General features: G+C 45.3%; 4 protein-coding genes across 8 annotated transcripts; 2 read left to right on the forward strand and 2 right to left on the reverse strand.

Annotated features, from left to right (window-relative positions):
* Nucleotides 1-103,055: 103,055 nt before the first annotated feature.
* On the reverse strand, nucleotides 103,056-130,326 carry NSA2 (NSA2 ribosome biogenesis factor). The gene is made up of 6 exons (XM_069223880.1): nucleotides 130,191-130,326; nucleotides 123,315-123,502; nucleotides 118,795-118,945; nucleotides 115,992-116,171; nucleotides 113,726-113,918; nucleotides 103,056-103,458 (listed from the first exon to the last, which is right to left on the reverse strand). The coding sequence occupies exons 1-6, from the start codon at nucleotides 130,191-130,193 to the stop codon at nucleotides 103,391-103,393; spliced, it is 783 nt and encodes a 260-aa protein (XP_069079981.1). The 5' UTR covers nucleotides 130,194-130,326; the 3' UTR covers nucleotides 103,056-103,390.
* Nucleotides 130,327-130,886: 560 nt separating this feature from the next.
* On the forward strand, nucleotides 130,887-392,717 carry GFM2 (GTP dependent ribosome recycling factor mitochondrial 2). 2 transcript variants are annotated; one of them, XM_069223861.1, is made up of 21 exons: nucleotides 130,887-131,120; nucleotides 186,224-186,307; nucleotides 188,741-188,825; nucleotides 194,446-194,491; nucleotides 202,124-202,221; nucleotides 205,605-205,730; nucleotides 206,580-206,668; nucleotides 207,573-207,661; nucleotides 215,749-215,809; nucleotides 218,786-218,971; nucleotides 224,648-224,728; nucleotides 261,821-261,969; nucleotides 277,130-277,270; nucleotides 277,352-277,451; nucleotides 310,923-311,112; nucleotides 316,904-316,980; nucleotides 334,231-334,369; nucleotides 363,802-363,987; nucleotides 369,160-369,275; nucleotides 374,341-374,523; nucleotides 392,558-392,717. In XM_069223861.1, the coding sequence occupies exons 2-21, from the start codon at nucleotides 186,239-186,241 to the stop codon at nucleotides 392,684-392,686; spliced, it is 2,340 nt and encodes a 779-aa protein (XP_069079962.1). In that variant the 5' UTR covers nucleotides 130,887-131,120; nucleotides 186,224-186,238; the 3' UTR covers nucleotides 392,687-392,717. The 2 variants fall into 2 exon arrangements, with proteins under 2 accessions (XP_069079962.1, XP_069079971.1); XM_069223870.1 differs by lacking the exon at nucleotides 392,558-392,717 and having other exon boundaries at nucleotides 369,160-369,280; nucleotides 374,341-374,474.
* A 20,626-nt stretch (nucleotides 392,718-413,343) lies between these two features.
* HEXB (hexosaminidase subunit beta) lies at nucleotides 413,344-658,180 on the reverse strand. 3 transcript variants are annotated; one of them, XM_069223910.1, is made up of 14 exons: nucleotides 657,833-658,180; nucleotides 642,375-642,523; nucleotides 612,061-612,126; nucleotides 607,822-607,868; nucleotides 587,775-587,885; nucleotides 583,916-584,017; nucleotides 549,770-549,902; nucleotides 514,507-514,687; nucleotides 514,317-514,403; nucleotides 472,232-472,304; nucleotides 449,246-449,420; nucleotides 429,033-429,123; nucleotides 428,280-428,384; nucleotides 413,344-413,621 (listed from the first exon to the last, which is right to left on the reverse strand). In XM_069223910.1, the coding sequence occupies exons 1-14, from the start codon at nucleotides 658,132-658,134 to the stop codon at nucleotides 413,558-413,560; spliced, it is 1,686 nt and encodes a 561-aa protein (XP_069080011.1). In that variant the 5' UTR covers nucleotides 658,135-658,180; the 3' UTR covers nucleotides 413,344-413,557. The 3 variants fall into 3 exon arrangements, with proteins under 3 accessions (XP_069080011.1, XP_069080002.1, XP_069079993.1); XM_069223901.1 differs by lacking the exon at nucleotides 449,246-449,420 and adding an exon at nucleotides 443,438-443,612 and having other exon boundaries at nucleotides 657,833-658,179; XM_069223892.1 differs by lacking the exon at nucleotides 449,246-449,420 and adding an exon at nucleotides 460,210-460,384 and having other exon boundaries at nucleotides 657,833-658,179.
* Nucleotides 658,181-904,604: 246,424 nt separating this feature from the next.
* On the forward strand, nucleotides 904,605-926,721 carry ENC1 (ectodermal-neural cortex 1). Of its 2 annotated transcripts, none has more exons than XM_069223928.1 (3): nucleotides 904,605-904,988; nucleotides 911,671-913,471; nucleotides 923,690-926,721. In XM_069223928.1, the coding sequence occupies exon 2, from the start codon at nucleotides 911,683-911,685 to the stop codon at nucleotides 913,450-913,452; it is 1,770 nt and encodes a 589-aa protein (XP_069080029.1). In that variant the 5' UTR covers nucleotides 904,605-904,988; nucleotides 911,671-911,682; the 3' UTR covers nucleotides 913,453-913,471; nucleotides 923,690-926,721. The 2 variants fall into 2 exon arrangements, with proteins under 2 accessions (XP_069080029.1, XP_069080023.1); XM_069223922.1 differs by lacking the exon at nucleotides 904,605-904,988 and adding an exon at nucleotides 908,599-908,639.
* The last annotated feature ends 226,712 nt before the right edge of the window (nucleotides 926,722-1,153,433 follow it).

Raw genomic sequence — 1,153,433 nt, forward strand, 5'->3', positions numbered from 1 at the left:
CGATGGGGCGATGACAATTCCCCAATCCCGATGAGGACTAACGTGATGCGATGAACAGTAGATTGCCCTCTTGTAAATCCTAAAAGGGGAGGGTTTTGGGAAGAGAAAAAGAGAAAATACCAGCTTCTGCTTCGTGGACTGCAGAATCGGACTGCTGGACCCTGGACTGCCTGTCGTGTTGGGCGTCAGGACTTCTGATTTCTCAAAATATGTTTTGGCAGTTACAGTTGGCACGGTTTAGCAGGTAGAATACAATGACTATAATCAACAAGCATTGGTTATAATAAATGAGACATAACAAGCACTGGTTATTGCAAATGTAATATTCAAGGATGTAATGAATACACCCAAATAAGTCTGAATGTTGCAAGCAACATCACCTTACTGTAATCAAGTTCTTGGATGTGCTAGTGTACCCACAACAGTTCTCCCCCTCCAAAGGCCGACGTACTGGACATGGTATATAGGATTTAACAGACTAAGGGGGTCATTCTGACCCTGGCGGTAAAATCCGCCAGGGCCAACGACCGCGGGAGCACCGCCAACAGGCTGGCGGTGCTCCCTTGGGCATTCTGACCGCGGCGGTACAGCCGCGGTCAGAAACGGAAAACCGGCGGTGTACCGCCGGTTTTCCGCTGCCCTGGGGATTCCTCCATGGCGGCGCAGCTTGCTGCGCCGCCATGGGGATTCCGACCCCCATACCGCCATCCTGTTCCTGCCGGTTTTGGCCGCCAGGCACAGGATGGCGGTATGGGGTGTCGTGGGGCCCCTGGGGGCCCCTGCAGTGCCCATGCCAATGGCATAGGCACTGCAGGGGCCCCCGTAACAGGGCCCCACCAAGATTTTCAGTGTCTGCCATGCAGACACTGAAAATCGCGATGGGTGCAACTGCACCCGTCGCACCCCTTCCACTCCGCCGGCTCCATTCGGAGCCGGCATCCTCATGGAAGGGTGTTTCCCGCTGGGCTGGCGGGCGGCCTTCTGGCGGTCGCCCGCCAGCCCAGCGGGAAACCCAGAATACCTGCGGCGCTCTTTTGACCGCGCAGCGGTATTCTGGCGGTCCCAGCCAGGCCGGCGGCTTCCGCCGCCGCCCGGGGTCAGAATGACCCCCTAAATTGTTGCACAGAATGAGTGGCATGAATGAAAGATGCGGGATCCCAAGAACGCTCAGAAGGAACATATCCTTTCCAGTCTATCAGATAATGCAATTTACCATGGATTCGCTTAGCCTCTAAAATCTGACATACCTCATATTCCTGATGCCTATTGACAATGACTGGAGGGGGTGGTGAGTCTGGTCTGATGTTTGGATAGTCGGGTTTTAACAGAGATACATGAAATACTGGGTGTATCGTATATTTGAGAGGTATTAGCATCTTAATCGTAAGTGGCCCTAAGACTTGTGTGATCTTGAATGGTCCTTGATAACGTGGTTGCAGTTTTCTGAGACCTGCTAGGGTAATGTTACAAGTAGAGAGCCATACTAAGGCCCTCATTACAACCCTGGCGGTCGGTGTTAAAGCGGCGGTAATACCGCAAACAGGCCGGCGTTGAAAAAAGTGGGATTACGACTGTGGCGGAAACCGCCAACATAGACAGCCACTTTAACATTCTGAACCCCACGGCGGTACAAACAAACAGCGCGGCGGACACCGCCAACAGACAGGCGGAAGACAATGTACCGCCCACCCTATCACAACAGCCCTATCCGCCACCTTTTCCGGGGCGGAACCAACACAAACAAAAACACGGCGGAATCAGTACACAGAAGGGAAAACACTCACCTCTCCACACCCCACATGGAACCCGGACGTCATGGAGCCCGAATTGCAGATACTGGCGATGATCGTCTTCCTTCTCGTCTATCAGGAGCTCCAACGATGGTGGCGACGACCACGGTGAGTACTGCATTTACAACACAGGGGAGGGGGAGGGAAAAGAGAGTGACACACACACATGCAACACGCAACACCCCCACCCTCACTCACAACATACACACAAATACATGGTGCAACATTACATATACACCCTCCCACCCCCTGGAAGAACGCAAGGACAAAAGGAAATGATTTGAACGAATGTAATCATGTGAAATATCATTATCAAAATTCAAAATCCAGTATATACAATTATGTACACCAAATACACAAGTCCGGATAGTGCACCAATCATTGTCCGTGGACCACTGGGCCCAAAATGCATGGGTGAGTCCCACACATGATACCTGACTCCAAACAGAGAGAACACTGGAGGGGCATCAGATCGAAAATATACAAGCACTACAGGGGGAGTGGAGGGGGGGGGGGCACCTCAGCCTGATGAAGGCATGACGCCACTGCTCCACGAGGGGGGTCCATGCCCACAGTTTGGTCCTGGGGAGTGCAAAGCCACAGTCTCTCAAGTCCTTCCAGTGGGTGGTTTGCCCACTGCTTTATCCTGGGGAGTGCAAAGCCACAGTCTCTCCAGTCTTTCCAGTGGGTGGTGTGCCCACTGCTTTATCCTGGGGAGTGCAAAACCACAGTCTCTCAAGTCTTTCCAGTGGGTAGTTTGCCCACTGCTTTATCCTGGGGAGTGCAAAGCCACAGTCTCTCAAGTCTCTCCAGTGGGTGGTTTGCCCACTGCTTTATCCTGGGGAGTGCAAAGCCACAGTCTCTCAAGTGTTTCCAGTGGGTGGTTTGCCCACAGCTTTATCCTGGGGAGTGCAAAGTCACAGTCTCTCAAGTGGACATCATTCTCCACTGGTTCTGGAGGGGGCTTTGTGCCCAGAGTGCTTCATCCTGCCAAGGACTGAGGTAGTGGATGTCATTCTCCATTGGTTCTGGAGGGGGTTTTGTGCCCAGAGTGCTTCATCCTGCCAAGGACTGAGGTAGTGGATGTCATTCTCCACTGGTTCTGGAGGGGGCTTTGTGCCCAGAGTGCTTCATCCTGCCAAGGACTGAGGTAGTGGATGTATCTCTCCACTGGTTCTGGAGGGGGCTTTGTGCCCAGAGTGCTCCACATGCAGTGTGGCCGGTACAATACACTCGCCTGGGTGTGTGTGCCACGAGATTGCTGAGGTACAGGTAGCATGATAAGCCATGGAGGCAGAGACATACCCCACACTGCTCCAGCTTCGCATTCCATATGCAGGTGACAACTGTGATGACAGTGATGCTTCACGGAAGCTGCCCAGGGTCCTTGAACTCACCACCAGCCTCAGACGACTGACCACTGGGGATGGTAGCCATGTCTGCGGTGGTGCCACTGTCTGAGGACGTCGCGGGGCCGCTGGCGTGCTTGCGGTGGTGTCAGTCGTGGCGGTGCTTGCGGCGGTGTCAGTCGTGGCGGTGCTGGCTGCGGGGTCTGTGGTGGCGGTGCTGGCTGCGGGGTCTGTGGCGGCGGTGCTGGCTGCGGGGTCTGTGATGGCGGTGCTGGTGGCGGGGTCTGTGGCAGTGGTGCTGGCGGCGGGGTCTGTGGCGGCGGAGCTTGTGTCAGCGCCAGCTGAGTGAGAAAGCAGGATGTCTTCTACAGCCTCGGACGGCTGCCCACCCGGGAAGAGGCTGGGGACTATCGCAGCGGCTGTAGACGTGCCGGAGGCGGTGCAGGTAGCGGTGCAGGTAGCGATGCAGGTGGCGGTGCAGGTGGCGGTGTTCGCCGCCGTACAGGTTGGCGCGGACGTGGACAGAAGGTGTGACACTGGTCCCTTAGTAGGTGCCACCATGCCCTCCCCTGACCTGCCCTTCAGTTTTTTGCCCTTCCCCACCTATGATGGTGGCGCAGTTGTTTTGCCACTATCCCCTTTCATTCTCGCTTATCCCTTGGTGGCAGGTGTTTTCGGCTTCTCCCTCCAGGATGTGGGCACCTTTTTAACCATGGCAGGTGACGGAATGTCCTTGCCCTCGTTCCGTGGCACACTGGCAGCCCTGATGGTTGGCGCACTCAATGACCCCGCAGTTGCTGGCACCACTGTGCCTAGGGATGTGGTGGCTGAGGTGCTGGGGTGGGACCTGGAAAGCCTGGCCCTAGGGGAAGGACCCGGGGGGGAGGTGAAGGGAAGAGGTCAAGGTTTGACAGGAAAAGTTTTTTAGACACACTGGGACGGGTAGATGGAGGGGGTTTGGGAGTGGAGGAAGAGGTAGTGGTTTGTAGGACAGTGGTCTCCAAACTTCTTAATGCCGCAACCCCCCCCCAGTTGAAAAATAAAAATCTATGGGCCCCCCTCAGAATTTTTCACAATTATTTTGAGATGGCAATGTTTAAATATGTCTAGACCTATTTAAACATTGCAGTTAGGTACTGTTACCTTTTTAAAAATGCAGTAACATGCTTTTGCTTAAAACAAAGGCCTGTAATCTGCATAATGCTTCTTTTAGCCAGAGTATGGCGCCCCCCCGGGACCACTTGAGGCCCTCCTGCGCCCGCCCCCCAGTTTGAAGACCTCTGTTGTAGGAGGTGTACGTCTGCTGAATTTGGGTGAGGGTGCATGGGCTGGAGGCTGTCGTGAGGTGGATGGCTTTTGGGTGGGTATGTGCCTGCGTTTGTGTACTTTGGGACGAGGGCTCACTGACACACTGGGAGAGGACACTGGGGATGTGTGAATGGTAGTGGGGGTGGTGAGTGCATGTGAGCGGTGTGTGGTGATGGGCGTGCTGGTGATGGAGGTAGTGGCTGAGGATTTAGTGTATGCAGGTGTGAGTGGAGACGAGACTGGGAGGGAGGAGGGAGAAGTAGAGGAGTGGGGAAACAGTGGAGGAAGTGGATGTTGGTATGTGTGCATAGGTATGATGCTTGTGTGAGTGCCTGTGGGATGTGTGGTGCTTCTGTTTGCCTGAGCCACTCTTGTGTGTTGATGTGTGTGCATGCTGGTCTGATGGTGTGCTTGGGATAGGCTGAGGTACAGGGGATTGGGTATGGGTGGAGGAGGTTGGAGGGGGTAGGCTGGACACAGGGACAATGGCTGCCATCAGTGCTGAGGCCAGAGCCTGAAATGCTCTCTGTTGGGCTGCCTGGCCAGAATGAATGCCCTCCAGGAACGCATTTGTTTGTTGCAAATGCCTCTCAACACCCTGCATGGCATTCGGAATGGTAGACTGCCAACATTGAGGGATCTCAGGAGGTCAATAGCCTCCTCACTGAGGGCAGCAGGGCTGACTGGGGCAGGCCTGAGGTGCCTGGGGCGAAGGAGATGCCCACCCTCCTGGGTGAGCGGGCACGGGGCAAAGGCTGAGGGGCTGCTGGGAGGGCGGTGCTGGTAGGGGGGGTGGCGGCTGCACCTGTTGATGCGGTGGGCACAGGGGGGCCCGCCACCGCAAGGGAGCTCCCATCAGAGGAGGAGTAGCTGTCGCTGGTCTCTGCTCCTGTCCCCGCCGTGGAGCTCCCCTCGCCCTCCATCCCACTGGTGGCTTCAGACTTCGTTGCTTCACCCTTCAGGGCCAAGTGGGATGCAGCTCCCTCCGTCTTCTTGCTCCAGCGGCGCAGGTCCTACCATCTTTTACGGCTGTGGGTGCTCTGTCTGTGGTGGACCCCCAGGGTCCAGACGTCCTTGGCGATGGCACGCCAAATAGCATCCGCCGTGCAGGCCACAGCCCCCCCCATGTATCTTCCATCCACACCACTCAAAACAGGCATTGCCCATGCAGCATGCTCACAGTGTACTCACCTGTTTGTCTGGAGGACCGTACAGTTGCGTGTACTGGGGGAGGACCCCATCCACTAGTTTCTCCAACTCCTCCGAAGTGAAGGCAGGGGCCCTTTCCCCAGACACTGTAGCCATCGTCGCTTCCAGTCACAGGTCACAGCAGCACTTGCAGTGTAGGTCCTCTCCTGTTGAAGGCCAGGTATCAAGTGAGTGTACAGACAGAAAATGGCAGTCACGTCCGCGGCGGTGCGTACCGTCACCGCCAGCGTACATTGTTATTGGCTCCTCGGACCCATAGGGCCCAATGTTAACCAATGCAGAATTGCGCCCCGGTCTTCGACCGCCCACCGCGACGGTGTAGAACACCAGCGCAGTTACCTCATATACCCTTGTCCCACCTTACAGGTCAGGCAGCTGCCATTTCAGGGTGCCACATGGCATTAATAATAACTGCGTCACACCAATGTAGGCCTTGAATACACACAGTTACAGGCACATTGCGGATTAATAAATGTGTGCAAATGACATTTTGTGATACCTCAGTGTTGGATGACTCTCTTCTCGCTGTTCTCCTCCATAGGGCACATCCACTGGGGCAGGTGATGAGATGGCGTAATCCTCTGGTGGACCTGGTGGACCTGTCGACAATGGAAGAGAGACACATCATAGTCACCTACAGACTTGATCGTGCAACAATCCAGGAACTGTGTCCCCATTTGGAGCCAGACCTGATGTCAGCTATACGCCATCCCATCTAGTGCAGGTCCTGTCAGTACTCCATTTCCTGGCAAGTGCTTCCTTTCAAACAACGGTGGCCATTGCATCAAGGATGTCCCAGCCAATGTTCTCTAACGTGTTGTCCAGAGTGTTATCTGCCCTGCTGAAACATATGTGCAGCTACATCGTGTTCCCTCAGGTGGAGGATTTGCCCACAGTGAAAGGTGACTTCTATGCCCTGGGACATATCCCCAACATCATTGGTGCCATTGATGGGACACATGTGGCATTGGTACCCCCCGCAGGAGTGAACAGGTGTACAGAAACCGGAAGAGCTATCATTCTATGAATGTGCAGATGGTGTGTTTGGCAGACCAGTACATCTCCCATGTGAATGCCAAGTTTCCTGGCTCAGGGCATGACGCTTACATTTTGAGGAATAGCAGCATCCCTTATGTGATGGGGCAACTCCAGAGGCACAGTGTGTGGCTAATAGGTGAGGCCAAGGACCCTATACAGGTGGTTCTCTCTACTACTCACCAAAGAAGGTGTGCCAGATCATCGTGGCCTGCTGTATGCTGCACAACCTGGCTTTGTGACGCCAGGTGCCTTTTCTGCAGGAGGATGGGCCAGCTGGTGGTCTTGTGGCAGCTGTGGAGCCTGTGGACAGTGAAGAAGAGGAGGCAGAAGAAGAGGATATCGACAACAGAAACAACATAATCATGCAATACTTCCAGTGAGCCACAGGTAAGAAGATGCCCCCCATATCTCATGCTCTTATTGGAGCTAGCATAAGTCTGTCATTTGCACTCAGTGTATGGACACTGACTTGTCACTTTGCCTTTCCATTTCACAGATGTGGGTCCCACTTTGTGCCCTCTGCTATGTACTCCAGGCCTACAGCTGTGCACAAGTAAATTGACATTGCTATGTTCTATGGTTATTGCAATTACACGTTTGGGAAAGCACTGACTCCAGATTGTTTTGTGTTTGAAGTGTGTTTATTTCTGTGCAAATAAGTGGAGGGGGTTGTAAAATGGGCAGGGGGGATGGTGGAGGAATGTCCATGGCAGAGTCCAGTCTATTTGTTTCACAGGTGCATTGTCCAAAGGGGCATAGGAAGTGGAGCAATGGCAGTTGAAGGATGGACAGGGTGACAAAGTGGGACAGAAGGGTGACATTCAGGGGGGTCTCATTTCCTGGCAGGGGTCTTGGCAATGTTCTCTGTCTAGTTCCTGGATCTCAGGGACCGTTTGCGGGGTGGTTCTCCATCTGCAGGGGGTGGAGTGCTGGTGTTATGTGCCTGTGGTGGTGCCTCCTGTCCACTAGCGCCCGCGGAGGTGGAGGGCTGTTCATCGTCCAGGCTAGTGTCAGGGGCCCCTTGGTGTTGCCACAGTGTCCCTCCTGGTGTTGACAAGGTTTTGCAGCACCCCTGCAATGGTGATCAGGGTGTTGTTATTGGACGTCAGGTCCTCCCTGATCCCCAGATAGTGTTCCTCCTGCAGCCGCTAGGTCTCCTGAAACTTGGCCAGTACCATTGTCATCATCTCCTAGGAATGATGGTAAGCTCCCATGATGTTGGAGAGTGCATCGTGGAGAGTGGGTTCACTGCCCCCAGGTCCCTGATTTTCTTGGGTTGGTGGGTTTGCCTGGGTTCCGTGTAGTGGTGGACACACTGCTGCTTGACGTGTCCTGGGGACAGAGGTATGGGCCCGCTGGGTGGGTGCTGTGGTGGTGTTTCCTGAGGTGAGAGGCTCTGTGGTGGCTTGTGCCAGTGTCAGGGTATCCGAGTGTCCCAGGTCCCAGATGGGCCGGGCTGGTCATCTTGATCCAGTTGTGCAGAGCTGCTGTCATCATTGTGGGTCTCTTTTGTGGGGGGACTGGATATGTCTGGTACCTCCTTTCTGGAGACGTTGGGTAGGGGTCCTGCAGGGGTGTAAAGGCATGATTATTGCATCTGTGTATTCCATTGTGTGCAATGGGTGGGTGACCCCGTACTCCAGTGCTTGCATTCTTGGCTTGGTCCTTGTGTGATATTTGGTTTGGTGGCTGTGTGGGTATCTGTAGTGGACAATCTTTAGTGATGGGTGTCCATGCTTTGGTGTTGCATGCAAGGCTTGGTATTGGGATGGGTGGGTTGTGATAGTGGGGCATATTGGAGGTGTTGGAGTGATGGGGTGAGGGTGGGAGTATGTGATGGCATGCAGGTAGGGTGGGGGGGATAAGGTAGTAAAGATTTGACTTACCAGAGTCCAGTCCTCCTGCTCCTCCTGCGAGGCCCTCAGGATGCAGTATTGCCAAGACTTGCTCCTCCCATGTTGTTAGTTGTGGGGGAGAAGGTGCGGGTCCACCGCCAGTCCTCTCTACAGCAATCTGGTGTCTTGTAACCACAGAACGATCCTTCCCCTGTAGGTCGTTCCAACTCTTCCTGATGTCATCCCTTGTTCTTGGGTGCTGTCCCACGGCGTTGACCCTGTCCACGATTCTCCGCCATAGCTCCATCTTCCTTGCAATGGAGGTGTGCTGCACCTGTGATCCGAATAGCTGTGGCTCTACCCGGACGATTTCATCCACCATGACCCTGAGCTCCTCCTCAGAGAACCTGGGGTGTCGTTGAGGTGCCATGATGTGGTGTGGGTGATGTGTGAGGTGGTGTGTGTTGTGATGTGTGAGGGGATGTGTTGATGCGTGTTGTTTGAGGTGCGTAGATGTTCTGTAAGTGATGGTGTTGTGTGTCTGTGGATGCTGGTGTTGTTTATGGTGGTGTCTCTCTCTGGCGTGGTTGCAGAATTCTGGTAGTAAGGGTTTGTGGGTGATGTAGGTGTGTGCTTTATATTGGATTGGGTGTGTGGGTGTGGTGGGTGTGTGGGTGTGGTGTGTGTATGTGTATCAGGTGTGTGTATTACGATTTGTCCAATGTGGTTGTGTTTTGTATCTGTGTGTGTATTTTGAGCGTGGCGGTGTGTGCGCCAATGGAATACTGCAGTTGAAAGACCGCCGCGTTGATTCGTGGGTCGTGATTGTGTGGGCGTATTCCTGTTGGCTTGACGGTGTCGGTTTTGTTATCACCAGTTTATCACTGACCTTTGGTGTGGCAGTCTTGTGTGGGTGTCTGTATTATGGCAGATTCCGAGCTGTGGGTCGTAATACCTGTAGCGGAATTCCGTGGCCGCAGCGGTATGTTGGCGGTCTTCTGCACGGCGGTAAGCGGCATTTACCGCCAGGGTTGTAATGCGGGCCTAAATCTCTAATTTGGTACGTGGGTTCTGTGTTTGTCAGCTTGTAATTTCATTTCGGGCTTGTGTTTAGCTAGCTTGTTTTTCGCTTTCCATTGGATGTCCTTGTAGGAAAGTGCCCTCTTTCTTGGCATGGTTACCCCCAATTTCTGCCTGTTGTCAGTGTGTTTGACTATGTCCACTGGGATCCTGCTAACCAGGACACCAGTGGTTATGCTCTGTCTTGTAAATTTTGGTAAATGTACCTTTTTCTTCCCACATTTGGCATACTGGTTCCCCCATGTAAGTCCCTAGTATATGGTACCCAGGGCATTGGGTTACCAGGGGATCCCTAATGGCTGCAGCAGTTATTCTGCCACCCATAGAGAGCCCATGAAAAAAGGTTTTGCAAGCTTGCTATGGCAGTCTGCCTGCACCCATTTTTTACCACAGGTCACTGCACTAGGTCACTGTAAGTCACCCCTATGGTACGTCCTCTCAGCCCAAAGGGCAGGGTGCAGGTACCTGTGTGTGAGGGCACCCCTGCACTAGCAGAGGTGCCCCCACGAACTCCAGTTCCATTTTCCTGGTCTTCGTGAGTGCGGGGATGCCATTTTACGTATTTACTGGCTACATAATGGTAACTCCAAACCTGACCATGTTTGGTATCAAACATGTCAGAATCACACCTCAATACTGTTGCAAGTATTGGAAGTATGATAACATGCACTCTGGGGGCTCCTTAGTGGACCACAGCATTGCTACCACCAGTCTTACAGGGTTTTCCAGGAAGCCCAAGCTGCTGCCACCCCTCAGGCAGGTTTCTGCCCTCCTGCTGCTTGATCTGATCGAGCCCAGTAAGGCAGAGCAAAGGATTTCTTTTGGGAGAGGTAGGTAACACCCTCTACCTTTAGAAATAGGTGTGACTGGCTTGGGTGGGGTAGCCTCGCCAAGCCACTGGTATGCTTTGAAGGGCACATTTGGTGCCCTCTGTGCATAAACCAGTCCACACCTGTTAAGTGACCCCCAGTCTCTGCTCTGGCGTGAAACGGGACAATGTAAAGGGGAGTGACCACTCCCCTGTTCATCACCACCCCAGGGGTGGTGCTCAGAGCTCCTGCAGAGGGTCCCTGGGTTCTGCCATCTTGTTTCCAAGGTTGGCAGGGAACTCTGGGAGCATCTGAGTGGCCAGGTCAGGCAGGTGACGTCAGGGCCCCCTCCTAACAGGTGCTTACTGGCTACGTAAAAAATCCCCCTTTCAGGGCTATTTAGGGTCTGTTTCTTGGGTGGGTCCTCAGATTCAGCTTGCAAGATTCCAGCAGGACTTCTCTACAACCTCCACTTCAACTTCTAGCCTCTGGAATTGTGACTGTAATCTCTAGGACCCGACAAGCTGCCTCCAAGAAGAAGAACTCTTTTGCAACATTGTTTTCAGGGCTCCTGCCAGCAATTGCAACATTTCCACCGGCTGTGCATCCACTGAGGGCAGTGTGTCTTCAGTCTGCACTAGAAGAAAGAAGGAATCTCCTTTGTAGTGAAGGAGTCACTCCCCTGCATCTGCAGGCACCTGCTGCAATGACAACCAGCTGCGTGGATCTCTTCTCACCCTGAGCTGCTTGGATCCTGCATCACGGGTGGTGGTCTGGAGTATTCCTCTTGGTCCTGCCAGCTGTCCAACTTTGGTGGAGGTAAGCCCTTGCCTTCCCTTGCATGATAGTACCCCCGTGCACAGTGTCTCTTGCAGCTGCCAAGGCTTGTTTGCATCTCCTCCAAGGGATCTCCAGGCGACGTGTAGCTCCAGTCTCCAGCATTCCTTCCTGTGATGCACAGCACTCCGTGTGGTTCTCCTGCAATGTGGGATCCTTTTCTGTAGTGCTGCATGGGCTCCTTCTGCAACTTCTGTGTCCCCATCCTGTGGGACTCCTGTGGGTGCTGCCTTTGATCCTTTGGGCTCTCTGTGTTGCTGAGAGTCCCCACTGACTCCCCCTTCTGAGTTGAGTCCTCCTGGGTCTTGCTGGTCCCGGGCAGCACCACTTTTCCATTAAGTGCGAATTTGCCTTTGCCAAGGCTTGTTGGTGGATTTCCTGCACCAACACCCATATGTATTCTTCACTCTAGCGTGGGGCATCTTCTGCATCCATCAGGAACTTTTCTCCGGCTCCAGGGCTGCAGTGCTGACCTGTTCTTCCTCACTGTCGACCAACTCCTGCAAGTATAGCTGGGTGGGTAGTAGCTCCTACTCCACCTGGACTCCACTGACACTTTTGGACTTGGTCCCCTCTCTCCATAGGTCTTCTTCTTTAGAAATCCACCGCTGGTTTCTTGCAGTCTTGTCTGGGTGTCTTCTTTGTCTTCTTTTTGGGGAAATTCCAGTGATTTACTCCTGCCTTCCTGGTCGCTGAGGTGTTATTTACCTCAGTTGTTTTCTAGTACTCCCCTCTACACATTCCACTTACCTAGGTGGGGGTCCTGTGTTCACATTAAATTTTCCATTTTTTTAGTGTATGGTCTGAGCCTCCCTGTGGTCACTATTGCTGATTGTTATTTGCACTGCTTTCTAACCTTTTCTATGCATGTTACTGTTTACTAGTGTATATAATTAGTGTATTACCTCCTATTGGAGGGTTGCCCTTCTAGTACTTTGTGGGATTGTGTTACAAAAATAAAGTACCTTTATTTTTGTACAACTGAGTGTTTTCTTTCATGTGTGTAAGTGCTATGTGACTACAGTGGTTTTGCATGAGCTTTGCTTGTCTCCTAGATAAGCCTTGGCTGCTCATCCACGGCTACCTCTAGAGAGCCTGGCTTCTAGACACTGCCTACACTTCACTAAGAGGCGATACCTGTGCCTGGTATAAGGTGTAAGTACCTTAGGTACCCACCACACACCAGGCCAGCTTCCTACAGTCCTGTAAAGTCTTTGATTGTTCAGTGACAGAGTGGCCTGAAGGGGTTAAGTCTGGAAGGGTTATCAGAGGATTACAGGGATGGGTGCCGTGAGAAAATAAAATGGTGAAAACCCTAACCTTGAGTGGATCGAGTTATTATATGTGAATTCTGCCAATGATAGGGCTTGGTCCCAAGTCCCTGTTACTGAGGACAGGAGGCACCTGAGTATTTTTTCTAATGTCTGGTTAACTTTCTCCATTTGGCCATCCGTTTGAGGGTGGTAAGCAGTGGATATGGCTATTTCTATGCAAAGTGAACAAAAGTCTTTCCAGAATCTTGATGTGAATTGACCTCCACAATAGGAGATCATTTTCGTGGGCAGGCCATGAAGCTTGACTATATGGTGTAGGAACAGAGTGCTAAGCTCAGCAGCCGTTGGTAATTTCTTGTGAGCATTTTTGACAAGAGGTTTGACAAGAGATCTACTACAACTAACACAGTAGTATGTTTGGTACACTCTGGTAAGTCAGTAATAAAATCCATGCTGATTGTGTGCCATGGTTTAGGGGGAATTGGCAAGGGTTTGAGAAGATCAGCGGGAGTGACGTACGAGGATTTATTCTGAGCACAGGTTGGGCATGAATTTACATGTCATAAACATCTTGATGCATGGTTTTCCACCAAAATTTTAGTGAACAGTTTTCTAAAATCTTTTGTATACCTGGATGTCCAGCCAGAGTGTAATCATGACTCCAGATTAGTTCTTGATGTTGCAATTTCTACGCTGGAATTTACAATTTCCATGAATGTAAGTAATAGTCCTGTTCGATCATATTATATCGTTTTCTGAGCCACTGTTCAGGGTGATGGTCATGCGATGCTTTCTTGACATTATCCATGAATGTATATATTGTGGTTAGAGCTAGTACTTTGTCTGCAGGTATCATACTGGGAGGGTTACAAGAACTAGCATCCTTTGGCTTCCTATTCGTGACAAGATATCTGACTGAAGTTCTTTGGTTCCCTGATCTGTATGTGATAATAAAATCAAAATCGCTGATGAAGTGAAGCCAGTGCATTTGTCTAGGGGTCAAAGACTTAACTGAACTAAAAAATTGCAAATTCTTATGGTCAGTGTAGACAGTGACAGTGTGTTTTGCTCCCAAAAAATGATGTTGCCACTCATTAAATGCTGTTTTAATAGGTAATTGTTCTTTTTCAGCAATGGTAAAATTTTGTTCAGCTAGAAAGAGGTTTTTAGAATACAAGGCTGCAGGATGGAGATGTCCTGTTTGTGGATCTTTTTGCGATAACACACCTCCCAGAGCGAACTGAGATGCATCAGCCTCAACATAAAATCGCTGCTCAGGATCTGGGAGGCGTAACATGGTAGCAGAGGTGAAACTTTTTTTTAGAATTGTGAGAGCCTATTCCGCTGTTCGAGACCAGATAAATGGTTGTCCCTTTTTAAATCAGGTGGATATAGAGACCACTATTTGTTAGAATTGTGGGCTGAAGTGCCTATAAAATTTGGCGAAACTAAGAATCTTTTGGACATCCTTAACAGATGTAGGATTTCGCCATGAAAGAATAGTGTCTACTTTTTTGAGGTCCATGGTAATGCAGCTGGGTGATAAGTGATATCCAAGGAGCTCTACTGAGTCAGTATTAAAGGTACATTTTTCTAATTTGGCATACAGGGAGTGTTCACGTAGACGTTGCAGAATGGCCCTAACACGCTGAGTGTTTTCCTGCTTATTTTTTAGAGAATATCAAGATGTCATCTATGTAGACGACAGCGCAGACATCTAGGGACTCATGTAAATCATCATTGATGAAGTATTGGAATGCCGCCAGGACGCTGCAAAGCCCAAAGGGCATCATGGTGTATTTGAATGAACCAAACTTTCTCCGAAAGCTGGTCTTCCATTTGTCTCCTTCTTTGACACGAATTAGGTGATATGCACCGCACAAGTCTAGCTTGGTGTAAATGGTAGACCTCCGGACTTGGTCCAACAGGACCGGTATCAGAGGCAAGGGGTAACGATTTTTGATGGTTGCTTCATTAACAATTCTTTAATCAATACAAGCCCGCAAATCTCTGGATTTTTTTTACATGAAGAATAGAGGCAAAGAAATGGGAGAAGTAGAATGTCTTATAAACGCCACATCTAACAACTCACCCAAATACTTGCACAGTGTCAACATCAGGGCAGTGCGCGCTCTACGGGCGACAAGAATGCAAAAACCCAACAGTTTCAAGCTAACATAATTTATGCATTGTGATGATATAATTTTGTTTAACCTTTTGCATTGCAGAGTTTAATCTTAAAGACTTATGTTCAGCATGCATATAAATACTGTTCACATGCTATGTACTGCTGCAGGTTTCCAGACTGTGTCAGGGTGTGGTCCCCTTCCAGGGCCTTCCAAAAGCTCTCCCTGCAGCATGCCTGGTGTGGTTTGTGGGCTGGGCTAAGACTCTATATAAAGGAGCCAGCCCAGCTCCATGTGCTCACTATTCAAAGGTCCCGGTGCAGAGCAGCAGCAACTTCCTGAGCTCCTGTTCCTGTGGCCTACTTTGATCTTCCAGGCCTCTGCCCTTCATTTACATTGGTGATCCTTAATCAGGGCGGTAAGACGGAGGTTGGGCTGGGCCCCGACCCTGTTATCGAGGATGCTTGAGTTCTTGGGCCTAATTCTTACATGATAAACAATTTTACTCTTGCGTGAATGTGCGCTTGGGCGTTTCGTGGCATTTGCATGCTGTCATTCGAATCGGCAAGACGCGCGATTCATGTTCTTGTGATTTAACCCTTGATATTCATTGTGCGCTACCATTCCTTGACAGTTACATGGTGGCATTCGAATCAGCAAGACGCACGATTTATGTTCTTGTGATTTAACCCTTGATATTCATTGTGCGCTACCATTCCTTGACAGTTACATGGTGGCATTCGAACCGGCAAGACACGCAATTCTTTCCTCGTGCTTAATTCATGTTATTCATTGTGCGCTACCATTCCTTGGCAGTCACATGGTGGCATTCGAATCGGCAAGACGTGCGATTCTTTCCTTGTGCTTAATTCATGTTATTCATTGTGCGCTACCATTCCTTGGCAGTTACATGGTGGCATTCGAATCAGCAAGACGCGCAATTCTTTCCTCGTGCTTAATTCATGTTATTCATTACGTGCTACCATTCTAAGGCATTTACTTGGTAGTTTTCGAGTTGACAAGTCGTGTGATTTATTCCTCAAATCTGCGTTGTGTTATTCATGGTGCCCAATCCTTCTATGGTGTTTACTACCTATGTGAAAATATGCAATGTGCACAATTCATGTTCCGACAATTTGAGAGAACAAAAAAGACCAGAGTTCTAGATGTAATGTTGTGTGTTCCTAATATGTTTTCTCACAAAAAAGATTCATATGATGGTTTAGAAATTATTCAGATTGTTTCCTGATTCTCATGCAAAGAAAAGTACTTGAAAGTTTTCATTTAACCTTTCTTGATTCCCTCACAGGTATCCAGTCATCTTGAAGCCTAGTCATTTTAAATCTATGCTTGGATTGTTCATGTTTTCAGAATGATGATGCTTAGAGTCATAGCCTAGTGCTGATTTCATGAGATGTAATTTTGATGTTGTGTGTTTTAACTTTGCTTCCTACAGGTCTCCTTCCCAGCTGTTCCCTTCCTAATCCCCTTTTCCCCACTTGGACTTTCTTAGACTCTGTGATAAATCTAATCAGAGTATTGGAGCTGTCTTGTTGTGGAAGTGTTGGGAACGTGCACAGACCCCGAGGATCTGGTGACTCTGACAGAATAGTGAGCCCACGAATTATTATCCTCCTGGTTTGTGTATGTTCTCAGCATGGCCACACTGGACGAGCTAGTCAAGGCTATCACTCAGCTCCAGGCAGGGGTGGTATCATCAAAAGATTTGGCAACTAGCCTAGCTGAGAGAGTGAGTCAGTTACAGGATAAGGTAGAGAAGAAGGAACAAAGTCCCACAGGTGTGTCTTGGCCAGGTACTTCTCCTCAGGCTTCCGGAGGTAAACCGACAAACATTTCCTTCAATGTTCCTTCTGCCATTCCTTTAGCTCCCCCAGAACGTTTCTCAGGTGACCACTTGAAAGCGCAATCTTTCCTGGTTCAAGTGGAATTACACTTCACCTGCAGACCACATACTTTCCCTGATGCCCAGTCCAAAGTAGCTTTCTTGTTATCATATCTGTCTGGAGATGCAGCTACCTGGGCTATTCCTCTTGTGCGTAAAGATAGTCCCCTGTTGTACAACTGGAGAAATTTTGTTTGCTAGTTCGAGAGAGTTTTTGATCGTAGAACTGTAACTCTGTCAGCAGATTGTGAATTATTAGACTTACGCCAAGGGAATCAGGACCTAGTGTCATATTTAGCCAACTTTAATCAGCTGGTCGCTGGGACATCCTGGCCTGAAGAAAAACAAGCAGCCTTGTTTTACAAGGGACTCAAAGAGGAGCTAAAAGATATCCTAGCGCAAATCGACCCACAACCTACAGACTGTCAAGAATTGATCAACCTTTTCTTGAGACTTGATCATCGTTTAACTGAACGAAAAGGAACGTGCAAAAAGACTGAAAAATATTCCTGGCGTGTTCACGATAATAGAGACTCAAGAAATCCGAATGAAAGAACGCCGGAACTGATGGAAATTGGAACCATCAGGAGACCTTTGACCAAAGATGAAAAGGACCTACGTAGAAAGAATGGACAATGTCTCTATTGTGGGCAGAAGGGTCATTTTGCCAAAGATTGTCCAATCAAACCAAAGAGCAAACGAGGTCCAGTTCAGAAGGTTGCAGCTAATGCACAAGTCGAGTCGGAAAACTAAAGCACCCAAGATGCAGAGAAGGGTTGCTCTTGGGTGTCACCGTGGGCCCTTCACAATCTAGACATCTCAAACTGGGAATAAGAGTTCAGGTTAAGAAAAAGACCTATCTCAAGAAGGCTCTAGTCCATTCTGGGGCTACCGGGAACTTTGTTGACACTCAATTGGTTCGTGCATGGGGGATCCCATGTATTGAAAAGAAGAACCCAGAAATCATCCAGGCAGTCGATGGAAAACTCTTGACTGGAGGTCCGGTAACTCTTCAGACTGTCCCCTTGTCGGTGATTTGTGAGGATAAGAATCAAAGAAAGAAACATAAAGAGAAACTCATCCTTGACATGATCCATGCTCCCCAGTATGGGATTATACTTGGCTTGCCATGGTTAACTCATCACAATCCAGAGATTAATTGGGCTGAACGCAAGGTTGTGTTCTCATCTGCGCTATGTAAAGAACAATGCCTCCAAAAGATTCAAGTATCAAAAGTTTGCAACTCTTACATAGCTACTGCCGTGGAGAAAGAAGTTCAGTTGCCCAAACAGTATTCATCTTACGAAGATGTATTTGATGAGAAAGAAACAGAGAACTTACCTCCTCATAGATCTTACGACTGTCAAATTGATCTAGTCCCAGCTGCGATACTTCCCAACTGTCGTGTGTATGTCCTGTCAGAACATGAAAATCAACATTTACGAAAATACCTAGATCAATTCTTGGAGAATGGTTTCATTCGCCCTTCTAAGTCTCCCGCAGCTTCTTCTTTGTTTTTTGTTCCAAAGGCGGATGGAGAACTTCGAACTTGTATCGACTATAGGGGATTGAACATAGTCACCATCAAGAATAAATATCCTTTACCCCTAATTCCGGCCTTACTGGAGCAAGTAAAGAAAGCAAAAGTCTACACGAAGCTTGATCCTCGAGGTGCTTATCATTTGGTCAGAATGAGAGAGGGTGATGAATAGAAAACAGCGTTCAAGACAAGATATGGCCTTTTTAAATACACCGTCATGCCTTTTGGTCTGTGTAATGCTCCGGGCAGCATTTCAATTTTTCTTGAATGACGTTGTGAGAGAGTACCTCGACATATTTGCCATAGTCTACATCGATGACATTTTGATCTACTCAGGCAACGGAAATGAACATGTCCAACATGTCAAGAAAATTCTAGCAGCCCTTCGAAAGCACTATTTATATTGCAAATTAACCAAGTGCAAGTTTCATGTTACCACAGTTGAGTTTTGGGGGGTTATCCTTACCCCTCAAGGGATGGTGATGGCGGAAAAGAAAGTAAAGGCTGTATCTGATTGGCCCACCCCAAAAACTGTTCGTGATGTACAATGTTTCCTGGAGTTTGCAAATTTTTACCAGAGATTCATAAATCATTTTTCCCAGACAGTGGCTCCAATCACCAAGTTCTTAAGAAAGAAGGAGAAATTTGTATGGTCCCCAGAAGGTGACCAAGCCTTTTCAACTTTGAAAGAAGCTTTCTCCACTGCCCCAGTCTTGACTCATCCTGACGCAGATCGACCCTTCATAGTGGAAGCTGATGCTTCAGATGTGGCAATAGGAGCAGTCTTGTCGCAACAAAACACTGGTCAACTTGATCCTGTAGCTTACATGTCTCGGAAGTTGAATGAAGCTGAACAGAACTATGTCATTGCTGAAAAAAGAGCTTCTGGCGATTCGTGACGCCTTTCAAGAATGGAGACATCATTTGTTGGGTGCCAAATGCACTGTTACGCTATACACTGATCATCGTAATCTTCATTTCATGAGTTCCGCCAGACTTTTAACTCCTCGGAAATTACGCTGGATGCTGTTTTTTGCCGAAATTGAGTTTGTGGTAACCTTACGGCCTGGTAAAGATAATCGCAAAGCTGACGCCTTATCCCGCCAAGAGTCTACCACGTTGCCTGCAGTTCAAACCTTCAGAGCTATCATTGCTCCTGACAAAGTCCTATGTATCATAAAAACAGAAGATTTCTTTGACGACATCCGCAATTCTTTCACCGTTGAGAAATGGCAGACATGGGCCCAAGCAGATCCCAAAAGGTCAATCAAGCAAGGACTACCTTTTCATGACGCTTGTTTGTGCGTGCCCACTACCAAACTTCGCAAGATAGTGTTTCATTGGTTGCATGTTATACCTACGGCAGGTCACCCAGGTACTCCTAAAACTCTTGAATTAATCCAACGCTATTTTTGGTGGCCTACCCTAACAAAAGATGTAAAAGCAATGGTAAACAACTGCGAAGTCTGTGCTTGCACTAAAACAAGTCATTCAAAACCGAAAGGGTTGTTACACCCACTCCCAACCCCAAGTCGTCCGTGGGAGCACATTTCTTTAGACTTTTTTACCGGTCTGCCAGTGGTTCAACGGCATTCAGTAATTCTGGTGGTAGTAGATAGTCTTACGAAGTATGGAAGTAAGAAATTGCACACCTCCAGTGAACTGGCAACTATTTTACTGAATAGAGTGGTTCATTATCATGGACTGCCAAAAATGATCCTCTCCAATCGGGGGTCGCAATTTGCTCCAATTTCTGGAAGACATGGTGTAAAACACTCCAAGTGACATCTACACTATCTACTAGCCACCATCCTCAAACAGATGGTCAAACGGAGAGACTAAATCAGACTTTGAAGAAATACCTATGTGCTTACGCTGAAAAAGCACTTCATTCTTGGACATCAATGCTCTGGTTAGCTGAGTTAGCCTACAATAACTCATTCCACACTTCTACTGGCGTAACACCCTTTTTTGGTTTGTTTGGCTATCATCCTGACACCTTGCCATCACAATCCCTTAAGAAAGTTCTCTTACTCTAGCTGTGTCAGAAACTATTCAACATTTGCATCAAACGCAGAAATTGATTCAACAGCATTTAGGAAAGGCCAAACAAAAATACAAAAAGCATTATGAAAAGAAACATTGTGAGGGACCGCAGTATCAACCAGGTGACAAAGTGTGGTTTTCCACAAAACATATAGACTTCAAGAAGAAGCACATGTTCAACCCCAAATTCATAGGTCCTTACACTGTCCTTCAGTAAATCAATCCTGTGACCTATAAACTGCAATTGCCAAGATCATTACGGATTCATCCAGTATTCCATACTTCCCTCTTGAAAAAAGCAGTCCAGAAGGTCCACCCTCATCCAGCTCCAGTTCTCGTACAGGGAGAACAAGAATACGAAGTCAAGAAAGTGTTGGATTCTAAACTGAGAGGGCGTAACCTATGGTACTTAATCTCATGGAAAGGTTATGGCCCTGAAAGTAACTAATGGGTTTCCGCATCTGAAATCCATGCTCCAATACTTGTGAGGTATTTTCATTGTCTCAATCCAGACAAACCAGGCCCTAGAGCACGTCTGGGAGAGGGGAGTACTGTCAACATCAGGGCAGTGCGCGCTCTACGGGTGATAAGAATGCAAAAACCCAACAGTTTCAAGCTAACATAATTTATGCATTGTGATGATATGATGTTGTTTAACCTTTTGCATTGAAGAGTTTAATCTTAAAGACTTATGTTCAGCATGCATATAAATACTGTTCACATGCTATGTACTGCTGCAGGTTTCCAGACTGTGTCAGGGTGTGGTCCCCTTCCAGGGCCTTCTAGAAGCTCTCCCTGCAGCATGCCTTGGTGTGGTTTGTGGGCTGGGCCAAGACTCTATATAAGGGAGCCAGCCCAGCTCCATGTGCTCACTATTCAGAGGTCCTGGTGCAGAGCAGAAGCAACTTCCTGAGCTCCTGTTCCGGTGGCCTACTTTGATCTTCCAGGCCTCTGCCCTTCATTTACATTGGTGATCCTTAATCAGGGTGGTAAGACAGAGGTTGGGCTGGGCCCCAGACCCCGTTATCAAGGATGCTCGAGTTCCTGAACCTAATTCTTGCATGATAAACAATTTTACTCTTGCGTGTGTGAATGTGTGCTTGGGCGTTTCGTGGCATTTAAATGGTGGCATTTACATGGTGGCATTCGAATCGGCAAGACGCGCGATTCATGTTCTTGTGATTTAACCCTTGATATTCATTGTGAGCTACCATTCCTTGACAGTTACATGGGGGCATTCGAATCGGCAAGACGCGCGATTCATGTTCTTGTGATTTAACCCTTGATATTCATTGTGCGCTACCATTCCTTGACAGTTACATGGTGGCATTCGAATCGGCAAGACGCACGATTCATGTTCTTGTGATTTAACCCTTGATATTCATTGTGCGCTACCATTCCTTGACAGTTACATGGTGGCATTCGAATCGGCAAGACGCGCGGTTCTTTCCTCGTGCTTAATTCATGTTATTCATTATGCGCTACCATTCCTTGGCAGTTACATGGTGGCATTCGAATCGTCAAGACGCACAATTCTTTCCTCGTGCTTAATTCATGTTATTCATTACGCGCTACCATTCTAAGGTATTTACTTGGTAGTTTTCGAGTTGACAAGTCGCGTGATTTATTCCTCAAATCTACGTTGTGTTATTCATGGTGCACAATCCTTCTATGGTGTTTACTACCTCTGTGAAAATATGCAATGTGCGCAATTCATGTTCCGACAATTTGAGAGAACAAAAAAGACCAGAGTTCTAGATGTAATGTTGTGTGTTCCTAATATGTTTTCTCACAATAAAGATTCATATGATGGTTTAGAAATTATTCAGATTGTTTCCTGATTCTCATGCAAAGGAAAGTACTTGAATTTGAAAGTTTTCATTTAATCTTTCTTGATTCCCTCACAGGTATCCAGTCATCTTGAAGCCTAGTCATTTTAAGTCTATGCTTGGATTGTTCATGTTTTCAGAATGACGATGCTTAGAGTCATAACCTAGTACTGATTTCATGAGATGTAATTTTGATGTTGTGTGTTTTAACTTTGCTTCCTACAGATCTCCTTCCCAGCTGTTCCCTTCCTAATCCCCTATTCCCCACTTGGACTCTCTTAGACTCTGTGACAAATCTAATCAGAGTATTGGAGCTGTCTTGTGGTGGAAGTGTTGGGAACGTGCACAGACCCCGAGGATTTGGTGACTCTGACACACAGATATTAATTATTGGGTTCTGTTAATGCATATATTCTACTGCAAGGAAGGACTGCTCCAGGAACTAGGACTATCTGACAATCATAAACCCTATGGGGTGGCAACTGAGTTGCTTTGACTGGGTCAAAGACGTCTGGCAAATCCCAATATTCTTCAGGTAGAATAGTGGGAGAAGGGTCATTGGTTGCGGCACAATGGAGGGGTGTCACAGGACAGTGGGCTTCTTTATAGCATATAGTCATGCAGAAGGGCTAATCCAGGGTTACTGTTCGAGAAAATGAATCAATTTTAGGATTATGGCATTCCAGCCAGGGAATACCAAAAAGAACACCAAAGGTGAGGGCATGAATTAAGTCAAAGGTTGTAGCTTCTGTATGACCATTGTCACATACTATGGTTAATGGATTAGTGTGAAACCGAATAAGGCCAGAGGACAAGGCTGAGCCATCAACTACCCAAACTGGTTCAGGTACTGCCTTGGTAACACGTGATACTCCTAGCTTGGCTGCTAGGGCCAGATCAAGGAAGTTACCTGTGGCACCTGAGTCTATGAGCACTGACAGACCTTGTCTATTTTGAGGGGATAGAATGAGGGTTACTCTAATAGTTAGGTGTCTAGGCACCTGGTTTAGGAAATTAGTCAAGTATTGGGATGTCTGGTAAAGGGACCCTCGGAGAGGCGATCTCGGTTCTCTCCGAGAGCTCTAACTCCCCCAATTTGCATGGGTTCTGGTTCCTGTGCTTTTTCTTCGATTTCTTTTTTATCTGTTTTTAAAACAACTACCCTGGGTTCACTCCAAGGACGTACAGATTTCCTTTCTCCTAACCGATGATCTAGTCTCACTACCAAATCAATAAATTCAACGCAATCATCTGGTAATTCAATGATATGGGATAAACTATCTTTTAAATCATCCCTCAGGCCTCTTTAAAAAGTGAGGTCCGTTTTTCCTCAGGCCATCTAGTCTCAGTAATTAACCGGTTGAAAGTAGTATTGTAAGTGAGTAGGTCCTTGGACCCCTGCTCTAAATTTAATAATTCGTTATCACAAGACAGGATAAAAACATGTTTTGCAAACAATCATGTTAGGGCTGCCTTAAAGGTGGCAAAATTATATAGGATGGGATCATTGTTTTCAATAAGTGGAACAGACCAATTGATGACAACATCACCAAGATAGGAAACTATAAAAGCTATGTTAGCAGCACCAGATGTAAATATTTCAGGTTTACACAAAAAATGCAATTGGCATTGGCTCATGATAGCAACAAAGCGAGAACTATCCCGAGTGAATTTTTCAGGGTTGGCCAATGGCACAGATGTCGAAGTGGTCACTGTTACATGTAGATTCTGGTCAAGAGTGGAAGTGGAAGTGGAGGGCTCAGTACCAAATTTTGGGGGATTAATAATGGGCCATGGACCGGAGGGACCCCTCCATTGTGTGAAGGATGTGAAACGTGTTAGAGTCTCCCTGAGCTCTTGAATCTCGGTTCGTAATTTCAGGAATTGTTTCTGTGAATTTTGTACTAAAACTGCCAATTGGTCAGTAGGGGTTAAATGATCTGAATCAATTACAGACTTGTGATCCATGATGACTTCGCCCCAAGGGAACTTGAATGTTGTGGCTTGGCATTCTGTTCTGTGCAAGCCACTCACCTGAATTTCAGGCGTTCCGATGGGGCGATAACAATTCCCCAATCCCGGTGAGGACTAACGTGACCGTGATGAAGAGTACATTGCCCTGTCGCAAGTCCTCCAGGGGAAGAGGGTTTTGGGAAGAGAAAGTAAAAATACCAGCTTCTGCTTCGAAGACTGCATATTTGGGCTGTTGGACCCTGGACTGCGTGTCGTGTTGGGCGTCAGGACCTCTCTAAAGATTGCCCACCCCAAATGTTGTCTCATGGTTTGTTCAGAAGATTGATGAAAGTTTCAGTGTTGTGCCTACAAGTTACGGGAGCGTGAGTATAAATAGGGTTTCGCACTTGCAATGCTTTTGCTTGAAGATTGAGGAGCATTTTGATGTTGTGAAGTGTTTTGCAGAGTCGTCGTACTTAAAGTGACTGTGGCAATATTTGCTCAAAAATTTCCACGGTTGTTGTTGTTGACAGGTCCATCATGCCTAAGATCCCGGGAAAACGCACAAGTGCAGAAGACACTTGATTAATGTGTCTGCAGTGAGGTACTTGTCATGAGACATTGTTGACTGTGCCAACAGTTTTTCTTCAATGAGTGTGAGTTGTTGGGTGGTATTTAATGAATCCTAAGAGACTACAGAGGATCTATATTGTTCTGTGCAAGCCCCTTATCTGAATTCCAGGCGTTCTGATGGGGGAGTTGACAATTCCCCAATCCTGGTGAAGCCTAACATGATCGCGATGAAGAGTACATTGCCCTCTCGCAAGTCTTCAAAGAGAAGGGGGTTTTGGGAAGAGAAAATACCAGCTTGTGCTTCGTGGACTGCAGAATTGGACTGCTGGACCCTGGACTGTGTGTCGTTTTGGGCGTCGGGACTTCTGATTTCTCAAAATACTGGATTCTTGGTTTTTAGGTTTCTGGGCTGCAAAGAATTACTTCATTAATGCATAGAATTTCCATAAACTATTGCAAAATGTGAGTTATTGTTCACACATTGTGCATACCTTTCTACAAGGCTGAACAAGTCTCTAACTCTTTTTGCAATACTTTCAGTCTCTGAAGCAAGGTCCAAACTTAAAAACAATCAACTTGACTAAAGGGCTTCTTTGTGTTCTGGCATAATCGCTTGCTAATAATAGTTTTGATAAACTTGCTCTATTTCCGATCCCCTAATTCTCAGGGGAGAGCTTGTTACACAAAATACATCTTTCCTTAATGTCTGTGTTAGAAATGGGGTCTTTGGTTGGCAGTCAGGTTACCCCCTTTCCAAGCAAGGACCCTCAGTCTAGACAGGGTAAGTCACACACAATCCAAATTATCCTGTGCCCACCCTCTGGTAGCTTGGCACTGAGAAGTCAGGTTTAACTTAGAAGGCAATGTGTAAAGTATTTGTGCAGCAAATCATACAATACCACAATTTAGCACCACAAAAATACACCACACAGTGTTTAGAAAAATATATAATATTTATCTGGATAAATGCAGGTCAAAACGATCAAAGATGCAATAAGTAAATATTGAGATATCACTGAAAAGTGATATAAAAATGTCTTAAATCTTTTAAAAGCAAACAAAGTCTCTTTCAAGCACAAATTACCTGGTTTGTGTGAAAAATCTCCGCAAAGAACCGCAGAGGAAGCATGGAAACAAAGGGGTGTGCGTCGATTTCTCAGGCCGCACACTGCGATGCGTTGTTTACTTCCCATGCAGGGACTGCTGTGTGTCGATTTCTGGTGCTCGGTCGTGGATCCTCTTCGGGTTGTGGGGTTTTCAGATGCCCCGGAGACGATGTGTGGATTTCCTGCACTGGAAGGATGAAGTCACAGGAGCTGCGTCGATTCGGTGAGCATTGTGTTGAATTTTCTACCGCACAGCAGACGCGGCATCGATTCTTCTCTGGAAGTCGGACTGCATTGTTCCGGTTCAGCTGTGCGTAGTTCTGGTGGGCTGCGCATCGCATTTCCGGTCGCTATGCTGGCGCTGCAGCCCACTAGTTGCATCTAATTAACAGACCTTGGGCACATGTAGTGCACTTGACTAGGGACTTACAAGTAAATTCAATAAGCCAATTGGCTATGAGCCTATGTCACCATGTTTTTAAGGAGAGAGCATATGCACTTTAGCACTGATTAGCAGTGGGAAAGTGTGCAGAGTCCTAAAGCCAGCAAAAATGAGGTCAGAAAAAGCTAAGGAGGAAGGCAAAAAAAAGTCTGGGGATACCCCTGCAGAAAGGCCATTTCCAACAGTCTGTTTAGCGGTATCTTGGATTCCCACCCAAACAATAAATCACGCTAGTTCTTATTGTCATAAATTATTTAAAAGACAGAGCTCTGTTTTGTTTTATTTAAGCAATGTATCTTTCTTTACCTTGAAATGAAGTTACTTGTTTGAAAATTTCAGAAGAACCCAAACTAGTTTTTTTCACCTTCCTTATGTTCTCTCTTTTACAGAAAATATGGGATCGTAGGCAGAAGATGGAAGAGGCGAGCTGGGACTCCGCAGGAAGACGAACTGAGGGTGAAGATGGCTGGCACTCAACTGGAGGCTCTCCGGAGGACAAGAAATGCTGGAACTTGACTGGAAGCTGGTTGGAGAATAGGTAACACTGGAAATCGACTGAAGGCAGGTTGGAGGACAAGAAACCTGACTTGACTGGAAACAGGTGAGCAGAGCAGTAGATATGAAGCCAAGTAAGGTCTCAAACTCACAAGCATCCTTAAATAAGCAAACGCGCACATGTGTTTTTTGGCAGTTGATTGCTTGAAAAGGAGATGAGAAATTATCCTCCTGATTGTGGCACACATTCAATACAGATCACATTGTGAAGAGCACATGTTTTGGCGGTTGCAGGTGGAGCAGGTGGAAAGGCAGTTGGTTGCTTGTTAAGGAAATGAGCAATTTTCCTCCTGAAGAGCACATGTTTTGGCAGTTACAGTTGGCACAAGTTTAGCAGGTGGAATACAATGTGTATAATCAACAAGCATTAGTTATAATAAATGAGACATTTAACAAGCATTGGTTATTGCAAACTTGATATTCAAGGATGTAATGAATATACCCAACTATTTCAATGTTGCAAGGAACAGTCCCTTACTGTAATCGAGCTCTTGCATGTGCTAGTGTACCCATAACATATATCAACCGGAGTGAGAATTGCTGGAAGTGTAAGCTCGTACAGCTTTGACATGTTTGGATTCCTACCCATAGTATGCAGACAGGTTGTTGTTTTTTTTTGCTCGCAATATTTTACATTAGGTGTGAGTGAGCGATTGTGTGAGAGACAATTGTAAAGCGATTGTAGCTGTTAAATGAAGTGAGTGTGATGTCATATTATGCCACTCTGGTATAGATTGGTTAATGTGAAGCCACGTTGATATTGGTGGACAGTGCCACATTGCTATTGGTTGAGAACCTTGAGATTAAAGGATTGTGGGATTGAAATTACTTTCTGATTCAAGCTCAAATTGTGGAATTAATGGAGTTGAAAGAAAATAACATTTTTCAAAGCATTAAAGAGTACGTTAAGGGGAGATGTTTTTATTTAAGTTAGAGAAGGTGTAGAAACACTACCCGAAGGAACTCCAGAATATATTGTGTCATCTGCTAGAGGGTTTTCATGCATGTTTTTGGCTTGAACAATGGTAGAAAATTACTGAGAAAGTAGGTGCTTTAGCTTTTCCCCAATACCGAATATTTAATGTGAGAATTATAGACAATTCGAGGCGAATAATGTATGAAATGAGACCGTCTCCAAGACCCGCACAATTTGATGCCCTCAGTATTTGTGAACTAGTTGCATGTGAAAGAATGTGTTAGAATGCTGAAAACAATGAAGACACTTTCAGAAGCTAGATAGGATGCAGAACAGAGGATGTGGAGAGCAGATATATTAAATGGAATGAAAATGATTCCAGCTATTGCACAGGAAGGTGATGGGAGTGCAATACCTAAGCCTCCAAAGACACAATCAGAAAAAGCAGGACAGAAACCAGAAGCTGAGAATAAAAAGTAAGTAACATATGATTCAGATGATGAGTTTATAAATCACTTATTAATGAATTGTCCACCACTGTATCATTCAGTTGAGACAGGAACGGTAATTGAAGAGGTACAGAATGTAGTCCATAATGTGCCAACTGCTCCAGTTGTACAGACCCCAAATCAGATTGTTTTAGTTACACCTGCAAATTCAGAGACTCCAGTGTTGTGGTTTATCCACCAGTTACGACTGTTAATATAGTTCAACCCATTTCAAGTTCAGTTGTAAATCAAAGTTTCCGAAATGTCAATGTGAATCAGACAGTGCTGAAACCTAGTGACTACGCCTATGCAGAATTTTAATCAGAATCATTCTATGTCCATGTTTATACCTATGACCATGTTTACACCTGTGACCAGTGCAGACAATGTAAAAATGTACTCAAAGTCAAACAGGACTTGCAGCACTGTCTTAACAGGACAGAGTGCAGGAATGCAAATTCCTCAAATTCAGACAAATCTTATGGGTCCTGAAGCACTGACAGTTCCTGTGACTATAGGTCCAGTTGTTCCCTTGTGTGCATCAGGTAGTACTGGAAGTAATGATCATTCAGTAAATGTCCTGACTGTTCCTGAAACACCAGTTGCATCTGTTGGATTATCACCAATTGGTATGTAGAGATCAGTATATTCAAACAATTCCGAGACGGAAAGAACAGTTTCTCTTCTTCTACCTTTGATCCCTACATGAATTGCAGAACCTAACCAGATGCTAAATCAAGCAGGGCCAGTTCTTGATGCGAGGTTTCCTCAGGGAATCCCACCATATCCCATGCTCAGACCAGGTCAGATTCCTAATGTACATTGCAATACCCCGCAAGAAGTACCTCAGAGTAGTTTGAAAGGTTTCATAGCACAGCAATTGACAGATTGGTTAAATAGTTTGAGTCCAGAAAGTGCAACAGGATTGACAAATGGCAGTCTTAGAGCAGAAGAGACACCAGCGAGAGACAGATCAGTGAATGTGTCCAGATTGAAATTAGAATTGAATTAATTGATTCTGGGAACATTGGCCATAGCTCAATTGTAAACTTACACAGAAGACGAAATGTGGTTCATGTGTAAAGATGTTACTGAACGTGCAGGACAGGCTTATGAGGGATTAGCTGAATTAGGGGAAAAATATGATGTGGATTTAGAAAATTCAAAACCCTTGAAGAGAAGTTACAGATTAGAGTTCAGTTCAAAAGATATCGCTAACATGAGATCACCCGGAATGAAATTGCACGCTAAGGAATTGACTACCTATATACAGACATAGGGAGCATTAGATAAATGGGAAGGCAGATAGGTCAGGAAAAGAGATCAGAAGAAAGCAAAGTCAAATGTGCCTCCAGCAGGAGTAAATTCAGCAGAAGAGAGTGTGAAAATGATGCCATGAGAGAAATATCAGGTGGAGGTTATGTTCACATACCTTGGAGTAGGAGTGATTTACTGTCATTCACTAATGATTACTCGAGATTGAGAGAAAAGTCTGTGGAGTGGTACAAGCAGATAGAAAGATTTGTAAAAGTTTTAAAATGCCTGTGGGAAGATTTGAATACGTTGTGTGACATTGTGAATCCAACTGATTTGTGGACTGCCTGTACAATGCATGTTGATTGTCCTGAACGTGAACCTCCGAGGAATCCAGTAACAGGTGCACCATTTGAACAGGTAATGAAAAAGCACACAAGGTGATTGTGTTCCTGAAAATTAAAGTGTGCCCGAAAGATATTGATTGGCAGAAAAATTACAGAACATCCTAGGAGACAAAAGAATCGATTCATGCTTATTAGGAGAGATTGTTGTAAGCTTTCAAGATCACAGTGGTACTGAAACTATAGAAACTAAGGATGTGGGTCATTTTGTGTTCAGATTTGTATAGGGATTGAGGCTAGGCCTAAGCAAGATGATTCAGCATCACCTGATTTGTTGGCAGAGTAAACTGATTGATGAGATCCTGCTTTATGCAAAACACTGTAGTGATGAAATAGAAAGAAAGATTCATGGTTTTGCAACTGAAAGCTGCACAGAAAGCAAATCAGAACTGGCAGATAATGGTGAACACAAGTGTGATGCAAGGAGTACCACAGCAGGTGACGAATGTTGTCCAGTCTAGAGGTAGAAGACGTGGTGGTCAGATAGATCAGAGTGGCGGTGTTCTTGATGTTCAGACTTTGAAGAAGACTAATCTGTGTCATGCATGTGGAAATGTGGGTCATTGGCAACAGGAATATCCATATAATAATGTCAATGTTCAAGTGCAGAATGCTGGAGTTGCTCAGACTCAAGGTAATAATCAGGTTCAAAGAGTTCAAAGACCCCAAATTCAGAATGTACCTGTGTCCCCAGGACAGTAGCTGCAGGTACCACAAGCACTGATGACTCAGTAGCAGGTGATTGTTCTTCAGCAAAACATTAATCAAATGGCGAATGCAAACGTGAATCAGATAGCATCACAATTTCCCTCAACTGATTTGAGTGATGAGGAATTTGTGGAAACATTTCACAGTGATAGTTATGATGAGGATTGCATGCGAGGTGCGTCTCAGAGGAAGGTCAGCGTGGTCCCTTTGTAAACGCAAACATTATGGACCATGATGTGTCATTCCTAGTGGACACTAGAGTCAGACATTCCACTGTAAGAACAGCTGAAGTAGCAAATATGCCCCTTTCAGGGAGGAGAGCCCAGGTTGTAGGATATGCCGATAAGCAATTGGCAAATCCTATAACAAAGTATGTTCCTGTTTAATTAGGTTAATTTGAAGATGGGCACCAATTTGTGGTCCGCGATTCAAGTCCAGTAAGTTTACTGGGATGTGATCTGTTGTGTAAGCTGAATTGTTCCATCAGTTGCACACTTAAAGGAATAGCAATTCAGACAAATGAGGAAGATGTGCCCTGTAAAATTGTAGAGCAGTATCCGAGTGTCACATTGTACCCAATGATGACATGTAATGATTTGCCAGAAGATTTGAGAAAGAGTGTGACACAAGAAGTTTGGGATTTTTCAGGAATAGAATTAGGACTCATTAAATGTGTTGTGCCTATTAAAATAAACAGTGAAACCAAATGCAATGTATCCAAAACACCCCTGTATAATATGTCCCCAGAGATAATTGCTGGAATTACCCCTTTGATTGCTTGTTTGATTGAGCAGGGTATTTTAAAAGAAATCATGGGAAGTCCCTGGAACTCTCCTATTATAGGATTGTAGAAGCCTAATAGACAATACCACATAGTTCAAGATTTGAGAAAGGTGAACAAGACTGTTGTTGCATGTTGTCCCTTGGGACCGAATCCTGCAGTGATTTTATTCCAAATTCCCTGTGAAGCAGAGTGCTTCACAGTCACTGACCTTTGCCAAGCATTTTTCTCTGCACCATTGCATGAGGTAAGCCAGTATTTATTTGCATTTAAATTCGGTAGTTGTGGTTTGGCATGGTGCTGAACTCCTCAGTGATATATGGAGTCACTATCCACTTTCAATTAGATCCTGAAAAATTACTGAGGGCCATATTTATACTTTCTGACGCAAAACTGCGCCAATGCAGTTGTGCGTCAAAATGTTTAACGCCGGCTAACGCCATTTCAAATTTATACTTTGACGCTCTGTGGTGCGAACCTACACCTAGGGGATGTGATGCAGACAATTCCCCAAACTGCCCACACTACATGTGACATGCAGGTGGGGCATAGGCCTGGGAGACTGCTAATCCTAATGACAGGAACAATAAACAGGAACCAAGATCACAATGTTCCACTAATAGGAAGTCAGGAATGTCACATTACAAATGCCACAACACAGACACACTAATTGTACAATATCTCATTGCAGAGGACGAAGGCTCTCCTGGGGATATGCCTGTGCTGGACTTCCCTGATGACATGGATGACGAGCTGACAAACGTTAGCCAACAGACCCTCCAAGCTGTCCTTGGAACCCTCTAGACCCCACCTTCAGTCGTAAGGAGGAGCACAGAAGTAGCAGCCATCACAGAGGACCCACCCATCACCCCAATAGTACGACCTGCCAGCTCCAACCCAGCTGAGGACTCTGAGGACACTGGTACCACCTTTGAGAGGACTGTAGTTGGAGTACAGCAGGAGCTGGCCTAGGAGGTGCGGGTGGGGATGCAAAATATGGCAGCCAGCCTTGAGGGGATGCGTTCGTGCATGATGTCATCTGCAGAACAGGCAGCAGCCATGCAAGCGCTATCATCCATCCTGCAAGGACTACAACAAAGTGTAAGGGAATTCACCACTGCAATAAGGGAGTTGCCACAACACCTGGCACCCCAAACCTTTCAATGCGTGCACGAATGGAATCATGACCCCTCATGGCCGGCCTGGCTGCCTACCACAGTGATGTAGCTGCTATACTCAAGAACCAGCAGCTCCTCCTAGCTGCAGTATTGCCCTTAATAGCCCCACAGTTGGCAGCTACCGAGATTTCTGACTCCACGTCTTCAAACACTGAAGTGTGTGTTGCCCCTTCAAACCCACCACCACCAAGGGCAGAGGAGACAATACACATATTAGAAGATGAAGACATGGAACAGATCACCTTCACCCGTAGGAGTACCCGGTAGCACAAGTCCATGCCACATGGGCACTGATATCCTAGGTCCTGTGCTTGTTAACATGCCAGTCTTGCAACAGTTGGTCACAAGAACTGTTCTCCAGCACACAGTTTACCTTGACACTATGCTCTGTGATTGTCTCTCACTACCTCATTGGCAATTCATGTTCCTCTGCACTGTGACACTTCACCCCAGCATATCCAATGACATGTCCCATTGCACTTGTGTAACATCTCAATAGAAGGCGTCACACTAATGGACTCACAATCCTGGACTATGTAATTATTGCACTACAGCACTTTCAATTAAATAGCACTTACACAACCACTTTGTCTCTGTGTAATATGACACATCAACTGTGTAGGACATTAGTGATGTATGTCACATGTCAATGGCCATAGAATGTCAATACAACTGCGTTGAAAGATTATGGGCTGATAACTATGCACTGGGGTCTGGATAGCATCATCATCTGCGCTTCCTGAGGCTTATTTCTGAAGTAAATTGTAAACTAACAGTATAATGCAGTGTTGGACTGAAAAAAGTCTGCTTCAAGATATGTATGAAAATCAATGTGTCCAACATTCTTTTCAAGAAAATCTTTATGTATGTGAAATCTGACTATAAACTTTCATCACACACACACACCATACAGCAGGAATGGATGTGTACGAGCGTATGGATAATAATGTAACCAGGTAGTACAATGTAAGAAATGATAGGTGTGAGTTATGTATACAATACTACATACGATTATAACATCATTCAGCTTATCAGGGTTCACATGAACATCAGGCTGCAGGCAGACGTACCACAGTGCCAAAGATTCCAAATCAGGTCTTAAACGATGACAGATTTAAAAACACATCCAAACTTCACAACACATTGGGAACCATAGTAACCTTGAGTGGTGGGTGCAATGGATGGCAGATGCATTGAGAAGTAGCTTTGGTGTAGCTGCCAATGTGACTGCACATTAGGATTTGTGAATAACCATGTCAATAATGGGATTCGGATGCAGGATGGAACACAAATGCAAATACTGAATTGACACTGTTCACCCATGCCAATGCCCTGATCCCCAAGCATATGACACATACTGAAAAGGAGTTCCTAAATATTTATTCAACAGTAAAAAAAGGATAATAAAACTGAGGGAAAAACCTTAACTAACCTAACCTATCCTAACTAAACATTACCCACAACTGGCCCTAACTACCCTAATCTAAACTTACCTATCACATTTAACTAAATACTCTAAACATCAACCCTCCGCCCCCTTACATGACGGGACACATGTAGGACAACATATACTAACCTAAACACATACTATCTTACCCTAAACAAATATATATTTTTGGATATTTAAAAAAAAATACTTTTATATATTTTTTAAAACTTTTCTTTATACACATAAACCCCATCATCCAACAAAAACAAACACATGTAATAATATAATCCTCTCCACCCCCAAACCACTTATACTAACTAAACTAACAGCCTACTCTAACCTAACACTAAGCCCCCTAAACCCACTAAAGATAAGAACCAGGAACGAGGAGGGAGGGGAGGGAATCATGGCTGAGGGTCCAAAAGTCACAAATTTGCCCTCCTCAGAATCTTCTTTATACCCAGCAGTCTCCTGCTATTGCAGGACACCTCCTGCTACAGCCTGTCCATCCTGCGCAACATCCGTTGCATGTCATGTCTCATAGACTGAAATTCGGTAATGTCTATCACTGCAGCTGGGGTGGTCTGTGTGCCAATAGTAGATGGTACTGCTGGTGCCGGTGCGGTGCTTGGAGTGGGAGGTGCAGGAGCTGTTGTCTGTGGGCCTGGAGCTGATAAGGTTGACGGACCTGCAACAGTGTCATCCTTTGGGCGACTGTGGTCTGATCGGTTGTGCTGGTTGTGGTGTCTGTTGCGGGTAAGGATGGCCCCCCGTGGGCAAATGCCCTCCAGACCCCTGTGGCTCTCTCATGGCGATAACGCCCTGCCATATTGCGGAACCCAGACTCCACATCTAGTATTTGGTAGTAACGCATCGTCCGCCTCTGGAATTCCCTGATCTAATGGGCATCCATACTGGGCAGCTGTAAAAATAGAGAAAGCCAAACATTAGTGACATCATTGTGTGATACATCTACAGATGATATTCTAACACTTCCTCAAAATTAGCTGAAACAGTCCAAATCACAGTACAGATCATAGAATGTCCCTGAGGAATGACAGGCCAACGCAGCCTACACATCTATTATCTAACAGCACTGCAATGCTCAAAAAGGTGCGTACTTACTTAAATGATCTGTGCAGCATTGTACTGCCATTAGTCCCATAACAAATGCTGCAAGTACTCCACATGTGACAGGCAAACTAATGACTATCTTCTGGATGGCAATCAAGGCCCACAAGATCTGTGATTTGTAAATGGAATTTCCTGGACGGTATGCAGTTGCTAATCATGAGGGGGTATCCTAGGTTGGAACAAATGAATGTTGGAATTGCATGTCTATCTTCTACACTGGGATCCTCACACCTAGGTACACATATTTCATAACCCTAACCCTGTGACTCAGAGGGTGATGGACATGCAACACATACTTTCAAACATCAAGGACAGCCAGGAAGCTTTGGACAGCTGTCCATGAGTTTAGTCAGTCCACCACAGGTAAGGAGGGCTGCCAACTAGGATTGACTCAAACATTGGACAATCACATCCACATTTATGTTCCTAATTTTGGACAATTGTCAACATCATTTGATCTCACTAATACCTTTCCAAAAACAAGCACATAGATGCAAGCACCCATCTGGGCTTGAGCTGCATGCACACCTATGACATTCTACTCAGGTGCCACATAAACGTAGCACAACATGTGGAGCTAGATGCTGCTAGGAAGTCATAAATACAGTCCTACATGTTCATTAGTTAACAGAGAGGCGCAAGTTTGTGGGTAATACTTCAGCAACACTAGTCTGGGTGAATCAGGGTATGACTTGCTGACTAAATCATGAAAATAGCCACCTCCAAATTTATCATTGGCATAGATGTAGCAACAAATATCACCCTGTTCACCTGCCCATGCCTATGGTGCAGCACTAGAATCCCAAAATATGACTCTCTGCCACGGATTGTCCAACTCAAACATGGAACAAAATGTCAAACTCCAGGCAAGTCACATATCAGATCATGTGCCAGCACATCATACCTTGCAATGTGTCCAACACACAGGAGTCAATCACACAACAGCTGCAAACACAAAACAGAACATATCAACCCTTACTGGATATATCTGGGTCCGCAAATCGAGCCACTTCTCCAATTGTGTAGGGGGCTGGTCCACCTGTAAAACATGGAAGGGTGAAATGTGCTCAATGTCTGCTCACTGTACAAAACTTGGAACAACAAATCACTGTGACGTTTTATATGATAGAGCAGCACATCATGCATGTACACACCCCAACAGACATACTACAGCAAACAAGTATTGACCCTGTCACTCCAGTGAGTGATAGACACACATATGCACACATGCACTGGTCCTAGCAATCATGTGGTGCCAACCATGATTACTCAATTTTGTGCAGAATTATTATTATTATTCATCAATAGAGGACAGCAAGGCTACGCAGCTTAAATAATTCACTCATGGCATGTGTGTTTATGCCTGTGAATTGGCTATTTCAATTGTTGTTGTGCCTCTGTGGGAACGTCACAAGACTTGTTTTGCATAATGTGCTTGTATGCATTTGTTGTTATTGTGGATAACCATCAGATGCCATTCATTGAGGTACATCAGTCATGATATGTGTTTGTCATATCTGTTGCGTCTTATGCTGTGTGAACTTCCCTGACTTTGGGGACAAAACATCTTCCATGACAAACTATACACAGGATAGATAGAGGACAGTTGATAATGGCAATGTTACAAATGTAAGCCATCACATGTAACGGAATGTTAGATACCACTTCATGGTCACTTGTGTATATACTACCCATGAGCCCATCATTTGAACATGCTAGGTAGGTACAGAGTTTGTGACACAGTATCCCAAATCGAATCCAAAAACGCTATGGTACACTACAGTTTGAGTCATGTAAATGACCTATGTTTCTCCTGTGGCTGTGGAGGACCAGCAGACCATGCTGCATGTGTTCACATATTTCCAGTGGTTCACTGCACATAGGTGTCCAGTTCAAGTGTGTGGCCATGTGTACCCTGTGTCAGTATTGGCCTCCATGTTGTCACAGTTACGTGCAGGCCTAGTCATGAGTCTGTGGAGCCATTCCCTGAATTAACAGAGTATCCTTCAAAGCATATTTGAACTAAAGCCAAAAAACAACTAACAACACACATGGGGATAGTCCAGCTATGGCACTGCAGAACTCTAATAAGGCTGACGACAGGGCAACCTTGGTGTGCTTAAAAACTTTATTGATCAGTAATAGGAAACATTTGTACACAGGGTGGCCTCTAAACTTCCTACTGCAACAGGGAACATCAGTGCCTCTGTGCTGATTAATCTCACACCTAGTCACCACGCAAGCACCATCAAAAGGTGGTGGCAGATGTGAATCTGTGTGTGGACAGTCAGGGTACAAACATGTTTTGTCCTTACATACACATTGGCAACCCTTGTTTGTTGTGCTGGAGGCACCGTACCGAATCCATGCATACAGCCATAGCACACTATCACTGATTGGCACTAATGAATACATGCAAAACCAGACAAGGGATGGGGGCTGGATTAGGCAATTTGAATACATGTCCCAGAACAGAATACGATAAGGAAACTGATTAAACTATACTATATTTTTGAGGATTCATTGTAACCCTATCAGACACAATACCCCAGGAGGTAAGAGAGGGCATGGAAAGCAACTATGAGACAAATGTAGCCACTGGGAACCTCTAACGTAAAGACAGGAACCAGTCAGGCTAACTTGATGCAGGCTCCGTCAGGAACTAACATGAACATGGCAAATACACAGTGAGCAGCCTCTGACTGGGAAAAGCTGGAACAAGTAGAGGGAACTAAAAACTGTTTTTGTGCTGTGGTCTGCAACATTACACAATCCCCCAAGGGCTCTGTTATACAAGTGATTTGTACACCTATGCACAACGGCATCTGGCAGCTTCTAAGCAGTTCCAGGCAGCAGCAATGGCAGGGCAGGTTAAATTTGGCTAGTCTGCATGAAAGTGCTCACTGGTGTGTGCATCTTCAGTCTCTCACAAGTCCTGGAGTTGAGAATCAAGTTCAAAGGACCAACTGGACCTTTCACATGGGAAGCAATGGACAGCTGATTACAGGTCCTACCGACTACCAGGCAGTGCATTATAGGACCTGAAGTCCATGCAGACTGATGAACTATGACTATGGCATGCCATACTGAAGAGGAAAGCACACAGGAGTCAGAATGGGATTCTGGGTGTGTTTAGATGACGTTTTTCAGGGTACAGATGGTCCATTTACAGGGCTCCCTAGAGATGGGTTGCCAGAGACTGAAAACATGGCAGTGGCAGGACTTATTACCTGGGATGGACTGCGCAGGGCATGTCTTGTGAGAAATGCTTGTCATATCTGGGGCACTCGTGTTATCCATTTTCTGCTTAGATGGACTCCTTGTCACACATGCTCCTTGCAAAGATAGCTGATGTCACACTTACTGCTGTTCATACATTCCTGTTAGCAATGCAATAGCACATTCACTGCCTCATGTATGAGATACTTTTTTTCTTATGATTGATGGTGTCTTAGTTGTGTGTCATGTGCTGCAATGGACCATGTTGGCAACATGGATGTGTGTCATAGCTGTGGTCCTCTGATATTGCCCTTCACATGTGAAATAGACAGGATATATGTAATTTACATTGTGTGTGATGTTGGCTGTACATTCATACCCATCAAATATGATGTGGCTTTTTCAGTATCCTAATCTGTATTTCTGCAATGCTCCATGAGGCTGAACTCTGATTATGATTCCTAGGGATCATGTGATGCATAAAAATTACCTAGAGCATGATTGAGTGATGAAGGTAGGTGTTTAATGACATATGATAACAAAGTGGTGATGGTGACTATAGTTAGAAGAAGTTTTGTACAATGTGTTGTCTCTGATGCAATCCTGCTGCAGTGTTTGGATGGTCCCCCTCATTTTCACTAACTGCATCCTCCTCTTCCGGCATTTGAGGGTCTGGTTCATAGAGGGGAATGTTCCTTCTTACACAAATGCTGTGCATGATGACACAGGTCAAAATGATCATGCACACCATTTCAGCTGAATATAGGAGGCTGTCTCCGGTGATGTCGAGGCACCGGAATCTGGACTTCAGGATGCCAAAAGTCCTCTCTACTATGGTGCGTGTCCTCCGATGTGCATCATTATAGGCACGCTCTGATGCTGTGCTTGAGTTGGCAAATGGGGTCATGGTCCATGGCTGGATCCCGTAACCCTGATCAGCTGAAAGAGAAAATGAGTGTAAATATTTGGATGTTGCTTGCACCTTGATTATCACTTTGCATGGCAGTTGTTATCTTGTGTGGTCTGTGAGTCATCTGTGTTTGTGTTATTGTGAGGGATCCTAGGCTTCTACGATGTTATTTCTGCATTGGGTTGTTTAATTATCAAAACTGGTGTTTGGCTGATTGACCTGATATCAGCAGTATATTTGTAAACTTGCATTGTGTATCTCCCATGCATTATGTCATGTGAAAGAAGTGTCCATGTGCCTTCACTGGAGGTGACATGATACTTCCACACACACAATTGATTCCACGGTGGTGGTAACACAGTTACACTATATGGCCTGAACATCCCATCCAATTCAACATATGTAATAGCATGTGAAAAACAACAGTGTGGCCCTTTGATTTGGCTAGATGGCAATGTACAACACATCTCAATAAGTTGGCAGCACTGAAGTGTTCACAATTGACAATGCACAAATATCCCATGTGTGACAAGTTCTAGGCAAACCTATTTTTGTGTCCTCACCGAGTTGGCTCATGTGCAAATGTGTACCTACACTACTGAACCTGCTCCAGGTAAGCTGGCTAACTTGGTTGTGGGGGGTGAAGGGTTAAGTGTCAGAAGGTCCATGTGCCTGTACATCTGTTATGTATATGTGTAATTGTCTCAATCCGTATGTGTAGCAGTGTGTACTTTGCATTATTGTCACATCAATATGTGTTCATAGCACAGTCCACTTCCTTATTGCTAGCGGGCAATGTCACCCCAGGAGTGATGTGAGATGTTGGTACTGCCTCAATGATTCCATGTCACCTTCATTAGAGTCAGCATCATCATGCTATGTGTCTCATGGTGTTTGACCTGCAGCAAAACACATTGCACACCCCTTACACAGTACGTATTGCTTGGAAGGGTGTGTGATTGAGTGTTATTGATGTGATATTGGAAGATTCATCTTCCAAGTTGTACTGCCAGTTAAGGCCATGTAATTGTCACTGTGTGGTTTTAAATTGGTCCCTTGTGGCTCTGGAGTGGCATCTGTTGTTATTTGCATCTGTCATTTGTCCATAGGTGTGTATCCCATTGGGTCAGGATATCAAACATTACTAGCAGTGTCATAACCTCAGTGTCTTCCTGACCACGTGTCAATGTAGTGGTGTATGTGTTGTGTGTCCTACTGGGTTGCTGTGCAGTGTGTATATAACTAGGTTTCTGTACTTACCAACAGGTAGGCCATTTCCATATTGTCCATCCTGGAAGTGTTGATTGATGGTGCTGTGGCGGAAGATGAATGAATCATGTACACTTCCAGGATACTTTGCCACAATGTTGGTTATCAATCCCCGGTGATCCACAATGGCTTGCACATTGATGGAATGTGTGTGCTTCCTGTTGTGGTATAGATGCTTGGTTGCAGCAGATGGCACAATCCGTAAATGTGTGCAGTCAATGGCACCAAGCACGTGTGGGAAACCATTGATTTGATAGAAGCCCTGTTCGGTCTCCTGCTGCTTCTGCTGTATGTTTGGACAGCTGATGTGGCGGGGTGTGAGGGAGATGATGGCATCCAGTGCCTTGGGAAGGAAGGCAGAGAATGAGGGCTATGAGATCCCGGCAACCTGGGCACCAGTGGTTTGAAAAGAGCCACTTGTCACCATGTGCAGGACAGCTAGCAGCTTGGTCTCTGGTGGAATGATGTGGGGTGTCTGCAAGCTGGGTGCCAACTGTGGCTCAATGTGGCACAGCAGCTGCTGTTTGGCTTGCCAGTTTAGTCTGTACCTCTGGATGATGTCATGTTCCCTGAGGCCCTGAAGGGTTGTCCTGGTCCTGAATATCCTCTCCTGTCTTCGGCGTTGCCTTTGGGGTCCCTGTTGGTGTGGTGGAAGCTGCTGCTGTTGCTCCTGTGCTCTGCGTCTTCATGCATGCTGGATGAATAGCACCTCCATGTCTTCCTTTTGATGTTCTGATGTTGCTTCTGTGGGTTTCCTTAAGTACTGGTGTGTTTGCCCCATTTTAACGCCTGCCCTGACCCAGTCGTTAATTTTTTATGCAAATCGGGATGTGCGCCATTTTCGGGCTCCACCTCCCAGCCGTGCTCCATTTTTGCGCAGTTGGATAAATATGGCACACGAGTGTTTAAGTCATTTTTTGGGTGGGAACACCTACCTTGCATCTCATTAATGCAAGGCGGTTTCACGCATACAGAAAATGACGCACACTGCAATATTTTGACGTTAGACGGGTCTAGCGTCAAAGTATAAATATGGTGTTAGCTTTGCGCTGAATTTGCCTAAAAAAAAATGACGCAAATCCGGCGCAAGCAGAGTATAAATATGGGCCTTGGAGTCCCTTAAAATGCCCTTCAATTCAGTCTTAGTGCAATACATTGACAACATTTTGATTGCGTCAAACACCAGAGAAGCATGCAGAAAAGATATCATTGCCCTTTTGAATCATTTAGCAGAGAATGGCAATAAAGTATCTCCTGCTAAATGACAGTATTGAAAGAAAGAAGTTCTGTATTTAGGTCACCACATTGTGAAAGTGTCACAAGAAAGAATCTCAACAATCATAAAAATGAATCCTTCAGTAACACAGAAAGAAGTTTTAATGTTTTTGGGAATGGTTGTTAAATGTCAGTGTATTACAAACTTTTCTCTTTTGGCCACGCCTTTACAGAGGTTAACACACAAAGATATGACTGATCCAGTACCATTGGATGAAAATTACATACGTGCCTTCACAGAACTGAGAAAGCCTATGCCGAGCCCCAGCTCTGGGAATGTCTTATAATAATAAATGTTTTTCTTTGTTTTGTTACGAGAGAGATGGATGTGCACTCTCAGTTCTGGCACAGCTGCATGGAAATGAAAACAAGCTGGTGGCTTATTTTTCTGCCACACTTGATCCTGTAGCTGCAGCGTTGCCTTTTTGTTTAAAAGCAGTCGCTGCCCTCAGCGTCAGCATAGAGCACTGCAAAAGAAAGCAAGTGCTTGTTTAACCCGTTATGGGCATATAATCATTGCCTTGTCGAATGTGAATATCAAAAGATGTACAGTGTTAAACCTGTGATGCATATTCCTGTTGAAAATGCAAGTGACCGCAAAGATGTGGTTGAGCATAACTGTCTTGATGTGACAGAATTGTGCACCAAACCAAGACCTGATATTCAAGATGTTCCCTTAGAGGAAAAGGACTACATCATGTTCGTTGATGGCTCCTGTTTGAGAGATAAAGATCGTATCCTGAGAGCATGTTAAGCAGTTTGCAGTCTCAGGTGTAATAGAAGCCTCCTAGCTTTGAGGAGTCTTTACAGTCCAAGTAGCCAAATTGGTTGCCCTTATCAGAGCATTCTGTGTTTCTGAACAGCTTAAAGTGACAATTTTCACTGATAATCAATACGAAGTTGGTGTTTTTCATGATTTGGGGCAGTTTTGGTCCCAGAGAGGTTTTATGACCTCTTTTTGTTCCCCAATCCAAAACAGTGACAACATTTAACATTTGTTCAATGCATTACAGTTACCAGCAAATATTGCCACTGACAAATTGCTAGCCCGTAGGAAACTAATTATAATACCCTGGGTATTATACCTATACCTATGCAGATGAGGTTGCTAGGTATTGTGCTCTTAGTTGTATCTCCTTTATTGGAGAGTGGAATAGTGATACACAGGATGAGACAAGCCAACATTTCTTGATGACTGCTGTTGACATATGGGAGGAAGTGAAAAGATTGCAGGAAGAAGTAACAGAGGAAGAACAGCAAAGTTGGATTAGGGCAGGATGTGTCCAAAGGAATGAAGATGATGTTCAGAACATTCAGACAAACATGGTTTAATCCTAGATTTAGAGTAATTTCTGAAGCCACATCACTGATGTGCCACCTGTCAACACATGAATGTAGGGAAACGTACAGTTGTTACACTGTGTCACATAGGAGTGTCAGGAGGACCGTTTGACCGAACACAGTTGGATTTTATTGAGCTGCCAGTGTGCAATGGACTGAGATATACTTTAGCTGTTGTCTGTATTTTTTCATACTGAAGCTTATCCCACTAGGAGAATTGATAGTCTCACAGTAGCAAAGCTGTTACTTAAGAGATTTGATACCTAGGTTTGGATTCCCGTCTTCTCTAGAATCAGACCGAGTAACTCATTTCAACAGTGAGATCCTTAAAATGCTGTGTGCAGCATTACAAGTTGAGTAAAGATTGCATTGCAGTAATCATCCAGAAGCTTCAGGTCTGGTAGAGCAAATAAATGGAACACTTAAGTCCAGACTGGCAAAACAACACTGAAATGACCAGATACATTGTCTCTTGTTTTGATGAGTATGCACAGCACGCCAACAAGAAAACAGGATTGTCACCACATGAAATCATCATGGGGCACTATGAGATTGCCAGCAGTGCCTGCAAATTCGCTTGTGAACATTACAGATGACTTGGTGCTGGATCATTTCAAAGGAATAGCTGATGTGGTGTGATCTTTGTCTCATCAGGTTGGAGAAGCTACTGTACAGCCGCAGCAGGAACTGTGTCATGACCTATGTCCTGGTGACTGAGTCATGCTTAAGAAACACGCAGGGAAGACATGCTTAAAGCCGCATTGGAAAGGCCCTTACCAAGTAGATCTCGTGAAGACAAGAGCTGTGAAGTGCCCTAGTCTCCCAACTTGGGTACATGCAAGCCACACTAGCAAAGTTCCAGGTCCCCTTAATGAAACTGCACCTGTTCCAGAAGGGTCGGTTACAGTGAGTGCGAGGGAGAGGTTAACCAGCATAGACTGCATCTGATGGGGTTCTGAGTGAGTCAGCAACGCTGACAACAGTGAATGTTACAGAAGGGTCAAGGCAGAATCAGTTGACTCATGAAAGCTCTGATGCTGATGAAGTATTACTCAAGCTAGATAAAAAAGCTGTACCTGAAACAATTGGCCTAAGGAAAAAACTGTGCCTGCTGTACAAGTGCAATCAACTATTGCTGAAGCAACTACAAGTAAACAGACGGTCAAAAAGAAAAAGAGTGCCAAGCAGAAAGTACTCAGCACTTGAATGGACAAATTGTTCTGCTGATGACTGGGAACATAGGTTTGTTACCTTTTGTGCTAACAATTAGAATTCAGCTCACTACTCTTGAGAATGAAATTGCTTTGGAACTGAATTTTGAAAACTCCTTGCCAGTCGATGAAGAGAGACATTACATTCTGGAAATGATTATCAGTGATTGAGAACTGTGCCTTTATTAGAGACATTCATTTGAACATTTAGTAGAAGCTTTTGAACATTTGCAAATAGAGAAACTTCTGATGAACTTTCTAGAAAGGCAAGTAACTTTGTGAATAATTGGTTGTTGAATGAGACTTTTTTAATTACTTTGCTTACAAATAAAAAGGACTGAAAAGAGACAGTGATAAACAAAAGCCGCTTTTATTTTAAAAAATTTGCTTTTGACTTTGAATCTGGATTTTGGGTCAGGAATTAGAGAACTCATGGAGTCAAATTGCAACAGAAATAGTAAGTGTAAATACATATGTACAGATTCAGCAGTAGTGACTGAAATCATGATTATATTTTTGTTTATAAGTTTGAGTTTGCCCGTAGCAAATGATTCAGATTAGATTACCCCCATGTTTCAAATTTAATAAATCCCCTTGCAGGTCAAAATTCATTTCCGACAGATGAGAAGTATTTACACACTGTCAGTTCTAAAGGTGATTTATAAGAAAATGTGTATTATAGGTTGTTGTATGAATGTGTTGAGACAATGGAAGTTAGAGACTGTTACATGTGTACACCGTTGTCTTCATCAGTTGTGAAGGAACTACATACCACAGTTTACCCCTAACCTATGGAACTTGCTGTAATCTGTAACTATTTCATCAGCAGGAGTATTACCAAAACGTCTATTTAAATAAGGATTTAGGCCCTCACATTACGGTTGTTTTGGCGATCGTACCGCCAACAGGCTGGTGGTACAATTTGCCATATTTTGACCGCGGCTGTAGCTCCGCGGTCACACCGCCGGGACTGGCGGTTTTCCGCCATCGTTGTCCCGGCGGTTATAATCCGTCAGGGCAGCGCTGCCTTGGGGATTATGACTCCCTTTCCCGCCAGCCTGTCCATGGCGGTAGAGACCGCCATGTAAAGGCTGGCGGGAAGGGGAGTCGCGGGGCCCCTGCACTGCCCATGCATTTTGCATGGGCAGTGCAGGGGCCCCCAGGCACAGCCCCAAAGCGCAACGGGTGCAGCTGCACCCGTCGCACGGCCGCAACACCGCCGGCTCCATTAGGAGCTGGCTGCAATGTTACGGGCGATATCCCCGCTGGGCCGGCGGGCAGAAACTCTGTTTCCGGCTGCCGGCCCAGCAGGGATGTTGTAATGTGGCTGGTGGGTTTGTGGCCGCATAGGCGGCCGCTCGGCGGTTCAACCTTGGCGGGCGGCCTCTGCCGCCCGCCAAGGTTGTAATGAGGGCCATAGTGTTTTCAATTGTCCCGGACATGAAACATTGCAGCAGCACTGCAAAGGTGAAGAGCATTGAGTATGTGGGAGGTTTCTTTGAACCTACATTGACATTTGGAACAGTATATGCATACAAGACTAATGTTACTTGCATTCTTAGCCCTGTAGATGAGGAATTCATTGGATGAGGAGAGGAGAGCAATGAAAGCCAAAATAAAAAAAGGAGTAGTTTTGCAGAGTTGGGAGAGAGATGCAACACATTCAGTTGCTGGAAATCAAGAATTCCTGGCTATTGATTGGCAACATGTAAGGAAGCTATGTATATATAGGCCAAAATCAAAGACTGACACACATTTCATATGTGGAAGAAATGCATATCACAAGCTGCCAAAAGGCTGGTATGGTACCTAGGAGTAGTTTTTCCAAGGATTTATCACATGGAACATGTTAATGATCCAGTTTGGAGTGAGAAATCAAACCCCAGAGACAAAAGAGGAGCAAGTGCTTCAGAAATTACAGGAGATATTTTGGTGCCATAATCGCATCAGTAGATGTGACATCGAGATAAGAAAATTGTCAACAATAATAGGTAAGTTATCTACAGACACCGCAGGTGCCATATCATTAATAGACACAGAAATGGTAGCTATGAGATTAATGGTTTTGTAAAATCGTCTTGCTTTAAACACATTACTCATGAAGGAAGACGGAGTTTGCAAAATGCTACATGTACAACAATGTTGCACATACATCCCTGAAAATAGTATTGTATTGTATTGTGGTAGTATTTATATAGCGCTTACTACCCCTGACGAGGCGACAAATCACTTTTCGTCGAGTAGCACGCTACTCCGGAACCCAAAAAGAATTAGGGAGTCATTACAACATTGGTGGTAAATCCCGCTTACGACCATGCAGAAGACCGCCAACACACCGCCGCGGCCGCGGAATTCTGCCACAGCTATTACGACCCACAGCTCGGAATCCGCTAACAACTGTTAGACACACACTAACCCTTAGGGACAACCCCAGACCCAGACAACTATTCACACTGTATAGGGTCCATGTCCTCACCTAATAGCCACACACGGTGCCTCTGGAGTTGCCCCATCACATAAGGGATGCTGCTATTCCTTAGAATGTAAGCTTCATGCACTGAGCCAGGAAATTTGGCATTCACATGGGAGATGTGCTGGTCTGCCAAACACACCATCTGCACATTCATAGAATGGTAACTCTTCCGGTTTCTGTACAATTGTTCACTCCTGCGGGGGGGACCAAGGCCACATGTGTCCCATCAATGGCACCTATGATGTTGGGGTTATGTCCCAAAGCATAGAAGTCACATTTCACTGTAGGCAAATCCTCCACCTGAGGGAACACGATGTAGCTGCGCATATGTTTCAGCAGGGCAGACAACACTCTGGACAACACGTTGGAGAACATAGGCTGGGACATCCTTGATGCTATGGCCACTGTCGTCTGAAAATAACCACTTGCCAGGAAATGGAGTACAGACAGGACCTGCACTAGAGGGGGTATCCCTGTGGGATGGCGGATAGCTGACATCAGGTCCGGCTTCAAATGGGCACACAGTTCATGGATTGTGGAACGGTCCAGTCTGTAGGTGACAATTACATGTCGCTCTTCCATTGTCGACAGGTCCACCAGCGGTCTGTACACCGGAGGATGCCGCCATCTCCTCACCTGCCCCAGCGGACGTGCTCTATGGAGGAGAACAGCGAGCAGAGGGTCAGCCAATACTGAGGTACGAAAATACAACTTCATTGCACAAATTTTTCAGTCCGCTATTGGCCTGTCTTAATGTGTATGCAAGGCCTAGATATGTGTGACGCAATTAAAAATTATGCCATGTGGCCCCCTGAAATGGCGGCTGCCTGACCTGTAAGGTGGGACAATGGGATATGAGGTAACTGCGCTGGCGTTGTACACCGTTGCGGTAGGCGGTCGAAGACCGCGGCGCAATCCTGCATTGGTTAACATTAGGGCCTATGGGTCCCAGGAGCCAATGACGATGTACGCCGGCAGTGACGGCACGCACCGCTGCGGACATGACCGCCATTTTCTATCTACTCGCTCACTTGATACCTGATCTTCGACAGGAGAGGACCTACACTGCAAGTGCTGCTGTGACCTCAGTCTGGAAGCGACAATGGCTCATGTGTCTGGGGAAAGGGCCCCTGCCTTCACCACGGAGGAGTTGGAGAAACTAGTGGATGGGGTCCTCCCCCAGTACACGCTACTTTATGGTCCTCCAGACAAACAGGTAAGTACACTATGAGCATGCTGTATGGGCACTGCCTGTGTGGAGTGGTGTGGATGGAACATATGGGGGGGGGATGAGGCGTGCATGAACGAGGGTGAGTGTATGTGCGTCATGGCAAGGGTAGGAACACGGGCCAATGACTGTGACGGTCCGGACGGTTATATCTTCACCTTTTCCCCTGTACTATTCCTGTAGGTCAGCGCCCACCAGAAGAAGGATATTTGGCGTACCATTGCCAAGATAGTCCGGACCCTGGGGGTCCATCACAGACGGAGCACCCACTGCCGGAAAAGATGGGAGGACATTCGCCGCTGGAGCAAGAAGATGGCGGAGGCCCAGCTGGGGATGGCCTCCCAACATGAGAGGGGTGCCCGTCGCACCATGACCCCCCTGATGTTCCGGATCCTGGCGGTGGTGTTCCCGAAGTTGGATGGGTGCTAGAGAGCATCACAGCAGCCACAAGGGGGTGAGTACACTCTCATTCAGCTGAATCAGCACGCATTGGTGGTGTCTAGGTGGGGGAGGTGGGCTGGGGTGCCCCTAGGCCAGGGCGAGTTTTGTAGGCAAGGTCCCTTCGTAAGGCAGGCCATGTGGCACCCCAACCCACCAGTGTTAAGAGCCAACTACACCTAGTCAGGATCCTGTGACGTCCATGTGTGCAGCAATCGGGCATAGGTCTTGTACCCCATGGCCCTGTGATTAATGAGGGAATTCTAAGTGCATGGCGTAGTGGAGAGGGCTGCTGTGTCTGTAGTGTCCGCCAACGGTAGCAGTATTGCATGCACTGAACATGTCTTTCTTCTGTTCTGTCTCCCCCCCCCCCTTTATGTGGTCTCCCTGTTCTTGTGTGCAATAGCATCATCAGGCGGAGGAGCAGTGGCACTGGAGCAGGAGGGAGCTGCATCCCACATGGCCCTGGAGGGCGAGACAACGGACTCCGAATTCACCAGTGGGACGGAGGGCGAGGGGAGCTCCACGGCGGGGACAGGAGCTGAGACCAGTGGCACGGACTCCTCCTCTGATGGGAGCTCCCTTGCGGTGGCGGGCCCCTCTGTGCTCCCCGCATCTACAGGTACAGCCAACACCCCCCCTACCAGCACCACCCTCCCAGCAGCCCCTCAGCGTGTGCCCCATGGCCGCTCACCCAGGAGGGTGGGCATCTCCTTCACCCCAGGCACCTCAGCCCCTGCCCCTGTCAGCCCTGCTGCCCTCAGTGAGGAGGCCATTGACCCCCTCAGATCCCTCACTGTTGGGCAGTCTACCATTCTGAATGCCATCCAGGGTGTAGAGAGACAGTTGCAACAGACAAATGCATACCTGGAGGGCATTCATTCTGGTCAGGCAGCCCAACGGCGAGCTTTTCAGACTATGGCCTCAGCACTGATGGCAGCCATTGTCCCTGTGTCCAGCCTCCCCCCTCCAACTTCCTCCACCCAGCCCCAATCCCCTGTACCTCAGCCTATCCCAAGCCCACCATCAGACCAGCATGCACACACCTCAACACACAAGGGTAGCTCTGGCAAACATAAGCACCACACATCCCACAGACACTCACACAAGCATCATATCCATGCACACATATCAACATCCACTGCCTCCACTGTGTCCCCCTCCTCCTCGTCTCCCTCCTCCCTCCCTGTCACGTCTCCACTCACACCTGCATGCACTACATCTTCAGCCACTACGTCCATCACCAGCACGCCCATCACCACACACCGCTCACGTGCACTTCACTACTTCCACTACCATTCACACATCCTCTGTGTCCTCTCCCAGTGTGTCTGTGAGCCCACCTCCCAAAGTACACAAACGCAGTCACACACCCACCCAACAGCCATCCACCTCACGACAGCCTCCAGCCATGCATGTTTACCCAAAGTCAGCAAACGTACACCTCCTACAACCACTACCTCTTCCTCCACTCCCAAACCCCCTCCATCTACTCGTCCCAGTGTGTCTAAAAAACCTTTCCTCTCAAAGGTTGACCTCTTCCCTACACCTCCCCCACCCCTTCCGACCCCTAGGGCACACCTTTCCAGGTCCCAACCCAGCACCTCAGCCACCACATCACTGGGAACAGTGGTGCCAGCAGTAACCGGCTTCTGGAGTGCGCCAAGCAGCAGGGCAGCCAGTGTGCCATGGAGCCAGACATGGACAGTCCCCCACCTCAGAAACATAAGAAGTTGGTCACAGCCCGGAGGGAGAAGGGCAAAACACCTGCCACCAAGGCTGCGCCACCATCCAAGGTGGGGAAGGGGCAGAGAAAGAAAGGGAAGTCGCTGCGACCTGCACAGCGGACAAGACGGCCACCAGCATCGCTTCCCAGGACACCGCCGCCACCAGCACCGCTTCCCAGGATACAGCCGCCACCAACACTGCTTCCCAGGACACCGCCGCCACCAGCACCGCTGCCAAGGACACCGCTGCCACCAGCACCGCTGCCAAGGACACCACCACCACCAGAACCGCTGCCAAGGGCACTGCCGCCACCAACACGCTCACTGAGCCACCCACCAGCACCGCAGACCCATGAGCTCCACAAGCACCGCCGCTACTGAGGCCGCTGCAAGCACCGCCAGCGGCCACGCCACATCATGTGCCAGTGGCACCACCGTAGACATGGCTGCCATCCCCAGTGGTCAGTCATACGAAGCTGGTGGTCAGTTTCAGGGGCCTAGACAGCTTCCATGTAGGCCCACCGTCAGTGGAGAAAGGCATCCACTACCTCTGTCCTTGGCAGGATGAAGCACTCTGGGCACAAAGCCCCCTCCAGAACCAGTAGAAGGCATCCACTACCTCTGCCCTTGGCAGGATGAAGCACTCTGGGCACAAAGCCCCCTCCAGAACCAGTGGAGAAAGGCATCCACTACCTCTGTCCTTGGCAGGATGAAGCACACTGGGCACAAAGCCCTCTCCAGAACCAGTGGAGAAAGGCATCCACTACCTCAGTCCTTGGCAGGATGAAGCACTCTGGGCACAAAGCCCCCTCCAGAACCAGTGGGGAGTTACATCCACTACCTCAGTCCTTGGCAGGATGAAGCACTCTGGGCTCAAAGGCCCCTCCAGAACCAGTGGAGAAAGGCATCCACTACCTCAGTCCTTGGCAGGATGAAGCACTCGGGCACAAAGCCCCCTCCAGAACCAGTGGAGGCTTTTATCCACTTAAGAGACTGTGGCTTTGCACTCCCCATAATGCAGCAGTGGGCAACCCACCCACTGTAAAGACTTGTGAGACTGTGGCTTTGCACTCCCCAGGATGCAGCAGTGGGCAACCCACCCACTGTAAAGACTTGAGAGACTGTGGCTTTGCACTCCCCAGGATGCAGCAGTGGGCAACCCACCCACTGTAAAGACTTGTTAGACTGTGGCTTTGCACTCCTCAGGATGCAGCAGTGGGCAACCCACCCACTGTAAAGACTTGTGAGACTGTGTCTTTGCACTCCCCAGGATACATCAATAGGCATAGAGCCCCCTCGTGGATCTGGCGTTGTGCACTCATCCGGCTGAGGTGCCCCCCTTCCCTTCCCCCTGAGGTGCCTGTTTTATTTCGATCAGATGCCCCTGCAGTGTTCTCTCCGTTTTGGTCGGGTATCTTGTGTGTGCCTCGCCCATGCATTTTGGGCCCAGTGATCCACGGACTATGTATGTGCAGTACATGGACTTGAATTCTTGGTGTATGTATTTGTTAATAGTGTATATATATTTTATGAGTACTGGATTTTTATTGATTACAATCGTTCAACTCATTTCCTTTTGTCCTTGCATTCTTCCAGGGGGGGTTGGGAGGTGTAAATGTAATGTATCAACATGTACTTGTGTGTGTGTTGTAGTGGCTGAGGGTAGGGGTGGGGGTTTTGCGTGTTGCGTGTGTGTGTCACTCTCTATTCCCTCCCCCCTCCCCTGTGTCGTAGGTGCAGTACTCACCGTGGTCTTCGCCGCCGGCGTTCGTGCTCCTGGTAGAGGAGCAGGAAGACAATGGCAGGTAGAATATGGAGTTCCGGCCCCATGGCGTCCTGGTTCCTCGTCGTGTGTATACAGGTGAGTGTTTCCCCTTCCAAGTCCTGTTTCTGCCGTTTTTTTGTTCGCGGTGAATCCGCCCCGGAAAAGATGGCGGATTGGCCTCTCATGATACTGTGGGCGGTACATTGTCTTCCGCCTGTCTGTTGGAGGTGACCGTCATGCTGTTTGTTTGTACCGCCGTGGCGGTCGGAGTGTTAAAGTGGCTGCCTATGTTGGCGGTTTCCGCCACGGTCGTGATTACATTTCTTTTACCGCCGGCCTGTTGGCGGTTTTACCGCCGCTTTAACACCGACTGCCAGGGTTGTAATGAGGGCCTTAGTGTTGGATTAGTATATGGAAACATGAGTACAGTTTTAGTATTATAATGAGTTAATTTGAGGCGCGGATATGAGAGTTTGTTAGTTAGATTGACTGGAGTAATGGAGGTGTAGAAGAGGGAAGAATCCAGAACTGGTAATTGGGAGTTTATGGTAATAGGATTTAGGCTTGGGATGAGTAAAGGGGGGATGGAGGAGGGAAGAGTCTGTGGAAAGGGTTAGGGAGATCATAGTAGCAGGGTGAGATAAACGAGGGAGAATATAGTAGGGTTGTTTGGGAGATCATGGTAGTAAAGTGAGGTTTGGGTGAGTTAGATGTGGAAGCTGAGGGAAGAGCTTAGGCAGAGTTATTTAGGAGATTAAAGTAGTAGAATGGATTTGGGATGAGTCAGAGTGGGAATGGAGGATAGATTTATAGAGACATGACATATGGTGATGGGTAGTTAAGTGTGATATAAGATGAGAGCAGGGATTCATAAGTATCTAGTATAACAACTTAACTAGGAGTTTTGCAATGACCTATGAACATGTTAAGCATAGAATAACATACATACATATATATATATATACACACAAGTACACACATATATGTACATACATATACACATTTAAACCATGAGTAAATATTCTTAGTTAAACAGGTTTAAAGTGTGTGTGTGTGTCTAGTTTATTGTTATGACATAGTAGCGATACATATTTTCTAAACAACTACATATAACTAGAATATACACATATTCAGAAAAAAATATGTATCAACATAAGCATATGCAGTCCATAGTTGTTTGAATATGGTGGTTATCAAGGAAAGAGCCAACTCTTGAGCAGTTTTCTGAAGACAAAATAGTTATCTGTGGCTCTTATAGGTAGGGGGTAATGAATTCCATAGTTTGGCTGCTTGAACGGAGAAGGATGTACCACCTATAGTCTTTTTCTTGTATGGTGGTGTTTCTATGGTGGGGTGCCAATCTTGAGCTGAGGTTTTTTTGTTGAATGTATTTGGTTATTTTGTTTCTGATAAAAAGCGGTCCTATTCCATACATAGCTTTGTGGGTGATACAAAGCAGCTTGGAAGTGCATCTTCTGGCAACGGGTAACCAGTGTAGTGCTCTCAAGGCAGGGGAGATGTGGGTTTGTGGCTTTACATGTAATAGTAGCCTGGCTGCAGAGTTCTGAATACATTGTAGTTTTTTCATAATAGATAGAGATGATCCATGGTAGAGGCCATTGGCATAATCCAGTTTGGATAGTACAAGCGAGGTAGTAGCTTGCACCTTGTGTGTAAATCCGAGGTGGGGGAAGAAGCATCGTAAAGTTTTCAAAGTGATGAAGTTTGTTCATGCTAATTTGTCCACTTGGGCATTCATAGTTAACTTGGAGACCATGGTGATTCCAAGGTTTTTAACTTCCTTGGATAATTAAGGAGGTGGTCCAAGATCATCAGGCCATGCGCACAGTGGGTCATAACATTTCTAGCAACATATGAGTATTTCTGTTTTGGAGGCATTTAGTTTGAGATGGCTCCAGGTCAACTGATCCACAGCTCTGAGGCAACTGAAGATTTCTGAATTTTCAATGTTTTTGGGGCATTCTAATTTAAGTAGTATTTGTGTGTCATCTGCATAGTTGTGGCATGTGAGATGAAAATCATTGATCAGTTCTGGTAATGATATCATGTAGATGTTGAAAAGCAAAGGTGAGATGATTGATCCTTGGGGGACCCCTGCTTTTGTGAGGTAGGGTTTGGACGATAAAGGGGGAGAATAGATGATATTAGATCTTTTTTGAAGGTAGGATGTAATCCACTCCAGAGCAGTCCCTTCTATGCCGGCTTCGTGGAGTCTTTGAATTAGGGTGTCAGTGTCAACCGTATCAAAGGCAGGCAAGAGGTCCAAGAGAAGTAGTGCAGCAACTCAATTGCGGTCAACTGTGTTTTTAAGATCATCCCAGTTTGCTATGAGTGTCGATTCAGTGCCTCTTCCTGGGCGGAATCTAGTTTGGAAGTCGGAAAGTATAGAATTGTCTTCAATGAATTGTGACATCTGGGCGAATGCTGCTCTTTCTATCAGTTTGCCCATGAAAGGTCCATTTGTGATTGGTCTGTAGTTCTTGGGGTCTTGTGGGTCTAGGTTTTGTTTTCTTTAATAACGATCGTATGTATGCCTTTTTCAGGTCTACAGGAAAAGTTCCTGTAGTTAAAGAGTTGTTGATGATTCTTCCCTCAAGTGTGGTGGCAGAATTAGATAAAAGAATGTTCTTGAAGATGTGTGGTGGACAAGGGTCAGAAGGGCAACCAAAATGTCTGCTTGCTTTCACCAAATCCATAAATTCACCTTGGGATATTTGTTTGAAGGACTGTAGAGGCTGGGTTGGTTTATTCTTAGAGGGTATTTTAGGAAAGGGGTTGGTGCTGATGGTTTTCTTCTGTTTTAAATAAGAGCCCAATGTGTCTGCCTTGGTTGTGTATTGAGTTGCCAGTTTGATTTTGAAATCTTGAGTAGTGGGATGACTACCTTCCATGCATGTGGGTTTTCGAAATTCATTGAGAATTTTATAAAATTCTTTGGTTGCAAATTTAGCATTTTCAATTCTGTCTGAGTAGTACCTTTTTTAGCTTTTTTGATTGATGATTTGTATATTCTGTTAAGTTTGTGTAGCTGCAGTCTGCCTTTACTGTTGTTTGTTTTGAGCCAGGTCTGCTGCAACTTTCTGATTTGTTGCTTTATCTTTTTAAGTTCTGTGTTTCTCCAAGGTGTTGGTTTTCTTTTGTCGTGTTTAGTTTTTCTGAGTGGTATTAGGATATCAAAAGCTTCCTGTAGCACTCAAAGTTTTGGAACAGAATTAATTGTATCTAGATCTGTGTTGGCTGTTAGTTATGTTTCTAAGTCATCAAAATTGAGTTTGCTCCAAGGTCGATAGGTGCATGTATGTAAGTAGTTGTGGGGTGTGTTGATTTGTGGAGTTTTATGTCAGAAAGTTATCAAATGGTGGTCTGACCATGTGATTGGCGTGATGCTATGGATGGAAACTAGTTCAATGCTTAACAGTACCCTCTGATAAGCCTAACTGCTCAACCACACTACCACAAATCGAGAATTAGTATTATCTATTTCAGCCTCTGTCAAGCCTCTGGGGAATCCCTGAACTCTATGCACACTGTATCTCATTTTTATATAGCATCTACAGAACCAGCTTCCTACACCATCAGAATCTCGATTTGAGTTGGAGTCTGCGATGGACACTGCAGCCTGATGAGCTATTTCTTCCTGCGCGTGTTCTTCTCCGAAGATGTCAGGTGTTTGTTCTGATGACTTGGACACCATCTCCAACTGACGTGCTCTTCCATCCCTAAGAGGGTTCTTTGAACGGAAGGATCGACACGCTTCACAGCTTTATTCTTTGTGATCCGGAGAAAGATTGCACACAGATTGCTGATCGGTGTATGGGAACTTGGCGCAACACTGAGGGCAAAAGCAAAACTGAGTCTGTCCCATCAGCCTGACATCGTTCAACAACCACGAGTCGAAGTAGGCCCAAGAAGGGCACGGTCACCCAAAAAGAGCAATTAATCGACCCTGGCTATTACAATCGGATCGAATATGTTAGAAAACGCGATCGAGAACTATACCGACTTTTATAGAAGGAAGAGAGAAGTTCACATAGTACCGAACAGAGATCTACCAGAGCAAGAGGAAACACGTCCGAACCAGACGGCGGAAAGAAAAGAATCTAACAAAGGACTCGATGCCCATGCGAACAGAGTGGAGGAGTCACAGATCTCGTGACTTAAACGTCTTCGAAGAAAAACAAGTTGTAACACTGTGAGCCCAACACTAGATGGCGGACTTATGCAAGGCCTGTGTATCTGCAGCTACATATGCCATTGAACACACACACACACACATATATATATATATATATATATATAGAAAATGTCACTTATCCAGTGTACATCTGTCCGTGGCATGTTCCGCTGCAGATTCAAATGCTATGCACAGGTCCTGCCATCTAGTATTGGGCTCGGAGTGTTACAAGTTGTTTTTCTTCGAAGAAGTCTTTTCGAGTCACAGGACCGAGTGACTCCTCCTTTTCGGCTCCATTGCGCATGGGTATCGACTCCATCTTAGATTGTTTTCCCGCAGAGGGTAAGGTAGGAGTGATAGAGTATGAAGAAAGAGATGTCCATACAATGGAATAAAGATGTATATACATATGTATACATTTTAAATGTAACTTAAACGGCTACAGGCTCCCGGGGAGGAGGGAGAGCGCATGTGAATCTGCAGCGGAACATGCCATGAACAGATGTACACTGGGTAAGTGACATTTTCCGTTCGATGGCATGTGTAGCTGCAGATACAAATGCTATGCATAGACTACAAAGCAGTTCTCCTACCCTAAGCGGTGGTCAGCCTGTAGGAGTTGAAGTTGTTTGAAATAGTGTTCTTAGTACAGCCTGTCCTACTGTGGCCTGTTGTGTTGCTAACACATCTACACAGTAATGCTTGGTAAATGTATGTGGTGTTGACCAAGTGGCTGCTTTGCAGATTTATGTCATTGGTATATTTCCTAGGAATGCCATTGTTGCTCCTTTTTTCCTAGTGGAATGCGCTTTTGGTGTAATTAACAGCTATCTTTTAGCCTTTAGGTAGCAAGTTTGGATACATTTCACTATCCATCTGGCTATGCCTTGTTTTGATATAGGATTACAAGTATGGGGTTTTTGGAATGCGACGAACAACTGTTTAGTTTTCCTAAATGATTTTGTTCTGTCAATGTAATACATTAAAGCTCTCTTAATATCTAATGTATGTAGTGCTCTTTCTGCCACTGAGTCTGGTTGTGGGAAGAAGACTGGAAGTTCCACTGTTTGATTTAAATGAAATGGTGAGATGACTTTTGGTAGAAATTTAGGGTTTGTGCGAAGTACAACCTTATGTTTGTGTACTTGTATAAAGGGTTGTTCAATAGTGAATGCTTGTATTTCACTAACTCTCCGTAATGAAGTGATTGCCACTAGAAATGCTACTTTCCAAGTTAGGAATTGAATCTGACATGAGGGCATGGGTTCAAAGGGTGGACCCATGAGTCGTGTGAGTACAATGTTAAGATTCCATGAGGGTACTGGTAGCGTTCTTGGAGGTATGATTTGTTTTAGACCCTCCATGAAAGCTTTGATGACTGGCACCCTAAATAGAGATTTGGTTTGTTTATTTTGCAAATAAGCAGAAATTGCTGTGAGATGTATATTGATGGATGAAAAAGCGAAATTAGCTTTTTGTAGGTGGAGTAAATAACTTACAATGTCTTGTATGGTTGTGTCTAAGGGTGTTATGTGTTTTGCTCGACAGTAGAAAACAAATCTTTTCCATTTGTTAGCATAACACTGCCTGGTGGTAGGTTTTCTTGCCTGTTTAATCACTTCCATACATTCTGGTGGAAGATTTAAATATCCAAACTCTAAAATTTTAGGAGCCAGATTGCCAGATTGAGCATCACTGGATTGGGGTGTCTGATCTGTTGTTTGTTTTGTGTCAACAGGTCTGGTCTGTTTGGGAGTTTGATGTGTGGTACTACTGACAGGTCTTTCAAAGTGGTGTACCAGGGTTGACGTGCCCACGTTGGTGCCATAAGTATGAGTTTGAGTTTGTTTTGACGCAGTTTGTTGACCAAAAATGGAATGAGCAGGAGAGGGGGAAAAGCGTAAGCAAATATCCCTGACCAGTTGATCCATAGAGCATTGCCCTTGGATAGAGGGTGTGGGTACCTGGAAGCAAAGTTTCAGCTTTTTGCGTTGTGGTTGGTGGCGAACCGATCTATGTCTTTTGTTCCCCACTGACAAAAGTATTTGTGAAGTACTTGGGGGTGAATTTCCCATTCGTGGGTTTGTTGGTGATCTCGACTGAGGTCATTTGCCAATTGATTGTGAATTCCTGGAATGAATTGAGCTACCAGGTGTATGTTGTTGTGAATTGCCCAATGCCAAATATTTTGTGCTAGAAGGCAAAGTTGTGATGAGTAGGTTCCTCCCTGTTTGTTTAGGTAGTACATTGTTGTCATGTTGTCTGTTCTGACTAGAATGTGTTTGTGAGCAAGAAGAGACTGAAAGTGCTAGGGACACTGCTAGCAGTTCTAAGTGATTTCTGTGAAAAAATTTCTGTTTATTGTCCCTGAATATGGTGATTGTTGAGGTGTGCCCCCCCCCCCCATCCAATCATTGATGCATCTGTTGTGAGAATGGCGTGAGGCACGGGGTCTTGAAATGGCCGCCCTTTATTTAAATTTGTGGGATTCCACCACTGAAGCGAAATGTGTGTTTGGCGGTCTATCAACACTAGATCTTGGAGATGACCCTGTGCCTGTGACCATTGTTTTGCGAGGCACTGTTGTAAGGGCCGCATGTGTAACCTTGCCTTTGGGACAATGGCAATGCATGATGCCATCATACCCAACAGTTTCATGACAAAGCGGACAGTGTAGTGTTGGTTTGGCTGAATTTTTGGCAATATGGTGTGGAACGATTGCACTCTTTGTGGGCTTGGGCTTGCAAGCGCTTTTTGGATGTTTAATGTAGCCCATAAGTACTGCTGAATTTGTGATGGTTGCAGGTGTGACTTTTGGTAATTTATTGAGAACCCTAGTGTGTGTAGGTTGTTTATTACATAACGTGTGTGATGTTGGCACTTTTTTTTAGTGTTGGCTTTTATTAGCCAATCGTCGAGATATGGAAATACATGCATATGTGGTCTCCTTATGTATGCTGCGACTATGGCAAGGCATTTTGTAGAGACTCTGGGAGCTGTTGTTATCCCGATGGGTAATACTTTGAACTGGTAATGTTTTCCTTGTATAACAAATCTGAGATATTTTCTGTGAGCTGGATGGATGCGTATGTGAAAAAACGCATCTTTTAGATCCAGTGTTTGTAGGAGGATGGACTGGCTTGTAGTGAGTACCAAGGGGTACTTATACCTTGCACCAGGCCCAGGTATCCCTTATTAGTGTAGAGGGGTGTCTAGCAGCTTAGGCTGATAGAAAAGGTAGCTTAGCAGAGCAGCTTAGGCTGAACTAGGAGACGAGTGAAGCTCCTACAGTACCACTAGTGTTATATGCACAATATCATAAGAAAACACAATACACATTTATACTCAAAATAAAGGTACTTTATTTTTATGACAATATGCCAAAAGTATCTCAGTGAGTACCCTCAGTATGAGGATAGCAAATATACACAAGATATATGTACACAATACCAAAATATGCAGTAATAGCAATAGAAAACAGTGCAAACAATGTATAGTCACAATAGAATGCAATGGGGGCACAAAGGGATAGGGGCAACACAAACCATATACTCTAGAAGTTGAATGCGAACCACGAATGGACCCCAAACCTATGTGACCTCGTAGAGGGTCGCTGGGACTGTAAGAAAACAGTGAGGGTTAGATAAATAGCCCACCCCAAGACCCTGAAAAGTGGGTGCAAAGTGCACCTTAGTTCCCCAAAGAGCACAGAAGTTGTGATAGGGGAATTCTGCAGGAAAGACCAACACCAGCAATGCAACAATGATGGATTTCCAGACGAGGGTACCTGTGGAACAAGGGGACCAAGTCCAAAAGTCACGATCAAGTCGGGAGTGGGCAGATGCCCAGGAAATGCCAGCTGTGGATGCAAAGAAGCTGCCATCTGATGGTAGAAGCTGAGGATTCTGCACGAACGACAAGGGCTAGAAACTTCCCCTTTGGAGGATGGATGTCCCACATCGTGAAGAGTCGTACAGAAGTGTTTTCCCGCAGAAAGACCGCAAACAAGCCTTGCTAGCTGCAAGGGTCGCGGTTAGGGTTTTTGGATGCTGCTGTGGCCCAGGAGGGACCAGGATGTCGGCAATTGTGTGAGGAGACAGAGGGGCCCACTCAGAAGCAAGCAGCGCCCGCAGAAGTGCCGGAACAGGCACTACGAAGTGGAGTGAATCAGTGCTCACCCGAAGTTGCACAAGAGAGTCCCACGCCGCCGGAGGACAACTCAGGAGGTCGTGCAATGCAGGTTAGAGTGCCGGGGACCCAGGCTTGGCTGTGCACGAAGGAAATCCTCGGTGAGTGCACAGGAGCCGGAGTAGCTGCAAAACACGCAGTTCCCAGCAATGCAGTCTAGCGTGGGGAGGCAAGGACTTACCTCCACCAAACTTGGACTGAAGATTCACTGGACTGTGGGAGTCACTTGGACAGAGTTGCTGAGTTCAAAGGACCTCGCTCGTCGTGCTGAGAGGAGACCCAGAGGACCGGTGATGCAGTTCTTTGGTGCCTGCGGTTGCAGGGGGAAGATTCCGTCGACCCACGGGAGATTTCTTCTGAGCTTCTAGTGCAGAGAGGAGGCAGACTACCCCCACAGCATGCACCACCAGGAAAACAGTCGAGAAGGCGGCAGGATCAGCGTTACAAGGTCGCAGTAGTCGTCTTTGCTACTTTGTTGCAGTTTTGCAGGCTTCCAGCGCGGTCAGCAGTCGATTCCTTGGCAGAAGGTGAAGAGAGAGATGTAGAGAAACTCTGATGAGCTCTTGCATTCGTTATCTAAGGAATTCCCCAAAGCAGAGACCCTAAATAGCCAGAAAAGGAGGTTTGGCTACTTAGGAGAGAGGATAGGCTAGCAACACCTGAAGGAGCCTATCAGAAGGAGTCTCTGACATCACCTGCTGGCACTGGCTACTCAGAGCAGTCCAGTGTGCCAGCAGCACCTCTGTTTCCAAGATGGCAGAGGTCTGGAGCACACTGGAGGAGCTCTGGGCACCTCCCAGGGGAGGTGCAGGTCAGGGGAGTGGTCACTCCCCTTTCCTTTGTCCAGTTTCACGCCAGAGCAGGGCTGGGGGATCCCTGAACCGGTGTAGACTGGCTTATGCAGAGATGGGCACCATCTGTACCCATCAAAGCATTTCCAGAGGCTGGGGGAGGCTACTCCTCCCCTGCCTTAACACCTTTTTCCAAAGGGAGAGGGTGTAACACCCTCTTTCTGAGGAAGTCCTTTGTTCTGCCTTCCTGGGCCAAGCCTGGCTGGACCCCAGGAGGGCAGAAACCTGTCTGAGGGGTTGGCAGCAGCAGCAGCTGCAGTGAAACCCCTGAAAAGGCAGTTTGGCAGTACCCGGGTCTGTGCTAGAGACCCGGGGAATCATGGGATTGTCTCCCCAATACCAGGATGGCATTGGTGGGGCAATTCCATGATCTTAGGCATGTTACATGGCCATATTCGGAGTTACCATTGTGAAGCTACACATAGGTAGTGACCTATGTGTAGTGCACGCGTGTAATGGTGTCCCCGCACTCACAAAGTCCAGGGAATTGGCCCTGAACAATGTGGGGGCACCTTGGCTAGTGCCAGGGTGCCCACACACTAAGTAACTTAGCACCCAACCTTTACCAGGTAAAGGTTAGGCATATAGGTGACTTATAAATTACTTAAGTGCAGTGTAAAATGGCTGTGAAATAACGTTGACGTTATTTCACTCAGGCTGCAGTGGCAGGCCTGTGTAAGAATTGTCAGAGCTCCTTATGGGTGGCAAAAGAAATGCTGCAGCCCATAGGGATCTCCTGGAAACCCAATACCCTGGGTACCTCAGTACCATATACTAGGGATTTATAAGGGTGTTCCAGTATGCCAATGTAAATTGGTAAAATTGGTCACTAGCCTGTTAGTGACAATTTGGAAAGACATGAGAGAGCATAGCCACTGAGGTTCTGATTAGCAGAGCCTCAGTGAGACAGTTAGTCATAACACAGGTAACACATACAGGGCACACTTATGAACACTGGGGCCCTGGCTGGCAGGGTCCCAGTGACACATACAACTAAAACAACATATATACAGTGAAATATGGGGGTAACATGCCAGCCAAGATGGTACTTTCCTACACAACCCCCCCCCCCAAACGAAGGACAATAAGACTAGCCATGACCTGATGAGTCTTCATTGTCTAAGTGGAAATATCTGGAGAGTCCATCTGCATTGGAGTGGGTACTCCCAGGTCTATGTTCCACTGTATAATCCATTCCCTGTAGGGATATGGACCACCTCAACAATTTAGGGTTTTCACCTTTCATTTGTTTTAGCCAAAGTAGAGGTTTGTGGTCTGTCTGAACAATGAAGTGAGTGCCAAACAGGTATGGCCTCAACTTCTTCAGTGCCCAGACCACAGCAAAGGCCTCCCTCTCTATGGCAGACCAACGCTTTTCTCTAGGGGTCAACCGCCTGCTGATAAAAGCAACAGGTTGATCCTGGCCCTCAGAATTAAGTTGTGATAAGACTGCCCCTACCCCTAATTCAGATGCATCAGTTTGGACAATGAATTTTTTGGAGTAACAGGGGCTTTTCAGGACAGGTGCAGAGCACATGGCCTGCTTCAGCTCCTCAAAAGCTTTCTGACAGCTAGCTGTCCACAATACCTTTTTAGGCATTTTCTTAGATGTGAGGTCATTAAGAGGGGCTGCAATGGAGCCATAGTTCTTTATGAACCTCCTGTAATACCCAGTGAGGCCTAAGAAGGCTCTCACCTGGGTCTGAGTTGTAGGGGGAATCCAATCCATAATAGTTTGGATTTTCCCCTGAAGTGGTGCAATCTGTTCTCCACCTACCAGGTGTCCCAGGTAAACCACTTTCCCCTGCCCTATCTGGCATTTTGAAGCCTTGATAGTGAGGCCTGCCTTCTGCAGGGCCTCCAAAACTTTCCATAGGTGGACCAGGTGATCATCCCAGCTGGAGCTAAAGACAGCTATATCATCTAGATATGCTGCACTAAAAGCTTCCAGCCCTTGCAGGACTGTATTCACCAACCTTTAAAAAGTGGCAGGTGCATTTTTCAATCCAAAAGGCATTACTGTGAATTGGTAATGGCCTCCAATGGTTGAAAATGCAGTTTTTGCTTTTGCATCTTCTGATAACTTGATCTGCCAATACCCTGCAGTCAAATCAAAAGTGCTTAGATACTTGGCAGATGCCAGTGTATCTATTAGCTCATCTGCCCTGGGTATAGGGTGAGCATCAGTTTTGGTTACCTGGTTGAGACCTCTATAGTCTACACAAAACCGCATTTCCTTCTTTCCATCCTTGGAATGAGGTTTTGGTACAAGTACCACAGCAGAGGCCCATGGACTTTCAGAGTGCTCAACCACTCCCAGTTCAAGCATGTTCTGTACTTCTTGCTTTATGCAGTCTCTGACATGGTCAGGCTGCCTATAGATCTTACTTTTGACAGGCAAGCTGTCTCCAGTATCTATAGTGTGCTCACACCAAGAAGTGGTGCCTGGCACAGTAGAGAAGAGTTCAGAAAACTGACCCAGGAGAATTATGCAGTGGTCTTTCTGCTCAGCAGTAAGACAATCTGCCAAAACTACCCCTTCCACTAGAGCATCTTGCTCTGTGGAAGAGAAGAGATCAGGGAGAGGGTCACTCTCTTCTTCCTGTCCCTCATCTGTTGCCATGAGCAGGGTGAGATCAGCCCTGTCATAGTAGGGTTTCAGGCGATTGACATGGAGCACCCTAAGGGGACTCCTGGCAGTGCCTAAGTCAACTAAGTAGGTGACTTCACCCTTTTTCTCAACAATAATGTGGGGTCCACTCCATTTGTCTTGGAGTGCTCTTGGGGCCACAGGCTCCAAGACCCACACTTTCTGCCCTGGTTGGTACTGAACCAAAACAGCCTTCTGGTCATGCCATTGCTTTTGGAGCTCTTGGCTGGCCTGAAGGTTTTTTCTGGCCTTTTTCATGTACTCAGCCATCCTAGATCTGAGGCCAAGTACATAGTTCACTATGTCTTGCTTTGGAGCTTTTAAAGGTTGTTCCCAACCCTCCTTAACAAGTGTTAGAGGACCTCTCACAGGGTGTCCAAATAGGAGTTCAAAGGGTCTGAAGCCCACTCCTTTTTGGGGTACCTCCCTGTAAGCAAAAAGGAGGCAAGGTAACAGGATATCCCATCTCCTGCAGAGTTTTTCAGGGAGTCCCATAATCATGCCTTTGAGAGTTTTGTTAAATCTCTCCACCAGTCCATTTGTTTGTGGATGATAGGGTGTGGTGAACTTGTATGTCACACCACATTCCTTCCACATGGCCTTTAAGTAAGCAGACATGAAATTGCTTCCCCTGTCTGATACCACCTCTTTTGGGAAGCCCACCCTGGAAAAGATTCCCAGGAGGGCCTTTGCCACTGCAGGAGCTGTAGTGGTCCTTAGAGGAATTGCTTCAGGATATCTGGTGGCATGGTCCACTACCACCAAGATAAACCTATTGCCTGAAGCAGTAGGAGGGTCAAGGGGGCCAACTATGTCAACCCCTACCCTTTCAAAGGGAACCCCAACCACAGGCAGTGGAATAAGGGGTGCCTTTGGAGTGCCACCTGTCTTGCCACTGGCTTGACAGGTTTCACAGGACTTACAAAATTCCTTTGTGTCCTCTGACATTCTAGGCCAATGAAACAAGGGGACAAGCCTGTCCCAAGTTTTCATTTGCCCCAAATGTCCAGCTAAGGGAATGTCGTGGGCTAGAGTTAGGAGGAACTTTCTGTACTCCTGTGGAATCACCAATCTCCTGGCAGCTCCAGGTTTTGGATCCCTTGCTTCAGTGTACAAGAGGTTGTCCTCCCAGTAAACTCTGTGAGAGTCACTGACATCCCCATTTGCTTGTTTGACAGCTTGCTGCCTTAGATCCTCTAGTGTGGGACAGGTATGCTGTGCCACACTCAGCTCCTCCCTGGCAGGCCCCCCTTCACCCAAAAGCTCAGCAGTGTCTGCTTCCAGCTCCTCTGGTGTAGGTTCTGCACAGGGTGGAAATTCTTCTTCCTCAGAAGTAGAATCCACTGTAGGGGGAGGGATAGTAGGTAGTGTTTTACCTTTACTAGCCCTAGCTTTAGGGAGCACTTGGTCCATTCTTCCAGGATCCAAGTCACCCTGTTCTTTTTGCTTTTTGGCCTGAGCCCTGGTTAAAGCAAAAATATGCCCTGGAATGCCCAGCATTGCTGCATGAGCCTCCAACTCCACATCTGACCAAGCTGATGTCTCTAAGTCATTTCCTAGTAGACAGTCTACAGGTAAATCTGAGCAACCACAACTTTCTTTGGACCAGTAACCCCCCCGCCCCCAGTTGAGATTTACAACAGCCATGGGGTGGCTAAGTGTGTTGTTATGAGCATCGGTTACTTGGTACTGGTGACCAAGTAGGTATTGTTCAGGGTGGACCAGTTTCTCTATTACCATGGTAACACTGGCACCTGTGTCCCTGTAGGCCTGAACCTCAACACCATTTATTAGGGGTAGTTGCTTGTACTTATCCATGTTAAGGGGACAAGCAACCAAGGTGGCTAAATCAATAGCCCCCTCAGAGACTAACACAGCCTCTGTGGTCTCCCTAATCAGACCAACCCCAACTAAATTACCAAAAGTGAGCCCAGCTACTCCCTTGGATTGGCTATTAGTAGGTTTGCTCCCACCACCACTGCTATTACTAGGGGCACTAAGTGTAGCAGCAGGGGTTGTAGTGGTAGGAGGCTTGGTGCTTTTCTTTGGATAACTGGGGTCTGTTGTCCAATGGCCTTTTATTTTACATAAATAGCACCATGGTTTCTTTTCTTTGTTTTGATTTGAAGAGGATTTGGACCCACCACCCCCACCAGAGTGTTTTTGTGGGCCTGATGAAGACTCATTTTTAGATTTGTCCCCACCCTTGTCAGAAGACTTACCATCCTTCTTCTTACCATCTTTGTCACCCCCTGTTTGAACTTTTCTGTTCACCCTTGTTCTGACCCATTTGTCTGCCTTCTTTCCCAATTCTTGGGGAGAGGTCAGATCAGAGTCTAACAGGTACTGGTGTAACAAATCAGACACACAATTATTAAGTATATGCTCTCTCAGGATTAAGTTATACAGGCTTTCATAGTCAGAAACTTTACTGCCATGTAACCACCCCTCCAAGGCCTTCACTGAATGGTCAACAAAGTCTACCCAGTCTTGTGAAGACTCCTTTTTGGTTTCTCTGAACTTCATCCTGTACTGTTCAGTGGTTAAGCCATAACCATCTAGGATTGCATTCTTAAGAACTGTGAAATTATTGGCATCACTTTCTTTTACAGTAAGGAGCCTATCCCTACCCTTTCCACTGAAAGATAGCCATAGGATAGCAGCCCACTGCCTTTGAGGGACCTCCTGTACAACACAGGCCCTCTCAAGTGCAGCAAACCACTTGTTAATGTCATCTCCCTCCTTGTAAGGGGGAACTATCTTGTGCAGATTCCTAGAATCATGCTCTTTTGCAGGATGACTATTTGGAATACTGCTGCTGCCACCATGGGTTTCTAAACCCAATTTCTGTCTTTCTCTTTCTATTTCTAAGGACTGCCTATCTAAATCCAGCTGTTGCTTCTTGAGCTTCAGCCTGGATTGTTCCACTCTCAATCTAGTGAGCTCCCTTTCTAACACTCTGTCATCAGGGTGGGTGGGTAGGGCATGTCTTGAAACAGAGGAATGGTGAGAATGAACAGAAGGAGACCTGGCCCTAACAGATGTCACACTAACATTCTGGCCTACAGAAGTGACACTTCTACTGTGATGAGAAACAACACTATTACTGTGATGTGAATTCACATCAGTACCAGCTATGCTAGGTGGCCTGCTAAGGGGCAGGTTGGAAAGATTCCCTCCCAAATCTTTTGCTAGGGGTGCCCCAGAATCAGAGTGGGAACCATCAGCTAATTTCTCACCAGAAGTGCCAACAAAAGTCTTGTCTTGTTCAACTAGCATGTTAACTAACAGTTCTCTAGAGGGATTCTTCCCTACCCCTAAACCTCTTTCTACACAGAGACTCCTTGCTGCCTTCCAGCTAAGGTGGTCATAAGCAGTCTTGGACAGATCAACAGTTTGGTCTGTGCCAGACATTATAGAAAAGGTTTAAAGGACAGAAAAAGAAAGAAAACGTTTTCAGAACTTTTTAAAGGACAGAAAAAAACTTGTAAAAACTTTTTGAAAGTTTAGAGGTACTTTTCAGCACTTAATAAAAGAAGTGAGAGGAGAAAAGCAAAACTTTTTGGTTAGCTGTACATACACTGAACTTGTTTTGTATATTTTTCTCTTAGGAAAAGTACAATTACAAAAGTGGTAAGTAGTTGCAAAGTACTTATCCCACCGCTGCACAACCAATGTAGGAGGCTGGGCTGGCTTGTAGTGAGTACCAAGGGGTACTTACACCTTGCACCAGGCCCAGGTATCCCTTATTAGTGTAGAGGGGTGTCTAGCAGCTTAGGCTGATAGAAAAGGTAGCTTAGCAGAGCAGCTTAGGCTGAACTAGGAGACGAGTGAAGCTCCTACAGTACCACTAGTGTTATATGCACAATATCATAAGAAAACACAATACACAGATATACTAAAAATAAAGGTACTTTATTTTTATGACAATATGCCAAAAGTATCTCAGTGAGTACCCTCAGTATGAGGATAGCAAATATACACAAGATATATGTACACAATACCAAAATATGCAGTAATAGCAATAGAAAACAGTGCAAACAATGTATAGTCACAATAGAATGCAATGGGGGCACATAGGGATAGGGGCAACACAAACCATATACTCTAGAAGTGGAATGCGAACCACGAATGGACCCCAAACCTATGTGACCTCGTAGAGGGTCGCTGGGACTGTAAGAAAACAGTGAGGGTTAGAAAAATAGCCCACCCCAAGACCCTGAAAAGTGGGTGCAAAGTGCACCTTAGTTCCCCAAAGAGCACAGAAGTCGTGATAGGGGAATTCTGCAGGAAAGACCAACACCAGCAATGCAACAACTATGGATTTCCAGATGAGGGTACCTGTGGAACAAGGGGACCAAGTCCAAAAGTCACAATCAAGTCGGGAGTTGGCAGATGCCCAGGAAATGCCAGCTGTGGATGCAAAGAAGCTGCCACCGGATGGTAGAAGCTGAGGATTCTGCACAAACGACAAGGGCTAGAAACTTCCCCTTTGGAGGATGGATGTCCCACTTCGTGAAGAGTCGTACAGAAGTGTTTCCCCGCAGAAAGACCGCAAACAAGCCTTGCTAGCTGCAAGGGTCACGGTTAGGGTTTTTGGATGCTGCTGTGGCCCAGGAGGGACCAGGATGTCGCCAATTGTGTGAGGAGACAGAGGGGGCGCCCAGCAAGAGAAGGAGCCATCTCAGAAGCAAGCAGCACCCGCAGAAGTGCCGGAACAGGCACTACGAAGTGGAGTGAATCGGTGCTCACCCGAAGTTGCACAAGAGAGTCCCACGCCGCCGGAGGACAACTCAGGAGGTGGTGCAATGCAGGTTAGAGTGCCGGGGACCCAGGCTTGGCTGTGCACGAAGGAAATCCTCGGTGAGTGCACAGGAGCTGGAGTAGCTGCAAAACACGCAGTTCCCAGCAATGCAGTCTAGCGTGGGGAGGCAAGGACTTACCTCCACCAAACTTGGACTGAAGAGTCACTGGACTGTGGGAGTCACTTGGACAGAGTTGCTGAGTTCAAGGGACCTCGCTCGTCGTGCTGAGAGGAGACCCAGAGGACCGGTGATGCAGTTCTTTGGTGCCTGCGGTTGCAGGGGGAAGATTCCGTCGACCCACGGGAGATTTCTTCGGAGCTTCTAGTGCAGAGAGGAGGCAGACTACCCCCACAGCATGCACCACCAGGAAAACAGTCGAGAAGGCGGCAGGATCAGCGTTACAAGGTCGCAGTAGTCGTCTTTGCTACTTTGTTGCAGTTTTGCAGGCTTCCAGCGCGGTCAGCAGTCGATTCCTTGGCAGAAGGTGAAGAGAGAGATGTAGAGGAACTCTGATGAGCTCTTGCATTCGTTATCTAAGGAATTCCCCAAAGCAGAGACCCTAAATAGCCAGAAAAGGAGGTTTGGCTACTTAGGAGAGAGGATAGGCTAGCAACACCTGAAGGAGCCTATCAGAAGGAGTCTCTGATGTCACCTGCTGGCACTGGCCACTCAGAGCAGTCCAGTGTGCCAGCAGCACCTCTGTTTCCAAGATGGCAGAGGTCTGGAGCACACTGGAGGAGCTCTGGGCACCTCCCAGGGGAGGTGCAGGTCAGGGAAGTGGTCACTCCCCTTTACTTTGTCCAGTTTCGCGCCAGAGCAGGGCTGGGGGATCCCTGAACCGGTGTAGACTGGCTTATGCAGAGATGGGCACCATCTGTGCCCATCAAAGCATTTCCAGAGGCTGGGGGAGGCTACTCCTCCCCTGCCTTAACACCTTTTTCCAAAGGGAGAGGGTGTAACACCCTCTCTCTGAGGAAGTCCTTTGTTCTGCCTTCCTGGGCCAAGCCTGGCTGGACCCCAGGAGGGCAGAAACCTGTCTGAGGGGTTGGCAGCAGCAGCAGCTGCAGTGAAACCCCTGAAAAGGCAGTTTGGCAGTACCCGGGTCTGTGCTAGAGACCCGGGGAATCATGGGATTGTCTCCCCAATACCAGGATGGCATTGGTGGGGCAATTCTATGATCTTAGACATGTTACATGGCCATATTCGGAGTTACCATTGTGAAGCTACACATAGGTAGTGACCTATGTGTAGTGCACGCGTGTAATGGTGTCCCCCGCACTCACAAAGTCCGGGGAATTGGCCCTGAACAATGTGGGGGCACCTTGGCTAGTGCCAGGGTGCCCACACACTAAGTAACTTAGCACCCAACCTTTACCAGGTAAAGGTTAGGCATTTAGGTGACTTATAAGTTACTTAAGTGCAGTGTAAAATGGCTGTGAAATAACGTGGACGTTATTTCACTCAGGCTGCAGTGGCAGGCCTGTGTAAGAATTGTCAGAGCTCCCTATGGGTGGCAAAAGAAATGCTGCAGCCCATAGGGATCTCCTGGAACTCCAATACCCTGGGTACCTCAGTACCATATACTAGGGATTTATAAGGGTGTTCCAGTATGCCAATGTAAATTGGTAAAATTGGTCACTAGCCTGTTAGTGGCAATTTGGAAAGACATGAGAGAGCATAGCCACCAAGGTTCTGATTAGCAGAGCCTCAGTGAGACAGTTAGTCATAACACAGGTAACACATACAGGGCACACTTATGAGCACTGGGGCCCTGGCTGGCAGGGTCCCGTTGACACATACAACTAAAACAACATATATACAGTGACATATGGGGGTAACATGCCAGGCAAGATGGTACTTTCCTACAGTGTTGCCATAAATTCTTCCAGTTGTAGCAGTGGGACTACATCTTGTAGTGTTACCATGTGAAAGTGTTCTGATCGGATGTAGAGGTTGAGAGTCTTGAGATCTAATATTGGTCTTAATGTTTTTTCCTTTTTGGGAATAAGGAAGTACAGGGAGTAAACCACTGTTCCTTTTTGATGATGCAGCACAAGTTCTATAGTTTGTTTGAGTAATAGTGCCTGAACTTCTGCCTGCAACATTGCAAGATGTTGCAATGAAAGTTTGTGCGCCTTTGGGGGAATGTCTGGAGGAATTTGTGTGAACTCAAAGCAGTAACCATGTTGGATAATGGATAGTACCCATGTGTCTGTTGTGATGATTAACCATTGGTCGTGGAACTTTTGTAGTCTTCCTCCCACAGGGGAAGTGTGGTGAGGGAAGGTGGTGGTGGTCAAGCCACTGTTTGTTATTAGTGGCTTGTTTTGAGGATTGGTATTTTCCTCTAGATTTGGGGAATTATCCTCTGTTGGATCTCCAAAATCCCCCTCTCTGATATTGTGTCTGGTAGGAGGGCTTGGCTTGTGAGGTGGATGGCTCGGAACGTTGTGGCCTGAAGCCTCCCCTATATTGAGGCTTTCGAAATGAGCCTCTGTATTGGGATGAATAAAGCGCTCCCATCGCTTTGGCAGTGTTGGCATATTTTTTCATCTTGTCTATGGCTGTGTCAACCTGTGTGCCAAATAATTGTTGCTGATTAAAAGGCATGTTGAGGACGGCTTGTTGGATTTCAGGTTTAAAACCTGATGACCTGAGCCATGCATGTCACCTAATGGTGACAGCCGTATTTATAGTCCTTGCGGCTGTATCTGCGGAGTCTAGCACCGATCCTATTTGATTATTCGTGATTGCCTGTCCCTCTTCTACTACCTGCTGGGCTCTCTTCTGTTGGCCCTTGGGGAGATACTGAATAATGTCCTTCATCTCATCCCAGTGAGCCCTATCGTACCTAGCTAGTAGGGCCTGCAAATTAGCTATGCGCTACTGATTAGCTGCCTGAGACGCTACCCTTTTCCCGGCAGCATTGAATTTCTTGCTTTCTTTATCTGGAGGGGGTGCATCTCCAGAGGACTGTGAGTTAGCCCTTTTCCTTGCTGCGCTGACCACTGCTGAATCTGGGGGGCAGCTGTTGTGTGATAAAAATGGGGTCTGAGGTTGGTGGCTTGTACTTTTTCTCTACCCTTGGGGTATAGCCCTTCCTTTAACCGGTTTCTGGAATATTTGCTGCGCATGTTTGAGCATACAGGGAGTATGGGTAGGCTTTGGTATGTAGCATGAGTTGAGGATAATGTATTGATCAAGAAGTCGTCCTCTAGAGGTTCCGTGTGCATGGTCACGTTGTGAAAAGCCGCTGCCCTAGCTAGAACCTGTGTATATGAGGTGATATCCTCAGGTGGCGATGGCTTAGATGGACTATTGTATGAGACTGGGTCATCACAGAGATCTCATGGATCTGTGTCACATTGTGACTGCATAGTGGGTGATGGAGACTGTGCAGTGGGTGTAGCAGGCGGGGAGACAGTTAGTTGAGGAGACTGGTGAGGAGAAAACTGGGGAGGCGGAGATTTCTCTCTTGGCACTTTAGCCATTGGCTAATCAGTGTCCAAACGTCCATGGAAGGCCAGTTTTCTTTTTGTTCTCAGAAGAGGTGCTGTGAGGATCTTGCCAGTATCCTTGTGGATTTGTATCCTGGCCTGTTTTTCATCAAAATCCTCCATTTGTTGCAATTCCTCATCAAATCTATGGCTTTCTTTTAGTTGTTTCGAAAGTCCAAGCTCCTCTGTGTAGCTATGTTTTTACGGCTCCAACGCCTTTTTTTTCGGCACCGATGGGCCTGGAGTAGTTGTTGGCCTCGGTTCTGAAAGTGACTTTCTGGGTTTCGACTCGATGGGTCGGTGTCGTATGATTTCAGAGACGGTGCCTCGGCTCGAGTCCAAAGGCTTTGTTAATAGTGTGGCCTTTTTCGTGCTGAAGATGTTACTTGGTCACCGGTCGCTTTTTTACGGGTAGAGCCATGGCCTTCCGGCAGTGGCGTCCCCGAGGCCTTGTGTTTGGGCTTGGTTTGGGTCGGGGCAAGCGTACTCACGTGCTGGCCCACGGTTAGTGGTCGGTCGATGTCAGACTCTTGTTCGGAATGGGATCCCCGAACAGAAACGGCGGTGTGAATCATCTCCTCCTCTTCTGCGTTGAGGCGTTTGGTGCTTCTGGACGCCATCTCTAACCTTCGCGCTCTTCGGTCTCTTAAAGTCTTTTTCGAATGGAAGGATTACAGGCTTCGCAGGTATCCTCTTGATGATCTGGAGATAAACACAGGTTACAAACCAGATGTTGATCTGTGTAGGGATACTTGGTCCGGTCCATGAGGCTTCGACAAAAATTTTGGTTGGCCCGACAAGATGTGTATCCACTGGTACCGAGGTGTCGATGCTGGATGAGACGCGATCGAAAACAATACAGACGAATTTACGGTGTTTGTAAGATTTTCCGACTCGAACAAGCGGAGTGAAGAGGAACACGTCCGAACCCGATGGCAGAAAGAAAACAATCTACGATGGAGTCGATGCCCATGCGCAATGGAGCCGAAAAGGAGGAGTCACTCGGTCCCGTGACTCGAAAAGACTTCTTCGAAGAAAAACAACTTGTAACACTCCGAGCCGAACACTAGATGGCAGGACCTGTGCATAGCATGTGTATCTGCAGCTACACATGCCATCAAACATATATATATATATATCTCCATTGTGATGGCCACTGAAGTAATTGGTAGCTTGAATGATTTTCCCACCGAGGTGTTTTGTTAGGTTTCACAATTGCACCACCTTCGAAACTTTGTAACAACAAGTTGCCCCCAACTTCCAGCTGCTTGAAATCACTGTTGTTCCAGCCACTACTGCAGTGGTGTCATGTATAGCCTTGCATGTGGCAATCATTTTCCCCAATTACCTTACTATCAGATGTTGACCCTTCTGGTAGAGGTGACTTTGATCTACCATTGCTTTGACTCTTGTTAACTGGAAAGCCCCTTGTCTGAATTTAGGGTTGCACCCAGAAATGTTTTTTGCCTTTCTGCTGTGGTTGATTATTTTTCGAAGTTGATGAGAATCCAAGGTTGGGCAACATCTTCATGACCTTGCTGGCGTTTTTTTCCTGCACTGTTTTGCACACTGGTATTGCGGTCTTTCGACTGAGGTGCACCGGGTTGCCGCCAACCAGGTCCCCAGTGCCAGAGCTCCTTCACTAAAACAGGTAAAAATCTGTACAATTGGCACACACTCCTTTACCTCTAAGCCCCTAGTAAATGGTACCCGTGCTACCCAGAGCCTGGGTCCCAATCCCAGACGCCTACCCTGACCCCTGGAGAGGGTCCCTAAGGGCTGCAGCATGTATTGTGCCACCCTCATGGACTCCCCATAAACCAATCTGCACACACCTGTCCTTGCAGTCTGCATGTCATGGTACAAGCCTGACAAAACACAACATGGTACACCCCTTGTCTGCCAGGCCCCGCTCACTGCATCTAAATATATAAGCCTTGGAGGGTAAACATCCTTTTTTACGACTTTTTTATTACGAAAGTCGTGGTTAACGAAAGCGTAACAACGCTTTTTTTAACCACAACTTCGTATTTTTGTGCCTTAACTACGTATGTTCTGAACAACGAACATGCGAGGTTAAGGTACAAAGAAGGGAGTTGTCGAAGGTAAGTGGTGGGTTTAGGTTTTGGGGTGGGGTTGGGGGGGTGGGGCGTTTTTGGTTTTGGGGAGGGGGTGGGGGGTCAGGGGGTTTTAGGTTTTGGGGTGGGGTTGGGGGGTGGGGCGTTTTTGGTTTTGGGGAGGGGGTGGGGGGTTAGGGGGTTTTAGGTTTTGGGGTGGGGTTGGGGGGGTGGGGTGTTTTTGGTTTTGAGGAGGTTGTGGGGGGTTAGGGGGTTTTAGGTTTTGGGGTGGGGTTGGGGGGGTGGGGCGTTTTTGGTTTTGGTGAGGGGGTTGGGGGTCAGGGGTTTTTAGGTTTTGGGGTGGGGTTGGGGGGGTGGGGCGTTTTTGGTTTTGGGGAGTGGGTGGGGGGTCAGGGGGTTTTAGGTTTTGGGGTGGGGTTGGGGGGGGTGGGACGTTTTTGGTTTTGGGGAGTGGGTGGATGGTCAGGGGGTTTTAGGTTTTAGGGTGGGGTTGGGAGGTGGGGCATTTTTGGTTTTGGGGAGTGGGTGGGGGGTCAGCAGGTTTTAGGTTTTGGGGTGGGGTTGGGGGGGTGGGTTGAGGGATGTAGGGTGAATGGTGCCTATTGCTAATGATTTTATCAGGAATGCCTTTACAACGAAATATCGTTGTTAAGGCATTCGTGGTAAAATCATTAGTAGTAAGGACGAGGTCGGTGTTCCGACCTCGTTGTTAAGGTTAGTAGTTGTTTTTAATTCGGTGTTCCGTCATATATTCGCCTTGGAGCCCTAAGGCGGGGTGTGTTATATCTGATGCAAGGACATATCTGCATGAGTAGATATGCCCCTGTGACATCCAGTTTGACTGCTGGACATTACAAGCTAACAGGGAAGCCATCTTAAGGTATTTCCTGGACACTGTAATTATGAGTTCCCCAGATACATAGCTACAAAAAGGCTTGCCCGAAACTTATGCTGTTTGGTATCTAACACCTTGTCTTTATAAATCCAGGCTGATGTCAGCCTTTGATTTCTTATGACGTGCACCCAGAAGGCCCCTTAGAGGTGCCCCCGAAACATACTAGTCTCTTAGTGTGCTGGCTGACAGGTTTCAACCAGCCTACCACCACAATCATGTTTCTGGCCCCCTGGAGGTGAGAGCCTGAGGCCAGAAACTATGACCATGTCTGCTCAAGAGGAAGGTGTTATCACCTATTCTAGCAGTATGGCTAGGGCATCTGCATACCAAGGCCAGGGACTTTAAAGACCCTGCTGCCTTTGGTATGCAACTGTAGCTTCCCAAAACCTAGGAGTTGCCACATCCCTGCTCTGAGGCCCACTTGGCACAGTACAGGCAGTAAAATTAGTTAGGCAATAGGTGTGTTCCACCTTTGGGCTATCCACACCCTATTGTGGGCTACCTGAAGTTTACACTCAAGGAAGGGTTCCACCATCTTGTTTTTGGAGGAACTAGGAATTCTGGGATAGGGTTATGCCCACTTCCCACAGGAAGTGGTCATATAGGTGGTGCAGTCATCCCAATGGTAAGTAGTCTATTGGCAACTACTCTAAACTCTCCTAAACGTCTCTAATATACTTAGGTGGTGCCCCCTGAGACCAGAAGAATAGATTTGTCTTACCCAGAAAGAAGACCCAAAGTAGCGAGAACTGTGGATGACTGGTTGACTTTTTGAATCCAAACCCTGCCTACTCACCTGCATGTCCTGACAATCGTGACATCCTGACTCGTCTTGCAGCTGTGATGTCTCCAAAAGCCTCACAAGTTCTCCAGTTCTTCGCCAGCCCGTTAGTATCTCCCTTGGAGTGGAGGAGCCACCCGCCTGATTCCTGCAGGCACCAACCGCAACGTCTGGTCCACCGTTCTGCTGGCCACTGGGTCCACCAACGCAGCAGCCGCCCACGAGGGAGTCACCGTGCCCTAAGAGGCCATTTCCGTCTCCCCTCCAAGTAAGAAGACATCAGGATCAACCGCAGCCGAGCTGCACCAATTCCTGGGGTACCACACCCCTTGCAACTACCAAGTCTTGTTGAAGTCCAACCTGGATTCCAATGAGAACATCTGAGGACCAGTGGTCGAGGGACGTCAGAATTGCAGAGGACATCTTCCAGTTCCGTCCAGCTGCACTTTTTGTCCCTCCTCTTGCAGGTGGCTCAAAGAACAGTGGGAGCCTTGACGCAACATCACCAAGGACAAAGACCTGTTGCACTCAAGCTCCCTGGTCCAGGTCCACGACCACGACATCCCAAGGTGTTCTCTTGCTCTCAGGACCCCCACAGAGCCCACCCCCACCCCCCCGTTGGGAGCTCCCAGACTTGTCCCCAAGTCTCCCCTTGCACTCTCTTTCTAGGTGGCCCCTCTCGTCCCTAACTGTGCCGTGTGCAAGACACCCAACTTGACTAGAACCCCTGAACCTGGATACCCCAGGATAGGTAAAACTATCGCTGGTCTTGCTTGTGACCTTCACCCCCATCACCCTTCAATCCATAGGGGACCCCCGACAACTGTTTGCAAGGACCCCTTTGCAGTAAAATTACTTTGGAACATTTACCGCATAAAAAGGTATTTGAGTAAAAATGTGACTTACTTGCTATATCAATACAACTGCAAAAGTATTTATTCTCTTAAAAGTATTCTGGTGTTGAAACATAATATAATTATTTGTAGGAAGCTGGCCTGGTGTGTGGTGGCACCTAAGGTACTTACACCCTATACCAGGTCCAGGTAGCTGTGGATGAGCATCCAAAGCTTATCTAGGAAACATGCAAAGCTCATGCAATACCACTGTAGTCACACTGCACTTATACACATGAAAGAAAACACTCAGTGGTACAAAAATAAAGGTATTTTATTTTAGTGACACAATTACCAAAAAGGACTAGAAAGGCAACCCTCCAATTTGAGGTAACACACTAAATATGTACACTAGTAATCAGAAATAGGCATAGAAAGCAAAAGAAAAAATTGCACATAGCAATAGACAAAAGTGACCCTGGGGGGAGCCCAAACCATATACTAAAAAAATGAAATGTGAATGCAGGACCCCCACCTAGGTAAGTGGAGTGTGTAGAGGGAAGCTGGGGGAACTAGGAAACCCCAAAGGTAAGTACCACAGTGCCCCCCAGCGACGACGAAGAAAGGAGTAAGTTACTGTATTTTCCCCAAACCACCCAGAAGGACTAAAAGGAAGAAACTGCAACACCCAGACAAGACTGCAAGAACCCAACAGTGGATTCCTGAAGATGAAGACCTGTGGAAGAAGGGGAGCAAGTCCAGACGTCACAGGAGTAACCGGTGGTGGCAGAAGCCATTACCCAACTGTCTCGGGTTGCAGGAGTTGGTCGACAGTAGGACGAAGGTCAGCAATGTAGGCAGCCCTGGGGCCAGATAAGAGTTCCTGGAGCATGCTGCAGTCGACATCCCACGCCGGACGGAAGAGTGCAGTCGGTTAGTGGTGTGGAAAACCCACCAACAAGCCTTGGCAAAGGCAGGAGTAGCGATGAAGCAAAGGTGGAGCTGCCGAGGACCAGCAAGGCCCGGCAGGACTCAACCTGGGAGGGGAAGGAGGTGGGCTGGGAGAACCCTCAGCAAGGCAGAGTCCACAGAAGAAAAGGCAGCCCCACAAGAGACCCACTGGAAGAGGAACCAGGAGTCGCAAAGGAGTTCACAAGGCAAAACTGGAGAGGTGTCCCACGCTGCAGGTGAAGTACGCAGAGGGCTGTGTGTCGCAGGAAGAAGTGCTGGGGCTACACGGAGCCTGAAGATCCCTTGGAGATGCCAACAAGCCTTGGTGCATGCAAGAGATGCAGTGCACGGGGTACTGTCCTGCGTGGGAAGGCAGGGGCTTACCTCCAGCAAAGTGGGACAGCCAGCAGAGAGGACCAAGGGGACTACTTCAGACCACCACGAGTGATGCAGGATCTACGCAACTCAAAATGAGAGATCCACGCAGCCGGTCGTCATTGCAGTTGGTGCCTGCAGTTGCAGGGTAGTGACTCCTTCACTCCAAGGGAGATTCCTACTTCTTCTTCCTTTTCTAGTGTAGACTGAAGAGTTGCTGTCTTCAGGGGATGCACGGCCGGGGAAATGTTGCACATATCAGGACGGAGCTCTGACGTCACCTGCCTGGACTGGCCACTCAGATGCTCCCAGAGTTCCCTCCCAACCTTAGAAACAAGATGGCAGAATCCAGGGACCCTCTGGAGGAGCCCTGAGAACCACCTGGTGCAAACTAGTTTATGCACGGAGGGCCCCAAATGTGCCCTTCAAAGCAGACCAGTGGCTTAGGGAGGCTACCCATCCCAAGCCAGTCACACCTATTTCCAAAGGGAGAGGGTGTTTCCTACCATCTCCCAAAGGAAATCCTTTGTTCTGCCTTCCTGGGCTTCATAAGATCAAGCAGCAGGAGGGTAGAAACCTGTCTGAGGGGTGGCACCAGCTTGGGCTGGTAGCAATGGTAGCAATGCTGGGGGTCCTCTAAGGAGTCCTCAGAGTGCATGGGATCATACTTCCAATACTTGCAACAGTATTGGGGTGTGATTCCGACATGTTTGATACCAAATATGCCCAGGTTCGGATTTACCACTATGTAGGTGCACATAGGTAATGGCCGATGTCCAGTACATGCGCAAAATGGCATCCCCTCATTCACAAAGTGCAGGACAATGGATATGGAGTTTGTGGAGGCACCTCTGCTAGTGCAGGGGTGCCCTCACACACAGGTACCCTGCACCGTGCCCTCTGGGCTGAGAGGACCTACCATAGGGATGACTTACAGTGACCTGTAGTAAAAACAGTGTTCACCCACACTACCTTGGCACAACCTGTGAGTACATCAGCCCTGACCTCCCGTGCAAAGACTTTAAAGAAGCCCCACAAGCAGGTCGTCTATCCACCACTGCCTTCAGGCCATGGTCTGATCCGAAAAGGACATTCGGATGCCCCACCTTCGGGCTCTGCACCAAAAATAGCCAAGACTAAAACGTCTTCGGCATCGACTTTAGACGTGAAACCTGTCTGAGGGGTGGCAGCAGGGAAGGCTGTCCGTAAAACCCCAGAAGACTGGTAGGAGCAAAGTGAGGGTCCTGTAAGGTGCCCCCAGAGTCCATGGAATTACACTACCAATACTGGCAACAGTATTGGGGTAGGATTCCGACATGTTTGATAGCAAACATGCCCAGTTTCGGAGTTCCCATTATGTAGCTGGACACAGGTAGTGAGTGACCTGGGTCCATTACATGGGTAAAACGGCTTCCTCGCACTTACAAAGTCCAATGCAATGGAGATGGAGTTCATAGGGCCACCTCTGCTCCTGCAGGGGTGTCCTCACACACCGGTAACCTGCACCCTGCCCTCTGGGCTAGGAGGGCCTACCACATGGTTGACTTACAGTGACCTGGTGCAGTGACCTGTAGTGAAAGGATGCATGCACCTTTTCACACAGGCTGAAATGGCAGGCCTGCAGACACATTTTGCATGAGCTCCCATGACTGACAATACATGCTGCAGCCCATGGGGAACGCCTGGTGCCCCAATGCCCTGGGCACCTAAGCACCCCACACTAGGAACCTATAAGGGGGCACCAGTATGCCAATTGTGGGATGTGTACATTTAGAGGGAGAGAGCACAATCACTGGGGTCCCGGTTAGCAGGATACCAGTAAAAACAGTCCAAACATACTGACAGCAGGCACAATGAGGGGATAACCATCCCAAAAAGAGGGTACTTTCCTACAATGGTCACACAATGTAAGTTGACAAACCCCTGTCTCAAAATATTTGATTCTTGGAAATATTGGATTTCAAGTAAGGAGATGAGAAAGTACATTTCAAACATGACCGACTTAAAACAAGACCTGAAAAACCTGACAGCAAAAGGTGCATGGTAAGCTGTAGGAAATGGTTTGACAACAATAGGTGGATGGTTTGGTAATCTGGGAAGAGATATTGTGGGAATCATACTGAGACCCTTATTGATGTGATCTTATCAGCCCTAGTTGCAGTTCGATTTTACAAATTATAAAAGATACTGAAAGAAAAGGGCTAAGAATAGACAGAGAAGGGAAGAGATAGAAATGGAGAATAGGAGAAGGGTTATTACAGTAATGTCAAGCGGGCAGAGGGTTTCAGAATATCTTACTGTAGGAGGCTGGACTGGCTTGTAGTGAGTACCAAGGGGTACTTGCACCTTGCACCAGGCCCAGTTATCCCTTATTAGTGTATAGGGTGTCTAGCAGCTTAGGCTGATAGATAATGGTAGCTTAGCAGAGCAGCTTAGGCTGAACTAGGAGACGTGTGAAGCTACTACAGTACCACTTAGTGTCATATGCACAATATCATAAGAAAACACAATACACAGTTATACTAAAAATAAAGGTACTTTATTTTTATGACAATATGCCAAAGTATCTTAGAGTGTACCCTCAGTGAGAGGATAGGAAATAAACACAAGATATATATACACAATAGCAAAAATATGCAGTATAGTCTTAGAAAACAGTGCAAACAATGTATAGTTACAATAGGATGCAATGGGGAAACATAGGGATAGGGGCAACACAAACCATATACTCCAAAAGTGGAATGCGAACCACGAATGGACCCCAAACCTACGTGACCTTGTAGAGGGTCGCTGGGACTATTAGAAAATAGTGAGAGTTAGAAAAATAACCCTCCCCAAGACCCTGAAAAATGAGTGCCAAGTGCACTAAAGTTCCCCTAAGGACAAAGAAGTCGTGTTAGAGGAATAATGCAGGAAAGACACAAACCAACAATGCAACAACTGTGGATTTCCAATCTAGGGTACCTGTGGAACAAGGGGACCAAGTCCAAAAGTCACAAGCAAGTCGGAGATGGGCAGATGCCCAGGAAATGCCAGCTGCGGGTGCAAAGAAGCTTCTACTGGACAGAAGAAGCTGAGGTTTCTGCAGGAACGAAAAGGGCTAGAGACTTCCCCTTTGGAGGACGGATCCCTCTCGCCTTGTAGAGTTGTGCAGAAGTGTTTTCCCGCCGAAAGAACGCCAACAAGCCTTGCTAGCTGCAAATCGTGCGGTTAGCGTTTTTGGATGCTGCTGTGGCCCAGGAGGGACCAGGAGGTCGCAAATTGGACCAGGAGGTAGAGGGGACGTCGAGCAAGACAAGGAGCCCTGTTAGCAGCAGGTAGCACCCGGAGAAGTGCCAGAAACAGGCACTACGAGGATGCGTGAAACGGTGCTCACCCGAAGTCGCACAAAGAAGTCCCACGTCGCCGGAGAACAACTTAGGAGGTCGTGCAATGCAGGTTAGAGTGCTGTGGACCCAGGCTGGACTGTGCACAAAGGATTTCCGCCGGAAGTGCACAGAGGCAGGAGTAGCTGCAAAAGTCGCGGTTCCCAGCAATGCAGTCTAGCGAGGTGAGGCAAGGACTTACCTCCACCAAACTTGGACTGAAGAGTCACTGGACTGTGGGGGCCACTTGGTCAGAGTTGCTGGATTGAGGCTCCAGTCTCCTCGGAGGCGTGGGTTCGAATCCCACTGCTGCCACCAATGTAGGAGGCTGGACTGGCTTGTAGTGAGTACCAAGGGGTACTTGCACCTTGCACCAGGCCCAGTTATCTCTTATTAGTGTATAGGGTGTCTAGCAGCTTAGGCTGATAGATAATGGTAGCTTAGCAGAGCAGCTTAGGCTGAACTAGGAGACGTGTGAAGCTACTACAGTACCACATTGGCCCTGATTCTGACTATGGCGGGCGGCGGAGGCCGCCCGCCATAGTCCCGCCAACAAATGACCGCACCGCGGTCAAAAGACTGCGGCGGCCATTCTTACATTTCCGCTGGGTCGGCGGGCGCTCTCCAAAAGACCGCCCGCCGGCCCAGCGGAAATGCCCCTGCAACGAGGATGCCGGCTCCGAATGGAGCCGGCGTAGTTGCAGGGGTGCGACGGGTGCAGTGGCACCCGTCGCGTATTTCAGTGTCTGCATGGCAGACACTGAAATACTTTGTGGGGCCCTCTTACGGGGGCCCCGCAGCACCCCCTACCGCCATCCTGTTCCTGGCGGGAGACCCGCCAGGAACAGGATGGCGGTAGGGGGTGTCAGAATCCCCATGGCGGCGGAGCGCGCTCCGCCGCCATGGAGGATTCTCCCGAGCAGCGGAAAGTCGGCGGGAGACCGCCGACTTTCCGTTTCTGACCGCGGCTGAACCTCCGCGGTCAGAATGCTCGACGGGGCACCGCCAGCCTGTTGGCGGTGCTCCTGTGGTCGGTGACCCTGGCGGTCACTGACCGCCAGGGTCAGAATGACCCCCTTAGTGTCATATGCACAATATCATAAGAAAACACAATACACAGTTATACTAAAAATAAAGGTACTTTATTTTTATGACAATATGCCAAAGTATCTTAGAGTGTACCCTCAGTGAGAGGATAGGAAATATACACAAGATATATATACACAATAGCAAAAATATGCAGTATAGTCTTAGAAAACAGTGCAAACAATGTATAGTTACAATAGGATGCAATGGGGAAACATAGGGATAGGGGCAACACAAACCATATACTCCAAAAGTGGAATGCGAACCACGAATGGACCCCAAACCTACGTGACCTTGTAGAGGGTCGCTGGGACTATTAGAAAATAGTGAGATTTAGAAAAATAACCCTTCCCAAGACCCTGAAAAGTGAGTGCCAAGTGCACTAAAGTTCCCCTAAGGACAAAGAAGTCGTGTTAGAGGAATAATGCAGGAAAGACACAAACCAACAATGCAACAACTGTGGATTTCCAATCTAGGGTACCTGTGGAACAAGGGGACCAAGTCCAAAAGTCACAAGCAAGTCGGAGATGGGCAGATGCCCAGGAAATGCCAGCTGCGGGTGCAAAGAAGCTTCTACTGGACAGAAGAAGCTGAGGTTTCTGCAGGAACGAAAAGGGCTAGAGACTTCCCCTTTGGAGGACGGATCCCTCTCGCCTTGTAGAGTTGTGCAGAAGTGTTTTCCCGCCGAAAGAACGCCAACAAGCCTTGCTAGCTGCAAATCGTGCGGTTAGCGTTTTTGGATGCTGCTGTGGCCCAGGAGGGACCAGGAGGTCGCAAATTGGACCAGGAGGTAGAGGGGACGTCGAGCAAGACAAGGAGCCCTGTTAGCAGCAGGTAGCACCCGGAGAAGTGCCAGAAACAGGCACTACGAGGATGCGTGAAACGGTGCTCACCCGAAGTCGCACAAAGAAGTCGCCGGAGAACAACTTAGGAGGTCGTGCAATGCAGGTTAGAGTGCCGTGGACCCAGGCTGGACTGTGCACAAAGGATTTCCGCCGGAAGTGCACAGAGGCCGGAGTAGCTGCAAAAGTCGCGGTTCCCAGCAATGCAGTCTAGCGAGGTGAGGCAAGGACTTACCTCCACCAAACTTGGACTGAAGAGTCACTGGACTGTGGGGGCCACTTGGTCAGAGTTGCTGGATTGAGGCTCCAGTCTCCTCGGAGGCGAGGGTTCGAATCCCACTGCTGCCACCAATGTAGGAGGCTGGACTGGCTTGTAGTGAGTACCAAGGGGTACTTGCACCTTGCACCAGGCCCAGTTATCCCTTATTAGTGTATAGGGTGTCTAGCAGCTTAGGCTGATAGATAATGGTAGCTTAGCAGAGCAGCTTAGGCTGAACTAGGAGACGTGTGAAGCTACTACAGTACCACATTGGCCCTGATTCTGACTATGGCGGGCGGCGGAGGCCGCCCGCCATAGTCCCGCCAACAAATGACCGCACCGCGGTCAAAAGACCGCGGCGGCCATTCTTACATTTCCGCTGGGTCGGCGGGCGCTCTCCAAAAGACCGCCCGCCGGCCCAGCGGAAATGCCCCTGCAACGAGGATGCCGGCTCCGAAAGGAGCCGGCGTAGTTGCAGGGGTGCGACGGGTGCAGTGGCACCCGTCGCGTATTTCAGTGTCTGCATGGCAGACACTGAAATACTTTGTGGGGCCCTCTTACGGGCCATTGGCATGGGCACTGCAGGGGCCCCCAGGGGCCCCGCGGCACCCCCTACCGCCATCCTGTTCCTGGCGGGAGACCCGCCAGGAACAGGATGGCGGTAGGGGGTGTCAGAATCCCCATGGCGGCGGAGCGCGCTCCGCCGCCATGGAGGATTCTCCCGAGAAGCGGAAAGTCGGCGGGAGACCGCCGACTTTCCGTTTCTGACCGCGGCTGAACCTCCGCGGTCAGAATGCTCGACGGGGCACCGCCAGCCTGTTGGCGGTGCTCCTGTGGTCGGTGACCCTGGCGGTCACTGACCGCCAGGGTCAGAATGACCCCCTTAGTGTCATATGCACAATATCATAAGAAAACACAATACACAGTTATACTAAAAATAAAGGTACTTTATTTTTATGACAATATGCCAAAGTATCTTAGAGTGTACCCTCAGTGAGAGGATAGGAAATATACACAAGATATATATACACAATAGCAAAAATATGCAGTATAGTCTTAGAAAACAGTGCAAACAATGTATAGTTACAATAGGATGCAATGGGGAAACATAGGGATAGGGGCAACACAAACCATATACTCCAAAAGTGGAATGCGAACCACGAATGGACCCCAAACCTACGTGACCTTGTAGAGGGTCGCTGGGACTATTAGAAAATAGTGAGATTTAGAAAAATAACCCTCCCAAGACCCTGAAAAGTGAGTGCCAAGTGCACTAAAGTTCCCCTAAGGACAAAGAAGTCGTGTTAGAGGAATAATGCAGGAAAGACACAAACCAACAATGCAACAACTGTGGATTTCCAATCTAGGGTACCTGTGGAACAAGGGGACCAAGTCCAAAAGTCACAAGCAAGTCGGAGATGGGCAGATGCCCAGGAAATGCCAGCTGCGGGTGCAAAGAAGCTTCTACTGGACAGAAGAAGCTGAGGTTTCTGCAGGAACGAAAAGGGCTAGAGACTTCCCCTTTGGAGGACGGATCCCTCTCGCCTTGTAGAGTCGTGCAGAAGTGTTTTCCCGCCGAAAGAACGCCAACAAGCCTTGCTAGCTGCAAATCGTGCGGTTAAGGTTTTTGGATGCTGCTGTGGCCCAGGAGGGACCAGGAGGTTGCAAATTGGACCAGGAGGTAGAGGGGACGTCGAGCAAGACAAGGAGCCCTCTTAGCAGCAGGTAGCACCCGGAGAAGTGCCAGAAACAGGCACTACGAGGATGCGTGAAACGGTGCTCACCCGAAGTCGCACAAAGAAGTCCCACGTCGCCGGAGAACAACTTAGGAGGTCGTGCAATGCAGGTTAGAGTGCCGTGGACCCAGGCTGGACTGTGCACAAAGGATTTCCGCCGGAAGTGCACGGAGGCCGGAGTAGCTGCAAAAGTCGCGGTTCCCAGCAATGCAGTCTAGCGAGGTGAGGCAAGGACTTACCTCCACCAAACTTGGACTGAAGAGTCACTGGACTGTGGGGGCCACTTGGACAGAGTTGCTGGATTCGAGGGACCTCGCTCGTCGTGCTGAGAGGAGACCCAAGGGACCGGTAATGCAGCTTTTTGGTGCCTGCGGTTGCAGGGGGAAGATTCCATCGACCCACGGGAGATTTCTTCGGAGCATCTAGTGCAGAGAGGAGGCAGACTACCCCCACAGCATGCACCACCAGGAAAACAGTTGAGAAGGCGGCAGGATCAGCGTTACAGAGTTGCAGTAGTCGTCTTTGCTACTATGTTGCAGGTTTGCAGGCTTCCAGCACGGTCAGCAGTCGATTACTTGGCAGAAGGTGAAGAGAGAGATGCAGAGGAACTCGGATGAGCTCTTGCATTCGTTATCTAAAGTTTCCCCAGAGACAGAGACCCTAAATAGCCAGAAAAGAGGGCTTGGCTACTTAGGAGAGAGGATAGGCTAGCAACACCTGAAGGAGCCTATCACAAGGAGTCTCTGACGTCACCTGGTGGCACTGGCCACTCAGAGCAGTCCAGTGTGCCAGCAGCACCTCTGTTTCCAAGATGGCAGAGGTCTGGAGCACACTGGAGGAGCTCTGGACACCTCCCAGGGGAGGTGCAGGTCAGGGGAGTGGTCACTCCCCTTTCCTTTGTCCAGTTTCGCGCCAGAGCAGGGCTAATGGGTCCCCTGAACCGGTGTAGACTGGCTTATGCAGAATTGGGCACATCTGTGCCCAAGAAAGCATTTCCAGAGGCTGGGGGAGGCTACTCCTCCCTTGCCTTCACACCATTTTCCAAAGGGAGAGGGTGTCACACCCTCTCTCAGAGGAAGTTCTTTGTTCTGCCATCCTGGGCCAGGCCTGGCTGGACCCCAGGAGGGCAGATGCCTGTCTGAGGGGTTGGCAGCAGCAGCAGCTGCAGTGAAACCCCAGGAAGGGCAGTTTGGCAGTACCAGGGTCTGTGCTACAGACCACTGGGATCATGGGATTGTGCCAACTATGCCAGGATGGCATAGAGGGGGCAATTCCATGATCATAGACATGTTACATGGCCATATTTGGAGTTACCATTGTGAAGCTACATATAGGTAGTGACCTATATGTAGTGCACGCGTGTAATGGTGTCCCCGCACTCACAAAGTCCGGGGAATTGGCCCTGAACAATGTGGGGGCACCTTGGCTAGTGCCAGGGTGCCCTCACACTAAGTAACTTTGCACCTAACCTTTACCAGGTAAAGGTTAGACATATAGGTGACTTATAAGTTACTTAAGTGCAGTGTAAAATGGCTGTGAAATAACGTGGACGTTATTTCACTCAGGCTGCAGTGGCAGGCCTGTGTAAGAATTGTCAGAGCTCCCTATGGGTGGCAAAAGAAATGCTGCAGCCCATAGGGATCTCCTGGAACCCCAATACCCTGGGTACCTTAGTACCATATACTAGGGAATTATAAGGGTGTTCCAGTAAGCCAATGTAAATTGGTAAAAATGGTCACTAGCCTGTTAGTGACAATTTGGAAAGAAATGAGAGAGCATAACCACTGAGGTTCTGATTAGCAGAGCCTCAGTGAGACAGTTAGTCACTACACAGGTAACACATTCAGGCACACTTATGAGCACTGGGGCCCTGGGTTACCAGGGTCCCAGTGACACATACAACTAAAACAACATATAAACATTGAAAAATGGGGGTAACATGCCAGGCAAGATGGTACTTTCCTACACTTACCTGAAATGAAACTCTGAGGTTTTGGGCTGTCTCATTCAAAATGAGAGTGGGAGTAACTTGTGATGACATAGTTGCCATCAAAGGTGGGACTGATGTAGTCTAACCTTTAGTAGAGCCCCTCGTGTCACAAAAGGTCATCTGAATGTGACAGTTTATGTTTTGTGTTAATTGTAGTTTTAATGGTTAAAGGCAGAAAGCTGCACTGACGCATTTTAAATGTGCACTTGCTTGTATTTCAGAGTTCAATTTAGGTGGTATTTTAATTTAATCACGTTAGAGGAATAACATTAATGTTATAATGTAATTTGGACTCTAGATTAACTACATATAGAAACGATATTGATTTTTTTGATTAGTAAAGGATTGAGTTTAAAATTGTGTGAAGTGAGAGAAATACAATTCTGTTTTACCTAATGAAATGCAGTAACAAAGCTTTTCCACTTGAAATGAAATGTGATATTCATATTTGTAAGGAAATGCCTCCTTGGCATGGTTACCACCTGACCTTTTGCCTTTGCTGATGCCAAGTTATGATTTGAAAGTGTGCTGAGGCCTGCTAACCAGGCCCCAGCACCAGTGTTCTTTCCCTAACCTGTACTTTTGTTTCCACAATTGGCACACCCTGGCATCCAGGTAAGTCCCTTGTAACTGGTACCTCTGGTACCAAGGGCCCTGATGCCAGGGAAGGTCTCTAAGGGCTGCAGCATGTCTTATGCCACCCTGGGGACCCCTCACTCAGCACACACACACTGCTTGCCAGCTTGTGTGTGCTAGTGGGGATAAAAAGACTAAGTCGACATGGCACTCCCCTCAGGGTGCCATGCCAACCTCACACTGCCTACAGGTATAGATAAGTCACCCCTCTAGCAGGCCTTACAGCCCTAAGGCAGGGTGCACTATACCATAGGTGAGGGCATAAGTGCATGAGCCCTATGCCTCTACAGTGTCTAAGCAAAACCTTAGACATTGTAAGTGCAAGGAAGCCATAAAAGTATATGATCTGGGACTCTATCATGCACGAACTCCACAGCACCATAATGGCTACACTGAAAACTGTAAAGTTTGGTATCAAACTTCTCAGCACAATAAATGCACACTGATGCCAGTGTACATTTTATTGTAACATACACCCCAGAGGGCACCTTAGAGGTGCCCCCTGAAACCTTAACCGACTACCCGTGTCGGCTGACTGGTTTTAGCACCCTGCCACACACCAGACTTGTTGCTCGCCACATGGGGAGAGTGCCTTTGTCACTCTGTGGCTAGTAACAAAGCCTGTACTGGGTGGAGGTGCTTCTCACCTCCCCCTGCAGGAACTGTAACACCTGGCGGTGAGCCTCAAAGGCTCACCCCCTTTGTTACAGCACCCCAGGGCACTCCAGCTAGTGGAGTTGCCCGCCCCCTCCGGCCACGGCCCCACTTTTGGCAGCAAGGCTGGGATAGATAATGAGAAAAACAAGGAGGAGTCACTGGCCAGTCAGGACAGCCCCTAAGGTGTCCTGAGCTGAGGTGACTCTGACTTTTAGAAATCCTCCATCTTGCAGATGGAGGATTCCCCCAATAGGGATAGGAATGTGCCCCCCTCCCCTCAGGGAGGAGGCACAAGGAGGGTGTAGCCACCCTCAAGGACAGTAGCCATTGGCTACTTCCCTCCCAGACCTAAAAACACCCTTAAATTCTGTATTTAGGGGCTCCCAGAACACAGCAAGATAGATTCCTGCAACCTAAGAAGAAGAGGATTGCTGAACTGAAAAACCTGCAGAGAAGACGGAGACACCAACTGCTTTGGCCCCAGCTCTACCGGCCTGTCTCCCCCCTTCAAAAGACACTGCTCCAGCGACGCGTTCCCAGGGTCCAGCAACCTCTGAAGCCTCAGAGGACTACCCTGCATCTAGAAGGACCAAGAACTCCCGAGGACAGCGGCTCTGTTCCCCAAAGACTGCAACTTTGCAACAAAAAAGCAACTTTGAAACAACACACGTTTCCCGCTGGAAGCGTGAGACTTTGCACTCTGCACCCAACGCCCCCGGCTCGACTTGTGGAGAACAAACACCACAGGGAGGACTTCCCAGCGACTACGAGACCGTGAGTAGCCAGAGTTGACCCCTCTGAGCCCCCACAGCGACGCCTGCAGAGGGAATCCCGAGGCTCTCCCTGACCGCGACTGCCTGCTTCAAAGACATGACACCTGGTAAAGACTCAGCACCCGCAGCCCCAGGACCTGAAGGATCCGACCTCCAGTGCAGGAGCGACCCCCAGGTGGCCCTCTCCCTTGTCCAGGTGGTGGCTACCCCGAGGAGCCCCCCCCCCCTGCATCGCTGAAGAGACCCCTTGGTCTCCCATTGATTTCTATTGCGAACCCGACACTTGTTTGCACACTGCACCCGGCCGCCCCCGTGCCACTGAGGGTGTACTTTCTGTGTTGACTTGTGTCCCCCCCGGTGCTCCACAAAACCCCCCTGGTCTGCCCTCCGAAGATGCGGGTACTTACCTACTGGCAGACTGTAACCGGGGCACCACCCTTCTCCTTTGAAGCCTATGCGTTTTGGGCACCACTTTGACCTCTGCACCTGACCGGCCCTGAGCTGCTGGTGTGGTAACTTTGGGGTTGCTCTGAACTCCCAACGGTGGGCTACCTTGGACCCAAACTTGAACCCTGTAGGTGGTTTACTTACCTGCAAAAACTAACAAACACTTACCTCCCCCAGGAACTGTTGAAAATTGCAGTGTCTAGTTTTAAAATAGCTGTATGTCATTTATGTGAAAACTGTATATGCTATTTTGCTAATTCAAAGTTCCTAAAGTTCCTAAGTGAAATACCTTTCATTTGAAGTATTACTTGTAAATCTTGAACCTGTGGTTCTTAAAATAAACTTAGAAAATATATTTTTCAGTACAAAAACCTATTGGCTTGGAATTGTCTCTGAGTGTGTGTTCCTCATTTATTGCCTGTGTGTGTACAACAAATGCTTAACACTACCCTCTGATAAGCCTACTGCTCGACCACACTACCACAAAATAGAGCATTAGAATGATCTCTTTTTGCCACTATCTTACCTCTAAGGGGAACCCTTGGACTCTGTGCATGCTATTTCTTACATTGAAATAGTACATACAGAGCCAACTTCCTACAATATTAATGAAATATTATTAATGCTGAACTTATATGTTTGCATATTATATGTGGTTTACTAAACTTATTTGTAAATGCATTATGATGATCTTCTTGTATTAGCATGAGTGAGGCTCATTGAAATTTGTCATCTGTGATCGTGCTAGAAATGCTGATTCATTTCATAACATTAAGTTTCTTTTAGGTTATGTTCTCATGAGAAGCTTAGCTAGTTAGGAAAAGGCTTCATTTTTTAAGTATAGAAAGAATGTAGCGTAGTGTCCTTGATGGAAGAACATCGCAACATGGACTGGTATCATATACAATTGTTTCAAACTTGGGTGTGGTCACACAGATGGAAGATGCTTCCCATGACAGACTTGGGAAAGAATTGGACTGTTACAACTTGGACTATTGGATGATGCCCTTCAATGTGACATGAACTGATACCTTTGGTGAATCAGAATGTTTTGTGAATTCTAAAATATTGATGGACATTTGAACATTGGAGCAGTCCTGAGTAGTGCCCTGAGTTGCTGGCAGCTTGCAGAGAGCACCAGATGCTTGCCGCGTCTTGCTGATCCCGATGCGCTGCTGATGAGGATTCCCTGAGTGCTTTGTCCTTGGAGAGGTATCTTCCTTTCTGCCATTGCCTTTGAAATGCCCTTTTACATATATAAATCCTTTCATTTGCCCTTTCAGAAGACTCTTGACCAATCTTCTGAAATGCTGATACTTTCCCTTTTTTTTTTTTTTTATTCTTTTAATTCTTTGCCTAATATAATTAGTGACCTGCAGTTTGAGATTATCTTCTTAAAAATTATTTCCCCTTTTATGTGTTTCTCCCCACACATCTATTTCCCTGATTTGGTTAGCTGTAGGGTTGACCTGTGCCCAGCTAAAGATTATTTATTCTGCTAATTTGAATTGACTGATAATTATTAACTCTGAGCAACATATAATCTCCATAGCTCAGATATTTTTGTTGATGCTATGTACTATTCTTCTTGAATGCTTAGCTTTATTAATATTAGTTCACCAAAATCTATTCAGACTCTTTGGGCAACCCTTGGTAATTATGTATCTTTATAACTTGGTTTTGTGCATTGTCTTCATGAATTGGAGCTTGTGTTTGTAATAAAAACTTCTAACTTTATTTCCGATGGGAGTATACCTTCTGTGGCCACACTGGTCATGGTGTTTAAATTGTTTGGGGTGGTAGTGAAATTCTGATGATGGTTCTACCACACCACTTCCTGGGTCCAAAGATTCATCCACCTCGAAGAGCACTGATTCCTATAAAGGGTGAAAAAGCTACAACAGGCTCATACTCCAAGACTGAGGGAAAAGGCTTGGTCTGCAAACTGAAAGAAGTGACTGCCTGGAATTTAACTTCTTGCCTGAATTCAGCTCAGCACTCCAGGATAAGGTGTTCCACATGCTGCAGTTAGGAAGCTTTGTCAGAAAGGCAGCTGAGATTGCATACCCGAGACTGTTACCCAGTCTGGCCCAATATGCTGCAGGGACAAGGAGGAAAGATACGCCGAAGCCATCAGAGCAGACTGCTTATCAATTGCTGCTTACTCAAGAATCGCTCTCCCTTAGCTCTATCCAAGCAGTGTGTGCAGACTCACAGTATTCACCGCAGCAGCGTGCCACTTGCATTAAAAACTGAGAGGCTGTGCATGCTTCCTGATCACTCTTGAATAGATCTGCACAATGGTTATTACAAGTGCTGACTTACCTTTTGAAGGCTGTATGCCTGCCAACACCTCATCACACCCAAGGTGGAGGGAGGGTAATATAGTGCAAACACTGTTGAGCAAGCATTGGCAAATGAAATAGGTCTCACCTATACATGAGCTATTGCCTTGGCAATGTGGTTTTGCCATGTTGAATACTAGTGGTACTGCAGTCTTGCATGGCTAAAAGTTAGTGGTATGGAGTGTCATAGAATGGAGTGGGGAGTAGAGTTTTAGAGTGGATTTGTTGGAGTAGTGTGGGAGGGTGGAGTAGAGTGCTGTTGAGTAAAGGGGAGTAAAGTTCTGTGGTTCAGTGGCAGAGAGTATCGTAGAGTGCAGTGGTGTGGGGGTGGAGTGGGTTGGAGCTGAATGAGGTAGTCTGGTGGATTGGAGCAGAGCAGGGTGGATTGGTTTAGGGTACAGCAGGGTGGACTAGATGGGGAGGATTGAAAAGGGGTGGATGGAAATGGCGTGCAGTGGACTGGACTGGAGTGGGGTAGATTAATTCAGGCCACCCACCCCAATCAAATCTAGAGTGATAGGTCGGGGGGGGCTGCACTGGACTGGATTGGGTGGTGGACTGGATTAGAGTAGAGTAGACCGAAGTGAACTGGGGTGTACTGGACTAGAGTGGGGTGGACAGCATTGGATTAGAGTGGACCTGGACTGGAGAGGTATGGATTGAAGTGCACTGGATTGGAGTGGGGTGGGTGGGATGGACTGGATTGTAGTGGGGTGGGTGGGGTGGACTGGAGTGGGGAGGACTGGATTGTAGTGGGGTGGGTGGGGTGGACTGGAGTGGGGAGGACTGGATTGGAGTGGGGTGGGTGGGGTGGACTGGAGTGGGGAGGACTGGAGTGGGGAGGATTGGAGTGGGGTGGGTGGGTGGGGTGGATTGGAGTGGGGTGGGTGGGTGGACTGGATTGGAGTGTGGTGGGTGGGTGGGTGGACTGGATTGGAGTGTGGTGGGTGGGTGGGTGGACTGGATTGGAGTGTGGTGGGTGGGTGGGGTGGACTGGATTGGAGTGGGGTGGGTGGGGTGGACTGGATTGGAGTGGGGTGGGTGGGGTGGACTGGATTGGAGTGGGGTGGGTGGGTGGGGTGGACTGGATTGGAGTGGGGTGGGTGGGTGGGGTGGACTGGATTGGAGTGGGGTGGGTGGGTGGGGTGGACTGGATTGGAGTGGGGTGGGTGGGTGGGGTGGACTGGATTGGAGTGGGGTGGGTGGGTGGGTGGGGTGGACTGGATTGGAGTGGGGTGGGTGGGTGGGGTGGACTGGATTGGAGTGGGGTGGGTGGGTGGGGTGGACTGGATTGGGGTGGGTGGGTGGGGTGGACTGGATTGGGGTGGGTGGGTGGGGTGGACTGGATTGGAGTGGGGTGGGTGGGTGGGGTGGACTGGATTGGAGTGGGGTGGGGTGGACTGGATTGGGGTGGGTGGGGTGGACTGGATTGGGGTGGGTGGGTGGGGTGGACTGGATTGGGGTGGGTGGGTGGGGTGGACTGGATTGGGGTGGGTGGGTGGGGTGGACTGGATTGGGGTGGGGTGGGGTGGGTGGGGTGGACTGGATTGGGGTGGGGTGGGGTGGGGTGGACTGGATTGGGGTGGGGTGGGTGGGGTGGACTGGATTGGAGTGGGGTGGACTGGATTGGATTGGAGTGGGGTGGGGTGGACTGGATTGGAGTGGGGTGGGGTGGACTGGATTGGAGTTGGGTGGGTGGGGTGGACTGGACTGGATTGGAGTGGGGTGGGGTGGGTGGGTCGGGTGGACTGGATTGGAGTGGGGTGGGTGGGGTGGACTGGATTGGAGTGGGGTGGACTGGATTGGGGTGGGGTGGACTGGATTGGGGTGGGGTGGGTAGGTGGGTGGGGTGGACTGGACTGGATTGGGGTGGACTGGATTGGGGTGGGGTGGACTGGATTGGGGTGGGTGGAGTGGACTGGGGTGGACTGGATTGGGGTGGGGTGGAGTGGAGTGGACTGGGGTGGAGTGGACTGGGGTGGGTGGAGTGGACTGGGGTGGGGTGGAGTGGACTGGGGTGGAGTGGACTGGGGTGGGGTGGACTGGATTGGGGTGGGGTGGACTGGATTGGGGTGGGGTGGACTGGATTGGAGTGGGGTGGACTGGATTGGAGTGGGGTGGACTGGATTGGAGTGGGGTGGGGGGATTTGGTTGGACTGGATGGATTGTTGTGGGATGGATTGGACTAAGGTGGGGTGGGGTGGGGTGGATTAGATCAGATTAGGCTGTATTGGATTTGTGCAGGGTGGATTTGAGTGGGGTGAAACAGTATGGAGGGGGTAGATTGATTGGGATGAGGTGGATTAGAGCGGGCAGATTGTTTAGGATTATATTAGGGCCAATTGGACTAGGGCAGATTGTTTTGGAATGAGCAGGGCACATTGTTTTGCATCGGAGCAGGGCACATTGCTTTGGAAAGGAGCAGGGCACATTGATTTGGAAAGGAGCAGGGTGAGGTGGATTGAATTGGAGTGGGAAAGACTGGAGAGGATATGAGTGGGTCAGATTGCAGGGGATTTGGAGATTTCAAATTGGTCAGATTGGAGTTGGGCAGATTGTTTTGGATTGGCGTCAGGCAGATTGGAGTGCGGAGGATTGTTTTGGATTGGAGTGTGGCAGATGGTTTTGGAGTGGAGCAGACTGTTTAGGATTGGCCTATGGCAAATTCCTTTGGATTTGAATGGAGCAGATTGTTTTGGATTGGTGTTGGGAAGATTGGAGTGAGGAAGACTGTCTTTGAAGTGGGGCAGACGATTTTGGATTGGGAGTGGGGCAGATTGGAATGGAGCAGATTGGGATTACAGTGGGGCTAATTGCTTGGGACTGGAGTGGGGCAGACTGGAGTGAGGTGCATTGTTCTGGATTGAGTGGGACAGATTGGAGTGGGGCAGATTGTTTTTAACTGGAGTGGGGCAGGCTATTTTTTGATTGGAGTAAGGCAGATTGATTTGGATTGAGTGGGGAAAAATGGAGTAGGGCAGATGGTTTTGGAATGGAGTGGGGAAGATTGGTATAGATTGGAATGGGACGAATTGGAGTGGGCAGATTGTTTTGGATTGGTTTTGGGCAGATTGGAGTGGGGCAGACTGTTTTGCATTGGAGTTGAGCAGATCGGAGCGGGGCAGATAGTCTTGGATTTGTGTCGGGCAGATTGGAGTGGGGTAGATTGTCTTGGATTAGAGTGGGGCATATTCCTTTGGATTGGCGTGGGGGTCGATGATTTTGGATTAGTGTCAGGCAGATTGGAATGGGGAAGACAGTCTTGGATTGGAGTGGGGCACATTGCTTTGGATTGACGTGGGGCGAAGTGGAGCAGATGGTTTATGATTGACGTGGGGCAAATCGTTTGGGACTAGAGTAGGGCAGAGTGGAGTGAGGCATTGTTTTGGATTGAGTGGGGCAGATTGTTTTGATTGGAATAGAGCAGATGGATTTGGATTGAGTGAGGAAGCCTGTTTTAGATTAAAGAGGAGCAGATTGTTTTGGATTGGAGAGTGGCAGATTGTTTTGGATTGGAGTAAGGCAGATTGTTTTGGATTGAGTGGGGAATATTGGAGTGGGGCAGATGGTTTTGGATTGAGTGGGGCAGATGGTTTTGGATTGAGTGGGGCAGATTGGTTTGAATTGAGTGGGGAAAATTGGAGTGCGGCAGATTGTTTTGAACTGGAATGGGGCAGACTTCTGTAGATTGGAGTGTGGAAGACTTTTAGTTTAGAGTGGCAGATTGTTTTGGAACATAAAGCAAACTGTTTTGGATTGGCGTGGGGCAGATTGTTTGGGATTATAGTGGGCAAATTATTTGGGACTGGAGTAGGACAGATTTGAGTGCAGCAGATCGTTTAAGATTGGAGAGAGGCTGACTGTTTTAGACTGGAGTGGGGTAGATTGTTCTGGACAGTGGGAAAGATTGGAGTGGAACAGATGTTTTGGATTGGTGTCAGGAAGACTGGAGTGGGGAAGACTGCTTTGGATTGGAGTGGGGCAGAATGCTTTGGACTGGCATAGGGCGGAGTGGAGCAGACTGCTCGAAATTGCAGCGAGGCAAATTGTTTGGGACTTGAGTGGGGCAGATTGGAGTGAGGCACTGTTTTGGATTGAACGGGAAGGATTGGAGTGGGGCAGATTGCTGTAGATTTGAGTGGGCCACATTGTTTTGAGTTGGAGTGGGTCAGATGTCATTTTAGAATGTAGTGGAACTTATTTTTTTTTAGATTGGAGTAGGGCAGATTGCCTTAGAGTGGGGCAGATTGTTTTGGATTGGCTTGGGCAGATTTGAGTGAGGCATATTGGACTGGGGTATATTGTTTGGCATTAGAGTGGGGCAGACTATTTTAGACTGGGCTGGGGCAGATTATTTTGGTTTGGCGTGGAACAGCTTGTTTGGGATTGAGTGGGGCAGATTGCTTTGGATTGGAGTGGGGCAGATTGCTTTGGATTGGAGTGGGGCAGATTGCTTTGGATTGGAGTGGGGCAGATTGCTTTGGATTGGAGTGGGGCAGATTGCTTTGGATTGGAGTGGGGCAGATTGTTTTGGATTGGAATAGGGCAGATTATTTGGGCTGGAGTGGGGAAAACTGTTTTGGATTGGAGTGGGGCAGATTGTTTTAGATCGGAGTGGGGCAGATTGTTTTAGATCGGAGTGGGGCAGAATGGTGTAGAGCAGATTCCTTTAGATTGGAGTAGGTCAGACTTTTGGATTGGTGTGGGGCGGATTGGAGTGAGGCGGATTGGAGTGGGGCAGACGGGAGTGGGCTGGGTTGGGCGGATTGGAGAGGATTTGAGTGGGTGGATTGGTTTGGAGTGGGGTGGATTAATGTGGAGTCAACTGTTTTGGACTGTAGTGTAGCGGATTGGATTGGAGCTAGATTGATTGAAGTGTACTGCATGATTATGTATTAAAGCATAGTTTCTTTCTTATGTGTAATTTCTGAAATTATGTCGATTCGCAACGCCCAGGAGCAAAAACAAAATATGAGGGTGAAGTGAGAAAAGAAGACTTGGCAAAATAAGAGTTCATTATATATAAAATAAAAAAAATAAAAAATGCAATTTGGTTTGTCCTGCTGGATATGTTTTTGCCAGCCACACGCCTTCTGTTTGCAGGGCCCTAGAAGTGGAAAAGAAATACCCCAATCATGTTGGAGCAACGCACAGGCACTGATTAAGTTGAATCAATCAGTACTTGGTCCCTGGTCCACAGACAGGAAAGGAAATGATGCTAGGGCTTGCAGTGACAAATTACGAGGCTCTAAAGAAGAGTGCCACACAAGCCAACAAATGGTGAAGAATGGGTGGGCGCCAAGCCCTTTTTAGATAACAGTCTCGCTAGTGCATGCCCTCGCAGGCACAACCCTAAAAAGGGCCAAATAATTTTGGCATTGAGAAAACAAATGTATAAAGTTAAATGTCTAAATGCACATTTAACCTTATAGTACTGCATATGCAGTTTGTCTCCTGATGGAAATTGTAAAGTAGCACTGCGTACTGTAGAAGCTGCTGAATACAGCATCAATCACAGATGGCAACAAAATTGGAATTTGAATTCTGGAGCAGAGGAAATGTAGTAATTGAGGAAATATACCATTACTGTAAATGGTTGTCTATACTACTATATGCAGCTCAGTTCGTGGTTAGAAAGCTTAAAAGTGCAAAAAGGCAACATGCTTTCTTCATGAGTGCACCTAGATCATGGAACAATATCCCTATATCTTTCATGACTGTCCCAACCATCCTCCAGTTTAGAAAAGCGTTGACGACTCACTGTTTTAAAGACAACTATATTACCATGCAGCAACAGTCAATAAACCAGCTACCTCTCCAATTACAGACTGATTGAGTGGGGAGCTGGGTAGGGTTAGACATACAGAGACGTTTTAAGGCATAGGCAAAGTGGGCTCTGGCCAAGGGCCCCAGCTTTTCAGCCCCCCCGCCCCCGATAGAGCCAGCTCTGTTCAAGAGAGTCTTGTCCTGATGACCTTGAATAATGCTGAAACAGATTGTTAAAAGCAGCATTTCCTCAATATATTTTTAATGTGGGTGATGTGACATTTTGCAAATGTGTTTATGTTTAATGCAATCCCCATAAAAAAGTGTATTTTACATTAAAACAGGACCTCACATATAAGAAACAGGAAGGCGTCACAAAGTTTATTTGCAGTAATATTAGTGAGTTACTACTGTGTTACAATATAGAAAATACACATCACTATCCCTGAATATGAGTTGTAAAGACATTTAGACTTTATACCAGTGTGCCTGTGCACTGTCAGTGACCTGACCAAAGAAGGCATGAAAGAACTGAAGCTGGATAATAAATTCAAAGCCCCCAAAATAAATTTGGCCCTGGGTCCCCAAAATCCTTAAGACAAAAATACCAGCCAGATAAGATATATTTTTGTTTTTTTTGTTTTAATGGCAATTTAACCAGCTTTAGTTTACAGGGCTGAATGAAAAAATATACCCATGAAAGAACCAAGTATGGGCTAAGCCAACAGGTCTTGCCTATGCAAGATCTATTGGCTTTGTTGATATTTTTTAGCCATGTTGCACAGCAGCACGTCTGCTCAGCAATATGGTTGAAAGTTAATAAAATGAAAGCACTAAAACATGGTCACTGTTGGCTGCATCATAGCGCTTTTTTTCTCTTTACCTTCAGCCAAATTGCACACCGGCTGCAATGCTGTACAACATAGCAAAAAAAAAAAAAACAATAGATCTTGCATAAGCAAGATCTGTTGGCTTGGTCAGTGCTTCTAACATTTGTGAAACTGTTTGGGGGTGTATCAAGCTGTGTAGAATGCCTCACTCTGCTTTACACCAGTCTTGTACATGCTTGCTGGGGGACAATCAAGGCTTACAGATTCTGTAAACCACTAAGTTTAGATGAAGTTAACGTCTTCAAATTGGGATGGGCTTTTGGTATTCTGAGTGCAGAGATTTCCGATCCCATAGTTTGGAGTTATCTTTCTGGAAATTGACTGGGTCCACCTTTCTCGCTGGACTCATGATCTGTATAGGCCAGCAAATTCCAGCTAGCATTTCTGTTTGACGTGTGCAACTGGGTGTAATCAGAGTACTTGCTGGGCCCTAGACTACTTACTGACACATCTTCTCTTTACATTAGCCTGTCATTGGTCATGGAAACTCAGCGAGTGATCAAGAGTGGAATAGGGCAATTAATACTGTGGTGTTGTACTTCGTTTTCATTTTGGCAGCAATTGAGTACGCTTCTAATATCGGAACACGATTTGGTGGACGTATACAGTAACTATGTGTTTTTTCCCCCCGATGGGCTTCATGTTCCACACCTGAAAAATGAATCGTAGATGCACCCCGCCTTAGAACACCACCATACAAGAAAAAGACTATAGGTGGTACATCCTTCTCCGTCCAAGCAGCCAAACTATGGAGTTCATTACCCCCAACTATAAGAGCCACAGATAACTTTCTTGTCTTCAGAAAACTACTCAAGAGTTGGCTCTTTCCTTCATAACCACCTTTTTCAAACAACTATGAACTGCATATGCCTATGTGGATAAATGTTTTTTTCAGATTATATGTATATTTCTATTTATTTATAGTTTCTTTGGAAAATATGTATTGCTACTATGTCATAACAATAAAATACACACACACTCTTTAAACCTGTCTGACTAAGTATTTTTTACCCATGATTCTAATTATGTATTGTATGTGCATATGTGTGTGTATTCATGTGTGTGTGTGTATATATATATGTATGTATGTGTATATGTTGTTTCTGTGCTTGGCATGTTCATGGATCATTGATGGCTCCTGGTTGGGTTGTTATACTAGATATCTATGAATTCCTGCTCTCATCTTATCACACTTATCTACTCATCACTCTTATGTCATTTCTCTATCAAACTATCCTCCATTCTCACGCTGACTCATCCCAAATCCCTTCTACCACTTTCATCTCCTAAATATCTCTGCCTAAGCTCTTCCCTCCACCTCCACATCTAACTCACCAAACCTCAATCTACCTCTGTGACCTCCCACACAACCCTACTAAATTCTCCTGCATTCATCTCACCCTGCTACTATGCTCTCCCTAACCCTTCCACATACTCTTCCCCCTCCACCCCCCTTTACTCATCCCAAGCCTTTGGGTTGAGTAAATGAAGGATATACTCCCAATTAACACTTCTGGATTTCTTTCCTCCTCCACCCCTCCATTACTCCAGTCACTCTAACTGACAAACTCTCACATCCGCGGCTCAAATTAACTCATAATACTACTAAAACTGTACTCCTTATTAAACAATACTAATCCATCACTAATTCTTGTTGGGTTCCGGAGTAGCGTGCTACTCATCGAAAAGCGCTTCGACGTCTCGTCAGGGGTAGTAAGCGATTACAATACAATACAATGTATATTTAAATGAAACTGGCAGCTAAAGTCCAGAAAAGGGTAGTGTTGACCGATTTGCTTTGCCAATGCTTGACTTACTTTATTGTTCTAAATCGGCCGTGGGCCACGCTGGAAGAGTAAAGTGATGCACCTCCAGCTACTCTGGCTGTTTTACGTTATTGTTCTAAAATGGCCGATATCAATTTTAGAATGGAACTGTAAAAATAAAGGAATATATAGTGTATGCAACTGCAGAAAACTGAAGCAAGTGGCCTGAAAGATTCGTAAAGTTGCAGCAAACTCGCAAAAAAAAAAATATATTGACAAAAAAGCAGGATAGAAATCGGTCAGTGAGCGCTAAATGAGCCAGTGGTGGCGAGTAAGAATAGAGCTCATTGGGTGGGAAGAGGTTTGGTTTAAAAAAGAAAAGTGTGTCGAACTACATAAATGACATTTCCATTCAAAGAATGCTGTGGTGGGCAGATACCAAAGCTGAAAACCCTCTTATTCAATGCATAAAGTCAGCTGAACCACAGTAGACATTGACGGAAAGAGGCCATCCAGAAGCCCCTTTCTGCATTATAAATGTGTTGTGCGTTGACAACAGCTCTTGTCAAACCGATAAAGGCTAAAGAAAATGACCAGCAAACTATACATTAACCGCTGTTCAAGATCTCAGTTGGAAATTGTTCTGCAGGAACCTTTTTGTTCTATCTACAAACTTAGATGTAGAAGACTTCAATAACACTCCATGCTGCAAAGTGGTGTCCAGAATAAACAAAATTAATTGGATAGTTGCTAACGATTTACATGCTGGCACACAAACATGTGATAACGTTTGCTGAGAATATGTTAATTTGGATTAGGTGGACAGGTCTACCCTCTGGAACAAGATGGTAGTTTTTAGGTGGACCAGATGGTCTGGTTATGTTAATAATTTAAATCCACAATGTTACAAGGACCGAGTATTCAAGGGTTCATATGAAGGGTTGAGTAGAAAAACAATAACCCAGTAATGTATGAACTTCCTTGTTGTATTGGAGGTATTGAAAGTAGCTCAGACTTTTTCCTCCAAATCTAAGTAATAGGGAAGAGCCATGTATCTGCATGTAGATGATGTGGTCATTTTAGATTTCATTTCTATAGATCAACAAGGGTATTTATAGTGTAAAAAGATATTCTAAAAAAAAGAAAAAAAAAAATTAACACAGAAAACAAAGAATTATCTTGAAAAGGAAAAAAAGTCCTCACACATCCCATATATAGACAGGACCAGATGAGGACAGGAATTCTCTTAGATCGCTCCTAAAGCATCCTCCTCCTCTCTATTTGAATTCCACAAGAAGGTGAAAATGTGGGTTTCCAATTAACCAGCCTACCCTAGTCAGGCCTAGGAACACATACCTGCCTTCGCATGTTAGTGTGTTTTAGAAATACACATAATAGAAGGGATAGGCATGGAGTATATAAATCAGGTGAGTGCCAGAATATTGTGTTAGGCATTATACTGAATCAAAATGTGTTTGGTTTCTCACATATAGCTTGCCAAAAGGTAAATAGCCTTTTGCAATGGGAAATGGCTTAAAACAACTATTTTTCAATACAGAGAGCAGAGAGGTAAAACCCCTGAAGGCCGCTAATGAATCCTAAGTGCTGTACTAATTTAGGGGACAAAGAGATGTGGCAAATGTTTTTGACAGAGTGAAATAGGATGCACCACTGCAGTACCAACACTCAAACTGGGATAGGTAGTAATCACTGCTGAAGCTCACGAATTGTATGCTAGAAGATGGACTCCACTCAATAGAGCAAAGATTCTGCAGCTGGGTGGTAAATAAAACTATGTGACAGGAAGTAGTATCAGACTGTATGTTTGAGAAGTACTCAACTTTTGCACTTGAAGAATTATAACTTGCAAATTTGGATCCAGAAGAGCACAGTTCAAAGTAATCTAGTTTAAAGAAACACAATGTCTATGCCAGAGAATATGCTATTTGCAACACTCTTCATGAATTTATAAGTACAATATAACTTCAGTTTCCAATGGCATGTCTTGTGTCATCAATGTTAACTCAGTTCTTCATAAATATACTGTAGATACCAAAATACTGTGCTCAAAAAACAAAACCTGATGCATGCCAGGAAAGGGTCAAGATGATAAAGACAGGTCAAGCAAGAGACTTATACTCCTTGTTCCATACTGTATCATGGCAGTTAATGCATGGATTTGTGGCAAAACTTATTTTCAAACTTTAGTCATGTGTTGATAGATTAACAAAAGTAATTTTAGGCTCCAAAAGATCAACCAGCATCAGCTGGATGTAGTGGGATTTATAAAAGGTTCCCAATGGTGGCTCAAACAACATAAAAGCATAGGCTGGTCATGCTTGTTATACAGGCAGAGGGCAAGGTTCAAAGGCCTGAATCACTACAACTAGTCTCCAGATAGCGTTTTACCATCATTCAATTTACCCATATAGGCATTCTTAACTAATACTTTAAACATATTAAATGAACCTCAGCCTATGACTCAAACATCAATTAAGGCCAAAGTTTAAAACTGGAATTTTACCCAGGAATCTTATTAACAATTTGAAATACCAAACCCAACAGCCACCCTTATTAACACCTTTCTGTTGTGAATTGGGTATCATCTGGCTGGTACTCAGCGACTTCCAAAATAATGAGGACTTGGGTGAAATTGAAAAGGATTATTTACTATGTGCATTGTATAAACAGTTAACACAAATAAGTAAATATATTATTTGGAATTGCAATTCACTTTTCAAATTCAGATCTTAATAGGATTACTCATTAACAATTCCTTGTATGATGTTAAACCCAATTATAGTTTTATGTTCTCTATTTTATTTGTAAATTCCTTCTTGTGGAACTGTTTTTTCCTGTACATTCCTTCAGCACCGACTTCTGATCCTTAGTGTAGGTTTGTAAGAAATGCTTCTGATGCCAGTGAAACACACCGAGATGTGCGGTTTTTCAAGTCCTAGATAACAAGCAGTTTCTGTGATGTTCAGACAAGCAAAACTGCATTTATGCATCCATCGTTTTCAGGATTGTTGGTGACTTGGGCATATTTTCCTGAACAGAACAGAAATTGAAGTAAAAGTTAATTTGAAAAGCTGAAAACAACAAATGGTGTGACAGACATTGTTTCAGTTCATTTACTCAAATGATATTCATATACTAATGATTTGTCACGTTCCCCAGGTACAAGCAAGATTACAGCTGCTGCTTTTAAATTTCCCTTAAAACCCTCAAACTGTAACAAGAGGTACAAAAAGAGTCCACTTCCCCGACCCCTCAACTGTCCCACGACCACACATTTCACTGGAACACACACAGGGTGGAAAGGATGTTTTTTGGGCTTGCAGCAGAAAGGCAAGATCCATGACAAACCGATCTGTGTGTGCATTTAAAAATGTTGTACTGTTTCGTTTGCATACGTTGAAGGTTATTAAAATGAGCTTACTATGTGATTGGATGTCAAAAACCTGTGCTTTTGGAATCTTTTTGCTTCTTGTATTATTAAGTAGTAGAAAATGACTAAGCATTGATGTTAAACGTATTAAAACTTTGAACCAGAGTAAAGTTGTGAATTATGGTCTTTACCATGGGCTGTGTTTCTCATGAAGAAAACAGTTACTTGGAGCTCAAGCAGAGAAAACATTTAGACCAAGTATTGCAGTGAAAAATTCTTAGGTGCCTACTTCAGACTTGGCATACCTCTACAACCTTGCCACATGTTATGGGGTGAATCTGCAGGCACACTGATGAAGGAGCAGGAGATAAAAAATATTTTGATATAAATAAGTACTGTCAATCTTTTTATTCTAGTTCCTTGCACAAGGTTGATTTCCCTAAAAGTGAAACCTTAACTGCAATCTCTGGATCCTGTAGTTTTGTTTTTTCACAACACTGTGAGGGAAGCAACTGTGGAAAACAATCATGCTTTATGTGTCTACAAATTTCTTTTACATTTTAGTCACAGGACATCCAGTGAATGGATGGTTAGAGTTCAGCTCTCCAGTGATAATAACATTCACTTATAATCCCTCTTGATAAAGCCATATCAAAGAAGGGTACTGTATTGAAACAACTAACCTTATGGGAGCACATTTAATCTAGAATTTCTTTGCTATGTAACTGCTGTACAATTTGTCTTCATCAGCCATCCTTCTGGGAGGTATATCTATGTGTTTTCCATAACGGCCGTTAATAATTTATGTTACTCCTGACACCACATTACCAAGTGTTATCTCATGAACCCTTGTAACAAAGGGACACTTTTGACAGAACAAGTCTGCATGCCTTACTGAATTAGCAGCCCAAAATCAAATATATACTGTAAAGAAATGGCTCCCTGTTGCAGTTACCCCCCACTTTTTGCCTGATACTGATGCTGACTTGACTGAGAAGTGTGCTGGGACCCTGCTAACCAGGCCCCAGCACCAGTGTTCTTTCACCTAAAATGTACCATTGTTTCCACAATTGGCACACCCTGGCATCCAGATAAGTCCCTTGTAACTGGTACCTCTGGTACCAAGGGCCCTGATGCCAGGGAAGGTCTCTAAGGGCTGTAGCATGTATTATGCCACCCTAGAGACCCCTCACTCAGCACAGACACACTGCTTACAAGCCTGTGTGTGCTGGTGAGAACAAAATGAGTAAGTCGACATGGCACTCCCCTCAGGGTGCCATGCCAGCCTCTCACTGCCTATGCAGTATAGGTAAGACACCCCTCTAGCAGGCCTTACAGCCCTAAGGCAGGGTGCACTATACCATAGGTGAGGGTACCAGTGCATGAGCACTGTGCCCCTACAGTGTCTAAGCAAAACCTTAGACATTGTAAGTGCAGGGTAGCCATAAGAGTATATGGTCTGGGAGTCTGTTTTACACGAACTCCACAGCACCATAATGGCTACACTGAAAACTGGGAAGTTTGGTATCAAACTTCTCAGCACAATAAATGCACACTGATGCCAGTGTACATTTTATTGTAAAATACACCACAGAGGGCACCTTAGAGGTGCCCCCTGAAACTTAACCGACTATCTGTGTAGGCTGACTAGTTTTAGCAGCCTGCCACAAACCGAGACATGTTGCTGGCCCCATGGGGAGAGTGCCTTTGTCACTCTGAGGCCAGTAACAAAGCCTGCACTGGGTGGAGATGCTAACACCTCCCCCAGGCAGGAATTGTCACACCTGGCGGTGAGCCTCAAAGGCTCACCTCCTTTGTGCCAACCCAGCAGGACACTCCAGCTAGTGGAGTTGCCCGCCCCCTCCGGCCAGGCCCCACTTTTGGCGGCAAGGCCGGAGAAAATAATGAGAAAAACAAGGAGGAGTCACTGGCCAGTCAGGACAGCCCCTAAGGTGTCCTGAGCTGAAGTGACTCTAACTTTTAGAAATCCTCCATCTTGCAGATGGAGGATTCCCCCAATAGGGTTAGGATTGTGACCCCCTCCCCTTGGGAGGAGGCACAAAGAGGGTGTACCCACCCTCAGGGCTAGTAGCCATTGGCTACTAACCCCCCAGACCTAAACACGCCCTTAAATTTAGTATTTAAGGGCTACCCTGAACCCTAGAAAATTAGATTCCTGCAACTACAAGAAGAAGGACTGCCCAGCTGAAAACCCCTGCAGCGGAAGACCAGAAGACGACAACTGCCTTGGCTCCAGAAACTCACCGGCCTGTCTCCTGCCTTCCAAAGATCCTGCTCCAGCGACGCCTTCCGAAGGGACCAGCGACCTCGACATCCTCTGAGGACTGCCCCTGCTTCGAAAAGACAAGAAACTCCCGAGGACAGCGGACCTGCTCCAAGAAAGGCTGCAACTTTGTTTCCAGCAGCTTTAAAGAACCCTGCAAGCTCCCCGCAAGAAGCGTGAGACTTGTAACACTGCACCCGGCGACCCCGACTCGGCTGGTGGAGACCCGACACCTCAGGAGGGACCCCAGGACTACTCTCATACTGTGAGTACCAAAACCTGTCCCCCCTGAGCCCCCACAGCGCCGCCTGCAGAGGGAATCCCGAGGCTTCCCCTGACCGCGACTCTTTGAATCCAAAGTCCCGACGCCTGGGAGAGACCCTGCACCCGCAGCCCCCAGGACCTGAAGGACCGGACTTTCACTGGAGAAGTGACCCCCAGGAGTCCCTCTCCCTTGCCCAAGTGGAGGTTTCCCCGAGGAACCCCCCCCTTGCCTGCCTGCAGCGCTGAAGAGATCCCGAGATCTCTCATAGACTAACATTGCGAACCCGACGCTTGTTTCGACACTGCACCCGGCCGCCCCCGCGCTGCAGAGGGTGAAATTTCTGTGTGGACTTGTGTCCCCCCCGGTGCCCTACAAAACCCCCCTGGTCTGCCCTCCGAAGACGCGGGTACTTACCTGCAAGCAGACCGGAACCGGGGCACCCCCTTCTCTCCATTCTAGCCTATGTGTTTTGGGCACCACTTTGAACTCTGCACCTGACCGGCCCTGAGCTGCTGGTGTGGTGACTTTGGGGTCGCTCTGAACCCCCAACGGTGGGCTACCTTGGACCAAGAACTAAGCCCTGTAAGTGTCTTACTTACCTGGTTAACCTAACAAATACTTACCTCCCCTAGGAACTGTGAAAATTGCACTGTGTCCACTTTTAAAACAGCTATTTGTGAATAACTTGAAAAGTATACATGCAATTTTGATGATTGGAAGTTCTTAAAGTACTTACCTGCAATACCTTTCGAATGAGATATTACATGTAGAATTTGAACCTGTGGTTCTTAAAATAAACTAAGAAAAGATATTTTTCTATACAAAAACCTATTGGCTGGATTTGTCTCTGAGTGTGTGTACCTCATTTATTGTCTATGTGTATGTACAACAAATGCTTAACACTACTCCTTGGATAAGCCTACTGCTCGACCACACTACCACAAAATAGAGCATTAGTATTATCTATTTTTACCACTATTTTACCTCTAAGGGGAACCCTTGGACTCTGTGCATGCTATTCCTTACTTTGAAATAGCACATACAGAGCCAACTTCCTACATTGGTGGATCAGCGGTGGGGTACAAGACTTTGCATTTGCTGGACTACTCAGCCAATACCTGATCACACGACAAATTCCAAAATTGTCATTAGAAATTGATTTTTGCAATTTGAAAAGTTTTCTAAATTCTTAAAAGACCTGCTAGGGCCTTGTGTTAGATCCTGTTTAGCATTTCTTTTAGAGTTTAAAAGTTTGTAAAAGTTTGAATTAGATTCTAGAACCAGTTGTAGATTCTTAAAAAGTATTCCAACTTTTAGAAGCAAAATGTCTAGCACAGATGTGACTGTGGTGGAACTCGACACCACACCTTACCTCCATCTTAAGATGAGGGAGCTAAGGTCACTCTGTAAAATAAAGAAAATAACAATGGGCCCCAAACCTACCAAAATACAGCTCCAGGAGCTTTTGGCAGAGTTTGAAAAGGCCAACCCCTCTGAGGGTGGCAACTCAGAGGAAGAGGATAGTGACTTGGAGGAAAATTCCCCCCTACCAATCCTATCTAGGGAGAACAGGGTCCCTCAAACCCTGACTCCAAAAATAATAGTCAGAGATGCTGGTTCCCTCACAGGAGAGACCAACACCTCTGAAATCACTGAGGATAGCCCCAGTGAAGAGGACATCCAGTTAGCCAGGATGGCCAAAAGATTGGCTTTGGAAAGACAGATCCTAGCCATAGAGAGGGAAAGACAAGAGATGGGCCTAGGACCCATCGATGGTGGCAGCAACTTAAATAGGGTCAGAGATTCTCCTGACATCCTAAAAATCCCCAAAGGGATTGTAACAAAATATGAAGATGGTGATGACATCACCAAATGGTTCACAGCTTTTGAGAGGGCTTGTGTAACCAGAAAAGTAAACAGATCTCACTGGGGTGCTCTCCTTTGGGAAATGTTCACTGGAAAGTGTAGGGATAGACTCCTCACACTCTCTGGAAAAGATGCAGAATCTTATGACCTCATGAAGGGTACCCTGATTGAGGGCTTTGGATTCTCCACTGAGGAGTATAGAATTAGATTCAGGGGGGCTCAAAAATCCTCGAGCCAGACCTGGGTTGATTTTGTAGACTACTCAGTAAAAACACTAGATGGTTGGTTAACTGGAAATGAAGTGTGTGACTATGTTGGGCTTTATAATTTGTTTATGAAAGAACACATTTTAAGTAACTGCTTCAATGAAAAGTTGCATCAGTATCTGGTAGACCTAGGTCCAATTTCTCCCCAAGAATTGGGAAAGAAGGCAGACCACTGGGTCAAGACTAGGGTAACCAAAACTTCCACTGGGGGTGACCAAAAGAAAGGGGTTACAAAAACTCCCCAGGAGAAAGTGGGTGACACTAGAAACAAAGAAAAAGAGTCCTCTGTAGGCCCCCAAAAACCAGAACAGGTGGGTGGGCCCCAAGACACAACCCAAAACAAAGGTGGGTACCAGGGTAAGAACTGGGATGCCACTAAGGCATGGTGCCACAACTGTAAACAGTCTGGGCACCACACCAAGGACACTTCTTGTCCCAAAAACAAACCCCAGAACAAGATTCCAGGGGTAACCAGTGTAGCCATGGGAGATGACTCCTCAGATGAGGAGGTCTTCATAGCCTTCAACTGGAAACAGGGCCCAACAGGTGAGTTGGAGAGTCCAGAGGGAAGTAGACACTTCCACCACCTACTGGTGAATGGAATCCCAACCACTGCCCTGAGAGACACTTGTGCCAGTCACACTATTGTGCATGACAGGCTGGTGCTCTCAAACCAGTACATCCCAGGTGAGACTGCCAGGGTAAGAGTTAGCCTAGACAGGGTCACTAAGAGGCCTGTGGCTTTAGTACCCATAGAAGTGGGTGGCACTCTTAGCTGGAGAAGGGTAGTAGTCAGTACAGACCTCCCCCTTGATTGTCTCCTTGGAAATGACTACCCAGAGGTTAGTCAGAGCCCAAGAGAGGAACTGGTCCAGTGCCAGTCCTCTCCCAAGGATTCTGGAAGTCCTGCCTCTGCAGTAAATGCAAGCAGGCCCCAGAAGAAGAAGAAGAAAAGAAAACAGAGTAGGAAGGGTGGACAACCTTTAGCCAAGGTTACAGCAAGCCAAGGAGATTCTGCTCCAGTAGGGGAGAACTCCAAAAATGGCCCTGATAAAGTCCAACCTGACCCACAAGAAGTCCTGGCTAGTCAGGCAACTGTTAAACCTGAGTGGGTGGCTCCTCAGCTAACAGAAGAAAGAGTAGAAGAAGGGTGTTTACTACAAGATGTGGTAACCCCCCACTCTAATACAGCAGACAGGCAACCTGAACCCAAAGAGGCCTGTAACTTAGCCCCTTCCCTGTTAGGTGAAGAGCTAAAGGTGTGGTTCTGGGCACTGACAGCTGTCAGTGGCCTCTGCTGGGTGTTAGCCTTTATGGCTGCACTATCCTTAGCATGGTGGTCTGACCCCATGCCAAATAGCAAGTTAGGCCCCCTGACCCTATTGGTCATGGTGGGGTTACTCCAGCTCTGGGTAACCTCTCTGGGTAAGCTAGGGGTAACCCTGGCCAAGATAAGGTTAGCAGAGGTGGATACCTCTAAGACCAAAATAGAAAGAATGGGTGGAGACATTGAAGAGGCAGACAAGAGGCAATTCAGACTAGGTCCTATCACTGTGGAAGTAGGTCAGTTCCCCAAAGGGAATGACCTGAACAGAAGGATGTAAGGCAGAGTAGGCCCTGCAACTAACCAGCCTATTTCTCCTACTCTTCCTCGCCTGACAGACTAGGAAGACTCTCCCAGCTTGGGCTGAGTCTCCTGGCCTGTGGGCTGGGGGGGGCTTGTGTAAAGAAATGGCTCCCTGTTGCAGTTACCCCCCACTTTTTGCCTGATACTGATGCTGACTTGACTGAGAAGTGTGCTGGGACCCTGCTAACCAGGCCCCAGCACCAGTGTTCTTTCACCTAAAATGTACCATTGTTTCCACAATTGGCACACCCTGGCATCCAGATAAGTCCCTTGTAACTGGTACCTCTGGTACCAAGGGCCCTGATGCCAGGGAAGGTCTCTAAGGGCTGTAGCATGTATTATGCCACCCTAGAGACCCCTCACTCAGCACAGACACACTGCTTACAAGCCTGTGTGTGCTGGTGAGAACAAAATGAGTAAGTCGACATGGCACTCCCCTCAGGGTGCCATGCCAGCCTCTCACTGCCTATGCAGTATAGGTAAGACACCCCTCTAGCAGGCCTTACAGCCCTAAGGCAGGGTGCACTATACCATAGGTGAGGGTACCAGTGCATGAGCACTGTGCCCCTACAGTGTCTAAGCAAAACCTTAGACATTGTAAGTGCAGGGTAGCCATAAGAGTATATGGTCTGGGAGTCTGTTTTACACGAACTCCACAGCACCATAATGGCTACACTGAAAACTGGGAAGTTTGGTATCAAACTTCTCAGCACAATAAATGCACACTGATGCCAGTGTACATTTTATTGTAAAATACACCACAGAGGGCACCTTAGAGGTGCCCCCTGAAACTTAACCGACTATCTGTGTAGGCTGACTAGTTTTAGCAGCCTGCCACAAACCGAGACATGTTGCTGGCCCCATGGGGAGAGTGCCTTTGTCACTCTGAGGCCAGTAACAAAGCCTGCACTGGGTGGAGATGCTAACACCTCCCCCAGGCAGGAATTGTCACACCTGGCGGTGAGCCTCAAAGGCTCACCTCCTTTGTGCCAACCCAGCAGGACACTCCAGCTAGTGGAGTTGCCCGCCCCCCTCCGGCCAGGCCCCACTTTTGGCGGCAAGGCCGGAGAAAATAATGAGAAAAACAAGGAGGAGTCACTGGCCAGTCAGGACAGCCCCTAAGGTGTCCTGAGCTGAAGTGACTCTAACTTTTAGAAATCCTCCATCTTGCAGATGGAGGATTCCCCCAATAGGGTTAGGATTGTGACCCCCTCCCCTTGGGAGGAGGCACAAAGAGGGTGTACCCACCCTCAGGGCTAGTAGCCATTGGCTACTAACCCCCCAGACCTAAACACGCCCTTAAATTTAGTATTTAAGGGCTACCCTGAACCCTAGAAAATTAGATTCCTGCAACTACAAGAAGAAGGACTGCCCAGCTGAAAACCCCTGCAGCGGAAGACCAGAAGACGACAACTGCCTTGGCTCCAGAAACTCACCGGCCTGTCTCCTGCCTTCCAAAGATCCTGCTCCAGCGACGCCTTCCGAAGGGACCAGCGACCTCGACATCCTCTGAGGACTGCCCCTGCTTCGAAAAGACAAGAAACTCCCGAGGACAGCGGACCTGCTCCAAGAAAGGCTGCAACTTTGTTTCCAGCAGCTTTAAAGAACCCTGCAAGCTCCCCGCAAGAAGCGTGAGACTTGTAACACTGCACCCGGCGACCCCGACTCGGCTGGTGGAGACCCGACACCTCAGGAGGGACCCCAGGACTACTCTCATACTGTGAGTACCAAAACCTGTCCCCCCTGAGCCCCCACAGCGCCGCCTGCAGAGGGAATCCCGAGGCTTCCCCTGACCGCGACTCTTTGAATCCAAAGTCCCGACGCCTGGGAGAGACCCTGCACCCGCAGCCCCCAGGACCTGAAGGACCGGACTTTCACTGGAGAAGTGACCCCCAGGAGTCCCTCTCCCTTGCCCAAGTGGAGGTTTCCCCGAGGAACCCCCCCCTTGCCTGCCTGCAGCGCTGAAGAGATCCCGAGATCTCTCATAGACTAACATTGCGAACCCGACGCTTGTTTCGACACTGCACCCGGCCGCCCCCGCGCTGCTGAGGGTGAAATTTCTGTGTGGACTTGTGTCCCCCCCGGTGCCCTACAAAACCCCCCTGGTCTGCCCTCCGAAGACGCGGGTACTTACCTGCAAGCAGACCGGAACCGGGGCACCCCCTTCTCTCCATTCTAGCCTATGTGTTTTGGGCACCACTTTGAACTCTGCACCTGACCGGCCCTGAGCTGCTGGTGTGGTGACTTTGGGGTCGCTCTGAACCCCCAACGGTGGGCTACCTTGGACCAAGAACTAAGCCCTGTAAGTGTCTTACTTACCTGGTTAACCTAACAAATACTTACCTCCCCTAGGAACTGTGAAAATTGCACTAAGTGTCCACTTTTAAAACAGCTATTTGTGAATAACTTGAAAAGTATACATGCAATTTTGATGATTTGAAGTTCTTAAAGTACTTACCTGTAATACCTTTCGAATGAGATATTACATGTAGAATTTGAACCTGTGGTTCTTAAAATAAACTAAGAAAAGATATTTTTCTATACAAAAACCTATTGGCTGGATTTGTCTCTGAGTGTGTGTACCTCATTTATTGTCTATGTGTATGTACAACAAATGCTTAACACTACTCCTTGGATAAGCCTACTGCTCGACCACACTACCACAAAATAGAGCATTAGTATTATCTATTTTTACCACTATTTTACCTCTAAGGGGAACCCTTGGACTCTGTGCATGCTATTCCTTACTTTGAAATAGCACATACAGAGCCAACTTCCTACATATACCCATCCTGGACAGTGACTACCTTTTCTCTTTGAATTAAAAGTTTTTTAACTACAGCAAACTCTTTCTTCACAAGATTTCTTTACTAATCTGATCACAACCCATATTTATCTTTTTAGAGCTGTTGATTCCAGCCTGGACACCATACTTTAAATTAGGACTAGACAAGAGTTACTGTTAATTAAACCTCCCACTTTGCATTAAGACTTCCTTGTCCATTTGTTTAGGGATACTTAAAGTCACTGAAAAAAGCAACTTTAAGTCCTTCCAAGTGTGATGACCACCAGTGATCTTCTCACCATCCCGTATGCAATGGCATTTCTGTCCTAGATAGGCATCTTGGCACTTAGCTGCAATCGCTCTCAATTATTACCTTTTCTATCACTATCCCGTTTGCCCAATTTTTTCAACTCTGCTACAAAGAGGAGGATTGTCAGTCCTGATAGGTCACTAGTAAAGGGTACAACATGAGGAGCGCTACTTGCAGTACTCTACCGGGAGCTTATCTATCCAGAGTGTAATCTATTTCCAAGTGCACTTGGTCTCCTTATTCGGAAGATGATAACCAAGATTATCAGTGTTACTTTTTAGACACATTATTTCACTACCCAAGATTTAAAAAAAGAAAATGGTAGAAAAGCTAATTAATTATCTAATGAATATACATGCAAACTTAGGCACACACATAGTATCAAAACATTGCAGCTATAGTGCTATCAGATTTATGGTAAAATTGGGTGGTACTATCAGATCTATTCTGTGTGACTGGAATATAGACTTTGCATTCCGTAAGGTCACAGTGTTACAAAGTTGAAGTACTAGTACACAACTTACCCCAGATCACTTTGCCTCCTTGCGTCACAAGACCAAGTTCACTCACATTCACCTCTATGACAGTTCCTTTTGTAATGACCCCTAAGGTTGTGTATAGTGGGGAAGAAGGATTCTTTTTGACCCCAAGAATTGGCAGGCAAAAGGTAGCTTTAAGTTCAGGGTGTGTTACATGAGCCTTCTTGAATCGCAAACCCTGAAGGAAAAAGAATAAAAGAAAAATAATATATCAGTCACTAAATGCTCCAAGCATATGTCTCACTTTTCACTAGACTATCAGTTCACTCGAATAGCACATACAAATTTAAACTGGTGCACTGGAAGATTCAGACTGAAGATCCAGGTCATGACAAAATCCTCAGTAGGGCATAACACAGAGACAAAAAACAGTCAACTCACCAAATGTGAACCTTATCTATACTGGATGATGCAAACATGATAAACTAAACAAATAAGGTTTGAATAACCATAAGAGTAAAAAAATAGGTTTGCATTTTTAAACAAACAAGCAGTAATGTAGCATTCTGGTTTAAACAGAAACCAAGTGAAATTAATCTTACTGAAAAGGAAAGACCACTAAAGTGAATCAAATGACTAGATACAGTGGTTCCCAACCTTTTGATTTCCGTGGACCCCCACTTTAACATTAATGGAACCCAGGGACCCTCACTGAATAATCATGGGAATCCAGGGACCCCCGCCTGAATCATTACTGGAAGCCGGGGACCTAATTTGTCAATATTTGTTCATATTTTTGAATTTTCTAGGCTCTCGCGGACCCCCTGAGAAGGCTTCGCGGACCCCCAGGGGTCCCCGGACTACAGGTTGGGAACCACTGGACTAGAAGGATTATCAGTTAATTAGAAAGCTGAACATACAGAAAACAAAACAAATCAAAAGAGATATTGACACTAGAACAGAAGAGTAAATCTCAGTGAATGTGTTTCTTATCGTGCACCTTTTGGAGCACTGACAATGTTTGGTGGGCCTTACAATCGAGCGAAGGGATGAACAAAACATATGTTTATTGTACTATGATACATGTGAAAGAACAACAACCACTACCCTTAGTTGATCATTTCCACTCTAATCACAAAGACAATTAAAAAGCATAATTTAAACCTAGTCACAACCATGGTCAAACAGTTGATTACGGGGGGAAAAGCCACAAACTAACATTGCTAAGTTCAGCATTATTTGCTATGTAAATCAAATAAAATAAGCTGCTAAAGGTGACACATAAAATGTGCTGTGAATGGAAGTAAATGGTTAACAAGGTATGTAATGTTTTAAAAGAAAGTTGAGCATGTGAAATCTTCAAAATTAATACCAAAGCAAAAGTGGTTTTAACAAAACTGGACAGGATTTAGATAACTTTAATGAGAATGCAGTAAAATGGAGTGGCACAGTGGGAGATACTGTTAAGTGTTCTTACTCACAAAAATGCAACAGGTTTGCTTATTAAAAGATCTCAAATATCTCTGGCTTACGTTTCTGGGGCTGCTTCATTAAGGACTCTGAGGAAGTGTATCCTAAGGTCTAGATATCAGAGTCTAGGACGCTTGTATTAATGCATTCTGTTTTTTGGGGATGTTGACTACTGTCTTCAATCTGTCTGTGAAGACTGTCAAAACTGTTCTCAGATAAATGCATTTTTAGATACCTTCGTAAAAAGGGGTTGAATTATTGGCATAGTAGTTATTCTAAATGAATACTTTACTTCATTATTTGCTTAACTGTTGATTGATTGTTGAAGTATTCACACTTAGTTAAAAACTATGAAGTACCATGCTGTAGAATCATGAAACTTTTCACTGTTGAGGATAAAGGAAAACAGTGGATCTGGGTAACTAAGGCAGAACTGTATCATATCATGCAAACATAAGTATACCTCTGGCTGTACAGTCACCTTTACGATAATCTCAGAACTTATATGCAGAATCCTTATGACATTCACTGCCTTTTTCCAAGGAGGAAGCACGAAAAGAGGTTGGAAGTCAAACATTTAGATGTTAGAGGACTTTAAAATGTATAGTGCAAAGGTCTTAACTATCATCCTAGGATACCGAGGGATTTATTCAGAGAGATGTTTTCCGTGAGAAAAAAAAAAGATGACTTGCTCAGAAAAAAAAAAAAGTTTTCGAATGGAGTCCAGTCTGACAGTTTCCATTGTGTTTTCAAAGAAGAAGTATTTGTTAGACGAGGTTATATATATTTTGGCACTCTGTCAATCCCTCTTGTATGCATAAAATATAAATAAATAACCTACCATTGGCCTAATGAATCGTTCATATTTTGGAGGTTTTCTAGTAAAGCCATCACCAACAAAGCACACTTTCGTAACCATCCTTTTCCAAGCCTTTTTCTTTCTCTGTCCAGTACGGATAACTCTTAAAACTTCGGTCTCTCCTTGTGCACGGACTTTCGGCAAAGGAACCTCCCATTTGCCCTATAGAACAACAGAATTAGCAGCTATTGAAAAAAGACAACATACTGAAGTTGAGAAAACACTCAAAAAACGAACCACAATTTGCTGAGCTGTCATTATGGATTGCAATACAAACATATGGTGCTTCACCTTCGTTTTTGTCGACCTTCATGACAGACTGAACCACTTTGTTTTTCAACAGGCTACAGAAGAATACAATCATGAATGTGCACTACAGAAATACAAAATTAAAGTAACAATTAACTTGTTTGATCGGCTTTATGAATGCCAGAAACCAGGGAAAGGACTATGGGTTGTGATGCAACAAGTGAAATTTGTTGCTTTACTGTTGGTTGGCCCACGCATATGCTTTCTACAGCAATTGCGATTTCCATTGCTTGAGAACTGGTTTATGAGGTCCAGTCTTCACAGTTATTCATGTCAGGCAGTGCTTCACAACTACAAGGCTCGGTGAATGAAATGTGTAATATGGATCGAAGAGAAACATGGTAAATGAAAGTATATGAAGTGTTACTTCAGAAAAATATTTCTGTTCAGAATGCGGGGCATAGAGAAAACATGGACAGCCTATTTATATTAATTAGCTGTAAACGGAAATACATAGTTTTATCGAGCACTGCTCAATACCACTAAATCTAATCCGAGTGAGGTAAAATTAAAGATGGTTTAAGTGACCCAGACAAAGAAAACAATCTTTTGCATGCCCAGAAAGAGAATCTTTGGTTTAACCATATGTTATGGGAGTGTCCAGTTCTGAGACATTTCTTAGGGGTGGGAGGGGAATCAGTGACAGGCGATGGCATCCATGGGAAGAATGGAGCTGTACAGCAGCACTACAGGCTGCTTGTTAAAACTCTTCCACTGCTCTAATCCTAAGAAATTGGGTACTAAAATGTACAGACCTAGGTCTGTTGTTGGCAAAAAATGGGCAAGCACCATGCATGGCCCGACACCCCCACCCCTTCATTAGCAAGTGGATGTAATGGGTCTTGGAAGTGGACAAAAGCTGTAAGCATGCACTGAAAGAAGTAGAGGAAAATAAAATTAAGGCACCAACTATGGCCTTGTGGGGCAGAGTGCTTTCAATTCTACCTGCCAAACCCAGATAACTTACACTTGACATCACCCGACCCATAACCCTTGCTCACATTGACACGGCCTCTCCCCCATGAAAGGACAGTTCGTCCTCACCTCTCTGCAAATACTAATTGCCCTAACCCCAAGTCTTCTTGGCTATGCAATGGTGCACGCTTATTTGATTTTAGTTTGTTTGTCGTTTAAAACAGTGGTTCCCAACCTTTTGACTTCTGTGGACCCCCATTTTATCAATCCTGGAGCCCAGGGACCCCCACTGAATCATTATTGGAACCCGGGGACCCCCACTAAGTCATTATTGATAGCTGGGACCTAATATTACATTTTTTAAGCAGTCGCGGAACCCCAGGGGTCCCCGGCCCACAGGTTGGGAACCACTGGTTTAAAAGATTCTGCCTCAAACTTAGGTCAAAGTTGTCAATACTGACTGACTGTGACAAACTTTCCTGTGTTTCAACAGATATGGTATGCCTAACTGTAAACGTATGAATTTTGAGTATTGAAATAAAGCACCTGGGAGGTAACCCAGACCGTGTGTTCCCACTACATATGGGATTAACATGGTACTGTAGATAAGGTGGCTTTTCTCCCTGTATATGTGTGCAATGTCACATGGCATGTGTAGTGTGCGACACCTTCAACCAGTTCCGGCTTTTAGACCAAAAGAGTGTTGCTTTCTGGAACTTGTAATTTTGTTTTTAAGTTATATGTAATTTAAAAATAATCTGTTGGTCTGTATGCATTTTGTGTGTGTCTGTGGGTGTGTTCGTCTAGGTGTGCAAATGTACCCGTATGTGATTTAGTCAATGCTTGTTTTGAACTAGGACAACAAAAAGACAGAAGCGACCCTGTGTTAAAGACCAGATTCTGTGTTAAAGACTAAAGTCATGCAATAACGTGGCACATGCCTAGTACTAGGCTTTCCGTACAATCTGGTTAAGCTTTAGATTCAATAAAGCACAATAAATATTGAAAGAAACGCAGGATAAGATAGATTCCTCTAAAATCATGCAGTAAAAGGTGGGCTTCCTCATTATAGTCAGTTATTTAAATAGGAAAGAAAATCAGTGAAAAACTGCAGATTGTGCAGCATATCCATCCACATGCCCAGAGTTATTCTTCAGTTATCAATTGTGGGGGGGGGGGGGGGGGGGGGGGGGGGGAAATAGGTGCAGGTGGGCACAAATTCATGCAATTAAGTTGCGTTAACTGGTGTATTCTAAAATTCACAAATCAGAAAAATGTTGTAGCTCAGCCTAGAGTTTAAAGGCAGGATAGCACAGCAAAAGCGTTCTTGAGTCTGGCTGCAGCTTCCTTCTGTTTTGCCCTTGTGTGACCCAATGATCAACACATGGACAGGACTGCGTTATATTTGTACGGAAACACGTTGTAAGTGTTAAGTTGCTTATATGACTATTAAATCCAAGTACATTCTTACTATATGCAACTATATTTGACATTTGAAGCTAGTGTTTTGTTAAATAATGTGACCAAAGAGATGCCCACTGAACGTGGCAATACTACTTACAGCTTTTTCCTTACGCTTCTGCTTGATCATGTTAGAGAGTACTTTGGCCCGTGACTGTCCTTCTCTGTCTAGCAGGTAAGCAGGGACTGCTCCTTGAGGGGTCTTTTCGTCATTCTTCTGCTTGGTGTTTCTCTTCTCGTGCATTTTAATGCTACAGAAACATTTAAATGTCTTGAAAACCTTTTATTTTATGTAAACTTGCTTATTGAAAACTTTGCTGATTCAAAGCCGTGAGTAGTAACAGTCATCACATATTCTTACATGATTAATAAAAAACAATAACAAAAAATGTACCAACAATATTTTTCAAATCGAGCACATTTAACACAACTCAGTATAAACCACTTCACAATCTATCACCAATCGATTAACAATGTGCCAAAACAGCAAACTATAAACATCAGTGTCTTATTTTATGAAGGCAACTGGTATGAAAATGGTAGTAAATCCTGTGAGTGTTCTACATTAGATTCTAACCAAAAATTTACCTAGGTGGAAGAAAAAGAGTCAATGTTTAAGATTACCAAAATGGTGGGCAATATCCTGTGGAGGATACAGAAATCATGTAGTTCTTTCCATGTATAGACAGAGCTTCAACTGTAACGTTATTCCAAAATTATGGTACAATGCCCCTGTGAGGTGACCTTGAATACTCTGCCTTATCAACAGCACCGATTCTTCTAGGAGGATCAAAGATACGGGGGTGCTTAGATAATCCCTAATAGAAATACGAAGTCTGGAATTGGGATGGACCTCATGTTGGGTTAAATCTTTGGCCATGTTATGACCTGGGTCTCTCTTCTGGCAAAAGTTGTCCCTGATCTCGTCAGGATTTAATCTTTAAGGAATTAATGAAGTAATCTTTTCAATGTAACCTCGGTTAGTGCACTTTTGGTATGTTTTGGATTTATTAAACATTATTTTTCGGTTTGCCCTTGGAGATTTTTTTCTAAAAAAGAAGATTGTCAAGTTATTTGTCAACTACAGAACTTGCCTAATTAGAATGATCATTACCCGCTTTAGAACATAATCTATAGCACATGTAGGAAGGAATATGAGACTATGAAATTTATTTCATTTCACTCCACCACACTTTATAATTACAGAAGAGCATGAATAGTTATAACCCTTGTAATTCTAGTTATCCAGGTTTAAATATTTCTCATAATCCTCCAACGATTCACAACAGGATACTAGCTAACAATTCAACATATAACAAATAATGGCAAAACTTTCCAAACCAATTGTACCGTTCTCACTACACAGTCTCCTCCTGTGCTATGGCCTATGCATTATGTGGCTGAAGCTGCTCTGAATCAAACTATCCATGAACTAAAGTATTAACTCAAGTAGCCCAAAGCCCTTTCTTGGGGTCTGGTCCGAAGTCAAAGAAGATTAGTGGAGTTCTGCTCCCATTTGCTCATTCTGTAGTTTAAATTGTAAGCACTCACAGGCAATATGTGCAACTTTAACTAAGACATGTACGTTGTCTATACTCCAAGGACAGAACATCTATAAGCCCTCCATTGCCTCAAAGGTCAGTGCACCTCTTTCAACGTGGAATGTTCGCTGCTCCATTGCCAGAGGTTCTCACATTTTGAGTCACTATTTTAAGTAGGAAGCAAACTGACTCCTTCCTCATTTCCTCTTGTTGGATGAAGTGAAAAGAGGGTCCCATTTAGTGCCCTCAACAGGATTGTGTCTGGGACTGCGAAGCAGAGAAGTTTCACAAATCTGCTCTATATCAGCCAGTATCATCTCCCCATATAACAGTAGTTCTGGTTTTCGGTAGAACACATGAGAAAGCACTCCTTACCCCATTGTGCCCAACTTGCCTGTTGCGGCAACTGTACAGTTGTGTGTTAGATTAATGGCTAGACACATTAAAGTTCAGCATCCACATACACTTTCCTCATTTACAAACGTATGTCATCCTGGATGGTTACGTATGGAGACAACCTGTTATTTGATGAGTACCAATAATATAACCATGTTTTTAGTATATTAATGTTCAGCCTATTAAACCAAGCAAAGCTAACTGTTGCGTTGATACTTTTTTGGAGCTCTTCAGGTGCCTGAGAAATTAGAGCGCTGCTGTATGTATTACACAGAATGGTCTTATATTGGTTAGCATTTTAGGATTGCAGACCTAAACAGTCCTACGGTAGTCTGTTAGTACAGAGAGGAAATTAAATAAAAAGTTGCTAAGGAGCAGCCCTGCTTTGACCATCCTAAATAGGTATTTTGGCCAAATATTTTTCTCTGCTTGTCGGATGGGCAAAAGTTCATGCGTTTGAATGTAGCTCTCGAAACAGCTCATACAATGCAGGATCTAAATCAGGCTTTTCCAACGAGTAGCTTGTGAGCTATTGATAGCTTTCCAGCTACCTATAAGTATTTCTCTGGTGTACAAAACAACCTACTGAATTATAAGCTTTTGCTTGAATGAATTAATATATGTAAACAAAATTGAAAACCATGAACAAAATTATATATTGTCAGAACTCAAAAGCTGATGTTTTTAGAAAACTAGCTGAATGATATTTGAGTGATAAATCACGTAGTGTTGGGGCGAGGTGTCACTCATAGTATTACCTTGGTGCCAGGGGTTTTGCAGCCATGGCTGTTACGTATTATGCAAGCAGAGACATTCCACATTGACAAAGCCTTTTTTTATATTACTGCTAGCAACTATGCCTGATGAACTAAGGTCATGACAGCTCGCACTCTTGCGTATGGTGCCCACTAATTTAATTTGTCTGATGTGGTCACTATTACAACACTAATATTAGTAGCTTGGGTTAATTTTAAATGCATACAAGTAGCTTTCGTTACAGAAAAGGTTGGAGACCCCTGACCTAAATGTATTCTATCCCGCTTTCTCCAGAGCGGCTCTCTGTGTACCCTACTAAATACAGAGTATAAGTCTACAAAGGAGACGTACAGGTTTTGTCATGTCTCCACAAATATTTTGTGAGAGTAGATGGTTGAATATCAATTTTGCTGCGAAAACTTTTTGCCTTTGCTAATGAGATTTTCCCAGGTCAATTTCCCTAGTAATACAGCAGGACTTTGCAAGAAAAAAAATATCTGCCTGTAATATATAGAAATGCAATCAACTTGTAAGAAACTGAATCTTCATAGGTGCCTGGTTTTAAGTACATATATAGTTGTGCAGCACCTCCATCTCTCAGGCGCTGCAGGTATTGATGCACATTCATTAAAGAACCTCAACAGCATAGTAGACCGCCAAGCTACATCCCTTTTAAATACTATTTTAATGAAGCTATTGGGATCGCTGAGGAACAGATTTTGCATCACATTCCCTACAGCCAATGGAGTGATCAAATTAGGTAAACAATTCAAATTGACACCCATCTTTAGATAGTCCTCCTTGTGACAGAGTTGGCTCAACATGTTGATCAAGAGTATAATAGTCAGCTATATAGTTCACCCATTGTTTTGCTACAGTGTTCACAAAGTGCCAAAAACTCTTGTCATTTTTGCAGTCCAGCTGTCCTTTTGAGATCAGCTGCCAAAAAGTACAAGTATTATCTTGATGCAAAGCTGCTTTAATTCCTCCAGAACTTTTAAACGACTAGGGATTTATTTATTCCATTACAGTAGGGTGCTATAAACTGCTTTGAAAGATGACAGGTATTGCTGGACAAGGCACTACTGCAGTACCAATTTCGGCTGTATCTTTACCTCAAAAGTCATAACCAAACCATGTTTGCTTTCCTATCAATTTACTCCAGGGTTTTCTGAGAGTACTAACCTGCACTTGCAGGTACATTTAACAGATCAGAACTCCGGTTTCGATAATTACTAATGAAGTGTAAAACAGTGTGTGGTATAGTTCAATCTAGGCCTCAGTAAAGACTCAAAATCGCAGACGCCAATAATCTAAATAAGAGATTCACTCAGTCATGGAAGCCTTCATTTATATGCCTTAATTTGCTCCTGCGTCTCTCATAGTGCTAAATTTTGTTGAGAATATTCACTTTCTGTTTGTTGGATAAGCATAAAGTCCCTAATTTCATCCCAAAGGCCACAAAATTCAAAACTAGTGTTTTACTCACTGTTCACATTTATAGGGATTGTTAGAGAAAACATTTTGAACATTGGAGGACAGCTCATACAGGCAGATGAGGTGAAGTAGTAAGGAAACAACCAAAGTGTTCTAATCGGTTTTGAGACAGTTTACTCGCAAATTCACACATCTACGTCGAAAGTGACAGGAGATTACCTCAAATACTAGAGGGTGTTTCCCAAGGAATTGAATGGAAAATAAAAAGGAGGCTGATTAGACTTTTCCTTGCCATAGCAATATCTAAGAATTATTATACTTGTCTAAGTGGACAGGACAGAGCATTACATTATTGTAAATGTATTTGCTGAATCTGAAATCAGAACTACTGTCTAACCAGGTCATATCCATTAACAGCTACACACGGTAAAAAGCTCTCAGCGCAGTTTTCAGTATGGATAATAAAAGAAAAAGCAAAGAAGAGACTCACGTTTTCTTCATTTGGATCTTCTCAGCATGTCGTTGTTTATGGTACAGTTTTGCTTTTAGACCAATTAATGTTTTGGCTTTTTTTGAACGCTCATGAGCCTCACGTCCTTCCTTCTTCCTCTTCTTTTCATGGTAATCCAGTCGGTAGCCATATCGCTTGCGGTGTAATTCGATGTAATCGTTCTGAGGCTGTAAAGGAGAGGAAAGATAATATCTTTACAAGACAAATCTACAAAGTACAAAAAGAGAAACTGGGTAGAGCAACCATATACATTGTGTAGGGCACTATAAAACACAGAGTCCATTTCTGGGCAGCCTTGTTTTTCCCCAAAACATTCTATGGAGAGTGCCAGAGTTACAGGAAAAAGCTCTATGGTCAGCCATTCAAAACTTTCAGAATTGCAGATTCACAAAATATTTTGTGTTTAATGTTCCAGACCATGTGGTTCAAATTTGCATGGATTGTCTAGTGTATCAAAAAAGCTTGGGCTATGGTAAGGAGCTAAAAGTTTACAGACAATTCTGAAAATATGCAAGATCTGAATAGCACATTTTCACAGCTATCCTTTCCAAATGGGCACGTGTGATGAGTAGTTACAGTACATTCCAAACAAAGAACAGTCGAGCTAAAGGTTTCAGGGTGCTTGGCTTTATTTTTGGCTAAAATACATAAATAAACAGACATCGGCAAAAGTAAATAAATCTGGCCATAGTAAACTGGTGCAATTTTGTTTATCTTTAATTACAAGCATGTCACAATAAAAAGAAAATAAATATGTTGCCACCTAATTATGGCATCAATATGTGTGCAACTAAACACTTAGACTGAAAAATAACCATTGCATATAATTTTCATAGAATAGTGTGGGAGCTCCCTTGCAGACAGGTGTATTTAGTACTGCTGTCAAAAGCAGGTTTTGATTTAATGCCCATCACTGAAAAATAGGATTCTTACTGGTGTAAAAAAAAAAAAATCATAATATTTTTTTTTAAAAAGGTACTATCGGCTTTGAACCACTGTAACTTCAACATGTAGTTTAAAGATATAACTATGACTAAACTGATGGAACACTCAAAGTCCTTCACTCTTATAATCACAGCACACTTTCTCTTACACACGTGTAACAACGCCAATCACATAATATTTTTTTCGCATTCACATGGATACATGGTGGCGATGATGGTAGTTTGAGTGGTAGAAGTAGTGATAATGTTGTTGATGGTTTTGGCGATGTTGGTTATGTTGATGGCAGTAATAATGGCTGTTGTCAACAAGGAGATGGTGTTAGTGCTAATAGTGCTTTTGGTGGTAGTCACTGGTGTAATGAAGCCCCCCAGTCTAGCAGGTTAAGCTTGGGCTGCCTCTAGACCTGATGGGCTGGTGAACAGTGTCGCCCTTAAGCAGGATTTATTTTATGGGTCTTTCGTGAACAGACAAAGTGTTCATAAATACCACTGTTAGACTATTTTTCTATTCTATCCTTCTTACATGCAGATATGTAACAAGGTAAGTTTGCATTGCAGTGGGGAATATCCCTACTATAGTGATGTGTAGTTTTAGACACATGCATAAGTTACATAACAGGCTAGCAATTTCCAAATTTATATCCAATTCTCATTGATAACAATTTTGTAATGTCTTTGTTTCAAGGGAAACTGTACAGTCAGTATGAGGCAAGGTGGATGCTGAAAGCATAAGGTGACCCCAGAACACATCCATTCTGTGGACCTGGTGGCTGTTTTGTGGGGCTGCTCGAGGGGCAGATAATGGGGACTTCTGCAATGTGTCTATATTAATTGCCTTGTTATTTATTTTTTTAAGTTGGTGGGGTGTTTATCCCATATATCATAACATTTTTGATATTATATATTGTTTATGGTCCACATAATTTGAATAAACTAACAATACTTTATTTAGCACAGTATTAAATATGGTCTTGTTTCCTTTTACTGTACGAAGTATTTTTGAAACTGTTTTTTTCAACAGGTTTACATCCACAATTTGCATGCAAAAATTCTCAACCTGAACCAGTTATAACCTTTAAAATCCTGCATGAAAAATTGGCCATCACTTATGTTTTTCAAAAATTGCCCTCTGCTTCTTTCTACCTTCAGCCATTCTAAAAAGAAATCTGATGCCTAACTGCCTTAAAGGTCTTTGGAAACCATAACAATAACTATTAATTCCAGCTAAATATTGTGTCACACCTAGCCCCCCTCTCTAATGATCACATCTGTGTCGACCATTACCACAGAATGCATAGGATGAGCATGTACAACTAACCCCAATAACCAGTTGATTGACCACTAATTTGGCTCCCAAGTAGCAGGTTAGTCGCCGTAAAGCGATTCAACGCCACGTCAGGGGTAATAAGCGCTATACAAATACAATTTACTATCATAACATTTGAAACTGCCGAAATGTTTTAATTTTGATGCTCAATTCCATTAAAATAAATGAATGAACTCTCTATTAACTACTCACATCTAAATATCAATGAAATAAATTCTTCAATTTTGATAGAAGGCTTCCCAAATCTGGATGAAATAATGTGGGGTAATGCTGAGTGGCCCTACTCAAATACAACACTTGTTATAAGTAAAACGCATGTTATCCAGAGCACAAACGCAGTGTTGGTCATTAAAGGCACGTACAACCATCTACAGAAACAAACTCATAGCACGCACATGAAGATGGCACTCTCTGGCAACAAAGAGGACTCAAATCCCGCTTCCACTTGGTCGCTAATCCGTGCTCACCCACACGCCTGTTGTGGCTTGAGCAACTGGGCACCGGGGGGAGCAATTCATCAAAGGTGAATGCCCGATAGAGGGGCAGTGACTGCACAGCTGAGAGAGACCTGCGGCAGCAAGGGAAGCAGCAACTTCACATACGAGCACCTGGACGGGGAGGAGACACTAACCTGAGGAGCATGGCGGCTAGCTGGGCCCTCCAGAAACAGTGCAAAGGCAATACCTAGCGGTGGAGGCCCCCGCACAAGCCCCGACTCATGGACAGACCAGGAGGAATTACAGGAGTAGCTGCTCTGAAACAGACTGAGAACAGGCACCTCCTAGAGACCCGCATTACCGAAGGACTCTACTATGGAGTCGGTGACTCAGGGAACAGAGGGGTACCCAAGTGGATTGGGATCCTCATTTGTCCAGCAGGCCTCTAGACAAGCACTGAGGTGCAGGCCATAAGCTGGGGGCTATGAGGTAACCTCTGAGGCATCGAGGAGGGCAGAGACGGGCAGTCCAGCTGGACTGAGGGTGAGACACTGAGACCCCTTCCTCCTGGATGGCTTGCAAGGGACCCCAGGGGGGGGCACACTATAAGGTGTGCCAAGGATAACAGCATCTTCTGACCGTAACACAAAGGACCCATCAGTGGGTGGTGGGGGGAGAAGCTGCAGGGATGCTCAGCAACTTGGAGCAACCCAGGCAGGTGGCGGTGAGTACCCTTGCATTGCCGGGTGGGGCTTAGCACACAACCATCCGGGATGATTTGGTGGTGGGGTGAGGGGGGCCAGATCTTCCAAACAAACAAAAATGGACAAATACGCCCTCCTGACTGACGCGGTGACAAGCCCAGTCATGAAAGACCAATGGGAAATGCAAGGATCCCCCCCCACCCAAGGGGGCAGAGGGCCCAAGTGCAGACCTCCTCTTGGATGACTTAATCCTCAACAAGCTACAACCACGTTGCTTCTCCAATTTTGTCTCCATTATATGCGCCCGCAGGGTGACGGGTGTGCCACCAACACCAGGGGCTGCACCATGAACCATCATAGCTCATATCTTCAACTACAGAGATAGGGAAATGATCCTACAGGCTGCAAGCAACAGCCCACCTTTGAAATACGGCAGTGTAGCCATTAGCTTGTTCTCGGATTTTACCTTGCAGGTCCAGCGTTTCTGCCGCAGCTTTGATGAAGTGAAAACAGCACAGTGAGACCTCAAGTATTTGATACTGTTTACCGCCATGCTCAGAGTGGCAGTGGAGGGGAAAACATGGTATTTCGGTTGCCCTGAGGAATCGTGGACCTGGAACGAGGGCTACAGGCCAGCAAAAGAAGCAAGGACAAGACATCTTTCCCACCAACAGCAGGGGTGTGATATTACTACGGCCAGACGCCCAGGGCATATTGTTTAGGGTCAAGGAGAACAAGTTTTCATGTTTATTTTGTCCTTAAAACAATTAGGCCCAACCCCCTGCAGCACAAACCCCTTGGCTGCCAGTTTAGGTCATATTTTTGTCCATATGTTAATGCTGTGTGGACTTGTGTTTATGATTCATTAATGCAAAGCTTTTATTATTAGGATGAGCACTGTAAATAAATGTTGTTGGATTGCACTTCTGACAGTGGTTGCAGTAAAAAAATAAAATAAAAAAAAAAAAAAAAAAAAAGTGTACGCACACTCATGAAAAGTTTAATAACATGAGGCTACATATAATTCTCCCATAATGCTCTCTGATTGGATGCAAATTTTTTGCAGAACCATGTAAGCAGGACTGATTATTCTTTGCTTTCAAAATAAAAAATGTTAAAAAAAATAAAAAAAACAATGCAACTAGGAAGAAATATGTTTTGCTAAATTACTGTGAAAGTTTAGCTACCATTTCTTTGAACCATCATTTGGTAAAATGTGATGTGCATGCTAATATTTCGAAAACATATTCATAATGGAAAATCACTGTAACCATTTTCAAAAACATTATGAGAAACACGAAAATAAACAAGCATTGGCAAAGCCAACCGATCCGAAATTACTGGTCAGTTTTTTGTCAGTGTGTCTTGTTTTGACTTAGCTTTTGTAAAACTTTGTTGTTGTGGGATCTGCCAGGCTCTCACCATTGTAACAAACACTGACAAAAACGAAAACATTTTTGGTGACAAAAAGCACACATTGCACAGTATATGCTCTTCGTGAAACAGCAGCATGCTCCAACTCACAGTAAAGCCAGCCGACAGATGTCTATAGAGAGAGAAACAGCGTGTTAATAAAAACAAAAAGGTCTTTGTTAACACCAGACCTAATTAGGGGCCCAATTCTTAAAGTCGCAAGAGTGCACCCAGGGTATAGGCCTTTGCATTAGTACATAATGTTGGCTTTCATGAATTCACCAGAATTTACAGAAGTAGACCAGTAATTTGTACTACTAGAAAATATCTGTGAACTGTACTTTAGCATAACCAAATATGCATGTGTAGATTTCCTCAAACAAAAATCTATTGAACGTTCACAGGTTTACCTTCCTATCAATCTGTTTTTCTGAACTCTGGAAGAACTTCTACTTCTGCCCTTGTCAGGAGTAAATGTCCAACCTTTCTCGTTATGGGAGAAGTGCTGGCAAAAATCCTTAAAACATGCAAGTTAGTAGGTTTACAGACTCAACGGCATTCAAGCCCTGGAACTATTGGTAACTGCTTCCTCTAGCCCCAGGATGTAGATCTGCAGAAAGGTGGATAGATAAGGAAGTTGCTACTATTCAAGCCCTAGTATAGTATTAGCCCTGGCATAATCAGAGGCGCTATTATCAGACCTCTTATATAATGAGATTAGTGCCACAATTTGACCCCACACTACTTGGCACCAAAGGGACAAGTAGATTTTATTTACAGGACAAATAGATTTATGAAGCAACCTGTCCCATGGACAAGTATTTTATTAAATTCCACACCCCTGACAATCTCACTATAAGGTAGTAAATTAAACCATGCCATATTGCCAGGAACTGTGACCTAAGTGTACTATATACAGCAAGAGTGTCAAACTAATTTTCTTAAGAGCCAAATTGATGGCATATTTCAGGATTTATACAAAATAGAATAGCATCAAGACTATGGGACCAGAAACACTGGATAGGTTGCAAAATAAAAAGTCTCTTGATTTGAAAGAAATATTTATATTAAGGATGAAATCCATCTCTCTTCCCCCCCTCGCTCCTCCCTCCCGCCCTCCTTTAGGTAGCATGCTTCATCCTAGGGATCCGCCTCACACCACTTCCCAGAGGTCAGTGGCGTAGGCCAGTGGTTCCCAACCTTTTCACTTCTGTGGACCCCCACATTATCATTACTGGAGCCCGGGGACCCCCAGTGAATCTTTATTGGAATGCAGGGACCCCTCCTACTGAGTCATTACTGAAACCTGGGGACCTAGTCTCTTAATATTATTTCATTTTCTAAGCAGTCGCGGACCCCCAGGGGTCCCTGGACCACAGGTTGGGAACCACTGGGTAGGCTACAACTCCCACTTTTAGAGGAGCTCTTAAAGGACTTTTGTTTAAGATGAGGCCCTATGGGAGCTAACAAGGTGTAGGTGGCAGATTATGGTGTGGGTGATGCAAAGATTATAAATACCTCTTGGAGAATTAAAAAAAACTGTATTATAGGTCCCCAAAGGTATATTAAATTAGGAGGGTCTTATGACTCCAGCCCAGTAATAATGAAGGGGTCGACATGTTTCGGACGATCTAAACCCTACTAGAAGTATATGTCACTCTTCAGGCTCAAAATCTGTTATTTTCACACTTTGCACCCCACTACACCAACTTTTAGCGGTGCCGAACAGCAGCCATGCTTAAGCAGAACATGGCTGAATGGCATGGGCAAAACCTGCTCTTAAGTGAAACCTATTGGTTTTGCCAAAGCTTGATAACTAAATCGTTTTATCTGTTATGTTGAGTCAACTGTCATCGTTATAGGACGACTGTTTCCATGTATGTGTAACTACTTTCTTGCAAACAGCTCTAAATGTTATTGTGCAAAGTTCGCGGTACCTCATGTCTCAAATAAATAAGGTTCAGCTATTTCTGTGCCGTATGCCAGACCCACAACTGTGCGCTTCCCCGTTACATCACCCCTCTCCTCACCATGGCTGCGGCTCCGGTCCGGCTGCGCGCTCGGTGTTAGGCTGGGATCCTCGCGCTGTGTTGTTGTCACGAGTTCTTACACCCGGGCCCGGGCAGTGAAAGAAACAGATCGCATAGGACTTCTAGAACATAGCGTGCACTTGAAAGAGAAGAGAGACTGAACTGAGCGTGATCACATGAACAAGCAGCTAACAAAGCAGCCATCTTGGAAAGAAACTAGTATTCTTCCCGAATGGGGCGTCACTTTCTACGTTTACGTGTTATTTACCAAATAATTACACAAAGATTACAAATTTTAAAAATATAAATGAGCCTTCATCAGAGATAAAGTTACATAGTCTAATGTGTTCAACAAGTCATCTAAATATATGTGCAACCAAAATAGACGCAATCCAGAAATAGATGCACATAGCCCATTTAACGAGGGATGAACACACAGTATGACAGCTCCCGTCTTTCTCTGTAGATGCGGAGGCTTTGGGATATGTTTGTCCTCTGCAAACAGAAGCAAGCAGTAGGGCGAAAGAAGTTTAAATAACAAACTTTCGTTACAGAACTTGGGCTGTGGACCTTAGTCTCCACCCGACGCTATTTCGTCGCGCCTCAACACGCCAGGCATTATGGGAAGAGTTATTGTCCAATGGGTGTGCGGGACTGAATGTAGTTACTTTAACATCTAGAACGCTGCTACGAATCACTTCTGTGAGCTACATTGCCATATTCAAGTACTTAAGGTTCGGATTCAGTCCCATTCTCCGAGAAAGGGTGAAGTTTGGAAATAGAAAGAGGGTTTGGAAATAGCAAAGAGACTCCTTTTGCAGGTCGTGCATGTTTGTCCTCTAGCAGGTCTATTGATGCACGTGTGACCTGGGTTGGGTGCAAACGGTGACATGCTGCCCGGAAGGTGACAGCCAGAGAGAAACCACAGATGTAAGTACCAGTATGTACATTTTCTGTGCATGCTCACACAGGAAAAGCATTTGTCTTCCGCTGTTTGAAAGGACAGTGTTAATCTCCCTTCGAACGTTGTGTTTCTCCAATGCAATAGATATTTGGCTAGTCCTGTAATTACGTTTAGGTTACACGGGGCATAAATAGTACAAGAGTGAGGCATGCGTAGGCAGTGGTGGAAGCAAAACATGTAATTTTGGAACCCATAAGGAGGGCTTAAGGTGTGGCAGCAGAAAGTGGGTGGAGTCGTAAGGGGTAGAGTCTTGAAAAGCAAAGTCTGACTCTTTAGAATAGTTCTGACACAAAGAAATTAACAGGGTTAGCGAGGACAGTAGGTCTGTTTTTGATCAATTGGCCTCGAAGGCAACATGTAAAATACTTTACCGAGTTAAGGCATCTGCAGCAGAAATCTTTGGGTGCCCAGCAAATCTCAGGGAATAACAATGTAGATTTTCCTAGTCTATGACGGAAATTCTTAATTTTATTAAAGACACGGAGGCGAGTATTATGCATTTCTTTTCTTACTTTAATCAATAGCAGCAGTCAAGAAACGTACTACAAATTTCAAGAGACACACAACCAAGAGCCAATGGGATTAAAAATGTAGTCCTAACAAATGAACCAATGAGGATGTAGACATAGCATTATGACATAACTTGACTGCGAACAGCCCTCTTTTCTTGCGAAACAAACCAAGCAGTATTAAATAGAGGAAAAATGGAACAAAGAATAAAAATAGACAAAATAAAGGCAAATAAGTCAGAGCAAAAGTCCAAAAATCCATTGAGTTGAGGAAGATCCGGCAAGACAGGCACCGTAGACCATGGAACTGTAGAGGAAGATGATGCACCATGAAGTCTGGCATTCCAGGCGAAGGATGATGGAATAGGAGGAAGTCTGATTGGTGGATGATGGAGCTAAAAAGGGAGGGAGAAAAGATTAAACGAGGTGGGATAATACTCGCCTCCGTGTCTTTAATAAAATTAAGACTTACCGTCATAGACTAGGAAAATCTACATTTTATGTCAAGACCGGAGGCTCGTATTATGCGAGTTTAAAGCATATTAATTACATTTAATGAAACATTATCAACTGGTTTGCAATAAAAAAACTTTAAATACATTATCATTTGACCATTCTGCAGATTTAAGAATATCCACTAGACGGGAACCAGCCCAGAAAGTTTTTGGAAGCCATAGCTCCTCTAGAAGAATGAGCCCCAAACATCAACGCCATGGATGCCCACCAAGGACATAATCCATTTGACCCAACAAGCCAAAGTGGCGGCGGAAACAGGGTTGTAGGGTTTCCTGAAAGAGATAAGAAGTTGGGATACAGAGGATGTTGTCAAATCTGCAGTCTTTTGTTCATATATTTTTAAACATTGTCCAACACATAACTTTGGGTGCTGTGGAAAATAAGGCTACAAAACTGAAGTTAGGTTAGTCTTGGTTCGACGAACTTCTGTAAATAACACTCCAGATGGAATGAATTGGCGATTACAAATGTCTAAAGCTTTGACATCGAAAGACGTTTAATAGAAATAAGACATAAGAAAATTGTCAGCTTAGCGGATAACATTTTCAAGGAAAGCATTAAATTATCATGCAATGACAAAAGGAATTTTAAAACTACATTGACATCCCATAATTGACTGTATTTGGGCATAGGAGGATTAGAAAACGTTACTCCTTTCAAAAGTCGGCAGACAAGAGGATGTTCTCCCACTGGTTTTCCATTCACATAGGCATGGTTGGTAGATATAGCTGATCTGTAAAGGTTAATGGTATGAAAAGCTTTGCCTTTGCTGGCTTCTGCAGCAAGGAAATTGACTACAAAAATCACATCTGTTGAAAAGGTGTTTTCCCAAACACCAGCTGTGCCATAAAGACCAGGCTGATTTATAAGCTTTCTTGGTGCCTGGGGTCCAGGATTGTGAGATGTATTGTGAAGCTTCCAACGAAATGAGAGGGAGAGACTGGGAATTCCTGAAATTTTCCATGCCGATAAGGTCAGGAGATTGTCCAAAATGAGGGTGTGGGGACAGTGAAGCGGGTCCAACAACAGATTCAAGGAAGAAGGAAAGGAAAGTCCACAGAAAGTTCCAAAAGGGTAGGAAGCCAGATTTGGAATTGCCAAAACGGGGCTATGAGAACCAAGGTGGCTTGCTGACGTCTGAGCTGTGCGAGCACCCTGCTGATTATGATAAAAGGAGGGAAAGCGTAATTGATCGAGATAGACCAATCTTGTAAAAAGGCATCTGATGCCAAGGCCAACGGATCTGGGTGCCAACTGTAAAATTGAGGAAGCTGAGTGTTTAGGCGGGATGCAAACAGATTTATTTCAAAAGGGCCCCATTTGTTCTGAATTTTTTGGAAAATTGAGGAATGAAGCTTCCAATCGCTGGAGTCTCGAAGATGGCGCAAATTCCAATCTGCTACTGAGTTGAGAGAACCTGGAAGATACTCTGCATGAACCAAAAGATGGTTTGAAAGACCAAATTCCCAAAAGCTCTTGGCTAGTTCCGCTAAGGGTTTGGATTTTGTCCCCCCGAGGTGATTTATATAACGGACCGCTGAAATATTGTCCATCCTGAGAAGGATAGCACAGTGAACTTTGTTCTTTGCTAGACTTCTGATTGCAAAGGATCCGGCAAGCATCTCTAAACAATTGATATGCAATTTGGACTCCTCTGAAGACCAAGTACCTCCAGTCGAGACTGGACCACATCGGGCCCCCCAGCCTAAGCGGCTTGCATCTGATTCTAACACAAGATCTGGGGCTGATGCAAAGATACTTCTTCCGTTCCAAGCGTCCAAATGGTCTATCCACCACTGAAACTCTGTACGCAAGTCAAGATCTAGTGGGTTAGTGTCTGAATAAGACAGGCCTTTTCTCAAATGTTGAATCTTTAGTCTTTGGAGAGCCCGATAATGCAGGGGACCTGGGAATATTGCCAGAATGGAGGAAGAAAGAAGGCCCACTATTCGAGCCAGAGATCTGAGGGAGATGAGTGAGCTGCGTAAAATCTGAAGGATCTCTGATTTTATGGATTTTATTTTTGCAGCCGGGAGAAGGAGGGTGGCCGAAAGAGAATTTATTTGAAAGCCTAAAAATTCTATAAGTTGAGTTGGAATGAGAATGGATTTTCCTCTGTTCATGATAAAGCCTAAGTCGGCTAGAAGAGAACAGGTCAGAGTTAGGTGAGGTAGAAGACATTGGGGAGACTGGCTCCATATGAGAATGTTGTCTAAATAAATGATGAGTCTCACACCTTGAGCTCTCAGAAGAGCTGCCACTGGTTTCATGAGCTTGGTGAAGCACCATGGAGCTGACGATAGACCAAAGGGTTGAGAGGTAAAATGAAATAGTTGGTCTAGCCACTGGAATTGGAGAAATTTCCTGAAGTCTGGATGAATTGGAACCACTAGATATGGATTTTGAAGGTCTAGACGAACCATCCAATCTTTTTGGAGGAGCTTATCCCTGACATGAAGGATGGTCTCCATTTTGAAATGTTGATAGACCACAAACTGATTGAAATGTTTGAGATTCATTACTGGCCTCATCTTCTTGTTCTTCTTTTGAACTAAGAAAATGTGGCTGGTAAAACCTGAAGGATGGGGTTGGGTAAGAGAGATGGCTTGTTTTTGAATAAGAGAATGGACTTCTAGAGAAATGAGATCGGACATTTCTGTGGAAAAACAAGGAGGGGGAGGTAACTCTTTTTGAATAGGACTTGAATAAAGATCGATCATGTAACCTTGAACTGTGTTGAGAATCCAAGGATCTGAAGTGATTGACAACCATTTTGGAAGAAAATAACAAAGACGACCTCCTATCGGAAAGGATCTGAAAGGTTGGCTTACCTGATTGGTTGGAGGATCTGGGATTCCTGTAGCCTCTGGAACGGATGCCTCTGCCCCTCTGGGGATAGAATTTGGGCCTGTAATCCTGATAGGATGGATTGTAGAATCCACAAGAACCTTGGTTAGAGTATACGCGGCCGGCAAAGCGGTTGCTGCCTCTGCTGGCCCTGGCAAAAACACATTGAGTGAACGTTTTCTTTAAGGATTGCTGAGCCTTGTCTAGAGAAGTGAAGGTGGCCACATATTTGCTTAGCTCTTTAATGAACGACTCCCCAAAAGAAAACCCTTCGGTTTTGATGTGAGGATGTACAGTCACTAAGTTAACTAATTTCGGGTCCAGTTTCAGTAGAAGGCCTTTGCTCCTCTCATATATAAGGGCGGAATTGGCATTTCCGAGGAGGCAGAAAGAGCGCTGAACCCACAAAGAGAGTTCCTCAGGGTCGATAAATGTACTATCAATTCTGGCTGCCTCAGCCAAATCAAAAATATGAGTAAGGGGACTGACCACATCTAAAAGTTTGTCCTGGCAGGAAGACCATGCCTTGTCAACTCCTTTCCGAGGATCTTTACCAAGTTTTGTAAAAAATGTGAGTAAAGGTTGATCAATTGAGGGCGTAATAGTGGATTTATGAGAAAGGGAAGGACGTGGGCATTCGGATTTCAACTTGGCCCTGGTCTGCTTATCCAAAGGGGAAAACAATTTGGCAGCAACATATTTGCCCACATGGTCTGCGGGAGTCCACACGGTAGAGTTGGGATGAAGGATGTGACAATTGTCAAACATAGGTAAACCTTCAGAGTCGAAAAGGGGGGTGGGCTTGGAAGAGTCAAAGTAGGATATATTAGGTTTCTTTGAAGGGGGGAAGGTAATGAACTGTTGTCGTCCCTGTCAGATAAATAGGTATCTGAATCAATGTCAGGCATGTCATCATCCGTATCAGGGATGGAAGAAATTACAATAGGAGGTATAATATTTTTTTATTTTGATTTACGTTTTAAAGACGTTTTGACATTATCCAAATTTGTATTCTCCTTGGAAGGAGCCTTGTGAGGCACTGCGTCCTCTGCCATGTGTGAGGAAACCTCACTGTCCTTTTGTGCCATTTTTTTTTAATTTTTTGGGTTGTTTAGAGGGTGAGAGGCGCTGACTGCATTCCCCCGCAGTTTGGTCCGAAATCGATTTAGAAATGAAGTTAGAAAAAGAGGATTCCAAATTTTTTGATAATTTTTGGACGGAACAAGAAACAGCCTGATGAACATAGCTTTTAATAAAGGAGTTAAGCTCTTGTCTAATTTGATTAAAATCATAAGGGACATCCTGTCCCAAAGGAGAACCATCTGTTTCCATACTGTGAAATAAAATAAATGAAGCTGTATTGAAGCTTCAAGGGAAACCAGCACAAAACAGGGTTAAATGAGTGGAGGGAGGGCTTGAGAACGAAGCTCCGCCTGTGGGCGTATTGAGGGAGAGTTTGTACGACATGCTGATGCTGCCTTGGACGAAGGGAGGCAGGCAGGAGAGCAGTCGCGGTAAGGGGAGCAGAAAAAAACAGTAAGTTTGGGGAAAAATGAATTTTTAGGAAAGTCCAGGAAGGAGAAGGCTGTCAACGCTGCTCTTGTTTTCTCAGACGCGGTGAAAATGGCAACCGATGTCTGAGGCGACGAGAGGAACGTTGAAAACACGGAGCGTGAGGAGGAGCGTTCTGATGTTAAGTGCGGCAACTTGCCGACTAGAAATAAACCGGAACGTGCTGTGGAGCGGCGTGACACACCGTACCAGGATTTTTTAAAACAAATATAGAAATAATGAGGTAATAAAACATGGGGAAAAAAGGTGAAAATGTACTAAGCTTGACTGCGAGCAGCAAGAAAAGAGGGCTGTTCGCAGTCAAGTGATGTCATAATGCTATGTGTACATCCTCATTGGTTCATTTGTTAGGACTACGCTTTTAATCCCATTGGCTCTTGGTTGTTCGCCTCTTGGGATTTGTAGTACGTTTCTTGACTGCTGCTATTGATTAAAGTAAGAAAAGAAACGCATAATAGGAGCCTCCGTTCTTGACATAAAATAATAATAATGCCCGGGTACTTACCACTAATCTTCATTATACCGCCATCCTCGTTCCAGCCATTATTTTGAATATACCAAAGCCAACAGGCCTTCAATTAGAAAATGAAAGAGGATACTATACCAATGCTACACCCTTTAGTTAGTGGTAGCAAGTAATTAAGATTGTGAGGAAACAGTGATTCATGTTTATTAACCAAAAGAATGAGCCTCCTGTTTAACATTCTGAATTCTGTAATGGTTAAGCAAAGGCATCAGTCGAGATCCAAGTGGCTGCACTACATATCTCCATTAAGGTTGCTCCTGACATTCCACCCAGGGCATTCCTCGAGTGAAACGTCACTGTATGCCTTTAGGAATTAATATTCCGGAGATGGAGTATGCAGTGGGATCTGCTTATGGTCCTGTTGAAAGCATTATCCCCTTCTCCCCCACCGATTAGAGTTTGCAAAAGTCACAAATAAACGTTCAGACTTTCTAAAGGGCGTAATGTGATCCAGCTAGATGTAACTTTGATTCCTCATTGGAAGCGGGTGAAGAAAAGAAATATGGTAAGAATATTTCTTGTTGTTTGTGAAACGACGAGACATTTTAGAAAATAAAACAGGTTAAGGCTTTAAAATAATACCGCCTTCCAAGAAAGAAAGAAAGAAATCGAGGGTTAGAATGGAATCTGCCAATTCTTCTTGCAGAAGTAATGGCTAGAAGGAAAGCAACTTTCAAGGCTAAGTAGTTGAGATAAACAGATTGTAAAGGTTCAAAGGAAACCCTCTGCAAACTCTTTAAAAAAGACTAAGGAAAGATCCCATACAGGAACAGAAGGCCTCCTAGAAGGTATAGAGTTAGAAAAACCTGTCAAGAATCTCATAACAAAAAGATTATCTCTACCAAAACAACCCCAAGGTTCACAATAAACGTGGATAGCAGACCTCTGGGATCTAAGTGTCACGATTGCTAAATTCTTATTGAATCCTTCAAATAAATATTGAAGAATAGAAGAGATTCCACAGGAAACAGGAGGAAGGGAAAGGCTGCGTGCCTTTAGAATAGGTTTTTACAGTCGCAGGCCTTCCGGCCCCTGCAAGTTGAGGGAAATATGCTTAGCAATTCCCCTGTTCTGTAGACCTGTCTCTCAGTTGCCAGATTACAGGGTACAGCTTTCCAAGAGGAAGGCACACCTTGTTGCAAAAAGGGAAGGGTGAGAGGGGTATTCTCCAGAATAGTGCTTCTGACATTGTTTTCAGAAGAGGAAACCAAGAGTGGGGGTCAAAACGGAAGAACCCTGATGACCTCTGCAACTTCAGCTCGGATCTTTAGGAGAACCTGAGGAATGAGTGGAAAAGCATAAAATTAGATGAGGAGGCCAAGGAAGAGATAGTATCCACTGCCATTTTTTCTGGTACTGGAAGGCGTGACAAGAACCTCAGCAGCTGAGTATCTTTTTCTATAGTGAACAGACCTAACATAGGCTCCCTAAACCTTTGACACAGTTGAACGAACAGCGATGGAGACATAGAAAGTGATTGAGAGGAAGGAAAGACTCTCCTGAGGTGGTCTGTTGTAGTTGTCCCTTCCCCTGATATTGATGGCCCTTAGGGAAAGTAGATAGCCCCCTACCCAATCTACAGTCTGCACAGTCAGTAGCATGAGTGGGCCAGGCCGCATACCAACCTGTCTGTTGATGTATGGTAGCTAATGCCCTTGCTGCAGAGATCTGTATTTGTCCATTCCTAGTCTTGACTCATAAAGTAGCATAGAGGGTTAATGTGTCTCCTGCAAAGCGCATCGTGTAACATGCAGATACCCTTTTTATGTAGGAAGGTAAATGGGTTACTGCTTGTTATTTGAGGTTCATAATTGCAATATTTCTAATATAGTTTAGTGAGCTATGAATCGGCATCAAGCAACTACATGCAGATGTTTTTTTGCAATCTGTCATGATTACAAGGCTGCTATTGGTAGTAATAGTCTTATCAGTATAGACAACCCCAATCACTAAGTTATGTTTCAAACCCCGACTTTGTGTTTCTCCAGACCATGCACTTTTAACGTAAAATGGCTACCAGTGAGGACGATATGTAACTCCTGCACTTTGTAACCATCATGTCTTATGTAATACATCCTGACATTGTTTTATGCATTTGAATGCTTTATTGTGAATGTATAATATGTGCATGTGATTTAAAGTGCTCTAAAACCCTACATTGGGATTGGTAGTGTAATATGAGTATGAAATACAAATAAACTAGTAAGTGCCGTTTTAATTGCTATTTATGTAACTACTCAAAAACAACAATACATCTGCCGTTCTTACATTGAATGCATATCTCTTATATATGAAGTCAAAAACCTGGCTCAAAATTGAAGTTTCTCTTAAGTACTTGTGAAGTTATAGCAAGGTCTGTGTCTTTGCTTCCCTCCATTGTGTTCGCATCTAGATGATATGCTTCAGGATGATAATTGAACAAAAGGAGGGCTGATGGACCTTAAATTCTGCCATTGTTTTTGGACCAGCTGGGACTGAATATAAGAAAGGTCCTTCACTGCTAGTATGTTGGTGCTCAGAACAGAAAGCAGACAAGGAACAGACACTGCTGAATGTGCCCTGGAGTTGGCAAATTACACGGAGACAAATTTAGCATATTTCACTGGGTTCAGAGGATCCTGGATTCGGTTCAGTGACAGCTGGTTGATCCAGGATCTGTGTGCGTCCCCCTCATTTCCTGCACTGTACGTTCAAGTTTCGAATATGTTTTGCAGTTTGCTCTTGCATAAAGAGTGCTTCCATTACAGTCCATCATGCTGCAGTGCATATCATTGAGGGTGACCCAATGATGCTGCTTTATGCTAAAGTGAAACAGGAGACCGCTTCCAGTTTGCCATCCATTCTCATTGTTGCCACTGTTGCCTTTTCAGTGCTGCTCCATTACTTTTCTATCCACTGTGTTATTGTTGTGTATGTGTATGGTGGAAGTTGCAACTGGAACTAACTGTCATGGGCAGCAAATGCCACAATATAGAATATCCCTATTGTGAGCTTTTTAGACCTCTGAAGTCCATTCTCCACATCTCACCTTTGTGGCAAGATAAAAAAATGATACATGATATAGAGATCAAAGACCAGTAGCTTTCAAGCAGTGTTTTTGTTTTGTATGCTAATCAGTTATTGCAGTTACACAACATCCATATTTGTGGAGTGCATAGCACACATTCTAAGAGGCCATATGCATAGCATGTGGGTTATAGTAAAGAGGGATAGGTTTGAATTGCACAGGAAGAGAAGGGTGTGGCCTCACGCTGCAAGGGGATACAACATCATGAAGCAAGGTTTCAGTGCAGAGTCCTTGTGACAAATTGTGTAGGACAAGGATGTAGGAAAGTGTTGTACGGATATTTCAAATTTCATCTTTTTCATGATATCTGAGGGCTGCAGACTTCTGTGGGAATGTGCGGCAAGAAATGGGTGATTGCTCAGAGATTGTCGTCTGGTTCTTTTTTTGTTTCTTTTTTGGCCTCAACTATAGATAGGTTTAGTTTTTGGAGAAAGCCTTATTTCATGACACAACACGGAATATACAGATAAACGTAAACAACATGCACATATAAATATATATTGAAAGAGGCTTTTGGACAGCTTCTTTCAGCTGTTGGCTACTGTGATTCTGCTGGCTTTCTCTTTGATTGCTCATCAGACCTGGTGTGCACCCATGGCGTTTCACAGATGTCAATACCCTAAAACTTTAGTCCACACACACTTCTTAATGTTTTTACTCCACCTTATATTCCCCTGTACCCCATCATCGATTGCTGCCGAGCTAGAAAATTGCCTATCTCTTCCTACCCAAACAGTATAGGGTGCACAGTGAACCATCAGCGATAGTGTTAGCCTGATCTGCTTTGCATATGTTTTAGTCTCTTGCTGCAGTGTCCAGACCCGGTCTGTTTCAGACGTATAGTACAGCTGATAGCAGCTGCTTTTTTGTTTTAGCGTGATAGGCAGGTGGTAGCATGAGATAAACCTTATGTGAACTGTTGGGCCCCTGTTGCACATGCTTTCTCCTAGTGTGTACTTGTATGTACACTAGCACATTACTGACAGTACTGCATTTATCATTGTCATAACTTTACTTACTTGCTTCTGTTGTGTAATGAATCTTGTTGTATACGTTGGGAAAATGGGCCCCATTTAACCCTCTGGATTTTTTGCTTTTGGGCTACACTATTTTTAGACATTTACTTTGAGTGAGTCGCACTCACTGTAGACAGTGCTAAAAAGGATTGAGAGTGCTAGCTGCCAGTGCCTGAGAGGGTGTGTGTTGGTTGCACGTTAACACGTTGTTAGAAATGGGGTTTTTGGTTGGCAGTCAGGTTAACCCCTGTCCCAGCAAAAGCCCTCACTCTAGTCAGGGTAAGTCACACACAATCCAAGATTATCCTGTGCCCACCCTCTGGTAGCTTGGCACGAGCAGTCAGTCTTAACTTAGAAGGCAATGTGTAAAGTATTTGTGCAATAAATCATACAATACCACCATATAGCACCACAAAAATACACCACACAGTGTTTAGAAAAATATATAATATTTATCAGGATAATTGTAGGTCAAAACGAATAAAGTTGCAATGTGAATTTGTAGAGATATTACTAAAAAGTGATATAAAGTGTCTTAAGTCTTTAAAAAGCAAACAAAGTCTCTTTCAAGCACAAAGTACCTGGTTTGGAGTGGAAAATCTCCTCAGAGGGCTACAGAAGAAGAGATACGTGGAAAAAGGATGTGTGCGTCGATTTTCTCCCCAGCACACACAGACTTGCGTTGTTATTTTTCACGCGGGGAAGTCGAGCATCGTTTTCCGGCGCGTGGACAGTCTCTTTCTGTGGATCGCGGGGATTACCAGATGTCACGGGTCTGTGCGGGGATTTTCCTGCTTGTTTTCCGGCTGCTCGTCGGTCTGCGGGGCTGCGCGTCGAAATTACGATCTCACGGCAGGCGTCGCGTCGATTTCTACTCTAGAGGTCGGGCGGCGTTGTCCTTGCGAAGCCGTCCGTCGAAGTTCCGGTCATCCCGAAGGCGTCGCGCCGATCAGCGTCGGTGTGCGGCGTTTTTCTCGCCGCGGAACAAGCTGTGCGTCGAAATTTTCGGCGCACGGAGCATCCAAGTGAAAAAGAGAAGTCTTTTTGGTCCTGAGACTTCAGGGAACAGGAGGCAAGCTCTATCCAAGCCCTTGGAGAGCACTTTCACAGCCAGACAAGAGTTCAGCAAGGCAGCAGGCCAACAGCAAGGCAGCAGTCCTTTGTAGAAAGCAGACAGGTGAGTCCTTTGAGCAGCCAGGTAGTTCTTCTTGGCAGGATGTAGTTTCTGGTTCAGGTTTCTTCTCCAGCAAGTGTCTGATGAGGTAGGGCAGAGGCCCTGTTTTATACCCAAATGTGCCTTTGAAGTGGGGGAGACTTCAAATAGTGGCTAAGAAGTGCACCAGGTCCCCTTTCAGTTCAATCCTGTCTGCCAGGGTCCCAGTAAGGGGTGTGGCAGTCCTTTGTGTGAGAGCAGGCCCTCCACCCTCCCAGCCCAGGAAGACCCATTCAAAATGCAGATGTATGCAAGTGAGGCTGAGTACCCTGTGTTTGGGGTGTGTCTGAGTGAATGCACAAGGAGCTGTCAACTAAGCCCAGCCAGACGTGGATTGTAAGGCACAGAAAGATTTAAGTGCAAAGAAATGCTCACTTTCTAAAAGTGGCATTTCTAGAATAGTAATATTAAATCCAACTTCACCAGTCAGCAGGATTTTATATTACCATTCTGGCCATACTAAATATGACCTTCCTACTCCTTTCAGATCAGCAGCTACCACTTCAAAACTGTATGAGGGCAGCCCCAATGTTTGCCTATGAAGGGAGCAGGCCTCACAGTAGTGCAAAAACGAATTTAGGAGTTTTACACTACCAGGACATGTAAACTACACAGGTACATGTCCTGCCTTTCACCCACACAGCACCCTGCTCTAGGAGTTACCTAGGGCACACATTAGAGGTGACTTATATGTGGAGAAAGGGGAGGTTTAGGCTTGGCAAGTACTTTTAAATGCCAAGTCGAGGTGACAGTGAAACTGCACACACAGGCCTTGCAATGGCAGGCCTGAGACAAGGAAAAGGGGCTACTTAAGTGGGTGGCACAACCAGTGCTGCAGGCCCACTAGTAGCATTTAATCTACCGGCCCTATGCACATAGAGTGCACATTACTAGGGACATATAAGTAAATTAATAGTCCATTCAGGTATGATTCAAGGTTTGTAGGAAGTTGGCTCTGTATGTGCTATTTCAAAGTAAGGAATAGCATGCACAGAGTCCAAGGGTTCCCCTTAGAGGTAAAATAGTGGTAAAAAATAGATAATACTAATGCTCTATTCTGTGGTAGTGTGGTCGAGCAGTAGGCTTATCCAAGGAGTAGTGTTAAGCATTTGTTGTACATACACATAGACAATAAATGAGGTACACACACTCAGAGACAAATCCAGCCAATAGGTTTTGTTATAGAAAAATATCTTTTCTTAGTTTATTTTAAGAACCACAGGTTCAAATTCTACATGTAATATCTCATTCGAAAGGTATTGCAGGTTAGTACTTTAGGAACTTTAAAGCATAAAAATTGCATGTATACTTTACAAGTTATTGACAAATAGCTGTTTTAAAAGTGGACACTTAGTGCAATTTTCACAGTTCCTGGGGGAGGTAAGTTTTTGTTAGTTTTACCAGGTAAGTAAGACACTTACAGGGTTCAGTTCTTGGTCCAAGGTAGCCCACCGTTGGGGGTTCAGAGCAACCCCAAAGTCACCACACCAGCAGCTCAGGGCCGGTCAGGTGCAGAGTTCAAAGTGGTGCCCAAAACACATAGGCTAGAATGGAGAGAAGGGGGTGCCCCGGTTCCGGTCTGCTTGCAGGTAAGTACCCGCGTCTTCGGAGGGCAGACCAGGGGGGTTTTGTAGGGCACCGGGGGGGACACAAGTCCACACAGAAATTTCACCCTCAGCAGCGCGGGGGCGGCCGGGTGCAGTGTAGGAACAGGCGTCGGGTTTTCAATGTTAGTCTATGAGAGATCTCGGGATCTCTTCAGCGCTGCAGGCAGGCAAGGGGGGGATTCCTCGGGGAAACCTCCACTTGGGCAAGGGAGAGGGACTCCTGGGGGTCACTTCTCCAGTGAAAGTCCGGTCCTTCAGGTCCTGGGGGCTGCGGGTGCAGGGTCTCTCCCAGGCGTCGGGACTTTAGGTTCAAAGAGTCGCGGTCAGGGGAAGCCTCGGGATTCCCTCTGCAGGCGGCGCTGTGGGGGCTCAGGGGGGACAGGTTTTGGTACTCACAGTATCAGAGTAGTCCTGGGGTCCCTCCTGAGGTGTTGGGTCGCCACCAGCCGAGTCGGGGTCGCCGGGTGCAGTGTTGCAAGTCTCACGCTTCTTGCGGGGAGCTTGCAGGGTTCTTTAAAGTTGCTGGAAACAAAGTTGCAGCTTTTCTTGGAGCAGGTCCGCTGTCCTCGGGAGTTTCTTGTCTTTTCGAAGCAGGGGCAGTCCTCAGAGGATGTCGAGGTCGCTGGTCCCTTTGGAAGGCGTCGCTGGAGCAGGATCTTTGGAAGGCAGGAGACAGGCCGGTGAGTTTCTGGAGCCAAGGCAGTTGTCGTCTTCTGGTCTTCCTCTGCAGGGGTTTTCAGCTAGGCAGTCCTTCTTCTTGTAGTTGCAGGAATCTAATTTTCTAGGGTTCAGGGTAGCCCTTAAATACTAATTTTAAGGGCGTGTTTAGGTCTGGGGGGTTAGTAGCCAATGGCTACTAGCCCTGAGGGTGGGTACACCCTCTTTGTGCCTCCTCCCAAGGGGAGGGGGTCACAATCCTAACCCTATTGGGGGAATCCTCCATCTGCAAGATGGAGGATTTCTAAAAGTCAGAGTCACCTCAGCTCAGGACACCTTAGGGGCTGTCCTGACTGGCCAGTGACTCCTCCTTGTTGCTTTCTTTGTTCCCTCCAGCCTTGCCGCCAAAAGTGGGGGCCGTGGCCGGAGGGGGCGGGCAACTCCACTAAGCTGGAGTGCCCTGCTGGGCTGTGACAAAGGGGTGAGCCTTTGAGGCTCACCGCCAGGTGTCACAGCTCCTGCCTGGGGGAGGTGTTAGCATCTCCACCCAGTGCAGGCTTTGTTACTGGCCTCAGAGTGACAAAGGCACTCTCCCCATGGGGCCAGCAACATGTCTCTGGTGTGGCAGGCTGCTGGAACTAGTCAGCCTACACAGACAGTCGGTTAAGTTTCAGGGGGCACCTCTAAGGTGCCCTCTGTGGTGTATTTTACAATAAAATGTACACTGGCATCAGTGTGCATTTATTGTGCTGAGAAGTTTGATACCAAACTTCCCAGTTTTCAGTGTAGCCATTATGGTGCTGTGGAGTTCGTGTTTGACAGACTCCCAGACCATATACTCTTATGGCTACCCTGCACTTACAATGTCTAAGGTTTTGTTTAGACACTGTAGGGGTACCATGCTCATGCACTGGTACCCTCACCTATGGTATAGTGCACCCTGCCTTAGGGCTGTAAGGCCTGCTAGAGGGGTGTCTTACCTATACTGCATAGGCAGTGAGAGGCTGGCATGGCACCCTGAGGGGAGTGCCATGTCGACTTACTCGTTTTGTCCTCACTAGCACACACAAGCTGGCAAGCAGTGTGTCTGTGCTGAGTGAGAGGTCTCCAGGGTGGCATAAGACATGCTGCAGCCCTTAGAGACCTTCCTTGGCATCAGGGCCCTTGGTACTAGAAGTACCAGTTACAAGGGACTTATCTGGATGCCAGGGTCTGCCAATTGTGGATACAAAAGTACAGGTTAGGGAAAGAACACTGGTGCTGGGGCCTGGTTAGCAGGCCTCAGCACACTTTCAATTGTAAACATAGCATCAGCAAAGGCAAAAAGTCAGGGGGCAACCATGCCAAGGAGGCATTTCCTTACACAACCCCCCCCCAAACGAAAGAGGATGAGACTAACCTTTCCCAAGAGAGTCTTCATTTTCTAAGTGGAAGAACCTGGAAAGGCCATCTGCATTGGCATGGGCAGTCCCAGGTCTGTGTTCCACTATAAAGTCCATTCCCTGTAGGGAGATGGACCACCTCAACAGTTTAGGATTTTCACCTTTCATTTGCATCAGCCATTTGAGAGGTCTGTGGTCAGTTTGAACTAGGAAGTGAGTCCCAAAGAGGTATGGTCTCAGCTTCTTCAGGGACCAAACCACAGCAAAGGCCTCCCTCTCAATGGCACTCCAACGCTGCTCCCTGGGGAGTAACCTCCTGCTAATGAAAGCAACAGGCTGGTCAAGGCCATCATCATTTGTTTGGGACAAAACTGCCCCTATCCCATGTTCAGAGGCATCAGTCTGCACAATGAACTGCTTAGAATAATCTGGAGCTTTGAGAACTGGTGCTGAGCACATTGCCTGTTTCAGGGTGTCAAAGGCCTGTTGGCATTCCACAGTCCAGTTTACTTTCTTGGGCATTTTCTTGGAGGTGAGTTCAGTGAGGGCTGTCACAATGGATCCATATCCCTTCACAAACCTCCTGTAATACCCAGTCAAGCCAAGGAATGCCCTGACTTGAGTCTGGGTTTTTGGAGCTACCCAGTCCAGAATAGTCTGGATCTTGGGTTGGAGTGGCTGAACTTGGCCTCCACCTACAAGGTGTCCCAAGTAAACCACAGTTCCCTGCCCTATCTGGCATTTGGATGCCTTGATAGAGAGGCCTGCAGATTGCAGAGCCTTCAAAACCTTCTTCAGGTGGACCAGGTGATCCTGCCAGGTGGAGCTAAAGACAGCAATATCATCAAGATAAGCTGTGCTAAAGGACTCCAAGCCAGCAAGGACTTGATTCACCAACCTTTGGAAGGTGGCAGGGGCATTCTTTAAACCAAAGGGCATAACAGTAAACTGATAATGCCCATCAGGTGTGGAGAATGCTGTCTTTTCTTTTGCTCCAGGTGCCATTCTTATTTGCCAGTACCCTGCTGTCAAGTCAAAGGTACTTAGAAACTTGGCAGCACCTAATTTATCAATGAGCTCATCAGCTCTTGGAATTGGATGGGCATCTGTCTTGGTGACAGAGTTGAGCCCTCTGTAGTCCACACAAAACCTCATCTCTTTCTTTCCATCTTTGGTGTGAGGTTTGGGGACTAAGACCACTGGGCTAGCCCAGGGGCTGTCAGAGCGCTCAATTACTCCCAATTCCAGCATCTTGTGGACTTCCACCTTGATGCTTTCCTTAACATGGTCAGACTGTCTAAAGATTTTGTTCTTGACAGGCATGCTGTCTCCTGTGTCCACATCATGGGTACACAGGTGTGTCTGACCAGGGGTTAAGGAGAAGAGTTCAGGAAACTGTTGTAGGACTCTCCTACAATCAGCTTGCTGTTGGTCAGAGAGGGTGTCTGAGTAGATCACTCCATCTACTGTACCATCTTTTGGGTCTGATAACAGAAGATCAGGGAGAGGTTCACTCTCTGCCTCCTGATCCTCATCTGTTACCATCAACAGATTGACATCAGCCCTGTCGTGGAAGAGCTTAAGGCGGTTTACATGGATCACCCTCTTGGGGCTCCTGCTTGTGCCCAGGTCCACCAAGTAGGTGACCTGACTCTTCCTCTCTAGTACTGGGTAAGGGCCACTCCATTTGTCCTGGAGTGCCCTGGGAGCCACAGGCTCCAGAACCCAGACTTTCTGCCCTGGTTGGAACTCAACCAGTGCAGCCTTTTGGTCATACCAAAACTTCTGGAGCTGTTGGCTGGCCTCAAGGTTTTTAGTTGCCTTTTCCATGTACTCTGCCATTCTAGAGCGAAGGCCAAGTACATAGTCCACTATGTCCTGTTTAGGCTCATGGAGAGGTCTCTCCCAGCCTTCTTTAACAAGGGCAAGTGGTCCCCTTACAGGATGACCAATCAGAAGTTCAAAGGGTGAGAATCCTACTCCCTTCTGTGGCACCTCTCTGTAAGCGAAAAGCAGACATGGCAAGAGGACATCCCATCTCCTTTTGAGTTTTTCTGGGAGCCCCATGATCATGCCCTTTAATGTCTTGTTGAATCTCTCAACTAAGCCATTAGTTTGTGGATGGTATGGTGTAGTGAATTTATAAGTCACCCCACACTCATTCCACATGTGCTTTAGGTATGCTGACATGAAGTTGGTACCTCTGTCAGACACCACCTCCTTAGGGAAACCCACTCTGGTAAAGATACCAATGAGGGCCTTGGCTACTGCAGGGGCAGTAGTCGACCTAAGGGGAATAGCTTCAGGATACCTGGTAGCATGATCCACTACTACCAGGATATACATATTTCCTGAGGCTGTGGGAGGTTCTAGTGGACCAACTATGTCCACACCCACTCTTTCAAAGGGCACCCCCACCACTGGAAGTGGAATGAGGGGGGCCTTTGGATGCCCACCTGTCTTACCACTGGCTTGACAGGTGGGGCAGGAGAGGCAAAACTCCTTAACCATGTTGGACATATTGGGCCAGTAGAAGTGGTTGACTAACCTCTCCCACGTCTTGGTTTGTCCCAAATGTCCAGCAAGGGGAATGTCATGGGCCAATGTTAGGATGAACTCTCTGAACAGCTGAGGCACTACCACTCTCCTAGTGGCACCAGGTTTGGGGTCTCTGGCCTCAGTGTACAGGAGTCCATCTTCCCAATAGACCCTATGCGTTCCATTTTTCTTGCCTTTGGACTCTTCAGCAGCTTGCTGCCTAAGGCCTTCAAGAGAGTGACAGGTTTCTTGTCCCTTACACAGCTCCTCCCTTGAGGGTCCCCCTGGGCCTAAGAGCTCAACCTGATAAGGTTCAAGCTCCAAAGGCTCAGTTCCCTCAGAGGGCAGAACTTCTTCCTGAGAAGAGAGGTTCCCTTTCTTTTGCTGTGTTGCAGTTGGTTTCCCAACTGACTTTCCTGTTCTCTTGGTAGGCTGGGCCATTTTTCCAGACTCCAGCTCTACTTTTTCACCCTGTGCCTTGCACTGTGCTCTTGTTTTCACACACACCAGTTCAGGGATACCCAGCATTGCTGCATGGGTTTTTAGTTCTACCTCAGCCCATGCTGAGGACTCCAGGTCATTTCCAAGCAGACAGTCCACTGGGATATTTGAGGAGACCACCACCTGTTTCAGGCCATTGACCCCTCCCCATTCTAAAGTAACCATTGCCATGGGATGTACTTTTCTCTGATTGTCAGCGTTGGTGACTGTGTAAGTTTTTCCAGTCAGGTATTGGCCAGGGGAAACCAGTTTCTCTGTCACCATGGTGACACTGGCACCTGTATCCCTCAGGCCCTCTATTCTAGTCCCATTAATTAAGAGTTGCTGTCTGTATTTTTGCATGTTAGGCGGCCAGACAGCTAGTGTGGCTAAATCCACCCCACCCTCAGAAACTAGAGTAGCTTCAGTGTGGACCCTGATTTGCTCTGGGCACACTGTTGATCCCACTTGGAGACTAGCCATACCAGTGTTACCTGGATGGGAGTTTGGAGTGGAACCTTTCTTGGGACAGGCCTTGTCTCCAGTTTGGTGTCCATGCTGTTTACAGCTATGACACCAGGCCTTTTTGGGATCAAAGTTTTTACCCTTGTACCCATTGTTTTGTGAAGAGGCTCTGGGCCCACCCTCCTGTGCAGGTTTTTGGGGGCCTGTAGAAGACTCTTTACTGTTTTTAGTTTTGGTTGTCTCATCACCCTTCCCCTGGGGAGTCTTTGTGACCCCTTTCTTTTGGTCACCCCCTGTTGAAGTCTTGGACACCCTTGTCTTGACCCAATGGTCCGCCTTCTTTCCCAATTCTTGGGGAGAAATTGGTCCTAGGTCTACCAGATGCTGATGCAGTTTATCATTGAAACAATTACTTAACAGGTGTTCTTTCACAAATAAATTGTACAGCCCATCATAATTACTTACACCACTGCCTTGAATCCAACCATCTAGTGTTTTCACTGAGTAGTCAACAAAGTCAACCCAGGTCTGGCTCGAGGATTTTTGAGCCCCCCTGAATCTAATCCTATACTCCTCAGTGGAGAATCCAAAGCCCTCAATCAGGGTACCCTTCATGAGGTCATAAGATTCTGCATCTTGTCCAGAGAGTGTGAGGAGTCTATCCCTACACTTTCCTGTGAACATTTCCCAAAGGAGAGCACCCCAGTGAGATCTGTTCACTTTTCTGGTTACACAAGCCCTCTCAAAAGCTGTGAACCATTTGGTGATGTCATCACCATCTTCATATTTAGTTACAATCCCTTTAGGGATTTTCAACATGTCAGGAGAATCTCTGACCCTATTTATGTTGCTGCCACCATTGATGGGTCCTAGGCCCATCTCTTGTCTTTCCCTCTCTATGGCTAGGATCTGTCTTTCCAAAGCCAATCTTTTGGCCATCCTGGCTAACTGGATGTCCTCTTCACTGGGGTTATCCTCAGTGATTTCAGAGGTGTTGGTCTCTCCTGTGAGGGAACCAGCATCTCTGACTATTATTTTTGGAGTCAGGGTTTGAGAGACCCTGTTCTCCCTAGATAGGACTGGTAGGGGGGAATTGTCCTCCAAGTCACTATCCTCTTCCTCTGAGTTGCCACCCTCAGAGGGGTTGGCCTTTTCAAACTCTGCCAAAAGCTCCTGGAGCTGTATTTTGGTAGGTTTGGGGCCCATTGTTATTTTCTTTATTTTACAGAGTGACCTTAGCTCCCTCATCTTAAGATGGAGGTAAGGTGTGGTGTCGAGTTCCACCACAGTCACATCTGTGCTAGACATTTTGCTTCTAAAAGTTGGAATACTTTTTAAGAATCTACAACTGGTTCTAGAATCTAATTCAAACTTTTACAAACTTTTAAACTCTAAAAAGAAATGCTAAACAGGATCTAACACAAGGCCCTAGCAGGTCTTTTAAGAATTTAGAAAACTTTTCAAATTGCAAAAATCAATTTCTAATGACAATTTTGGAATTTGTCGTGTGATCAGGTATTGGCTGAGTAGTCCAGCAAATGCAAAGTCTTGTACCCCACCGCTGATCCACCAATGTAGGAGGTTGGCTCTGTATGTGCTATTTCAAAGTAAGGAATAGCATGCACAGAGTCCAAGGGTTCCCCTTAGAGGTAAAATAGTGGTAAAAAATAGATAATACTAATGCTCTATTCTGTGGTAGTGTGGTCGAGCAGTAGGCTTATCCAAGGAGTAGTGTTAAGCATTTGTTGTACATACACATAGACAATAAATGAGGTACACACACTCAGAGACAAATCCAGCCAATAGGTTTTGTTATAGAAAAATATCTTTTCTTAGTTTATTTTAAGAACCACAGGTTCAAATTCTACATGTAATATCTCATTCGAAAGGTATTGCAGGTAAGTACTTTAGGAACTTTAAAGCATAAAAATTGCATGTATACTTTACAAGTTATTGACAAATAGCTGTTTTAAAAGTGGACACAGTGCAATTTTCACAGTTCCTGGGGGAGGTAAGTTTTTGTTAGTTTTACCAGGTAAGTAAGACACTTACAGGGTTCAGTTCTTGGTCCAAGGTAGCCCACCGTTGGGGGTTCAGAGCAACCCCAAAGTCACCACACCAGCAGCTCAGGGCCGGTCAGGTGCAGAGTTCAAAGTGGTGATCAAAACACATAGGCTAGAATGGAGAGAAGGGGGTGCCCCGGTTCCGGTCTGCTTGCAGGTAAGTACCCGCGTCTTCGGAGGGCAGACCAGGGGGGTTTTGTAGGGCACCGGGGGGGACACAAGTCCACACAGAAATTTCACCCTCAGCAGCGCGGGGGCGGCCGGGTGCAGTGTAGGAACAGGCGTCGGGTTTTCAATGTTAGTCTATGAGAGATCTCGGGATCTCTTCAGCGCTGCAGGCAGGCAAGGGGGGGATTCCTCGGGGAAACCTCCACTTGGGCAAGGGAGAGGGACTCCTGGGGGTCACTTCTCCAGTGAAAGTCCGGTCCTTCAGGTCCTGGGGGCTGCGGGTGCAGGGTCTCTCCCAGGCGTCGGGACTTTAGGTTCAAAGAGTCGCGGTCAGGGGAAGCCTCGGGATTCCCTCTGCAGGCGGCGCTGTGGGGGCTCAGGGGGGACAGGTTTTGGTACTCACAGTATCAGAGTAGTCCTGGGGTCCCTCCTGAGGTGTTGGGTCGCCACCAGCCGAGTCGGGGTCGCCGGGTGCAGTGTTGCAAGTCTCACGCTTCTTGCGGGGAGCTTGCAGGGTTCTTTAAAGTTGCTGGAAACAAAGTTGCAGCTTTTCTTGGAGCAGGTCCGCTGTCCTCGGGAGTTTCTTGTCTTTTCGAAGCAGGGGCAGTCCTCAGAGGATGTCGAGGTCGCTGGTCCCTTTGGAAGGCGTCGCTGGAGCAGGATCTTTGGAAGGCAGGAGACAGGCCGGTGAGTTTCTGGAGCCAAGGCAGTTGTCGTCTTCTGGTCTTCCTCTGCAGGGGTTTTCAGCTAGGCAGTCCTTCTTCTTGTAGTTGCAGGAATCTAATTTTCTAGGGTTCAGGGTAGCCCTTAAATACTAATTTTAAGGGCGTGTTTAGGTCTGGGGGGTTAGTAGCCAATGGCTACTAGCCCTGAGGGTGGGTACACCCTCTTTGTGCCTCCTCCCAAGGGGAGGGGGTCACAATCCTAACCCTATTGGGGGAATCCTCCATCTGCAAGATGGAGGATTTCTAAAAGTCAGAGTCACCTCAGCTCAGGACACCTTAGGGGCTGTCCTGACTGGCCAGTGACTCCTCCTTGTTGCTTTCTTTGTTCCCTCCAGCCTTGCCGCCAAAAGTGGGGGCCGTGGCCGGAGGGGGCGGGCAACTCCACTAAGCTGGAGTGCCCTGCTGGGCTGTGACAAAGGGGTGAGCCTTTGAGGCTCACCGCCAGGTGTCACAGCTCCTGCCTGGGGGAGGTGTTAGCATCTCCACCCAGTGCAGGCTTTGTTACTGGCCTCAGAGTGACAAAGGCACTCTCCCCATGGGGCCAGCAACATGTCTCTGGTGTGGCAGGCTGCTGGAACTAGTCAGCCTACACAGACAGTCGGTTAAGTTTCAGGGGGCACCTCTAAGGTGCCCTCTGTGGTGTATTTTACAATAAAATGTACACTGGCATCAGTGTGCATTTATTGTGCTGAGAAGTTTGATACCAAACTTCCCAGTTTTCAGTGTAGCCATTATGGTGCTGTGGAGTTCGTGTTTGACAGACTCCCAGACCATATACTCTTATGGCTACCCTGCACTTACAATGTCTAAGGTTTTGTTTAGACACTGTAGGGGTACCATGCTCATGCACTGGTACCCTCACCTATGGTATAGTGCACCCTGCCTTAGGGCTGTAAGGCCTGCTAGAGGGGTGTCTTACCTATACTGCATAGGCAGTGAGAGGCTGGCATGGCACCCTGAGGGGAGTGCCATGTCGACTTACTCGTTTTGTCCTCACTAGCACACACAAGCTGGCAAGCAGTGTGTCTGTGCTGAGTGAGAGGTCTCCAGGGTGGCATAAGACATGCTGCAGCCCTTAGAGACCTTCCTTGGCATCAGGGCCCTTGGTACTAGAAGTACCAGTTACAAGGGACTTATCTGGATGCCAGGGTCTGCCAATTGTGGATACAAAAGTACAGGTTAGGGAAAGAACACTGGTGCTGGGGCCTGGTTAGCAGGCCTCAGCACACTTTCAATTGTAAACATAGCATCAGCAAAGGCAAAAAGTCAGGGGGCAACCATGCCAAGGAGGCATTTCCTTACAAGGTTACCATGTTTTAAGGGAGAGAGCATATGCACTTTAGCACTGGTTAGCAGTGTTAAAGTGCACAGAGTCTAAAAGCCAGCAAAAACAGTGGCCAAAAAGTGGAGGGAGGCAAGCAAAAAGTTAGGGGTGACCACCCTAAGGCTGTCAGGTCTAACACACGTGTAAACTCATGTGCACGTGTGCAGGCTGAGCGAGTTGGACTACCGAATTGCTCAGAGCTCAGCACAGTATCTGTTCACAGGTAGCCTGTGCCTAAAGGAAACCTTCATTGATTGGTGCTGACATAGTGTAGGCCATATAAAGAAAGTGCGCATTTCTAACGTATGTTTTGTGCGAAACTGAAAAGAGCTTACTTTATTATACGTCATGGGTGAGACCTGCACAAAAATACAGTTAGTTAGACCTAGTGATTAGTGAGGCACACTGATCATATGGTAACAAGCATTGGCAAAGACAAAAGGTCTCGCCTATGTGAGAGCTATTGGCTTTGCCAATGTCCTTTAACCATGTTGTACAGGCAGCGTTCAGCTTGGCTAAAAGTTAGTGTCATAGGGTAGAGTGGCCTAGGGTGGAGTGAAGTGGCATAGAGTGACAGACAGTGGAATGGAGTGCAAGGGTGTGGAATTTAATAAAATATCTACTTGCGCATGGAACAGGTTGCTCATAAATCTACATGTCCCTTTGGTGCTGTTGTAAAGTCCCCTTTTTGGATACTCACCCCCCCCCCCACTCCGACCCCAGTTTTTGCTTCTGATGCTGTTGCTTTTTTTTTTTTAAACAGATTTTATTAGTTATTATCAAGCAATAACATAGGGATCTATACAACTTGACATGGTAAACAGAACGGAGCGGAACACTAGTAGCAACAATAATTATGGCAGAAAACTCCCACCCTCCTCCCCACCCCAGACCGGAAAATCGGATCGGGTAAAGTTCCTAGCTACCATTGAGACTTCCCCTAACCTAAGGAGTAAAATGCTTGAGAATCCCCCCCAGTGCAGAGTAGTTCTAACAGCGTGATAAGGCGATACCTTTGACTGTGTTTTCAGAGCAATGTGGCTGCAGTTCACCCAGGGGAGGCCACAGGAGACGCCTTCTGTGATTGGGACTCCAGGGTTCTTCAAGCTATCAACTATTACTCCTCATGCTTGCGCTCCTTCCATCTGCCCTACCCCGTCCGTGCTTTTTCCAGGAGTAAAGTGCCCCCATAGTCTGCCCATCTCGCTAGCTCTCTACACAATCTCAGCGTGGTCGGGCCTTTAGGATTCTTCCAATATCTTGTGATCTCGTGTTTGGCCAGTATCAGTCCTAGGTTCTGGAATTTGCTAGTCACCTTTGTTTTCAATGTATTTGGAAACTAGTGTAAGAGGCAGTGGGCTCGTGTGGTGGGGACTTCCTTCTCTAACAATGTTGATAGTAAACCGGTGACCTCGAGTCAGTATGACACCAGGAGGGGGCAATCCCACAGCATGTGAATAAAATTGGTGCTCTTCACTCTACGACGAGGACAAGTGGTGTCTGTCATCCCAAAGTATTGATTAATTTTCTCAGGGGTAAGGTATGCCCTATGTAGTATCTAAAAATTGATTAATTCAAATCTCGCATTCCTGAATACCCTGGGGGTACTCTCTGATATGGCCTTCCATGCCTGCTCTTAAATAAGGACTCCCAGGTACACCTCCCAGCGGGAGCAAAGTGCCTCTAGTGGCTGAAGAGCATCTGCGACTACTGAATGATAGAGACAGGTGGCAGCTCTATATGTGCCTGCTGACAGCACTATATAACAGCAGCAGTGGTGTTCTTTAGCCTTTGTGTTCCCCTCCTTCCAGTGTCTACGAATAGTGGCCACTACCAACCCATGTAACAAGAAGTGTCCCTGAGGCAAGTCAAATTCCTCCCGAAATTCTGCAAGTGGGAGTAGTGTGGAGTGATGGTACAGGTCTCCCACCCTGGTGACCCCTGCCACCATCGAAGTCTAATCCCGCCCAGGTCCCCCTCTGTTGGAGCTCCAGTAGTGTCTTTATGGGTAGGTCCGGAGAGTATGGGATTTTAGTGCCCATCTTACGTAGGCAGCGATCCCAACATTTTTTGGATGGTCTTATATTCCCCCGTCCCCCAGGTGCAAGGCACACTCTAAGAAGTGTTTTGATTAAGGCCTCATATGAGGGGATTAAGAGACCTACAGTGCCCCCCCAGAGACTGCCTACAATCCACCCACTGGGTGAACCACTGAAGCTGAGCCACTAGGTAATAGGATTCGAAATCCTGGCCCACCAGTCCTCCCTGGGAAGACTGGCGTTGGAGTAGGAACAGGGCTACTCGTCTGTACCCCGTGCCCCATATAAATGCAGTTACCATAGTATTATGCAAAAAAGGAGCAAGGGAGCCAAAGTGGGAGAATCCCAAAGAAATATAACATTTGAGGCAAGACCAGCATCTTAAGGAGGGCCCCTCTACCTGCAACAAATAATGGGAGGGTCTTCCAGAATTCAGTGAGGGACCTCAACTTTTGAACCACAAGCGTGTAATTCCCATCATACATTTACTTCGGTACACGATACATTTTCACTCCCAGGTAAGGGAGACATCTGGGTTCCCAAATGAGATAAACCAGCTGGTCAGGGGCCACTGCATTCCTGTTTTGTGCCAATTGAACATCAGCCCAGAGATGGTGCCAAAAGTCTCCAGGAGTGCACCAGCACCCGCAAGATCTGCCCCTGTGTTCCCAAGGTACAAAGGAGATCATCAGCGTATAATGCTTTTAGCTTCATTGTCCCACCTACTCAGAGGCCGTCATAGTGGAATCCTGAATTGGCCATCCTCGCATGAGGTTCCACAGTGTAGGAAGTTGGCTCTGTATGTACTATTTCAAAGTAAGAAATAGCATGCACAGAGTCCAAGGGTTCCCCTTAGAGGTAAGATAGTGGCAAAAAGAGATCATTCTAATGCTCTATTTTGTGGTAGTGTGTTCGAGCAGTAGGCTTATCAGAGGGTAGTGTTAAGCATTTGTTGTACACACACAGGCAATAAATGAGGAACACACACTCAAAGACAATTCCAGGCCAATAGGTTTTGTATAGAAAAATATATTTTCTTAGTTTATTTTAAGAACCACAGGTTCAAGATTTACAAACAATACTTTAAATGAAAGGTACTTCACTTAGGAACTTTGAATTAGCAAAATAGCATATACAGTTTTCACACAAATGGCATATAGCTATTTTAAAACTAGACACGGTGCAATTTTCAACAGTTCCTGGGGGAGGTAAGTGTTTGTTAGTTTTGCAGGTAAGTAAACCACCTACGGGGTTCACAGTTGGGTCCAAGGTAGCCCACCGTTGGGGGTTCAGGGCAACCCCAAAGTTACCACACCAGCAGCTCAGGGCCGGTCAGGTGCAGAGGTCAAAGTGGTGCCCAAAACGCATAGGCTTCAATGGAGAAGGGGGTGCCCCGGTTCCAGTCTGCCAGCAGGTAAGTACCCGCGTCTTCGGAGGGCAGACCAGGGGGGTTTTGTAGGGCACCGGGGGGGGGACACAAGTCAGCACAAAAAGTACACCCTCAGCGGCACGGGGGCGGCCGGGTGCAGTGTGCAAACAAGCGTCGGGTTCGCAATAGATTTCAATGGGAAACCAAGGGGTCTCTTCAGCGATGCAGGCAAGGGGGGGGGGGGGGGGCTCCTCGGGGTAGCCACCACCTGGGCTAGGGAGAGGGCCACCTGGGGGTCGCTCCTGCACTAGAGGTCGGATCCTTCAGGTCCTGGGGGCTGCGGATGCAATGTCTTTACCAGGCGTCGGGTCTTAGAAGCACGCAGTCGCGGTCAGGGGGAGCCTCGGGATTCCCTCTGCAGGCGTCGCTGTGGGGGCTCAGGGGGGTCAACTCTGGCTACTCACGGTCTCGTAGTCGCCGGGGAGCCCTCCCTGTGGTGTTTGTTCTCCACAAGTCGAGCCGGGGGCATCGGGTGCAGAGTGCAAAGTCTCACACTTCCGGCGGGAAACGTGTGTTGTTTCAAAGTTGCTTCTTTGTTGCAAAGTTGCAGTCTATGTGGAACAGAGCCGCTGTCCTCTGGAGTTCTTGGTCCTTCTAGATGCAGGGTAGTCCTCTGAGGCTTCAGAGGTCGCTGGACCCTGTGGAACGCATCGCTGGAGCAGTGTCTTTAGAAGTGGGGAGACAGGCCGGTAGAGCTGGGGCCAATGCAGTTGGTGTCTCTGTCTTCTCTGCAGGTTTTTCAGCTCAGCAGTCTTTCTTCGTCTTAGTTTGCAGGAATCTATCTTGCTGTGTCCTGGGAGCCCCTAAATACTCAATTTAGGGGGGGTGTTTAGGTCTGGGGGGTTAGTAGCCAATGGCTACTATCCCTGAGGGTGGCTACACCCTCTTTGTGCCTCCTCCCTGAGCTCCCTGAGGGGAGGGGGGCACATTCCTATCCCTATTGGGGGAATCCTCCATCTGCAAGATGGAGGATTTCTAAAAGTCAGAGTCACCTTAGCTCAGGACACCTTGGGGGCTGTCCTGACTGGCCAGTCACTCCTCCTTGTTTTTCTCATTATCTCCTCCAGCCTTGCCGCAAAAAGTGGGGCCGTGGCCGGAGGGGGCGGGCAACTCCACTAGCTGGAGTGCCCTGGGGTGCTGTAACAAAGGGGGTGAGCCTTTGAGGCTCACCGCCAGGTGTTACAGTTCCTGCAGGGGGAGGTGAGAAGCACCTCCACCCAGTACAGGCTTTGTTACTAGCCATAGAGTGACAAAGGCACTCTCCCCATGTGGCCAGCAACATGTCTGGTGTGTGGCAGGCTGCTAAAACCAGTCAGCCTACACTGGTAGTCGGTTAAGGATTCAGGGGGCACCTCCAAGGTGCCCTCTGGGGTGTATGTTACAATACAATGTACACTGGCATCAGTGTGCATTTATTGTGCTGAGAAGTTTGATACCAAACTTCACAGTTTTCAGTGTAGCCATTATGGTGCTGTGGAGTTCTTGCATGACGGACTCCCAGACCATATACTCTTATGGCTACCCTGCACTTACAATGTCTGATGTTTTGCTTAGACACTGTAGGGGCATAGTGCTCATGCACTTATGCCCTCACCTATGGTATAGTGCACCCTGCCTTAGGGCTGTAAGGCCTGCTAGAGGGGTGATTTATCTATACCTATAGGCAGTGTGAGGTTGGCATGGCATCCTGAGGGGAGTGCCATGTCGACTTAGTCTTTTTATCCCCACTAGCACACACAAGCTGGCAAGCAGTGTGTATGTGCTGAGTGAAGGGTCCCCAGGGTGGCATAAGACATGCTGCAGCCCTTAGAGACCTTCCCTGGCATCAGGGCCCTTGGTACCAGGGGTACCAGTTACAAGGGACTTATCTGGATGCCAGGGTGTGCCAATTGTGGAAACAAAAGTACAGGTTAGGGAAAGAACACTGGTGCTGGGGCCTGGTTAGCAGGCCTCAGCACACTTTCAAATCATAACTTGGCATCAGCAAAGGCAAAAAAGTCAGGGGGTAACCATGCCAAGGAGGCATTTCCTTACACACAGCAGTAGCAAGGATGAGAGTGGGCATCCCTTGCGAGGTGCCGCTCTCAACCCCACAGCTATCGGAAACGGTATGCCCCATGTGAACACGTGCAGTGGGATTAGTGTAGAGCAAGCGTGTTAAATTTACAAAGTTCATTCCGAGCCCCAGGCACAACATAACATGCCATAGAGGTAATTCCACTCCAGGCTGTCAAAAGCCTTCTCGGTGTCAACAGCCAGTACACTTGCTCTCTCCTTGTCATAGGTAATGGCTTCAAAAATCGCTAGTAACTGCCTCACGCTGGTAGCAGTGTTACATCTCTGAATAAAACCTACCTGATCTGGGTGTATTATGCTCTTCATTAGGGGGATCTGTCAGGAAGATAATATTTTGCTTAAGGTTTTGTAATCAAGATTAGCATTGAGAGTGGCCTATGCACCTTAACGTCGTTCGCTAGCTTCCCCTGCTCCAGCAATGGGATGAACAACGCATCCCTAGAGGATAGAGGCAGGCTTCCAGCTGCATTTCCCCCATTGTAGAGCTCTACTAATTTCGGGGCCAATTCTGCTGCGTAGTCAGCATAAAATTCGGCTGGCAGAGCCCAATGTTTTGTTCTGTGCCATGCTCTTAATCGCCCCAAGAACCTCTGGGACGGTAATGTCAGCCCCTAGTCCTTCCGCCTCCTCCACCATGATGCGAAGGAGAGCAGCCATTGTGAGGAACCTGACCTGAGCCGTATCATCAGGTGGTATCTTGCTAGTATGTAAGTCACACTATTAGGACTTGAAACTATTGTTGATGGCAGCCTAGGAGTGGAGAACCTCTCCAGCTGGAGTGGTGATTTCCACCATGGGCATTCCACCCCTGGTCAGGTTGACTAGCCAAGCCAATAAGCGAGCAATACGATCCCTCACAGCATGGGAGTGCTCCATTTAGGCTCTATAGTCAAATGGGCAGAGATGCTCAATATACTCCGCCACTTTTTATTTGGCTGTAAGTAGGTTCGGATGCATGTCTGGGTTTTCTGGATGTTTCAGCTAGGCATCCCTAAGGAGTGTCTCTGCAACCACAAGTTTCTGTAGTAGCGCGAAACGAACCCCCATCGACTCAGCGAGGCAATGGCTCTGTTTAACTACTGTAGTCCCACTCCACTTGCTTGGAAGGGGCTGGGCTTGCATTTTCAGTGAAGTAGGACTCGATTTTCTCCCAAATGGTCTCTCGAAACAGAGGGTCTTCTAAGGATTCGGGCCTTAGCTTCCAGGTAGGAATCTTGGATGGCGGTCTGTACCAGTTCAGGTGGAGCAATACTGGGTTATGGTCTGAATAGGCACAGGAAAGATATTCCATCTCTTGAATATGGCAGTAAATGTCACCAGAGCACATGAAGGTGTCAAGGCGAACATGAAGTTCATGGAGAGGGGAGAAAAATGAATAATCTCTAGTGCAGGGGTGTTTGCAATGCCAGATTTTGCAAAGGGCCCAGTTTTCCTGCTATTCTCATAATGCACGGACTGACCGATTTACTGGCGAGTCCTGCAGTGGGGGTTAGATCGATCTATATGTCAGGGTTGGCTATACAATTGAAGCCCCCCCACCTCCAAGTATGACGTTATGAGTTAGAAGGGGAGTCAGCTGTGGTGACAGTCCATCAGAAATGCATTTTGGTCGAGGTTAGGGCATAGATGTTAATAGTTGTGACATCTTCCCTATTCAATCTATCTGCTACCCCAATATACCTGCACCCCGGGTCTACCAGAGACTTCACATCTTGAAAGGGGAACCCAGCCTGGATCCATATCCGGGCACCCTGTGCAAAGGCAGAGTAAGTTGTAGACTTGCCCTAGCTAGCGCCGCTGTAGGGCTAAACCCTCTTTTGCTGTCAGGTGCATTTCCTTCAGGAACACTATATTGACCCCAAACCCACCGTCTGAGGAGATAAGCAAACACCTTGTATCGCTTAGTCATAGTATGAATGCCCCTCACATTGCAAGATATAATTTTATAATCAGTCCTGCAAACTACAGCTGTCAGTGTGTAATTGTTAGACTTTTCATCCTTGGCGTGGTCTCCCTTAACTTTTTGCCTGTTCCCCAGGTTGGTGATGTATGCTGGACTCTGATTTTACTGTTTTTGTTACTCTGGGCACTTTATCACTGCTAACTAGTGCTAAAGTGCAAGTGCTCCTTTACAAAATGTGTATGTAATTGGCTTATCCATAATTGGCATATTTGATTCACTAGTAAGTCCCTAGTAAAGTGCACTAGAGGTGCCAGGGCCTGTAAATCAAATGCTACTAGTGGGCCTGCAGCACTGGTTTTGACACCCACATAAGTAGCTCTGTAATCATGTCTCAGACCTGCCACTGCAGTGTCTGTGTGTGCAGTTCTAACTGTAAATTCGACTTGGCAAGTGTACCCACTTGCCAGGCCTAAACCTTCCCCTTTCTTACATGTCAGACACCCCTAATGTAGGCCCTAGGTAGCCCCAAGGGCAGGCTGCAATGTATGGTTAAGGTAGGACATATAGTAATAATGTGTTTTATGTGTCCTGACAGTAAAATATTACTAAATTCGTTTTTCACTGTTGCAAGGCCTGTCCCTCTCATAGGTTAACATGGGGGCTACCTTTAAATCTGATCAAAGTGTAGATTCCCTTTGGGAGCGGATGGACATGTGGAGTTTGGGTTCTCTGAGCTCACAAATTAAAAATACATCTTTTAGTAAAGTTGATTTTAAGATTGTGTGTTTGAAAATGCCACTTTTAGAAAGTGAGCATTTTCTTGCTTATACCATTTATGTGACTCTACCTGTTTGTGGAATCCCTGTCTGGGTCAGTTTGACAGTTGGGCTGTTCGCACCTCACACTAGACAGTAACACAAAGGGAGCTGGGGTGTAGCCTGCATATCCTGATAAGCCATCTGTGCTAGGAGGAAGGGAAGGAGTGGTCACCCACACCTGAAAGGGCTGTGCCTGCCCTCACACAATGCATTCTCCAACCCCCTGGTGAGTGTCTGGGGCCTGGCCTGGGCAAGGCAGGATTTCACATTCAAAAGAGACTTTATTTTAAGTAGGCCTACTTAAAAGGAGAAATTGGGTATAAGAAGGGCACCCAAAACCACAGACTTTAGAAACCCTTCTGGAAACAAGAGGAACCTCTGCCTGGAGAAGAGCTGAGGAAGAAGAGCTGCCCTGCCTGTAACTGTGCTTTGTGGAGCTATCCTGCAGTTGCTGCTTCTGCCAGAGTAAGAGGGCAACGACTGGACTTTGTGTGCCTTCCATCTTGAGAAGAACTCTCCAAGGGCTTGATTTAGAGCTTGCCTCCTGTTGTTTGAAGTCTCAGGGACAGCAAAGACTTCTCTCTGCCAGCAGCTGGAGTCTCTGGAGTGACTCCTACTCTGCCCTGTGGTGCCCATCCAGTTCCCGGGACCCTGAAAGGAGAAGCTGGCAGCCTAAAAGGAGGAAATCCTTGCACAGAGCGCCGTGCGGGGAAAAGATTGACGCAACTCAGATCTGCGGCTGAAGAAACGACGCGCCGCCGGCTCCGCAGCTGAAAATCGACGCTCGCCGGAAATGCGACCTAAGAATCAACGCATGGAGTGGTGCGTGGTTTTTGAATCATCGTGTGGCTGGATTTCCGACGCAAGTACCACTGGGCATGTAAAAACAACGCAAGGCCTGCCCGGACCAGAGAGAGCTGACCCGATCGGCGCATTGCTGTCCTGCGGAGAGAAGGAACAACGCGTCCGACCCGACGAAAGGAGAAACGATGCAAGGTCCCGCTCGTGAGTGGAATCAACGCATTGCAAGCCCCTGTTTGACGCAGACTCGCCCGTGCTGGGTTATTTTTGAAGCACCCAAGGTACATTTTCATGCTAAGAGTGTTAGAGTGTGTTTGAAACTACTTAAAGACTCTTTTTGATTTTTAATTGATAACTTTACTTGTGGATTGTGGAGTTTTGTCATTTTGGTCTTGTTTTGTTTAGATAAATATTTCCTATGTTTCTAAACCTGTGTTGTGTCATTTTGCAGTGTTTTCATTATGGTACTGTGTGTGTTGGTACAAATACTTTACACCTAGCACTCTGAAGTTATGCCTACTGATCTGCCAAACTACCAAGGGGGTAGGCAGGGGTTAGCTGAGGGTGATTCTCTTTTACTCTGACTAGAGTCAGGGTCCTTGCTTAAACAGGGGGTAACCTGATTGTCAACCAAAGCCTCCATTTCTTACAGTAATCGTGTCAGGGAAAGCTCCACAATCTGGGGCAAATGCAGTCACAGGACCTTCATGCCGTACGACGTAAATGGTGTAGCTAATAATTTCCGACCCAGGGGAACAACCCTTCTACACCGTACTTCAAACCAATGAACCATTACCCGACTCTCACACCCAAGGACAGATAGCAAACCCCACCATCGAAACAGCAATTGGAATTGTATGCATTTACAAAAGGAATGACTTTCAGGGGAGAGTAGGCTAACTGTGTCCATGGCCTGACACTCTGGCATCCATCCAGCCAATGCAGTTATGCCAAGCATTACAACAGAACGGAGAGTAGTACATCAGACCATGTCTGTGTATCCAAACAGAAGAGCCCTGTTATGGGAATACTGCTCTAACTCGCACCCCTTAGCCTCTCAAGCATAGCACAACAGTCAAATGAGTTCATAAGCGGTCTCGGGGGTAACAATTGGTAAAAGGATACTGGAGTGGTCTGAGTCAGACAGTTCGCGTCAGAGTCCAATTTCTCCCCCTCCCCCAGGGCCAGAATTCAAGCCACTGATGGATACCACCACCTCCTTGGCTCTCCACCGCTCACGCTGAACCTCATCCTCAGATGGATGCCTTGTTAGAGTTGCCTTGGACGGCAAGAGTGTGGACGGCGACTCATCCTCTTTGGCTGCTGTACTCTACTCAGCCCAGCCTGGGGCTGCCTCTCGATCTACGCCTTTGTGTCCTGTGGTGAATGAAAAAATTGGACCGTCTCAGGTGTTACAACGCACAGGCATGCTGGATACTGTATTGAGTAGGTGATGCCAAGCTCTGAGAGTTTCTTCTTGACCTCCAGGAAGGCAGTGCGCTGGACCTCCTTCGAGAAATCCGGGAATATCATTACTATGGCGTTCCTGATGCTGAGGTGTTCTTCTGTCTGGCCTGTCTCAATATATGGTCTCAAACTTTAAAGTAGAGTAAGCACACCACCACAGACCTCGAGGGAAGGGTGGGGTGTCTCCTGGTGGAAAGAGTTGCAATGGTACCCGGTGAGCGCACTGTAAAGCAAAGATGGAGGAGAGTCCCTGTGGGGCAACCAAGGTACATAGCTAGTTTTCTAAGTATTGCACCATGTCCGACCCCGCAGCTCTCTCTGGTAACTCCACAATTTTAATTTTATTGCGGTAACCATAGTAACCCACTCGGCTAGCTGCCTATGATCGTCTTGTGAGAGGCTAAGATCGGTACCCAATGTGTCAATTTTCATTTCCAGAGCCTCGCGAGATGCCGTAAATGCTTGCATGATATCTTGTAAGGTGGGGGTTACTTGCGGGGTCCTGGTGTCGTGGGGAGTCTCACCCGAGCTGAACCGAGTCCAGATCTACTCTCGGGTGAACACCCGTCCCTGTGTTTTGCTTTTGTGCCCCATTGTAAGACACCTCACAGCCTAGGCCGAGGGGCGGCCAATCTCCGATAGCTGCTGCTGGTAGCCATAGCAGTCCACAATGATGCGTAGGCTGGCAGTCAACAGCCGCACGTGGGGAATCTTAATTTGCATTCAGTACCAGCTCAAAGGGTGTGCCTTCCTCATGTGATAACCAAAATGTAAAGCGAAAGAACGCTCCGCAGAACAGCCACGTACGGCGCCACAGTTACCATTGAGGACTGGGTAAGCAGGGCATCCGCTGCGGACATTGGGACATCTTCTGCCAGTAAAATCCTAACTGTCACTGTTCAGGCTGAGGTAGGGGCAGTGCTTGGATGTGGACACTGTAAATCACGGGCATTGGAGGCACATCACCGTCCAGTCAAGCACCCCAGGGCCTTTCCAACATGAGAGCGCCACACTGCAGACCAACTGTTCCCAGCAGGATAGCTCAATCACTGTCCACTTCTGCTTCCCATGGTCCTTTATAAATTACCTCCTAACGCGTAGGCATGGGTGAGTGCAAGGCGCGTCCACCGAGCCTTTCGCCTGTCCACAGCTCCAGCACCCTGGCTCCCGCAGTGCTTCTACTCGGTGAACTCCGATCGCAGCACGTGGGAACCCTGCTCAGGAATGGCCTCTAGGGCACTGCAGAAAGGCCGCCCGAGGCCTCCGCAACCGACTCCAAGCTTTGGGTTCCCGGTTCTCTATGTGAACAGCAGGAAGGGGGGGGGTTCTAAAGAACAAGAGCCCCCAGTCGCTTTTACTTATCGACTCCCCACTGCGGTCCAATTTCCAAGTGCTCCACACCAGACAGCCCCTACAGTTGCCTCCCTACCTTCTCTTCCTCCTCCTTTCCTCCTATGACAGTCCTGGGTGTCCTACAGCGCCACACTCCAGCCCCCTGAAAAAGGGGAGGCCCAGGCCAGCGAGCTTCCCCACCCACACAACTCTCTCAGGACACTCAGAATGCAGGGGGCTACCATTTCACCACCAAGTGAACAGGCAATGGCAGGTCCAGTCCTGGCTGTCCTCTCAGCTGGCCTAGTCCTCACAATCAAAGGCCCATCTGCATCAGGCAAGTGCGCCCGCCAGTCAGCTCTGGAGCACCAAGGGGGTAGGTTTTCCCCCCACACCGGCGGGCAGACCCTGCAGTTCCCCCCAGGCCCAGGCCCTGGCCAGGAGATGTGCAGTCTCAGGGCCTCCACGCCCAGCTGCAGGAATCGTCTTGGGGGCATCGCTGCTCTCTCAGCCCCAGTGCATCTCTGCTGTTTCCTCAATCTGCCATGCCCTCGCCACCAGCACCACTAGGCTAGCAGGAACTGGCACGGGCCGCTCTTCCTGAGATCAAAGGGAGCGCTGCACCACTGTCATCTTAAGTTTTGTTTTGGGTCCTCCAACCTTGGGGCCAATCTGCTTATTAACACCGTGGTTTGAACCCGCTTAAGGACTGCTGCGTGCTCTCAGGGGAATGGGGGTTCAGTTCCAACTATTTATTTTAGGAGAATTTGGCCACAATGGGGTTGCATTGTGCCTGCCATTCCGGAGCGCTTAGATCTCCGTATTACGACATTTCTAGCAAGACACGCCCTCCTTGATGCTGTTGCATTTTGACCTGAAAGTGTACTGAGACCTGCTAACCAGTACCAGTGCTTTTTCCCTTAAATTCTACTGAGACGTTTGCAAACCCATTTGGCAAGGACTCTAGCACCCCTGTAAGGCCCTCCCAGGAAGGCTATTGTTTACAGTAATCAAGGTGGTGAGCCTCAAAGGCTTCACCGCCCTTGATGTGTGATCTGTTGTCCTCCACTCAGGGATAAAGCCCCTCCCTCCCTGACCAAGCTGGCAGGCGGGAAAATTAGCTGTTCAGGAGGCGTACACTCCTCAAAGACTAGCCACACCTTTAGGATAGTCTAGGAGATTTATACAGGTGAAGAAGGATTCTGCCATGTTGGCAGACCTTAGGAACAGTGGGGGCTGGGTAGGAAAGTGACGTACTTCCACTGGAAGTCATCACTTCAGGGTGGGCTAGCCACAGGGACCAGTAGCCCATTGACCACCAGACCCTTAACGCCCCTTAAACCAGAATTTTAGGGTCTCCCCTGGCACCACAACCTTAGTTCTGACTTTGAATAAGAGGTACAAAGGAGACACAGTCACCGACAATAGAACTCTGGACTTCCGCCGCAGTGCAAAGAGAGGACACTTAAATGCCCTGAGGAGACCATATACTAGAGCTGTGTGATTGACGTATGCCTGTGGTGAAAACTCATTTCCTTCAGCAAGAGCGACTCCAGTAGATGCCAGAAACTGAAGTAGACTCCCATGACGTTTGGTACCAGTCACCTGTAATGGGCAGAAGAAACATTGTGCTGCATCCTCAGAAGTGCAACCCTTTGGGCCTCTCTCGAGTGAGCCCAAAGAAAGTCTGTAACCTGCACCCAGGGAGTTGTAGTGAGGCTTTCATCAAATTTTGAGCTGCTATCCCCTTCTGGATGACCTCCAGATGACAAAGTAACCGTGTACTACTTCTGTCACTGCCAAAGCTTGTCCGTCACCAACCCGGTAACGGACGGCTTCTCAGACATCATCGACTCCAGAGCAGTTCCCAGCATAGTGACCGACTTCGGCAGCGAACCCTCTCCTGAGATTCTGCATCCTGAAGGAGCCGTCCTGGAGAGGAGCAGCAAAACGTTTTTGGCACGGTGGTGGGCCCACCCTCAACTTGCGAGCCACCAAGCTCAGGTAGGTCATCTGGGGTGGCAATGTCCTACCCGGTTGCCTCAGGGTACTCCCACTCAGGGGCCCGTCAATCTCCGCTGGGGGAAATTCTAGGACCGGTTTCCAACCCCTTTACCCCTCTCCTCTGCAGCTGTCTGGGCCATTCTTCCAGACACCCTTGACTCCCCTCCCGGGCAGCCTTGGACCATGTGGTCATGCAGACCCACTCAGGCAATCCCATCATCTCCAAGTGAGACCTGAGCTCTACCTCCCTCCAGGTAGGGTGCTCCAGGTCATTGCCTAACAGACAATCTACAGGCATGGCAGGACTCTCATCTACTTTTAGAGTGCCTGAGACCCCCCCTCTTCCCCCACTCATAGGAAACTTGAGCCACCAGTAGATGGCTCTCATGATTGTCAGCGACTATGACTTAGTGGAATGTGTTCGGTAGGACCTGGTCTTCTGACACCAGCTGACACTTGACAGTTGTCACACAGAGCCTCCACCCATTGCCCAGTAATGGTGACCCGCTGCCTATACTTGGAAGTATTGAAAGGCATGTGGGCTTTTGGCAACATATCTGCATACCCCAGTGACACTAGGGTTATCGTGGCCGGTTCCCCAAAACTATCTGGGGCTACCTCCTCCCCAAGCGTTACACTAGCCAACCCTGGTGTCTGCCCACCAGTGGGGGGCCTGTGCCCTCTTTCGACATTTGGAATTGCCCTTAGATTGATCATACTTGGAGCACTCTGCAAATTGGGGAACCCACCTCCCTATCTTGTGATCAAAGAACCCTTTCTTCTTAGTATCAGACTGGGACTGGTTACCACTACTCCCTTGGGAATTATTTTGGGGGCCTTTAGGGAACTCTTTATTTTTAAGTTTTTTTCTCCCCCCCTCTTTTTTTCTGTTGGGAACCCTGACCACCTTTGTGGGTGTCCCACCTCCAGCCAGATACTGTTTTGTTCACTCTGGTGCTAGCCCAGAGGTCTGCCTCCTCGGCAAGCTTCCTGGGATCAGTCAGCTTACTGTCAACTCGGTGCTGCCGCAACTCTGTTAAACAAGTACTGAGCATCTGCTCTCTCAGGATTAAATTGTACTACCCAACATAATTGTTGACTTTGCTGTCCGCACCCAGCCATTCAGTGTCTTACTGGTGTAATCAATAAAGTCTACCCACGACTGGTTGGGGAGCTTGCTACTGCCCCTGAATCTTTGGCAATACTTCTCAGAAGTCAGTTCAAATTTGGCAATCAAAATGGCTTTAATGGTAGTGTACTTGGTCTGGTCCCCAACCTCTAATGTCAGAAGTGTGTTCCTCCCAAGTATTTGCATATGTTTTCAATGACTCGCCCTCCCCAGTGGTCCTCGGGAGCCCCACGTGCCCTCAGTGCAACTTCATAACCAGAAAACCACTTGTCGGTGTCCTCTCCCACCACAAAACTGGGCACCAAATCCTGGGGTATACAAACCTTCTTGTTTCTATCAGGTACTATATGTATGCTGCCACCATCACTGCTGGAATCTGTCTGCCTGGCCTTAAGTACCAGCTCCTTTAGACTCAGTTCTTGAGCCAACAATAGTTTCTTCTCTGCTAGGGCTCCTTTGGACCTTTCATCTCCCCTCTCAGCCTGCCTTTCAGCTCTATTCTCCTCTGCCTCTATTTTTAATCTTGCCAACTGCAACTGGAATTCTTTCTCCTCTCCTTTCATCTGCAGTCAGGCCATGATTGGAGACACTGCTTCCTGGTTTCACAGGAGGCACAAATCCAGGGTTGTCATCCCCTCGTGCCGTTGGCAGCTCCTCAGAAGAGCCCTTCTCAGGCTCCCCCAACTCCTCATTCTCTTGGATGCTGGATTCTTCCCAGGCCCTCAGTGCCTTTTGAAACTATCCCTTCTTGGAGGCTCCACTCGGCAGGTACCCCCATATCTTTGCAGAAGCCCTTCAGCTCGGAGACTGTGTAATTCTCCAGCTTAGCCAGATTAAACTCCTCAGCTCCACTTGTAGACCCAGCCAGGGATATGATTTATAGGTTTGGTTAAAAATGTAATGCTGGGGCGTGGCCAAGATGGCGGCATGAGCGGACGCGTTGGTCCGATCTCCGCCGCCCGGGCCTCTAAAATCGCCTCGGGACTCCTGATCTGGAGAGCCGCGGGGCCCGGTCGTGGTGCCGGATGTGAGGAGACCCCGGGGCGCCTTGGAGAGTGGGTGCGCCCGCGGCTGGACTGCTGTGCACGCATTGTGGAGCGTCCTGAGCTAGTGCCTGCGGCCGACACGGGAGAAGAGTCGCGACCTATTACAGAGCACCTGCGAGCACATGCAGTGTCGTACTCAAGGGGTCACCCGTTTCGCCTTGTCTTCCGTTGGGAGGAGTAGCTTCGGCAGGTGAAATTGTTGACGGAGGCGAACCGGATCCTGGGTCTGGAGGAGGATGCCCAGGGCTCGGCCTCAGGGCTGGAGGCGGCTGCAGGATCCCGTCTCAGTGGCGGAGGAAGGAGAGACGGAGGAGTCGCCGACGCCCTACTATGTCGGAGCAGATCTCAGAACGTCAATCGGCAGTTAGCAGTATGGCGGCTGGGACAAGGGCCTAGGAGAAGGGAGCCGAGGAGTTGTTGGTCGGCTGTGGGCTGTTCGTTGCAAGCCTACGACCCTTTGAGCGGCCTGGGCGGCGGAGTTGATGGACTTGGTGGACGAGTTGGTGTGGTTCTACGGCCCGTTGTGACTTTCCTCTTCGTGATGTGTGCGAGAGGACTTTACTGCTCTGAGCACCTGTTGTGCGTTATAGTTATATGTTGGTATGCCTCCCTGCGAGTCTGGTGTTTCTGAGTTACTATGGGGTGGCCGTGCGATTGGAAGCGACTGAGGTTTTGTCTTGGCCCTTGTCCGCCTCGTAGAGCCCCTCCCCCTCTTGGCAACTTTTTCCCTGAGTCTCATGGCAGTTAAGTGCTTAAGTCTGAATGTCCGAGGGCTTAACAGCCCGACCAAGCGGCTGGCGATCCTGTCAGGGCTAGAGAAATCTGGGAGCCATATCTGTCTATTACAGGAGACACACTTGCTGCACAGCTACACATTCCGCATGCGCTCGCGTTGGTTCCCTAGACAACTTTGGTCCTCGGCAGCCAGTAAGCATGCTGGGGTGGCAATTCCGCTCTCAAGGACTTTTCCCGGGTAAATAGTAGGTAAGGTACTCGAAGTGCAAGGCAGGTTTCTGGCTATTAGAGTAAGACTGGGCTCTTTCTTCTTCACCGTTGCCTCTCTCTATGCTCCAAATGCCCAGCAGGAGGCATTCCTTAGACAGGTGGTTTCCCCGACACCTAGCTCGCCGGATAGCGCTATTTTGGTGGGCGGAGATTTTAACCTAGTGATGAACAACAAGCTTGACTGTTCGGGCCAGCGCTTTGGGCAGGGAGGGGCGTTATCAGAGGCGGGACGCCAATGGCTGGCTGAATGTGAGTTGGAGGATGTGTGAAGGAAGCTCCATCCTGTGCAGCAAGATTATTCCTTCTATTCAGCAGCGTCTAAGACTTATGCACGGCTTGATCTCTTCCTGGCCTCACACAAGTTTTTGCCCCGAGTCAGGGAAGCCACGATTGAACCGAGGGCCTTGACGGATCACGCTCCAGTTACCGTAGAGCTTACCATGGAGGTGGGCCGAGTGGGTGTACCGACCTGGCGTTTTAGGGACTCCTTGCTGCAGAGCAAGACAGTGGTAGCATCGCTCCGTAGTGTGATCGTGGATTACATTAGCTTTAATGACGATGGTAATACTTCAGTGACGACGGTTTGGGAGGCCCTGAAGGCCGTAGTGAGGGGCGAGGTACTGGCACTGTCCGCCAGAGACAATAGGGCACGGAGGGAGATAAGGGAGAAGTTGGAACAGAGGGTGGCTACTCTGGAGTGTTCCCATAAATCCACTGGTGCACCGAGAATTTGGCGTGAGCTAGAGAATGTGAGGCAGCAGCTGAAGCGACTGGATTGGGACAGGGCGGAGTATGCGATAGTGCGACTTAAACATAAGTATTATGTTGGCCGCAACAGGTGCGGTAAGCTCTTAGCGCACCGACTACAAGCGCAACGGGCGGCGTCAGCAATAAAGCTAATTCGTTCTCCTTCGGGGGGAGGCCTATTCGAGCGACCAGATTGCAGAGGCTTTCGCAGACTTCTACCGGGGCTTGTATACGGCAGATGTACGGGACGACGCAGCTCTGGAATCTTATTTAGGGGACATAGCAGTTACCCCTCTTGGGGAGAGGGAGGTGTCCTTGCTGGATCAGCCGATAAAGGCAGATGAGGTTATATCGGCTATTTCACGCCTAAAGGACGGGAAGTCCCCGGGTCCAGATGAGTTCACAGCGTTATTCTATAAGACCTTCTGCGCGGAACTCGCTCCGCTCCTTGTGCGCCTCTTTAATTCTTTTAAGACTACGGGCACCCTGACGCCTAGTATGTTGGATGCTACCATTACTGTCATACATAAGTCGGGCAAAGACCCAGAAGAGTGCACTTCATATAGACCGATCTCGCTCCTGAACGTTGATGCCAAGCTGTTCACTGGGATTATTGCGTGTCGCCTCAAACCTTACATGCCGGGTCTTATTGATCCGGGTCAGTCAGGTTTTATCCTGCACCGGTAATGTGGCGATAACACAAAGCGGCTTCTGCATTTGATAGATAAAATAGATCGATCTCGTAGGGCAACGCTCTTTTTAGCTATAGACGCCGAAAAGGCATTTAACAGGGTTTATTGGCCATACCTTTTTCAGGTACTGAAGCGCTTTGGCCTGGGGCCCGGGTTAGGTCTTGGATACGATGCGCCTACCAATCCCCTAGGGCGGCAGTTCGGGTTAATGGCGTGCTTTCTCTGCCGTTCCCAGTTGGGCGTGGGACCAGACAGGGATGCCCGCTCTCCCCCCTCTTGTTTGCGTTATATATGGAGCCCCTCACACAGCGCTTGCGGGACAGTCCTCTGGTCTCCGGGGTGAAATTTGACATCACTACCCGCGCTGGTGGGGATACTAGATGGGTTTAGCCAGGTTTCGGGATTTAAGGTGAACATGCAGAAGTCTCAGATTCTGAGCCTATCGGTGAACCCGGATCACGAGGAAGACCTGAGAGCTAGATACCCATTCCAGTGGTCGTCTTCATGTCTTTCTTACTTGGGGGTAGAGCTGGCGACCTCTGCAGCGAAGACAGCGAGCTTGAATTATACAAAACTGGTTCGCAAGGTGCAGCGGGACCTGGAGTCGTGGGGGAGACACAAGCTGTCTTGGCTGGGCAGAGTGGCTGCGGTTAAGATGACTATTCTACCGCGTATACTCTATGTATTCCAAGCGCTCCCACTGACCCCAGCTCCCCGGACGATAGCCACTCTTCAATCGGCAGTGCTGAGGTTTGTCTGGGAGGGCCGACCGGCGCGTCTGCCGCGACAGGTCTTGTATCGCCCTAAGAGCCGGGGGGGGGTTGGTGATTCCGTGTCTTCTGCGTTATTTCCAGGCAACGCAACTGCATTTTCTTTTAGAGTGGAGTTGACCGCTCCTGGAGAAACATTGGTGTTTTATGGACCAAGCGGTGACGGGCTCCCATATATGGAAGGAGCCCTGGCTCCTACGTCGGCACAGAGCGGGGGGGACTTTATTCTTCCCCGGTTACGGGAGCGACTTTGCGAATATGGGACACCGTGGCTTGTCGGTCGGGGTTGACGTCTTTTCCGTCCCCGATGACCCCCATCGGCGCTAATCCGGACTTTGAGCCTAGACTCAATCTAGAGGGACTGAGGCGCTGGTACGAGGGGGGCTGTAAGAGAGTGGGAAGCCTCTTTGATGAACATGGGGTTCTGTCCTTTGACCAGATGAAGGAGATGTACAGCTTGCGGGAGGCGGATAGGCTGATGTATTATCAGGTCCGGCATTGGGCCCTACTACCAGCTAATAGGGCATTAATAGATAGGCCTCTTACACCGTTCGAGAAATGGATACTGCTAAAGAAGGACGATAGGGGAGTCATCTCCGAAATATGCCGACTACTGCAGGGGGAAAAGCGTCCTGCCCAAGTCAAAGGGGCAGCTGAGATGGGACAGAGAACTTGAGAGGGAATTTACGGATGAGGAGTGGGATAGCATATTCTATAGCACACACCACACAGCGTATAATGCAGCAGGGGCAGAGACATCATACAAGGTGGCCTCCTACTGGTATTATACTCCAGCACGCATTTACGTCTGGAGCCCTGGTAAGTCAGACCTGTGCTGGAAGGGGGTGTGGAGCCACAGGTACATTGCTGCATTTACTTTGGCACTGTCCCAAGCTACATCGTTATTGGCAAAGCATACTAGACGACAGTGATATAACATTTCACACTGAGATCCCACGGTATATTGTGCTGGGGTTGCCCAATCCCCTTACTTTCCTTTTCCACTAGGATCGCTAAGGGGGAGACAGATGGCTCTGGCGCTGAATGCTGCATTACAACAGATTCTAGCTTTCTGGGGTACGGACAGGGTCCCGATGCGGGAGGCATGGCTTCAGAAGCTGTGGTTTATCCTGGCTATGGAGAAGCTCACTTTAGCCTCCCAGCAGCGAATGAGTGACTTAAATGGGCTATGGCAACCATTTCTTCAGATTCTATCCTCGGAGTTCACGGAACTGACATGCCCGGTCTACTTGAGAGTTCTGAGATTGACCTGAACTGGGTGCAGGATATCAGGAGGGGAGTCTTTGGGGAGATGGAATTGGAGAGGGGAGGGGATGGGAGCCGGGAGAGACTGGGAGATGACTTGGACTATTGAGGGAGGCATTGTTTGTATGGTTTATTTATTTGTTTGGATGGTTCACATTAGCAGGATCCGCAATCCGGAAGCTCACTGGCCGCTGCTTGCTTTCTCTCTGGGTTATGATGTGGGGGTGGTGAGAAGCTGTTTGGTATGGCCCAGGGAGTAAGAGCTTGAAGGGAGGATCTTCTGCGGACAGAATTGTGGTCCTTGCTGGAGCTACGTATTTCTTTTACTGTCCTGAATTGTGTTGTGTTGTACTTTGTATGTTTCTATTCGCAAAATAACAATAAACAGATTTGATCCATAAAAATGTAATGCTGGGAAAGCTTGCGGAAGATGAAAAAAATCGGAATTACCTTTAACTGGGTAGGTAGTGTATATGTAGCACTGCACAAACACAAGTCCTATCCTCACCGCTGATCACCGCTTATCACCAATGTTAGAAATAGGGTCTCTAGTTATCAGAGGAATACACACTTGTCCAAGTAGGGACAACAATCCTACTCAGGGTAAGTCACAACACAATCTTCTGAAAATAATCCTGTGCTCACCCTCTGATAGTTTGGCACAGAGCAGGCAGGCTTAACTCAGAAGGCAATGTGTTAAAGCATTTGTGCTATAACTCACACAGTAACACAGTGAAAACACCACAAAAATTACTCCTCGCAAGTTTAGAATCATAGATAATATTTATCTGAATAAAAAAAGATCAAAATGACAAAGTACAAGTCGATATATCACTTTTAAAGGTTTAAATGAGTCTCAGTCCTTAAGAATCAGTGGTTATATCCTGTAAGACGCAGTACCTGGGATGCATAAAACACACTGGGGCTATAGAGGAGGAGATGCGTTGAAAAATAAGGTGTTGTGTCGGATTTTGCAGTGCGGCACAGACGATGCGTCATTTCTTTCCACGCTGCAAGGTGATGCATTGATTTCCAGGAGTGCAGGCTTGGTTCCTCACTGCGATGTGGGGATATTTTGACGCCCAGGGATGATGTGTTGAAAATCCTTGATGCCTTGGTAGAAGGAGCAGGCGATGCGTCGATCCGGTAGGTGAATGGGCATATTTCATCTGCGAGATGCTGCAGCGATTTCTGCAGACGTTGCGTCGATTTTCCAATGCACAGGGATTTTCTTTTTTTTGGTGAAATGTTTGTGGCCCTGAGACTTCAGAACAGGAGGCAAACTCAATCCAAGCCCTTGGAGACCACTTGTGGGGAAGGCAGAGTCCTTCCAGCAGCGTCAGAGGCCAGCAGCAGCAGGGCAACAAGCAGGGTAGCAGTCCTTCTCAGCAAAGCCGTCCAGATGAGTCCTTTGGGCAGCCAGGCAGTCCCTCTGGCAGAGTCCAGTTGTAGATCCAGAAGTGTCTGATTCATTGGGGTCAGGGACACAGCATATATAGATCCAAAATTGCCTTTGAAATGGGGGAAAGTTTAAAGAGTGGTTGTGAAGTGCACAAGTTCCCCTTTCAACCCAACCCTGTCTGCCAGGATCCCTGTGGGGGGTTATCAGTCATTTGTGTGAGGGCAGGCCACTGACCTTTGAGGTGTAAGCAGGGGTGAGGAATTTATTAAAATATCTACTTTTCCATGTGACAGGTTGCTTCATAAATCTACTTGTCCTGTAAATAAATCTACATGTCCCTTTGGGGTCATGTGTTTTGGCGACAAATTAGGGCAGAAATCTCATTCTATAAGAGCACTGATATCCACTTTGATTATGACAGGGCTAATACTATAGTAGGGCTTGAATACTGGTGATTTCCTTATTTTTCCACTGTTCTGTGGATCTACATAGTGAGGGTAGAGGAATCACTAGTTCCAGTAAGCAATAATTCCAGTGCTGGAATGCCCTTTTGAGTCTGAGCAAACCTACAAACTTGCATGTTTTTAAGGGTTTTCACCAGCAATTGTCTAATATTTTCCCATACTGAGAAAGACTGAACATTTAGGGAAAGTGAACCTGTAAACACTCAACAGATTTTAACATGAGCAAATCTACACATGCATATTTGCTTGTGCTAAAATACAGTTCACACATTTTCTAGGAGAATGATTCCTGGACTACTTCTGTCAATTTTTGTGAATTCATGAAATGTGTAAATCTACAGTAAGGCAAAGACCTATACCATGGGTTCACATTTGTGACTTTCTTTAAGAATTATGCCCCTAATTAGGTCTGGCGTTAACCAAGACCTTTTTGTTTTATTAACCATCTATCTCTTTCTCTATTGGCTGGCTTCACTGTGAGTTATAGCAAGCTGATTTTTCACAAGGAGCATATCGGCACATAAAGTAGTGCCAGAAACCACTGTGGCAACGTGTGCATTTTGAGACCAAAAGTAATTCTGCTTTTTGCCAATGTTTGTTACAATGGTGATGGCTTGGCAACTCCCACAACAATAAAGTTTCACAAAAGCCATGTCTAAACAAGACACAAATTGCCAAAACCAAAAGACTAACCACCAATGTCAGACCTATTGGCTTTGCCAATGCTTGTTTATTTTCATGTTTCCATAATCTTTTCAAAACTGGTTAGTGATTTTCCATTATAAATATTTTTGCGAAACACTAGCATGCATCAACACAATTTACTAAATGATGTTTTTAAGAAATTGTAACTAAACTTTCAAAGTAGTTAAGCAAAATGTTTTTCCCCAGTTGCATTTTATTCAAGCTTCTGTCATCTAATCAGAGAGCATTCTGGGAGCATTATAGTAGCCTCATAGTCTTAAAGTTTGCAAACATATGTGTACATTGTTTTACTTGAACCACTGTCAGGTACTGCAGTCCGAGCTTACAACATTTATTTAGAGCGCTCACCTTAATAATAGAGTCTTTGCATTAATGAACCATAAATACAAGTTTGAACAGCTTTAACATATGGATATAAATATTATCCCAACTTCAGACAGTTCCCTTCCCTGTAAACTGACATCCAAATGGTTTGTGCTGTAGGGGACTGGGGCTTCTTGTCCCAAGAACAAAATAAATGTGAAAACATGTTGTCCTTGATCCCAAACAAAATGTCCTGGGCACACTGCTGGTAAGAGAGGGCCCTCCACCCTTCCTGCCCAGGGAGACACATTCAGTATTCAGATGAATGCATATGTGACAGAGTGTCCTGTGTTTATGGTTGCGTAGGAAGCATGCACAAGGCGAGCTGTCAACCAGCACAAGCCAGATGTGGATTCAAGACAGGCTGTAAGGCACAGATGGCAGTAAGTGCAGAGAAACACCCACTTTCTAAAAGTGGCATTTCTAAAATAGTAATATTAAATCCAACTTCACCAGTAAGCAAAATTTTCTATTACCATTCTGGCCATACTAAACATGGCAGGGCTACTCCCTTCATATCAGAATCTGCCACTTAAAACTATATAAGGGCAGTTCTAAGGCTGACCTATAAGAGGAGCAGGCCTCACAGTAATGAGAAACAAAGTTGTGAGTTTGTCACTACCAGGACAGGTGTAACACATAGATACATGTCCTGCCCTTTACTTACATAGTACCGTACCCTATGGGTTACCTAGGGCCTACCTTAGGGGAGACTTATATGTAGAAAAAGGGGAGTTATATCTTGGCAAGTAGTTTCAAAAGCCAAGTCAAAGTGGCAGTATAACTGCACACACTGGCCTTGCAATGGCAGGCCTGAGACATGATTAAGGGGCTACTTGTGTAGGTGGCGCAATCAGTGGCGCTGGCCCTCTAGCAGCATTTAACTTACAGGCCCTGGGCACATCTAGTGCACTTTACTAGGGAATTACAAGTAAATTAAATATGACAATTGGGTAGGAGCCAATGTTAACCAGGTTTAGGGAAGAGAGCACATGCACTTTAGCACTGGTCAGCAGTGGTAAAGTGCGCAGAGTCCTAAAACCAGCAAAAACAGGGTCAGACAAATCGAAGGAGGCAGGCAAAAAATTGGGGTATGACCACCCTAAGTCTGTCAGGACTAACAGAGGGTATTCTGGCTTGAGGACTGTGGGATGCTATAGCTAAGTGACCCCACCCCGAGGAGAAAACCTGCTGTGGAGAAAGACAAGTTTTGAGTTGGGAGAGTAGCAACTAAAAGGACGCAAGCTCCCCAAAAGTATATAAACATTTAAAGGCCATAAATACAGAGTCCAAGGCATGGTTTTGCCCTGCCTCCCCGATGTCCATGCCTGACTTGAGCTGGGAAGAGCAGTGCATCAGGAACCTGGCCGCAGTGGTGGGTGGGGAAGAACTGAAGCTGCTGCTATGCCGGCTGCACAGACTTAAGCCAGATGTGGGGAGCGATTGGGCCCATGAAGGCTCCGGGGCCCCCTTGCGGTCCCCAACAAAAGAATGTGGGTACCTCAGTTGGGACCAAGGCACACTTAAAGAAAAAAAGGAAAATGTGGCTCAGAGACACCAGTTTAAAAAAAGTAACAAAGGCATAGCTTTGTGGGAAAGTATTTCCTCAAAAGCCCTTGGGGCATTCATAGTATGTGGTGAGGCACCGGTGCTCTGGCAGGTTTGATGGGGAACCATGTATTTAACATCAGGCAAGATCACAGTCCTCTCTTTGAATGTGCCCCTCTGTAACTAATGTTCATCCAAATAACCCATAGTAGAAGTAGTCCTCATATCTGCTTTTTCCTTAACATGTTAGGTATTACATTTTATTAGTATATTAGTACAATGGCAATATTACTATGGCCTGCCGGTCTGTTTCCTTACATCCCACACCACACATGCAAAGGCAGTCTTTTTTCTATTTGTCAATCCATTTCACATTCAAGTATTAGTTTCTGAAACCATGCCAATCTTGTAAGCTGGTCTACATGCTTGTTAACTTTATGGGATCCAAGTAATTTTCCATTCTGTTTGTCCTCTCAGTGGCTGAATAAATAGTGGTCCTCTTATGATGAGCATTTCATGATTTCTGTCCTTCACTTTTTAGGTCAAGCATACTGACAGTTTGAGCTGTCTGTCAGAGGCTTTGTAATGTTGAGAGAAATAATACATGCTGAAGGGCTTTGAGTCAGGTCCCTGCAGCCATTGCTTGATTGAAGTGTCATTCACAGTTTGGATCAGGCTAATGGACAGCATATCTGGACACGCGCAAAGGGTCAGCTCTTTCTACTATTGCTTTATTGGAAGAGTAATTGACATTGTGGATTAGCCATTCTGTCATCATGACTGACAGCCTTTTTACAGCTTTATTTGACAGAGTTTGCAAAGGAATGGTTTACCAGTGAAAGGCAATGGAGCCCTTGTTGTGGCACTGTTCATGGGGCGGTGCACTACAGCAGAGAGCTGTGGTGTGAAGCAAAGGCAGTGAGGTTGGTGAGTGCCCCCTTTCTCCCACACAAGGGTGACCACAGCATCATTTATTTAACTCGCCACTGAAGCATCATCTGTGGTGCTTTCCGGGATCGAGACCAACCAGACTTCACTTGTGACACTAGAGGGAACCACCTGGTTACAATTGTTTTCAGCACCATCTTTCCTCAATCTTGGCATACTGTATAGCAGGAAGGCTCCAGCACCATGAGCCAATGTACTCTTGGAAAAATGCAAACGTAAGCATGGAGAAAGTAGAAGGAAGTAGAATCTACGAGAAAAACATCTGCTCATCTCAGAGAAACTGCCCCTCCTGCTGCACAGGAATAAACCACCTAGCTGTACTGCCAGAAATCCACCACTCTGCTCTTCTATCGCTACATAATTCCAGTTGTGCTTCATATAGGAGCTGATTCACAATAATTGATCACTAAACTGGACTGGGTTACCTATAGGGTTGTTGCTTTCAATTTGATACCAGCTCGGTCATGATGAAATTGGTCTAATTCTCCCCTTTCCTCTTTAGCTGGTAGAGCAGTGAATCATAGTTTGGCTGTTATTTATCCCTAAGAGGGATCTCTGGTAAAGTTTTACAATGGTTTTCCAATGTTGGAAAGTGCCCATTTTTGGATGGTCACCCCCAATTTTCGCAGTCAGATGCTGTTGTTTTTGACCTGTCAGTATACTGAGGCCCGCTAACCATGTCCCAGTACCAGTGCTCTTTCCCTTAAATTGTATGTCGAATTGCATAGAGCAATTGTCAAGGCTCTTACCACCCATGTAAATGGTACCCAGGGCAAGGATGGTAAAGGGGGTCACTAGGGCTGCAGGACTGATTGTGCTACTCTGAGTACCCCCAAGTAAAAGAGAGACTGCAGAACTGCCATGTCAGCCTGCACAAGCAGCCCACTGCTTGAGTGAGGCTCTGCCCACACCATGTGCAAGCAGAGTCCTTGTTACTGCCCATGGACAGGGCAGTCAGCCCTAAGGTAGGCCCCTGCAGCCCAGGGAGCAGGGTGCACTGTCCCATGAGTGAGGACATATGTGCAGGAGCACATATGCCCGAGTGCTGGCATTTAAAACGCGATTCTGGCCTAAGTAACCGGCAGTCCATTAGATAACATGGGCTGGCATCCGACCACTGCTCAGATGTCCAGCTCTGCAGTGGCCCAGCCAAAACCTGTCATGCTTGCTATCAAACCTGTGTGCTTTTTAAACCTGTACATGATGCCCATGTTTAGGATTAAAAAGCAGATGCCCGGTGACCCCCTTAGAGGGTGCCCACCAAGTTATCGAGTCATATACTGTTTTGGTGGGCTCTCCTGAGCCGCTGCCACCACAGACAAGAGTCTGACTTCCTGCTAGGGGTGCTAGCACCTTGGCAGGATGTAAGGCAAAGAGCCTGAGCAGGAAGGACATCACACCTCCTCCTACCCAGGCTGGCTAGTGAGACAAGCATGAAGGAGGGGAGCCTCAAAGGCTTCCCCCGCCTTTGATGTGTAAGTAGCTGTCCCCCAGTGGAGGACAAAGCCCTTCCTGCCCTGTTTGGCAAGGCAGACGGGAAATTAGATATGCAGGAAGCGTGCACCCTCAAAGGAGTAGCCACACCTTGAGGGTGGACTACGAGGTCTGCACAGCAGAGGGAGGGTTCTGCCATCTTGGCAGACCCTAAGAATAGTGGGTATTGGGTAGAAAGTGACGTACTCCCACAAGAAGTTGTTACTTCAGGGGCGGATTAGCTGTTTGAAGTAGCAGCCCATTGACCACTGTCCCTCACACCATTAAACGCCCCTTAAACCAGGGTTTAAGGGGTTCTCCTGACACCAGAACATAGATCTTACATGGAGCAGAAGAAAGAAGCATAAAGCGACGTCTGCACCAACAACAGGACCTGGACTCCAGCCTCAGCGCAAAGAAGAGGACACAGAGTGACCCAAGGAGACCAGTACTGGAACTGCATGCCCGACATGTGCCTGAGGTGAAGACTCGTTGGTCCCAGCAAGAGGGTTCCCAGCGACCCCTCACCTGTGGGTTTGCAGCATGGGGGAAGTGATTGTGACTGTGCCAAAGATGCCTGCTGCTCCATCCAGCCCGGTGATTGACAGCTAGAAGCCACCTCTGCATCTGGAGCCACCGGACGAGGTGGTAAAGATCCAACTGTCGATTCCTGGCCCCCCAAAGACCTCTACATCCTAAGGGTAGAGTGTGAGTCCACCCCTAAGTCCAGTTTTGCAATGGATTGCAAAATGCACCAGCACTGCGGACTGTTCAGCACCAAGGACAGCCAAGTCTCCTCTACAACAGGTTCCCTGGGCAAGGTAACAAAAGTCTGACTGTGGGACCTTGGTCTAGGTCCCCCGCAGAACCTTAAATTCTTGTGGGTTCGTCGGAACTCACCCTACAAGTGCCCCAGTGCACACTGCTATTTTCCCCATTTACTTCAATGGAAGCCCTTTAAATGTACAAAGTGCTGTATTTTTACAAATTCACAACTCCGGTTCTACAAAAGCTACAAAGTTCATTTTGGTGTCTAAATTAAGTTTAAAATCGAATCTGTCGGATTTCTGTGGAGTCGTGTCATTTATTTATCGGTAAAGTGAAATGCTGTACATATGTTCCTGTATGCAGCCTGACTGCTCTTCACCACACTACCAGGACTTAGCTAGTGTTTGCTGAGTGTGAATCTGAGGTCCAGTACTCTGTATAGTGTTGGTATTCCATGGTAAGGCTACTTTGTCATTGCATAAAATACCCTCACCTTGCTACGTCAAGCCATGCGGTTATCATTTCCCTGAAAAGGCCTAGCTGCACCCCATGCAACAAAACTTTAGCTGATAAAGTGGGTGATTGTAAGAGTGATTGCATCGATGAATGATGAGGCAGAGTGAGTGACTGAGTTAGTGATTGAGTTCACATACCTGGGTGACCAGGTAGACATTTGATTTTATCCAAGCATTACCTGTAATAATGCAGCTCGAGAGTCCCAATCATGGGACAGTTCAGCCCCCACCTACCAGGCTTCAGGTCAAATGTGAACTAAAACGGGCACTGCACAACTGAGGGATTGCCTGCAATGATAGGAAAGGGTTGAGTTTTCTGATAGTTACAGTCTTGGTGATTGTTACAAGTCAAATAGTATAACGTGGTATATGTTCTGCAGCAATCAGGTCATAGGAAAAGAACTGCATCAACAGCCACCTATCCCTTGTTGCTCCCTCTATAGTATAGTATACTGTCCTCTGCTCCCTTCTGAATGCTTTCAAAGCCATCGCTTATGAAGAAGACATTCTAACATCTTCCATCATTAATTGTCCTCAAGGAGTTGCCCTTACACCCCTCCTCAACATTGTCAATGCCTCCTTTAGCCAAGGAACGTTCACAGACCTCATAAAGGAAGTACAGAGCCTCTCCCTGATAAAGAGGCTGACCCAGGTGACCTCCCCAAGATCCACCTACCAGACCCCATTTGAAGGGGCCATGGGGAAAGCCGGAGTTACTAAGCCTTTACCATTGGGGGTGTGGTCGTTTGCCTCTGATATCCAAGGGTAGGTTATCCTATTGCGCTGTAAACTAGGCCAAAAACAACGTCTTAAGCACTTGACTCTTAGTTGGAAAGATAGTGAGAGAGCGTAGCTATATTAACATGAAATGTTTATGAACTAATGTATAATAATGTCGCATAGAAACTGTGTTTTGCTAAAACTTGCACTTGAAATGTGACCACGGGGAGTGGCAGCCAATGTATATGGGGACTAATGAAACTGACTAATAATTTTGAAATTGATATGTTATGATATGGTTTTACACTAATAATAATAGGTATACGTAAAGGTTTTTGCTAATAAATCTTTTAGGCCTTAGTTAGCATGAGTAGAGGCCTAGCTGCCTGACTCTCATATTAAATGTATTTTTCTAACGTGCAGTGTGCTGACTTGTTAAAGGACATAACCCTTGTTTTTTCAAAAGCTAGAAGGTGAATGTAACTGTAGTAGATCCGTTCTCATGAAATTCCCCCTGCCTAAAGTAACATTTTTAGCTAAATGCAACAGTGTATATTAACAAGGTCGCCTAAACCGGTATGGACAATGGAGCCACTGACCGAAGATGTGCAAAGGACCACAAGACGATGAAATCATACTGGACATTCCACCCGCTAAAGACGTCAATCATTAAGCACCAATAAAATACGTGAGAGCTGTTGTGGGGTAACAAATTTGATGAAGTAATGTGATTTTAATTGGTTAAAGATAGTGGGGTGCAACCCCTTGTCCAATTAGATTTTAGGGGAATGTACAACGAAAAAGGGATAAAACCCCTTGACACACGGAAATGAGTTAGTTAGTTAGGGAGATGCTGATGCGATTTGATATGATCCAGAGACTTTGTCACTTTGCCTAGTGACTTTGCTGATTTTACTTAGAACCATCCTTGTCCTTAGATGGCCCATTTGCACTTTACCTCCTTATGAGGGAAGTGCCCTTTTCCCTTTTGCTGAAGCTGAATCTTTTGATGGCGAATCAACTGATGTCCTGAAGACGAAGACAGAGTCTGAGTGCTGACCAAACTTGGAGGGTAACTATATGACAATGAAATTGTGATTGTCTGTTTGCTTTTCCTTTCTAGGTACCAACTGCTTTTATTTTGACAGGAGCCATAGCTAGATGTTTTCTAAATTGATGTTACTAAATTGTTTTGCATGAAGCCCAACATGCCAATGCTAATTAGAGGTTAAGTGAGGGGTTCACTAAAACTGATGCAAATGGACAAATGACTGAATCTATGCTTTGTTGAACAATACGCTGATATATTCTGCTAATGATAGTCTATGTTCACGCCGAGCTATATTCTAATGTTTGTGATTCTTGCTTTGATGAAATCCTATCATAGTTGCCATATTGTGACTATGCTATTGTGTTTCTTGGTTTTGAGACTAATAAACTTGCTAGTAGTATTGTAACCAATAGGGAATAAATATCACTAAATTCATATTAAACTGGTGTGATTGTTCATGACTGCAAGGTCATGGTGGTGTCTTGAGATTGATTAATGTCTTTGACTAAGGTGAAATGTATTATTGTGATAAATATTGATGACATTATTGACGTGTTAATTGACATGTTGATTAGCTATCTCGTCCTAAGGTGTCTCTCAACAGGGTCAAAAGATTCATTGGCCTAAAACGAGTCCCAATGTGTAATAATCTATCATAAAGGGACGCGTTAACAGTTCCAAGAAGTCATAGGTTTCCTAAGGAGGCAGTGTGAGGGTAGGTAAGCTCAGAACTTAACAGTCACCCAGCAGCACACTAATTGATTGTCCAACCAATCAGTTTACCTTAGTAAATCTATCTGAAAACAACACAGTAAATTAGTTTAAGGCAGGGAACCTCAGAATCCTCAGGCGACACCACCATCTTAGAAATGTCATTTTATAAGGGCTGTCTTTACCCATTCTGAAATTCCTAATGTTAGTTTGGCACACAAAGAACCAAGTTTACATCCTTTACCTAATGCTAAATGTTGCTTTACTGCTGTTTCTTCAGAGCAATTCTGCGGTGACCCTTGCCCCAGATAAGTTCTATAAGGAAGGAATCTAGGGCCAGATGTATAAAAGGTTTTTACACATTCTGTGTCTATGGGAAAAAGTGTTTGTACATATGGCCCCTAATTCCTCAAAGAATGCTCTGGGAGGAATTACCAGGAGGATAGTAAATAAATAGAGAAGACTGGGTAGCATCACCATTTTTGAGAGAGAGAGAGATTCGTACTGTGGTGGCTAGGAGCAGCTTGTCCAGGAGGAGTCTTGGGACTTTGAGCGAAGACAATACTGGGTGTACGCTCATAGCACGTTGCCAATCACCTTGCTACAAAACCAGACTACATGCCACACTACCCCTGAATCTGTTATAACGCATGCAAGCTAAAATAATTATTCGGTGCTACTATGATGGCAAGTAAGTATAGTTCCAATCTGTTCAAATTTATGTGCGTCTTCCAGTTTTTACCAATGTCAAGTCCTTGTACGCTCTTTTGTTTTCTTTGTTGTTACTCTTCATAATGTGTTCTTTTGTACTAGATGTCCTCTGGTCTCTGGCACATGCTGTTCCATAATTGTGTGAAATCTTCAGATTTTGTTAGTTAGCATTTGTATTGTTATTCCTTTAAGTGGTATCACATTTAAGAACTGCTGTCTACCTGCATGTGCTTCCATTAGTCTTAATTTGCTAAACGTGTGAAAAGTGCCACCCATGTAGTTCCTTTTAAGTACTCCTAGTGCCTGTTATATGGGTAAATAGCTTGTTATAAAATAGATAGAAAAATAATTTGGGTGCGTTTTTCTGAATGTTCTTTCTCTTTGGATTTTCGTATATTGTTTTTCCTTAGATGAGCTTGCAAGTGCTCACAACATGTCTACTTAGATATCAACCTTCATTTAATAAATGAAAGCTTTAATTTTGTTCACAGATAACTGAAGTCGACATGGCAGTGTTTGCAGTTTTCAAGAAATGTACAGTGACTCCAAAGACTACATCTGGCCTGTGTAGTAAGGTAAGCTTCATCTGCAATTTGACTTTATATTGACATTATTTCATCTGGTGAAATTTAAGCAAAATATAAACATTTCAACTGTCACTTGAGAGCCCTACTGTTTGAAGTGAAAGAGCAGGGTTCAAACTTAGCATTAATCCTGGAGTCCAATTTCCATTTATTATTGTTGTGGCTTCCTTCTTTGCTTCCAGGTGGTAGCCTGTAATTGACAACACCAGCCCTACTTTTCATGTTGCACCTATGCTTTTCTTAGAATCCTGTAGTGGTCATCCTTCAAAGCACTATCTCTGGAAGATCTCCTCAACATACACAACTCCCTTATAGTTACTTGCTGTGAAAATAGTGTCTTGCTCTCATCCTTCGTCAGAGCTCTTTCTGGAAAGCTCTCTCACGTCTACTCACCATTATACATACCTCCCTCACTGAAGACCTCTTCACAGAGGCTCTCATGACAAGCCAGTGCCTTCCTGTCCTAAAAGTCCTACACTGAGCCCAGATTACCTCACCAACTACTGGCCCAGCACTCATCTACGCTTCACTGGCCCATTGCTGCTTAACTCTAAGAGAAAGAGTTGAAGACACACCTCTCTAGAGAACCATACATCACTATGAAGTAGCTGTAAATTTATTCTCCCAGAACCGATATATCTCTCCTACTTCTGATTGACTGTATGCTTGTCTTAGACCCTGTGCAGGGCCCTGCTGCTTTTTTGATAGAACTGCTCTATATAAATACGACCTGTGCATTTACTGTTCAGTTAACTAGAGCTTGAAAATTGACTGAGTGATCTGGGTCTGTATTACTGGACTTTCCCTGTTTGTGCAACTGCATACCTGTCAGCAGGTGCACCGGGTGAAAGCGGGAAAGTGTGCCCTATCATGAAGAATGCACTGCCCTCATGGCAGCCATGAACTCGCTCTGCCCCAGGGCAGCTCATTCAAGAGAAATTCGGGGCAGCTGTTTATAAGCTGGTCAGTGTTTCTATATGTGGGCAGCAAACCACCTCCTCTTTCAAAAGGAATTAGAAATGCCCTTGCAGTCCCCCACTGCACCCGCCTGCAGGGGGATGTCTGGGGCTCCATTAGAAAGCTGCCCTTAGGGGGCGCTCAAACAGTGCGCCACCTTTTTGTGGTGCACTGTCATTCCGCCTCCTAAGGGCATGCTTACCTCTGTGCCCACATCGGTAATACGGTATGGGTGCAGAGGCAAAGTGATTCCTGCATTTGCGTGGGCCCAGGCTGCCATGCAAATAAGGGAACACCCTCTTATTATAGATGTATCTGTATTAAAGGAGGGGCCACCCAAGCATCTGCAGCTGAATATATGGTTACATTGAAATGTTCTCTGCTCTTTTCTTTTCATGTGTTTATGCCACCTACGGGCTGACTGTATGGTTACATGCCCATATTTCTTCTAAATGCTATTTTTATTGTGGTGTCCTCTAGGGATGTTCTAGGGGATGTTCTGACCATTACAGTCTAATGCCAAGTATACGAAGGAATGCACAAACACAGTTGATTTTTGATAAAGGTTTAATGTGCTGCATTGCTAAATATTTATAAGGTCCCAAAGGCGAGACCTATTGGCTTGTTTTTAACATGTAATAACACTATTTTCCTTCTTCTGATCCATGCAGGGTATCTCTCACAATAAGATTCTATTGCCCTATCATGGACCTTCTGAGCTCTAGAACTAGCAGTACAAGTTACAGTTGTCCATAAACGTTAGCCTTGTGTTTTTCACATGCATTAACCTGTGTTTCCACCTGATCACCTTGAAGTACATTATATTCTCTACATTTGGACTAGGATATTTAGGAGTCCTCATGAAATTTTCAGTCAGGCCCTTTAGTTCTCAGTTGTGCAGTTCCTGAACATGATGGGGGGCAATGGTGGCGGTTTCCTCTGGGGGGGGGGGGGGTGTATTTGCTCTCTGTCTTCCTTGCTCACCTTGCTGTCACTTCTTGGAAGTCATGCTTGCGAGTAAAGTCTGCATTAACCTAGCCAGAATTATCTGAGTGCTATTTAATTTGTGTGAATTTATTAGTGTCACAGTCCACTCCACTCGGGTACCGTTTTCTGCATGGAACCTCTAAATCTACTGTGTTGGTCAGCTTTAGAACGTAAAAACTAATAAAGGTTTTTAAATATGATCGAATCACCAAATCTGCCTCACGTGATAAAGTAATTGTCGATTTCTTGACACACATTCATATTTTTTCCTGAATGAATAACGATATTTTGATGAAGGAAATTTCCCTCATTTGAATTATGGTCGCACAAGTAAAATAAATCGTGTTACCAGTGATGTTGTGAGTATTAGCATAATGTTCCCTTTCTACACGTGTAAAACCAGTATCTTGGCCAGGTTCACGATTTATCTTTTTAATTATAATTACTACAAATTAAATTCATGCATTACTTTCATTGTAGTGTAAACAATGCTGGAACATGAGAGGCTCCTGGTTAAAAGGACCCCGCACGCAAGCATTTCATCAGGATTCCGGTCTGGTTCCAGGTAATAGTTTTTGTATTGTGCTGACTTCGTTAAACCTGAGGCAAGTGTTATTTTAACCTCTTCCTCCTCCACAGACGAGTTTGTTTGTAATTACTGTGCATAATTCCTCAGCACATAGTGGTGTTAGTATTCCAGGGTGAATGTTTTTATGAAGTTTGTGCTGAACAAAAAATAAAAAAGCATTCTCTGGTATTTTTGTAACATAAATAATGCTTCATGAAAAATACCAACTTCACTGTCTGATCCCCAAACATAAAACGCGCCTGAATGTGGTAGGAGTTAACATACACATAAAGTCTAGACATGACCTCTACATTCTCTATCATTTCTGATGCTTTTTGGTGTGTCCTAGAGAGGGAAGGGCATTTTTGTCTAGGAATTTCTGCTCTTGATCTATTTGTACAGCAGCTGACAATGTGCATAGTAATCCTCAGTTATCAGTCATATTCGGCAATGGGCTAAAATGGTAAAAGAGATCTAGAGCTAGGTTTTCAAAGCCCTCCATTTCCAGTGGTTCTCTTTGTTGATATTCAAGAAATTTAAATCCTCATCAATGTTGAAGTTAATCTTCAGGGGCAGATATCTCACTTAACTTATATGTAGTTGATCTAAAGCAGCAGAAAATGTGGAAGTGCTAAAATGGTCACTGGGAAATTTAGGATTAAGAAAATGGTTTGCACAATGGATAGGGGTAAGGCCTTACCCTGCATTTTTTTGGCCATTGAGGTTATGAGACGTGTAGGATCAGGGCAGTGCACTTGCACCTGTCCTCCAACACAATGCTTTCTTCTGCAACCTTTGAGGCCTACTTAGCAAGGTGCCAGTTACTAGACTGCTCAGTTTTCACCAAGCTCCGGCTTATCAGATAAAGATGCTGTGGTAACTAAGCAGTGCCTTGATTGTTATGGGTACTGTATCCATGGTAATGTGTATTCATGTGACGATGGTTCTGAGAATGATGAGATCACATCTGGAATGTACGGTGTGGGGAGTACTGTCAGTAGGAGGAAGGAGACGGACTTGCTGGCTGGAATAGGGCTTTTAATGTATGGACTCAACCAATAAAAAGGATAGCTAATTCAACTTGTCGGACTCCCGGTTGGATGTGCTGTCAACCGTTTACTGCTGTATATCTGCAGTTCACATTTGGTGACGAGTGACGTGCTGGCGGTATCGCGGTTCGAGCCAAAGCCCTAACACCGCAGGTCAAGAAATTTTGGCTGGCTGATCGAGTGGTATTCGAGAAGCGTTACATCAACTGCACTTTGAGAAAAATTTGTTTATTTGGTGTGTATTACCTAAGTGGGAGAGGAGATCAACCATCCATTCATCGAGCGACGCTCCTCGCGCAAATAATCTGAAACGGTTCCACTGACAACAACAGCTTCAGCAGGAGACCACCTTGGAGACGTCTGCCATTCGATAGCACGTCATCATGGTAAGGACGTGTCATTGCGTCTTCACATTAAGGAATAAGAGGAAAGATCCTGGTGCACAACCGGTTTCCTTAACGACGGCAAGCAGCATGTGACGCCCTCACGGAAGAGCTCGAAAGACAGCGTTTGTGTTGGTTTACTTGACTACGGCAAGCAACACGTGAGGCCCCCCATCGAAGAGCTCAAAAGACGGTGCTAGAAATGGGGCCTTTGGTTGGCAGTCAGGTTTCCCCCGTCCAAGCAAGGACCCTCATTCTAGTCAAGGTAAAGGAGAACCACACTCAGTTAACCCTTGCTACACCCCCTTGGTAGCTTGGCACGAACAGGCAGGCTTAACTTCAGAGACCAGGTGTAAAGTATTTGTACCAACACACACAGTAATATAGTAAAACACCACAAAATGACTCAACACAGATTTAGATAAATAGCCAATACTTATCTAAACAAAATAAGATCAGAACAAGAAAAATCCGACATATTCAAGACAAGTTATGAATTTGTAAAGATTAAACTCAAAAATAGAGCTTAGGAATACAAAATGCTTAGATGAGGTGCAAAAATGGCATCATGACTGGGTCGTTCCCAACAATCCGACGCCAACTGTGCCGGGTACGGAGTCATGCAGACCCCCAGGTACAGTACCTTAGTAAAGTGTGAAAACTAAACGTTTTCGTAAAGTTGGGGCGAAGGAGTGGAGGTGTCACGAAGAGGCGTCAGGTCCTTGCTGTGGAGCGGTGGAGGTGAGGCGGCGTCGGTGTGAAGCGTTGAATCCGTGCACTTCGGGCGAAGTCGATATCCGGCAGTCATAATGTGGTGCTGTGACTTCCATGGAGTTGCGGTCTTTCATGGAGCCGCGGACTTCAGCGGCCTGCAGCGATGTTGGGCCTGCGAGGGTCGTCGCACTCCAGCAAGGACCACGGAGTCAGTTGCAGGTGGCATCATGGGATTCAGCAGGGGCATCTGTCCAGAGTCGTCCTTTCAAGGGCCCAGGGACTGGATAGGGCACCACTAGTCAGGACACGAGTCTCAGCAGAGTCTCTAGGGGCTGGTGGGGTAAGTATTTGATGGCCCTGAGACTTCAGAACAGGTGGTAAGCTCAGTCCAAGCCCTGGAGATTTTTCTCAAGCAGGAATATACCACAAAGTCCAGTCCTTGTCCCCTTTCACAGGCAGAAGCAGCAACTTTAGGATAGCTCCACAAAGCACAGTCACAGGCAGGGCAGCACTTCTCAGCTCTTCTCCTTGGCAGAGGTTCATCTTGATTACAGAAGTGATCAAAGTTTTAGGAGTTTTAGGGGCTGTTCTTATACCCTTTTCTGCCTTTGAGTAGGCCTACCTCAAAAGAAAGTCTCTTGTTTGTGACATCCTTTCTTGCCCAGGGCATGGCCCCAGACACACACCAGGGGGTTGGAGACTGCATTGAGTGAGGGCAGGCACAGCCCTTTCAGGTGTGAATGACTACTCCTCCCCTTCTTCCCAGTACAGATGGCTCATCAGGATAAGCAGGCTACACCCCAGCTCCCTTTGTGTCACTGTCTAGAGAGAGGTGCAAACAGCCCAACTGTCAAACTGACCCAGACAGGGAATTCACAAACACACAGAGTCATAGAATGGTTTAAGCAAGAAAATGCCTACTTTCTAAAATTGGCATTTTCAAACACAATCTAAAAAAACAACTTCACTAAAAGATGTATTTTTAAATTGTGAGCTCAGAGACCCTAAACTCCATATTTATATCTGCTCCCTAAGGGAATCTACACTTTTTATAATATTTAAAGGCAGCTCCCATGTTAACCTATGAGAGAGATAGGCCTTGCAACAATGAAAAACGAATTTGGCAGTATTTCACTGTTAGGACATGTAAAACACATAAGTACATGTCCCACCTGTAACATACACTGAACCTGCCCATGGGGCTACCTAGGGCCTACTTTAGGGGTGCCTTACATGTATAAAAAGAGAAGGTTTAAGCCTGGCAAGTGGGTACACTTGCCAAGATGAATTGGCAGTTAAAAACTGCACACATAGACACTGCAGTGGCAGGTCCGAGGCATGTTTAGAGGGCTACTAATGTGGGTGGCACAACCAGTGCTGCAGGCCCACTAGTAGCCTTTGATTTACAGGCCCTGGGCACCTCTAGTGCACTGTACTAGGGACTTACTAGTAAATCAAATATGCCAATCATGAAGGTCAATTTCACATACATTTTACATAGGAGCACTTGCATTTTAGCATTGGATAGAAGTGGTAAAGTGCCCAGAGTAGCAAAAACCGAGTCCAGCATACATCAACAACCTGAGAAACAGAGGCACAAAGTTAGAGGAGACCACGCCAAGGATGCCAAGTCTAACAGACAGCATTTGTGGTTGCATGTTTTGTGATGTGCACAGTTAATTGGAGAATCAAAACTCTAGAGGGTAAGAGCTACGTACTGGTGGCCAGCTGTAGATGTGATGGTAGAGAGAGAAGTGAGGGATTGTCAGGTGTGTGCACAATCAGACAAAGTGTTAAAGTATAGGATGCAACCCATGATCATAAAGGAAGAGGCTTCAGGACCTTGGGTTGACATAGCTTTACACATATTAGGTCCAGTCAGCTTAAAGTATGCTGATTGTTATGTAGTTGTGTGTATTTGCATGTACTCAAGATGGCCAGAGGTTAAGGTACTAAATTCTATTGAATCAAAAGATGTAATCAATTTTCTTGAGGAACTATTTGAGAGGGAGAGTTTTCCTTCTTCGATTCTCACAGACAAGGAGGTGCAATTTGACTCTGAATCAGTGGAATCTTTCCTAAGGGAAAGAAGTATTACACATAAAAAAACAGCATTGTATCATCCTGAATCCAATGGGGTGGTGGAACGCTTCATTAAAGTACTAAAAGAAAGCATGCAACTAGCACAGCTACAAGGTGCGGAATGAGAAGGTGAAATGTGGAAAAAGATACATAAGTATTGAATGACGCCACACTCTACTACGGGAGTAACTCCCTTTCAACTCTTAAGTGCAGGTTACCTTGTAGTGAGATTGTGCCTGGATGGGTACAGGAGAAAAGGAAGGACATTGATGATCAGGCTGATAAAATAGAAGGCTGGAAAGAAAGAGATATTAGAGATAAAAGAAAGGCACAGTATGATGAATGGAAAGCTGTGAGGGAAACCATTGTGAGTGTGGGAGACTGGATAAAAATAAGGTCTCCAGGGAAAGAAAAGAAACCTTCTAAATTCAGGGGACCATTTGAAGTCATAAAGGTATTTAGAAATACTGTGAAAACGAGTTATCACAAAATATGGAACTTAAACAGAGTGGCAAAGTGTAAATCTGCTGAGCCAAACACAAGCACTCTCTCTGAATTGGGATCAAAGAGTATTGTAAACTTTAGACCAAAGAGAAATATAAGGAAACCACTACATTTAGAGGACTATGGGGGTTATTACAACTTTGGAGGAGGTGTTAATCCGTCCCAAATGTGACGGATATACCACCAGCCGTATTACGAGTTCCATAGGATATAATGGTCTCGTAATACGGCTGGTGGTATATCCGTCACTTTACCGTCACTTTTGGGACGGATTAACACCTCCTCCAAAGTTGTAATAACCCCCTTTGTGTACGTTTACCTGTCTTCCGTTGTAACTTACATGCCAACTTTATGAGTACTTGTATAGTAAGTTTACCTGCCTTCTGTAGTAGCTCACATGCCTACTTCATGTGTACATTTATAGGATTTTAGTTGTGTAATGTTTTATGACCATTCATAATTATTCCTAAATTTAGGTTAAGAAATGGAAGTTAGGATGACGGAGGTGATTTGGTAACTAAGCAGTGCCTTGATTGTTATGGGTAGTGTATCAATGGTAATGTGTATCCGTGTGACCATGGATTCTGTGAATGATGAGATCACGTTTGGAATGTTCGGTGTGGGGAGAACTGTCAGTAGGAGGAAGGAGACGGACTTGCTGGCTGGGATAGGGCTTTTAATGTATGGACTCAACCAATAAAAAGGATTCCTAATTCAAATTGTGGGACTCCCGCTTGGATGTGCTGTCAACCGTTTACCGCCGTATATCACTTCAAAGATGGCAATAATAAGTTTTCTCTAATCTGAAACTTGCATGCATTTTAAATGTTGACTGTCATTGTGGCTTTTAATTCGAGGGCTAAAATATGTTCATACCTTTAACAGGTGAAGTCAAATCTCTTCGTTCTATCGCCAGCCCTCCTCTATCCAAGTAAGAAAATGTTTTATTATTTTTTATGTTTAATTCAGTTGCTTATATTAGGCTGGACACATCTGCGAAGGTTGTCTCCGTGACATGTTTGCACCTATGCAAAGGAATGTGTGGCTATGTTAGCAAAGTTAATCTGCAACTAATTAACAAAAGCAGTTTGCATGCTATGCATTTGTATTTAAGTGGTTACTGCAATTGCGCTGATAATGTACCTGAGGTGTTTAATGCAGAGAACTTCCTATTTACTAATGATCTCATGCTTGGATCCCAGTGTGTATGTGAAGGTTAGAGGGCATATGCGTACACCTGTGTGAAGAGGATTAGGGTGAGAAATCTTTGCCTCGAGAGGCAGCAAAAGCCATCCTTTACTATATAATGCATTTTCTCAAAGACCCATTTAATTAATCTATATTTCGAGCTCAAGGCCTGAACATTCTTGATCCACTATACACTTTTGATTTCAGCTCTGTCATTTTGAACCCTCCAGAATTTTAGCTTGATAAAGCATTTTAGGGGTTAACATAATTTTTCCTCTGTTTCTCTGCAGTAAATGTTAAGACCAGACCATCCTGTTTCCTTCTCTCTCTGTTCCCTTGTGACTCCCTTTGCAACTTTGGTTCGTCCACGGTGTTGTCCTCTTGCCAGTCTTACAAATGAGTTTTATTTACATAGCTAAATTTTACGTCTTTACATTCAAAGCCAAACTGGCCTGTTTAGCATTCTCTGGTGTTCTTCCCTTGGCTTCTTTCTTACTTATGACTCCTATTGACGGGCTTGCTCCTCAGTTCCTCTCTGATGTTTGTTTTTTTGTTTTTTTACCAGTGCTGCAAATTCCTTCAATCCTGGTTCTTTGATTCACTCATCCAATCATTTTTAGATGTCCAGTGTCCATCTCAGCCCCACTTTTTTAAACATTATACATACATACTAACACATATTTCTCTGGTTTCTTTCTAGTCTGTTGTAATCCAGTGCATAGAAAATAATTCCTGAAAAAGCACTTTTATTTCCTTCTGCCTCTGTTTCTGTTTTTCAGGGTGTCATTTTCTCTGATTTTACAATTTGACAGTACTTGAAGTCTGCTACCAAAAACTGTGTGCAACAAACTTAATTGAAAACACAGTGTGATACTGAAAATAACACATAGAAAAACATTGGCTTTGCCATTAGGAGGTCTGGCTTTAATTTACTAAGATTTCCAACCACAGGCATGCACAAATGGTGTTTTCAGGAGATGGCCAGTTAGAGCCATACCTTTTGACTTTGTTAGTGCTTGTTATACTAGCTGTGTTATTCACAATAGTTTGTACATCACTGTTAAATGTAAAGAAGTTGAAGAGATACTAGTTTATTGTTAGTGCTCCCTGCCTCTCAGAGCTGTTTCTGAGTGTTGTAACGTAGGTAATGTATGTAATTCTTTACACTTATGTATATTGATAGATTAGCACAGTCTTGTGCTATGATGTAACATTAGAACCTTTGGTGTGGGGAATTCTATGGGTGGCGGTTGGAGTGGAGGAAGCTGGTGGTGAAGGATCCTCTGCCTGTACAATGTTGTCTGGGGCTGCTAAATCAAGAACCTACATCAAAATAAGACTGCAGTGATTACTACAGAAATTGGCGACGAAAGTGGCGCAGCCCTGGACGTGGTGAAGCAGATTGTGTTGATGGAGAGGCAGTGACACTACTCTGCCTATTGCAATGATACTGTAGGCCCTACTGTAATCAAGCTTGGCAGGTGAATCGGACGCAGTACAGGATTGAAGAGGACCAAGGAAACTGTTAATTAGTGAGCCACAAAATACTTGTTCATTCCCACATGAGTCCTCTAAACATACAAGGAATGCACTTCGACAGTCTCAGAGGACGGATTCAGCAGTGGCAAGTATACGCTTAATTCAGCACGAACGGGAGTACATTTAAAATCCATTACCTACTTTATGCGTCTCCCAGCCAGTCCTCAACTGCCGGATCTCGAGGATTGTGTGTCCTCATTACCATATGATATAACTGTACTGTGAATTTACCCACAGTGTCTCCTCGTGGCAGACATATTTCTGGTACATTTGCTGTTCCACACAGCTTGTTGGTTAAATTTCAGCATTACAAAGATTCACTGATCAGCACAGCTTATATTGTTGACAGATGAGTCCATCATTCTCTGCTGATCATCACAGCTGATTACGAAAACGTTCGAACATTTTGAATGTGGAATCAATTTGGAGAGTTTAATATCATTAAAATGTTATACAACTGCGCCACCTACTGGGCTTCTATGTAATAACACCATTTTACACAATTGTATTATTACAATCAACTGTTCATATGTTAGTTGATCTCTATTACTAACACATTGCTGTTTATTATCAAATTTAACCAATATATATTGTGCACTTGTGTTATTTTCTTTGTTTCTGCCATCTCATTACAAGCAGTGAAACATGTGTGCATTACACTCATTGAACTTATCCAATCCTCAACCATTTATTCCTGCGAAAGGAGAGCCCACTATGCCTTGGAAGGAATGGAAAGAGTACTTTTGTAATTATATAGACACTTTTGAGGAAGAGGATTTTTCACCGGAGGAAAAAAAAAGGTACTGCTGTATTGCTTAGGTCCAGGAGGGCTTAAAACATACAATCAGATTGAAAAGAAACACAGAGAAGGCAGGAATGTATTTACGCATGCTTTGGGGGATCTTGATGCACATTTTTCACCTATTGTGTGTGTTGCTGTAGATAGGTGTAAGTTTTTCCTTAGGAAACAAGGAAAAACTGAGAATGTTGATGACTACGTTGCTGCACTTCGTGCTCTGGCGTTAACATGTCGTTTTGGTCCACTCCAAGAAGAATTTATTCGTGATCAAATTATTATGCATGCGAGCAACCCAAATACTCAGGATAAACATTTTGGTCAACGGTGAAGCACTTCTAAAGGAAGTGATTGCTCTAGTAAAGAAAGCAGAACTTACAGGTAGATGTGACAAAGCGGTAATGGATGAAGTACAAGAAATAAAAGAAGTTAACAAAATATCTAATGCAAAATACTGGAATGGTGGTGAAAAAAAAAAAAAGCTTCAAGAAGCAACGGATTATAATTGCAAACCCTTAAGTGTGGAACAAAAGAATTGTTATAGGTGTGGGAGCGTTGACCACTTATCGTTTTTCAAAAAATGCCCGCAAGGAATCAAAAGTGTTCTCATTGTGGTGTTGTAGGTCACTATGCAAAGGTTTGCAGGAGGAAATCTGTTAACTCAAAAGTGAATGTTAAATACATTAGAGAGGACAGTGACTCTAATTCAGATGATTTGGAGAATACGAATGTTCATCAGGTGTTTTGTATAGGTTACGACATTTTAGGTGTAGATCAAGTTAAAAGGATGAAACCATGGTGTGAATTGGCGGTAGGAGGGGTGATGATTAAGGTGATTGCAGATTCAGGTTCACCCTTTACTATAGTGAATGAAGATGTATGGAAGGATAAATTGGTGGAAAAATTAGGCAAACATCTTGACAAATCTGAGGTTGTTGCCAAGAGCTATACTGGAGACAAAATTGAATTTGTGGGTTTCCGGGAGTTAGAATTTCAGTTTAAAGAAAGGAAAGCACAGTGCAAATTGTGCGTTTCTAAAAAGGGACCCTCAGTCTTACGTTGGACGGACCAGGGTGATTCAGGAATAATTTTGAACCCCAACAGTCCAGATCCAGTGTTGACAATTAAAGAAAATTGTGAGGGAAAGGAATAAATATTGGATTCTTACCCAGAATTATTTTCTGGTAACGTGGGGCTGTTGAATGATTTTCAGCACAAAATAGAATTAAAATCATCAGCAATTCCAAGTATTCATAAGGTTAGACACATACCTATCTCTATTAAGGAGGAGGTTGATGATGAATTGAAAAAACTGGTGGAGGGTGGCATTATTGAGCAAGTTGAGTCAGCAGAATGGGTTTCTCCATTAGTAGTTGTAAGGCGTTCCAATGGTAAAGTAAGATTATGTGTGGACCTTAGGGAGCTGAATAAAAACATCTTAATTGACCAGTATCCGTTACCACGCATAAATGAAAAGTTTTCCGCAACAAAGAATATGTGTTGGTTTTCAACTATCGACTTAAAATCTGCTTACCATCAGGTGCCATTATACCAGGATAGTAAGAAATATACAACGTTCATAACGCCTTTTGGATGTTAACAATATACCCGAGTGCCTTTTGGACTAGCATCAGCTGCAGCGATGTTTCAAAGGATTATGAGTAATATATTTAGTGGAATCTCTGGGGTGATGTTTTTCCAAGATGACATCCTAGTCATGGGTAAAAATAGAGAGGAACATGACAATAAGTTGAAACAGGTTCTAGAAATCCTTAAGAGGAAAGGTTTGACAATAGAGTATAGTAAATGTAAATTGGCTCAAGAAGAAGTGGTTTACTTGGGTCATAGCATCAGCAAGAATGGCATTAAACCGAAGCAAGCTTTAGTGGAACCTATCAAAGAGGCTCCTTGTCCTGCTGGGAAAGAGGATGTGAGAGCTTTTCTAGGTTTAATTGAATTTTATTCCAAGTTCATTAGGAACTTTTCTGAAAAAACTTATCATATACGACAATTACTTAAGAACAAATCCAAATTTATTTGGTCAGATGAGTGTCAAAGGGCGTTTCAGGATTTAAAAATTGAAATTTGTAAAGCACCATTTCTGAAGGGATTTGATCCCAAATGCAAATCCATTGTGACAACAGATGCAAGTAATAAAGGGTTGGGGGCGGTACTAACACAGTGTGATGATGAGAACAATGAATGGGTTGTTGCCTTTGCATCACGGTCTTTGACCCCAGCTGAAGAGAGATACTCAGTCATAGAGCGAGAAACATTAGCTTGTGTGTGGGCATTGAACCATTTTCGTCAATTTGTGTGGGGACTGCATGTCTTGTTGAGGTCTGATCATAAACCTTTAACAAATTCTCGTCGAGAGATCTGCTGTATTAATGTATGTTTTTTTTTTTTTTGGTTTGTGTTAAAAATTGAATAAAAAAAATAAAAAATAAATAAAAAATAAAATAAACCTTTAACAAAGGTTTTGACGACTGCTGGATTACAAAATGCATCTCCGAGAATGAGCAGGATGTCGGTAAAATTGTTGGATTTTACTTATGATATACAGTATTGGCCTGGAGTCAAGAACAAAGTACCTGATTTTCTAAGTAGAATGTCATTACCAATTAAAAATGTAGATGAACTAATGGGTGAGGAGAGTTGTGTAGCTGGATTATTTGATGAGGGAATGGAAGGTATTGATATTATGGAATGGAAGGAAGGATGGATTAAGGATGACAGTTTAAAAAGAATAGCTGGTTACATAAATGGAGGTTGGCCTGAAAAAATAAATCTTGGGGCAGATGGAAATATTTTCTGGGAGATGAGAAATGAACTTTATTTAAAAAACAATATGATGTACAGAGGTGGAAGAGCTGTACCTCCAGTTTCTCTTAGGAGAAAGATCCTAGATTTATGTCATGAAGGACATCTTGGAATATCCAAAACTAAACAAAGAGTCAAAAGCAGGTATTGGTGGCCTGGTCTTGATAAGCAAATTGAAAAAAAAATAAGAGACTGCATAGAATGCAATAGTTCTGATAAGTGTCAGAAAACATTTAAACCACCTTTATTACCCATTGCTTGCCCCAATATGCCCTGGGAAAAGATAGGTTTGGATGTGGTGGGACCGGTGGAATGCAATAATGGTGAATACAAATTTATTCTGGTCGCAGTGGACCATTTTTCAAAATGGCCAGAGATTGAAATAGTTCATAAGGCAGAATGTGAAAGAATTATTACATTTTTAGACCAAATATTTACAAGAGAAGGTCTACCTAAAACTATGATTACTGACAATGGTCCTCAATTTGTGGCTGAGAAATAAAAAAAAGAAAAAAAAAAGAAATGGTGTAATCCATATCACTACCTCATTATACCATCCAGAAGGAAACGGTTTAGTGGAACGATTCAACAGGGTCATCAAAGTGAGTATCCAGTTGGCCAAGAGTAATGGTTTGAATTGGGAAAGTGAGTTATGTAAGTTAATTTGGGCTTACAGAATTACTCCCAGTAGCGTCACTGAGGAAAGTCCATTTTCCTTGATGAGAGGTCGTGAACCTATCAGCAAGGATCTTGGTTGGCTATTGTCTGGTAAGCGAGTCGAATGGTCACCTGATCAAGTAAGATTGAAAATCAACAAGACTCAACAAGCATATAAGGAGTGGTATGACAAGAAAATCGGAACAAGAGAATCCAAAGTAAAATGTGGAGATTGGGTTAAAGTGAGAAAAGAGAGAAAAGTCCGAAAAGGAGAAAGCAGATATTCAGAGCCTCTGAAAGCATATGAAGTATTCCGTAACTCAGTTAAATTAAGTGATGGGAAAGTGTGGCATTTGGGCAGGGTTTCCAAGTGTAGGAATGCTAAACAAGCTGAAACAGAGAATGTCAAGAGTTATGATTGGTTGGAAACAGATGAAAAGGCGAGGTATTAAAGAGGTAAATTTATACAGTAGATTAGTGAGGAGTGACAGTAAAACGCGTGCGCTTGAAACACCAATTCATGATAGTATTCAGCATTCGCTGCGTGAAAGTGAAGCGACAGGTACACAAAACATACAAAACAGTACAAACAATGACAGTCAAATCAACACTGGAAGGTTTGGTAGGATTATTTCCAAACCAAAGAGGTTTGATGACTTTGTATGTGTTAATACAGTTTAATGGAAAAACATAATGTTTGTTTCTGTTAGATTTTTTTTTACATTTCTGTTTTTATCAACCTGTATGAATTTAAAAAGAAAATGTGTAACTTGCTTGTAGTGTATTTATGTGATAAGATATACGTGTATGGAAGTTCTACTATTATTATTATTATTTTTTAAATATAAAAAGGGAAGATGTGTTGTAACGTAGGTAATGTACGTAATTCTTTACACTTATGTATATTGATAGATTAGCACAGTCTTGTGCTATGATGTAACATTAGAACCTTTGGTGTGGGGAATTCTATGGGTGGCGGTTGGAGTGGAGGAAGCTGGTGGTGAAGGATCCTCTGCCTGTACAATGTTGTCTGGGGCTGCTAAATAAAGAACCTACATCAAAATAAGACTGCAGTGATTACTACACTGAGCTGTTTGTCTTACACTGACAGTAATCGATTTGCTACCTTTTGGGTGAATGTGCTCATTGACATAGTAGAGTGCCGTCACCCATCAGCAAAGTTAGTCAGTGGCGTAATTGGACCAACCCTTTGCCCATGTGGTTTGTCCTAACAGACTGAACAAAAATGTGAATGGCACAACTGACTAATGTATGAAGAGGAGTGTCTGAAAGCCCCAAGGAATTATATTGTGTAAACACTTTTTAGTACAATCAAAGGGTCTTTAGGGCTTGACTAACAAAAGGGTCTTAGGTCTTGAAAGGGTTTTCAGTGTGACAGCAATTACTTCCCGGTAACCATTGTTTTCAAATACAAATCTACAATAGAAACCTTGTGTACACCACCACCCAAAAATATATTGTGGTGTAAGCTACGATTACCTTCAGTGTGCTGAAAGCAAATTTTTTCATTCAATTTGTGATTTTGTTTTTTCTCTTTAGGATACGTAACATAGGTATCATGGCTCACATTGATGCTGGAAAAACCACAACCACAGAGCGAATGCTTTATTATTCCGGTTATACAAGAGCGATGGGAGGCAAGTGTGCAATTTATTGAGTGTTTGTGTCATGATCGTTTGAACAATAAAAGGCAGATATCATTCAGTGAGACTTCCTTGCAGCACACATACTGACATGTAACTTAACCTGTAGCTTTTTGCTTTTGCTGTTTTCAATAATCACATTCTCTCAGCAGATTGCCAGCATCATTTGAAACTGGAAACCAAAGGAAGGTTCAAATACCCAATGTTTAAAAAAAAAAAAAAGAATTTAAAACAATTGAACTAGTCTGAGGGTTGCCCGGATGCTAAGATGGCCTCTACTGGTTTGTGCTTATTTAGCCATCGTCCATTCGTTCCTGTTGTGTACCCCATCCACATTTGAGGCTGGTGTCTGTGGCTGCACGGGTAAATGTGGTGAACCTTTGAGATGCCTCACATCTCCCCATAGGCTTTGTGTGGGTGTGCTACAATAATGCACAGAAGAAGCAATGGCGAAAGGTTGCAACCCCATTGGCAAGCTACTCCTTAGAATTAAAGACTGGCAGCGCCCTGGGGGGATGGGATAGAAGGAGGCAGTGGGGCAAGCTGTAGGGGGTGGAGGTAGGAATGGAGTACCAGTTGTTTGAGGAGTCAGGAGACTGTGTGTGTGAAGGATTAAAGGGCCACCACAGTCATCCAGGACCACAACAAGGTATTTGTGTCTAGGGAAGAGCGCCAGGGGATGGATGTGCGCCACAAAGAGGTTTTCTTCCCCTGACAGTGAATCTCACTGCATAGGGGCTGTATAATGTACACCAGTTTACACAGCGATTTTCTACCCAGTCTTCGAGTCCTCAACAGCTCCACCACATTTACCAGAAACATTATAAACTGTGACCCTGGGGGGCTAATTTGCAGCCACCCGATAACAAAAGAGATCAACTCAGTGGGGCTTAGTGTACTGGTAGTAGATGACTCATGTCTATGAGGAGAAAAGCTAAGAGGTATTTTTTCCCTCGAGGTTTAGCTTTCAAAGTAGGAATAATGGAGGCACAGCCTGATGAATCCACTTTGTACATTAACTTATTTCAAGAAAAGAAAATACCATTCTCTATCCAATCGTCCATAGAAATATTGAAACTTTCCTTGCCAGCACGTTTTGTTCTAGACAATTATTTCCACAGTATTGCTTTAGGGCTGGAACTAATGCAACCATACATACATGCCTCATCTATATTTAATATCCACAAAACAATGAATTCCTATGAACTGTTCGCTAGTGTACCAAACCAATCTGAATAGTGACTTTCAGTGTATTAGTTAGCACAATTCAGGAACACCAAAGCACAAATTAAAGCAATCGGTGGCATAATCTTGAGTATGACATATTCTTTTCCAAGCTAAAAACCAAACAAAAAGTTGTGTACTCATCTGCTATTTTGACACATTTACCTCCTTGTACCTCATCTACAAGCACAATAGCAGTACAGAATTCATATCTGGGAGGTGTAGCCCTGTAGAAAGCCTTGTGTTCATATTATTTTGTATTTGCCCATTTTGTTTTGACACAATATGCAGTGTGATCGACATATTCACGGCATTGTATAATGATGATAACACTTAGGAACGACGTTCCTGAAAAGTTACCACTGTCATATAAATGCAAAACCTTTCCTCCTTGTAGCATATTCTCCCTCTTCTCGTTGAACAAACACCTGAATAGTACCATGGAACATTGAATACATTTTTTCTCAAAGATCAGGGTATGTTGCCCTTGTACTGCCAGGTCTTTGAAGTGGTATGATCTCTGTGGTGTCGACCACTCTTCATTTCATACAAAACATTTGATGGTATGTGTAAATCATAGCTGCCATCTTTGATTTAGAAATCATACCTTCATGCCTACTCCTATTTGCATATTTGGAAAGGGTTGCTAAAGACTTTTGCAGCTTGCAGAAAAAGGGCTTCTGACATAGAAAACAGGGTTGTGGAATTTAATCAAATATCTACTACTTGTCCATAGGACAGGTTGCTTCTTAAATCTACTTGTCATGTAAAAAAAATATACTTGTCCCTTTGGTGCCATGTAGTGTAGCGACAAATTATGGCGGCAATCTCTGATTATTCCAGGGCTAATACTATAGCAGGGCTTGAATACTTGCAATTTCAGTCCCTATGATAGCAATTTCCTTATTTTGCCACCTTTCCGCAGATCTACATACTGGGGCTGGAGGAAGCAGTAAGCAATAGTTCCAAGGCTGAAATGCCTTTGAATCTGTAAACCTACTAATGTGCATGGATTTTCACCAGTTCTTCTCTAATATTTTCCCATAACGAGAAAGGTTGGACATTTACCCCTGAAAATGGCAGAAGTAGACGTTTTTTCAGGGTTGGTAAAAAAGTGATTGGAGGGCAAGTGAACTTGTAAACGCTCAATAGATTTTCACATGAGCAAATCTACACATGCATATTTGCTTGTGCTAAAATACAGTTCACAAATATTTTCTAAGAGTACGATTTCCTGGTCTTCTACTGTAAATTCTTGTGAATGCATGAACGCCACTAATTCAAAGACATATACCTGCTACTGATAGGGGGTAATGCGTGTATGGCAGTAACCTAGCAGTAACGTTTATGGAATACCAAAGGTGATTTTACATTCCTAATGGTTGATAGAGATTTTAAATGTATTGTGAAAACTCAGCTCTATGAATAGCTTAATTATTGGGAAGGCAGTAACACCATATCACTGAAAGCTATTGCAGAGTTCATCTAGTGAACTGTTCTACTTGCTGGTTTGTAATTTTGTTGGCTACTTCAGTTTCATAGTGTGATTGTTTGTGGATTTAAAGTTGGGAGCAAAAAAACTAACAGAACAAGAGTTCATATTTTGCAGATTGATTGAATGGACTGTGCTCACAAACATACATCATGTCTGGTTCATGGTCTGCACTAGAGCTATTTATAACTTTGTCTGTGGTCATAAAGTAGGTCCAGTCCAAGGGACAGATGCAGAATTTTACTTCATTGTATGAAGATGTAGAATGCTATCCCTCTGAGCACAAGTGCATCCTGTCTTGGTAGGTGGTTTTATCTGTAGTTTTATTCTACATTACCTTTCTATAGGCAGTGCCAATAGGCATTTTTTTGCCTCATGCACATTTTGATTTTATTTTGTTTTACTTTAATAGAAGCATCAGGTACTACAACATAACAGATTTACAGTAAAACGTGGCATTTCTTCAGAAAATCTGCAACAATAATAAAATTAGCTTGCAATGTAAAAACAAAAAACATTCTGCAAATAATGAAATTAATTTGCATGGTAAAATCAAAAGCATATTTGTAAAAAATTAACATTAGCTTGCGGGGTAAAACTAGTAAAACCATAATTTGTAATTTTGACCTGATGGTAATTTTATGTGGTCTGTTCAATGCAGATGTTGACGATGGGGACACAGTAACGGATTTTATGGCACAGGAGCGAGAGCGTGGTATTACCATCCAGTCTGCTGCTGTTACGTTTGATTGGAATGGTTACAGAATAAATCTTATCGATACGCCAGGTGAGTGCCAAACTTCACCATCTTCACCTTCTGATGTTCAAGACATTTTCAAGAAGAATGTCTTTACTTTAAAATGTCCAAGGGTTATCTGACCTAACTTCACAGGGTATAGAATTATCAATGGGAGTATGATAGAAAATAAGTACATAAAGCAGTGTTTGAAATTCATGGAAAGCTGAGCAGTGAGATAGTCTTGGAGCAATATATGCCCAGAAGTCTGAAGATGCTGATCTATTTCCTGTAAATGTGCTTTGCTAGCTCTGCTTTCTTGTGAGCTTTCCTTTTCTTGTTCATTCATGAAACTAAATACTCTTGATCATGGAATGTGGGGCTACCATACTCTTCTGTAAGTAGAATGAAACCAAAACTTTTCAACCTTAAATTACTCAACACTTTGGGCATCGAATTTGTCAGTACATTTATATTTTTGTGGTAAATTTTCATATGAAATACCTTATTGTACAGTTCATATACTTAAAGCATGACTATTTGAAGATAGTCTGAGAATAGTGTGATAAATCATAGCATTTGCACTTTTCCTTTTTCTAAATCATAGAAAGTGTATTCAAACTAAATGAGATTTATAAGAATAGTACCTGCCATTGCTTGAGAATGTGTCACTTTACCAAACCCATAATGGCCAGTATTAAAAGCTTTTATCACACCCAGATCCATTATGAAGATGATAACCCTTAACGTTCCACACTCCAAGTATCCCATTTTTCAGCACATGTTGCTATCCTCTTACCCTTGCGGTACATTAGTGAATTTATTGTATTTTTAATGTTTATCACATTTTCTGAAATCTAGTTGTAATACTACATGAAATTAATGTAAATTTCCACCCAGGTCATGTGGACTTCACAGTGGAGGTTGAACGTTCCCTGAGAATACTTGATGGCGCCGTAGCTGTGTTCGATGCTTCAGCAGGTGTAGAGGTAAGGAGTCATAACCAAAGGCATGTGATGTGTCTTATAGCGTTACTTACTGTTTCTTACACTGTATTCTTTGTGCTGGTCATTTTTATAGTTTATTTGATTTATGGTTGGGAAAACTACCAGGGAGGTGCCTCTCATGGCCGTCCTGATTAAATACTGTAAGCTATGACAGAATTCACAACTCCAGTCACTCTTATTTGAAGCATCTCAAACCACTTGAGTTTTAGCCAACCTTTCAGAAGTTCATATTTTACAGGAACAACTTTTGAACTGAAGAAAGTGTTCACTGCGTTTCTAGTCGTATTTGAGTTAAGCTGGTGAATCTAAGAATGAAACCAATCCATTTGAGCTTTAGATATGTGTTAGTTATTTATTCTTCTGAAGGTTTATCAAGACAGAAAGAGGGAAAATAGTTTTTATATAGTGTTGGAGTTTAAGTGACTGTGTATCCATAAAACCCGAGGCTTGGTTTCCAGTCTCTTTGGCTGTCTTTACAAAGCAAAGTGTAAAATAAAGTACTCTTCTTAGAATTCACCCAGCATTGGGAGTGTCTTCCCCCTATCAGTTTATGTCCTTTCTGAATTGGTACTATCAAAAGAGAGATGGTGTACCCAGATGTCCATTATTGAAATAGATATATTGATCTTGTTAGCACTTGTCTGGCCTCATGTGGATAACTAATGAGGCCTCTGTATTCTACCAATAATAAATGTCCAGGTGGTGCTAATAAACCCAATTTACTGTTAGAGCAGAGGTCCACCAGTTACTTCACTAATCATCCAAAGCATTGAAAGCAAGGGGAACAGTAAAACAAACCTTGTAAACCTATTAGACCAGTGTGTTTATAGCTTTTACATAGTTACAGGCCGGTTCTCTGTTACCTCTGTATCAATATTTTTTTTAGGCACAGACTCTTACAGTATGGAGACAAGCTGATAAGCACTACCTACCGCGGATATGTTTCTTGAACAAGATGGACAAAGCTGGTGCAAGGTATAGATCATCTGAGCAATTTCATAAAATGTTGGTTCTTGCAAAATACTAAGGATTGTTACATATTTTCTGTTAGCACATTTGGCTAGATTTATGTTTATGCTCACATATGGAAATGGGTGTTTTCCACAAACATATAATTTCCAGAGCTGAACTACAACAACATCTAAAAACTTAGGAATTTTAACCTTCTTCAGATCTGTTTGCCATGATGGTAGTTGGAACATTGCTCATGTTGTATTAATAATTGTTTGTGCTTCTTGTTTCTATGATTCTACCTTGTGTTTTCCCTTTCTGTATCTGTTTTAAGAACGTAACAATTGTGTTTTTTTTATAGTCAACCTAATTTCTTTTGAAAATGGCATAGCAAAAACCCTGAGCTCATATCTGTCAAGTCGGTAAATGCATGCAAATCCACATGATGATAATCACATTCCTCCAAATAAATACCAAAGTAATTTTTCTCAGAAGGGCAAACCGTGGTATGCCCGCCATTTACCCCATATTTTTTCATATTTCCGAAGGCATTCCCTAGATTCTTATATCGGTTTTTCTATTTGGGAGCACCAATCGCCCCGCTCGCCATTTCAATAGCGATGATGCCGCATGATTTCTCCATAGTTGAGCAATGTCTCTTTTAGCATCTAAGGATGCAACCCCCACAAAGGTGCGATCTGCCCTTGGTCCATCCAATTCCTTCAGAAGCCGCAGGAGGGCCACGTTAACAGTCAACTCAATCAGATGCTCTAAGACACCAAATATCTCCCGTCCCACTGCCTCCCAGAAAGGGTAAACTGTAAAAAAAACGTTGTACTTGTATAGCGCACTACTCACCCGTTAGGTTCTCAAGGCGCTGTACGCATACCGCTGTGGAACCCTTCCTGGCTTTTCCCTGTGAGGTGCCCACTCCTGGGCAACCTCCAAGGTGAAGCCAGGCATCCCAGCGCTGTTGGGACCGTTGTGGAGATTAAGCAAGCTATTGCCCAGAGTTACAGAGTGGGACCCATGAATTAGATTAGGCACCGATGCGAGAATTATCAGGTCCGAGGAAATTGAGCCCAAGACCCGCTGAGGCGGGAATTGAACCCTTGTCCCGGGCCGGATTTCTGCATCAGGGTCTGCCGCTCTAACCATTGAGCCACACGAAAGGGTGCACCCCCTGATACTTCCATGCCACATGCAAAAGGTGTGCCTCCAAATGACCACACCTCACGCAACCAAGAGGCTATGTTGGACACACGCACTGCTGGTGCAATGGTGATATATGTGTCATATGGAAGTAATTTATTTGTACCATTCATAAGCAGGCGGAAATGGCCAGTTCCCTGGGTGCAAGGTAGGCTTCCCTCCAGTCCTCTTCTAGTTCACCCACCCAGGTTGTCCACTTGTCTCATAATGTGGCTAGACCGTCAGGGACATTAGTAAGCAACGAGCAAAATATCTGGGTTATGGCTCCCTTTCCCACACATAAGCAGTTTAGCTTCAAGAGGGCCATGGTCTGGCAGGGACAACTTGGGCTGCAGGTGAGTTCAAAGAGCTGGAGGAAGCAGAAAAAATGTGTGTTGGCTGTAACTATTGTTTTTAACAGTGTGATTGCAATTTATAATGAATTGCAGCTTATTCAATGTAAATGTTATTAATAAATGTCAACAGATTATATTCTTTTTTCCCCTCTCCTGATTTGATTTGATTTAATGTTCCGTGCTGACTAAATATACATGTTAATTTTCCAGCTAATCTCCTGCTACTGTCTTTCAGGGGACCACTGCCTCCTTATAATGTCCTTGTTGTAGACATTGGTTTTGTTCTGTCCTTCCATGTTCAGTGAGCGCAGTTAAGTCAGACATGAGATTCACGTTTTTCTAGAAAGGGAGACAGTGTCTCATGAGATCCATATTTAAGAGAGCAACATTCCCTGAGATGGAAAAGTAGCAGCTTGTTGACTCACAGATGTGTAAATTGTATTTTTCTCACCTAGAGTAAATGTGTAACTAGTATTTTACAGGTGGCTCTAAAGGGCAATTAGATGTAATTAATAATTGCCCTTTATTGGGGGTTGGAAGGGCACATAAAACATTATACCCTCAAGGTTTGTCACGGGCTCCTTTTAATCTCACTCTTACAATCTTGATTATCCAAGTCCCTCAATCAATGAAGTAGATTTAACCGTTTATTATTGCCAAACAGTTGAACAACACAGCTTTTTACACTAGGCCAATGAAACTAAATTTGGCCTAATTAAAATATTTTATTTGGACAAGTATACAAAAAAATCATTTTTTATTTATTACCATGGTACAACTGTCATGTGGGGTGACCACCTCAATCAGTGTCATTAAGAACACAGGTTCCAGTCCTGGATTCTTGTGTGTCACCCTGATGTATTCTGAGTGATTTAGTATTGATTTGATTCCATTAAACCAATTAGAGTGACATATCTTATTGCACTGATTTGTAGGTAAAACGTTTTGGACTGGAAATTGTATCTGTCGTTACATGTAGTGAAGAGATCATTTTGTTTACATTTTATTACCATAGTACAGTCTCACTTTGAGGTAAAACAATGCTTACAGTGTCTTAGATTGCATTTTGCAATGCCTTTACGCAAGAAAACAAATTTGCTGTTAAAATGCCTATTCAAAGTGATTTATAGCTTTCTGGTTTAATCCTATTGCCTGGGTGTCATAAACCATATATGCAGACCTTCAGAGGTTAATATACTAATTAGTACCGCTGAGAAAGGGAGGGGCATCCTGACCCATTCAAGGCTTTGTGCAGGGGCGTCGATTACTTGGTGAGATTCAGGGGCTGTGAATCACACATTTTCCAGCTAAACAAGTGGAAAAAAGCAATACAGACGTAGCAGACCCAATATGGGTCCCCAGACCCAGCTACCAAGCCATGAATACATATATTTGGGTGGGTGTCACACCCCAAACACCCCACCTGAAGCTACGCCCCTGGCTTTGTGCCTGAAGTCGTGATAGCCAAGAATAGCCTATTGCACACTGCACATCTGCATGTGTACAATTTATAAGACATGTCAATTGCAAAAGAAAAACTGAAGAATATAAGACTTATACGCTGATAGAGATGCTCCGGGTTAGATAACATCTCACACAAATTCATTAATTCACTTGATTTTAACTAAACAATCAGTTTATTCACTGCAGATTTTTCAGACTGATCATTTGTAAACTACCTCTGGAAGCACATGAAATGTAACCGACTGTGTCTCAAAAACAGATTTTATAGTGGCAATAATGATTCACTAAGAATACAATTAAATGCATGTTCAAAAGATTTTTGGTAGGTTGGATACCAATTTGTAATAAATCCATTTAAGATAAAACTAGCTAACACAGGGGCACATTTATTTGAAATAATAATTATACACAACTTTTAGAAAGAGTGGTCAGTAAAGTGCTCTGTGCTCAAAATGATTATACAGTGAAAACATATACCAAGGAGAATAGTTTGTATATATAGCAAAATACTGAACTGTGTTAAGCAATGACAAATCCTAGGTCCACTAATTTGAATACGTAACACTGTCTCTTAAAATTTAACATTTTCGGCCTTGTTCATTATTTTTAAGGTAATCATCTGAACAGAAAAATGTGGAGCAGATAAACCATCTGAGCGAAGATAAGGAAAAGGGGATCACAAATTTAAATATTTCAAGGCATGATGAATTGAATAAATGTAACAGGAAGAGTTGTTGCTAGCCAAGGAAAGAATATAGTTTGCCCACATGAGAAATGAACCATTTAATAACAACTTATATGAATAAATATTTAAAATGATAGATGGTGGTGTCAAAGCATGCGTGAGCACACAATATTATTACTCACAATGAATGTATTGAGAACTAGCCCTATGGCAAATCTGTAGTGGAAAAATCAATGTTGGGCAGAGCGAAAAACAAGAGCCTAAATAATTTAGGGAGGAAGGTAGGTAATTCTTTCACCAGTTAGAAGGATTTGGGCTAGTATGTCACCCAAAGTGCTTACTCCAAACAAGGCAGTCATTGATATAGGCTCATTCATAAAATCTCAGTTACATAAGCCCGGATTATGACTTCGGCAGACGGAAAAGCCCGCTCGCCGAAGTTCCAACGGGTAGGTTGCTGCCATTGTGGCAGTCTCCCCACCGGGGTCATTATGAGTTTCCCGCTGGGTCAGTGGGTGGAAACTCAGTTTCTGCCTGCTGGCCCAGCGGGAAACAGCCTAAAGCATTGTCTCCGGCTCATAATAGAGCCATTGGCAATGCTGTAGTGCGTAGGGTGCACTTGCAACCATCACAATGTTCACTGTCTGCAGAGCAGACAGTGAACATTGTGATGGTGCTGGCCAGGGGGGCACGTGCACTGCCCATGCCAAGTGCATAGGCAGGGCAGGGCCCCCCCGTACCCTGTCTTTGCGAGCCTTTTCATAGCAGTGCTACCGCCATGAAACCGCTGGTGGAGAAGGGGGTCGTAATCCCTTTGTGCAGCCAGCACTGCCAGGCCATTGTGTAGTCAAAATCTGGCAGTGTTGGCGGTCTGACCGTGGCGCTACTGCTGCAGTTGTAATATGGCGCTCAGACCGATGGATTGGCGGCGGTCCGACTGCCACCGCAATGACTGCAGGATCGTAATGAGGCCCATAGTCTTAGGAACAGGTCAGTTCCTGATTGCCTTAAGCAGTGTATATAACAAGCTGTCACATTGCCAAACATTTGCCTCCATTTCCAATCAAGTGGGCCTCTTCATTCCAATCTTGTACCTCAGCTTCAAATACCACCTTCCCATCGAAGGTTCTGTTCTGTTCTGTTTTTGTCAGTGACCAGTTTTAAAGTGAGTAAGAATTGTAAATCAGTTTCCAACATCAGTCTTAAACATTTATTGTATGAGTAATTAAAATCTTACAAAAGAAGTTCTTCAAATTATAACAGTTAAGTCAATAAATATCAAATAGATTAAAACAACGTTTGCATATAAAAGCAAAATACTAAGGTACTTCATCCATATATCATTGTTCCTCCAAAGAGAAGTGAAGCTCCACATAGGGCTGGCCAGTACACGGATTCCCTGTGTTACGGCAGCTACTAGTAAGAGGCCTCAAGCTTGATAGCTAAGCCAAGATCCCCCCTATTCTCTCAAGACCATCCAAAGAATGCATACAATTAAAAATTATAACAACCAAAAGAAAAAACTAAGAAAAAGACTTTGACAAGTGATCATTTTTGTAAAAAGAAAAAAAAGAACAGGGGTGAGAATAACAAACAAATTCAAAAGAGAAGGCCTCATACATTTAAGTGGCATGTGCAGGAAATCACTGAATCAGGAGCAATTCCTGTTACGAGGACAAGTGCAAATAAACATGTCAGACCATCAGATCTCATACAGCAGCCTATAGAAGTAGATACTATCTTAGATAGTAGCTCTTTTGCAACTCATGTAACTGTGTTTTACAACTCGTTTTACATCTGTGTTTTACTCAAATGCAACAAACTAGTTGAGTGAGCAGGGTCTCAAACATTAAAGTGGCATTAAGTACAGTATAAGCATAAGTACAACAAAATCTAGCCATCTTTACTACAGCGTTCAGCAGTTTTTGTAATTGATAAATTAATTTTCCAAATTTAGCTAGGTCAGTCGGTTCTTTCAGAGTGAAAAACAAGTTTCTTGCTTGACCGCAAGTTCTTAGACCATGGCTTCAAATAAGAGGTTTGAGCAAAGTGCAACGTGCCTTCCCCAGTGCCGGGCAGCAACAAAGTAGGTGGCTACGATTCAAATTTATACCCAAAACACCTACAATTAGTGATCATGGAAAGGGAGTGCAATTGTTTCGTTCATCTCTTTGATCCTCAGGGCCATCAACCTTGCAGCCATGATCCGCGGCAAGCAGGCTTTTTTAACCACGCACTTTAAGTACGGCTGCTCTGTCAGATGGTATTAGGGTCGCTACCACCGGAGAGCTATTCAATTTGGCCAAATCTATTGTCATGGAATGGAATCTAGTCTGCCTCTTCAGAATCGCTTTGAAGGCAGATTGCTTGAGAAACAGCGAGTCTAGAGCTGACTGATCGATTTGTAAGGATTGCAGTGCGGGGACTATAAAATTTGACGAGGGATTAACTTTCAGGATGAAGATGGGGTGGATTGCTGATTTCAGTGTATTAGGCACACCTTGGCATCCCTGTATTAATAGTTTAGAAAAGCACCCATAGGGGCTTTTCGGTCCCAGCTCTAGTCTTACTAGGCAGCCTCTTATGTATTGTGGCAGCTTAAACACCCTTTTATTGGTTTTAACTTGGAGTTGGTCCACTAATTTAATGAGCTGCCCTGGAAATGCTTTGTGGCCATAGTTTAATGCTGACAGTAGGGTAGCTGCAAGCACTCGTCAAATGTGAACTGAGGAAGGGCTCTCTATCAAATTGAGCTGGCATACGCTTGCAATTATCAAGTCAACCTTAGTTTTAAGATGGCCAAGATGAACTTTAGCTCTTCCTTTAGCTGTCAGTCACACCCCTAAGTAGTTTTATTACTTTGCCCCAGTCATCTTCAAGGGGCCCAAGGTCCAATAGTGACTCAGATTTTTTGAAGTTTTCCCGAAGGCAACTACCTTTGTGCTTGAAACGTTCACCCTCATCTTATTTGCCTCATTTTAGTTATGAAGAGCAGATAGTGCTTTTTGAAGTGACACTCTAGAGTGATCAAACAAGACAATATCGTGCGCATGCTGAAGAAGTGTAATTCTTAAATTCCTGATTTTGGGGGGATCAAGTTAGCACTTTTTAGAGCTGACGACATGTATGCTGTATACAGATTAAAGAGGAGCGGGGCGAGGAAACATCCTTGCTTCAGCTCATTGTCCATGGGGATCCTCCTACTTAAGGCTGTTGCGGACAGCTTGACTTTTATCCAGGTTTCTGTGTAAAGTAACCCTATTGATCTTAGCAGATTACTGGGTATACCCCAGCCTTGGAGTTTTTCCCACCAGTGGTTTCTATCTACAGAGTCAAATGGTGTGTAATAGTCCACAAACAAAGCATAGAGTGGGGCAGTCTTTTCACTAGAGGCTTGTTGTACTAAGTAGGAGAGGGCCACTATATTATCTGTTGTCTCTGCTTTTTCCCTGAACCCTGTTTGACAAACTTGGTTTAAGTTATTAGCTTCTGGCCAGCTTTCCAACTATTTTAACAGCAGATGCAAAGACTTAAGCCTCAATATCAAGGAGGGCGATGAGGTGATAATTTGCCGGGTCCTGTCTATCCCCTTTCTCATAAATTGGGTGTAAAATAGAGCCCCTCCAACTATTTGGGATCATTTGGGATAGCATTCAGACACTGCACAGAGTCGAAAGGGTGGCTGACCACAAGATGATATCATCTTTAAACAAGTGTGCGGGTATGCCATTGTTTCCAACAGTTTGTGTTTTATTTCAACTCATACCCAAGATTACCAGGCTCTCCAGCATGTGTAATCCCTTAATCCTCGTGTTGCCACTGTGATAATTTTCCAAAATATTTACACTTTTTGGTCAAGGTCGTCAGATATGAGGTGCAGATCTCATGCCCTGGGGTGTTCATAAAATCCCCCATTGTGCTATCCCTGCTACAGCCAGCCTGTTGTGGATCCAGACATTTTTACAATTTGGTCTAATGTAAACACAGGGAATTCTATGGCAACTATCCTAAAATACTTGCCTGTCCTAACACACCAACCCAGATTTATCCTTTAGAAACATTAATAATTTCTTAAATAGCCTTGTTCTTTTGTATCCCAAATAAACTCTCTAGTTTCTTATGGTGCCTGAGTAGTAGTGCATTTGTGCAAGGACAATGGAAAAAGTTTGGAAACATAAAATTTAGGAAGTATGTTCATGAACTACTTTCTTAGTCTGTCATACTCTTTTTCACTGATCATTGTGAGAAATGTGTCTTAAATGTTACTGATTAGGTATTGGGTTTATTCAGCCCCAGATGTTTAATCTTTTTAAAGGTCAGTTTAAGTTAATTGTAAGTAAATGTACAATACAGAGATCTCATCCAGTTGGGTGTCTGCTTTATTACTTAATGTGTGATGTTTGTCTCCTCTCTAGTTTTTCCTACTCTGTTGAAAGCATCAAGCAAAAATTAAAGGTTAAGACTTTACTTTTGCAGGTAATGTTAAACGTGTTAAGCATTTCAGCAGATCTTAACTTATTTCATTGAATTTTGGTTTGTTGTATTTTTTTTACTTTTGGGCTACACCAATTATTATAAGTATCTGCTCATATCGTTTCCTGGAAACATACTGCCCAGTTGCTTTGTAATGCTCAAAATAAAAAGGATGCTAGGTAATCCAGACAAAGGTGTGTTTTTTGGTTAAAAAAAGAAAATAGCTAGTACTTAATCTTGAAAAGCGGATATCTTTCTTAGAATAACATTCAATGGAACAGGGCTAGACAGGCCTTTTATTCCACCAGGAGTGGCCACAGTGGGCTGGAGTTCTTGGAGGCCAGTTTTAAATGTCCCAGGCCTCTCCTGGGGCCTCTGCCACTTTCCTTAGGTCCCCCAGGTAAATTGTAGAAGGCATGGGGAGGCATCAAGGTAGAGAGAAATAGAGGCAGGGAGGGGGGAATGTAGAGAAAAAGTGTTTGGAGAGAAAGCGAAGGAGAGTGAATTGATCGATGGAGAGAGAGAGGTAGCTGGAGGAGACAAAATTGAGCATTTTTATCAGGGATGCTTTTGGTTCCCCAGTCCGGCAATACAATGGCGATAGCAATCTGGGCACTGGCACAGAGAACCAATCATTTTGTTCTAAATTATATTCTACATTTGGACCATTTTCACTTCCTTTCACTTCTTGGAAATGCTAATCTGCCTACATTGTAGATGCTGAAACAACCCTAAGGAGCCTTGCACCAAAATAGATACATACAGTAACACCAGGCTCAGATAGTATTTCATATTGCAGGAGACAACTTCTGACATTCACTTGCGTGAGCACCAACATATAGCAAAATGATGGCAATTGAAAATCTAGAAGAAGGGTACCAGTACCTTTCCTGCACATCTTATTGTATACAAGAGATCTCAAATGTAGGAATGCAAGCAAGGTGGGCTGCTATAGACGAGTAGCCTACTTAACCATTTAAAAAAATACACAAACATATACAAGTATACACTAGTGTTCAAGCCAGTAACTAGGAACCTCTTGTCAGCTACAAACTTGCAGACATCTGTTAGTCACAGAAAAGTGAGATAAGAATAGATATGTTTGGGTTTAAAACAAGTCTGATCAGAGGTAACTATAGCAACATTAAGGGCATGGCTTCCTTGATATTCAAGTTGGTGATATTCAGTAAACATCTTTTTCTTGGTACTTCTTGTTTAGAATAGGTATACTGACAACAATAATCAGGTTTATGGCCTCAGAACAGTTGCTATATTGTCATGTGATCCACTGGTCACATTCCATTATAGCTGTAAAGTATCCAAACATTAGTTAAGAGAATTCATTTATTATGCCCTTTCCCAACTGTTTTTTCCTTTTGGACATTGTTATGACATTGTCTTTGAAGCACATGTCATCCTCCCCTTTGAATACCTCACGTTTAAAAACACAAATGTTGGGTGAATAGTCTGTTAATAACTGAACAGAATTCTTGGGATACTGTATGCCTCTACCTTTTGTACCTTAATTTGAGAATATATACATCATTTTGGAAGAATATAGACATTAAGCCAAACCAACTTTCTATTGTCCTCCTTTGAAACAGACTGACTATGTCCCGTGAAATAAGAAAATGACAGTCCAGCTTTTGTCCTTCTAGGAGAACCAAGTTTCCTCTCCAGATAACTTTCTTAATGTGTTTGTTTTAATGTTAAGTGTGTAGAACATGAATATTAATAAATCAAAACTTATTAGATGTTCTTAGGCAGGGTAGGGAGCCAATAATAATGACAATGTAATCTGTCTATAGTAAGCAAAGTGCTGTTTGAGCAGTTTTGTGGTTGTGAGGTATCACCATAAACATTAATCTTTCTCTTGTATTTTAGAGGTTTAGTGTGCTGCTTGTATAACTTTAAGGATTAGGTGTGCAAATAGTAGTTTTTTGGCTTTGTTGTTTTTCTGTGAGATGCATAGTTGGGTATTCACATAAGTCAGATTTGACATTGTTGATTTTGTTACAAACTCTGATGTGGGCGAGTGATACAGAATGTTTGCACCCTGTGCAAAGGATAATTATCAGAGATGAAATGTGAATGGGCATTTAAAGTACATTAACTAACCCTAGTATGTGAGGCTAAATTAACCCAATTGTTTGGTTCCATCGAGGAGTATTTAGTGCGTAACTGATGGTCTTGATCTTGTGAGGGGTGTTTTAAAGTGGACCAGATGTGTTTTAGGGCATCAAATGGCCCACAACACACCCAGAATCAGTGAGTAATTGTATTTTTAATGTAACATTTTATACTTTTTAATGTAACGTCTGTCAGTTTACAATCTATAAAAGATGGAAATTAATAATTGGCAACATCATATTTCTCTCTGATACATTTCAAGTAGAAGAAAGAAATGCATTACATTGTCACTTTATGTTGAGCACTCCTTCTATGTACAGTAACAAAGTAACATGTATCTCCCTTCCTTTTAAAATGTATTGGGGGTGAAGCAAGCAAAGCAGGAGATACGTAGTGGATAAGAAAGTGGAAGGAGAAACAACTATTAGAAAGACGCCACAAAATATGAGTCCCAATTAATTTAAAAAAGAAATGATGGGAGAGGAATCCATCAATATGAGAAGAGAACAAGAAGCTGTATAATGCAGGTGTTTACGTGATTTATGTGTGGATGACTTTAGTAGTGAAAAGGTTACCTGCACAGAAGGAGGTGAGAATTACCTTCCGAATTCAGTCATAATGCCATTACTTGGCACAACTTTGAAGAAGGCTGTACAGGAATATAGGCAAGCATCCTCTTTATTGATCCCACCCTTCATGGTAACTCTTTCTTTTTCTAAGAGCAGAAGTGTGTTACCACGTTAGGCCTTTGTGCAGCTCAAAGAACTATATCATGTAGAATCACACAGTTTGATAATAAAGGGTATATACAATATCAGAATATACGTTAATTTTTGATTGCATTTACAGCTGCCAATTGGAATCGCCAAATCCTTTAATGGGCTGGTTGACCTTGTGACCAAAGAGAAAATAGTTTGGACATCTACACCTGGTTTGGATGATGGACGAACATTTGCAAGAATCCCTCTGACAGACACAGATCCTCCAGAATTACTTCAGGAAGCCAAAGATGCAAGGATCGCCTTAATAGAACAAGTAAAGTTTTAAAGTAAATATTTACAACCTTTCTTTGCAAGTCCAGTATTTGTATGGGCCTTGCTAGATAGTTTAGTAGTGTACAGCACTTCTTTCGTGTTAACAGAAGCTGCACTTCCTTGAGTATCTTAAAATCTCTAAAATTGGGGTTTTGGTTGTGGTAAACATGTCACAGAAGGTGACAATGTATTTTTTAAAGGAGCGCTAATGACTGCTGGATGTACTGGTGACTGCTGATACTTAACAGGTAAAATCTATTTCTGATTGATACATTCTCCTGCCGATTCCATGCCTCATGAATATTTCTCATGGCACCAGGCTAGTCTGGAGACTTTTTTCACCACTGGCACTGTCAGGTAGTGTAAGGCTGCTATAGCTGCAACTCGGCCCACTGAATGTTATGACATTGGAGTATAGTAGGCATCTGTAGGCATGCTGGCAGAAGTTCTGTTTTTCTGTGCCTTCTCAATGCCATACCAGAATTTTGGTTCAGTGACAAAATTTCATTTTTTTTTTTACAGCAGTTAGGTCAGATGTCTCCTCTTAAGAATTCAGGGTTTAAACGCTTGCACAGGTGCTGCAAGGAATGTCCTTTTCAGAACCATATGAAAACAACACAACACCAAAGTCAGAACACAACACCAAAGCCTAGGATTCTTGTTCTTCAGTTCAAACAAATCCATTGGGAAGTGGGAGGCAAAACTATTTTTGGCCTTCACCTTCAGGTAAATGCCCTCACAGAAAACGTTCTTCAAAAAGATATTTTCACAAAACGCAAAAAGCACCATAACAAGGAAAAGCTCTGTTCTTCCTTGAGGAAATAGTCCTTTTTCTGGTACAGTTCAGAGTCGGGACGTTCTTTTCTGATGCTGGACTCTTAATTGTCCCTGCAGAAAATGTCAGCATTTAAAAAAAATAATAATAAAAGGACCACAGAATTTCTGGCTCCATTGACTACCATGACACAGGTCGAGGTCTTTCAGGTAGTGATGCTGGCCTTGTTCAAGACAGCGCCTGTATCCTCTAGACCAAACCCCAAAGGTGAGCCCGATCCTGTGAGCTTGGTCACTCTGGTGGTTCTGAAATAGATGCCTCTATGGGCTCCGGGCATGACGCTTACATAGATGTCAATGCATGCCGCAGCAGTCACTTGTTTGGCCAGTGCCTCTTTTGATGTTGAACCTAATGCTTCATTTACAAATGACAACAGGCCTGTCTTTGAAGTCCAGTGAAATTGTTCAATTGTTAAAAGAAAGAGTTTTGGCAATGGCCTCTGGCAGAGCACAGGACCCAGATCTAAACACTTTTTGGATCCTACTCCAAAGCAGTCGATATGCCTGAAAAGGATTAAGGCAGCACAGAAGATGATAACTGCAGGGCTGATAACGTCCCTTAGCCCCTGTAATAATCATGATTTACAAAATGCAAGTGGTCTGGATATTTCACCAGAGGGGAAGGGGGGTCCTTATCACTCTGCCCCACCTTCTTAAGAGGTCTCTTCATTCATCACAGTGATATGAAAAGTAGCAGAAAGTTTGGATGCAAAATCTAAAATTTTGACAGAAATTTTAGAACAATCTTCGGTTTTGGAGCCCTTTCACCCTTTTGAGGCTCTTCTGGAATCTGTTGTGATGCCATAGAAGAACCCTTTCCAGGCCCAGTACTCCAAAGACAAATTGACAAACTACCTTGGACCTTCCCTTGCACAAAAGTTCAGTTGTCTCACTCTTCAACAGAAAATATAATGGTCCATGCTTCCTAATCAAAGCAGCACCTAAATGCCCTTCCCACAGAATCTCCAAATAGTCTTAAACTGCTCTACGGACTATAAATTATTTGCCTTTGGACGCTGAACGCCACCTGTTTACCGGGCCTTTATTAGATATCTCCAAACAGATTTTAATGTGTTGCTGGTCTGTGTAGATACCATGGATCAATCTATAGGCAAGACCTTTACACAAGGCTGCCATGCTTATATAAGTTTCAGTTGCTTATCAGAAGATGTCTAGCCCAGATGTTTAGCCCTCCCTCATGGACATGCCCATTGATCGTGAATCGGAAAGCAGAATCTTCTCTGGAACACTAGTACAGAAGAACTATAGCTGGCTCGCTGACCATTGCTTCTCCAGTGATGCAATCCTCTCAACAGTAGAAGGAGTTTCAAGATTACTCTAAGTAACCCAGCATATCAGTTGCTCCTTTTGGGGCACGGGTGGATGTAGGAGGCCCCATCACAAGCAGCAGATCAGTCCCCACCATCGTTTGCCAGCTCTGCTGCCTCAAAATCTCTCATACTGCCCCCCCACTCCACTGCCTTTCCAAGAGTGTGATGGGTTTTCACAGTTTTCCACCTAGCAGAGGATCACAATGAATCGTTGTCATCCAGCTAATCTGTTAATCTGACCCACTTGACCACCCTCTCTCCACCAGGATGTGCTGTCAGAAACAAACTGGTTCTGTGGAGGCATAGAATTTTACTTCATGGTTTCATGGTTTCCAAGAAGGACAGTCGTCTGAGGCCCATACTTGACCTTCACCTGTTGAACCTGTTAATTCAGCAGTAATTGTTCTCAATGTTTTCTTTGAGCTAACTTCTTCTGGCTCTAAATTGGTGGGAGGGTGGGGTATAGCGGCCCAGGACCCCAACTTCATTTGGCAATTCTCCTCACCCATGGTCATTATCTGAGATTTATTGTGGGGTCCTAGCACTATCAATTTGCCATCCTGCTGTTTGTGCTGATGACTACACCACACATCTTTACAAAAGTGCTTCACTACGGCAGTCGGAAGTCCCTGTATTTCCTCACTTGAATGACTGACTAGTTAGAGGGAGTGCCTGGCAGTGATCAAAGAACACAGCCCGTGCATGATGGCTCTCCTCCATGTCTTGATCTGGGTCTTCCCTCACTCCAATGCAAAGATTAACCAGCATGGGAGCAGTCCTGTACACATGCCTTATGATGGTTTTTCTTTCTTAGAAGATCACAGATGTTCAGGAGATTATTCTGACATTTCTAACTCAGAGACAGCTCTTGGTTCTACACTTCTTGTGCCTCCTTGGTCACATGGTCTTGTGCATCCTATGGGTGCCACACTGCAGATGTTGGACCTTCAGTGGTGCCTGGAAATGATGATGATTTGTGTCCCTGTGAGAGCAGCATCTACATATAAACATGCTGGTGTTCCTGGTCGTCTGTCTTACTATGAAGGGGTAACTCCCTTTAGTCTTAAAGAGCACCAATTAGATTCTGTGAAACAGTACCACCACTGTGTATTATGTAAACAGACAGGGCAGTGTTGGGTCATGGACCCCGTGTTGGGAGGTGATTTGCCAGTGGGCTTAGATGTGGGGGATTTTACTGGTAGCGGCTCACCTTGTAAGTTCCTTCACCATGAGTGTGGGATGTTGAGTCATCGGTCACTAAAAATCCACAAATGGAAAATGCTTCCCATAATGGCAGAGTATGATCTTCCCTAGATTGGGGTGCTCGTGCTTCGGTCTCTTCACCAAGGCTCAGAACATGAAGTGTCCTAACTTTTATGACATACACTTTACTCTTGATTCCCTGGGAAATGCCTACCAGTTACTCTCAGAACTTAGTATATGGATTCCTACCAATTCCGCTTTTGCTGATGGTCCTGTGGAATGTGTGGGAGCACAAAGTATAATCCTGTATCACCACACGTGGACGAGCAGGATCCGGTACACCAATGTGTTGGCACTCAGCTTTTGGCCACTCCTTCAGCAGAATGATCTGGCCCTCCAGATAAGTTCCCAAACTCTTTAGCTGTACCTGTGAAGATTGAGGAAGTGAGAGTTCATTTGCCCCCTGCTGAATTTTGAGCATCACGTTGCCTCCCATGAGGTGAGCTATGAAATCCATTAATGCAGGTCACTGGAACAGATTTGTTCAATTACGCATGCTTGTGGCTTGTTCTGCCTGTTGCTCTACAAGGTCTGGCAGTAGTTACAGTTATGGACTATTTATCTGCACTCTTTCGATTCATGAGTCTTCCTGGCTAGCCATCCTTGGTTAAAACCCCACTAGTGTTGCATTTTCTAGAAGGTTTACGTAACTTGTTTCCTCAGACTTTATTCATTGATCCTTAGAGGGATTTGAATCTTGTGATCCATTTGCTCATGGATTCCCCATGCAAGCAAATGCACATTTGCCATGTTTGGCTTCTCACTCTGAAGACTGTGCTGCTACTGGGAATTTTAGCCCATACAGTTTAAGAACTTCAAGCAGGGGTGGCTCCTCCATAAGGGCGTAAGAGAGTCACCACCACCCCGGCAGCAGCGACCGCTGCTAAACATTTTCCACAAAAACGGGGGTGAGGAGCAATGAGAGGGAGTGCTACTCCTCCTCAGGGCACATGTATGTTTGGCCAGCCGTCTCAGGTCGGCCAAACACACATGCGCACAGGGCTCTCTCCAGCCCAGCAACACGATTGCTAGACTGGAGGGAGCCTGCACAGGCGCTCCCAGCCAATCCTGATGTTGTTCTGAGCAGCGTCAGGACTGGCGCAGGGCAGGCTGGGAGCCTGTGCCTGCAGGAAGAGGTGAGGAGCAGTGTGTTTTTTGTAATTTTTTTTTTACGTTTTTATTTTTTAATTTTATTTTTAATAAACTCAATCCTACTTAATCCCTCACCTTCCAACATCTTTTGCTTGCTGCCAAATGGGGTTCCTACAACATATAAGGGTGCATATTTCATTGCTAGTGACAATTAAAGGTAATCAAAGGGTTGCCTCCTGTGAGATGATTTCTTCAAAGTAGGTAACAGAGTTTAAATGTAAATTAAATTTGTGAAAGACTGATGCTGTCTTTTTGTGTACTAAAGAACAGGGAACATAAAAAGTACTACTGCAATAGTGAAACATTTCATGTTTTATATTGAGGTTATCTTTCTTTCAAAACACACTTTAGTATATGGTTGTAACAGTCAATTCTAGTTGGCACCTTACATCTGTAGCCTTGCATACTTAGGTACTTAAGCACTATACACAATTTCACTAATGGCCAGATACCTAAAAGAAAATTACCAATGACTGTGGCTCAAGGTTCTCTTTTGGGCCAAACCCTATTCATGGCAGCTCTGTTAATTTCTAATTATTGATAGAATTAACGTGCACACGCCGCCCCGAAGCCTAACTTCCTTAAACTTATACTGTTTGTGGTTGTAAATGAGGCTGGCCTTTATGAACTACAGCAGTAGTAAGAACGCTGTTCTGTGTTTGGTGAGTGGGTGCATACCATAGGCATGCAGGTGCTTACTTTCACCAGTGCATGAATCCCCGGAGGACTTTCTGCTGCTCTTCACTCTGTGGAACTGTTGCCCCTTACTAAGATTGGAGGTGCAAACTAAGGTTTAATATTGTATAGTTTTGCAGTGTTTGAGAAATAATCACATATACTTATCAAATTGCCACAAACTGCTTGAAAATGCACCGTTTATTTTCATATTTCATATATATCTCTTTCAGTTTCTTCTCTTCTTAAAATACTCTTTTCCTTTAAGTGCTTTGTGCACAAATGGGCAAAAACATTTTTTAAGCTATTTACATAAGAATATTCACTCTCCTTATACTATCTTAAAGTGTTTTTTGAAGTAAATTATTCAGATGGGTAAGTTTGTCTATTGATGTTTTCTGGAAACGTCCTTAACTCTGCAGGTTGCAGATATTGATGATGAATTTGCTGAACTGGTCTTGGGAGATTTCAGTGACAATCTTGATGGATTACCTGCAGAAAAGGTAAATTCTGATTCTGCCATAATTTTGATATTTCCTATGCTGCAATTTCATTGTTCCTTGTTCTAATGTCAATTATTGTAGGAGTTTGTACTTACTTTAGGACTTTGACTGTTACTGTCATATCAACCACATCAGTCCAGTCAAATTTACACCGTTTTGTATTCTAGAGTCCTTCCCCTCAAGATTTATGATCTGATCAATTGACCATTTTCATAGCCCAGTCTCTACAATATCTCTTGCTGTGTTGTTTTTGAGCTGTAGCTTCTACAACTGGAGACAATATTTTGAGATCTCTCTAATGACTGTACAATGCTCACAATTGTTTTCTGCTAGTTGTAGTTTGTGCAGTTCAAATGTTGAAATAGGTAACATTTCTGTAACAATATTATGCATACAGAATCATGAGGTCACAAACGAGAGTTATGTTATCCTAATTTCATAGAAACAATGTTAATAAGAACTGTATGGCCCACTATAACTAACACCCTGCTGTGGCCAAGTATGATTGCTTCAAGACTGATGCCCCTCTATTAATCTTATCACTGTTTTTATCAATACATTTTATTAAGTTTTTGTTAAAATACAGTAACAATCCCAGTACCATGTTTATGACCAATATCCCTCCACATGGGGCGCAAGCAGACTTATGCAAAGTTTTTATTCTACCGATCAATTGGTACAGTATGCCATTCATTGTATATCTCCAGGACAGCAATTTTGACTCTGTATGTGGTGGAGGGTGGAGGGGTGGGGTGGGAGGAAAGGAGGGAGGGGAAGCTAGTGGAGAAAGTGAGGACTGCTTGCTGTATTCCATGAATATGTGGTACTAATAATCCACTGGTTTGGAGAGCAACCCGTCTCCTATATGTGCTCTGTTCCATCCCCGCCTCCCTCCCACTCCTCCTGTCATCTCTCCCACAATATCTTATCTCATTATTTGGGGCAGTCCTAGTCTCTCTATTTTGCTTTCTCCAATATCATACATGCATCCATATCCATCTTCCAATCTTGAATTTTGAATTATATCCCATTTTGCCACCATGTAGCCCAGGTTTATGAGTAGTTTTTGTAGCTGGTTGTCTCCCCATCTTTCCATATCAGCAACATTACAAATGAGGCTGTTGTTTCACTAGTACAGTTTTGACTCCCCCAACCTTTGTGTGATTAGTTGCCAATACCTTTGGAGTTTGGGGCTATGTGGAAGAACATGCATCTCTGCCCATAGTTCTACAGTTTTGTAGACATCCTTCTGTTTACTCCCTACCTATTTTGTGTAGCAGTGTTCTGCTGTAGTATACCTTATGCACAATTTTTAATTGTATGAGCCTGTAGCTGGTTTTGATGGCCACTTCTCGGGGGAATCGCTCTGCCTTCCCTCGGATGTCATATTCTATGGTCCCTATGTCATTTTGCCATTTTTCCCTTAACATGGCCAGTTCTTTTTGCGCATTGATTATCATCATTCTATATTTGAGAGCTAAGGCCTTAGCAGTGACCCGCTAAGGGTGGGGAATGGGGTAACTTTCATCTCTTCATCAGTTGGGCCTCTGGATTGTAAGGCATGTGGGAGCTGTAAGTATTTGAATGTTTGGGATGGGGCCATTTCATACTCAGTCTGGAGATATTCAGATGGGACTAGCCCATTGTCATTCCACCCCTGATCTAGTGATGATATGCCAATTAGGTCCCATTTCCTAAAGCCTGCTAGGTTAGCCACTTCCCTCAATCTGGCTCCCGCCCATGGAAGTGTTGTGGGGGTCAGTCATTTCTCCTGCAACATTTCCGGGGTTAGTATATGCCACGTTTTTAATCACAGTCTCCTTTGTGGGAGATAGCAGGCCCTCATCCTTCCCCCTGTGAGGGGTATACATGTATCCCCTCGCATCCAGTTTGAGTGTATCCAGTCAAAAAGCTGGTTACTCTGTTGGGGAGTAGGCCAGTCCGATAACTGTGCCGCTTCATAGTATTTAGGGACATTTGGCAGAGCAATCCCGCCTTTGTATGTTGAGCGTTGGAGGGTGTGCAGTGCGACCAGGGTAGGCCACCCGTCTAGAGCAGATTCCACAACAGATGGTCTGTCTTGTTGAAGAAGCGACAGGGTATCTCATAGGGGGTATTTTGTAGTATATATGTGAACCTGGGCAGTGCGATTATTTTAATGATCACGCCTGTCCCATTAAGCAAAATCGTTAAGTGTCACAAAGGAGTTACAGGCCAATGTATTTAAAATGCCATGTTTCCACCGTAGGTGTAGTGGTTGTACCTCCCTTGGTTGCCATTCTAACATCAGAAACAGCTGTGATATTTTTTTTTCCCCTGTTGATATTGAAGCCTGAAGTTTTTCTGGTACGTGTTGAATATCTGTGACAGCCTAGTCAGGGACTCCTTGAGGTTAGCTAGATAAGGTAATATGTCGTCTCCTTCTCAACCCTGGCCCCATGCCTAACCCATATTTGAGCATCTACGCATATCCATCTTGCCAGCGGTTTGATTGCCATGGTGAACAATGTTTGCGACAGAGGGCATCCCTGGTGCTTGCCTCTTCCAATGGGGAATGTCAACAACAGCGTGCCACTAACTCACTTTTGCCAGGGGTGCTGTAGAGAGGGGTTGTACCCAGGCAATATATCTTGGCCCTAGTCTCATTTTTGTTTTTTAAATGGCAAAGAGGAATGACCATTCTGTTGAATCAAACACCTTGTTTGTGTCTATGGACACCACATGCTATTGGTTTGTGTACTTTCACTGCCAGGGTCTCGTTATTATATAGGTGGTTCAGATTCACTTTTGTGGATTGTTATGAAATAATTCCAGCCTGAACTGGGTGGTTTAAATCGGTGATCAGTCTGTAGCCTGTTGGCTAGTACCTTAGCCAGGATTTCGACTTCTGCATCAAGCAAGAATATTGGTCCCTGGGCTTCCAATTTTTGTGGATCAGCGCTATTGTTGCCATCAATAAATCCATTGACAATATTTGAGACTGAAGCGCATGCCGGTAAATGTTGTGTGGCGGCTTAACCACTTTATTCACCATCTTTTTTATCAAATTCTATCGGAAGACCGTTAAGCCGTGGCATTTTCCCAGTATACAATTTTGTGATTGCCTGTCCTATGGCCTCCTCTGTGAGTATCCCTTTTAGGGAGTCCCGCTCTGCCCTTATTACATGCTGTGTGGGACAACTGTTATTAAAGTCCTTGAGTTCCGGCAACTGCGGTGTGTGTCTTGAATGGTAAAAGGCTTGAAAATAATCAGCAAATATTTCCTCTATCTCTGGGCCCCCATTATCTCCCCTACCTCAGCTGTTTGAACCTGTCTGATATGTCTTTGTTCCCATTCTAGGCAGTTCAGGCATTCCAGCCTTGTCACCTTTTTGATACAGCCGTTTTTGTGTGAGGAGGTAGCATATGCTTATGTCGTTAAGAAATGTTCTGTTTTCTTCCCTTTTCACTGCTATCCTTTGTGTTGAACCACGTGAGGGTCTCTGTGTGTATTCTGCTTCTAACTTCCTAGGTTCCATTCTAGGTCCTTCACCTGTTTTCTCCCTCCCTCACTTCTACCCTACCACTCCTGAAATGATTTCATCCCTGAGTATGTCAGCCCCCATCACTGACTCACAATTTTCTTTGAGTTAAGACTCCATGACCTCCCTTAGGTGGTTAGCCAGATGCCATGTCCCCATCTCCAGTCCCCGATCTCGCACCTTTTGTACATGCCAACCCGCAGTGGTGAGTGCTTTGACACCCCCCAGTGCCAAGTATTCTGCCATCGGAAATAGATCTGAGGGTGTGCAGGGATGTGGAATTCCTATTGCCCGACGCCCGGGACATCTGGTTTGGGGTCAAGGGCAACAAGTTTTTATGTTTACTTTGTCCTTGGGACAAGTAGGCCCAACCCCCTGCAGCACAAACCCTTTGGCTGCCTGTTTACAGAGAGTGGAACTCTCTGCAGTTGACAAATGTGTTTCCAAAAGATAATGCTGTTCGAACTTGTATTTATGGTTCATTATTTGAAAGCCTTCATTATTAGGGTGAGTGCTGTAAATAAATGTTTTAAGGTCACACTTCACTACTGACGTTGGTTCCAGTACAAAAAAAAAAAAAAAGTGTACACACATGTTTGAAAAGTTTAGACTAAGAGGCTAAGAATAATTCTCCCAGAATGCTCTCTGGTTTTATGCAAATGAAGTGTCATTTAATAAAATGTGTTGATGCATGCTAGTATTTCCCAAAAATATTTCTAATGAAAAATCAGTGTAACCATTTTCAACACGATTATGGGAAGCATGAAAATAAACAAACACTGACAAAGCCAACTGATCTGACATATTTTTATAAGTCTTTTAGTTTCATCAATGCGTGTCTTGTTTTGACATGGCTTTTGTAATACTTTATTGTTGTGGGAGCTACCAGGCCCTCAACATTGTAACAAACACTGGCAAAACCCCCCCAAAAGGTTTTTGAACTCTAAAAGCACATGTTGCCACCAGTGGCATAACAAAGGCCCCGCAGCCGCCCTCCAGGGGGCCCCTTCAGCACAGCACCTGCCCTGAGTGAGTCTGGAGAGGGGGCTCCTCCATGTTCTTTGCAAAGGGGCACCCTCCAGTTTCCTTACGTCACTGATTGCCACTGTAGTTCCCGACACTGAACAAAACTACTTTGTGTGGCAATATGCTCCTTGTGGAAGAGCAGAATACGATCACTCACAGTAAAGCCAGCCGAAAGAGAGAGAAATAGAAGTTTAATAAAAACAAAATGTCTTTTTTAACACCAGACCTAATTAGGGACCAAGACCCACATGTAGGTAGCTTTTTGCATGTCGCAAACAGCGACTTTCGCTGTTTGCGACGTGCAAAAAGCACACTGCGATGCACAAGCCCAGTTTTGCGATTCAGTAACCTGGTTACCGAATCACAAAACGGGTTTGCGACTCGCAATTAGTAAGGGGTGTTCCCTTCCTAATTGCGACTAGCAAGGGAAATGTAGGATTGTTTCGTGACCTCGAACGCGGGCGCAAACCAATCGCAGTTTGCACCCATTTCAAATGGGTGCTAACACTTTTGCAAAAGGGAAGGGATCCCCTTGGGACCCCTTCCCCATTGTGAATGTCCCTGCAAACATTTTCTCAGAGCAGGCAGTGGTCCTGCGGACCACTGCCTGCTCTGAAAAAATGAAACGAAAACGTTTAATTTTTCATTTTTGTTATGCATCTCGTTTTCCTTTAAGGAAAACGGGCTGCATTACAAAAAAAAAAAAAAAAAACTGCTTTATTGAAAAGCAGTCACAGACATGGTGGTCTGCTGTCTCCAGTAGGCCACCATTCGCGAAGGGGTCGCAAATTGCGACCCACCTCATGATTATTCATGAGGTGGGCATTTGCGAAGCCCTTGCGAATCACAGATGGTGTCAAGGACACCATCCTACATTCGGATTTGCGACTCGCAATTTGCAGGTCACAAATCTGAACCTACCTACATGTGGCCCCAAATTCTTAAAGAAAGTCACAAAAGTGCACCCATGGTATATGTCGTACCCCTGTAAAATATTTGTGAACTGTATTTTAGCATGGGTGAATACGATGTGTAGATTTGCTCATGTGAAAATCTATTGAGCATTTGCAAGTTCATTTTCCCTCCAGCCACTTTCTTCCCAACCCTGGAAGAAGTTCTAATTCTGCCATTGTCAGGAGTAAATGTGCAACCTTTCTTATTATGGGAAAATATTAGAGAGAAGCTGGTAAAAATCTTTAAAACATGCAGGTTAGTAGGTTTGCAGACTTAAAGGCATTCCAGCCCTGGAACTATTGCTTTCTGCTTCCTCCAGCCTAAGTATGCAGATCTGCAGAAAGGTGGCAAAAAAAGGAAATTGCTACAGTAGGGATTGAAACTGCAAGTATTCAAGCCCTACTATGGTAGTAGCCCTGGCATAATCAGAGAGGCTATTAATTGCGGCCATAATTTGTCGCCACACTACATGGCACCAAAGGGACAAGTAGATCTTTTTACAGGACAAGTAGATTTGAGAAGCAACATGTCCCCTGGACAAGTAGATATTTTAATAAATTCCACACCCCTGGTGTGCATGGGGTGAAGAAATGGTCAGTTCTTGAATGGGATTCATGTCTACCCTAGTAATAGGAGTAGTGTTCCTATGGGTGTAATGTTTTCCATATGTCTCCCATGCACATAGCTTGTAATAACCCTTTCACATTTCCTGGTGCACTGGTTCCTGTTGTGCTCCGAGGGGGGTTGCCTGGGGCTACAGGGTGGACTACAATATTGAAATCCCCACCCTGCACTTTCTATGTTCACTGTAGGTCAGCCATTAAACATATCAGTATTTGTAGAGCACTGTCTGCAGGACTGGTGGACCCTAGACGCTCACAACAATAGGGGAGTCCCCTCCTAATGCTTCAGTACTGCTGTGTGTCTTCCACTTTCACCCATCCATATTTGTGAGGGGTGAAATTTAACAGACATTTTAAGTACTATCGCCACCCTCTGAGACTACTGTGAACCCAGAATAACTTAACAACTTGTATTTCCTCCTCCCATTGTATTGACAGTCCACTCTAATGCGATGCATTTGCTGTAGAAAGACTAGATCTGTCTTGCATTGGGTTAGTACCCTAAAGTCCAGCTTTCTTTTAATTATTTACCTCAACACGTTGACGTTCAGTGTCATGTGAGTTAATGAGCGAGCCATCCTAGCCTGCACCTTGCTAAGCGGCTGTCACTGCTCATCGGTCCATGGGGTGGTCATGTATGTTCTAACTCAAAAGCAAATATATTGTATAATCTTCAAACAATAACGTAACACCAACTCCCTCCCTACCTTACTATGCATTGATTTTCAAACTAACCATCAGCCCGATGCATGACACTTCCGTTGCCCCAACAAAATGAACAAACTAGCTTCAAATATAATGTTCAGTTTACGGTGGGGTAAACCTCAAGCATTCCACCTGTCTTGGCTTTGCCGCGTTCCGGTCACAGAGTGGTAGCACAATGCACCAAGCAGAGTTGTTTCAGTTCTTTCATGTCCCGCATGGCGGTTTATCATGTAATCACCGTTTATATTCTGTATCGACATGCTCTGTGCGGGCAGGGTCTGTGTCAAGTGTCATCCATATCAGGATTCAGCCCCTGGCTCTTCAAATGAAGGTTTCCTCTGGCTTGGACTATTCTGTTTGGTCTCCTTGGATCAGTGTCAGTGACAGCTCCTCCGCTGCTGCTTTGCTAGCTGTTTTCAATCACGGACTGTGTCCGTGTTCTTAGGGGACATAGGGAAGGCAGGCTGAGTTTCTCTACAAATCAGTCGTTCTTCCATTCGGTTCCATGCACTTTCTGGGGAGTCAAAGAGCAAGGATTTGCCTTTATAAATGACTTTTAGATAAGGCGGACAGAGTAACATTTATTGAATGTCCTTTGCACACAGTTTCTGCTTAGCTTGCAAAAAGGATGTCCTCTGTTGTTGTTGTATTTTCAGAGTGTAGTGCAGGAATATCAAGATTCACATGACTTTACAAATTTTCCTGACTGCACGCAGGATTGTGTCTCTGTCAGTAAAATTAGAAATTCTGACAATTATTGGTCATGGTGGCGCCTTGGGAAGGTGTTGCAGGTGTTGCAGGGCGCAGTGTCACTGTGCGATTGGCTCTTTCCATCAGACAGCAGGGTGACACATCCCCCTGAGGGACTCAAGACTTCAGCCACGTTGAGATGTGTTGTGTTGGGTACAGGCCCTCTGTAGGAAGTTGGCTCTGTATGTGCTATTTCAAAGTAAGGAATAGCATGCACAGAGTCCAAGTCCAATTTGGGCATCTGTCTTGGTGACAGAATTAAGTCCTCTGTAGTCCACACAAAACCTCATCTCTCTCTTTCCATCTTTGGTGTGAGGTTTGGGGACTAAGACCACTGGGCTAGCCCAGGGGCTGTCAGAGTGCTCAATTACTCCCAATTCCAGCATCTTGTGGACTTCCACTTTGATGCTTTCCTTAACTTGATCAGACTGTCTGAAGATTTTGTTTTTGACAGGCATGCTGTCTCCTGTGTCCACATCATGGGTACACAGGTGTGTCTGACCAGGGGTTAGGGAAAAGAGCTCAGCAAACTGCTGCAGGACCTTCCTACAGTCAGATTGCTGTTGGCTAGAGAGGGTGTCTGAGTAGATCACTCCATCCACTGAGCCATCTTTAGGGTCTGATGAGAGGAGATCAGGGAGAGGCTCACTCTCAGCTTCCTGGTCCTCATCTGTTACCATCAACAGATTCACATCAGCCCTGTCATGGAAGAGCTTAAGGCGGTTCACATGGATCACCCTCTTGGGGCTCCTGCTAGTGCCCAGGTCCACCAGGTAGGTGACCTGACTCTTCCGCTCTAGCACTGGGTAAGGGCCACTCCATTTGTCCTGACGTGCCCTGAGAGCCACAGGCTCCAGAACCCAGACTTTCTGCCCTGGTTGAAATTCAACCAGTGCAGCCTTTTGGTCATACCAAAACTTATGGAGCTGTTGGCTGGCCTCAAGGTTTTTACTTGCCTTTTCCATGTACTCTGCCATCCTTGAGCGAAGGCCAAGTACATAGTCCACTATGTCTTGTTTAGGCTCTTGAAGAGGTCTCTCCCAGCCTTCTTTAACAAGAGCAAGTGGTCCCCTTACAGGGTGGCCAAACAGAAGTTCAAAGGGTGAGAACCCTACTCCCTTCTGAGGCACCTCTCTGTAAGCGAAAAGCAGACATGGCAAGAGGACATCCCATCTCCTTTTGAGTTTTTCTGGGAGCCCCATGATCATGCCCTTTAATGTCTTGTTGAATCTCTCAACAAGGCCATTAGTTTGTGGATGATATGGTGTAGTGAACTTATAAGTCACTCCACACTCATTCCACATGTGTTTCAGGTATGCTGACATGAAGTTGGTACCTCTGTCAGACACCACCTCCTTAGGGAAGCCCACTCTGGTAAAGATACCAATGAGGGCCTTGGCTACTGCAGGGGCAGTAGTCGACCTAAGGGGAATAGCTTCAGGATACCTAGTAGCATGATCCACTACTACTAGGATGTACATGTTTCCTGAGGCTGTGGGAGGTTCAAGTGGACCCACTATGTCCACACCCACTCTCTCAAAGGGGACCCCCACCACTGGAAGTGGAATGAGGGGGGCCTTTGGATGTCCACCTGTCTTGCCACTGGCTTGACAGGTGGTACAGGAGATGCAAAACTCCTTAACCTTCTGGGACATGTTGGGCCAGTAGAAGTGGTTCACTAATCTCTCCCACGTCTTGGTTTGTCCCAAATGCCCAGCAAGGGGAATATCATGGGCTAAGGTCAGAATAAACTCTCTGAACTCCTGAGGCACTACCACTCTCCTAGTGGTACCAGGTTTGGGATCTCTTGCCTCAGTGTACAGGAGTCCATCTTCCCAATAGACCCTATGTGTTCCAGTTTTCTTGCCTTTGGACTCTTCAGCAGCTTGTTGCCTAAGGCCTTCAAGAGAGGGACAGGTTTCTTGCCCCTTACACAACTCTTCCCTTGAGGGTCCCCCTGGGCCTAAGAGCTCAACCTGATAAGGTTCCAGCTCCATAGGCTCAGTTCCTTCAGAGGGCAGAACTTCTTCCTGAGAAGAGAGGCTCTCTTTTTCTTGTTGTGTTGCAGCTGGTTTCCCAGCTGACTTTCCTTTTCTCTTGGTAGGCTGGGCCTTTCTTCCAGACTCCAGCTCTACTTTTTCACCCTGTGCCTTGCACTGTTCCCTTGTCTTGACACACACCAGTTCAGGGATACCCAGCATGGCTGCATGGGTTTTCAGTTCTACCTCAGCCCATGCTGAGGACTCCAGGTCATTTCCAAGCAAACAGTCTACTGGGATATTTGAGGAGACCACCACCTGTTTCAGGCCATTGACCCCTCCCCACTCTAAAGTTACCATTGCCATGGGATGTACTTTAGTTTGATTGTCAGCATTGGTGACTGGATAGGTTTGTCCAGTCAGGTATTGGCCAGGGGAAACCGGTTTCTCTGTCACCATAGTGACACTGGCACCTGTATCCCTCAGGCCCTCTACACTTGTCCCGTTAATTAAGAGCTGCTGCCTGTATTTTTGCATGTTAGGGGGCAAGGCAGCCAGTGTGGCTAAATCCACCCCACCCTCAGAGACTAATGTAGCTTCAGTGTGACACCTGATTTGCTCTGGGCACACTGTTGATCCCACTTGGAGACTAGCCATTCCAGTGTTAGCTGGAGTGGAGTTAGAAGTGGTATTTTTCTTGGGACAGGCCTTGTCTCCAGTTTGGTGTCCAGGCTGATTACAGCTACGACACCAGGCCTTTTTGGGATCAAAGTTTTTACCCTTGTACCCAAAATTGTTTTGTGAAGAGGCTCTGGGCCCACCCTCCTGTGCAGGTTTTTGGGGGCCTGTAGAAGACTCTTTACTATTTTTGTTTTTGGCTGTCTCACCACCCTTCCCCTGGGGAGGTTTTGTGACCCCTTTCTTTTGGTCACCCCCTGTGGAAGTTTTGGACACCCTAGTCTTGACCCAATGGTCCGCCTTCTTTCCCAATTCTTGGGGAGAAATTTGTCCTAGGTCTACCAGATGCTGATGCAGTTTATCATTGAAACAATTACTTAATAGGTGTTCTTTCACAAATAAATTGTACAGCCCATCATAATTACTTACACCACTGCCTTGAATCCAACCATCTAGTGTTTTTACTGAGTAGTCTACAAAGTCAACCCAGGTCTGGCTCGAGGATTTTTGAGCCCCCCTGAATCTAATCCTATACTCCTCAGTGGAGAATCCAAAGCCCTCAATCAGGGTACCCTTCATGAGGTCATAAGATTCTGCATCTTTTCCAGAGAGTGTGAGGAGTCTATCCCTACACTTTCCTGTGAACATTTCCCAAAGGAGAGCACCCCAGTGAGATTTGTTCACTTTTCTGGTTACACAAGCCCTCTCAAAAGCTGTGAACCATTTGGTGATGTCATCACCATCTTCATATTTAGTTACAATCCCTTTAGGGATTTTCAACATGTCACGAGAATCTCTGACCCTATTTATGTTGCTGCCACCATTGATGGGTCCTAGGCCCATCTCTTGTCTTTCCCTTTCTATGGATAGGATCTGTCTTTCCAAAGCCAATCTTTTGGCCATCCTGGCTAACTGGATGTCTTCTTCACTGGAGTTATCCTCAGTGATTTCAGAGAGGTTGGTCCCTCCTGTGAGGGAGCCAGCATCTCTGACTATTATGCTTGGAGTCAGGGCTTGAGAGGCCCTGTTCTCCCTAGATAGGACTGGTAGGGGGGAATCATCCTCCAAGTCACTATCATCATCCTCTGTGTTGCCATCCTCAGAGGGGTTGGCCTTTTCAAACTCTGCCAACAGCTCCTGGAGCTGTAGTTTGGAAGGTCTGGGGCCCATTGCTATTTTCTTTATTTTACAGAGTGACCTTAGCTCCCTCATCTTAAGATGGAGGTAAGGTGTGGTGTCGAGTTCCACCACATTCATATCTGTACTAGACATTATGCTTCTAAAAGTTGGAATACTTTTTAAGAATCTAAAACTAGTTCTAGGTTCTAATTCAAACTTTTCACAAACTTTTAAACTCTAAAAGAAATGCTAACAGGGACTAACACAAGGCCCTAGCAGGACTTTAAAGAATTTAGAAAAATTTCAAATTGCAAAAATCAATTTCTAATGACAATTTTTGGAATTTGTCGTGTGATCAGGTATTGGCTGAGTAGTCCAGCAAATGCAAAGTCTTGTACCCCACCGCTGATCCACCAATGTAGGAAGTTGGCTCTGTATGTGCTATTTCAAAGTAAGGAATAGCATGCACAGAGTCCAAGGGTTCCCCTTAGAGGTAAGATAGTGGCAAAAAGAGATAATACTAATGCTCTATTTTGTGGTAGTGTGGTCGAGCAGTAGGCTTATCAAAGGAGTAGTGTTAAGCATTTGTTGTACATACACACAGGCAATAAATGAGGAACACACACTCAGAGACAAATCCAGCCAATAGGTTTTGTTATAGAAAAACATATTTTCTTAGTTTATTTTAAGAACCACAGGTTCAAATTCTACATGTAATATTTCATTTGAAAGGTATTGCAAGTAAGTACTTTAGGAACTTTGAATAATTACAGTAGCATATATACTTTTCACATAAAACACAAATAGCTGTTTTTAAAGTGGACATAGTGCAATTTTCACAGTTCCTGGGGGAGGTAAAGTATTGTTATTTTTAGCAGGTAAGTAAATCACTTACAGGTCTCAGTTTTGGTTCCAAGGTAGCCCACCGTTGGGGGTTCAGAGCAACCCCAAAGTTACCACACCAGCAGCTCAGGGCCGGTCAGGTGCAGAGGTCAAAGAGGTGCCCAAAACACATAGGCTTCAATGGAGAGAAGGGGGTGCCCCGGTTCCAGTCTGCCAGCAGGTAAGTACCCGCGTCTTCGGAGGGCAGACCAGGGGGGTTTTGTAGGGCACCGGGGGGGGACACAAGTCCACACAGAAAGTACACCCTCAGCAGCGCGGGGCGGCCGGGTGCAGTGTGCAAACAAGCGTCAGGTTCTCTGTAGATTTCAATGGGAGACCAAGGGGTCTCTTCAGCGGTGCAGGCAGGCAAGGGGGGGCTCCTCGGGGTAGCCACCACCTAGGCAAGGGAGAGGGCCTCCTGGGGGTCACTCCTGCACTGAAGTTCCGCTCCTTCAGGTGCTGGGGGCTGCGGGTGCAGGGTCTTTTCCAGCCGTCGGGACTTTAGGATCAGGCAGTCGCGGTCAGGGGGAGCCTCGGGATTCCCTCTGCAGGCGTCGCTGTGGGGGCTCAGGGGGGACAACTTTGGTTACTCACGGTCTCGGAGTCGCTGGAGGGTCCTCCCTGAGGTGTTGGTTCTCCACCAGTCGAGTCGGGGTCGCCGGGTGCAGTGTTGCAAGTCTCACGCTTCTTGCGGGGATTTGCAGGGGTCTTTAAATCTGCTCCTCTGTAACAAAGTTGCAGTTCTTTTGGAGCAGTGCCGCTGTCCTCGGGAGTTTCTTGTCTTTCTTGAAGCAGGGCAGTCCTCTGAGGATTCAGGGGTCGCTGGTCCTTAGGAAAGCGTCGCTGGAGCAGGTTTCATTGGAAGGCAGGAGACAGGCCGGTAGGACTGGGGCCAAAGCAGTTGGTGTCTTCTTTCTTCTTCTGCAGGGGTTTTTCAGCTCAGCAGTCCTCTTCTTCTTGTAAGTTGCAGGAATCTAAATTCTTAGGTTCAGGGGAGCCCTTAAATACTAAATTTAAGGGCGTGTTTAGGTCTGGGGGGTTAGTAGCCAATGGCTACTAGCCCTGAGGGTGGGTACACCCTCTTTGTGCCTCCTCCCAAGGGGAGGGGGTCACAATCATATCCCTATTGGGGGAATCCTCCATCTGCAAGATGGAGGATTTCTAAAAGTTAGAGTCACTTCAGCTCAGGACACCTTAGGGGCTGTCCTGACTGGTCAGTGACTCCTCCTTGTTATTCTCATTATTTTCTCCGGCCTTGCCGCCAAAAGTGGGGGCCGTGGCCGGAGGGGGCGGGCAACTCCACTAGCTGGAGTGTCCTGCGGTGCTGGAACAAAGGGGTGAGCCTTTGAGGCTCACCGCCAGGTGTTACAGCTCCTGCCTGGGGGAGGTGTTAGCATCTCCACCCAGTGCAGGCTTTGTTACTGGCCTCAGTGACAAAGGCACTCTCCCCATGGGGCCAGCAACATGTCTCTAGTGTGGCAGGCTGCTGGAACCAGTCAGCCTACACAGATAGTTGGATACAGTTTCAGGGGGCACCTCTAAGGTGCCCTCTGGGGTGTGTTTCACAATAAAATGTACACTGGCATCAGTGTGCATTTATTGTGCTGAGAAGTTTGATACCAAAATTCCCAGTTTTCAGTGTAGCCATTATGGTGCTGTGGAGTTCGTGTTTGACAGACTCCCAGACCATATACTCTTATGGCTACCCTGCACTTACAATGTCTAAGGTTTGGCTTAGACACTGTAGGGGCACAGTGCTCATGCACTGGTGCCCTCAACTATGGTATAGTGCACCCTGCCTTAGGGCTGTAAGGCCTGCTAGAGGGGTGACTTATCTATACTTGCATAGGCAGTGAGAGGCTGGCATGGCACCCTGAGGGGAGTGCCATGTCGACTTACTCATTTTGTTCTCACCAGCACACACAAGCTGGCAAGCAGTGTGTCTGTGCTTAGTGAGGGGTCTCCAGGGTGGCATAAGACATGCTGCAGCCCTTAGAGACCTTCCCTGGCATCAGGGCCCTTGGTACCAGAGGTACCAGTTACAAGGGACTTATCTGGATGCCAGGGTGTGCCAATTGTGGATACAAAAGTACAGGTTAGGGAAAGAACACTGGTGCTGGGGCCTGGTTAGCAGGCCTCAGCACACTTTCAATTCAAAACATAGCATCAGCAAAGGCAAAAAGTGAGGGGGTAACCATGCCAAGGAGGCATTTCCTTACACCCTCCCTGCCATCCAGGATGCCCTCTCTCCTTATGTTGTTTTGCCTTGTGCACCCCTCTGTATCCTCCACTAGCACCTCTAACACCTTTACTGTGCATTGGAGGTTGGTGATCTTGGCCTTTGTGGTCCTGAGGGTATCCACCTCACCTCCTTAGAAGTTCACATGTGTGCATCTCACCAGGTCTTGTTGCGACTGTGAGCACCCCTCAGGTCCCTTGCCGGTACCACGCCGTGCTATGCTGCATTCCGAGCAGCAGTACAGGACATGCTGTGCTTTGTTCTGTGCGGTTGGGCCATATGAGTCACTCCCTGCATCCAAACCTCTCTCAGCCACCGCCGTAGTCCCTATCTTCTGGAGGGTGAGGAGCTGGGCCATGAGAGCATGCTTTCGTTACCTCTGCATTATTTATTTATTTATTTTTTGGCTCGGACTATGGCGGTTCTTGGTCATCACAGGCGCACCATCGGCGCTGCTCCAGCCATCAATTTGAATCAACTAGTGTTGCCAGCAGGGTCCCAGGCACAATGCTGTGTCCCCTCAGTCCAGTATAGTCATCAGAACTTAAGATTATTTCTGATTCTGGGGGATGGATTGTGTAGCTCATCAAAGCATGTCCCCCATCTTGGACCACCTGGCCCCACCTCCTGTCTTATCACTGTTGATGCATTTGCTTCTTGAAAGTACATTGCAAAAAATAGGGGACTTAATGGAACAGCTAATTAACATGTTCAAATAGCTCTCAAAATGCAGCTTTATCTGGAGAGTCATCATTTACTAGAACTACTACTAAGAGTGGTTCACAAATAAGCCTTTCATCTCTATTGAAGCATGAAGCCCTCTATGTGCTGGATAAATAAAAATAGTTAGCACATTTCTTTTTTTTTTTATTTCCTCCAAGTGTAATGATAGAAAACATATAACGTTCTTGCAGAAGACTCGGTATACAGGCATAGCAACATATCACATAACATATTTAGACTTCTTGTACATGGAACCTTATAGTAGTCATTATCTGAAATGTGAACATGCTCCCAGACTTCCCACTCACTCGGGCCCAAGTGAGGTTTTTCCCTTAGTGAGTATTATGTGTAGCCTTTAATCATTACATACACAGCCATCTGTTGTGATATATCAATGAAAGGGCTCCAGGACAGAGCAGTGGACCACTCTGGCTATCCTTCCCCAGCTTGTATTCTCATGACCCCTTTGAATGCAGAGGCTTTTCCATCCCCAGTGCTAAGCTCTTTTTTTGATGTTTAGGCAGTGCTTAATTTGTAAAAAAAATAAGTGCTGCAACCCAAAGTTCTTCTCCGATGCTCACTGCCAGCATTTTGAATGTGGGAGTTGCCAAATAACACTGTTTAAACTTGTTTCCACCTCATTTTCATCCTTGCTTTCTGTCTCTCACAGTTCTTCCTCGTTCCTTCTCCTACTTATGCCTTTCTCTCTCTTGTTCTGGGCCAAAGTTTAATGATGGAAAAAGAAGCCATGGTGCCCAAAATGAGTGCCTCTTCCCCCTACCTGCAATCACAGGCTCAAATTAAACACTGTTTGGGTGACTTTCTGCGTAAGCCTTCATGATTTCTTTTCTACAAAAGGTTTCTACACCAAATGTACAGCCTTTTTTCTGCCACAGTAGAGATTCTAAAGGTACCCAGTGTTTGTGGATTTCTCTGAAGGCAACAAACATTGAAAAAGGACTATAGCTAATTTTGTTTACACAAAAACAGGGGAAAAGTGCTGTGCAAGAAAGTGGTTTTTTTTCGCTAAAAGTTGCATCAACAAAAGATTTACAGTGATAAGATCACTAACTTCCCCACGTTATGGAACAAGCAGAGCTTTAAAACAAAATCTACCATCCACAGTTTTTGCATTTTCCAAGTGGTAGTCAATTTTTCCTATTTTTTGCAGTTTGTGGTGGAAACAGATATGAAGCCCATTGGTGAACTCAGCTATACATTAATGTCTTAAATTATGTAACCGGTGTGCACCCCATTACACCAAGGGCTGTACATCGGGATTCATATATAACAGGCACTAGATTGTGTTACTTATGTCGCAGGTCAGTTTTGTTGTCTTTACTTCAGGTGCCATTACATTGCATTGAACATCAGAGGTAAGTATGGATATGTAATATTGTGAAACTATACATATGTTCTAAATGTAATCCTTTGTATACTATACACATCTTTACCCAAGAAAGAATTAATTCAAACAAATGGACTCACCAAAGAACATAAATATATTTAAGTATTCTGAATTTATCTTCACAGTCCACATCCCACAAATACTCTATCTTTCTTCAACAGATGCCTATGCCTTTACTTTTTTGTGCAAAATGGGGAATTGAATTTGCTATAATATTCAGCTATGGCCAAAATGTTGACTACTTCGTCTTTGCTGATTGGGCTGCGCATTTGGCTTATCACAGTGACTCCTCCCTAGATGTAACTTTATGGCCAACGTATTCTATCTCTGTGTTAGAAATGGGGTCTCTAGGTGGTACTCGGTTTGCACCCTGTCCAAGTAAGTAGCCTCACTCTAGTCAGGATAAGGGAGAAACCCACTCAGAAAACCCCTGCTCACCCCTTTTGTAGCTTGGCACAAGCAGTCAGTCTGATCTCAGAAGCAGTAACACAGTGAAAAGACTACAAAAGGACACCACACCAGTTTTCGAAAAATAGCAAATATTTATTTATTTAAAACAAGACCACATACGATAAAAATCCAATATGCAGTAATAAAAATTTGAATTCTGCAAGATTTACTCAAAAATACAGCTCCTTGAAGTCAATATCTCCATCTGGGGCTATCACTGCGTCATGATCAACAAAACCAACAGTTCAGGCCAGCTGTGGCATCGCGGGCCAGCTACGGTGTCGGGAAGACCCGCAAACCGTACTTTGGATTTTTAGGGCGTTGTGATCCTCACAGCGAGTTCCGGAGAGCGACGTCACTGACGTCACTGTGTTGGTTCCAGAGTCGGTGCAGGAGTCGTCAGGCCCTTGAACTCACACGCATTGCAGATCGAACTCGGAGCACTGGTGTGGATGGCGTTGGGGCCTGGGGTGCGAAGCGGGATAATGCGATGCACGGTGCCCACAGGTCACAGTGCAGGCAGCGGCTCGGTGACAGTATCCAGCAGCGTCAGTGAGACCAGGGCTCCGGTATGAAGTGGGGCGGTGCAGCGTGCGGTGTCCACAGTGCAGGCAGCATCGCCATGTTTGCAGAAGTGTTGTCGTTGGTAGGCCCAAGCCGCCAGGACAGGACGGTGCTTCGTGACCCTCACAAGCGGTGTCCACAGGCCACAGTGCAGGCAGGGATGCCTGTTGACGGCACTGAAGTTGATGGTGCTGGCGTTGGTGGACCGGGGCTGTGGTGCAGGACGGGATGATGGTTCGTGCTCCTCACGAGCGGTGTTCACAGGCCACGGTGCAGGCAGCGGCGCCGGTGTCGGCAGCAACGGTGTTGTTGGGGATGCCCAGGCTACGGTGTGAGCAGGCGATGCCCGAGTGCAGGGCCCACAGGTAGCGGTGCGAGCAGCAGCTCGGTGAAGTCATCTGATAACGGTGTCAGTGAGACCAGGGTCGCGATGCAAAGCGGGGCAATGCGACTCCGTGCGGCATCAGCAGGTCACGGTGCAGGCCGACATCGTTGCCGGCATTGCAGTGGTTTCTCCTCTTGAACAGCACAAAACACACAGTTCCCAGTACTGCAGGTCAGGGAAACTGAAGTCTTTGGTGTCCCTGAGACTTCCAACAGAAGGCAAGCTCTACTCCAAGCCCTTGGAGAACTTTCTCAAGCAGGACACACAGCAAAGTTCACCCTTTGCACTCTTTTCAGGCTGAAGCAGCAACTGCAGGCCAGTCCACCAAAGCAGCACAGCAAAGGGACATTACTCCTCCTCCAGCTCTTCAGCTCTTCTACTTGGCAGTGGTTCCTCTTGACTCCGGAAAGATTCTAAAAGTCTGGGGTTTTGGGTCTTCTTCTTATACCCCTTACTGCCTTTGAAGTTGGCAAACTTCAAAGCAAAGTCTTAGTGTTTGCCAGATCCTTCCTTGTCCAGGCCAGGCCCCAGACACACACCAGGGGGTTGGAGACTGTATTGTGTGAGAGCAGGCGCAGTCCTTTCAGGTGTGAACGACCACTCCTCCCTCCCCTCTAGTGCAGATGGCTCATCAGGATATGCAGGCTACATCCCTACCCTTTTTTGTGTCACTGTCTAGAGAGGTGCAAAAGAGCCCAACTGTCAAACTGACCCAGACAGTCAATCCACAAAACAGGCAGAGTCACAGAATGGTTTAAGCAAGAAAATGCCTACTTTCTAACTATACAGTTTCAATATAGGAGCACCTACTATACACTGTGTTTCAATATAGGAACACCTACTACCACTGTGTTTCAATATAGGAGCACCTACTATCACGGATACCTTATAAAGAAAATGTGCAATATGTGCTGTCACATTTCTTTGAGAAAGCTAAAAGAAATAAAGTACAGTTAATGTAGCAATAATTGTTTTACTTAATTATCACATTATGAACTACTTTCTAAAAGTGGCATCTCAAACAGACAATTTAAAAACCAACTTCACTAAAAAATGTATTTTTAAATTGTGAGTTTAGAGACCCTTTACCTAGAATTTTTATCTGCTCTCAAAGGGAATCTGTGCTTTAAGGATATTTAAAGGCTGCTCTCATGTTAAGGGCTTGCACAGTGAAAACCGAATTTGGCAGTATTTCACTGTTAGGACATATAAAACACACTAATATATGTCCTACCTTAAATATACACTGCACCCTGCCCCTGGGTCTACCTAGGGCCTACCTTAGGGGAGCCTGACATGTAGTAAAAGGGAAGGTTTAGGCCAGGCAAGTGGGTACACTTGCTAAGTCGAATTGGCAGTTTAAAACTGCACATACAGACACTGCAGTGGTAGGTCTGAGCCATGGATATAGGGCTAGAAATGTGGGTGGCGCAACCAGTGCTGCAGCCCCAGTAGTAGCATTTGAGTTACAGTCCCTGGGCACCTCTAGTACACTTTACTAGGGACTTACCAGTAAATCAAACATGCCAATCATGGATAAACCAATCAACAGTACAATTTCAATAGCGAGCACGTGCACTTTAGCACTGATTAGCAGCAGTAAAGTGCGCAGAGGCAATAAACCAGCAAAAACCAAGTCCAGTACACCATAAAACCAGGAGGTAAGAAGGCAAAAAGACAGGGGAGACAAACCAAAAAGCTGCCAGGTCTAACACTCTGTTAAATTGAACTTGGGTTTTCCAGCCTTTAAAGTTAGACCATTCTGCTTTAATCGTAATAGTTCAGGGGTCTCCAACCTTTTCTGTTATAAGTGCTACTTATGCGCAATGAAACTCAACCAAGCTACTATTAGTATTATTAGTGCTATAATGGTGGCCACAACTCGCTATCAGACAGCTAACCAGACATATTACATTAGTGGCTACTCTAAGCAAAATCATCAGCAGTGATCACCTCAGGCATAGTTGACAGCAGTAATGTTAAAAAGTCTCTGTCATTGTGGAATGTCTCTACATGTATAGAACATAACAGCCTTAGCTGTAATGCTGCTGGCACCAAGGTAATACTTCTTAGTAATAAGTATCCCAAAGGCTGCATGACTTATACCTCAAATATCAGCTTTAAATATATTTTGGAAATTCAACCATTTAAAAAAAAAAAATGCACACTTTTTATTATTGAGATATATTCAGCCAAATGAAAGCTTCTAATTTAGTAGGGTTTGCCGTACACAGGAGAGCTACTGTGGTGGATCCGTATTTGTTTCCCACTGGGCACAGGAGTCAGCTCAGCCTTCAGTCTTGCAGACCTGTTGCCCCCGTAGCCTAGTGACCTTATACCCCCTAATGTGCTCTGTTTGATTTCATTTATATTATTATTTCTTTTGGCTTTCGCCATTGTTTTCGTAGTAAGTGCAATTGTGAGAAGGCATCATTATCAGCGGCATACATAAGTATTGTCCTCATGTCCCTTTCTCACTTATGTGTGACAGGAACATAATGCGCACTTGTTAGGGATTGCTTATGCAATTGCTGACACAAGTCTGCCACATTATCAGTTGCTTAGGAACATGCCTGTGTCACGAATCCTCCATGTTCTCCTAAATACACCTCACACGGACAAGTTCGTTAGAAGGGCTCCTACGTCACCTTGCTGCAGAACTCCACCTTTGTGTCACCACAGAGTCTGACCTTGAGACCTCATTCGAAGGTAATGAGGATTCGGGGGTGCTTCTCATGGACATGGTACTGCCATACCTAGCCGTTGTAAGGGTAGAGATTAGGCTTTCTGGGTTAGGAATTACGGGCCATATGTACGAACACATTTTCCCATAGACAGGTGGGTCTTGACCATATGTGAACATAGTTTGGGCCATTCAGATACCTGCTTGCTACATCTGGCCCTACATATCCTATGTTTATTGTAAGATGGTAGGGGTTGTCATATTCACAACTCGCATCTTCACAATTATGTTTTTATTACTGTTCAGTATCCTATTCATTGCAGCACATACATTTTATTGTAGATTGTAGTCTTTTCAATACATTTATTGAAAACTCTCCTGCATCTCCTTCATTGGCTATGTGTGTATGGGACTTGTTGCTAACAAGAGAAAAAGGTAACTTCCATTCCACCTCGACATCCCCGAGAGGTCTTATCTAGAGTCTATGCGTGAGGCTGCCAGAAATTCCCTTTAGTTTTTGAGTTTTGGTGAGGTACTGCTTGTGAGCCAGGAGGGTTGGGCAGACAGTTGTAACTTGTTGTAGAAGTGACTCAGTCTCCTACAAACAGAAGTGCTGTCATCCCTAAACCAATAGTCTCGCTTAGGAGCGAGAGTCCATTTATGACACTCATTTGCTATTCGTTGGAGATATCTGTAATAGTACTTCTCGTATTCTCTGATCGTGTACCCATGAATGCTTATCAAATATTAAAACATCATCCTGATAAAGCTTTACCCAGATATTCCCTTCACCATATTTTCGATGCCACTTTGAATAACCGGAGCTGCAGATATTAGCTCAAATAGTATTATCATAAATGTGAATGTTCCAAAAAGCATAATGAATTAAGTTAATTTGTGTGATTCATGATGCAGCTTCAGTTGGTGGTAGGCTGAAGCAAGAGAAAAAATATGACTCCATTGATTGACAACATTTCAGTTATATTCTGCAGAGGATAGAAATCTACCACAAAATACTTATTGAGTTGCTGCATGTTCACACAGAATCTGGTTTCACCGTTAGCTTTGTGTGCCACTATGACAGGTGTCAACCATTCTGTCACTTCCACCTCCACTACTTTTCAGCTTTCCAAGTTCATTGGCCTGTACTTCTCTCACCACAATCTTAACTGTCTTAACTTTCTCTAGAGTGGACTCTGAGCCTTTCTCCATCTTGTGAACCTACCCTCTATGATTACCCAAACTTTCCTGAAACACTTTGGTGAACTCTTTCTACTGCAATTTGATTAACATCTGCTTTTTCTCTCGGTCTGAGTTCTTGAACCACATTCTTGTCTCAATATACCATTAGGTCCTTCTGATAAAACCAGCTAATCAATGAGTCATTCCCTATTTAGATATACATTTTTCCAGTGGCATGAGTTCCTTCATATTTAATGCATCACATGAAATATCCTACCCGCAAAATACCCTAACAATTTAATGGGCTCACCGGCATAACCTTTAGGACGTATATACTGCTTGTACAAGTTCATCTTTCCTCTTTTTCAGAAATATACATGGGTATTTATGCAATTTTGGCACCTGATTCAAACAACGTTTCTATGGGGACATTTTCACTTAGTGCCTTCTCAGTTGGATCAATCATATTATTGCTAATGTCCTGCAAAACTATTTTGTCACACAATTTCTCTTCATCACAACTCGCCTCTCGTACCTTCTTTCTCAGACTTACAGGCCTATACCATCTTGTACACTCTCCTTTCATAACACATACTGTATAAATTGCTTTCAGTCCCACACAGTCTTTACTACTTGCCACGTGTCATTATGCTCTACACTTATGACAACTTCTTTGAAAGTTGTTGGTGTGTATCAAGTTTTAATGCAGCCTCTTCACTCTTACTACATGTACTTTGTCAATAAATGTTTTGGTATTATAAATACTTTTTTTTTCTTCTTTCTTCCACATAGTCTACGCTGTGTTCTGTTCATATGACTTGGCAGTAGTTATCACATCATACAATGAAAGATTCTCCGGTTACAGGCATTTTCTGTCTTTCACTATATTACATCCTAACGTAAATTGATTTCTCAAACATTCTTCATAGCTTGTACCAAAGTTGCAGGAAGACACAAGTTTTCACAAATCTGTTAAACATTAACTGTTTTGCTAACTCTGTGCATTCCTTTCCCAAAATTGTTCCTTTCCAAAATTAAAGGAAACATAAGTCTAATTTCTTTTAAACAAATTTCATATTCATTCAACCCAAGAGCATCTTCAGTTGCCAATTGTGGAAGATGTTCATATACTTGCCCCATGAATACATTGCTATAGAACTCGTTCAGAACTCCTTTAAGTACTACACACCCTATCATAATGAGCAAATCCATTTTTCCCATTGTAAGAATGGTTCTCCAAGGTTCGATAAGAAAAACGGAAGAGCATTAACATACTGCATTTTTGAAGTAATCCTCTCTAAAAACGTAATAGAAATAAATTATACACAAGTATCCAACCTGATACCTGAGATGTTAATCCTTCCTGACTCGAAATCGGTTAGTTAATACTTGCACAGAGATATACTTTTAAGGTATAAAGATAATTTCCACTCGTCAGGAGAACACGGAGATATATTAAATTTCTTGGATTCTATAATATACCATAAATCAGTATATATAGTTAATTGAGTAAAAGACCTTCACAAGCTCAGTGCTCTAAAGAATTGAATAGTGCATAGTACAATATTGCAGTGACATCAAAACGCTTGCACTGCTTTGCGAGCTCCTGCTGCTTTGAATCACCTGATCCCAATTCAAGATGGTAGCCCGTCTTTGGGTATGCACAATTACTTTGGCACAGTTGCACCAATAACATAATTTCATCCCGCTTCCCCATTAGTCGCAATGCTTACTGCACCTCAGAGCTGCTGCTTTCTTTGCCACTGTTAATGTCACATAAGATTCTTAAGCGTGTCATGGAGGATTCACAAGGTCACATTGAAGAAACAATGAGTAATTTGAAAGACGACCTAATGTCTCATATATGCGAACAGCTGAATTTTCAAAAGTAACCAGCCTGTGTCAATGACTACAATTTCAGTTCTACACCAACACTCTTCTCAGTTGTCAGTTCTTCCTCATGAAGCCATTATGAATCACTTCTTTATGTAGTGTTTGTTCATAGACAAGAAGGATAAACCATCACAGCACCTTCTGAGGTAAGTTTACTCTTTGCTTCAATTTCCCTTCTGAGTGATAGAAACTCCACTCCTTCTCCTTTATTTTCCTTTGTTCCAAGATACAAGGAAAATTGCAGATGAATAATAATTTATAGTCTGCTGGGTGGGTTGTAGTTAAAATTCAGGTTCTTCTGCTCTTCACCTGTGTAATGAAGTAGATTAATCCAATCGTTGTTCAAGGAGATTATTCAAGCCTAGTACACTTGACCTCAGCCACCACTTGCTTTCAAGCCATTCCTTGTTAACCTCCAGCTTGAACAGAACTATATCTTTCTGAATAGAATCATTTCCAAAAGTCCACTTAACAGTATATGGTATTTTAGAGAACACCACACGAGGAGTTGAGAAGCCCACCCCTATAAAAGATAGAGGGAGGTTTGTGGCAGTGTACTCCCATACAGGTAAAACAATATTAAAAAATAAATAGTTAACAAATAATTGCGTTTGAGAGGTTTAACCCAATAAAAAAACTGAATTTATACACATATTTGTATGAGAGTTGACTGGACTACAGTTCTGAAATGTTGCTCAACCTTCCTTTTATTTTATGGTGTGTGACTGGTCACAGGACCCAACATGATATCAATCCATACCAGTTTCCTAGTAAGATTCCCAAAAACAATTCACTAGACTGTGTGAATTGGTGTTTATTGAAATACTGAATATATAATATTTGAATAATATTGAATATCCATTATTTCAATAAATACCAATTCTCACACTCTGGTGAGTGTTCTGAGTATGAGTTGATGTTTATTCAATATTTGAATAAATAGTACACACTCTTTCATGAGTGCATTTTTTATTTTATTTTTTCCCTTGAAATTCTTTCTGAGAAACTGGTCTGGACACATAAATGTATATTCATGGCATAAGGGGCAAAAAACCCTAAATCTTAAAATAACCCATTATAGCTTTATAATAAACATAATGTACGCATACATAGGTATAGTTAGCTGCTGGTGCTGTAGTGACATGCACTCATCATAGATGTTATTTCTGGCGACATCTGACACATCATGTATGAGATCATGAGAAGTCCTTTTTAGGAACAAATTTTAGTTTTGGCCACCCCCAGCACCCAACCGCCCATGTATTCTACATCTGGTCCGAAGCCTTGTAACTTTTATTTTTTCATATATATTAAATTTGTGCTTTCACTAAAATTCACTATTCGGGTAAATGTGTGTTTCCGTAATCAAAATAGTGGCAGTGTGCTCTCAATATTGTCAGAATTTTTCATCCACTTAATTTGATTTTTCATTTGTAGGTCCATGTGCATCTGTCCAACCCTACCCCTCTTTTGTCTGTATATTTTTTTCAGCAGCCAAGACCTGCAAGTTTGGACACATTTGTGAACGCCAATGTTGCTCTAATGCAGGTTTACCTACATAAATGAAAGACAGGAGACGTTACGCAAAGTAGGGACAGTCTGTTAAATTAAATGCAGCGGCCAGGAGAGTGCAGCACAGAGTCTGGGTCCGATTACTGTCTCTGAGAGTTTTGAGCATCTTTTCATACATTGTCTTGGGGTGCAATAAAACAATTGAATGCATTCTTTGAAAAAAGGAATCCAGGCCTAGTCACAAGACCATAAATCGGACCATCTGATAAAGTGGGCAGGTGGGTCTTGACCATATGTGGACATAGTTTGGGCCATTCAGTAACATGTTCAGATGTCCAGCATGGAGAGTGCATGATCACTGCTTGTGGTGTATGTGCTGTATTCTGATTGATTATGTGTTCCTAACCTCAGATGGCATCTAGCATTATAGTGTTTTGAGATCATGTACCCCTCTGGCCAAATGTGTTTTATTGGGGGCCAATTTTCTAGGACCTTTGTGGTGTTGCTGCCTATCAGGGGGAATCGATCTGGGTCTTTCTTGTTTAGTGCATTTGTCTATAGGCTACGTGTCACCCCACCTGTGATTTCTACTACAATTTGATTAACATCTGCTTTTTCTCTTGGTCTGAGTTCATGAACCACATTCTTGTCCCAATGTACCATTAGGTCCTTCTGATCAGCTAATCAATGAGTCATTCCTTACTTAGATATGCATCTGTCAATCACTTGCTTCAGACCTGGGTCACAGGGCCTGCTTGACCATGTACTTCTGGCTCGGGATTGACGGGGAGGTCATGTTGAGTGGAGTCAGCAGTAGCAAAGCAAGTTTGTTGTTATGCTGGCACATATCATGGCATACATTTACATTGTTTTTGTGCAAATCAACATTCCCCGCTGTAGTTGAATTTCAACTACTTTATCCACCCATATTTCATGACAGTCACATTATTGGAGGTTTGACGTGTTTCTGTTGTGTCTACTACCATTTCGCCACCTGTTTGAACTTTACCTAATTTGAGGACTGCTTTTTTACAGCAGGACATCCAATTTGTAGGAAATAATACAAAAACATCACAGAAATGAGAATTGGCAGCAATGACATGTCCATAAAAACAGTCTAGTAAATTGTGATGGTCACTTACAGTGTCATTTCTCCTCACGGCACCCCCCCCTCTCTTCCCGGATCTGAGATGTTGTAGGCCTGCCGCCCTGGGGCTGTGACCAGGAACACACTACTCTCACTGTTTTTGAAGGGACATGATCCGACAAGCAGACTTCTGAACATTTGAAAGCCTTTTGAGGGGAGGTTGAGGCTGAGCATTTGCTACAATGGGAGTCAGGCACCAGACCGGGACTCATCAAGATTTGCCCGATATGGGTAATGAACTGGTATGCTGATTGAATGTCCCCGCTGTCTTCTTGTGTGTACTACAGAATTTGTCGGACTTGTGTATAGACTTCACAATTTTGTAGGGACATTATCATCCCAAAAGGGCAAAAAACCTGGCTCCCGACACTGGAACATAGCATTGTTTTGGAAATGAAGGGGTGCCTCCATTAACTGGAGGCCTGTTGTTAAACAATGGGGTCTTTTGACTTGGAGCCCACCCTATTTGGACTTCAATGTGGGTACCTGGGTGTTGGCTTTTGTGTTCTGGTTGGGGGTCACCATGCTCCCCTCATCAGACTGCCCTCCCCCTGGGGCATGGCAAGCCAACGCCGCCCTGTGAGACCAGAGGGGAGTATAGGCCCCTGCAAGCACCAGAATTGCAGATTCTAGTGTGGATTCCAGATCGGAAAGAAACATACAGCATCCTTGAGTTTTCCTGAATGCAATTAAAGGCATGAGTTCTCCTTATGTTGTGTCACTAATCTTTACTGTAGAAATTAGTTTTGGACTGGGTATGAGTTGAATGTAAACACATTGGGAGTTTGACTTACTGCATATTTGTGTTTTGTAATTGTGCAAAGGTATTGCATTCCCGGACAGGCATTCATCCCTGCTGTAGCTGAGAGCTCGACCCTTGCTGGGAGGAGTGCCCTGTCTGCAGAATGCAGGTTGCATTTGGGTTGACTTGGGCTTCGTTTTGCAGATGGGGTTTTTGCAGGGACAGGACTAGGCTTATTCCGCTCTGTTTATGATACGCCTTTAAGTGGCATGCTGTGGCAGTAGTAGCACTCTATGAGGTCTGGCGGTTGCCAGCCTCCCTAACCTCTGCTGTTAGGACTGGGTGGAGACTCTGTAGGGTTCTGAGGCAGAGCTCCCTTCAAGACTGGTGCCATTTGCACACTCACAGTCAACACAGTCCCCTCGAGGACGGTCTTTTTCAGTTTGTATTGGACCAGTTTTGCGGCATCTCTCTGGATTTACTCCTGCTTTTTTCTGTCCTTTTCCTGTTTTTTTACTATAGTAGCGTAAAATGTGGGCCTGGATGTCCTGTCACAGTTTGGTGTCTAATCCTAGTAGGCTATCCAGTCCACTCTGCATTTCGGTGGGCCCTCCCTTTTTGACGATGTTGTTAAAGAATGCAGCTTGGGGGCCCATGTCGGGTGTCCTGTCTCCTGTCCCCATCATTCCCTCATTCTGTCTAGGAAGTCAGTCATGGTTTTCCCAGGCTTCAAACTCTCTGCCATCATTCCTCCTACACCTGGGCAGTCAGGGTACATTTTCCTCAGGGACATTCATATCTGGTGTCTGAATGAATTGAAGGTGGCCCTTCTTGCTTGGTGTTAAATCAGCATGACGTTTGAGATGCGGGCTCTGGAAAACACTGTATTGGTCTGCCCTCCAACAATGCTTCTGACCAGACTCTTGACATCACCTATGGCCAGGTTTATTCCTCAGTGTTTTTCTCAAAACACAAGATCCATTTTCCAGCTCTGTCCAACAGTGGGGCTAATTGTGGTCCTGAGCCCTTTTTTGTCCATTTGAGCCCATGGAACATAGATGGTCCCCAATGTGCCTTTCCGTAACACTGGTGAAATTTTGACTCGAAGTGACTCTGCTGGTTTTTCCTCAACGTAGCACTACCATCTTCTCAGGCATTCCTGCATGTAGGGGAAGTTCCATTTGGGATCTCCCCCTCCATGCCAGATGCAGTCTTCCATGACAGCCATGTCCTCTTGTTCGAATGATCCCTCCTCCGAGCAGAGTTTATCTTACTCCTTTTTGGTCCAGAGGGCCAGTGTGTGGCAAAATGGTCACGCAAAGACCTTGCCTTTTTCTCTGGAAACTATTTCTCTAGGGGTGGGTCTGTCTGACCAGGACGTTTCGAGGGAGCAGTGGACATCATTGTCCCTGCTCTCCTTGTGCGTGCAAAAAGGTCCCATTTCGCTTCTCCTTTGCCTTAATTGGGTTTGATCCAAGCTACTTCTGTCTCCTATTTCTTGGTTGACACCTCTCCTACGCTGACAGTATGGTGTGGAGCCGGAGGCCTAGCTTCACTCTCCCCCAGAGGAGTGCGTGCTGCTCTCTCCTCCCTTTGTGCTTCCCAGGCGAGAGCTCTCTCTCTCTCTTTCTCCTCAACTCGCGCATTTCTTCTAACTCCCACCTGGGCTGCCTCCTTCGTTTGGTGCTGCGCGCGCTTCTCCTTGGTGAGAATGTACCACTCTCTGTCATCTCTTCAGCTGCCTGAGCATACTTTAGGAGAGTGTACCCTTTGGCTCCCTCTCCGACATCAGACCCTGGAAGGATGGGAACGTTTTCCTCCTCTTCACTGGTGGTGTCACTATCTAGGACTGCTATGAACCTCATAGTCACCTGAGAGTGCTCCTTCGGACCGGTTGGAATGTATGCTCTCTGCGCTGCTGGGGTTTGAACGACAGAGCTTCCCACCAGCCCTAGATCGCTGTCTGGCGGAAGGCCCTCCATGCCCCACAATTGGTGGATTGGTGTAACCTAGAGCAAGAACGGGCAGGATGGCAGGCATCGGAGAGAGCACCTCTGTACCTACATATGATGGAGGAAATGTGGAAACTTTGTTTGTGGATTCTTGGTGTTTGTAGGTCAAGGCCGCCTTGAAGATGGCCCATAGTTCTAACAGTTCTTCTCTTTTAGCCTTTTTTCACCCTACAAATTTTGTCTGAATATGTGTTCTTGTGAGTTCTATTGTGTTGGTGTTGAAGGTTCTACCCCCCTCCCCCAAAGCCAGGGGAATACGTATGCCTTAATATTTGTGTGCCATTCACAGCAGTTGTTTATGTAGCTTTTTTGCCTGCATGTGGAATCTAGTTTGCATGTGGCCTAACAGTGAGTCCATGGTAAGTTGGGAATGTTTTTAGGGTTCTGGTACAGTTCTATCTTCTTCGAGTTTCAAAAGATCCTAAAACTTATTTTAAGTGTGGGGAAAATTGTATATGGGATTAGGCCAGCAGTTACTACTAGGTATGAGCTCAACTTTAGACAGAGGTGCATCAAATAGACTTTTCACAATACATAAAACAACACATATGAAGAATCACAACCAAGAAAGTGCAATGGTAAACTTACATGTTGTAAACCATTTTAGCAGCGAATTATCAGGCATGGAATAAATCTCTGTGATAGAAAGATAGTGGCTTCCTTATATGCACATAAAACATTTAACGAGACATAGCATTTCACCATGAAATATAGTTGCATCAGTTTATCAGCTCTAAAAAAATGCATCGATTGAAAACCACAATGGTAGTGAAGAGAAAGGAGAGAAAAAAATAACAGATGAAAAAATTATTATACGTGGAAAAAAAACCTTAGCCCACTCCTAGTGCATGCTGCCATATGCTGTGGGTAGGCTCTGTACGGTCCACGAGACCAAGTGAGCCCGATAGTTTATTAATATCAGGTCAGGGACAAAGATGTCAACTCTTTACCTGCAGAAAAATGAAGAACTCAACAACTACAGGCCCTCCTTAGCCGAGCACAAGCTACACCCATTTTCCAAGGTTCATATTTTCCCTGATGTTTGAATTGCACACTGTTTCACGCCTAGGGGCTTAGTATACCATCTGTGTACCAAGGGAATACATTCTCTCACTTCTTTCAGACACCACCAGTGTTTAAGAGACCAGTAGGGCTGAGAAACCCCTTTAGACTAAAACATAACATTGAGGTGTTGGCTTTATATCACACCCAGAGCCTATGTACTATCTGTGTCATGCCCAGCGGTCCTGAGTACTAAGTACTGAGGCCTACGAAGCGGAACCCTATATCACAACCAGGGTCATGGGTGAGACATCTGTGTCTTGCTTAGTGATCCAGGCGGAACCCTATATCACACTCATGGTCATGCGTCCCATCTGTCTCACCCAGCGTTCATAGCGGTGCCCTATTTCACACCCAAGGGAAGGCATATTGTAGATGTCCGGCATGGGGCGTGCGTGATCACTGTGTGTGTGTGTGTGTGTGTGTGTGTGTGTGTGTGTGTATGTGATTGACTGTGTGTTCCTTTTTGGTGTTGCTGCCTATCTGTGGAATCGATCTGGGTCTTTCCTGTTTTGCATGTTTGTCTATGGGCTACATGTCACCTTACCTATGATCAGTCAATCAGTTGCTTCAGGCGTGGGTTGCAGGGCCTGCTTGACTGCATACTTCTGGCTCGGGTTGATGGGGAGGTCATGTTGGGTGGAATCGACAACAGCAAAGCGAGTTTCTTGTTATGCTGGCACATATCATGGCATACATTGTTTTTGTGCATATCAGTACCAAGATGACAAAAAAATAAATATTCAAGCCCTCCATCTGCCAAATGCATTGCATGAAAAAACTCAAAGCACTTGACATAACTCGCAAATTTCCAGCTTTTCCAGTTTAATGGCAAAATGCATATCTATCTATATCTATCTATATATATATATCTATCTATATAGATATATATATATACATATATATATATATATCTATATAGATAGATATATATATATCTATATAGATATTTATAAATAATAGTCCCACAAGTATACCGGCTACTTCCACCAATCGAGGTTGGTGCAGACAACGGTTGTGGCAACTGTTTATTTAAATGAATTTATTTCTGCTACTACTTTTAAGAGCAGAAAAAGACTTCGCACCCAACGTGTCCGCTTCTTAAAGCAAAAAAGGCTTTATTACAACATAAACTCAGCAAACGTTTCTTGATAGCTGAACTCAGCAAGCATTTCTTAATGGCAGCGCGTTTCGACACTAACGTGTCTTCATCACAGCCAAACTGAAAAAACAGTGCCCATTTCCTCTTGGCTTCTTATACTACCCATGCATAACCATAGAAAAAATACTTTCATCACTAAATAACAATTCTTGGTTCCACAATATACTTTTTGATATCCTGCTCACACATTTCACATTATTTCATTCACTATTATATTTCATAATGCTAACTACTCATAAACAAAAACTGAAAAAAAGAGAAAAAAAGAAAAAAAGAGAGAGGGGACAAAAGGAAGGAAGAAAAACAATTAATATATATGTAACCTCTGACAAGTATTCAATTCACATTACAAAATCTCAAAATAACCAGATGGTCAAAAAACCTTCCCGTACCGATCATACCTATAATGATAATAAATAATTCATGAAACCATAAACATAAAAATAAATATAAGAAATCTTTACGCATCCATCTATAAATTCCTATACATCAAAAATCTGTAGGAATACCTAATAAAGAAACAACCACCATTCCACCTAATGTGCCCCCTTACATTATTACATTAGTCCTACATGAACATGAAGCTCCTCATCCTCATTCAGTCCCCCCGGTGTCTTGGTCCCTAGGAGTATAATGTATTCTGATTCCCTTACCCTCAAATTCCTTTCCCTATCTCCTCCCCGAATATTTCTCTCAATTCTATCAATACCAAAAAATTGTAAACTGTTAGGATCACGGTTATGCATTTTTGACCAGTGTCTAGCAACGGGATATGACACATCATAATTTTTAATAGCTCTGTAATGTTCCAAGATCCTCTTTTTCACTGGACCAATTGTACTGCCAACATACTACAACCCACAGGGGCATTGTAAAACATATATACAATAATCTGACACACAGGAAATAGCTTTATTAATCTTCCTAATTTCACCCAAGGCCGTTTTATACACCTTAACATTCTTACTATTACTTCATGCTTTGCATCTGCCACATTTATAAAAACCCTTCTGTTGACCAAACCAGCCAATTGGTGATTGAGTCTGTGTGTTCAAATAACTGTGGACCAAAATATCACGTAAGGATTTTGCCTTGCGATAAGTAAACTGTGGATGAGAAGCTAGCACCTTCCCCGTTACAGGATCATTTTTTACTAAATACCACTGCTTCATTATTGCTTTCCTGATTACCGGACTCGCATTGTTATAAGTAGTTATCATTCTCGTCTCTGGGATTATCTTCTCCTGATTATAAGTTTTCATCAACAAGGTTTCCCTCTTGAGTTTAGTTACCTTCTCACTGGCTATACCTAACACCCGATATGGGTAACCTCTAGCTCGCAATCTTTTTATCATCCTACTCTCCTCTTCCTTATAAGACTCTAGGGTACTACAATTCCTTCTCGCCCTAAGTAACTCACAATATGCAATATTCCACTTCAGATTAGTAGGGTGATGACTGCTTGCTTGCAGGATACTATTTCCAGCTGTATCCTTGCGGTATAACCTCGTCTGTATTATATTATCCTGCACTTCCAACAATACATCCAAAAATTCCATTTTTGTTGGATTTATCTTCCTGGTAAATCTCAAATTCAAATTATTAGCAGAAATATGATCTAGGAATTCCTCCAAGTCTTGTTGCGTTCCCTCCCAGATCATAAAAAGATCATCAATATACCTTGTCCACATTAGGACATGTCTGGTCCATCCTTATTCCTTTCTATCCATACCTGAGTGGCCCCCCACCACCTCATAAAGAATCCAGCATAACTTGGGGCAACGCAACTCCCCATCGCTGTCCCAACCAGTTGACGATACCAGGTATCCCTAAAAAGGAAAAAATTATTGTTCAAACAAAAATCCATCATGTCTAGTAACATCATCATTGAATGATCATATCTGCTCAACGGCCTATCACGGGAAAAATACTTACATGCCTGAATGACCCAAGTTATGCTGGAGTCTTTATGGGGTGGTGGGAGGCCACTCAGATATTCAGGTATGGATAGAAGGGAATGAGAGATGGACCAGACATGTCCTAATGTAGACGAGGTATATTGATGATCTTTTTATGATCTGGGAGGGAACACAACGAGACTTGGAGGAATTTCTAGATCATATTTCTGCTAATAATTTGAATTTGAGATTTACCAGGAAGATACATCCAACAAAAATTGAATTTTGGATATATTGTTGGAAGTGCAGGAAAATATACTACAGATGAGGTTATACCGCAAGGATACAGCTGGCAATAGTATCCTGCATGCGAGCAGTCATCACCCTACTAATCTGAAGTGGAATATCCCATATTGTGAGTTACTTAGGGCGAGAAGGAATTGTAGTACCCTAGAGTCTTATAAGGAAGAGGAGAGTAGGATGATAAAAAGATTGCGAGCTAGGGGTTACCCACATCGGGTGTTACTTATAACCAGTGAGAAGGTAACTAAAATCAAGAGGGAAACCTTGTTGATGAAAATTTATAATCAGGAGAAGATAATCTCAGAGACGAGAATGATAACTACTTATAACAATGCGAGTCCGGTAATCAGGAAAGCAATAATGAAGCATTGGCATTTATGCAAAAATGATCCTGTAATGGGGAAGGTGCTGGCTTCACAGCCACAGTTTACATATTGCAAGGCAAAATCCTTATGTGATATTTTGGTCCACAGTTATTTGAACACACAAACTCATTCACCAATTGGCTGGTTTGGTCAACAGAAGGGTTTTTATAAATGTGGCAGATGCAAAGCATGTAGTAATAGTAAGAATATTAAGGTGTATAAAACGGCCTTGGGTGAAATTAGGAAGATTAATAAAGCTATTTCCTGAGTGTCATATTATTGTATGTATGTTTTACAATGCCCCTGTGGGTTGCAGTATGTTGGCAGTGCAATTGGTCCAGTGAAAAAGATGATCTTGGAACATTACAGAACTATTAAAAATTATGATGTGTCATATCCAGTTGCTAGACACTGGTCAAAAATGAATACCGTGATCCTAACAGTTTAAATTTTTTTTGGTATTGATAGAATTGAGAGAAATATTCAGGGAGGAGATAGGGAAAGGAATTTGAGGGTAAGGGAATCAGAATACATTATACTCCTAGGGACCAAGACACCGGGGGAACTGAACGAGGATGAGGAGCATCATGTTCATGTAGGACTAATGTAATAATGTAAGGGGGCACATTAGGTGGAATGGTGGTTGTTTCTTTATTAAGTGTTCCTACAGATTTTTGATGTATAGGAATTTATAGATGGATGCGTAAAGATTTCTTATATTTATTTTTAAGTTTATGGTTTCATGAATTATTTATTATCATTATAGGTATGATCAGTACGGGAAGGTTTTTTGACCATCTGGTTATTTTGAGATTTTGTAATGTGAATTGAATACTTGTCAGAGGTTACATATATATTAATTGTTTTTCTTCCTTCCTTTTGTCCTCTCTCTCTTTTTTCTTTTTTTCTCTTTTTTTCAGTTTTTGTTTATGAGTAGTTAGCATTATAAAATATAATAGTGAATGAAATAATGTGAAATGTGTGAGCAGGATATCAAAAAGTATATTGTGGAACCAAGAATTGTTATTTAGTGATGAAAGTATTTTTTCTATGTTTATGCATGGGTAGTATAAGAAGCCAAGAGGAAATGGGTACTGTTTGTTCAATTTGGCTATGATGAAGACACGTTAGTGTCGAAACGCGTTGCCATTAAGAAATGCTTGCTGAGTTCAGCTATCAAGAAATGTTTGCTGAGTTTATGTTGTAATAAAGCCTTTTTTGCTTTAAGAAGCTGACACGTTGGGTGCGACGTCTTTTTCTGCTCTTAAAAGTAGTAGCAAAAATAAATTAATTTGTATTAAAATATATATATATATATTAGCTAGTGCGTTGTGGCTATGCGTGACGGAAGGAAGCAATGTAATTGGCTGGTCGCAACCTGTGGGGAAAGTTGCAGCCGCCAGCTTATTGATGGGTGCACGGCCCAGGGGGATGGAAAAAGGAGCTGTAAATAATAAAAGGTGTCATGGTAGAGGTACTCTGACCCCGTGAGGTTCACCAATGATTGTGTGAGGGACCCCTTATGATTTAAAAATGGTTCAGAACTCTTTTTTTTTTTTTCCACTATTGTGGAGTCTCGACTCTGTCGCGTCCCCCTACGCGGCCCCCGTGTAACATTGCAGCTCCATCGTGAACCCTGTAAAATACAAAATACACATTCATACACATGCACTCGTTGAAATTTACTGAAAAAAAACAAAGGTTACTGGGACGTTATAGTTAGGCTTACATTTTAAACATACAAAACCATAGAAATTCACCTGTTATAGTTAGAGTAACCCGTGCCCTAAGGTAACTATACCTCGCGCCCTCGCCATGCACTGCAACGTACCCAACAAATTACAGCATTCATTACATCTTTAATAACATCCGTGATATTATCAGTGTCATATTTGCAGTAACATTTTTGACAAAAAAATTGTGCATGGCGGTGGCGCGAGTTATAGTTACCTTAGGGCACGAGTTATAGTTACTTTAGATAACTCTAATATACATATGAGAAAATACTATTTAGAGCCTACAAATGAAACCTGTGTCATCCAAGTGTACTGGTTATTGTCAAGTGGCCCTCTCGGAATGAAGACTGAGCCCTAAGACTACCAGGCCAAGGCATATTTGAGCATAAAGTATAGGTTTAAGGGTACATTGCAGTGATAAACTTTTCAAGCACTGTGGTAGGGACTATGTGTACTGATTGCCATTGTATTGGAGAAGAGTATGAGTACTGATGTAGGCGGTTTGGTTCTCCAGTTTTCTAAAGTCTGCGTTGTTCCATAAGCATTAAATGTGGCTTTCAATTGAGACAGTCATAAATGAATTATTTTAGTCCATGCTTATTTTAATATTGATGTATACATTCAGTAAATTTTCTATCTAAGTCTGATTTATATGTGACTACACACAGATGCTTCTGTCTGCTAGATGTTAGTTTGTGAATACTAATTTGGCATTTTTATTTATGGGTAATCGTGTTTTAATGTCTTTTGCAGGTATTTCTAATCATCTTTTCCGTTACTTTTACCTTGGCAAGAATCCAACACACTTTCTTTGACTAAAGATTGCACATCCTTTTGCAACATACTGTAATTCATCATAGCCAATTCAATTAGTAGCCAGTAGCATGCTGTCATGATTTAGCATATTTAACCTAGTCACAGGTGCGGTCGGCCACATAAGGCATACACTACCACCCTGCACCCAAACACACATATACGGTTGACTGCATTAGGCATACACCAACCCCTGCTGCACCCAAACATTTGTATGCTATCATCCCATTTGTACAGGATAAACCTGTTTCTATCTTCAAGCCCCAATACATTGGTATGATGTTTTTACTATAGTGTTGGATATAGGTATTTCTTCAAGCAAAGCTTCTTTTCCATGACTGAAGAAATCACGGTTGCAATCAGTAACAAATTTACTCATTTCGTCCTATACAGGGGATCTTGAGGATATTACTTCATCTGCATTCATAAGTGTAGTCAGACTGAATAATCCTATCTGTGCTTCCTAGATAGAAGCAATAAACTATTCTCCTGAATTAGTCTTTATTTTCTCAACTTGTATCTGTTGTGTTTACTACACAATTGAACGCAGTTTTAGTTTTTTTTCCTTTTGTGCAGTTCCAGTCTGCATTGCGTAGGGTCACCTTGGCTCAGAAGGCAGTGCCAGTATTATGCGGAAGTGCATTGAAGAATAAAGGAGTGCAGCCTTTGCTGGATGCTATTACCATGTACCTGCCTGCGCCAAATGAGTGTCACAATGACTTTCTGTAAGTATGATTCAAAATAACATTTGTAGTTTGGTTTTTGAGCATAGGGATACTAAATGAACAAACCATGAGAGGAGGATAAAGTATGTTCCAAACTATATGTAGAGGTCCTTTGTTTTGACAGTAAATGCGCTCTATAAGAGGAATTGAGAGAAATGGTTTACATGACACTTTGATCCAGTTTCTCATGCCAGCAAAGGTGTTTTTGTTTTTTATTGTGATGGAATGGTAGAGCAATACCTTCAATGCACAAAATGCAAACATAATTAAAAGCAGTGCACATCATCACATCCCAACTTCATGAGGTACCAACCCAGAGGATGTACCTACATACTACACTCCCACACATATTCCCTCTGAAACCAAAAAACACATCTGTTGAATACTTGCATTTATGTGCAAGATTAAGTGAACCTAGTACATACAAGCTGCCATCTAGTCCTGGACACTTTTTAAGTCCTTTCATTTTTACGCTATTAGGAAAGCATTTTTATTGCATCATTTTTGCACGATCAGCCCTCAATTGTTTTGACTGATGCAGCTGATTTTTTGACTCTGAAGTGCACTGTGCCCCTCTGACCAGGTCCCAGTGCATGTGCCCTGGACCCTCAAAATGTATGTGCAATTGACTAATACCTGATTCACACTATTAACTTGCCTAGAAGTGCCTAGTATATGGTACAAAGTATACCCAGAGCTGAGTTAAATGTGACTAATGGATTGCAGGACGTATTGTGCCACCACTGCAGTCACAATGTGAAAACATGACTCTAGGTCTGCCATTCCAACCTGGCAAGATAGACCCTGTTGCTAAGTCTAAGCCCTTTCTTTTCAATACTTATAGGCCATCCCTCATGCAGACCATAGAAGCCCATGAAGCAGGGTGCGGAGTTTTAATAAATACATGTGTCTTTTATGCTTTATTTGTCCGTACAGTAAAAACTCACCGTTATCATTTTCACTGCAGCAAGACTGGTAGCCCCATTACCCCATTAACATGGGGATACACTAGACCAACCGGCAAGTTCTAACTTCTATTTAAAACCTCCAGATATGTACTTCCAGACATCATTTTTGTTTACATTAAACCTGACATTGCTGAACTTGGATTTATAGAAACTTTTAATATACAGGTGACTTTAGAAAGTTGCCACTTTCTTGCTCTAGCCATTCTTGATTCAGTACAGCAGTCGTCACCCGAGATAGCCAACTGCCCCCCTGCGAGGAGGTGTGAATGGCTTCCAGGAAAGGGGAACAAAAGACCTGTTGGTGGGAAGAGGTGTGACCTCCTCCTGACAGGATGCCCAGATGCTGTACCCACAGATGGCCAAGCTTCAAAGGGCTAGTCTCCTGTCACTGGCAAATGAAAGTCACATCTCAGACAGGCTGGCATCACTTTCAGGGAGAAAATACCAATCACAAAACCGGATTTGGATGGGGAGCTGGTCATTATTCTGGGCACAGAGGTGTGCCAATAGCACTGACCAAAAAGAAGGCAGGTTCTGACATCTGTGATTTGAACAGAAAGATGCACTATGGAATTGCTTGGTACCAGTCCCCCATAAAGTGATGTAACAGAGCGTAGCAATGCCTTGTGGGAATTTTAGCCCCATTGGTTAGAGAGCCCTCTCCACCCACAAACTCGAAAGTGGTATAAAAATGGCACCCCTGGCCACGAACCTCCAAACACTAGTGGACTCTGAAAGAAGAGAAAAGGGACTACACCTGCAAAGCATGGTGACCTCAGGAAGAAAGGCCTCACTAAGAAAGACTGCAACTGCTGACAGGACATCAGGAAGAGAAGAGCTGCTCTTGATGTTGATGTCGTGGTGAGAGAGACCCCAAGGGCTGAGCCTGGTCCCACTTGTGCCATGGATCACTAAGTAGACTCCAAGGGCTAGTTGTCTAGCCTCCTGTTAAACTTCAGGGACACATAAGCTAAAAAAAACTCTGCTTCTGCAAAGTGCCCAGCTGACCAGTTACCACTGGTTTTGCACTGGATTCCACTGGTGCAGCCCAGGAGACTGAGTCCTAGACCCCAAGATGTGCCCTCCCAGATTTTGGACCCTTGGCTGGTGCTAGAGTGTACTTTTTATCTCATCTGAAATGCAAATTGTGAGCCTAAAGCTTAAAGATAATGTTTTTGGCACAGAATCGGAGGCTCATATGCAACCATGCTACGTTGGTTCATAGGCAGCCTCAAACTCCCTTGGAGAACCAAAGTTCCCACCGGACCGCTCAACTACATAAAATCCTACTTCAGACTCAAGCTGCAGATGACCCGGCCAAACAAACTCGTCGATGAGGAAAAGAATCAGAAATTTTCTAAATGTGAAGGTTAAAGTTTTACTGGGATCACCCCGGCCGCTCCCTCTCACCCACACACCATTGCAGTCAGTCTGAATCCTTTATACTTGTTTTTCCTTTAGGTTGTACACTCGATGGATTTATATAATGTGTGTCTGCTCTGTGGCAATAATATTTGGCGAGGCCCACTAACCACTCCAACTAATAATCCACTTTCTCACTTACAAAAGCCAAACTTGTCCCTCAGTGCATGCACAAACTCCCAAATATACAACTACTCACATAACAGTTTAAGACCAACACATAGCAGAAAGCAAAACTTAATTCACAAGTAACCAAAAATCAAGAGGTATAAATTAAGATACCTACCATATTGATTGGATATTTAAACATAGTATTACAGAACTGAAATGTAGGGTTGAATATTTGGGTATAGTTTCAAAGAATAGTGGTACAAGATATTATACATTGACATTGTTTGAAGGAAGAAAGATTTGAGCAGTCAGGTCCAACGCCTCAAAATTGTTTCTGAGGCAGAGATACAGAAGGAGGAGAGTTGTGAAACCCTAACTACCATCACTGTTGCTTTATCAAGAAAAAAGAAAGGTAACAAAATCACTGCCCAGATGTGGTTCCCATGCTCACTGTGTTATTGGGACCAAGCTACAACTGACTGAAAATCTCAAACTGGTATTGGGTTGCTTCTGGTTCGGAGAGGACCTGGTGTGGCAGTTTTTGCCGGACTGTTCTTATTGGAGCTGAACCCAGACTGAATTGCATATGGCGGTGGTCTAATCTGAGGTGACACGGTGGACAAAAATAATTAAGGATGAAATCATAGTATCCCTGTTTCCACAGCTTATGGATTGCATAGCCTTCTGCATACAGATGTACATTGAAAAGCATTTGGGAGTAGGGGATACACTGGAATGTTATCCAATGAACAGTTGTGGCATTGTTTTGTACTTTGATTGGTATACATTATTCAAGACCCCAGATTCTGGTCTGAATGTCACTGACACCATTAGCAGATATCAGTCCACCAAAACAGTCTTAGTGGTTTGAACATATGAAGAGGGGGAACTTGTCTGATGTGAGTTGGAAGCACATTCCTGAGTTTTCTGGTGTTATCTGAAAAGGAGCATCTGAGAATAGGTTTTGTTTCTGAACCTTGGAGTTTAAGTGCAAGGGCTTGGCCACTTTCTTAAGGTTGTGGTAACTCTGGCTATTTGGATGTTTATTAATCAGATAGTTTTGTAATTTGGGGTTCAAGCCTTTAAAAGTCATATGTGACCTTGCAAGCAATTCAAGCTTCTTTAGGCAGTTTAAAGAACGACAGGATGGGGATATATGGCCAACTTGTTTTTTTGCATTTTTAACTAGTTTGGCCACGGAATGTAGAAATGCCTTTGAGAGGTGCAAAGATTTGTGAAGGCCATTGTGGGAGACTTTTTCATATTCTAGAAAAGAAACAACCAGAGCCTGCACAGGTATGTTTTACCTGGATACATACGAAAAAATAATGTTGTATGCTTGATGGATTCATATAATGTGTTTTGCAAATACAATAAAAACAAAATAGGAAATAGTGACTAGAAAAAAGTACCCGACAAAATGTTGACAAATTTGTAAGGTGCAAAGTATAACATCCATTAGAAGGTCCTTCAGTCAAAAAGGGGAATAGTTTGGTTCGAGCACCAATTGTTTTTGCTTCATCCTGATACTTGGGGACTAATTTAGACCTTGGTGGAGAGGTATACTCTGTCACAAACATGGAGGATATACCGCCTACCGTATTACAATTCCCATTACATCCTATGAGGATCGTAATATGGCGGACAGAATATCCGTCACATTTGTGACAGAGTATTTCATCCGTCCAGATTGAAATCAGACTGTAAGTTCTTGACCTGATAAGAGCACCACAGTGCAACTAACCTGAGCTCCTCAGTGTGTTTTTTAGCAACTTTATTATTGGAAAATGAACTACCATTCTCAAAATAGATAGGAAACATACTAGGCGAGCTGCTGATTCTTGACCTAACACAGATGAGAGCTGGACTGTCGAAAGCACAATGCAGGAATGAAGCAATAATTCTAGTTCGAGGGTGTAAGTTAGTGATCCACTACTAAGAGAGAAGTAATAAAGTAAGTGAGGCAAAGGGTAGTTGTTGTCAGTTTGGGCAGGTCCATCACAAAGATGATAGGAGAATGGTGGAGGTAAATGTCTACCGTAATACATCGCTTAAGCATCCTTAGTTGAGCCCCCAGGTCATGCATAATCGGTTAGAGCTGTCAAGAGACAGTAGATTAAGTGTGGTGATGGTATGAAAGAGCTAGTAGGACTGTAGGAAAGGGGCCTTGAGGAATGAATAGGCAACAGAGAAGGGAGGGGCTGCAGGAGGTGTACTTCCCTCCCGTGGAGCCTAGCCTGTTTACCATCCTTTTACATGACTGACTTATATTCTTCCACTGCTTCTTTTTAGGTATATACGTTTTTCTTATTCTTTCATCACCTTATGAGTGCATTTATCTTCTACCTCTCACCCGTGTGTTGTTGCTCTCTCCCCGAAACATACAACCCCTTGCACCGCATTTTGATCTCCTTTGTGCACCACTCTTTCGTGTGCTTCTAACTGTGCTCCGTGCTGCTCTCTCCCTAGTGTCCTCTCTTTCATGTGCTTCTCCCCTTGTGCTCTGTAATGCTGCCCTAGTTTACTGCTTTTCCCCTTCTCCCTCTGCAACCAGTTTTATTACTTTTTTTCCTCTCCCCATCAACCTGTTGATTCCCTTCATCCACTTACCTGTTGTTTTCCCCACCTCCTCATTTTTAAAGGGTTGCTACAAAAAAAAGAATTTTCATGCAACTTTACTTTGTTTTTTTTATTTACCAATCCAAATGGCACTGCATCGTCAGACAGCATTGACAACACCAATAGGTCCAAAAGGTGAGATCTATTAGCTTTGCCAGTGTTTGTCTTAATTTCCCTAATTAGGTTATGTGACACAGCTGTCTTCATCTTAAAATATTTAATAAATGAATTTCTACTTTGACAGATCAATTGTGCTTGTTCGAATTATTCTTTATTCAATGTTAATAAAATCCCTAACAATTTAATGTCAAGTTTTGTGTCATGAATAATACTATATAGTTTTAGTGCCAAGAAACGAATGTTCAATGTAACAATCAGGCCTCTACACCTTTGTCAAAGGTTGTAGTCCATTTTCATGTCGGTTGCATACGGACACCTCTAAAAAACATTAAAAAAACACAGTGGGATCAGCTGCATTCTAATAATGGCCTCACCCAGTATTTCCCTTTTGTGAAAGGGACAGGACAAGTATTAATACTACACACATAGCCAGCTGGCTAATAATAATAAAGGTAATAATAACCTTGTGTAGCAAGGTGGCAGTATTATGGGATATGACTGGGTGGAGGGGTGGGTCTTACCATGTAATAATAATAATAATAACACATTATCCAGAAGTTGATTTCGGGCTCACACCAATAACCCTCAACTGAGTCCTGGTAGAGTGCAAAGAGCAGTCAGGCTACATAGAGGAACATGTGTAAAGCATTTCACAACACCATCATGGACCATAAGTAATTGCCACGACTCAAAATAATTCCAACAATTTAGACACTAAAACAAACTTTGTATCTTGCATACAACCGGAGTTGTGGATTTTTAAAAGTTTTAAAAATAGATGCACTTTTAGTTGTCAAATGAATACCATTGAAGTCAGTGGGGGAAGCACAGTGTGCAATCGGTCACTTCTTGGGTGACTTCCGTGGAATCCACCTGGAGTTATGGTCTGAGAGGGTCCCTAGATCAAGTTTTTATAGACAGTACCTTTTTACCTTGCCCAGGGAGTCCGGGTGCAGAGGTAGCCTTGCTTTCTTTAGAAAAGACTGGGAACCCCGAGTGCTGTTGATCAAAGATGCAGCACTCTGCAAAACCACACTTGGATATGGAGTTACACTCGACCCTCGGAGAGTAGAAGCCTTTGGGGGTCCCAGGACTTGGATTCCACAGCTGGCCGTCAGGTTGCACTTCTTGTGACGTAGCACGTCAATTCTTCTGCAGGTTGTAGATGACTGGTTCCACCAGTCAGGGCAATCTGCTTCAGTTTCTGGTGTCCACTGGAGGCTCTCTTGCTGGGAGCAATGACCTTTTGCCATGGGCACACGTCGAACACACAATTTGAGTATATGGTCTCCTCAGGACACTTAAGTGCCCTTTTTTTGCACTGCGGTGGAGTCCAAAGACCTGTTGGTGGCAGCGTCTTTTCTGTGCCTCTTTTCGTATTCAAAGTCAGAACTGAAGGTCTGGTGGCGGGGAGACCCTTATATAATAGTTTAGGGGGTGTTAAGGGTGTGGGAGACAGTGGCCAATGGGCTGCTGTTCTCTGCGGCTAGTCCGCCCCTGAAGTGATGACTTCCTGTGGGAGAATGTCACTTTTCTACCCAGAACCCACTCATTTAGGGTTTGACAAGATGGCAGAACCTTTCCTTGGCTGTACAGACCTCTTAGCCCACCCTAAAGATGTGGCAAGCCTCTAGAGTTGTATGACTCCTGCATATTTAATTTTCCCGCCTGTCACCCTGGACAGGGCGGGAAGGGTTTTGTCCTCGAGTGGGGGACAAGAGATTACATATCAAGGGCAGTGAAAGCCTTTGCGGCTCACCTTCTTGATCACTATAATCACTAGCCATCCTGGGAGGGCGGAAGTGTGACTTCCTCTCTGCCCAGGTGCTTTGTCTATGTCCTGGAGGAAGTGCTAGCACAATCAGCAGGAGGACAGACTCTTGTCTTGGCCAAGGCAATAGAAAGCTGGCAACTTGGTGGGCATCATCTAAGGATGCCACCAGGGTACATGCTAGCTAATCCTGGGCACGAGAATCATGCTCAAGGTTAAAGAGCATGGCGTTTTACACCAAACACAAGGGAAATCAGTCTGATCATTCTGGGGTTGGACATCTGGGGTTTGACGAGTGCCAGCCCAGGTTATCCTATAGAATGCCGTTCACTTGCAGTAGCATTAAGTTTTAAATGCTACCACAGAGGCATATATGCTTGTGCATATATGTCCTTACACATAACACAGAGCACCCTGCCTCCTGGGCTATATGAAGCCTGCCTTAGGGGTGACTGACCTGTACTATGGCTAGTGAAGGGACTCTGCCTGCACTTGGTGTGGACAGAGTCCAACTCGAGCTGACAAGCTGCTCGTGCAGGCTGACATGGCAACTCTGCAGGCTTTGCTTTTACTCGTGTCCAGCAGGGTGGCACAATCAGTTCTTCAGCCCTGATGTCCCCTTTACCATCCCTGCCCTGGGTACTACTAGTACCATTTATTAGGGCCTTACGGGGGGGGAAATCCTTGCCAGTTGGATTACAAAATCAGAGTGCAATTTAAGGGAAAGAGCACTGGTACTGAGTTCTGATTAACAGGTCTCAGTGCACTTTCAGATCTAAAACAACAGCATCAAGCAGCAAAAAGTGGGGGGGTGACCGTACAAAAAGGGGTCTGTACAACACCTTGATACTATAATTCTGAATTATTTAAAGCCATTGTCTTAATGCTAAACCGCTAGTTCACATCCAGTCTAATTAAATTACCAATGGCAACTATCTAGTCCGTTGTGCCTGCACTGTCCATTGAAGAGAATCTAAAAGAGTTAGTAAAGCCCAAATGCTACATCTTTGCATCGAACTGTACGATGTTTTTACAGTGAGTCCTCCCATTTTATGCCAAGTTCACATCACTTGAGGACTCGGGCCTCACTGTTTTCCTTTCCTTTTGTTGTGATGATAATAAACCACACATTTGCCTCTCTGCCTCCAAGTCTGTACCAGGGCCCATGTTAGCTTTTAATCTCTTTTGTCCAGGGCAGCCCTTGAAACAAGCTGATAAAGTGAAGTTTTTTTCCGGTTGGCCCCAGTCTTTCACATCCTACTGCTGGATACCATAGAGGGTGGCCACTCAAATTTTATTTTCCTAATAGTGACACATTTGGACGCATGCTTTACTGTCTTCACTCATTGCACCTGGAACAAAAGATACTCCACAAGTAAGCTTCTCATTTGTATCCACTACGCATATATTGTACGCAAAGGCTGCAAAAATGTGACGTGCAAGAATCTCTTGCGTTCCATGAGTAGTATTGGGCAGATAAACTAAACACAAATATTGTTTCAGTTTATGCATCACACAGCTGACAATAGTCATCTGATTGTAGCCTTACTTTACAGTATCCATAAAAAATGTTGGCTGTGGGTAGCAAAAAAAATCGAAACACCATATTTTGTTTTGTTGTATATTGCTTATTTGCTGGTAATGCTTTGTGATGTTGTTCCGACAATGTTTATTGGTAAACATGATCTCCAGTTTTTTCCTGTCTATTCTCTCACCCCCTGTTGCATGCCCAGTTCAGTAGCTGAGTGAGTTAACATTCATCTTCCCAGGTTATGTTATGTTATGTTATGTTATAGAGGTTTATATAGCGCCCAACTGCCAGCGGCCTCGTAGCGCTTATACAGCCATAACGATGACATACTGCTTAAAATTATTCGAAAGATTTAAGTTTTAAATAGCCAGGTCTTCAGTTCCTTTCTGAACGACATCTCTTGAGGGTTAGCTCTCATCTTGAGAGGAAGGTTATTCCAAAGCAGAGCGCCTTGATATGCTACCGATCTTCCTCCCCACCTGGCTTTCCTCATGGTTGGAATTATAGCCAGATTAGCTGAGGAGGATCTAAGTGGCCTAGCTGGAATATAAGCCTGAGCAAGAGTTTTTAGCATTTCAGGTCCCCTATCAAATATGGATCTATGAAAGTGGCATAGGGTCTTGAACTGAATCCTTTCCGCTACCGGGAGCCAGTGTAAGGAAACGATTCCTGGCCTTATTGAATATTGTTTAGGAATGTTTAGTAGCAGACGAGCCGCTGCATTTTGTACCCTTTGCAGTCTCTGAATTACATATTTCGGGGAGCCAATAAACAAAGCATTACCATAGTCAATCCGAGCACCAATCAGTGCCTGGACAACTACTCTTCTTGCTGGGAAAGGTAAAATAGTTAAAACCTTCCTCAGGGTCCTTAGCAAAGCAAAAGCAGTTCCTGCTATTCTATTCGCATGTTGGGCCATTGAGAGAAGGGGGTCCAGCCATACCCCTAGGCTTTTAATAAGTCCTTTAGGGGGGGGGAGGGTTGATACTCCTCTCAGTAGGCTAGAGTTTAAAGGGGGAATTTTATTTCCAAAAAACATAACCTCCGTTTTGTCATCGTTAAGCTTTAGTTTACTATCAGCCATCCAAGTTGCAACTGCTTTCATACATGGACCTAGAGCTGACCCCATATCTGGATGGGAATTAGAGAAGGAGACTATCAGCTGCGTATCATCAGCATATGAAACTAGGTTCAGTCCAAAAGGCTCAACTATGCCTGCTAATGGCCTCATGTAGATGTTGAAAAGTAATGGACTTAAGGCCGAGCCCTGAGGAACTCCACAACTACTGAAGGTGCTCCTAGAGATATACTCTCTATCGAGTACCTGAAATGACCTCCCATATAAAAAGGAGCAAATCCAGTCTAACGCGGAACCGGCAATTCCACATCTTTGTACCCTTTCTATGAGGATTTTTAAGTCAACTGTATCAAAGGCCGCACTTAGGTCAAAGAGGATAATCGCGGTTTCCATACCTAAATCCATCCTCTTCCTTGCCTCTTCTGTTATGGCGATCAGGGCAGTTTCTGTGCCATGTTTAGGTCTAAAACCCATCTGGGCAGGATGTATAAGATTCTTTTCTTCCAGGAATGTGGATAACTGAGAGTGTACATGTTTCTCCGCCAGTTTGGCAATTAGGGGCAGTAATGAAATTGGTCTATAGTTGCTCAGGATCTTAGGATCTAGGCTGGATTTCTTCAAGAGTGGCTTGACAATGGCTTGTTTCCAATGATCAGGCACTGTGCCATCACTCAGAGAGGTATTAATAAGATTCTTTATTATCGGCCCTAATGCTGAGATTCCCAAGGATAGGATCTGGGGGGGGGGCAGGGTCAAGTGGGGAGCCCGATTTTGTTGATCTCAATAGATTGGTAACTCCATCCAAACTAATAGGAGTAAAGTTTGTAAAAAGGATTGCCTCCCCAACCTCTTGGCTTATTCTCTTCTGCCCTATATTAGGGGTATTAGGAAAGGCTAGGTAAATATTCTGGATTTTATCCAGGAAAAAACTAGCCAGATCTTCTACATGTTGTTGGGGGGAATCCCTAGTTTCTGCTTCCTCTCTAGGATGGATAAGATCTTTTAGGGCATTAAAGATCTCCTTGGGTGAGTTGGCAGCCGCTTCAATTTTTCCTGCGTAATAGATTGCCTGAGCTTTTTTAATTTCCAGGTGATACTCTCGAATCAAATTTTTATAATCCCTTTTCATGGATTCATCTTTTGTGCAGCGCCATCTCCTCTCTAGTTTCCTACACTATCTTTTCTTCTCTAATAGGTCTGCATTGTACCATGGAGCCGACTTCTTACGCCGGGTGCCTTTAGACGAGGAGAGAGGTATGGTTTCCTCTAGGCTGTTCTCTATCCATTTATTAACAGAATGCGAAAAATCTGTTATATTATTTGTATTTATACTTCCTGGTCTATTTTTCTCCAGGGCGGAGACAAAATCTGAGGATTTTAATCTGTGCCATTTCCTTCTGTGTGGGAGTGCCCCCATATATGGGATCTTGTAGTGAGTAAGATGTAATTCCATTTCTACAAGGAAATGGTCTGACCATGCTAGAGGGGAAGATGATAGAAATTTTAGATTTGGGTTATTAGAAAAAGCCAAATCAAGTGTATGGCCCTTAACATGGGTGGGGCCATGAATAAGTTGGTTTAGATCACAAGCATTCATATCTGCTATCAACATCTTAGAGGGTGCAGTATCTATATTTTCTGCATGAAGGTTAAAGTCACCCAGCACTAAAAAATTGGGTTTAGTGTGTGTTACTTGTGAAGTGTGTTCTGCCAGTGACATTATAAAATCTCCCATGGGACCAGGTGGACGATAGATCAAAACACCAGAAAGTGTGTAATGCGGGTTTACGTTGATCGCGAACGACATGCTTTCGCAGCCTTTGATTAGGGCCGGAGCAGAATTGATCTTACATGTGTCTCTAAGAATGACTGCAATGCCTCCCCCTCAGCTAGGTCTGTCCACTCTACTGATTTTATAACCTGAGGGGAGGGCCATAACAATATCTGGTCCAGACCTTTCATCCAGCCATGTTTCTGTTAGAAACAAGGCCAGGGGTTCAATTTGTTCTATTAGGAGATGAATGTCCCTTGTATGAGCTCCTAGTGAACGACAATTAATTAGACATATGGGAAATTTATCACGAATCTCCGCTTGTCGATGGTCTGTGGATGCTCTAGGTGACCAGGCACAACTGGGGCAACTAAAATTAACCTTATGTGGGTCTAGACTGTTGTAACATAGGGCAGAGAATTTTTTGTTAAGGAGAAGTAGTTCCTCACTAGAATAAGTGATACCTATCTCTCCAGTTAAAACACGGGCATAATTTCTAGGCTCTTGGCTCGTTCTGGCGCGGACGGGCGCAGACGGGCTTGCTTTTGGCGCGCCATCGGCGCGTCCGCTGCGCGCCGCGCTCATAGTGTGGCTAAAATAGCCCTCCAGCACTATAAGCTGGAGTGCTAACCCCCCCAAAATGGCGGCAATAAAAACAGGATAAGATTCTAATAAAAACGAGCGTCTAGCTCCTTCGAATACACCAATGCAGAGTGCAGTTTCAGTTCGGTAACAGATTCCTTAATTCAAATTCAAGTCTAACAGTTTTAACAGTTCACATCAATTTTGAGCTTTAATTAAGCAGTATTTCGCCGTTTACTAAGCGTGGGAGAGGCACAGGGGACCTCTACCTACCGTCCGCTGCGCGCCGCGCTCATAGTGTGGCTTAAATAGCCCTCCAGCACTAGAAGCTGGAGTGCTAACCCCCCAAAATGGCGGCAATAAAAACGGGATAAGATTCTAATAAAAACGAGCGTCTAGCTCCTTCGAATGCACCAATGCAGAGTGCAGTTTCAGTTCGGTAACAGATTCCTTAATTCAAATTCAAGTCTAACAGTTTTAACAGTTCACATCAATTTTGAGCTTTAATTAAGCAGTATTTCGCCGTTTACTAAGCGTGGGAGAGGCACAGGGGACCTCTACCTACCGTTATGGCTAAATTGTCACCCAGCGATGGTGGGTTATGACAATTCCATTTTTTAAAACATGATCCATGATTCCAAGGTGGAAATCGAGACTATGTGTAATTGACATCATTGTGAGGGAAGTGATGTGGCACTTTTTTTTCTTGCAGCATTTTGTCAATAGTCTAGAAGGACTAAAGTTGATGGAAAGATGTTTCGGATGCTGGGTCTTACTCAAGGGAGAAGTCATAATAAGTTGTGTAGGGGAACTGTGGAGTAATTCTGTTCTACTTGTAGCCATGCTTCTCCCCCTGGGTTAGGGTTCCATTCTAAGGTCTAGTTGAATTTGGGCTGCTTGTTTGCAGGTTTTTACATTGGGGAGTCCCAAAACCCTGTCTCCCGCACCATAGTAGAGTGTGCACCATGGTAGCGTGTGCGACTCTAGGAGTTCTGTCTTTCTTTAAGAATGTGAGTGCCATTTTATCAGCTATCTATTAGAGGAGCTGCTAAAAGCACCTCTAACTGCCCAGCCAGGTTATTTCCAGCATCCCCCGTCTTTTTAGGTCTTTGTTCTATGTCTGGAGTAAGGTAGAATATTGATTTTATAGAAATCTGAAGCTTTTCATGGTAAATATTTAACTGATATTTACCTTTAAATTTTTACGCTTGAATATTTACCTCTGTCATTTGAACAGTTTAAATAAGGGTTGGTGCTCTGACGTTAGAATGCTAGTGCAAAGTGAATTTTACATGTGTAAACAGACTGACGCCTCTAAACAACTTTCAAAGGCAAAACAGGGAAGCTGTGGTTATTTAGCATAAACAGACTGTAACTGCATAGAAGAGAGTGCATACAGTAGTCATCAGCACGCTTAGTGCACCACAACCCAAAAGACTAAAGCCACTGACTGTATCAAACCCACAAGCTAAAGTTATGTTTTCACAAGTGCTGCAGAAATGTATGCTTAATGAACTATAAGTAGTAATGAACCACTGCTTCCATGTTCTTTGCGTTACGTACAGTATGTGCTATATGCTGATGTAATCGGGGTCATTGATAGGTTGTGTGGTCTGTAGTTATCAGTTGCCAGTGCAAGTGGCTCATACTGACTCCCCAAGTGATTGAAATGTAAGGAGTCAGAAGAAGGCTAACAGGCTGTTTTGCACCTGTACTGTAGCTTGCCCCTAGCCTCTGTGTGTAGCCACCTCTTGTATACATGCTCGGCCCCATTATGGATGTACTATTTTGGTGTAGCATCAGTTTCCATTGTTGAAACATCTGCGATCTACTGTACATATTCTTTGATGATGGTTATAATATTTGAAAGAATGCGGTACCAAGTGACCACAGCAGCTTCATGGGCTATTATTTCAGTCAAGCAAGAGGAAGTGAAAGGAGACCAATTTTAAGACTGTCCAAATGTCATGGCATAAGCTGTTGACTTCAACAAATTCACACAGCTGCCATTATGAAAATTCCATCTGGTAAGCCCTGACCAAATCAACACTCCATGATTCTAATGCTGCATGCTTCCTTCATAGTTTAATGGATGCGAATGGGCTTTCTCAGTCGTGAAACAATGAAAGTCCCATACACCGTTTGAAACCTCCCATGGTGTATGGGTCAACATCCATCTACCATGGAATATATCAACATATGATCAAGACTTCTCAGACAGGCGCTTTATGTTGGCTGTGAAACTATAAAACTTTAACCAGGGTTCTGGACTTTTTTGCTGCTGTACCCTGCAACTAAAATGTAGGGCTACCCTTAAGAGTTTCCCATACATCTGGGGCAGCTGGCACAGCGTAAGGCATCTGCTTCTTGAAAGGGAGGTGTGACAAATGGGATAAAAAATAAAAAAAATGTAACAAACGCAGTTTAGTTTTATTGCTGCCCACATCATATGCAGCTCTTTATTTTATCTGCATCTTGGCTTATTAACACTTGGAAAGCGAAATAAATTTGACCTATGCTATATCGATGTGTTTGGCTCTTCAGGCTGTTCCATTTAGCCCCACATTGCACTGTGAGGCTTGTTTAGAGCATTTGAACCTCCTAGCCTTGTTGACAAAGTCTGATTATATTACAAAAGAATGATGATGTGGGGATCTTCATGCTACCAGTAGAGTGCTGTGATAACTCACAAGCTCCCTGAACTACAACTAAATAATATACTTAGGGTCTCATTTAGAGTGTGGCAGATGGGTTAGTCAGTCACAAATAATACGGATATCCCGTCCACCATGTTACGATTCCCATAGGATATAGTGGGGTCATAATACTGCAGACGGGGTATCCGTCATTTTTGTGACAGAGTAACCCCATGCGCCAAACTCTAAATCAGGCGTTTAGTTGTCAGAATAATTTAAAGTCTATTTTCACTCTCCTGAAAGGCTTCTTTTTGACAGTAGTAGTTTACATTATTGGAACAGTTCATTTTCACACATAGTATACACATCCAAGTTGTCAACTAAGTTTTGCATCTAGGTTATCTAACACACCATCATTCTTAACAATGTATATTGTATTGTTCTTTGCATAAAAACTGGCCACTGGATTCTGTTCCTGACTAGCAAGCTTTATAACGACCAATGTGCTTCCTCAATGTCGCATCTTACAGTGTGTTCTCACTTGTTTACAGGCAGTGGTATGGGGACGATATGTGTGCTTTGGCATTTAAAGTTCTCCATGACAAACAGCGGGGTCCATTGGTGTTCGTTCGCATTTATTCGGGCACAATGAAGCCTCAATCCTCTGTATATAATGTTTCCAAAAACTGCACGTAAGTTATAATGGGGCGGGACCTATAAACTATTATACGCAGATTTTCCAGTGCTTATGAATTGCTTTTTCTGTTTAACAGTGAAAGAATGAGCCGGTTGCTTTTGCCGTTTGCTGACCAGCACATTGAAATTCCATCCCTGACGGCGGGTAATATCGCACTCACAGTCGGCTTGAAACAGGTAAAATCATGGCCAGTGTATTTCTCTGTAATCTGTGCACCTTCTGCTGAACTGTGCTTTGATCAGGGTATGTGTTTTTGCAACTGGAAACATTAGCACATGAAGGTGGAGGTGGCTCACCAGGTCGTTAAAACCAATGGGGGGAGCCTTTTTGTTTTAAGTCACTAATTATGATTGATCAAGCTTTGTGGCTAGTTTATATTTCCTTGGTTGTCTGCCTTATGCATAGATACCAATGCCATTTGAGAAACACTTTTCTGGGGACACCCGTTAATAACTGTGTGTATGTCAGTGAATTGACTGAATTGATAGCTGCATGATTCATTCATTTTAGAGAACATAACTGAGGGACATGTTTGTACCAATTTGTTCACACTGGCACTCTGCAACCAATGCGATTTCCATAGTTTGGGTGACAATATCAAGTGACAAAATATCAACCTGAAACAATATTGAGTGATTGTCAACTTCATCTATATCTTTGTGTATATCAAGATAGGTATAGATATACCTATTCTGGGTTGATCCCACGGGGTCATGAGATGAGGGTTCCTGGTGTTCCAATGAAAGTCTACTTTTGATAAACCTATGTTCATTTATTCTTGGTTTCAATCATCCACTTCATTTGGCTAACACAAGATAGGCATAAAAGCACATAGAAAATGTAAATACATATTCAACATCCTCAAATCCTAGTTCATACTACAGGTACTAGTTAATTATTAATAAATAAAACATAGATAAATAAAATAATAACATTAATACTAACCCCCCAAAATTTACAATTATCATCGTGAGATAGTAATAAAACTGATTTATTGCACTTACCTGGTTTCACCGGGGCTAAAAACCAGACTTTTCCTAACTTGTATGGCATTTAAAATATATAATGCCACCCTGTAACATACATGTGTATTGTCAAGTCGTAACAAAAATTCCAGCACCACCAGATAGGTCCTTTATACTATTTTTTAAAAAGGGGTTTGAGATAAAAAAAAACTCTAAGATATTCATAAAACTTACAAAATAACATAAAATGCAGAGTGCTTTGCTTACTTAACCCATCACAGGGGCAACTAAATGTTTCATCGGGACAGGACATCATACTAGGAAATGCTACTAAATGATGCACTATACCCAGTCCTAACCTTATCAGAAAGAACTGGTGCAGCATGTTTGTTACACCAAGTTGGTATCCATCTCTACTTGCCTCCAGAGAAAGGGACATGTAAATAACAACAGTGGAATTCGTGGATTCATTAGTTTTCCTACCATCAACTGTATATTGTAAGAAGGTGTCCTTAATACATTTCTTTGATAATATCAGCACTTCCTCTGGGTCTGATTTTATTTTATATTTATATTGAATACAGATCTAAAAGAGGAGTCAATGAAGGCGAGCCACGTAATACGCATAGCATTATCCAGTTTTAAACTATCTAAAATAATTTTCTTAGTAAAAATAGTTTCCTTCTTGGACCAAATACTACGCCATAGGAGCAAAGAGCTCACCTGCAACACATCCTTTTAAAAATGGAGGCCCACCTCGTGGTGTACAATCCAATTAGATTCTGAGGTCGATAACCATAGCAAACGTTATAAAAAACTGTTTTCCTCTAATTGTAAATGGGTGCTTTTTGTGTAGCCCATGACGCCGGCTCCATGCTCTTCCGTGGATAGAGCTCTGGCCCTATAAATGTTTATCATAGTAGAGATGGGGCAACTCCCTAGTTTGCTAGCAAATCTAAAAATGGCACCTGAATTCCTTCTTAACTTATCTTTTCCTGAATGTTATTTCCATTGCCCATTGCTCGAGAACAATACACCCAGGTAGCTGAATGACTTTACAGTAAAAATCTCCGTATTGTGAATATAAAAAATCCTAAATTTCCTTACCCTTTGGCCACAGGTCATAGTGAAGGTTTTATATTTGTTAATAACCACACCCTTCAAGGTCATAAACTGTTCTAAACCATCCATTAGTTTTTGGAGCCCTAATGGAGTCCTAGAAATCAAGACAACATCATCAGCATAGAGTAATATGGGTACTGGACGCCCTGCCACATGGGGGTAGGTGGGTTAAGGGGTCAGTCTGGATTTCCTTCAGGAACTTATCCACTCCATTAATATATAAGGAAAACAATAATGGGGCCAGTACAGACCCTTGACGAATACCTCTTACAATATTAAAAGGGGTAGTGCACTCTCCCAATTTACCAAAGCGGACCTTGCATGTTAAATCTGCATAAAAGTGGTCAATAAAGTGTATGATATACTTTGGGGCACGCATATCAAGTAATGTGGTCCAAAGAAGGGCATGCTCGACTAGATCGAATGCACTACTAAGATCAGCAAAACAGAGGTGAAGAGCCCCTTTTTTGGCCTTTGTGTACATCCCTATAATCAGATCTAAGTTAAGGCATTGCTCTATAGTGCCCAGTCCTGACCTAAATCAAAATTGGGCAGGTGAAAGAATATTATTATCCAGTGCCCAGTCGTTAAGTCTTGCCAGAATTACCCTACTAAAAGTGTTTATGGATGAGTCCAGCAATGATATTGGGCGATAGTTTTTAGGATCAGCTTTGTCACCTTTCTTATATATAGGTATGATAATAGACGTAGTCCAAGACGTCAGGATTTCCCTGGTCATGGCTATATTAAGCAGCCTATTCAGAATAGATAACCAAAAATCACTTTGAAATTTGAAAACAACTGGTACCCCATCCGGGCCTGGGGCCTTAGCCCTGGCACTTACTGAGATAGCTGATAAGACCTCGTCTGTGGTGATGTGTAAATGACTGGGATACCCCAACTCCAGATGCCTAGGTATGTGTGCTAGCCCTTTCTCTGAAAAGTGGTCCACCCATGCTGCACAGGATACACTAGTACCCAGTTCAGAAGGTGCCTCATTAGTCAAGAAAGGGGCATTTACTGTTTCCCAGAACAATTTAGTATTATTTGTATCTGTTGCCAATGCTAGATTTGACCATGCCTATTCCCTCAGCTCTTTCTTTCTTCACTCCAAGGCTTCCCTATATTTTACCTGCAGTAACCTGATTGCTACTGTGTCTCTAAGTGATATATGAAGGGCTAGTTTGAGCTCCCCCCTAGCTTTAGTGCAAGCATGGTCAAGCCACCCTTTATTTTTTGTGTTCTGCCTATATTGAGGGTAACATGTCAGAAGACTCTTAGTGTATGATATAACTGTACTAAAACTACTGAGCAACTGTGGGGGTTCTATTTCCTCTTGTAAACAGTATTACATTTCAGACGAGCACCCTTGTACAATCTTCTGTAAAAGATCTGCCAGGTCTGCGTCTTTTCATTTCAGTCTTACCCCATTTGTTCTGTGTACCTCTGCCTGGTTTGCAGTAATATGGAACTCTTCCTTGGGGCCCCAAAATATTGTTGGGAGGATGATCGGATCATGATGGCTCAGTAATGACTGGGCAATATAAGGGGTATCACATACGTTACTAGCAAATGATGACACTACCATATGATCAATTACTGATGAAGTGTTAGTGCCTCTAAAAGAAGGTATTACCTCCCCATTAATGCCTTGTTTACATTCCAATAACATCATATCATATTTTGACAAAATCATATTGAGCGCCTCTCCATAATCATTATGATAAAAATGGTCATACCCTATCCGCTCCTGACTTATTAGCCCACATGTTCTAGATATAGGTAGGGAACATGACTGAATAATAAAATCACCAGCCCACAAAATTTTAAATATTGGACTGGATAGAGTGTAAGAATTTTTGTAGATTCTGGTCTAATGCATGAAGTACTCTGCAGCGGGTAGAATCAAAAACATTATTATAGTAGTTGATTAATACCACATCGATCATACTCGCATACTTCAGCCACAACAATTGAAAATTTGGAGTCTCCCAGGAGGTCTTTTTAACAACTATAGGGAGTTTATTTGAAATAAGCATTTGGAGCCCACTCTTAGCCCTCCCAGAACAGGAACAAGTAGCTGGCAAGAAGTGTGAGGGAAATCCTAGCATATGCATCGGGGAAACACACCAAGTTTCTTGAATACATACCAGGTCAAGGTTGTTGATAATATTACCCCACTCCACTGTCTCAAACTTACTACGTAGACCTTGGACATGCCATGTAGCAAAGTTATGGCGCTCTTTAATATTTCCACTAAACTCCCTATCGTTATTGCTTGCTTCTATTTGGCTGTTGGTACTTAAAAAGTTTCCGACTAATCCCCTGTGAGAGTTATTAATACAGGCCTTGGGATCCGATCCTTTTGTCTTCTGGATCTCTGTAGGGACAATGCCAAGATTGGTAGACATTATCTTTCTAATGTGCCCCACCATATTGGGCCCCCTCTTTAGACTATCCGCATGTACCCTGTATCTTTTGTCAATCATTATCTGAGAGTGTACTCAGGGCCTGATATCTATTACTTAATGGCACTGGGTAGCTTTGGTAAAATGTTTTAGTTGGATCAGATTAGTGTTGTACCTGGGGGTACCCTGATTGTAAGGGTTGTAAATGTCGATAAAATGCACCCAACGGGAGCAATGATGGAGTATTAACATGGTGTGGGTGGAATTTGGCCCTGGATAGAATGTCCCTCACAAGGCTAGGGCTCCTAAAATTACTGATTATACAATTTCCCCCACACTCATTCTCTAAGGGACCCACCCAGGTTACTCTTTGATTTAAAATAATCTGGGTGGACATTATCTAATGCAAATAAATTGTTTTGGACCAGCCAATGTAATACTTTACTCTTCAGGGTCCCTTGGGGTTCACTCTGACCTAGCCGTAAAGAAGGAACATTGACCATGATAATTACATAGGGGCAGCACTCAGGTGGTAAATTAACAGTTGGGGAATCCTCCCTCACTTGCAACGAGGGCTGGCGTAGTGCACGTTGGCTTCAGAATGTAACTGGACTGGGGCATACTAGGTGCTTTTGTGTTTATAGTGGATTTTGGGCCGCCCGGCTTCTTACTAATAATTGTGTGCGGTCCACTAAAATGGCCACTCTTCGCTCTTCTATAGTATTATGCCTCTTCCTAATATTTGGAGCTGAACCAGTATCACCTATAGGCTCTATATCCTGCAATATAACTATAGGATCTGGCTCAATTTGTGCCACATTCTGTGCAAAAAACGATTGGGAAACAGGGGCCATCAAGGGCATAGAAAGTTTCTGACATATAGCCATTATTTTCTCCACCTCCCCCTTGAGTTTATCCAATTTGTCCCTAAGTGGTTTTAATAGATCATTAAAAGCAGATATAAGATTATTCCATCAAGTGGGTTCAGACTTACCTGAGATTTATTGGGCCTAGTTCACTTTCAGCCCCCTTTCTACATCTTTTCCTCCTTTTAAAGACGGGTGAGTGATTAACAGATCTGGGGGTTGCAGTAACTATATTCTTGCTCCCTGTATGATCATCACCATTCTTTATGTCCTCCAGTTCTAGAGTGTAATTTGTATCAGTTACCAGGTCTACTGGTTTTGGGGGTCTCTCTTTGCCTTTACTTGAACCAGCTGCCCCCTGAGATAGATGCCTTTCGGCAAGATCAATTTCCTTTGATATAACTCCCATCGCCCCTACCAAAAAGGAGTCCATTGTAGAGCAGCGTGATTCAATATCTGCCTTTTGGGCTGTGGTTTTCCGCTTACCCATACTTTGGAAGTATGTGTTAACACCCACTTCAATAAAACAATTGCAACTACAAAGGGGCGAGCATCAAATACATAGAAACAATAATATTACATATAAATGTCTCACTTGTTCTGCAGCCCTTATAATGGCTGTTCGAGCAGTAGCAGCCCCCCTCAGCGCCTTGAGACCCTCTTGGGTGAGTAGTGCGCTTTACAAATTCTCTGAATGATTGATTGATTATAATCATACACCATTTTATGGATAGCCTAAACAAACCTTAATGGGTCCTAAAACCAAGAGGGTGGGCCCAGCCCAGCCACATCTGGCCGCGGACAGGCGCAGATGGGCCTGGTCTTCACCCGGGCAAGCGCCCTGGCGCGTCCTGCGCAGCAGAAAGTGCATGTTAAGTTTATGCGCCTTCGGGCACTGCAGAGAATCGTAGGCGGCCTCCTGCCGCCGGTGTGCCTGGGAGGTGTGGTCTGATTCAACCCATCGCCCCCTGTGGCCAAGAGCAGAGTGTTACGCAGCGGAAAGCGTGTGTCAAGTTTATGCACCTTTGGGTGCTGCAGAGCTTTGTAAATGGCCTCCATCCGCCAGTGTGCCTGGGAGGTGTGGTCCGATTCAGCTCTTCGCCCCCTGTGGCCAAGAGCAGAGTGTTTCTTGGTTTCTTTTGGGATATTAAAAACAAACGGGGATATCTATTGCTCCTATATCCCAGTGATCAACATGTTTCATCCAGGATTTCAGCCCCCTCGGGGGTCGACCACTTTATTAAAGATCATTATCTTTACTGGTAATAATCTTTCATGCACACGTCTAATACATTATTTAATTTATTTATTTTTTGTGTGACTTTGTGTCTTTTATCTCCACAAGTGCTACCCACGAAATCTAATCACACATAGCGATTATGCATTTGCATTCCGCGTGACCACGTGTGCATGCATGGTGTGCATGAAATATTGCTACTAATTGGGGATTATGATCCTGAAAAAAGCTGTAAACCCAGAGGATGGTGTTATTCCCAGCTGAAACATGTCAGCCGGTGGGATATGGGAGCAATAGATATCCTAACTATCCCCATGTTTGTATTATCCCTCTAGAATCAAAGAATAAACAAAACATTATAGGGTTGTTGAAGGGATTTTCACATATAACTCCCGGGTCACACATCAATAACCAAGTACTCTGGATTTATCCAAATCACCCATAGCACTCTTGTCTTGTGGAGAAAAATATGCAAAATGCAAATCAGCCATTTCGGGCTGTATTTTACATAAAATTCTTTCTTGCATCAATTTTCTGACACAAACATATGTTGTGCTAAACAAATAGCCCAAAAACAGATACCGCATTCTGGTTGTTGGCATTGTTCCTGTGCTATACTTTTGCTGCAAACTGTGGCATAATTACATGAGGTGGTGTAAATTCAAGAATTTTGCATTAACAAGTGTAGGAGGCTGGACTGGCTTGTAGTGAGTACCAAGGGGTACTTGCACCTTGCACCAGGCCCAGTTATCCCTTATTAGTGTATAGGGTGTCTAGCAGCTTAGGCTGATAGATAATGGTAGCTTAGCAGAGCAGCTTAGGCTGAACTAGGAGACGTGTGAAGCTACCACAGTACCACTTAGTGTCATATGCACAATATCATAAGAAAACACAATACACAGTTATACTAAAAATAAAGGTACTTTATTTTTATAACAATATGCCAAAGTATCTTAGAGTGTACCCTCAGTGAGAGGATAGGAAATATACACAAGATATATATACACAATAGCAAAAATATGCAGTATAGTCGTAGAAAACAGTGCAAACAATGTATAGTTACAATAGGATGCAATGGGGAAACATAGGGATAGGGGCAACACAAACCATATACTCCAAAAGTGGAATGCGAACCACGAATGGACCCCAAACCTATGTGACCTTGTAGAGGGTCGCTGGGACTATTAGAAAATAGTGAGAGTTAGAAAAATAACCCTCCCCAAGACCCTGAAAAGTGAGTGCAAAGTGCACTAAAGTTCCCCTAAGGACAAAGAAGTCGTGTTAGAGGAATAATGCAGGAAAGACACAAACCAGCAATGCAACAACTGTGGATTTCCAATCTAGGGTACCTGTGGAACAAGGGGGCCAAGTCCAAAAGTCACAAGCAAGTCGGAGATGGGCAAATGCCCAGGAAATGCCAGCTGCGGGTGCAAAGAAGCTTCTACTGGACAGAAGAAGCTGAGGTTTCTGCAGGAACGAAAAGGGCTAGAGACTTCCCCTTTGGTGGACGGATCCCTCTCGCCGTGGAGAGTCGTGCAGAAGTGTTTTCCCGCCGAAAGAACGCCAAGAAGCCTTGCTAGCTGCAAATCGTGCGGTTAGCGTTTTTGGACGCTGCTGAGGCCCAGCAGGGACCAGGAGGTCGCAAATTGGACCAGAGGAGAGAGGGGACGTCGAGCAAGACAAGGAGCCCTCTCTGAAGCCGGTAGCACCCGGAGAAGTGCCAGAAACAGGCACTACGAGGATGCGTGAAACGGTGCTCGCCGAAGTTGCACAAGGGAGTCCCACGTCGCCGGAGACCAACTTAGAAAGTCGTGCAATGCAGGTTAGAGTGCCGTGGACCCAGGCTTGGCTGTGCACAAAGGATTTCCGCCGGAAGTGCACAGGGGCCGGAGTAGCTGCAAAGTCGCGGTTCCCAGCAATGCAGCCCAGCGAGGTGAGGCAAGGACTTACCTCCACCAAACTTGGGCTGAAGAGTCACTGGACTGTGGGGGTCACTTGGACGGTGTCGCTGGATTCGAGGGACCTCGCTCGTCGTGCTGAGAGGAGACCCAAGGGACCGGTAATGCAGCTTTTTGGTGCCTGCGGTTGCAGGGGGAAGATTCCGTCGACCCACGGGAGATTTCTTCGGAGCTTCTGGTGCAGAGAGGAGGCAGACTACCCCCACAGCATGCACAAGCAGGAAAACAGTCGAGAAGGCGGCAGGATCAGCGTTACAGAGTTGCAGTAGTCGTCTTTGCTACTATGTTGCAGGTTTGCAGGCTTCCAGCGCGGTCAGCAGTCGATTCCTTATCAGAAGGTGAAGAGAGAGATGCAGAGGAACTCGGATGAGCTCTTGCATTCGTTATCTGAAGTTTCCCCAGAGACAGAGACCCTAAATAGCCAGAAAAGAGGGTTTGGCTACCTAGGAGAGAGGATAGGCTAGCAACACCTGAAGGAGCCTATCACAAGGAGTCTCTGACGTCACCTGGTGGCACTGGCCACTCAGAGCAGTCCAGTGTGCCAGCAGCACCTCTGTTTCCAAGATGGCAGAGGTCTGGAGCACACTGGAGGAGCTCTGGACACCTCCCAGGGGAGGTGCAGGTCAGGGGAGTGGTCACTCCCCTTTCCTTTGTCCAGTTTCGCACCAGAGCAGGGCTAAGGGGTCTCCTGAACCGGTGTAGACTGGCTTATGCAGAATTGGGCACATCTGTGCCCAACAAAGCATTTCCAGAGGCTGGGGGAGGCTACTCCTCCCCTGCCTTCACACCATTTTCCAAAGGGAGAGGGTGTACCACCCTCTCTCAGAGGAAGTTCTTTGTCTGCCATCCTGGGCCAGGCCTGGTTGGACCCCAGGAGGGCAGATGCCTGTCTGAGGGGTTGGCAGCAGCAGCAGCTGCAGTGAAACCCCAGGAAGGGCAGTTTGGCAGTACCAGGGTCTGTGCTACAGACCACTGGGATCATGGGATTGTGCCAACTATGCCAGGATGGCATAGAGGGGGCAATTCCATGATCATAGACATGTTACATGGCCATATTCGGAGTTACCATTGTGAAGCTACATATAGGTAGTGACCTATATGTAGTGCACGCGTGTAATGGTGTCCCCGCACTCACAAAGTTCAGGGAATTGGCTCTGAACAATCTGGGGGCACCTTGGCTAGTGCCAGGGTGCCCTCACACTAAGTAACTTTGCACCTAACCTTTACCAGGTAAAGGTTAGACATATAGGTGACTTATAAGTTACTTAAGTGCAGTGTAAAATGGCTGTGAAATAACGTGGACGTTATTTCACTCAGGCTGCAGTGGCAGGCCTGTGTAAGAATTGTCAGAGCTCCCTATGGGTGGCAAAAGAAATGCTGCAGCCCATAGGGATCTCCTGGAACCCCAATACCCTGGGTACCTCAGTACCATATACTAGGGAATTATAAGGGTGTTCCAGTAAGCCAATGTAAATTGGTAAAAATGGTCACTAGCCTGTTAGTGACAATTTGGAAAGAAATGAGAGAGCATAACCACTGAGGTTCTGATTAGCAGAGCCTCAGTGAGACAGTTAGTCACTACACAGGTAACACATTCAGGCACACTTATGAGCACTGGGGCCCTGGGTTACCAGGGTCCCAGTGACACATACAACTAAAACAACATATATACAGTGAAAAATGGGGGTAACATGCCAGACAAGATGGTACTTTCCTACAACAAGTGTAACATGAAATTCCTTAAAGCACACAATTTAAGCAAGCAAAATTGTAATTTTGCCTGTGACTCATTAGGATCTGCCTTCCGATTCCAATAATAGGGAATAGCTTTACAAGGCTACCTTATATAGGGATAGAAAAACACGGATACAGTAAGATTGGGAAGTTAAATTATCCTTGACACAATCAAATTGCCAATTATTACCTAATGTAAATGAAATTGTTAAACCAGAATTCATTTTTCATTCACAATTTGCGTGAGTAAGAGCGCTTGTCGGCAGATGAGAAATTTCTAGTCCATTAGGAAGACTTACATCGAGTTTGCATTCAGATTAGTTACTGGTTTGTATTTATTTTTTTGTAATCAATGCTTCCCTGTCTCCCACAGCCCTGGCTGTCATACGTATCTGATCTTCATACTCCTTTGTTCAATTTTCCTACACTTCCTCCCTACTTTTCTTTTCTTTCACCATTAAATATTGCCCCCTACCTACCTCCTGAGCATCTCATACCATGGGGAGTGGGAGGATTCCATCCAGACTCTTTTTTGTTGTTGCATGAAATTGTTGCTACAGCCAGGGAGACCATGAATTTGCCTTGGCACTATTCAGAACATTTTGGAAATTTGCATGTTAAAGAACCTCTTCTCCCTTTTCCAGCAAAGATCCTGGAGAAACGTGTCAACCACCAATTAGCCTCTTTTATGGAGACCAGTAAACTTCCTGATGGATCTCAATCAGATTTCCATCCAGTCCATTGTACGATGATCGCTCCATTGTACGAAGATGACTCTTATCACTATCATGGATAATCTTTGAATGCTGTTAAATAGAGGTCGCGCTGAAGCACTGATTTTTCTGGCCCTGCCAGCAGTTTTTGAGACAGTTACTGTCAGAGATTCATGGATAGCCACTATCCTTGCTGCCAGGGAATCGCGCTGTTGGCCTTTGCCTACACACCTGCAGTTCTCTTGGCGCCTTTGGCATTCTGCACTGTCATCCACACGTTAATGTGCTTGCACCCATGTGGCATTCTATTCACACTTTCAGTTCATCATGGTCTAGGGCATAAAGGGTATAGAGCTAGACACCTTAGGTCACCTTTTGGGCGAATATTAGAGGAGCTATCTACCTACATGCATGGTGGTTTATGCTTTAGTTGGCCTCTGTCTCAGATTTTGCCCTGTACCTTGAAAGGGGGCCCGAATACTGGGGAGTCATCTTCAGTTGGTGAGTCATCCACAACAACATGAAGCGAGTCATCCACAATAACAGTGAGTCATCCTCAGCTGCTGAGTCATCCACAACAACAACTTGGGGCGGCCTTTGTTAAAGTTCTGAACTATAAGTAGCCTGGCTCATAAACTTTCGATGCTTCTCATCAAGGAGTCCAGACTTGATGCATCTCCTGCCTAGCCTCCGAATTTGGATCACACATCCTCAATCTGGATATGATAAGTACTCTATTTAGAACTCTCCCGCTTTGATAGTAGGCCTGCAGCCATTGCACTCAATGATAGGGGCCTTGTTGCCTTGCTTGCACCGCTGGTCACATGCTTGGATAAAGGAAAGCTTGGTATCTCTCACCACCGGCAGAAACTTTGTGCATTCTCGCTGCCGAACATTCTTAAAACAGCTACACTAGGGTTATTTAACTGCGCAGCTGAGATTGTTGTTTATTGTGTACATTGTGTTCTCTTTCAACCTCCTTAGGAACTCCATATTTTTGTGCAATTTGGTGTGCCATTGTGTGAGGAGAAACGCTAAACGTTGGTATGCACTTTATCAGTGAACTAGTGGAGATCACACATCTACTAAGTACGAAGTTTGATGCTCTACACAAGTTATGTGTTGTGATATATAATGTTGAGCTGTGACAAGTAATTTACATCATTGTGAGGCCATAGAGTGTTGCCCCTCCTCCAGTATGCTTGATTTGCAGGCACAGTATCTTGTTTTCCCCCCATTAGGAAACGCTAAGTACCCTTTTAGGTAGTGTCTGTCAGTTTCCATTCTGGGTGATGTAACTGTCCTGCTATCTTTACTATCATTTTCCTTATGATTACTTGTTCAGTAGGTCCGAGTAGGACCTCTGTAGGATAGTGGACCTTCATGTTTGTTATTTTGGTAAATTGGTTTAGCTTTTTTTGTTTATTGTTCCCAAACCCCTTTCGCCTGCATTCATCCTCATTCACCGTATTTTTCTTCTACCGGTGGTGGTATGCTAGATGCAGGGGAAAAACTGTGCTTGCTGCTCCCACACAGTTGGCCTCGGACCTCGTGGATGATGACCTAAAACTGCAACGCGCTCTTACAGTAACCCATTCCTTTATGATTTAAAGTTTATCTTTGATTGGCATCTGTTATGAATGCCATTAAGTATATTGAGGCATTCTTAATTAATAGATCCCAATCAATACACCCCTTCAGATCAAATGCTAAATCTCTCCGATGTGGGTTCCTGCATGGTGCATCTCTCAGCCTCACTCTCCCAACATTTTCATTGCCCCTCTTGGTTCCGTTGCACAATACTTTGGCTTCAACGTTGAATCCTACACTGATGACATGCATATCATCGTGTCCATCTCTGACAACCAGGGGGCAACTTGGGTCTAGTTCTTTGCTTGCTTGAGCGCTGTTCCTCAGTGGATGAGCAGCAGCTGCCTCAAGCTTAACAGTAAGAAATCAGAGATCCTCTTGTTCGGCAAACTTCCTGACCTTAGGTTATCATCTTGGTGCCCAAATAAGTTTGGCACCCCTCTTTCGCATGCCAGATATCTGGAAGTTATTTTTAAACAGAATCTTTCCTTCTTTTACATGATTACTCAAGTTGCCAGCACCGGTTTCTATTTGCTTTGTAAAAAAAAAATATATATATATTCTGTAACTGCCTCTGAATGCTTGGAGTACCGTGGGGTAAGCGCTTCTCACCTGAAGTATGGTAAAACCTTATATCTTGGCCTTCCTGATTTTTCTGGTGCTCCGTCTGCAAAGGATGCAAAATATCTCTGCCAGACTCTGTACCTGCTCATTTGAAAGATCTGTATTGGTTCAGGGGTGTGGAATTTATTAAAATATCTACTTGTCCAGGGGACAGGTTGATTCTCAAATCTACTTGTCCTGTAAAAAGATCTACTTGTCCCTTTGGTGCCATGTAGTGTGGCGACAAATTATGGCAGCAATTAATAGCCTCTCTGATTATGCCAGGGCTACTACCATAGTAGGGCTTGAATACTTGGAGTTTCAATCCCTACTGTAGCAATTTCCTTATTTTGCCACCTTTCTGCAGATCTGCATACTGGGGCTGGAGGAAGCAGTAAGCAATAGTTCCAGGGCTGGAATGCCTTCGAGTCTGCAAACCTACTAACCTGCATGTTTTAAAGATTTTTACCAGCTTCTCTCTAATATTTTCCCATAATAAGAAAGGTTGGACATTTACTCCTGACAATGGCAGAATTATAACTTCTTCCAGGGTTGGGAAGAAAGTGGCTGGAGGGAAAATGAACTTGCAAATGCTCAATAGATTTTCACATGAGCAAATCCACACATCGTATTTACCCATGCTAAAATACAGTTCACAAATATTTTATAGGGGTACGACATATACCATGGGTGCACTTTTGTGACTTTCTTTAAGAATTTGGGGCCACATGTAGGTAGGTTCAGATTTGTGACCTGCAAATTGCGAGTCGCAAATCGGAATGTAGGATGGTGTCCTTGACACCATCTGTGATTCGCAAGGGCTTCGCAAATGCCCACCTCATGAATAATCATGAGGTGGGTCGCAATTTGCGACCCCCTCGTGAATGGTGGCCTGCTGGAGACAGCAGACCACCATGTCTGTGACTGCTTTTCAATAAAGCAGTTTTTTTTTTTTTTTTTTTTTGTAATGCAGCCCGTTTTCCTTAAAGGAAAACGAGATGCATAACAAAAACGAAAAATGAAACATTTTCGTTTCATTTTTTCAGAGCAGGCAATGGTCCACAGGACCACTGCCTGCTCTGAAAAAATGTTTACAGTGACATTCACAATGGGGAAGGGGTCCCATGGGGATCCCTTCCCTTTTGCGAAAGTGTTAGCACCCATTTGAAATGGGTGCAAACTGCGATTGGTTTGCGCCCGCGTTCGCGGTCACAAAACAATCCTACATTGCACTGCGAGTTGCAATTAGGAAGGGAACACCCCTTACTAATTGCGAGTCGCAAACCCGTTTTGTGATTCGGTAACCAGGTTACTGAATCGCAAAACTGGGTTTGTGCATTGCAATGTGCTTTTTGCACGTCGCAAACAGCGAAAGTCGCTGTTTGCGACATGCAAAAAGCTACCTACATGTGGGTCTTGGTCCCTAATTAGGTCTGGTGTTAACAAAGACATTTTGTTTTTATTAAACTTCTAATTCTCTCTTTTTCGGCTGGCTTTACTGTGAGTGATCGCATTCTGCTCTTCCACAAGGCGCATATTGCCACACAAAGTAGTTTTGTTCAGTGTCAGGAACTACAGTGGCAATCAGTGACGTAACGAAATTGGAGGGTGCCCCTTTACAAAGAACATGGAGGAGCCCCCTCTCCAGACTCACTCAGGGCAGGTGCTGTGCTGAAGGGGCCCTCTGGAGGGCGGCTGCGGGGCCTTTGTTATGCCGCTGGTGGCAACGTGTGCTTTAAGAGTTCAAAAACTTTTGGGGGGGGTTTTGCCAATGTTTGTTACAATGTTGAGGGCCTGGTAGCTCCCACAACAATAAAGTGTTACAAAAGCCATGTCAAAACAAGACACGCATTGATGAAACTAAAAGACTTATAAAAATATGTCAGATCAGTTGGCTTTGTCAGTGTTTGTTTATTTTCATGCTTCCCATAATCGTGTTGAAAATGGTTACACTGATTTTCCATTAGAAATATTTTTGGGAAATACTAGCATGCATCAACACATTTTACTAAATGACACTTCATTTGCATATAATCAGAGAGCATTCTGGGAGCATTATACTTAGCCTCTTAGCCTAAACTTTTCAAACATGTGTGTACACGTTTTTTTTTTTTTGTACTGGAACCAACGTCAGTAGTGAAGTGTGACCTTAAAACATTTATTTACAGCACTCACCCTAATAATGAAGGCTTTCAAATAATGAACCATAAATACAAGTTCGAACAGCTTTATTTTGGAAACACATTACCTCAACTGCACTCTCTGTAAACAGGCAGCCAAAGGGTTTGTGCTGCAGGGGGTTGGGCCCACTTGTCCCAAGGACAAAGTAAACATAAAAACTTGTTGCCCTTGACCCCAAACAAGATGTCCCGGGCGTCTGGCGATAGGAATTCCCTGTGGTTAATTGCAAAAAGGTGCTAGTTCAAGTTCAAAGCCCAAAGCCTTATTCTTCGTTCAACGGGCTATCCACATGGTCAGACCGTATTATCTGAAATCGAACTTTTTGTGCTACTCGCTGACTCATGACCTGAGATCACCTACTTCCTCCTTCTTCAAGGTCGCCCAGTACAAGAGAGAAAGAATTGATTGCATGACTTTCTCTGTGGTCGCTGCTATGGTGTGAAATCACCTGCCCCCCCCATCTCTTAAGAACATCTCCAACCAGGCAGTTTTCAGAAGTCAGCTCAAAACAGTACTCTTTCTCTGCTTCTACCTCTCCTGTTTTGGTTCCTCTATGCCCTAGTGCCAGGACAGCCTTTTGTGTTACTTGCGCACTTCAGCAAATTTTTCTTGTTGTTGTAGTTATTATTGTTGCTGCTGTTGTTGTTATATTGTTGTTGTTAACCCCTTCTCTGCTACTGCCCTCCCCCCCAAGACTTTAATCAGAAAAACTAATTTTTCAACACATTTTTGGCATTTTACTGGGACATAGTCAATTTTTCCTATTTTTTGTGCTTTTAACCGTGTTCCAGTTAGTGGCAGAAATAGATGTGAAACCAATGGTGGATCCTGATAAGTTTTATATTTCTGAAGAGTAGACAGAATTCTGAATTTAGAAAGGGATCGTTTGTGTAGATCCTTCAAGCTTTTCCTATAAAAACTAACAGTTGCAATTAAAAATATTGAATTTGAGTTGAAAAAACAGCCATTTTATCTGTAACTTTTTCTAACTATGGCAGGTTTTCAAAAGCAATATACTGTTACGTCTGCTGGTACCCTCTGGTTGCAGGGATATATAGGGCTTGTAGGTTTACTAAGAACCTGAGTTAACCAGAGCCAATAACTGGGTTGCACCTTACAATGGTTTTTCTTTGTGTACCGAGTATACAGCAGTTCATATGATAAAATTATAAATAGTGAGAAGTAGGTATCAAGGAAACCAATTTATTTTTTAAATGGGCACAGGCTATGGAGTTCAGAAGCAGGTTTTTTTTCACACATCTCTGAATCTGTGGGTACCCATACTAGCATGTGAATTAGAGGGTATTTCTAAAAATTACTTCTTTCTTATACATTGTCTTACATTTGGAAGGTGCAAATGTAGAGAAATACAATTGGAACATGGATACATCAAATATTTCCTTGCAAAACTGACCTGTTTTTGGCAAAGTGGGTAGCTGTGGGTTTTGGGCCCTATCTCAGCTGGCACCTAGGGAAACCAAACAAACCTGTACATTTTTTAAAATTAGACACCTAGGAAAATCCAGGATGGGGTGACTTGTGTAGCTCTCACCAGATTGTTTTACCCAGAATCCCTTTCAAACTTCAAAGTTTGGCTAAAAAAACAAAATTTCCTCTAATTTCTATGATGGAAAGTTCCAGAATCTGCACAGAGCCACAAACTTCCTTTCACCCAGCATTCTCCTAAGTCTTCTGATCAAAATGGTACCTCACTTGTATGGTAGGCCTTGTGCTCAGACAGGAAATGGCCTAAAACACAACATGGATACATCATATTTTCTACGCAAAACTTTTTTTTACAGAGTGGGAATCTGTGGTTTTTGGGCCCTACCTCAGATACCACCCAGGGAAACCTAACAAAACTGTACATTTCTAAGGACTAGACACCTAGAGGAATCCAGGATGGGTTGACTTGTGTGGCTCTCACCAGGTCGTTTTACCCAGAATCTCTTGCAAACCTCAAAATTTGACTAAAAAGCACATTTTCCTCACATTTCTGTGGAATCTGCTTAGAGCCACAGACTTCCTTCCACCCAGCATTCTCCTATGTCTTCTGGTGAAAATGGTACCTCACTTGGGTGGATAGTGCCCGCGACAGGAAACGGCCCAAAACGCAACATGGATAGATCAATGTTTTTTCATGCAAAACCAACCAAATGTTTGCAAAGTGGGTAGCTGTGGTTTTTAGACCCTAGCTCAGCCAGCACCTAGGGAAACCTAGAAGACCTGTACATTTTAAAAAACTAGACACCTAGGGAAATCCAGGGAGAAGTGACGTGTGTGGCTCCCACCACATTTTCTTATCCAGAATCACTTGCAAACTTCAAAATTAGTCTAAAAACACATCTTCCTCAAGTTCGTGTGATGGAAAGTTCTGGAATCTGAGGGGAGCCACAAATTTCCTACCACTTAGTGTTCACCTCGGTCTCCCGATAAAAATGATACCTCACTTGTGTGAGTGGTCCAAGTGCCTTCTGCCAGGGAAGGGCCTAAAACGTGTGTAGTTTAAGGGGAAATGAAAGCGGGTCCAAAAGGGCAGTTTTTTAAATACGTTTTTAGGCTGACTCTGCTTTGGGCACCCACATAGGTGTGAGGTATCATTGAGGGGAATGATGGGTGGCAGGAAATTTGTGTTTTATTTCTGTTTCTGGAAGAATATGGCACAAATATGCATGGAAAATGTGTGATTTTAGTCACATTTTGAAGTTTGCAGGGTATTGTGGGTAAGAAAATGGTGTGGAATGGATGCGAAGCACATCACCCTGGAGTCCCTCAGAAGTCTAGTTTTCAGAATTGCCTGGATCTGGTAGGTTTTTGCAGGTGGCAGCCTACCCAAGCCCAAAAAGTGCAGCTGTTCACCATTGCAGGTGGGGTAGTACTGAGAGTTAACCGAACTTTCCTGGCATAATTTGTAAAAAGTCATATATCCTCTTGCTTGCAATTGGGATGAAATGCTTTAGTCTGCAGGTGAGCAGAAAGACTGGTTCCCCATTTTTGATGGGTGGGGGCCATAATTGCTCCCATCAGCCCCCTTGGGGGAGGACAGAAAGACTGTTCCCATTTGTGTCTGGGACGTGGGGGCATTGGCATGCCCATTGTGGGCAGCCCCTATCCCTCTTTTATTTAAAAAAAAAAAAAAAAAAAAGAGAGAGAGAGAGAAAAAAAACCTGGTGTCTAGCAGGCTTTGATAACTCCCATCTGTCCCCCAGGGGGCGGAAAGGCTGTTCCTATTTGTGTCTTGGGCTTTGGAGGCATTGGCATGCCCATTGTTGGCAGCCCCCACCCCTTTTTTATATAAAACAAATCCTAGGAATCTAGTGGGCTTTCTGCCCCCACCTGGGGGGGGGCAGATCAGTGGGAATAACCCCCACCTTGGGGGTGGAGGAGCAGAATAAATGTTTGTGTCTGAGGAGGGATGGGAGCATTGGCATGCCCATTTTGGGCAGCCCCCAACCCTATAAGTTTAAAAAAAAAAAAAAAACCCTGGTGCCAAGTGGGTTTTCTGCCCTTGTGGGGAAGGGGTAATCTGGGTCTATTGCCCACATCTGCCCTATTGGAGATGGGGGCAGAAAGACTGAACTGGCCAAAATAATATAGGAGGAGTATAAGCCCTTGCCCAAGGGGCCCCTTCCCCCTCCCTGGTGCCTAGTGGAATGGATCCTTGCTTGGGGGATCCCCTCATGTGGTGATTCCCAAGCAAGGATCCACCAGGGGAAAGGTACCATTGGAAAGGGGAGATTCTCCACTTTCCAATGATATCTCTCCCATCTGGGTGCTCGGGGGAGTAAGATAACCAGTTAGCACCTAGGTAGTGAACTAGTGAAATGAGCTGATCGACTCATATCACTTTCGTTTTCAGTGAAATAACATTAGCGCACTGTGGGCCCTGCTCTTCATTTCTCTGCAAACCAAAAATGGCCTCTGGAGCTGGAAAAACTCTTTCCCAGCTCCAACAGCTGTTTTTACAAAAACAAAATACGGCAGAGGGATTTGGTGCTCGTGTGATGAGGATGGAGTTGTTCTGTCCTCCGCAAACCAGCATAGGTGTGCATAATGGAACCATTCTTTCATACGCACCAAAGGGGTTAATAATAATAATCATAATATTGTTGGGCAAAATTCAGCTACAAAATTAAAAGCCTCGATCTCCCCTAATGTTTACCTCACATTTTATTAATGCTCCAGCTACTTAAGACTACTCAGGGCATGCTTTTGATTAGGGGCGAAAGGCTTCCAGGTACACACAAGTTAGTACTTAACCCCTTAGCTGATGGGCCTTTTCATCCTGAGCTCTTTCATGCTGAGCTCTTTTTTGGCTATGTGGGGGTAGTTCGTACTTCGGACTCCATCACCTTTTTCCACATAAGGTATCAATGCCAAATTTGCATCCTTTTTTCCAACATCTCATGAATTCTAAAGGTACCAAGGGTTTGTGGATTACCTGGAGGGTACCGGTAACATAGGCAAATATAGCAAAATGTTGAGGTTTCTTTTTTTTTTTTTTTTTTTAAGAAAACTAGGGAAAATTTGCTCCAGATAAATGTTTATATTTTTTCCTAAAAATGGCATCAACCAAAGGTTTGCTCTATTAAAGTCACCATGTTCCCAGCATTTTATGCTGTCAACCTACTTCTAGTTTGTGGGTGGATCCATGTAAGGTATAGACAAAATTCTGAATTCAGCAAGGGCTCGTATGTATATATCCCTCAAGGTTTTCCTAAGGCAAATAACTGTTGAAATAAAGAAACATTGGACAGGAAAATTACTGTGGAAATAAAGATACATTGAAAATGAGTAGGGAAAAAACGGCCGTTTGTGACCACATTTTCATCTGTAACTTTTTGTCACGATCTCCGATCTACAAAAGCAACATACAATTACGTCTGCTAGATCCTTCTGGTGGCAGGGATATATAATGTTTGTAGGTTCTCCAAGAACCCACGGTACCCAGAGCCCATAACTGAGCTGCAGCATGCAACGGTTTTCAGTACTGAGTATAGACCAATTGATATAGTGAAATATATTGAGTGAAAAATCTAAGTAAGCTGTGTATTTCTGAAAAGGGTACAAAATATGGAGTTTAGGAGTAGTGATAATTGTTACATCTCAGAATTTTGGGTACCCGTACTATCATGATTTTGAAGGTAATTTTCAGAATCACCTTTTATGCACTGGCTTACATTTGAAAGGCACAAATGCAGCGAAATCCAATTGGTAAACCAAAATGTTTACTATTCTATGCTCCCACAAGTCTTCCGAAAAAAAATGTACCTCACCTAACTTTCCTGTCGAAAATGGGCCAAAACACAACATGAACACAGCACGTTCTTTCCACTGAAAAATTGCCTTTTTCCCAATGTGGGTAGCTTTAGATTTTGAACCCAAGATCAGCCAGTATTTAGAGAAACCTGTTCACCCTATACATTTTTGAACGCTAGACACATGGGGGTATCCTGGGTGTGGGCTGATTTGCGTGGCTGTCACCAGTTTTTCTTCTTTTGTTTTGTTTTTTTACCCAGGATACCTAGCAAACCTCCAGCATTGACTAAAAATCACACTTTCCTCAAATTTCGGTGATGGAAAGTTCAGGAGTCCGCGGGAAGCCACAAACTTCCTTCCACCCAGCATTCCCCTAAGGCTTCTGTTAAAAATGGCACCTTACTTTTGTGGGTAGGCCTAGTGCTTGCGGGAGGAAACGGCCCAGCATGCAACATGGATGTATCACAATTTTCAACTCAAAACTGTCCCTTTTTTTGCAATGGGATGACTTGTGTAGCTCTTAAAAGGTTGTTTTACCCACAATTCCCTGTAAACCTCAAACCGTGCCTGAAATCACAATTTTTCCTTACATTTCTGTGATGGAAACTTCCGGAATCCACAAAATCCCTACCACCCAGCATTGCCCCACCTGTGCAAATAAAAACATTGCCACACTTATGTGGCTATGCCTAGTGCTTGCAACAGTAACTGATTAAACCAAGGTCAATGGGAGTTCCTGCTTGGAGACTCCTATGGCGGCCATTCACCATTGCAAGTGGGATGATACTGGGAGTTAGCCAAACACTCTTGGCCCATTTGTAAATGCAACAACCAAAAGAATCAGATGTCCTCTTGCTTGCCATTGCGGTGGGATGCTTTATTTCGCAGCAGATTAAAAAGATTGTTGAGATTTTAGGGGTGAAGTTGGGGCCTGATGTTATGCTGGTAAAGACCCACTCCATTATTTTGGGAAAAAAATATAGTGTTAACATAAAGTTAGCTTTCTGCTCTCCTTGTGGGCAGATCGGGGTTAATTACCCATCTGCCCCCAGAGGGGCAGAAAGACTGTTGCCCCATTTACTTAGGGTGGGAGCATAGTCATGCCCATGCTGAGCAGCCCCCACTCCTACAACTAAAAACAAAAGTAATCCCTGGTGTCTAGTGGGCTTTCTGCCTCTTGGAGGGTAGTTGGGAATAATCGCCCTCATCTGACCCCCGGGGGGAGGCATACAGACTATTTCTCTGTTTTAATGGAGTGGGTGGAAGGCCATGCTCATGCTGGGTAGCCTCCACCCCACATATATAAAAAAAGTAATCCCTTGTGTCTAGTGGACTTTCTGCCCCTGAGCGGGGCAGAAAGATGGTTTCTTATTTTTTTAGGAGTAATGGCATGGCCATACCCATGCTGAGCAGCCCCTGTCCTACAAATATATATGAAAAAGGTAATCCCCTGTGACTAGATGGCCTTCTGCCTGAGAGCAAAAAGACTGGATTGAAGAAACAGCAAGGGGGAGCACAAGCCCTTGCCCAAGGGGCCGATCCCTTCCTCCCTGGCGTCTAGTGGGTGGATCCAGGCTTGGGGATCACACTCCAGTGGCAATCCCCAATCAAGGATTCACTGGGTAATGATAGAATTAGAAAGAGGAGAGTCTCCCCTTTTGAATGACATCCCCCTTCAGAATCGGTGCTGGGGGGTTAGGTATGCTCCTGTGCACTGATTCATTGAAGGTGGAATGAGCCAATCACTCACTTTCACTTTTAATGTAATAACGTCAGCATGCCATGGGTGCCAATCGTAAAAAAAAAAGGCCCAGTGCTGCTGAAAATAGCTCTTCCCCAGCTCCTGAGGCTAAAAATAAAAAGGAAATCCCTCTGGTGTTCTGGGGTGCACACACCAAGCTGTCTTCCATAGCAAAGGTGTTAAGACAGGTGGGGTGTGGTATATCCTATGAAGGAATTTGAAGTATATAATGCATATCCGTCTGTTGGATGACAGAGAACCAGTCTGTATACAGCACTGCGCCCAGTCAGCCTCCAACAGCAGAATCTAGATCACAATCCCATTTGTCCCTTGAGTGAGGTGTAACGGCAGAGGCCACAGACTGCACTAAACTCTTACAAAAAAAGTGATGGTGAGAAGCATTGCTAAGGATTTAAAATAGGGTAGTGCACTAGGGTATGTAGTAAAGGCAGTCCTATAGGCCATTTGTAACCTATTGTAGAGGAAGACCATCAGTAGTGTTCCTTGTGCACCCTGATCATATCTTGCAGTACAATGACTGTACTCTCTGTAATAGGTCCCTTAGCGTACCCAGAGCGATTTCTTTTCACATTTGGGGGTGATTTGCAAATTAAGAAGCACAAGGTCTCAAGAATATATTGTTGCCATTCAGGCTCTAATGCCCAAGTTTCACCATGATGTCATGGTGCATGTGAATGTTGATTTCTGCACAACAGCTTGGAACCTTTTGCTATAGCACCACCTACAACGGGACTGGTGATGCATTGTCGCTTTCTCCGGCCAGATGTGGCAGATATGGAGGTTGGTGGTACCAGTAATACGCATCGTGGGTTTGCCAAAATAGTAAAATTTTAGATCTGGTGCCATAAATCCACCTTGTTTGTAAACTAGTGTTAGGATTTCCCATTTGAGTCTAGGGTGTTTACTGGACCATGTCAACTTTATCAACAAGAATCTCACACTCTTAAAGGATTGAGGCATTGGTATCGATATATTGTTGAACACGTTTAGGAATTTCAGCAAAATAACTATTTTTGTTAATATTAACCTGTCTGCTAATGAAAAGGGCAAAGAGATCCACCGCTCCACTTGTATCCCCAATTTTCTGATGGCTGCGCCATAGGTTTCTTTAAGGATAACCTCAGTATCCATATGAATCCATATTCTGAGATACTGTAGCCCTCATCAGGGGGTATTTGAGGGCACAGTGTGCGGTTGTGAGCAAGGATGCATACTACTTGTAAAATAAACTCAACAGTCCACCCAAACTTGTGTCTTCCTATCTGACATACCTTAAATAGCGGCTGCTATTTCTTCCACATTGAGCAGTTGTATTTGAAATGTACGGTGTCCATCGCTGAGCACCACCAGGGCAATAGTCTCTAAGTAGTCCAGCACCTGCTGTTCTCCAGCATGTGGCTTAGTTGTCTAAAGATCTCTAAAGAACATGTGTGGGGTCATGGTGAACAAAGCCATCACGCATGATGATTACAGTTCTGATAACTGCAGCCTACAGGTTTTTAAGCATGCCAGCCATGCTTCTTCCCAGTCTCTCTGGTCCACAGGAGCCAGCAGTCATGCTTTGTAAGGTGTTAAATATCTCCTCAACAATTGAATTATATTCAAAGAAGTTTTGTTGACTAGCTGCCACATGATCATGGTCAGGATGCTGTGGGTGGCTGTTCTCAAACACTGATTTGTTGCTCTAGTCTACGCATTTGTGCTTTTTATGTTTTAAGAATCCCTTTCTGCTTTGCTATATAACATTCTTCCGAATTAGAAACATGAAGGCTTCTCATAGTGTGCACATATTGTCCACTGAACCCACTTTATTACTGAAATATTATATTCTATCTGCTCTGATTTCATTTTGAAATGCTGCGTCTGATAGCACACCCAGACGCAGCCTACGCGTAAATGGGGGCCATCATGCATCTAGAAACTCCAAGGTTGAGAGAACAGGGGATTGGTTGGAGAGGAATTTGGCTAAGTGTTGTATGTCCTGCGTCCATGTACTAACATCCTTGAAAGACAGACAGTAATCAGGCAAAGATTGAAAACTATGTATCGAGGATATAAATGTGCTCTCCCTCAGTTATGTGCCTAAGCAGCCATCCTTGAGGGCTGAGGCAGCCACTAATCCATGACCTGCAGTTATGTTTGATTTGTCCATTATAGGGTGCAATGCAGTGTTAAAGTTGCTCCCCTCCCCCAAAGTAGAATTTCAAGTTTGCTGGACTGAATAGAATGATGTGTAGATAAAGGAAGCCCATTGTGGTGCAATTGCGGGTGCTGTTTTTTTAGTGGGATGGGTTTCCGATAGGAAAGCTATACCAATTTCATGTCTGCTGTGGTATGCCATTATGTCAAGCATCTCAACAAGATTGTTCAGAACTCTAACATTTCAGGTGAGGAGGCACATTCTGTTTGCCTTTGTGTCATGTGCTGTAATATCTTATAAAATGATTGGTGGTATATAACATGCAGAAGTGTACAGGTGTGTGCCAACATTGCATATCCATATATTAATGCGTGTGTGTAGTACAAAAAAAAAAAAAAAACACCCATCATGCCTATGAAATAAACCTAACTCCCCCACACACACACTTGGTAGCCAAATAATTATCAACTGCAGGTGTCATTTGATGGCATTATTGAAGTCATGTTCATGCATCTGAATAGTTTTGAAGCCTATTTCACGTTGCTAAGGGGAGCTGCTGCGGAAGTCATACCATGGTCCACTGCACATAAAAGCAGCAGTACCCCTTCCTTCCTTAGGAAAGCAGCCACATGTTGAGACTTGGAAAAACTATGATGTTTGCCCTGGATGATCACCCTCAGATGTGCAGGGTATTACATGGCACAGGCCATTCCAACTTACTGGAGGTCGTGTTCGGGCAGCAGATATTCATGTCTCTCCTTCTGGACCCTGTTGATAAAGACTAGAAGAAGAGGGGTGATAAAACATTTTAGGACAGGTCTTTTTTCTCTCTCACCAACCAGAGCACCATTTCTCTTTAACAAAGCCTGGTAGGTGATCCCAGTGGAGGGTGTAGGACCAGGTATCTAAGCACACACCCCACTGTAAGTAAACAGGAAAGGTTTTCTACTCCAGAGATTGTGGTTGGATCCTCCCTAATGTAAGTGTCTAGTTTTCCAGTATTGGTGGTTTCTTGTATACCAAGGGTGCAGAGTTTGTTCCACCTGTCCTGGCATCCAATCTTTTGCAATTTTCGTTCGTGTCTCTGATTAGATTCAGAAATGTTTCCATGTTGAGTAGCTTTTGGCCCCTATCATGCGATCAGGCTTCCACATCTCATATGCTTTGTTTGGCTGGGCACAAACGCTACTCCTGTTTATCTATTTTTGATGATATAAGATCCATTCTAGCGGGTAACAAGTCAGTTTTACAGCAATTAGTTGAGACTCTGTTGCATGGACAAGAGTCATGCTGTAATGTCCTGTTCGGCCATCACCGAAACCACAATAAGGAGTCTTGCTCTGAGAGATCAGGCACATATCGCTGGGTGCAGGTAATCTGAATAATGGTACCAGTTTCCAGGATCCAGTGTAACGTTGTATATTAATGGGCTATATGTTATAGGCCACCCATCCATAGCCCGGCATGATCACAGTCCTTGTTGTAATGGATGTTTGCAGGATCACGGTTCACAGCAAACAGTGGGTCTAAAAGGGCCAGGCCTCATCGAAGTGAGTCTTGTAGTGACGAGGCAAACCAGGAATATTTTTTCATAAGCATTTAATCTTGTAGTGGGGAAGAGCAGGTAAGTATGTCCACACAAACGAAGAACGCACTCAACTGTCCGTAAACCGTCCTACTTACATTCCAACATAGAACCTTCAATCTTATTATGACGTGTGCTACTGCAACTACCTAGCAACACCACACATCCTCCTCCTTTATTACTAGTAACTCTTCTTCATATGTTGCTCACAGGATAATAAACTACTAGATTTACACTCTAGCATAAATTAAACTAAAATAGGTGTATTATCGCTCATAGGTGTATCATTACTCCCAACAAGATGTAAATAACCATACATCGTATACCTTAGTTTAAGCTCACATGTGATCACACCAGCCTATTACTAAATATTTACATTTGGTGGGCAATAATGTAACTCTGGTGAAACTCCTCATTTCTTTGATGCCATAGTCCAGTTTTTTTTATTTCATTATTTTGCTGACATCCTTAGATGCACTCTCACATCTTCCTTCTTGAGATGGGCTTACAGGATTAACAGTAGACTTAATTTGTGAGGCAAGAGTAGTACTGGAACTGGATGCAATGTTGTTGTCTTCTTCCTACAGCATTGCTCCAGAAACTCTTGGTTTACTTCCTTCCACATATAGACTTATCACATTTAGGTAATTTACTAAAACGCCAAACTTTCCCATTACTTAGCTTAGCTGAACACGAATATACTTTGTTCAGTTGTACTGGATTAGAAAATTGACTTTCACCCCTTTTCACATTTATATACTATTTAATCTGTACCCAGTCTCCTTCCTTCAAAGTAACTTCCTTCACATTATACATTTTATCATATTTATTTTTTTGTATTTATGATGTACCTTCTCCAGTGTACTTCTGACTACTTCTGGTGACCATTTACTTTGAATACTTTGTGACATCCACACAGAGTTGTCTTTAGTGCAAGGATCCCATCCCTTCAGAATTTTAAAGGGGCTATACCCTGTCTCTGTAGGAGTTATGCGGTATGCCTTACTAATTTATTTAATTCTGGTTTTTAGTTTTTCCCAGCATTAATGGCAGCCTGAATACACCCCATGATCACTCTGTTGAATCTGTTTTTTTTTCTCCTTAATGCCATTCCTTGTGAACTTCTCTGCCACAAATTGTGGATCGTTGTCGCTTACAAGTGATTTGGGTATTCCTTCTCTCAGAAATGTTCTTTCTAGAAATGCAACAACTCTTTTTGCATCTATCTTTTCACATATTCCTACTTCAGGCCGCTTAGAATATGTGTCTGGTAACACAATAATGTTCTTTGGATTCCCATACTTCTCTAAAATAGGACCTAAAATGTCTATAGCCAATATTCCCTAAGGCCCTGTGGGTATTTGATTGAGACCCAGAGGTGGTCTCAAAATTATGCAAGTTTTATCAGCTTTCTCGCATTGCCCAAATTTCCTTACAAACATTTCCATGCTTTTGCCTATTCCTGGCCATCAGTAAGAATTCTTGACCCTCTGATCAGACTTAACTATTCCAAGATGTCCTTCATGCATTAAGTCTAAACTCCTTTGACGTATATTGAATGGAGGAATCACTTTATTTCCTCTAAGAAGGGAACCCTGAGACAACGATCAAGAATTCCTCTCTCAAATCCCAAAACATTTTACACTATTCAGAGATTTTACTTTTATCTGGCCATCCTTGTAATACATATTTGGAGATTGTGTTCAAAACTACATTTTCCTCATACCCTGTATTCCATTCACTCTCCGAAATAGCCCCTGTCTCACCATCTACAATAGCTACAGTATAGTCCTCCCATTCACTTGTACTCAGATAATCTGCCCACTTGTTCTTCCTTCCTGGTATCTATTCTACTTTGTAGGTATAGTCTACTAGTTGCAAGGACATTGCAGCTATACGAGGAGTGGCACTGACTGAACCTTCAGTAGTTAAAATGTTTAACAATGGCCTGTGATCAGTACGTAAGGTAAAAATTGTATCCCATAAAAATTGTCTGTCTTTGGAGTAAAGAAATAGCATTACAGATAGCCTCTTTGATTTTCACAAATTCGGTCTGTCTTGTTCTATTCCATTCAAAACTCTGTTTATCCCTCAATAGTTGGCGAATATTGTATGTTTTTACACAGTTTTTTATTTATTTTTATTTGTTTTCAAATTTTGCGTAAAAGTCTACAAGACCCATGAACTATCTTACCTCATATTTACATGTGGGGGCCGGGGCATGTCTGATACAGTCTATAATTTTCTTTTTAGCTGATATTCCTTCTTCACTGATCTTGTTACCTAGATATGTCACTGAATGTCTACACAGTTTACATTTGTCTAATTCTGCTGCTAACCCATTTAGTTTCCTTAACACTGCAAATTATTATTGTGCTCAATTAAATCCTTTCCCATGATCAAAATATCATCCTGAAAGTAGATTTCACCTGAGATATCCTTCAGAAGCGTGTGCATTAACCTTTGGAAGACCTCCACAGCAGATGCCAATCCTAATGGCATGCGGACGAGTTGGAAACACCCAATAGTTGTGATGAAAGCAGTCAATTTCCTGCTCTCTTCCTGTAATGTTATTTGGTGGTAAGCTGATGTCAAGTCAATTGTAGAAAACCATGAGACTCCTTCAGTCTTTGCCGATAGTTCAGAAATTTGTGGTAAGAGAAATTTGATACTATAATATTTAATTAAGGTCTCTAAAGTGAATGCACAGCCTTAATTTACCATTTGCTTTTCTGGCTACTACTAAGGGTGCCAGCTGCTCTGTGCACTCTATAGGTTCAACAATACCATCCTCCATCAGTCTGTTTAGCTCAACCTCCACTTCATTCCTGATACATAACAGAATGTTCCTTACTTTATGACTTACAGGTTCTGCTTTTTCTTTCAATATTGTCTTATTTACAAAACTTTCAGTTTACCTATTTTCTCTGAAACATTTTCAGGAAAATCACTCTTATGTTGAGTCACTAAGGCTTGTTCTGATTCTTCTAACAAAAGAACTTGATCCTCTCCATTAGGATTCAATACGATATTCAAGGCCTTTTGGTCCTTCCATCCTAAAAACAGAAGGGTTAGTCACTAAGGCTTGTTCTGATTCTTCTAACAAAAGAACTTGATCCTCTCCATTAGGATTCAATATGATATTCAAGGCCTTTTGGTCCTTCCATCCTAAAAACAGAAGGGTCAACCTTAGTTACATACAACTTGATTATGGTTTTCCTGCCCTTAAATTCAAATGATAATTCACAGTAACCTAACATGGTAACATTCTCTCCAGTAAATGTGACAGGATAAGTGTCAGTATTTCTTAACTTTTCATCTAATACTTGTGTGAAACATTCTTCCCTCATTTTCCTATTGATGATTGTGTACGGTGAGCCTGAATCTACAATTATATTTATACCTACACCACCTATGATCATCTTGCATATTGGTTTATTTTGTTGTATCATTTCCAAATTGAGTTCCGTGCATTGCATGCACAACACTTCTTTAGTACGCTCTTGCTCGTGTTCGTTCTCTGACTGATCAGAATCTGACCTTTCAGAAATCTATTTCACACTCTTGGTTTTCTTATTTTTCTTTTTACATACTTTAACGTAGTGTTCTATAATTCCACAAAACAAACATTTTACCTTAAGTGCAGGATGATTCTTATCTTTTGCAAGGTGGTATTTATTATCACATCCAAAACAACTTATATTTTTAATTTTTAAAAGGACCCTTGTGCTTCCTTTTATTACTCTCACCTTCTTTAATTTTATCGCTGCATGCACAAGATACTTTGCAAATTGTTGTATTTACTTTACACTCAGAAGAGGTTGTCGCATTAGTCATATCTGCCTTTGCACATCTCTTCGATAGTTCGCTCTTTTTGACTAATGCTATTATATCCAGATCCTCTAATGCATTTTGAAATACTTTTTGTTCCTCGCCAGATCTGTTTATTTTCCCCATTTGGTTAAAAACCCTTAACCCTTCTGTACCAAGGCTATGTAGAAGAATTTTCTTCTTCCTAGTAGCAGAAGGTTCTTCTGACCTTTCTTCAGTGGGTGAAATATAATTTAAAAAGTGCTGTTTCCATTCTGGCCATTTCATTTGGGGTTCACCTGGACACAGAAGAAAAGGTAAGGGAGGAGTAAGTGAAAATGTTTGAGCACACAACTATATCCTTATAACTGTGAAAACCCACTTAATACACTGTAATACTTAACATATGAAGGTCTATTGCAATGATACTCTAATGACTGCATAAAACCAATCTGAATATTTTGTCTATAAATGTAGTGTGCATATCACTGTTGATGTACTAAGTCATTGTGCTACGCTAAAATGAATAGCCTTACTGTAGTTGTAAAATTGATATTTCCTATGCATTATAGTGATAACTTGTCTAACTTGGTAGTGTGTGCATCACTGCATGATGCACTTTCACCTTACTTCAGTTAGGATGCGCTCCTGTGGTTGAAGGGTTAACTCTTATATTCAATAAGCATGCTCCAGGTTTGCATGTCACGGTGTGTCATTTAATAATAAAATTCCTCACAAGGTTCCTAAAGCACGGCACCCTATAGGTGTGCGTGTCACCGTATGTCGAATCTCTTTTCCCGATATTTTACTTTAGCCTTTGTTCGTTGACATACAACACATTTCCCTGATGAGTGACACCAGTCTCTTCTACGACAAAGATGGCGCCACGTATGACGATGTACACAACAGTGCCGCGTGCTGCCAACAAGGCATCTGCACTTGAGCATGACAGCTCCTTAGTCTCCACACAGCTTGCGCTCAGTAAAGTCTACGGTAATACCTACAACAGATATACTTCTAACAGTACCTCAGCTGCAGAACCATCTAAATTACAACTGCGATGGTACTTGGCTTCACACAGATCGGCTCGACAGCAATGATACATGGCTCCACAAGGATCAGCTCCACACAGGTTCACTGCCTTCTCTCACGTGCCGTGTGATCAATCACATGCCTCCCGTGTTGTCCAATGATGCGCACGTAGGTAAGCTCTCCTGGCTCATCGCCAAATTGTAGTGACGAGGCGAACGAGGAATGGTTTTTCATAAGCGTTTAATCTCGTAGCAGGGAAGAGCAGGTAAGTACGTCCACACAACGAAGACTGCACTCAACTGTCTGTCAGTCGTCCTACTTACATTCCAAGATAGAACCTTACGTCTTATTATGATGTGTGGTATAGCAACTACATAGCAACACCACAAGTCTCTACAGATTGGGGCCAGACAGCACAGTAAAAGGTGGTTGGCCACGTAACAGGGTGCAAGGGCCCCCTGTCAGTCCAAACCATGGCGCAGTGATGGAGGGGTTGGATATCAGCACCATTCAAAACTCCCCCAATGTAGCGCGAATCCCACCCCACCTTCAATGCGAGGGAGAGCACAAACCGATCCGCATGTCACTAGCCTCAAAGGGGGGCACCAACATCCGTCACAATTGGGGACAATATACAGATCTGGATCCTCCTGCCTGTGTTGCCACTCAGCCAGCCATGGGCACCAATGCAGCATGCAATGCATCCCTGATCCGGAGACTGCTGCATGGTCCAGTCCAGCCCCCCAGACCACACTCAGACAGGCCACTGATGCCACCCACGCTCTCACCTTCTGCATCAGGGCCATGGGTCTGATCCTGTCCACAGATCTGCCTTTCTCCTTCATGCCTCAGCCATGGACCAGTAGGGGTACTACAAGCCTGACCCAGCTTCCGCAATGCACCTACTTGTCAGTAGGCCCTGGGGCAAAAGCTCCAAGCAGGTATGCCAAGTCTTGTTGCTCAGTGTCATTCCCTACATCTAACCATGCGATTTTGGCAGATTTTTATTGGGCCAGCATTGCAGTATTGGGTCAGCCAATAGCAACAACGGAAGGTGTCTGACTGGTGCAGGATTTTTTTTTAATGTTATCTTTCGGTCCTCAGGGCCTCACTAATAATCTTGGAATCAAGAACTTTTGTGCCCAAGGTTTTTTTTTATTTCTGATAGTCATTGTTCAGATAGAGTAGTTACTATATTTGATTATTACCTTAATTGAATATGTGCCTGTGTTCATAGCATCGGCTTGGTTAAGTCTATGAAAGGTGCCATTTTACAAAACCTGCTCGATACTGTCATTAATTCTTTATCATTTGAACTAAATACTATGGACAAGTATTTAAACCGACATCCACAGTCTTAACTAACATCTCACTAGACTACATTTATTGTTTATTAAGGCACTGCCGTTATATTCATAGTGTTTCTGACATGTATAACTATTATGGATTGTTTTGCACCTGGGCATTAATTACACTAGGATATTTCAGTGGCTAGGTTAATGGTGGCGGTCCTTTAATACGCAACATAAAGAATGGCTGCATGTGTAGGCAGGTGCATTCCATTCGATTCCTTAGTATATTGCTCCGTCCTGGTGGTGTTTTTTTCGCATGAGAGTCCCACAGCACTAAATATTGCTATCTTTTAAACCTGGATTTCTCCAAAACTGCTGAAACGGATTTACGTTAAATCACTCTTTCTGGATATATATCTAACATTTTGCAAACTTTGGTGTAATTCTGTTTCCGCCGTTTTTCTGTATTGTTGTCTAATTTTTCCTGTGGAAATTGTATAGGAAAACATGTTATGTCAAACGGCCCCAAAGTTATTAGCAAAATAATAAAACACTCTTGCCATGGTATGGTTGACCATATCATCCTAACAAGGAGGTTTAATAACTTGGTTGTTGTAGCCAGCAAGGCCCTGGTTTGGATTAGATCTTCCCTTCACAAGTGAAGCCGGCAGTTATGTAAGGACTGTCTCTTTCTTATTTTTCCCAAGAGCATTATGTATCATCTCAGGGTCCCTAATTCTTCAGTATCTGCATACCTCCCCTCGCCCTGCTGTTAGATCAACATAAGTGCAATTCTAAATGTGTATGCTGATTCACCATGATACACACCCACCTAGAGAAAAGCAGGTAGAAGCAGGTGAGTATTGCATAGTGCTTCTCCCAAATAAAATTAAGCTATATTTGTTTTTAATCCGCTCAAAAACTGAAATCTCATTTGGAGAAGACCAGCATTTCTAGGACTCTCCTTCATGTATTATTTGCGCAGTCTTCAGCAATTAACGTTGTCTGCTTGGCGGAAATTCATGATCTAATGAAAAGCTCTCTCATAAATACCAGTGATGGTCTTTGCACCCCTAGTATTGACTAAAATGACCGAATTCTAATTGGTTGTTTATTTATTGTTGATTCCAGTTTAGCTGATACCAGGTCAGGTTTTCTCATGCACGCTTATTGCAGATCTGTAAATTGGTATTTATTATAAGACAGATATAACTGTTTTATTCTTTGTTTATATTGTAATGAATTAACCATTAAGTACAAGGACACTCATATTATATTTTGACTAATCAGGGCCACATTTATGCTAGATAATAATAATGGTGTACAGTCAACTATAAGGTAGGATGTATGTCTTTTTCAAGGTTCATGGCCAAGTCTCTCTTTTTCTCAGACTGCGACAGGAGACACCCTGGCATCATCTAAGTCATCTGCTGTAGCTGCAGCCCGCAAAGCTGGAAGAGAATCTGGGAACAAGCTTGCACAAAGCAAAGCATCGGAGAGCCTAATTTTGGCTGGTATTGAAATCCCAGAGCCAGTATTTTTTTGCACAATTGAGCCTCCATCATTGGCCAGACAACCAGGTACAGCTAAATATTCAGTGCAGCTTGTTTTAATGTATTTTCATAAGACCAGAATGCACAAGAAGTAATGGTAGTATTAAAAAAAAATGTACATATGCAAGAGATATCCTACTCAAAACATCGTTGATCCTGCCTTGGCGTTAAAATGTCTTCAGAACAACTAATTAAAACATTGGAATGCAGTCAACCCTAGGTGTGTAAAATGAAACTGTTGAGCAGATCATTCAGACAGCGTTGCAAAACTACTTTTCTTGAAGAGTCCCAGTGCTGAAATGTTATCTTGCAAACGGAATCCAGAATGTTCTGTTGCTTGGATTGCTACATTCATACTTATCATTTATTTTATGTCCATGTTTATGAAACAGTCACAAATGAAATATTCCCCAATTATGCGTAGTAAAGCTAACATTAACGATTTATCTTAGTTGGTGGTGAGAAAATTTGAATCTGTGCCATTTTGCCACTGCAGTGTGACACGCAAGAAAACTCAAATTAGTGCCATTTTATACTGCAGTATGCTGCATTTGTATATTTGTAATGCACATTTTAAGACATTGAGAATGTTCTGTAGAAGAGTGACTGATCCATTCCTAGTGCTGATGACATCACTCTATCATGTCTAGTAGCTTACGCATGTACGTGTGCTGAGAGTATTATGGACATGTAAGTACTTGACATCTGTCATTACAAGAAGACACGTTGGTGACAAATGAACTTTGCCTTTAGTGATATTTTCTAGCATGTAGTGCTTAATATAATGGTAATGCAAAGTGGAATGGCCCCTATTTTGTGCACTTTATGTAGCTAAAAAAGTGCAAGTTTAAGTGAATGGAGTAAGTTATCCAAAAAGTTTAACTTCTCTTAGTTAATTAAATTATGGCTCACCCACCAATGCAAAAAATGGTGCAATTCGGCTGTTAGTTCTTGAATTGGGTTTGATATTTGTTTGGTGTAACATGTTGTTGATCTAGCTTTGTAGATGTAATCCCATGTGTTATTAATAATGGTGCCACTGCCTCTGTCTGCATCTCTTATAGTGATGTTTTTTGTTATTTTTCAAACCTATAAGAGCATGACTTTTTGAGCTGAAAGTTTGTCTAGTGATAAGTAGATCACTGTAGGAGGCTGGACTGGCTTGTAGTGAGTACCAAGGGGTACTTGCACCTTGCACCAGGCCCAGTTATCCCTTATTAGTGTATAGGGTGTCTAGCAGCTTAGGCTGATAGATAATGGTAGCTTAGCAGAGCAGCTTAGGCTGAACTAGGAGACGTGTGAAGCTACTACAGTACCACTTAGTGTCATATGCACAATATCATAAGAAAACACAATACACAGTTATACTAAAAATAAAGGTACTTTATTTTTATGACAATATGCCAAAGTATCTTAGAGTGTACCCTCAGTGAGAGGATAGGAAATATACACAAGATATATATACACAATAGCAAAAATATGCAGTATAGTCTTAGAAAACAGTGCAAACAATGTATAGTTACAATAGGATGCAATGGGGAAACATAGGGATAGGGGCAACACAAACCATATACTCCAAAAGTGGAATGCGAACCACGAATGGACCCCAAACCTATGTGACCTTGTAGAGGGTCGCTGGGACTATTAGAAAATAGTGAGAGTTAGAAAAATAACCCTCCCCAAGACCCTGAAAAGTGAGTGCAAAGTGCACTAAAGTTCCCCTAAGGACAAAGAAGTCGTGTTAGAGGAATAATGCAGGAAAGACACAAACCAGCAATGCAACAACTGTGGATTTCCAATCTAGGGTACCTGTGGAACAAGGGGACCAAGTCCAAAAGTCACAAGCAAGTCGGAGATGGGCAGATGCCCAGGAAATGCCAGCTGCGGTTGCAAAGAAGCTTCGACTGGACAGAAGAAGCTGAGGTTTCTGCAGGAACGAAAAGGGCTAGAGACTTCCCCTTTGGTGGACGGATCCCTCTCGCCGTGGAGAGTCGTGCAGAAGTGTTTTCCCGCCGAAAGAACGCCAACAAGCCTTGCTAGCTGCAAATCGTGCGTTTGGCGTTTTTGGACGCTGCTGGGGCCCAGGAGGGACCCGGAGGTCGCAAATTGGACCTGAAGAGAGAGGGGACGTCGAGCAAGACAAAGAGCCCTCACTGAAGCAGGTAGCACCCGGAGAAGTGCCAGAAACAGGCACTACGAGGATGCGTGAAACGGTGCTCGCCGAAGTTGCACAAAGGAGTCCCACGTCGCCGGAGACCAACTTAGAAAGTCGTGCAATGCAGGTTAGAGTGCCGTGGACCCAGGCTTGGCTGTGCACAAAGGATTTCCGCCGGAGGTGCACAGGGGCCGGAGTAGCTGCAAAGTCGCGGTTCCCAGCAATGCAGCCCAGCGAGGTGAGGCAAGGACTTACCTCCACCAAACTTGGACTGAAGAGTCACTGGACTGTGGGGGTCACTTGGACAGAGTCGCTGGATTCGAGGGACCTCGCTCGTCGTGCTGAGAGGAGACCCAAGGGACTGGTAATGCAGCTTTTTGGTGCCTGCGGTTGCAGGGGGAAGATTCCGTCGACCCACGGGAGATTTCTTCGGAGCTTCTGGTGCAGAGAGGAGGCAGACTACCCCCACAGCATGCACAAGCAGGAAAACAGTCGAGAAGGCGGCAGGATCAGCGTTACAGAGTTGCAGTAGTCGTCTTTGCTACTATGTTGCAGGTTTGCAGGCTTCCAGCGCGGTCAGCAGTCGATTCCTTATCAGAAGGTGAAGAGGGAGATGCAGAGGAACTCGGATGAGCTCTTGCATTCGTTATCTGAAGTTTCCCCAGAGACAGAGACCCTAAATAGCCAGAAAAGAGGGTTTGGCTACCTAGGAGAGAGGATAGGCTACTAACACCTGAAGGAGCCTATCAGCAGGAGTCTCTGACGTCACCTGGTGGCACTGGCCACTCAGAGCAGTCCAGTGTGCCAGCAGCACCTCTGTTTCCAAGATGGCAGAGGTCTGGAGCACACTGGAGGAGCTCTGGACACCTCCCAGGGGAGGTGCAGGTCAGGGGAGTGGTCACTCCCCTTTCCTTTGTCCAGTTTCGCACCAGAGCAGGGGCTAAGGGGTCCCTGAACCGGTGTAGACTGGCTTATGCAGAATTGGGCACATCTGTGCCCAAGAAAGCATTTCCAGAGGCTGGGGGAGGCTACTCCTCCCCTGCCTACACACCATTTTCCAAAGGGAGAGGGTGTCACACCCTCTCTCAGAGGAAGTTCTTTGTTCTGCCATCCTGGGCCAGGCCTGGCTGGACCCCAGGAGGGCAGATGCCTGTCTGAGGGGTTGGCAGCAGCAGCAGCTGCAGTGAAACCCCAGGAAGGGCAGTTTGGCAGTACCAGGGTCTGTGCTACAGACCACTGGGATCATGGGATTGTGCCAACTATGCCAGGATGGCATAGAGGGGGCAATTCCATGATCATAGACATGTTACATGGCCATATTCGGAGTTACCATTGTGAAGCTACATATAGGTAGTGACCTATATGTAGTGCACGCGTGTAATGGTGTCCCCGCACTCACAAAGTTCAGGGAATTGGCTCTGAACAATGTGGGGGCACCTTGGCTAGTGCCAGGGTGCCCTCACACTAAGTAACTTTGCACCTAACCTTTACCAGGTAAAGGTTAGACATATAGGTGACTTATAAGTTACTTAAGTGCAGTGTAAAATGGCTGTGAAATAACGTGGACGTTATTTCACTCAGGCTGCAGTGGCAGGCCTGTGTAAGAATTGTCAGAGCTCCCTATGGGTGGCAAAAGAAATGCTGCAGCCCATAGGGATCTCCTGGAACCCCAATACCCTGGGTACCTCAGTACCATATACTAGGGAATTATAAGGGTGTTCCAGTAAGCCAATGTAAATTGGTAAAAATGGTCACTAGCCTGTCAGTGACAATTTGGAAAGAAATGAGAGAGCATAACCACTGAGGTTCTGGTTAGCAGAGCCTCAGTGAGACAGTTAGTCACTACACAGGTAACACATTCAGGCACACTTATGAGCACTGGGGCCCTGGGTTACCAGGGTCCCAGTGACACATACAACTAAAACAACATATATACAGTGAAAAATGGGGGTAACATGCCAGGCAAGATGGTACTTTCCTACAATCACACATAGTACCTGATTTATATTTTGATGGATGGCCTGTCGTTCCGCCATGGGGACATAATAAATTGCTCTGCCCCCATGGTGGAGGGGCCGTCCCCCAAATTTATGAAGGACTACCAAGCAGACTTACTTACTGCTGGGGAATAGGCCATCAACCAGGACTCTCCAGCCACCTCTGTCCTGGGCTTTTCTTGCAATCTGACTCCAGATGTAACCCATCTGCTTGCAGTCAGCCTCAAGGCCTTGGCGCCAGGTGTTTCTTGGCCTTCCCCTTTTCCTTTTGCCTTGAGGGTTTCAGGTCAGGGCTTGCCTGATGATATTTGATGCGGGCTTATCAGCGGTGTAACCTATCCAGCCCCAGCATCTTTTCATGATTTCTTCATGAGCAGGGAATTGGAAAGCCTGCTGGAATAAGTTGTTGTTGCTGATTGTGTTTGCCCAGCAGATTTGGAGGATTTTCCTCATGTAGATGTTGATGAAGGTCTTGTCTTTGTTGGTGGTGGTCGCTGTTGCCCTCCAAGTTTCTGCTCCATACAGAAGGACCGATTTTACGTTGGTGTTACAAATCCTGATCTTGGTTTGAAACCTTAGGTCCTTGGTGCTCCAGATCTTCTTTAGCTGAATGAAGGCAGCCCTTACTTTGCCGATTCTTGCCTTGACGTCAGCATCTGCACCGCCTTGCTTGTCTATAATCCTACCCAGGTAGATGAAGGCCTCAACCTCTGCTAGTGTATCGCCTGCAATAGTGACAACAGTTGTGCAGGCTGTGTTAGCCTTCAGGATCTTGGTTTTTCTCATGTGAAGGTTGAGGCCAAGTTGTGCTGCTGTGGCTGACAATTTGTCAGTCTTCTCTTGCATCTGCAGATAGGTATGGGAGAGTAGGGCCAGGTCCTCTGCAAAGAGGAAGTCATTTATAATGCATTGACACGAACCACTAATATGGCGGCCCCTGTCAATGATTTTCACATCTTCCATGATGGGAAGGGAGGGCATTATTCGCTTTTTACAGTCCCTCCCGCCAAGGTTTCATTACTAACAAATGTTACATTCTATACAAGTGTAAACGCTTGCTCAGTTATCCATGAGCTTTCTTTGGAAGATAATATCTTAGTTAAATGATTGGAAGGACCTCTTTGTGCCACAAAAGGAAATTAGAACCACTGATTAAACAATTTTAATTACACAACTAGTGCCAAAGGTGCTCATTTAAAAAAATGGTCACTTAATCCTGTGCTGTCTCGAAAGAAGTGCCTGATGGGAGACAATGGAGAAATTAAGTATGTAAGGGCTAGAAATACAGTATAGGAAATAAATATATTTAAAATGAGGTCTGATTCTGGCAACCTTAGGGCCACAAAGTGAGACGTAGTTTGAGCCTGCCCACTTTTGGTTGTAACTTAGGTCTTTTTCAAGAAAGTATTAACTGAACTACATTCTGGCAGAGGTAGTGCAGTCAGAAGATTAATACAACTTGACTGCATTAATTGTATCTTTTAACTGGATAAATGGTACAAGTTGGCAGTGAGTTGAGGAGATAATTTTAATGTTTCCAATCTTTCAGTGTTCAGAAGGATTTGGTAAGTTTCATTTATTTTTCCGCCCTCTTGTAAAATGCATAGTGCTGTATTTTCTTTGCACGGCTGTAATTGTCATATTTTCATGGATATTTAATTTGCAGATTTAGAATTTGCCTTAAGCTGTCTTCAGCGTGAAGATCCAAGTTTAAAAGTGAAGATCGATCCAGATTCCGGACAAGTAAGTGTTAGTCCACTTGCAAGCTTCAATCATAAACCTGTGCTATGCAAAACCTATTTTTCCACACAGTCATTAGACTTCTTCTCTATGATATCCAAACCTCATCCTATAACTATGATAGAAAATAAACATGGTCTTCCTGGAGAGGTCACTGGTTAAAAAAACTATAAGTCTTAATAGAAACTGGAAAATTGCAGGTTCCTTTCTCTATAGATATACTTGCACTCAATGCATTCTATCACAGAGAACCTGTCAAGTGACTTCCAGTCTTTCTCTAGTTTATGAGCTGAACAATCAGATTTTTTAGAAACTTCCATTATTTATTTTTCTTTGTCATTCTTGATGCTAGAGTTAGATTTTCCTCTAGCACTGCAAAGTGTATGTGTATTCGAGTGGTCTGTGACCTTGGTGAGTTTGAGGCATAGTCCACTGTAATCACAGCTTTCACATTCTTGAGATTCAGCAGTGGGGTGGGAAGCCATGTAAGTTGATCTAGTCCCTTTCACTGGTGATGAAAGAAGTCCTTGGTAGACTTGTCAGTGGCCAAGGCCTTCAGGCCAATGCAAGTATGTATTTTGTCTTCAGTGCTGTCTTCAGCAGTTGATGCCCTGGAAGCAAAGGCATACAAGCACTCATGACAGTTGCTGCCCTTGAATGCAGACATGTCCGGTCAGAAGACATTTCCAGACTGTCTAAGGCTTCAGAGCCAGTTTGGGGTGGGTTCTCTTTCAAATGTATATCTCAGGCTGCTCTCCAGCCTTTGTATCAATATTATCTTTTATAGTAGGTAGCAGAGAGTCTGGTTTCAAGCAGGAGTACCAAAAACGTAGGCACAATGAAGTGTGAGTTCTCTGCACATGGCTGCCATCATCTTCCATAAGTAGTAATCTGGGACAGACCAAAGGGCAGGTCTTGCGTAAAAATGTTCCAACATTAAACAACAAACTGTAGTCCCACTCCTCACTCCTACATACTGTACTACGTCTGCCTGGGCTGAGAAACTGTGCCTAACACAAGCAGAGGGAAGCTGTTGCGGTTAATGCTGTTTGCCAGCACAAACTTGCTGGATTGAAAGACTGTTAAACTGACCTATGAATCAAGCTTTGGGGTAATCATTATTGTTGGAAATGACCCATTCTGCAGGGCCATCCCCAAACGTTTTGCCTTCACTCCTTTTGTTTTTGCTAACTTCATTTTTTGTTTGCTTTAGGACTCTGTGCACTTTACCTGCTAACCAGTGCTAAAGTGCTTGTGCTCTCTACTTAAAACATGGTAATATTGGTGTATACCCAAGTGGCAAGTCCCTAGTAAAGTGCACTACATGTGCCCAGTGCATGTAAATTAAATGCTAGTAGCAGGCCTGCAGCGCTGATTGTGCCCCTGCTTAAGTAGCCCTTTAACCATCTCAGAGCCATTGCAGATCCTCTATGTGCAGTTTAAACCGTGCAGTTTAAACTGCCATTTCGACCTGGCAAAATAAATCTTTTGCCAGGCCCAAGCCTTCCTTTTTAATACATTTGTCACCCCTTGGGTAGGCCTTGGACAGCCCAGAGGTCAGGGTGCAATGTTTTAAAAGGACATGTACATTTAAGTTTCACATGTTCCGGTAGTGAAAAGCTCTTACATTTATTTCTTACTACTGAAGGCCTATCCCTCCCATAGGATACCATTGGATTTCCTTGTTAAATTTTATATGTGCAATTTCCAAGTGGGAAGAGAGAATTCGTTTATGTTTGTGTCTCCGGAATCCTAATTTAAAATCCAAACTTATTGGCGAAGTTGGATATTACATTACAATTCTGAAAAGGCCACTTTTTGAAAGTTGGCATTTTCTTACCTTAGACATTTGGTGCCTGCAGTCCGTCTCTGGTATATATGGCTGGGTGTAGTTGGTAGTTGGGTTTTGTGTATTCTTCCTAAACAGCTACACACAGTGGGAGCTTGAGTATGATTTAATGGGCCTTTACTGACAGGATAGGAGGGAGGAACTGGACCAAGCCTCACACCTGAATAGGCTGTGTCCTGTCTCCACACAAAGGGCTGCATACCTCCTGTAGTTGGTTTGGAGCCAGGAAAGTGAGGCAGGGCATCTAGGCACTTCAATGGCATACTGCTAGAAGCTTCTCCCCACTTCAAAGGCACACATGTGTACAAAAGAACTCTAGCTCTACTGATTGGATTTTGTCATTTTGGTGCTGTTCTATTTATTACATTGTGCTCTATTTTTCTACCCTGGGATCTTTTTGTGTGGTGTTTTCACTGTTCTATTTGAAGTGTTCACAAATACTTTACACATTGCCTCTACGTTAAGCCTGACTGCCCTGTGCCAATCTACCAGGGGGTTGAGCACAGGTTAATTTGGGATTTGCTTGTACCTTCCCCTGACTAGGGTTTTTGTTGCTGCTTGACTAGGACTGACACCCCAGTCAACCACTAACCCAGTTTCTAACAAATATTATCTGCTCCTCTGCCCAAGCCCTTACGCATATCATTTCATGAGTTTCACAAGAGATAAGGCAGGATGAAGTGGGAAGTCTAATCTACTCTGATTTTATTAGAACCCCATGGGGTATACAACCCTGTAACTAAACCACCTTTGGAATGTGTAGTATTTCAGAATGCTGTGGGAATAAAGCATTTTCTTCTACTTAAGACTAGCACTGGGCTGGCTAATAATACTTTGTGTCTAGTGGATGGCCCTTGTGTTCTTAGCTCTTTTCCTCCGAACACTACCTCCCTGAGAGTCAAGTGTGGTCAAGTGTTGTAATTTGCCCTATTTGCAGTATCGTAGTAAGATAGACACCAGGACACCAGGAGCAAACAGCCTCAACCACTGACGCTGAGCCTTGAAGCTTCTGTCTGTCCTGTAGGGTCTGACAGTGAGGTTAGGGTGTGGAGCATGGGGTAGAGTGAGAGTGGTGTGGTGAAGGCATCCCAGATAATGGTGGTTTTAGAGGAGAAAGGTAGCAGAATTGTGGGCTCTGAGGGAGACATTAATGGGTGGTTTTGTGTATTACAGTAGGTCGCTAATGGTGCTGTCATGTTGTCATATCAATGAGGATGGCTGGAGAGAGGTGATGAGGGCTTGAAAGTATTACAATTTGGCACGGTCAATGGCTGGTGATTTGGAACTATCAAGGGCAGTGGTTAATGTCTTACACGTTTATCAGTTCGTCTTCAATTCTTTCTGACCTTGTTTTGCTGTCTCTTACATAGAGCAATCCTTTTAGGAGTTCTGATTCTGGGTATTATCCATGGTTGTGGGCCTGTGGTAGTGTCAGGGTTTGCTCAGTGGGTAGTATGCATTGAAGGTTTGACTTGCAGTGTTGTTAATGTGGTCAAAGGATGTGCTGTTAAAGGTTGTTGATCTGGCGTAGGAATGCTGAGCGAGAGTTGAGAGAGGGTTATCCTTTGAAGATAGAGGTCTTTGCAGGAAGGGGGAAGTATTTTAGGGATGTTGATTTGCTTGTCTATTAAGTGAGGATTGATGGATTTAGCGTGGGTTAGCGTGTTAGATAGGAGCATTAGAGTGAGTGTTTGGCATGACTGTGTGTTGGTGTGCGATGCATAGTGGTCAGAGAGAAGTGAGGGTAGGGTATGTTGCAGTTGGTTGCTGAGATTTAGGTTGAAGCAGTGGAGTTTTTCAGCAAACCAATATATTGCACATGGGTGTCAGAAGATGTTGATGGTGTTTGCTTTGCGAGGTGTGGTGGCTGATGTGCAGTGGAAATTATGAAAGGCTGTTCTTGGTAAATTCATATAGAACGTCCTAATTAGGCCCCCTTGTTTCACTTAACATTATTGTGCATGTCAGTGCTTTGGTGCACAAGAATTGGAGAACATGAGACATGTAGGTGAAGGCCTTCTTACCATATGAAATTTTCTTCTTTACACAGATCCTGGAAAAAGATAACCTTGGCTAATCCACCATTCCCTGACATTAACCCATACACCGTAGACCGAATTCTTGCTAACCGCTCCAGCCACATGCTACATGCCTGTACTGAGTTATCTCTGTGCACTTAATGTACTGAAATATCATGGAGACATTAAATGCATCAGATCATTGGGCAATATGCTTGGCTAGAATCTGAGCCACCAAGCTCAGATCAATTCCTTAAAAACAAACATTTGCAATGCAATAGGTCCTGCATTTGTGAGAGTTAGAGCTATTGGTGTTGTAAATGACAGTGTCTTTTACCTATGTGATTTGGTTTGGAGTGTAGTTGATGTATGCCAGGTGGCACAGCAACCTTGTTTCCGGTCCAGTGAGGACCTGGCTTGGCAGTTCGGGCTGGACTGTTCCCATGAGGAACAGGGTCAAGACTGATTTACATATGGCTGGGTCCAAACTGGGGTGGCATGGTGAGCAAAAGAAAGATGGATTAAACCCAGATCTGTGACTGGGGGTGAGTGTTTGACAATGTTCAGCATTCCGTCCATCACTTGTTGTTTTTGCTTTGGCACAGCAACCCTCCCAGCCTGGTTGCTGGAGGAGAAAGGACACAACAGGCCGCCATCTTGGGAGCGTTTTTGCCTCATTCCTACAGACTGGCTGTGATACTATAGAGAATGCAACCCTTTCTAGTGTGTTTATCTTAACTTTTATAGCACCATACAAGCCGTAAAAAGGCACCTTTGTGGCATTTAACTCGGAGAATGAGGGGGGTCAAAAGAGTTAGGAGCAAAGAAAAGGGGGCAGCCGTATATTTCTGAGTGTTAAACTTTTAAAGGAATGATTCCTCTACGTTGGCAATACCAGCCTAACTTTTAAAAACATAGACTGTGTACAAAGAGAATAACAGAAGAGGCAGCTTAACTACACATGAATCTTAGCGATTTTGTTAAGAATAGCACCTGCTTTGCAGCACTATGAAATGTCAGCACCTGTATTGCCAAGTGCTATATTAAAAAAACAAGTTATTCCCAGACTGTCCAAACACGCACCAGACAATGAACACTAGGAAAGAAGATGTGGCGTAAAGGCCAGAACTGCTGACTTTGGAGCTAGGGAACATCGGCGCCGGCTCAACATCCTGTGATTCTGGGCAAATCACATAGGTGGTCATTATGACATTGGCGGTGAGTGATAAAGTAGAGGTATGACCTCCAACAGGCTGGCGGTAAATAACGTCAAATTAGGCCCATTGCGGTGATACCTCCCATAGCCAATATACCACACCAACCATCTGGGTGTTTACACCACTGACCCCGGCGGTAGCCATCAACAGCCAGGTGGAAGACAAGGTACCACCCACCATATTATGACATAGCAAACCGCCAGGATTTCCGGGGCGGTACCAATGCCATCAAAATCCTGCCAGAAACAGACCACAGAAAAAGAAAGACTCACCAATAGGTCCACAGAGGACTCCGCCACCGCCATGGAACCGAAACTTCAAGTCTTCCCGATGCTATTCTACACCATGACCCTCCTGGAACACCAACGCCGACGAAGACGACGACGGTGAGTACAGCCACCTAGCACACGAGGGAGGGAGGGAGGAAAAGGAGACTAACACACACGCACAGCACACACCATTCACACACCATACACAGAACCAGCTGCAGGGTTAAACTAATGTCACAGGACACACATTAAAATAAAACACGGACAACCATGTGAATCAGCAAACACTGTAATTTGATGCCAACAGCCATCACTTAGTCCATTTCGATTCCAAATGCAGGCAACAATTTTCAGAATAGGCCAATGGCCAGTTCAAAGTACAAACTGGCCACATGGCCACAGGGCACAGTCCAAGGCCCAACCTGACTCCTGACAACTTCCGGAATCCACTGTTCACGGGCATCATGTTGCAAAAGGGCAGGCACCTCAGGGGTAAGGGATAAGGGGGTAGGGGGGGCACCTCAGCTGAAGTGGGGAACTTGCCCACTGGTTCTGGAGGGGGCTCCATACCCATTTGTCTTTTCTGGGGAGTGCAAGGCCACAGTCTCTGAAGTGGGGAACTTGTCCACTGGTTCTGAAAGGGACTCCTTGTACACCAGTCCCTGGAGGGTGGCCTACATGCCCTCTGCTGGAGTTGAGGGCTTCTGTGTCTCTGCTGGAGGTGAGGGGCTGCTGTGTCTCTGCTGGAGGTGAGGGCTGCTGTGTCTCTGCTGGAGGTGAGGGCTGCTGTGTCTCTGCTGGAGGTGTGGGCTGCAGTGTCTCTGCTGGAGGTGGAGGCTCCTCGCCCTCTGCTGGAGGTGAGGGCTGCTGTGTCTCTGCTGGAGGTGAGGGCTGCTGTGTCTCTGCTGGTGGTGAGGGCTGCTGTGCCTCTGCTGGAGGTGAGGTCTGCTGTGTCTCTGCTGGAGGTGAGGGCTCCCTGCCCTCTGCTGGATGTGAGGGCTCCCTGCCCTCTGCTGGATGTGAGGGCTCCCTGCCCTCTGCTGGAGGTGAGGGCTGCAGTGTCTCTGCTGGAGGTGGGGGCTCATCGCCCTCTGCTGGAGGTGGGGGCTCCTCGCCCTCTGCTAGAGGTGAGGGCTGATGTGTCTCTGCTGGAGGTGAGGGCTGCTGTGTCTCTGCTGGAGGTGAAGGCTGCTGTGTCTCTGCTGGAGGTGAGGGCTGCACTGTCTATGCTGGAGGTGGGGGCTCCTCGCCCTCTGCTGGAGGTGAGGGCTGCTGTGTGTCTGGTGGAGGTGGAGGCTCCTTGCCCTCTGCTGGTGGAGTGGGCCTCTTGCCTTTCATTAATGGTTGAGTGGGCCTCTTGCCTTTCATTGGTGGTTGAGTGGAAACCTTCACTCTCATTGGTGGTGGAGTGGAAACCTTCACTCTCATTGGTGGTGGAGTGGGAACCTTCACTCTCATTGGTGGTGGAGTGGGAACCTTCACTCTCATTGGTGGTTGAGTGGGAACCTTCACTCTCATTGGTGGTGGAGTGGGAACCTTCACTCTCATTGGTGGTGGAGTGGGAACCTTCACTCTCTTTGGTGGTGGAGTGGGAACCTTCACTCTCTTTGGTGGTGGAGTGGGAACCTTCACTCTCTTTGGTGGTGGAGTGGGAACCTTCACTCTCATTGGTGGTGGAGTGGGAACCTTCACTTTCATTGGTGGTGGAGTGGGAACCTTCACTTTCATTGGTGGTGGAGTGGGAACCTTCACTTTCTTTGGTGGTTGAGTGGGAACATTCATTTTCTTTGCTGGTGGAGGGGGATCCATGCGTCCCCTCTTGTGATGGTCCCCTTGGCCTTAGACATGTCACTTGTGTCCTTGCCTCCAGGACAGGAGGTGCCTGTCTGCTTCTCACATCCCTTGCTTTTTACCACCCTAGTCCTCCCTTTCTGAGCCGGAGGTGTGCTCTCAGTAGGAGTGGCAGCCGTCACACCCTGGGGCCCCTTTGTGCCAGCAGCTGATGATGTGATGGGAGCAGTGGCAGAATTTTTGGCTGAGTTGTTGGGCTGGGTCTTTGGGACCCTGATGTTACGGGCAGGACAGGGGTGGAGGGGAGGGAAAAGGTCAAGACGTGCAAGGAAAAGCTTCTTAGGGGTGTTGGGGCGGGATGTGGGAGGAGGGATGGGAGTGGAGGTTGAGGAAGTGGTTGTCAGAGGTGTATGTCTGCTGGACTTGGGTGCAGGTGCATGGACCGTGTGCGTGTGTGAGTTGGGTGTCTGTGTGTGTGTGCATTTATGTCTCTTAGGAGGGGGAAGACAGGGTGGGAGAGGACAAAAGAGACGCGTGGATGGATGATGTGTCTGCAAGTGAGGTGTGTGTGCTGCATGATGTGGTGATGGTGGTGGTGGCTGTTGATGCAGTGCATGCAGGTGTGAGTGCAGATGTGATTGTGAGGAAGGAGGAGACAGTGGAGGCAGCTGATGTGGTTGTGTGTGCAAGTGTCTGTTTGTGTGAGTGCATGTGGCCTGAAATGTGCTGCCTGTGTTTGACTGTGCTACTCTTGTGTGATGTTTTGTGTGCATGCTTGTCTGTATCTGTGCCTTGGGTGGGTTGGGATTGAGGAGACTGGGACTTGCAAGTGGTAGTTGGAGGGGTGACTGTAGGAACAGGGACACTGGCTGCCATCAGAGAGGAGGCCAGAGCCTGAAATGATGTCTGTAGGGCCGCCAACCCACCATGGATGCCCTCCAGGTATGCATTGTATTGCTGCATCAGGGATGCCAGCCCCTGGATGGCATTCTCAATGCACACTATTCACAATGGTTGACTGCCCTACAGAGATGAATCTCAGGAGGTCAATAGCCTCCTTACTGAGGGCAGCAGGGCTCAGTGTGGCAGGGCCTGAGGTGCCTGGGGCGCAGGAGATGCCCACCCTCCTGGCTGAGTGGGCATGGGCAACTCGATGGGGGGCTACTGGGAGGGGGTGATGATACGGGGGTGGCGGCTGTACCTGTAGCTGGGGTGGTCACAGAGGTGTCCGCCACCACCAGGGAGCTTCCATCGGAGGAGGAATCCGAGTCAGTGTTGTCACCTCCTGCCTCTGCCGTGGTGCTCCCCTCGCCATCTCTCCCACTAGTCCCCTCGGCGTCGGTGGACTCTGCCTCCTGGGTCCTGTGGGATGCAGCTCCCTCAGTCACCGGTGCCCCTGCTCCTTCGCCAGATGATGCTAATGCACACATGGACAGGATGTCAGAATATAATGGAGGGGGAGAGAGGAAGGGATCACTGGGTCAATTACAGTAAGAACACCACAGTTGACATACACATTACCATCACACACAGTGATCAGGATTGAGCACTATACATCGCACTGGCATTACATTGGCTAAGTGCCACAGCAAGATGAGAGCCAACCACTGCCAACTTCACCCTTCCTGAGACCCACTAAGCCCTGTCTGACATGGAATGCTACCTGTCTAGGTTACCAGATTTTGCTATACACCCATTTACCTTGAGCTGGATCATGCAGCAATGGCTGAGCTGGCATTAAGGGGCACCCATTAACTGAAACCCACCACCAGGATCCCATACCACCCAAAATTCATTGTCGGCACGCTCAATGTACTTACCCACTTGTGGCTGCTGTGCTACCCTCAAGCGCCCATCTAGCTCTGGGTAAGCCACTGCCAGTATGCGGGCCATCTGGGGAGTCAGGTTGTGACGGGCACCACGCCCTCACAGGTAGGCCATTCCCAGCTCGGCCTCTGTGGTCTTCCAGGCCCAAGGTCTCCGGTCCTCCCACTTTTTCCTACAGTGGGTGCTCCGCCTGCTATAGATCCCTTCTTCTGATGGGCGCTGACCTGCAGAGGTAATACATACAGGAGGACACCATTAACCATACAATCCAGCCAGTCACACATATGGCCTAAAAATACCATTTCCATCTCCATTGGCACACACATTATCTGGAGCACTGCATGTACACTACCCCCCTCCCAAATTACACACTGCTAGCACACACATCTCCATGCAACCTTGTCACATGAATCATGCCCATGGCGTACTCACCTGTTGGTCTGGAGGCCCATACAGGGGTAGGACCCCATCCACCAGGTGCTCTAACTACTCTGAAGTGAAGGCAGGGACCCTTACCCCCGTCACAGGGGAAATGGCAGGATCCAGACACAGGTCACAGCAGCACACGCAGTGGAGGTGTTGTCCTGTGGCAAGTCAGGAATCAAGTTTGGTTTTAGACAGAAAATGACTGTCACATCCGTGGTGGTGTATACCGTCACCGCCGGCGGTGATCCCCATTGGACACTGTACTCCTTAGACCCCCATTTTAGCTAATGAGGAATAGTATGGCTGTGCAAGACCTCCTTCCGCCATGACACCCAGTGCAGGCGGAGTTACATTACTTCCACCTTTCCATACTTTCAGGACAGGCGGTTGCCATTTTATGGTGGTGGACAACATTCACAAATAGGAAACTGCGTCATTGCTATAAATTGCACATACATTTCCATTCACCTTGTCCAATTACATACATGCTCTATGTATACTGAGGTGGTGGTTCCATTGTTCAGATTGTAACTCCCTACTCACTCTTATGTCCCTTAGATACCTACCACTATGGAGGAATAGGGGGAGGAGACAAGACCCGGTGTACAGACCTCTTGTGGACTTGGCTACACTGGAGGACGGGCACATAATACTGACCTATAGATTGGACAGGGCCACAGTCCCAGAGCTTTGTACTCAATTGGAGCCTGATCTGATATCAGCTGTCAGTCATCCCACTGGGATCCCCCCACTTGTGCAAGTTCTATCAGTGCTCCATTTCCTGGCAACTGGTTCTTTCCAAGTGACAGTGGGCTTGGCAGCAGGAACGTCACAGCCGATGTTCTCAATAGTGCTGGCAAGAGTTTTGTCTGCCTTGGTCAAACACGTGCAGCTACATCGCTTTCCCCCAAGTGGAAGATTTGGCCACTGTGCCACTGTGAAGGCTGGAATCTATGCAATGGAACATATATCCAATATTATTGGTGCGATTGACGGAACACATATTGCATTTGTCCCCTCCCCCCCCCCCCCGGCACAATGAACAGTTACTCAGGAATCTGAAGAGTTTCCACTCACTCATTGTGCAAATGGTGCGCCAGGCTGACCGGTATATCTCCCACGTCTCTGCCAAGTATCCTGGGTCGGTGCATGACGCCTTCGTCCTGAGGAATAGCAGCATCCCAAATGTGATGGTAGAACTACAGAGGCACAAGGTATGGCTAATAGATGAGCCAGCGTCCCCACCAACTGTATGTCAGTGTATGCCTTCAGGAGTCATCCCTCATACCATTGTGTAAGGATAATGTTTGTCCCTCAATACTTGCAGGTGACTCTGGCTACCGAAACCTATTGTGGCTCCTGACCCCTGTGAGGAATGCCAGGACAGGGGCTGAGAATCAGTATAATGATGCATATGGGTGAACCAGGCGGATCATAGAACATACTTTCGGACTCCTGAAGGCCAGGTTCAGATGCCTCCATCTGACAGGTGGATCCCTGTGCTACTCCTCTGAGAATGTTTGCCAGATAGTTGTTGCATACTGCATGTTGCACAACCTGGCCCTCAGACCACATGTGCCTTATCTGCAGGAGGAGGAGATTGGAAATGCTCTGGTGGCAGCAGTGGACCCTGAGGACAGTGAGGATGAGTAGGCAGAGGATGAGGATGTGGACAACAGAATATCAGTTATACAGCAGTACTTCCAATGACACACAGGTGAGACAGTGGAACTGACCATTCCTCTGATTATTTATCCTTTCAGTGTGGCTGTAGCATGATGGCAGTCAATTCCTTTGCCTCTCAACTGACTGTCACCTATGCCTTCTCATTTTGCAGATGTTGGTGTTATTACTACTGTGTACTGATGTGATGACTACAGACAGCCACAGGTCATTAAGGGTGTTTATTGTAGTGTAATTTATAGATGTAATAGTGCAATTAAATGGGGTGATGGTAGAGGTAAGTCCAGGGTATTGGCCCAGTTTGTTTGTAGCAAAGGTCCAGTGTCAAAGGGGCCATAGGAAGGGGAGCATAGGCAGTTCAAAGTGGACAAGGTGACAGAGTGGGACACAAAGGAGACATTCAGGATAGTCTTATTTCCTGGCGGTGGGGTTGGTCTTGGCAAGTGTCTCTGGTATCTGTCTGGGTCCCAGGGATCGTTTGCAGGGTGGTTCACCTTCTGCAGGGCGGGAGGGTGCTGGTGGCCTGTGGGTTCTGTGGCAGGGCCTCCTGTCCACTAGCTGAAGCAGATGTGGTGGGCTGTTCAGTTGACTGGCCAGTAGACGGGGCCCACTGGTTTGCTGTATATTCCCTCATTATGTTGGCCATGTCAGCCAGCACCCCTGCTACGGAGACCATGGTGGTGTTGATGGCCTGCAAATCTTTCCTGATCTTCTGATGGTGTACCTCCAGCAGCCGCTGGTTCTCCTGCATGATGTCAAGAATCTGGCTTATCTTGTCCTGGGATTGTTGGTAAGCCCCCAAGACTTTAGTGAGTGCCCCCAGGACAGTCAGAACTCTGAGCCTGTCCACCCAGTGTCCCTGTGCCTGTGTCCCCTGAACGGTGTGCCCACTGCCACTGACCACAGGACCCTGATTGTCTTGGCTGTGAGGTGTGCACTGGGGTCCCTGTCCAGGTGGGCACACTGCTGATTGATGTGTCTTGGGGACAGAGGTGTGGGAACGTTGGGTTAGTGCTGTGGTGTTGGATCCTGAGGGGGAGGCTCTGTGGTGGCGTGGGAGTGGGCTGGGGTGGCCGACTGACCAGTGGTCCCTGATGGGCCAGGAAGTTCATCCAGGTGCCCAGTGTTTCTGTCATCACTGGGGGCATCTTCTGTTGGGGGACTGGATAGCCATGGCACCTTGCCGCTATTATTGGCAGGGACACCTACGAGGATGTAAGTAATGTATTATGCTTCATGACTGTGACATATTGTACATCCCTAGCTTCCCCTATATCCTTGCTGTTGCCCTGCCACCTTTGTTTGTGTATGGTGATGTATTGTGGGATTGTTGGTTCTCCATGCTGTGCATGCATAGGTGGTGGGTGTACATGCAGTGGGTATGGCATGCAGGGCTTGGCATTGGGGTTAGTCATATGTGTAGGTGCACTGTGTGGGATAGAGTGGAGTGATGGGAGTCCGGGTGAGGGGGTGAGATGGCATGCAGGTATGGGGGGTGATAGTTTGTAAATATTGACTCACCAGTGTCCAGTCCTCCAGCAACCCCAGTAACTCCCTCAGGATGCAGTATTGCCAACACTTGTTCCTCCCATGCTGTCAGCTGTGGGGGAGGAGGTGGGGGTCCGCCGCCAGTTCTCTGGATGGTGAGCTGATGCCTTGGTGCCATGGAACGTACCTTCCCCTGTAGGTCGTTCCACCTCTTCCTAATGTCGTCCCTTGTTCTTGGATGCTGTCCCACGGCGTTCACCCGGTCCACATTTCTCCGTCATAGCTCCATCTTCTTGCAATGGATATTTTCTGTACCTGTGCTCCAAACAGCTGTGGCTCTACCCTGACTATTTCCTCCACCATGACAACTCCTCATCTGTGAAACGGGGTGCCTTTATGGGGACATGGGTGTTGTGTGGTGTGTGTTGGGCAGTGTATGTTAAATAATGTGGTGGGGTGTGGGATGCGTGACAGATGGCTGGGTGTTAGTGGTGTGTGTAGTTGTGTCTGTGATTTGCATGTCTGTCTCATGGCTATTTTTTGTGTTTGTAAAGGGTTGTGGGTAATGTGGGGGTGTGTTTTCTAGTGCTGTTGGTGGATAGGTGTGGTGTGTGTATTAGTGTCAGGGGTGTGTTTTTGGTATTGCACAATGTTGTTGTGTTTTGTATTTGGGTGGCCATTCTGACCGCGCCAGTGTGTACCACCTATGGTTTACCACCATTGAATGTCCGCCATGGTGATTCATGGATCATAATGTGGAGGGTGTTGTTTTGTTGGCGTGACAGTGTGGGTGTTCGTACCGACAGTTTAACACTTACCTTTGATCTGGCGGATATGTGTTTGTGGCAGTATTCTGTTGGTTTAGTGTGTGCGTGTGTGTCTCATTATATGGCGAATTAATGTTCGCCTCCGCTACGGTATGTTGGCGACCGTCACCGCGGCGGTAAGTGGGATTTACCAACAATGTCATAATGACCACCTTAATCTCCCCTTTCTACCAAAAATGAATGTGTTCTTGTGTAACGTAATCGGTGATCATGTAAAGCACTGTAATGTCTTTGTATTGAGTTCGCACTAACTGAACTCTATTTGAAGATGTCCAATCTACATCCAAAGGCTAGATGTTTTTTGCAATCAAGCTCGAGACCATGAAGTGCTTGGGTCTGGACTCATGACTCTTTTTTCACCATTTTGGAGACAACACCTTTCACCATCTTCTTGCCTATAACTAACCTATGTGCTTGGTTGTTGACCCACCAGAGATTATCAAGAGCACGTGCTACTGCTTAGTGTTAATCTCTACTCAAGTCAGATCGTTAATGCACCCACTGAAGAGGTCGTGACAGAACGAGAATGGCACAGATTACAATCCTGACCATAGCTTTTTCAACTCTTCATCTCTGCAAGGTCGATGCAAATGAATTATAGCGATTTTGTTAAGAGTGGCACCTGCTTTGCAGTGCTATGAAATGGCAGAACCTGCATTACCAAGCGCTATAAAAAATAAATAAAAAATAAAAAAAACAAGTTATTACTAGACTGCTCCAACACGCACCAGACAAAGAACCCTAGGGGAGAGGTTGTGGTGTAAGGGCCAGAGCTGTAGACTTTGGAGCTGGGGAGCATGGTTCGAGTCTCGGCGCTGGCTCAACATCCTGTGATTCTGGGCAAATCACTTAATCTACCCTAGCTACCAAAAATGAATGCGTTATTGTGTAATGTCACTGGTGCTCATGTAAAGCGTTGCAATACCTTTGTATTGAGTTTGCACTGTATAAAACTGGGGGGAAAAAACAAAACACTCCAATGCCTTTGTGAGGAGTTCGCAAAACATAAAACTGCAAAAAATACATTAAAAAGCCCCCGCAAACATTGCAAAGAAACAGCAAGATGCCCAAAACCAGGGAAGAAGAAGAAACAACATACCGCCATGAGGGAAGCTGCGCGGCAAAAGACAAAATAGTGTGCCACACTAAGATACATTCCCGATAGTGCAATAATCCATGTAACAGGGTCACTCACAAAATGGTAACAACGTAAAGCGTTTACCAAGGACACCAGGGGATTTTTGAAAGGCAGGCCCAGGAACGAATTAAAATGATGGGTGTGAGATGGATGTGGTTAAAGCCTAGAGAATAGATTAGAACATGTCAAAAAGAGCAGGGCTTGTGCGCTGCTATTCACGACCTAAAAAAAGGGAGCAATTTGAAATCGGGCCCCTGCGAGAAATGAAACTTTTGCCTCCAGGTGAAGAATTTAAAGAAGTGGTTCAGTAGGTATTCATATCAAGAATAATCTATGGTAACTCCCTACTTATAGGCCTTCTTTATGAGTTAAATTGTGTTTACCTTTAGTGGGGGGCCTGGTGATGCTAGGGGCAGAAAACTGAAAGGGATTCCAACTTTTTGGGTAATAACAAATGGGAATTGGTGTTTCTGTGCCAGTTCCTGCATGTTTTTCCCCAGACTTTCACACTGAGATTTTGACTGTTTTCAGCATCCGAAATCTATGTCGCAATTCTAAACTTAAAATTGCGGTTGGCCTGGTAAGTACTGTAGCTGGCCTATCTGAATTTACAGCCCACTTGTGATGAAGAACTTTCGCATACTGGAGTCCAGAAGCCACCCTAGCTTCTTTCAAGACCGTATTACGTGCAGCACCAGGGGTGGTCACCGGATTTATGAGATATGATCACAGTGCTTCATTTGTGTCCTCCCTGAAGGTGTTTCCGATTGATGCCAGGCGCCTCCATGAGCTGGCCTGCTTTACCCATAATACTCTCCACTCCGAGGCACCGAAATATCTAGCACATAAACTGGTCATCCCAGGTAGACAGGGACACTGTGAGCTCAGACACCCTAATGCATGAATATCTAACATGTATAACAAAATCATTCTTAAACAGTCTTTCTTTGGGAGTGCACCTGAAGGTATGTTACCTATCTTGCCTCATTTCCAAACATATATTCTTACAAAGACTTCAAAAGGTGACATTTCTGCAGTTTCAATAGCCCTTTTCAGTTTTTTTCTTTTTACAAATATTGTTATTGAGTTTTTCCCACGGCGTTGCAGAAAAGCATAAACATATGAAATGACATACGCCCGATACTATACGGACCCTTCAAAGCCACGGAACAAGACCGTACGTAGGTATAACAATCCACATCACTGGCAGGGCCCTTCTTCGTGGACACAGATGTGTGTAAGGAGCATCTGGATCCCTCACCGAAGTAACCTTGACAGTAACCTGTGAGGGGATGAATGAGCATTATCTCAAGCAATCACGGTGGCACTGTCCTCCCACGTACCCAAATGTTCGTGTTTTTAGAGACAGCCCCGCTGCTTATATCGGTTTTTCTAGTATATGACAGTGACTTTGCCACGTCTCCAGTGTATAATACTAGGCGTGGACAGGTCGGCACTTCACTATTCCATGTGTAATCCTCAAATCATTGAAATGAGGGAGATATATTGATTATTGTTTCAGAAATCACCATTCACGCTTTCACTTTGCACATGGCTCTGTTTGATCAGCCTCGACCTTGGGGCTAAGCTAGTGATTACGATTGTACAGTTTGTATACTCTAAGCTGCGCTCTGCTATATTTTCTATTCCAATTATTTTTCCGCACCTACGCCTTTGAATCTCCCTTCACCTCTTTTGTCCCTTTAACTCCCTTGTCTTGTCACAATCTACGGGCAACCTCTGTAAAGCACTCTGCTACCCTTATGAGCCTGGCTTCTGCTGTGTAAAAACGCAAATAACATTTTTGTTACACTCAAACGTCAAAGCTGCACTAATTATTGATATTTATTGATAATTATTTTTTGCATTTTATAGTATTTCTGTTAAAATAGCAAAGTTTGAGTCTTAGCAGAGGCCGGGCCTTTCATCCTCCATAGGCTGTTGAAATGAGGACGGGTGAATCAGAAATGAACACCTGTTATCGGAGGGGTGCATAAGTGATAGGGTCGGGGGCACATTCTCCTGGTGGTGTATTTACATGTATGTGTTTCCTGCTGTGTGTTTTTATATGCCTATGACAATATATGTGTATGTGTTACATATGCTTGTGTAATCCCTGTGTCTGCCTGTGTATGTTTTCTGTAAGTACATATGTACCTCTCTCATCTGTCAGCTTGCTTCCCAAGCCCCTCCTGCCTGTCATCCATTGTCAGCCTGCTGCCAAAGTCGTTCCCATCCACCCTGTGTTGTCAGTGTGCGTCCCCATTCCCAAACGTATCATCTCCCCCATCGATGTCCTTCTCTTACTCCCTCCCTCCCTCGGTGCTGCCTCACTACCATCCCCTCCCCTGTTAGTTTTTTTTTTAATATAAAAAAGCACATTAGTATTAGTAGTGGGGTAGCCCTTTTATTTCTTTTAACTGTTTTTAGCCGTGCTTCCCAGTAGCCACACTGCAATACAGCGTGGCTAAAAACCATTCCCAAAGCATCTATCAGACCTATTGGCTTTGCCAGTGCTTGTTTAATGTATTGTTTTTTTTCTTCGTATGCAGCTAAAAGCCTTCGTGAACGAACTGTTTAGATTAATTTGATGACATTAACACGTGGCACAATTTTCTGTGCTCTGTTACATAGTCTGGGGCTATATTGTGCCCCCCAGTAACTGCGTTTTTAGAATTATATGCTATGCTAAAATACTGTTCTTGTGTGGTTGTACCTAGACAATTCTCTGTGGCATGGGGGAGCTTCACATTGAAATCATCCACGACCGCATCAAGCGAGAGTACAAACTTAAAACACAGCTTGGACCTCTTCAGATATCCTATAGAGAGACCATATTAAATTCCATCAGCGCAACAGGTAAAATTGAAAAAATAAATAAATAAACTCAAATGAGTACGCATCATAAGCTTTTGAAAACTTGATCTTTCATTGGTTGGATTGTGAATTGGTGTGTGAATTGAAAACTTGTGCCGTGGTATTTCTGGTCTTAACCTATTCCAAAGCTGTGAATGAAAACTCACTGAGCGCTAATCCCACCACCGTGATTTGCATTCCTTGAGTTATGCACTTTAGGTATCAGCTGGAAAGTACCTCTGCATTTTGAGTGAGGTTCTTGAATCCTAATCTTGTTCTTCTCTAGCAAGAAACCCGATCGGAGTCAATTCAGAACAACTTGAATGTTACTCAAAGTTTTTCATTGCAACACAATCTTTTTTTCTACATAACTGATGTCCATCAATGGTATCTCAATTCCAAAGAGCATATGTCTCAGGGACTACATGGAATTGACAATCCTCATTTTATTTGCTGTTCCATATCCCTCACCAAAACATTTTGAACTATGTGACAGAACCATAAATTGTATTACAGACACTTGCATCTTAACCCAGATAAAATAAATAACATTGGTGACATGCATTCTGTATATTTTTTGAGACCTGGCACTATGATGCCTTGCCAGGGTCTTCTGTTCACTCAGATGCAGGTAGCTGATTTAAATCCATGTTATTGTGTTTTAATAGCTCATACAATGTCTTAGTTTTGGAGTAGGCTATCTCCAGTCCCAGTACTCACGCCCCAAGAATGTTAGTTCTCTGCACCCATCAGACGTATTAACGTGTCAACAGCGATTGCAGAGGAACCTAGCATAGTACAGTCTTGATCCCTCTGGGGTTGTGTTAGTAGTAAGAAGGTATGCCATAATAGCGGAATTGTGTTGCCTTAGAGTATACTCTCAGGGTTTTGAATTCTAAAATTAACCATCAGTGAATACTTACGTATGAAGTCCTCTAGCCATTATGTGGCTATTCACAATGTACTTCAGTGGTGAATAATATGTGGGTCAACTTCAGTCTTTAGTGCAAATTACACCCCCACCTGAGGGTGAAGGTCACTATGGAGTATTGCTTGATTTGATCAGATATCGCTGATGCTGGTACAAATGTTTTACTCAACACCGTTCCAAGCAGGCTAACACACACCTTCTCAACTGCAAAATCTTAGATACAGTAGTCTGATTATTTGGATCACCTCATCCTCCTTTTCCCTTTGCGAATTCGTAGTACACGTGTTATGTCCTGTATTATGTGTTCTTTTTGCTGGCCTGCTGTGATGGTATCAGTGTTTTGTGGTTACCCCAATGCTTGTAAAGTATGTGCCACAAGATGTAACCTAAAATAAGAGTAACTGTATTTAACCTAACTTACTTCAGGCTGTGGGATCCTGTTGTTCATTAATGAACCTCAGTCTTCGATTGTTAAATTGGCCTTGAAGGATGGAATGATCTAAACCTGAAAGTGCTACCTAATAAAAAGCATTGACAAATGGAATAGGTTTAGCCATGGCAAAGTGGTGCAATCGTTATTGTATTTCTTGTTACAAATATATGCCACAAAAAAAGAAAAGTATGCTGCTGTTTACTCTCTTGTAATAAAAAAACACCAATATTTACTTTTCTACATGTAGGTGTTATGTTCCAGCCCTCTACATAAATTAGGCTGTTCACTGCTCATTTGCATTTTACTTCCGCCCACCACAGTGTAGAGCCTGAGGAAACCAGTCCGCCCACTTCTACCATTGGCTGTCTTGTAGTAGGTGTAATGGCTGTTTTACTGATGACATATGCATGTCCACCTTCTTTGCCAGGAATCACAGACCAACACTTTACTTTGCCATTGTTTTTTTTGTTTTGTTCTTGTTTCTTTTTTTTTTTTTTTTTAGTTATCCTTGTGTGCTTAAACTACCTCTTTAGGTTATAATAACCCAACATCAATAGTAAATTTTCTTTGCACCAGCAAAAACATATATTGCTGTGATGTTCATTAAAACTACAAAGAGTTTCTAAACAATTCCAAATTGCATCTGCTCAATAGAAATCACCTGTAGTGTTCCATTAAAGTGGTATGTGGGGGGGCGTGGCCAAGATGGCGGCGTGAGCGGACGCGCTGGACCGTGCTCCGCCGCCCAGTCCCTTGAAATCGACTTGCGGCCCCTGATCTTGTGGCCCGGGGGGGTCCCGCTGTGGAGCCTGTGGTGGTGGAACGGCGGGGGCCCCGATAGAGCCGGGGCCGCCTGCGGCCGGCGCTGCGGGACGAGAGGAGCTGCGCACCTTGGGCCGGCGCTTGTTGCAGAAGGGAGTGGTGTGCGGCGGGCCGTGCCGCGCGGCGGACCTTGAGCCGGCGTCCTGCTTGCGCGACGTGGCGGTGAGGCAGTGCCTGCAGTGGAGGACGCGCATTGGCGTGGAGGAGGAGCCCATGAACTGAGTCCGGGGCTGAGCTGGGTTTTGGGGCCTGTGAGGTGGTTGTTCCCCCCTTGTCTTCCCAGCAATGGCGCGCCCCGAAGAAGTTTCCCCCTAGACAGTGACGCGGAGGAGCTGGAGGTGGCCCAGTGGGCCTCGGTTGCCGGTTGCTTGCCTGGGCGGCCCGAGGGGGCCCTGTTTCAATTGGAAGTGAGCCGGGGGGGTTGAGGGGCCTCGCGCAGGGCCCCGCAGTGAAGGCTCAACAGCGGCTGGTAGGGGAGTGAGGCCAGGAGAATAACTCCCCAGCGACGACGCGCAGAGGCCCGCCTGAGTTTCTTACGCCTCCACAGTACGCGGGCAGAGGTGATGGCGACCTCCAAGCCCAGGTGGGACAGGACGGTAAGGGATATGCTGACTGGGGGGCACCCGGGCCCGGGAGGGGCCCCTGAGGAGCTGCCGCCCGCGAGGTCTTCTGAGGCAAGACGAGAAGCGACAGAGGACGAGGCAGCCCCAGTCACGAAGGGCTTTCTTACCTCCTTGTTCGAATCGCTTTGCAGCGACCTGCAGGAACTCCGCAAAGACATATCTCAGGAGGTGAAGGAACTGCGGGTTGAGCTCACATCTTTGGGTGAGCGAGTAGCACAGGTAGAGGATGGTGAAACGGCCCATGGTGAGGAGCTGGCAGACCTGCAGCAGGAGGTTTTGCGTTTGCGTGAGCAGCAGGATCTCCTCCAGATGACAATGAAGGACTTGGAGAATCGGTCGCGCAGACATAACATCCGCATTAGAGGGGCGCCGATCGGGGTGGAGAAGGATGACATTAGAGACTTTGTGGGGGCGCTGTTCCGCTGGGTCCTTGACCTGGAGGAGTCGCAGGAAATTGTCCTGGACAGAGTCCATCGCGTGGGCCGGCCTGGCGGAGCTGGGGACTGTTCGCCGGATATTTTGGCATGCGTCCACAATGTTGGGCTGAAAGGAAGTATATTGCAACGGGCGCGCAGTCTCCCACAGGTTCAATTTACAGGCCATCAGCTCCAACTCTACCAGGACCTTTCAGTTTGGACCTTGCAACGGAGGCGTGAGTTAAAGCCCATTACAGAGCATTTGCACGCACATGCTGTGTCCTACTGGTGGGGTCATCCGTTCCGTCTCGCTTTCCCCTGGGAGAACCAGCTGCATCAGGTGAAGTCTGTGTCGGAGGCGGCCCGGATCCTGGGTTGAGGGGGAGATGACCTGGATTCGGATCCGGGGCTGGCCCCGGGCGGTGGGAGCCGTCCGTGCTGGTGGCGTAAGGAAAAGAGGAGGAAGCAGCAACGCCCCACTGCGCTGGAGCAGATTTCGGAGCGCCAATCGGCTGTGAACAGTGTGGCGGCTGGGACAAGTGCCTAGGCGAGAGGCGGCGGGAGTCTCCGGACAGAACTGGGCTGTACATTGTGGGCCTGAGACTGTTGAGCGTGGCCTGGGCGGCGGAGTTGACGGTCCTGGTGGGCGGATCTGTGTGGTTTTACGGCCCTGCTGAGACTTTCTCCTCTTTGGGATGTGTGGGAAAGGACTGTTTTCTTATTAGCACCTGTTGTGTGTTATGGTTATATGTTGGTATGCTTCCCTGTGTGTCCGGTCATTGAGGGTCGTAATGGGCGGGCTGGGTGACTCTGGGTGGTCACGGTGTTGCCCCGGGTTGTGGCCCCTCTGTGAAGCTCCTCCCCTCCTGGGCAATCCCTCCTCTGTGATACATGACAGTTAAGTGTCTAAGTCTGAATGTTCGCGGGCTTAACAGCCTGACCAAGCGGTTAGCAATATTGTCGAGTCTGGAGAAATCCGGGAGTCATATTTGCCTGTTGCAAGAAACTCACTTATTGCACAAAGACACATTTCGCATGCGCTCACAGTGGTTCCCTAGACAATTTTGGTCATCCGCTACTACGAAGCATGCGGGGGTAGCCATACTGCTTTCAAAGACTTTTGCCGGGGAGATAGTGGGGAAGGTGCACGAAGTGAAAGACAGGCTATTGGCTATGAGAATAAGACTTGGGCCCTTCTCCTACTCCGTGAAGCTCCTCCCCTCCTGGGCAATCCCTCCTCTGTGATACATGACAGTTAAGTGTCTAAGTCTGAATGTTCGCGGGCTTAACAGCCTGACTAAGCGGTTAGCAATATTGTCGAGTCTGGAGAAATCCGGGAGTCATATTTGCCTGTTGCAAGAAACTCACTTATTGCACAAAGACACATTTCGCATGCGCTCACAGTGGTTCCCTAGACAATTTTGGTCATCCGCTACTACGAAGCATGCGGGGGTAGCCATACTGCTTTCAAAGACTTTTGCCGGGGAGATAGTGGGGAAGGTGCAAGAAGTGCAAGACAGGCTATTGGCTATGAGAATAAGACTTGGGCCCTTCTCCTTCACTGTGGCTTAACTTTACGCTCCAAACGCCCAACAGGAAGCATTCCTGAGACAGGCGGTTTCCCCGATACTTAGCTCACCATATAGGGCCATCTTGGTAGGAGGGGATTTTAACTTGGTGATGGATAACGAGCTTGACCACTCGGGTCAACGCTTTGGCTAGGCAGGGGCGTTATCGGAGTCGGGACGTCAGTGGTTGGTTGAATGTGGGTTGGAGGATGTGTGGAGGAAGTTGCATCCCACGCTTCGGGACTACTCCTTTTATTCAACGGCGACCAAGACTTATGCGCGGCTCGATCTTTTTCTGGCCTCACAGGAGTTCCTGTCCCGAGTTCGGGAGGCCACGATTGATCCTAGGGCCTTGACGGATCATGCTCCGATTACTTTGGAGGTTACCATGGAGGTGGGTCGTGTGGGTGCTCCAAGCTGGCGATTTAGGGATTCTCTGCTCCAGACTGAGACAGTGGTGGAGTCGGTCCGGCGCGCAATTACGGACTACCTTAGCTTTAATGACAATGGCAGTACGGCTTTGGAGACTGTGTGGGAGGCCCTGAAGGCAATTGTGCGGGGTGAGGTGATGGCGTTGTCTGCGAAGGATAATAAAGCAAGGAGAGAGATAAGGGAGGAGTTGGAGCGGAGGGTGACGGTGTTGGAGCATTTTCATAAATCCACAGGTGCGCCTATAATCTGGCGGGAATTGGAGAGAGTGCGCCAGCAGTTGAAGAGGCTGGACTGGGATAGGGCGGAGTATGCGGTGGCATGGCTTAAGCATACATACTACATTGGGAGCAACAGGTGCGGAAAGCTCTTGGCACATCCAAGCCAAGTCGTCGTCGATAAAGCTGATTCGATCTCTGTCCGGGAGGGAGGCCCGCATGAGCGACCAGATTGCAAAGGTTTTTGCCGAGTTCTATCGGGGGCTATATGCGGCAGAGGGGCGAGACGGCGAGGCCCTAGATTCCTTCTTAGAAGGTATTGCTATTACTCCTCTTGGTGAGAAGGAGGTGTCTCAGCTGGAACAACCGATAAGGTTGGAAGAGGTTATATCGGCGATTTCCCATCTAAAAGCTGGGAAATCTCCTGGCCCTGATGGGTTTACGCCATTATTCTATAAGACCTTCTGTGCAGAACTTGCCCCGCTCTTGGTGAGGCTTTTCAATTCCTTCCGGACGTTGGGTGCACTGACGCCTAGTATGTTGGACGCCACCATCGCGGTTATCTATAAGCCAGGCAAAAACCCAGAGCAGTGTGCTTCTTATCGGCCGATATCACTCCTGAACATAGATGCCAAGCTATTCACTGGGATCCTTGCTCACCGCCTTAATTTTTATATGCCAGGCCTTGTGGACCCGGACCAGTCGGGATTTATTCCAACCCGACAGTGTAGTGACAACACAAAGCGTCTTCTGCATTTGTTAGATAAACTAGGCCGATCGCGAAGGGAATCGCTTTTCCTTTCTATTGACGCCGAAAAGGCGTTTGATAGGGTCCATTGGCCATACCTCTTTCGGGTGCTGGAGCGCTTCGGTTTGGGCCCTGGGTTTCGGTCTTGGATCTGGAGCGCCTATCGGTCTCCCAGAGTGGCGGTTCGTGTTGATGGAGTGCTCTCTCTGCCGTTCCCGGTTGGGCGGGGGACTAGACAAGGGTGTCCGTTATCTCCCCTTTTGTTTGCGTTATATATGGAGCCCCTCGCGCAGCGGCTGCGGGATAGCCCCTTGGTTTTGGGAGTGCAATTTGGCGGGGATCGCCATCTCATTACCCTGTATGCAGATGATGTAATCCTCACCCTTGAGGAGCTGGTGACTTTGCTACCAGCGCTTATGGCGATCATAACTGAGTGTTCGATGGCATCTGTCGCTGTAGATACGCATGTTTTGCATAGCTCGCCATCTGGTGTTGGGCCGGAGTGTTACAAGTTGTTTTTCTTCAAAGAAGTCTTTCGAGTCACGGGACCGAGTGACTCCTCCTTTTGTCTCCATTGCGCATGGGCGTCGACTCCATCTTCGATTGTTTTTTTTCCGCCATCGGGTTCGGACGTGTTCCTGTCGCTCCGAGTTTCGGAACGGAAAGATAGCTAATTTCGGAAGATTTTCGTCGGTATTGTTGCGTTCGGGATCGGCGTAGTTAGATTCAACACCGCGTCTAAGATCGAAGAGCTCCGGTGCCCTTCGGGGTAATTTTTTCGATCCCCCGTCGGGGCCTGGTCGGCCCGACCGCGTGCAGAAGAACGCCGATGGAACGGACCCCGTTCCGTTTCTGTCCCAAATGCCACAATAAATACCCCTATACAGACCAACACTTGGTCTGCAACCTGTGCCTGTCACCTGAGCACAGTGAAGACACCTGCGAGGCCTGTCGTGCGTTCCGGTCCCGAAAAACACTCCGAGACCGTCGAGCCAGAAGACTTCAGATGGCGTCCGCGCCGACAGCCCACCGGGAGTTCGAGGAACAAGAAGAGGAGGGAACCTTTTCGATCCAAGAATCGGACTCCGAAGGATTCGACGATACACAAACCGTGAGTAAGACGTTGAAAACCACTCAGAAGAAGATTTACAAGGCCCAGGGGACGCCACTGCCACCAGGCCATGGCTCGACCCATAAATTCGGTGACCGACCGTCGGCACCGAAAAAGGCCCAAACAGTGCCGAGATCGTCCGACTCCGGTCGAGACACCGGCACGCAGCCTTCTCGGGACCGAGAAAGTGCTGGAGACAAGCATCGACACCGAGATACCGGTGTAGACACGGCTCGACGCCGAGACAGCGGCACCGAAGAAGATCGACGCCGAGAGGTTTCGGCCCCGAAAAAGAAAAAAGTCACCTCTGAGCCGAAAAAAGATGCAGACAGGGTTTCGGTGCCAAAACAAACTGCAACCGACCCAGTTTCAGGCTCTTATACAGAAGAGCACTCGCTAACCTCCCAAATGCAAAAGCATAGGTTTGAGGAAGAGCTACACTCAACTGATGTAGACCATACGCAAAAGCGTATTTTCATACAGCAGGGGACAGGAAAAATAAGCACCCTTCCCCCTATTAGAAGAAAGAGAAGATTGGAGTTCCAAACTGAACAAACACCACAAACAAAAGTGGTGAAAAAAGTTACCCCACCACCCTCTCCTCCACCTGTGATTAACGTCTCACCAGCACAAACTCCATCACATTCCCCAGCTCACACCACCATGAGCCAGGGTGACCAAGATCAAGACGCATGGGACTTATACGACGCCCCAGTGTCAGATAACAGTCCGGAGGCATACCCTACGAAGCCATCTCCACCAGAGGACAGCACTGCGTATTCTCAAGTGGTGGCTAGAGCAGCACAATTTCACAATGTAAGCCTCCACTCAGAACAGGTCGAGGATGACTTTTTATTCAACACACTCTCCTCCACCCACAGCTCCTACCAAAGCCTGCCTATGCTCCCTGGTATGCTCCGGCACGCAAAAGAAATCTTTAAGGAGCCGGTCAAAAGTAGGGCAATCACACCAAGAGTGGAAAAAAAGTATAAGGCGCCTACTACAGACCCGGCTTTCATCACTACACAGCTGCCACCAGACTCTGTCGTTGTAGGAGCAGCTAGGAAAAGGGCCAACTCCCACACATCTGGAGATGCACCACCCCCAGATAAAGAAAGCCGCAAGTTCGATGCAGCTGGTAAGAGAGTCGCAGCACAAGCTGCAAACCAGTGGCGCATCGCTAACTCCCAGGCACTACTTGCGCGCTATGACAGAGCCCATTGGGATGAGATGCAACATCTCATTGACCATCTGCCCAAGGACCTACAAAATAGGGCAAAACAAGTGGTTGAGGAGGGACAGACCATTTCCAACAACCAAATCCGCTCCTCCATGGACGCTGCATATACAGCTGCACGGACAATTAATACATCTGTAACTATCAGAAGGCATGCATGGCTCCGAACGTCTGGATTTAAACCAGAGATTCAGCAAGCAGTTCTCAATATGCCTTTTAACGAAAAAGAACTGTTCGGTCCAGAAGTGGACACAGCGATTGAGAAACTCAAAAAAGACACGGACACTGCTAAAGCCATGGGCGCACTCTACTCCCCGCAGAGCAGAGGGAATTACAGCACATTCCGTAAAACACCCTTTAGAGGGGGGTTTCGGGGTCAGAGCACACAAGCCAGCACCTAACAGGCAACACCGTCCAGTTACCAGGGACAGTACAGAGGAGGTTTTCGGGGACAATATAGAGGAGGGCAATTCCCTAGGAATAGAGGAAAATTTCAAAGCCCCAAAACCCCTACTACTAAGCAGTGACTCACATGTCACTCACCCCCTCCACACAACACCAGTGGGGGGAAGAATAAGTCATTATTACAAAGCATGGGAGGAAATCACTACAGACACTTGGGTTCTAGCAATTATCCAACATGGTTATTGCATAGAATTTCTACAATTCCCTCCAAACATACCACCAAAAGCACAAAATTTGACAAAACATCATTCCAATCTCCTGGAGATAGAAGTGCAGGCACTATTGCAAAAGAATGCAATCGAATTAGTGCCAAACACACAAATAAACACAGGAGTTTACTCACTGTACTTTCTGATACCAAAGAAGGACAAAACGCTGAGACCAATCCTAGACCTCAGAATAGTGAACACATTCATCAAATCAGACCACTTTCACATGGTCACACTACAAGAAGTATTACCATTGCTAAAACTACACGACTACATGACAACTTTAGACCTCAAGGACGCGTATTTCCATATACCAATACACCCATCGCACAGGAAATACCTAAGGTTTGTATTCAAAGGAATACATTACCAATTCAAGGTACTGCCTTTCGGATTAACAACCGCACCAAGAGTCTTTACCAAATGTCTAGCGGTAGTCGCTGCACACATCAGAAGGCAGCAAATACATGTGTTCACATATCTAGACGACTGGCTAATCAAGGCCCATTCGTTAATAGAGTGCTCAAATCACACAAATCAGATCATACAAACCCTCTTCAAACTAGGGTTCACCGTCAACTTCACGAAATCCAACATTCTGCCGTGCAAGGTACAACAATACCTAGGAGCCATAATAGACACAACAAAAGGAGTAGCCACTCCAAGTCCCCAAAGAATTCAAAATTTCAACACCATCATACAACGCATGTATCCAACACAAAAGATACAAGCAAAGATGATATTACAACTCCTAGGCATGATGTCTTCATGCATAGCCATTGTCCCAAAAGCAAGACTGCACATGAGGCCCTTACAACAGTGCCTAGCATCACAGTGGTCTCAAGCACAGGGTCATCTTCTAGATCTGGTGTTAATAGACCGCCAAACTTACCTCTCGCTTCTGTGGTGGAACAACATAAATTTAAACAAAGGGCGGCCTTTCCAAGACCCAGTGCCACAATACGTAATAACAACAGATGCTTCCATGACAGGGTGGGGAGCACACCTCGATCAACACAGCATACAAGGACAATGGAACGTACATCAAACAAAACTGCATATAAATCACCTAGAACTTCTAGCAGTTTTTCAAGCACTAAAAGCTTTCCAACCAATAATAGTTCACAAATACATTCTCGTCAAGACAGACAACATGACAACAATGTATTATCTAAACAAGCAAGGGGGGACGCACTCCACGCAGTTAAGCCTGCTAGCACAAAAAATTTGGCGTTGGGCAATTCACAACCAAATTCGCCTAATAGCACAATTTATACCAGGGATCCAAAATCAACTCGCAGACAATCTCTCTCGAGATCACCAACAGGTCCACGAATGGGAAATTCACACCCAAATTCTGAACACCTATTTCAAACTCTGGGGAACACCTCAAATAGACTTGTTTGCGACGAAGGAGAGCGCAAAATGCCAAAACTTCACATCCAGATACCCACATAAACAGTCCCAAGGCAATGCCCTATGGATGAACTGGTCAGGGATATTTGCTTACGCTTTTCCTCCTCTCCCTCTCCTTCCTTACCTGGTAAACAAACTCAGTCAAAACAAACTCAAATTCATATTAATAGCACCAACTTGGGCAAGGCAACCCTGGTACACAACGCTGCTAGACCTATCAGTAGTACCCTACATCAAATTGCCCAACAGGCCAGATCTGTTGACACAACACAACCAAAAGATCAGACACCCAGATCCAGCATCGCTGAATCTAGCAATCTGGCCCCTGAAATCCTAGAATTCGGGCACTTACAACTTACCCAAGAATGTATGGAAGTCATAAAGCAAGCCAGAAGGCCATCCACCAGGCACTGCTATGCAAGTAAATGGAAGAGGTTTGTTTGCTACTGCCATATTAATCAAATACAACCATTACACACAACTCCAGAACATGTAGTGGGTTACTTGCTTCACTTACAAAAATCTAACCTGGCTTTCTCTTCCATTAAAATACACCTTGCAGCAATATCTGCATACCTGCAGACTACCTATTCAACTTCCCTATATAAGATACCAGTCATTAAAGCATTCATGGAGGGCCTTAGGAGAATTATACCACCAAGAACACCACCTGTTCCTTCATGGAACCTAAATGTTGTCCTAACTAGACTTATGGGTCCACCTTTTGAACCCATGCACTCCTGCGAAATACAGTTCCTAACCTGGAAGGTTGCATTTCTCATCGCCATTACTTCCCTAAGAAGAGTAAGCGAGATTCAGGCGTTTACAATACAAGAACCTTTTATACAACTACACAAGAATAAGGTCGTCCTAAGGACTAATCCTAAATTTTTGCCAAAGGTTATTTCACTGTTCCATCTAAATCAAACAGTGGAACTTCCAGTGTTCTTTCCACAGCCAGATACCGTAGCTGAAAGGGCACTACATACATTAGATGTCAAAAGAGCATTAATGTATTACATTGACAGAACAAAGAACATCAGAAAGACTAAACAACTATTTATTGCATTTCAAAAACCTCATGCAGGAAACCCAATATCAAAACAAGGTATAGCCAGATGGATAGTTAAATGCATCCAAATCTGCTACCTTAAAGCTAAACGACAGCTGCCCATTACACCAAGGGCACACTCAACCAGAAAGAAAGGTGCTACCATGGCCTTTCTAGGAAACATCCCAATGCAAGAAATATGTAAGGCAGCCACATGGTCTACGCCTCACACATTCACCAACCACTACTGTGTAGACGTGTTATCCGCACAACAAGCCACAGTAGGTCAAGCCGTATTAAGAACATTATTTCAAACTACTTCCACTCCTACAGGCTGAGCCACCGCTTTTGGGGAGATAACTGCTTACTAGTCTATGCAAAACATGCGTATCTACAGCGACAGATGCCACGAACAGATGTACACTGGGTAAGTGACATTTTCCTTAGCCAGGTCGTGGGATTCCGGGTGAACATGCAGAAGTCACAGGTCCTAAGTTTGTCGGTCAGCCCGGATCATGAGGCAACCTTGAGAGATAGGTACCCCTTTCTTTGGTCGTCTTCGCGTCTCTCCTACTTACGGGTTGATTTAGCGATTTCAGCTGCCAGGACGGCGAGTTTGAATTACACAAAGTTAGTTCGCGAGGTGCAGCGGGACCTGGAGTCCTGGGTTAGACACAAATTGTCTTGGTTGGGTAGGGTGGCGGCTGTGAAGATGACAATTCTGCCGCGTATATTGTATATGTTTCAGGCGCTTCCGTTGACTCCACCTCCTCGGACGATATCCACTCTTCAGTCGGCGATTCTGAGATTCGTGTGGGAGGGTAGGCCGGCGCGTCTTCCGCGGCAGCTTTTGTTTCGCCCTAAGAGCGGGGGAGGCCTAGCGGTTCCCTGTCTTCTGCAATATTTTCAGGTGACACAACCACACTTTCTCTTAGAGTGGAGTCGTCCACTTACTGAGAAACATTGGTGTTTTATGGACCAGGCAGTGGCGGGCTCTCACATTTGGAAGGAGCCTTGGCTCCGGCGTCGCCATAGGGTGGGAGGCCTTTATTCTTCTCCGATTACGGGAGCAACGTTACGCATATGGGACGCAGTGGCTTGCCGGTCGGGGTTGACGTCCTTTCCGTCCCCGATGACCCCCATAGGCGCAAACCCTGATTTTGAGCCGGGATATCGTCTGGAAGGTCTGCGGCGCTGGTATGACGGGGGTTGTAAGAGGGTGGGAAGCCTTTTTGACGAACAAGGGGTATTGTCCTTCGAACAGCTACGGGAGGCATATGGCTTGTCGGAGGCAGATAGGCTGATGTAATATCAGATTCGGCATGGGGCTCTCCAGCCGGCTAACAGAGCATTAATAGAGAGACCACTTACACCGTTTGAGAAATGGCTGCTGCTAAAGAAGGACGATAAAAGAGTTATCTCAGAACTTTATCGGCTTCTGCAGGGGGAGAAGCGCCCGCATAAGTCAAAGGGACAGTCAAGATGGGAGAGAGAGATGAAGAGGGAATTCTCAGATGAGGAATGGGACAGCATATTCTATAGGATTCACCACACAGCCTATAATGCAGCGGGGACTGATACATCATACAAAGTGGCCTCCTATTGGTATTACACTCCAGCGCGGGTACATGCATGGGATCAGGCTAAGTCCGATCTTTGTTGGAGGGGCTGTGGGGCCACAGGTACACTTGTACATCTACTTTGGCACTGCCCCAAGCTCCATCGATTTTGGGCAGGCATTATAGATGATATAGATGCAGCGTTCCATACCAAGGTCCCTCGATTCCCATCGTACATCCTGTTGGGGTTGCCCAATCCCCTTACCTTTCCCTTGAGATCGTTAAAGGGGAGGCAGATGGCTCTGGCACTTAATGCAGCGTTACAGTTGATCCTGGTGTTGTGGGGTACGGATAGGCTTCCGACACATGTCTCCTGGCTTCAGAAGCTGTGGTTTATCCTCGCTATGGAGAAACTCACCCTAGCTTCCCAGCAGCGGGTGGGAGAAATGAGTGAATTATGGAAGCCATTCCTTCGGATCCTATCCGCAGAATTTTCTGAGCTGACATGTCCGGCCTATTTGAGAGTCTTGAGGCTAACTTGAACTCTAGTTAGACATTAGAGGGGAGGGATGTCCGAGATGGTAACTATTAGCGTGAGTAAGAGGGAGGAGCAGAGGAGTGGAGAGAAGCTAAGATGTCACAGGGGCTGGAGGGTAAGCATTGTTGGTATGTGTTTATTTCTGTGTTTACACGGGGCCCATGAGGGGATCTTGCAGTCTGGAGAATATTGGTCATTGCCTGGATGCTCGCTGGACTGTAAGGGAGGGGCGGGCGGTGATGTCCTTTCGGGCATGATGCGGGACTAATTGGAGGGACGTTATCTGTAGCCTTGAGTTCTTATTGCATGAGATTTTTCTTTTTTCGCGGCCCTGTGATGATGTTTTTTTGTATGTTTATACGTTCAAAATAATAAACAGATTTGATCCATAAAATTGTATGTGATGTTCTGATTTAAATTTAAAATTCTGTTGTGAACATGTGAGGTGTGGGCAGCCGTGCACGGAGATGGCTGCAATTCCCTAAGCCAGTGGTTCCCAATCTGTGCGCCGCGGCTCGCTGGTGCGCCATCAAAACTAGCCAGGGGCGCCGCACACAGTTTGGGAACCACTGAGCTATTTATAGCCCTTGGGCCAGTTCGTACAAAATAAAACTACTCAGTTGTAGCAGCTCTTTTTTAATTTTGTCCTTGAGCGCCCTCTGGTGGTTAAACACAACTAAAGGGATTCTACATTTCACAATATTTAAACAGTTATGTTATAACTACATAAAAATGAGACCTGCCCATTTTACTAGGGTTACCGTCAACCAATATTTTCCCCTTACTAAAAAACCCTATGCATGCTGTAATTAAACAACTGTTACATTTTTATTTTTTACAGTTATATATAGAATTACAATACCTTCATTGGCGTCATCCCAATTCTTTTCAGGGAGAAAAATGGATGTACTCCCTAGGCCAGGCTTACATCCCCCACCCGCCAACAAAAAGTAACATAATGGGGAGCCGCAGCCAGTGGCCAATAGATCAAGGGAGCCGTGGGTCGAAAATGTTTGGGAACCACTGCCCTAAGCTATCTCCCACCTGCCTCCAGTCCCCACCTGTTATGCGATCAGAAGGAGCTGTGGTGACCCACAAATGTGCAGCCTGGACCCTGGGTTACTCCTCATGGGAGGGAACAGTGAAGGCCCGTGATTCTTGTCCCTCTGGCCATACATGGGGAGAAGAATTATACAATACAATGGGTGTTCTGTTCCCGATGTTGCAGGAAAGTGTGTGGGTTGGGGAATATGCCTCTTCCTGAAGAAATGAAGAAAAAAAAAACTACCTGAAAGAGTGTGACTTCACCCAACTTATCTTGCTGGGCTACTGAGCACCAAGGTTAGGGACATGGGTCGCATCAGATCTACGAAAGATACTAATGATGGGATGCACTCTGAAATGGACTGTCCTCTCCACACAACACAAACCAAATCAGACCTGAGTCTCTCCAGTACAGTGGAGAACATCGTTAGGGCCTCCTGAGCTTGACCAATTCGTGAATATTACAATGATCAGAATGGAAAGTGGGCAGGTGGAACGATGATCTGATTGGACCGCCCTCCCCCAATCTCAAACATCTTTTGACTAATATTCAGGGAGCATGGATGAAGATAAGGTTTAACGCATTATTATTTGGATGGAGTGTGTTTGTTGGGATAAGTTTAAAGGCTCAAGATTTTCGAAAAATCAATATATACTCTTATATGATGTTGTAGTTTGTCTGATGGTGCCCAAAAATTATTGGAGGATTGGCAACCCTCTGAAAGCCAGGGTCTGTGGAGGTGGTGGGAAGAGGGTATTTGAATCACCAGAATGGCCTTTAAATTGATGAGCTACTCTCCCCTCATGTGGAATGTGAGAGGTATGGGATCCATTAGCAAATGATATAGGATCTTGTCATACTTGAAATGGAGCAGGGTAAATGTTGCTCTTCTTCATGAGATTTACCTTTCTGAAGGAGAAGTGGTTAATCTAAGAATAATGGAGGGGCTAGTTATATGCCTCAACATGCTTCTAATTTTATATGGGAATATTGATTTGGATAAGGTGGATGTTGGACCTGGCATCCTTGACGTAGTCTTTCCTGTCCTTTTGCCTCTGCCGGCTGTTTTTTTTTTACTGTGTGCTGGACTCCGTTTTTGCTGTTGTTGGTACTCTGGTCACCTTACCAATGCTGACCAGTGTTAAAGTGCAAGTGTTCTCTGTGTAAACTATATGTGTAATTGGCTTTTCCATGATTGGTATATTTGATTTACTAGTAAATCCCTAGCAAAGTGCACTAGAGGTGCCCAGGGCCTGTAATTCAAATGCTACTAGTGGGCCTGCAGCATTGATTGTGCCACCCACATAACAAGCCCTGTAAACATGGCTCAGACCTGCCAATCCAGCATCTGTGGGTGCAGTTTTAAACTGCCAATTTGATCTGGCAAGTGTACCCACTTGCAAGGCCCAAACCTTCCCTTTTTTGTACAAGTAAGGCACCCCTAAGTTAGGCCCTAGGTAGCCCCATGGGCAGGGTATATAGTGTGTTAAAGGTAGGACATGTACTAATGTGCTTTACATGTCCTGACAGTGAAGTACTGCCAAATTCTGTTTTCACTGTTGCAAGGCCTATCTCTCTCATAGGTTAACATGAGGATTGCAGTTAAATATCTTTTAAGTGCATTTTCCCATTGGAAGCAGATAGAGATATGGAATGTGGGGTCTCTGAACTCAATTTAAAAATACATCTTTTGGTAAAGTTGGTTTTTAGATTGTCAGTTTTAAAATATAACTTTTAGAAAGTGGGCATTTTCTTCCTTAAACCATTCTCTGCCTCTGCCTGCGTGTGTATTCCACGTCTGGATTAGACTGACAGCTGGGCTGTTGTGAATTCCCTGTAGACAGTGACACAAAGGGAGCTGGAGTGTAGCCTGCATATCCTGATGAGCCTCCTGGGCTAGAGTCGGGAGGGAGGAGCTGACACATACACCTGAATGGGCTGTGCCTGTCTTCACACAATGCAGTCTCCAACCCCCTGGTGTATGTTGGGCCAGGGCTGGGCAAGGCAGGATCTTGTGAACAACAGAGGCTTTCCTTTGAAGTTTGCCTACTTCAAAGGCAGAAAGGGTTGTAAGTAGTGGACCCAAATCCCAGACTTTTAGAATACTTGTGGAACAAAGAGGGACCTCAGCCAAGGAGAAGAGCTGGAGGAGGAGTACTGCCACTTTGAGGTGTGTGCTTTGCTGGGTTGGCCTTCAGTTGCTGCTTCTGCCTTAGAGAGGACAAAGACTGGACTTTTCCATGTATTCTGTTTGTGAAGTTTCTCCATAGGCTTGGACTGAGCTTGCCCCCTGTTCTGAAGTCTCAGGGCCATCAAAGACTTCCTCTGCCAGCACCTGGACTCTCTGCTGAGACTCCTACCCTGCCAAGTGGTGCCTAATCCAGTCGCTGGGCCCTTCAAAGGAGAAGCTGGTGAAAAACCAAGCATAACCAAGTACACCGACTTCGAACGACTCCAGACTGATGCCGCTGCCAGATCCCGCGATGTCGCCTGCAACTGAAGCTGTGGTCTTCGCTGGAGTGCGAGGACCCATCAGGCCCACCGCATCCTCGCTGAAGTCCACAATTTTGCGAACCCTGAAGTGCTGTGTCATCGACGTCCGCGACACTCGACTCCGCTGGACCACGCCATGACCGCGGGATATCGACCACGCCGGAAGTGTGCGGATCCAACGCTCCGCACCGATGCCACCTCACCTCCACAGCTCTGCAGAAAGGACCCGACACCTCGCACCGACTCCTTCGGTCCACAGCCCTGGAACTGACGCCACACCAGATCCAGCGTCGCCTCGATCCCCGATTCTGTGCACAGGCTTGTTTCCACATTTTCACAAGGTACTGTACCTGGGGGTCCATGTGACTCTGTGACCGGTGCCATTAGAGTTGGATTGTTGGGAATGACTCTTTCACAATGCCATGATATCACCAATTCGAAGCATTTGTGTTTCTAAGCACTATATTGAAGTTTAATCTTTAAAAATTCATAACTTTGCTTGTGTACGTTTGTCGTTTTGGTCTTATTTTACTTGGATAAATATTGGCTGTTTTCCTAGCCTGGTGTTGAGCCCTTTTTTTGGTGTTTTCACTGTGTTACTGTGTGTTGTTATACAAATAATTTACACATTGCATCTGAGATAAGCCTGACTGCTTGTACCAAGCTACCAAGGGCGTGACTCCCTTATCCTGACTAAAGTGAGGGCCCCTTGTTGGACAGAGTGTAAACTGACTGCCAACCAGAGACCTATTTCTAACAGTGGGGGCGCCTTTTGAATCTACTAATATATGCATAAATTGGGGTGCTGTCATGGTTGAGGGGAAACTCAATGGAGTACAGGTGTTGCTGGGCTGGATGAGTGTTCTAAATGTGGGCAGGTGCAATTTCTCAACTCCTTGACATCCATACCCATCTCTAGATGCACACTCTTCAATAGTGTTAGGGGGAGACTTCAACTGAGTGGCTGTTGTAACTTTAGATAGGTCCACACTCCCTCTGGCAAATTCTCCATGTGTGTGATTGGTGCAGATTTTCCTGATTTGGCTGAGGAACTGGGGAATTAATGACATCTGGAGACAGAGGAATGGTATGAGGGGAGGGTCTATTCTAACGTCCATGATTTGTATGTAAGGTTGGAAAAACTGTTATGTTCCCCTGAGTTTGGCACCCATGTTTCATGAGACCCAATTGCCTCAATCACAGGCTACCCAGAGTGACTCCAAGGGTCAATTGGCTGACCTCATGTGTGAACTACAGGGACACAAAAAGTTTCCAGAGGCCTCCCTGTAACTGCCCAGCTGACCAACACCAACTGGACCTGCCTCAAACCTGCTGCTTGAGTGAGTTCTGATTCTCCAAAAAGTGCCACCCTGGTCTTGGAGCGTTGACTGGCATAAGGGAGAGCTCCTGCTAAAGAAAAAGGTGAAAATCCTCAAGTTTGGTCTCTTTGCAAACAGACCCCTTCACACTGAGACACTGCTGCCGGAGACAACCGTCAATGCAAAGCTCCAGCAAGACCTACTCTTCACGTCGACAGTGACCATCTGCAGTGACTGACAATGTGAGCCCTGCACTGTGTGCTACTGCAACGAGCTCTGCGGTGATCACCAACGCAAAGCTCCAGCAACAACCGTATGTTACGCTTAACCTGCTCTCTACGTTAGAAGTCTCCTCCATATGGCCCCCTCCAACTCAAAGAAACTCCCCCTGAATCGAGAACGTAATGTATCAGCAGACTAACCTGGTCTCTGCATCTGACCTGTGCTCCAATGCAGTCAGTCTGAGCTTGTGACTTTCCCTTATTCCAGCACAACCAGGTAACCGCAAATGTCATTTAATGTTTCACTAAAGACTTTGAAGTTTCATGTCTCTGATTCTACTAACTGGATTTTGCATTTCTGTTTTATTTATTAAAATATAATCAATGTTTTTAAATTGGTTTGGTATTTTTCTTGTGCTCTTGAATTTTCCTTGTGTTTTCACCTTTACTATTTGTCAGCTTAGTAAATTCTTTACACTTTGTCTCTAAGTTAAGCATGACTGCTTTGGGCCACACTCCCAGAGGGTTAGTCACAGATTAAGTTAGTGACTCTGTTTTTTAGTTCGCCCTGAGAAGGGTTGTGGTTGTTGCCAGAGTGTGGCTTTCACCCTACCAACACAATTTCTTACAGTGAGTGGCTGCATTCATCCATTTCATAAGCAGCACATTCGTACACAAAGTAGTTCACTTTATGCTAGAATTTATAATATGCAATATGTGCTTTCCTAGACCAAAAAATATTTTTTCTTTTCAGCATTTTGTTTTTTATTGGTGAGGGCCCGGCATCATCCCCGGCAATAATTTTTTTGAAAAGCAGTGATGAAACAATACAAGCATTAGCAAAGTCTAAAGGCTGGCAATCAGAACCAGACCTATTGGCTTTGCCATTACCTGTTTTTGATTGGAAAGCTGATGCTCAGCATCTGTGTTGTAGCAGAGAAGAGGTTTTTGTCTAGGAGAAACAAAATTGTGGAGGACAGAGCAGGTGCTTGCTCCTAGTTGCACGCTTGAGTCACACACAACAGGAAACATTTGACCGAAGGGTGTTTTCGAAAATGTAGCTATTAGACCTGCCATCTTTGGCGTGGTCTCCCCTAACTTTTCCCTGTTTCCCAGGTTGTTGTGCTTTTCTCTGTTTTTGCTGTTTTTGTTCTTCTGGGCACGTTACCACTGCTATCCAGTGCTAAAGTGCAAGTGCTCCTTTGTAAAATATATGTGTAATTGACTTTCCATGATTGGCATATTTGATTTACTAGTAAGTCCCTAGTACAGTGCACTAGAGGTGCCCAGGGCCTGTACATCAAATGCTACTAGTGGGCGTGAGTTCTGGTTGTGCCAGCCATATAAGTAGCCCTGTAAACATGGCTCAGACCTGCCACTGCAGTGTCTTGTGAGTGCAGTTTGAAACTGCCAATTCATCTTGGCAAGTGTACCCACTTGCCAGGCCTAAACCTTCTCTTTTTATACATGTAAGGCACCCCTAAGGTAGGCCCTAGGTAGCCCCATGGGCAGGGTGCAGTGTATGTTAAAGGTGGGACATGTACTTATGTGTTATACATGTCCTAACAGTGAAAAACTGCCAAATTCGGTTTTCACTGTTGCAAGGCCTATCCCTTTCATAGGTTAACATGAGGGCTGCCTTTAAATATTATTAAAGTGCAGATTCCCTTATGGAGCAGACAGAAATATGGAGTTTAGGGTCTCTGAGCTCACAATTTAAAAATGCATCTTTTAATGAAGTTGGTTTGTAGATTGTGTGTTTGAAAAATGCCATTTTTAGAAAGTAGACATTTTCTTGCTTAAACCATTCTGTGACTCTGCCTGTTTGTGGATTCCCTGTCTGGGTCAGTTTGACAGTTGGGCTGTTTGCACCTTTCTCTAGACAGTGACACAAAAGGAGCTGGGATGTAGCCTGCATATCCTGATGAGCCATCTGTGCTAGGAGGGAGGGGAGGAGTGGTCATTTACTCCTGAAAGGGCTGTGCCTGCCCTCACACAATGCAGTCTCTGACTCCCCAGTGTGTGTCTGGGGCCTGGCCTGGGCAAGGCAGGATTTTATAAACAAGAGAGACTTTCCTTTGAAGTAGGCCTACTTCAAAGGCAGAAAGAGGTTTAAGAAGAGCCCCCAAACCCCCTGAAAATCAGATCGCTTCTGTTATCAAGGAGAACCTCTGCCAAGGAGAAGAGCTGAGGGGAAATGCTGCCCTGCCTGTAGCTGTGCTTTGTAAAGCTGTCCTGCAGTTGCTGCTTCTGCCTTTGAAAGGGGACAAAGACTGGACTTTGTGGTATATTCCTGCTTGAGAAGAATCTCCAAGGGCTTGGACTGAGCTTGCCCCCTGTTCTGAAGTCTCAGGGCCATCAAAGACTTCCCCTACCAGCACCTGGACTCTCTACTGTGACTTCTGCCCTGACAAGTGGAGCCCTATCCAGTCCCTGGGCCCTTGAAAGAAGGAGCTGGTGAAAATCCAAGAAAACTGACATGGACGACTCCGGACGCGCCGCTGCTGAATCCTGTGACTCCTCCAGAAACCGTCTCCGTGATCCTTGCTGGAGTGTGACGACCCTCGCAGGTGTTACACTGCTGCAGCCCTGCTGAAGTCCGCAAGTCCATGGAAGTCGCTGCACCACAACGTGACCGATGCTGCTTCCCGAAGTGCGCAGATTCAGTGCTTCGCACCGCCGCGCCTCACCTCCACCGCTCCGCATAAAGGACCCGACACCTCTTTGTGACGCCTCTGCTCCTTTGCCCCGTAGCACTGGAACCGACGCCAGGGTCCCCGACTTCACGCACCGGCTTGTTCTCACAGTTTACTAAGGTACTGTACCTGGGGGTCTGCATGATTTAGTGTCTGGCGCCGTTGGCGTCGGATTGTTGGGAATGACTCCGTCACAACACCGTGTTAACACCTCATCGAAGCATTTTGTGTTTCTAAGCCCTATTTTTAAGTTTAATCTTTAAAAGATCATAACTTGACTTGTGTATGTCTGATGTTTGTCGTTTTGGTTTTGTTTTGTTTTGTTTAGATAAATATGGGCTATTTTTCTAAGCCTGTGTTGAGTCATTTTGTGGTGTTTTGACTATACTACTATGTATGTTGGTACAAATACTTTACACCTTGTCTCTGAAGTTAAGCCTGCCTGCTCATGCCAAGCTCCCAAGTGGGTGAGCAGGGGGTACAAATACTTTACACCTTGTCTTTGAAGTTAAGCCTGCCTGCTCATGAAAAGCTGCCAAGGGGGTTAGCAGGGGGTTAACTGAGGGTGATTCTCCTTTACCCTGAATCGAGTGATTCGAATGCTGATATTTAAGCTCCTTTCACTAAGAGTCGAAGCCGAAAATTATGATTCAATCACCTTTAAAAACTATTTATGAAATAACGCCTGGAATTGAAATCTTTTTCGAGACTACCATGTTATACATGCATTATAACCTCTAAAGAAAAGTTGCAGAAAAGCTGCACTTGTGAAAAAGCTACATGTGGTTCGTTTCACACTGGAGGTTTAAGCACCTCCTCCAGATTCATGTAACACTGAGATTAACCCCCTCCTCCTGAGTCATGTAACTCTGAAGTGTTCTGCACTATCTCCATTATTGTCATTTTATCAACCTCAGAATGCTGCGCCATACCCAAGCTTGATTGGACCTATTTATTTATTTGTTTTCTATATCCTGGACTGCATCAGTCTGGTTTCATTTTGAAAGGGCAGCCCGTGCACGAGAGCAGAGGAGCTTCGCCCCTCTAAATAAAATGCCCCCCAGAACTGAAAAATAAAATGGTAATAAAGTTTATTTATAACCATTTTATTTTTCAGCACCCCATCCTGAACAGAGTGTGAGGACGGAGCAGGGCAATTGCTGCTGAGTGGCAGCAGGGAGCTCTGTACTTTAGTTTAAAGTGCATATGTCCATTTGGCCGGCTGACTTGCGACAGCCTGCCTGTCATGTGCACTTTAAAAATCTCAGACAGCTAGGTTACAGACATCCCAGGCCTCCAGTGCCCTTGTGAGTGCAGAAAGAGGCCGCTTCTTCCAATCTTGACGCTTTTCTCATGCTGTTTAACAGCAAGAGAGCAGCACCAGGATTGGTTGGTGCAGTTTCCTGTGGCCTGCGTTGGAGTTTCCTGGAAAGACTGACTGCGAGAGGAAAGGAGGATTCGTCAGGTAAGTGCCATTTAAAAAAAATATATTATTATTGTACCCCACACTGTAAAGACAAGCCAGCCGCCACTGCATTTTGAGGGGTAATGTTAACATGAAGGGAGTAATAGGTGTACATATAGTCATGGATATCTGTATTAGAATTGATAGTAAATTGTAGACTGCTAGCAGTCCAAGAGATATGTAAGTTCAGGTGCACCGAGAGTAGTTGTACTCAAGTGTATGAAATCCACAGCAGAAGGATGTCCTAAGGAATTAGCTGAGTTAATCAGAGGGTTAAACATGATGCTAATTGGAGGTATTTAAGCAAGGGTAACGAGAGTAGCACAGTTATGTACTGAAGTTGAGCATACCCATCAACAGTGATGTCAGATAGTATGAATTAGTAGGATTAATAGCAGAGGCTATTAGAAGATAGCATAAAGAAGGGGATTATTCATTTTAATGAAGATCAGTCTCAAGTGACATGCTTTTAGGAAGCATTTTAGGGCAGAGAAAGGTGGTGTGTTCTGTGTATGCACAGGAAATGGGTTCTAAATTGTGGAAACATTGCTTGAGAAGGATCAGCATAGAGTGCACTTCTTCTTGAAACATAGGATGCAGAGAGATATTTTGTTGTTGGATCATAGTTTTTGTGAACCTGAAGATATGAATAACTTTTTATTAAGGTTGAGGTGTAGGTGAGGCAAGCAATTTTCTTTGTGCTTTTGGTGTCATTAAGTAGCCATTTGAGGAAAGCAAGTGATATGCTCAGGTTTTTTGTTAGAAATCTTGCAGCAGCCTCTAATACAGTCCTGATTAAAGCTAGTCTTTTTTTAGGTTGGCCCATGAGGAGAGCTGAGCCATAATTAAGGCATAAATTTACCACGTCATTCACTTATCTGTGCAGCAGTTCTCAAATAGTGCTGGATATGGTGCCGCCTATTACGTTGGTGTCCATTCCTGGTTTTGCTCCTTACCAAATTCCTCAACGTTCTAAACAACACTTTCACAGAAGATTAGGTCAAATGTCACCTCTTAAGGTCTTGAGGTTCAAGTCATGTCAAGTATGTCACAAAAGGAGGCCTACTTTAGATCCCGGTTACATCTACATGTGGTTTTGCGGCCTGACCACGATCTTTCGGCTTGTGACTCCTGTACTACAATGCATCTAAGAGTGTTCATAGCTCAGTGCACCCAAAAGTGTTCAGATTGGGAGTTATTTCTAAGTCAGGCCTCTAAGAAGCTCTCCCATGCCCCCAAATAGTCCCTCAACCCTCCAAGAAGCTCCATCGCAAGGACAATTTCTCTACTTCTTTGAGAAAACAGTTATACTCCCAAGACTGTTCCGGAGCCTGATGCACATTCCTGATGATGGTATTTTCCTCTTCCCTTGGAGCTGATCCCGGTTTTGAGAAAACTGAGACTGGAGCTTTCAAATACTTTTGCTGATCCGTCTCTGGTTGAGGCCTTTCAGCAGGCTTTGTTGGACGTCTTTATGGCCGCCCATGATTCTCTGGGCTCCTTCTGGCTCCAAGAGGTGGACCAGACCGTTCAGCCTGAGTGATTCCGGTGATTTCAGCCCGGACATCCCCCAACTTTGAGAGTAGATGAAGATTTCCTTGAGGACCAGCGTCTTGTGGAGTCTTTTCCTGAAGTTTTCATTCTTCTGTTTGAATTCATGTGCTTGGTATGCCCAACTTACATTTTAATGCGCAGGGAGAATGCTTCAGAGGCAGATAACCCCTTCCCTCCTTATCACACAACTGCTGGCCTCTAATTAGGTAGGTAAGTAAATCTTTATTGCTTAATTTATGTTAACAATCAATGGCAAATAACACAAGCCTCTACCACTTCCTTCCATTCAAGTTTTTTCACAAATAAATCCCTACAATTTCCTAAAAGCCAATTAAAAACATATTTAAGTTTTCTCCATCAAAATTCCCGTACAATGATAGCATCGGATCAACACAAACATTAAAAAATCCCCAAATCACTTTATTAGCACTATTGCCACATAAAAAAAATATATTTTCAGGGCTACATTAAAAGAACCCCTACCAATCACCCACATCTATGTATTTAAAATATCTCAGTGCATTTTTAACTCTCAAACATCATACAGATTAAATATTTCAGTTATTCCTAAAATTTGTCAAACTCATTGCCATGAGCGAGATGAATTTCATCGTACTCCTGATTTGTTTACTCGTGTTTCCCACAAAATAATAATCATTTGCCTGTTTTTGTTGTCTAATACCCGATTCCCTTAAGAGTGGTTTCAGGTGATTATTTCTTAAATCTTGTAAATAGGGACACAGGCACAGGATGTGCTCAATTGTTTTAGGATAGGCATTGCAGAAACAGCATCGTGTCATTTGATTGTCCTTCTTATTCCAACATCCCTCAAACTGTAATGGAGCGATATTTAGGAGCATAAAACGTAGAAAAGCCTGTTTTACCCAGTGGCTCAGCTGAAAGTGAAAGTACAGTTATCTTTTGTTTGAGAGACTTCCATGAGTGTAGTGTGCATTCTTATATTTTGCTGTCACCATTAGGTCTATTTCATTTGCTACAGAATTCCTGGTCGTGTTTATTAGCATTTTCCTCATCCGTTTGAGATTCCAACTAGATTTTTCATCTTGGGTAATTTAAAGTTTCTTAATATCTGTTCCAACTCAGTTCTGGTGGCTACTATATTTATACACTGGTTTTCTTCTGGGTCTTCTCTAATAAGGGCCTTTAAAGTAGATAATGCTGCATTCTCATGACCACATAATCAGATCAATATAATTTCAGGTAGCTAACTGCTTTAATCCACATTCTGATCGTATCCATGCACATGGCGTATCAGATCGTAATTTAAAAATTTGCTGTATAACATTAATCAACAAAGAGTTTAACACATCTGTCTTTTCTTACTTAAAAACTATGATGTTGAGCTGTTTGAGCCGTCCATACCTTCTACATAGCTAGAATCCAATATCCTTCAGTCATCTTCAAAGACCATTTATCGAAACACTACCAGAACCAGTGTTCTTTAACTGGAAAAATCATTTTCAGGTCTGGTAATTCACGGACAGTTTAGTTAGCGCCATAGGCCTTGGCCTCTGATCCCAGAGCCTTAGTGACACCTCCTGCTCTAGTGAGTTTAATTGGTTGAAGCGTCTTCTGCAAAACGTAATCTCAGTGTTTTTCCTTAGGCACCACCGGACCATGAGGCCCAATGACTTGACCGCATGGGGAAAAAGGTGCTTTGTTCTGTAGATCTAGCATTGCACACTGTCAACACTACATGTTTACTCAGGCAACACATCTGTGCTCTATGGAAAATGGCGCAACTGGCCATGATCGGCCTTCTGGATCACATGAAAGTTCCATTCTCTGAATTGGTGATTGATGTCCAGATGCCTCTAAAAATATTCTGAAATATTCTCTTGACTCTGCTGATGAGATGGGCCATTCTGTGGCTGCAGCCTTTACCCTACACGGGCACACCTGAATGTGCTTAGTTAGCTTGTGCAGTCGTCCAGGCTGTCCAAACAGATATCCCACTTGATGGGGAGAGAGTTGTCTTTGAGAAAGTATATTCTGCCTTGAATTGTTTATACATAGCCATGCTACAGCGCACGCGCTTGGCCTTGCCTCTTCATCCAAGCAATTTCACACCCTGCTTTCATCCACTTTCCACAGGCCAAATTTCCAGATATCTGCAAACCTTATTTTGTGTGAGAGGTGGATCTAAGGGACTTTATTAGCAGCTACTCCAGTCCCCCCACCCCCCTATTTCCACTAGTGCTGTTGCCTCTAAGCCACTTTGTTTTGTCCTTAAGCATCAGCTTTTGGTCGGAGGAGCTGGTTCTCTCATTTTGTGTTGTCTAGCTGTCCGACTAGGATTACACTCAACCCTTCTTCTCTTCCTGATCAGCTGCCATCTTGAGTTGAGGACCATTTGCCAGGCCCATGAAGGAAGATCTATCTCTGGCGGTGTAGTACAAGTCCTTTTGGACAACAGTTCCACTATCCATTATCTCAACTGGCAGGACTTAGTGTTTTTTTTTTTTTTTACCCTGTGCTGGGAGGCCTTGCACTTTTGGGTGTGGGCTCTTCCAAGTTGCAGCTCCTCTAAATAGCCCACTGAATGTGAAGACAGGTGTCCTAAGTCATGTTTCTTTGTAGGATCACAAATGCAAGCTCTGCCTTGATGCGAGGGATATGATCTTTTCCCATTGACCATGTCTTTAATGGGGAAATCCCTTCTGGGCTGTGCTCAGCACTTTCCACCACATAATTCCAACTGAGCTGGTCAGAGGACTCGATTTATGTATTTCCTCACATTCCTGCCACTCTTGAATTTTCTGCCGAAGGCGTGGTAAGATAACAGGCAGATGATCACACAGGATTGAGCAAGGAGGAGTTTTACAATGATGGGGTGAAACCCAACATGCAGCCTTCACACACCCTCCCAGACAGAATAGATCTGATTTTGGAGCAGGATGTTTGGGTCCTCCACCCCAATGTTTGGACACTTTGTTTCCACACATGTAGAAGAGCATTGCTAATTAGAGTCCTTCAACTTAAATGCAAAAATTGTTTTTAGGTGCCATGCTGCATACTTAAACCCTTTTGTGCTCACCTGTGCAAATCTTGTGTTTTCTGCTTTCCCTTGCTCAGCAGGGCTTGGGGGTTTCTACTTACAAAGGCCTCTTGTTGTTCTTTCAGCATTTCTAACTCTTTCTTAACAGGCTTAGGTTTACTCTCATGATGCATTTTTTGAAAGGCTTATGTGGCTTCTGTAACTAAAGATTGAGGCAAAGGCTATTCCAATAATTTGTTGGCAATACAAAATGTCTGTCACTTAAGGAGGCAGTGCAGACTAGTGGTGTAAAGGAGCCACAGGTTAGCAAATCTGAGTGCTAAGAATGATGGAGATTTGGTGTAAATGGACTTGTGTTACTCTTCAAACCTATGCATGGTTGTTCTGCTTTTTTACCCTAAAGGCTATTTTCCTGGTGGCTCTTACTTCAGCACGCTGGGTTGGTGACTTGCAGGCCCTGTTGTTCCGTCCTCCATCTACTTTCGTTTGCTAAGGCAAACTGGTTGTGCGTAAATGTCCTTCTTTCCTAATGAAGTGGTGTACACCTTCCATTTGGGCTAGCTTATTACTCTTCCATCTTTCTGTACCCTCCTCATCCTTCCAAGGAAGGCTGGCACCTAAGTAAGCTGTTTCCTATGTTGATCGAACAAGGTGAGAATGAGTAGATGATCAGCTTTTCACATGTTTCACTGGAGCCAAGAAAAATAAAGCAGTGACCAAAAGTAAGGTATTGTGCTAAGTCAATGTGTATTAAAATATCCCCTGCCCTGGCTAAAAGGGCCCTCTGTACACACTGTACAAGGGCCGTGGTGGCTTCTACTGTTGTCACCAGGGGAAACTCCATGCCATTGTCTGATATGTGCTGGCCAGCCATTTAGCCTTCTTTGCTTACTTTTGCCAAATATTATTGTGTGATGTCTCATGTGCGGAGTGGGCATGCTGCATCATTTTCCTAGCAAGTTGATACTGCTCAGACCCGCTTCCATGTGGGTATTGCTTTGGGACTCGTTCATCAGGTGAGGAGTCTGCAGGCAGAAGTGTTCATCAGAAGAAAAGTTAGTTACCTTTGGTAACAATATTGCTAGTGGATACAATACAAATGTAATCTTGCCGACTCTTCACTGCCTTTCCTATTCCCCTTCTGAATTTGCACCATTCTTAATAGAGTGTCAAAGTATCCAAAATGATTATTCTTGTTTTAATGTCTGCTTGTTAAGCCTTTTCAGTTCCTCTCTGCTGGTCTTGATTGAGTGTGGAAGTAAGCTAAGGAACTGGCAAAAAGTAGTGCTGTATGTAAGCCAGTGCTGTTGCGTCCCTGATCAACAGAGCTGCAACTGAAGTGTTGTGATGCTGGAGAATGTAAAGAAGTTTTCCCTATACAAACTGGCCCCAGGGGTTATTTTTAAGGGGTGTCATCTGAAGTAAGATGTAGTATACACCAGAAAAAACATCAGAAAATGTTTGTCTTTGCACTAGTCCACATTATGTTTTATGCTAAGTAGACTTGCTAAGATTTATGCTAAGTAGGCTTTGAGGGAATATAGGTTACCTGCGACACTCTTTTTTGTCTCCTTAACTGCAGTAGGAGCCAGATCTCTACTCAAATGTGCAATAAGCACCTTTAAGCTTGGGTTTTGAGGTAATGTTTACTTGATGTCATTTCAGACGTGCCTTTTCCATATCTTTTTATTGATTTTAATTCATCACAGTATATTATAATACAACACGTAATTAATGACAAGTCACTAGAGAACCAACATCAGTCATGTGCATATTATCATAAATATCTGAAAGTTAGTTTATACCCAAATTAGTGAGCTTTATTTTTCACCTTGCATTATTATTTCAGACACACTTGATAGAACAATAGGAGAAAAGCGGCACACAGTGACTGTTGAGCTGGGAGTGCGACCATGGGAAGAAGAGGGAGCAGGCAATAAACCAGTAATTGACTATTCTGAAAACATGCCTCAACAACTACTTACAGACTTGCAAGAAGCTATTGAAAATGGCATTCACAGCGCCTACCTGCAAGGTAAAGTACCTATATCAGTAACAAGGCATGTGACTGTGCAAAGAATCCCTGGCAGATGGGCATGTTTGACCTCATCTTATGTGACATCACTGACTTATCTATTGTTATATTGTATGAAAAACATTTGATACAGACATTCTCTGCTTATGTAGACTGAATAAAATGTTGCTCACAGGTTTATGATATGTTAATCTAAGATTGACTGTGTCTTTGTGAGAACAAGTAGTTGACAGTATAACAGGTGGCATAATCGTGGGTTTAATTATTATGTGCATTGCAATATTATAAATTAATTGACCACAGTGGACGAATTAGAACACACATGGAAATCTACGACTTTTGTAACTCTCTATTTTTGTTAGTCCCCAAATAGTTGGAAATCTGTCTATTCTTAAAGCTAAATATACAACTCTTAGATTTCTGAATTTTATTTAAAAACAATTGCGAATCAAGCTTTTTAGCTTTAAAAAGCATTGCATGCCTATGTTGAGCGATACTGGGATGGCAGCATTATTTGTAGATACATGGATTGGCCTAGACTTGAACAAGCCAGCTTAAGTAGCCTTTGAGTTCTGTCTTGGTTAAGAGATTCAAGATAATCAACGGGGTCCAGATTAAAGGTTCCTGTTTGCAGATGAAATTCTGTGATGGAAGAAGGTCACAGTCAACAAGAAGATAGCAATTTGCCAAGAATTCAGGTTGTGCCAGTTGTGACAAGGTGATAGTCTGGTCTGTAGGAAAGCTAAGTAAACTCTCACAAAGCCACAAGCTTCCCATACCTATCAAGTGCAGCTAATCACCCAATAAGGTATCCAGGCACTTGCAGGTCCCGGAGGCTTATTCGAACAACCAGGTCTTGAGGACCATTTGAATTTCCGCAAGTGAGGTCATGTTCCAGAGGTGCGTGGGGAGGCTGTTCCAGGGTTTTGCTGCAATGTGAGAGAAGGAGCTTCCTCCACTTCTGCTTCAGTAGATGCAGGGAGTATGAGCAAGTGAAAGGGGGGGCAGAGCGTAGTTTTTTCAACGGTTGGTGGAAGTTCAGGCAGTGGTTAATGTACGTGGGTCCTTGGTTGTATAGAGCCTTCTGTGCGGGGGTCAGCAGCTTGAATTGGCATCTCTTCTGTACTGGGAGCCAGTTGGGTTGCCTAAGGTGAGCTGTGATATGGGTTCATCGGGGAAGGCAGAGGATGAGTTTTGGCCACAGCGTTGTGTATGGTCTGAAGTCTCTGTAGGAAGTGTGTGGCGAACTCTACATAGAGTATGTTGCCGCAGCCCAGTCGACTGGTGATGTTGGTCTGTGTCATAATGCGTCTCAGGTGTAGAGGTAGCCACTTGAAGATCTTACATAGCATGCTCAAAGTGAGGAAGCAGGCGGAGGAGACAGCATTGATCTGTGAGTTCATGGTGAGCTTGTTGTCGATGATTCCAAGGATGGCCACCATGAGTCTTTTCATGTGTTGCTGCTGTTAGAAAGATCAGTACTTCCGTCTTGTCTGTGTTCAGCTGCAGCCAGTTGTTCATCATCCAGTCAACGATGCTTGTCATCCACCTGTGGAAGTTGGTTCTGGTGGTGGAGGGGCCGTCGGTGAGTGAGAGGATGAGTTGGGTGTCATTTGCATTAGTAATAATGTTGAGACCGTGGAATCCGACGATGTTGGCCATCGGGGTCATATATGCATTGAAGAACGTGGGGCTAAGGCATTAGCCCTGTGTTACACCACAGATGATCTCCTTGGGTTCGGAGGTGGAAAGTGGGGGGGGGGGGGGTGGATCCTCTGGTTTCTTCTGTTGAGAAAGGAGGTGATCCACCTGAGCATGTTCCTTTGGATACCAATGTGCTGGAGTCTTTTGATCAAATTCTGATGGGATACTGTATCGAAGGCTGCTGGGAGGTCATGGAGGATCAAAGCTGCTGTTTCTTCTCGGTCCAGAACAGTTCAGATATCGTTGCTAGCTGTGATCGGGTCAGTTAAGGTGCTATGATTGCTGCGGATGCCAGATTCAGAAGGTGTTGAGTAGCTTGTTTTGCTCCAGGTATGTCATGAGCTGCTTGTTGATGATCTTTTCCAGTACCTTCGCTGGGAATGGGATCAGGGACCTTGGCTGGTAGTTTTTGGGTTCACTGGGGTCGGTGGAGGGTTTTTTGAGTAGTGGTCTAACTTCGGTGTGTTTCCAGGTGTCGGGAAATGTTGCGGTGGTGATAGAGATTTTAAGAAGGGTGGTGAGAGCTCCTGGCTGAGCCTTTGGTTTCTAAGGTTGGACATGTGGTGCAGGCATAGGTCTGTTGGAGTTCCAACGTAGATGGATTTCATAGTGGAGGTGATGTCCTGGGTGGAGAGGTTGTTCCTAGTGGTCAGTGTGTGGTTCCTATTGGTTACTGTGATGGTGTATCTGTGGAGGAAGTCTGTAGGTGTGGGTTGGGGGTTTGAAGGTTCTGTATATGGTTGCAATCTTGTTGTGGAAGAAGTGGGCAAGGTTGTCGCGCAGCTCCTGTGAAGGTGTGATGTTGTTTTTGCTGTCAGCTGGGTTGGAGAATTCCTTAACAATCTTGAAAAGTTCCTTGGTGGTGTTGGTGCTGGTTTCGATGTGTGCGTCAAGGCAGGTCTTCTTTTTTTTTTTGCCCTCAGCAAGCGGTGATAGAGGTTAAGGGGTGTTTTGAAGGCTGCTCTGTTGGAGGTGTCCTTGCTGGCACGCCATCTCCTCTCCAGCTGTTTGCTGTCTCGTCTCACTGTTCTGCGTTCTTGAGTGTACGAGCTGGCCTTACTGGTGGATTTACTCTGGGTGTTGCTCTTGATGGGGACAATTCTGTCAGCACAATTGATGACCCAGGCATTGAAGGTTTTTACTCCCTGTTTGAGTTTGGTGGCAGTAGGAGGGCTGGAGGTGTTGAGGATGTCTGTCTAGCTGGTCTCTGAGATTTTGTTCCACCTCTGATGTGTGGCCCTGGTCATCTTGGGAGTGGAGGTGCAGAAGCTGGAGATGCTGAAGTGGATGATGGAGTTATCGGTCCATGTGAGTTCTGTGACATGGCTGTGTTTGACACATTGCTGGAGGTGAAAATGGGGTCCAGCATGTGTCCTGTGGTGTGTAGGGTCTTGGACTATCTGGGTCACACTGAAGCTGCTCATACTGTTGAGGAGGTGTTCAGTGTTGTTGTCGATGTGAAAATTTAGGCCGCCGAGGAAGATGTAGTCCTTAGAGCCTATTGCTAAGGCTGCAATGAAGTCTGCAATGGTGTTGCAGAAGCTGGAGCGTGGGCCTAGGGGTTGGTATGCGAGGGTACCTGTGATGGTTGTTTTTTCATCGATGTGGAGCTTGAAGTTGAGATGTTCCCTGGGGGTGGTGGTGTTGTCGGTGGAGGTGCACTGTATGGTCTCTTTGTTGTTCATGGCTGTTCCTCCTCCCGGCTTGTTGGTGCGATCCTGGTGAGTGATTTTATATCCATCGGGGATCACTGCGGCAATGTCTGGGGCAGATGTGGGGTCGAGCCAGGTCTCTTGATAGGAAGACTGTCGGGTGCGAAGGTGGTGGTGAGGCCCCATAATTGGGTGGAATGCATGCATGGTGAGTGTGTGTTGAGAAGGGCGCATGCGGGTTGGTGTTTTTGTTCCAATGGTGTCTATGGTGTGTTCGGGGTGAGGCTGGTGTGTGTGCTGTGACAGGTGAAGTGGCATTGGGTACAGGTGACTTGTCCTAACGTGGAGCATGGGTCGACGTGTTCCTGCTGCGGCGTGCATTCAGTAGGTCCTGGGGTGGGCGAGGCTATGGTTGGCAGGAAGAATGGAGAGTGGGAAAACCTGGTCAGAGAAAGCCTAGGCGTGAAACCCCAGGCAGCTGGATGTCACTGCATCAGTCTAGAACAAGCAGGAACTGTAAGCCACAGGCAAGTGGCACGCTAGGTGTCAAGGTGCCTACTAATGTGGTCATACTGAGTCCTGCATTAAATAGGCCCTAGGGTGGGAGGGCTCCTGTTGGTGGGAAGAATGGTGAGTCGGAAAACCTGATTGGGAAAACCGCAGTGAGAAAACCCAGGCAGCTGCAGGGTCACCGGATCAGACTGGAACAAGCAGGAACGTACTCCAGGTCAGCGAGGATGAGACTTAAGTTTGTGGAAAAGTGTAGTTGAGTAAGAAGGGCAGGACAGAGCACACTGCTGAGGTGGATGTGAAGGAAGAGCTAAAAATTCAGGGCCCTATTTAAGCCAATGGCGGGTGTCTCAGTGACAGGAACGAAGGTCCTGACCTCTGACACTTTGATGGAAGACTGTTTGCTGTATTTAGAGAACCCCCTCCTGGCAGCGATACGTCTGCTGTGAAGGAAAGTTCCTCTAAGGGGGCTCCCTTCACAGGAGTGAAGTTTGCTGAATTGGCATCATATTTCAAAAACCTGCTCGACAAATTGTTTTTGTTCAAAGAAAAGAATGTGCCAGAATGAGAGCTTGCTTTCTTTGAGAAAAAAGTATACCCTGATATGCAGGGATCTTTTGCCCTGCACATGGGAGCCATTTAACAATTTATCTGCTAATTTTTGCAATCTCTTATATGACAGGCACAAGGAGGGAAACAGTGACAGTAGTCCTGTCCTAAAAGGGTGGAATGGTTGTCATTGTTGCCCAGCAGCCCTGTGGCAGATAAGCCATTAGGTCAGGGGTTACTGCCTGCATAGGCTCCATGGATGGTAACAAAGCAGTTCAACTAAGTAGAAGACCTGCAAGTTTTACAAGGTGAAGAATTCATTGGTATAGAGCATTTTGCCTGCTCTTCCAGACCCTTAGTCTGTTGGGAGTGGGAGTACACATCAGCATATCCTTTGTCACCTTGACAGGCCTCTGCAGACACCTACTTGCCTACCCTTTTGTTTTGCCTTCAAAACTAAAAAACCCTCTAGAACATAAATAACATTAAGATCACCAAAACGTTCTGCTTCTAACTGAAGTAAATGGGGTTTAAAATTGAAAGTGGCCCTATTAAGGTGGTTAAGCTATATTTCACATAGCACAGCATTTGTTAACTAATCCTTTTGTTTTGGGTAGGTGATCCATCATCTGTGTTATTTGGATTATCTTTAAGCTTCAAGGTGTTTACTGTGTTACTACTGCGTTGCTGTGACGGGGTGATTCATAACTTCAGGTTTCTAAATTAGTGTTTGTTTTCTGTCACTCTCCCTTTCTAGGGCCGCTTATTGGGTTCCCACTTCAAAATGTGGCAGTGACACTGCATTCCGTGGCCATGCACCCAGGCACCTCTATGACAATGGTCTCTGCTTGTGTTTCACGCTGCATGCAAAAGGTAAGGTATGTAATTTAACAGCCCTAGTCCTACGTCTGTTATATGTCAGTGAAACACATTTCAAGATGTAGGGGTGTGGCCAAATGCTTAAGGTATGCCGTCTTGCCGTCATAACTGTGGGTAAAACTTGAAAGCCACTTTTAAAGCTTCAATGGTTGTCCCCGAAGACATCATAAAGTAATATATTATGATTTGCTCAAACGTCTTTGTACTTGGAGGACTGACCCCCTTTAGCATAGTTTCAAAACTAATAATTCTTCTCTGCAGTGACTCATATTTTTAGATCAGTGTGAGGACAACGGTAGCTTTCCGCTTTTTTTCAGTCATGCAAAAAATTTACCTGGAGTGGGGCTTTGAGTCTATCCTCGTCAGCCGTTGCTTTTGGAATGTGTTATTCACTTTTTAGGTCAGCCCCATCCTACATCCTTTTCACTGGTGCACCTGGCATTTGAGTTCCTCTCTGCTCGTGCTTCCATTATAAAACCACAGAGAACACTACAGGTCGCAGCCTCCAGTGCAGTATTCACTAGTTTGTCTGTACCTGAGGATGTTGCAGTAGCAACCTCAGGGTGATGCGGGAACTGTACTCGGTCTCCATTTAGGTACGAGACAGCTGCAATCAGCTGTACTCTAAGTGGAAGTCTGTGCATCATTTACTAAGGGGCATATCGTCAAGAAGTTGTGTTATATTCTGGAAGGATTGATTTTAGTGTTTTTTGGAAGCCATATATTTAAAGTAAACCGAGGCACCTGAGCACACCCAGTGTTCCCAACTTTGTAACATGGGGGAAGCGTCTCTTCATTCGTGGCTGGTGAGGCACTGTGCATAGCTCTGCCTCCTTACCCCAGATGCGTTATCCCCAATGCCAATGCTCGGTCTTGTTGAGCAGGGCCATTCAAAGAGGTTAAGCATCTTTACGTATACAGCACTACATATGCCTTGGTGAGGCGATCAGCTGGTTTGCCTTCCTCAATCTAAAAGTCTTCTAAAATAACAGAGAGGATTTTATCCATCCTTAAATGTGACATATGATTGATTTCTTGAGCTCAGAGTTTAAGATCAGCTGATAGTTCATCTTGAAGTTTTTCATTTTGGAAGATTACTGTAAACACCTCCACTTTTGTCTACTTTTAAACCGAATTCCTGGAAGATGCATGTGTTACTTTTGCTAGAATTAATGTAGACAAATGGAAATCAAGGAGAGGTTGCTGTCTCTATGGATTTGTAGTGTACAGTTTAGCTTAGCCTGAAGTTAATACTTTGAAGCCAAGAGTCAAACTGCTGCACCGATCAATCTTATTGGCGTTTATTTCAGATAAAAAAAATCCATAATGCATATCATTATTAAAACAGTATTGCTAGAATGAAACAATTAAAACAATGTAGAAAAAGTAAAAGAACATTGAGGTGTATAGGAAATGGTAACAATTACATTTCATGATTCCAGAGAAAGCGTATTTACTGCAAAATGCAGCAATGGATTATTAAAGTGTTTAATGCGAGTATGGAAGATAGCCACAAAAAAGGTAAACTTGCAACAAAGGAAATATAATAGAGCCCCTTGTTTAGTCCAGCTTACAATTTAATATGACTCTAAGTAATCTTAAATCATGGGGCCCATTTGATATAGCTACAGCGAATGTTTCAGGCTAGCAGTAAAATCTCGAAATTGTTTCATTCAAGTGTGTCTTGGATTTACAGATTAAATGTGTCAAAATGTGTCAACATTTGCAACAGCTAACGTCTCTGCAGTATGCTATACATGGAATAAAGTGTACAAAACCAAACCCATAAGCCCAAAAATGGAACATGGGTAATATTCTAGAAACAAACAATTGGTTCTGTGGACTTCTTTTCTCTAATAATAAAGTGCTTTTCTGCCACATTCCAATCAATACTCGACTTTTATTCTCAACATAGACATAGGCCCTCATTATTTACATGGCGGGATGCCCCGCCACCAACTGTCCCATCGGTCGGCATCCTGTCAAATAATGACACACGGTGCCTCACCATGCTGGCAGTCGTTGGTCAGGGTGGATGCTGCTCCACCCTCACCGCCACGTCACTCCCTACAACGCCACGCCTATAATGAAGCAGTTATAGGCGTGGCGGTGTATGGAGAGGCGGCGATGGTGGCGTAGCAGCATCCAGGGAGACCGTTCCCACCTGGAGCAGCGCAACGGAAAAGGTACGTGCTGTCAGAGAGGGATGGGGAGAGGGGGATGGGGGTGTGCGTGGGTGTCTGGGGGAGGGGGGGAATGTGCGTCTGAGTGTATGTATGCATGTCCGTGAATGGGTGAATGGGGATGTGGGGGTTTGGAGGGCCTGTATGTAGGGGTGGAGGGTGGTGAGGGTCGGGGCGGGGGGAGGACCTGCATGGGGTTTTGGGGAAGGAGGGTTGGGGGATCGATTTTCGGGGGGTGGGGGCTGTTATATGGGCTTGGGGGGTGGGTAGGGATTGTGGAAAGGGGGGAGAGGCCAGGTATGTCACATACAGGTGACAGGAATGGTTATTCCCGTCACCCGTATGCTTTCCGTCAGGGATTACCTGGCTGGGTAACTCGCCAGGGAATCCCTGGCGGAAATGAGATCGTAACTGAATGCCTGTCCTGCCTTCACCGCCAGGCCGAATGTGCTCACAGTCGGCCTGGCGGTGGACTGTGGCCTCGTGGTGGGTGGTAGTGAACTGGCTGCTTTGCAGCCAGTTCACTAATATGTTCAGAATATGGCGGTCTAGACCGCCATGCCGTGGGGGGTAATGACCGCCATGTTCATAATGAGGGCCATATTCCATTATATACAATTAAAATAGAGCAGACGGTGCAGTGCTCATTGTACAATGGTGTGCAAAATTAAAACGTGATAAATCTGTACATGTTCTGGATGTCAAACACGTTTTTCTCTACACAACAGTAACGAGGTGTGAGTTCCCTAATTACAGTCTCCAATTTCTTTAGGTTAACAGACAATCCCAGTCAGAAAAGTCGACTTTTATCAGCGTCTTCTGTTCAGGACAAAAAAATACCATCTGGCACAATACATACCTCTCCGCAGTGTGAATCATGCATGCGGAGGGGTGGTAATTGCTAGTAGATCAGTCTTCCCTAGCTATTCACATCAATCCAACAGGGAAATCAATTCCCCCCAAGCAACTTGTCAGTTTCCGAGGTTGACAGCAGACGAGCAAAAGTACGCCTAGGATAACCTGTCTGTTCTATGGTTGCTAAAAATCGCAATGTCATCCCAGTTCCTACAGTCCGATTTTATAACCTGAGACATTTCTCTAGTAATCAGTTTGAGGGATAATCCCAAAAATCTCAAGAACGATTGACACCAAAATATCAAATACATTGAATTAATTTGAGTTTAACACCTCCTCTCAAAATCAGTACATCTTGTACGGGCATCTCTATAGGACTAAGCCTTCCTTGCCCAAATTCATGCACATTATAGAAGTGGCCTTGACCTTAACTGGACTACTGGGCCGATGTTTTTAAAGCCCTTTTCCATTTCTAAAGTGATATTGGGTGTACTCTGCGACAGAAACCAAAGATCTTTAAAAATGTGTGTTTCTGTGTTCATGAATGGGGCAACATTAATAAGCCTCCGAATTTTAGACGTGTAACCAACAGCAGATTGAGCTTCTGCCTTGTATACTTCAAATGCCAGATATATATCTATTCCACTCAATGTGTTTGGCAAAATGTACTGTGGCTTCTGCACGCTATATCAGTAATGTGTTACTTTTAGAGTGCTGTTTGGTTTAAGATGCCAACGTGATTACCAAGTAATCCCCCTGTTACAAAGGATGCTTGACATGGTACAGTTTGTTCTTGAATTACTTGTCTAGGTTAATTGCTATACATTAGGTCTTTATTGTTTTCATTGATAGACCACTAAGCTGTGAAAACCTGTCAAGTTGTTTTTTTTGCATTCTCAGGGGTGTTCAAGACACTTTTAATATGTAATTTACGAATAACAAGGCTACGATTTTTAGACCTCCCAGAGTTGGTGTGTTGCTAGTACAAATCTCAAGAAAAGCCACACCTCGGTTGGTATGCTGTGTAAGCAATGGGACCAGAGTACAACCCTACCATGAACCCAGGCTTGCAGAGAAAGGATTTGTGGGCCCATCGCACATCCCCATCTGATCTTGGTATAGTAGCTGTCATGTAAACAAATTTGCAGATTGAGAAGCTGCCTGGGAACACCCTTCAGTTTACCGGAGTTCTATAATGGATACTCTGGGAAGTTATAAAAGGCGGACTTCCGATTTACAAAGACCGCATACAGAGATTCGTCTCTCGCAATTGTGTACTTCTCTACCATGTACTGTGTTTATAATTACGAGCAGTACCGGGGAAACTATTAGCTTCTCAGTCCTCTTTGAATCATCTTGGTAAGCCCACACTTTTGCTGTGGAAACTAATGTTTTCGTTAATTATTCTACCAGTGTTCATTCCTGCTAGAATCAGACATTAGAGAAGAAAACATGACTGGCAGGCATCCAACCTCCAAGAGGATCATCTGGCTGAAAACTGCACTAGAAGCTCCGTTGGTGGATTATTAGACATTCACCAAATTTCTACATTCAGGCAGATGAGTTCCTTAAGACAGAATGCACCAGTACTTTGCAGATGGCATTCTTCCACACACCAAGCAATAACTTCAAAGGTGGGGAAAAGACATCATACTCAGTAAGACTTTCATGAGCCATCCCAACTTCAACATCTACCGATCATCCTTGAAACCTCCCTCTAGTTTAATAAATGCCTCATCTATCAATGTTAAGTAACATTATGCACAGGTACACCTTGGGTAGCTCCAGTTTCTGTATGCACAATGAGATTCTGGGAGTATTCATAACATTTAGAAACATACTCGTACCCTGTGGTGGGAAGGGTTTTCTATAATGACACAATCACTGCAAAAGAAATCCATGTATTACTTTATAGAATCACTGTTAAGATCCATATATATAGCCATACAGCGTTATACACCAGTAGATATTTGTGACTGTCAAAGTACTGTCAACTAATCTATTTATGTGTTTGTTCTTAGGCACTGAAGAAAGCTGAAAAACAAGTGTTGGAGCCCCTGATGAGCCTTGAAATTACTGTCAGTGAGCAATTAATCAGTTCAGTACTGGCTGACCTTGCACGAAGAAGGGGAAACATTCAGGAAATACAAAGCCGTAAAGATAACAAAGTTGTGGTTGTGTCTGTTCCACTGGCAGAACTGATGGTAGGTGAATACATTATTCCTTTTTAGGGTCTGTTGTAATCTCTCTTTGGGCTTTTAACCATGCCCATGTCACGCCTGTCACTTTCATTGGTTTGTGAGCTTGAATTTAAAATCCACTTCATTTAATTAGTGAAAGGCATGCATACGTCATGCCTTTTTCCGGTGTTTAGTCCTCCTCGAGCGCACCGGCCAACTACTGAAAACATATGAGTCTCCATGTTTTTAGCCTGGTTTCTGCACTACTTTATCTTGTTATTTTCCAATTTATGTGGCAAGAAAAGTCCTGTTAGGAGTTTACAACTCTAACAGCTCTAACTCAAGCAAATGCGAGACCCGTTGCATTGCAAATGCTTGTTAGGTTTGGTGTTAGCCAAGACCTTTTGATTTTACTTAAATGTGTATTATATTCTTACATATAGGGATTTTCAGACAACTCTTCATCCATTGGTCTGTTGTCGTCATTCATATTTTGCTTTCCCCCACTACAGCATATAGCATTGGGCAGTGGGTCAACCTGCTGGTTAACTTCAGTTTGAGTGACTGCATTTTGCTCTCTCACAAGAAGCACATCCACACACAAGATAGTTCCCTTCAGTGCCAGTGTTTCTGTTTTTACTTTATATTTACTTCAGTGTTGCTGTTGTGTTTAGAACCGGATGTGATAGTAGGATGCTTCTGAAGCACATTCCATCTTTACCAGATTCTATCTCCAGCCAGTGCTATTGTAAATTCCTTTTGGAGTGTATTACTTTTCCTGCCTGCTGCTATTTCTTTCCTTCTCTTATCTTGTCCTTCCTTCTTTCTTTCCTTTCATTCTTTCTTTCTCAATTCTTTTTCATTGCTGCCTTTTCTTTACTTTTCTTTTTTACCTTTCTTGTGTCCTTCTCTCCCTTTCCCTTTCTTTACTTCCTTCCTTCTTTTCTTTCATTCTTTATTTCTTTCCGATTTTTTCTTCCCGTCTTTCCTCCTCTCATCCTCCTCATCATTATTTATTGCGTTTTTCTTCCCCTCTTTCTCTTTTTTACTCTTTCATTCTCTTTCTTTCTTGTTTCCTCCTTTGTTTCTTACCTTTTCTTACCTTTTGTTTGTTTCTTTATTTCCTTCTCTTGTTCTTTCCTTTTCTTTCTATTGTGCTTTCCTTCTTTTCCATTCTTACCTTCTTTCTTTTTGTCGCTCTTCTTTTGTTCTTTCATTTATTCTTTCATTCTTTATTTCTTGAAGGCAAGAGGCTTGCAGCCGGTGTCAGACTCATTGACTTTTTTAGGTCTGTTTTAGCCAAGACTTTTTGATTTTACTAAAATTATGTGTATAACATAGTTACTTATAGGTTTCAGCCAGACTTTTCTTCCACTGATTCCAGCATGCATTAAGGTACAATGTATTACCTTGCTTTAGCGATTGGCTGACTTCCCTACGAGTGATGACTTACCACAGTATCAAAAGGATCATATCCACTCACAAAATAAAAGGCCTGTTCTTCTAAATTTGGTAAAATGAAACGCTTCACTAACGCCTAACATGAGTGCAGTGACTTCACTGAAGCAAAAAAGGTTCTAGGACAGTCAGCAGTAATGTAGATTTATTTAAGGTTTTAACACAAGCACAGTTTGATAGTGAAAGGCTATCATCCCTTAGGTAGAAAGCACATGTTCGCCACCTGCTGCCATTGCCATAGCATTAGCACACCACCGACAGCTGCAAGGCAGGCTTATTCTTCCTGCAGTTAAACACTGACACGGGTGGTGAAGCACGGGCTGCACCAATGCAGCCTACACTCACATACAGGCACAGTGCAATCAGCAGCACTGCAAGATTTCATCACACAAATAACAGGAACCGTACAAGCAACAGTAGGCAGGATAAGACACACAGTACTATACAGACAGAAGACCTGCACTAGTTTCTTATACTCCCACAGCCTTATCAGCTGCAGTGCAGGCGTCCATCACCTGCGCACACAAGAATAAAATACTTTTTCTTAGGCTACTGCATTATGGGATGGAGGCAGTTTACCTGTGCCCAGAATTATTATTTTTTTAAAGTGGGCATCCCCTGACTCCCAAGCGCATGTGGTGTTGGCAGGAACGGTGGATTAAAAAAAAACAATAATTTTCATAGCGGGATTCACAGGTGTTCATGAACATGGAAACCCAGACTGGGTTAAAAAAAAAAAAAAAGTCCCCCCCACAGTTTGCAAACTCCAGAATGTTTTTTTTTTTTTAAAGCAATTATACTCAGAAAAAGGGACCCCGCCCTATGTTAGTTGCAGGTCCTGTTGCATGCAGCAGAAGACCATGTGCAGCCTATGCACCTCCAAAGAAGTCTTGTTGCCACACAAGAAATACGCTGTCTCACAAAAAAATAAATAAATAAGAACCTTCACATTATCCCCTTCGAATAAGGATGGAATACACAATCCTCTTGTGCTTGCCGTTCTGGTAATGTTTTTTTAAGAATACCACCGCCTGCTCCAATTAGACCACTGACATAATTGCACTGTTCTTCAGCTCCTGACGACTTCAAAAATCACCCCTTGTGACCTGACCTTGGTTTTACCCTTTTACATTTTCTTGTCCAGGCCTTGGGCATGCTTCTCAGTCTGTTCAGCCCTCCCTCTCAACACTTCCAAGCCACCCTCCATTAGAGAAACTTTAAGATGAATAGCATTTGTGGGGATCATGTCTCATAGTAGGTCATGAACTACAAGTCCCCGAGTAGGAGCAAAATGCCTGGCAAATAGGTAATTTTTATCCTTGGTGCTTTTATGTTTGCACTACATCACAAGCATGCCGAGGTACCACAAAACGTCACAAGGTGAGGTTCTTAGGCACTCCTAGAGGACGCCTTCACATGCTATTGCCTATAAAATGCAGCTGTGATCATAAACCAGGTGCGTAAAAGTGGGCCAACTGGTCTAGGCTTCACTCCTGTATTCCCAACTAGATACATTTCCCAGCTCTTTGCTACACCACTCCAAACTAGACTCAGTAGGTGTGGCCCCAGCAATGTCCATTCCTTTGCAGAGCAAAAAGTAATGCTTGGTCTGCATCTAAACCCTTCCAAACTCCATTAATGTCAAAGGTAAAATACACCCTTGCAGGTTTCTCTTGAGCAGCAAATGGCCTCTCCGAGCTAACAAGGGTCTCAGTGGCTGCCACTGTGCCCCTTTGGATCAATGAAGGGGAGGGGCACCTCCTCCAAATTATTGTGCCAGTATGGAATCAGAGTAACTCAAAAAGCACCTCTTCTGTGCTCTATTGGCTTCACTAGCTGATGCTCTGTTCTCAGCCCCCTGCATTATCACACAACTCTGAAAATAAAGCTGTACCATAAAAAGGCATCTGCCCAGCAGCCCTGCAAACTCTGACTCCTTCAGGGACATCATCTGTTTGACGGTCCAACATCTGATCTAAATGTTGCAAGTCAATAATGAACACTAACTAGAATCCAAGCACAGCTTCTCATGTTCTCGTTTGAATATAGCATGTTTTGTTGTACATTGGTTATGCGAGCAAGTCATACCTAAAGCTTCCTTTAGCCAGACCTAAAAAAAACAAAAAAATACAGACCAATATCAGGTTTTCTGAGTAAAGAGACACAAGTTGTAAGCACGTTTCCACTCCTGTATCCTGCACCCCTATATGGAAGAGAAAAGCAGCCTCAAACCATGCAACTATTGCTCTTGACTCTAAACCCCTGTCAGATATACATGCTGTTGACTGAAGCTGGTTAGGCTCCCCTCCATTCTGCCTTCCACAGGCTTGGGTTTAGCATCAGTCATCTGAAACTGTAGCTGGAAGCAGTGGGGCTACGTCAGTCAGCTCCAACATGGCTGAGATGTGCTGGTGAGTTTGGCTCAGTCAGTTCAAGGGAAGGGGTAAGGGGCATTGGAGAGAGGTGACTGATGTGACAGTGAGCAGAAGCACTGAGAGTGGCTCAAGACCACATCATTGGTAATGGGAGAGAGGGACAGGCATGCTTGCTTAGAGTCTTGAAAACCAAGGTTAGGTATGTTATCTCATGTGACTAGACAACACTCCCACTACTCCTTTGTAATTTTCCTTCAAATGTAGGTTTGAATGTGTGTATGTCCATGCATGCTCATGTTTTGAAAGGAGAGCATAGTGAACAAGAAATTCGCAATGGATCTCCTGTCCCTCCTTTCATGCCTGCTCCATGTTTTCCTACACAAGCCCCTGTACATCCCTAACTGCATACTCTCAGCCTCCCTGACTTCACCTCAACTTGGCCTTCATTGCCTCCAAAACCTTGTCGGTTCACCGTGTAGCTCCAGTGCTTCCCTTGTGCCTTCATTGTCTTTTCAGGCTCTCATATCTCCCATGCCACAACTTGTCTCCTGTACTACTGTGATCTCCCTTTCCACCCCTCAGGTCCACTGCAGCGCTGTTACCATATCACCTGCTTTGCTGTATCTCTATATCAGTGGCCCATGGCTTCCAGGTTGTGTTCACTCAGTGCCTTCGAGTCAGTGGCTCCTTGCCCCGCTACCCTTTGTCCTTACTCTTCCAGTACCTCCCAGTTTGTACATCTCTTGTTCTTCTTTCCCCGCCCACCCACCTGTACCTCCAGTACTTTCTGGTGCCCCTCTCCTCAGTAACTCTTCTCTGGGATGCTCATGACCACCCACCCCTCTGCCTGTGCATCCTGTGCTTTGCTATGTCATCCCCATGTTTCTAGTGCATCCTTCCATCTCCCTGTCCCCTAAGCCTCCTTTATCTTGTTGCCCCCTGCTCCTCGCATAGATCACTAGATGTACCGTCCTCTATTTGTACCCATCTCTGCCCCCCCCCCCCCCCCCTCTTATCTGTGCCTACAGCCTCCTCGCCTGTTAAGTACTCTAACTGCTCACCTTTGACCATGCCTCTATTCCTGTGACATTAAGCATTCTTGCATAGGTTTAGGGGAGAATAGCGATCTTGTAGCCACAAAACAATTTTTACTTTAAAAACTTTCTCTGGGCCGAAAGCCAAGGGCTCCAGAGCCTGATACAATTTAGGAGTTTGCTGGTAAACCATGGACATCTTGTTTAAGAAATTCCAAGTGGTTAAAATTGAAGCTGCAGTTTACATCTGGCTCTTCAACATCTGGACATGGAGGTTCCTGGTGTAGATGTCAATTTCTACTGATCTTTATCAAATGGACTCCATTAACCTTGTCCATTTACAAAACAGGTTTTTAGGATGTTTTATTCCAACCAACAGATCATAGTCAACTTTAGTCAACCCAGTGCAGACAAACAGCATCCTCTAGATGAACATGATCTTTTCTACGCTACAGCTTCCAAAGGCATAAAAAGCCCGCTCAATCAAACAGACTTTACAAGCGTAGATCCATAAATTGATGTGCATCTGATAAGGATACTGGTTATAATCCAGAACAAGTCATCCTAGCAACAAAATCCAAGTGGTTGGTCTGGCACATTCAAAGTATTCCATGAAATATTACTTCTTATCCTTCTCTTCTTCAAATCTTGAACTGTGACAAAAGTTTGCCCAGTGTCTCCTAAAGAAACAATATCCGTCATTGAATAAAAGACATCTAGTCTGTTGCAATAGGATTCCCACTGTTTACATTCCATCATTTGCACAAAAGCGATGTAATATGAATGTTGAAATTTTTGGTTACAGCATGCCTAAATCTCACAGAGGGCTTGCGAATATAAGCAATACAGAGGGTTCCTATTTAACATGAAAAAGTGTTCCCCTAAAGGTTGGCTCTTGCCCAGAGACCAGTTTATTTCTCCCTCCGAGAATAAAGGCATTCCTCAAATAGGAGTAGCCATCCCTTCGCTTGTTTCTTTTAGACAGGAATTTGCAAGCACGCTCTTTCATCGGAAAGAGCGCACAAGTGGTTTTTAACACCTCCCTGCGAGTGAGCAGATATCTTAACAGCTTCTTCCACCATTCCTGCATTTTATCAATAGAAAATAGTATGCTGCCACTGCTGAGAGAATTTCTTCAGACACAGCAGCATAAGCTGATAGACTGTCCTGAAAATCCAAGAAGGTATTTATTCTGTTGAACGCATGTCTGACTAGATAATGGTTACCACTCTATTTTTAGGTCTTGCCTAGAGACCGCTTTAGTTGTTTCACAATACCTATGTTTTCACAAAAAAATACATAATTATATACATACAGCAGAGGGCAATGGTCAGTCCACTTTAGCCATTGGCTTTTCTCACTGTGAATGACAGCATTTTACCTCTGCACATGTGCATATTTGCCTGCAAAATAGTACTCTCCAGCAGAAAGGATTATGAACCATACTCCTTTCATTTTTAGGTTTTGCCTGCAGATGTGCGCTTGCACCCTGTGCTTGCGAAGTCTGTTGTAATGTGGGGGGGGGGGGGGGGTAAATCTTAAGAGGGGTTTAAAACCCACCCCTTACCTACCTGAATTTACCATTGGCTTATGCTAACGTCACTGCAAATTATGTGCTTCTGATTGGCCAACATGTCATACTTTCACTACCTGCCCTCTGCTTTGCTGTCCATGGTGTCACGTGGAGCCTGGATCAAGTAGAGCTTTTGTTCACTGGCCAGTGTCCTTCCACTGACCACATGTTTCCCAGGGTCCTTTTTTTTATTTTTTATTTCTACAATTGCACTCACTAGGCATGCACATGCCTGCAGTCCCTCTACTCAATTGCGCTGTATTTGCTTTTCCAACTTCATTATTAAAACCCCTGTGTTTACCCAAACCTCCCTCCACCACCCATCTTGTATTACTTTTCTTGCCTGTTTTTTAATTGAATACACAACAACTGTTTTCTTGGTTTCTGTATGGCCGGGGTCTGTGCTGCAGCCTACAAATGGACCTTTAGTCCGCCGCTGCTTGGCAACACGATACGGCCTTTGTACTCTATGTTCTGAGGGAAATATGCAAAAAACAATATTGTGGAAATTAGTGCCTGAAGTGGTAAAGACTTTCAAATGCTGTCCAGCTAGACAAAATGCAGATCCATACGGGGCTTCTTTTTTGGTAGAGTTCTATAACACAAACTTGGCAAAGCAGCATTAGTGCACATAAATAAATTTTCTATGAAAGCGAGAAGCTACACATTTTTAAGGCATCAGTATTATGTGATTTGTTCAGGGTCACAGGATGTTAAGCTGACGCCAAGACTCGAACCTGCTTCTCTAGTTCCAACACCTGCAGCTGTGGCTGTCCTCTCTCTTCCCTGATAGCACACATCTCACTGCTCACAGAGGCAGACACACAACTTACAAACACTCAAATTAACATTTATCTGTGCAACATTTATGGTGCACCTCAGTGTTGCGCTTGGGATATTTCTTTCATTCATGGCCCATCAGCAGCAGGCGCTGTACACACTGAGCTGCCTCACTCACTGGTGATGCAGTGTATTTGTATGTTTATCTTTTTCTAAAGCACCCCATTCCTTTAGGAGCGTGGGTGTTTTGCTCTTGTTTTATTTAAGAGTTTGGGCCCTCTTTATACATGGCTGTGGCCTGTTCACAGCAGCAGATGCACAACCATTTAGCTGTGTTCTGTAGTTGTATGTTTCTTTTTAGAAAGCACAGCTTTCCTTCAAGAGTGTGGACGTTAAAACACAAAACCTAAGAAAGTGTGAACCCTGCCAGAGGGGTTGGGAGCATTCACATGGCCGCCAGTTACTTCACTCAATGCTGCGAGACTTTATATCGTACAAACCTCTCAAATAATATTTACAACTGCAGGTATCTAGCTACCTGTAGAACATATACAGTGAGCCTTAGTTTCCCACTGTCTGGGAGGAATTACACAAAGGCCAACTGGCAAGCTATTGACAGTCATTTTACCGAGAACACAGGGTCCCAGCTTCAGGTGGTTGGGACAAGAAACAGTAGCTTTGCAAAAGCAACTTTTTCAGAACTGTGCCTTAAAATCAGACTTTACAATAAAGGAGGGTTTTAAATTACAATTCATTTGAGTCCAAACTTGATGTTCCTATTTGTTCCCAATCAAAAATTAGAACTTAATAAGGTAACCCAATGATATCCAATGAGAGGGAGAGGCTTTGGAGTAGAAACACAATTTAAAGAGTTTTCCACTACCAGGACATGTAAAACTTAAAAACATTTGTCCTACTTTTTACATACAAGTCGCCATGCCCTATGGGCTTTTTAGGGCCCAACGTAGGGGTGACTAATATGTATTTAAAAGGAAGGTTGAGGCCTGGCAAAAGGATTATTTTGCCAGGTCACATTTAGCGATTTAAAACTGCATGCAGGCTCCAAAAGCAGATATGAGACATTTGTTTAGAGTGCTACTTAAATGGGAGTCACAATGAGTGTTTAGGATCACTAAAAGGATATAATGTACGGGCCATGTGTAAATGTAGTACCAATTTCTTCAATGCCCAGATCCAGAAAATGCTTATCTCTCAGTTACAGTCCACCTCTGTTCCCTGGTGTAGGAGGCTGGACTGGCTTGTAGTAGGTACCAAGAGGTACTTACACCTTGCACCAGGCCCAGGTATCCTTTATTAGTGTAGAGGGGTGTCTAGCAGCTTAGGCTGATAGAAAATGTAGCTTAGCAGAGCAGCTTAGGCTGAACTAGGAGACGAGTGAAGCTCCTACAGTACCACTAGTGTCACTTGCACAATATCATAATATACTAAAAATAAAGGTACTTTATTTTTATGACAATATGCCAAAGTATCTCAGTGAGTACCCTCAGTATGAGGATAGCAAATATACACAAGATATATGTACACAATACCAAAATATGCAGTAATAGCAATAGAAAACAGTGCAAACAATGTATAGTCACAATAGAATGCAATGGGGGCACATAGGTATAGGGGCAACACAAACCATATACTCTAGAAGTGGAATGCGAACCACGAATGGACCCCAAACCTATGTGACCTTGTAGAGGGTCGCTGGGACTGTAAGAAAACAGTGAGGGTTAGAGAAATAGCCCACCCCAAGACCCTGAAAAGTGGGTGCAAAGTGCACCTAAGTTCCCCAAAGAGCACAGAAGTAGTGATAGGGGAATTCTGCAAGGAAGACCAACACCAGCAATGCAACAACAATGGATTTCCTGACTAGAGTACCTGTGGAACAAGGGGACCAAGTCCAAAAGTCACGATCAAGTCGGGAAGTGGGCAGAAAAGGAAATGCCCAGGAAATGCCAGCTGTGGGTGCAAAGAAGCTGCCACCGGATGGTAGAAGCTGTGGATTCTGCAAGAACGACAAGGGCTAGAAACTTCCCCTTTGGAGGATGAATGTCCCACGTCGTGCAGAGGTGTTTCCGTGCAGAAAGACCGCAAACAAGCCTTGCTAGCTGCAAGGGTCACGGTTAGGGTTTTTGGATGCTGCTGTGGCCCAGGAGGGACCAGGATGTCGCCAATTGCGTGAGGAGACAGAGGGGGCGTCCAGCAAGACAAAGAGCCCACTCAGAAGCAAGCAGCACCTGGAGAAGTGCTGGAACAGGCACTACGAAGAGGAGTGAACCGGAGCTCTCCCGCAGTTACACCAGAGGGTCCCACGACGCCGGAGGACAACTCAGGAGGTTGTGCAATGCAGGTTAGAGTGCCGGGGACCCAGGCTTGGCTGTGCACAAAGGAAATCCTGGAAGAGTGCACAGGAGCCGGAGTAGCTGCAAAACATGCAGTTCCCAGCAATGCAGTCTAGCGTGGGGAGGCAAGGACTTACCTCCACCAAACTTGGAATGAAGAGTCACTGGACTGTGGGAGTCACTTGGACAGAGTTGCTGAGTTCAAGGGACCTCGCTCGTCGTGCTGAGAGGAGACCCAGAGGACCGGTAATGCAGTTCTTTGGTGCCTGCGGTTGCAGGGGGAAGATTCCGTCGACCCACCGGAGATTTCTTCGGAGCTTCTAGTGCAGAGAGGAGGCAGACTACCCCCACAGCATGCACCACCAGGAAAACAGTTGAGAAGGCGGCAGGATCAGCGTTACAAGGTCGCAGTAGTCACCTTTGCTACTTTGTTGCAGTTTTGCAGGCTTCCAGCGCGGTCAGCAGTCGATTCCTTAGCAGAAGGTGAAGAGAGAGATGCAGAGGAACTCTGATGAGCTCTTGCATTCGTTATCTAAGGAATTCCCAAAAGCAGAGACCCTAAATAGCCAGAAAAGGAGGTTTGGCTACCTAGGAGAGAGGATAGGCTAGCAACACCTGAAGGAGCCTATCAGAAGGAGTCTCTGATGTCACCTGCTGGCACTGGCCACTCAGAGCAGTCCAGTGTGCCAGCAGCACCTCTGTTTCCAATATGGCAGAGGTCTGGAGCCCACTGGAGGAACTCTGGGCACCTCCCAGGGGAGGTGCAGGTCAGGGGAGTGGTCACTCCCCTTTCCTTTGTCCAGTTTCGCGCCAGAGCAGGGCTGGGGGATCCCTGAACCGGTGTAGACTGGCTTATGCAGAAATGGGCACCATCTGTGCCCATGAAAGCATTTCCAGAGGCTGGGGGAGGCTACTTTTTCCAAAGGGAGAGGGTGTAACACCCTCTCTCTGAGGAAGTCTTTTGTTCTGCCTTCCTGGGCCAAGCCTGGCTGGACCCCAGGAGGGCAGAAACCTGTCTGAGGGGTTGGCAGCAGCAGCTGCAGTGAAACCCCGGGAAAGGCAGTTTGGCAGTACCCGGGTCTGTGCTAGAGACTCTGGGGATCATGGAATTGTCTCCCCAATGCCAGGATGGCATTGGGGTGACAATTCCATGATCTTAGACATGTTACATGGCCATGTTCGGAGTTACCATTGTGATGCTATACATATGTCGTGACATATGTATAGTGCACGCGTGTAATGTTGTCCCCGCACTCACAAAGTCCGGGCAATTTGCCCTGAACAATGTGGGAGCACCTTGGCTAGTGCCAGGGTGCCCACACACTAAGTAACTTAGCACCCAACCTTTACCAGGTAAAAGTTAGACATATAGGTGACTTATAAGTTACTTAAGTGCAGTGGTAAATGGCTGTGAAATAACGTGGACGTTATTTCACTCAGGCTGCACTGGCAGGCCTGTGTAAGAATTGTCAGATCTCCCTTTGGGTGGCACAAGCAATGCTGCAGCCCATAGGGATCTCCTGGAACCCCAATACCCTGGGTACCTCAGTACCATATACTAGGGAATTATAAGGGTGTTCCAGTATGCCAATGTAAATTGGTGAAATTGGTCACTAGCCTGTTAGTGACAATTTGGAAAGAGAATGAGAGAGCATAACCACTGAGGTTCTGGATAGCAGAGCCTCAGTGAGACAGTTAGTCATAACACAGGTAACACATACAGGGCACACTTATGAGCACTGGGGCCCTGGCTGGCAGGGTCCCAGTGACACATACAACTAAAACAACATATATACAGTAAAATATGGGGGTAACATGCCAGGAAAGATGATACTTTCCTACACCTGGGCAGTAACCTCCACTGATGAAGGCTACAGGTTGGTCTAGGCCCTCTTCATTCAACTGTGAGAACACAGCTGTATGCCATACACTTGTCTGCGCTATAAACTCAGGAGAAGTCAAGTGCCTTGAGTACAGGTGCTGTACACATGGCCTCCTTCAGAGTGTCAAAGGCTTTCTGGCAGGCCTCTGTCCAGAGCACATTCTTCAACTGCTTCTTAAGTTAGAAGTCCGCTCTGTTAAGAGGGCAACAAAGGTGTCATAGCCCTTAACAAACCTCCTGTAATATCCACTGAGGGCCAGGAATGCCCTAACTTCAGTCTGAGGTTTGGGGGTTTCTCAAGCCAGAAAAGCCCCAGTATTGGCTGGGGGAGAGCTGCACCTTGTCCCCGCCCACTAGGTGTCCCAGACACACCACAGATCCCTGAGGGCCTGAGCACCTTCTGGAAGTGGACCAGGTGCTCCTCCCATTGGAACTGTAAAAGTGCAATGTAGTCTAGGTAGGCGTCACTGAAAACCTATATCCACGCCACCATCCTGTTGACCAGACCTTATCAGCTTGGGATAGGGTGAAAATAGTTTTTTTTTTTAACGGAGTTGAGCCCCCTGTAGTCCACAAATAACCCAAGTTCTGGTCAAGTGCTTTTTCTGGCAGCTTTATGTACCAGAACCACTGAGTTGGACCAAGGGCTAGTGGAGTGCTCAAGTCAGGCATGTTGACCTCACTCTGTGCTCCTTTAAAGATAGAATAGAAAAGGAGAGTGAACCTCTGCCCGATCTCCTATCATTAGTAACCAAAAGCATGGTAACTTCAGACCTTTCATAGTGGGGCTTGAGGCAGTTGATATGGAGGAGCCTAAAGTGCTTCCTGGGGGTCTTAAGGTTTCTTCTTCACATTATAGGGCCCTGTTCTTGATTGGCTCCATCACCAGTGATTTGTGGCCTGGCTGACGCACAACCAAAGTGGCCTTATGGTCATTCTGGAGCTTCATTAACAATGCACATCCTTTAAAAGGGGGTGCCCACAACAGGAAAGGAATTCAAAGGAGCTTTTATCTTTCTCCCTGACTTCCCACTGGCTTGTCAGGAAGAACATGACCTGCAAAATGCACCTGAGGTCACCTTCATCTGGGGCAATAAAAGTGGGTCACAAGCCTGGCCAAGGTCTTGTTTTGTCCCAGATGCCCTGCAGGGGTAGGTTATGAGCCAGACCCAGAAGGAACACTCTGTAGCAATGTTGTGCTTATTTGAATAACATACAGAAAATGTTCGGTGCAATCTTTAGAAGTTACAATGAACGATCCAAATATTAAACATTTGTGGCCTGATTATATTTATCTTGTATTTTTCGCAAAGTTTTATTAACAAGAGAAAAAAAGCAGCCTATTGACAAGAGAAAAAGACAGCTGACATGCATTTCTTTAGTATGACTTTCTCAAGGCTTAGCCACAGAAACATGGAACTCAGAAGTCCAAAAACAAATTGAAGGAGAAACTCCATAAATCTTTTTTCAATTGACAAAAAAGACTGTACTGGTCTTAAGGTATTGCATCTTTTGAGATTTCTATATCGTGGAGCACAATTAATGGGAAGTGTAGTTCCATAGTGTAAAAAATGTCGGGGCATGTATGTCAGCTGTAGTAAGGGGAGCAAACGCTCGGTCAGGGAATCTAACCCTCTAGTAGCTTGGCACAAAAGCAGTCAGGCTTGAACCTAAAGGTAATGTGTAAGGTATTTATGCAGCACTCAAACAGGTAAAAAGTGAAAACACAAGAAAAATCCCACACCAATTTAGAAAAATAGAGAAAAAAATTAAAATAAAATACCACAATGACAAATCTCTAAGCTCCTGCATACACTTTTTTAGTAGAGCAACATCTGGCTGCCAGGATGGCACCAACTACTTCAGGAGGAAGATATAGAAAGCTATGAACTGTTCTGTCTCCACACATGAAGGTGTCGGTCCCACCCTGCTGTGGCAACCGATGATCCTCAAGAGGAGGCAGCCGAATCGAAGGACATATACTCATGGTCAAAAGCCTGGAGCTATTAGGATAACTTTGGTTTAGTCTCTCTGATCTTTTCAATACTCTGAGCAGGAGAGGTAGAGGCATAAGGACATTACATGATTCCCGAGCCCCAGTGCAGGTGAAAGGCATTACCGAGAGAGAACCACATTGGCATTGGCCTAACAATAACCCCCACAGCCTCTATGGTGTGTGCGGGTGGAGGGGGCGTTGCCCAAGCTCCAGGGTTGCCCTCAGGCACTGTATACGGGTCCCTTGTCTGTGAGCTCATGACTGGGATCGGAGCTCAGGCCCAGCTTTATGGTGGTGCTGCCTGTGCACTGACTTTGGTACTGGCACTGTGTTTAAAGATAACATGGGTTTAGAAGCACTGAACTTGCTTGTGCACCCAGAAGTTTTCAGGCAACAATAAAAATGTCAAGATAACTGTGGTGATTAATGTTACTGCTGGTGAGAGATCCAAATTTTGTCAGGTGGCAGTTTTTACTTACTAGTAGCGCAGATGGATAATGTGCCTGCTGCAAAGAATGTCTACCATGCAGATCACAAAACTGTGAGTGAACTATGAGTAGCGCTTCGAAAAATAAAAATAAATGTACATCAGACAGAGGCTATGGGGAGGTGAGGTGCACTGTTGGAGAGTGGTAGTGAGGGAATTCGTGGAGAAGGAGGTCATGGGGGTGGGAAAGACTGTTGCACTAGCAGCAACCAGCGATAAAGCCAACCCTGCATGGGGGAGCCCCTTCATGTATTTTGCTGGGGGGGGAAGGGTCCCCTCGAGTTTCATTATGCCACATCTTGGGTACCCCCAATGAGCAAATGATTGGATACTGTATATTCTCTGTGGTGATGAATAGATTGAGCCAGGGTTCTCCCCATTGTTGGAAGCTGGGCTGCGCCATCTTAGAATGTAACTGTCATTTGTGATCCGCTAGGAAATGCTGATTGACCTTGTTTGCCCTGGTGATTAAAGAGCTTGCTAGGTGCTTGGAGATGCCCTGAGCATTTTGCCACTTCAAGATTCATAGTTTCCTGCCACAAAACAGAACCCACGATCGCACACCACCCTGTTTGTTGCAGTACTGTATGGCAGTTGTGTTTTCTGTGAGAACCTGTACATCTTCTCCCCTTATGGTGTTAAGGAACACCTTCACTGCTAAGCGAATTGCCTGTAACTCCAGCAAGTTGATGTGGAGGCGTGTTTCTGCCAGACACCAGAGTCCTCTGATCTCCACCTCTTACAGATTACCTCCCCAACCCAGCAACAATGTACCTGTCATGACCTGGGTGAAGTAGGGTGTAGTGAGAGGCTTTTGGGTCAGTATAGCTGCGGTTGAACAGCTAGCACTGCAGATCTTTTTTTAGTCTCCTTCGACACAGGGATGGAGTCAGAATGGTTCCCTTGGTCATGAGCCCACGGAGATTTCAAATCCCAATTCAGAGCTTGCATATGCTACCAGTCGCTATCCACAAGCAGAATGCAGGAGGCCAAGAAGTCTTAGAACTGCTCTAAATGAGACCCAGGTCAAAGGTTGAAACATCAGGATCATAGCCTGAATGTCCTGGACTTGTTGGGCTGGAGGTAAGGCTCAGAAGCACAGTGTGTCCAGGATTAATCTAATGCAGGAGAGCTGTGAAGGAGTCAGGTGTGACTTCCGTATGTTGATGGACAAGCCCAACAATGTCAAGAGATTGGCCATTGTCTGGCGGTCATTTATGACTATTTGAGTTGTACTAGCTTTGATGCAAACAATCATCGAGGTACAGGAAGGATGGTATCCTCATCCTCCGGAGACAGGCTGCAACCATAATCATCACCTTTGCACATGCAGAAAACTGAAAGTGCTCTTGGTCTACCTGAAATGCCTGTGGGATTGCAGAACTGGCATGTAGAAATAGATATTCTGCAATTCCAACACCACCATCCAGTCTCGTGGGTCCAGGTCAGAAAGAACTTGGGCCAGGGTGAACATTTTGAACTTGTACTTCTGGAGGAAGATGTCCACCACTCTGTCCCACAGCATGTGCAGGTATCTGGGAGGAGACTGCTAGTATTGACTGTCCTCAGTGCAAGGCTGACTGAGGACAACATCCTCTTTGGAAAGGTCTCCATATATTTTAAGACTATCGAGCAGACAGAAACGCATTGGTGTTTAGTCAGCTGGTAGAGTCTTGCACCACTAGGCTCTTGGGAGTGGGGTGTTGCAGAAGGAAGTCAGGGTCCTATGACACAGGCCTTTGTTGTCTTGCAATCTACCTATTAACTGGTGGTGCAAGATGTTGGTTTTAACCCAGTGCCCAACAGTGTGTTGGTTGATGCCTCGTTGAATGACAGAAGAGGCTGTTGCATTGTCTGCAGTTGGTGTAGCATCTCAGTAACCCCACCATGGCTGGTCCCAAGCCAAGCTGCGAAAGGAAGAGGGTTACACATGGTGGCTAGCTACCTCACCATGTAAAAAAATATCCTAACTACAGAAATGTCTACCATAACACATCCTGACCTTGGGGAGAGAGAGGAATCTCTTTTGCTGAGATCTATGATGCCTTTTACTGAAAGCCAGAGATCCCTACAAAGGAAAGGAGTAAGGCTAAGAGACACCTGGCACTGAGACCTGCAAGCTGACTGCATGGAGATGGGCTACAAATAGCAAAATGGGAGGTCACTAATTCTCATACACTGCACCCAAGTCATGGAATGACCTCCTGCAACAGATCAGAGCCTCCTTATCACTTCTTGTGTTCTGCAAGAAGTTGAAGACATGGCTTTTCATATAAGCACCCTGAGGGCCACACACCTGCAAAAGCACCTGTTTACCCTCGGGTCAACAACACCTGGAGTCAAATTGAAAGAAAAGCCCAAGACAGAGATGGCTGGAGAGTCCTGGTTGAAGGCCTATACCAAAGGAGGGGCAGTAAACATAAGTAAGTACCATCTCAGTAAGAACATTAGTCTTGACTTCAGTCGAGGGCATATTCAGAACAAAGACTTGAGCTGCTGTCCTGATCACAGTAGCAAAGAAGGCAGCTATCCCAGTGGCCATAGTAGATGGGGGCAAGCGAAGGTCAGTATTAGGCAAGGTATAGAGGCCACTGGAAATCTGCATATCATAAAATAGGTTTTCATCGTACATAGGTGATTGATTGTCATATTCATTTGGGTGGTGTGAAGGCAACTCCGGATCAGACATTGGATGAGGGTGGATTCGGTTAGATGTCAGTGGAAGCCGCTCAGAGTTCACTTCGGAATCTGAAAGGACTATCATCAACCAGTCCAATGTTGGTGACAAGGTTGTGGTGCCACAAGAGGTGTGCGATGTGGTGTCAAGTCCGAAACTGACCTTTGATGATGTCTAGTGGCACAGTCCATATCGGAGCCTGACCAGTGGCGTTAGACCGACTGGCAGCCACCTCTGATGCTTCCGGCCCGTAGTCTTTCCAGAGGGATCCAGTTGAGTACCAAGTATTTGGTCCATGGCCTCTTGGAATTCCTTGATTCATTGTCATCGCCCTGGGGTCAGGGGAGTCGGGTGCAGTGGAACCTAGTTCGGAATCTGCTCCGAGGTTGGAGACAGAGTTCATGGTCTAGAGGTACATAGCAGGGTGGTGGGATGAAGTGGAGCAGTGTTTGGACCATTTGTGTTACTTAGATTTCTTGGACTTACCTCACGACCAGGATTTGGTTGGAGACTGGTCACAATAGTGGCCTCTAGAGCTCATCTGCATCCTTGACTTTGCCTGAGACTGTCTTGTTTTGAACTTCCTTTGGTGTTCTGCAAAGTAGAAATGGGCTTCATGGTTGCAGATTGTTTTCAGGTTAATCTTTGATCATAGCAGCCTGAGTCCTGCTTGGAGCCAAGACACTAGAGACAGACCTCATACGGGTCTATCCCCAACGTCTGCTTATGGCAATCCTTATATGGTTTTGAACCCAGTCATTTTAGGTGGGGACATGTCGCTAGCACACTAGAGAATTTGAAGGAAACAAATCACTGTCGGAACTTTAAACATAGCGAGGGAGTGAGCTCCAGACCTGCATCAGAAGCCATGGAAAGAAAGGAACTGAAGTCAGTGCACGGAGGTGGCATGTATATTGTGACCCTGACGTCATATTTGGGGCATGGCTGCACCTACCATCGCACAACGAAAATCTTCAGGATTCAGTTTGACACCTAGGGAAATGCAAAGTGAGCAATCTGCAGTTAGAAGTTTATTATCAGAAATTGTACTTAAAGAATCTGTTTGCCACCTGCTTTCTTGTAAGTATGATAGACTTGTGTGTTGTGGCATACTACAGCCAAAGAAGCTATGCAAGAGTCCTGTGATGTAGTACATGTCGATGAGCTTCGTGCAAATTGAAGGGATTGGGCTTTGTGGGTAACAGTTTAGCAAAGCAGCCAATCGATATGCGGTTTCCTGTAAATTTCATTGCATGCTTAAAGAGTTTTAGAATATTGGACTCGTTCCAACGTTAAAGAAAACGTTTGCTAGACTTCTCTCCAGAATATCACTTTGTAAGTACCATATCCGTAAGTTATACTGACATGGAGACCATAGTCTAGACATTGTCTTCCCATAAGATTTGTTTGCTGACTTCTTAAAACGTTTTTATTTTTGTTTGTAGGGTTATTCCACAGATCTGCGCACGCTAACGTCTGGATCAGCAACTTTCTCAATGGAGTTGTCAAATTACGAAGCTATGAACCCTCAAGATCAAGCTGCACTGTTAAAAAAGCTGAAGGGTTTATATTAATGATGCATTTAATAAAGTGTTCAGAAAGTGATCTTGCAGAGTGGAACAATTTAAGTATGCATAGAGTCTTAGGCACGTGTTTAGGAGTCTGTAAATAAGGCACATCAAGAATGACCTAGACACCAGTTCGGAGGACTGGTGTTTTATGTGATTAACAGAGTGAAGGTGCCTTTTTACATAACTCATTAACTTAAATCGTGGCTTTGTTTACTGTGGGTGCATAATGGCAATGGATTTCCCATGTCAGGATTGGAACTTATCCTGTTCTTGGCATTTTCGCAACCACCTTACACCAACTTTCGAGTCACTTTTTATTATGTACAGTTTCCTGCTGTGTCTTCTCGCTGCCATCACAATGCTAATATTTTGTAAGCACATCTATAGGGGTTCTATCTCTGTCAAGACACTCCCCTAAGACTTTAGCACTAATATTAATCCTATTAACACCAGCGCCACTTAGGTGCTATAAATCTCAACACAAAGCATAATTGTTCTGCCAGATAATCATATCCACATTTCTTTTTCGTTTTGCCATCCCAGTTGTACCATTATTTTGCATAAACATGTACACCATCCATCTACTCCAGCAACACTTGGAGTTTCTTGTAGAACCAACCCCAGGCCAAATACTACCAATGTCACATATGACATTCTTTTAATTGATAAGTAATGTTAATTCTAGTAGTTATAAACTGCAAATGAAATGCGTGAGAAATTGTGTTAGTTGGCTGAGGTATGAGCCCTGGTCAAGCAGCAACCACAATCCTTGTAAGGGTGAGGCACAAACCAACATTAAATTAAGCTGTGCTCAACCCTCTCGTAGCTTGGCATTCAGGCATAAGAGAGGCAATGTGTGAAGTACCTCATCACCATTGTGTACACACTCAATGTCTACCTGGTCCAGGTGCTGGGGTTGAGGTTGGAGCCTTCTGTCACGGAGGCTTAAGTCAGGAGGCCAGCCAGTTAGCCCTTGGCTCTTGCCTGGGTGAGAATGACTGGACCAGCTTGACCCCAGAGGCCAACGGAGCAGCAGACCAGTTGAATGTCTGTCCTTTCAACAGCACAACAGTCCTTCCTGCCAGAGTATCCACGTGTCCAGTAGTGTACTGAATTGATATTGGAGAACTTGCATTGATACCCAGTTGTGCCTTTGGAATGGGGAGACGCTTCTAGAGGTTTCCCTTTGAAGTACCACACAAATCCTGCCTTTCATGTCCATGGCTCCAGACTAACTACAGAGGGTATGCAGCCCTTTGTGTGGAGACATGACTCTACCTGTTCAAGTGTAAGGCTTTGCCCAGCTCTGCCCTCTCATCTTGCTATTGATGGCTCATCCAGGCACACCTAAGCTCTCTATTGTGTGTGGCTGTCTGTGAGGAATACACAACACAAGGCCCACCTGACAACTACACCCAGTCATGTGCCTCAGAGACAGGCTACAGGCACTACGGGCAAGATTTACAAGGCCCTGGCGCCACATTAACGTCAGTTTTCTTTCTTTTTACGCTTTGAAAAGGAGGCCATTTTCCATCGCCATATTTACAAAGTTGTGCAATGCTTGCATTGTGCCACTCTGTAATAACTTGCGCCGCATAATGTATGGGGGTGGAGGGTTTGTTCCAGCGCAGGGAGGTTCATAAAAATGTCCCTTTGAAATTTACAACATTTCACTGCGCCATTTTTAACACCTGGTGAGAGCAGGAGTTAAAATGATGTGCCCATTTCTTTCAATGGGCTTCCCTTTACTTTGCAGGATTATCTCTACAATTTATGGTGCTAATCCTCCAAAGTACCACAATAGTGTCATATATTATGATGCTATTGTCTTAACATGCGCCATGGCGTTCTGTATTGTAAATACGGCACACACATGGTACTGTCAGACAAGACGCAAGAAAAGTGGCACATCACAGCTGATGCGCCATTTTCTTGTAAATCTGGCCCTACATGGCTAAGGCAGGAAAATGCCAACTTTCTAAAAGTGGCATTTTTAGAATTGTAATTTGAAATCAGACTTGAACATGAGAGGATTTTTTTTTTTTTTTGTAGAATTCTAAAGACGGCAAACATGAACAGGTCCCCTCCTCCCGTTAGGAAACAATCCCTTATTAGATGTAATAAGGTAGCTCCAGTGTTAGCCTATTTGGGATGTAGGCCTTACAGTAGTGAAAGACTAATATAAGAGTATTTCACTATTAGGACACGTAAAAAACTAACAAGTACATATCCAACTTTTTAAATACACTGCACCCTGCCTTCTGGGCTGTCTAGTGCCTATCCTAGGGGTGATATAAATGTATTAAAAATGAAAGTGTGGGCCTTGCAAAATGTTTATATTGTCAACATGGCAGTTTAACTACTGCACACACTGCAATGGCAGACCCGAGACAGGTGGTGCCACTTTACTAGGGACTTATAGGTAAATTACACATCCAATTGGGTACAAGCCAGCAATGTTTTAAGGATGAGAGCACAAGCATGTTAGCAGCGGTAAAGTGTGCATAGTCCTAAATGCCAACAAAAATGGGTTAAGAAAACAGGAGGGTGAATGACTGCAGAAAGGACCAAGTCCACACAACCCCCCACCAGCTAAAAGCCAGGGTAGACTAATCAATACCTTGATTGGCTTCCCTGCTTAGGCCATAGACCGTGGACGAGGGCCCTGTTATGCAGGGGCACTTGTCATTTGTACGCCTCTCTGAAGTCCTTTGGATCCCTCTGTCTATACTCTCCTGAGCCAGTGGACTAACCTATGGGGAACCCATCTCCTTACTTTTGGATCTTGTCTGTGAAGCACCTACCCGTAACTTGCTCACAGATGCACTGCATTAGGCAGATAGTACCACCATGGGCAACAAACTAACGTGGCCCCTTCCATCCCTTGGATCAGACCTCTGTCCCCAACCCAAGAAAAGCTCTGCTCATAAAGACAGAACCAAAGAGAGGCCACTGACAACCGTCAGCTAGGGTTCTCTGACCTCTGTGGTTTCTCAGAGTGGGGAGGGCAACAGTCCCAGGTTTTAGGCACCCTACTTCCACTCTCCCTCCCACCAGTCCAGGGGTGGCAGCCTAAGACCTGCTTTTCAGCCCAGGGTCTGTACCCTGAGGCTGAGGCTGAGGAGGGGAGAGGCCTTACTCACCCTGTCCCTCCATCTGGGGTCCTGTACCTTCCACTTCAAAGTGATACCCCAGAAAGCTGATTGTCACGGCATCCTGGGCCACCACCCCTCCCAGTTCTTCTGACACCAGGAGCAACTTATTCCCCAGAATGCAGCCTATAGGCATCTGGGGGACTAACTCTGACGCTTATCAGGGTCACATCCCCACCCCATTCCAAGGATACCAGGGCCATGGGGTGAACAAAGACCTGCCCCTGAGCCAGAGTTATCCTGCACACCTGGCTGTTGTACTGCTCAGGGTTCCACCACCATTGTCTGGCTGGACCCAGTATCCCTCAGAGCTATGATAGGAAGTCCATTCACCTTGACCTGGTGGAAGTAATGACTCCTACCCCCTGGGATCACCAGTCTACCCTCTGAATCACCTCCCAACTAAAGGAGATTAGGGCATGATCGATCTCCTGTCCATGGGAACCTCTTAGTCTTAAGGCCATATTGGGCCTCATGTCCTTCTGAGTCCTAGCTAGGAACACTCAAAGCAGCTGTATTGGGAATGGGGCTTCCTTGGGCAACCCCCACTAGAACTTCCTCCCGGTTTCTCAGAAGGGGCAGGGGAACCCTTTTCTCTCCCATTACTCTGGGATTGGTCTGGGTCACTTTTAACCACCCTCTCACTCTGCTGGGGGGGCCCTGAACTACCCTTATTGGGGTCACTCCCAGGTACTTTCTTATGGACCCTTGTGCTGAGACAGTGGTCTTCCTCCTTAGCAAACTCATGGGGGGTCAGGGGGACCAGGGAGCTTGCTATCAATAAGGTGTTGGTGCAGATTTGCTGAACAAAGACTGAACATATGCTCTCTCGCAATCAAATTGTACAGCCACTGATAATTCTTCACTGCCTTTCACCCAACCATCCAGTGCCTTGCAAAAGAGTCCACTCAGGACTGCCGATCTAGCTTATGGCTGTCAAACTTCTGCCTGTACTTCTCAGGGGTGAGGCCATTGTTGGTGACAAGGGAGGGATACCTCATCCTGTTCCCCCTATCTAGGGTCAGTAGGTAGCCCCTCCCATCACTAGGGATGTGATTCCAGAGGCTAGCCCCAAATCCTCCTCAGGCATCCTATGCACCTGCAAAGCCAACTCATAAGCTTCAAACCACCTGTCGATGTTTTCTCCCACAGAGAAGTCAGTCACCAGACGTTTAGGAATATGGACACTCGTCTCCAGAAGGTACTGTGGAAATGCCGCCACCATCACTGTGGGGCCCTCCCTGTTTGGCCTTCAGGTCCAGCTCATTCAGACTCTGTTCATGAGTCAGCAATATTTGTTTTCCTCCTTGGCCAGTTTCTTCTCTTCTGTTTTCAACTGGGCCATCTGCAGCTTGAACTCACTCTCTGCCAGCGCCTCTGAGGAAAAGCTGTGGGAAGATATGCTGCTCTCTGCCCCGGCAGGGAGGCCCACTTTAGGGCTCAAGTCATCGCCCTCAACTGCAGGCTTTATCACATGAAGGTCCTCTCCATGTCCTTCTGTGTCGTAGTCATCATCATGATGATGATGATGATGATGAAACTGGTGGGCTTCAGCCCAGGCCCTTAGCACCTTTTGGTGCTCCACCTTCCTAGGGGTGCTCTTTGCTGGAAGTCCACCCTCTTTGCAGAATTCCTTGAGCTGGGCCAAAGAGTAGGCATCCATGTTGGCCAGGTCAGACTCCATTCTTGCAGGAGTGGTTTCAGGCACTACAGTCAGGGAGAAAATCTGGAAATACAAAAAGGACAATCTTGGAGAAAACATGAATTGATCTCATGTATGGGATAACAGAAAACCGCTGTATGGCACTACGCAAACAAGTCATGATCCTCACCCCTGATCACCAATGTGAGAAATTGGGTTGTTGGTTGACTGCAGTGAGAGCAGCAACCACAATCCTTGTTGCAGTGAGGCACAAGCAAACCCTCAATTAGCCTGTGCTCAACCCTCTGGCAGCTTGGTAGAACAGTCAGGCTTAACTTGGAGAAAATGGGGCATATTTACAAGCCGCTAGCGCCACTGTAGCATTACTTTTGGTGATGCTCCAGTGGCAGTATGAACTGCACCGTATTTACAAGGCAGTGTTAAGCTTAACACCACCTTGTTAATATGGACCCTTAACACGGAGCACTTTGTATGGAAGGGGCATGCAATGGATGTAACACCCATTGCATTTTGACACTGCCCTAGATTTACAAAAAATTGTAAATCTGTGGCACCGCCAAAATCTAACGCAACCCCATGGGTGACGGTAGCACGGGGCCACCGAGGAGCAATGCTTTACATTCTCCTCGTTTGCTATTTCTAGAAAGAGCAAATCACCATTGAATGTTTTTGTGCAGAAGGTGTCTCTTCCTGCACAAAAACAATCTCCTGCAACACAGCCATCCTTGCACCATGGCGCAAAGGTGGCTGCGTTGGTGCTAGGCAGCTAATTAAGCATTGGCACAGGGGAAAACAGAGGGAAGTGCCATATTTTGTAAATCCAGCACATCCCTGCGTTTCATGACTGATGCAGCATGGTGCTGCCAATTTTGGTGCAGCGCCACACCAGTTCTTTGTCAATATGCCCTAATGTGTTAAGTGTTTGTACAACAATTCAAAAGTGAAAGACACCACAAAAAAGGATCCCTGATTAGATTAGAAAACTAGAGTAACTTTTAATCAATTAAGACCAAAATTATAAAAATCCAATTAGTAGAACCATAGATATGCAAGTTTAATGATTTCAGTGGCAATAGCACCAAAAAGCACACGGTGCCAATGTGGATGTCTGGTTGCTGGACCTGGACAAAGTCAAGTTCAGGCCTACTGCAACAAAGCGTGGGCAGGCTACAGGGACCCAGTTAGACCACTGGACAAGGTACCTTCAATTCTGGATTTGTCTCCATCAGAGATGTGTGGTGCAGCTGAAGCAATGCAAGGTCCTGTGTCATCGTCAAGGACCTATTAACAGGGACTTCCAATGCAGAGGCTGGCATTGAGGATGCATCACACAGTCATGGCGATGTGTCTGTTCCAAGGAGCTGAAAGACTGTGCTGCAGAGTCCTGCATCATTGTCGAGGCCCTGAAGCTCAAGTCAGAAGGCCAGCCAACTAGAATTCAGTCACTCTGGGACCCTTCAGAGCAGCAGAGTGTCAGTCCTCCTTTCATGCAGAGTATCCACAGGCCCAAAAGTGTAGTGAAGAGTTGGTGGCTGAGGTCCAATGTTTATACCCAATTGTGCCTTTAAGGGTATACAGCCATTTGTGTGGAGGCAGGACACAGCCTGTTCAAGTTTAAGTAGGGCTGTGCCAAGCTCGGTCCTCCCATCCTGACAGTAGTGACCCATCCAGGCACACTTAAGCTCTCTATTTTGTATGGCTGTCTAGGAGGAATACACAAAACCCAACTGCCAACTAAAGCCAGGCATGTGACCCAGAGACACACTGCAGGCACTAAATGGCTAAGGCAGGAAAATACCAAGGCCCATATTTATACTTTTTTTTTTTTAGCGCCACATTTGCGTCCTCTTTTTATGCAAAATCGGCACAAACTTACAAAACACAATTGTATTTTGTAAGTTTGCGCTGCTTTTGCGTTTAAAAAGTATAAATATGGCCCCAAATTTCTAGAAGTGACTTTCTTTTTTTTTTTTTTTTTTTTTTTAGAATTGTAATTCAAAAATCAAACCACCATGAGAGAGGATTTTTCATTACAATTCCAAAGACATCTGAAACATGAACAGGTCACCTACTCCAATTTGGAAACTATCATGCATTAGATGTAATAAAGTAACTCTAATGTAATCTTATGGGGGGGGGGGTAGTAGTCCTTACAGTAGTGAAAGACAAGTTTAAGTGTTTTTAACTACCAGGACATGTAAAACTGAAAGGTTAAACACAGCCATTTTATATACACTGCACCCTGCTCTCTGGGCTGTCCAGGGCCAACCTACCCTAGGGGTGACTTACATGTACTAAAAAGGAAGGTTTGGGCCTGGCAAAAGGTTTATTTTGCCAAGTCGACACGGTAGTTTAAAAACTAACATACAGGCTGCAATGGCAGGTCTGAGACATGTTTAAGTGCTACATACGTGAGTGGCAGAATCAGTGCTCCAGGCCCACCAGTAACATTTAATTCACAGGCCCTGTGCATAGGTGGTACCACTTTACTAGGGACTTACAAGTAAATTAAAAAAATACCACTTTGGTATAAGTCAATTTCAGCACATTTTAGGAGAGCATGAGCACTTTACCACTGTTTCAGTGGTAAACTGTGCAGAGTCCTTAAAACCAACAAAAATGGGTTAAGAAAACAGGAGGGTGAAGTCCAAAAGTTTGAGGATGACCCTGCAGAAAGGGCCAAGTCCAACAAAATGCCTACATGTTAATGATCCTATACTCAGTTCTACGTTTCCAGATTATTGGGGTGAATGTTACTGTTAAGTTTGAAGACTGTAAGACAACAAGTATAGGTGAGGCTGGTGTGTCTTTGCTTCTGTCAAAAAAATCGGATCGGTCTGTGCCCAAACGCTCTGTCCAGGTAGAACCCAGTGCCTCCACCAGATGTAAGAGTTATCCTCCCTGGCTTAACTCTGCATCTTTACTCAAGATGCCTACACTTTCTACACCACAGAAGTTGGCCCCAAGGTAGTCTAAACATATGGTACTTTCCTCCAAGGAACCTCTCTGCTTGAAAATGCAAGCTAATAGAACTTGTGTTGAAACGCCCATTGATCTTAGTGTCCTTGAAACCCACCTGCAGAGTTGCCAGAATGAGCAAAGGCATTGATATGACAGACCATCAGAGCCAAATATGCTGATGAATACAGCAACAAGCTTGAAGGCCAAAGCTTGAAGGCCAATACTTGAAGTGGTACATCCCATCTCAGTGTACAATTGTCTTCCTCCATAGGCTCCACCTGTACTGGTGCCACTATTGCATCAAATTCTAGCACCTCCAATGCGTTTCTAGTGCAACTGAAGCACATCTAGTGATAGCAGCTCATCCACTGGAGCCGGAGTTTGCCCTACCAGCTTTGGAAAGTGTTCCTGTAGGTACTGAGAGTCCTATGAGCCTTTGTCTTCTAACAAGACACCTCAGAAGGCACTGGTACTGGATACTGCTTGTGAGGAAATACCAAATGTTTCCCTAGGCGCTGACTAATTTACATGAAACTGCCATGGTATGGATGGAGTTTTGCAATAAGGATACACCAGCTGACCTGACTTAAGTACACCATTCCTGTTGTGCATTTAAGTGTCATCAGCAAGAAGACCCGAAGATCTAACAGAAGCCAAACTAGCCCTGTGGCCTACAAAAACATTATTGCAAAGACTAGGGCATGTTCTGGGGAGGCTGTTTATCTTGATTAACCGTCCTATGTCCATAGTACAATCAAATGTGGAGTATACATCTATAAACATGGAAAGAACATTAGCACCTATTTGGCTGTGTTGTAAAGTGCCCCATTTTGGATGGTCACCCCGAACACACACACACACACCTTTTGCTGTCAGATGCTGTGGTTTTTTACCTTAGTCTACTGAAGCCTGCTAACCAGACCCCAGTATCCATGCTCTTATGTAGAATTGCATAGGCCAATTGGCAAGCACCTTACACCCCTGTAAGTCCCCAGTAAATGGTACCCGGGGCAATGGTGGTAAAGGGGGTACCAGGGCTGCAGCACTGATTGTGCCACCTTAAGTACCCCAAGTAAAAGACTGCAGAGCTACCATGTGAGACTGCCCACACCAGGTGCAGGCAGAGTCCCTGTTACTGCTCATTGACAGGTCAGTCACCCCTAAGACAGGCCCACCTCTAGCCCAGAGGGAAGGGTGCACTGTTCCATGAATGAGGGCATATGTGCAGGAGCACACATGCCCCCATGCTGGCATCTAAACAGCAATGCCAGCCCGAGTAACCAGCAGTTAATTGGATAACATGGGCTGGCATCTGACCACTGCTCAGATGTCCAGCTGTGCAATGGCACAGCCGAATCCTGTTGTGTTTGGTCTCAAATATAAAGCTTGTTGACCCTGAACATGATGCCCAAGTTTAGGATTTCAAAGCAGATGCCCAGGAGGTACCCTTAGAGGGTGCCCACCAAGTACCCGAGACCTGTACTGTTTTGGCAGACTCTCCTGAGCCACTGCTGCCACAGACAAGATATGTCCTCCTGCTGGTGGTGCTAGCACCTTGGCAGGACGTAAGTCAAAGGGCCTGGGCAGGAAAGAGGTCACATCTCCCTCGCAGGCTAGCTACTGAGATTAGCATCAGGGACGGTGAGACTCAAAGGCTTCTCATGCCTTTGGTGTGCTGAAAGCTGACCCCTCCACGGAGGATAACGATCTTCCCACCTTACCCAGCCAGATGGGCAGGAAATTGGCTATGAGGAGGCGCGCACCTCCCTCAAGCTAGCCACACCTTTGAGGCGGGCTAGGAGGTCTGCTCTGCCAAGGAAGGGTTGTGCCATCTTGGCAGACCCTAAACATAGTGGGTTCTGGGTAGAAAATGACGTACTCTCCACAGAAAGTAGTCACTGTAGGGGCAGACTAGCCACAGAGACAGAGCCCATTGGCCACTGTCCCTCACAACCTTAAACACCCCCTAAACCAGGATTTAAGGGGCTCCCCTGGCACCAGAACGTTGCCTCTTTCTTGTTTTCCAGGTAAGATCTAAGAGGCATCTGTGCCAACAACAGGACTTGGACCCCAGTGCGAAGAAGGACACAGAGTGACCTAAGGGGACCAGTACTGGAACCAAGTGCCCTTAAGTGTGCTGAAGGTGAAAACTTGTGGGACCTCCTCACCCCCCCCCCCCCTACCCCCCCCCATGGACCCCAAGGAAGACTCCTCGGACTGGTGGCACCAGTCCCCTGTAATTGCAGAAATAAAGAAGGGCTGAAATTGAAGAACCGTGACCCAATGGGTTGAAGGCGCACCAAAGGCAAGCCCGTCCGCGACCTGCGGCAGGACCCCTGAACCCCTCACCCACCACTGCTACACGCCAGCAGCACTCATTGCACTCAACCCAGGACACGACAACAACTGCAAGCAGGCATCTCCAAGCAACACCAAGGGACCCTTCACCCGCTGCCACTGCAAATTCAACAGCCTCTGTCACTCAAGCTCACCTCTGAGGGCCCACAAAGCAGAACAGCCTCAAATGTATCCTGATCAACACACGCTCCATCCACAGGCACGCCATCGAACTCTGGAATCTCATCGACACCACATCCCCGGATGTTGCCTTCCTCACAGAAACATGGCTTAACCCCTCCTTGGCTCCAGATATCACCCTCACTATCCCAGATTGCCTACAAGATCATCCGCAAACCGCCCCGGGAGAGGCATCGCCATCGTCCACAGAGTCCCTACGCCTATCCACCAGCACTGAAGACTCCACAACCAACATGGAACTCCTCCACTTCCAGATTAGAACCAATCCAAACACCACTCTGCGGGGCAACCTCATCTACAGGCCATCCCCACCCCCATTCTGCAACACCATCGCTGACCTAGACTACATCCCACTGGAGTGACCTCACCTTCCACCTGGAAAACCCAAGTGACAACAACTCCACCACCCTGATCGAAACCCTCACCAACCTCTGACTCAAGCAAATCATCACTACACCCACTCACCCAGCCGGTCACACACTGGATCCCATTTTTTCCGCCAGCAGCCACGCCTCTGTCAGCCACACCACTGAACACCAATGGACCGACCACCGCTGCATTCACTTCACCTTCAACAAACCCATCAGTGATACCACGCTCTCCAACTTCCCAGCAGAAATTGGAACAAGGTCACTGAAGCCCAGTCCACCGCCAGCATCTAAGCAACACCCCCCCCAAGCCGACAACACTGCCGCAGACAACCTCCACAAACGGATCACCAACTGCGCCAACACCCTTGCCCCCCTCAAAACACCCCACTACAGAAGCACAGCCAAGAAAGCAAACTGGTTCACCCCCGCACTCAAAGAATCAAAGCAGGTCTGCAGACGTCTAGAGAGGAAATGATGCACCAACAAGACCTCTGCAAATCACAAAACCTACAAAAATACCGTCAAACATCACCACCAGCTCATTAGGACCACCAAAAGACTCACCCTGCAACAACGCATCAATAAAAACGTCCACAACAGCAAGGAACTTTTCACCGTCAAAGTTCACCAACTCCAACGACATCCTCCCTCTGCAAGAACTCTGCAAAAACCTTGCCAATTAAGTTCATCACAAGATTGTAGACATTTATGACAGCTTCACCACCCAGGGCGCCCCCACGACTCTCACACCCAGCCCATCGACTGAAGCTTCACCACGCCCACGCCCACACCCACACCCACACCCTCCTCTGCTGGAACAACGTCACCGACACAAAGACCCACAACATCATGGCAACCATCCACTCAGGAGAACCCACCAACCCCTGCCCTCACCACGTCTTCAACAAAGCCAGCAACATCATCGCACCCAAACTCTGGCATACCATCAACTGCTCCTTCCAGACTGTTGGAAACACGCCAAGATCAAACTCTACTTAAGAAACCTACTGCCGACCCGACAGACCTCAAGAACTACAGTCCCATCTCTCTGCTCCCCTTTCCAGCCAAAGTCATTGAGAAGGCAGTCAACAAACAACTCACCACCTTCCTGGAAGCCCACAACATCCTGGACCCCACTCAGTCAGGATTTAGAAGCAACCATAGCACCGAGACCGCCCTCCTTGCTGCCACAGACGACATCCGCACCCACCTTGACTGAGGAGAGACAGTCGCCCTCATCCTCCTGAATCTTTCTGCCACCTTTGACACAGTCTTACACAACACAATATGCACCCGCCTCCACGATGCCAGCATCTGAGACTCAGCACTGCAATGGCTCTCCTCATTCCTCACCGGCAGAACACAAAAGGTTCGACTCCCACCCCCTTTCTCTCGGAAGCCACCAAAATCAGCTGTGGCATCCCACAAGGATCCTCACTGAGTCCCACCCTCTTCAACCTCTACATGACCCCACTAGCTGCCATCATCAGAAGCCACACACTCAGTCTCCTACACCAACGACACCCAACTGATAGTCTCCCTCACCAACAACCCGACCACTGCCAAAAACAATTTCCATGAAGAAATGAAAACAGTTGCCGCCTGGATGAAAGATAGTTGCCTCAAACTGAACTCAGACAAAACAAAAGTCCTCATCCTCGGCTCCACACACACTGCCTGGAACGAGTCCTGGTGGCCCACCGCCCTCGGAAATCCCCCAACCCCCACAGACCATGCCCGCAACCTCAGCGTCATCTTAGACTCATCGTTGTCTCATCAGGTTGCTGCGCATGCTTCGAAAAATCTACACGCAGATCCCTACTGAAGCCAGAAGGACAGACACCCAGGCCCTTGTCAGCAGCCGGAACCACCGCCAAGACCCACAAAAGACTACAATGCATCCAGAACGCCTCCGCCCGTCTCATCAAGAACGCCCCATGACACAGTCACATCTCTGCCCTTCTAAGAGACCTACACTGGCTGCCTATCAACAAGAGAATCACCTTCAAGCTCCTGACCCACACCTACAAGGCCCTACACAACGCCAGACCAGCCTACCTTAACCACAGGCTCTCCTTCTACACTCCTGCCAGACAACTCCGCTCCTCCAACCAGGCCCTCGCTGCCGTCCCCCCGTCCGGAAAACCACAGTTGGAGGAAGAGCCACATCGCCGCTACGACCTGGAACACCCTCCCCATCCACCTCAGGCAATCTCCCACCCTGTCTCAGTTCAGGGAGGACCTCAAGACCTGACTCTTCCACTGATCCTCCGCACCCCACCCCCCCCCCTACATCCCCCAGCACCTTGAGACCCTCACAGGTGAGTAGCCACGCTTTATAAATCCCTGATTGATTGCCTCAGACCACAGAAACTCAGTGTCCAGCATCTAAGGAGTGGGAGTGAGGCCTGTGTCAAATTTCAAGCTACTCCTCACCAAACAACCTCCAGAAAGCCAGTGGAACACCCTTGCAGCTACCAAGGTTAGTGTGTCGCCTGTCTGGAAACAGACATCCACATGATGTTCACCGACTCTAGAGCACCCCCCCTATCATAGGGACCGACGTAGTCAGCGACCAGTCTGCAAACCCATAGGAGGGGGTTTGAGGGATAAGGAAGTGACTTTAACTGGAGTATCAAAGCATCTTTGGGATAACCAGCTCATGATTGACATCTAGGAGCTAACTCTGCACCCATAGCCACCAGACAAGGTGGTGAAGGTTCAAGCTTTAAATCCTGGTCTCCCTCAAAAGACCTCTACATCCAAAGGGTAGAGTGCGAGTCCACCCCCCAAGTGCAGTTTTGCAACAGAGTGTAAAGCACACCTGCCACTGCAGGACCGTTCTGCACCAAGGACAGCCAAGTCAATCAATCATGGATTTGTAAAGCTCTGCTAATCACCCATAGGGTTTCAAGGCGCCAAGTCACCTCTGCAACTGGACTGCCTGGGCAAGGTAACAAAAGTCTGACGACTGTTGAATCTTGGTCTTGGTCTCTGCAGAACCTTAAGTTCCCATGGATTAGTTGGAACTCACCCTAGAAGTGCTCAAGTGCACACTGTAGATTTAAAGGGCTTCTGTTGAAGTCAATGGGGAAAATAACAAAGTACTGTATTTTCTAAAGACAAACATTCTCAACTTTGGTTGTACAAAAGCTACAAAGTTTGTTGTGGTGTCTAAATTGAGGTTAAAATCTAATTTACTTTTCTAAAATGGTGTTCGATTTCTGTTGAGTCTTGTCATTTACTTATCGTCTATGTTGGTAATGTGAAAAGCTTTGCACGTGTTCCTCTAAGTAGCCTGACTGCTTTTTGCCACACTACCAGAACTGAGCTAGGGTTTGCAGAGAGTGAATCTGAGGTTGACTACTGGGTATTGTGTTGGTATTCCATGGTGAGACCACCTAGTCATACCATATGTACACGTTACTTACAGTTGGTAACAAAATATCTGGTATAGACATTTTCTAGTTGCAGATTCCTTACCTTATAATTTTCCCCCAGGCGTCAGACTGGATCAGGAGATTTTTCTAGGTGGCATCGGTCGACTCCGCAGGCATCATGGTCGCCGTGATGACGTCGGGAGTAGTACATAGACACCGCCCTCGTGCAGTTTAACGTCGGTTTATTTTAACGACTTTCCACACCAGAGTCGCTAAGAACACTGAGATTGCAGCGCCAGAGCTAAGGACCTGAAAGGGGGGAATCCCTGTCCCTAGACATCAGTTTGTCAGCGGGGAGGATGGGTGGGCGGTAAGGAATCTGCAACTAGAATGTCTCTACCAGATATTTCGTTACCGAAGGTAAGTAACTTGTACATCTGATAGAGACTTCTAGTTGCAGATTCCTTACCTTCGACTAGATACCCAAGCAATGCCATCCTCGGTGGTGGGCTGCGAACTAAGATCATACTAGAAAGTCCTGCAGGACCGAACAACCAAAGTAACCGTCCCGATGGACCTGACTATCCAGGCAGTAATGCTTAGCAAACGTGTGCAGGGATGCCCACGTAGCTGCCTGACAGATATCCAGGACAGGAGCTCCGCGTGCTAACGCAGTGTATGCAGCAGTGGCTCTAGTAGAATGAGCCCGCAAGACGTCAGGTTGCTTTTTTGCCAAAGCGTAGCACATTTTGATGCAAAGAAGCACCCATCGAGAAATGGTACGCTTCTGCACCGCCTTCCCTTTCTTCGCACCCACATGGCAAACGAAGAGTTGATCGTCCACCCGGAAATCTTTAGTATGATTGAGATAGAACGCCAACGCTCTTTGGGTCCAGACAGTGGAGTCTCTCCTCATGAGAAAGATGTGGGGGTGCGTAGAAGGTAGGAAAAGTGATGTACTGGCCTACATGAAATGGTGTAACCACCTTAGTAAGGATGGAAACTCTAGTGCGTAACACCACTTTGTCAGGGTGCACAGACAAGTATGGAGGCTTTGAAGAAAGGGCCGGACGCTCACTCACCCTGCGAGCAGAGGTGATAGCGATGAGAAAGACCGTTTTGAATGTGAGGAGCCACAATGGACAATTATGCATTGGTTCAAACGGGTTACACATTAAGTACGTACAAGATTAAGATCCCACTGAGGCATGATGAAGGGAGTGGGAGGAATTAAGTGGGTGAGTCCCTTCAAGAACCTACTTGAGGAGATTTAAAGAGTGAGGGCTGATCAGGAAGCCTAAGAAAGGGAGAAATTGCAGACAGATACCCTTTAAGGGTGCCCAATGCAGAGCCCTGCTGGGCTAAAGAAAGAATGAACAAAAGAACCTCTGGAAGAGGGGCAGAAAGGGGTCAACAGATTTGTTGGTGCACCATACCACAAATTTATTCCAACAACAGGCGTATACAGTTTTAGTTGATGGATGCCTGGCTGCCAAGATAACATTGCAGACTTTGGGTGGAAGGGCAAATACCGTCAACTGTTGCCGATCAATCTCCACGCATGAAGGCGGAGGTTGGACAGGTTCAAGTGGAGTACAGACCCCTGCTGCTGCGACAGAAGATCCGCCCGAAGAGGCAGTCTGAGTGGAGGATCGATGGACATGCTCAATAGCTCTGGATACCACACTCTTCAAGCCTAGTCCGTAGTCACCAAGATAACTTGGGCCCGGTCGTACTTGATTTTCTTGAGAACTGTGGGCAGAAAAGGGATAGGTGGGAAGGCGTAAAGAAGGACGGAGTTCCACTCGAGACAAAAGAGTCTCCGAGCGAGTGCCGCCTTGGAAACTCCAACGCGCAAAATAGCTGACATAGATCTGTTCGCCTCCGCAGAGAATGCGCAAACCAAGGCTCTCCCCACTTGAGAAAGAGACCTTGCGCCACCTCCGGATGGAGACGCCATTCGTGATCGACAGTGCGTCGGCAGCTGAGTTAGTCTGCTCTGGCATTGAGAGCCCACCAGATGTTGAACCATCAGGGTAATGCCTTGATGTTCCAGCCATGTCCAGAGGCGTAGTGCTTCCTGACAAAGGGTCCAGGACCCTACCCGCCTTGTTTGTTGGAGTACCACATGGCGGTGGTGTTGTCCGTGAACACTTGCACCACTTTCCCTTTGAGAGAGGGAAGGAATGCTTTCAACGCAAGTCTGATCACTCAGAGCTCCAGCATGTTTATGTGGAGTTCCGACTCTGCCGGAGACCAGAGGCCTCTGATCTCCGCCTCTACCATGTGGCCGCCCCAACACAGAAGCGACGCATCTGTCACTATAGAGAGATCTGGGTGGGGAAGGGAGAGGTATCTGCCATTGATCAAATTGGGATTCGAAAGCCACCACTGCAGGTCTTTCGCAGTCCCCTGAGATCTGGAGCATTTTGGAGAGATTCCCCTGATGCTACGCCCACTGGAACTTCAAGTCCCACTGCAGAGCCCACATATGCCACCTGGCATGTGTTATTAGCAGGATGCAGGAGGCCAAAAGGGCTCAGCAGCCTCCGAGTCTGTCTCACCAAAACCCAAGACCAAGGCTGAAAGGTCGGAATCATAGCCTGAATGTCTTGGACTCGCTTTTTGGGAGGATAAGCCCGAAACAGCACTGTGTCCAGAACAGCTCCGATGAAAAGGAGCGTGTGAAAGGGAGTCAGGTGTGACTTTGGCACTTTGATAGTGAACCCCAGCTGGTGCAGGAGGTCCGCCGTAGTCTGAAGGTGGGAGACCACTGTCAGGGGCAAAGGCGGGGAAGACTGAGACCCCTAACCTGCGCAGATGAGCTGCAACCACAGCCATCACTTTCGTGAACACCCGAGGGGCACTGGTAAGGCCGAAAGGGAGCACGGTAAACTGAAAGTACTCATGACCTACCACGAATCGTAGGTAACGTCTGTGGGGAGGCAGGATGGGGATGTGGAAATAAGCATCCTGCAAGTCCAACACTACCATCCAGTCTCCTGGGTCCAAGGCAGACAGAACCTGAGTCAGGGTGAGCATTTTGAACTTCTTCTTGAGGAAGTAGTTCAGTGCCGAAGATCTAGGATAGGACGCAAGCCCTTGTCCTTCTTTGGTATCAGAAAGTAGCGGGAATAACAACCACAACCTACTTCTGGCACAGGGAACTTTTCTATAGCTCTCTTGGCCAAGAGAGTCGCGACTTCCTGGCGGAGAAGCACCAAATGATCCTCCGGAAGGTGATGGAAAGATGGTGGCATGTATGGTGGCGCAGATTCGAAAGGGAGGGAGTAGCCCTTCCGAATTATTTGCAAAACCCACCCATCCGTGGTTATATGTTCCCAGTGGGGTAGGTGATGGCGGATACTGCCACCAACTGGGCGGGAGTGATGTGAAGTACTAGGAAAGTTTGGAGGCTGCAGCAGGGGCTGAGGGGGACTGGACAAATCTCTGGTTCCCTGTCCCATGGCCACGTGGGATTCCACGCCCACGGCCAAGTATAGGCTGTCCAGCGTGCATGGCCCGGTGGCTGGGTTGAGGATGCGACAGGGTGCCCCTTCCGTGGCCACAAAAGGGATGAAAAGCTAACTGTGGGACGGAGGAAAGGCTGAGGGACCAAGCTGTAGCTCGGGAATCCTTGAACCTCTCCAAGGCCGAGTCCGCTTTGTCTCCGAAGAGACAGTCACTCATGGACATGTCCTTTGATGGCACCTGTTGGACATCCCCAGAGAAGCCAGAAGTACGTAACCAGGCATGGCGCCGTAAGGCCACTGTCGTTGCAACCGATCTGCCCAGAGAGTCGGTTGTATCCAGCCCACAACGGATCGTGAACTTTGCCTAGTCTCTCCCATCTTTCACTGCCTGCGAGACAATAGCATGGGCCTCCTCCGGTATCTGCGGCAGGACTTGCGCAACTGTATCCCACAGTGAGTGAGATTAACAGCCCAAAAGACAGGCGGTGTTCACGGACCGCAATGCGAGGCTGGAGGAAGAAAACTTCTTACCAAATTGTTCCAGCCTTTTGGACTCCCTATCCGGAGGTGCGGAAGGGAACGTGCCAGAAGACGACGACGCTTAGATAACAAGACTCTCAGGAGTAGGATGTTGGGACAGGAACTTTGGGTCGTTCGGCGCAGGCCAATGGCGGCAAGCGATAGTCCTGTTCACAGGAGCCCGTGTTGGGTTTGGACCATGTACTCAAAAGGACATCAGTGAGGGCCTCATTAAATGAAAGAAGGGGTTCTGACGTAGAAGCCCCAGGCTGAAGCACCTCTGTCAGGAGATTAAACCTGACTTCAACAGTAGGTAGCTCAAGGCCAAGGACCTCAGCCGCCCTACTAACCACCATACTATAGGTAGCTCCCTCCGCCGTAGCCACGGTAGGAGGAGACAGCATGCCAGCGTCAGGAGAAGTATCCAAACCACTGGCTTCGCCCAAGTCCTGTGCCTAGTCCATAGTAGGGTCTTCCTGGTATACATAAGGGTCCAGGGACCCCTCCAATTCCTCCCCGTATTTGTACCCATTGGAAAATGGGTCAGAATCCGACCTCGGGCGAATAGGGCCCACCGAAGTCTATGGCGGCATCCGCCGACGCCGCTTCAACTCTAGAGTCGTCGGGTATAAGAATTGGGTCGACATCGATATGGGGCACTACAGACGTCGGGAGAGCGGATAATAGACTTGGCGCAAGTCTAGATTGTGCGACCGGCATTGGTGCGGATCCGCACACGGATCCAGAGGTGACCTCGTGGCCGGGGCCGAAGCAGAACCCAAAGGCCTCTCAGCCAAGCCCCTTGGGCCCGAAGGCGCCGTATCATGTTGGCACACCCAAAGATTGGGCGGGGGTCGCTCCGGCTCCAGGAAACTCAGGGAAGCGCAGAGTCGAACCAGACGTAGGCTCCGAGGATGAAGGCTTAGTGCGTGGACACTCGTCCCGCATCGCCTCGGCCAAGCAAAGGGGTGGTCAGAAAGCGACTACTTCTTCTTACCTTGACCCGAGGACTTCGAAGAAGACAAGTGGTGATGGCTCCGTGACCGATCGAGACCTTCCTCTCGAGCGAGACTGGGACCTACGTGGAGTCGAGTGCTGGGCCGCCATCAGCTTTAGGGACGGCTTCCTCAAAGCCTTCGGATGTATTGCCCGACACTGAGCATGACTTCGGGTCGGGCTCAAGGCACCACAGGCAAACCCGATGAGGATCCATCACCGACATCATCCGATGACAGTCCTCGCACGGCTTGAACCCGGCCTTCGGGGACAACCTTGACGCACCAAGTGTTGCACCAAAAAAGTTCGACAAAACTGTCGAATTCAGCCAAAAATAGCCTAGTGTAGCTCTCTCCGGATCAGTGCGTGGCACAGAAAGAAAAGAACTGACGTCACTGCGTGAGGGTGGAGTCTATGTACTACTCCTGACGTCATCACGGCGACCACAACGCCTACAGAATCGACCTAGCCACCTACCGACGTGCAAGGGTATTGCTTGAAGAATAATCTCCAGATCCAGTCTGACGCCTGGGGGGAAAATTCTAAGGTAAGGAATCTGCAACTAGATGTCTCTATCAGATAATACCTTCAGGTTGCTACAGGCTGCTTCACAAAACAAGGGGAAAGTTTTTTGATCTTTTGAAATATGTATCTTAGTGGTAACGTACATTAAAGACAGGATCAGTAAAATATGCAGTTACTCATAAAACAGCACAGATGGGTTTTATCAGTAGTAGGTTTTTGCCTGAAGCTTAGCCTCTAGGAAACATCATTTGGAAGGCAAGTTATTTATTCCACACCTTTGCTGCCTCATTCAAATTCAGTTGTCAGATCCTTCCAGGGATTTCATGGCTTCTTGAACCACATGCCAAGATGCAATTGGTAAGATTCACAAACGTTTTCTGTTCTCCATCTCCCTCCATTCACAAAAAACACAACTGACCCTCCTGTCCCCTCGCCACAGCCCACATCTGACACCACGCTTTCCTGCGTGGAGGTTTCAAATACCTTTTAAAAAAAAAAAAAAAAAAAAAAAAAAAAGAATGGAGTCAGGATATTTGTATTTCTCTTTCTCCCAAACACCACCCATCCCTCTGCCCCACTCCTCACATTTACACCCTCAGCATTCCAAGGATGCTGTAGTAGAATGGGGCCTTGGGGGGGGGGGGGGGGGGGAAGTCATTCAGTTTGCAGTCTATCTAGGTGTTCTGTCCCGATTTTGTTCTGTTTAACACGGTGACCTGAAGTATTAATATTTTCTTGAACTTCATCCTGTTCTTTCAACGTCTTTGTGCATCTCTGAGATTCACAAAGAAGTGGACTCAGATCAAGTGTATCTCAGCCTCTCAACTTATGTATCTGTACCACGCATATTCCTTCGACATGCTAGTCGTTTTGGCGTAATTTACGCTTTCCGTGAGTAGGAGTGAAATTCAAAAACAGCCAGGAGTGAGACGTGCCTACTCCTAGATAAACATTGTTTCATTAAGTCCTTTATCAATAACTGTGCACACTGTTCAAATTACTAAATTCCATACTTAACAGAACAAACGTGAATATGATAATACTGTACACAAAGTGTGCATCAAAGACATGAGAGCGGGACACAAGGATTTAAAATATTTATTCATGACTAGTTTATACACAATTGCAATTTGTAAACAAAAGTTATATTTTCAAGCAAAATATTGTTGTAAATCACTTCATCCTCATAATTTCAAATTGAAGGTAGTCAATGGCATCTCAGTGCACCATATCTTTCCCTTAAACCTTCACCTGAGAAAGGCACTCAAGTTATAAAAATAGAAATATATACAGTGATTAATTTCCGTCATACTCGTGATCACAGCTTCCAACATACAAAGGCTCAGCTGCAATGCCACGCCTGTCGAAAACAAAAGAAAAAAAACAGCAGTAGTTTTATTAAATTTTATTTCTTTTTGTAATTTTATCTACTGTTATATATACACAAAGTGTAAAAATACAAAAAGATAAATATTTACTCGCTGTAGTGATTGGTAGCAACAATTACCCCTTTGTCCACTCTCTGGGATACACCACATGGTATGTTCATGTCTAAACACAAAACAGACGACGTTTTGCTACTCTTGTGACTAAACATGCACAAGTTCATCTGCTGGCTTCTGGATACTCAGTCAAAAGGGCCATGAATTAGTGGGTCAATAAGATGATTAACTTAGACTTTGATCTGTTCATTGTCTCTGCTTCCGGACTTTGATGGACTTTAAGCATGTCTGAATGGAAAGGGAAAAGTGTTTATATTGGAACCACTGGCAACCTACCACTGAAGAGACGAGCTCCAGTGCCAAACTCTGCTAAGCTCAGCACTCTCCATGGGAGATTCTAGGATCCATTGTGCTCCTGTTGTGTTTAAAAAATATGGTGTGTAGCAGCACTGTTACATGTTTTTTTAGTCAATTAATTTTTGGGCCGCTTTTATATAGTGCTTTACATGAGCCCCAATTACATTAAACAGGAACACATTTTAAAAACAGGTCACACTGCAGTGCATGCTGCTGTAGCTTAAATAAAAAAATATATATATATAATAAAGCCCCATGACTCAGTCAACGCTGGCTGTGCCATAGTTTGTAAACTTTAAGCCATGTTGTACAGCAGGCAGCGCCACTGTTCAACATGTTTTAACAAGCACATGAAAAAAGGAGAAGTGTTGATACACTACCATATTGTCCAGGGCAGAATTTACAGACTGCATTTGACAAGAGCAATATTTTACAAGTCAAATATAAAAATTAGAGCAATGGAATGTTGGGAGCTCCGTTGAAAACAATATAGTGCTCCAGGCTTCTAATGGCTGGTAGAAGGCCCAGAGCTTGAACATTCCTATGAATTCCAACAGCTGTGAACAAAAGCCTCACAGAGTCCCTGGGGACATGCAAGCCTCTCTGATGGACATGCCTTTTCATGGGTCTCACCTGTTTGGCGAAAAGAACGATTCCGCGTTGTAACGTTTTGAGCTACAGCGCATTTGCTAGACATTTCTGCCCCCGAGACAGTAACCTCTACAGCTTTGCCCCTTTGAAGTCTACTACCGGGTTTGGGATACTGCCAAGGCCCACCACCCCTCAACAGGCACCCCGGTCTTTTCAGGGTCAGGGACAAGGATCAACTAGTCAGCGTCCAGGCCACCCAGCACAATATACTTCCCCGTCCCCTGCCCCTTCAACAGCATCCAAACCCCTTACATTTGTCATTAAGGGCACACAGCCACACTGTAGGTAGGCAGAATGAGATTTCCTTAATGGGTGAAAAAAATGCAACATGAAAAAGGAGGGTCCTCCAGATGATCCAACTATGCTATGCCCTGCAATTCATGTTTGACCCGCCACATCTCCAACTCGCATCAAAACATCTTTCAGAGGTACACCTGCCAATCCCTACTCTTTAGGCCAAAGAAGACTAAAAGGCCCAAGAAATAGGGACTGGCTGTTGCTGCCATGATATCCTCGTGCCAAAGGGCAGGGATCTTTGTTCTACTTTAGGTTTCAACTCTGAATGTCTTCTTGTGGAAGAAGACAAATGTAGGAAGCTCACACTGGCCCGGTTCTGTTTGCCCCGGATCCTGGATGGTGGCTTTGGACATTCACGCTGCCTACTTTCATATTCCTGTCCTGCAGTGTTATAGATGCTACTTGCGGTTCAAGGTGGACCAAGAGCATTTTCAATTTGCCATGCTCCCCTTCAGCCTCAACAGTGCTCTTCCAGTGTTTGCAAAAGTTACAGCATACAGCAGCTGCAGCACATTTTCAGAGTTTGGGGATTCGAGATTTCCCCTATTTTGAAGACTAGCTGTTGAAGCTGGGATCACCATAGTCCTCCTTTGACCGCAGGCAGACAGCAAACCTCACATTGCTGGGGTTCACTATCAATTTGCCTAAGTCACGCATGATTTCTTCTCAGAGGCAGCTTTTCATCTGAGCCATCCTGGATACGGTGCAATTTTGTGCCCTCCCTCCGCCACAAGCCTAGGACATTTGGACTATGAGCCTGATGTTTCAGCCTTGGTCCTGGGTTTTGGTGACAGTGGCTCAGAGGATTCCGGGCCTACCTACATCTTGATAGCCGACTATGCCAGGTGGAAATTGAAGTCTGTGGGCCCACGAACAAGGTAAACTTGCTGAAGGCCTGCAGCGGTGGGTCAACTGCAATTGGATAAATGACAGAATCTTCTCCAGAGCTGGCGGTGATGACAGATGCATCAATGCTTGGATGGGGAGGTCTTCTGGTAGAGGTTGAAATCAAAAGCCTTTAGTCTCCGCCAAAGACTTCTTACCACATAAAACCTTTGGAGTTGTGGGCCATTCCCTGGCACTGTGAGAGGCATTGTACTTCCATCACGTTCTCACAGACACCACCACAACGTGGTACTGCAGCAAGAAGCATGGGGTCCTGGGTACTGTGCCATAAGGCACTTAGCCCCTGGAGCTGGCTGAAGCACCTGGGCACTGCCCTGGTGGTGAACAACCTTGGTGGGATCTTTGAACGCCAGGGCAGACTGACTCAGCCTGCAGACCGATCATGAATGATGCTTACACCCCTGAGGTGGCACATGGCAATGTCTAGCATGAGGGAGAACCCTAGCTAGAACTTTTCACCACTGCTAAGCATGTGCAATGTCAAACCTTTTGCATGCTGGAGTTTCCAAGAAAGCTCTCTTTCAGAGATGCATTCTGGATAGTGTGGAGTGTGGACTCCTGTACACTTTTCCACCTCTGCCTCTCAGAGTTCTGAAAAAGATCAGCAAGGACTGGCGCTGATTAGGCAAGCTGTGTAGTACCCAGAACTTCTGAGCATGAGCATCCATCCTCCGATCATGCTATCGCTTTGGCAGGATCTGTCGCAACAGAAGGGCAGGGTCTGGTTACCAAACCTCCATTTTCTGCACCACTGTGTACGGAGGCTGGACAGTTGATTGCATTCAGTCTCCTTCCTGAAGTTGTGGTGTCATCCATGCTGCCAGGCATCCCTCTACAAAGTCGGTCTGCACTAAACAGGTTTGTAGTCTGATGTGGCACCCTTAATACCGACCTATTACAGGACAAACTGTTGAACGTCTTATTTGTTTAATCCCTAGCGCAAAAAGGACCTGCAGTGGGCAATCTCAAGATTACTTGTCTGCCATTTCAGCCTTTGTATGTTTACCAGACAAGCTGTCCTTGTTTAAAATCGCTGCTGTGATGAGGTTTCAAAAATGTATGACCCTTTGTGATGCCACAGTGGGATCTTAATTCTGACCTCTTTCCTCATGTTCAAATCATTTGAACCCATGCACATCTACCCACTATGTCTCCTGACTAATACTGTGTTTCTGGTCGCAGTGACTTCAGCTCTTTGTGTGAATGCACTACAAGCTCTCTTGAAGCAGACACCTTTTTCAGAGAAATGGTGGTGCTGAGGACCAAGGAGGCTTTTTTGTCATTGGACAATCAATTCTCCCAATGTTTCTTTCCTCGTTCCATCACTCTAAGGAGGAGGGGAGACTCCATCAGCTGGACCCAAAAGGAGCTCTGATCTTTTACATCTATCACACCTAAGACTATCATGTGGATGAACAGATTTTTGTGGGGTTCTTTAGGGCAAAGAAAGGTATAGTGGTGCAGAAATTGACTGTTAAGGTGTTAAGGGGCCGTTCCTGCAGGGCCAAGGACACTACCACTGTGCCGGCAAGTAGAGTGCCTGTCCTTTACATCGGTCATGTTGCGACGTGGGTATCAGTACAAACATTCTAAAAGCACTACTGCCTTGACAGCCAAGTCTGAAAAGAAGGACATTTCACCCACCCAGTCCTGCAGGACTTTTTGATAGGAGTAATTTCACAGACCCACCACTCTGGGCGGCACTGCTTTTCTAAAGGTAGGGAATCTGCGAGTAAAAGTATGTATCAGAAGACAGTTACTTCTTCAGTAATGCTCCCTCTGGTGGGTGTTTTAGCAGCAGATACCTCGCTGCCCTTCCTCAAACCTGTTCTTTGGAATGGTCTCTTTTTTCCATCTAAAAAGTTCACTAATTAGAAATCCCCACACTGGTATCTCGATTATTTTGGGGCTCCGCTTCCAAAGATGCAGAGTTCATAAAGAAATTGATGTCAATGCACAGGGGTAGCACTGACATACAGCTCCATTGTCACTTCTGGGGCAGAAACATGTTCAAGGTGGGTCTGCAAGGCGCCCTGTACCAGCATGCATGAGCAATGCTGCTTAAACTTTGATTCCAGTCTGGTGCCTGGGGATATTTTAAAAGAAAGAAATCTGCTCTTATATAGAGTATTCACCAAAAACAATGGAACCAAAGGTATGAAACTTGTTCACGTGGGCTCAGTTTTTCACCTGTGTTCCTGGCTTGCAGTCAAGATTATATTCAAGCCAGTTGGCCAGAACATCTTCCAATAAGGTTTTTGTTTCCTGCATTTCTTCAAACCTTTCTGCAGCGTCATCCTAAAGACTCTCCTTACATACTTGGAATTATTTGACCTCTCACAGTGCTGTCTTCAGAGGCTTTAAATGACTCAGATGAGTTGTAGCTGTGGAGAGTTAGATATTTATTGATTGGTGGGAATCTTGTTGGACCCATGTACTCACCTATGTACTGGGATTCTGTCACACCCTCAATGTTGTACTTTAACAACTTGCTTTTCCCCCCTTACATAGTGTTATACGCAAATCATGTGTGAAACGGTTTCTGATTAGTGTCTCAAGTTAGGGAGGATTAATAATTGCTATAGGGCATCAGAACAAGACCAGATGCATGACGATTCTTTTGGCTTTAGCAAGATAAAGGTACTGTGCCAATGAAATGTTGAATGTTTGCTACAGTGCATCAGTGACTACAGTAAATCGTGTGATCTCTCATTTCCTATAGAATGTTACCATTCATGCAACATCCATGTTCATGAAGAAAGATGCATGTATCTTAGGATGATGTAAGAGCAGAGTGTAAGATTATTATTGTGTTTAGTTAAAAAATATATATATAATTTGTGAGAGATTGCAGAAAACCCTAAAGACCTTCGATCAGAAGAGATAAGTAGTGGGACTACAAACTGACTACACCACTTGTGTGCCCTCAAATATTCCTGTCTCCCTTGATGCCTCTACCACCAGTGTAAGGTGCAGTCTTGGACGTATCTGGTAGAGACATTCTAGTTGCAGATTCGTTACCTTAGAATTTTCCCCCAGGCATCAGACTGGATTCAGAGATTTTTTTCTTTGACCAATACCCTTGCGCGTCGGCCGACTCTGTGGGCGTCTTAGTCGCTGTGATGTTGGGAGTAGCACATAGACACCGCCTCAGCGCAGTGACGTCACTTTCTTTTAACGACTTTCCACGCCAAAGTGCAGAGCCGCCAAGAACACAGATTGGTGCACCGGAGCTAAGGTCCTGAATGGGGAATCCCTGTCCCTAGAAATCAGTTAGCAAGAGGGGAGGATGGGTGGGTCGATAAGGAATCTGCAACTAGAATAAGTCTCTACAGGATAGCTCTGAAGGTAAGTAACTTGTACATCTGATAGAGACTTCTAGTTGAAGATTCCTTACCTTAGAGTAGATACCCAAGTAATGCCATCCTTGGAGGTGGGCTGCGAACCAAGATCATACTAGAAAGTCCTGCAGCACTGAACGACCAAAGTAGCTGTCCCGACAGACCTGACTGTCCAGGCAGTAATGTTTAGCAAACGTGTGCAGGGATGCCCACGTAGCTGCCTGGCAGAAATCCAGGACAGGAACTCCGCACGCGAACGCAGTGGAAGCAGCAGTTGGTCTGGTGGAATGAGCTCACAAGCCCTCAGGGGGTTGCTTCTTGGCTAAAGTGTTGCAGTGTAGCAAAGAAGTTAGATAGATGGTACGTTTTAGCACTGCCTTCCCTTTCTTCGCACCCACATACCAGACAAAGTTGATCGTCCACCCAGAAATTTTTAGTACGCTCTTTTTGGGTCCAGACGGTGGAGCCTCTCCTCCTCATGGGCAGGATGTGGGTGTGTGTAAAAAGTAGGCAAGGTGATGGGCTGGCCTACATGAAAAAGGTGTAACACCCTTGAGAAGGAAGGAAGCCTTAGTGCGCAACACCACTTTGTCATGGTGCAGAGTCAAGAATGGAGGCGTGGAAGAAAGAGCATGAAGCTCACTCACTCTGCGAGCAGAAGTGATGGCAACAAAAAAGATTGTTTTGAAAGTGAGGAACCATAAAGGGCAATTGTGCATTGGCTCAAAGGGAGTACACATTAAGTAAGGACAAGACTAAGGTCCCACTGAGGCATGATAAATGGAGTGGGAGTAAATAAATGGGTAAGACCTTTAAGGAATCTATTCACAATAGGAGATTTAAAGAGTGAGGGATGATCAGATAGCCTAAGAAAGGCTGAAATGGCAGATAAATACCCTTTAAGGGTGCCCAAGGCAGAGCCCTGCTGGGCCAAAGAAAGAATGAACACAAGAACCTCAGACAGCGGAGCAGAGGGGGAATCAACAGATTTGTTGGTACACCATGCCACAAATTTATGCCAACTACAGGCGTATACCGTTTTGGTGGAGGGACGCCTGGCTGCCAAGATAACATCACAGACTTCGGGTGGAAGATCAAAAGTCGTCAACTGCCGCCACTCAATCTCCACGCATGAAGGAAGAGATTGGACAGGTTCGGTGGAGAACTGTCCCCTGTTGCTGCGAAGAGGCAGTCTGAGTGGAGGATCGGTAGCCATGCTCAATAGCTCTGGATACCATACTCTGTGCCCAGTCCAAAGCCACCCAGATGACCTGGGCCCGGTCGTTCCTGATTTTCTTGAGAACTCTGGGCAGAAGTGGTATAGACGGAAAGGAGGCCGGAGTTCCAACTGAGACAAAAAGCGTCTGAGTGAGTGCTACCTTGGAAACGCCAATGCGCAAAACAGCTGACACTGGCGTTCCATGCAGAGGCAAACAGATCTAACCAAGTCTCTCCCCAATGCTGAAAGACCTTGCGCCATCTCCAGATGGAGAACCCATTCGTGATCGGCTGTGCATCGACGTCTGAGTTTGTGCGCTCTGGCGTTGAGAACCCGCCAGATGTTGAACCACCAGGGTAATGCCCTGATGTTCCAGCCATGTCCAGAGGCATAGTGCTTCCTGACAAAGGTCTAGGACCCTACCCCGTCCTGTTTGTTGCAGTACCACATGGCAGTAGTATTGTCCCTGAACACGTGCACTACCTTCCCTTTGAGAGAGGGAAGAAATGCTTTCAACGCCCGGAGCTCCAGAAGATTGATATGGAGCCCAGACTCCACCAGGGACCAAAGGCCTCTAATCTCCGCCTCTCCCATGTGGCCACACCAACCCAGAAGCAACGCATCTGTTACTATGGATATATCTGGCTGGGGAAGGGAGAGGGATCTGGCGTGGACCCAATGTGGATTCGAAAGCCACCACTGCATGTCTTTCGCAGTCCCCTCCAATATCTGGGCCATGGTAGAGAGATTCCCCTGATGCTGCGGCCACTGGAACTTCAAGTCCCACTGCAGAGCCCACATATGCCATCTGGCATGTGTCACTAGCAGGAGGCAGGAGGCCATGAGGCCCAGCAGCCTCAGAGTCAGTCTCACCGAAACCCAAGATAGAGGCTGAAAGATCGAATCATAGCCTGAATGTCTTGGACTCGCTTTTTGGGAGGATAAGCCCGAAAATGCAGAAAAGCTCAGATGAAAGAGTGTGTAAGAGGGAGTCAGGTGTGACTTCGGCACATTGATAGGGAACCCCAGCATGTGCAGGAGGCTCCCTGTAGTCTGAAGGTGGGAGATGACTTTCTGGAACGAGTGCCTTTAAGCCGCCAGTCGTAAAGGTAGGGGAAGACTGAGACCCCTCACCTCCACAGATGAGCTGCAACCACCGCCATCACTTTCATGAACACCCAAGGGGCGCTGGTAAGGCTGAAGGGGAGCACGGTAAACTGACCGTGCTCGTGACCTACCACAAATCGCAGGTAACGTCTGTGGGCAGGCAGGATGGGAATGTGGAAATAAGCATCCTGCAAGTCCGATGCTACCATCCGATCTCCTGGGTCTAAGGCAGACAGGACCTGAGCCAGGGTGAGCATTTTGAATTTCTCCTTCTTGAGAAAGTAGTTGAGGTCCCGAAGGTCTAGGATAGGACGTAAGCCCTTGTCCTTGTCCTTTTTCAGCACCAGAAAGTAGCAGGAATAACATCCACAACCTACTTCTCGGCATAGCGACCTTCTCTATGGCTCTCCTAGCCAAGAGAGCTGCGACTTCCTGGCAAAGAAGTACCAAATGATCCTCCAGAAGTTGGCTGACTGATGGAGGCATGGCTGGTGGGGCAGAATCAAAGGGGAGGGAATAGCCCTTTCGAACTATCGGCAAAACCCATCTGTCCGTAGTGATGGATTCCCAGTGGGGCAGGTGATGGAGAATCCAACTGGATCGGAGTGAGGAGACTGACTAGGAGGGTTTGGAGGCTGCTGTGGGGGCATGGGTGGACTGGGCAGACCTCTGGTTCCCTGTCCCACGCGGGAGTCTGTGTCCCTGGCCACGCAGCAGCTGAACAGCATGGGTGGCACGTGCCTGGGTGGGGGACACGACAGGGAGCCCCTTTCATGGCCACGAAAGGTGGACTTGTTGGGGGCGAGGGGCAGTGGACTTCGCTGCATCTCTCCCATCGTTGACAGCTTGGGAGACGATAGCACGGGCCTCCTCTGGTATCTGCGGCATAACTTGTGTGACCGTATCCCACAGAGTGGCTATACCAGCCTGTTAGAAATGGGGTCTTTGGTTGACAGTCAGGTTACCCCCTGTTCAAGCAAGGACCCTCACTGTAGTCAGGGTAAAAGAGAATCACCCTCAGCTAACCCCGGCTTACCCCCTTGGTAGCTTGGCAGAGCAGTAGGCTTAACTTCAGAGTGCTAGGTGTAAAGTATTTGTACCAACACACACAGTAACTTAATGAAAACAATACAAAATGACACCACCAGTTTAGAAAAATAGGAAATATTTATCTAAACAAAACAAGACCAAAACGACAAAAATCCACCATACACAAGTTATCAATTAAAAATCAAAGAGAGTCTTTAAGTAGTTTTAAAAACACACTAGCGCTGCTAGAGTGAAAATGTACCTGGTGTGCGTCAAAAATAACCCCGCACGAGCCGGTGTGCGTCAAAAATATCTCCGCACGGCGGTACTTGAGCCAAAAATCCAGCCGCACGATGATCTGAAAATCCTGCAGCGCAAGTTGTGATCTCCCAGCCTCCGTCGGCGATGCTGCGCGTCGTTTCTCCTGCTCCGTGCGTCGATTTTTGGGTTGCGTTTCCTGCGAGCGTAGTTTCTCAGCTGCGGAGCCGGCGGTGCGTCGTTTTTTCAGCCGCAGATCGGATTCGCATCAATCTTTTCCCCGCACGGCGCTCTGTGCATCGCTTTTCTTGTCTTTAGGCTGCCAGCTTCTCCTTTCAGGGTCCCAGGAACTGGATGGGCACCACAGGGCAGAGTAGGAGTCTCTCCAGAGAGAAGTCTTTGCTGTCCCTGAGACTTCAAACAGTAGGCAAGCTCTAGATCAAGCCCTTGGAGATTTCTTCTCAAGATGGAAGGCACACAAAGTCCAGTCTTTGCCCTCTTACTCTGGCAGAAGCAGCAACTGCAGGATAGCTCCCCAAAGCAGTCACAGGCAGGGCAGCTGCTCTTCCTCAGCTATTCAGCTCTTCTCCAGGCAGAGGTTCTCTTGGTTCCAGAAGTGTTTCTCAAGTCTGTAGATTTGGGTGCCCTTCTTATACCCATTTTAGTCTTTGAAGTCACCTTTCTTCGAAGGGGACTCACACCTACTTGTGAAATCCTGCCTTGCCCAGGCAAGGCCTCAGACACACACCAGGGGGTTGGAGTCTGCATTGTCAGAGGCAGGCACAGTCCTTTCAGATGAGAGTGGCCACTCCACCCCTCCCTCCTAGCAGAGATGGCTAATTATGAAATGCAGGCTACAACCCAGCTCCCTCTGTGTCACTGTCTAGTGTGAGGTGAAAAACAACTCAACTGTCAAGCTGACCCAGACAGGGAATCCACAAACAAGGCAGAGTCACAGAATGGTTTAAGCAAGAAAATGCTCACTTTCTAAAAGTGTCATTTTCAAACACACAATCTCAAAACCAACTTTACTAAAAGATGTATTTTTAAATTGTGAGTTCAGGGACCCCAAACTCCACATGTCCATCTACTCTCTAGGGGAATCTACACTTTAATCTTATTTAAAGGTAGCCCCCATGTTATCCTATGAGAGAGACAGGCCTTGCAACAGTGAAAAACGTAATTGGCAGTATTTCACTGTCAGGACATATAAACCACATTACTATATGTCCTCCCTTATCCATACACTGCACCCTGCCCTTGGGGATACCTAGGGCCTACCTTAGGGGGTGCCTTACATGTAAGAAAAGGGAAGGTTTAGGCCTGGCAAGTGGGTACACTTGCCAAGTCGAATTTACAGTGTAAAAATACACACGCAGACACTGCAGTGGCAGGTCTGAGACATGATTACAGGGTTACTTGTGTGGATGGCACAACCAGTGCTGCAGGCCCACTAGTAACATTTGATTTACAGGCCCTGGGCACCTCTGGTGCACTTTACTAGGGACTTAACAGTAAAACAAATATGCCAATCATGGAGAACCAATTACATACACATTTTAAACAGGAACACTTGCACTTTAGCACTGGTTAGCAGTGGTAAAGTGCCCAGAGTAATAAAAACAGCAAAATCAGAGTCCAGCACACATCAATAACCTGGGGAACAGAGGCAAAAAGTTAAGGGAGACCACGCCAAGGATGAAAAGTCTAACACAGCCCAAAAGGCATGCGGTGTTCATGGTGCGCAGTACGAGACTGGAGGAAGAAAACAGCTTCTTCCCAAATTGTTCCAGCCTTTTTGATTCCCTATCCGGGGTTGCGGAAGGGAATGTGCTTGAGGAAGAGGAAGCCTGGATGACCAGACTCTCGGGCATGGGGTGTTGGGACACGAATTTAGGGTCATTCGGGCAGGCAGATGGCGGCGTGCAATAGTCCTGTCCACGATAGGCTATACCGGCCATTAAGGCTCCACTTCAGCGGTTTCGCTCGGGCCTTTCACAAGGGAGCGGGATGCCAGTTTAGCCCAGCTACCACGGGCTAGAAGGCTATTACAACACTGCCACTAGAGGGCGGAATGCTCAAATAAATAAAACAAAGGTCTCAAAGAGCCCAAGGGGACTGAAATCCCCTCTGGAACCATGAGGCTTTAGTTCACAGCAACAGCTGTGAACAACATTGGAATGTTAGCTCTCCAGGCTTATACCAGCCATTAGAAGCCCTGAGCACTCTGTTTTCAATGGTGCTCCCAACATTCCAAAGTCCTAATATAGCCTTAGAACCCGCCGTAGCGGGCTCTACGGGCTATTAAAGGCCCACTCTTAACAAGGAAGAGGGCCTTTAACAAGGGAGAGGGCCTTTAACAAGGGAGAGGGCCTTTAACAAGGGAGAGGGCCTTTAATAGCCGGTAGAGCCCGCTACAGCGGGTTCTAAGGCTATTAAAACATTCTGCCATTAGGGGGCAGAATGTTCTCATAAATAAAACAAAGGCTTCACGGAACCGGAGGGGATTAAAATCCCCTCAGGCTCCATGAGGCTTTGTTCACAGCTGTTGCTGTGAACAAAGAAGATTGGAATGTTGGCACTCTGTGCTTTTACCGGCCAGTAAAAGCTCGGAGCACTCAATTTTTTTCCAATGAAGCTGCCAACATTCCAATGTTCTAATTTACATTAATGTGTAACTGTGTCTGCAATCTTGCGCTATGACATTATTTCCAGCACCTCATACGCCAGAGAATGTCTTAAACAACAAAAGTATTAAACGATCCTATTGTTCCCCAAAAATGAAGGAGGAAGAATAGGATGAACAACCACATAATTGTTTAAAAAATTACAGAACACAGGTAATTTGTCCCAATTATTATGACCTTTTTGAACTCTTGTGGATTCTTCATATTATGAAAGACCCCCTTAGCAGTAAATATAACAAAAATATATATAATGAAGGATGCCTGATAAATTACCACAGACGCTGTATGTGGTTTCTAGGCCAGATCACAACACAAAGGCCTGCATGTTGTGTCAATCAATGCATTACAAAGATATCAGGGAAAGGTTGGGACTTTTTAAACCACTGTTCATCGACTAAACAAGGGGAACTATTTTGGTTTCCCTGGGATATCTGTTAGGTCGATTACCATGTATTATTTTGCTGAGTATCACAACTGATATAGAAGAATAAGAAGAGTAAGTCCTAAGGCAGGTCCTAAAGTGGATCTTCTTCACTCAAACAATGCTCTATGTTAAGCTTTAAGGGAGGCAGTGCCAGTCCTCACAACTTCAGAGGGGCATTGTCAATATTAAGAACTAAGCAAGTCTCACAAAATATCAGCTACCATTGCCACCTACTTCTCTACCCAGCTCACCATCTTCAACAAAATGGCCCGTTCTCAGTTCCAAACTGTGCCTTTACTGGACCATTTTGCTTTTGCCTTCTGGCTTCCTTAGGAATAGTTCTTCCACAACCCCCTAAAAACAGTTTCCTGGGCCAATGTCACACTCTACAACATTTGAACCCAGACTCCTTGGGGTTTAGCGTTTGGGCAATTATGCGCCTTACCTTGCATTGCCAACGGTCCTTAAGAGGGAAGCACTGAACTCATTTTTGTACTTCGTTGACGACTCCTTGGAAGAAATGAGGCCTCTACCTAATACCTGGGGTAAGGGACAGTAAGATAACAAGGATGGTCATGAAGATAATAGTCTGAATTAGTGCTCTGTTCTTTTCCCTCCCTCTGGGCTCCTATTTGTGTGGACAACTTGAGTTTTCAACTTTCACATGCGTTCCTCTGACAAATTTTGCTCCTTCAACTTTGCTGTCAATACAGCTTAAAGTCCACTGCCTTTATGCAAGAAGAGGTTTACAGAGTGACTAATATTTTTAAGTCCGATTCCAATATAGAACTGTATCTTCTGTTCAGTGCTGTGAAGGGCGATTATCTACCATGTCTGCACTGTAACTCTCAACCACTGAAGTATGAAGACAGACTGGTTTTGTGCCCTGTGTACCTCTGGTCAATACTTTAGCAACCATGATTGGCAGGTCAGTTTACACTAAACACACTCGACTAACATTTGTGACTAGGAAGTCGACCATTCTCAAGGATAGAGGTGCACCACGGTATGAAAATGATTTTCAGCATATAAGTGGTTAATCCTGGAGACAATTTGAGGAAGAATACTCAGCCTGATAAACTGGTAAGTCTGTATCTTTACAGACTGATTAACCTGCATCAAGCCATCTCACTTAGAACTTCATTAAGCGGGATGGGGAAAAAACTCCTTAGAAGTCAAGTGACAGAGGGAATTTCTGATGTTAATGATACTCTGTGCAGCTAAAAGGCAAAAACGTAGGACTTAAACTGGATAAAGTAAATCATGGTAATACTGAATGCCAAAGGGATAATAAAGGTTCCACTGGGAATATACAAAATGCAGGAACTTGAGTTGGCATTAAGACTACAGTATAAACTTACAACAGAATCTGTGACACTGTTTTTGAAGGGACAGGCGACTAACGTGGATTTTGCTGTTAGGGACGTGTGCTTTAGCAACAGGGAGGTGGGTCCAACATTAACTTGACTCAAGATGGTTCCTAGGGACAAGATAATGATGGTTCACAGGGGAGCTAGAGTGTTATGAGACAACCTGTTTATTTATCTGCCAGGAATTATGTTGTCATTAGGGGCGAAGAATGGGACAAGATGTCAAACCTGTAATGTAAATGGGAGGCAAGTGCTTACATATTCTACTGCTGCCATTTTGGTGACTCAATATCTACATAGATGTTGAAATAATGCAGATAGGGTAAATAGGCACAAACATTGCCTTGAAGGCAGAATGTTTATACATCTTTCACATAATATGTGAGAAAAAAATGCAATAGTGAAGATGATAACATGGTGCACTGCTTGCCAAGTCTACTTTTCAATACATCTAAAGGCTCCGGCATTCTGAGGCGAGACATTTAAGCACATTAATGCTAGTTGTATGTGCAGCTATCCTTTCTGGTACGAACAAACTATCTTATGAGGTTTTTGAAACTTTATGAAGTTCTCTATAACGGCAGTGAATGAATATAGCACGAAATAAATCTGAGAAGAATTTCATGCTTGAGGACTCATTTTCGGACAGAGTACTTTCTGCTTTCCTTGCCATTCTTTCCTCTTTATAGTTACAGATGTTGTAACTAACTCTGAAGTTGCAGATACCAATCGTCCGTGTTTACACCAACACCAAAGTTTCCAAATTCGGTGGTTTAGTGAATTACTGCATCCAGCACTAAAGTGCATGCGGAACCGTTTACCCTCAAGGTTCTCCAAATCTGTAAGATGGGGTTAATTTATCTTGCCTATATAAACATTTATTAACTAATAAACTTTAAGTGTGGTGCATTTTTTTAATACATTTCTTACCTAACCATGCGGCATCGATGCCCAATAAGTCGATTATAAGCGTCACCTAATTGTGTTACATCTTTACTGCTCCAAAGCCTTTCACCCACTGCACTGGCACGAGGCCTGCAATAAATAAAACATGTGTATGTATAAAATTATTTAAACCCATTTCACATACAGGATGTAGATTTATAGTTTAAAGGTGTGTACCATGAAATATTATTGGCCCCAATCACAAAGGGGAATACACAAGTGTAGATTTATACCTAAATCTAGGTGTAACGCTACACTTTTCTTTCTCCATTTGTGATTGTAGATTTACATCCAGGTGCAGACCTACATGGCTTCACCCCTTAATGAGGGGATGGAAGCTCCTACAACCGAATTTACAAGTGTAAAGTTATTACTAGTAACTTTTCACCCGTTGGTCTTCCTATTGGAAAGCATGGTGAAAATTATTAAAGTTTATTATACTTAAAAAGATGATATGTACTTTAATGTATTATATAAATTTAAAAAGATTAAAAGGAGGTCACAGCACATTAACAGCTAACTAAATCAATATCAAATAATTAACATTAACTTATTTTATTAATCATTTTAGAAAAATAACATTTTCATTTTATTTAATGTTTAAAGTTGCATTTGAAACAACTAATTCTTACATTAATAATAAAACTAAACTTTTTAGAAAAAAACATGCAAAATTTTAAAATAATGATAACATAAGTATATATCTCATAAATACTGTTATTTGAAAATGCGGCTTACCATAATCTTGGAGTGAGGTTTGTTGCATCCACAAACTCCCCCCAAAGACAGGCTTCACCACCAATCACAAGCTGCTTCTGCTGTTCAGTGCCTGCATTGAGAGAAACACAACTGAAATGCATTTTGACAGACACAAACATATATACATCTAAAGAAAAGTGACCGGTTTAAACCAACAGTAGTCTTTACCAGCAATCAAACCTGTTCTTTTGTTTATACATTTACAAAAGCAGGCACATACTTGCCTGTATTTGGCTCCATATCTCACAGAAAACGTTATGCAGAAGCAGTACTTCATTTGTAAAAGCAGTTGCTCAGAAGCCCGCGGCCGATGTTATTTTACGTGAGCCTGCCAATTAGCAAGGCTACGCAGTCTTAAATCCACCTCATGCCTCTCCGATCCACCGCCAGACATTCCCTGCCTCCATCACACTCTTACAGGTTCCTGCTGTCTCTTTTTGATACGGTTTTTCAGTCTTTCACTTACTCCTCCTTTCCCCTTTGTGTGTCTTACATCTCTTGTTCTCCAGAAATGTCGACGAGCTGAGAAAGAAATAAGTGGTGGTCTCCAAAAATTCGTGCCGGTGGTACCCCACCGGCTCCAATAAAACACTGTGTAGAAAGCATGGTAAAACGGAACCATTTTCTCTGGTTCGCACCTTCTTGAGCTTTCCCCCGGCAGTAATTAAAGCACTTGGGTGTGTAGTGTCAGCGCAAGTTTCCTTAAGTGTGTAATGCAGTACTGTGTACGCCATTCTCCTTCAAACCTAGGTTTCGCTGGCGAGACCCAGGAGATGTCAATGTGAGGGGGCTCGATAGAATTGTGTATGTTAACCAGACATGCACACCTTTTGCAAGGTTTACAAAGATATACGTTTGTTTTATCCCCCAAAAGGTTCGGGGACATATACTAAACTCCATAAGAAAATAAATATATAAAATATAAATATATTAAATAAATATTCAAAAGACTATGTAAAAAAAAGTGGTTTAGCATGAACGGCCTTTAGAATTCTGACCGGTAACCCTGCCAAAGATGAAGCCACTAGGGCCACCGAAAAATCAGGTTACTGTATCAAAGCAACAGTCTGAAAAGTAACCTTTTAAAAACAAAGTCACATGGCCATTTTGCTCTTTGAAAGTCCAAATCCATATTCTGTGAATGCCGAGAGGGTTTCAAAACGCCATATGCTCTTAAGAAATGGGAATTCCGTCAGCATGATGCATTTTCCACCGTCGTAAATTTTAGATAGCTGGCCACATGAGAAATGCAGCGGTTTGGTAGTGTCACATCCTGGGAGCATATGTAAAAATACTCCTGCCAAAGGGAGGCAATAAGCGCATTTCCAGGGGGCAAAGGGGAGCAACCTCACATTTCATTTGAGTGTGAGAAACTGGTTTCTCCATGGGAATAATATTTGACATCTGGAAGAAAAAAAACGCTACACTGAAAATGCACATTTCCAAATGATTTACTGGTGTGTATTTTACACCTTGTGCAATACACGCATGTATTCAATTTGGGAAGTGGAAGCACTCCAGAAAATGCAGGATATACATTTACAGAAGTACTTCTGGTTTTCATTGGGAATCCCAAATAGATCCTAAATCGACTCCAAAGGATGAAGCCTACTGGAGCAACGTTTCAAGGAAGAGCTTTGTGAATCAGGCTGATCAATGATAAAAATTCCTAAAAATTGTGTTTGTTTATTCCATAGAGCACCCATATCAAAGCTTAATGCAATTATCTGATCCTTAAACTCCTCTAGCCACCAGGCAGAAACCCACCATCAAACAAGGAAGGCCTTGAGCTGTCTACAACACAGTAAAGGCTTACTGTGGAGATACAGAAGCATAATTCTGTAGGCCAGGAGTTTTTAACGCTGGTCCCCTTGGGTTTCTGCAAAGCCTACTCAGGGGGTCTGCGATTCCTTAGAAATTGGAGCAGGTTAATCGAGTGTACATAAAAAAAAGCAACACCTAAAATTGAACATTTTAAAATGTTCTATAAATGTGAAGTTATTTACAGTTGGTATCAGATACAATTAAAGTTGGGATCCTCAGACTGAATCGTGGGAGCCATGCAAGTGCATAAAACAATTGAGTATTGAAAATGAGTGGCCTCAACTGAATTTTAGAGAGGTTCCAAGCTTCCTATTTGTTTGAGAATTAAAGTATTTCAAAATTTGTGTATTTGTTTTATGAATGTTAATTTCTGTATTTTTTGTGTATTGTTTTGAGGTTCAAATCATTGAAAATTATTAAGCCAGGGTTTGTTCCTGCTTCCAATAATGACGCAGGGGAAGTACATGGATTTCAACGATGATTTTGTCAAGATTTCACCTTTGAAGATATAGGGAAAGGAGGAACCAAGTAGGTTCTTGGCCGTGACAAGAACTTAGACTTAAGGTTGACTACAAGGACTGTCTACCTCGTTATCCTAATAGAGCATTAAATTGAACATAAATAGTTGATAAAATAGGTCAGTACGTATGATATAAATGTGAATGAGTGGTTCACATTGAAATGTTACAAATTGTGTTTAGCACATGGATGGGATCCTTGTGAGGTCAAGATGAAAGCCAATTTGTGCTGTGAGGCATCTGGTGAGATGACTGAAACATTTTGACACAAGAATACTGGTGATACTAGTTTCCTTATGGAGTAGCCCCATCTATATTCAACCTGGTCAGTGTGCCCTTGATAACAAAATTAAACATCTAGGACACCTTAGAAACTGTTAATCTTCAAATCTACAAGCACAATCGAAGAGTTTCCTTGTTTTACACAGTCAAGCTTAGCCCATCCAGCTACTTTAGGTATCTTGACAGACTCACTGATGAAGCCTGCCACTGAGAATCCCATTGGATGGTAGCCCTTTTAAGACCCTAGGGACTACCCTTTGGATAGGTAAAACACACATAAGGGGTTCCCTACTGTTTTCTTCAATAGTTATGCCCTGGGAAGGCAAGCAAACGATGATATTTCTTCTCATTCCCCCTTTGGAATTACTGAGGCCCCAGTAGCCAAGCTCAAAGAAGTCTTAAGAAAGCTTAGAATAAAAGCTTGTTCCATTCCTTGGAAGGGGGTGCTTGGTGTGGTTTGCAGGGGCAACAAATGTCTGTGGTTGACCAAGAATTGTAGTCTGCAAGGTTGTATGCGTCCCTCAAATCCTCCACTCTAAGTGGCTGGGCCTGGCTTATTGAAGGAAAAGAAGATAAAACGTAAAAAGCTGGCATTGAAGACTGAGTAAGAAGGAAGAGATTGCAGAAGCTTATTGCCAGGCATGTACAATATGTGGCATGAGCAGAGCTTTCCACCGCCACTCAGAGGGCATTACCTGCTCTGCAGACTATTAAACAGTCATCTCAAACCTTAGCGAAACTGCATCCTTAGTTTATCAACTATGAAACGCATGGATTCTCTCTGGAGGAGGTTGGAGAGCAGAAGGCCAGATGGGGAAAAATCCATGGGCACTCTTTGTTCCCAAAGGTGTCCGCAGATGGGGCAATTAGGTGGGTTCATATGCAACAATAAGAGGCTTGGAACTGCAATCTCTGTTGGGCTCAGCTGGAAAGGGCGTTAAAGGATTAGTCTGTCAATATGTGGAGCCACAAGCAGCCAAACCTAAGGTAAAATAGCATCACAGTAGCAGCCTGTTATCGCAGAAGGTCAAGCAGTGGGTAACCTCTTGTCTGCAAGCTCAGTTAAATCAGCTTCTTAACAAATATTCCCAATTCACAGACCTAAATCTCGCCACCTGGTGCTTGCTCTAGAAAGATTCCTACAGAGGATGTTTGAGACAAAAAAAAAACGGATTCAGAAATGATCCAAAAGGGGACGAAGCTGGAGAGGCATTTTCAGCAATTGCATCAATTATGTGAACAGCAGTTGATCCAGTCTAATACTTATCAGATTTGCAGACCACACTTAATCCGGCCCAAATCTGTTCATAACTGGCACTTCAGTTGTAAATTCTTCATCCCAGAGGATATCCTCTATTACTCAGCCCAAAGACCAACACGCTTTTACTTGTTTCCTCTTGAGTGGGAAATACCAATAATGACAAGAAAAACTCTAGAGTTATTTAACTTGAGCCCCTGTTATCCTTTCAAATACTTTCCTACTTTGGAGAAGGCACAGGATACATGTCAAAAAGTTAACAGTGCTCCGCTATTCTTCAAACTTTGCAAACAAATCACCATTTTGTGTTATCAATGAAGATCAGTCTTTTCTACATGAATTTCAGACATGAAAGAAGTCAAGAGCCTTTAAGAAGTAGGCTACCAAATAAACAGAAAGCGGAGTGCCGTGTGATAATACTATGGGTAGTGGGGGTAGCATAACAGTTGTACATGGAGTTATAGTTACACTAGCTACAATTCGAGATCCCTGAAAGTGTGTGTGATCTGTTCTTATGAAGTACATGGGGTTAAGTTCAGGACAAACAGACCTTCAGTGCTATAGTGATAACAGTATTTTTTCATAGCTGCATATTACAATGCAAAGGAAAAAGCTGTGTTTGCAGCAAAGTCATTCATCAATGTGGCAGACATGGAGCTCTCTCCGAGAGCTCTCCCAGAGCAGTGTGTGTGATACTCAGTGGGCGAGTAGGAAAGATTGGACAACTGGGATAAACAATGGCCGATACCTTGAACTTTGTTAGTAATAAAAGAAGAACTCAGTACTGTATTATATATCGGAATATGTATAGCACTATCATACCATTTGGAGGCCCAACACACTTTGTGGGTGGTTAATAATGTAGCTTATTCAGTGAGAAATTCTACAGCAGGCTGCACAGATCCCCTAGGCGGTCTGTGGAGTGCACGCTGAAAGGATGTTGGCTGTAAGGTGTGTAAAGGGCATGCTGGGTTAAGTGACTGAGGTATGAATGTATGGAATAAGTATTTCGTTCTCCCTAGGTATTAGTTGGCAGAAGCAACAGACTAGTTTTCCACCTCGCAAGTAGGATTATAACGATATTGAATGCAGAGAAGGTATTTGTTTAGACTGTAAACAAAAAAATCCACATCAGACATTTCTGGCTACCCCATCGAATAACTCACCTTTCTGTATCAGATTTCCTCCACAAGTATAATGAACAATTCTCAGGAATTCTGTGAGGTGAAAGTCACTAAATGGACAAATCCCGACTGTTTTAAGAAACTATTGGCACATAAATAATCTTTTGGATATATCCATGTACTCATGTTCCAAGGGAAGGGCTTGCTAAATTAAATGCAGACGGCATATAGCATCGTTCTTTCAGGGCTAAAACTCCACTAATAAAAACACAGTACAGCATATCCAGGCATTTAAGTTCTATTGTATAATGACCCAAATGAACTTTTGCTTAATGCCTTTAGAGCCTAAACGGGGCTATGGGAGATGTAAAAACTGGGTCGGTTATACAATCTTAATTTTGCAGTTTTTTTTTTTTTTTTTTTTTTTAAAGCAAAAATGAAAAAAAATATTTAGCTGCACAGAAACTCGTGTTATTGAATATTGCTCAGATAGCACTAGTTAAAATGCCCTCTTACCTTTCTGTATTATTGTTCTGTATTATCTTTACAGCATTTCCCATGTTTTTCGTAAACACTTTTTGTTCAAGCAATCATACACGTTTAAATCTACAGCACTGGTCTTTCACCATTATGGAGTATAGAAGCATTCTGCTAAACTTAAAACTATACTGCTGCATCGCTACCACAGTCATTAACATTTATTCAGTTATGACTAATAACGTGGGTGCATTATTTCTATAATTCATTATTCCATCACAGCCTGGAATGATTATGCAAACTATTGTTTTCTTATCACAAAAATTGGAGCAGGACAGCTTTATGTCACGTTGAGTTCAGTTTACTGGGCAGTTTTCGCCAGATGTAAGGCTTGAGTAAAGCCAAAAGAGTTCAGATTAAATATTAGGCATCACTGGAATTTGATGAGATTGTGGATCAAACTCTCAATGAAGTATTCAGTTTTAACCGACACTTTTTCATTGGTTACAGCTGGCGTCAAATGATGATCGAAGCAGATCTGTACAGATTGGTTTGTATTTGGTCTTCATTTTTGCTCTCTGGTGACTGCATTCTAATTACATACATTTTATTTGCCATGTATACAAGGATGATGTACAATTGTTTTCTCAAGGAATTTTGCAATAAGAACTTTTGTAAAACCTGAATCTGACATAGAATTTCAAGTTCACTCTAAATCAAACCATATTTGCCTGAGCATTTCCTACTTCGGATTAGGGATTTCTCAAGTGCTGTCAGTTTACAAAGATCTTGTAACCAGTCTTCAAGTGAAATAAATCTGGTAGATTTCTACAACTTCAAAATCCCCTTCCTAGCTACCAGTAAAGTAAGAAAGATACACCCTGATTACACAACATTTTTCGTTAATGTCAAAAGTAAAGCAAAATGCTAATAAACGTGTACAAGACTATACCTTCCCTCATAATTCAGGAAAAAAAGCCAGCCGAGCGTTTTATGCTTATTCTCTTTCTTTAATACTAAACCCATGCTAGTCTACTCAATGCGATTTTCTATTCTTATTTGAATTCAGCAATTTATAGGGCTGGAAAACAGGTAAAATTAGCAGTAATATCACTACTTAGGATTTTGCATATACAATTACACTGCTTCTGCTCCCTTGCTGCTAGGCCTGACTGTATATGATGAAATGAGATGGGCTGGTTAGAAAATAACAAATTACTTACCTTCAGTAATGCTTTTTCTGGTGATACTCCATCAGCAGATTCCTTACCTAAGGTCCCAGATTGGATCCACAAATTTTTCAGAGATCTCCTCTCACTTGCCCGCAGGTGGAATTGTGTGGCTCAATTGGGTGGACGATCAGCTCTTTGTGGCGTTCTCTTGGGCACAGAAACGCAAGGAGGTGAAGTTGTCGGGTGTGACCTCTGTACATTGATTGATAACCCCACAGAGGTTAGGTTTGCAGTCATTCGGAGGTGGTCTATAACTGACTGGTGAGCCTGCCTTTAACAGTTAGTCACCAAAGTAGGCAAGGACAGGTATACCTAACCTCTGAAGATATGCAGCAACCACCATCATCATCATTTCAATGAACACCCGAGGTGCACTAGTGAGGTCGAAGGGGAGCACAGAAACCTGAAACACTCTTGGCCTACTTTGAACTGCAGGTAACGCATGTGGGTCTGCAGGAAGGGAATATGAAAATAAGCATCCTGCACATCCAGCGCTACAAACCAGTCTCTTGGCTCCAGGGCAGACACAACCTAGGCCAACATGACCATCCTGAATTTGTTCTTTATAAGGAAGATGTTTAGAGGCCGAAGATCTAAGATAGGATTAAGGCATCTTTCGTTCTTCAGCACTAGGTAATGACAAGTGTAACATCCAGTCCCTAATTCCAATATCAGAACCCTTTGCATGTCTCCTTTGCCAAAACAGCCTGGAAATCGGCAAATGATTCCCTGAAACCCACTTTGATGTAGTTGGAATATGTGGAGGATCAGACAGGAATAGCAGGGATAACCTTGATGGACTATTTGCAGAACTTACTGTTTGGATGTAATGTTCTATCAACCTTGGAAGTAACAACTTAACCTGCATTCCACAAAGAGGCCATCAGCTACGGAAGTCAAAATAAAATAAAGCAGCTTTGAAGTTGAATCAGGATGGGCAGGGCAGCATGTTGCCCTTGCTGGCATAGAGGTTGCTGGCTTGATCCCTTGATCCCAAACCTCGGCCTCAAAAGGACTTTTGGTTGGGGGGGCTTGGAGGGGGTAATTGTCTCCTGCTGAGGTGGCAGACCTTGTAGAGGTCTGTAAGCCATATCCCCATCTGAATCCTCGAAAATGGTGGAATTGTCTGTAATACTGGCGGGGGGGCTCACATGCGGAGGGAGCATGCTATTGGTGCACCAGTGCTGAGCCTGCTTGGTCTCCAAAGAGTCTGGTTCTATCCAATGGCATATTCATTAATGACAACTGGACATCACCTGGGGAAACCAAAAAACAAAAAAATGGATCTCATTCATACATGGGGGTGAAACAAAGCTACAACTGACCACCCTGCCTAAACAGTTGGTAGAGTACAGTCTTGAATGGATGACATACTTTGCTGTATCCTGGCCATCCTGAATGATGTGTGGTTGTAGCAGAATTCATCGGCGACTGCCAGCAAGATCTTGCCAACAATTCAATGCATGAGTATTGTTGAAAGACACAGCTAGCACTGACAGAACTGAGAGTAAGACTATCTGAGGAAATCATCCTTTTCCCCAAATGCCTCCATATATTTTAACTCCCTGTCGGAAAAAGTTGTAGGAAATTAGTTTGAATTCACTCTGCTTGTAAATACCTGGACCACTAGGCTCTTTGGTATGGGATGCTTAGTGGGGAATGTTGCTGGTAGTAGAGAATGACCCTTCATCAGGGGGAAGCGGAAGCACAAAAGATCAGAAACAGACTTAAAACATTAGTGTCCCCCCTGAAGTTTTGACCTGAAATGCATTGGGATTTGGATTTTTTTTTTTTTTTTTTTTTTTTTAGAAAAGTGGAATATACTGAAGACCTATGTATTCATCAATACAGGGAGTGCAGAATTATTAGGCAAGTTGTATTTTTGAGGATTAATTTTATTATTGAACAACAACCATGTTCTCAATGAACCCAAAAAACTCATTAATATCAAAGCTGAATATTTTTGGAAGTAGTTTTTAGTTTGTTTTTAGTTTTAGCTATGTTAGGGGGATATCTGTGTGTGCAGGTGACTATTACTGTGCATAATTATTAGGCAACTTAACAAAAAACAAATATATACCCATTTCAATTATTTATTATTACCAGTGAAACCAATATAACATCTCAACATTCACAAATATACATTTCTGACATTCAAAAACAAAAAAAAAACAAATCAGTGACCAATATAGCCACCTTTCTTTGCAAGGACACTCAAAAGCCTGCCATCCATGGATTCTGTCAGTGTTTTGATCTGTTCACCATCAACATGGCGTGCAGCAGCAACCACAGCCTCCCAGACACTGTTCAGAGAGGTGTACTGTTTTCCCTCCTTGTAAATCTCACATTTGATGATGGACCACAGGTTCTCAATGGGGTTCAGATCAGGTGAACAAGGAGGCCATGTCATTAGATTTCCTTCTTTTATACCCTTTCTTGCCAGCCACGCTGTGGAGTACTTGGACGCGTGTGATGGAGCATTGTCCTGCATGAAAATCATGTTTTTCTTGAAGGATGCAGACTTCTTCCTGTACCACTGCTTGAAGAAGGTGTCTACCAGGAACTGGCAGTAGGACTGGGAGTTGAGCTTGACTCCATCCTCAACCCGAAAAGGCCCCACAAGCTCATCTTTGATGATACCAGCCCAAACCAGTACTCCACCTCCACCTTGCTGGCGTCTGAGTCGGACTGGAGCTCTCTGCCCTTTACCAAACCAGCCACGGGCCCATCCATCTGGCCCATCAAGACTCACTCTCATTTCATCAGTCCATAAAACCTTAGATAATCAGTCTTGAGATATTTCTTGGCCCAGTCTTGACGTTTCAGCTTGTGTTTCTTGTTCAGTGGTGGTCGTCTTTCAGCCTTTCTTACCTTGGCCATGTCTCTGAGTATTGCACACCTTGTGCTTTTGGGCACTCCAGTGATGTTGCAGCTCTGAAATATGGCCAAACTGGTGGCAAGTGGCATCGTGGCAGCTGCACGCTTGACTTTTCTCAGTTCATGGGCAGTTATTTTGCGCCTTGGTTTTTCCACACGCTTCTTGCGACCCTGTTGACTATTTTGAATGAAACGCTTGATTGTTCGATGATCACGCTTCAGAAGCTTTGCAATTTTAAGAGTGCTGCATCCCTCTGCAAGATATCTCACTATTTTTGACTTTTCTGAGCCTGTCAAGTCCTTCTTTTGACCCATTTTGCCAAAGGAAAGGAAGTTGCCTAATAATTATGCACACCTGATATAGGGTGTTGATGTCATTAGACCACACCCCTTCTCAATACAGAGATGCACATCACCTAATATGCTTAATTGGTAGTAGGCTTTCGAGCCTATACAGCTTGGAGTAAGACAACATGCATAAAGAGGATGATGTGGTCAAAATACTCATTTGCCTAATAATTCTGCACTCCCTGTATATGTGTAATAACAAATTTTGCTTTTCCAAAAGAGTATATAATACAAAGGAAGTTCATGAACCAAGCACTATAGAGTTGATGTTTGGAATTCTGTATTTACTGAGTTTATTTTAATTTAAATGGTTTCAGCCCTCTGGCTCATCTGACTAAGTGCATCTTGGGACTGACTAGTAGATCTCGCCTATCAACAACGTTGTAGTACAAGTAGTACTCACAGGGACAGAAAACACACCAAGGCAGCACATTTTATTCATGCTCACCATGCTGAGTGAGGAAGGCAGGGTTGAACCTGGGGCATGTTTGTGGCATCTAGCCACGTGCCTATATACTGCCTAAAAAGAGCAAGAACTAGCCAAAGGGCCGAGTAACAGGTCCCTGACAATTTTACTTAAGGACAAAAGTATCTAGGCTGCAGAACCGCTGTCAAGATGGTAGATTTGACTTCAGCAAATTGGGGCTGAAAGTCTAAAACTTCAGCCATACACCTGAATACTTCAGCAGATGATGCTGTTTCTTCTACCGATGGACCGGAGGTGAGGGAAGGCAGTGCAGTGGGGTTGGGAATACAACCCTGTGTAGGGGGAAGTGTCCAAATCACAGGTCTCTTGTAAATCCATAAGGAGACTGTCATCATCATAATAGCGGGATGCATCATTACCGTCTCTCCGTTATCACCCAGGCCATGTTAGCTATGGTCAGAATCTGAACCCAAAAAGATTATGGAGTGCTTGTGGGGGACTCCTAGGTAGTGGGTATGTTCTGTCAGAGACTGAATGAGGTTTGACATGTCGGGATTGAAAGTACATGGGTCACAACTTAGGTTGAGTGCGTGTCTGACTTAAGTCAAAGATGGACAAAACAATCAGATCCTCCTTTGGTGGTTACATGGCAGGAATGGACGTGGATCTTGGCACCAGAATTGAAGTCTGTTTGGATGCTGACCCCACAGTTGAGGCAAACCCCATAGCAAGGTCACAGTGCACAGATGGCATAAACCGACAAAGGCAGACGGTAATCCAAATCTAGGCCTCCTCAAATCTGTAGGGATATTCGCAACATCCTTCTTTGAAAGCATCTATCTGCTAAGACTGCGCCGATGGACCTGGGACTTCGGGGTGTATCTGGATAATTTAAGGAAATGAGCACCAAGAAGCACCTTGATGTCCAAGCAAATTCTCTTGTCGAGAGTGGAGATACAGGGAAAAATGCACTTGTTTTCTTAGGTTTCTTATTGGACTTTGACCTACTCGATTTTGAATGCGAGGAAGATATTTTGCAGTCTGGCGTTTGAGGGTATTCACAAAGTGAGGAATCTGTGGCTAGACGTACCCATCAGAAAATGACTTCTGGCAAAATACCCGTTTAATTTTCATTTTATCCCATAAACCGAACTTTAAGAGACAACCAACCAGGCAGCTGCCACATGGCCTCCTGCTAGGCAGAATTAGTACACATCCTAGTTTTTCTACCATGCGTTTATAGAACCCCTGTGAAAACAGAAAAAGTTAAAGACAAACCATGGGGATATACTTGCAAAATCTCCCAAGGACTACCATTTCACCAACAATTAAAGTGAAATCTTGGCAACATTACTGTTAATCTACAATTCAAGTGTTATCGTAGAAAAATTATTACTAGCATGAGAAGACAATGAAGTGAGGGCTTCACTCAAGGCCATTGCTTTTTTGTGGCCTTCACGAAAGTTACCACCACTGACAAGGACCACAGTTTGTGTTTTTGACATCTGCAGGTTGAATTTTTGTTTTCTTCATGGTTTCCGCCTTTTGTAACTCACACGCCCCGGAGGTTACAGTGATGCTGGAAGAATGAGAAGCCTACTGATCTCTACCTGAACCCAATAAACACAAGAAACATTTAAGACACCTGCCTGATTTGAATGGCAGTTTTGGAAGGACGAGCAGTTCTGCAAATTAAGGAGACCAGGGGCAGTAGCTAGTGAGTAAGCGTGAGAAGGACTTAAATTCCTTAACATAATGTTTGCAGAAGTGAATTTGGTGTAAACTTCAACAAAAGCATAGCTTAACCAAAAAACACAAGTTACAAAGCAATAGACAGCGTCTTAAAGGATATTCCTGCATCAAAATGTAGTCAATGCAATGCTTGACGAGAATTAACACAGCTACACTGGGAGCAATTTGGACTTTGGATTGACTGAATACATTTTGGGAGTCCAAGGCAATGTAGCCTTGGGTCTAGTATCTTTAAGATACTTGCCCTCCTGCCTGTATGGTTAAGAAAGCAAGCACTTTGATATGAAAACTCAGGCTGAAGTAGTTGTTAATATGGGCTTTCATAGTAAGGACGGCAACAAATGTGTTGACTGGAGTTGGGAAGGATCCCATTTCTACCAACCATGGTCAACAGTTTGAAAAGTCTGTCAATCACCCACTATCATTATCTCAGTTTTTTCCATGTTTACCTTAATCAAGTGATCACTCACACTCCCCATCCGTCCCTCCCTTATGCACTGCAATGCACTACTGACATTTTGGATAAAATGGATGATGACATCCTGCACAAATCCACCCAAAAGCAAAACTAAAAAACTCTGCAAATGGCATTCGCCCCTCCTTTAACAAGTAATCAAATTCATTAACAGCCTAATGGAATAAGTGGGTATACCTATCTGTCACGTTAAGTCACTTGCTTGTTAGGCCAATTTATGCAGTATGCTGCATCACAGTAGAGAAGTTGATTGTACTAATCAGGGGAAGAAGCTGATGTACTCAACTGTTTGAACCTAAAAATCTACTCTCCACCACTATTCAAAGTGAACTGAATAAAAATCAGGTACAGCATGCATACTGTTCATACAAATGACATTTGGTATTAAGGTTCTAACTGCTATTTCAGGTCCACTCTCCTCCCTTTAGTCCGATATATTAACTGAATGAAAAGGTTCCTCCAATCCCCAGGCACCCCAACCAGAATACCCTTTGAACGGACACTGCCTAGCCCCAGTGCTTACTCTAGGATTTGGGCCAGTGTCATGATGGAATTGTGGATAGGAGTAACAAGTGTCCAAATGTTTGTGTATTGCTCAAGTGATAGACAGCAGGTTTACCTAGAACACAAGTATATGTTTTAAAGGAAAACAGCAGTAGTTCCATTGTACATAGTACCCTCAAAGACTTTTCAAGTTATCAAAAAGAAGTTGGTCGTTCAGACAGTAGCATCATTCTCTCTGCATCTCATTAGAGCAGGTTTCGGCCACAGGGCCTTTGTAACAGCTCTAAATATTCCGTCATCTGCTGCTGCTTTGACATAAATCTTATTTTTTCTATTTGCATGTCCCTGTTATGAACAGACATTGTGGAAAAATGATCTGCTTGGCAACCATCAAAATAAAACGTGAAACGGCTAAAACGATGAAGTTGGGGAACTGCTGTGTCTCCAGATACTTACAGAGCTCTGGGTAAACTCACCCTCTGACCCTTGTTAAGCATGCTTAGTGGCATCCTGACTGGACAGAAGGAAAGAGGGCAACTTATGGTCTAGAGCTCCCTGGCAACAAATACCCACCATACACCTGCTATAGACCATAAAGGCAAAATAGGAAGCCCAGAGGAACTGTCACATCCACCTCAGAAGGGAGGGCAACAAGGGTTTAAAAACCAAGACAAAAATAAAGTTTACCATTACAGACAGATCATAAGAACTTTGTGCGAAGTGTTTATTCCCGGACTGAGAATCAAACAAAAAAAATGTAATGAAACGGGAGGTTTCCTTCGTACCTGAAAAGTGCAGCACAGTAAAAACATTTTTAAATGTTATGATAGAATAATGGCAGTTTCAGTGAATTCGGCTTTTTTTTGTTTTTTTTTGTTTGTTTTTTAATTGTCGTACCTCTGGTGTAAGGACTTACCTTCATTTAGTGAAGACTACGATGAGCAACAGGAACGAGATCGTAATGAACACTGGTGTGCATTCCATCAAATATGAATATTAAATGGCTCAAAAACACAGGTGACTATTAAACCAATCACAACACTCAATGTCTGCAATTTTATCAACTGCACAACTCAAGGGATTGAGAAGAAATACCAAGTACACCAAATATATAATATTTTAAAATTTACATATTCCTATTTGGATGAGTTAACTAAACTCAGTAAAGACTGTGCTATATAAAACTCAACACTGCAGTAAATAATACATACTGCAGCTGAAGAAATTTCATACTGCAGATAGTCCTGAAAGGAAAACCTATCCGTTCAGTTACGTTAAAAACACACCATTGAAGTTGGTTGGTTCAACTGTGTAGATCTGGTGCCAGTCCTGACCATATGCGATGAAGTTTAGGTACCATGGAGCAGTAAGGATGGCATGATATCCAGCAGAGGTTACAGCTGCCAATTCTTCTTGATACTTGGCTTGTATCCAGACTTCAATTATGGTATCCAAATTCAGCTGAGGAATTTAAATATACACCTACATTATGTACAGCTGCCACAAAATTCAAAACAGAAACAGCTGATATTGGTCTATGGTAACAGTAGTTTAACAGTAATACACAAAGTCTTCCATAATCAACTCGCCCAACATTTTTAAAAATCAAGTCCAATTAAATGGAATGAGTTGGGCGTACAAGTTGGTTATACTGAAGAAGACATTGAGCTAGTAGGGAAGCAAGAGCTTAATAGAGAGGTAAGCAGAAAAAGGGATTATAGACTAACGAGAGAACCCGGAGTCTGACCACCAAAGTTAAGAAAGTGAGGCAAAATTACAGTCAGAACAACTGGCTATTTATGATAATGGAAGAGGATGGCTTCCAGAGAAAGTTTCTGTGTAAGGCAGTCAACAAACCTATCAAACCTTGATACCTGAAAGGACCTGACAATTTAAGGAACGGTACAGTTTGTGACAGAATCTGTTAAGCTTAAGTAGTGTTTTTTAGGCACGGATAGCTTTAAAGTGATTGACAAAATAAGGACAAAATGAATAGTTACGGAGAAAAGTGTGAGTTTAACAAATGCTAGTTTGGTTGACAAAAATGTACTTTTATATCTCCAACATCGTAAAGGCACAGAGTTCAATCTCCAACGAAGTATTACAGCACACAACGTTCCTCATTCTAATTTTTAAATGAGGGAGAGATTTCTAGAGCACTCGATCAACATAAATCAGTACAAGAAATACCCGGGTTTCATGGTGAAGGATGTTTCTGAGGGTCGAAGTTAAGTATTTTCCCAAGTCGCTGTTCAGGGGTGTTAAAACTTAGTCTAAACAGTTTTCAGAGCTAGAATTTAAACATCTTCGACTGAGAATTTCGTTTGTAACAGGTGAACGGTGTTTCCCTTTTTTAATTTACATGTGTCTGGATCCACAAAAGGTGACTCCGACGCCCATTCTTGTCCACAAAGACTGGTTGATCTCTCTAACGCTGTTATAAAGGCAAACAAACTCGCTTATAAACAATTAAATGATATCTGAATACGCATGTTTGAGGTGTTGATTTTGATGGTGGCTGTTATGGCTGTGTTGGTAGCTTCTGCAGTTTTCCACTGCAAGCGTTGTTGTTTTTGCAATAAAAAAGTGCAGCTCATTAGCAATTGGCTCTTTACAGGCAATTAAAGGTACCTTGGAATCTTTGTCCCATAGTTTGTCCTCTCGGTTGAGCATTAGCAAAAGGCACTTGATATTGTTGTTGACTTGTTTTTCGGTGCTTGGCTGAAGATGAAAATCGGGGACCACTCCCTGTTCTCATTCTATGCATTTTGAAATGTTCCGCACTTTTCACGCTTCCTGTACAAATTCTACATCAACTTGTTTTGTAGAGTATCACTGACATGATGATATAAAGTACATTTTGTGCATGGTTCCGATGCAATTGTGCGACTGTAGGTTTTAAAAAACGTAGATATTTCCGCTTTCCGTTATTTGCAACGGTTATGCTTGTGCGCAGAACATTACCAGAGCCGTATTCTATGGTGAAGTCGACAGTTGTGGAATTTAAAAAAAACACAACGTTATAATCCTGATGAGCTGCAAATCTGTTCAATTAAGGAAGTGTATCACAGTTTTTCTAGTTGTTGGCATGTGTCGCCATTGCTATACCTTCGGCATAACATGACTGCCGTTGAAAGGTACCCCGGCTACACATCAGTTTGAGCCTCACGCTTCAGGTGGTGGCACGGTCGTCATAACAGTAACTTAAGGATGTTGTGGGCAGCTACGGTGGGTTATCGTCATTCATTCACACATCATACCAGAGCCAAAGGCCTTCCAAGAACCAGGCTTAACAAAAACCTTAACAGTCCTGTCTTTCATCAATCCCCGCGAGGTCAGCAAAGAAAGCATGCAAGAATATTTATTTGTATAGCTTAATTGTCACAAAGGTGTCCTTTGAAAACTGGTTCTCAAAAATGGTGATTGCTATCCATACATCATACGCACGCAAAATAATCTCCTCAGGGGGACATCCACCAACTGGCTGAAGAAAGGCTTTATATGTTTAAAATATATGGGCAGGTATCTTAAGTTTGGGTGTAAGTAATACTTTTAGTGCTGAGCTTAATAATACATTAATTATGTGGAGCATTAAGAAGCAAACAGAAGTATTCCTAAATGTCCTATGTAAATTACAGTCATAGGACATCCGTGGAAGGGCCACCAAACTGTCAATCGAAAGCAGTACACTATAAAACACCAAGCAACCGCCTTCAGCTCGCTGCACATCTGCAAAGCAGGGTTTTTTTGACAGAAGTATGAAACAGCTGTTTGCAACACCCTAGAACACTGGTATGGTGAAGGCTTTTTGATAAAGAAAGGAGGAGCACAAAAGAGTGATCCATCACCAACTCATAACACCTTACATATCACCCTTCAGCATTCAGAGAGCGAATATGGATCAGCCAATGCTGGAGTAATGTGTTTATGGGGAAGGCAATGATAGTTTATTCCGGAGTAGTAGTATGTTGCAGCGTTACAGTTTTAAATGTTAAATTTAGAGTTGAAGGCAGACATTACTGACATAAAAAAACAACACTAATTACAAAATATCCTGCATTTGATAATGAAAATATAGTAAGGGAAACAATCTTGTGTCAAAGGAGTAAAATGGCATATCTTAACCAAATGATCATCGGGGCAGTACAGAAATCTCACAGCTTAGCAATAATAGGATTTCCAGGTGTTTGCTGCATTTGAAAATATGCTGGCTTCAGTTGCAAAATGTCCTAGAGCTTGGCGTGGTTCCTCACCTCTATCAATATTTTCACTTTGGATTAAGCTTCAAGTAGCTCTAATCCACCCGCTGCTGGAGATCCAACCTGCATTGTGAAAAGGCTTGAGACTTGATAGGTAACACGGGGTTCAGGCAAAGTATATTTTTGGGTGTTATCTGTAAAACTGTATCAAACTAAGCCACAAGATTCAATTAGGCAAATGTGGCCAAAGGACATTTTAAACATAGTGGCGAAAGTACAGAGCCTATAGGACCCTACACATAAAACACATAAAATAAGCAGAAACTCCTGAAGGGAGAAGTTGTACTTGGGAGTTTGAGAAAAATGAGGAAACTACTGCTAGTCTCCAGATAGACTATTTACTCTCTGATGGCAATTAGTTAGATCACTCGTGTCTCAAAGGTTCTTCCAGAAGCTGTGTCAATCTAGCATACCTGCAATGAGAAATAATGCAAGGCATCGTGTAATTAACAGCACTTGGATCAGATTACAATCTTTTTTAAACATTTCATGTAAAAGGATAATTTAAAGGAATGTTGCTGGCTATAAAACTAATGCCTACTGAAAGACAATGGTGTAATATGTGCTAAAAGATATGGAGGGTTGGTCAATAGCTTAAAGTTGTTAGCTTTTATTCGGAACAGTTTTGATCAAATTCCGAAGCCAAGACTAATCTATGTCTCCAGATTTCCAGGTCAGCAAATCAGCCATGATGCCACATGTCTTTAAAGATCCCCTATTGCTCTTGAAAGAAGAAAGTGATGCACATGAAGAGATCTTTGCACGTCAAAAGATGGCATAAAATGTCCTGGGAGATAGGAATCCTGAATGGCTGAAAACCAGATGCCTAGCTCCAATGAGCCTCAACATTTAATTGCAACCTTCATAATTTGAATAATTCCAGAAGCGCTACTTGGCACAACAGACAAAAAGCTCTAGGACTTTCTGAAATCACCACTAAAAATGGTGAAAGTCTGGGCTTGGAAATGAAGCCTCGACTGATAAATGACCAATACCCTTTCAAGACAGTGGAATGGTCATTGCCACGCCCAACACTTAATTCAACAGCAATCCAAACACAACCTCAGATGGGAATGGACCAGAAAATATTTTCCTACGTTGCTTGATGACTGATAGACTAAATTTTTAGAGACGTGATAGCATTTGGTGGAGGGTGTTCAACGCTTCCTAAGCAGACGGCGACCAGGTACTCTTCCAGACTAGAGCACTGGACAGCTATCCGGCTGAAGATTTAGGTGGAGAGGAGCACACTATACTAATACAAGTCGTTCTATACCACATATGTCAGTACTGTCCTGTAACCCCTTCAGCTGTGGTAAGAGGCATCCTAGGGGTCAATAACCAAATGAATCCCGGGGCCCCCATTCTGAAAGATTTATTGGTAAGATGGTCGTCTAGAATAGTACACACATCTGTAACCCCCTCCTAATCTCTACAAAGAACCTGGATTAAAACTCGGGCCAAACCCTATTTTGGGAACACTCTGGTCTCTAGATCTAACAGTTCTACACCTTTACCAGAAGCTCTTAAATAAGGCTCGCTGGGAGTGGTAAGACTGATGCGGAGCAAGATGGAACAGGAAGACAGGGTCCATGACCCATCACTAACAGGGTCCTTCTGGTGTGGCTAAAAGCCATTAAAGAAGAAAGCTGGGGTAATATCGTCTTTCAATAAAATATGAATGTTCCATAATCCATGAACTAGATGAGGCTGCTCTGCTTTCTTTTTGTGCTGCAGAGTGCACTGTGGCCAGTTATTGATTTGGCGGTACCATAAAGTTTCCTTAGTGGTAAACTATGCTAATTTCTTGTTTAACGTTGTTGGATCTTACGTGGCATTTCTGGCAGTTATGAAAAAGTAAAGCCCTTGAAGGCAATGCCTCTAGTCATCGTAACAGAATGTCACCACTTAATGCAAGGGCATAGAGGCAAGCTAACTAGAACTCACACCAAAATATTTATCGGATATGGAATCAGGCATCGAGAAGAGACAGACTTCGTGCTTATGCTCTGAGAACAAAAAGTACTACTAGTGCTAGCTACCTTTGAAAATGCTAAAGGAAGTTTTTCAACCAGGAAACCAAAATCAGCATTTGTATTTAAAAAAAAATAAAAAAAACACAATGTTCAAAATAGCTCCACACTGCTGTAGTCTGCAACTAGAATGGTGCAATGTTTGGGTGATGGGAGATCATCCATTTCTGAAACCAGCCCCCTGGTCTGCAGCCTAATGGAGATATATAAAAGTGGTAAAGAGGCAAACCAGGGCGTGTGGACTAGCACTAATGACATCTCTAGAACCCAGCTGTCAAAGGTATAGGCTTGAGGTAGGAGAGTGTGGAAACTGGGGAGCTATATAGAAAGTCGAAAAAGAATCAGGGACGAACACACATTGTGCACAAACACATTCGGCCATTGAAATAGAAAAAATGCCTAAGGTGCTTGATGCATGAACATGCGCCAAGCTTATATTGGTATTTTGAACACTTTATTGTGCAAACTATGACCCAGTAAATGCTTTGTAGCCAGAACTTTACATAAATCTGATGGGATGACCATCACAATAAAACTATGTTGAAACTTTACCTTTTAAAAATAAGGTTTACAATTTAAAAATCTTGGTAGTGCCAGACTTCAAGCATACACACTACCAATGACAAACCCAAGACCTGGAACAGCTCAGAGAACCTGGCTTTACACATTTTGCTCAGTTTCTTGTGGAATGTGCACACCTGGTTGCAAAAAAAAAAAAAATCGCAAACAAACCAAGAACATTAGTTCTTGAGACCATCAATATAAAATACAAATGTATTTACATAATTTGATAGAAACACACCAGTGATGTTGGCTGGGTCAACTCCGTAGATCTGCTGCCAGTCCTGACCATATTTGATGCGATTTAGGTACCATGGAGCAGAAAGAAGAGCATGATACCCAGCACCTGTTACTGCTGCCATTTCTTCTTGATAATTCTTTTCCTTCCAAACTTCAATTATGGTGTCTAATTTCAACTAAGAAATTGGAACATACATCTAAATTACACACAAATACAACGCGGAGCATACAAAAGTATTGTATGAAATCATAAAGGGGGGTCACATATCTGATTACATGTCACATTAGTCCTGCATAGCCATATATTTTTTAATTAGTTCTACAAAAATAGCATCTATTGAGGAAGGATTTGCTGCTGTTGAATGAGAAAATAGTGGTTACACAGCGACAAGCCAGGCAGGGTTAAACTACTAACAAGAGTAGCAGCCAAAAATCAGTGTTAAGTAAAGCAGAAACGTAGGATACTATTATGGGACTGGCATGTGGGATGGCTAATTAGGACCCATTTAAAATATTTATATCAGAAACACAGCAATGTTGGGTAACAGTAATTGGAAGATTGCATTTTCAAACTTCCATAAAACTGTACAAACTGTACTCAATACAGCAAACCAGGAATAAAGAAAAGAAAAGTTGTAAGCTTCTGTAGGTACCTTTTTCTTTCACACACGTATTATAAGCTGGCCAGTTCACAGAGACAAGTCTCTGGACGAAAGTTAATGTTGACACCAAATATTGGGTAGCTAGTCTCCAAATACAGCTAATACGAATGTTTGAATCGCAAGGGAAAACGACAAACCATATGAGGGCTCCAGAAAGGTTCCTCATCAACACTGGGGTGTGGAATTTATTAAAATATCTACTTGTCCAGGGGACAGGTTGCTTCTCAAATCTACTTGTCCTGTAAAAAGATCTACTTGTCCCTTTGGTGCCATGTAGTGTGGCGACAAATTATGGCCGCAATTAATAGCCTCTCTGATTATGCCAGGGCTACTACCATAGTAGGGCTTGAATACTTGCAGTTTCAATCCCTACTGTAGCAATTTCCTTATTTTGCCACCTTTCTGCAGATCTGCATACTGGGGCTGGAGGAAGCAGTAAGCAATAGTTCCAGGGCTGGAATGCCTTTGAGTCTGCAAACCTACTAACCTGCATGTTTTAAAGATTTTTACCAGCTTCTCTCTAATATTTTCCCATAATAAGAAAGGTTGGACATTTACTCCTGACAATGGCAGAATTAGAACTTCTTCCAGGGTTGGGAAGAAAGTGGCTGGAGGGAAAATGAACTTGCAAATGCTCAATAGATTGAGCAAATCTACACATCGTATTTACCCATTCTAAAATACAGTTCACAAATATTTTACAGGGGTACGACATATACCATGGGTGCACTTTTGTGACTTTCTTTAAGAATTTGGGGCCACATGTAGGTAGGTTCAGATTTGTGACCTGCAAATTGCGAGTCGCAAATCTGAATGTAGGATGGTGTCCTTGACACCATCTGTGATTCGCAAGGGCTTCACAAATGCCCATCTCATGAATAATCATGAGGTGGGTCGCAATTTGCAACCCCTTCGCGAATGGTGGCCTGCTGGAGACAGCAGACCACCATGTCTGTGACTGCTTTTCAATAAAGCAGTTTTTTTTTTTTGTAATGCAGCCCGTTTTCCTTAAAGGAAAACGAGATGCATAACAAAAACGAAAAATGAAACGTTTTCGTTTAACTTTTTCAGAGCAGGCAGTGGTCCACAGGACCACTGCCTGCTCTGAGAAAATGTTTGCAGTGACATTCACAATGGGGAAGGGGTCCCATGGGGATCCCTTCCCTTTTGCGAAAGTGTTAGCACCCATTTGAAATGGGTGCAAACTGCGATTGGTTTGCGCCCACGTTCGCGGTCACAAAACAATCCTACATTGCACTGCGAGTCGCAATTAGGAAGGGAACACCCCTTACTAATTGCGAGTCGCAAACCCGTTTAGTGATTCGGTAACCAGGTTACTGAATCGCAAAACTGGGCTTGTGCATCGCAATGTGCTTTTTGCACGTCGCAAACAGCGAAAGTCGCTGTTTGCGACATGCAAAAAGCTACCTACATGTGGGTCTTGGTCCCTAATTAGGTCTGGTGTTAACAAAGACATTTTGTTTTTATTAAACTTCTATTTCTCTCTCTTTCGGCTGGCTTTACTGTGAGTGATCGCATTCTGCTCTTCCACAAGGAACATATTGCCACACAAAGTAGTTTTGTTCAGTGTCTGGAACTACAGTGGCAATCAGTGACGTAACGAAACTGGAGGGTGCCCCTTTGCAAAGAACATGGAGGAGCCCCCTCTCCAGAGTCACTCAGGGCAGATGCTGTGCTGAAGGGGCCCCCTGGAGGGCGGCTGTGGGGCCTTTGTTATGCCGCTGGTGGCAACTTGTGCTTTTAGCGTTCAAAAACATTTTAGGGGGTTTTGCCAGTGTTTGTTACAATGTTGAGGGCCTGGTAGCTCCCACAACAATAAAGTATTACAAAAGCCATGTCAAAACAAGACACGGATTGATGAAACTAAAAGACTTATAAAAATATGTCAGATCAGTTGGCTTTGTCAGTGTTTGTTTATTTTCATGCTTCCCATAATCGTGTTGAAAATGGTTACACTGATTTTCCATTAGAAATATTTTTGGGAAATACTAGCATGCATCAACACATTTTACTAAATGACACTTCATTTGCATATAACCAGAGAGCATTCTGGGAGCATTATACTTAGCCTCTTAGTCTAAACCTTTCAAACATGTGTGTACACGTATTTTTTTTTTTTTGTACTGGAACCAACGTCAGTAGTGAAGTGTGACCTTAAAACATTTATTTACAGCACTCACCCTAATAATGAAGGCTTTCAAATAATGAACCATAAATACAAGTTCCAACAGCATTATCTTTTGGAAACACATTACCTCAACTACAGAGAGTTCTACTCTCTGTAAACAGGCAGCCAAAGGGTTTGTGCTGCAGGGGGTTGGGCCTACTTGTCCCCAAGGACAAAGTAAACATAAAACCTTGTTGCCCTTGACCCCAAACCAGATGTCCCGGGCGTCGGGCGATAGGAATTCCACATCCCTGTCAACATCTATGCCATTATTGATAATAAAAGACTAGCTAAGTAGTACACGGCAATAGTGATTTTTTGTTTTACTTGATTAATCATGGTCTTACTGTGGGATCACCTGATAATGACTTGCTGTATAAATTAACACATTGCTTTGGTTCAATAGGTCTATGTTCAAATACATAACTAAATGCAAGAAAACTATATTACTTACTAATGTTTTTGCAGCTTACAGAGTTATTAAAATACATCAACGTACCTATAATTCAATAGCAGAACTATCAAAAAACAATGGTAAGCACAAAAACAAGTGCAACTCCTACAGGCCAATATCACTCAAACTAATATTTTAAAACAGTGGTTCCCAACCTGTGGTCCGGGGACCCATGGGGGTCCGCGAAGCCATCTCAGGGGGTCCGCGAGAGCCTAGAAAATTAAAAAATATTGACAAATTAGGTCACCAGCTTCCAGTAATGACTCAGGCGGGGGTCCCTAGATTCCCATGATGATTCAGTGAGGGTCCCTGGGTTCCATTAATGGTAAAGTGGGGGTCCACAGAAATCAAAAGATTGGGAACCACTGTTTTAAAATATTTGTGATCTTTGCAGCTAGATCGTAAAGAGTGGTGCCCAAACCAGTGCAGTGAAGTTAAAAATGGTTTGTTCTTGAAAGGCACATGTCGTAGCCTCAGAAAACCGTATGGGATAAAAGAAAAGGTACTAGAAGCTTAATCAGTAGTTGTATGTTAAATCTTGAGCATGAATACCACTGGAGAACAATCTTTTTGGGGATAAGCAATGCACTCGGTTGCGCCTCCTCTTTTGCCAAAAATGAAGAGGATACCATAATATGATATAAGTGCTGAAAGGATAGAAGACATCGCTCCTCAGACATTATGCTGCAGATTTAACAGCACCCAGAATGCTGTAAAATGCAGTTTGGAAAACGTTCAGGTCTATGAATCAACTGTACCATTTATGTCGGGAGACGAAACTGGAATACAGATCTGTAAACCCAATGTACATTGGAAAAGTACTGAAATAAGCAGAGATGATTACATGCACAGAACGAAAAGGGAAAATCCACAGACATTGCCATCAGGTTTAGCTAACATAAAAATACGTGTGCAGACAGCACTACAGCTATAGGAACCCATGCAGACACTCAAGCATATATACAGGTACCAATGCACACTGACCTACATTTCTTGCACACAGAAGTCAGATCTGCAGTCACCCTTGAACAAGGACCACTACAAATAAAATATCCAATGTAAACCGACAATGAAATATTCAGGTAACTGATGCAACCAGATCAATGCACAGAGTCCACTCCGTACAACAAATCCAACCAGACATTATGCAAGCAAGAAAACAATGATTGGGAGGGGGCGGAGCATTATGTCAGCTTTATCTTTAACAATGTTGCCGGGGAAATCATATTTGAGATGGAGAGTCCTTTTCTCTCCATGAAGCTATCACTTCTGAGTAACGCATCTCAATCTCTGTAAACATCCAATCTTTGACATAATCACTTTAAAAAACCCCAAAACAACACTATACTCTGCATGCCTCTTACATTCCTAGCCATGTTGGTATAACCATACCTAATTAGTGTAACAATTCAACACTTGCATCTCCTTTTTGCTAACATGCCACATATAGGTTTATGACATCAGTCCAGCTCTGAACACTATGTATTCAGTCTCGTCTTTCCTTTACAAATCATTGTGGTTCTGTGTGTTTAAAAACAACAAAAAAAACAAGAAAAAAAGAAGAAAAAAAAAGGAAAAAAACTACAATTGCTAGAATTCACTGACATTTTACTACAATAATGAGAAAAAAAAAAAAAAAAAAAAAAAAAAAAAAACTACTACGACCAAAGACGTCCTGCTTAACACTGATACTGACCATCTTAGCATCCTTGCATCCACTCTGCGATCTCTACTGCAGCTCACTGGGTTTCCTTTTGTAACCAAACAGATTCAGTGTTTATGACGTTGATAATTCCGCTGATATTTTGGTTTAAAAATGATTTGTTCTGTATTATTCTTTTAACAACTGAACAAGAAAACTGATATACACATTTGATTTAATTATTTTCCTGTGCGAGGCTGTCAAACTTTATTCAACAGTCGGTGTTTAAACTTTCACTGCATTAAGTTACATGCAACATATGTTTCTAATCGGATAAGGGATAAAAGATGTTGTGTCACTTTGAAACCGATGACTTGTAACTGTTGGGAAGAGCAGCAGTATGCAAGCATACAGTATACTGAAGCAAATGCCTGGCTATAACTGTCTGTATAGAAATAACTTCACTGATAAAAAAAAAAAAAAAAGCAGATGCCCCATTATTGCAGAACTGCTAGACCGTCCCTGAATGATTATGTTCGCATACCTCTTACTTACATAGGCAACAGCAATGCCGGAACTTCACCACAGTACATCCACAACCCTTATTCTCACAACTTGAAAGGATTCGACAAGAATAAGAAAGCCAAACCTAAAAATGAAATACAGTCCTAAAAGTAGAAACTAGCCAAAAGTGAGATGCATTTAAAAAAAGATATGGATATCTAGACCACATGCCTGAAATCTCATAAGAATAAGTCTTTAAGGTTTTTACACCAGGCAAAAAAATAACTTAAGTGGTAGATGAGCTGTTCAGAATAACAAATACAATTCTGAAGAGCAACTGAAGAATCAAGTTAGAGAAAATGGTGATACCATAAGACACAATGATGATACTGTCACAATCTACAAAAATGCTATTTGGCAGTACAACTTGCAGACAAGATTTTAGGGTGGATACAAGACAGTAAGACTAAAGGAATATGTTCAGGGCATGCAAACTAAAAAATAAAGGATGACAAATGCTCACAATAGTAGGACCACACAACAGGATTTTGGAAAGGAAGAAAAATACAATAAAAAGGAATTAAATGGATGACAATAATAATAAAAAGAAACATTAGTAATATAGGTAATCCCTTTTAGGAGGAAGACCAATGCTTTTTTACCAAAAAAAAGCAAAGATTTTTTTTATGTTCCTTTTAAAATCAATAGGCAAGCAATTCTTACAGTTAATAGGCACCTGCCTGTAAAAATCCAACAAAACCTCCTTAACGCCGATGGTTTGTTTGTGAACACCACAGGAGCACCCTGGTTCATGCAAGGAATAGCAGTGGGAGTGGATGTAATTACATCTCAAACAGTGTCATTGTCTCAAAGGGTCAGATATTTGGTATGTCCAAAACACAGCCCTACTTCTTTCAGTGTTACACTGTTTTACGTGTAAAGGGAGAGCATGGAATCGAAAAAAGTGCAACACGAAAAAAGTCCCTATTTAGGTGTCACTCCGGCATCACATATGGAACTTGAGGAGATCTGCATACTATAGTTTAGAGGTGCATAAGGACATATGTCTGCCAAGTGTATTAGGCAGCATAACAGGCTAGAAAGACAGTCTTCCATGACACAATGACTCACACTGCCTATCTTAGTATTTATCTGGCTTGGAACAGATTTCAATCCAAATTCACAAAAAAAAATGCCAAACAAGAAAACATTCATGAGGTCAGTCATGTTTGATAGCAATGAAAACGGCTTACCCAAACCGGTTTCTGTAGACTTGCATCTATCCACTTGAACACTAACTCCACCACGCATTTAAGCACATTGTGGTTCCTTTCTGCAAAGGTCCAACCGCACAACATCAGCAATGTGCTCTTGCACTGTGCTCCGGTGGAGAGCTTCCAAGCAACTGACAGTGTGTCAAAGATCTCAGAGAAAAGGTCATGCAAGTAAAAGTGTTCTTCTACGAACCAGGTGCACAGATTAAGCAACAATAGGAAAGACTACATAACCAGAGGTAAAGCTCGGGCTACCAAAATGATGTAGGTTCAAAGGTGGTCTTCTGTAGGATTCTTTGTATTAGAGGAAAGTAATTAAAGTATACTCCTTTTTAAACAAACATCAGGCGATCCCACAAACGATTTTACACCTGACGCTAAAGGTAGTGAAATTTCAAGTGTTTCACAATGGTGCTTGCAGAAGGGGGTCGTGGCCAAAGCATCAAGATGGCGGTCGCAATTCAGAAGTGCTCCTGACCCCTCCGTCTTCATCCTAGCACTAATCTCCGGTGTTTGATGTGGAGGTGCAGAATACAGGACCGTCAAGAACAAGCAGGGTGCAGCCCAGGGCCGGGAGACCAGAAAAGAAAGAGCCTACACTGCGTGGCCCTCGAGGAGGATGGCTGAGCAGAGGGCCAAGATGGCAGCCCACATCACGATCCTGGAGGTCAGCTCACCCCTTTTGGGCGGCACTGCTAGTGGAAGTGCCATATAGGAGGGAGGGGCAGCCTGGAGTGAGACCCCGTGCAGCCCCTTGCCCTCAGGCGCTTGCAGCGGCCTCGCTGGTTTCGGCCACGCAGCCGCGTGTGAGGCAGTGCGCTTCCTGGGTAGGCAGCGCCGGGGCTGCAGATGCATCTCCGGGAGGCTGTGACTAGGAGTGTCTAACCTGCATAAGGAGGCGGGGGCTCCTGTCTTTGGACCAAGTGCCGGTGTATGTGAAGCGACTGGCTGATCACATTTGGGGGGGGGGACATCTAGGAAGCCAACCAAGATCTACATACATAGTTACGCAGTGCTGATAAGGATACAGCTGTACCTGGGGTGGGGGCCATGTGGCAGAGGTTTGAGGCACCCAGGACTTGATTTCTGCTGGCCTTCACCTCCGACCCCCTCGCACCGCGATTTGCTATTGGGTGAGCACATCGCGCCCTGATGGCCAGGCGCTCTCTACACATCACTCAGCTTGAGGCTCATGCCCTCAGACTGGTAGCTTCCCAGACACTACGCCCGATGGGCCGAGGAGCCTGCCAATTGTTGTTAATACGAGAAGAAAGCCAGGATTACTCAATGGAAGCCTAAACAGTTGTGGCAAGAATAGACAGCCCAGGTTTATGGGAGGGGAGACAAGAATGGGAAACTACTGGTTCGTCTCCCACCATCCTCAATCTAGAACAGTCCCCGAAATAATGAACATGAAAGGAGATACGTGATCAAACTACAGGAGGTAGTGGAGGTATTCATGAATTACTATAGTGGGCTGTATGCTGAGTCAACGACTGTTGACCCGAATTACGCAACACAATTTCTGGCAAACATGCCACTTCCTGTGCTACCTAGAATCCTAGATGAGCCTGAGTGCTCCGGGAATACACCAGGCACAGGTGGTTTCCCGTCTGAATATTATAAAGTGTTGAGACAGTCTGATGCCCAAACTACTAGCCTTGTACAATGAGGTGGACAAAACAGGTTCCTTCCCAGAGGGACTGGATATGGCTACTATTGTGGCGATTACCAAAACACACCCTCCGTCAAGATCCTGTACCAACTACAAGCCAATTTAGCTCATTAATGGAGACGTTAAAATCTGCGCTACTATTCTGTCGACTATTTAAAAGTACATTGCCAGCATCAATAAGGCTATTAGAACAAACATTTATATTACGAAATGTCTGTTATGCTATTTCGTCCAATCGTAATAATTTCAAGTACCACAGCATCTTCAGAAATCCTGCAAATGTGGTTGTTTGGGGGAAATATTTACTTATATTCCCTTATTCAACACAGAGGAAAGGCTTTATGCAAATGCACATGCTCTCCCTCTTACAAAACCTTTGGTTTGGTTGCAACGGCAGATGTATATAAGTTGATTCCTACCATCAAATCATGTTATGACAGCCATTGAACTTCAACATATGAAGAAAGATCAGTGCTGACAAATAAAGTTGTCGCTATCCCCAACATGTTCGCCTATAAAAAGATGTAAAAAAACCTGTTGATTATCACTTACACTGCTGATTCTGCCAGTAAACTAATGTTTAATTTACTCTGCCTCAAAAGTGATCTCTTCTGAACCATAGTGAGGAAATTTAAATCCATACAAGGGACTGGTTAAACTTTTGGCATCAGTGTAGCAATGTTTCATGTTCTATGGCAACATGTATTATTGCAGTTTTGCTCTTGAATGGAAATATTCATATGAATACCCTTGCCAGTAAGAGAAACATCTGCTCCTTTTGGATGCTCCCTGAATCCTGCCAGCTTTTCAGCCCCCAACGTTTTACACCTTAAAACCTTAAAAATATCGTCTGCACAATTTGGCCACTACTGCCCTCAATACCTCTGGCCCAGTTGTCGAAAAAGCATTTCCCAAATCGGACACGGTTTATTAAATCTTCATTGTGGCTAGATTTCTTGCTGTGGTATTCTACTGATTACACAAGCATCAATTGTTAATAACTCCTTGACACATCAAATCAAAATTTGACTTCTGTTTTTTGGGTGCTAAAATGTATTGCCTCACCTATTTTGCTCAAAATGCTCTTTTCTCTATAATATTCTGTGGATGACATGAAACCATAGGACATGATGTACAGATGTCTTGTTTCAAATGGTAAACTTGAAAAGGTAATAGTCATCGTAGAATAAAAGATGGCATTTAATCAAACCATCTTAGGAGTGTGTATATAGTTATTTCTAAATCAAAATTTCACATATGTGGAATAATGGTGGCGCTCTTTGCTTAATGTACCAAAGTAATACCTTGAATTCAGTACAATGCAAGCCAATGCTTATCCGGACAGGTAATAAATAGTGCCCCAGATACATTTCTGCATTATCAATTTAAGAACCCCTCAGTATGTGCCTATCGTTCACGCTTACATTTTGTATCGCTGTCATTTGCATGCTTTTTCGTAGGGCCAAGTACTCTTAAATGACCACAATTTGTTAAAAGGTGCCTTTGGTCATCAATACACTAAAGGGCTTCTGCAGAGGAATTATTGTTAAGGCTTGCAGTTTTCTATTTTTACTGATTTTTACAGATATACAGGCAGAAGACAATCAATTTTCCGGTCTGCATTTATCTTTAAATATGGAAAAAATACAGAAAATAGTTTTCCTTTTGGCCAATTCCCTCCACCGTCAATCAAATGTGCTAGGTCAATAGCTGTGTAGACCGACAGGCAGGGGTGTTAAACAACAGAAAAAAGATTTTCTAATGAAGCCTAAATAATTATAGTAGTAAAGCTGTTTAAGTTGCTCTACAATGCAAATGATTTCAGTTGAACATAAATGGCTAAAACTCATTGGACATTGAATCATGAGTAAATATTAGTTGATTAAATACACGTGGTAATATACCCATTGCAGCTTCATTTTTTACATTATGCACAACATAAATGTGGATAAATACAGATAAGAAAAAAAAATAGGGCTAAACAGAAACGTTAATGTTAAAAAGTAAATATCATAAAACTAAGAGCCCTACCTATTGTGTACTACACACAGGTACACGAAGTTGCTTTACTGTGTGTCCTTTTATCTTTGTTATCCAGAGGTGCTTTGATAACCCTACAGAAAACGCTACAGAAAATGCGAAGACAATCGTTGTCCATAAAACATTAAGGGATACGATGCATTATTGCATTGAATATCTTTGTGTGGTATTCCTTTAAGTGCAAATGCAGAAATGTAATGTCTTTCACAGGTTTTGCATGTCAAATGCATTTTGATTGTCGTGTATTAATTATTTACAACATTACATACAATTGTAATTTGTATTTTTCTGAACAGCCTTAACAAATTCACTTTTCTATTGAACGACCGATTGTTGTGTATGTACACCTATTACAATACGGACCATAAGAGAAGTAAAAGAGTACAGATATAATTCAATTTATATCGTTACCTTAAAGCAACAAGCATCACATTTCCTCATTTATGTGAATGAGCGGAAATGGGGCCTAGTATAATATTTGCTATCAAACTTTACATATTAGATATTAATAAATAATTAAACAAACCATTGAAACTCAGAGGTTCTACTTTGTAGTATCGCTGCCAGTCCTGACCATAGCTAATGATATCTAGGTACCAAGGTGCTGCCAGGATAGTTGTATAGCCAGCTGCTGTTACATTGTGCAGTTCTTCATTACAGTTTGACCCCTTCCATACTTCAACTATTGTGTCTTGCGCAATCTGGAAAGGTTACAACAAATAACTTTGAATGAATGCATGCATTTTAAGACTAAGTTATTTCAACAGCATTTTTAGTAGTAGATTATCAAAAACAACTGCAACTTATTTTTTAGCATGTTCCAGAGGAGGTCACTACCAAACAAAGGAGGTGGGGGGGGGACTACCCAGTAAATAATTAGGTGTATTTAAAGTGCCAGAATTTGAGAGCGTTTTAATCTGTGCACACTTAAGGGGCCCAAGAATATTAAAGTGTTTTACTTAACACGGTACACAGACCCAGTTTTGCACTTGTCACAGTCTCATGGAAGGTTCTGCTGTTAGAGAGGCTCCTACGAGACCAAGAGAATATCAGTAAGCAGTCCTCCGTCCCAACTCTTTTTCCAGTTCTATATAGCTAAATATGTATCCCTGAAGCCTTCAAAGGCACAGTAGTGCTCAGGACACACAAACACTGCAGCAAGGACTATTTTGGGAGCAACGACATGGGGGTATGCCACACCATGTCAGGAAATGCCGAAGGACACAAAAAGAGGACACATTTGTTCCTAGGGGCGTGAATCAGCCAGGCTGCCTCAGAACCAGGCTCAGAAGTAGAAAAAGTATTTAGGAGTGTCAGAAATACTACCCTATGAAGATTTTCACATGCAGAGGACTAAGATCAAATCATGCATCAAGGAAATTCTCCTGTAAATACAAGGTGATACAGAAATGCAAAACATTGAAAGATCATAGAGGAGGGAGCAACATTTTTACTGGTAATATCTCAAGGGGTGCCCTGACTAAATTGCACTCTTTCAACCTAGAAAAGTGATAATGGACACAGCAAAGGCAAGAAACGAGATCATGTTCCATGGTTAGCATGCAGATGTACAAAGATCACAAGGGATCGTATTGCATAAACTATCAAAGATAGGCTGAGGAAGGAGGGCATCTATACAAGTGCATATGCTTCCCTGACCTTCAGCTCTGGTGGAAAAACGTTATCTTAGAACATCACACCCATACTGGCAGGACAGAGTGGCTAGTGAAAATTTGACACCCAGAGGAAACTTGTGGTATTCACATTTCTTTTTCACACAATGGTCTTAGAAGACCGAAAGATACAAAAGCAAGAAAAAAACATTTAATCTGTTGCAAGATGTTGGAAAGTGAAGACTAAACGAGTAGTTGGCATTGTATGCATAAATGTTTGAAATGCATTGAATACAAGCGCAGACAGAGAAAGACGAATACAGGGATGACTACATGGTATTAACCCCTTCGCTATCAAGCCTATTCCCCTCAGGTGCTGAGCCTTTTGTTTGGCTAGCTGGGGCAGTTCACGCTTAAGCCCCCTCATAACTTTGTCCACATAAGTTACCCACACCAAATTTGCGTCCTTTTTTCCAACACCCTGGGGATTCTAGAGGTACCCAGAGTTTGTGGGTTCCCCTGGAGGAGACAAAGAAATTAGCCAAAATACTGCTAAAATTTCGTTTAAAAAAAAAAAAAAAAAGGGAAAAAGGGGGGGGGGGGGGGGGGGGGTGGAGGCTGTAGAAGAAAGCTTGTGTTTTTTTTCTCCTGAAAATGGCATCAAAGGGTTTGTGGTGCTAAAATCACCATCTAGCTTCCCAGCTTTCAGGAAAAGGCAGACTCGAATCAGAAAACCACAATTTTGGCATTTTACTGGGACAAACCCCATTTTTACTATTTTTTGTGCTTTCAGCCTCTTTCCAGTTAGTGACAGACATGGGTGTGAAACCAATGCTGGATCCCAGACAGATAAACATTTCTGAAACAAAGACAAAATTCTGAATTCAACAAGGGGTTATTTTGTGTAGATCTTTCAAGGTTTTCCTACAGAAAGTAACAGCTAAAATAAAAAAATATATATCGAAATGGAGGTAAAAAAGCCATTTCTGTCCACATTTTCTTCTATAACTTTTTCCAGCTATGGCAGATTTTTGAAAGCAATATACTGTTACGTCTGCTGGACTAGTCTGGTGTCAGGGATATGTAGGGCTTGTAGGTTCATAAAGAACCCTAGGTACCCAGAGCCAATAAAGGAGGTGCACCTTGCAATGGGTTTTCATTGTATATCGGGCATGCAGCAATTAATTTGGTGAAATATAAAGAGTGAAAAATAGGTATCAAGGAAACATTTGTATTTCCAAAATGGGCACAAGAGAAGGTGTTGAGAAGCAGTGGTTATCTGCACATCTCTGAATTCTAGGGTCCTCATACTAGCATGCGAATTACAAGGCACTTCTCAAATAGATATTTTCTTTTTTTAAAACACACGGTTTAAAAAAAAAAAAATGTAGAAGTAAAAGGGCAATAAGACTTGTTCTTCTGTTCTGTGCCCCCCCCCCCCCCCACCGAGTCTCTAGATAAAATGGTACCTCCCTTGTGTGGGTAAGCCTAATGCTCGCGACAGGAAATGCAACATGGACACATCACATTTTTACGTGCAAATAGGCCGATCTGCCCCCAAGGGGGGCAAAAATGATCTAAAATAATCAGCCTAATTCAAATAGGCCCAGGAAGATGGGGGCGACCACTGATGAGGATGGGTGAAGGGTGGAGAGGGGTGAAAGTGCAGGACAAGCTGGTTACATCCTCAGCACCATAGCGCCGTGGCCAAGGACATAACCAGCTTGTCCCTGGCACCCGAGGGGTTAAAGTGCCTCATACTGCTGTATTAGAAGGGTATTGGAGAGAGAAATTACATTAATGGCCAAACGTATTATCCACAGGTAGTGCCTACTGGCATGTCAGCTACATAGTCCTCTAGAACTGAATTAGGGTATTTTTACTTTATTTTAACTGAGGGTGAGCGGCTTTCTGAATACGCACATCAGTACAAAATTACACCAACTAAACAAACTATCAGAGTAGAATTGAAGCACTAACATGAAAGTCGTTGGTAAATAGGCTTACAACCTGCATAAACGTCAATTGTCAATACTGTTAGAATGATAATCTTTAACATCTGGGCCTGATCGCAAACAAAGCGCAGGCAATGAGGATGCTTACCAGCATGACAATTATTCCTCCATGAAACATGCTTACTTAAAAAGGACTAGGACAGGCTCCATACAAGTAATTCTCAAAGTAGTTCCTGTCCTATCTTGCTTCCAAAACTAAATGTGAAAACCCTAAATAGCAAATTAACTTTTGAATACATTTCAAAATAGACACACGTGCAGATAAAGTAAGGTTAAGGGTTACCACACTCCAACTATGCTGGTTCTACACAGAAGAAATATGGTTAGGGATCGTAAGATGCTGAGGTCAAAGTACTGAAAGGGCTGCACCAGAGAAGACTGTAAGAAGTCCTACAGTGTAAGATCTGGGGCAGACCTACTACTAGGGAGAAAAATACCTAAAAAAGACGAACTATCCCTTTTTTCCTCCAACTCACCACAAAATCTCAGCCTATACGGACTGCATCAGGGCACACTACAAACTCAAACCATGTTTTGGGGACTTCAGATAAGAAATTTTATCATCTCGGACTATGCACCAATCACACTGATGCCGAGGCTAGATAACATTCTGCTGAAGCATGGAATCAGGGATGCTTGTTGAATATTTATTCAGTGATAAGTTAGTAAACGGAGCAAGTCAGGCACAAATAAAGGAGTATGCCACTTTTTCTATAAACAAATTGTAACAGTTTGGATGTTACACAAAACAGAGCAAAAAGAACAAATCCGGGCACAGCACATGATTAACATTTCCCAGATAGCGAGAATATTGCCAAATCGTGCTTAGAATTTTATTGCAACACCCTAACATCCACATGAAGAGTACAGTGCAATCGCAACCTTAACATATTGAAGTTCTCCTGCCAGGGTCTTCAAATTTTGTCTATTTCAGGTGACAGCATCTGGCATGGTATAATGGCTTTTCAACGAGGAAGCATCAATCAAGAAGTATTAGCCACTCTTCCACTGTGGGAGCTAGGTCAAACCATCAGAATTTACTGAGGTCTTCCTTAGCCTGGAGAAGTCCTATCCCAAATAGGGATCTCACTCCAGGTAAACCAAACTCCTTAGGCGCACCAGCAGCCACAACTTAGGACAGAAGGCAATCATCCATCTCAAAACATTTGCAACAGCACATGTAACACTCTTCAGTATTCCAATATCCAATGTCTGGATTCCTAAAGATTACCACACAATATGAAATATCAACTGTTATCAGATGGAACTAAAGCAATTTAGGGACTCTGCCTTTCACATCTTTCAAAATTGTTCAGAAGTACTATAGGCGCTGTTGAGCTATTTTAGTTTAATTAGATGTAGCCTAGTCAAGATATCCAACTCCTGCAAGGCCATTTTCTCCTCTATTAGGTGTCCCAGGTCTTTCCACCATAATCGAAATTCAATGAAGAGGTTGCAGCACTATCACCAGGGATTGGTAAATACGGAAGATCCCTTTCCTACACAATCGATCAGCCACTATCCTAGCCTCAACTGGGCTGATCTTAGGAAGAACTGCCAGGCCCACTAAATAGATCGCTAGGCAGCGGTTCTTAACCTTTTGACTTCTGTTGATCCTCACTGAATCATTACTGGGATCCGGGGACCACCACTGAGTCAGCATTGAAATCTAGGCACTCCTGGTCTAAGCAATTTCTACAATTTGAACTTCAAAACAATATGGAAAACCATGGACTAGGGTGAGTTGTAATCTGCATTGCCAAGCAGGCATCACTATCAGCAGTCAAAGCTTCTAATGCAGCATCACTGTTGACCTTTCAAGGATGTGTAAGAATTGAGCATCCAACACAGACATGCATTCTTCATAGCAGCAAGACCCTGAGGAGGTTGACTCGAGTTGGGCCTAAAATATGTAACCCTCCCCACACTGCTGTCACTTCAGCGTGAGAGTTGCAATCCAACCCACAGAGCACCTAGATCAGGAGTGGAGAGGGGTTCATATGAACGACAAGTGTGTCCAATGGGACGCATGTAGCAGCCTCAACTCGCATGCTATCATTAGCCTATACCCCTGTGCAGCCAGAAGGGGTATGGGCCCCTGAAGAAAGAAGACATTGGTAGGGCCAATTGACGGAGTGCAACAAACAGCTCATTTGTTACGGCCATCCTAGAATGTGTGCCTCCTTGGCTCCAAGCAGAAAGTCCAGGTTCATGCCTCCTCCCAAGCTGCAGCCCAGAAACTTCAATGGATGGCATTTCCATAACTGGTGCAGGCCACTATTATTGCAATGGGCACCAGTCAATGAAGGGCACAATGTCATAGCTGCAGATCAGATGCTGAGCAGCTCTTTGTCCATGGCTGGCTGCCAAGCTATTGTCCTGATGGGGAGCATTTGCAGCTGATGCCATGCCAACTAAGACTGTGGCATCCTAGCAATCTGCTGTTAGGAAGCTTAGGGAGGCCTATAGGGAGACGTAAAGTGGCTGCGTTGCAGGATACTAGTAGGATTCTAGGGCACAAGGCTAGAAACCTAGAAACCCACATCCTCCATCTTCATCATCCGATTTTGACAGGATATGTTATGAAATAGAGGACACAGAGTAAACAAGTGCTGAGATGCATGTAAGATGAGGCTTGAGGATCAAGTATGGTAGCAAGATTAAAACAAGTGGATAGGACTTATGAGGGGGTTACTAAAGAAACTTCATAAGACTGAACTACTATGAAGTAAGTGGAACAATTCCAATGAGCAGGGTAATTAATGCCTTACTGATTAAAAGGGAGGAGAATGCACTACAAAAGATTAGCCGCAATTTTACAAAGGGAATATTAAAGAAAGATGCTTGTAAGGCTGCTAAGTTAAAGGCCAATCACACAAACACAGAGAAAACAGTCAGGAGTAGTAATGAAGATAGACATTGAAAAATAGGTGCTCCAACACAAATATCAATTACTTCACGGTGAGGAAAACAAAGCAAATACCTAGGTGAGTCATGTGTTACTAAATTCACTGGGCAATAGAGGAAAGTTTCACATATGAATACACATTACAAGCAGTAAGAAACTCTAGGTCAATAAGTTCCTTGGCCCCAATAGGTTCAGATGTTGTCCCAGCCCTCATAAAGGCTCAATCTATTCTATAGAAATCAAAAGACACAATTACAATTGATCTGCTAGAGGTAGTGGTAGCGATTATTCCTAAATGTGGCATAGACCCAATACTACGAGTTTCATACAAGCCAACAGACTTGATTATTGCAGATGCATTTTTTATTTTTTTCCCACTAAAACTCAAGCCAACAGGCTTGAGGCGGTAATGACCCACTTAATGCACCCTTGTTAGTCAAGGTTATCAAATAATCTGAAGCCAACGATCACATTCTGTCAGTGACACCTTTGAACAAAATTGGAAACCTACAATATTCTTACATGCAGATTACACGCTACATATTGTTCACTAGTAATTTCAGAAACGTATACCGACACAAATGTGCTTTGTGGAAGGTTTTAAAATTTGAGTTATGTCATCATACACTATTACAGATTCCTCTGATCAGGGGCTAGCAGAAGCTATTTGGCAACACAGATAGACCAGGAACAAGCACCTCATATTCCAATTGCTATCTGCATTTTTATTTGAACCCTTTTGCTAACGCCTGAGGAATAAGGACAGAATTAAGGATGACAATCAGGAATGCCACATTCCAACTGTTCATTATCAGGGATAACATTCTAGTGGCACTGCAAAAGCAGGAAAACAAATTATGGGACCAAAAAAACAGCTTTAAATAACTCAATGTGTTTATGGTCCTGACATGGTTCATTGTTGGGACAATAATATCAAAACTGGTTGGGAGGCAATGAACGGCGCTATCCAGTTCTGGCGCAAACTACACAGAACATCTTTATCAGGGTATTACTGTAAAAAAAAAAAATCTTACTCCTCAAAATTCTTCACAGTCTCTAACAATACCCACATGAGACCATCCAGTGGTCATTTGACCAAGAGCAGGCATGTGCACATAACATTCTAAGGGAGGGAACACAAAAATTAATCACATTTGACCGACGTACCCAGTCTGTGAATGAGAAGGGAATTGAGCAAGTCTGTATTACTGGGTGTCCCATCTGGTCACTGGAAATTACTGCCTCCCTGAGTACAGACACGATCCTGCCTTTCGCCTCGAGTGATAACTAATCGAGGGCACGGATCTCCTGAGAATTCTCTATGATTAACCAACCCCAAAGCCTCCCCATCCGCCTCCTAGGATTAGACTGGTGCTGGCTTGATGGTGTAAAACCAGATTCTGGACCAGGTCTGATGTGCAGACTCACAGAGACACCATTATGGGCAAAGGACACCGATACTGCACTCAGTAAAGTTGATGGAGAATTTAAGAGCCATATAGGAAATTCAAAACTGGGATATGTGTGGGAAGGGGATCACATTAAGCCACTTAAGATACTACAGGAAGAATTGATAATTGCAATTAAGAAATATACTGGAAGGCGACTGAGCAGATGCAAAAGCCCTTCCTGAATTAAGTTTACTAGATACCAAAATAGTGACAGAGGAGATTGGTGGGGGCGGAGTCTGAGAAATGTAATGCAATGCTTTTTATTGAGCACACTTTTACATTGGTTTCTTGGTGCTGAGGGAGGTGGGCAGACTTCAGGGAGTGAAGACAGGTTTTCAATGCTTTCCAAAAGGGGAACGGGTTAGCACACGATCTGATGTGTAACAGCAGGGAATTCAAAAATTTGCTGCCATCACAGAGAAACCCCAGCCCTGGCACAACCAACCGCAAAAGCAAAGCAACGGTGCCAGGCCATAATATTCGAACATGTTTTGAAGATATTTTAGATGAAGGAAGATGTGGAAAGTAATGCACATAGCTTTAAAAGACAACTCATAATGATGATGGGTATCCGGTGCAATTTACCAAGTGCCCCATTCAAAGGCACCCATTTATGTGACTGCAATGCTAGGTGAGCAGCAGATGATCTGAAGTCTATCAGGAACACATAGGAAAATCCAAAAAAGAGGTAATTGCAGTAATCAAGCCTGCTTAAGACTGCACCCTGAACTACAATCTATTAAGTGGATCGGATTGAAGAATAATCTTGTGTAGCTATTTCAGCAGCTGGAAACATGTGGACAAACGATTACTGACATGGGATCAGAGAAAGCCTCTGGCCAAAATAGAATTGCAGGCTGCACACTGATGAAAACGGGTGGGAGCACAACCAAAATCAGGATGCAAGTAACCAGTAGGAGGTGTAATTGGGGAAATAGTATATTGGAGTATATATCCAACTCCAATATCCAATGCCACAGATATTTTCCTAGAGCTGAAATTCCAACTGTAGGGTGACCTGGGCCCACTAGATGGACTAGAGGACTGGAGGATGCCCAGATAGGATCCCAAGAGCCGATCATCATATCTAGAATGTGACTAATCCAACTTAATTATCAATACAGAATCTATCATAGCCCGGAGTTCCTTTGGAAGATGGGCTAGGCTATCTTGCCAGAGTGCACTATGTGCTATGCTGAAATTGAAAGGCCCTCTGGTTGAATGGGTTCTGGTTAAAAATGGGGGTTCTTCTGTTGAAGAAGGGCATTGCTAAATATTGGCAGTCAAAGGTCGCAAAACTACAGGAGGAATGCCTCAGAGGCATGGGCCGGTGTTTTTTAGATGGAGGAAACAATGTATTATGCCTGGAAGTCTCCCTCTAAGTTTAAGAGAACCTGCAGGCCATAGTGGGTCTGTTTACAGCTTACTACGTTTTAATTCCCATGTATGCGCAATAGAAATAACAAAAATGCCCCAAGATGAACACAATAAAACACTGTTTTTATCATACAGTGAAGACTACATATACTCTGCCACATGTTAACCCAATGAAAATAATTTAAACAAAACATTAAAGATTGACAAAGTGTAAACATTGTAGTGTTATGTCCTCAATTTTATTATAATTCAGATACTCATTAAACAAAAGCTTCCAAAGCTTTAACACCGTGAAATAGCCTTGCCAACGCAGGCTAAGCCACGCATGCCGTTTACCCGTAACTGGAACAAAGCTTGCCTGAATCACGAATGCGTGGAGCCTGCCTTAACCACATATGTGGAGTTAAGGCAGAAAGCGGTCTAGCTGTGCGGCTGGGTAGATCAGGAACTGGAAAAAACAGGAGAGATAAGTGGGGCTGGGGTGGTTTTAAGGCTCAGGATGGGAGAGAGCGGGTCGCAGCAGTTTTGTTGGCAGGGTGTAGGGTTTTAGGGCTCAGAGTGGGAGGTAAAGGGTAATTTTAAGGGGTGAGGGTCAGTTTTAGGGCTCAGGGCATGGGTAGATTTTTTTTTTTTTTTTTTAAGCAGGGGGCTCGGCTTTAGGCCTCACAGCAGGAGAAGGGGTAGTTAAGGCCAGGGGGTAGTTTTAGGATTCAGGGCGGGGGTAGGGGCAGTTTTAAGGGCTGGGGCAGGATGGTTTGCAGGGCTGGGGTATCAGGTGTTAGAGCACAGAGCAGGGAGGGATTTACCACTCATATTCCTTTACCAATCATGCTTTTACAATAAAATGTGTTGTAAAGGCAAGCGTGGTAAAAGGCATGCGTGGTAAAGAAGCGGTCGTGGTTCAGGCATGCGTTGTGTCATACAACCTTTGACATCTGATCTTCTAAAAATGGTAATACGCAACATCCACCTAACGTTTGCAGGTGGTACCATAGTTTTAGGAATATGTAAAAATAATAGGTGCCCTTTGATAATTGCCTAAATGTAATGCTGAATTTCATTCTCTTGAAGTGAAACATTGGTAAGGGCAAAATAGTGTGCCGTTTATAAAAGTAAAACAAATTTACCTCCTTTAGTGTCATTGGAATAAGGTTTTAAAGAGGTAACGTGTATAAATATGTCAGACTGACCTGTTACATAGTATTATCTTGAACAATCGCTATAAACCAAATTGAAGCTGTTTCATGGCCAAAAAATTAGGTCCACGTGCATATCGACCACACATTTGAGTCCTTTTCCAGTGCACACCCATAAGTTTTATCAGGACAATTGTCTACTCTGACACCACACAGGATTAAAAGAAATAGTCTGGTGATAATAGTACTGTAAAATTAAATGGAAGAGATTCCGAGACCAGTATTTAGTTTGTGGACAACAAGCTCAAAAAATCTGTAAGCTGATGTGTATATTTCCAAACATCAACAGGTTTCTTTAAAACCAGTTCAAATAGTTTTATGGCAAATAACATGAAGACAGTGTTGAAAGATATAAGACAGTCTCCACTTGCCACAGAATTTTATCTCAGTGTCTTAATTCTAGTTTTAAGAACACTAGTAGTTCATTTTGAATTTAAGGACTTCCTCTTGAAAGAATAACCAGTGCTACGAACAATATTTTCTAGAATAATGCACTTGTCAATGCAACATCAAAGTAGGAAGCTGTAGATTTTCCATTATGCTCTGTACTTGACTAAAGACCCAGTTAACAAAAACATTTATATGCAAACCACAATGTATGTATGTATGCATCCTGCACTTGTCAAAACATGTTAAGTTAAAGTTATAGGGACTGCAGATGGATAAATAGGTTGGTTATATTTGTAAACAGCCTGTTCACCTTGTGTAGAACATTCAATAGCCTTAAGAATGAATATTTGCCATAAACATGACATTTTGTTCTTGGCAGTATGGATAAAAGAAGAATTAAGTTTAAAGGATCTAATAGAGCAACTGACCCAATAATACAGGTCACAAAAAAGTATTTGCTTTGAAGTAAGTTGCTACTGGCCCAGTTTTGAAAGGGGAACAAAGTGACAAGAAAATTCTTGACCAATTCCGAAACAATGTGTTATATGGTTTTATTCATGTTGTAGAAACAAAAATAGGCTAAATTGACAAATTAATGCATGTGATAAGGATTTGAAATTATCAAGAGTACATCAAATTTATGAAGGGTCTTATAAACATACAGAAGTGTCTTTTTATAGTGAGCCTATTAATACTTAAAATCTCTTAAGTGGGCTACAAAGATCTATTAATTGTGGAAATTATTAAATTATCTTTTAACACTTTCTAATCGATATGGATCTATTCACCCTCATACAACTATGGGATGAATCATTTTGCTGCTTTGTAGTCAGTAGCACAGTCTATAGATTTAATAAATTAATAGCACCAAAAATCCAACTGCCGATGGCACCAACAGCTAAAACTGAATAAACCAGAACTTATGAATAAAAGGTAAGAAACAAAAAGCAGCAGCGCCTTTTTTGTTTTTTGCACTGATAGTTTCAAGGAGTTCAAAGTAAAGTACCTTTTAGGGATAGTACATTGTTAAAGAGCCCTTTTATAAAAGGGAATCCAAACTAGATGCAACAAAGGAGTAGCTTAAAAAAAAAAAAAAAAAGTGAGTTTTGGCAACAATTCACGCCCACTATGTCTTGGACCGTTCACAAAAAATCAGTATTCTACAGTTTGGTAACAGTTTGTTCAGGTATCACCCATCTATGCCACTAGCTAATGCCTTTGCCAAATACCCTTTGTTCAACTACATTTAATTGTACTTTTTATACCTAATTTGTGGAAATAAGGATATTGTTCAAAAGACAGACCATCTCTGTTCATTAACGAAAACAGTACCAGCTTCCCATAATAAAGTTAAGATTATTTGATTTAAGAAACTCGTGAGATGAAACTTGGTACAATAGGTGCAGGGTGTAAAAGAAGGAAGTAGCAGGGGTGCAAGCAAACCCGGAAAGAAAATTAAATCCAATTAAAGTTTGTACAATTACAGCGAAAAGAGGTGCAGAGAAAGATAGACTAGCAAAGTCTAATTTATTAATATGCTAAGAGAGCACTAGAATAGCAAGAAGAAAAAAAAAAATACAAACCAATAATGATCCTACCTTGACTCCATTGTCAAAAACTTCCTGCCAGATCATGTACCCTTTCTTTACAGAAGAAACAATACCCAATATTCTAAAAGAAAGAAAACAGAGCTTTGGTAGAGCTAAAATGAATATACAGTATATTCTAGTAATTGTAACAAGCAAACAACAAGGTCAACAAGTGATAATATTTCTCTGTGATCTTATTTCATGCCAAGGGAAGACATTCTACAAAGTAGAAGTAAACACTAATCAAATTCAAAAGTTTAAATCATTTAATGAGTTTCTCCTAAATATTATAAAATGTGTTACCTGCAACAGAGAAACAGATGATGGCGGGGTCAGGCAGTGTTTAGGACAGGCAAAGGTTTTTGATTGTATATAGGCGCCACCATGGCATGCTGCTGTCAGTATCTTTTCACAACTTACTACTCCTGAAGCACAGAGGAACACCGACTCTGCTGTGCCAAAACTAGGGCCCTGAAAGGGACATACCTGTGACTAGAAATCAGTTCACAAAGCGGGGATGATGGGTGGGTCAGTAAGGAATCTGAAACTAGATTATGTCTCTACCAGATAATTTGCAACCAAATGTAATTTGCTCATCTGATGGAGAGTTCTAGTTGCAGATTCCTTACCTCAGAATAGATTCCCAAGCAATACCACTCGCTGGAGGTGGGCCTGCACACCAAGATCATACTAGAGAGTCCTGCAGGTCCGAATGGCCAAAGTAGTCATCCCTTCGGACCGGACTGTCCAGGCAGGGCAGTAGTGTTTTCTGAATGTGTGCAGTGATGGGCAAGTTGCTGCCTGACAGATGTCCAGGACTGGAACTCCGCTTGCTAACGCAGTGGTTGCAGCGGTTGCTCTTGTACAATGAGCACACAAGCCCTCTGCACATTTTAATGGAGAGAACCACCCATCTGGAAATGGTTCTCTTCTGCAGTGCCTGCTCTTTCTTCACACCCACATAGCCCATAAAGAGCTGATTGTCCATCCGGAGCTTTTTTGTACGATCAAGATAGAACGTGAGCGCTCTTTTTGGGTCCAGGCGGTGGAGTCTCATCTTTCATAAAAGGATATGGGGGCACGTAAAAAGGCTAGGTGATCGAATGGCCTACATGAAAGGATGTAACCACTTCAGGTAAAAAAGAAGCCCTACTATGGGTGGATAGAGATAAAAGGGGGCTTTGAAGAAAGAGCCTGTAGATCAGTCCCCTGCGGGCAAAGGTGATTGAAAACAGTCTTCCTCGTAGCTAAGTAAGCAGGCAAAGTGGACAGTTGTGAAATGGCTCAAAAGGAGCACACATTAGACAGAGGAAAGACATGGCTAAGACCCTTAAGAAATCTTCCAACAATGGGAGATTTAAATAAAAAGGGCTGATCATGGAAGCCTGAGGAAAGTCGAGATGGCAGACTGTTAGGAATTGGGTCTTTGGTTGGCAGTCAGGTTACCCCCTGTCCAAGCAAGGACCCTCACTCTAGTCAGGGTAAAGGAGAATCACCCTCAATTAACCCCCGCTCACCCCTTTTGTAGTTTTGCACAAGCATGTGTAAGTATTTGTACCAACACACAGTAACCCGGTGAAAAACACTACAAAATGACAACACAGGTTAAGAAAAATAGGTAATATTTATCTAAACATAAGATCAAAACGACAAAAATCCAACATACACAAGTCAAGATATGAATTTTAAAAAGAATAAGAGTCTTAATCCTTAGAAAACAGTGAGAATGCTGTTAGTGCACAGAAGTACTTGGGTAGAGTCAAAATAATGCCGCACTGGCGAGCATGCATCAAAAAAGGCCAGCGTAGCGTCGATTTCTCCTCCGGTCGGCATGCATTGTTTCTTCTCCCCCACAAGAGAGCGATGCATGGATTCTGGATGGGCACCTTGGGTCTGGGCAGGCTTTGCGTTGATATCCGGTCATACGGTATTGAGAATCCGCACTACGTGGGGGCTTGCATTGTTAACAGCAGCTGCTGCGGGTGGTGCGCTTTGTTTCTCCAGCTGCGTTGCATCCATTTCCCAGCCGCGATGCAGGTGGATGCGTCAATTTTAGCTGCAAGGCCAGCAGAGCATCGTTTATCAGCCATGGGCTGTATGGGTGCCACCTGGCCACTTCTCACCTGGTGTCTCAAGTACACTACAGAACCCTACCCTATTTGGCCCTTGCTTGCCTTAATAGTGAGGCCTGCCTTTTGCAGGGCTTCCAAGACTTTGCTGTATTCAGTTCCACATAAGAGGAACACTTGCAACACCTCTGTAATGTCATCTAGGTCACTGAAATCATCCAGTCCAGCCAACACCTGGTTGACCAACCTCTGAAAGGTGGCAGGGGCATTCTTCATCCCAAAGGACATCACCCTAAACTGGTAGTGCCAATCTGGTGTGGAGAATGCAGACCTCCCCTTAGCCCCCTCAGTTAGGGCAATCTGCCAATACCAAGAGGTTAGATCAAATGTACTTAGGTATTCGGCAGCCCCCAACTGGTCTATGAGTTCATCAGCTTCGGGGATGGGGGTGTGTATCAGACTTGGTGACCACACTGAGTCCCTGGCAATCCACACAGAACCAGAGTTCTGGAGTGGCACTAGGAGCAGCAGCTTTTGGGATCAAGACCAGGGCTGCCCCAAGGGCTACTAGAAAATTCCATAACCCCACCCCCCTCCCCCAACACTAACATTTTAGAAACTTTATCCTTAATGTTAGCCCCTCGGTAAACTTTATGTTTAACAGGAGGACTATCCCCAGTGTCCACATCGGGTGTACACAAGTGTGTGACCCCTGGGATCAAGGAGAGCAGGGAGGCAAACTGACCGAACACCTGGCGACAGTCCCTCTGGTGCTCTGGGGTCAGGGAGGGGGAGAGGTTTACTCCCTCCACTGACCCATCCTTCTCTCCAGCAGACAGGAGGTAAGGAAAATACTCACTCTCTTCCTCCACCCAATCATCTGTTGCTAGGAGCATGGACAATTCAGTCCGTTCAAAGTGTGACTTGAGTCAGTTCACATGCAGGACCCTCAAGGGGTTCCTGGGAGTCCGCAAGTCCACCAGGTAGGTGACTTCACTCTTGCGCTCCACCTCCTCAAATGGCACAGTCCACTTGTCCTGGAGTGCCCTAAGCTCCACTGGCGCCATCACCCAAACTTTCTGGCCAGGCTGCAATGCAACCAGAGTGGCATTCTGGCCATACCAGCGTTTCATGTCTTCCTGGCTTGCTTCTAGGTTCTCTTGTGCAAGACCCCGGAAGCAGGCAGTCTGGTTTCTAAGAACCAGCATGTAACTGAATACATGCTGGAGGGCTTACTGGGGGGCCTTCTCCAAAGCCTCCTTTACCAGACTCAAGGGTCCCCTGACCGGGTGGCCATACAATAGCTCAAAGGACTAAATCCAAGCCCTTTTTGAGGCACCTCCCTGTAGGCGAACAGAAGAGATGGTAAGAGAACATCCCACTTGCGCCTCAAGGACTTAGGCCCATAATCATGCCCTTCAAGGTGCGGTTGAACCTCTCAACCAGACCATTGCTTTGGGGGTGGTAACGAGTGGTAAACTTGTACGTTACCCACACTCTCTCCACAGAGACTTTATACAAGTTGATATGAAGTTGGTACCCCTATCAGATACCACTTCCTTGGGGTACCCCATGCGGGTAAAATCCCCCATCAATGCACATCCAACCACAGGGGCAGTGATCGATCTCAAAGGAACAGCTTCCAGGTACCAGGTGGCATGGTCCACCAAGACCAGGATAAACCTGTTGCCCATGGTTGTCTTGGGCTCCAGAGGCCCCACAATGTCAATACCAACCGTTTCAAAGGGGGTACTAACCACAGGAGATGGTTGGAGGGGAGCCTTGCATCTCCCATCACTCTTGCCACTTGCATGACAAGTTGGGCAAGACCTACAATGAACAATTGAGTGCCTGTGCATTTGGGGCCAGTAGAAGTGGGTGACAAGCCGCTCAAAGGTCTTGTCCTGTCCCACATGACCAGCTAAAGGCACATCATGAGCCAGACCCAGTAGGAAGGCTCTGACGCACTGGGGTACCACCAGCACCCAGGCTGACCCAGGCTCAGGAATGTTAGGCTAACTATATAGGAGGCCATCCTCCCAGTAAATCAAATGTGATCCAAGCTCCTTGCCAGACACCTGGTCTGCAGCCCGCTGCCACAAACACTTAAGATTAGGGCATACCTTCTGTGCCTCACAGAATGCCTCCCTGGTGCCCCATACTTCCTGCAGCCACTGACCTCTCCCAGTTCAGCCTCCTGTTTCCCTGTAAGCTCCAGGGCCTCCCCCTCAGGTTCAGCCTCCTCCTGGACCATAAGAACTTTGAGCCGGTTTCTGACGACCCTTGCCCTTCCTCCTCCTGGCAGACACCTGGGCCACTCTTTCAGGGTCTCCCGATCATCCTGTAGACACACATACCCACCCGGGCAGACCCAACATCTCCAAGTATGACCTGCGTTCCACCTCCTTCCAAGGGGAATCCCACAGGTCATTGCTAAGCAAACAATCCACAGGCATAGTTGGACTCACAGCTACCTTCAAGGAACCTGAGACACCCACCCCCATTTAAAGGGAGCCTGCACCACTCTGCACAGGCGCTCTGAGTTGTCCACTGCAACTACTTGGTGAAGTACACGGGGATCTATCTACTTTTCAGACACCAGTTGACTCCCCACTGTAGTCACACTGGCTCTTTTGTCTCTCAGCCTCCACTCTGTCCATTGATGGTCACCCACCGCCTGTACTTCTTAGTGTTATCAGGCACGAGGGTCCTCTGGACCATCTCACTGTCCCCTAGTGAGACAAGGGTCATCACAGCTGGCTCCCACCCACCTGGAACCAACTCCTCCCCAAGGACTACACAGGCCAAACCCTGTGACTGAGCACAAGTGGGTGCCAGTGTTGACTTGAGACATTTGGTGTCCCCCCTCATGTGACCCTTCTGATCACATGCAAAGCACTTGCGGGGACCCTTCTCTGCAGATTTCCCTGTAGAGACCTATGGTTTATTTTCTACTGGGGGCTGGGATTCCTTACCCTGGAACCTAGGTTGGAGCCCTTTAGAGAACTCTCCCTGTTTACCCTTGACCCCCCCCCCCCACACTTCTTCTGACGGGGACCCTGCCCACCCTTGGCATGGTCTCCCCCATACCTCTTTTGGACCCTGGTGCTAATGGCCCGCTTCCTGGGATCAATCGGCTTGCCATCAATCAGGTGCTGGCACAGCTCCTGAAAACAGACTATACAAATGCTCCCAAGCAATCAAGTTGTACAGCTCCCTCAAAGGCCGTTACCTTACTGCCCTTCACCTAACCATCCAGTGACCTGCAAAAAGTAACAACATACTCCAACCATGTTTGGGAATCCTTCTTCTTATAGGACCTAAACTTGTCCTTATACTGATCAGGGGTGAGGCCATACCTTGTGAGTAGGGCGTTCTTCATGATAGAATAAGTGAGCCCCTGAGGATCCCCCAAGGATGTCAGAGTATCCCTTCCCTCTACCTCAAAGTGTTTCCATAGACCCCTGCCCCCCAATGAGCTTCAGGGACCAGATTCATATGGAAAGCAGACTCATACCCCTTGAACAACAAGATTATGTCATCTTCCCTTTTGTAATCCTTCACAAGGTCCTTAGGAATGTGCACCCTCCTCTCAGGCTGCACTGTGCTATTGCTGCCACCATCCCTACTCAACTGGCTCCTCTGAACTAGCTCCCTCAAGCTGAGCTCATGTGCCAGCATTAACTTTATGTTCCATGGCCATCCTCATTTTCTCCAACTCCAATTCCTAATGGTGAGCCCTCTCTGCCTGTCTGTCCTGCAACTCTTCAGGAGTCAGACCCTTGGATGACACACTGCTACCAGCCCTGGAGACTATCCTCCTAGACATAACAGGTCCACCCACAACACCATTGTTGTTGGACCTGGCCCTTTTGGCCCTCTTCCTCCTATTTTTTCTGACCTCTTGCTGTTGGATATAGGACTCTGAACACTTTATCATTGCTGATCAGTGCTAAAGTGCAGGTGCTCTCCCTTCTAAAGGTGGTATGATTGGCTCATAGCTAATGGGCATACTTAATTTACATGCAAGTCCCTTGTACAGTGGTATCCCTATACCCAGGACCTGTAACTTAAATGCTACTAGTGGGCCTGCAGCACTGCTTGCGCCACCCACTGAAGTAGCCTTTGAAACCTGTCTCAGGCCTGCTAGCGCAAGGCCTGCATGCAAAGTTTTCTGCCACAGGGACATGGCATCTAAATTTACTTGCCAGGCCCGGAACTCCCCTTTTACTACAAGTCACCCCTAAGGTAGGCCCTACCTAGCCCTATGGGCAGGGTGCTATGTATGTAGATGACAGGACATGTGCCTGGTTCCGTGGCCTGTCCTGGTAGTGCCAAACAGCCTATGTGGTTTCTCACGGCTGTGAGTGTTGCCTTCTCATAGGACTGCATTGAAAATGTCCTGCCTTATGTATAGGGGGTATTGTCTGATTTATGAGGGGTAGCGTATAAATGTTTGGTATGGTTGTAATGGTATTGAGAAATGCTGCTTACTGGTGTAAGTGGATTTTTTTATTACTATTACAGAAATGCCACTTCTAGAAAGTGAGCATTTCTCTGTGCTTATGACTGGTGCATTGCAGCTTGACTCCAATCCACATCTGGGCAGAGTGACAGTTTGGCTTTGTGCATACTTTTCAGATAGCCTGTACACAGGGAGTGTGGAGTTGTCTTCCTGGGATGAGAGAAGGGAGAGGCGGGGCACACCTGCATTTGTAAAGGCTGTGCCCTGGCCTCACACAAAAGGGTAGGAGGCTGGAGGAGAGAATGGACACTCCCAGAACCAGTTGGAACCTTCTCTCCCCTTTCTTTGAAAACACACTGTAAAACAGAGTATAAGTGCTGGGGAATTTTCCCCACAATTTTGAGACACCTTGGAACTGGACACAGAAAGCTGGAGGGACTCACCAGGAACTGCCATGGACTGCTGCTGCGCTGACCTGTGACCTACTGGGTCACTAGGAGAGACGGCCATCTGCCTGCATCCCCCTTGGCTGGCCTGCTGCTGGGCCCTCCCACCTGTGTGTCTTTTTCCCCCTGGGGCAGGGTGCTGTGACCCTGCAACCACTTAAAGCACAGGGAGTGCTCTATTTCACCTTACAGCGCCTGGAAGGTGCTTTACGGAATTATGTGTTTAGCGTTTGGAGAAGCGTCCGGCAATAATTACCCTTGCGCCTTGAGAGCGCTTTTGTTTTTGCCTTTGTGCTTCGTAAAGCGCATTTGTGGATCCCGGAATCACTGCTGCAACACGGGCTTATTGAAGGACCCTAGTGTTTTGAAGAGCGCGCCACTATCTTTTTATCACTGCAACCCAGGCTCTCCTATTATCCGAGTGCTCCCAGGGCACGAAGGGGAGAAGACCCGAAGCTTGTGGGTCCTGAGAAGTGCACGAACAGGCACCTACTTGTGTGCTGATCACCGTTGCGGCCCGGTGGGCCTGTTTTCTGCAGTTGGAAGCTGGTTTGGGGAAGGAAGCCTCATCGGAGGCTCCCCCGCCCCACCGGAGCCTCTTTTTGGCCTTGTGGACAAGCAGGGGGAGAAGGAAGCCTTATTGGAGGCTCACCCTGCCCCAACAAAGCCCTAAGTATCCTTGTGGGAGTACCGCAGGCGGGGTGGAAGCCTCGCCAGAGGCACCCACACCAACAGTCCCCCTGTGGTGGGCCCCAATTGTTGTGCGCTTTGGGTCCCCCTCCCCACCCTCTGGAGGGCCAGTTGAGGTCCAGAGCCCCCCAGGCCCCGCAGAGATCACAGGCCCCAGGAGGGGTCTGTTATAAAAACCAGAGGGGGTGCATGTCGCCCCACTCCTTCCACAATCGTCGGAGTGGCCCCCAGAGCGAGTGCTCTGGGGGCCCACTTTTGTTCTTCTTGGAGTGCCTCTTCCTCAAAATACAGGAACTTTGAAAGAGACATACACTTTTCTAAATGTTCCTCAATATGGACGTTATGGACTGATGTGTTAACCTGCTTATTTTTGAGGTGCCAAATATGATGGTTGATGTTCGTGGGATGGGCATTTCCAGCTGATGTGTGTTTATGACTTGCCATATGTTTTTATAATGTTCCTGATATGGGTATTTAAGATATTTCTAGGACAAGTCCATTTATCAGGTAACTTTTTTTCTGACTACTGCTTATGTTGCAGAATAATAAGTAACCTGTGTGTTATATGTGACTACTGCTGGTTCTGCGGAGTAACTATGGTGCAACGTTTTGACAACTGCTTGGATAGCAGGATATTACTGACATGTGTTTGGTCTAATAATTGTGTTGTGTACATATGACTTGGTGTTGTATTTCCTTTGTGGTGGGGATAATGCGTCAGTGTTGTGTGTGTTGTGCAAACGCATTACACATTGCCTCTGGGACAGGCCTGACTGCTCGTGCCAAGCTACCAAGGGGGTGAGCAGGGGTTATCTTGGATGTGTAACTCCCTTGCCTTGACTAAATTGGGTGGATTCTGCCTGGCTTACGTGCATACCCTAGCCAACCAGAAACCCAATTTCTAACAATTGTATACACTCTCACTTCCTCCTGCTCCTCATACTCTGTGTGCCCCCCAAGCTTCCTCAGCTGTCACCCAGGCCCTCAGTGCCTTTTTGCAGCTCCTCTTTCCTGGTGGAGCTCTTAATGGGACAGGCAAGATCCTTACAGAACTGTTTCAGGTGAACAACTGTGTAGTTCTCCAGTTTCCCCAACTCAAAACAGGCTCCAGCTAGTGCATTTCCAGATTGGGACATGATGGCAAATCAAAAGTGCAAAGCAGAAAAAAAGTTCCCAATGGAAAGTTCATGAGTCAATAAAGGTTCACCACAAAATATGGAAGCAGAAAAAAAAAAAGAAAAAAAAGAAAAAGCAAAGTCACAAAGACAAGAAGTATGTGGTCATGTAATGGTCTGCACTGAAAACAGTAGTCTACACTCAATCACAGTACAAATACAAGTCCAATCCCAACTGCTGATTACCAATGTTAAAAACTGGGTCTTTGCTTGGCAGTCATGTTACCCCCCCCCCCCCCCCCCCTCCCCGTCCAAGCGCGGACCCTCACTGTAGTCATGGTGAAGGAGAATCACCCTCAGTCCCTGCTCACCCCCTTGGTAGCTTGGCACGAGCAGGCAGGCTTAATTTCAGAAGCAATGTGTAAAGTATTTGTATCAACACACACAATAGCCCTATGAAAAACACTACAAAGTGCCAACACAGGCTTAGAAAAATAGGTAATATTTATCTAAACAAAAGACCAAAATGACAAAAATCCAACATGCACAAGATATGAATTTTAAAAAGAATAAAAGTCTTAATACTAAGAAAACAGTGAGAATGCTGCTAGTGCACAGAAGTACCTGGCTAGCGTCAAAATAAAGTTGCACAGGTGAGCGTGCATCGAAAAAAAGCCAGCAATGTGTTGATTTCTCACTCGCAAGCGAGACTGTGCATCGTTCCTCCTCTGGTAAAGGTCGGCATGTGCCATTTCTTCTCTCCTGCAAAAGAGCGAAGCATCGATCGCAGACGGGCACCTCAGGTCCGGGCAGGCTTTGCACTGATTTTCCACACCCAGCGATGTTGCGTTGAATTCCGGTCACAAGGTATCAAGAGTCCACGCTGCATGGGGGCTTGCATCATTAACAGCAGCCGCTGCGGTGCTGTGCATCGTTTCTCCAGCCACGTTGTGTCGATCTCCCAGCCGCGATGCAGGTGGAGCATCAATTTTAGCCTGGAGGCCGGCGGCGTGTCTATCAGGGAGGTCCATCAAACGTTTCCCCGCACGGCAGTCTGCGTTGATTTCTGTCCTTTTCCACCAGCTTCACCTTTCAAGGGCTCAGAGACAGGCTAGGGCACCACTTGGCAAGGCAGGACTCTCAGCAGAAAGCCCAGGTGCTGGCAGAGAGAAGTCTTTGATGTCCTTGAGACTTCAACAACAAAAGGTAAGCTCAGTTCAAGCCCTTGGAGATTCTTCACGAGTGGGAAGTCACACAAAAGTCAGTCTTTGTCCTCTCTCAGGCAGAAGCAGCTACTGCAGGCCAAACCAGAAAAGCACAGTCACAGGCAAAGGGGCAGTACTCTTCCAACTTCTCTAGCTCTTCTACTTGGCAGAGGTTCCTCTTGGTTCCAGAAGTAATCTGATTTTCAGGGGTTTGGGGTCCTCTTCTTATACCCCTTTCTGTCTTTGAAGTAGGCCTACTTCAAAGAGAAGTCTCTATAGTTTTCAAGATCCTGCCTTGCCCAGGCCAGGCCCCAGAAACACACCAGGGGTTTGAGACTGCATTGTGTGAGGGCAGGCACAGCCCTTTCAGGTATAAGTGACCACTATTCCCCCTCCCCTCCAGCCCAGATGGCCTATCAGGATAAGCTGGCTACACCCCAGCTCCTTTTGTGTCAACACCTAGAGGAGAGGTGCAAACAGCCCAACTTTAAAACTGACCCAGACAGGGAATCCACAAACAGGCAGAAGCACAGGATGGTTTAAACAAGAAAATGCCAATTTTCTAAAAGTGGCATTTTCAAACACAATCTAAAAAAACACCTTCACTAAAAGATGTATTTTAAATTGTGAGTTCAGAGACCCTAAACTCCACATTTCTATCTGCTCCCAAAGGGAATCTGCACTTTAATGATATTTAAAAGCAGCCCCCATGTTAACTTAGGAGAGAGACAGGCCTTGTAACAGTCAAAACCAAATTTGGCAGTATTTCACTGTTAGGACATGTAAAACACACCAGTACATATCCCACCTTTAGGTACTTACTAGTAAATCAAATATCCCAATCGGGGATAAGCCAACTTACACATAGAATTTATACAGATAACATTCACACTTTAGCACTAGACAGCAGTGGTAAAGTGTCCAAAGCAAACAAAACAACAAAAACAGAGTCCAGCACACAAACAACCTGGAAAGCAGAGGCAAAAAGTTAGGGGACCACGCAAAGGATGCCAAGTCTAATACAGACAAATAATCCTTGATGGTGCTCAGGAGGAAAACCCTGCTGGGCCAGAGAAAGGACAAACGAACCTCAGAAAGAGGAGCTGAGAGATGGTCAACAGACTTGTCTGTGCACCAAGCCACAAATTTATTACATTTACAGACAAATACCATTTTGGTGGAGGGATGCCTGGCTGCCAAGATAACATTGCAGACTTCGCACAGAATGTCAAAAGCTGTCAATTTCCTCTATGCAAGAAGGCGGAGACTAAACGGGTTCGGGTGGAGAACCGTCACCTGCTGACAGAAGATCCTCCCGAAGGGGCATTCTGATCAGAGGAACGACAGCCATGCTCAAAAGCTTTGGATACCATAATCTTCTTACCCAGTCCAGAGCCACAAGAATGACTTGGGCCTGGTCCTTCTTGAAAACTCTGGGCAGGAGTGGTATTGGCAGGAAGGTGGAAACAAGGCCAGAGTTTAACTCGACACAAAGTGTCGCCAAGCGAGTGCCGCCTTGGAAACTCCAACACGCAAAACAGCTGACATTGCACATCATCTGGTGAGGCCAACAGATCTACCCAAGGCCCTCGCCAGTGCTGGAAGAGGCCTTGCACCACCTCAGGATGGAGGCGCCATTCATGATTGACCAGGCATTGACTGCAAAGTTTGATTGTGCTAACTTTCAGAGAGCCCTCCAGATGTTAAACCACCAGGGATATGCTCTGATGTTCCAGCCATGTCCAGAGGCAAAGTGCCTTCTGACAAAGGGTCCACGACCCCCTCCGCCCCATTTGCTGCAGTACCACATGGCAGTGGTGTTGTCCGTGAACACATGCACCACTTTCGCTTTGAGAGAAGGAATGCCTCAGACCCAATTGTGGTTTGAAAGCCACCACTGCAGATCTTGCACAGTCCCCTCCGAGATCTGGACCATGTTAGAGAGATTCTGCTGATGCTGGCCCACTGGAACTTCAGGTCCCACTGCAGAGCGCGCATATGCCATGACTAACTAGCAAGATGCAAGAGGCCCCAGATGCCTGCAAGCCTCCGAGCCATTCTCACTGAAATCCAGGACAGAGGCCTGAAACACAGGTATCCTAGCCTGAATATCCTGTACTCACCATGCAGGAGGATAAATCCGAAACTGCACTGTGTCCAGAACAGCTCAGATGAAAGGAAGGGTCTGAGAGCGAGTCAGGCGTGACTTCGACACATTTATAGTGAATCCCAGCGAATACAGGAGGTCCGCCGTAGACTGAAGGTGGAAGATGACAGCCTGGGGCGAGCTCACCTTTCAACAACCAGTCATCAAGGTAGGGGGAAGACTGAAAACTCTAATCTGTGCAGATGAGCTACAACCACCACCATCACGTTGGAGAACACCTGAGGGGCACTGGGAAGGCCAAAGGGAAGCATGGTGAATTGAAAATAATTGTGCCCTACCACGACTGCATGTAATATCTGTGGGCAGGCAGGATGAGAATATGGAAGTAAGCATCCTGCAAGTCCAATGCTACTATCCAGTCTCCAGAGAGGATCTGAGCCAGTGTGAGCATTCTGAACTTCTCCTTTCTGAGGAAGAGACTGAGGGACCAGAGGTCAAGGATAGGGCAGAGGACCTTGTCCTTTTCGAGCACCGAAAACAACAACCCAACCTACTTTTGGCACAGGGACCCTCTCTATGGCTCCCTTGGCCAAGAAAGCTACATCCTCCTCAAGAAGTGCCAGGTGATCCTCTGTCATACGATCCTAGGAAGGTGGCATGGCGGGAGGAGTAATCTCGAAGGGGAGTAGCCCCTCCGGACTTTTTGCAAACATGTCTGACATGATGGTGTTCCAGCGGGACAAGTGATGGAGAATCTTGCCACCAACTGGTACCCGGTGGGGAAATGCCAGATCAGGAAGGCTTGGAGGCTGCAGTAGGATGGGGATTTTTTGGAAAGCAGGGGGAGGGTGGGAAAGCTCCCCATCGAAACCAGAAAGATGCACATCCAAGACATCATCACCAACAGACTAGACTACGGAAATGCCCTCTACGTTGGTCTCCCCGCCTAGCTCCTCCGCAGCCTCCAGACCATCCAGAACACAGCAGCAAGACTTGTCCTAGATCTCACCAGGACAGCCCCCCCACCTCAGAGACTTGCACTGACTGCCTGTGCAAAACATGTGCAAATTCAGGGATCTCACCATCACATACAAAGCTCTCCACAACATCAGACCAAAGCTAATCAACCACAGACTCTTCTTCCACCACCCAACCAAGGAGCTCCGTTCAACAAATCTTGCAGTTGATCATAAGCTTATATGGGCAGTTTCAAATTTTATTGCCCAATATGTATTTCCTGTAGGTTTTAAATTGAGTTAAGTTCCTGCTAGTGACCATCATAAAGGGGCACAGAAACGGCAAAGGGGGGCACATTTTTCTTGTGTCTCTTGAGACATGACGCACTTGTTATTAATCATCATTTCTATTTGGGGATATTGGTAACTAGCCATCACCTAACACCACAACGTTGATTTCTTGACCAATTACCTCAATATATATTCTAAATCTCTAATTGTCGTAACGAAAAGCATTTTGATTGTCAAATGCAATAAGACCATATTTTCCCTGGAATTCCTGGTCTATGTAAATATTGGAGTGTTCTCTCTCGCTTGCCGTTCCCTGTGGGAAGCAAGATGGCACTACTATGGTGCAATGGCACCAAAGAATTCAGATGAACTGCCAGTATTTGGGTGAAGAGTTTCACACTAGTATTTAAAAGTGATCACTGCTAATAAATAAGCAACGGTGGATCGTTACATGCCCTCAGATTGATCAAAATCTCTACCGCCATCATAGTTTTGGATTTTCTGAAGTGATTAAAGATCATAATATTGAGGCTGTAAAGGTAAGTAGCAAATCCTTTGTGGAACACTGCATGGAAGCTATCCAGGACTGACCAGAGTTTTAGCTTTTTTTTATTGCCAATATGCAGTTCTCTTCTAAGGTGTATCCAGCTTGGAAAAGTTAGCCATGTTGAGGTACCTCTTTAGCAGAAATGGGCTTTCCTCTATCTGTTGGCAAAGCCAACTAAAATCCACTAACTGAAATGGCTTAACCTCATCCTCAAACTTCATACCGGATATGTGTAAATGTGTATTTTTAATAGAACGAACGCCCTCACCCACCCAGAGGTGCCATGTTTCATTGTAGGGTCTTCTCTCCTCTCATTGGTGGATATGACCACAAATGCAGGCTTTTACCCTGAGGGAACAAGTGAGCTTTTAGACATGGAATTAGGTCCATTTTTTGGATTGGGGACCCAACTTAACTGATAGGGATGTGTTAACAGATGACAAAGGTTTAGTAGTTTCCTAATATACTTCTAACCCTAGAGGACTCTACAGGTTATCCACTAGGGGTGGGAGGGCGGGAGTGGTGGGGGGGGAGTCAGGGCAGGGGTACTTTTAATTTATACCCCCCCTCTCTCTACACTCATCTGTCCTATAACTATGGAGAATTTCCACACTCTGGATATACAAGGTTTCTCAGTTGTTTTATCTGGGCACCATTATCTTATTATAGTTATTGAGGAGAATGTGCCCAGTTGTTTCCTGAATTCCCCCTTATTCACTTTGGTTGTTTATCCTTATCAGCTACATAACTCACTCCTTCCCAATAAGCTACTTCTCTTATTAGAGACTTGTCTTTTCACATTTACTTTACTGACTACCAGCCTACCTGCTTTAGTCCACTCCTCGTAGTATCTCTGCTTTACCAAAAGTTGAATTGCTCCATAAAAGAAGCACTCAGAGTTGATCCCTTATCTCCATCCTGGTCAGGAAGTATTTATTAAAAGAGTGTTAGTGCCTCTATCAGTTGCCAATCCACTGCTTCCTTAAGTAGGTCTAAGTCCCTATTCCAACCACTTCCCCCGATTACACTGCATGTTATTAGACGTAGCCTCTACTACTACTAATTGGTTCCTCATTACTCCGGTCTTCATTTTCCACTAGTGTACTATCTGTAACTCTGTCCAACTTTGGTTATCAAGGATAAGAGGGCCATTTCATTTGTCTACAACACTGTCCATCAATGCCTCAAAGACAAGATAGTGTTACTAGGTCTTGTTAACTGCAGAGTAATAAGTGTAACCTATAATACCCCATGTGGCAAGTGCTCAGATGTGACAAGCCACACTCATTTAAAGGTGCCCCTGGCCCTGCGTCCAATTCTTACTGCCATCCCTGCCGAGAATCAAATTACCACCTGTATTAAGTACTACTTCTTTATCTGTATATTTTCAGAATACATCTCATTTGCACAACACTTCCCAATTACACAGACAGACCCTCTTAATTGTCCCATTATCATGGCTGGCCTACAAAAATGACAATTTGTCTGCTTCAAACTTTGAAATTGAAGTTCTTAGATGCAGTATATAAAGTCGTATTTTGTACTAGGCCTGGGCAGAGCTTTGCTGGGGAAATGTTTGTGATCCAAGTAGATCACAATACTCTGATCTGGTGTTTCTCATGTAACAGGGATACATCTCTCGGCCCCTGTCAGTAATCCAAGGATCCCCAGTCTTTTAGCTGGTGATTCAACACTCTCCCCTATTTAGGGCTGTAGCTTTAATCAATATTTTTTGTGTCTTTGCTTCGAAATCTATAGCCTTTATTCTCAACAGCTACATGCACTCATCTAATTTTACATAAATACACTTTTTACTAAGTTACAGTCTGAGATGAATCCACTGTAATGAAACCCAATAAAGTCCTTCCCTTGAGTTCCGCTACTAGGATCCATCTCCCCAGCTTCTAATGTGCTCAGCTTATCATGTCCTCTGTTCTTCTGGACTAAATATATATTTAATGCCCTTTGCTATGATATAATTTAGTCTGGTGATTGCACTCCATCCCAGTTAGTCCATTAAGCACTCTGTTCCTAAGCTTTACACATATCCTAACTTTCTCAACTCACCTCAAGTCAGCTCAACCACCATTAAGCTTCAAGTTCTATGGTTATGAATCATTGTTTTCTTTCAAAGATGAACAGCCATCAGATTCATCTAGGTTCACGGACTTAGTGCTGATGGTCCAATATACATTTTTTGGTATTTACCAGGACCTTCCTGGTAAGCGGACTCATTCTTCATTTACATAACACTTACTGACCAGATGTCCACCATTCATGTTCTCTTTTTTCTTTGGTCTCTTCTGTGTCTTCCAACTTCAGTATTTTCTTCACCTCTTGTAGAGAATTTAATACACATTTTGTTTCTACCCAAACAAACCTAAGTATGACGGGGTGTCCCAAAAGTAATTAATTTTATGGTCTTAGCCAGACCCAAGAACTACAGGAAGATAGGTATCGGATATTATTTCTCTGTCTCTGTCAGATCAGTTTCTCAAGAATCGTACTCTTATAACTGGGAGGGTCTGATCATCAAGGGCCTGTTTAGGTGGAGATGCAAGGTGATCAAAGATGCATTATACCAAGTCTTGAATTTAACCTTCAAAGTTTTTCATTTGGGTTCAGAGGGCTGCCACAGATTTAAGTATGTCTTGCTCTGTTCTACAATTTACCCAGGATTTCTTTTGTACAGTATTCCATTTGTCCATCAATGCCAGCCTACCCCAGCTATGCTCCATTTGAACAATTCACACATCTGGCATGCTTTGCAGATCTATCACTTTTTCCACTAGGTCACAGAAATAGCGTTACCGAATGTAGGTAACTTGTTCTTCTAATGGATACTTTTAACCACAGATTTCTCACCTCTTGAACAGATACCAAAGCGGTACCAACCACTGTCGTGCTGGAACTGGCTTAGAGCATGGCTTGGACCCTGTCCATGCAGAGGTGGGAATCCACCTCCATCTGCCGTCGCTTTGTAGCGACTCGCCCTGTAGCCACGACTCGAACCATGCCTCAGCCTCTGCGCATCCGAGAGGCTGAAGGAGACGAGGACCCCAATAAGGTAGGGCGATAGCTCTGTCCAAGCCAGGCAGCGCAATCCCTCGGCCGTTGACCTAATTAAACATCCTCAGGAGCTCCGACGTGACCCCCACCCCCCACCTCAACTCCTCCCCGCCCCCAGCATGCGATCCCTAGCCCGTAGTCAAGTGGGCTTTCTGGGGCCGCTGAGGCTCGTCGCTAGCACCCCACCCCTTTCTTCAGCCGCGAGGGAAGCGGAGTGAAATGAGGCTGGAATGAAGTGAGGAGCAGGCAGTCTTGTCCAGCTTCTGCTCACAGGCCGGGATATTTGACTTTGTGCCGGCCTCGTTCCTGCCTGTTGTAAGGAGCCTCTCACAGGCTCTAGGGTGGTGCTGTGTGCCCTCCACACAGTGAACTGCTTTTTGGGCCGCTCCCTGCGAGAGAGGAGAGGTCCTGACCTCAGCGGAGCCCTCACCCACTGGAAACTGTTTCAAATCCGCCATCTTTAACTTTTTTTTTTGTCCTCGATGTTCCCAGTCAAAATCGGGGTCATGTAACACCAAAGAAGGACTCACAAGACCAGAGTATCCCTGGCCCCTCCCCCAAATATTAGAAAAAGAGAGGACTGCCTGACCACATCCTGAGAAAACCATAGAAAGCTAAGAGGTGCACCTGAATACGTAACTCCTCCTCATCCCCAGATGGGTGGCCATCTTTGAATAGGTTGACTCTTAGTCACTCCTTGTAGGAAAGTACCATCTTGCCTGGCATGTTACCCCCATTTTTCACTGTATATATGTTGTTTTAGTTGTATGTGTCACTGGGACCCTGGTAACCCAGGGCCCCAGTGCTCATAAGTGTGCCTGTATGTGTTACCTGTGTAGTGACTAACTGTCTCACTGAGGCTCTGCTAATCAGAACCTCAGTGGTTATGCTCTCTCATTTCTTTCCAAATTGTCACTGACAGGCTAGTGACCATTTTTACCAATTTACATTGGCTTACTGGAACACCCTTATAATCCCCTAGTATATGGTACTGAGGTACCCAGGGTATTGGGGTTCCAGGAGATCCCTATGGGCTGCAGCATTTCTTTTGCCACCCATAGGGAGCTCTGACAATTCTTACACAGGCCTGCCACTGCAGCCTGAGTGAAATAACGTCCACGTTATTTCACAGCCATTTTACACTGCACTTAAGTAACTTATAAGTCACCTATATGTCTAACCTTTACCTGGTAAAGGTTAGGTGCAAAGTTACTTAGTGTGAGGGCACCCTGGCACTAGCCAAGGTGCCCCCACATTGTTCAGAGCCAATTCACTGAACTTTGTGAGTGCGGGGACACCATTACACGCGTGCACTACATATAGGTCACTACCTATATGTAGCTTCACCATGGTAACTCCGAATATGGCCATGTAACATGTCTATGATCATGGAATTGCCCCCTCTATGCCATCCTGGCATTGTTGGGACAATTCCATGATCCCAGTGGTCTGTAGCACAGACCCTGGTACTGCCAGACTGCCCTTCCTGGGGTTTCTCTGCAGCTGCTGCTGCTGCCAACCCCTCAGACAGGCAGCTGCCCTCCTGGGGTCCAGCCAGGCCTGGCCCAGGATGGCAGAACAAAGAACTTCCTCTGAGAGAGGGTGTGACACCCTCTCCCTTTGGAAAATGGTGTGAAGGCAGGGGAGGAGTAGCCTCCCCCAGCCTCTGGAAATGCTTTGTTGGGCACAGAGGTGCCCAATTCTGCATAAGCCAGTCTACACCGGTTCAGGGACCCCTTAGCCCCTGCTCTGGCGCGAAACTGGACAAAGGAAAGGGGAGTGACCACTCCCCTGACCTGCACCTCCCCTGGGAGGTGTCCAGAGCTCCTCCAGTGTGCTCCAGACCTCTGCCATCTTGGAAACAGAGGTGCTGCTGGCACACTGGACTGCTCTGAGTGGCCAGTGCCACCAGGTGACGTCAGAGACTCCTGCTGATAGGCTCCTTCAGGTGTTAGTAGCCTTTCCTCTCTCCTAGGTAGCCAAACCCTCTTTTCTGGCTATTTAGGGTCTCTGTCTCTGGGGAAACTTTAGATAACGAATGCATGAGCTCAGCCGAGTTCCTCTGCATCTCCCTCTTCACCTTCTGATAAGGAATCGACCGCTGACCGCGCTGGAAGCCTGCAAACCTGCAACATAGTAGCAAAGACGACTACTGCAACTCTGTAACGCTGATCCTGCCGCCTTCTCGACTGTTTTCCTGCTTGTGCATGCTGTGGGGGTAGTCTGCCTCCTCTCTGCACCAGAAGCTCCGAAGAAATCTCCCGTGGGTCGACGGAATCTTCCCCCTGCAACCGCAGGCACCAAAAAGCTGCATTACCGGTCCCTTGGGTCTCCTCTCAGCACGACGAGCGAGGTCCCTCGAATCCAGCGACACCGTCCAAGTGACCCCCACAGTCCAGTGACTCTTCAGCCCAAGTTTGGTGGAGGTAAGTCCTTGCCTCACCTCGCTGGGCTGCATTGCTGGGAACCGCGACTTTGCAAGCTACTCCGGCCCCTGTGCACTTCCGGCGGAAATCCTTCGTGCACAGCCAAGCCTGGGTCCACGGCACTCTAACCTGCATTGCACGACTTTCTAAGTTGGTCTCCGGCGACGTGGGACTCCCTTGTGCAACTTCGGCGAGCACCGTTTCACGCATCCTCGTAGTGCCTGTTTCTGGCACTTCTCCGGGTGCTACCGGCTTCAGAGAGGGCTCCTTGTCTTGCTCGACGTCCCCTCTCTCCTCTGGTCCAATTTGCGACCTCCTGGTCCCTCCTGGGCCTCAGCAGCGTCCAAAAACGCTAACCGCACGATTTGCAGCTAGCAAGGCTTCTTGGCGTTCTTTCGGCGGGAAAACACTTCTGCACGACTCTCCACGGCGAGAGGGATCCGTCCACCAAAGGGGAAGTCTCTAGCCCTTTTCGTTCCTGCAGAAACCTCAGCTTCTTCTGTCCAGTAGAAGCTTCTTTGCACCCGCAGCTGGCATTTCCTGGGCATTTGCCCATCTCCGACTTGCTTGTGACTTTTGGACTTGGCCCCCTTGTTCCACAGGTACCCTAGATTGGAAATCCACAGTTGTTGCATTGCTGGTTTGTGTCTTCAGTGAGGGCTCTTTGTCTTGCTCGACGTCCCCTCTCTCTGCAGGTCCAATTTGCGACCTTCTGGTCCCTCCTGGGCCCCAGCAGCGTCCAAAAACGCCAAACGCACGATTTGCGTGTAGCAAGGTTTGTTGGCGTCCATCCGGCGGGAAAACACTTCTGCACGACTCTCCAAGGCGTGGGGGATCCATCCTCCAAAGGGGAAGTCTCTAGCCCTTGTCGTTCCTGCAGTATTCACAGTTCTTCAGCCTAGTAAGAGCTTCTTTGCACCAACCGCTGGCATTTCTTGGGCATCTGCCCATCTCCGAGCTGCTTGTGACTTTTGGACTTGGTCCCCTTGTTCCACAGGTACCCTCAGTCAGGAATCCATCGTTGTTGCATTGCTGATTTGTGTTTTCCTTGCATTCTCCCTCTAACACGACTATTTTGTCCTTAGGGGAACTTTAGTGCACTTTGCACTCACTTTTCAGGGTCTTGGGGAGGGTTATTTTTCTAACTCTCACTATTTTCTAATAGTCCCAGCGACCCTCTACGAGGTCACATAGGTTTGGGGTCCATTCGTGGTTCGCATTCCACTTTTGGAGTATATGGTTTGTGTTGCCCCTATCCCTATGTTTCCCCATTGCATCCTATTGTAACTATACATTGTTTGCACTGTTTTCTAAGACTATACTGCATATTTGTGCTATTGTGTATATATATCTTGTGTATATTTCCTATCCTCTCACTGAGGGTACACTCTAAGATACTTTGGCATATTGTCATAAAAATAAAGTACCTTTATTTTTAGTATAACTGTGTATTGTGTTTTCTTATGATATTGTGCATATGACACTAAGTGGTACTGTAGTAGCTTCACACGTCTCCTAGTTCAGCCTAAGCTGCTCTGCTAAGCTACCATTATCTATCAGCCTAAGCTGCTAGACACCCTATACACTAATAAGGGATAACTGGGCCTGGTGCAAGGTGCAAGTACCCCTTGGTACTCACTACAAGCCAGTCCAGCCTCCTACATTGGTTGTGCAGTGGTGGGATAAGTGCTTGAGACTACTTACCACTCTTGTCATTGTACTTTTCATAAGAGAAAAATATACAAAACAAGGTCAGTGTATATACACATAGCCAACAAGTTTTGCATTTCCTCTTTTCACTCTTTTCTAAGTGCTGAAAAGTACTACTAAACTTTCAAAAAGTTCTTAAAAGTTTAAAAAGTTTTTTCTGTCTTTCCAAAAAGTTCTGAAAACTTTTTTCTCTTTGTCTATCACTTTAACTCTCTCTAAAAATGTCTGGCACAGGCCAAAAAGTTGAACTGTCCAAACTTGCATATGATCACCTTAGCTGGAAAGGAGCAAGGAGTCTCTGCATAGAGAGAGGTTTGAGTGTAGGGAAGAATCCTTCCTTAGAACTGTTAATTAATATGCTTAGAGTACAGGATAAGGCCATAAGTGCCCAATCTGTAGAAAAAGTAGCTAATGGTTCTCAATCTGATCCAGGGACTCCCCCAGGAAAAGGTTCAGGAAAGAAACTTCTCAGCCTGCCCATTACTAGACAGTCTAGCATAGTTGGTACAGAGGTTGAATCACATCATACTGATGATGTGCTCTCACATTATACTGGTAGCCAAGCTGTTAGGGTGCCCTCTGTAAGGGACAGGTCTCCTTCTGTTCATTCCCATCATACCTCTGTATCTAGAAATGTCCCTCCCACCCACCCTGATGACAGATTGTTAGAAAGGGAGCTCAATAGATTGAGAGTGGAGCAAACCAGACTGAAGCTCAAGAAGCAACAGCTGGATTTGGATAGACAGTCTTTAGAAATAGAGAGGGAAAGACAGAAAATGGGTTTAGATACCCATGGTGGCAGCAGCAGTATTCCCCATAGTCATCCTGCAAAAGAGCATGATTCCAGGAATCTGCATAAGATAGTTCCCCCTTACAAGGAGGGGGATGACATTAACAAGTGGTTTGCTGCACTTGAGAGGGCCTGTGCTGTACAGGATGTCCCTCAAAAGCAGTGGGCTGCTATCCTATGGCTATCATTTACTGGAAAAGGTAGGGATAGGCTCCTTACTGTAAAAGAAAATGATGCTAACAATTTCCAAGTTCTTAAGAATGCACTCCTGGATGGTTATGGCTTAACCACTGAACAGTACAGGATAAAGTTCAGAGATACCAAAAAGGAGTCTTCACAAGACTGGGTTGATTTCATTGACCAGGCAGTGAAGGCCTTGGAGGGGTGGTTACATGGCAGTAAAGTGACTGATTATGACAGCCTGTATAACTTGATCCTGAGAGAGCATATTCTTAATAATTGTGTGTCTGATTTGTTGCACCAGTACTTGGTGGACTCTGATCTGACCTCTCCCCAAGAATTGGGAAAGAAGGCAGACAAATGGGTCAGAACAAGAGTGAACAGAAAAGTTCATACAGGGGGTGACAAAGATGGCAACAAAAAGAAGGATGGTAAGTCTTCTGACAAGGGTGGGGACAAATCTAAAAATGAGTCTTCATCAGGCCCACAAAAACACTCTGGTGGGGGTGGTGGGCCCAAATCCTCCTTTAATCAGAACAAGGAAAAGAAACCATGGTGCTATTTATGTAAGATAAAAGGCCATTGGACAACAGATCCCAGTTGTCCAAAGAAAGGCACCACAGCTCCTACCACTACAACCCCTACTGCTACACCTAGTGTCCCTACTAATAGCAGTGGTGGTGGGAGCAAACCTACTAATAGCCAATCCAAGGGAGTAGCTGGGCTCACTTTTGGTAATTTAGTTGGGGTTGGTCTGATTAGGGAGACCACAGAGGCTACTTTAGTCTCTGAAGGGGCTATTGACTTAGCCACTTTGGTTGCTTGCCCCCATAACTTGGAGAAGTACAAGCAACTAACCCTAATAAATGGTGTTGAGGTCCAGGCCTACAGGGACACAGGTGCCAGTGTCACAATGGTGATTGAGAAACTGGTGCACCCTGAACAACACATACTTGGACACCAGTACCAAGTAACCGATGCTCACAACATAACACAAAGCCACCCCATGGCTGTTGTAAATCTCAACTGGGGGGGGGTATCTGGTCCAAAGAAAGTTGTGGTAGCTTCAGATTTACCTGTAGACTGTCTATTAGGGAACGATTTGGAGACATCAGCCTGGTCAGATGTGGAGTTGGAGGCCCATGCAGCAATGCTGGGCATCCCAGGGCATATTTTTGCTTTGACAAGGGCTCAGGCCAAAAAGCAAAAAGGACAGGGAAGCTTGGATCCTGGAACAATGGACCAAGTGCTCCCTAAAGCTAGGGCTAGTAGAAGCAAACCACTTCCTACTATCCCTCCCTCTACAGTGGATTCTACTTCTGAGGAAGAAGAATTCCCTCCCTGTGCAGAACCTACACCAGAGGAGCTGGAAGCAGACACTGCTGAGCTTTTGGGTGAAGGGGGGCCTGCCAGAGAGGAGCTGAGTGTGGCACAGCAAACCTGTCCCACATTAGAGGGTCTCAGACAGCAAGCTGTCAAACAGGCTAATGGGGATGTCAGTGACTCACACAGAGTTTACTGGGAGGACAACCTCTTGTACACTGAGCATAGGGATCCTAAACCTGGAGCTGCCAGGAGATTAGTGATTCCTCAGGAGTACAGAAAGTTCCTCCTAACACTGGCACATGACATTCCCTTAGCTGGGCACCTGGGTCAAATGAAAACTTGGGACAGATTGGTACCACTGTTTCATTGGCCTAGGATGTCTGAGGACACAAAAGAATTTTGTAAGTCCTGTGAAACCTGTCAAGCCAGTGGCAAGACAGGTGGCACTCCAAAGGCACCCCTTATCCCACTGCCTGTGGTTGGGGTTCCCTTTGAAAGGGTAGGGGTTGACATAGTTGGCCCCCTTGACCCTCCTACTGCTTCAGGCAATAGGTTTATCTTGGTGGTAGTGGACCATGCCACAAGATACCCTGAAGCTATTCCTTTAAGGACCACTACAGCTCCTGCAGTGGCAAAGGCCCTCCTGGGAATATTTTCCAGGGTGGGCTTCCCAAAGGAAGTAGTATCAGACAGAGGAAGCAATTTCATGTCTGCATACTTAAAGGCCATGTGGAAGGAGTGTGGTGTAACTTACAAGTTCACAACACCCTATCATCCACAAACAAATGGACTGGTGGAGAGATTTAATAAAACTCTCAAAGGCATGATTATGGGACTCCCTGAAAAACTCCGCAGGAGATGGGATATCCTTCTACCATGCCTCCTTTTTGCCTACAGGGAGGTACCCCAGAAAGGAGTGGGCTTCAGCCCCTTTGAACTTCTTTTTGGACACCCTGTTAGGGGTCCACTCACACTTGTAAAGGAGGGTTGGGAACAACCTTTAAAAGCTCCTAAGCAGGATATTGTGGATTATGTACTTGGCCTCAGATCAAGGATGGCTGAGTACACGAAAAAGGCCAGTAAAAACCTTCAGGCCAGCCAAGAGCTCCAGAAGCAATGGCATGATCAGAAGGCTGTTTTGGTTCAGTACCAACCAGGGCAGAAAGTGTGGGTCTTGGAGCCTGTGGCCCCAAGAGCACTCCAAGATAAATGGAGTGGACCCCACACAATTGTTGAAAAGAAGGGTGAAGTCACCTACTTGGTTGACTTAGGCACTGCCAGGAGTCCCCTTAGGGTGCTCCATGTCAACCGCCTGAAACCCTACTATGACAGGGCTGATCTCACCCTGCTCATGGCAACAGATGAGGGACAGGAAGAAGACAGTGATCCTCTACCTGATCTCTTCTCTTCCACAGAACAAGATGCTCTTGTGGAAGGTGTAGTTTTGGCTGATTGTCTTACTGCTGAGCAGAAAGATAATTGCATAAATCTCCTAGGACAATTTTCAGAACTCTTCTCCATTGTGCCAGGCACCACTTCTTGGTGTGAGCACACTATAGATACTGGAGACAGTTTACCTGTCAAAAGTAAGATCTATAGGCAGCCTGACCATGTCAGGGACTGCATAAAGCAAGAAGTTCAGAAGATGTTGGAACTAGGAGTAGTTGAGCACTCTGACAGTCCATGGGCTTCTCCTGTGGTACTGGTACCAAAACCCAATTCTAAAGATGGAAAGAAGGAAATGAGGTTTTGTGTCGACTATAGAGGTCTCAACTTGGTAACCAAAACTGATGCTCACCCTATACCCAGGGCAGATGAGCTCATAGATACACTGGCATCTGCCAAGTATCTAAGCACTTTTGATTTGACTGCAGGGTATTGGCAGATCAAATTGTCAGAAGATGCTAAATCTAAGACTGCATTTTCTACCATTGGAGGACATTACCAGTTTACTGTAATGCCTTTTGGTCTGAAAAATGCACCTGCCACTTTTCAGAGGTTGGTGAACACAGTCCTGCAAGGGCTGGAAGCTTTCAGTGCAGCATATTTGGATGATATAGCTGTCTTTAGCTCCAGCTGGGATGATCACCTGGTCCACCTTTGGAAAGTTTTGGAGGCCCTGCAAAAGGCAGGCCTCACTATCAAGGCTTCAAAGTGCCAGATAGGGCAGGGTAAGGTGGTTTATCTGGGACACCTTGTTGGTGGGGAACAGATTGCACCACTTCAGGGGAAAATCCAAACTATTATTGATTGGATTCCCCCTACCACTCAGACTCAGGTGAGAGCCTTCCTAGGCCTCACTGGGTATTACAGGAGGTTCATTAAGAACTATGGCTCCATTGCAGCCCCTCTTAATGACCTCACATCCAAGAAAATGCCTAAAAAGGTATTATGGACAGCAAACTGTCAGAAAGCTTTTGAGGAGCTGAAGCAGGCCATGTGCTCTGCACCTGTCCTGAAAAGCCCTTGTTACTCTAAAAAATTCTATGTCCAAACTGATGCATCTGAATTAGGAGTAGGGGCAGTCCTATCACAACTTAATTCTGAGGGCCAGGATCAACCTGTTGCTTTTATTAGTAGAAGGTTGACCCCTAGAGAAAAGCGTTGGTCTGCCATTGAGAGGGAGGCCTTTGCTGTGGTCTGGGCTCTGAAGAAGTTGAGGCCATACCTGTTTGGCACTCACTTCATTGTTCAGACAGACCACAAACCTCTACTTTGGCTAAAACAAATGAAAGGTGAAAATCCTAAATTGTTGAGGTGGTCCATATCCCTACAGGGAATGGACTATACAGTGGAACATAGACCTGGGAGTAGCCACTCCAATGCAGATGGACTCTCCAGATATTTCCACTTAGACAATGAAGACTCATCAGGTAATGGCTAGTCTTATTGTCCTTCGTTTGGGGGGGGGGGGGGGGGGGGGGGTTGTGTAGGAAAGTACCATCTTGCCTGGCATGTTACCCCCATTTTTCACTGTATATATGTTGTTTTAGTTGTATGTGTCACTGGGACCCTGGTAACCCAGGGCCCCAGTGCTCATAAGTGTGCCTGTATGTGTTACCTGTGTAGTGACTAACTGTCTCACTGAGGCTCTGCTAATCAGAACCTCAGTGGTTATGCTCTCTCATTTCTTTCCAAATTGTCACTGACAGGCTAGTGACCATTTTTACCAATTTACATTGGCTTACTGGAACACCCTTATAATCCCCTAGTATATGGTACTGAGGTACCCAGGGTATTGGGGTTCCAGGAGATCCCTATGGGCTGCAGCATTTCTTTTGCCACCCATAGGGAGCTCTGACAATTCTTACACAGGCCTGCCACTGCAGCCTGAGTGAAATAACGTCCACGTTATTTCACAGCCATTTTACACTGCACTTAAGTAACTTATAAGTCACCTATATGTCTAACCTTTACCTGGTAAAGGTTAGGTGCAAAGTTACTTAGTGTGAGGGCACCCTGGCACTAGCCAAGGTGCCCCCACATTGTTCAGAGCCAATTCACTGAACTTTGTGAGTGCGGGGACACCATTACACGCGTGCACTACATATAGGTCACTACCTATATGTAGCTTCACCATGGTAACTCCGAATATGGCCATGTAACATGTCTATGATCATGGAATTGCCCCCTCTATGCCATCCTGGCATTGTTGGGACAATTCCATGATCCCAGTGGTCTGTAGCACAGACCCTGGTACTGCCAGACTGCCCTTCCTGGGGTTTCTCTGCAGCTGCTGCTGCTGCCAACCCCTCAGACAGGCAGCTGCCCTCCTGGGGTCCAGCCAGGCCTGGCCCAGGATGGCAGAACAAAGAACTTCCTCTGAGAGAGGGTGTGACACCCTCTCCCTTTGGAAAATGGTGTGAAGGCAGGGGAGGAGTAGCCTCCCCCAGCCTCTGGAAATGCTTTGTTGGGCACAGAGGTGCCCAATTCTGCATAAGCCAGTCTACACCGGTTCAGGGACCCCTTAGCCCCTGCTCTGGCGCGAAACTGGACAAAGGAAAGGGGAGTGACCACTCCCCTGACCTGCACCTCCCCTGGGAGGTGTCCAGAGCTCCTCCAGTGTGCTCCAGACCTCTGCCATCTTGGAAACAGAGGTGCTGCTGGCACACTGGACTGCTCTGAGTGGCCAGTGCCACCAGGTGACGTCAGAGACTCCTGCGGATAGGCTCCTTCAGGTGTTAGTAGCCTTTCCTCTCTCCTAGGTAGCCAAACCCTCTTTTCTGGCTATTTAGGGTCTCTGTCTCTGGGGAAACTTTAGATAACGAATGCATGAGCTCAGCCGAGTTCCTCTGCATCTCCCTCTTCACCTTCTGATAAGGAATCGACCGCTGACCGCGCTGGAAGCCTGCAAACCTGCAACATAGTAGCAAAGACGACTACTGCAACTCTGTAACGCTGATCCTGCCGCCTTCTCGACTGTTTTCCTGCTTGTGCATGCTGTGGGGGTAGTCTGCCTCCTCTCTGCACCAGAAGCTCCGAAGAAATCTCCCGTGGGTCGACGGAATCTTCCCCCTGCAACCGCAGGCACCAAAAAGCTGCATTACCGGTCCCTTGGGTCTCCTCTCAGCACGACGAGCGAGGTCCCTCGAATCCAGCGACACCGTCCAAGTGACCCCCACAGTCCAGTGACTCTTCAGCCCAAGTTTGGTGGAGGTAAGTCCTTGCCTCACCTCGCTGGGCTGCATTGCTGGGAACCGCGACTTTGCAAGCTACTCCGGCCCCTGTGCACTTCCGGCGGAAATCCTTCGTGCACAGCCAAGCCTGGGTCCACGGCACTCTAACCTGCATTGCACGACTTTCTAAGTTGGTCTCCGGCGACGTGGGACTCCCTTGTGCAACTTCGGCGAGCACCGTTTTACGCATCCTCGTAGTGCCTGTTTCTGGCACTTCTCCGGGTGCTACCTGCTTCAGTGAGGGCTCTTTGTCTTGCTCGACGTCCCCTCTCTCTGCAGGTCCAATTTGCGACCTTCTGGTCCCTCCTGGGCCCCAGCAGCGTCCAAAAACGCCAAACGCACGATTTGCGTGTAGCAAGGTTTGTTGGCGTCCATCCGGCGGGAAAACACTTCTGCACGACTCTCCAAGGCGTGGGGGATCCATCCTCCAAAGGGGAAGTCTCTAGCCCTTGTCGTTCCTGCAGTATTCACAGTTCTTCAGCCTAGTAAGAGCTTCTTTGCACCAACCGCTGGCATTTCTTGGGCATCTGCCCATCTCCGAGCTGCTTGTGACTTTTGGACTTGGTCCCCTTGTTCCACAGGTACCCTCAGTCAGGAATCCATCGTTGTTGCATTGCTGATTTGTGTTTTCCTTGCATTCTCCCTCTAACACGACTATTTTGTCCTTAGGGGAACTTTAGTGCACTTTGCACTCACTTTTCAGGGTCTTGGGGAGGGTTATTTTTCTAACTCTCACTATTTTCTAATAGTCCCAGCGACCCTCTACGAGGTCACATAGGTTTGGGGTCCATTCGTGGTTCGCATTCCACTTTTGGAGTATATGGTTTGTGTTGCCCCTATCCCTATGTTTCCCCATTGCATCCTATTGTAACTATACATTGTTTGCACTGTTTTCTAAGACTATACTGCATATTTTTGCTATTGTGTATATATATCTTGTGTATATTTCCTATCCTCTCACTGAGGGTACACTCTAAGATACTTTGGCATATTGTCATAAAAATAAAGTACCTTTATTTTTAGTATAACTGTGTATTGTGTTTTCTTATGATATTGTGCATATGACACTAAGTGGTACTGTAGTAGCTTCACACGTCTCCTAGTTCAGCCTAAGCTGCTCTGCTAAGCTACCATTATCTATCAGCCTAAGCTGCTAGACACCCTATACACTAATAAGGGATAACTGGGCCTGGTGCAAGGTGCAAGTACCCCTTGGTACTCACTACAAGCCAGTCCAGCCTCCTACACTCCTTTCTAAATTACCTTACCCCACCCCCCCAGCAGCTCCTCCTTTCTCCAAATAATCCAATACTCTAACTGTGAGTGTACCCCTCCCACTCAAACTACAGTAACACTCCTTAGCAAAGATTCCCTCCAACCCACTCTTGTATACTGCCCCCATAACAGAGCAGAGTGAAGTTCACAGATCTTAAACCATTATTCACAACAGACCTTCCTTGAGTACCTAGGAAACTCGCCAGTCTGCTCTCAGTTAAAAGTACTAATTCCACATTATAGGACTTAGGATGCTGGAACACACAGAACCCTCCAGCCCTGCATTATCCCCCTCCTAAAAACCCATGGTCCCAACTCCTTTTCCATCTCCCTTCCCCCCCAACCTCTCCCCCACAGCAACAAAAACACACACAAACACCCTGAGCTGCTAATTGCGGACAGTTACTTCAACGCTTCCAAAGGCCTAGAAAGAACAGACCTATTTTTCTATACTAAGCACCCTGTAAGATGGAATACATTCCTAACTATCTTCACACCTCCAAATCCACCATCCTGTATGGTTACAAACTTACGATCTCCAGCTCGCCCACATTCCAGGGCACTGCCAACATTACCATCTTCAGCAATGGAACCATCATGATACAAGCTAACAATGCCAACCTTTGCTCTTTTTAATCCATATTCCCTACACTAAAGAGAGCCATATCACAACTTCAAAACCCTCCCCCAAAGACCTTCCCCACAGATCCACAACCAGAATGAAACATTCATGAGTCTTACCACAAATCCCTCTCCCCCGCCACAACTTACTGCCCCCTAACCCTTGCCAACAATGAACCCAACAGCCCAGGCTGCACACAGGTCCTCACCACTACAACTCTCTCGCACAATATGATAGACATCACTCTCCCTACTTCTACCAAAACTGTCTGCTAAACCCTGAACTCCTACGCACTTCCCTACCTAACAAATCCCTTAATCAGTCCCCTCCACACAAACACCACCCACCTCCCTTGCCTCAAAGACCACCCAGGAGGTCAACAGAGCGATTCACACTCCCAATCCCCTCTACCTACCCCCCCACTAATACACTAAGGTCCTCAACCCTAAGAAACCCTCAAGATCTCCCCTAAGTCATGTCATTAAAAACAAAGATCCTAATAGCACATCAAACCTCACTACACCTGTTTCCTCAAATCTAACTCCCATCTCTGATGAACACCATCCGACTCAAACTTATCAGACCCTGCACAATTTGAAGCGAAACATCCATACTCCCCCATTAAATCACACACTAATGTTCAATATAAATGAGCGACTAACCAACTAGAGCTAGTAACACAGGGCATCAACAAGATCACAAGAAACCTAAACCCATTTCTGAACCTCACACTGAAGCAAACCAACACACTATCCTTGGCAGAGCCAGACTCCAACCAATCAGCTGGCCCTCTATGCCCCTCAACTTCAAAGCCCAGAGACCGAAAAGAACGAGTGCAGCATTGTCGCAGAGCAAAGCTGAGGAACTAGCCCGAGCTGGGACTGTACAACCAGAAACCTTCCAAATTCAACCCCTCATCTAAAATCCAGGTAATCATGGACTAGGTCGAAACCACGCACCACCAAGCTAGACCAGACCTCCAGCACACCTCATCATGATCACCTTGACCCTAGACATTCAGGACCCTAGGAACTGAAGGCAAACCCAATGCATGCTCATTAACTGCAGGTCTGCAAACATGCTACGGAACTTGTAGATGCCATCCTGAACCACATTACTTTCATCACAGAAACTTGGCTAAATGAATACTCACAACTGTTCATGGACACACTAGTTCCACAGGGTTTTTCCAATCAAAAAAGACAGGAAGGACCGCCACGGCGGAGGTATCGCCATCATTCACAAGAACAACATCAACGTAGAGATAAGACACTTTCAACTACAACTCATTTGAATATCTCAGCGCCTACATAGGGATGAAAGATAACACCAATATGATCTGTCACCTGCTCTACCACCCTCCTGGCAACACACTCCCCTTTGGTGAACACCTTGCTGATCTAACACACTGCTCACTCTCAAGTGCCCATTACATCATCCTAGGGGAACGATGAAAGCAATACTCTATTCCAATCCTTAAATGACCTCTTACACAGCAAAGACCTCTCAAGCTCTGCAAAGGTCAAACCCACAACAATGGCTCAACACTGGATGCTATAATAGCTCAGAAAGAAACACTTACCATGGATGACATCCTCCCTGTTGACTGGTCAGATCATCACATTTTATTCCATCCCAACACCCAACTTACACTCAAAAATCTTTCCAATGGAAAAGAAACATAAAACAAATTCCAAAAGCAGTCCTAGAAGAAAGAATTAGCTCACTTCTCCCTCCCATCCTATAACATCTCAACAACCCAACTCACCACCCACTACAACTCAACAGTATCCTCCATACTGGACCAAGTAGCCCCTATGAAACTGAAACGAGTGAGAAACACACCCTTGAGAGCATGGTTCAATAAAGATCTAAACACTGAACGAAGGCAACTGAGAGCAGCTGAAACACTTTGGCGATCTAACCCATCCACAGCGCACCTTGAGCAACTTAGGAGAGAACGCAGAAACTACAAAAAACACAATGAATGAAAAAAAATAAAAAAATAAACCACATTCTTCCGCAACGTACTGGATAGAGCCAAAAACCACCCAAAGGAGCTTTTCAACATCAAACAACAAACTTCCAAACCATCCCAAATACACCCACTGGCCTCCAAAGAACGATACCCTAATTGACCTCTCCCTGGAAACTAACAATCTGCTAGCCACAGAGATTCTTCCTCCCAGAAAGGATAATAATCACCGCTCACTTTCCACGGACTCCCTACCATCTGTCTCCAACAATACAAAACGGATATCATCTTATCCAAGAACCTACGGCAACTCGCCAAGGCGGGAAGACGTTCAACTCACTCTTGGAGGCAGATATCTCTGCACTATTGGCTACATCCAAACCATACTCACACCTGGCAGACCGCCTCCCTGGCAAAAAAAAAAGTCAACCAGACCCTTACCCCCATCTGGACAAAGATCACTAACAGCTCCCTGCAGACCAGCGTGATACCAGACTGCCTTAAGCTCTGTCAAGTCACGCCAATGCTAAAAAGAAAAAAAGAAAAAAAACATGAGCAGACCCGAATGACCTCAGCAACTTCAGACCAGTCTCCAATCTACCCTTCCTTGCCAAAACTCTAGAGATGTGTGTTCTCTCAGCTAAACCAACACATAGGCAACAACGACCTTCTGAACCCTCTTCAATCTGCAATTAGAAAAGGGTGCAGCACAGAAACAGCGATTCTAAACATAGTAGATTCCCTTCACAAATCTCTAGATTCTGGCAGATGATGCTTGCTCATTCTCCTAGACTTATCAGCGGCCTTCGACACGGTCGACCACAAGCTGCTACTGGACTCCCTCCAAAAAAGAATTGGCGTGGAAGAAGTGGTCCTGCGCTGGTGCTCATCTTTTCTACAGAACCTCTCTCAACAAATAAAAATAAACATGACCTCTGACACAACTGCAATAACCAGAGGTGTTCCACAAGACTCTGTCCTCTCGCCCACCCTCTTCAACTTCAACATGGACCCCCTTACGGTCATTCTCAACTGTGCCAACATCCCCTTCCATCTGTACGCAGATGACACCCAACTTTACATGGAAATATCCTAAATAGAGGATATACACTGACAAAATGCCACCCTCAAAGAACTCTGTCTATCCTACAACCACCTAAAACTCAACCAAGATAAGACTGAAATTCTTCTCATATGAAAGCAGCTCCCCCAGATGCAAGAACGACTAAAATCCATAGATGCTCTCAAATGCAATCTTACTCAGACTCTGTCAAGTCCCTAGGAATCACTCTAAACATCAGTGTGACTATGAAGGACCATATAAAGAATAACATGAAGAATGCTTTCTACAACCTGAAACTGCTGAACAAAATCACACCATTCCTACTGCCAGATGACCTAAAAAATGCCACGCAAGCACTGGTGCTTTCTAGATGAGACTACGGGAACGCCATCATCCTCACTGGCATGGCGAAAGTCCAGCTTGCACCCATGAGATACATTCCCCATGCAGCGGCCAGAATGGTAACAGGAATTAAAAAATATGACCAAATTGCCCATGCCCTGAAAGGACTAAAGTGCCTCCCAATTGAAGCTCAGTGCAACTTTAGAACTGCCTGTCTAACTCACGGGACGGGATATTCGCCCGTCCTGAGGATCAGATGATGCTGACAAATACTCCACTTGATTGGACAGATCATCATCTCCTAACTTTCAGGTTTATGAAGGTCTATTCATCTCCGAGCTTTAGCGCTAATGGCAAAACTTTTAGACATTGGAATCGTATTAATAAGCAACAACTAGGCCCAGCGCTAGTGGCAGGATGGGCAGCCGCCAAAAACCTTTCTCTGTCAGCTACGGACAGTTTTAATTATGGATTAAAAATATTGCAATTAACCAATTTACCCTAATCTAGACCTCCGTCTCTCTCGGAACGAAAAAAACAGTTGTCCTTGGTTCACTAAGGACCTCAAGCAACTTTAAAGGAAATATTGCCAACAAGAACGGCGATGGAAGTTAGACCCTAACTCGGCTGAGTAAGATAAATTAAGAGCCGTCCTGAGAGTTTACAAAGAGGAGAGTTCTAAAGCTAAATCGGAGTACTTTACCCAAAAGATTAAGGAGGCACTAAACACCCCCAGAGAACTTTTCAAAGTTGTATGCTCCATGACGGTGCCTCCCTCCCCGGAGTTACAAAATTCACAAGAATTCTGCAATAAGGTGGCAACTTTCTTTAAAAATAAAGTTCTACAACTTTACTCGAGCTTTAGTTATTCTGAAGGGACAGATTGCTCACATGACACTGCGAATAGTATTTTTTTTTAGATATAGATTGTCCTTTGTTAACCAATTTTCAGTTATTTCAGAAAGGATTAAAGAGCTGATGTTAGGAATCAAATCAGGCTCCCCTAATGATCCTTGTCCTCCACGTATCTTAAAGCAGGTTCCGGACCTTGTCTCAACAGCCCTTGCCTCTGTTTTAGTGGACATTCTAACCACTGGAGTTTTTTCTCCTTCTTGGGAGGGAAGCAACGGTGGTTCCCCTGAAAAAGAAACCTGATGGAGCAGGACATGATTTGAGCAAATCTATTTCTCTACTTCATTTTCAGGCCAGGATCTTTGAAAAGCACATCAATAATGAATTAGCCAACTTTCTTCATAATTCAGGAGGCTTAGATTCTTCCCAACATGGCTTTAGGAAGGCCCATAGTACAGAATCAGCGTTTATTACCACTTCTGACACGATTCGTAGACTGGTGGATGAGGGGCAGAGATCTTTATTAGTCCTATTGGACCGATCTGCTGCATTTGATACTATCGCGCCTCAGATCATGGTATCCCATCTCCATCCAGCAGGAATTAGAGATACTGCATTGAAGATCTTGGATTTTCTTTTTTAAGAGACAGATCTATTACGGTGACCTGCGGAGATTTCAGGGCACCAGCATATTGTTTGCCATGTGGTGTCCCACAAGGCTCCTCACTCAGCCCCACCTTATTCAATCTGTATGTTGCTGCTCTAGCCAGACTAATTAGCTCATTTGGTTTTATGCCCACCTCGTATGCGGATACTCAGCTGATCGTTAGTCTCAAAAACATGGGAGAAAGTGGCTGACCGTTTTAATAGCTGTATGCGAGAAGTCAATACGTGGATGGGCTTGAATTGGCTAAAGCTGAATAGTGACAGAATTTTGGAACTCATGCTGGTGACCTCTAGAGTGTGGCGAGCCTCCCGCCCCTATTACTACCACCAGAAACTTGGGCATCATTTTTGACAATTAGCTTTCCTTTAAGTCCCATGTAAATTCCATCACTAAATCCAGTTTCTGGACTCTGAAAATGTTGAAAAAGATTTTTCCTTAATTACAGAGGGAGTGGAGAGTCAGTCACCTTGGCACTGGTAATATTTAAAATGGATTACTGTAATGCCTTGCTGCTCAATCTGGACAATTCTTCTCTTAAGAAGCTTCAGTTGATTCAAAACACTGCTGATCGTTTCATATTAAATCTCCCATGCTCAGCTTCTGCCAGTGGCAGTCTAAAACAATTACATTGGCTACCAGTTGCAAAGCGCATCAAATTTGAAACCCTATGTTTAACCTATAAGTCTGTGCATGGAGGTGGATCCGAATATTTATCCAAGACTACACTGGTATAGACCTAGGCGGCAACTCAGATCTACAGGAGCCTTCATGATCCAGGTCCCTCGTACTCACAGGGCGAGGTAGGGTGACAAGGCTTTTACGGTAGCTGCTGCCACTCACTCCCTGGGTCCATAGGAAGGAACAAAATGTTTTGACCTTGAGGGTTGGTAAAAACCTGGATCTTCCCTTGCTAAGCTTCTTTTCTATCGTGTTCTTTTGGCCCTCAGTTACTTACTCGCCTCATACTCAGCGCTTCAATGCCACGGCTGGAATGAGCTTTATAAATACCAAATACAAATAGAAAGCCCTGCACAATGGGAAACCAGCATACCTCGCCGCTAAACTCATTAAGGCAGGACAGACAAGAAAACTAAGAAGCCCAAACACCTTTCTCCTCATCCCACCCAAAACCCATAAAAAAATAAAATAAATAACAGTCATGCGCCTTTACAAGCAACACCCCTACAATCTGGAACTCCATACCAGTACACATAAGGTCAAACCCCTCCCTCCAGATCTTCAAGAAGCAGCAGAAGAAACTCCTCCTCAACCAACATCTTAGCTAGCGAGCCACCCATCACCCTAAGTCCCATCCCCCGCCACCCCACTCCTGTTTATGAGAAACTATACCTGTATATAATCGATGTGTTTTATAACATGTACTGTTGTAAAACACGGATATCCTCGGGTCATGCCAGCGCAAAAGGAAACTCTAAATAAAATAAATAAGACTAATGGTCTGTCGAGAGGACTCTGACCAAAGGTGTACTGCAGGACAGAACTGGCAAAACACCCTTTCTATTGGACCGGTTTATCAAGGCAGGAGAGTGTTGTTAATGTATGCACAGACGCCCAGGTTACAGCCATGCAGGTGTAAAGGACAGACACTCCGCATGTCAACACAGAGGTAACAGACTTTGCTCTGGTCAAATGGGCTCCAGTACCGCTGCAGGCAGATTATTATCCAGTACGAAGCAGATCTTTGTTCAGAGGACAATCCACCATGGCAGGACCCTCCATTGCACTGCCTGAACCCACAAACAGCTGAACTCCACAAACAGCTGATCATCTATCCATCTCCTTCACATGATTCTTGGACACTTTTAGGGGCTAACAAATAGAGCCTCTTCTCTTTCGAGAGGCAAGGTGCAAAGAACACTGGGAGCATGCTGGATTGCCCATAGTGGAAAGGAGCCATGACCTTTGGAAAAAAGGCTGCCAGAGTCCTCAGCACCAGTTTGTCTGGACAAAAGGTGGTGTAGAGCAGTTGCACACACAGGGCCTAAAGTTACGCTGTGTATTGAGCTGTCATTGCAAAGAAGAAGACAGTCTTTAGAGTCAGAAGACGCAATGAGCAGCTGTGCATCACATCGAAGGGGATACACATGAGGAATGTCAAGACCAAGTTAAAATCTAATCGGTGGCATCACAAAGTGTTTGAGAGGAAACATGGGAGTCAAAGCGTTAATAAACCACATCACAAAATAAATTTAATCAAGAATGGTTAGACCAGTAAACGCAAAAAGTTTGAAAAGGCTGAAAAATAATCTTTAATTGTGCCTAGTGCAAGGCCTTGCTGACCTAAAGACACAGCAAACACCAACACATCCAACAGTCTGGCTTGAAAAGGGTCTGTCTTGCAGACTGCACATCAGGCAGCAAACATGCCTAAAAACCTACCATAAATGGGAAGTGTGGAAAGGCCCCATCAACAAGGATGTCATCCACAACTTCAGGTGGCATATCAAATGCAGTGAACTGCTGCTGCTCACTCTCCATATATGGAGGTATGGATTGCGTATGTTTGGATGAAGAAACCTGCCTTGCTCTTGGGACAGAAGATCTTCTCAAAGTGGTAGGGCATATAGTCATGGGCAGAAGTTCCAGGAAGCACACACTCCCGGCCCATTCCAGATCCACTAAAATAATTGCAGCCTGGCCTTCCTTGATCTTTTTCAGAACTCGTACCGGAGTCCAGTGTTCCATAGCAGTTGGAATGTATCTTCTAGCGGGTCTCTTCGCAAAAACACCAGCATGCAAAGCAGTGCACAGTGCACATTCGACTCTGGCAAAAAAAGTCTAGCCAGTGTTCATGCATTGCTGGCAGATGCCCTGTGCAACCTTGTGATGCAAACTAAATTTGCGATCCACCACATGCCGCCAGCAAACCTCTTTCACCCTGACATTCAATGATCTTGCCAAGTGGCTCACAACACCAGGGAAATGTGCTGATGCTGCAGCCAACTCTGCAGGAACAGAGCCATGTGTCAAGACCCAGGACTCACTCCACCTGCTTTTTGCACTACCAGATGGTTGTGGTGTTGTCTATGAGAACCTGCGCCCTTTGCAAGATGGAAGAAACGCTTTTAATGCCAGCTGTATAGTGTTTAACTCCAACAGATTAATATGGAGCTGGGTTTCTGTCTGAGACCAGAGTCCTCTGATTGCCAACCTCTCCAAGATGTCCTCCGCACCCCAGCAGTGATACATCCATCACCAATGTAAGCACTGGGTGGGGAAGGCAAATGGGTCTGGCGCCGGAACATTTGCAGTTGATCAGTCACCACTGCAGAACGTGTGCAGTCTCCTCCGAAATCTGAATAGAACTTGCAATATTTCATTACAAACTTTGCAAATGCCACCTGACATAGCCAAACAGGAAGATGCAATCAGCCCAGTAACCTCAGATGATCTCGCGGGGATCCAGAACTGAAGCAGAAACAGCAGTATCATAACATGAATGTCCTTGACTCATTGCAAAGAAGTGCAGGGCACTAAACTGTATACTTACAACTAACAGCTCCAATGAAAGGAAGACTCTGAAGGAGTTTGGTGCAACTGTAGGTTGTGGAGAAACCTAGCGATGTTAGGAGGTTCACTGTCTGATGGTGATCTACAACTGACTGTGGCAAATCCACCTTCAACAGCCAGTTGTCAACGTAGGGTTAAACAGGTAGCCCCCCAACCTCTGAAGATGGTCAGGGACCCCTGTCATAACTTTTGTGAAAGCCAGGGGGCACCGGGGAGGTAGGTGGGGAGCATGGCAAACTAAAAATACTGCTGGCCCAACATGAACTGCAGGGAACGCCTGTGGGACTGCAGGACGGCTATATGAAAATACACATCATGCAGAGTTGAAAGATACCATCCAGTCGACCAGGTCTAGGACAGACAGAGACTCTAGGCTAGTGTAAGTGTTTTTAATTTGTCCTTTAGGCAACCATTCCAAGAGTGAAGATCTAAGCCAGCCTGGAACACAATCTTTCTTTGGCATTAAGAAACTGCAAAAAATAAAAAATAAATAAAATAAAAACGTCCCTATTTCAGAGTCTGAAACACCCTTGATGGCTCCTTTGATGAGTGAAGCCTGCACCTCTTGGATTAAAATGGACAGCTGTTCGAATGAGACCCGACCATGGTGTGGGAAGAAGGTACAGAAGAGCTGAAAGAAAGGTAAAGACACAGCCATACTGAAAGACAGGTTGTCACCCTGGGGGAAAAAAAGATGGATTCCTGGCTCCTACAGGTTGAGTGTGCACCATGAGCAGCAAGCTAAATCAGCTGGGGGGACTGGTGCCCTTGATGTCCTGAAGTCACCTGCTAGATACACGTCCTCGAACTAGAAAGGACTGGCTGCAATACAGGCTCGGAAGATAGGCATTGCCTATATGCTAACCCCTGGAAGTAAACCCGGAATTCACAAAACTGATGAGGAAACTTTGTTAGGGGCCAAAAGACCCAGAGTGTGTTTCTTTGAAACATTCCTGGGCAGAATTAGCTTTAATAACAAACAGGCACAAGTCATCAAAAGGCACACCAATAACGGTCCTGTACTTCTCCAGAGAATCCTCTGGAAGGCATCCAGACATCCATGCCAGACCACAATGCACTACATCAGTGCCAATCACCAGTCCCGGGCAATCTGCAGTATGAATGTCAGCACAAATCACATACTTGGCTGTATTTGACTAGTCTGAGCAAGTGACATCATCTGGCTTTCTGGGCCTGCCAGCAAGATCTTGCTGATAATATCTCAAAGGGAATGTGTATTTCGGACCAACAAACAACCTGCACTAACTGAGCCCAATGTCAGCCTAGCTGACGAAAATATACGTATGCAGAATGCCTCAAACAACTTAATCTCCATAACCGGGGTGAGCCGTAAGAAATGTACTAGGGTTCACCTTGCTGGTGGAAGCCTACACAACCATGACTCTCCGGAAAGGGATGCTCAGTGAGGAAATCAGGGTCATTCTATGATGTCTGGCAACCTGCCTATCCGTAGGCAGGCAAGAACAGAGCTTTGACCAAGTGCCCCGTAAGGTGTCAATAAGGGCCTCATTGATTGGCAGCAAGAGCTCAGATGTGGCCGGCCCAGGCCACAAAACTTCAGTAAGTACATTTAAAATAAAGCACTTTCCTCCACTGGAGGACCAAAAGGTGAATTCAACCCTGTATCAGGGATGTATCAAGCTCACTGGCCCTCCTATAAGTCATGTGGAACCTCATCCTAATGAGGGGCAAATCATCCCAAGGCCCATCATTATTGTCCCTGGGTGGTGGTTCACTTTGGCAAATCATCCCAAGGCCCATCATTACTGTCCCTGGGTGGTGGTTCACTTTGGCAAGTATAAGAGACAAGATAATGGAACTGCTGAGTATGTGCCTGCAGTAGAGATAGAACAGAATCAAACTCGGGTTGAATGGTGACCGGTTGCGCTGTGGGAAGTACAGTGTACCTTGGTCAGGTTCATATTGAAGCTGGTTCGAAGTCTGTCATCATAGTCAGCTGTGGATTCTCCTTGGGAGTCCGAATCAGCGCAAACAGAGAAATGGCCAATGCAGGTTGTGGCGCCGGGGCGGACTCCTCACGGGAATCTGTGGGGGCCCATGACCGGCTCAAAAGTTCTAGATGGCACCAAGGATGGATCTGCTAGCAATAATCCCAAATGAGAGCCCCTGCAGATCCTTAGTGCCCACAGGTGCGCCAGAGGGAGACAAAAGAATGCTTGGCTTATTTAAAAAAAAAAAAAAAAAGGCCTTAATCTACTGTGGTGTCACCAATAGTCCAGGGAATTTGGGATGAATCGGGACCAACTGAGGAACCAGTTTCACACCTAAAAATCAGGAGGGCGACTGACTGACCCCAACACCCTTGCTCCTTCAGGATGGGGTTAAGCCACGTTTCGCTTACTTGTGTTTACTCTAGTACTCACTGGAGGACGTCATTCATAAACACACCTTCTTGCAGGAGCGGGATCAGGTCGGGTCTTTATGTAAAGGTATCTACTTCTTGTGTTCATCAAAGCATAGCTTCACTTCACAGTCCCAGAATGCCTTTGGTTGCATGAGGGTATAATCTTTGCACAACTAAGTCATGCCCAGAGCCAAAAATCCAAAGGTGCATCTCCTGGGGCATCTGTAACATGTGTCTCCTTCAATCGCTGCATGGTTTGAAGCCTTGAGCTTTTTGGGGAGACATTTTCCCTTGCACACTGGATTTCTTTAGAGGTGTTGTTGGGAGGTCGACAAGTGAGACCAAGGAACTTATGTCTGCATGCAGAGGTAGCGCTTACCTGCCGCTCTGCTAAGTCACTTCCGTGTTAGTACTAGGCTAGCACAGAGCTGCATAGCACCGCCTACTAGCACATGAAAGTATTGCTGTCAAATTCTTCTGGATTTAATCTGGTGGCTGGGGAATGTTCTAAAGGTGAGGGATTTATGGTCAGAAGTAGCCATCAGAAACAGCGAGATACCAACTAGCCCAGAGCTGCATGGCTGACTCCAAAGCTAGATGAGATAGAGCCTCTGCCTCCTAGCTCAATGTACAGATACAGGTTCAAAGCACGTGGAAGGCACGTGGGGATTTGTATGATCAGTGACTTGATGCAGACAGTATTAGAATTTTACCACCTGATCCATGTGACCTCTTTCAGCCTCCAACACCAATCAAGGTTTCCACTAGGCCACTCTTTAAAGGCTTTTACCTCATCTGAATATTCTTGGTATCCACTGAAAGCAGTACCCCCCTGGTCTAGCCAGCCATACCTCCCATCAAACAATCAGAATAGCATTTCTTGCTTCTTTTAACCCCAACAAATTCCCTTTGCTTCCAGTCACCACAGGTCTGAGCTCTTTCCCAACCTCTCTCTAATAAATACTTATTGAGCCCCTACCTCCATCACTTCCTACCCCCAAAATCTGTCATTTATCCTGGCCTCTATCTGTGACCTGCTTCAGTATGCCCATAAGCTGAATTAAAAGGGCTAGGACAGACCTGTTGTACCAGAGTAACAAAGATGACTTCAAATTTAATAGTGAAGTCTCAGCCTTCAGTCTGTGTTGATCTGGAAAAATGTAGTATTTAAAATATTACATTTGTTTTGAAACACACCTAAGGCAACTTTAGAGCAGGAAGATAAAATATTTCAAATGGTAAAATCAAGATACTTATTTTTTTGCCCAATGCAATTAATAATTTTACCTCAAGGAAAAGTGAAGTACACTTACTTTTGAATGTAAAAAGATTCAAGTTTACTGTAGTCGGTACCAAAAGAATGCTCTGTCATGAACTTCTTTATATCAGGATTTGATTTCCTTTAAAACAAAAATGCATAAGTTTTTTTTTCCCTTTTTGTAAATCACTTTCTTACACAAAAATGCACAGTGTAACTTGGTATTAAATAAAACTAAAACGTACCAACAACTGAAGTCTACTTCGTCTCCACCTAAGTGTATGTACTCATCAGGAAAAACAATACTGATTTCTTTGAACAACTTGATCATAAAGTCGTAGGTGGTATTTAGAATAGGGTTTACAGGCCCATAGGTACCACTGGGCATATTGTCCTTGTAGCACGGTGTAAGAAGATCTTTCTGACCTGAAATATTTGAAGATATAGGATGAAACAACTGCATTAAAGGTGTGTATTTAATCGTATAACAATAGACACAATCTGAACAGTTGCTTTACATTTTAAAGGAGCCTAAACTGGTATTATGCATGGCTATTATAAAGTGGGAATAATAACAAGCTTTAATAATCGTATATATGGGGTTCCTAAATATTCTGCTAGCTACTGTGGCTGATCAAACTTTCGAAATTCTGCCTTTTAAAGGTTATTGAAGATACATTTTACAAATCAATTGATTATTTAGTAAACAGTGTATAGTATGCATGACAATGTAATTGTGTTTAAGAAATAGTGACATTGGACTCAGCTGTTAGCAGATCACAATCATACACAATTCTATCCCCTCTTCTCCCCAACCTCAAACAAATAAACATAGTCCCAATTTGAGACAATTTAGAAATCTAAAGGAAACGGTCCATCATGGACATCTGTATTCAACAGCTGAGCTGCTGAAACTTTACTTCCCCCTTAGTGCAAAGCCCAGTTTTTGATGTTTGGGCCACTTTATGCTTAAGCCTTCCTAACTTTTCACCCACAAGACAATTTACACCCTTTCTATTTCCCAGCTGTTGGGGATTCCACAGCTACGCCAGGGTTGTGTATTCCCTTAGAGAGCTAGCCAAGAAAATAGTTAAAATGAAGGAAAGGTTTGGCAAAAAGAAAGCATACATGTTCAATGAAAATGTAATCACCAAAAGGTTTCCAGTTTTCAGGAACGAGAGTGGTAAAATTAAATAAAAATAAAAAAATACATTTTTTTTTTTTTTTTTTTATATCACAGATTTTCTATTTTTCCTAATAGTCAAATTTTCCTTTTTTGTGGTTTCAACTTACTTTGTTTGTGGTGGAAACAGGAGTGAAACCCATGGATAAAACTAGAAAGCTATACATTTCTGAAAAGTAGACAATATTATGTACTACAAGAGGGGATCCTTCAAGAGAATCACAGTATGCCTCCATTGGAAAAAGATACCCACTTAAGCCGGTTTTCTCCTTGAATTAAAAACAGCACCAGACCTGTTCTCTCCAGGACACCAGCTAAGTCCTCAACAGCCAGAGGATGCAACATTGGCCTTTAAAAAGTAACTCAAACAGTGGTCCAAGAAAGGTTGTGTCTGCAAGGAACAAACCAAGAACTGTGGGGAAAAGAGTGAGTAGAAGGTCCTGAAACCCTAATGTAAAGGTGGTATCTGTGGGCAAGAAGGGGGTTGAACAGGAGAGTACACCAGAGAGAAGGGGATGGCCATGCTCAAGATGAGTCAGCATCAAAATGGGTTATTGCAGTTATCGGATGATTATTAGAATGTTAACCTTGTTTGGGGTTGTTTTAGTGGAGAGGGAGCAGTGGGTTCCTCACTGAATGACACATACATACCCGCTAGTGCACATTAGTTACTATGACAAGTGCACCAGCATGTGATATCGCTTATCAGTAGAGCGTTGAAATCTCCTTCTAGGAGGTGTAAGTTCTGGAACTACATAAATCTACACAATCTGGACCTTATCCTTCTCCATGAGACTAATCCAGTTCTCCAAGATACTCACTCTAATGCAGCAAGTTTTTTTCATAATGTGGCACAAAGATTATCCAATATAATACGGGGCAGGGAACTCCACTAAAACAGCAGGGTTGGGATCTTGGAAAAGAGCAGTTTAATAGGGGTGGGGAGTAAAGGTGGGGAGAGACCCAGTTCAGAGTTTTCTGAAGGGACACATCTAGAAGGGCCACCTTTCCACCACATATAACTATATGTGCCTCAAACATACGCCAAGATCAATTCCTCAAAAACACCATATAATTTGGTGATCTATAAAGTGCAGAACAGATATTCACAGAAGGAAGTGTCCTGGCGCTCAGATAAAAAGACCAAAAAATGTAAACTGGAAAAACAAAACACTGTCACCTCGGAAGGGGAGATGAAACCTAAAGCACTAGAGGAAGGCTTTCATCTGACAGTGGAAATATCCCCTGTGTTCTTAAAGTAAGAGGTAGGGCGGTTCCATGTTCTGTCTAACAAGTGCAAAGAATCACCCCGTCATTCTTGATTTCCTAAAAATGGGCACTTTAAGTAGGCTTGCAAATTGCGAGGCTGAGCTGGTGAATAATACGCAAATGGTGATCCCATCTCTTATTATGAATGGTCTTATGGCAAAGGCACAGTGCTTTAAATCAACATCTGTTATGCACTGGGAGCCAGCGTAATTATTTTTCTGTTAGTTGTTGACAGAAGCAGTTTTCTTTACGTCCAAATCAATAAAGCTGCAATATTTTGTAGAACATACACTTTGTGTATAAAATCTCTTGGTCATCCCACCAGAACTGAATTGATAGTCCATTCTCACAGGTACAAAACAGGTCCTTCCTAGCAGATGTTTGAATAAAACATCAATATATTCTTACTATACCCAAGTAGATGAAAGCTGCTCAAAGACAGACAGGTCAGAATTAACAAGTACTCTCAGATTCCATGCATGGGGCACCAGAAATGGATCCTCATCCAGTTCTTCAGGCCACCAATGCTGTGGCCAGTTATGTTTGGCTTGGAAAATTACGGTTTTCATCTTGTTTTGGTTTAGCAGGGCACCACAGTTTGCATTCATTCATTCAGCTTCATTACATAAATACTGTTTCAGCTGTGCTTCAGTCTTATTTGGATTTTTATTCAACCTAATAAACAACTGGTTATCATCCGCATAAGTGTAAAAAGAAATCCCAAAAGACTATTAAACAAGCCAGAGGGGCCACATATGGGTTTAAAGAGTGCTGACTGAAGAGTGAACCCTTATAGACCCCAACCAAAATATTCTTAGAACAGGCCAATAATTACCCAATGCCACCACCTGTGTCCGGCCCTGTAAAAAAAAGATGTGAAGTCAAGGTTGTCCTAGAATTCCCTGCTGCCTCTACCGCTGAAATAAAATGGAGTGGAAGACAATGTTAAAAATGGTTGATAGATCGAACAATATCATGGCTGCCACTCCATTTTGACCAAGCGTGTTTCTAATTAATTTTGTTGCTCTATCAAAGACTGTCTCAGTTGGTCTGTGTGTAGTATCCTGGCTGCCTCCAGATGATTGGATAGCTGTTCATCTTGGCAAAAAGTGTCAGAAGGGAGATAGGCTGAATGTTGGGTAAAGCTTCAGGGTCTAAGGAAGGTTTCTTGAGCAAACAGAAAGCAATTTCAGCTTTCCATTTCTTATTAAGCCAGGAGAGTTGCAGGTTTTTACTATATAGGGTAGAATTAATTAGCAGACGTTAAGTTGGTGACCTTCGCATACATCAGTCAGGGAAGAGGAAACATTTCTATTAAACGTTTTAGTGTTTCCGGTTCAGAGACTAATGTGAACACAGACCATAAATATTTTGGGATGGGGGTAGGTGTGACCCAGATGATACTGCTAGGTCTCCTGTTGACTACAGAATATGGACTAATAGATATTGAATCTTCTGATGAAAGAAGAAACATTGTCACAATGTATGGGACAGCTTGGGGGAATAACTATCTGCCCCTGGGCAGAATACTCTTAAGCAGTGGTTCCCAAACTGTGGTCTGGGGACCCCCTGGGGGTCCACGAGGCCTCCTCAGGGGGTCCACGAGGCCTCCTCAGGGGGTCCACGAGGCCTCCTCAGGGGGTCCGTGACTGCTTAATATTACTTAATTTTCTAACAGATGAGATCCAACTTTCAGTAATGACTCAGTGGAGGGGTCTCCGGATTCCAATAATTATTCAGTGGGGTTCCCTGCGTTCCAATAATGTTAAAGTGGGGGTCCACAGAAGTCAAAATGTTGGGAACTACTGCTCTTGAGAACCTAAAACCTTTCCTGGAAGGATGTATTGAGCCTCAGATCTGCTTCCCATAAAACGAGTGATCCCTGCCTTTTTAGCTGCCTTGTGGTAAGTGTGTAGGCAGGATGAATGGAAAATGTCACTTACCCAGTGCACATCTGTTCGTGGCATGTTCCGCTGCAGATTCACATGCTGTGCATATGGATTACGACAGTGTTTGGCTCGGAGTGTTACAAGTTGTTTTTCTTTGAAGAAGTCTTTGAGTCACGAGATCAAGTAACTCCTCTTCGGTTCCATTGCCAATGGGCATAGACTCCATTGAGAGATTGTTTTCCCGTCAGAGGGTAAAGGAAGGAGTGATAGAGTATATAGATATAAAGTAAGATATGTCCATACAAATGTAAATGTATATACAAATGTAATAACAAACGACTACAGGCTCATGTGAATCTGTAGCGGAACATGCCATGAACAGATGTACACTGGGCAAGTGACATTTTCCGTTCGATGGCATGTGTAGCTGCAGATACACATGCTGTGCATAGACTACAAAGCAGTTTGTCCTTCCCAAAAAAATAGCGGTGGTTAGCCTGTAGGAGTTGAAGTTATTTGAAATAACGTTCTTAGGGCAGCTTGACCTACTGTGGCTTGTTGTGATAATACATCTACACAGTAGTGTAGAGTGAATGTATGTGGTGTTGACCATGTAGCTGCTTTACATATTTCAGTCATTGGTATATTTCCTAAGAAAGCCATTGTTGCACCTTTCTTTCTTGTAGAATGTGCTTTGGGAGTAATTAAAAGCTGTCTTTTTGCTTTGATATAGCATGTTTGGATGCACCTTACAATCCATCTAGCTAAACCTTGTTTTGATATAGGATTACCTATATGTGGTTTTTGGCAAGCTACAAATAGTGGTTTAGTCTTTCTAAATGGTTTAGATCGGTCTATATAGTACAATAAAGCTCTTTTGATGTACAAATGTATGTAGAGCTCTTTCTGCCACAAAATCTGGCTGTGGAAAGAAGACTGGCAATTCCACAGTTTGATTAAATGTGAAATGGTGATATGACTTTTGGTAGAAACTTTGGATTTGTTCTTAGTACAATTTTATGTTTGTGTACTTGGAAGAAAGGTTCTTCAAGAGTGAAAGCTTGCATTTCACTTACTCTTCTTAAAGACTAAATTGCTACTAGGAATGCAACTTTCCATGTTAGAAATTGAAGTTGACATGAGAGCATTGGCTCAAGTGGTGGACCCAAATGTCTTGTAAGCACTATATTTAGATTCCAAGATGGAACTGGTGGCATTCTAGGTGGAATGATGCGTTTTAAGCCTTCTATGAAAGCTTTAATGACAGGAACTCTAAATAAAGAGGTATGTTGTATATTTTGTAAATATGCAGAAATTGCAGTAAGATGTATTTTTATTGAAGAAAATGCTAAATTAGATTTTTGTAAATGAAGTAAATAACATACAATATCGTGTATTGATGCTGTAAGAGGGTCTATATTTTTAGATTGACAGTGATATACAAATCTTTTCCATTTGTTTCCATAGCACTGTCTACTAGTGGGTTTTCTTGCTTGTTTAATAACTTCCATATATTCTGATGGGAGTTGTAAATATCCAAACTATGACATCAGGAGCCAAATTGCTAGATTGAGTTCCCTTTGGGATTTGGATGTCTGATCTGACCTCCGTTTTGTGTCAACAGACTGGTGTGCATGGCAGTTTGGAATGTGGTACTATTGATAGATCTACTAATGTTGCCCATGTTAGTGCTATGAGTATCATGTTGAGTGAGGTTTGACACACCCTGACTAGAAACGGAAGGAGTTGGAGGGGGGCTAAAAGCGTACGCAAATATCCATGACCAACTGATCCACAGAGCATTGCCCTTGGATAGGGGATGTGGGTGTCTGGATAGAAAGTTGACATTTTGTGTTTGCTTGTTGCCAACAGGTCCATGTTTGGTGTTACCCACTTTTGAAAGTAGTTTTGAAGTACTTGAGGATGAATCTCCCATTCGTGAGTTTGCTGGTGATTTCTTCTGAGGATATCTGCCAACTGATTGTCTATCCCTGGGATGTACTGTGCTAATAGATTAATTTGGGTGTGGATTGTCCATTTCCAAATGTTTTGGGCTAGAAGGGACATTTGGCATGAATGTACCCCTCCCGGTTTGTTGAGCTAATACATGGTTGTCATGTTGTCTGTTTTGATAAGAACAGTCTTCTGTGTGAGGAGAGGTTGGAAAGCTTTGAGTGCAAGAAAGACAGCTAACAACTCCAAGTGGTTTATGTGTAGCTGTTTCTGTTTGACATCCCATTGTCCTTGAATGTTGTGATTGTTTAGGTGAGCTCCCCAACCAATCATTGATGCATCTGTTGTAATTATGGTCTGAGGCACAGGGTCTTGAAATGACCGCCCCTTGATTAGATTTGTGGAATTCCACCACTGAAGGGACATATATGTTTGGCTGTCTATCAACACTAGATCTTGGAGTTGACCGTGTGCCTGTGACCATTGTTGTGCAAGGCACTGTTGTAAGGCCCGCATGTTTAGTCTTGTGTGAGGAACAATTGCAATACAGGATGCCATCATCCCGAATATTTTCATGATAAATCTGACAGTGTACTGTTGACCTGTGTGTATCTGTGCAATTATATTTTGGAATGCTTGTATTCTTTGCGTATTTGGACTTGCTAGCGCTTTTTGAGTATTTAGAATTGCACCCAAATATTGTTGTATTTGCGCAGGTTGTAGTTAGAATTTTTTGTAATTTATTGAGAACCCTAGCAGGTGCAGGGTTTGTATTACGTAATGCGCATGGTTTTGACATTGCGTATGATTGTTTAATTTTATAGGCCAATCGTCTAGATATGGAAAGACATGTATATGTTGTCTTCTTAGAAAGGCTGCGACTACTGCTAGGCACTTTGTGAATACCGTTGGAGCTGTTGTTATTCCAAAGGTTAACACTTTGAACTGGTAGTGCTTTCCCTGAATGACAAACCGGAGATATTTTCTGTGCGCCAGATGGATGGGTATAAGAAAATACGCATCCTTGAGGTCTAATGTTGCCATGAAATCGTGTTTTTGGAGTAGTGGGATATCATTCTGGAGAGTTACCATGTGAAAGTGTTCTGACAGGATGTAAAGGTTGAGGGTCCTGAGATCTAATATTGGCCTTAGGGTTCCATCCTTTTTTCTTTTGGGAAAATCAGGAAGTACAGTGAGTAAACTCCTGTCCCTACTTGATTTTGTGGCACTGGTTCTATTGCTTCTCTGAGTAATAGAGATTTGACTTCCTCCTGTAACAGACTGATGTGGTCTGTGGCTAGTTTGTGTGGTTTTCGTGGAATGATTGGGAGAGTTTGTATCACTTCTAGGCAATAACCATTGCGGATAATTGATAGTACCCAATTGTCTGTGGTAATGTTTGGCCAATTGGTGTGGAACTTTTTTAGTCTTCCTCCCACAAGGGAGGTGTGGAGTGGAAGGGAATGAAACAAGTTACTGTTTAGTGTGTTGTGAGGTTTATGTGTTTGATATTTCCCTCTACCTCTGGGGTACTGCCCTCTATATGTGGTTTTAAAACCACCTTGTTGGTATTGAGGTTGGTAGGCTGGTTTTGGCTCCAATGTGGATGCCTCTGCAGTTTGAGCCTTACATCCACCTCTAAACTGAGGTTTCCGAAAGGATCCCCTGTATTGTGTGGTGTATAGTGCATCCATAGCCTTTGCGGGGTCTGAATTCTAACACAATTTTTCAATTGCAGTGTCCACTTCTGGGCCGAAAAGTTGTTTTTTGTTGAACAGCATATTCAACACTGCTTGTTGGATTTCGGGTTTAAACCCAAAGGACCTGAGCCATGCATGCCTCTGGATTGTTACAGCAGTGCTGACGCTCCTGGCAGCTGTGTCAGCTGGGTCTAGGGCTGGCCTAATCTGATTATTGGTGATGGCTTGCCCTTCCTCCACTATCTGCTGTGCCCTCTTTTGATGTTTCTTGGGGAGATGCTGCATTATATCTCATCTCAACCAAATGGGCCCTGTCGTATCTAGCCAACGCCGCCTGTGAGTTGGCTATTCTCCATTGGTTGGCTGGCTGCCTGGGATGCCACTCTCTTCCCTGCAGCATCAAATTTCCTACCCTCTTTGTCTGGTGGGGGTGCATCACCTGACGACAGTTTGCCCTCTTCCTGGCAGCGCCTACCACAACTGAGTCTGGAGGGAGTTGCTAAGTTATATAGACTGGATCAGAGGGAGGTGGCTTGTATTTTTTTCTACTCTGGGAGTTATTATTCTTGCTTTGACAGGCTCGCTACATTTTGATCAGCATGTTTTAGCATGCCCGGAAGCATGGAGAGTGACTGGTATGTTGTATGAGTGGAGGAGAGTGTATTAAACAAAAAATCGTCCTCCAACGGTTCAGTGTGCATGGTGAGACCATAGTATCCTTAGCTAGTACTTGATTGTACCCTGTACTATTCTCAGGTGGTGAAGGCTTAGAGGCATAGCAGTCTCGGTCGTTGTCGGGAATGGGATCTGGATAATAAAGATCCCATGGGTCTACATTATCTTGTTGAGTCGAACAAATGTGATGGTTACTGCATTGGGGTAGGACTGGTAGGAGGAGAGATATGTAGGTGTGGAGAGTGAGAAGGAAAATTGAGGAGGTAGTGGTCTCTCCTTTGGCACTTTAGCTGGAGGCTGTGCAGTGTCCAACTCCTCCTGAAAGGCAAATTTCCTCTTAGGTTTTAAAGGAGGTTTTGTGGATATGAATCCTGGCTTGCCTTTCGTCCATCACTTCAAGTATTGGCTGTACTTGGGTGTCCTCCTCAGAAGTCTTATGGCTTTGAGTGTATAAGGAAAGTCTATGATCTTCGGTGTAACCTGCTCTTTTCGGCTCCGAAGATGGCTTTTTCAATATCGAAAAAGATGGTGTTGTGGATGGTCTCTGCTCCGAAAGTGATTTTCAAAATTTCGACTCCGAAGAGCGGTGTTTGCGCGAGTCAGACACAGAGCCTTTGGTCGACTCAGATGGTTTCGGAGGAGTGGCCTTTTTCGGTGCCAAACTGGAAGTTTGGTCACCGGGTGTCTTCTTTCGGGTCGAGCCATGGCCTTCCGGCAGTGGGGTAACCAAGGCCTTAAATTTAAGTCTTTGGGATGGTACAGGGGCAGGCGTACTCATGTGTTGTCCTGCCGTGACCGGTCTGTCTTCTTTGGATTCTGGTCGGAGTCAGAACCTCAAACGGAGACTGCTGTTTGCATGATCCCTTCCTCTTCGACGTTGAGATGTTCGGAGCTTTTGGATGCCATCTCAAGCCTTCGTGCTCTTCTGTCCCGAAGTGTCTTTTTTGATTGGAAGGATCAGCAGGCCTTGCAATTTTCTTCCTGATGATCTGGGAAAAGGCAAAGATTACAGACAAGGTGTTGGTCTGTATAAGGGAATTTGCCGTGGCACCAAGGACAGAACCGAAATGGAGTCCGATCCATGAGAATTCCACACGGTCAGCCTGACCAGGCCAGAGTTGGGCGCGCGCCCCAAAGGGCGAGTAGAGAGGTCTGTTCCGACGGTACCGAAGTGTTGATATAAGATGTAATGCGATCAATACAATACCGATGAAAAATTAAGCGTTCTCAAAGTTTTCCAAATCGAACTTTCTGAGCGAAAGGAAACCCGTCCGAACCAGACAGTAGAAAGAAAACAATCTGAGTCAATGCCCATGCACTATGGAGCCGAAGAGGAGGAGTCACTCGATCCCGTGACTCAAACACTTCTTCGAAGAAAAACAACTTGTAACACTCCGAGCCCAACACTAGATGGCAGAAGTATACGCACAGCATGTGTATCTGCAGCTAAACATGCCATCGAACATATATACATACATATATATATATATACATACATATATACATACATATATATATATATATATATATATATATATATATATATATATATATATATATATATATATAAAAAATCATACACACACACACACCCAAAAGTGCCTTTGAAGTGGAGGAAACTTCAAAGAGTGGTTTTGAAGTGCACAAGGTTCCCTTTCAGCCCAGCCCTGTCCTGTCTGCCAGGGTCCCAGTGGACGGTTATCAGTCTTGTGTGTGAGGGCAGGCCACTGGCCTTCGAAGTGTAAGAGAGCCCATCCACTCTTCCTGGCCAGGGAGACCCTTTCAGTATGCAGATGAATGTGGATGTGAATGAGTGTCCTGTGTTTAGGGCTTTCTGGGTGGAATGCACAAAGGGAGCTGTCAACCAGCACAGTCCGGACATGGATTGGAGACAGGCTGTTAAGCACAGATGGCAGTTAATGCACAGAAATGCCCACTTTCTAAAAGTGGCCTTTCTAAAATAATATGAAATCCAACTTCACCAGTGAGCAGGATTTATTTTCTATTACCATTCTGGCCATACTAAACATGACAGGGCTTTCAGATCAGAATCTACCACATGAGGGCAATTCTAATGCTGGTCTATGAAAAGAATACGCCTCACAGTATTGGAATACAAATTTGTGAGGTTTTCACTACCAGGACACCTAAAACAGATAGGTACGTGTCCTGCCTTTCACTTACATAGCACCCTGCCCTATGGGTTACCTAGGGTCTACCTTAGGGGTGACATATGTAGAAAAAGGAGTTTTAAGTGCCAAGTCGAAGCTGCAGTGAAACTGCACACACAGACCTTGCAATGGCAGGCCTGAAACATGGTTAAGGGACTACTTATGTGTATGGCAGAATCAGTGCTGCAGGCCCACTAGTGGAAAAATGTTTGGGGTGACCCTTCAGAGACGGCCATTTTCCAACAGCTATCAAAGATCTTACACCGATGGAAACATGAGGACTCCTCTTGGCACCCATGAGATGGTTTCAGGCTTGAACAAACTCCTAGACTAGGACTAGAGGTCTGAGGAGACTTAGAGAAGAACTTGGTTAAAACATCCGTAAAACCTATGAAAGGGTACCTCTCAAAGAATCTGCTTGCAAGGTTTTATATCAATAATGCCTGAATCCTCAGTGACTACACCAGATCTACCCAGCTGTAATATGAGACTAGATCTACCCAGCTGTGTCTAATACTTGTAAGCAGAGCTCATGGGAAAAAAATAACCATGATCCACATTTGTTGGGGGTGCTCCGGAATGACTGTTTTGGAAGTAGATTCTAGGCCACATAAAGAGGGTTTTGGGTTAAGAGACTGCAGCACATTTTGGGTTGATCTCATAAGGAATATTTGATGATGGCCTGGGAAAACACATTAACCATGGAATGACTATTACAGCATGTGTTGGGGCAGCCAAGTTTTTGATAATGTGATAAAGTACACCCTGTCCTACATTATAAGAACAGTGCAAGTCACTGAGGAGTCCCATGACTATCTGGAGGAACAAGGCAGAAGGCAGCGTTCTTTTATAAGATTATGGAATTCAGAATGGACTCATAAATCCTTGGTGCTTAGCTCTTTCAATTAAAGAGAGCGCATTTGCAAAGGTGAATAAAAATAGAATCTCTACTGCAAAATTAAACAGATAAAAAGCTGTTAAATATTTTTAGCAAGCCGATATTAGAAGTATTAATATAGCCTTAGAACCCGCCGTAGCGGGCTCTACCGGCTATTAAAGGCCCGCTTCCCGCGTTAAATGCCCGAGCCGAAGGCAAGGGCATTTAACAAGGGAGAGGGACTTTAATAGCCGGTAGAGCCCGCTACGGCGGGTTCTAAGGCTATTAGAACATTCTGCCACACAGGGCAGAATGATCTATTAAAAAAAAAAATGTTCACGGAGCCCGAGGGGATTAAAATCATTGGAATGTTGGCGCTGTGGGCTTTTACCGGCCAGTAAAAGCCCGCAGCACTCCATTGTTTTCAATGGAGCCCCCAGCATTCCAATGTTCTAATACAAGTTAGTTTTCAGAAAGATCTTCAATAGAAACCGGCAGAGTCTAGCTTTTCTAGAATCATCCAACAAGTCTCGTCAATGTACAGTTAGAAAAATAAACATTCTTCTTTCTTCTGCTCTTCTTTATTGGAACAGCGACTTAGATTATGCTCCATGACCTCGCCTATCCAGCCTTTCCCCCTCGGCTGCTGGCAACAGGCACTGTACTGTCAATTATTACAGTTGAGTTATGACATCTCTTTATCATCTACGACTGGGTGTGTCACAAATCAGAATATTAAAAAAAACATAGACCAATTTTATACAGGGATTATAGAACCACATGCACTATAGCAGTATATTGCAGGAAAAAGCCCACGTTGCATCGCCCAGTGGTTTGAGAAATTTTGGAAACTGATTGTATTATAGAAACTTGCCCAAGACCTTAACCAGAAGAAAACATTTTCTGATATGTATGCAACTGCTGAAATAGATGTCTTGAGCTGGCTAGGCTGATAATGCATCCATTTACATGATAAAGTCAGACTGATTACATTTGTATTCTTATAGGAGTAGGGATTATTCCAAACAGCATCATCTTCTTGTACATAAAGGAGTTGGAACTAAACAAGATTCATCAGTCTTCCTCGGATTCCACTGATGTGTGATAGAGCTTGTCTTATAAGCAACTGGTCTCCTGGCACAATCTGAACAAAGGAGGCCAAGACAACCATTACTGAACCTACCATATACTGTGAACAACAGGGCCTAGCCGTGAACAGCTGAAGTTCATTTAAAGTGTAATTTGATTTAAATGAACAAGAAGGAAAAGCATTCCAAAATAATGTGTGTATGATGCTTTAGAGAACCTGGATCACATCAACTTGAACGGAGAAGATTTTGCTTGGCAGGCACAAAGTGGAATGGAAGAGCTGTCACTTGCACCAACGACTGAAGTAAAGCAGCTTAAATAAACCTGTAGTGTAAGTAAAGACACACATATCCCCTTCCACCCATGAAGAGCCACTATTGTTATCTACTAGAAGAAATGAGTTCTGGTCCAACAGGTCTAAAGTAGTCCTAATGTTCACAGTCTTTTTGTGAAGTAAAACCAAAGTTTTGTCTTTGCTGAACAATTTAGAGTAATGATTTCTGAAGTGTTGGGTGCAGACGAAAATGGAATGATGTTCAAGGCATGACAAGAATGTGCTCAGGACCTTGAAGGAAGTTAAAGAGTTTCTGTGGAGACTGACGTAGGGGCAATACCTCGAAGTCCTAAGAGTTTGAAGAAAAATGTACATGTACAATCCTTTGTGTGGTAAACATATTGCACAGTTTGAGGATATGATTTAAAGATATTCTACTTTTTATTTGTATATGCATATTTGTGTAAAATTTACTTGCATTCAATTAACGTGACTTTTCATATTTGTATGCACAGTAGTTTCAGCTGTTTTGGTTTTAACAGCTGGATAAATGCATTGTTTCCCTGATTCAACCATATCTCTTCGTACAAATAAAATACATTAGTTGCCTTGTATATGATGTTCTACAAATGAATGCTAATTTAAAGTTGCTTTAGAGCATTTATGGATGTGTGTATTTTTGAAGTATTTCTATAGAGCAAACCGAGCCAAAACGTAGCAGAACTCTGTAAAAGGTCAGCTAGGCAGGAAGTCAACAAGTGAGAAGAGGTAGCTGGATGATAGATTGCCAATGCTTTATGATGTAGTGTGCCTTAAAGAGGTGAGTGACGTTTCCTAAATTAGAGCACCGTTGATGCAGTCCTGATGGATTCAGGGAGGTTGTTCCAGATCCTGGATGCATAGATGGAAAATGCCTGCTTCCTTGTTTTTTCTTTTTTACGCTTCTTAGTTCAGAGTCTGATGACTTTCAGAGTTCATGATAGAAATTCTGCAGCTGCTTCGAGAGGATGCAACATAGTATATTTTCGATGTTGTCTTAATTCTATAAGTTTAAACTGGACATGACAGTGTACGAATTCACATACCCCAGTTAGAGAATTTAGTTTTCTTACTGGTTTATCCCCTATAGGCAAGTAATGACAGCTTCTTTTTGGATCATGGTCGTTATTTGACTGCTAACCGAGCACCATCTACATCAGCAAAACCAGCCACATACAATCCTGAAACAAGGGAAAAAAAGCAAGCAGAAACAGGGTCAAAATTGAATTTCCTGAGCACGCTGTGGCATCTCCATTAAGCCACAACCAAAACAACCAACGGAACAGGAGTTGAAAAAATGATTCTCACCAAATGTACTCCTTACAGAAATAAATAGTGTTAAGACCATTCAATATGCAGATATGCTGGGTCTTGTAAGTAGTTCATTTTGCCTTAAATGAATTTGGAACTTGGAATGTTATAAAGTGGAACATAATGGTTTGATTTCATGGAGGAGTGTTGCTTTGGCTAGGTCCCTGCGGACTACCTGTAAGCCCTTCAATAAAAACTTACCAAGACTGTAGTCCACATCCCTTTAGTGGTGAAGAGTTACTGGCCTTTTTTTGAAAACCAACAAGATGCTACAACCTTATTTTGTTCACACTCTGGATCTTTGTTTCCAGTCTACCTCAAGCTTCCCTGTGTCTGCTGTGGAATACTGAACAGGAATTTATGTGCCTTCCATCATCTTGAGCATTGTTGTGGCAAGTATTTAGTTAACACATCAATAGGACCGCCCCAGATCAGTTGTTGAAGTGTCAGTCTTCAAAAACAACTGGTGGCACGCACACCTGCAAGTATGAGTAGGTAATACTGAGACAATTAAGTGCATAGATTTCATTGTGCACATCTTGAAATCAATCCAAATTCATACTCATTGGTGTGGTGCATATTGTGTGACTGCTATTGTATTTCATCATTAATGGCCATCAGAGCTGAATACTGTCACTTGTTGCTCAGTGATAAATGAGCCAGATTCATAGAAATCTGATGTAATTAGTATTGCCCGCAGACCTCAATCGGTGAAGGATTTACTATTTTCTGAGAAAGGAATTCTAGAGCATTGCATATAGCAATTAGCCATATACTTACTATAATGTAGAAGAGCAAAAGTCATCTGTTCACAAAGGAGAAATTGTGAGTGATTTGCAGATCTATTGGTCTTCACGCTATCGTGCCATGCAGCAGAATGTTGCTCCTTGTGCATCCTTCTTGCCCAATCCCCGTAAGCCAGATAGTGATTAAGAACAATGGAAGGATTTTTTTTTTTTTTACTGAAGTTTTGCAAAAACACAAAGCTAACAGTGCGGTTCCCATGTGTGTATAGTGATTTCAACGTGCACATTTACATTAACATGATTATGCTGTTCGGCTGAATATCCATTAATGGAAAATGATATTATTGCATCATTGGCAGAAGTCAGTTGACAGCGTGTCTCCACTATCCAGCCACCTCTCCAATTCCATTATTTAATGTTTTTTGGAGTCTGCAAAAGCCTGTCTCTGTAGGGGGAAGAGCTCAGTAAAAATAGCTTATGAGGTACGTCAATTAGGCTTGGCTCCAACGTAACCCTCTCCACGTCCACATTATCCAGAGTAAGCTAACCGACTCGTACATCCCTTTCGGCTCACAATGCCAAGTACATGCCAAAAGGCCCCCAGATATGCCCCTGACGTTATCGGAGTGACATCTGTACCCAATAGAGTTCTAATTGTTCCTGACAACAGGTCACGTTATTTAGCCAACAATCTAGCTGCAGACTGGCACGTCATTGCATTGCATTGCCATACATCTCTTGGCCAGTAGCATCATAGAAGTGAGCTTACCAGTGCTAGCCATTTTTTTGTTTTTATATAGCCCAGCAGGACTTTCAGGGGTGTTCGTGATACGATACCACACTGATCACTCAATCTATGCAATCCAACATTGAGGTCCAACACTGTTGCACCACCACAAGTGCAAACATTGTAATTTGTGTTACATCGCATATCAGCCAGAAGTCCTAATTTGCATGATATAGTGTGTGCAGAAATGTAATAAGCATTAGTCGCAATCTGTAGTTAGGCATTCCTGACTGAATGCAGCAATACTGCCATTGCTGATCAGTTAATCAACATACAAGTCAGGCTCCCACTCAGTTTGCGCTCCAACCTTACTCATGGGGGGCTTAATCTTGCACAATAGAGTATAGCCTTTTAATTAGCATCCTATAAAATGATGAACTCATCCCAGTCTAGTGACTGCAAGCTCTCTGGTTCCCGTGGAAGGGTTTTATGTATTTTATTACATGTGTTGTGCGATTGATGATAGAGGAATATCTCAAGCAGTGTATGTGGTAGTCTAGCTATCTAGCACAGTAATAAAGATACAAATCCCCAGTTACTTTAAGCTGCATGCTATAACTGTTGCCGGACTAGCTCATTTGCGGTGAGGGGCAGTGCTGTGTTCTGTGCTAGACTCAGACCGGCCAAGTTGAGTGTTTGTGAGCTCTGCCCCCTCCCCACCTACACCCACCTCCAGTCTCAAATATCACACATTTAACAGTGTATCTCTCCAAGAAGGCATGATGAGGGAGCACAAACCGCAGTGCGCAGAAGGCAAGAGTCAACATTTTTTGCCTCTACTGGGAATTGTTGCTGGTATGGTGTGTGACGAATCCAGTGGTGTAAATACAGGGCCACAATGTAGTAACACTACAGCTCCAGATCAGGAACTCACATTCTGCACTGTTCAACCAGCAGGGTCAATGCTTCCCAAGAGAACAGTAGCTACCTGCTAGCCCACGTCAAGCTAATTTGGAGGGATCTGATGTGAATAAAGAATGTCCTAGTCAGTGAAATTGGGATAGTTACAAGGTGGTGAAAACTTGGGCAGGACCACCATCTTTGCGATGGCTATTTTCCCAGCAAGAGGTAAGAAGGAGTCTAGATCAGACCAGGACCCACTCCTCCAGCCACGCAATGGTTTTTGCTGTTTTCCCCCATATTTGCGTGTTGACACTGCTAATCCAGATCCCAGATATTGGGCAGTCTAATTGGCCCAACTCAGTGGGAAATCCGTAATGGGACGTATTGTTATGGAAGGACAGAGCTGAGGTGTCTCTAGATGCTATAGATGGAGAAGGATTAATGAACAAAAGGTATGCCTTACTAAGGAACTGTTTGGATTGGAAGGAAAGAAGGTGCTCAAACATTACCCGCTTCTGTGTCGGGGACGTAATGATTATGTCCCCCGGCACAGTGCTCCTGTGCTGAGGACGTAACCATTAAGTCCTCACACATGAGCTCAGCGATCCGTCCTCCCCCCCAATCAGAGGCCACCTCCCCATCGCGCTGGAAGCTCAGCTCTGCCGATCATGTGATGGGGGCCTGAGAGGCTTCAAAGGGAAGGAAAGGCTGAATTATTTTTAGGCCTTTTCTGCCTCCCCCTATCCCCCCCAGGGGCAGATCAGCCTATTATAATTATTACCCCTAGACACCAGGGATATATTTTGGTTTATGTTTATTTTTATTTTTTATATATGAGGAGCACCCCCTTAGGCAAGGGTCACTCCCAGGGGCGCCACATTGTATTTATACCATTTCTGCCCCCGGGGGACAGGGGCAGAAACCACTTAGGCACCAGGGATTGGTGTTTGAGGTCAGCTCTCCCATAGCAAGCAAAAAGACATTTGATTATTTTTTGGTTTTGCTTTTACATTTGGGCCATGAGAGCTTGGCTAACTCTCAAAATCTTCCCACTTGGAATGGTGAGGGCTGCATTTTATGGACTTTGGGACACTGCCATTTAGAAAAATCCACAACACCTAGCCATCTAAAAACTAAACATATGGGTGATTCCAGGGTGTGTGCTTCACATACACCCCGCACCATTTTCTTACCCACAATGCCCTGCAAACCTCCATCTTTGCTGGAAATAACACATTTTTCACACATTTGTGATGGAACCTTCCAGAATCTGCAGGAATCCACAAAATTCCTACAACCCAGCATTGTCTCATCTATAATACTAGAAATTCTGCTGCACTTGTCAGCCTAAAAATGTTTTTTCCAAACTGCACTTTTGGGCCCGCTTTGGTTCCCTCTCAACTTTGACATGCTTTTGGCTCTTCCCTGTCACAAGGGCTTGGCCCACCTACACAAGTGAGATATCATTTTTACCGTGAGACTGAGGGGAACGTTGGGTGGTAGGAAATTTGTCCCAGTGCGGTGATCAAAACAGACATGTGGGGAAAAAATGATTTCTTTAGCTAAATTTGAGGTTTGCGGAGGATTCTGGGTAAGAAAACATTGGGGGATCCATGCAAGTAACACCTCCCTGGACTCCCTCTGTTGTCTGGTTTTCAGAAATGTCTGGGTATGGTAGGTTTCCCTAGATGGCTGCTGAGCCCAGGACCAAAAAAGCAGGTACCCGCCCCTTGCAAAAACAGGTAGTTTTGTATTTGATAGGTTTGATGTGTCCCGATAGTGTTTTGGGGCATTTCCTTTCACGGGCAGAAGGCCTACCCACAAAAGTGAGGTACCATTTTTTAATCAGGAGACTTGAGGGAACGCTGGGTGGAAGGAAATCTGTGGCTCCTCTCAGATTCCAGAACTTTGTCACCGAAATGTGAGGAAAGCATTTTTTTTAGCCAGATTGAGGTTTGCAAAGGATTCTGGGAAACAGAATCTGGTCAGAGCCCCACAAGCCACCCCATCTTGGATTCCCCTAGGTGTCTAGTTTTAAAAAATGTGCATGTTTGCTAGGTTTCCCTGGGTGCCGGCTGAGCTAGAGGCCAAAATCCACAGCTAGCCACTTTGCAAAAAACAGCTCTGTTTTCTTTGTGAAAATCTGATGTGTCCATGTTGTGTCTCGTGTCACAAGCATTAGGCCTGCCCAAGCAAGTGAGGTACCATTTTTATCGGGAGTTTTTGGGGAAACACAGAATAGCAAAACAAGTGTTATTGCCCCTTGTCTGTCTCTACATTTTTTCCTTCCAAATGTAAGACTGTGTAAAAGACGTCTATTTGAGAAATGCCCTGTAATTGACATGCTAGTATGGGCACCCCAGAATTCAGAGATGTGCAAGTAACCACTGCTTATCAACACCTTATCTTGTGTCCATTTTGGAAATAAATAGGTATCAAGAAAGCCTTTGTCTCACTTTTCATATTTCACAAAATGAATTGCTGTATGCCCGGTATACAATGAAAACCCGTTGCAAGGTGAATCTCCTTTATTGGCTCTGGATACCTAAAGTTCTTGATGAACCTACAAGCCCTATATATCTATCCCTGCAACCAGTAGAGTCCAGCAAACGTAACGGTATATTGCTTTAAAAAATCCGATATCGCAGGAAAATGTTAGAGTAAAACGTGGTGAAAAATGGCTTCACATCAATTTCAATATTCTTTTATTTCAGCTGTTATTTTCTGTAGGATCTACACAAATTACCCCTTGTAAATTCAGAATTTTGTCTACTTTTCAGAATTGTTTATCTTTCAGGGAGAAAACCACAAGCTTTCTTCTGCAGCCCTTAACCTGACAGTTCTGCTGTACTGAAAATGTGTTCTACTCAGCCAGTTCAGAGTTGGAGTACCAAGAATATTTGTACCATGGATATAAGTTCCAATTGCTTTGTGTTGTGTTTGGTGATGTTGTGTTTCTGCCTGTATGTCTTTTCTAGTGGTTCTGCTGCCTGATGTATTGCACAACCCTAGAGGACACTAGACCAGGCACAGACGCTATCAAAGCTGGTAGAACTAGGTTCTCACAAGCTTGCTCCAGCTCATCATGCAGACGCAGACGCCTCAAAGCAGGAGAAGTATATAAGACAAACCAAAAAGCAGTTGCAGCACACCTTTCTATGGGTCCAGGAAACCCACTCCTCTACTAAAGAGATACGAACACCTCAGTAAAACAAGCTTTTATTTAGAAGCTTATAGGTACAGCAAGAGGGACCCCAGCATAAGAAATAGTCCCTTCAGCAGTTCATACCAGCATGTTCCACTTACTAACATTTCAAGTTTCAGACCCAACACTTAATAAGGATCAAGCTCTCATGAGTGATCTAAAAGTTACCACTTTTTCTTCTCTCAAGAGTCTTGTATGTGTGAATAACAGATCTGGTCTAAACTGGGCAGTGATATCATTGGTTACTTGAATGGTATGGCCAAGTATAGGATAGAGGCAACTGATTAGTATTCTTTTTGGCCTGAGGTTTGATTTGTCCATGGTGTCACTATCTGTACAATTATAGATTTCCTAGTTTACTTGTCCTGGAACATGTGCCAGATGAAATCATTATGGACAATGGTCCACAGTTTGTATAAAGGGAGTTTTCAGAGTTTTTTTAAAGCTTCAGCAGTAAGCATGTCACCGTTTTGCTTCATCACCTGAGAAGCAACACAGTCAATCAGAAAATATTCAATTATCTTTGGCAAGTAGGTTAGAATGGACTCGTTAAGTAAGTAGGGTGCCCAGTTCCCTTTTAATTTTAGGGAATACAACCAACACACAGAGGCATATTTCAAAGGCTCAGTAGTCCACCCTCGACAAGCATTATAGGGTGAGCAGATTAGGAATCCCCAGAAGAAGAGGGCAATATGAAGCAATAATACATTTAAGCAACGAATAGCGGCCCGTGCATCCCAATTGTAAATGTAAATATACATAGCAATATGGTAGGTATCGTACCCATATTGAAAAAAGTTAAACTAAATTATCACTGTCTGTTACTGAAGCAAGATAAAGCCTGACGGATTCCCAGATATGTTGTGAACAGGTCTGGGGGTGTTGTAGCTTCAGATAGTACCCAGCCTATTCCCTAAAGAAAACAGCATCTTTCAGCTAATGGACAACCTTGGAGGGTGAGGGGAGAATCACCTTTATCCAAAACTGGACAATTTTTTTTTTCTCACCAGTAAAAACACTCCCAGGTTTCGGAAATTGCTCAGCGTAGCCCAGCAGGGCCGTCAGCAGGGTGCAGTCTGCTGTGGTTTCCACTATCTATGTTATGGCATGGAAAATTTCTTCTGAATGATGTTGGAGAAGTGGGGAGTTCCATGCAAGATGAAAGAGCTGGCTGGGGCGCATAGGCACTTGTGCAGATTTTTCAGGTCTAATCTGTGTACATACGTTATAATCCATTAATACACTTGAAATGTAGCAGCTTATGCCTGAAGTTCACAAACAAGTTTAATTTGGAAGCAGCAATATTTCTAAATATCCAAGCCTGTATCTTGATCAATATCAGTTTCCCATTTCTTCAGGGATCTAAGGTCAGCGCTTGTACAACTCTGAGTATAGCATGAAGACCACAGCTCTCTGATCTGGTTTTTGAATGAGGTAAGTGGGAGGAGGAAACCTGGGGTGTCCACTGGAAAGGAAGGTCCGGCAGATAATGCTGCATGTACTGTCTCCATCAGCATTATCTTAAGCATACCGGCGCCTCGCAACCAGTTTCTCATTCCTGCATCTAATGTTTGATGGAATGAGAGGTCATTAAGGGCAGGTACATGCAATGAGTATGATCTACCATGGCCGGCCCTAGCTACCATATGCCAAATAGACCACATGGAGCACCGGACCATCCATGTAGTCTGGATCGGTCTTGGGACCTGGGCAATTATGCAGGTATGGCGTTCGTCTGACAGTAGTTAATCTTTTAACTAGTGACACGGGGAATCAAGAGTTGGACAATACCAGAATGCAACATATTGTAGTTGTGCCGAGTGGTAATATCTTTCTATATCTGGCACTGCAAACCTTCCCTGTTCATAAGGTAGTGTAAGTATCTCCCACTAGAGTTTTGAGCTGCAGCCTGCGCAGATCAGCCTGGCCAAAGCTGTTTTTCGTTTAGGAAAAAAATTATTTAGTGATACCAGACTGAGCTATTAAATCAAAGCAAAGAGTTAATTGCCTGTCTGCGGGCTGCTACAGTCAATGGAAACATCTTGGACTTTGACCAGATAATGTGTGTGCCAGACATGTCTCCATTTAAGCAAGATTTTTATCTGGGTCTTTTACAAAGAGAAATATGTTGTCATTGCATAATTACAATAATACACACAAATTTGGGAATCTGAATCCCCAATGAAGGTATAGTTTGCAACCAGGTAGCCACTGGCTCCATGGTTAGAGCGAATAGGAGGGGCAAGAGGGGGCGATGGGAAATGGCACCAAGAGGCAGCCATTAATGCAGATCCTTCCAAGGGAATTAATATATAGCAGGTTTACTATGTTCAGTATTTTGGGAAGAATATCCAACTTGTGTACATAACAGTGAACAGAAAAGTCCACTCAAGTGAGTTGAATGCTTTCTCGACATCAAGGAACAGAGATGGCATTTAGAGCTGGGTGGACCTCTGGCATGACAGCCAAGAATGTGCACAAGTTATCGAGTGTAGACTTGCTCAGGATGAAACAAGATTATTCCAGGAGTACCATGCTAGACATCAAAGAAGCCGATCTGTTTGCAACAACGTGAGCGACAATCTTATTGTCAAGATTCAGTAGGGGTAGTGGTCTTTAGGGCTAACAAAGCTATCTCTCCTTGCCTGGCTGAAAAATAGATGTAATTACTGTTTCTCTAGTGGTGGGGGTAGCTCTCCAGTCTCTGCCGCCTCCTGGTAAGTTGGAGAAAGGTGTAGTGCTAGGATCAATTTAAATGTAAATGTTTTCTAAACCCTAGCCATGAGGCAATCTGTGTTTGGAGATTTCTCTCTTGCCAAACTGTCAAGCTCTTGTACATCTATAGGCTCAAGGAGGAGCTCTCTACTGCCCCCCCCCCCCCCCCCCCCTCGATCAAGGCAAGCGCAGTACTGTCCAGTTATTGTTGCGTGTCAGACTCTGCCACTGATGTCCGGCTTGTGTACAGAGATGTGTAATACACCTGGAACTAACAGATTATAGCAGCCATGTCTGCAAATATTTTCCCAGGGTCAAATTATATAGACTTAAGTGTTCTACGTGTGTGCTCCCTTTAACAAACAAGTGGTATTTGCACAGGCAGGCTTCTCCCCCATATGTACAGGCCTCTGACTTTGGCCATATGTATAATTTCCTTGTCAATTTAATCCCATAGCTCCTGAATAGTCTTGTTCAATTCTGACAAAGTATCTGGTCTATGGGTCAATTTGTATGCTGTTTCTAGGTGCATAGTCTGGCCTCCCCATGCCTCAGCTGTGTCCATATCATCTTTAAGACCCCCATGTATCTACCAAAGGTGATTTATGCTTGTAAATACGTTGAGAGTCCCACACTGTGGCAAATTAGGTCATTGAGCTTTTGTTTTTCTCAAAGAAATGTACTATTGTCTCACAAAGGGGCTCTTGGAAGACTATGTGAGTATCCCATGGGGAAGACACCAGAGAGAGTATATGTTAGCTTGTCTTCAGGAAGCGTAAGCACATGTACAATTGGCGAGTTATTGGACAGGTTGGTATTGTAGGAAAATGCCACTGTTGGCATGGTTACCCACTAACTTTTTACCTTTTGTTGATGGCAGCTTTGATTGAAAGTGTGCTGGGACCCTGCTAACCAGGCCCCAGCACCAGTGTTTTCCCTAAAACTGTACCTTTGTCTCCACAATTGGCAAACAGATAAGTCCCTTGTAAAAGGTACCCGTACCCCTGGTACCAAGGGTACTGTGGCCAGGGAAGGTCTCTAAGGGCTTCAGCATGTATTATGCCACCCTGAGGACCCCCTCACTCAGCACATGCACATTGCCTCACAGCTTGTGTGTGCTTGTGGTGAGACAAATACTAAGTCGACATGGCACTTCCCTCAGAGTGCCATGCCCATAACTCACTGCCTGTGACATAGGTAAGTCACCCCTCTAGCAGGCCTTACAGCACTATACCACAGGTGAGGGCACAGCTGCATGAGCACTATGCCCATACAGTGTCTAAGCCAATTCTTAAACATTGTAAGTGCAGGGTAGCCTTAAGAGTATATAGTCTGGGAGTTTGTCAAACACGAACTCCACAGTTCCATAATGGCTACACTGAATACTGGGAAGTCTGGTATCACACTTCTCAGCACAATACATCCACACTGATGCCAGTGTGGGATTTATTGAGAAATGCACACAGAGGGCACCTTAGAGATGCCCCCTGCATGCCAGCCCAACTGCTAGTGCTAGGCTGACCGGTCTCTGCCAGCCTGCCACTTCTAGACTAGTTACTGGCCACATGTGGTGAGTGCCCTTGTGCACTCTGACCAGGAACAAAGCCTGTCCTGGGTGGAGGTGCTTCACACCTCCCCCCTGCAGGAACTGTAACAACTGGCAGTGAGCCCCAAAGGTTCAAGCCTGGTGTAATTACGCCCCTGGTCACTCCAGCTAGTGGAGATTCCCGCCGCCGGACACAGCCCCTACTTTTGGCAGCAAGTCTGGGGAGATAATGAGAAAAACAAGGAGGAGTCACCCCCCTCAGCCAGGTCCACCCCTAAGGTGACCAGAGCTGATGTGACCCACTCCTTAGAAAAATCCTCCATCTTGCTTTGTAGGATTTAGCCCAACAGGATTAGGGATGTCCCCCCCCCCTCCCCAAAGGGCGAGGCACAAGGAGGGTGTAGCCACCCTCAAGGACAGTAGCTATTGGCTACTGCCCTCCAGCCCTGAACACACCCCTAAAGCTAGTATTTAGGGGCGACCCTGAACCCAGGAAATCAGGTTCCTGACGACCTAACAAGAAGGACTGCTGACCTGCAAACCCCGCAGAGAAGGAAGATGACAACTGCTTTGGCCCCCAGCCCTACTGGCTGTCTCTTGATTCAAAGAACCTGCAACAGCGACGCATCCTGCAGGCCCAGCGACCTCTGCCTACTCAGAGGGCTGCCCTGCAACTCCAAAGGACAGCGGCCCTGTCTAGAGGAACAAGAAAAAACCCTCTTTAAAGGGACTCTTACCTTACTCCAGAAGCGTGAGTTCCCACCACTCTGCACCAGACGCCCCTGGCCTGTGTTCAGAGAAACCAATGCCACAGAGAGGACCCCCAGGCGACTCGGACGTTTTCACCCTGAGCCGACCTCTGTGCCCTCCCCACGAAGACGCCTGCAGAGGGAAACCAGGGGACCACAATCCCCCCCCCCCCCCCCCTCCCCCCCCCTGCAACAGCCCAGTAACAAAGAAACCTGATGCCTGGAAGAAGCACTGCACCACTCAGGCCTGTGAAGAACTAACTACTGGTGCAGCAGTGACCGGCAGGCGGCCCGCACCCTTGCTCAGTCGGTGGCTGGCCCGAGAAGCCCCCCCCCCCCGTGCCCTGCCTGCATCGGTAGAGTAACCCCCGGGTCCCTCCATTGATTTCTATACAAAACCAGACTCCTTGTTTGCCCTCTGCACCCGGCCACCCCTGTGCCACTGAGGGGGTATTGTGTGCGCTGGCTTGGGATTTCCACCCCCCAGTGCTCTACAAAACCCCCCTGGTCTGCTCCCCAACGACGTAGGTACCTACCTGCTAGTAGACTGGAACCGAAGCACCCCTAGTCTCTGTAGGCGCCAATGTTATCTGGGCCCCTCTTTGACAGCCTTGTGTTGCTGGGTGTTTGGGGTTGACTTGAAACTCCAACGGTGGGCTTCCTATGCACCGGAGACTGAACTTGTAAGTGCTTTACTTACCTCAAAAACTAACCTGTACTTACCTCCCCCAGGAACTGTTGAATTTTGCAGTGTCCACTTTTAAAATAGTTTATTGCCATTTTATGCCAAACTGTGTACATTACTGTTTGAATTCAAAGTCCTATCTTTACCTATGCAAAGTACCTTACATTTAATGTACTTACCTGCATTTGGTCTCTTGTGGTTCTAAAATAAATTAAGAAAATAATATTCTTCTATATAAAAACCTATTGGCCTGGAGGTGTCATTGAGTGGGTTTTCTCATTTATGGCCTGTCTGTACAACAAATGTTTAACACTACCCTCTGATAGGCCTAACTGCTCAACCAGTATCTATTATTGACTCGGTCAAGCCTCTTGGGGAACCCCTGGACTCTGTGCACACTCTCACTTTGAGATAGTATATACAGAACCAGCTTCCTACAGATATGGTATGCTTATGATCCATGAGGGCACTTCTATAGAGGGCAGCCAGAAATTAATATAGGAATGGGAGTTGTGGAACACACTATGCTCTTTCCTGTCCGTATCTCTCCCTCAACACATCCTTAGTCCCTCCATAGTAATCACATGCCGTAGCAAACGGGCAGCCTTTGGGTGGTCAATATCATTAGGGTTGCTACTGTCGATCTCTGGGCACAGGGTTAGGATGAAGTCACCCCCCAAATTATATTACAGCCATATACTGCCTACATAGGGACATGACACCCTCAAAGAACTGCAGGATTGTCCACAATAGAGGCACAGGAGTCAGTGCAAAAAGGCAGAAGTATTATGTGGTATGACTTGGGAGTCTTACCATGTAATACTAACACAATAGTCAAATGTGGTCCTCGGATTCACCCTAGTAAACCTTAGCCCAGTCCTGGTAGAGTGGGAAACAGCAGGCTACTTAGAGGAAGATGTGTTAAGCATTTCACAGCACCAACATGGACGATAAGTAATTGACATGACTTGAGAGAAATCAGGCATCAATTTAAACAAATAAAGCTAATTTTTATATATTTTGAGACCCCACAATGAAGTTGATACATAAAGGATAACCAGAGTTATAAATTTTAAAGAATTCAATAAATCAGTTCTTTGCAGAGCTGTCAATCTATCATTGCGGTCAACGGAAGAAACCAGTATGGAATTGGACACTTGTAGATTGAGTTCTGTGGAACCCGCTTGGTGTTAAGGTGCTGCAGGCTCACATACCAAGTCTGTCAGTACAATTTTTACTGAATGGAGGCCGAGAAGCAGGTGTGCAAACTGTCTTTTGTGCTGAGCACGACTCGCTGTCTTGGAATGGGCACCGCAGCAAAAGGTGACTTGTGGGCTGAGTTCAACCAAGCCCTCTGGAACTTAAGCTTGGAGATGGCCTCCAACCAGGAATCACCGGGTAGAACAGCTCTACTCAGTTCAGGCATCTCTGGGGAAGAGGTGCTCTTGGCTATCTGTAGTGCCGAACGATATCCGCAGGTGCTGGTTACCATACGCAACAATCCAGGTCGAAAGGAGATGCAAGGACTCGACAACGGAGCCACTGGTGTGGATTGCTGCACAGTGATGATGAATCCTGGGCCGTCGAGTAAAGCAGGTAGTAGTCAGGCTGACCACCAACAAGCCTTAAAGCTGGTAAGCACAGCGGTTGCAGAAATCTTGCAGGGGAGCGATGCAGTGAGCCTCGCCGAGCATTGGGTCTGCAGTCTTCAGGAGCCACCTGTCCAGTTACTTCTGGTTGCCCACGCTTTGGAGCCCGGTGAACAGTTCTTCAGAGGTCGTGGAAGTCCAGTCTGGTCCTGCCATCAGGGACTTGTACCTCTAGCCTTAAGAAGTCCTGGTGAAGGAGGTAGGCTGCAGAGCGGTTCACCTTCCTTGTGGAAATGGTCTCTGGTCTGGAGCGAGTCCAAATCCAGTGGTTGCAGAGTAGCTGCCACAGGTGGTAAGCTTTGCATATTTCCTTTGTGGAGTCATGCCTAGTCGTGGACTCCGGTCTCTGCTTGGTTCACAGCAGATCTAAGGTTCTGGTGTCCGGGCGCCCTTTAAATCCTAGATTTAGGAGGTGTTAAGGGGTGTGAGGGCTAGTAACCAATGGGCTTCTACTCCTGTGACTAATCCGCCCCTGAGGGGATTACATCGGGTTGGTGCACATCACCAGACTACCCAGAACCTACTATTTCTAAGAATTTTCATGGTGGCACTGGCCATCTTCGACCGTACACCCCAGCTGGCCCATCGTAGAGGTGTGGTCAGCCTTAAGGGAGTGTACGCCTCCTGTCTACCTAAACTTTCCCAAATGCCCACCTGAGAAGGTGTTGATTTAGGGGTGACTGACTTATGTTATTGGCAGTGATGGGACTCTGCCTGACCATGGTGTGGGAAGAGTAACTCTAGCAGGAGAGCTGCTCATGCAGGGCCCACATGCCAGCCATGCAGACCTTGCTTTTCCATCTTCCAGGGTGGCACAATCAATGCTGCAGTCCTGATGACCCCTTTACCATCCCTGCCCTGATACCACTGGAAACATTTACTAAGGCCTTACAGGGTTGGTAAAGTACTTGCCAACTGTGTTATCCAAGTCACAGTTACAGTCTAAGGGAATGGGCACTCAGACCTGGTTAACAGGTTCGGATAAAGAAAACAACAGCATCCAGCAGTTCAAATAGGGTCAAAAAGTGTGGGGGCGGGGGGGGTCTGCAAAGAGCAAAGTTTTCTTACAATCAAGGTGACAGTGTCATTCAGTGTGCAGTCTACACACAGAAACCCCCCTTCGTGTCCCTGTGTTGAAATATAGGGTTGAATCTCAGGGAATCTTTCAATAATTATAGCCAAGCCTTTAGGGTAAGTGCTGTAGGAGGTTAAGGAGGCAGTCTGCCACCCATGTGCAACTGAAAGCTTTAGTGTCTACTGACCCCAAGTGCATCTCTTTTTTTAACCCATTCTCAGTTATGCCTATCCATGTACACCAGGATTTAAGGTTTGTTTTGGGGGTTTCCCCAAACCATGTATGTTCCATGTTATCACTAGGATCCTGCTTATGTTACTTTCCAAGGGTGGGCCTGATGAGGATCTGTGTAATGTTATTTATTTAGTGCCAACCCCCCCACCGCTACATATAAAACAGGACCCACAGCCTCAAAAATGTATGAGCAATGTAACTAAGGGCATCGGAGCTGATGCAGTATGTTATTACAACACAGGCATAGGTCATAGGAGGCATCAAAATAAAAACGCACCTCACACATTATTATACAGTAAGTCACAGGCAACAAGTTAAGGCTCAAGCAGCCTTCATGTTGAATCATGGTCAGCAGTGTCCTGAGCCAGTGAGTTAACCTCTGCTAATAATGAGATGTGGGCTTTGTGTGGTGACACTAGTAGTGTGCCCCAAGCCAGACTTGTCTTTTCTTTCTTGGAATATGCCGGTACCTTCCTAGGATTGGTACAGATCCGCACTTTATCACCCACGTGGACGTGGAGAAGGGATGGTTAAAGAAAAGCATATTTGATGTTTTTCGCTTGCCCTAAATGCTTTCTGCACAGCCACAGTAAAGTCAGGACAGACAGAGGTGGTCGAACCTTGGAACTTCAACAGGCACTGCCCCCTGGCCAGATCTTCCAAGAATTGGCCTGGGAAAGGCTGACTGGAGCCCAAGGATATGTGAGCTCTTCTCCACTACCAGGAGTTCAGTAAAGCTCCCTTAGCCAAAAAGCTCTGCAATTATGAACTCGACGAAGATGTCAGCCTTACCCATTCTGAGGGTCTCTGTGAGTCCCACTAGACAGATGATGTTCTTCGTGAATGCAACTCTAAGTCCTTCTTCTTGGTCATCACCATCAATAGGTCCTGTCCAAGTCTTTAGTTTTGAGACTTAGTACTAGGGACCTCATCCTCGAGGACTGAGATCCTGGTTTCTGCATGGTTGAGACAATCCCTGAGCTGGTCTACTGTATCCTTCATCAGGTCCATTCAGGCGTTTAAATGGTCAACTTTTGTGCCAATTCCATGGAGAATGGATTTCATCTCCAAGAGGATCAACCTTCTGTTCGGTCCTGGTTGCAGAAGTGTTACCATCAGCATATTGGGTGCAGGAGAAGGCGGCCTTGAGTGTGTGCGGTCTGTCATTGCTGCTCAAACAGGAGCCTGCTCTGCTTGGGATCAGTTTTCCCCACTGCTGCTGATTGACACGCAAGGTTAACTGCCAGGCAGGGATATGCATCAAGGGCCAGATAGTCACGAAGAATACAATCACCTCAAGCAACTGCTTCTAGAGGCACGCCAGGAGGTATTTTGTATGGGCCCTTGCAGTTTCAGAACTCCAAGTGAAGGCAGAGAGTGAAGTACTAGACCAAGAGTAATAGCCAGCCATATGCTGCAAACAAAAGGCCAGGAGAATGGTTCTGGCACCTCCCTCACACCACAGGAAGCCGACGTGGAGGCAAAGTTGAAGGAAATCTAAGGTTTCAGCCAGGTCAACTCAGTGGGGAGTGCAGGCCTCAGAAATTGGAAAGGCCTGGTAGGACAGAGAACTGCTTTTAGCACCATTCCGCTGCTCACAGGTTTTCTGTCCTGAGAGACACCAGCAACTGGAGAGGGCTAACAGTCAAAAACAGCAAGCTTGGGCCCAGGATGGTGAGGGATAAGACCCCAGGAGGAACAGGCAGTACGTCAGGCGGCTGCTGGTATGGCTCAAACTATGTTGTGGCTCACCTCAACAATCTGCCCCAAGGGTGGGTTTGGGCAGCCTCTTCTCCCTTATATTTCAGGGTCGCAGGTGCTCACCATCGGTCGTCTTGGTCCACTGAGGCCCGCCAAGTCCTCCCCGCAGCTCACTGCCTAGCCAGGAGCCCTTCTTTGCTGGTACAGACGTTTCCACCAGTTACTCACATCCCAAGGGAGTTTCCAATCCCAGCCCTGGTAGCACCAGGGAGTCCGTGGGTGCATGGTTATCAGGGTCATCCTGACAAGTGCCCTGAGGGCTTTCAAGAGGACGTGGGTCAAGGAAAGTAGAGCAGCAGAGAGAGAGCTCTGCATCAGGTGGCCATCTTGGCTGGCACACAGCCCTGCCTCAGGTTACCTGGTACTAAAGTAAATAGGAAGTGGATGAAAAACCGAACATCTGGTGGAGAAGTAGCATGACGTTGCCCTTTGTATGAAGGAATGCCCAGAAGAAATACAAGAATATGCGGGAACAAAGATTGATTGTCAATGATATGGCGAGGATCAAGCTTTCAGGAGTTTCAAATGTTAGACCAGAGGGTGTACCATGACAACTGTGCGTCTGAAAGACTATGGTAAGGTTGGAGGATGGGAAGTGAAGGAACAAGGACAGTTTGCCTGTTCCCACTAGACAACAGCTGCTTTATATGATCTCACAACTAGTCAGCCACTTCCAACTGTCAAGTGCCCTGGGGGAGTCAACTTAGAGAACAGATGTAACGTAGGAAGACCTATTCCAAGTCTCACTGCACAGAGGTCCTTCAGAAAATATGTTCCACCCAGCAGGATTGTGCCGTTTAAACTTTTGCACATGTGTATTCAGGATACAAGTTGCAATTGATTAACTTGTTTTTTATGTGCTTGGTGGTGGTGTGTTCCTGCCTGCATGTCTCTTTTGGTGATTTTGGTTTTGTATGTTTGGTTAAAATGTATTTAATTGTTAAGGTGGTAAACATGTTTGGTCTTGTAAATAGCTCACTATACTTTAGAGGAATTTGGAACTTGGAAGATTACGAAATGGAATGTGATGTTTTAATTCCTGGATCTACTGTTACTTCTGCCAACTCCCTGCCGGCAGTAACTGTAAGCTCCTCAATAAAAGTGCAACAGCAGAGTCCGTGGATAGAAGCAGATCATGCATCCACTTCCATCCTTAAAGATACAGTCCTAATATCCGTAGTTTTAAGCTCCATCCTTATCAGTCTTGCCTCTAAGCTGCTGAAACCTCTTCAGTTACTGCCATTTATATGCAATTACGAGTTGTTCATTACAATCAAAATAAGGGAAAGAGTATGCTGTCCTAAACAAGACCGAGAAATTTACTTGAGCCAACACAACCTACATGTCCCCATGGATCTCCAACCTCGAAAACAATTTATGCCCAAAAGTTACAAATCTGTTCAACCCTCATAACAGTGGTGATCTTCACCCAGCCCGTCTCATCTAGATCATCCGTGTCTACATATTCACCACAATTATTTGTTTCAGAGTAAAGCAGGCTAAATGGACATATACAGATCCTAGTGCTTAAATTACACATCTTAAATTCTTTTGGCACTAAGCAGAAGTGATCCCTCAAGAATCTATTCTTCCAAAAGGACCTCCCCCCCCCCCCCCCTCGAAGATACAATACAGATAATTAGTTGAGTCACTCAAAATCGGAGCACTCCAATATTGAATCGGTTTGTGAAACCTGAGGAATGGTCTCCTCTTCCAGAAACGGTATAGGACATTTTAATCATGTCTGCCATGTTAAGACTGGAAAAATGAGGCAAACTACAAACCCACGTAATCACGTACATGAATCTGAATAGTGTTAGACACTTTTTGATACCACTAAAGCTACCTTTAAAAGGTAATCTGAAATAGTATTGGTACGGACTTCTACAATATTGTCAAGGTAAGTAGATGTGGACTTAAAATAGAAAATGTATGTGCCTCTATGTATGCTTACCTTGACGAGATTGTCAATATCTTGCAGCCTACATTGTTCCAGGTCCATATATTGACATACAATTATTAGTAATAAAAGAAAAGTACTGCCTAGAAAAATACGGGCTGATGAAATCAGACTGTTTTGAAAATTAATGTGCAGTCAGTCGTAGGCATGATTCAGAACTCTGGTACATTGAGATTATCCCCACACAAGTATATCTAGTGAAAACGAGAAATTATGTGCTGTGCAAAACTCATGCCAAATCAAACATGGTGTGTAGACTGTTCAGTCTTACTGTTCTTAAGTATTTAGGGAAGCAAACCTATGCAAATAGGTTTTAAGTCCGCCATATAAATGTGTTTTGCTATTCCTGCTCCACGGGTGCTGGTCATTTTCCTAGAGCGTCTGTGACTTCAGCAAACTGAAAGGGAGGTTCTCAAACGTTACTGTTTTGGCATGCAATACTGGCCACCAAATGGTTTGAACGCCACAGGTTCAGTGCGGACATGTCAATGGCTCCATAATCAAACACACATTGACAGTGTTGATGGCTCAGTTTTAGAAAAATGAACACTATGGCTTCAGGCTTAGGTATAGGCACCACATCTCTAGATCACATGAAACTGCATTCTTGGGCGAGGCTTGTCTTGCTCTCACACTGTGCAGTATTAGGCAAAAGCCCATTGGAACCGTAGACTGTTGCACTGGCTGACTACGTCAAGTTGGGAGGTATGAAGCAGAGGGAGGATTTGTTTGTATGCATATATTAATGCATGACTAATAGCGCAAAAGCAATGGAGCACTAAACAATTTTCACAATTGGTCATGCAGACAAAAGCTGAGAGAAAAAAATAAATGTGGAAATAGCAATATGGATGTAGGGGTTAAAGTGAAGAAGGTGTGGTTGGCAGAGGGTGGGACTGGAGTGCAGACACTTGGCATTAGTCTTTTAGAAGTGTACCTTTAAAAAAAATTAATCAGATCATATAGGCCTTATTATCTCAGTGCTGGTTATTTCTTTTTCCATATATGTCCCAAGGCGCACAAGGTCTAGAAGGACCTCCTCTTTAGTGGAGATGGTAGATGTTGCAAATTCCCTTATGATGATAATCGATATAGCTGGAGAGTCATACATGCCCACTGACACCCATGCATTCACACATGCACACATTTACCCACCATTCACATGAACATAAAAAAAAAAAAAAAAAAAAAAACACCACACCCCAATTCAGAGACACAGATGCATTCATACATATGCATGCACGAAACACAGAAAAAGAACACTTACTGGGTTGCAGCAATGATCTCGAGGTAAGCCTCTGAGGTTTCTGGAAGGTTATAACTGCTGCCTTCTTTCAGTGAAAGGAGGCGGCTGTTCCTTACTTGTTGCAGCGTGTGATGGGGTCAGAGTTGCTGACCCAACCCTACTCTGTGAAGAGTCATAATATACACTTAGTCCTGGGCATTTCAGGGTTTAAAACTGAAACGCTCAGGTCTGAGTGATGCTCCCACTCCTCATGAGGTGGGAGGACTATTAAGCTCTTTAGCAGGCTTTGAAATCCTCAGCTTGGCCACGTTCCGCCAGGTGCCTGTGCATGGAGGCCAAGTACAGCACCTCCCTGCCGGACATGAACATGAAGGTCTGTCAGGCTTGTCTTAGCCCAGCCTGACAGACACTAATCACATGTGGAGCAAGGTGCTTCTGTACCCCTCCCCCCCCAGGCACCTCCAAGTAGTTTAATATATGCGTGGACTGCGATCCTCACAGGGACATTCAGCAATGACTATCCTGCTATTGTGTCTGGTCTCAAATCCCTTTAAACCTGTTCTACCCGATGGCATCAACAATCAGTCAAAATGTCTATGGTCTCCTGCGATAACAGTTCTAATTTCACATCAAGAATCAAGAGACGTTTCATCCTTGTTCGCATACATACCGGACTACAGCCACTTGGAGGCTAAGATTCTCCTTGACGAATTGACTGATCGCAAAATCTCCCAAGTGTTCCGGTCCTTGGTGATTAACCAAACTTATCTGACTGCCTGCTTGAGACTTTAGTGTTGGAGAACTTTCTGATGAAGACTGTGTGCCCACTGCCCCCCCTCTGCCCCCCCGGCCACCTGAATGGGGGAGGTGACCTCACCAATACGTTTACGGTGTGAGGAGGAAACACAGGACTTCCTCTACACAGTTTGGCTATGTGTAAAGTGAATAAAGTTTTTGGAGGATATGTAATCATGCCTAGGACATGTGTTGGGCTGGATATTACCTCAAAATCCTAAATTCTTGCTCTTTCATGTTAAGACGGAAATAGACGCTGATAAAATACTGCATCGCTTTGTTGTGGTTTGGACTGGTGGTAGCAAATATAGACATCACTAAGGCCTAGAAAGACACAGGTCCACCACCCCTGCAAAGGTGGAAAACTGAGCTAGACCAATGCATAGGCTTAGAAATCCCAATTTACAAAGCCAGAGGCTGGCTACAAAAACATTACAAAATATGCGCTGTGTGGTGTCAATACTGGGGGCATCACCCTTCAAAGCAGTGAAGACTCCCATCATTTCCGGAAGGACGAAATCCGATCTCACCATGACAAGGCAAAAACTGAAGGACTGGGTGGAGAAGGGCGGAATGATAAAGATGGCATTTTTATATGTTAGTCCATTGTTGGAGGTGGTGGTCACTCCTGTGATTGTAATCCTGTGGCTTATCTGCCTAGGCCACCTCAGTTTTGTGGTTCTGTTCCCAAGTGTAAAATCTACAATAAAATGGTATATAAAACAAAAAAAGAGAAATGCCTCATCCTCTGCAATCTGGGAGGACAAATGCCTTGTGAGTTTTTTGAAGAAGTATATTTTCGGGTCAGAACGGCTATCTTCTGTACGAAACCCCCAACAGGAGTACACTAGACATCGTAAGCATCATAAGGAAACAATTGCACACTCAACAAGTGAAGGCAGAAGACAGCTGAACTAGTATTTTTCAGAGAAAAAAGTATTTTAGACAGTTATGTTACAAAATGGATTGAATGAGACTTGCTTTATCAGTATTCAATGACCGAGACATTCCTTGTAGAACCCTCATACAATCGTTTTATGCACATGTTCACTGCTAAAGACGACTATTGTCGTAGGACTCACCTTTACCCCATGAATCTGTATGTCCTGGAGTATCAAACTCTGGCACAACTCTAATTCCCCGAAAGCGAGCATATTCAACTACCAGACGAACATCAACAGGCGTGTAAACATGAGTGTATGGCTGATAGGATCCCTGCAAAGTGAATAAAAAAAATATATATATATTGATTATGCAAAAGTGTAATAGGAGAGAATGACTGCCACATACGGAATACAAAATAAGTAACTAGCAACCAGCAGGACATCGTGTTTTTATCAAAGTATTGGAGAAACAAATATTAACGACTGTTAACAATGAGCTTCAGAAATAACACTGAATATAAAATGTACATATCTTATTATCCAAAAGGAAATATTTTATATAGGATATGAACAACTAAATTAAAAAAAGCTGACGCATTTTTCTTCCTCGAACCATAAAGATCCTAGGCAGACCTCCTTCCAGAGGCATCTACCCAACAGCCAGTGAAATCAGTGAAAAGCAAGAGCTCAGAACCCTTCTCGCAACAGTTTCTTTGAAAAAGCTGTAAATGTCATTAAGGAAACACGAAAATGAGAAAATGCTGGTTGTCTGACGGAATTGTGCATATTAGTCTATCCCGACAAAATTATGCACCAGCGGATGTTTAGAGCTCAAGCATATAATTGCCTAGTAAACTTCCACAGATATATGTTGTCACTTTATTATTTTCCTTTATCCGTATTACAACCCGATTTCCACCCGGGATTCATGTTTAGCAGAAAACCATTGTCTTAGTCATGTTACAATTAAGATAAAACAGCAATAGGAGCCATCATTTCTCGGAATTAGCTTCACTTTGCAAAACATGGTTATCTTGTTTTTCTTTTCATGGCTCTTTATTGGACTACAAAAATGTAGTCCTAATCTGTAAAACAGAGGAAGGAATTCAATTTGAAAAACACCACTGAGTACAAACTCAATTCTTAATTGAGATTATCCCCACAGCACAAAAGAACGAAGGGCAGAATCCACTCTATAATCCTTAGGGAAACTAGATATCATGCGGGGCATGGTGGGGCAGCCACGCAAGTGGACGCGCTCTGATCTGCGCTCAGATCACCCGTGTCGCTGCTGCTCAGTCTGCAGCCATCGACTGCACCCATGGCTACAGGAGGCAAACACTAGGGCCTGCGGAGCGAAGGCCTCTCACCAGATGGCGGGCTTGCTACGCATACCTGGGGCAGGGCCAGTTCTACGGTTGGTGGGGGCCACCGCTAGAAAATGAATGTGCAATTCCCTCTACGATGTGACATCAAAGGAAGTGCCATCAATTGATCATCAATTTTCTGGCACTGTCGAAGCAACTTTGCAAGAAACTAATTACTTAATGTGGATATCCGAGTGCACAAGAGACCTTCCCAACTAACGAGAAGTTGGGGTACGAACATCTACATCACGTGGGGTTGTGGGGCAGCTTGGCTGCTGATAATGACGCAATACCAGAACTGCTTAGGCTTGGCACTGCCAGTACAGTCTGCTGCAAGCCTGTGCCCATGGCAAAACTACATATGCATTACCTCATGGTACTGGACCTACATTAAGTGGATCTTCTGACTGCTTGGTTGACATGTCAGGCTGCACTTGCTTTATGCTTTCAAGGGGACAGAAAACAGCAAGCAGGCCTCGACTTTAGGAACCGGTCGCTGTAAACTGACTTATGCCTAAGGCTTCTCATCTGCACACTTCGGCCTTTGAGCACATCACTGGCACCCTAGATACAGGGCCTTGACGACACTGGAAGACGCAAGTCATCCAAGCAGACGCCCCTAACAACAACTTCAGTCTGTCAGAGCAGTAAGACAGCAGTCCCTCTGGCAGCTGAAACAAAATAACTGCCCTCTACTCTTACAGAGATGCCTGGCCCAAATCAACTTGATGGAATCCTAAATATAACCAACACGAAAAGAACATCTCTCAAGGCCAAGGATGACACAGTGGCTATTGAAGGGCTCTTGAGGGAAGGTTAAAAAAGGCTATTGGAAAGGGTGTCCCAGTCAGAACGCACACTGCAGGAGCTAAAACCACAAACATCCGAACTGCAACGATGGATTAACGATCTAATCTAAAAAGTCCCTGTGCGGTTCCTAGAGAGCAGAGCAGAAGATGCGGAGGGCTACTCACGGTATAGAAACACCGGAATGGTTGGCACACCTAGGTGCAAAAGGCTGGAATATTATTGAATTTCTGGAAAGTTGGTTCAAGAACTTTGTAGCACCTCAAACTTTCGTCCTCAAGACAGCACACTATGTGCAGGCCTCAACCCTCGGCTGGTGCCACAACAAGGCTGATGTTGGCAAAACTATTGCACTTAAAAGATAGAGACAAAATACTGAGGGCAACTAGGCAGGCAGACAACCGGGAAATAGATAAATCACCACCTTCTGGTATTCTCCATAGTACAGGCTGGCAAATACAACATTAAATAGCGCCTTTAATGGGGTTCAAAAGAAACGTAGAAATGGGGCTTAAGTACTTGCTGCTTTTCCCAGCCAAGCTTAAAACAACAAAGCGCAACACGTTCTTCACAAATCAACAGGCAACCTGGAATTGGGCTGAGCAACATGTAGCTGTATCACAATCCAACAAACCCTGCAGAAGAAAATGCCAGATGGCCAAAATAAAGCAAATAAATTACTCATCGAATGCTAGAGACTCCCATTACCCAAGCGGCAGCACCATCGCAAGAACATGCCCAGGACAACTAACAGTTATCATTAATGGTGGCAGGCTCCGTCAAGGAGCAGTCCGAGATCATCATTTCCAGCACAACCAACTTCTCCAGTGAGTATGAAAGCTCTCCCGCACCAGAATATCTTTGACATTAGCAGCCATTAACTTTACTCCACAGACTTCTGGCGACGTACTGCAAGGGAGATTCTCCACTACTTAACAGATTAAGTGCCCTATCCAAAATGGATTATCCTTCCAACGCTACTACACGAATGCCTAAGAATAACTCATGATCTACATAGGTTAAATTTCTAAACGAGTGAGAAATAGTAACATTTGGGTAAGACCCACATCAAGGAATAATCACAACCCTGGTTGTCGTGAACCCAATAAGGTCACTAAATTGATCTCAGCTTCCTCCCCTGGTAGCTTTGGCACAGAGCAGGCAGACTAAACTTAGGGCAATGTGTACAGTATTTATGCAGTAGCAAAACAGTCGAAATGAAAACCATAACAATTTCACACCAAATTAAAAAAAAGAGTAAAATCAAGCACCTGCACCATTACAATACACAAGCACACCACAGAGTTAACATCAGCAATCCTAAAATGGTATTTTGCATCTCTACCGTCCTGTGATGTGAGAATTACAAGGCAAGCTGCGTCAGGAAGAATTTTTCTTGCGTCTTTGTGCCCATGCTCCGTGATGAACTGTTAGACATGTGGTAGCTGAGGCTAGTTTATAATGTCCTTTCAGCTGGAACAAACATCTAAGCCTCAAAGAATATCCAGTCTAAAAATATTTATTAAATTGTACATTCACAGTCGCACATCGCAAGGATCGTCGGGGAGGGGACAATTTAGTTGCTCGCTGGATTCTGCGATTTATATGTTGTAAACAATCTCGTCCACAGACTCATTGCCAACACTGCCAAAGTATTATCCTAATGGCTCAAACACCGGTCCTTAAGGAACATATGGACAGCAAAACCTGGAGTTAGAATATAATCTTTCTTTTCACTCCCACATGACTGTTAAGTTACATTGTACAGGATAGCATGTTCAGAAGGAATTTATCCCCTAATCATTTTATCTAACTACTTAGGTAGATCCATCTCTGAACATAATTCGCTTTTAACTGGTTTGACCTGGAGCAAGGCTTAACCTCCCATTCCAGCTTGGCATCAGCAAACCTCCATACTTGAAAATCTAGAGTTTCGCAACTCCCTAGCTGAAAATATGCATAACTCGCCCCTACAACAACTGAGAGGCCTTTTAATTGAGACTAGGTACAACTGTGTTCACATCACTGCTGTTGCAAAGAAAGTTTGAGAGAGAATTGCTAGCTGTTGAGGGCTCTCCATTCCAAATATAAAATAAAAATTAAAAAAAGACATGGTCAGAGTTCTATCTGAAAAGCTACCTTGTTCAAACAATATCACATACAGGTCCTGGGGCTACAAGAAAGGGGATAAAGAAAGTAGGCTCCTGACAGGGCTCGTCAATTGAGACATTTCAAATGCACAGATATCTGCTCTACAAATAGCTTCAAATACCACAGTACATATTCACATCTTTTTATGAACACTATTGAAAGCTGTATAAAGCGAAGAGAAGAGATGCTGATGTGGTAATAAAGGGGTTTCTGACTGTTCTTGGAGAACCAGCAGGTAGCTACATCTCAGAGGGAGAGGAGAAACGCCCCCCATTATCGTCCAACTGATTAAGGGAGCCATACCTTAATTAGCAGCTTGCAAAATGCCAGGATCGGACAGTTTTCCCTCCGATTTCCACCAAACCTACACAGACGTACTAGCAAACACAACCATCATTTAAAAAAATCAGAGGGAGTCTTGAGTAACTGAAATAGAAGGGGTGCTTCATGGAAGATTGGGACAGGACAAACTAACAGCGTACCCTCACACCTTCTTACATAATGCCAAGTTCAAATACATGCAGTTCAGCGTCCTATAAAGGGCGTATCTAACTCCTGGGAAAATTAACAAAAAGAATTCCCAGGTTAAGACAAATAGGTTACTGGCTTTCAGCAATGCATTTTCTGGTGGAATCTCAGATTCCAGTCCTTAAACTCCTAAGGCGATACACTGGATCTGGAAAACTTCACACAGCAGTGCTCCCACATGAAAAGTAGCAAGGACATAAGGGCCAACAAATAACGTTATACTGCCCACTGCAATGCCTTGCAGGGCTAAAGACAAAACAAGCAATCGAATGTCTGAAAGGTTAATATGTAGGGAGTCAGTGCCTCAGGCATTTCAAAGGCTAAAAATTATGTTCCTGCCCCTGGAGGTGCTCCTGTCAGCAAGGATATCATTCACCACTTCTGGCAACAAGTCGAAGGCAGGTGTACTGTCGCAGCTTAGTCACTATGCATGTAGGTATAAACTGAGCAGGTTTGGGTTTAGGGCCCTGCACTGCTACTGAGACCGGAGGTCCTTGCGAACTGGTAGCCAGATCAGATTACAGGCTATCATATCCAGGGTACCCCCACAGCCCAATACCAGGCAAATATATGCAAAAGCACAGGTAGTGGCGGAAGGCGCACAGTAGTCCTGTGCTCCATTCCAGCAGAAATGAGTCTCCTAGCAAAGGTTCTTGCGGAAACGCAAATGTGCATAATTGTTTAAATTGTGTTTTCTTAATAGTGGCGAAACAATTCCGCTATTGTTCTCACCATTGGTGAAAGACGTCACGTGCAACTCGTAACCTGTCTGACGACATCTGCTCAGTTCTTCTGCTCTTGTTCAGGGACCCTGCCAGGTGAATGGTGACCAGAAAGGCACCCTGGTGTTTCAGCCACCTACAGAGACACAAAGCCACTTGGGCACATGGCTGTGGTGTTGTCGGTGAGAACCTGGTCCATCCTACCTCAGTTGTTGGCAGGAAGGCCTTCAGGGACAGACGACAGCCCCAAGATCCAGCAGACTGATGTGGAGCTGATACCAGAGTCCTCTGATCGCCACCTCCCAACCACCAGTCAGGAGGGAAAAGGAGAGTGGCCTGTCACTGGACAAATCGCAGTCAATAAGCCACCACTGCAGATATATACCATCCAATCAACGGAGTCCAAAGTAAATAGGACTTGGGCCAATCGGAACATTTTGAATTTATCCTTCTGCAGGAAGATGTTCAGGGGTTGGTGGTCCAGGACAGGTGGGATACAGACATTCTTCTTTGGGAAAAGAAAGTAATGGCAATTACAACCTCTACCCTTCTCTGAGTCAAGTACAATTTTTCCAGTAACAGGTGAACCTCTTGCAGCTAGACAGACAAATGAAGTGTGAATACTGGGTAGAGAGGCAGGAAACATGTAGAGGATAGCCTTTTTTAAACAAACTGCTGGACCTGTCTGTTGATGTAATGGAACGCCATAATGAGAGGAACTGCTCGATCCTGGCTCCCACTTAGAGGACATGTACCGCTAAGGTCAAACTAAAGCTATTTGTTGTATGTGGTGAAGGGGAGGAGGGGGGGTGAGGAGGTGGGGGGGGGGGGGGGTGGGGGGGGGAGGGGGACGGGGAGACTAATTTAGACAAATTATGCTTATGCTAGGCTGAAGGCTACGTTCCAGTTCTGCATCAGCAGCCCCGAAAGGACTCACTTTTCTGTTGGGCCATTTCAAAGAAGAAAGAACTATCAAAGGGCATACCCATTAGTGAAGCCTTTACATCACTAGAGAAAACAGATCTCATCCAGGTACGTCTGCAGAACACAATACTCCCTATGCATTGCATGGTATCCAAATCAGCTCAAAGAACATACTTGTCCGCATCTGGTCTGTCATGCATCACCCGAGTCGAAGAAACCCGAAGGCACTATAGGACTACAGCAAGATCTCACTGGCCATGTCCCAAAGTGCATTTGCGTAGCAGCCAAACAGGAAACCGAATTTACAGATCGCAGTGCCAAGCTGGCAGAGGAAATCATATGTTTACCAAAGGCATCAATCCTTTTGGATTCTCTATCTGGAGGACTGCTTGGAAACAAGTTAGGCTTCACCTTACTGGTTGAGGCCTGTGCAATAATACTTTCTGGATTAGGGTGCTTTGGGAGTCAGTCCAGATCACCAGGCTCCTTGCTAAGACACCAGCCTACCTACCAACTAACAGGCAGCCAAGAACATGTTTAAAAAAAAAAAAAAAAAAAAAAAAAAAAAAAAAAGTAATCATCAAGGTGTCTCCAAGGGTGTCATTAAATGAAAGTATGGACTTGGATATTGCTGGCCCAGGCTGTTGAATTTCCCACCATACTATTTGTTTTGCTCTCCAAACCTCCACAGTGAAATAGGCACTTTCTTTCATTTTAAGCTTTATCTCGGGAGCAGTATTAAGGCAACTGGCATTTTGTAAATCAAAGCATTAGGCATCATCAGTGTAATGAGGGGATAAAGCTCTGGCACCGGATCAGATTTGGAGATAACAAAAGGAAAATGTTACTTACCAGTAGACGTGTTTGTGGCATTTAGTGATGTAGATTCACATGATGTGCATAAGCTCGCAATCTAGTGTTGGTTTTGGAGTGGTACAACTTGTTTTTCTACTAAGAAGATGGAGTCTCAGGATTGAGCTACTCCCCCTCTCGGTAATACTGCGCATGGGCATCAAGTCCTTTGTTAGATTGTTTCCCCACAAGCACGAGAGTAAAACAGCGAAATAGAGAGTAGAATAGAAACGATGTCCAAGCAATTTATCGACATATGTACAATATTTACATATTAATAAATTGCAACATCCACACACGTCTAAGGAGTAGGTAGGGCGCATGTGAATCTACATCACTATGTGGAACTGCATCTTTTTGGAATACATCTTGGGCCTACTAGGCCCTGTGATACTCCACGATAACAAGGCCTGTTTGTTTAACAGCCCATGTCCTAGGTGAACTTTTACTGTTCTTTTCTGTTTGCTCTGAAAGCATTATGATGCAAGTCTTGCTATCAAGAAAGCCCTCATGAAATATAATTGCATGCTAGTTGAAGCGATGTGTATGAAGAAATGTACTCTCCTGTGTACGTGCCGTGTATGTTAGATAGGAGGTTCCACCTTGCAGTATGAGACACGTAGGCTATGTTCGGTAACTTCCTTTCAGTATGTTACCTTACCTTATTTGGTGTGCTATAAAGAATTAACAGTAATATCTTCCGCCATGTCCGAGAATTGATCACATGTTAATGTTGAGAATTAATAAAATGCATGAACACGCCTTGTGGCTTACAGAGATAAAAGCTCATGTATGACTTCCTTAATTTGGACTTGGCCTCTCAAGCCAGTAGTCTCCGTGCACGTAAATCAAATATCTTTCCTTACACTCAAAGAGCTGGTTGGTCTTTGGCTTTTGTTCCTGAACTGAAAAGGCTTCAACATCTTGGTGAAGAATGTGGTGCCTGGATTGGTGTTCTTCCCTGCCTGGCTCGCAGGTGTTTGTGGGGGCCCCTGCACTTGTGGTCTTCCCCGCTGTGCTCAGAGTGGCCCTCCCTAGAAAGGGAGCCAGTGCTGTGGGGAGTATCTTTCACTTCCTGGTCGCCTCTATTTTTCTTACATGCTTCGGCTGTTTCTAGATCGGAGGGGAGTGGAGTGGTAAAGGGTGAAGTTGGTTCCATGGATTCTGTTTTTGTTCTGATTTTTACCACCTCCCTTCCCCTAAGCGATGTTTTCTTTCTGGTTCGCTTTCTCCTCTGCCTTCGGTGGCATGCCCGTTGCGCCACTCCCGCACAGGTGGCTGCTCCTGATTTTCCATTGGTGAGCGTCTGCCACACATCGGATTCTGTGTTCATTTGCTGCTCTCTCTTTATATATCATTTACTATTGTAATGATATCTGTATTTAACCAATGCTCATCTTGACCACGGACTCAATTTTGTGCTGTGCTTAGCGTCAGCCACCGTCACGTTGGAGGTGCAGGTATTTTTCCCACCCACAAGTTAGGCACTGTGTTTTTCACTAATTTTTTCACTCTTGGTGCGCTTTCTCTCCAAGGGCTAGAACACAACATGGGGGAGTGAGAGTTAGATATGGATGTACCAGAATGTTAATGATACAGTAGGGAACAGCTCGGTCTTGGGAGCACACCTCGGTATACGGCCATATCACGAACATGCTCTTCCAACACTGATACGACCTGTGTTTGAACAACAACTCTCAGAAGGGGAGGGGGTTTTCTTGAATTCTCTTCTCCAGCTTTTTTTAAAGTATATAGGAGGAGGAAACTAGACTGTGGATTTTGAACTCTGGGGGGGGGGGGAAGCCTCTGCCTACCACTCCCTTGAAGGTAGTTCTCTACACTGTCGACTGGGTTCACGGCCTGTTGCTGGCAAAGAGATTAAGCAAGCGAGCCCCATGGTGATGAATGCTTTTTAATTATTATTTTTAGCTTTGCATTGTGAATGAAAATATCATCACTGTGTATGCAGATATATAATCCATGATCAACTTAGTGCGTTTCATTGTTTGTTTTCAGGGGCATTATTATCCTACGGCAGTGAATATTTTTGAAGGTGTATTCGTGTTACTGCATTTGACCTACAGTATATGATTGCTCTATTCGAACTTGAAACAGTGCTTTAATAAATTTATTACTCAGACTAAGAGCTCTGTATTGGGGGAAATTCCTTTTATTTATGTGTCCTCTCAGTTTGAAGTAAAAGCATACCACTTAATTCACTGCAGCGACTTTCTTCAAACGTGCACTCGTGTTGTACATAATTGACCTTCTTCCAACCTTGCAAAGTGTTGATAAACGTATTTCTCGGATTGAGAGGGTAGCATACCAGAAATCCCTTTAATCATTAGTGTATTTCTTGTTAGTCTGCAGTAAAGCAAAACTATCCCCTTTCTTCCTGGGTTAACAGCTGTGTTTGTTTGTGTTGTGAGCAAGTGGCGCTCTTTGGTGAGATTTGCAGGCGGTGCCCTCTGGTGTGTTCCTGTGGACCTGCCCGGGCCCCGGGAACAAGGGGTGGGTCTGCAGGTGGAAAACATTTTGAATACCGTTTGTTACAATGTTGATTTCAGGATCGTATGACCACTGTTTGCTGTCTATACATCTCAAGTTTCTTTGAATGCCACCAGTGGATTGTATGCAACATTGGATTGTGTGAAATATTGGATTTTGTATGACAATGGATGTCTGTTAAGACCACATGCCACTGTGGATTGGAGGTTTGTATGATTCTGGTAAAGACCTAATTTTAACTTTTGAGGTATATTGACATTGTAGAGCAACTAACAGTACCAGGCTGCTATCCTTACCAGGACAGTCTTTCCCTTTAATTATTTTGACACATACAGACGGTCAATTCCACTCGACAGGCCATCTGCAACTGACATTTTTTTCATACTGCCATCATATGCACCAACTGCTTTATCACCTTGCTCATAGCATGGCTCCTATTTACCCCATGACGATGGTAGGAATACCCAGTGCAAAGGGTAGGATGCACTGACATAGTTGCGGGATAGTTCCCCACTTTTTGTACTGCATCTGTATGAATGTAAGCGGAGGCAGGGTTCACCACCTGTTGCCCCACTGGTGTGCTGCTGGCCGTGGATTCGGCTGGTTTCAATTCCATACAACCGGACCCCGCCTCCAGGCAGGAAAACAAGTGTGTGGAAATTCTTACCTTCTTTCCCTACTTTTCTGTCAACTTCCTGGCCGCATAAGGACGCTGGTAAAACAGCACCTTTGGCCTCTACTCATTTCCAACTAGTGAATGCTCATGGTGAACAGGTACCAGGCGAAATGTCGCCAGATTGAAATGATCTTTTCATTTTCACTAACAATATACGCTGTTGCCGGATGATTGCTTGTAGAATCCACTGTCCGCGCCCTCAAGTTCCACAGGAAATGAGCGATAAGCACAGTCTGCCGACACCCTTTTGTTTCCCCACGCTAAGTACAGCTGAACTGTTGGCAAAGTGCAACTAGGGAAAGTTATTTCCCCCACCATGTGTAACCCTTTTAGCAAAAGGGATCTGGATACCTGTCAGCCTGCACCACCAAGAAATTTGCCGGCGCACCAGACTGCGACTAGATAATGCCTCGGTGCATTACTACACCTTAATAAGTGGCACAAGTTGATGGCCAAAAGACCAGACACGCAATTCCCGCAGACTGGTACTTATGACATGATAAAGTTGTCCTACTTGCATCAGATTTTGGTCTTGAAGGGGAAAAAGATTAGGCCACTGGAATGGGAAGTGTTCTGGATGTGGGATGCCGTGCTGCTGGACTTGTGAGCGACTAGTGATGTGAAGGAGAAAGTACATAAGGAATTCTTGGAACTGAAAAAGGGATTCTGGACTAAGAAAGAGGGGAAGGAGAAAATGGAGCATTGGAGAGACTATACGTTAGAAGTTGTTGGGACCTTCCCATCTCTTCCTCTAGTAGGTGTCAGTGGTGGCTCCTCTGTTTGAGCTGAGTAGCGTTGCACCCCCCCCCCCAGCAGCAAAACCTTTTAAAGAAAAGATAATAAACCATGTTTATTATCTCGTTTTCTTTGAAAGGGGCGGGCCACCGGGAGGGTGGGGGTGGGTAGGGTGACGTTCACTAAGGGGGACTGCCCCGTCACAGCACAGCCAAACACACATGCACTGTATGCTCTCTCCAGTCCATCAACACAGTTGGGTGTGCACAGGCTCCCAGTCTGCCTGGGCACACCCAGCCAATCCTGATGCGGTTCTGAGCAGCATCAGGAATGGCGCAGAGCAGGCTGGAAGCCTTTGCCTACAGCGAGTAAGCGTCAAGGAACCCCTTTTTTTTTATTAAATCAAAATGTTTATTCCCTTCCTACACCCCCCCCCCCAATCACCCTGCCCCTTCCGCGGCCCGCTACTGGCAAGTGCGCAATCACAGGAACAAGATGCATAGGGAGATGAGGAAAAAGACCCACTGATAGAAGAAATACTCATGGAAAGAGAAGGAAGACTGCTGCCCCTACTGAGCACCCAGCAACAAGGATTCAACACTCTCAGCTGTCCCCAGCTGAGAAGGCAGCTTGCTGTGTCTTGGTGCAGTGCCTGGTATAAGAGGAAGTTCTGAGAACAGAGCTCAAGAAAGTGACAGACACCCTGTTGCTGAAAGAAATAAAAGGAAGCTCACGCTGCAGGGAAACTCAGCAAAATGAGTACTCAGTTGGAAATAAATGTGAGGGGATTAGAGTACAGTACCCCTCCTGGTCAAAACTAACTGGGCACATGACTTCTCATACAACTCAAGGGGTCATACTATATAGGTCAAGGGAATGCGACGAGATTTGTGAGATATGCATTTATGCACATCACACACAACAATATAAATATGTTGGCGGAGGCTTTACAGGGCAATACCACTGTGCCAGGGAATAGAAGAGCTAGTGTCTCAGAGCCGTCTAAAAAGACCACCCCCCACACTGTACCTCGCAGCTCTCCTGCGACGCAAAAGAAAATGATTCTCAGGGCAGACAGCGCCAAGTGTTGCACATTACTGACAGATCTGGTTGACGAAAGGATGACACTGGCAGATATAAATGAGCTACAACAGAGGAAATCCGAACATTAGTGCGCGCTGACCTAATAGCCCAATATCCTCAAGTATACCTCGGCTGTACGCAGCATACCAAGAATGCAGCTCCTCTACCACAAACATACCCCTGTGACACATCCCAGCTCAGCTTCACAGGTAGCAAACTGCACTCTTGGACGATGCTAAATTAACAACAAAAAAATTGCAGTACATGCCAACGTTACAAAAATGGAAAGAATTATTAGAAAGCATTACAACAGCCCAGGTTATCAATGACATTGGTGTCAACACCTACCCGGTGTTAAACACAGTACTGACCATGCCCCTGAGGGAGATTCCCAACAGTCATCAGGGAACGATGACTCAACAATACCGTCTTATGTTCATGTACCTTGGACTAGGTAGGACTTCATGTGATTCACTAAAGAGTTGCCAAAACAGAGGAACCACACAGATTGTACACAGACTTAAATAGACAGTAGCAATGGGTGGGCTGCTATGGAGATATCTGGACACTTTGTTCAACATAATTGTGCCAAAAGACTTGTGGGAGGGTTACAAGAAAGTGATGAACTGGACCACAGACAAGTCACTAAGGTGAAGGGGTGGAAGTACCGGAAGAAGAGGTAGAGAAGGCAAGAAAACAGGTGATGGAATACATAAAGGGAAAGGTGCCGGAAGATGAGGTAGACTGGTCGAAAATACTACATACAAGGAAGGAGAAAAATGAAAGTGTGAATAGTTATTATGACAGTCTTTTGCACATTTACCAGTCAGAGCAGGGAGACAAAAAACCACTAGGTGAGGCAATGCCAGCGTTTGTCACCACATTGTATATGGGCTACTGCAGCCCATCCAGGCGCACCTACAGATCTCTTGTCTGTTGGCAGCAGGAGCCAATAGAAACGTACTGGCCGCAGCCAGATACTGCACAGACTACCAGACACCTGCAGAAGGCAGAAGAAGAAAAGACAAAGGAAGAAAGTAAAGTTGATGATGGAGCAGAAGTTCTATAGCAGCAGATGGGGCAGAGGTAGGGATAGAGGACGGGGGAGGGGGACAGTATGAGAGAGCATCCTCTTAAACTTTCCAGGCACAACATGTTTCCACTACAACCAGCAAGGACACTGGAAAGCAGACTGCCCCCTCCTAGGTAGGGGACCTAAAGGTAGGAGTCAGCAGAAACAACAAGGTACACCACCCCCAATTTACACTGATAATGTATTTAAAGCTGCTAATACTACACAGCCCCATCGGGATCGATCACAGCACCCCTCACGCCGCCGCCCCCCCCCGCCCCATTTCTGCAGACCACCAATTTGTTTTCAGCCAATACCGTCCTGTTAATTTGATGGGAAGGGACCTCCTATGCAAAGGGGTATTCCTAGAAAGTAGGACGGTTGGACTATTGTTACAGGCATTCATGAGATGTGCCCCTCCCAAAGAAAAGCACAAGGAATTCCCCCAGAGCTGCAGGACTCTGGCCCCAGCGAGGTCTGGGCACACAGAGCAAATGATGTGGGGTGGGTACTGGAATACCCACCCGGTGTATGTAACATTACAACCCGGTGCACCACTACCACGAGTTGTACAATACAAGATCTCAAAGGAGGGGAAGGAGGGCATAGCTCCACTTATACAAGATCTACTGCAGCAAGGGGTGATGAAAGAAATACAGGACAGCCCCTGCAACACTCCAATCCTCCAGGTGAAGAAGGCATCCAAAGGGCTCGATGGGGCCCCCAGAGTACAGATTTACACAAGACCTCCTCGAACTGAAGGTGGTGGTGGTGGCCCATCATTTCCAGTGGTTCCAAATCCAGCGACCATCTTGTCCAGCATCCCCATAACTGCCACCCACTTCTCAGTCGTGGACCTTGGCAATATCTTCTTTTCCGTGCTTCCCCATTGGAGTTCCCAGTAACTTTTCTCCTTTACATTTGGTGGCAGGAGGTTTACTTGGGAAACAACGCCTCAAGGGTTCTGCGATTTCCGTTCCACATTTTCGAATGCCCAACGGACAGTTCTAGCATCCCTACAACTAACCGGAGAGTCCACCCTAATACAGTAAATTGATGTCCTGCTGTTGGCCTCACTGCCCTGGGTGGCTTGTATTGAATACACTATAGCACTCTTATGTTACATGGCAAGGAAGGGTCACAAAGTGTCCCCCAAGAAGTTACAGTTCTGCCAACAAAGGGTACGGTACTTCGGTCATGAACTCTCTCCGGGGGACAAGTTACTACAGATAGGTTAGCAGTCATCACGCAATAACCTAGACCACACATGCAGTGTATAGCACGCCCACTCCAGAACCTCATCCACAAGGAAGTGTCAGACAAAGTCCCCTGGCCCCCAAACTGTGAGGAAGCTTTCCAAATACTGAAAAGAGTACTGTGTGCAGCACCAGCATTAGGCCTCCCAGATTATACAGAGGACGTTCACTTATTTTGCCATGAGAAAGGAGGTTGCTCCTTGGGAGTGTTGGCCCAGAACCACAGCTCCTTTCACCGCCCAGTGGCCTACTACTCTGCCACCCTAAGCCCCATTGCAGCAGCACTCCCACCATGTGGTGGCCTCCGCAGCCCTGGCGGTAGAGCAATCAGAAAATGTTGTGCTGGCCACACCGTTATTTTGCATGTTCCACCCGCTGTGGACACATTATTGACTACCACAAAACACAACACCTCACAAACGCCTGCCTCTCCCGATACAAACTGTCACTGTTGGCACCACATTATCAGAAGATGCACCACACTGAATCCTTCCTGCCTTCTGCGAACAGAGCAGGACCATGTTGACCCCTCCACAGGCAACTCCTTTCACAACTGCACCTTGGTGGTTGATAGACACACGAACGTGATATCAGAGATACCCCACTCCCAGATACAGAGGGAGACTTGTTTGTCAATGGGTCATGCATCAGGGACAACACCAGGACTCTGCAGGCTGCTTATGCTGTGGGTACAGCCAAAAGGTTGCTGGAAGAGGGAAGATTAACAACTGTAAAAAGGTGCCTAAGAAGTTGAATTAGTGGCACTAACGAAGACTTGCAAGGTGGCGGAAGGAAGATCAGCAAATATTTACACAGACAGTCACTACACTTTTGGAATAACATGACTTTGGCCAGTTGTGGGCATAAAGGGATAGCCTCACCTCAGCTGGCCAACAAATACAGCATGCATCATTGACTGCTGAACTATTGCAAGCATTGCTCTTACCAAAAAGGACTGCTATTGTCAAGTGTGCAGCTCAGACCTCTGCCAAAGACTGTTCCATGGGTAATGTGTTCATTGATATGGAAGCCAGGAGAATAGCCCTAAGTGGGTGTGAGTATAAAATAGTGCAGGTGACATCCACCCCAATGGCTAAAGAAGAATGTACATATTTCAATCCCACATGTGTTCAACAGGTTGGGGAACAGGAGTTAGGAATGGAAGAGGGGAGGTTGTACACAAAACAGGGAGGGGTTTTGGGCAGCCCCAAACTCTAAGATATGCCTGCCATCAATGTTTCTCCCTTTCACAGCCCACCTCTTCCACAGCCCCTCGCATGCGGGGTGGGATGGAATGATCCGGCTGCTTTCCCAATGTTTAGCTCAACATTTCGTCAGTATACAGAACATTTCTGTAAGCAGTGCACAATTTGTGCTCAGTATAACAGAGGCAAGGGTACACCCACTGCACCAGTCCACTTCCCACCACCACACGGACCCTCCAAGAGCCTACAATTGGACTTCATTGAAATGCCCCAAACGCACAAGTTCAGATATGTTTTGGTCATTGTGTGCATGTTCAGCAAATGGACAGAAGCCTATCCCACCAAGAACTGATGCACAGACAGTTGCCAAATGCCTGAAGGAAATTATCCCACTGTTTGGGGTCCCAGCCCTCCTGAGCTGACAACGGGCCGGGGTTCATTTCTCATAATTCAAGGGTTCTGCATGAACGGGGTACTTACGAATAAGATATGAAAGATCTATGCATCCACTGAACTCTCCTGGATTGATGCACTGCCACTGGCATTGCTCGCCATGAGGAGCACCCCGAGACAGAGTGACAAAGTTGGTCCCCTTGAGATACTGTTTGGTCGCCCCATGCAAATTCCTGGTCATGTCCGTGGCGCCACTAGCAGTAACTGATGACCTGCTGTTACAATATTGCAAGAAAATAATAGACACTACATTATCTCCACCGCCAGGTACTGTAGGCCCTACCGGAAGAAGACACCATCAAAACAAGGACTGCAGTCAGGTGACTGGGTGTGGGTCAAAGCCCACACCAGATGACATTGTATACAGCCCCATTGGAAGGGACCCTACCTGGTCCTTCTGATAACAGCTACAGCGGTCAAATAGGTGGGGTTAACAACATGGACCCACAGCTTCCACACCAAAAAGGTTCAGGAACAACAGATCTGCAAAGCTATCTGTGGCACCAACAAGAGCTCCGCCACCACCGGCGAGATACAAACTCCGATCCACGAACAAGACCAGTGAACACTGACCGGAATGCTCGTGCTGTACCTTCGCAAAAGTCAAGGGGTGCAAGTGGGTCCTGTGGTGACTCTTCAGAACACTGCTCATGCTACACACCTTTGAAAACACAGGGTGCAAGCGTGTCCTGTCTGGATTTGTCCACAGGTGTACCAGAATGGGCATTATGTGCTAGATAACCTCTGATGCCACATTCTTGGGTACCACAGATGGAGAAATATTTGAACACCACATACTAATTTGAAGATACTGGAATAAATTATAATGGAAAGACAGGCTATAATACTGACGAGGGAACATCTTCCTGTCTCAGATATCATCTTATCAGCAGGAAGGACAATGCCTAAAGATAGGAAAGACCAGAGGAAATGGCCTGCAGCGCCGACTGCTATCTGTACCCCCATTCCAGGAATAATATTGACAATTATACGGATACTGTTTGGAGACAAAATATACATACCATTTTTGGATGAGCACATTATATCAATAAGAGTGAAGGATTGTGCACCATCAGGGGAAAGAGGGAAAGGGGACAAGGATATTAGGAGATGCTGGGAAGTATGAGAACGGTACCATGGAGTGAGCGTAGGGACATATATGCTGAAAATCAGTTTGTGCAAACGGTAAAGTTGTATGTAAAAGCAGCAAATTAATCACTTATGTAAGCACCCATTTGCCCACGCAAATCCAAAGTACCATGAATTACAGATGCTCCACTCGGCAAATACATAGTCAGTAGCATGGTGACCAGTCTTCTACAGCAGCAGTTCAACGCAGATGTTAAGTATAGCAAGAAAAAGTATGGAAGGGACAGGCCCCGAAATGGTACAGCATGTGGAGAACTGACCCTTCAGAGGGCCAGCTAATTTTGGCCCAACTTCAGAGGGCTAGACAACTGGACAAAAACAAAGATGGTTGAGAGGATGGACAAGCACTAGGTGACAGGACTGCAGGGAGTGTGGGCATCCCATTCCTAAGGATTGGTGGGCAGAAGAAAGCACCATGGTGCATAAAGTACACAAATGGGTATCACCCCAGTTAAGAAGGAAATTGCTGTAAAGAATAAAGAGTACAAGTGCCCTATGATGAAATTCCTTAAATGCTGTATGGAGGGTATTACTGATGTCAATGTTAACATAAATGTGTGCACAAGTGATTGCCTCAGTTATGCCAACTTAGAAAAAATAAGAGATAGCCCCAAAAAATTGTCAGTGGGCCTGTCGGGGCCCAGGGGACTTCTTCGTATGTGGTAATTCTGCATACTTCAGAATACCGGCTGGATGGTATGGTAGCTGCTGTCCAGCACTAGTACTGACACGCATAACACATATCAAGTTTGCCTCAGATAAGTGACTTAGCCTGCTGGAGAACACGTAGTAAGGAGGGCCCCTTCTTGGATAGATCAGGCCATAGCAATTATGGGAGTGATACTGCCACCACTTGGGACTACGTACGCAGAATTTAAAATACACCAGCTAGCAGGACTGGTGGACTCCACAACAGAAGCTCTGGGAAATATTACAAAGGAGCTCACCGACATGGGAGCTGTCGTTATTCAGAATAGAATGGCATTAGACATCATTCTAACAAAGGATGGTGGGGTATGTCATGTGATCCATCAGGACTGCTGCATCTATATACCAGATAATAGTGGTAACATAAGTAAGGCAATAGGAAATATAAGGGGAGGTTCACAAGGAGGCAAATGATGTATATATCTCATACAATGGTTTAATGTGGGAAACACTAGGAGCCTGGTTACGTAATTGGAGATTATGGTTCATAGAGGCATTAGTTATAGGGACAGTGGCACTGATAATGTGTGTGCTGATAAAAGAAAAGTGTGCCCCACCTGCATAAAAGTAGTGCTAAAAAGGTCCTGTAGCAAGACTGCTGTGCATCACCAACACCCCATGAAAGAGGTGCCACAAGGGATTGCGATACCAAAGAGACGAATGACACCGCTTCAAGACCAAGGGTAGCTTGTCATTGAGTATCAGAGGGCGGAATGCGGAATTGCATCTTTTTGGAATCCATCTTAGGCCTATTAGGCCCTGTGATACTCAATAACAAGGCCTGTTTGTTGAACAGCCCATGTCCGGGTTGAACTTTTGTTTACTGTTCTTTTCTGCTTGCTCGGAATGCATTATGATGCAAGGCTTGCTATCCAGGCAGCCCTCATGAAATATCATTGAATGCTAGCTGAAGCAAAATGTATGAAGAAATGTACTATTCTGTGTACGTGCAGTCTATGTTAGATGGGAGGTTCCACCTTGCAGTATGAGACATGCAGGCTATGTTTTGTAACTTCCTTTCTGTATTTAACTTACCTTATTTGGAGTGCTATAAAGAATTAACGGTTGTATCTTCTGCAATGTCCGAGAAATGATCACATGTTAATGTTGAGGATTAATGAGATGCATGAACACGCCTTGGGGCTTACAGATATAAAAGCTTAAGTATGACTTCATTAATTTGGACTGCTTCGACTTGGTCTCTCAAGCCAGTAGTCTCTGAGCACGTAAATACATCTGTCCTTATACTCAAAGGGCTGGTTGGTCTTTGGCTTTTGTTCCTGAACTGAAAAGGCTTCAACAACTACATGCCACAAACAAATGTCTACTGGCAAGTAACATTTTCTGTTCGATGGCATGTGTGGCTGTAGATACACATGCTGTGCATAGACTGTAAAGCAGTCCCTCCATGAAGCAGTGGCTAGCGTGTGGGAGTTGCAATGGTTTGAAAGTGTTATGAGTACTGCTAGTCCAACATTTGCTTATTGATGTGAAATACTTCTACACAATAATGTTTTGTAAAGGCATGTGGTGTAGACGATGTGGCTATTTAACAAAAAACTGCTATATGTATGTTACCTAAAAATGCCATTGATGCACCTTTATCCTAGTACAGTACGCTCTGGGCAGTACAGGTAATTGTTGTATGGCTTTATTAAAGCAAATACATTTGACTATCCATCTAGCTATACTTGCTCTAGATATAGGCTCTCCTATATGGGGCATTGAGAAAGCCACAAAAAGTTGTTTTGTTTTCCTAAAGTCTTTGGTTCTATCCATATTATACCTAAGAGCCCTTTTAGTATCAAGAGTGTGTAGAGCCCTTTCTGCCACAGAACCTGGTTGGAGAAAGGAAACTGGTAATTCAGTTGAATGACTGATATGAAATTTTGAAACACCTTTAGAAGGAATTTTGGATTAGTTCTTAATACAGGTTTTTCCTTATGAATTTGGAAGAAAGGAAGGATCTTCCAAAGTTAAAGCCTGGAGCTCGCTAACAAGTCTAAGGTAAGTGATAGCGACTAAAAAAGAAAAAAGATACTTTCCATGAGAGGAATTGTAAAGAACAGGAGGAAGGTGGCTCAAAAAGGGGGAACAATAAGCCTTGTGAGGACAATATTAAGATTCCAGGATGGGGGGTGGAGCAATCCTTGGTGGAATGATTCTTTTAAGTCCTCCCATAAATGCTTTGATAACTGGAATTCTAAACAAAGAAATATGCTGCCTCTATTGAAGATATGCAGCTATGGCTGCCAAATGTAGACAAATGGATGTGTAAGCAAGATTAGCTTTTTTGTAAATGTAGTAAATAAAAGACAATCTTTTACTGTTGGCTTAAGAGGGTAAATGTTTTGTGTTTGGCAATAACAAAGCGTTTCCATTTTGCAGTGTAACATTGTTCTAGTTGTAGGCTTACATGCTTCTTGAAGAACATTTATATATTCCTGTGATAGTTGCAAAATACCTACTAAATGCAATGCCCTAAGGAGCCATATCGCTAGGTTAAGTGATGTGGGATCTGGATGTCTTATCTGACCCTGATTTTGTGTTAGAAGGTCTGGTCTGTTAGGGAGCTTCTAATGTGAAACTACTGAGAGATCCAAGAGTGTTGTGAACCATGGCTGAAGTGCCCATGTAGGACCTACCAGGATCATGTTGAGGGAAGATTGTTTGAGCTTCCGAACCAGAAAAGGAATGAGTGGGAGAGGGGGGGAAAAGCATAAGCAAATATCCCTGACCAACTCATTTGTACAGCATTGCCTTTGGACTGAAGGGTGCAGATACCTGGAGATGAAGTTTTGGCATTTTGAAGTGTGGCAAATACATCTATTTGACGTGTTCCCCACTTTCTTCATATTGTTTGTGCAAGATTGGATAGTTGATGAGATTGTGTCCCACACTGTTTTTAAAGATCATGCATAGAAGTCATGCTATCTGTACGTATCAACACTATCTTGCGTTGCAATTGTGGAAGGAACGCTTTCATTGCTAGGAAGACAGCTTGCAGTTCGAGGTAATTAATGTGCAAGGACTGTTGAGTGGCGTCCTACAGCCCCTAGACTGAGGGTGTGAAGGAGCTCCCCATCCGGTATTTGAGGTATCTGTAGTGAGAGTGATCTGAGGCACAAGGTCTAAAAAGGGTCACCCTTTCATAAGGTTTTTGGTGTTCTACCAATGCAGAGCGCGAAAAGCCTGGCAGTCTGACACCACTACAGCTTCCATCTGACCCTGTGCCTGAGACCACTGAGGAGAGAGGCACTGTTGAAGGGGATGCATATGAAGTCTGGCATAAGTTATGATGAGATACAAGATGGCATCATCCCTAATAGTTACATAACAGTCCTCACTGTGTATGCCCGGCTCTCTGTTAATATACCAATCATTGTTTGAAAGGCTTGCATTCGGGCTGAGCTGGGAAACGCTAGTCCTAATTGTGTAACTAGCATTATTCCTAAATAGAGCTGTATCTGGAGAGGATGAAGATGAGATTTGAGGTAATTGATGGTGAGCCCTAGAGAGTGTAGAACACGAACTGCGAGTTGTGTTGCATTGACACGGTATGAATGAATTGGCTTTAATGAGCCAATCGTAAAAGTAAAGGAAGACATGAATTTGTTGTCTTCTGAAATTTGCTGCAACTACTGCGAGACATTTTGTGAATTCTCTGGGAGCAGTCGTGACTCCGAATAGTAGTACTCTGAATTGGTAATGTTTTCCTGCAACTACGAATCTTGGGTGTTTGCAGTGTGCCGGAAGAATGGGAACGTGAAAGTAAGCATCCTCTAGGTCCAACGCTGACATTAAGTCGCCTTGTTAAAGAAGGGGAATAAAATCCTGAAAAGTGACAATATGGAAGTATTCTGAGAGGATGTAATGGTACAAGGGTCTCAGATCCAATAATGGCCTGAGAGACCCGTTTTATTTGGGTATTAGGAAATACAGGGAGTAAACTACCATACCCTGGTGGTGTAATGCTACTGGTTCTATAGCCTCTTTGAGAATAAGAGAAAGCACTTCCTCTTTGAAAAGAGCAAGATGTTCTTGTGAGAGTCTTTGAGTACAAGGGGGTATATCTGATGCAGTGTAAGTGAGCTCCAAACAGTAATCATTTTGGATAATTAAAAGCACCCATTGATCTGTGGTAGTGTGAGGCCATTGCTGGTAAAAATGGTGTGACCTTCTCCCCCCCCTACACAAGAGTAGTGTGAGCTGGTAGTAAGTCACTGTTTGGTGGCGGTTAAGGAGCATCTAGATGTAGATGTTTTCCTCTTCTTTTGTTATTGTTCCCTCTGTAGGAACCTCTAAAATGGCCGCTGGTGTATTGAGAGGTGGGCTTTGAGTGGAAGCCTGTTCATTAAATGATGATCGACACCCTCTTGAAAATCCTGTGTGACGATAAGTACCCTTTTGTGTACTGACCTGGAGTGACCCCATAGCTTTGGCAGTTTGATTGTCTATTTAGCTTTTCAAGTGTGGTATCCATTTGTGAGCCAAATAAATGCTCTTTATCAAAAGGACATAATCAATACTGCCAGCTGTAACTCTGGTTTAAAACCTGGGCATCTGAGCCAGGCATGACACCTAAAGATGATGCTGGTTTTAGATGTGCGATTGATGTTGCTGATACAGCAGCGTGCAATATTAATTGAATTATTTGAAATTATATTACCTGCAGCTACAATTTCGACACCCCTTTTACAGTGTTCCTCAGGGAGGTATTGTAAAAGCTCCTCCATGGCATCTCAGTGAGCTCTATCGTACCGTGATAGTAATGCCTAGGCATTAGCAATCCGCCAGTAATTGGCTGCTTGAGCTGCCACTCTCTTACCTGCTGCATATAATTTTTTGCTTTATCAGGAGGATGTGTGTCTCCTGTTGACTAGCTATTAGCCCTCTTGCAAGCAGTAGAGGCAATGAGAGTCTGGAGGGATCTCTGCTTTTATAAATAAAGGGTCAGTGGGTAAAGCCTTAGTTTTTTTTTTAATCCACCCTTGGAGTGATAGCTCTTGATCTAACTGCAGGGATGTGGAATTCCTATCGCCCAACACACATTTTTTGGGTTCAAGGGCAACATATTTTGCCCTTGAGACAAGTAGGCTCAACCCCCCGCAGCACAAACCCTTTGGCTTCCAGTTTACAGAGAAGGGAACTGTCTGTAGGTGAGGTAATGTGTGTCCATATGTTAATGTTTGAACTAGTATTTATGGTTCATTAAAAGAAAGCTTTCATTAGTGTGAGCACTGTAAATAAACTTAAGGTCACACTGCACTACTGACAGTGGTTCCAGTTAATAAAAAAATTAAAAAAATTAAAAAAATCCACGTTTGAAAAGTTTAATATGAGGCCAAGTATAATGCTCTTAGAATGCTTTGATTAGATGCAAATGTCTGTAGAAGTTGTAAGCAAAAGTGAGGATTCTTTGCTTTCAAAATAAAATGTTCAGAAAAAAATACAAGTTGGAAAAAAACCCTACTATGAACTTTTAGGTGCTATTTCTTTGAAGCGTAAAACGTGATGATGCATGCTAGCATTCCTAATGGAAAATCAGTGTAACCTTTTTTCAACAAGATTATGGGAAACATGAAATTAACCAGCACTGGCAAAGCCAATCGCTCCAACATTTTTTGAGAGTCTTTTGGTTTCGTCAATGCACATCTTGCTTTGACATGGCTTTTATAACACTTTGTTACAATGGTGAGGACCTGGCAGCTCCCACAGCAATAAACACTACTGGCAATAAGTAAAATAAGTTTTGGATCTCAAAAAGCACACATTGCCACCAGTAGCATAACAAAGGCCTGCAGCCCTCCTCTATGGGGTGCCCTGAGCACAGCACCCGCCTTGAGTACTGAAGAGGGGTGGGGGGCCCTCCATGTTCTTTGCAGGACCCCCCCCCCCCCCTTCCAGTGTCGTTACACCACTATTTGCCAAAGTAGTTCCAGGTGTTGGAAGCTGGCCTTGTGTGGCGTGTACACATGGTATTATCAGCTTATACCAGGTCCAGGTATCCCCTTATTAGTGTAGGCAGTGTCTAGAAGCCAGGTCTCTAGAGGTAGCTGTGGATGACCAGCCAAGGTTTAACTAGGAGACATGCAAAGCTCGTGCAATACCACTGTAGTAACACACCACTTACACACGATAGAACCACACAATGTTACAAAAATAAAGGCACTTTAGTGACACAAATACTAAATTACTATATAGGCAACTCTCCAATAGGAGGTAACTAAACACTATATATGTACAGTAAATCAGGAATAGGCATAAAAAGCAACAGAAAACATTGAAACGCAGTAGGCATTATTGTCGGCTGGGGGGGGGGGGGTGGTTGGGGGTTGACTTCAGAGAAGGATATTGCAAGACCCAGACAAGACTGCAAGAAACCAAAAGGTGGACCCTGGAAGAGGAAGACTTGGAAAAGAAAGGGACCAAGTTCCGTTCCAGTTGGAGTGTCTGGTGGTGGCAAAAGCCACTGCCCACCCATCTGTGGATGCAGGAGTTGGTAAACAGCGAGACGAAGAAGGTCAGCAATGCAGCACTGTAGCAGATGAGTTTCAGGGTGATGTAGTCAGCATCCCACGCCGGATCAAAGACTGGCTTTGCCAAGGCTTGTTGGTGGTTTCTTCACACCACCAACTGACTGCAAATACCGGGGTTGGAGGAAAAGTGGAGCTGCTGGGGACCAGCAAGGTTCAAGGGGGACTCAACCCATGGGTGAAGGGGAGGGGGGGGAGTTCCAGGCAACCCTCAGCAGTGCAGAGAGTCCAAACAAGAGGCAGCCCCCACAGGCAAGGAGTCCAGGAAATGCAGAGAGGCCCATGCAGCACACCTAAGGAGAGGTCCTACATCGCAGGAGAAGCATGCATAGGGCTGCACGTCGCAGGAGAGAGTGCTGGGGCTACATGAAGCCTGAAGACCCCTTGGAAGAAATGCCAACAAGCCTGGATAGCTGCAAGAGACGTGGTGCACAGGGTACTGACCTGTGTGGGAAGGCAAGGGCTTAGCTTCACCAAAGTTGGACAGCTGGCAGAGAGGACCAAGGGGACCACTCCAGACCACCACCCATGATGCAGAATCTATGCATCGCAGGATGACAGGAGATCCACATAGCCACTCGTCCTTGTATTTGGTGCCTGCAGATGCAGGGAAGTGACTCCTTCACTCCAAGGAAGATTCCTTCTTGGAGCCGGAGAAACAATGTTGCAGGGCGAAGTTGGCGCGGTTGTTACAGACTGTAGGTTCCTGTGGAGTCCAGTTGCAGTTCCAGTGGCAGAAGTCGAAGTAAATGATGCAGAGGAGTCCTGCTAGAGTCTTGCCCATCGAACCTGAGGACTCACCCAACAGGGAGACCCTAAATAGCCCTGGAAGGGGAACTGGTCACAGCCAGGTGACCACCTATCAGGTGGGGGCTCTGAGGTCACCTGCCTGACCTGGACACTAAGATGCTCCCAGAGGCCTCTGCCCACCTTGGATTCAAGATGGCAGAATGTATGGACCCTCTTAAAGAGCTCTGGGCACCACCGTTGGGGTGATGGACAGGGGAGTGGTCACTCCCCTTCCCATTTTCGCACAAGTGCTGGGACTGGAGGTCCCTGAACTGGTGCAGACTGGTTTATGCAAGGAGGGCACCAAATGTGCCCTTCAAAGCAGCCCAGTGGCTTGGGAAGGCTACCCATCCCAAGCCATCCCATCCCAAGCCATTTACCACCTGGTGCAGTGACCTGTAGTGAAAAGGGGGCATGCACGCTTTCACACAGGCTGCAATGGCAGGCCTGCAGAATCACTTTGCGTGGCTCCCCATGGGTGGCATAATACATGTTACAGCCCATGGGGGACCCCTGGTGCCCCAATGCCCTGGGTACCATACACTAGGGACTGATAAGGGGGCACCAGTATGCCAAATGTGGGGTGTTTGTGGTCCAAGCAACCAGGTTTAAGGGAAGAGAGCACAGTCACTGGGGTCCTGGTTAGCAGGATCCCAGTGAACACAGTCAAAACGCACTGACAAATGGCAAAAAAATGGGGGTAACCATTGCAAGAACAGCCTTCTCTCCTGGTACTGAACAAAACTACTTTGTATGCCAATATGCTCCTGGTGGAAGAGCAGAATGTGATCACTCACAGTAAAGCCAGCCGATCGAGAGAGAAATAGAAGAAGTTTAATAAGAAAAAAATGTCTTTGTTAGCACCAGACCTAATTAGGGACCCAATTCTTAAAGAAAGTCACAAAACTGCACCTATGGTACATCTTTGAATTAGTGGCTTTCATGAATTCACAAGAACTTACAGAAGTAGACCAGGAAATTGTACTCCTAGAAAATATTTGCTCATGTGAAAATCTGAGCATGTACAAGTTCACTTTCACTCCAACAACTTTTTTCCTCAATCCTGAAAGAACATCTACTTCTGCCATTGTCAGGAGTAAAATTTCCAACCGTTCTCATTATGGGAAAAGATTAGAGAAGAGCTGGTGAAAATCCTTAAAACATGCATGTTAGTAGGTTTGCAGACTCGAAGACATTCCAGCCCCGGAACTATTGCTTATTGCTTCCTCCAGCCCCAGTATGTAGATCTGAGGAAGTTGCTATATTAGGGATTTAAGTTGCAGGTATTCAAGCCCTGCTACAATAGTAGCCCTGGCACAATTAGAGAGGCTAGTATCAGAGCTCTTACATAATGATTGCTGCCATAATTTGTTGCTGCACTACATGGCACCAAAGGAACAAGTACATTTTTTTTACAGGACAAGTAGATTCAAGAAGCAACCTGTTCCATGGACAAGTAGATATTTTATTAAATTCCAAACCCCTGTAAGCGTCTCTTTAAATATATCTACATGCCTGAGCAAACCTGGGAGCATTGGAAGAAATGGACTCTCCTTGTGTGTTGTGCCATGGGTGTCAACTAAAAAAATCCTCTTCTATTAGAGATTGTGAAAAGCTGCTGCCCTAGCTATAACCTGTTGATATGAGGTGGAATCCTGAGGTGGTGAAGGTCTAGCTGGATAGAGATCCGGATCATTAGGTGTAATAGGATCCGGATCATATGTATCCCATGGGTCAGGATGGTCTAATGCATCTCTCAAATCATGAGCCCCACCAGGTGGCAAAATAGATGGTGTGAACCCCAAAGGAGGGGAAGATGTTGATGGAGGAGGATGCTGTGGAGAAGTAGGTGGAGGTCGAGAGGGTTGAGGAAAAAGCAGAGTAAAGAAAGGAGTCTTCCTTTGTAGTCTCTTTTGGAGGCAGAGGAGTCAAGCGCCTCTTAAAAAGTCAATTTCCTCTTTAAAGGGGAAGGAGGTGATCTAATTCACCATGTTCCCTCTTGAATTTGAAGTCTGTGCCAACGAGCATCCCTAACTTTCAAAATTGGTTCCACCGGTGAAAGGGTGGTTGGAGGAGACTGTCCAGAATCCTAAGAGGTCTTTATTATTTTCGGTTCCGAAGTCTTTTGTGTAGGATATATTTTCAGTGCAGAAGCTGTGGTCTCTTTCTTCTTCGGTGTCGAAGTGGTCGGCACCAAAGCACCATGTATTTTTGGTCGTGTTGGAGCCGAAGTGGAGGTGCCCGAGGTTGATACTGCAGATTTATATTTGGCTTTTTTCGATGCCGAAAGGCAGGGCATCCAAATGAGTTTCTTGCTCTGACCATGGCCACCATGGCTGGAGGGAAGTGGCGGACAGGTGACCTCTTTTGATGTAGTTTTGACAGAGGGTGAAGGGGTCATTTTTTTACTCATGGTTTGCCCCGACTGCAACGGTTGACTCTCGATGTCAGATTGTACATCAGAGTCTTGAATGGAGAAGACCGGTTATTTCTCCAGCTCTTCCTGTGCATGCTCGTCACCAAAGATGTCTGGTGTGTCATCTGCAGTGCGAGACACCATTTCCATTAGACAAGCTCTTCGATTTCGGAGTGTCTTTTTTGAGCGAATTGAATGGCACGCTTGGCAGGTCTGCTCGTTTTGGTTGGGGGGCTGGGGAAGAGGCACAAATTACACACTTGGTGGTGGTCAGTGTGTGGAAATTTGGAGTTGCATCAAAGGCATAACCGAAAAGGAGTCCGTTCCAATAGGGCTGCATAGTTAGATGCCACGTGGAGGAGTTAGGCCCGAAGAGGGTCTGAGAGGGCCGTGTCTGCCCCGAAAGGCTGACAATCGATTCCAGGTGTAAGCTGGAACTGAAGATCAAGTATGGAAGAATACGCAATCGAAACAATACAGAAGGTGATAGAAAGACTCAAAGGATACCATTTTGGACTGTATCAAGCTGAGAACTCGGAGCGAGAGGAACACACATCCGAACCAGAGGGCAGAGAGAAAAACGATCTAACAAAGGACTCCATGCCCATGCGCAGTCTTATTGAGAGGATTCACTCTATCCTGCGACTCGAAAAGCTTCTCTGAAGAAAAATAAGTTGTACCACTCCGAACCAAACACTAGATGGTGAGTTTATGCACAACATGTGTATCTACAGCCGCACATGCCATCGAACAAAATGTTTATAGCTTCTATGCTGCAGTAGTACAGGAATAGATGCATACCGGCTTGCACGCTTGTAATGAGACAGGTCGATTTGATGTTGGTCAGGGTCCAACACGGGCAGACGACTTTAACCATCCTTCGGTGGCTTTTTGACGTTGGAAAGAGACATGGATCACAAGGCCAGAGAAGAACACTATAATGGAGTTGGTACAGGCCATGTAACAGGTCCCAAGGAGTAAGATGGCACCAGGGAGGGACCTGCGGGCGGTAACCTGAATGGAACTCCCTGCTTTTCTATGGGACCCAGAGGCACTCCAGAGGGAGCCAGAAGGGCAATGAAACTTTGCAGCATGGCCTCTTTGCATACCTTGTTCTCCTGCAATTACAACAAAAGCCCAGGAAACTCTAGGCACATTGGGAATCAACTGAGGGACCGGCTCCATGGTTGAGGACCTTGATGGAGTGCGACTGATTTATCAAAACCTTTATGCCATTTCTTTGGAGCCAGAATGGTGAGATGGGGTCTAGTAACGCTTTACTTTCCAATGCTTGTTTTTGGGTAAGGGTGTGGACTTAGACATACCAGAGGATTTTGAGCGAGAACTGGAGTGGTCGCTGGAATGGCCTTAGCCAAGGACCGAGACCAGGATTGTGACTCGGAGCAGTAGGAGGACTGTGAAGGTAGAGACAACTTCTTTTACTCGCCTTTATACAGCTTTGCCTCCCAGCCTCAGATGTGCTTAGGGTGCACTTCTCACACAAATTCAGAGCTCTGCCCTCACCACAGTAATCAAAGGAACACCTCTTGCATATCCATGACCACCATATACCTCCTACAATGGTGACAGCTTGAATCCTGTTGTTTTTAGGGGCTAAATCGCTCTCATGCACACTGGAAAAGTCTGGAATTATCAGTAGACCAACAAGAATAGTGTTCTTTACAGCTGCGCCCCGTCACTTGTGTGAAAGTGTATAGCCAAGGTGGAGGTGCAGGACATCACACAACGGTGCCTGGGAACACTGCCATAAAGAATAAATAACTGAATTAAGTTTGGCCCCTTGGGATTATTCTAAAGGTGAGGAATTTACTATTTGAAGTACTCAGCAGAAAGGAACAAAACAAAAAGCTGGTCAGGAGGCCAGTAATAATGAAATGGAAAGCCACTCTTCACATTTACTGCTGGTCACCTCTCACGGGTGGGCTGAAGCAGAGAGCCGGGCCCAGCCTGTGTAAAGAGGACGGTAGAGGCCAGAGAAAGTGATGGTTATCCAAGGATATTGATGAAATGCTGCTTTATGTGAAGGAGGAACCCAGAGATGATACAAGCCCTGCATAAATATTTGAAGCACCTCGTATGGTCTCTGGACATGGCTTCTGCATTCACAAAATGTCTTGATACAAGTTCAACCTTTCACTGAATCACAGACGCATTTACGTTTCTAAAATGTAGCCTGTCACACTCAGCAAGCAACATAGTAGATGAATTACTCAGAGGCCTCTGGCTCATGAAAACCAATAACTTGCCACTCGACAAATCTACTTTTCGCTTCATACTTCCTCACCTCCCAGAATTACTATTTATGTATATAGTTTATTTGATTTTGTCTTCAGATTGTCTTGAACTGGCACAAACTGCAATATTGTTCCATAATGCACACCTAGTAACATGTGAATTAAAATTTGCAGAAGTTACCATACACTGGTCTTGTTCCTACTGAGAAAGTTTATATTTTTTCCTGAACAAACGTTTTCAATCCCTTTTGTTAGGACTGACAGTGTGTACCATATCAAAATACCATAAAAAAAAAAAAAAAAAAAAAAAAAAAAAAAAAAAAAACTTATAGTAGAAATCTTTTCAAAAACGAGTTTACTTCTGTAAAATGTATTAAGGATTTATAAGCTAACCTTGAAATTCTGGATCAAGCTCTCAGACTATACATTATGATTACCTCCTCTATTATGAAGGCCAAGGATCATTTTGTAATTTAGGGGTCACTGAGCCTCTGTGGATGGACACAGAAAATGCCAAAGGCTCCAATTAAAGCTCTCTCAAAACTTCTTTCTCGAACTCTTCCAATCTTTCCCTCCTTTCTGCCAAACGCTATTTGTATACTACATACTTATGCATCCAGCTCACTCTGTGATGACACCCAATTGCACTGCAATGAACTTTCCTTTAGGAAGCATATGAGCTCTGTTAGACCAGACAGCCTTAGGGCAGTCATCCCCAACATTTTGCCCACCTCCCTCCACTTTTCTGATGCTGTTTTTGGACTCAGTGTACTTTACCACTGCTGACCAGTGCTAAAGTGCAGATGTTCTCTCCCTTAGAACATGTTAAAATTGGTTCATCCCCAATTGGCCTATTTATTGACTTTTAAGTCCCTAGTAAAGTGCATTATATGTGCACAGGGCCTGTAAATTAAAAGCTACTAGTGGACCTGAAGCACTAATTGTGAACCCACATAAATAACCCCCTTAACCATGTCGCAGGCCTGCCACTGCAAGGCCTGTGTGTGCAGTTTCACTGCCACTTCGACATGACATTTAAAAGTACCAGCCAAGCTTTAGTGTGGCCTGAATAGTAACAGAAAATCCTGCTTACTGGTGAGGTTAGATTTTATATTACTGTTTTAGAAATGCCACTTTTAGCAAGTAAGCATTTCTCGGCACTTAAATCCATCTGTGCCTTACAGCCTGTCTCCAATCCACGTATGGTATGTGCCGGTTGACAGCTCCCTTGTGCATTTCACCCACACAACCACAAACACAGGACACACTGTCACATCTGCATAATAAATGTGTCTTCCTGGGCTGGAATGGTGAAGGGCCTGACACTTACATTTCAAAGGCAAGTGGCCTGCCCTCATACACAGGTCAGATAAACACCCTCCTTCCACTGGGACCCTGGCAGACAGGACTGGGATGAATGGGGAACTTGTGCACTTCAAAACCACTCTTTGAAGTTCCCCCTCCCCCCCCACTTCAAAAGCATTTTAGGGTATATAAACTGGGCCTCTGATGCAGGTGATCTAACATTCCTAGAATGGCTGGTTCCAAAGACAAATGTTTACAAGATGGCATTTCAGACCTATTTAACTGCCTACTTGCGCAAGGGTTATGGCTTCAGATGTAGGGATGGAGGTTATGTGGCAAGGCTCCAAAAAGCTTGAACCTGCATCCTGCCATGCACATTTCAAGTGAAGGCACATTCTCTGGGAGAGGTAGAGGGTTGGGATAGGTTGGGTGGTGTACAACACAAAGCAATATAAAGAAGGTACTACAGAGTGTGCTGGAATATTTTAAGAATTATGAGCAGTCGATACCATGGCCAGAAGGGGGCATATATGTGGGACCTCTTTGGCTCTCCAAGTGCAGCTTCCGGCTTAACCACAGCTGTATTTTAGCCTTGCTGCCTTTTCCTTGCCCTAAGGGGTCAAAAAGCCCAAAATATGCAATCTCGCTAAATGATCATATGGCACACCAGTTCATAATGTACCTACATGCACGAATCAGGTGATATTGGATTAAGCTATCCACTGCAGAAATCAATCTATATTGTTGCTAGAAGTAAGACCAATTATTTGTGAAGGTTTTATGAAAACAGGATTGCATAGCCCCCGGAAACTGGTGCATTATTACATGGATATGGCATGGCACCTAAACATTCAAGAATAATGTAGACCTCTCAATAGTTGCATGTTGCAAGAACAAGCTGTAACAACTCTATTTTACTAATGTAATCGTAAGTGGCTTTGTCATCAAATGCATGTTCGTCACTAAATGACCTATAGTAAGTTTTAAGGATATTCACCTATTTAATTTCTTTATAGCATACACAGGTCAATATATGTCCTTAATTTGTTTAGATTACCTTCAGCATCACTTGTGGCTTATAACCCAGGAACTTATTTCCTTTGTTTCTCTCATTACAAAATATCTGTTAGATGCTGCTCAAAATGATCAGTCAGCAAGGTTTCCAGCTAGTTCCATTTATAAATTGCCTACATGTTCAGTCACTTTTGTTATGATAACTAGATAACCCAACCTACACCATCTTTCAGGCACCCTTCTGATACCAGCAACTCACAGCTGGAGCTCTACATTAATGGATTGTTTATGCTTCTAACGTATCGCCTAACTAACTGCATGGAGAAAAATTCATACAAATGTAATTTAAAAAAACTGAGTTGTAGAAAATTCACGTAGGTGGTTTACCAGTGACTAACCCGTAAAACAAGACCTATTACATGTGATAAAATCAGCTCATCTATTTAAATGTACGACTGAAAATTATTGCAGCCCACGTGTTATTATAATAACTCTTCCATTGAAAGCCATCTGTTTAGGGGTTTCCTTTCCTATTGCTCCTCCTCTGGTATGTTAGTTTCACTGTGTGATTTCTAAGTACAGAAAGGTTACTCAGTGTTAATATTTGTGATGGGTTTCCTCATAATTATGATTACTTAACTAGCTTCCTGATTGTTTTGATTTAGCATAACTTGGGTCCCATCCCCCGAATTAATCATTTTAATCACATATGGGCCACGTTCTGGCCGTATGCTAATAAAAAGTGAAATTGAATGCTAATATTAAAATGCCTTGTTCAAAGTAAATCACAAAGCAATGCTGGGTGCTGCTTTTAACAAGGTTATATTTTGGTATATACAAACAAGGCTTCACAAACTATCTCACAAGACTCCGCTATTGGCCCTAGATTTGAATACTGTCAAGAATGGATGCAGTGATGGCCTGCTAAATTTCTTCCTTGGATGCTCATGGAAACGGTGACTCCTCACAGTAGCCGCAGAACCACTTGTGCACTTAGGGAACAATTTTGACACCTTTCATATTTATTCTCGAGAGGACCAGATAAGAGGAAACAGCCACAAAAGACAAAAAAAATCCTTTGCAATATTCTCAATCAAAATTGAAGATCAAGTTTATAAAGAAATAGATAAGCAAGGGCAACCAACTCTCTGACATCCGAAAAGAAGAAACAGCCAAGCAAGACATTAACTGAAAGATCCAAAAGGTGCTCCGGTTTTAATGAGCAAAACTCAACGACAAAAATATTAGCAACACATTTTTGTAACCCTCCAACCAACCCCCTACAAAAGCTTCCATTTCTAAGCATACAAAATGTCCAAGGAACCATTTCATGTAACCTGGGCGCAAAACTTCTGTATCACGTGCTGTACCAACTAAAAGAATACAAAACACACAATTTAATAAAATGCAATAAATCAATAGAAAAATTAAACTTAGAAAGAGAACAAAGGAAAAGGAGAGTCCTAAATATTACTTATCTACGTTTTAAAGGACTGGCTTGCCACTTTGTTAACGTGATATTTTTTTCTTAAAAGTAGAAAGCTGTAATTTTGAAGCATGCAACCTTAATTGCTACATATGTGTGGAATCGTGAGGAAACAAACAGTAGATCAATGACCAGAAATGTCAGTATTGTTCTACAGACTAGGAAAGGTAGGCATGGGAACAATTAATATTTGCTACTAACAAACGCAAAGAAAACAACGTTTTTCCTGCAATGTTATGTAAATTGGGACTGGTAATAGATCCACTTTTTGAAGTAGATAGGTTCCCTTCAATTTACAAAGATGGAATGTGCACATCCTTGGGATTAAAAATACTCAATTTACTCACCATATCACTTAACTCAGGAAAAGTCACACTTTGATACGGGAAGGATTGGTCATCTACGATGTGCCAGTGCAACACATTAAACTTGTTGAAAGACATTGCATCCTGAAAGAAAGGAAACATGAGGCATGAGGTATTCCCTCAAGAAAGGTTTCACCACATGTTTAAACAATATATAATTAGGTTCTATTAAAAATTTAGCACAATGGAGGCTGACTCCTTCCACTGCATATCTATAAGTGTGTGTGCAGTTACATCTTATCTACAGCTGGGTATGATGTACACATTTTCACTTATGGTCAATAGGTACTAGAAGGCCAAAATTAAAACACTGTAGTAATTCTACTTCTCCTAGATATCCTCTTTCAAGATGAAAGACTCAGGTAGCCATTAATCCTGCAGTGAGTTTAGGCTAAGCACAGTATAAGAACAGCGTAAACGTCAACAAAATAAGGACAATGTATACTTGAAACCTGTTTCCACACACAGCTATCTTTCTAAGGAACTTCTGACATGGCACTACTTTCCTGCCATTACAAGCAGGATTTTCACTGCTGTCAGGTGGCTTTCAGCTGGGTATCGAAATCACCTAGCTTATAGAACTCAACACCAAAATTAGATAGCAGCGCTCCTCCTGAAACTCCTCTTATCAAAGAATCTTTATTGCAATATTATGTAACGCCGGTTATATTTTGATACCTGTAAGATAGACACTAATTGCCAAGCCAGAAAAAAGGGTACTAATAAAAATAAATGTAGAAACTATAATTAAGATGAAAATACAAACACCAACAACAGGAGACATTGTCTCACACCAGTCAGATATAACAAGACTTATACAAAATGTAAAAAGTCAGCTCAAAAGACAAACTTGAGGCATCTTATTTTGTTCGCCTGAAGGACAAAACTGGATATTTTCTGACAGTGTATCACAAAAATTCCAGTCCATGTAACCAAGACTTAGTATAGTTGGCATAACAGCTCTCCCAACAAGTCTCCTCATGTAACCGGTTAACTTAAAGTCCAACTGCCTTGTAATCCTCATGACTGAGCTCAGCTGTTGCTCACTTAAGCATGTACAATACAACTCAGAGTCCTACAGCAAAATAGAGATTTACATCTTTGCTGAATAATAAACGTTATTTTGTCAGAAAGCCAATAAAAACACTCTGTGGGGCGTTTCACATCTGCTCTTCTGTCATATCCACTAATTCATCAGTGTCCTTTGGCCAGAAAATGTGAGCCTCTCCACAGCTCAGTGCATGGATATCATCAGCTTTGCTAAATGAAGATCTGGGGCAGGATTTGGATGTTTTTGATTAATCCATCATTTTCAGGTTCAATTGCAGACTAGGACAACATTCCAGTGCAGCAGGAGACTGAGGAGGTGAGGAGACCAGCAGGTGTTAAGAGCGGTCAGAAGAAAGCCCTCGTCCTCCAAAGGCAAAGGATGAAGTCATAAATTTGAATGTTAAGAGTCACTTGGAATGTGTTTAAATGGAAGGCCCAAAATAAAGGTTGCTTACATCTAAGCGCAGCACAATTTAGGGTAGCCAATCCTCCCATGATGCCTTAAATGTAAGTTAATTACCTGCAGCAAGGATACACTTTTTTTTTTTTTCTTAAACAGTGGATACATTTTTATGTTGCCAATTGAAAAATACATCACATTCAGGACTCTTTATAGAAAAGGGGTGAGTTTTTGACCAGAGTCAATTGGCATTGAGCCTTTAATACACACAAACTATTTCTATACACTGTACCCTCCTTACATGCACACTCTTAATCCCTTGTTGACAATTCACCACAAATCCTTTCTACATTCATTATCCCCCAATTAACCATCCATTTTCTATTCATCAGTCCTTTCATTCAATATTAAGCTTTAATATCCAGGAATCTTCATTGACTTAAATTTAAAGAAACCATAATTCTATTTCCACTGAGCCTTACAAAGACCACTCTGACTTTGGAAGAATCACCAATGATCCTCCTATGAAGAGAAAAGCTCAGGAAAAAATCTGTGCTAAGAGAATTTAATCCGTAAACATGACCTTCATCAGGCCAGAGTTAAAAGTCCATACTAAGGTCCTGGCGGATGGGATACTCCGTCACAAACGTGACAGATATCCTGCCTGCCGTATTACAAGTTCCATTACAAGTTTGAAAGCAGGCAGCTGTGCGTCTGAATGGTTAAATAAGCTCTGAAGGCACAAATGTTACGGTCTAGGCCTTGTCTCTGATGAATTGCAGTACGACATTGGTCTGTGGAGAAAATTCTTAGCTGGAACAATTTGTTTACACCAGCTGACTATCCACTTGTCAGTAATATTGAGCTAATGCTTGTATTACGAATTGATCATACAGGGTTAAACATTCACATCCTGACTAAATAGAAAGAAAGCCAATGTGACTGCTGTGCATGTGAAGATTCTTGGGACTGCATTTCACAACATACAGGATGAGCTTCCAGCTGCAATACAACGTTTTGAATAGTTCTATGTGATTTTACAGAAAAACTAGCTCATGGAATACCATTACTGAGAAACCATTTAATCTAAACAGTTTAATGGAAATCTTCAGAATGAATGGAATTTACCTTTTCATAGAAATCAATTCATAGAATGTCTATTTGGTCAAAATTGACTTTTGAATGTAAATGCAATGGTGGCAGGTCTTACTTTCAGAAACAGTTTTGTTGAAAATATGTATTTTAGTGTTTTACTTTTGGGGACAGTATTTCATATGTATATCTTTTACGTGGTCAAAAAATTACTTTTATTTCGCTGACCTATCACTACCAGTAAACACCATCCATCGCTGACCCCCTGAAAACCACTAAACACCATCAACCCTGCCCCCTAAAACTCATCACCACAAAACTACACTCGTCCATGCAGCCCAAAAGCTTTCTACTACAATTATCCACCATCCCTGAACCATAAAAATTATTTTTTTTTTTAAAACTCACTATCCCTAACTCCACCCCTTCCTAAACCCTAAAAACCCCTTTCTACATATAAACTCCACCCATTCAATACCCCTTAAAACACCTAAGCAAATCCAAACTCCACCCGTACCTGAACCACCAAACAAATCCCCACTGCCTTTAAACACCACCCATCCATGGCCTATGAGAACGCCTCATCACCTTAAACTACTCATCCCCGATCAATAAAAACTTTTCAACAGCTAAATTCCCCCATCCCCGAATCCTTAAAACTCCACACCATCCTTAACTTCACCCCATCTTGAACTCTAAAAACTCTTCACCATCGCAGCCGCTACCCATAGTTTAACATTTAAAACCCTCACCAGTCCTAAACTTTGCCCATCCATGAACCCTAAAACCTCTCAACACCCTTACACTCCACGCATCACTGAAACCAAAAACCACCTCACCAACCTCAAACTCCACACATCTGTGAACCCTAACACCTCACCATCCCTATACTCCTCCCATCTGACCCGTAAAAACCTCTTTCTATGCCCAAACTCAAAGTATTCCTGACCCCTAAAAACCCTCAACCTAAACATTACCCATCCCTTAATCAAAAAAAATAAAAAAAATAAAAAAATCACAGCAGTCCTACAGTCCATCCAATTTCCTTGTAATTTTGGACTGTTCCTTAAAAAAAATTCAATTTCTTGCATTTCCTTAAAATGGTCTCTACTTAGAATTATTTTTCCACGATTTCTTTTCCTCCAATGTGGTTTCTCAGTTTTTGTTTTTCTTTAATTCAAACTAGATACTCTACTAAGCACATTCTACAGCTTTCACTGCTAAACATATTTCACTTAAAGCCATATACAAGTTCAGCTGGGGAACTGTTTGAAGAGTTATGCATTAAATGTCACTTACCAGGGTCAGAAATATAGTTCGCAGTGGTAAATAGTGCCTTGATGTGTCAATTAATATCCCTCTGTGTGCAAATCTTGGGTAGTCCTTAATCTCAGACTGGTTGATTTGTAACTAGTGTAAAAAACAGAATGAAATGACTGGTTTACTTCTGAAAACAAAACATTTGATCAACAAAATCAATATGTAGCACTAAATTAAAGATGCTGAATGTAGCTCTCTGTCAACTATTACCTTCATTGAGACATCAATATACATGAAAACTCGGTTGTATGTCATCAGTATGTACTTACTATAATTTTCAGGAGCCATTATTTGGAATATTTAAGAAACACAACAAAATAATTTCGGCCTAATGTTGATGTTTTTAATAACAGTAAATTCAGAACCCAACTATGACTGTTTAAGTGAATTTCTATTTTTTAACATTCTATTTCTTCCATATAACGTCCCTGTAACCTTTGTTTTCTTCAGTGAATTGCTATGTTTAAAAAAAAAATTTTTTACATAAGTAATTTTGATTACTAAACGTTAATCCAACCACTGCCATGCACAGCCTGTGGCCAACCCCCTTTAACCACCCAACCCTGTGTCGGTAACTGGCTGCAGGTGCTGGCCTGCGGCCAGACCTGTGGCCATCCCCCGTAACCACCCAACCTTGCGCTTTGGCCGTGTGTTGTGGAAGCTGGCCTCTGGGCCGGTCTTTGAGTGTGAGAATAAGTGTGAGAGGGTGTCTCTGGGTGAGAGTGTGTCTGTTTGGGTGTGGGAGGGTCTATGTGAATGTGAGACTGGGTAAGAAAGAGAGAGAGAGAGAGAGAAGGTGTAAGAGGGTATCTGGGTTAAAGAGTGGGTGAGTGTCTCTGCGTGTGGGTGCATGGGTGTCCAAGTGGGTGTGTGAGGGTCTGTGACTGAGTAGGTCTGCGACTGGGTGCGTCATTGTCTGAGGGGGTTTGGGAGAGTGTGCGAGTGTGCGTGTGTGTGTCAGTAGCTGTGAGAGTGACTGTCACTAACAAACCTCACTTGCCCTTTTGTCCAACAAGAGTCCACAGCTTTGCATGAAATATCTACCAAAGTGGAGTTCTTTCTGCCTTCTTGGGTAAGTGTCCAGCACGTGTTCCACACTACAGCCGTGTAATGGATAACAAGTGACCTTGTTTTCGGTTTGGCAACATGATCATTCCTGTTGCGTGTTTCTCTAGAATTCTGTGATAACATGAATCTTCCTATCAAGAGGCCAACGAGACAACAAAGATGTAAATCTCCACCAAACCAGTGTCGTTCCTCTTTTCTGTATGAAGTAAGTGCTTCTTGGTTTTGTGGAGATGTCCTCATATTGCTCTGCATCAAAAATGTGCCATCAAAATTGGCCCGAAACGCACTGGGGGATCCTTTGGGAAGCTGACCATCATCCTGACAAAAGGGACATATGCATACTACTAAGGTAGACGGTGCGGGCCAAGCTTCCAGATAATTTGCACATTTGCATACTCTTAGCCATTTAAAGGGCGAACCATGGTTTGTTGGGTGGGGTGGGGGGGGGGGGGGGCGGGAGGGACAAGCCTGCCAGTCGGATATATATATATAAATATAATGTCACTTACCCAGTGTACATCTGTTCGTGGCATGTTCTGCTGCAGATTCACATGCTGTGCACTGTTCCTGCCATCTAGTGTTAGGCTCGGAGTGTTACAAGTTGTTTTTCTTCGAAGAAGTCTTTGAGTCGAGTGCTGTGCATAGACTACAAAGCAGTAATCCTCCCCAAGGTGGTCAGCCTGTAGGAGTTGAAGTTGTTTGAAATAATGTTCTTAGCAACACAACAAGCCACAGTAGGACAGGCTGTACTAACACATCTACAGAGTAGTGTTTGGTAAAAGTATGAGGCGTGGACCAAGTGGCTGCCTTACAAATCTCGGTCATTGGTATGTTACCTAGAAAGGCCATTGTTGCTCCTTTCTTTCTAGTGGAGTGCGCCTTTGGTGTAATGAGTAGTTCTCTTTTAGCTTTTAGGTAACAAGTTTGTATACATTTCACTATCCATCTGGCTATGCCTAGTTTGGAAATGGGGTTACCAGTATGGGGTTTCTGGAATACGACGAACAACTGTTTAGTTTTACAAAATGGTTTTGTTTTGTCTATATAGTACATTAGAGCTCTTTTTATATCTACTGTATGCAGTGCTCTTTCTGCCAGTGAGTCTGGCTGTGGGAAGAAGACTGGGAGTTCCACTGTTTGGTTTAAATGAAACGGTTAAATGACTTTTGGTAGAAATTTTGGATTTGGGCGGAGAACAACTTTATGTTTTTGTACCTGTATAAAGGGTTCCTCAATAGTGAAAGCCTGTATTTCACTAACTCTTCGTAATGAGGGGATTGCTACTAGAAATGCCACTTTCTAAGTTAAGTATTGGATCTGACAAGAATGCATGGGTTCAAAAGGTGGACCCGTGAGTCATGTAAGTACAATATTAAGATTCCACGAGGGTGCTGGTGGAGTTCTTGGAGGTATGATCCGTTTTTGTCCTTCCATGAAGGACTTAATGGCTGGTATTCTAAATAGGGATTTTGTGTGTTTAATTTGCAAATAAGCCGAAATTGCAGTGAGGTGTATATTGATGGATGAAAAGGCTAGATTTGCTTTTTGTAGGTGTAGTAAATAACCTATGATGTCTTGTATGGACGCATCCAATGGTGTGATGTGTTTTGCTTGGCAGTAGAAGACAAATCTTTTCCATTTATTAGCATAACAATGCCTGGTGGTAGGTTTTCTTGCCTGGTTAATGACTTCTATACACTCTTTTGGAAGATTTAGATAGCCAAACTAAGACTTCAGGAGCCAGATTGCTAGATTGAGCATTGCTGGATTGGGGTGTCAGATCTGCTGTTTGTGTTGCGTTAACAGATCTTCTCTGTTTGGAAGCTTGACGTGAGGTACTACTGAGAGGTCCAACAGTGTGGTGTACCACGGTTGGCGTGCCCACGTTGGTGCTATAAGTATTAGTTTGAGTTTGTTTTGACACAGTTTGTTGACTAGAAATGTAATGAGTGGGAGAGGGGGGAAAAGCGTAAGGAAATATCCCTGACCAGTTGATCCATAGAGCATTGCCCTTGGACTGAGGGTGCGGGTACCTGGACGCAAAGTTTTGGCATCTTGTGTTTTGGTTTGTGGCAAACAGATCTATCTCTGGTGTCCCCCACTGGCAAAAGGGTTTTTGTAGTACCTGGGGATGTATTTCCCCACCCGTGAGTTTGCTGGTGATCCCGACTGAGATTGTCTGCTAATTGATTGTGAATCCCTGGGATGTATTGAGCTATTAGGCGAATGTTGTTGTGAATTGCCCAATGCCATATTTTTTGTGCTAGGAGGCAAAGTTGTGATGAGTGTGTTCCCCCCTGTTTAAGTAGTACATTGTTGTCCTATTGTCTGTTTTGACAAGAACGTGTTTATGAGCCAGAAGAGGTTGAAAAGCTTTTAATGCTAGAAAGACTGCTAGCCTGTGATTGTTGAGGTGTGCTCCCCACCCAATCATTGATGCATCTGTTGTGAGAAGCGAATAGTGTGTTTGGCGGTCTATCAACACTAGACCTTGGAGATGACCCTGTGCCTGCGACCATTGTTTTGCAAGGCACTGCTGTAAGGGCCGCATATGTAACCGTGCATTTGGGACAATTGCGATGCATGATGCCATCATGCCTAGGAGTTTCATCACAAATCTGACTGTGTAATGCTGATTTGGTTGTATTTTTGGTACCATGGTGTGGAATGATTGTACCCTTTGTGGGCTTGGACTTGCAATCGCTTTTTGAGTGATGAGTGTAGCTCCCAAGTATTGCTGAATTTGGGATGGTTGTAAGTGTGATTTTTGGTAATTTATTGAAAACCCTAGTGCGTGTAGGGTATCTATTACGTAAAGTGTGTGATCTTGACACTGCTCTTGAGTGTTGGCCTTTATTAGCCAATCGTCGAGATATGGGAATACATGCATGGATTGTCTCCTTATGTATGCTGCTACTACGGCAAGGCATTTTGTAAATACTCTGGGGGCTGTTATCCCGAAGGGTAATACCTTGAATTGGTAATGTTTGGCTTGTATAACAAACCTGAGGTATTTTCTGTGAGATGGATGGATGGGTATGTGAAAATACGCATCTTTTAAATCCAGTGTTGACATGTATTCACCCTGTTTTAGTAATGGGACTACATCTTGTAGTATCACCATATGAAAGTTTACTGGTTTGATGTATAGGTTGAGAGTCCTGAGATCTAATATTGGCCTTAGTGTTTTGTCCTTTTTGGGAATAAGTAAGTACAGGGAATAGACCCCTGTTCCTTTTTGTTGATGAGGTACTAGTTCTGTGGCTTGTTTTGTTAATAGTGCCTGCACCTCTGTTTGTAACATTGTTAGATGTTGCAACAATAGTTTGTGCGCTTTTGGGGGAATATCTGGAGGAAAATGTGTGAATTCTATGCAGTAACCATGTTGGATAATTGATAGTACCCATGTGTCCTTTGTTATGTTTGACCATTGATTGTGGAACATTTCCAATCTTCCTCCCACAGGGGATGTGTGTTGGGAGAAGGTGATGGCAAAGTCACTGCTTGTTCCTAGTGGCTTGCTTTGTAGGTTCCCCTGGATTTGGGAAATTGCCCTCTGAAGGACCCTCGAAACCCCCCCTCTTTGATACTGTGATTGGTATGAGGGCTTTGTCTGTGAGGTGGATGGTTCGGATGGCTGTGGCCTGAACCCACCCCCTATACTGCGGTTTACTAAATGTCCCTCTGTATTGGGATGAGTAAAGCGCGCCCATCGCTTTGGCTGTATCCGTATCCTTTTTCATCTTTTCTATGGCTGTGTCCACTTGTGTGCCAAATACCGGCGGCTGGTTGAATGGCATGTTGAGGACCGCCGGTTGAATCTCCGGTTTAAAACCTGATGATCTAAGCCATGCATGGCGTCTAATTGTCACTGCAGTGTTTATTGTTCTTGCGGCAGTATTAGCTGAATCTATTGTAGACCTTATTTGATTATTAGTTACTGCCTGTCCCTCCTCTACTATCTGCTGAGCTCTTTTTTGGTATTCTTTGGGGAGATGTTGAATGTCGTCGCTCATCTCATCCCAATGAGCTCTGTCATATCTTGCGAAGAGTGCCTGAGAGTTCGCTATGCGCCACTGATTGGCTGCTTGTGAAGTTACCCTCTTTCCTGCCGCATCAAACGTTTTACTCTCTTTATCTGGAGGGGGTGCATCTCCAGATGACTGCGAGTTGGCCCTCTTCCTCGCCGTACTGACCACTATCGAATCTGGGGGCAGCTGCTGGGTGATAAATACCGGGTCAGAAGGTGGTGGTTTATATTTCTTTTCTACCCTTGGCGTTATGGCTCTTCCCTTAACCGGCTCCTGAAAAATCTGCTGGGCAGGTTTGAGCATGCCTGGGAGCATGGGTAGACTTTGGTAAGATGTATGTGTGGAGGACAAGGTATTAAAAAGAAAGTCGTCCTCTAGTGGTTCGGTATGCATGCTTACATTGTGGAAAGCAGGAGCCCTAGCCAAAACCTGTGTATAGGAGGTGCTATCTTCAGATGGAGGGTTTAGATGGATGGCGCTCCGGGCTATTGTCCGGCACAGGGTCATCATAAAGATTCCACGGGTCTGTGTCTTAATGCGACTGCACAGTGTGTGTGGGTGACTGTGCAGTGGGTATAGCAAGAGGGGAAACAGTTCTTGGAGGAGAATGCAGAGGAGAATGTGCTGGGGAAAACTGGCGTGGCGAGATTGCTCTCTTGGCACTTTAGCCTTTGGCTGGTCAGTGTCCGACCGTCCTTGGAAAGCCAGTTTCCTTTTACATTTGAGGGGAGGTGCTGTGAGGATCTTTCCAGTATCCTTGTGGATCTGTATCCTGGCTTGTCTCTCATCAAATTCCTAGATCTGTAGAAGTTCCTCCTCAAATCTGTGGCTTTCTTTCATCTGTTTAGAAAGTCCATGTTTCTCAGTATATTAGGCTTTTTTTGTCCCCGAAGCAGTTTTTTTCGGTACCGAAATGCCCATGGTTATAGTAGGCCTCAGTTCCAAAAGTCTTTCGGGGTTTCGATTCGACGAGTCTATGTCAAACTTTTTCGGAGACTGTCTCGACTTGAGTCCGAAGACTTCGATGCGGGTGTGGCCTTTTTCGGTGCCGAAGGTGTTGCTTGGTCACTGCTCGATTTCTTCCGGGTAGAGCCATGGCTTTCCGTCAGTGGCGTCCCCAAGGCCTTTTGTTTGGTCTTGGACTGGCTCTGGGCAGGTGTACTCACGTGTTGGCCTGCTGTCGGTGGTCGGTCTGCGTCTGATTCGTCCGAATCGGATCCTTGAATGGAGACGGCCATCTCCTTCTTTGACGTCGAGGTGTGCAGTACTTTGACACCATTTGTAGTCGTCTTACCCTTCGATCCCTCAAGGTCTTCTTGGAACAGAAGGACCGGCAGGCCTCACAAGTATCCTCTCGGTGATCTGGTGACAAACAGATTACAGACCCGATGTTGATCCGTGTATGGATACTTGGCGTGGCACTGAGGGCAGAATCAGAACGGGGTTCGGTCCACGAGGCTTCAGCGCTTCCTGCGGTCGGGCCGACCAGGTCCAGGCTGGGCGCAGGTGCCCCGAAGGGCAACCAAAGGTGTGTTTTGCCAGTGCTGAGGTGTCGATGCAAGATGGTTTGCGATCGGAAACTATACCGACGATTTTCTGCATTTTTCCGAATCGACTAACCGGAGCAAAGAGGAACACGTCCGAACCCGATGGCGGAAAGAAAACAATCTAAGATGGAGTCGATGCCCATGCGCAATGGAGCCGAAAGGGAGGAGTCACTTGGTCCAGTGACTCGAAAAGACTTCTTCGAAGAAAACTTGTAACACTCAGAGCCCAACACTAGATGGCAGGAACAGCGCACAGCATGTGAATCTGCAGTTACACATGCCACCGAACATAATATATATATATATATATATATCTCATCATAGAGGGAATCCTGTGTTTCTTCCAGGGCTCGCCTATCGAGGTTGGTGCTCAGTCAATGGGCACAGGACCAATTTCAAATCCACGCCAAAAACTATTCAAAATCTGGCACTCCTTGCAAAACAATGGCCTTCATTTATTTCAAAAATCCATAAAACAGAACAAAGGGCAACGCGTTTCAACCTTCACGGTCTTCTTCCTTGGCCAAGGGAGAAGGGCCAAGGAAGAAGACCGTGAAGGTTGAAACGCGTTGCCCTATGTTCTGTTTTATGGATTTTTGAAATAAATGAAGGCCATTGTTTTGCAAGGAGTGCCAGATTTTGAATTGTTTTTGGCGTGGATATATATATATATAAATAATGTCACTTACCCAGTTGTGCATTATCCTGCCATCTAGTGTTGGGCTCGGAGTGTTACAAGTTGTTTTTCTTCGAAGAAGTCTTTTCGAGTCACGAGACCGAGGGACTCCTCCCTTTCGGCTCCATTGCGCATGGGCATCGACTCCATCTTAGATGGTTTTCCCCGCAGAGGGTGAGGTAGGAGTTGTGTATATATAAAAAAAAAAAAAAAAGGGCCCATGCAATGGAGTGAGTATGTATGTACATAATATGTATTAAAAAAAATAGTATATATTTACAAATTTACAAAATGTACAAGTTTCATCAACTTATAACGGCTACAGGCTCCTGGGGAGGCGGGAGGGCGCATGTGAATCTGTAGCATCTCATGCCACGAACAGATGTACACTGGGTAAGTGACATTTTCCGTTTGATGGCATGTGTAGCTGCAGATACACATGCTGTGCATAGACTGGTAAGCAGTTATCTCCCCAAAAGCGGTGGCTCAGCCTGTAGGAGTGGAAGTTGTCTGAAATAATGTTCGTAATACAGCCTGTCCCTACTGTGGCTTTTTGTGTTGTTAACACATCTCCACAGTAATGTTTTGTGAATGTATGAGGCGTAGGCCATGTGGCTGCCTTACAGATTTCTGTCATAGGTATATTTCCTAGAAAGGCCATTGTGGCGCCTTTCTTCCTAGGGGAGTGCGCCTTTGGCGTAATAGGCAGATCTCTTTTTGCTTTAATATAGCATGTCTGAATACATTTCACTATCCATCTGGCAATGCCTTGTTTGGATATAGGATTTCCTCTGCATGAGGTTTTAGGAAGGCTACAAACAATTGTTTTGTCTTGCAAAATTGTTTTGTTCTATCAATGTGATACATTAGTGCTCTTTTGATGTCGAATGTATGTAAGGCTCTTTCGGCTACTGAGTCTGGTTGTGGAAAAAAGACTGGGAGTTCCACTGTTTGGTTTAGGTGGAACGGTGATAACTTTTGGTAAGAACTTTGGATTTGTACAGAGAACCACTTTATGTTTATGCATTTGTATAACGGGTTCTTGTATAGTGAATGCTTGTATTTCGCTTACTCTTCTAAGGGATGTGATAGCTCTTAGGAAGGCTACTTTCCAGGTTAAGTATTGCATGTCACAAGAGTGCATGGGTTCAAATGGTGGACCCATGAGTCGTGTTAATACAATATTGAGGTTCCACGAGGGAACTGGTGGTGTTCTTGGGGGTATGATTCTTTTTAAACCCTCCATAAATGCTTTGATGACTGGGATTCTAAAGAGTGATGTTGATTGTGTAATCTGCAGGTAGGCAGATATTGCTGCGAGATGTATTTTGATAGAAGAAAATGCTAGTTTTGATTTTTGTAAGTGTAATAAATAGCCTACAATGTTTTTTGCAGAAGCATGTAGTGGTTGAATTTGATTATTATGGCAGTAATAAACAAATCTTTACCATTTGTTTGCATAACAATGTCTTGTAGTAGGTTTTCTAGCTTGTTTAATGACCTCCATACATTCTTGTGTAAGGTCTAAATGTCCAAATTCTAAGACTTCAGGAGCCAGATTGCTAGATTGAGCGATGCTGGATTCGGGTGTCTGATCTGTTGTTTGTGTTGAGTTAACAGATCTGGTCTGTTTGGTAGTTTGATAGGAGGTACTACCGACAGGCCCAGTAGTGTTGTATACCATGGCTGACGGGCCCAGGTTGGTGCTATTAATATTAGTTTGAGTTTGTTTTGACTCAATTTGTTTATTAGATAAGGAAGGAGTGGGAGAGGGGGGAAAAGCGTAAGCAAATATCCCTGACCAACTCATCCATAACACATTGCCCTTGGATTGAGGGTGTGGATGCCTGGACGCAAAGTTTTGGCATTTTGCGTTTTCTTTTGCTGCAAATAGGTCTATTTGTGGTGTTCCCCAGTTTCGAAAGTAAGTTTGTAGTATCTGGGGATGAATTTCCCATTTGTGTGTTTGTTGGTGATCTCGACTGAGATTGCTGGCTAACTGGTTTTGAATCCCTTGGATGTACTGTGCTATTAAGCAAATGTGATTGTGAATCGCCCAATGCCAAATCTTTTGTGCTAAGAGACACAGTTGTGATGAGTGTGTCCCTCACTGTTTGTTTAGGTAATACATTGTTGTCATGTTGTCCGTTTTGACAAGAATGTGTTTGTGGGCTATTAGCGGTTGAAAAGCTTTCAATGCTAGAAACACTGCTAACAGCTCTAAATGATTTATATGCAGTTGCCTTTGTTGAACGTCCCATGGTCCCTGTATACTGTGCTGGTTGAGGTGTGCTCCCCACCCTATCATGGAAGCATCTGTTGTGATCACGTATTGAGGCACTGGGTCTTGGAATGGCCGCCCTTGGTTTAAATTGATAAGATTCCACCATCGAAGCGAGGAGTGTGTTTGGCAGTCTATCAACACTAGATCTTGAAGCTGACCCTGTGCTTGTGTCCATTGTGTTGACAGGCATTGTTGTAAGGGACGCATGTGTAGTCTTGCGTTTGGGACAATGGCTATGCATGAAGACATCATGCCTAGAAGTTTCATTACTAACCTCACTTGATAGTGTTGGTTTGGGTGCATGTTTAGTATTATATTTTGGAAGGCGTGTACCCTTTGTGGGCTTGGAGTGGCAATCCCTTTTTGTGTGTTGATTGTTGCTCCTAAGTATTGTTGTATTTGACACGGTTGTAGATGTGATTTTTGGTAGTTATAGAGAACCCTAGTTTGTGAAGGGTTTCTATGACGTATTGTGTGTAGAAGACACTGTTGCCGAGTGCTGGTTTTTATTAACCAAAAGTAAGGGAATACGTGCATGTGCTGCCTCCTGATGTGAGCAGCTACTACTGCAAGGCATTTTGTGAACACCCTTGGGGCTGTGGTTGTGCCGAACGGTAACACTTTGAATTGGTAATGCACGCCTTGGATTACAAACCTCAAGTATTTCCTGAGGGAAGGATGTATGGGTATGTGGAAATAAGCATCTTTGAGATCTAATGTTGACATGTAGTCCTGTTTGAGCAAGGGAATCACGTCTTGAAGTGTCACCATGTGAAAGTGATCTGATTTGATGCAAAGATTTAGTGTTCTGAGGTCTAATATGGGTCTCAGTGTTTTGTCCTTTTTTGGAATTAGGAAACACGGAGTACACACCTGTTCCTTTTTGATGGTTGGGTACTAGTTCTATTGCTTCTTTTTGTAACAATGCTTGGACTTCTAGCTGTAACAGATCTAAGTGTTGTTTGGACATGTTGTGTGCTCTTGGAGGTACATCTGGTGGCAAATGTAGGAATTCTATGCAATAACCATGTTGGATAATGGCTAGGACCCACGCGTCCGTAGTTATGTGTTCCCAGTTGTGGTAATAATCTGCGAGTCTCCCCCCCACTGGTGTTGTGTGGTGGGGGTTTGTGACGTTGAAGTCACTGTTTAGTTTGTGGAGTTTTTTGGCTCTGGAATTTCCCTCTTGTTTTAGGGAACTGTCCACCCCTATATTGTCCTCGAAAACCTCCTCTCTGATATTGGCCCTGATATGTGGGTCTGACTTGTGAGGTGGAAGGCTCTTTGGTTTGGGCCCGAAACCCCCCTCTAAAGTGCGGCTTCCTAAAAGTGCCTCTGCTCTGTGGGGAGTAGAGCGCGCCCATGGCTTTGGCTGTGTCAGTGTCTTTCTTCAGTTTTTCTATCGCTGTAGCCACCTCTGGCCCAAACAATTGTTGTTCGTTGAAAGGCATATTCAGCACAGCCTGCTGGATTTCTGGCTTAAATCCGGAGGTCCGGAGCCACGCGTGTCTCCGAATGGTAACTGCCGGGTTTACTGTCCTGACCGCCGTGTCAGCTGAGTCCGTAGCCGACCTTATTTGGTTGTTGGATAGTTTGGCCATCCTCGACAACCTGTTGGGCACATTTCTGGAACTCTTTGGGAAGGTGTTGAATGAGATGTTGCATTTCATCCCAATGTGACCTGTTGTATCTTGCCAGTAGAGCTTGAGAATTGGCAATTCGCCATTGATTGGCTGCCTGTGCTGCCACCCTCTTGCCTGCTGCACTGAATTTCCGACTTTGTCGGGCGGTGGTGCATCTCCAGAAGTTTGTGAGTTTGCCCTTTTCCGGGCTGCTTCTACTACCACCGAATCAGGTGTTAACTGTTGGGTGATGTACACAGGGTCAGTAGGGGGAGGCTTATATTTCTTCTCCACCCTAGGCGTGATGGCTCTGCCTTTGACTGGGTCCTGAAACACCTGTTTGGCGTGTTTTAACATGCCTGTCAGCAATGGCAAGCTTTGGTATTGGCTGTGCGTAGATGACAGGGTGTTGAACAAGAAGTCATCTTCTATGGGCTCTGCATGCAATGCTACATTATGAAATGTAGCTGCCCTGGAAACCACCTGCATGTAAGCAGTACTGTCCTCAGGAGGTGAAGGTCTTGCTGGGTAGCAATCAGGACTATTGTCAGAGACTGGTGCATCATACAAATCCCATGCATCCGGGTCATCTTGGCTCATCCCTGTGTGTTGGTGACTGCATCATTGGGGGTGTTGCTACCGGGGACAGATGTGGTGACTGTGCTGGCGATTGTTGTGGCGAAAAATGTGGTGGTGTTTTTTCTTTTGCCACTTTCGCTTTTGGCTGCATTTCCGCCTCTTGGAATGCGAGCTTCCGCTTCATCTGTATTGGAGGAAGAGTTCTGATTTTCCCCGTGTCTTTGTATATGGAGCCTCCTCTAGGTATGGTCTGGCTCTCCTATGCCCAGTTCTTGTTCAAAACTGTGATCTTGCAATTGTGTGGAAAGGCCTTGTTCCTCTGTATAGGAGCTTTGTTTCGCTCCGATGCTGCATGTTTCGGCACCGAAATCGTTTAGATAGTCTTTTTTGGCTCTGAGGAAACCTTTTTGACTTTCGGGGTGCCAAAGTCTCGGTGCCAAGTCTGTTCGGAGCCGGTATCTCGGTGCAGAGTCTGTTCGGAGCCGGTATCTCGACCGGAGTTGGATGTCTTCGGCTGCTGTGAGGCCTTTTTCGGTGCCGATGTTTGGTCACCGTGTTTTCGGGTTAAGCCATGGCCTGTTGGCGGTGGCGTCCCCTTGGCCTTCATTATTTTCGAGTGAGTTTTTGCCGGGGCTGGTTTACTCACGGTTTGCTGCGTCTTCGGCTGCTCGGACTCGTCCGAATCTCAAATGGAGAATCTCTCCTCTTCTTCGACATCAGTGTGCCCGGCCGGTGTCAACGCCATCTGAAGTCTTCGAGCTCTTCGATCCCACAGTGTTTTCTTGGATCGAAATGCCCGACAGGCCTCGCAAGTATCCTCTGTGTTCGGGGGACAAACTCAGATTACACACCGAGTGTTGGTCTGTATAAGGATACTTTGCATGGCAGTTGGGGCAGAAGCGGAAGGGGGTCCGGTCCATGAGGTTTGAAGATGGACGCGGTCAGGCCGACCAGGCCCCGCCGAGGAGTGGAAGCCCCGAAGGGCTGCCGGAGCTCTTTCTTCGGTGTCGATGTGCTAGCACTATCCCGGTACCGAGCGCAAACAATACCGTTGAATTTTCCGATGGATAACCATCTTTTCCGAACCGAAATACGGAGCGAAGAGGAACACGTTCGAACCCGATGGTGGAAAAAAAAAAAACAAAGATGAGTCGACGCCCATGCGCAATGGAGCCGAAAGAGAGGAATCCCTCGGTCTCGTGACTCGAAAAGACTTCTACGAAGAAAAACAACTTTTAACACTCCGAGCCCAACACTAGATGGCAGGATAATGCACAGCATGTGTATCTGCAGCTACACATGCCATCGAATATATATATATATATATATATATATATATATATATATATATATATATATATATATATATATATATATAATATGTTACTTACCCAGTGTACATCTGTTCGTGGCATGTAGTGCTGCAGATTCACATGCTATGCATGATTCCGTCATCTAGTGTTGGGCTCGGAGTGTTACAAGCTGTTTTTCTTCGGAGAAGTCTTTTCGGAGTCACGGGATCAAATGACTCCTCCTCTCGGTCATACTGCGCATGGGCATAGACTCCATTGTTAGATTGTTTTCCCGCAAAAGGGTGAAGGTAGGAGTGATAGTGTAATAACATAAATATTGTATTAAAGTAGTAACTAAAAACGTAGATGTCCATGCAAATGTAAATGTATCTATATATGTACAAATGATAAAACTTACGACTACAGGCTTTCGGGGAGGAGGGAGGGTGCATGAAATCTGCAGCACTACATGCCACGAACAGATGTACACTGGGAAAGTGACATTTTCTGTTCAATGGCATGTGTAGCTGCAGATACACATGCTACGCATAGACTACAAAGCAGTTAATCATCCCAAAAAAATAGAGGTGACTAACCTGTAGGAGTTGAAGTTGTTTGAAATAATTTTATAAAGACAGCTTGGCCAACATTTGACTGTTGCTTGATAATACATCTACACAATAATGCTTTGTAATTGTTTGAGGAGTAAACCATGTGGCAGCTTAACATATATCAGCCATTGGTATGTTTCCTAAGAATGCCATAGAGGCACCTTTCTTTCTAGTAGAATGTGCTCTAGGTGTTATCAAAAGTTGTCTTTTTGCCATAATGTAACATGTTTGTATGCATCTAACAATCCATCTAGCTAATCCTTGTTGAGATAGGATTGCCTTTATGTAGTTGCTGAAAAGCAACAAAAAGTTGTTTTGTTTTCCTAAAATCTTTTGTTCTATCTATATAGTACATTAGAGCTCTTTTGAGATCAAGATAAGGGCTCTTTCTGCAACCGAGTCTAGTGTGGAAAGAAGACTGGCAATTCCACTATTTGGTTCATTGGAAAATGTGATACTACTTTTCGCAGATATTTGGGATTTGTCCCAAGTACAACTTTATGTTTGTGCACTTGGAAAAAAGGTTCTTCAAGAGTGAAAGCTTGTATTTCACTAACTCTTCGCAATGAAGTAATAGCTACAAGGAAGGCAACTTTCCATGTTAGAAATTGAATCTGGCATGAGTGCATAGGCTCAAATGGTAGTCCCATAAGTCGTGCAACTACTATATTGAGATTTCAAGAAGTAACTGGTGGTGTTCTGGGTGGAATGATGAGTTTTAAACCTTCCATGAAAGCTTTAATGACAGGAACTCTAAATAAAGAGCTATGTTGTATATTTTGTAAATATGCTAAAATTGCAGTAAGATGATTTTTTTGATTGACTAGAATGCCAAGTTTGATTTTTGTAAATGAAGTAAATAACATACAATATCTTGTATTGATGCTGTAAGAGGGTTTATATTTTTGGATTGACAGTAATATACAAACCTTTTCCATTTGTTTGCATAGCACTGTCTAGTAGTGGGCTTTCTTCCTTGCTTAATAACTTCCATACATTCTGATGGGAGTTGTAAATATCCAAACTGTGACCTCAGGAGCCAAACTGCTAGATTGAGTGTCTTGGGATTTGGATGCCTGATTTGGCCTTTGTTTTGTGTCAACAGATCTGGTCTGGATGGGAGTTTGGAGTGTGGTACTACCGACAGATCTAATAATGTGTACCGCGGTTGACGTGCCCATGTTGGTGCTATGAGTATCATGTTGATTGCCCTTGGATAGGAGATGTGGATGTCTGGATGTAAAGTTTGGGCATTTTGTGTTTTCACTTGTTGTGAACAGGTCTATGTTTGGGGTTCCCCATTTTTTAAAAGTATTTTTGAAGTACTTGAGGATGAACCTCCCCTTTGTGAGTTTGTTGGGTATTTCTGCTGAGGATATCTGCCAACTGATTGTCTATCCCTGGAATGTATTGTGCCAATAGATGAATTTGATTGTGGATTGCCCGTTACCAAATTTTATGGGCTAGAAGGGACAGTTGGGATGAATGTGTCCCTCCCTGTTTGTTGAGATAATACATGGTCGTCATGTTGTCTGTTTTGATGAAACCATTCTTCTGTGTGAGAAGAGGTTGAAAGGCTTGGAGTGCTAAAAAGACAGCTAATATCTCCAAGTGGTTTATGTGTAGCTGTTTGTGTTTTACATCCCAGTGCCCTTGAATGTTGTGATTGTTTAGGTGAGCTCCCCAACCAATCATTGATGCATCTGTTGTGATTATGGTGTGAGGCACACGGGGTCTTGAAATGGCTGCCCTTTTTTTTTTTTTAGATTTGTGGAATTCCACCACTGAAGGGACATGTACTTTGGCGGTCTATCAACACTAGATCTTGAAGTGGACTGTGTGCCTGTGACCATTATTGTGCAAGCCACTGTTTTTAAGGGCTGCATGTTTAATTTTGCCTGTGGCAAAATTGCAATACATGATGCCATCATTCCTAAAATCTTCATGACAAATCTGACAGTGTATTGTTGATTTGTTTGTATTTGTGTAATTATATTTTGGAAAGCTTGTATCCTTTATGTATTTGGATACGCTAGAGCTTGCTGAGTGTTTAGTATTGCACCTAAATACTGTTGTATTTGTGCTGGTTGAAGGTGTGATTTTTGGTAGTTTGAGAACCCTAGTGTGTGCGCAAGGTTTGTATTACATAATGCGTATGATTTTGGCATTGTGTATGACTGATTTTATTAGCCAATCGTCTAGATATGGAAAGACATGTATATGTTGTCTTCTTAGGTAGGCTGCCACAACTGCTAAGCACTTTGTGAATACCGTTGGAGCTGTTGTTATTCCAAAGGGCAACACTTTGAGCTGGTAGTGTTTTCCCTGAATGACAAACCTGAGATATTTTCTGTGTGCAGAATGGATGGGTATATGAAAATACGCATCTTTGAGGTCTAAGGCGGTCATGAAATCTTGTTTTTGTAGTAGTGGGATGACATCCTGTAAAGTTACCATGTGAACGTGTTCTGACAGGATGCAAAGAATGAGGGACCTGGGGTATAATATTGGCCTAAGGGTGCAGTTTTTTGGGGAATTAGAAAATATAGGAAGTAAACGCCTGTCCCTAATTGAGACTGTGGCACCAATTCCATTGCTTGAGTAGTAGAGATTGTACCTCTTCTTGTAACAGAATGGTGATATATGTGGATAGTTTGTGTGACCTTGGTGGGATATTTGGAGGAGTGTGTTAATTCTTGGCAATAACCATTGCGGATAATTGATAGTACCCAACTGTCTGTGGTAATATTGTGCGACTTTTAGTGGAACTGTTGTAGTCTTCCCCCCACAGGAGAGAGGTGGAGTGGAAGGGAATGAGAGAAGTCACTGTTTTGGGTGCTGTGGGGGCTGCTTAGAGGGCTGAAATTTCCCCTCTATTTCTGGGGTACTGTCCTCTATATGTACCCCTAAAACTACCCCGTTGGTATTGCGGTTGGTAGGTTGGCTTTGCCTGCAAGGTGAATGCCTCCGAGGGTTGTGGTCTGAAACCACTTCGAAACTGAGGTTTTTGAAAGGACCCCCTGTATGGTGCAGTGTCGAGTGCACCCATTGCCTTTGCTGTGTCAGAGTCCTTTCTAAATTTTTCTATGGCTGTGTATACTTCTGGCCCAAAAAGATTTATTTTATTTTTTTTTTTTTTTTTTTTTTTTTAAATCGAACTGCATATTTAACACAGCCTGCTGTATTTCTGGCTTGAATCCAGAAGATCTGAGCCATGCGTGCCTGCGTATAGTGACTGCAGTATTGACACTTCTAGCAGTGGTATCTGCTGCATCTAGGGCAGATCATATTTGATTGTTAGTAATGGCTTGCCCTTCCTCCACTACTTGTTGTGCCCTTTTGTGGGGTTCTTTGGGGGAGATGCTGGATTATGTCTTGCATCTCGTCCCAATGGGCTCTGTCATAGCGAGCTAATAGTGCTTGCGAGTTGGCTATTCTCTACGGATTTGCTGCCTGGGACACAACTCTTTTCCCTGCAGCATCAAATGTAATGCTATCTTTATCAGGAGGGGGTGTATCTCCTGATGACTGACTATTTGCTCTCTTCCTGGCAGCACTAACTACCACAGAGTCATGAGGTACCTGATGTGTGATATAATCTGGGTCAGAGGGTGCAGGTTTATATATTTTCTGTATCCTAGGTGTTATGATGCGTGCTTTAACAGGTTCACTAAATATCTGTTCTGCATGTTTTACCATGCCTGGGAGCATCGGAAGAAACAGATACTTAGAATGTGTTGAGGATAGAGTGTTAAATAAGAAATCCTCTTCTAGGGGCTCTGTATGCATGGTGACCCCATGATAAGCTGCAACCCTAGCTATAACCTGGTTATAGACAGTGCTATCCTCAGGTGGTGATGGTTTAGAGGAATAGCTGTCTGGATCGTTACTTGGAATGGGATCTGGGTCATAAAGATCCCATTGAGCCACATTGTCTTGTTGTGAGTCATAAGAATTAGTGGGTGACTGCACTGGTGTAGGGCTAGAAGGAGGTGAGGTAGGTGGTGAGAATGAGGAGGATAAGATTGAGGAGGTGGTGGTGGTGGTTTCTCCTGCTTTGGAATTTTTGCTGGAGGCTGCATAGTGTCCAATTCCTCCTGTAAAGCTAGCTTCCTTTTTGTTTTTAAAGGAGGTGCTGTCAGAATTCTCCACGTTTCCTTATGGATGTGGATCCTGGATTGCCTATCATCCATAACTTCTAGTATTGGTTGTACCTCTAACTCCTCTTCAGAGGTTTCTGGCTTTCTTTAAGTCTCTTTGAAACTCCATGTTCCTCTGTCTAAGTTGACCTTTTGGGCTCCGAAGCGTGCTTTTTCTGGATTGAAAAAGATGATGACGAAGGTTTTGGCTCCGAAACTGGTTTTCTAATTTTTGACTCTGTAAAATGGTGTCTAGTAGAGTCAAAAACGGAGCTCTTTGTTGTCGCCGATGTTTTCGGAGGAGTGGCCTTTTTTGGTGCCGAACTGGTAGTTGGTCACCGCCAATCTTTTTTCAGGCCGAGCCATGGCCTTCCGGCAGTGGCATACCCAAGGCCCTGAGCTTTTTCTTTTGTGAGGGTGCAGGGGCAGAGGTACTCACATGTTGTCCTGCTGTGACTGGTCTGTCTTCTGATTCCTGCTCGGACTCGGAATCTCGAACTGAGACTGCGGTCTACATCAGTTCTTCTACGACGAGATGTTCACTGCTATTTCAAGTCTTCTTGCCCTTCTGTCTCGGAGAGTTTTTCGAACGGAAGGATCGACAGGCCTTACAGTTTTCTTCCTGATGGTCTGGGGAAAGGCAGAGGTTGCAAACCAGATGCTGGTCTGTGTACAGGTACTTCGCGAGGCACCGAGGACAGAATCGGAATGGAGTCCGATCCATGAGGCTTCCACGCAGTCAGCCCGAATAGGCCCAAGTTGGCCATGCGCGCCCCGAAGGGAGCACAAAGTTGTTTTCCCCGACGGTACTGCTGTGTTGATGGAAGGATGTTAGCCCGATTAATACAATACTGACAAAAAGAGTATAGAGTTTTCTCAATCTCAGAACGACAGGAAACCCGCCCAAACCAGGCGGCAGAAAGAAAACAATCTAACAGTGGAGTCGATGCCCATGCACAATGGAACCAAAGAGGAGGAGTCACTCGATCCCGTGACTCGAAAACACTTCTTCGAAGAAAAACAACTTTTAACACTCCGAACCAAACACTAGATGGTGGACTACTAATGCACAGCAGGTGTATCTGCAGCTACACAGCCCATCGAACATAAGGATATATTTGCATAATATGTAATAGTTCCATAACTAGTTTGTATAAGGAGTACAATAATTCAGATTCATCTAGCTTTACTGCAGTTGCATGTTCAATGTATTGAATCCCAAATGCGGGTCCAGCACCCCAAATTTGACTTGAGCTACTTTCTTACTACTTCAGGACTGAACTTCCATAAAGTAGTCAAAGATGCCTTCAGATCTGTGCAACCTATAACACCTGAAACAGGGAACCCAGTAACAGGCATTAAAAGCCCTTGTTGTACTTCTCAAGCAGTCTCGAAGGTGCTCCATCTAATGGTCTTACAATACTGAGAGTGGCACGAGAGCCATCGCACCAGAATTGATAAAAAGACAGCACCCAATTAATATGAGAAGATCCATGGTGTCTGTTGTGGTGGGGGATCAATGCAATCTAGTTATTCTTCGAAATCTGTAAATAAACTTAAATGACGTCAAGGCTGAAAATAGTGAGACCAATCTATTGACTCCTAGGACATGGTTTGCACACACATTGTCCCTTTCTAAAACTTAATTCTGGTATTTAAATGAACATAAGCCTAACAAGAAGTCTTCGATATATTCCAGCCTATTTTAAAGCTGCAGTCAGGTAGTTGCTCTTCAATGAAATGTCAAAAAGGAGTCTTCTTAAAAGTAAAACAAAGTTGAACACGGGCTTCATGTAACAGGAACTACTGGGAACTGATAACAATATATATTTGCTAAGGCAGACGGGAACTTTCATCCAAATAGACACCTCACACAGTCCATCTTCAGTGCCCAATATACAGAGCAGATGTCCGATTCATCGGTTTAAGTAGGGGGTGAGGGGTGTTGATTAAAACAAACAAACACTTATAATATACATCGTTTGGAAGGCATACAGGGAGAGTCGTGATTATGATAAACGTGCATGCCTTGTACAGCAAATACACAGAGATCAGAGTGTAGCCTTTTAACAACATGTGCTTACGGTGCCTGTAACGATTCCTAATCGTTTCTTAAAATGTTTTTTTAATGCAAAATGAGAAAAGGTGTTACACTTTCTATTGATCGTTATACTTACAGCGCCAAATTGATCCTCCGTTACTAATTGACTAAAGGTCTCCAACCCTGAAATTATAACAATCCGTATATTAACAAGCAGCCTTCAGAACAAAACACACGCATATGAAATTTGTAGTGGACAGCATTGAAAAATGCTAACGAGTGGCGAAGATACATAAGTGAAAAGATGACATAGTAGCTTTGCTACTAAGCATTGATGTAAGTATAAGAAATGCAGCAGAAAAGAAGGGGTGGGGAAATTTGCATGAGAGGCACAAAAATGGCTAAGCAAGTTACCTGAATTACTGTACTCTATTATACAATAAAGGAAAGAAAAAAACAGGGCAAAACGAAAGGTCCAATTGAGGAACGGAAAAAGGGGCGTTTAAACATACCCTTAGGAAGTTTGTCCACTGAGATTCCCCCTCTCTGCATAGCTTTACCATTTAATAACCATACTGCAGCATGTACGCGTTATTAACGTGCAGTAAAAAAGTTGGTTTTAATTGAGCCTTGAAATGAAGTACACGCACAACCACAGGACCAACGGGCAGTGGTGACTGGTGAAATTTAGCAGTGGTGGGGTGTAGATGTTCAGGGCGAGTTTTAAAAAATGAGCGAAAAAGAGTGGCAAACAGTGCATTTTTAAGCAAATTTTAATAAGTAATTTAGTGAGAAAGCAAGAATGTTTATAAAGCATTTAACATGTAGGCGTGAGATACTTAAATACATTAAAAACTGCCACATATCCTACTGCATTAAATGTGTTCATCAGTTACAGAAGTGTGCAATGACCTTAGGCCCCTTGAAATGTGTGCTTATCTCTAGCACCGTGAACTTTGGAAGAAAATGTTCTAACCAGGCCTGGGGAAGTACCTAGTGATGCTGGCTGCAAGCAGTCCTATAGAAATGTGCACACGTCTTTAAGTGGGAGGGAAAAAGTGGGAGCCTGGAAAAGGGGTGCAGCTTAAACATGTAAATTAAATTTGTGATTACCATAGCATGCCACCCGACCAATATTTTGGTTCCTCTCTGAGTTTTTCTGTTATTGCATCCAGACATATAACACAAAAACTGATATACACTTAAAACCAGCCAGGACTATTGGTGTTTTCAATGTGTTAGCTGCTTAAGATAAATGAGTAACAACGATTTTATGTAAATAATTAATATTGAAAATGTTTCAATTGTGAGACTGAATTAAATATTACTGAGCCCTGGGGAATGATTATTGATCCCAGAATTGGAGGGAGTCACCCTTACATGCCAAAAGAGACAGGGTGAATTATATCAATAGTGAAACAAAATTCCCTGTTGTGCAACCTCCCACCTTTAAGTGTCCCACTGTTATCTGCCCCGGTCGTTAATCATAATGCACTAAAGGTGGAACAAATGCACAAAATATACAAAAGCACATTTACAACAATAACCCTTCACAACTTGTTCTCCATCACATAAGTCAGTTGTATTTATTATTTTGTAGAAAACCTCCAAACAATCTATTATTCATGCAACAAATCATTTGCTTATAACATTATTCCTTCAATTGATTTTTGGTGAAGCGATTACAGACATGTGATCCACTTTCAATACTTTGCATGTGCAGAAATGTGCATATAAGTGCTCTGTTCTGCAAGGCACTGGTGAGGCCATTGAAGTATGGCAGTGTGCAAGTGGAGGCAGGTTCTGCGCAAAAAAACACCAGCAAGGTACTCTGCTTGCACTTAAACGTTCTCAAGCACAATGCAGTCTACTGTACTGTTCACAATGGTATTCACTGGCAGACAGTCACAGAAACATGGCCAATCACGGTGTGGCTCCAATACAAAGTCCCACAGTGAATGGTCATGTTCTATTTGTCATGCCCATGTGCTGCTTCACGTGCGTGAGCCATAGACAGAACTGCACCCAACTAAGCAAACCAATCCAGACCCCCCCACTCTCATGCTGTCTATATTAGTAAACAGATGAGCACCAGGACTGGGTGGAGCAGACAGATTAAGCACTCATAAGGAGACTGAGGAGTTGTGTCTGCGTTTCCCCCGGATGCCAAATACCGCACAGATTGCAATGGCTTCAACTGCGCATGTCGGCTGGGCATAGCAAGCAAGCCAGCCAATCAATCAAATCTGACATGCATACTACAAGGCTTAGTACATTACACATCCCTGCCAATTAGCCGGAATGGCCCCAGCCTGTCCTGCCCTCAAAAACACTCGAGCGAGGAGGCAAGGCATTTTTATTTTATTAAAGGTTAAGTATTTGAATGCATCAGGTGGCTTGCTTTCGGGGGGGGGGGGGGGGGGGGGGGGGAGAGGAATGGGAGGTTGATTCTCTAATGCATTAAAGGAGGAACTCCCCACCCCAAAATAAACCTCTACCCCGAAAAATAAAAATAAAACCAATATAAAACTACTTGTGTGATCCTTTTTGATATTCAGACCCTGCATCTGGCATGTGTATATATGTTCAGAAAAAACAAACAAAAAGAACCAATGGTTAATAAGGTGACGTAGTATGGTGTTGGAATAAGACACAAGCTAACATTTTAAAAATACCTAAAAAGCACTGAAATACACCAGCTACAGTTTAATGCACTCACTATAACCTGCCCCCCCCCAACCATGCACCACTTATGACCTCACACTACACTCATGACATGTTGAATTACATGTTTATTGCCTATATTTAGCATGAGGAGATACCATGATTCCCAAAAGGTGCATAATAACTCAATAGACTTGCATACATTGTTTAAGCCATGCTGTTTTATAATGTGTAAATATTACAAAGAAAGGGCAGAGCACAAAAGTTTGATGTGAGCAGTGAGAAAACATTGAGTATACTTCGGGAGTAAGGGCCTAGTTAGTTTCCCCCTAATATGCATGCAAAATGGAATATGTGAGTTAGTAAGAACTGGTTTCTCCAATTATTCAGAGTATACTGTGGCAATAATGTACACAGTAACATTTGTACTGTAGTAATAACTGGGATAACTGTGTGTATGTGCGTTTATCAGTGCAAATTTGTTCCTAACAGCCAGCGGTATTGGGGCACATTTATTTCCACTGGCATATTCTAATGTCTAGTGGTTGCTACCTTGTAGTTATGGTTCAGCCGGACTTTACGTTAAAAAGTCATTTTTGTATTTGGTTATAACTGAACTGCATGGAGGTCCCTGCACAAAACTTTCAGTCGGAAAGAAAGACAAGCATTGGAAAAGCCAACAGGCCTGGTATTTGCTTCAGACTTTTTGGCTTGGCTAAATCCTTTTTGTGTTTTAGAAAGGGTGTCTATAAAATTTTAAATACAAAAAACATTAAAAAGCGTCTGTTTTCACGTGCGCGCACACACAAGCATCAGAAGCCATCATGAACTTTTTTTGTAATAATAGTTCACAAAAATACCGAGAGATGTCCGCTCACGGGTAAGCAAGCTTAGGTGGCAATCTGTGAATGTTTTTAAAGGACAATAGAAAACCGGAATCAATCCATGCGCATAAGCACTCACAGGCAGGACCCTTTCAACAGTTTTATACCCCATTCATAGATGAATGGCGCACAAAACGCCCGTACGGAATGCAGCACACTGCAAATGGCCGCAAGGTCTGGATAGCAGTGTCTGAGAAAGGGATGCTGGGCCTTCCCAAATTTAAAGAGAAAAGGGGGAACAAACTGACCCACAATCTCCCGACACAGAAGGGGACTATTATCTGTGTGGGTGATAGCATAATGCTTGAGGAGAATATCATTACTTATACAGAAGGGAACCAATGGTTGAAGTGAGCTGGCCCTTAGTTCCATTCAGTAGTTGGCTGTGGTGGGAGGAAGATACACGTGAATGACATGCCAAAGACCAATTGATGGAGAGCTGACTGAGCTTTAATTATGCCCGTACATATAGATATTGCTATTTTTTTATTAAAACCAAAAAGGTATTGGTCAACACCAGGCTTAAAAGCAATATGATTAAACTTTAGAAAGATCGAAACCAGTTTTTCAAAGGCTTCTATAATTTTTACTAGCAGTTTTTGCATTCTATCTGCTGCCCCCTTTCTTCTTCCTTGCCTTCATATTTTCCTGTTTTTCAAAATATATTTACCGTGCCACCAGGTAAGAGCATCCAAAATAAATACATGACATACTTGCATTCTAAAAGTAAATTCACCACCTCACAGTTACAAATAAAGCTGTAGCAAGGTATAAAACACAGTTCATGTATAGTTAATAAGTGCAACTCAATACAGAGTTATCCTTACCCCTCAGTGCACCCCAAACTTTGTTAGCATTCAGCATTGCAATGTTTTCATTAACAATTAACTGATCTAAAAGGCAAAAAAACAAAAAAAAAACATTAGGTATGCAATTGCCTAGGAATGTTAACTTACATGATGAATAATTATAGCTATAACGAATATTACACATGGACAATGCTACAATCTCACTACCAGACAGATTATGCTCCATTTGAAGCTATTTATCAGACAGCTGGAACCATTCTGAAGAATTAAGCAACAAGGTTTAATGTTCACACTCACCGGAACTACCTAGCATTAGAATATTCTATCATTACACGAGTACATGCAGAGATGAATAGAATAGTAGAGAAACCCTCCAATACTAACCCTTACACACACACACTTGCTGTGTGTGTATGTATGTATGTGTATATATATATATATATATATATATACACACATACACATATATATACATACATACACATATATATACATACACACACACACACACACAATTTTTGTTGTGTTTTGGGACTCTGGGCACTTTTTCCCCCTGCTAATTAGCAGTAAAGTGCTTGTGCTCTCTCCTTAAAATATGATAAAATTGCCTTGCACCGGACTAGTGCATTTAACCTACATTCAAGTCCTTTCCAAATAATACTACATGTACACATGGCCTGTAAATTAAACGCTACTAACCGCCAGCAGCACTAATTGTGCCACTCACTAGAATAGCCTTTTAAAGCCTGTTTCACACCCACCAGTAAAGCCTATAGTTCAGTTTTGAACTGTTAGTTCAACCTGGCAAAATAAATTTTGCCAGGCCTAAACCTTATTTTGTAATACTTAGAAGCCACCCTTAAGGTAGGCCCCTACAGGCCCAGAGGGCAGAGTGTATGGAATTTCAAATGTAGGACGTCTATTTACTAAGTGATTTTTCACTGTTGTAAGGCTATATCTCCCATAGACTAGCTCTGGGTTACCTTACTTCAATTCATAAGCTCTAACTTCAAGTTGGGAGCAGATAGAGCAATGAAGTTTACGCTCAAATGAATTGCAATTTAAAATCCTCTTTCATGATAGTCAGATTTTAGATTATGATTTTGAAAACACCACTTTCAGAAAGTGGTTGTTTTCCTATCCAAACTTTGAGGCCTTTCTAGGAGTTTCCAGCTGCATGGGCTTTTTAATGGTTCCTGCATCAAAAAAAGTGTATTAGGCCCAAACGGTGAACAATGGCACCTGGGTGTACCTGGGAGAGGGCCTTCTTGGCAGGATGGCTGGGAAGGGTATATGCCCTGCACGGATTACATTTCAAAGGACCTTGCCCACAACAAACAAAAAGAAATAGACACCAAGCCTGTCCTGCCTTTAGTCACCTTAGACAGTTTGAGGTCAAATCCCGGGGATGGGCAAGAAATGGCTAGAGACAGTTTTGGGGGTAGGTCTCCACATAAAGGCTGGCAACAGGTATAAAACCTTCACAATCATTCATCAGGACACTCCTGGATCAGTGGAAGATTCAGAAGAAAGACTGCCCTGCTGCCTGAAGATGGAGGACGGGCCCTGCTTGCCTCGGTCCCAGGCTACCTAGAGTGACTCCAAGGGTCAACTGGCTAACCTCCAAGGGCACCAAGCTTTCCCAGGCCTCCTTGCAAATGGCAGGCTGTAATTGGCACTGCCTGAGCCATGCTGCTGGCCTCTGCTGAAGTGATCCCAGATCACTGATAGGTGCCCCTCGAGGTCCTGGATTCTTGGCTGGCATCAGTGAAGAACTCCTCCTAAAACATAAGGTAAAAATCCTGAAATGTGTGCTTGTTATGACTGTTAACTGGTCTGTTTGTGCCAAAACTCTTCCATCTGTGATGCTCAATGTGATCTCTGCACCAAACGTCTCCTCATACACAAACTCAATTCTTTGTGCCAGATTTGAGAAGGTAACTTCAGTGGGGCTAACCTGACCCCTGTGTCTAGCCTGTGCTCCATCGCAGTCAGCCTGAACTAGTGACTTTCCCCTGCTCTAGCTCGATCAGATAACCGAGAGAGGTTATTGCGGTTCCTTGGCATTAGTTTCACTGAAAAATAAAATACAAAAATACTTTACAATTCAATACATCCAGTTCTACCAATTGGATTTTTGTTGTCCTGGTATTTTATTTATTAAAATGTACTCTATTTTTCTAAAGGCGTCCTGATGTAAACTCCCTTGACCATAAAGTGACAGCACCACGCAGGCGTAGTGTGTTTTGCTTGTCTGAAACATGGGCAGCAGAACAAGTCTAACTTATAAATGTTTTGATTAAAACCATGTGCAATCAAAGTGCGTGCGTGTGATTGTGTTTCCATGTTGGGACTGGAGAAAGCAGACAACAAATAGCAAACACAAAATGATCTATATTGCTGATGGAATTTGTGCTGCTGGCGCTGTGAACGACATGGCCATCATGCAGCACAAAGGGGCGAGACAAAAGAAAAGATTAAAACCGTGTAGAATCAAAGTGCGTTCTTTCAAGCAATAAATACCACTGGACAAACATTGCATTTTCATCACTTCTCTGTCAAGGTTTTGATCCTTGAGAATGTCCAGAGAAAAATGTATCTGTTTGTATGCACATTTTTGCATGTATGCGTTTGAAAGCACTCACAAAGAACTGTTACAGCAACTTTCTCTTGAATGTAGGATTGGAGACTTTCAGGTGAATGGTCCACGCCTCCAAGGAGTTTTTCATGAATCCCTTTAAAACTACCTTCACTTACCTTAGTTTCACTTGGGAAAAAACAATTCTGGTTGTATTAATTTGCTGGCAACCACACCCATAGTGAGTTGATCATTTGCTTTTCTCCTGAGCATGAAAAAATGAGAAGGCATGGAGAAACAAAGCATGCTGCCAGGTGTCAGGATATGGGCCACGGCTGCCTATGCTAAGGCACTATGTGCAGCTACAAAAATTACCAGCAACTTAGTGCAGCTGCAACACCAATACGTTGAACAGGAGAATGAATAAGCCACTCAACAAGGCATACTTGACTGAAAGAAAGAATGTATAAGTACAGCAAAAAGAATACTTTCTTCTACGGAAAAGAGCACCTGGATAGTGAAAACAGATACCCTAAAAATTGTGGTTTTAGGTCTGTCGTGAACAAATGAAAATGTACTTTTTCCACAGTGAACGGTTCTACTGAAGGCAATATGTATATTACATTCCCACAAACGAGCAAGGAATTCTCATGTAATTAAGAATCACTGTTCACCGTTACTCATGAAGTTTACTTGCATGTTACAAAACTATATAAAAGCTCAGAAACATCAAGATTTTAATGTGCAAAGTAACTACCCTCATCGCATCCATTTTCCAAAGGTCAGCCTCTTTTCTTTGCTCTGAAAAAAATGCTCTGCCTTTGCAACAATGATGCGCACCCCTCACTTGTGCCTTTGTGAAGGCAGTCTTTTAGAGACTGTTCTCATTTTAGATGAAAATAGGGCAGCAGTTATGGTCACACTTTTTTGTTAATTTAGTTGCCAGTCAGTTCCAAATCAAAAGAAAATAAGGCTGCGGAGTGTAATTCAAGGTCAGTTCATTGGCTGTGCCCCTTGTCTAGCCCCTGAGCTTTGCAGGGAAATCGATTTGATTCTAATCGCATCATGAAAAGAACACGATCTAACTGCTTTCAGCCCTCCGTAAATCTGTACGAAGTCTTTAGCACATTGTAACTTCCAGTTTAAAAAAAAAAAAAAAAAAAAAAAAAAAAATCATTGAATGTCTCATCAATGACTGGAGGAAAAAAAAAACAACAACAAGAAACAGATATAACAAGCCTATTCAAAGCACCACCGCCGTCATGAGTGCGAGAGTTATTGGCTCCCTGCATTAATGTCTAGAAAGGATTGTGGCTGAGATGAAAGGCAAACCGAGACCGGAGGAGGGGCCATCACATGCTGTAAAAGCCGGAAGCATGACGTAGTGTGATGGCCAACAAAAATGTTCATTTAGAGAAATCGCCTGTGGGAGGGAACTCAACACACAAAGGAGGGACATTTCACAGAATGCAACAACAATGAAGCATATAAAACAAGCACAAAAAACAACAAATAGCCGGAGTGGGCAGGGTTAAAAGCTCAGAGAGATCACAACAGGCTAGAGCGCTTGCACACTCGACCTAAAAAAGCAATAGAAATATTAACTTGCCAATCTGTCTAAGCACCCTAATATTTAAAGGTAGATGGTCCCCATACGATTCCCAAGTATGCATCAGTCGGAGTGACATATGAAGTGAAATTTACTAGAAATTAGTTACTGAATACAAAGCTTTTCCAAACTAACAGCTAACCCCCCAGGCACCTTGGTCCGTTCTATAACCTGCACCCCACATTAAGTCAAGCTGCAGACTTTAGACTTAAATCAGGTGAAGTAAGGACTGATCATTAACGAACTTAGAGCAGATGCAACATAGTGGAAATTTCACTATTTGGATGCAGCATTGTGGGAACTGCACGATTTACCGACATGGAAATTACTCAGAACTTGTGATTAACGCCTCCATGACACTTTTGCAGATTTCCACACAAAAGTCCAGGAAATCTGCTGACAAACATTAACAGTTATTAGTTCCTTTTGTTTCTCTGTTTAAAAAAAAAGTCACAAATTTATGTGAACTTTTCACAATACGGAAACTCCTCTCTCCCTACTCCGTTCCACCTCTCTCCACCCTTGCCAACCTTATACCAACTCCCTTCCCAGGTGGACACTAAGGGGAAAACTGGCACTCGTCATTTTCGACCATAGACTGCTTGGAAGTAAGGTAAAGTACTGAAAAGACATTTACTGGTGGCAGTGTAAGGTTTGAAATCTATGCCCAATGAAACTATTTTAGGTGATGGAGCCTCTGACTACATTTTGCTTTAAGAAAAAAAGTAAATACAATTTAAGTTAAAACAAATGACCTTATAAACTGTAATAAGAAAACACTGAAGTGAGTAGTCACTCATATCTGCTGAAGTAAGCATTGATTTAGTCAAAGGCCAAAATCAAATAGGATTCCTTTGGTGATTTTCCAAGTTATCAGATTACGAGTTTTCAGATTTTCTTCCAGACCTGGAATACACCGAATTATTCATTTATAGTTTATTTTAGTTAATACAAAGACGTTTACAATAGCCCTTATTGCAAGTTCTGCAATAGCAGCTTCTTTGCTTAATGCAGGTAACAAATGTTATTACAGATATAACTAAATACAATGAAGTAGTTCATCCTTAACATGTTGGTTCTTTTAGTTTTTTGGATCAATAGTCAACAGAATGCTCAAATAATCATAGTAAGTTGATATGCCACACAAGACCACACTGGTGCTTTATTCTATGTATTAACTAGAATCACGTTGGCCTTATAGATTTTTAAAGTGAATGTAATGTAAAATCACTATATTTTGCATTAAAGCTAAATAAAGCTTTTTCACTTGACATGTTTAGTATGTTTTTAAACAGTAGTCTTCACAGCAAGGTAACTGAAAATAAACTTATGGGCCAAGACATTTGTAATTATAGACTAACTTAACTTTATTTCATTGAGGAAACATTAGTTCTTGTTAACTCTGCCAAAACACACGAGGTGCTATGGTCTGAGCATGTGGGACACTCACTGCAAGCCAATTATAGAGTACTTTAGGATGGAATTTGCTTACTCATTATTTTATGCCACATACACCTGTCCTCATCCCAAGGCCGATGGGGGCTACTGAGAAAAAGAACAAAGTTATAAACACAATCGAGCATGCAGGACATCACTCCTACAGTTGCTAAGTGTTATATTCAGAAATGGCATTTGTTAGTAAAGCATAAAAGGAAACTCCTCCCCTGACCTCCTCACAACACAGATCCCTTACCTGAACCAGTGTTGTTGGACATGAAAGCTACAGACTATACGCACTCCTGGGAGTCAGAGGACACTTGTGCGTCTCCGGGATGTTCAAAACTCAGTTATTTGGGGTACAGGACCACCACAGATTCAGTTGACAACGTTGTTAGATCGGCTTTCCAAAGCAGGTCATATCTACCTCCTCTGCCTAGAAGTCCTAATGAGATCTTTTCACCGCCTGCATTTTCCACCTACGGTATGACCTCCCTATCCTGGGATAGGGAGGACATGCCTGTAAGTAGGCGTGTCCTCCCTATCCCAATGACTCAAGATATCTTGTTTAGCTGCTCCTAATAAGGGGGATATGTGATGCCTTTTTGGTGACCTTAGAAAGTAGCACAGTATATATGCTTCCCCCAGTAAAATATAGGGTGGAAATGTTAGCATTTGAACATCGTACACTCTATTAATCTCGTCTATAAATTATTTCCAATACCTTTAAAGTTTGGAGCAATGCAAAAGAAGGTGAAGTGACCCAGAGTTATCACAATGTCCCCAGCAGAGGTCACAGCTATGAGAGGCATGCTAGAGGCACTTATTTGGGGTCTTGTTAAAATGGCTATCTACTCTGTGTGCAAGTGTCCGTACGATTTCAGTCGTCCACTGAATTTCATCACCTCTTTGCTCGGGGGGGGGGGGGTCTGAAGGAAATCCAGAGTAAAGGCCTTCTGCAGGTGAGAGATAAGTTGTCAGACACTAGCCTTGAGAAATAGGCATCTCTCAAAGGGGGTCATAAACTCAAGGTCCCAGACTTCACATCCCTGTATCTTACCTGGAAATATTGCAACCTCTCAGAATTCGGGGGCCATTGCCCCGCCAAACTTGCTAAAGTGATTTAATGCCCTGGAGATCACACAAATCGTCTGCCCGCTTGCAGTTGGCTACCAGTCATTCCCTAATCTGCTCACGTTCCATACTAAGGGTAAGTCAGGGTTCCCAATGAGAGAATTAGGGACGATAGATAATTAGACAGCCACCTTCTGATTATGACTGTGTCCCAAGAGATTAGCGAAGTACGGGTGACTGGAGGATCTTCCAGATGTGGTCACCCATAATTATTTGATCTATAAAGCAACATTTTTTTTTTTTTTTTTTTTTATTGCAGCTGACCTCCCTCATTCCAACATATACCTAGGTTGTGCTGCATGACAATTTGATACACGAGGGACTCCGAGGTCACCCTCAGAGAAGGGGCATACACTGTGCTCTTGGGTAGTTGGGCTCTCATACCCTCCCCATATAGAATTATGTATGGTACTTTGAATATCTTTTAATGCCCCACTCAGTAGTCGCAACGGAAGGGACTAGACTAGTTAGAGAATTCTGGGGAGAGCAGTCATCTGGACATAGAAATACAGCCAAGCCCCAATAAGCCCCCATTATGTGTTTTTTGTAAATCAGTCTGGATGGACCTCAACACATCCAGGTTCTTTACACAGATGGGTAGTACTTTTTTTTTATTTTTTTTTTCTTTTTTATAAATTCTTGTATTACTCTGATCATGTTTGCTCACAGATATATATAAAAAGCGAAGAAGAAAGGGTGCAAGGGGTAACCTTCCCTGGCTCCTCTACCAATTCGAAATGTGCCAGAAGTCCTCCCATTAACCAGTAGTCTATCAGATTTGCATAAATGATGGTGATCCAGGCCTTTTTTTTTTTTTTTTTTTTTTGTAATTATTTTTTAAAGTCCTAGGCCGTCCACCGAAACGGCCAATGCACCCTGTCGAAAGCTTTTAGTGCAGCGACAGACAAGAATAGCACCCAAGTGTGGGATCTGTGGATTTTATTTATAAGATGTAAGGTGCAATAAATATCATTTTCCGTGCTCCTATCTAGAAGGAACCATGCATGGTCAAGGTCGACGAGTCCCTCTAGTCCTGGGGCTAGGCGGTTCACCAAGATTCAATAGGAGATTTTGTCATCAATGTTCAGTAGGGAAATTGGTGGAAATGACTAGCAAGGAGTCAGGTTCTTGCCCGGTTGGGAAACAATTGAAGCCTCCTGCACAGTCTGCGATAGCAGAGTTTGTGACAAAAGAGTTGTAAAGGCAAGTAAGAATAAGGGGTAGTATGGGGAAGAAAGTTTTTTTTTTTTTTTTAAATAAAGAGGCCCGTGAATCTGTCAGGACCAGGAGCTTTAACCAGCTTTAGGCTAGCTAGGGCAAAGAGGACTTCTGCTACATCAAATGGACTGTTGAATGCGGCTGCTTGACATTACGCTGTACTTGTCTATGTGGTGTCTCTGATGTAGTCCCTCCTGGCTTCTTCCTTCACCTGCCCTGCTGTATATAGGGTTCTTTAAAAATTGCTTAACTCCTTGCGGATATCGGTTTCTACAGTAAGGAGAGTGTCTGTCTTGGACTGTATAGAGGGAATCCTTTCTTGCTGAACCTTGGCTCACAGTTTAGTAGCAAGTGGTTTCCCAGCCTCATTACCACCATTATATGCTGGTTTCATCTGCAGCAAAGAATATTCAGCCCTAATTATGTCTTTTAGCTTTAACACAATACTAAACACTTTCTGCTTCGTCTAGGTGAAGTAGGTATGCTCAAAAAAAGCACATATGGGTACTGTTACACCTGCATCCAAACCAAGCAGCTCATAAGTACTTCACCCCAGCCCCTCACCCTGCACGGAAAAGACAACTTTACTACCTCACACATTTTAATTCGGATGCGAGAAACAATAACAGGAAAGTGTTGTACGTTCTCAAACTCACTAAAGAAAAGGCACAGGATTTACAAAGAAAACGTATTACCGCAAAACAGTCTATACAGACTAGACAGAGGCAAGGTCAATAACATGTCTACTGAACACACAGACTACGCAATGAACTACATTTTAGGCTTATGCGAATAATTATACTAATGATGTTTATATAAATACCCTGCAGCACAAATCAACTTGTTTTGGATGCCGAATAATTGTTGCGTATAACTAGTCGATTTATATGGGCCACATATAAATTAAAGTTTGAGTTGATCCTGCAGGAATGTAAACATTTCCCTACACTTTTGCATCGAGAACTTCACCATGGTGCCGTCTTACAGGTCTGGAACCGGTGACATGAAGATACCCACGTGTCCCTGCAAAAACATGAAAATCCCATTCTGCCAAGTTTAAACCTGTGGCCAGTAGGGCAAAGTGTACTTCTCGGCAGCAGATTAACCTTCTCAACTATTTTTAAGGATGCAAACTGGTGGCCAAAAGGTCACCCATACTCCTGCAGCAAATACATGTTTAGTTGCAATCGTTTTAATAAGGTAGTCGTCTGAGGCCTGCTGTGCGTACACAGACTACTGCATTGGAAAGGTTAATCCAAAACCCGGCCAGCAGATAAAGCAGGTGACAGTTGAGTGGGGCACTGAGATCATTTTATTGTAACCTGACCAGTTTTTGTGACAAATTCATTAAAAAAATGTTTAAAGTTGAGTTACTTGAATACCACCTAAATGGGTAATGAGATGGTGAACGGTGGGCGCAAGCAGAGAGACATAAGCAGTAAATTTACATGTGCGAGAGAGTGTGTGTTTCCTTGCCCAGCTTCTTCAACCTGTACAAAACTTTACAGTACTAACATTCAGCAGCAGGGGTAGTCACGAACCAGCATTCAGAATTATAACGGCCAAAAAAAACAAAAATGTACTGTTTGGGTGGGGGAGTGGGGGGGGGGGGGGGGGGGGGAAATCCAGACAGTTCATTGAGAAAATTAATACTGCTAAAAACTCCTCTATGGAATTATTTTTTTAAAAGTGACAATTTTGACCAACTGTAATATAAATAGAACGGCAGAATTTGACCAAACTATGTATTTTCAATTGAAGGTTAACACAATTTTAATGAATTCGCCTCCAATCTGAAAAATAACTCCAATGAAGTTGGGATAGGCAGTATTAATGCAAATACCTAATCCTTGGGGGCATGGCTACGCTGGCAACTGCAATGGCTGCACGGCGTTTGAGCTCAGATGGGCAAGCTCCTACAACTGTGTGAAATGCCTGAGGCGCAGCCGGGCCTTGGCTTGATAGGCTGCGACTGCTGACAACGCGGGGTGAGGCAACATCATTCCCCCCTGGATTGTAGGCTTGGGCATGATGGCAGAGGATGTGGCCTGAGCATGCTGTCCTTGCTCCTTGAAGGCCCGCAACAACAGGGGCCGCAGGTAAGCCTGAGGCACGGAACACGTGGGCCATGCAGTGCAGCCCAACTGTTGAGCTGGTGCCACACACTTGGGCTCTGCCTGCAGTTGTACCTCCCCCCCCCCCCCCCCCAGATGGCCCTGGGGCATGGGCTTATGGATCTCGGAGCAGTGTCTGGGGACTGATGAAGGTCAGAGAGCCCTGCGGCCTACCACAGTTCTGGCTAGGCCCTCAAATAAGAGCAGGTAGGACTTCTCATCTCAGCATTGCACCTGCTACTTACCTGGCTGGGGTACTCCACCTGTTGCACCTCCTGGTCTGCTGTACACATCACTTTCCCCCACCACCCACTTTGAGGGAGACGTTTTCGCATGCAGCGGAACCCAGGCACTGACTAGCTAGGTAGAGCTCTTTTAAACCACTATCTGCACTGCTGCTGCCTCAAACAGGCTCTGCGGCACAGTTCCCTGGGGGCTGACTCCGACGACTGGTGCCTTTACACACTGGGCTTCCCCTTCTGGCTACAAGCACAGTGGTATGCTGATTTGGAACTGTGACTTCTAATACTACTGGTACCTAATCGGAAGATACAAGATTCGGGGGCCCCCCCTTCTCTATGCCAGGGGTGCGCTGGGCAGCCACTACTACTCGGCTGGTGTTGCACAGCCTTTCTATGCACCAACCCTCTCTCCCATTGGCTAGGATATTGGGGGGGGGGGGGGAACCCCCAAACAGAAGCTGCCATAGACAATCATCACCACAGGAGCCACTGTTAACAATGGGGGGCTGTGCCGGAGTGGGGCTGGACCAGGTGTGACTGTTGCCATTATGTAGGGAACTACTTGCGGGCTTTCAGTCCATTGATGGCAGATTTGACACCATCGTCAACTGACGAGAGCGCCTTGACAGAACAGGACACTAGTCTGGACATGCGGAGACGCGCATCTCAAGTATTGACGACCTTACTGCAAAGTTGGTTAAGAGACTCGTGAAGTTGGAATCTCTACAGATGCCATAAAGAACGAAGACCTTGAAGCTAAGGGACAGCATAATAACATACATCATGGGCATTGCCGAATCGACGGCCACCGGCCGGATGGACCCCTTTGTGGAGCGCCTTCTCTTGGAGCCGCTGGACCGAAGCAACTTCACATCTACATCCATAGTGGAGCAGCCTCATAGAGAACTCCGCCGCCGCCCAATGCCTGGGGCCCCTCATTATTGCCTGCCATTTAAAATACTGGGATCGCGATTTGGCTCTCCGACTGGCATGAGAGAAGGCCCGCTTCAATATCAAGACATTACAATTTCGAATATCCTGACTTCACTGTAGCAGTTCAGGAGGCAAGGCGCAAAATCCAAGATGCTGAAAATACACTGCACAAAATGGGAATTCGCTATGGCATGTTGTACCTGGTGACACTGCGTGTGGATGTTAACAGCAAACCACAAATCTTTGACAGGCCAGCAGACGTCAGAAGTTTGAGGAAGCACTCCAAAGATGCAATACCATGCCAGCGGCTTGCTCATCCCGGGACCAGTCATAGTCCTTTACTCTCCAGCTTGTGGTTGTGGATCCCCACTCTGATTGACCACGCCCTGTTCACAACTGGGGTACAGTGGGCCCACCATGGGCAGTCTCGAACCAAATCCAGCATTATGGCTTTACCTACAACTTTTGTTTCACTAGTGTCACATATCCAATACGTTCTTTACTCGATGTACTTCAACAGTATGATTCTCATCAAGTTCTATCCTTCAGAGATGGCGGTGCACCAGCCTTCACGTTGTCACGCTCCCATGGTTGACAACACCTTTATTCTTTGTTTGGGAATTATTCCTCTTTTGTTGGAATGATGGGGATTCACTGGGCCAGGTTTTGCCTGGTGTGGGAGGGGGAGAAAGCGGATTTTGGGGGGGGTCCTTTATCTGATCTGCTGTTATGGTACGGTCTTAGAAGTTTGCATTTACGATGACAAATGGCAGACACAATAGCCCGAGCTTTGCACCTACACATGACTAATCAATTCACCACTCAGAGGCCTACATTGGACATTACATTAATCTCCTGGAATATCAGGGGACTCTGCCCGAAAGGGGAAGCAGGTTATGCAATTTCTGAACAAGCATAGAACCCAGGTAGCGCTCCTGCAGGAGATGCACTTGGCACCAGCCACACAGTACACATTTGCTAAACATTGAGGAGACCACAGGTATGTGTACGGTACAGTAATTCCTACTCTCGTGGGGTATGTGTACTCATACACAAGAACCTGTGGGGTATGTGTTGTACTCATACACAAGAACCTACATTTCCCGCTCAATCATACGCTTGCTGAGGACCTAGGACATATTGGTGGCTGGCACCTTGGTGGGCACAGATTAGTACTACTTAATGTATATGCCTCAAACGTAGACTCCCCATTTCTTTTCAACACTGCTAGACAGGGAAGAAGCCAATCACATTATAGGTGGTGACTTTAATCTGCTCCAAGACCCACAACTTGGCACCACAGCCCTCCCCTCCCCCCCCTCCATTATAGGCAAGCCTCGCTCCCCTAAAATACTGCACAATATGTAGGACTTATACTATGCGATCAATGGTGTATTCGCCAGCACATTTCATTCTGCTCTTCATAAAATGTGGCCTTGCAATTATTTCTGGCTCTTATCGGCTCCAACTCTGCACTGGCTTGACTCGACTGTGCACCTCCCACATATATCATCTGAATACTCCCTGGTCAAACTCACCCTCTATATCCCCTGTGCAGACCCCCCCCCAGGAACGCTCCTGGCATTTCCCTGCTATGGCACTATATGATGAGGTGTTCCGCTCTTAGCTGCAGAAGGCAATCATTGAATACTTTGTTCTTAATAAAGACTCAGTCTCCTCTAAGGCCACACTATGGGACATCACAAGGTCTTTACTAGAGAAATCTCTATTGCCAAGCACTCCTGTGTTCTTAGGAACATCCGTCGGAGAACTGCACGGTGTGAGGCTGCATTGACCATGCTTGACCAAGAGAATGGAACATTACAAAATGGGCCAGGCCTTAGGGAACACGCTGCCTTCATGAAGCAATTTAGTGAACTGGTGGAGCGTGAAGTGCATTTCCTCTGTAATTCCTCCAGGTCGCACAATGGCTCAGCTGCTCCATCTGTCTCGCACAGCAGCATACATATAAGAAATTGCAAAAGTCAGATGGAACTACTGCTTACACCACTGGGGAGGTGCAGTCTGAGCTCCTTCAGAATTATACACTGCTATACTCTTCGCAGGGGAGTGGCTGGCCCTCCACGATGGGGCAGTACTTTGAGGAGGTTGCTATTGTTTGGCTCCATGGAGAACAACTGTTCTCAGTGAGCAGTTCACTATTGACGAGATTATACTAGCAATCAGCTCATTAGATGGCTCAAAAGCACCTAGACCGGACGGTTTCACCAGAGTATTTTATAAAACATACAAGCATATCCTAGCCCCCCACCCCCATCTTTTAGCCATGTACAGAAAGGCCCTTGACTGCGATGAGCTACCCTCCACGTTACGAGAAGCCGGTTATTAAATTGCTATCAACAGCAGACAACGACACCCTCCCCCCCCTTTATGTGAGTCATATTGACCGCTGTCATTAATCAATTTTGATGATAAAATCCTGGCCAAACAGTTGGCAAACCGTTTATCCCTACTGATCGTTCAAATTATCTCCCCTGCACAGTCAGGTTTTGCCCCTCACAGCTCAACCGCCATAAAAAAAAGACAAGATTTTTGCGGCCCTGCATAGAATAGATCCCACTGTTCACCCCACTGTGGCCCTACTGGACTCAGAGAAAGCCTTTGATTCAAGTGCGGCCTTTCCTAGAAGCAGCCCTCCACAAACTATATATTGAGCTGCTTTATTTCCTTTATGGTAGGATGCGAATATAGAAGCATGAGGATAAGAGTCAATGGCATACTCTAGCCTATCTTTGCCATCTTAAGGGGCATCTGGCTGGGATGCCCCCCATCACCATTACTTTTTATTAACACAATGGGCCGCCTTGTCCGACACATGCAGGTGAAGCACATACACAGGGGCTTGCAATTTCAGACTGGCCCGCTGTTACTCTTCTTCTATGCTGATGATATACTGTTTCTATGCAACCCAGCAGAAAATTTGGAACTAGTCCTGCCCAAGATGATACGGTTTAGCAACTTTTCCAGGCCGCAAATAAACTAGTCTAAATCAGAACTATTCCCTTTACCGGAAGTCATGCCGCGCTTCCATTGAGAGTTCCTCCTGGCCTGGCTGGAAGACCATGTTAAATACCTGGGCATTTTTGTTCACTGCGACAAGCAGCAGGTAATTAGACTCAGCTACGGGGCTGCCATTGATAAACTGAACACCCAGACTGACCGCTGGATAAGGCTCCCCTCTCCATAGTTGGCCGTATCGCTATTATCAAAATGGTGACCCTGCCCAGATTCCTGTACCTATCCAGAAACACCCTGATCCCTCTCACTAATTCCTTTTTCATAACTCTCAGGGGCTTGCTGCCAGGGCTGGTGTGCGGTGGGTAGGAGCCCCCAAATCGGGTGGGAAGTCCAGACACTCCCATATGAACGTGGCAGGTTCAGGATCCCCCACTTTCCACTCTACTATTTGGCTGCGCAGAGTCAGTGTGCATGCCACTGTTACCATCCTGATGCCTGACTCCCATACACCATTCCTGAGAAAGTCTAATTCCACTCCCCTGTGCTCATTGCTACCATTAGGATACTGATGGACCAGACAGACATAAGTTATCTACAACTAGCTGGGTCTGGCGCAAATTGACCCGTGGGACGCTGTATTTCCCCAGAGTTGCCACTGGCCAACAACCCATGGCTCCTGATCACTCAAGTGGCACTAGTTAAGCACATGTTCTCCACATTCACCATACACACATTTTGGGATCTCTACCCCGATGGCCATGTGTTTTACGAAGGAAGAGCGTTTCACATCTGCCACATACATGGATCATTTCACACTACGTTGCTTACAAAATACGCTGCACTCATTTATGCCCTTGTTTCCATTGGCACCGGAGGAATTCCCTCCACTAAAAGACATGTAGAACAGGCTAGTATCGATATTATATCATACAAGTCCAGACCTGCTCCTGGTCTCACACCAGACTATATGCGGTGCCTGGGAGGCGGATCTGGTACACACCATATCTGACAAGGTGTGGTACGTGTGTTGCGCACGCACACGATCAATCTCCCTTAATCATCACCACAAACTGAAACACTATAAATTTTTTACGCAGAGCCTAGATGATCCTGGCCACACAGGCCAAGACAGACCTGACACGTCATTCCGGTTGCCAAGTGCAGGGCAATCACTGCAGACTTAGCACAAATGACTTGGACATGTGCCGCCATTGTGGCCTACTGGGGAGACATGTTTGGGAGGCTGGCCCTCATGCTGGGCAATTCCCTTGCACCCGATCCCCTGATGGCATTGCTGGGATACTTGGTGGCCATCCCTAAATCCACAAGGCAATTTGCAGCTATTGCATTACTGTTAGCCAAACAAGAGATAGCCCTGAGATGGGGTTCTAAATCATTAGCCTCAACTAAAGTCCTGCTGGAATCTTGCACGTCAAATCTGAGGACCTACCCACGAGGGAGACCCTAAATAGTCCAGGAAGGAGGATTGGTCACCTAGCAGGGTGACCACGTATCAAGTGGGGCTGTGACATCACCTGCCTGACCTGGCCACTCAGAAGCTCCTAGAGGCCTCTGCCCACCTTTAATTCAAGATTGCAGAACGAAGTGGCAAGCTGGAGGAGCTCTGGGCACCACCCATGGGGTGGTGATGGACAGGGGAGTTTTCACTCCTCTTTCCATTGTCCAGTTTCCCACCAGAGTAGCAACTGGGGGTCCCAGGACTGGTGCAAACCGGTTTATTCTAGGACGGCACCAAATGTGCCCTTCAAAGCATACCAGTGGCTTGGGGAGGCTACCTGGGCTTGAGCTGGTGAAGCAGCAGGAGGGCAAAACCTGTCTGTATGATGGCAGCAGTGCAGGATGCTTGGGAAAACACTGAAAACTGGTATGAGCAAACCCGGAGGTCCTCAAAGGAGCCCCCAGAGTGCATGGAATCATACAACCAATACTGGCAACAGTACCGGGGTATGATTCCGACATTTTTGATATCAAACATGCATAGCTTCGGGTTTACCACTGTGTCCAGTATACGGGTAAAAATCGCTTCCCCCCCCACCTACGAAGTCCAGTGCAATGGAGCGGGAGTTTGTAGGGGCACCTCTGCTCAGGCAGAGGTGCCCTCACACACAGGTACCTGCACCCTGCCCTCTGGGATAGGAGGGCCTACCAAAGGGGTGACTTAGTGACCTGGTGCAACGACCTGTAGTGAAAGGGTGCAGGCACCTTTTCACAGAGGCTGCAATGGCAGGCCTGCAGACATTTTGCATGGACTCCCATGGGTGGCATAATACATGCTGCAGCCCATGGGCAACCCCTGGTGCCCCAATACCCTGGATACCCAATTACCATAAACTAGGGAATTATATGGGGCACCAGTATATGCCAATAGTGGAGTGTGCAAAGTCCTAGGCAACCAAATTTAGACAGAGAGAGCACAATTACTGGTGTCCTGGTTAGCAGGATCCCAGTGAAAACAGTCAAAGCATACCGACAGCAGCAAAAAATGGGGGTAACCATGCCAAAAAGAGGGTACTTTCATACACCCTGGTCGTTTCCCCTGTACGTGGAAGGAGGCATCAGTGCTTACACTACTGAAAACAGCCTCCCTTGACCCTCACAATGTGAAAAATTATCAGCTTATTTCTTGCCTCCCTTTTCTGGTTAAGATTCTTGAAAAAGCACTGAATGTGAAGCTCATGGCTTTGCTCGATAAACATCATATCTTAGAGTGCTTCCAGTATGGCTCTAGGCCTAGTCACTGCACCAAATCTGCTCTAGTAGTGGCCACGGAAGAAATCAGATCCTTAGTTCATAAGGCAGGCAATGCAGCCTTAATTCTTTTGGACGTATCGGCCGCGTTCAATACTGTCAACCATGATTAGCTAATCGACCAGCTTGAGTCCAAAGGTATCAGATACTTCGTCCTTGCTCTGTTAAGCTCCTTTCTGACAAATAGTAAACATAGTGTCTCTAGGCAATTTTAAAATCAGAACCATTTTCACTTCAATGTGGGGTCCCTAGGGTATCATCTCTGAGCCCCACTCTTTTCAATGTTTAAGTTGCTCTACTGTCAAATTTGATTCAATCTTTTGGTTTTACTGTGATTCCATATGTTGAAGACACATCGATTGTAGTATCTGTCATGTGTGAGGTCGAAGTGGTGACCAAACAGTTTATTAGATGTACGGGACAAATTGCAATCTGGATGAGGGAAAACTTAAATTCTGACAAGACAGAGGTAATTTTATTTGGCAAGGATACTACCTTTTACTCGAATGCATTGTGCCCCCCAGAACCTTAATCCACTCTAGTGTCTGATAGGGGACCTCTATGACGAGAAAGAAAGAAAAAAAAAAAAAAAAAAAAAAAAAAAAAAAAAAAAAAAACACAACTCTAAATTTGTAGACCATATAAATCAGGTCACCTCATCTTGCTTTTTCCTGTTGAGTATCTTGAAGATTTTTCCATTCATCTCAATGGACCGTCAAAAATCTGTTGGCATTGTATTTGTCATCGAGAGGAATAATTCTCGAAATGCACTGTACGTGGGGATTCAACAGCATTTGTTAAACTCAAGCACTGTACATCGGGATTCAACAGCATTTGTTAAACAAACTCAAGATTCTCCAGAACGCTGCAGCTTGCTGAACTTCGGAAATTCAGTCCTGTTTCCAATGCTACGGTTAACCTTCATTGGCTGTTGGCTGCCAATTCGTGATCGGGTGTAATTTAAAGCGCTCTGCTTGACACCAGGTTTAACAAGGCCTGGTGGGGTCGTAGAAGTTTCTTCCTTTCTACATATAAGCTATGGAATTCCTAGTCCTTCAAACTTCGAGCCCAATCAGATTTGTCACATTCAAGAAACCTGAATTTGAGTGTTCTCTTGCATATTAAAATCTGTTATCAGGTTTGTGGAGATGCTAGCACCAAGACACCCTCTGCACATTCACATGCTTTATAAGTTACTCACTCACTTTTGCCACATTTGGTGAAGAATGGCTCAAGAAACACCATTTCCTAGGGATACTTCCATAAAGGAATTAACAGAGCAAAAAAGATGAAAAAATGTCTGAAGCCCCTTTTCTCTTGCTGTCTTGCATGTTCCAGGGGCATTTTGAACCCCATGGCAGGGGAAGAGATACTGTGGCAAGCCATCTGTTTGAAAATGCCAGACACGACCTCCAGAAGCTGATCAGGTGGTGTACCCTCCCACAGTAAGAGCAGTACACAACTAAAATTAGAAACAGCAATCCCAATGGCTTAATCAAAGATGTGGGGAAGGCCGATCCGGGGTGCTTGTCTTATGTGTAAGTGGTGCGGGAGCAAAAGGGCAAAAGAACAATCTCCTGGTGAGGGTCTGAAGGGACAGGGAAGTGTGCCATTAACAGTTTCTGATCTACTCCACTGTGACTCCCAGATGACCCAACTCTTCATTTTTGATGGTGAAAGGCTTAGAGATTCTGTGGTCTGCCATGCTACCCTGGTGGATAGCAACACTCAACAATTTGTTATTTTTTGGGCCTAGATTGGTTTGGATTTTGCTAATCAGAGAGCTGTGGGGAACAGAGTGGTACTTTATCTACTTAGAAGTGTCATGGAGAGGACAATTAGAAATCCCCCCCTTGATTAAAAAGCCACTAGAGTTGAAACTTATTGGGCTTGAAAAAATGATCTGCCTGCTGACCACAATCCGAAAACAGAGACTATTGCTTCGCTAGTAACAATGATAATCGAATAGGTCGAAGGCCTGCCTGGTACAAACAAAGGGCTAGAGAAGGACTTTGAAGACCAAGTTTCAGATGATGGGTGGACAGGGCTGAGACCACTGCAACACTGGAAGACACTGCAGGACTTTATAAAAATAAAAAAAATTAAAGAATGCATGCTCAAGCACATTTTGAAGCTGGACCCAAGGCTTGAAACACTGGACAAAAGACACGGGCATATTAAAGGTGTTGATTGTTTACAGTGCATGAAGATTGCTAGGACACCAAAATCAGAAGGGTACTCTGTAGCTGGTTCTTCTCCACAAACACAAGTCACTTATTGTTTGGTGCACAGTGTTTAGACAACCCTCAGGTACAAAGTGAAATAGATCTGCTTTGGCTGAACGGTGGTGATTAGACCTGGCAAGCTGAGGTAGTGTTTCCCTCAAACTTTTGCATTTTCTACACAGTTTTGCTTATTCTCTTTAAGTGCCTTTGGGGCCCTAGGCGCTTTCTCACTGTGAATGCAGTGTGGAGGCATGCCGCCTTCCTACCTATGTCAGGATAGTGACGCTGACCAGTATGTGCACACTGGTGTGCCCCTATGTACGTGGTCTGTCACAGCAGGCGTGAATGGGCACACTTGCACTAGTAGGCGTCCTTTAACTTGTGTCCAGCCTGCCCCTACAGCTTGTGCACGCTCATGTAGTGCAAGTATACCCATATGTGTTTCACTACATGAGAGCTGCTCGGCCCATGGGTTAACATGGGGATAGGTTACAGTTGATCCTGCACTATAACAGCGGAGCAGACTCATGGTGTTACTATCATTGGATTCACAAGGTAATACACCCCCTCCCACCTTCCCTTGGTAAAGGCAGTTTTGTTAGTAATACTCTAGAAATACCACTTCTAAGAAGTAGGCATATCTATGGTCTAAAAACTCTTTTGAAGCCTTTTAATTCAAACTCTATTTCACTGGAGCCTGGGGAAAGCACATCTGTGTATTCCCCAGCGACAGCCATAACACTTGGGCACACGGAACAGGCCTCTTCCAGTTGAGGGCCTGGCTGGATTTACTGGAGGGAGAGATTTTGACACTTGGCCTCTCGGAGCCAGATCATGGCCCTACTAAAGATAATGATCTGCATTCCACAGTCCCATGGCAGACAGAACTGAAATTTAGGGGAGACATCAGTGGGTCAAAGGGGAACCCTTTACCACCCCAATCTTCAAAGGCCCACTTCAATATATCTACTGATACCACACTTCAGCAACTTAGAGCTTCGTTCGCAGGAAAGTGGGACGGAGAAGCTGGACCCCATGGTGCACCCTGCCAGAGGACTCTTGTGCACAAGGAGTATTCACTGCCCCCAGGAAGGATTGCGCACCTTTCCGAGAAAGTGGTTGGCCTGGGAAAACTGGTCACTGCAGTGTGGCACTCCCTGAAGTGTGCTCTCCCAGAGTACAACAGCATGCCCCCTGTTCTCTTGTGGAGGTCTGAGGGTCATAAAAAACCTCCTGTGAAGGACCTACACCTTCTACCGTTGTCATCTGGAGAGCAGCGTCCTCTTAAGTACCTGCATCATCAGCTGGACGGGCAGGATCGGTGCAAGCACTGAAGCAGAGACCAGATTTTGCCTTGTGTGGTGCCTTGAAAGTATTGCCTGCATTTCAAAAGTGTGGCCCTTCATCATGGGGGCCAGGACACACTTTTGCAGCTGGTTAGTTACAAGCAGATTCACCGGTGCAGGACACCGCGTGGCCCACCTTAGTGGAGTGTGTCACATTTCTCTCATGTGAATTCCGACTGCATGCTCATTGTGTGCAGTGTCCATGTCATAGGTGACGACCCTCGGAGGTGTGGGAGTCCCAGGAGTCATGCCGTTTCCTACCTCGTGCGGCCCTGCTGAAGGTACTCCTTGTGTCATACTGCACCAACAGACGTTGTGCCTTATTTCAGAGAGGTATGGAGTGGAATCTACTTAATGTGTTAAACTAGATTGATGGTGCAGCTCAAGTCATTGCGCACCAGACTTTGTGCCTCATATCAGGGTGGTATGCCATCCAGCACTTTGTTGTTGTGAATGGAATGGCCCGATGCCATTGCGCACATGACACAGCACCTCCATCAAGGTGCTGATTGATATCGCTTGTGCAACCGGGACAGTCTGGGACTTCAAGTCATTGTGCCCCAGATGTTTCACATCCTCCCAGTGAGGTGTGGGACTTGGTAACTATTGTTTATTAGAGCGTCTGGCTCGGCGTCACTAACCAGCGTGCGTCCCCAAAAGACCCTCCCCCGTGCTTTGCAGACCTGGGTCCGCACCAGAAGGCACTGTGCAGAGACCTCTCAGTGAACTTCCCGAGTGGTGTCCAAAACCTCCATTTGTTGACTATTACTTGCCCCACTGGTATCCCTCCCCTCCCCCCAATATTGTCCCAGAGTGCCTGAACACGCGTGATTCTGATGTGTGTGGATTAGCGTCCAAAAAAGGCTGCTCGCATCTTCATCTAGTGGGAGGAGGGGGTAGAAGTGAAGGATGGAGGAAGGGTTTGTGGCTCAAACAGGGCGGGGTGCTTTGCAAGCACAGTGACAGCCAACTTGCCGGATATCAATGCACTGCATTAGGGTGCTGAGAACAAGTGTATGTGAGTGCACAATTTACAAGCCACCTGATGTTTGCGGAGTGAGCGTGTGGGAGTGACTGTGGATGCTTGTTACACCATACAGTGGTGTTGTCAGACATGTTAATTCTTGCTAGAGGACTTACACGGTTGACCTTAGATTTCTCCTGGGCAGCCCAGGCTGCGGAGCCAATTTAAAGTGCTGCATTGCTCTGTATATACATGGCTGCTATCGTTGTGAAGCTGGGTGCACGCTAGGATTGAGTTTAATTGAATTGGGGTAATTGCTAGGGTGGATCACTTGCCAACAACGTTTGGCACCTTATGTAGGTGCTGGGGGTGGGGGGGGTTGAGGAAAATTTATTATTTTTCCTCATGTACATACTACAAATGTTGCATTAACACAGCTATGCCTAATACTGCTAGTGTTGTTGCGAATGGTGATTCCGGCCCAGAGTTACATGTTATTCATGCTGTTAGTGTGTGTTGAATACAAAACTTATTTACATACACCTCATGTGACGTCTCTTTTGTGACGCTCAGCGTAATTGTTGTGTGGTACTGCTGTGCCATTGCTTTACACATTACCCCAAGCTAAGAAAGGGTGAGTGCATGTTATACAGTGAACATAATCACCTACCCCTGACGGGAGTGGTAAGGTCTGACTGGCTAGGGCCAAGCCTCAGCCAACCAGAACGCGCTGCCTCCAACAGTGATGCTTTCATTCCCTGCCCTGATTGTGTGGCAATTGTTTCTGTAGCAGTCGCCTTTTAAAAATTCTACTGGGGAAAAGGTCAGTGTTTGGCCAATACCTTTAGAATTGCAGTTAGTTTGTTCAAGATGAGTATGAGGATAGTTTATTTTCAGGAACGCTTCCCTCTAGAGGAGAGAGACATTTATTTATCTGGTGATACTGATCGTGTTGAAAACACAGCTTCATGAATAATATTAAGCAGCGTTTCACCAGCACACTGGATACACTAATTTGTAAAGCTTTTGCTGCCTCCTCCTACTTTTCCATGAGTTTGAAGGGAGTAAACAAAGCTTCACCTGCCCATCAGGAGGTGGTGGCCGGGTGTCTGGAGATCACGTGGGACAAAGTGCTGGATGGTTCAGGTGTGAGTATAATGGCTGGAAGACATTCAAATTACTAGAATACAGGAGGTCCTCAAAATGGTGCTTGGATGCACATGGGGTATTTTTATAGCTTCGATAGGATAGCTCCTGGAATATTTGAAAGCACATTTTATTTAGGTTTGTACTTTATTAAGGAATTAGTAAAATATGACTTTCTAGCAACAACTTTATGAAAGCACCGTGTGTTACTTGTAAATAAACTTATCAATCTTTGGTCAATGATATGCTTTGCTGTTGCTCCAGGTCTGGCAAAATCTCTTTTCAGTACAGCCAACTCTCCTTTTACCATTTTGGGAGTCTGGTCTCAGACTTTGGTTTCTATGCCCTGTGCCCAGGAGACAGACTTTCAAATGCATAATATGGGTTGTGGTGCATGGGTTCAAGAACAGCCTCGAGTGTGGGGGCATAATGAGGATAACCACATTTCATTTTTGGGATTTTTCTGTCAATAAGCAATCATTCAGAGATATGGCATTTGCTCCATGCAAGGGAATGACTAAAATAATCTTATACTGAGTGTGACATATTATACAAGCACCAAAAAGAAAACAGCACAAAATGAGACCCTGACTAAGGAGTCTCATTGGGTTGTCAGAAGGACTGCATGACCTTGGCAGCAGATAGAAGCTGATGTATAGATGGAGATTTTGAGCCTTACCACTTTAGGCATAGTGTAATTGTAAGATGGCCATGTGGCCAAAATGATGATATAGTTAACAGTTCTTAACATGATTTCACTGATGGAAACTTCACAAAAACAGATCGAGGAGGACAAAGAAAAACAAAAACTGAAAAAAAACAAAATCCCCATTTTGAGTGATGTTCTGTTAAGAAGGAACTTACTTCAGGTCCAAGCGAAACGACTAGTTGGCAAACTTAGATCTGAACTTTTATTCTAAGAGTTACACCAGAGTTCCTCAGAAAGAAGACAACTTCATTCCACCTATTTAGCTCAGTGGAGTTTCTCTGGGCTAGCAAACAATTAGCCACAGGGCACAAAATCAATAAAGGTAGGGAAATAGCCCGTTCTGGACAGAACCTGGTTTGCCAACTTGTTTTTAAGGGTGGATTGTAATAATAATATTCACTTTTGCAGTCAGTTGTTCCTTACCAATGTAAATGTCTACTCTTACACGCTAAGAAGGCATCACCTTTTATATTTTCCTTAAAACAATATCAACAATGAGAAATCTCACAGGTACCTAACTATGAATATGTTGAAAATCTATGGCATGCCTCCAGTTGAGTTACAGCACGAAATGTGATCTGTTGTGCAGAATTGCAAACCCAATGAACTGTTCCACATCACCTTTCATTGTTTTGTAGTGTAAAAAAAAGATGGTAGCCGTCCAGAGCAGGAACCTTAGCCAACAGCAGAAAATATTTTAATGTTTTTCATTTTCTCAACTGGACCTTCAATGTTTCAACAGGACTACAGGGAGACTTCAAGGTAATCAGCTACTGTTGCTTGCCCTTTATCAATTTAGTGAAGTAAAGATCTTAGAAGAAATAGCTTCTGTCTACATTAAAACTGACTTTTATGGCTATAGTTCCACTTATAGGTTTGGGAGCCAATATGTATGATCATGATTTTCTAATATTTAGATTTAGATAATTGGCCAGAAGACAACCTGTTCTGTTTGCACTAGGCAGAAGCTTTGTCTCCTCTCCTAGCACTTTGGAAAGAATTTTACTGTAGTCATGTTTGAGGTTTTTAGTCTCATGTATTTGTGTTAATAATATAAGTTATATTTACTTTTCATCTCATTTTCTAAGGAGTTGATGTTCCCTTGTTACTTCACTGTTTAAAATAACTATTTGTAGAAAGTCTGCCTTTTCCTGCTTGGTTACCCCAGAGTTGTCACCTTTTGCTGGCTTTAGAAAACTGTGCTCCTTGCTAACCAGTAGTACAGTGCCTGTGCTGTCCTTTAAAAACATGGTTACATTGGAATACTCCTAACTGGTATACTTAACTAAAATGTACTCGGGCCTAGAAGTTAAACACCACTAGTAGACTGCAGAACATATTGTGCTAGCCACTATCGTGGCAATGCAAGCATGCCTTTGTTTTTATCATGGTTGACTTTAAAAAAAGCTTTTGACTTTCATAGCCGGGAGTAGCTACCCAGGACCAGTTTGTACAGTGAACCAAAGTCCCCTTTTTGTGTCATGCCAGGCTCTTTATACTGACCCGATTATGCTAAGTGGAGTTTTATCTGTCCTGTTTTATACAGAACGAGGTAGCCTGTATGGCCATCTCCTCTCACCACTGCTTTGTGCTCTTGCCACTGAGCCTCTTAGGGCTTTGATTCAACAGGATGGATGAAAATCTTGTTTCCCAGATATACATGTTGGATAGGTCAGCAACTCAGACATTTTTTTATGCATTCGAGAGTCTAACAATTGTTAGTTAATTAGGACAAATTTATTATCTATTCCATACAAGTTGGAAAGAAGTTGCGTTGCACTCCCGACTGAGGAGAGGCAATGAAAGTTTCAAGCATATAAGGACACTTGACATACAATAGTATGCTAGACATATTATCCCAACTTGCAGGTCAAGGGCAGGATCCTGCAAAACATGTACTTCAGACAAATGTTGAGCTCAGCGATATGCTAACAATTTGAAAGTGACTGGCATAGCTCGTCTGTGATAACCACTGACCAGGATACACTGAAAGTTGTGATAATCAAATTTTGTCAAAGTAGGACATATGGAATCATTGCACTGCTCAGAATAGACATAAATGAGCTAGAGCTTTCCATGATAAAAGGAGCTCGCTTCAGGGATCACTGGGGGGGGGGGGGGGGGGAACACCATACATTAGGGAGCATAATGGAAAACAATAGACAGTACTCCTATGTATCATTTAGACAGAGGCTTCTTAGAGAGGGTCACAAATCGTGACAGTGCTGGTCCGTCCCCTGAGCAATGAACACTTCCGGGATGCAACAGTAAGGATAACAGATAAGAAAGCCATACATCGCAAAGAGAGATCACGGAGGAGTTTCCACTGTCACTATCAAGGACTGTACGTACATGAGTAGATTTAGACCATACTCAAAAACCTATACATAGTTTACCTAACCAAGCTCACACCAGCACAAAGGAATAAATTACAAGCACTGAGGGATGACATGGCAACCGTAAAGCTTAAAATATATAGGAATCCAAGTGATACACTGAACAAGGAGACAGACAATCAAACATTACATGGGTCTTCGTGGGTATAAGAGGCTCTGTGGGGTTCCGAACAGAGCTTTCACTGTCACAGTTGGGCTGTTGAGCACTAATAAAGATAGTGTTCTTCCCAGATACTGTAGGTTATCCATGGTATGATGCCACTTACACCACGACGGATGTTTAAAAAGTTAGAGCATGAGCTCGGAATACAACCAGCAATGTTAAAACTACCCTATGAGCAAGGTAATCTCTAGCAGTCCATGGCTTGGAATACTATTTCTCACCCCAGCTACAATTCCTTACTCAGTAGGAACAAGTGTGATCGACTAGTGAACCCTTACTACTGGTGAGTACTCATGGTCAGGAGCACCTGTCTATATAACACATCTCCACAACAAAGTTGCCCAAGAATCCCCCTTCTTTTGGCCTTGTTGTCCACGATGTGAAGCAGAGTGGTGAAGTTGGAGAAAGTCTGCGAGGAAGGCTGGAATAAGGGGCTTCTCTCAGTTCTGAACCTTAAAACACAATCCAAAGTAACAAAATGGAAAACGGGAGGTTGTACCAAGATGGTATAGTGTCTGTATAGTGATTGCAGTTCCTACCGTTTGCACAACTGCAGGAGTTGCTTCGGGGTGAGATCTGGCTAGTTTCTCTTATAAGACCAGTTGACAGGAATGGCCAGACATAAATGGAAGGGATTCTCAGGTAGACAAAAAAAAAAAAAAAAAAACACTAAGGTTGGAATTGTACAAATTGGTGTGGGAAGATGCAGGCTTGTCTCCGAAATTTACAATCCTGTGCATGGATTGGCTGGCATTTGACTTGGAGCTAGGAACAAATGATTATCTTTGAGAGCCAATCCAGGAGTAATAATTGTACAGGGTGTTGTATAAACAAGCAACTAGTACCTCTAGGTTTGGGTATAATCAATATAAAATCTTACAATGAGCACCTCTCCCCGAAAACAGTAGGTAGAACATACACCTGGGCTGTTCAAGTCAGTGCCCCAGGTGCTTCTCTAGAAACATCAGTTTCATCCACGTCGTTTGGCAATGTCAAATTGTGAGATGCTTCTGGAAAAAGATAAAGTTGAGATGGGCAGTGGGAGGAGCGATGTGGCTGCTGCCTCAAACTTGTCTGCATCCCTTACAGAAACAAAGCAAAATTAAGCTTAAAATCATGGCTCTTGCTTCTCCTAGCCAAAAGACTAATTATCATACGATGACTCCAGGAACGGCGACAGTCATTCAGCAACTGGTGAAAAGATCTCACTGCATGGCTTATAGCAGAAGAGCTCCAAATGTAAAGAGTACACACAGATAAGTTGACAGAGGATCTGTCTGAATGGAGAGAACTGTATGAAAAACTGACAGCAACAGACTGTATGGGCTCAGCTTCTGATGAGGAGAGATGAAAAAATGTGTATACTTGTAAATTACCTAAACCAGATATAACTGACAGCAATATGAAAGTGAGTGCCTGGTTCTAGCACTGTAAGTTGGCTCTAACTGAAATAGGCTATAAAGAATGTCACTAGAGGAGCCAATGTAGGTGCAGGTAACATAAGTCACCCAAAGAATGATGCCTTGATCTTCTGCTCCAACCGCAAGTAAGTTGATAGAATTGACAGTTGAGACAATTACCACCTGACCCATTATCGCATTACTGGTGCAATTTTTCTGTTGTATTGCATGAAGATGAATACTGTGATCATTGGAAATACAACAAAATGTTTCAAAGTAGTACCTAGGGATTCACACCTCACAATACCTCCAGGGCTGGGTACCTAATTTGGTGCCCCTTCTCCTGCTAGCCACTTAGCGTACAGTATCTTGGAGGCTGAAACTTACTTCCGATATCCATTTTTTGCAAAGTGATCCTCTCCAATTTTCAGAATTACCCATTTGACGTTCAAAAACATTTTTTTTTTCTTTTAAGAAAGTGTGTGAATGCTGTGGTTTTGTCCATCTGGCTGATGGTGCACCCAGTGTTGCCTCACACAAATGTTTCCAATTAGTCTATTGAGGGGGGCCAGTTGTGACAACTGTAATACCGAAGTCCCAACTTCTAGTGGGTTCCCGTTTCTTGCCCTGAATTGCGGCCATATGAAAACAGTTGATGTGGCAGACACTAAGAGGTTAAAATTACTATTCTAATGCTAGTCGTAGAATATTTGGGGAAAGAGCAACTTCCCCCCCCCAATATTCCAGGAGGCTATTATAACCTTATAGCCTGACATAGTGGGCTGTACTGGCCATTAAAAGCTCACTCTACCATTAAAGGCCCAAGCCAAAGGCGAAGGCCTTTAACAACGGAGCACGACCTTAATGGCGACATATACCCCTCCGTAGCTGGGCTAAGGCTAGTAGAACATTCTGCCACTAGAGGGCAGGATGTTCTAATAAATAAAACAAAGGCCTCACAGAACCGCAGGGGACTGAAATCCCCTCAGACTTTGTGAGGCCTTTGTTCACAGCAACAGCCGTTAACAAAATCATTCGAAATTTGGAGCTCCGGGCTTCTACCAGCCATTAGAAATCCAGAGCATTCCACTGTTTTCAATGGAGCTCCCAACATTACAATGTCCTAATTGGAAATTCTAACCCCTGTCCTGGAACATTTTGGGTAAAGTTATAAATTCCCCAAGTATTTTCAGGAATGCCTGAAAAGAAGTGATTTTGAATGGCAAAAAGTGTTGCCTGAGAACAGGGCAATACTAGGAATATCTTCTTTTGGTTAATGATTGGCTCTTTGCGAAGCAGGAGAATGCAGTCTTCTACATGGAACGTCTAGGTAGTTGGATTTGTGGGCATGCTATATGGTGGTCCTAAACCAACATCCTTTTGTCGTGTAACAAACTAGATTGCTGGAGTAATGGTCTTTGTTGGGTAGGATGGGACCATAAGCTAACCCAAGAGACATCCCTCTAGATTACAACCTGGCTACTTCACATGTTCCAACTTCCAGATTTCAACTAATGGAACCACACTGGTAAATCAAAAACCAGGGAATGTCTAGGGCTGCTACCTCATGGATTCCTTCGGAACCCTGAGCGAGACATTCCTACTGTAAAAATCTATTTTGCATTAATATCTCCAACTACAGCAGACTCTAGAGGTCCGAAGACCTTGTGTAACCTCCTTCCTAGAATTTACTGCCCTTGTAGTTAATCTTGCCATAGGTAGACTAGTAAGCAAGGATGTATTACATATCTATTTTAATCTGGTCATTAATGTGTCAGACACATCTGCTGCATTTAAATCTGGATGGAAGAAAAACCTCAGCCCATAGGACAAGGACAACTGGATCAAAGCTAAATAGCTTGTCAACTGAACTAAGCATGACCCAATTTAATTATTTTTCATAGGGTCTGCTATTAGCCAAACTGCCTTTGGAAGATGCCGTACCAAATTGCCTGAGATTTCAGACACGTGTTTGGGGGGTGGGGTGGGAATCTCCAAGTTACAGAGAGATGTGCTTTGATTAAAAAAAATAAAAAAAGGTCTGGAGGCCCCTGAAGAAATTTCAGCTTTTTTTTGCTGCAGAATTAACCTTTCCCCTAAACTTTAACTTCTAGGTATTATGGAGGAGGGTTAAGTATGGGTCAGTCCTTTTATGAAGGGTTTGGGTCACCTACTGGCCAAACGGGATATTGCTTAATGTTGGCTACTGCTTATTCACAAAGGAGAGCTTGAGAAGGATATATTGGGGCCCTTTAACTGAATATTCTATACCTAAAATGCTGAAGATGGCCATCTAAGCATAACAAGATCTGAGGGGTTGATGGTCAGAACACTTTAAAGTCTCATGGAACAGGGCGTGTAACACACTCCAGTTGGACCTGTCATGTCTCAGTATAGGAGCTCCTAATGTGTTTGTTAAATACCAATAAAATAGTCTAGCATAAAATGTATATAAAAGCATTGCAACTATATGTAAGGAAAATATATATTTGAAAATTTAGATGACTGAGAGAAGATATATTTATAGAGAAAAATACTCAAGAGGTGTACGGTCAGCTCCCTACGCTCTATAAATTTTATTACAAAGACATAATACACCCTGGATAACACAGAAAAGTATTACGATTGTCACTATCATACTGGCACACAAGCACAAAGTAGAGACAACCCTCCAAGAGAAGGCATACTCTGTATATTCACTTATTTCTATATACTACGCTTTATGTTATATTACAAGCAACAGGTCAATATTATTGGTAACCAGTCAAATGAAAAGTAACAGACACAATACTCCCATATAGACCCCTCATCACACGAACCACCACCAACAAAAGTGAAATAAATAAAAAACACAATGTTGACCAATTTTATATAAAATAACTCAATGAACAGCATTAAATATTTCCAGAGACACATTAAATTATTTACATTATGCACTTGGTGTGTGTCAAAGGATCCTTGGATACTCACAAGATTCATCGGATGTGACACGTGGGTACTGACCACATTCTGGGTTGCTGTCAGTAATTGTGACTTGAAGCTGTAGTACCTGTCCTTCAGAAGAGGATTCAACTGGAACCTCGTCCCATTTGGAATACGCAAAAATATATTCATAATACCTGCATGAAAAATTAATGTTATCTTATCAGAAAAAGACATTTGTAACAATTTCCAACCGTCATGGGTAGCCAAGATGTTTACTAACAGACATCTATTCAACAAATACCACGATTCTCGGGCACCAGCTATCTGAAGGTAAACTGCATCATGAACACCCCTTGGACACCAACTTATCTAGACAGTAAATACTCTGGAACCTCCACCATTTAATTGATGAAATGTGCGTAATATAGCAGCAGGTCTACTAAAATATTACATGTGGTTTCGGCTTTGGGCGCACACAAATGCACGTGGGAGAGCAGGGAACTATACAGAGGATTCTGCGTTTTGTTTTTGCCAGACATGCTGCTGTCATTCTTTCATATCACCATGTTGTTCGACTTCTTTAAGAGTTCAACACAGAAACCTACTTATGTTAGCTTCCAAACGACGAGACCAAGCAACAGTCGTCAAGCTATATTCCTTAAATCTTACAACAAACATCTGAATAGTTGTGAATGTAAAGTCAATTCATACTCCCTTAAGTTCTGCTTTTGTGGGCTTTGCAAACAATTTTAAACGCAAATCAGAAACACAGGTGTAAACTAGTTACAACCTGGTTGTAATTTACACCAGTTAAGCAAATTCATTAAACTTTCCAATTTAAGCATATATAAATTATACATGTTGTAAGTCATCCAAGTAATTGCAATGAACCCACAAAAGAAAATACAGCCAATTTATCTAACCCTGTGAATGGGACTCTACCCTCAGTGCTAGTGTGACTAAGGTCAATTTGAGTTATTTCTTCAATGCTGTTTGGCTCAATTTTGCCCCCAGTTGGAGTAATACACCAATACACCATGGGATTAAAGAAAGGGTAACGAAAACAGAGCAAAGCCTTTAATATTATGAGCAAAACCAATAGTAACTTATCCAAGAGGAAGAGTGGAACCCCACTCAGCCAATAGCTGTCATTCAACACTGTTGATTACCTCACTCTCCTCAGCGCCTGACGACAGAACTGCTGAATCTAAAAAGCTTTAGAGTTTCACATCAGCGACAGGGACACTTTCAAAAACTGTCCAAAATACATGTCTAGTGTGCCAAATGTGTGCAGCTAGGGAGGGAAGGAAAGGGCCTATCCTGGGTGCTATTCCTTTGTTCTAGCAATGACTTGTTGCCAGATCACAGAGACAGCAGTAGGGAGTTCTATGTTGGCTGTGCCCTATTGTGAGGCAGTCTACAGATCCAACAGACACTAGCAGAAGTGTATAGGCAATGACATGAATCAAGTGCACAGGTAAAGAGGGAGTATAGGGTTGGTGAAAATAAGTAGGTCTCTGCCAGTGCATGTCTATGCAACTGCCTGCATTTCATTTGCATGTCTGCTTCGGCATGCATATACATTGGTGTGGAGCTAGTATCTGGGCATACTCTGCCAAACCCCATCATGGAGTTGGGAACTCCCTCCATGCTAAGTACTGTTGTGTCATGCTATGGTACTCCCATTATAAATTGGCACAGATGACAGTTTAAGCTTTTGTACACACATTTTGAATATCTATCAATAAATAAATAAATAAATAAATAAATAAAGAGGATTGTGGGAGAGAGAGAAGGACTGGAAATTCTAATTGCTTCGTTCTCTGGAAAGTAAATCTTGAGATGTTTTTAATTTCAGAGATAGTCTTGCTTAGACCTTTTACTGAGGTGAAGGGATCAACTATTAGAAAAGGGAACAAGGACACCCAATGAAGGGTTTTGATGTAGGGCAGGAGTTGGCTGAGTAGCATCTATCATCAAAGCATAATGGTAATGTCTGTATATGGTGCTCACAGCAGGTCCTCTATCTGGATGCGTAACTAAAAGGTACTTGCAGCTTTCTCATTTTTCAAACTGACAAAGAAGACTTTCAGCTTGTGGCTTGCACAACTAAAGTTAAGTCTTAGTCTCAGAAGGAGTGATGATAATGTCAGGGAGTACCTCCATCAGTGTAAGTGATTACATGTTATCAAGAGTCAAACCAGTTAAAGCCCTACGCATCAACGAAAGAACATCAGCAAAGTGCAACTTTAATTTAGCATGATTTACTCCTCAAATTTTGTTTAAAAAAAAAAAAAGAAAAACGTATTTGGTCCTCAAAAGCGTCAAAAACAGTCTTTATTTTTAGTAAATACATAACTTGGTCCCCAGCCATCAGGTTTTAATTTCCATTATCTACTGCTACTCTATATGAAAAGATAAGGTCTCTAATTCCCATCACTGCCCCAAGCCGAGTTGCCATCAGATGTCGGCGCTGTCAAAAAATGAATTGTCAGCATTTTAGTGTTTTAACAACAGTGAAGTTTTAATGCGAGATAAAATACCTGGAAAAAGTACCTTGAAAAATGCATTGTTTTTAATTCAGTATTGCAAACAAATATGCAGCCATTTATACAACAAAATAAATCAATTAAAATTATTACAGAATATTTACTCAAAGTGGGTCAACAGTATTTTATATTCTTGAGTACTTGATCAAAAGGAAATAACGATCACATTATATACCGTAAAACGTTATAGTGACGTATTACAATAAGCTAATTAGATTTCCTCTCTATGCCCCAATGGTCTACACAAAAAACAAATTGTTGTGCCATTATTGTGGACGTTATGGCTCTTGTAGGTATACAGCTCTCAAAAGCACCAGGCTAATGTGCTGGCGGTATGCATCCCTTCAAGGGATGATGAATCTTTTTTTGAGTGGAGATTATTGAAGCCCAAAACCATGCATTATTATACCACTGTTAAACAACGACGCAAAGCAACTAAGGAGACTATGGCATCATTTTCAATCTTCACATCCCATATAAAATTACTGAAGGTGAAAAGTAAAACTCTTACAACAATCAAATTTAGATGCTTTATGGATAACTGCTGGTCGAGCTCCAGAGTTTTAGACTACACAGAATCAGCTTCAGTCAATGCATCTCAGCGCCAACAGGCTCCCGATACTGTACTATGGAAACTGGCCCTACGTTGGAAACCCCAGCACTGCAACCACAAGATCACAACACTGCAGCTAGACTTATCTTTGGAATGAACTTGAACATGCAACATCCTTGTTAGCTACTAATGACTGCCAGCTTCTAATACAAATCCAATGCCAGCTTATTTGTGTTACACACAGTGAGCTAAGAGATCGGAACAGCCCAAAAATGTGTGTAAACATTGACCTGACCTATGATTTTTACCAAAGCAGAGACTAGGATTGCCCTTCTGCTTGTTCCCTAGTTCAACTGGCTATCTGCACATGGATTATGAGCACCATCCAAAAGCAGGTCAGCTGCTTCTGTGCTGCAAAGGAGAACGGGTTAAGGTCTAGACTAAAGTGTTGTGTGCACGCAGGGAGGAGTGGTCACAACTTGCAACACTGTGCACCCTACAATAAACTGCTAAGGCCTCATAGCCTGTGGGGGCAGACCGAGCCCTGGTGAGTACAATGTAGACTGAGCCCCAATGGATGAGAACAAAAGTAAATCTGGGAAAGGGAAGCTAGCTTAAGGAGAACCCGAGAAATTGGGCGCCATGTGACATGTGGGAAGAAGCTAAGAAACACGATTTATGAATGGAGGGTTGAGATACCAGGAGTTAGGGCCCATAAAGAAGAGGCCTGCAGGCGAAAGCCGCCCTCCCTCCCTCCCCCCCCCCCCCTCCTCGATGTCTCTTAAGTAAATAATGCCAGGGGCGGAGATGCACAACCCTGCTGCGAGTGATCCTGATCACAATGTGGACCGTAGCACAATGGGAGAGCCTCTTCTCTTTCTAGATGCATTAAGCCAAGACAGAGCTCCCATAAACCCAACACTGATAAATTTGCAAAGCTCCTTGACACTCAGCACAAACCTCATGCGAATAAGTGACCACAGCAACAGGAGGACTGGCGCTCAAATTACAGTCACAGAGGGGATCCTGGAGGCCACTGATCATACCACCCTGAAACTAAAGACTAAAATTTGCAGAAAATGGGAAAGATGGGATATTGGTTAGAAAAGACTTTTGGAATGCTGTAGACGAGTTAAAAAGTCAGGCAGAAAAAAAATCTCATAACTTATAAACACAGTAACAAACACTCCAGACGACTGTAGGGAGAGTCAGAAGCTCTTCACAGAGCAGGTAAAGACACAGACTGCAACATTCATCTAGCAGGGTTTACCCTGAACACTTTCTTGATGTCTGGATCCACTTCTGGGTCCTAGAGGCAGAGTTGCCTGCCTGTTTTGAGATTGAGCAAGTCTGCAATGTGCTGGGCCTGAGGCCACCGCCAGGTGTCCAGCCTCATGGGAAGGGTTCAGTGCCATATGAATTCACATGTATCCCTATTTTACTGGACTACACCAAACATGTGCAGAAGCGAAAAAATATATAAATAATAATAATAATAATAATTCTTCACAGGGTAGAATGTGAACTACATGCCACAAAGCTGGAATACATGGTACTGCAACCCATGAAATGCAAATACTTGAAGGACAAGGCATTCTTCTTGGAAACCCCAGAGGCAGCTGAACTCAAAAGTCCAAACCGCTGGCCCCAGCTGCCAAAAGACCATGCACTGAATACCTACTTGATGTCCAAGCCAAAGTGGGAGGGAGTCAAAGAAGCACACTTAAAAAGGAAAGTGCATGAGGTGGCAGGGTTCTGGCACAACCACCCAGACCTTGCTATTGATTTCAGACCTGCCACAGCCCGCTCGAAGCCAGACAAACCCTGCCAGTTCTGGGGCATTTCTATCCGTAACTCTGGTTGTACTTCCCTTATGTTGGTTGGTCCACAATCAGTCAAGAACCCCAATACAGATTTGCATCCAGACTGTGGTATTGCTCTAAAAGGATTAAAGGCCACAAGAAGATATAGTTGGTTTGTACTTGCGGACCATATAAGAGAAGACAACCTGTTCAGCCATAAAAGTGATGGCCACACAACAACCAAGTTAGATACACCTTGCCATAATGCTCACAAACTAACCTAGCTTATAACTTAACACATTAGGCTGGCAAAACAATTTAAACAAGGCCCAAGATGTTAAATAACATCTTTGTTACTCCACATTAGTTGTGAAAGTGTTTTAGGAGTAGTTTTACTAGGGTCCTAATGCACTCTATGGTGCCGTTGGAGAGACAAATGGTGTCTCCTAACCAAACTGTTATTGCCACTTAAACTGAAAACGAAAAGTAAGACAGTTCCACATAAGCAAGCAGACGGCTGCCTTGAGCGTAAAGGAGACACACAAAAGGAAAGAGAAGTTTGCTCGCAGTCAAACATATTGGCAAAAGCGCAATTATCCATGTAACCGGCAAAAGTGCAATTATCCATCTAGCAGGGTCAATACCATGCAAAGCACTCAACTACTGCCCAGCGAGATCGCGCTGCGTAAGAAATAAAAAGTAGTCCAGAAACTATAAGGAAAACACAGAGCCTCATAGGTTTTCAGTAGTTTACCGGTGCACTGAAGGAGGGCTAAACACTAGAAAAGGCATGATGTACACATGCTTATAACAAATGAAATCAAGAAAATTTAAAAAGGCAAGCCCATGAACCAACCAAACTGAAGGGCGTGGTTAAAAGCCCACAGAGAAATTACAACAGGGGCCAGAGCGCTTGCATGCTTGACCCTTAAAAGTATTGGGGGAGAGGCGAACACTTTAGACAAATATGCATCTGAATGCACATTACAACACACATGCAAATATTATTTCATATCCACACACCCTGGCTTTACTGTACCTAAGCCACCCAGATCAAACTGTTTTGGCATGTCAGGCTATAATTCTGGGAGTTCAAACTATGAAATCTCATTTTGCTCTATGCAGAGGACGTTAAATGAAATTGCACCCAGAATATCAGTTTCTTGTCTTTTAACATTATCTCTCTATATTCATTACTCCAACTAAAAGGACAGAGTAACAAAACACTTGCTCAACCTGTTAGTATAGAACAGAATCAGGAGGTATTAATCAATTCATTTTCTGCTCCAAAGCATGCAATCCTTCTAATATTCTTCATCAAATCTAGTCTGAGTTACCTACTACACTATGTACGAATCATTAAGTGTCTTATATTTTACTAGGACCAAAATAAATGTAATGCTTTCTTAAAATGATGCATCCAGTACAAGTGTAACCTTTACCATTACACATTTATGACATAATTGTCAACAAAACGAAAGATTAAATGGCAGGACAGAAAAGAAACAAACAATACACATTAAACTATTTTTAATCTTTTTAAAGGGTAAGCTTGCCTTTGCCGGGTATGACGGGATTACGATTGTGCGAGCACAATGCTTCTCAATTCGGCATAACTATTATGATTTGTTCTCCAACATGTCTTTTTGCAGGATAATGGTAACAATTTGTCTCTTGTGGTAGGCCTTCTTCATATTTCCAATAAAGAGAAACTGTACAGACACCTAATATTTTCCTTTTTTTTTTTTTGATATGGGAGAAAACAAACTATGCTGAGTGTTATCTGTTCTTTGTTTCATAAGAGGGGCACTTCATTTACTTTTACAATTCAGCCCAGACCCTCCTCCACCCCCCCCCCCCCCCCCCATCTCTCCTCCTACTTCATGGTGAAAGAGTGGGTACAGGGACAAGAGCTGCAATGAAGAAGGAAAAGGGAAAGGGCAGGTATAGCCCAAGAAGAGAGATTCCCTTAGCCTCTCTGGCTGTTCTGTTTTCTCCTTGTGTCAAAGGTCAGGACTATTCGGAGACGCTGCAGGCATTTGACTCAGTTGGAGCCAAATTAGCTGAAACAGTTGCATCTTGACTGTTGAGAACCTGTTTGTTAGGGCGGTAACAGAGTGGACACACTACATATATTTTGATTAGAGAAACGAGGATGTAGTCAGGCTTTGAGCAGGACACACGTTGGCCCTATATCTAGCCTCTAGTCTACTCTACCAGATATTAAATCCTACCATTACAAAAAAAAAAAAAATCCTTAATGTCTGCTGGGTTTGTGAAAAGGCCTGGTAAACGTAAACAATTACAGTGAATTAGCAAGGCAATAGTTCTTCTGAAGGTCTTTTCATCTTTGATTCAATCCTTGAAATCAAAATAGTGCTCGTTCATTAAACATAGGCTCACAAACTTTGTAAAACAGATGAAGAGCTTTAATTCAAGCAAGCATTTTTAGCTCAGGAGGATACCCTCTGAAATTACAGCTTTTTTTTTTTTTTAAAGATTCAAGCACTATCATATCAATGGTCTTCAAACACAAATAAAACCCCTCAACTCAGTTTAGTTTAAATCAGTTCTTAATTTAGGCACTTTGTTGCCAATTGGGACACGCTTTCTTGTAATGAGTTCTACAAAGATTTTCTGTAAGAGCCACAAGTTACTAGGGCTGGCAGAGTTCTGAAAACGAACTCCTTTTCTGATGCTTCAAATGACCTCAGATTTCAGTGTCTGCTTATTTGAACTTCAGGTAACATATTGCAGTAGACGAAAGGCCAGTGTAAATTGTGAATTGGGTTGATGTGGTCATTTTACCATACATCTCCTAGCTGTGATATCCAAATTAGATCCCATAAACACCACGTGACAACACAGCCATGGAGCCTTGCCACATAGAAGTCTCATCAATTAGGATGCCCATCCGTTTAATACATTTCTAAGTCTAGTACCAACAGCCTAGCAGGATTCTGGTTGCTGAAGGTGTTGTTAGTGTGTCTTGTTTTACTATAGAGCTGGTTAAATGGTTAAATAGACCCTGTTTATCAGGGGAAATGAGTAAGTCGGAAGGTTAGGTCTGCCTGTCTTCAAATAGTAAGTCATTTATAAGGAGAAGTTGAGATGCCCAGTGATATATATTTTTATGCCTGCAACTCTGAGGTAACCATCAGATGGGGAAATTGATACAGTTCCTAAATGATGCCAGAGGGGATTTTCTAGCTCATAAGTAGTTAGTCCAGATGGACAGTAAGACTGCAAAGAAGCTAGGTGAATGATAAATGGGTAATTCTGCAGTATGCACAGGAGGCAGGCAGCAAAATCATCTTGCACAGGGCTCCATTATGCCATCAGGGTCACAGAAACTGGGCATTCTAACACGAACGTCAATGGTCTAGGGAACAAGATTGAGCAGTGTGTGGTTGTGGGCTAATTGTGAAGGCATTGATCTGACATGGTGCTTCTCCAAGAACTCATCTCAAGGGGACCTGCTGCAAAATACTCAACAGACGATGATATAGACTGCTGGTCTATGTAAGATTCACCTCAGACTTACGCAGGGTAGCAGTCCTAATGAGAAAAGCACGTTCCTTTGTGGAGGACGACACGTGAGAGGACCCCCAGGGAAGGGTTGCTGCAGTGTCTAACACTTAGCATACGAAAAGCTGAATCTTATTTCCGTATACTTACCACCCCAGCTCCAAACCTCAGCCCTGGGGATAATAGGAGCACTCTTGCTCCGCCTTCCTGATGTGACAGTTTTGTCTGGAGACTTAAACCTACCCTTATTAGCTTAGATGGAAAGATCACACTTGACATATTGTGGGGTGGGGTGGGGAGAAGATGGTACACAATTGGTGAAATTTCTCTAGTCCATGGAGCTGGTAGAGGTCTGGCAACCGCACCACACCACTGGTAGGCAGTATTCCTTCTACTCCAGGGCTTGTCAGTTTTTTCCCCGCATATATCACTGCATCACACATGGCCGAAAAGCAGATGGTTTACGAATGCCCACTACCTAGCAAGAGAACATCGGAACATTCTCCCTCCTTAGGTGGGCTTCTTCAATGAGCTTCTACGAGTACCATACCTAGCAGCTTAATACCTGGACCCTGAAAGGCAGGTCAGTGACTACACAATTAAGAGAGGCCACAGAGCACCAATTCTCTGAAAACCAGAACTTGGTCGCCTCCCCAATATTTCTGTGCAAGTTTACAAAATGGAAGCGGCCAAGCACAGTGAGCAGTTTGCAGCAGCTGCACACCATGAGGTAGACATTCTCCGGCTGAAATGGAAATGCATCGCCAAACGGGACGGAAAGAGTGAACATGATCTTTGACTGAATCAACAAGAATTCTGGGACTTAACACATAATGAGGTTTGGAATCTGTACCTCTATGAAGTCCGAGAAAAAGCAGCCAAGATATCTCAGAGCCATTCCCCTTGAAGCGGGGGACCAGGCAGGGATGCCTGCTGGCCTCATGATCACTGCCCTGGCGCTTGAACACTTTGCCTGTTGGGTACAGAGTGACCCCCTCATACAGAGACTTAAATGGGGGTACACATAGGAGTGCATCTCTCTATAATTTTCAAGACCCAGAGTAGACCACTGACCGCCTACTGCTCCTCCTGGGCTGGTGCAGGGATTAATTTGGCTTCTGCATTAATTGGGAGGAGTCCGTTCTATATCTACTCTCTGGGAAGCTGTCACACATAGCCCTGCAGAAACAGATCTCCATTGTTAGTAGGGGATTCACATATTTGGGGATATACATACCTAGGGACAGGAAGGAATTCCTCCAAGCTGTTATAGACAAATTCTGCAACAAAGACTAACACTGGTGCAGCCTGCCTTTGTCCTTCTTAGGTAGAACTGCACTGATGATCACTCTTACCAAATTTACATTCCTCAAAACACTCCCTGCTGGGTGTCCGTGGTGTTCTTCCGACAGGTGGAGATGCAAGTGCAGATACTGCTGTGGGACGGTAAACAGGTTATAATCACCCTGGGGAAACTGACCAGGGAAGTGTATCAAGGTGGAATCTCTCTCCCCAATGTACAGTTGTACTAATGGGCCTCTCAACTGAAGATAATTATCAGGCATTTGCCCCTCTGGACAAGCCCTCCCCGAGAGTAGAGAGACATGGGGTAGGCAACAGGGGCTACCCAGCCGCAAGGTACAAGTGCAGTAGCCGCACATCACTACCACAGGGCACTCTGGCAGTGGTCCGATCCTGGGACAGTGCACTGCTACGACTTAACTGGAGTGTGACACTAACAAGAAAAACTCCCTTATGGGATAGTGATCAGCTCCAGGAAGTTGGGAGTCCGCGGGCTTTCATAAATGGGATCTGATAGGGAATAGCAAAATGGGCAACATTTGGAAAGGGGTGGATAAAAAGCCCTGGTGGACCTCCAAGTGGAATTTAAACTGGCAAGCACAAAGACATCAAAGTTCCTCATGCTCCAACACGCTTTGGTGACTCATGTCCCCAGACAGGCTCACCTTGAGGACGCATTCCCATGGAGAGCAGACTTCTGCTCAGGGGATCCCAGAGAAAGCCATCTCCCTCATATACAGGACAGTTATCAACAATACCCCTAACCCATTTTTTTTTTCCTAGTTCTTTTTATTGGAATCAACAATTGCTCATCACAATATGTTTTACACAAAGATTTTGCAGAGGATCGGTTGTCTCTCAGATGCAGTGCAGTAGACACTGTATCAACAATACAATAGCATAGTTTGGATTTATGCCCTTTTCACATCAGCAATCTATACTATATGATGTGTCCCACTTCTGTAATAATGAGTGGTAAGTCCCTGCTCCCTTCCCACACCCTCCCCGGTGGCTACGGTCCTTCACCCATTTCTTTAGGCCTACCATTGAGACCAGATTAACCAACGGGCCTCCAGCTGAATTGTCAGGCCCATAACCTTAGTCATGATGCAGCCACTTAACCAGAAGTATTGTATATACGGGCAGCTCCACAGAATATGAAAAGAGCCTTCCATGCCACACCCCTCTTACACAATGCCATCTCACTTCAGCCTGTACAGAATAGCAATGAGCTAGAGTAGTATGATCTATGTAGGATTCTGAGTTGTATTAGATGGAATCGAGCCCTAATTCCCACTACACTCAGACTCTGTAGGGCCTCCAGCCAGTCCTCCCTGACCCATTTGTTGACCTTGGTGCTAAATGGGTCTAGGACATGGGTACCCTTGAATACAAGGAGTGGAACAAGACTATCATGGTACCACGAGAGGGGGACATACAGTCCTGTTTCAGACCGGTGCACTTAAAGATCCTTCCTAGAACTAATCTTACCAGATCCCTCTCAGTCAGGAGAGGGTGCACTCCCAATCTGCGCTGCCTGCGAGGCAGTAGTTGGAGGGGACCCCGTTTCACAGGTTATGGGAGGGCCTAGAATTAAAGGCATTTTAGTCTGGGGTGGAACACCGCATGACACGGATGCCTGGCATAGAGGGTCCCCTCCCAGCAAAAACAGATGTACTCGATTTCTTGGGGGGGAGAGGTAGCCCAACATCGATATGTAAAGAGTTTATGTAGATGGGCCTCATGGTCCCTAGAAGAAATGTGGTTCAGCTATGGGGAGTCCTCCAGTCCCACCAGACCAGTGGAAATGGATATGGACTGGTGGCCCTTACATGAGAAACAGATACAATATGTCATGGACACCCAAAAGAGTGAGACTGGAAATGGCAGCCAGGGATATCTCGGCAGCCAGGGATAGCTCTGCAGCCCCATGACTCACCATGCAGCTTGGTTGGTGGGGGGGTGGGGTGGGGGACAATCCTTAACTGCAGCATGCACAGGAACGTCAGCTGTGTGTATATATATATTGCAGACAGGGGATGTGGGTTTTACATTTAGTGCTGGAAATCTTTAATCAAAATAATAATAAATTTAAAAAAGGTAGCGGGTAGTTGAGACTAAGGGACTTGAAAACTTGGTTTCAACCATAGCCGTAGAATGGTGGAAGAGAAAGTAAATATGTTGTGCACTCTGTGGGAATCACTTTTTTCAAAAAAATTAAATGCACTGAAAGTTTTCAAAACATATAGAATTCAAAAAAACAAGGGCCGTTTAACAAGCAACAAAGACAGGTCTAGTGTTAACAGTTATTCCAGCACTAGGATTAAAACTGGAAGCTAGCGCCAACTGCATTACTATTCTTTAGGCTTGAATTTGGCCTCTCTACTGAAACAGAAATATATGCAAGCAAGTGATAAAGGCGGACAACAAATAGAAAAAGATGCAAATTATAATGAATTTAAATTGCCCTCCATTGAAGGAGTTTTAAAGTTGAATGCTTTATTGAAGTATAAACTAAAGGCAAAAAACAACATAAGAAAAATCTTTGCAGCAAAATAGTTTGCATGGGTTTATCCTATGTACCCCTGCCCTGCATTACTTACTGTTTTTCATGAAATACGCCTTTGATACACGCTTTGATGGGCTACGTTTAAAGCAATCTTATTCACTCGTTCGGCGGATAACTCCTTCAAATTCAAACAACAGGGTCAGATATGGGGAAACAAAAACTACTTAAAAAGGAGCAGCAATACAAACATTAACGCACACAATGGTGGTTTTTCATTATGCCTTTACTTGTCTTCTATTAGCTTGCAGAAGCTTCAGGGCAGCGCACAGCAGGTGAGGCGATCTCTATAATTTTTATGCACCTGATATTCCTCGCAGAGTGGGAAGTTGCAAATTACAAAATATAGATTGAATTATAAGATACATCAACTGTCCAGTAAATGCACCAAATAAAAGCTTTTGCTTATTGGCTTTAGGGACACCCGACAACACTGATCTCAGCCACAGGTTAAAGATTAATTTTACATTAATTTATGGTGAACGAGGATGTAAGGTCCAAATATTTTTACTCTTCCGCTGTTATGTCAGGAGTCTTGTGACTGCTGAAGTAAGCAGGTCTCGTGATCTTCTCCGGTCCGGACACTTCCTACCTCGTGCCTCGTGAAGTACAGCCTTTCTGTGAAGCCACCCAGGCTGCTATAACACTTTCAGTTCGTACTTTCTAGAACTCAAAAAAAGCTCTAGGATAACTAAAGGAAATGGGCTGCTACAACGATCTCCCACGAGTAACCACATACAAGTGTACAGTCCTACAGGTGTAGGAGTGGCACAAAGGTACACTACCACTTTTAAACTTTGGTTATGATTTTCTCCACAATGCTGATTTTGAGCAGCTTGTGGGCAATTATTTGTTATGAAAGGACTTAGTCACACACGAAAAAAGGCAGAGAAAGGGAATAAACTAAGAAAGGCAGAAAACCAGTAACAAAGGGATCAAGTGGAGATGAAAGAATCTGCAAGAGTGAGAAAGAGAGATAGTGTAGCGTGATCACACAAAGAAACAAAACGTCAAATAAAGACACATTATTAAGCAACTCCTGCATTAGGCAGAGCCAGTGGTAGGATCCTATACAAAGTTAGTGCTCTCCTACAATTTTCTCTTATTATTTACGCAGTAAATACTGCCAAGGAGAAAATATTTTTTTCTCTATGAGAAACCCCTTAACTTACACCACAATCATGTTTTACTTGCTCCTTCTTCATTACAATCTGAATAAAGGTTTACTTTATCCAGACTATGATAAACTACATGTAAAAAGTAGACCAATACTAACTTGCACGCTTGTGGGTATCTATCAACTTTAAAAAGGTAGAACCAGCCAGGAACACCCATAAAAATTGCAGGTTTCTTCACAAATTAGGTCACAACTCGTGGAATTCCTGTGCGAGTTATGCCTATTTATGTAAGCAAAATCTCACGTTGCATTTTTCTCTGGTAAATGCATATTGCACCCAAGTTTCACTAAACTGTGAAAATTAGCCAGCGAATCAGGCCCAAATCTGAATTAACACATCCAACCAAAGTCTAATTTTCAGTAATGACAATCATGGTTCTGTATCGCAAGTCTACCACATTCAGTCACAAGGATGCTGCCTATCTAGTCACCTCTTCTAAGCAAACTCGACAGTATGTCCCCTTCAGGCTGACCTTCAGATCTCTACTAATCCTTTGAGGAGAGGCACATAAAAATTAAAAATTAGAAAGGGAAGATGCATACAGGTGGACAAAGTTGTATTTTTTGAGCTGACAGGGGAGCAGTTCTTCAGATCAGTGATTCCCAACCTTTTGACTTCTGTGGACCCCTACATTATCTTTAGTGGAACCCAGGGACCCACACAATCATTATTGGAATCCGGGGACCCCGTACTGAGTCATTACTGAAAGCTGGGGACCTAATCTGTTCATATTATTTGATTTTGTAAGCAGTCGCAGACCTACTGAAGAGGTTTCGCAGACCCCCAAGGGTCCCCGGACCACAGGTTGAGCAGAGATTAGGCATTATAATAATTTGAAATATTTTTACTAAACTGTTCTTTCTAAGTCTGATTCTTGTGTTTAAAACACAAAAGGACAGTTGTATCTACTACAATTTCTAAAGGTATTTATTTATGTGACTTTTTTCCTGAAATAAGTGTGACCGTTGAGCACAACAAATTGGAAAAATTCTAGGGCCGGATTCGTAAAGCCATTTGCACAATGAAGTTGGATTTACTTGTGCAAATGGCTTGTCTTAACAGGTATTAACTCTAGTTTGGTATTCCCAAAATGTTAGATTACATTCACAACACAAATTAATAAGAAGAAATACTACTTCTCCACAAATCTTTTCTGGGGAATAGGTAATGAGTATTCCTGAGGCACAGAAGACTTGAAAAAGACAGTGTAAACCAACACACCTACATGTTTGTCGATCTCCAAGTTTTAAGATGTACATTTCCACCCTAGTATGCTCTGAGATTTGCTGTGTCTATGGTAAAAATAAATCTACACCCGTGGTGGGAATGCCACAAAAATGGCTGAGGTGAAGATTAAGGGGTTCTACAACGGGAAAATCTAAACTACAATTACAATGTTTTGTTACATGCACACACAAAGATAATTATATATATACACACATACATACATACATACATACATACACACACAAAATGGAAACCAGTGTAAGCAACATGGGATTTACAAAACAATTCCACAACCAATCCCGGGGATTTACCTGCAACTGTTAATACCCTTGTCAGCCAGAGATGTACTGAAAATGCAGACGGAAACATACATGCGATTGAACATTTTCGGCTATCTTTGCCTGCCGTTTAGAAGTTAACATGATTAGTAAAACAAAATAATAAAGTCGCATTGCTATGAAACTTTTCACCCCTTACGTACTATGCCGGGGTAGGGCTGCAATGACCGCCCGGCTTTCATGCGGGAGGAGACTAGCAGTGTCGAAACGTTTTTCTTCCGCATTCAGCAGAAACCCATAAAAGGGCGGTCTATAAAGTTGGGACAGAAGATCATGGCCAAAAGTTAAACAAATTAAAGTAAGTGCCCAGTACATGACAGGCATGCATCGCTCTCCTGGGTGCTAAGGCTCCGTTCAATAACGAAAGCGTGAGACAGACCGTGTACTCTCCCTGCATGTGTTCGTGGCCCGAAGCTTAGCCCTGCAGACACGGTCACACTACTAGTCACTCACTACCTACCTGCGGAAGGCGTCCTGAAGCATGACACACAAGGGTCCGGCTGAAGACTGTGGTCCGTGCACAATTTGAAAGGCGGCGGGGGAGAGGTGGTACACCACCGGGGAAAGGTGCACGGACTGAGGCAGAGGCCATAGAGTGCCGAACACGGAGGGCTCAAGAGGCAACGGCGGCGCCGCCTCCTGCCGCCTCTCTTCCACCAGCTCAGGGGGCGCAGCGAGGCCGGCCCGGAGGCAGAGAGCGCAGAGCATCAAAAGAGGCATCCGAGACGCAGACATGCTGAAAGCCAACTCACACGCTCCCATCACAGTGCAGACCTAGCGACGGCGCGGCGTCACGTGACAATCCAGGAACCGCTGGGCGCTCGGCGTTTCGCACATGCGCAGTTATACCACCCATTCTTGGTCGTTATCAGGTGTGCTGGGGAGAGAGGTGGCCTGAGAGAAGTTACATTGGATGTTGCCAGGGCTTTAAGATGGAAGAAATACGGACCAGATGTAGCAAAGGTTTTTACCCATTCTGTGTGTATGGGAAAAAGTGTTCGTACATATGGCCCTAAGTGCGTGGGAGCACTCTAAAAGAAGCCTTACCTAAAGCGTTACAAGGAATCCCATCGGAGAGGCTGCTCTAGTTAAACATGTAAAGTAAAAGCCTGTGCTTTTCCATAGTGTAGCCCTAGTGCAGTAGTTTTGTGCCTTTTTTTGCGAACTACCTGTTACTGCAGCCAGACATATCTGTTGGAACATACATTTTAGTAATGCTTTTAGTGAACTAGATGTCAGTAGAAGGCATTGATATGTGTCTCATGTTTGACAGTCTAAGGTAGAAAAGCTGCACTGACATTCCTATTAAATATGCAAATATTTTCATTTCTGGTGGTCACAATTGTGTTTTCATTGTTAAATAACTTTAGTAAAATTGATGTTAGAAAGTATAATTTAGATTCTTGACTAATTATGTGTCTTAAAATGCATTTGGTTTTTTAATGTTTAACATGTGATTTATGAGTTTAAAGATATATGCAGAATTGAAATAATTGCATTTATCTGCCACATTTACTAAAATGTACTGGCAAAATTATCATTTAAAGTAAAATGTATTGCTCATACTAATGAAGTATTTATATTGATGCGTTTTTAAGTTTATATTTTACATGTTTTCTTAAATTGCAAAGATTAACTGTAATGTAACTGATTTTCTTATGTCAGCTTAAATGAGGCTTGCAGAGCTCCTATTTTGTAGTCATGTAAAAGTGATGAATCATCGTTATTTCTAAAATGTGTTTTTCTCTAGGTTCCGTTCTCATGAGGAGCTGTGCAAGTAGCAATAGGTTCAATTGCATAGAGACTTTTAGTTTAGTGGCCTTGAAAAGAACATCCTGGCCTGTAGACCTAAAGTGAAATAAAATGTTGTCATCACTGAATGGAGTCGCATGGATGGAAGATGGTTCTCAGGGAAAGTCTGAGAATTTAATGGACTGTTTCAACTTCAAGAGCACCATTGCCAATGATTGGATGATGTTCTTTTTGCGTGTTCTGACACCATCAATCCAGGAATCAACATGATTTATGTGTTTTATATTAGGGATGGATTTTGAAAGTTTAGATCAGACTCTCATGAGACTCTCATCAGACCCTCAGATACCATCAGACTTTTAGATCCTTTCTTCATTCTCTGCATCCTCCTGACAGAATTTTGCTGCTGATCCAGATGCTTTGCTGATGACGAATTCCTGAATGCTGTTCCTTGGAGAGGTATACCCCTCTCATCTGATTGCCTTACCACCTTGGCATGTCTCTTCTTCAAGAAGAGAATCTATCATGCTGACACTTACTCTATTTTTCTAAATAGTATTCTGTAGCCTGAGATCAATTTTTTCAAATTATTTTGGTCTCTGTTTGTATTTTTGCCTGAATGTGTTTATTCCCACACATGATTTTCTTAATTTGTTTTGTTTAGCTGTAGGGATAACCTGTGTCCAACCCAAACTTTCATACTCTGCTTAATTGAACTTGATAAATGTTGATAAAGTCTGACCTAAGATATATCTCTGTGTCTCAGATAGTTTCAATAATAATATGCATAATTCTTCTTTAATGCCTAATTGTGTTAATGGCAATTTGTTTAGACTTGTTTAGACACTTTGGCCAGCCTGTGGTGCTCATATACCTTTATAATTTGACCTTACGCACAGGCTTTATGACATTAACTCTGTGGTTGTAAAATACAGCTTTGAACTTATTCCTGAATGGAGTTTTCCTTCTGTAGCCACATTGGTCATGGTGTCTAAAGTGTTGAGGTGGTGTTGATGTAGATTTGTGTATGGTTCACCACAATTCTTTGTGAATCAAAAGGTCAGTTCATATGAAGGATGAAAACACGCTTGCATATCACACTGTAAGGGACATGCACATGAAACAAGGCAAACCTATTGGCTTTACCAATGCCTGTTAGAAATTTCAGATAAATCAGTAATAATATTGAGTTTGTTGCACATAATTGCAGACCTGCCAATTCATGAACCTTTCACCATGGGAGGAGGGGGTGGGGTCTTAAAGGAAGTCAGGGCTAGGTACTGAGCACAGCCTGGGGAATCTTTCAATTTAATGCCTCAAAGCCCCCCACCTTTTTCTGAACCCCTCCTCTGCACCCACCTAAACCAAAAGCAAAGGTTATTAAGCTGCAGCTGATGCCCTGGGAAAGTTTCACACTTTAGAATGGATATTGACTGAGCAAACCCCCAATTAGCTGGAACCTGCTGTCTGCAGGCATTTCCAGCTAATTGTGTGCTCACAGTTTGATATCAGGTCCTCATCGGGTCACTGTGTATTGTGAGCAGACATCGTGTGGCCCATGGTGGCACTGTGTGAGCTGGGAGATCTAAAATATAATTGAACATGTCTCAATTCTCAAAACAGTGGTAGCGAGAAGAGGAAGAGGATGAAGGCTCAGAAGGGACTGAGGGGCCAAGGAGAGCACATGTGCTCTGAAGGGAGTGATGAATCTCAAGGATCACAAATGCAATGGTCCAGCTGCAAGTAGTTTGTTCCCCAAACTGAAAAGAAACCAGAAAGGTGCCTAGCTCTAATCTGACTCGTCTTACTATCTACCCAACCATTCATCTCATAAACCTGCTACCTCACCCCCAAACTCACTCCCTGCAGCTGTTGCACATTCTCACACACTCCAGCCGCAACACATCTTTTTCCTAACACAGCACACACAACACCACTACCAACAGAAAACACTCCTAGGAAAAAGTAGCTCAGTAATTACACAAAAAATGGAATTCAAATCCAAAATGGACATTACTCCAAAAAGAGAGGTAGCTTAAAGACAGAAGTAGATAAAGACAGAAGTAGATACAATTCCCCATATTACTTCCTGACAAAATGATCCAAGTACCTAGTAGGTCTCTTTCTTCTTCCTTTGAATGAAGTAATGCTGGACAGATTCTCCTCAGGTTTGCCTTCCTTGTCTTTGGAAGTATCAGGGAAACCAATACCAAGCATCCCTCCTTCAGATTCACTTTCTTTGTCCATGGTTGTGCTGCTGGGTTCTCTTCCACTGTCCACAGAAGTATCAGGAATGCCTGAACCATGCACCCGTCATTCAGGTTCAAAGAATCTGTCAACAGGTATCCTGGACTGTGTCACACAGTCTTTGTTAGAGATCCGGATGAAGCACACAAACCTGGTCCAAGGTTTTTTCTTTTTCACATTATGACCAAGAACTTCCAACTCCCCACTGTCATTCAAGTCTGTCCAATTCACAAATTAATACTCATCTTCATCATATTCAGTATGGCTGTAATGCTATGTAGATCTCTCCTAACCTGTCTTCCAACACCTTCCATAATCCAATGCCACCTGATTCAAATGTCACACCTTTCCATCACTCAACCTGGCAACATTCCTCAAAATTTCCATTACATCCACAGGTTTGTAAAACTGGCTATCCATGGCTCTCCATCTTGCAGGCTCTTTTGGGTTTCTTCACCTGAACCCACTGCGCTACCTGATTCCTCACGCTTGACCTTATTCAGGAGCCCTCCTTATGAGTTAAGGGCTAAAGTCTGATCCCTGTGCAAACGCGTTTTCCTCTGATAAATTCTGGCAGGTCAAACCTGTAAACTTTATCAGGGTGAGGGGAGGCCCATAAAAGAAGGCAAGGCATGTGGAAATTAGTGTGTTAAAACCTGATCACACATGTTATGCTCCCTTTTCCATTTAAAACTCGGAATAGGAGGTATTTACAGCATGTGGGTAATACCTCACCCTAGGGTAATGGTATTTATCAGGTGTGGCAAATACCCCACCCTATTTTGACGAACTCATAATGAGTCATACTATAGCTTCGTTCTATCACTCAGGTTCTTAAATTTTCCCCTCACATAATTCACCAACCAAACTGCCCACCACAGAACTAAACAGCCACCCCAGATTATACTTAGTTGTTCGGTTCTACCCTGCTTGATTACAAATGGGGAACACCTCGTAGACTCATTCTATGACATCCTACAGGCCCACACTGCCCTTGCAATTTGTACCTCCCAATTAAAGCATCCCAACTGCCAATTGTAACGCCCCCTTCAATACCCTGTTAAATGTCTCCACCATACATTACCACTAGGATTGTACAACGAGGTTGTTCTGTGCTTCACACATACACTCTCCAGGTACTAAATTAGTTTCCTTGAAAAAAACAATGCACGTCATTATCAGTTATCATTGGAGCTGAAATGCCCTCTTCCATAAACACCTGATCCAAGACTTCCAGCACCATATCGATATCTGCCACCCCCCACAATCTTCAACACAGGCCATAAACAAATTGACCAATAAAAGCAATAACAAACGCCTGTGTTAGACCCACTGGTCCCAGAATATCTACTGCAACTGGTTTCCATGGATGCCTTGATAAAGCCCTGGTGGCCTGAAGATTCTTAAAGACTTATCTATCTCAGCACAATAAACACACACTCCCTTACCACCCTCTCAGTGTCTATATTCATATCTGGCTACCAATACAATTGTTTCACCATCTGTTTGGTTCTTTTAGTCTGAAAATACCCTTCATGTCTAAATCAACTACTACGTCCCACAATCACTCAAGATGAATTACTCTTCCTCCTTACACCATTACATCATTCTCTATGGACAAATCTGGTCGCACCTCCGAAAAATATTTAACATTTTACGCTCAACTCATCCTTTTTTGGCAGCCCTTCTCCACCAATTCCTTTACATTTTGCAGTGTTGCATCTTTTCTTTATCTGCAATCACAAACCTCCTTTCTAATGGCCAGAAAGCCCACATCTTGTAATAAATAAACGTGCCACTCATTCCCCACATCTTCTTCACATTCCTCCAGTTGTTTGAGCATGTGGGTCAAAATGATCTGCAATCACATTATCCTTACGTGTAACATAAACTATGTTATAGCAAAAATCATGCAATCTCATGGAAAACTGGGCTATTCTGGCAGACACGATTATTGATCCTTATGTCATTAAAATCTTAACCAAAGGCCTGTGGTCACAACACACTATACATAACTTTCCCCAGACGAATACAGTGAAATACTCCAACAACAACAAGGTGATGGATGGAATGCTTGAGTTAATGTCAGCCACTGGCAATTGCTCAGGGCCACATCCTCATCCATCATTTTTTTGCCCACAATGCCAACTCTGTTTGGATCTAGTCAAATGCAAATCAGCCTTGACCCTGCTTCTCATGGGAAAAGTCCAGCCTGAACTACCAGGCCAGGTCCTCCCTGAACTGCTACACAAGCAACCTAGGACCGGTTTCGCCTAGTTAGGGCTCTTCAGCCAGGTTAGCTTTGTTCCTGTGGCACAGTGAACCCTGTATCCGCAAGCTTGGGGAGGGAGATGCAAAAACAACAAGGTGATGGATGGAATGCTTGAATTAACCTCAACCACTGGTGATCGCTTGGGCCGCATCCCAATCAACAGTTTTTTTGCCCATCATGCCACCTCAGTTTGGACCCAGCCATATGTGTGTTGGGTGGCCCCTTTTTCTTTCCAAAATAGTTGGAATATCAGTTTTGAAATATAGCAGCAGCGAATGCCAAGCCAAAACGCATTTGAACTAAAAACATTATTTTTGACTGATAAACTATGTGTACTTCTTCCTACTAGGGTCATGAGGAATCTGGTGATAAGTAGGCAACAAATCAGTGGTGGAATACCGTTAGGTACATTTCACAAAAGCTAACATGATTAATGTGTGGTAATGGGAACTTGCCTACAGTGATGTTATTATTAAGATGTCAAAGGTCCACACACAGCCTAATCTATCAGTTTCTGTGGCATGCAATAACCAAGGGGATGATCCATTCAGAAGGCTTGACAACCAACACAATTTTTTCTAGTTGCCTTGACACCACTTCTCAAACCAGAATATTCTTACTTTGTGTATTTTTAGACAGCATCCACCTTCAACAAAATTTGCTGCTCAAACCCCTGCAAGATCCTTAAAAAAAATCTTGGAAATTGCTTCAACATGACATAACGAAGAGTAACACATTCATCTGTGACCAGTAATGTTCTCAACTGTTGGGATCTAGCATTATATGAAAAGTTTTCTGATCAGCCTGTTGCGTGGGCTCTCATTATCCTAATGAGGCTGCTGGATTCGGGCGGCAGCTTCACCTGAATCGTGGGGAACTGAGTCCAATCCCACACCATGTGACAACTGTCCGCCTAATCCGTTTCCGGCCAACTTGCAGCATCTCATCTCTGCCCAATAGCAGGGATGATTTGTGGCAACCGGGCGCAATATCTAATGACTTCTCTGGGAAATCGTGGTGTATCAGATCTCATCCTTTTCTCTTAGTTACATTAGTCTCACACATGCAAAGACAAACAGAGGCAGAAAACGGTTCAATAAGATTTATTGAATCAGCTGCATCTTAGATAAAATGACATGAATTGCAGTAATTAGAATGATGAAATACGCTACAAGCAAAATGATGACAAGGAAAGTGAACATAGGAAAATTCCCACCATATTGTCACTATGCGTAATATATGCAGTTCCTACCTAAACTATGTTGACTACAGCATGATAAGCCCTAATCCACCCTTCAGGGTGCCCCTGGGAAGACATCATCCACCATACCTGAGCAAGGAAGCCTGTTGTCTAGAGAGACACCATCCCCAGTGAACCAGTAGTCTGAGCTAGCAGCTGTAGCAAAGCCAATCAGCATGCAGTTGTGGTCATCTGTCTGGAATCTCTCTCTAACATGCATGGGACAGAGAAGTGTCTTTATAATAAAACAGCTGATGTTCTGAGAAAATGTCTCCACATAAGGATGTGTATGTTTCTGTGAATGTTGGAGACGTAGTGTACCACTTTGCCGGCAACCCTACCTTGCTGCAGCCTTGAGGAAAGCACAAAGTTAAAAGAATGTCTTGCTAAGAAATGCAATGCTTTCCTAGGCGAAAGAATCAACTAGATAAAGAAAAAAAAAACAGCACCACAAATATGGCCGATTCTGAACTAATAAAAATGAAGCAGACTAAGATGTAACTGGGCTAAAGGACACAAGCGGCAGGCCTAGTTGCTAAAAAAACGCATTAGAGACATTACTAAAATGTCTATACAACAAACCCAACCTAGAACTGACGGACCTCTTTTAGCCACACACAATTTTCCAATGGCATTGTGATCCTTAAATCTAAAAACCAAAGCCTTACAGCCTAACATTTCTATTTTTTCACCACTGTATCCTCCAAGATGACGGTCTCTCTCCTATAACTTATTCCCAATTCTGCCTGCAAATTTCTTTTCCAGCACTCTATTGTCAATAATAATGATGATGAACCCAAATCATCAAATACTTTGATAGCCACTCCCCCAGCTGTCATTACGCCTCCCAGCCTATTCTCCACAGCTCAAATCCCCTCAATGTTGAGATCCAAGTTTTCAGGAGAACTCTCCTCACAGACATTGGATGCCTCCTTCTCACACTGTGCCTCACCATCTACTCTGTCCTCCTCACTCACACATACACCAGCGTCCTTCCTTTTCATGCATACTTTGTCAGAACGTTCTGTAAGCCCACAAGTCACACATTCTGCCTCATTGCAGCACATAACTTGCTGAACGTTGGAGAGTCCTTACTGTGATCCAGTAAAGTAACAATGGGATGCTGCCTTCTTATCCTTCACTTTCACAAATTATCCCTCCTCCCCTCGAATTGCATTTCACTGAGTCCTTTACCGTTCCATCAAGAGGTAGACTCCCCTGACTCGTGTTTCAACACATCTGTGTGCCTTTTAGACCTTTCTGCTGTGCGTACAATTAGTTAAGGTTTGTCCCAAATTAGCATCCCTATTCACTCACAAACGCTCCAGTATGGACAAATCACATGCACGGATAACAACTTTATTACAAATGAGATCATCATGTAACATTCCTAATTTACAATTAATAGCTAATGTCTAAAGAGTTAAAATTGACTCATCTTTCAGCCCACCCTCACAGTCTTCCTTTGGAAAACAAAAACTGTATTGTGTTATCTCAATACATACAATGAAAAATGTTTCAGGGAAACTTAAGATAAAAAAAGACAGGACTCTTCTTGGCAAGGTAAACCGCAGCTTTATACTGTTGCGGCAGAGAGAGTAGCTATCTCTGTACAGTTAAACAGCTGGTCTCAATTTGCTGCTTCATAGGCAGCCATATAAATAGTAAATTGAACAATACAAAAAGGTTAATCAGTACGCTTAGCAATTACATACTTGTTGCAAAATCACATCACTGGTGTCCTTTAACCTTTAACCCATTTCTTACACATTCTTTATTGCATTTCTCACAATGTTTAACAAACTAGCTATTCATTACCCTTGAATGCATGTGTATTTGTGTGTGTACTTTATCTCTATACTCCCAAGATCTCCTAACAGTTGTTGCATACTGAGGATAATTCAATCTCTTGCTCCAATTCTTCAATTATACTTTTAATTTACTGATACAACAGAATAAGTACCTGTGTGCTTAAAACTATAACATTCTTTAGGCTTACAAACACAGGTTTTCCTTTAAGTACGACCTGCTGGCCATGCATTCTGTTTTCAAGTTAACGCTTAACCTCTCTGGCGTCAACACAAAGTTTAGGCCTACACTGCTCTTTCACCACATATGATTTTATATTGTTTTCTACTGCTGTCTGATGTAGTGTAATTTCTTCATTTTTTAAAAACAAATGTTATTTATTGGTTTTCTGAACAAGAAAAAAAATATGACACATAAGACAGACATAGCCCTCGTCACACGATGAAGTATTGGGCTCATAAGGGATCAGGAGAAATGAAGTTAGTCGGTAACACAGATGTAACATAGGTATGTACATTGACTTAGCCAAGGGGGGGGGCATGTATCTTGCTATGAGCTCCCAAACAGAGATCACGTAAGAATGCACTATAATAATGATCTGACATCATTCTGGTACAGCAGCACAGTCCAGTTCCATTCGCTGCCCATCTTCCTCCCGCCCCCATTGTCCAGGGTGCCCCACCAGGAAATATCGCAAAGGCTTCCAAATATTTTGGGACGAAATGTAGGGGGCTGGAGGGCAGCATTTAATTCACTATTTGTGTCACAATATTTAAGACTACGGATCCAAGCTGCCACCCTAGGAGAGGTCTTGGTCCCCCAATGTTTAGCAAGTAGAAGTGCCAGGGCAGGAAACCTTCTGGTTGGTTTAGGGGTATCTGTCACATATTCCAGCGTGGCAGGGAGGGGGCTGGATTCATTGGTGCCCTCACCATGAGAGAAAGCCAGGAGAACACCTCCCTCCAGCAGTGTTCAATGGTGGGACAGGTCCATGTCATATGCGCAAAGTCCACCTCATACGCCTGACATTTGGGCCATGAATGTGAGCGGGTGCTGTCCATTTTAGAAAGCACCACAGGGATGACATACACTTGGAGAAATGTATAATGAATTAGTCAATGGCAGCTGTTCAGAGACATGCAGTGTGTTTGTGTGCAACAAGCCCTCCACATTTTATCAGAGATGGGCCGTCCTGGGTCCGCCTCCCAACGACTGCTGAGCTTGGAATCGTGTGTTGGGAGAAGGTCTAGGCATGCTGTGTATAGCCTGGAGATCAGTCTGGTACTATCTGTGTTATCAATAAGCAGGGTGAGTGAGTGGGGAATACATCTGGTGCAAGCGGATAGGTGGGAAGAAGGGCACGGAGAGTACTCTGTAATTGACTAAGGACAAAGTGGTCAATAGGTGTTGCTTTCGTTAAACGTGTATCTTCCGTTCTAGAGAAGATGTGCCCATCTAGGAACAGATCCCCCAAGGTGTGCAATGACAGGGCTGTTAGAGTATGTTTAAGGATTGCCTTGGGAGCCATGGGTTATCAGCCATGGGCAATGTGGGTGAATACAGGCATCCTCTATGGAGCATGCGGGACAGCCTGCACCAGGCCCAGCAGGCAGTGGAGACTGTCGGTATATCTTTGGGGGCCATGGGGTACCCCTGTGGGAGCAGTGTGCATAACAGTGCTGCGAACACCAGTTGTCTTTCAGGGATATTATATTGCAGGGGCACATCGGGATGGTACCAGTGGAAGGAAAAACTCACTGTGCAACAAGGTAATACAAATGAAAATGAGGCAGTCCGAAGCAACCCCTTTCATAGGGAAGCACCACGTGTCCCATTGAATCTTCACGTGTTTATCCACCTAGATAATGGTAGTCAATAGCTGCCGCAGAGTGGCAAAAAAAAGAATTCTTCAAAGGGATGGGGATGTTCACAAAAAGATATAAAAAGCGAGGGAGTACAACCATTGTGATTATAGCAATGCAGCCCGCTAGGGAAATTGCCAGTTTACTTCAGTGATCAATTTGCACCGCGAGTCTCTCCACCAGTGGCTCAAAGTTGAGGAGGATAATCTGATCTTTATCACGGTGGACATATATGCCTAAATACTTAACCGTATCTTCACACCATTTCAACGGATACTGCGAGCAGAATGGGACCGTCGCATCCGTGATTGGAAAGAGCTCTGATTTTACCCAAATTATCTGCAGCCCTGAGAGAGTACCAAAATGGATAACCTCCTGAAAACAGGATCCAAATTTACCTCAGAGTGGCGGACAAACAGTAGAATGTCATCCTCATATAGTGAGACAAGCAGCGGCCCACTCTGAAATTGCAGACCTCTATGAATGTGGTTTTCTTGCAATTGTCAAACCGGAGAATCCACTGCTGTTATAAAAAGCAGGAGGGAAAGTGGGCAGCCATGTCGAGTCCCCCTGGAAATACAGAATGGAGAGGTTATGGTACCATTTACCTGTATTCTAGCGGTGGGGGCAGTATATAGTAATTTAATCAGGGCTGTGAAGCCACGAGGAAGTCCCAGTTTGTTCAAAGTGGCAAAAAGAAAAGACCATTTGAGAGAGTTGAACACTTTTTCAGCATCCAACAGGGCGCTGCGGGGGTAGAGGCGGAAATCCTATGAAGCACCGTGAACAGTGTACGAAGATTGTTATTCGTAGAGCAATGGGAAACAAACCCCAACTGCTCTGGGGAAATGATTCTGTCCATCAGTAAGTAGAGGCGAGTGGCCAAAAGCTTTGCCAGAATCTTAATATCAAAGTTCAGCAGTGAAATCGGTCGGTAGGAACTACAATATCGGGAATCTTTATGCGGCTTGGGCAAGAGTGTAATAACCACCTCCCTCAGTGTGAAGGCAATACGCCCCTTGTGAGAGCCTCACTGTACACTTCTAAATGATGCAGGGCTAGAATTTGTTTATACGTTTTATATAATTCACCGGTGAAGCCATCTAGCCCTGGAGCTTTAGAGGCCTTCAGGGCATCCATGGCCTGCATACTCTCCTCGCAAGTAAACAGTTCACTGAAAAATTGTTGTTGTGCTGAAGTAAGCCAACCCATGGCCAACTCCTCTCGATATTGTGATAGGGATGGCATGTACCCCGCAATGCTGACAGTCATTCAATGCAGTATAATACGCTAAAAGTTCAGATTGTACTTCCCGGGTGCCCACTCTATGCACCCCCCATTTATGCATAGCTCAGCCATACATGTCGCCGAACAAGAGGGGTGGAAAAGGTGCACCAGCATGCACCTCGGGCAGTCACCCTCACCATAATGGCGGGCGGTGGAATACCTCCCGAGATAGAGAATCTCATGGTGCGCGGGGTCCCGGTACTTCTCCATAATGGCGGAGTACCTTCTCAGATCCGGACTGGCACAACCACATGCGTCAGTCTGGTCTAAAATTCCGGAGAGCGGTCTCAACCCGTGGTATGCTAGTACGTATATGTCTTAGCACAACATTGTGTTTAGCTATGCGTATGCCCCCTGTGAACGCCTTAAAGGCTTCACAGAGTGTAGCGTGTGTAGTGACAGTTCCTGCATTCAGAGCAAAGTACTCTGTAACTGCTGCCTGCAGGTCGAAGCAGAACACAGCATCCTGGAGGGCGAGCAAAGAGAAACACCAAAGACGCTCCCGCAAACACTGGTGAGGGATAGAACAGGTCATGGTCACTGGCAAGTGATCCGATAATGAGCATGGTTGGTGCATAACAGTAGTCAACCATGTGGACACCGGTGGAGACACCAGCCAGGAAAGTGACGTTTTGCGGGTGCAGGCGCCACAGGTCACGCAGTGGGTATGTGTCACAGAGATGTTTCAGGATGCATAGGGATTTGGGTTTTAACGTCGGGGTCTTGGCTGTGGTGTCACACATTGGGTCCCAGATCAGGTTAAAGTCCCCACCTACAATGATGCAGTTGGAATCCGTGCGGGCCGATTGGGTCGACAATGTGTGGAAAAAATTGTGGTCATCTGTATTCGGAGCATAAACATTGGCCAGCAATAACCTGTGGCCTGCTAATGTGCCTTTTGCAAAAATGTATCGACCTTCTGTGTTAGCGACAGTAGAGATGAGGTGGAAAGGGACCCTCTTTTGTATCAATATACAGACCGCGAGGGAGTATGAGCTGTAACTAAAAAAAACGATGAGGACCCCATTGAGTGGCAAAGGTATAGGCGGACCTGGGAGTGAGTCTCTTGCAGGAAAGCAATCACAGCGCCATGCCTATTTAAATAGTGCAATACCTGCTTGCCCTTATGGGGGTTGTTAAGGCCCCTGATATTCCAGGATACGAATATGGTGGATTGTGTGGCGGAGGTCCCAAGTGCAGCGTGCATTATCAGCTTATCAGTGGATGAATGCTTAAGGAAGGGCGTGATCGGTCACCATGTGTCAGAAAAACAACAATAACCCAAATAGCAAACACATCAACAAAGCCCAGAGTCCCCACCCCCTCCCACACTCAGTAAAATTAACTTAGTGAAATCCAGAGAAGCCATAGTGACATACAACAGAACCCAAATGCAAACTTGGTATCAACCATGGGGAACACCACAGCAGGGAACTCCCCATATACAAAGTTAGTCCTGTAAAGGGAATTAGGAAGAGCAAACAGAGACAGGGTGCTAGCCAAGTTAATGATAGTGAGGGGTAGTAGCAATGCATGTTCCACTGTGAGTCAGTGACAATGAGGGGGCATCAGTCGGGCGGGGAAAGGTACAGACTGCTGGGCAGTTGTGTGGCTGGTGGAAAGTGTTCCGGGGAACGTTGAGCCAGCAGAGTGGGTTCCTTTGTATATTTCTTGCAGAAAGTTGAGTCCCCAGTTAGGGTATCGAAAAAGTGGGACTTGCCATCGACATCAACCCTGAGTCTGGCCAGGTACAACATTCCATAGCGCAGGCCCAGCTTGCGCAGCGCCACCTTGGCATCCGCAAACTTAGACGGGCCTCCTGAACCGCCATGGTAAAATCTGGAAAGATTGACCAGGCCATCACTTGATATTGCAGTGCGCCCTTTTCTCATGCCAGTCGCAGCACAGTGTCATGATCCTTGAAGTTCAAAAGCCTGGCAATAATGGGACACAGCGGTGAACCCAAGACAGGCCGAGGACCAAAGAAGCGATGAGCTTGTTCCTCCACGAATGTGGTAGTAAAGTTTAGGTGCCCCAGCAGTTCACATAGTAGATTTCTCCACAAAGATATCCATAAGCCCAGTAGCGGTGGCCTCCACAATCAACACAAATCTAATACGACTGAGCGCTTCAAAAGCCTAATTTTTCACAGCAAAGACGCAAAGTCTGGACTCCAATCTGTCCACGTGTTTATCTGACTGGGTGCGAGAGACCTCCAGCAACAAGATGCATACTTCAACCACATGAAGTCGAGTGTCATGGCACTCCAGACGCTCTCCCATCTTGTCCAGGTGAGTCAATAGGGAGTAAAACCGTGTATCTGTCCCTGGCACCCAGAGGCAGTTCTAGCAAAATGGACCGCATTTCTGTCTGACGGTCCAAGGCCTGGCCTCCAGTCACGCCCTCCACCATAGTGGTTTCGGTGACAACTGGTGTGAGGACATGCAATTTTTCAAATGGCAACTTGCGTTGTTTGGGGCCCCTGTGACCCATGGCAGTCACCGTCTTATACGAGGGCACGCCCGGGAACCCTTCAAGGGAGGCCAATGCAGGTAGCAGACCACAGGTGCTTATTGCGGGTCAGATTGCAGTCATCATGGGGCAAAGAGAGTTCCACGGGATGGCAAGGGAGGGCCTGCCGCAGACATGCAGCAATGACCAGGCCCGCCAACAGTGCCCCCACCCCAGAGGGTGCGTGGCCGTATTTGAGAGTGGGCACGGAGCCCCAGAATGCGAGCAACACAGGCCGCGTGGCACCAATCCACCACCGCGCGGCCAAGGAGTCCCAGCACCAGGCCCAAGGCCAGTCCAAATGTTGAGCAGACCCCCAGGCAGAGCGGTGCAGGTGGGGGCAGCAGGTGGCAACATGCGGTCCTCCGAACGCAGGCCTGAGGCTCACCCACAGCCCCTATCGCCGCGGGGCCTCCGAGGCCTGCGCCAGGACTGGGAGTTGCCGCGGCAGGGCGATCCCCTTGCGGCCTTGTAAAGCGGGGGGTTCTTCTGATAGACTCGGGGAGTCCCTTCGCCGGAGCTTTAACGCCGCAAGGCCATGTCGGTCACCAGCTTGGCTCCACCCCCCAATTTCTTCACATTTAATTTCCTCTCCAACAAAGCAAAGCCACGTCTGCAGCGCAGCATTAACTACTGTGGTATTTCTGCCACCACGATTCATAAGGTTGTATACCTTAAAACCTTGTGGCCCCAACAAGTGTAACAAAATCCTTTTTTTCCATGCCATCAACATGCTCATCAATGGCAGCAATGTAATTAAGGCAGTACCCCTTCCACTCAACCCATCTCAAGAATGGTGACAGCCACACAGAATACTTGCAGTGATATATAGTGAAACTTTGGGCACACATGTTTTTATCAATTAAAAAAACGTACAGTGTCCACGCCTCACCAGACAATAGCCTGACACTCCACAACAAAAATGTAGAAGCCATTATGTTTCCTTCCATCTAACTCTACCCCCAGAAGTACCACTTTTGCACTGTTATTGGAAACCTCTGACGGCCTACTCCTTATTCTATAAGCATCCAATTCCAGGGGACACGAACCCTCAAAACAAGGTACACTCTTGCATAGTTTGCATACGCTTACTTTAGCCAAGAAGAATAATGAGCAAAGAGTCTATTCCCCCGCAGACTTGACGAAAGGATTCCAAAAACCAATTAAATTCCATTTCAACCAATGTGTTAGTGCAGATCACAAGCTCGTTGCGGGTGCATTCTGCACACACAGGTGACCTGTTACAGGAAATGAAGATCAGCCTGAAAATAGCCACCACATAGGGTCAGACAGTGTGACCTGATGCTCTTCAAATGGGGAAATGATGTAATTCCCCTCCATGTCTTCTTCCTAGTACCTTGTGAGCATTCTTCATCCTGCAACCTGTGCACGCATGTAATCCCAGCAGTCCTCACAAGTGCTTGACGTAAACCACACACCACTGTCTCAAAACGCAGCAAAGACACAGCAGGATTGACAAACAATTATGTGTTAGTTTGTGGCAGCATTGCTATGAGTTTTAATTAACAGATTGGAGTTTTTATAACAGTAAATAGAGTTGAATCAAATGCACTCTAAGGCCCTATCAACAATTGATAAGGCCACATCGAGAAATTCCTAAAATGTCTCATAATTGTACAGCGTTTATTACATCAAATGGTTGAGAGTCAAAATGGCTGTCCATAAAGGTTAAAAATAAGGAACACGAAGATTGGATTACAGGTGCCAAATCTAAATTCGGCCGCTATACCACCCCAAAACTATTTTGCTTTCTGGTTTGTTTTCAAATAAAGTGGGTCAAAATATACTCTCTTAGGCTGTGTGGTTTAGTGTGGTGGTTCACCATTATTATAGGAGGAGGACATTGGGACTGTAACACAGAAGGTGTTTGAGCTTTGGGTTGTTGCATAAGAAGTAGGGTAAAACGAGCCTGTAAACTGTCCATTCTTATTTTCAGACCTGAAGCATTTTGCTTAGAGGTTATACACTGAAGCTGGATGTCAGTTTCGATGTTTGACGATAAATCCACATTGAAGCTTGTGGAATTACGTTACTTAATTGGTTGTGCTATAAAAGTCCCAAAATAAAAATAACAATAGCAATACATTTTTGAGCTTTTCAACCCGTATTGTACTTGATTTATAAATAGATCTTAGTCCAAATCCTGCTAATTCTTCAATTCTTGGGTAGCCACAAAATGGACTGCCAACCCAACAACATATTTCAATGGATGATAGGTTAAAGGGTGTTCAGGTGTGCAAGTACACACAGGCTGTGATGCCATTTATATGGGAGGTTGGTATATTGAGTTGCACCACACAAAACACAAACTCAATAGACTTATTATTACCAGTGTTGTTGTTATTGTCTATTGATGTTACAAAGCCGTCCCATTTCTACTCCCATTCTGTAAGACCTGCCAAAACTGAGACATGTAGCTATTAGCAATCACTCAGCTATTCAAAGTTAGAATCACCTGAAGAGATGGTTTATCTTTACCTATATCATCAAATGCAATTCTCAATCACTAGCTTTCCCTACCTTTCATGGTTTTTACTTTAAAAATATCAGTATTTTTGATGCCCAATGCCTTGTGATTTTTCATTTCTCAATCACTAGCTTCCTTACGTGTCATGAAGTACCTGCTTCTTGAAACGATGTTTTGAAAATCTGTGATGCTGCTTTCTGGAGAGAAGTTCCTTCTTCAATTCAATGTATGCAATGAGCTCTCAATGCTACAGGGAACCTGTGTGGAAAGAAATTGTGGTCGTGCAGTAGCTCTAAAGGTCTTTTGTCTGAATCATGAGGACCTACATTCAACTGGCCTGTCATTCTAGAAGTGTAGGTTTTTGCTGTATGTTTGACATCAGTCTCTCAGATCTACATTTTTATCTCCTCGAGGGGCAATGATTGAGCAGGAGCTGTGGCTTTTCCAGGCTAGGTAGCTCGGCTCTGAGATTACATGGCTGACTCCCTGCATAAGGAACCAGCTCACCTGAGTTTTAGGAAAGCAATAAAGTTAAGGCTCTTAGCAGGCATTCTTTGCACCTTTGACTGTTTCTTGCAATCCTGACCCAACATGAAATGCTAAATTTCTTCTAGCTATCCAAGAGACAGATAATACATCTATCATTTTAATAATGACATGTTTATTTAGGATCTCATCCTTTTATTAAGTTTTAACATATTCCAGAATTAACAAACATTGTTTAATGTAACCAAAAGAAAATTCTTGTTCCAACCTTAGTTCACCTAAAAAAAATCTGAAAACCTGTGGAACTCAGTTTCTCACTTGGCTTTATCAAAATGTCCTCACTCTCTTTCCCTTAAGTCACATTTCATTTACTCAAAAGACTTAGGGGGTCATTCCAACCCTGGCGGTCGGTGTTAAAGCGGCGGCCAACCCGCCAACAGGCAGGCGGTGTAAAAAATGGAATTCTGACCCTGGCAGAAACCGCCAACAGAGACCGCCACTTTAACACTCCGACCGCCACGGCGGGACAAACAAACAGCGCGGCGGTCACCGCCAACAGACAGGCGGGAGACAATGTACCGCCCACCCTATCACAACCCACCAATCCGCCACCTTTTCCGGGGCGGTAGCCCCGCCGATAAAAACACGGCGGAAACAGACATTACGAACGGAAAACGCTCACCTCTACACACTCCACGAGGAATCTGGACAGCATGGAACCCGTACTACACATCCTACCAGCTATTGTATTCCTGCTCCTCTACCAGGAGCACGAACGCCAGCGCAGAAGACAACGGTGAGTACTGCACCTACCGCACAGGGGAGGGGGGAGGCAAAAAATTACGGGGACACACATACGCGACACACCCACCCTCACCCTCACCCACAACTACATACACATCAATGCAGAGCAACAACTCAGAGTGACATCCCCAAACCCCCCGGAAGAATGCAAAGACAAAAAAAAATGATCATGAAATTTGAAGTATATTGTACGGCTAAGTAAAAAAATATATCAAACATCTATAACTATATATACATATGTAAATTGTCCAGTCCAAATTGGGTATCAGCCATTGTTCGTGGGCCAATGGGCCTAAACACATGGGCAAAGCCCACACAGGATACCCGGCTCCAATGGAGAGAACACTGCAGGGGCATCAGATAGCAAAACTACAGGCACCTCAGGGGGAAGGGAAGGGGGGGCACCTCAGCCAGATGAGTCTACGACGCCAGATCCACGAGGGGCCTCCATGGCCAGAGTGCAAAGCCACAGTCTCACAAGTCTCTACAGTGGGTGGATTGCCCACTGTGCCATCCTGGGGAGTGCAAAGCCACAGTCTCACAAGTGGATTACTGACTCCACTGGTTCTGGAGGAGGCATGGTGCCCAGAGTGCTTCGTGCAGCCCTGCCCGACACAGATGCGGGCCTGCCCCTTCTGCTCAAGTGTGAGTGGAGACGTCACAGGGAGGGAGGAGGGAGACGAGGAGGAGGTGGACACAGAGGAGGCAGTGGCTGTTGGCATGTCTGCATGTGGATGTTGCTTGTGTGAATGCTTGTGTGATGTGTGGTGCTTATGTCTGGATGAGCTTCCCTTGGGTGTTGAGGTGTGTGCAGGCTGGTCTGTAGGTGTGTCTGGGATAGGCAGAGGTACAGGGGAGTGGGACTGGGTTGAGGAAGTTGGAGGAGGGAGGCAGGAGACAGGGACAATGGCTGCCGTCAGTGCAGAGGCCAGAGCGTTGAACGATTGCTGATGGGCAGCCTGACCCGAATGAATGCCCTCCAGGTATGCATTACTCCGGTGCACCTCCCTTTCTACACCCTGGATGGCATTCAAAAGGGTAGACTGCCCAACAATGAGCGTCCTCAGGAGGTCAATGACCTCCTCACTGAGGGCAGCAGGGGTAACTGGGGCAGGGCCTGAGGTGCCTGGGGCGAAGGAGATGCCCACCTTCCTGGGTGAGCGGGCACGGGGCGAAGGCTGAGGGGCTGCTGGGAGGGCGGAGCTGGTGCGCTGGGTGGCGGCTGTACCTGTTGTTGCGGTGGGCACGGATGTTGCCGCCACCACAAGGGAGCTCCCTTCCGAGGACGTGTCTGTGTCGCTGGTGTCACCACATGTCCCCGCTGTGGAGCTCCCCTCGCCCTCCGTCTCACTGGTGAAATCAGAGTCAGTTGCATGGCCCTCCATGGCCATGTGAGATGCAGCTCCCTCGTGCTCCGATGCCACTTCTCCTCCGCCTGATGATGCTAATGCACACATGAACAGGAAGACCACAAAAAAACGGGGGGGGGGTGGAGAAACAAAGACATGTTGAGTGCATGCATTGGCGACACCGTTGGCGGAGAGGACAGACACAGAAGCCCCCTTCACTACGCCGCACACTTGGGGTACACTACTCAATCCGTGGGACATGGCCCACAAGCCTATGGACGACAACTCCACACATAGGTGACACAGGGCCATGATTAGCTGTACTAGGCATCCTACAGAGGTGGGGGTCGGGGGTACAGGGCCATGCCTAACGGAGAGGCCTAGCCTACAGAAAACGCCCTGGCCTAGGGATACCCACTGCCCTCCTCCCCCACCCAGACACCTCCAATGTGCGCAAAATCAGCAGAATGTGCTTGTACTCACCCCCTTGTGTCTGCTGTGATGTCCTCACGCGCCCATCCAAATCGGGGTAGGCCACCGCCAGGATCCGGGACATCAGGGGGGTCAAAGTACGACTGGCACCCCTCCTACGTTGGGAGGCCATCCCCAGCAGAGCCTCCGCGGTCTTCCTGCTCCCGTGGCGGATGTCCTCCCACCTCTTCCAGCAGTGGGTGCCCCGTCTGTTGTGGACCCCCAGGGTCCGGACGTCCTTGGCGATGGCACGCCAAATGTCGATTTTCTGATGGGTGCTGACCTATGTGACATGTGCAGGGGGAGAAAATGAAACAAACATCACCTTCTGCATGCTCAATGTGAGTGGCCCCCCATCCCCACCCTTGCCATGTGGCACATGCTCTCATCTTTCGTTTGATGCATGCCTCATTCGCTCCCCTCCCCATCATCTTTCATTCACCCCACTCAACCCAGGCATTGGCCACAAAGCACGGTCCCAGTGTACTTACCTGTTGGTCTGGAGGACCGTAGAGTAGCGCATACTGGGGGAGGACCCCATCCACGAGTTTCTCCAATTCTTCAGAAGTGAAGGCAGGGGCCCTTTCCCCAGTCGCAGCAGCCATTGTCTCTTCCAGACCTAGGTCACAGCAGCACTTGCAGTATAGGTCCTCTCCTGTGGATGATCAGGTATCGAGTGATTAAGCAGATAGAAAATGGCGGTCACGCCCGCGGTGGTGCGTACCGCGACGGTGCGTACCGCGACCGCCGGCGCACATCCTCATTGGCTCCTGAAACCCATAGGGTTCAATGTTAACCAATGCGCCTTTGCGCCGCGGTCTTCGACCGCCACGGTGTGCCACGCCAGCGCATTGACCTCACATCCCACTGTCGCACTTCACAGGTCAGGCAGCCGCCATTTCAAGGGCCCCCATATCTTAATTTCTACTACGTCACACATACCTAGGCCTTGCATCAACACTGATACAAGCCATTCAATGCATTGAGAATCGTGTACTGTGCAAGCTGTGGGAACGTACCTGTGGGTTGATTGACTCTGTGCTCCATGTTGTCCTTCCTAGGCACCGTCCGCTGGGACTTGCGAGGAGATGGAGGAATCTTCCTGTGTACAGACCGCTGGTGGACCTGTCGACAATGGAAGAAAGACATGTCATACTGACATACAGGCTTGACAGAGCCACTATACAGGAACTGTGTGCCCAGCTGGAGCCAGACCTGATGTCACCCATCCGCCAACCCACAGGGATCCCCCCTCTAGTGCAGGTGCTGTCAGTACTCCATTTTTTGGCAAGTGGGTCATTTCAAACAACAGTGGCCATTTGTAGGAAAGTACCATCTTGCCTGGCATGTTACCCCCATTTTTCACTGTATATATGTTGTTTTAGTTGTATGTGTCACTGGGACCCTGTTCACCAGGGCCCCAGTGCTCATAAGTGTGCCTGAATGTGTTACCTGTGTAGTGACTAACTGTCTCACTGAGGCTCTGCTGATCAGAACCTCAGTGGTTATGCTCTCTCATTTCTTTCCAAATTGTCACTGACAGGCTAGTGACTATTTTTACCAATTTACATTGGCTTACTGGAACACCCTTATAATTCACTAGTATATGGTACTGAGGTACCAAGGGTATTGGGGTTCCAGGAGATCCCTATGGGCTGCAGCATTTCTTTTGCCACCCATAGGGAGCTCTGACAATTCTTACACAGGCCTGCCACTGCAGCCTGAGTGAAATAACGTCCACGTAATTTCACAGCCATTTTACACTGCACTTAAGTAACTTATAAGTCACCTATATGTCTAACCTTTACCTGGTAAAGGTTAGGTGCAAAGTTACTTAGTGTGAGGGCACCCTGGCACTAGCCAAGGTGCCCCCACATTGTTCAGAGTCAATTCCCTGAACTTTGTGAGTGCGGGGACACCATTACACGCGTGCACTACATATAGGTCACTACCTATATGTAGCTTCACAATGGTAACTCCGAATATGGCCATGTAACATGTCTATGATCATGGAATTGCCCCCTCTATGCCATCCTGGCATAGTTGGCACAATCCCATGATCCCAGTGGTCTGCAGCACAGACCCTGGTACTGCCAAACTGCCCTTCCTGGGGTTTCACTGCAGCTGCTGCTGCTGCCAACCCCTCAGACAGGCATCTGCCCTCCTGGGGTCCAGCCAGGCCTGGCCCAGGATGGCAGAACAAAGAACTTCCTCTGAGAGAGGGTGTGACACCCTCTCCCTTTGGAAAATGGTGTGAAGGCAGGGGAGGAGTAGCCTCCCCCAGCCTCTGGAAATGCTTTGTTGGGCACAGATGTGCCCAATTCTGCATAAGCCAGTCTACACCGGTTCAGGGGACCCCTTAGCCCTGCTCTGGCGCGAAACTGGACAAAGGAAAGGGGAGTGACCACTCCCCTGACCTGCACCTCCCCTGGGAGGTGTCCAGAGCTCCTCCAGTGTGCTCCAGACCTCTGCCATCTTGGAAACAGAGGTGCTGCTGGCACACTGGACTGCTCTGAGTGGCCAGTGCCACCAGGTGACGTCAGAGACTCCTTGTGATAGGCTCCTTCAGGTGTTACTAGCCTATCCTCTCTCCTAGGTAGCCAAACCCTCTTTTCTGGCTATTTAGGGTCTCTGTCTCTGGGGAAACTTTAGATAACGAATGCAAGAGCTCATGCGAGTTCCTCTGCATCTCTCTCTTCACCTTCTGCCAAGGAATCGACTGCTGACCGCGCTGGAAGCCTGCAAACCTGCAACATAGTAGCAAAGACGACTACTGCAACTCTGTAACGCTGATCCTGCCGCCTTCTCGACTGTTTTCCTGCTTGTGCATGCTGTGGGGGTAGTCTGCCTCCTCTCTGCACCAGAAGCTCCGAAGAAATCTCCCGTGGGTCGACGGAATCTTCCCCCTGCAACCGCAGGCACCAAAAAGCTGCATTACCGGTCCCTTGGGTCTCCTCTCAGCACGACGAGCGAGGTCCCTCGAATCCAGCGACTCTGTCCAAGTGACCCCCACAGTCCAGTGACTCTTCAGTCCAAGTTTGGTGGAGGTAAGTCCTTGCCTCACCTCGCTGGGCTGCATTGCTGGGAACCGCGACTTTTGCAGCTACTCTGGCCCCTGTGCACTTCCGGCGGAAATCCTTTGTGCACAGCCAAGCCTGGGTCCACGGCACTCTAACCTGCATTGCACGATGTTCTAAGTTGGTCTCCGGCGACGTGGGACGCCTTTGTGCGACTTCGGGTGAGCACCGTTTCACGCATCCTCGTAGTGCCTGTTTCTGGCACTTCTTCGGGTGCTACCTGCTGCTGAGAGGGCTCCTTGTCTTGCTCGACGTCCCCTCTCTCTCCTGGTCCAATTTGCGACCTCCTGGTCCCTCCAGGGCCACAGCAGCGTCCAAAAACGCTAACCGCACGATTTGCAGCTAGCAAGGCTTGTTGGCGTTCTTTCGGCGGGAAAACACTTCTGCACGACTCTCCACGGCGAGAGGGATCCGTCCACCAAAGGGGAAGTCTCTAGCCCTTTTCGTTCCTGCAGAAACCTCAGCTTCTTCTGTCCAGTAGAAGCTTCTTTGCATCCACAGCTGGCATTTCCTGGGCATATGCCCATCTCCGACTTGCTTGTGACTTTTGGACTTGGTCCCCTTGTTCCACAGGTACCCTAGATTGGAAATCCACAGTTGTTGCATTGTTGGTTTGTGTCTTTCCTGCATTATTCCTCTAACACGACTTCTTTGTCCTTAGGGGAACTTTAGTGCACTTTGCACTCACTTTTCAGGGTCTTGGGGAGTGTTATTTTTCTAACTCTCACTATTTTCTAATAGTCCCAGCACCCTCTACAAGGTCACATAGGTTTGGGGTCCATTCGTGGTTCGCATTCCACTTTTGGAGTATATGGTTTGTGTTACCCCTATCCCTATGTTTCCCCATTGCATCCTATTGTAACTATACATTGTTTGCACTGTTTTCTAAGACTATACTGCATATTTTTGCTATTGTGTATATATATCTTGTGTATATTTCCTATCCTCTCACTGAGGGTACACTCTAAGATACTTTGGCATATTGTCATAAAAATAAAGTACCTTTATTTTTAGTATAACTGTGTATTGTGTTTTCTTATGATATTGTGCATATGACACTAAGTGGTACTGTAGTAGCTTCACACGTCTCCTAGTTCAGCCTAAGCTGCTCTGCTAAGCTACCATTATCTATCAGCCTAAGCTGCTAGACACCCTATACACTAATAAGGGATAACTGGGCCTGGTGCAAGGTGCAAGTACCCCTTGGTACTCACTACAAGCCAGTCCAGCCTCCTACACCATTTCATCAGGGATGTCTCAGCCTATGTTTTCCAAGGTGTTGTCCAGAGTGTTGTCTGCCCTGCTGAAATACATGCGGAGCTAAATTGTTTTCCCTGAGGTGGGCGATTTGGCTACAGTGAAGGGTGATTTCTATGCGCTTGGACATATTCCCAACATCATTGGTGCAATTGATGGGACACATGTTGCTTTGGTCCCCCCCAGCATGAGTGAACAGGTGTACAGGAACAGAAAAAGTTATCATTCCATGAATGTCCAGGTGGTCTGTTTGGCTGACCAGTACATCTCCCATGTAAATGCCAAGTTCCCTGGGTCAGTGCATGACGCGTACATCATGCGAAATAGCAGCATCCCTTACGTGATGGAACTACTTCAGAGACACCGTGTGTGGCTAATTGGTGACTCTGGTTACCCCAACCTGTCATGGCTACTGACCCCAGTGAGGAATCCCAGGACAAGGGCAGAGGAACGGTACAATGAGGCCCATGGGCATACTAGGAGGGTGATCGAGCGGACCTTCGGCCTCCTGAAGGCCAGGTTTAGGTGCCTCCATATGACAGGTGGATCCCTAATGTACTCACCAAAGAAGGTGTGCCATATCATCGTGGCCTGCTGTATGCTTCACAACCTGGCTTTGAGACGCCAGGTGCCTTACCTGCAGGAGGATGGTCCAGATGGGGGTGTTACGGCAGCTGTGGAGCCTGCGGAGAGTGAAGAGGATGAAGACGAAGAGGAGGACACAGACAACAGGGACACAGTGATACAGCAGTATTTTCAATGACATACAGGTAAGAATCAACACCGGCATTTTACATTTACTTAAGGTCTCCTGCCTCTCTACTGTCTGAGTTTCCCCCCAGTGTATGTTAACTGAGTTGTGACTTTCCCTTCCAATTTCAGAGATGTGGGCCCCACTCCGTGACCTCTGCTTTGTTTCCCCATGGACTACAGCTGTGTGACAGTGGTATGTTGGCATCACAATGTAACTGGACATTTTGGCACGGTTCTGTGTAATACATTTGTTCAAAAAGACAGGCAGTTTCCAGATTATTTTTGTGCAATGAGTGTGTTTATTAAAGTGCTCAATTTTGGGTAATGGTTGCAATTCGGTGATGGGTGATGGTGGAGGAATGTCCATGGCAGAGTCCAGATTTTCAGTCTCACAGGTGCATTGTCCATATGCCTGTGGATGGTGGAGCAGGGGCAGTTTAAGGTTGGACAGGGTGACAATGGTGACAATGTGGGACTGTGGGATGACAATCAGGGGGTATCCTTTCCTGGCGGGGGTCTTGGCATCCTACTCTGTCTTCTTCCTAGATCTCAGGCACCGCTTGCGGGGTGGTTCTCCTTCTGCAGGGGGTGGGGTTCTGGTGGCCTGTTGTTCTTGTGTCGGGCCTCCTGTCCACTAGCGCCGGCGGAGGTGGTAGCCTGTTCCTGGTCCATGCTAGTGACAGGGGCCCTTTGTGGTGCCACATGGTCCCACAATGTGCTGACAATCTGATTGAGAGCCACAACGATGGTGCCCATTGCAGAACTGATGTTTCTGAGTTCTTCCCTGAACCCCATCAACTGTTCCTCCTGCAGTACCTGGATCTCCTGGAACCTGGCCAGGACCGTCGCAATCGTCTCCTGGGAGCGGTGGTATGCTCCCATGATGGAGGATAGGGCCTCGTGGAGAGTGGGTTCCCTGGGCCTGTCCCCCCCCTGTCGCACAGTAGCCCTCCCAGTTCCCCTGTTTCCCTGGGCCTCTGTCCCCTGGACTGTGTGCCCACTACCACTGCCCCCAGGTCCCTGTTGTTGTTGGGGTGGTGGGTTAACCTGGGTGCCCTGTAGTGGTGGACACACCGCTGATTGACGTGTCCTGGAGAGAGAGGCATGGGCCTGCTGGGTGGGTGATGTGCTGGTGTTCCCAGAGGGGGGTAGGTCTGCTGTGGCCTGTGGCTGTCTGAGGGGAACCGACTGTCCCAAGGTCCCCGATGGACCGGGCTGGTCATCTGGGTCCAGGGAGACAGAGCTGCTGTCATCACTGTGGGCCTCTTCTGGGGGTGGAATGGACATTTCTGGACCCTCCTGGGCAGTGTCGTGGCGTTCGGGTCCTGCAGGGGTATAAGAGTATGGTTATTGCTTCTGTGTGTGCCTTAGCGTGCAATGGGTGGGTGCCCGTGTACCCCAGTGCTGGCATTCCCTTGTGGGGGCTGTTGTGACGGTGGTTTGGGGGGGATGGGTATCTGCAGTGGTCATGCTTAGGTGATGGGTGTCCATGGTTTGTGGTCGCATGCAGGGCTTGGTGTTGGGATGGGTGGGTTGTGATGGTGAGACATTAGCAAGGAGGATGTGTGATGGGGGTGGGGGGGAGGGTGGGGGTATGATTTGGCATGCCAGTGGGTGGGGGGGATGAAGTAGTTGAGATTAGACTTACCAGAGTCCATTCCTCCACCTACTCCTGCGAGGCCCTCAGGATGCAGGATCGCCAAGACCTGTTCCTCCCATGTTGTAAATTCTGGGGTTGAGGTGGGGGTCCGCCGCCAGTCTTCTGCACCGCAATGTTGTGTCTGGATACCATGGAACGCACCTTCCCCCGCAGGTCGTTCCACCGCTTCCTGATGTCGTCCCGATTTCGTGGATGCTGACCCACAGCGTTGACCATGTCCACTATTCTTTGCCATAGCTCCATCTTCCTGGCAATGGTGGTGTGCTGCACCTGTGCCCCGAAGAGCTGGGGCTCTACCCGAACTATTTCCTCCACCATGACCCTGAGTTCAGCGTCTGAAAACCTGGGGTGTCTTTGGGGTGCCATGGGGTGGTGTGGATGAGGTGTGGGGTGGCGTTTGTGGTGATGAGTGTGGTGAGTGTGGTGGTGTGTGGTGTTTTGTGCGTGGATGTTGTGTGAGTGATAGTGTTATGTGCCTGTGAATGTTCTGTACTAGCTGGTGGTGTCTCTCTCTGGCCTTTGTCAATAAATGGTAGTCGTAGGGGTTTGTGGTTGATGTGGGTGTGTGTTTTATATTGTGTTGGGTGTGTGGGAGTGGTGTTTGTATGTGTATCAGGTGTGTGTGTTTCAAAATGACCAATGTGGCAGTGTTTTGGAGCTGTGTGTGTATTTTGATCGCGGCGGTGTGTACCGCCAATGGAATACCGCGGTTGAAAGACCGCCGCGTGGATTCGTGGGTCGTAAGGGAATGGGCGTATTTCTGTTGGCGTGACGGTGGAGGTTTGGTCATCGCCAGTTTTTCGCTGGCCGTTGGTGTGGCGGACTTTTGTGGATGTCGGGTTTTTGGCGGTTTGCCTGTTGCGGGTCAGAATGACTGTGGCGGTTTGCCGCGGCAGTGTTATGGCGGTCTTCTGACCGGCGGTAAGCGCCTTTTACCGCCGAGGTCAGAATGACCCCCTTAGAGCCTGATTTAGATCTTGGCGGTAACAATCCTACTGTCTGTTTTTTGACGGAAAACCCATCCACCAGCTTAGCGGTCTGTCCGCCCGACCGATTTAGATGTTGGCAGTCCTATAGGCAATAGACCGCCCGACCGCGTCCCACCATCTCCACCAGGAATCCTCATCTGCTGCGAGGGTGCCATTGGAAATAGTAGCTGGTAGTGGACGTCCAGCCACTTTGACCATCGGGCAGATTAGGATGTGCCTTACCCGCAAGCCAACTGTGCCGATCCAACCTCCACATCCGAGTTGGCGAATTGGTGGGGGAACAATGAGGTAAAAACATACCTTTTTTCCGAAATCCACTTCCGTTTTCAACTGGACACGACCTTCTGTGACTGCTGCCTCTAAGCCATAGAGAAAACACAACCCCCCCTTCGCTGGACTCGAAGGTATGGAACCCACATTGCCTGTGTAGGGTCACTGCACATGGGCTCGGGACCACTGCAGTCAAATACATGTCACAGTAACTTTTTGAAATTTCTGTTACATGCTTATGTCGGGAACACAATTGTGTCAGACATGGATGGGGACACACTGGTACAATACACGTATCACACACATACACAGCTGTCATTATAGTGTCAGTATTCATTGCCAAATGAATGCTGGCACCACAATAACATCCCAATTGCACTTCCAAACTAGGTCCAGGTATGCACGTTTTAAGGGGCCATGTAGCTGTACTGTTGTGCTACAAGCTTTGTATGTGAGTCAGTACGTGTATATGTGTCTGTGATTGGATTGGCTGGGTGAGGTGGAGGGAGGTGTAGTGATTGAAGTGGTTGTGTCAGCATGTGTGTCACTTGCATGTGGGTCTGCTGTTGTTGTTTATGTTGAACATAAATCAACCTCTTATTAAAGAAGCCCACCGCAGACCCAGATGACCTCAAGAACTTCTGGACCATCTTTCTGCTCCCCTTCCCAGAGAAAGTCATCGAAAAAGCTGTGAACAGACAATTCACAAAACACATCGAAGACAACAACCTGGATCCTTCACAGTCAGGCTTCTGGAGCAACCACAGCACCAAGACCACCCTCTTTGCCGCCACAGATGACATTCACATCCTCCTAGACAGGGGTGAGACCGTGGCTCTCATCTTCCTAGACCTGTCTGCCGCCTTCGACATCATCTCCCACCACACTCTATGGACTCGTCTCCATGACGCTGGCATCCATGACAGGGCACTAGAATGGATCACCTCCTTCCTTACCGACAGGACCCAAAAGGTCCGACTCCCCCTTCTACTCAGAGGCCACCAAGATCAACTGCGGCATCCCGCAAGGCTCCTCTCTGAGCCCCACTCTCTTCAACCTCTACATGGCCCCACTAGCAGCCATCGCCAGACACCACATGCTCAACATTGTCTCACACGCCGACGGCACACAGCTAATCATCTCCCACACCATCAACCCGTACACAGCCAAAGCCAACCTCCACAACGGAATGAAGGCAGTTGCCACCTGGATGAAGGATAGGTGTCTCAAGCTAAATCCCGACAAAACAGAAGTCCTCATCATCGGCAACAACCCCTCCGCCTGGGACGACTCGTGGTGGCCCAATGCCCTCGGAAGCACTCTGGCCCCTACCGACCACACCCACAACCTTGGCTTCATCCTGGACTCAGCACTCTCAATGAACCGTCAAGTCAGTGCAGTCTTCTCCGCTTGCTTCCACACCATGCACACGCTCTGGAAATTCTTCAAATGGATCCCAACCGAATCCAGAAGAACAGTCACCCAGGCCCTTGTCAGCAGCAACCACATAGTCTACGGCAACGCACTCTATACCTAGTCTACCACCGCCAAGGTACGGAAAAGGCTGCAATGCATTCAGAACGCCTCCGCCTGTCTCATCAAGAACGCCCCCAGACACAGCCACACCTCCGCCCTACTGAGAGACCTGCACTGGCTCCCAATAGACAAGAGAATAACATTCCAGCTTCTCACGCACGCCTACAAAGCCCTTCACGACGTCAGACCAGAATACCTCAACTGCCGACTCCACTTCTACACGCCCACCAGACAGCTCCGCTCCGCCAACCTCGCTCTCACCACCATTCCACGCATCCAGAAGACCACAGCCGAAGGAAGATCCTTCTCACACCTCTCAGCCAAGACCTGGAACTCCCTCCCCATCCACCTCAGAAGATCTCCCACCCTATCGCAATACAGGAAAGACCTAAAAACATGGCTCTTCGACTGATCCCCGACTGATCCTCAATGACTTTTCCCGTGCTGACCCCCCATCAATCACCGTGAGACCCTAGCGGGTGACTAGTCGCGCTCTACAAATCTACTGATTGATTGACACACATACTTCATTTCCTTTTCCCTCCCAGCAACAAGAGATACTTGTTTTCCCTGCTACTGAGCTTCTGCTAAACCATTGCTTTTGTATGTTTGTCAGGCCCCGAACTCTCCCAGATGGTAATGATGGCAGTGTGAGTGACAGTATAGGGATCAATCAAATCCTCATGCTACTTGCCAGATGCGATTGGTTGTGATGAATACCATGTACTGTCGCTCACAGTGTGAGAGTAGTGTCTCTTGCCATTGTTTGGCTGGCCAATAAGGGCTGTACCCACTATATTTTTCCTAGAAATATACCTGTCTGCAGCAGTTTTGATGCCCCCAGCAGGGGGTTCCATAGGCATCTCGTGGCCCATATATCTTGAAGAGGCCCTGCCACTAGATACTGGTCAATAATCTAGCATTAGCTAGATCTAATATTATCGACCAATGAGTTTTTTAATGGCAAAAAAGAAACAAGCACTGGCAAAGCCCAAAGGTCTCGGCAATGACCGAGCTCCAAGCTTTTGGTGTTGAAAATGTGTATGTGTTTTAGTTGTATGTTTGTGAGGTTTCAGATGTGTCATGTGTGCCTGTGTTCAAAGGTGTGTGTTATTACATTTGAGGGGGTGCCTGTGGCTATGTGTTATATGTGACAAGCCAATGAGACTCACCTTTGCAAGAGCTAACGGCTTTGCCAATGTGTTTTAGCCATGTTGTACACCAACATGGCTGCTGTTCAGCATGGCTAAAAGTTAGTGGCATAGTGGGTGTGGCCAAGGATGCCAAGGTGGTTGAGCCTTAGTAGAGCTCTTGTTGACCGAATCATATCTAACCGCATCTTTCCTGACAGTGGCTGCATCCTACCCCTCTCACTGGTCCCTTCTGCCTGCGACGCTTGTGGGGACCACGCTGAGCCCCCTCAAGACTTCCCTGAGTCACAGAGACCTTGCTGCTGGGGCAGGACGTGTAGAGGTGTGAGGAAAATGGCGGCCGAATTGCCTCAATTCTGTGACCCATAAATGATCTGCGGACACTCCCCTTCTCCAGGGGTCGGGATCTGTCAGAGGCACTCCTGGTGATCGACGATACTGGACAGCTGGATCGCTAGAGCCCGTCTGCTCCATGAGGGCCCCACTGGGAGCCTGTGCCTTCAGTGTGAGGCCCCAGCCCTCCGGCTGGGCTGTGACTGCTGCGGGTCAGCCTGATCTTGAGGCTGACGTGGCCAAGAGTTCTGGATGTTTCCCCCAAGTGTCAGGAGATGCAGCTGGTGAAGTCCTCGGGGCCTTGACTTGGCAGTGACTGCCATAAAGGGCATGGTCGGTAGTGGTGGACCCCTATTGTTTGTTGCTGGGGTCCCGAGCCTTGAGCCTCCTGGCACCTCATCGGGGCTCTCCTTTCCTCCTGAATCACTGCACTACCCAGCCTTCACGGATCTCCGTACCAGGCCCAATTGGCAGTGAGTCCTGAACAAGATCTGTGACGTAAAGCCTTACCTGCTATTTCTGAAGAAAGGTGCTATCTGCCCTCCGAAGACCACTACTCTGTGCTCCATAGTGCTTGGAGGAGGGCTTCATTTTGTACCTGGCTGCATTGGATGTTGTGTCTGGTAGGGGTCTCTTGCAGGTGGCTGCGGTGCATTGGGGAGGAAGTGATTCACACTGCTAGCATTGCACCCTGCATTGACTGATGGATGTGACCCTGGAAATTTCTCTGCATACCTGGAGTAGTGCTGGCCATGACATAATGCTGGTATCCTCGGGGAAGGTGGTGTGTGACCTGACTGATGATGGGTGACATGGTGCTTGACAGCACCCCACCCCTGGATGCTTTTGCGCTTCTGATCCTCTAGGTTAATTACTAGCAACCCAGCCCGAGTGGGCTGCTTTGGCTAGCAACACCCTTTTGTGGACTCCGAGGGGTAGGTTTTGTGACCTGCCCTTTCTGAACTGGGGAGAGGGCACAACTAAACCCACAGTTGCAACCTGCTTGATCACCCCCGGCACAAGTATTTGCCCGGTGTATCCATGAGGGGCTTAGTTTGCACGTGTGGTGGCCTATCCTCACCTGCTCATCGACTGGATTTGCCCTACTGATTTCTCTGTTCTAGGGGCAATGGCACTGTCCTGAGCCCCCTTGTCTTTCTGTGACCCTGGACTTAAGCAACTACAGTGCTCTCCCACCTGCCAGGCCACACATGCCTGTTCTCTTGGGCTACAATAATATCACTCTACATCAATCTTACTTTGACACCCTCGGATGGTTGTGCTGCCCTTGGGCAAGTGGACCAGCACAGCTGAATCCTTGAGTGACCCCGGAATGGTCATCCTTCTTGTGTTGGCCCGGTTGGGGTATTGTGATGGGCCGTCTCTAGTGGACTGACCTTCATTGATCTGGGCTGCTCGTGCTGCCCCGAGGTAAGTGGGCCCCGCACCAGCAACACATCTGTCCTCTGCCTGGGCAGTGACTACCCCTCTCAGAGATGGGACGGGGCAAACCACATCCACAGGCGATGCCCTAGACCAAAAATGAACCAATACACGGCCCCACCTTCTGACAGCAGAGATCCAGCTGAGGCTCTCTAATCTGCAGCTCTGCCTCCGTCCAGCGCACACCTGGACATGAGCCTCAAGGCGATCCACGACTCAAGGGAGACAGTTGAATCTAAGGTAGACAGCCTCCAAGTGGACCTCTCTTTTATGCGCCAAGACCTATGCAAGGTGGCTAAGAAGATGACCAAAGCCGGGACAAGGATCTCCACAACCGAAGACCACATTTGGCTCTCAAATGTCAAGTTTCCAAATTGACGGCTTCTGTGAGGCCCTAGATGAAAGAGCAGAAGATGCTGAGAATCGCTCCAGGTGAAATAATCTGTGCCTCGTCAGACTCACCGAGGCTGTGGAGGGCCCAGAATTTGGTGAGATTCTTGAAATGTGGCTTTGATCATGAGTACTAACAGATAAACTGTCCAACTGCTTTGCTATTGAAAGAGTACACCAGCTTCGACAAGGAGGCCTCCCCTGGGAGCCCCGTCCCATCTGGTGATACTGCACATCCTCAACTTCCAAGACCACAACACTATCCTCTGCGAGGCCCACAGCCATCCAGATCTTCAACAATCGAACTCTAGGATCATTATTTTTCTGGACTATACGAAGGCAGTCCAGCAGAAACGTTCCTTCGAAGACATTAAACAGAAACTCCGTGCTCCTAATCTTCATTACATGCTCCTCTTTCCAGCTCGCCTTAAGGTAATTTTCCAAAACTCGACCTACTTCTTCAATACTCTGGAACATGCTTGGGAGTGGGCTACAGAGGAGCCCATTTTACATTGTGCTGAATCAGGGGTCGTTTTTTTTTTTCTGAAGCTCCCAGATCATCCCTCGCCCCTTTTCACCAGAGGACCCCGGAGGAAGCGCTCCAGATCCCAGAAACCGGGGCCCACCTGGCGAGAGTTTGGGACCTCTGCGAGTCCACCCCAATGGTGGGGGGCCAAGATGACACCTTGGAGGCCACCCGCAACTATTTGGCTCCCCAGACAGTCTTCTTAACTCATTGGCGTAACTAGCCTTCTTCCCTCACTGTACATTTATGAGTTTGGAGTCCTGTGATGAAATGTCCCAGGACCCATGGAGCAGTAATATATAGTTTATTTTCACAGCCATGGGGGAGGCAGTGGGAGGGGGGCCTATGAGTGTCATGCACTATTCTTATGTAATTATATGAATCTGATGGATCAAAGTATAATTGTCTAATCTGGCATTTGCCCTTACTTATCTTCACTGTTAGAAATGGGGTCTCTAGTTAGCAGCGGTTTGCTCTCTATTCAAGTAGGGAGCCTCACTCTAGTCAGGGTAAGGGAGTCACACACCTAAGATAACCCCTTTTCACCCCCTTGCTAACTTGGCACAAGCAGTCAGGCTTATCTCAGAGGCAAAGTGTAAAGTATTTGTACACACACACAGAGTAACACAGTGAAAACACCACAAAAGTATTCCTTACCAGTTTAGAAATATAGCCAATATTTATCTTAGTAAAACAAGACCAAAATAACAAAAATCCAACATATACAAGTAAAGATACAGATTTTTAAAGATTAACTATCAGTAAAGCACTTAGAAACACAATAGCTCCAATAAGGGCTATCACAACATCTTGACTGAATCGTTACCATCAATCCGACGCCACTCTCGAGGGTCTGCAGGTCGGTCACGGATCCCAGGTACAGTACCTTTGGAAAACGAGGAAACAAACATGTTGCACGGAGTCGGGGATGTGAGAGATTAGTGGAGCCTGTGCGGCATTGGTTCCTTACTGCTACCGGGGAGGTGAGGCATTGATTCCTTACTGCTAGGCAGGGGAGGTGAGGCATCAGTTCCTTACAATTGCAGGGGAGGTAGTGAGGCGCTGGTAGTGAAGCATCAGTTCCTTAAGATCTGGCGGGGTTGATGAATCCAGCAGGTCAAGATGCGAGGTGTTGAATTCCCAGTGTTGCAAAATCCAACACGAGGCCACTGGTGCTGCGGCGGAGTTGGTTGTCCTGATCGTTGGGGAGACGGCACTCAGGACTCACACTGCAGTGGTACTTTGGAGGCCTGCAGTGTTTGTCATGGTTGTTGCACTCATCGGGTATCACAGCTCTGGTACAAGCAGTAGCGCGGAGTCGGCGATTGGTTCCAGTTCCGAAGTTGCTCTGGAGTCGATGTATTTGGTTTCTTCTTGGTTACACCAGAACTCACTCCCAAGGGCCCAAGAACTGGATTTGGCACCACTTGGCGAGTCAGGATCCTCTGAAAGAGAGTCCAGGTGCTGGAGAATGAAGTATTTGATGTCCCTTAGACTTCTAATAGGAGGCAAGCTCAGTCCAAGCCCTTGGAGACCATTTGGAGGTAGGATGTAGAAAGCAAATGCCAGTCCTTTCACTCCTGGACAGAAGCAACAAGCAGCAGGCTAGCACAGCACTAGGCAGTGTGGCAGTCTCTCCTACAACATCTACCTCTTCGTCCTGGCAGAATGTCCTCTGTCTAGAAGGATTCTGAGATTGTGGTCTCAGAGGTCTAATAAGTATACTCATTTATGCCTGTGAAGTAGGGAAACTTCAAAGGAAAGGCTTTGTAGTGCACAGGAGCCTGCCTTTCCTGCCCTGGCTCCAGACACACTCCAGGGGGTTAAAGACTTATTTGTGTAAGGACAGGCACAGCCCTATTCAGGTGCAAGTTCCAGCTGCTCCCACCACTATAGCCCAGAAAGACACATCATGATATGCAGGGCACACTTCAGCTTCCTTTGTGTGACTGTCTAGAGTGAATTCACAAACAGCCCAGCTGTCATCCTTACCCAGATACCCAGATGTGTATTCCACAGCCAAGCAGAGGTACAGAATGGTTAACCAATAAAATGCCCACTTTCTAAAAATGGCGTTTTCAAACTTACATCTTTTGGTGAAGTGGGTTTTTGAATTGTATTTTTATATTGTGAGTTTAGAGACCCCAAACTCCAAATCTCTATGTGCTCTCCTTGGGAAATGACACTTAAAAGATATTTCAATGCACTTCCCATGTTAACCTATGGAAAAGATAGGCCTTGTATTAGTGAAAAACAAATTTAGCAGTATTTCACTATCTGGACATGTAAAACACACCAGTGCATGTCGTACCTTTCAAATGCACTGCGCCCTGCCCATGAGGCTGCCTTGGGCCTACCTTAGAGGTGACCTACATGTAATAAAAGAGAAGGGTTGGGCCTGGCAAGTGGGTGCCCCTGCCAGGTCAAACTGGCAGTTCAATACTGCACACACAGACACTACAGTGGCAGGTCTGAGACATGTTTGCAGGGCTTCTCATGTGGGTGGCACAATCAGGGGTGCAGGCTCACTAGTAGCATTTAATTCACAGGCCCTATACACACATAGTGCATGCTACCAGAGGCTTACTAGTAAATCAAATATGTCAATTATGGGTAATCAGAAATACCATTTAGACAGAGAACACCTGCACTTTAGCACTGGGCAGCAGTGGTAAAATGCCCAGAGTCCTAAATCCAGCAAAAAAGAAATTCAGTACAGGATCTAAACAGGAGGTCAGATGCCAAAAAACAGACAGGGAAAAGCCTGCAAAAGGGGCAATTTTCAACATGCCCCACTTCCAGCCTACAGCCAGGGTAGGTAAATTAGTACCTTGCTGGACTTCCCTGCTTAGGGCAATAGAACCGGGACAATGGCCCACTACTGCAGGGGCTCTTGCCAGTTCTCTGTCTTTTAGGACAGGTGGATCCCTCTGGCTACACTCTAAGGACCCCCTGAACTAACCCAGGGGGAACCCTTCTTCTCATCTGTGGACTTCATCTGTACATCACCTAACCTTACCTTGCTCACAGATGCATACCAGAAGGCAGACAGTACAATCATGGTCAACAATGTGATTTGGCTCATTTCACCCCTTGGGTCTGACTTTGGTCCCAAACTCAGGAAAACCTCTGACCACAAGGATAACAATCAACAGCGGCCACTGACAGCTGTCAGTGTCAAGAGCCAGGCCCCAGGCCACCCCGGGGCCTCTAGCCTCTGGGGTTTCAAAAAGTGGGGGGCAGTAGCCCCAGGTGCCTTGTACCCTTTTTCCACTTCCCTGCCCACTAGTTCAGGGGTGGCACCCTGAGACTGGTCACTCAACCTAGGGTCTGTACCGTCAGGCTGAGCAGAGGACAGGGTGGGCTCTCCCTCCTCCTGTCCCATTTGCTGGGGTCCTGTATCTTTTGCTTGGGATTGGTACCCCCAGAAAACTGAACTGTTAGAGTATCTTTGGCGGCCGACTTTCCCAGTTCCCCTGACACCGGGGGCAACTCATTCCACAGAATGTAGTCTATGGGCATCTGGTGACTAACTGTGACCCTTCTCTGGATTACCTCCCACTTCACTCTAGGCACACCAGAGCCATAGGACAGGAAAAGTCATGCCCATGGGCTAGAGTCACTCGACACACCTGGCCGGCGTACTGCTCTAGGGAAACTAGGCTTTCCACAACTATGGTCCAGCTAGCCCCGGTACCACTCAGAGCAGTAACCAGGACCCCACCATCTGGGATCACTAATTTACCCTCTGAGTTCACCTCCCAACTAAGGGAGATTATGGCATAGTCTATGACTGGAATATCTCCCTCTATGACCACTTTGGCCACCTCTGCAGAGTGGCCACTGTAGGAAGTTGGCTCTGTATGTGCTATTTCAAAGTAAGGAATAGCATGCACAGAGTCCAAGGGTTCCCCTTAGAGGTAAAATAGTGGTAAAAATAGATAATACTAATGCTCTATTTTGTGGTAGTGTGGTCGAGCAGTAGGCTTATCCAAGGAGTAGTGTTAAGCATTTGCTGTACATACACATAGACAATAAATGAGGTACACACACTCAGAGACAAATCCAGCCAATAGGTTTTTATATAGAAAAATATCTTTTCTTAGTTTATTTTAAGAACCACAGGTTCAAATTCTACATGTAATATCTCATTCGAAAGGTATTGCAGGTAAGTACTTTAGGAACTTCAAATCATCAAAATTGCATGTATACTTTTCAAGTTATTCACAAATAGCTGTTTTAAAAGTGGACACTTAGTGCAATTTTCACAGTTCCTAGGGGAGGTAAGTATTTGTTAGGTTAACCAGGTAAGTAAGACACTTACAGGGCTTAGTTCTTGGTCCAAGGTAGCCCACCGTTGGGGGTTCAGAGCAACCCCAAAGTCACCACACCAGCAGCTCAGGGCCGGTCAGGTGCAGAGTTCAAAGTGGTGCCCAAAACACATAGGCTAGAATGGAGAGAAGGGGGTGCCCCGGTTCCGGTCTGCTTGCAGGTAAGTACCCGTGTCTTCGGAGGGCAGACCAGGGGGGTTTTGTAGGGCACCGGGGGGGACACAAGTCCACACAGAAATTTCACCCTCAGCAGCGCGGGGGCGGCCGGGTGCAGTGTCGAAACAAGCGTCGGGTTCGCAATGTTAGTCTATGAGAGATCTCGGGATCTCTTCAGCGCTGCAGGCAGGCAAGGGGGGGGTTCCTCGGGGAAACCTCCACTTGGGCAAGGGAGAGGGACTCCTGGGGGTCACTTCTCCAGTGAAAGTCCGGTCCTTCAGGTCCTGGGGGCTGCGGGTGCAGGGTCTCTCCCAGGCGTCGGGACTTTGGATTCAAAGAGTCGCGGTCAGGGGAAGCCTCGGGATTCCCTCTGCAGGCGGCGCTGTGGGGGCTCAGGGGGGACAGGTTTTGGTACTCACAGTATCAGAGTAGCCCTGGGGTCCCTCCTGAGGTGTCGGGTCTCCACCAGCCGAGTCGGGGTCGCCGGGTGCAGTGTTGCAAGTCTCACGCTTCTTGCGGGGAGCTTGCAGGGTTCTTTAAAGCTGCTGGAAACAAAGTTGCAGCCTTTCTTGGAGCAGGTCCGCTGTCCTCGGGAGTTTCTTGTCTTTTCGAAGCAGGGGCAGTCCTCAGAGGATGTCGAGGTCGCTGGTCCCTTCGGAAGGCGTCGCTGGAGCAGGATCTTTGGAAGGCAGGAGACAGGCCGGTGAGTTTCTGGAGCCAAGGCAGTTGTCGTCTTCTGGTCTTCCGCTGCAGGGGTTTTCAGCTGGGCAGTCCTTCTTCTTGTAGTTGCAGGAATCTAATTTTCTAGGGTTCAGGGTAGCTCTTAAATACTAAATTTAAGGGCGTGTTTAGGTCTGGGGGGTTAGTAGCCAATGGCTACTAGCCCTGAGGGTGGGTACACCCTCTTTGTGCCTCCTCCCAAGGGGAGGGGGTCACAATCCTAACCCTATTGGGGGAATCCTCCATCTGCAAGATGGAGGATTTCTAAAAGTCAGAGTCACCTCAGCTCAGGACACCTTAGGGGCTGTCCTGACTGGCCAGTGACTCCTCCTTGTTTTTCTCATTATTTTCTCCGGCCTTGCCGCCAAAAGTGGGGCCTGGCCGGAGGGGGCGGGCAACTTCACTAGCTGGAGTGTCCTGCTGGGTTGGCACAAAGGAGGTGAGCCTTTGAGGCTCACCGCCAGGTGTGACAATTCCTGCCTGGGGGAGGTGTTAGCATCTCCACCCAGTGCAGGCTTTGTTACTGGCCTCAGAGTGACAAAGGCACTCTCCCCATGGGGCCAGCAACATGTCTCGGTTTGTGGCAGGCTGCTAAAACTAGTCAGCCTACACAGACAGTCGGTTAAGTTTCAGGGGGCACCTCTAAGGTGCCCTCTGGGGTGTATTTTACAATAAAATGTACACTGGCATCAGTGTGCATTTATTGTGCTGAGAAGTTTGATACCAAACTTCCCAGTTTTCAGTGTAGCCATTATGGTGCTGTGGAGTTCGTGTTTGACAAACTCCCAGACCATATACTCTTATGGCTACCCTGTACTTACAATGTCTAAGGTTTTGTTTAGACACTGTAGGGGTACCATGCTCATGCACTGGTACCCTCACCTATGGTATAGTGCACCCTGCCTTAGGGCTGTAAGGCCTGCTAGAGGGGTGTCTTACCTATACTGCATAGGCAGTGAGAGGCTGGCATGGCACCCTGAGGGGAGTGCCATGTCGACTTACTCGTTTTGTCCTCACTAGCACACACAAGCTGGCAAGCAGTGTGTCTGTGCTGAGTGAGAGGTCTCCAGGGTGGCATAAGACATGCTGCAGCCCTTAGAGACCTTCCTTGGCATCAGGGCCCTTGGTACTAGAAGTACCAGTTACAAGGGACTTCTCTGAATGCCAGGGTGTGCCAATTGTGGATACAATGGTACATTTTAGGTGAAGGAACACTGGTGCTGGGGCCTGGTTAGCAGGGTCCCAGCACACTTCTCAGTCAAGTCAGCATCAGTATCAGGCAAAAAGTGGGGGGTAACTGCAACAGGGAGCCATTTCTTTACACAAGCCCCCCCCAGCCCACAGGCCAGGAGACTCAGCCCAAGCTGGGAGAGTCTTCCTAGTCTGTCAGGCGAGGAAGAGTAGGAGAAATAGGCTGGTTAGTTGCAGGGCCTACTCTGCCTTACATCCTTCTGTTCAGGTCATTCCCTTTGGGGAACTGACCTACTTCCACAGTGATAGGACCTAGTCTGAATTGCCTCTTGTCTGCCTCTTCAATGTCTCCACCCATTCTTTCTATTTTGGTCTTAGAGGTATCCACCTCTGCTAACCTTATCTTGGCCAGGGTTACCCCTAGCTTACCCAGAGAGGTTACCCAGAGCTGGAGTAACCCCACCATGACCAATAGGGTCAGGGGGCCTAACTTGCTATTTGGCATGGGGTCAGACCACCATGCTAAGGATAGTGCAGCCATAAAGGCTAACACCCAGCAGAGGCCACTGACAGCTGTCAGTGCCCAGAACCACACCTTTAGCTCTTCACCTAAAAGGGAAGGGGCTAAGTTACAGGCTTCTTTGGGTTCAGGTTGCCTGTCTGCTGTATTGGAGTGGGGGGTTACCACATCTTGTAGTAAACACCCTTCTTCCACTCTTTCTTCTGTTAGCTGAGGAGCCACCCACTCAGGTTTAACAGTTGCCTGACTAGCCAGGACTTCTTGTGGGTCAGGTTGGACTTTATCAGGGCCATTTTTGGAGTTCTCCCCTACTGGAGCAGAATCTCCTTGGCTTGCTGTAACCTTGGCTAAAGGTTGTCCACCCTTCCTACTCTGTTTTCTTTTCTTCTTCTTCTGGGGCCTGCTTGCATTTACTGCAGAGGCAGGACTTCCAGAATCCTTGGGAGAGGACTGGCACTGGACCAGTTCCTCTCTTGGGCTCTGACTAACCTCTGGGTAGTCATTTCCAAGGAGACAATCAAGGGGGAGGTCTGTACTGACTACTACCCTTCTCCAGCTAAGAGTGCCACCCACTTCTATGGGTACTAAAGCCACAGGCCTCTTAGTGACCCTGTCTAGGCTAACTCTTACCCTGGCAGTCTCACCTGGGATGTACTGGTTTGAGAGCACCAGCCTGTCATGCACAATAGTGTGACTGGCACAAGTGTCTCTCAGGGCAGTGGTTGGGATTCCATTCACCAGTAGGTGGTGGAAGTGTCTACTTCCCTCTGGAATCTCCAACTCACCTGTTGGGCCCTGTTTCCAGTTGAAGGCTAGGAAGACCTCCTCATCTGAGGAGTCATCTCCCATGGCTACACTGGTTACCCCAGGAATTTTGTTCTGGGGTTTGTTGTTGGGACAAGAAGTGTCCTTGGTGTGGTGCCCAGACTGTTTACAGTTGTGGCACCAGGCCTTAGTGGCATCCCAGTTCTTACCCTGGTACCCACCTTTGTTTTGGGTTGTGTCTTGGGGCCCACCCACCTGTTCTGGTTTTTGGGGGCCTACAGAGGACTCTTTTTCTTTGTTTCTAGTGTCACCCACTTTCTCCTGGGGAGTTTTTGTAACCCCTTTCTTTTGGTCACCCCCAGTGGAAGTTTTGGTTACCCTAGTCTTGACCCAGTGGTCTGCCTTCTTTCCCAATTCTTGGGGAGAAATTGGACCTAGGTCTACCAGATACTGATGCAACTTTTCATTGAAGCAGTTACTTAAAATGTGTTCTTTCATAAACAAATTATAAAGCCCAACATAGTCACACACTTCATTTCCAGTTAACCAACCATCTAGTGTTTTTACTGAGTAGTCTACAAAATCAACCCAGGTCTGGCTCGAGGATTTTTGAGCCCCCCTGAATCTAATTCTATACTCCTCAGTGGAGAATCCAAAGCCCTCAATCAGGGTACCCTTCATGAGGTCATAAGATTCTGCATCTTTTCCAGAGAGTGTGAGGAGTCTATCCCTACACTTTCCAGTGAACATTTCCCAAAGGAGAGCACCCCAGTGAGATCTGTTCACTTTTCTGGTTACACAAGCCCTCTCAAAAGCTGTGAACCATTTGGTGATGTCATCACCATCTTCATATTTTGTTACAATCCCTTTGGGGATTTTTAGGATGTCAGGAGAATCTCTGACCCTATTTAAGTTGCTGCCACCATTGATGGGACCTAGGCCCATCTCTTTTCTTTCCCTTTCTATGGCTAGGAGCTGCTTTTCCAAAGCCAATCTTTTGACCATCCTGGCTAACAGGGGGTCATCTTCACTGGAGTTATCCTCAGTGATTTCAGAGGTGTTGGTCTCTCCTGTGAGGGAACCAGCATCTCTGACTATTATTTTTGGAGTCAGGGTTTGAGGGACCCTGTTCTCCCTAGATAGGACTGGTAGGGGGGAATTTTCCTCCAAGTCACTATCCTCTTCCTCTGAGTTGCCACCCTCAGAGGGGTTGGCCTTTTCAAACTCTGCCAAAAGCTCCTGGAGCTGTATTTTGGTAGGTTTGGGGCCCATTGTTATTTTCTTTATTTTACAGAGTGACCTTAGCTCCCTCATCTTAAGATGGAGGTAAGGTGTGGTGTCGAGTTCCACCAGAGTCACATCTGTGCTAGACATTTTGCTTCTAAAAGTTGGAATGCTTTTTAAGAATCTACAACTGGTTCTAGAATCTAATTCAAACTTTTACAAACTTTTAAACTCTAAAAGAAATGCTAACAGGGACTAACACAAGGCCCTAGCAGGACTTTAAAGAATTTAGAAAACTTTTCAAATTGCAAAAATCAATTTCTAATGACAATTTTGGAATTTGTCGTGTGATCAGGTATTGGCTGAGTAGTCCAGCAAATGCAAAGTCTTGTACCCCACCGCTGATCCACCAATGTAGGAAGTTGGCTCTGTATGTGCTATTTCAAAGTAAGGAATAGCATGCACAGAGTCCAAGGGTTCCCCTTAGAGGTAAAATAGTGGTAAAAATAGATAATACTAATGCTCTATTTTGTGGTAGTGTGGTCGAGCAGTAGGCTTATCCAAGGAGTAGTGTTAAGCATTTGCTGTACATACACATAGACAATAAATGAGGTACACACACTCAGAGACAAATCCAGCCAATAGGTTTTTATATAGAAAAATATCTTTTCTTAGTTTATTTTAAGAACCACAGGTTCAAATTCTACATGTAATATCTCATTCGAAAGGTATTGCAGGTAAGTACTTTAGGAACTTCAAATCATCAAAATTGCATGTATACTTTTCAAGTTATTCACAAATAGCTGTTTTAAAAGTGGACACTTAGTGCAATTTTCACAGTTCCTAGGGGAGGTAAGTATTTGTTAGGTTAACCAGGTAAGTAAGACACTTACAGGGCTTAGTTCTTGGTCCAAGGTAGCCCACCGTTGGGGGTTCAGAGCAACCCCAAAGTCACCACACCAGCAGCTCAGGGCCGGTCAGGTGCAGAGTTCAAAGTGGTGCCCAAAACACATAGGCTAGAATGGAGAGAAGGGGGTGCCCCGGTTCCGGTCTGCTTGCAGGTAAGTACCCGTGTCTTCGGAGGGCAGACCAGGGGGGTTTTGTAGGGCACCGGGGGGGACACAAGTCCACACAGAAATTTCACCCTCAGCAGCGCGGGGGCGGCCGGGTGCAGTGTCGAAACAAGCGTCGGGTTCGCAATGTTAGTCTATGAGAGATCTCGGGATCTCTTCAGCGCTGCAGGCAGGCAAGGGGGGGGTTCCTCGGGGAAACCTCCACTTGGGCAAGGGAGAGGGACTCCTGGGGGTCACTTCTCCAGTGAAAGTCCGGTCCTTCAGGTCCTGGGGGCTGCGGGTGCAGGGTCTCTCCCAGGCGTCGGGACTTTGGATTCAAAGAGTCGCGGTCAGGGGAAGCCTCGGGATTCCCTCTGCAGGCGGCGCTGTGGGGGCTCAGGGGGGACAGGTTTTGGTACTCACAGTATCAGAGTAGCCCTGGGGTCCCTCCTGAGGTGTCGGGTCTCCACCAGCCGAGTCGGGGTCGCCGGGTGCAGTGTTGCAAGTCTCACGCTTCTTGCGGGGAGCTTGCAGGGTTCTTTAAAGCTGCTGGAAACAAAGTTGCAGCCTTTCTTGGAGCAGGTCCGCTGTCCTCGGGAGTTTCTTGTCTTTTCGAAGCAGGGGCAGTCCTCAGAGGATGTCGAGGTCGCTGGTCCCTTCGGAAGGCGTCGCTGGAGCAGGATCTTTGGAAGGCAGGAGACAGGCCGGTGAGTTTCTGGAGCCAAGGCAGTTGTCGTCTTCTGGTCTTCCGCTGCAGGGGTTTTCAGCTGGGCAGTCCTTCTTCTTGTAGTTGCAGGAATCTAATTTTCTAGGGTTCAGGGTAGCTCTTAAATACTAAATTTAAGGGCGTGTTTAGGTCTGGGGGGTTAGTAGCCAATGGCTACTAGCCCTGAGGGTGGGTACACCCTCTTTGTGCCTCCTCCAAAGGGGAGGGGGTCACAATCCTAACCCTATTGGGGGAATCCTCCATCTGCAAGATGGAGGATTTCTAAAAGTCAGAGTCACCTCAGCTCAGGACACCTTAGGGGCTGTCCTGACTGGCCAGTGACTCCTCCTTGTTTTTCTCATTATTTTCTCCGGCCTTGCCGCCAAAAGTGGGGCCTGGCCGGAGGGGGCGGGCAACTTCACTAGCTGGAGTGTCCTGCTGGGTTGGCACAAAGGAGGTGAGCCTTTGAGGCTCACCGCCAGGTGTGACAATTCCTGCCTGGGGGAGGTGTTAGCATCTCCACCCAGTGCAGGCTTTGTTACTGGCCTCAGAGTAACAAAGGCACTCTCCCCATGGGGCCAGCAACATGTCTCGGTTTGTGGCAGGCTGCTAAAACTAGTCAGCCTACACAGACAGTCGGTTAAGTTTCAGGGGGCACCTCTAAGGTGCCCTCTGGGGTGTATTTTACAATAAAATGTACACTGGCATCAGTGTGCATTTATTGTGCTGAGAAGTTTGATACCAAACTTCCCAGTTTTCAGTGTAGCCATTATGGTGCTGTGGAGTTCGTGTTTGACAAACTCCCAGACCATATACTCTTATGGCTACCCTGTACTTACAATGTCTAAGGTTTTGTTTAGACACTGTAGGGGTACCATGCTCATGCACTGGTACCCTCACCTATGGTATAGTGCACCCTGCCTTAGGGCTGTAAGGCCTGCTAGAGGGGTGTCTTACCTATACTGCATAGGCAGTGAGAGGCTGGCATGGCACCCTGAGGGGAGTGCCATGTCGACTTACTCGTTTTGTCCTCACTAGCACACACAAGCTGGCAAGCAGTGTGTCTGTGCTGAGTGAGAGGTCTCCAGGGTGGCATAAGACATGCTGCAGCCCTTAGAGACCTTCCTTGGCATCAGGGCCCTTGGTACTAGAAGTACCAGTTACAAGGGACTTCTCTGAATGCCAGGGTGTGCCAATTGTGGATACAATGGTACATTTTAGGTGAAGGAACACTGGTGCTGGGGCCTGGTTAGCAGGGTCCCAGCACACTTCTCAGTCAAGTCAGCATCAGTATCAGGCAAAAAGTGGGGGGTAACTGCAACAGGGAGCCATTTCTTTACAGCCACCAGTGGGGGTTCTCTTAGGACAGACAGAGTCCACTTTCTTGTGTTCCAGCTGAGAACACTCAAAGCAATGGGGTTGAAAATAGGGTGCTCTGGGTCTCCTCCCACCAAAACCTCCATCCTTCCTGTCAGAAGGGACATGGGAAACCTTTTCTCCCACCTTATCCTGAGACCTGTGTGTATCTCCCTAGACTACCCCTCCTACTTCTGTTGGGGAGCCTGCCCACCCTTGGCTGAGTCTCCCACATACAACTTCTTCTGGACCCTGGTGCTGAGCCAGTGGTCCGCCTTCTTGACAAGCTTCCTGGGGTCAGTAAGCTTGTTGTCAATCAAGTGCTGGCGCAGCTCTAGAAAACATTGACTAGACAAGTGCTCCCATGCATGCAAATTGCACAGCCCATGATAGTCTGTTACCTTGCTGCCCTTCACCCAATCATCCAGTGCTCTGCAGAAAGAATCAACATACTCCACCTGAGTTTGAGTCCCAAGTTTAGTACGCTCCCTAATCTATATCCTGTAACTCTCTGGGGTGAGACCATACCTCCTGGTCAGGGCATCCTTCATGGCAGTGTACCTCACCTGATCCTTTACTTCTAAGGCCAACAAAGTGTCCCCCACTCCACTGAGAAGTACTTCTGCAGGCCCACCCCCAATCTCTTTCAGGGACCCTGTGCATTCTCAGTGCCACCTCATAACCCCTGAACCACTGAACTATGTCACCCCCACAACAAAATCCTTTACCTTGGGGATATGCACCTTCCCCTCAGACTACACTGTAGTACTGCTGCCACCATCTGTGCTAGACCTGCTTTTTAGGACCAGATCCTTCAAGCTCAGCTCTTGAGCTAAAAGCATTTTCTTCTCCTCTATGGCAATGTTTTCCTTCTCCACTGTTTTTTTCTCTTTCTCTACCTTTCTATTGAACCTGGAAAGTTCCAACTGATGCTCCATCTCATTATTCAACTTGAGCTTCTCCAGCTCAATCTTGAGCTGCCTAGCCTCCGGCCTGTCCTTTAGCTCCTCTTGGGTCAGACCTCTTGAAGAAACACTGCTGCTTGCCCTGGAAGGTGCCTTCCTCCAAGGCAGATCCTGATTCTCCATAAAATCATCCTGTAGGTTTTGCTCCTCTCCCTCCACAATAGCATTCTCCTCCCCTTTGTGCTCATCAGCCCCCTTTGCTGCCAACCAGGCCCTCATTGCCTTTTGCAGCTCCTCATTTGAAGTGAGGCCTTTAATAGGACATTTGAGCTCTTTGCAGAACTTTTTTGAGCTGAGGCACCAAATAGGTCTCCAACCTTCTGCTCAAACACCAAATCTGCAGCTCCAACTGATGGCTGACCAGACTGAGACATAATTGTGAAACAAATTCAAAAGCTGCAAAAAAAGACAAAAATCAAACCAATATGTTGGGGTGTAACATCTGTGATATGGGAGTAGTGTACACCAATCACTTTATGTAAGGTACAAATACAAGTCCAATCCTCACCGCTGATCACCAGTGTTAGAAATATAGGTGGTCATTCTAAGTTTGGCGGGCGGCGGTCGCCGCCCGCCAAACTTACGCCGCCAATTGGCCGCTCCGCGGTCAAAAGACCGCGGGGGCCATTCAGACTTTCCCGCTGGGCCGGCAGGCGCCCGCCAAGGGAGCGCCCGCCGGACCACCAGGAAAGGCCCTGCAACACAGAAGCCGGCTCCGAATGGAGCCGGCGGTGTTGCAGGGGTGCGACGGGTGCAGTTGCACCCGTCGCGATTTTCACTGTCTGCTAAGCAGACAGTGAAAATCATGCTGGGGCCCTGTTAGGGGGCCCCTGCACTGCCCATGCCAGTGGCATGGGAAGTGCAGGGGCATCCAGGGGCCCCACGTCACCCGTTCCCGCCATCCTGTTCCTGGCGGTAAAAACCGCCAGAAACAGGCTGGCGGGAAGGGGGTCGGAATCCCCATGGCGGTGCTGCTTGCAGTGCCGCCATGGAGGTTCAGCCCAGCCAGGGGAAATCCGGCGGGAAACCGCCGGATCCACTTTTCTGACCGCGGCTTTACCGCCGCGGTCAGAATGGGCAGGAAAGCACCATGGTCGGAATGACCCCCATAGTCTCTAGTTGGCAGTGGTTTGCATCCTGTCCAAGTAGGGACCCTCACTCTAGTCAGGGTAAGAGAGTCACACAGTTAAGATAACCCCTGCTCACCCCCTTGGTAGCTTGGCAGGGGCAGTCAGGCTTATCGCAGAGACAATGTGTGAATTATTTGTACAAACACACAGTAACACAGTGAAAACACCACAAAAGTACCCACAACACTTTAGAAAAATAGCCAGTATTTATCTGAGTAAAACACCACCAAAATGACTAAAATCCAACATAAACATGTAAAGATAACATTTTTAAATATTAAGGGGCTTATTTAAGAAAAGTGGTGCTGCACACACTGTAGTGCCACTTTTCTTGTGCCTTTTAGCTCCCCCCCTACCGTCACCATGTGTGTGCCGTGTTTAAAATACGGCACACCATGGCGCAGGGTAGGGAGCAATAGTGTAATAAAAAAAAAAACATTTTGGCGCTATTCCTGCAGAGTACATAGGGGCCCATTGTAATCAATGGTATGCCCCCTTTTAACACCTGCTATGAGCAGGTGCTAAAAGTGCCCAAAAAAATGACGCAAGGAAATCCATTAGATTTCCTTGCATCATTTTGTTCGCCCCCCCTAACAGGGGAATGCCCCCTTTGCATACTTTATGCCTGGCGCAGGCATAATGTAGCGTAAAGGGTTACAAAGTGGCACAATGCATGCACTGCGCCACTTTGTAAATATGGTGTGGCGTTTATGGCCTTCTAACGCCACATTAGCGTAACAAAATGACACTAAGGGTGTGTTAGAATGGCGCTAGAGGGTCTTAAATATGCCCCTAAATCTAAGTAAAGCACTCAGAAGCACAATAGCACAATAGCTCCAACTGGGTCTATCACGATGTATTGATGAAGTAGTTCCCAACAGTCTGATGCCACTCGCCAGGGAGTGTGGACCGGTCACGAATCGCACGGACCCCTGGTACAGTAGCTTTGGAAAACAAGGAAACAAAGACGTTGAACTGAGTCAGGGAGGTGAGGCGTCACTGGAGCCAGTTTGTTGTTGGTTCCTTACTGCTACCGCAGAGGTGAGACGTTGGTTCCTTACTGCTAGGCAGGGGAGGTGAGGAGTGAGTTTCTTACAGTTGCAGGGGAGGTGATGCAGCGTTGGTTGCGAGGCATTGGTTCCCTACGATCTGGTGGGGTCGATGAATCCAGCAGGTCAAGACTTGAGGCATCGACTTCACAGTGTCATGATCACACCATGGGGCCACAGATGCTGCGGCGGAGTCAGGTGTCCCTGATGTTGGGAATTCCACACTCAGAACTCATGCTGTGGCAGGACTTCAGGGTGCTGTGGCGGTGGCGGGTCTGTTCCGTCAGTCACGGTCATTGCACTCACCAGGGACCACAGCTTCAGTGCAGGCAGCGGTGCAAAATCAGACAGTGGCACCAGTTCCAAAGTCGCTCTGCAGTCCATTTACTCGGTTCCTTCTTGGTTACACCAGAACTCCGTCCCAAGGACCAGGGACTGGATTTGACACCCCATGGCAAGTCAGGACTCTCAGCAAGAGAGCCTAGGTACTGGCAGGTTAAGTATTTGATGTCCCTGAGACTTTTAACAGGAGGCAAGCTCGGTCCAAGCCCTTGGAGAACCTTTGGAAGCAGGATGTGGAAAGCAAAGTCCAGTCCTTTCACTCCTAGGACAGAAGCAGCAATCAGCAGGCCAGCACAGCAAAGCAACTGGCAGTCCCTCCCACAGTATCTAGCTCTTCTCCCTGGCAGGATGGCTTCAGTCCAGAAGCATTCTGGAGTTGTGGTCCCAGAGGTCTAATACTTATACTGATTTCTACCTTTGAAGAGGGAAAACTTCAAAGGAAAGACTTTGTAGTGCGCACAACCTTGCCTTTCCTGGCCTGGCCTCAGACACACTCCATGGAGTTGGAGACTGATTTGTATAAGGACAGCCACAGCCCTATTCAGGTGCAAGTTGCAGCTCCTCCCACCTCTCTAGACCAGGAAACCCCATCAGGATATGCAGGGCACACCTCAACTCCCTTTGTGTGACTGTCTAGAATGAATGCACAAACAGCCCAACTGTCATCCTGACCCAGATGTGTATTCCACAGCCAGGCAGAGGCACAGAATATGTAAGCAAGAAAATGGTCACTTCCTAAAAGTGGCATTTTCAAACTTACAATTTGAAAACCCACTTCACCAAAAGATGTATTTTTAAATTGGGACCCCAAACTCCATATCTCTATCTGCTCCCATTGGCCTAACCTAGAGGTGACTTGTTACATGTAGTAAAAGGAAAGGGTTGGACCTGGCAAGTGGGTGCACTTGCCAGGTCGAACTGACAGTTTAATACTGCACACATAGGCCCTCATTACAACCCTGGCGGTTGGTGTAAAAGTGGCAGTAATACCACCAACAGGCTGGCGGTAATTACTGCCAAATTATGACCATGGCGGTCAGAACTCAGATAGACAGCCACTTTACCACACTGATTGCCAGGGCGGAAACAACAGGCACCACTGCGGGAGCAGCCAGGTGGAAGTCAATGTTCCGGCCACCATATTAAGACCCTGGAAACCGCCACCTTTTCCCGCGTGGTACCAACAACATCAAAAGCTGGGCAGAAACACTGCACAGAACTGAAAGGACTCACCATTGGAGACACAGGGAACAACCACGCTGCCATGGAGCCTGAGCTGCATGTCTTCCCCATGCTCTTCTATGTGTTGCTCCACCACAAACACCAACGACGGCAAAGACGACGACGGTGAGTACAGTCGCCTAGCACACAAGGGAGGGAGGGAGGAAAAAGAGAGTGACACACACACGCACAACCTACCCCCCACCCTCAACACCATACACACAATCAGATGCAGTATTAAAAATGTTTCCCCTGTACCTCGGAAGATTAAGGCAAGGACAACAGGAATTTACTAAATTGAGTGTAATAAGATCAATACAGTAGAAATGATAAAAATGCAATGTAACAGATATATACAATTGTGCAGTTCAAGGGGTACTGCCCATTCCTCGGTGTGCGTGGGCCACAGGGCCTCATGCCAAAGTCCAAGGCCCCACTTGTCACCTGCATTAACACGGAGAGAACACTGCAGGGGCATCTGTTGGTAAATAGGCAGGCACCTCAGGAGGACAGGAGATGGGGGGCACCTCAGCTGGGAGATGGTACAAGGCCACTGGTTCTGGAGGGGGTAACATGATCTGTGTTTGGACCTGGGGAGTGCAAGGCCACAGCCTCTCAAGTGGGTGACTTGCCCACGTGCTCTGGAGGGGGCAACATGCCCTGTGCTTGGTCCTGGGGAGTGCAAGGCCACAGTCTCTCAAGCAGTTGTCTTACCAACTGGTTCTGGAGGGGGCATTGTGCCCTGTGCTCTTGATTCTGGGGAAGCTGGGTTTGGTGGCTGTCTTACCCACTGGGTCTGGAGGGGGCATCGTGCCCTGTTCTCTTGATCGTGGGGAGGCTGGGGTTGGTGGGTGTCTTACCCACTGGTTCTGGAGGGGGCAATGTGACCTGTGCTCTTGATCCTGGGGAGGCTGGGGTTGGTGGGTGTCTTACCCACTGGTTCTGGAGGGGGCATCGTGCCCTGTGCTCTTGATCCTGGGGAGGGCAAGGTCACAGTCTCTCAGGTGGGTGTCATACCCACTGGATTTGCAGTGGGCAGGCCGCACAGCAGCTCATGGAGGCAAGACTACATACCGTCCGCCGGCAGTGACGGCTGCTCAGTGGTGGTGGTTGTGCTGCGGCTGCTGGTGGGGGGAAGCTCCTGCCCATCCCCTGCAGCCTCAGACAGCTGCCCACTGATGGTGGTTGTGCTGCTGTTGCTTGTGGGGGGAGGCTCCAGCCCATCCTCTGCAGTCTCAGATGGCAGCCCACTGGTGGTGGTGGTGGTGCTGCTGCTGGTGGGGGGAGTCTCCAGCCCATCCCCTGCAGCCTCGGACGGCTGCACAACCATGGTTGGTGGTGGTGGCTCCATCAGAGTCCCTGACCCAGGCTCCGTGCCCTTCCAGGCAGCAGCGGGTGCTGGCTCCTTGCCCTTCCTGGCAGCAGAAGGTGCTGGCTCCTTGCCCTTCCTGGCAGAAGCAGGTGTGGCTCCTTGCCCTTCCTGGCAGCAGGTGCTGGCTCCTTGCCCTTCCTGGCAGCAGGTGCTGGCTCCTTGCCCTTCCTGGCAGCAGCAGGTGCTGGCTCTTTGCCATTCCTGGCAGCAACTGGTGCTGGCTCCTTGCCCTTTCCTGCAGCAGCTGGGGCAGGCTCCTTCACCCTCAGGACATGTTCCCTGGATCCTTTCCCACCACGAGTGGGTGTGGTGACTACTGGGCCCGTGGACTGAGTGGCTGAGGTGCTTGCCTGGGTTTTTGCCACCCTGGTGAGACGTGAAGGACAGGGGGAAGGTGTAGGGAAGAGGTCAGTAGTGGATAAGAAAAGCTGTTTAGGGACATTGAAGCGGGAAGAGGGAGACGTTTTGGGAGAGGGGGGAAGAGGGAGTGATTGGTGGAGGTGTCTGCTGATTTTGGGTGCAGGTACATGGGCTGGATGCTGTTGTGAGGTGAACAGCTGTTGGGTGTCTGAGTACTTGCGTTTGTGTACCTTGGGAGGGGGGGACAGACACAGTGGGAGAGGACACAGGGGACGTGTACATGGCTGTTGTAGAGGTGTCTGCAAGTGAGGTGTGTGTTCTGCTAGGTGTGCTGATAGTGGATGATGTAGTGCATGCAGGTATAAGTGTAGACGGAACTGGGTGGAGGAGGAGGGGGGGACACAGTGGAAATTGTGGATGTTGGATGTGGATGTTGGTATGTCTGCATCTGGATGGTGTTTGTGTGAGTGCCGGTGGGATGATGTGTGGTGCTTGTGTTTGCCCGTGCCACTCTTGTGTGTTGTCTTGTGTGCATGTTTGTCTGCCTGTGTGCTTGGGATAGGTTGGGGTTGAGGAGAATGGAACTGAGAAGAGGATGTTGGAGGGGGAGGGTCGAAACAGGGACTATGGCTGCCATCAAAGAGGAGGCCAGAGCCTGGATCGATCTCTGTTGGGCCGCCAAGCCAGTGTGAATGCCCTCCAGAAATGCATTAGTCTGTTGCATCTGGACTGCCAGCCCCTGGATGGTGCTCACAATGGTTGACTGCCCTACAGAGATGGATCTCAGGAGGTTAATAGTCTCCTCACTCAGGGCAGCAGGGCTCACTGGGGCAGGGCCTGAGGTGCTGGGGCGAAAGAGATGCCTACCCTCCTGGCTGAGCAGGCCCAGGAAACTCGACGAGGGGCTGCTGGGAGAGCGGTGCTGGTATAGGGGTTGGCGGCTGTACCTGTAGCTTGGGTGGTCACAGAGGTGGCCACCACCACCAGGGAGCTTCCATCGGAGGAGGCATCTGTGCCCAAACTGTCCCCTCCAGTCTCTGCCGTGGTGCTCCCCTCGCCCTCCATCCCACTGGTGCCCTCCCTGTCAGTGGACTCTGCCTCCTGGGTCCTGTGATATGCAGCTCTCTCCATCACCGGTGCCTCTGCTCCTCCGCCAGATAATGCTAATGCACATAAGGACATGGTGACAAAGCAAAAAAGGGGGGAAGAGACAAAGGATACACTTGGTCAACGGCTGCACCAACACCACCATTGGTGTACATACCACCTCACACACAGGGAACAGCCCTACGCACTATGCATTGCACTACCAGTTATATTGCTAGCCACCAAGGCATGGGGAGGGGCACACACTGCCAAATGCAGCACACCTGGGACCCACACAGCCCTGCCAGTTGTGGATGCTTACAAGCTAGGTAGCAGGATTATCCCTTCAGAAGCCTTGCCACCAGGGGACCTACTTTGCAATGACAGGCCTGGCCTAGGGGCACACACTGACACACATCCCCTACCCGTATACCACCCTACCATGCGTCTGTTGTGATGATGGACACTGTACTCACCTCCTTATGGCTGCTGTGATGCCCTCAACTGCCCATCCAGCTCTGGATAGGCCACCTCCAATATGCGGGCCATCAGGGGGTCAGCTGGGCCTCTGCCGTCTTCTGTGCCCAGACTCTCAGGTCCTCCCACGGTATCCGACAGTGGGTGCTCCACCTGCCGTAGACCCCCACGGTCCACACGCCATATACCCTTCTTCTGATGGGAGATGACCTGCAGATGAAATACACACAGGAAAATAGTATCAGTCAGACAGTCTTGCCTGTTACACTTTTGGTCCACCATATCCCTTCACATCACCATTTACACACACATGGCCAAGCACACAACCTATACGCCGCCCAGAGGACATCCACCCACCCACCTACACGAGGCCTTCACACACACCACTTCATGCATTCATGCCACATGCATCGTGCCCACAGTGTACTCACCTGTTGGTCTAGAGGCCCATACAGCAGTTCGTACTGGGGTAGGACCTCCATCCATCAGTCGCTCCAACTCCGCTGAGGTGAAGGCGGGGGCTATTTCCCCAGTCACACGGGCCATGGTAGGTTCCAGACACAGGTCACAGCAGCACATGCAGTGTAGGTCCTCTCCTGTTGAAGGTCAGGTAGCAAGTGAAGAATATGATAGAAAATGGCGGTCATGTCCACGGCAGTGCATACTGTCACTGCCGGCGTCCATAGGGCCCATTGTTAACCAATGAGGAGTTGCACGGCGGTTCCCGACCGCCTCCCTCAACGGCACACAACGTCAGTGGAATTACCTCACTTCCACCTGTCCCTCCACACAGGACAGGTGGACGCCATTTCAGGGCCACAATCACAGAGCTGTGTGCACAATTGGAGCCTGACCTGATTTCTGCTATCCTTCACCCCACTGGGATCCCCCCTCTTGTGCAAGTTCTATCAGTGCTCCATTTCCTGGCAACTGATTCTTTCCAAGTGACAGTGGGCTTGGCAACATCCAATGTTCTCATTGTTTTCCCCCAGATGGAGGAGTTGGCCACAGTGAAGGCTGACTTCTATGCAATGGGACATATCCCCAACATAATTGGGGCTATTGATGGAACACATATTGCATTTGTCCCCCACCCCGTCAAAATGAACAGGTGCCCAGAAATTGTAAGAGTTTTCACTCCATCAATGTACAGATGGTGTGGTTGGCGGACCAGTACATCTCCCACATGAATGCTAAGTGTCCTGGGTCAGTGCATGATGCCTTTATCCTGAGGAATAACAGCATCCCAAATGTGATGGACCAACTACAGAGGCACAGGGTGTGACTAATAGGTGAGCCCTGGTTCCCACCCAGTATATGTTGGTGTATGGGTATGGTGTGGGCCATATGGTATAGTGCGTGGCTAAATGTTGTCCCTCGATATTTGCAGGTGAGTCTGGTTACCCCAACCTATCTTGGCTACTGACCCCCGTGAGGAATGCCAGGACAAGGGCAGAAGAACTTTACAATGAGGCACATGGGCGAACCAGAAGGATAATAGAAAGAACCTTTGCCCTCTTGAAGGCAAGGTTTCGGTGCCTCCATCTAACAAGTGGATCCCTGTGCTACTCACCCAAGAAGGTCTGCCAGATAATAGTGGCATGCTGCATGTTGCACAACCTTGCCCTGAGACGCCATGTGCCTTTTCTGCAGGAGGTGGAGGCTGGAGATGCCGGTGTGGCAGCAGTGGACCCTGTGGACAATGAGGATGAGGAGGCAGAGGATGAGGATGAGGATAACAGAACAGCAGTGAAACGACAATACTTCCAATGACACACTGGTAAGACAGTGTTACTTCATATTTCATTGTCATTATTTAGAAATTCTGTGGCACTGGCATGCTGTTATTTCCAACTTCTATGCCCACTTACTGTACCCTTTGGCAATTCATTTTACAGATGTTGGTGCCCCACTATAGCTCCTGGTGTGATCACTGCAGCCAACTACAGGTCTTTCCTATGTGCTAATTTACTGCAATGTTTGTACCTGGTTAAACGTAAAAATACTTGAAAAATGTGACACACTCCATGCTTGTATTTTTTCCAAGGGTGTTCATTGAAGTGGTAAGAAAAAAAGGGGGATGGGGTGATGGTGGAGGAAAGTTCAGGGTATAGTTCCGGTCTATTTGTAGCACAGATGCGTTGTCCAAGGGGACATTGGAAGGGGAGCAATGGCAGTTCAAGGTGGACAGGGTGACAGAGTGGGACACAAGGGTGACAATCAGGAGAGTCTCATTTCCTGGTGGGGGTTTTGGCAATAGTCTCTGTCTTCTGTCTGGATTGCAGGGAACATTGGCGGGCGGTTCTCCTGCTGCAGGGGGAGGGGTGCTGGTAGCCTGTTGGTCCACTAGCGGCAGCGGAGGTGGAAGGCAGTTCAAATGTCTGGCTAGCGGGAGGGGCCCACTGTTGTGAGACTGCCTCCCTCATAATTTTGGCCTTGTCTGCCAGCACCCTTGCTATGGAGATCAGGGTGTTGTTGATGGTCTGCAAGTCCTCCCTGATCCCCTGGTACTGTCCCTCCTGTAGCCACCTGCTCTCCTGCACATTGTGCAGGATCTGGGCCATTGTGTCCTGGGAATGTTAGTATGCTCCCAGGATCTCTGCAAGTGCCTCCTGGAGAGTCGGTTCCCTGGGCCTGTCCTCCTCCTGGTGCACAGCAGTCCTCCCAGTTTCCCTGTTGTCCACTGCCACTGACCCCAGGTCCCTGATTGTCTTGGGTATGAGGTGTGTCCTAGGGTCCCTGTAGAGGTGGACACACTGCTGATTGACGTGTCCTGGGGAAAGAGGTGTGGGTACGCTGGGTGGGTGCTGTGGTGGTGTTTCCAGATGGGGGAGGCTCTGTGGTTGTGTGTGACTGGGCTTGGGTAACCCACTGTCCAGAGGTCCCTGATGGGGCAAGTTGGTCATCCAGAGCCAGGCGATCAGAGTTGCTGTCATCACTGTGGGCCTCTTCAGTTGGGGGACTGGATATTGCTGGCACCTTCTCTCCGCTGACATTGGCTGGGATACCTGTGAGGATGTAATTTATGTGTTATTGTTTCTGTGTGTGACATATTGTGCATCGGTGGGTTGCCCTATTTGGTTGTATTTTCCCTGGCAGCTTTCACTTGTGTAAGATGGTATGTGGTGGGCTAGCTGATTCTCTCTAGTGTGCATGCTTTGGTGATAGGTGTCCATGCAGGGCTGTGAGTGGTGCCCTTGCTTTGGGAGAGCATGCAGGGCTTGGCATTGGGATAAGTGAGATGTGATGGTGGGGTTTGTGGGAAGTGGTGGAGTGATGGGAGTGAGGGTGAGGGTGTGGGTATGTGTTGGCATGCAGGTAGGGGGGGTGATAATAGTATAGAGTTGACTTACCAGAGTCCAGTCCTCCTCCTAATCCTGCCAGGCCCTCAGGAGGCATGATTGCCAAGACTTGCTCCTCCAATGTTGTTAGTTGTGGGAGAGGAGGAGGGGGTCCACCGCCAGTCATCTGTACAGCGAGTTGGTGTCTTGCTGCAATGGAACGCACCTTCCCCCGTGGGTCGTTCCACCTCTTCCTGATATCATCCCTTGTTCTTGGGTGCTGTCCCACGGTGTTGACCCTGTCCACAATTCTCCGCCATAGCTCCATCTTCCTTGCAATGGATATCTGCTTCACCTGTGCTCCAAATAGCTGTGGCTCTACCCTGATGATTTCCTCTACCATGACCCTTAGCTCCTCCTCTGAGAATCGGGGTGAAGTTGTGGTGCCATGGGTGTTGTGTGAGGTGTGTAGGTGAGGGTGTGTAGGGTAATGTGTTGGGGTGTGTGATGTGGGGGGCCTGTGTGGTGTATAGGTGCAGGTAGTGTGTGGCTCTGGTTTTGTCTGTGGTCATAGTGTCTGTCTCGTGCCAATGGTTTGTATTTGTAAAGGGTTGTGGGTAATGTGGGTGTATGTTTTATAGTGGTGTGGGTGTGTGGGTGTGGTGTGTGTATGGGTGTCGGGTGTGTAGTTTGAATTGTCCAATGTAGTGCTGTTTTGTTTGTGTGTGTGTATTTTGAGCACAACTGTATGTACCTCCAATGGTTTACCGCCATTAAATGTCCGCCATGGTGATTTGTGGGTCATAATATGGTGGGCGTTGTTCTGTGGGCGTAACGGTGTGTGTTTTGATACCGCCAGTTTATCATTGACCTTTGGTGTGGCGGAATTGTGTATGTGGCTGAATAGTGACGGATTGGTGTGTGTGTGTCATAATATGGTGGACGGATATCTGCTGCGGCAGTATGTTGGTGGCAGTCAGCGTGCGGTAAGTGGGATTTACCACCAATGTCATAATGAGGGCCATAGACACTTCAGTGGCAGGTCTAAGACATGTTTACAGGGCTACTCATCTGGGTGGTACAATCAGTGTTGCAGGGCCACTAGTAGCTTTTGATGTACAGGCCCTGGGCACACATAGTGCATGTTACTAGGGACTTACTAGTAAATCAAGCATGCCAGTCATGGATAAACCAATCACTAATACCATTTAGACAGAAAGCACCTGCCATTTAGCACTGGTCAGCAGTGGTAAAGTGCCCAGAGTCCTAAATCCAGCAAAAACGAAATTCAGCACAGGATCAAAACAGGAGGTCAGAAGCCAAAAAAGACAGGGGAAGCCCTGCAGAAAGGGCCATTTCCAACATTCACTTTCTCTGTCAGGCACAGGATCCGATTTTAAGGCAAAGCCGAATGTCATCCATCCCCCCATGTTTGTCTGTGTTCTCAGTGTTCTTTTGTGACTCATGCTTTGGTTAGGGGAAACAAATTCTTCAAGTGTAGAAGAATGAGGTGTGGGGAGTTGGAAGAGGGGATTGCTGTTGTTGTTCTGGGAATTGTCCTGTTGTTTTAAATTTGCTTTTACTTTTTAGGTATCTTTTCTTAGAATTCTCCATCATGGTACTTCTGATTTTTTGATGCATCTCAGGGCCGCCATGCATACCCTACCTCTTTCTAACAAGTCTTTATCTGCTATACTCTTGTCACCCCTCCACCTTACATGATCATCATTGTCTCCTGGAACGTAAACAGCCTTCTTGACCATATAAAGAGATCTGCGGTTTTGTGCTATGTTAAATATCACAGCCCCATTGTTGTCCTAGCCACCTTCTAAGCTCCCAATGCTTCTTTCTGGGCTGTTTTGGATATGATAGTGTCTTCCACTCGGGTTTTGCCAGGGGCTGAGTGGAACTGCCATTCTTCTGCATTAATCCTTTCCTCTGACAGTTACCAAGGTGCATGATGACTACCAGGAGAGATATGTGGGGATTGAGGGATTATTGATTTGCAACATTACAATTTTGATTCTTGTTATGGTCCCCCTCAGTTACTGCAGCACACCCTGCTGGCCCTTTGCTCTTTAATGGTAGCCCACCCTCCAGGGACTACCTTCGTCGGTGGGGACTTCAATGCTGTCCCAGACCCAGGATGAGGCACCGCTGGTGCTCCCCCCGACTGGGTAGGCGGGCGTGTGCAACATGCTTAGCCAACTGGGCGGACTCCATGGGTCTCTGCGATATATGGCACCTATGGCACCCTTTACAGTGCTCCTACACATATCACTCAGCTGCCTATGGCATCGACGTAGGAAATTATCTGTTTTGGCTGCCAGCAGCAGATCTCCTGTTGCTACGGTCCATCCAGATTCTCTTCAGCAGCATATCCGATCATGCTCCCCTCCTCATTGAATGGGGTACTCAACCACAACTTCACTGCCCAGTCTGAAGGTTAAATCCTTGGCACCTCGCAGACCCTGACTGCACTGCCTTTGTAGAACTGGAACTGCAGGCTTTTTTCCATACCAACCTAGGCTCCGTTCCCTCTGCGGCCACACTGTGGGCGGCAGGAAAGCCTACCCTGAAGGAAATACTTTAGGGCTACATGCATCGACGGGACTTCCTCCGACAAGTACAGGTGACAGACCTGAAAGTTCAGATCCTTGCACTGGAATGCCGGGTGGGTAGTGTGGACACAGAGGAGATGAAACATCGTCTGCAAAGCAGTGCTTGAGAGCCTCGACCCAAATAATTTATAAACTTGGTGATAAATCCGGTAAATTTGTAAACTGGCTAATGAACTGTGACATCTCTACTAGAACAGTACCAGCCACCAGCGATGCAGCAGTCCTTCTTCAGGAGGAACTGATAGAGATTGCCTGTGCTTTTGCTGCATTTTACTGTGACCTTTACAAGAACATCCTCTTCTCCAGGTCATCCCTTCCTTGCTTCTGTCCCTGATTACCTAGCTCACGACTTTGAACAGGCTCTAATGACTGAAGAAATTGATCAAGCCATCTCGAGGCTCAGAGACAACCCCTCGGCCCTGATGGCTTTACTGTCAAATACTATAAAAAATGTGCCCTATTTTGACACTGCACCTATTGACCTTTTATGTGGAGGCGATACAACAAGGGTCGACTCTGATCTTCACTGTGCCACCATAGTGGTTCTTCCAAAAACTGAACTTCCTGTTGACCAGTGCTCCTCTTATCGCCTGATCTCTGTAATCAGTGCTGATATTAAAATCTTTGCCAAACTTCTGGTGAACAGCCTGCAATGAACCCTCCCCCATTCACCCAGACCAATGCGGCTTTATGCCAGGCAGAAGTACTCGTCATTGTATTTGTCAAGTGCAACTGGCCCTTTCTCAGGCCCACCGCCTAGATTGCAACTTGGCCCTTCTTTTAGTAGACTTTTGAAAGGCCTTTGATACGGTCTTCTTAGACTCCCATGGGCTGAACTCATCCCAATCTTTTGTAGATTGATGAGGGTCATTTTCAACACTTCCACGGCCTGGGTCTGTGTCAATGGCATTCTATCTCCTTCCTTCCCGATCTGGTGGTGTACATGGCAGGGCTGACCCCTTTCCCCACTACTGTTAGCCTTAGCTATTGAGTGACTAGCCTGCTTGATCCACTGCGACACACAAATCGTGGGCTGGAGATGGGGCACTGGGTTTGAGAATCTAATCGCTCCTTACACCAACGACATTCTCCTCTTTCTCATTGGTCCTTCGTCCTCCAGGCCTCACTGCCTGAAGATCCTTCACCTTTATGGGGAAGCCTCAGGCCTGCAAATCAATACTCATAAATCCTTATTAGTGGGAGTGTCTGGGGATGCAATGGGATGACGTTGCTGTCCAGATGTACCACTTAGACAAAACTCCTTTCTTTACTTGGGAATTCATGTGTCCCCCCTCTCTGATTTGGCCTGGACCCTAAATTTCCAGCCACTAGCTACATCCCTTGATCGAGACCTTTGTAGGTGGAACCATCTGCCTCGCAACCCCATGGGCCAAACTGCATTATTTAAAATGATGTGCCTCTCATGCTATTTATACATTGTGCCCAATTATCCTTATCTGATGCCTCAGGTTTGGTTCCATTCCCTGAGTTCTAAATTTACCTCCTTTATATCGGCCTGAAAGTGCCATCATGTGGCATTTAATTCATTGGGTAAATCTTTCTTTGATAGTGGACTGGGTGTGTCAAATGTCTATTTCTATTACCTGCTGGCACATTTAGTGAATGAATGGCTTACAGGGATTTGGGATGAACGGGCCTTTCGCCTTGAGCTTCACCTTTTAGGCTTTGATGGTCTCCCCTATCTACTCTATGATGGGTGGGTGGCCTTGTTCATCCCGTGGTGCACCTGCTTGGCTGTGATATGCTGCAGGACAAAGCTGCGTTTCATCCTCTGGGATCACTGCCTGATGGCCCTGACTCCCCTTTGGAGGGGCACCTGGCTCAGACAAGTGTCCAGCCTTGAGGGCTTTGTCCAAGTGGACCCCATCGCGATAACATATTTGGGGGACGTGTATTGAGGGGGAGCATTGATGTCCTTTCACATATGCAGTTCTATTGCTTCCTCCAACTGCAACATGCTTTCTGGGCTCATCTTCCCCCAACTACACAGCTTCCCAAATTTAGCCTTCTTGAATCCAAGATACACATGGGCTGCTTTGGCAGGTGTGCAGTCTCTGTAGTATACTGCTCCTTAAATATTAATGCTACTGATAGCCTCTCTACCCTGAGACTGAAGTGGGAGGGCTGGGTGGTTGAACTGGACGATGATGACTGGAGGGGGGGGCCTACCAGGAATCTCAGGAATTAGCACTTTCTTCCCACCTGCGTATGATCCAAATTAATTACCTGCACACAACCTACTTATCCCCCTGCTGTATATTGCAGATTGATCCGCTCACCCGGGCTGTACCTGCTGCACTTTCCCAGGTGCAAACTTCTATCATATGGTGCGCTCCTTCTGGGATGGGATTGTTCGTCAATTATCACCAATTCTCAGACGCTCCATTGACATGGACTCCAAGATGATGCTGTTGGGTCTTCTGGATGCATTTAGTGGACCCTGCAGGACCTTTATAGGAATGGCATGCATGGTGGCCAAAGGAGATGTCACCCACTGGTAGAAACATTGCCCTAAGTGCAACTATGGCACAAAGGAGTGGATTGTTGTGCTTGTTAAGAAAAACCAATATACGTGGCTGTCCCCAGAAACACAATAAAATATGAAGAAAATGGTGGGCTTAATATGGACTACCATCATGATGGATCTATGGTTTGTAATGACTGTGTTATGTTCTTTTATGCTCCAGAGTCATTGTGTTATTGGTGATTGTGCCGAATTGGATGATAGTCTTTATGTAAAATCAATAAAATGTCCTTATCAAAAAAAGTTAGTGGTGTAGAGGAGAGTGGCGTGGAGTGTCGTAGAGTGGAATGGTCAAGAGTAGAGTAAAGTGTTATAGAGTGGCGTGTGCAGAGAGTGTTTGTGTATTGGAATGGCATAGTGTGGAGTTTATTAGAGTGATGTACACTGGAGTGACATAGGGTAGAGTGGAATGGTGAAGAGTGCATTGATGTAAAGTGTTGCTTAGTATAGTGGCATAGAGTGCAGTCGCATTGAGTGCAGTTGTATTGAGTGAAGTGGCATTGAATTTAGCAGCTTAGAATTCAGTGGTGTAGATTAGAGTGGAGTGTTGAAGAGTAGCGTGTGGCAGAGTGAAGTGGTGCAGTGGAGTGGTGCAGTCGAGTGGCGGAGTGGAGTGATGGCATGGAGTAGCTCGGAGTGGTGCAGAGTAGAGCAGCACTGTGTAGAGTGGAGTGCGTTGTATAGAGTGGAGAGGCACTGCGTAAAGTGGCGTTGTATGGAGTGGCACTGCATGGAGTAGTGTGGCATAGAGTGGAGTGAAATGGCGTTGCATGGAGTGGCGTTGAGTACAATGAAGTAGAGTTGTGTTTAATGGAGTGGAGTTGCATAGAGTGGAGTTGCGTGGAGTGGAGTTGCATTGTGTGGAGTGGAGTGGCAGTGTGTGGAGTGCAGTTGTGTGGAGTGGCATTGGGTAGAGTGGAGCGGCATTGCCTGGAGTGGAGTGGCATTGCATGGAGTGGCGTAGCGTAGAGTGGAGTGGCAATGCGTGGAGCAGCAGTTCATTGAGTGGTGTTGCATGGAGTGGCGCTGCATTGCATAACGTGGAGTGGCATTGCGTACAGTGGAGTGGTATAGAGTAGTGTGGCACTGCGTAAAGTAGAGTGCAGTTGCATGGAGTGGCATTGCATGGAGCGGCGTAGAGTGGCATTGCATGGGGTGGCATTGCGTGGAGTTGTGTGGCATGGAGTGGTGTACAGTGGAGGGGCATAGAGTGGAGTGCAGTTGTGTAGAGTGGCGTTGCATAGAGTGGAGTGACATTGCATGGAGCGGAGTGGCATTGCAATTAGCAGAGTGGCATTGTTTGGAGTGGAGTGGTGTTGAGTAGAGGGGCATGACATAGGGTAGAGTCGTGTTGCATGGAGTGGAGTAGCATTGGGTGGAGAGGCCTTGTGTGGAGTGGCATTGCATAGAGAGGAGAGGTGTTGTGTGGCATTGCGTGAAGTGGCGTGGCGTAGAGTTGGGTGGCATGGCATAGAGTGGGGTCTAGTTGCGTGGAGTGTGTTTGCATTGTGTAAAGCAGAGTGCCTTTTTGTAGAGCAGAGTGGCATTGCATGGAGTGGTGTTGCATGGAGCGGAGTGGTGTTGCATAGAGCGGAGTGGCACTGCATTGAGTGGCACTGCATAGAGTGGAGTGGTATCGAGTGGCGCTGCATGGCATGGCGTGGCGTAGAGTGGAGATGTGTAGAATGGAGTGGCATTGTGTAGAGTGGAGTGGCTTTGAATGGAGTAGAGTGGAGTGACATTGCATGGAGTTGAGTGGCATTGCGTAGAATGGAGTGGCATTGCGCGCAGGGGCATGGTGTAGAGTGGAGTGGCATAGAGTGGTGTGGTGTACAGTGGAGTGGCGTTGCATGGAGTGGCATTGCATGAAGTGGAATGATGTGGTGTGGAGTGGAGTGGTGTAGAGTATAGCTCAGTTGTGTGGAGTTCAGTTGCATAGAGTGGAGCGGTGTTGTGTATACTGGAGTGCAGTTGCGTGGAGTGGCTTTCCGTAGGCGGAATGGCGTTGCGTAGAGTGGAGAGCAGTTCCATGGAGTGGCGTTGCATAGAGTGGAGGGGCGCTGCGTAGAGTGAAGTGGCATTGCATAGAGTGGAGTTGCGTAGAGTGGAGTGGCATTGTGTAGAGTAGAGTGGCTTTGAGTGGAGTGGCATTACGTAGAGTGAAGTGGCATTGCATGGAGGGTCATGGTGTAGAATGGAGTTGCATAGAGTGGTGTGGTGTAGAGTGGAGTGGCGTTGCGTGGAGTGGCATTGCATGGAGTGGAGTGTTGAGGTGTAGAGTGGAGTGGTGTGGAGCAGACTCAGTTGTGTGGAGTTCAGGTGCAAAGGGCAGAGTGGCATTGCGTATACTGGAGTGCAGTTGCGTGGTGCTTTGCGTAGAATGGCGTGGCATAGAATAGCGTTGCGTGGAGTGGCATTGTGTGGAGTGGCCTTGCATGGAGTGGTGTGGCGTAGAATGGAGTGGTGTAAAGTGGAGTGCCATAGAGTGGAATGGTGTGTAGTTGGTTGAGTGGTGTTGCATGGAGAGGAGTGGTGTTGCATGGAGCGGAGTGGTGCTGTGTAGAGTGGAGTGGTATTACTAGGAGTGGAGTGGTGTAGAGTGGAGTGGCAGAGAGTGGAGTGGTGTGGCATTGCATACAGTGGAGTAAAGTGGAATGCCGCCCTTAGTACATATTGCCCTGTGCTCCATGTTAGTTGTCATTAGCTCATATTGTCCCTTGCCATGTATTTACTGTCCCTGACTGAGATGGTTCCTGCAGTTCATTTAAATGTTGCAATGTGCTAGGAAAAAAACCTCTGTCTTTGAATGTGCAACAAATGTGACCTTACAGAAAGCGACAAACACTGAGGTACCTTAGTGACAAGAGGAGGAGGGTAGGTTTCAGTAACAACACAAGAACAAGTGTGTAGATTGCTGCTGGGGTTTATGAAGAACTGTAAACGGCAGTGATTAGCATGGAGCTAATAGCCATATATTGTAAACGCATTATGAAACAAGCGGCAGGGAGGGCAGAGGCTAGTATCTGGGGAACTGCTGAGCTCTTGCAAAAGAAACAAGGATGGCTGGGGATATGAGTGTGTTATACTTGTCTCGTAATGCGACGTTATCAGCAGAAAGTGACAGCTACAAACCCTGTAAGCAAGATTGAGTAACAACCGCTTTGAAATGCCTGTAAAACATGAGCTTTAAAATATTTTTAGAACGTAGAATTAAAATGTGTCTTTCTAAAACTTCATGAAAAATAGACCAATAGATGAGTAATGTTTATGCTAAGCATTGCATGTTGTTTAAATAACTGTTTTGGGTTCCTTAGTATCAGCTGGATAGAACCAGACAGTGCTTAATTTGTGCTTGTTGTTTCCGGTGCTGAGCACCAGCACTTATTTTTGAGGGCCGGCCCTTATTCTTCTGCCTCAAGCATTTGCTGCGAGCAAAAGACAAATATGGGAAAGACGGATGAATGGAAAAATGAAAAAGCGGCACAAAGGGAGAAAGCAGAAAGCTGCAAGAGTGAGCGGAAGGGGCAAGGAGTGGCTTTATATGGATTGAAGAGGCCCGAGATGGCTTCTGCATTACGCCGCCTCAGTATTCCGTGTTCACACATTTAATTGCAGCAGCGCATGTTTGAGGAGGGCTTTAGGCACCGCCACCTTTTTATTTACAAATTAAGCACTGGAACCAGATGATCTCAAACAAAACAAGCAACACTGGGACAGTAAGCGAACACTCGCCCTTGGTAAAACAGCATCTGACATGTATCTCCGTCTTTGAATGCACAGCAAACATGATAAGATAAGGCCTGCTTACAGCAAGGCAGCGGAGCATGAAGGGAGTGAAAACAAGACCGATTGTGTGGATTGCTTTAGAAGTAAGAAAAAAGTTGTCCCTGAAACAGATGCTAAAATGTTGATCACTGGATGAATATAGAACTTGAGGCCAGATGTACAAAGTTTTTTTTTTAGGTCACAAATGTCTTGATCCACAGAATCGGGCTGTTTGCGGCCACAAAAAAGCCTTTTTGAACGTTTAAAACCCTATTTTGTGATTCAGTAACCTATTACCGAATCGCAAAAAGATTTTGCAATTTGGTATTAGGAAGAGGTGTGTTAAGAGCATCCCTTCCTTGTAGCGACTTAGAGTGGTATGTGTAAATGTTTTGCGACCAAAATGTGGTTACAAAACATTCACATTTTACCGACTCCTTGAAGGTAACCTATTCGCAAATGAGAAGGGGTCCCCAAGGGCCCCATTTCCCTTTGTGACTGTGGATGAAATCATTTTTAAAGAGCAGGCAGTGGCCCCACGGAAGAGCAATGAATTTCCAAATACCATCCTCTTTGGGCTTCAGCTTTCAGGAGATAGCATGGTGGAACTGCCACGGCTTACGCATGTAGTGTGGTGTGGGGTAGAATGCTCGCTTGGTTAGCATGTTCTCTCAGAATTAACATAATGCTCAGTGTTATTTGTTTAGTAGAATAAATTATGGTAACTTCATGAATTCTTAGGGCACATTTATTGCTCTGGGAAAGATAACATTTACTATGTAACTGATTCTGTATCTTTTAGGCACTATGAGCACTAAAATACAGTTACTATTGAGTGTAGAGGCACACAGGTCCTCATGCTGGGCTTACAGTTGCTCATACAAACTTGCAGAGGCAATGGCCAATGTGAAGAAGCACAGGCTTTCAAGCTGCAATTGAGGTTTCTTACATAAGCTCATGGTCAGAAACAAATATGGAAGCATCTTTAAGCTTGACCTGAGCAGGGGCTGTTTGGCTTCTGGTTTTAGCAGTCTCTGTTCTGAACTACTGATGGCCACATACTGGTCACTTAGTTGCATCTCTGATCCAAGAAAAGACAGGCGTTCTAAATGTTAGGCAGTTTGATGGCATAGCTGGTGTTCCACGACAGGGGTGCTTATCTGGCTGTCAGTTCACCCACACTCCCCAGTATCGACTGACATATCCTAGAATATCACACTAGGATATGATGGATGGCACTGACAGGGCAATGTGAATAGAAGCACACAAATCGGCTTGGGAGGATCTTCAATCTGGGTCTCCTTGTCTAGTGCTGCAATTGGATGAATATCCGTGATGCAAAAGCGTGCTGCATGGAGATGCAAGCGTTCCTGTCTGGTGAAAACACAAACATAAGACATCGGCCAAGTGCCATGTATAATCGAATCAGGCACAGTTCTAACTTATGGACTTCACAAGACTTCAAATCTGTTACCTTTGTGCTCACTCCCTCGAGCCTTGACTGCATGCCTTGGAGCAGACCATACCCTGGGATGGGTGATATGCATGGTGTCACAACTATGTTCTTATGATGCAACTCACTTCCTTCCCTTGTTTCACATTCCCACTTGGCTTACCAAAGATGTAGTGAAACTTCTGAATTCAGGGTCAAATATGTTATGTACAATTTCTGCAGGATGGTGTCTGTTGCAGCACAGGACCCAGCACGAAAGGGGTCTCTTCTCTGACACAATTGAGTTTGATGTGGGGCTTTTTCCGTGCGGCATTTATCTGCATATCGAAATCATATAATTCACATAAAGTAGAGTTGTTCTCTGAACCGAACAACCACTAAGGATTGTCTTTACTCGATGGCAAAGTTTGAATGTGTACAACTATGCAAAATTTGATAAAGAATTACAGCACAACAAAGGAAGAGTTCTGGGTGGTGTCCTCTTGCCAGATTACGACGTGTTCTTTTTGAGCTTGCCGCTGTTGCTGTGCATAGGTTCCCTACATTAGCCATCTGTGCTGTGGGCATTTCCTGTTTCTGATCTGTGGTCACTCCAGTCTTCTGTGCTTTATAAGTGGCCTTTGTTTTTTATGTTGCCAAGAAAAATCAAGAACTGAGATCCTATATTGATCGTTGAGGATTTAATCAGGTAACCGATTGGTACCCATTACTATTGATTCGAGACATCCTGGAGCCTGTCAGGATGCCACGAGTTTGACAAAGTTAGATTCAAATGGGACGCCAGGTACCATTTACTTCGCATAAAAGAAGGCCATCAGCTGAAGACATTCTTTTGAAATCCACTTTGGCATTTCGAGTGCAGACACATGTCGTTTCAACTTGGTTCATTAACCACGTTTTCTCCGATATTCTAAGCGTATATGGTGTCTTCTATTTAGATGACATACTGATTTTGTCTAATACCTAGGATCATCCTACACATGCCATCACTGTACTTAGCAGACTTTGAAAGCATAATCTTTATTGCAAGCCATTAAAGTCTGAATTTGAGAAATCTCATATTGAATATCGGCTACTGTCACAGTTCGACTGGCCTTTCTATGGAATTTTCCATTTTCCATCACTTACGTCTGTCAAGGTATTTTTAGGGGGGAGCCAATCACTTAAAAGTATATTTCCTTCCTTCAGGTGTGCCCCTGCTTCATGGCATGTAGCAAGGGTATCGATCAATGTGATTGGGTACCAGAATACCTGTTTCCATCAGATGCGCTTCTTTGACCCAGACCATTCAACAGTGCAGGATACATGGGGGTGTGGTGGTAGCTAAGGTGTGCAACTCTTGCTGTCTCCTTGGCCACAGTTTTTGGTTAAATGTTGCTTCTGTCAGACCACAAGCTTGACCTGGTTTAGGGAGACTTTTTAAGTATGAGAGCCGGTCTACCAGGTCCACAGATGTCTTCATCTCCACCCTTGTGGCAAGAAATCACCAGCCATACTTGGAAATCCCACCTGTGTTGATGGGTATTTTTTCACCTACAGTGCTTCCGTTAATGCTGCGGAGGCACTCTTGACAAAAATTAAATGGCAACAGCCATCCCTTAGTGGCTGGACAGCATTATTTTTGCTTCGCAGAAACAAACCTCTGAAATGGGAGGGGGTTATTTCTGCAAAAGAAAACAGGCATTTACAATGCAATGGGTCTCACAATTGCTCTACTTAGAGCTATTAATGTAGTAAAGCTCTAACCAGACTTTTACTGCCACATAAAATGAAAATGAAAAGTAATTCAGTTTTACATAAGTTAACAAATTTAAAGCGCCACGCCATGAGCGTGAAGGAGCACATAAAATGAAACAGAAGTTCGCTCGCAGTCAAACGTATCTGCAAATGTGCAGCGAGATCACACTTCACAGAAAAAAAAAAAAAAAGTAGGCAGAAAACCATGCTGAAAACATGGAGCCTCGTATGTTTTCAGTGGTTGACCGGTGCACTTGAGGAGGGCTAAACACGGAAAAAGGCATTACATATTCATGCCTTTCACAAATAAAATCAAGCGATTTTTAAGAGGCAAGCCCACAAACCAACTAAACTGATGGGTATGCGGTGGGCGTGGGAAACCATGCTGAAAACATGGAGCCTCGTATGTTTTCAGTGGTTGACCGGTGCACTTGAGGAGGGCTAAACACGGGAAAAGGCATTACATATCCATGCCTTTCACAAATAAAATCAAGCGATTTTTAAGAGGCAAGCCCACAAACCAACTAAACTGATGGGTATGCGGTGGGCGTGGCTAGGAGCCCACAGAAAGATTGCACAGGCTAGAGCGCGTGCGTGCTCGACCCTAAAAAGCAGTGGCCCTGACACTCAGAGAGTTTCTTCCTGTGTGTAAGGGCCACAGATGATTTTTCCCTTTCAGGGAAACTGTTTGCCAGGGAAAAGCTGTGTAGATGTGCTACTGTCAGTGATTGATCATTTTATAATTGGTAGAGCCAACAGCGTTGGCATAGGCTCTGCCGGTAGTTAATTGCCAATCCGCCACCTTGAAATGGAGGGGAGGGAGATTTCTAGTTTGGTGGGACGGCAGATCTGTTGATTTGTGACAGGATTCAAATTCCACCAAACTTTAACAACTGCTTATTTCAGGTAAGGTGAACACTGGGGACACTCGCCCCTTCTATTGAAGAGGAGGTAATTTGCAACCAGACACATCTTTATGGCTTCACAATGGTTACTGCAGAATGGGTAAGAGCAGGGCTCAAGTCGAGGGTACACGGGGTCCACCCACTATTTTCACAGTAGGGATGCCGTCAACCCTGCAAGAAGTGGGCCCCACTGAAATATGCTGAACTTGTCCCTGTGTAGTTTTCAGACACCAGGACACATTCAGCAGCACCTGTGCCTTCTTTGCTTTCGTTTTCCAGCAGCAACGTTCAGGAGGGGATGAGGCTTTCATATTTCAGCCTTGAGCTGGGCAAATACTTGAGAGGCATGCTTTTTCCCTTGTTCAATCCCTGTTTATAAGAGCTTTTCATGCACTGTAAGAATGTCAGATTTGTTGTCTGTTCTAGTATTTGCACAAACAACAATTTAAATACCGCTATTTTGTTTTATTTCTTTTATAGCACTACTCATCCTACTGCAGGGTGTCAGTGTAATTTACATCACACATACACATTATACATAGACAATAAATTCTATAAATGTGTAAATCAATGTACAAAATGTGTTACATAAGACAGTGAAGGTTACAGGGTGTAGGAGTCACATGTCCTTCATAGCTTCATAGCTTGTTGTTATATATTTGAAGGATTACAATTTATGAACTGTAAGTAACAAAAGAATCTTTGTGTTAAAAGCAGTTACTTTGCTAGCTAAAAATCGTCACTTGCATGTTAAATTATGTGCTTTACTCTCTATGCTACTTTGATTCAAAATTGGAATTAGAGAAAACACAGGTTTCTCCAGCAAATGCATCACCCCCTAAAGTTATTTTACCATTATTGTTATTCCCTGAGATTTACTGGGCACACAAAGATCTCTGCAGCAGATGCCTTAACCCCATAAGCTATTTTGAAATGCAGACTGTGCAGCCAATTCGGCAGAACAGATATATTGCCCTGTTTCTCTTTGTTGCCAATTTCGTTGTGGCAGGGTTTTTAAAGAATAAATGTATAAATTGAGGACCAGATTTTGCATCGGCTTTGTGTCACTTCTTTGGCACAACCCCAATGCAAATTCTCATTTGTTAAATGTTGTAATGCGCTCAAATGTAGTCATGGTAGATCCGCTAAACCTGTTTGAGGTCTTAAGATTTGATGATACTTCTTGTGAGGGCATGTTTTGTGACGCCACTTCCTGTGATGCTACATGTGATGCCACTCTCTGTGATGTCACGCGTCATAATGTCACTTGCATATTGCCTAACTCTGCTAGTCCTCCCAGTTCTTTTTTTAGGACTTGTGCCCTGGGTAAGAGTAGTGCAGAGAGACATGCAGGGAAAGGGGAGGTAGCAGCTCAATCACTAAGCCCTATGACACTACAACTTAATGGCGTACATACGTAAAGGGGAGACCCACCTCTCACATACCCAAGCACTCCTCATGTGCTCCATATGAGATCGTGGAATCAAGTGACTCAGTCTTGGCACACTCTACGGATTTACACAGGAGAGCTCCTTTGCAGTCTCCTGAAATTTATGCAAGCAAAATGGCCCATTCCTCACCATTCTAGATCACCTACTTCCAGCCATTAGTACTGTCATGTCCTGGTCATGCGGACGCAGTTACCCATGGTAAAAGGAGTACCGCTTTACATGTACTCCTAGCAGCAACATTCAAAACCTCCTGCATACTTGAGTCTAGTGCACAGGAAATTGTACTGGGTCGATCAGAATGAGAAAATGAGCACCATGATAACACCAGGGACTTTGAACCCCTAACCTACCTCGCCAAATCATACCAGAGACTACTCCTGTGGAGGGGTATCTTTGTTATTAAGATTGGATATTAGTCAGAGAAGATCCGTCAACAAACACCCTGTGATCACGGTCAGCTTGGCCTCGATTTTCCTACTTCAGTCCTCCATAGGGACAATCTAGGTCCCCAACAAAATAAGTAATATGCCATGTTAGCTATTTTTTCATGCTGGCAGTACCCCAAACTGATGGATACCGGACCTGAGCCTGTTGGAGTTTTGCTTAACAAATGTAGGAGCGTAGCTTGGTCAATAAGATTGGGAGCCTGTGAGCTTCAACTTCACAACAGCTACGCTGGGATATCTTGCTAAAACACAGTATATGAAAAGCAGGACAAGGTAGGGGTGTAAGGAGCAGTGGAAAGAGAGAAGAGGGCGGATTGTTAACACAAGATTTTTCAAACGAATCCACACTTTTAAGGCCATCAAAACAGAGAGGACAGAGCGTGTGTGTGTGTTTTTCAAAGTGGGCATGTAAATATCCCAGAAGTAATTCGACAGACACTTCATCATGCCCAACAGAAAGTCCTTGTAACCAACTGTATACTGTAGAATGCATTTTTTAGGAGAATGTAATTGCTCCGAGAAGTTTCCTTCCATTGGCAGCATGATGCTTTTTTTGCTGTTGTCTACCATTGTTCGCTGGATTCACTCCGATAATCATGTGATGTTTACCAAAAGAACAATAAATCCACAGTGGAACTGGAACAGTGACGGGTAATACTTTATGCGCCTCTGCTCTGTGACCTGCCTTACACATGGCTGTTTCCGCGTTCTCGACACAGCCGCTCCTGTTTAACCTTTGTTTTCCTCTCTATGTTACCGTCGTATTTTGGCAAAGCTTACAGTGCATAACTACACTGTAAATATATGAACTGTTTCCTAACCAAACAGGAATATCCACGTTTTATTATTAAACCATCCTGAAGTTCTAAAGTGCCAAGAACATTATATATTGTACAGTCTTCCTACCCAAGGTAAACAATTGGTATACAAATCAGGGCCCTTGTATTAGGTTGCTAATATTTTTTCACTTATTAAACTTGCAGAATCGAAATATGAAAATTATTTTTTTGGGCGGTTTATCTTTCAAAAAGTGCACTACCGCCGTAGACATGTCATTTATTACAGTAACATTATAGATAAACTGCTTTGTGATAAGGGGATTTCCACTTGATGACCTATTTGGGTGGGCGTGACAGATCCAGTGGGAAATGGGTGACTTGTTATGCTATGTTAGGTTAAGTGGATTTGTAGAGTGTGGCTAATCACACATAAGGGTATCCAGGTGCTGAATGGGGCCAGCCTGAGGGAGGAGGAGGAAATCATGTCTCTTTCCCTGGAATATCCATGTTTTGAATTCCTTTAGAAATCCATGAGTGAGTGGGAGGTTGTGAGGTGATGCAGGAGGTTGTTCCAGGTCTTAGTTGCAAGGTATGTGAAGGAGCATCCTCCACTTCTGGCTTGATGCGAGGGAGGTGAGCTCTTGCCTGGGACACAGTGGGTTGGTAGAAGTTAAGGAGGTGGTTGAGGTTTGCGGGCCATTATTGTGGAGACCTTTTTAGGCATGAGTGAGTAGCTTGGACTAACATCTTTCCTGGACTGGGAACCAGTGCAGATTTCTGAAGTGCGGAGAGATGTGGCTGTTTCATAGGATGTTCAGGATGAGTTTGGCGGCCGCCTTCTGGGTGGCTTGGAGTTGGCATAGTAAACGGGCTGGGATTCTGAGGAAAAAGGATATCCATTTGAGGACCGGTCCGCAGTTACCCAACTGCTGAAGCTTGCTGATGAGTGAGTTGTGGGAGACCATATCAAAAGCTGCGGAGAGGTTGAGGAGGATGAATGCAGCAGTTTCCCCTCAGTTGAAGATGCTCCTGATGTCATCAGTGGCCTCAATGAGGATTGTTTCTGTGCTGCGGTTACTGTGAAAGACAGATTGAAAGCTGTTTAGGAGTTGATGGAGTTTTAGGTGGTCCATGAGTTCGGCATTGATGGCTTTCTCCATGACTTTAGCTGGAAAAGGCAGGAGCGAGATGGGTCTGTAGCTACTAATGGTGTTGGGGTCAACTGTTGGTTTCTTCAATAGGGTGTTGACTTTTGTATTTTTCCTGCAAGATGGGAAGGTGGTGGTGGTTATAGAGGTGTTGATGATAGTAGTGAGGGATGGTTCTTCTAAGGTTGCATATGAAGTGTGGCCATGGATCAGAGGGGGATCCTGAGTAGATAGTATTTATGAGGGTGGAGGTGTCTTCATTTGAGAGGGGCTTCCAGTTGCTTAGCTGCTGTTTGACGAAGAGGGAGGTGTCCTGCTGGGCATTCATATTGGTATGCTGTGGGTTGAATGTGTTTTAGATTAGAGCAATCTTCTGTTTGCAGAAGTTTGAGAGGTCACTGCACAGTGCTTGGGATGGGATGAGGTTGTTGGCAGATGTAGGGTGGGGGAATAGTTCTTCGGCGTTGTTGGGGCTGGCTTCGAGTCTGAGAGTTAGGGCCTTTTCCTTTGCGTCTCGTAGTTGTTGGTGGTAGAGGTTAAGGGCAGCTTTATATGTGGATCTTGCTGTGGTGTTTTTGTTGAGTATACATTTTCTCTCCAGTTGTTTGCAGTGGAGCTTGGACTCCCTGAGGTTATTCATGTACCAGAGGGGAGTGATGAGGTCTGCAATGTGGTTGCAGAATTCTGCTTGGGGGCCTTGGGGATGACAGGCGAATACAATGGCATTGTAGTCCATTCATATTTTGAAGTGGATGTTTTCCATGATGTTTCCGAGTCTGTGGAGGTGGTACAGTCAGTCGTATTTTGGTAGATGATCACCAGCCCTCCACCTGGTTTGTGGGTTCGTCCTGGTGTATGATTTTGTAGGCAGGCAGGATGGCTGCGGCAGTGTCCGGGTTGGAGGCTGGGTTGAGCCATGTTTTGGTCAGGAAGAGAAGGTTGGGTGTGTTACTATTGAGGAGGTCTCAGATTTCAGTGGAGTGTTTCCCAAGGTATTGGATGTTGAGGAGCATGGAGGACAGGTGGTGTAGGGTGGTGATGGTGGCATGTGTCGGTTGTTTGGAGGTAGTAGTGTTGGCTTCTGAAGCGCAACAGGTGAAATCGCAATGAGTGCCAGAGAAAGGTACTGCCATGATGCTGGGGGATGCGCAACAGCAGTGTGTTTGCCAGTGTGTGTTGTTGAGGTCATGGAGGATGGTAGAGGAATAGTGCCAGTGTTGGCTCCAGGGGTGGCTGAGGTTTGGGTGGTGCATTGGATGGTCGTGGTCCAGGTTTCCTGACACTGGGCATTGTCCAGGCCCAAACAAGCTTGCTGCACATGTCCTCTGCGCGGTTGCTCTGCAGTCTACATTAGGTAGATCCTGGGGTGGACGGGGCTTATGTTGGCAGGAAGAACGGTGAGCAGGAAAACCTGGGTGGGAAAACCCAGGCAGCAGCGGTGTCACTTGGTCAAGCAACATCAACTGGACCAGGTTGGAACAAGCAGGACCTAGAGGACCTAGAGGCCACAGCAAGTGCCTACTATTGCAGTCACACTGCAGGCTGCATTAAGTAGGACGTGGGGTAGGCAGGGTTTCTGTGGCAGGAAGAATAGTGAACGGGAAAACCCGGGCAGCTGCGGTGTCACTTAGTCAAATGATGGCAACTGGATCAGGCTGGAACAAGCAGGAACTGAAGGCCACAGGCAAGTAGCTGTCTAGGTGTCAGGAAGACCACAAAATTAAAGTAGGTGCATGGGGGTCCCCTTGGGCTGTTAAGGCCACAAAGGGTTGGGAACCCGGAGCACACAGCAGACCCCATGATGCAAGCCACAGGACAGCCAGGTGCAGGGTGATTTGGAGGTCTTGGATGCTGTGTGTAATAGGGCTGGAAGTAAGACTTCTTCTGGAGGTCCTGCAGGATGTCATGGGCACTCTGGTGGGAGGTCCGGGGTGTCACTGAAGTCCCTTGACTGGGGCTTCCTCCTGGCCAGTTGCAGCTCTGGGGGAGCTGTTGTTAGTGATGTCCGATGTGCACAGGACAGTACCTGGGGTATTGCCACAACTTGGCCACAGGAGGGTGCTGTGCCACCAAATTAGGCAAATTTGCAGGTCTCTTCTGGGCTGTCGTTGCTGTGTCATTGGGTCTGGCTGCGACTTCTGGTTGAGGAGATATCATCCGGTCGGTGAAGTGTCCTTCAAAGGGTTGCAGGTTCCTGTAGGTTGTTGAGTGGTGCCTCCACTCAGAAGGGTGTTCTTGGGCTATTTGGAAAGCCTGGCCTGCTGTCTTCTTTCTTCGAGATGAATCTAAAATCTTGGTCTAGGAGAGCCCAATAAATACGAAATTTAGTGGGCATTTTAGGGGGAACCTGGTAGTGTTCAATGGGACACTTACCTTTGGGTGGCTACACCCGCTACAGTGACCACTTCCTGTGGGAAGGGTCACTTCCCTAAACCATATTTGATACATTCCTGCCATCTAACATGGAGGAAAATGAGATGGAGGGTCACCTTCGCCTGCAAACCCCTAGGGGTGGTGTATGCTCAGTGAGGCCACTTCTCCTACCCTTTGTCTGGTTTCCTGCCTTTGCTCCAGCCAAAAGTGAGGGATTACAAGGGGGGAAGCCCTCTGTTGCTAGCAGCAGGCCTGGAGGCTCAAGTTTCAGGAGCAGTGGCCCTTTGAAGCTCACCACCAGGGTGTTGCACATTCCTGAGGCAGAGGGTATTAGCTCCTCCAGCCAGGAAGGGCATTTTCTTACAAACCAGAGAGCCGTGGCTCTTTCCCAGGTTTGTATATTGGCTGTCTGGAAGTGGCAGGCTGGATGGAACCAGTCAGCAACTATGCCAGATTAGGTTATCTTTTGCAGGGGGCACCTCTAAGATGGCCCCTTGATACATTTAGGGTAAATCCAATACTGGTACCAGTTTGGATTTAATATTCTGAGTTGTTTGATACCAAACAACCCAGGGTACAGAATGGCCACCATGTAGCATGGGAACTCATCTTTGACCAGTGTCCAGTACAAGTACTTAAAATGACTGCTCTGTGCACTCACTATGTCTCAGGTTTGGCAAGAACACAGTGCAGGCTTATTGTTCATGCAATTATGCCCTCACATAGAATGGTGCACCCTGCCTTAGGGCTGTAAGGCCTACTAGAGGGGTGACTTACCCATAACATATGCAGTGTAGTTTGGCAAGGGCGCACAGGGAGTGTGCTCTGTCAAGTTTGTCTTTTCAGGTCTGCCCCAGTATATTTAGCCTACACTAGCAGTGCTGGTTGTATCTGGGTGCAGGGCCCTAGAGGGTGGCTCAATCAGTGCTGCTGCCCTCAGGGACCTACCCCTAATATCCCATGCCCTGGGTACAGGTGTACCCCTTTACTAGGGACTTACAGTGATATTTAAGAGTGTATCCAATTGTGTCAAGCATCACAACAGATTTAGGGGGAGCTCTGGCCCAGGGAACCTGGTTAGTAGGGGCCCTGGGCACTACCAACTTCTAGAACACACAAACATCAGGCAAAACGTAGAGGCTAACTATGCATAATGAGGCATCCTCTCCCAACTCCCAACTTACTATGAGAACTGAGTAGTGTACTTGAGGACATTAGGGGCCATATGTACGAACACATTTTCCCATAGACACAGAATGGGTAAAAACCTTTGCTACATCTGGCCCTAGGTTTCTAACACAGACTCAAAAGTGAGACACTACATTTGTAGAAGGCAAGCGCATGGTGGAGACACTAATCCCTCGAGCAAGCTCATTATCACAAAAAAAACGAGGTTACCAGAGACACTATTAAGACATAAAAAATTACGATGCCACTACCCTTACTAGACTAACCAGACAGAGTACTCAGGTAAACTGCTCCCATCCAAGGATTCTTCATTGAAGTGCCTAATTTTCAAGCAGCGCACTCTCTACATTCTAATTGTGCATCGGGGGAAAACCACTAGTGTGCTGCAGAAGAAACTGAGCTGGCATACACCCAGAGTTTCCAACACTGCCAGCTCAGTGTTCAATTGTTAGTTCTCTTTCTTTTCAGGAACTTTGATGTTAGGGTCAACTGTGTGCCCAGTTGGATCCTGATCTGATATCAGGTACCCGTCATCCCACTGGGACCCCCCCTCTTGTGCAAGTTCTGTCAGTTCTTCATTTCCTGGCAACTGGTTCTTTCCAAGTGACAGTATGCTTGGCAGCAGGAATGTCACAGCCAATGTTCTCAATCATGCTGGCAAGAGTCTTGTCTGCCCTGGTAAAACATATGTGCAGCTACATTGCTTTCCCCCAGTAGGAAGATTTAGCCAGAGTGAAGGCCGTATTCTATGCAATAGGACATATCCCCAATATGATTGGTGCGATTGACGGGATACATCTTGGGTTTGCCCCCCCACCGCCAGAATGAACAGATGTAGAGGAATCATAAAAGTTTCCACTCCATAAATGTGCAAATGGTGTGACTGGCAGACCAGTACATCTCCCACATCAATGATGGATATCCTGGGTCAGTGCATGATGCCTTTGTCCTGAGGAATAGCAGCAACCCAAATGTGATGGCCCAACTACAGAGGCACAGGGTGTGGCTTATAGGTGAGCCTTGGTCTCCACCCAGTGTATGTTATTGTATGCCTCTGATGTTAACCTATTAGGATTGTGTGTGGCTAAATGTTGTCCCTCAGTACCTCCAGGTGACTCTGGCTACCCAAACCTATTGTGGCTGCTGACCCCTATGAGGAATGCCAGGGCAAGGGCAGAAGAATGTTATAATGAGGCACATGGGCGAACCAGAAGGATCATTGAGAGGACCTTCAGCCTCCTAAAGGCCAGGTCCAGGTGCCTCCATCTGACAGGTGGATCCCTGTGCTACTCACCCGAGAAGGTCCGCCAGATAGTGGTGGCATGCTGCATGTTGCACAACCTGGCCCTCAGATGCACGAACCTTTTCTGCAGGAGGATGAGACTGGAGATGCCCCTGTGGTAGCAGTGGACCGAGAGGACAGTGAGGATGAGGAGGCAGAGGATGAGGATGTGGACAACAGAACATCAGTTATCCGTCAGTACTTTGAATGACACACAGGTGAGACAGTGCAACTTCACATTTCTATGACTATTGGTGTATTCTGTGGGACTGTGGCATGATGGCATTACCCACTTTTTACCTCTACTTACTGTCACCTATGGATTATCATTTTACAGATGTTGGTGATATGACAACAATGTCCTGATGTGATCACTACAGCCAGCTACAGGTCATTCTTTCTATGCTCTCACTATGTACACTTCATTTGCAATGGATGTAGCTGTTTCTATCAATACAAATGTCCAGTACATGAGATACTAGTAGTCCAGTTTTTTCCAAGGGTGTTTATTGTAGTGCTAAGAAATTGAGGGGAAAGTGCAATTGAATGGGGTGATGATGGAGGAAAGTCCAGGGTATTGTTCCATTCTGTTTGTAGCACAGGTGCAGTGGCCAAGGGGCCATAGGAAGGGAAGCAATGGCAGTTGAAGGTGGACAAGGTGACTGAGTGGGACACAAGGGAGACAGGAGAGTCTCATTTCCTGCCGGTGGTCTTGGCAAGTGTCTCCGTCTTCTGTCTGGGTCGCAGGGAACGATTGCGGGGTGGTTCACCTTCTGCAGGGGGAGGGGTGCTGGTGGCCTGTGGGTCCTGCGGCGGGGCCTCCTGCCCACTAGCGGCAGTGGAAGTGGAGGGCTGGTCAATGGACTGGCTAGTGGTAGGGGCCCACGTGTGTGCTGTTGCCTCTCTCATGATGTTGGCCATGTCTGCCAGCACCTATGCTATGGAGATCATGGTGTTCATGGCCTGCACGTCCTCCCTGATCCCCTGATAATGTCCCTCCTGCAGCCACCTGCTCTCCTGCACGTTGTCTAGGATCTGGTCCATCGTGTCCTGGGAATGTTGGTAGGCTCCCAGGATCTTGGAGACTGCCTCTTGGTGAGTCAGTTCCCTGGTCCTGTTCTCCCCCTGGCGCACAGCAGTCCTCCCAGTTTCCCTGTTGGCCTGTGCCCCTATCCCCTGAACGGTGTGCCCAATGCCATTGACCCCAGGTCCCTGATTGTCTTGGGGGTGAGGTGTGACCTCGGGTCCCTGTACAGGTGGGCACACTGCTGATTGACGTGTTCTGGGGACAGAGATTTGGGTATGCTGGGTGGGTGCGATCGTGTTAGATCCTGATGGGGGCGGGGGCTCTGCGGTGGTCTGTGATTGTGCTTGGGTGACCGGCTGTCCAGTGGTCCCTGATGGGCCAAGTAGGTCCTCCAGATCCAGAAGTCCAGAGTTACTGTCATCACTGGGGGCCTCTTCTGTTGGGGGACTGGATAGTGGTGGCACCTCCTCTCCACTGACATTGGCTGGGGTACCTGTGGGGATGTAAGTGATGTATTATCCTTCAAGTGTATGATATTTTGTACATCCCTAGCTTCTCCCCTATGGTTGGTGTTGCCCTGCCAGCTTTTTCTTGAGTATGGTGATGTACTGTGGGATTGTTAGTGTCCCTATGCTGTGCATGCTTTAGTGATGGGTGTACATGCAGGGCTGGGAGGGGTGTCCATGCAGGCAGGGCTTGGCATTGGGGTTAGTGAGATGTGTAGGTGTAGTGTGTGGGTTGGACTGGAGTGATGAGAGTGAGGGTGTGGGTGTGAGATGGCATACAGGTTTTGTGGGGAGGTGATGATTAGTAAATGTTGACTTATCAGTGTCCAGTCCTCCGGCTACTCCAGCGAGTCCCTCAGGATGCAGTAATGCCAATACTTGCTCCTCCCATGCTGTGAGCTGTGAATGAGGAGGTGGGGGTCCACAGCCAGTCCTTTGTATGGCAAGCTGGTGCCTTGCTGCTATGGAACATACCTTCCTCCGTAGGTCATTTCACCTCTTCCTGAAGTCATCCCTTGTTCTTGGGTCCTGTCCCACGGCGTTCCCACTGTCTACAATTCTCTGCCATAGCTCCATCTTCCTGGCAATACATATATGCTGTACCTGTGCTCCAAACAGCTGTGGCTCTACCCTGACAATTTCCTCCACCATGACCCTTAACTCCTCCTCAGTGAAACGGGGGTGCCTTTGTGGTGCCATGGGTGTTGTGTGATGTGTGTTAGTGAGGGTGTGTTGGGTAATGTGGTGGGGTGTGTGATGTGGAGTGTGTGAAGGGTGTATGTGTGTAAGTGGTGTGTGTGTATAGTTGTCTCTGTGCTCTTCTTCTCCGTCTCCTGGTGGCAATTTGTGTTGGCAAAGGGTTGTGGGTAATGTGGGTGTGTGTTTTATAGTTCTGTGGGAGTGTGGGTGTGGTGTGTGTATGGGTGTCAGGTGTGTGTATTTGGTATTGGCCAATGTTATGTTGTTTTGTATGTGCCCATTGTGTGCGCCAATGGTTTACCGCCGTTGAATGTCCGCTGTGGTGATTCGTGGGTCATAATGTGGTGGGCGTTGTTTTGTTGGCGTAAAGGTATGGGTTTGGGACCGCCAGTTTATCACTGACCTTTGGTCTGGCAAAGTTTTGTATGTGGCTGTATTCTGTCGGATTGGTGTGTGTGTGTCATAATATGGTAAACGGATATCCGCCACTGCGGCGGTATGTTGGCAGCCGTCAGCGTGGTTGTAAGCGGGAATTACTCCCAATGTCATAATGAGGGCCAAAATATTTTGGCAGTGGTTCCAAAGGAAACCTTCTTTTCAGCTTGGTGTTGCAAATATGTAATTCCAATCGAACAAGTCCCCACCTTCTCCACTAATGTATTAAGGAAGGAAAGGTGTGGTCCAAAAGCATCAATATGCTGTGTGTGCTGTGCTGAAGAGAGAACCACAAAGGGAACTTTGCTGCCTCAAGCCCATTGTTCTTGTGAAGTGTTGCCTCTTTTTCACATGCACCATGAATAGCAGGACTGGGCAGAACTTTGATGACGCTGGAGCAATTTCTGTAAATCTGTGTTACTCTTTGACACAGAGTTACTGATAATTATGCAACTACTGCTGCTTCTGTAATTAAGAGTAATTTTGGGGAAAAATCCTATTGCCAGAGCACATTTAGCAAGCGTGAGTGGCTGCTCACACTTGCTATCTCTGTCCTGCTACGTTTAGTGAAAGAGGCACCCTCAGGACCATTTTGGATATGAGGGTGCATTTTCGCGCTAAGAAAATAGTTCTAAATGCTCGTAGTAAGTTGGGGGAAAATCGTACCCCAGCAGCACATTTAGTGAGCACCTGCTCATGCTCGCTATTCATGTGCTCCTGCATTTAGTGCTATTTCTTGGCGCAAAATGCATCACTGCGTTCAAGGATCTCTCTGAATTCCTAGACATATCTGCGTGCTGCATGGTACCATGTGAGTTACATCCACCCCTAATGAATAGGACCGGATGGACCAGTTACAACAAAAGACTGCCTGGGCCATGGCACAGTGAGAACCTCCAAATGGAACTGACTGTTGCAACCTTTTCTGTCCCATGCTCCCTTTGTGATCCAGTGTCCTGCCCCCTTGCCATCTGCCTCAGGGTATAGCAATCTAATAACATCCAAAGGTAATGGCATTTCAGAGGTGTTGCCCCTGCAAAGATATGGTCAAGGTTGGCCTCATAGGCACATGTCCACCTGGAGTTAGCTGCATTAGCCCTCAGAGATTTTTCGGAGATTGCGGATTGCTGAGGAAGGTGTTTCTGGTTCCGGAGGAAGGTGTTTCCGGCGCCGGTTCACTCAGAGCAGAGCGCAGTAGCAGCAGCGCTGAAGTTCACCGCTCGCCAGCCGCTACCCGCTCTCGCCGGTACTCCCCCCAGTACAGGAGGCAGTACGGGTGGCAGGATCAGGACCATGGACCCTGCCCGTAGCAGCCCGCCGTGCCCAGCAGCAGTCTGCCTAGCAACTGCAGCGGCCGTGGAAGCATCTTCGCAGCAACAACAACAGCGTCCCCTCCCCTCTGCGGACCCCCGCGGAAGCAGCCCGATCGTGGGTGCGGCTTGCGGGGGGGCAGAGGGGGGTACAATTTATGGTGGCAACGAAAGAAGGGACGCCCTTCAAGGACGGCACACTGGGCGCCAGGCCAGGCCTCAGGGCATCAGCTACCAACCCTCTACCCCACGTGCGGCCCGTGAAGCAACCCCCAGCACCAGCAATTGGCAAGTGAGCAGGTGAGCAGCAGAGGGCTAAGTGGTTAAGGGGGGGCAAGAAGGGCAACAAGGCGGGGGAAAGCTGGTCCAGGTTCTGGTGCTGCCCGGTCCCACTGCCAGGACGTGCAGCACCTCTCACTCCCACCTACCCTGGTATGCCAACCAGGTAGTCTGTGGCCTCAATACTCTCCCCCCCCCTTGCCACTGCCCCTTGCACCTTGCCCAGGGTTCCCACAGGCAGGAGCAGGAAGGACCAACAAGGACCAACAAGGACAAGTACGGACTGGCAATTCCAGACTCTCTGTACCCCCCAGGACCCAGGTCCCCAAAATCTCCAAGTTCCTCCTGAGCGGTACCTTCATTGCACCCTCAGAAATCAACGGATGTTAACCTTTCTTCTTGGAGGACGGCACCCTTAGCTGCCTCAAAATAATAAAAGGCACAACAAGGCACAATAAGGCCTATCTCCCCCACTTCGTCAGCCCGCCCAAATCACCCCGCTCTAAGGCAGCAAAATTTACCGACCATGAGATCAGGCAAAGCACGAGGCAGAACAAGGAAAGAGAAAAAGGAAAAGAGACCTGGATCTGGATGAAGCAACCCCAAAAAGGAGAGCAAGCAGCGAACAGGATCTCCCCCTCGCATGCAGGAGGCATAATCTAACAATGGGCACACGCAGGGGAGGGGACCGTAACTCCAGCCTGGAAGAAATGATCTGGGGAGAGCCCGGCTTTTGGAAATCGGTGACCCCGCCAGAGGGGGTTCCAGAGTCTGCAGTCTCTCCCAAGCATCGCAAGATAACCGATTATTTCATTACTGCTGGAACCTACGCCGCCAGAAAAAGGATCGACTCCCTGGTTCCAACCCAAACAAGTTTTGGGGAAATAACCTCATCTAGCCAAGACCGGCAACAGCAAGGAAGCAATGAAAAGAAACTCAGAATGAATCCACCTCCTCCCCTCCCCCTATCGCCAACAGTAGTGATCAGGGAAAATCACCCTACGAATGCAGACGCATCAAGTACTGTCCAGGAAGACGCAGTACCAGCTACTCCTACACCAGGATCCCTCTACAATCCTAGGCAAGACTTAATTCTATGTAATAAATCCCTAGGTGCCTCTAAGTACCAATGGACATCTAGTCCAGCTAAGCTACCCATCCAGGACTCAGAACTGGTAGCAATCGCAGAACATTTAGAACAAGAATCTTAGGAAGGTGACCCATTCTGTCAAAGTCCGAAACTCCACTCATTTCCAACGTACAACTGTGAAAAAGAAGAACAGGACCTCTGGGGTATAGAACAGGTCCTCACAAGCAGATCAGCAAAGGCAGAAACAGTGACAGCTGCACAGAAAGTCCCACATAAAACAACAATAAATAAAGTATTATCAAGTGGTAACCAAGAGCCCGGCTGGCTGCCCCAGTGGCAGTCAGGTCAGAAGAAATGTGGGCTGCAATCCTAAATTCAATGCAAGCAGCGGTCATGGCGCTGCAATTTCACTTGAATAAAATGGACATTCAAGTTGACTTGCTAAACATCCTGGCAGTATTTGTCTCTGGGATTGACAGTAAGTTGGAAAAATTAAACGCACTCATAACAAGGGCGCAAGTAAATCACTCTAATGACTTAACAATCTGTTCCTGTAAGGAGGTAGTAGAAAAGATATCTCAACTGCCGCAAATCCTAGAGGGAATACTTCAAGAAATCTGCTCTACCCGGAAGGATGAACATACATGCACTAAACCATTCGCCACCGTGCTAAAATCTACACCGAGGGAGCTGAAACAAGAGGAGCAGCAGCCCCTTTCCTCCCTGGCGCCCGTTTCATTGACTACAAGCGAGGAGAGAATATCGGCTGACAGCCGCCAACTAGCAAGTGCTAGTATGGAACCCATGGAGAATCATCCTCCGCTACAGTCCATCAATAAGCCCGGGAACCCTGAGTTTTCCACAACCCGGACCCTTTCAAAAAGAGAACGAAAGCGGGCAAGGAAGGGAAGGAAGTCCGCACAACTTCATCAACCAATTGCCATAAAAAGCACTGATACTAGCCTAAAGGAACCACCTAAAGACCATACGACGTCAAATGGAGGATATAATAGAGACATTACTACCCACATAAGTACAAGCTCTAACACAATAGTAGATGTGATAACACTCCATGCCTCAGCACACAACAACCAGTCGACAGAGTCCCCCCTGAAGTCCCCCGTAGCAATTGGCACAACAACGAACTTAAGACCAAGCCCCACAAGGAGCCAGCAGAGTACAAAATCAGAACCCATCACGCCTGCGCTGCCCCCCCCCCCAACTAACACTGGTCAATGTGGGCAGCAAGGGACACAAGCCTGCCACTGGTCAGTTGGAAGATGGTTATAAGGAGCAAAAACGGCACATAGAGCAAAATCAGTCACTTATAACAGACACAAATACCCAGAAGTCCATCCTCCAGGTCCCCCACAGATGTTCTTAATCGCTCTTCTATCTTAAGAATCATAAAAGCCTTACCGGATCTTCAGTTTGTAGCCTCGGAGGACCTCACAGCAATAAAATTTATCCAAGCAAGAGGCAACCAACACATGGATCCAACATTCACCTTCTTCTCTGCACCAGATATCCCAAAGCGGATCATGAAAAGAAAGGACCTATTGAAAGCCTGGGGCATTAAGGTGACCATCTACAAAGGAGAGCGCTATCCAACTCCGTTACTAGCCTCACAATACCTGGGAAATCCCAAAGGCACATGGTCAGTTTTGAAAGGAGTACATCAGGCCAGCAGACCCATTAAAGAAAGGTCCAGTGAGAAAAGTCCACCTAAGCACCCGCTGACAGTCCAAGTATGGAGAGAAGAAGGGAGGGAAAGAGTGGTCTTGGGTCAACAAATGTATCTGGAAAGGGAATGGCCAGTGACGGCTTTACCCCCAAGACCGATGGGCAACAATTTAATAGGTAAGGATCAACCCGCACACAGCATATTATCCATTTGCTCCTGGAATGTCGGTGGCTGACAGGCAAAACTGGAGGATCCTGCAGTAATAGATTTTTTCAGTTCCTTCAACATTTTACTCCTACAGGAATCCTGGGCAATGGAATCAATACCGATAATCGGATTCATGGAATATCTTAGCCCAGCAACAAAAACAAATAGGCCCTGTAGGCCGAAGGGAGGCCTAGCCATCTACGTTAGTACGAGCCTTTTGGTAAAAATCTCTGAGCATAAGGAGGAAGACCAACCCTTTCAATTACTCCAGCTGGACGATTGGGGGGAAAAACACACAGGAACCATTGATTCTGGTTAACACATACATCAATCCAAAAAATAGAAAAATTGAAGCAAACAAATTGTTAACTCAACTGTTAAGGATAAAAAAGCACAGTAAAATCGGCATTCTGGCTAGTGTCGGCGACTTCAATCTCGGCTTATTCCACAACCCCAGTGAGGACCACATTCAAACAGTGGCAAGAATGCCCAGCCAAACCCTCCCAAAAAAAACTCAGCAAAGACAAAATAGGGGAGAGTTTTATAAGCACCTGTGAATCAGTAGGCCTCTTCGTGCTAAACGGACGGAAGTACCCCGATATTCCACTGGCATGGACAAGATTCTCCGGGAAATCGGTCTCCTATCTAGACTACACTTTGGTGTCCCCTGCTTTATATAAGTTAGTAAACATCTTTACCATCATGGACCGCACGTAAAGTGATCATAAGCCACAGGTATTTGGGATCTGTGCATCACCACAAAAACCGGAGAAAGTGGTAGCCCTAAACGGGGCATTGGGCTCCGAAAATCTAAAGCGACTCAAATGGTCCTCTGATACCATTGAAAGTCAGGCAGAAGAGGCCCTACGAAAGCTAGAATCTATGACCACAAGTGGGGCAAAGTTGACAACAGTTTGGGAGTATTTTGCCACCGACCTCATAAAAAAAGATTCCTTAAGTAACACGAGAAAGGGAGCACAATTGAACCACCTCCAAAGTTCACTTATACCGCTGCCAGTGCGCAAAAGGAAAGCAGCTGTAGGTAAACTGTTAAGGTCACTGCGTAAATGTCTAGATAATGGATCAATATTGACCGCTCTGAGAGAGCAAAGGAAATTGTATAAAAGGGATCTATGGACCTTTAAAAAAGGCCAACAGGAGGCCCTGTGGGCCAAACTACATTTTGCGATCAAAACATCTGACTCCAAAAGATTTTGGAAAATCATCAATACAATAGACAATGGTGCGAAAGCAGGCAATAATGCAAATATAACAGAGGATGTATGGGTATCCCATTTAAAGTCCCATCTAAAAGAACTGACCATCGAAGAAGGCCCTCAAATTCAGGGGCATATAATTGGATGGGAACCCAACGTCCCTGAAGCTTTGAAATTTACGCACCAGAACTATTAAAAATCATTGGAAAGTCATGAACGGACTGCGCCCCCGGCCCTAATGGCTTACCGCAAGCATTATTCAAACAAGAAACGGAAAGCTGGGCCAATTTCCTGGTGCAATGTTGAATGATGTGCTCACAACAGGCAACGCCCTGGCATCCTGAAAAGGCTCAATAATCCACCCCATATATAAGGGTGGGAGCACGCTCTCCCCAAGCAACTACAGACTAATCGCTCTTTTAGATGTTGACCTCAAGTACTTTTCTTGCTGTGTGCTAAACCATCTAGAAGCCTGGATTACAGATAACAACATTCTACCCTTTAATCAAACCGGCTTCACTAAGCACCAAGGAACATTAACAAATCTTATGGGGCTAGGTCTGATCATAAATGGAGCTAAAGCAAAGGGGACTCCAACCTATTTATGTTTTGTTGACTTTAAAGCTGATTTTGACTGTGTCTCCCGCGGCAAATTGTGGGCCAAATTACTACTGTGGGGGCTGCCACATTCTATTTTAAATGCCATCAAAATGATATACTCTGATACTTGGGTGAAGGTTAAATTGGGGGAAGGATCTCACCTATCCAGGGCAGTAAAAACAACAGTGGGTGTGAAGCAAGGCTGTGTATTGGCCCCAACACTCTTCAACCTGTACATAGCAGATCTCCCCACCAAGTTAAATGGTCATTCCTCCCACTCTCCCTCACTGGGCGGTCAACAAGTATCCAATCTGCTATATGCAGATGACCTACTACTAATCAGTAATACCAGAATAGGCATGCAGAAATTGTTAAAGGCATTAGAAGAATACTCAGGATCTAATGATTTAGAAATCAATCATAAAAAATCTAAAAAGATTACCTTAAACCGCAGGCCAACCAGCCAATGTAAATGGCATATGAATGGGAAAACCCTAGAGGAAGTAACATCATATAGATACCTAGGATTTGTGGTGGACGCTAGAGGTGATTACGCGCCAGAAAAAGAAGCAATAAAAAGCAAGACGCAGGCCCTCACTTATGCCTTTTGTAAGCTAGCAAATTCAATCTGTGGTCAGGCTCTGAACCCATTAACAGCTGTAATGAGAGCAAATCTACTTCCGACTATCACCTGTGGGACCGAAATAATGAGGGGGATGGAAGTAGGTCTACTAGATAAGCTTCTGATAAAGACCTATATGCACGTTTTTCGGCTCCCCGGGTATGCTTTGCCAGACTGGAATTCATGCTGGTCAAACAGTCGTTAGCCCGACCCGCGGCATATATTAAATGCTGCTACAAATTGAGCCGTTCTTTAAAAGGATCTTTAGCCAATCTAGTCTGGTAGGAAATTATCCTAGAAAGAGGGAACTGCAACTACATAAGGTATCTAGAAAAAAGTAAGAGTCTTTTAAACTTAGATGAGGTATGGGACCTGTCCCTACCCATCCCCGTTTTCAATAAAGCCGTGAATAAAGCAAGTAAACTACAGAGCTGGCTAGAAGATAAGGTCTCATTGACCAAAAGGGAGCATAGTTGGTTGATCCTTAACTCCTACAAAACGTTTAAAGGATCACTACTTATGGCCGGTTCCTACTCACGGAAAATCAAGCAATCCTTTCTCAGACTTAGGCTGGGTGAAGTCCCAACGTTAGACCTCATGCCAAAATAGAAGAAGGAGTGACAAGTAGGCTCCCAGGAGTGCCGTCTTTGTCATCTAGCAGAAGAAAACGTGGTGCATGTGGTCTGCATTTGTCCAGCTTTGGCGGCTGGAAGGAGAATCTTACTGAAAAAAGTATTAAATGGTTTAAGAATTAGATCCTGCAGACAAGCATTAATTGCAGCTTTTAACCCTCGAAATACAATATTGAACATTAGGCTGGTTCAATTTTTGGAAATTTTCTCTCTCAAAATCACAGCCTCTCGAAATAACCAAGTTATAGGGAGGGCGGAAATGATAACAAAATCCCTATAACCCACTCTGAATATCTTAAAGAAGGGAAGGCTTCTAGGTAGTTCATTTGGGTTGCTTAGCATGTGTTGTAATAAAGTCTGGTACTAACAATCAGACTTAAGTAGGGGTAAATAAAATCGATAGAAGGTCTCTTCCCACTTTGTCCAATTTTTAATAATGCCTCATTGGTCTATTACTATTCTCTTTATATTTCTATGTGGAAGGAAATTTCAGATATCATTTCATTTTAAACACAGGACCTTTTTCGCGTTGTATTTGCCTTACCTACACTAAGATTGTTCTGTTGCCCTATTATTATTAATGCCATATAGCATTAGTAAGTTCTTTTTAAAAACAAATTTACGTGGAAGAAAATTTTATATATCTTTTCATTCTAAGCTTAAGATCTGTAATTGGCTTATTGCACTAAAATTGCACTGTTAAATTTCTATGTGGAAGGAAAAGTTTTATGGTTTTAATTAACTAATAAACTTGTGTGTTACTACTACCTGGAGTTAGCTGGGCAAGGTATGTCTTTGGTATTTATAGATATAAGGAACAGGAAAGGTGGCATTAGGAAGCTTTAAAACATGTATAGGCCATAGCAGATGATTAATCGTTTTTAAAAAGTACTATTCAGCAGAGATGTTTTAAGGCATGAGCAAAGTGGACAATTGCCCAGATGCCCCCTCCTTCACAGCACCTGTCAGAAGGGCCGAGCAAAAGTGGGCAAATAGTCGATGTATATCCCTGGCATTTCCCTAGAAGATGATCTGGGGGGAGAGTTCACGGGGGCATCCCAAAGACATCTGGGGCTGAAAGTGCTGTGGAGGATGTTGTCAGTGCCTCTGACAGAGCATAGCAAATTCCACCATTTGCAGAAAACGCTTGGGGATGTTGATTTACAATTAGAGTACTGTTTTGGTGCTCAAGGAGAAGAGGTCTACTAACGGGAAGGTGTGGGCATCAAGTTCTGAGGAGCAGGGGTTGGCATGTAGGCCTAACACAGTTGTTAGGAACTCAATTTCTAGTGTAATCCCTGTGATCTCATATAGCAGTGCTTGAATCTTTGACCAGGATGGGGGTGCAATTTTGCAGTTGAGAAACATATGTTGGAGGTCCACTAGTCCCTCCTCACATTGCCAGCATGTGTTTGAGTCCCTCAGACCTAGTTTATGTAGTCTGGCTGGACTCCAGTATGTTTTGTAGATGGACCACAATCTAGAATGTGCTAGGGCAGGGGTGATTTTGGCATTGAAGGGCAATTTCCATATCTTTTGCCATGTTGTTTCAGTGAAATTTGAGGAGCATGCAGTCTGTGTATTGGGTTCCTATTTCCAGTTGAATATTTTCAGGGCCTGTTCATTAGATGAGTCAAGGAGTTTGTACACATGAGATGGTGTGGCCTCTCCTTTTAAGGATGCCTAATAATCTGGGAAGGTCTGTGTCATGTGGGGGTTTCAGTTTACTCCCTGCACTTTTAAGTCTTAAAACTTTGTAGAAGTCTATAATGGGTAAGTCAAATTTAATTTGCAAGGATGAGAATGGGATAGGGTTCATACTCAATCCCAAATTATTTATGGAGTTTATTCCCTGTTGAGCCCATGATTCCCAGAATATTGTCTTCCCCTCAAGTTTAATGGTGTGATTGAACCATAATGAGGCTACGGAAGAGCCATGTAGTCGATGTTCTAGGCTTTTGTCGAGGAGTAGAAGTCATGCGACCATGTCCATTATCATTGGTCTGGAGTGTTCCAGAGGGAATTGTGAGAGATTGTGCATTGTGAGGATGGAACTTAGGGGCAGGGGAGAGGTGAGGTTGTGTTCAGTGCTAAGCCGGGAAGCAGTTTCCTATGGTTGCAGCCGTCATGAACCCTGGGATATCAGAAATGCCTTTTGCTATCAGGGTTAATCAGGTTGGTTTTATCCCCTGGAGGATTTTTTCCTCTTCAAGATTTTCATAGATGTTCTCATTTTTTTACTTTTCCATATGAATTTGGAGGTGGAATTTTCTACTGAGCTATTGACTTAAGGAAAGAAGGCGAGAGGACTACCAGAAGCATATTAGATGTGAGGTTAATCAGGGGAGCTACCATCATCTTCATCCTTTCAACTCACCCCCCACTGAGTGATATTTTGTAGGGACCAGAGGCTGAGAAGTTCTTTTATTTTGGCCAGCATTTTTTGTTCCTTGAGAGCAACAGATTGTTTAAGAACAGAGCAAAACCGTAAACCCAGGTATTTAATGGCCATCAGTTGCCCCTTTAGACCAAGGTCCCCGGTGACAGCTGATATACAGTGGACGTTTAGAGGGAATATCTCAGTTTTATCTTTATTCAGGGAGTAGCCCGCTACTAGTGAGTATTTTTCAATTGTTTTCATGATGATTTGTAAGGCTTGTGGGGTCTCTTTGGTGAATAACAGTACATTGTCTGTGTTAGCTTCTACCATTTGTCTCCCTGAGGGAAAGTTGAGACCTGTGATACCGGGATTTTCCTGAAAGGCAGAGATTAACGGTTCAATGACCAGTAAGAAGAGAAGGTGTGATAGGGAGCACCCTTGACCGGTCCCTTGTGAGATAGTGAAGGGTTAGCATAGGTGTCTGTTGACCCTGACCATTTGTTTTGGGGTTTGAGTAAAGGGCCGTAATCATGCAGATAATTCATCCCCAAGGGGGAATCTGTGTAATGTGGCATGTAGGAAAGGCCAGGAGACTTTGTCAAAGGTCTTTTCTACATCTAGGACATGGACCATTGTTGGTTAGTGGGCTGATTTAGCTTTTTCTAAGACAAAACAGAATGTTCTTATGTTGGTCACCACAAGTCTGCCTTTGAGGAAACCCGTTTGTGAATTTGCTATCAAGTTTTGAATGACCGGCTTCAGTCTGCAGGCAGCAATCTTTGCTTAAACCTTACAGTTGATGTTAATAAGGGAGATTTATTGACTTTTAAGTGATCCTTCCCTTCCTTTGGGATCATCACAATTGTGACTTCAGAGGCAGAGCCAGTCATGTGGCCCGAGAAGGCATACTGTTGGAAGACTGCATGTAGGGGACCTGTCACTTTGTTGGTGAACATTTTATAGAATTTGGCAGAATAACTGGGCCTGGGGCTTTCCCAGTTTTTAATGAGCATTTCGCCAAATTAATGTCATCTTCTATGAAGTAAGGAACTCTTCAGCATCATCAAGGAGTTTGTCCAACCCAACAGTGAAACAACGGACATCCCACCCTCTCAGGGCCTCTGTGACAGACTCAAAACCTACATCCACCACAAAATCAAAACCAACTATGACAGTTTCAGCAAGGACAATCTATGCGCAGAATCCCTTCTACCAAGACCCAACACCAACAAACCAACAATCATCACCTGGACCCCCTTCACCACCGAAGATATGTTAAAAACAAGGGGAGGTCCATACACTCCGGGGCCCCCATGAACCCATATTCCCACCACATTTTCAACAGAGCTGCAGACTCTATCGCCCCCAACCTCTGCCTCACCATCAAACGCTCACTAGCTGCAGCGACCTTCCCCGATGACTGGAAACATGCTGAGATCAACCCTCTCCTCAAGAAACCCTCGGCAGGCCCATCTCCCTACTCCCATTTCCTGCGAAAGTCATTGAATAAGCAGTCAACAGCCAACTCACCAGGTTTATAGAAGATCACAACATCCTCAACATCTCCCAATCCGGATTCAGGAAAAACCATAGCACCAAACAGCCCTCCTGGCCGCAACAGAGATGACATCTGCTCCCTGCTGGACAAGGGAGAGACAGCGGCACTCATCCTACTAGACATCTCAGCAGCCTTCGACACAGTCTCTCATCACACCCTGATAAGAAGACTACACAAAGCCGACATCAGAGACAAGGATCCAATCCTTCCTCTCCGGCAGAACTCAACCAGTGAGACTCGTACCTTTCCGCGCAGACCCCAACCCCACCCATTGTAGGGTGCCACAGGGATCCAGCCCCACGTTGTTTAACACCTACATGGCCCCCCTAGCCGCCCTCGTCAAAAGCTACGGAATCAACATCCTCTACTACTCTGACGACACCCAGCTCATCCTCTCCCTCTCCAACGAACCCAACAAAGCCAGACACAACTTCCACAAAGGTATGGAAGCAGTCACCAACTGGATGAGAAACAGCTACCTTCAACTCAACCCAAATAAGACAGAAGTACTCATCATGGGCCCTCAACCCAACGCATGGAATGACTCCTGGTGGCCACCCACCCTAGGAAACCTGTCCACCCCCCACCAGCTAAGCCTGGAACCTCAGAATTATCCTGAACTCCAACCTCAGCATGAACCATCAATTCAACTCAGTCACCTCCACCTGCTTCCACACCCTCCGCCTCCTACGCAAGTCTTCAAGTGGATCACCCTCGAACATAGAAAGACTGTCACACATGCCCTCATCACCAGCAGACTGGGCTATGTCAACGCACTCTACACCGGAATCAACAAGAAACTCACCTGCAAGCTACAAAACATCCCGAACGCTGCTGCCAGACTGGTCCTCGACCTACCTCGACACTGCAACATCTCGCAACACCTGCGTACACTGCACTGGCTTCCCATAGAGAAAAGAATCACCTTTAATATCCTCACCCACGCACACAAAGCCCTCCACAACACCGGACCAGCCTACCCGAACCAGCGACTCAACCGCCACATGCCCCACAGGACCTTACGGTCAGCCCAGCTCTCCCTCGCAGAAGTACCCTGCATCAGGAAAACCAGAACAGGAGGACGCTCCTTTTCCTACCTTGCGGCCACCGCCTGGAACGCCCTTCCTCATCACATCAGACAAACCACCTCCCTCCTCAGTTTCACAAAGGAACTGAAGACATGGCTTTTTTAAGAACCACTTAACCGGTAAACGCTACACTCCCGCCCCCCAGTGCCTTGAGACCCTAACGGGTAAGTAGTTGCGCTTTACAAGCACTGATTGATTGATTGATTGTGATGGGTTTATTGGTGGCAAGAGAGTCTTGTAATATTTTAGGGATTTTGCAGGAGTCAAGGTATTCGTTGATCTTGGTTATGGAGGTGGGCTTGATGGAGTTGTAGAATTTCGCATAAAATGATTTAGAGATGTTGAGTATACCTTTTGTCAATGATGTAAACAACCCATCAGGCTTCTTTATAGCCAATATAAGGGATTTGTTTTTCATGTATTTTAAGTAGTTAGATAGTGTTTGGCCAGCTCTGTTGTTACTGCAAAGGCTACCCGCATTTACTATGTCAAACCATTTTTGGGCCCTCTGGCTACGGATTTGGTTGTATTTGTGTTGTGCAGCGCACACTATAGTTAGGAGAGATGAGCCTTTAGTGTGTCTATGTTGGGTATTCAGTCTTTGGTTGTCCGAATCTAGGTCCTTGAGGCGGTTGGTTATAGCTTTATTTTTTTAGGGACGAGATGTGGATCAGTGTCCCTCTCAGTGTGGCTTTGAGGGAATACCATCTGGTTGTAGGGGATGTTTCATTTGTGAGGTTATCCTTGAGGAAGTTTTCAATGGTCTTCTCGATTTCCATCCTATTGTTGGGCTCATCATCAAATCATCATTTAAGAGCCATTTTCATGGTGGTGGGGTAGGGTAATTGAGCGTTAATTGGATGGACACACAAGATTGATCGCTATTGGTTAAATTTTTGGGGATTGGGAGAGATGGAATAGGGAGTTGCTCGCCATAATATAATCTGTTTATGTGAATGAATGATGGGGTGAGGAGTAAAAGGTATAGTTGCTCCCAGTTGGGTTATATAACCACCAGATATCTACTCGGCTATTATTATTACCACAAATTCTCATTTGTTTGTGTGTTTTATTGCCTATAAATTTGAGGGTTGATATTCTGTCTAGGTTACCATCCATTGGTAGGCAAAATCTCACCTCGGTTGTCTTGAAGGTCTGAGACCCATTTGTCTAGGTCCCCCCAGAAAGCAGTAGCATTGTCATTCGGAGAGTATGCAATAAAGAATTCTAGATCTCATTTTTTACCTTACAGCTGAACCATCTGCCCAATTGGACATGAGTGTCTGACATTACAGAGATATTGGATTTATTTGATATTAATATTACCACCCCATTTTATTTATGGGGCTGGAGAGAGGCCAATGTCTGCAATTCATGAGCTATAGAAATTTGTTGTGAGCAGATTTCAGAAGGATTTCTTGTATGAGGATAATACCCCCCTTTAATATGCTACAGTAGTCTGCCACTACTCAATGTTTTACTGGTTGGTTAAGCCCCTTTGTGTATAATGAGAGTATGTTTAAGGGAAGAGCCATGATGAGTATGCGTGGTCTCTTAGATTGTTGGGGGGATGTTTTGAACTGAAACATCTTGTTCTTGATTGAGTTGTTTAGTAGGACGCTGCAGGATTGGTGCCCTGGAGTAGAGTGATATGTGTACTGAGGTAGTGTATTTCAGAGCACCACCCAGGTAGCTGAGGAAGAGTGTGGAGGGGAGAGGAGAAGGAGATAGAATAGAAGAGATAGTGATAGGTGAAAAGAAGAGTCAGTGTAACAAGACATTCAAATAAAATTATAACTTAAGCAACAACCCCATCCCCTACCCACACTCCACCCATCCCTTGGAATGCATTTAAGATATATTTCCTCACCCTTATTCTACCTGGGACACACATAGCCACAAGCTGGCCTTTCCCAAATTGACTGGGGTGCTACCCAGTCCTGCAGGTTAGCTGGTTTGTTTCACACAGAAAAATAGGATCATACTTTAGGAAGCCAGTGACATTCTAATTGGCACAGGTAAATTGGTCAGGGGATTTATGACAGAGGTCTGTTGGGATGACATGGTTGTAGGTTGATCGGATGTCTGACCTCTATCACTGTGGGGAAGCTAAGTTCTACTCAGATAGAGTGTAGAAGCGGTAGCCATTGTTTGCTCCCTAGGATTGTTATGGTTGGCGGCATATTGTGTGGTGGAGTTAACAAATATGAACTACTGAGGATGTGTTGTTGAACTGTGTGTGATGCTGAGGTTATTAATGTGTGAAAGGAAGCATTGGGGGTTCAACCTATAGTTTGTGAGGGACATTTGAGGCTTCATCCTTGGGTCGACAGATTGTGTTAAACATTAGAGGCCGGTGTGGAAAGCACCTGTGGTGGGGTCTACTTGGCAAAACGCCACCTCTGACAGGTTTCCTGGTTATCTGTTGACATGTGGTTATTAAATGAATGTGACATAATGAATCTGAATGGAATTTTACAGGGTGCCACCCTGCTATCAAATTGGCCATGTGGGATATGACAGATAATGTCCTATAAAGACAGAGAACAACATCATTTCAGTAGAAAACATCAACAATTTAAGCTGAAACGTCAACCATTATTCTGAGGACATGAAACACTTCTCCTGAAAAGAAGTAGAGGGTTTCCTGCTATGAGATATCCATGTGGATCTTACGTATTTACCTCAGGGTAAAAGAGATGGTGTGCATAACAGCAGTTCCTAAAGGACCAGACCAGGTTGGCCCCTAAGCACCAAACAGATAGCTTGTGCATGATAATGTCAATTTAGAGATGGATTGTGATATGTGGGGACTAGGCGCTAACTTTTGAGGTAGCTCAGACTAATCTGATGATAACACTAGTGAACTACAAAGTCACTTTGCAGTGTTGGCTAGAAACGGTGAACTTTCCCAGTAGGGACTTTGAGTTCAGCACGCACAAACTCAGAAACTTGGGAAACTCAGAAACCAATAGCAATCCAGAGGGACATTAGATGATCATCACAGCAGGCATAGAAGCGTCCAATAATTTTTGCAGCTTCATCGGATCAGTGAAGAACACTGTCTTACCTTGGACTATGATACAGAAGCTGTATTGAATCTTGTGGTCTTTGAGAAACTTGAGGGACACTGTCTCTTTTGAATAGTAGTCCTGTGTAATACTGATTCTGACTCTGTTCCTGAGAATATGTTGAGCTTTCCTCATATGTGCAAGTACAGCTTCTGTGCTGCAGTATCATAGTGATCTAAATATCAAGCTCTTGGGAACGAGTTGGGAGGGTTAGATTGGGGCTTGCCCATAGGGACTTATTGTGCCATTTCTATCTCAAAGTCTCTATCAACCTTGATTCCCAGAATGCGGGATGTCCAGTCCTCCAAAAATTCAGCACAGGAGTTTGCGTTGTCTTTCACCTTTTCATGGAGCCTGCATTTATGCAGATTGCCTCTGCAGTTTGGATCCTTCAGCTCAGATATTTCTTTCATCAGGGATTTGATCCTTTTGGTGGCTGCGTCCACTCTATGCTTCTCAGTGGGCGCTGAATCCTCAAGTTTGTCTATCCTTGTCTATGCTTCTGTAAGTCTGCTCACCGTAGTTGGAAAATAGTTCCTTAAGGCTTGAAGGTTGTGAAGCATGGCATCTGTGTTTGTCTTTGTCTTTTGGTCCAGATTGGGTACGGCTCATATCCAAGCTTGCCTCTGGGTCTGTTTTTGGCTTGATTGTAGAAGACTGGGAATAAAGGCTCTGCCTTTGCTCGTCTTGCTGCTAACTTGTTATCTATAGAGTCTTTATTGTTTCTGGAGTGTTTGCCTCTATGATGTGCCATTGTGGCAATTGCGGTAGATGCAAGTGTACATTGTTTGATCTCTTATTGGCTGCAAGACAGTTATATCATCAGTGCTGATCAATTAGTGGTGCAAAAGCATGTGTTTCTCAGATTTCATTGTTCCAGGTTTCATTGTTTGGGCATTTAGTGTAGCCGTGTACGCTGAACTAGCCCCCAAGGCCTGTTTATGGTGAGGTTGCAAAGCTCAACCTGGATTTATATAGTACGCTACTTAATCATTGCAGTATTGTTTACATAGTTGACTGGCAGATGTTAACCACCCAGGGATAAGTATTGGACATGGTTTAGACAAGCCCAGAGTTGGGAAGGAGCAGCAATGGAAGAGTGGGCTCAGTTTACTTCACAAGACCAGCATGGAGTGTCTCGGTTGGAGGAGCATTATCATTCACAGCATTGGTAAGAAAACATGCACACGGTTTCAGTAATCTTGAGCACAGAGCATGCCCTAGGGCATGGGGATGAGCGCGCACGCCATCTTGTTTTCCCATGTGAGGGGGCTGCTATTACTGCTCACAGTGTTAGGCCTTAATGTGGTCTGCAAAGTGCTAAGCTGGATGCAGCCACAATTCTGTCCTCCTCATGTGAGGCAAGTTTTTTTATGAAGTCGTTCATGATTAGCAGCACGGGTATGGGCTATAGCGTGTAGCCGTGTACCATTCGTAAACCAGAAGTGCCTTCCCGGAGCCTAGTAACCTGTCCACTGACTGCTGTTATACGTTGTGTGGAGGATGGGGACAGGCTCCAACGTCACATAAGGTGGGCTTGGAGAGCTTTGTGCGCCACTGCTGTGAAATTACCATAGGCAGCGGCCGCAGGTGAAAGCGGCTATGCGGCTGTGGGTTAATTGGCGACTCTGGCCCTCTGGGCGACGGGCACATGCACTCTTGCGGGCACTTATACGGGCAACTGACTGTTGTTATTGGGGTTCCCTGTTAGGTTCAGAGAGTTGTGCCTTCTACCTTTCTTTCTTTCTTCGTTGTGTGTGACTGCGGGACAATCCGCAAGGTGCAGAGCCGATGGGAGATGTAATTTTGTTTTCCCTGAACAAGTGTGATCGAATCCATGAATTTATAGACTGAAATTTCATCACATCTCAGCTCCCAGTGCTTAGTTTTGCTTCAGTGAATGTACATCGGGCGCCCGATGGGAAAGTTGCGCTCAGAATCTCTAGAAACTGCAGGACCGGGAGCGGAGCAGTTAGACTAAGCCGCAATCTTGCTTTTGCTCAAACCACGTCCTCCCTGAATGTTGACAAAGTTTTAAGCTTGTAGGTACTCACAAACAGATTCAAACTATTTTAGAAAATAGGCCAGGGCACCAAAATGAAAGTGACCCCCCATTAGAAATTGAGATAGCTAAACAAGCATTGGCAATGCCAATAGGCCTGGCTTTAAATTAATTTTGCATTGTTATTTGAATCATCACAGATAAATAGCATGGTAAAAAATATGTATTTGCTCTGTGAAAGCAAATATTTGTAGAATATTATTGGAGTAGGTTAAAAGGTCAATTGGCAGTTGCATTACCAAGCCAGAGCTAAAAATCCATGTAGGTTAATGACTGCCCTCCTCCCATCCGTACTGCTGCCAGAGAAAAATAGCATACATTATATAGTTATCTAAGACACTGTAATAGCATTTCAGTGTCATGTGTGCCCCTGAAATATCAAGCTTAGGCCACTGGTTAAATAAACAAAATAGTCACAGCTGCGTAGAGGGCGAATAGTGGAAGCACACAACTTCTGCCCGATCAAAAGATGTACTACTGGCTCTCAATATGTGGGCTGAGCTAAAGCATCTCTCTAGTGATTATCACATAATTGCATAGTACCAGCTGCACTGTCAAACCAGACCATAAAAAGTGGCCCACGGTTGCAAATTGGGGTTGTTGTGAATTTGTAAAGACACAGGGGGTCATTCTGACTCCCGCCGGCCGCGGTAACCGCAGGGCCGGCGGGAGCCGCCAGAATACCGCTGCGCGGTCAGAAGACCGCCGCGGTTATTCTGGGTTTCCCGCTGGGCTGGCGGGCGACCGCCAGAAGGCCGCCCGCCAGCCCAGCGGGAAACACCCTTCCATGAGGATGCCGGCTCCGAATGGAGCCGGCGGAGTGGAAGGGGTGCGACGGGTACAGTTGCACTCGTCGCGATTTTCAGTGTCTACATGGCAGACACTGAAAATCTTTGTGGGGCCCTGGTAGGCAACGGGCAGGTTTCAAGCCTTTTATAGTTTACAGTTCGTCTTGCAGCTACAGCACATGTGCTGTCAGCAGGTGAGACCTAAAAACGGCCTACACACTGACCTCACCGACCAGTCCCTCAGGTGCTGCCAGATTGCCCTACAGGTGAGTTCGACCCTATTCACAAACATTTACAAGGCACGTTCACACCTGGCATATGATTGAAGATTTACTCTTGTCAAGAGCAGGATTAAACATGAAACAAGTGTGGAAATGGGGAGGAAACATCATCAAATTGGTGTGGTGTAGGGGAGTGGTTTTGTCCAAGGGAAACATTATTTTATGCTTAGAGAAATGAATTAGAGAATGTCACCATGTGCCACAGCACATTTGCGAATTATTTACATGTGTAATTGTACAACCTATACATTTACATATGGAGAAAGACTTAAGTGTTTGAGTACTGCTGGGGAGCTTCAACTGCTGCAACTTCAAAAGATTGAATTCCAAATTCTAAGTCACAAAAATGTGTAAATCATTCCAAACACAAATAGACCCACAAGTGTCGATGTATGTTTTTAAAGCAGCAGGTCATGGAGAAGAACAGTCTGGAAATGCTTCAAAAAACCTCCCTTCTTGTGCACTTCAGTCACATCCACTTGTGATGCCTTTAAAGATCATGATATTTGTGTTGACACACCTGGGTCCGGACTTTGGTTGGGCAGGAAGACTTCGGTCTTTGTACCATGATAGAACCGATTGTGAAGCAGTTAATGCATTTACAGCAGAGGACAATGACAGTCTGTGAACTCTGATGACGATGCAACTGAAAGGCGCTCTTAGGCCAGAATTTTTCTGAATAAGCCTGAGGTCAAACCCTGAATTTCTGGTTTTCTCTAAAGCAGTAAGGAATATACAATCTGTATCTCGTAGCTACCATTCAACATGGTGCTGAAAACTTGAATATTGTTTGAATATCATTGTATTCAGTGATGTCATGATAATTTTTCATTACTATGGTAAGTACAGTTGTAGCAAAGGCAATGTTTTAGAGTAGGCTGATCCCTTGAGATTGGTTTTGCCTCAGCCATAGTCTGCTTGTGAAATCCTGACTCCAACAGATGGTTGGAAGCAGACCCAGGGCATGGCCCAGGAGGATGTATGTACAGCCTGGGAGTCACTTGCAGACGTGAGAGGGGGTGGGGCACATGCTTGAAGCTGCATGGCTGGGGACACAAGCATGTGTCCTTTATGCACGACAAGGCGGTGCAAGAGTTTTAACAGAGAAAGTAATGGCTGAAGAAGTTTATCCCAAGGGTTTAAAAAAAAAAAAAAGTACACAACACAATTATTCCGGGCTAGAGCTGCTATGGAAGGCAGCTGGATAGGAATGAATAGCAAAGAAATGAAGTGTTGTTTTTGATGGAAGCTGAGATTTATGAGACCATAGGCTCAAAGAAGAATGGGCAAGACACGTCGTCCCTGAGTGGAACACGAGTAACCCAGGACTGTTTTTTCCCTTGTTATGGACTCATCAGACGTATATAGCTTGTTTCCAATGCACAGTGTGCACAGAGTCTCACGTCTGGGCACAACCGGCACACTTAGGACGACATCCTAAAGTGTACAAAAGTGATGGATGGATTGCTTAAATTAATCTCAGCCACTGATAATTACTTGGGGCTGGATCACAATTCAATTTTATTTTGCGCACATTGCCACCTCCATTTGGACATAGCTATATGCAAAGTGTTCTAAACCCTACTTTAATGGGAACATTTCAGCTGGCACTGCCAACCCAGATCCTCCCTGACTTGGAACACAAGCAATCCAGGAACGGGTTTACCCTTATAATGGGCTCATCAGCTATGTATAGCTTGTTTTTAGGATATGGTGGGCATGGGACCCATGTCTGGCATACTCGTCCCATTTAGGGTAACATATTAAAGTATACAAAAAGTGGTGGCTGAAATGCTTGAGGTAACTTCAGCCACTGATAATTACTTCGGCCACATCCCAATACACTATTGAAATGGGATGTGGCCTTGATTGATTACCACTGGCTGAGATTAATTCACGCATTCCATCCATCACCTTATTGATGAGTCCCTAGTAGGGTGAAACCTGTCCTAGTTTGCTTGATTCTGGTTCATGGAGCACGTTGCTTGGCAGTTCAGGCTTGACTGTTCCTATGAGAAGCAGGGTTGCACTGATTTGCTTATGGCTGGGTCCAAACTTAGGTGGCATGGTGGGTGAAAAACTATGGATTACCCAATTGATTGCCAGGGGCTGAGATTAATTTACACATTCCATCCATCACCTTGTTGTTGCAGTATTTGAGGCTTAGCAGCCATGGTTCATGTATGGACACACTGGCCCAGGGACTGATACTGGAAGAGACGCCGGTCTCTCTAATACTTACTTGGTGATCCTGAATATCTGGGTGAGTTACGTTGACTGATTCAGGATTTTGATGGACACGAGTAATGCGTCATGTTTGATTATACTAAGTCGGTATACAGTTGGATATATACTTAAATCTATGTTTTTCTTTTGAAAAACGTAAAACTTTTCTGTTTAAGTTTTAGAATCTCTTGAGATTTTTGATGGGATGTTGATTATGTTTGTGAGGGCATGTAATGGCTACTTAATATTTAGTTATTATGAATTATTTGCTCTCTGATATGAGTTTATTCTTTCTTTCTTTGATATTAGATCGGAATTTCCACTTTGACATTAGTTACGCTTGGAGTACATATTTATTGGGATAACTTTTATTATCGCTTGATTCTGAATTGTTGTGGACAAATAAGGTATTTTAACAAAAATAATTGTATTTTGGATACCTTTATGCACTGTGGGTTGCATGTGGTTGTTTTCTGGGCTTTTATTGGCTGTAATTTATCACTTATTTTTGAGCATGCTGTGGCTTGGGTTTGCTTATTTATTATAGGTTTTTATTGATTGTCTTCTATTAGGTGTCAATTTTAATTTACTTTCCTCTCACTTAGTTTAGGTGGCATAATTGTTAAATTAAACCTCCTTTTGGATTTCACACATTTATTGTTAACTTGGTGGTTGAGCACATTGGTCCTAACTCGTTTATTATGTTTATGATTTCTAGCCCTGAAGAAGTTGTAGGGGATTTAATCATTTCCCAAGACGAAACAAGTGTTGGCTGAAATTGCAATTTTCTTTGGATCTCAGACTATCTAATGTGAAAACACGTTCTGAATAAACTTTGGATTCATCGGATGACTCTAGAACCTGTTTGGTGTGACATGGACTGATATATGAAATTGTTTTCCATGGGAATTGCATATTTATTTTTTATATTTCTACAAGAGGGGACCCTCATTGTGTAATTTCTTAGTTTTGAGGTTTTTTATACCTCTAAAGGTAGGGTGTTTTCCTTGTGGGGTTTCCCCGTCATAACACATAGGGTAGATTGGTATCCTGAGCGCCATATCTCATCATTTTGCACCCCGTTCAAATATTGCTCTGACCTGCAGATTTTATCAAAATAAAGCTGAATTTATTACATTTGTTTACCTGTTCTCATTATGAGTGTAACTTCCTGGATTTGTTGGCCTTGAAAGGCAAAATGAAATGTGCTTATTTTCAGAAGGTTATTTTTTCCACAGGAAATACAAAGCTTTTTTTATGTTTCATTTTCACGTGAAATGCTTTTTTTCCATGTGTCTTATGCTCTGACTGAATGTCAAGGTTGGAAATTAATCTGTGTTCTGCCACTCTCAAATAAATGAAGCACATTGCGCTCTTCAGTGACACCTTTCCTGTACACGTCAGGTTCTGCTGGAAGGATACAAGCGTTCAGGGCAATATTTGGTTTGTTTTAAATCACTCTGTTCCGTGAAACTTTAGAAGGAAGAACTAATGATATAATTTAACAAGGTCCCAGAAGAGCTTTGCCTTTTTGAAGCTTTTATAAACAACTATGTTTAATTTGAGAATGAATCATTAAGGGCCAGACGTAGCAAACATTTTGCACGTTGCAAACAGCAAATTTTGCCGCTTGCGACGTGCAAAAAGCACATCGCGATGCCCAATCCCCATTTCGCAAAATGGGACTCCCTTCCTAATTGCGAGTCGCAGCGTGATGCTGCTTTGCTTTGTGACCGCGAACGCGGTCGCAAAGCAATCGCAGTTACCACCAGTGTCACACTGGTGGTAACCCATTCGCAAAAGGGGTGGTAACCCATTCGCAAAAGGGAAGGGGTCCCCATGGGACCCCTTCTCTTTAGTGAATGGCATGGAAAAAATTTTTTCAGAGCAGGCAGTGGTCCTATGGACCACTGCCTGCTCTGAAAAAATGAAACAAAAACGTTTCATTTTTTAGTTTTGTAATGCATCTCGTTTTCCTTTATTGAAAACGGGCTGCATTACAAAAAAAAAAAACTGCTTTATTTAAAAGCAGTCACAGACATGGTGGTCTGCTGTCTCCAGCAGGCCACCATCCCTGTGAGTGCTGCGAGTGTCAAGGGGGTCGCAAATTGCAACACACCTTATTAATATTAATGAGGTTGGCCTTTGCGACCCCCTTGCGAGTCGCAATTTGCGAGTCGCAATTCAGGAATTACGTACATGTGGCCCTAAGTCTCTCCATGTGTTGAGGTGGTAGATTGCCTCACGAAGCTATGAAACACTCTTAAGGCCTGATTACGAGTCTGGCGGTCCGAGAACCGCCAGACTTCCAGTGACAGTTGGACTGCCGCACTCCAGGTGGTCGGACTGCCATATTACAACCCTGGTGGTCGGACTGACAGGGGACTGCCGTCACCTCCAGGAATGTGGTTCCCGATGGGTCTGAGTTGTGCTCAGCCATGGCAGCGCTGAACTCAATGCTGCCGTGCTGATTACAACTCAGCTCATCTGCAAACCTTTTCATGATGTTCTTCCCGCCATTTAAAGGCAGGCGGAAAGCCAGTGCCAGGGGCAACAGGGGGTGCCCTGCACTCCCCATGGCATGGGCAGTGCAGGTTCCCCCCATGCCCAACACCATCGGAATGCGCACTGTCTTTGCAGACAGTGCGCATTCAAAGGGTGCTGTAGTGCTGCAGTATTGACCTCGGCTCCCTTAAGGGAGCTGAGACCAATATTGTAGCACTGTTCCCACCGGGTGCACCAGCGGGAACAACGTAATACAATGTTCCCACTGGTCAGCCCGGCGGGCACATTGTAATACGACTGGAGGGGACACCGTCGGCATGTCGGTGTCATCCTCCTCTCGGCATTGGCGGTTCTGTGGTGGGGCCACCAATGTCGTAATGAGCCCCTTAGTCTTCAGTTCTAAACGTTCTCGACTCTTGCCAAGTTTCACCTTGTAATCTTTGTCTTGACTGAACACTAGAACAAAGCAGTGATTGATTATGACAGCAGTGTGAGAGACATCTTTCTCCTTTTTGCCTAATATCCAGAACAGAGCTAAATCTCTGCTGCTGATGCAAGAGGTATTATAGTTCAGAACCAGAGTATTGGGTTATCTCTGTGTACGGGTGAAGACACCCTCATTTTAGCAGCAAACATTTTCCAGTGTCTTCTCAGAGACCACAAAAATCACATATTCCTTGCTATAGTGCCTCACATTTCAGTTCCGCAGCCTTGCCTCATGACGCCAGCTTTAAGCCTCTGGTTTTGAGACAAACCTCATGACTGACAAGATGATAAATACACTTAACTTTGTTTACATATATTGTTACAAAAACGAAACAATTTTCTCTTGCTAGTACTGTCTAGTTATGAGTACAGTTCATATGGCGTTTGGACAAAATATTGAGTTTTAAATATTGAGATATAGAAATATAGGGAAACAAATATTGTGATCCAAAAGTATAGTGATGCAGAAATATCATTGACAAGAGGTACGTTAGGTAAGTAATATTGTTTAAAAAAAATATCTGTGTTTTTAATATTTTCAATAATATAGTTGTAGATAATATCATTTTTAATGATCTTTATGTGTTTTAGATACTATATTAATTTTATGTTATTGTTTGCATATTTGATGACAGTATTTTCAAATATAGTTTGTCATTTTAAGTGATTTATTATGTTTAGTTCAATTACTAATATTGATTTTTAGTGTTGTAGCAGGTTGTGAGGTTTGTGGGAGTACATGGTATGAAGTTAATTAAGTATAATTAATTAACAATGAATTATAAATGTATTAATATTTATTTAATTGATTATTCATTATGTAAATTGTGTAGTTATTTCTAGTCATATATTAAGTGGGGGTTACTAAGTTTGCAGGGGTATATGGTAGGAAGTTAATTAAGTAGTAATTATTTAATAATTAATTATCAATTTATTATTTCATTGATTTATAATTAGGTAAATGTTGTTAGGATTATAGTTTTTAAGCTAAGCCGCCTGTTCCCTGCACTTGGTGCGCACCATTTGGTGCATAAATCAGATGCCACCTTCCCGCAGCATGGGATACTCTACCTGGACTACGGGCCCCAGATTTCACAGCATCAGGAGCCGCCTGCTGCCTGTAGTTGGTGTGCGCCATCGGGCATACAAATCAGATGCCACCTCCCACAGCCAAGAATACTCTACCTGGCCCTGGACTACGGGCCCCAGATTTCACAGCGGCAGGAGCCGGCTGCTGTCTGCAGTTGGCGCGCACCCAGGCCAAGGGCGGCCTCGGTTTGCTGGATGTTTCTCCTGTCCTAGAGGAATTGCCTGTAGTATATTGACAGATTGCCTGAAATTTTTTTTTTGCCTTTTCCTTGTCACCCTCATCCATCCAGCCATGGGTAAGCATAAAGCAGCTGATAACCCTCAGGGTGCAGGGAAGGGGCCTAAATCTGCAAGACATCATGCAGCTGAGAACTATGCCCTCCAGGTAATTGACAACCTTAATGTTGAAGTTGAGGACATGATTAGTAGTGGGCGATCGATCCCCGTGGAGCCTGCTCCCAGGGGTGCGAAAACCAAGATTACCCAGTTTTATAAAGAGAAGGTCATCGCCCAGGGAGGTGGCTCCTGTGACATTGCTCCACCTGGTCCTGAGTTGATTTGAGCATCGGTGTCTTCATTCTACTACCTCTATTTTGGGTATCTCGCCAGCTGGGGGTTTGTCCGATCAGACTCCCCAGGTTATTCCTCTTTCTTCTCCTTCCCATGTCCCCGCATCCATCATCTTACCCAGCTTTACCAGTTCACAGGAAGTGAATTTGGAGGCTGACACTGCTTATTCCGATGGTTTACTTGGACTAAAAATCCTTATCATGCATTTAAATTCTGATATAAAGCTTGTAAAGGACATGGTGCTCCCACTGAATACTAGGATGTTGGACCTTATAAACATCAATATTGAGCTCTTGAAGAAGTTCAAGGCTAGGTAGTCCTCTTTTGCTGCCACATCTGCTAACTTTCACACCCCACACTCATTTGTTCCCTCCATCTGGGACTGCAACGAGGAATGTTCCTGACTGGGGGTTTTCACATCAGTGCCCCTTGGTGTGGAATCTATGGGCACCATAGACAATACTGATCCACCCCCTGTTTCTGGGCTCACAAGACAAGAAGCCCTGCAATCACGTGGGCCTCTTAGTGGTGGTAACAAACAATTGGGCCATTTAATTGCTCCAGTTAAAGCTCTGACTGCTGCAAGGTACCCACATCCCAATGTGAATTCTGAGGCTCATCCCATTGCACAGGCGAGAGTTTTCCTAGGGCCTCCGCCCACAGGTCTGATTTCCTTATTCTTCGGCCGGATTGCATCCCGTATGTGGTGGTCCTTGTGAATGTGTCTCCTCTTGCTACAGATACCATGGAGGGGTTTCACCAGTTTAGGAATAAAGGGGGTCATTCCAACCCTGGCGGTCGGTGTTAAAGCGGCAGCCAACCCGCCAACAGGCAGGCGGTGCAAAAAATGGAATTCTGACCCTGGCGGAAACCGCCAACACAGACCGCCACTTTAACACTCCGACCGCCACGGCGGGACAAACAAACAGTGCGGCGGTCACCGCCAACAGACAGGCGTGATCCAATGTACCGCCCACCCTATCACAACCCACCAATCCGCCACCTTTTCCGGGGCGGGAGCCCCGCCGATAAAAACATGGCGGAAACAGACTACAAACAGGAAAACGCTCACCTCTACACACTCCACGAGGAATCTGGACAGCATGGAACCAGAACTACACATCCTACAAGCTATTGTCTACCTGCTCCTCTACCAGGAGCACGAACGCCGGCGCAGAAGACAACGATGAGTACTGCACCTACGACACAGGGGAGGGGGGAGGAGAAAAGATTACGGGCACACACATACGCGACACACCCACCCTCACCCACAACTACCTACACATCAATGCAGAGCAACAACTCAGAGTGACACCCTCCAAACCCCCCGGAAGAATGCCAAGACAAAATAAAATGATCATGAAATTCAAATATATTGTAAGGCTACGTAAAACTTTTTGTACAAACATCTATAACTATATACACATATGTCAATTGTCCTGTCAAAATTGGGTTTCAGTCATTGTACGTGGGCCGATGGGCCTCAACACATGGGCAAAGCCCACACAGGAGACCTGAAGCCATTGGAGAGAACACTGCAGGGGCATCAGATAGAAAAACTACAGGCACCTCAGGGGGAAGGGAAGGGGAGGCACCTCAGCCACCTGAGTCCACGACGCCAGATCCACGAGGGGCCTCCATGCCCACTGTGCCATCCTGGGGAGTGCAAAGCCACAGTCTCACAAGACTCTACAGTGGGTGGCTTGGCCACTGTGCCATCCTGGGGAGTGCAAAGCCACAGTCTCACAAGTCTCTACAGTGGGTGGCTTGCCCACTGTGCCATCCTGGGGAGTGCAAAGCCACAGTCTCTCAAGTGGATTACAGACTCCACTGGTACTGGAGGAGGCATGGTGCCCAGAGTGCATCGTGCAGCTCTGCCCGACACAGATCCGGGCCTGCCCCTTCTGCAATGGGCCAGCGGTGCTTGAGACGGCGGTGCCCAGCGGAGCGGTGCTTGAGATGAAGGGCCCAGCGGAGCGGTGCTTGAGATGAAGGGCCCAGCAGAGCGGTGCTTGAGATGAAGGGCCCAGCGGAGCGGTGCTTGAGATGAAGGGCCCTGTTCAGCGGTGCCTGTCTTGAAGGGCCCTGTTCAGCGGTGCCTGTCTTGAAGGGCCCTGTTCAGCGGTTCTTGAGACGGCGGTGGCCTGTTCAGCGGTGCCTGTCTTGAAGGGCCCTGTTCAGCGGTTCTTGAGACGGCGGTGCCCTGTTCAGCGGTGCTTGTCTTGAAGGGCCCTGTTCAGCGGTGCTTGTCTTGAAGGGCCCTGTTCAGCGGTTCTTGAGACGGCGGTGCCCTGTTCAGCGGTGCCTGTCTTGAAAGGCCCTGTTCAGCGGTGCTTGTCTTGAAGGGCCCTGTTCAGCGGTTCTTGAGACAGCGGTGCCCTGTTCAGCGGTGCTTGTCTTGAAGGGCCCTGTTCAGCGGTGCTTGTCTTGAAGGGCCCTGTTCAGCGGTTCTTGAGACGGCAGTGCCCTGTTCAGCGGTGCCTGTCTTGAAGGGCCCTGTTCAGCAGTTCTTGACACGGCGGTGCCCTGTTCAGCGGTGCCTGTCTTGAAGGGCCCTGTTCAGCGGTGCTTGTCTTGAAGGGCCCTGTTCAGCGGTTCTTGAGACAGCGGTGCCCTGTCCAGCGGTGCTTGTCTTGAAGGGCCCTGTTCAGCGGTGCTTGTCTTGAAGGGCCCTGTTCAGCGGTTCTTGAGACGGCGGTGCCCTGTTCAGCGGTGCCTGTCTTGAAGTGCCCTGTTCAGCTGTGCTTGTCTTGAAGGGCCCTGTTCAGCGGTTCTTGACACGGCGGTGCCCTGTTCAGCGGTGCTTGTCTTGAAGGGCCCTGTTCAGCGGTGCTTGTCTTGAAGGGCCCTGTTCAGCGGTTCTTGAGACGGCGGTGCCCTGTTCAGCGGTGCCTGTCTTGAAGGGCCCTGTTCAGCGGTTCTTGACACGGCGGTGCCCTGTTCAGCGGTGCCTGTCTTGAAGGGCCCTGTTCAGCGGTGCTTGTCTTGAAGGGCCCTGTTCAGCGGTTCTTGAGACGGCGGTGCCCTGTTCAGCGGTGCCTGTCTTGAAGGGCCCTGTTCAGCGGTTCTTGAGACGGCGGTGCCCAGTTCAGCGGTGCTTGTCTTGAAGGGCCCTGTTCAGCTGTGCTTGTCTTGAAGGGCCCTGTTCAGCGGTTCTTGAGACGGCGGTGCCCTGTTCAGCGGTGCCTGTCTTGAAGGGCCCTGTTCAGCGGTGCTTGTCTTGAAGGGCCCTGTTCAGCGGTTCTTGAGACGGCGGTGCCCTGTTCAGCGGTGCCTGTCTTGAAGGGCCCTGTTCAGCGGTGCTTGTCTTGAAGGGCCCTGTTCAGTGGTTCTTGACAAGGCGGTGCCCTGTTCAGCGGTGCCTGTCTTGAAGGGCCCTGTTCAGAGGTTCTTGACACAGCGGTGCCCTGTTCAGCGGTGCCTGTCTTGAAGGGCCCTGTTCAGCGGTGCTTGTCTTGAAGGGCCCTGTTCAGCGGTTCTTGAGATGGCGGTGCCCTGTTCAGCGGTGCCTGTCTTGAAGGGCCCTGTTCAGCGGTTCTTGAGACGGCGGTGCCCTGTTCAGCGGTGCTTGTCTTGAAGGGCCCTGTTCAGCGGTGCTTGTCTTGAAGGACCCTGTTCAGCGGTTCTTGAGACGGCGGTGCCCCGTTCAGCGGTGCCTGTCTTGAAGGGCCCTGTTCAGCGGGGCTTGACATGTGTCTCCAGGGCACCATATCCGGCCAATATATGGAGTTCACTCGCCATCCGACTTCTCGCTTCCGGGGCCCTCCTGTGCTGGAGTCCCGGGCCCGTGGGTGTCCTCCTTCACACCCGGAATGGGGCTGGTGGGGCCCTCCTGGGCAGCTCGCCTGCTGCCCGACATGTCAGCCGTGCTGCCCTCGCCATCCTTCCGTGGTTCCCTGTGGCCCTTGCCTCCCTTTGTAGATGTGCCAGGTGGCACCCCACATCCTGACGGTGCCAGGGTAGTGCCTTTGGAGGCTGCCGTCTCTGGCCTCTCGCGCCGTGCCTTGCCTTTCTTGGTTTTCTTCCCAGGGGGTGGGCTGGCTGTCCCTTTACTGCTGGCCGATGTTGCTGCCCTTGAAGGTGGTGGACTCCAATATCCCTGTACTATGGACCTTGTAGGTCCAGGGGTTGCGGTGGCTGAGGTGCTGATTGGACTCTTACGAGATGGAGGGGGTGGGTCAGGTGATGGAAAGAGGTTAATTTTGGACAGGAAAAACTTTTTAGGAGCAGTGGGAAGGGTAGGTGCAGTGGGTATGGGAGTGGAGGAAGAGGATGTGGTTGTAGGAGAGTCAAGTGTGGTGTCTTTGGGTGCAGGTGCCTGTGACGGAGGCTGTCGTGAGGTGGATGGCTGTTGGGAGGGTGGCTGTCTGCGTTTGTGTGGTTTGGAAGAGGGGGTGACAGACACACTGGGAGAGGACACAGGGGACGTGTAAATGGCAGTGGTGGTGGTGACTGCACATGTGCGGAGTGTTCTGGTGGGTGTGCTGGTGATGGACGTAGTGGCTGATGATGTTGTGCATGCAAGTGTGAGTGGAGACGTCACAGGGCGGGAGGAGGGAGACGAGGAGGAGGGGGACACAGAGGAGGCAGTGGCTGTTGGTATGTCTGCATGTGGCTGTTGCTTGTGTGAATGCTTGTGTGATGTGTGGTGCTTATGTCTGGATGAGCTGCCCTTGGGTGTTGAGGTGTGTGCAGGCTGGTCTGTAGGTGTGTCTGGGATAGGCAGAGGAACAGGGGAGTGGGACTGGGTGGAGGAAGTTGGAGGAGGGAGGCAGGAGACAGGGACAATGGCTGCCGTCAGTGCAGAGGCCAGAGCGTTGAACGATCGCTGATGGGCAACCTGACCCGAATGAATGCCCTCCAGGTATGCATTGCTCCGGTGCACCTCCCTTTCTACCCCCTGGATGGCATTCAAAAGGGTAGACTGCCCAACAATGAGCGTCCTGAGGAGGTCAATGAACTCCTCACTGAGGGCAGCAGGGGTAACTGGGGCAGGGCCTGAGGTGCCTGGGGCGAAGGAGATGCCCGCCTTCGTGTGCGAGCGGGCACGGGGCGATCGCAGAGGGGCTGCTGGGAGGGCGGAGCTGGTGCGCTGGGTGGCGGCTGTAACTGTTGTTGCGGTGGGCACGGATGTTGCCGCCACCAAAAGGGAGCTCCATTCCGAGAACGTGTCTGTGTCGCTGATGTCTCCACGTGTCCCCGTTGTGGAGCTCCCCTCGCCCTCCGTCTCACTGGTGAACTCCGAGTCGGTTGCATGGCCCTCCAGGGCCATGTGAGATGCAGCTCCCTCGTGCTCCAATGCCACTTCTCCTCCGCCTGATGATGCTAATGCACACATGAACAGGAAGAGCAGCAAAAAAGGGGGGGGGAAATGAAGACATGTTGAGTGCATCCATTGGCAACACAGTTGGCGGAGAGGACAGACACGGAAGCCCCCTGCACTACGCCGCGCACTTGGGGTACACTACTCAATCATTGGGACTTGGCCTACAAGCCTATGGACGACTACTGCACACATAGGTGACACAGGGCCATGGATAGCTGTACTTGGCACCCTACAGAAGTGGGGGGCGGGGGCACAGGGCCATGCCTTACGGAGGGGCCTAGCCTACAGAAATCGCCCTGGCCTAGGGATACCCACAGCCCTCCTCCCCCACCCAGGCGCCTCCACTGCGCGCAAAGTCAGCAGAATGTGTTTGTACTCACCCCCTTGTGTCTGCTGTGATGTCCTCACGCGCCCATCCAAATCGGGGTAGGCCACCGGCAGGATCCGGGACATCAGGGGGGTCAATTGACGACTGGCACCCCTCCTACGTTGGGAGGCCATCCCCAGCAGAGCCTCCGCGGTCTTCCTGCTCCCGCGGCGGATGTCCTCCCACCTCTTGCGGCAGTGGGTGCCCCGTCTGTTGTGGACCCCCAGGGTCCGGACGTCCTTGGCGATGGCACGCCAAATGTCGATTTTCTGGTGGGCGCTGACCGACGTGACCTGTACAGGGAGAGAAGAATAATCATCACCTTCTGCATGCTCGATGTGAGTGGCCCCCCATCCCCACCCTTGCCATGTGGCACATGCTCTCATCCGTCGTTTGATGCATGCCTCAATCGCTCCCCTCCCCACCATCTTTCATCCACCCGACTCAACACAGGCATTGCCCCCAAAGCATGCTCCCAGTGTACTTACCTGTTGGTCTGGAGGACCGTAGAGTAGCGCATACTGGGGGAGGACCCCATCCACGAGTTTCTCCAATTCTTCAGAAGTGAAGGCAGGGGCCCTTTCCCCAGTCGCAGCAGCCATTGTATCTTCCAGACCGAGGTCACAGCAGCACTTGCAGTATAGGTCCTCTCCTGTGGATGATCAGGTCTCGAGTGATTAAGCAGATAGAAAATGGCGGTCACGTCTGCGGCGGTGCGTACCGCGACCGCCGGCGCACTTCGTCATTGGCTCCTGAAACGCATAGGGTTCAATGTTAACCAATGCGGCTTAGCGCCGCGGTCTTCGACCGCCTACCGCTACGGTGTGCCACGCCAGCGCATTGACCTCACATCCCATTGTCGCACTTCACAGGTCAGGCAGCCGCCATTTCAAGGGCCCACATGGCTTAATTTCTACTGCGTCACACATGCCTAGGCCTTGCTTCGACACTCATACAAGCCATTCAATGCATATAGAATCGTGTACTGTGCAAGCTGTGGGAACTTACCTGTGGGTTGATTGACTCTGTGCTCGCTGTTGTCCTTCCTAGGCACCGTCCGCTGGGACTTGCGAGGAGATGGAGGAATGTTCCTGTGTACAGACCGCTGGTGGACCTGTCGACAATGGAGGAACGACATGTCATTCTGACATACAGGCTTGACCGAGCCACTATACATGAACTGTGTGCCCAGCTGGAGGCAGACCTGATGTCACCCATCCGCCAACCCACAGGGATCCCCCTCTAGTGCAGGTGCTGTCAGTACTCCATTTCTTAGCAAGTGGGTCATTTCAAACAACAGTGGCCATTTCATCAGGGATGTCTCAGCCTATGTTTTCCAAGGTGTTGTCCAGAGTGTTGTCTGCCCTGCTCAAACACATGCAGAGATACATCGTTTTCCCTGATGTGGGGGATTTGCCTACAGTGAAGGGTGATTTCTATGCCCTTGGACATATTCCCAACATCATTGGTGCCATTGATGGGACACATGTGGCTTTGGTACCCCCAAGTGAAAGTGAACAGGTGTACAGGAACAGAAAAAGTTATCATTCCATGAATGTCCAGGTGGTCTGTTTGGCTGACCAGTACATCTCCCATGTAAATGCCAAGTTCCCTGGGTCAGTGCATGACACGTACATCATGCGAAATAGCAGCATCCCTTATGTGATGGAACAACTACGGAGACACCGTGTGTGGCTAATTGGTGACTCAGGTTACCCCAACCTGTCGTGGTTACTGACCCCAGTGAGGAATCCCAGGACAAGGGCAGAGGAACGCTACAATGAGGCCCATGGGCGAACTAGGAGGATTATAGAAAGAACCTTCGGCCTCCTGAAGGCCAGGTTTAGGTGCCTGCATATGACAGGTGGATCCCTAATGTACTCACCAAAGAAGGTGTGCCAGATCATCGTGGCCTGCTGTATGCTTCACAACCTGGCATTGTGACGCCAGGTGCCTTTTCTGCAGGAGGATGGTCCAGATGGTGGTGTTGTAGCAGCTGTGGAGCCTGCGGAGAGTGAAGAGGAGGAAGACGAAGAGGACGACACAGACAACAGGGACACAGTGATACAGCAGTATTTTCAATAACACACAGGTAAGAATCAACACCGGCATTTTACATTTACTTACAGTCTCCTGCCTCTCTACTGTCTGTCCTTTTCACCCAGTGGATGCTAACAGAGTTGTGATTTTCCCTTCCAATTTCAGAGATGTGGGCCCCACTGCGTGACCTCTGCTTTGTTTGCCCATGGACTATAGCTGTGTGACAGTGGTATGTTGTCATCACAATGTAACTGGTCATTTTTGCACGTTTATGTCTAATACATATTTTCAAAAAAACAGGCAGACTCCAGATTATTTGTGTGCAATAAGTGTGTTTATTAAAGTGCTCAATTTTGGGACATGGTTGAAAATCGGTGATGGGTGATGGTGGAGGAATGTCCATGGCAGAGTCCAGATTCTCAGTCTCACAGGTGCATTGTCCATATGCCTGTGGAAGGTGGAGCAGGGGCAGTTTAAGGTTGGACAGGGTGACAATGTGGGACAGTGGGATGACATCAGGGGGTATCCTTTCCTGGCGGGGGTCTTGGCATCCTACTCTGTCTTCTTCCTAGATCTCAGGCACCGCTTGCGGGGTGGTTCTTCTTCTGCAGGAGGTGGGGTTCTGGTGGCAGGTTGTTGCTGTGTCAGGGCCTCCGGTCCACTAGCGCCGGTGGAGGTGGTAGGCTGTTCCTGGTCCATGCTAGTGACAGGGGCCCTTTGTGGTGCCAGATGGTCCCGCAATGTGGTGACAATCTGGTTGAGAGCCACAACGATGGTGCCCATTGCGGAACTAATGTTTCTCAGTTCTTCCCTGAACCCCATAAACTGTTCCTCCTGCATTACCTGGATCTCCTGGAACCTGGCCAGGACCGTCGCCATCGTCTCCTGGGAGTGGTGGTATGCTCCCATGATGGAGGTGAGGGCCCCGTGGAGAGTGGGTTCCCTGGGCCTGTCCCCACCCCTGTCGCACAGCAGCCCTCCCAGTTCCCCTGTTTCCCTGGGCCTCTGTCCCCTAGACCGTGTGCCCATTACCACTGCCCCCAGGTCCCTGTTGTTGTTGGGTTGGTGGGTTCACCTGGGTGCCCTGTAGTGGTGGACACACCGCTGATTGACGTGTCCTGGAGACAGAGGCATGGGCCCGCTGGGTGGGTGCTGTGCTGATGTTCCCAGAGGGGGGTAGGTCTGCTGTAGCCTGTGGCTGTCTGAGGGGAACCGACTGTCCCGAGGTCCCCGATGGGCTGGGCTGGTCATCTGGGTCCAGGGAGACAGAGCTGCTGTCATCACTGGAGGCCTCTTCTGGGGGTGGGATGGACATTTCTGGACCCTCCTGGGCGGTGTGGTGGCGTTCGGGTCCTGCAGGGGTATAAGAGTATGGTTATTGCTTCTGTGTGTGCCATAGCGTGCACTGGGTGGGTGCCCATGTACCCCAGTGCTGGCATTCCTTTGTGGGGGCTGTTGTGACGGCGGTTTGTGGGGGAGATGTGTATGTGCAGTGGTCATGCTTAGGTGATGGCTGTCGATGGTTTGTGGTGGCATGCAGGGTTTGGTGTTGGGATGGGTGGGTTGTGATGGTGAGACATTAGCAACGAGGATGTGTGATGGTGGTGGGGGGGAGGGTGGCGGTATGAGTTGGCATGCTGGTGGGGTGGGGGGGATGAAGTAGTGGAGATGAGACTTACCAGAGTCCATTCCTCCGCCTACTCCTGCGAGGCCCTCAGGATGCAGGATGTTCAAGACCTGTTCCTCCCATGTTGTAAATTCTGAGGGTTGAGGTGGGGGTCCGCCGCCAGTCCGCTGCACCGCGATGTTGTGCCTGGATACCATGGAACGCACCTTCCCCCGTAGGTCGTTCCACCGCTTCCTGATGTCGTCCCGATTTCGTGGATGCTGTCCCACAGCGTTGACCCTGTCCACTATTCTTTGCCATAGCTCCATCTTCCTGGCAATGGTGGTGTGCTGCACCTGTGTCCCGAAAAGCTGGGGCTCTACCCGAACTATTTCCTACACCATGACCATGAGTTCTGCGTCTGAGAACCTGGGGTGTCTTTGGGGTGCCATGGGGTGGTGTGGATGAGGTGTGGGGTGGTGTTTGCGGGGATGAGTGTGGTGAGTGTAGTGGTGTGTGGTGTTTTGTGCGTGGTTGTTGTGTGGGTGATGGTGTAGTGTGCCTCTGTGTGATGGTGTTCTCTATTCTGTGCTGTCTCTCTCTGGGCTTCTTCTCTGATTTGTGGTCGTAGGGGTTTGTGGGTGATGTGGGTGTGTGTTTTATAGTTAATTGGGTGTGTGGGAGTGTTGTGTGTATGTGTCTCAGGTGTGTGTATTTCAAATTGTCCAATGTGGCTGTGTTTTGGAGCTGTATGTGTATTTTGAGCGCGGCGGTGTGTACCGCCAATGGAATACCACGGTTGAAAGACCGCCGCGTGGATTCGTATGTCGTAATGGCATGGGCGTTTTTCTGTTGGCGTGACGGTGGAGGTTTGGTCTTCGCCAGTTTAACGCTGGCCGTTGGTGTGGCGGACTTTTGTTGATGTCGGGTTTTTGACGGTTTGCCTCTTGAGGGTCAGAATGACCGTGGCGGTTTACCGCGGCAGTGTTGTGGCGGCCTTCTGTCCGGCGGCTATGCGCCTTTTACCACCGAGGTCAGAATGACCCCCAATGTGTTTCACTGGATATTCTAAGAAGACAGGGGTAAATTGACATTTTAGTTTTCAGATGAATATGGTCTGCAGAGTGGAGTGGGTAGAACAAGGCTCAAAACTGTGTAGGAGGGGCTGTATTTGTTCTTAATTTTAGCGATAGATGGGCTGCGTCAAGAATCCTGGCCTTCTTTCGGGGCCCTGGGGTATCGGGCATTAATATGTATGAAGGGTTCTCCCCCTGTGCTTGGTATCCCCCAGCCTCCTCATGCTGTACCCGATAGATGCCATCAGGATCCCTGTGCCTGCTTAGTTCCCCCTGTTGTAGATTTGCTTAATTTGTATCAACCCACGTCACTTCATGGCCCATCTGTGTCTTCATGTGGTCTGGTTGGACAGATTTTTGCCCCTTTTACTGTCTCCAACAGATTTGAGCCTTTGGTTCTCTGGAGGGCATAGTTTGACTACGAGGTCCTGATCAGGGGACAGGGAGATCTGTAGAGATAGATATAAAGGGCGGTGGCCTATCAGAAATTTGTCAGACGGATCAGTTGAGGTTCCCCTCTTGGAACATAGCTGGCTGGAAGCCAAGATTAGGGACCCCAACTTGTTGGATTTGATTAAATCCTACAATGTTGTAGCCTTCCAGGAAACTTGGGCCTTAATAGCGAACCCCTTTTCAGTGAATTACACCAATTTTTCCAGGCCCATGTTACCATCTTCCTCTGGGCGTGCTAGGGATGAGTTGTACATCTCTTAAGAGCAGACTGGAGTGGTAAGATTAATTTTAACCCCTCTAAAGTTCAATGCTTTTCCTACTGTTGCAGAGACTGGTGTGAGAATAGTACATTTTACCACTCCAAATTCCAACAACACTTTCCGTACTGTTGTTCAGACTGGAGTGAGAATAGTAATATTTTACCCCTCTGAGCTCCCCCCGCTTTTCCTACTGTTGCACCGAATGAAGTGGGAGTAGGAAATTTAACCCCTGCGAAGTCCAACCCTTTCCCTGATACTGCACAGACTGGAGTGGGGATAGTACATTTCATCCCTCCGAGTTCCAATGCTTTCCCTACTGTTGTACAGACTTGAGTTGGAACAGTACATTTTACCATCCAGAAGTCCAACACTTTTCCTACTGTTGGACAGACTGGATTTGGAATTATAAATTTTACCCCTCCCAAGCCCATCGCTTTCCTTACCGTTGCACTGGAATGGGAATAGTGTATCTCCTATTCTCTGACTTAAATATCATTATTTGCTTGCTTGTTTGATTCTATATTATTTGTTTATATATGTTATTTTTTGTTTTTGTAATATTGTTATTAAATATTTTGTTTACATTTTATTATATTTTATATTTAATTAATTTGGCAATTTATTGTAATGCTCTATACTTGTGCTTTAATGCTTTTTATGTTATATATTTATATATTTGTGCTTTTTTTAGTAGTAAATTAAAACAATAATTAAACAAATTATTATAAATAAAAATATATATTTGTATTACTACTGTTACATTGTATGTATATATATATATATATATAAACATATATATATATGTTTATATGAGTATATATTTATATATTTTTAAATCTTATTCCAATTTATTTAATTTACATTATACTAACGATATATGTTAAAATATTTAAGATTTACAGTTTTATATACTATATATACATGAAAATCAATATATATATATATTTTTTTTAACTATATGAGTGTAAATGATATTTTTGTTCCAATATTTTTTCACTTACCATTATAAGTATAGGTATGCAATATTTGCGGAATATTTTTGACTCGATATTTGTGTCTCTCGATATTTGTTGTTCCGATATTCTGCCAGACATTGGTTCATAAAGCTTTTCAATCTTTCTCAGATTGGTCCAGTGCCAAATTGCCAGAGACAACAGAAGTGGCATCATACTCCTTCAGGCGATGTCACCGGATGGGATAGACACATGACCTTTAACCCAGAGACAGATCCTCATTATAATTTTGGCTGTAGTAACCGCCTACCACCGCGGTGATGGCCTCCAACATACCACTGCGGCGGCAACCATCCGTCCGCCAGATTATGAGCACTGCCTAACTTCCACCACAATAAGGGCGGAAATCTGGCAGTGTTCATACAGGCGGACGGTGGTGACCTGGCGCTGCTAACTCCAGGACCGCCCCGCCAGTAGAATGCTGCCAGCTGTATTTTGAGCAGAAGTATGGCCTGGCGGTGTTCTGCTGGCGGTAGCAGTGCCCCTTCCCGTTCCCTGCCGGATGACCTCCTCGGCGGACAATGTAAGTCGGGCGTCTGACAGGGGAGGGTGATGGGAGGGTGACGAGTGTTCTGTGTGTGTGTCTGAGTGTGTGTGTGAATGCGTCTCTGTGTGTTGAATGCGTGGTTGTATGCGTGTGAGTAAATGCGTGTAAGAATGGTGAAGTGAGTGCATGTCTGCATGGCAGTGTGTCTGTGTGTAAGAATTTGTGTGAGTATTTCTGGACGAATGCGTATATGAATATATGAATATGTGAATGCCAGTGAATGAGTGAATGCGTATATGCCAGTGAATTAGTGAATGCGTGTATCGGAGGGGGTGGGAGGGGGATGAATTGGGGGGGGGTGGGTGGGCTGCCTACCAGTGACAGGGAAGGAATTCCCTGTCACCGGTAGGGCCTAATGACATGGTTTTCATGGCGTTGCTAATGCCACAGAAACAATGGCGGTAGGCCGGCTCATAAAGCTGGCGGTACTCTGTGGGCATCAGGGTTGGAGAGTGACATTTCCGCCTCGCGGCTCATACCGCCATGGCGGTATTAGTGGAGAAGTGGTGGGTTGGCTGCATTTTTTTGATTTTAATCGTGACAGAGGTTCAATACTAAATAAATTATCATTTTTACCTCTAGCCATTTTTAACAGCATCTTCCTTCCATACCAATCCCAATGCATCCCAAGCATAGCCCAATGATGAAGCATGTCACCTATTGGTGAGTGAGGGCTCTTGTTCCAGTATATCTGGAACTCAGGGATTTCTTTTTCCTGCCCCTGGGATTCTGCAGGGACCGCACTTCTTTTTTTTGTATTGGAACTGTGTATTCTTTGTTTTTGTGATTTAAATGGGAGTATTAAACACAGGACCAGTTTCCAAATCTCCAGCTTTCAGAGTCCCTCTTTGTTTATTGAGGAGACCTAAAAATGGCCTACACCCTGACTTCACAGACTGGTCCCTGAGGTGCTGCCAGATTCTCCTACAGGACAGTTCGACCCTATTCACAAACATTGACAAGGCACGTTCTCACCTGGCATATGATTAAAGATTTACTCTTGTCAAGAGCAGGATTAAACATGAATCAAGTGTGGAAATGGAGAGGAAACATTATCAGCATTGGTGTGGTGTAGGGGAGTGGTTTTGTCCAAGGGAAAAATTATTTTACGCTTGAAGAAATAAATTAGAGAATGTCACCATGTGTCACAGCACATTTGCAAATTATTTACATGTGTAATTGTACACCCTGTACATTTACATATGGAGAAAGACTTGTGTGTTTGAGTACTGCTGGGGAGCTTCAACTGCTGCAGCTTCAAAAGACTGAATTCCAAATTCTAAGTCACAAACATTTGTAAATTATTCCAAACACAAATAAACCCACAAGTGTCGATGTATGTTTTTTAAAGCAGCAGGTCATGGAGAAGAACAGTCTGGAAATGCTTCAAAAACCTCCCTTCTTGCAGTGGCGGCCGGCAGTTTTAGGAGGGAATGGGCGGCCGGGAAGCACACTCACACTGAGTTCTTTCACACATGAACGCACGCACGCACATCCATTAACAACACTCATCAACATTCAAACATGTACGCAAGCACCAAACATTAATTTAAAAAGATCACACACACACACATACACTTACCTTCAGCCTCAGAGTTCCCAGGAGGGTTGGGACTGCTGCCTTCCCTCACTAGCTGACCTTAGGTCAGCCAATGAGGGAAGGCAGCAGTCCCAACTTCGTCACAGAGTGGGATGGGGTAATTGAGACTGCTGATCCCTCCCCACTCTGTGAAGTGGTGTCATTGATCGACACTCGCCCTGGGTGCTCCAGGGCATAAACCTAAAGCGCCCAGGTCGAAGTCAATGGGTGACGCTTCCCCTCGTCACCGAGGGGGAGGGCCTCGAGACACCTTTGCTGAGCCGAGGAGGTCACGCCCACAGGAGCTGTGACCTCTTCAGCCCAGCAAAGTTCAGCTCAGGCAGCCAGGAGTCTGCGCAAATCGCGCATGTCTAGCTCCTGGCTGCCTGAGCTGAACATGAAGAGTGTCTGTCAGGCTGATGTTTGCTCAGCCTGACAGCCACTCTTCATGAGGGGCAAAAGGTGAGGGGGGTGGCACCTCCCCCCCTAAAGGACGGGCCGAGCCTGCCTTCTTGTGCACTTTAGTCACATTCACTTGTGTGGCCTTTAAAGATCATGATATTTGTGTTGACACACCTGGGTCCGGACTTTGGTTGGGCATGAAGTCTTCGGTCTTTGTACCATGATAGAACCGATTGTGAAGCAGTTAATGCATTTACCGCAGAGGACAATGACAGTCTTCTCACACTGTGAACTCTGATGACTATGCAACTGAAAGGCGCTCTTAGGCCAGAGTTTTTCTGAATAAGCCTGAGGTCAAACCCTGAATTTCTGGTTTTCTCTAAAGCAGTAAGGAATATACAATCTGTATCTCGTAGCTACCATTTAACATGGTGCTGAAAACTTGAATATTGTTTGAATATAATTGGTTTCAGTGTTATGATAATTCTTCATTACTATGGTAAGTACAGTTGTAGCAAAGGCAATGTTTTAGAGTAGGCTGATCCCTTGAGACTGGTTTTGCCTCAGCCATAGTCTGGTTGTGAACATCCTGACTTCAACAGATGGTTGGAAGCAGACCCAGGGCGTGGCCCGGGAGGATGTATGTACAGCCTGGGAGTCACTTGCAGACGAGAGAGGGGGTGGGGCACATGCTTGAAGCTGCATGGCTGGGGACACAAGTATGTGTCCTATATGCACGACAAGGCGGTGCAAGAGTTTTAAAGGAGAAAGAAATGGCTGCATGAAGTTTATCCACAGGGTCTAAAAAGCAAAAGTACACAACACGCTTATTCGGAGCTAGGGCTGCTATGGAAGGCAGCTAGGTAGGAATGAATAGCAAATAAAAAATGGTTGTTTTTGATGGAAGCCGAGATTTATGAGACCATAGGCTCAAAGAAGAATGGATAAAGATTGGGTGATGCCACCGACCTGCTCTTTATCAGCTTACCATAGACCAGGTAGATGTGAATATATCCTATGTTTATCTGAGCTACAATGTACTTTGACTCTCAGCATTTTCTGACAGGCCGGTACAGACACACCCAATCAATTTACCCCTACTGTGAACCATTTGCTCTATATATCTGTTTTCAAGACAGTGAAGTTACTTCATCATTAAATACAAATCCAAACTTGGACATTACTCCAATGTTTTGAGAAAAACCTTTTGAAACTAAACACATGTCGCCTGCATTTAGTGTAACTAACATTGTAACCTTACGTTGATTTATCGGAATCTACGACAAATAAATCTGGCACAAAACCCTTATAAGTGTTTCACATATACTGGTTACTGAATTATATTTCCATTTGATTGTACTGGTCTTCTCCTATTTGTCGATGCATGCAAAATCAGAAATGATTTGAGCACAAGGATAACCACTCAGGGTGCAGAGAAGCACAGACACCTGCGGTCACTGACAGTCCAGTCCAAAAGGTCAGCAAGGAGCTGACAGGATTCTACCAACAGAGCCGGGCTGGCCTTTCTGCTTCTCTCATTTCCCCCAGTGAGCTGGAGGATAGGGGCTGATTTCTGAGCAGGAACTGCTGCTGTATAACAACCTGCCTCTATGTCCACATTCTAGTTAAAGCTACCAGCAGCATGGAGCTGGTTTCAGCATTTTTGCCAAGGTTGATTTTTGTTTTCATTGTGTGGGTAGAAATTAAGGAAAGGGGTACAAATTTGGGACATGGGGACGAAAACATATTTCTTGAATGTTATGTTTGCTGTGATCAGTGTGTCAGTTTATCAGAAAGTAGTGTGATTTCCAGGGAGTGGGTGGCACAATAACACAATTTGAGGAGGCGATTTCTGGGCGTCAGTAAACCTGTGAGGAGAAGAAAAGTTAGGTATAAATCACACGTATCAATTTACTTTATTATGGGCATAGAGCTTCTTTGGTGAAAAACCTTGAGGCATACTAAAGTGTACAAAAATTGATGGATGTAATGTTTGAATTAATCTCAGCCACTGGTAATTACTCGGGCCACATCCCAACCCACTGTTATTTTGCACACAATGCCACTACAGTGAGGACAAAGCTATATGCAAATCAGTCTTCACCTTGCTCCAATGGGAACAGTCTAATCCTATGGAAGGCAGCTATATAGGAATGAATAGCAAAGAAATGAAGTATTGTTTTTGATAGAAGCTGAGATTTATTAGACCATAGGCTCAAAGAAGAATGGACAAGACGTGTCCTCCCTGAGTAGAACACAAGCAACCCAGGACAGTTTTTTCCCATGTTATGGGCTCATCAGAAGTATATAGCTTGTTTCCAATGCACAGTGTGCAGAGAGGTTCACGTCTGGGCACACCTGGCACACTTAGGACAACATCCTAAAGTATACAAAAGTGATGGATGGAATGCTTGAATTAATCTCAGCCACTGATAATTACTTGGGGCTGGATCACAAGTCATTTTTATTTTGCACACAATCCCACCTCCGTTTGTACATAGCTATATGCAAATTGTTCTTAACCCTACTTCAATGGGAACATTCCAGCTGGCACTGCCAACCCACGTCCTCCCTGAATTGGAACACAAGAAACCCAGGACTGGTTTTACTCTTATTATGGGCTCATCAGCCAGGTATAGCTTGTTTTTAGGATACAGTGGGCATGGGACCCATGTCTGGCATACTCGTCCCACTCAGGGTAACATATTAAAGTATACAAAAGTGGTGGCTGAAATGCTTGAGTTAACCTCAGCCACTGATAATTACTCCGGCCACATCCCAGTAGACTGTTGAAATGGAAGGTGGCCCCAAGTGATTACCAGTGGCTGAGATTAATTCAAGCATTCCATCTATCAGCTTGTTGTCTTTGACACGCTAAGTGCAGTGGGTATGTCCAGATGTGGATCCTTGCTTACTGTGACACTGAAATCAAGCTATATCTAGCTGATGAGCCCCTAGCAGGGTGAAACCTGTCCTAGTTTGCTTGATTCTGGTTCATGGAGCAGGTTGCTTGGCAGTTCAGGCTTGACTATTCCCATGAGAAGCAGAGTCGGCTTTGATTTGCTTATGGCTGGGCCAAAATTTAGGTGGCATGGTGGGCGAAAAACAATGGATTACCCAAGTGATCGCCAATGGCTGCAATTAATTTACGCATTCCATCGATCACCTTGTTGTTGAAATCTTTTAGGCTTAGCAGCCATGGTTCATGTATGGACACACTGGCCCAGGGACTGATACAGGAAGAGTTTTGTATAGCAACAGGCATGGTACATTGAGGACAAGATTTAGAAAAGTTTCATTAAAGGGGCAATTTGACCTAAACTGACATTGAAAAGAGTGCTCTCACCTGCAGATTTTATCAAAATTAAGATGGATTTAGAACATCTATTTCCCTGTTCTCATTGTGAGTCTAACTTCCTGGATTTCATGGCCTTGAAAGGCAAAAATGAAATGTGTTTATTTTCAGAAAGTTATTTTTTCCACAGGAAATACAAAGCTTTTTTTTATAATGTTTCATTTTCACGTGAAATGCTTTATTTCCATGTGTCTAATGCTCTGACTGAATGTCAAGGTTGGAAATTAATCTGTGTTCTGCCATTCTTAACAAAATAAAGCACATTGCGCTCTTCATTGACACCTTTCCTATGCACGTCAGTTTCTACTGGAAGGATACAAGCGTTCAAGGCAATATTTGTTTTGTTTTGATTAATTCTGTTCCATGAAACTTTAGAAGGAAGAACTAATGATATCATTTTAGCAACATCCTTTTATAATTAACCATGTTTAATTTGAGAATGAAACATTTAGTTTCTCCACGTGTTGAGGTAGTAGATTGCCTCACAAAGCTATGAAACGCTCTTAAGGCCTGATTATGAGTCTGGTGGTCCGAGGGCCGCCAGCTGCCAGTGACAGTTGGACTGCCGCACTCCAGGTGGTCCGACTGACACAATAAAACCCTGGCAGGTGGACTGCCAGGGGACTGCCGTCACCTCCAGAAATGTGGTTCCCAATGGGTCTGAGTTTTGCTCAGCCACAGTAGCGCTGAACTCATTGCTGCCATGCTGATTACAACTCAGCTCTCCGCAAACCCTTTCATGGTGGTTACCCCACCATTGAAAGGCAGGCGGAAAGCCAGTGCCCGGGCCACAGGTGGTGCCCTGCTGTCCCCCCCATGCCCAACACCATCGGAATGCACACTGTCTGCTTTGCAGACAATGCGCATTCAAAGGGTGCCGTAGTGCTGTCATTTTGGCCTCTGCTCCCTTAAAGGAGTTGAGACCAATATTGCAGCACTGTTCCCACCGGGCTGACCGGCAGGAACAATGTAATACAATGTTCCCACTGGTCAGTCCGGCCGGAACATTGAAATACAACTGGAGGGGATGCTGTCTGCATGACGGTGGCATCTTCCCCCCAGCATTGGCAGTCCTGTGGTGGGACCGCCAATGTCGTAATGAGACCCTTAGTCTTTAGTTCTAAATGTTCTTGACTCTTGCAAGTTTCACCTTGTAATCTTTGTCTTGACTGAACACTAGAACAAAGCAGTGATTGTTTATAACAGCAGTGTGAGAGGCATCTTTCTCTTTTTTGCCTAATATCCAGAACAGAGCTAAATCTCTGCTGCTGATGCAAGAGGTATTGTAGTTCATAACCAGAGTATTGGGTTATCTCTGTGTACGGGTGAAGACACCCTCATTTTAGCAGCAAACATTTTCCAATGTCTTCTCAGAGACCACAAGAATCACATCTTCCTTGCTATAGTGCCTTACATTTCAGTTCTGCAGCCTTGCCTCATGATGCTAGTTTTAAGCCTCTGGCTTTGAGACAAACCTCATGCCTGACAAGATGATAAATACACTTAACTTTGTTTACATGTATTGTCACAAAAACGAAACATTTTTCTCTTGCTAGTACTGTCTAGTTATGAGTACAGTTCATAAGGTGTTTGGAAAAAATATTAAGTTTTAAATATTGAGATATAGAAATATAGGAAAAAAATATTGTGACACAAAATGATAGTGATGCAGAAATATCATTGACAAGAGGTAAGTTAGGTAAGTAATATCGTTTAAAAAAATATCTGTGTTAATAATGTAGTTGTTAAAAATATCGTTTTTAATGATCTTTATGTGTTTTAGATACTGTATGAATTTTATGTTATTGTTTGTATATTTGATGACAGTATTTTCAAATATAATTTGTCATTTTAAGTGATTTATACTTATTAATTCAATTGCTAATATTGATTTTTAGTGTTGTAGCAGGTTGTGGGGATTGTGGGAGTACAGAGTGTGAAGTTAATTAGGTATAATTAATTTATGATTAATTATTAATTTATTAATATGTATTTATTGGATTATTAATTAAGTAAATTGTGTAGTTATTTTCAGTTATGTATTAAGTGTGGGTTGCTAAGTTTGTAGAGGTATATGGTAGGAAGTTAATTAAGTAGTAATTATTTAATAATTAACTATCAATTTATTATTATTTTATTGATTAACAATTAGGTAAATGGTGTAAGGATTATATTTTTTAAGTTAAGCCGCCCGTTCCCTGCAGTTGGTGCACACCATCTGGTGCATAAATCAGATGCCACCTTCCCGCAGCATGGGATACTCTACCTGGACTACGGGCCCCAGATTTCACAGCATCAAGAGCCGCCTGTTGCCTGTAGTTGGTGTGCGCCATCAGGCACATAAATCAGATGCCACCTCCCACAGCGCAGGATACTCTACCTGGTCCTGGATTATGGGCCTCAGATTTCACAGTGGCAGGAGCTGCCTGTTGGCTGTAGTTGGTGCGCACCCAGGCCAAGGGCAGGCCCATCCTGCACCAGTGAGTGCTAGGAAGAGGCAGGGCAGGTCGACTTTCCCTAGCTCTGGCCCCTGATGTTAGTCTGTCTTTAATACCTGGTAAGCCTCGTTTTGCTAGATGTTTCTCCTGTCCTAGAGGAATTGCCTGTACTATATTGACAGATTGACTGACTATTTTATTTTGCCTTTTCCTTGCCACCCTCATCCATCCAGCCATGGGTAAGCATAAAGCAGCTGATAACTCTCAGGGTGCAGGGAAGGGGCCTAAATCTGCAAGACATCATGCAGCTGAGAACTATGCCCTCTAGGTAATTGACAACCTTAATGTTGAAGTTGAGGGCAAGATTAGTAGTGGGCGATCGATCTACATGGAGCAATCGATCCGCGTGGAGCCTGCTCCCAGGGGAGTGAAAACCAAGATTACCTGGCTTTATAAAGAGGAGGTCGTCGCCCAGGGAGGTGGCTCCTGTGACATTGCTCCACCTGGTCCTGAGTTGATTTCAGCATCGGTGTCAGGACACATGAGTAGATGCAGTGATTCTACTACCTCTATTTTGGGTATCTCGCCAGCTGGGGGTCTGTCCGATCAGGCTCCCCAGGTTATTCCTCTTTCTTCTTCTTCCCATGTCCCCGCATCCATCATCTTATGCAGCTTTACCAGTTGACAGGAAGTGGATTTGGAAGCTGACACTGCTTATCCCGATGGTTTACTTGGACTAAAAAGCCTTGTCATGCATTTAAATTCTGAACTAAAGCTTGTAAAGGATGTGGTGTTCTCACAGAATACTAGGCTGTTGGACCTTATAAACATCAATAATGAGCTCTTGAACAAGTTCAAGGCTAGGGAGTCCTCCTTTGCTATCATTACACATGGAGAGAGCAAGAGGGAGGAGGGGGGATAACTATGGAGGAACACTCCGTACTTAGCTCCCTATAATTCAAAGTACACACGAAAGTACGGGGTTCTCTAGAAGCGGACGTCGCGGATATTAGCGTAGTCCTAGGTTGTATGTATTCCTATTTGGAAGGGTAACGTCAGTGGAATGTCAGTTGGAAATTACCGAGTGGAACAGCGAGGGGAGGGAAGAAGGGAATTTCCTTTTACGGACTAGGTGGTCTCACACACTATATAGTGTCATGCTTCATCATTTGACCACCTAGACCCACCCAGGTAGGACAGTGCCACCTGGGCGGACTCAACCTCACTGTTAAAGGAACAGGAGGGAGTGCGTAAATAAACTTGTTTCTGGAAAGATCGGAATCCAGCTAATCTACTGAAAAACTAAAAACACCTAAGCAGACACCTGTGAAGAGCAACAAATTTAATGGTGGTGTCTGTTTGGTGTAGTTAAAAAGGGGGGTTGGGACACCTCTGTGAGGACAAGGACTCACAGGGTCACCTAACTAATTACTAGCCAACATGTTTCTGCCCTCAAAAGTGAGCCAATGAAGGTCTCGGGGCATTCGTCAGGGCCTAGGATCCCTACGTCTCACGTTGGAGGAAAATACTCTATGGGGAAATCAAAGAGTGAGAAAATGAAAAAAGAATGATCTACATTACCCAAGGAATTACCTTGAGGCGGCCTATGGGGAGAAAAGCAATTAATTAGCACTCTGGTGGCACACAGCACTGCAAAACCAACCAACTACACACGTGTCAAGGGGATGCATTCATGCACGAAACACATATGTTCAAAAAAGGTAAAATACATGCGTGGAGTGACTGAGTGGGTATATCTACACAAGTGGACAGTCCTATCACTGCAGGGAATTATAGTTCTTACCCTTTTCTTAGAGGCAGCTAGCCTCTGGTATCCAGGAGGGGGAGTGTCCCCTTATAGTCACACACTAAGGGATAGAGATGAACATAAAGACGAAGTGAGGAGAAGAACAGAAGTAGGCAGAATAGATACAGAGGGAGCAATAGGGGGGAAAAAACAAGTTCCCAGTAAGAACCCACTATTGCTGGTAGAAAAATACTGGTTAAGAGAAACCGAAGTGACTATAGACAAAAAAAGTAAGATTAAAAGCAATAAGGGCTTATCTGTGTTGCCTGTGATCCGGTATGCCACTCACTACATCAAAAGGGACGCTCGCCGTGCGCCTACTTCGTCCTCTCCTTGGACCGCTTGTGACAAGTGGCTGAGGGAGAACGGTCTATTTATGGCTGTAAGAAATTCCAGGTGCGCCCTGTTAGCGCGTAAATTGGAGTTCAATTAATGTTAATCACCGCCGCGGGCCTCCTTGCGTTACTAGCCTCGATATGATTGCCGTAATGGCGGGCGCACCGGCCAAGCCGGGGCGCTGGCATGAATGTGATCGATTGCAAAGGCGGGCCTCTTTAGGTTGATGGCGCGATGTGCTTTGCCGCACCCGCGGGCGCCCCAGCAGTGCTGGGGCGCCGGCATGAATGCGGGCGAGTGCAAGGGTGGGGCCCGAGCCGGAAGATTCCGGCCCGAGCGCCACCAGCGGAAGGCTCGCGTTTACAGTGGACGCTGGGAAATGTAGTTCCCAGCGGTCCCGTAGCCCAAAGGGCTAAGAAAAAAAGGGAAAAAAGAAAAAGCGAGGAAAAACGAGGGAAAGGATAAAGAAAAGGAAGGAGAGGGGGGGGGGAGAAAAAGAGGGGGGGGAAACGAAAGAAAGGGAGGAGGGAGAAGGGATATTGTAGAAGAAATGCAACCGGGGGGGGGGGGGGGGGGAAGGGGAAGAAAAAGATAGAGCAGAAGCAGACGGAAGGGAGGACTCATAAGTTAGTCAGAGAAATCATTTATTGAGTGTGAACCAAGGGATCTCATCATTAAGACCATTGGTGTCCGTGTGTAATCTCCAGACCCAACGTTGTTCGGTCTGGAGCAATCTCTGTGTCATATTGGAGGACGATGGAGATAGTTGCTCAATGACCGTCCAGTGTAAGTCATCTGCCGAATGTTTTTCCAGAAGGAAGTGGTTAGTCAATTTAGTAGCCTCTCGTTTACAACGGATCGTACTCCTATGTTCACAGATTCTCGTGGCGACCTTTCTAGATGTCATTCCCACGTATTTAAGGTTACAGGGGCATCTAATCAAATATATCACGTTTTTGCTGTTACAGTTGGTTAGGGATCTTTGAGCCCATGGAGTCTTAAGGTCTAGGTCTATTGTGGTTGACTTTTTGGTGAAACAGCAGACACTGCAGTTGCCACATGGGTAGTGTCCTCTTGGTGGTGGGAGGCCCCATAGTGTGGTTAGTGTCGTCAGGGAATTGTTTTTTTCTTCTTTGGGTCTTGTGTGGACAACCATGTCCCGTATGTTTGTGGCTCTTTTAAACGCATGTAGTGGCTGCTGAAAGGGTAAACCACCAGATATAAGGATTTTCCACTCATCATTGATGATTTTCTGAATCTTATTGGATAGTGGATTGAAGGTAGTCACACACACAATTTGTTCAGTGTCAGACGTCCTAGTGCGTGGTTGTAGTAGTTGGTCCCTATTATTATTCCCCGCTCTTTTGTATGCTCTCTTCACCAGATGTGTGGGATAATCCTTGGTTTGCAGCTTACTAACCAATTTCTCAGCGTGTTTGCGGTAGTTTGTGAGGGTGGAACAATTCCGTCGTAGACGTAAGAATTGACCAACCGGGAGATTCTCCCTCAGGGACCTTGGGTGGAAGCTTTTGAATTGGAGCAGGTTATTCCGATCTGTGGGTTTATAATAGACCTCTGTGGCTAGAGCCCCATTGCTTTCATAGATTGATAAGTCAAGAAATGCTAGTTGGTTGTCACCTATGGTCATGGTGAAGTTCAGGAAAGGGTTAGCTGTATTTAACCAATTTACAAAATTCATCGCCTCATCTCTAGTTCCTGTCCAGACCAATAGAATGTCATCTATATATCGTTTCCAGAGTTTAATCTGCTGGGAAAACGGGTTGTCATCGTGGTTGACTACCTGTCTCTCAAAGTGATCAACATAGAGACATGCTAGGCTAGGTGCGAAAGTGCTACCCATAGATGTACCCTGTATTTGCAGGAAAAAGTTATCCTCAAACTTGAAGTAGTTCCTTGTGAGAGCCAAATGTGCCAAGTCAAGTATGAAGTCAGGCGGTGTACGTGACTCTCCTCTATTGGCTTCCAAAAGGTCGCTAATGACCTGCAGAGTGGCCTCCTGGGGAATGTTGGTGTATAGGGATTCTACATCCAGGGTGATCAACAGTTCTCTAGTTGTGTCAAAAGCCACAGAGTCTAATAAGACCAACACATCCGTTGTGTCTTTTAGGTAAGTAGGAATTCTTCTGACCAATGGCTGAAGGAAGAAATCCACAAATTGAGACAGGGGTTCTAGAACCGATCCGATCCCGGATACAATAGGTCTCCCTGGTGGGGGAATTTTCCCTTTATGCATTTTAGGGAGAATATAAAAGTAGGGAATCCTAGGGTTAGCCTGTATCAGGAAGTCTGCCTCATGTCGAGTAATCCAGTCGTTCTCTAAGCCCTTCATCACGAAAAAGGAAATTTCATCTTGAATATCAGGTGTGGGGTCTCGAGATAAGCGTTTATAATGGTGGGTGTTACCCAACAGACGTTCGCACTCATCTCTATACATTTTAAGTGGAGAAATTACCGTTGCTCCCCCTTTGTCTGCTGGTTTAATGATTATCATGGGGTCAGATGTCAGGCCTTTCAGAGCTGAAAGCTCGGCCGTACTCATATTCTGGTATGTTTTTTTGGTGGTCCCAGTAAGTGCGTTGACTTTTAGGGATACTGATTTCTCAAAAGCCAGGACCTCGGGGGGCATCTGTCCCGTGGTTGGGCAGAAGGTGGACTTTGGGCGTAGGCCAGTGTTTTTGTCTGAAGCCTCGTAATGTTTCTCCAAGAAGAACGTTTTCAAGCGTATCTTTCGAAACAAACCCGCTAGTTCTGTTCGGGTTTTAAATAAGTCAATTTTGGGCGTGGGCACAAAGTTTAAGCCCTTGTTTAGTGCCTTAGTTTCAATTTCACTCAGAACCCGGTTACTCAGATTGATAATGTTATCCGTTTGATTATCCGTCAGGCTCGTTACAGTGTTTTGCTTGTCCCTGGGAGGGGTTCCCTTTGTGCAGTATTCTCTGGGGTGTCCTCTCTTGGCCTCCAATGTACCTCTTTCCTTTTTCCTTTTCCCCTCCCGTTGCCTCTGTCTAAAAAAGGCTGCGGTGGCTCAGGAAAAGACCATTGTGCAGGGTGTTGGAAAAAGGGCGCCTGGTATTGAGGTGGGAGTCCATATTGGGAAGGCCAACCCCATTGTTGATTATGGTATGGAGGGCAGGGGGGTAACATAGGTGGGTGATTCCACCTTCCCCGGCGTTGCCCACGTCGTCCACGACGTTGCCGCAAATTATCTGATGATGAACTATCATTATCTGAACTGGTGTTACCACCAGATGAGGTGTCGGATATGTTGTTAGTTTTCGCTACATAATCCGATTTGGTATAAGGGTATATCTTCTCGTGGGAGAACCGATCGAGATCTTTTTGGAATTTAGAAATCTTTCGCTGAGTGAGATATTCCTTATGCTCGTTCATATTTTTGTTAACCTCCTCTAGTTTCTTTTTAAAGGAGAGAATGCTCATCCCTGATTTAAGGTTATTCTCACTCGTTTTTATCTGAATTAGGAGTGCCTCGGATAACCTTGTCGCTGTTTTTATAATCAGGATGAGCCAATCTCTAGTACACTTCCATGCTATCAGAGCCCAATCCTTTCTAAATTCTAGATCTTCAAGGAATATACGTGGGGCATTGGTGACCAACAGTCCGTTTGGTGCTGTATTGCTCCGGAGGTATTCAGTCAGAACGGCCCCGTGGAGAATAGTTTTGACATGAGATCGTTTTAGTTCTACTAGTGTATCCCAGTCGCCCAACTGGGACAAACTCTTGGAGAGGGTGGTATCACCAAGAAGTGAGGGGGCCGACAGAATGGCTGTCAGATCCTCATCACTGAAGGAGAGTCCTTCCGCCATACTGGGGAAGAAAGAGCACCGATATGAGGCAGTAGGGGGAGAGGGGAAAAGAAAGGGAAGAGGACAAACAACCTTAGTGTTGGTGTGTGGTCCTGGACAAAGGAGCAATAGTTACTCACTAGAGGGGGGGGGACTCTCGCAGCTAGCAGCTGCTCAACTATCATTACACATGGAGAGAGCAAGAGGGAGGAGGGGGGATAACTATGGAGGAACACTCCGTACTTAGCTCCCTATAATTCAAAGTACACACGAAAGTACGGGGTTCTCTAGAAGCGGACGTCGCGGATATTAGCGTAGTCCTAGGTTGTATGTATTCCTATTTGGAAGGGTAACGTCAGTGGAATGTCAGTTGGAAATTACCGAGTGGAACAGCGAGGGGAGGGAAGAAGGGAATTTCCTTTTACGGACTAGGTGGTCTCACACACTATATAGTGTCATGCTTCATCATTTGACCACCTAGACCCACCCAGGTAGGACAGTGCCACCTGGGCGGACTCAACCTCACTGTTAAAGGAACAGGAGGGAGTGCGTAAATAAACTTGTTTCTGGAAAGATCGGGATCCAGCTAATCTACTGAAAAACTAAAAACACCTAAGCAGACACCTGTGAAGAGCAACAAATTTAATGGTGGTGTCTGTTTGGTGTAGTTAAAAAGGGGGGTTGGGACACCTCTGTGAGGACAAGGACTCACAGGGTCACCTAACTAATTACTAGTCCTCCTTTGCTGCCACGTCTGCTAACTTTCACACCCCACACTCAGTTGTTAACTCTGTCTCTGGGCCTGCAACGAGGAATGTTCCAGACAGAGGGGTTTCCATATCAGCACCCCCTGGTGTGGCATCTATGGGCCTCATTGACAATACTGGTCCACCCCCTGTTTCTGGGCTCACAAGACAAGAAGCCCTGCAATCACGTAGGCCTCTTAGCGGTGGTAACAAACTATTGGGCCCATTAATTGCTCCAGTTAAAGCTCCGACCGCTGCGAGGGACCCTCATCCCAATGTAAATTCTGAGGCTCATCCTATTGCACAAGCGGAGAGTTGTCCTATGGCCTCCGCCCACAAGTCTGATTTCCCTGGTCTTCCGCCTGATTGCATCCTGTATGTGATGGTCCTTGTGAATGTGCCTCCTCTTGCTACAGATACCATGGAGGGGTTTCACCAGCTTAGAAATAAAGTGTTTTACTGGATATTCTAAGAAGACAGGGATAGATTGACGTTTTAGTTTTCAGATTAATATGGTCTGCAGAGTGGAGTGTGTGGGCCAAGGCTCAAAACTGTGTAGGGGGCTGTATTGTTGTTAATTTCAGCAATAGATGGGCCACGGCAAGAATCCTGGCCTTCTTCTGGGGCCCCGGGGGAGTAGGCATTAAAATGTACCATTTGGGGTACTTTTATAGACCTAGAAAGTTATGTATGGAGGGCGGTCCCCCTGTGCTTTGTATCCCCCAACCTCCTCATGCGGTACCCGATAGATGCCATCAGGATCCCTGTGCCTGCTTAGTTCCCCCTGTTGGAGATTTGCTTAATTCGTGTCAACCCACGTCCCTCCAAGGCCCATCTGTGTCTTCATGTGGTCCGGTTGAGGAGATTTTTGCCCCTTTTACTGTCTCCAACAGATTTGAGCCTTTGGGTTCTTTGGAGGGCATGGATTGACTATGTGGTCCTGATCAGGGGACAGGGAGATCTGTAGAGATAGATATAAAAGGGGGTGGCCTATCAGAAATTTGTCAGATGGATCAGCTGAGGTTCCTCTCTTGGAACATAGCTGGGCTGGAAGCCAAGATTACGGACCCCAACTGGTTGGATTTTATTAAATCCTACCATGTTGTAGCCTTCCAGGAAACTTGGGCCTTAATAGCCAACCTCTTCTTAGTGAATGACACCCATTTTCCCAGGCCCACGTTACCATCTTCCTCTGGGTGTGCTAGGGATGATTTGTGCATCTCCAAAGAGCAGACTGGGGTGGGAAGAGTAAATTTAACCCCTCTAAAGTTCAATGCTTTTCCTACTGTTGCAGAGACTGGTGTGGGAATAATACATTTTACCCCTCCAAATTCCAACAACGCTTTCCGTACTGTTGTTCAGACTGGAGTGAGAATAGTAAATTTCACCCCTCCGGATTCCAACACTTTCCTTGCTGTTGTACAGACTGTAGTTGGAATAGTAAATTTTACCCCTCCGAGCTCCCCCGCTTTTCCTACTGTTGCACCAAATGAAGTGGGAGGAGTAAATTTAACCCCTGCGAAGTCCAATCCTTTCCCTACTACTGCACGGTCTGGAGTCGGGATAGTAAAGTTTAACCCTCCGAGTTCCAACGCTTTCCCTACTGTTGTACAGACTGGAGTTGGAATAGTACATTTTACCTCCCAAAAGTCCAACATGTTCCCTACTTTTCCACAGACTGGATTGGGAATTATAAATGTTACCCTTCAGAAGTCCATCGCCTTCCCTACCGTTACACGGACTGGAGTGGGAATAGTGTATCTTTTATTCTCTGACTTGAATATCATTATTTGCTTGCTTGTTTGATTTTATATTATTTGTTTATATGTGATTTTTTTGATTTTTTAAATATTTTCATGATTTTTTTTTACATTTTATTATATTTTATATTTAATTAATTTGGCAATTTTTAAAAATGTTTTATACTTGTGTTTTAATGCTTTTTATGTTTCATTATATATTTATATATTTGTACTTTTTATAGGCGTAAATTAAAACAATAATAAAAAAATATAAATAAAAATCGAAATTTTTATTACTACTGTTTCATTTTAGGTATATATATATATATCTTTGTTTATATGAGTATATATTGATATATTTTAAAATCTTATTAAAAATGATTTAATTTACATTATATTAACGTTATATGTTAAGATATTTAAGATTTACAGTTTTACACTACATATAAATGAAAATCGATATTTTTGTATTTTTTTCACTATATGAGTGTAAAGTATATTTTTGTTCCAATATTTTTTTACTTACCATTATAAGTATAGTTAGGCAATCTTTTTGTAATCAATATTTTTGACTCGATATTTGTGTCTCTCGAAATTTGTTGTTCCGATATTCTGCCAGACATTGGTTCATAAAGCGTTTCAGTCTTCCTCAGATTTGGTCCAGTGCCAAATCGCCAGAGACATGGGAAGTGACATCATATTCCTTCAGGCGATTTCACCGGATGGGTTAGAAACATGACCTTTAACCCAGAGACAGGTCCTCATTATAACTTTGGCTGTAATAACCGCCTATCGCCGCGGTGACGGCCTCCAACATACCACCGCGACGGCGACCATTCGTCTGCCAAATTAAGAGCACTGCCTGACTTCCACCACAATAAGGGCCGAAATCCAGCAGTGTTCATACTGGCGGATGGTGGTGACCTGGTGTTGCTAACACCAGCACCGCCCACCAGTAGAACGCCACCAGCCGTAGTTTGAGCAGAAGTACGGCCTGGCGGTGTTCTGCTGCCAAGGTGCTGCTGGCGGTAGCAGTGCCCCTTCCCGTTCTCTGCCGGACGACCTCCTTGCTGGACAAGGTAAGTCAGGCGTCCAACAGGGGAGGAGGGTTGGACGGATGGGCGGTGTTGTGTATGTGTGTGTGTCTGAGTACGTGTGTGAATGCGTCTGTGTGTTTTGTGTTGTATGTATGGTTGTATGCGTGTGAGTGAATGCGTGTAAGAATAGTGAAGTGAGGGCATGTCTGCATGTCAGTGTGTCTGTGTGCAAGAATGTGTGGACGAATATGTATGTGAATGCATGTATGCCAGTGAATGAGTAAATGCGTGTATGCCAGTGAATGCGATTATGCCAGTGAATGAGTGAATGCGTGTATCAGAGGGGGTGGGCGGGTGTTTGAATTGGGGGTTGGTTCGGGGGAGTGTTTGGATGGAGGGGGGTATCAGGTGAGTGTTGGGGAGTTGGGGGAGCCGCCTTCGCTGTCACTGGTAGGGCGTACCGCCACGGTTTTCGTGGCACTGCTAACGTCACGGAAACCATGGCGGGAGGCCAGCTATAAAGCCAGGGGTACACTGTGGGCATCAGGGTTGGAGATTGACATTTCTGGCCCGGTGGCTCATACCGCCATGGCGGTATGAGTGGAGAAGTGTCGGGTTGGCTGCAGCCAATCCGCCACACTCGTAATGTGGCGGTATGTGGCAGCCTGTTGGCGGTAATACCATCACATTAACCCTGGTGGTCCTTTGACCGCCAGGGTCATAAGGAGGGCCACAGTATGTGATGTGGTGACAAAGTACCTATAGTAATTCTGATCCTGATTACATCATAGAAACTGAAGGTAATTAAAAATAATGCAATCGATCTCAGAGAACTAAAATTACAAGAAAGTTCTACCACAGTAAATAAAAGATTCTTTTACTTACTAACCATATATTAATAAGGGTGTTGCCATGGTTTACTCATATGTACACTGTAGGAAGCTGGCTAAAGTGTACTAAAATGAAGTACCCTTTGCAGACAGTCCAGTGGATACCCAAAGGCTTGCAGTGGCAGAAGTAGATATGTCTAGTGCTCTATTTGTGGTAGCATGGGCGAGGAGTTAGGCCTATCAAGGTGTCGTGTTAAGCATTTGTTATATGCATAGAGGCAATAAATAAGACACACTCTCAAAAAATAAATTTGAGACCGAATTAGAAAAATAACATTTGCTTTTACATTTGCTTTGAACCAATAAACTTCGTTATAAGGTAAGCAGTTTTTAAATTAAAAATAATTTTCAGTTTCAAAAATCAACAGTGCAAATTTCAGTCTTCAATGTTAACCTATGGGAGAAAAATAAGAATGTGGTTTTGCGGGTAAGTACACAACTTACGAATGCAGTCTTGGGGTTTTAGGTCAACACTAGGCAAGGTTCATATCAGCACCAAGAGTGCATCCCCAGTTGCACCGGGGCAGCAGGTGCAGAGGTCGAATTTGGAGTTGGGTGCCCAATGTTAATCAAGGGAGACTGGGGGTGAATGAAGATGCGCTGCTGGTAGGTAAGTAAAAGTGGTGTCAGAGATTGGCCTCCTGGGGTTGAGGAATGCACCAGGGGAGCCACAGGGCAGTACCAAACTTACACCCTTGGGGGCACAGGGGCGGCGGGGTGCACAGTGCCAACACAGCATCAGTGGCCAATGTTATCCATTGGAGGAACTCAGTTTCAGAAACAGGCTGCAGTCTCAGGCCAGGAGGCCGGGCAAGGACAACCCACAGCTGCCCAGGTAAGTAGAGATGCCAGGGGTCAGAGGGACACCAATGGTCCACCTCCTCAAGGCCAAGGGCTCCGGGTGCAGGGGTTTCTTTTGGCATCAGAAACCACTTACAGGGCAGGTCGTGGTCAGGGGGAATCCTCAGATTGAGGCTGCAGGCGTCGCTGTGGAGTCCGGCAGGGGTCAGTCCACGGTGGACTCTTGTTCAGAAGTGCTGAGGAACCTTCACAGGACCGGTGGGGCACTTGGACTCAAGCCGTGGGCATCAGGTACAGAGGGGGATGCATAGGCGTTTTGGCGGTTCTTCAGTCTTCTTCTTTGGAGTTTGTTTGTTTTGGACAGGCGAGTTCTTGGTCTTTATCAAAGGCAGACAGTCCTACCAAGGCTTTGGAGGTCATTGGGCTGCAGGAAGAGTCATCTTTTGGCGACAGGTTCTTCGAGGGCTGCAGACAGGCCGGTAGGGCTGGGGCCAAGTCAGCTGGTGTCTTCAGTCTTCTCTTCTGGTACGACTTCTGTGGTGTCTGGCTCTTCTTAGGTCAGCAGGGATCTTAGTTCTAGGGTCCAAGGGTGCCCCAAAAATACTGAATTTAGGGGTGTTACAGGGAGGCTACTCACCTTTAAGGTGACTACTCCGTTCTCATTACCACTTCCTTTGGGAAGTGGGCATAGCCCTAACACTATTGACCTAATTGCTTCCACACAAGATGGAGAAATTCAAAAAGTAGTGTCCATTTTGGCTTGTCCACCTTAGGGGTGGGACTGGCATGAAGAGGGCACTCCTAATTTAACAAATTTTCCCACCAGTCCTGCCGCCAAAAGTGGGTCCACGAACTCGGGGTCGGCCTTCTCAACCATTTGGAGAGGCCTACGTCACATTTCAAAGGCGGCAAGGCCTTTGAAGCTCTCCGCCCTGGAATGCCCATCCTGCCTGGGAGAGGAGGTCACACTTGTGCCCAGTGCAAGCCTTTGTTCTGAGCACTTGAAAGCACTGGCTCTCACCTCAAGGGGCCAGAACTCTGTCTATGGTGGCTGCACTGGTTTTGACCAGTCAATGCCCACGCTAAGAGTTGGTACATTTTCAGAGGGCACCTCTAAGGTGCCCACTGAGTGCATGTATTAATAAATCCATCACTGGATTCAGTGAGGGTTTATTAATAAGAGAAGTTTGATACCAAACATCCCTATCTTCAGTGAAGCCATTATGTAGCTGGGGAACTTGTACTGACCAGTGTCCAGCACATGTACCCTAAATGGCTTCCCTGTTCACTTACTACGTCTGAGATTCAACAAATACATAGCAAGGGCATATCAGCTTGTGCAGGTATGTCTTCACATGTAATTTAATACACACTGCTTTTGAGGCAGGAAAGGCCTGCTTGAGGAGTGACTTACATATGTGGCATGCAGTATAAAGGGGACAGGGCACATGGGCTATGTGCCATGGCGAGGTTTTATTTTAGTTCTGCACCAAGACATGCAGCCTACGAAAGCAGCACTATGTGCATTTAGTGTGAGGGTCTCTGAGGGTGACACAATTTGTGCTGAAACCCTCAGGGGCTTTCCTTTAGTACTCCATGCCTTAGGCAACAGGGTTACCATTTACTAGGGACTTACAGTGGTAGCTAGAGGTTTGCCAATTGGGAAAACAACTATGTAGTTTTGTGGAAAGAGATCTGGCACTGGGGACCTGTTTAGCACACACCCAGTGCACTTCCAATCGAAATTGCACCAGAAACCAGGCAAAAAGTGGTGGGGGTCAGCATGTTAAAATAAGCACTTTCCTTCACACACCCATAATTTATTGGGATATAAGAATAACTATTAGAGTACAGGGGTGCGACAGTTATAGGCTAAGTAAAGCCTCTATTGCCAGGTACAGCCTCATAAACCAGGCACATACTTGTATGTTTAAGTACAACCTCCTATGCCCCAGCAAAGACTCACTTTGCCAGGTAAAGCATCTTATAACCTTATACTAGCGTCTGTTGCATGCACAAGTGCAGTCTCATGCTTGAATACGATTTCATATATTCCTGTACATGTGCACAAGTGCAGTCTCATATGCTTGAATACAATTTCATATATTCCTGTATATACTAATTTCTCCAAATATGGCCTCATTTGCTCAGATACAACTGCATATGTACCCACCCCTAACCCTTCAAGTTATTTATGGCCAAAATTGTTGGTGTTATTTACTCTGATCTTTCCTTGTGCCTGCATATCTGCAGTTTTACTGGTACATGTAACTCCCCTTGGAAGAGCTTAAGGAAAATTCTACCTTGTCTCTAAGTTAAAGGGAAAATATTAATGACCCAAACAGCTAACTCACGCTAAGAATAACAGAATACCTATAAAACACTGGCATGGGCCACTGGGCCACAAGACGGAATATAATGAAGTTAAGAAAAATTAGCTATATGATATTTGAAAACATATAAATATACATTCTACCCAGTATATGTGTGAAGAGAAACAATTATATGCACTAAGTTCACAAAATGAAGTGTATAGAAGCATATTAAATACTGTGCATGCACACCATGAGTGCAATTGGAAAGCAATCATTTTGTTCAGATTTAAAGCTTTATGCTGAATTCTGTTCACTTTGTTAGGCCATGGTATTCCCAGCAGCGTTAACACTCATGAAGTGTTGCACGTATTGCACATTTTACAGGCCTTGAGCCAACCATCTTATCAGGACCACTAGAAAAGGGTTCTAATATGATTTATTGGCAAGGTATGGATGCCTACAGATAGAAAATATGTGATAGAAAAGAATAACTCTTTGCCTTTTGTGAGTTACCACTTCACTCCCAACATACATAGATGTAAATGGATTTTTTTTCATTATTTTTATCATTGTGAATTTTATGATTAAAAATTACAATTACAGTAAATATGATTATATAACTTAATAATTATAATAGTAATTATGATTATATTAAGTACACCAAGTAAAACTGATAACTTTTTTTAATTGATTTCTTTTTCCAGAGCTGGTGGTAAATGACTCTGCAGCATCATGAAGGAGACTGAAACAAGCACATCCTGTCCCTATGATCCCCAGTGTATAATTCACTTATGGTTAAATGTCCAACGTTCAGCTGACAATCCCACAGGAAAACTCATCGTGGAAAACTTTGTTAGAGGCAGCTCGATTAAGGAATCACATTCCACTGTTAGACATTGAGAGAAATGTGGAAAGCAACACGGTTCCCCAAGTATTTTACCACAGGAAGTGCAGGTGCTGGTTTTGAGAGTTTGCAACCATTATTTGTAATTCAAAGATCTTAGCAGTTTGTAGTAGGGACATAGTGGCTTCAGAAGCCCATTATCGTGCATCTTGTTATAGGAACTATACAAGGGTTAAAGCAAAGGAGGAAGACCATGCATCTAGCATTCAAACTGATGATCACTACAAAAATATGAATTGAAGCATATGATTAACTATTTCAATACATTAGAACTGTGATTATTTCAAACAAAGATGTAATATGTGTGACGACTCTCGCTGAAAGGCTTGAATCTCTCATGACACGCAGAGGAATACAGGGAATATATGGATCAACCAAGAAAAGAATTGGACTCCAAGTTTGGTGACAGCCTCCACATATTCCCAGACAACCAAGGAAAATTATTGGCCCAACCTGATAGTGTCATGCTACAGTATGATGTAAGAGAAAACCAGAGTTTGAAAAGAGAATTATAGTTTTAAAGGTTAAAGCAACAGACATGAACAAGATCATTGCTCAAACATCATCAACAAATAAGAACAATGAATAAAACACTTGACATCAACACCATGGCATCAGACATTGATAAAGATTCATTTACAGTGCCTGATTACCTTAAATAGTTCCTATTTGGGCTTCTGACTGGAGATCCAGAAAACACAAAGCCTTCCAAAAGGGTCGCCTTACTTATGCAATCATTCAGTCAGGACATTATATATGCAGTAAAATGGCCAGCAATTGTTGCTCTTATAAGGTGTAAATCGCAAACAGGCAATGTTGAAATGATTCGCACTCTAAACAGACTTGGTCATGGAATTTCATTCTCACAACTGGAAGAAAATGATACCGCCTTGTGTCTCAAAAAAGTTGCTGCTACCAGCCGATATTCAGTCTCATGTCTCCATTAGCTTAGCATGGGATAAGATTTATAGGCTGGAAGAGACTCTTACTGTTAAGGGGACAACTCATTGAGTCAACAGTATAGCTGTGTAGCCCAAGTTGTTTGGACCACAATCTTTTAAAGCGTATCTTCCAAGCATTGAGAAACAAAAGCAAAGAGCATTGACCACCACAAAAAATGTTCATGTATGTTTCTGGTGAACAAGTTTGGCCCTAGCCATTGATGACAAGTATCAAAGTCATAGAGGAATGTGTTGCCCAATTGAATCTTACACAAAATAAGTACATAATCTGGGTTGTTACAAGACAAGAAGCTAGCCTCGCACAGATAATACCAAGTTGGACAGGATTTAACATCAGTACTAGAGACCTAATTAGTGTATCACAGGACTCCATTAGCTACTTGCCCACCATTAATGCCCCTGCAACTGAGTTGACTACTGTTTCTGAAATTTAGTGGTCATGGATCAAGCTCTCTATGCAAAAGCAACTGAGCTCGTGTGCAAGCGTTAAACAACGTGCAACAGACTCATTCTTCGAATGGGCACCTTTCACGCCATTTGCAATGTCATGTCCATTGTTGGAAAATGCTTTCAAGATACTGACTTTCAGCACTTTTGCTTTGAAGCAGACGTGATACCAGAAGGATCAATATCATCAGTACTGGAAGTTTGTATGTACAATCATGCAGTTTCAGTATACAAGTGCGTGTATGAAGTTACGTTGAGACTGGCTTGGTTGGAATTTATCCCCTGGGTGGAGAAGAATTATGAAAGGAACATTCAGGTAGTCTACTTCTTCATTGAAAATGTTAATGACTTTGCAAAAGACCTGTACCAACAGAGATTAGACGTCCTCTTGCAGAATGTTGCCTTTACCGAAGTAAAACAGTTTTGGGATGTCTTCCTGGAACATCTTTATCATGACAATGGAGATCTCTCTGCATTGTGGATGTCGTATGTGGATATTGTTGAAAATGTCTTGCTGGCTCTGTTGCCTGGGCTCAAGAAAGAAATAGGCACTTACATCTTGCAGCCATATGCTCTATGATCCCATAGTGTTTTGCGTATGACAGGATGAACTACGCTAGATATCTTCCTGTATACTATCCAGAAATGACATTACTTGCAGTGAAACATCCAGAGATATACCACAGCTTCATCAACGGATGCTTTTCAGTTCAACTGTCAGATGTTAATCCGTTTGGATGAATTCTGGTTGATCAAGCGATAGAGTCAACAAAGACACACAGACTCCGGGGGGTACTACAAGGTTCAACCTCAAGGCGGGTGCTGTAAAAAGATATTATATGACAGCTGAAAACAGAAATGCCTTTTTGGGTCAGATAGAGGAAATGGTTCGTAACAACATACCATATCTTACTCACGCAGTCACGAAATGAAAAAGACAAAGCTACTGTTACAAGACGTGTTACGAGAAGTGTTAGTCTGATTCAAAGTTGGATAGATCCATTCGTTGGGCCACATGATCTCATTAATCTCTTCATGGCAAAACAGGCATCTGAAGACAGAGGGCCCGATTACGAGTATGGTGGCTTGCAGAGGTGGTCGGCCTGCCATGGCTGTGGCGGTCCAACCGACACAGTACAACCCTGCGGGTCCGACCACCAGGGGAGGCCACCTCTGCCAGGATCTCCAATCCCGACGGGATGATGGTCTTGGTTGTAATCATCCAGGGTGCCACCCTGCTGATTTCAACCTTGTCCTCCACTAGCCTTTTCTTGTGCTTGCTGTATGCACCAAAATATTCAGTTAATCGTGTGAATAGCTTGAGATATCACCTATTCTGTGCAAAGAAGGGTGAGATAGACAGTCATCAACTTCCACCTTGCAGGTACTGTCTGAAAAAAATATCTGAATCTGAAGAAACAGGCCAAACGGTCAAATTATCAAGCCGCTATGAGCAAGAAAAGTCTTCTGAATGATCCACAGTCACCTAGTCCAATTGGCAGAGGGTAGAAGTTGGAAAAACACAAAGGAGTAGAGCAACTGGTAGTGGACCTGATGGAGGGGCAGCCAGCACATCAGGCTGTGTTAGATCTACTAGCTTGCAACTACATTAGGAACTGCAAACTCCCAACATGTATCTGCTGTCTAAAGGACCTCAAGTGCACTGACGTGCAGGTTCCCCGCCTGTGAAAATCAAACAGATGCAGAGAATGATGTCACCTATTCAGAAGAAGAAGATGAAGGTGACAAATGTGAATGATAAAATTGTGTTTATGTTCACTCATGATATACATTGCCTATGTAAGATGTGACAACTATTAATATTTGGAATTGTGAGTGAAAAGTTTGCATAAAATCTATATCAGTAAATGAGGAATACATTGTTTTCTGTTATTATTTTGAGGACTATGTTGTTATCATTACAATTAATATTCATCATTATTTTTCAATTATATTGAATTTAACCAACCTGGTGGAATTAGATTTATTTTTCCACATATTATGATGAATTTGTATGCTATTTATTAAAAATACAAAAACCATCATTTTTTCGGTTATGGTTCCTAATCCAATAATATCAGACAAAAGGCAAAGAGTGATGACTTGTTATCACTTATTATCCATCTCAAGGCATCCATACCTTGCACAAAATCATGTTAGAAACCCCCCCCCCCCCCGAATAGTCCCTCCCCAATGGCCTATGTTAGACCTGGTATCCTTGGCATAATCTCCCCTGTCTTTTTTGCCTCTGCTTCCTATGTTTTGACTGTGTGTTGGACTCTGTTTTTGGTACTCTGGGCACCTTACTACTGCTGACCAGTGCTTACGTGCAATTGCTCCCTGTGTACACTGTGGGCCATATGTACGAACACTTTTTCCCATAGACACAGAATGGGTAAAAACCTTTGCTACATCTGGCCCCGTATGTGTAATTGGCTTTTCCATGATTACCATCATTCAGTGGTTCCCAACCTGTGGTCCGGGGACCCCTGGGGGTCCGCAAAGCCTTCTCAGGGGGTCTGCGAGAGCCTAGAAAATAAAAAAATATTAACAAATATAGACAAATTAGGTCCCCAGCTTCCAGTAATGACTCAGGCGGGGGTCCCCGGATTCCCATGATGATTCAGTGGGGGTCCCTGGGTTCCATTAATGTTAAAGTGGGGGTCCACAGAAATCAAAAGGTTGGGAACCACTGCCATAATTGATTTACTAGTAAGTCCCTAGTAAAGTGCACGAGAGGTGCCTAAGGCCTGTAAATCAAATGCTACTAGTGGACCTGCAGCACTGATTGGGCCACCCACATGGGTAGCCCTGTAAACATGGCTCAGACCTGCGACTGCAGTGTCTGTGTGTGCCGTTTTAAACTGCCAATTCAGCCTGGCAAGTGTACCCACTGTTAAAGGTAGGACATGTACTGGTGTGTTTTACAGTCCTAACAGTGAAATGTTGCCAAATTTGTTTTCACTGTTGCAAGGCCTATCTGTCTCATGAGTTAACATGGGGGCTGCCTCTAAAATCTTTTAAGTTCAGTTTCCCTTTGGGAGCAGATGGAGATTTTGAGTTTGGGGTCCCTGAACTCACAATTTTAAACTACATCTGTTGGATAAAGTTGTTTTTTAAATTATCTGTTTGAAAATGCCACTGTTAGAAAGTAGCCATTTTCTTGCTTAAACCTTTCTGTGACTCTGCCTGTATGTGTATTCCCTGTCTGGGTCAGACTGCCAGTTAGGCTGTTTGTGAATCCCCTCTAGACAGTGACACAAAGGGAGCTGGGGTGTAGCCTGCATATCCTGATGAGCCATCTGGGCTAGAATGGAGGGAGGAGTGGTCACTTACACCTGAATGGGCTGAGATGCCCTCACACAATGCAGTCTCCAACCCCTTGGTGTGTGTCTGGGGCCAGGACTGGGCATGGCAGGGTTTTGTGAACAATAGGGACTTTCCTTTGAAGTTTGCCTACTTCAAAGGCAGAAAGGGGTACAAGTAGTGGACCCAAAACCACAGACTTTTAGATCACTTCTGGATTCAAGAGGAACCTTTGCCAAGGAGAGGAGCTGAGGAGAAGTGCTGCCCATGCATGTGACTGTGCTTTGTTGGGCTATCCTGCAGTTGCTGCTTCTGCCTGAGGAAGGGGACAAAGACTGGACTTTGTGGTATATTCCTGCTTGTAAATAATCTCCAAGGGCTTGGACTGAGCTTGCCTCCTGTTTGGAAGTCTCAGGGCCATCAAAGACTTCCTCTGCCAGCACCTGGACTCTCTGCTGAGACTCCTGCCCTGCTAAGTGGTACTGTATCCAGTCCCTGGGCCCTTGAAAGGTGAAGCTGGTTGAACAAGGACTGAAATCCATGCACAAGGAGACATGTGGGAAAAATTGGATGCACCACCTGCAACCCTGACAACGTGCTACCCGCCTCGCAGATGATTTAAATCCATCACCTGCATCGCGGCTGGAGAATCGAAGCAACACCCGCTTGTGGCTGCTGAAAACTACGCAAACCCCGCACAGAGCGGTTTTTCATCACTGTGCGGCCCTGTCAGGAAATTGACGCATTGCTCTCTTGTGGGAGAGAAAAACGGCCCATCGCTACCCGACTAGAGAAGAAATGATGCACAGCCTCACTTGTGAGTAAGGAATCGACGCATCGCTGACTTTTCTAATGCGCGCTCGCCCGTGCAGCTTTATTTTTGACGCAAACCAGGTACTTTGTGTAACAACAAAGTTTCCTTTGTTTTTTATGGAGTAAGAATCTATTCTTTTGAAAATTCATAACTTTACTTGTGTGTGTTGGATTTGTGTTGTTTTGGTTTTGTTTGATTAAGATAAATATTGCCAATTGTTCTAAACTGGTGTGTGGCCATTTTGTAGTGTTTTCAGTGTATTACTGTGTGTGTTGGTAGAAATACTTTACACATTGATTTTGAGATAAGCCTGACTGCTTGTGCCAAGCTACCAAGGGGTGAGCAGGGGTTGTCTTAGGAGTGTAACTCCCTTACCCTGACTGCCACCCAGAGACCCCATTTCTAACAGCCTAAATTTAGGGTCCTGGCTTTTTCAAATCTGGCATAGGAAGGGAGGATTGTGAGAAGAACAGAGTCCGTATTTGTGGATATTAATGCTATTTGTCTTTCAAGGCTGTTCAAGTGCACCCTCAGAGGAAACGTTCAGGACTCCTGCATTTTCTCAAAGCTTTTTTAGTGTGTATTTTTAACATTCAATTTCATACAAATACAGAATTTAGGCTGAAATGTTCCAGTGAGCCTGTTACTATTTGTCCATATATATTATGCACCATAACTGTAGATTGTAGTGTTAATATTCTTCTGTAGCAACCTTTCAAAACTCTGAACGAATTTCTATCATGACCACACTATACTGCATTCTACTATAGTCATAGCTCATTAGGTACAATTCCCCCCTTAACTGAGAAATGCAGAAGATTCAATTTCCAAGCTTCTGCTGGTGTCTATGCTATCGCCGTAGGCAGTGGCAACTTCCACTTAACGGGGGTAGTGGGGTCGGACAAGACGGGTGGGGGGTGAAACCCCCCCAAAAAGCTCTTACCTGTGGAGGAGATACGTTTGTCTCCCCTTCATCCTCCTCCTCTTTCCGCCTGCACACAGGCTCCCTGCCAATCACGACATTGCTGTCACCAGCATGACAGCAGCGTCATGATTGGTCTGAGCGGTCTCGTTTGGTGCTCAGACTGGGAGTGGGAGCCTGGACATGTTCTTCACTCAGCTGTGCAATACAGACGGGTAGAGAACATGCAAAGTGCGCATGGCCGGCCAAACAGACATGTGCACTTTGTGGTGCACACAGCCCTCCTCCGGCCCCCTCCCTTAAGCCCAGCCCCCTCCACCCCTTATCCCAGGAAAAATAAAATGATAATACCGTAGTGTTATTGTCATTTTATTTTTCCTTTCCCTACAATCCAGTGGGGCTACGCTCCTCCGCCGTAGCGGAGGAGCTACACTTGGCCTTAGATATAATTCACTCTTACACAACTTAATTTAATTTTGTCTCTCAGCCTCTGTTACTATATAAAGTTTGTCAGATGAGCATAGATTAAGGGGTGAGAGGCAAGAGCCCATACTACCTAGCCGCTTTATATGCTCATGCTTAGTTAGTATATCTCACCTCCCATCACCCCTGGTTGTCAGATTAAGAAGACGTCCTCCACCTCCGATGCACCTTATTGATTACTGTTTTCAGCATGTCTACGGTAGTCTGTCATCATCATTCTCATCTTCTTTGAAGTCTAGAATGAGCCCCTCCCAAACATCCCTTATGGATCTCTGGCGCAACCCCCTGCAGTTTCCACAGCAAAGATCTCTACTCTAAAGGCCAGCCCAAAACACCACCTCTCTTCTCCAGTGTATGGAGTAATGGAGTCTTCCATTTCTTAGTAATGGCCCACGTTGCCAGTAAAAGTAGTATGTCAATAAATTTCATACTTACCTACATGCTTTTGTGTCTAAGGAACATACCAAATAAACATCTCTCTACACTCTGCAAGTTTTTCTGCCCGTTGTGAGCGTCACATCAAGCAGTACTACCGTCCAGTAACCCTGCATCTTAGGGCACTCCCAAGTCATGTGATGGAAATTTACTATTTCACTTTGACACTTACATTTGCATTACAGTGCATGTACAGACGTAGATTTAACCAACCTTATGTGGTGTCAGGTATGCCCCATGCGGTACAGTGTACTTTATATATTTAAATATACTATGGGCCTGATTAGGAGTTCGCCAGATGGGATGACACGTCCGCCGAAATTCCGACGCATGCAGCGCCGCCCTAGATTATTACGACCTGGTTCTCTGCCACCATCAACCCATTGGGATCATTGATCCCGGCAGAGACAGCGGTTCCCTGGTGGTCTGACTGTCGAGGTCATAATGTGGTGGTCAGACCACCACAGCAGTGGTGGTCCTGCCCGCCAGCCTAGTAATGAGGCCCTTTATGTGGGTATTCTAGAGTCCTCTGCCGTTCCTATTTGTCCCTGAGGGATTGCAGGGATATACCTATGAGTTTCATTAGGATGTATAATCCATGTAATCAACCTGTGGCTGCTACTCATCATGCATAGCATTGTTGGGAGTTCTAGGAGATCCAAGTTCCAGTGCTGCTCAATGGGTTGCTGAATCCTACCATGCAGCAGGAAGTGGCCTCTCTGGAGACCCCAGTTTTCCACCAAGGATGAGAAGGATGTAAAGTTACCATCTGTATAACCTATTGTGTCATGTCCAAAGACTTCCCATTGAGGCTGTTAAGTGACCCGGCTGGTAAGTGACCCTTTGCTTGTTGATGAGGCATACTGCCATATTTACTCCTATGTTCCATACATACATCAACATGTTGTCCACATCTAGCGAGACAACATGCATTGTGCCATTCAAAGGAGTTTCTAAGAAGTTGCCTTGCAACCTCAATTTCACTGCAAAGGGTTCTATTGCCAGGGCAAATAATATGGAGGAGAGTGGACATCCCTGCATTGTTCCCTTTGCTATTGCATATGCCTTGAAATATGTCGGCCAGTACACGCTCTTACTGCACGCGTAGCATACAATAATTTGATCTAGACAATCAAGTTAGCATCTATACCAAAGCGTGAAAGTATTTCATACATGTATTCCCAGCAAAGCGTATCAAAGGCTTGCTCAATGTCTATTACTATGCACGCCAGTGTGGCCATTTTGTTTAAGATTTAAATATGCGCTTTTACAGGGAATAAATCTGTTTTGATCAATATGAATTAAATTGTTATTAATGGGAGGAGCCTCTCTGTAAGTAATTTATTTAGTATTTTATAATCCGTATTCAATAAAGACAATGACATATATATGATGACATTGCCAGTGGATTCTTCTCTGGTTTTAGTATTGAGGTTACTACAGCTTCACTAGTTGTGGCAGACAGATGCCCGTGAGCCTTAGTCACTTTGTATAATTTAAGCAGCTTGGGCACCAGTTGCGATTTATATGTAGCATAAAATTCAGTAGGCTAACTATCGGAGCCTGATATTTTGCCTTATACCAGCAAACAAAATGCTTGCTATATCTCTTCTTCTACATCAAGTTCTGCCTATGGTCTGGGGCGTGGCCAAGATGGCGGCGGGTGCAGACGCTTAACTGAGCGCTCCGCTCACGGCCCGCAAATATCCTGTAAAACATCCGCTCCCAGAACACATTAATACCGGTTATGGTATGTCCGGAGAGCCATAGTCCCCGTGCGCTCCGGTGAGCCGGCCCAACTGTTGTGCACACCGCCATAGGCACTGCCTGGTCCCGGCTTGGGTTGGTGGCAGAGCGGAGGCCGCAGCACGGAGTTGACGCGACCCTGTGCAGCCCGGCGGTTGGAACTGGTGGCCACAGGAATTGAGCACCGGAGGAGCCTGCGGAGAGCGGGCGGCACAAGCGGCGACCCGAAGGAGCAGTCTGGCAGCACTGACCCTCGTGAGGGCGCGGGAGTGGGCCGCCGGGCCTAGTGAAAGTACGGAGGCCTGGAGCTGTGGGGACGCTGCGTAGTGGGCATCCCCGTGACGAATAAACTAACAAGGGACGGGAGCGGACACCAACAGTGCTGGGACCTGCCCTCCGCGCGGGCCCGAGTGTGACAGGAGGCACTGCAGCGCTTCTCCCTTCAAACAAGGGGCTCGAGCAGCACAGCCTTCACTGCTGCACATGGGACACAGAGACGCAAACCTTTACGCGCGGACCCGACTCACTGCCATCCTGCCTGGGGGCCCCGATGAAACCGCCTCAATGATTACACACTTGTGGACATAGATAGAGTGTGCCGCGCTGGCCTGCCCCCCCCCACACCCCTACAGCCCCGAGGAGTCCTGCTCTTTTGCGACCACACGACTGACTCTTCAGATGCCTTGCATCTCATAATCAACTGCCCTGAGCGGGACCCCTCGGAAGACTCTCTGCAGGTGTCCTCACAAAAGACACCACACGTATGAACTCGTGTAACCAGAGAGGACACGACTTGGGACGCCCGAGTCGGCCCAGGCCGCTCGTTCAGTACCTTCAAGCTGAAGGTGTACGGAGCGCATGAAGCGGCACAGGCCGCCCACCCAAGCCCATAATTAATGCACAACGAGACTAAATCGTGCGCAACTATGATAAAGCCGAAACACTCTAGAGGTCAACTTGAAGCTAGACCCGTGACCCCATCATTGGAAGCGGACACAGACTCACACTCCGTCGCTTTGCGCAAAGTAACAGAGACATTGGCCGCTCACTCCATACAAATCGATAAAGTGCTGCAGGCCTTGAAACGGCTCAACCCGATATTGAGGATATGAAAGTCTGTATCCAACACCAGGAGTCTGAAATACTGCGGCTGCAAAGGCGGGCTGACGAAGCAGAAGGCCGCTCGCGCCAAAATAATGTTAGATTCCTGGGGTTCCCGGAGCGGATCGAGCTCCCTAACGCGGAATCATTCCTGGAGCGCTGGCTGAAAGACACTATACTAACGCAAGGGGCCTCACCTCTACTGTCAGCGGAACAAGCTCATCGGATTCCAGGGGGTCCCCCTCACCCGGGATTCCCCCTCGTCCCTTAATAGCAAGATTTTTTAATTACCGGGACAGAGACCAAGTCCTGAAGGGCTTCCGTACATCAGGTCCAATAGACATCGAGAATGCAAAAATTACAGCCTATCTGGACTACACAGCCAAGGTCCAGCGCAAGCGCGCCACCTTCATCACAGCTAAACAGGTACTGCAGGACAAAAACTTCTCATACTCTCTCATGTTTCCGGCTAGATTTTGCGTCGTGGACGGCAAATGATCCCATATCTTCCCGACTTCGGAGGATGCGTGGACCTGGATCCACGCTAAGGGCCTGGCAGATCCCACCAAGGAGACCTCGGAACAAAAGGAATGGTTAACCCAGCAGTCACGAAGGAAGAAAAGATCGAAGACTAGGGCTGAGTCACGTCCAACTAAGTCACAGGCAGTGGTTGAGCAAGCCCAAGCCCTAAAGGAGGTAAATAGGTTCTCGAGCATACGTCCACAGCACAACCAAGAAACTAACATCATGGACTCGGACTCAGTGAGTAGCCAGCATGGCCCTTCTGCATCGCTTCTAATCTCCGGCCCAGTGTTCACACCACGCTCGGCGGACGACCTCTAAAACAGTACGTATTTGCTGCGGCTACATAATCTCATGCGTCCTTAGCAACGCAAAACAATAGCTAGTGATGCCCTCGACCTGCCTGGCCAGTTTATGGTGGTGACGGAACAGATCTAGCAGCTCACACATGATCACAGGCCCCCACAGAACACAAGCGGAGGACACACTATCATATAGTTTGCCACACCATGCACGGAAGGGCTCCGGACGGCGCAACACAGGAACTTGAAAGGGAGACAGCTACATCCGAATGGGCCGTAACCCTAGAGCTGCCTTGGACTACACATCAACTGCGCCCACTAACCCAGATGGGTTACCGAATGGAATCTGTTGGGACTAATGTTCCTTTTTGCACCAGTTGTGCCTGGCAGTTCACAGTTAGCTTAGTTATTGTAATTTGTAATATACTTTTTTCTTTTTTTCTCTCAGTATGTTTTACATTCTTCCACACTCGTGGGGTGAGGGGTTTGGGGGGACAGGAGGGGCTCTGGGCGAGACAAGACTATTCCAGTGGTGTGGGCTACACTACAGTACAACCGCAAGACATACTGATGTCATATAATATAGTAACCTGGAATGTAAGAGGCTTAGCCAATACCACTAGAAGACACAGAGTGCACGCTTACCTCAAACGCCACAAAATACACATCGTCATACTCCAAGAGACTCATGCAACCGCACACGAACTAGGAGAAATCGGCAAAAGTTGGTCGGGCACAACACACAGCACTAAAACTTCAACGTATGCGAAGGGGGTACTAATCTGGATTGCCTCTGGTGTTCCATATGCGGTCCAAAGCGTACACATAGAGATCAATGGCAGGTATGTCTGTCTAGTCGGAGACCTGGATGGCAGACAGCTAGCCATAATATATGAACCGAACACAGGGCAGGGGGAGTTCTTTCGGGCTACATCCATGCATGATCCGTCCATAGCTATTATCTGGGGGAGGGGAATTCAACAGCGTCGCAGACATATCATTAGACAGATCCCATCCCCCAAAAGAAGGTGCCCAGAGTAGGAGTTTATCCAGGATGCTGGGGGCCTGGATAACAGAGTGGAGATTACACAATGTTTGGAGATGCTTACACCCCATCGATAAAGAATACTCCTTCTATTCACCGGTACACCAACCTCATACACGGATAGACTTACTGTTATGCTCGGCCACGACAACACATTCAATATACAGCGCGTCCTACATGGCTAAAACCCTATCGGGCCATTGTCCCCTAATCGCTACACTGAGGTGGGGTAGACAGATCACATGCATTCCTACATGGTGCTTTCAACCCACCCTACTGCGAGACCCCCCTTCCGTGAAAAGTTAGCAGACACCATAGAGTCCTACTTCGCAACAAATATTCAGACGGCTACATCACATGCGATCGAATGGGACGGACATAAGGTTGTAATAAGAGGCATGTGTATGTTGATGGCGGGAGGGGTTCGGCGCAAATTAATCCTAGAAATACACGACATTGAGGGGAAATTACGGAATACGGAATGTAAAGCGGTTTCGAGCAGTGACACCAGCAATGACACGATCAATCTTAAAAAACAATGGATCGAAACTGAAACCTGTCTGCGAAAATTCGACTACCGGCACTATGCGGCACGCCTACATGCTGAGGGAGACCGTTCCAGCAGAATGCTGGCTTGGCTAGTAAAAGGGGTGCAGTGGAATACCCCCATAAACGCCATTCGCCTAGATACGGGTGCGATCACGCAATCAGAGATCAATGATGCTTTTAGGCAATATTACAGCACGCTATATAAGGCTGAACCCCCCCCCGCACCCAACACAATTGGGGGAATTCTTCTGGGACACCCCACTAATATGCCTGCAGGCAGAACAGCCATTGGACCTAGACAAACCCATAGAAAAGGAGGAGATACTGCAAGCATTGAAGCAGCTGGCCCACAATAAAGCCCCGGGGGTAGATGGGCTACCAATTGAATATTACCAGACTTTCTCATCACAGACACTCACGCCATATCTGACAATGCTGCAAGAGGCGTATGAAACAGGACGTCTCTCGGATTCACAGCGAGAAGCGACAATCGTGGTCCTTCACAAGAAGGGCCGCAAACCCTTGGACGTCCGCTCCTACCGACCCTTGTCACTATTAAACTCGGACTGCAAGCTATTAGGGAAGGTACTGGCGAACCGCCTTCTACCGTTGATGCCCACCCTGATACACCCGGACCAATCCGGTTTCATACCCGGAAGTAATACCTTTATTAACATCAGGAATCTGTTGCGTCCAATAGCTGGGACCCCTGAAACGGACCACTCACGCGTGGTGGTTTCACTAGATGTTGAGAAAGCTTTCGACAGGCTAATATGGCCCTTCCTGATGGCCGCTTTGCGGACAATTGGATTCGGTACACTGTTTATGCACTGGATATCCATACTATACACTAGCCCCAAAGCACGAGTCTCAGAGGAATTCGAGATAGGCAGAGGTACACGTCAGGGCTGCCCCCTGTCACCACTCTTGTTTGCATTAGCAATTGAACCCCTGGCAGCTAGACTGCGCAACGAAGCATTAAGGTGGGGTATCCCAGATGGCGACGAATATCGCATCATCTCCCTATATGCAGACGATGCATTTATATACCTACGCAACTATTCCGAATCCCTACCGAATCTACTACACCTGCTAAACTTTTATGGAGGCCTATCTGGCCTACGTGTCAACTCGGCTAAATCATGCTTATTCCCCATGCAGCCGCTCCCAGACCCACAAGACAACATACTCACCGGGCACGACGTACAGTGGAACTACACTACCTTTAAATATTTGGGAGTACACATTTACCACGGTGCATCAGATTTAAGGGAGGGGAACCTAGACCGGGCAATTAGATCAATAAAAGGTTCAATACCCTTTTGGTGCTCGCTACCTCTCTCACCCATGGGTAGAGTAGCCTTAGCTAAAATGATTATACTCCCCCGGCTATTATACTACTTTGCTGCACTACCACTCATGCTACCAAAAACCTTCTTCACACAGCTGACCAGACTACTGACCGAACTGATATGGGGTAGCGGACGCAGAAGAGTGGCCTTGGCCAAGATTTGCCTCCCAATGGAGGAGGGCGGGATGTATCATGCAGCAGCACAATTACATTGGATCCTATACTGGTTACAGGATCCCCTCAGCCCAGAGAGCCGCATAGTGAGAACACACCCGGGTCGCTCAGACGTGCTGGGATGGCTCATCGGACGCGAGGCCCCATCACACCATAGTCATATTCTGATAACAGTGGCTGGCCGTATCTGGCGCCGCTACGTGGTAATGGGGGCCCGCACGCCACCATATTCACCCAAGATCCCATTGCTTGCTGTACCAGGAATAGACAAACTACAGGGCAGACCGGGCCTTACTTTATGGACCACAAAAGGTATACAAATAATCGGTGACTTGTTCGCAGAGGGCCGCTTTATCTCCTACGTAGCGTTAGCGGAAACATACACCTTATGGACGGGCGGATTTATCATGCACGGGGCGCTACAATGTCTAATACGCAATACATGGGGGAACGGTAGCACAGAACCGCGAACATCACCTACCCTACACGAATTGCTGATAGGCACCGGTACACACGCAAGACTCTCCTGGATATATAATACACTGCAGGCCTGCCCAGAAGTAGCACAATCGCAAGCCAAGACCAGATGGGAAACGGTCCTACATACACCCCTCACAGCACAAGCATGGTCCATGGCTCTCACAACTACACGGGAGGTATCACGCAACGCCCGCTTCAGATACACCCAACTCAATTATCTACACAAGACATACTTAACTCCAATTCGCATAAAACGCATGTTCCCACAGGCCAACTCTGAATGCCCGAGGTGCGGCAGCACAGAAGCAGACTTTTATCACATGACTTGGAACTGCCCACTGGTACTGCGCGTGTGGCATGATATCACAAAACAGACTGCAGCATGGTCGGGACTACCCTTGACCCCCACTTCTAAGTCCTGCATATTAGGGATACGCCACAAGCGTAGTAAAGACAAACAAAAACACTGATGCGCAGACCTAGCGTTCGTTTATACTTAAGTGACTCATCACAACACAATGGAAGTCACCTAGCGCCCCAGACACACACCGATGGGCAACAGATCTGTTGCATTGGGCCAAAGCAGAAGCACAATCACTGCACACATTTCGTGATATCGGGGTGGTGGTCAGGGGTGCGGACATATGGGACTCCTTCATAGATCAGTTGAAGGAAAAAGACGACACATGTCCTCCCTAGACTGCTGGTATAATATCTGTCTAGACCGACGCACTCAGTATACACTGGAGATGGTTGACCACCCAGACCAGCATGTCACATAGACCACAGGTAACAAACGCAAAACTGTAGAGCCGGGACGGGTCATCGAGATGCTGCGCTTGGGGCACTTCTCTCCCCTCTCTTGTTACCCCCCACTTGACGACGGAGCTCCACGGCCCACCTGCCTTGCTCCTGTTTCCCCTTACGCCTCCTTCCTCCCCTGGCCACCTGTCACGCGGTCTTCAGATATCCCACTGAGCGCCCCCCTGTCTTCTTTACTTCTTTATGTCCTCTTCTCTATCTCTCTCCTCTTCTTTTTTTTTTTTTCTTATGGGGTTCTGATAAGTTATGTTTATCATTTAAGTGTAGGATGTTGGTTAAGACAATGTATTGCGATAAAAGTGGAAATACATTCCTCAGGTGATGTAACCTGTCACACAAATCCGACAGAATGTTGTGCTCACTGTATAATACTTGATAATCTCAATAAATAGATTTTTTTTTTTTTAAACGTTCTGCCTATGGTCTGGTGGTACCGGGGAGAAAATGATTTCAACTAGGAACACATTCAGTGCTTTGATGAAGATGGTGGTACCAGTGCACATAGATATGCGCAATAGCTTGAGAAGACTGCCTTCATTTCTTCCATTGAATATGCTGTGGGTATTCGAAGGAAGGAGTTAATATGTCAGGCCAGTAGCCTACCCGACTTATCCCCCAGGTGTGCTTTAATTCTGTATACTTTGTGGTCCATGCAACAAAGCCGCTCCAACAATTCAGAGTTTGTTTCCCTCATCAATAATCGTTTATGGTAGTATTGAAGGCCTTTGCCACCTCCAGTTTATGTGTTTCAGTTTTCTGGATCTCTGTTGCCTCTATCCCCTGGACTATTATTGTGAATCAAATGCATGTTCCACCTATTACCACTTTACATGATTCCCACTCTTTTACAACAGATGGTGCAATGCCCTCATTATGATGGATTAATCAGATGTTTCTTGATGTAATTCCTCCCTGAAAACTGGGTTCTCCAACCATGTTGGCTATGGTTTCCAGGTGGGCATAGGTAATCTGCCCCATCATTACCCATTTCTACTGGGCAGGTCTGACAGAGGTTTTTCCGAAGTAAGTTGTCAGGTGCAATCTGACTGAAGTGCCTGAGAGGAGATCCTGGGATCTACTCTGATGGAGCGAGACAAGATCACGAAGACAGGTTCCAACCTCCAAATCTAACCAGAAGGCCCAACTAGCTCAAAGCCTATCCCAACAGATGGGGAAGAGGGGATGGGAGGAGAAAACAGAAGACATCTGGCAATCCTGGCTGCAGAGGGCATCTCTTAGAGGCTTAGTCTATGTGTCTCATCCTAAAACAAAAGCAAATAATGTATTAAGTAAACACACTACTACTCTTTTCTCCAATCTCTTCCTATGTATTTTCCGATATACTAGTATGGTAGATACCTCTGAGTTTCCCTCTCCTGTCTAGATGGTGAGCAACATGTGTTGCAAAAAGATTATCTGAACTGGAAAGAAAATAACAGGAGAAGAGAAATGTCATAAGCCTAAACAATAATGATTACATTATTGCCTCTTAACATACTCCTTAGAGTGTACTTTAAGTTACAGCCAGATAATAATCATAATGTTGCTTAGCTACTTCCATAGGATAACCAGGGGCGGGCTCCTCCATAAGGGCAGAGAAGTGTTGCCGCCTGTCAGCAGCAGAAGCTGTAAACCTTTCAGAGCGAAAGGATAATATACCATGTTTATTATCCTTGCGTTCTGAAAGAGGCGGGGCCACGGGGGTGACGTGCACTCCCCCTCAGAGCGCATGTGTATTTGGCCAGCCGTCTTGGGCTGGCAAAACACACATGCACAGTAGGCTGTCTCCAGCCCAGCAACACAGTTGCCGGGCTGGAGAGAGCCTGCACAGACTCCTGGTCTGCCTGAGCAGCATCAGGATTGGCGCAGGGCAGGCTGGGAATCTGTGCCTGCAGCGACGCTGGAAAGGAGAGCGGCACGGGTCGGCGTATCAGTTAAGTTTTTAATAAAAAAAATAATAATAATTTAATGTACCTCCGCTCTCCCATCCCCTGGTCCCCCCTTGACCCTCTCCGTCACGCTTCACCCACCACCCCCTTTTAAGTGCTGCCAGCTGCAACTGAGGTTAACATGCAGTCTCTAGCAAAAACACCCTGAGAATTCAACCGACCAAAGTTTAAACAAGATCAGATAAATATTGCAGTTGTCTCTTTAGCAATTCAACATTCAGCGCAAAAGTGTGTTCCCGGGCCAGCTTTTCCTTTCTATTTCTATTGTTTATCACCCAGGAACTTGGCAGCACTCCTCAGGAATGTGGCTGGAGAACAGCTTAGAAGACACGGCTAAAAGAACCTGCAGGAACACGCCAAGCAGCGGAAGCGCAGGCTGTAAGGACGCTGAAAAAACACAGGTAAGACCAAATGTGAGAGTTGTGGTCAATAACTAGAACGGCAAACAGCGTGAGGGGGCTGTGGCGTGCACCTTTATACCTGATGAGCTCCACCCCTGCTGCAACTCCAGGGGCCATAGTGAACACCTGACATCTGACCTGCAATTTACACATTTCAGAATAGTCGTATTCTATGTCAGGACTGAGGCTCAGATTATGCTTCTCAAAATTTACTACTCCAAAAATAGAAGCCAATAAAAAAACATTAACACTACATCTTCCATGAGGCTTTGAACCCCACCTCTCATCAACCGACCAATAATCAGGCAATATCACATATAAAATAGAGAGGCACCATCTTGACTACCTATTTCTTTGCTTTTCCGCAGTCAAGATAAGTGTCTCTATTCTGCTTCACTAAAAGTGATTGATGACATTCAATATGGTTGTTTTTGTATTAAAAGCGCACTGTGTACCTTATTGAAGGGGAGCGCACTCGTGCTTCTGCTTTCAGGTATTCTGGTGCAGCTCACCGATTTGCTGATGCTACCACGTGCAGTGGCTCGCGATCTTAATCATTTTTCCCTGGGTGCGTGTTGCGCCTATTTAGCATTGTTATTGTCCATCTGATTCTGCCACATGTTCTTTTTTGGTCTTGGTTGGCCCGTGTCTTCGTGGACCAGCACTAGGCAAAGTTCCCCTCCTGGGAGTGAGGTCACGTGGGTAGCACATTTGGGCTCCGCGTGCGACCTCTTCAGTGCAGCCTGGATTACTCTGATTGTTCGAGTGATTTCAACCACCTTGCTGGTACCGCCTCCCCCGGGCTGTAATAACAGGGCCTCAGAAGGAGTCTGTCACCTGGGGCGATCATATTTTTCCTGGTTTGCACGGCCATTCAAGGAGTTACTCACTCAGTTATAAGTCCTGTGCCAGAATTAGGTGGTGATTATAAACTATTTTCATCACTGCTGCCAGCTACTGCTTCCCTTGACGTTCTATGCCTGAACTGGGCAGGGCTGCAATAATTGTCATTTCAAGATCTTTTTTCTTTCGCTTGTCCTCCTCAATATTGTGCCTTATAAGACCCTTGCTTCCCTTTGGGGATTTTTGAGACTGAGGTACCTCCCTCCAATGAACATGTCTGAGTATGAGTCATTTGAGCAGAGCCTGGAAGGTTATGGCCCCAATGAAGATGAGGGCATGGAGGAAATTATTGATAAGTCTGTACAAAAGATGCTTGATAAAGCCCTGAGTTCTGCTTCCCATTTCTCAATGACTTGATGACTTGGCTAACTGAGCATCCGGTATGCCCCCAGCTGAAATCCCTCCCATGGCACTCCCTCAACCCCCCACTAACCATTCGGCCTCTGGGCCTCATTCAGCAGCCATCGTTAAAGTAGCTCATGCAGCTTTTTCTGACCATGTTTATAATTCTGAGGCAGGCCCAGGTCCACCTCCTCCCGACACATCCCCTGATATTGACTCTGACGCAGCCTCAGATTCTTCTTACGCTTCTCATGTCTGCAAGCATACCAAGAAACATAAACACTCCCTTTTCACCCCCCACTACTCTCACTTTTGACCCTTTGGAGATTGTACGCCCTAGATCCTCTGATTAGAACCCCGCCCCTGCGGTGTCAGCTTACATGCACCTCAGCCTCTGCAAAGGATTCAAAAAGGAGGTCAGACCCCGTCTTAAATCAGAATGTCCCAGGCCGGATCTTCCCCACAAAACTGCCCTTAGCCCCTGATATTGACACATCCATGCTTACCTTCTGTAAGAAATTCAATAAGGAAGCCAAGAAAGGGATCGACAAGCTTTTTGGGCTTGCCAGGATGAGCTTCTGGATGTCTCCAGTCCTCTGACTAAAATCCTCCAACTGGCCCTTCATGCTCAGTTTGGGGCTAATATCCACCCGTAAGTCTTGGCAGGGTGGACCCAGTGGGCAATCTGCCTGCTAAGTAATGCTAATTATGCGCTATCCTCGAAATTCCAGAAGTCGGTGCAGATGCGCATCGATCCACAACTTTTGGAACTGGCTTTAACTGAACCAGGACCCCTAGCAGAGAGCCACTTATTCAGCGATCGCTTTCTCAAAGACATTGCATAATTTGTTAACACTTTCACCTCTTTGGACAAGTCAAAAACCTCTTTGAAGTGCATGTTTAATCCCCTTTTTGGCCGGGTCAGCCGTGGCAGAGGAGGAGCGAATGGCCGTTTCTACCAGAAAGGTCCTCCAAGAGGTGCGAACCCGAGACATAGGGGTTAAGTTCAAGATCCAGTCCAGGTGGGTTTCCACCTAACCAGATCCAGAGGTTACAGAGGCCAATTTAACAGAGATATCAACAGAGATTTCCGCACCTCAAATAATCAATCTACAGGTAAGGATTTTCGATCCTTCTTCTTCTCTTTCGCTGGAGTTCAGGCTGAAACATTTTGTTCACAACTGGGCCAAAACTAAGTCGGACTGCTGGGGGATGGAAATTGTTCAGAGCTATTGTATAGAAATGTGCCAGGAACCAGTTCAATCCTCTCTGCCTCCTCTCTTTTTTTTCCCAACAAGACAAATCTTTTATAGAGTCAGAAATTCTAGAGTTTTTAGCAAAACAGGCTATTTGCCAAATTCTCAATATCCAGTTTTTTTTGCAGTAATGTGTTCTTAGTTGAAAAAAATGGTGGAGGTCAGAGACTTGTTCTAAATCTTAGACAGTTCAATCTTTATGTGATACATCGACATTTCCAGAAGGAAGGCATCTATCTTTTGCGAGACTTGCTTCAGGAGCAAGATTAGATGGTTCGACTTGATTTGAAGGATGACTATCTGTTAGTTCCCATCTGTCCCTCACGCGAACAGTATCTTCAATTCTGCTGGAATAGTCAAGGGTACGAGAATCAGTCTCTCCATTTCAGTCTCTCTTTATCCCTTTGAGTGTTCACCAAGCTTCTGAAACTGGTGAATGTCTGCTTGAGAGAGATGGGGGTCCGCATGATCGTCTACCTGGACGACATTCTCATCCTAGTGCAAGACAAAAATCAATTGTTGTCACACCTCTCATTGACGGTGTCTCTTCTCCAGGAGTTGGTATTTGTGATCAAGTCCAAAGAATCAGTGATGACTCCCTCTCGACAAATAGAGTTCCTGAAGTTTCAGGTGGACTCCATCAAAGCCCAGTTGTTGCTTCCCCTCCTGAAGGTGAAATCCATCAAACAGGAGTTGAAGTCTACTCTGTCGAAGAAGATGGTATCTTTAAGGTCCCTAGCTCGGATAGTGGGCTTGTTAGCTTCCTCAATACAAGCTGTGTTCCCGGACCCATTTCATTACAGAGCTCTTCAACACTTGAAGATCCAGTATCTTCAGTAGGGCTTCAGTAATGACCATTTGGTCCCTTTGTCTCAAGATGCCCAAGAAGAGATTCAATGGTGGCTTCTGCACATGGAAGCGTGGAACTGCAACCCATTTTCGGAACCTCATCAGATGTGGTCATTGAATTGGATGTCAGTCATTGGGGGTGGGGAGCAAGATGCATTGGGTTCTCTACAGGCGGTCTCGATGGTCATCAGAACAGCTGCAGCTTCACATTAATTGTCTTCACTTCTGGCCAGCTCCTTTGCCATAAGGTCCCTTTCTCCTATCAAGAACAAATGTTGCATACTCTTACGAATGGACAATGTCTCCACGGCTCGTTGCATCAATCGTCTGGGGGGACCAAATCACGCCTTATAGCGAATATTGCTTGGGAGTTTTGGCATTTTCATCTCTCCCAGAAGATTAGTCTTAATGGAGTTTCTTCCAGGCAAGGACAGTCAGGAGGAGGACTAGAACTGCATGTTCCTGGTAGATTACAGTGATTGGAAACTTCATCCGCAAGTTTTCCAGGAGATTTTTCAATCTTTGGGACTGTGCCAAGTGGATCTTTTTGCGCCTCGTTTGAATGCTCAACTCAAGAAATTTTACAGCTGGAGACTGGATCCGATGGCCATGGTGACGGATGCATTCAAGTAGAATTGGGTTGGCCCCGGTGCACTATGCCTTCCCTCCGTTCGCCATGATTTTGCAAGTAGCGGCCCAACTCAGACGTCATATGGCAACATTAGTTCTGGTTATCCCAGTGTAGAAAACACAATCTTCTGGAAATGTCAATAGTGTCTCCATTATTCTTCCAGCTTTATCTGCTGGCCATGACCTTATTGATGGTAAACCGGTAGTTATCCATCCTATAGTATATAAGTTGTTAAAAGGCAATAGGGTGGCTAATCCACCTAAACCACAATATTCCCACTTATGGGACCTAACACAGGTTATGTCCTTATTTGAAGCATGGCCTGCTAATTGTGATTTGTCTTGGAAGCAAATTTCTGCTAAGTGGACTATGCTTTTATTTTTGATATCCTGCCGTTGAGTTTCTGATGTGCAAGCCCTTGATCTTGCTAGTAGGTTTTTTCCTCCGGAAGGAGTCTCTTTTTTGATTTACAAGGGAACAAAAGCTATACTTAGGTCTGTTGATTATCCTGCTTTTCTTCACAACAAGAAATTGTGTGTGATGCAATGTCTTAAAATGTATGAGGAACATACTTTAGCACACAGAACGGACCCCTTGGGTCCTTTGTTGTTGGCCCTTCAGTAGCCTTTCCATCCAGTCTTGGCAGTGACCTTGGTTCGCTGGGTGATGTCTGAAGGGGGAATTGATGTTTTCTGTTATGCTGCCCTCTCAGTCAGAGGAGCTATGGCATCAAAAGCATTTGCTTCAGGTTTTAGACTAGAAAATAGTCTTCAGGCTGCTGATGGGTCATCTGATTCAATGTTTAAAATATTTTATTATAAACCTATTGTACATGTGCCTTCTGTGTGGTTGGTCAGCTTTGAACCAGCATAATCTGAGCCTCCGTTCCTGATATAGAATATAAACTTTTCTAGCATTGGCGACAAGAATTTTAGATTCTATTAAGAATGCAGACTCTAGGATTATGCCATCCGAGGGGAAAGGTAAGATGGATGATATTTGAATCCTTCATTTACTGTTTTGCACAGTATGTTTTATTGTCCCTCCCTTATGATCATGTTTTCGTGGAGAGGAGATCTACTATCAGTTCTCTTTCAGGATCTGATTCAAAACAAGCCTGAAGTGATGGTGGTGAACATTCTCCAGTTGATCAAGTCCTGGTCTTATTGGATTTCTTCCCTGGGGAGATGCCAATTTTGACTTGGATTACTCTGAGTAGAGAGTATTCGATCTGTTCCTTGTTGGATTCTTGGTCATGGCTCTTATATTTGGACTGCGTTGGCAAAGAAAGAAGCAGTCAAGATGACGCCTCTCTATTTTGTATGTGATATTGGCTATTACTGGTATATTGATGAGAGGCGGGGCTCAAAGGCTTCTGGGAGATGTACTGTTAATGTTTACTGTTTTTGTATTACTGCTATTTTTGGAGAGTAAACTTTTAGAAGCATAATCGTTGCCTGTGTGTCCTTAATAGAATCTAACATTCTTGTTGCAAATGCTAGAAAATCTTCTATTCTCATAGTCCCTCATTTGTGCAGTGCAGGAAGTAAACTAATGACTAGTGTTGAAGCAGCTCCTCAGGAACTTGCTCAATTACCGCATACCTGGCAGTGGGAGATGTGAACAGTCTAATGCCTCATCTATGAAGCTGTTAAAATTCCCACCTAGCACCCACGGGTTGTCAGCCCAGGCCGACAGCAACTGTGAAAGCTCGTCCAATCAATCAATCATTCGCATTTATAAAGCGCGCTACTCACCCATTAAGGGTCTCAAGGCGCTGGGGGGGGTCAGTGCTCAAAGAGCCAGGTCTTGAGCTGCCTTCTGAAGGGGAGGTGATCAGGTATGGCGCGAAGGTGGCTGGGCAGAGAGTTCCAGGTCTTTGCTGCCATGAAAGAGAAGGATCTTCCTCCGGCGGTGGCTTTGCGGATGCGGTGGACGGCTGCCAGGGCTTGTCCGGTCGAGCGTAGCGTGCGCGGAGGGGTGTAGAAGGAGACGCGGTTGTTGATGAGTTTGGGTCCGAGGTTGTGCAATGCTTTGTGTGCGTGGGTGAGGAGTCTGAAGGTGATCCTCTTGTTGACTGGGAGCCAGTGGAGTTTCTTCAGGTGTCCGGAGATGTGGTGGTGGCGGGGTATGTCCAGGATGAGTCGTGCGGCCGCGTTCTGGATCCGTTGAAGTTTCTTCTGCAGCTTGATGGTGATGCCGGCGTACAGAGTGTTCCCATAGTCCAAGCGGCTGGTGACGAGGGCGTGGGTGACGGTCTTTCTGGTGTCGATGGGGATCCAGCGGAAGATCTTGCGGAGCATGCGGAGGGTGTTGAAGCATGCTGAGGTCACTGAGTTGACCTGTCTGGTCATGGAGAGGGATGAGTCCAGGATGAAGCCGAGGTTGCGTGCGTGGTTGGTGGGCTGGGGAGTGCTGCCTAGGGCGGGAGGCCACCAGGAGTCGTCCCAGGCGGTGGGAGTAGGGCCGAGGATGAGGACCTCCGTTTTCTCTGTGTTCAGTTTCAGCCGGCTGTCTGTCATCCAGTTCGCTACTTCCTTCATACCGTCGTGTAGTCTGGTCCTTGCTGAGGTGGGGTTGTTGGTGAGGGATAAGATGAGCTGGGTGTCGTCAGCATAGGATATGAGGTCGAGTCCGTGTTTGCGTGCGATGTTCGCTAGGGGGGTCATGTAGACGTTGAAGAGAGTGGGGCTGAGGGAGGATCCTTGGGGTACGCCGCAGATGATCTCCGTGGCTGTAGATCTGAAGGGGGGGAGGCGGACTCTCTGGGTTCTTCCGGAGAGGAAGGAGATGATCCATTCCAGGGCCTTGCCTCTGATGCCGGCGTTGCTGAGGCGGCGTATTAGGGTACGGTGGCAGACAGTGTCGAAGGCCGCAGAGAGGTCCAGGAGTATGAGGGCCACGGTTTCTCCCTTGTCGGTCAGGGATCTGATGTCATCCGTGGCTGCGATGAGGGCGGTTTCGGTACTGTGGTTAGCTCTGAAGCCGAACTGTGTGGGGTCGAGGGGGTCGTTGGCTTCCAGGGCGGTGGTGAGTTGGGCGTTGACGATTTTCTCGATCACTTTGGCGGGGAACGGTAGGAGAGAGATTGGCCAGAAGTTTTTGAGTTCGGTGGGGTCTGCTGTAGGTTTCTTTAAGAGGGTGTTGAGCTCTGCGTGTTTCCAGCTCTCTGGGAAGGTGGCGTAGGTGAGAGATGCGTTGATGACGTCCCGGAGGTGGGGGGCGATGATGTTGTCGGCTTTGTTGTAGATGTGGTGTGGGCAGGGGTCGGATGGAGATCCAGAGTGGATCGAGTTCATGACGCGGGTGGTTTCCTCGGTGGTGGTTGGGGTCCAGGTCAGGATGGTGGCGTCGTTGGTGGTGGTTTCCGGTGGAGGGTTCGTGTTGTTTGTGGTGAAGCTGTTGTAGATGTCGGTGATCTTGTGGTGGAAGAAGGCTGCGAGGGAGTCGCAGAGGTCTTGTGAGGGAGGGATGGAGTTGTTTTCTGCGTCTGCGTCCATGAAAAGCACCTGCTCTACTGTGGAAAAATAAGGGTTCAGGGGCAGCTGCTTGCCGGAAGGGCTGGTGGGGCAGCACGCAGAGTGGGTGGGGGCAAATAATAAAAAATAAAAAAAAATACTTACCTGCTGTGCTGCACTACCTCGCTTCCACCGCCTCAGTGCTTCTGCCTTCCTCCCCTCCTCACCCAATCTAGATGCTTCTTAAAGAAGCGCCAGGATTGGCCTGAGCGGGCTGAAATGCAGCTCATGGAGCGAGTGGGAGCCTGTACTTGGTCTCCACCCGGCTGTGAAACACAGCCGGGTGGAGATTTCTAAGTGGGCATGTCAGTTTCGTCAGCCTCGGACGGCTGGACAAACCAACAGGCACACTTGGAGTGCACCTAGCACTCCTTCCCTCCACCACCCTGCCCCTCCATGACACAGAGAATGCTGTCCCCACCCTACCTAGGCGGAAAAATAAAATGTCAATATCATTTTATTTTTCTGCTTCCTCCTTTCAGCAGGGGGGTGACGCTCCTCCCCCATAGTGGAGGGGCTGCCTCTGTAAAGGCTACCTAATACTAGTGGATAACCACCTAAATCTTCCCAAAGCAGGACATAGGTGGTCATTATGACATTGGCGGTGACTGTTAAAGTGGCAGTAATACCGCCAACAGGCTGGAGGTGATCACCGCCAAATTAGGACCCTGGCAGTGATAATTCCAATAGACAGCCAATGTACCACACAATCCACCAGGGCTTTCACACCACGCACCACGGCAGTAGCCATCAACAGCCAAGCGGATGATTTCCGGGGCGGTACCAACGCCATCAAAAGCCTGGTGGGAACACTTCACAAAAGACCAAAGACTCACCAACAGAGACACAGAGAAGATCAACGCCGCCCAGGTAACAGAACTTCAAGTCTTCCCAATGCTCTTCTATGCCATGCTCCACCTGGAACACTAATGCCGACGAAGACGACGTTGCTGAGTACAGCCGCCTAGCACACAAGGGAGGGAGGGAGGAAAAGGAGAGTGACACACACACGGACGAGACACATCATTCACACATACACACTATACACACAGCCAGCTGTAGACGTAAATCAATGGCACAGGACATTTCCATAATAATACAAGGACTACAGGTTGTCAGTACTGAAATTGTAATTGCAAGGCAAAAGCCACCATATGAACCAATATTAGAATAGAGATACATAAACAATTGTCCAGAAAGGGCCAATGCCCAGTCCAAAGTCCATAAGGCCCACATGGCCACAGGGCACAGTCCAAGCTCCAACTTGAGCCTGGCTAACTACGCACAAAACTGTGCAGGGGCAACATCACAGAAGTGGACAGGCATCTCAGGGGAAAGAGGGGTGGGGGCACCTCAGCTGAAGTCGAGAACTTGCCCACTGGTTCTGGAGGGGGCTCCATGCCCAAATCCCAATGCTGGGGAGTGCAAGGTCACAGTCTCTGAGGTGAGGAACTTGCCCACTGATCCTGGAGGGGGCTCCATGCCCCTTTACCAATGCTGGGGAGAGCAAGGTCACAGTCTATGAGGTGGGGAACTTGCCCACTGATCCTGGAGGGGGCTCCTAGTACAACAGTCCCTTGAGGGTGGCCTACATGCCCTCTGCTGGAGGTGAGGGCTGCTGTGTCTCAGCTGGAGGTGAGGGCTCCGTGACCACTGGTGGTGATGGTGGTGGTGATACCCTGCCAGCCTCTGCTGGAGGTGAGGGCTGCTGTGTCTCAGCTGGGGAATGTGCCTCCTGAGCACCATCTGCTGGAGGTGAGGGCTGCATTGTCTCTGCTGGGGGATGTGTTTCCTGGACAGCTTCTGCTGGAGGTGAGGGCTGCTGTGAACCAGCTGGAGGTGAGGGCTTCTTGCCTGTCATTGGTGGTTGAGTGGGAACCTTTTCTTGCATTGGTGGTTGAGTGGGAATCTTTTCTTGCATTGGTGGTTGAGTGGGAACCTTTTCTGTCATTGGTGGTTGAGTGGAACCTTACCCCACCTGGCTGGTGGAGTGGAATCCTTTCCCTTCCTGGCTGGTGGAGTGGGATCCTTCCCTTTCCTGGCTGGTGGAGTGGGAGCCTTCACTCTCTTGCCTCCACGACTAGGAGGTGCCTCCACTGTCCCCGTGGACTGTTTGGCTGAGGTGCTGGGCTGGGTCGTTGGAACCCTTCTCTTACAGGCAAGACGGGGGAAGGCAGAGGGAAGAGGTCAAGTTGGGCAAGGAAAAGCTTCTTAGGGAGGGTGGGGTGGGATAAGGAAGGAGGGATGAGAGTGGAGGTTGAGGGAGTGGTTGTTGGAGGAGTACGTCTGCTGGAGTTAGGTGCAGGTGCATGGGCAGTATGCTGATCTGAGTGCCTGCATTTGTGTCCTTGGGGGGGGGACAGACAGGGTGGGAGTAGACACAGGGGACACATGGATGGATGTTATGGAGGTGTCTGCTAGTGAGGTGTGTGTGCTGCTTGGTGTGGTGATGCTGGTGGTGGCTGTTGAAGCAGTGCATGCAGGTGTGAGTGTGGACGTGACTGTGAGGAAGGCGGAGAAGGAGAAGGGGGAGACAGTGGATGTGGATGTGTGTGCAACTGTCTGGTGTTTGTGTGAGTGCTTGTGCCTGTGTTTGACTGTGCCGCTCTTGTGTGATGTCTTGTGTGCATGCTCGTCTGTATGTGTGCATGGGAAGGGTTGGTGTTGAGGAGACTGGGACTGAGAAGTGGTAGTTGGAAGGGGGACAGTAGAAACAGGGACAATGGCTGCCATCAGAGAGGAGGCCAGAGCCTGAATCAATCTCTGTTGGGCCGCCAGTCCACTGTGGATGCCCTCAAAGAATGCATTGCATTGCTGCATCTGGGATGCCAGCCCCTGGATGGCATTCACAATGGGTGACTGCCCTACAGAGATGGATCTCAGGAGGTCAATAGCCTCCTCACTCAGGGCAGCAGGGCTCACTGGGGCAGGGCCTGAGGTGCCTGGGATGAAGGAGATGTCCACCCTCCTGGGTGAGCGGGCACGGGCACTGGGAGGGCGGTGCTGGAATGGGAGCTTCAATCGGAGGAGGAATCAGAGTCAGTGTTGTCACCTCCTGTCTCCGCCGTGGTGCTCTCCTCACCCTCAGTCCCACTGGTTACCTCGGCGTCGGTGGACTCTGCCTCCTGGGTCCTGTGGGATGCAGTTCCCTTTGTCACTGTTGCCCCTGTTCCTCTGACAGATGATGCTAATGCACACATGAACAGGCTGGTAGAAGGCGAAAGGGGGGAGGGATAGAAAGGGAGCACTGGGTCAATTACAGCACCAACACCACAGTTGGCATACATAGTCCCGTCACACACAGGGACCCACAAAGCCCTGACTGACATGGAATACAACCAAGCTAGGTTACCTGAATTTGCTAGACACCCATTACCCTTGAGCTGGATCATGCTGCAAACTCTGACCTGGCATTAAGGGGCACCCAATAACTCACACCCACCACCCGGATCCCATGCCACCTATCAATTATTGTAGTAACGCCCACTGTACTCACCCCCCTGTGGCTGTCGTGATGCCCTCAAGCGCCCATCCAGCTCTGGGTAGGCTACCGCCAGTATGCGGGCCATCAGGGGGGTCAGGTTCTAACAGGCACCCCTTCCTCGATGGGAGGCCATCTCCAGCTGGGCCTCTGCGGTCTTCCTTGCCCAGCGTCTCAGGTCCTTCTGCCATTTGCTGCAGTGGGTGCTCCACCTGCTGTAGACCCCCCAGGGTCCGCATGTCCTTGGCAATGGCATGCCACAATCCCTTCTTTTGGTGGGCGCTGACCTGCAGAGGTAATGCAGACAGGAGGACAACATTACACATACAATCCAGCTTGTCACACATATGGCCCACAAATCCTGTTTGCAACTCCATTGGCACACACTTCGCCCTGCGCCCACCATGTACACTACCAACAGACATCCCCCCTCAAATGACACGATGCCTGCACGCACATCTCCATGCAACCTTCCCACATGCATCATGCCCAAGGTGTACTCACATGTTGGTCTGGAGGCCCATACAGCTGTCCATACTGAGGTAGGACCCCATCCGCAAAGCGCTCCAACTCCTCCGAAGTGAAGGCAGGGGCCCTTTCCCCTGTCACACGGGCCATGGGAGGTTCCAGACACAGGTCACAGCAGCACACGCAGTGTAGGTGTTCTCCTGTGGAAAGTCAGGAATCAAGTGAGGTTATAGACAGAAAATGGCGGTCACGTCCGCAGCGGTGTACACCGTCACCGCCGCCGCTAATCCCCATCGGCCACTGTACTCCATAGAGCCTCATATTAGCCAATGAGGAATTGCACGGCGGTGCAAGACCACCTTCCGCCACGACGCCCAACGTCGGCGGAGTTACCTCACTTTCACCTGTCCCTAGATACAGGACAGGCGGTCGCCATTTCATGGTGGTGGACTACATACAGATCTTCTATAAGTACGTCATTGCCGAAAATTGCACATACATTGCCATTCCCACTGCCCCATCACTTTAATGCTCTATGCACACTGAGGTGGTGGTTCCATTGTTCAAATTGTGATGGCCTACTCACTCTTGTGTCCCTTAGATACCTACCAATGCAGATGAATAGAAGGAGGAGACAAACTCCCGTGTACAGACCTCTTGTGGACTTAGCTACACTGGAGGACAGGCACATTATACTCACCTATAGACTGGACAGGGCCACAATCATAGAGCTGTGTGCACAATTGGAGCCTGACCTGACATCAGCTATCTGTCATCCCACTGGGATCCCCCTTCTTGTGCAGGTTCTATCAGTGCTCCATTTCCTGGCAACTGGTCCTTTCCAAGTGACAGAGGGCTTGGCAGCAGGAATGTCACAGCCAATGTTCTCAATTGTGCTGGCAAGGGTATTGTCTGCCTTGACGGATTCTATGCAATGGGACATATATCCAATATTATTGGGGCCATTGACGGTACACATATTGCGTTTGTCCCCCCTGCCAGAATGGACAGGTGTTCAGGAATCAGAAGAGTTTCCACGCACTGAATGTGCAAATGGTGTGCCTGTTGGACCAGTACATCTCCCATGTCACTGCCAAGTATCCTGGGTTGGTGCATGATGCCTTCGTTCTGAGGAATAGGAGATCCCAAATCTGATGGCCCAACTACAGAGGCACAGGATGTGGCTAATAGGTGAGTCCCCACCCACTGTATGTCAGTGTATGCCTTCAAGTATTATCCCCATAGGAGTGTGTAAGGCTAAATTTTGTCACTCAATATTTGCAGGTGACTCTGGCTACCCAAACCTATCGTGGCTCCTGACCCCTGTGAGGATGCCAGGACAGGGGCTGAGAACCGTTATAATCATGCACCTGGGCGAACCAGGAGAATAATCGAGAGGACCTTCGGCCTCCTGAAGGCCAGGTTCAGATGCCTGAATTTGACAGCTGGCTCCCTGTGCTACTCACCCGAGAAAGTCAGATAGTAGTGGCATGCTGCATGTTGCACAACCTGGCCCTCAGATGACATGTGCCTTTTCTGCAGGAGGAGGGGACTGGAAATGACCCTGTGGCAGCAGTGGACCCTGAGGACAGTGAGGATGAGGAGGCAGAGGATGAGGATGTGGACAACAGAGCATCAGTTATACATCAATACTTCCAATGGCAAACAGGTGTGACAGTGCAACTGACCATTACTTTGACTACTGATGTTTTCTGTGTGGCTGTAGCATGAAGGCATTCACGTCCTTTGCATCTCAACTTACTATCACCTATGGCTTGTCCTTTTACAGATGTTGGTGATATGACACCAGTGTCCTGATGCTTTTACTGCAGACAGCTACAGATCATTATTTGTATGCTATCACAGTGTTCAGATCCTTTGCACTACATGTGACTGTTCCCATAAATGCACATTTTCAACACAGAAAATGGTGTCACTCAACTTGAGTTCCAGGGTGTTTATTGTAGTGCAAATAATTGACTGAAAAGTTAAATTGAATGGGGTGATGGTACAGGAAAGTCCAGGGTATTTTTCCAGCCTGTTTGTAGCACAGGTCCAGTGTCCAAAGGGCCATAGGAAGGGGAGCAAAGGCAGTTCAAAGTGGACAAGATGACAGGGTGGGATACAAGAGTGACAATCAGGAGAGTCTCATTTCCTGGCAGTGGTCTTGGTCTTGGCAAGTGTCTCTGGCTTCTGTCTGGGTCGCAGGGAATGCCTGTGGGTGGTTTACCTTCTGCAGGGGAAGGGGTGCTGGTGGCCTGTGGGTCCTGTGGCGGGCCTCCTGCCCACTAGCTTCTGTGGACGTGGAGGGCTGGTCAATAGACTGGCTAGTGGTAGGGGCCCACTCGTGTGCTGTCCATTCCCTCATGATGTTGGCCATGTCTGCCAGCACCACTGCTATGGAGATCATGGTGGTGTTGAGAGCCTGCAAGTCCTCCCTGATCTCCTTATGGTGTTCCTCCTGCAGCCGCTTGTTCTCCTGCATGTTGTTAAGGATCTGGCCCATCGTGTCCTGGGATTGTTGGTAGGCCCCCAGGACATTGGTGAGTGCCTCCTGGAGAGTCAATTCCCTGGGCCTGTCCTCCCACTGGTACAAAGCGGTCCTCCCAGTGTCCCTGTTGCCCTGTGCCTGTGTCCCCTGAACGGTGTGCCCATTGCCACTGACTCCAGGTCCCTGATTGTCTTGGGTGTGAAGTGTGGACTGGGGTCCCTATACAGGTGGGCACACTGCTGATTGACGTGTCCTGGGGACAGAGGTGTGGGGATGCTGTGTGGGTGCTGTGGTGTTGGATACTGATGGGGGAGGCTCTGTGGTTGACTGGGAGTGGGCTGGGGTGACCGACTGACCAGTGGTCCCTGATGGGCCAGGTAGTTCATCCAGATCCTGAAGTCCATAGTTACTGTCGTCACTGGAGGCATCTTCTGTTGGGGGACTGGTTAGTCGTGGCACCTCCTCTCCGCTGAGTTTGGCTGGGGCACCTGTGGGGATGTAAGTGATGTATTATGCTTCATGTCTGCGACATATTGTACATCCCTAGCTTCTCCTCTATCGTTGCTGTTGCCCTGCCACCTTTGTTTGTGTATGGTGATGTATTGTGGGATTGTTAGTTCTCCATGCTGTGCATGCTTTTGTGATGGACGTCCACGCAGGGCTGGCAGGGCTGGCCACGGATTGGTATGGCATGCAGGGCTTGGCATTGGGGATAGTCATATGTGTAGATGCAGTGTGTGGGATGAAATGGAGTGATGGGAGTGAAGGTGTGAGGTGACATGCAGGTATGGAGGGTGATAAGTAGTAAATGTTGACTCACCAGTGTCCAGTCCTCCGGCAACTCCAGTGAGTCCCTCAAGATGCAGCAATATCAAGACTTACTCCTCTCATGCTGTCAGCTGTGGGGGAGGAGGTGGGGGTCACCGCCAGTCCTCTGAATTGCGAGCTGGTGCCTTTCTGACACGGAACGTACCTTCCCCCATAGGGTGTTCCACCTCTTCCTGATGTCTCCTCTTGTTCTTGGATGCTATCCCAAAGCGTTCACCCTGTCCATGATTCTCCTCCATAGCTCCATCTTCCTGACAATGGATATTTGCTGTACATGTGCTCCAAACAGCTGTTGCTCTACCCTGATATTTCCTCCACCATGACCCGCAACTCCTCATCTGTGAAACAGGGGTGCCTTTGTGGGGACATGGGTGTTGTGTGGTGTATGTTATTGTGTGGGTGTTGGGTACTGTGGTTGGGTATGTGAAGTGGGGTGTGTGAGGGACGTATGGGTATTTCTGTTGTGTGTGTCTAGTTGTCGCAGTGGTCTTGGTGTCAGTCTGGCGGCAATAATTTGTATTCGTAAAGAGTTGTGGGTAATGTGGGTGTGTGTTTATAGTGCTGTGGGTGGGTGTGGTGTGTGTATCAGTGTCAGGTATGTGTATTTGGTATTGGCCAATGTTGTGTAGTTTAGTATTTTGGTGGCCATTCTGAGCATGCCGGTGTGTACCGCCAATGGTTCACCGCCATTGAATGTCCACCGTGGTGATTCGTGGGTCATGATGTGGTGGGCGTTGTTCTGTTGGCGTAATGGTATGGGTATTGGTACCGACACTTTAGCACTGACCTTTGGGCTGGTGGATTTGTGTATGTGGCAGTATTCTGTCGGATTGGTGTGTCCGTGTCATAATATGGAGACCTGATATTCGCCACCGCGGCAGTATGTTGGCGGCCATCACCACGGTGGTAAGCAGGATTTACTGCTAATGTCATGATGAGGGCCATTATCTGTTGCTTGGGCTTCTGCCTGGTGCCTTATGCCATCAAGGGTGAGACACTCCCTTCTTGCCCTACAGAACTCCTCCTTGGTGGGACCTCCTTCTACGTGTCATCCAGCAAGTGTAGGCAGGTCACCCAGGGAAGTAATGTCCTCCTTAATGGACTCTGGGGCGGTCACTGCAGGTGCCTAAATCTATCTTACTAAGGGTACATTCAGGGGCTGGTTTCCGAAGACCCCTGCCTTTCCCTTTTTTAGCACATGGCTGGACCATGTTCCAGGCACCAGCCCTTTCTGGCTCCCCTCCCTGGCAGCCATGGACCTTGTGATAGCAGAGATCCAATCAGGTAACCCCAACATCACCACTCGAGCCTTGACCTCCACTTCCTTCCAGATAGTTGACTCAAGGTCTTTACCAACAAACCATCCACAGGCATGGCAGGGCTCACAGCAACTTTGAGAAGACCTGAAATACCCCACCTTCACTCAAATGGAATAAGGGTCACAGGATATTGACTGTCTCTGTTGTCAGCTACCACAACTGGGTGGAATGCATTGGGAATTACCTACTCTGGTGACCCCAACTCCCTCCTTGCCAAAGTCATGCTGGCACCTGTATCTCTCAAAGCCTCAGCACCATGCCCATTGATGGTGACCCATTGCCTATACTGAGTGGTATTTGAGGGCCCATGGATCTAAGGAACCAGGTTACTGTCACTCAGGGACATTAGGGTAACCCCACTAAACCCCTCCCTTCAACTGGGACAAGCTCCTACCCCATTGCTACACTAGCCACAAGCCACTTCTGGGTTTTTTCCTCCAGTGGAAGGTGGTGCTCTTTTTGGACACTTGGGATTCCTTTTGTAGTGTAAATACTCAGCACTCATAGCACTTGGGAGTTTTAGGATGCTGACTTTTGTCGAGGAAGTTTTTCTTCTGGTGGCCAGACTGGGAATGAGAACCAGACCCCTTCCCCTGTGAGTTGTTTTGGGGTTCTTCAGGGCCATAGCTAGGAGCAGTGACTTAGGGGGCATGGTCCCCATTGATGACAACAAGAAGGGTAGATTCAGGCTGCAAAGGAGAAAATTGGAGGGGTTCTATGGCCTTACAATTTGAGAATGGTATTATTCTTCCCTTAGGAATAGCGAGGAATGTGTGTGTGACAAATAAAGTTTTACATCATGTTGCGAACCAAATAGAATTTTAAGCCATTTTTTGTGTGAATCATGGTGTTTTCCAAAGAACCGCTGAGAATATTAGTGTGAATGTAAAAATCTTGATCCACCCAAAGGAGAGTGAGAGGAAAAGAAGAAATTGTAGCTAGGCCTGGGCAAAATTGTAATTCTACTTGAGTAATCAGATACATTTCTGTAATCCTGTGTTATTCTTTATGCAAAATTACATAATCATGCTTGCTCCTGTTTACGTTCTTTAGAGTGATTTGGGGCAAAATACCTTCAGCAAAAGCACAAGAACAGAGTGTGAGTAGTTGCTGCTATTCATATTCTGTTGCATTTAACAGCATTTTCTTAGGGCCAAATGCGTCCTCTGGTCCATTTGGGATGCAAGGATTCATTTTACGCCAAGAAAATAGACTTAAATGCAGGGTTATACTCTTCGCACAATTCCATGTAATTTCAAGTAATGTTCCTCTACATTTGTATAATCACACCACAGAAAATTATGTGAGTTACACCTACCACTGTTACATAACTTCCCTATCAATGCAATATCTCACAACAAGTGCAACAACCTGTATCAGTGACAGACACAGGGAGTCTGACTGGAACCAGATACTTCTAGATAAATAAACCTCAGCCACTTTATTGTGGCATGCATCACCATAGATAACCTTATTCCATCATGAAAAGATATATTGATAGGTTGGATGCAAAACAATATGTATGTAGAGACTGGTAGGCAAAGCATAACACTTCTTGCCTTGTCTACTGGTCTTGGAATACATCATTTTTTGCCTTTAGCCTCTCAGTCTATTAACACTGACAGAGACATATTGGATACATGTAAACTTGGTGAGCTACTTTTTCCTATTTCTACTATGCCACCTACACTGCAATTACTTAAGAGGCTGCATGCCAATATGTGGTGTGTGACAAACAAAAGTGCAACTCACTGGAGACTTCAGTATGCCAACCATATAAAATGCTCAGTTCGTCTGATTATCAATCACCATTATGGCAGCTGGCTGACAACCATTAGGCACAAAAAGGTGGCATAGCCTCTTGATGATGTAAGTAGTCTGAATGTTGTATGAGTGTGTGTTACGAATTTCACAGCGGCCTGGTTACCATGACTGCAATTGAAAAAACATATAAACCACACAATGAAGGGGGCTGTATGCCTTTCCACAGGCTAAATAAATGGATCAGGGAATGAAAGACCTTGCTGGTTGCAATGAATACAATTCTGATTCAGTGTATGGATAATGATAATTATCTAATTACCATAGACTATGGATGAAGCTAGGTATGTGGTAGTAACCAAGACTAGAAGGATTATTGGTGTCATATCTCTGGTTCCCAAGACGCCTCTTGGGGATCAGGGACTCACTACAGCAGAGGCCAGCAGGGCTCATGCAGGCCCAGTTGCAGGTCCAAGCATGTCCAGTTGCAGCAGGTCAGCTGGGCTATCGCAGGGAGGCCTCTGAAACTTGTTGTGTCCCTGTAGCTCAGACAGGAGGTCACCCAACTGAACCTTGGAGTCACACTGGTTAGCCTGGGGTGAAGGCAAACAGGTCCAGTCTTCCTTCTCAGATGGCAAGGTTGTCTTTCAAGCAGCAGGGCACTCCTCTGGCACCAGGGCAGTCCTTCTACTGTGACTTCCTTAGGTCTGGGAGTGTTCTCATGAATGGCTCTGGCGGTCCAATATGTATACCTGGTGCTAACCTTTGTGTAGGAGGACTCCTTGTCCTACACCCACATATAGTTATGAAAAGTTCTTCTCCTCCCCAGTCAAGGCTCCAAACTGTCTGGGGTGACAAAATCCAGGGCAGCCTGGGGACACGTTCCTTTGTATCTGCAAGTGACAAACCCCTTTGAAGTGGAAATGGGGCTGGGTACAGCCCTTCCTCAGTCATCCTGCCAGGATGGCCCATTATGCCACACCTAAGCTCCCTTTGTGTTACTGTCTGGAAGCAATACACAAAGCCCAACAGCAGAGCTATTGACAGTCATGTGGCCCAGGAGTTTGAGAGAACCTACAAATAAGCGGGGCAAGAAAATGCCAACTTTCTAAAAGTGGCATTTTCAGAATTGTGACTTTAAATCTGAGTTTACTTGCTGACTGAGCTCCCCTTGAGACCATAGATGGAAGTGCAGGCAATGAATAGTAAGCTGAAAAGATAATGAGCCAATGACGAACAAGCAGCACAGATATGTGCGATTACACTGTACAGCACAATTGTGATGTCTTGTACCTGTGTATCATAGAGAGATGGTTGAAATCACATTGTTTATGTGTTTTATTTAGAAAATACTGAAAACGTTTTTTTTTTATCTGACTTTTCCGTTAAAGAGGATTTCAAATTACAATTCTCTTGAGAGTAAACAGTATATCTCTCTTAAGAGTGGGTGCAGAATTGCAGTTTCCCTCTGCTGTATTCCACAAACTTACATAAAACCTGCAAGATTCAGCAGAGTTCTGCGAGCGGGCAGAATTTGGGCATGTTGCACTGCTTGGTCTTGGTTTTAGCACCAGTAGCTTGTTCTGCACTGTAACGTCAGCAGGAACAGCACCACGCAGAGTGCCAGAGGACGCTGCTTCTTTCTGCTGCTCAGGTAAATATTCTGCTCGAGTGGCAGCTTTCTCAACACGAATGGTTGCGACCTGCTGCAACCCCCCACTTTGAGAAATGTTGTCAGGGGGTGTTCTACTGCTCAAAAATCGTGCTAGGGAACACAAATTCCTGGTCACGCTCGGCAACTTAATGTTAGCAAGCCGCATGTGAGAAAAAACTCCACCCTGCAGAGGTTGGGAGACTTTCGCCAGAAACTGTGGGCAAATATCCGCTGGCAAAGCCAAAGTTTTCACCCACCCCTAATCTCTATCTGCTCCCTTTCAAACGTTATCAAAAGTAAACATGAAATCCAATATTATCCTGCTGGAGAGGTAGGACTTACAAAAGTGAAAAACAAATTTAGGAGTTTTTCACTCTTAGAATATACAAAAATTAAAGGTACATGTCCAGCTTTTTAAATACACTGCATCCTGCCCTATAGGTTCAATTGGGGCCTATCTAAGGGATGACTTGTGGGTATTAAAAAGGAAGTTTTAGGCCTGACAACAGGTTTATTTTGCCATGTCAAAATGGAAGTTTAAAACTGCACTACAGGCTACTGTGACAAGCCTAAGACATTCTTTAAAAGGCTACTTCAGTGGGTAACACAAGGAGTGCTGCAGGCCCACTGGTAGCATTTAATACACAGGCATTGGGTACAGGTAGTACCATTTACTGGGGGTTTACAAGTACATTATATTTTCCGGTTGTAAACCATTTTACCATGATTGGAGGAGAGAGCACACACACTTTAGCACTGGTTAGCAGTGTTAAAGTGCACAGAGACCTAAAGGCCAAATAAATTAATTCAGCAAAAGAAGGAGGAGTAAAGGCAAATATATATATATATATATATATATATATATATATATATATATATATGTATATATATTACAATACATAAAAAAAAACATAGAAATTCACTTAAAAAAACAAAGGTTACAGGGACGTGTTAGTTAGGCTCACATTTTAAACGTACAAAACCATAGAAATTCACCAATTATAGAGTTATCTCAAGACTCTATAACTCGTGCCCTAAGGTAACTATAACTCACTGCCCCACCATGCACAGTTTTTTCATAAAAATGTTTACATCAAATATTACAGAGATATCATCAGTGCCCTAATTTGTGGGGGGTAATTAGCAGCGCATGGCAAGGGCACAAGTTATGGTTACCTTAGGGCACGAGTTATAGTTACTTGAGATTAATCTAATTATAACTGGTGAATTTCTATGATTTTGTATATTTAAAATATGAGCCTAACTATAACGTTCCTGTAACCTTTGGTTTTTTAAAGTTAATTTCTATGTTTATTAATTCTATTTCCTAACTATAATGTCCTTGTAACCTTTGTTTTTTTCAGTGAATTTCAATTTTTTTTAACAGGATTAAAAGGGGTCTGAAACAGACCCACTGTTGTCATTTTTATTATAGCACAGGGGAGGTGGTAATCCCTGGGGCTGCAGGTGTGCCATGCAGCACCCGCACAGAAGATAGCAAATGCCCCGGGGAGGTGGTGGTCCCCAGGGCTGCGCGTCCCCCGCAAGGCAATAATATGAAGGCCTGGGGAGGTTGTGGTCCCCAGGGCTGTGAGGGAGGCCAACGGGCCGCCCCCACACAATTCACACATTTTGTCCCAGGGTGATGGTCCCTTGGGTGCGGGGGGTGACAGCCCCCCCCCCACACAAATTACATTAAGTGCCCCGGGGAGGTGGTGGTCCCTGGGACTGTGGGCGTCTCCAGCACATAATAGTGCTGATGTTCAACCAAAATTGCTTCACAGGTGCAACAGTAGATTATATGACAGAACATAATGTAATTTACACAGTCCATAAGCACACATGACACACAGTCCAGATACATCAACATACAATCTCCTGCTTGCTCCACTAAAGGCAATCTTCCCCTCATCCACACATACACTCATTGGGAGATGAGAGGTTGGAGGAGTTGGTTCTGATGCTGGCTCTTGCTCTGCTGGTTCTGGAGCTGGAAGGGCATCTGGGGCAGCTATGGGAACATGGGCAGAGCTAACACTGGTACAGAAAGTGCAGTGACACCAGAGCCAAAGGTGTCCTATTGAACATAGGGGATAGGTTGTGACATAACGGCCAGAGCTACCAACTGTGGAACTGGGAAACTGAGTTCGAGTCTTGGCGTCAGCTCAACATCTTGTGACTTTGGGCAAATCATTTAATCTTGTTGTGCCTAAAAAAAACATGCATTAATGTGTTTAATGTAACTGATGCTCCATTAAAGTGTTCCAATACATTTGGGTCAAGGTTGCACTATGTAAAACTTCAAAACAAAAACCCTGATAATTGTTGTAATATTAGCACTCAAACAGCAGTCAAAGGGGCCATTGTCATTACTTGCACCAGAGCCCCTAGCATCCAAGCTATGCTACTGGGTGAGAACGACTCAAGTTGAATCCAGCGAGGCACCATTGCTGCTCCTGGCAAGTTGCTGGCCCTCTCCACAGGTAGTTTCAGAGCCACATCAGACTACAGAATCAGGTCATCCTCCTCCTCAGGAATTTCCTACTCCTCCTCTCGGATGTCACTCCCTGCAATCTGGGTCTCTGCCCAGGCCCTCAAAGCCTTCTGTAGTTCCACCTTCCTGGTGAAACCCCTTGTAGACACTGGAAAGTCCTTGCAGAAATGTTTCAGCTGTTGCACAGTGTACGACTCTAACCTGGCCAGCTCAAAATCAATTACTGCAGGTGCTGCTTCTCCAGAGTGAGACATGATTTAGAAGAAAAATCAAAAAGTCAATTAGGGAGAATTGAAAATGGCTTGAATTGGTCTTAGCGTATAGTTGTAATGAACACTGAGTTACTATATGGTATTGCAAAAACAAAAGTCCTATTTTCACCGCTGATTACCAATGTGAAAAAATTGAGTCTCTAGATTGCAGAGGTATGCACCTTGTCCCAGAAGGGACCACAGTCCTAGTCAGGGCAGATCAGATACACTTTTTGAATTAAAATGCGCTCACCCTCTGGTAACTTGGCACAGAGCACGCAGGCTTAACTTAAGAGGCTATGTGTAAAGTATTTGTGCATCACACACAGTAATACCATGAAAACACCACAAAAAAACTCCACACAGGTTTCGAAACATGAAGAATATTTATCTGAGTAAAACAAGAACAATACAACAAAAATCTAACAAGTAGAAGTTGATGTGAATTTTGAAAGATTAAATCCAAAAACCTGCTTAGAACTCAATAGCACTAAAGGGTTACTTGAAGTCACACTAGACCGGGGCAAATCCGAAACGCAGGCCAACCATGATGGAGGGTAGGCCTGCTACCGGACTCATGCAGAGACCGCTGATAAAATACCTTGGATGGAGCAAGCATTGTGTCGGAGACTCAATGCGTCGGTTCCGTTTCATGCAGTCAGGTAGATGCATCACCGTTGAGCCGCACAACGATGTACTCGGATTGGTGCTGGGTCGTCATCGGACCGCTCAGTAGAGTCCTATGTCTTCTTCAAATCGGCCCTTTGTCAGCCTTGAATTGCATTGTGTCAGTTCCGAGTGGGGCAACGGACTGGATGCATCTATTCTTGCATAGAAATAGCTACAAAACCCACTTCTGAGGCCCAGAACTGGATTGGCACCTCAGGCAAGGTTAGGCCCAGCAGCAAGGCAAGGGCCAGCAGCAGAAACAGAGTTGTAGGAAGTCTTTGATGGTCCTGAGACTTCCGAAACAGGAGACAAGCGAGCAAGTCCTTGGAGTCACTCTGGGTTTAAGTGAGATGGGTCCAGCCCTTGTCCTCTGCTGGGCACAGATCAGTAGGCAGCAGGTGCAGCTCAGCAAAGCAGTGAAGCATTTCCTTCAGAACAGTCAGTCAAGCAGAGTAGCACAGCAGTCCTTACTCCTGGCAGAGTTCTTTTTAGATCCACTAATGATTTGTCTTGGTAGGTTCAGAGCCCCAGTACATATACCCGATGTGTATTTGAAGTGGGGGTGACTTCAAAGAAACTCCTAGAAGTGCACAGGTCCCCTTTTCATTCCAGCCATGGCCGTAGACTATCAGTAGGGGTGATCAGCCCTTTGTGTGGGACAGAGGACACTGCCTATTGAAGTCTGTCAGCTCCCCCTCCCTCTTCCTGCCCAGGAAGAGCTATCAGAATGCAGATGAATGCAGAAGAGTTCTCTGTCACTCCAACTCTTCCTACGTTTGTGGCTGTCTAGACGGAATGCACAAAGTGTAGCTGTCACCTACCCCAAACGTGTATTGGAGTCAGGCTGCAAAGCACACTGAGCAGTTTGAGCAGAGAAATGCCTACTTTCTAAAAGTGGCCTTTCTAAAATAGTAATGTTAAATCCAACTTTACCAGTAATGAGGATTTATCATTACCATTCTAACAATATTAAAAATGATGCAGCTACTCCTTTCTGATCAGGCATTACAGCTTATATGTGTATTAAGGAATTCCCAATTCTGGCCTATGAGAGAAGTAGGCCTCACAGTAGTGAAAAACGACTTTTGGAGTTTCTACTACCAGGACATGTAAAACTTAAAAGGACATGTCCTGCCTTTTACTTACATAGCATCCTGCCCTATGGGCTACTTAGGGGTGACTTATATGTAATAAAGGGGGAGTTTAAGGCTTGGCAAGGGGTTTTAAATGTAAGTCGAAGGGCAGTGAAACTGCACACACAGGCTCTGCAATGTCATGCCTGAGACATTTTTAAAGGCTACTAAAGTAGGTGGCACAATCAGTGCTGCAGGCCCACTAGTAGTATTTAATTTACAGGTCTTGGGTATATGGTATACCATTTTACAATGGACTCCCATGTTACCATGTTTGGGGGAGAAATACATGCACTTTAACACTTGTCGGCAGTGGTAAAGTGCTCGAAGTCCTAAAGCCAACAAAAAGATACAGCAACAATATGAGGCAAACAGGCAAAATGTTTGGGGGAAGGCCACACTAAGGTTGACTTTTCTCACAACAATCATTTAAGAATAACTTACAGAAAGAGTATATTGTTACAGGATATATTAAAACAGTATTTACAGATATACAATGTAGGGACACTGCCCGGTCCAGAATGTCCGTGGGCCACAGGGCCATATCACATAGGCCAAAGCCCCACTTGACTCCTGCCTCAATATGGAGAGAACACTGCTGGGACATCAGGTCGAAAATACAAAGGCACCTCAGGGAGAAAGGGAGGGCACCTCAGCCGGAAGATGGCACAATGTCACTGCTCCTGGAGGGGGCTACATGCCCGCTGCGATGTCCTGGGGAGTGCAAGGCCACAGTCTCTCAAGTGGGTGGTTTGCCCACTGCTTGGTCCTGGGGAGTGCAAAGCCACAGCCTCTCAAGTGGGTGGTTTGCCCACTGCTTGGTCCTAGGGAGTGCAAAGCCACAGTCTCTCAAGTGGGTGGTTTGCCCACTGCTTGGTGCTGGGGAGTCCAAGGTCATAATCTCTCAAGTGGGTGGTTTGCCCACTGCTTGTTCCTGGGGAGTGCAAGGCCACAATCTCTCAAGTGGGTGGTTTACTCACTGCTTGGTCCTGGGGAGTGCAAGGCCACAGTGTCTCAAGTGGGTGGTTTGCCCACTGCTTGGTCCTGGGGAGGGCAAAGCCACAGTCTCTCAAGTGGGTGGCTTCTCCACTGGTTCTGGAGGGGGCCTTGTGCCCAGTGTGCTTCATCCTGGCAAGGAGGGGGTGAGTGGATGCCTTCTTCCATTGGTTCTGGAGGGGACCTTGTACCCAGTGTGCTTCATCCTGGCAAGGATGCGGTGAGTGGATGCCTTCTTCCAATGGTTCTGGAGGGGGCCTTGTGCCCAGTGTGCTTCATCCTAGCAAGGATGCGGTGAGTGGATGCCTTCTTCCACTGGTTCTGGAGGCAGCCTTGTGCCCAGTGTGCTTTATCCTGGCAAAGATGTGGAGAGTGGATGCCTTCTTCCACTGGTTCTGGAGGGGGCCTTGTGCCCAGTGTGCTTCATCCTGGCAAGGATGCGGTGAGTCAATGCCTTCTTCCACTGGTTCTCGAGGGAGCCTTGTGCCCAGTGTGCTTCATTCTGGCAAGGAGGTGGTGAGTGAATGCCTTCTTCCACTGGTTCTGGAGGGGGCCTTGTGCCCTGTGATGCAGCACATGGGGAGTGCAAGGTCACAGTCTCTCACCTGGGTGTCAGACCCATGAGATTTGCAGTGGGCAGGATGCATGACACTCCATGGAGGCAGGACTACAGTCCATCCGCCGGCATTGACGGCTGCACAGTGGTTGCAGTGCCGATGCTGGTGGCGGTGCTGCCAGAGTTGGGGGGAGGCTCCAGGCCTTCCCCTGCAGCCTCGGATAGCTGCCCATTAGGGTTGCTGCTGCTGCCAGTGGTGCTGGTGGCGGGGCAGGTGACAATGCTGGCAGTGGTGGGGGGAGGCTTCAGCCTTCCCCTGCACCCTCGGATGGCTGCCCTCTGGGGCTGCTGCTTCCAGTGGTGCTGGTGGTGGTGCTGGCAGTGGTGGGGGGAGGCTCCAGCCTTTCCCCTGCAGCCTCGGACGGCTGCCCACTGGGGCTGCTACTGCTGGCAGTGGTGCTGGTGGCAGTGCTGCCAGTGGTGGGGGCAGATTACAGACCTTCCCCTGCAGCCTTCGACGGCTGAAGCGCCATGGTTAGTAGTGATCCTGTCACAGCACCAGGCCTCTTGTCCATCCTGCCTGCAGGAGCAGTCCATTAGGCCTTGCCCTTGGCAGCTGGTGGTTCCTCCTTGCCATTGGCAGCTGGTGGTGCCTCCTTTCCCATTGGCAGCTGGTGGTCCCTTCTTGCCCTTGGCAGCTGGTGGTGGATCCTTGCCCTTGGCAGCTGGTGGTGCCTCCTTGCCCTTGGCAGCTGGTGGTCCCTTCTTGCCCTTGGCAGCTGGTGGTGCCTCCTTGCCCTTGGCAGCTGGTGGTCCCTTCTTGCCCTTGGCAGATGGTGGTTGTTCTGTGCCCTTGCCCTTGGCAGCTGGTGCAGGCACACTGCCAGTGCTGATGGGTGTCTCCTTGGAGCCCCTCACACCTGCAGTAGCTGCCAAAACTACAGTGGCCGTGGACTGGGTGGCTGGGGTGCTGGCCTCGGTTCTGCCCACCCTGGCCCGAAGTGAAGGACGGGGGGAGGGGTAGGGAAGAGCTCAAGGGTGGAGAGGAAAAGCTTCTTAGGGACACTGGGGCGGGAAGAGGGTGAAGGTTTGGGAGTGGAGGAAGAGGGAGTGGTTCTAGGAGGTGTCTAGCTGCTGTGTTTGGGTGCAGGTGCATAGGCTGGATGCTGTTGTGAGGTGGATGGCTGTTGGGTGTCTGAGTGCTTGCGTTTGTGTACTTTGGGAGGAGGAGGCACAGACACAGTGGGTGAGGACACAGGAGACGTGTGCATGGATGTGGGGGTGGTAACTGCCAGTGAGGGCCGTGTGCTGATAGGCGTGATGATGATGGAGGTAGAGGATGAGGATGTACTGCATGCAGGTGTGAGTGTAGACGCTACTGGGAGGGAGATGGAGGAGGAGGGGGACACAGTGGAGGCAGTGGATGTTGGTATGTCTGCTTCTGGATGGTGTTTGTGTGAGTGCCTGTGTGATGATGTGTGGTGCTTGTGTTTGCCTGAGCCACTCCTGTGTGTTGTCTTGGGTGCATGCTGTTCTGATTGTGTGCTTGGGATAGGTTGGGGTTCAGGGAAATGGGACTGGGTAGAGGAAGTTGGAGGGGGGAGGCTAGAGACAGGGACAATGGCTGCCATCAGGGAGGAGGCCAGAGCCTGGAATGATCTCTGTTGGGCTGCCATGCCAGAGTGAATGCCCTCAAGGAATGCATTTGTATGTTGCAAATGCCCTGTCAGCCCCTGGATGGCATTCAATATGGTTGACTGCCCAACAGAGATGGATCGTAGGAGGTCAATAGCCTCCTCACTCAGGGCAGCAGGGCTAACTGGGGCAGGGGCTGACGTGCCTGGGGCGAAGGAAATGCCCAACTTCCTGGGTGAGTGGGCACGGGAAACACGCTGAGGGGCTTCTGGGAGGGCAGTGCTGGTACGGGGGTGGCAGCTGTACCTATTTGGGGTTGGGGTGGGCACAGAGGTGTCCGCCACCAGACTCTGCTATGGTGCTCCCCTCGCCCTTCGTCCCACTGGTGCCCTGACGGTCGGTGGATTCGGCCTCCAGGGCCATGTGGGATGCCGCTCCCGCCGTCGCCGGTGCCTCTGCTCCTCCGCCAGATGATGCTAATGCACATCAGGACAGGGTGACAAAACAAAAAGCGGGGGGGACGAGACAGAGGATACACTTGGTCAATGTCAGCAACAACACCATCGTTGGCATACACAACACACAGGGGACAGCCCTATGCACTAGGCGATGCACTACCAGTCACAATGCTAGTCACCAGGCCGTGGACAGTAATACCTAATGCCAATTGCAGCATATCTGAGACCCACAGATCCCTGCCCAGTAGTAGATCCCCACTAGCATGTTTGAGGGTGGAGTGCATCAGCCCCTGCCCAACATGGAACTTACCCTGCAATGTCCGGCCTGGCCTAGGGTCACCCACAGGCGCACATCCCCCACCCAGAGACCACCCCACCATGTGCAATTTGCAGAACTGGAAACTGTACTCACCCCCTTGTGGCTGCTGTGATGCCCTCAAGCGCCCTCCCAGCTCCGGATAGGCCATCGCTAGTATGCAGAACTTCCTCGTTGGGAGGCAAGCCCTAGTCTTCCTTGTCCAGCGTCTCCCACCGTTTGCGACAGTGGGTGCATCACCTGCCGTAGACCTCCAGGGTCCGCACGTCCTTGGCGATGGCACGCCATATAACCTTTTTCTGAAGGGCGCTGTCTTTCAGAAAAAGGAATATAGAAAAAGGAATCAGTCATACCGTCCGGCCTGTTACACCCATGGCCCACCATATCCCTCCCATCCCCTTACGCACATACATTGCCCACCATACATGCAGCATGCTGCCCAGGACCCCTCAACTACCCCCCCTTACACGAGGCCTTCACACACAGCACTCCATGCATTCATGCCCCATGCCCCATGCATTGTGCACACAGTGTACTCACCTGTTGGTCTGGAGGCCCATAAAGCAATCGGTACTGGGGGTAGGACCCCATCCACCAGTCTCTCCAACTCTGCAGCGGTGAAGGCAGGGGCCCTTTCCCCAGTCACTCGAGCCACGGTCGGTTCCAGACACAGGTCACAGCAGCACTTGCAGTGTAGGTCCTCTATACTGAAGGGCAGGTAGCAAGTGAGTGAACAGGTAGAAAATGGCGGTCACGTCCGCGGCGGTGCGTAGCATCACCGCTGGCGTACTTCACCATTGGCTACTGTAACCCATAGGGCTCAATGATAACCAATGAGGAGTTGCATGGCGGTCCTCGACCGCCTCCCCCAACGGCGCACAACGTCAGCGGCATTACCTCATTTCCACCTGTCCCTCCACACAGGACAGGCGTCTGCCATTTCGGGGGTGGCAGACCATGGCACCTAACTGCGTCACAGCAGACATAAGCACATTTTGGGACTACACATCAACATACTGTTTCTGTCACAACATGCAATGCATTGTACTTTGAGGACATTTTGAAAACTGACCAGATGCTCTTCGTTTTGCCCCCTAGATTACAACCGCTGAGGATGATTAGGAGATGGAGACATCCCCCTTTGTACAGGCCCCTAGTGGACTTTGCAACAATGGAGGACAGGCACATTATTCTCACCTACAGACATGATAGGGCCACAATCCAAGAGCTGTGTGCCCAATTGGAGCCAGACCTGATCTTAGCTATCCGTCAGCCCACTGGGATCCCCCCTCTTGTGCAAGTCCTATCTGTGCTCCATTTCCTGGCAAGTGGTTCCTTCCAAGTGACAGTGGCTATGGCAGCATGAATGTCCCAGCCAATGTTCTCAATAGTGCTGACCAGAGTGCTGTCTGCCCTGATGAAACACATGCGCAGCTACATCGTATTCCCCCAGATGGAGGATTTGGCCACAGTGAAAGCTGACTTCTGTGCAATGGGACATATTCCCAACATTGTTGGGGCAATTGATGGTACACATGTTGCCTTTGTCCCGCCCAGGAGAAATGAACAGGTGTTCAGAAATCGAAAGAGCTTTCACTCGATGAATGTTCAGATAGTGTGTCTGGTGGACCAGTACATCTCCCATGTGAATGCAAAGTATCCTGGGTCTGTGCATGATGCCTATATCCTAAGGAATAGCAGCATCCCATATGTGATGGCTCAACTCCAGAGGCACAGGGTATGGCTAATAGGTGAGCCCATGGTCCCCACCTAGTGTATGTTGGTATATGGGTGTGGGGTTGGCCCTAAGGGTGAGTGTCTGGCTAGCAGGTATCCCTCGATATTTGCAGGTGACTCTGGTTAACCCAACCTCTCATGGCTACTGACCCCAGTGAGGAATGCCAGGACAAGGGCAGAGGAACGTTACAATGAGGCACATGGGTGAACAAGGTGAATTATAGAGCGAACCTTTGGCCTCCTGAAGGCCAGGTTTCGTTGCCTCCATATAACAGGTGGTTCCCTGTGCTACTCACCCAAGAAGGTGTGCTAGCTCATCGTGGCCTGTTGCATGTTGCACAACCTTGCCTTGAGACACCGGGTGCCTTTTCTGCAGGAGGATGAGGCTGGAGATGGGCGTGTGGCAGTGTTGGAGCCTGTGGACAGTGACGAAGAGGAGGCAGAGGATGAGGATGTGGACAACAGAACATCTATTGTTCGACAGTACTTCCAGTGACACACAGGTAAGACACTGTAACTTCACCTTCCATTGCAGTTTTGTGTAGTATATTTTCTCTGGCAGGCTGCTGTTCCCACTACTATGGCCACTTACTGTACCCTTTGACATGTCTATTCACAGATATTTGGGACCTACTCTGGCTCCTGGTGTATTGACTGCAGCACAATACAGGTCATACCCTTGTATACATTACTGTACAGTCTACTTGCAATGTCTACAGATTGGTAAAGGAATACATACTTAATAGAGTCTAATCTATTTGTATCACAGGTGCATTGTCCAAGGGGGCATAGGAAGGGGAGCAATGGCAGTTCAAGGTGGACAGGGTGATAGAGTGGGAATGTTCTCTGGCTTCTGCATGGATCGCAGGGACTGTTTGTGGGGTGATCCTCCTTCTGCAGGGGGAGGGGTGCTGGTGGCCTTTGTTCCTGTGGCGGGCCTCCTATCCACTAGCATCAGCTGAGGTGGAGGGCTGTTCATCGGTGTGGCTAGTGTCAGGGGCCCGTTGGTGTGCCACTGCCTCCCTCATGGTGTTGGCTATGTCTGCCTGCACCCCTGCAATGGTGACCAGGGTGTTGTGGATGTCCCTCAGGTCCTCCCTGATCCCCAGGTACTGTCCCTCCTGCAGCCGCTGGGTCTCCTGCAACTTGGCCCGTATCTTGCCCATCGTCTCCTCAGAATGGTGGTATGCTCCCAGGATGTTGGTGAGTGCCTCGTGGAGAGTGGGTTCTCTGGGCCTGTCCTCCCCCTGACGCACAGCAGTCCTCTCAGCTTCCCTGTTGTCCTGTTCCTCTGTCCTCCGAAGCGTGTGCCCACTACCACTGACCCCAGGTCCCCGATCGTCCTGTGTTTGTGGGGTTGCCTGGGGTCCCTATAGTGGTGGACACACTGCTGATTGATGTGTCCTGGGGACAGAGGTATGAGCCTGCTGGGTGGGTGCTGTGCTGGTGTTTCCTGAGGGAGGAGGCTCTGTGGTGGTATGGGACTGTGGCTGGGTAACCGACTGTCAGGAGGTCCCTGATGGGCCACGTTGGTCATCCAGATTCAGGCGAGCAGAGCTGCTGTCATCACTGTGAACCTCTTTGGGGGGGCTGGTTGTTGCTGGCTCCTCCTCTCCGGTGACATTGGGTGTGGGACCTGTGGGAATGTAAATGCAGTGTTAATGTTTCTGCATGTGACATCTTGCGCATGGGTGTGTTGCCCTGTATGGTTGTTAGGGCCCTGTCAGCTTTGCTTTGTGTGAGTAATTATTTTGTGGGCTAGGTGGCTCTGTCTAGTGTGCATGCTGTGGTGATGGGTGTCCATGCAGGGCTGTGAGTGATGTCCATGCATTGGTGGTGCATGCAGTGCAGGGTACTGGGATGGGTGGGTTGTGATGGTGGGGTGTATGTGAGGTGGTGGGGTGATGGGGATGAGGGTAAGGGTGGGGATATGTGATGGCATGCAGGTGGGGGGGTGAAAGTAGTAAACAGTTGACTTACCAGAGTCCAGTCCTCCTGCTACTCCTGCCAGGCCCTCAGGATGCAGTATTGCCAAGACTTGCTCATCCCATGTTGTTAGTTGTGGGGGAGGAGGTGGGGGTCCACCGCCAGTCCTCTGTACAGCTATCTGGTGTCTTGCAACCACGGAACGCACCTTCCCCCGTAGGTCGTTCAACCTCTTCCTGATGTCATCCCTTGTTCTGGGGTGCTGTCCCACGGCGTTGACCCTGTACACGATTATCCGCCAAAGCTCCATCTTTCTTGCAATGAATGCCTGCTGCACCCGTGATCCGAATAGCTGTGGCTCTACCCTGATGATTTCCTCCACCATGACCCTTAGCTCCTCCCCAGAGAACCTGGGGTGTCTTTGTGGTGTCTCTGTAATGTGTGTGGTGTGTGTGGGGTGAGGCGTTGAGGTGTGTGCTGTGAGGTGCGTGGATGGTGTATGGGTGATGGTGTTCTGTGGCTCTGGTTCTTTGGGTGCTCTTGGTGTGTCTCTCTCTCTCAGTTGTCAATTTCTTTGTGTCATAAAGGGTTGTGGGTAATGTGAGTGTGTGTTTTATAGTGTTGTGGGTGTGGTGTGTGTATGAGTGTCAGGTGTGTGTAGTTTGAAGTGTCCAATGTGGTGTTGTTTTGCATGTGTATGTGTATTTTGAGCACGGCGGTATGTATATCTGCTGCGGTGATTCGTGGGTCATAATGCTGTGGGCGTAGTTCTGTTGGCGTAACGGTGTGGGTTTTGGTACTGCCATTTTATCACTGATCTTTGGGCTGGCGGACTTGTGTTTGTGTCTGTATAGTGAGGGATTGCTATATGTGAGTCATAATATGTGTAGGGGTATACCGCCACGGTCGTGGTATGTTGGTGGCAGTCTGTATGGCGGTAAGCGGGACTTACCGCCAATGTCATAATGAGGGCCATAATCTCTTAAGTGTACACATGTGTAGGACGGTAGCCTCTTTCTAGCCTTGTTACCCCCACTTTTGACCTGTTTGTGAGTATATGTCAGGGTACTTTTACTGTCTCACTGGGATCCTGCTAGCCAGGGCCCAGTGCTCATAGTGGAAACCCTATGTTGTAAGTGTGTTTGATATGTGTCACTGGGATCCTGCTAGCCAGGACCCCAGTGCTCATACGTTTGTGGCCTATATGTGTTCCCTGTGTGGTGGCCAACTGTATCACTGAGGGTCTGCTAATCAGAACCTCAGTGGTTATGCTCTCTCTGCTTTTTAAAATTAGCACTGCAGGCTAGTGACTAATTTTACCAATTCTCATTGGCACACTGGAACACCCTTATAATTCCCTTGTATATGGTACCTAGGTACCCAGGGTATTGGGGTTCCAGGAGATCCCTATGGGCTGCAGCATTTCTTTTGCCACCCATAGGGAGCTCAGACAATTCTTACACAGGTCTGCCACTGCAGCCTGAGAAAAATAACGTCCACGTTATTTCACAGCCATTTTTCACTGCACATAAGTAACTTATAAGTCATCTATATGTCTAACCTTCACTTGGTGAAGGTTAGGTGCCAAGTTACTTAGTGTGTGGTCACCCTGGCACTAGCCAAGGTGCCCCCACATTGTTCCGGACAAATTCCCTGGACATTGTGAGTGTGGGGACACCATTACACGCGTGCACTACACATAGGTCACTACCTATGTGTAGCGTCACAATGGTAACTCCGAACATGGCCATGTAAAATGTCTAGGATCATGGAATCGTCACCCCAATACCATTTTGGTATTGGGGGGACAATTCCATGCATCCCCGGGTCTCTAGCACAGAACCGGGGTACCGCCAAACTGCCTTTCCGGGGTCTCCACTGCTGCTGCAGCTGCTGCTGCTGCCAACCCCTCAGACAGGATTCTGCCCCCCTGAGGTCTGGGCAGGCCAGTCCCAGGAAGGCAGAACAAAGGATTTCCTCTGAGAGAGGGTGTTACACCCTCTTCCTTTGGAAATAGGTGTGAAGGGCTGGGGAGAAGTAGCCTCCCCCAGCCTCTGGAAATGCTTTGATGGGCACAGATGGTGCCCATCTCTGCATAAGCCAGTCTACACCGGTTCAGGGATCCCCCAACCCTGCTCTGGCGCGAAACTGGACAAAGGAAAGGGGAGTGACCACTCCCCTGACCTGCACTTCCCAGGGGAGGTACCCAGAGCTCCTCCATTCTGTCCCAGACCTCTGCCATCTTGGATTCAGAGGTGTTGGGGCACAATGGACTGCTCTAAGTGGCCAGTGCTAGCAGGTGACGTCAGAGACCCCTCCTGATAGGTGCTTACCTCTTTCAGTAGCCAAGCCTCCTTTCTTAGTAGCCAAACCTCGTTTTCTGGTTATTTAGGGTCTCTCCTCTGGGCTATTCCTCAGATAACGAATGCAAGAGATCAACAGAGTTCCTCTGCACTTCCCTCTTCGACTTCTGCCAAGGATCGACCGCTGACTGCTCCAGGACGCCTTCAAAACCGCAACAAAGTAGCAAGACGACTACCAGCAACATTGTAGTGCCTCATCCTGTTGGCTTTCTCGACTGTTTCCTGGTGGTGCATGATCTGAGGACTGTCTGCCTTCACCCTGCACTGGAAGCCAAGAAGAAATCTCCCGTGGGTCGACGGAATCTTCCCCCTGCCAACGCAGGCACCAAACTTCTGCATCACCGGTCCTCTGGGTCCCCTCTCATCCTGATGAGAGTGGTCCCTGGAACACAGGAGCTGGGTCCAAGTGTCTCCCACAGTCCAGTGGCCCATCTGTCCAAATTTGGTGGAGGTAAGTCCTTGCCTCCCCACGCCAGACAGCAAACCTGTGTACTGCGTGATTTGCAGCTGCTCCGGCTTCTGTGCACTTCGCCAAGGATTCCTTTGTGCACAGCCTAGCCTTGGTCCCCAGCACTCCGTCCTGCATTGCCCAACTCGCTGAGTTGGACTCCAACGTCGTGGGCCCTCCTTTTGTGACTCTGAGTTCACAGATCCTCTAAGTGCCTGTTCTGGTACTTCGGTGGGTGCTGCCTGCTTCTGCAGGGACTCTCTGAGTTGCTGAGCGCCCCCCCCCGTCTCCTCCTCCAAGGGGTGACATCCTGGTCCTTCCTGGTCCCCAGCAGCACCCAACATCCTCAACCACGACTCTTGCAGCTAGCAAGGCTTGTTTGCGGTATTTCTGCCTGGAAACACTTCTGCAACATCCAGCACGCCGTGGGACATCTTCCATCCAAAGAAGAAGTTCCTAGCCCTTTTCGTTGTTGCAGAATCTTTGGCTTCTTCCACCCAGAGGCAGCCCTTTTGCACCTTCATCTGGGGTTTAGGGGGCACCTGCCCCCCCGGACACTTTTGTGACTCTTGGACTTGGTCCCCTTCCTTTACAGGTCCTGAGGTCTAGGAATCCGTCTTCAGTCTTTCGCTGGTGATTGTGGTTCTTGCAGAATCCCCTATCACGACTATTGTGTCTTTCTGGGGTAGTAGGGTAACTTTACTCCTACTTTTCAGGGTCTTGGGGTGGGGTATTTTGGACACCCTTACTGTTTTCTCACAGTCCCAGCGACCCTCTACAATCTCCCATAGGTCTGGGGTCCATTCGTGATGGTTTGTGTTGCCCCTAGACCTATATCTACCTATTGCATCCTATTGTGATTCTACATTTTTTGCACTACTTTTCTTACTGTTACTTACCTGTTTTGGGTTTGTGTACATATAGCTTGTGTATATTACTTACCTCCTAAGTGAGGGTATTCTCAGAGATACTTTTGGCATATTGTCACTAAAATAAAGTACCTTTATTTTTAGTAACTCTGAGTATTGTGTTTTCTTATGATATTGTGCTATATGATATAAGTGGTATAGTAGGAGCTTTACATGTCTCCTAGTTCATCCTAAGCTGCTTTGCCATAGCTACCTTTTATCAGCCTAAGCTGCTAGAAACACCTCTTTTCTACTAATAAGGGATAACTGGACCTGGCACAGGGTGTAAGTACCACAAGGTACCCACTATAAGCCAGGCCAGAGTGGGAATGTTCTCTGGCTTCTGCCTGGATCGCAGGGACTGTTTGTGGGGTGATTCTCCTTCTGCAGGGGGAGGGGTGCTGGTGGCCTTTGTTCCTGTGGCGGGCCTCCTATCCACTAGCATCAGCGGAGGTGGAGGGCTGTTCATCGGTGTGGCTAGTGTCAGGGGCCCGTTGGTGTGCCACTGCCTCCCTCATGGTGTTGGCTATGTCTGCCTGCACCCCTGCAATGGTGACAAGGGTGTTGTGGATGTCCCTCAGGTCCTCCCTGATCCCCAGGTACTGTCCCTCCTGCAGCCACTGGGTCTCCTGCAACTTGGCCCGTATCTGGCCCATCGTCTCCTCAGAATGGTGGTATGCTCCCAGGCTGTTGGTGAGTGCCTCGTGGAGAGTGGGTTCTCTGGGCCTGTCCTCCCCCTGTCGCACAGCAGTCCTCTCAGCTTACCTGTTGTCCTGTTCCTCTGTCCTCCGAAGCGTGTGCCCACTACCACTGACCCCAGGTCCCCGATCGTCCTGTGTTTGTGGGGTTGCCTGGGGTCCCTATAGTGGTGGACACACTGCTGATTGATGTGTCCTGGGGACAGAGGTATGGGCCTGCTGGGTGGGTGCTGTGCTGGTGTTTCCTGAGGGAGGAGGCTCTGTGGTGGTATGGGACTGTGGCTGGGTAACCGACTGTCAGGAGGTCCCTGATGGGCCAGGTTGGTCATCCAGATTCAGGCGAGCAGAGCAACTGTCATCACTGTGGACCTCTTTGGGGGGGACTGGTTGTTGCTGGCTCCTCCTCTCCGGTGACATTGGGTGTGGGACCTGTGGGAATGTAAATGCAGTGTTAATGTTTCTGCATGTGACATCTTGCGCATGGGTGTGTTGCCCTGTATGGTTGCTAGTGCCCTGTCAGCTTTGCCTTGTGTGAGTAATTATTTTGTGGGCTAGGTGGCTCTGTTTAGTGTGCATGCTGTGGTGATGGGTGTGCAGGCAGGGCTGTGAGTGATGTCCATGCCTTGGTGGTGCATGCAGTGCTGGGTACTGGGATCGGTGGGTTGTGATGGTGGGATGTATGTGAGGTGGTGGGGTGATGGGGATGTGGGTAAGGGTCGGGGTATGTGATGGCATGCAGGTAGGGGGGGGTGAAAGTAGTAAACAGTTGACTCACCAGAGTCCAGTCCTCCTGCTACTCATGGCAGGCCCTCAGGATGCAGTATTGCCAAGACTTGCTCCTCCCATGTTGTTAGTTGTGGGGGAGAAGGTGGGGGGTCCACCGCCAGTCTTCTGTACAGCTATCTGGTGTCTTGCAACCACGGAATGCACCTTCCCCCGTAGGTCGTTCCACCTCTTCCTGATGTCATCCCTTGTTCTGGGGTGCTGTCCCACGGCGTTGACCCTGTCCACGATTCTCCGCCAAAGCTCCAACTTTCTTGCAATGGATGTCTGCTGCACCTGTGATCCGAATAGCTGTGGCTCTACCCTGATGATTTCATCCACCATGACCCTTAGCTCCTCCTCAGAGAACCTGGGGTGTCTTTGTGGTGCCATGGGTGTAATGTGTGTGGTGTGTGTGAGGGTGTGTGGGGTGATGCGTTGAGGTGTGTGCTGTGAGGTGCGTGGATGGTGTATGGGTGATGGTGTTCTGTGGCTCTGGTTCTGTGGGTGCTCTTGGTGTGTCTCTCTCTCAGTTGTCAATTTCTTTGTGTCGTAAATGGTTGTGGGTAATGCGAGTGTGTGTTTTATAGTGTTGTGGGTTTTGTGTGTGTATGAGTGTCAGGTGTGTGTAGTTTGAATTGTCCAATGTGGTGTTGTTTTGCATGTGTGTGTGTATTTTGAGCGTGGCGGTATGTACCGCCAATGGTTTTCCGCGGTTGAATGTCTGCTGGGTGAGTTGTGGGTCATAATGCTGTGGCCGTAGTTCTGTTGGCGTAACGGTGTGGGTTTTGGTACTGCCATTTTATCTCTGACCTTTGGGCTGGCGGACTTGTGTTTGTGTCTGTATAGTGACGGATTGCTATGTGTGGGTCATAATATGTGTAGCGGTATACCGCCGCGGTCGTGGTATGTTGGCGGCAGTCAGCATGGCGGTAAGCGGGACTTACCGCCAATGTCATAATGAGGACCATAATCTCTTAAGTGTACACATGTAATCCTAACTCTTCTGGTATGACGTCATCTAGATGGCTTGACACTCCTCTATTCATGATGTATTCCATATGCTTGTGTTGCATAGGTTCTCATTATCCTAATAAGACTACTGGATTTGGGTGGCAGAATCACTTGTACTGTGGGAGACTGAGTCTGAACCCATTACAGGTGACACCTGTCGGCCTAATCTGGGTTTCGTTCCAGCTAACTAGCAGTGCCTCATCTCCACCCAAGAGCAGGGATGATTGGGCAACCGAGCGCATGACACAAATGACTCCTCGGGGAAATCGTGGTCACTCAGATCTCATCCGTTTCTCTCAGTTACATTAGCCTTACCTATGCAGGGACAATCAATTGAAATAACTGCATCTTAGATAATAAAGCATGTATTGCAATAACTTGGACGATGAAGCATGACAGGATTAAAATTGTGAGAAAAAGAGTGAAACATAAAAATAATGCTACCATATTATCCCTACGATTGTTAAGAATAGCTCCTACCTAGGCTATGTTAGAGCACAGCATGATGAACTCTAATTCTACCCCTCAGGTTGCCCTGGGAAGATATCATCCCTCATACCTGAGCAAGAGGCCTGTAATCTACATAAGCAGCTGCAGCGAAGCACTCAGCAATCAGCATTCAGTCGTGGTCATCTGGCTGGAATCTCCCTCTAATGTACATGGGTCATTCCAAGAAAGGATCCCCACATAAGTGTATGTATGTTTCTGTGAACATTAGAGACAAAGCGTACCACTTTTTGCTGGCAACCTATCTTACTGCAGCCTTGAAAAAAGCACAGAGTGAAAGAAAGGTCTTGTTTAAGAACGCAGTGCTGGCCTAGGCAAAGAACAGCTAGATAGAGAAAATAAAACAAGACCGCAAATGTGGCTAGTGTTAAAATAATAGAACAAAGCTGAATAAAATATGTCTAGGTTAAAGTGCACAGCGGCAGGCCTAGTTTGCTAAAATAACATGTATGAATCTATAACTAAAATAGCTACACAACACTTGGACATAGCTTTCTTCATTGGACTTGCTGCCTGCTTCCACTCCCATTTGACCACAAACAAACCCAGACTTACCCTTAGACACCATGAATGCTGTACCCTTACTCCAAATTCTTCCATCACGCAAAAAAACGAGACAGTCCTTCACTTTCGCCACATCAACAGGGGCTAAAATGCATGAACCCCTTTATGGACATGATAAGCTGACTGCAGGAGAAAATGTTCTCCACCCGCCATTAGGGCAGCGGTGGAACAGAAAATAACGGGGCGTCCTGCAGAATGTAATGAGGGCCCATGAGTCTCCTATAACTTAGAGATATCCATTAGCCTTTGGCTGAACAGGGGGCACACGTGTAGGGGTGAGGGTCTCAGATCCATACAGGGTGCAGGGGCTTACTTTACGCCCTTGGGGATATAGAGCTAGGTTCCTGCATCCAGAAAAAAAGTCATGGAACCATAAGAAGGTTAAGGGAAGGGGTCAAAAGGACTCCCCTGGGATTTAAATTTTAGGAAAAACATATTTTTATCGTGAAATTTACGATGCTATAAACCCTTTATGGTGTGGGGCCCTAATGTCCCCGAACCCAAAACAAAGATTTATAATTAAAACACTTAAAAAAGTGTCAAGCCCTCTATTGTGCGCGAAGGGCAGGTCTGGTATACAAGTTAATGCAGTGTACCATGAAAAATCACTAAATGTTCGTTGTAACAAAGTAACACCTACATGCACGTAGAGGTTCTGGGTTCTAAAATAAGATCCTTTCAACGTTAAAAACCTATAATAAAAATCGCTTAAACTGGGATCGCACAAAAGCCCTCGTTTTGTTTTCCAGGTACCTTAATAGGTTAAATAGTATTTCTTAGACACAAACATGAGGCTTGTACGACAGATACGGGTACTGATGGAGACATCTGCGCGTGGTTTTATAACTGAAGCGGGAGCCACTGCACTAAGAATCAGTCCCAAACATCATGCTCGAAAAGCACAAACGACCGGCGTTCACGGTAGTATCCCAAACAAAAACAAGAATCGACCAAGCCAATAAGTCTCAGTTATGAGATATTTTGGTCTTGGCAGTGAAAACAATGCAAACAGAGACATTTTTCTAAATGAGAGTGACATTATTTAAACCAACAAATAGTAAGCATGGGCGAGCCCCAAGCCAACTTTAAGCTAGCAATATGTCGCGCAACAGTGCATAGGCTGTCTAAGGTGAGACCTCAAAACCCATCATCAGAAGGAATACCCAGGGGTGTATGAAATTCGCCATTGCTGGTCAGTTTCATGTGCAAAGTGACCAGTAGCTTGAGTGATGTCTCATGGGCGAACACACATGTTTGGTATATCTGGGGCGGATATACAAAGTTGATCTATCTGGGAAATGACGAAAATAGCTTCATTCGGGGCCTCCACTCTAATTACTAGACAATTAATTTTGGGGTACGTTCGTTGGAAAGGATTCCAAATAGCGGGGCTTACTGAATGAATCACAATATATGCCATAGCGACTTTGCAGGGTACATGTGGGATGCCGCCCCACTATTACAACCAGTATACATTGGGTCACATTGAAACTGGATCGGGTCCAAAGACAAACTTCGAGGGTATTTTTTAAGTTCTCCCGTAGGGTTTTTTTGTGGAAGGCACTGAGGGGCATATTTAAGAAAAGTGGTGCTGCACCCCTTAACACCCTGCTAAAACCACCATGTGTACGCTGTATTTAAAATACGGAGCACCATGGCGGTTGTTAGGGGACTAGCATCAGAACTTTTGACGTTAGTCTGAAGCTTTGCAGGTTAGTGTAAAAAATGTTGACTCTACTCCTGCAAAGCTCATTGAGGCCCATTGTAATCACTGGTGTGCCTCCTTTTAATGCCTGCTGTGGGTAGGCGTTAAACGTGCAGAAAAAAATGACGCAAAGAAATCTGTTAGATTTTGTTGCACCATTTTTTTGCCCCCCTTAACGGGGAATTTCCCCCTTTGCATACATTATGCCCGGCGCAGGCATAATGTAGTGCAAAGGGTTACAAAGTGGTGCAATCTGGCGCAGGGATTTTGGCCTCGTTAGGTCACATTAGCATAAAAAAAAATTAAACTAATGTGGCGCAATGAGGTGCTCTTGAATATGCCCCCAAGAGTCTGGCTTTACGCACACACACAGAGAGGTGATGCCAGCTCACAGAATAGCTGCAGCACAGCAGCTGTGGTGCACGCTTCCGTCACACACATTACTGATAGGGCCTGATCACTACTTAGGGGCATATTTAAGAAAATTGGCACTGCACTGTTTCTTGCACACCTTAGCACCTCCTAATGCCACCATGTGCGCGCTGTATTTAAAATACAGTGCACCATGGGAGTAGTTAGGGGACAAGCATCAAAATTTATGTCACTAATCCAGCGTTTTGCAGGATTAGCATCAAAAATGTTGACGCTAATCCTGCAAAGCAGCCTGAGCCCAATTGTAACCAATGGAAGCCTACTTTTAATGCCTGCACTGGGCAGGCATTAAAAGTGCCGAAAAAAATGGGGCAATGAAATCTCTTGAGCCATTTTTGGGCCCAACTAGCGGGGGAACGTCCCCTCTGCATACATTATGCCTGGAGCAGTCATAATGTAACGCAAAAGGTTAGAAAGTGGCACAATGCATGCATTGCACCACTTTGTCAATAAGATGTGGCATTTTTGGCCTTCTAACGCCAGATTCATGTAAAAAAATTATGCTAATGTGTTGGAATGGCGCTATGTACTCTTAATTATGCCCCTTAGTGTGAGCTTTCTGTGAATAAAGGATAGGTACAGGAGATTCCCTCACACACAGAATAACTGCTCACCGGAAGCAGGTGTGCATGCTTCAGCTGCACTCAAAGAACAGGCAGACCGCGGACAGAGCTGCGCAAGCCTCACAAACACTCAAGTGCTGCAGCAGCAGGGCACAATGCATTGTTACAGCAGAACTGCAGTCTGCAGTGTTTCCTCACAGTCACAGAGAGAACCGATATAGCATGGAACAAAGCAGTACAGCACATTACACAAAACTGCATGTACACACGCAGTGCAATCTTCCCTCACGCACGGACCAGGCGGAGCCCAGAGAGCAGTAGGCAAATCTCCCACCACACACACAGAGAACAGGTGTGGCACGGGAGAAGCAAGTTACGGGCTCCTCAGACACTAATAAATCAAGTATCAGTGAAACTTTTCTAAATCAAGGGTAAATGGCAGAAGTGCACGTTTCTCTAACTCACAGCAGGGGCAGTAGCAGTGTGCATTCCCCTGCACACACTGCACAGGTGTACACACAGCGGCAACACGCCACACTTGAAAGCTGCTGGGTGGCTTCTATGTTAGGGCAAAAGGCAGGAATTGTCAGACAATGAGTTCAGGCTGCTGCCAGGGCACGGGAGAGGGAGTGGAGAGGGTTGGGGGTACTTTGGGCCGGGAGATGTGCTCCTGGTATTCCATTTACCAGTGCTGCTCTCTAGGGTGGTGAAGGGCAGCATTCTGGTTTGCTCTCTTTTCTCTCGCTGGGATCTCTTTGTTCCCCTCCTCTTTATACAGGGTTCAGTGCAGCCTCAACTTAAGGAAAGGAAAAGCGTGAGAGAAAGCAAACTGCTTCCCCTTCATAAGAAAATCCACTGTGTGACCCCCACCAGTGGTGGGACGTTTGTTGGCTGTTTGATTGGGTCTTCTATCTTTGCACTATAATGCATGTTTAGTGTGGGCCCTCGATAGCACAGGGATCGTGGAAAACATCTCTGCGTATTCCCAGCGAGCTGAATAATTTTCAAAATGCCCTGTCTCAAATACTGGCTATTTTGGAACACGACCCCTATTATTTCAGGTCACTGGTATTAGTTTATGGCTGTATGACTTTCTGAGTGTTGCCCAACTGTCCCACAAAAACAATTCCCTAATGAAGCAACATTTTGGGCTACAAAATGTGGGAGCTGGAGTGGGGCCATTTGCTGAAAAAATTGCAGTAACAGAACTAAACTGAACCCCCAAAAGAACAGTGTTATGAAAAAGATTTAGATGACAAAGTTGGTATTGTAAGTGGTGAACTTGAAAGACATGTACAGCAAATTAGAACATAGTAGAAACTTTTGGCAAAAAGCCAGTACTTTCTTTGCATCTCTAAAATCATGTGTACTTGCAGGTCCGTGTATATGAGCAAAAACGTAAATTCAACAGCACGTTCTTGTGACATCAAAGTGAAGCTACTGAGCATGCAAGAGTGGTTAGTGAATAGCGCAGTGTATGTAAGACAGGCTATGGCATACAAATAGTACTCATTTTCGAAAAAATAAAACACCTTAAATCATATAATTAATATCCAGTCATGTCAGCAAAATCAATACTTCAAAGAAGACACATTGGCTTTAAATTAGATGCTACATGTCATGTGTCTGGAGTCTAAGAAAATGATTACTTAATGCTACAGTAAAACCTGAGGGGTTCTTAAAGGAGGAAATATAACGATCCACGAAATGTTCAAGAAGCTGACATAAAGCCTGCTATTTCTATATTTCTTTTTGCATTTTTTTGAGGACTTGTTAACATGTGGCCCTCTAGACAGATACAGCCCCCTCCGCCAAACCTAAACCCATCCCTCCAACATTTATATTTAACAGTCCCACAATTTAGAAAGTGAAACCACCTCTAAACTCTAATCCCGTTCCCACGCCTGAGACCCAGTTTTAAACACACTGTAACATTACTGCTGTGCCCTCCTCCTCCTATCCACGCTCCGCAGTCAGTGCCCTGCAGTGGCCTGCCAGAATCATAGGCACTATGCAGGCAGTAATAGAAATGTATGTAGTCTGTAGCGCATGCCTAGTTGAGGAGTAACATACGGAGGCACAGACTAGTGCAAGTATAATTTGGAGCCATTTCGGATGGAGGCGGGGCCAATTGGAGGTGCTGTACATTGGTCAGGGAGGGAACGTTGTTTTTGCTGGACCAATGGCTGAAGGAGCCGGAACGGTCCTTACTGAGAGTCGAATAACATATCTCTTCCAGAGAGGCCCGCTCCGGGTACAAAGGTGCTCTCAAAGGAGCTACATTGTCACATAAATGCCCTCTCTACAAAACAACGTGCAGACTCTGTCGAGAGTTAAAATTCCGTATTTATAGCCCTGGTGGTGCATGAGAGGTGGTAATGTGGCCGCACTCGGTGAAGGTGGACTGGTGAAGCGACGAGGCCGCAGCAGGGGCAGGCCGCGCCCCTCACGTCCGTGGCCTTGGCCCATCCATCGTGCAGCTCCAACGGGCTCCCGGCTAATGAATCATGTCAACTTGCAAATGAGACACGAATGGAGATGAACGGCTCCTGAACCGGCTTACACATGCTCAATGCCACGCTCGGCTGTGACTCTTCATGACAAAGTGGAGCCAAGCGAAAGCTTAAAGCGCAGCTGTGCGCGTGCATTGAAATGAGCTCAGGGAGTCGCGTGTGAGCCACGGGCCTGTTGGCTTTCTGAGCTGGTGTGTATGGAATAACAACATGAAATTAAATATTTATAGAGCGGACGAGGATCCCCCTCCTGTTGATTGACTATTTAAACAATTACTTTCATCGACAGAAAAAAAAATGACTGCCCACACCCTGCATTCCTCACAAATACCTTCATTTTTGGACACGTGGGTTCGCATACAGACACTCCTGTTTTACGACGAAATAGTGGTGAGTTCCTAACAACAACAAGCACTGGCAATTTAGGTCTGGAGTTTGGCTATCAGCCTGTTCAGTTTATCAATGCTTGTTTTGTTTTGTCATAGATAGTGCAAAAATGTTATTTTTGGGAAAGTTGGTGATCCCTCTTCGATCTACAAAAAAAAACACTGGATAAAATCAAAAATATTTTTGATCTCAAAAAGCACATATTGTCATGGTAGTTCTGGCCTTGAAATGAAATACATAGTCTGTGGATGTGCTCTTTATGAAAGGGCAGAATGTCGTCACTCACAGAGAAGTTAGCCAATGACTGAAGTGGGCTAGACCATTACCCCATGATGTATGGAGGAGGGTGGAAGAAAAATCTGAATGACAGAAAAACAGACCAGTGGATGAAGAGGGACGGCTAAAAGCCACTATCATTAAGTATATCATTTTAGTAAAATCGAAAAGTGTTGACTAATGCCAGACCAAGAAATCATTACATACATAACCACATACATGTAACGTAGCTGAGTGGAGCGTGGACAGGAACAGCTAACTAGTGAATATTTAGGATGTGGGTATGATTCACAAAGAATATTGTAAATCTACATCCATACACGTCCAAAAAACAGAAAGTGGTACAAAAATGTGCTGGTTGGTAGAAGGTGCTAGAATAATGTCATGCACAAGAGCCACCAGCAACTTCAAGGCCTTGACGTTAGCGGGGCACAGCGATAATTCTAATTTTATATCCAGCACTGGCATAGCCTAAGACCAGTTGCCCTTCCTCATCCCTCATCTTCTAATCCATATGGACTAGTTCTTTATAAAGATCTGGCCACCATACTGCCGCATCATATATCATAAAAAGGACTACTTTTGCATAATGCGGCCTAACCCAGAGCCAAAGTGAACAATGGCCCTAAGGCTTGTTAAATCCAAGCACATGTATGCCAATTTCTGTAACACTATGGCCATCTCTAGAATGGTATTGGTGTTGATGGAGGTGTAGCATTTGTGATAGTGTGGTATTTGTCGTGGTCCGGGTGATTTTTAGTGGTGGGGTGTTGATAGTGGTGTGAAATTGATGTTGTATTGGGGGTATTGGTTTAAGTATGGCATTATTAGTGGTGTGGTGTTGGTGGCGTGTTATTGGTAGTGGTGGTTTTGAACATGGTGCTATTGCTGGTGGCAGTGTTATTTGCAGTCATGTCATAACATGTTTGAAATGCTGAATTGATTGTATACGAAATGTGATGGTTGAGTGTACTTTTTAGATGCAAAATAGTCCTTAGTTCACGCTAGTGCAATCACTCCTTAAATGGTGGAACAATACACTAAACAACCAATAAGATGAAATTAGAAAGGAATACTCCTTTGGGAGGAGACACAACCATTTAATGTATATTTTAAAGAATTGTTAACACAAGATGTGGCACACAAGTAACGCCTATGGCCAGACCTAAAAATATCATCACCATCCTCTATTGTGTTTGTTTTCAAGCAGGGCCCGTTAGTATGAAAAAGTTTGCCCAAATAATAACACATATGGTGTGAGTCTAATACACTAGCTGTTATCAAAGTGATTGAAATTATTTTTATAATCACTTTGTCTATGATGAAAGTTATTTGATGTGTGTATGTAACCCCTAATAAATAGTAGTCACTATGCTGGAGTCTGAGCAAAGAGGCCTTGTATTTTTGAATCTGTACCAGAGGGCGTGATAGCAATATCTGATCTGTGGTGGAAGTACCTCAACATCTGATGAAATTATTTGGTATATTGTGAAGCCACTAAGGCGTGTGATGGCAATACCTGCATTCTATGGGATATTGGCCATTGGATGCCAAAACCTGGGTATATGAAGTGTAGCTGAGCATATAATGCCAGTGGCAGACATATATGGTGACTGCACTTGGATATGCAACAACCATTCATAGATGGAGTTCACGAGAATGTGATCACAAGAGCAGGAGTATGGTGGGAGCACCTTGAAATGTAATGGCATACTCATGCTATAGTGAGAGTTCCTGGGCATGTAATGGCAATATCTGGCCTTTCGTATTTTGTTAACTGGTTGTATGATGGTAATGCCTGGTAAAAAGTGAAAGTGCGCTGGCATATACGATCAATGAATGTCATGTAGTTAGAGTACTCAATCTTATAAACCCAGTGTCAGTAAAATAATGACAGCGGAGAGGGGGCATATGAAGCGAGAATCTGGGCATGTCTAGGTATTTTTGTTTGGTGCTCTGCATGAGACATTATCAAGCTGGATTCTACAGGCCATTATTACTAATGTTCGAGACTAACAAAGATAATTATATTTATCAAAGACACTGCATTGCCTTACTCGAGTGTTATACTGGGAGGTAATGTTTAATAAGTTGGGGCATTAGTCATGATGGAATGGTAAGATTTGTTGTTTAGCCGTGATTTTGAAAAAAAATTATGGCAATGCATGTAAACAGATGGCCTGTTTTGTTGAATTTGTTGCCTGAGTCTTTATTATATGTGACTTCATGATAATATCTAGTCTTCACCAGCCCAGACAGCCTTGGCAGCCCCTGATCACAATGAATAAACCACCTTCATTTGAACTGTTTTGCTGACATATAGAAGATCCAGTGTATTTCTATACAGTTCCAATACAATCAATCAATCAGTATTTATAAAGCGCTGCTACTCACCTGTGAGGATCTCAAGGCGCTTCGGTGGGGAGGGGTAGAGGAGGGGCCTCATCTGAAGAGCCACATCTTGAGGCTCTTCCTGAAGATGGTGAGTGACGGGCTTTGTCTGAGGTGCAGGGTGAGGTTGTTCCAGCTCTTCGCTGCAGTGTAGGTAAAGGTGGTTTTGCGGATGCAAGGACGGTGGCCAAGGCCATCTGGGCAGAGCGGAGGGATCTGGCGGGGGTGTGGAAGGAGACGCAGTGGTTGAGGTAGGCTGGTCCTGCGTTGTGTATGGTCTTGTACGTGTGGTGAAGAGACTTGAAGGTGATTCCCTTCTCGGCTGTTAGCCAGTGGAGGGTCCTCAGGTGTTGGGAGATGTGTTCTCGGTGAGGGAGGTCAAGAATGAGTCTGGCAGTGGCGTTCTCGATGACTTGAAGTTTTTTGATGTTCCTAGTTGAGGTGCCGGCGTAGAGAGTGTTGCCGTAGTCATGCTTGCTCGTGACTAAGGCGTGGGTGAGTGTCCTACCACACTGTGCAACCATTGCTTATTTGAGGAACTCCTCTCATGAGCTGAGAAGGTGGGAAGCCTATAGGAGCATCACCCATGATAGGCTGACACCATGGGCATCAAGTTATTAGCAGCACCTTGGGATACCTCAGAGCACATTGACCTTATTGCATAGATAAGGCACATTGACCTTATTTTGCATTGAGGCAGGCTCTGAAAACTTCCTTTTCTCTTGACTTGCTCAGACCTGTTTTGAGTCACTCCACTCTCTGTGATGCTGGCATCACTTTTAGCACTAGAAACCTATTTGTAATTTAGAAATAATCAAATCATATTATTGATAGCATTCAGGAATATCAAAGCAACATGTGTGCCTTTTGGTGTTTTTCAGGCATGTTGCACAATATTTGGACCGGAGGATCACATTTGTGAAGCACTTATTCACCCCTTCATCTATACGCATTGATAAACAAAAACACACAGAGGGACATATTTAATAACTTTTTGAACAGTGCAGCACAGCAACCATTGATGCAGCACTGCATTGTGTCACTGGGAGAGGAAAAAACAGTCACATATCTACTAAAAACAGCAACATACTTATTGAGATATGGTGCTGTTTCTCTCTCCTGTTGTGCTGTTTCTCTCTCCCCCTGCACTGGCACACTTTTGGCTGCATTGAGTCAAAGCACACACCCTTGCACCGCAGGGCAACATTGTGGGGGTTATTACAACTTTGGAGGAGGTGTTAATCCGTCCCAAAAGTGACGGTAAAGTGACGGATATACCACCAGCCGTATTACGAGTCCATTATTTCCTATGGAACTCGTTATACGGCTGGTGGTATATCCGTCACTTTACCGTCACTTTTGGGACGGATTAACACCTCCTCCAAAGTTGTAATAACCCCCTGTGTGTCTTCGGTCACGTACAAAAGCTATGCTGAAATAACTTTCCAAGTTTGTATGTGTGGTGTACAGTGCAACACACATGCAAAATAGGAAGGAGCCGTCAGTTTTTGGTGCAAATCCCTGTCTACCAATGTTGGTGCCTTTGACACAAAGAAGAGCAAACTATAGCTTTGGTTTAGGCACATTTTCAACACAAATCAGGATCTGCGTTGGAAAGTAAATCCCAATTCAATATTTTGCTCTAGGTATGTGTAATTTTTGTGACAGAAACTGGCACAAAGTGTTAGTAACTTTATCAAGAGACAAAATCATATGTTGGTGCAATAATTTATGAACATGCATCTGTTCCTCTTGCTGTTATTTTTAGGGTTGAGCCTGCGAGTGCATGTGCTTGCACATGCATCTCGAATGTGAGACACTGTTGTTGTTTAGTACAGGGCTTGGAGCCCACCATTTCAGGCAGGTCTGCTTTCCTCTGTGTGATGCACTGATCAAGTACTAATTGATTTCATCTCAATTAGTTCCCATCCGCTGCTCCCGATGTGATCGAGGTACTATTTTTTTCTAACTTCCAGTTCTCCACAATCAGAAGGCTTGTGACTGGCAAAAACGTGCCAACAGTACAAACAATATTACAAAGTTTTATTATTTAAAGCTAACTTTATTTTATTTCCTCAACTCGTCTTTTCTCAGTATCCACTTGTTTTTTTTTTTTTTTGCTTGTGGGCAATGTTGTCAAAAGATGACAATTAACTTGTTCAAAATATGCGAGACCCATCACATTACAAATGCATGTTTTCTATTAAGTGACTTAGTGCGCGTCTGTTTCAGAAGTCTGTGATCACCTTGTAAGTTTTGCCAGGACTTCTCCCCCTGTTCATCCTACTAAAGTTCACAATAGGAGCTTTATGGCATGGATGTTAGAATCGCCTATCATTTAAACGCGCCGAGAGACAATTTGTGAACTACGTGTACGCTGCATTTTTTGGTGGTCCCTATGACCCGGTTGCAGTGGAGAAGAGGGACATAATCCAATTTAACTTGCACCTTTTATGTCCTTTGGTAATTCAGATTTACCCCTAAAAGTTGATCTGCTTTGAGGCACGTGCTCTCAATGCAGATGCCTTTTGTGGGATGACAGATTTAGAAGTTCAGAGTTGTCTCGTTGAAGGGAAGACGACACCAGGTAAGTGAACAACTGTATTTTATTGCCGCTCTCTCCGCATCCCGTAACCAACCCCTCCAACGACCCCCGCATACCCGTTCTTTCCATCCACGTTCCACATTCCGCTCGGAATGTGGAACGCACCATTTATCTTAACAGGACCCAACATACCCCCCTTCCTTCACAATGACAAAAGGAAAAAATAATACAAGTTAGCTTAACTATACATGCAATTGACTAAATGATCTAATGTACAACGTAATCTTTGAATTTCATGGGGCATGACCTCATTCTCCCTGACACCCCCTTATCCACACTTTCCTCCATGCAGTTCTCATTTGCTTCCATGCCCAATCTTCCGCTGACATAATCCCTCTTAGATTCTGGCACAACGGAAAGGAAAGATTTATTCCATCTCTTTCCATTCTCTAACACAACCACATGATCCAGGACTTTTCTCACACTGGCAGTAGCAGAAAACCTAGATAAACCCTTTCGCACACAACCAGGTTTCTTTATTCTCACCCAATCTCCTTGTTGAACAACAAGACCTTTATCTTGTTGGCTCCTTGTTTTATATTTTCCCTGTACAGCAGATCTCACATCGACCACCTTACCCAACTTGTCTACTTCGACATTCTTCTTCGCCATCCACTCCTTATTGACTTTGTGCCAGCTACCCTACCTCTTAATAACGTGAATGGGGATATTCCTCTACTGATATGGGGTGTTGTCCTGAACCCCCATAGTAAATCTTCAACAGATTCTTTCCATGGCAGTCCATTGACCAATGCCAACTGCAAACTTTCCTTTATTACACGGTTAAATCTCTCCACCAAACCGTTGCTACGAGGATGATACAGGGATGTTAGAGTATGATTTATAGACAGGTTGCCATCTCCTTGGAGACCAGTTGTGTCCCATTATCAGTGAGTATCTCTTCCAGAAAACCTTCCCTCAAGAACACCTCTTTTTAAAAAAAATTGACAATGCCGGTACTCACGTGATCTACAAACTTTACTTCTGGCCATTTAGTCATGTAATCCACCATTACCAAAGCATACTTTGCACCTCCAATTACCCCAAATGGTCTGGAGATGTCAAATGCTAACTTTGACCAAGGTGCACTTTTTACCTCGATTGGGTCTATCGGGGACGGATATGTTACCTGAGACTTGTCACTCAACACACACATGCAACACATGCAACACTCGCGCACATAACGCTCAACAGCTCTATCAACTCCTGGCCACTAGAAATCCTCTCTCACCCTACGCTTCATAGCATGAATTCCAAGATGCCCTTCGTGTGCCAACTCTAACACTCTCATTCGTAGGCTGACAGGGACTATTAACAAATTTCCTCTCCGCACAATATTTCAAACAATGGACAACTCTTCTTCAACCCTTTTGTAAGGAATTAATTCTCCCTGTATGTATTTTACATTAGGCCACCCTCCACAGATATAACTTTTGACTTCTTGCAACACTTCATCATCCAGGCATGCACTCAACCACTCCTGTTCAGACAATGCACCTTTTGAAACTTCACCAGTAGCATTAACTGCACACACTATCTCCACTTCATCCACTGATTCTGATTTATCATCACATTCTGACAAGGGTAATCTTGACAAGCAATCAGCCACTCGATTCCTTACACCCGGCATATATTCCAATTTATAGTTGTATTCTTGAAGTCTATATTGCTATTTTGCAATACGGGGTGTGGCCCTGCCCCTACCCTTGGTGCTAAACAAATCTACTATAGGTTTATGCTCAGTTCTCAGAACAAACTCTTTCCCCCACAAAAAACATCTGAAATGTTCGACACCCCACCACATGGATAAAGCCTCGTTTTCATTTGTAGAACATGTGTACTCCGCCCCCCTCAAAGTCCTGGAAGCAAATGCAATAGTTTCCTCCTTAGCATTTCTCCTCACTTGCATAAGTCCAGCATAAAGACCTACATTGCGTGCATCAGTTGCAATAATACATATATCATTAATGTCAAAAGCTTTGAGGGGATGCGCATCTACTATGCTCTTCTTTATTAACTCAAATCTTTCGTCGCACTCTTTGTTCCATTGAAATTTGACACTCTTCTTTAAAAGACTGCGTAAACACGCATTCATGTCTGAAAAACTGGGGACAAATTTTGCATAATACTCCACCAAACCTAAGAAAGATCGTAATTGATCCTTCCACTGGTATTGGTGCATGTTGGATTGAATCCAAAATGTTCATCTTTGGTTCCACACCCTTTTCTTATACATGGAGTCCCAAATAGTCTACTCCTTCCTGCATAAATCTGCACTTGTCCTTCCTTAAAGTCATTCCACACAACTTAGCAACTTCCAACACACTCTTTAGTCTTTTGTCGTGTAGAGCAACAGTATCCCCATATACTAATATATTGTCCTGGAAGTACACAACACCCTCTTTTCCTTGGAACAATCTGTTCATCAACCGCTGAAATACAGCAGATGCAGATGCCAACCCAAACAGCATGCGTATATATCTATATGATCCTTCTGGAGTTACAAATGACGTACAATGCCTAGAATCCCCACTCAATTCCACTTAATGGTATGCCGAAGAGATGTCAAGTGATGTGAAATACTTTGCTCCTCTTACATTTGCCAACATTTCGTTGATGTTGGTGGGAAGTGTTTGACGATCCACCCATATGTTTGCATTTAAGTCTCTCAAATCAACACAGAGCCTAATCGATTTATCTGCTTTACGCACTAAAAAAATAGGTGCCAACCATTCAGATCCTTCAATAGGTTCTATTATGCCTAATGAACATAACTTCTCCAATTCTGGCTTCAACTCAGCCCGTAGTGCTAATGGTACCTTGCGTACCTTATGATCCACAGCCTTTGCACCCTGTTTCAAAATTATTAGTTGCTAGAATCCCCTGAGTTTTCCATTTTCCAACCTAGCCGCAAAAACTTCTGGGTAGTCTCCGATCCAATCATTGGTTGCTCCTGCACATGTTTGATAAACACTCTCATGTTTTGGTAACACCATATCAGGATGATTCGGGTCCAGAATGATACCCAACTCTCCTTGTTCTTCCCAACCCAAAAGATTTGCACCCTCCTTGACCACATACATCGTTCCTGCTGCACATTTACTTCTGAACTTTAAGTTTACTTCAAACTTTCCCACAACCTCTAAACGTTTTCCTTCATACGCAAACATTTTGATGTGAGAATCCTGCATAACCATATTGTCAATGTTCTTGAAATCCACCATATTGATTAACATGAATGGAGATCCAGAAACAGCTAGGAATTTCACATCCTTTTTTTGACCAATACTATACAAGATGGTGGATTCCTCTTCTGTGCTGCTACTATTGAAGATATTTCTACAATACCATTGTCCTCCTGCTGCCTGGACGTGAGCATAAGCATAACATTCTCGTCTTCATCTGAAGTGACACAGGTGTCGTCAATCATTTTGACTGTCTGTGCAGAGTTTTTAATGCCAATGTTTCCCTTACATACCCTTGCGAAGTGACATTTTTTCCCACACTTGTAACACAGTTGATTCACAGCTGCACAGTTCTTTGAATTTCCAACATGCGTCCTACTTCCACAACTATAGCAAGACATGTCGTTATTGACATTCCTGTTTCTGGATGACAAGAGTTCATGCTTGTCACATCCACTTACTTTGCTACTCTTCATTGTTGATTTAGGTGCCTGCTTTGCTCTTATATGTCTGATCTCTGTTGTTTTTGCATTGTCGTTCATCCCCCGCATACAGTTCTGAGAGTGTTCTATACTTCTTGCCAACTTTAAAGCCGTTTTCAAATCTGGATCTTCAGTAGCTAAAAGCTTTTCCTAGATCTTTTTGTTATTTGTTCTCTCAATCAGCTGATTATGTATAATATCATCTCTAAACTCTCTGTAATTACAAGTAGTCGCCAGCGAACGTAGTTGTAGGAAACTACCATCTTGCCTGGCATGTTACCCCCATATTTCACTGTATATATGTTGTTTTAGTTGTATGTGTCACTGGGACCCTGCCAGCCAGGGCCCCAGTGCTCATAAGTGTGCCCTGTATGTGTTCCCTGTGTGATGACTAACTGTCTCACTGAGGCTCTGCTAACCAGAACCTCAGTGGTTATGCTCTCTCATTTCTTTCCAAATTGTCACTAACAGGCTAGTGACCAATTTCACCAATTTACATTGGCATACTGGAACACCCTTATAATTCCCTAGTATATGGTACTGAGGTACCCAGGGTATTGGGGTTCCAGGAGATCTCTATGGGCTGCAGCATTTCTTTTGGCACCCATAGGGAGCTCTGGCAATTCTTACACAGGCCTGCCACTGCAGCCTGAGTGAAATAACGTACACGTTATTTCACAGCCATTTACCACTGCACTTAAGTAACTTATAAGTCACCCATATGTCTAACCTTTACCTAGTAAAGGTTGGGTGCTAAGTTACTTAGTGTGTGGGCACCCTGGCACTAGCCAAGGTGCCCCCACATTGTTCAGGGCGAATTCCCCGGACTTTGTGAGTGCGGGGACACCATTACACGTGTGCACTATACATATGTCACGACATATGTATAGCGTCACAATGGTAACTCCGAACATGGCCATGTAACATGTCTAAGATCATGGAATTGTCACCCCAATGCCATTCTGGCATTGGGGAGACAATTCCATGATCCCCCGAGTCTCTAGCACAGACCCGGGTACTGCCAAACTACCTTTCCCGGGGTTTCACTGCAGCTGCTGCTGCTGCCAACCCCTCAGACAGGTTTCTGCCCTCCTGGGGTCCAGCCAGGCTTGGCCCAGGAAGGCAGAACAAAGGACTTCCTCAGAGAGAGGGTGTTACCCTTTGGAAAAAGGTGTCAGGGCTGGGGAAGAGTAGCCTCCCCCAGCCTCTGGAAATGCTTTGATGGGCACAGATGGTGCCCATCTCTGCATAAGCCAGTCTACACCGGTTCAGGGATCCCCCAGCCCTGCTCTGGCGCGAAACTGGACAAAGGAAAGGGGAGTGACCACTCCCCTGACCTGCACCTCCCCTGGGAGGTGCCCAGAGCTCCTCCAGTGTGCTCCAGACCTCTGCCATCTTGGAAACAGAGGTGCTGCTGGCACACTGGACTGCTCTGAGGGGCCGGGGCCAGCAGGTGACGTCAGAGACTCCTTCTGATAGGCTCTTACCTGTGTTGCTAGCCTATCCTCCTTCCTAAGTAGCCAAACCTCCTTTTCTGGCTATTTAGGGTCTCTGCTTTGGGGAATTCTTTAGATAACGAATGCAAGAGCTCATCAGAGTTCCTCTGCATCTCTCTCTTCACCTTCTGCCAAGGAATCGACCGCTGACTGCACTGGAAGCCTGCAAAACCGCAACAAAGTAGCAAAGACGAATACTGCAACCTTGTATCGCTGATCCTGCCGCCGTCTCGACTGTTTTCCTGGTGGTGCATGCTGTGGGGGTAGTCTGCCTCCTCTCTGCACTAGAAGCTCCGAAGAAATCTCCCGTGGGTCGACGGAATCTTCCCCCTGCAACCGCAGGCACCAAAAGACTGCATCACCGGTCCTCTGGGTCCCCTCTCAGCACGACGAGCCTGGTCCCTGGAACTCAGCAACTCTGTCCAAGTGACTCCCACAGTCCAGTGACTCTTCAGTCCAAGTTTGGTGGAGGTAAGTCCTTGCCTCCCCACGCTAGACTGCATTGCTGGGTACCGCGTGATTTGCAGCTGCTCCGGCTCCTGTGCACTCTTCCAGGATGTCCTTTGTGCACAGCCAAGCCTGGGTCCCCGACACTCAAACCTGCAGTGCATGACCTCCTGAGTTGTCCTCCGGCGTCGTGGGACCTTCCTTTGTGACTTCGGGTGAGCTCCGGTTCACTCCACTTCGTAGTGCCTGTTCCGGCACGTCTGCTGGTGCTGCTTGCTTCTGAGTGGGCTCTTTGTCTTGCTGGACGCCCCCTCTGTCTCCTCATATAATTGGCGACATCCTGGTCCCTCCTGGGCCACAGCAGCATCCAAAAACCCTAACCGTGACCCTTGCAGCTAGCAAGGCTTGTTTGCTGTCTTCCTGCGTGGAAACACCTCTGCAAGCTTCTTCACAACACGGGACATCCATCCTCCAAAGGGGAAGTTCCTAGTCCTCTTCGTTCTTGCAGAATCCACAGCTTCTACCATCCAGTGGCAGCTTCTTTGCACCCACAGCTGGCATTTCCTGGGCATCTGCCCACTCCCGACTTGATCGTGACTTTTGGACTTGGTCCCCTTGATCCACAGGTACTCTCGTCTGGAAATCCATTGTTGTTGCATTGCTGGTGTTGGTCTTCCTTGCAGAATTCCCCTATCACGACTTCTGTGCTCTTTGGGGAACTCAGGTGCACTTTTCAGGGTCTTGGGGTGGGCTATTTTTCTAACCCTCACTGTTTTCTTACAGTCCCAGCGACCCTCTACAAGGTCACATAGGTTTGGGGTCCATTCGTGATTCGCATTCCACTTTTGGAGTAAATGGTTTGTGTTGCCCCTATGTGCTCTCATTGCAATCTATTGTGACTGTACATTGCATGCATTGCTATTACTGCATATTTTTGGTATTGTGTGCATATATCTTGTGTATATTTGCTATCCTCATACTGAGGGTACTCACTGAGATACTTTTGGCATATTGTCATAAAAATAAAGTACCTTTATTTTTAGTATATCTGTGTATTGTGTTTTCTTATAATATTGTGCATATGACACCAGTGGTATAGTAGGAGCTTCACACGTCTCCTAGTTCAGCCTAAGCTGCTCTGCTAAGCTACCTTTTCTATCAGCCTGAGCTGCTAGACACCCCTCTACACTAATAAGGGATACCTGGACCTGGTGCAAGGTGTAAGTACCCCTTGGTACCCACTACAAGCCAGGCCAGCCTCCTACAGTAGTGCTGCCACAAAATCATCGATTGACTCTCCTGAAATTTGTGCACGCTGAAGAAACTTATGTCTTTCTAGAACAATATTTTTCCTTGGATTAAATCTCTTATTCAATGTACTAATTATTGGGGCATACTCATCAACAGTGGACGACGACCCTACTCCACCATCCCCTACTGTTAGGGTACTAACTACTTCTAATGGCAATGTTTTAAAAATGTTCCTTCCCTCTGTTCCCAAATTGTAGATTAATAGTGCTTTTTTCTTTTTAGAAGTAAACGCGTCGCCTTCAATCGCCTCCAAATATGCATCAAATGTCTCTTTCCATGTCTGCCAATCAACAGGCGGTGTTCCTGCCATCTGTGGTGCAGGTGCCAATATTCTCTCCATATGTCCAAGATTTTAATATATATTGTTGTACCCAGCTATCTTGGTCTTATTTTCAAGAATAAATATTTATTATTATTATTTTATTGTTACTTTTGTGCATAAAATTGTACTCCCGCAACTGCTTTTATTCTTTTGCTTTACTCTGTAACTCTTAATCATGGAAACTGTATACCTCTTAACATTCAGTACTTCCAAGATGGCTGCCACAGTTTTCTGATGAACAATTGTTTCTATGACTGGTTGGGCTTGTTGTGGTCTTTTCCCAACCAGTCAAAATGGCCGCCAGGCATGCATGTTGAGCTGTCAGTTCCAGCTCAGTAGTCCTTCCTCACTTTCCTTTTCACAGCTCCCAAACGATGTTTACGCATGTTTCCATACTAAAAATGTTCCTTAAGGCGTACCTCTTTTTACGCCACAGCAGCTGTTTCTGCCTCCGCCCACCAACTTATAAATGTGGCTGACCTCGATCCACCACCTCCGGCGCTGCTTAGCTCTTCGTGTTATCAGGCACCTCAACACCCGGATCCTGTTCTGTGTGTAAGTCCACACCCATTTGTCGCTACTGAAGGGAAGACGACGCCGAGTAAGTGAACAACTGTATTTTATTGCTGCTCTCTCCGCGTCCCGTAACCGATCCCCACAACTGACCCTGCATACCCTTTCTTTCCACCCGCGTTCCACATTCCGCTCAGAGTGTGGAATGCACCATTTATCCTAACAGGACCCAACACTCGTGTAAAGTGTGGGTATCTTTTCCATCCTCTTTCGTTGTTTTTTAGTTGCATTCAAATGCTTACAAGGCTCTATCTGCAACAGCAAAAGTGACATTCCAAATACTAGAATGGATGGAACAATTCCTAAGTGCTTGATATATGACACCCAGGAGGTGTGTCATGTCAGCCTCTGCTGCTCGCTTCCGCGCGCCACCACTGACCCAGTCAGGAATCACGTGTCTGGAGGTACCACACAGCAGGGCCCTGAGGGTGCACGGCGGCTGCAGGTTTATCACCTCTGCTTGCAGGAAGACTTCAAAACGTGGAGTATACCCCAAGGCACATGCACAATGATTTATTAAGTTTCCTTTGTCAGAGTAGTTTCAGAAGTTCCTGTTTTGGCTGAGGAGGGTGGCCACATCATTTACATACTCAGGCCCATATTTATACTTTTATAGCGCCGCATTTGCGCCGCTTTTTGAAGCAAAAATGTTGCAAACCTACAAAATACAATATGCGGCGCTATAAAAGTATAAATATGGGCCTCAGAGTCTGTGTTGCTGATGGCTATGACGAGGTGTGAGAATTTATGTTATCAAATCAAGCACTAATCAGACGGGCACTAAAGTTGGAGGACAAAGGGACGACAGGGGGCGTTGTTGGCTAGGTATCGATCCAAGAGTGTCTGTCACAATCCACGGAGTGTTTGTTGGCCCATAGCGCCTAGTGGCAAAGCATGTCCGTTTACACAGGATGTAAGAGTCAAAACTGTCACCCTCCATTTTGTAGCTGATAAAAATAGAGACATTACTAATTACCCAAGGGAGCTACTGCGCTGTAGAAGACAATTAAATAAATAAATCACTGCATGAACTTGTTTACGTACATTTATAAAGTGGCGGGTATGCTCAATTACAGCTTCTGAACAACCTACTACCTGGGAGAGGGACCACACTGGCGACTTTTGCTTTGTTGAAAAAGCTGCTTTATTCGAAGTAAGCAAAGCTCACAAATACTGACATTGTGTGTAGAGCAATAACTTACCATTTAAAAGCAGCAACTGCAGAGTTTCTTGTGCGTCCTGCTTCCAGGCCGCAATAATAATTCAAGAAAACTCTTGTGATTAATGTTCCTGCTAGAAAGAGAGATCAGAGTTTTGTTTAGTGGCGTAAAGTAGCACAGAGGGTTGATATGCCTGCTGCAAAGAACAGATCTGTATTTTATGTGGATAGCTGAATTAGTAAAGTCAGCCTTTACCAGCGCTTTAAAGCAAATGAAATGCATGTAAGAGAGAGGACATGGAGAGATAAGAGGCCCTTTTACCTGGTTGTAGTGAGGGAATCAGAGGAGGTGGCCCAAAGTGGGGGGGTGCAAAAAAGACAGTCACACCGAGCGCCACCATCGCTAAAGCCTGCCCAGCTGACATACTTTTGGCTTACACCCTAAATGTACCCAAACATTGTTCTAACAGTAAACTCTATTCCATCTCTCCACCCTTGAACATTTCCTACCATATAAGCTCCATAGCCCTCTCCTTCAACATCCAACATTTTAGCATGCTTACCTTCATCCTGTTCTTTATTCTTGAGACGCTATTTTTCCGGAAAGTTAAGAGCACTTCTTGGAAATACAATGAAGCTGTTTATTAAGTCACCAACAAGGACCCCTGACCGCAGCCTCCATCAACTGTCTCAGTCTCCTCCTCATGGAATCCCCATTCAAGCCACATTCTACATTCCATAGCTTGTCAGGAGCAGTACAATGATAATACAAGTACATAAACTAGATTGTTATTTTACATGTCACAAGATCTAACACACCCCCCTTCCTAAATATTAAAACAAACTAAACCATAACAGCGGGAAAAAAAACCAAAAAACAAGATAACTTCAATACTTAACAAAAAACTAAATATATACAGGACCATATAATGCATGGTAAGGATGCTCATCCTAAACAATCAATGAAACATACTAAGTACACTCATAATCACTAAGGCCCATATTTATACTTTTTTAGCACTGCATTTGTGTCATTTTTTGATGCAAAAGCAGTGCAAACTTGCAAAATATAATAGTATTGTGTACGTTTGTGCCGATTTTGCGACAAAAAATGATGCAAATGCAGCACTAAAAAGGTATAAATATGGGCCTAAATCTCTTCGCCTTTATCTTAACATGACTATTTTCAGTGACCTCTGTTGCAGTTTTTTTTTCCAAACAATTGTCTCATTTCAATCTCGCTGCACAAAGTAACCTTCCTCATATTCCACCACTTTCCATCAGACAATCTCACCAAGTTTCCTTTGGCTTTGAGCACCTCTTTAGGATCTGACCATTTGGAAAATCCCTTTTTCAACATACCCCCTGCACGTACTCAGACATACATTCCGTTTTCACACCTTCTTCTCCCTTTTAGCAACTTTTCATTATGTCTTTGCACATACTGGTCTTGGTACTTCCTAACCTTTTCTTTCATTGTTTTTTTCTTCAACCCCTTTCGACTTGTCCTTTCCATCCAAGCAGGCACTGCCACTGTGCACGGCACTCTACCTTTCATCAACATGAATGGGGTTTCCCCAGTTACAGAATGTGGTGTAATTCTGTAATCCCATAACATATCCTTCACTTGTTTTTTCCAACACAGGTTTGCAGACATAGCTAGTTGTATACACTCTCCCAACTCCCTGTTGAAACGCTCCACCAAACCATTCCCCCTGGGATGATAGACAGGTGTCTTGTGATGCTTAATACCCCACTTGCTAAGAAATTACTCAAATTCCTCAGAAACAAATTGAGGACCATTGTCAGACAGAATAGTGCCTGGACATCCTTCCCTTATAAAAACCTCTTCACAAAATGTAATCACATTGGATGACTTTACATCTCTCATGAATGCCACTTCTGGCCACTTAGAATGGTAATCCATCATTACTATTGCAAACCTGTCATTAGTACCTAAACACTCAAAAGGAGCACAAATGTCTATGGCTACTTTTTCCCACGCTTGATCAGTAAATGGAATGAAATTCAAAGGTGTGTCCTGTGATATGTGAGAGTTGTTACTACAAGCACATGGAATACAGTTCCTGACAAAACGTTCAATCTGTATATCCCTGCCTGGCCACCAAAAATTAGTCTGAACTTTTTGCTTCATGGCCGACATTCCTCCATGCCCCACATGTAGTAACTCCATTAGCCTATGACGTAACCTTTTGGGTACCACTAACCTTTCACACCTCCTCACAATACCATCAGAGACAGACAATTCATCCCACACATTTTTGAAAACACACAAATCTTGCGACATCTTCCAACCCTGCTTAGATAACAACGCCCTTGTAAGCAAACTCAATTCGGTATCGTGTGATACGGCCTGTTTCCATTCCTCCTCACTGACGGCACCATCACTCACTTCGGCTATTTCTGCCACCATCCATTCCTCGTCCTCAGGGTACTCTTCCCCTACCAATGGTAGCCTCAACAAACAGTCAGCGTTCACATTCTTTATCCCTGGCATATACTTTATGGTAAACACAAACTCTTGAAGTCGATATATCCACTTAGCTATGCGTGGAGTAGCTCTGCTAGCTCCCCATGTAGAAAACAAATCAACCAAAGGCTTGTGATCTGTGCACAATTCAAATTTCCTACCCCACACAAATGTTCTAAAGTGTTGTATACCCCACCAACAAGCCAATGCTTCCTTTTCAATGGTAGAGTATGTGCTTTCAGCATCTTTGAGCATACGAGAAGCAAATGCCACTGCTCTTTCTTGACCATCACACTTCTGCATTAACACTGCTCCTAGACGGTAATTGCTGGCACCTGTTATGATCATTGTTTTATCAGCAGGATCACAAGGTTTTAACACTACCGCTCTTACAATACAGCCCTTAATATCCTTAAACGCCCGTTGGCATTCCTGTGTCCAATTAAATATCATTCCTTTTTTCAAAAGTGCTCCCAACACATGGACCCTTTCAGAAAAATTATCCACAAAATTCGAGTAATATTCTGGAAGCCCCCAAAAATAATGCAGTTGTTCTTTATCTTGAGGAACAGGTACTTTTTCAATCGCTTCCACCAAATTGCACTTGGGTTTAATTCCTTCACTTGTCAGTGTGTGTCCTAAGTATTCAACCTCTTTCTCCCCAAACTTGCATTTATCCAAACCAATAGTAAGACCAGCCTGTTCTAATCTTTTCAAAACTGTCGAAAGCACTACATCATGCAGTGTTTCATTTTCTTCCCTCACTAATATGTTGTTTTGAAAACAAGCACATTCGTCATGCCCTGCAATATCCTCTGTATGACCCTTTGGAGTACTGCTGAAGCTGAAGCTAAGCCAAAAGGCATGCGAATAAATCTATAAGCCCCTTCTGGAGTTACAAAAGATGTAAGATGCCTGGAGTCCGGATGCAGTTATATTTGATGATAAGCATTCGATAAATCTAACGTAGTGAAACATCCAGCATTTTTCACGGACATCAACATTTCATTAATGCAAGGAAGAGGATGCCGATCAACCCATATACACTGATTAAGATCACGCAAGTCCACACACATGCAAATCTTGCCATTGGGTTTCCTCGCTATAACTATAGGGCTCAGCCACTCGGAGGGCATCATATAAACACTTCAACTCCTCCTTTAATATTTCTTGTAATGCTAATGGAACATTCCGTACTTTAGTTACCTTTGAGGTCACACCCTTTTTTGTGTTCAAATTCCTTCAAGCAACCCAAACTTTGAGCAAACAAATTTGGAAATAAAGAACACCATTTACTTTTCTTTGTCGAGTTCTGTTAGCAACACCTGGTCAGGATGATTGGGGTTCAGTATCATTCCTAACGCTCGTTGCTCTCTCCAACCCAGCTACGCTCTCCCTTTTTTGACCACATAAATTTTGCCTTTTGCTTTCCTTCCCAAAAATTCTAAATCTGCTGTGAAATATCCCTTTATAGGCAATTCATTCCCACAATACCCTTCAGGCTCAACATCAGTAGGACACAACTGATACTTGCCTATGCTCTCACAAATGGACTCACCCACCAATGTAAAAGGCGAACATTAATCTGCCCATGCTTGAACTTCTTTGTCATTCATTTTCACAGTACATTTTGGAGGATTATATGGCTCACCAGTTTGATTTACCTTGTATTGTGATTCTACACCACATACTACTATCATTTTGATTTCATTATCATTATCCGTAACCATCCGATGTTCAATTTGAGCATCACCTTTATTCACCAGGTTTTCTCCCTTTTTCACATACATGCTTGTACTCATCTTACACACTCTGGCAAAGTGTCCCATCTTCTTACACTTAAAATACTTTGCATTGCCAGCAGGGCAATTACTTGCTTCTGCAGTGTGTCTTGCACTTCCACACCTATAAAATGTCTTTCTTCTCCATCCTGTGATCTCATCAAGCCATTTCCCAACTCTATCTTACTACTAGTGCGTGCAGTTGTTTTTTACCACATTCACAGCTGTACTTTCTCTTTGCTCTTTATTTTCCTTGAAAATCATTGCTGCTCTATTCTTTCACATATCAGGAAGTGTCTTCCATACATCTGGCTATCTCTATGGTTTTTCTAAAGTGGAATCCTTCAAATCTAATAATCTCTCTTGAATTTTAACATTATTAGTTCTATTAATTAATTGATCCCTTATTATTTCATTATGTATATCTTTAAACATGCATGAAATGGACAATCTTCTCAGCATTGCAACATACTGCTCAATAGTTTCACCCTACAGTTGAGCATGCGAAAAAAAATTATGTCTTTCTACCACTTCCCAAAATTATCTTCCAAAGCTTTTAAAGCATCTGCAAACTCATCCTCCTCTATCCCAGCTGCGTCTGAGCTTGCATTTTCATCTCTATGCTCGTTAACATTTATAGGTAATGTTCTCAAAACTCTTCTTCCTTCTACACCCAGACAATGTTTCAGAATGGCCAATTTCCTTTTTGCAACAAACGTGTCCCCCTCTATGGCCTCTAAATATGCTTCAAACATGTCCTTCCAATCTTCCCATGCTATACTTGGGGATCCTGGTTCTTCGAAAAACATTGGCGGTGCAGATATAGACTGTCCAATATATTTTTATGTCTACACCAGCTAGGCATGCATGGGGTGTACAACTTCTTTGCTAAATAACCTATTGCAATTATAATTAAATGTACAAGGCTATTTCCTACCATTAATCAGATTAATACAAAACAAATATGTGTGGTGAGTTTGAAATGTCTCCACCAGGTGGAGCTGTTGTTCAATTATTATTCAAGAATTTCAACCATATCAAAAACTGAATGGAACACTTCCTTCTTATTCCTCAATAGGAAACAGATATCGTTTTAGACTTTGCCGGTGACTTCCTTTGTCATGATGTCGTGACGTGTGGCTGAGCCGCCTCACAGAGGGATCATAAATTTTTTTATTTACGATGCTTCCAGTACAAAAGAGACTCTGAGTGTCAATTGCCACAAAACTAAAACTGTAAGTTCAATGTTAATGTAACTGTGCTAAATATAGAAATTCCTTCAGTCACAGAGTGTTCACGGCGTTTCCAATGTCCGTCTCATGCTTGTAGTTTCAATCATGCGCACACATCTCTTCAACTGCTTTTCTGGTATGCTTCATATGCTCACAGCGCAAGCTCCCTCTCAAGTACTGACTGTTCAATAGCCATAAACTAGATTACAATATGTTTTTGCTAGAAATCGCAGCAGTCATGCAGGGCAACAACGATCACTTTCCTTTGTAAATTACAGTTTTACTCAAATTTGCTGTAACACATTTCAAACTTCTACACTACTTGGAATGTGTAAACAACCACGGCACAGGCACAGTTGCTCTCCAACTTGACCCTTCGCACACATCAGCAATAAACTGAGTTCAATTAGTCAGTAGCACAATCTTCTTATTTTTTCCCCTTGTGAAATACTTGCCGCAAATTTTGCAACCACACTGCTCACTTCACTGATGTCTTCAGAAACGAGTGCGGGGTCCAATATCCTCATACAGGTTTCGCCAGTTCCAACCATAGGGTGCTTAAGCTCCTCTATCCCATCCTCTGTCGCCACTTTTCCGGAAAGTAAAGAGCACTCCTTGGAAATACATTGACGCTGTTTATTAAGTCACCAACAAGGACCCCTGACCGCAGCCTCCATCAACTGCCTCAGTCTCCTCCTCATGTAATCTGCCTTCAGGCCATATTCTACATTCCATAGCTTGTCAGGAGCAGTACATTGATAATACAAGTACAGAGTAGATTGTTATTTTACATGTCACAAGATCTAACACCTATCAACTTTATTTTTAGCCTGCTGACATTATATCATCCTTGACCCGATCTTTCCCGGAACTTCTTTTCTCCTAACATTTCCATCTTCCCCCCTGCTGTATCCTGAGCCCTCTCCTTCTGCCACCAGAACCCCTCCTCTCAGGTGTTCCTGTTTTCTCTCCTTTAGCTCAACATCTCTTCCACCACCAGTTCTGTAATATTATCACCACTTTCATTAAATACATCCTGTTATTTTGTAAGGATTAATGCACTCCATTTTACATAAACAACATGGGCCATTTTTACAAAATATTAGCATAGCTCACTACTACAATGTTATAGACTTTTAAAAAATGGACTCCTCGCTGTTTAATTCCTCGCGTGCTTTATAGCTACTGCTCAGTGTGCATCTCACTAATCCTTACTTGAGAGTATTTGTATACAAAATATGTCTGTCCAAGCCCATCGTTCCTGGATCACCTCTAGAGCCTGCATCTTTCAACAACTGTGGACCAGTAAACAGTACCATGTCAGCCTTACTAATAAGCACCATTATCATGTTCAACTGAAGCCTGCTCAATTAACAAACCATGGACAGCAGCTGGCCTAACCGCATGACACCAGCTCTATGCCACTCCACCACTCTTTCAATCGATCAATCAAGGATTTATAAAGCGTGGGAAATCACCCGTGAGGGTCTCAAAGTGCTGAAAAAGCAAGGAAAAGACAGAAGCAAGCGCGATGTAGCAGCGTGGGGACTGCTGGGCCTGCTCAATGGGATTGTCCTTGGAACGTTCTTTAACTCTCTGCCAATCCCAGTTGCATACCATAACATTTTCTCTATGCTTGCTCTTAGTCAACTGTACTATGGAATAGGCACAAATCTGTTAAATAATTCCTCACCCACTGTCTCAATATCAAAACGGTTCGAAATGATTCTAAAAGGGCAGAATGTTGATTGCATGCCTCTTTTCCACATTTTGGCCCCCGATCCACAACTCCAGACCAACTCAATGGCCTTATTGATGTTGGAGTACGACACTGAACATAGTTTTTGGTCAATGTAGTCATTAATTGACTCACATTCTGGCTTTAATAGGTGGTGAATCCGTTTTTACTCTCTGACTGCCTTCTTCTGTACAGCCATTAATAGCAAAATCATTAGGGCCAGGAGAGGGACTCTTCAAATGGACACACCATCCTTCCTGCCTGCCTCTCTTACATCAGTTTTCTGCACACTATGCCTGTCATTCCTTCCAATGGCTCTAAATTTTCTGCTTAGCATTTCTAATGCACAACAGTACATGGAATACTAAATCCCTCATGAAATCCTGCTGTGAACTTCTCTACTGCTATTCTATCTTCTACCTTCAGTCACAGAACAATAGCCTTCAACCTATATGATGTACAGGTAATCCAGCCCATGTGGCCTGAATGAAGGCTGGAGGCAGCCTGGAGCTGGGAGCCATGCTGTGCTTCTAACGAGGGAGAGTGTGTCCAGTAGCTAAGTGTGAGAACCATGCCAGAACATTCATTGACTGTCCATACAGAATACAAAAGTGTGGAATAGCACTGTTTGTTCAAGAATCTTTTAAGTCACTGATTCAGTGTTTGTTGTTTTCATCTTCTTTTATTTTTATGATCCCTTTTATTTTTACTAAATTGTTCTGTGAGTTTTACCGAGTAGTTTCTTGATTTAAGTACTGTGCTGGTTCTGCTCATCTTGAATGCTCCATCTCTTAAGTAACCATTCATCCCATTTAAAAGATGTGTTAAAGAAACAGTGTTTGTCTAACTACAGTATAAACTAACTAGTTTTGCAACGTGGTGGGAGAATTTTCCCCAAAGGACATCCTAGCTTCCATTTGCCAGTACTTCAGTTGCTGCCTCTCTTTTGCCCATATCTGTCTCAGAGTTTTTGTATGTTTGTCTCTGGACTAATGGGCTCAGCTTAGTCCCCTCCCACCTTCTCCTAAGCTACCCTCTGGATCATCCCTTCCCCAACCATGCCAGTCACCCCGATAACTCTATCCCCATGGCTGGTGCCACTTACTCTTATTCCCTTTCCCACTTCCCCATCTCGGCTCTTTTCTCTATGGATGTATCATCTGACTTACACCAGCTTTTCTGAAACAATCCGAACAGAAAAACTCTGCTGTTCCCTCTCGCATTAAATCCATCTCTAAAGCTTTTTTAACTTTATTTTTCCAGTTCTTAAAACCATTGCAATAAATACCCTTAATAAATCCAACATACTGCTAACTAGTACATGGCTTTTCTGTAAGTATACAGTCATTTTTAGAGAGGTGTGCACAGAAATTGCATAATGTTGTAATACCCGCACAGTATTCTCTTGGTGGCTGGTGATTCTTGTCCCTTCTCCGGGCGCCTGATTCAGAGTTCGCGCCTCCTTGGCACATAGGTCATATGTGTTCTGGCGTGCCTTCTCTGGATCTCTGGTTTGAGATCTTCATAAGTAAGAGTAAGTAAGTATGATTTGAATTGCTGCCACCATCTCTGTGCCTTGAGGCTGGGCAGTAGCTCTGTATACGTATCCAGTTGTTCATTACAATACACGAGATCAGTGAGCCACTGCTTAAGCCTAGGGCCTGCACTTCCTTCCCCACCTGCTCTCTACCAGCCGTTCTGCCAGCAGTAGAGCTAAGGCCACACATTTTCTGTGTGGTGCCTCTATATATTTGACGTAGCCCAACAAAGCCAGCAGAGGGTCCAAGAATATCTCCTCGATTACCATGCTAGATATTACTTCAGTAATCGCCTCCCAGTAAGCAAATATGATGGAACACCATCATATTTGCCAGATAGCGGAATCCCGCCTCAGGGGAGCCACATCTGGTGCAGCGGTCCTCAGTGCACAGTCCAAATAGGCTTAGCCTCACTGGGGTGTAATAGAAGTGATGAAGGACTTTATAATGTATAATGCTCAGCCTCCTGCTACTGCAGATTACACCTGTCTGCACACAGTAGAATATCTACTGTTCCTCAATAATATCACAGATCAGCTCCCCCTCCCATCCCGATCCAGCGCCCTGAGACTACATCACCGCTTCCTCCTGGGCTGTTGTGTATAGTGTTGCTATTAGGTGTTCAGTAGAGGTGGCAGTTAACAATCTAAGTGTCACAAAGACCGGGGGGTCCTTTGGAAACCCTGGAGATGCACGTCTGCAGCCACTATGAAACCTGTAATATATATACATGCCTATAGGGGAATGCGGAGGACCACCCAGGAACCGCACTGGTGTGAGGAAGACGCCTTAGTGATACATGCCACCTCAAACAAGCAGAGAAGGCTTGTAACTGGCCGCAGTGGGTGAAGTATCAACAGGAGGGGGTATACAATATCTCCAGCCCCACTTTCCTACCAAGTCGCCTCCACATCCTTCTTGTGCATTTTGCCGTGCATACATCTTTTTTGTGGTTGCTAGTGGGTAAACCAAATAAAAGAAGACGGCGCACCAAAGACAATCTCTCTTCCTCTACAGCCAAATGTGGCAGATAGAGGATGTGGTCATGCCAAAAATAAGCTTAGCATGCCTGGGCACCGAGATAATACATCTCCATGTCTGGGGCTTCATCCCCTCCTCGATGGGTGTCTCCCATTTAAACCTGAGTTGTTTTCCTGACCGTGTCAGATGGACCAGCTGGGTTTTGGGTGATGTACTAAAGGCAGTAGTGAGTGGGAAAGGAATACTGAACAATAGATACAATAGTTTTGTAAGGAACACCATCTTAATTAGTCCTATTCTTCCTGCCAGGGAAAGTGGAAGTAAGATCCAGTGAGCGATTTGGTCACCAAAGTGCTGAGAGTGGTGCCGTAGTTAGCTCTCCCAATCCTGGAGGACCCACATGCCCAGATGTTCAAGCTCAGTAGCACACCAGCGCAGGGGGATTCTTTTGGGAAGGACCATATGCTGATAGATCTGCGATTTTCCCCAGTTGATTTGTATCCCTGAGAGTGTTCCAAATTTAAAAAATCCTCGCAGTATGGGGTTCATGCTTCCCTCGGCTTGTGCATATAAAAGGTCATATCATCAGCATAGTGCAAGAGCAGAATAGGTCTGCTTCTGTACCGAAGGCATATTCAGAGTACTGTTGCCTGAGTTTGGCAGCTAGGGGCTTCACTGTCAGCACAAATAAGAGTGGCGAAAGTGGGCAACCCTGCCCAGTGTCTTGGGACAGGTCAAATGACTCCAAGCGCAGCCCCTTGATATATACCCTTGCCACCGGCTGGGTGTACAGGAGTCGTATCCAGCTAACGAAAGAGAGGGGGATTCCCATCCTGTGTAGAATGGGAAATAGGTGATCCCACTCTATGGAATCAAATGCCTGTTGTGGCCATGGCATTTAAGTCTGGATCAAGGTCCTGCAGGAGAGCAAACAATGTGCGCACGGTATGTGAGGTAGAGTGGCCAATAATATACCCAGATTGGTATGGTCTCACTAAGAATGGCAATAAGAATGTTAGGCAGTTTGCAAAGCTTGACAGTATTTTTGCATCACAATTTTCAGCTAAATTATCCTGTAGGAACTGCAGAGGTGAGGGTGCTTACGGGGCTAAAGCAGTATGATCATTACCTTCTCCCTCATGGACCACGGCCAGACACCTCTCTGTCATGTTTCTTCATAGACCACGTGTAGGCTAGGGGCCAGTATTGCATATAAAGCTCATATAAAATTTGTCTGGGAAGCAATTGGCTCGAGGTGCTTCACAGGTGGGAAGTGAGCCAGTAGCCAATATAATTTTGTCCAGCGTAAAGGGTTTGTGTAGGAAAAGCATGTGGGCATTACTGAGCCATCCTAGGGTGATATCAGCCAGGTAGTTCCCAGAGTCTTCTTGGGGGCTGAATTGAGGAGGTGTATAGTGTTGTTAGGAAGACCACAAATTCAGAAAGGATCTGTGTGGGGTCTTGATATTTCCTACCTTGTTTATTTTCTATTTTCATTACCGCATTAGCGGCTGTGCATCATCTGATCATACTAGCTAGCGATTTTCCCAGCCTCTCCCCATCACCATATGCTCAAGCTCTCTCATACTTGCTTCTGTATCTACTCTCCCTTGTTGCTACTTCCTCATACTCCATAAATTTAGTTCTGATCTGTGTAAGGGTGGCACAGTCAGGTTTCTGAGCTAGTGACTGCTCAAGAGTCTTGAGTTCTCTTTCTAGTCTTGCTAGGAGGTTGCCAAGCGAGTGCCTGACTCCACTGTGTTTAGCTATGCAGAGGCCCCACATGGTGAACTTAAATGCCTCCCATACAGTGCTTACTGAGTTCATTGTGCCCTTGTTGCATATAAAGAAGTTGGTCATTTCAGTCTGGAGCTCATTTCTATACACTAGATCTAACAGTGAGTTCAGTGATAGGTGCCAGTGTTCCACTGCATTAGTCGTGCCAGGTACCGTGATCAATAGCAGCACTGGTAAGTGGCCTCAGAGGGTGCGTGCCATATGTGTGGCTCCATGAACCCTAGGTGCCCATATCCCAAATCTCTAGCCAACACTCAAGTTTTGACCAATCATTGTGCACTGGTACACCAGTGCAACATGCCCTCTCTGGCCTGGGGATGTGTCTCTCTCCATATATCTACCAACCAGTGCTCTTAGATCCTAGCCCTACAATGAGCAGCAGCTGGGCTCCTGTAGATAGGTGGTATATTTGATTTTCTAGCCACTCCTGGAGCACACAATTAAAGCCACCTCACCATATCAGGGAGTGTAATCCCATGGATAGGATCCTATCCCAGATTGAGCAAAACAGTGTGGGGGTCATCTGAGTTGGGGGCCAAAGAAATTTAGTAGGGTAATCATTGTGGCACCCAGCTGGCCACACACAATAGCATAGTGACCTTGAGCATCTGACTGAGGGACTAGCTCTCAATCGTAGGTACCCTTGGGGTACTCTTTTTTTATAATAATAGCAACTCCCAATCAATAGGACAAGTATGGCTACAGTAGCTTACACTTGGCCCAGCAAGAAGCAAAGTTACACTCCAAGTGTGAGCTATGTGGGTTTCCTGCAAGCAAGCTATTTTCGGGGTGTGGAATTTCTATAGTCCAACACCCAGGACATATTGCTTGGGGCCAAGGACAACAGGTTTTTATATTTATTTTGTCCTTGGGACAAGCAAGTCCAACCCCCAGCAGCACAAACATTTGGATGCCAATTTACAGGGAAGAGAACTTTCTCAAGTTGAGGTAACATTTATATCTGCATGCTAATCTTGTTCAAGCTCGTATTTATGGGTCATTAATGCAAAGCCTTTTATTATTAGGCTGAGGGCTCTAACTAAACGTCGTAAGGTCACACTTCACTACTGACAGTGGTTCCAGTAAAAAAAAGTGTACACCAGTTTGAAACGTTTAACAGTATGAGGCTATAAGGCTCCCAGAATGCTGTATGATTATATGGAAATGTTTGCAGAAGCTTGAAAGCAAGACTGATGATTCTTTGCTTTCAAAATAAAAAATTCTGAAAAAAAGTAGGAAAAAAATGTTTTGCTAAATTACTGTGAAATTTTAAGTACTATTTCTTTGAATCATCATTAAGTAAAATGTGTTGATGCATACTAGTATTTCCAAAAACTATTCCTAATGGAAAACCAGTGTAATCATTTTCAACAATATTATGGTAAACATGAAAATAAACACACACTGGCAAAGTCAACCGATCTGACATTGGTTGTCAATCTTTTGATTTTGTCAGTGTGTGTCTTGTTTTGACATGGCTTTTGTAACACCTTATTGTTGTGGGAGCTGCCACACCCTCACCATTGTAACAAACATTGGCAAAAAGCAAAAACAAAACTTAGTCTCAAAAAGAACACATTGCCACAGTAGTTCCTGGCGCTAAACAAAACTACTTTGTGTGCCAATATGCTCCCTGTGGAAGAGAAGAATGCTATCACTCACAGTAAAGCCAGCTGATAGATAGTGAAACAGAACCTTAATAAAAACAAAGGCCCATATTTATACTTTTCTAGCACCGCATTTGCGCCGCTTTTTGACGCAAAAGCGGCGCAAACTTACAAAATACAATTGGATTTTGTAAGTTTGTGCTGCTTTTGCGTTAAAAAGCGATGCAAATGCGGCGCTAAAAAAGTATAAATATGGGCCAAAATGTCTTGGTTAACGCCAGACCTAATTAGGGGCCCAATTCTTAAAGAAAGTCACAAAAGTGTACCCATGGTATATGTCTTTGAATAAGTGGCTTTCATAAATTCACAAGAATTTACAGAAATACACCAGGAAATCGTACTCCTAGAAAATATCTGTGAACTATATTTTAGCACGAGCAAATGTGCATATGTAGATTTGGTCATGCGGAAATCTATTCAGCGTTTACAAATTTACTTTCCCTGCAACCACTTTCTTCCCAACCCTGGAAGAACTTTGTATTTCTGCTCTTGTAAGGTATACATTTCCAACATTTCTCAGCGTGGGAAAATACTAGAGAAGAGCTGGTGAAAATCCTTAAAACATGCAAGTTCGGTTTGCACAGATTCAAGGGCTTTCCAGCTCTAGAACTATTGCTTACTGCTTCCTCCAGTCCCAGAATGTAGATCTACAGAAAGGAGGCTAAATAATGAAATTGCTGTGGTAGGGCTTGAAATTGCTAGTATTCAAGCCCTACTATTGTATTAGCCCTGGCATATTCAGAGAGGTTATTACCAGAGCTCTTACATAATGAGATTGCTGCCATAATGTGTTGCCACACTATATGGCACCAAAGGGACAAGTAGAGTTTGTTACAGGACAAGTAGATTTAAGAAGCAACCTGTCCCATGGTCAAGTAGATATTTGATTAAATGCCACACCCCTGTATTTGGTGTCTGTCTAGATTTGACAGGACATACATCATCTTGCATGGAATACTGAGACTCTGTACATTCTGTGTATTCAATTATTATATATTTACAATACTTCGCAAATCGCCATGCAAATTTCAAGCTTGAAATCCCCTACAATCCCACCCATTCTAGTGGCTCAACCCCATCAGGCCATATTTTGCTTCCAATGAGAACAGAAAATCCCAAATGGAACATATTCCCATCCAGTGGCAGCTTCCATAACCTTTAGCATGGGTTTAACCCATTGGGTGAACATCAAAAAAACAGTCAAGCTCCTCAACTATTTGTCGAGGGTGCCAAAGGATCTAAGTATGGACCCTGATTACTCAACAAGTCATGTTGTGTGGTGTATGCTCTGCGGGGGTCTATTCCAGTCGGGTAATACAGAAGAGTGCACAACTGGGAATGTTCATAGGAAAGGGAATGGTAGCCAGTCATCGCCTAGCTGGTAATTCCGCCTCTGTCCACTCTGTGGTGGGGGAGTGGGAATTGGCCCCATAGATGGTAGTTCTCTCCTTGACCGGCCTTCCGGCCTCAAAGCCCCCCTGAGGCCCACCTCCTCTGATTCTTCTATCTTGATCCACAAGAGGCAAGGAGGATCTAGAGTTCTCCAAGAATCGTCTCCCCCTCTGGCCCTTAGTCTGAAGATTTTTTGGGATCTCATTGACCTGTTGTGGAGTCTGTAAGGCGTGTTGTTTACCATGGAGTGTGACAAGTAGCCTAGTGGGATAAAGCGTTGCATATTGGATGTTCACTTGCTGCTTTTTGTTTGACAGATGGGAACTTGCAGTGTACTCTTTGCTCTGTGATAGTGAAGTCTGAAAAAAAGTAGAGGGAATTACTTTCAAAAGACAGAGGGGAATTTTCTCATGCTAGGTGGAGGGGTTCCCAGTCTTTAAAATTTAAGAGGCGAGCAATGATAGGTCATGCTGGGGCTTCTGGTGGTGGCCCAGTAGGAGTGATCTGTGCGCTCGCTCCATGATCAACATGCGGGAGAATGCATCTGCCCCGAGTAGTGTCACCAGCATGCATTAAAGATAGTCTTCAAGTCATCCCATGTTTGGGATTCCTAGGACTCCCACTATTCAAATATTGTTAGGGTGGGAGCGCACCTCAAGATCTTAATTTTTGGAAGCAATAACTTTCAGCACCTTCTCCAAGTTAAGGAGACATTTGCTGCTCGTAGCCATTTTATCCTCTGTGATTGAAATGCTTTGCTTTGTCTCCCTCAGACTGCTATCATATTTCTCCATTTTCCAGGCAATCATGTCCATGTCATGTCTATTTTTGTCTCTTTGGATACTCCGCTACCCTGCATTGCTTCAAGTATGGCTCTCATATCTTCTTCATCCTCTGCTTGGTCTTTTATGGCATTGCACTCCTTACGCACGGACTCCATTATCCCGGATCTTGCACGTTTTGGATCTTGAACAGTAGCGTCACCTGTTTGGTGTAATTTTTCCCCATGCTTGAATGTGGAGAGCTACACTCAGGAGTGTAAACCATTTGGCTTAGTTTTCCCCTCTGGGTACTAACCAGCTGGGGGAGTCCTCTGCGGCGACATGGTTGTTAGGTGGCATAGGGGCCCACGATTCCCTCGCTTTTCTCCCGCTGAAGGTCCCACCTTACCATCTGCACAGCTAACATCATGTGAGAAGTCTCCTAGAGGAGCATGAGCAGACCTGTGGCTAAGTCTCCTCCAGCTGTGCCAGCTGTTGTTGCTGCTCCTCGGCAAGGGATGCTCAATCTGTTCCTCTCAAGCATGAAGCCAGTCTTCAGCTAGTGTGTGCCAGGGATGGTGGTTCTTGGTCTTACCCCCTCTGTCATCCTCTTGTGGGCCACATTCATGTGGTAGCTTGCCCTGAGGAGATTAATGTCAAGTGCACTAGGCGTGACTTGTTAGGGACAGCAGCTCTGACCCACCAAAAGTAACTAGTTTGGTGGCTGGGATTGTGGACCTTTGGAGCTGTGGTTTCAGTTATTTATATTGTGTTTTGCCGTAACTACCACCAGTGCTCGGGTACTATGGGGAGTATGGGACTTCAGTCTATGCATGGTTCTTATATATGTTGGCTGAGTGTAGTTCAGAGACCCCCTCTTGAGAACAAGACAATGTCTTTGGTGTCTGCTATTCCACCAGCAAGGTATAATTAAGCTATGAGGACATTGTCTCTTCTGTTGCTGATGGCCCGCTTCGGGCTGGCTGTGGTCCCCTAATGTATCCAGGAGTGGGAGTGCCCTGCTCTCCTACCTGATCATGGTGCAGGGGTCTTTGTATCTCTCAGTGTGTCCCGTAGCTGGTCCTGCCTCACTTCAGCATCGCACATGGGCATGAGCACACCAAAGTAGTGGGGCAATGTAATAAGTGTTGTGGTAAGTGCACAGAATCTGGGTGCGCATTGTATTAACGTGGCACTCTGAGGTACTAACGAAAACAAGAACATCAGACATAACAGACTTATTGCTAAGGACAGAAGTACAGTAAGGAACGCAAAAAAGAGAGCTGCACTCATGATAAGAGCCAGCACCAGCTGAACACACCAAACATTCCACAACTAAAACCTGCACATTCCATTGCCATTACACGCACAGAACACAGACATTTGTCACACACACATTCTACACTCCATGAACCACGCAACCACAGAGTCCATTTCTACTCTTAGTTTGGGCTGTGAAGAGATCAGAGCTGTGCTCACTTTCCTCAACCCTTTCTGAACCATCAGAGCAGACCCTTGTAAATTGTGCCCCTTTTGGTTCTGGGTGGGCATCGAGCTACATTTGTACTTCAGTTAATCATTGGCTATTCAGCCATGTTGATAATTTGGGCAATTACTGCGCATTCTGCTCCGTTTCTGTCCGGGTATTTTCAGCTCACTCCGTCACCTTCTTACCTTGTGTAATTATTTTGTGCTGGCTTAGACCAGCAGCATATCTGCCACCCGGGTGGGACTGCCTCGTTGACGAGCTGTGTGCTTTCTCAACAGTCCACAGCATGGGCTCTGAAAGGCCAACAGAACAGGGCTAGGAGAGAAGCGAGTGCATGCATTGTTCCAACCCTGACAGCCTTTAGAGGGCCTAACCAGCTGGAAACCTCATGATTGTCTTATGGACCAACGGGCATCTGCCTGTGACAATTTGTGGTACTTTTCAAGTATTTTTTTTCTTTGTCCTCATCCATTTATGTAATCTCCCGCTGTATATTACCACCAGTTATTGCACAATGTATTGGCTTTCTCAATAAACAAGTCATAACATTGTTATGGAGTTTCAGTGACTTATACTGCACAACTGCTCACCAAGCTAAATATTACAACACAAAAATATTAATATTAATCACATAGACAAAACCTAATGCATTTACCAATGTTTGATTTGATTCCCCAGTCCTGTTTTGGTCCCAATCCGACCCTCCTGCTAATGACTACGATGAGGCAAACAAATTGAAAGCACTGGCCTGGGTTCTCCCTGAGTTGACAAAACACATCTCCAAGCAATTCTACCCAGTGCTGTACATGGAAATACAGAAGTGCTCACTCATTAAAGTACTTGTTTGCTCCTTAGAAGTGCTGGAACTCCTCGTTTAATGTATCACTGCAGTGCTGAAGTGCAGGTACCCTCCGTTTCAAATGAAAGAAGTGCAGGTACTCAGTCCCGAACAGTACCTGCATATTCAAAGCACTATTTCTATCAGGAAGAAGCGAACCTCACTGATGTCGGGTCGTACGTATATTAAAGCTTGTTTTAGCGTCTCTTAGAACGAGGCGCAAGCGGACCTTGGCGCGGTAACGTACAGTCGTCTGTAGGTGGCAGCATACACTCGGGATATCAGCTGTGTACTCTAATCCCCCACAGGGAGCACAGAGGAGCGAGGCGCCACAGACCTCTCTCATCGTCGGATTCACATGCTGTCTGCCCGCGGGCTGATTCCGTTCTCCACTCACATAAACAGTTGTAGCTGGAAGCAAACATTGGCAGCACTCTCGGTTTTTTTAAGCAATTGGAAATTAATGTGATTTTTTTTTTAAAATGAGCACGGTTACTTCGAAACAAGGACAATGAAGCACATAAGTTTACAATTTTGGAATGTTCTAATTGAAAATAATGGTAATTAAGATTGCATTAGTGCTTTAAAAATTAGAGGAAAACACAACTCTATCCCGCCTCCTCTTTCTGAACATTACGTTTCGGCATGGTCGTCTTTGGCAACGTCTGTACATTATTTTTTCAAGTTTCACTTTAGTACATTAAATTATTTCCACAAAGGGTCATTATTCGCGCAATGTTTCTCATAATGCTGTTATGCTTCACCTCTTAGACTTGCTTTTTCCCTGGGGCCACACCAGGCTGACGAGATGTGTTAGCCTTGTCGACTATTTATGTTTGGTTGGTCTTTTGTTTTTACTGTCATGTCTTATCATGTGTGTTGTGAAGTGTCACGACTCCCACTTCAGAGAGGGCGCTGGTTCACATGGGTTTGATAACCCTACACCATTTCTGGTCTGCGATACAAAAACAATTGTTCGTGAATCGTGACACAAAAACTGGAGTTCGCGACCTTAAAATGGAACGTTTAGTAATGTAATTCTTGTAAGCGGACAACAAGGGCATTCCTTAACTCTTTTATCACTACAGCATGTATAGTCTTTAGTAGCCCATGCTGCTTTTTTCCTTAGTGCCATTCTGCATTTGTCCAGCAGGGGGGGATAACGTTCAAGAGTCGGTGATTGCGCCACCCAGGACTTTCTATCAAGCGAGAGAAAGGCCATGGTCCTCCTATATTGTGTGTTAATGTACTGCGGTGTTGGGACTGGTTTGTTCGTTGTTGAGAAGGGGTCTTGGGTGGTGTTATCTGCTTGCCCTTTACTTAATTATCTATGCATTTTAAAACAGGGGGCAATGCCCAAAGGTGCTAGTGCGCCTTACACTAGAAAAAGTGCGTTACTTGCTTACATTTTAGTTTCTGAGGAAGCTACGTGTGAGAGTGGACGAAAGCTACTCAGTATTCATGTTTACTATATTTACTGTAAGCTTAGCATCTTTTCTATCAGCTGTGCTGCACAAAGCATCTGGAAAGAACAGAATTGCAGACTTTATGTGAGTCAGTCGTTGCAGTGGGGGCCACCGTCACTTATTTTTCGTGATCGGATATTTCACAAGACAAGAGAGTGAAAACACACAAAGGGGTAAAATTAAGCAAATTAAGGAAGAGAAAGATGACAAAATGTCACAAAAGGAGAAAGAAGGAGGAATCCTGATTTAAATGCGAAGGGTGACCACTATATATATCTATATCTATATATCTATATATATATATATCTATATATATATATATATATATATATAGATATATATATATACACACACATCTCTCTCTCTCTCTCTCTCTCTCTATATATATATATATATATATATATACCACACACACACATCTCTCTCTCTATACACACACACACACACACTAGAGTGTGCTCTGTATCGTGGGAGAACGGGCTTTTAATCATTTTTATATCACACAAAGCAGGAGGTCCCTTGACGTGATAAAGGAAAGTGTTCATCAGCGAGGTGCGCCAGCTCTGAGGACTTGTACCTCGAGGGGCACCCAGGAATTTGCTTCAGATAAACGTGGAGGGTGGCAGAGCTTATGGGTGGTGGGAGAGAGAGCTAGTTGAGAGATGTAAGGAGGGGCTGGAATGAGTAGCTTCCATATGCGAGGGCCCTATGGAGCCTCAATGCACACACAGATTTAATTATTAGCTTATTATATCAGTGCACTGAATAGGTTTGCGTGCTGGGGATAGACATAGGAAGAGTGGCAAGACAGGTTCAGGTTCATGAGGTCCAGGCTTGTCCTACATACACAGGCCTTGAGTAGGAAGCTAGAAGTCTCTCTGAGCTGAGCCTGTGTTAAACCTTGAAGCTTACACTTTATTTGGTGCTTATCCAAATGTGAGTTCAGTGCCCTGAAGGGTGCATAGTAGGATCATGTTTGTTGTGTTTTCTTGCTTGCTTGATAATTATGATGTTGTCTATGCAGGGATGCAAGCAGTTACAGGACGGTTTATTGTTTGGTTACGTCTTTGTTCCCCTGCTCTTCTAGCAAGCATCTATCCAATGACCACAGCTTGCCTCCAGTGTTCTTTCCATGTCCGTGTGTGAAAGAGTGACCTCCCTCCATGTACTCCACGTCATTTCCTGACCTTAACTCCTTCCATTGAAATGGGGTTCAGAATCTTGCACGGACACTTGTCGTGACCATCCCACACCCAGCCCCATTCTACGTGTAAGTGTGTCTGAAAGATTCCTCAGTCCCAAGCTTGCTTTTCTTATGCATACCCACATTTAGGATAACTATCATTTCTTTCTAATGTTTTGTGATTTTTTTTCCATACTGTGTTGCTAATCCTTTGGTCAGGGGCCTAGTGTAAATTATTAATGCACTACATTACGTGTATACGGGTGCACCATGCACAGGCTTCATCAAAATGCAAGTATTTCTCCTATTCATTGTGTTGTGTCAATTACAATATGTATTCAGCTTTCCAAGGAGTGGCTTCTTGAGTTACAAAGTTAATACTTTGGTTCCTTCACCATAAAGCATAATCTTACTTCGGAGGATAACTTTATTACAGGACAATTCAATTATTCTTTCCTCAAAGTCTTTAAGCACATCTTTGCCCTTCTTCGGGAGGTCTGTTGTGTCCTGTACCTAAGCACTTTATAGCTCCACTGTTTTCTCTGCAATTAGGAAACAAAATAAATGAAAGCGCAGCCTATTAGTTGAAAACCACACACAGGCTCTGATTACAGTGGCCTGTTAATGGATAAGGCAAGTCTGACCCCTGGAGATACTGTTATCAGCTGGGCCTGTGGGTCAGAAAAAATCAGCCTATTACAATACGGAGCCTAGGTGTCCAATTAGGAATGGGGAATAACCGGAGGAATAGGTTTAACAAATCTGATTCCTACGGCTATTTCTCATTCATGGCTGGGGATTCCAGCTCCTTTAAGCCACTTGAATCCCCGGGGGAAAAAGCTTGTATTGCATTTCTTACACTCTTGCTGGGCCCACTAACAAAAGTTACAAGACCCAGCATGGATTACGAGCAATTTGGAATGAGGGCCTTAATGTCTTCTTGGACTTCTTTTCCTCCAACGGTGAATACCCGATACTGCCTAGCGCAGTATACGCTGGAGTAAAGAGCCGCTCCGTGCACCATGCTTCGACAAGGTGTCCCCACCGCTGCTGGGATTCTGCTACCCACAGGTTCCCTATCACTAGCCTGTGCCTAGTCAGTCTTTCGTTGGTCCATTCCATAGTGCATAGAATATTTTCTGGCTGCCCTGTGTTTTTTGGTCCTGCTGCACCTGGAGCTTTGGGTGGCACAAACTGTATATCCGTGTGCTCTGTGCCACCCAGCACCAAAGTGTTTGGGCTGGCACCCTTGCGACACACATACTTTTCTTTCATTCCGTGGCAGACATGATCATGACCGTTTGTGATGTTGATGTGGCGTAAGCTTCCATTGTCAAAGCAGAGTTGGATCTGGGTGTTACCAGTTTACGAATTGAATGATATCATCCTTCCTGGCATTACACATGCCCCATGTTCCTAGTCCCATCCTTATGAAATATGCTTCTCCCTGTTCAGAAGTGCTCTCGGGCTATTTTATAGATTTTAATGTATATATATATATATATATATAATATATATATATATATATATATGTTTCCCATTCTATTTCAATACATTTATAATTCCCGTTTTGTCATATCTGTGTTAGTTGGTTTGGCCTCACATTGCTAACATTACTAAATCAGTGTTTCCCTACTTTTGCTGATAACCTCAGCAATAGACCTTAATCCTGGTGCAGATATCACAGGGAGCAGCTTTCCCACTGAATTATCTCTGCTATGTCCACTTACCAGGTGGTACCTTGTGGATAAAACTGTCTGCTCTGACAGCCCACCCACCTTGAATTAATAGCCTAGCAGTGCCACTTCTGGTGGAACTCCATCCTTATCGGGTTCCCATGGTGATATATAATGCCTCTGCATGCATGCTTTCTCATTTGCATTTCATTTAGGAATATGCGGCATAAAAAGTACTCTCATCAACTTATGTTTTTACTAGCTTCCTGCAGCGCATGATGCACAAGTCGATCCTTGTAAATACAAACATATTCTTCACGCTTACCATTCCCACATCGCCGCAGCCTTCTGTACAACCATGCAGCAGAGTCACCGAAACATGCTGTTTTATTGCTAGACAGAAAGCAGGACAGCAATCAGGGATACACGCACATCACAACGATACAACAAAGATCTGTAAAAATTGTGTTCCATAAAAAGCAATATGAGTTTCCTAAACCTGGCAGTACATGTCAGGACACATATTGAATTCATTGCCCGTGACTGATTAGATATAAGACCAGCTCAAAAGAGACCATTGAAAAATCATCATCTGACAGAAGCTAGGCACACGTTTTGCAGGAATCAGCAGGGTCGGACTGGCCTATCGGGCAACCAAGCAGTGCCCGATGGGCTGGTCTGACAGATCAGCATGTGGGCTGGTGTTTTAGCAGTTTTGGGTCGGTTTTTGGCTGGTGGGCCAGTTTTTACTGTTGATTTCACTGATATTACCACTTTTTAACTATATGCTTCGCCAATATGGGCCAGTTCCATTTGGTGCCCAGGCCTTTTTTTGTCCTGGTCCGGCCCTGGCAATCAATCCACTGTTCACCCAGAGTTCCGAATATCAGTCAATCAATAATACATCAGGGCATTGACACATCATTAAAATTATACAATGCAATTAAAGCACACATTAATAAACCCCTCCCCCCTCCGCAAAACACGTATATTAAAGCCTTGGTGCCTTATAGTGGCTCCAGAAAATAGAAAAGGGCATTGTACTTGCATCAGGGCATCCCATTGTCTTTTAATTACATATTCATAAACTCAAGGCCTAATATTTTTCTGTCTCAAACAGGAGAGGAAGAGCAGATGTGAGTAGCTCACGTTGACATAAAGTTTTAAAAATGAACAACCACCTTTGCCGCAGATATTGCTACTGTGCTACGCCTCAAGGACGGATGGATGAATGTTGTCCCCATAACACTGAGAAGAAAGCAGGTGTTAACACTTAGAAGATACCTTTCACCACACATCGTAAATAACAAGATCAGTCATTTACAGCGCTTAGGAATGGCTGAAATGCGGTATGGAGTTTTTTAAAGCTATTATTTTTATTATTATGACTTTGCTTACTCTATCCTGAAAATTGAGCAGCGGCAGTTGTTTTATACCTCATATGTTCAGAGCACCTCCAATGGTAAGTGCTGTAGCCAGGGACCAATTCCTGTCAATGCATGCTTCTCTCTTTCTCTCGAACTACCCAGAGTGTGCAGATCTGAGGCAGCAGATATCTAGTGAATAGTATCTGCAGATAGACAGAGATCCCTATAGATCAAGGGATCCCAAGCCATGCAGGCTCGAATCACCTACTTTTTGACCACTGGAAAATGTATGTGGCCCTATAACGCCTAAAGGACATCATATTTTTTTCTCTAAATGGGCTGAAAGATAAAGTACACTCAAATAGGATTCTCTTCAGTTGGTCCCAGTATTCACATAAGCCCCGTCCACCAGATTAAAATATAATCAACCAACTCTTATGATGCACAAAAATCAAACAAATTACATCCACTTGCTACTGCAACGTGAAGCCCACTGAGAGAACTAAAGCCATATCTTCACCTATCCGGGCCAAAGCTGTGGTCCCCGCCCCTCATCGTCTTCGAACAACTGTACCTCTTCATAGCCAACATAACTCCGGCCAACATCTGTATTCAGGAATTTTCTGGTCGCCCCCACAAATATGCAGCACTGAAGTTACATAAAAGTAAAACTGTACAAAGGAAGTTAGTGGTCATTGGGAAAGAGGGAGGAGAGGGCTACAAAAGTAGGAACTATGTATCGGAAGCATGTGAATGTGATGAGGTGCCAAACTTATCAGATGAAAAATGCTACAAACACAGCTTACCAATGCTACAATTACTCCACTCACTCTCTTGAAGCCCCAGACTGAAATTTGAGTGCCTATGCATCATGAATTTAACTCTCTGTACTAAAGCATACTTACCAACAGTGCTTAATTTGTGCCCTTGCTCAACTTGTGCTGGTGGTTGCAGTGATGAGCATCGGCATTAATTTTTGGGGATCAGAATTTATTTTTCATCCTCAGGCTTTGACCCAGAGCAAGACAGAGAAAGGGGCAAAAGGGATGAGACAGAGCAAAGATAAGAAAACAGTGACAAAGGAGGAATCAGAACTGAAATAGAACCTGCAAAAGTAGGATAAACAGGCAGGCGATTGTTAATGGAGTTACGTAGGTGTAGTTAGGAATAATAAATCAATACTTCCCCATATACAGTTAACCATTGATATCTTGTCCCTCAATATTCGGTCCTCTATATTAGTATGCCACAATATTTTGTTTGATATTTGGTAGTACAATCTGGAATCAACAGTAGCAATCCTTGGTATTTACCAACCCAGTTACTCAGAAGCAAGGACATTTGACCCCTGCACTTATTATTTTCTTTATTTATTTAAACTAATCTCATTCTGTAATACACAACCTGCCAGGACTAATTTGGCTATTCCCAAACACAAATTTATCAGTTCCAGCAGTAGATCCATCCGAGCAGCCAAACCAGAACTCTAGAGCCAATTTACAATAGACATCCAGACCATGTCCACCTCCCTTCTCGTTTTCATAACTGTGGAAGACACATCTGTTGAAATATCATGGATGACATAAACACACAATTACTCTAGAAAGACTCCACCACCAACCACACAACTCACCAGCCACTATACTTGTGCATCTCTTGAATTGGCCTGTTGAGGATTATTATTTCTGATATATATATATTTATATATATATATATATATATATATATATATATATATATATATATATAAATATATATATATCAGAAAATGAAGGTGCATACAAGGATCAGTGCAACCACATTGCATAGCAAAGAATGTAGGTGTATGTTGTGTTCTATGTTGATGTTTGAACTCCATTCAGCTGATGATCAAGAAATCACAAACCTCACTTGCACAAATGAGCGCATAGTGAGCTTTTTTGACTACAATATGAAGCTTGAAGGGAAATTTGTACATTCCTTTGAACAAGGATTAGAATGGCCACTATAAAAATTACTGGATCAGTTGATTAAATACTAGAGAACCAATTAATGAGACTGTCTGTTGAGTGAGGGTCAGTTCAACTGAGTTTGGCAGAGTCACGCTTGTCACACTCAATAAGTTTGAGTCAGTCCAAATGAGAGACATTTCCAGTGAGTTTGGTACAACCACTCTTAGAGTCACTCTCAGTGAGTATGAGTCAGCCCCAACGAGTGATACTTTCTCCCCATGAGTTTGGTACAGTAACACACTGAGTCATAATCAATAAATTTCAGGTTGGAGTTATTGGTATGAGTGTGAAATACTCATCCCGCTTCTACTTACCACTGAAAAACTGCAGTGAGTGTGTGGCTTTGAAGGGTCACATCTCAAATGCGCCTTGCCCAGGTGTGACCATTTCTTAGCGCTTGATGTACAGCCGCCGTGCAGAGGTTACTGTTTGTAAATGTTTGAAAACATATCATCAATGCAAAGGTGACCATTTGTTGCTATTTGACTATATAGCAGCCCTACACAGGTGGCTGTTTGTATTTGACTGTATATCAGCACTCACAGGTGATGTTTGTTACTATTTGAATGTCTAGCAGCCACACTATTGACCCCCTCACAATCCGGGTTCCACAAGAACCACAGCACGGAAAACCACCCTCATCGCATGCACTGATGACATCAGGACCAAAGTCGACAAAGGCGAGACCGTCGCACTCATCCTCCTAGACCTCTCCGCAGCCTTTGACACCATCTGCCACCACACACTCCGCACACGCCTCCACAACATAGGAATTTGCCACAAAGCCTTAGACTGGCTCACCTCCTTCCTCACCGACTGGACCCAGAGAGTCCGCCTTCCACCTTTCCACTCCACCACTACCAAGATCATCTGCAGAGTCCCCCAAGGCTCCTCCCTCAGCCCCACACTCTTCAACATCTACATGATCCCCCTAGCCAACATCCTCTGAGTACATGGAATCACTATCCTCTCCTACGCAGATGACACCCAACTCATCCTCTCCCTCACCTGCAACCCCACCACCACCAAAACCAACCTACACCCTGCTCTCCTCGTCACCGCCAACTAGATGACTACTAACCACCTCAACTCAACTCAACTCCAACAAAACCGAGATCATCATCTTCGGCCCCAACAAAACCACATGGAACGACTCCTGTTGGCCAACCGCCCTAGGCCCCGTACCCACCCCCGCAAACCACGCATGCAACCTCGTAATCATCCTGGACCCCTCCCTCTCCATGACACAGCAAATCAGTGCCCTAACCTCCTCCTGCTTCCACACACTCCGCACTCTAAAAAAAATCCTTCAAATGGATTCCCCCAGAGACCAGGAAGACAGTCACCCATGCATTCATCAGCAGCAGACTAGACTACGGTAACGCCCGCTACGCCGGCACCACACTCAAACTCCAGAGAATCCAGAACACAGCCGCACGCCTCGTCCTTGGCCTCCCCTGCCACGAACGAATCTCACCACATCTCAAATCCCTTCACTGGCTCCCCATAGACAAGAGAATCACATTCAAGATCCTCATCCATGCCCACAAATCCCTCCTCAACACCCGCCCAACCTACCTCAACGAAAGAGTGAACTTCCACACTCCCACACGCAACCTCAGATCAGCCGACCTCGCCCTAGCCACAGTCCCCCGCATCCAAGGCACCACCACAGGAGGCAGGTCCTTCTCCTACCTCGCCCCCAAAACCTTGAACTCCCTCCCCACCAACCTTCGCAAAACCAAAGACCTCCTGCTCTTCAGAAAGAACCTCAAGACATGGTTAATTGGTTGATATAGAGGTGACTGTTAGTATTTGAAAGTATAGTATATAGTATACCTGCCCTACACAGGTTACCATTTGTTGGTATTTGAGTGTATACTAGCCCTTCACAGGTGACCGTTTTTAGGTCAAGCATACCGACGTGTTGGTATGTATCTGGGCGTTTAACCACACCCACTGCATGCCAATCACTCATTCATGGACTTGCCCTTCAAAAATACTTTATTTTCATTGGTAAATGCTTTACGTTTGCCCCTCCTTGGGGCGGTTTAGTTACCGCCGTGGACATCACCCCTGTTACTTGGCTAATTGCACTTATGCTGATACGTTTGACTGTGAGCGAACTTCTGTTTCCTTTTGTGTGCTGTTTCACGCTGATGCCGTGGCGCTTTGAATTAGCTCGCTTATGTGAAACTGTATTACTTTTCATTTTCAATTTATGTGGCAAAAAATATCTGGTTGGGAGTTTACAATGCTAATAAATCTAACTCTAACAAATGGGAGACCCATTGCCATTGCCTTACAAATGCTTGTTTAGTATTTGACTGTATACCAGCCCTGCACAGGTGACCGTTTGTTAGTATTTGAATGTATACCAGCCCTGCACAGGTGACCGTTTGTTAGTATTTGAATGTATACCAGCCCTGCACAGGTAAACGTTTGTCACTATTTGAATGTATAGCAGCCCTGGAGAGGTCACCCTTAGTTAATATTTGAATGTGTAGTCTACTAACCCCGCATAGGTAACCGTTCGTTAGTATTTAAATGTATACCAGCAATGTAGCTATAAACATTTGTTAGCATTTGAATGTATACCATCTATGCATAGGTGAGCGGTTGTTACTATATGAACGTCCACCAGCCATGGTTGTTACTATTTGAATGTAAACTAGCCATGCAGAAGTTACCATTTAGTAGTATCTGAATGTATACCCGCCACGCATAGGTGACCCTTTGTTAGTATTTGAATGTATACCAGTAGTGCCGATGCGACAGTTTGTTACTGGTTGAATGTACAGCAGCCTGCGGAGAGGCGGCAGGGACAGGTCGTGCCAGGGTGCGCCCTGGTGTCCCTGGGAGTGCAGGGCAGTTCGCCGCCGGACACCACACCACGCTGTGGGGTCGCAGCAGCCCACACCCTGGGTCCACGAGAGAGCCACACACCTCCGTCTCTGCCCGCCCCCGTGCACCCGGGAGTGTATTGGTGTCTGGAAGCAGAGTCTGGCAGCCTCCCTCCCTCCCCCACCTCAAGGAGTGTGTCACTCTCCCGGGCCGCCTAGCACCGCCGCCTCCCCCTCCTACATGATAAAAGCGCTGCTTGCGGCGGGCCGGCAGCCTCAGTCCAGGAGCAGGAGGCAGCGGCAGCAGGACGAGCCCACAGCCGCCCGGAGACGGCTTCTGTGCCCGCAGCTCGCTCCGCCAGCCCCCGGGAGAAGAACACGGCCCGCCGGAGCAGACAGCGCCGCAGTGCTAGAGCAACTTGTGCCGCCGAGCGGGACCCAGGACCCTCTCCCAGGCAGCCGGCTGCTCCCATGAGCCGGTGCCCAGCCACACTCTCCGGGCACCATGAGCCCCCGCACACCGCACTGAGAGCCCGGCAGCCCGCAGCCGCCAGGTAGGTGCCCGAGCCCGCTGGAAGCGGAGGTCTGTGTGCGGTGCAGTGGGTTTGTAGGTGGTGCTGTGCAGCCTGGCGTGTGGTGTTGCGTGGTTGTACGTGGTGGTGTGCGGTCGGCGGTGGTGTTGCGTGGTTGTAGGTGGTGTGCGCTGGGGCGGTGGTGTTGTATGGCTGTAGGTGGTGTGCGCTGCACGGGTCCAGTGGTCGTGTGGGCGCAGGCAGTGCGGTTCTTCGGTAGTGTCGGCGCTTCCCCGGGCACAGGGAGCTGCTCTGGGACACTTGTTGCACCCAGGCTCCCCCTTCCTCCCCGCAGGCTCGCGGCAGCTGCTCCCGCACACTCCGAGGGCCCTACCTGCCACTGGTCCACGCTCTGCGGGTTTTTGTTTTGAGGAGCCACGTTTCGCCCTCTGTACTCCAGGGACGGCAGAATCAGCGAGCTGTCCCCGCATTACCCAGCAGAAGGAGTCCTCTCCTCGCGCTCTTCAAGAACATAACACAAGATGCAAGGGCTCCCGCCGCTCTCCTGCCAGGCACTACCTCATTGGCATTCACTGCCACAGTGCAATGCACAACCTTACTAGTGTGTTTCGGACGCTGCAGAAGAAGTACCACGCGCCAATAATTTTTATTTTACAAAGAAGGTTCTAAACGTCCGAATTTGTTTAAACAAACCTGAAATGCCTTCTCAGCAGAGGCGTGTGCCCTTTTGCAGATTTCTGAGAAGATGCATTTTTTAATATATGTCCAAGGCCTGGCAGAATCCGCTCTGGGTGGCTGCGCGTGTACCAGGCAGTCTCCTCGCTCCGAATTCTTCCTGCAGCAGCACCATATCCTTGCATGGTGATACGCCCACTCATCCCCGGGAGCGGTATTTGTGCAACTACTCAGTATTAACATTAAGAATGCACGATTAATAATAGGATGCCTGGCTGCGGCCCTGCCCTGTCCCATTTGGTGCATACCTAGAATGGTTGACCGTGGCAGGACCGTGGCTTGCCCTGTTCCAGTCCTACCGGTTTGCATCTGAATAGTGACCAGACTGGTGGTGTTTTTCGTGCACCCCGTGACCTGGTGAACCTCGTTCCGGTGCCCCCACGTGCTCAGATAACGTTGTGCACTGCAAGCCCCAGAGCTCTGGGTTCATCCTTGGCGCTGCCCAGCAGCTGGCTTCAGGTTTTCTTGGGCTTTGCCCATTTATTCTATGGGCCATAGCAGGTCCCATGAAGGAGGGCCCAACAAACTAACACTAGAGCAGATGTAGTGTGTGTTTCACAGGTGTCAGCGTGGTGGTTGCTACTTATCCCTGCCCAAGAGCAGGGTGGGAAAAGGCATAGTTGGAGGTGTGTACTGTGTGACCTAGTTGGAGGTGTGTACTGTGTCCCCAGCTGTCGGCGTGTACTGTGTCCCCTCTGCTTAGGTTGGGTGTAGAACTTGCTGTAAGTGTGTACTATGACCTAGCTGGAGGTGTGTACTGTGTCTCCTCTGCTTAGGCTCGGTACACAGAGCTGGCCTCAGATGGGGGGGAGGGGGTACTGTGTCCCCTCAGCTTATGTTGGTTATGGACCTGGCCACAGTGGAAGTGCGTAGTGTGTCTTCTCTGATTAGGCTGGTTATAGAACCAGCTATAGCTGAAGGTGTGTACTATGTCCCCAGCTGAAGGTGTGTACTGTGTCCCCAGCTGAAGGTGTTTACTGTGTCCCCAGCTGTGGGTGTGTATTGTGTCTCCTTTGCTTAGGCTGGTCATAGAGCTGGCCACTGCTGGCGGTTTGTACTGTGTCCCCCCCAGTTAGGCTGGTTATGCAACTGGCCACAGCTCGAGGTGTGTACTGTGGTTCCTCTAGTTAGGCTGGTTATATAACTGGCTTCAACCAGAGGTGTGCACTGTGTCTCCTCCGCTTATGTTGGTTATAGACCTGGCCACAGCTGGAGGTGTGTACTGTGTCCCCCCTGCTTAGGCTGGATATAGAACCGGCCACAGCTGAAGGTGTGTACTGTGTCCCCTCTGCTTAGGCTGGCCATAGAGTTGGCTACTGCTGGAGGTGTGTACTGTGCCCCCTCTGCTTAGGTTGGGCATAGATCTGGCCACAGCTGAAGATGTGTACTGTGTCCCCAGCTGTAGGTGTGTACTGTGTCCCCTCTGCTTAGGCTGGGTATAGACCTGGCTACAGCCGGAGGTGTGTACTGTGCCCCCTCTGCTTAGGTTGGGCATAGATCTGGCCACAGCTGAAGATTGTTCTGTGTCCCCAGCAGTAGGTGTGCACTTTGTCCCCTCTGCTTAGGCTGGCCATAGAGCTGGCCACTGCTGAAGGTGTGTACTGTGTCCACTCTTCTGAGGCTGGCCATAGAGCTAGCCACTGCTGGAGGTGTGTACTGTGTCCCCTCTGCTTAGGTTGGGTATAGATCTGGCCACAGCTGAAGATGTGTACTGTGTCCCCAGCTGTAGGTGTGTACTGTGTTCCCTCTGCTCAGGTTGGGTATAGACCTGGTCATAGAACTGGCCATAGCTGAAGGTGTGCACGGTGTCCTCTCTGCTTAGGCTGGGAAGAAAACTGGTCTTCACTGAAAAAGCGTTCTTTTGTGTTTGCACACTGTGTCTCCACATGTTGCATGTTGTTGGTGCGTTTTTGCAGGCTTTTAGATTCTCCAGGTTGGGTATGTTCTGCATGCTGTTAGATTCTCCAGGTTGGGAATATCTTGCTTGCATGGAATGGCAGGGATGTGCCAGACGGATGCTGCTTGTGGTTTCAGCTATTGAACTAAAGTTAATGGAAAGCTCTCCGCACTGTACTTGCAGTGTGCCTATGGTGGTCCCTTTACAGGTTGCATATATAGGTCCGCTTAGAGTTGCCTACATAATCCATTTATGCACACCAGAGCTGTCCACTTTGCGTTATTTGTGTGGGTTGCAGGTCGTCCGTCCAGCTCAGTGAATGCTCCAGTGGTGGTCACTCTCTTAAACGTCACTAGCTGTGGGGTGCTGTCTTCTCAACTATACAGTGTATAGAAATAGCGCCATGGAACACGGTATGTTTAATGTCGCGTCCTTAATAGTGGTCTCGTACCTTCGACTGAGCCAACCATGGCTTGCATGCTAAGGTGATACAGCGCGTATGTTTGTGAAGTCCCAGAGACTCCATTGTCAGGATAATCACACCTGTTGTAGAAGGCATTGTGACATGAAACACGTACTGACCAAGAGCGGCTTTCTAGGAAGGGATAGTGCCTAGAGAGCGGACCTTGGTGAGTTCATTGACAGGGTGGGAGGAGAGACGCGGCCTACCCTTACCTGGCTTAGACACCGGACGCCGGTTTCTGCCCCCCTGCCTTAGCCCTGGGCAGCGCATCGAGTGCTTCTGACAAATACCGTCGCCTTAAATGATGTGTGCAATGTAAAAAGACACGATGCTTGTCCCAATTACTGTGCCCCCCCCCCCCCCCCCTCCTGCGCTCTGGTTTGTGTAATCTGGTCTGCGCCGGCCCCGCGCCCTATTGTTCTGTGTACAACACCTCGTGCCTGAGGTGCTTCTGCTAAGTGTGGAGGGGCACTGCTAGGGCGCGACCGTAGCTGCAGGAGCGTGTGTGCGTGTGGGCGAGGGGTACACACAAATATGGGGTGCGCGTAAATGGCGCCCAGGGTTAGAGTATTCGTAGGTATGAGGCCTGATCAGGCGCCCACGGGGGTTACACGGGGACTCGGCGTTGCTTTTACAGATTGGTCTCCGGTGCATTCCGGGCTGCAATAACATTGCTGCGTCTGGAGCGCCCGGCTGTGCTGGGACTCTTCCCCGCTCCCCCCAGTGCCTCCAATGAATGAAACTTGAAGTCACTGTATTTTGGGGGCGAGAGTGTAACAGCATAACCGGCAGTACGCGAGAGTGCGTCGTTTGTTTGCTGTGAAAGCTGCAGCTTTTGGCCTGCTCTGTCGCGGGGGTTGTTGTGAGAAAGAGAGCTGAGGTGTCGCCACGGGAGCCTTTTCAGATGGAAACCTCCCTAGGAAGGGAAGCGTGGACGCTCCCGCGGTAACCGTGGAGACGCGCCGGGGAGCGGGGGAGGGCAGCGGGCGGGCGGGCGGGTCTCTGCGCGCTGCACCAGGGGCTGACTGATGTGTGGACCCGGGGGGCTGGCATGAGGGCAGAGACTAAACATCAGGCAACAGGCCTGTCCGTAACTCGGAGCTCCGGTTCCCACACTCCAGATGTCTCAGCGCAGGAAGTGTATACACAACCGCTGCGTTGTGCTGTGCAGTGATGCAGCTGTGCCTGTGCCGCTCTGACGAGCGGTGTCTGGCCACTCTTGTCCGCAGTGGTGGCCTCTGTCCCGGCCTGTCACACGACTTCCTTCTTGCGTTAGTAATTCCGCCGAGGAGCCCTCACACTCTGCACACCCGAGAGTCCTCCCACTGCACACCTGGGAGTCGTCATACTGCAAATCTCAGAATCTCACACTCTGCACACGTGAGGTCCTCACAGCGTCTGCGTATTTCAGAATCCTCATACATGGCATTTAGGCGTACACTATGCACAGCTCACATTATGCAACACATAGCCCCCACACACTTCACAACTACGGAACCTCTCACTTCGCACATATGCTTGTGCTTTGCATAGCTCACACTCTGTCTCCCAAAACGCACAAACTTCCACGCCTCAGTACCATCAGACTGTACCTCTGAGAGGCCTCACGTTGTCTACAACTTCCAAGACGCTCACACCTCACATCCTAGAATTATCACAAGGCCGCTGACCCTTCCATTGCCTGTACCGCTTGAAACTCCCACTCCGCACACACCAACCTCTCTGATTCTCTGTCATCACCCCTGCCTTTCATTCTCTGCACATTTCAGAACCCACTCACTCTGCACATAACCCTACACTTTGCACATCTCACACTACATATCAGAACCGTACGTTTCTCCACATCTCAGAATGCTCACACTGTACATCTGAGGACCCTCACATTATCTACAACTCTCAATAACCCCACAGTGCACACCTTGGAACCCTCACAGCTCCTTTAACATTCCCATTGTCTGTAAACCTTGAAAGTTCCCTTGTCTGCACAACACCAGCCCCTTCTGCTCTCATCTCATAACCCCGGCACTCATCCTCTGCACCTGTCAGAGCCATTACACTCTGTGCATCTGAGTTCTCACACTTCACACCTCGGAGGTCACATACTGCACATCTCAGAGATCACATGTGCATCTCAGTATTACACTCTGCATCGCTCACTCTCCGTCTCAGTACCCTCAAGCTCTCCACATTTCAGAAAGCTCACACTGCGCATCTGCGAGCCCTCACACTGCATACCTCAGAGTTGTCACACTCTTCACATCTCAACATTACATTTTTTGCACACAACTCCGAACTTTTCTATTGTGCGCCCATCACTGCTGCCTCCCACTCTTTGCACATCAGCGCCTCCTCCCCTCTCACACCCCCTACACACCTCGGCAGCCTTCCTTTCCTTGACATTGCCCACCTCCGCCAGTGGCTACACATTTACTGCCCCCCACCCCCAAATTCATCATCAAAGGTTGTCTTTACTCCAGTTTCCACACAGGGGCGACGAGGGACTCTTTGAATCCTTTTCATTGGCCACACAATTAAATGTAAGATGGGGTTCGCATTCCTTCCCTGCCCCGTCCCGTCGGTAGGGACACTTAACGCAGAGGCACAAGCATTGTGCTAGGAGCACAAACCTAGTGGTGTATGGTTATGTAGTACGAGTCACCATTCCCGTGAACATTGCACAATATGCCCCGATTGGGATTAGGCGAACCGGTTCCCTCATTATCACCTGGGTTATTTCCACCTGCCCAACCTGCTGTGCTGACATTGGAAAAAGTGGACCTTTAAAAAGCGAAGTATGGAATTAAAATTGAGGCCAGGCATGTTTTCCTATTTCCTTGCGTAAGAAGCAAACACGGGGCAAAACCACTGTTCCCATTTCTGCCTCTAGTTGTATTCCCTGCCATGAAATCACAAAACAGTATGGGAGAATTGCTCGTTGTTTGCCATTGTGCACATCTAACGTGAGGTAGCCCAAATGTCTTCGCACTGGGCGTTTTGTGTAAAAGTTGCAAAGTCTCTGTGACAGTGTGTGCAGATGCAAGACTCCCCCAGAGTGCCAGATAAAGGGCAGTGTGTGGATGGAGGAAGGGCATGCCTATTTTAATGTCCGTGTAGGACTTGATGCTCGCAGGGGAGGGCTCCCCTAGACCCAGTGTGGGCCATACACAACGCTTCTGCTCACGCTGCTCGCTCCCTTCGGCTTCTCCATGTAATCGTTCATCAGGGCGCAGTTCATTGGCAGGTGCTCGGGAGCAGGGCTCTCCAGAGTACAGTTGCGACATGTGCTTCACTGTATCAAGTTGATCAGCTGGCCGAGCACGGGGAGGGGTGAGAAAGTCTGCCTCTTCTGCTGACTTAAGTTTACAAGTGCTTGAAGTCTAAAGCTGGAGAACAGGTTTTTCCACATCAACTTGTTCTCAAACACCCGGCGGGATGTGCTGCATGTAGGTGAACACAAGCCTGCAACAGGCGTGAAAGCCACTCGGATACTTTTCCCTCCCCGCGAACATGAAGTAACCCATTGTGGTTCTGTAGTAAAATGTTGCTTGTTTACTTTGGCATGTCAATTGAGAAATCCTAATTCTGCTTTCATATTTCTCTATTTACAGGGGTGGAAGAAAATGTCTGTCAACATGCATGAGAATCGCAAGTCAAGAGCCAGCACTGGTTCAATGAACATTTACCTGTTCCACAAATCCTCGTACGCGGACAGTGTCCTCACCCATCTGAACCTCTTGCGCCAGCAGTGCCTGTTTACAGATGTCCTCCTCCATGCTGGAAACAGGGCCTTCCCCTGTCATCGTGCGGTGCTGGCCGCCTGCAGCCGCTACTTCGAGGCCATGTTCAGTGGCGGGCTTAAAGAGAGCCAGGCAAGTGAGGTCAACTTCCACAATTCCATCCATCCAGAGGTACTTGAGCTTCTCCTTGACTACGCCTACTCATCCCGGGTGATCATTAATGAGGAGAACGCAGAGTCCCTCCTGGAGGCGGGAGACATGCTGGAGTTCCAGGACATTAGAGATGCATGCGCCGAGTTTCTAGAGAAGAACCTTCACCCCACCAACTGTCTGGGGATGCTTCTGCTATCCGACGCTCACCAGTGCACCAAGCTGTATGAGCTCTCCTGGGCCATGTGCCTTAGCAACTTTCAGAGCATCTGTAAGACTGAGGATTTTCTCCACTTGCCAAAAGACCTTGTGGTGCAGCTTCTGTCCAACGAGGAGCTGGAAACAGAGGATGAACGCATGGTGTACGAGTCGGCCCTCAACTGGATTAACTATGACCTGAACAAACGACTTTGCTACCTGTCGGAGCTGCTGCAGACTGTGAGACTTGCCCTCTTGCCTGCAATTTATCTCATGGAGAATGTTGCCATGGACGAACTCATCATCAAGCAGAAGAAAAGTAAGGAGCTGGTGGAAGAAGCGATCCGGTGCAAACTGAAAATCCTGCAAAATGACGGTGTGGTTACAAGTCTGTGTGCAAGGCCTCGGAAGACTGGACATGCCCTCTTCCTCCTTGGGGGTCAGACATTTATGTGTGACAAACTCTATCTGGTTGATCAAAAGGCAAAAGAGATAATTCCAAAGGCTGACATTCCGAGTCCACGTAAAGAGTTCAGTGCTTGTGCTGTGGGCTGCAAAGTCTATATCACTGGTGGTCGGGGTTCCGAAAATGGTGTCTCCAAAGATGTGTGGGTGTATGACACTCTGCACGAGGAGTGGTCCAAAGCGGCTCCCATGCTTGTTGCAAGGTTTGGCCACGGTTCTGCAGAACTAAAGCACTGCTTATATGTCGTTGGGGGACACACCGCAGCAACAGGGTGTCTTCCGGCTTCTCCATCCGTTTCCCTGAAACAAGTTGAACAATATGACCCTGTGACCAACAAATGGACAATGGTGGCCCCATTGCGAGAAGGGGTGAGCAATGCTGCAGTGGTTAGCGCAAAGCTGAAGTTGTTTGCATTTGGTGGCACCAGTGTGAGCCATGACAAGTTGCCAAAGGTTCAGTGTTATGACCCATGTGAAAACAGATGGACGGTACCAGCTACCTGCCCACAACCTTGGCGCTACACAGCTGCAGCCGTGCTAGGCACTCAGATCTTCATCATGGGTGGGGACACTGAGTTCTCCGCATGCTCAGCCTACAAATTCAACAGCGAAACATACCAGTGGACAAAAGTGGGAGATGTCACAGCTAAGCGAATGAGCTGCCACGCCGTGGCGTCGGGAAACAAACTGTATGTTGTTGGTGGCTATTTTGGAATTCAAAGGTGCAAAACTCTGGACTGCTACGATCCCACACTAGATGTGTGGAATAGCATTACCACCGTGCCATATTCTTTGATTCCCACGGCGTTTGTCAGCACTTGGAAGCATCTTCCCGCCTAAAAGTTTAAGATAATAATGGGTAAGAAAAATCAAAAACACTTCTTGTATTATCGGTGATGTAAATGTAATGCAGTTTGAATTAAAATGCCTTCAAATCTACTTCCAAGCTACATGCAAAGAAAGCGACATTGTTGACGCCTGCACTTGGTGAGCTGAAAGATGCCCCACTTTTTTAACCATTGATCCTACACTATCCCTTAGAGATGTTCGCAACATTTATTTTGTGGAGGCACTCAATTTATTCTTCAATGATTCTTCATAGTTGTTTAAAAGTTTCTTCTTAATGATATTTATTTAGTTTTACCTAATCTTTTTATTACTTTTCCATCTTTAAACTTAAGATTTAAAAGATGTTTAGTCTAAAGTGGATAATGTAAAGAAACGTTACATTAAACTAGATAAATATAATTAAGAAGGAACTTTAAACAATTGTGGCGAGACACTATTAATTAGTATTTCTTATGCCGTCCACAGGAAGTTCAAAGAATATATAAGAAGCACAAGGTGAATGGTGTGAGGTGAAAGAACTTAAAGTGCTGGCAATATATTCTAAAAATATTCCAAAGAACTAAAGCTATTCTGTAGGACAGAATGACCACTGCTGCTGCATAAAGAGAATCTTGCAGGTGTATCACAGGCGGCTAAGGAGAGACGCTTGTGACTCAACACACAAACGTTAATCCACGCCAACGTTCTGGAAAACGGCACATTCAAAAGCATAAGGTCAAACTGACCTGATTGTAATTACTAACAAAGTGGGCATTAATCACCCATTATGTCCATTGTTGCTTGTGGAGCACGTAGGATTCACACACACAACAAATGAATGCCTGATTGCCAAACCAAGGAATGGAGATTGAAAAATGCACTAGAGTCCTATGAAATTCCCTAGACTTATGTGAAAAACGATCTCAGTTTCAGTGGTGGCAGCACTTGTTGATTTTTGGAGTTTACTTTTCTCATAAGCCATGTTTCTAATTAGCTTTTTCCCACTTAGTACACAAAGTCAATGCACGTTAGCATGAATTCTGACTTTCAACATGATGAGACACCTGCAGGTTTAGTGAAGACAGGTAGATCTTTCGAGAAGGTGGAGCCCTGACACACTCGTTGATTTTTATCCAGCAAAATTGTGCCCATCTGACAGGCTCCATGATGCTTGTCCCACAACACCTGGCCCACCTGGGGATTCGTATCAAGCAAACAAGTGAAACCCTCATCTCATAACATGGCATAGACTTAGAACACTTAGCGATGCTTAGTCCACTTCATGGAGGTACCCTAATGCGCTTGCTGATTCTCATCCCACAACAGGAGTCCTGGCCCATTTGCCGATTCTTATCCCACTACATGATGGGTCTCGGCGCATTTGACAATTCCTTTCTCACTAAATGGTGATGAGCATTGTCATTTTTTGTGATTCTTATCTGATGAAATGCCTGGGTGCACTTGATGATTCGTATCCCATAACATGCTGAAGATCTGGCACGCTTGGTGACGTTTACTCCACTGGCAGAGTCCTGGCACATTTGAGGATTTTTTTTCTTACATTATGTTGGATACTTCGCACACTTGCCAATACCTATCTTACAACATTGTGGAGCCATAACAGTCTTTGTAATGCTTATCTCAGAAAGTGGTTGACACTTGATAAGCTTGGTAATTCTCTTTCCAAGGCATGTTGTCTATTGGTCTGCCCAATCAAAACACTTACTCCTGGCTCCCAACATGTGGGCAGAACCAAGCCCCCTCTAGTTATGTTCACATAATTGTCTGCGACAGCTGCACTGTCAAGTCAAACCATAAAAATGGAGGAGCATCTGATAGATGGGATGATTTTGCTCCTGGACCCTGCTCTATTCCTACCCTGCTGAAGAGAGGGCCTGCTTTAGGTGGGCTTGTGGGTGACAGTTGAGAGGAGAACCACACAGATAATGCCATTAATGATGGCCATAGTCATCTTTTAAGAACTTCCTTGCATTTGGGGATTCTTTAAACTATAGACAGATCACTTTTTCTTATGATGTTTCTAGGTTCTCCTCTTCTGGTTAGATAGCCACCAAGAATTCTGTGGTGAACTTTTGTCCTATCATTGTAGGCACATTTCGCGACTTATTCGGAAGGCATCAGAATACGTTATTTGGGCAAAAAACAAGTGATTTACTGCTCCTACTGACCTCTTTGAGATTCAATGCTGTCAACAATGACATGCTATAGAAACCACATAAAATGAATTTGAACCAATACAGTCAAGTAGGCAGTGGTTTCTTTAGGGTGAATCGGTCCACTTGATTGTATAGAATTAAAAACCTCTTGCTATTTCATTTCCCAAGCCCTCTATGTTCAGTAGAGCTGTATGTGGGTAGTCCTTGGCTGGGTGGGCATTTTTTTTAGGTCTGGGTTTTGACAGCACAGCTGTTAACCACACCTGTTGCTAACAATGTACATGGAGTGGACATTCAGTCTGTCACTTTCAACCCTTTCTTCTGTCAGTCTTGTTGAACCATTGGCTTGAAACTTTGTCAATCATATCTTGGCTCAGCACAGTGGAGTGTTCATCTCTCACTATTGCTATTGGCTTAATGAGTGCTTTAACACAGTGCTTGCACAGAACTGCATGGGGAACTACTTTACAAACAACTATCTCTGCTCAGTCTTTCTAGCTCCCTCTCGTGTGTTTCACTCTAATGTGCTAACGCTGCATGCATTAGCACATTGTACGCTTTCCTACGTGGCTTTATCTGTGCTTGACTTTTGCATCCAAGAAGATGTTGCAGACTGGGTAATGGGCGTCAAACAATGATTTATAAACTTCCATCATTATTTTCATTTTTAGCACTTGAATTTTGTTTCAACAAGTATTCCCATGTCAATAGTTCAGTCTGGCCAATAAAGTAAACTCTATAGTTGTGTGGGCTTACTGACCCAGGTGAGCCGGAACTCTGATTTTTTAGTACTTTAAAAGAAGGTCCATGAACTGCACAGTGCAGAAATAACTTGGTTGTTTTTGCAAAGTAAACATCACTTTCCACACTTATTAATAAAAAGGGCTTGATTTAGAGTCTTGTGGATGGTTACTCCTCAAACATTACGGATATCCCCTCAGCCTTATTACGGAGCCATAGGATATAATACACTTGTATTAAAGCGGACCGGATATCTGTCACGCCATCTGCCAAATACTAAATCAGGCCCTAAGTGAACTGCATGAGAATGTCTTTCTCACAACATAGAGAGGCATCTTGCTTACTGGTCTATAACAGTTCAGAATGGCAGAGGGTCAGAATACCTCTGATCTTCTGGTCCTACCATTGCCACTAATGACTCCAGACTGTTCCACCAGGAGAGGAGCTGGTGCAGTGGCAATGACTGTCCCCAAGACAGGCCTTTGCAAACTGTTTGTGGTGATACTTTATTGATGACTCGCAAAGAGAGAAACAGTGTGTGCATTAACTACAACCAAAAAAGGAAACGTGTGCAAATGTAATATGTACAGTGTCGTTACAATATCCCCCACAATCCCTGTTGTGTGTGTGAGGGTGGGGGAGTGGGTGAGCTCCAGTGGACCCCTTCAGCAGCACACACTCACTCGCTGGAACTTGGCATAGGCGGGGGAGGCTGGCCTTAGAGCTTCTGACTGAGTGGGTGGGGGCCCCTCAAGTTTCGTTACACCCCTGAATATGTAATAAGACTTCGAATATTAACAAGTCAAACACTGGCAGGCACAAGTGGCAAAGGGTCTCTCCCTGGCCAGGGTCAGGGTCTATGCATTCTTGTAACCTTGCATTTGTTACTGTTCTCTGTGACTGTCACACCTCAGAAGGTGGCTTCTCGGTTACCAGCGACCAAAACAATCTGCAGTAAAGTTCATATTGGAACAGGCACTCTTGCTCATTTTTTGATGCTGAAGTGTTTTCCACTTCAATGGCATCAAGAGATGAAGGTAAATGAAATAGCCGCAGTTTAGGGCAGTGTCTGCGTGCTCTTGTGGTGTAGTATTGCTCAAATAAATGTGAGGTTGATTCTTATTTTGATATTGTAAAGCGTAGATCATTGGTACAGAAACAAACATGTTAATTCTCTTTGTTCTGCTCCTGTATTTAAATTCTCCTTCACTGATATGAGTAGCCAGTGCCTTGGATTAAATAGTCACAACTCTACTTTAATGCACATCTTATACCATTTGTGTTCCATGGAGAGGTTTTTGCGTTGTGTGTCAGCTGGTCAGGGCCCAGAAGGAGTGCAAGGTGCTCAGCATGGATCCTTGGCAGTAGTGAAAGACCAGGTCAGGGTCTCAAGTCATTCTTTGGTGGGGTGGTGGCACAACAGGGGAGGCAAATCCACCCCACTAGCGACCTGTAGGTAAGTGGAAGTTGCTGAAAAGTGTTGCGTTTGCTGGGCCGACGATGGTACTCTCTCCTAAACTGCTGTTCCCTCTAAGGGCACTAGGGGCAGCGTGGCTTTGTTCCATGCACACTACTTTAGAGCTTCAATGCACAATACTGTAGAGCAGACTGGTAGGTGAGAAATGCTGGTGCTGCGCAGCCCTACAGATCATGCCGGCGTTAAATGTGCACTGGTGCAATCTCAAGCGGTTTATACCTCATTTACACGGGTTCATTTGGAAAATAATCCTTTGACCTGTTTTGCAATATTCTTCAAACCATAGATTAGCAAGAGGATGGATGGCCACTGGATTCAGGAACAAACCACAAAAGCATTTTCAAAGCGACGTACCTTTTAAATATATGTGGCAGAGTAGCAAGGGTGTATGAGCCCTATTGCAATCAAGGACAATGGACCCTCTTCTCCTGGTCTGGCAGTAAAAAACGCAGCCATGGTTTGGTGTATTGGGCACCTCAGGCCCTGAGACTTACACCTTTGCCCTGGTGTGGCTGTAAGATGTCACTGGGAGGCACGGCCATTTGTCCTTTGCTAAATATAAGGAAATTGCTGCATTTTATAAGAAGTTTTCAACGTATGCCCTCTCGTCTGTAAGAATGACGTACACCACATCCTATCTACCTAACTGCTGAGACTAGAATTATCCAGCTTGTTTATAATAAAGGCTTACATTTTTACCAGAACTCTTTGAACGTTTAACGAGCGCGAGGAGCACTTCCGCATTCCTTGAGAGGGCTAACAGCTGGCGGGAGGCTGGGCCTGCGCCACGCACTTGGTTTTACAGGTTTCGGTTGCTTAACATTTGCAGGGTTTGGTATGTCCAGATTCCAGAAACCCATTTCTAGTGTTGAGAGCAATAAGTAGCTCCCGGGCAAACCTGCCCCGTCAGACGTTGCTGCTTCAGAAACGATGCATTTTCCTCATCGCGAGGAATGCATCCAGAACTAAGCTAACAGATGACACATAACCCCGGCATTGGGGCATTCGTCCCCTAAAACAAAGCTTTCTCTGTAAAGGAAACGGCCTTTATCCGTGAAATCCTCGCGCTTCCTCGCGCTGGCAGTATACTCCTGCGGAAGACAATGCCTCCACGACACTCATTAATGTGGATTATAACTGAACTAATGCGTGCCAGCCCGACGCTTTGTAGTGCTACGCGTTCCCCCACAGAGGGAGGTGTTATCGTCTCCAGCTGTGATATTTGTGGCTGAGCTGAGAGGAGATGAAAAGGAAATTACTGCTAATTAACTAGGAACAGGAAGCGATTGCCCTGGTTTTGTTCCCAGCATTACTGGACTATTTGAAGTGATAAAACATTATTTACAAAAGGGCATGTAAGCACTTAGCAAAAGGTGATGGTTGAACGAACATGTACATACAGAGTGAGTGTATTGTTTCAGGCAAAGGAAAACATGCTGCATAGAAGACATAATTTAAGAGTCACCCAGCCTAGTGTGTTGGGAAATTTGTTTTTTTCCCATCTAAACCCCAGTCCTTGGAATCAGTAGAGTGTCTCTAGTAGAAACATTAGGGATAATTCCTCATCCTTCCCAGGGTTAGTTGGGTGCGGTGATGTAAGCACGTTTCTTTGGTGAGTCAGGGCGGGCTAGGATAATGTTCTGCACTATAAGTAGCTGAGCGCGTGATCTTTTAACCTTTCTGTAACCAGCGCGAGGCTCTGCGTGCAGCAAGCTGACTTTAACACGGTTTACCCTATCCGAATCTTCCAGCGTTGCCAGAGCCTGACGCCACTGGACTCTTCACATATAATAAAAATATTGCTGGACTTCTACGGTCTGTGAGGGTAAAACACACCCACATCTGGTAGCATCGCAAAGTGCTTCTATTGCGTGAAACGTGCAAGTCCTGAATGGGTATCGGAGGTCAACAAAATCTTATCAGCTAACAATAAATCGTCTTATTAAAGTACCTAGGGACGTAGTTTGACAGACATTATGTACATCAACATTACCACTAAAATATCCACCAATGGTAATGCTCATTTTTGACCGTCCCTCCCATTGTCCCATAACTCAAATTTGACATGGTTAGCTAAGCTTAGCTCCTCTAGACCAGTTTTTAGGTTTCACCTGCACAACGCTTGTGAAATCTATTGTATTTAATATAAATCTTAAAAGGGACTTACATCCCGCTTCTTGCTTTCCTTGCTTTTCATTGGTTCCTGTGCTTTCCACTTACTTTTCCTCCATTTCTATTGGCTGTTGCACTATTTTCTACATTTATAATGTTCATCGTGTGTTTCCTCTTATCAGTGTCCTGAGGTCCAAGTACTGTGTTCATCCACTTTGGTTTTGGAACTTCTTTTCTTAATCGATTTGCTACTTTACACATAGGGCTAACCACAAAGAAGGTATCGGAGCGCTTCACAGGCATGGAGTGATTAAGTGATTTGCACAGAAACACTGGATGTTCTGCCTCACACAGAGACTGGAACCCTGATCGCAATGGCACTCACCAGCCTCACCCCCCCCCCCCAGGTGACGCACACTCACCAGTCTCCCCAGGGCCGAAGCAAGCACCCACTCTAGTGCTCCCTTTTGTTGCGGAGGCCAGCGCTTTTTCTCAATTCTCTCTTGTTCTTGTTTATGCTTGCATTTCCTGCTTTCTGTACTGTTCTGTGATGGGCTTACAAATCCTTCAGCAACAGAATATGATATGCCAACGAGCCTCATTCTAATGTTAAATGCATATACTACTAAAAAAGGCAAGTAACAGTGTTTGCTTCCACTGGAAACAAAAATCCAAGTTAATTCACTGAGCTGCCTGCAACGTGTACCTGACTCATCCCTAGGTACTAAACATAAACCCTAACTAGTAAAGTAACATATTTAGAAGGACGTAGTATCATTATACCTGCTTTTTTTCTCCTATATGTAGGTCACATTTTATAAAACAGAATAAATTACATAAACTCTATAGATGAAGAAAATGTTCATCGGTTCCGATTTGAACTCGCAACCTTCTGATGTGGAGTTAGACACATTACTGTTGCACCACGAGGTTCTATGTTAAAATCCTTTCCATTTTCATTAGATGACTTGAAGGAAGCAGTGTCATTGGTGTATTTTGAATTGCTTCATTGTTTCATTTGCATTTAATTTTTGTACTGTGATGGACAGTACAAGACACAGATTGATTTGTAGTTCATTGCTTCCAAAGGTAAATGTGAGTTCTGTTCCTGCTTTCACAATGGGCTGGTGTCAGTGGTCGTTCATTGAATGTTATAATTCTTCTCCATTACTTCTCCCACAATTGATACACTCTGATAGGTAGTTCTTAACCTGTATGTGTGGGCTGCCCCGGCTTCCACAATAGATAGGCTAATATTGGTGTTTCGTGGCTTATATATGTAAGTAATGTTTCCCCTCACGCCATTTAGCATATAGCAATATTCAGTGGCCCAGTGGGCACTGCATGTTACCTTATCCACATCTGTATAGTGCCTTCTATCATTGGCATACCAGCGTAGTGCATTTTTAATCTGTTTCTCTTGTCCTACGGTTGTCTTATTGCTTTTTGGTAGCATGTGGATAGTGGAGCATTCTTGCGTAAAACTTTTATTTACTAGAGGTTTGTATTGGTAAATGTGTAGCGAGAGGGCAAAGCATTTCAGCACATTAGCATTATACTTGCTCTCGCTATGTACAAAATAACATTGGGTCTATATACATGAACACTATGTTTGTCCGCAGCATATATGCAATGTTATTGACAGTTCATGCTTTCTGTTTGCTAGTGGTGTTTCTGATCGCACATTTAACATACAGCACTGCATTATCAGTGGTCTAGTGCATGTTATATGTGAGTTCTGTGGACGTAAGGGTATGTCTAACTAACCTTGTCTCCGTAAATAAACATTGAGCTGGATTTGTGATCTATTAAATGCTGGAGATCAGTGGTTCTTAACCTTTTGATTTCTGTGGACCCTCTGCATCACTACTGGAAGCCAGGGACCCTCTTTTAATTTGTAAAAGAATGAGTGCCAGTGCCCAAAGCTCTTCACAGATGCCCACAGCTGGTGCAATTAAATGTCCCACACTGAATACCAAGGCTGGTGGTCTTGAATCTGCTTAAGACCTCTTTAGTCTACTTCCAGACATTCTCTTCCCACTTATCTTGTTCTTTCCACTTACCTCACTCTTCAAGGTTCCTGTTTTCTTGCTTTACGATGCTCTTTCCATCTTTCTCTTCCTCCTTAGTTCCGATTTTATGTGATTTTCCCTCTTTTGCTCTCCTAGATATCTAATTGGAAAAATAAGTGCCCAAAAATAGGTACTGGTGCCCCCCCCCCCCAACCCGGCATCATTAGGTACTGCAGGGACCCCTGAGTAACCTTTCATAATCAAAGGCCTTTATAGGTCCCCATGGAGTGGCCAATTCAAGGAACTAAAGAGCAATGTTGCAAGGCACTGCTTAAAAAATGCAGCCTGGTCACAGTCCCTAAAAATAAATAATTAGTTACATCGCACCATCTGGCAAGTCACAGTTCACTAAAATGTAACTTGTATTGTGTCAAATGTCCATTGTCCATTTTTAGGTTTTGCCTGCACAGTGCTTGCACTGTGCTTGTTATTAGGTTTCACCTGCACAATGCTTGTGCTGTACCTGTGAAGTCTGTTGAATTAAATATATCTTAAAAGGGGATTACATCCTGCCCTTTCTTTTCATTGGCTCCTGTGCTTGCAACTTACTTTTCCTCTGTTTTTATTGGCTGTAGCATATTTTCTGCATTTACCAATGCTTGTTCCTCATGTGTTTGCTCTTATTAATCTCCGGAGACCCAAGTACTGTTTTCATTCAGATTGGTAGAACTTCTTTCAAGTGTGTCATCATTCCTGCTGTCACTACAAGATCTATATCCTTGCTTTGAAGCAACAGTGCTGCCAGAGTGCTGTGGGCTCAGCACTGTGTGCCGGTCTCTGGAGACCTTGTGATTGATCACAGTTCTGCCTGCTTGGTGGAAAGTCAACAACTCTCATCGCAACACTCACCAGTCCTCCCCGGGGCCAAAACAGGGATCCACTCTAGTGCTAAAGCTGCATCAGAGGCGCTTGTTCTTCAAGACAGCCATACAAGCTAAATCTTAAAAGAACAACAAAATTACCATTAATCACATAGGCAAAACCCAATGTATTTATTTACCAATGCCTGCTAGGTCTAGCGTTAGTTAGCCTAGACCTTTTGATTTTAGTAATTTAAGGGTATTTGGTTGAGCTTCTCCGTCCACCCATAGGAAAACTTCAGAGCTCTGTTCTATGCACTGTGAAACCAAGCAAAATGTTTTGCTATTGGATAGAAAAGTCAGTATCACAAGAGAGAGAAGAGTGATCCACTACTCTCTCTTCAGATTCTGCCAGTGAGATTGTGAGTAAGCAGCGCCTGGCTCAGGGTGAGGACCTGATACTGCAATGAGTTATTTTAATGACTTGTTGCATCTGCGTCTTCCTCACTATGGTGCTCCTGTCTGCATGGCTCATTTAGCTAAACTTGTATTCTTAATAGATCTCGTGAAGCATATAGAAAGGTAAATACTGGGCCAAAATGGCAGCTGGTGCTTAAAAGGTGTGTGGTGTATCTAACTAATACATGCATTTTTAAGTAATCCAAGCAGCTGCAGTTTGGAAGCAGAGAACTCTATATTTCAGCAAAAGCCATTGGTGTTACCCAGGAAATAAGAGTTAACTCTTCATTGTGAGGTCATGTGCCATGCAGTGCAAGATAACCTACCCTTGTCGTTTGGTGCATATGTGTTTAATTATTCAATGACTATACCAGTGCTAACCACATGCTATTGTGTCTGTTTTTCTTTTAGTGATCTTATTGTTGGAGGAAAGATGTAGAACTCAAGCAGCGACGAAAACAAAATCGCCTGCGTCGTGTAAAATAGTGACAGCGCAGCCGGCAAAATCGTGGTCAATGCAAAGCAGACTGTTTACACGCATATGCGTTCACCTGTGCACTGGAAATGCATCGTGTGCTGAAGAAAGTCAGAATAATCACACCTGGTGAAGACCCCTCGCTCCTTGAAGCCCTGAATTCGTTTATGGAACTGGTGGCTGCACAGCATGAAGTGCCACGGGAGGTGGCAGGTTACAGACAGTCAATGCGCTACTCCCAGTGCACGTGCAGCTATCGTATTGCAGCCTCTGATACACGACTGGGGTGGGCTGTATTGCGGGTAGGGCCAGGGATTGACGCAGATCTCTCACACAACAGTACTGTCTTCTGCCAGAACCCTTTCCTGGAACCCAGTATGTGAAGACTGCTACATTAATGCGAAGCGCCTCTTCCTGAGCTCAGATTCGTGCACCCGGGCTTTGCCTGTATTAAGAAGTGACTGACTCAGGCGCTTTTCTCTTCATGTTCATTTGCATTTTCTTTTGTAGATGTACCTATTTATTGTTCGCTGTTTGCATGCTGAAGCATTGCCTCACAAGTAAGGGCTTGTGTGAATGGATTGTATGTTTTGCACATTTTGTTTACTCTGTGTGTCTCCTTTGTTGTCTTTTGCTGCACAACGCAAAGAAAGGAAACTAATGAATCGTTGATTAGCAGCCAAGTGGGTGAGGAGCCGGAAGGTGGCAGAGTAGGGCGGGCGCGTGCTCCACTGTAGGAACGGAAGTATTACCTGACGGGACCTCAGATGGCGCACTCGTTAAAGGAAAAACAATGGAGATTTCCCTTTCTCGGGCCACCACCTCCCTAGCCTCACCCTGTACTTTCCTCTTCCTTATGCACAAAGAGGAGCAGGTTTGTGCATAAGTCCTGGCTAGTGGCATTATCCAAAGGTATTTATTTATTTATTGAGGCTGCAGGAAGCTTTTAATGTAGCCTTATTTACGCGAATGAATGAAGTCTTGCTGATTATTTTTATTATTATATTTTTTTACTGTGGATTATTAGTTACAACTTGCACTGACTGGAATGTCTTACCTTCATACCCTTTGCGTTTTAATGGAGCCTGGTGAATGCGCGGTTTGCCCGACCCTTGAGGGCTTGTGCGATAATTAGCACGCAGACAAAATGAAACAAAGCCAGGTATCCTTCGTCCCCTGAAACTTGCAAGGTTCTCTTTGTATGGTGCAGCCGATAGCAAGATCGCTGGTTTCTATATGGCGTTACCATTAGTTCCATTAAACCATAGTATTTTCAAATTATTTGAGCCTTCTTAAGTGAAGTGGAGAGCGGTTTGGGTGCCTCTGTTGTTTGTTGCGAGGTTAAAACATGGTAGAATAAATTAAACGCACCACGAAGCCTATAATTCATCCGAAAAATGTATCAGAAATATACAAGAGGACAATACTTTTCATAGGGATACAGCTGCTGGTTTACTTAACTGTTCCAAATCTGCATTCTGAGTTCTGCCAAGCCTTTCTTAACTATACTGAAATAACACAGTATTCATGTTGAGTGCCCCTAGAATTTACAAACATTGGCGATAGGAGACAAAGAAGGCAATTTTGTAAATTGTTTTGCACCACTTTCATATGCCCTTTGCTTGCAGCTCCACAAGTGTTAATTCAGCAATAGCCCCTTAACTTTGGACCAGGCTCCTGAAATAAATATCCTTAATTTCACCTCAACCCATGTGAGTAGAGAAGCTAATCAAAGTCAACATCTGCAACCTCCCTGCAGTGTTGCTGATGTAAATTGTCTTAAAGAGTCAATGGCAGGCAACAAATTAGAATTCTTAGTTGCAAGCACATATTCATGACGTGATATTGCCATTACCCATATAAAGAGGCACACAGGTTAGGCATATTGATTATAGAGCTAGATACTGTGTACAAATCTAAATAACATTGAATTCCTCTACTCTGTAGTATTGTAAAACCAGGCACAAAAATGTGGTCTGCTGCGTAAATTCTCAGAATTGCATAGTACCACCTCTGCGACTATGCTAATATGGACCGTAATCCGATTCCAGGGCCATATTTATCATATATCGTGTTGTATGATACTGATGTCAGATCGAGCCTCCATCCATGTAGAGAAGATCCTGGAAGTCCTTCGTTGTGGCGCTGTATGGGGGAAGAGCCAAGTAGATCCTGGAAGCCCTTCATTGTGTCGCTGTATGTGGGAGGAGCCAAGTTAGTTGCTTGACCCTTGGAGGAGTCAAAACACCGTGGCCTCAAGTACACATGTTGTTGTAATTCGGGGCTGGTAAAACTCCAGTTGCATGCCCCATCGGAATTACAAGGTCTCATGGAACTCCACGGATGTGTTTTACCCTGCCACTTTGGCTATGGCTGAAAGGAGCTGAAGTATCCAGATGGAATTCCAGCTATTAAATGAGGTATAAGCAAGGGATTTCCGTGGTGATTCCTGATTTCTTAATGTACCCTAAGGGTCTGACAGTTCCTGCATTAGTGGATGGGGAGGGCGTTACCCGGTTCCACAGCGGGGCCCTTGTAAAGAGGTCCCATGCAACTCATCACAAATATAGCCCATAGAGAGAAAGGTTCTTCCTATTTTGTTGACTGTTGTAGTGATAGATAATGAAGGGTGGCCTTCCACATCTGCATGTCCTTTTAACCGTCCCATCAGGTCCGGATTTCGGCTTACTACAAAAAAATAACGTTTCTCCCTGTTTAATAAATGCTTGATTTTTCAGACGACAAAACTATGTGAAGAAGTAGAACGTGGTTCTTGTTTCTCTCTCATTGCTGACTCATTTTATGTTTTGTAAACGTTTTTTCACCTTCAGTTGGCAGCTGCAGGTCCGTTGGTTGCAAGATGTTTTCTCTTCTCTGCTGGATGGGTCGTTGGTATCATTCAGCAAAGTACATCTGATCTACAAAGTTCACATGTGTCTTACTTTTAATAAAAAAAAGTGAAAGTGAAGAGCCTTGTCCCTTTGTCATTTTTCGTATTTATTTGGAAACCTTCTACAGGCACCGTAGAGATGATGTACATGTAAATATGAGCAAATATGATGCAAATGTAAGTATGAGCATTCAAAATCGAAGGCATCCATTAACAGTATGTAAAACCTGCAGCCTGAGCTGGGTACACTTGGAGAGGAATACTTGGTGCTATGTGAACAAACAAAGCTTGGTGTTCGCTGAAGAGGAAGCAAGGGGCTTATTTATTTTAGAAGTCTTATAAAAGCACAATTTAGACCAAAGGATAGACCTTACAGGACAGTACAAAATCGATATGGTGAATACAATTTATGGCAATTGTTCCCGATAGCAAAACAGAACAGCAGAAACGGATCACTTTATACAAACAATTTGTCATTTCATGTTGGTAGTTTAGTCAGCGCTTATACTACCCAGAAACCCCCTTGCCCACTAGTAATTTACATGATTCTCACAAACGTACATTTTGGATTTATTCCCAAAGTCAAGGAAATCCCCTTGTTACCACACAAAGTTGGAAAAAGATGGAAGCAAGCTCATAAATTGTTTTCGTATCTTTTTTTTTTACATTTTCACGTCGTTGCCATGTTTGGGTAGCCTAGAGTCAACAAATAGCAGACGTTCTACAGGTTCATAGTGGAGCTGTCTATGGTAAAGAGATGTGGCCTTTGTATATTGTATAGTTGTAAGCATAGCAAGCATTAGCCTCGCCCCTAGAACACACAACCATAAATGAAGTATGGTTGCTATTTATCACACAGAGCCAATACTAATATAATTTGCTTAAACGAACATAAATTGTAAGGCAACAATAAAAGCATCCCGACATAACTTACTACATGACTGTGCACGAACGCTTCTGAAATGAGCACAATTAAAAACATTGCACTGCAGTACAGAATGGCCCAAATCCCAAAGCTAGGGCAATTCAATGTCCGGTATTGAGGAGGCCATGCTGGTGGACCATCAGGTCAACCACTAGTCTATAGCTTGAAAAAATATTGATGAGACTCTTGGCAGTAATTTTTCTGAATGGCAAGAACATCAAAGTAGCGAGAAAAACACGAAAGACTGTCTAAAAAAATGGGATCAAAAAACTGATCCGAGATAGATCGGTATACTAAAAAAAAATACGAAATTAAGTAGCATCAAAACATTTGTATGTGTAATGGGGATCCGCGTGCAGAAATATGCCACGTAGCAATCCAAAAAAAGGAGAAACAAATAAATGATTGGACCATGTAGTGGGAGACAACAGAGTAGCAGGTGGTGGGGGAAGGAAGGAAAAAGACGCATAGGAAGGAGGAGATGGATGGTATTTTGGGGAGAGGGGCAGCCAACTTCCGGGCGGTCTCGCCCCTGAAGGATGGGGGAAGTTGTGGTAAGAATTAATCGGCGAGGCACAAGAAGAGTTTCAGGTAAATTTATTGACCTGGAAGGACTGGTCAGCTCGTGAGTCCAACTTCAACTGACATAAGCTGTCATTCGATTCCGACCGCCCCTCCGTTCCATAGTCGAAATGTCAAACATAAGTAAACATGATAGTATTAGAACAACACTACAGCACCTTCCCTCTAAAGAGAAGAAAAACACACACACACGCACACTCACACACACACATAACTAAATGCATAAAGTATAATGATGTGCTTTCATATGAATCTACAATATGATACATATTATTGATTTTTTCTGCTTTCTTACTTACCTGAGGGTTAGGATTAAGAACAGCTGGTTGATTATAATTTTTGATTACCTGTACAACAGAATTACTAACAGTACCTGCACTAGCAAGTGTTTCTTGCATATTTTCTCTTGATGATGTGTGCAGCAAATCCGGCCAATCCTGATCCATTACTTCAGATTCATCATTGTTTCTTCTGGTTTCTCTGATGGAGAGAACTTGCTGGGTTGTGAGTTTAAGCAGCTGCCTTTTGTTCCACCATCCCTTTCCGTCTAATAACACTGCATTTGTACATTTTATCACTACATGAACTTGCAAAGAACATTTTGATTCACCTTTCTTTCCACAACTGGTCTTTTGATCAAAACCCAGTCACTGGTTTTAACAGGAATTTTTTTAAGATTGTGTTTTGATCAAAAAAGTATTTTATTGCCAACTGTCTTTTAATTATATTGGATCAAACTTTATCATAGTTACAAACATTCTTGTCCATGTCTGTCATTTTTATTTTCCCGCCAACTAGGAAATAGATTAGTATGTGCGACTCTACCTTTCAGTAGTGTGAGTGGTGACATACCCGTAGTACAGTGTGGTGCAATATTGTAACTCCACACCTTGTTTTTCATAAACTTAGCTACATCAAGTCCTGAGGTGACTGCAGATTGTATACCTTCCTTCAACACTTTGCCCTTTCCACCACCACTTTGCCCTTTCCACCGAGGCTGTTAGATGAGGGAGAGTATAGGGGCAACCTTCAAAATTTCGACATCATTTTTTTAAAGAAATGCACACATTGCAAACAAACTGTGTGCCATTCTCTGTCCCTAGTTATGGCAGCATCTGTGTTAATAGAATCCATAAAAGCATAATATATCCATTTCGAAAATTAATCTACTAGGGCTATAATGTAATGCATATTGCTTGCTAAACTTGAGAAAGGACCCAAAAAATCCATTACTGGTTTCTCCCAGGCATTTCCAGAAAAAATATACTGGGTGTAAAAGTGGTTCTCCAGTTTTCCAGTGCTTATCGGAGATAAGATACCTGGTGACAATTGTCAATCCATTGTTTTACTTGTGTTTCAAGGAAAGGCCACCAATAAAATTGCTTAAGATTTTTGCATGTTTTATTGATGCCCAAAGGTCCTTGATGTGCCAGAAAAATGAGATAATTTCTTAAACCTTCAGGAAGAATAAATAAATGATCTCTCATAACCATATCGTTAACTATATATAGCTGATGTGACACTTGAGAAAATATTTTTAAATCTTTACTCAGACATCTGACTTCTGGCCATCCATTCATAACATATTGCTTAATTTTTTGTATTGTTTCATTGTTGGAATAGACCATCATCCATTTTCTTCTGAAATGACCTGTTTACATTCAGCCACAGTATTTATCACATTCCACTTCCTCTGACAATTCCTCATCATCAGTAATGTTAAGAGGCATACAGGACAGACACTCTGCCCAGAAATTCTTGTCTCCAACTATGTTTGTGAAATTATATTCCTGTAGTTTGGAAAACAGTTTTTATTAATCTGGCTGATCCATTATTGTTTTTTCTAGCATTCTGCATGTACACCAATGGTTTATGATCAATAATTATTTTAAATTCACATCTCCAAATTTACATCCTGAATTTCTGGACAGCCCAGGTGCAGGCCAGAACATCACATTATATTGTACTGTATTTCCTCTCAACGTCCCTGACCATCCTGAGCAAAAGCCACTGTTTGTTCCTTATTATCATCCCACATGCTAAGTACAGCTCCTAAGCCATATAAGCTCACATCAATGGTAATGATACATTTGCTACCTTCATTAAAGGCATGCAAAGCAGGGGCTTCCTCCTTCATTTTCTCCGCCATTTCAAATGCAGAAGTGGCCTTAGAATTTACCCCCTTTTCCCAACATTGCTCTCCTGGGTTCAACTATTTGTGCATACAATTGAATGAGCCAAGCTTAATACTCAGCTAGTCCTAAAAAAGGAGCGAAGAGCATCTCTAATGGCTTTAATGAGACACATTTTGGGTTTGACTCTTGATGCAGTGATAGTGTGACCTAAGTAATCCAACTCCTGTGTCTCAAATTTGCATTCATCTTTCCAAATGGTCATACCAGTATGTGACAAAGTGGCCAGTTATTCTCGGAGAATACTACTATGCCTGTCCACATTTTTTGCATAGTTCAAGATGCCGTCTTGATAGGCTTGTACTCCTACTACATCCCCAAACAGGTTATCTGTTAGCGTTTGGAAGACACTGGCTGAGAATGCAAGTCCACAAGGTACTCTCAGGTGCTGGTATGCCCCAAATGGTGTAATAAACATTGTTAAATCTTTAGAATCAGAAGAAAGAGCAATTTGATGATACGCAAAATGTAAATCAATCACTGAAAAAATATTTAGCAAAACCTAAATTAGCTAATAACTCCTAAATCTTGGGGAGGGGGTAACCATCTACTGGTATAGTGTTCTGAGATCAGCACATAAGCGGATCGCTCCTGATTTTTTTTTGCAATCACTATGGGTGAAACCCATTGAGAAGAGTTGCAAGGTTCGATGATACCTTCAATACAAAGATTTTTAGCATTTCTTTCCATTTGTTTCTTATACTAAGTAGAATGGGGCAAACTTTAATGAACAATTGGTTCTGCTAAAGGTTTTAGTTTGATTTGATGTTCAAATCCTTTCACAGTACCCACATGTTCACTAAATGGTTCCTTAAATTCTGACAGAATGGTATCAGTGTCATTATTAGCTTCTGCACTTAAAATAAATGCAATGAGTTCTTCACCAAGTACTACAGGATTGTCTGATCCAGGTTTAAGAAACCTAATTTTGCTATGTCCTGCCAACCCCTAATATTCTTTCCTTTAACAGCCACATATATTTTGTTTTCAGTACACCTTCCTAAGCATTCCAAAAATAAAAACAAAATAGCCCAATATGTCTATATCCTTTTCTACAAATACTTTATGATTAATATCAGTATGTAAACGTGATATGGATAGAACCCCCTAGATCATAAAAAGTACTATAGCTCAGAATCAATGCGGATGAGCCAGAATGGGCCATGACTTGAAATGAAATACCACTAATGTTTGCTTCACATAGTGGTCCTTTAACTGAAGTTTAATTGCATTCAATTGTAACTACATTATTTAATCTTTCAGTTACTGCATCCTCTTGAACATCAATGTTTATTCCGATATTGCTTCTATCATTATTTATGCAAACATTATGGAAATGCCCAAAGTTTTTGCAAGATAAACAGCATTTTCCAATGGCGGGACAATTTGGATTATTAATTAACAGAGGGATAGGGAGGGATACTGGTCCAGTGTATATCCTCCCGGGGTTAATACTATGACAAAAAAGAATACACTGTTCCACAGGAAGAAAGGAGAAGTGACAAGATACAGGGGCGTCCTAAACTTTAGGAGCAAGAAACCTCACACACCCAACTTTGTGTCATGCTTCATCATCGGCGTTGCTCCTCGTCAGACTGGCACTGCAATGTTTGATGGGCTCCCCCCGGAGGGGGTTCTTTGCCGGAGATCTTAACTTGATGATGCCAAGACCCCAAAAGTGGGTTAAGGTGACAAGGAGAGTAACAGAAAAGGCTAAAATTGGCTCACAATCCCGAGCAAGGATAAATTTATTAATCCATCCGAGAGGCTATGGCCAAGATTAAAAAACAATCAGAAGAGTGACACAGAGATAATGGTCTGACACTAATCAGTGAATATCAAAAAACAAAGGGAGGAGGAACTGCCATCCATCCCTAACAGAGGGTCAACATGTTTCGCATCTTTCTGGTCCAACCGGATCCAACAACGCTTCTTCAGGACCTTATTAACATAATACTTCTCCTATAAGTAGACTAAAAGGACTACTAACCACTGAAATTATCAGTAATAATGTATCCAGTCACTTACATTAGTCTGCCTGTCCTATTACTATATGTCGCCCTGTAATAGAAATAGATGCAGGTCAGTCAGACATAGTAATAGTAACAAGTAACGTGTGTTGTAATGATTTCATAGATGTATGTCATCAACAAGACGGTGTCAAACGTTGGTGAACACGGTGATGGTGGCAGCCATGACACACATATGCATGCAAAAAAGAAGAGGGGGATGGTTTGCAGCTTATCATCCCTAGTCAAGGAACGTGCTTCATGGGATCACAACGGCCAATGGCCATGCGTGAAGTACTCTAAAAAATGAGGTAAGGTAATTTGACACACCAACAATATAAAACTATTAGCAGATGTAGCATGTTCATGGAAGAATACCCAATGGGACAATATAAATACTTCTATCCTGCCTTAACCAGACTAGGTAAAATACACAAACTGCTGACCCACTGACTAAGTGAATGTGGTGTTGCAGTAAGTTTAACTAGCCAATAAACAAAACCTCATCATGGAAAAGGAATAGTCATACTCAAAAAATTGGAGTAATCTAAATTGTCACAAGTCAAAAAATGCAATAGTTGTACATGTAAGAGAGAGTCAAATTTTAGCCTTTTCTGTTGCTCTCCTTGTCACCTTAACCCACTTTTGGGGTCTTGGCATCATCAAGTAAAGATCTCCGGCAAAGAGCCCGCTCCGGGGGGAGCCCGTCAGACATTGCAGCGCCGGTCTGACGAGGAGCAACGCCGATGATGAAGCATGACACCCAGTTGGGTGTGTGAGGTTTCTTGCTCCTAAAGTTTAGGACCCCCCTGTATCTTGTCACTTCTTCTTTCTTCCTGTGGAACAGTGTATTTGTTTTTTGTCATACAATTTGGATTATTACCAATGTGAGGTTTCGATCCACATCTGTAACAATTGTAAGTAAACTTCTTTTGAAGAATTATTTTTTCTTTATTTTTAGTACTAACAAAGGAAACTATGAGCCTCATTATGAACATGGCGGTGCAGACCGCCATGCCAGCGGCGGCGGAAATTACTACCATCATCATGGCGGTCTGGACCGCCATATAATGTACAGGGGAAGACCGCCACAGACGGCCCTCCGCCACCGCCAGACTTCCGCCGACAGGCAGCCTGACGATGGCAGATTTCTCTATCCGTTGTTCTGCCAGCCTTTCCCTGGTGGTTTCCCCTGCCAGGGAAAGGCTGGCGGAAGGGGTGCTCCGGGTCCCCCCTGGGGGCACTTGCACTGCCCATGCACCTGGCATGGGCAGTGCAGGTGCCCCTGTGCACAGCCCGTCGTGTAGGTCACTGCCCAATTTACGGGCACTGATATGCACGACGGGTGCTGCTGCACCCGCCGCACTGCGGCATTGATGACGGCTCCATGTGGAGCCGTCGGCAATGTCTAGGCCCAGCATTACGCTGTGCCGGCTGAGGGAAACACTGTTTCCATCCGCCGGCTCAGCAGAATGTTGGTAATACGGCTGGCGGGGTCTTTAACGGACTGGCGGTCTGTGTTCAGACCGCCAGCATGAACACGGCAGGGATTCCCGCCATGTTCATAATGACCACCTGTGTCTTTTCCTTGTTCAGATTCAGAATTAGAAACAGCATTAATTGCTGAATTAGAATGTATGACTTTTTAAGATATTATAGATCATTCTGTACTTTTGGCTAGATCTATTGCTTCCTGTAAGAAGGAATTTCTGCAGCCTAATAACCTTTGTTGAACTTTTTTTCGAATAGCAGTTACATACAAATTGGTCACAAAGCAAAAAAAGTCTATATTTGCTCCAAAGTCACAATTTGCAGCCAGTGCTCTTAACACTGAGATATATTCCTCCACACTTAAATCCGTGAGTTGTTTCCTTTTATGAAAAGTGTGTCTCTCTAATAGAATGCTGGGTTCTTCCGAATATTGCTTTGTGAGACGCTGAATGGCTTCTTTGTAAACATCAAAGTCATTATCTCCTGAATCCCCTTGTGTGACTGGAATAGGTGACAAATTAATAAAAACTTCTTATGCAGTGCGGCCTAAACAACCAAATAACAAAGCTAACTTATGTGCAGGGGTAAAATCAACAGTGTCTATTGCTACTAAATCGTTTCTAAAAAGCCATATCCATGATCTCCATTTTGTTTGTGGTTTGCCGGGGGAATCAAGAAATGGATGAGTTTGCGCACAAAGTTGTGCTGTCGAATTTGCCATTCAATATAAATAAGATTAAGATCGCCAAGAAAATAAAATACCTGCTTATAACTGACGTAGCTGCAGAATAAATCTGTATTGATTGATGGCCACCAAGTTGAGGAGACAGTTTGATTGTATAAGTTAAAGTTGGGGTAAACCCAATGTGGCCGCTGCCGTGGTGACAAAATAACGTGATAAGGAACTTGCACCGGTTGGAGCCTGATCAAATAAGGCCGCCGATGTGGTGATGAAAGTTGAAATGCAAGTCACGTGATGGGGAGAGAGGTGGTTGTAGGTTGTGTCACCATGCTCTGACAAATATTCTGTGTGAGTAGAGAGCTTGCGCTGAAGCATCACTACTCGCTGGCAATATTTTATATGAGCAGAGAGATCACGCTGAAAGTATCACACTGAAAACGTCAACAGTACCTTAAAATGATTTGGTCAAATGAGGAATCCATTGGCGAAAGCCACAAGAAAGAGAGGAGTGGCGGGCAGAAGACTGCAGGAAAGCACTGGAGGGATCCGGTGAACATGGCAGGAATGGAAGGTGAAAGGCTTCCAGCCAAAGGGTGAACCAGGCGAGGTTCCAGTCAGTTGGCGAAAGTGTGGGCCCGCTCATCACCAATATGTGGTAAGAATTAATCAGCGAGGTGGAAGAAGAGTTCCAGGTAAATTTATTGAAGACAGAAATGGTCACAGCCTGGAAGGACTGGTCTGCTGGAGTCCAACCGCAACTGACATAAGCTGCAGTTTGATTCCTCACCACCCCTCCATTCCAGGGTCGGAACATCAAACATAAGTAAACACAACAGTATTAGAACAACACTACAGAAGTGGAGCAATCCACAACTGTTCTGGGCTATGTTTGGGCTGTAAGTTAGCCACTGGGGTATATAGCCAGCCATTTTAAGTGACCAGCCATCATTTTGTCTAGGTGACACAGTAGCTGGTGCTAGCTTTAGCATTTTTTCCAAGCTGTTGTGCTTTCCTGGCAGTGTTGTAGGCTGGTATATGAGCTATTCACAATGTAGAGCCTTTAGATACCTTGAAGCTTAGCGTGCCTTTGGGAAGTCAGAGCATGTTTGAATAGTTGCAGTGCTAGGTTATGTCATGTCTGACGCTGATAAAGTTGAGCTAGTGGTGCAGTTGCTGTGGGAAGTGGGGCGCCTTGACTTGCTGGCAGCCGGAGATTTGCAAGGAGCTTGGCCCACATGGAAGGCACCAGATGGAGTGGCGGCCATGGTTGTTGCCTGCTCCCCGCTGCTAATAGCTGCTGCGACAAGAATGCAGGTGAGCAACCCCAAGAGGGCGGGCATGCGATTGGCACTGCAGCTCCCCCTGGATGACCATGTGGCGGCTAAGGTGTGCCACATGCAGACTGCAGGCAGAAGAATGTTTATGGAGGCGGAAAGGGAGCCACAGGAACTGGAGCAATGTGGAGAGGTGTTGCAGCTCCAGGAAGGGGGAGGGGCAAAAGTGAATGCCTGGGCAGCAGCTGGTAAGGCGTGGGGCTGCCTGAAGTCTAATGCTAGAGCGGCTCAGAGGGAAATTAAGGGTGAAGGAAGGGAGGAGGGAAGGTGGATGTATGCAGCAAGCTCAAGCTGGGAGGGTTTGGTGGCACGCTCAGACACTGCAACAGGGCAGGCGGGGTACGATAATATTGAGGACGATAACTGGAGGCAAAACATTTCATTGGATGCAGCAGGTTGGTTAGACAAGGCCCCGGCTAGTGCAAAGGGTATGCTACAGGGGATTTCAGGCCGCAGGGGACAAGGGTGCCAGCAGGAGGGCAGCATTGAGATGGGCTTGGGGAGCCAAGGACAGAAGAGAGCAGAATGTTCACTGGTGCAGGGGCCAGATTCAGTTCTGGTGGCTGCCCTCCTTGAATGGAGCAATGAAGGCGAGGAGGAGGACCTGGGTGAGGGGCAGCAAGATGCTGGGGAGGAGGAGGTTGGTGGGTGATATTTCACAGTAAAGCCTCCTGCAAGAGTTTATGGTAGGCCAAGCCAAGACGAGAGCGTGCAGGCATGTAAGTCAAGGGACAGGGCAGCAGAGCTGGGGGCATGCGCAACCAGGCCTACCTTAAGTGGCAGGATGCACAAGCGAAGGGACAGGAGTGTGGGAGGACTCGGCGAGGGTTACATGTCCCAGAGAGTAAGGGCATCAGCGTGACACAGTGGGGGTCTCACCAGCACATTGGGCCTCTTTTCTACTTTGCAGGGGTTAAATGTACGTGATGAGGCAGACTCTGGGAGATCTCAGTACGGCTTAGTGGCCCCAAGAAGAAGAGAAGACTGGGCCCTGGGCGGCTAGCCAGACCACAGCAGAGGAGCTTGCAAATACAACGCTGCAGATGGTAATTGAAGCTTTCCTAGTACTGAGAGACAGTAGGTTCAGTACAATCTCCAATGACACGGTGCTGGGGACACAACACCTTGCGCCAGAAGAAACACTGAGAGGGCAGAGTATGGCCCGAGACAACTGCACACAGTGGAGGACATGGTTTCCATCGAGGTACCAGAGAGACATGATGCATAGACAGGGAACTCATGGGCAAGTGGTCTGGGGGAAAGAGAGCAAACTATGTTGGATTATGAGGAGGAGAGCCTGGAGGAAGGGGAGCTGAATGAGAAGAGTGCCTTTACAGGGTGTAGAGTATGAGTGTTAACGGGGACAGGAGCGGATAGGGGGACAACTCATGGAACTGCCTCTAATCTATTGCAGTTGACAGGTGCTGTGGGAAGGCCTAGCAGATACCGGAATGCATTGCAACAGGTACAGCTGGCGAGACAGAGGGGTCTAGAGTGGCCAGTGACCCTGGCCCCAGGTAAGATCAGAGTGGACCCAGGTTATAAGGGCAAGATGGTGTCTGTGGCGGAGGAGGTGAGGGAGCCTTCAGGATGTGGGGAGGCCTGCCTAAGGAAAGCAGTATATGTGACAGATGCAGGTGTGGGACTGGACTTAGAGGAACAACAGGCAAGTAGTTTCATGACAGTAGGCGAGAAGTGACCTAAGACAACGACAGCAGAGGGCAGTAAGAAGCAGACAATGGACATGGTGGCTAAAGAGTTGGGGCAGATGACAGGGGTCAGTAAGACAAGTTAGGTAGATGGGGGAATTCCAAGGGGGTGGCCACAAACCATTGGAGGGTAAAGAGCTGAAGGTTAAGAGGCTGCCGTACATGGGGACATCTAAACTGCTAGGGGCCTGGCCTCTGTTGGCTACAAAAGAAAAGATTTGGAAAGGGGAATATGTGGGAATGTTGAAGCTCTTACATAGGGAGTTACGGTACATGGAAGGTTCCAAAGAGGAGAAATATGAGCTGGCAAATCAGCCCAAAGTGCCAGTCAAGATAGAAAATTGGACAGCAGCCTTTCTTGTATACACCAGCATATATTGTGGAAAATACCCAATAAGGTCAATTGTGCTTTTTAAATGCATGGATGTTATCTGGAAAGTGCAGATAAATTACGTGGTTACACATGGGTCCAATGCAACATGGAATTTTAGTATGACTCTGGACCCAGAGGTACAGTAGGGGGAGAATGATACCGACTTATCGCAGCACACAATGGGGCCAGCAAAGTTTGGAAAAATTACTTTCACAGCCAGTGGGTTCCCAATAGTTTATCGCCCCTTTCAGGCCATCCCACCCATGGTGGAGTCCATGAGCAGAGGCCAGAGTGATGCTCAAGGAAGTGGAAACATTCAGCTAAAGGCCTTTTGGGATTTTAACAAAGGCATCTGCACACAAGAGTATTGTAAGTTCTGACACCAATGCTTCAAGTATTCAGGCAGACATGCAGTGGTCCACTCTTATGAATGGGGAAACACAGCAGGGGGTGTAGACGGACAGTGGCAGAAACAACAAGGCAGTGCAGGAGGACAGGAGGCTAACTTCCACAACTATTTCCATGGAGGGAGGGTCACACTAGGCACTGGGGAAAGAGCCCCTACTCCAGTTAAACTGGAGACGTTTCAATTTGGGCTGACACAGTATGACCGGGGGTTGAGGCAGAGCTATTGCTGGATGGTTTCACATGGGGGTTTTGTCTGGGGTATGTGGGACAAGGCAGCGACAGTGGGCAGAGAGTATAAATTCGGTGAGTGCTCATAAACAGGAGGTATGGAGCAAATTAGCTAAGGAGGTGTGAGAAGTATGCATGGCAGGCCCTTTTACGGATTGGCCAATAAAGAATCTCAGCGTTTCACCCATTGGGGTGGTACCTAAAAAGAAAGAGGTCAATTTTGACTGATTCAGGAACTCTCGTGGCTGGAAGGCAGTTCAGGGAACGATTTCATACCTAAAGATCAGATGTCGGTGTTGGATGCATCAGTGGATGTGGCACTAACATTGGTGGAGGAGGTTAGACAGGGGGTGCTCATGGCTAAAAGTGACATCAAGCTGGCTTTCCGTTTGCTGCTGGTACACCCTGATGATTTTGAGCTCCTAGGGATGCAATTCAATGGTTGCTGGTATGTGGACAAGGGACTCACTAAGGGTTGTTCCATTTGTTGTGCTCTGCTTGAGTGTTTCAACGTCTCTTTACTAGGCAGACAGGAAATAGACACATCACACGCTATCTTGCTGATTTTTATTTGGTGGGCAATGCAGACTCGGAGCAATGCAAGAGGCTGCTGGACCAATTCCAGGATATTATGGACGACTTAGGGGTGCCCTTTGGGCCAGAAAAGATGAAAAATTGTGGATTCTAGCCCGGTTTTAGCCTTTCTGGGTATTGAGCTTGATTCGGAGGGGATGATGGCTTGCCTTCCCGAGGACATTGCTGCTGGACGACATGCTGTGTAAACACAAAGTTACAGTGAAGGAAGTACAGGTACTGTTGGGGCATCTGAATTTTGCGTGTAGCGTGGTGAGGACAGGCAGGACATTTTGCAGGCACCTGGGCTTGTCAATGGCTGGAAGGAGGTTACGCCATCAACACATGAGGTTGGCGTCTGGTGTCAAAGAAGACTTGTGCATGTGGCGACTCTTAGGGATCTTTCAATGGGATACCTTTGAGATCATGGCAAGAAGAGGAATGGGACGTCCTGTCATCTCGAATGCGGCGGGTGGCAAGGGATTTGGCATTTATTGGAAGGGCTGGTGGTGTATGGAAGAGTGGCCCCTGGAGTGTAAGTGGGGCAGGTGGAGTATCGCCTTTCTGGTGTTTTTTCCCCTAGTTGTAGCAGTGACGGTCTGGTGCTGTATCCTGAATACCACAAGAGAGTGGTATTCAGGATAGACAACTTGGTGGTGGTACAAGTGGTAAACAGACAGTCTGCCAGGGACCCCCAGGTACTTAAGTTGCTGTGGGGTTTTGTGCTGCCTGCAACATGACCGCGTTTCAGGCGAGAAAAATGCCAGCAGTGGAAAATGACATTGGTGATGCTTTGTCTTGTTCACAGTGGGAGAGATTCCATGGACTGGCCATGGACACGGAGCCTGTCCAGACCTGGATGCCGCCATACTTACGGAACATAGGAGACAGGATGCTTCAGCCCGTGGTAAACTCATTAGCAGTTTCCACGCAGGAAGCATACACGCTAGCCTGGGTTGAATTTTTGTGTGATGGGGCCCTCAAGTGTTAGGAGGGATGGGAGAGAATAGAGGACGTGGTGCAATACACTTTGACGTTGATAGAAAGAGGGCAGTCACTGCTTACGATTTCAGGAAAGCTAGCAGGAATAGCTTTTATGGATAATCTGATCTGGGGTTATGCAGGTGAGCTGGTCAGAAAAATGTTGTTGGGCCAGGGAAGCAGGCATGGCAGGACCAGCTAGGAGACCAGTGACACTGGAACCGTTGGGGCAAGTGATTACTATCCTGCCCGACGTATGCAGCAGCAGAGAGGAGACGGTTCTGTTCAGCGCACTGATGTCTTGGATGTTTTTTGGGGCATTCACAGTACTGGAGCTGTTGGGGGGAAATGGGGTCACTATCTATTGTAAGAGGAAACCTATATAAGTCAGGGAGGTATTCAGATATGGTTGGGAATGGACCTTGTTTTCCAATACGTCAATAGAAAACCTATCACAGCTTTTCAGCTACTGGCCATTTTGTGTAAAGGGTTGAGGGTCCTGGGGATAGAGGTATCTGCTTTTGGGGCACACTCCTTCAGAATGGGAATAGCTACAGAAGGATGTAGGACGGGTTGGAGCAGAGGTAACATCATGAGGGCAGGAAGATGGGCGTCCGACTGTTTCCAGAGGATCATTTGATGGGGGGGAGGAGAATTAACCCAGGGGGTGTACAAAATGGTTGTTTTGTATCTTGCAGGTTTGGTGCCCGGCCCAGATGTCATCACACTGGCAATCTGGCTGGTGGGACACTAGCTTATAAAATGGGCACAGAAACAAGCCAGAAACAGCAGCCATGGGGTCAATGTTGGTCTGGATCCAGAGTTGTGTCGTGTGCAATGGGAAGGAAAAGGGGGGATGCATTGGCGGGAACTGTTACCATGCCTGAACAGACTGTTGGTGAAAGGGCAGTGCCTCGATTTACTGATAATCCATTTGGAGGAGAATGATATTGTGGGTGAAAAAGGTATGGTGAGCCTGAAAAGGATGAAGAGTGATCTGAAAGAAATGCAACTGCAATGGGCTGATTGCCATATAGTTTGGGCAGCTTTTGTTCTGCTGAGGATCTGGCATGTGGCGAAGAGGCTGGCAGTAATTGAGAGGGCATGGTGCAAGATTACAAAATAAATTTGCTTTTTCTGTGGGGGTAGGGGCATCACCGGATTGGAGCATGCAGATATGCGTTTTGAGGAGTCTGAGTTTTTCAGGGGGGATGGGGTCCACCTGTCTTTTTATATTTATGGAGTTGTACCTGTAACAGATTAGAGATGGGCTAAAACAGTTGTTACAGGTTCGTTAGGTGTTGTCTAGCTGCAAGGGGTGGAGGGGCAGAAAAAGACTAGGGGCCACATGTACAAAGATCCGTTATTGCAACTCGCAAACTGCGAGTCTTAGTGACTCACAAGTTTTGAGTCGCATACCGGATGTTCAACAGTGTACTTTACACTGTTTGCGATTCCCAATGGGGTTGCAAATGACCTACCTCATGAATATTCATGAGGTAGGTCGCAATTTGCGACCCCATTGGGAATGGCCGTTCTCACAGGGATGGTGGCCTGCTGGGGACAGCAGACCACCATGTCTGTGACTGCTTTTAAATAAAGCATTTTTTTTTTTAATGCAGCCGTTTTCCTTAAAGGAAAACAAGATGCACTTCAAAAACAAAAATGAAAAGTTTTCTTTTAATTTTTTCAGAGCAGGCAGTGGTCCCTGGGACCACTGTCCGCTCTGAAAAAATATTTTTGCTGCCATTCACAAAGCGGAAGGGGTCCCATGGGGACCCCTTCCCATTTGCAAATGGGTTAGCACCAGTTTGAAACTGGTGCCAACTGTGATTGTTTTGCAACCACATTTGCGGTCACAAAACAATCATACATACCATTTGGATTCGGTATTAGGAAGGGACGCCCTTGACAAGCCCCTTCCTAATACCGATTCGGCCCCTTTGCGACTTGAAAAATGCTTTGTACAACTGGCCCTAGGTCCTTTTTCTGGGTGGCAGGGGCATGGCAAGTTGCTATGGTTTACAGAAGTTTATGAGTGTTGAAAGCGGCAGTCCAATTTTGATAAGGAGAGGGTAGACAAAAGCATGCCAAGACGAGCCAGGAAGTTAAAAGTTTGTTAAGAAATAATGTTAGTTACAGGTTCAGAGTTACACTAAACTGGAAGGGAGTTCAAAGCTAGCAATCAGTCAAATCAGCCAGGGAAAATACAGTATTTCATTGGTAAAGTTGGAGGGAGGAGATAGGGTAAAGTAGGGATAGGTGATGAGGTACATAAGTGAAATGTTTGTATTGTGAGGCCAGTAGTTTTGTAAGGTAAATGCCCAGATTGGTTATTGCAAGTGCACCTGATTTCAATAAAGTGGCCTTTTTACACAAGCTTGGTGTCAGTGGTCGGTAATGCTCCCCTCTTCCCTACTGGGTTTTCAGGGGGGGGCAGCCAACCACCGGGAGGTCTCCCCTGGAGGATTAGGGAAGTGGAGACTGCTCTGGGCTATTTGGGGGCTATTTGGGCTATAGGTTAGCCTCTGGGGTATATAGCCAGCCATTTTAAGTGACCAGCCACCATTTTGTCCAGGTGACACAATTGCTGGTGCTAGCCTTAGCAATTTTGCCCCTCCCACCTTCCCCAAAATCTGGGCAGCCAGAGGGTTTGTTTCCTAAGTTTGCAGATTGTCTAGGTCAGCTGATTGGCAGCAGGTGCACAGGGGAGCTTTGGATGAATAGGTTTGTCGCTTTGAAACAGGTGCAATAGTGGGGGCATCCGAAGTTGCCATGGTTTACAGAAGTTTATGGTTGTTGAAAGTGGCAGTCCAGGATTGATAAGGACCGAGTAGACAAGACCCTGCCTGGAAGAGACAGTAAGTTAATAGTTTGTTAGGAAATTATGTTATAGTTTCAGAGTTAGCCTAAACTGGAAGAAAAAGTAAACCTAGCAATCACCCTAATCAGCCTAGGGAAAATACAGTATTGCATTGGTAAAGTTGGAGGGATGTGGGAGGGTAAGGTAGGGGTCGGTGGTGATTTACATAGGTGAATTGTTTATGTAAAGCTGTTTTTTTCACACAGCCTGGTGTCAGTGGTCGCTAATGCTCCTCTCTTCCCCAACAGGGTTGAAGGAGGAAGCACACGGGCAAGAGCAGTGTGGAGCGTGTGAGAAGAGAGAATAACATAAAGCATGGGGGAAGAGAAGCACACAAGGGAAACAGCTGGAAAACAAATGCACTGTCATGGAGCACTAAAGAAAAAACTAGTGGCCAGATGTATAATTTTTCCTAATATCGATTACCTAATTGTGATTTTCTGCAAATCGCAATTAGGTAATCGCTATTTGAATGTATGAAACTCCAGTAGTTTCATTTAGCGATTCCCAACGGCTCACAAATCGACCTACCCTATTAATATGCATGAGTTGGGGCACAATTTGCAACCCATTGTGAATGGCTACAATCACAGGGATGGTGGCCTGCTGGGCTCAGCAGACCACCATGTCTGTGACTGCTTATAAATAAAGCAATCTTATATTTTTTTTTTAAATGCAGCCCGTTTTCCTTAAAGGAAAACGGGATCCATTTAAAAAAGAAAAATTAAAAGATTTCTTCTAATTTTTTAAGATTGGGCAGTGGTCCGTGGTACCACAGCCTGCTCTTAAATTTTTTTTTTCCATGCATTCACAAAGGGGACGGAGTCCCTTAGGGACCCATTCCCATTTACAAATGGCTTACAAATGTGCGAATGTTTTGCGACCGCATTTCTTTCACAAAACATTCCTACATACCTCTGAGATTCGGTATTAGGAAGGGACGCTCTTGACACGACCCTTCCTAATACCGAATCGGTATGTAGTCGCAATTCCAATTTGCGATTTGGTAACAAGTTACAGAATCGCAAATTGGGATTCATACATACCAAAATGCATTTTTGCTATCACAAAAATGCATGATACATCTGGCCCTAGGTCCCTTAAAGTGAGCAGTGGGAGGATGCAGACAAAGATGCTATACTACAGGGGAGAGACAAACACTAGATGGACAATCCAAGTCATCTAATAAGCAGGAAAATGAGGGTGAAAACAAAGCCAACCAAAAGTAAGCACTGGGTGGGATTTGAGCCCACTCTAAGTTCTTGGTAAGTTGCTTATTGTTTTTTTTGTAACTAGATAGCATGCACTGTCTGGTAGGTTCGATCTGAAAAGGATGAATGATCCAGCAATAACAGGTCCCTCTCCAGAGAATGAGGGCAAGATTAAACCCTGTAGGGAGGATGATGGAGAGATCAGCAGAGACACAACGGAGAATTGCTAATTGAAGCCCACTTTTCAACAAGTGCAAACACCAGCAGTAGGAAGAGCCACAGAGATAACACAACATCTTCCAGAAGAAAACGAAAAAGGTAAAAGCTGTGATACAAAGAGGGCAAAGCAATAACAAATACTAGTTTGAATTTTTCTCTGGATGCTGCTGATACATGTTTACAGGTACAACTCAAAAGATACATGCCTATCTGGTTTCAGACATCAAGAACAGGCCAACATTATTAACAGACCATTTACAGGTGAAAACCTATTTAAAAGTGTTGGGAATGAGCCCCTAGAGGAAATGAAAAAGTCCAATTGACATCATCAAAGTAATAGGAGACTTACAGCCAAAAACTATCACCGTTGTGACGGACTAACCCGTCCGTCAAGTTCTAAATCAGGGCCTTGATGTTAAAAGCTATTCTAGATTTACGACTTCTATACAGATATGTCAAGACAATATGATTCAAGATGACGATGCTACAAAAATTAATTCCTATGCTGGAGCAAGGAGATTACCTATCAACAACATCCCTGAAAAATGTATACTTCCTTGTCCTGATGAACAAGGAATATCACAAATATCTCAGTTTTGTGAAAGAGACAAACATTCCCAAATCAAAGTGGTGCCCTTTCTGATAAAATCAGCACTAAAGATACTCACAGTTGTCACAGTCCATCTAAAATACCAGAAAATTAGATCCTAACTGGAAATGTTTTCCAGCAGTGCCAGAACAGTGCATAAACAAAGTCATTCACCCCTTATACATGCTCTTGTTCACACTCAGTATGAAGTTTTCACACCTTTCTTTGCAGTGAAATTATCGGTGGCAGAACTAAACACAATACAAGCAAAGCCATTTCCCAATCTAAAGAGGATTCTGGCACTACAGGTTCGCTTTCACCACAAGTCACACTCCCTGACAATGAAAAATGGTATGAAAATGTGGAGCATGATGGCATCCTGCAATCCTTTGATTCCGCTGGTAAGACCAGTGTAGGAAGTGCCCCTTTTGACCTGGTCACCCCTCCTCCTCATTTTGCCTGGCATTCGATGCAAATTTGACTGAAAGTGCATTGCGTTGCTGCTAACCAGGTCCCTTGTGCCAGATCTCTCTCCCTAAAACTGTACAACTGTTCCCCCATTGGCAATACCTTTGGCCCCCGATGAGACTATAGTAAGCGGTACCCTTGGTTTCTAAGTTATGGGTACCAAAGAGGGTCCCCAAGTGCTGCAGTACGTATTGTGCCACACTCGGGACCTCTCACCTAGCACAGGCAGACTATTTTTGCAGGCTGCGTGTCTTTGTGCAGCTAAAAGTGAAAACATGACATAGCACACAGCCTGTGTGTCATGTCTCCTAACACTGCCTGGAAATTATGTAAGTCACCCCTACAGCAGGCCTTAGAGCCCCATGGTGGGGTGCATTATATTACGTGTGAGGGCATATCTGCACAAGAAGATATGCCCCTGCTATGTTTGTCTATTCAGAGACATGGTGAGTGAACAGCGAAACCATTTTAAGTACATGTGCTGGACACTGGTCACTATAAGTTCCTCAGCCACATGATGATTTCACTGAAAGAAGGGATGTTTGGTATCAACCATCTCATATTAAAATACCCTCAGTGATGCCAGTGATGGATTTACTAATACATGCACCCAGAGGACACCTTAGAGGTGCCTCCTGAAAACGTATGAGATACCTGTGTGCGGACTGACCAGTTGTAGCCAGCCTGCCACCACCAGACACAAGTCTGACCTCCTAGGGTAATAACCTTTGCTCTTGGGAGGTCAACCACAAAGCCTGCACTGGGAGAGTTGTTTGCACACCCCACCCAACAGGATAGGATGACCTGTGAATCTGCATTCCAAGGCAGGGGGCTTGAAAGAAGCTCACCACCCTTGGTATGCAGATCTGGCTTCACTCACAGGAGAGAAACCAACCCCTTCCTGCCCCAGGGCACTCGGACAGGCAGAAAATGTATTATTCAGGGAAGTGTGTCCACCCCTCAGGTCAGTCCAGTCCCTAAGGTAAGCTTCCTGATGTGGACACAACATTTAGAAATCTGCCATCTTGGTGTTGGCAGATTCAGAAACTCTGGGACAGCTCATTGTCTACTACCCTGCACCCCCCAAAACACCCCTAAATGCAGTATTTAGGAGACTCCCCGGCACCAAGAAATCAGATTCCTACTGACCTACAAAGAGGAGGGACATCCAAGAGCCATAAATGCAAAGCCAGAGGAAGAAACAGCTGACTTGGCCCCAGCCCTGCCAGCCTGTCTGCTGTTCCAGACAATTTGCACCAAAACCAACTCGGCCTGCAAGCTGCTGTGCTCCCAAAAGTCTGAGAGGCCTTCCTGCCTTTAACAGAAACCCAGAAACTCCAGTGGAGCATTGGAGCTGCTTCCCTGCATCTTGCAGGCACCCAAGAAACCTGAGAGGACTCCAGACTGGAATAACCCATCACCTGAAAACACCATTACACCTGTGCCCCCTAGCCCGAGATAAAGTGGGCTAATGGTGCCAAAGCAGTCCCCCGCCCTCCAGAGACAAACCCCACCTTAGACCTCTGCCAGTAGGCCCCCTGAACGGCCAGTGCTCATGTTAGAGAAAACCCGATGCCTCAGAACTCCTCTTCACCCTGGGCCATGGAGAAGAGGACCAAAGGTGTCCCTGGCAATTCAGTGGTTACAGTCAAAAGAGGATTGGCACGATATAGTGGTTGATGAGCAAAGAATATGAAAGGAGTGTAAGAGTCACCAAGGATGATACCACACAGAGTGGGAAACTGGAGCAAATGTCATGATTCCATGACATAGCAGGGCTAATAATTGTCAAGTTACAGATAACAACAAATCCAAATGGTGTTTGTTACATACTTACCGCAATTGGAGAGCTAGATATATTGATACTCTGGAGGAAAACTGACAAAACAAACTTGAATGTCGTGGGAAGCCAGATTTCGGATACAGTGGCCATCATGCATTTAGATTGTATAAAAGGAGAGTGAAGTCAGACTTATCGCTTTCTAAAGCAGTTTGTGTTTGTCAGTCATCGGAGGATCATCGTGGAGGTGTTCTGCAGTAGGAGTGTTGGATTGAAACTTTTGACTTCCTATTTTTTGCACTGTTCTTCTACTCAGATTGTTTTCATGATCATTACTATTTTCAAAGACTTGTTTATTTGTACCTATTGTATGTGCACGCTAATTTATATTGCTTTTTGCACATTCCTATTTTACACTTTACATCCATCCTCTTTCATCATCAACACAAAGCATAATTTTTTCCTCAGATTTGCAATGATTTTGATTTTATGTACATTGAACTACTTAGCAAGTCCATAAGAGTCTTACGCAAAGACTCTACTGCAAGGATTTTCTTGTTGTTTTCTTATATTTTCAGTGCCAAAATTCTTTGCATATGATTTTAATCTTACAATGTTCTTTTTGTAATCTGGAATTGTTTTTTTCCAGACTTCAAAAAGAAGTTTGAAAGAAGTGTGCAGAGCCCCACATGAGTGTTTTCTCTTTCTCCGCATTTCCCTCCTCTACTCTCTATGATCTGCTGTGATTTCTCTCACAATTAGAAATGATAGTTTCCCTGTGGAGGTGAATAGGGTTAGGTTTATGGCACTCCTGCAGACCAGTAACGAAAATCTGTTAATTACCACAGCAAGGGACAATGGACATAATCGAAGACTGTAAAAAACATCGGTCTCCTGAAACTACAGACAATGAAGGCTAGTCACAAGACAACTTATACTTGTGAGCAAATTACACGTGTGTTTACTCTAATACTTTTAAATAAAGTCACTACTTTAGACTATCCACCCTTTACAACAATAACATTACTCAAAAGTGTAGACTGCTTTGTCTCCACCCCCCAAAACAGGGGTGGGGCCATATTTGTGAGTGTAAGTTACTACTGTCAAAAAGTAGCGGTAGTAAGTCCAGCATCACATATGGCCAACACTGGTGCTATCTAATGATAATAAAAAACAAAAAATATGTTTAAATGTTAAACAAATCAAAAGTAAAATGTTTAAAATGTAATTTTAACATATTTTAATAAATGCTTTTGAAGTTAAAAATAAATTTAACATTATTGTTTTATTAAAATATAATTAAATTAGCTTTAGTTAATTATTTACATCAGTTTTAATAACTATTAATACATACTATAAATATAAATAATTTTTTTACTTTAGGTGGGAAGTGTTTTTTAATTCACATTTCAGAAAAATATTTTAATATGTTTCAAAGTACATAAATTAATTGAATATTTAATTCAGAATTAGGTTAATAGTGCTGTAGCAATTTTTTATTTTGTTCTACATTCAAAACAATATACAAAATTAATTTACATCAATATTTAACATAAAATGTGTTAAAGATTTTTTTCAAATTTAATCAACTTCTTAAATTTCCATATATTTTGTCATAGAGCGATCTTCACCATGGTAAAGTATGGAGAAAAATAAGAACGTTTATTAAACTTGAAATAAATATATATTTTTATAAGAAAGAGCATTAATGACCATTTAAATTTGAAATGAAATTATTTTGAAAATATTAAATTACATTCAAATTATTTTTCTGTAGCTGAAATTAAACATTTCCCACCTAAAGTAAAAACAATATTTTTTTGTTATATATTCATAATTATGAAAAGTGATGTAAATAATTAATTAAAAGCAATCTAGTTATATTTTATGAAACATGTATGCATTACATTAACTTTTGAATTAAAAAAGAGGTTATAAAAATATGTTGAAATAAAAAATATGTTTTATTTTTAGATAGTTTTTTAATATTACCTTATATTTATTTATATTTTTTACAGATTTTCACATTATTCGCTATAGGGATTCTATTTTAAGTCCCTACCTCTATTGATTTCTATGAGAGGGTGTTGCAGAACCAGTGGTTGGCCGTGAGTGGTGGAGGGCTTATTCCAGCTCTGAGCAGGAGTAATTTACTAGTGTTTTGGGTCTCTTATTGCTATGGTGACTTTAGAAGTGCAGTTTGTGAATAGCAGTGGACTTAGGGGCTGTTTATGAGTTTGGAGGTCCAGCTGCCAGACCACCGTTGCAGCGGTCGGGTGAAAGGTGCCAAGCCAACACCATCCTGACAGGTGTATTACGACAACAAGGCCGGTTTGGTGGTGTGTCTGAGGCAATGGAACTGCTGCTGCATGCTTCAGCTCATAAAGTGAGCCTGAAGCACATGCCGCCACAGTGCAGTGCCACGTGCACCTCAGGTGCACTATTGCAATGCACAATGTTGTGCATGGCACACAATGTGCACTGACAGTGCAGGCATAGGGGGGCACAACATGTGCTCCCAGCCACACTGCCCAAATGGGCAAAATCACCCTGGGGCCCTGTCTGGAGCACCTTCCTTGACTTTCAGCTGAGCTTTTCATGGTGGGTTCCCTGCCATGAAAAGCTTGGTGGAAAGGAAGGTTGAGATTATCACAGCGGTGTCTCCATTGGCACCGTAGCAATCGATCACACCTTCCCCTACTGTTGCAGGATTTAAGATCCTGGTGTTAGACCTGGCATTTTTTGGAGTGTTTCCTCTGTCTTTTTGCCTTCTGACTTCCTGTTGTTATGGTATGCCGGACTCTGTTTTTTCTGATTTATTGTCTCTGCACACTTTACCACTGCTGATCAGTGCTAAAGTACAACTGCTCCCTATGTAAATTGTATTGGTGATTAGTTTATCCATGATTGGCATATGGTATTTCCTGGTAAGTCCCTAGTGAAGTGTACTATGTGTGCCCAGGGCCTTTAAATCAAATGCTACTAGTGGGCCTGCAGCACTGGTTGTGCCATCAACATGAGTAGCCCTGTAAACACATCGAGGCCTGCCACTGCAGTGTCAGTGTGTGCAGTCTTGCACTGCCAATTCGACTTGGCAAGTGTACCCACTTGCCAGGCCCTACCCGTCCCTTTTAGTACATGTAAGGCACCCCTAAGGTAGGCCCTTTAAAGGTGGGACATGCACTGATATGTTTTACGTGTCCTAACAGTGAAATACTGCCAGATTCGGTTTTTCACTGTTGCAAGGCCTATCACTCTCATAGATTAACACGGGGGTTGCCTTTAATATCCTTGAAGTGCAGTTTCCCTTTAAGAGCAGATGGAAATTTGGTGTTTGGGGTCTCTGAACTCACAATTTAAAAATACATATTTTAGTGAAGTTGGTTTTTAGATTGTTAGTTTGAAAATGCACTTTTAGAAAGTGGGCATTTTCTTGCTTTAACCATTCTGTGCCTCTGCCTGCTTGTGTATTCCACGTCTTGGTCAGACTGACAGTTGGATTGTTGTGAATTCCCTCTAGACAGTGACACTAAAGGAGCTGGGATGTGGCCTGCATGTCCTGATGAGCCAACTGGGCTAGAGGTGAGGGAGGAGTGGTCACTTACACCTGAAAAGGCTGTGCCTGCCCTCACACAATGCAGTCTTCGGCCCAATGGAGTGTGTCTGGGGTCAGGGCTGGACAAGGAAGGATCTTGTCAACAACAGAGACTTTCCTTTGAAGTATTCCTACTTCAAAGGCAGAAAGGGGTATAAGTAATACCCAAAACCCCAGACTTGTAGAACAGTTCTGGATTAAGAGGAACCTCTGCCAAGAAGAAGAGCTGAACAGCTGGAGGAGGAATACTGCCCCTTTGCTGTGTGCGCTTTGCAGGGTTGGCCTGCAGTTGCTGCTTCTGCCTTAAAGAGGGCAAAGACTGGACTTTGCTGTGTATCCTGCTTGTGAAGGTTCTCCAGGAGCTTGGAGTAGAGCTTGCCTCCTCTTGGAAGTCTCAGGGATATTAAAGACTTCAGCTTAATCTGCCTACAGCACGGGGAACTGTGTGTTTTGTGCTGCAACAGAAGAAAAACCACTGCAACGCGGTCAACGCAGCCGCTGACTGCACCGTGACCTGACGACCCCACACGGAGTCATGCCCCATTTTGCACCCTCAATCCTGGTCTCACTGCCGCCATCACTGACCTGCTGCTTGCACCGTGACTTGCAGGCCTTGCACTCTGCAACACCTTAGTGGCACTGCAGACTTGGCATCCCCACAGATGCCGCTCCATGCTGACACCGGCACTGCTGACTGCACCGTGGCCTGTGAACACCCCTCATGAGATACACAAAGAACTGTCTCATCCCGCAGCACCGGTCCTCCGATGCCTGCACAATCGACTCCAGTGACGCCCCTGTCTGCACCACGACCCGTGGTCACTGCACAGAGCCGGCCCCGCCACACCACCACCTTGGGCCTGCCAACGACAGCGCTTCAGCAACGATGACGCAGCTGCCTGCACGATGACCTGTGGGCACCGCATGTCGCATCGTTCTGCTTCGCTCCCCAACCCTGATGCCATCCACGCCAGACCTCCTGACTTCGTCATCAGCCCGGAGTTCGATCTGCAATGTGTATGACTTCAAGGGCCCGACGACCCCTGCACTGACCTCTGGAACCGACGCCTGCGGCGCCAGTGATGCCTCAATCTGGACGTCATTGCAAGGATCACAACACCCGGCAGCATGAACTGTTGGATTTGTTGTTCACAACACAGTGATAGTCCCAGATAGAGCTATCAACTTCAATGAACTGTATTTTTAAGTTAATTTTGCAAAATTCATGTCTTTATTATTGTATGTTGGATTTTTCTCATTTGGTTTTTATTTTACATAGATAAATATTGGCTATTTTTCTAAAACTGGTGTGGTGTCCTTTTGTAGTGTTTCACTCTATTACTGTATGTTACGTGCAAATGCTTTACACATTGCTTCTGAGAAAAGCCTGACTGCTCGTGCCAAGCTACCAAGGGGGTGAGCAGGGGTTATCTTAGCTGAATATCTCTTTAATCCTGACTAGAGTGAGGGTCCCTACTTGGACAGGGTGCAAACCGACTGCCAACTAGAGACCCCATTTCTAACACCTGACAATTGCAGCGGTCTTGTGACAGTCTGACCGCCAGCTTCATAATCTTATGATCAGCCTTAAACTCAAAAGGCTCATGGGTTCCATTTAACAAACATCTGCTTAAAGGCATGCTTATTTGCAAATGTTCCTTCATCCGGTCCTATCATAATGAAATCAAAATTGCCCAAACTGCGTATTATTCAGCAAAAATTGAGTTGGCATCAAATTCTCCTAAGGAGATTTTCCGAATATTAAATGAAATTACTCAGCCACAGCAGGATGTGGAACTCCTGGATGCCTCCCAAGAGGATGTCAATAATCTGGCTACATATTTCCAACAAAAGGTACAAGACATCTATTCCACCCTCCCTACAGCCACGGTCCAGGCCCAGGAGGTGGTGGAACTGAAGTCTCTGGGTCTCGCATTTTTTTCAGATTTTCTACCAATATCCGAAGAAGCTGTGACCAAATACCTTACATCTATCAAATCGGGATCCCCTCTGGATCCTGCCCCTCCTCAGGTGCTGACATTAGACGCTCCAGTGACGGTACCTGCTATTACGAACCTCCTGAACTCTTCACTGTCTTCGAGGACAGTACCAGAACAATGGAAACATGGCATTGTTAAACCACTTTAAAAAAAAAAAAAACCTTGACGCCACACAGCTTAGCAACTGTAGACCTATTTTGTTGCTACCTGTTCTCGTTAAAATGGTTGAAAAGCATGTCAATACTCAACTTTCCTGTTTTGTGGAGGACAATAATATTTTACACACCATGCAGATGGGTTCCAGACCGCTCCACAGTACCGAGGCAGATCTAATTGCTGTGACAGAAGAGTCTAGAAGGCGTATAGATCAGGGTTTGGAGACAGCTAACATCCTTCTGGACCTCAGCGCCGCCTTTGACACAGTGGACCTTGATGTACTCCTTGGTAGGATACAAGAGATTGGAATATCAGGGCATGCCTTAGACTGGATTATATCCTTTATTAAGGCTAGGTCATATCAAGTTCTAGACAGATCATATTTTTCAAAGCATATTAAGAACAGCTGTGGAGTGCCGCAGGGGTCCTCTCTTAGCCCCACTTTATTTAATATTTACATGCTACCGCTTGCAGAAATAGTCAAGCCTTTTGGACTGGCGTTGGTATCATATGCAGATGACACACAGCTAGTAGTATCATTATCCAATGACTCTACTGCTAATGTACAACAACGAAAGTACACTGTTCCAAGCAAGAAAGGACTAGGGAGAACAATCAGGAGCGAAAACCCTCAAGCATCACAGTGGATGACTAGCATCATCATCGGGTAATGCTCCACGCCAGGCCAGCAGTGCAGTGCCTGACGGGCTCCCCAACAGGGGGGCAACAAGCCGTTCTGTTCTTGATAGTGACTGGTGAGTTCCAACTATCTAAGCGAGCATGCCTGCGTTCAGGCACCAGCGCACAAAGGAGAGAACAAAAAAAAATATAGAATAAAATTGGTTATTCATCACTACATATTTCATAATTTTAATCAATAGTCAGGGATGAAACCATGATTAAAAACAAGGGAAAGTAATAAGTTGAGTAACAATGCTCAATTACTTTCAGAAAGCAGTAAACTCGGAGGGATGTCACACTGGAGATCCCCCTAAACTAGGGTCAACATGTTTCGCGTCGTGCGGTCCTTACGGATCCAATGACGCTTCATCAGGACCAAAATTCGCAAAAACGTGAGTCAGCTCTTCTCCAAATCAACAAAAAGTTTAACAATGTAAAAATTAGAATTGTGTAAGCCGGTCACTTACATTGAAGTATACAGGCTTAGTCGTAGTCAGGTCGCCCTAGAAGACAAAAAGTAAAACAAACACCAAAATATACCCAAAAGTGGTCACAGGTGTAAACATGCGAACGAGTGCAATTCATCATGGAAAATACTGTGATGACAAAAACCAACAAAACACATGGGCTTACCGCCCCCGAGTCGAGATCAGGCTCCTTGGTAAGTACGTTCCGAGGACTCGGCTGATTACTAAATATAATAGACATAAAACATCCACAAATGTCATTGTAAAGCATCTGTCAGGTTATCAAGTCAAACCGACCCTTGTTGAGGTGGTATATATTGTAGTAAAAATATAGGTCAAAACAATAGCTTATAAAAAGGAGTATAAAACATTTATTAACCTAACGATCTTTATAATCAAAAATGCTGGTATAAACCATAATGTACAATAATGTTGATAAAACTGGCAGCAGAACGGTAATTATCATAGTAGATAGGGTTCTCTGTAAAAGTAGGTGCACAACGCTGAGAAGGTGACTCATTAGGTCACGGCGCCGCTGTGGTAAAGATTGAAGGCGTCAGTGTAATAAATACCCCTATAGCAAAATAAACCTCGGGTAGAAGGTCGATCCGTCGCCAGCCAAAGGTAAAAATGCCGCGAGTACTTTTGTCTTCTAGGGCGACCTGACTACGACTCAGCCTGTATACTTCAATGTAAGTGACCGGCTTACACAATTCTAATTTTGACATTGTTAAACTTTTTGTTGATTTGGAGAAGAGCTGACTCACGTTTTTGCGAATTTTGGTCCTGATGAAGCGTCATTGGATCCGTAAGGACTGCATGACGCGAAACATGTTGACCCTAGTTTAGGGGGATCTCCAGAGTGACATCCCTCCGAGTTTACTGCTTTCTGAAAGTAATTGAGCATTGTTACTCAACTTATTACTTTCCCTTGTTTTTAATCTTGGTTTCATCCCTGACTATTGATTAAAATTATGAAATATGTAGTGATGAATAACCAATTTTATTCTATATTTTTTTTGTTCTCTCCTTTGTGCGCTGGTGCCTGAATGGAGGCATGCTCGCTTAGATAGTTGGAACTCACCAGTCACTATCAAGAACAGAACGGCTTGTTGCCCCCCTGTTGGGGAGCCCGTCAGGCACTGCAATGCCGGCCTGGCGTGGAGCATTACCCGATGATGATGCTAGTCATCCACTGTGATGCTTGAGGGTTTTGGCTCCTGATTGTTCAAGTCTCCCTAGTCCTTTCTTGCTTGGAACAGTGTACTTTCGTTGTTGTACTATTGTTGGGAGAGTGTACACTGGACCATTTCAATCTCCCGGTCCCCCCCCTCTCTTTATCTTTCTACTGCTAATGTGCCAGCACTGGGCCCATGCCTCCAAGCGGTGGCAACATGGATATCATTAAGTAAGTTGAAACTTACTGACAATAAAACAGAAGTGATGATATTTGGAAATCACTCACAACCCACTTTTAATCCATCTATTATGGAGAGTTTGGGAGACTTGCCACCCCCCAAAGCACCCATTAAGAGTCTGGGTGTATGGCTCGACCCACAACTATCTATAATGTATCAATCTAATAAAGTCTCTGCCACCTCTTTTGGCCTCCTTAGGCTTTTAAGGAAGGTTTTTACAATCCTACCTTTAAAAGCCAAAAGGATCATTATACAGGCCTTGATCGGTTCACGTCTGGACTGCGGAAATGCTCTGTTTATTGGAGCATCTGGATATGTGATCAAAAAGTTGCAGGTAATTCAGAATGCGTCAGCCCGCCTGCTTTTAAATATACCTAGACGTGAATCAGTAAAAGCAGGAATTTCCTCTCTAAACTGGCTTCCGGTGGCCAAACGGATAGAATTTAAGACGCTGTGTCATATTCAGAGAGCTCTGCACAATAGAGGTCAGGCCTTATTGAGGACACTAGCCTCCTTCTACTTACAGAGCAGGTCGCTTAGGTCCTCCACAGCATTTTTAGCGGTGACCCCTAGAGTGAAGAAGGCCAGATGGGGTGGAAGATCCTTGGCCTATCAGTGGGCAAAGTTATGGAACTCCTTACCATTGAGCTTACGTATGAACAGGCACAAATTAACTTTCTGGAAGGCCCTAAAAACATGGCTGTTCAAAGCATAATCCCCTCTTTTCCAGATACTGACTACAAGTGTCCAAGCTCTTAGCGCTGGGAGTCCTTTGGGTAGACAGGAGCTATATAAATCTACATAACATAACATAACATAACATAATGGAATAATTACATTCTCAGGGAGATATATTGAGGGAAATATGACAGATTTGATTTTCTAAATTGGCAGTCTCTTGCTTGTGCAACTAAATTGCTTCCGTTGCTCTGTCAGAAGCATCAGCTTTCACATAACATTTTGTTGTTGGATTCAGATACTTTAAAACAGCAGCTTGTGAGAAGGCACATTTTAAATCTTGAACAGCTTACCACTGCTTTATCCAACTGTTATGTTTTCTTTCTTGACAACTCTGGTAATGGTACTGGTATATCAGCAATAACATGACGATACAAATTACCAAAGCCTTCTTTGTTGGTAGGTGGATTGGCCAGCCAATAATTGCAGCAGTCTTTTTGGTTCCAGAGAGATTTGTGTGAAATTAAATAAAACACAATACATTCAATCTGTTCCTTTTCAAGCTCACACTCAGGTTTCCAAACTAAGTTGGGTTGTCTTAACCTGGAAAGAACTTAAATCTATAGTTAGCAAGACTTAGAAAAAGATTAGTATGCCATTCAAGTAGACTACCATATATTGATTCAAGATATCTCCAAATATGTGGGCCATGAATCTTTGAAAGACTGCTGGGCATTGCACAATCTAAATGAGATGTGTAGTGTTCAAAATCTCTAAATGGAGCATGAAGGGCAGTATTCAACTCATCTCTAGTTCTTATTCTAAACTGATGGTAAGCTCCCCATGATTCGAGCTTAGTGAAGATAGCGTCACCTTGAACACTCCACAGGTTGCCTTTAATTAAGGGTGAGGTTTTTCTATCATTGCTTTTGATATTGATGAGCTCTTGATAACCAATGCATGATCGTAATTTATTGGATTTATTTAGGGAAAAATAGTGAGACTCCTGCTGGGGAAGAAATTGAACTGTTAAATCACCCTGCAATTTGCCCTTAAGATACTCTTCAATTATCTATTTTTCAGACATAGAATATATCCTCCCAGATGGAATTTAAGTCTCTGGTACAATGGGAATGGGAATGGCACAATCAAATTGTCTGCGTGCTGGTAAAGAAAACTGTAGGTTTTGCAAAAAGATCAGCATAGTCTTGATATTGTGCTGGAATAATTGTTACATAGGCAATGGTAGCATTCATCAACTGAGGCAGAATCTCCTCAAAACGAGCCCAATAATCTCCACAGGAAAGGCATTACTCCTGGCAAAATTGAGAGGCCATGGAGATTGTTCTGGTAGACCAATTAGCCCAATTTATCACAGGCTATGTCTGACTAGCCCGAGTAGCCCAAATATTACCTCATAATTGGGTGAAGAAATACCATCAAAGATAATGTTTCTTTATGATCTCCAAAAGGAACCATTCATGGCACTGTTTTCTGTTTTACTGAACAGACCCAAAAGTGGTGTTCTTTCAATAAACTGTATAGGCACAGGTACCTTCTTTGAAACTGGAGGAATTTGAATCCTCTGGGCCTATTCATCATAAACATACATTTCAGAAACACGGTAATCAAGTAGTGCTGGAACAGAAACACAGCTCCACCTTCTGAACAAAGTGAGACTTGCTGGAGGAATAATTAAGAGTTGGTCACTCTATAAGAAGTTCCAACACAAGGGAGCCATTGCAAACCTCTCTCTTTCTAGCTAGTGTGATGTTTATCAACCTTAAAGGTGGCAGAAAGAACAGATTGTCAAGAGTGGTTTACAGAAAGAGGGAACATGCTTGTATTGGGACAAACATACAAGTCTGCCTCTTGCACCATCCCAACAGCAGGGAGACTGCTCCTTTTCACGGATCAAGGCCAAAGTGAGATACATACACATTGCTGAAAAAACCCTGCCTGAGTAAGGAACTGCACTACAGATTCCTGAAATGACCTCTGTCTTTGGGCCGTATTACAAGTTTGGTGGTCCAAGGACCGCCAAACCCATGGTGGTGGTCGGATTGCCGCACTTCTGGCAGTCTAACCACCAGGGGACTGCTGCCACCGCCAGGATCATAGATCCTGGTGTGGTGACGGTGGTCGGGATTGTAACCAGCCATGGAGTCTCTGAACTCAGCTCCACCTGGCTGATTACAACCCCACTTTCTGCCAGCCTTTTCATCGCAGGACCCTGCCATTAAAAGGCTGGCGGAAAGCCAGTACCAGGGCCCACAGCGAGGCCCCTGCAGGGACCACCCTGTTCAGCACCATCGGAATGCACACTGTCTGCACTGCAATCGGATGGTGCTGGGCAGCCCCCCTGTGAGATGGCATTAGCCTCTGCTCCATGTGGAGCTGAGACCAATGCCGCAGCACAGTTTCGTCTGGGCTTGTTTCCGCCGGTCTGCCCAGTAGAAACCTTGTCATTTGTCTGGTGGGGAGACTGCCAGCTCCGGGCGGTCTCCTCACCATGAGTTTTGCGGTCGGCTTTTCCGACCTCCAGACTCATAATGAGGCAGTTTATGTCCCGTTGGCTCAGGCTGTACCCACCTGTTTTGAAGAAATTAATCATGACTTCAACAATAAAAAAAATTCACTCTACCTTGCATTTAATGAAAAATTGCAGTACTGCAAAAGAATCAAGAAACTATTGTTATTTCAACTGACCGGGGATTCCTTGCTCAAAATGGCCAGTTGACTCATGCAATGCTCAAATGCATGCAATTTAGGACAGTAAATGTCTGTTTTGTCTCATTGCAAGTCGATGGAACCCAATCACCTGACAGAAACCTGTTACTTTCAGCAACAATTTACCTAATAAGCAGGTGGCACAATCTTCTTCTGGAGGAAGTGCAAGATGTCCCTGGGGAGACAATATCATTCAAGAATACAATGCTGAATTCTTTATTCTCTTAAAATCCCACTTCTAGTGGCCAATACTGAAAACAAAGTTACGCTTTGCAGAAGTGCAAATGTCCTACCTTGAAAAAGACAGCTTTGGGACTCACTAGATTATAAAACTTGGAAAGCATTTTTGAGGCTAAAGGACACTTCACAGTAATAAGAAATAACATCCATGTGTCATTATACAATATATCAGTACACACTGTGATTTACAAAAACATATCTATCTATCTATCTATCTATCTATCTATCTATCTATCTATCTATCTATCTATCTCTGAACGACATAAGAAGATAAGAATATGATTTTATTATCACACTTGTGTAGGGTCCGGCTCCTCTTTCATCATATGCTCCTCATATTCGGTACCTAGAAACAGGTTAGTTGAGCATGGTATACAAGCAAAGTAAATAGAAACCTACTGACCATGCCTAAGACACAATTGTAAATATCCACCCTCCAATCATATTTGCCACTACTACCCATTTCATGCACAATGATATTCACAACCAACTGCACCTTTGCATACCTAGATTAGGCCGACACTACATCTAAGCCACACTCTTCAACTCAACCTTCAATTACTTCTTCAATAAAACTATCTAGACAGCAACTGACTCGCACTTCGACCCTCACACAGTCGCTTCGAGTGCAATCATCTCCTCACATGTGCAGTATTAAGAGGAGAATGCTCTTCTCTAAACGAGTGGAGGAAAACCCAAATCCATGAACACCTTACAACGTACAGGTTGCCATTGTATTTGGTATCAGTCTTGGTCAGTTGTGCAAAAGTGACTGACTTCCAGGAACTCAGTAACTCCAAACGTAACATCCTAATGCTTGACTCAAACTTTATCCTCTTTATTGCCCACCCATCGCATAACCGTTACTCATACTTCTCTTCTTTGGGCTGTGACATTTACTTCTATTCCAATATTACTGTACCATTAGGCAACCTCACCGTATTGCTCATTGCTTCATCACTCTTTCAACTATCCCTTATTCTGGTGAGACTTCTCCACTAATTCTTGCCCTTTCATAAGCCAATACTCTTGAATGCCAACAAGTCCTGCTCGCCTTGGCATCCTGTCATACAGTGGCTAGATAGTCCGATATTGGACAGAGGTCTTTTTTTGCATATGTACCCTAGGTAATAATTTTCTTTTCATAAGGGTTAGCCAGTTGCTTTGAAATGACCGTTCTGTCTCTACAATGGAAGCTATGGCTCATCCTATCTTTTTCCCAAACATCAACACGCCCCTCAGTTTCCATAGTATTTCAAGGTACACAAACATCTTGTGGTCAATAAACATACATGTTATATCTCATCATATTGCCTATTAAATCCCCTCCAGTTTGGAATCAGACCCCTTCGTTCTGCTGAGACTGCTCTTACTCATGTGCCCTACTCTTCTGCCCTTGTCCAAACAGTCTATTTGCTATTCTCATCCTACGGGTCCTCTCTTCAGTGTCTGACTTTGTTGAACACCTGACCAGACCCTAACTATAATTGCTTAACCTGGCATCTGATGGGTAAATGACGCTGGTGCAGTAGTCATGCACCACCTGACTCCTTATTTTCTTATTTAGATGAACCTGGTGTACTTAGGTATCTTTAACCTCCTCTGTGTCTCGTCAACTGGAACTCTCTCCCACTCCTTGCTGAACTTCTGTCTGTGGCCACTGTCCCTCTTTCCAAGATGGCCCTCAGCCTCAACCTCACCTTCTCAGAACGGAGAGCCATACTGGCGAAAGACCACCCTGCTAGCTCAGGTCCACAACTGATCAACACAACTTAATAGAAGCTTATGCATAGTTGTTGTTGAAATCGACTATGTGTCTTCAAGTGAAATCTTGCAGTAATATAAGATTCAAATGCCAGTGCCTCTTCAAGTGCGGCTGTGTGAGTGGAAGACAGAAATCTATCGCAGATGTACAACAATAATATATATTTTACACCCTGCCTGTTTGCAGCTTGAGCGGTGATGTACTTTTTCTTTAGTAAACTTTATATTTCGTGGTATGTTCTTCTTAAGTCTTGTATATTTCACATTATTTCCCACTGTCTCTTTGATTACAAATCGAATTTTCATTACATGTACAGGTGTTGGGAACCAGGCATTTTGCTTCACCCTCCGTTTTAAATTACCGTGTTGCTTTCTCAGTGGTAAGTACAAATCTTTACATTCATTTTTTTCTAATCCTTGCCCTTCCTTCCTTATCACACACTACTTTGAAAGCTGTCAGTGTTCTAATCCACCTATTATTTCTATTGACTTCTGTCACATTACAAACTTCTGGTTGTGCAATATACACCTGATTAACAATGCTTGAAGGAGTCAGCGTAATTTCCACCTCACCAGCCAATGCTAATATTTGGATGTCCACTTGTAAAGATTACTTGCTTCCAAGTTTATCTTTCGTCGTCGGCATAGTGTCTCTACCTAGCAGCACGTACTCTTTAAGGTGTCCTGAGCCATTATTTTCTCTAATGCGTTTATGTTAGCGGTGAATTGAGGATCAGGCAAGTAATAATGATCCCATTTGTTTCTCTGTCCAGAAAGGTGCAAGCAGTTTCTGTGGTGCTAGCAGCATACAACATAAACTAGTACCACAAAACAAAGGAGAATGTGGCATTCAATGAGCATTATGTATCGAAGATATGCTTTTATATAGATTATTATTTGCTGACAATTGATGTATGCACCTTATAGGCACTGCCACTGGAAGTATGCGCTTTTGCAGAGTTTTTTGCAAAAATATGGATTTGCCACATTCGCTTCATGATCCATCATTTGCTTCATAATCTGCAGATTTTGCAAAAAACAAAAATAAATAAATCATTTTCTATCTCAAAAGGTGCTAAAAACATGTTGACGTGCCCCAGCACAATGGAATGCCATTTGCAAAGTTGACTGGTCATCTTTCAGTTGCTTTTTGCTGTTTTTGGTAGTTAAACTGGGACTAATGAGGTGAAATCTTTGTATAGGAAGTGCTAGCATGTGCAAACAAATGTCTAAATAATGAAGTAATACTATCTCAAAATGTGCTGCATCACGCCACATAATTTGCCTCTTCTTGCCACGTAACTTAGCCAACCTTGCCACAGAATTTGGTTCCCCCACTACTGCATAATTCCAATGGCCTGATTATGGGGACATGGATAGAGCAAAACAAAGGCGTGGGAGTGCATTAATTAATGATACACACCAATCCGAAGCCTTGCAATGCTATAATAAAACTGGAAACTAACGGTCTCTCTCTGAGAGGCACTCAAACTGTAAAATCAAGCACAAACTAATTGTACTCCGTTTAATCCAATGTTCCATCGCGAATTGCACTCCCACAGTTTTTGGGCCTGTAATTTCCTTCAGGTTATGCATGTGAAACTGTGCAGGGCAGCAAAACAACGTGATGAGGGTAATGTTGCTTTGTACTGCTGGTTAATAGAAGCCACTTGGATAAAACTGACTGCAGTGTGTTGCTGCTCCAAATCATTTGTAACTACTGTTAACCTCGACGTTGCAATGACGTTATCAGGCCATTTCCCTCAGCGGTTACGTTCACCTTGTGATAAGGTGTAGTTTGCTGTTTATCACAACACTGCATAAGGTGAAGGTGTTCTTTTTAGCTCCATTTCCTACTGTGACACACAGTGTTATGTGTGGCAGTAAAACCAGTGTTTCTTTGTAGTCACTTCAAAACAGCCCTCTCCAAAGCAAAAGGAAACGGAGCAACGTAGACTCTGGGGGCCTGATTCACAAAGGTAACGTATACTTTGTGCGAGGGTACACTTGCTGTAGTAACTTTACTACTTTTTGGTATTCACAAACTACCAGTGTAATAAACACAGTAGTAAAGTTACTACACAGAGTGTAAATTTACTTTGTTCTCACACCCACTATCTTTAAGAATCAAATATTTGGTACTTGCAGAGCTGCCCCCAGGTGGCCGTAAGGGGGTGCACCTGAAGCGGATGACAGCGCAGTGCAGTTCCTCTCTTCGCCAGTGGCAAATTGTATATGTGCAGATTACAGCCGGACAGAGTGTAAATGACCCTGATATACACAAGTCCCATGCAGCTTTTGATAATTAACCATTTTAATTTGCCAAAACGTGCAGTAACATTGGGTACAATTAAATATGTTGATATGCTTAAAACCTCTGAAAAAAGTGTCTTGAAGACTGACTGTATTAATTGTGAGCTGTACATTTATATGTTTAGGACAAGCTTTTTTTGTCTTTTATATACTGTACACATATATTAATAATATCAATTCATGATTGAAATAGAAACTGGTTGAGAATGTACATTCGAAGTTTCAAAAAAATGTGATTTGAAAAGATGTGTATTAGGCCTTGGAAGGAACTGAAACAAGACTTTTCAAGTCTGATGTTAGACGAGGACCTTTCAATTTCAATAGTTAGAAAAAATATATATATTTAGGGTTAGGGGCTTTCAGCCACCTCTCTTCATTTGTTGGTCTGCCAGTGTGTTATTTAAATTTTGGTTTCATCCACCAAAGCAAATAGCATGGGGCACAGGGTCAACCTACTTCAGTGATTGGTTCATATCTTCGAGTGACGGCATTTTGCTTCTTGCACAATGTGCAGTTACACACAAGAAATTAGCCCCCTCAAAAACAAGCAAAGCCAAAAGTTGGCAGTCAGTGCCATGACTTCAGTCATATACCCACTCTACTGACTACCCATAGCTAGAAGGGCAACGTTCAAGGCATTCTGTATTGTCCACAGAGCCTCCCAAGAAAAACATCTCTTTTACTACAAGTTAAATGCAAGCAATACAAGCTGAACAGATCCAACCTTTCAAAAGTTGTAAGGCGAGCAAAGTACCCTACCACTTCCAAAAACAAACCCACAATTAAACATTCTCTTCCCCTAAAGGGCCATAATAACACACCCTTCTCTCTGAAAGCCCAAAATAAAACACCCCCTCCCTCCAGAAGTCCATAATAATACAAAACCTCCCTCCAAAAGCCCAAATAAAACTACACTAACATTTAAAATGAATAAAATTAAAATGAATGGTATTTATCCACTGATGAACATCCTTCTCAGTGTTGAGAAACTGAAATCTGCTATGGAGTTCCCCAAACCAGTCCAGACGCTGCTCTCATGCTATTAAGCAGCGTGAGAGAAGAGCCAAGACTGGATGGAATGGGTTGGCCGGACATTACTTCAGGCCCTGGAAGCCTGTGCTTACTCTCCATCCAGCTGTCTAAGATAGCTCGGGATGGACAGCTTCAAAGTATGCATGTCAAGCTGGCTGTTGCAAGACAGTCAACTAAACTAACATCCACATTTTGGTGCACCCAGCCAGCTACTGCCCTGGTTCTCACACACCCTTCATGTCTCGTCACTCGAGGGCACTTCGGCATGCACATCTATAAAAAAGAAAATGGCAATAAAATTATTTAATTGCTATTTTATTTCTTCACATGTTGCTCACAGCCGGTGGGGGGACAATGCTCTCCCACCCTCATGGAGAACAGGCACTCAACAGGACACTGTTCTCCAAGCTTACACTACTTATCATACCACCTTACCATAAGAAACCCTTAGGTGTCTCTGCTTTCTCAGTACAATTTGCCAAGTTCTGGAACTGAAAGTCAGCTAACCCATCTTCTGACATGGTTAGCCCCCCACTTTTTGCCTGGTATGTGATGTGGTTTCAAAGTTGTTAGTGCCCAGGCCCCCTGCTAACCAGGTTTCCTGAGCCAGATCTCCTTCCCAAAACTGTTGTGATGCATGGGCACAATTGGCAACACCTTTAGCTGCCACTATAAGTCCCTAATAAATGGTACTAAGGGTAGTCCCCTGAGGGCGGCAGCACAGTTTGTGCCACCCTCTATGGCGATGCATCCAGAAGCACCCAGCACTGCCATTGCAGGCTGAGTGTTCTGATGCAATCTTAAAAGACTAACTTAACATGGCACACAGCCTGTGTGCCTGTCCACTACACATTGCATGCACTATAGGTAAACCACCTCTCTGGCACACCTTCAAGTCCTAGGAAATGGTGCAGTATAATGCATGTGTGGGCACAGATGCATGAGCAATATGCCCCTACTGGGTCCTTTCCAAATTTGGGCCATAGTAAGTGAACTGAGAAGTCATTTTAAATGCATGTACTGGACACTGGTCTATACAAGTTACATAACTTCACAATGGCCACTCTGAACCCTGGGTTGCTTTGTATCAAACAACTGAGAACAATACATCCAAACTGGTAACAGTATTGGATTTATTGCAAAATGTGCCCAGGGGCAACCTTAGAGGTGGCTCCTCAAAAGGCTAACTAGCCCTGGCATGGTTGCTGGCCGGTCACAACCAGCCTGACACCACCAGATAAGATTCTGAAACCCTGGGTGAAAGCCTTTTTTTTCTGGGTTCAGAAAACAAAGTCCTTCCTGGGAAGAGGTGTTACACTGCCTCCCTCAGGAATGTGCACTGCCCTCCCAGGGAGCTTCAAAGGGCTTGCCACCCTTGAAACTCAACCCCAGCACACTTTCAGCCTACAATCTGGACACTTTGTCGTCTAACACTACTTAACAGTACTTGATCTATCACCAGTGCTTAATTTGTGCTTGTTTCCGGTGCAGAGCACAAGCACTTATTTTTGAGGGCCGGCACTTATTTTTATCCCTCAAGCATTTACTGCGAGCAAAAGACACATATGGGAAAGACTGAGGAAGAGAAAAACAAAATTGTGTCACAATGGGAGAAAACAGAAAGCTGCAAGAGTGAGCTGAAGGGGCAGAGAGTGTCTTTAAAATCATTGAAGAGGCTTGAGATGGCTTCAGTATTACACTGCCGCAGTATCCCATTTTCCCACATTTAATTGCAGCAGCCTCATGTTCAAGAGGAGGGCTTTGGGCACCAATACGTTTTTATTTACAAATTAAGCACTGTTGTTCACACTCAAACTCTGCAGTTTCTTGAGAATTTAGGAGGCACCGCTGCCTTAAATTATTTCAAAGGCTTCCGCTTTTTATAACTGTGTTTTCCAAGTTCCACTTGGTCTGTACCTCCCATAGCCGTTTTTCTGGCCTCTGACGGAAATTGCCTTCCCCTGGCAGTAAGACTCAGTAAGTAATCTGATTTGGGCATGCAAGTGAGGGAGGACTGTGGGACTATAATTTATTTTGGACAATTTACTAGCATTTTTTAAACACAAATGGGGAAAAAAAGGAAAGGTGTGCTTTACAATGCGAAAAGGGTGGAAGGCTAATCTTTCACAAAGCAGAAATGCTGCAATTTTCCCCTGGACTTGTCATCAGCAAGGAACTAATAATTCTAATCATGTCTTCTAATCTAAATAAACAAACTCAGCTAGTGTGTGTGTGTCCTGAATCAAGCTGTTAGCAGTTTTCTCCTGTCCGGCAACTACAGAGGGGCCTCGTTTGGAGTGCTCTCCCGGGGAAATATCCATCTGTTTTAAAAACAGAACATTAGTTATTAATAGTACTATAATTACTATATCGGCGCTGGTTAGGAGAATTTCCTGCGCATTCCCGTGATCTCTGGTCCTGCTGTGCCCTGTCTCTCACCCTAGATTAGAAATCCTAATAATAATAATAATAATTACCTGATTATCATAAATTCGACAAGGAACACGTCCGATGTGTGCACTTCAATGAGGATCCCACGGGAGCAAAACCATTCCAGTGCTCTCTTCTAAATTGCCGAGCGCCTGGCAATGACGAAGGCTTTTATTTAAGAACGTAATCATGATTGGTGAAACCAAGCTGCAGACGGCAAGACGTTGGCAGGTGGGGCTTATGTAACTCCCCCACATGAAATGCTAATGAGTTACTCGTCCGCAAAATACTTTTAACTCGTCATAAGCAGGTAATTTAGAAACTGCACGCATAAATCTTTTTAAAATTTTTCATATCATGTTTCCAAAATGCGCGCGGCGCCCCTGGCAACTTCTAACGGCGCATCAGGGTGCCGCGGCGCACATTTTGGGAACCACTGCCCTAAGGTGTTGCATGCAAGGTGACCGCTCCATTTCATTTTCCGCCATCTTGCATGGTAGGAAAATAGTCAATCAGGGATAGGGAAGTGACCTTTGCCCACAGGGAGTGGTCACATAGTGGGTGTAACCACCCTATGGTAGATGACCCATTGATCACTACCAGGGACTCCCCTAAACACCCACTAAATGCAGCATTCAGTGGGACCCCTAGACCTGCAGATCAGATTCCAAGGACACAAGAAGGCCAGCAACAAAGAAGACCCAGGGCCCCAGAACTGCAATCCTGCTTCACAAAGAAAAAGGTGCCAAACATTGCCTGCTGCACCCAAGCCTCAACAATTGCCACTAAGTGGTTGCATGGACATTGGAAGGACTCTACAAAACCCCAGAGGACCTCCACCCTTCCTGCAATCACCAAAGATCTCCCTCCAGAGTGAAGGCATCACTCTCTGCAACAAAGAAACAAAAGACCTGTGAAGTCTTGTTCACTGACTGGCTGCTGACAAAGGAACCGGCTGCAGCAGCCAAACCAAATTCCACTCAATGGACTCATAGGACAAATCCTGCAAGTGTGCCAAGCTTTGTGGCATTGTGACTTCCAGTGGTGAACTGTGCAATAGCTCGGGGTTCTGGCCCTCCAACGTTGGACACCCAGAAGAAAAGCCCACTCTGGACCCCCCTAGAAGCAGAAACAAGCTCCAGTCGAGAGACTTCAGGACACATAAGAGCCAACCCCAGAGTGGCCCTCCTAACCTGCAATCCACCCTCAAAGTGACCTGCCTCCTGGTTCCAAGGGCACCTTTGCGCACAGCTCTCAGCTCACCTATCTGCTCTGCACCTGGCCTCCCTGGGCCCTGCACCGGAGAACCAGCTGTTCTCTAAGGGTACCCCACCCCTTGCGACCTCTAAACTCCAAGATGATCCACCAGACTCACCTTGAAGTCCCCCTGTGCATTGCTTTTCCAAGTGGCCCCCTCAGTGGTCTTGCACCAGCTCCAAGGACTTTTCAGAAACTGCTCCCACCAAAACTGTGAGCCGCCTGAACTTCCCCACCTGGTTCACAGGACATCTCAACGACCTTGACCTAAAAGCGAAAGGAGGCATTAGCAAACACTTTGCCTGATTTTATATGCATTTTTAAAGTTTTCTCCCATTGATTCCTATGGTGCACAAAGACTATTTTTGCAAAATGTTGAAAAATCATAACTTAAAAAGTTCTTACCCTATTTTGATGATCTTGGTCTCAAAAATTTGATAAAAATCTGAAGTATTTTTGTAAATTGGTCTTGAGGTATTATTTTGAGTGTGTCCCCACAATTATTGATACTGTGAGTACAACAAATGCTTATGCCAAGATTGCCTAACTGCTCGGCCAAGCACAAAAAAAATGAGAGCATTAAGTGGTCTCATTTTACCTTTTTAAATCAGTTCAGTTCAGCTCCAAACATCTTTATTCAGCTAAAAATACAACCATAAAAGCAAATAACACATACAAAGAAAATATAATGAAATACCATAACATAAAAATCACAAGCAACAATTAAAAAGAAATCTAATACTGCATGCTGCCTAATCTAAAACATCTATTTCTTTGCGTGAACAGCAGCATGAAGAAATAAGAGCACATGCTCACATGTTTCCTCATCTGACAATGCTAGTATGAAATAGTAAGCAGGAAGACAACCCCGAAGTCTCCTACGTATCAGCAGCGGTACAAGGTATCTTCTAGTATACAGTTAATAATATTCACAAACAAAAAAAGTGCAACATCGTTTGTTCGTGCAAAGTGCTACAAAGGCATCCCATGGATTCCAGTTTTGCCCGATATCCACTCAGGAAACATAAAGAATACTTCACAATCCCTGCCTGAAAACTAAACAATACAAATCTTTGCCTGCTCATGTTATTGTTCCATAAATAATTAGTAGAGATAGCACCAGAATTCAAGAATAATTAATTCTTCACAGTTGAGTTATGCTCCTCAGCCTGCAGTCTATTAGGCTTTTGTGTGATGCAATAAAAGGCCTTGCACATACCATCTATCAGCCAAGACCCTCTGCATGCCATTTGTAAATAAATCTACTCGACCAATTGACTCTAAGGATTTATTAATGTACGCTAACCACGGAATAGCATGCCCCTTATCACAGGACAGATAATCAGAGATAATCTCTCTGGTCAATACAGCTTCCTCATTACTCCAGATAGACAGCCAAAATACCAGTGGTCTGGCCTGAATAAAATCACACAAATAGCTCAGACCCAATTCAATATGGTATATTAAGCTGGAGATTGATTGAGGGGCTAATAACAATCTCTGACAGAAATGATTTTCCTCCCTTTGCACATTTGTTGGGTCCCTTATGCCCCAAATTCCTGCGCCATAGGTTTCTATTGGGGTACGCTGTACAGAATATATATACAAAAGCAAACTTAAAGGTCTCTCTACCCTTGGGAGGGAAGACTCAGCAACAAACCAATGGCCCTTGCAAAATTGGCCCTACTTTGAGCATTATGATGGACCCAGGAACCAAAGAAGATAAAAATAACACCCAAATAGGGGAAAGTGCTGGTGCTTACTAAGATATTGGTGACCACAGTAATAGTTAAGGGGCGCTTACACATGGCAGCTGTTAAAAAAGTCTTGTTTAAATGTGTTATCAAATCAAAGTTTGCCATGAAATCAACAAAATAATAAACTAAGGCTCAGATTTACGGGACACCTTCCTGCACAAAAACAATCTTCAATGGTCTTTTGATCTTTCCATGTGTGCTGCAGCGCACATAGAAAGAGCAAAAAACGACGATAAAAGAAAGAATTCTCCTCACCCCTGGGATGCATTAAATTTTTTGGCACTGCCTCAGGTTCACGAAAACTCGTAAACTTGCACGCCCCTTCCACGCAAAATGCTGCATGTCAACGGGCCATATTTACAAAGTGGCGTTAAGCCACAGAAAGTATACAGCGCAGTGCATAGCACCACTGGAACGTCACTAAAAGTGATGTTTTGGTGGTGATAGGGCATTTTAAATCTAGCCCTAAGAGTTACAGGGCCTTAGGAGTTCGGGCCATTAAAACTGCATCATCTGCATAAAGCAGCACTGGGTGACCCTTCACCTTGGGCACGTCTGGAGTACACTTACAGAGCTCTGCACTTAATTCATTAAGATATAAAATAAAGAGAAAAGGGGCACACCCTGCCTCATTTCCTGCCCAATACTGAATCATTCTGTGGTTTCCCCATTATTCCCGTACATCACTCTTGCCTCGCCCCTGTGTACAAAGATGCCATTCAATGAACTAAAGAGTGATCCACGTGTAAATTAATGAGCATTTGCCACAGCTTTCCTCGATTTACACAATCAAAGGCTGTGGACAGATCCATGAAGACCAAATACAGTGCAGATGTCTTGGCTACCATATACTTTTCAACAATCAAGTTCAAATTAAGACATTGTTCCACTGTACCCGAGCCAGTGCAAAAGCCATCTTGAGATCTATGTATCGCATCATTGTCCTTGGCCCACTTAATCTATTACTCTATTATATAATAACTTTCCCCAAATCTTGGCAGGGATATCTATCAAAGAAATATGCTGATAACACTTCGGCTCTGCTCTGTTTCCCTTCTTAAAAATTGGCACAATAATCGAACAGGACCATGTAAGGGGAATCAACGTGTCATTCAAACAGTTATAAACATTGGCCAATAACAGGGCCCATAAATCTACATTAGACTTATGTTATGTTATGAACATTTATATAGCGCACAGCTACCTAAAGGCTTTCAAGAGCTATAAGGGAATTTTCAAAGACACAACCTAAGGGACTGGCACTAAAACAGCCAGGTTTTCAGTAACTTCTGAAATGGAAGTTCCTGACTGGTTTGTCGTAGCTTTAATGGTAATGAGTTCCACAATTTAGATCCAAGATAGGTTAGCGATCTTCCTCCCCATTTGGCTTTTTAGATTCGAGGAATGGATGCAAGGGCAGCAAAAGAGGATCTAAGTTGTCTTGTAGGGACATGAAAAAAGGCTAAGGTTTTCAAAAGAGGTGGGCATTTGCCATGTAGGGCTCTATGAATTTGGCATAGAGATTTGAATTTTATCCTTTGCTTCATAGGGAGCCAATGCAAAGAGGATAGAGCTGAACTGGCCGATTCATGGATTGGTACTTTAAAGAGAAGGCGGGCGGCAACGTTTTGAGCCACCTGAAGTTTTTTCACCACATATTTCGGTGCTCCAAGAAACAGAGCATTCCCATAGTCTAATCGCAAACTTATTAGGGCCTATATAATAAGCCTTTTTGCGGTGAACAGGAGTTTTTTTTAGAATTTTCCTGAGCGGTCTAAGTAGACCAAAGCTGGAGGAGGATATTATTTTTGCCTGGTGCTCCATGGTTAGCCAAGGGTCTAGCCATACTCCTAGACTCTTGATGTTTGCCTTGGGTGTGGGAAGGTCTCCCAATGGCCTGTGAGCAGGAGAGACGAGGTTAGGATTAGCTTGAGCCCCCAAAAACATGACCTCCGTCGTTTCTCCATTCAGCTTCAGCTTGGAGTCCAGCATCCACTTGCAGACTGCAAGACAAGGAGTAAGTGGAGAATCAAGGGAGTTCTGATCATTGGAGAAGGAGACCACCAGCTGAGTGTTGTCGGCATAGGACACAGGAGAAAGACCAAAGGGTTCCACTATTTTAACCAGTGGACCCATATATATGTTAAATAGTGTAGGGCTCAAAGAAGAGCCCTGGGGCACTCCCCAGCTGTTCTTAAAGCAGCCGGAGTAAAATGAGTGGTCCAGCACTTGAAATGAACGTGCATCCAAAAATGAAGAATACCAGCGTAGAGCATTTCCTGAAACTCCGCGTTCCCTCATTCTTTGATGTAGAATCCGGTGGTCAACCGTATTGAATGCAACACTAAAATCTAATAACACTAATGCTGATACCATGCCCTGATCCATGCGTTTCCTTGCTTCTTCAGTGACTACAATCAATGCGGATTCTGTACTGTGTAACGGTCTGAAACCCATCTGGAAGGGATGCAAGAGGTTGTTTACCTCCAGAAAACTTGAGAGTGTTGACGTGTTTTTCCAGTATCTTAGCAAGGGTGGGAAGCATGAAGATGGGTCTATAGTTATTGAGTGACGCAAGGTCGAGATTGGGCTTTTCAAGCAGTGGCTTTACGATTGCATGTTTCCATTGTAGAGGGACAATGCCAACAGATAGTGACAGGTTTAGTAACTCTGTTAAAACTGGTACTATTGTGGAGTCCCCAAGTCCTAAAATTGACGGCGGAGCCGGATCCTGCGGGGAACCAGACTTAAGTGTGGTAATTACTGACAGGATTGTTTCAGAGGAAAGAGGGGGAATCTGCGTGAACCTTACAGGGCCCTTGTAGCAGTGATCATATATAACTAGTGGGTGGTAAATGCTTGTCGGAAAGGCTGCATGAATATCCAAGATCTCTTACTGAAAAAAATTAAGCTAAGTCATTACTGTGTTTTTGAGAGCCCTCTGCAGCTTTAGTATGCGCCTGGGAGTGGTAAAATCTTTTAGGATACAAAAAGTTTCCTTTGATGAGTTAGAGCTCTGTTGAATTTTCTCTGCATAGTAAGTGCTTTGTGCTTTTTTAATTTATGCATGAAATCTTCTGATCGCGTTCCTATATTCATCCTTAGAGGGAATATCATAGGTTTTCCTCCATTTCCGCTCAAGCTGCCTACATTCCCTCTTTATCATGCTCATGTGAATGGAGAACCAAGGGGCACTTTTTTTATTATGACCCCTTGGCCTGGATGTAAATGGAAGAATTACATTTAAGCTTTTACTAATCCAATTGTTGAATAATTCTAATGAAGTGGATATATTACCATCTAAGGTGGGAACGGATTTTTCCAAGGTGGCTATCCATTCTTTAATCCTGAGCCTATACCAGCGCCTATACAGTTGTGTAATGCTTTTGGAAGGTTTATTAGTTCCTTGGACCAGAAGAGAGAAAGAAATTAAAAAGTGGTCCGACCAAACCAGTGGGGTGTGTGGCAAAACCGTTAATTCAGTTATGTGGCTAAAAACGAGGTCAATAGTGTGACCTTTAGTGTGGGTGGGGCCCTTTGTTCATTGGGTAAGGTCTAAGGCTTCTATGTCAGAAATCAATCTCTTAGCGGAAGCATTATCCTGATCCTCTGCATGAATTTTAAAATCGCCAAGGAGTGTAAAGTTTGGTTTGTTGCATGTTAGGTCCGCCACCTGCTCCGATAATGCATGACGGAAATGTTGAGTTGTGCCGGGGGAGCGATACAGTAATGCCCCCGAAAAACTGTATTGGGGATTTAAACGAAAAGAAAAAAACATGCTCTCACAATCAGCCAGGTTGAAGGGATGGGTGGTGACCTGCACTGGATCTCTGACAATGATGGCAATCCCCCCTCTTTTCCCAGAGCCTCTATCCTGCCTTAGTATTGAGTATTCTTTGGGAAGGGCCAGGTTGATGTCGGGCATGGACCCCTCATGAAACCATGATTTCCGTTAGGAACAGTGCTGTAGGTTTCTATTCGTTAAGTAAAAGATGAATGTCCAGTTTGTGTTCGGCTAATGATCTATAGTTAGCCATAAGAAATAGACTACCTGAAGGTTCCTCTGGTAGTCCTGGGTTCTGATAACCTGACTGTGGGGGTCTAAATCCCCTTCTAAGCAAAGCTGTGGTGTCCCTGACCTCAGCTTGGTTATTGCTTTCCGAACTACTACTTTCCGGTCTGAGGGAGCGGAGGAACTCAGCCTCATAAGTTATTCTCCTGGTGGCGAAAAGGACAGTCGCTGGCACCTGGGACCGTTTGGGCCCGGATGGGCCCAGAGGGGCTTGCCTTTGGTGCGCTGTGGGTGTGCTCGCTGCGCGCGTCCGCTATGCGGCCATGGCATAGCAGCCTTTATCTGGTCCGATTCCAGGAGGATCAGACGGCTAGCCCGCTGACCTCCAAAGATGGCGGCTGAAAAAGTGCCCCCGAGAAGGATAGAAAATGGCCACAGTCTCAAAGTACCGAGACCGGCAGGCCGAGTCCTTTCCTGGTACCAATTGATCAGGGCCTGTTAGAGCGCCCAGATTGGTACAGCCGTGTTCACTAGCCCCTTCAAGTGAGTGAAATGAAATTTAAAAGTCCCCCCTGTTACCACCTCCGGCCTCTGAACACAAACCGAGGGTGGCAATGTAAAGACAGCCCCTTCACAAAATATTACGATTTAAAATAAATTACAAATCCTAAAACAGTAACTTTATAAAACACGATTAAAAAGTACACAGTCACCTGTGGCTGTGTCCTCAATGAATCCGCATCAATCAGGACACCATCTGGCCCTGGCACCTTCCCTCCCGCAGTGCCCTAGACTGCTACTGACACCTCCGGCACAGAAAAATCTGGAATGGGGCGGCCCAGACCAATAACATTCAGTACACACTAAATCCTTGGGCTAAATTTTTCCAAAATACGCCACCCAATCCTCCCCCTTATATGGCATCATGATCCAACAAATGTAAGTGGGAAACAGCCTTCCAAAATGATTTGCTGTCTTTAGTATGAACTGCCAAAGTTAGTGACTGCTGAGACGTTCGACTCCGGGGAACAATGAATGAGGCAGGGCACACTACTATTAACTCTCTGTGAATCTCTGCACGTGTGGGCCCCGCCCACTCTCAAATTGCAATGAACTGCAGTGGGCCCCATGCCCCTCTTCAGATCAGATAAAACTACTTCCAAAGAGGAAAGCCTTTCCAATATTGGAGTTACACACTGCATAATGGTAGCATTAAGCCTATTAAACACATAGCCCAAATCGATACTGCCCTCCTCCCTTGTCTTAAAAGGGGCAGGCGTGACTCATTGGGAGAACAATTTGCATGCTTAGTGCCAACAGGTCCTCGCTTAGTCTGCTACTTCCTCTTGGTTACTGGTGGGCAGGTGCTGATGTCTGGAGAACCGAGAGTCCAGTACCCCTCCAAGCAAGCCTGGCTCCCTGAAAGGACAGTACCCTGGTGCTGATAAGTTCCCTGTTATTCACATTTAGGGGTTGAATAGACAAAAATGGTTCATGATGGATATCAAGCAAGGAACTCGGCCCCTCCACCACTTCCAGGGAGATCCTCCGCTCGGCTAGATCAGTCTGTCTAGTTATTACCCCCACTGCTCGTGCTAAAAGGGAGTTCCAGTGGGGCAATTGTTTTATCCTGTATTTTCCGCTTGTCCATCTCTCAAGAAGTACAGACTAACACAATTGTTGCAACCAACTAATCAATGATCAGAGAATGCTTCCCGAATGGGAGACAACATATAACCACCACTGTAACTAAAGTAAATACTGTTTTAAGTAGTGGCTTACTGCAAAAGTCCGAGGGGTGGTCCAACCCAGCCTCCTCCGGGCACAGGCATGCCTGTTCTTGGCCCCGTCTTTGCTCAGGTATGTGCCGGGGCATGTCCTGCGTGTATCCTACACAGCAGGAACCCCAGCTGCAACTTAAGCGCTTCCGGGCACGTGTGCTGGAAGGTGGGATCTCTTGGTGCCACAGTGATGGCCGGGGGTTGTAGTCAGGCTCCCCCCACGATCATAGAAAAAAGTGTCCCACACACAGGGAGCCCCAGCTGTAAATTAAGCATCTCCGGGCACGAGTGCTGGAAGGTGGAACCTCCTGGTGCCACGGTGATGGATGGGGGTTGTAGTCAGGCTCCCACACAGTCGTAGAACAAATCATCCCATACAGTGGAAACCCCAGCTGCAACTTAGGTGCCTCTGGGCACGAGTTCTGAAAGGCGGGACCTCCTGGTGCTGCAGTGATGCCGGGGGTTGTAGTCAGGCTCCCCGTTCGTAAAACAAAGTGTCCCCAGCAGCAGGAACCGCAGCTGTACCTTAAGTGCCTCGGGCGCGAGTGCTGGAAGGTGGGACTCCAGGTGCAGTGGTGATAGCTGGGGGTTGTAGTCAGGCTCCTCCTGGCCATAGAACAAAGTGTCCTGCATAGTGGGAACCCAGACTGAAACTTAAGCACCTCTGGGCACAAGTGCTGGAAGGCCGGACCTCCTGGTGCCATGGTGATGGCTGGGGGTTGTAGTCAGGCTCCGACCCAGTCGTAGAACAAAGCGTCCCACGCAGCTGGAGCCCCAGCTGCAACTTAAATGAATCCGGGTGTGTGTGCTGGAAGGCAGGACTACCTGGTGCTGGGGGTTGCAGCCTGGACAGGCTGCTCCCCCCATCATAGAACAAAGGGTCCCCTCTGTAAATCAAGGTGGGGTTGCTTGGACTCTCTGCACAGTGCATGTCATTTTTGTACACTATGCAGAGAGCCAGTCTCCTACATTTGGTGTATTTGCAGTGGGATACAAGGCTATGCATTTGCTGATCCCACTTTGTCAACTTGTGAGAACTCTCCAAATTGTCTTTAGCTTAATTGCAATTTTTCAATTGGCTAAAATGTTTGCAAAATTTTAAACTAACTGCTAGGGCTCTGGTTAGGTCCCTACAACAAGCGTTGAAATGAAAAGTCCTTACTTTAGTTGGCCTTATCTAAAAGGGGTTCCAAATTTCTAAAAAGGTCCCAACTTTGGTAGCATAAAATATGTCAGACTCAGAGAACCAGAGCCAGGAGCTGGCCCTTTATATGGTGTATAACTATGCCCAGTTAAGGAAACTCTGTAAGCTGTACAAAATCCCTACTGGAAAACATGCCAAATTCGACCAGCTTGGGTTTCTGGTGGCCCAGTATGAGGAAGTTTACTCCACAGAAGACATAGCTGGTGAAACTTCTGGTGGACAGGAAAATGCTGTGGACAATGGTAATGAGGGTAGCTCCTCTTCCACAGAAGAAGCCCTGGCCTTAGCCAGGTTGACCAATAGACTGAACCTGGAAGCTCAGCTTTTGGAAATCGCAGCAACGAGAAAAGAGGTGGGCCTAGGACCCATCTCTGGTGACAGCATGCAAGTATTGAGAGAAAAAGCTTTCAATCTCAAACTCCCAAAAGGTGTTGTCCCTCCCTTCTCAGAAGGGGATGATATAGTAAAAAAAAAATCTGCCTTAGAAAGAGCCTACATTGTGTAGGAAATTGAAAGAAAACATTGGGGCACACTGTTGTGGGAGTTATTCGCTGGAAAGTGAAGGGATATGCTCCTAACACTGAATGAGGCAGATTCTAAATTCTATGACCTTATCAAGGGCACCCTGATTGAGGGCTTTGGATTTACAACTGAAGAGTGCAACATAAAGTTCAGGGAGGCTTCAAAAACCCAGAGCCAACCTTGGGTAGAGTTTGTGGACTATTCAGTAAAAATGTTGGGTGGTTGGTTAGCTGGTAACAACATACAAGATGATGATGAGCTGTATAACCCTGTTCATGAAAGAGCAATGGCTAAGTAATTGTTACAATGAGAAGCTACATCAATACCTGGTAGCCCTAGGTTCACTTTCTCCTCTAGAGTTGGGGAAGAAGGCAGACCATTGGGTCAACACAAGGATGACCAAACCTACCACTGGTGGGGGAGACCAAAGGAAAGAGGCCAAAAAGCCCCCAAAGGGAAAGATGGGAGCTAGAATAGTCTTGTCAAGCCCCCAAAAAACTTGCACAGGAGGGTGGGCCCAGAGACTCCTCACAGCCTAGGGGTGGGTAAAAAGGAAGGGACTTTGATCCCAATAAGGATTGGTGCTATGATTGCAAGAATAGAGGGCACCAAACTGGGGACCCTAACTGTAAAAACAAGAAAAATGCCTATTGCCAACCTGCAGTAAATGCAGTTGCTAATCTCTAGATAGGATCACAGTTGTGGCCTGACCATGCCAGTGAACCCACAGAGGCAACACTAGTCACAGAGGGTGGGGTAGAATTATCCTGCGCTGCCTTATCTAGTAATATACAAAAATACAGACAGCACCCTTTGATAAATTGGGAAAATGCTGAAGCCCCGAGGGACACAGGAGCTAGTGTCACCATGGTGACCCAGCACTTGGTCCACTCAAATCAGTTCTTGGTAGGGAAATCTTATCCTGTCACCAATGCTGACAATGAGACAAAGTTCCATCCCATGGACCCAAGGGAAATTGAACAGAAAGAAGTGGTTGTGTCCTCCTCTATCCCAGTAGATCGTCTGCTTAAAAATTACCTGGAGCATTCCCCCTGGGCTGAAGTAGAACTGAAGACCCATGCAGCTATGCTTGGGATCCCAGAATGGGCCTGTGTTAAAACTAGGGCACAGAGCAAACTTCAAAGAGAAAAGAAGTGCTGGATCCTGAAATAATGGACCAACCTCCCAAGAGAAAAGGCAAGACGACTGGGGAGTCAGCTTCTATACAGCTCTCTAGTCAGAACCCCTCATCTCAGGAAGAGGATTTGGCATTCCCCTAGGGAACTGAGCCTAGAGAGCTTGGACCTTAACACCCAGAGCTCTTAGGCCCAGGTGAACCCTCCAGAGAGGATCAGTGCCAGGCACAAAGAACCTATCCCAATCTTGAAGGCATGAGGCAGCAAGCTACACAGAAAGATAAGGTTAGTGTCAGTGGTATCCAAGGGGTTTATTGAGGGGATGGACTCCTGGTCACTTAGGCCAGAGACCTCATGTCTGGTGCAACCAGAGGGTTGCAGTACCTCAGCAGTACAGATAGTTTCTCCTCTCTCTAGCCCATGACATCCCCCTAGCTGGGCATTTGGGTCAAAATAAAACTTGGATCAGGCTAGTGAATCATTTTTACTGGTCTGGAATGTCCACCTGTCAAGCCAGTGGAAAAGTGGGTGGCCACCTAAAGGCCCCCTTAACTCCACTACTTGTGGTTGGGGTCCCTTTTGAAAGGGTAGCGGTTGATATTGTTGGCCCCTTTGGCCCTCAGACAGCATCAGGAAATAGATGTATCCTAATGGTGGTGGATAATGCCTCTAAATATCCTGAAGCCATACTCCTTAGGACCATCACTGCTCCTGCAATAGCAAAAGTCCTAGTGGGTATTTTCACCAGAGTTGGGTTCCCTAAGGAGGTAGTATCAGACAGAGGTTCAAACTTCATGTCTGCATACCTAAAACACATGTGGTGTAACTTATAAATTCACAATCCCATACCATCCACAAACAAATGGGTTGGTTGAAAGATTTAATTAGACCCTGAAAGGCATGATTGGAGGACTCCCTGAAAAACTCAGAAGGAGTGGAATGTCTTACTTCCATGTCTGCTTTTTGCCTATGGGGATTAGCCACAAAAGGGAGAATGATTCTCTCCATTTGAGCTTTTGTTTGGGCATTCTGTTAGGTGACCACTGGGTCTTGTAAGGGAAGGCTGGGAGAAACGTCTCAAAGAGCCCAAGCAAGATATCGTGGACTAAGTAGTTGGCCTACGCTCAAGGATGGAAGAGTACAAGGAAACAGCAAGCAAACACATTCAAGACAGCCAGGAGCTGCAAAAGCACTGGTAGGACTAAAAGGCTGTCATGGTGGAATTCCAACCTGGGCAGAAAGTTTGGGTGTTGGAGCCTGTGGCTCCGATCGCTCTCCAAGACAAGTGGTCTGGGCCCTATTCTATACTTGAAAAGAAGGGGGAGGTCACTTATCTAGTTGACCTGGGTAGTTTGAAAAAAAACCAATAGAATAATTCATGAAAACCACCTAAAACGCTCTTCTCGTTTTCCCTTCTTAAACATTGGCACAATAATTGAACAGGACCATGTAAGGGGAATCAACGTGTCATTCAAACAGTGACAGGCTATGACGGAGCCTGATGTGACCATGCTCATGGTTACAGATGAGAGACAGGAAGAAGAGAGTGAACCTTTCTCTGATCTCCTCTCCAGTAACCCACAAGATGGCTCTGTGAATGGAGTGGTCTTATCAGACACCCTCACAGAGCAACGGCAGGCTGATTGCAGGCAAGTCCTCAACCAGTATGCTGAGTTATTCTCCTTGATCCATGGTAAGACTGATTGGTGTACCCATAATGTGGACACTGGTGACAGCTCGCCTGTCCAAAAGAAAACTTACAGACAATCAGACCATGTCAGGGAGAGCATCTAGATAGAAGTCACAATAAATATTGGATTTGGTTGTCATTAAACACTTAGAGGGCCCCTGGGCTAGCCCAGTAGTTTTAGTCTCCAAAACTCACCCCAAAGGAGAGAAAAAGGAAGTGAAATTCTGTGTGGATTACAGGGGCCTCAACTCAGTAACTAAGACAGATGCACACCGAATTTTAAGAGTTGATGAGATCATAGATGAACTGGTCCAGCTGGACAAACATTTTTATTTTGCTAAAAGTGTTTTTAGTTATGCATGATTATGTATCTATGTATATTTATACCTTTCTCTTAGACAACGTCATTTTGAATTCAGGCATAGATGATAAGCTAAGTGGCGGTGCGGAGTGATCGTCAGAACAAATTGAGGAAAGCTGCATTCTGCACTCTGAATCGTAACAAAGAATGGGCAAGGGGCAGCCTCAATGACTTTCCAAGGCTGGAATTTTGAATACTCTCCCAATGAAAAAAATACAAACTTACAGAAATGATGCTACAAGGAAAAGGAAGCAAATACTACTTATCTACTAACTAGTTACCTTTAACATTAGGTTCCAGAGTAGCATGCCACTTGTTGCTAAGCACTCCAATGCCTCGTCGGCAGTATTAAGAGTGACTAGGGGGAGTTTTTTACACACAATTTCTGACCACAAAACATAATGTTCTCAAGGTGTGTGCTTGTTTTAAAAATGTGACGCGAGGCACAGACACATCACATTTAGCTATACAAGCATAATTGCCTGTAATTGCATGACATTTTCTGGAAATTTTTGTGAGGAAAAAATACGCAATTTAGCACCCCTACTGATAACATGAAGTGGTGTGTGTGTGAGGAGGTGATAGAGCTGTTATGGTGGTGAAGGAATGAGTGCTATTATAAAGTATTCATTAAATCAAATAAAACTGTCTTTTGCTTGTCTTTAGCCATCCTGCTCTTGTTGCTGAGCTCAGGCGTCTCACTTTATAGACCCTTCCAGGACAGTAATCCTCTTTACAACAAACTGTGTTTAAACTTTTTATGCTCAGCCCTCTTAGAAGCATGCATCCTAACCATGAGTTTTGCAGTCCTACTACTATAAGTGTCTTAAACAGAACATCAGCGGCCAGAACCATTGATGACAGAATTTATATTATAAAACTAGTATTTAGGAGTGTAGTTTACAATAATTTTTAATCCTTAATGGAACTTGGGCTATAATGAAGTGTAATCATGATCTCATTTCCATATTGTGGGTGGCAGAACTAAGGTGAATTGCAGTTGCAACTGCTGAAAACCCACAGATATGCCACGTTTCCACCTTCAAAAATTTCAAGGCTATAGGCAAGAACACAGTTGTTTCCATTGGAGGCGCTGAGGTCGGACATAAGCTCCTATAGAATCACGGGTATTCACAAACATTTTCAGTTACGTTCCACCCCAGGAGCGGCTTGAGTGAGGTAGAAGGGGCAGGGCGGAGTACGGGTGAGGGTCACGGGAGGATTAAAATAAAATTAAACTAAAATTACAAATAAAAATAAAAAAATAAATACTTACCTTAACTGGCAAGCGCTGCTCCTGCTTCACCTCACTGCAGGCACAGGCTCCCAGCCTGCCCTGCGACCAATCCTGATGCTGCTTGCATCAGGATTGGCTGGGAGCACCCAGCCAGGGTGCTCCCAGGCAGACTGGGAGACTGTGCAGGCTGTCTCCAGCCCAGCAACAGAGGGAGAGAGCCTACAGTGCATGTGTGTTTGGCCTGCCCGAGACAGACGCACATGCGCTCTGAGGGGAGTGCTCTGTGCACTCCCCTCAAGTACTCGTCACCCCCATGGCTCCGCCCTTTTACCAAACAACAATAATAAACACAGTTTATTATTGTTGTTTGGTAACACTTTTGCAGCTGTCACTGCTGGCGGGGAGGAAGGCGATGCTCCTCCACCCTCATGGAAGAGCCGCCCCTGTTTGATGACAGAATTTATATTATAAAACTAGTATTTAGGAGTGTAGTTTACAATAATTTTTAATCCTTAATGGAACTTGGGCTATAATGAAGTGTAATCATGATCTCATTTCCATATTGTGGGTGGCAGAACTAAGGTGAATTGCAGTTGCAACTGCTGAAAACCCACAGATATGCCACGTTTCCACCTTCAAAAATTTCAAGGCTATAGGCAAGAACACAGTTGTTTCCATTGGAGGCGCTGAGGTCGGACATAAGCTCCTATAGAATCACGGGTATTCACAAACATTTTCAGTTACGTTCCACCCCAGGAGCGGCTTGAGTGAGGTAGAAGGGGCAGGGCGGAGTACGGGTGAGGGTCACGGGAGGATTAAAATAAAATTAAACTAAAATTACAAATAAAAATAAAAAAATAAATACTTACCTTAACTGGCAAGCGCTGCTCCTGCTTCACCTCACTGCAGGCACAGGCTCCCAGCCTGCCCTGCGACCAATCCTGATGCTGCTTGCATCAGGATTGGCTGGGAGCACCCAGCCAGGGTGCTCCCAGGCAGACTGGGAGACTGTGCAGGCTGTCTCCAGCCCAGCAACAGAGGGAGAGAGCCTACAGTGCATGTGTGTTTGGCCTGCCCGAGACAGACGCACATGCGCTCTGAGGGGAGTGCTCTGTGCACTCCCCTCAAGTACTCGTCACCCCCATGGCTCCGCCCTTTTACCAAACAACAATAATAAACACAGTTTATTATTGTTGTTTGGTAACACTTTTGCAGCTGTCACTGCTGGCGGGGAGGAAGGCGATGCTCCTCCACCCTCATGGAAGAGCCGCCCCTGTTTGATGACAGAATTTATATTATAAAACTAGTATTTAGGAGTGTAGTTTACAATAATTTTTAATCCTTAATGGAACTTGGGCTATAATGAAGTGTAATCATGATCTCATTTCCATATTGTGGGTGGCAGAACTAAGGTGAATTGCAGTTGCAACTGCTGAAAACCCACAGATATGCCACGTTTCCACCTTCAAAAATTTCAAGGCTATAGGCAAGAACACAGTTGTTTCCATTGGAGGCGCTGAGGTCGGACATAAGCTCCTATAGAATCACGGGTATTCACAAACATTTTCAGTTACGTTCCACCCCAGGAGCGGCTTGAGTGAGGTAGAAGGGGCAGGGCGGAGTACGGGTGAGGGTCACGGGAGGATTAAAATAAAATTAAACTAAAATTACAAATAAAAATAAAAAAATAAATACTTACCTTAACTGGCAAGCGCTGCTCCTGCTTCACCTCACTGCAGGCACAGGCTCCCAGCCTGCCCTGCAACCAATCCTGATGCTGCTTGCATCAGGATTGGCTGGGAGCACCCAGCCAGGGTGCTCCCAGGCAGACTGGGAGACTGTGCAGGCTGTCTCCAGCCCAGCAACAGAGGGAGAGAGCCTACAGTGCATGTGTGTTTGGCCTGCCCGAGACAGACGCACATGCGCTCTGAGGGGAGTGCTCTGTGCACTCCCCTCAAGTACTCGTCACCCCCATGGCTCCGCCCTTTTACCAAACAACAATAATAAACACAGTTTATTATTGTTGTTTGGTAACACTTTTGCAGCTGTCACTGCTGGCGGGGAGGAAGGCGATGCTCCTCCACCCTCATGGAAGAGCCGCCCCTGTTTCGTCCCATTTACAAACTTAAATTATTCTCAAAGGTTCAAGTATGTGGCAGTGGGGTTGTCAATTAATTCTCTGTCTTCAGACAGTGTAAGGAAAGAGGTTTTAACTCAGAAAAATATTTTGACAGTGGTTGAACCACGTTTTTGTGCAGACACAAGTTTTGGCAAAACGTAGTCATGCAGATTGCCCTCCCAGTGGACTGTCTACATGTGGAATGAAAAGCAAGAAGTGAAACAGGAGATCTGATTTTGAAGTACACACAGTGGTAAATCGGAAAGTACTTTTAAAAAATCACATAAATACACCCATCACCCTATGTCTCTATCAATCTATCCTCCATCTCCACTTTGACTCATCCCAAACCTATTCTACTACTTTGATCTAAAAAATAACCCTGCCTAAGCTCTTCACTCCTCTACCGCATCTAGCTCACCCCAAACCTCAGTTAACTGCTATGAGCTCCCAAACAACCCTACTAAAGTCTCCCTCATTTATCTCACCTTTGACTCATCCAAAACCCCTTTTGCTGATATTATCTCCCTAACCCCCTTCCACAGACTCTTCCTTCCTCCATCTCTCCTTTACTCATCCCAAGCCTCATCCTATTACTATAAACTGACAATTAACAATTCTGGATTCCCCCCTCCTCTATCCCTCCATTACTCTAGTCAATCCAACTAACAAACTCACATATCCTCTGCTCAAATTAACTCATACTAATACTGTACTCTTATTTCCCTATACTAATCGCCCACTAATTCCTCTTGGGCTCCTGGGACCGTCAAGGGTAGTAAGCGCTATAGAAATACAACTACAATAGACAGATTAGGGGCAGCCAAATATCTGAATACTTTTGATTTGACATATGTGTACTGGCAGATTGGCCTGAACTCAGAACAAAAGAAAGGTCTGCATTGTCCACTCCAAGTGGGCATTATCAGTTCACTGTTATGCCTTTTGGATTGAAGTAAGCCCCTGTCACCTCTCAAAGGTTGGTGAACCAAGTCCTTGCTGGGCTGGAATCCTTTAGTGCAGCTTATTTGGATGACATAGCTGTCTATAGCTCCACCTGGCAGGATCACCTGATCCACCTAGGAAAGGTCCTTGAGGCCCTGCAAAAGGCAGGCCTTACTATCAAGGCCAGTAAGTGCCAGATAGGGTGGGGTAAAGTTCATGACTTTGGCCACCTGATAGGTGGAGGCTACGTCTAACCCTTCCAACCCAAGATCCAGACCATTCAGGCTTGGAAAGCTCCCACAACCCAGACTTAGGTCAGGTAATTCCTTGGCTTGACTGTGTATTATCAGAGATGTGTGGAGAATTATGGCACCATAGTGCCCCCCACACAGAATTGACCTCCAAAGAAAATGGCCAAAAGGGTTAACTGGGCAGTGAGCCTTTGCCACTCTGAAGGATGCTATGTGCTCTGCTTCAGTCCTACAAGCTCCAGACTACTCTTAGCCAATCAGGGATAGGGAAGTGACCTCTGCCCACAGGAAGCGGTCACAAAGTGGGTACAGCCACCCTAAGGTAGATGACCCATTGGTCACTACTAAGGACTCCCCTAAATGCCCACTATATGCAGTATTTAGTGGGCACCCCTAGACCTGCAGATCAGATTCCAAGGGCAGCAACAAGGAAGACCCAAGGCTCAAGAACTGCAATCCTGCTCCACAAAGAAAAAGGTGCCAAACCCTGCCTGCTGCACCCAGGACTCAACTATCACCATAGAGGGGTTGCATGGACCTTGGACGGACTCTACAAAACCCCAGAGGTCCTCCACCCTTCATGTTCCAAGGGCATCTTTGCACACAGCTCTTGGCTTACCTATCGGCTCTGCGCCTGCTTACCCTGGACCCTGCACCAGAGAACCAACTGTGCTCTAAAGGTTCCCCACCCCTTGCAACCTCTATATTCCAAGGGGACCCACTGGACTCACCTTTAAGTGCGCCTGTGCACTGCTTTTTCAGGTGGTCCCCTGCAGTGGTCTTGCACCAGCTCCAAGGACATTTCATCAGCTGTTCCCGAGAGCCACTTAAACTTTCCCAGCTGGTCCACAGGACATCTCAATGACCTCAACATACAATTGAAAGGAGACATTGGTAAACCCATTCCCTGATTTTATATTTTTTATGTTTTCTCCCATTGATTCCAGTGGTGTGTAATTACGCACAAAAACACAATTTTTGCTAATCTTTGAATAATCATAACTTAAAAAGTACTGATTTTGATAATCTTCGTCTTAAAATGTTTTTAAAAATCTGAAGTATTTTTGTAAATTAGTCTTGAGTTATTCTTTTGAGTGTGTGTCCATATTTATTGATACTGTGAGTACAACAAATGCTTAGCACTTCTCCCTGATTGGCCTAACTGCTCAACCAAGCTACCATAAAAATTAAAGCATTAGGTGGTCTATTTTTTACCTCATTTCAACCAAGGAGGTGTTGCGTAGACTCTCTGCACAGTGCACATCATTTTTGTACACTATACAGAGAGCCAGCCGCCTACACATATACTCTTTCAAATGCTGTTGAAAACATGGTTATTTCCTAGATAACTGTACCACCACATTTCAGCAACAGAAACCAGAAAATAGTCACACCCTCAAGTGCAATCCTCAGCTTACAACCCAAAAAATGTAAACAACTCAACCAGGAAACTGCTTTCAATTTGCAAAAGGGAAAAGAAGTGCTGGCATTATATAGTTAAGTCCTTGCATATATAACAGTTAAGCCCCCAAAAATACTAAGGCCATAATATGCAGTGGTCAGCAGAAAATTGTAGATCATACAGCTTAAATTCACATAAGACATATCTGCTATGAGGATTGTCCATCACCAGCATTTTACAGCAATAACATAAAAAGCAGACCACCTAATGAATAGGTGTGGAATACTGAAGAAATCTGTCACACACTGCCTGACATTTCAGATGACTTTAATAAAGTCTACCATTGCACTGACCACTTCATTACATCTCACAAAGACACTCAGATATAGGATGAGAATATAAATGTCCATCCCAACAGATCTCTCCTCTTTTCTCCATCCAACCATGCCAGCTCAGGACCACAACTATACACAAAATCTCAAGTTGAACAGCCAGGTTCAGTAACTAGCTAAGCAAACTAAAGGTATCTAGCAATGCAAGGCGAGAGCTTGAGTTAGAGCTACCTTAGAATGCGAGTTATGGGTATTTGAAAACTCTAACTATAAATGATCAATTTCTATGGTTTTGTGTGAGTAGATTCAGAACCTAACTATAATGTCCCTGTAACCTTTGGATTTTTTAATTGAATTACTGTTTGTTTTAAATGTTATTTCTTAACTTTAACGTCCCTCTAACCTTTGTTTTTTTCAGTTTTTTTAAATTACTATACATTAATCCAACCACTACTGTGCACAGACTTTGGCCGTGTGCAGCAGGGGTTGGCTGCAGGGCCTGGCCTGCAGCCAACCCCCATAATCACCCAACTGCATGCCATGCACAGCTGAAGATGGGGTTTAGCTGCAGGGCCTGCCGCTTTGGATGTGAGAATTGGTGTGAGTGGGTGTCTCTGGGAGTGAGATTGGTTCTGACAGTGTCTGTCTGGGTGTGAGAGTGGGCATGAGAGGGTCTATGTGAGTGTGAGAATAGGTGTGAGAGGTTCTGGCTGGGTGTGAGAGGGAGTCTCTGGGTGTGAGAGTGTCTCTGTGAGCGGGTGTCTGAGTGTCTGTGTGGGTCTGGGAGTGGGTGTGTGAGAGTCTGAGTGGGTCTGTAAGTGAGTGCGTGAATGTCTGAGTGGGTCTGTGAGTGGGTGCATGAGTGCCTAAGTTGATCTGTGAGTGAGTGTGTGAGTCTGTGAGTGTATGCGTGAGTGTCTAAGTGGGTCGATGAGTGGGTGCGTGAGTGTCTGAATAGGTCTGTGAGTGGCTGCGTGAGTGTCTGAGTGTGTCTATGAGTGCATGAGTTTCTCGGGGGGTCTGTGAGTGAGTGTATGAGTCTCTGAGTGGGTCTGTGAGTGGGTGTGTGAGCCTGAGTGAGTCTGTGAGTGGGTGCATAAATGTCTGAGAGGGTTTGTGAGTGGGTACCTGAATGTCTGAGTGGATCTGTGAGTGGCTGCATGAGTGTCTAAGTGGGTCTGTGAGTGGGTGCGTGAGTGGGTCTGGGAGAGGGTGAGTGGGTCTGTGAGTGGGTACGTGAATGTCTGAGTGGATCTGTGAGTGGGTATATGAGTGTCTGAGTGCATCTGTGACTGGGTGTGTGAGTGTCGGTGTGGGTGTCTCAGTAGCTGTGTGAGTGACTCAGCCACAAAGGAACCTCACCTTCCCTTTTATCCAACAAAGATTCACAGTTTTGCACAAAATATCTACCCAAGTTGAGTATTTTCTGCCTCCTTGAATAAATGTCCAATAATACTCTACACCACAGCTGCATAATGTGGCACAGGGAAATGTCACCAGTGACCTTGTGTGCATTTTGGCAATATGATTGTGCCTGGTGCGTTTTTATCTAGAAATATGTGATAACATGAATCCTCCTAAAGAGAGGCCAACAAGACTACAAAGACGTAAATCTCCACCAAAACAAGGTCCTTACTCTTATCTATACGATGTAAGTGCTTCTTTGTTTTGTGGAGATGATCTCATATTCCTCAGCATTAACAATGTGCCACCAAAATCAGTGGCAAACGCACTGGGAGGCCCTTTGGTAAGCTGTCCATCATCCTGGCAAAATGCGGTAAAACCTTTGCTTACTACTAAAGTGGACGGTGCAGGGAAAAGCAGATAGAGTTTTCGGGTGACTTGCACATTTAGGTACTTTAAATTTAAAGCATAATTTAAAGGGAGAACAATAGACCCTGCTCTCACCAGGAGAGGAGATTAAACAAATGGAGGAGCGGGAGAGGGGAAGCAACAAATGCAGAAGGGGGATGGCCATGCTCCCTGGGCTGATTTGGCCCAGGGACCCCATCCCCCAGGGCCTGGCCATAAACAAATGGAGGAGGGGGCACGCGACCTCCATCCCTAGGCCAAATTTAGCCCCAGGGACCCCATCCCCCCTTGCCCGGCCATGTCTCCTGGGTGCCCCCAGGGCACCAAGTGTACAATTCAGACCACAGGGGGAGCCACAAGGACCCAGCGGCCCCAGCCGGCTCGCTGTCTTCTGCGGGAACCGGCATTGCCCTTGCACACAGGGAGCTGCTAAACATGCAGCTCCCTGTGTGCAAAAGCAATAGTTTAATCTCGAGGGAGAGCATTTTGAAAGCACTTGCTTGCTGGAACCAGGGTGTTTGCTGTTGCTTAATGGTAGCTGTTAGCTCTCACGAAGCAAAAGCAAACAGCTATGTCCAGTGGTGGGCATCCAGGGACATAGCAGGAGCCAGCCCTTGCAGTCTCCAAGGCTATGTATGGCTCAACAAGGAAGTCCGTGTGGCCCCTCCAAAGTTTGACTTAGCCCCCGGGGAGTGTTGTTCCCCCAGGCTGGACGCCCTTCATCATGTTATTTCAGGCCTGGGGGAGGCGGCAGTCCCCTAGGCTGCGGGAGATCCGCACATCCCCCCTTAACTTGAAGAAATTTCTCCAGGGAGGTTGCGGTCCTTGGGGTTGCAGGGGGAGGCGTACAGACTCCCCCATATTAACTTCATAGTTAGCCCTGGGGAGGTGGTGGTCCCCAGGGCTGTGGGTAATCCCTGCGGCCCCCCGCACATCTATTTTAATGCACTCTGGGAGGTGGTGGTCCCTGGGGCAGACTCCCCCGTATTAACTTCATAGGTAGCCCTGGGGACGTTTTGATCCCCAGGGCTGTGGGTAATCCCTGTGCCCCCCCGCACATCTATTTTAATGTACTCTGGGAGGTGGTGGTCCCTGGGGCTTTCTTCACCCCACAATGCACCCAGGACCTGGAGATACCCCAGGGAAAAACAAAAAGAAACCGCAGGAGACTGGGCTTTTTTAAATTAAAAATCTCTGAAAATCCTGCTGATCCATCTGTAGATTTTTCTGAGATTTAAAATAAAATGCTTTTTACCGCTGATGGGGACCCTTGGGGACCCCTGCACTAAGGCTGGGGGTGCAGGGTGTCCATAATCCCTGTCTCCTTTTCTTTCTGTTAATCTTTTTTGTGGGACATGGCTGAAGCTAATTCCCAAGATGGCTCTCCTTCCTTGTTAAAGTGTTGGCAGTCAATCAGATATCAACACAGGAACAGTTGGATCAGCTGAGGATCTGCATACCTAGATATCTATGTTTTTAAAGTCTAATATCTCAAAATGACTGAACAGATTTACACCAAATCACAAAAAGCACACTTTCTGGACCAAGAGATAGCTTTCTGCCAAATTTGGTGTAATTCCATCCAGCAGTTCGGGCTGGAGTCGTATCTGAAATCCTTATGGGAAAAGCATGGGGAAAACGCATTTTGGGACACCCCTTTTTCTTGGGGCCTAGGGGGCAGGGTAAGCATACCCTGCCCCCCTGAGCCCTGCGGGGTGCCCAAAGTGGTTCTCCTGGGGCCAAAATAATAAATAAATATGCAATTTTTGACGCTGGATTGCAGCAAAACCAAAAAAGATAGAGGCAGACATTTTTTTAATATATGGGGAGTGACACTCAAACAGGACTGAGGCAAAAACACAAAAAGACGGACACCACCATTTTTATTTAAAATACATGAGGAGGGGAGTGTGAGTAGGGCCCACCTCCTGCAGCTGATTTTAGGCCCCTGGGACCCCATCCCCTAAGGCTGAGTATATTAAAGGGGAAGGGTGTATGCGCCCGCCCTCCCCAAGCCAATCGTAACATGGGGACTGCATCCCCTGGGACCGATTTCTTAAAAAAGGGGAGCTAATGTCAGCTATAGGGACCCCAGGGCCTTATGCATTATTAGGGAAGGGGGAGTGCCCCCCTTTCCCCTAGCTTTGTTAGGCCCACGAGAATCCCATTGTTCAGTGCTGAAATCAAAATCAAGGGGAAGGAGGCCACTAGACCCCTTTGCTCGAGCCTAAGAGGGGGCTTCGGGTACCCCATCCCCCAGGGCCGTAATTCAAAATTAAATGGGAGGCACACTGCCACCCTTCTCGAGCCTAAGGAAGCCTCGGGGTCCTCTACCCCTCGGCCCTATGTATTAAAAGGGGAGGGGAGCATCCCCCCCACATCCCGAGCCTAAGTAGGCCAGGTGGATCCCATCTCCAGGGCCGAAATAAAGTTTAAAGGGAGGGGGCGCAGGCCATCCCCAGGGTCCAGCTCAATGACTGTGTCCCAGGGAGCCCTGCAACAGCGAGGAGAACATATTTAGTCTCACCTGGTGGGAGCATTTTTAAATCTCCTGACAAATGGAAACAAACATGTAAGTCTGCTCCCAGCCGGCGGGAGATTTAAAGATGCTCCTGCCGACTGGGAGCAGACTTGTGTTCTCAAGTAAGTATAGCTCCTGCCATAAGGTAACTATAACTTTAGCCCGTGCCATGCTCTGCTACTTACCCTCCATATTATATAACTCTTGACATCTTCTGTGGTATCGGTGATAATATTACTGCAACATTTGCAATTAAATTATTGATGAGAATACTGTGCATGGTGTGAGGGCGAGTTATAGTTACCTTGCAACAGACCTTATAGTTACTTGAGATAACTATAACTTGTGAATTTCTGTGTTTTTTAGTTTAAAATGTTACATTGTTACTGAAAATTTCACCTAACTATAACCTTACTTTAACCTTCAATGAATATTGTACTTGACTCCTAATGTAAATACAGCAAAACTAAGCTGTGATGTAATTGCTCCTGATGTTTTGCTTGCGAGATAATAACTCCCGGTGTAGTACCTGCAATGTCAGGTAGCATACCATGTTTCAGAAAGATGGCCTAGATGCAAAAAAATGAATGCTGCACTACGAAGCAAAGTTTTGTCAAGCATACTCAAGAAATACATGCCTTGCTTGCCAATGGGTATTTAAAATATAGTCAGCATCACCCTGTCTCTTATGAGCCAGTGTCTCACGTGTCTGAGCAACGCCCTCCGGCCAGGCCTGCTATGAGGCTTATAAATTTCAAAGAATCCACATGCTTGTCTTTGTTAGATGAAAGAGCCGGGCACAGCGCTGGGCCGGTGCTCGCATATTAGACATGGTGGTGAATTTCAAGAAGTTTGGTTAAGTAAATAACTAATGTCCCGTGATCCTGTTTGGGCTGTTCCGCCTGCCCAGCAGCGCTGGAGCCTGGGTGCTCGATGGAAACCAAATTAGACAAAGTTCCCTTTTTTGTTCGGTTGCCTTGGCAACCTAAATCTGTATCTCTGTTAAAATGCAGAGCTGAGGGGGAGGGAATGCGTTTGGAATGTGATCAGAACCCCTAGCTGATTCCATGCTGTGTTATTATCAGGGGCTGGGCGGAAAACTGGATTTTCCCCTCATATCGCCACTGTTGTAAGCCAACGCTCCACGACACTCACAGCTTGTTCTGTGGTTTCAGTACAGTACACAGTATAACCAAAGCATAAAATAAGAAAAGGAGAAAGTGACTGAGCTGCCAGCTATCTGTGATTACTGTTTTTGTATTGGACAGTTGCACAAAAACCCAGCTACAGTTCTCGGTGTGTCTTTCCCCAAAATGATAAGAGTAGGAAACGTGACCCTTTGACCACTGGATGACATCCCAAAGAAGTGACACTAGACAACCTTTGACCCGGATGACCGGCCTTTGCATTTTTGTGAAAGATTGTTTGCTTTTTTTTTTACAGCTCGAGGAGATTAAGCCAAACGTCCCCTGGCCCATGCGTCCACTGTTTATCGTTGCAGTTTATTATTTATCCAATCGGGCGTGCTCGTTGATTGATACAGTGCACCGCATGCGCTGTAATTAACGTGTTTACATACGCACTGCGAATGAATGGGCGTACTAACGGGGTGGAATGGGACGGCAGAAGGTAAACAAGGCACCGCACACTGTATACACAGAGCTAGCTGGAGGAACAAAGGCACTTTCATGAGCACAACTGCAACTCACTTGCAAGGAGTCGACGTTTCACTAAGGTTCCCAGTAGAGCAGCCTGGGTTTCTTATCAGTTGACGCATGTATTACGTTGCTAGAGCACAGACATTTTAAGGCGTGGGCAAAGTGGGCAGATGCCCAGAACCCCACTTTTCAAGGGCTCCCCACTGAAAGTGAACCTTCTTTCTATTTTACTTTTGTCTACTTCCACTTCTGACTCTAACAAGATAGGGTCCTAAGGATTTTCGGTATTCCAGGAAAAACATATTTCAACAGTTTTTGCATGGTAACGGATGTTCACCCCTGCCCTGAGTGCTCCAACCAACTGTGTCATAGGCAAATACAGATCATGTGCGTGATCCATGACACAGGCCTGTCCCACCGATTGCAGTCTTGTTGGACCGGGAATAGCGCCCAATGTGCTACACTCATACTGATGAAAGACTACTGCTGTTAACAGGAGTTAATTGCAAGAACAGCAAGTTCAAGGGTAGAATGCTTGAATTAATCTCAGCAACTGACAATCACTCGGGCCGCATCCCAATCCATCGTTTTTTGCCCACCATGCCACCTTAGTTTGGACCCAGCCATTTGCAAATCAGTCATGACTGCTGTAATGGGAACAGTCCGGCCCTAACTGCAAGCCAGGTCCTCCCTGAACCAGAATACAAGCAACCTAGGACTAGTTTCGGCCTGATAAGGGCTCATCAGCCAGTTATAGCTTGATGCCAGTAACACATTGAACATGGGTCCCACGTCTGGGCATACCCATTGCACTTAAGGCGTCAACTGCAACAACAAGGTGATGGATGTAATTGTTGAATTAATCTCAGCCACTGGCAATTGCTCGGGCCGCATCTAAAGCCATTGTTTTTTTTTGCTCACCATGCCTCGTGAACTGAGCAGTGGATATTGCTGTGCCGATAAGGCTGGAGCCCGTGTGCAGGGAGTGATCAGCAACCCCGTATGCCACGAGGGGCCGCCATGGACCGTTTGCCATGAAGAGAAGGCTCTAGCCCTTGCGTGGTGGCGAACCGGTGACCCTTTCTGCCAGGAGGGGCCTCCATAAAGGAATCTGGTGTGCCAATCGGGTTGAGGCCCGTGTGCAGTAGCAATATAGTGACCGTATGCCAGATGGGATTACTGGGTCCAGCAGGAATTGTGACCTGATCATTGCCAGAGGAGTGAAGCTGCATTGGGGACCCCAACACCCATAAACCAGGTTTACAAGGTATAAGCATCAGGACCTTCACACGACAGACTAAAATTCATAACCTGCCAGGAGGAGCCACGAAGAATCACCACTCACTGCGGTTGCACAACCGCATGTGAGGAACATAAGGACCATTGAGCACAGCCTGTCTGGGCTGCATGCAGTGAATTCTCCTGAACCAGCTGCATATGCTCCAGTGCACACACAGGGGGTGCACTCAGGAATGCCAGTCACTCACATCCTGCAGATGCAGATTAGGCTGGTTTCGGGCCAGTTGGCCCCAGGGGAACTTGCTTGCTAAATAGTGCTTTGTCACTGGAACACTTTTGATTTTAATACAGAGTCAGAGTGGACTCTTGAGACTCGGACTACTAGTGGGGCTTGCCCTGAATTTTGCCTATTGTGAATGGGGAATAACTGATATCGCTAGAGTGAGGAGGAAATGCAACACAGGGAACTGCCTAAGAAGCATTAGAGCCCTGACCTCAGAGGAGCAGTGGAAGTTGCTTGTAAATGTCATATTTCTCTTTGTGTTTGTAGCGGTAAAATAAAACACTTCTCTTTTTTCATAAAACTGAGTATTTGGCTGGAAAATAATTTATTGGTGCTGTTGCTTATTCTGAGTTGAGAGCCTGTGTTCACCCACTTTATCTAGCTCCTCCCGAAGGCGCCTTGGACTGCTCACACCATGATATTTCTGAAAATCAAGTGCTAAAGGAGTATTTATCCAGGTTTCTTAGGCTCCATAGTAGGCCGGTTATCAAGAGTAAAAGGCCTCAGCCCCCACAACTGGGCTCAATGACTCCTTGCCCCTTGGACCTCTGAAAGGGCTTCTGACAACATATAATTTAGTATTGTTTGTCATCATGCTTTCTTGAATTACCCTGAAATGGGTAATAAAATTCAAATTTTCTACGTAATGTGGTCCCTAAAGTGTGTCTCGCCTGGTGCCACAAAAACCCTCAAAATGGCACTGCGTTTAGGATGAGTTTCTACAGTTGAAATAAAAAAAAATGCATTTTTTAACCATGTCAGTGAGACATGCTTTTACCTGAACTCAGTAAAGAATAGGAGCCGAAAATCATGGTCAAATGGTCAAAGAATATTAGAGAGTTCACTTACTCCCTCCAATTGAACTCTTTATTTACCTGTGCTGTTTTATACAGTGCAACATTGCCTGAAGGTGTTAGAGTACTTTACACTGGGAAAAGAACATTACCTAAATATCATAATTTATACCAGTCATAAATATCAAGGGAAGGGTTAAGACTCAAGGAAAGGATCTGTGAATAATGTAAGACCTGGAAGGGTTTTAAAAAAACAACAACTTTATTTTGGTTTTGCTTTATTACCAACAACAAACATTACGAACAGGCGCATCATCACAGTTGTTCCGTAAAAAAATTATCATTGTGGTCAATATTTGACATTACATATCAATATTTCCATGCCTATTGTGTAGTGAGTAGAAGTAAACATGACAGAAGAGACGGGACACCTGTATAGTATGTCAATAGGAAGCATGGCACATCCATTATCACAATTTAAAACATGTCATGCACTTGCCTCTGACCGCTCAATATCACTGTCTGCACGCATATCGCCTAATTGAAGGGTCCGGAAATTTACATGGTGACATATTGTATCTATGCCTTTTAAGTCCTCCGTTTGTTGGGATGGTAGGATCGCTAAATAATTTAGAAGTGGCTGCCATATGTCCTTAGGTCGTGAAGCCGGCTGTTGTAAAGTTGCATAAGTGCCACTGGTGGTGTCACAATAGGACAGGTCCTGCAGCCATGCAGAAGTGTTGGGGAGGATATTACTACCTCATTAGAGCGCAATTTGTCTTTTTGCGAGAAGGAAGGCCAGTGCGGCAAAACGCAGAGTGGAATGAGGAAATGGTTGAACATAGCCCAGCGTAGCGAGCAATGGAGTGGGAGTGAGTGAATGCCTATCATTTGTGCGAGAGTTGTATACACCGAGTCCCAGAAGGCGTGGATTAGAGGGCAGTTCCAGGTCAAGTGAGCAAAGTCAGCATTCGCTGTCGAACATTTAGGACATGTATTTGGTCGGGGGGTCAAGTTTAGTGAGTTGTAGTGGTGTCATGTAGGTGTGGTGTGGATATTTATAATGCAATAGTTTGTGCCTCTGGTTGTTGGAGATAAATTTAGTCTGTGCACAACAGTAGTACCACTGTTTATCTGATAAGGAATGGGGCAGGTCCTGTTCCCATGCAGATCTAGAGTTCTGCACTCCTTCAGATGTTAACTGTAGAGAAGCTTTATACAGTCGAGATATCAGGTGTGTATTGTCTTGGGCTGCTATAAGTAGCGATAGTGGGGGGAAGTAGGTAGGTTCAAGTGGATAAGAAGAAAGGGTAGTGTGTAGTGTGCTGTGCAGTTGGTGTAAGATAAAGGTATCTAAGTATGTTGTAGTGTGTCCTTCATTTAGCGTTGTGACCGTTTTCAGCGTGGCTTCTTTAAAAGGTCACCTATCATTTGCAGATGACGGGAGGACAACACCTTTTGAGTGAGCTGCTCCAATGTAAGTGGGAAACTTGGGTTTGCCAAAATTGGGAGGTGCAGGGAGTATAGCATATCATAGCCCAGGTATCGGCGCAGTTTGAGCCAGGCCCAACATGTAACCGAGATTGTCTGGATTTCCGCTGTGGTCCTATGGAGGCCCAGCAGCAAGAGCACCGAGAGGGAATGGGGGAGAGCCTGTGCATGTTCAGGTTTGAGGAATTTCAGCCGTGCGTGATGGTGGTACCAGAGGTAGGCAAAGTGTGCCTGGGCTATTAAATAGTATAGTTGGAAATCAGGGACTGAAAAGCCGCCCCAGTCATACTGGAGAGTCAATGTGTCCCAACGCACCTGGGGGTGTTTGCCAGCACACACGGGCTGTGTGAGTAAGCTGCGAAGCGTGTCAAATAAGTTGTTATATAGCATAATGGGAATGTTTAAAAACAAATATAAAAAGTGGGGGAGGACCACCATTTTGATAAAGACTATCCTGCCAGCCATTGAAAGGGGGAGTGTGATCCAGTGCTTCATCTGGGATGTGAGTTTATCTATTACTGGGCCATAATTCAAGTGAACCACCTCAGCGCTGTTTCTATGTAAAAGAATATCCAAGTATCTAGGTGGATCCTCACGTCAACGTAGCGGATATTCCATAGGACAGGGTAGCGTTGCACCCATTAACGGAGACAATTCCGATTTACCCCAGTTGATAGTCAGCTGAGAAAAGCCCCCAAATCGAATCACCTCCCTTATCATGGGGAGGGATTGGGGGAGGGGTGACGGACAAATAAAAGAATATCCTCAGCATATAGGGAGGCCAGAAGGGGGCCATTGTGGAACTTAAGTGTCATTCCTGAAAATAGCGCACTCAGTGGGTCCATAGCAATAATAAATAGCAAAGGCGACAGCGGGCACCCCTGTCGTGTGTCTCATGTAAGGGGAAAATGCTCTGAGAGAGTGCTGTTAATGCGTAACCTAGCCGTTAGGGTGGCGTAGAGCAATCAAATCAAGTCCCTGAATCCCCTTGGCATCCCTAGTTTTGGGAAGGTAGCATGTAGGAAAGCCCATTCAAGTGAGTCGAATGCCTTCTCTGCATCCAAAAGTACCGCCGCCGCCGGCAGGTCTGGAGAAATCTGGTTGATGACTGCAAATAAAGTGCGTAAATTAATTGCTGTAGAGAGATGAGGTACAAACCCCGGATTGCATAGAGAAGATGATTTGGTCCATAAGAAGAGATAGGTGAGTAGCCACTACCTTTGCCAATATCTTATTATCGTGGTTCAGCAACGACAGTGGTCTATAAGAGGCACACACAGCAGGCGGCTTGCCAGGTTTGAGAAAATAATGTTATTGAGCCTCTTGGAGGCGTGGGGGAAGCACCCTCACCTCCAGGGACTCTGCGTATATACCTCAAAGAGGTGCGGAGTTAGAATATCTTTGTACAGTTTATAGAAATCCCCGTAAAACCATCAAGCCCCAGGGCCCTCCCCCACTCAAGGAATCTATGGCCTGGGAGATCTCTTCACAGGTAATAGGGGCTGCCGGAAACTGCTGTTGGCCCTCCTCTAGCCACACCATGGCAATGCCTGATAAGTAGTCCACCAAATCTGTGGGAGGGGTCCACACATGAAGTATAGAACTGACAATAGTACAATGTGAACTCAGAGACAATTGCCTCGTTAGTCGTGGCCTCGGTACCATCTGCACATCGCAAAGATGTGATATATGACACCTGATATTGAGGGCGCCATATACGAGAAAGTGTCCGTCCAGGTCTCTCCCCCTCTCCGTACTGGTGGACCTGTGCATATTTGCCGAGATGCACAGCTTCTCGTGCAGCCAGGTTATTAAATTGCTTTAGTAATTCCGATCACGCGATTAAGTCTGAAGGTGCGTCCAGGTGTCCATATCTATGTGTTTCGCTTCAACTTTTGCTAGTTCCGCCCGCAGGGCTCGGAGCACACCAGCGTGCTTAACAATGCAGAAACCCCTTATGTACACTTTAAAGGCTTCCCAGAGCATGGAATATCGCTGTACTGAGTCAATATTCAATGCAAAGAAGTCAGTGGTAGCCGCCCTCATTTCAGTGTGAAATAGTTCATCCTGAAGTGTGTTTGCTGAGAATTGGCAGGTTCTAGCCATTGGCATGTTAGTAGGTATGTTTAGTAGGGTCACAACTGGTGAATGACAGTAGCACTGAGGGGGGAGGTACCAGTGGTCTATGCGGGTCCATGTGTTATGTGGTGAAGAGTAAAATGTGTAGTCTGAGACATGTGGGTGCTGGGCATGCCATGCATCGGTCAAATGAAACATGTCCAGGAGGCCTGTCAGTACTTGAATATTAAAATCACCCCCCAAAATAATATGATACAACATCATGTGGTCTATTCTGCTCTGAAGGTTAGAAATAAATTCTGGGGAGTCAGTGTTAGGGGCGTAGGCATTGGTCAGCAGAACCAACCTCCCAACCAGATCCCCCCACACCAGCAAATAGCACCTCTCCGGATTGACATCCACAGCTTGGCAATTGAATGGGATACTTTTATGTATTAATATAGCCACCCCCGTGAGTATGAGCTATAGCATGCAAAGAATCTATGGTGGCCCCATTGCGCTGTGTAGGAGTGTGTCGAACGTGGGGCCAGGAGCGCCTCCTGGAGAAATGCCACCTTGATACCATGCCGATGTAACTAGGAAAGCACCATCTTCCCCTTCTTAGGGTTGTTCAGTCCCAAAAATATTCCAGGTCGTACATTTGACCAGCATCACTGACATATGGGTATTGCGAGAAAGTCTCTGGTGGCTGGAGACGGTGGATCATGCAGATATGTTAGACAAACAGCTAGCCTGCAAAATGTACATGATAATAGTTCCTGTGATAGTGCAGAACATATACAACGCAACTGAAATCCCTCTACCCACACAGGTGAATACATTTCCCAGTGAATCCCTAACATCAAAAACAACCCATAAGGAACTTCAGTGGTATACACCATTGTGGTGTGGCAACACTCCACAATGGGAAGTGTCCAAATGTAGAGTATCAAACACATTATATAAGACCAGACAATATGTTAAAGTATGTATGTTACTGCCTAGGGGGGTGAAATGGGACCCGGCCGACAGGTCATACGTCATGGCAATATTTCTGTATGAAAGGTTCAGTGCTGGGATCCATCGGCCAAGTCCCCGGTGTCCTGCAAATGGTGGGCCAATCTGGGGGACGAATCCACCGGGCCTCGCTCATTATGTCTCCTTTTCCCCAGGTCATGCAGTTTGCAGAAGGACGACGCTTCAGCAGGTGTGGAAAAAATATGATGCTTGTCGTTCAATTCAATGCGCAGTCGTGCGGGATATAGCATGGCATAATTGGTGTTGTTTTTCTGTAGTATGGTTTTTACATCAGCATATTTGCGACTTGCATCCTGGACCAGCTGCGTAAAGTGAGGAAATATGAAGATGGACATTCCCTGAGATTGAAAATGTCCTTTTTCACTAACCAGATACATTGCAGTATCTCGATCTCGAAAATGAAGGAGCCTAGCAATTATAGGGTGGGGGGCCCCAGGAGCAGGCCTCCGGCCTAGGGATCTATGCGCCCTCTCCACGACAAACGTGCTGGTGAAGGCCTCTCTGCCAGACAGGTCCACCAATAGTTTTTCCACAAAGCTGTCCATTCACCCAGTGTTCATTGATTCCGCCACTCCTGTAATGCACACATTGTTACGGCGGAAACGCACCTTGAGGTCTTCATTCTTGGAGGCCACAGTTTTTCAGAAGGTGTTCAACTCTCTCCAGGTGCTTCTTCGTGTCTATACATCCATCCTCCACATCCGAAATCCGACGTTCTGCTAAATCCATTCTAGTTGCCTGTAGCACTATCCGTTCGTTCATACGGCTGAACCTCGAATCCAGGGTGTCAAAGCATGAGTTGATGGCCTGAAAACCGGCCCTCAGCTCGGCCATTGTAGCCACTGTGCCATCCGGTGGTGTCGTAGCATCCCGCTCAGAGCTTCCTGATGAGGGACCTTCGACAGGAGTTGTCTTGGGGGTCTTATTGGTATCGAAAGAGAGTTGCTTCTGTCTGGGATCAACTCGCCCCATGTCTGCAGTCGTGTAGAGGAGCGGCGCACCCCTCTGTGCAACTGGCTAGTTTGCCATGTGTGTTTAGAATGTTGCACAGTTGTTAAATCGGTCTCATTCCAGGTCTCTAGTTTTCAATATCTTCAACACGTGGCTCCAGTTCAGGCAGGCAAATATTTAGAGAGGACGCGCTATCCGGCAGTATTGGCGTAGGAGTCATGCCAGCCTGGAGATTGTGTGCAATTAGGGGCCTGGCCGGGGGCCCACTGCAGGGTCCGAGCAGTGTCCAAGTGGACCCCAGGGAGCTCACCCCCATTCAGTTCCCTGCAATGTGCTCACTCGTTTGAGTCCTGTTGCGGTCCCCCTGGCCGAGGCACCCGGCCAAGGCCCAGCAAACATCCGTGGAGGCATAGCAGCTCCACCCCTCCACCCAGGTGCGCATCCGCTGCTCCAGTGTGGCACCTCAACCTACTCCACCCAGTGCAGTGACCGATCTTCCCGGAGGGAGGCCCACTTCAGCTGCACCTGCCACGCCAGGGGGAGGCAGTCCGAGAACGTGCCCCGCAGGCCGCCGCCACCCTACCCTCAGGTGCGCCCGTGGCCCCTGTTGCCGCAGGGCCTCCAAGGGTGCATCAGGCTGCGGCAACACTCACCGCTCTCTGCGGCCTGACCCACAGGTCTGGGCCACCCAGCGACTTCCTAAGCAACCTCTCGACAGTCTGGGGGAGCGGTTCATGGCAACACAGAGCCCTCCTTCTGCATGTGCTGCCTGCAGGGCTGTGGTGTGGCAGCATTCCCCGGGAGCTTCAGGTCCGTGCGGACGTTGCGGTCAGCAGTCAGGCCACGACCCTAAGAGCTAGAAGGGTTGGTAGAAAGAAGACAAATTAAGTTAAAAGCCTTTCAAAAAGAATGGCTTTCAGTTCAGAATAAATGACTGGAGTGAGGTACTTGTGCGCATGTCTGGAGGAAAAGTTGCAGACTCTGTTAGCACCCTTGTTAGCACTCTCAGAAAAGGATTGAGCCATTAATCATTCCTTTTTAAAGGTTGGGGTCCTGAAAGCAGTGCTTCAGCATTCTGTGATGATCAGCTCCCACCAGTTCTCTTTAGCTTGGAATCCATGTATTGTAGAAAGGACATTTTGTATATAGGTCTGGCTTCAATGGGAACTTAACAGAGAGTTAACAATACTGAGGAGATATGTTCATTCCTTTTGGTCCCAGAGACCAATTATGCTGTTGCATGTAGAACAAGTTTTATTGGTGCAGGATGTATTATGTGAAGAATCTGCAATGAAATGACAGATCTTTACAGCAGACCGATTTGGAAACACATATGTTTGACCTTGGTGTTGTTGATCTGCGACAAAGATTGAGTCTTTTGTCAAGGATGAGTCCTAGGGATTTGAAATCTGCTGATGATGGTAGGTTTGCAGCTGAGGATGGTGACTGTGACTGAGTCCATCCAGGATTGAACTGGAGCTAGACGATGAAATGAGGAGAAATTCTGTTTTAGATTGATTATGTTTTAACTGATGGGGAGTCATCCAATTCTCAACAGTGTTTAGAGTATTTGCTAAATGGGAAATGCTATTTAGAGAAAAGACCTTTCGGTACATTTGAATACGGTCAATATTGTGATAAAAAAGGATCCCTGAGAACTTTAGCATGACTCCAAGGAGTTCAATATATCAATTAAAGCAAAGAGGAGCTATGATAGATCTCTGAGGCACCCCCTGTATTAAGGCAAACAGTTTTGAGACGCTAGAGTTAAATTTTAACATCTGTGCTCTGTCTGTTAGCTATGATTTTAACCATTTGAGAACCCCTTCATCAATGCTGTTCTGATTCTTTACAGTATTTAGAAGCATACTGGACCAGACGTACAATGTCCTAACTGGGTCGCAAACAGCAAAAATCACTGCATTTGACTGCAAAATGGGCTGGTACAATGTACCATCCCTATTTTGCAAGTCGGTCACAATTACGGACTTGAAAGATAGGGATTTACGACTCGCAATGAGGAAGGGGCGTCCCTTCCTAATTGCGAGTTGCAGGGGGATGTATTATTGTTTTGTGACCGCAACTGTGGTCGCAAAACAATCGAAGTTACCACCAATTTCAAATTAGTGGTAACCCATTTGCAAATGGGAAGGGGTCCCCAGGGGACCTCTTCCCCTTTGTGAATGAATGCAAAAATAGTTTTTCAGAGCAGGCAGCGGTCCCATGGACCACTGCCTGCTTTGAAAAAATGAAAAAACCCCAACATTTTTTGGCTTGAAATGCATCCCATTTTCCTTTAACTCTTTGGGTGCCAGGGACGTGCTGGTTACGTCCTCGGCCATGGTGCTCGTGTGCTGAGGACGTAACCTACTCGTCCTGCACCCCCTCCCCTGGGCAAGGATGGAAGGGGAATCGTTTCTCCTTCCACCGACCCACCCCAGCGACGTCTGATGACGTCAGCGCGCAATTGCACGCTGACCTTATCAGAGTTCATCCCATGTGATTGGAAGAGATACGCTTTCGTTTCTCTTCCGATCGGGGGGTGGCGGAGATTGAAGAGGCATGAAAGGAAAGGAAAAGCTTTCCTTTCCTTTCATTTCTCTCTGAGCATTTCTGCAATCCTGCTACAGAAATGCCCACTAGACACCAGGGAGTTCTTTTTATATATATAAACAATGAAGGGGAGCAATCCCTAGGGCAAGGGTTGCTAACCTGGTGGGCATTTTGTAAGGCCTTTTCTGGCCCCCCTTGGGGGCAGATTGGCCTATTTTGATTAGGCCGTTCTGCACCCAAGGGGGGCAGAAGCCACTAGACACCAGAGATAGTTTTATTATTTTAATTTTTTACAGATGGGGAGCAGCCCTTTAGGCAAGGGTCACTCCCCTCGGAGGCAAATTTATTTTAGGCCATTTCTGTCCCCCTTGGGGGCATATTGGCCTATTTTTATTATGACAATAGGCAGAAACCACTAGACCCCAGGGAGTTTTTTTTTTTTTACATAAGGGGAGCAACTCCTTAGGCAAGGGTCGCTCCCCAGGGGGGCATATGTTAATAGGCCATTTCTGCCCCCCTTGAGGGCAGATCGGCCTATTTCTATGAGGCCCATCTGGTCCCAATGGGGGCAGAAACCACTTATGCGTCTGGAATTGTTGTGTGTGTGTGCTTTGTTTGGGGGGGTCGGCCCCTTGGGCAAGGGTCGCTCCCAATGGGGGCACATTGCTGTTGGCCATTTCTCCGGCCTATTTTTATTAGGCCCTACTGCCCCCAAGGGGAACCAGTGAAGAGTTTTTTCTTTTTTAAAAGAGGGTGGGAGTATGGCCATACCCAAACCCCAAATAAATGGGGACAAAGTTGTTCTGCTCACCAGTGGGCAGATGGGGCAATTACCCCCAATCCACTCCCCAAGAGGCAGAAAGCCTACTAGATGCCAGGGAATTGAAAAAAATAGAGGGGTGGAAGGTGCCAACTGGTATGGGCATGGTTATGCCACCCACACCAGCTGAAGGGGGTAACAGTCTTTCAGGCCCTCCTGCAAACTAAAGGATCTTATCCCAACTGCATGCAAGAGGACATTTGATTATTTTGGGTTTTGATTTTACATTTGGGCCAAGGGAGTATGGCTAACTCTCAATATCGTCTCACTTAAAATGGTGAGCAGCTGCACTTTTTGGACTTTGGGACGCTGCCACCTAGAAAAATCTACCAGACCTACACACATCTGAAAACTAAACATCTGGGTGAGTCCAGTGTGGTGTGCTTCACATGTCCCCCACAACATTTTCTTACCCACAATGCCCTGCAAACCTCCAACTTTGATTGAAATCATGCATTTTCCATATATGTTTGTGATGGAACCTGATGGAATCTGCAGGAATCCACAACATTCCTACCACCCAGCATATTTGCATCTTTACTAATTATCCATTGGGCCCACAGAAACTAGAGGCTGTTTCCCTATCACCCAATCCCCGCTTCAGGCCCACACAACGAGGACCCCAGTGTTTTAACTGTGGCGGTATGCGACACATCGCTCATCACTGTCCACAAAAAGAGGAAACATGGACATTGGGATAACCAGATCAGCTTATTATACATCTTCCGGAGTCAAGCCATCCTATCATTATTTAATGAAAGTAAATGGTCCCAGTCCTTTTGGACACAGGATGTCGCCAGAGCGTGATTAGACCACAAATCATTTCAGGAGGTCTCCCGAAACCAACAGGAGAGGTGAACACACAATGTGTTCATGGAGACAAAAAGAAGTATCCTGTTGCTGAGGTTCAATTCCAACATGAACAAGATCCTATAGTACCCATACAAGTAGGGATGATTACACAGCTTCCGGAACCTCTTATTATCCTCCTCCCTCCCCCCTCCCTTCTTAATGGCTGGCGCTGCGCGTCGCGAGTGAGCGACCTCTGACCTGTTTTAGGTCTAGAGCTCGCCCCCCGCGTCCGCAGCACCAACCTGCTGTCTCCTGCCTCTGACCCCCGCCCACGCTGCTGCTAGCGTGTTCGAGGCTCTCTTGAGCCGTTGTGCTGTGTATTCCGCCGTCCTGTAAGTGGTTTCTGTTTTCTTCTGCGCCTCGCCTCTTGCGCGTCTGCCCCCGTTGTGCCCCTCTGATTGCTGTGCCCCGATTGTAGTTTGTGCCAATACTGTATTTTGTGACTGTTTTTCCGATTTTGTGCCCGACTTTCTTGTGCCTTGTTTAAGTTGTTTTTCGCCCCTTGGGCGCTCCCCCTTGCTCTCCGCTACCTGCCGCTGCCTCCCTGTGGCCCCGCCCCCCTCGCGCCCCCATTCGCCGCTCCCTCCCGCCTCCCGCCTCCCAGCTGCTCCTCCCTCCCCCCTCCCTTCTTAATGGCTGGCGCTGCGCGTCGCGAGTGAGCGACCTCTGACCTGTTTAAGGTCTAGAGCTCGCCCCCGCATCCGCAGCACCAACCTGCTGTCTCCTGCCTCTGACCCCCGCCCACGCTGCTGCTAGCGTGTTCGAGGCTCTCTTGAGCCGTTTTGCCGTGTATTCCGCCGTCCTGTAAGTGGTTTCTGTTTTCTTCTGCGCCTCGCCTCTTGCGCGTCTGCCCCCGTTGTGCCCCTCTGATTGCTGTGCCCCGATTGTAGTTTGTGCCAATACTGTATTTTGTGACTGTTTTTCCGATTTTGTGCCCGACTTTCTTGTGCCTTGTTTAAGTTGTTTTTCGCCCCTTGGGCGCTCCCCCTTGCTCTCCGCTCCCTGCCGCTGCCTCCCTGCGGCCCGCCCCCCTCGCGCCCCCATTCGCCGCTCCCTCCCGCCTCCCAGCTGCTCCTCCCTCCCCCCTCCCTTCTTAATGGCTGGCGCTGCGCGTCCGCGCAGCAGGCGTGCCGCTGGCGCGCCTGAGGCGCGCCAGAGGCAAGCCCATCTGCACCCGTCTGCGCCTGGAGTGCGCCCAGCGCCACCCCCCCTGGTCCTCACGCCCCCCGCAACTCCTACTTCCGATACTCTGCCAGCGATCTCCTCGCCCTCAACCCTGGCCCCTCCATAGAGTGCTTCCTGGCCACCCCGAAGCACACCAAAGGACCTTTTTCCTGCCGCACCTGCAACTTCTCCTGCAACAGAACAACGAAGCCAGCAACAAACAACACTAACCACCTGCACTGCATCCTCCTCAACACACGCTCCGCACGAAAACATGCCATCGAGCTCTGGGACTTGCTCGACACCACCGCCCCAGACATGGCCTTCCTGACCGAAACCTGGTGGAACGACTCTTCGGCCCCTGACATCGCTATCGCCATACCGGACGGATACAAGATCACCAGAAGAGATCGAACCAACGGAATCAGCGGAGGAATAGCCATCGCCCACAAATCCACCCTCAAGATCCACACCCACACGGACGACACTCTCAAGACAGCCGAACACCTCCACTTCCAGATCCACACGGACCCCAACACGACCCTCAGAGGAACCCTCATATACCGCCCCCCAGGACCAAGAGCCCCTTTCAGCGACACCATCTCCGACCTCGTAAGCACCCACGCCCTCGCCTCTCCAGACTACATCCTCCTGGGAGATCTAAACTTCCACCTTGAAAACAACAACGACGCCAACACCGCTTCACTGACCACCAACCTCCACAACTTCGGACTCTACCAACTGGTCAACACTCCCACCCACATCGCCGGTCACACGCTTGACCCCCTCTTCACCTCAAGCAACCACATCTCTTTCAGCCACACCTCCGAACTCCACTGGACCGACCATCACTGCGTCCATTTTACCTTCAAGAAAAACACCGAACACCACCGCATCCCTCTACCACCTCACCGCCGCTGGGGAAAAGTCACCAAAGACCAACTAACCAGCTCCCTCGTCAAACACCCACCACCCAACTCCAACGACCCGAGCACCGCCGCCATCAACCTCCATCAATGGATCCTCGACTGCGCCAACACCTTAGCTCCACTCAAGAAACCCACCACCAACCAAGGAAAGAAAAAACCAGCCTGGTTCACAGAAGAACTGACCACCTCAAAACGCACCTGCCAGAAGCTCAAGAAGAAATGGATCCTCAAGCGCACTCCCGACAACCTTGCCACCCTCAAAGACGCCAACCGTGATCACCACCAACGGATCCGACTCGCCAAGCGCGCCCATTTCACTGAACGCCTCAACAACAACGCCCACGATTGCAAAGAACTCTTCGGCATCGTGAAGGAACTCTCCAACCCTAACGCCAACATCAACGACGTCCCACCCTCCCAGAAACTCTGCGACGACCTCTCCACCTTCTTCCACCAGAAAATCGCAGCCATCCACGACAGTTTCAACACCGCTCCTCCGCCAGACCCCACCCCTGACGACACCGCCCACGCCTGCCGCCTCACCGCCTGGACCCAAGTGGACGACACCGAAACCCTAACAACCATGAATTTCATCCACTCAGGCTCTCCCACGGACCCAAGCCCACATCACGCATTCAACAAAGCCGACGCCACCATCGCCCCCATACTCCGCAAGATCATCAACCTCTCCTTCAACACCGCCACCTTCCCGGACAGCTGGAAGCACGCAGAAATCCAACCCCTCCTCAAGAAACCCAAGGCTGACCCCAACGATCTCAAAAACTTCCGACCGATTTCTCTCCTCCCTTTTCCAGCGAAAGTCATCGAGAAGATCGCCAACGCACAGCTCGCCCACTTCCTAGAAGTCAACTCCATCCTAGACCCCTCTCAATCTGGATTCAGACGAAACCACAGTCCCGAGACCGCACTCCTCGCCGCCACTGATGACATCAGACAACAAATAGACAACGGCGAAACCTCAGCCCTCATCCTCCTCGACCTATCAGCCGCCTTCGACACAGTCTGCCACCGCACCCTACTGGCCCGTCTCCACGAAGCCGGCATCCAAGACAAAGCCCTCAACTGGATCTCATCCTTCCTCTCTGACAGAACCCAGAGAGTCCGGCTCTCCCCCTTCCGCTCCAAAGCCACCAACCTCATCTGTGGCGTCCCCCAAGGCTCCTCTCTCAGTCCAACGTTGTTCAACGTCTACATGGCCCCCCTTGCAAAAGTGGCCCGTCAACACAACCTCAGCATCTTCTCCTACGCCGACGACACCCAGCTCGTCCTCTCCCTGACCAAAGACCCTCTCACCGCCAAAACCAACCTCCACGAGGGACTAAAATCCATCGCCGAGTGGATGAACAACAGCCGCCTGAAGCTCAACTCCGACAAGACTGAAGTCCTCATCCTCGGACGCTCCCCCTCGGCCTGGAACGACTCCTGGTGGCCCACTGCACTCGGACCCCCACCCACCCCAGCCAACCACGCAAGAAACCTCGGATTCATCCTCGACTCCCCTCTCACCATGTCCAAACAGGTCAACGCCGTCTCCTCTTCCTGTTTCAACACCCTCCGAATGCTCCGCAGAATCTTCAAGTGGATTCCAATAGGAACCAGAAAGACGGTAACTCAAGCCCTCGTCAGTAGCAGACTTGACTACGGCAACGCACTCTACACAGGCATCCCAACAAAAGACATCAAACAACTCCAGCGCATCCAGAACGCATCCGCCCGCCTGATCCTCGACATACCCCGCCGATGCCACATCTCCCCCCACCTGAAAGACCTCCACTGGCTCCCCGTGGAAAAAAGGATCACCTTCAAACTCCTCATCCACGCTCACAAGGCTCTACACAACACCGGACCCACTTACCTCAACACCAGACTCAACTTTTACGTCCCCACACGTCAACTCCGCTCTGCCAACCTCGCCCTCGCCATCGTCCCCCGAATCCAGCGCAAGACCTCTGGCGGCAGATCCTTCTCCTTCCTCGCCGCCAAGACCTGGAACTCTCTCCCCACCTTGCTACGCCAGACCCAGGACCTCCTCACCTTCAGGAGACTCCTCAAGACTTGGCTCTTCGAACGCTAGCAGCTCCCTCCCCCCTCCCCCCCCCCCCTCAGCGCCTCGAAACCCTGACGGGTACATAGTGCGCTTAATAAGTTCTCTGATTGATTGATTGATTGATTATCCTGACTTAGATATTTGGTGCAAGAGACCTGGAAAGAGGGAGATGGGTGGTGTGGCGGAAGAATGCCTCTTCTCACAAATTGATGATAGTGAGTGGCCAGCTCCTAAGGAACAGAAAAGCAGATCACAGAGGAGAGCAGAAAAACACATTGGGGGTGATTCTAATTCTGGCGGGCAGCGGAGGCCGCCCGCCAGAATTCCGCCCCCATAATACCGCTCCGCGGTCAGAAGACCGCGGAGGGTATTATGAGTTTTTCCCTGGGCTGGCGGGCGGTCTCCAAAAGACCGCCCGCCAGCCCAGGGAAAAACTCCCTTCCCACGAGGATGCCGGCTCGTAATCGAGCCGGCGGAGTGGGAAGGTGCGACGGGTGCAGTAGCACCCGTCGCGTATTTCAGTGTCTGCAAGGCAGACACTGAAATACCTTGCGGGGCCCTCTTACGGGGGCCCCTGCCGTGCCCATGCCATTGGCATGGGCACGGCAGGGGCCCCCAGGGGCCCCGCGAACCCCCCTACCGCCATCCTGTTCATGGCGGCTTTCCCGCCATGAACAGGATGGCGGTAGGGGGGGTCAGAATCCCCCATGGCGGCGCAGCAAGCTGCGCCGCCATGGGGGATTCTGAGGGCAGCGGTAAACCGGCGGGAGACCGCCGGTTTACCCTTTCTGACCGCGGCCAAAGCGCCGCGGTCAGAATGCCCTGCGGGGCACCGCCGGCCTGTCGGCGGTGCTCCCGCCGACCCTCGCCCCGGCGGTCGAAGACCGCCGGGGTTAGAATCAGCCCCATTGTAGCTAAAATGTTACTTGTCTACTCATAAGGATACATTTGGGAATCCGAAAGAAACTCCCAAGCTGTCCAAAGAGAAGAACCCCAGTTCAGAGAGGCATAGACTCTGGCTAAGGAAGCAGAAGATCCACAAGTGGTAGATCCCCAAAGTTTTAGATCAAAGGGTCTTCTATAAAGAAAAGTTGGAAAAACACAACTTACATAATTACTTGTTCCCACCCCCTTCAGGGACAAAGTCCTATTCCTGGCCCACAGTCCTCTGTTAGGTGGATATTTTGGACCTGAAAAAACTGAGAAGACAGTTCTAGAGTGGTTTTTATTGGCCTGGTATATATAGCTATATAAAGAAATGTTTTAAGGAATGTCAAATCTGTCAAAAGAATAGTCAAACGCTCCCTAGGAAGGCCCCCTTAGTTCTCCTGCCCTTAATAGATTGACTCTTCTCCCGGGTTGGGATGGATATCTTTCTGCCTTTGATACTCTCTAGGAGCGGGTGTTGCTTTCTACTAGTTGTAGTGGAGTACGCCACCTGTTAACCTAAGGCTGTTCCCTTGTGCCACCCTACTACCGCTCTTATTGCCAAGGTCAGGATTGAGCTGTTTTCATGGGTGGGTTTTGCCTGCAAAATACTGACATAAGGACCCCTTCTCCCTCCAAGTTAATGAAACAGCTATGCAAACAATTGGGGGTAAAGCATATCTGCACAGCTGCATCCTCACACAGATGGATTAGTGCAGCACTATAATGTCAGTCTGAAAACACCATTAAAAAACTATTGGATTTGGAAGTGTGAAAATTGGAACAAATGCTACTCCTGGCTTTATTTGCAATAAGATATCAGAAACAGTGTAGTACAGGGTTCTTGCTGTTCGAGCTACTGTTTGGCAGGAAAGCATGTACTCCCCTATATGTGGCCAAGGAACACTGGAGCAAGAGAGGGATGACTCCGGGCTCTTACTAAAATACATAACTAACTTGAAGACCCATTTAAATCAAATTTGGGAAATAACACTAGAAGATCGGGAACAAGCCCAAAAGTCACAGAAAGAGCAGTATGAAAGACTAAACTATTGGGAATTCACTGCATGGGATCTAGGATTATTGCTGTTACTCTCCTCTAACAATACAATGTTTTGCCAATGGCAGGGCCCCTTTATGGTTTTGGAGCAGGTTACCTCAGTTGCCCACAAGGGGAAAGTAAATAAAGAAAAGAAAGAATCACAAATAAATCATGTGAACATTCTGAAAAAATGGGAAGGTCCACAGCATGTCCTCTTTGAGACCACCCCCATAAACGCCGATCAAATACTCACCTGTACTGCTCCTGAGTTGGGGCAGGAACAACAACAAGAGCTGGTCTCTCAATTGGGACCACTCCAAGGGGTCTTTTCCATGACTCCAGGGAGAACCCATATGATTTACCACTCGATTAATACAGAACTGGGGAGAAAGAACGCCTACGTCCTTGATGCCCCTTAGACAAGCCATTGAAAATGAAGCACACTTTATGTTAAAGTTGAGAGTCAGTAAGCCATCCACAAGTGAATGGAACTTGCCTATCATTTTGCTACCAAAACCTGATGGTTCAAAACGTTTTTATATTGACTTAAGGGAAGTCAATAAGATCTCTAAATTTGATTCATTCCCATTCCCCGGGTTGATGAAATGATACAGAAATTAGGAGATCCACAGTACATTAGGACCCTAGATTTGTGCAAAGGGTATTGGCAGGTCCCTCTTAACCCCAGGGACAAGGAAAAAACAGCTTTCTCTACCCGAAAGGGGTTGTACCAAATCACTGTTTCCTCTTTTGGGCTACACATGGCATTGGTCAATTTTCAACGAATGATGAATATCCTCCTTAAACCTCAAATCAAATATGCTGCAGCCGATATTGATGATATTGTCATATATAGCCCCTTTTGGGAATCCCATGTTCAGCAGTTGAAAGATGTCCTTCACACTTTAGGCTCTTTAGGGCTTAGGGTGAACCTAACTAAAAGTCATCTGGCAGCCCGACGAGTAAGATACTTGGGATACATGTTAGGGGATGACTGATACAGGCCCAGGCTGAAAAGATTGCCACCATTAAGACAGTACCCTTCCCAAAGACAAAAAGGGATCTCCAGGCATTCCTTGGGTTGGTAGGGTACCATTGATGATTTATAACCCATTTTCTCAATAAGCCAGTCCTCTAACAGACCACCTAAAGAAGAATAAGGAGGCTGAAATAGGACTCTGACAGCCCTCGCAGTAATTTCTAGATGCTTTCCATACTTCAGAGACGGCTCTCACTTCTGAACCTATCCTTCACAGTCCTGACTTCTCACAGCCTTTCATTCTGCAAAAAGATGATTTCGGAGTAGGCTTGGGGGCAGTACTCTCACAAAAAGATGCAGAGGGAATGGAGAGACCCTTATTGTGTATTAGTTGGAAATTGTTTCCACAGTAGAAGAGTTATGCTACTGTAGAGAAGGAAGCCTTGGCTACTAAACAGGCCATTGAAGCCCTTACATAGGTTGCAGGGGGTTGTGGTGCCCCAGGGACCACCACCTCCCCAGGGCAAAAATGCCTTATTTGTATAGGGAGGTCCTGTCACCTCCCTGGGGCTTAGATTCAATCAATTGTGGGGAGGGGAGCATGGACACCTGCAGTCTGGGACCACCACCTCCCTAGGCAAAATTCCTTATTTGTATAAGGGGGATTCTGAGACTCCCCTGCAGCCCTGGGTACTGCCACTCTTCAGGGAAATTGTATTAAAATAATGGGGGTGGCACCCCTGCAGCCCCAGGGACCGCCACCTCCTGGGGCTGAATTGTATGAATGAAGGGGGTCCATCAGAGATCCCTAGCTCCAGGGACCATCACTTCTCCAGGGCTGTTTAACTCTGGCGGGGGGCGGTGCAGCCACCCTCGTGGAGCCAATATTGGCCCTAGGGAGCACCACCACCCAAGACCAGCTCCTGCTATGCCCCAGGGTACCCTCCCCAGGGACATTGTTGTCTTCTATGACTTGGCAGGAACTGTGACAGCTCCTGCTAAGTCAGAGCAAAAACACAGAGAAATGTAGCAGTTAAAACTAGTGTTATTTCAAGTAACTATAACTCATGGCCTAAAATAACTATAACTCACACTGCTATTTGCCTCAGATATTACAGCAATCATGACAGCTTATAACATCAATAAAAATTTCAATGAAGCATTAGAAGTCAAATTATTGAAGAAAAAGCTGTGCATGGCGGGAGCGCGAGTTATAGTTATCTTAGGCAGTGAGTTACAGTTACTTGAAATAATTATAACTGCTGAATTTATCTGGTTTTGTGTGACTAAATTCAGAACCTAACTATAAAGTCCTTGTAACCTTTGTTTGTATGTTTAGCAGCTCTCTGTCTGTGACAGCAATGCCAGGTTCCTCGGGAAGCAGGGAGCCAGCTGGGACCACAGGGTCCTTGAGGCTCCCCTGTGGTCCCATTGCACACTGCGGGGCACCCAGGACAGATGGCCGTGCCCTGGGGAATGGGATCCTGGGAGAAAGATCAGCCCAGGGAGGGGAGATGCATGGTCCCCCTACTCCATTTAATTAAAGCCAAGTCCCAGAGGATACGATCACCAGGGCCGACACTTAAACAGTCCTCATACACACACTCCATCTATCTTGTTTTTCTCTCGTCAAAATCAGTACCACAGGGTTAAAGAGCTACACAAAGCTTTAATGCATTTTTGATACAATATTTGTAAACACATCCCATCACACAATGGTTATCACATTAGATAAAATACATTACAAAGTATTTCAAACAACCCAAACAAGAAAACAATCTGATTAAAAAAAACACCCCTATTCAGCGCAAATTATACCCCCAACATAAAAAAAAAATTGTTAAAATCAGAAAGAGGGAGAAAGAAAAAGAAACAGTACAAATATAACAATATTCTTTGTCAATCCACTAAAATTATCAATCACGAATCCTGATAAAACGGACACTTTTTCATCTATGAACTCCCAACTTAAAGTGACTCCAGCATACAATATGCCAACATGGTTTAGTGGAATTAAGACTGTATGCCCACCTTTTTCAGGAGAATTGGAATCAATAAAATTCTCCCACAAGATTAGAGCAGTACAATATCACTTTACGAAGTTAAGAAAATCCTCATCTTGGCCTTCTTAGAAGTGCTGTGTTGGTCCACAATTCTGTGGTCCACAATCAAACCAGACCAATTGTGGGTATAAGAAATCAGACACTTCCATTCAATGTTATAGCGATTGCTGTCACATGAAGATTAGGGTCACTGCCGGGCTATAGGGAATCGAGATGTCCATGTTTTTTCTTGTGTTTATTTTTGTAGCCTCCACAAGCCTTCTACAAGTGTAAACATCTTAAATACTCATAGTGCCTATAACCCCTTCTGTGCCCAGGACGTAATGGTTACGTCCTGAGGCACAGTGCTCATGTGCCCAGGACGTAACCATTACGTCCTGGGCACAGAGCCCAGAGGGAGCGCTAGCGCTCCCTCTGTGGGGTTCCCCCCCACCCACCCAAGGCAGGGATGGAAGGAGAAGCCCTTCCCCTTCCACCCCGACCCCCCAATCCCTCCTGTGACGTCAGCACGTGATCGCGCGCTGATTGTCACAGAGGGCCTCCTCCATCGGAAGAGAAATGCAAAAGCATTTCTCTTCCGATCACGTGGAGGAGGCCGAGAGACTTCAAAGGGAAGGAAAGTTATTTCCTTCCCCTTGAAGTCTCTCTCAGCGTTTTGGCAGCTGGATTGCAAGCAATTCGGCTGTCAAAACGCCCACTAGACACCAGGGATTTTATTTTTTTAAATTAAATTGGCATGAGGGAGCGACCCCTTGGGCAAGGGTCGCTCCCGGGGGGGGGGCATTTTTTTTTTTAAAAGGGCTTTTCTGCCCCCCCTGGGGCAGATCGGCCTATAATTAGGCCGCTCTGCCCCCAACCTCTAGGCACCAGGGAGCATTTTTTTTGTTTTGTTTTTGTTTTGTTTTATATTTTTGAGGTGGGGAGCGACCCCTTAGGCAAGGGTCGCCCCCATAGGGGGCAAATTATATTTAGGCCATTTCTGCCCCCCTTGGGGGCAGATTGGCCTATTTTTATGAGGCCAATCTGCCTCCAAGGGGGTCAGAAACCACTAGACATCAGGGAGTTTTTTTTTTGCCGCAAATTTCACGCAAGGGGAGCGACCCCTTGGGCAAGGGTCGCTCCCAGGGGGGGCATTTTTTTTAAAGGCCTTTTCTGCCCCCCCCGTGGCAGATTGGCCTATAATTAGGCCTATCTGCCCCCAACCTCTAGGCACCAGGGAGCATTTTTTTTGTTTTGTTTTTGTTTTGTTTTATATTTTTGAGGTGGGGAGCGACCCCTTAGGCAAGGGTCGCTCCCATAGGGGGCAAATTATATTTAGGCCGTTTCTGCCCCACTTGGGGGCAGATTGGCCTATTTTTATGAGGCCAATCTGCCCCCAAGGGGGACAGAAACCACTAGCCACCAGGGAGTTTTTTTTTTTTGCGAATTTCATGCAAGGGGAGCGACCCCTTAGGCAAGGGTCGTTCCCCTGGGGGGCAAATTTATTTTAGGCCATTCTGCCCCCCTGGGGGGCAGATCAGCCTATTTTAATTAGGCCGATCTTCCCCCAAGGTGGGCAGAAACCGCTAGGCACCAGGGATTTTTGTTGTTGTTGTTGTTTTACAGATGGGGAGCGACCCCTTAGGCAAGGGTCGCTCCACTGGAGGGGCAAATAGTATTTTGGCCATTTCTGCCCCCAACAGATCGGCCGATTTTAGGTCAATCTGCCCCCAAGGGGGGCAGAAACCACTAGGCACTGGGGATCTTTTTTTTGCGCAAACGTCACGCAAGGGGAGCGACCCCATAGGCAAGGGTTGCTCCCCGGGGGTTGGGGTGGCGGGGGGCAAATTTATTTTAGGCCATTTCTGCCCCCCCTGGCCTATTGTTATTAGGCCGATCTGCCCCAAGGGGGGGCAGAAACCTCTAGACGCCAGGGCAATTTTTTTTTTGTTTGTTTGTTTTTTTAGAGATGGGGAGCCACCCATTAGGCATGGGTCACTCCCCTGGGGGGCAAATTGTATTTAGACCATTTCTGCCCCCCTGGGGGGCAGAAACAACTAGGCACCAGGGATCTTTTTTTTGCGGCAATGTCACGCAGGGGGAGCGACCCCATAGGCAAGGGTCGCTCCCCGGGGGGTTTGGGGAGAATATTTATTTTAGGCCCTTTCTGCCCCCCCTGGGGCCGGCTGAGCTAGAGGCCAAAATCCACAGGTAGGCACTTTGTAAAAAAACACCTCTGTTTTCTGTGAAAAAATTTGATGTGTCCACGTTGTGTTTTGGGCCATTTCCTTTTGTGGGCGCTAGGCCTACCCACACAAGTGAGGTATCATTTTTATCGGGAGACTCGGGGAACGCTGGGTGGAAGGAAATTTGTGGCCCCTCTCAGATTCCAGAACTTTCTGGCACCGAAATGTGAGGAAAATGTGTTTTTTTGGCCAAATTTTGAGGTTTGCAAAGGATTCTGGGTAACAGAACCTGGGCAGAGCCCCACAAGTCACCCCATCTGGGATTCCCCTAGGTCTCTAGTTTTCAAAAATGCACATGTTTGGTAGGTTTCCCCAGGTGCCGGCTGAGCTAGAGGCCAAAATCTACAGGTAGGCACTTTGCAAAAAACACCTCTGTTTTCTGTCAAAAAATGGGATGTGTCCACGTTGTGTTTTGGGGCATTTCCTGTCGCGGGAGCTAGGCCTACTCACACAAGTGAGGTATCATTTTTATCAGGAGACTTGGGGGAACGCTGGGTGGAAGGAAATTTGTGGCTCCTCTCAGATTCCAGAACTTTCTGCCACCGAAATGTGAGGAAAACGTGTTTTTTTAGCCAAAGTTTGAGGTTTGCAAAGGATTCTGGGTAACAGAACCTGGTCAGAGCCCCACAAGTCACCCCACCTTGGATTCCCCTAGGTGTCTGGTTTTCAGAAATGCGCTGGTTTGCTAGGTTTTCCCAGGTGCCGGCTGAGCTAGAGGCCATAATCCACAGGTAGGCACTTTGTAAAAAACACCTCTGTTTTCTGTGAAGAAATGTGATGTGTCGACGTTGTGTTTTGGGCCATTTCCTTTCGTGGGCGCTAGGCCTACCCACACCAGTGAAGTACCTTTTTTATCGGGAGACCTGTGGGAACGCTGGGTGGAAGGAAATTTGTGGCTCCTCTTAGATTCCAGAACTTTCTGTCACCGAAAAGAGAGGAAAATGTGTTTTTTTGGTCACATTTTGAGGTTTGCAAAGGATTCTGGGTAACAGAACCTGGGCAGAGCCCCACAAGTCACCGCATCTTGGATTTCCCTAGGTGTCTAGTTTTTAAAAATGCACTGGTTTGCTAGGTTTCCCCAGGTGCCGGCTGAGCTAGAGGCCAAAATCTACAGGTAGGCACTTTGCAAAAAACACTTCTGTTTTCTGTCAAAAAATGGGATGTGTCCACATTGTGTTTTTGGGACATTTCCTGTCGCGGGCGCTAGGCCTACTCACACAAGTCAGGTATCATTTTTATCAGGAGACTTGGGGGAACGCTGGGTGGAAGGAAATTTGTGGCTCCTCTCAGATTCCAGAACTTTCTGTCACCGAAATGTGAAGAAAACGTGTTTTTTTAGCCAAATTTTGAGGTTTGCAAAGGATTCTGGGTAACAGAACCTGGTCAGAGCCCCACAAGTCACCCCATCTTGGATTCCCCTAGGTGTCTAGTTTAAAAAAATGCACTGGTGTGCTAGGTTTCCCCAGGTGCCGGCTAGCTGGAGGCCAAAATCCACAGGTAGGCACTTTGCAAAAAACACCTCTGTTTTCTGTGAAAAAATGTGATGTGTCGATGTTGTGTTTTGGGCCATTTCCTTTCGTGGGCACTAGGCCTAGCCATACAAGTGAGGTACCATTTTTATCGGGAGACTTGGGGGAATGCTGGGTGGAAGGAAATTTGTGGCTCCTCTCAGATTCCAGAACTTTCTATCACCGAAATGAGAGGAAAAAGTGTTTTTTTGGTCATATTTTGAGGTTTGCAAAGGATTCTGGGTAACAGAACCTGGTCAGAGCCCCACAAGTCACTCCATCTTGGATTCCCCTAGGTGTCTAGTTTTAAAAAATGTGCTGATTTGCTAGGTTTCCCCAGGTGCCGGCTGAGCTAAAGGCCAAAATCCACAGGTAGGCACTTTGCAAAAAACACCTCTGTTTTCTGTGAAAAAATGTGATGTGTCGATGTTGTGTTTTGAGCCATTTCCTTTCGTGGGCTCTAGGCCTACCCACACAAGTGAGGTACCATTTGTATCGGGAGACTTGGGGGAACACAGAATAGCAAAACAAGTGTTATTTCCCCTTGTCTTTCTCTACATTTTTTCCTTCCAAATGTAAGGCAGTGTGTAAAAAAAGAAGTCTATTTGAGAAATGCCCTGTAATTCACATGCTAGTATGGGCACCACGGAATTCAGAGATGTGCAAATAACCACTGCTTCTCAACACCTTATCTTGTGGCCATTTTGGAAATACAAAGGTTTTCTTGATACCTATTTTTCACTTTTTATATTTCACCAAATGAATTGCTGTATACCCTGCATAGAATAAAAACCCATTGCAAGGTGCAGCTCATTTATTGGCTCTGGGTACCTAGAGTTCTTGATGAACCCACAAGCCCTATATATCCCCGCAACCAGAAGAGTCCAGCTGATGTAACGATATATTGCTTTAAAAAATCTGACATTGCAGGAAAAAGTTACAGAGTAAAACGTGGAGAAAAATGGCTGTTTTTTTCACCTCAATTTCAATATTTTGTTATTTCAGCTGTTATTTACTGTAGGAAACACTTGTAGGATGTACACAAATGACCCCTTGCTGAATTCAGAATTTTGTCTACGTTTCAGAAATGTTTAGCTTTCTGGGATCCAGCATTGGTTTCTCACCCATTTTGGTCACTAACTGGAAGGAGGCTGAAAGCACAAAAGATCATTGAAATGGGGTATGTCCCAGTAAAATGCCAAAATTGTGTTGAAAAATTGGGTTTTCTGATTCAAGTCTGCCTGTTCCTGAAAGCTGGGAAGCTGGTGATTTTATCACCACAAACCCTTTGTTGATGCCATTTTCAGGGAAAATACCACAAGCCTTCTTCTGCAGCTCCTTTTTCCCATTTTTTTTTTTAAAAAAACGAAATTTTCACTGTATTTTGGCTAATTTCTTGGCCTCCTTCTGGGGAACCCACAAAGTCTGGGTACCTCCAGAATCCCTAGGATGTTGGAAAAAAAAGGACGCAAATTTGGCGTGGGTAGCTTATGTGAACAAAATGTTATGAGGACCTAAGCGCGAACTGCCCCAAATAGCCCAAAAAAGGCTCAACACAGGCGGTGGGAAAAGGCCTGGCAGCGAAGGGGTTAAAAGAATTCCATGGCTATTTCAATACTTCTTTCCTCATATTTTCTTGATGGCCACCAATGGGTCTGTAATCAGTCTTTTATGTTTGGGGTGTAATTTGCGTCACACTGAGGTAGTGTTTCATAAGATCGGTTTACTGTTTGGGATGTTTAAAATATATATTTTTTTATTCTAATGTATTTTACCTAATGGAAGAACCATTGTGTGATGAGATGTGTTTACAAATACAATATCAAAAATGTATTAAAGTTTTGTGTAGCTCTTTAACCCTGTGGTACTGATTTTGACAAGAGAAACAACAATCAATATTGTGTGTGTGTGGGGATTTTTTAGATCGAGTCTATGGTGTGGATTTTTCAATTGTGCTATAAAGTTTACCCAACAGGAAACTTATATTCTACTGTTTTATACCTAAATATGCACATATTGGAATGTCTAACTCAGACTTTGTATGTATGTGTGCATGTACATCGGTACATGGATATTAAGATAACAGATATATACCTGCAGAATGACAGACTTAAGTGTTTCAAGCAAACCACACTGTTTGCAATGAAAGCAAACTGGATAACTGGATAAATGAACCTATATGGCAAGGAACAGTGTATGTTTTAATCTCTGGTGCCTCCTTACACATTCTGTAGCTGTGGTGGTGGGGCACAAGGCAGGGCAGGAAAAAAGAGCTGGGGCACAGGCAATATTTGGTCCTTCTCTTACAATGCCACTGCATGGATAATCAATCTGTGAGTGAGACAAAGACCAATGATACTCCAACTGAAGAATCTTTCAATAAAGTTTATCCAGTAACAATCAGAAGCATCAAAGTCCCCAATCCTTCTGACGTCAGGAAGCCATTACCAAATTCGCCACAGAGAACTCTACCAGCACCTTAGAGCAGGAGCTGCTGGGCCTGAGCTTCTGAAAGTGCAGGACCTGAGATGTATAGAGTCTGCATCCATAGGAGTCTGGGAGTTGCCACCCATTTTGGAACTTGTAAGAGGTAGAGTGCAAAGAGTGCAAGCTCAGCCTACCCTCATCAGCCTTTAGTTGATAGAATTGTCATTCACTTGTATATTAGTCCACATTGTAGATGTTAATTGATGTAGCTGCCATTTATAGAATATGTATTTGTTCCTTTTCACCAGCACAGGGCCATGTGAATAGTCCATTAGGTGTAAAGTCTGAATGTAAAAAAAAACAATTTAGATGACTTTTTGTTCCTGTCTCCTTCACTTAACTCTTTGTGTGTTTGTCTACAAAACATGTCAATCTTTTTATTTATTTATTTTTATATTTATTTATTAAGAAGTTGTATACAGCACTACGTGTCATTTTCAGTTACCTCAGAACACTTGACAGAAGAAAGGTTACAGCTTCAGGATAGGAAGGGGAATAACCTCCCCTTCCTATCATATTACTTACCCAAAATTTCCAAGACAATTACCTCTTAAATGAGTAGCAGCTAGCAATTAGTTAAGACTGCAGCACAGAAACAGTACTACTCCAGACCATCCATAATGCACTCTGCTTCATGGAATCAGGCAACTCTTTCCTCCTGATCCTTCTTAACAGATTTTGATACAGTAAATCACAGTGGACCAGATGTACGAACACATTTCTTGCGACTCATTTGCGAGTCACAAATTGCGAGTCGCAAAACCAAATGCACAACAGTGTCAATGACACTGTTTGTGATTCCCAATGGGGTCGAAAATTACCTACCTCATTAATATTCATAAGGTAGGTCACAATTTGCGACCCCATTGGGAATGGCTGCACTCACAGGGATGGTGACCTGCTAGGGACAGCAGAACACCATGTCTGTGACTACTTTTAAATGAAGCAGTTTTCCTTAACCCCTTTGCTGCCAGGCCTTTTCCCCCTCAGCTGCCCAGCCTTTTTTTGGCTATTTGCAATAGTTCAGTTAGGTCCTCATAAACTTTTGTCCACATAAGCTATCCACGCCAAATTTGCGTCCTTTTTTTCCAACAACCTAGCGATTCTAAAGGTACCAGGAGTTTGCGGCTTCCCCTGGAGGAGATGAAGAAATTAGCCAAAATACAGCTAAAATGTTGTTTTTTTTCAGAAAAATTGAATAAAATTGCTGCAGAAGAAAACATGTGTTTTATTCCCTGAAAATGGCATCAACAAAAGGTTTGTGATGCTAAAATCACCATCTTCCCAGCTTTCAGGAACAGGCAGACTTGAATAAGGAAACCACATTTTTCAACACAATTTTGACATTTTACTGGGACATGGTCCATTCTTACTATTTTTTGTGCTTGCAGCCTCCTTCCAGTAAGTGACAGAAATGGGTGTGAAACCAATGCTGGATCCTGGAGAGCAAAACATTTCTGAAATGTAGGACAAATTCTGAATTCAGCAAGAGGTCATTTATGTAGATCCTTCAAGCTTTTCCTACAGAAAGTAACAGCTAAAATAAAACAATATTGAAATTGAGGTGAAAAAAGAGCCATTTCTGTCCATGTTTTCTTCTATAAATTTTTCCATCTATGGCAGATTTTTTAAAGCAATATACTGTAATGTCTGCAGGACTCATGTACCCAGAGCCAAGAATTTAGTTGCACCTTGCAATAGGTTTTCATTGTATACCGGGTATACAGCAATTCATTTGGTGAAATATAAAGAGTAAAAAATAGATATCAAGGAAACCTTTGTATTTCCAAAATGGGCACAAGATAAGATGTTGAGAAGCAGTGGTTATTTGCACCTCTCTGAATTCGAGGGTCCCCATACTAGCATGTGAATTACATGGCATTTGTCAAAAATAGACTTCTTTTTTACACACTGTCTTACATTTGGAAGGAAAAAATGTAGAGAAAGACAAGGGGCAATAACACTTGCTCTTCCATTCTGTGTTCCCCCAAATCTCCCAATAAAAATGGTACCTCACTTGTGTGGGTAGGCCTAGTGCCCGTGACAGGAAACACAACATGAACACATCACATGTTTACATTGAAATCTGACGTGTTTTTTGGAAAGTGCCTAGCTGTGGATTTTGGCCTCTAGCTCAGCCGGCACCTAGGGAAACCTAGGAAACTTGTGCATTTTTGAAAACTAGACACCTTCTGGAATCCAGGATGGGGTGACTTGTGAGGCTCTCACCAGGTTCTGTTACCCAGAATCCTTTGCAAACCTCAAAATGTGTCTAAAAAACACTTTTTCCTCACATTTCGGTGCCATAAAGCTCTGTAATCTGAGAGGTGCCACGAACTTCCTTACACCCAGCATTCCCTGAAGTCTCCCAATACAAATAGTATCTCACTTGTGTGGCTAGGCACAGTGCCCGAGACAGGAAATGCCCCAAAACACAACATGGACACATCACATTTTTACATTAAAAACTGACGTGCTTTTTGGAAAGTGCCTAGCAGTGGATTTTGGCCTCTAGCTCAGGGGACACCTAGGAAAACCTACCAGACCTGTGCATTTTTTTAAACTAGACACCTAGGGGAACCCAGGATGGGGTAACTTGTGGGGCTCTCACCAGGTTCTGTTACCCAGAATCCTTTGCAAACCTCAAAATTTGGCAAAAAAACACTTTTTCTTCACATTTCGGCGATAGAAAGTTCTGAAATCTGAGAGGAGCCACAAATTTACTTCCACCCAGCATTTCCCCAAGTCTCCCGATAAAAATGGTACCTCACTATTGTGGGTAGGCCTAGTGCCCACGACAGGAAATGCCCCAAAACACAACACGAATACATCAAAATTGTCTATTCCAAAACTACCTGTTTTTACAAGGGAGGCACCTGCGTTTTTGGTCCTGAGCGCAGCAGCCATCTAGGAAACCTACCAACCCCAGGCATTTCTGAAAACTAGACACCTGAGGGAGTCAAGGGAGGTGTGACTTCCGTGGAAATCCGAGTGTTTTCTTACCCAGAACCCTCAACAAACCTCAAATTTAGCAAACAGATTGCATTTTCTTCATATTTCTGTGGGGGATCACTGCACCGGCATACATTTCATACCATCCAATGTTCCCCTCAGTCTTCTGATAAAAATGATACCTCACTTCTGTAGGTGGGCCAATTGCCTGTGACGGGGAAGGGCCAAAATCAAGTCAAGGAGTTACACTGTTACCCTTCCATCCACATTTCTTTCATCCTCTTTGGGATTCTTGAGACCGGCTAAAGACACTGGTGATCTTCACAGCGGATTTCAAGGTTATATAACTGTGTTGCCTAACCCACTTCTGTTTCAGAGGATGTAGCAAAGTCAGGAATTGCTCTAAGCATAGTTTTTCCAATATTTCATCCTTAGTAGAGGTTTCTGTACTAAGCCATCTATCTGTCATATCTCTTACACAGTAATACAAGGCTCTGGTGGTCTTGGGAATTCCCTCCTTAATGGTTCTCAATTGAATCCAATAACTTTCACTATCTACCCCGAGTCTTTCCAGGATGTCACTTGAAGGTCGGCAGCCTGATAGGTGGTTTGAAGATCTCCTTTATGTAGGGGCCCCAAATATTGGCCACATCTGTCTGCAGGCCATGCCGCCTGTGCCAGGCACTCAAAGGTATTGAAAAAAAAAATCAAGGTCTACTCCCTCTACATATTTTTGTAGCACTACGGAGGGGAGGGCTGTATGACCCCATTCCTGGCCTAACACATCTGCCAATCATCCTATAGTGCATCCTGTGACTGGGCTACTTTGTCTATTCGTTCTGCCTGACTCGATATGGCCTTTAGGAAGCTCTCCCTGTCTTCCACTGTGGCTGACAAAAAATGCTCCATTGCCTACTCCAACCGTTGGTGTCCTTGCGCCATGTTAGTCATTATAGCCTCCTTTTCCTTGGATCCTACTTCTGACACCAACTGTGAGAGGTATGGGTGGAAATACAGCTTCAGAGGCTTTGTGATTTTTCAACTTTTGGCTGATTTAATGAATTATTTGATAATAAAATGTGATTTGTTATGAAAGAACACAAAGAAATGTCCGAGCAATTCAGGGGTACAGTTCGGTAGTCATCCTTGGTAACTTGACTGGTGTAGAGATGTGCTTTTATACTTTCTTGCAGGGCTCGAAATATTGCCTCTGCCACCAGCACCCAGCAGTATAGGTTTACAATCCTCTTCTCCCTTCCACCCGCATCTGTCACGGTTCACTCACTTCATTAGCCACAACTATTTTGAGTTGAGGCAGGCTGCGGCATCCCATCTGGTGGCCTCCACCACTCCTCTGACCAGGTTTCCGGACTTCCTCTGTCCCTCAGCTTTTGGCAAACCCTTCCGCCTCCTTCTCAGCTAGGCTTGTCCTGGCGTCTTGTTTCTCTGACTCCTTACTACTCTGGCACGGCATCTCTGCCTCCTCGCTGATGTGCACCCCTTCCAATGACCACCCGGGTAGCCAGTCAGCTGTCCTTTCCTCCGATGTGGTCACGCCTTTAGACTCCTATAAGGAGAAGCCAGTTTTCAATGTCTGGCAGTCGCGGTCAGGGGGAGCCTCGGAATTTCCTCTGCAGGCGTCACTGTGGGTGGTCAGGGGGGGTCAACTCTGGCTACTCACGGGCTCTCAGTCACCGGGGAGTCCTCCCTGTAGTGTTAGTTTTCTGCAGGTCGAGCCGGGGGCGTTGGGTGCAGAGTGAAAAGTCTCCCGCTTCTGGCGGGAAACGTGTGGTCTTTAAAAGTTGCTTCTTTGTTGCAAAGAGTTGCAGTTTCTTGAACAGGGCCGCTGTTCTCTGGAGTTTCTTGGTCCTTTAGATGCAGGGTAGTCCTCTGAGGCTTCAGAGGTCGCTGGATCCTGTTGGAATGCGTCGCTGTTGCAGTTTTCTTCGAAGTAGGGAGACAGGCCGCTGGGGCTGGGGCCAAATCAGTTGTCGTCTCCGTCTTCACTGCAGGGCTTCAGGTCAGCAGTCCTTCTTCTTCTTTAGGTTTCAGGAATCTATCTTCCTCGGTTCTGGGAGCCCCTAAATACTGAATTTAGGGGGTTGTTTAGGTCTGGGAGGGCAGTAGCCAATGGCTACTGTCCTTGAGGGTGGCTACACCCTCTTTGTGCCTCCTCCCTGTGGGGAGGGGGGCACATCCCTAATCCTATTGGGGGAATCCTCCACCTGCATGATGGAGGATTTCTAAAAGTAATAGTCACTTCACCTCAGGATACCGTAGGGGCTGTCCTGACTGGGGAGTGACTCCTCCTTGTTTTTCTCATTATCTCCCCTGGCCTTGCCGCCAAAAGTGGGGGTAGTGGCCGGAGGGGCGGGCATCTCCACTAGCTGGGATGCCCTGTGGTGCTGTAACAAAGGGGGTGAGCCTTTGAGGCTCACCGCCAGGTGTTACAGTTCCTGCAGGGGGAGGTGAGAAGCACCTCCACCCAGTACAGGCTTTGTTCCTGGCCACAGAGTGACAAAGGCACTCTCCCCATGTGGCCAGCAACATGTCTGGTGTGTGGCAGGCTGGCAAAACTAGTCAGCCCACACTGGAAGTGGGGTATGTTTTCAGGGGGCATCTCTAAGATGACCTCTGGGTGTATTTGTACAATAAAGTGCACACTGGCATCAGTGTGCATTTATTGTGCTGAGAAGTTTGATACCAAACTTCCCAGTTTTCAGTGTAACCATTATGGTGCTGTGGAGTTCGTGTTTGACAGACTCCCAGACCATACACTCTTATGGCTACCCTGCACTTGCAATGTCTAAGGTTTTGCTTAGACACTATAGGGGCATAGTGCTCATGCACATATGCCCTCACCTGTGGTATAGTGCACCCTGCCTTAGGGCTGTAAGGCCTGCTAAAGGGGTGACATACCTATGCCACAGGCAGTGTGAGGTTGGCATGGCACTCTGAGGGGAGTGTCATGTCGACTTAGTCATTTTCTCCCCACCAGCACACACAAGCTGGCAAGCAGTGTGTATGTGCTGAGTGAGGGGTCCCCAGGGTGGCATAAGATATGCTGCAGCCTTTAGAGACCTTCCCTGGCATCAGGGCCCTTGGTACCAGGAGTACCAGTTACAAGGGACTTACCTGGGTGTCAGGGTTGTGCCAATTGTGGAGACAAAGGTACAGTTTAGGGAAAGAACACTGGTGCTGGGGCCTGGTTAGCAGGGTCCCAGCACACTTTCAAATCATAACTTGGCATCAGCAAAGGCAAAAAGTCAGGGGGTAACCATGCCAAGGAGGCATTTCCTTACAAAATCTCTTTACTAGTCTTGTAGGGGATATCTCCCAACATAGTTGGATGATCAATAAAGAGCAGCAGAGAGCAAGAGATCTGCCCCCTAAATTTCCAGCGGGGCACTTACTGGCAGAGCACTGACCCATTCTCATTCCAGTTTCTCAGACATTGCCCGTGGAGACCCACTGTCCCCCATGACTAGACATGAATAGAAGTCTATTTCATGGCCTGGGTCTAGCACACTTATGTGCTAAACCATCCTTTCTGTTGTGAACCATGGTATATGCAGTTCACTTTACTCACATTTCAGTTATTTTTGTGTTAAAAAATATACTAAGCCATTCTAAAGCTCACCTGACACGTTTCATGGTTTTTGCCATTCTTCAGAAGAGAGCATTCCTTTCTGTTAGAAATGAGGTCTCTAGTTGGCAGTGGTTTGCACCCTGTCCAAGAAGACAGCCCCACTCTAGTCAGGTTAAGGGAGCCACACAACTAAGATAACCACTGCTTACCCCCTTGGTAGTTCGGCTCAAGCAGTTAGGCTTATCTCAGAGCCAATGTGTAAGTATTTTTACACACAGACAGTAACACAGTGAAAACACCACAAAGGTACTCCACACCAGTTTAGAAAAATAGCCAATATTTATCTGAGTAAAACAAGACCAAAATGACAAAAATCCAACTTACACAAGTAAAGATATGAATTTTCAAAGATTAAATGTAGTTTATCGCTTAGAAACACAATAACTCCAACCGGGTCTATCAAAATGGCTTGATGGAATCACTCCCAACAGTCCAGTGCAACCCGTGAGGGAGCCTGGCCAGCTACAGAGTCATGTAGACCCTGGTTACAGTGCCTTGGAAAACGATGAGGAAACAAATACGTTGCATGGAATTGTGGAGGTGAGGCATCGCTGGAGCCGGTGCGGTGTTGGTTACTTACTGCCATCAGGGAGGTGAGGCATCAGTTCCTTACTCCTAGGCAGCAGAGGTGAGTTGTCAGTTCCTTACGGTTGCAGGGGAGGTGTTGCAGCATTGGTTGCGAGGCATCGGTTCCTTACGACAAGTGGGAGTCTATGAATCCTGCAGGTCAACATGCGAGGCGTTGACTTTGCAGTGTTGTGATCACGCCAGAGGGCCACAGGTGCTGCGGCTGAGTCAGAGAAGGGTGTCACGGACATTGCTCACACGGCACTCAGGACTCATGCTCTGATGGTACTTCGAAGGTGCTGCTGCGGCGCCAGGCCTGTGTTGCAGGTCACAGTCATTGCATTCAGTGGGTACCACGGCTCCAGCACAGGCAGTCGGAGAGAGTCGCCAGTTCCGAAGTCGCTCTGCTGTGATGTGCTAAGTTTCGTCTTGGTTGCACCAGAACTCACTTCCGAGAGCCCAGCAATTGGACTTAGCATCACTTGGCAAGTCAGGACTCTCAGCAAGAGAGCCAAGGCACTGGCAGGTAAAGTCTTTGATGGACCTGAGACTTCTTACCAGGAGGCAAGCTAAGTTCAAGCCCTTGGAGAACCAAGGAAAGCACGATGTGCACAAGATCCTGACTTTCCAAGCCCTGGCCCCAGACACACCCTAGGGGGTTGGAGACTGCTTTGTAATAGGACAGGCACAGCCCTATTCAGGTGCAAGTGCCAGCTCCTCCCACCACTCTAGCTCAGGAAGTCCCATCATTCTGGTGATGGGCCCCAGGATATGCAGGGCATAACTTAGCTCCCTTTGTGAAAATGCCAACTTTCTAAAAGAGACATTTTCAAACTTACAATTCAAAAAGCAACTTTGCCAAAAGATGTATTTTTAAATTGTGAGTTCAGAAACCCCAAACTCCATAATCTATCTGCTCCCAATGGCAAATTACACATAAAAGATATTTCAAGGCAATCTCTATGTTACCTTGGGGGAGAGAGGCCTTGCAATAGTGAAATACGAAATTAGCAATATTTCACTATCAGGACATGTAAAACACACCAGCACACATCCTACCTTTTATATACACTGCACCCTGCCCGCAGGCTGCTTTGGCCCTACATTGGGGGTCACTTACAGGTAATAAAAAGGAAGGTTTGGGCCTGGCAAGTGGGTGCACTTGTCAGGTCAAAATGGCAGTTTAAAACTGCATTCAGAGACACTGCAATGGAAGGCCTGAGACATATGTACAGGGCTACTGATGTGGGTGGCACAATCAGTGCTGTAGGCCCACTAGTAGCATTTGATTCTCAGGCCCTGGGCACACACCCTGCACCGTACTAGGGATTTACTAATAAAGTGAATATGCCAGTCATGGAGAAACCAATCACCAATACATTTTAGACAGAGAGCATCTGCAATTTAGCACTGGGTAGCTTTGATAAAATGCCCAGAGTCCTAAAGCCAACAAAAACAGTAAAGAAAAAATAGAAGGAAGAATGCAAAAGGTCTGGGGGTAATCCTGCAAAAAGGGCCCCCTTCCAGCGTAAAGCCAGGGTAGACCATCCAGTGCCTTGAAAACATACCCCACATCATCCCCAATCTGTTAGACAGTGTCTGACTGTCCCTGAAACCCAACAGACCATCCTCTGGGGTGACTCCATACTCTCTAACCAGGGCTTTCTCCATGGGTGTACATCTTTCCCTGTCACTCCCTTCTAGAGCAGTAGAGTGTCCCTCCCACCACCAGGAATGTGACCCTCCTTGCCAGTTCCCCAATCTACCTCAGGGACCCTGTACTTCTCTAGAGCCTCCTCATATGCCTGAGCCCACTGGCATAAATGTCACCACACTCCTTAGAAACCACGTCCCTGGGTATGTGGACCTTTTCATCATTACTGGACATGGTACTTTCGCTGTCACCATCTGAGCTGAACTGGCTTCCAGCTCCATCAGACTAAGCTCCTTTCTTCTCCTCAAGGATCAGCCTCATTTCCTCCAAAACGTTCTTGCTCTGCTGCTTTAACCTGAGCTTTACCAGCTCCAACTCAAGATTCCTGGCTGTATGCCTATTCTCCAGCCTCTTTGGAGACAGACCTGGAGAGGAAACACTGCTGCCATCTCTGGAGGGAGTTCTTCCACCATTCCGACTACCCCCCTGCCCCACAGGCAATGCTTGTTCCTCCAGCCATCCCAAGTGCAGACTTTGTTCCTCCTCCTTCACAACATCATTCTCATCCTCTGTGTGCTCACCAGACTCCCTGGCTGCCAACCAGGCCTTCAGCGCCTTTTGCAGCTCCTCCATTCTAGTGAGGCCTTTGAAAGGACATTTGAACTTCCTGCAGAACGTTTTGAGCTGAGGCACCATATAGGTTTCCAACCTCTCCTGCTCAAACACCAAATCTGCAGCTACAACTGATGGCTCGCCAGACTGAGACATGATTGTTGCTAAAACTCAGGAGTTGCACAAATGAAAAAGAAAAACAGTATGCTGGTACAAAATGCTCTACGATATGGAAGTAGTGTAAACCAATCACTGTATGTAAAGTACAAATACAAGTACTATCCTCACCCCTAATCACCAATGTTAGAAATGAGGTCTCTACTGTCCAAGTAAGGAACCTCACTCTAGTCAGGGTAAGGGAGTCACATAGCTAAGATAACCCCTGCTCACCAGTTGGTAGCTTGGATCAAGCAGTTAGGCTTATCTCAGAGGCAATGTATAAAGTATTTTTACACACACACACACACACACACAGTAATGCAGTGAAAACACGAGAAAGGTACTCCACACAAGTTTAGAAAACTAGCCAATATTTATCTGAGTAAAACAAGATCAAATCAACAAAGATCCAAAATACACAAGCAGAGATACGAATTTTCAAAGATTAAATGTCGTATAGCACTTAACACAATAGCTCCAACTGGGGCAATAATCAAAACGGCTTGACAGAGTCGCTTACAACAGTCTGGCGCAACCCGCGAGGGAGTGCGGCCGGCCACAGAGTCGTGTAGACCTCGGTAACAGTACCTTGGAAAATGATGAGGAAACAAAGATATTGCATGGAGTCAAAGAGGTGAGGCGTCGCTGGAACCAGTGCGGCATTGGTTCCTTACTGCCACTGGGTAGGTGAGGCATCAGTTCCTTACTGCTAGGCAGGGGAGGTGAGGCGTCATTTCCCTACGGTTGCAGGGGAGGTGATGCAGCATCCGTTGTGAAGTATTGGTTCCTTACGAAAGGCGAGGTTGATGAATCCAGAAGGTCAATATGTGAGGCATTGACTTTGCAGTGTTGCGATCACACCACGGGCCACAGGTGCTGGGATGGATTTGGGTGTAATGGACGTTGGTGACACGGCACTCGGGACACATGCTGTGGGCGGGACTTCTGAGGTGCTGTGGTGGCATTGTGCCTGTGTTTCAGGTCGTGGTCATTGCACTCAGCCAGGACAATGGCTGTGGTGCAGGTAGCGGTGCGGAGCCGGAGAGCGGCACTGGTTTGAAGTCGCTCTGGAGTCGATGTGCTTTGTTTCTTGTTGGTTCCACCAGAGCTTACTTTGAGGGGCCCAGGAACTGGATTTGGCCCCACTTGGCAAATCAGGAGTCTCTGCAATGAGCCCAGGCTCTGGCAGATGATGTCTTTGATGTCCCTGAGATTTCCTAACAGGAGGCAAGCTCAGTTCAAGCCCTTGGAGAACCAAGGAAAGCAAGATGTAGAAAGTCAAGTCCAGTCCTTTCACTGCCAGGTCAGAAGCATCAAGAAGCAGGCCAGCACAACAAAGCGACAGGCAGAGTGGCAGTCCCTCCGACAGCATCCAGCCCTTTTTCCTGGCAGAATTTCCTCAGTCCAGGTGGATTCTAACCATGTGGTGTCAGAGGTACAGGAGTTATATCCATTTCTGTCTTTGAAGTAGGCAAACTTCAAAGAGAAGTCTTTATACTGCACAAGACGCTGCCTTTCCCTGGCCCCAGACACACTCTAGGGGGTTGGAGACTGCTTTGTGTGAGGACAGGGACAGCCCTATTTAGGTGCAAGTGTCAGCTCCACCCACCACTCTAGCTCAGGAAGACCCATCAACCTGGCGATGGGCCATCAGGATATGCATGGCACACCTCAGCTCCCTTTGTGAAACACTCTAGAGTGAATGCACAAACAGCCTAACTGTCATCCTGACCCAAACGTGTATTCAGCAGACAGGCAGAGGCACAGAATGGTTAAGCAAGAAAATGTCCACTTTTTAAAAGTGGCATTTTCAAACTTACAATTCACAAAGCAACTTCACCAAAAGATGTATTTTTAAATTGTGAGTTCGGAGACCCCAAACTCCACATCTCCATCTGCTCCCAAAGGTAAATTACACTTAAAAGATATTTCAAGGCCTTGCAATAGTGAAAAATGAAATCAGCAGTATTTCACTATCAGGACATGTAGAACACACCAGTTCATGTCCTAACTTTTAAATACACTGCACTCTGCCCACAGGCTGCCTTGTGCCTACCTTTGGGGTGACTTACAGGTAATAAAAGGGAAGGTTCGGGCCTAGCAAGTGGGTGAATTTGTCAGGTCAAAATGGCAGTTTAAAACTGCACTGACAGACACTGCAATGGCAGGCCTGAGCCATAGTTACAGGGCTACTCATGTGGGTGTCATAATCAGTGCTGCAGGCCCACTAGTAGCATTCGATTTACAGGTCTTAGGTGCACACTGTGCACTATACTAGGGACTTACTAGTAAATCAGGTATGCCAATCATGGGGAAACCAATCACCAATCCATTTTAAACAGACAGCATATGCACTTTAGCACTGGTTAACAGTGGTAAAGTGCCCAGATTCCTAAAGCCAACAAAAACAAGTAATAACAAATAGGAGGAAGAAGATAAAAAGTTTGGGGGCAACCCTGCAAAAAGGGCCAGGTCCAACACTTTCCATTTGGGAGTACCTACATACCGCTTGAATATTATTACAGTGGAATACCAAACAAAGTGTAGTCAGTGGAGGATTTCCTTCCTATGCCAAAGAAGCCTTTTTAAACATTTTACAGGTTGTTGCTGCCACTCTCATCTGTTGCACTAGTCGTCCCACAATACAGAATCATAGAAGCAGGTACTTTTATTCACATTACAGCTATTTTTGCATGCAAAATACTCTCTCAGTAATACTGAGGTCTACTGACACATGAAATTCATGATGTTTGCTATTCTTCTATTTGAGGTGCTTGCATGATCTACTAATGCGGTGAAATATCAAACCAAGCGTGGTGCATGACAAAGGCTCATTTACTGATGTAGGACTTCCTTCATGTACAGAAGATTGCCTCTTAAACCTATTACATCGTCTTGCTCCCACTCTCACGTTTTGGAATCTCCAACAATATTTTATGGTAGATGCAGTTTACATTACTCCCATTTGAAATATGTTTGCAGTCTAGTGCTTGCTCACTTATACTGGTAATCTCTTGACGTGTTTTTCTGATTTTTCCATTCTTCGCGGAACACATTCATTGCATTGAGGGAGGCCTGACATGCTTCCTTTATACTATTACGGTGAACTACCAAACAAGGTGTGGTATGTGCCCTCAACTCGAAGAATCAATGTAAGGCACCCTTCTTACTCACAAGAAGCCCCTTTAAAGATATCACAGGGAGTGGTTCACATTACCAATGTGCAGCAACATTTCTTCACTACATTATAGTCCGTGTAGTGCAGTTTTCTCATATTTAACAAATATTTACTCTGCCATACTGGAAATCTTCTTGCATGTGTTTTCCATTCTCCATATAATAATACTACTTCCATTTAATAATAATACTTCCATTTGGGGTGCAGCATACATGTTGCTCATATACTACAATGATTGAATGCCATAAAGTGTGGAATGTGCCCTTAGCTCGGACACCTGATACCGACCTCTCTCCTGCTCAGAAGGTCGGCCTTTAACCTTCACACAGGATATAGCTGGCACTCACATATGTTGCACTTGACCCCCCCTGCAAGGCAATATGGTAGATGGTGTTCAGTTGGAGAATCTATCTACCAGCATTGCAGCATATAGGAGACAAAATAATCGTTCCCCAGCCATTTTAGGAGAGGCTGCCAGAAACTCAGTGTTGCTCAGTAATGAGCGTGAAAAGTGCCCCTGGGGCCTCAAAGCGCACCTAACAGCACCACAGACCCACCTTCATCACCCCGCTGGTGCCCAAATATTAGTCACCAGAGCACAGAAGGGTTCCTAACTTTCAGCAGCATCTGAATTGTGTTTATAGAATACATTTGTCCTTAAATTTTACAACACCAATTTAGGCGCTGCAAGATAGACCGAAAAACACAGAAAAGTAACACTTGGAAACAACACAAGCATAAGGTGCTACATAAAATACGCTTTGCTTTCTTTTAAAGCAGTTATTTAAAAATAAATGAAGGTTCATTAAACAAATATAAACATTGCAAAATCTGCAATTTTTTAATAAAGATTTTTGCTGACAGACAGGGTTGTCATATGACGTCGCTGAGGGCGGTTGGGGGGGTTGCGGGGGTGTGCTCTGAAGAGTTTAACAAGCAGTTCATATAATTGGGCAGCAGCTGAGGGCAGATGGTTCAAAGCAGTGGTTGTCGTGGCCGGCTTCCCCGGCCTGCTGGGAACCACAGCTTGCCTGAGAGGGCTTTCCCAGGACCACCTGCGGACTCTGTGGACGATCACCAAAAGCCCTTTGCGAATTGTCCGCTCCAAAAGGGCTCAGTCTGCCAGAGGCCTAATCCCTCCTGTAACAAGGCATCCTTTCACGGCCTCGAGTTTTTGCAGATAACAACAGAGGGCCGGCTCTGAGAAACCTTTTCCACGAAGGCAGAGCTCTTCTGCTCTCTGGGGTTAAGTTTTGATTACAACCCAAGAGAAATTAAAAGTGGCCTTGTAGCCGACTCTAGACCTCATTCAGCTCTTTCTAGAATTGGAAATATCCGGCTAGTCAGCGGAGCGCACAGGGCTGCCTGCTTTGTTTGTGCGAACATCACAGTCAGCTTGTTAGTGCTCTTTAATTCAAAGAGAAAAGTTTATTTGTGCGAGAGAAGGCAACTGAAGTTCAGTTAGTCAGTTTAATGGCGCAGATGCGTCTTAAACACAGCCAACAAATGAACCTCTGGGATAATAATGTGCTGGCAGACGCGTAGAATAATAGGACAACAACATATTATACAATTTAATGTAATGCATTTAATTTAATTCTACTGGATTTTAGTGGCTATGTGCAGGCCCATAGCCAAATTAAATATGACTTCCAACATTTTGGTAGGGTAGGGACTGATAGAGACAATCCATACTGTGTTTTAACACACCAGGTCACTGGTGCATGAGCTTTCAGCGCGAGATAAATGCACTCCTCCTGCAAAAGAAATACACACGCTGGTCGGTCATGTTGAAGGTTATAAAATCCCTGCAGTTTTGTGGTCAGTGTATTTACGAAAGCAATTTTGTATCCAAGTTGCTAAGGAGCCTTCAGTATAATTTTGATTGATCCATAAGAGCTCGATATGTTAAATATTATTACCTTTGAAAATTACTTGGAATTTATGCAACATATCTGGCACTGAGGTCCAATTCTCATCAACTGTGCCCTAATTTAAGGCCAAACTTGAACTCCAGAAATAACCATGCAGAAACAACTCTCAAACAAATTGAATTCAGCACCATTGCCTGCTCCCTCTGTAGCTACCCAGAAAGCTAAAACAAACTGAAAATACACTCCGTATATGATTAGCTCTTTAATCCCTTTTGGATTTCTAGAGTTACAGGATGTAAACCGCAGTGGAGTTATGTCATTCAGCTGTAGTGGGCACTGATGATCTTCCTTGCTGATAAAAGAACAATACAATTGTGAATTAGGGTTCATGATTTTTTGAAGCTACCCCCAGTGCACCCTCCATGGAAGCTACACATACAATAATTATATATGAAGCTATCCAGCACAAAATATTCATATTGACATACAACTGAGAAGCAAGTACATTCGCTAACATTACACTAAGAGCCTGTGGTAGCCACATAGCTTACACAACAAGGAATATCAAAGTAATGGGATTCAATCAAATGAGCACTATGGTGCTTTGTCCTGAAACGGCAAATACATGTATGTGTCACTCAATGAGTGTGACAAGTTTAACCCTGTAAAACCATACTTGTCTGAACACACGAGCTCTCATAGCAGAAACGAACCAAGCAGGAATCACAATTTAACTCCATCAATGCCTCTGCCATAATTTTCTATGAAGTCTTTTCCTTTGAAATATTTATGTCTTGCATGTGCAATAAACTAAAACAACTTCATACAGTGCTTTCTATAACGATGTTAGAAGCACGGATTTGTAAAGGTGTGAAACAATTTGGTACTCCGTGTGTTAACAGTTTGTTACTGGCTGTCCTGTGACTTCTTTCTTGGATTTGATAGTTTCTGGCTTGTAGGCCTACATCTTACATGACCTCTTACATAACTCTCTGGAAATTAAGAGAAAAATAGAACATTTGTGTACACTGTATACATCACATATCATCTTGCACATTTTGAAAATCACTGTTTTAAAATAACGCTACGTTTTCTGAGACACACGTTTTCTTACACAAAGTTGGCTATCAGTATTATGAAATCATTCATTTAGATGCTGCACTTCAAATGTTTTGTTTTCATTTTGCCAGGATATTGGGATGTGGAGATGAACATCATGTAGCGAATTAGCTGATTTCGTCTTCGCACACATTCCTCACATTACATCCATATTCCTCTGTTGCTAAAAAATAAGAAGTGCCTTTATTGCATTGCATGGACTGTGACGCATCCATGCATGTTAATAAATGTGCATGGATATCATTTATGCACATGGGTTTGTATTCATGCACTGGTAGACTGAGCATAGTGTGGGGCAATAAACAAGTCTTTCAGTGATCGACCGTGATGCTGCAAGACATATAATTTTCAGATCTTTGTCACTTCTTCCCGCCCTTTTAGATGTTTTCTTTTCTACCTTGTCCAACACAAGGGGTACTCTTGGAAGGATATGTTACCCTAATAACACAGTAAATACCACGTGCTACAAATACCAGGCAGTTTTTACAATGTAATGTTATTTACCACGCAAGACTTTACCACACATGATATTATTATGCAAGACTTTACCATGTATGAGGTAACTATAAGATACGTATAAGATAAGTAGGGAGTGGGTAAGTATGGCGTATTGGAGAAGATTAATTGGTAAGTATGGGATTACTGGGGAAAAGGGAGGGTGTAAAATTTAAGAAGGGAGTTTCGTGGGTTTACTCATATGATGTAATTATATCAATAAAAATAAATGGAAATCATTTTTAAAAATGTAGCTTTGTTTAAAAAAATAAGCAGGGGGTGATAGGAAACCTCTTTATAAAAAGGATTAGATTTTAGTTCAAAGCATCAATTATAATTCTAGGAATTTCTTAACAAAAATAAAGTATTTTTAAGTTTAAGGACAGGATGTAAAAGATAGAAAGGTGAACGGTGGGGAGTAATTTAATGTTGAAAATACAAAAGTTGAAAATAAAAAAAGTATTCATTTTAAATGACTAACTAATAATATTGTTAAAAAATAAAATTATGTTTTTTAAAAGTTTTTTTGCACAATATATTTTAGGAATATAGACACTTGTGACCATATTTATGAATTTGTCACGCAGTGCACCGCAGCAAGTCACCTCGTTGCGCTGCACCGCGTGACAGGGAAAGGGCAGGAATGTGCCGTAGTTAAAATAATACTTCACGTTCCTGCCTTTCCCCCTGTGCTGGCACCTTTTTGTCAGCCTAGTGCTAATGCAGGCACCCTTGCACAATTGCTTAAAAGTTAAGGTACCTTTATTGCAGGGATAGTTCAAGGGAGATGTGTGTGTAAATGGTAAGTGTATTGTTGAATGTTTTGTGTATGTAACCATTTTTCCAATACAGGTAAAAGAAGATATGCCGTCCAATTTATTTTTTTGAGTGAATGTTTTTGCAAACACTTTAAAAAAAAAAGCGTTTTAAGCCATGGTCATACATGGCGTATTTGAATGCTGCTTATATTTTTTGAAAAAAAAAAAAAAATCCAGAATTTTCTGACATGAATCTATTTTTTCAAAAAAAGAAATAGGGATTTTTTTATGGGATGAAGCATGGAACCTGATTTTGCAATGGAATTCAATAGAACGACTGTAGATGGTTCTTAATAAACTACTATCATTTGAACAAATAAGACTTCCCCAGGTAAGATTTCTGTTTAATTATATGGTCTATACCAATTACAATTGTTTAAAAATTAGCAAGAAAAGAAAGTTACGTTTTTTTGCAATTTAGGTGGTTTTAGTACAGTTAAATGCAAGAAATGTTTTCTAAATAGTCTGTGCTGCTAAACATTCCAAATTGTTGTACTTTATTTCATTCATTTCCTTTGTTTTTGCAAAAGAATGCCCTTCTCTCTTTCTTGGAAACTTTGCTTCTTTTTTAAAATTTTTTAAATAACTCGATAAAAGTTAGGGTGGGCTTTTTGAATCAAGCTGTTTAAAGAGTTATACCAACCCTCAACAACATTATTATTTCTTGCACTTTTCCTCTGAACAGGCCAGGTAGAAGTACCAGCACTCAACAAGAAATGTGGCTGCTCTTCTATGACAACCTGTTTAGGTGTCCAACCCATGTTTCCTCAAAGTAATTTAAAAGTGACGCCAATTGTTCTTCCTGTCGTGAAAAATAGTGGGAATGAATAATGTCTGAATAAATTGTCTCTAGTTGAGCAGGAGGGACAAAAGCGAATGCACTTAGGTCCAGGTGTACAAGGCCCTAGCTCCACCAGAGCGTCACTTTCACTGCACCATATTTACAAGGAGGCGTTGTTAGAAATGGGGTCTTTGGTTGGCAGTCAGGTTACCCCCTGTCCAAGCAAAGACCCTCACTCTAGTCAGGGTAAGTCACACACAAACCAAATTATCCTGTGACCACCCTTTGGTAGCTTGGCACTGAGCAGTCAGGCTTAACTTAGAAGGCAATGTGTTACAATAAATCATGCAATAACACAGTATAACACCACAAAAATACACTCCATAGTGTTTAGAAAAATATAGAATATTTATCTGGATAAATGCAGGTCAAAACGATCAAGATTTGATGAGTACATGTTGAAATATCACTTCAGAGAATGATAAAAAGAGTCTTTAAAAAGCAACAAGTTTCTCTTGCAAGCACAAAGTACCTGGTTTGAGTTCAAATTCTCCACAAGAGACCGCAGAGGAGGAGATGCATGGAAAACGGGGAGGTGTGCGTCGCTTTCTCCCAGTGCACACAGACAATGCGTCGATAATTTTCCACACAGGGAAGGCTTTGCATCCATTTCCGACACGCTGTCCTGGATCCTCTTTGTGTTGTGGGATATTCGGACGCCCCGGGGATGATGCTGAGAAATCCTGGCCATGCAGGACGAAGTCACAGAAGCTGCGTCGATCTGGTGGACGATGTGGAGAAATTTCTGTTGCACGGCAGGCGTTGTGCCGATTCTTCCCACAGGGACTCGGGCTGCGTCATTCTGGCTCGGCTACGTGTCAATCCAGTGGGCCGTGCGCCAAAGTTCCAGTCGCAACACTGGCGCTGTGTCAATCTCCTCTCGGGGAGCCAGGCTGCGTCGTTCCGGTTCGGCGTGCAGTGATTTTCTCACTGCGATGCAGACTGTGCATCGAATTTTCACCGCACAAGGAGGTCTTTGAAGGATCAAGTCATTTTGGTCCTGAGACTTCAAGGAACAGGAGGCAAGCTCCATCCAAGCCCTTGGAGAGCACTTCTCAGCAGAGCCTGAGGGCAGCAAGGCAGCAAGGCAACAGCAGGGCAGCAGTCCTTTGAAGAAAAGCAGTCAGGTGAGTCCTTTGGGCAGCCAGACAGGTCCTCTTGGCAGGTTGCAGGTTCTGGTTCAGAGTTTCTTCACCAGTGGTATCTTGTCCAGAAGTGTCTGAGTTGGTAGGGTCAGAGGCCATGTTTAAATACCCAAATGTGCCTTTGAAGTGGGGGAGACTTCAAAGAGTGGCTTAGAAGTGCAGCATTTCCCCTTTCAGTTCCCTCCTGTCTGCCAGGATCCCAGTAGGGGGTTTGGCAGTCCATTATAAGAGGGCAGGCCACTGTCCTTTCAAATGTAAGTGTCAGGCCCTCCACCCTCCCAGCCCAGGAAGACCCATGCAGTATGCAGATGTGTGCAGGTGTGACTGAGCATCCTGTGTTTGGGGTTGTCTGGGTGAAATGGACAAGGGAGCTGTCAACTGACCTAGCCAGACGTGGATTGTAAGGCACAGGAGGATTTAAGTGCAGAGAAATGCTCACTTTCTAAAAAGTGGCATTTCTAAAATAGTAATATTAAATCCAACTTCACCAGTCAGCAGGATTTTGTATTACCATTCTGGCCATCCTAAATATGACCTTGTTACTCCTTTCAGATCAAAATCTACCACTCAAACAGTATATTAGCGTAGCCCTTATGTTAGCCTATGAAAGGAGCAGGCTCACAGCAGTGTAAAATGACTTTAGGAGTTCTACACTACCAGGACATATAAACTACACAGTATATGTCCTGCCTTTTATCCACATAGCACCCTGCCATATGGGTTACCTAGGGCCTACCTTAGAGGTGACTTATCTGTAGAAAAAGGGGAGTTTAAGGCTTGGCAAGAACTTTTAAATGGCAAGTCGAATTGGCAGTGAAACTGCACACACAGGCCTTGCAATGGCAGGCCTGAGGCATTATTAAGGGGCTACTTATGTGGGTGACACAATCAGTGCTGCAGGCCCACTAATAGCATTTAATCTACAGGCCATGGGCACATGTAGTGCACTTTACTGGGGACTTACAAGTAGATTAAATAAGCCAATTGGGTATGAACCAATGTTACCATGTTTTAAGGGAGAGAGCATATGCACTTTAGCACGGGTTTGCAGTGGTAAAGTGCGCAGAGTCCTAAAACCAGCAAAAACAGTGTCCAAAAAGTGGAGGGAGGCAGGCAAAAAGTTAGGGGTGACCACCCTAAGGCTGTCAGGTGTAACAGGCGTTAAGCCACTTTTTGTGGCTTAACGGCACCTTGTAAATCTGGGCCCCTTCAACGCAGTTTTCTGCATCAGAGGGGCGTGCAATAGGTGTTGCTGTGGGTGTTCAACTGCAACACCCATTGCTTTTGACGCTGCTCCAGATTTACAAGATGGCGAAAACTGAGGCAACGGCAAAAACTAAAGCCACCCCAGGGGTGGCGTTAGCATGGCACAACGAGGGGGAGTATTTTTATTACTCCTCGTTTGTTTGCTCTTTCTATGTGCCCTGTATTCTGCAGCACACATAGAAGGAGCAAAAGGCCATGAATGGTTGTTTATGTGCAGGATGGTGCCCCTTCCAGCACATTCCCAATCTTTCCAAAATTACGCTTTGGTACTTCTATGAGTGCTGCATTTCGCACTACGGTGCAAGGATGCCTGCGTTGGTGCATGCAGCCTAATTCAGCGTTGGCACAGGGGGAAACATAGGGGTGCGCCGTATTTCTGTAAATACGACGCTTCCCTGCGTTTCAAAAGTGATGCAGCGAGGCGCTGCTATTTATGGCGCAACACTGCGCTGTGCCACTTTGTCGTAATTCTGGACGTTAGTTTCTTAATTTCAATTAGGATTTTGATTTGTAATCAGCAGTTAGGCATATTTCTTTCAAATTCCTTTCACATTACCTGAGAAAAATGAAAACAAATCCCTGGTTTTGAGTTTCAGGGTAATTACTTTTAATAGTGAAGATCATGGCTACTTCAATATCCAAAATTATTTTCTAGTTTTTCTTTAATTACATTTAACATTTCAATGTAAGTGTCTGCTCGCTTGTCCAGAAGTGAACCATACACTAAAGTCATAGGCCCATATTTACAAGTGGCCTGTGCCGCTGGTGTGTCACTTTTTGTGATGCACCAGCGGCACTGGCTGCTGACCCATATCGAAAAGGCTACACAAAGCCACTTTGCGTGGCTTTTCATGGCATTGTAGATATGGAGTAAGGCAACGCAGCGCAAGTCGCTGTGATGCCTTAATTTGCGTCAGGGAGGTATTTCCATGGGTGTTGCGTGGGTGTTCTCATGCAACATCCATGGATTTTGATGCATTCCCAGATTTACAAGGTTTTGTAAACCTGAAAATGCGTTAAAACACTACGCCACCCCAAGGGTGGCGTAAGAGTGACGCAAGAGGGAGAAATATCTTTATTTCTGCCTGTTTTTTTCTTCTTTCTATGTATGCTGCATTTGCAGCACACAAAGAAGGAGGAAATCGGCTCCATTGATTTTTTGTGTGCAGGAAGGTGTCCCTTCCTGCACAAAAACAATCATCCCCACAATGCAGGCACCCTTGCACTACAGTGCACGGGTGCCTGCGTTGGCGCATGTCAGCAATTTGTGGGTCAGCGCAGGGGAAGAGGAGAGAAATGTGCTGTATATCTTGTACATACAGCACATTTCTGCCCTTTCCTGGTGGCGCAGGGTGGCACAGCACAGCACTTGCTGGGCCGCTCTGTGCCATGGGCCTAGCAAATATGGCCCATAGTGTTGTTATTTGTGTTAGAGTGAACTGTATCTATGTGGGTGAATGGATGTGGTGTTAATTTAAGGGTGCAAATCAGCATCCAAATTGTTCTTCTTTCTAAACGATGAAGATATAGTAGAGTGGCAAACATCAGAATTTTTAAGTGGAATGATTGGTATCATACAAGACAAATGTTTAATCATTAACGGTTTCTGTTTGTTGGGCTGGAATGTCTATGGGCCTGATTACGGTCTTGGCGGACAGGGTTACTCCATCACAAACGTGATGGATATCCCGTCCACCGTATTATGATCCCATTATATCCTATGGAGATCGTAATATGGCAGACGGAATATCCGTCACATTTGTGATAGAGTATTCCATCTGCCAAGTTCGCATTCAGGTCCTGAGTGCCTGAGTTTAGATGCTTGGTTTGTGGTAAGTACTGTGGAAATTAATTTTCAGGGAGTTGTGGACACATCCTGGTGAAATCCTGGGCTGTTGATGGCCGTGGATGTATGAGACACTTTAGAGAGAATCTCTGGTGGTAGAGAGGTGTTTTGGTTTTTCAGAGAAGCTACGGCTATCAAGAAATGAGGAGCCTGTAACTAGATGCAGAGTATGTGAAGGGTTGTGGAGGCGTTTGTTTATAAGAGGGGACTTTGGAGAGATTTTTGGTTGATAGGGGTTCTTGTCATGCATGGTATGATGGGGATATTGATAGGTATGGATAGATGAGGGCTAGTGGCTGTGGAGAGATTCTGAGCCAGTGAGTATGGGCTGATGGTGTCTTATGAAGGCATGCTGTGGAAAAAAAATGAAAAACCTGTAGGACTGCAGCTTTGGACAGACAAGGTGCCTGTGTGTACATGATGGTGTTGTTGAGGCCAGGTACTTCTTTTGATTTCCGTTCTTTCCTTTGTCTTTCTTTCTCTACCCTTTTCAGAGCAGTCAGGTGAATTATTCAGCTCCTTACCTGTTTTTCTTCCTTCTTCACTTTTAGTCCAATCTGGCTATATTCCAGACACTTTCTTTCACAACCTTCATCCACTTTTTGGTGCTTGACTTTTGTGGCTCTGTTGCTTGAGATCTACCCCCTCAACATGTCTAACTCCTGATGTTCCTGTTCAAAGGGTAGTTGTTGCTGTGATGTTTCTCCAATCCTGGCGGTCACCAAGATGAACACCTGTTTGATAGCTTTTGCTGAACTATGCTCTTACAGTTACCAGACCTATGAGAGCTTGGCCCCTGTGCTCCTAATGTAATGATGCTCTTGTTTTCCTGTTCTTTCTACTTTCCCCCTCTTTTTAACCATTTCTATAATTTCTCTTCTTTAGACTCAAAAGGTGTTGAATACCAAGGTTGCACAGTTGTGTCACCCCATTTTTCTTTAATCCACCACCCGACATCCCCTGCCTCTTCATCTCTCTCTTGCAGTTTTTTTTCATCCTTGCCTTCTCGCTTTGGCATGTTTTTTTCAATTGTCTTGTTCTCTTTATTGGCCCTTTTTATGTTTTTATCTTTCTTTGTCTGGATCAAAGTCTTTTAAGGAAAAGTAAGTGCTGGTCCCCAAAAATGAGTGTTGGTGAGACCCGCCTAAACCACTGGCTCAAAATGTGCATTACACAAACCTTCTCACCCTCTGTCTTCCTTTCCAGTTCTGCCTGGCCACACCCCAGAGCCCCTGTTTCCAAAATCCCCACTGTAAGAAATTTACTTATTGACTGGGGGTGGGGGTGAAAACCTTCCCAAGCAACAACCACAATCTTTGGCAGGGTGAAACACAAGGTCACTAAATTAACCTGCGCTTAACCCTCTGGTAGCTTGCCACAAAACCAGTCAGGCTTAACTTGGAGGCAATCTGTAAAGTATGTATTCAGCACACAAACAATAATAAAGTGAAAGCACAGCACAAGAAAAATCCCACAGTTATTTCAGTCGCAGTGTGGAAAAGGGGCGGGCGAGGGGGGGAGAGAAAAATGATATATAAAAAAAGAACACTTACCTGAATCGTGCCGCATCACCGCACAACAGTCTTCTGGCTCCACTGCAGGCACAGACTCCCATCCTGCCCTGCGGCCAATCCAAATGCTGCTCTCATGTCGCTGGCAGCATGAAAGCAGCATTAAGATTGGTTGGAGAGCCCTGGCTTGGCGCTCCCAGGCAGACTGGGAGCCTGTGCCTGCTCTCTCCAGCCCGGCAACACAGTGCCGGTTTGGAGAGAGTTCAGTGCGCATGTGTGTTTGGCTGGTCCGAGATAGCCGGCCAAACACACATGAGGGGAGTGCTGTGCATCATCACTATGGTGCCGCTCCTTTAAAAATAAAACAACAATAGACATTGTTTATTATTGTTTAATTTTTAAAGTTTTGCAGCTGCTGCTTCCGGGGGGTGGCGGGAACGACTCTCCTCAGCCATAGCATACATTTTACTAAATAAAATAATAACAGAACAACAAAAATCTGATTACTAGAACCGGAGACACAATCTAAAAGTTTGAGGTGAGAATAGTGCCTAAAAGCACAAAGTGGTCATCTAATGGTGCTAGACAGGGGAAAAGTCACAAGTTCAAGCTGTCTGGATACAGGGACCAGGTTAGCCCCGCTAAAAACGTCACATTTTAAAAGTCTGATATGAAGAGTTCCATTGGCAGTGGAGGGGGCTGTGAGGAGCAGGGAGATGATCGTTGCTGTAGCACAAACAGAAAACCTGGCTTTGTGGACGGGCTTCGCTGTAGCGCAAATATCCGGTTGGGATCTGTAGAAGGTCATTGCTAGAGGTTCATGTTGACAGCCACCGAGGGCTGTCGTTGCTGTAGCACAAACCGCAGATCTCACATTGACAAGTGTAGCTAGCGGTTTCTGTAGCAGAAAGAGTCAGGTTCACTGGATGTCACGGTCTTGGCACGTATGGGCTGGTTTGTGTCGCAAAGAGCCCAAAACTATCGGATGTCTTCTGTTCTTGAAGAGTAGGGTACTCTGATACCAGCCAGTGATCCAGGACCTGGGGAGGCACTTCTTGGGGATCAGGGTTTCACTCTAGCAGAGGCCTGCAGTGCTGAAGTCCAGTGCAACAGGTCAACTTGGCAGTTGCAGGGAGGACTCTGGAGATTGTTGTGTCCTTGTAGCTCAGAACAGATAGTCAGCCAACTGTCCCTTGGAGTCACTCATGTAGCCTGGGATGAAGGGCGCAGTTCCAGTCTGCCTTCTCAGAGATCAGGTCAGACCTCAAGCAGCAGGACAGTCTTCTGGGGAACAAGGCAGGCCTCAAGTTGCCGGGCAGCTTCTGGGGAACAAGGCATTCCTTCCTTGTGTAATGTCCGCATGTCCAGGAGTGTACTGAAGAGTGGCTCTGGAGGTCCGATATTTATTCCCGGTGCTAGCCTTTGAATGGGGGAATTCCCTATACTACCCACATATCTGGTTCTGGAAAGTTCTTCCCTTTCCTTCTCAGAGCTCCAAGAAGTCTGGGGTGACAAAAGACTAGTGGCAAGTTTATTTTTTTATGCTGGTGGCAAAGCCTTTTGAAATTTAAGTGGGGCTGGGTACAGATCCACCCCCAACCATCCTAGCAGGATGTCCCATCCTGTCTATAGGTCATCCCTTTTGTGTCGCTGTCCAGAAGGAATACACAAACCCCAACAACAGAGCCATTTACATTAATTTGACACAGGACATTGGCAGAAGGCACACATGTTTAGGACAAGAAAATGACAACTTTCTAAAATTGGCCTTTTTAGAGGTGCAACTTAAAGTCCAACTTTACATACAATTACAATTCATTGCAGTCTCTATCTGTCCCAAATCAAAAGTTATCACAGATTAGTCAGTGGGAGAGATGGGCCTTACAGTAGTGAAAAACAATGTTAGGAGTGTTTCACTACCAGGACATGTAAAACCTAACCCAGTATGTATTTCTTTTTAATTACAAAGCACCCTTCCCTGTGATCCTTTAGGGCCTACCCTACGGTGACTTATATGTATTGAAAAGGAAGGTTTAGGCAGGCAAATGTTTATTTTGCCAGGAGGCCAAAATGGCAGTTTAAAATTGCACCGCAGGCTGTAGTGGCAGGCCTGAGACATGTTTTAAAAGGCTTCTTCAGTGGGTTGCCCAAATACTGCAGTGGGCCCACTAGTAGCATTTAATTTACAGGCCCTGGGAAAATGTAATACAATTTACTAGCAACATACAAGTAAACTAAATGTGGCAATTAGCTGTATTACAATTTTACCATGTTTAGGGAGAGAGTGCAAGCAATGGTTAGCATTGGTAAAGTGTGCTGAGTCCAAATGCCAAGAAAAATGGGTTCAGTAACAGAAGGCAAAAATCTGGGGGAAACCTTTAAAAAAAGGCTAAGTCCAACACCCACGTCAAAAGCTTCACCATTGTATCAGTGGTTCATTGGCTGAGCCCAACTCTCTTCTCATGTTACTGGCCTATGTGTGATGATTGCAGTGACACAGCCCTATATTATGCTACCACTGAAAAGAACCTCTTTTCAGCCCTATTTGCTGAACAATGCTCTGAGAAGATTCCACGATTTGTTGGATTGGTATCAGCACTCTAATTTTATTTTTTGTTCTTTCATTCTTTCTACTTTATCTTTCTTTTTATTTATTTTTCTTTTGTCTCCTTTCTATTATTTGTTCCAAAATACACTGCTCCTACGAGGGTCTTCTATGCCCACCCATCTGTTTCTATCCCCTCACTTTTCTTCTGGTCCCTCTAACTATATCTCTAATCTCCATATTCTTACCCACCAATTGGACTTCACCACCCACATAGCGGTGTGCACCGCTCCTTAAATTTGTGACCCATTTCCCCACACTTTTCCTTGTCTTCTTGACCAAAATGCGGCCATTACAATGGCATGAGCCAACACTGGTGACTGGCCAAGACAATTGAAAACCTCACTATGGACAGCTGTGAATCCTTGGTGATAAGATTTCACACCACTCCAACTATAAGTTATTCCTTCCTCTTGGCAAGTGGCAATGCCACTTTAACAATATAGAAACACCCATCTGGACCACCCACACTTATACGTTATAAGTGACCTCAACATTTGGTTTGACAAAGAGACTATAGTCACAGCCACAGCTATCAAAACCTACATTTAAGCCTTCAACCTCCAGCAAATCGTTTTTGGCCTATCTCCCTGTGAACAAGCCACCGTTACAGACAACTCCCCCGTAAGCTGGAACAACACCAAAATCATGACTTTCAAGTTCAACACATCAATGGCAACACTTTGCGCACACACCAGAAACCAAAAACAACAAAGGCTAGATATAATTGAAAAAAGTAGACATCCAGCAACTCAACATCCACCCTCAAACGACCCCAATAAACATGCGGCTGAAAGGCATACACCATGTCTGCAACTGGATTTCCACTGCACTGGACAAACAGATACTAACAAAAAACACTTCCAGGGTTGACCACAAAAAGAACACCTCATGGGTTAATGACAATATCAAAAGAATGATAACACAACTAAACATACTAAAATGGAGATGGATACAATCAGGAGATGAAACAGACAAAAGCACACTATTCCACTATAACAGACCCTGCAAAGAACCATCAGAACCACCAAACAACACCACTACTCCACAAGCACCACTACTCCACCACTACCACACATGCACAACTGAAGTAGACTGCTCTTATAAAGAACGCAATAAAATTCTAACAGAATTCCATAATCCAAAGTGCCAAAACACAGAAACACCACTATCACAAGACTTCTGTGACAAAATCTCCAATGAATTGACCTAAATATAGATTGAAAATTACGTGAAGTAGAATTAAGACAACACCACAACACACATGACCAAACCACCATAGAAAGAAAAAACAATAATCATTCATCAATGCATACTTTCAATACCCCATCACAAAAAGATTTCCTTAACACTATCATTGCAGCCAGACAATCAGATTCACCTTTGGATCTAGCAAAATCAAAAATCTTTAAAGATATCCTTTACTCAGCCTGTGCAGGGGAGGTAGCCAGATGCCTAGAACAATAACTCTCAGGAACTAGGTTCATTCTGATTTAGCCGTAACCCCCCTACATAAGACCTCTCCTCAAAAAGAAAAACCTTGACCCACCCGGCCCTGCAAACTAGAGTCTCATATCAAATGGACCATTCTTAGGAAAAAGTTTTGAGAGAGCTGTTTTTACTCAATTCTCTAAGTTCACAAAACATTATGACTCAAATGTCAGACCAACAATTCAGTTTCAGACCAGGCAGAGGCACAAAGACAGCCATCGTATCCATCTGAGATGACCTGACACTCACAGTGAACAAAAACAGAGTAGCTGCATTGTTGCCTTGGGTTTATCAGCTGCATTTAACATTGTCCACCACCACTGCCTGCTACTACAAAAAATCCACAATCTTAAAATCTGTGAAAATGTTTTAAAATAGATTTCTTCTTATCCGACAGACAAAGCATAGTCTACCTACCCCCTTTCACTCTACCTCCTCACATAAAACACTATGGTGTTCCTAAGGGGTCCTTCATCTACTGTTTATTATTCATCATCTATCTAACTCTCTTACCAAATGTGATTTAATCATTGGACTTCAGCTGTTACATTTATACAGATGACACCCAAATCATTTAAAAAATGGATAACCCGGAAGACCTTTATAATTAACAACTTGATAACTGCTCCCGTTTCATGAAAACATGGATGATGAATAAACATCTAATGATAAATGTTGCAAAAACAGCGATTATGACCTGCGGACAATGGTAAAAGTACCAGCCTATCACAATATGGCCCAAGTAACTTCAAGCTCCTCCAACACAACCAAGAGAAGCTTAAAACCTAGGGGTAACCATGGATTTAGACTTATTCTTGATACAGCATTTTAACAACATCACAAATGTTGCCTTCTACACAATGAAAATCCTACATTACATCTTTCCATTCCTTGAATGCCATCATAAACCACAGGCCACCCTCACACTCGTAATCTCCAATCTTGACTATACCAACAGCCTATGCCTCGGGTCACCCGCATTCAGCATACACAAAATACAAATAATGCAAAATGTTGCTGCAAGATCTCTTCTTCCCATTCACCCAAGAGAATGCATGACTCCAGTCTTGCAATCTTCTCATTGGCTACCTATAGCTAGAAGGGCAATCTTCAGGGCACTCTGCATTGTCCACTGGCTATTGTTGTGTGGTTCCTATTATGGTAATAAGACTGCATGTTTAGGGTGGCAGCATCACTGAGTTGGGGAGACTGAATCAAATCCACTCCACTTGGATGCTGTCGGCCTAACTCCTAGCTTGCTTGCCGTGTCTCACCTAACCCTATCAGGGGAGAGGTAATTTGTGGCAACCTAAACCTGACACTCTGACTCCTCAAGGAAGTTTTGGAAACAGATCATACCCCTTTCACTTGGTTACTCAGTGACTCATGCATGCTGAGGCAGGACACAAAATGCAAACTGGATTTCAGTGCATTTATTTAAACAATTGCATCCTCGTATAAAAAGCATGTGCTGTGATAATAAGGCAGATGAAACATAACAAATTTATCATCATTACAGCCTAAGTAAAGAGGATTAACAATCCCACCATATTGTATGGTTCTATAAAGCCTAGGGTTTCTAGAGGTTCCTAACTAACCCTATGTCTAGATCTGCGAGCATAGTGGTTGCAACCTTTCTGTCTGGCCCGATCTAAGGGATCAGTCCCAACCCCATACCTGAAAGGAACACTTGTCTGGATGCCCTCTACCTCCCTTAGGCCTACTTGTTGTTTATATAATAACCAATACAGAGTTTGGAGAAAAGGCCTGAAGTAATGATGTGTCTCGAGGATACAGCTGGCTCCTGAGCTCACAATGCAAGTAGGCATATCATGTACTGTACATGACAGCCTTGACAAAGGTACAGATTACATGCCATACAATGGCTTGATAAAACATGCAGCATACCTAGAAGAGGCAGCTGATAAAATATGTAAAATAATTGCTAAAAGTAGGCTTTGCTAAAATTAGAAATAAACCATGAATAAAACATAAACGTTATAAAAGGCATAACACCGGGAGCTAAGCTAAGATAAGGGTGCCCAACCCAGGTAAAAAGGGTCCCTACAACACTATCTTTAGCTAGAAGGGCAATGTTTAAGGTGCTCTGCATTGTCTACAGAGACTCCCAAGGAAAATGACCTCTATACCTACAAGTTAACTTCAAGCAATAAAAAACAAACAGAACACTGCACTCTGGGCTTGCACCACTTATCCTTGGATCACCTTGCCATCAGAAGCCTGTAGGAGGCACTGCTTTGTCAGAATAATGCACCACGCTCTGGAACTCACCACCAGCCAACATTAGAAGCACACAAAAGTGTATACACTTCCACATACAGTTGAAAACATGGCTATTTCTTCTATAACTGCACCACCCACCCTCCCCTGCAACAGAGCCTAGAAAGCAAACACACACTCAAGTGCAATCCTGAGCTTACAACCCACAAATTGGAAACAACCCAACCAGCAAACTGCTTTCTATATGCAGGTAAGGTAAAAAAAGGGCTGGCCTATGTTTGGTTGAGGCATTATATAGTTATGTACTTGCATATTTAATAGTCATGGCCCACAGTAATACTAAGATCATAATACGTAGCGTCAGTAGCAAATTGTAACGTTTACCTCCTAAAAAAATTCACATAAGATATATATGCTGTGAGGGTTGTCCAAAAAACAAAACATCACCAAACGAATAAGCATGGAATTACTGAAGAGATCTGTCACTCATTGCTGGACAATTTGTAGTACCTTTGATATAGTCTACCACTCAATGTCCAAAATATCTATATGATTTGACCACTTCTTTACCTCTCACAGAGAACCTCAGATATGGAATATCTTGATTGCTTGGGTCAATGAAGTGGACATTTTGTTCAGTCCTAGGTAAAACTACAGATACGTTATGGACTGACAATGGCTGCGGCTCTTCATCCTTGATGAGTGTATGCTACAGGGTGGAGCCCATGTCATGTCCCTGATACAAAAGTAACCCATAATAAGGTTTCAAAAATACAACCAAGTGTGATCTATGGTATGAGGGAAGTATAAGCATGGATACCAACAATAGTTGAAGCTCTAACAAGGGTGAAGTAAGTACACTGGCTCTTCTTGTTCTTTCCTTACAAGTTTATTTCCAGTTTTAATGTACAGACAGAGATACATGTGCTCGCCATCCCCAAACCGGCACAACTCCAACCTTTCATATGAAAACATTCCAATCCCCAGTCACAGCCTGCCCCAACATTCCACTGCCCCAACATTCCACTGCCCCTGATGTCATAGCATTCTTCTTTTACATACAAACCAATACATCACTACACATCCCCTTCCCTTAAAAATAAATAAAAAAAAAACAAGAAAAAAAAATTATAATATGTATATAAATAAATATATATATTTTAATTTAATCACACACGAAATTTTCTAATACCTTAGGTTTTCTCAAAACCCTGCCGAAACAACTTTTCTTCACTTCACCACAAGCTACATTTTTATTCTGTTCACGCTCATTCACATTGCATTCAAATTCTCCCATATTAATACGAGTCTGGACACCTTCCTGACAGCCCCTAGCTCCCAATTCCCCAATAACTCTAGAATCTTTGTTACCATCAATATCACACTCCAACCACCAATATTTGTTATTATTACCTTCCAGCAAATCATACTGCACAAATTGTTGTTTGCAAGGCTTAGCAATAGCAACGCGACTCATGTGACATACACTGCCATCATCCAAAATGACAGTATTTCTCATCACTTTCTTAATTCTTATAGGCTCGCCAAACTTGCTCTCACCTTTAGCCACTTTCCTTACGGATTTCACTCTCACCCAATCTCCCACATTCAAATGTGCTTCTTTAGTACCATATTTATTATTAAAATATTTCTTGTTCTTTTCTTGTGAACTCTTTATGCACTTTCTTACATGTTCTTTGCTCCAAAGTACTTGTCTGCTTCTTTGCATCCAACCAGGGTTAATCTTCGAAAATGGAATTCTACCTCGCATTATATCAAACGGACTTTGACCTATTGTCTCATGAGGTGTCACTCTATAAGCCCATAACATTTTCCTTAACTCAGAATCTATATTACTTTTGTTTCCATGCTTTGCAATTTGAATGATGCCCTTGAAAATCCTATTTATACGTTCCACTACAGCATTCCCCCTGGGATGATATAAAGCTGTAAACCTTTGTTCAATACCAGTCATTTTAGCAAAAGTTTTCATTTCCTCAGATTTAAATTGAACACCATTGTCCGTCAATAAAATTCTGGGAAATCCTTCCCTCAAAAATATTTCCTCCAACAAATTAATCACTGCCTTGGTATCAATTTTTTGTAACACAGAAAATTCAATCCACCTTGAAAACAAATCAACTAAAACCACAATAAACTTTGAAGACCCATCATGCCACGTAATAGGACCCATAATGTCTAAAGCAACTTCTTCCCATGGTATATTAGGACAACTTGAAGAAGAAATTGGCGGGTTAAGTGTCTTTTGAGATTTGTCACTATTCTCACACTCCATGCAGTCACGTACATATCTCTCAATTTCTACATCAATTTTTGGCCACCAATAAAGTACTTTAATTCCTCTTTTGGTGCAAGATATTCCTGAATGACCTTCATGTCCAATAGCGATAAGTTTATTTCTAATACCACACGGGGGAATAATCTTCCCACCTCTACACACAAAATCACCTTCAATACTCAATTCATCTCTCACTTCCCAAAAAGATCTTAACATATCACTGCTTTTGACTTTCTTGTCATTATACCAGCCGAACATCACTTTGTTTTTAACTTCTTTCAACACTTCGTCTTTCTCATACTCCATGATCCATTCTTCTTTTTGCAATGGGCTTAAAGTATTCTCATCAAACACACCAGCTACACACCAGTCATTCCATGGATGTTGATCCAACTCTCTTAAAGGTAAGGATATTCTACTTAAAAAATCTGCAGTAACATTTTTTACCCCAGGAACATACTGCACTTCATATAAGAAATCTTGTAGTCTCATAGATAGTCTAGCTATTCTCGCAGATGCTCTACATAAACCTTCTGTAGATAACAATTTAGTAAGAGGCTTATGGTCAGTCCGTATGATGCATTTTTGCCCCCAAACAAATTTCCGAAAGTGTTCTAATGCCCATACACATGCCAAAGTTTCTCTCTCTAGTACAGAGTAATAGTAAAAATAATACCATGTACTTGGTACTAATTAACATTAAAAGGGCGCTGTTCCTGCTCCTATGTAACTTCCAGCGCAAGAACCAGCACGTTCACAAGACATTGTTATTAAGCATTATGTTGTCCAGGCAACCAGTAACCATGCGGGGGTGCACGCGAGGACCGACGCGATGAAAAATCTAACGTTTGAGCAGTACACACGCGCCTCAAACAAAATAAACAAACGGCAACTGTATTAGAGAAAGAGAAAAATAAAAATAAATAAATAATAATAAAAAAAAACTTCCCTCACTTGCTTAAAATAAGTTGCCTTTAACAATGCAGGTCCGAAAATAGCTGCTCTCCAATCCTCAGTCTGATGTCTGTAGCGTTGCCTTCCAATTCAGTTTTCTTAGTCCAATGCTTGCTGCTTTACGATCCTGCTCGTCGCCATGTGAAGTAAGTACACTGGCTCTTCTTGTTCTTTCCTTACAAGTTTATTTCCAGTTATAATGTACAGACAGAGATACATGTGCTCGCCATCCCCAAACCGGCACAACTCCAACCTTTCATATGAAAACATTCCAATCCCCAGTCACAGCCTGCCCCAACATTCCACTGCCCCAACATTCCACTGCCCCTGATGTCATAGCATTCTTCTTTTACATACAAACCAATACATCACTACAAAGGGCCCTTGACCCATATGTGCATGGTAGAAGGCTGAAACACGTAATCAAGATATGAGTTGATGGAAGGCTCATTATATCTCATCTAACATCTGTGTGATATATTTGTAATCATATCTATTGCACCCTACCAACCAAGCAGAATATCTCAAGGGGTTTACCCAAATATATTTGTAAAGGAATCTGGATCCTTGTGAATGTCCAGTAGATTTTATTTGAACTCCTGCACAGCAGTTGAGTCCACCAAGGTGGTATTTAGCTACCTTGGTGTTGATAGGTCCCAATGATAAAGCATTCCATAATTATGAGTGGGTGAGTTGAACTATTCATATCTGTTGGATATCTGCAGTTTACCTACGATTGATTTAATTGTCCACTTCATTGACCCAAGTGCTTGTTATGTAATAGATTCTTCTAAGGAAGACTGTGCTTGTTGTCTTATCATCTCACCCTCTCTGTATGGATTTATAATAATAAATCTGCCCACCCCAACAGATTTTTTAATTTCTCCTTCCCTCCAGCCATGCCAGCTCAGGACCACAACTTTACACAAAATCTCAAATAGGACAATCTAGTGCAGTAAAAAGCTAAGCAGACTATGAGTCTCATTACAAGTCTGGCAGTCTTAGGTCTGACTGCCAAATTAGGACCCTGGTGGTTGGACCTCCAGGCGACCCCCGCCAGGAACATGGTTCCCGACTGGGGAAGGTGGCGATCGGAGTTGTGGTCAGCCACGGCGGTGCTGAGTTCAGCGCTGCCGTGCTTATCACCAGTCCCCTTTCCACCAGCCTTTTCATGGCGTGGTCCCGGCCATGAAAAGGCTGGTGACCCCACCATGAAAAGGCTGGTGGAAAGGCAGTGCTGGGGGCCACGGGGAGGTCCCTGCACTGCCCACGACCATGTTGTGGACATTGCAGGGGCCCCCCTGCCCAGCATCCTCAGAATGCGCACTGTCTGCTAATCCATAGGGAGCCAAGACCACTGCTGCTGCATGTTTTCAACTGGGCTGCCCAGTGGAAAGCTCAGATTTCAGAGCTTTCCACCTGTCAGCCCAATGAAAACCTTGTAATACGGCCGGGGGAAGCCTACCACCCTTGCGGCGGTCTCCTTCCCACCTGTCTGGCGGTCTGGGTTTCAGACGGCCTGACTCATAATGAGTCCCTATATCATACCAACTTCTAATATAATGGACCTGCAGAGCTGTTCAAAGCTACCAGCATACTGAAGACCATAGAACTGCACGTCTGTCTCTCACACTTCATCATCCACAGCACTGCTGTGCAACCCTTGCTGCAACCCATAACATAATAACTGCTTGTCAGTGGTTATCACACATCACATGGAAACATTTCCCACATAGAATCAAAACAAAGACAACATCCTTTCAACCACACTTCCTGACAACAGACAACATCCTTTCAACCACACTTCCTACATGGTGTAGCAAGTGCTTCAGCACCCCACATAGGGTGTTGAAGGCTATATAGATGCTGCAATGTAATATAATACAATACAAGTAGAATTATGGATGGGTACTAGTGATTTGTGGGGAGGTGTTTCACTGAGGGGTTGGGAGTGATGTCAAATGGATAAGAGCAAAGCTCAAGTTGTCAATGATGCCTCTCAGAAAGCCAAGGAGAAAAACATCCCTGTTGTTCACTGTTTATCCATATATAACTTTATGTAACGTATGGACCGCAAACCATCTGCTCCTCCTTTCAACTGCTACACAGATGCAGATACATTATTGGGAAATCATACATAACATGGCCTCTGATATGAATCCCCGTCCCAAAAGCAAATACAAAACTTACCTGCCATCCTTGACCAAACCCCACCACCTTCCATTCCGTCCTTCCCACTCCTGCAGCTGTCTTTCTGCTTTCAAGAAAAGCAGAGAGCCCTGTCAGCCTGACCTTGAAGGTCTTTATGACATCACAACAGTGGGTAACCACTCTAATTATCAACTGTTGCTATGTCATACCAGTGGGATATGAGATTCAGAAACTGAAATAAATGATAGAGGCTCACTACCAGAGCCACATATAACAATACAAGCATGCTTTGCTTAACATTACCATGCTAGGTCTTGGAATTGTCTTTGCATGCCACCTGTGCTCTTATTCATTTTTCTCTTCTTTCCTTTTCTTTTCTATCTCTCTCACTTTTGCCTTTTTGCTCTTTTCTATAATTCTTCCCATTTCTTGCCTGTAGTACATTCTATAATTTTTCTTCATTTTCCTAGTAAATAGGGTGCTTAAGGGTGCGTTTCCCTCCACATTGTTGGTTTGACAATTGAGCTTCGAAGTGCTGTGGCTTGAAGGGTGCCCTTCTCTCCCTGGTCTTGTTGTCACAGTTATATGACAGCACACTAGCTGTTTTCCCCCAAGGACCATCTGCTTGGCACAATTTGCTAAACGTTGCTATTTGAGATACCAAAGTTGTCTTTTCATATATTTCTTTCTCATTTGATTTATATTTATTTTCACTCCTTCCTCTTTATTTCCAAAAGAGATTGCTAAAAGCTACACCCCACCCTACCTCTCTTGCCCCCTTCCACTCCCTAAGGCCATAAGCCAGGCCCACTTTATCCCAACCCAGTCCATAACTCAGGGTTTGTGCTTCACCTTTGAGATTCTGCACTCTAGTGTTGGCCTTCCCACCAACAAGTTTCACCTCATGACCCTACTCAAAGTGTGACCATTACAATAACATTGCCCCTCCATAGGCTGTTGGCCAAAAGAATCTCAGCTCAGGAGTTTTTACTTAATATTATTCTACTTCGTTCCTCAGCTGTGAGGGCGTAGAATTTTTGGACTTTTATATTTTTGCTTTTCTTTTTCTTCTTTCTTCTCCTTTCCCATGTAGTGGTTTAATTTATTGCCTTCCCCTACTTCATTCTGTTCTGTCTGGTGATATCTAGTGTACCCCACCTCTTTCCTCTTCCCACTTTCTTTCCAGTCCCCCATGTCATGCCTCATGCCTCCACCCAATGTTGGCACTTAACTTTTGATGACCTGCTTCTTGAGGGCTACCACTGCTCCACTGTTCTTGTGAATTTGGCCAAACTGTGGTTGTCACATCTCTATGATCCCTACATTAAGTGGTCATCCAAAATACTTTCTTCTTAGCATCTTTGGCTGAATAATCCTCTGTAAGATCATAAAATGTGATCTATTTCATTTTAAATTCTAATTTTGGTCTCTCTTCTTTTAATTTTTCTGTCTTTAGACTCATATTTTCCATTCTCAATATAGGGCTTTCTTTTCATGTTGAAGCCTACCAGACAGCGAGTCTGGTTTGCTAATGACTTCTTGTGGGCATTCTGAAAGCTTCCCTGGGAATGTATTCCACCCATTGCTGACTATTGGCTTTGTGGTTTGAAACTCACATTTACTTGCTGTCTATTTACTGGCTTTATTTGTTTTAGGATTTCCAGCTTGAGTATGTCCATCCATTGGAGCATCGCCTGTTTACTGCATCCTTCTGAGTGATAGCTTTCTATATACATGCCTTTAAATCTTGTTCTTATCTTGCCACGTTTGCTGTGTGTTCAAAGACAAAGGTCAAATTTCAGGCTCTGTCTTACTTTCCTTACTCTAACTTCCAAGTGAGAGAATTTATGTGACAATCTCGCTGCGAAACAAAAGGATTTTTTCTAGCACACAACAAAAATGAACTGTGCTGATATTCCAGAATGTATCAGAATTAGGAAAGTACAAATTAAGCACATTTTTGTAATTTTGAGGTTTAAATTTGTGGTGGAAACAAATGTTTGAATACGATGTACTTGTGAATACACTAGTTGATGACATTTCCACACATTATCATTTGTGTGCAATAAAACTGTGTGTCTGTGCAAATTTAATGGTAATTTGAATTGAATATCTGTTGCCTGTAATGGCAGTGTGCTTCCACACCATGCAGGCTCCACACTACACCACTCCGCTCTTCATCACTCCACTCTACTCCAGAACACTCTAACAATTGTATGCCCCTCCACTCTAAGCCACACTACTCCATGTATGACATGCCATGACATGCCACTCTATTATATGACACTCCACTGTACTTCGCTCCATGCCACGCCACTCCACTCTAAAACATTTTATGACATGCCACACCACTCCACTCCACTCTGTGCCACTCCACTCTTTTCTGCACAACTCTACTCTATGCCCCTTCACTCTAAGCTCCTCCACTCTATGCCCCACATCTTCACATCACTTACTCCACTCCAATCTGCCCTACTCCACTCCACTCCAATCCACCCCACTCCATTCCAATCTATCCAATCTACTCCAATCCACTTCACTACTATCTACTTCAATCTACCCCACTCCACTCCAAACTACCCCACTCCACTCTATTACATTCCAATCTACCCCAATCCACTCAAATCTACACTACTTGACACAAACAGCCCTTACCTACCCCTCTCCACTCCAATCTACCTCACTCCACTGTACCCCAATCTACCTATCTCCATGCCAATCTAAACCACTTCACTCCAGTCTAATCCATTTTACCCCATTCCACTCAATACACTCCAATCTACCACAATCGATCCAAATTCAATCTACCCCACTCCACTCCAATCTACCCCAATCCACTCCACTCCAATCTACCCCAATCCACTCCACTCCCATCTACCCCACTCCTTTCCAATAGCTGACTCACTCTAATCTACCCTACTTTACCCCACTCAAATCTACCACACTCAGATCTACCCTAGTCCAATCTACCCTACTCCACTCCAATCTACCCAACCCTACTACACTCCAATCGACCTTACTCCACTGAAGTCTAGCACAATCTACCCCACCCACTCTCCCATAATCCAACTCCAAACTACCCCACTCCACTCCAATCTACCCCTATCCACCCCAGTCTTCTCCACTCCAGTCTACCCCAATCTGCTTCAATCTACCCCACTCCAATCCAATGCAATCTATTCCAATCTACCAAACTCCACTCCACTCTGCCTCAATCTGCCCCACTCCACTTCACCCCAGGTGACCCCACTCCACTCCAATCTACCCCCACTCCATGCCACCACTCCACTCTAATCTACCCCACTTAACTCCATTCTACCCCAATCTACTTTACTTTACCCTAGTCTTCCCCACTCCACCCAAATTAACCCTGATCTACCCTAAACCACACCAGTCCTCACCCCTCCAATATACCCCACTCCAATCTACCACACTCTACTGTAGTGTACCCCAAGCTACACCACTTGACTCCAATCTACCCCAATTCATTCCACTTCAATCCAATGTACCCCATTCCACTCTACTGCACTCCCCTCAATGCACCTGACTCCACTCAAATCAACCACACTCCACTCAATCTAACCCACTGTACCCACTCCACTGTACCCCAGTCTACTCCACTCCGTCCAATCTATCCCACTCTGCTCCAGTCTACCCTAATCCACCTCACCCCAGTCTGCCCCACTCCACTCCAATCTATCCAACTCCACTCTAATCTACCCTACGCCACTCCATTCTACCCCATTCCAATCTACCACAATCTACCCACTCTAGTCTACCACATTCTATCCCTCTCTGCTCTACCCAACTCCACTCCAATCTACCTGACTCCAATATACCACAATTTACCCCACAACACCACAACATACCCAACATCACTCCAATCTACGCTACTCCAATCCCCCAATCTGCCCCAGTCACTTCCGATCTACCCCTCTACACCCCAACCCACCCCAATGTACTCCACTACAGTCTACCACAATCTATCCTACTCCACTCCAGTCTACCCACCTCAACTCTAATCTACCCCTTCCACTCCAATCTACCTCACTCCAGTCTACACACAATCTACCCCACTCTTATTTACCACAATTTTACACACACCACTACACCGCAATCTACCCACTTCAGTCCAATCTACCCCACTCCAATCCCCCAAACTACCCCACTCCACTCCAATCTACTGCTGTCCACTCTATTCCAGTCTACCCCACTCCAAGGCACCCCAAACTACACACTCCAATCAAATCTAGCCCACTCTACCCCACTCCTATCTCCCCCACCCCTCTCTCTCCTACCCCACTATAATGTCTCCATTCCAGTCTAATCCACTCCAATCTACCCAGTCTACCACAATAGACCTCAATCTACCACAATCTAACCCAACCCACCCTGCCACACTACACTCTACCCCACTCCAATATATCACACTCTAATTTACCCCATTCCAATTTATCCCACTCTAATCGATCCCACTCCACTCTAATCTATCTAACTTCCAGTCTACCCCACCCCAGTCTACCCCATTCAATCCATCCCACTCCAGTCTACCCCACTCCACTCCAATCTACCCTGCGTCACTCAAATCTACCCTAATCTCCCCACTCCATTCCAGTTGACCACATACCATTTCACCCAATCTATGTCACTCTAATCTACCCAACTCTACTCCAGTCCACCCCACTGCACTCCAATCTCCCTCAAATCACCCACTCCACTATACTCCAGTCTATCCCACTCCTCTTCAATCTACCCTATTCTACCCACTCCACTCTACACCAATCTATCCGACTCCAGTTGACCCCAGTCCACTCCAATCTACCCAGTCTACCCCACTCCAATCTTCACCAATCTCCCCTTTCACTCCAATCTAACCCACTTCACCCCAATTCACTCTACCCCACTCCAATCTACCCCACTCCAAACTACCGCTCCAATCTACCCCATTCCCTCATTCCAATCTACCGTACTCAATTCTACCTCTTTCCACCCCACTCCACCCCAACCTACTGCACCCCACTCCACTCAAATCTACCCCGTCCAACTCCAATCTAGCCTCACTCTACACAATTCCAATCAACCCCACTCTACCCTACTCCAATCTACCCCACTGTGCTCCACTGCAGTCTACTTCAATTTACCCAACTCTACCCTCTCCACTCTAACCCAATCTACCCCACTCAACCCTACCCCAATTTACCCAACTCCATTCTAGTCCAAACTACCCCACTCCACCGCACCCCACAACACTAACTTTTAGCCATGCTGAACGGCAGCCACACTGGTGTAAAACATGGCCAAAACCCATTACCAAAGACAATAACTCTTTTATAGACAAGACCTATTGGTTTTGTCAATGCTTATTATATTTTTTCTCTACCATATACAGCATTGCCTAGTGTTTGTTAATTTTATCACTATCTCAGCGCCAATACATCTACCCTATTGATGCCCATTTCTACATGACTTTTAAAATTATTTTTTGCTCTTGATTGTAATTGTAACTAGGCCTCTGCCAAATTGTTGTTACTTCATTGTGATAATGTCTAATTCTTGAACTTCGCATTATGTGAGATGTGTACATTTTTATTCATAATGCATATCGCAATATTTCACGAGACTTTTGCCCACGAAAGCCTGGTTCGAGTAGAAAATGTCTCATCGTGAGATATTTTCTCCTTTAAATAATCTCCTACTGGTATTTCCAGTGATTTTCTGAATGGGGTAAACCCTCGAAGAGGAAAGTAACCTGAGCTACCGGCGATGCATTTCACGTTTATCTAAAATGCTGCACAAAATGTGTGTGTCACATAAAGAAATTGCTATTTTCTCACAGTCGTAATCCATTTCTTCTTTGTGCAATTTCAATGCTTGTTAAGTTTTTTATACATGGCCTTACCGTGACATTTAGTGAGATTGCATTGATTTGTGAAACATTTAATAGGCTATTACGAACGGGTAAATAAATATACTTAATACATAATCAACTTACTTTAATAACTTTATCCTAACTTTTATATATAATTAATTAAAATGTTAAATATGAAAATATATAGAAGAATCTCCTCATTATTACGTTCATTAGTTTATTTATTTAATTAATTTAATTTATTTTAAATGACTGTTACATCAACTTAATTATGGTAGATGTTTTTGGTAATGCTGTGATTAGAGTGGTGACACATTCCACAAAATAATGGTGTTGCTCTAGTTCTTAGGCAATGTAGTGGACTCTGTGCAGTTGAAGTGTACCTTGCTGTTTGGAGTTCTGTTCTTTCGGGTCTCCACTCTTCTAAAAACCTCTCCTCTTGTTCTAGACTAAATTGTGTTTGCTGAAATCACTTGACCCCGCACTAGTTATACACTCATCAGACATCTCCTTGGCATCTTTGATGAAGATTGCTCTCTGTGGTGACAGAATTGCCTTAACCTGGAATGGAGTTATTATCTCCTGGCTCTTTTTTCACTTTCTCACTTTTTCTTTTTTTCTTCCTTCTCGTATTTCTCTTCCCCATATAAACCTTCCACTGAGCTTCCTCACAGCTCATTCGTAAGTCTTTGGCATCCTCATTCTTTACAAGCCCCTATTGCCCTGCTCCAGTTCCTCTCTCTACACAGTCCTAGCTCTGCAGCCCACCACTGGACTGCTACTGCTCCTCGAGGGCTGGTCCTCCCCATTCCTTCTGTGTCCTCGTGGGCAGCAGCAGTGCAGACTTTCTTGCATGTGGAAACTACTCGCCTGCTACTGCTACCACGTGCTACCACAAAATCGTTGAGGATTTTTATTGTTTCGGATGAATTAAAGTTGTTTACAATGAATACGCTCAATAAAAATAAAATTCCATCAGCAAAGGATCAGCTTACATACTGCAAATGTGAAAGCACCGCAAAAGTGAAGTCAGGCTGGCCCTCTGCTACAAAATATAAAAAGGTTTGCTAGCCTTGCCATTACAGTATAACTGTTTGTTAGCGGCCCTAATATCATATCGATACTCAGCTTCTACCACCTAAGGGCATTTCAATGTTTGTAATTAATAATAATGGAATAAAAACATACAGTGTACTTATGGTGGAAACAGAAGGTAGTGCAACATTGTAGCCGTCCTTTCTTCTCTTGTCCCTGGATTCCGCTGGAGGCAGAAGGCTTGAAGGGTATGGAGAAAGTTCAGTCATTGTGGGCGGGCCACTCTTATGAATATAGAATATTACAAAGTGTCAACAATGATAGTGATAAGTGGGTTCCAAGCCACTAAAACAACTGAAACCGCCTTTATACACAGACCTCTTTGTGCGCATCAGAGGGGAGGAACCTTAGTTATTGCTGACCAAGAGGTGAAACACTCAATTTGTATCTCCCTGCCACCCTCCTTATCCATTAGTTCTCGCCACGTCTGGAAGTTTGAAAGAGGCAAGGGTCAAAAAGTCATTCTGTCCCTGGGAAATTATTTTACAATGCATAAGAAACTGTGCATGTCTTTTCCAAGAACACCAATTTATTTTTATTGTCCCCTACCTTTTCACGATTTGCAAACGTCCTCTGCCTTCCATTGTACTATCTCCGAATGGGGTCAGGGAAGATTGATTGTGAGAGTCACACTGTTTCAAGGAGGTCTTAGAGCGGCACAGACCTCTCTCAGCTGACCTATTAGCATTATCAAAATTCAAATCTACTCCTACATAATAGAAAAAATCATTGCATACTTAATTGTAGCTCGACATTTAGACACATTTAGTGCCAGACTTTCAAAGATTGTGCATTAAGTTTGCATTACTTGTGTGTCCAGCTATGTGCGTTGCTTTTTGGAAAAAAATCATAACAGCAAATTGCACTGCCTTGCACTACTTTGCATCTGGTAGGCATTCCATGGGTTCTGTATGGACATTCATGTGCATCCATCCATGGATTTTGATGCAAACCCATATCTAAAAAGACTTGTGGACATGGTTTTGCACCAAAATGGTGCTCCTACCCGAGGCTGAGGTAACAGGGAGAAATATATTTTATTTGTCCTCCTTATTTCCTCTTTTCATGTGTGCTGAGTTCTGGAACAAACATATAAAGATGAAATAACCTCAGGGATAGTTTTTGGAGAGGAGTGTACCCCTTCCTTCACAAAAGCTATCCTGACCTTAACACAGACACCCTTGCACTATGGTGAAGGTTGCTTACGCTGGTATTAGGGAGCCACAAGTGCGCCAGCGCATAGAGAAAGCAGAACTGCACCATTTCTTTGAAGATATGGCGTAGTTCTGCTGTCTCTCATTCATGGAACACAGCGCAGCAACTTCACTTGCTGCGTTGCATTGCATAAACACCACTAAAAATATGCTCCCAAATGTACTGCTGACAGAGACCGTAATTGCCTTAAGTTAACTGATGAATAAAGGTTCTTGAAAGGGAGTCTACAATGAGCCATCCAATTCTGAAAGCTGAAGCCATAGTTAGTTTTACTCGTATGTAGTCAATTTAGTTTACTCTGACCAGCTCAAACAGGCATTTTGTAACTGTGGATCTTGAGATCTGTGTGCCCAGAATACTGATGATATTAAGTTTTAAATGTTGGGGGAACAGAAAGCCTGAAATTAACACTGAACTGTGCTGATGATACAGGTGGTGCTTAAGTTATAAAAGAATAAGTGCTGTGGCCCAACGTTGTTTTTAAGAAACCCACCAATGGCGATGCCAGTTGTGGCGACTGCCAAATGCTAAAGCACTTGATTCCACCTCATGCCTCTTTCTTCGCCGCTCTCACTTCCTGACTTATCACACTCTTGCAGGTTCTTCTCATCCCCACTGTCTTCCCTTGTCTCTGTTTTTTCCATCTTTCTCTTCCTCCTTTTTTCGCCTTTTTATGACTTTTTCTGTCTTTTTCTGGGTGAAAGTCAAAAGATGAGAAATTAGTCCCAATCCCCAAAAAATGAGTGACGGTTGGCCCATGGGATCATCAGGTGAAGTTATGCACTGGGGTGGTGCTGCAGCCTTGCCCTCACGGCCAATAACAAAAGGTTTGTGTAGTTATTTGGAAGACCAGCTCATCAGAACAGGAAGCCGCTGCGCCACGATGTACCGTGACATCACACCAGTAGAGAATGACGTTCAAAGGTGATTGCGCGCTGGCAGAATTACGATTTATCAGCCCGTCTTCTCCAAGTTTCTATTTTTGTCGGGACATAGGAAAGCAGAGACACAAATTAGTCCTCTTTTTTGAGATACTAATAATAGAGACATATTGACAGATGAACAAACACAGATGATTGTTACTAGCAAGCATAGAACTTACCAGTGAGGAAATTAACGCAGCGTTTATTAACATTTGCAGTGAGAAAATGCACACTTCTGTACAAAAGTGGTGTTACTGAGCGAAATGCAATACTCATTGATCAGAGTAACCCACCACCAGGCTGATTTAACTATACTAAAGAAGAGTGATTATATTAAGTTGAATGCTAGTAAATCTGATTGTCACACGGCAAAGTGCGCGTGCTAATAGGGGACTCAGAATTAAGGTGCAGATCACAATGCAACGAAATGCCTTATGCGAACTTACACCAGAGATCAGAGAATTATACTAAAGGACTGCTCATTTCATTCACAGTGGCACAATATGCATGTGAAAGGTTTGTTTGCCATGTTTTTTGGAAAACGTTATTGTCGGGGAAGCTGCAGGCCCTTGTCAAACTAAACACTAAAAGTTGGTTAAAATCAAAAATGTGTTTTGGTCTCAGAAAGCACACATTGCCATACTGGTCCCTAACTATGAAGGAAACTACTTCATGTATGTGTGTGCTAACGCACCACAGAATCCTAGCTATTGTCAATACTGAATAGTGAATTCAGCGCTAGAGGGCGATGGATTGAAGCGACATAGGTTTGAGGGGATGTCACCAATGGGAAGTGTGAGGACCATCAATAGCAATAACAATCAATGTTATAAAGTTTCAGTCAATAACTACACCAGGTTAGCAATTAAAGGTCATAGATTTATTTCCCTATATTAACAATGGCAATGCCATGAAACTAACTCTCAGACACAAATGATAAGCATATAAAATCAATAGCGGCTGATTAAAACGGCGTATATATCTTAGTCTAATTAATACGATTAAACAAATTATCTCCAAAAGAATCACACTTATTAATAATACAAAAACTGGTAATAATGGAAAAGAATACATTAGTTCAGCATCAAATGATCTCAGGACAAGTCATAGACATACTAAGGTTAATTCCCTAACTAACCACAAATTAACATTACATGTTGAGCTTCATTTGAAAAGAATTTAGTAACATTGATTTAGAAAACTCTTACCTTGATATTTATATATATATATATATATATGTATATATATATATATATATATATATATATAAAGATATATATATATGTATAAACTATTAATGTGCACCAATAATATCATTAGTTGCAGCTGGTACCTGGAAAACAAGAGAGACATGATTTACAATTAATAACATATATTACCACAATAGTAGTAACAGCAAATGTTCAGCTTCAGCTTGAAAGCACCATCAGCTATCTCATCAGAAGATTTGGGTCTAACGACAGCTAGTCTCAAACCTCATCTATTCTAGAAGAATATAATGCACAAACAAACAAATCTCCTCTCGAATCAGTCTACACAGGTTGTTCTACTAAAATCTAATCAACTCCTGATTGGTCAGTCTATGGGTTGGTTTCATTTCAGCCAATCGACAACTAAATTGATGACCTAAACTTAACAAATCTACGCTAACTATAACATTTTTTTTTGATGTATCATTATTTCTTCCGTCTCGTCTGTAACTCCATTGTCTCATCCGCCTCTCGCGTATCTTGTTCTCAGGAAGAAACGTTCACTGATACATTTACTTCCATCCTCAAGGAAAGACCAGCTATTAGTAAAATATCCAAACCACAGGACATTTCAACTTATGCAATGCTCGGTTAATACATGACCTTTTAAGACATAACACTGCAACCCACTAGGGATAGCTGTGGATACATCTACACAAGCTTTTAAAACACTCCTTATGAAAGCTTTAAATCATGGAAAATAACCACAGCGTTTAAATATAATTTTGCTTAGCCAAGAATAGAAAAACAGACATTTCAGGAGATTTCTCATTTTACACGTTAGTTCATTACACATTTTAATATGAAAATCATTAATAACCATATTAGAAAATTCACACTCTCACAGGTGTGAAAGGGCAGAATTCTGTCACTTGCAATGAAGTGCCCCATACAGTGTGCCGTTATGTGCGGAATTGAATTGTGAGCGACACAAGAACAAACCCAATGGCTGAAAGCACCTATAAGAAAGTATATTATGCATATAAAGAAGGTCTTAGCTAATGTCAGACTTTAAAAAAGGATGCAAGGAACATATCACACCATAAAATGCCAGTTTGCACAAAGTGCGATCATATGGGTAAATGACATTTGCCCTGTAAACAAGCATTGGCAAAGACAATTGTTCTCATCTATTCGAGAGCTATTGGCTTTGCCAATATGTTTTAGCCAATTTGTACACGAGTGTTGCTGCTGTTCAGCATGGCTCAAATTTAGTTGTATAAACGAAAATGGCGTGGAGTGGAGTGTCCTAAAGTAGAGTGTCCTGGAACACAGTGGAGTGTTATGGAGTGGCGTAGAGAGTCTTTGAGTGATGTAATGATGAGTTGAGTAGCAAGGGGTGGAGTGTCATGGAGTGGCATAGAGTGATGTGGAATGGAAGGGAGTAGACTGGAGTGTTAGAGTTGACTGTCATAGAATTGAGTAGATTGTTGTAGTCTGGGAGGGAGTGGAGTTGAGTGTCGTAGAGTTGAGTGTTGTAGAGTGGAATAGAGTGTCGCAGAGTGGAGTAGCACAATGTTGTGTAGTGTTTTAGAGCAGAGTTGAGTAGAAGGTGCTGTGCAGAGTAGAGTGCCATAGAGCCAAGTAGATTGTTGTACAATTGAGTGACATTGAGTAGTGTTGTAGAGTGGAACGGAATAGAGTGGAGTAGAGTGGAGTGGTATAGAGTAGGGTGGAGTGTAGTGAAGTGGAGTAAAGTGGAGTAATGTGTCTTAGAATAGGGTGGATTGTAGTGGCATGGAGTGGTGTAGAAGGAATTAGGTAGATCGTCATAGAGTGGACTAGTGCCCTACAGTGGCTTAGAGTGGGGTAGAGTTTTAGCGTGGAGTAGAATTTTATGGAGTAGAGCATCATAGAGTGGAGTGTCATAGAGTGGAATGTCATAGTGTGGAGTAGAGTGGCCCAGAGTGAAGAGGCGTAAAGTACATTGGTGCAGAGTAGATTGGCATAGAGTGCATTGATTTTGAGTAAAGTGGCGTTGAGCGCACTGGCGTAGAGTGCAGTGACATAGACTGGCATAGAGTAGAATGGCGGAGAGTAGAGTGGACTGGCACAGGGTTGAGTGGCACAGAATGCATTGGTGTAGAGTAGATTGTTTCAGAGTAGACTGAAGTGGCATAGGGTGGAGTGAATTGGCATAGAGTAGTAGAATAGAGTGCACTGGCATAGAGTGGAGTAGTGCAGAGTAGAGTGGGGTGGCCTAGACTACAGTGATAAAGAGTGCAGTGGTGCAAAGTAGAGTAGAGTGCATTGGCATAGAGTAGAGTAGAGAGGTGTAGAGCAGTGTGGCATCATGTGGAGTGTCATAGAGTACAGAGGCATAGAGTGCAGAGGCATAGACTGCATTGGCAAAAAGTGGTGCAGTGCCATAGAGTGCAGTGGTGCAGAGTAGAGTGGCATAGTGTTCTATTGCAGAGGGTGCAATGTTGCAGAACAGAGCATTGTAGAGTGTACTGAGGTAGAGTGCAGTGGTGCAGGCTAGAGTGGTTTCGAGTTAGGTGGCACATAGAATAGTGGCACAAAGTGAAATAGAGTGGCGTAGAGTTCATTGGTGAAGAGTGCAGTAGTGTAGAGTGCTGTGGTATAGAGTATAGTGGTGTACAGTGTAGTGACCTACAGTGTATTGGTTTTAGTAAAGTGGTCTAGAGTGCATTAGCTTAGAACAGAGTGGTGAACAGTGGAGTGGCGCAGGGTAGTTTGTAATGGCATAGAGTGGAGAGGCATAGAATGGAGAAACACAGAGTGGAACAGAGTGGCAAAGGGTACAGTGGATTGTTTCAGAGTAGAGTGAAGTGGCTTACAGTGCAGTGGCATGGAGTGGAGTGCCATAGAATGCAGTGTTGTAGAATGAAGTGGTGCAGAGTGGATTACAGTGGGTTAGTGTAGAGTGGACCAATGCAGAGTACAGTGGCACAGGGTGCAGCAGTGTACTGTATGTTGGCATAGAGTGCAGCAGAGTGGCATAGCGTATTGCAGAGTAGGGTGCAGTGGTGCAGAGTAGAGTGGTGTAAAGTTCACGGCATGGCATAGAGTGGAGTGGTGCACAATGGACTGATGCAGGGTAGAGTGGTGGAGAGTGTAGTGGCGTAGAGTGCATTGGCATAGAGTGGCATAGAGTAGAGTGGCTTAGAGTTGAGTGCAATGGCCTAGAGTGCAGTGACATAGAGTAGAGGGGTGTAGAGTTCAGTAGCAGAGAGTGCAGTGTTGCAGAGTAGACTGTTGTACAGTGCACTGGTGTATGGTAAAGTGCCAGAGTGCAGTGTAGAGTGGTGCCGAGTAGAGTGATGTAATGAGCAGTTGCATAGAAATCAGTGTTGCAAAGTAGAACAGAGTGGCATAGAGTGCAATTGTATAGCGTACATTCGCATATACTGTTGTAGAGTATAGTGGTGTAAAGTGCAGTGGTACAGAGTAGATTAGCATAGAATGCAGTGAGATAGAGTGCATTGTTTTTTATTAAAGTGGAGTAGCATGCACTGGCATGCAGTGGTTAGAGTAGAGTGCAGTAGTGTAGTGTAGATTGGTACAGAGCAGAGCAGAGTGGAGCACAGTGGAGTGGTGCAGCATAAATTGGTATGACATAGAGTGGAGTGGTGCAGAGTGGAGTGGCACAGAGTAAATTGTTTTAGAGGAGAGTGAAGTGACGTAGAGTGGAGTGGTGCAGGGCCGAGTGCAGTGGCATAGAGTTACTTGACATCAAGGGCAGTAGTGCACAGTAGATTAGAGTGGCGTAGAGTGGATTGGTATAGATTGGATTGGCATGGAGTGCACTAGTGTATAGTGTAGAGTGCAGTGGTACAGAGTAGAGTGCATTGGCATAGAGTTCAGTGTTGCAGAGTAGATAGGCAGAGTGGAGTGGCGAAGAGTGGAGTGGAGTGGCGTAGAATGCAGTGGTGTAGAATGCAGTGGTACATACTGCAGTGTAGCATAGTAGAGTAGAGTGGGGTAGAGTGCATTGGCATAGAGTAGAGTGATGTAGAGTAGAGTGGCATATAGTGGAATGGTACAGAGTAGAGTGGAGTAATGCAGAGTGGAGTGACAATGAGTGGAGTGACGTAGAGTGGAGTGGTGCAGAGTAGAGTAGAATAGCATGGAGTGGTGCAGTGCGGAGTGGAGTGGTATAAAGTGGAGTATGCATGGTGTGGTTGTGCACTGCCATTACAGACAAAACAACTTCAATTGAAATGACCATACCATTTTCACATACATACAGTTTTAATGATAAAAGTATACAGTGCACCATCGATAATGTATGGAAATGTCATTACATATTGTATTGTAGTTTGATTTAAATATTTGTTGCCACCACACTTCAGAATTACAAAAAACCTAAACTTAATTCTTTACTTTCCTACTTGATATATTCTGAAATATGAGCACAGTCCATTTTTGTTGTGTGCTAGAAAAAAACTTAAATTCAAGCAAGATTGTCACGTAAATCCTCTCACTTTTAAGTTAGAGAAAGACAGTTTAACACCAAGCTACCTCGGAAGACAGAGCGTGACATTTAACCTGTGTCTTTTAATGCACAGCAAATGTGACAAGATAAGAACAAGATTTAAAGGCTTGTTTACAGAAAACAAGCACTCTGAATGATAGAGTAAATAAGGTTTGGGCAATGGAAGGGACAAACACAAACTGAACAGCCTGAAACAAATAAAGCCAGCAAATAGAAACCAAGAAAACATGAGTTACAAACCACAAAGCCAATGGTAAACAAAGGATGGAATGCATTCCCAGGGAAGTTTTCCAAATGTCCCCAAGATGCTATTAGCAAACTAGACAGCTGCGCTATGTGGTAGGCTTCAACTTAAAAATGGCAACTAATATGAGAAGGAAATCACGGCTGCATGCTGCAACGGTCACTCGTATCTTTTGCACCATGCTATGGGAAGACCAGCAATCCATCAACAAATACACAATAGAAAGGACGGAGCTCTGAATGTGCCATTGCACCGATTTCCCATTATCCTAGGTTAAGAGATGACTTGTTGCACACCCACATACCCTGTTAAGATACCCACACTGACAGAGCACCTGTAAACAGTGCACATTACATTACATTGGCTCTATTACGTCATGGTTTATATGTAGGAGGCACTATACTATGGGGTAATATATCGAAAATAAAGCAAATATAAGTGTTAAATAGGGTATGGGTAAGGTTTGCTTAAATAAGGGGAAGGGAAACGACATATAAAAAGCAGGATTATCTCCACAAATTATGTAATGTCTGACAATTTAGCGCTCTGTTGTAATGATGGATAACATAATGAACCTCCAATTGGTGACAAAAAGCCAAAATAACAGTGATCCGTGTGGAATCCCCCATGATCACAGCAACATATGATGGCAGTTGGCAGATCGGAATGATGTCATACCTACAGGGTGCATGGGAACAGTGGAAAGTGGAGAATTCTGGGTACTTGGAAAGGGAAGCGTTCAGAGTCACAGCAGGATGCCTTTAGAGCCCTGGGCATTGTCAACATGAGCTGTGCAGTAGGGTCTTGGAGGGGTGACTGGGATGGAAGAGTTGCTGTACTAAAGGTTTCTTGCACAACTCAGCTTTAAAAGCAACTTCTTACAATTTGAGATGTTAGTAAAGACTAGTGGTGGTCAAAATCTGTGTAATTTGCTGTAGCATAATTACATGAAAATGCAACAAAATTACGCGAGCTTACACAGAATTACACGAGGAGTGCATCACAGCACTATTTTCTTTGTCCAAAATGGACCTGAGGATACATATTATGCTAAGAAAATGGTGCTAAAGGAAACTAAGGGTCTCATTAGGAGTCTGGTGGTCTTAAAACCGCCAGACTTACAGTGGTGGTCTGACCGCCATATTATGACCCTAGTGGTCAGACTGCCGGGGGACTGCCGCTACCTCCAGGAACATGGTTCCCAGTTTGCAGACAGTATGCATTCCGAGGCTGCTGGTGTGCCAAGCCATTGGCCTTGGGTTCCTTAAGGGAGCCGAGGTTGATGCCGTGGCACTGTTTCCACTGGTCTGACCGGCAGAAACATTGTAATATCATGTTTCTGCCAGTCAACCCAGTGGAAACATCGTAATATGACTGGGGGGAGGCTGCCGATATGACAGCAGCCTCCTCCCCATGGCTTTGGCAGTTGGATGATTCTGACCGCCAAAGTCAGAATGAGGCCCTAAGTTTGTTGCTCCTGTCCTGCTGCAGTAGGATTTATGTTTGAAATTACTCATAATTACGCAAACTGATGTAATCACATAATTTTCTCTCATTTTGCGTCAAAACAGTAGCACTTGTTACCCCGTGCTACATCTTCATCATACTATCCTCTTACAGCGGTATTTCTGTAATTCTTTTCAAAGACTAGCAGTCTTTTAGCAAAGTAAAAGGAGCAATAAACAAAAAGGTACACATTTAATATATCTCAGAACAGCCCAGTAGCACCCTTCCTCCCATCTTGCTGGATCAAAGACACAATATCATGGTAAACAATATCATTGGCAAAAATATTGCATCAAAAATATCATTTACCACAATATTATAGTGTAGCTATACCTATAATAGTAAGTATAAAAATATGGGGGGGGGAGAATCGTGGACATTAATATTGTCCAAAAACATACAAAACTATTGATTTGGTTAAAATATTTACAAATTAAAGTAGTAAATGTTAACTATTATAACATTTAAAATTAATATATTGTAAATTAAAGAAATATAACAAAACAAATAATAATATAAAATCTAATTAACCAATATTAGGAAAAATATTAGAGTGTGAAAATTAAGTGTACTATTCCCACTCCAGTCTAAACAACAGTAGGGAGAGCGTTAGAGTATTGGATTTACAATTCCTACTCCAGTTTTTGCAGCACTAGGGAAAGGGTTGGACTTCGACTGAGTCAAATTTACTATTCCCACTCCAATCAACACAACACTTAACACAGGAAAGTGATGGGCTTCGGAGGGATTAGATGTACTACTCCTACTCCAGTCAGTGTAACAGGTTGGGAAAGTGTGGGACTTTGGAGGGGTTACATTTACTATTCTGATTCCAGTCTAAGCAACAGTAAGAAAAGGGCTGAACTTCAGTGGGGTTACATTTCATATTCTCACTCCACTCAAATCAATGGTAGAGACATTATTGGACTTCGGAGGGAATAGATTTATTATTTCTGCTCCCATGTAACCAACAGTAGGGAAAATGTTAGACTTCGGTGGGCTTGAGTTTACAATTCTCACTCCAGTCTAAGCACCAAGGGGGAAGTGCTGGACTTTGAAGGGATTAGATTTACTATTCCTACACCAGTCAGCACAACAGTAGGGAACGTGTTGAACTTCGGAGGGTGTTAATTTTAGTATTCCTACTCCAGTCTAAGCAACAGTAGGAAAAGCATTAGACTTCAAAGAGGTTAGATTTACTATTCCAACTCCAGTAAGCGCAACAGTATGGAAAGTCTTGAAATTCGGAGGGTTACATTTACTAAACCCACTCCTATCTGAGCAACAGTAGGTAAAGCACTGGACTTCAGAAGTGTTAGATAAACTATACCCACTCCAAGCTAAGCAACAATATGAAAAGTGTGGGTCTTTGAAGGAGGGAATAGATTTACTATTCCAACTCTAGTCTAAGCGACAGCAGAGAAAGTGTTTGACGTAAAAAGGATTAAATACGTGAATACAAATCCTATCAAATTACTCAAAAAGCTTTGAACACTTAATACCAAACAAAATAAAATTTCATATAATAACATCAACTTCACTAACTACCAAAAACATAATAATAAGATCATCACTTATTTAATTTAATGAAATACATGAATCAAAATAAGAAAGTTAATAAATATCATTGTAGAAACAAATTCCCAAAATCACTTACCACAAAATAAATTTGTTTGAAAAATTATAAATAAAAAGCGTATTCTTAATTAATATGCAGTTACAAAATTACATATAAATATAAATGAATATAAAAATATAACCCATTTTTGTTATTTTCTTAGCAACCTACTCACCTAACATTAATAAAAACTACGTTTAATAAACATATCAAAATGTAAATACATATCAAAATAAAGTATTAAATCAATTACACAGTAATTAATTACTAAGTTAAGTAACATGTCTAACTAATATTCAAATAAAAACACATTTTCACAAAGAATAGCATTAACTTATAATACATTTAATTTAATTCAACTACCCACCCTATTCCCCTAAAAATCCAGCAACCCACAACTAAAATATAACTGAAATAAATTAGTACTAAACTATTTACATCAATAACAATCAATTAAATAACTAACAATGTAAAACTAATTAACAATGATTTATATTTTTATAACTTAATGAATGTGTCACCCTATGCGCCTACAAACCCAACAACCAACTACTAATGTATAACTTGAATAAATAGCTGATACACTATTTACATAATGAACACTAACTTATATAATTGATTACCAATTACAAAAGACTTACTAATAGAATTTAATTATTTGTAATTTAATTAACTTTCCACTCTATACCCCTACAAATTCAGCAACCTACTACTAAAATATAACTTACTATAGCTAATAATAAAACTAAATTAAACATTTTAGTTTAAAATTTAACTTGGATAAATGATATGACACTTAAAATATTGCATAATTAAAAAATATATATTTAATTAGTTACCAATAAAAAAGAAACTAACAATAAATTAAAAAGATATGCCTAATTTAAATAGCTTACCATCCTGTCTTTCTACAAATCCAACAACCGACTATGACACTATGAATCACTAATAACATTAGAAAAAATAAATTACTTAAAATTACAAGCTTAATTTTAAAAAATGCATAACAATTATACCAACAAAACTAACAACTAAAATTAATATATTAATGGAAATACACGCCGGTGATGGCAGTAGTACCGTGGCCAGGTTGGCAGTGAAGTCCGCCCAATCATGACCATCGCGGTGATCCCTCCCATAGACAGCCAATGTAGCACCTGAACTGCCAGTGCGGCCTGTCCACTGACCACGGCTGTAGACCTCTTGAGGAAGACGGAAGACAATGACCCACCAACCATATTATGACATAGCAGACCACCAGGATATCTGGGGCGGGACCACCACCACCAAAAGCCTGGCGCAAACACATCATATAAAAGGAGACACTCACCTCCAGGGACACAGAGGAGTCTGCGGCAGCCATGGAACCCGAACTGAAAGTCCTGCCGATGCTGTACCATGCGATGGCAATCCAGGAGCACCAACGCTGACAATGATGATGACAGTGAGTACAGCCGCCTAGCACAAAAGGGAGGGAGGGGAGAGTGACACACACACACAACACACACCAAACACACATCCCACACACCCAGAACAATCTGCAGAGTAAATCAACAGCAACATAACAGCAACATAACCCAGGAGCAAAGAAAGCTAGGACACATACCTCTGGTCCAACCACTTTAATGATGTTGGAAAAAGAGCTCAATTTAAAATATATTAATATTTACGTATGTACATATGTACAGCAAGTCCACAGTCACCAAATGGCCACAGGGCAACGTCCAAGCCTCAAGCTTCAATTCACTGGGCATGGGTATCATAATGTCAATTGGCAGGCACCTCAGGGGGCAGAGAGGTAGTGGTAGGAGTTTCTTCTTGTGAGGGCGTCCTTGGGCTTGGGAGGTGGCGGGTCCTTACCCTTCCGTTTAGAGGGTGGAGGAGTGGGCTTCGGGTGGGGGCCAGAGTGCCACTCCTGTGCCCCTTAGTGGCAGGTGTAGACCTAGGGGGAGGAACAGGAGTCGAATGGAGGTGGAGATACTGGGGTGGAGGGAGGGATCTTCCTCTTACGGGCAGGATGGGGAGGGGGAGGAAAGAGGTCAAGGCGGGAAATGAAAAACTTCTTAGGACCAAGGGGGTGGGTTGTGGGAGGAGGATTGGAGTGGAGGTAGAGGGAGTGGTTGTAGGAGGAATAAGTGTGCTGGACTTGGGTGCAGGTGCCTGGACAGTGTGTGTGTGTAAGGTGGATGGCTGTTGGGTGTCTGTGTGGGAGCATTTATGTGTAATTGGAGGGGGAGGAGACAGGGTAGGGGAGGACAAACAGGACGTGTGTATGTATGTCGTGGTGGTGTCTGCAAGTGAGGTGGGTGTGCTGCATGAGGTTGTGATGGTGGTGACTGCACATGTGGTGTGTGGGGTGCATATCTGCATGTCTGCTGTTATGGTGACTTTGGGCAAGGCTGGACAAGTGGCAGGATCTGGGACTGATGATGCAGTGCATGCAGGTGAGGGTGTTAATGTGACTGTGAGGGAAGAGGAGGAGGGGGAGACAGTGGAGGCAGTGGCTGTTGTAGTATGTGCATCTGTGTGTTGGCTATGCGTGTGCTTGTGGACTGAAGTGTGGTGCCTGTGTTTGTCTGTGTGAGTCCTGCTGTCGATTTGGGTGCATGCTTGTCAGATTGTGTGCATGGGATGGGTTGGGTTAGAGGGCTTTGGGACTGGAAACAGGTAGTTGGAAGGGGAACAGAAGAACCAGGGACACTGGCTGCCATCAGAGAGGAGGCCAGAACGATCTCTGTAGGGCAGCCAAGCCACTGTGAATGCCCTTCAGGTAGGCATTGCATTGCTGTATCTGGGATGCCAGCCCCTGGATGGCATTCACTATGGTTGACTGCCCTACAGAGATGGATCTCAAGAGGTCAAAAGCCTCCTCACTGAAGGCACTCTCCTGGGTGAGCTGGCACGGGCAACTGGGTGCTGGGCTACTGGGAGGGAGTGCTGGTATGGGGTGGTGGAACTACTTGTAGCTGGAGTGGTCCCAGAGGGGTCCACCACCACCAGGGAGCTTCCATCAAAGGAGGAATCTGAGTCTGTAGTCTTGGCTTCTGTCTCCCCCATGATGCTTCCCTTGCCCTCCAACCCACTGGTCCCCTCGGGATCTGTGCTCTCCACCTCTTGGGTCCTGTGGGCTGCAGCTTCCACACTCGCCAGTGGCCCTGCTCCTTTGCCAGATGATGCTAATGCACACAAGGACAAGATGAGAAAAGGAGAGAGGATGGGGGACAAAGAAAGGGAGCATAGGGCCAATCACAGCAACAACAGCACATATGGCATTCACATCACAATCACTCACTGGTACAGACACAGTGCAGTATGGACCAGAATGACAAACCATTACCTGGGTACAACCTACCATCTGCACACCTACTGGGACTCACTAAGCCCTGTCTGCCATGGTATGCTAGCTACTTACCAATACCAAATATACATACCAACCTACATCGCTAAGCAGGACCACACTGGAAAAGCTAAAGTGGCATGTTGGGGAACCCACTAACTAGAACCATGCACCCAAACCCCATGCCAGGCAACAAATAATAAATACCACACACTCTGTACTCACCCCCTTGTGGCTGCTGTGCCGCCCTCAAGCGCCCTTCCAACTCAGGATTGGCCACCGCCAGTATGCAGGCCATTAGGGGGGTCAGGCTCCGACGTACACCCCTCCCTCGTTGGGAGGCTGTCCCCAGCTGGGCCTCCGTGGTCTTCTGGGTCCAGTGTCTCAGATCCTCCCACCGTTTCCTGCAGTGGGTGCTCTGCCGGCTATGGACTCACTGGGTCCGCACGTCCTTGGCGGCAGCATACCGCAACCCTTTCTTTTGATGGGCGCTGACCAGCAGAGGAGACACAAACAGAAGGACACCATGAACTCAACAATCTGTTCTGTAACAGAAATGGCATACATTCAGCATATGACCCACATTAAGCATACACATGACCCCTACCTCTACATACACATTGAATGCTACCACCCCCCAAAATGACACACTGCCAGCACACACATACATCTACATGCAGCCATGTTGCATCCAACGTACCCATTATGTACTCACCTCTTGGTCTGGAGACCCATACACCTGCCCACACAGGGGTAGGACCCCATACACAAGCTTCTCCAGCTCCTTCTATGTAAAGGCTGGGGCCATTTATCCTGTAGCATGGGCCATCACAGGTTCCAGACACAGGTCACAGCAGCACATGCAGTGGAGATGTTGATCCCGAGAGAGTCAGGAATCAAGTGAAGTGGTACAGAGAAAATGGCGGTCACGTCCGCAGAGGTGAACACCGTCACCTTTGGTGTTAATCATCATTGGTTACTGTACTCCATAGAGCTCCATGTTAGCCAATGAGGAGTTGCATGGCGTTGTAGACCGCCTTCCGCCATTACGCCAAACGCCGGCGGAGTGAGGTCACTTCCACCTGTCCCTGCATACAGGACAGGCGGTTGCCATTTCCTAATGCTAGTACTCATGTTGGACTAATTTATGCGCGTCATTGGTATAGATTATATACACCTATACAGTTCCAGTCATCTACATACATAAATGCTCTGTGTACTGTGATATTGTGTGTCCATACTTCCTGTAGTCACACCCATTTTGATTTTGGCTCCCATAGGTACCAACCACTGCGGAGAATGAGGAGGAGGAGGCAAACACCCGTGTACAGACCCCTTGTGGACTTGGCTACACTGGAGGACTGGCACATCATACTCACCTATTGTCTGGACAGGGCCACAATCACTGAGCTGTGTGCACAATTAGAGCCTGTTCTAATTCCTGCTATCTGTAGTAAAACAGCAATTCTCCCTGTAGTACAGATACTCACAGTGCTCCACTTCCTGGCAAGTGGTTCACTCCAGGTGACAGTGGGCTTGGCTGCAGGAATGTCACAGCCAATGTTTTTGATTGTGCTTGGAAGGGTTTTGGCTACCTTGCTCAAACACATGGGTAGCTACATCTCATTCCCCCAGGTTGAAGATTTGCGCACTGTGAAGGGTGGATTCTATGCCATGGGACACACATACCACATCTGAGTGGGGCCATTTATGGGGCACATTTTGCTTTGGTGCCTCCCAGGGCAAATGAGCAGGTCTACAGGAATAGGAAGAATTACCACTCTCTAAATTTCCAGATGGTGTGGCTTGCTGATCAATACATCTCCCACGTCACCACCAAGTTTCCTAGATCTGTGCATGAGGCCTATGTATTGAGGAATAGCAGCGTCCCACAAGTGATGGCACCACTACAGAGGCAGAGTGTGGCTCATAGATGAGCTTGAGTCTCCACACAATGTATGTCTGTGTATGCCTACTGGAGTTGCCTCCATGTCATTGTACATGTCTAATGTGTGACCCTCACTTCTTCCAGGTGACCCCGGCTACCCAAACCTATCCTGGCTGTTGACAACTGTTAGGAATCTGAGAACTGGGGCTGAAAATCGGTACAATGAGGGACCTGGCCGTACCAGGAGGGTTGTACAATGCACATTTGGTCTACTGAAAGCCAGGTTCCGGTGACTCCATTTAACAGGTGGATCCCTATGCTAATCCCCTGAAAGGCCTACCAGATTCTGGTGGTGTGCTGCATGCTGCACAATTTGGCCTTCAGACGCGATGTGCCTACCTGCAGGAGGAGGGGGGAGACAATGCTCCTGTGGCAGCAGTCGACACTGAAGACAGTGAGCAGGAGGAAGAGAAGGAGGATGTGGACAAGAGGACACATATCATACAACAGTACTTCCAAAGACACTCAGGTAAGACTGTTGATCTGTTCATATCTCTATTTTAGTTAAGTGCTGTGTGCCAGCTGTGTTGTGCCAATCACTACCTTTACATTACAATTGACTGTCACTTATGCCTTCCCTTTTTGCAGAGGTTGGTGTGGTTACAACTGTGTACTGATGTGATGACTACAGACTGATGAAACACATTTGTTGGATGGATTCACACATTACAGGACATTTGCACAGGATAATACAGTTCAACACATTGCACATTTCTGTCTGCTAAATCAATATTACTCCAGTTGTGTTTAAGGGTGTTTATTGAAGTGACAATAATGAAAGGATAGTGCAATAGAGTGGGGTGATGGTTGAGGAAAACTTCAGTGTAGTGCCCCAGTTTGTTTGTAGCACATTTCCAGTGTCCATGGGGCCATAGGAAGTGGAGCAATGGCAGTCCAAAGTGAACAAGGTGACTCAGTGGCACACAAGGGGTACATTCTGGAGAGGCTCATTTCCTGTCGGTGTTCTTGGTCTTGGCAACAGTCGCTGGTGGCTGTCTGGTTCGCAGGGAATGTTTGTGGGGTGGTTCACCTTCTGCAGGGGAGGGGTGCTGGTGGCCTGTGGGTCTTGTGGCAGATCGTCCTTTCCACTAGCTGCAGCAGATGTTGATGGATAATGAGTGGACTGGCTAGTGGAAGTGGGCCTCTGGTGTGCTCTGTTCTCCCGCATGGTGTTAGCCATGTCACCAACCACCCCTACAATGGAGGCCATGTTGACATTTAGGCCCTGCAACTGCTGCATGACCTCTTGGTGGTGTACCCCCTGCAGCCACTGGTTCTCCTGCATGATGGTGATCACCTGGCCAATCCTGTCCTGGGATTTTTTGGTATGCCCCCAGGACATGTGCGAGTGCCTCGTGGGCAGTCAGTTCCCTGGGCCCGGCCTCCCCCTGGTGCACAACTGACCTCCCACTGTCTCTGGCCCCCTGTTCATGTGTCCCCTGAATGATGTGCCCACTCCCACTTACACCAGTACCTTCATCGTCTTGCCTGTGTGGTGTCGACTCGGGTCCCTGTACAGGTGGGCACACTATTGATCGATGTGTTCTGGGGACAGGGGTCTGGGGACATTGGGTGGCTGCTGTGGTGTTGGAGTCGGAGGGGGGTGACCCTGTGGTGGACTGACTGTGGGATGTGGAAGCCGACTGACCAGTGGTCCCAGATGGGCCAGGGAGCTCATCCAGATCGGGACATCCAGAGTTGCTGTCATCGCTGATGGCATCTTCTGGTGGAGGACTGGGGTGCTGTGGCACCTGCTCGACGCTGACATTAGCTGGGGCACCTGTGGGGATGTAAACGATTTGTTAGGGTCATTGTCTGTCAAATATTCCGCATTAATACCTTTCCCTATGGGCTTAGTGTTGTCCTCCCACCTTTGGTAGTGTATGGTAATGGATTGTGGGATTGGTAGTTCTACATGCTGTCCATGCATTGCTTGTAGGTGTGCATGCAGTGCTGGGAGGGATGTGCTTGCAGTGAGTAGGGCATTCAGGGGTACAGATTTAGGTGTGGTCTTTGCGGTGGCACACTGTATGGGATGGAGTGAGGTGTGTTTGGAGTTGGGGTGAGGGGGTGACATGCCATGCAGGTATCATTGGAGGTAGGTTAGTAATGGTGACTTACCAGTGTCCAGCCCTCCAGTCACTCCAGTTAGGCCCTGAGGTTGCAGGATTGCCAAGACTTTTTCCTTCCATGCTGTCCACTGTGGGGGAGGAGGAGGGAGTCTACCACCAGACCTAATGATGGCGAGCTGGTGCTTTGATGCAATGGAACGCTCCTTTCCCCATAGGTCCTTCCACCTCTTTCGGACGTCGTCCCTTGTGCATGGATATTGCCCCACTGAGTTCACCCTCTCCACGATCCTCCGCCATAGCGCCATCTTCCTGGCAATGGAGATCTGCTGGACCTGTGCCCCAAAGAGCTGTGGCTCTAATCTGACGATTTACTCCACCATCACCCGCAACTCCTCATCAGTGAAACGGGGGTGACTTTGTGGGGACATGCCTATTGTGTGTTGTGTGTGTGGTGCAGAGGGTGTTTAGTGTTGTGGTAGGGTGTGTGGTGTGTGATGCGTGATGGTTGTATGGGTAGATGTGGTGTGTGTAAGCAGTTCTCTAAGGGATTGGCCTGGCAAGGTGTAGAGTCTTTTCATGTTTGCAAAGGATTGTGGGTTATGTGGGGGGGGGGTTTATAGTGCTATTGGTGGGTGTGTAGGGGGTGTGTATATGTGTCAGGTGTGGATTTTTTGTTCTGCCCAATGTTGGCTTGCATTGGTGTTGGGTGCCCAATTCCACCGCAGCGGTGTGCACCTCCAATGAGTGACCGCCGTTGAATGTCCGCTGTGGTGATTTGTGGGTCATTATTTAGAGGGCGGTGTTTTGCTGGCGTAGAGGTGAGGGTGGTGGGTCCGACAGTTTTTCGCCTTCGTTTGGTCTGGAGGACTTGTGGTTGTAGCTGGTTTCTGTTGGATTTGTGTTTGTGTGTCATAATCTGGCGGGCGGATTACCGCCTCTGCAACAGTATGTTGGCGGCTGTCACCACGGCGGTCTTCGGAATAGACTGCAAACGTCATAATGACTGCTAATATATTTATAACTATATTACTCAAAACTATATTTTAAAAATCAATATTACTCAACAGAAAAACTATATTCTTCAGAGCAATATTTTATACCATAATATTTATGCATCACAATATTTTATTTCTGATCTTTCAAACTCGATATTTTGTCCAAATATCCCTCTCACCCCCACTTAAACTACCAAAGAGGGTGGCTGACTCGTAAACACAGTTAAGAGAGCACTGCTAAACTGACAGAGAACACACACATGTGCACTCTCTCTCGTGAATTGTCAAGGGACATAAATATGATATTGTTTGGTAGCATTTGTACAGTGCAAATTATGCCATTAGTCTGTAGTATAGCCTTCCTTCTTTAAATTCATTTTAGGTGCAGTCATGAAGGCTGAGCTAATGGTACTGTAAGATGTTAAAAATTGGCAGGTCACAGTACATACTTGGAATTGTGTCCTGACAGAGTCTAGGGATAGGTCAAGGTTAGCCTTAGACACCATGGTGAGGTGGATAGCTGTCTGTCATGGCTGTATTATTTATTAATTTATGTAGTTTTATATAGCGCCAACATTACTCAAAGATGTTGAACAACAAACCACACAACTGAATTTCTTTCTGGTATTCCATGTAATATATAGAAGAAAAGGGAATAAAATCATATGCTATATGTGGCGAAATAGCAAGCGGACAAGGGATCTCAAAGTAGAATTCTATATCCAATGAAAGGGAATGAATTCATGTTCAATATATCCAGAATTAGAAAACAGATAGGAGACAAAAGTGGTCATGCTGGAACATAATAGCCCTACAAAGATGGAGAGAGAAAGAGTGAGAGGTGTGATAAAATTCCAATAAAGAAGTATCTTTATAAGAGTATAAGGTGCAGTTCATTCTTAAAGATTAGAAGGTGGTAGTATGTGGGGACCCTTGTCACACTCCCTACAAGGACCAAGTCAAAGTGTGTTCTTTCTTGAAAGTTGGTGTTTTTAGGAGACGTCTCTCAGCAGCTAAGGGATTTGAGACCATGTGATTTTTTTAGCTTTGAGTCCACAAATTGGAGAGTAGCGGTGTGAAGTACCTTGTGGGTAATGCATGTAGAGTAATCACATTCCTCCAGGTCATTACAGACACTGTGTCCAGTCATGGATTTTTGTGTGTTATCTTATGCATTCTGAATATTGTATTCATTTATTTGCTTCCATTGAACTAAGTGGACTACCAGACCTGAAATCAGTGATTTGTAAGGAAAAACTTCAGGACTGGAGACAGTGTCCATAATGACCTGGAGTGAGATGGTCACCCTAAGTGTATGCTGTCTTATAATTTGCACAAGCATCAATGGGTAGTCAGTGTAAAATTAGTAGCGCAAATGTTAAAATGGTTGGATTTTTTTAGTTCCTTTAGCAAAGGGGAGGCAATACTGCTTTCAGTGGAGTGAGGTACTCTCTAGGAGGGCCGATCAGAAGGAAATTGCCATAGTCAAGTCTGCAGAGACCAGTGATAACACAAACATCTTCAACGAGTTGGTGGATTCCACAAATTAGCCTCAGTTGAAAGTGTGCATGCCTATCCATCAAACTGATCTGTGTTTTTTGTTTAGATGTTTATCTATGATAACCTGGCACTGTAACGATGGGCGGATAACAATTTAATATTCCGCATGAGTTCATCCACTTTTGCACTTGAAACATCGAGTGTGATGATGAAATGAGTAGAAATTCAGTCTTGAGAGGACTGCGCTTCAGATAATGTAAGTCATCCAGTTTGAACATTTTGCAAGTTTTGGGCTATGGAGTGTGTGGTTGTAAATCTTATGATAAACCTAAGTTACATCGACATATTGATAATGTTGATCTAAGATTCCTGAGGTCCTCCAGAGTGAACTGAAAGGTACAATCTAGAAGTTGAAAATATATAGGGCAAATTTTGAACCTTGTGGGACCCACTGGTTTAAAGTGTCAGAACTGGAGAAGCAGTGCTCACATTTATCCGTTTGGATTGGTCAGTCAGAAAGGAGATGAGTCATATTAGAACTAGGCTGTCAATTTCGATCCATTCTTAAAGGAACTTGACAAGCATAATATGGTTCACTGTGTCGAATCAAGCTCGAATAAGACCAGAGTACAAGAGCTGCTGTAATACATAATGTGAAGTGTATTGTGAACAACTTATAGTAAGGTGGTTTCCATGCTACATTCTTTTCTGAAACCACCTGGAATTTGTCCAGGAGGCTATTCTCAGTGATATATTGTGAGAGTTCTCTCACCACACAGAAATCATTGAAATTTGCCAAAAAGGAATACCAGATAGGGATGAAAGTTATTTTAATCCTTGGGGTTAGCTCATGATTTTTTCAATCCTATATTTTACTATACTTTTCAGTCCTATATTTCCTGTTTTGAGTTAGGCTGGGCACATATCTTATGTGAGAGAGAAAGGTTCATCAAGGGGCATATTTATGAGAGGCTTGTGCGCAAATCTTTCAATCAAATCTAGGAGGCCAGGCAAAGCCACTTTGCGTGGCTTTGAATGGGCCCATAGATATGGAGAGAGGCAAGGCAGTGCAAATCGCTGCGTTGCCTTACTCTGCTTCAAGGGGCATTCCATGGCTTTTGCTGTGAGTGTTCCCACGCCACACTTATGCATTTTGTCGCATCCCCAAATTTACAAGAGAAAGGTAAACCTGGTGATGCACCAAAACCTTACGCCTTCCCAGGGGAGGCGCAACGAGGGGAAATATCTTTTGTTTCTCCTCGTGTTGTCCTCTTTCTGTGTGTGCTGAATTCTGCAGCACACTTGCAGCACGTATAAACGTAAAAGCCTCCCAGGATTGTTTTTGTGCAGGAAAGTGCCCCTTTCTGCACAAAAACAATCCTGCCTACAACACAGACACCCTTGCCCCATGGTGCAAGGATGCCTGCACTGGCGCTAGGCAGATGAGAGGTTTGATGTGTTTTGCTGTGGCATTGAAAATGTTTCCATTCAGTCTTCTGACTGTTCTGATGTTCTACATATTGTACACTTAGAAGTGGAGAGGGTGAGAGTGCAATTGTTTCCATTTCTTCTGTAGCTCCATTAAAAGTTTCATTTTTTTGAAGAACCATTTTTGAAGAACCAAGATGAAAATGCCTTAGGGTTTTTTCTTTTTGTTTTGAGAGGTACTATTTCTCGGATATGTAATCTATGAATTTAAGTGTTGTGACATTCACTGTGTCGTTGGGGCAGAGAGGTGAAATTGACGACTTCCCAATGGACTTGAAAGCATTCTGGGGAAACCCTTCTAGTTTTTATGAATCTGGTCCTTATTAGAGAACAAATTATGGACGTAACAGTATCAAACAGTGGGTGACGATAGATCTGTCTGGTTTTTAATACCTGCTATCTGGCTACCATGCCCATGGTTGCTACGAAGGAGGAAGTCAGATATACAAAACAAGTACTACTCAAAATTTATGTGGGGTCAGAGAGGCAGAGAGAGTATGTGCGGAAAATAAATGAGTACAGTACAGAGGGAATGAATGAAGTAGTAATGTAAGTGATTTACATTTTAGAAGAATTATGCATGAGAGATCCTTCACTTGTGTTTCTTCTTCATATTTCTTACCTCTTTTTTCTCCATGCTTTGATTCCTTCCGTTTGGTCTTAGACGTTCGAACCACATCCACAAGTTCTACAATTGACCCTGTTCTGTTCACCTTGATGAACTTCGTTTTTCCTCATCTTCTCACTGCTTCACTTACTTATGTTGATTTCTGACTCCTATGAATCTGCAATTCCTCTATCTCTTCTCATAAACCCTTCGCTTAACACTTCTGCCTTTCTAATTTTCATTATTATAGTCTTCTCTATTTTTTAAAAATTCTAGAGCGTATTGCTTTTTTCTCAATTTCTCTTCTCTGCACTCTCATCATCTCTTCCCTCTTCTCCTCTGTTCAATTCGGCTTTTGACATATATTTTCTACTGAAACCGCTATATCACGTATTTTAAACTTTCTTCCACAGGCATATATTATATTGTTAGATCTTTCTTTTGATTATGACACAGTTTACTACGCCACTATTCAACATTTTCTTACTGCACTTGGTGTCACTGGCTCTTCTTCCAATGGCCCTTTCTCTCTGACTACATCTTCTCTGTATCTCGGGAAAGTGCTGTTTCCGAAATTTCATCTTGCGGTTTTCCATCACATTTCTATGCAGATGATTTCAATTTTTTTCTCTTTCTTTTCGACTGAATTTTAAGTTCTAGTCCCTGCCTGTATCTCTGTTTTTATGGCTTGGATGATTTAATAATCCTAAAAAATCTGAAATTATTTTTTTCTCGCCTTCATAATATATTTATTCTCTGTTTGTTACTTCTCAACCTCAGTTTGCAATATTTCATTGAGTTTGATTCTTCACGTAATTCTTTGCGTTACATCACTTATGTCTAATGCTTTCCTGTCTTCAATATTTGTAAATTCTCTTAACTGGTTACCTTTTCTTCTTTGAAACCTTTCCTCGATATGGTTATTTTACTTCATCCTGATTAGGACTGTTCTCTCTATGTTGCTAAATACACTCCCTCTTTAAATACTATCCAAATATTTTGTGTTCACTTCTTCTTATTCTTTCCTTGTCATGACCATACATCAACTTATTGGGAACAACTTCATTGGTTACCTGTGCATAATTTTCTCTGGCTTTTTAATGTGATCTCTTGTTAGTTATACCTTAACTATGCTTATTTTTTTCTATATAGACGGCCTCTCTAACTCTTTGCCCTGCTTTTTTGTTTCTCTTATTTATCTCTAAAATCCATTCTGCTTTTCTTGATCTGCCCTTCTTGCAACTAAACTGTGGCACAAACTCACTGTCCTTATCAGGAGCCCATCAACTCAAGACAATTGTAAGAGCATCTCATGTGTTCCACCATTCTAAGCTGTGTTCTCTTTGATTATTACAAGGTTATCTAGCACCATATATGCAGAGTAAAAGTGTTACAATAAACATAATGAATATAAATACAAATGCACTTCATAGCTGACGGGCATTTGGATACCTGAAAATATTCTGGGTGAAAAGAAGTGAAAAACAAAATGACAGTAACCAAAGATGCAAAGATGCAAGTGACGAAGGCCAGGAAGGGGTTGCAAAGGAGAAATCACATCAGACACAGGACTAAACCATCAGAGACACAGCATTGACGGTTGGTGGGGGGGGAGGTGTTGTGGAGCCATTTTAGTGATACATCTGGGCACGTTATTTTAACAAGTAGGCCTGCTGCTTGTGCCCTTAAGCCTAGTAAAGTTTCATTTAATTTAATTTTATTCTTTTAGAAGCAACCATATTTGGAGTGGTGTTTTATTTTTCTTTATGTTGTCCTTTGGTCAAGGAAAGCATTACATTTCTTAGCACAACAGTCTTTCACTCTGTGCTTTCCTCAAAGCTGCAGAGAGATAAGATTGTCAGCACAAGTGGTACACTGCATCTCTAACATTCACAGAAACACACCTATTTTTAATGTGGGGCTACTTTCTCAGAACATCAGGTATTTTATTATAAAAACATTTCCTTTCTCCCATACATGTTAGAGGGAGGTTCTAGCAAGATGACCACGACTGCATGCTCTCTGAGTTTGTTACAGCTGCTCGCTGAGGCCACCGGTTCCTGGCCCACACGGGGGTGGTGTCTCTATAGATAACAGGCTTCTTCGCTACTGTCATACTCGATTATAGGGGATGATGTCTTCCCAGGGGGGAATCATGAAGGGCACATTAGAACTAATACTTCTGTGCTCTAACATAGTTTAGGTAGGAATCACATATATCATGCATAGTGACAGTACGTTGGGGCTTTTCCTTTGTTTCACTTTTCTTGTCACCATTTTGCTTCCAATATGTTTCATCATTCTAATTATTGCAAATCATGTTATTTAATCCAAGATGCAGGAGATTCAATAAATCTTATTAAACCATTTCCTGCCTCTGTTTGTCTTTGCCTGTGTGAGACTGATGTAACTGAGAAAAAAGGATGAGATCTGATCCACCGCGATTTCCCTGAGCAGTCACAATGTCATGCGCCCGGTTGTCACAAATCATCCCTGCTCTTGGGCAGAGAAGAGGCACTGCTAGCTGTCCGGAAACGGATTTGGCCGACTGTTGTCACATGATGTGGGATTGAAACCAGTTCCCAACAATTGAGGTGATGCTGCCACCCAAATTCAGCAGCCTCATTGGTACAATGAGACCCAAGGCAACAGAGGAAAGGTAGAAATGAGTATCAGGAGACTTAGAAAAATTGAATTAATAGGTATGGCGGGAACCATTTATAGGCTTGGCTAATAATGGAGAGAGTGGAAATGATATTCATCAAAATGCAATGGTCAACATATCAGCCACAGCTAATGAATCTGGTAGAATAGGTAATATGGAAGATTTGTGATTATGTTGAGCTGAGAAGAAAAAATAGAGCTGAGTCGTGGAGCAGTTCAAGAACGCAGATGTCTGAGGGCAGATGGAGTGAGACATGATGTGATTTTAGTTTCCTCTGAATAGGAGTCTCGAAGAGGCTAGTCTGTTGTGGAGCAAGAGATAGATACAACATATTGTAGTACATAGATAAATTGTCTTTCTGCAAATATTTTCCTTGCTGTATTTTGTGATCTCTGATTTGTCCACCAGTTGCCTGGACTGCTTCTCTTGTGCCCTGTCCTGGTGGGACTCGAAGTCCCAGGGCCCTTTGCTGCTGATTATCCAGCTGCAGCTGCTGAAAGGGGGAGGTGCCCAACATTGCACTACATACCATTATATAAACACAAGGCAGCAGGTTATATTTCCATGCACCTAACCCCTAACACCTAACATGTACTAAAGATACAATAGAAATCAACAAGTTGCTAGTGTGTGCACTCATTCCAACACCCGCTGCCAAGGTGCGATCCTACAGAGGAACTATAAACAAATAATTTGCCAGCAGTGCACCACCCTGGATAAGTTAAAGAGTCCAGTTCATAGTCTCAACCCATTTAAATCCTTTCTTTATTCTTCTTTTTTATTTGAAATAGACACATATTCATAGCAGAAACAGCCAACGCATTTCAACCATACAACAGGACTTCTTCAGGGCTGTAATACAATAGATATAGATTTCTTATGATACAGACATAAATATATATACGACAACTTAAAGATATATACATACACCCAATTAAAACACCATATAAATAATTTACACAATGCCTTTTAAGAATACAAAAAGAACAAAGGAAACATAAAAAGGAAACGGACATGACTGAAAACATGAAAATAGATACAAGCAACATGAATAACACTTCTAAAAAGTACATATACATGAAGATTGCTGTACTCAGCACCAATCTTCAACATGAGGAAAAGTGTTAGTATGCAATACATCCATAAACAATAGTCTAATTATCCCCAACCTAATCACAAAATATAATAACAGAACATATATAATTTACACTAGCTAGTATGTTGCAACAAAGTAGCAAAAACATTTTTTAGCAAAAAAAGAAATATTTGCAAAAGAGTTCATAAGAAATACACACACAATCATATACATTAATGTGTAATGTGTAAAAAGTAGGACATACCCTTTAATCCAATTCCTATAAGTAAGCCATATCCAGGAAATGTTCGTTATTGTAAGCAAAGCTTGCCTGGACTGCTGCTCTTGTGCCCTGCCCTGGTGGGGCTCAGTGTTCCAGGGCCTTTTGCTGATGATTATCTGGCTGCAGCTGCTAACAGAGGACAGCGCCCAAAATCATGCCACATAGTGCTGCCTCTCCCCCCGAAGCATGGGCTGCTGCTCTTATGCCGTGCCCTGGTGATACTCGGTGTCCCAGGGTCCTTTGATGCTGATTATCCAGACACAGCTGTTGACAAGGGGAGGCACCCAACATTTCGCCACATAGCGCTGCCTTTCCCACCACAGCGCCGGATTGCCTGGACTACTCCTCTTGTGCCTTGCCCTGGTGGGACTCTGTGTCCCAGGGCCCTTTGCTGCTGATCATCTGGCCACAGCTGCTGACAGGGGGAGGTGCCCAACATCACGCTGCATAGCGCTCCCTCTCCCCCATGACATGGGATTGCATGGACTGCTGCTCTTTTGCCCTGCCCTCGTGGGTCTTGGTGTACTAGGGCCTTCTGCTGATGATTATCTGGCCACAGCTGCTGACAAAGGGAGACGTCCAACATTGCGCTACATAGCATTGCCTCTTCTCCTGCTGCGTGGGATTGCCTCGACTGCTGCTCTTGTGCCCTGCCCTGGTGGGACTTGGTGTCCCAGGGCCCTTTGCTGCTTATTATCCGGCCACAGATGCTGACATGGGGAGGTGCCCAACATTGCACTACAGAGCACTGCCTCTCTCCCTGCAGCACGGGATGCCTGTGGGGTATGCCCCGGGTGAAGACCAGGCCAAGAGTGGGCTCACCTGTGCCCTGGGAAGGCTGGGCTGGGCCATTCCCCTATCATTTTCTTGGACTGTGGTCAGCCATAGATTGATTTCATATAAAGCAGGGGGAAGGGAAGTTCTTCATTGGAGTGAGGGGTGTTTTTTTGCATTGAGTTTCTATAGTCAGTGTATTTTGACCACTACAATTAAGTGTGGCGATTTTAAGTATTTGGAAAATGGGCCACAAAATCCAAAGCTCATTACTGAGGCAAGGAAGACCTATAAATTAGCTGTGAAGAAGCAGAAGGACGAACTGAAGGAGGCTTCTTGGGAATGATTATTATCTACTTGTGCTTCCTGGGGTTCTAAAGGCTTTTGGGGCATTGTGAATGGCAGAAAACCCACCTTGGCTGCCCCAGATGACATAGGCTCCTCTATTAGGCCAGAAGATTGGGTGTCCCATTTTAAAACAGTCTATGATTTAGACCTTAATAGTATGAGGGATGTGAGTTAGGTGGGCCCTCTTCTCCATTAGATATCAGGTTTACCCCAGAGGAGGTTCATAGGGCCATTCGGTTAAGTCCGTCTCTTAAAGCCTTGGGCCGGATGGGATCCCTATGAACCTCAATGAAACATATATTGATTTCAGGCCCGGTATTAACACATTTTCTTAATGCTGCGGTGCAGGTAGCGTCCCCCCCTCATCATGGAAAACTGCAGCAATAGTTTTAAAAAAGGAAATAGACAAGACCCAGTATGCTATAGGCCTTTATCTCTGCTAAATTCAGTGGTGAAGGTAGAGGCACAGATTTTCCTGGAGCATGTAGAAACTCAGGCCCAATTGCATAACATTTTGGGCCTCATTATGAGTTTGGTGGTCTTTTCGCAAGACTGCAGCAGTGGTGGCTGCCAAAAGACTGTCATGTTGGCCGTCATCCGACCGCCGTCACACTGTGAAGACCGCCAAAAAACAGCCCAAAATCTGAGACTGCCGGGACACTGGAGGGTGGAAAACAGGCGGTTCCACCACCAGCACCACCAGCACCACCAGCCTGACAACCTTCCACCCACCAGATTACGATCCACAAATCACCACAGCAGTTCTTCCATGTTGGAAAACCATTGGTGGTCTGAACCGCCGCACTCAAAAACTCACCTCAGACAGAACACAACAGAACACCACATTGAACAGTTCGAATACCCCACACCTGACACACATATACACACCAGACAAACCTACTCACAGCACTATATAACACACACCCACACAACCCACAATCCCTTGTGACAAAAAACACATACAGAGACTGAGAGTAGCCACAAAATCATTGCTTAGCACATATACTCCATAGGCACGTATACACTTCACACTCAGCACACACCACACAACTGCATGATCAAAGGTAGACAGACATCACTACTGCACACAAACACCACATTCAACCAGCACACACACCAAGCACCCTACACTGCAATCTTACACACACAACACCCACCCCCACACACAACACAGCCACCATGTTCCATCAAAAGCATCCACGCTTCACAGACGATGAGTTGAGGATCATGGTCAATGAAATCGTCAGGGAAGAGCCACAACTGTTTGGAGCACAGGTACAGCAAACATCCTTTGCCAGGAAAATTGAGTTATGGCACATCCACGCACAAGGGAGGACATCAGGAAGAGGTGGAACAACCTGCAGGGGAAGTTGTGCTCCATGACATCGAGACACCAAATTGCTGTGCTGAAGACTGGCGTTGGGCCCTCACCTCCACCCCCAGAGGTTCACATCATGGGAGGAGAAGGTCTTGGACATCCTGCGTTCAGAGGGCCTGACTGGAATACCCAGAGGACTGGACTTTGGTAAGTAACTAACACTCCCCTGGCACAAATCGTTCAGTCCAGCATGCACCCTCACCACCCAATCACTCCCCAGTTCACCCTATCTTACACTTCACCTCCCACCTAATCACCTAATGCCCCTCTCCTGCATGTCAACCACCACCCAGCCCCACTGCCCACACAGACCCTGCCAAGTGCACGGATAGCACTGCCAACCGCAATCACTACGACTCCCACAATGCATCTGCCCATCAACACCAAAGCCTGCAATATGCACATCACATCACATCTTTTGCCTGCATGACTATTGCGCCAGGTACACCAGTTGGATGCTTCGACTGAGGACCACTGCATGGCAATGACACCAATGCTATGGCACAACACAATGCCAAACACAGACACAGCACTGTCACCAGACCTAAGGGGCACTTATCCAGATCAACAACCCTGAAATGGACTGATCATGGGCTTGAAACTAAGAAGGTATACTCCATGCACAACATGCACAAACAGGACAAGCACTCCTGTATACACATATACCCTCGTCCCACTTGGATACCATGCTGCAATGTACAGCCATACCCACTCACATCTAGCAACCCTGAAGTGCCACCTGCTAACAGGGCACACCTGTCATGTGAACCATCAACCAGGAACACAACCTACCCACCAAGCAAAAGTTACCAAGCCAGATCGACCACAACCCCTATGGAGCATGGTACATATGTCACAATCCACTATCCACAAACTATGTTGGCAGTGCTGCACCTGTCATTGCCATTGCTGGGAATCAATTCAAGCCACTGTATGCATCAGACAAAGAGACAACCATTCACTCCTTCACCATTTAACCCTCTCTCATTCCATCCTCAGATACCCCTCCCAGTGTCACAATGGAGAGGATGCCAGAGTCTGCCAGCCCTCCTCAGGATGAAGGCTCCAGTGAGGACAACGCCGCTCGATGTCTGGACAGTGACGACCTACCTGGCCCATCTGAGACCCCTGGTCAATCTAGCACTCCCTGCCTCACCCTGCCCACATCAACCCCCTATCCCACCCTGTTGCACCAACATCACAGCCAACCCTTCATCCATAAACCTGTGTCCCAAGGACTGTTCTGAGACAGAACTCAATTTTCCCATGGCCCTTGGACACTGGACCTGTGCTACCTACAGCTGAGCCACCTACTCTGATAATTTCATCCATCACGACCCTACTCATCACCTTTTTGTCACTGTATGCACAATAAACAGTGTAGATCAGAGCAACTGCATACGTGTCTTTATTTGTACAAATACATATGTTTGGGCTGCAAAATGTTATGTTCGTATGACCCCCTAAACCAAAAGGCAGTTTGATGGATAGCTGAGGGAGGCATCTTTTGCAGGAGACACAGTACAACAGACATGTTCCAAGGCAGATGGAAGGGAGTCACTAGTCCAGCCACACACCAGAGTATATCCACTTATCCAACCTGCAAAAAGACTATGACAGGGACTTCCATCAGGATAGTATGAAAGGATGGCACACAAATCACATATGCAGTTCATAGTAGTAGTGCCCAGTGTGGATTGCCAACTATACAGGCCATAACAGATGCCACTAATACATCACCAGTCTCAGGAAATACATCACCAAACACTGTAGCTGCCGTCTGTCATGGGCAAAGGTCTACTCTGTAAACAGTTACTAAAGGCTAATGCACATGAAGGCCCCAAGCAATAGGTAGGAGAGGCAAAGGTTCACAGTATACAGTTACACGCTGGAATTACATGAGAACAGAAGGATGCAGGACACATAGCACAATACAGGGCTGTCCTTGGAGATATGATGCTTGCAACCTCCATAGGGTACACATGTTAGAGATGAGATTTATTAACTCTGCACCTTACATGCAATCAGTCACCTCCCACAGCACAGACATAGGGATAGGAACACATCACACCACCACTGATGATCCAAATCAGGAGGACCATTGACACCAATCAATGTGGAAATACAACACTTGCAAATACACATACAACCTACCTGTATGTTACTGGAAGTACTGATTGATAGACTCAGCTGCACCTTCCTCATCTGCCTCCTCATCACTTTCCATGTCTGCATCACCAGCCACTGGTCCAGCTGCCTTCCCAGCATCAGCTAGTAATGGTATCTGACATCTCAAGGCTAGATTGTGGAGCATGCAGCAGGCAACTATGATTTGGCATACCTTTTGGGGAGTGTAGAGGTTGGCACCTCCAGAGACGTCCAGGCATCTGAATCTGGCCTTCAGTAGGCCAAATGTCCTCTCAATTACATGCCTTGTCTTGCTGTGGGCCTCATTGAAACAGAGTTTCCCTTCCATGGCAGGGTACCTCACTGAGGTCAACAGCAGGGAAGGTTACGATAGCCAGAGTCACCTGTGTACACCGAGGTAGGACCTGTTACAATACAGGTACAGACACAGGGAAGATAGTGACGAAAGGTGCCATACCAGAAACACACACATCCAAATGCACACATACAAATGAGCCAAGCCCTCTCTGTGTGTAGTTGTGCCATCATGTGGGGGGCATTGCTGTACCTCTGGATGTAAGTGTCATGCACAGATCCTGGAAACTTGGCTGTCACTTGGGCAATGTACTGGTCTGCCACACACCACCTGAACATTGATGGAGTGGTAGTTTTTCCTGTTTCTATACAACTGTTCAGTGGCACATGGAGGGACCAAAGCTATATGGGTGCCATGTATGGCCCCAATCACATGAGGGATGTGTCCCACATCATAGAAATCTACCTTTACATAGGCCAAATCTGCACATTGGGGGAATCTGATGTAGCTGTCATGTGTTTCAATAAAGCACACAGTACATCCTTCTGCACAAGACTAAACAAGGGCTGTGACACCCATGCTGCCAAGCCCACTGTATTGTGAAAGGAACCGGTGCCAAGAAAGTGTAGCACTGACAGTACTTGGACTGTGGGAGGGATGGCATAGGGTTTATGTATGGCAGGCAATTGACCAGGCCCCAGCTGGGTACATAGATCCATGATGGTCAGACGATTCAGACGATAGGTCTGAAAGATATGCCTGCCCTCCAGGGTATCAAGGTCGACTAAATGACGGTACACTGGTGCATGTCTCAATCTTCTCATGACAGGGTATCTAGGATAGAGAGGAGTGAATGTACAGTGTGATAAGCACTCCACACATGTTAGATGAACATGTCCTTATCGCACTAACTTAACACTGTAGACATGTCTTGTACTGCTGACACATACTATATTGGGCATGCTGAAAGGGCATGGACACCATCCTTGCTGCACATTGCTGGCCCTGATCAATAGTTTGTGACACACATCGCATATGTAATGTTCCATATGTGGTACACTGACCTGTCCTGCACTGACCATGTTTGTAGTCATGCTATATACCAATATGGTTACACCGCCCATGAGGCTCTTAGTATCTGGACATGCACTTCATCTGGCAACTGGCCATATAACATCAATGTGTCATGATTGTCACATGTATAAGCCTAACCATGATGGCATAACATAGGCCTGCTCCGCATTCTGGACAAGAAACGTGTATAGCACTCTTATTTTGTAGAAGCAAGGCATGATATGTTCATAAAATGGCAGCCGCCTGTCCTGCATGCACTGGACAGATGGAAGTGACCTAAGTCCGCTGGCGTATGTCGTCATGGTGGTAGGCGGTTGCAATCGCCGTGCAACTTTGGGAGACTGGGGCCAATGGCAAACATGGCAGTGACGGTCCTGTACACTGCGCCCGTGACCACCTTTTTCTGAAGCCTTGCTCACTTTACTCCTGACATTCTTGCAAGCAAGACCTCCATGACATGAGCTGCTGTGTACTGTCTCTGGAAGCCATCATGCCACGTCTTGCAGGTGATAGGGCCCCAGCCTTCACTCAAGAAGAGCTGGAGAAGTTGGTAGAAGGGGTCCTACCCATGTATAGACAGCTTTATGGGGTACCAGAGGAGCAGGTGAGCCCAATACCATTGTCCTGTGTGATAGGGGTGTGTGTGAGGGTCAATGGCGTAATTGTACCAGTCAGGTAGTACATGCATGCAGGGGGCATGGTGTTAAGGTGTGTGAACCGTGACGATGGGTATGTGTGGGCATTTGGTGAGTCTGATGTTTATTATCCACTGCTGTTGGTATGGTGCCAATCTACATGACCTTCTCCTTCTATCTGTGTCACCTATGCAGGTAAATGACCATCAGAAGAAGGGGATGTGATGTACCATCGCCCAGCAAGTGTGGACCCTGGGGGTCCATAGCTGGCAGAGCACCCATTGTTGCAAGCGGTGGTAGGACCTGAGACGCTGGGCCGGGAAGAGTGTGGAGGCTCAGCTGGGGATGTCCTCCCAACGAAGGAGGGGTGCCCGTTGGACTCAGCCCCCTTAATGGTGCACATTTTGGCAGTGGCCTACCCTGAGGTGGATAGACGATTGAGGGCAGCACAGCATCCACAAGGGGGTGAGTACTGGCTGGATCCTGTGATTTGGCAGGCCTTAAATGAGATTGGATGCCTCACTGCAAGCAAACTGACATTGTTGTTTATTCTAAATGTTTCTACATGTTTATCAACACTTGGAAATGGGTATTAGGCACCCTGGCTGAGTATCTTTTGTAGATGTGTGTCCACGCATTACTGTCAGTGGATGTACACACCCATTTGTGTATCCTACATGTATGTATTTAAATATCTTTTATTAATTTTCAAACAAGCATTAACACTTCCACTTTTGCTGTGTGAAATTTACCCCAACTTCCCTCTCATACCCACCCCCACATCCAGCAACCAGTTACATCCTATCTGTTTTAAAGAATGAATACTGTACAGTAAAACAATTTCTTCTAAGGCCGTTATCTCCTTTTCGACATATATTAAGAGGCTTCGTCCGAGCTTAGATCAGCTATTTTTTGTGAGTCGTCTGACTCTGGTTCATCTGGGTATTTGAGGCTATCCGCAATTGTGTCCCATTGGCTTGCAGTGTCTCTGGATCCCCTTCCCTGGGCAGCTTCTCGTTGTAAAATACGTCCCTCCACTTCCGCCCATTTTAACAATGTACTCAACCACCTTTGTATTTGAGGTCCTTCAGTTGCTTTCCAGTGGCTTGTGATTTCTCTTTTAGCTAGAAGTAATGCTAAATCAATGAATTTGTTAGTAGATTTTTTTGGCAGCGGGCAAGGAAAGTCCCCTAGCAAAGCAGACAGCTGGGAAGGCCGAAGTTTACGATCCGTGATCGTTTCCAAATGTTTAAATACTTCCTCCCAGTAGGGTACTACCTGCTGGCAGTTCCAAAGTATATGTTCTAGATCTGCCTCTGCCTCTGTGCATCTGGGGCAACAACTCCCTCTAGAAGTATACATCTTTGCAAGTCTACGGGGGGTGAGGTAAGCTCTATGGTAAATATAAATACTTATTAGTTTAAAGCGAGCATTCCTTGTTACGGGGTATATATGTGACGTGATTCTATCCCATTGTTGCACTTCTATTGTGGTCCCCAATTCTGATTGCCATTTCAGTCTAAGGTTATTTAGTGGAGTGAGGGTGTCTTTGTGTAGTGCATTACAAAGTATAGAAACCAGCCCTCTATACCCCCCTTGAGTACAAATAACTCTGCGGCCCTTGTGTATAGGCGGTTTTTGTATTCCCATTTTCCAAGTTTTCTGGATAATCCTAGTTATCGCTGTATGTGTTATGAATGTCCCCAGTGGAATCTCAAAGCGCTTCTCTCCCAAGTGAATTTAACCGCTTGCCATTCTGGGGGTAGTGATAGTTTTTTCCCTCCTGGGGTTAGCAGTACTCCCAACAAAATATGGGGAAGTGACTTAAAACTGTTCTGTTGTTCCAGGACTGTTGAGTCTTCATTTAGGAATCTTGCCAACCATTGTAGTTGGCCCGCCCAATAATAGGTTTCCATATCATGAGCTGCGAGCCCTCCCTCTAGAGTGGCTCTCTTAAGAGTGTTCAGAGCCAGTCTGTGTCTACCTGCTCCCCATATGAAGTTAGACATGATAGAGTTAAGGTCATTAAATACTAATTTAGGTATGATCAGAGGTATGGTGGAGAAAAAATACAGAAATCTTGGGAGCACTATCATTTTTAGTATTGCTACTCTTCCCATAATCGCTAGGGGGAGAGTCCCCCAAAACTGTATATCGGTTTTCAGTTTCCTAATTGCAGTGTGCATGTTTCCCTCTAGTAGATCTGTAGATTTATGATAAATATTAACGCCTAAATAGCGAAATGTAGTGGGTGCCCAGGGGAGTCCACTTGTATCGGTCATCGTTTGGACTCCTTCCGTTAATGGGAAAATGGGTGACTTCCTCCAGTTTATTTTGAGGCCTGAAGCTTCACTGAAGCTTTCCAGCATGGCCATAGCGCCGGGTAGTTCCGAGTCCCTGTCTCCAAGGAAGATTAGAATATCATCTGCGATCTGCATATAGTGCGATATGGTGTCTCTTTGTTCCTACTTGGAGCCCTTCAAAATGTAACCCTGATCTAGCCATTGTGGCCAGTGGTTCCACTGCGATTGCGAAGAGTAACGGTGACAATGGGCACCCTTGTCTGGTGCCCCTACCAATTAGATAAGGGTCTGAAATTGTTCCACCCGTTCGAACACGTGCTATAGGCTTCGTGTAAAGTAACTGTGTCCATTTCACAAACTCAGGTCTAAGACCTAATTTCAGCATTACTTTTTCAAGGTAGTCCCACCGGAGACTATCGAAAGCCTTCTCTATATCTACTGAGATGATCGCGGCTCTTTGTAGGGTTGGTGATCCCGATTGGATAATGGATACTAGCCTCCGTACGTTCTGTGTGGTATTGCGCTGTGGGATAAATCCGGCTTGATCTTTAGGTATCAGTTTTGTCATAAAGGGTAAGAGTCTGGAGGCTAGTATTTTGCTAAGTATTTTATAATCTAGATTTAACATGGAGAGAGGGCGGTATGAGCGCACATCTCACATTGGTTTATTGGGCTTCAGCAGGGGAATCATAATCGCCTCATTGGTGGTTTGAGGGAGGGCATTATTTTCTTTTGCTTCTACATACAGGTTACATATGTGTGGGGCTAGTTGTTCCAGAAACGTACTGTAAAACTCTACCAAGAGTCCATCCGCCCGGGTACCTTCCCTCTAGCCATGTTTTGTACTGCAGCTCTAATCTCAGGTATCGTGACAGGTTCAGCTAAGGTTAATGTTTCTCTCTCTTCTAGGTGGGGGAGATTAAGGTCTTCTAAAGTCTTCACTCGAGTAGGGGTCAACATCTCTGGGTGAGGGGCATATAGTTGAGCATAATAATTTGGAAATCTTTGTTTAATTGTCTTTTGTTCGTATGAATGTCCCCCATCTATGTCTTCTATCTCCATTATCATGGATTGCTGTCTCTGTGGAGCAGCCATCCATGCCAAGAGTGAGCTCGCCTTGTCCCCTTCTCTGTGTTGTCTGTCTAGGTATTTCTTATAGTCAAATTTGCATAGTGTTTCCGTGGATTCCACCACTTTCCCCTTAATGGTTGTGATGTCAGAGGGTACTTCAGGGTGATCAGGTCTCTGGCACTCTAAGCCTCTAAGGGTTTCTTCAAGTTTTAGGATATCTTGTTCCAACGATCTCCGTACCCCAATATTGTTTGCTATACATTTTCCTCTGATTACAGATTTAAAAGTCTCCCATTCTATCACCCTAGAAGACCATGTTCCTGTATTGAGGGTGAAAAAGTCCTTAATAGATTCGGTCATAGAGCATTTGAATGCCTCATCTTCTAGCATCTCCGCTCTAAGTCGCCAGGTCGGAATGCAGGCTCTCTCCCTTCCCCAGGTCAATGAGATCAGGAACGGGTTGTGGTCTGAGAGGGTACGACATAGATATTCTGCGGAACCCACTATACTTTGTATCTCAGGGGAAGCTAGGATTGTGTCTAGGCGGACATGTAAATCATGGATTGTAGAATGGAATGAATAGTCCCTAGTAGTAGAGTGGACATGTCTCCAACAGTCGCTAAATCCCCATTGGCGTTGCCATTCAGAAAATTGCCTAGCCGTCTTAATGGTTGGTGATCCAGGTAGGGGTGGGTGAGATCTATCTAAGGTGGGGTCTGCTATGCAATTAAAATCTCCTCCTATTAGGGTAGCTTGGGTGAGATTAGAGCCGAGTTCCCTTGAAAGCCTAGCAAGGAACGTTCCCTGTTCTTGGTTTGGAGTATATATCCCTCCTATTGTAATATCTCTGCCTGCCAGCCTCCAATTGATCAGGACATATCGACCTTCCTTCTCTAGTATTCCTTGTTTTTTTGGGAAAGGGACCACCTGGCCATGCCATCGTTTCTCTAAAGCTCTGACTTTTTGAGCTGGTTGTAAATTTTATATCTTTTACTCATACTATTCAAGCCTCTAACATTCCAAGTGACAATTTTGTATTTCAGGGAGTAATGTCATACTATATTATGCAATCGTAAAGATTCACAGTCTGCTCTTCTTCCCATGTCACCCAGAGGTTCTTCCCTCTTCGTCTTTCTATACAGTAAAATTTGGTTAACATATAGGTGCTGGGTGTTACTCCCTTACTACTCAACAAACTACTTCCCCAATTCCCCCCCTCCCTTCCCCAGGACCGGCCTTTAAAACTAGCCCCGTTCAAACTATAAGATCTAGGACTAACAACAGTTGGGTAAGGCAGTGCACCAGGGACCAAGAGCCTGTATCCGAGCTGGTCTCCCCGACCCATTCACATTATAGCACAGCCCATTATCACTTTAAATCATTATTCTTTATCATATTTAGTCTAGTGATCCTTAGCTCTTGGTTTACGGTTCTTGCACGGTTCAGCAAGTTACAGAGATATCATCCGATATTGGTTGCACATCATTGGGATTCCCACACTTCCTATGCAGTTCTCACAGTGTGTTTGTTTCTTTGACAAGACCTGGGTTATCCTTCTTTCAGTGGTCTTGGTGTTTTGAGCCAGACTGTTCAAATAAGATCCTCCGACGACTTCGGAGTTACTTTTGGCATGCTGACGGATGTGCCTTGGGAAGAGATTGACGTGTGACCCGAGTTGGAGTCATGATCTGAGAGTGATTCCGATGATCTAGTAATGGTCAAGTCTCCTCCACTCAGTAAAGCTACGTTGGTCACAGCTTCTTGCCTCTCTTTAGATGACTGGTGTTCTAGGGGGATCTCCCTTGAACCGCAGCTGCGCGCCCCAGTCCGTTGTTTTTTGGTCGTCTTCGGCTTCTTTTCTCGTGGAGTAGAAGTCGACTGCTCCAGCGATTCCAACCAGTCCCACACCAGTTGGGGTGATGTGAAAAAGTGAGTTCTGTCTCTGTGCGCCACTCTCAACTAAGCTGGGTAAAGCATGGCGTATTGGATTCCCATGTCTCGGAGTTGTTTTTTGGCATCTCTAAAGGAAGCTCTCTGCTTCTGTGTTTCCCTGGTGAAGTCTGGGAAGAACATTATCCGTTGATTGACGAGTGTAACTTCCCCTTTGAGTCTCGCTTGTGAAAGGATGTAGTCTCTATCTTTAAAATGTAGTAGTTTCGCGACTACCGGCCTTGGTCCCGTTCCCGGTGGGGGAGTCTAGCTGGTACTCTATGAGCTCTTTTGATGGCGAAAAAGGGGGACAAACCCTCTGGCGGAATTGTTTGTTTCACCCAATTCTCGAGAAACGACTCCATGCAGTTTGCTCCGAGCTCTGATTTTTCAGGGAGACCCACTATACGAATATTACTTCTCCGGGCGCGGTTTTCTGCGTCTTCGGCTCTGTTTTCCAGGTGTCTCACTCTGAAGGCAAGTTCGCTCAAGTCAGCTGTGATGGTTTTATGACCTGGAGTCAGCTGTTCCAGTGTTCTCTCATTTGAGCACACTCTATCTGTCAACCTCCTATGGTCGTCCCTTAGTAGGGAGAGATCCACTGTCAGAAAGTCTATTTTTTGTTCAAGAGCCTCGCAGGATTTTTGGATTGCAAGCAGGATCGTGTCCAGTGTGGTTTCTATGGAGGGTGAGTCAGTGTTTGCTCCTCCAGCGTGTGTTTGTGTTGGAGGCTTAACCAAATTTGTGTCATCTTGTTCCGGCCCTTCTCGCCTCTTGGGTTTACCCACTGTGCGGAGTTCGGTGGACTATTATTAGGGGTTTTGTATAATCATAATTCTGGGACTGATGGCAGTGCTGATTCAGATCTTTTTGAGTGAGGGCTTTTGGTTAGAAGTAGCTAGGAATCGCGTTACTTATTAGTTTGATGTGGACTCTCCCCATGTGCTGGATTGTTCTATTGTTTCTGCTCGGCCATGTTCCATCCCTCCGAGTGTTAGATATCGTGCTATAGTGCTGGTAAGTTTGCTTCTCAGCCCGGGAGGTTATGTTACAGGGTTTCTGGTATTTCCCGCCACTCCATATCTGTAGGAGATAACGGCGCCACAGGGTCTCCGCTCCCCTCCGGTCCCACACAGTCGCAATGACCCGCTTCCCTCTTCAGTCCGTGTCCCGCCCTCCCCCCCCAGCCTCCCGGTGAGTCAGTTTTCCTTTTTTTTTTTTTCCCTGTTTCTTATATAGAGGGGGGGTGCAGGGGCATGTACCTGCTGCAGGTTCCAGAGTCTGTCCGGTGCAGCTCCGTTTGACCGGAGTTACGCGACGAGCCTTTCGTCTCGATTTATCGCGGGCTTGCGGCCGCCATCTTGTTTCCGCCGTCCAAGAGTTGATTTTCCGATTTTGCCTGTGTTCCGGGCCTTATTTGTACGGGCTGTCCGCTCGATCAGTGCTCTGGATATTCTGATTCACTAAACGCCGTTAAGGTGAGTAATTGAAGGCTGTTTAGATGCAGGATATTATCGGGCCCGGTGGACGCTGCCCGGAGCTCCCCGCTACATGTGCAGCTCCATCAGTCGCTGGCCACGCCCCCCCATAAATGGCCTTCATGGGACAGGAGTACTGGCCTGATAGCTGACTAGGCATAGTAAGGTGATCTGCTGACTGTAGGGTATGTGTAGGTAGCCAACCTGGGATACTGATACAGGTAGAATTGATGAGGTCTGATTGCACAGGTAATGCATTCCTGGGAGCTACACTAGTGGGGATGTGGCCTTTAAACCTATGGGATGGTAGTAGAGGTAAATGCCCTGGGAGATCCCTAATTAGCCACCATTGTGTGTATATGTAAAGTATGACAAAGCCCTAGCAATTCCTATGCTACAATGCTGAGTAACTGCCTACATCATGTCTTAATGGAAATTTGGGGGCACATCTGATGGCCTACGACTATTACAGCTTAATTTGGGTGATAGGTAGTGGCAGATTAGGAGTGGTTTTGGTATACCATGACACATGTGATTCCCATTTTGTATTCAATCTCCTCAGGCTGCCTTATGTGGTAGTGGGATGTATAATTGGTGTTCAGCCAATGGTGTTTGTCCATGTGTGTCCATGTGTGTCTCATGAACCCATATATTTCCCCTCTGAGATGTACATTGTCTGGGCTCAGTGACAGATTTTACGATTTGTGGAATGGTGTGTGTGAGACTGGAGTTGTCATAGTGCATAGTCCAACTGGTGTACCTGCATGTGTGATGGCATTGGAAGTGGTTCATGATGTGATATGTGTGTTCCAGAGGTACATCCTTTGTGACACTGCACTCAGTGGATGTGTGATATGTGGTACATGGCCCATTGTAGATGCACTTAGCAGTATGTTGAGTAATGATATATGTGTTGGGTGTCAGCTGCTCTGGCTCTGTGATAGGGTCTGACTGATCACATGGCTATACCACAGATTCACATAGTACACAAAGTATGTGAACTGTTTGGGTGTCTGACTTATATTGGCTAAATCCTAGTTGTTCTCCATAGTGGCATCACTGTACTGAGTGGTCAGCCATGTAATATGACAGGTAGTTGCTGTGTGGTCTGTGAGTGGAGTTGTCTTTACCGTAATTGACATATTACAGAGGGCATGGACTAATCAAATGTTGTTACTGTAGAGGCCTGGAGTGTCATGTTCAATCAGCTGCACATCCAATGGGTGAAAGGGGTATAGAGGTGTAAGTTGTGTATTCAGGCATACTATTGATACAGCATCCAGGGCATGCTGTGGCAGCTAAAATGGCTTTGGTTGGCATCATGGGTATGTCTTTAATAGTGCAGTCCTACTTAGGTACTGATGTAGGTGTGAAGGTTGGCATACTGGTGCCTATGCCGGCTCACCCAGGAGGGTGGGCATCTCCTTCACTGCAGGCACCTCTGCTCCAGCCTCAGTCAGCCCTGCTCTCCTCAGTGAGAATATTACAAACCACAGAGGGTAACCCATGAAGAACCCAAAGGGTCTGGGTAAAAGCTTTTTACAAAACAACATTGACCCCTTAGGAGACAAATACAGACATGACAACAAAAACACCCCTTATTTCTTACATATATCATAGATGCATAATCATTCAGGAAAACATCCTTTATTATATATACAAAATATATTCTCTACTCATACACAAAAATTAATAAAATGAGTCCCCCATCATAACAGCACAAAAGAAGGAAATAACAAAGTGCAGAAAGATCAAGTGCTCGTGATTTAGAAAAGAAAAGAGATAATCGATCTCCCAATGAACCATTAAAAAAAATAAAAACTTAAAAAGTCAGTCTGTTGGTTAACCCTTTTTCCGCATTGAATCAATGTTCATTTTTGTCAGAATCCCACTTTAGTCCTTCATTAAATATTTTTAAAAAACAAATCCAGGCTAAAGCATCATTGTCGACGTTTCGACCCCCTCTAGCTCTTGGGCCAATTCCGGGCTCCACAACGGGTCTTCCTCAGGACTAGTCAATAGGGAACATCTAAAATTATCCAAAAGAATGTATCAGCCTTCCTGTTATCCTCTCATCCTCCTTACCACTATGCTGCAAAATTATCCACATCAATACTCACCCACATTTCTCCGCATCTCATAAAACAACCATTTTCTCCAATATCACTTAAACTTTCCACCAATCTAGAAAGTAAAAGACTAACTCATATCACCTCACATGCCCAATAAATTATTTACAAGGAAAACACTGACAGCACACTCTTACACAAAATATGAGGTTAATTATTCCCAATTTCCTCCTTCCGTCAAATTCACATTAGAATAATCCATGTATCATTTCTTCAAATCTTATTTCTTCCCTTAAATAGAAATAAAAATATCTCATTTATACATCTATAGAGAATAACCAACCAATAAGCAAATCAAGCCTATATACATGTTAAAGCTTATTGACTTCATTGTAACTCAAAATTGCTAGTAAATAGCAATCCTTCCCCCCTCATTCGGTCAGACACAAATCCCTCCTTACGCTGCACATTCCATTATCTTCACAAAAACTGCCTCACTTCAAGTGAAACTGAAACCCAATTTCAGCAATGTGATCTTCTAGGAACCTTTTATCAAAAAATATCCTCCGAGGAAGGCCCATCTACCGTCCCCAGGGGCCCTTTATCTTTTACTCACCGGTGCCTCTCTCGTCTGCCTTGCGAAGCCTCTACTTGCCAACTAAAGACGCAGTGAGGGAAACACCACATTAAAATATCCTCAATCAGTGCGCATGCACACTGCGCCTAAATACATTCTCGGAATGCAGAAATGCTCGCATTCATCCGTGCGCACGCATACGTCGCCTGAGGCAATGTTAAAAATGTGAACGGCATAACCCTTGTTCTACCTTACTCTGTGTAATCTGTGAAAGCTTACTGAAAACAATACATCTTTACACATTAATATGACAACCATTTAGTGCACGGCGCTCCCCCGCAGCCCTACGTTCACGATATACTCATGTGGGCAATCATATCTCCATGTTGCGCATAATGATTAAAGCTGCTAAATCTACAAAGAGGTTAAGAAAAACCACCGGAATCAACACATCATTCATCATTAATGAATCTAACATTTAATTTGCACCACTAAGCCTCAACCTTTAATATTACCATGTTCAACTATTGAACATCCATAGATCAACAATATTTTTAGATAGAATTTGTACCGACCCTTCCCATTCATAAGTTGAACGCCCAATTTGTGCATGGTGCTCCGCTACAGACCTTCAGTAGCAATGTTAAATGTTAATATTAAGACAACACTTTCCTCCTGTGCCTTAGTATCAAGCAATATCATCTGCAGCAATAACTGTGGCCCGATCAATCATCATGACCCATTCAGACCCCAACTCATTCTGTCTCAACCATTAGATAGACTGTCTGTTTCCCTAGCTATTTCCTCATATTCATTCAAGCCCTGGAAAACAGAGTCCAAAAGATGGATACATTTACATTCTTGTAAATTCAGAATGTCCGTTACATTCCCCCCTCGTTGATTAACATTGATCTTGTCAATCACCAACCATCTCAACGAGTTCACCGAATGATTCAATGCAGTAAAATGAACCACCAAAGGTGCACCTTGTATCTTACATCTGATCCGACTACAATGCTGCAAAATCCGCACCTTCAATTTCTGTTTTGTCTGACCCATGGACATTTAATTACATAGATTACATTCATACAGTTGCAATTAGTATGTTCTTTAAATGTCACAGACACTTGCTTATATGTAAATGTTTTCATTTCCAAACATTGTATACGTGCTTTACAAGATCCACATTTAAAATGACCCACAATCTTCGGTAAATTCAACATTGACAAAAGAGAAGGTTTTGGAGGTTCCGCCAGCAGAGAGCTAACCACCCAATCTTTAATGTTCTTACCCGTATTAAATGCATGCATGGGGGGTATCCTTTACTTCAAGTTCATCTGAAATTAGACTCCAGTGTTGGTTAATAATCTTTCTTATTTCCGTACTTCTAGTGTAATACGTTGTAACACAAATCATCCTGTTATTACCACTATCTGTACATACCCTAGGTTCAAGTAAAAACTCCTGATGGCAGAACCAGGCTCTTTTACATGCTTTTCTAACTGCACTTTTCGGATACCCCCATGGTTCATCAAATCTTCGGATTCTACAAAGTAATCGTGTTTTCGGGAGCAGCTCCTCAGTGAGGAGGCTATTGACCTCCTGAGGTCCATTCTGTGGGTCATCCAGGGACTGGCAGCTCAAGTACAAAAGAGCAATGCATTCCTGAAGGGCATTCACAGTGCCAATGCTGGCCTACAGAGATCCTTTCAGGATCTGGCCTCCACTCTGATGGCAGCAGGTGTCCCTTTGTCTCCCTTCCCCTCTCCACCTACCTCTTCCCAATCCCAAACCCCTCTCCCCATACCCATCCAAAGCACACCTACACACAGGCATGCATCCATCTCAACAGACAAGGGTAGCTCATACAAACACAAGCACCACAAGACCCACCACGGCATGCACACAAGCAACAGCCACATGCAGACATACTATCATCCACTCCCTGCACTGACTCCCCCGCCACCCCTCCATCACAGACACTACACCAGACCAGACACACCTGCAGCCACCACACCATCATTCATGGAGCCAGCCATTAGCCCTATCTTACCCACAGTCAGCACAATAGCAGACCCGCGGACATCCACCCCAGTCACCACATCTGCAGCCATCACAACTACTGACACCCCCACATGCAGCACATGTACAATACCTGCAGACACCACGCCAACAGACACTCACCCATCCACCATGGCATCTCCCAGCACCTCCTTCCCCTCCTCCCAAAACACCTAAATGCCTGCACTCACCCACCCAACAGACACCCAGCACCTACAAGCATTCCACGTACGCACTTGCACCCAAGACATCCACGAAGAGACATCTTACAACCACTCCATCTCCCTCCACTCTCAAACCCTTTTGCCATGACCACCCCTGTGTGTTTAAGAAGCATTTACTCTTGGAGATTTCCCTGTTTCCTTACCCTTTCTCACCCCGTGGTACCTCCAAGCGCTCTGTGTCTCTCCCCAAGTCCAGCCCTTTCACCTCCAGGTCCTCCCCTGCCTCTCCTAGTAGTGCCCACGCTCTTCCCCCTGCCAAAAAGTCGACCCCTACCAAGCCCAGGCCCAAGGACCCCCTTCCAAGCCCAAGGAACCTCCCGAACCAAAGTCCAAGGTCCCCCCTCCAAAGCCCAAAACCCCCTTTCTCCCCCCCTCACCCCTGAGGTGCCTGCCTGCCCCCTTGATGCCCCTACCCTGTGGAGGTCATTTTTCAGTCAGAGTCAAGTAGGGGTACAGTGAAGTGCCATTAGTGCATTTGGCACTTGGATCTTTGGACTGGTCAATGGCCTTATCATTGTATATTGTTGTATATTTTTATTACTATGTATCATTAATACATCTGGACCAACCTGGTGTTTGATTAGATGGTAACATACTTGTCCTGCCTTTCTTTCTACATGGCTGTTTGGTGTTTGTGGCTTCATTTTGTGTGTGTGTGACGTGTGTGTGTGTGTGTGTGAGGGTTGTGCTAGCTGTTGTGCCTGGCCTGGATGTTGTGTGTGTGGCTCTGCCATTTGTCCCGCTATCGTTGCTCTGTATTGTATGTAGGATATGTTTGTGTTTTTACACGCATATATGTATGTGAATCATGTATTGGTTGTGTAGAGATGTGTAATGGTGGTATTATGTGCCCTTGTATGGTTGTTGTGTGTGTGTCTGTGTATGGGGTGATGGCTATGTCATATGCGTTATGTGTGGTGTGTGAATAGTGTGACATATGACTTGTCGTATGGCAGTGTGATTGTGTTGCTTGGTTGTGTGGTACTGTTACATATTTTTGTAAGTATGTGTTGTCATGTGGAGGTGTGCAGTGAGATTGCTTGGCCTTGCGTTTGTGTAGTTGTGGTGTTGTTGTGTGACTCAGTGGTGGTGTGTATGATTGTGTTAGACAGTGATGTGTGTGTGTGTGTGGGTTGGTGTGTGGTACGGGTGTGCATGCTTGTGATATGTGTGTGCGTGTGTGTATGTAGGTGTGTGTATTCGTATGGGTGTGTAGTTATGTGTGTGTGAGGCCGCCGCATACCGTCCCGGATGTGTATGTCGTCTGTGCATGGGTACTGATGCCTTTCTCTCAGTGTCCAGTAGGTGAGTTTACTTATGGTTGTTGTCTTCGTCGCTGGTTCCGGAGTTGTTGTCCGAGCAGGAGCATTGGGAAGACTTCCAGTTCAGGTTCCATGGTGGCTCTGGGCAGGTATGTGTTCCTGAAGTTGAGTGTTTCCTTTTATAGAGGTGTTTTCCGCCAGGGTTTTTGTGGTGGTGCGACAGCGGCAGAAACCTTGGCGGTCTGCAGCCTTATAATGTGTCCGGTGGGAACATGGTCCCCTACGGTCTGAAGGTGCCTACCGCTGTCCGCGGCAGGCTGACCGCACTGGCAGTACTGGTGGTACTTTGGCTATGTTCTGTTGGGAACACTGCCATGGTCTTCACCACCGGCCCGTCGGAGGTACGACCGCCACCACCAACATGGCGGTCCTGAGACCGCCAAACTCTGAATGACCCCCTGTGTGTCCCAAGCAGTACGGGTTCAGGGAGGAAAAAGGCACAATGGAACAGTGCCTGAATTTAAATCTTTTTATTTGGAACTATGGGCCAGATGTATGAAACTTTGTTGCACTCGCAAACGGTGCGAATCGCAAAAATCGGCCGTTTGCGATGGATGAAAGGCATTCGCAGACCAAAAAGAAGAAATTGCAAAAACTGTGATTTTTTGTGTTGCGACCTGGTTTTGCAGTCTCATTTTGCGATTCAGTATTTCCAGTAGGAAATTGCGAGGTGCAAATTGCGATTCGCAAAATCCAAGTCGCAAAGAGATGCATCAAAAAATCGCAAATTGGGATTTTTCGCAGAATGGCATTTTGCACATGCAAAATACCATGAACTGAAACCAGGTGGTAACCAGGTGCAACCTATATAAAGAGGCCCAGAATGCCTCAAACTCTTTTCAACAATGGCTGCACTCTATGTCATGGCGAGGAGGATGAGGATCTTGGCAGGTTTGAGGAGAGGGAGGAGGAGACAGGACCGCATTTTCAGAGTGCGCATTACACTTTTTGACCTGACAGAGGAGGAAATATATGAGAGGTATAGGTTGAACTCAGCCATGATACTTGATCTGATAGCTGAGCTACAACCCATACTGCAGCGCAGAACACTAAGGAGTCACAGCATACCCACCCATGTGCAGGTATTATGCTCCCTCCACCTACTCGCCTCAGGGAGCTATCAAGGGGTCATAGCAGCAACTGGAGGGGTCACACAGAGTACCCTCTCCAGATTTTTCAATGCATTCATCAACGCCATGCTGAGCAAACCACACCAGTACATCAGATACCCTCACACCCCACAGGAATTACAGCAGCCAAAAATAGAGTTTTACCAGATAGCACAGTTCCCCCACATCCTAGGTGCCATAGATGGCACACATGTGGCCATCTGTCCACCATCAGCCACAGAGTATGTGTACCGCACAGGGAATACCAACATTCCATGAATATACAGGGGATATGCAATGCCTCCTACATCATTACTGATCTCGTGGCCAGGTACCCAGGGAGCACACATGATTCTTACATCTTTCGCCACAGCGGGATTCACACAAGACTGCTAGCTGGGGAGTTTGGTGAAGGATATCTACTAGGTAATGTCCCTCTGTACACTGGTGCATTGATGGCGTACCGATGTCAGATGGATCAGTTACTCATCACACCCTCTATCCCTTCCAGGAGACAGTGCTTACGCAGTGCGCACCTACATGGTGACGCCCTACCTCAATCCTACAACACCAGCTGAACGGAGATACAATGCAGCACACAGGGCAACCCACAACGTGGTGGAGCGCACATTTGGACTGCTGAAGAGTCGCTTCCGGTGCCTCCACAAAAGTAGAGGGGCACTACAGTACAGTCCAGAGACAACATGTAGAATAGTGGCTACTTGTGCAATCCTGCACAATATAGCTACCATCAGGGGCATACCTGTAGAAATCAGTGATACTGAATCAGATGTCGATGACGATCCCATAGCACCTCTACAGCCAGCAGACAGGACCAGTGCAGCAGAGGGAAGGCAAAGGCGTGCTGACATCACACACAACCATTTCAGACGTGAGTATTAATGGCACAAATCCTCTGACAATGGTACATGTAGTGAAATAAATTTATTACCTTAAGTCAGGTAATGTACGTGTGAGTAAGAAAAAAAAAGAGGTAATGTGACAAACGCAAACCAACGAAGAACCAGAGTTATGCACTATTACTTCATAGTGTCAACAGCAGTTCAATGGCAGCAAGAGTCATTTTTTGCGCCCTCGCCCACCACTCGGGTGCCCAGTTACGTCACTGGCAACTCTATTGTCACCCTCTGTGGCAGTGCTGTGCCTGGCACTGCGCCGTCTGGTGTCCGCTGCTGGTACGGCAACACTGCTGAGGCTGGGACTGTCCTTAGTGTCCCCCAGTGCTAGCTCACTCGGAGTGGCTGATCTTGGTTCCATAATGTTTTCGATCACTTTTGTGATCTGCACAAGTCCATTGACATCATCCCTGCTGCTGTGTGCTGCCTCCACTTGCGCAGCCACTGCACGACGGGCAATCAGTGCTGTCGAATTTGCCATCCGGTTAGAGGAATGACAGAAGCTGCCAAACATGGTACGGAATCTGCGCTCCTGTCTGCGCTGGCTCACCCTCTCATGGCGCAGCTCCTGGCAGAGTTCATGGACAGCACTTGTAAGGTCCCTGGTGTCCTGTGATGCCTGCACCTGTCCCTCACGCAGCTGTACAATGTTACTATTGAGGGAGTCAAGTTGGCGATGCAGACCCATCATGTTACGGTTATGTTTGCGCAGGTTTCTGTCTAATGCAAGGATCCTCTTATTTTGCAGACGCTGCTGCTGCAACATAGCAGCTTCCAGGCCACCGAATAAGGAGGGACCCTCACCTAACTCATGCTGCTGTGCCCAGGACTCTGTCGCAATCCTGTGTGGTGCTGTGGTTGGATGACACCTGCCCTCCTGAATCTGGCTGCGCCTGTCTGGTGCTGATGGGGTACTTGGCCCTTCCTGCTGCTCATCGGAGTCGTTGCTGAGCTCTGGCAGTGGCAGTGCCCTGGGCCTGCGTCATCCAGTTGCTATGTGGAGGGACCCACTGGTGTTCGAATCTGAGGGCATATGGGTGTCTGTCTCGCCTACCCATGCAGATGCTGTGGCTGCTGGGCCTGGCCCAGCTGCAACAACAATATGCAGTATGTCAGTTCTGTATGTTACATTTTCGGTCAGACAATGTCAATAAAGGTACTGCTCTACACGGTGTTGAGTGTGTTGTGTTCCTTTGGGTGTCACTATACTTAAATACATTGTTATGCTACTTTCAGTTCTAGGTTGTGGACTGCCACTCCTATAATGCATTGTAGTGCTGCTTCTAAGATGTGGACTGGACTACTTCTCACACTGTTACACATTACTTGCTAATTCCTAAGGGGCTTTTGTGCATACACATATAGGGTTACAAAACAATATTGCACTTACCTTGGCTGGTACTTGGTGTGCCGGAGGTGTCGATCTCTGTGACCCCAGTCACAGCTTCAGGGAGGAGTGTGGACTCCACTAGGTCCTACAATGGTGTTGATGGTGCCTCTGTGGGTGGACCGCCTCCTGTACCCCTGGCCTCCGCAAGTCTCCATGCCACCCTCTCCTTTGCACGGGACCGCAGATCATACCACCTTTTTTTATCTCTTCAATGGAGCGCTGTGCCACTCCAATAGCGCAGACTTTGGACTGTATGTCCAGCCATAGTCTCCTCTTTTCACTCTCAGGCACCTGGAGTGAGCTTTTTCCAAACAGGGGGTCATGGCTCCTCACCACCTCCTCAGTTAGTACCTCAAGCTCCTGCTCACTGAATTTCAGCTTGCGCTTCCTTTCACCCTTCTCCTGTGCTTCCAGGTTAAGCCTGACTGCTCGTGCCAAGCTACCAAGGGGGTGAGCAGGGGTTATCTTGGACGTGTAACTCTCTTGCCCTGACAAGAGTGGGTAAGTTCTGCCTGGCTGAGGTGCATACCCTAGCCAACCAGAAACCCCATTTCTAACACTCTTCCATTGGGACTTAGACAGGGGTGTGTGTTGGTCCTGTTTCTTTTTTTATTGCATATAAATGGTCTGAATAGCGTTTTGGTCATGCATGGGAAAGATCGGGCTATGGTAAAGTCAACCCCTGTTCCATCTCTGCTTTATGCGGACACTACCGTACTTTTGGACGGCATGGCAAATAAGCTCAAGCTACTTGTTGACTTCTTTGTAAATTTCATGGATGAGTTGGACCTGGAGGTAAACAGTAGTAAAATGCATTTTATGGTGTGCGTGAGGAAATCCTCCAAAACCAGAATAATCACTGCCGAGGGGAACAGGGTCACAAGGGTACCAGAGTTCCATTATTTGAAGGTCAGGTTTGATCACCAGAAGAATTGGACGACTTGTACATACAAGCTAAGCTATTGATTTTCATTGGCTTGTAGAGCACTTTTTACACTCTCTATGGGAATAGGAAACAAGCCTATTGCCCCTCTTTTGCAAGTCTACAAAAAGTCTTCCAGTCCTTCTCTATGGCTCTGCCATGTGGAGGTGTGGGAATTGTAAGGTGATCCAACTGGAGGAAGATCATTTTTGCAGACGGTTGTTGGCGCTTCACCCGAAATCCTCGTCACTTTTTATTAATGAGGTGTGGGTCTTGATTATGTAGTGGATCTTGCAAGGGTTGCCTCTGTATTATTGTGGATTTCAATATGGTATGGAGAGCACATAGGGTTTAATAGAGATGTGGTTGAGGTTTGTTTGGGGTGTACATATGGACATAAAATACCCTGGCTGAATTATATTAACACAGTGGTGAGGACCGTGGGTAGTGCGGATCAATTTTTAAACCACATTTCCTTAGTAAAGCGAATAGGAAGTCAATAAAGGAGCAGCTACTGAAGCACTTTAATGAATTACGGGACTCAGAGGCATTTTTTAGGCCAACCATGTGGTCAATTTTATCTATTCAAACAGTTGTAGGCCCGAGCCCTAGTTTCTTTTTGTAAGTTGCCTGTGAGGGAGATCATTGCTAATGAAATTTGGGCTGGGGCCCATTTGCTCATTGATTTTTTTCCGCCTGGTCAGTTTGATCACAGCAAGTTGGAGGTTTGTCCCTGTGATGGATGTTCATATAAGACCTTGGAACACTTGATGTTGTTTTGTAAATTTTTGATTTTTTTATGGTATAAATATTGAATTCCTCTTTTAAAGTCAATGGGCTTTCACCAATTTCACCCTGCATTTTATTTACCTGAAGGTATTATCAGATCAAGTTACAACATTTGCTGTTTCCTCATTTTTTAAAGGAGCTGTATCTTGGAACAAGATCCTAAAGCTTAGTAGCCCATTAAAGTTTTTTTTTCTTTTCAGGATTGTGTTGAAGTTGGGAAACGGATAGTGGGCTACTACCAAATGTGTGCATTGTGAACATGAGTTTTTTTTTATTGTATTTAATGTGGAACCTTTGCTAGTGGAAAATGATGATGTGCCCCTTTTTTAATTTTATTTTTTGTATGTATATTAAATATGTGAATTTTATTTATTGTAATTATTTATGAACTTTTATGTAATTTGTCTTATCTTTTATGCTTATGTCAAATAATCAAGAAAGATTAAATCAATCAATCAATGAACTCCTTGTGTGGCATGGGTCTTAAGGACTTTCTGTCAGTGGAAGCTTGTTTTAATGCTGAACACTCCTTGGTAGATAGCACAGAGTGTTTTGAACTTAATTGCAGCATGAGGAAAGGCAAGTGTAGGCTTTTCATTGCAGGTGCAATGTGTTTGAATGTCTGAGGGTCAATGTTGGGACTAGTGTCTTGGTGGACGAATGCCTTTTGTGGTTCCAGGATAATGCATGGAAAACAAGGGAGGCGGACCTTTGCACATCAATGTCAGCACAAACATTGGTTTCTACAACAGTGTAGAAGGGAGATCAAGGGCTTGACTTTTATGAGGATTTTAAACTGATACTGAGAGATTTATAAGGATATGATGAGGATTTCAGTCTGATTTCAAACTACTTTTATGTGAGCATTTAAGGATGTAGGAGAGTCAAAATGTAAGCCCAATGATTTGCTCACGTTGAGAGAGAAGGTAAGAAGACTTTGAGTGCCATGTTGCTGATCTATGTTTAAATCTGTTGGTCTGGTCACTGTTGCTCATAAGCACTAATTCAGTCTTGGTCGGGTTTTGTTTGAAGACGACAGTTGAATTCCAGTATAGGATCAAGCTGAGGTTTCTCAATTGGGAGATCCCATCTGTTGCTGATAGTGTTGGACTCGCACATTGGACTTTTTTCGGACACGCAGGCACCCTTGCAGTGTCAGATAGCCAGCTTTAAAGGGTCAGTGTGTAGGTCATGTCTGTGTCCCTTCACAGCATAAAAGGCTAAAACTTACAATGAGACACGTCTAGGGCAATGAACCTTATGACCACGTTTGGAGACTTCCCAGAACGAGATATACGCTTAGCATTGCAATCAATATGTCAATAACTCTTTCAATATTCACAATAACTAATCATTAAGCTAATCAATAACATTCAATATAGCTCAATACAGCGAACGCACCATGACCTTTCAGCCATGAATAACCACACAAACCTAGTTATGTGTTAGGATATTTATTCCCTATTAGTTACAATCTAATATCATATTTATTAGTTTCAACATCAACAAGCACATCAAAACCACTATAACTTGGCAATCAGAGCAAAACTTTATCAAAGCATAGATAATAAACATTTAGAATAAAGCACGACGTTAACATCAATCAACTTTAGCCGAGTAACATCAGTACATTATTCAACAAAGCAAGATCTTAGTAATTTGTCTATTTGCATCCGATATTAGTGAATTCCTTAACTAACTTCTTATTAGCATCAGCATGTTGGGCTTCATGCAAAACAGTTTGGCAAACACAAATTTAGAAAAACATCTAACTATGGCCTTTATCAAAAGAGCAGTTGGTAGCTAGAAAGGAAAGGCAAACAGACAATTACAATTATCATCAGATAGTTACCCCTCCAACGTATCAGCAATCAGCGTCAGTCTTCATCCTTAGGACATCAATCGTTTCACCATCAGCAAAGATAGGACGGGAGAAGTCTCAGTATGGCATAGTTAAGAATAGGCTCTTCCCTCATAAGGAGGAGAAGTCAGTATCGGGTAAGGATTCAAAAGAGGATGGTTAAGAGATCAGAACAACAAAGTCTCAAAGAATAATGGCAAAACATAGCTTAAGGCAGAATGTCAGAATAACGGCAAAAGTGTCCCAATAATGGCTGATTTCTTCTCGGTCATGCTGTTATATCAAAACTGTCGAACTAGCCCTTCGTTTCTCATTGGATCAATTTCGGTGCATCATTATCTCTGTCCAATAATTCTCCACGCACCTTACTACAATTTCCACAAACCACAGTTCTCATGCAATCTATTGGCTCCTGTGATTGACGTCTTTAACGGGTGGAATGTCAGGTAAGAAAAGTTACACTTTACGCTCCAGTCAGTAGTTCCATTGTCTTCTCCTAGTCCAGGCAGCCTTGCACCTGTTGTGAATTACACTGTTGCATTCGACAAGAATGTCTCCTTGAGCAAGTCGGGTCCCATGAGAAAGAATTTACTACGGCTACACACACATATCTCTAGCTTCTGGAAAAGTACAGCTCCGTGTCCTTCAGGAAAACAGCACATTGCACGTTAGAAAAACACAATTAATATTAGACCAGGCAGCTAGGCCAAGACCCTCGCCTAAGGCCTAATGTTTGATTTAGCAAAAGCCCTAATACATAACCCTTAATGCTAATACAAAGTCATACATTAGTACATTGTTAATTTATCATTAATCAGTTTCATTAATCATCGTATACATTGGTGGCCACTCCCCGTGGGCACATTTCAAATGCGTACATTATTTTCTATGTTAACATATTTCTATGCAGTTTCACTACACATTATATTGCAAGCTTTTCATGTTAACATTAATTTTAAAGGCCACACTCCAACACCGGCCATCTCAAGATGGCCCATCTGCCAGTGCTAGAGTGCTTGAGTGCCCAACAGGCCAGTCGAACACAAGTTGACATTTCACATACCACAGCGTGCTGTCTGTCTATTGGAATAAGGAAGGAGGGGGGGAAATATCTTAAAACCATGAATTTTTGTCGTTGGCTTGTGTAATATGTCTGATCTTCCGTTTTTGCAGAGATTATATTTTACAATTCATGTCACTAATCAATAAATCATCCATGACTTGCATTGTGCCATTGTTATTGTCATGCATGTTGCAAATTCCATTTAAACCTCAGAAGTACTGTTAACCTACAAAACATTGTATTTCAGTCAGATTTATAACACTACAAAGATGTCTGGAAAGCAAGACAAAGCATCAATGATGTTCTTATTTTGGCTTTGCTTATATTTTTAATTGCGACCTAATGTACGGAACTTGTCTTACCAGAAATGAATAAATTACTGTATTATGAATGGTGATTAAAATGTTTCTCAGTATTCCAGCATTGTGAATTGACAAATAAGCACCAGATGTAAGGATTGTATTCTTAATTATCCTGCCAGGGCTTTTCAGTACATCTTTTATTGTTGATTAAAATTGGCACTGAGCAATGCACGGCAATTTCGAGGCTTGGACAGCCACAGTTCTCATGCTGGAAAGCCAGTTCTTGCCAAGCTCCTCCCTGCTACTAGTTGTGTGGGGTGGAAACTGCATGTGCTTTTCTTTAATCCTCGGTAATCTTCGCTCTCAAGACCACGTGGTTAAAAAGGAATCTGAGCAGCGCCTAACCAAATCTTTAAGATTTCAGATCCTGGGATGTAGCTCAGCTGATCTCCGTTGCCTGATACATTTGAAGATTGAGGCTCTTCAGCAGGAGTTTTTCTTTTGTGTATTGGCTGCTATTGTCGCCCTCCACTCCATTTGTTCCTTTGCAGTCAAACTTCATGCCCTCTGCTGTAAATGCAAAATAAAAGTATTGCTTGTTTAGTTAGACAGGAGAATAAAAGTGCAGAGAATTGACAGAGCTCTCTGGTTTCACAGGGGCAAGTGTGGGTAGCTCAGGGAAAAACAGATTTTTGTGGACGTTGGAAAGGCAAATATAGTATTCGAACCCCAAAACTAGAATATTTGTGAAAGTGCAAATTCCCCCAAAATGGCTTACTTACTATTCCAACCCCACCCAGTCCTGGAATATGTTAAGAAAAGTTAAAAATTCTACTACTATATTTGTAAAGGGTTGTAAAATGTAATTTTGCATTCCTGCGAAATGTTGACATGGGGGTGTTGCTCAAGGAAAAACACTAGGAATATCGCATTGTGGTATCTCGGTTTTTATAATGTAATAATCAGGACTGCAATTCCCAACATTTATTTAAAAAACATGGACTGGGTGAGCTGCTTGCGCATGACAATGTGAAACTGGTGCGCTCTACATAAAATATTGGCTCAGATATAAAATACCTTGTAGTGGGTGACACCCTGCCACTCCTTTCATTCTCACATTGTAACATTATGGGGAGATGAATACTTAAGCATGGCCAGTAGAAGGAGAAAATAATGGAAGAGGCAGAATACTTTAAGAATACTTTAAAAAAGGGCGTGGGCTTCCTATGTCTCTTTACTCCTTCCTGTGCCCGCACACTGCTGAGGAAGTGCGTCATTGAACAAGAGTGTGGATGTCGAGGCCAATCCCTCAGCTTTCCCTAGAGTTGACTCTAGCCCTTGTACTGGAAGAACGATGTTAACAAAGTCCCAGGCTAAGAGGAAGAGCGAGAAAAATGGGAGAGAGGGAGATGGAAGAGGGGCAGGGGGAGGGGGAAGGAGAGGAAAGAGAGAGAGAATATTTGTTTAGTAATTGAGAATTGGCCCGCATAAAGATTCAAAGAGGTGCTACACAACATGACTTTTTTCTGTGTCAGCAGGAAATGCAATTATTCTTGATAGAGTTTTATACTGCACTATATAGTTCTTGCTCTATACGTTCCCTTTTGCAATTAAAGCATATTTGGAACCCTCTGGTTTTGTAACTTTTTATTTAAAACAGTGTAAATCAAATGAACACTCATAAAATGTAGTAGAAATCCAGGACAAAGTAACCACCTATAATCAAACTAAAAAATGTGAGAAGAACTCAGGACCAAAGACATCCTCAGTAAAGGAACACACATGGTTGCGGTGCTAGCTGCAGGCATTCAGAATCACGATCAGGATTTAAGACACTTAAAAGAGTGCTATTGAAGCTTGTGTTACACCTGGCAGGTGATTCAATTTGCGCAGTGAAACTTGAAGGTCTTGTGCCAGCTGAAATCCCATCCTCAGACAGAGTTGGCTTATGCAAATAAATACTCATCCTATATGCTAAATCCAGCTAAGTGAGGTACCCTTTATGCGGAAGGGATTATCAGTGGAAAATATACATAAAACAGAAGCTAGGAGGCTGCCAAAGTCCAGGCATTAGTAATAAATCATGAGATCTTGGCATGGACACCACAAACCCATGGTTGCCATAGTCTTATGAGATAATGCTTCATCAATGAGGTAATTCATCTTCTGAATACAAAACAATTTAAAACTTCTTTTTCCTGATGATTTCCAAAATGATTAGCTTTTTAGGTCTTGTTTTGTCAATTGACCTTAGTGAGGCCCATTGAAGACTCAAATGAGAACCTGTCACCGTTCTGGCCTGCTGTTCCCACCTGTTTTGTAGTTGTGAGGCAGTAAGACCATGTTACAGGCATATTCACACTCCCAGAGCTATCCCCACTTGCACCCTATAATCTCCAATCATTGTCCAAAAAAGTACCAGCAAACAATTGTCTCATAGAGCCTGGCCAAACAATTGCCCATTTTACCTCCAACTAATATTATTTTGCTGCACATGTTGCTTGCATGCCTATTACTACTGGTTATACTAACATCTGCAGCCAACTTGCACCTCCCTCCACCACATCCCTATTATCCTGACCACCTGTTTTTTGGGCTCTATAGTCTTAGAGGAAAACACAGTAACTCATTACCTCTATGATCTAATATTTGCCTCTATGTGGGATTTTTCAGTCATGACTTGTTAACATTGTGTCTTTGCCAACTACAAGGCTGGAAGGCTGACAGGCTCTAAAGTACAGCTTTTTATGAAAGACAATACTCATTACTTTTTAACTTAAAAGTGAGTGACTCAATATAACAGGCATTGCCATAGACAATAGGTCTTGCCTTTAGGACCTTATAAGTATTTAGACATGCAGCACATTATCCTGGGTGTTACAACATCTACTGTTCCTTAACGAGGAAGCTTTGACATGGGTATTGAACATGTACATGGAGTCCATGTACCGGGTTTAACTGTGGCCACCAAGAACCCATTTTGAATTCCCAAGGCAAGAGTGGTATGCAAGATGGAGGCTGGGGAGAACCTAATGCCTACAGAAAAGGGATGGATGAAGTGCTTGAAAACATCTCAGTCACTGCTCATTACTCAGACCACATCCCAGTTCATCGTTATTTTGCACACCATGCCACCTCAGTTTGGACCCAGCCATACGCAAATCGGTCTCAACCGAGCTTTAATGGGATCAGTCTAGCCTGAACTGCCAGGATAAGACCTCTCTGAAGCACAATGCAAACAACCAAAGACCAATTCTGCCGTTATATTGGGCTGATCAGTATGGTATAGTTTGATTCCAGACAGCACAGTGTGCACTGGACGCATGTCTGGGAATATCTGTCCCACTTGGAACCTGCCAGATAGCAATGTAGATTGAAACGCTCCTCCAAAACATTACAGAGGCTTTTTCTAAATAGCAAACTCTATATACTCATATACTTGCAGGGGTCCTGTGACCATGAAGACCCAGAAACACTTTGAGTGCAAGTACTGGCACTCCTAATTGATTTGGGACCAGAACCTCGAAAAGTCAGAATCTGAGCCGGAACAGCTGCTTGTAACCATCTTGAGTCAAGGAGCCCATTTACCACTGGTGAGGAGTCCTAGAGATGTCACTGCATGAACAGAAGGGTGCCTAGAACAGGGGCCTCAAGGAACTGGGTGAAAAGTTCAGCAGATCAACTTGTGATCCAGGATAGGAGTGGCATCTCCTAGCCCTGTGGTGAGGCTCTTATAACAATCGGACATCCTCAAGTATCTCAACTGATAGGCGGCTTCATTAAGACATTTCCAAATTGCATAGATAAATTGGAGCAAGGAAGCTTAACTACTTCAATAGAAGGCACCTCCAAAGCGCTGAAAAGGCTTATGACTGTGGTGGAAATCAACAACGAAAATCAGCTAGCATCTCTTACAAGCTCAGTTGTGTGTGAACATCGCATACACAATAGGCCCACAGTACCTGTGCAATCCATGATGATGGCATATCATCTCGTCATTGACATCATTAGTGATGTCATCTGTGACTTCATGTGTGAGGTCATGAAGAGTACATGAACTGTGAGTTATGATTTGAGAAGCTAACATAACTTGTCAATTTCAGGTTTAATTAGGCTTTGTTTTGGAACCATAGTGTCACTTTAGCTGTGTTTTTTCCAGGGAAGTGTTTTTTTTTAACGATATATTGCATCAACTCACTGCACGTGCCATTAGATTGTGCACAGCAGGGGTTGGCCACAGGGTTTGGCTCATAGCCATGCCCTCCACCCAACTTCCTGTGCAGCCAGCCCCTCTCTGTGACCTAAGGTGAGCTCTCTGTTTTGTTTGGATGGTGGGTTTGTGACTGAGCCCGAGGAAGCACCCCTAAAAGAGAACTCACCTTCTCCTGTCACCAGAAGCAGAGTGAGATGGCTTTTTATCTGCACCACTCCTCCAGTCCAGAGAGTAGACAGCTGTGTATTAGTGGCTGGAGGTGGAGGACACAGTGACTCCAGCTGTGGCAGGGCAAAGTGAATGCTACTGTTATTTCTCTAACATATATGACGCACCACCTTGCTGTTTCATCCCTCACTATGTATGTACATGGGCCTACTCATGAAGAGCTATTATCTTGGGGACTGAATTAAGAAAAGTGGTGCTGCACACAGTGCAGCGCCACTTTCCTTGCACCCCCTACCGCCCCCTTCCACCACCATGTTTGTGTGCTGTGTTTAAAATATGGCGCACCATGGCGAAGGGTAGGAGCAAAAGTGTAATTTTTTTTATGCTATTGATGTACTCTGCAGGAGTAGCGCCAAAATGTTGGCACTACTCCTGCAGAGTACATAGGGGCCCATTGTATTCAATGGCATGCCCCCTTTTAATGGCTGCTCTGAGCAGGCGCTAAAAGTGCTGAGAAAAATGTCTCAAGGAAATCTCTTAGATTTCCTTGCACCATTTGTTTTAGCCTCCCTAGCGTGGGAACCCCCCGCTCCCCTACACAGGAAGTCCCTCTTGGAGGGCAGCAGCTAAGCAGCTATACTTCTTACTTCTACATTTTTGTGGTCCTTTGTGGGTGACATTATAGTGACTGCCGGAATAGGAAGCGTAGACATCGCCCCAGCTAGTGAGAGCAGCCCAGGCTAAAGGATCTTCAGAACAGGTACTGTGCACAGATTATAAACAAGCATTTGCAATGCAATGGGTCTTTCATTTGCTCAAGTTAGAGCTATTAGCATTGTAAATTCTTAATTGGACTTTTCTTGCTACTTAAATTGAAAATATAAAAGTAAAACAGTTGACATAAGCGAGCAGATTCAAAGTGCCATGGCTGTCATGAGCATGAGCGCGAGGGAGAGACACAAAAAGAAAAATAAGTTTTCTCGCAGTCCAAGGTATCGGCAATTGTGCAATTATGCATGTAACAGGAGCAGTCTGCAATGCGGTAACAAAACCGCCCTTTGAAAGGCAAGCCCACAAACGAGTGAAATTGATGGCCCTGAGGTGGGCGTGGTTAAAAGTCCACAATACTTACAACAAGTCAAAGCACTTGTGTGCTCGACCTAAAAAGTGAAAGAACAACTAGCAACCAACTCAGTACCCTGAACCTGGGACACAGCATCTACACAAAGAGGGGAGGCATCATGTGAGAGTAAAGAGAGTACAGAGAGAATTCTTAAAAGGCCCAGTCCCTTAAGGACAAATTATTTTGCATGAACTGTCTTGTACCTACAGGGACTGTCTATGCCACACTGGCAGCTTTCCTAATATAGCGATTATCAGTCTGACCTGCTTCTGTTCTCCAGGTAGGTAAAAATCGGTTTGACTGAACTAAAGTAGCTATATTTTGCAAGGCAAGTTCGACGAACATAGATATATTTGGGGTGTTTAAAAATAATTTTTTGCAATTTAAAGTTCACACCAATTTGTGTAGCCCCACATTTCAGACCCAAAACATGGCAGTCGATCTAACCTGTAACGTATTTGTCTCTAAAGTGGGTAAAATGGCATTCCATCCATATTTACTTCAAAAGTGCCTGACTGAAACCACCTAGCCACCCACAGTAGTCTCAGGGGAATAACACACGCTCACTCTCAACCCCCACTGCACAAGGAGTGTAGCATACAGCAACTTAAGGAAGCCTCTGTGGCAAGTAAAAAGTAAATCTTACAACAATATATTATTACTGCAAGTACGGAGGAATGGTCCAGAAATAGGCTCCTCTGAACCTGTCAATGTGATGAGACATAACCAGGCTGAGAGAAAATTCTAGTAGAGACGAGAAGTTGGCAGACAGGTGATTAGGGGTAATGGGACTGGGCGGGGAGACTGTGCAGGGGAAAAGAAAAGGCCACAGCACAGAGACAGGTTTGAGAGAGTGCGGAGTGAAAAGTGAAGGAAACAAAGGAGACTGAGCAAGAAGGAAAGAAGGGGAGTGAGAGAAAGACAGAAAAAAATGAGGAGGGAAAGAGATCGACAGGTAACAGGAAAGAAACCGAGATGGAAGAGACAGGCAGAAAGAAGTGTACAGAAAATAGGACAGGAGAAATGAAGAAAGAAAGAGTGGAGGAATTCTTGAGATGAGAGCTCGAGCAAGATGTGAGGAGGCAGAGAGACCGACAATGCAACATTGACAAGGGAGAGCATAGACAGGAGACATAAAATACGTGTGCGTTAAAGGGTGTTTTCTACTACACAGCTACATGCATTACTGAACAAATTACAATGCCTGCAAAACTGATAAAATGCGTGCACTAATGTTATTAGCATTTTTAGGTTGCAGAGTACCAGACAGCATAGATTTCTTTTTTGCTAAAGACATCTTGGGGACTTTCAGAACATGGACCTAGGAATGCATCCCACTTGTTTATTACCACTGGCTTTGTGGTTTGTTACTCACACTTTTTGGCTTTCCATTTGCTGGCTTTTTTCACTATAGACTCTCCCTGTACAGTTTGTCCCTCCTGTTGCCCAACCATGTTTTCTGTATCCTTCCATGAACTTGCTTTCAGTGAACAGACCTTTAAATTTGCGGTCAGATGCACAAACCTTTCATTTTGCGAGTCACTAATTGCGATTCATTGCAAATCACAATTAGAGACTCACAAAATGAAATGTACAAATGTTTCTCTGACACATTTAGTGATTTCTAATGGGGTCTCAAATGACCTACCTCATTAATATTCATGAGGTAGGTCGCAACGACCCCATTGGGAATGGCCGTACTCACAGGAATGGAGGCCTGCTGGGCTGAGCAGACCACCATGTCTGTGACTACTTTTCAATAAAGCAGTTTTTTTTAAATGGAGCCCGTTTTCCTTAAGGGAAAACAGGATGCATTTCAAAAAGAAAAATGAAAAGTTTCCTTTGCATTTTTTCACAGCGGGCAGTGGGACCACCGCCTGCTCTGAAAAAATATTTTCGCATGCATTCACAAAAGGGAAGGGGTCCCGTGGGGACACCTTCCCATTTGCGAATGGATTAGCACCAATTTGAAAATGGTGTTAACTGCGATTGTTTTGCGACCACAGTCACGGTCGCAAAACAATCATACATACAACTGTGACTCGCAGTTAGGAAGAGATGCCTTTGGGACTCCCCTTCCTAATTGTGAGTCGCAGTCTCTATTTTGCGAGTCGGTAACTGTGTACCGACTTGCAAAATAGGGATGGTACATTTTACCTCCCCTTTTTGGGGTTGCAAAATGCAATTTTCGCCTTTTGCGACCGCATAGAGACCTTGTACATTTGGCCCCTTGCTTGTTCTTATCTTGTCATATTTGCTGTGCATTCAAAGATCGAGGTCGAATGTCAGGCGCTGTCTTCCAAAGACGCTTGTTTACTTTTCTTTCAAAAGTGAGAGGGTTTATGTAACAATCTTACTGGATACTGTGGGTAGGAAAAAGTTTTTTTCTAGCACACGACAACCTTTAAATGAACTATGTAATTATTTCAGAATATATCAGAATTATGAACGCACAAATGAAGCACTTTTTTGTTATCAGTGTGCTACCACACCATGAATACTCCACTTTGCATCACTCCCTCTACGCCACTGCACTCTGCTCCAGTTCATGCTACGCCTCTCTACTCTACCCTGTACCACTCTGCTCTATGCAAATGCACTCTTTGTCACTCTATTATGCTACTGCACTCTTCACTGCTGCACTCTGCACCACTCCAGACTAGGCCACACCAATCTACTCAGCACAACTCCACTCTACTTCCCTGTACTCTATGCCACTCTGCACAACTGCACTCTATGCAACTGCACTCTGTGCCAATACACTCTTTTCCAATGACCTTCATTCTGTAACAATCAGCTCTATGCCCCTGAACTCTACACCAATCCACTGTTCACCACTCCAATCTATTCTGCTCAACTGCACTCTATGCCACTGCACTCTCCACCACTTCACTCTTCACCATTACTTGCTTTGCCATTCTACGCAGCTGCACTCTACCCTGCACCACTCCACTCTACACCACTTCACTTTACTCTGAAACAATCTACTCTATGCCACTGCACTCTGTGCCACCCTAGTGCACTCTGCGCCACTCTACTCTTAACCACTGCACTCTACACCTATGTGCTCTACACAACTGCACTCAATGTCACTAAACTCTATGCCACTGCACTCTACTCTGCATGACCGTACTCTATACCACTGCACTCCACAGCACTCCACTTTATGCCACTGCACTGTACTCTGCAACACTACATTCTCCATCACTGAACTCTACACCACTCTACTCTGCACTACTCCACTGAACTCTATGCCACTGCACTTTATGGCACTATACTCTACACTACACCACTCTATGCTACTCTACTTTGCACCATCCTATACCACTGCAATCTGTGCCTTTCGACTCTACACTGCACTCTATGCCACTGCACTCTATGTCACTCTACCCTTCCCTGCACCACTCCCCTCTGGATCACTGAGCTCTACACCAATCCACATTACTCACACCACTCTACACCACTACACCACTCTCACCACTCTACACCACTCTACACCACTGCACTCTATGCCACTGCACTCTAGGCCACTCTACTCTCCTCCGTGCCAGTCTAATCTGCACCGCTCTACTCTGCACCACTCCACTTTGCACCACTCCACTCTGCGCCGCTTAACTCTGCACCACTGCACTATACTATGCACCACTCGAATATATGCCACTGCATTCTACAACACTGCATTGTACACCACTGAATTCAATGCAACTGTACTCAATGCCATTGCACTCCATGCCATTATACTCTGCAACACTTTCTGTCAATGCACTCTACACCAGTCTACTCTACTCTCTGCCACTCCAGTGTATGCCACTCTACGCTATTCCGCAGTATGCCACTCCAATACACAACACTCTTCACCACTCCACTCTACAAAACTATACTCCACTCTCTGACATTCCCCTCTATGACATTCCACGTCACTCTCCTCTATGCCTCTAACTGTTAGCTATGCTGAACAGCAACCTCAATGGTGAACAACATGGTTAAAACACAAAGGTGAGACCTATTGTCTTTGCTTGGTGAATGAGACATGATATTGTGGGCATGTATTATGTGGTGAGAGCAATCTACAGGGGTGTAACACAACCCTTCAAGGAGCCACCAACCCTTCAGTGGGGACCCCATTTATCTCAAGGTCAATGAATATATGTGCTATCTGTGCTATATAGAAGTCTTGGGGCCCCTCATCACATTTTGCAGGGGGCCCACTCCTAAATAATTATCATTTCCATATTTGGATTGGACTTTTAAAGTTTTATGGCCTTTTACTTACTACCAATGGGGGTAAATCCAATATCTTGTGCAAGCGCGGAATGCACCTCATTTTAAAGCACACATTTCACCTTATTGTGTCTGTTTTCACCCACACAAATTTCTCTAGGTATTACCTGGATAAATTTGCATTGGAAAAACATGTCAGAAAGGATGGAAACATACACTAGAGCTGGTCAGCAAGGCTGACACTTCATGCTGTACTCTAATCTTACAAGTGAAACTCTCAAATTGCTCAATCAAACTGTGACATATAGCAATGCCACATCTCCCGGGTGTTTATCCACTACAATTGGTCACTGGTCACCTTAGAATGAGAGACTTTATATATTTTTAATTGTATTGGTTTGTAAGTTTTTGTTGTCTCTATCCTCACATTTCTTGAAACTGTTAATCGTATGTTGGGCCATGTTACCATGATATAAGCCACTGGATGCCTTTGAGAATTTGTTTGCTTCTGGGAGAACCCTGACTAGATCGATGTGGCAGCTTTACCATAGTATGTATCTAAGACTTCTACTTGCTAACCTCTGTCAACCACATCATTTCTGTACTTCCAAATATTTGCATCACAGCCCTACTATAGACCCAATTCCCTTACTCTGTACTCCATTGTTTAAATGCAAAGTACTCTTATCTCAATTCCCCAACCCCTCACGGATACAGAGTTGTATACATACAACTAATCAATGAAAACATAGGTTAATAAAACAGCATATGTGCTGGCAACAGGCAAATCTATTGTACCAATGTCTTAGCCCTTCATTGTACATCTAGGCAAGCACGCAATATTCACGTATGGCTTTGAAGATGACAACCACATCTGGACAGCCCTGTTCTTGGGGGAAGAGCACTTTATATCAGCACCAGTTACATTACACAATGGCACTTTCATTTTTTTTAGGGGCGGGGATAATAAGTGATTTGCCCAGAATTACAGAATGTTGAGCCAATGGCAAGACTCGAACCTGGTTCCCCCGTAGCTCTGGCTGTAAGGCCACATCCTCTCCCTAATGTTTTGTGGTCTCACCCTTACTTCTCTAGCTCTCTCAATGCCTCTCTTGCTACCTCATTCCAGCTTTTGCTTCTTCAATAGCTCTTCTGCTCCCTCTTTCAACCTCGAGCTCCCTCAATGACTCTCCTCTCCTAAACCCTCCATCCATCTCTAGATCCCTCAATTTGTCTCCTGCTCCCTCCATCTTGAGCTCCATCAATGCCTCTCCTGTTCCTTCCTTCCATCTACAGCTCCCCCAATGCCTGTCCTGCTCTCTCTTGCCATCTCTAGACCTCCCCACAGTGCCTTTTCTGCTCCCTCCTTCCATTGTTAGCATCCTCCTTGCCTCTTCTGCTCCCTCTTTCCATCTCTAGCTCCCTCAAAGCCTCTCCTGCTTCTGCCTTCATGGTGAGATGACCAGGACCGATGATCTGCCGACAGTGTTCTAGGCACAATTATTTTGGGTAAAAACAAGTGTGAAATTAATGGTGAAATACAACCATTTTACCAAAGTTAATCCCATTTTCAAGCCTGCTTTTTACCTCCTTTTTTCCTGTTCCTCCTTTATGCTGTTTTGTCTAATATTTCCCACCTTCCATTCTCTAATTTCTCTCCTCAGCGATTTGATGCGACCTGAAATAACAACACTCTGTCACATATAGAAACACTCCTGCTGGGTTTCATAACAGTAAAGCATGTCTTTCAGCAATAGAAAGCTGCAAACCTGTAACAGTAAAAGTTCCTTAAGAACCAAGTAATTATTATTATTATTATTGCCTTTGCTTAATTCTTTTTTCAAAGATTTGCTGGTGGTATCTGTGCTACTCGCTAATCAGGAGTAGTTAATTTTACATCACGTAGATTAGGCATTGTGTTCTGCTTTGTCTGCTTTTGTTTTCCATTTCAAAAGTTGCCATGTTCGTTTTTAACAGCTACCTGACAGAATTCTTTCTACGATGACATCAGATGCTTAATCAAAGCTGCTGGAGCCTGGGAAGGAAAAGCAGTGTCATTAGTATGGTAATAAAACTCCCCAGGGTGTTCCTGGGAGCCTTCCCAGTGTCCCCTCAGTTGCACATGCCCTGTATATAGCTGTTAAACATTTCTAATGTGTGGGTGGGGAGTGTCGTCAAATTTGACCATGCGCGCAAAACCATGTAAGGCCCTATTCAGACCCTGATGTTTTAAGAAAGGGTCCATGCTCCAAGCATCGTCTTTCCGGGACTGGGACCCGTTATATATGGGAGTAAAGCACTGAGAAATATGTGTATTTCAGTAATTTTTATTTCGAACGGCCCTTGTGGATTTGCACGCGGCTTATACTGGATAAAGGGCCAGATGTAGCAAAAATAAAAATTGCGACTCGCATTTTGCGAGTTGATGCGACTCGCAAAATGTGAATCGCAAATTGGAATGTCAGAAAAAAAAGCGATCCGATTTTGCGACTCGCAGCCGGACTCGCAACGCTGTGTGCGAGTCCGCAGTTTGCGAGGTCGCTGTTTGCGAGTGTGCAAAAAACGAACTCGCAATTAGCGAGTGGGTGTCGCAAATTGCGATTACCTTCAAAATTGCTTGCAGGTGCAGCAGAACACTCCAGAAAGCATACCAGAACACTCTGGAAACACTTCCTGGCACATGATGATGACATCACAGCCAGGAAGTTAACAAATACACCTGGGAGGAGGCAGGACCACACCCTTTTATAACTGCCAGTCTTCACACTGAACAAGCAGCAGCAGCCATGGAGGGAACCCCACGAAAAAGAAAAATCAAATTTTCTGAGAGGGAGCTGGAGGTGCTGACTGAGGAATGCTGTCAGCACCATGATGAGCTCTTTGGGAGAGCAGCCCTCACTGTTCCTGAGGCAACCAAAAAGAAACTCTGGCAGGACATGCAAGAAAAAATTAATTCCCTGGGTGTGAGCCACAGGACAATTGAGGACATAAAGAAGAGGTGGTATGACCTCCGCTCCCGGACCAAGGAGAGGGTGGCAGAAAGGCTCCGGGAGATGAGAGGCACTGGAGGGGGACCATCATCTGTGCCACCACCCACACCCCTGGAAGAAAGGGTTGAGGAAACATTTGAGCAGGAGGCAGTGTGTGGATTTGGGGACCTGGACACCTCTGAGCCCAGCACATCAACCGGTGAGTACCATGTGATAAGCCTGTACCCCTATCAATGTCATACCCCACCCACCATGTACACAGGTGCATGCACAACCAAATTAGCTCCATTTCAGGGTAGAAAAAGCCAGAATGATGCATTATGGGAAATGTAGTCAAAGAGGCAGTTCAAAGGCAAATGTTTATTAGGAATTGTGCAATAGATACTAGACACTGACAGTGTGTTCCCCATGTCCCACAGGTCTCCAGCAAGACACCCCCAACAACCCAACCACCCAGGCCCAGGAGGACACCCCAGGACCCGCCAGCACCCCCACCTGCACAGTCAGCAGCATTCCTGCAGTGGTAACGCCTGCTGCAACAATCACGCCAGGAGCTGCCCCAGCAACAGGCAGGGAGGATACAGGTGTGAGCACAGGGCAGCCACCGCTGCGCAGGTGGCGCAGGGCAAGACCATCTGGATCCGGGATACTTCCTCCAACCAGCAGTGAGGCACATCTGCTGCGGGGTCAGCGCCTGCAGAACAGAACATTGGGCAGGATTAGTGGTGTGCTGCACCGCTTTGTTAGACACAACCATGCAAGCATGCAGCACCTCAACAGACGCATGGACCAGATGTGCCAGAACACTGGGGACATTGCCCTTGCCATCAGGGAACTGGCGGCCGGACTGCTGGGCCAGGCAGAGGCTGGGCGGCGCAGAGATCGCCAGATAATGCTAAGACTGGACCGGATGGCCACATCGATCGGCAGGCTAGCCATCAATACAACTGGCCTGTCGAAGAGGACAGTTGGCCTGCAAATAGAGATGGGCCATTTTGCTGGGGATGTTGCCAGGGGCCTGGGACGTCTCACCCACATAGTTGAACTTATGGAGACACGGGAGATGTCGAGGGCCACCGGGGAAACACCCCAAGACAGTGAGGAGGGCTCAACAGTGAGCAGTGTCTCTGCCACTGACAGTAGGGTGCTGAGGAGTGGTAGGCACAGCACCATGGACGCAGCAGGGACCAGCCAGGCTGGCAGGAGGGGCAGGAGATCATAGATAACAGCCAGGACAGATTAATGTGGCACATGGCGTTAATGTGCCACATGACTGGTTGGCATTTTCCTGCCCATGGACAATTTCAACTTGTATATAGTTTCTTCATGACATTAATAAAACAGTTATTTTTGTTCCACTTAACAAATGGTTAATAGGTGAGTATGGTGGGAGTTGACACGTACCGTCCAAAATATTGCGTTGCAATGTGGTCCCGTCTCAGTCTGCCTTGATTAGCTAGACTCCTATCCCCATGATGGCGATGTGGTTGTTCTTGCTCTTCATCATCAGGATCTGGGTCTGCAGGGGTGAGAGGTAGCCCACGTCGGGTGGCTATGTTGTGGAGGATGGCGCATGCGACCACAATTTTGAAAGCGGTAATGGGGGTGTATTGGAGGGCGCCTCCACTGCGGTGGAGGCATCTGAATCTTGCCTTCAGCAGTCCGAAGGTGCGCTCGATCAGGTTCCTGGTCCTCTTATGCGCACTGTTGTATTGCCTCTCTGATTCAGTTCTGGGTGTTAAAAACGGAGTCATGATCCAAGGCCTGAGAGCATATGCACTGTCACCTGTTGGGCACAAAAGTACACGGTTAGGAAGTCCAGATTGTCGTGCACAGTGACCTGTGTGTATGTCTGCAAGTGTCTGTGGCTCTACCTAGGAGGTAACCGTCTCCAAATTCCCCACGTTCCAGGCGTTGATGTATCCCACTATGCCTAAAAATGTATGAGTCATGGGTACTGCCAGGAAACTTAGCTACGATGTCCGTGATGACATAATGGGCATCACAAACAACCTGTATGTTGAGTGAGTGGGTACACTTCCTGTTGCGGAAAATTTGTTCCAGATTAGCAGGGGGGCATATTTGAATGTGTGTCCCATCTACACACCCTATGACATGAGGAAAGTGGGCAATGCGGTAAAAGTCCAGCTTGGTGCTGTTAATTTCTGCCTCATTCCTTGGTAAGTATATGAAGTGAGACATGTGCGTGACTAAGGCATCTAGGAATGCCCTGAGGAACCTTGACACTGCACTTTGGGATACCCCACCTGCCACGGCAATGACCCCCTGATAGCTCCCTGAGGCCAAGAGGTGCAGTGCGCATAGTACTTGCACATGCGTAGGGATGGCGCAGCCACGCAGAGTCTTGTGTTCTAGCTGTGGTTTCAGTAAATCTATTAATTCTAGAATGGCTGCGCTGCTAAGGCGGTATTTGTCATAGATCTCCTCTTCAATTTGCTGAAAAAGAGTCTGCCTGTTTCTATATATCTTCTCCTGTCTGTGGCCCCTCCTCCTCCTCTGCTGGGCTGCGTAGACTCTCCTCCTCACTGCTATCAGGTATATCTCCGCCATCTTGAGTAACCCAGATGCCTTCTGGGTCCCCTTTTATACTTTGGTAATGGTTACCACCTGCTCTGAGTTAGTGGTAAATGGGACATGCAAACTGGGCTTTTTGCGACTAGTCGCAATTTGCGAGTTGCAATTGCATATGGGTTGCGACTCGCAAATTGCGACTTGCAATTTGCGGGTCGCAAAATGGGGTCGCACCGGATGCGACTCACAAACGGGTCCCATCGCTTTTTGCGAGTCGGAAATGGGCTTTTTGCATCCCATTTCCGATTTTGCACTGTCGCAAATTGCGATTCGGCCCGTTTGCGAGTCGCAATCGTTTGCTACATCTGGCCCAAAGTTATTTGAAATTGCACTGCATATGTCCACCAGAAAAAAAAAAACAAAGGAAATTCTGCTGATTGAAATAAAATGCCTACTGAAACGAACAGTCGATTCAGTTTACAACAAGCACTGGCAAAGCTAATAAATCTCACCTTTTGGCTGTACCAATGCAGAATTATTGGCAAAAATATACAAGTATTGGCAAAGCCAACAGGTCCCGACTTTGTGACCTATTTGGGATGCGTGGCTAAAGTTTTTTTTAAAAGCCCTTGACATGGCCACAGCGTCATTTTGTAGGAACACTGCCATTTTTTTCTTTTAAGCGCTAACTAAAAATAACATAAAAGTGCAAAAGTTTTTTTTTTTTACAGTGGGTGGGCTGAGGGAGCTGAAGCAACATGGGGAAGGTGAGGCAAAGGTGATGCAACACAAGGGAGGGTAGGAGGCGAAGTGTGAAGCAAAACAGGTGATGATGGGGGCACTGCTGAAGCAACAGGGGAGGAGACGTAAAGCAGCAGATTGAGGCCTGTCGAGAATGTGAAAAGAACAGGGGAAGGGCAGGAATGAAAGCAACATGTGGGTTGGAAGAAAGCAACATGGAGGGTGCAGTTGAGGGAGAGTAATGAGAAAAAATGCTCAGGCGAGCGCGGGAGGGAGTGGTCGGGAAAATCAGTCAGGCAATAGAGCGCAACAGAGAGTGCAGGGGAGAGATGTACATGAGGAAGATGGCTTAAAAACACTCACACTCTCATGAAGTGCTTCACACAACGGAAAAACATAGTGCTTGAAAAGAAAGTGGTGGAAGTAGAAATGTCAGCCAATCAAAGAGATTGTAAAGGGGCAATGCTCTATGGGAGGAACAAACTCAAAATTGACAAGCTAGGACACAAATAAGAAGGCGACACATGTGAATGATAAGTAACGCTAGCCAGTGGTAAGCAGTGTGCAGGCTCCAAGCACCTCCATGTTCTTGGTAAGCCGCAATATGCCTTACAAGAGCTAGCCGATTAGCTCTCTACTAGTCTCATACTAAAAAGTGATTACTTGGCGATGCTGAGCAAGAAAAAGAAAAAAAGAAAAATGGTGTGTATGTATGCATGCATCATCATACATACGTAAAAATTATAATGATGCAACAGCTGCTCAGGGTGATGATGTTTACATGTGTATGTGTCAACATGCATTTGCATGCATACTGTGTTACATAGCTGCACCAAATAAAAAATAAATAAATTTATATATATATTTATGAAAGTATGTTTTAAGGAAAGAGGAGCCTGGCAGCAAATTGCACCTGCCCAGCCCCCCCCCCCCCATAAAAAGGGAAAAAAGGATGCAGGTGGTAGTTAGGGGCGGTGGAGCAACAATAGGAGAGGGTGGATGTAAATGCCTTTGAGGTGCAATAGCAAGGGGGGCAAGCAATGGAAGAGCTTGGTAGGTGGTGGGGAGGAGGTTAAAAAAGCAAAAAAGCAAAAGCTGTGTAAGATTTGGAAAGGCAGCAGGAAGTAATGCAAGAGCTTCGAGTGAGGTGAACAGTACATTTAACAAGCATTTGCAAGGCAATAGGTCTCTCATTTGTGAGAGTTGGAGCTATTGGTGTTGTGAATCACAATGTGTTTTACCTATGTGTTTTGGTTTGGAGTGTAGTGGATGTATGGCAGGTGCCACAGGAACGCTCCCAGGCCTGTCGCTGCAGGAGAGAGGGCACAACAAGGCCACCGTCTTGGGAGTGTTTTTGCCTCATTCCTAAAGACTGGCTTTGATACCCTAGAGATGCAACCCTTTCTAGTGTGTTTATCCAAAATTTTATAGCACCAAACAAGCCACAAAGAGGCACGTTCGTGGCATTTAACCCCAACAATGATGGGGTCAAAAGAGTTAGGAGCAAAGAAAAGAGAGCAGCCATATATTTCTGTGTGTTAAACTTTTATTCCTTTACATTGGCAATGCCAGTCTAACATTTAAAAACATTTACCATATAAAAAGAGGATAACAGAAGAGGCAGCTTAACTGCAAAATAATAATAGTGATTTTGTTAAGAATGGCACCAGCGCTATGAAATGGCAGAACCTGTATTACCAAGAGCTATATTGAAAAAATCCGAGTTATTCCCAGACTGCCACAACAGGCACCAGGCAAAGGTTCCTAAGGGAGAGGATGTGGCGTGAGGGCCAGAGCTGCCGACCTTGGAGCTGGGGAACATGGTTCGAGTCTCCGTGCTGGCTCAACATCCTGGCTCAACATCCTGTGATTCTGGGCAAATCATTTAATCCCCCCATGCTACCAAAAATGAAGGTGTTCTTATGTAATGTAACCGGTAAAGCTCTGAAGTACCTTTGTATCGAGTTCTCGCTATCGAAAACTGCAAAAACAAAACACAAACAAAGAGCTCTAATACCTTTGTGTCGAGTTTGTGCTACATAAAACAGCTAAAAAAATGAAAAGGCCCCCTCAAACATTGCAAAGAAACAGCAAGATGCCCAAAATCAAGGAAGACGAAGAAACAACATACCGCCATGAGGGAAGCTGCGAGGCAAAAGAAAAAAGAGTGCGTCAACATTAAGGTACCTTCCCGATCATGCAATAATCCATGTAACAAGGTCAGTATCCAAGGCGGTAACAAAACAGTCTCGAGGTGGGACAAATGTAAGGAATTTACCAACGACATCAAGGGATATTTGAAAGGCAGGCACAGGAACAAATGAAAGTGATGGGCGTGAGATGGGCATGATTAAAGGCCACATATTAGATAACAACATGTAGAGAAGAGCAGCCCTTGCATGCTGCTGTGCTCCACCTAAAAAAAGACAGTTGCTAGAGCTGTAGGCTGCAGTGTATGAGGTTGAGGAAAGGGTGTCAACTCGGAGAGTGCAGGGGTGAGGTTGGGAAAAGAAGGCAACTTGGAGAGTGTAAGGGGCTGGGGATATTAGAGTGAACATAGCCCACAAGGGAGAAAGTTACAAAATAATCCACATACATGGGATGCTAAAAGCAAGAGAAAAAAGTAGTTCCCTGAATGTGAGCAGTTGATGGAAGCAAGTCATCTAATCACAAGGCTAGTGAAGAAGCTATGCTCTGGAACATGGCACAAGTAAAGGAAGACGGACAACTAAATAAAAAGCAAGCAAATTAGAAAAACAAGAAACCTAACCAACAGTAAGTAATGGGCTGGCCCCAAACCCATTGTCAGTGTTGGTATTGTCCACAACTGGTCTTGGACAACAAAGAGACAGACACTGGATGTCTGTAGGTGAGAGCTGTGAAACAGCACAGGATGCAAGTCGAATCAGGTGCGATGTTCTCCGTAGCACTTTGTTGTATTTCCAAAAACTCTTATGCTGCTAACAGGATCTATTTAAAGCCAATTTGTTTTAGGTAAACTTTAATTTCACCAGGGAAAGTTGTTCTTAGAGTGGAATGTTTTGCCACAAAACAATTACTTTATTGTGTTATATGCATACACATGCAACATCAAGAAATACATTTTATTTGTTGCCGTTTCAGAGAGGGAAAATAGGACGTTTGAAAATGATATGTACCTCGTTCTATGCAGCAGCATCGTGGATGCTCCTCCACACATGTCCCATGTTTCTAGGAAGTTTAGAAGCTGGAAGTTTTAAGTTTCAAACCCGTATTGGTGTTTAGTTTATGTTTTACAAATGCCGCTAACTCCCCTTTGTAAAGGGCGTTTAGCCCTTACTTATATGCGACTAGGCCTTACAATCTTAAATAAATCAGTGTTGGAATGGTAGCAGAAAAAGGTCTTATGTCGCTTTTTATCTTATGCGCAGAAATGTCAACCCGTAGGAAAAGGAAACATGGGTAAGAAAATTTGCGCTCATAAATGTATTCACTGGCAACAAAAAACACCATTTAATGGAAAATGCTTATGCTACCTACTGTTCTCGGTAAACCGTGTTCTTCATTCACAAAGAAAACACATTCTTTACAGAGAAGACGCTTCCTTTTTGGGAGGAATGTGCATTCTCTCGGTAAAGAATGCGCGGGCTTTGAAAGAGAATCCTCTCAGTTTAACAAAACGCAGCGCTGATTAGCAGCGGGATCACAGCGGGCATTAATTGATAGGTTCAGGGTGACAAGGCAAAGGAAATTGCAGACTCCACTGGAAACCCCTAAAGGTTGAAAGTGTCGCGCTGCACACGCTAAAAAACGTCTCTTTTTCGAAACAACAAAGCTGATTGAAATATGAGGGAAAAAACACTTACACGGTGACATGTAAGGGGCTTCAATTACTGAGGTGAAAGCGTTTACAGGTTCATCTCCATGCCCCTGGCAACAAGCAGATGAACATATTTTGTTCAGTGAGTGATACCGGGAAGGAAGGCGAGGGGGGAGTCTGAAAGTTCCGAACATTCACCACGAGTACCAGACAGAAGGTGCGACAGCTGAGAGGACGTGGTTATGGAAAGGGTGTGACGTCTATGTTGCAGACTGCACTTCCAATAACGTACCTCCGGAGGCCGAATTGGTGCTGTAGATTTCTGAGTGTAATCTGCTGGTCACATGTTACAATGTGTCAAATAGCTTGATAGATTGTATTGCAGCGTTTACTTTATATAGACCTTCATGCCCATTTGTGGGTGACTGAAGCTCACTTTTGGATGGGTAGCACACCACACGGTGGGGAGTGAGTGCTTGCAGAGTGCTTTTTAAATACATACCAATCACACAACCTCACTGACAGACTAACACACCATATTTTCACTGTGTTTCGCTTCACTCAAATTTAAACAGACATATATCCATACTCACATCTTACCTATTTTACAATTCTTACCAACTTTTAAAGACTGTATTATCACACTTCCATCCCTGCTAACTACTGTTGGACATGGCACAGCTGAGGTAATTTTCCTAAAACGTTTTTTTTTTTTCTCCCAGTCTTTGCTGCCTCTCTGTGGGTGGGACTCTGGGCACTTCCCCATTGTCTGGCAGTTGGAAACTAGACACACTTGTCCTACCTATGGTAGGAAGGGTTGGTCGGGACATGGTTGAGGTACTGTATCCAGCAGGTCCCTGTGAAACATGTATACCAGATACCTGGGGTGGCTATGAAGGGGGCATGCAGTGGGTGTGCCACCCCCTAGAAGACCCTGTTAACTGTGTCCTAGGCTCATGGGTTAGGACTGTAGGGCACTAGTGCTTCTGCGCTCGGGGTGGCAGTCCCAGTCCGAGGACCAACTCTGAGCTGCCGTATGCCTCCCCCGGAGGTACCCCACGGCAGGGCTGGTGGTAGGTGGAGGGCAGGGTGTGGCGCAGGGGGCCCAGGCAGGGGAGCGCCTTCATGTGGGTGTCCCCTACCTATAGGGGAGGTCAGCTGCGTCCATAAAAGTGGTCCGGTCCTCTACTAGTGGCCGTGGGCCATGGGTACTGTCCCCTGTATGAACGGGGAAAGTGCACACACATGTCATCCCCTTGAGGGAAGGTGGCGCTGACCAACGTGTGTGGGTCCTGCCATGCCCATATGTTTACATGGGAGAATGAGTCTTATTAAGTTTGGCTGCCTCATGATGTTTAGTATCATTGGACTCAGGATGACAAACCCTTTCTGATTGTAAAGGTGGTTTTGTCATTGATGTTCTAGAAATGGCACTTTGGGGAAGTGGGCATTTCTAGGTTCTGAAGTGGTTCTATTGTCTTATAAATCTGGTGGCATTCCACGGGTCATGGGGTAGAGTACATCTGTGCATTCCCCAGGCCACCGCTATAAAACTCGGGCATCCAGAATGACAGATCCTTGCCATTTCAGTCCTGGATAGCCAGATTGGGGAGAGGTTTTTGGCACTTGGCCTCTGAGCCAGAGCATGGCCTGACTAAAGATAAAGATTTGCATTCCAGCGCCTAAAGGTGGACAGGGAGGAAATTTAGGGGAGACATCCTTGGTTCAAAGGAGAACCCTTTGAACCACCCCAACTTGAAAGGAGCCATCTAGTATAACTAGGGGTACTCAACATCTGCAAGATAGAGTAACCTTTATGCGACGCGGGACCGGTGGTGCTGGACTGTGTGGGCACTCTGCCAGAGGAATCTGTTGTGCCTGGGAGGATATCTGTCCAAGGAGGGGATCCGCACTCCCCTCCCTGCTTAAAGACTGGCCTGGGGCTCATTGCCTGCTCCGGTATAGCATCCCAAAGGGTAACTCTCCAAAGGCAAGTTGGCTTGACCCCTGTTCTCTGAGGAGGTCTCAGGGACATCAGAGACCTCTTGAGAGGGACTTACATCAATGACCGGTAATATCTGAAGAGTGGTGTCCTCTGCTGTGTCTACATTGTATGCTGGACTTCACCTTGCAGCAGTGGCATTAGCGTGGTCTAAGTATTATGTCTGGTGACCAGCATTGCTTGGCGCCGAGCTTGCCAAGGACTTGCATTTCAAGTCAGTGGCCCTTCATCTTGCGGACCACTGCATGCTTAAACGTCATGTTGGTGTGACCAGGATCACCCGGTTTGGGACCCTGTGGGGACCGCTATTGTCAAGTGTGTCGCATTTCTCTCGTGTGAACCTCGGCTGCATGCTCATTGTGTGTGGTACCCTATTCATTGGTTGCAATCCTTGGAGATGAGGGTGCAACCTGAGTTGTGCTGTACGTTGGCCTTGTATGACATGATTGGACTTGCACCGAAGTGTGTGACCGGTGAGTCTGGTGTGACTACAAATCATCGAATACTAGACAGTGTGCCTCATTCCAGAGAGGTACGGAAAACAAGTTGTTGAGAGTGTGATCTGAAGGTCTAATGCAACTCAAGTCATTGTATGCTAGACGTTGTGCCTCCCAGACGGGTGCGGGATTTACATCCTTGGTTGGAGAGTCCGGGAGGGCCTGGGGCAGATCAAGTCATCACGCACCAGATGAGTGGCTCTGTCTGAGGAGGTACCATCTTAGGAATTGGCTTGTGAATAATCATACGATCAGGATGACTCAGATTAGCAGATCCCCGACGTTGTGCCTCCTTTTTGTGGGGGTACAGCACTAAGCACTTTTCATGTGGAAGCATAACCATCTGGGGTCACTTGAGTCTTTGTGTTCCAGACGCTACATCCCCGGGACAGGAGGTGCAGGCCAAGTAACTTGTCATGTGCAACTGAAACTGAAACCACCTATAACTCACTACCACAGCTAATGCAACACTACCACCTGCATCTTCCCATGTCTAAACTTTCAGCCTAATCTACTCCACTTTATCAGTGTTAGATTGGAATTGTGGCCAATATACTACTGCCAGATAGGCCACCTTCACAGAGTCAGTGTGTGGGCTGTTTTATTTTGGTCACATGGGCCGGATTGGGACCAAAAAAATAGAGCAAATGCTTGTTCTTTCAAACTGACCGATCTGGAGAAACAGAATTAAGAAGAATGATTAAGACCTTTTCATGCCCAATGTTATATATCAGAAAATATATATGCTATCATTCACAACAAAAAGCGCCTTCACAAATTGTGACTTCTGTGCCTATAGGCAAATGGTCCTGCAGGACCCTTTAACTTCTTAACTGCTGATGCTTTTCACCTCAGTGCAGAGCATTTTTAAAATCTATTTGAGGAACTTCATACTTAGGCATCTATCACTTTTTTCCACAGTAGGTATCCACACCAAATGTGCATCTTTTTTTCCAAACATCACAGAGATTTTAAAGGTAAGCAGGGTTTGTGGATTTCCCTGTAAGGGAGTGATACAATACTCAAACACTACCTAAATCTTTTTTTGGGTGAAAAATTGTAAAAAGTATTCCACAGAAAAAGGGAATGTTTGTTCCTAAAAATGACATCAACAAAAGATTTGCTGTTCCAATAATCACAATCTTCCCAGGTATCAGGAACATGGAAAGCTGTATCAAAAATCATTTTTTTAACCATATCTTTGTCATTTTTTAAAGAGTTAGCCCATTTATCTCATGTTTTGTGCTGTCAACCTACTTCCAGTTTATGGTGGAAAAGGTGTGACATCCATGGGTGATGCCAGAAAGCTACACTTTTCTAAAAGGTAAACACACTTCTGAATTCAGTACCGGGTCATTTGTGGAGATCCCTCAAAAAAACTAACCGTTGAAATGAAAAAATAAATTTGAAAATGAGTGGGAAAAATAGCCAATTGCGGCAACATCTTTGTCTGTAATTTCTTGTTACAATGGCTGATTGACAATAGCAATCTATTGTTACATCTGCTAGACCCTTCTGGTCATGGAGACATATAGGGTGTGTGTGTGCACCTCAAGCACTCATAGTACACAGAGCAAACAACTGAGTTGCACTTTGCAATGGTTTTTCATTGTGTACCAAGTATAGATCAATTCATTTGGTAAACTATAAAGAGTGAAAATGGGAATGAAGGAAATCCATGTATTTCTGAAATATACACCGGATAATGAGTTTAGGAGCAGTGGTTACTTGTACATCTCTGAACTTATAGGTATCCATAGTAACATCTGATTTAAAGAGCATTGTGCAAAATGTCGTCTTCCTAGCACACTGGCTTACATTTGTAGAGAAATCAAATGGCCTACTATTCCTTGCCTCCACATGTCTCCTGATAAATATTGTACTTCATTTGTGTGGCTGGGCCTAGCTCCTGTGAGTATATCTCAAAACTTGACCTGGAGATATCATCTTGTACCCAGCAATTTCCATGCTTTTTGACAACATGTGTAGCTGCAGATTTTGGGCCCTAGTTCAGCAGCCACCCAGGAAAACATATACCAAGCCATTTATGAAAACTAGACACCTGATGGTCTCGGGGTGGTGTCATTTGTGTGGGTCTGAGTAGGTTTTTTACCCAGAAGCCCTTGCAAACCTGAAACTGTGCCTAAAACACACATTTTCCTCACTTTTCTGTGAGGGCAAGTTCTGGAATCTGCGGGGAGTCACACATTTCCTACTACCAAACATTCCCCTAAGTCTCACAATAAAAATGGTACTTCACTTATATCAGTGGGCCTAATGCCTGCAAAAGGAAAAATCCCCAAAACGCAAAAAATTTCACCTAAAACAGACCCTTTTCTGCAATGTTAGTGCCTGAGGAACGTAGGCCCTAGCTCAGCTGCACACAGGGGAACCTGCTAAACCTGTACATTTCTGAAAACTAGATACTCAAGGGAGTCCAGGGTGGCCTGTGTGCTCTCGCCAGATTTCGTTACCCAGAAGCCTTCGCAATCCTCAAAACCTGTCTAAAAATAGACATGAGTCCTCATATTTCTGTGACTGAAAGTTCTGGAATCTGTGGAGACACAAATTTCATACTGCCCAGCCCTCCCCCAAATCTCTTAAAAAAGGATCCCTCACTTTAATGGGTGGGATTAGTCCCTTTGACAGAAAAAGGCCTAAAACACAATATGAACAGAATACATTTTCCACGCAAAAAGCAACCCTTTTCCGCAATGTTGGGGCTTGCTAAATATGGGCCAAGGCTTAGCCGGCACCCTGGGTAACATACTATACCTGTATCTTTCTGAAAACTAGACACCCGGTAGAGTACAGGGTAGCATTATTTGAGTGGCCCTCCCCAGGGGTTTTTTGTGCAGAAGCCCTTGCAAGCCTCAAACTTTGGGCTAACCTCAAAATCAGGCCCTTTGTCTAAAAATCCTCATTTAACTCACAGTTCTGTGACAGAAAGTTCTGGAATCTACAGGGAGCCACAAATTTCCTATCACCCAGTGTTCCTCAAGTCTCCTGAGAAAAAAGTTACCTCACTTGGGCGGGTGGGCCTAGGGCCCATGATGGGAAATGGCCCAAATTGCAATGCGCAGACATCAACATTTCCTGTCACAAAAATTACCTGATTTAGCAGAAGGGGTAGCTGTGATATGTGGGACTGGATTTGGCGGCCACCTAGGGAAACCTACCAAATCTAGCCAATTCTGAAAACTAGACAACCAGGGGAGTCCAGGGTGATGTGCCTCACATAGATTCCAGGATTGTTTCTTACCCACAACTCCCTGCAAACCTCAAACTTTGCCTACTACTGCACATTATCCTTGCATTTCTGTGATGTGAACAGACAGAATGTGCAGGGACCTACGTTATTTGTATCATCTGGCATGCCCTCCCTTGTTCCGATAAAAAAACGCTACCACACGTGTGGCTGAGCCTAGTCCCTGCAACAGGAATGGAGCAAAACAGGATTATTGGGAGTGCAAGCGAGGATCACTAATGATCATATCTAACTCCTATTAACTGATTCTAACACAACTAATTTAGAGGAACTGCAAGGAAGTTTCCTAAGAGCACAAGAGTAACTAACAATAGCCAATGATAACTAATCACCAGTGGAATAATCATTAAGACTGAGTTCCAAAGTAGTGGATTATCCACCATAAAGCACTTCAAAGCTTCCTCTGGGATAGTTTGCAATATATAAATGCATTTACAACGCAGTACAGTGCTTGTTGTGATCCTATTTGGAAACTGTTTTGATGTCACGTGTGAGTGACCAAAGGGGTGCTCTTATCTTGTTTGGGGCGCAGTGCCTAGCAATGTGATGAAGGAGGAGGTGTGACAGGATAATTGTAGTTAGCACTAGGACTAAAATATACGTCCAGTAACACAGCACTGATAAAAACAAAAGGGTGGGGGTTACCCGATAAAGCTCAGAAATCCATATGGCAACTTGTGCAAGTAGAAATGCTCCCAAAGGGTCCCAAAGTTGGGTAAGGCCTAATCTGTTGATGGTTAAGACCCTTGCAAGACTGACACTCTGCACATGTGAAGGTGCAATGCTTGATAGGATGCTGCTTTGACAGCCCAAGAACAAATTGTCTAGATCCATGTTACCCTTTTGTCTTCAGGCCGCCATGCAACTGTTGTATTAGGGCAGTCATAATCTTCCAAATGACTTTCGTCTCAGCAGAGGCTGAAAAATGATTTCTCTCTGTGTGTGGCCCAGAGAGAAAGAAGCCCTGATAAAGACCCTCACTGAAAGTGAGAAGGAGTGACAGGATAGGGAGGAGCAGCACTGTGATTGGGTACAGGGTAGTCTGGGCAGAAGGAACCGTGTGGAGGGTTCAGCAAGAGATAAGTGGAAAGGACAGATCTGAAGGAGACAAACAATACCCATACAGAGGAAAAGAAACAGAAATAAAAGCAGTTTGTAAAATGGGCTTCTATTAGCTTTAGCAGCAAAGCCTAGACCTCTGCAGCCAATGGTTCTGCACACTTTCATAGGCTATGCACAGTGGGCATTGATCCCACACAAGGTTGGGACATAAAAAAAATTAGCAATATTTTGACTATTAAAATTAGGAAACATTTATATAATAGAAGTAGATTTCAAATGTATTTAAAATGATAAAATCAATATAAAATGAACAAAAATTACATTTTTTTAAATGGCAAAATATTTATTTTAATAAGTGATTTACAAATTGGGAAAAACATAATAACAATACAAAATAAACCATAGTAAAGAAACCCCACAGTAAGAAAAAGCAGGGAAAATAGTTGACTTGGAGTGGCTAGAAAAATTAGTCCTACCACAATGTAAGCAAAAGTATTGAATGTGTTAGACGTTGGAGAGATGAAATTGAATATTTCTACTCCAACATAAGCAAAAACAGGGATAGGGACAGTGACAGGAATATAGATACTTCATTTAAAGCAACAGAAGGGAATATGTTGGAAGTTAGGGAGCAGATATGCCATTCCAGTTCCCAGTTTTGTAAAGGATTTAAATACATAAAAATAAGAATATTTCAACATATAAATGAAATGTATATTCATTATAGATATATATAATTATGTGAAGTGGAAAAAGGTTCATGTGACTTTATTTAAAAATGTGTAAGAAATTAAAAATATTTTAAATAAACACAATTCCTCGCTACTATCCAAAACAAACAACATACAAATAACAATTATTACATTTGTTTTTATAAATTAAACATTTTTTATATTGAGTTAATTATAAAATAAAGCTATTACAGTGAAAACAAGTAACACATATAATACTATTTTCCAATATCTTATAATTAAATAAACCAATCAAATAATTTACACAATTAATTATAACTAATGATTTAAATAATGTAAATAATAATTGAAGTGAAACAACAAATTTTAGTTGAAATAACTTCCTACCCTAATCACCTATTAAATAAAAAAATACTAGTTACATTTAAAGAAAATATATTCACAATAAAATCACAAATTATTCAAAAATGAAATAGTATAATAGTACTAATACTAAATAAGTATGTATCTAGTATATGTTAAACTAACTAAAACTATATGTAATACACATATATGTTTGAATTGATTACATTTTTTGTCACAATATTCTAGTATCACAATATTTTTCTGAATACTTTGGCTCAATACCGAGTTTGAGCATGCTAAGTATTGTGAAGATTCAAATAGGGGAACATTTGTTAAGTGGGAGATCAATGAAATGCAAGTTCCATTTTCACTCTCTTAGAAAATGTAGATTTTCTACAGCAAAACCCACTTAACTAATTAATTGCAAACATGACACAAAAGTTAGAAACTCACTCAGAAAGTGTTCTTTTTGTAGATTTGTATAAATCAGTTAAGCATTTTTTGAGATATTAACGTTTTAACAGAGGTGCTGGGTGGCCATTGACCAGGTAAAATTTAGAGATATTATGATGGTTAAACTTGTAAAGGTCATGCCCACTAAGGTCTGGCTATACAAACATTTGGGAACAGGGTCTGGCCAATGACCATGTGCAGTTTGGGGATGAATGCAAGAGTGGTGGCCCTATGCCTAATCTCTTATGTTGCCTTTACAAGAACCTCAGACAGTCACAGAAAAATCACAGTTAAAATAAAGTTATGGATCAGATAATTCAGACCCAGTACTCTCCATATGGGAAATACCTAGGAAATTCACTGACAAAAACTCAGTTACAATGATATGATGGTTCTCCAACCATGAAAATATATATTTCCTTATGAGGCCTGAACAGACACAGATCGATGTAATAGAATTTTATGCTTCTCAACTATACTTCGCTCCTCACTCACAATAAACAAAAGTGTTGCTGAACAAGGGGACCATTTCTCCTACTCTCACCTCTCGTATTCACAGAAAATAAACTTTGACATTCTGTCCGTCATTGAAAGTGCCCTGCAGACCTGGGTGTGGATTGAGGAACTAAGGGCCTGATTACGAGTTTGGTTAACCAGTGATCCCTATGGTGGCAGCAGCAGTCCGTCTGCCGCAGTGTTGGCGGTCTGACCTCTGTATTATGATACATAGGTTACATAGATGAAAGAATGCCACGGTCCCGGCCAGACCGCCAGAAAATGTAGACTGCCGCATTGGCAAGATAGGCAAATCAGTCTATCGCAGGGTTGGCTGTCAGTTCAACTGCCGTCCCTATCACGATGTTGCTTTCCACTGATGTAACTGTGGCGGTCCAACTACCACACTTGAGCAGGTGGAAACGGAGGGATATAAGGCTGAAACCCATCTGTAGGCAGCTTCATACATCCGGTGCCACAATGGAACCAATCCTACACATCCTGCTGCTGCTTGTGCTGCTCAATGGCACACACAAGCAACATTGTCATGGACACAACTGACGGTAAGCCAAACACCTACCCTTTTCCTCCAACACTACAACAAATTGACGGGCCGCCATTGATCTGGTATGTGGGCTATGCTCCGTGACCAAAATATATGTCATGTGCCCTGGTTTGGAGTTGTACACAAAGTATGTCCCAATCACAGTCCCTTGGCTTTCCCTTTAGCCAGGTCACTGACACTGTACTTCCACACTCTACAAAACCTGGTATGTGTGAACATCCCAGTTTCAGGGATGGTGATGTGTTCATAACAGTGTGTCACACAACAGTAAATCCTCATCAATATCACACCTACAAATTGAAGTGACACAGTTATATTGTTCACATGCCATGGCCTGTCCTTACAGAACATATACATTTGCATGGATGTGTCATTGAACCCAAACACACCTTCACTGCGAAATCCTTGTAATGGACTCACACATATCACGCTCATTGCAAGAGAATGTAAGGTAAATGGGATGCAGAATAGTTTGTGTGACAAACATCCAAAGTACACAAAGTAAACAATCCCTGCAGAATAGGTATGGCGGCATTAGGGGAACCCCAGGAAGGGCCCTGCCCAGGGACACATTTCACATTGCACATCCCTCAAAAACACTATTTGCACAGGAACTGTGGCCTGATGAATATCAGGGACATCCAATAGTATAATCAAGTGTCATGCATACGTGGCAAATGTGTAAGTGCAAGTCTAGAAAGCAAATACACCAGTAACAGCATGAGTCACACATTTAGATAACGTAGGTGCAAGGTACACATACTAAAATGGACATGTCCATTCAAATGTATAGGAAGGTAGCAAAATTGAACATCACCATGTGTGGAAAAACAAACCTCTAGCTTGTACATATGAAACAAATGTCAAATATAGATCAACAGGAGAAATGTAACCCAATGGATGTTGACATTTGCCAAGTCAATAAGAAATACTTAGGATATGAAACAACACCCATTGCAATGCCACACATCCATCCATCAAACATTTCCCCTTGTCCTGGGTGACTTCAACACTGGTTCTAAAGTCAGATCTTACCAACCGCATCAAATGGATCACCAATCAGAGTGAAAAAGACACAACTGTAGTCATACATCACAAATTATTCAAACAACTGAACTTTATTTACAACACTCCAAACTTGGAGAAAAGGCCAATGACCAGTCCCTTGTAAAACGTATACTGAGCACACTGCTGTGGCCCACAGTTTGTCCCACAAATCACTGCCACAGTAAACTCCACAGGAAGGGGCATCTAGTGGGCATTTCAGGTACCTCAATGATCAGCCTAGGGTGGAGTGGTGTTGGGTTTTGGATGGGTGGGTTTGGTCTTGGGAGGGGTGGACTTCACTTTGGGAGGGGTCAGCTTCTTTTTAGGTTTGGGTGGGGTATGGCTGGCTCTTGGGTAGGATGTGTCACAGGGGAAGACTTGGAAGTGGATGGGATGGGTTGAGGTGTGGGAGGGTCCTTTTTGCTTTGGGGGGGGGGGTCACAGGGGTAAGGACAGGCCATACAGGAAACCTTCTTTGGGAAAAAGGGGAGGGTGAACAGGAGGGATTAGAGGGTTGGAGGTTGAGGAAGTGCTTGTGTCAGCTGTGGGTTTGAGTGTTGCTGCTGGTGTGTGTGTGTCTGAAGTATGTTTGTGTTTTGTTAGTGCCTGTTGTATGTGTGAGTGTGGGCATATGGGTCTTTTGGTGGATGTGATGTGATGTGATGGCTAAGGTGGGAGTGGTAGATGTGCCTGTATGGGTGGGTGTGAGTGGTGTCTGTGGGTATTGGGGTGGTGTCAGGAGGTATGGTGTATGTGGTGGCTGTGCCCGTCGGTGGTGACTGGGGCATGGTGGATGTGGTGGCTGTGTCTTTGGGTATTGGGGTGGTGTCTGGGGGTATGGTGGTTGTGATGGCTGTGTTTATGGGTGTTGGGTGGTGTTCAGGGGTATGGTGGATGTGGTGGCGGTGTCTGTGAGTATTAGGGTGGTGTCCGGGAATGTGATGTGGATGTCATGGCTAAGGTGGGAGTGATAGATGTGCCTGTATGGGTGGGTGTGAGTGGTGTCTGTGGGTATTGGGATGGTGCCAGGAGGTATGGTGGATGTGGTGGCTGTGCCTGTGGGTGGTGGGGTGGTGACTGGGATATGGTGGATGTGGTGGCTGTGTCTTTGAGTATTGGGGTGGTGTCTAGGAGTATGGTGGATGTGATGGCTGTGTTCATGGGTGTTGGGGTGGTGTCTAGGGGTATGGTGGATGTGGTGGCTGTGTCTGTGGGTATTGGGTGGTGTCTGGGAGTATAGTGGATGTGGTAGTGGTTGTGAGTGGGGTGAGTGCTTCCATACTTGTGTGTCTTGTGGTGTTTGTGTGTATGTGTGCTGCTTGTGGCTGTTGAGGTGTGTGTACCTATGTGTGAGTGTGCTTTGGACAGGTATGGGAATAGGGAAACTGGATGGGGAAGAGGAAGATGGTGGGGTGCGGGACTATGGGCGGGTGGAAGGCTGGCATGAGGGAGCAGGCCAGAGCCTAAAAAGATCTTTGTAGGTCAGACTCAGCACTGTGAATGCCTTCCTGGTACGCAATTATCTGTTGGAGCTGGGTGCCCTGCATCTGAATGGCATTCAGAATACCACTCCTAGCCTCCTCATTCAGGGCAGCAGGTGCAACAGGGGCAGGGGGTGAGGTACCTGGTGCGATGGAGACGGGTACCTTCTGGGGGAGCGGGCCAGGCCAATTAGGTGGACAGCAACAGGGAGGGTGGAGATGGAACTAGGGGTGGTGGACAAGGATGGAGCAGGTGTAGGTCCTGAGTGTTCCACCACCATTAGGAAGTGTCCACTGGAGGTCAACTCAAAAGAAGATGATGCGGACCCGGTCTCCTCCGTGGCACTCCCCTCACACTCTGGTCCACTGGGTCCCTCTGTGTCTGATGTTTCATGACTGGAGGTGCCGTGGCCAGCTCTTCCCCACTGTTGTCGGCCCTGTCTCCTCCGCTTACCTGTGATGATGCTGAAATAGCAAATACAAATAGGGTCAGTCCATGTGCCTGAACACACATGAACAACAGCTTTGATTACAAAACATTACCATAATGTACAGTAGCCCCCAGCCACAAGTTCCTCCAAAGTGCCTCCAAGATTTGCAACACCACATGCATGCATGCTACATGAACTATACCATTTGCACACAGGAAAATCAGAATCACACACACCTTCAGTTGCATGAGTGAAGTTGTCCAATCACAATACCCATGGATCAAGAAGGAGACCTTGTCACCTTGAATGGTTTGGCCCTTGTAGCACCCCTTACTAACCTGTTGGCATCAAATATAATGGCAATGCCAAGGACATTCTCACAGATTCTACACAAGGTCCTGCAAACAGCAAATGTTCATATACACAATACCACATCATAATGAAATGATGGGGAAATAATCCTGCCCTGTTGCAGTAAGAAGTACAGTAGCCCAAAGAAGGTGACATGGAAACACCCATGTCACACTGTAAAAACTCACGAATGGTAACTTTACAATATGTACATTGTCTAAATAGTGTATTGGCAGTTGTACGAATGTAGCTTTGCTTGATAACACATCTTGCACAGGAAAGTACAGTAGAGACAATCTGGTCAAAATGTCTGGGAGATTTGTCTACAAATATCCACAGCACAATGAATCAGCTAGGCCTAGGGAATTCACCTATTTTGTTTGGTACTGCTGAGAACACCCTTTTAACATTGCATTACTAAAAGGCAATAGTCTATTTGATGTTGTTGTGGTTAGGGAATCTCCAATGTCCAAATTATGAAGAAGGTCTTTAACAAGTTTCTCAATTGGAAGGCACATCTCTGTACCTTTTTGTCATGCAAACACAGATTCCATTGGATTACTGATTGGACACGCTCACATATGGTTCTAATATTTCTGCATCTCACTCCCTGATGCCTGTCAACAGTCCGATAATGAACATTCCACAATTGACATGTGCAAAGCACTTAGCCAAATGATTCCACATCAGTGACATGGAAGTGCACATTGTGAGTAAGTACTCAATGTCTCCCTGTCATGTCCTTCATTGCTTCTGCAATATTTCATGATAAATGACATGGAGTAACAGGTTAGGGTATGTGTGACCCAACAAACAATGCTGAAACACTCCTGTCTGTGGTACAACATGAACTGTATACTCATCTTATAAAATTATTTTCCAAGAGATTTTGGGATGCACACATATGTGATGGAATCATACATCATCCCATGACGACAGGTAGATCATATATGAAACAGTAGTGGAAAAGATACTACAAAAGTGCAAGGTATACATGCGAACATGGAGTCACAAATACTGATGCCAACAGTGATGCTGTACATTCCCTGCTTACCAGGGGAAAGTATTGCTCAGTGAGCACGCCAACAGGCTGGCCAACAGGCTGGCGGTGCTCCCAAGGGCATTCTGACCGCGCCGGTATGGCCGCGGTCAGAAACGGAAAACCGGCGGTCTCCCGCCGGTTTTCCGCTGCCCTGAGGAATCCTCCATGGCGGCGCAGCTTGCTGCGCCGCCATGGGGATTCCGACCCCCTCACCGCCATCCTGTTCCTGGCGGGTTTGACCGCCAGGAACAGAATGGCGGTGAGGGGTGTCGTGGGGCCCCTGGGGGCCCCTGCAGTGCCCATGCCAATGGCATGGGCACTGCAGGGGCCCCCGTAAGAGGGCCCCATGCAGACACTGAAAATCGCGACGGGTGCTACTGCACCCGTCGCACCCTTCCCACTCCGCCGGCTCCATTCGGAGCCGGCTTCCTCGTGGGAAGGGGTTTCCCGCTGGGCTGGCGGGCGGCCTTCTGGCGGTCGCCTGCCAGCCCAGCGGGAAACACAGAATAACCGCGGCGGTCTTCTGACCGCGTAGCGGTATTCTGTTGGGGGAACTTTGGCAAAGTTAGAATCACCCCCAAAGTATGTTATGTCACCTGTATGATGATGGCCATCACCACAAGAGAGACAGTAGTGAGGCACCAGCACTCTTGATACACTGAAGACAAGTGGACTGTTAGGTACAGATGCCAATATACTCTCTTGAGCAGACACATGGCTGAGTGCAGTGATCTATTACCTCATGTTGTTTGATGTTGGGGCTGACACACTGAAGACAAGTAGACTGTTGGGCACAAATGACACCCACAACATGAAACAACATGAGATGATTGACCACTGCACTCCGCCAGGTGTCAGCCCAAGAGAATATGTTGGTAGTGGACTGTATTCTGTTGTGTCCCTGGTCACTAGGACAAGAGGCAAGGTACATCACCATGCACCAGCTACCATGCCTACACAAACAATAACTCATCTTGTGTATCACACATTGGCCATCTCCAAAATTCATGGGAAGATGGCTGCCACTAGCACATCAACCTGGCAATGTAACAGATATGAATCTGCCCAGGACTCCTCCCTTTGTAGCTGCTGTGCTCTCAAATGCCCATCAAGCTCTGGGTAGGCCACTGCCAGAATGCGGGCCATCAAGGGGGTCAGGATCCGACTTGGGCCCCGCCCACATTGGGAGGACAGCCCCAGCTGGACTTCTGCGGTCTTCAGGGCCCAGCGTCTCAGGTCCTCTCACCTTTTTCAACAGTGGGCACTCTGCTGGTCATAGACCCTCAGGGTCCACACCTTGCAGGTGATGGCTCTCCAAATCCCTTGCTTCTGATGGGCGTTGACCTGTATGAAAGCAATAGACAAATGAAGAGGTCACAATTGCCCTTTTTTAGGGTAACTGGTTGTGTAACACATGTAGGAAAGTACCCTCTTTTTGACATGGTTGCCCCCACTTTTGACTGCTGTCAATGTGTTTTGACTGTGTTCACTGGGATCCTACTAACCAGAACCCCAGTGGCTGTGCTCTCTCCCCCTAGATTTGGTTGCATAAGACTTAGCACACCCCACAATTAACATACTGGTGCCCCATATCAGTCCCAAGTATATGGCCCAGGGCATTGGGCCACCAGGGGTTCCCTATGGGCTGTAGCATGCATTGTGCCACCCATGGGAGCCCATGCAAGATGTGTCTGCAGGCCGGCTATTGCAGCCTGCGTGAAAAGGTGCATGCACCCTTTCACTACAGATCACTGCACCAGGTCACTCCTAGTCACCCCCTATGGCAGGCCCTCCTAGCCCAGAGGGCAGGGTGTAGGTACCTGTGCGTGAGGGCACCCCTGTATGAGCAGAGGTGCCCCTATGAACTCCAGCCCCATTACTGTGGACTTCGTAAGTGCAGGGAAGCCATTTTACCTGTGTACTGGACACAGCTAGATAACGGTAACTCCAAACCTGAGTATGCTTGGTATCAAACATGTTGGAATTATACCCCAATACTGTTGCCAGTATTGGTTGTATGATTCCATGCACTCTGGGGGCTTCTTAGAAGACCCTGAGCATTGCTCCC

Source organism: Pleurodeles waltl, chromosome 1_1, assembly GCF_031143425.1.
Source record: "Pleurodeles waltl isolate 20211129_DDA chromosome 1_1, aPleWal1.hap1.20221129, whole genome shotgun sequence".
NCBI lineage: Eukaryota > Metazoa > Chordata > Amphibia > Caudata > Salamandridae > Pleurodeles > Pleurodeles waltl.

Excerpts from the sequence above, each read along its gene's own strand:
- GFM2 (XM_069223861.1), top strand. The coding sequence starts at position 186,239 with ATGGCAGTGTTTGCAGTTTTCAAGAAATGTACAGTGACTCCAAAGACT. Across the intron at positions 277,271-277,351 it reads AATGTTTCCAAAAACTGCAC|TGAAAGAATGAGCCGGTTGC; the intron begins GTAAGTTATAAT and ends TCTGTTTAACAG. Across the intron at positions 363,988-369,159 it reads TCACAGCGCCTACCTGCAAG|GGCCGCTTATTGGGTTCCCA; the intron begins GTAAAGTACCTA and ends CTCCCTTTCTAG.
- NSA2 (XM_069223880.1), bottom strand. Across the intron at positions 113,919-115,991 it reads AACGATTCATTAGGCCAATG|GGTTTGCGATTCAAGAAGGC; the intron begins GTAGGTTATTTA and ends TTTTTCCTTCAG. Across the intron at positions 103,459-113,725 it reads AGGAGGCAAAGTGATCTGGG|GAAAATATGCCCAAGTCACC; the intron begins GTAAGTTGTGTA and ends TGTTCTGTTCAG.
- ENC1 (XM_069223928.1), top strand. The coding sequence starts at position 911,683 with ATGTCTGTCAACATGCATGAGAATCGCAAGTCAAGAGCCAGCACTGGT.
- HEXB (XM_069223910.1), bottom strand. The coding sequence starts at position 658,134 with ATGGGAGCGTGTGAGTTGGCTTTCAGCATGTCTGCGTCTCGGATGCCT. Across the intron at positions 514,404-514,506 it reads GAAGTAGACTTCAGTTGTTG|GAAATCAAATCCTGATATAA; the intron begins GTACGTTTTAGT and ends TTTGTTTTAAAG. Across the intron at positions 429,124-449,245 it reads TGACCCAGCCAACATCACTG|GCACTGAACAGCAGAAGCAG; the intron begins GTGTGTTTCTAT and ends CTCTCAATGCAG.